The 1153433-nt window shown below is 43.1% G+C and overlaps 1 protein-coding gene and 1 long non-coding RNA gene across 2 annotated transcripts; both read left to right on the forward strand.

Annotated features, from left to right (window-relative positions):
* Positions 1-89663: 89663 nt before the first annotated feature.
* Positions 89664-577419, forward strand: LOC126474153 (uncharacterized). The gene is made up of 5 exons (XR_007586578.1): positions 89664-89744; positions 246486-246560; positions 404885-404953; positions 536725-536844; positions 577328-577419. It is a non-coding gene; the product is annotated as an uncharacterized LOC126474153 (long non-coding RNA).
* Positions 577420-577610: 191 nt separating this feature from the next.
* Positions 577611-901938, forward strand: LOC126473799 (adenylate cyclase type 2). The gene is made up of 19 exons (XM_050101077.1): positions 577611-577666; positions 613148-613342; positions 657209-657312; positions 695804-695915; positions 717027-717154; positions 751784-751942; positions 774490-774622; positions 778350-778595; positions 784234-784292; positions 788858-789028; positions 800054-800309; positions 816765-816902; positions 844796-844959; positions 848954-849098; positions 852908-853150; positions 866615-866719; positions 885378-885495; positions 891531-891655; positions 897581-901938. The coding sequence occupies exons 2-19, from the start codon at positions 613208-613210 to the stop codon at positions 897707-897709; spliced, it is 2670 nt and encodes an 889-aa protein (XP_049957034.1). The 5' UTR covers positions 577611-577666; positions 613148-613207; the 3' UTR covers positions 897710-901938.
* The last annotated feature ends 251495 nt before the right edge of the window (positions 901939-1153433 follow it).

Consider the following 1153433-nt stretch of genomic DNA (forward strand, 5'->3'; position numbering starts at 1 on the left):
ATTGTTGTTTTCGGCAGTGAATGTAGATTTCCCCATCTCATTTCCGCTGTGTTTCCCAACCGATTGTTCTTTTTTTGCGCAATGTTGGTCTTGTGATTTAACTGGATGTCGGAGTGTTACATGGAGATATGGTCAGACGCATTTTCGTAATTCAGAGATACCTGCAAATGATTAGCGCCTGCTGATATGTTTTACAGATGACTTACAACATAAATACACTTAACGTATCGCATATAGCGACAAAAAGTCCCTTTATCATTTGTCTACACGATCGGCGATCGGCAATCGGATATAGACTTCGAGAATCAACGAATAATTTCAGGTGAAACCATCAGCTAAATCTACATTTGCGATGAAACATGTAACACCTTCTTTCGACCTATTTTATATCTGTATCGATATTTCTATGTCAATTTGTTGTATCTATCACAGAAATTCTTTGACTACGTCTACATATTTCAGTTATGTGAACTTTTGAACGACGTTGCTTAAATTATGCTTGTGGATTTAAATAACTACTGGAATTATCGTTATATGGTGTTCTGTAAATAAGTGGTCCATCCTTAGGGAACGTAGGGTTGAATGTAAAAGATCTGTGGAAGCCCCGCAGCTACGGAAGTAGTCTGGCGGAGTGGAAAAGATGTGGTCGGCGCGCAAGTGGCAACTCGTCCTTTGTGACGGGTATGGAGTCTGGGCTGAGCAGTGCTGTGGTTAACATCCAGCTAGCAATAGCGGATCACTGTGGCTCATATTCTTGGAGTTTTGAGGCCAGAAGAGCTGAAGAGCAGTATTTATGGGCCTAGGATGCTGTATTTGTTGATACTATCATCATGGCATTGTTTTCTGGCCCTACAAAAATTTAATTCTAACGCCAAGAAGATCTGTAACAGGGCGAGGTCAACAGTACTGCCATGACTGCATCGCGGTCAGGTTAACAGCGACTGCAAATTACGCCACCAGTACCATCAGCCTTCCACTAAATTGTTTATATTTGACACTATGTAAATGGACAACGTGTTTGTGAAATTTGTTTGATTTTAATAATAATCGTGGTGTTGCTAAAAGCGCGGTCTTACACCCGTGATTATCCCAAATCACAAACCTGGACAGGAATCGTATCCTAGTGAATTTAATTGCGAGTGTCCTAGTTTAATATGGAAGGACTTCTTTGGCAGCTGTAAAAATAGTGATGTTGCTTTCTAATGCGTGGAGCTATAGTATTTAAAGTTCAGTTTTATAGTTTGAGAAATAGTCCACTTCCAGTGCATTTTTAGACCAATCTGCTGTTATTTCCTTAAATAACTTGCCTTACTTGAAAAGCCTGTCTGAAAATACTAAAATTAATCCGAAGTTTTCTCAGTGTTCATTTCATGAGAAAGTGTTTGAACTTGAATTTAATGTTGTTTTGGCCTTTCGCACAGTCAACTATATTATGAGTAGGTTATAAGACCGCTTGTCAAACCACATTTGTTATTTAAAGAGTCGTGGTTTGTTGTGCTTTGCATAAGTAATAATGAAGCAAAGCAAAGGCTCCTTCAGATCCAATGTAGTTAGATTTTCATTCTGTTTAATTACTTCAAACCGAGTTTAAGAAAGAAATATTTACTGTGTTAGCTATTCTAATGCAAGTTGGTTAATGCTCAGGCATAGAGACCTGTACTAAGGAAGGAAGTTATAGAGTATGATCATTAACAGACCCCCTGATTGAAATCAGAATCATTTCACGCTCTTTCCTGTTTAATATTGCTACTAGTTTCATGTGTGTTGATGATTGGTTCTGTAAACTGCTGCATCTACTTCATTTAAGGTACGTGTTTTTAAGAGGCATATGTTACTGTTAGATATCTCATTGGCTATTTGTTTGTCTGACTTCCAGTACATTTATCTCCAAGGTTAGAGTACTGTGTTGTAGTATGAACAAGTATAAAGGAAGAGTTTAGTGTGTGTGTGTCAAGGAAGGTTAGGTTAGCCTTAGCACTGTCTTCTGCTTTATTAGGCTGGCGATTGATATTAATTTGTAACGTTAAAACTTGCTTTCCTGCTGGGGGGGGGGGGGGGGGGGGGCTGTTCCTGGCACACCTGTTTACTGTTAGTTACACTCTGCTGGAGTGTTTCAAAAATGATCCCAGATTGATTGGTCTGTTTCCATTAGGTTATCTCGCAGTCACTACTTCTCAAAAATTCCTCGCAGAGGTATAACGTTATTAGCGATTACCGTTTAAGGTGGCCGGTGTTACCTTTAGAAACACCCAGATGAACTAAACTGGGAAATTCAGATGCCATACAGATTTATTGTAAATATCTTAAGGAAGTGTAATTTACAGACGAAAGCGGATGCGTACAAGATTCTCCTTCAACCACTCATCGACGTCTGTTGGGAACTGTTAAAAAGTTGGATAATCCGAGGAGACAGAAAAGATTCAAAGAAGAATAGCAGTGGTAGTCATGAGTTAGTTTACTCAAAGTGAGAATGTCGCAAAAATGATTTTGTTCATAGCTGTCATTTTTCCAGCAATAAAATCAGTCATCAACTGCACACTTGAAATATTTTATTGCACTCAACCGGTTTCAACAGCTTAACCTGTTAGCTTTGGAAGTTCAGTACTTGGTTATAACATGCTTACCCACGTTTTAGGATAGTACTGATCAGCCGAAGATGACAGATATGTCTGACAAAACTGGTCAAACGGAATAAAACTTTGAAATTGTGCAGCTGATTTTATTTTGAAAAAATGTAACAGAAATTATTGATTATGCTATTTTAATTATTTTAAGGTAGCTTCAATTTGGATAAGTCGTAACATAGTAGATGTACTGGAAATAGTATCTAGGAAGACACTGCAAAAACTGCAGTGTGCATCGTGGATTATCTTACTTACAAAAATTCTAAGATCCCGCATTCAAAGAAATTCTCAAGAAACGTGTTATTTGAAACTTCCTGAGAGATTCAAACTGTCTGCCAGACTGGAGCCTGAACCAGGAACCAAAGCCGTCTGTGAGCAATGCATTTACCGATTGTGCTATCACAGCTATACTTGCACCAGTGTCTCTCTCTGACTCTCTCTTAGGTAAAGGTTTAGGGTCCCGGTCTCCATAAACATATAATCTTCCAGGAGGTTTCAAATTAACGCATATTCACGTCTGGAGTGAAAATCGTACAGAAAAATATTATTGCTTCCAACACGCGAGTCAAACTCATACAGGCGGGACTGACAGCTTGTCTTCCAGCGTACCATCTCCAAATTGAATAGGAAAAGGCTGGGGAGGGATTAACACGAGCGAAACATCGTTCAGTGGCTTGTGAAGTACACATGATTCGAAACTTTGAGTGTGAATTCTTATGAGCACATCGGAACATAATTGGCTGCCTCCGCGCATTACTTTCCTATAGCACCTGTCTCCATTCTTCCTCGATTTATATTGCGTGAACAAATCGCGCTGTTGCGAGTTTGCTATTGTCAACGGAGACAATCGGACTCACCGAATTCAAACACTCGAGACAGGCATGCAGATCCACCCAAGTCGAAAGCAAAAAGTCCGTTGGGACGCATCTAAATTAGAACCACAATATAGTTGCAAAACACAGCGAGGAAAAACTTCAGAACTTGCCAGAACAGTAATTGGGAATTTAATACTGTCACCAACCGAAGCAGGCAATATGTTGATGCTAGTAGAGTGACAACACAATGGTGCTATTGTAGCATACGATAAATTCCCTCCAAACTGAACAGATGCCTTTACCCTATGTGGTAACAGAAATTCGGACAGATGACTCTTAGCGAGACGGACAGAATACTTACTGCTTCAGTTGTCGGCAATCGCTCACAAACACGACAGTGCACTTGTAGACACTACAGGTCTTACAAGTACAATAATTTGCAATTTTGCTCTTTTAACAATGTATGGCTCTATCTGACCACGAAACTAGTACCTTTTCTCAGTTGCGGATAAGACTTTAGGCATTTAACACGAAGATAATGTTGAGTATTGTAGAATAATAATGTAGATTCTTTTTACAACTTCGTAGGCGAGGCACAAAGCAGATGATAACACAACGAAATAACGGCTACAGCAGTAAATGCACATTACATGTTATAAATAATAATCAAAGATAATTCCATTAATGAATAACACAAGTAATTTTTCTGTGCCATTTGAACACTAATAAGTCATTTCAATTAGTTGTTACAATTTTTGTGTTAGGTGAAACGGTTCAAATGGCTCGGAGCACTGTGGGACTTAACATCTGAGGTCATCAGTCCCCTAGAACTTAGAACTACTTAAACCTAACTAACCTAAGGACATCACACGCATCCATGGACGAGGCAGGATTCGAAGCGGCTCCAGACTGAAGCGCCTAGAACCTCTCGGCCACAACGGCCGGCACGTGAAACCAAAGTTAAGAAGATACACATCGGAATCTTATTCGTATTAACGAAAACTATAACTTCCGTTTGTGTAATTTTGAATGGTATCACTTTCATGTAGCAATGTTTATCTTTGTTTTGTGAAGAATTTCATTAAAACTTAATTTGAACATCTCCAAGGATTTTATTCACAAGTTACCTGAAAGTTCCGTCTTCAAACTGCGGGTCCATTCAAAACGAATGACCTGATTTCAAACTTCGATTTTTATTGACTAAAATATACTACAAAAATGGGATGGATTGCAAAATTCTCAAACAATTTTAAAGTTTTAGCTATGCTTTTACAAATGTCCTATTTGTCCACAAGCAACAGCACGAAGAACATTTAGACGATATTGAAATTCGTCATAAACTTTAGATAATGTATCTGCTGTTACAGAATTTATGGCGGCTGTTATTCTGTTTTTCACTTCTTCTATGACATGAGCTAAAGGGGAGATGAGCACACTTTTTTTTCACATATCCCCACAAGAAAAAATCGAAGGGGATCATATCTGTTGCCCTTGGAGGCCAAGAATGCAGTGCAATGCTTGGGGGTCTCGTGCGCCTCTACGTTCAGGCAGAGTATCATTGAGAAACTGGTTTACTTTGTCCTCCATCCCAGTTGGAAAACTAAGTCATCGGAGACCTCATGGAGTTGTGGAAAAAGCCAGTTCTGCACCTTTTCAAGATTCAGTTACCTTGTTTCCCTCAAAAATGATGGAATCGTACGAGTTTTAACGAGAAATGGCACAAACACGTTCAATTTAGGTGAGTTTCTTTCGTGCTCAACAGTGTCATGAGAGTTCTGGATTTCCTTTATGCGCATGTTTTGTTGGTTTACTTTACCGCTAACTTGAAATGTTGCCTCATCACTGAAGAATAGCCGTGGTAAAATCACCAAGAGCCTGTACCAATTATGGTCCATATGGTTTACAGACGAAACGACACCTTAACACTCGCGAGACAGTCATATGAGGCACTGCTCGCGCGGCGAGTAGACATTCGGGAACTCCACTCAAATGTTTGACGAATTCTTTCCACCTTGTCATCAAGTCTGCGAGATCGACCTGGACTCTTACCTTTACACAAGCATCCAGTCTCTTCAAATTGACGAATGTTTTTGAATGCATGTGGATCAATGTCAAAACGCCGACGAAAAGCACTGTGAATCGAAGTCGCTGATTCACTCTTTGCAAACTGCAGCTCACAAAAGGTCTTCTGTTGAACGAACACCATCTTCAAATGGCTCTGAGCACTAACTTCTGAGGTCATCAGTCGCCTAGAACTTAGAACTAATTGTACCTAACTAACCTAAGGACATCACACACATCCATGGCCGAGGCAGGATTCGATCCTGTGACCGTAGCGGTCACTCGGCTCCAGACTGCAGCGCACGGCCACTCCGGCCGGCGAACATCATCCTACTTCTGACCGACTGCAAACTCAGAAGACGCAATGACTGACGTCTAACAGTGATTTTCTGAAACTCTAGGCCGCGCCCACTCAAACAACATTCATTTCCCTGCTTCACGTCACATGTTTCGTAATTATTACCCTCTAAAATCAGTTAATTCTTTTTTAAACACTCTGTATGTTAATAACAGCCAACTTGCAAGTGAAACGCTCGATAGGAGATAACATCTTCAAACTTACTTTAAGCGTTGTACAACTTTTATGGTAACACCACTTCATTAAAAAAATACTCATTCCTTTTCCGTACTAATCTACTGCTGGTGGCAGCATACGAAATTTGCGCGAGATATGGCAACAGCTGTCGATGGTACCCAGACCTGGTAGAGACTGTTCAAACACATCCCACAGGCGTGTGAGACTTCTCCTCGAAAGCCTCCGAGTGCAGATTAAGTGCCGGTACCGTGATGGAATAGGCTCATGAGAGCCGTCTCAGCCCTCGCTTAATGGGTCCACACCGCTCTACACCGGAGAAACCTGCGGCCGTTTACTCCATTTACTCCCACTGCCAGGTCCCAACTGTCTTTACGAAGCGGCGCAACGTTGCTATTTCTGCATCACCCATACCCATCACAAACATGAAACTGTCGTGTGGATCTAATATTTTCAAACTTGTAAACTACAACAAGATACAAAATAGTATGGAAACTGAAAATGGTCATCATACACCGTGGGGAGTGACAGCGTCAATGGAAAGAGGGAAAAAAGCGCTAATACGAGGGTTGTTCGGAAAGTAAGGAACGATCGGTCGCGAAATGGAAACCATAGTGAAAATCAAAACTGTTTTCATCGCACATTTAGCTGCACCTTCAGGTACTTCTCTACATAGTCGCCCTTCCGACTTAGACATTTTTTGGGGCGTTTAACCAAATTTCCAACACCATCGTCATAGAGGGCAGCCGCCTGTGCTTTCCGATAATTCTCTACGCTGGTCTATAGCGCGTAGCCTGAGGCCAAGTGTTGTCTGCGTATACAGCGTTTCATGTGAACAGAAGTGATAATCAGGACGAGCCAATTAGGGCTGTGTTGTGGGTGATCGAACACATTCCACCGAAAAGGCCGCAAGAGCGTCTTCACTGCCACTGCAGAGTGCGGCTGAGATTTTCCATGAAGAAGGAAACGCGTGGCAGTTGTGTTAGGTGGGCTGCATTCATTAAGGCGAAGCCTCTAAGCGGGCCTTCCTACTTGGCGGGAGATATTGTTGTTCACGGAACTTTTACTCGCTCACAGTGCGCTCACAATTGAAAACAGCGTCTTGATACGATCGTCGGGCATACTAGAGACACTGCCCAAAACGTCTGTGAAAAGCCTCGTCGGATTTTCACAGTGGTTTCCATTTCGCGACCGATAGTTCCTCACTTTCCGAATAAACCTCGTAAATATAGCACTTATTCACCGTAGGATGAATATGTTGTTGTATAAAATGTTCCTTTTTTATTTTTCACTCTGATCACATTCCTGTTACTTATAATATTTGATACTATTGTCAGAAACCATCGAAGTAATTTGAAATTTTCCGGAGCATAAAACGCATCTTTGTTTATGTGCGTTCTTGCGCGTTACGTCGGCCAAGAAGACGAAATAATATATCTTTTTTTTTCAGTGAATTAATGTGACTCAAACACGATCCTTTACGAGCAATGTGCAATAAAGAAAGGCCGTTGGTTTATTTTTATTTGTTAGCCACTTAAAATGAAATATCATCTGCATACTGTTAAACTGTGAAACTGCATTTCTTGGGTAGTACTTTGCATCCTGAGCGGTGCTTAGTAGACAGTGGAGACAAATCTCATTACTAAAGAAACAGCCTTTAAAAAATACTATCTATAATGTTTCCTTAATTTTCCACAATTCAACTAATTTTATTTTATTAAAAAAATGGTTCAAATGGCTCTGAGCACTATGGGACTTAACTTCTGAGGTCATCAGTCCCGTAGAACTTAGAAGTGCTTAAACCTAACTAACCTAAGGACATCACACACATCCATGCCCAAGGCAGGATTCGAACCTGCGACCGTACCGGAAGCGCGGTTCCAGAATGTAGCGCCTAGAACCGCTCGGCCACCCCGGAATGCTAATTGTAGCAACACATCTGTATTTTCATTATTACGTATTTATATTTGTATTTAGATTTCCTTAGTCACATATTTCATTTTTTCCCAATAGGAAACGAATCTTAGTATCAACACTATTTCTACGAATTATATTTGTCAACAACCTAAAATAAACTCTTTCAGTTATATTTTTTTTATATCTTGATAACAGAGCAGTACTTCAGTTATGCCCATGCTGGCCCACCTAGTTACCTCCAAAACGCCAGAGTGCAGTTCTGTTGCAATCTACTTACGAGCTGTAACTTGTAGATAGCGCCCATCACCTGGTATTGTTGACCACGTGCGACCACTACATGGCGGATCTTCATTGTTTTATGTCTCACGATAGAGGCTGAATGAGCAAATGACGTCGCTGAGGTGTATGTCTATGAGGGTAATTGCCTATGCTGATAATTCTTCTTGAAAAAAGGTGCTAATCAATAGATGGTCAATGAAATGATGCTTCGAAGTATTTTAACATGAACAGTGTACGCAAGTCGTCTTATGTCATTCACGATTGGAGGCACAGCAAAAAATTATTATGAAAGAGGTTTACAATAAATTACACTATGCGATCAAAAGTTTCCTGACACCTGGCTGAAAATGACTTAGAAGTCCGTGGCGCCCTCCACCTTTAATGCTGGAATGCAATAAGGTGTCGGCCCACCCTTAGCCATGACGACAACTTTCACTCTCGCAGGCATACGTTCAGTCAGGTGCTGGAAGGTTTCTTCGGGAATGGCAGCCTATCCTTCACGGAGTGCTGCACTGAGGAGAGGTATCGATGTCGGTCGTTGAGGCCTGGCACGAAGTCGGCATTCCAAAAGATTCCAAAGGTGTTCTATAGGATTCAGATCAGGACCCTGTGCAGACTAGTCCATTACAGGGATGTTATTGTCGTGTAACAACTCCGCCATAGGCCGTGCATTATGAAAAGGTGCTTGATCGTGTTGGAAGATGCAGTCGCCATCCCTGAATTGCTCTTGAACAGTGGGAGCAAGAAGCTGCTTAAAACATCAATGTAGGCCTGTGCTGTGAGAGTGCCATGCAAAACAACAAGGGGTGCAAGACCCCTCCATGAAAAACAGGACCACACCGTAACACCAACGCCTCCGAATTTTACTCTTGGCACTACACACGCTGACAGATGACGTTCACCGGGCATTCACCATACCCACACCCTGCCATCGGATCGCCACATTGTGTATCGTGATTCGTCACTTACACAACGTTTTCCACTGTTCAATCGTTCAATGTTTACCCTCCATACACCACGCGAGGCGCCGTTTGGCATTTACCGGCGTGATGTGTGGCTGATAAGCAGCCGCTCGACCATGAAAGCCCAGTTTTCTTGTCTCCCAGCTAACTGCCATAGTGCTTGCAGTGGATCTTGACGCAGATTGGTATTCCTGATTCCTGTCTGATGGTCTGGATAAATATCTGCCTATCACAGGTTACGACCATCTTCAACTGTCCGCAGTCTCTGTCAGTCAACAGACGAGGGCGGCCTGTACGCTTTTGTGCTGTGCGTGTCCCATCACTATCACATCGGAGACAGTGGACCTAGGGCTGTTTAGGAGTGTGGAAATCTAGCGTACAGACGTATGACACAAGTGACACCCAGTCACCAGACCACGTTCGAAGTCCGTTAGATCTGCGGAGCGCCCCATTCTGCTCTCTCACGATGTCTAATGACTACTGAGTTCGCTGATATGGAGTAGCTGGCAGTAGGTGGAAGCACAATGTATCTAATACGAAAAATGTATGTTTCTAGGGGTTTCCGGATACTTTTGATCATACACTCCTGGAAATGGAAAAAAGAACACATTGAAACCGGTGTGTCAGGCCCACCATACTTGCTCCGGACACTGCGAGAGGGCTGTACAAGCAATGATCACACGCACGGCACAGCGGACACACCAGGAACCGCGGTGTTGGCCGTCGAATGGCGCTAGCTGCGCAGCATTTGTGCACCGCCGCCGTCAGTGTCAGCCAGTTTGCCGTGGCATATGGAGCTCCATCGCAGTTTTTAACACTGGTAGCATGCCCCGACAGCGTGGACGTGAACCGTATGTGCAGTTGACGGACTTTGAGCGAGGGCGTATAGTGGGCATGCAGGAGGCCGGGTGGACGTACCGCCGAATTGCTCAACACGTGGGGCGTGAGGTCTCCACAGTACATCGATGTTGTCGCCAGTAGTCGGCGGAAGGTGCACGTGCCCGTCGACCTGGGACCGGACCGCAGCGACGCACGGATGCACGCCAAGACCGTAGGATCCTACGCAGTGCCGTAGGGGACCGCACCGCCACTTCCCAGCAAATTAGGGACACTGTTGCTCCTGGGGTATCGGCGAGGACCATTCGCAACCGTCTCCATGAAGCTGGGCTACGGTCCCGCACACCGTTAGGCCGTCTTCCGCTCACGCCCCAACATCGTGCAGCCCGCCTCCAGTGGTGTCGCGACAGGCGTGAATGGAGGGACGAATGGAGACGTGTCGTCTTCAGCGATGAGAGTCGCTTCTGCCTTGGTGCCAATGATGGTCGTATGCGTGTTTGGCGCCGTGCAGGTGAGCGCCACAATCAGGACTGCATACGACCGAGGCACATAGGGCCAACACCCGGCATCATGGTGTGGGGAGCGATCTCCTACACTGGCCGTACGCCACTGGTGATCGTCGAGGGGACACTGAATAGTGCACGGTACATCCAAACCGTCATCGAACCCATCGTTCTACCATTCCTAGACCGGCAAGGGAACTTGCTGTTCCAACAGGACAATGCACGTCCGCATGTATCCCGTGCCACCCAACGCGCTCTAGAAGGTGTAAGTCAACTACCCTGGCCAGCAAGATCTCCGGATCTGTCCCCCATTGAGCATGTTTGGGACTGGATGAAGCGTCGTCTCACGCGGTCTGGACGTCCAGCACGAACGCTGGTCCAACTGAGGCGCCAGGTGGAAATGGCATGGCAAGCCGTTCCACAGGACTACATCCAGCATCTCTACGATCGTCTCCATGGGAGAATAGCAGCCTGCATTGCTGCGAAAGGTGGATATACACTGTACTAGTGCCGACATTGTGCATGCTCTGTTGCCTGTGTCTATGTGCCTGTGGTTCTGTCGGTGTGATCATGTGATGTATCTGACCCCAGGAATGTGTCAATATAGTTTCCCCTTCCTGGGACAATGAATTCACGGTGTTATTATTTCAATTTCCAGGAGTGTATCATGTATGTAATGCATGAGGGTCGTGAAAAAATCATTTTGAGCAATTTAGATACGAGTGATACATGGCTGCAGTATGGTGTATCGGTTCTACTTCAGATTTTGTGGTTGGCTGTCAGGAACTTTTCGCTTGATGCAATGGTTAAAGCCCACGGAGGTGACGATCATTGGACAGTGATATGCACATATATAGATGACGGTAGTCTCTCCTTCCCACAGTGTAGAAGTACAGGGCAATGTCGGAACTGCCATTTCTACTCAGATAATTCACGTGGAAAGGTTTCCGACATGACGCCCGACGGGAACTAACAGATTTTGGGCGCGGAATGATAGTTGCAGCTACACGCATGGGATTTCATTTTGGAAATCGTTAGGAAATTCAATATTTCGAGATCCACAGTGTCGAGATTGTGACGAGAATACCCAATTTCAGGCATTACCTCCCACTACGGATAACGCAGTGGCCGACGCCAGGGGCGTTTGCGTGGCGCTGCCAGTGCTAACATACGAAGAACAATGCGTGAAAGAGCAGCAGAAATCAATGTGGGACTTACGACGAACGTAACCGTTAGGAAAGTGCGGCGAAATCTGGCGTTAACAGGTTATAGCAGCAGTCGACCGACGGGAGTGCCTCTGGTAATAGCACGCAGCGCCTCTCCTCGGCTCTGGATCATATCGATTGGACCACAGACGACTGGAAAACCGTGGTCTGATCAGATGAGTACCGATTTCAGTCTGTCAGACATGACGATAGGATTCAAGTGTGGCGCAAACCTCACGAAACCATCGACCTAAGTTTTCAACAGGGGACTGCACAAGCTGGTGGTGGCTTCATAATGCTGTGGGATGTGTTTTTGCATGGGATGGACTAGGTGCCTTGATCCAACTGAACCAATTATTAAATAGAAATGGTTATTTTCAGCTGCTCTCAGATCTTGCACTTCATGTTCCCGAACAACGATGTCATATCACCATGTCGCAATTGTTCGAGACTGGTTTGACGAAGATTCTGGAAGATTCGAACGAATGATGTGGCCACCCAGACAGCCCAACGTGAATCCCAGACAACATTTATGGAAAATAATCGAGAGGTCAGTTCCTGAACAACATCCTGTACCGGTAATACTTTCGAAATTATGGACAGCCATCTAGGCAACATGGCTCAGTATTTCTGCAGAGGATTTCCAACGTCTTCTTGAGTCCATGCCACGTCGAGCTGCTGGATTCCGCCGGGCAAAAGGTCGTCCTACACAATATTAGAAAGTATGCCACGACTTTTTTCACTTCATTGTATACCGTGTGTGCTAAAATGGCGCTGTCCAAACCTGGTGTCGAGAGAACTTTGGTGCACCACGGGCCATGGATCATAGAGGTGAACGACGGCTGAGAAGTTGTGTATGGAACAATAGACGTGCTGCTATTGAGCAACTTACTGCCCAGATGAACCAAGGAGGTGACAGCAGTGTCTCCTCACCGACCATTCAGCGAACGTTCCTGGGTGTGGGCCTCCGCAGCAGGTGCCTTTTTCGTGGACCCATGCCGATTGCTTTTCATCGGCAACGAAGGCTGGAATTTTTACGTCAGTACCGCAAATGGACGTGCATTGCGTGGAGACAGTTGGCTTTTCCAGATGAATCCTGTTTTGTGATCCATCGGACATACGACGACGGACGTGTACGACGTAAAACGTTTGAAAGCAAACATCTTCAAACAGTTATTGGAAGAGTCGAGGTCGGAGCAGGTACCGTTATGGTCTGGGAAATATTTTCGTGGCATTCCCTGGGTGATCTTGTCATTCTAGAAGGCACAAGGGGCAAACACAACTACGTATCTATGCTTTGGGACCATGTTTGTCCCTCCTTGCAGCTTGTTTTTCCTAGGCACGATGGCATCTACCAGCGGGAAAAATGGAACGTGCCACACAGTTCAAAATGGTTCAAATGGCTCTGAGCACTATAGGACTTAACACCTGAGGTCACCAGTCCCCTAGTACTTAGAACTACTTAAACCTAACTAACCTAAGGACATCACACACATCCATGCCCGAGGCAGGTTTCCAACCTGTTACCGTAGCGGTCTCGCGGTTCCAGACTGACGCGCCTAGAACCGCTCGGCCACATCGGCCGACTGCCACACAGTTCATGATGTACATGCGTAGTTCGAAGAGCACCAAGATGAAGTGTTCGTACTCACTGGATTTAAACCCATTCGAGAATCGCTCGCAGATCCACATCCCTCTAGATATCTTCCAGAAAATCAGTGGATCTCTTCTTGTACGTCTCGCAGGGGTATGCGCTGCAAAATGTGGCTATTCAGGCTTTTGACAGGTCATCACATTAATGTTACTGAACAGCGTATAAGTACTCCAGAGATCCACGGAAAATTATGAATTAAGCAAATTATGCTGGTTTTCAGTAACACCAGTGCTTATAACTATGTCACATTTCCTTCCAGAACCAGGGCTGTTGTCGAATGATGGCAACAAAACGGATATGGATATTATCGGTTAACTTTGTTCAGACATATTTTTCGAACAGACTGCCTGACAAGAGAAGTGAAGCATCCAAAAGAGGAGGAGGAAACGAATTGGAACTTCACGGTTTGAGAGGGCATGTGATGTTTCTTCAGTGATAACAGACTCGAGTCACACTTATGAAGACCTCGGCATGCACTTATCAATATGACGTTCCAATACCTCTCGTCTGGTTGCATGCACTAAATGTTAACCTGTTGGTTTCTCTCCTGAGGCAAGGTGGCCAACAACTGGTCCTTGATATCCTCGACACTGGCTCTGGGGCGAAGTTCACATCTGAGTTTGCCTCAGATATCGTGACGAAGATTTTTTGCCCTCTGTAATATCGATTCGAGTGGTATCTTTCCATTCATTGACTAAGGTCTAATCTTGATGTAATATACAGAATGAGGAAAAATTGTATTTTGAAATTAAAAAACAATGGTTCAAATGGCTCTGATCACTAAGGGTTTTAACATTTGAGGTCATCAGTCCCCTAGAACTTAGAACTACTTAAATCTGACTAACATAAGGACATCAAACACATCCATGCCCGAGGTAGGATTTGAACCTGCGACCGTAGCGGTCGCGCGGGTCCAGACTCAAACGTCTAGAACCGCTCGGCCACACCGGCCTGGCACGAAATTTTAACCTTGGATAGCTAATGCCAGTATGAACCTTAATTACTAACGTTGTGTAGGTCGGGAACGCACCATTGTTAAACTGCGGAAACTTGGCGCCACGCATTCTGATTGGCCGTGGGATTGTCCTGTAGCTGTTCGTCGGTTGACGGGCAACGCTATGGTTGTCAGTTCACACATACAAACGTCCCTGCTGCAATGTGATACGCACATGTGTCGAATAGGTCTTGCTGTTTGTCTCCACCTCACATCAGAGGCATTTACACGTAAGCTTCGCTACGGCGCCTAAATACGTCACCTGCGATTTAGTCATACCGTAAGCATGGCGGCACGGTAATCGTTTGAAGAACAATGAGATATAGTTTTTGTTTATGGACTAGCCGACGGTAATTCGCATGAAGCTCGACGGTTGTATGAGGAACAGTACCCAGCATGACGTCACCCACACCCGCAAACGTTTACAGCAATTCACCGGCAACTTGGCAAAACAGGATCGTTAGCTGGATATCATACTGATGCCGGAAAACCTCGGATACGACGGGATTTCTGCATTTGGAGAGACTGTTCTCGAGTGCTTCGAGGCAGCACCTACCACAAGTACTCGAGCGGTTGGACGCGACATGGGGGTCATTCATCGGATAGTCCAAGAGGTTTTGTGGGATGACGGCTAGCGTCACTTTAGTTTCCACCCTGTACAAGACCTAAATCCTGTTGCCGACTACGAACACAGGTTAGGGTTTTGCCGGTACTTTCTGCAACGAGTTGTGCGAGATCCCGACTTCTCCGCCGTTGTGTTGTTTACCGACAAGTGACCTTTCCATTGGGATGGCCTTTACAACATTCGAAACGCTCTGAGCCTTAGCGCCATTGAGTTAGCAGACTGCTCTACCTGGGGCCACTGGTTCGGGTGTAGTATCGACTCTCCCTCTTGCGGCTCCATTGCCAATATATATGAGGAAGAGTTTCTATCTTTGAGTTGTGTCCTTAGAAGGAGGCACGAAGTTTGGGGATTGGTGGTAGCGTCGCGACAAGAGGTGGTCACGAGGTCCGAGCGGCAGAAACCTCGAGCTGCACAAGGAGGGCCTGGTAGAACGAAGATACCGGAGTACTTCACCGGGGTCAGCGTCGACTACAAGCAACAGGCCGACATCCCGTCTGCTGGTTGGCAACCCTGGTGTAAGACGACCGCTCGTGGCCTGGCTGCCCTCTTCTACCTGGCTGTCATCGGCACCACTCAGTAACCGCTGCGACGCACCGTGGATCCATGGAACTGCCTGCTGATAAAGGGGAGTAACGTTCTGTAATCTTAGTGGTGATTTGTTTCATTGTCTACCTGACCTTCTTATTATTTTCTGGTTAGTACCCGACCCTCAGAGTTTTACTCGGTCGGCGCTTTGGTCGTAAATATACACTCCTGGAAATTGAAATAAGAACACCGTGAATTCATTGTCCCAGGAAGGAGAAACGTTATTGGCACATTCCTGGGGTCAGATACATCACATGATTACACTGACAGAACCACAGGCACGTAGACACAGGCAACAGAGCATGCACAATGTCGGCACTAGTACAGTGTATATCCACCTTTCGCAGCAATGCAGGCTGCTATTCTCCCATGGAGACGATCGTAGAGATGCTGGATGTAGTCCTGTGGAACGGCTTGCCATGCCATTTCCACCTGGCGCCTCAGTTGGACCAGCGTTCGTGCTGGACGTGCAGACCGCGTGAGACGCCGCTTCATCCAGTCCCAAACATGCTCAATGGGGGACAGATCCGGAGATCTTGCTGGCCAGGGTAGTTGACTTACACCTTCTAGAGCACGTTGGGTGGCACGGGATACATGCGGACGTGCATTGTCCTGTTGGAACAGCAAGTTCCCTTGCCGGTCTAGGAATGGTCGAACGATGGGTTCGATGACGGTTTGGATGTACCGTGCACTATTCAGCGTCCCCTCGACGATCACCAGTGGTGTACGGCCTGTGTAGGAGATCGCTTCCCACACCATGATGCCGGGTGTTGGCCCTGTGTGCCTCGGTCGTATGCAGTCCTGATTGTGGCGCTCACCTGCACGGCGCCAAACACGCATACGACCATCATTGGCACCAAGGCAGAAGCGACTCTCATCGCTGAAGACGACACGTCTCCATTCGTCCCTCCATTCACGCCTGTCGCGACACCACTGGAGGCGAGCTGCACGATGTTGGGGCGTGAGCGGAAGACGGCCTAACGGTGTGCGGGACCGTAGCCCAGCTTCATGGAGACGGTTGCGAATGGTCCTCGCCGATACCCCAGGAGCAACAGTGTCCCTAATTTGCTGGGAAGTGGCGGTGCGGTCCCCTACGGCACTGCGTAGGATCCTACGGTCTTGGCGTGCATCCGTGCGTCGCTGCGGTCCGGTCCCAGGTCGACGGGCACGTGCACCTTCCGCCGACCACTGGCGACAACATCGATGTACTGTGGAGACCTCACGCCCCACGTGTTGAGCAATTCGGCGGTACGTCCACCCGGCCTCCCGCATGCCCACTATACGCCCTCGCTCAAAGTCCGTCAACTGCACATACGGTTCACGTCCACGCTGTCGCGGCATGCTACCAGTGTTAAAGACTGCGATGGAGCTCCGTATGCCACGGCAAACTGGCTGACACTGACGGCGGCGGCGCACAAATGCTGCGTAGCTAGCGCCATTCGACGGCCAACACCGCGATTCCTGGTGTGTCCGCTGTGCCGTGCGTGTGATCATTGCTTGTACAGCCCTCTCGCAGTGTCCGGAGCAAGTATGGTGGGCCTGACACACCGGTGTCAATGTGTTCTTTTTTCCATTTCCAGGAGTGTAGTCAGTTGTATTGTACTGAGACACTAAAGTGCACGTCATTTACGACGGCGGCCGAGTTTAGGTTCGTTCTGCGCATCTGACGTCACAAAACACTGTCGACCAAAGAACAGAGAACGACGTTGCCAGAACTCGACTGCAGTGCAGAGTACGGACGAGTGTCTTCAGTTTTAGAAACGTTCAGTCATAAATAAAGTAATTGAACAGATCAATGCCTTGATAGCAGACTTTCTATAAAAGAAAGTATGGAAAAAGCATTCTTTATACCAACTGTTTCATATTCAATTAATTAATTAAATCAAACAAGCAATATGCCTGCTAATTCAGGCGATACCAAGGAAATTCATTCTAGTTAACCGCTTTTTCGCAATAAAGAACAGCGGTCATTGTTTATTTCCTACTATTGTACTTCGATGAAACGTGAGTAATTCATAGTCATACCAACAGTGTTTGTCGTTATTTTGCTTGCTTCTTTAAAGTACTTCAGGAAAACTCGTGAACGACGAGCTGCCTTAGCGTAACGATTAAGGTGTTTGGCTGCTAAGCAAAAGATTCCGAGTCCAAATTTTGTTCGGTGCTTAATACTTTATTTATTTAAAAACCAGATCGAAGTGTCTTACTTCATGACTTTTATTCGTTTGACTGTAACTTTTTGAAATTTCTAGTGGCAACTAAAATCGATCATACGGAATGTATACACTGTGGACTTTTACCTCTGAAAACTCTTCAAAATTTCGTGCAATGGTTTACTACATTTAATGCTGCACAATAACTGCGTTCAGCATCGAAACAAAATTAAGTCATTTATGGAGGGAAGGTATCAGCCAAGAAGATGTGTAAAAATCAAATTTTTGGGCCAAAAATTTTTTGTGAAATCGAATGATAAGTGTGTCAAAGCAGTCGGAACACCATGTGTCTGCACAGGCGAGCAGTGCAGTGATGACAAAATCGCGCACAGCGCGGAATGCGGGGAGCACGTCTCTGTAGCAGCGAAAGGGTTAATGCGGCCGTGGTGGCTTCACTTCATAAACTGCGCGCTGCAGCCTAAACGTTAAGTTTGCGATCTATACTATACTATGGCGCTGCTTCTCTTGGCGCGTGTAACTGGCAACGCAGCAATCTGCCACGTCTGGGCGGGCATGCGCGAACCGCCAAGATAAAAGAATTGAACTATAGTTGTCGTTTGAAAATTTGTCCCGCTATTACATTGCCTTTCTTTTCTGGTTTGTACCCGTTCTAATTAATCAGCTCTTGGTCGTTAATACAGCCAGATCAAATGTACTACGGCACAGGTTACCGTTAAACAAAAGAGGGACGTTGTGGTAGGATTTAGCTAATAACCGGTTAAGTTCTTTGATTGTAATTGCGTTTCTCAGTCATTAGCTATATTCTGAACAACCTGTTGTACTAAGCTGCTCGTTTGCTCAGTCGCCTCTTTGGTCGTAAGTATAGGCATTAGTATTGTACTAAGACACTAGATGTCGTTTGAAAGACCGGGTCATTATTGGTGTATTTTAGCTGGATCTAGTGGATCCGCCGAGTGAGTTCTCTAGTAATGTGTCCACAAGTAATGTTTTAAGATGTTCCTTCAGTGCGGTCTGAATAACTGGCAATCAGTCTAACTTTGAAAATATTAACAGCCAACTGTCACCAGTGTTTTAGCCAAAATAAAATTGCCAAAAGGGCAACTTTGAACTACTGGCCCTCTCGACCAGAACCTTGAAAAGCAGCTCTGGTGGGACTATTTAAATGATTGAGAATCGAGTCTCGCTCAATGTGCGTCAGGTTGTAATGAAATCTTTAATAATTTTCCGTATGCGGAAAATAGGTGATAGAGCAACTTGTCCTCTCAACCTCCCGTTAAGTAGTCATTCTTCCCGCGTTCCCTCCTTGTACGGCCCGAACCCAAATATAGAGTGTAACAGGAAGTACTCTCTGCCTTGCAACTCAGTGCGTATGGATATAGACATAGATTTTAATGTCCGGGGGTCACCGATGACCATGTCTTAAGGAATGTAAAATGAAATTTCTGTTTTAGCATTGTCACAACTATTGTCTTTTTTGTGTAGTATTCATTCGGTTCTTATAGATGTATCACTGAATATTCATTAGTAAATATCATCAAGGCGCTACAATCTGGAACAGCGCTCCTGCAGCGGTCGCAGGCTCGAATCCTGCCTCGGGCATGGATGTGTGTGATGTCCTTAGGTTAGTTAGGTTTACGTAGTCTTAAGTCTAGGGGGCTGATGACCTCAGATGTTAAGTCCCATATTGCTCAGAGCCATTTGAACCACTCACCTCCTAAGGCATGCCAGCACATTTTTCATCTCGTGTCTGAAACCATCGATGCGAAATTCAAACATTTGGTCGACAGGTCGAGGAGAATCGGAAGTCTGGGTGTTCCCAGATCTCTCTTCTTTAGACTGCTTATGTGTTGAGTGTTGTTTACAAGACCTCTATGCAGCCGTAACAATACTGGTTCTGTTTACTCGAGGTTCGGGTATCGCAGAAATGTTCGTTATTGTGGTCTTTAAGGTTTGGACCTGCAGACGTGTCCTGTCTTCAAAGAAAATTGTCATCGAATCCGGTGAGGTGTCTTTTTTTCGTCCTGTTTTCATCCATTTTACGCAATTTCTTCGTATTCTATTATTTAGATCAAAAATTTCCAGTTCCTTCTTTACTTCTTTTCAAATAATGTGTATATAGTCTCCAATATTTGTATTCAAACTGATTCATATAATAATTTTTTGAATGACTATAATTTCCGGCACTGACTGTCCTAACTTGGATCAGAATATTTTTTATTTTATCTTTTTTACTACTGTATACTTTTTGGCTGTCTGAAATACGTACCATGTGCTAGAACAGTCAAGAAGCTACATAGAGTCTTTCCAAAAGTCTGGGAAACAGAAACTATACCACAATATTCGAATACAGCATTATTTTATCGAACCCACAAAAAAAGAGATAAAACTGACACCAAAACAATACAGGAATTTCCCTCCTTCCAGTGACTTATTAAATTATTTCAAAGGCATTGCAAAACAGGCTGGAAAGCCAACTGAATCAGCATGTACGAGGGTTTATAAGAGGACAATCCTAAGTGGAACAATTTTTAAACCTTAACTTTACAATCAAGTATAGAAGAATGAGCCAAAAGCATTTGTATGACATTTGCAGACTTAAAAAAAGCAGTAGATTCGACTGACAGGAGAACATAATTCAACACCTTAAAAGTATTTTGAGCTGAAAACAAATTAGTGGGATGCATAGAAGATATACTAAAAGATACAAAATCCAAAATTAAATTTTTAAGTCGAACCTCCAGATCTTTTTAGATCAAAACTGGGGTAACACAAAGAGATAGTTTGTTCCCACTGCTGTTCGACTGTGTACTAGAAAAGGGAGTCAGGGAATGGAGGAAAAGAACACAATCACAATTGCAAGAAGAGGGAATAATATAAGTTTTGTGATTAGTCTTTGGTTTTCCACGTAATCTTACCATCGTAGCTAAATCTATAGAAGATGCTACACTGCAGATAAATCTCCTACAAGAAACAGTTTCAAAGGCAGGCATAGATACATCTTTTTGAAAGAGAAGAGTATGTGACACATGGGAAGGAGGCACCAAAATAAATGGAAGATCTTTATGGAAGAATAAAAAAGATTACAAAATTTAAATACCTAGATGGAATAATACAACAAAATGCTTTGGACAAAGAATCTAACTTAGCAAGGACAAGGAAAATGAGGTGACCCTTCAAGGGTCAGTTTTACATTTGTGCCGATAGATTTCTTGTTATACAAGCTTTTTCTCAAAGACTTGTATAACAAGAAATCTATTTCCATACATCGAAAAATCCGGCACTACGATATTTTCATTGAAGCAGGACGCGTTTGTGCCTCAGAATACCTTTACGCTTCAGAATGCTTTTCGTTAAATACTGCTAAACAGTTAGGTGAAACAGAGAAGAAGGAAAGAAAAATAATCAGTCATAGGATCAAAGCGTGAGAGAGGAAAACGGAAATTAAGAAGTTATAAAGAAGTTTATGAAAAAAACAGACCAATATTAAATACAATGAGGAAGAGAAGATTTGTATTTTATGGACACCTAAAAAGACCCGGTTGAAAGAGGATAACAAAAACAATTTTTCACTTTTTTGACAGAAACTGAAAACGTTAGTGATGTATACCAAAGAAGTTAAAGCAGACCAGAGATAAATGGAAATAACGCAGGATGAAATAGGAGAATGTGAAAAGTTCAGAGAAAAGGAAAAAGATTTCTAGGTCTTTCTGGGGAACGCAAAGAAAAAGCCAGGCGCAATATGTGGACAGGAGAAAGAAAAGAAAACCATAAGGAATGATTGACAAACTACTGGAAAGAAAGGATAAAAGAAAGTTATTTGCTGTGGTCATTAGAAGGTAAAACCGACAAAAAAGCAGAAAAACGTTATTTGTGGTGATACCCGATGTTCTCACTTAAGGTCCTGTTGATTGTACCTCACATTTTTTGGAAATTGCCTCTCTCGCAGTAAGACGTGTTGTACGCCACCCAAGTGACGCTGTGTACTTGTGTAATTTTATCTTTTACACTGAATGGTCAGATGTCACTGGAAGGCACTGTGGCAGGTATCGGTCGTCGATTGCTGAAGTTTCTGCCATGCGTTTGTAACCGTGCAGTCCTGGAAGAGATGGATTCCTTACGCCCCACATTCAGTTAGAGGGCAATGTGACGCAGTAGACCGTCGACCCCCCATTTAGCTCTGCAGTGTTGACATTATGTCAGTTTGTCAAACACTAGTCGTTCGGTGCAGTGACGTACGCCTGTGGAAATATTGAGGACCCGCCCCAGACATTGTTGACCACATAAACCCTGAGTCCTTCGATATGCAATGACACATGCGTCGTGCACCGATTGTTCTCCCAAACTGAAATTCGGCTAATCATGACGTGGTGCCTTTTAATGTAATATATTGACTGTGTACAACTAGTGTTAAATACTAAGCGATAGTGTTATGAATCAGAGACAATTTTAAAAGGGGATATCTTTGTCTATCGGCTGCTAATCAACTTGGTAGCCAAGCAATGGAGATAGCATTTTTCTTCAGTGTATTAATCAAGAACTAGAAAACAATTCGGTGCTCACCACAGGATAATAGGTGAGGCTCGAACTTAACAACTTTCTTATCAAGTTATTTCTAATCTTACAGAGCAATTACAGAACTTCTACTAGGACATGGTGTGAAGTGTTTAATTTTTCATGGTCAAAAGATGAAGTAAGTCTAAGGCGGCGGAACAGTTGCGACAAAATATTGACGAGGTGGTTACTAAAAAGGAGGTTGTTGATCCACGTTACTTTCAAGTACTCAAACAACACTTAAAACTGTATTTCAGACGGTATTCCAAGCTAATAAATCTGCACTCCGAACCGAATTTCAAACTAATGAAGCTGCACTTCAAATTGCTCTTCAAACCGGATTTCAAGCGGAATTAGAGGCAAATCAGACAGCAATGCGGACCGAAATTGCTGCAGCAGAGGCTGCGTTGTAAAAATGAATGCTTGAGTTACAAACAGCACTGAAGAATGACAGTCAGCAGATTTCCTATTCACAGTATAGTTTACGAAACCCATTCTGTCAGTTCCCTGACGAGGATAAACATGTACCAGAGGCATTTGACGATTTACAAAGTCAGTGTAGCTACGTGCAGCAAGGCCAAGGTGTCGTAACTAGTACTGTTGCCTAGCTGTCATAAATGGTAGAAGCTATCTCACATGGCCAGGATGATATTATTTAGACACACATTGCACGGCAGGTGTAACAGTTGACTGTAGAGTTCCAGCAGTAGTTAGAAGATAAACAGACGTAACTGTTCACTACTGCCAAACAAAAGGTTCAGTTAGCAGTAGACGATATCATTTAAGACAAAGTAGTTGGCAACAGAGGAACTTTAAGTGATTTGCAAGAAGTATGTGCTCACCTAGGCGAAGATTTTTCGCACTGGTCTGCTGCTATCTGACACACACGTCACGGAGGTCTACTAGGAAATGAGGAATCTCCTTTGCACTATTGAAGTTAACCATTCGGTCGTTAGTGAAAACGACTGAATGCCAAATTGAACCTGCACATATCCAGCACAACATTTTTACAAGGTGTGGATGCACGGCCAACAGTGTCACCACCGCCACCAGTGTCTCCATCAATACCACATCCTATGTGCGATTATGCATTACGTACGAAGGAGAAACTGATAAAGAACAATTGCCACCATTCAACCCTGAAAAAAATGGTGCACCCAATCGTATTCATTCATTCTTTTAAAGGGACTTTACCGAGGATTTGGACGTAGAATCAAAAGATAATATATGTTATTGGTCATGTAACAGGTGACGGAGCCCTGTGGACAGTATATGCTGCAGAATCTTGTGAAACATTTGCTCAATTCAAGAACACACTCGTTGCGAAGTACTGGTCTGCTGCAGTACACGTGAGACACCGAAAGCATGTGTACAGCTCTAAATTGTACAGTCCACGTTTAGGTACCACCTGAAAGTACTTTGATGGGTACCATAACAAACCCAAGTACCTGTCACACCGATCTCTGCAAAAGACCTTGTAGGATCACTAAACATAAAGCTGCCATATGAAATCCAGCAAAAAATACTGACATTAATTTTGAAGCATTTTTGTGTGTAATAGATGCTGTCGACATGCTAACGAAGGATGCCAAAACCAGGGGTATCAATGTCAATGGATACAATGATCATAACACGCAAAATTATACTAATCATGACACTTATGTTAATCAATAAGGAGATTCTAATGGTAACAACGTGAGTGGACAAAGAATGGCAACAGGAGTAACAATGGGAAGTAATACCGAAACAAAGACATGACATATGTTACAGTCCTCAGCAATGGTGCGATTGAATGCACTTGCAAAACCCAGGACCCCCTCATTGGCAGAAAAATCAAAACCAGCCGAATGCTAACGAAGCGATTGGAGAAGCCACTGTCCAGTTACTACTGATGTAACTAATGAACATTCTACACCAGTGAACTGAGGACCATTAAACCAGACACCACCAACTTTAGCCCTGGAAGGCTGGTCCTCAGGAGAAAATGTCGCTGTGACAGTGAAATGAAAATTATCTGTTACAATGATGGAGCTGGCATTGGGATGAATTCTTGCCAAATGACCAATCATGTAACTTCCAACAGAGAAAAATACCACAAGCAGCTATCAATGCCAACATTGAATGGTTCAGTGTTTTAGCGATTCTCGACACAGCTATCTCCATAGTTTTTTTCAACAGACATCAGGAATGAGCAAAATTGATAATCTTTACTGTGGGGCACTGAAGGATACTAGGTGTTGTTAGGGGACACCCTCGTTGCGTTAAACTACAAATAAGATTTAAAATTGACCTCAGCAATGGAGCAGTTGAATGCACTTGCCTAGTGCTACTTAATCTTGTTGTAGGCTTGATTACAGCACATGATTTTTATGTCCAGTAACCTCATGTTAACGAAAACTGGAGCTCCCATAATATTTAACTTAATTCAGACAAGTTACATGGATGCTACTGTCAAGGAATCATGATTAAAATTATGACATGACACAGGTAGAAGAAGGTACTATCCACCTGCTAACGTTTCTACTTTGGGTCTATTTCAGCAGATTGAGCAAGAAACAGCTAAATCCAATACCCTATAACCACAACAGTGTAAGAAATTACAGCAATTACTACTGGATTATGCTACTATATTTGATGAGAAGCCGGGTATAGTAAAATGATACCTTTGCCACCTTAATGTAACACTGAACAAAACTTACTGACACAGGTACTTCACCATCCCCTGGGCAATAACGTCTGTCATGACCATGAAATCAAGCATAAGCTTAGCTGCAGCATTATATTATCATCACATAGTCAATATTCCAGTCCATTACATGTGGTACCTAAATTGGATGGAAGTGTCCGATTAGTTCTCGATGCCAGGGGTGTAAATAAAATCATCCTCCCTGTGAGGACATAACATCCTAACACTGAAGAGGTTGTTCAGATATTTCCTGGAGTGAAAATTTTGACTACTATACATTTGAGGCCACCTTTTGGCAAATAACTTTAGATCTGGAATGAAGAAAGTGAACTGCATTTATCTACTCAGGACCTGTTACTGTTTCACTGTTTTACTGCTTGTGCTTAATATTAGCTCAGAGTCTTTATTTTGGCACTAGATCCTGCCTTGGGCCTGACTTACATGATGTAGTAATGCCACTTATGTGATACATCAGTTTCAACCCGAACTTGGAAGCAACACATAGATACTTTGCAGTATGCGCTAAGAAAATTCCGGCACTTACTGCCAAATTAAACAAGTCTAACATTGATCTCGCAGAAATTAAGTTTCTGGATCATATAATTTCTTCTTCTGCCATTTTACCTGCTAAAAAGGTTAGTGCCATAAAGGACACTCCACCATCTCGCAACAGAGCTTAGTTAAAAGTATTTTTGGAATTAGCTTTATTTCACCATTGTTTTGTCCCCAATCAAGCCTTGAACTCGAGTCATTGTTGCGTTTGTTGGAGAACATGTCATGTCATGTCATGGTAATGGACTCATGACTGTCAGTTGCCATTTGACAAAATTAGAACCACCTTAGTGAATGTACCAATATTACACCAGCCAGATATGGCATTAGATTTTGAAGAAATAAAAGATGCATCATCATGCAGATAAATATCATGCTTATTCCAAGTTCATGTAGTTAATGGATCACCTAGATTTGGGCCATAGCCTTTGCTAGCTGGACTCTTACGACCTGTAAACGAGCATGTACTACTACAGAACTAGAAGCACTGTCAGTTTAGTGGTCAGTTCGTAAGTTTCATTATTATATCACTGGGACGTACACAAAAGTAGATTGTGATCACCAAGCAATGAAGTTTTTAGAATGAAATTTTCACTCAGCAGCGGAGTGTGCGCTGATATGAAACTTCCTTGCAGATTAAAACTGTGGGTCAGACCGAGATTCGACCGGGACCTTTGACTTTCACAGACAATTGCTCTACCATCTTTTTTTTATCAGAATGACTTGGTACTATCATGACACTTCAGTAGACCATAGTAAAATCATCATGTAATATAAGCTGCAAATGGGAGAAAAAATTAATTATGACAACAGAATAATACATAAAAGGAGAAAGAAAAAAAGAATCGAGAATGTAGCCGACAAACCACCACCAAGCTAACATGATATGTATCAACAAATAATTTTATGATTTTTAGTAATTTTTAATTTTTTTATTATTTTGTGTTTTTTATATATTTCTATAGTTTGTAATAGACTCTAAAAGTAGAAGGAAAATCGAAACTAGATTACACTCGAAATAGCAAACTAAGAAAAATCCCAATTTGACTGTGAGGATTGTATATGCTCATGTGTATCTATACTTCACGTATGTAAGGCAGTGATCATGTACTGCATGAAGTTCACTCGCCTTCTACAACATAAAGAACGAAGTGTCCCAGCAACCACATAACGGTATGGGTTTTCGACCGTGGAAAGAAAGAAGAATCTGGGCGCAATATGATGTCCTTAGTGTATGCAGTCTCAGAAGAATGAGTAAGGAAGGCCAATTCTGTCCTGATCCAAGACCAATGTGGCGTATGACTTCTACAAGTAAGGTGATGTCGTATCGTATCTGGAGATGTACAACGACTACTTAAATCCGTGTCACTAAGCTCAGTACAGAAATGTCGCTCGTTCGTTGGAATAAAGTTATTTACTGCCTTACACCACGAGGACGCTACGCGCATCGGCAAAATCGGAAGTGTGATATTGAACCAAACTGTTGTCCAGGCTGTTTGTGGCGATTCTCTTTCAACGAGGTTCGGGCAAGGGACTGCTTCCCAACGAGTCTTTAGAACTTTCATGGTGCGGACACGTCTCCATAAGATGTCAGTCGCTAAGTAGCTCACCTCAAGAGAGAAGTCACTAATGTATTTCAACTTATAATTTATGCGACCAACATCAGTAGGGGGTTCAAGACTAGCAAGACGGACACAGAGAAATAAATGAGACGTGCATGTGTGAGTTTCTTGGGTCATCGTCAAAACAGTACGACGCACATATACACTCCTGGAAATGGAAAAAAGAACACATTGACACCGGTGTGTCAGACCCACCATACTTGCTCCGGCCACTGCGAGAGGGCTGTACAAGCAATGATCACACGCACGGCACAGCGGACACACCAGGAACCGCGGTGTTGGCTGTCGAATGGCGCTAGCTGCGCAGCATTTGTGCACCGCCGCCGTCAGTGTCAGCCAGTTTGCCGTGGCATACGGAGCTCCATCGCAGTCTTTAACACTGGTAGCATGCCGCGACAGCGTGGACGTGAACCGTATGTGCAGTTGACGGACTTTGAGCGAGGGCGTATAGTGGGCATGCGGGAGGCCAGGTGGACGTACCGCCGAATTGCTCAACACGTAGGGCGTGAGGTCTCCACAGTACATCGATGTTGTCGCCAGTGGTCGGCGGAAGGTGCACGTGCCCGTCGACCTGGGACCGGACCGCAGTGACGCACGGATGCACGCCAAGACCGTAGGATCCTACGCAGTGCCGTAGGGGACCGCACCGCCACTTCCCAGCAAATTAGGGACACTGTTGCTCCTGGGGTATCGGCGAGGACCATTCGCAACCGTCTCCATGAAGCTGGGCTACGGTCCCGCACACCGTTAGGCCGTCTTCCGCTCACGCCCCAACATCGTGCAGCCCGCCTCCAGTGGTGTCGCGACAGGCGTGAATGGAGGGACGAATGGAGACGTGTCGTCTTCAGCGATGAGAGTCGCTTCTGCCTTGGTGCCAATGATGATCGTATGCGTGTTTGGCGCCGTGCAGGTGAGCGCCACAATCAGGACTGCATACGACCGAGGCACACAGGGCCAACACCCGGCATCATGGTGTGGGGAGCGATCTCCTACACTGGCCGTACACCACTGGTGATCGTCGAGGGGACACTGAATAGTGCACGGTACATCCAAACCGTCATCGAACCCATCGTTCTACCATTCCTAGACCGGCAAGGGAACTTGCTGTTCCAACAGGACAATGCACGTCCGCATGTATCCCGTGCCACCCAACGTGCTCTAGGTGTAAGTCAACTACCCTGGCCAGCAAGATCTCCGGATCTGTCCCCCATTGAGCATGTTTGGGACTGGATGAAGCGTCGTCTCACGCGGTCTGCACGTCCAGCACGAACGCTGGTCCAACTGAGGCGCCAGGTGGAAATGGCATGGCAAGCCGTTCCACAGGACTACATCCAGCATCTCTACGATCGTCTCCATGGGAGAATAGCAACCTGCATTGCTGCGAAAGGTGGATATACACTGTACTAGTGCCGACATTGTTCATGCTCTGTTGCCTGTGTCTATGTGCCTGTGGTTCTGTCAGTGTGATCATGTGATGTATCTGACCCCAGGAATGTGTCAATAAAGATTCCCCTTCCTGGGACAATGAATTCACGGTGTTCTTATTTCAATTTCCAGGACTGTATAATGAACACACTTGCAGGCAATTATATTCAGAACATTGGGAAATCGTGCATATTATTGTCTGACAATGCTATCAACAACACGCCACACAGATGTAGAAGATATTTACAGGGCCAAAAGATCAGACAAATCTTAATTTCAAAGTTACGTCCCCAGAGTAACACAATTAAATGGTTATAACGTGAGGTAAATAGGTATGCACATACTACCATAGACAATACTATGGGTGGAAATATTTGCAACCATTTGAGGGAATATATAGCAGCTGATGTGTAGGTACATGGTGAAAGACCCCCCCCCCCCCCCCCGGATATGGTAAAGTTAAATTTTTCTAAAACTGCAACAGCGGTATCGATGTAATCAAATACCGACTATAAGCGCTGGCAAAGACTTCAATTATGAATACGCACTAGCACGCAGACAAATGACCACAAAACATCATTCACTTTTTTGTGCATGATTTTGTTTCACTCTCTCGTATGTAGACGTTCTGTTACGCTATATTGCTCGGAGTATGACGGGCTACGAGTCTTTTGTATCATATGTGTTTCTGAATAAGAGGAGACTTAATAACAGTATTAAGTATTTATATTAAAATGAAATAGGACCAAGTTAAGAAGAATGTCTTCATATTTCATATCATCTTGAGAGGCACTGGAAAAGAAGTTCACTGTCAGATTTTCGTAAAATTAACAGAAGAAGAAGCTTTCAGAAAACGATAAATATGATTAAGGTATATATAGTGATGGACACAGAAAAAGAAACGACGCAAGGTAAAGTAAATGAACAATAACACAAATTCGTTCACGCAGAGCATTTCATAATATGCTATTATCCTAATATTCTCTTTTAATTGCAAGCGAAAAGACAATTAACAATCAATTTCTTTCATTCTTTCCTTTAATTATTTTTAATTTTATAATACGCTGAATCATTCGCCGACTAAAGCCACACTATCTGAACTGCTGTTGTTTAAGAAAGAAAACAATGAACCGGTGAACTGCTTCCCTGTTGTTGTTGTTGTTGTGGTCTTCAGTCCTGAGACTGGTTTGATGCAGCTCTCCATGCTACTCTATCCTGTCCTAACACTGAAGAGGTTGTTCAGATATTTCCTGGAGTGAAAATTTTGACTACTATACATTTGAGGCCACCTTTTGGCAAATAACTTTAGATCTGGAATGAAGAAAGTGAACTGCATTTATCTACTCAGGACCTGTTACTGTTTCACTGTTTTACTGCTTGTGCTTAATATTAGCTCAGAGTCTTTATTTTGGCACTAGATCCTGCCTTGGGCCTGACTTACATGATGTAGTAATGCCACTTATGTGATACATCAGTTTCAACCCGAACTTGGAAGCAACACATAGATACTTTGCAGTATGCGCTAAGAAAATTCCGGCACTTACTGCCAAATTAAACAAGTCTAACATTGATCTCGCAGAAATTAAGTTTCTGGATCATATAATTTCTTCTTCTGCCATTTTACCTGCTAAAAAGGTTAGTGCCATAAAGGACACTCCACCATCTCGCAACAGAGCTTAGTTAAAAGTATTTTTGGAATTAGCTTTATTTCACCATTGTTTTGTCCCCAATCAAGCCTTGAACTCGAGTCATTGTTGCGTTTGTTGGAGAACATGTCATGTCATGTCATGGTAATGGACTCATGACTGTCAGTTGCCATTTGACAAAATTAGAACCACCTTAGTGAATGCACCAATATTACACCAGCCAGATATGGCATTAGATTTTGAAGAAATAAAAGATGCATCATCATGCAGATAAATATCATGCTTATTCCAAGTTCATGTAGTTAATGGATCACCTAGATTTGGGCCATAGCCTTTGCTAGCTGGACTCTTACGACCTGTAAACGAGCATGTACTACTACAGAACTAGAAGCACTGTCAGTTTAGTGGTCAGTTCGTAAGTTTCATTATTATATCACTGGGACGTACACAAAAGTAGATTGTGATCACCAAGCAATGAAGTTTTTAGAATGAAATTTTCACTCAGCAGCGGAGTGTGCGCTGATATGAAACTTCCTTGCAGATTAAAACTGTGGGTCAGACCGAGATTCGACCGGGACCTTTGACTTTCACAGACAATTGCTCTACCATCTTTTTTTTATCAGAATGACTTGGTACTATCATGACACTTCAGTAGACCATAGTAAAATCATCATGTAATATAAGCTGCAAATGGGAGAAAAAATTAATTATGACAACAGAATAATACATAAAAGGAGAAAGAAAAAAAGAATCGAGAATGTAGCCGACAAACCACCACCAAGCTAACATGATATGTATCAACAAATAATTTTATGATTTTTAGTAATTTTTAATTTTTTTATTATTTTGTGTTTTTTATATATTTCTGTAGTTTGTAATAGACTCTAAAAGTAGAAGGAAAATCGAAACTAGATTACACTCGAAATAGCAAACTAAGAAAAATCCCAATTTGACTGTGAGGATTGTATATGCTCATGTGTATCTATACTTCACGTATGTAAGGCAGTGATCATGTACTGCATGAAGTTCACTCGCCTTCTACAACATAAAGAACGAAGTGTCCCAGCAACCACATAACGGTATGGGTTTTCGACCGTGGAAAGAAAGAAGAATCTGGGCGCAATATGATGTCCTTAGTGTATGCAGTCTCAGAAGAATGAGTAAGGAAGGCCAATTCTGTCCTGATCCAAGACCAATGTGGCGTATGACTTCTACAAGTAAGGTGATGTCGTATCGTATCTGGAGATGTACAACGACTACTTAAATCCGTGTCACTAAGCTCAGTACAGAAATGTCGCTCGTTCGTTGGAATAAAGTTATTTACTGCCTTACACCACGAGGACGCTACGCGCATCGGCAAAATCGGAAGTGTGATATTGAACCAAACTGTTGTCCAGGCTGTTTGTGGCGATTCTCTTTCAACGAGGTTCGGGCAAGGGACTGCTTCCCAACGAGTCTTTAGAACTTTCATGGTGCGGACACGTCTCCATAAGATGTCAGTCGCTAAGTAGCTCACCTCAAGAGAGAAGTCACTAATGTATTTCAACTTATAATTTATGCGACCAACATCAGTAGGGGGTTCAAGACTAGCAAGACGGACACAGAGAAATAAATGAGACGTGCATGTGTGAGTTTCTTGGGTCATCGTCAAAACAGTACGACGCACATATACACTCCTGGAAATGGAAAAAAGAACACATTGACACCGGTGTGTCAGACCCACCATACTTGCTCCGGCCACTGCGAGAGGGCTGTACAAGCAATGATCACACGCACGGCACAGCGGACACACCAGGAACCGCGGTGTTGGCTGTCGAATGGCGCTAGCTGCGCAGCATTTGTGCACCGCCGCCGTCAGTGTCAGCCAGTTTGCCGTGGCATACGGAGCTCCATCGCAGTCTTTAACACTGGTAGCATGCCGCGACAGCGTGGACGTGAACCGTATGTGCAGTTGACGGACTTTGAGCGAGGGCGTATAGTGGGCATGCGGGAGGCCAGGTGGACGTACCGCCGAATTGCTCAACACGTAGGGCGTGAGGTCTCCACAGTACATCGATGTTGTCGCCAGTGGTCGGCGGAAGGTGCACGTGCCCGTCGACCTGGGACCGGACCGCAGTGACGCACGGATGCACGCCAAGACCGTAGGATCCTACGCAGTGCCGTAGGGGACCGCACCGCCACTTCCCAGCAAATTAGGGACACTGTTGCTCCTGGGGTATCGGCGAGGACCATTCGCAACCGTCTCCATGAAGCTGGGCTACGGTCCCGCACACCGTTAGGCCGTCTTCCGCTCACGCCCCAACATCGTGCAGCCCGCCTCCAGTGGTGTCGCGACAGGCGTGAATGGAGGGACGAATGGAGACGTGTCGTCTTCAGCGATGAGAGTCGCTTCTGCCTTGGTGCCAATGATGATCGTATGCGTGTTTGGCGCCGTGCAGGTGAGCGCCACAATCAGGACTGCATACGACCGAGGCACACAGGGCCAACACCCGGCATCATGGTGTGGGGAGCGATCTCCTACACTGGCCGTACACCACTGGTGATCGTCGAGGGGACACTGAATAGTGCACGGTACATCCAAACCGTCATCGAACCCATCGTTCTACCATTCCTAGACCGGCAAGGGAACTTGCTGTTCCAACAGGACAATGCACGTCCGCATGTATCCCGTGCCACCCAACGTGCTCTAGGTGTAAGTCAACTACCCTGGCCAGCAAGATCTCCGGATCTGTCCCCCATTGAGCATGTTTGGGACTGGATGAAGCGTCGTCTCACGCGGTCTGCACGTCCAGCACGAACGCTGGTCCAACTGAGGCGCCAGGTGGAAATGGCATGGCAAGCCGTTCCACAGGACTACATCCAGCATCTCTACGATCGTCTCCATGGGAGAATAGCAACCTGCATTGCTGCGAAAGGTGGATATACACTGTACTAGTGCCGACATTGTTCATGCTCTGTTGCCTGTGTCTATGTGCCTGTGGTTCTGTCAGTGTGATCATGTGATGTATCTGACCCCAGGAATGTGTCAATAAAGATTCCCCTTCCTGGGACAATGAATTCACGGTGTTCTTATTTCAATTTCCAGGACTGTATAATGAACACACTTGCAGGCAATTATATTCAGAACATTGGGAAATCGTGCATATTATTGTCTGACAATGCTATCAACAACACGCCACACAGATGTAGAAGATATTTACAGGGCCAAAAGATCAGACAAATCTTAATTTCAAAGTTACGTCCCCAGAGTAACACAATTAAATGGTTATAACGTGAGGTAAATAGGTATGCACATACTACCATAGACAATACTATGGGTGGAAATATTTGCAACCATTTGAGGGAATATATAGCAGCTGATGTGTAGGTACATGGTGAAAGACCCCCCCCCCCCCCCCCGGATATGGTAAAGTTAAATTTTTCTAAAACTGCAACAGCGGTATCGATGTAATCAAATACCGACTATAAGCGCTGGCAAAGACTTCAATTATGAATACGCACTAGCACGCAGACAAATGACCACAAAACATCATTCACTTTTTTGTGCATGATTTTGTTTCACTCTCTCGTATGTAGACGTTCTGTTACGCTATATTGCTCGGAGTATGACGGGCTACGAGTCTTTTGTATCATATGTGTTTCTGAATAAGAGGAGACTTAATAACAGTATTAAGTATTTATATTAAAATGAAATAGGACCAAGTTAAGAAGAATGTCTTCATATTTCATATCATCTTGAGAGGCACTGGAAAAGAAGTTCACTGTCAGATTTTCGTAAAATTAACAGAAGAAGAAGCTTTCAGAAAACGATAAATATGATTAAGGTATATATAGTGATGGACACAGAAAAAGAAACGACGCAAGGTAAAGTAAATGAACAATAACACAAATTCGTTCACGCAGAGCATTTCATAATATGCTATTATCCTAATATTCTCTTTTAATTGCAAGCGAAAAGACAATTAACAATCAATTTCTTTCATTCTTTCCTTTAATTATTTTTAATTTTATAATACGCTGAATCATTCGCCGACTAAAGCCACACTATCTGAACTGCTGTTGTTTAAGAAAGAAAACAATGAACCGGTGAACTGCTTCCCTGTTGTTGTTGTTGTTGTGGTCTTCAGTCCTGAGACTGGTTTGATGCAGCTCTCCATGCTACTCTATCCTGTGCAAGCTTCTTCATCTCCCAGTACCTACTGCAACCTACATCCTTCTGAATCTGCTTAGTGTATTCATCTCTTGGTCTCCCTCTAAGATTTTTACCCTCCACGCTGCCCTCCAATGCTAAATTGGTGATCCCTTGATGCCTCAAAACATGTCCTACCAACCGGTCCCTTCTTCTAGTCAAGTTGTGCCTCAAACTTCTCTTCTCCCCAATCCTATTCAATACCTCCTCATTAGTTATGTGATCTACCCACCTTATCTTCAGCATTCTTCTGTAGCACCACATTTCGAAAGCTTCTATTCTCTTCTTGTCTAAGCTATTTATTGTCCACGTTTCACTTCCATACATGGCTACACTCCATACAAATACTTTGAGAAACGACTTCCTGACACTTAAATCTATACTCGATGTTAACAAATTTCTCTTCTTCAGAAACGATTTCCTTGCCATTGCCAGTCTGCATTTTATATCCTCTCTACTTCGACCATCATCAGTTATTTTACTCCCTAAATAGCAAAACTGCTTCCCTAGGACACCAATTAAAGAAGTGTCTAGGGAGGCAAAGATTCTACAAGCTTCACTAACGATAACTGCTAAAGCTCAACAGAGAGATAAGTACTTTGATCAACAATTAAAAGGTCGCAGAAATACACTGTGGGCACAAGAGTGTTACTGAAATGTCACTCGAAGTCATCACTACACAAAAGGAAGAATAAAAAATAGCATCTTTTATACTCAGGCTTATATGAAATTGTTGGAGTCCCTAATCCTGGAGAGTAAGTGTTATGTTATCCTACTAGTCACAAAGTGAGAGGAATACCTCCGTACCAAAATATGAAGTGATATTATTCATGAGATGATATCTTGAATGAGAAATATTTTTTTGTTAGAAATAAATTATAGCAATAAGTTTTGTAAATGTGTCAACTTTCGTTTCTTTTCTTTCTGTGTCTGTCAAAGTTAACACACAGAGATATATCATTAGGTCGCATGTTACATTGCCACAGAACATTATGTTATTATATGTAGTATGTATATAGAATTTATGCGCATCTAGCAGTGCTACAGAGATTTCATTTCATTTTATTTTCTACGTAATTGTAAATCAATAGCATTAAGGTTTACCTGTCACTGAAGATTGTAAATAACGTGTTCCTACATAACTTACACATGTCAAACGGACTTCTTATAAGATAACAACGTATATCAGTTCTTCCTTTTCCTTCCATGTCTATCTATGATTAATGGACAGTTATAACATGGTGAGGTGCCAGTCCTTTTTTCTTGGGCTATTTGTCGCCTTTTGTTTTCTTTTTCGTTACTAGAGAATCTATTCCCATATGAACAGTTGGTAGACTTAGACATGGGAGTGTCAATACAAAATTGCAGCCGCACATCATGCAAGTACCTATTGTAATTTAGCATAGTGTAGTCTACTTGTGTAAGAAAAAAAGACATGCATGAACAGATAAAAAATGTGGGACCAGCTGTTTTCTAAAGTCATTCAGATACCGTGTTTTCACCGAAAAGTTCTGTCTTGTAATTTTGCATGCAATAATGTTCATTTAGGTGACTAGTACGACTCCAGTTTTAAGGTGATGTAATGTGATTTATCATGAACATTAAATCACTGTAATTTGTTGTGGTAAAATAATTTCACACGATCTACACAGTGCTGTGGTGTAGTTCTAGAACATTACATTTTTACAGCTGGGGTACTCAAATTTTTGGACATTAACTGAAACTGAAGCATTCTTTACATTAGTATTCTTAAAAAAAAAAGTCCTGTCTGAGGTTTTCGCATGTCTATACACCCAAAAGTCAATGTGTTGACTTCTCTGACAACCATTCGGTATATGGAAATCAAAGCTAAATCCGAATCTCTAAGAACCTCAGGCTCGTTGAGTGAGAATGGAATATGTATAGAACTAATCCATCTCTTACAGAAGCAGTTCAAACAAATTTCATTTTCTTGATACTGCATTAGAATAGTTCCATGTCCTACAGCTGAGCTGTCTGGACGACGAAAGATTCCAGAGGTTTCTGTACCACTCAGAAGGAATGTTGCTCTGTACATCCATCGCCATTCCTGAGTACTTCCTTGTCTGGCACACATTTCAAACGTCAAGCTTACCAGGTTCACCACTACCATTCTCCTTTACGTCGACAGAAGACTGACGACATCCTTATATACGACAGAAATGAACTTCATAAAACGAAATACGGTGAAAAAATCATTTTTGTATGCGTCGATGCTTTACAAAGTACTTTACTGTCAACTACGGTTTCACAACATATGCACTCATCACATCTGAAATTTCTATCTAAGAAATTCAACAACAAGAAAACCATTTAAAATTTTATCAATTTTATGGTGACAATGGTGATCAGTTCAGTTGAAAAGCACGGAAAATCTACAGTTTCGTGTTGATGTTTTCTGTGCTTAACTAACTATATAATCAACAATACATTTTAACACACTCCCGCACACAACCCAATTCTTATTGTTGAAGGCCTTGATGCGATTTTACCTGGTTTTCACGTTCATCCATGCTCAAATGGGGCAAGTTTAATCCTTGGCAGTCTCTTCCAGATTTGAGAATCGTTACCAAAAGCAGTTAGCTGTATACTATACATCCAATACCTACATGATTACACTCTCAACAGATGTTGGCTAGTGCACATGATGCTTAATAAGACATACGCAAATGATACTTGATACTACAAATCAATGTAATATACACGATTGCAGAAGTGTATTACATGATATTATTGTGAGCGATCAGAGAGGCAGGGGTAAAATACAGGGAGCGAAAGGCTATTTACAATTTGTACAGAAACCAGATGGCAGTTATAAGAGTGGTGGGGCATGAAAGGGAAGCAGCGGTTGGGAAGGGAGTGAGACAGGGTTGTAGCCTGTCCGCGATGTTATTCAATCTGTATATTGAGCAAGCAGTAAAGGAAACAAAAGAAAAATTCGGAGTAGGTATTAAAGTCCATGGAGAAGAAATAAAAATGTTGAGGTTCGCCTATGACATTGTAATTCTGTCAGAGACGGCAAAGGGGTTGGAAGAGCAGTTGAACGGAATGGATAGTGTCTTGAAAGGAGGATATAAGATGAACATCAACAAAATCAAAACGGGGATAATGGAATGTAGTCGAATTAAGTCGGGTGATGCTGAGGGTATTAGATTAGGAAATGAGACACTTAAAGTAGTAAAGGAATTTTGCTATTTGGGGAGCAAAATAACTGATGATGGTCGAAGTAGAGAGGATATAAAATGTACACTGGCAATGGCGACGAAAGCGTTTCTGAAGCAGAGAAATTTGTTAACATCGAGTATAGATTTAACTGTCAGGAAGTCGTTTCTGAAAGTATTTGTATGGAGTGTAGCGATGTATGGAAGTGAAACATGGACGATAAATAGTTTAGACAAGAAGAGAATAGAAGCTTTCGAAATGTGGTGCTACAGAAGAATGCTGAAGATAAGGTGGGTAGATCACGTAACTAATGAGGAGGTATTGAATAGAATTGAGGAGAAGAGGAGTTTGTGGCACAACTTGACAAGAAGAAGGAACCGGTTGGTAGGACATGTTCTGAGGCATCAAGGGATCACCAATTTAGTACTGGAGGGCAGCGTGGAGGGTAAAAATCGTAGAGGGAGACCAAGAGATGAATACACCAAGCAGATTCAGAAGGATGTAGGTTGCAGTAGGTACTGGGAGATGAAGAAGCTTGTACAGGATAGAGTAGCATGGAGAGCTGCATCAAACCAGACTCAGGACTGAAGACAACACAGGACACACACAGAGACGATAAAAGTTAAAACTATGGAAATTCATTAGCATTAAGAAAGTGATCTGAATGTAAACAGAACTTGAAATAAAATGTGACATTCCTGTTAACAACTAATACGTGAGCTCAGTATTGTTTGAGGCAGAAGTTCAGTATCAATTTATACCTCATTATGCTGTACTCCTGCGGAGGACTATGCAATGGAGCATACACGGAGGTGACAAAAGTCACGGGACAGTGATATCCACATATGCAGTTGGCGGTAGTATCGCGTACACAAGATACGAAAAGGTAGTGGAGTGGCGGAGTTGTTGTTTGTACTCAGGTGATTCACGTGAAAAGGTTTTCGACGTGATTATGGCCGTACTACGGGAATTAACAGACGTTGACGGTGGAATGGTAGTTGGAGCTAGACGTACGGGATATCCCATTTCGGAAGTCGTTAGGGATTTCAATATTCCGAGATCCATAGCGCCAAGAGTGTCCGAGAATACCAAATTTCAGGCATGGACAACACAGTGGCCAACTACCTTCAATTAACAACTGAGAGCAACACCGCTTGCGTAGAGTTGTCAGTGATAGCAGGCAAACACCACTGCGTGAAATAACTGCAGAAATTAATGCAGGACGTGCGTCGAAAGTATCCGTTAGTACAGTATGGCGAAATCTGGTGTTAATGGGCTACGGCAAGAGATGACTGACGCGAGTGCCTTTGCTAACAGCACGATATCACCTGCAGCTCCTTTCCTAGGCTCCTGACCACATCGGTTGGACCCTAGGTGACTGGAAAACTGTTGTCTCGTCAGATCAGTCCCGATTTCATTGGTAAGGCCCGATGGTAGGGTCCGAGTATGGTGCAGACCCCACGACGCCATGTACACAGGTTGTCAACAATGCACTGTCCAAGCTGGTGGTGGCCCCACAATGGTGCAGACTGTGTTTATATGGAACGGCCAAAGTTCTCTGATCTAAGTGAGCCGATCTTTGAGAAGATATGGCTATGTTCGGCTACGTGGAGACCATTTGCAGCAATTCATGTAGCTCATGGAAACGAATATTTCCAGAGACATCTCAACTGTAGCTAAAAGGATAATCTGAATCAGTATGAAACTAAGCAATTCGTACATCATAAATATATCATGGAGTTGCTTGGTGTAAACGAAGCAAGGTAGTCCCTAATTTGACGCAAGGTTTTAGTCATGAACCATGTGGAAGAGGGTCGTAACTCTTGAAATGTCACACTCCCTCCGGGCGTGGCCTGGCAGCGCTACTTGGAGAAGGCAGTGGGGTGTCTGTCACATACTTGTCCTTGTATTGTCCGGTAAGTCTATCTGAGTCTTTGGTGACTATGGCGCCACAGAGTTGTTCACATCAGGGAAAGGAGGTATTAACACTGTACACTCCAGCTGTATTACAAACGGGGTGCTGTCACACACTACACATTTACACAACAATGCCCTTTATAGCACAACAAGTAAACGATGACCGACACTGTTGAAGTTAAAATCTTCTTGTTTGTTAGGCCGTATAATTTGCGTTTCAAATTACTTCTTACACCGTCGACGTTTCGACTCCTCGCTGTAATGTTCTTCAGGATCTTCTAGTGTCCCCACTTGGTTGAGCGCTTAGCGAACTGAGTCTTCGGCAAACCGGCAACTCTAGACGATCCTGAAGAAGATCCTACCAGAGGGGTCGAATCATCAGTTGTATAAGAAGAAACTGAAAAGTAATATGACGTGGTCTGTAACAATCTACAAGATTTTGCCTACAATGTCAACAGCTACGAAAACTTGCAGACGTCAGTACCGACACCTTTGTTTCACAATATTCCTTCCATATTATTACTCTGATAAGTTCGACATTATCACGATCGTTTCGAAATGTAAATCCACATTTTGCCTGAAAAGTTTGATTCCTCACTTTCTCATAAAAATCTTATATAGTTTGTCTTTTTTCAAAGCATGCCGTCTCGTCTGTTGCTCGTATAACGAAATCCCGTCGACCAGGGTCGGCCACTGCGTGTGAAACTTTGCGCTGGCAGATGTGCGAGCTATGTGAGAGTCAAGGCTCGGCCTATGTCGGGTTTGCTCGGTCCTTCCCGCAAGAACCAAGTATAGCACAACATTTCAATTATTATTATTGCGGTGTGGCATTTTTCTGTGAGCACGACTGTCTTCAGTTCTGTAGAATCGTGGCGTCAGGGCTGTTTACCATTCGCTATATGTTCATGGTATGAAGGATGTTCATAGGTCCAGTGGAATTTTGCACAAAAGATATAATTTAGTAATCTGTCGTCACAAGCCTGTAAACATGAGTGGGAATGACGCTATATGTGTATACGGTGTACATAAAGTCCGGGAACACTTTCAATTATTTATTACACAAGAACTAAACATTTGTACAGATGTCATACATATTGCATTTTGAAGACAAACTTTGAAAGTTTTTTTTTTTTCCAACATTCGATATGCGAGCCGTGAGTGACCCGGCAGACGTCAATCGGTAATAGAATTCTTGCCATACCCGTCCTGGCATGGCATTGTCAACTGTGGCAGTCGCTCCCCGTATTCTCTCCCGGAGCTCTGCTACATCACGTGGTAGAGGCGGTACATACACCAGATCTTTGTGTGTCCCCACAGAAAAAAGTCACACGGAGTGAGACCTGGTGATTGGGGAGGCCATTTTATGAAACAGATCGCTCCGCACCTGAATTCGCCATGTTTGCGACTAGCGCTTACTATCGGAAAATTACCAAACTACGCTGTTGCGGTATACCTGAAAAAAAAAAAAAACTTCCAGGGTTTCTCTTCAAAATGAGATACGTATCATATCTGTACATGTTTGTTCCCAGACTTTATGTACACCCTGTGTATATAATTCTCATCGCTATATATATATATATATATATATATATATATATATATATATATATATATATATATATACAGGGTTATTACAAATGATTGAAGCGATTTCACAGCTCTACAATAACTTTATTATTTGAGATATTTTCACAATGCTTTGCACACACATACAAAAACTCAAAAAGATTTTTTAGGCATTCACAAATGTTCGATATGTGCCCCTTTAGTGATTCGGCAGACATCAAGCCGATAATCAAGTTCCTCCCACACTTGGCGCAGCAAGTCCCCATCAATGAGTTTGAAAGCATCGTTGATGCGAGCTCGCAGTTCTGGCACGTTTCTTGGTAGAGGAGGTTTAAACACTGAATCTTTCACATAACCCCACTGAAAGAAATTGCATGGGGTTAAGTCGGGAGTGCGTGGAGGCCATGACATGAATTGCTGATCATGATCTCCACCACGACCGATCCATCGGTTTTCCAATCTCCTGTTTAAGAAATGCCGAACATCATGATGGAAGTTCGGTGGAGCACCATCCTGTTGAAAGATGAAGTCGGCGCTATCGGTCTCCAGTTGTGGCATGAGCCAATTTTCCAACATGTCCAAATACACGTGTCCTGTAACGTTTTTTTCGCAGAAGAAAAAGGGGCCGTAAACTTTAAACCGTGGGATTGCACAAAACACGTTAACTTTTGGTGAATTGCGAATTTGCTGCACGAATGCGTGAGGATTCTCTACCGCCCAGATTCGCGCGTTGTGTCTGTTCACTTCACCATTAAGAAAAAATGTTGCTTAATCACTGAAAACAAGTTTTGCACTGAACGCATCCTCTTCCATGAGCTGTTGCAACCGCGCCGAAAATTCAAAGCGTTTGACTTTGTCATCGTGTGTCAGGGCTTGTAGCAATTGTAAAGGGCAAGGCTTCTGCTTTAGCCTTTTCCGTAAGAGTTTCCAAACGGTCGGCTGTGGTACGTTTAGCTCTCTGCTTGCTTTATTCGTCGACTTCCGCGGGCTACGCGTGAAACTTGCCCGCACGCGTTCAACCGTTTCTTCGCTCACTGCAGGCCGACCCGTTGATTTCCCCTTACAGAGGCATCCAGAAGCTTTAAACTGCGCATATCATCGCCGAATGGAGTTAACAGTTGGTGGATCTTTGTTGAAATTCGTTCTGAAGTATCGTTGCACTGTTATGACTGACTGATGTGAGTGCATTTCAAGCACGACATACGCTTTCTCGGCTCCTGTCGCCATTTTGTCTCACTGCGCTCTCGAGCGCTCTGGCGGCAGAAACCTGAAGTGCGGCTTCAGCCGAACAAAACTTTATGAGTTTTTCTACGTATCTGTAGTGTGTCGTGACCATATGTCAATGAATGGAGCTACAGTGAATTTATGAAATCGCTTCAATCATTTGTAATAGCCCTATATATATATATATATATATATATATATATATATATATATATATATATATAATGCAGTCACCTAAGCAACAGGTACTGTACATACGCAATGAAACATTACAATAGCAAGCAGAGAGAATTTAACGATTTAGTTGACTATGAAAGATTAAGAAATTAGAACGATCGAGTGACGGGATTCATTGTTCTTAGACCACTTGTGGTGAATCTGTAGGCGTACACCGCGTGAAAGTCGATGGTATGAATAGCAAAATTTCTGAAGTCACACACATTATTTCACCGTCACTTGCAACAGTTTTCCGTGGAACTTAACGAAAGGCGTGGAGACATTCTATATTACTGCAATGTAGATTCGTTACGTCAAGGGGCATACCTGGAGCGGCCTTTCGGTTTAAAACACGCTGTTGTTGAACTTATGAAGGAAAGTAAGAACATCCAGAAAGGATTGTAGACTTCACATTGTAAGTATACTTGCTACACGCTGCCCTCAGTAAGACATAGGAAAGTGAGAAACACTTTCTTTGGATGTCATGGTTATGCATTTAGAAAGGATATCATGTTGTAGAAGAGACACATTATGACAAATAGTCCAGCTCACTGAGCTCACTGGCGTTAAAGAACACGTGAAGTTTGAGGAATTCATTCTTTTCATGAAAGAATTACTAGAATAGTTTCCTAAACGTTTTGAGGACACTGCCAATCTTGCATCTATATTTGTTATGTTTTCGAGATGATTTGCCATTGTAGTTGAGAGCGCCACTGCATATGTGCAAGTGTAACCGATTGATGTGCGATGTAATTCCCATTTTAAAGACAGATCCTCTTACATTAAAACGGTCCAGGATATCTACATTGTTTTCCTCAAGTGGAGTTCCCAAGTCTTCATAACGAGGTTGCGGAAGTGCCACAATATTTCGATCAACTTGTGTGAAAGACTCTTTCTTGAGTATGAAACAAGTCACAATTAAGTGGCAACCTGAGTGCGAAAATCTGAGAAATTGCCTGTCCATATGCCGACTGCTTGCACTAGATACAAGTTATATTGTCTTCAGTACACCAAAAATAGTTAAATGATAATGCAAAATTGTTTTTTTTGTGATCTATGTTGTTCAGAAACTTGAAATACGAAACCAACTCGTAAGCAGTGTGACTGTACTGCTGTTTAAGCATGCAGTGTTAGAAGTTTCCTCGCCGGTCACGCTCAGTGTGGTGTGGTGGTGGGGGAAGTGCGCATCCAGACTGAGGGCTATGGCACTTGGGCCAAGCAACTACTCTCAACCAAAATTCTTGACCGCTCCTGCCATTGACAGAACAATTTTTCCCTGTCTTCCTAGCTTTGAAGCCCAGGTCTGTTCATCAAAGACCATGAAGTTACAGCAAACTTCCTGTTTCCTTGCATTATTCAAAATATAGCAAGAAACTGCGGTCCAGTAAATGAGCTACTTAATGTGTGCGCTTTGCTGCTCCTTCTTTGAAGTAGAAACTTGAATCAGACTCCGCTCAGCATCGTATCCTTGTTGCCATAATCGCACACCTCCGACTTACGGAACTTTACAGTTTACTAACACGTTCCGTCACTTTTAGGGTACCATGCCTCCATCTGTAGAAACGGAGCTCTTGTAGGATCGCTTTGTTGCCCATCTGCCTGTCTCGTTGTCCGACTGTTAAGAACCCTGTTTCTCAGGAACGGGCAGACGTATGAATTTATGTCACATACTAAGGCCTATAGTGCTCTGCCTGTGTAAAACTTCCAAACTTCTAAGTCAAAGCATTCAAAAGATACTGTCATTTATGTCGCATATTTTGATAACCGAAAACTCATTCATTAAAGCCTATAGGGTGCCCCCGTTGGCTTAGAATCATGAAATCTTGCAAGAAACAAGGTTTCAAAGTACAAGTAAAGTAAAAAATCCTAAAGTTGATACCTTACATCACACGAAAATTTTTTTCATCCATTTGTCTGTCTATTCGTCTGTTAAGACCCTCTTTCTCTGGAGTGGTTTGGTGATTGTAGTTCAAATTTGTGTCACATACTAAGGTCTATACTCCCTTGGCGGTGTAAAAATTGTATGTTTCTAAGACAGTGCAATCAAAAGATATGTACATTTACGTCACATATTTTGACTCTCAAAAACTCACTCATAAAAACCTGTAGGATGCTTCCTGTTGACCTAGAATCATGAAATTCGGCAAGAAGCAAGGTTTCACAGTACTAGTAAATTACAAAAAAATGTGTAAATTGTGATTATGTCACAAAAAATGTCTTTTTCAGTTTGAACATGTATTGCATTCATAATCCGTCAAAGGCATAAGAGACGAACATTACTGCATGCAAACATAAAATACGAGTTGTCATCATGTTTTAGTAAGGGAATAATTTTCTTCAATATATACATACGATTTCCCTAGCCCCTTCACCCCAGCGTCTAGCTACACTTAGGCCACAATAAAATGTTCCTGTAACACCTCCATCTGATGATGAGCTTGCACTGGTTTGAAAACTAGGTAGTAGTTCAGTACATCGTATCTAAATTTCTGAGTTAGTCTGAAAAACTACTACAGAGGTTTCGATCGGTCTTGGAATTGCCGGGACCAATATCTTGTCACTATCTATATCAGTATCGATAACAGCCAAAATCATTGTCATTATCCATTTCCAGGGTCAGGGAAATATATACAGGATGACAATTATTGAACTATATGAAATAAAGTCGTCATTACTTCTGAACAGTTGGCGTTAGGGCGTTAAAACTGCAAGTTGGTCGCGGGGCATGATGCTAATTAGTATGCGCTGTATGGTTTGGTTTAGCGACGAAAGCCATTTCCATTTGGATGGGTTCGTAAATAAGTAAAATTGGCGCATTTGGGGGACTGAGAATTCGCATTTCTCTTCACCCTCAACAAGTGACTGTGTACAATGTCCAGTCACGGAATAGTCGGTGCGATATTCCTTGATGGCACGGTGACTACTGAATGGTACGTGATGGTTTTGGAAGATGATTCCATCCTCAGTATCCAAAGTGACCCTGATTTCGACAAATGTGGTTCATGCAAGACGGATCTCGACCTCGCCGAAGCAGGAGAGTTATGTTCTGGAGGAACACTGGCCTGGGCCTCGATTGGCCGCCATATTCTTCGGATCTGAACACATGCGACTTCTTTTTGTGGGGCTATATTAAAGACAGGTTCTACAGCAATAACCCCAATACTACTGCTGACCTGAAAAACGCTATTCAGGAGGTCACCGACAGCATCGATTTTCCGACACTTCAGCGGGTCACGCAGAATTTCGCTACTCGCCTGTGCCACATAGTCGCTAATGATGGCAGGCAAATCGAACGTCTCATAACCTAAATCCGAATATCTGGAGTGATATTTTCATGTTGTGTACGCCGTGGTTTTTAACTAATTTACTTTTTCTTTTCATACAGTTCAATAACTGTCACCCTGTTTATATGTAATTAAGTTTGTATAGAACCCACAGTGCACGAGTCCTACCCTCAGTTGGCCAATTTTTTTTCCAGTCAGCAGTGTTGCCTCCTTTTTTTCTCACCGTCACGGTTGCCCGTGGATGCATATTCAACTACCAGTTTCCGTTCTTGTACTGCGGCATAACAACATGTACAACTTTGGACTGCAATCTGGCTAACCCTTGTTAGTGGCCAAATTATTTCGCACTGGAACTCAGTCTACGGTTCGCGTTTTCGACTGATATGTATAAGAAGTTCTCAAATAAAAGCGAGACAGTAAGACAAAGTAAGTAAATTTTTTACTGTTTCCGAAGTAACCGGCACGATTTAATTATCATTTCATTCTAGAGAAGCTGCACGGTCAGCAATGGTATCTGTCCTTTCGGGAACAGATACTAACTTCATATATAGTTAAAATATGGCTACCCGGCCATTGACCTTCTTGTGCGAACGCACAGACTATGCCCCAACTCGTACGGGACTTGGTATATTAATCTGCCACGAGTAATGAGTGTGATGGGCAAACATCTATTAGCCGCAGTACGAATGTAGTGGTGTGGACATGTTGGGAATGTGCGTCTCACGGGGAGAGTGCAGGTGATAAGAACCTGCAGGCGCACTATCCTTTCTGCCCTCGGTGTCTCAAATGGATAGAGCGTCTGCCATGTAGGCAGAAGATCCCGGGTTCGAGTCCCGATCGGAGCACACGTTTTCAACATGTTCCCAATGATGTATATCAACGCCTGTTTGCAGCTAGGATGTCGATTTAATTATCATTTCATTCTAGAGAAGCTGCGTGGTCATCAATGGTATCTGTTCTTTCGGGAACAAATAGTACCTTCACATAGAGCAATTGACATAGTGCTCGTCATATCTACGACTTATTGCAATGAAGTAGATAACAAGCGTCATTATTATTGTGATAAAAAGTTAAGTCTACTTTATTTTCCTCTTAGATTGTAAATTTACTATGTAAAAGATCATTTTCTAAGACTCCTCTACCAACTCGACACATTTATAACTGGAAATGTGCAGTGTCTTGTACAAAAGGTGTCACGTACAGTTCTGAGCTGTGGATAACTGGTCACATTGGTTCTGTTGCTTGATCCTCTTGGTCAGATTTCGAAAGACTTATTCTCTGGTCATACGATAGAGATGTAGCTATACACGTTGACATTTTTATTCCCTGTATGTGAGCACTGATACACAACATACACCATTGCCCCAGGTCCAACGGAATGTAATAAATGTCAGGTATTTGCTAAATAATGCGAAAAGGGCAACAAGTGTAGAGGGAGTACCTTTCTTAATATTTTTGTAACGATCTGTTGCATGTGTACTGCAAAAAAGTCAAGACCGCATCATAGCATCACGTTTGGATGGGATGTAGTACTGAGAAGACTAATGTACATCCAACAGCAAAAAAAGATGGGCCACTGTCGACAAAAAGGCAGAACAATCGGCATAAAACCCGGGCCAGGTATGACGTCATATAGGGGAAGTGGATCGTTTATTCAGGAAGAGTGAAATATCAGACACACACTTAGTGTTTCTTTTATTTACTTGCTTGTATGTATGTATGTATTTATGTACTGAACTGGCGACCCAGAAATGACGGAGAAGCTTCGTCCCCGCAGTAGCCCTCAGTGGTTCAGAACCCCACAACAGGCTACAGCAGTCCACCCACCCCACCGCCGCCCCACACCGAACACAGGGTTACTGTGCGGTTCGGCCCCCAGTGGACCGCCTCCCCCTCTCCTCCCGGGAACGTCTCATTCCAGACGAGTGTAACCCCAATATTTGAGTGGTAGAGTAATTATGGTGTACGCGTACGTGGAGACAGTGTTTGCGCAGCAATCGCCGACATAGTGTAGCTGAGGCGGAATAAGGGGAGATGGAAAACCGCCTTAAAAAACGTCCACAGCCTGGCTGGTACACTGCATCTCGACGTTAATCCGCCGGGAGGATTCGTGCTGGGGACCGGCACGCCTTTCCGCTCTCGAAGCAGTGCGTTAGACCGCATAGTTTGCCGGGCGGGCTTTTATTTACTTACTTAGTTTTATTGCTCATATTCGTCTTTTTAAACTTGAAATGATAAGTTCACTCGTTTTACAATGAAGATAAAAATCACAAAATCACCTCCGACGAGCATATGGAGTCAAATGTCCAAGTAGACTGCTGTGACGGCCGTCTCTCGTGCGGCATTGGTTACATGAATACTGTGGTAATCTGGAGGTGTAGAGATCAAAGCTTTCAATTTTTCTATTGTTTGTACAGATCTGCTACAATGGAAAATACTGCTAAATTTCGGATAATGTTTACCTAAATTATGAACTCGAGTATGAGACTGACGAAATAGCTGGCCTTACTGCGTATCGACTTCGCTTTAATTCAGTCTTCTAGTAGCTAAAGTAGTGAATGATATGATGCTTTACGTCGGAGAAAATATCCATACACAAAAGCAATTTTTGGAAAGCTATTGTCAAAAGATAGGCCGAACATGAAATTGTTTCTAGTTCAGTGTAAGAAATGTTACAAATTCGCAAAGATACACCTAATAGTTATTTCTACCAAATGTTTAGAAGCATCAATTACATTTTCCCAGTAAATTAAGGACATAATACTTTGACCAAAAAAGAACGAATATTAAGGAGATTACGAGTACTTGTACGCCTATAAACAGCCGTAAAAGTTCTCATGTAGGAACAGTTTTATCAAATTAGTAACATAATATTACTGGATCACCTACTTGTCAAGAAATGTTTACTGTAACATACGAAGTTGTTAATGACTTCTATAAATAAATTATGCTCACAATTCGATACTTCACAGTGGAGCTTCAACTGAGATGTTCTTGTGCTGAGTGACGAGGTAAGAGCAGTTAATGAGCTTCGGTTTGGTATAGTTGGTTAAACATAAACCAAATACCACGGTAAAAGAATGAAAACGATAAAAATCGTGATTTTCTGTATCTTTTCTGTATCTTCCTGTCGCAGGTCTAGTGAATCACACACACCAGGCACTAACATATAGGGTGAATCACGAGGACACGTACATGCTTTGAGAGGTGATAGCATTAGTGATTCTGAACAAAAGACGTAAGGACATATGTCCTGTTCGCAACAGTTTTCAAAGCAATTAATGGAAGCACTATGGAACAGGACAGATGCAGATGTTAGTAAATAAAACATGATGATCTAATGTTTTCTTTGTGTACAATTCCACACAAACATCATTCAAAGAGTGCACCGTCAACTGCAATGCATTTTCCAGATGTTGCAGACAGCTCTTGTGTTGCTTAGCTGAGCTCATTCGTACCGTCCTTCACTTGAACACACCAATGTAAAATGTGAGTGCAAGTAGAGTGCGAATTGAAACAGTCAGCAAAGACAACACCACGTAGCCAAATATAACTTTTGTTGTACACGCATGTGAGTGGTGGTGAGAAAGGACATGCGACTGATGCCCGTGATTTTCAAACAGCTGTAAGTCATTTGTAGTTACGAAATGGGTATATGTCCGTTTTTGTTCAGAATGACCATTACTATTACCCGTCACAGCATGTAACGTCCCTCCTGACTCACCCTGTTTACCTACAGACTTCGTCGGTCACATGCACCGAATTCTTATTTCGCTTTCTTAGTATCCAGTGCAATATCGACTCTGTGCAACGCATTTCCACAAAACCTCCTATGGCAAGAAGTCTGCAGTATCCTTATAGGATCTGTAATATTATTCAGTTTTTCGTCATATGCTGTTGATATCTTACAAAAATGGTTCAAATGGCTCTGAGCACTATGGGACTCAACATCTGAGGTCATCAATCCCCTAGAACTTAGAACTACTTAAACCTAACTAACCTAAGGACATCACACACATCCATGCCCGAAGCAGGATTCGAACCTGCGACCGTAGCAGTCGCGCGGTTCCGGACTGAAGCGCCTAGAACCTCTCGGCCACCACGACCGGCGATGACTTACACATGAATTCTGCGACACTGTATATCGAGTGGATGCTCTATGAGTATTTACCAATAAATTGGTCACAGACTAACAGCCAATGAAAGATAAAACGGGAAGGAGAAAACTAGGAAGAAGATGATGATGAAATCAGCAGTCATCGATGTGATAGACCATCATGGCAACAACAGCGCGGGATACGGAGCTGTGGAAAAAGTTGGGAGAGGCATTTGGACATTGGCGGGACACTAATTGCTAGTAATAGACATAATAAATAAACATAGACAAAAAACGAACCTGCCACTCGTTGTCGTTACTCTTCTAGTGGCTAAAAGTCGAACCCTTTACCTCCGTCTACCTGTATTGCGTTTGTGGTGCTCATTGTGAATGGATTACTCTTAACTGAGGTGTTGTCAAAAGTGTTTATGACTTATGTCAGACGTCGCATGTTGATCAGATACATACTGATGTCTCTTGTCATGCTGATGATGTAGGAGTTTAAAGTAGTTTTCTTCGAGCACGCGGCCTTTCTTCCAATGCGAAACTAGCTGCAGCCTGCGATGCCACTATCCGAATGTACTGTAATATTTTTAAACCATGCGGCGTCGGACGTCTGGAAAGCGCCTATCGCATGTAATAAGCTTGAATAGCTTTGCTATGTAGTTCAGACTACTACACGGAATTACTGAATAAATATTGGCGATGGCGTACAAGAAATCGAATGTTAAATGAATTCTGATTTTCATTAACAAGAATAACCTCTTTGAAGTGACTGAACAGAATGCACTAACTTGTGTACGTTGGCCGGCCGGTGTGGCCGAGCGGTTCTAGGCGCTACAGTCTGGAACCGCGTGACCGCTACGGTCGCAGGTTCGAATCCTGCCTGGGGCATGGATGTGTGTGACGTCATTAGGTTAGTTAGGTTTAAGTAGTTCTAAGTTCTAGGGAACTGATAACCTCAGCAGTTTAGTCCCATAGTGCTCAGAGCCATTTTTTTTGGTGTACGTTAATCACGCCTAGCAGGCGAACAACATTTACGTAACACAATATACACTCACATATGATAAACACTTGAACTTGCTGTAAGATTGATCTACACCGACAGTCAGTAATGATTTTAATGTTACTGGATTTGCATTGTACTGAAGGTACAACGAGTACTGTGGTGGCAATAAATTCTTTAATTGAATAATCAATGAACACTATAGAACTGATGGTTACTAGAGATGTTAAAAACATTACTTTAGAATCATTTTGTTCTAACGAAACTGAATGAGTTTTTGCGTTGATAATGTACTGAAAAGCCACCACATCGAGATGAACTGTAATTAATGTGGCACAGTAGCTGGCGTCTTCTGTCAGTTGTATAATCCGGCGTTTGTTGGAAATTTTCGGCGTTAACTCCGATTATATCCTCTTGTTGCATTAATACGCCGATACTCACGTAATATAGCCTTTTTCTGGTATTGCTGCACACACACACAGTGATGGGTTTGGGATAATAATGAACTATTTTCTGTAAATAATTGATGACGCTCGTGGAATGCACTTTGAATCACAAACTTGTTATTTCACTCAGACATTACACTGTAGAGAACTTGATAAATACATAAACTGGTTCGCTACGGATAAATGTACTTGTTATGGCGGCGGTATAAAATGCACTGTTCATAAAAACACTGTCGTACGATAACTACTAGTTCGTTGCTTGTGCTGGCGTGAGCTCATCAATGGATCTCATATGGTAGTAAGATTACATTGCAACATTAGCTGCAGACACTGGTCACTTGATACCTTGCTGCTGGTCGCTGCAGTCCGTCGCAAATTACGCAGACTTCCACAAGGCGTGCCCTGTGCTTTTTGAGCGGGAACAGCAACTATATCGCTCACAAGCCGTCTCCTTCCAAATGTTGCATCCTGCAAGCCTTATTGTCCATTTGACTTGCTGACACACCATAAATGCAGTTCGTGTTTGTTGTAAGTTCACTTTTAACTGTCTTTAAGCAACGTTACCGTACCGTACTAAAACCGTCACTTTCGCGCCGCGTAATCTCTGTTCTGCATTTGAACAGTTCCAGAATACATGTCTCTCTACTGCCGAATTCACGCGCCAACCTGCATTGTCCGCGTTCTCGGGGATCGGGGATTTCCCTCCCATTTAAACATTAATTTACACTATGCCAAGTTCTCTATTTACAAATGGACATATATATATATATATATATATATATATATATATATATATATATACCATAACATTACCATATTCAATTACAGTCATTTTATATATATATATATATATATATGTCCATTTGTAAATAGAGAACTTGGCATAGTGTAAATTAATGTTTAAACGGGAGGGAAATCCCCGAGAACGCGGACAATGCAGGTTGGCGCGTGAATTCGGCAGTAGAGAGAGATGTGTATATATATATATATATATATATATATATATATATATAACTAATATTGAATTAATATTTTTACTATACGTAATAATATTATCCTAGTTTAATGGTTCTTTATTTCGTCGTCCTAGTGCAGCACTATTCAGATACTGTCTTACTCGTAGCGCTATTTCATTTGATTGCCGCCAGGCGGAAGCACCTGTGCTTTTGTTTGTGCAACTATCCAACAGATGGCATGAGCGTTGACTTATTCAACTGCTGCGCCTTGGCTATGCTTCGTTGTGGCATTACAAGCCGCACAGCAATCAGCAAAGGACTGCAGCATGCAGAAAGTGACTTGCCATCCACGTGTGTCACATACCTGGCGTATTTATGAGTTTTTACGTGTCCTGCATACATATGTCAGCGTTTAAGATGCAGCAACATTTATTGTCAATGGTTAAATAAGTTTACCTCGAGAATGAATATGGGAATAGAAGTTACTTGTGTATTGGGAACCATGAATTAACTAACAAGCTGTGCGATGGTTGGAACATCAGAGTGCCAAGGATGTATTCCTGAGTTCTCGACCCAATAATTACATGGTCTTCAGGATAAACTAACAACAGTCTGACATTCGTTATACACCTGATGTAGATATTTCCAGTGCATGTGTTTCTTTTTCCTTCTGTTTACATATTTGACGTTGGACACATGTGTGTTACAATGTTTTATATTATCGAAACTGGCATTCGGCAGTTAGGCCAAACGACCGTTCACTGTGTTTTATCATCGTCGTCGTACTCATTAAGTACGCAAAAGGAGCCGGCCGGAGTGGCTGAGCGGTTCTACGCGCTACAGTCTGGAACCGCGCGACTGCTACGGTCGCAGGTTCGAATCCTGCCACGGGATGTGTGTCATGTTCTTAGGTTAGTTAGGTTTAAGAAGTTCTAAGTTCTAGCGGACTGATGACCTCAGAAGTTAAGTCCCATAGTGCTCAGAACCATTTGAACACAATAGGACAATACAAACAATATCCGGAAATCACCGTGCCTTCGAATACATTCGAACCAGCGATCTCCGTCATATCGTCTTGGTTTCATCTGCAAAAGGAGGTCAAACAAACAGTCTTTTCTCTTTATTTAGACGTACATCTTAAGGAAACTTGCCTCAGACACATGCCTGCGATAGCTACCAGCACTTAGCAACTTCACAGAAAAGCTATCCATTATTTGTCAAAAATGCAAGCGAGTGTCTTAAGAACTAATACACAAATATTTATTCAGGGATACACATAGGCACACATGGACGAGCACACTCTCAAGACAAAAGTGTCAAGTTCACGAGCGGGATTCGAATACCTCATTTCCGAAAAAGCGTCTTAGTGTCTTGGCCCACTCGGCGTCCACAGGCCAGAGCCACGTTGGCTTAAGAGCAGACGTCAAGCAACAAGAATTTATGAGTAGTTCTTCCTCAGAATAACTACCGCTCCTTTTGATGGAAATGTGTTTAGTTCCTCACCAGGCACCTGTATGAGAACTGCAAGCAACAATTACATCGCGAGCAGTCAATTGTAACTGCTCACTGAGAGTATTCAGTTCGATACACAGTAGTCGCTCTGATTGAAAAAGGCAGTTTCTCAGCTAGATAAGCTGGCAGGAGGTATGGAGGGCCACCTACTACTGCAGAGAGGTGTTGGAGGAATTATGTTGAAGGAGGCACTACCAACAGAGTTCCTGCGTCAGGCAGGAAGCGACTGAGAACGACACACAACTTGTGCTTAAGAGCAGGCAGTTTCCTTTCCTAAACGCGAAGCAGTTGCAGTGGGGGATCAATTTACTTGGCTACCGTGGCACAGTGCGCCAAAGGCTGAGGGAAATTGGACTCTACTCGGAGAGATCCGCCGTAAAAAAGGAACTCAGAAAATTGTAAGAAAATGAAACGCCTAAAGCCGTTTTTATGACCTTGTTTATTGTGTAGCTACGAGTTTCGGCGCTTCAGTGCGCCATCTTCAGGCCTCGGTTGATGATGAAGGGATTGTCAGAATCCATATACAAGGTGGTCCATTGATCGTAACCGGTTCAAATATCTCACGAAATAAACGTCAAACGAAAAAACTACAAAGAACAAAACTTGACTCGCTTGTAGGGAGAAACCAGATGGCGCTACGGTTGGCCCGCTAGATGGTGCTGCCATAGGTCAAAAGGATATCAATTGCGTTTTTTAAAAATAGGAACCCCCATTTTTATTACATATTCGTGTAGTACGTAAAGAAACATGAATGTTTTAGTTGGCCCACTTTTTTCGCTTTGTGATAGATGGCGCTGTAATAGACGCAAACAAATGGCTCACAATTTTAGACCAACAGTTGGTAACAGGTAGGTTTTTTAAATGAAAATACAGAACGTAGGTACGTCTGAACATTTTATTTCGGTTGTTCCGATGTGATACATGTACCTTTGTGAACTTATCATTTCTGAGAACGCATGCTGTTACAGCGTGATTACCTGTAAATACCACATTAATGCAATAAATGCTCAAAATGATGTCCGTCAACCTCAAAGCATTTGGGAATACGTGTAACGACATTCCTCTCAACAGCGAGTAGTTCGCCTTCCGTAATGTTCGCACATGTATTGACAACGCGCTGACGCATGTTGTCAGGCGTTATCGGTGGATCACGATAGCAAATATTCTTCAAGTTTCCCCACAGAAAGAAATCCGGGGACGTCAGATCCGGTGAACGTGGTATGGTGCTTCGACGACCAATCCACCTGTCACGAAATATGCTATTCAATACCGCTTCAACAGCACGCGATCTATGTGCCGGACATCCATCATGTTGGAAGTACATCGCCATTCTGTCATGCAGTGAAACATCTTGTAGTAACATCGGTAGAACATTACGTAGGAAATCAGCATACATTGAACCATTTAGATTGCCATCGATAAAATGGGGGTCAATTATCCTTCCTCCCATAATGCCGCACCGTACATTAACCCGGCCAAGGGCGCTGATGTTCCACTTGTCGCAGTCATCGTGGATTTTCCGTTGCCCAATAGTGCATATTATGCCGGTTTACGTTACCGCTGTTGGTGAATGACGCTTCGTCGCTAAATAGAACCCGTGCAAAAAATCTGTCATCGTCCCGTAATTTCTCTTGTGCCCAGTGGCAGAACTGTATACGACGTTCAAAGTCGTCGCCACGCAATTCCTGGTGCATAGAAATATGGTACGAGTGCAAACGATGTTGATGTAGCATTCTCAACACCGACGTTTTTGAGATTCCCGATTCTCGCGCAATTTGTCTGCTACTGATATGCGGATTAGCCGCGACAGCGGCTAAAACATCTACTTGGGCATCATCATTTGTTGCAGGTCGTGGTTGACGTTTCACATGTGGCTGAACACTTCCTATTTCCTTAAATAACGTAACTATCCGGCGAACGGTCCGGACACTTGGATGATGTCGTCCAGGATACCGAGCAGCATACACAGCACACGCCCGTTGGGCATTTTGATTACAATAGCCATACATAAACACGATATCGACCTTTTCCGCAATTGGTAAACGGTCCATTTTAACACAGGTAATGTATAATGAAGCAAATATCGTCCGCACTGGCGGAATGTTACGTGATACCACGTACTTATACGTTTGTGACTATTACAGCGCCATCTATCACAAAGCGAAAAAAGTGGTCCAACTAAAACATTCATATTTCTTTTCATATTACACGAATATGTAATAAAAAATGGGGGTTCCTATTTTAAAAAACGCAGTTGATATTCGTTTGACCTATGGCAGCGCCATCTAGCGGACAACCATAGCGCCATCTGGTTTCCCACTTCAAGCTAGACGAGTTTGTGCTTTGTAGTTTTTTCGTTTGATGCTTATATCGTGAGATATGTGATCCGGTCACTATCAATGGACCACCCTGTATACACTGCAGCAATTGCCTACATAAATGGTTTATGCGGAATATCTGTAACTGTGATGTTCCTTTGAGCGTCAACTATGGCCTGAAGATGGCTCACCGAAGCATCAAAACATAGCTACGTGATAAATAAGACCACGAGGATGGCTATAGGTGTTTCATTTTCTTACAATAGTGGACGGCTGTGGTCCCAAAGACCTCCAATCAAATGGATGGACAAACAAAATCGGAGGAAAATGTTTTACATCATTTCGCGATCGTGGAGCACCATTTGAAAGCAGTAGTGGGGGAACGTAATTTTCACTGGCGACAAGGTGTTTTCTACGAGCAACGACAGTCCAAGAGAGATTTAAAGGCCGTGACAGATGAGACCGTGAAGAATATGTAGCGACTACAAGGAGAAGTGGATGACTGTCGCTTTTCTACTGGAGTTGGATTTCTGCGAGAGAAGCATTGGTACTTTGTAGAAATGAGGGAACTCTTGATAGCAGGCAGTGCACCCATACAGTGAATAATGTGATGCTTACTTCAATGCGAATACTATACACCGAAAGAAACCATCTGGGGTGGTCGGCCAACTGGTGTCAGTCGTATTATCTGATGCCACTTCGGCGACTTGCGTGCCGATGGTGAGGACAACACACACACACACACACGCACGCAGACACATCTCCACACACACATACATACATACAATCACTAGTGAAGAAAATCGTCGACGCGGCCAAGAATCGAACCTGGGGATCCGTGATCGTTAGCAATCCTAACCACTAGACGACGCGCTGTTGAACACAGTGCAGGAAAATTCACTTTACGTGAAGATCGTTCTCCAGTGCGTCAGTCCGTATTTGTTCAACAGCAGCTGTCAAATATGGCCATCAATGAGAGGATTGGCCGATACAGGTTGCCGATATGAATCCAATGGAGACTACATTGAGGCGACAAAAGTCATGGAACACCGATATAGCGTACACGAGGTATAAAAGGTCAGTACATTGGTGGAGCTGTCATTTGTTCTCAGTGACTCATGTGAAAAGGTGTCGGACGTGATTATAGCTGCACGACGAGTGCTAACAGACTTTGAAGGTAGAATGGAATTTGAGCTAGATGCATGGGACATTTTGTTGGGTAATTGTTAGGTACTTCAGCACTGCGAGATCCACAGTGTCAACCACTGAAATCGCAGTGGCCAATGGCCTTCACTTAACGACTGATAGTAGTGTTGACGGCGTAGAATTGTTAGTGCTAACAGACAAGCAACACGTGTGAAATAACGCCAAAAATCAATGTTGGCAGTACGACGAACGTATCCGTTAGGATAGTGCTGCGAAATTTGGCGTTAATGAGCTATGGCAGCAGACAATCGACGCAAGTGCCTTTGCTAACAGCACATCGCCTGCAGTGCATCTCCTGGGCTCCATATCGGATGGATCCCAGACGACTGGAAAACTGTGGCCTGGTTAGATAAGTTACGATTTCAGATGGTAAGAGCTGATGGTAGGGCTGGAGTGTGGCGCAGTACCTATGCAGCCATGGACACAAGCTGTCAATTAATTTTTAAAGTGATAAAAGTGTTTCAAAAACAGGAATGTACAAAATTAATTGTATGTTCTTTTTTGGTGTGGTACGAGCAGGAAACAGGTGGGCAAAGTTTGTGCACAAGTTACAAATGGTCGTTGAGAATTGGGAAAGCAGGGAAACCCTTTGCTGCTGCGAATCTCATCAAGGATTGCCTGGTAGACTCGCCGGCTTGTATTTGTCCACCAGAGTTCATCAAAAAATTGGAAAAATAGCTCTTTCGCCTCATACTGTTGCTCACAGAGTCGAAGACATGGTTTCAGATGTGGAATTAATGGAGAGAGCGGCAAACTTCGTTTCACTTTCTCTCGCTCTTGACGAGTCAGCGGACGCTGCGGACATATCACAGTTCGTTATATTCATTCGAGGTGTCGACGACGATCTGCGTGTCACCGAAGAATTTCTCGATCGTATACCATTAAAAGACACAACGACGGGTTGGATATTTTTCCAGCCGTAGAAAACGTGTTAGAGTCAATGGGTTTAAAATGGGAACGCCTGATCAGTGTATCAAGGGATGCAGCCCCTGCGCTACGAGGGATACGCACTGGACTTCTGAGTTACGTGAGGTCAAAAATGGCTGAAGTTGCCTGTTCGTTATTCGCGACAGTCCATTGTCTGATACACCAGAAGGCACTTTGTGCGAAGATTGTCAACACAAAAAATGTCATCGACATAGTTCTTCGAACGGTTAATTATCATCACCCGCATGGACTCACACGTCGCCAATTTAAAGAATTTCTGGCTGATATCGAAGCGGAATACCCGGACATCCCCTACCACGCCGAAGTAAGATGGCTGAGCAGAGGAAAGGTGCTTCATCGGTTGTTGTCCTCGAGGTGCGAAATAAATACCTTTTTGGAAATGAAAGGACTTCCAGAAGAATTACTTTGTGATCCTAAGTGGGTGGCGAATCTGGCTTTTTTGAATGACCTTACTGGTCATTTAAATACTTCGAACATTTCAGTTCAACGCGAAAATCACTATGTCGATGATTTAGTGCAGACGATTCAAGCACTTATAAAAAATCTTATTTTGTGGGAAAAACAATTGCGCGAGAAGAATTGTGGACACTTTCCTGCACTAGACAGCGTTAAAGAAGATGTGGGTTTTTCAGATTATGTTGCAGTCATTTGCGAATTACAAGAACGGTTTGAAAAGAAATTTTTGGAGATAAGTGAGCTTCAATCGGCCTTAGATATATTTGTTTGCCCGTTTTCCCGTCGGGCAGAGGACGTCCACAAGTGCTTCAACTAGAGCCGATTGACCTGCAGTGCGATATCCGCCTGGAGGACCGCTTTCTCATGTGTAAAACTTTGGATGACTTTTACAGCTGTCTTCCACGAGAGAAATTTCCCCTTTTGCACAAGCACGCGGGTTTGGTTCCACGTATACCTGCGAGCGCTTTTTCTCTCTTTTAAAGCTTGCTAAAACTAAGAACAGTTCTTTAGTTGGCGATAAAAATTTGACTAATTCTTTGAGGTTATCAGTCTCAGGGAATATTGTACCAAACATTGACAAAACCGTTTCCGCGAAAAACAAAAAAGTGTAAAACGTTAATTGTCTTCTTTAGTAATGTTGACTGTAAGAATTAAAGAGCTTTATAACCTTAATTCTAAGTTTTTTAATAAGTTTTCACAATTGGTCGTTTAAAATTATTACGTACAAAACAGAAAACTAAGGATCCGATTTCAAAACTCTGAAAAGGGATGCAAAGAGATGTAGCCAGAAGCATAACAACAAATATTTACTTGTAACTGCTAACAGTAAGAATGTGACTCTATATCCCTTACATAAAGTTATTTCTAAAATAGAATATTTATGACTCTTGTTCATTTAAGAAACTGATATATTTTTCAGAAGACGCCTATTGTTCATATGCGAGTGTGCATGTGCAAGACTAATAGAATGAACCTGTGGGTCAGAAAAGAACTAAGATGTTCTTCGATTCTTGTTTTGGATATTGTTGTGTAAAGCTTTGCCTAGTAATTCTGCCACACGAACACTAGTTGTTACCTAAACTGTGGTGTCACCGCCAGACACCACACTTGCTAGGTGGTAGCTTTAAATCGGCAGCGGTCCATTAGTACATGTCGGACACGCGTGTCGCCACTGTGTGATCGCAGACCGAGCGCCACCACAAGGCAGGTCTCGAGATACGGGATAGCACTCGCCCCAGTTGTACGGACGACGTAGCTAGCGACTACACGGACGAAGCATTGCTCATTTGCCGAGCAGATAGTTAGAATAGCCTTCAGCTAAGTCAATGGCTAAGACCCAGCAAGGCGCCATTAGTAACATTGCATGTATCTAAAGAGTCTCACTTGTATCGCCACAATCTCCAGATGTACCAAAAGGATGGATTAAAGTTAAGTATTCCAGAAGCTACGTACTTTTCTTTATAGCATTCATTACGTATCCTGTTTCAGACCTCCCGCCATCCGGCTTTAGCTTAGCGTGTGCCTTTCGGCTTCCTCTCATTGTGTCTAGGCTGTCTTGTCTAGACACAACACAAACGGTAAAGGGTTTGGTTGTTTTACCGCTCATCGGCCTCTCTTACAGAGGTGAGGTTCCTCTGTTATTTTGTTTGCGTTGGATCTGACCGCGGGACAGTCCACCGCGGAGCAGTGGTGTGCAGTCTCACTCGCTCCGTAGCTGTCTCTCTTGCTCATATGCCGACACTAGCGACACAGGGTCGCGGACGGGGCGCTGAACTACACTGCCTGGCGCCCGCGGGGCGCAATTATTGGATGAGCCTGACCTACTGCGACCTACATCCTTCTGAATCTGCTCAGTGTATTCATCTCTTGGTCTCCCTCTACGATTTTTACCCTCCACGCTGCCCGCCAGTATTAAATTGCTGATGCCTTGATGCCTCAGACCATATCCTACCAACCGATCCCTTCTTCTAGTCAAGTTGTGCACAAACTCCTCCACAACTCTATTCAATACTTCCTCGTTAGTTATCTGATCTACCCATCTAATCTTCATCATTCTTCTGTAGCACCACATTTCAAAAGCTTCTATTCTCTTCTTGTCCAAACTATTTATCGTCCATGTTTCACTTCCATACATGGCTACACTCCATACAAACACTTTCAGAAACGACTTCCTGACACTTAAATCTATACTCGATGTTAACAAATTTCTCTTCTTCAGAAACGCTTTCCTTGTCATTGCCAGTCTACATTTTATATCCTCTCTACTTCGACCATCATCAGTTATTTTGCTCCCCCAATAGCAAAACTCCTTTACTACTTTAAGTGCCTCATTTCCTAATCTAATTCCCTCAGCATCACCCGACTTAATTCAACTACATTATCCTCGTTTTGCTTTTGTTGATGTTCATCTTATATCTTCCTTTCAAGACACTGTCCATTCCGTTCAACTGCTCTTCCAAGTCCTATGCTATCTCTGACAGAATTACAGTGTCATCGGCAAACCTCAAAATTTTTATTTCTTCTCCGTGGATTTTAATACCTACTCCAAATTTTTCTTTTGTTTCCTTTACTGCTTGCTCAATATACAGATTGAATAACATCGGGGAGAGGCTACAACCCTGTCTCACTCCCTTCCCAACCACTGCTTCCCTTTCGTGAACTATAAATAGAAAATGATAATCGATAAATAAACCAATAGTAACCGGAATACCAACGTGCTAAACAAAAACGCTACGAACTATAGCACCAACCTAATAGTATCTACGCTCCAGCCCCTGACCCTACTTACAGAAATGATAGCAAATGTCATTGGTTAATACTGTTCATATTTCGGCCCTGGGTAAACTCGGCAGTGCATCTTTGAGACGCGAGCTACATTCCGTACTTTCAAGCACGCTCGTGGTAACCATTGGTTGTGCAAACGTTTTATTTCTGTAGCTAGTAAAATTGGGGACATCGCATAATATGTTTGGCAACTCTGTGATCATCAAGTTACTTCCTGGAATTGGAAAAAATTGTCCTCCTAAATTCAATTGATATTTTCTTATCAGCTGCATTAAATATTCTGAGTGATTTACATATAAGGTGTGATATCGGGTTTTGTAGATCCATGGTGCTGAGTCCTCGGTCGTATGCAGTCCTGATTGTGGCGCTCACCTGCACGGCGCCAAACACGCATACGACCATCATTGGCACCAAGGCAGAAGCGACTCTCATCGCTGAAGACGACACGTCTCCATTCGTCCCTCCATTCACGCCTGTCGCGACACCACTGAAGGCGGGCTGCACGATGTTGGGGCGTGAGCGGAAGACGGCCTAACGGTGTGCGGGACCGTAGCCCAGCTTCATGGAGACGGTTGCGAATGGTCCTCGCCGATACCCCAGGAGCAACAGTGTCCCTAATTTGCTGGGAAGTGGCGGTGTGGTCCCCTACGGCACTGCGTAGGATCCTATGGTCTTGGCGTGCATCCGTGCGTCGCTGCGGTCCGGTCCCAGGTCGACGAGCACGTGCACCTTCCGCCGACCACTGGCGACAACATCGATGTACTGTGGAGACCTCACGCCCCACGTGTTGAGCAATTCGGCGGTACGTCGACCCGGCCTCCCGCATGCCCACTATACGCCCTCGCTCAAAGTCCGTCAACTGCACATACGGTTCACGTCCACGCTGTCGCGGCATGCTACCAGTGTTAAAGACTGCGATGGAGCTCCGTATGCCACGGCAAACTGGCTGACACTGACGGCGGCGGTGCACAAATGCTGCGCAGCTAGCGCCATTCGACGGCCAACACCGCGGTTCCTGGTGTGTCCGCTGTGCCGTGCGTGTGATCATTGCTTGTACAGCCCTCTCGCAGTGTCCGGAGCAAGTATGGTGGGTCTGACACACCGGTGTCAATGTGTTCTTTTTTCCATTTCCAGGAGTGTAGGTGATATTAAATATTTGGGCACCAAAGGTAGTTCGTTGCATCTGTTAGTTTTTCTACGTTCATTTGTCCCTAAATGACGAAAGAATCGCTAATGCGCTCCGTAGACGGTTTCTTCCTTTCGTAGCTCGTGGTCCTGGTGATATCAACGCTGTGCCAGAGCGATAAGGTATGCAAACTCACTACACGAGGCAATTATGCCATCACTACAAAAATTTTTAGTAGACCCGAATCAGCTCTCAACACTTGAGTACTACCGAAACACAACCGCAAGTAAAAAAAAAAAAAAGTCGCACACCATTTTAGAGGTTTCCAGTTCACTCAATTAACTCAAGATGTATTGTTGCAACAGTGCATATGGAGTAATGTAATTATTACATCTACAGACCAATAGCACAAGCGATTCAGATGTGCCAGGTATCGACCCATACTGAAACATACATATTAGTGCGCGGTGTAGCCTCCAAAGGCAAAGTCAGCACTGACTCTGGAAGCCAGCCGATCGTGCGGATGACGTATACTGTTATGCCACACCTACTCAACCTGTTCACGTAGTTCTGAAAGAGTTGCTGGTTGACGAGACGCACGAGTCACTTATCATCCCATCATATCCCACGACCATCTCTTGCGTGCAGGCAGAATCTGGTATTCATTGCTGAAGACCACGGAGCGCCATTCCACCTTCCATGTGATATTCTGGTGACACCATAGAATCGTGCACATCGATGCTGTGGCGTGACTGGTAGATAGTGCTGTGTCCGCACCCGGTAACTGAGTGGTCGGCGCGACAGAATGTCAATCCTAAGGGCCCGGGTTAGATTGCCGGCTGGGTCGGAGATTTCCTCCGCTCAGGGACTGGGTGTTGTGTTGTCCTAATCATCATCAGTTCGTACCCCATCGACACGCAAATCGCCGAAGCGGCGAAAGCCTTGCACCTGGCGACCGGTCTACCCGACGGGAGGCCCTAACACTTGTGTGGCAGTTCTGTGAAAGGACCATACCGCCACTCGAAGGGCCACAATTTGACCCCTTTCAACAAACTCACTCAGCTGGCTATAGGTAGAACGAGTACGGTCCCGTGGCATGGTTGCTTCACACGTCTGCATCCCACTGAGCCTTCTGGCTGTGAGCATCCCCTATGAAAGGGTACATCTACATCTACATCTACATTTATACTCCGCAAGCCACCCGACGGTGTGTGGCGGAGGGCACTTTACGTGCCACTGTCCCTTTCCTGTTCCAGTCGCGTATGGTTCGCGGGAAGAACGACTGTCTGAAAGCCTCCGTGCGCGCTCTAATCTCTCTAATTTTACATTCGTGATCTCCTCGGGAGGTATAAGTAGGGGGAAGCAATATATTCGATACCTCATCCGGAAACACACCCTCTCGAAACCTGGCGAGCAAGCTACACCGCGATGCAGAGCGCCTCTCTTGCAGAGTCTGCCACTTGAGTTTATTAAACATCTCCGTAACACTATCACGGTTACCAAATAACCCTGTGACGAAACGCGCCGCTCTTCTTTGGATCTTCTCTATCTCCTCCGTCAGACCGGTCTGGTACGGATCCCACACTGATGAGCAATACTCAAGTATAGGTCGAACGAGTGTTTTGTAAGCCACCTCCTTTGTTGATGGACTACATTTTCTAAGCACTCTCCCAATGAATCTCAACCTGGTACCCGCCTTACCAACAATTAGTTTTATATGATCATTCCACTTCAAATCGTTCCGTACGCATACTCCCAGATATTTTACAGAAGTAACTGCTACCAGTGTTTGTTCCGCTATCGTATAATCATACAATAAAGGATCCTTCTTTCCATGTATTCGCAATACATTACATTTGTCTATGTTAGGGGTCAGTTGCCACTCCCTGCACCAAGTGCCTATCCGCTGCAGATCTTCCTGCATTTCGCTACAATTTTCTAATGCTGCAACTTCTCTGAATACTACAGCATCATCTGCGAAAAGCCGCATGGAACTTCCGACACTATCTACTAGGTCATTTATATATATTGTGAAAAGCAATGGTCCCATAACACTCCCCTGTGGCACGCCAGAGGCTACTTTAACGTCTGTAGACGTCTCTCCATTGATAACAACATGCTGTGTTCTGTTTGCTAAAAACTCTTCAATCCAGCCACACAGCTGGTCTGATATTCCGTAGGCTCTTACTTTGTTTATCAGGCGACAGTGCGGAACTGTATCGAACGCCTTCCGGAAGTCAAGAAAAATAGCATCTACCTGGGAGCCTGTATCTAATATTTTCTGGGTCTCATGAACAAATAAAGCGAGTTGGGTCTCACACGATCGCTGTTTCCGGAATCCATGTTGATTCCTACATAGTAGATTCTGGGTTTCCAAAAACGACATGATACTCGAGCAAAAAACAATTCTACAACAGATCGACGTCAGAGATATAGGTCTATAGTTTTGCGCATCTGCTCGACGACCCTTCTTGAAGATTGGGACTATCTGTGCTCTTTTCCAATCATTTGGAACCCTCCGTTCCTCTAGAGACTTGCGGTACACGGCTGTTAGAAGGGGGGCGCTCTGGTAGCTATGCTAATTTGTGTATGTGGACGACGTTGAAACTACACCGAAGCGCCAAAGATACTAGTATAGGCATGCGTATTCAAATACAGATATGTAAACAGGATTAATACGGTGCTTGCGGTGGCAACGACTATATGAAACAACAAGTGTCTGGTGCAGTTGTTAGATAGGTTACTGCTGCTACAACGGCATGTTATCTAGATTTAAGTGAGTTTTAACGTGATGTTACAGACGGCACACGGACAATGGGACACAGCATCTCCTAGGCAGCGATGAAATGGGCATTTTCCCGTTCGATCAATTCACGATTGTACCGTGAATATCAGGAATCCGGTAAAACATTAAATCTCCGTCATCGCTGCTACCGAAAAAAGATCCTGCAAGAACGGGACCAGCGACGGCTGAAGAGAATCGTTCAACGTGACGGAAGTGCAACCCTTCCGCAAATTCGTGCAGATTTCAGTGCTAGGCCATCAACAAGTGTCAGCGCGCGAACTATTCAACGAAAGCCGGCTGTGGTGGCCGAGTGGTTCTAGGCGCCACAGTCTGGAACCGAGGGACCGCTGCAGTCGCAGGTTCGAATCCTGCCTCGGGCATGGATGTGTGTGTTGTCCTTAGGTTAGTTACGTTTAAGTAGTTCTACGTTCTAGGGGACTGATGACCTCAGAAGTTAAGTCCCATAGTGCTCAGAACCATTTGAACCATTTTATTCAACGAAACATCATCGATATGGGCTTTCGGAGCCGAAGGACCACTCGTGTACCCTTGATGACTGCACGACACAAAGATTTACGCTTCTCCTGGGCCCGTCAACACCCACATTGGACTAATATGACTGAAAACATTTTGCCTGGTCGAACGAGTCTCATTTCAAATCCTATCGAGCGGATGGATGTGTACAAGTATGGAGACAACCTCATGAATCCATGGACCCTCCATGTCTACAGGGGACTGTCCAAGCTGGTGGAGGCTCTGTAATGGTGCGGGGCGTGTGCATTTTGAGTGATATGGGACCCCTGATACATCTGGAAACGGTACCTACAGGTGACACCTATGTAAGCATCCTGTCAGGTCGTCTGCATCCATTCATGACCATTGTGCATTCCCACGGACTTGGGCAATTACAGCACGAAATGCGACATCCCACACGTCCAGAATTCCTACAGAGTGACTCCAGGAACACTCTTCTGATTTTAAAAACTTCCGCTGGCCGTCAAACTCTCCAGGCATGAACATTATTGAGCATATCTGGAATGACTTGCAACTTGCTGTTCAGAAGAGATCTCCACCCTTTCGTACTCTTATGGATTTATGGACAGCCCAGCAGGATTAATGGTGTCAGTTCCCTCCAGCACTACTTCAGACATCAGTCGGATCCATGCTACGTCGTGTTGCGGCACTTCTGCGTGCTGGCGGGGGCCCTACACGATATTAGGCAGGTGTACCAGTTTCTTTGGTTCTTCGTGTACTATCAGTACATCTACTGTCCCCCAACTGACATTTACCGTCATCGGGTCAAAACCGACGTCGTTTTTCCACGTGCACAACTTTTTTCCGGCAGTGTAGTTTAGACAAGGGCCAGCAGCCTCGCCTTGGCCCGCGAGAAGAGGATAAAAACAGTACCACACATGTACTACTGTCAGCTCTGTAGTAACCTCATTCGTTACGTTAAGTTCCAAATTACTGCAACTGAACCCGAAACATACATCGCTACCAGTCTCTGCTTGACTGACTCCGCTTAATTCCCAGCCAGAACACAGCCATGTCATCAAAGTAAAACTATCAATACCATTTTCAACGCAAGAAATATAAGCACATCTGAACTCACGGAACCTTCAACTATTTGAAGAAAAATATTTGAATTTTAGTAAAGCCTGAGGGCTATTTCGCTACTGTCACACTCGATTTCGTAATTTGGCTAAAAATTGTCCTAAATTTTGCTGCCTTTCTCATCCTAGTGAATTACAAACAATAAAAAACCAGATATCTGTCTCTTTGAACTCTGCGCGTTCATATTCCCAATGCACTCTTTTTACCAATACACGCTTCAGAGCAGTCTCCTCGATCACTTGAATCCATATGCTCGTCGAAGGTAATTTCATTCTAAAATGTGGGGAGTTACCATTTCAACTTGGAACATATCAATATGAGCGATGTTACACACAAACACACACATAAAAAAAATGGGCTCTAAGCACTATGGGACTTAACTTCTGAGGTCGTCAGTCATCTAGAACTTAAAACTACTTAAACCTAACAAACCCAAGGACATCACACACATCCATGCCCGAGGCATGATTCGAACCTGTGACCGTAGCGGTCGCGCGGTACCAGACTGTAGCGCCTAGAACCGCACGGCCACTCCGGTCGGCCACATACAAAACAGTCTTGTTGGTACAGCTGATCTTTCTTTCTTAGTTAAGCCTAAACAGTAGACAGTGATCCTGTACAATCGCGTTATTAAAACATTTTTAGCCTCTGTGCCTCATACTCGTTGGCATTTGGAATCCATATGCTGTTGCTGTGATTCTAACATTCAGTGAGGTCCATAATCTGTGTCAGAAAGTAAGCAGTCCTTAGAAGACGGGTCATAGGTGAATACACAGTGAAAGTCGGATTTCCTCTATCAATGACCCACTTCCTCCATCTGACGTCACGCACTAGGCCAGTTTTTATGCTGCTGTTGCCAAATCGTCCAGTTTTCTACCGTTTTGTCTACAGTGAACCAATTTTTATGGTGTTGAAACTGTATGCGGTGCAGGTGCGTAACAGACACCACGGAATAAGAGCCATTACGTACTCCAAAAGCTGATGCTTTTTTTAAGTTTTTAAATTACGATTTAAATGAAAATAGTGTAGGCCTAAGCGTTTTAGACTGGCGCATTGGGAATTTTCGATGTGTTTGGGTTACTGGAGTAATCCTAGAGATTAAAAAATATTAGTTCTGTGCAGCGCATTGCGTGTAATACGAGTACAACTGAGATATATGTTCGATCCATAGTTCGCAATACAAGAGGAACTGACGTGAAGGTGTACACGATTTATTTCAAAATAATTTTGCTCATCTTCCAGTTGTTAAATCGTATGCTGAGCTACAAACATTAATTAGGTGGATTAAAGTTTTCTGTTCGATTGGATTAAAAAAGGTGCGCAGTGGCTAACGTCATTACTGCAGTCAGATTGAGAATCTATTGCCCCATTAGGATTTCATGCTTGTAAAAGTAAATTTCCGAGGGGTTTCTTAATTAGACCCCTAAATACGGCGGTTCACCCTAGCCAAATTAAAAGAAAAAAATACTTTTTTGGGGAACCTTAGTGTGCGGAATTGGAAGCAATCCAATAACGTTTACGTAAAATCCTCCTCCCATTAAGAAACGGAACAGCCACAGTGCCAAGAGTCTAATGAGCGAGATTGTAGTAGACGCTGATATAGAGTTGACTGCCGTGAAAGTCTGTCAAGTTGAACATCACAATTAAATGAACGGTTATGTATATTAATAGAAAGCACTGTATGGGATTTTAATGTCGATGCCATATAAAAGCTGAGGGTTGCTCAGAGAGTGGTGAAGAGATGTATGACGGGAACTGGTAGCAGAGAGACGAAAACAAAGAAACGGTTCACGTGATAGACAGTCTGATTTCATGGCGTTTCTTTTCAAGTTAGAGAGAGTTCTAGAGTCACTTTACAGAAAGTATAGAAGATTTTGTTGTATGTGGTGACTTTAATATTAATTTTAGAAATGATTGGGCAAGGAAACGGTTGTTGGAAAACCTGCTAAATTCGTATCGTGTAATGCTGACTGTATTCTTTCCAAACCTTAGTGCCCGGGGCTGGAAGCAATCAAATAACGTTTACGTAAAACTTCCTCCCATTAAGAAACGGAACAGTGGGACGTTAATATAACTATACAAGTAGACTACATTTTTGTTCATTCTTCGTTACTGGAGGGTCATTTTGTTAGTAAATAGGTAAATGTCCTTACGGACTACTATGCACAAGTTCTAGCACAGGAAGGAATTTGTGCACGCACATTTGTTAAATACAATAATTACAGTCTATTTAGAAACGTTAATCCGGGGGAAGGAGAGACTTTTTCAACCTCATTGAACTACAAGAGTGGCAGAAAGTTTACAGTGCAAATAACATAGGCGATAAAATATAATGCTTTTCTCCACACGTTCCTCACACTTTTTGAAAGCTGCTTTCCATTAGAACGTTTGAAAAATTGTGCTGGCACGAATAGGTAACCTGGGTGGCTTACTAATAATAAGAATATCACCTGAACAGAGGAAGAATTATATCAAAACGTTAGGGATAGTAACAATGGAGCTGCAGTAGTGCATTACAGACAAAAAGATGTTTAAAATATTAGGAAGGCAAAAAGCATGTGGCAATCAATAAAATTAGAGCCACATGGTCAGCTTGAAGAATGTCTTACCAGCATCACAAGGTCGAGGATATAAAGTCAATATGTAGAAAAGTTGTTACAGATAGGTCAGATATATAGGGTGTTTGGAAATTTGCACTATAAACTACTAGGACTTGTAGAGGGGAGTGAGTACACAATATTTCGAATAGGAACTCATGTTCGGAATCGCACCGTTTCCTTTCTACAATCGTTTCAGTTCAGATGTTTCACTCATCCACTTCCGCTTGAGGAATTGAATTACGCTTGATGCAGTACTGTTATTAGGTAACAGATCGAAAGAAAACTTAATGAAACATCCATTTACCACTATAGCACATTTATTTGTTCTAACACTTAAACATTACTTGTTTACATTATTCCAAACTAAAAAAAAAACCAATATACTGTACATACAGAACAGTGCTAATACACTACAACATTGGCTCGATGTGGCCACCACCAGTGTCGTTACAGACGCAGTACACGTCGCCCCGTCTACCCTGATGCATACCAGAACAAGCAACTCCGAGATTTTGCTCTTCCCCTTAGCAGACGTGGACGCGTTACACATCTGAACTGAAGCCGTTGTAGAACAGAAACAGTAAGTTTCCGAATAAGGGTTGACATTCGAAATATTCTGTACTCACTCTTTTCTACAAGTCGTAGAAGATTGTAACAGGAATTTCCGAGCACCCTCAATGTACAGTATCTAACAATGTTGTTGTTGTTTCGGTCTTCAGTCCTGAGACTGGCTTGATGCAGCTCTCCACGCTACTCTATCCTGTTCAAGCTTCATCATCCCCCAGTACCTACTGCAGCTTACATCCTTCTGAATCTGCTTAGTGTACTCATCTCTTGGTCTCCCTCTACGATTTTTACGCTCCACGCTGCCGTCCAGTACTAAATTGGTGATCCCTTGATACCTCAGAACGTGTCCTACCAACCGATCACTTCTTCTAGTCAACTTGTGCCACAAACTCCTCTTCTCCCCAATTCTATTCAATACCTCCTCATTAGTTATGTGATCTACCCATCTAATCTTCAGCATTCTTCTGTAGCACCACATTTCGAAAGCTTCCATTCTCTTCTTGTCTAAACTACACTCCTGGAAATTGAAATAAGAACACCGTGAATTCATTGTCCCAGGAAGGGGAAACTTTATTGACACATTCCTGGGGTCAGATACATCACATGATCACACTGACAGAACCACAGGCACATAGACACAGGCAACAGAGCATGCACAATGTCGGCACTAGTACAGTGTATATCCACCTTTCGCAGCAATGCAGGCTGCTATTCTCCCATGGAGACGATCGTAGAGATGCTGGATGTAGTCCTGTGGAACGGCTTGCCATGCCGTTTCCACCTGGCGCCTCAGTTGGACCAGCGTTCGTGCTGGACGTGCAGACCGCGTGAGACGACGCTTCATCCAGTCCCAAACATGCCAAATGGGGGACAGATCCGGAGATCTTGCTGGCCAGGGTAGTTGACTTACACCTTCTAGAGAAAGTTGGGTGGCACGGGATACATGCGGACGTGCATTGTCCTGTTGGAACAGCAAGTTCCCTTGCCGGTCTAGGAATGGTAGAACGATGGGTTCGATGACGGTTTGGATGTACCGTGCACTATTCAGTGTCCCCTCGACGATCACCAGTGGTGTACGGCCAGTGTAGGAGATCGCTCCCCACACCATGATGCCGGGTGTTGGCCCTGTGTGCCTCGGTCGTATGCAGTCCTGATTGTGGCGCTCACCTGCACGGCGCCAAACACACATACGACCATCATTGGCACCAAGGCAGAAGCGAATCTCATCGCTGAAGACGACACGTCTCCATTCGTCCCTCCATTCACGCCTGTCGCGACACCACTGGAGGCGGGCTGCACGATGTTGGGGCGTGAGCGGAAGACGGCCTAACGGTGTGCGGGACCGTAGCCCAGCTTCATGGAGACGGTTGCGAATGGTCCTCGCCGATACCCCAGGAGCAACAGTGTCCCTAATTTGCTGGGAAGTGGCGGTGCGGTCCCCTACGGCACTGCGTAGGATCCTACGGTCTTGGCGTGCATCCGTGCGTCGCTGCGGTCCGGTCCCAGGTCGACGGGCACGTGCACCTTCCGCCGACCACTGGCGACAACATCGATGTACTGTGGAGACCTCACGCCCCACGTGTTGAGCAATTCGGCGGTACGTCCACCCGGCCTCCCGCATGCCCACTATACGCCCTCGCTCAAAGTCCGTCAACTGCACATACGGTTCACGTCCACGCTGTCGCGGCATGCTACCAGTGATAAAGACTGCGATGGAGCTCCGTATGCCACGGCAAACTGGCTGACACAGACGGCGGCGGTGCACAAATGCTGCGCAGCTAGCGCCATTCGACGGCCAACACCGCGGTTCCTGGTGTGTCCGCTGTGCCGTGCGTGTGATCATTGCTTGTACAGCCCTCTCGCAGTGTCCAGAGCAAGTATGGTGGGTCTGACACACCGGTGTCAATGTGTTCTTTTTTCCATTTCCAGCAGTGTATTTATCATCCATGATTCACTTCCATACATAGCTACACTCCATACAAATACTTTCAGAAAAGACTTCCTAACACTTAAATCCATACTCGATGTTAATAAATCTCTCTTCTTCAGAAACGCTTTCCTTGCCATTGCCAGTCTACATTTTATATCCTCTCTACTTTGACCATCATCAGTTATTTTGCTCCCCAAATAGCAAAACTCCTTTACTTCTTTAAGTGTCTCATTTCCTAGTCTAATTCCCTCAGCATCACTCGACTTAACTCGACTACATTCCATTATCCTTGTTTTGCTTTTGTTTATGTTCATCTTATACCCTCCTCTCAAGACACTGTCCATTCCGTTCAATTGCTCTTCCAAGTCCTTTGCTGTTTCTGACAGAATTACAACGTCATCGGCAAACCTCAAAGTTTTTATTTCTTCTCCATGGATTTTAATACCCACTCCGAAATTTTCTTTTGTTACCTTTACTGCTTGCTCAATATACAGATTGGATAGCATCGGGGAGAGGCTTCAACCCTGTCTCACTCCCTTCCCAACCACTGCTTCCCTTTCATGTACCTCGACTCCTATAACTGCCATCTGGTTTCTGTACAAATTGTAAATAGCCTTTCGCTCCCTGTATTTTACCCCTGCCACCTTCAGATTTTGAAAGAGAGTATTCCAGTCAACATTGTCAAAAGCTTTCTCTAAGTCTACAAATGCTAGCAACGTAGGTTTGCCTTTCCTTAATCTTTCTTCGAAGATGAGTCGTAGGGTCAGTATTGCCTCACGTGTTCCAACATTTCTACGGAATCCAAACTGATCTTCCCCGAGGTCGGCTTCTACCAGTTTTTCCATTCGTCTGTAAAGAATTCGCGTCAGTATTTTGCAGCTGTGACTTATTAAACTGATAGTTTGGTAATTTTCACATCTGTCAACACCTGCTTTCTTTGGGATTGGAATTATTGTATTCTTCTTGAAGTCTGAGGGAATTTCACCTGTCTCATACATCTTGCTCACCAGATGGTAGAGTTTTGTTAGGACTGGCTCTCCCACGGCTGTCAGCAGTTCTAATGGAATGTCGTCTACTCCCGGGCCCTTGTTTCGACTTAGATCTTTCAGTGCTCTGTCAAATTCTTCACGCAGTATCATGTCTCCCATTTCATCTTCATCTACATCCTCTTCCATTTCCATGATATTGTCCTCAAGAGCATCGCCCCTGTATAGACCCTCTATACAGGGTGTTACAAAAAGGTACGGCCAAACTTTCAGGAAACATTCCTCACACACAAATAAAGAAAAGATGTTATGTGGACATGTGTCCGGAAACGCTTAATTTCCATGTTAGAGCTCATTTTAGTTTAGTCAGTATGTACTGTACGTCCTCGATTCATCGCCATGATTTCATACGGGATACTCTACCTGTGCTGCTAGAACATGTGCCTTTACAACTACGACACAACATGTGGTTCATGCACGATGCAGCTCCTGCATATTTCAGTCGAAGTGTTCGTACGCTTCTCAACAAGAGATTCGGTGACCGACGGATTGGTAGAGGCGGACCAATTCCATGGCCTCCACGGTCTCCTGACCTCAACCCTCTTGACTTTCATTTATGGGGGCATTTGAAAGCTCTTGTCTACACAATCCCGGTACCAAATGTAGAAACTCTTCGTGCTCGTATTGTGGACGGCTGTGATACAATACGCCATTCTCCAGGCCTGCATCGGCGCAACAGGGATTCCATGCGACGGAGGGTGAATGCACATATCCTAACGGAGGACATTTTGAACATTTCCTGTAACAAAGTGTTTGAAGTCACGCTGGTACGTTTTGTTGCTGTGTGTTTCCACTCCACGATTAATATGATTTGAAGAGAAGTAATAAATTGAGCTCTAACATGGAAAGTAAGCGTTTCCGGACACATGTCCACATAACATATTTTCTTCCTTTGTGTGTGAGGAATGTTTCCTGAAAGTTTGGCCGTACCTTTTTGTAACACCCTGTATACTCCTTCCAGCTTTCTGCTTTCCCTTCTTTGCTTAGAACTGGGTTTCCATCTGAGCTCTTGATATTCATGCAAGTGGTTCTCTTTTCTCCAAAGGTCTCTTTAATTTTCCTGTAGGCAGTATCTATCTTACCCCTCGTGAGATAAGCCTCTACATCCTTACATTTGTCCTCTAGCCATACCTGCTTAGCCATTTTGCACTTCCTGTCGATCTCATTTTTGAGACGTTTGTATTCCTTTTTGCCTGCTTCACTTACTGCATTTTTGTATTTTCTCCTTTCATCAATTAAATTCAGTATCTCTTCTGTTACCCAAGGAATTCTACTAGCCCTCGTCCTTTTACCTACTTGATCCTCTGCTGCCTTCACTATTTAATTCCATTCATCTAACAATAACTTTCTGAATATAGCAGTTGAATTAAATAAAAATGATTAGTTACTACAGGGAATCATAGAACTTTCTTAGAATATGGCTTTCCAAAACTTCCATTTGATATACAACTACGTGATGTTGGCTAGGGGGAGATTACGGCAATACTGAAACCGGTGAAGACAGGAATCTCATTGATTTGATGGGGTATCTATCACGATATTAAGTCACTGTGTTGCATACGTTAGCCCAATACAGCAACATTTGTAACTTTTCGTTTAGGAACAGTCAGTTTCCTAAACGATTAAAGTACTCAACAGTGAAGCTGCTTCATGAAAAAGGAGAAACTACAGCACCCGTATTAAAGGAGAAAGGGATGATGTAAACAATTTTAGATCAATTTCTATGACATCGGAGCTTGCAAAGATTATTGAAAAGACTGTTTAGATAAGGCTAACTGATTGTTTCAGTTTACATAATTTGCTGTGAAACGTACAGTATGGTTTCAGAGGAGACTTAACAACTAAAAATGCTATATTATCTTTTCTCAGAGAGATACTGGACGGATTAAACAAAAAGTTAAGACCATCAAGCATCTTCTTTGATTGAACTAAGGCGTTTGTTTGGGTGTATGATAAAATATTACTGCAGAAGTTAGACCATAATGGGATGTGAGGAGTAGCTCACAATTGATCCCTCTCTTACTTTAAGAACAGACAGAAAAAGGTCATTCTCCACAGTATGTATATAAAATCTTCTAATGACAGCTGATTCTAAACTATTTGTTTTATGATGACGCTAACTTGGTAGAGAGATAGTGAAAGACGCTGAGTGGAACACAGGAGTTTTATCAAATACTGCAGTTCAGTACATAACGTCATGGCTGTAGAAAATAAATCGATGCTCAAAAACAATAAGACTCAGTTTTTATGGGTTCCAAGAAGCAGTTCAATGAAAACTCACTTTTTGACTACAAAGAATGGGCACATGATTAGGGAATAGGATAATTCAAATTTCTAGGTGTTCAAAGAGATAATAAACTGTCGTGTAAAGCGAATGTTCAGAATCTTGTTCAAAAACTGAATGGGGCTGTGTTTACTATAATAACTGTATATGCAGTAGGTGAGGGTCCAGCACGAAAATTACTTATCCTTGCTTATTTTCATTCCCTTATGACGAACGATATTATATTCTGGGGTAACTGTTCCCATTTACGAAGCGCATTTTTGATTAGAAACAAGCAGTTCGATCAATATGTGGTGTAAGTTCACGAACCTCTTGTCGACCGTCGGGTGTGTTTTGCCTTTAGTGTAAGTTAGTCTAAGTTAGATTAAATCGTTTGTAAGCTTATGGACCGATGACCTTAGCAGTTTGGTGTTTGGTCCCGCAAGACCTTACCACAAATTTCCAAATCGGTAGCACAAGCATTTCGGAAACTGCACGACTTGTCGGTTGTTCGAGGAGTGTTGTGGTGAGTGTCTTCAACACGTAGCGAAAACAAGGTAAAAACACGTCCAGATGTCGTGGGGCTGGGCGTCCACCCTTCATTACAGATGTAGGACTTTGTGGGCTGGGTAGACTGGTAAAACAGGACAGGCGGCGAACTGTGGTGAAGAAACATCAGACGTTAATGTTAGGTAGAGTACAAAAGTCTCTGAACACGCAGTGCACCGAACACTCCTAACGATGGGCCTCCGCAGCCAACGACCCATGTATGTGCCAATGTTAACACTACGACTACGACTGAAATGGGCACATGAATATCGGCACTGGATGCTGGAGCAGTGGCAGAGCGCTGCACGGTATGATGATTCACGGTATCCTCTTCATTGTAGCGATTGGAGGGCTCGAATCCGTCATCTTCCAGGGGAACAGCTTCTTAACGCTTGTACTGAGGGACAGAGACAGGCTGGCGAGGGCTCCATTATGTTTTGGAGGACATTCACATGGACATCTGTGGGTCCATTGGAGCCCGTCTAAGGCACCATGAAGGCCAAGGATTATCGTACACTGGTTGCAGACCTCGTGCACCTCTTCGTGACGATCACGCTCCCCGACAGCAGTGGCATTTTTGAACAAGATAATGCGCCATGTCACAAGGCAAGGAGTGCAATGGAGTGGTTCGAGGAACACAGTGGCGAGTTTCAATAGATGTGCTTCCATCCCTCCCCCCCTCCCCCCCCCTGCAACTCGCCATCGCCACATCTGAACCCTATCGAACACGCCTGCCCTATCGAACACGCCTGGTGTGTGATCGAACGTGGCGTCACAGCTCATCTCCCCCCTCCCCAGAATTTACGGGAATCAGGTAACTTGTGTGTGCAGACGAGGTGCCAACGCCCTCCAGCGACCTACAAGGGCCTCATTTCTTCCGTGCCACGACGCATCACCACTGTCACCTGTAGCCAAAGTTGGAAAGTTGGACATACCGCCTATTAGGTAGGTTCTAGCTGATCAGTGTATGTGAGTGAAACCTGGTGGTAGTCAAGGGAAGGAAGAATTCAGCTACGATTGTGCACAGTGCCGTAATCAGTTACTACTGGTTGCCTTTGACAATTACACACAATTTAATTTAAACTAGTAATTCCAGACTCAACAATAAATAAAACAAAACACGTTATTAATGAAGGAATAGACAACAGCGTAAGTAATAGAGTTTTCAGTGAGTTGCAATTTAGCAAATCACCATTAAATTCAAATTCCACAGTTAATGTTTTAAAGCAAGCCACTGTGATCTGGGCAGAAGGCCTTAAACGCCAGGAACGGCAATAATATAAAAGTATTTGAAACCTGCTGTAAAACAGCAAACACAATAGCAAAATTTAATTAAAAAAACAACCAACTGATCCAGACGGTGCTCCAGGAATCGACCTCTGAGATGGTCCGGCAACAAACACTTAAGCGAGCGATGAGATAGGCAGCCAAGAGTTGCATTCACTTCACAAGATGGTAACTCAGACTAGTGGCAGTCTAACGAATGACTAATGATAATCTTGCTGAAGCTACCTGACGTCCAATAAACCAAATGCAACGATGGAACAATACGCCAAAGCCGGAACCGGCGGTAAGCACTACGTCCACAGAATACTGTGTTTAGAGCGCCCAGAACGAGAAAGGAACCACTACCACCAGAGTAGAAGAATCACCAACCGGCCTACAATCAAGAAAGCTGTCAAAACTGCACGCCTTACCGGACAGCATTGGCAAGGCGAGGAAACGTTTACTGCCATTACATACACTAACCCCCTGGGCAGGTAACTGGGGCGTTAGCGGCCACCAACCAAGAAAAACTACCGCTGGTTGAACTTAACAAACTGCAACAAGTTGAACGCAGTAAATAGTAATAAGAAGTCGAGGAAAGCTAATCAGATCCGCCTACCCCAAGCACTTCACTCGCTGCTCTTCGCCCCAGCGAAACTACGAGCAGCAACACACGAACCCAAGTCACAAACCAGAATCGCGAGGTATCACAATGGTGGAGGTTTCTCTACTTGGATCGAAATGCACTCATCTTAAAGCTTGCTGGATCCGGTTTACGACGAGGTCGTGCACCCTCGTGACCACAGCCCTTCCATCCGTCAGCCCATTCGTGCCGGAAGCGGTCCCGACGTGTTCTGGAACTGCGCGGACCTGGCTCCTCCTGAGTCCCCAACCGAACTGGCCCCCTCACACGACCCGGAAAAACAACGACGTCGCCCAAAAGATAGGGCAACAGTTACTACATATCGATAACCGCCGCTGCTGCCACTAGCGGCCAGGCAACGCTTGCGAAACGGAGTGGCGCCAGTCAACACGAAAAGACAAACAACCGCAACCATGTCGACCAAACGATATCGTCTGGCCTCCAACAAGGGGGAGAAATCTACAAACAGCACCAACGCGAGCCGCAGCACGGCTCAGTGAGGATTAACTGTTAACGTCTGTGCCGGCCGGTGTGGCCGAGGGGTTCTAGGCGCTTCAGTCTGGAACCGCGCGACCTCTACGGCCGCAGGTTCGAATCCTGCCACGGGAATGGATGTGTGTGATGTCCTTAGGTTAGTTAGGTTTAAGTAGTTCTAAGTTCTAGGGGACTGATGACCTCAGATGTTAAGTCCCATAGTGCTCAGAGCCGTTTGAACTATTGTTTGTTAACGTCTGTAGGCGGATGCTAGGCTTAATTTCCTGCCAGACTTCTGGCTGCTCGTGTTTCTCTTACAATGATGAGGAATGACACAGTAACTTAATAAAGTAAGAAAAATTCAGCCGTTTATCCTTGCCGTCTCTATTAACTTCGATGTCGAAGTTCAAAAGTATAGCTTTAGGGAGTCTATTCAAAAATGCTCATTTTTCATTTAATATTTTGTTTTATGATTTAAATTTAGAAGTAAATGACATTACAGTCAAATAATACATCTATCAGAACATAAATGTTTCAATGTATCTGTATGTATATTCGCTATACGAGTAAGAGAACCTGCTTTTGGATATCGAAATAAAAAAATCAAATGTCTTGTGTTTTATTTTCGTGCGTAAAGTCACTGATAAAACACTTAAATTAATATATGCACCGTGTCGAGGCAAACTCCATAAAGACAGTGATTAAAACTGAGTGAACTGTGTGCTCTGCTCTTTGCCTAGATGAACTGAGAGAGGTTAGCCATATACTCGAACAATGAACACAAATCGGTAGTTCACTTGTGAAACAATGTGTATGGACCATAGCAGGCTTAAATACACTCCTGGAAATGGAAAAAAGAACACATTGACACCGGTGTGTCAGACCCACCATACTTGCTCCGGACACTGCGAGAGGGCTGTACAAGCAATGATCACACGCACGGCTCAGCGGACACACCAGGAACCGCGGTGTTGGCCGTCGAATGGCGCTAGCTGCGCAGCATTTGGGCACCGCCGCCGTCTGTGTCAGCCAGTTTGCCGTGGCATACGGAGCTACATCGCAGTCTTTAACACTGGTAGCATGCCGCGACAGCGTGGACGTGAACCGTATGTGCAGTTGACGGACTTTGAGCGAGGGCGAATAGTGGGCATGGGGGAGGCCGGGTGGACGTACCGCCGAATTGCTCAACACGTGGGGCGTGAGGTCTCCACACTACATCGATGTTGCCGCCAGTGGTCGGCGGAAGGTGCACGTGCCCGTCGACCTGGGACCGGACCGCAGCGACGCACGGATGCACGCCAAGACCGTAGGATCCTACGCAGTGCCGTAGGGGACCGCACCGCCACTTCCCAGCAAATTAGGGACACTGTTGCTCCTGGGGTATCGGCGAGGACCATTCGCAACCGTGTCCATGAAGCTGGGCTACGGTCCCGCACACCGTTAGGCCGTCTTCCGCTCACGCCCCAACATCGTGCAGCTCGCCTCCAGTGGTGTCGCGACAGGCGTGAATGGAGGGACGAATGGAGACGTGTCGTCTTCAGCGATGAGAGTCGCTTCTGCCTTGGTGCCAATGATGGTCGTATGCGTGTTTGGCGCCGTGCAGGTGAGCGCCACAATCAGGACTGCATACGACCGAGGCACACAGGGCCAACACCCGGCATCATGGTGTGGGGAGCGATCTCCTACACTGGCCGTACACCACTGGTGATCGTCGAGGGGACACTGAATAGTGCACGGTACATCCAAACCGTCATCGAACCCATCGTTCTACCATTCCTAGACCGGCAAGGGAACTTGCTGTTCCAACAGGACAATGCACGTCCGCATGTATCCCGTGCCACCCAACGTGCTCTAGAAGGTGTAAGTCAACTACCCTGGCCAGCAAGATCTCCGGATCTGTCCCCCATTGAGCATGTTTGGGACTGGATGAAGCGTCGTCTCACGCGGTCTGCGCGTCCAGCACGAACGCTGGTCCAACTGAGGCGCCAGGTGGAAATGGCATGGCAAGCCGTTCCACAGGACTACATGCAGCATCTCTACGATCGTCTCCATGGGAGAATAGCAGCCTGCATTGCTGCGAAAGGTGGATATACACTGTACTAGTGCCGACATTGTGCATGCTCTGTTGCCTGTGTCTATGTGCCTGTGGTTCTGTCAGTGTGATCATGTGATGTATCTGACCCCAGGAATGTGTCAATAAAGTTTCCCCTTCCTGGGACAATGAATTCACGGTGTTCTTATTTCAATTTCCAGGAGTGTATTTCGACGTGCCAGCATGTGGATAAGCCTTGAACTGTGTTGTATCATTTCGCAGGTGTCATGGAGTAGGATACTATAAGGAGTAGGGATGGGCAAGAATTCTGCGCACTTGCAGTGCCCCCTCTGGCGTTCTAAGTTCTGTCGCCTAGCTACATACTTCCTCTACTAACAGGCCATGCTGTTTGAGTGGGAAGATGGGGTAACTGCGAACGTGGTGCATTTAGATGGCAATGCAATCATACAAGAAACACTGACCGTCTTGCATGCGGCTTGGTTTCATATTTCATAACAACGTAGACAGCAAACAACAAAATTTGAGTATTATTTAGTTATTTTTGGCTCACTGACGACATGATGAATTTTATATCTAGTAAAAACTGCCGGGAACGGAGAGACATAGGCAGTTCGCAGATTTTTTGACACTAAGTTTGCAACGTAATCGCGAGTCAGTTAGTTTCGCAATTGAAAAAAGTCTTTTATACACACACATTGATCGAAACATTGTATCACGTTTGCAGCCTCATTGTGTATAAGTGGAAATTCTCCATGTAAAAAAAAAAAAAAAAAAAAAAAAAAATTAGAATTCCTGAACTGTTTTATAGTAAAAAAATTGTCTTTTAAACGGGAATTACAGTGCCGACTGATCGGTTTCATCTCCCCATGTACAGGAGAAGTTTCAGCTGAAATGGCACGCAGCCTCGTAAACGCCTCGAATATATATTTGTATGACTAGCAGTAACCACAAAACGTTTTTAAAATATTCCCGTAGTCCCGTCAACGCCAGTATAAATTCTTCGAAATTCACGTTTATTTAATTCAGTGACCTTAGGGAAATGACATCTTTTATCCCAAAGTTTCCTCTTCCATAGTGCGATTTTCTTTTAAAACGCATTCCAACGAATTCAGAAGTAAATCGTTCCTCACCTTGTGCCGTCTTACTGTGGGCAGAGTTGCGGTCACGTCCACTTAAACGGAGAGCCATACATTGATTCCGGATGTTCTAATTTTCGTTTCTGCTTTCTTTTTTCCTTCAGAAACTCAGCTACAGCGAAATCGTTCCCAGACATGCCAGTTGACTTTAGAAACGTTCTTTGCAGCAATATATATCGTCTCCATACGCTTTGTTCAGTTCCATCATAAAATTTAGCAACTGACAATCTAATAATGTGTGCGAGTTCAGAAAAATTTACTATTCGCACAACTGGTTTCATCACGCGCTCCATGCCTACTAATTTTGTACACAGCGCTTCTTGACGCACACAACAATGAATCTCTTACAAATCGTAGTAACTTTTTTGCTCTTTCATCAACAGTTAAATCTTTAAATACTTCTCCATGGTGTTGTCATTCCATAGCAAATTTTCGGTACCCATCGATTATGCGACTGCATAATACATACACTACTGGCCATTAAATTGCTACACCACGAAGATGACGTGCTGCAGACGCGATATTTAACCAACAGGAAGAAGATGCTGTGATATGCAGAGTATTAGTTTTTCAGAGCATTCGCACAAGGTTGGTGCCGGTGGCGACACCTACAACGTGCTGGCATGAGGAAAGTTTCCAACCGATTTCTCATACACAAACAGCAGTTCACCGGTGTTGCCTGGTGAAACGTTGTTGTGATGCCCCGTGTAAGGAGGAGGAATGCGTACCATCACGTTTCCGACTTTGATACAGGTCGGTGATGGTATTGGGTGCCACTGGTTACATGTCTCGGTCACCTCTTGTTTAGATTGACGGCACTTTGAACAGTGGACGTTACATTTCAGATGTTTTAGTATCCGTGGCTCTACCCTTCATTCGATTCCTGCGAAACCCTACATTTCAGCAGAATAATGCACGATTGCATGTTGAAGGTCCTGTACGGGCCTTTCTGGATACAGAAAATGTTCGACTGCTGCCCTGGCCACCACATTCTCCAGACCTCTCACCAATTGAAAACGTCTGGTCAATGGTGGCCGAGCAACTGGCTCGTCGCAATACGCCAGTCACTACTCTTGATGAACTGTGGTATCGTGTTGAAGCTCCATGGGCAGCTGTACCTGTATACATCATCCAAGCTCTGTTTGACTCAATGCTCAGGCGTATCAAGGCCGTTATTACGGCCAAAGGTGGTTGTTCTGGGTACTGATTTCTCAGGATCTATGCACCCAAATTGCGTGAAAATGTAATCACATGTCAGTTCTAGTATAATATATTTGTCCAAAGAATACCCGTTTATCATCTGCATTTCTTCTTGGTGTAGCAAATTTAATGGCCAGTAGTGTATTAAGAGTTCTCATCCTTTTCTTTTGTGAGTCCCATTCATGAAGGTAGGGACGATAAATCGTTAGACGGTTTCTTTTTGTGCAAACGACCACTGGGCCTATGAACTTCCTTTATACCAAGAATAGGTAGCGAAAGATAAAGAGCGCTGACACCGCGATTCTGCGGATATGAAGAAACATACGGCGCCAAATGCCGGAAGAAACAGTGTCGCATCGCAGTGCTCAAAGGATGTTGCACTGAACCGAGTAGTTCCGAGAAGGACCAACCACAGCCGAGACGAGCTGAGACAGGCCGGGCCTCGGACTGCACACGTGCAGCACATAGTGTCACGCGTGAAGTTTCGCACGCAGTGCCGCATGTTTCGGACTGTGCGCGCTCTGAACTTCATTCCTACGACGTGAGGCTCACGATAACAGCTGCGACAGTACTGGAGCTCTGCAACGGGTCTTATTTTCAAGACCGAATCGCCAAATACCATCAAAGTGCGCCATCGACGCTATACCTTCTCGGAATCCGGCAAACGAAATGAAGCGCAGCCAGGGAAAACGTTTTCGAAAAAGACTGCTGAATAATGCAGGCTCTCAGTTTCAAAAGTAAAGCGGTCCCTGTTTAGCTATTAAAAATGTTGTAACACTAGTGCAATTTCCATTTGTCAATCTGCAATGGCGTTCCCACCGCAGAAGACTCACAAGTAAACGTAGTATTTGCCCCAGAACCCTACCTACAATTTATCGACTGTTTGTAAAATACTACTCACACATACTACCGTTCTATCAGTGCATTTACCGCGTTTTACATATTCTAATTTGTCAAGTGGAAAATTAATACGTTTCTGAAGTGAACCGATCTGCAAACTGCCCTTAATAAGCGTGCACGGGAACCTATCGTAATTCGACAATCTCCCGACTGACCGAGAATCCAGCTCACGCTGTGTTAGGTACTCACAGGTAAGCTGCATGCGGCTGGGACTGATTTGTATACAGTGTTGCTAGAATTCCGTGGACTGGGGACGTCAGTGTATTTCAAGTAAATGAATCATGGATGCGTCCAACGATACTGGTACTACACTGAAGAGCCAAAGTACTGCTACATCTGCCTAATATAGTGTAGGGCCCCCACGAGCACGTAGAAATGCCGCAGTACAACGTGGCATGGACTCGACTAATGTCTCAAGCAGTGCTGGAGGCAACCAACACCATGAATCGTGCAGGGCTGACCATAAATTCGTAATAGTTCGAGGGGGTGAAGATCTCTTCTGAACAGCACGTTGCAAGGTATCCCAGATATGCTCAATAATGTTCATGTGTGGGGAGTTTGGTGGCTAGCGGAAGTCTTTAAACTCTGAAGAGTGTTCCTGGAGCCACTCAGTAGGAATTCTGGATGTGTGGGGTGTTGCATTGTCCTGCTGGACTTGTTCGTCGCAATGCACAGCGGATATGAATGGATGCAGATGAACAGACAGGATGCTTACGTATGTGTCGCATGAAAGAGTCGTATCTAGACGTATCAGGGGTCCCTTATCACTCCAACTGCACACGCTCCACACCACTACAGAGCCTCCACCAGCTTCAACAGTCTCCTGCTGACATGCAGGGTCCATGGTTGTCTCCATACCTGTACGCGTCCATCCGCTCGCTACAACTTGAAACGAGACTCGTCCGACCAGGCAACATGTTTCCAATATAAACAGGCGAATGTCGGTGTTGGGCCTAGGCGAGGTGCAAAGCTGTGTGTCTTGCAGTCATCAAGGGTACACGAGTGGGCCTTCTGCTCCGAAGGTCAATATCGATGATGTTTCGTTGAATGGTTCGCACTCTGACACTTGTTGATGCACCAGCATGTGAAACCTGCAGGAATTTGCGGAAGAGTTCCACTTCCGCCACGTTGAACTATTCTCTCCAGTCGCCGTCGGTCCCGTTCTTGCAGGATCTTTTTCCGGCCGCAGCGATGTCGGAAATTTGATGTTTTACCGGAGTCCTGAGATTCACAGTACACTCGTAAAATGGTCGTACGGGAAAATCCTCATTTCATCGCTACCTAGTAGATGCTGTGTCCCATCGCTCGTGCGTAGACTGTAACACCACTTCAAACTCACTTAAACCTTGATAACCTGCCATTGTAGAAGGAAGAACCGGTCTAACAACTGCAGCAGACACATGTTGTCTTATATTGGCTTCGCCGACGGCAGTGCTGTCTGCTGCCTGTTTACGTATCTCTGTATTTGATTACGCATGCCTATACCAATTTCTTTGGCGTTTCAGTGTATATACTTGTGAGTACTGTACTCAATGTCATTATAAAACATTAAAGTAACTAAATTGTCAACGTCTCAAGCGACTTGCTGCAGTCCTCGTCGTTGCAGCCTAATATCCTAAATTATTTTATTCGCAATGGCACTGGCCACGAAAGACGACGAACTTGTATCAGAGAATGACATTTATGTAGTTCTCTTGGTCCTCCTTTGTACAGGGCATGTTTGAGGAAAGATACAAGGTGAGTTTACGAATACACCTTTGTTGCTTTGGAGTTGCATAGTAAATGTCATTTCATTCCTTTGGCTCAGAGTCCCGCGCATGGAATTAATCACTGTTAACTAACACAGTATTTGTAAGGTATTCGCAAATTCAGAATACGATTGTGTAGCGGCTACACGATTTACTAGTAACATAAAAAGATTTGAGGCGGAACGGGACGCGAACCCAGATTCGCCGTTTTACGTGAACAGTCTCCTTAACCGCCTCGCGCTCCAAGTACGCATTCAGGACCGACCCAGACTTCCATATACCCAAATGTCTACATCCTATAGGGCCGGCATACAAACTGTACGATTCCCGTAGAGGGAGAAACATTGTTTTGCTCTTCATATTACCATTCTTTGGCAAGAAGCAATGTTCCTTAGAACATGCATGCATGCCTAACGGAACAGACACTGCTCCCGATTGAAAGCCGTGTTAAATTATGAAATGAATTCTTAAATTGGAAATATGATCGTAGAACAAAGTGGCAATTATATCAAAACGTTAGGAACAGTCAAAATCTAAATGCAGCAGCCCATTACAAACAGTATTGTAAGGTGCTTAAAAATGTTATTACGAAGGCAAAAAGTATGGTAAGTCTCAGGATAAAATTAAAACCATATGGTCAGTCGTAAAGGAAGTTGCTGGTCTGCAGACACAGGTCGAGGATATAGAATCAGTGCGTAGTGGGAATGTCCGTGTTACTGATAAGTTGCACATATGTACAGTAGTTAATAATCACTTTCTGAATATAGCAGGTGAACTAAATACAAACCTAGTCCCAACAGGGAATCATATAGCGCTCTTAGAAAAAAGTGTTCCGAGACTGTTACCTGAAATGCTCCTCCATGATACTGACAAGAGGGAGATTGAGTTAATAATTAAATAACTAAAGACCAAGAACTCTCATGGATATGACGGGGTATCTAGCAGAATACTGAAGTATTGTTCTATGTATGTTAGCCCAGTTCTCAGCCATATCTGTAACTTTTCCTTTAGGAGTGGTCGGTTTCCTCACCGATTAAAGTACTCGGTAGTGAAGCCACTTTATAAAAAGGGAGACATTGATAATGTTGACAATTTTAGACCTATTTCTATGCCATCGGTGTTTGCTAAAGTTATCGAGAAGGTTGTATATACAAGGTTACTGGAGCATTTAAATTCACATAATTTGCTGTCAAATGTTCAGTTTGGTTTTAGAAATGGTTTAACAACTGAAAATGCTATATTCTCTTTTCTCTGTGAGGTTTTGGACGGATTAAATAAAAGGTTGCGAACTCTAGGTGTTTTCTTTGATTTAACGAAGGCTTTTGACTGTGTTGACCACAAAATATTACTGCAGAAGTTGGACCGTTATGGAGTAAGGGGAGTAGCTTACAATTGGTTCGCCTCTTACTTTAAGAACAGAAAGCAGAGGGTAATTCTCCGCAATATGGAGAGTGGTAGTGATGTTCAGTCCCAATGGGGCACTGTTAAGGGGGGCGTTCCCCAAGGGTCGGTGCTGGTGCCACTGCTGTTTCTTATTTATATAAATGATATGCCTTCTAGTATTACAGGTGATTCAAAAATATTTCTGTTTGCTGATGACACCAGCTTGATAGTGAAGGATCTTGTGTGTAATATTGAAACAGTAACAAATAATGTAGTTCATGAAATAAGTTTGTGGCTTGTGGAAAATAATTTGATGCTAAATCACGGTAAGACTCAGTTTTTGCAGTTTATAACTCACAATTCAACAAGAACCGATATTTTGATCAGACAGAATAGGCATATTATAAGCGAGACGGAACAGTTCAAGTTCCTAGGCGTTCGGATAGATAGTAAGCTGTTGTGGAAAGCCCATGTCCAGGATATTGTTCAGAAGCTAAATGCTGCTTTATTTACCATTAGAACAGTATCTGAAATAAGTGACACTTCAACACGAAAAGTAGTCTACTTCGCATATTTTCATACGCTTATGTCGTATGGTATTATTTTTTGGGGTAATTCTTCTGATTCAAAAAGGGTATTTTTGGCTCAATAACGGGCTCTTCGAGCTATATGTGGTGTAAGTTCCAGAACCTCTTGTCGACCCCTATTCAAAAATCTGGGAATTCTGACATTGCCCTCACAGTATATATTTTCTTTAATGTCGTTTGTTGTTAGCAATATTAGCCTATTCCCAAGAGTTAGCAGCTTTCACTCAGTTAATACTAGGCAGAAATCAAATCTGCATGTAGAATGCACTTCCTTGACTCTTGTGCAGAAAGGAGTGCAGTATTCTGCTGCATCCATTTTCAATAAGCTACCACAAGAAGTCAAAAATCTTAGCAGTAGCCCAAACTCTTTTAAGTCTAAACTGAAGAGTTTCCTCATGGCTCACTCCTTCTATTTTGTCGAGGAGCTCCTGGAAGAGCTAAAAAATTAAGCAAATTCCAGTGTTACATTGTTGATTTTCTTCATTTAAACTTACGACTTGTCACCTGAATATGTTTTTTTATATTTCATTTTATCTGTTTCTAATATCGTGTTATAATTTCATGTATTGACTCGTTCCATGGCCATGGAGACTTCTCCTTAATTTGGTCCCACGGAACAATAAATAAATAAATAAATAAAACAACGGCTCTACGATTTACTGTTAACATGAAAATTGTGCCTGAATGGGATTCGAAACCGGATTTCCCGCTTCCGTCACCCGATCACGCCTCCAGGACTGCCCCTAACATCTATGATCTAGTGCCTACATCCCATAGTGCTCGAATACAGATCGTATGACTCACGCACAAGGAGAGACATTGTTTGCCTCGTCAGATTGTATTGCTTTGCTACGAAATACCGTAGGGCAGTGTCTGTATTCTACTGAGTCTCTATAGCTCCTGCGGACATTGAATCAAACTGTACACAGAATGTAAAATACACTCGCTGCCATACTGTAACAAACTTAAGTTCATCAATGTAAGAAAACGAGATTACGCCACCACTTTATTAAAGTTAGGTCGACCATCCAACTGTGGTATAGACGGAACGTCAATCTGCGAGTTTTCTTTCCTTCACCCTCTCCTAACCTATGGAGAATCAAGATGTTGGATTAGGAACGTTTTTAGCCGTCGATACGAACGAGATGGTAGCTTAAGGGGGGTAGGACGTCAAACGGGCCGACTTGGAGCAGGAGAGGCATCACAGGACATTTTAATTTCCACTGTCTATACTTTTACAAATAAATTCATAATACTTTGTCAGCATGACCAGGAAGGAATAAGAATTCACACTCATAGCAGTGAAAGCTCGAAAACATAACGAAATGATTTTTATTATATGTGAAATTTGATAATTCTTTTCACTTACTAATGTCAGTATTTGTTGCTATAGGTACACTTTTCTTCATAAGTAAGAGAGATTCTTCGATGAATTTTGCACAGTATATAAACCATACTTAAAGGTGTATGAAACTCTAGAATTTTACAAATCTATAAAAATTGTGGTAAAAATTCAGATAATTAACTACTAAATTTGTGTGTTTCTAAACATGAAGTTTAAAATACAACAGCTCGTTCGTTTTTTCATAAATTAAATAAATTCTAGAGTTTCATACACCTTTAAGTATGGTATGTATGCTTTGCAAAATTCATCGAAGAATCTCTCTAACTTATGAAGGAAAGTGTACCTATAGCAACAAATGCAGCCATTAGTAAGTGAGAAAAATGATTAAATTTCGCACGTAAAAAATTTATTTTGTTATGTTTTCGAACTTCCACTGTAACGAGTGTGAATTCTGAATCCTTTCTGGTGATGCTGACAAAAGTTTTATGAACTTATCTGTAAAAGTATAGACACTGGAAATTAAAATGTCGTGTGATGCCTCTCCTGCTCCAAGTCGACCAGTTTCACGTCCTACCCCCCTTAAACGGGGACACGTTGAAAAAGCGCGAAGCATTCTTTTACAAGGCGGCTAATGCTCCGCTGTGAGAATCACAAAGACGTTTTCGCTAGCGCGCGTGAATGAGGACTTATGGACTGCAGACAATAACGCCTGTCGTGTTTCACGCGCAGAAATTTCGTGCGCGATTACCCCATTCAGTAGCCATCAGCGCGCAGCGCACCGCGCCGTCTGCAGCCCTCGGATGACACACGGAGAGGGCGCCGAGCGCTGATTGTTGCGTAGCCGCGCTCGGCCACTCACTGCGCAGGCCTCCGCTAGGAGCGCTGCTGCGCCGCCCGAGGACGAGACGCGGCAGTTGCAAGCTACGCTTCGCCGCGTGCAGTCACCGGTAGCGGTCTATCCTGTCGGACGCTGGCCCAGGTACGTACGCGTGCGAGAGCGTTGCGTGTTTCCAAATAGCATAATGTGAAATAAGCGACAGATTCTTTGTAATGTATTTCTTTATGACAGATTAAAATTCTTTAATTTTGGACGTAATCAAATGAAAATAGTGTTGTTTAAAAATATCTCAAAACAGTCCAGCTAGAGATTTATTGTATTTAGTGGCCTTTTTCGGTTACACAATCATCTTTAGACAGACTTATATCAACAATGACAAGGAAACATTAAGCCGCGAGAAACGATCTTTCTCACATATTTTTTTCCTATATTTGAGGCCCTGTGGGCTAACCCTCGGCCTATAACATGTGCTAGTAATTAAGATAGTTAATTGTTGGCGCGAGAGAATATGTTACTTAGGGAACTTGTGCGATACTTCGCGTGCGGCAGTCGTATTTTCAAAAATATCCGTCTGTATAAGCCTATGTTGCCTTTGAAACTGAAAAGAAGGTATAGATTTGATGTGTTTTTATAGGTACTTGAAAAAATGTAGCGAGTGGTTGTTTTTGGTCATTTAATAAATTCGTAAATTTAAATTTCACTAATTTGGAAACTCTTATTGCATGATATTTAATGAAAATAACTTACGAAATACAGCAAACTGCCGATTCTCCGAGGCAACGCAGACCTGAGAGTGCAGTGGCAACCTAAAGACATGGATAGTCCAAAATACACGTTTTCCCCCAAAACTTATATTTACCGTATTTAAATCACATGCTACATGTCACACCTGAAAGTTCGCTGCATTATTTACGCGTTACTCACCGGGAATTGTGAATTAATATACAAAATTATGCTTATAACACACTTCGTTTGCTTTCAGTTCACTTTCGGGAGATAGTGGTCCAGGTATTTTTATTTTTTCCTAACGGCAACTCTCATTACCGGAGAGTGAAAAGATCGGTGGTCAGACAGATTTTGCCCATTGTACTCTAATAATAGATCAACATTTTTCAGTGCGTCCTTGTACGTGATAAGTGTTTTCTCGATTATCTCGTCTCTACCGAGAAAAGTTTCTGCACTATTACAGGCCAATCCGCGTCTGTTAGGCGCTCGAATCCCGGTTAACACGCATTGGCATTTAATAACTTGAGGATGCTTTTTCGTATACTCTTCACAACTAGAAATTTGTATTCTAAACGAAAATATTGCTTTTGGTTATAACACCACACTTCTGTCTTGCCGCGCGGGATTAGCCGAGCGGTGTAAGGCGCTGCAGTCTTGGACTATGCGGTTGGTCCCGGCGGAGGTTCGAGTCTTCCCTCTGGCATGGGTGTGTTTGTTTGTCCTTAGGATAATTTAGGTTAAGTAGTGTGTAAGCTTACGGACTGATGACCTGAGCAGTCAAGTCCCATATTATTTCACACACATTTGAATATTTTCTGTCTTCCGGTTTTTTTTATATATATATTTTTTTTTCAGTAGCGCCGAACTAAACACAGTTAATCAGAAGCATGCAGTACTACTTGCAATTAGTTAACATAAGTAATAAACATGTATCACGAAACCCTATTAACTTTATTTATGATGGTATACAGTGAGTTGTTATAGTTCTTTTAGTTAAGTGTTGAAGGTAAGTTACTTTTTTTCCCCGTCTGTTTCTCGTTACATCAGAATGCGTAATCTAGAAGCGCGTTTCATAACAGACACTCATTTTACTTCCTCGAAGGATATATGAGAAGGCCTCTTTGTTTATTTTTTATAAAACTAATACTGTATCAGCAGCGTAAGTTGGCAATATTACAGTCTGGATTATTGAAACGTAAACAACAACGCAACGTACATGAGAAGAGGAATATAACAGACAACTGAATTGTGTTCCGTTGCGAAGTCGTAAAGAGCAGTGACTGTGATATCAGTGCCAAAGGCGGCAGAAATTCATAACTTTGACTACTGGTTTTAAACTGAATATAAGCGGAAAACAACTGGGGAAAATCGCAGTAGGTTAAGGAACCTTACTTCAGTAGTATAATAAGCAATTCGTTTTATACTTTAAGGCTTATTTTTAAGCTACTGTTGATCATTGTAGCTGCTAAAACGAGAAGCGTAAAAGGGGGAATAGGGATATCGGTTACTGCAAAGGCAGATGTAAATTAATAATGCCCTCAAATAAAGATTTTATATAAAAAAGTGGAGAACGAACAGCTGTTCAAAGTTAGTTAATAATTAGTGTAATTTACATTTAACTTTTAGTTTTCATCGAACAGCTGGGACTTCTGTTTTTGTTGCAAGACACCAAGATATGGTTTTCAACAATTATTAGACGTAGTAAAAAGTTAGGAATGCCAGGGTCGATTTTACCTGGACACGTATTGCTTCTGTGACTTCCTGAGGTACAGTACTGTGGCCCAACAGTTGGATGTCAGTATGCGAATCTGATTCCCTAAAGAGACTGGCAACGAGCCAATATAAATTATACCTGCCCTTTATAATCACGCATCGGTAATTTTCCACAATTTGTTCAACTTATGGTATGTAGTTTTAGCATAACGCAGTCAAAAGTGGTATTTTAGCAATTCTGCTAACAGTGCGACTACTTTTACACCGCCTTCCTTAACAGAGAGTGACTGAGTAGTCAATTCTCAGGGTGTCGCTATTCTTTCGTAGATGTTGACTTTGATATACCGAAACATTAAATATGCGATTGTTTAATTAAACTCGCTGCTCCTGGCACAGTGTTGGTGCACAGGGAAAATCCTTGGCATCTGGTTCAAAATGGCTCTGAGCACTATGCGACTTAACTTCTGAGGTCATCAGTCGCTTATAACTTAGAACTAATTAAACCTAACTAACCTAAGGACATCACACACGTCCATGCCCATGGCAGGATTCGAAACTGCGACCGAAGCGGTCGCTCGGCTCCAGATTGTAGCGCCTAGAACCGCACGGCCACTCCGGCCGGCTCTTGGCATCCGACACTAGAGTTGTATGAACATCTCCATAGCCCTCTAGCGCTTACTAAACAAATCAAGGACTCAATAGGCCGCTCTTCTTCGTATCTTCTGTATCTCCTTTTTTATGTTACATGATAAGGGCCCAATCTAACGAAAAATATTCAATAATCGCCCGAACAAGTGCTTTATAACCTCCTTTCGTATATATGCTCTGTGAATGAAACTCAGCGTAGCATTCCCTCTGACTTAATGTATGCTTCTATTCCACTTTAGATCACTCCTGACGACTACTCTGCTACACAGGCTGTTTAAAACAAGTGTCACATATTCCTTGAGGAGGTGATTTTGGCCAAAACGTTAAGTTCCTGTAATAGTATGTCCACAAACGAATACCTGTTGAGATTTCGGCGAAGCTGTTCTCTCATTCACATCTTATGCTGAACTAGACATCATAAGCAGTGTTGCCTGTGCTTACCACTTATCTTGACACATCCTTCAGCCATTCTTCGCAGCGAATCACGCTGTCTTTCGAAAATACCTGGTTCAGAAAATGGTTCAAATGGCTCTGAGCACAATGGGACTTAACTTCTGAGGTCATCAGTCCCCTAGAACTTAGAACTACTTAAACCTAATTAACCTAAGGACATCACAAAATCCATGCCCGAGGCAGAATTCGAAGGTGCGACCGTAGCGGTCGCGCGGTTCCAGACGGTAGCGTCTAGAACCGCTCGGCTACTCCGGCCGGCCATACCTGGTTCCATTCGGATTGCATCACATGCGTTGGATCACACCATCCTGTAACGTATGCCGCTGTCGATGGGCTGGGCACATACTGAAGCCTTTTAAATGTGCCCATAGCAGTAACTCCATCAGAATCTGGTCCGGTGAACTGGGAGGGCACGCCTCCGGACGTCCTCGACCAATCTACCGATCACAAAACGTTGCAGTGAAGTACTGTTGCACGATTGGTAGAAAATGGTGTGGCGCCCCGCCGTCCATAAATCACAGTCTCTCTGCAAATGTAACATTGTCCAGTGCTGCTGGTAGATTATCGTGCATAAATCAATGATACACAGCACCCGTTAATCTGCTTGGTAAACTGGATCCACCTATGAGTGTCAGAAACAATTCCTGCCCAATCATTGATACTGAAACGATCTTGATGATTCACCTCCATGATTGCTCGAGGATTTGGATCTGCTCACACGTGCATATTCTGTCAATTTACTATGCCATTTCTTGCGACGGCCCACACCTCTCAATACTACGCATTATCGTCACGAGCAAAACTGTCCATATCTCAACAGATATTGTTTCCGTAGACGTAATTACAGGATTTTTTGCTTTTAGTTCTGACGCAACTACCTCCCGTACGAATATGCAGCACTTTATTTAAGCAACCTATACTTACGGTTATTAGTCACCACTAATTTATCGCCAATAGTGTAACATCTTCAGTCATTTTATTTTTTCTTCGTTTGAAGAAACTGTCGACTGTTGAACAAATGAGGGAGCCAGTAAATATCTCATAAGCCCGCCCGGTTGGCTGTGCGGTCTTAATGCACGGCTTTCCGGGCGGGAAGGAGCGCCTGGTCCCCGGCACGAATCCGCCCGGCGGATTTGTGTCGAGGTCCGGTGAACTGGCCAGTTTGTGGATGGTTTTTAGGCGGTTTTCCATCTGCCTCAACGAATGCGGGCTGGTTCCCCTTATTCCACCTCAGTTACACTATGTCGGCGAGTGCTGCACAAACAAGTTCTCCACGATCGCGTACACCACCATTACTCTACCACGCAAACATAGGGGTTACACTCGTCTGGTGTGAGACGTTCCCTCGTGGGGCCACCGGGAGCCGAACCGCACAATAACCCTGGGTTCGGTGTGGGGCGGCGGCGGGGGTGAAGTGGACTGCGGTAGTCGTCGTGGGGTTGTGGACCACTGTGGCTGCGGCGGGAACGGAGCCTCTCCGTCGTTTCTAGGTCCCCGGTTAACATACAATACAATACAAATATCTCATAATACGACTCGAATCTTTCCCATGGTCTTAAAAGTTTTGAACTTACAGTGGCCACTTCTGTAGAAAGTTTCACTGCAGACATAGAGATTATTCGTTTCTGTTTTTTCATTATGTAGTTACTTTTAAATTTAGTCGTTCCATTTTAAAACTAGTTTTTGCACTATTTCAGCGAACGAAATGTTCCAGAGCAATAGTCATCCAGAAAGAGACATTCATCCATTCCTGCGTAATCATCCTTTGCTAGATAAAGGCCTGTACTACACATATCCATGCATAACGGACTTCCGATATACGCATCCCTATTGCTTCTCCATGTTCTCCAATTTCGTGTACCCACCTTTCCATCAGATCGCCATCTCTTGTTATTCTTGGAAAATAGTAAAGAAATTCCTCAATCCATCCAACATTCATTGACTTGGCTATATGTCCGCCGAACTCTTTTTAATTTTCGGTACGATCTTAATTCTAGGTTTAGCGAGCGCAGTTATTTGCTTGCAGGGGAACTGCGGTCGTTAGAAATCAAAACTGTAGAGCTGCCACAAGTCGCACATAATTTTTTCTTTATTTTACATGTCTCACTCGACGTTCGCGAACTTCTTTAGAAATTACCTGGCCGAGGGCCATTCGTTACATACATACACAGCCTGATATTTGTGACGAGTGGCCCTCGGCACGTAATTTCTGAATTTGCTCGCGATGGTCGAGCGAAACATGTAAAATAAAGAAAAAGTTACACGTAGTTATATGTGATTATACATATCTACATATATATTCCGCTAGCCACCAAGCGGTGTGTGGCGGAGGGCACAATTCGCGCCAAAGTCAGATTTCCCCTGTCTGTTCCACTCGCGGATCGCACGAGGTAAAAACGACTGTCTGAACGCCTCAGTACGAGCTCTAATTTCCCTTATCTTTGAATGATGATCATTGCGCGATTTGAAAGTTGGTGGTAATAATACATGTTCTACATCCTCGGCTAATACCGGATTTCGGAATTTAGTGAGCAGCCCCTTCCGTTTAGCGGGTCGTCTATCTGCAAGTGTATCCCACTTCAAACTTTCTATGAGATTTGTAACGCTTTCGCGATGGCTAAATATACCAGTCACGAATCTTGCCGGTCTTCTTTGGTGGACCTTTTCAATCTCTTGAATCAGACACAACTGGTAAGGGACCCATACAGATGAACAATACTCTAAAACTGGATGAACTAACGTATTGTAAGCAATTTCCTTTGTTGAAGGACTGCATCGCTTCAGGATTCTACCAATAAGCCGCAATCTAGAGTTCGCCTTTTCTTTTACTTGTGTAATCTGATCATTCCATTTGAGATCATTTCGAATAGTCACACCCAGATAGTTGATGGATGTTACCGCTTCCAAAGACTGGGCATTTGTTTTGTACTCGTACAATAATGGGGATTTTCGCCTTTCTGTACGCACTAGGTTACACTTACTGATATTGAGAGATAACTGCCAGTCATTACACGATGCATTTATTTTCTTCAAATCCTCATTGATTTGTTCACAATTTTCGTGTGATACTACTTTCCTGTAGACTACAGCATCATCGGCAAACAGTCTAATGCCGCTGTCAATACCATCAACCAGAATGTTTATGTAATCGTAAAAAGCAGCGTACCTATTACGCTGCCCTGGAGCATTCAGGGCTATCCGTTTGTTTTCTTCTCTCTCCCAGAAATTCCCAGAGTATCTGGCCATTGGTTGCCGTGTACCCTCACTTGTCAATGGGACTCGCGTAGAAGTTTCCTGTCTTACTGCATTATCAAAAACTGCCAATACAAGCTGATTTTAAACTTGTATCTTGCGAAACACGGGAAGCTCAGTTCTGAAAAATATAAATTTAGCAATGTCTTCCTACATTATGTTCAGCTGTCGTAAATGCAAGAACTCTTCAGGTCCTTCTCTGGTTTCATTGTTAATTTGTTCTATTATTTTCGGAACACTGATTTGTATACTACTTTAGTGCTGATGCAACAATCTGCAAGCTCACTTTCAAACTGTGTTCAGTACTCTATGCGATCAAAAGTATCCCGACACCCAACAATGTGAGGAGCGTCCACCATTCACCTCTGTGACGACATTAACTCTTCTGGGGACACTTTAAATGAGGTGTCTCAAAGTGTGTGAGGAATGGCAGCCCCTTCCTTAACAGCCAAAACCAGAGACAGTAGTGGTGTCGGACGCCGGGCTCTGGTGCAAGTCGACGTTCCAACTAATCCCACAGTTGTTCCACTGGGTTCAGGTTCATATCAGGAATGTTACTGTCCACGAAAGATTGCTTCACAAATACTGTACTGTGACACGGTGCATTGTCGTGCTGATACATTAAATCTCTTCCTCTGCTGCAAGCAGCACACACTGCTCTAAAATGTGTTCTTATCCTTCTGAATTTAGGGTTATTTTAAGCGCTGTAGGGCGTACACACCCTATCCACGAAAATAACCCCATACTGTAACACCAACTCCTCCCCATTTGATTGTTGGCTATACACTTGATGAGAGGTAATGTTCTGCATGCATTCCGCAAACACAGACCCTTACATTGCTACAGGTATAGCGTGGTTCATCATTTGGTATCCCACCTCGAAGGCGGCCCGTGATTCTGCTCCTGTAAGCCGGCCGAAGTGGCCGTGCGGTTAAAGGCGCTGCAGTCTGGAACCGCAAGCCCGCTACGGTCGCAGGTTCGAATCCTGCCTCGGGCATGGATGTTTGTGATGTCCTTAGGTTAGTTAGGTTTAACTAGTTCTACGTTCTAGGGGACTAATGACCTCAGCAGTTGAGTCCCACAGTGCTCAGAGCCATTTGAACCATTTTTTTGCTCCTGTAAACTGAAGGGTAGACCGAATATAGGAAGTGAGTAGGAGCAGGAAAAGGTGAAATGCTTCGGTACTGGGTATAGGTTATTGCTCTTTTACTGGTTTATGAACATAGATGGTTCAAATGGCTCTGAGCACTATGGGACTCAACTGCTGTGGTTATCAGTCCCTTAGAACTTAGAACTACTTAAACCTAACTAACCTAAGGACATCACACACATCCATGCCCGAGGCAGGATTCGAACCTGCCACCGTAGCAGTCGCACGTATGAACATAGACAACTGATAATATTACTTAACTTTGCGTATAGATGAGCACGTAGGTGCGAAGCCGTTCATGTATCAAAGCTAACAGCTACTAGAAATTACGAAGGCAAATCGGTAGTGGCTCGCCCACTATGAAATAGAAACAATGTTGCTTGGTCGTCTACTCGGAATCAAAATGGGCTGAATCCGGAGCGGCGCTCGTAGAGCTGCACAGCTCCGGCTAGAGGGCGCTGTTGTCGGTGTCTGTGTCGTAGTGCCAACCTAAGAACTTGTACCTACGCCGTGGCATCGTAGCTATCGATACCACACATCACAACAAACCACTGGTTTCCAGTCATCCGCTGTACAGTGGCGATGGTCTGTAACCACCTCGAGCATCGTTCAGCGCTGACTCCAGAAATGTGTGGCCTTTGACGAGTTACTCGACCATTGTGCCCCATTGTTTTTAACTACCCACGCATGGTCATGATGCTAGATGGACTGCTGTTAGCATTTTGGAGCTCACGAATGAGTCCTTCAGCTCATCTAATGCTATTGTTTACAACTACCACCCGCAAAGCTCGATGTACCCTGTACGTCAGTACCAGAGGTGTGTCAGGTCTTCCTTTAGCTATAGGTATTGATTCACTTTTCCACCTCACAGTCACATAAGTAACAGTCAGGGTTGCCATAATCCAAGGACGAAAATCAAGGACAAAATTCGGTGATTATAAAGATGCGATTCAAACACGGACCGATATGTTGTGCAAGTGTCCATTGGTTTGCATTTCAGTTGAATCTTCATCATTACTTTACAGTGGTAATTATGAAGCTGTGGTTGAAACCTGGAATCACACAATGTTCTTTCACCTTTCTGCACGTCAGCCAAATCTTCGTAATTACCATAATTCAAAGAGTAGTTCTGTCAGCAAAGAAGTTGTAAGTAACAAGGAAAATTAATCCAAGCATTAATGGTGTCTATTAAGGAGTGGTCAATGATGAAGAAAATTAATTGCAATTGACATTAAATAACTTTTCAGTTAAAGCACTGAACTCAAATCATTAACATGTACACAGTCATGTTGCTACAGTTCATATAAATCTTTCACTTTATGCTTTAAACTTCTCACATTTCTCTGAGCCCTGGACAGAAGAAAGAAACTCGCTCCGATTCTGAATCAGTCTATGAAAATATGTGCAGTTTATGTTTCTCATGTTATATTGGATTTGGAGCATTGCATTGACTGATGCGTTTTTACCCTGTTTCTTTCTTCTGTCCACTGTGCATTCACAAGGGAAAACACTCTCTCTACATTGGCATTATGCCCTGGAGTGGAGACATAGTGCTGCACAACAGCAAGCAGTTCTGAATACTGCTCTTTAGAAACACAATCCTCAAAAAATTTAACTCATTTTTTATGAGGCATCATCTCCAAATTCTGGTTATCTTCCTGTGTAAGAAAACATTTCAGTTTCAGTTATCATAAAGATTCTGAAGTGACACGGAATATCAGCACAGGTTTCAACGGCTATCGTTAAGTCTGCAGAAGTTATGAAACACTTGATCGGTGGCCAATGGCAAAACTTGCGTAAAAATTTTTTTTTACTTACTAGCCACTTTTTTCGCGGACATTTTCCTCTTCGTCCAGGACAGCCGTCTTCGAGCATAAAAACCGGACTGTCAGCGAAATCCGCGACGTATGGTAACACAACTAACAATCGATTCGGGCAGCTTTAGACGGGCTGGCCGGCCAGAGTGGCCGAGCGATTCTAGGCGCTACAGTCTGGAACCGAGCGACCTCTACGGTCACAGGTTCGAATCCTGCCTCGGGCATGGATGTGTGTGATGTCCTTAGGTTAGTTAGGTTTAAGTACTTCTAAGTTCTAGGGGACTGATGACCTCAGAAGTTAAGTCCCATAGTGCTCAGAGCCATTTGAACCATTTAGACGGGCTGAAATGTCCCTGGCTGAACTCTTGCTCAGGTGACATCCAATGACTAGTCCACGTTCGAAGTCAGTGAGCTCTCGTGATCGACGTATTGTAGTATTACTGCTTGCCAGCCGGAGTGGCTGAGCGGTTCTAGGCGCTTCAGTCTGGAGCCGCGCGACCGCTACGTTCGCAGGTTCGAGTCCTGCCTCGGGCATGGGTGTGTGTGATGTCCTTAGGTTAGTAAGGTTTAAGTAGTTCTAAGTTCTAGGGGACTGATGACCACAGATGTTAAGTCCCATAGTGCTCAGAGCCATTTTTAGTTAGGTTTAAGTAGTTCTAAGTTCTAGGAGACTGATGACCTCAGATGTTAAGTCCCATAGTGCTCAGAGCCATTTGAACCATTTGTTACTGCTTCTGTACTGACAGCAAATATTCCCTGCCTCTTTTTGTACCAGCGGGTCCCCTTCTCATCATATGTGGGGGTCGATTCCGCATTACACAAGGGTTTCCGGATACTTTGATCAGATAATTTGTTCCTATTCGTTACTGAAGTTCGTCTGCAGAAGAGGCAAACACTATAACGCCATCAGCAGAGCAAAGGTGGTGGAAGTACGAACAAGAGCAAAATACTCCTCAGCTTTTCAAGTTTTCAGCTCTTTCAAATTCAGTTCTTTGCCGTTAATAAGATTAGTTACGGTGATACAGAATCTTCATACTTGACTTCTCTTTCTGTTGTGGATTTCTAATTATCCTGATGAACTCGAGAGGAAGCTGTTGCATTGTCGAGTGTATTCTCCATTGTGCTGAATCAAAGAATCATTTCTAGAGGACTATCGTCACCGATTTTATTGCAATAGAGTCATAAACTTTCTCGTCTGTATATTGCAGACGTGAACGTTTGGGGAAGACAACAGAAATAACTCGCGTCGAAAACTGACAGCTCTGATAGTCACACCAACATTTGTTCACCCTTTCTCCTCTAAAGAAAATATGCGTCTGTGTTTAACTTCTTTCTCGAGAAAGTCCAGATTATTTTGTTGGCAGTAATCTCTGCTGCGACCTTGGCCGCGCTTCCCGGTTAACTCTGTCTCCGGACTGAATCCATTATACAGCAGCGGCTCGCGTAGCGCCCGCATATCGCGTTCTCTCTCGTGTAAACAACACGGCGCTCTCTATTCACTTGTATTTCGGGGCGCGCAAAGAGCCCTCGAGATACATTTCCAGTAGTCCCTTCGGCTGCGGAGTTCAGTTTACCATTATCGAGCGTTTTTTCAGTGACGTCGGTTAGCGCTTTCGTGCCATAAGTAACCTTCAAGAATTTAGTTACACATTATCGTAGCAGGTCAAGTAACTGTTATTGGACGCAGCACTACGCTTCATATTACGCAGATATATGACACTATTTTACCACATACTCACCAAATCCCTGTACACAACGGTCGGAAGGTTCTAGAAATACTTCAGTACTCTGGCGGTAGAAATTCGCTCCTTCGTCACGAAGCACTTTGGCAACCGCTGTGTAACCTCATCGTCCGAAGATCTCTCTCTCTCTCTCTCTCTCTCTCTCTCTCTCTCTCTCTCTTTCCCTCTTTCCCCTCTCCCCTCGCTACCCCTTTCCCCAGATGTTCTTTCATATATGATGTACGAGGCTAACAAGAGGAGGCCACAACGTTTGGAACGCGGATTTACTGCAAACTTCGTACACTCGTAGCACCCCAAGAGGACAACAAAATGTGTGAGCAGTAGCGCATACTTCTCAAGCGTTATTGAGAAAATCGCAACATAGTTTCGGTCGTCGAATATATATAAATTTGACCACTTTAAGCAAGAAGCGGCTATAGCCGACTGGCGCCGGCACGGTAGCGCAGGGTGTTCGGTCAGAGCGGTAGCTACCCTTTATAATAAAAAAACTGAGCGAACGACCATCGACCGAACTGACCGGGTGTCATCGAACGTCCGCCCTGAACAAATTCAGCCAACTATATAGAACAAAATGTTTTTTGTTTAAAAAAAAAAAGTCTTTGGCGTTCAAGCCGCTGGATCGCTGGATCGAGTTCCGTTCGTCAGTTTTTTTTTTTATTTTCAACACAATCATTTTCTTTATTATTTATATTGCAAATGATTTTTTTTTTTGGTCATCAGTCTACTGACTGGTTTGATGCGGCCCGCCACGAATTCCTTTCCTGTGCTAACCTCTTCATCTCAGAGTAGCACTTGCAACCTACGTCCTCAATTATTTGCTTGACGTATTCCAATCTTTGTCTTCCTCTACAGTTTTTGCCCTCTACAGCTCCCTATAGTACCATGGAAGTCATTCCCTCATGTCTTAGCAGATGTCCTATCATCCTGTCCCTTCTCCTTATCAGTGTTTTCCACATATTCCTTTCCTCTCCGATTCTGCGTAGAACCTCCTCATTCCTTACCTTATCAGTCCACCTAATTTTCAACATTCGTCTATAGCACCACATCTCAAATGCTTCGATTCTCTTCTGTTCCGGCTTTCCCACAGTCAATGTTTCACTACCATACAATGCTGTACTCCAGACGTACATTCACAGAAATTTCTTCCTCAAATTAAGGCCTGTATTTGATATTAATAGACTTCTCGTGGCCATAAATGACTTTTTTGCCATAGCGAGTCTGCTTTTGATGTCCTCCTTGCTCCGTCCGTCATTGGTTATTTTACTGCCTAGGTAGCAGAGTTCCTTAACTTCATTGACTTCGTGACCATCAATGCTGATGTTGAGTTTCTCGCTGTTCTCATTTCTACTACTTCTCATTACCTTCGTCTTTCTCCGATTTACTCTCAAACCATACTGTGTACTCATTCGACTGTTGATTCCGTTCAGCAGATCATTTAATTCTTCTTCACTTTCACTCAGGATAGCAATGTCATCAGCGAATCGTATCATTGATATCCTTTCACCTTGTATTTTAATTCCACTCCTGAACCTTTCTTTTATTTCCATCATTGCTTCCTCGATGTACAGATTGAAGAGTAGTGGCGAAAGGCTGCAGCCTTGTCTTACACCCTTCTTAATACGAGCACTTCGTTCTTGATCGTCCAGTCTTATTATTCCCTCTTGGTTGCTGTCCATATTGTATATGGCCCGTCTCTCCCTATAGCTTACCCCTACTTTTTTCAGAATCTCGAACAGCTTGCACCATTTTATATTGTCGAACGCTTTTTCCAGGTCGACAAATCCTACGAAAGTGTCTTGATTTTTCTTTAGCCTTGCTTCCATTATTAGCTGTAACGTCAGAATTGCCTCTCTCGTCCCTTTACTTTTCCTAAAGCCAAACTGATCGTCACCTAGCGCATTCTCAATTTTCTTTTCCATTCTTCTGTATATTATTCTTGTAATCAACTTCGATGCATGAGCTGTTAAGCTGATTGTGGGATAATTCTCGCACTTGTCACCTCTTGCCGTCTTCGGAATTGTGTGGATGATATAATGGGGAAAATACGTGTAATCGGATGAACTTTTATTAAATTTACAATGTTATTTGGCAGTGTACTAATTTTTACTATCACAAATAATGTAATATTCATAACTATCGACTAGTAAACGACCAAACGCATAAAGTGATACTGAAAATACTCGATCCAGCGATCCAGCGATCCAGCGGATTGAACGCCAACCACTTTTTTTTAAAATAAAATAAAAAAATTTGTTCTGTATTGTTCAGGGCGGACGTACGATGACACCCGTTCAGTTCGTTCCATGATCGTTCGCTCAGTTTTTTTATTATAACGGGGAGCTAACGCTCTGACCGAAGACGCTGAGCTACCGTGCCGGCGCCATTCGGTTGCAGCCGCTTCATGGTTAAAATGGCCACGCACATATATATATATTTAACGACCGAAATTATCTTGCGATTTTCTCAGTAACGCTTGAGAAGTACGCGCTACTGCTTACACATTTTGTTGTCCTCATGGGATACTACGAGTGTAGGAAGTTTACAGTGAATCCGCGTTCCAAACGTCGTGGCCTCCCCTTGTAAGTCAGTTATTATCCAGAACTTAGTTATATTTTTGTCTCAATTATTATCCAGAAATTAGTTATATTTTTGTTTATTTCGGTAGTTTTACGTCGATGGCCCATGCTTTGTTTATTTGTTGTTATATCTTTGCAATTTTCAAGCTGCTAGGTTAGTTTCGTTATCGCTGCCGTGCTGTTAATCGTGGCTGTTCCGCTGTCTATTTGCACCAAAGAAGAGCAACGTTCAGTGACCCGTTTTTTTTTTTTTTTTTTTTTTTTTTTGTGGTCGGAAGACTATCAGGGGCCGAAATTCATCTAAGACTTTCGGTACAGGGCGGGAACAGTGTTTTGCCACAACGGAGTGTCTACGAATGGATTGAAAAAATTGCGAAATGGTCGCACAGGTGTTACGCACGATGAAGGAGCCGGACGACAGTTTACTGCTACAATTGAAGAAACCATTGAGCGTTCACGTAAAATTAGACAGACGATTAACTATTGACGAAGTGGCTAATCGTCTGCAAATTATTCATGGTTCTACCTACGAAATCATCCACAACAGACTTTGGTTTCTTAAAGTTTGTGCAAGATGGGTCCCAAAACGATTCACATAGTTGCATAGACCTAAAGAAACGCGCTTGGACGTCTGCAAAAAACATTTGCGTCGCTATAGTAGCGAAGGGGACAACTTCTTAGATGGGGTCATTACTGGTGACGAAACATGGATCCATCTTTACGAACCAGAGAGTAAACGGCAGAATATGGAATGGAAACATCCAAATTCGCCGTGCAAGAAAAAATTCAAGACCCAACCGTCCGCAGGAAAACTGATGCTTACAGAGTTTTGGGACGCACAAGGTCCAGTACGGGAACATTATGGGGAAAGGGGCACAACAATAAAAGAATGTACGTCACAGCGAGATGCTTACTGCCAGGCTAAAGCCTGCAATTCGAAGCAAACACCGAGGATTTCTGTCAAAAGGAGTTGTGTTGTTGCACGACAATGCCCGTCCGCATACTGCTGTCCACACTGGTGAAACGCTCTAGAAACTCAAATTTGAAGTACTGGATTATCCATATAGTTCCGATCTTGCGTCTTCTATCACTTGTTTGGTCCACTCAAACAGGCATTAAGCGGCCGTCGATTTGCCTCGGACGAAGCAGTGAAAGAAGCGGTGTATTCCTGGCTCGCAGCTCAACTGAGAATCTTCTTTTATGAGGGCATCAGGTAGCTTGCACAACGATGGACCAAGTGCATTGAAACGCAAGGAGACTATGTCAAAAAATGATGTTCTTGTAAGTTTAATATTTGATTACAATAAAATTTTATAACTACTTTGCGGATAATAATACTCGTAGAATTACCCTCGTATATCTACACGATTACTTAGGGTTCATGGAACCACCTTCAAGCTATTTCTCTACTATTTCACTCTCGAACAGCACGAGGGGGAAAACGAATGCTTAAATCTTTCCGTGCGAGCTCTGATTTCTCTTATTTTATTATGACGATCATCCCTCCATATATAGATGGGCGCCAAAAAAAAAGTATTTTCACATTCTGAGGAGAAAGTTGGTGATTGCTATTTTACGAGAACATCCTGCTGCAATTGGAAACACCATTGTTTCGATGATTGCGACCTCAGTTTTCTTATCATATCCGCGGCACTCTCTCCTCCATTCCGCGATAATACAAAAACGAGCTGCCATTCCTTGAACTTTTTCGGTGTCCTCCGTCAGTCCCCCTCTGATGTGGATCCAACACCGCACAGCAATACTCCAGAAGAGGGTGGACAAGCGCAGTGTAAGAAGTCGCGATAGCACACCTATTGCATTTTCTAAGTGTTCTGCCTAAAAATTTGGTTTGCTTTGCCCACAACATTATCTATCTGATCGTTCCAGTTTAAGTTATTAATAATTGTAATCCCTAAGTATTAACAAGGGCAGGCCACGATGTTGTGATCACAGATTTATTTCAAACTTTGTACACCTTTAGTAGGCCACTGAAACTACGTGATGTGCAATTAGTAAGGTGCACTACTCTCGCAATTCCGAGAAAATCGCAAGAGATGTTTTACGCGTCTGTTATGAGTCTTATGTATCTGTGCGTAGGTGCCCGACGTTAGAGTTCAAGGTCAAGTGATTAGCGTTCGAGCTTCCTAAGACGAAAGTGTATGAGGTGACGGTTCGACTCCCGCTCATACTTGATTATTAATCTTTTTTCTCATCGCTGGTTATTGTTATTTAATTTATATGACATTTGAGAGGTAATATAATGAAAAAAAAACGACGTGTATTTGCCTGAAGTATTTGCATGGGAGTTTCAATTTATTTTTTCCACGTCTGTATGACAGAAACCATCCTGCAAAGTGTTATGTTGAGAGCTCGTGGGATGAGTAATTGTACATTACACTTGTGGTCTGACAAATTGTCGCTTGCATCAAGATTTATCGAGGCTTGACTTGGGCTTTCCAAACCTGTTCCTCGTCCTTGAAAATTTAACTACAAATAGTAAATAGTAAAATATCATAAGAAATTCACTACAACTTTATGAAAATGCACGTGTTTTTTTTTTTTCATTGTATCAGCTCTCAAACGTCATATAAATTAAATAATGTGACCAGTGGCGAAAACTTTTAGGTTGAAACAATGACTATCTACAGGATTCGAACCGACTGCTCGTCCACTACCCTCTTGCTACACCCGAATGCTAACCACATGAGCACAATGACTTCATGATGCCGGCACCTTCGCATAGACACATCAGTTACATTACAGACGCGTAAAACTTCTCTTGCGGTTTTCTCGGAATTGGCAGAGTAGTGCGGCTCAGTAGTCGCACATTATGTGGATTCAATGGCGTACTAAAGGTGTACAAAGTTTGAAATAAATCCGTGATCCCAACGCCATGGCCTCCCCTAGTGAGTTGAATTTAAATCATTTAAATTTGTGTGATTTATCGTGTAATCGAAATTTAGCGGATTCCATTCAGTACTCATATGGATGACTTCATATTTTCATTATTTTGAGTCAGTTGCCACTTTTTTCACAGTACAGGTATCTTGTCTAAATCGTTATGCAATTTCCTTTGATCACCTGAAGACTTCATAAGATAGTAAACGACAGCATCATCCGCAAACAATCGAAAAGGGTTGCTTAGGTTGTCACCTGAATCATTTATGTTTAGGAACAGCAGTGGGCCTTCCTTGGGGAACGCCCGATATTATTTCTGTTCTCGATGACTTTGTCTCAGTTACTGCAAACTGTAACCTTCCTGACAGAAAATGAGGAATCTAGTCACACAGCCGGCACGGTACTCCACAGGCAGTTTAATTAGAAGTCGGTGTGAGAAGCAGTGTCAAAAGCCTTCTAGAAACCTAAAAATATGGAATCAATTTGACATCCCCCGTCGATGCCGAAAAGATGGAAATCGCAGGGTGCAAGATCTGAACCTTACGGCGGATACTTGCAAACCTCCCATCTGAAACATTGGGCGCGCCTTGTGGCATGTTGCTTTGTCGTGGAGGAGAACAACGGCCTTATTTCATTTTTCCACGCCTCCTATTTATGGCATTGCGCAGTGGTGTCCTTGTTGCACTGTACGAATCGGCGTTAATGGTAGTGCCCTTTGCCGTAAACTCCTTGTACACAACTCCTTCACAGCCGAAGAAAGTTGTGTCCATGACCTTCCCTGCTCATGGGGCCACTTTGCATTTGTTCCGCGGAGGTGGGGAGATGTGTCCCTATTCCACAGACGCTCTTGTTGCAGATGTGAAATCATGGATCCGTGTCTCATCGTCAGTAATCTTGTCGGCTAAGGAAATCATTGCCTTCCACGGAAGGAAGTCCAGAGACGCCATAAGCCTTGCGCATTTGTGTGCTGTAGGCAGTGATCGCGGACCATAGTACCAGGAGAGCTTCCGAAACGGCAGGCGATCGCGATGTAGTGAGCACTGCCTATTGTTATACGTTTCTGCTGAGAAATGTTCTACATAATCACTCAGTGATTACCGCGAATCAGTTTCTCGATTGCCTAGACTTTGGCCGATGTCGATGGTCTTCCTTCCCGATCAGCATCACACCTGTCGAAGTGACCATGATACAATTGTTTGTATCGTTTTTCTCTACAGGTGGACGCAGTATTGCATTTGATCCACATAAGGGCAGAATTTCACGGCAAATCTGTTTTGAATTTAGATCTTTTCCGCACAAGAATCGTACTATCATGCGTGCTTCAATTGCTGCACTATTTTTTTTCCCACACTGGAATTAACCCGGTATCCGTAACTCTGCAGAGCTCTCTGCAGGAAACCCGCAACATTAATTCCTTTTCTTCTGACAATGCGCCATTCATGTTGCACAGTGGTCTTAGCTTGCAACGACACGTATAGCTTACTTTCTGAAGTCCCTGCGGATTTAGATCTCTAATATCGGAGAGTTGTTTTATATGTAATCTTCACCTCTCATCATCCGTGCTAGGAAAGCGTGCGAGACAGTCAGCAAGTTGTTGGATGATCTTCTACATCTACAGCTACAGCATGGTGCATGGCGGAGGGCACTTTGTACCACTATTATTCGTTTCTTTTCCTGTCTCACTCGCAATTGGAGCGAAGAAAAAGCGACTGCCTATATGCCTCCGTGTGAGCCTTAATTTCTCTTATCTTCGAGGACCTTATACGAAATGTACGTCGGCGGCAGTAGAATTATTGTACAGTCAGTCTCAAGTGCCTGTTCTCCAAATTTTATCTGTAACATCTCACAAAAGTAAGGTCGTCTTCCCTCCATTTATTTCGACTTGACTTCAGGAAGCATCTCCGTAATATTTGAGTGCTGATCGAACCTACTGGTAAAAAATCTAGTAGCCCGCCTGTGAATTGCTCCGATGTATTCCTTTAATCCTATCCTGTGTGGGTCCCAAACACTCGAGTAGTACTCAAGAATAGGTCGCACTAGTGCTCTGTTCACTGTCTTCTTTATAGATCAGCTACACTTTCGTAAAATTCTCCCGCTAATCCGAAGCCAACCATTCGCGTACCCTGCTACCGTCCTTACGCTCTCGCACCATTTCAAATCGCTTTGCAGCGTTGCGCGTAGATATCTAATATACGTGACTGTGTCAAGTAGCAATCTACTAACGCTACGTGTATATTCGAACGTAACAGGTTTGTTTTACTTCTCAGCTGCATTAACTTATATTTTTCCACATTAGGAACAAGCTACCGTTCGTCACACCATCTGCAAATTCCATAAAAATTAGCCGCACGGGATTAGCCGAGTGGTCTGGGCGCTGCAGTCATGGACCGTGCGGCTGGCCCCGGCGGAGGTTCGAGTCCTCCCTTGGGCATCGGTGTGTGTGTCTTTGTCCTTAGGATAATTTAGGTTAGGTAGTGTGTAAGCTTAGGAACTTAGCAGTTAAGTCCCATAAGATTTCACACACATTTGAACACACATAAAAATTATGTTATATCCTTCCACAGTCATTTAATGACGACACCTTCCCGACACCACAGCGACATCAGCAAACAGTCACAAATTAGTGCTTAATCTGCACGCCAGATGTTTTACGTACAGGGTGGCAATTATTGAACTATATGAAAAAAACGTAAATTATTTAGAAACTGCGGCGTGCACACACTTTACTCAACATGTAAACGTCACTACAGACATTCGGATCTAGGTTATGACATGTACGATATGCCTTCCATCATTGGCGATGATGTGGCGCAGACGAATAGAGAAATTCTGCATGACCCGCTGAAGTGTCGGAACATCGATGCTGTCGATGAACTCCTGAATGGATGTTTTCGGCTCAGCGATGGTTTTGGGGTTATTGCTGTACAACTTGTCTTTAATATAGTCCCACAAAAAGGAGTCACATGTGTTCAGATCAGGAGAATATGGCGTCCAATCGATGCCTGTGCCAGTGGCCTCTGCGGTCCCCAAAGTGCTTCTCCAGGACATCATACTCCCCCTTCGATGGGGTCGATCTCCGTCTTGTATGAACCACATCTTGTCGAAATCAGGGTCACTTTGGATAATAGGGATGAAATCATATTCCAAAACCTTCACCTACCGTTCGGTAGTCACTACGCCACCAAGCAATTTCGCACCGATTATCCCGTGACTCAACATTGCACACCACACATTCACCCGTTGAGGGTGAAGAGACTTCTCGATCGCGAAATGCCAATTCTCAGTCCACCAAATGCGCCAATTTGGCTTATTGAGGAACCCATCCCAATGGAGGTGGTCGCTAAGCCAAACCATACTAATTCCCATCATGCCCCGCGGCCAACCGTGTGGTTTGAACGTCCTAACGCAAACCGTTGAGAAGGAATGGCGATTTTATTTCTTATAGTTGGGTGGGTTACGGGAAAATTCAATGCATTTGCAGAGGATACCACATTACAACAGTCCTAGAGTGTTGTTCCAGTGCTTGGGGACATCGAGTAGGCACGAAAACTGACATGGAACGAATTCAGACACGCACGGGTAGCAACGTAACAGATCCGGACAACCCAACGAAAGCGTAACAGAAATGCTCGGCGAACTTGGATGAGAATCTCTGAAAGAATGGTGAAGCTGTTCTCGCAGATCCCTGTTATGTAAATTTAGACTCCTTGTATTCGAGGAAACTGTGCGACAGTTTCGCTGCCACTACCATATACAGGGTGTTCAGCGAAGCTGTCCTTGATTTTAGCATTAAATACACCGAAGACTAAGATCGATAACCAGTGCAACAAATGGTACGTTTATTGTGAAAACTGTAAGAATTTTATACAAAAATTGTACAGAACTTTCCAAATAGTTCGCCGGTCGAAGTGGCCGTGCGGTTAAAGGCGCTGCAGTCTGGAACCGCAAGACCGCTACGGTCGCAGGTTCGAATCCTGCCTCGGCATTGGTGGTTTGTGATGTCCTTAGGTTAGTTAGGTTTAACTAGTTCTAAGTTCTAGGGGACTAATGACCTCAGCAGTTGAGTCCCATAGTGCTCAGAGCCATTTGAACCATTTTTTTTCCAAATAGTTCGAAGAGCTGCTAACAAATGGAGCTGTAATTGCAGCCGTCCGGAGTGGCCGAGCGGTTCTAGGCGCTTCAGTCTGGAAACGCGCGTCCGCTACGGTCGCAGGTTCGAATCCTGCCTCGGGCATGGATGTGTGTGATGTCATTAGGTTATTGATTGGCGGCTCCATGGAGTGTCCTGTGCACCACGACCAGATAATGAGAATACTTGGAAGGAGAGACAGCATTGGTCGTATTTTTTTGTTTTATTAACCGCAAAATCGATTTTCGGTCACTTAGTGACCATCTTCAGTGCTAGAAGTTAAAAGTTTTTTCACATTACGATCAGAGAGTGTAAAACAGAAAATCACAACTACATCTGCATATGAACATAACAGTTGGTAGGAACATACCTGTAATATATAATTGAAATTGGTAGGCACTGGTGTCAACCAGCTTACAGCGATCACATAAACTGAGGCCGCTGTTTGCATGCACTTGTTCAGCAGACCTCGGTGTGACAGGGCTTGGCACGCCCTCTGTGTGACATGTGTCACGTGAAGACTTAATATTACTGGTTTTGCGAGATATTAACACTAAATAACTCTTGTGCATTTGTGAATCATGAAGTAATTCAAATTTAAAATGTACGTAAAACACATAGCAGACGAAGGGGGAAGGAAATATCTAAAATACATTGGCGTATTGTTTTTAAAAAACAAACTTATAAAACATAAAACAGATCGATGATAAGTTGTCAGAGTGCAGGACAGGTAAAAGAGCAAAAGACAATGAAAAAGAATAATATATGAATAACATGAAATGAGGTATAACACAGGTTTTTAAAAAACATAATACCCACCATCTGGCGTGGGAAGTTAGAAGTACAACGCTCGTGATTTACGTAAAATGTTACGTTAAGACTAAGGAGTCAAATATATAAAAATAGTAATGGTACGAAACTGCCATTACTTAATAATTAAATTGCCGTGAAACACAATGTTCATTACAAAAAAGTTTGTAGGTGTGGACAAACAATTTTGTTATCATATTTAACCGACATGCTGATGTACGTCTCGTTTGTCCCTTTGGACAAGCTAGCAGTGTTATAACAGTCGTTACAGGCTTCCGCATAAGCACTGGGTCAGAACCCATACATACATGACATCAAATATACACGGTTGCTTACTGTAAAACATAGCCCCATCATTTGGCGTGGGAAGTTAGAAGTATATCGTTCTAGATTTACGTAAATATTACGTTAAAACTGAGAAGTCAAATATATTATTACTATGCCCCTTCGTCTGCTATGTGTTTTACGTACATTTTAAATTTGAATTACTTCATGATTCACAAATGCACAAGAGTTATTTAGTGTTAATACCTCGCAAAACCAGTAATATTAAGTCTTCACATGACACATGTCACATAGAGGGCATGCCAAGCCCTGTCACACCGAGGTCTGCTGAACAAGTGCATGTAAACAGCGGCCTCAGTTTATGTGATCGCTGTGAGCTTGTTGACACCAGTGCCTACCAACTTCAATTATATATTACAGGTATGTTCCTACCAACTGTTATGTTCATATGCAGATGTAGTTGTGATTTTCTGTTTTATACTCTCTGATCGTAATGTGAAAAAATTTTTAACTTCTAGCACTGAAGATGGTCACTAAGTGACCGAAAATCGATTTTGCGGTTAATAAAACAAAAAAATACGACCAATGCTGTCTCTCCTTCCAAGTATAGTCATTAGGTTACTTAGGTTTAAGTAGTTCTAAGTTCCAGGGGACTGATGACCTCAGATGTTAAGTCCCATAGTGCTCAGAGCCATTTGAACCATTTTGTAATCGCAATACTTGCTGTCTATAAATACTGCGCCATAGCCCAGGGCGACCAGCTCCACCAGTGAAACGTGAAAGGAAGTTGGTGTACCGATGGAAGAGAGTGAAATCATTTATTCCATTGAACATTGTGTTTTTCTGGTAGTGGAACACCACAGGTTACAGCACAGTCCTATGGTGACAATGCGCAGTTTTCAAACGTGATTTATAGTTCTAAAGGGGCCCAATGCAAAAACTATCCATAAGCTCTTCTCCACATTCCAATGGATACGCAAGGTGGCTGAAGATCTAGCGAGGAATGTTGACCGCAACCAGCTGTAGTTGCTCCTGAAAATGTTGCCACGGTTTCTGGAACTACTGAGCATAGGCCAAGGAAATTCATCCGAAGACTTGGACCAGAGACTGGTTTGAAGCGTTCCAGCACGCAGAAAATACTTAGACAGGGCCTACACGTGTTCCCATTGAAATTCCAAAGCCACCAGGCCATACCAGTACGAGACGTGCGACAAATGGCTGACTTTGCCAACCAGACTTTTGCAACGACTGATAATGAAGGCTCTGATGTTGGCTGCATCTGGTTCACAATTGAATGACACTTCCACCTGAAAGCAGTCGTGAATAAACAAAACTGGCGATTTTGGACTTTCGGAAATCCTTATTTATGTGAAGCGAAACATATGTATTCTTCCAAAGTTACTGTTTGGTCTACGGTATGCAGCGGAGGCATTGTGGGCCCTTTTTTCATGCGAAAAACTGCCACTAATGAACATTACGTTGCTATTTTGGACAATTTGTTGCCACACGCTAGCGTTGGAGGTTCGACCAGGCACCGAGTGGTTCATGCAAGATGGGGCAAGACCACAGCGCACCGAACAGGTGGTTCGCTTTCTTGGTGAATACTTCGGGAATAGTCAATGCGTTCCATTATTCAAATTTTCTGGCGCAGAGATGAATTGGTCTCCATATTCGCTCCATCTGTATCAGTGTGACTACTTTTTGTGGGGCACATTGAATGACGCTGTCTATTGGAACCAACCCATCACGGTGGACGAGCTTCAATCGACGATCTGTGTGGCGTGTGAATCCAGTTCCATTGAGACATTACAGTATGTGATGCCAAATTTCACTGTTCGTTTCTGGCACAACTGTGAGTAGTGGGAATTTTGAAAAAAACTGAGATATGATTGGAAATACTGCTTGCAGGGGCGAGTTCAGTTACGCACGAGCTCCACAGCGTACAGCGCCATCTGTTTCCTGCTTTTCGAACTATGTCAAAAGTTCTGCATAGCTTCGGTATAAAATTCGTACAGCTTTCACAATAATCATACATTTTATCGCACTTGTCTATCGATCTTAGGTTTCCAGCTGGACACTCTCTAATTCGTGTAAGTGTCATTAGACTAGAGTGCATGTATGGACACAGAAATTTTCCTTCACTGAATAAGATAATGAAATAAGAGAGAAAATCATGATAACGAGACCAAGAAACCCCCCCCCCCCCCCACAACGGACTGTAGCGGGCGTTCGGCGTACACACCGAGGTGACAAAAGTCATGGGATATCTCATAATAGCCGGCCAGTGTGGCCGAGCGGTTCTAGGCGCTTCAGTCTGGAACCGCGCGACCGCTACGGTCGCAGGTTCGAATACTGCCTCGAGTATGGATGTGTGTGATGTCCTTAGGTTAGTTAGGTTTAAGTAGTTCTAAGTTCTAGGGGACTGATGACCTCAGATGTTAAGTCCCATAGTGCTCAGAGCCATTTGAATTTTTATCTCCTAATATCGCTACGTTCGCTCGGCGGAATTCAGCAACTCGACATAGCGTGAATTCGAAAAACCATTGGAATTCTTCTGCAGAAATGTTGAGCTATACTGCGTCTACATCCGTCCATAATTCCGATAATATTTCATTTGCTGGTTGTCCCTCACGAACTGACCTCTTGATTATCTCCCATAAATGTTCACTGGGATTCATGTCGGGCAATCCGGGTGGCCAAATCATTCGTTCGAATTGTCCAGAATGTTCCTCAAACCAGTCGCAAACAATTGTGGCCCGGTGACTTGGTGCGTTATCATCCATGAAAATCTCATCGTTGTTTGGGAATATAAAGTCTATGAATGGCTGCAGACGGTCTCCAAGTAACCGAACGTAGCCACTGGCAGTGAATGATTGGTTCATTTGGACTATAGGACTCAGTCTAGTCTATGTAAACCCAATCAACACCATTATCGAGCCACCATCAGCTTGCACAGTGCCTTGTTGACAACTTGGGCCCGTGGCTTCGTGGGATCTGCGTCACTTTCAAACCCTACCATCAGCTCTTGCCAACTGAAATCGGGTGTGATCTGATCAGGAAATGGAGGAGGATGTAGATAAAGACGAAATGGGAGATAAGATACTGCGTGAAGAGTTTGACCTGAGTCGAAACAAGGCCCCGGGAGTAGACAACATTCCATTAGAACTACTGATGGCCTCGGGAGAGCCAGTCATGACAAAACTCTACCATCTGGTGAGCACGATGTATGAGACAGGCGAAATACCTTCAGACTTCAAGAAGAATATAATAATTCCAATCCCAAAGAAAGCAAGTGTTGACAGATGTGAAAATTACCGAACTATCAGTTTAATAAGTCACAGCTGCAAAATACTAACGCGAATTCTTTACAGACGAATGGAAAAACTGGTAGAAGCCAACCTCGGGGAAGATCAATTTGGATTCCGTAGAAATATTGGAACACGTGAGGCAATACTGACCTTACGACTTATCTTAGAAGAAAGATTAAGAAAAGGCAAACCTACGTTTCTAGCATTTGTAGACTTAGAGAAAGCTTTTGACAATGTTAACTGGAATACTCTCTTTCAAATTCTGAAGGTGGCAGGGGTAAAATACAGGGAGCGAAAGGTTATTTACAATTTGTACAGAAACCAGATGGCAGTTATAAGAGTCGAGGGGTATGAAAGGGAAGCAGTGGTTCGGAAAGGAGTGAGACAGGGTTGTAGCCTTTCCCCGATGTTATTCAATCTGTACATTGAGCAATCAGTAAATGAAACAAAAGAAAAATTCGGAGTAGGTATTAAAACTCATGGAGAAGAAGTAAAAACTTTGAGGTTCGCCGATGACATTGTAATTCTGTCAGAGACAGCAAAGGACTTGGAAGAGCAGTTGAACGGAATGGACAGTGTCTTGAAAGGAGGATATAAGATGAACATCAACAAAAGCAAAACGAGGATAATGGATTGTAGTCGAATTAAGTCGGATGATGCTGAGGGAATTAGATTAGGAAATGAGACACTTAAAGTAGTAAAGGAGTTTTGCTATTTGGGGAGCAAAGTAACCGATGATGGTCGAAGTAGAGAGGATATAAAATGTAGACTGGCAATGGCAAGGAAAGTGTTTCTCAAGAAGAGAAACTTGTTAACATCGAGTATAGATTTAAGTGTCAAGAAGTCGTTTCTGAAAGTATTTGTATGGAGTGTAGCCATCTATGGAAGTGAAACATGGACGATAACTAGTTTGGACAAGAAGAGAATAGAAGCTTTCGAAATGTGGTGCTACAGAAGAATGCTGAAGATAAGGTGGGTAGATCACGTAACTAATGAGGAGGTATTGAGTAGGATTGGGGAGAAGAGGAGTTTGTGGCACAACTTGACTAGAGGCAGGGATCGGTTGGTAGGACATGTTTTGAGGCATCGAGGGATCACAAATTTAGCATTGGAGGGCACCGTGGATGGTAAAAATCGTAGAGGGAGACCAAGAGATCAATACACTAAGCAGATTCAGACGGATGTAGGTTGCAGTAGGTACTGGGAGAGGAAGAACCTTGCACCGGATAGAGTAGCATGGAGAGCTGCATCAAACCAATCTCAGGACTGAAGACCACAGCAACAACAACAACTGATCAGGCCACGGTTTTCCATACGTCTAGGCTCCAACAGAAGTGACCACGAGCCCAGGAGAGACTCTGCAGGCGATGTCGAACTGTTAGCAGGGGCACTCGAGTCGGTCGTCTGCTAGCGTAGCCACTACCGCCAAATTTCACCGCACTGTCCTAACGGACACGTTCGTCATACGCCCCACATTCATTTCTACAGTTATTCCACGGTATGTTGCTTGTCCGTTAGCACTGACAACCGTACGCAATCGTCGCTGCTCTCGGTCGTTAAGTGAATGCCGTCAGCCACTGCGTTGTCCAAAGGTGAGAGGTGATGCCTGAAATTTGGTATTCTCGGCACACTCTTGAAACTGTGGCTCTCGGAATGTTGAATTCCTTATCAGTTTCCGAAATGGGATGTCCCATGTTCCCATGCGTCTAACAATTCCGCGTTCAGAGTCTGTTACTTCCCGTCATGCGGCCATAATCACCTCGGACACCTTTTCACATGAATCTCCTGAGCACTAATGACAGCTCCATCAATGCACTGACCTTTTATACTTTGTGTACTTGATACTGCTGTCACCTGTATATGTGCATACCGCTAGCCCATGATTTATGAGCTCTGTGTATACAGGTTGAGTTTCTCGTATTATGGAATATCGTCTCAGTTATGTGACTGGATTTGTGATTTCCTGTCAGAGAGGTCACAAATCGTACTAATTAATGGAAAGTCATCGAGTAAAACAGAAGTGATTTCTGGCGTTCCCCAAGGTAGTGTTATAGGCCCTTTGCTGTTCCTTATCTATATAAAAGATTTGGGAGACAACCTCAGCAGCCGTCTTGGGTTGTTTGCAGATGACGCTGTCGTTTATCGACTAATAAAGTCATCAGAAGATCAAAACAAACTCAAAAACGATTTAGAAAAAATATGTGAATGGTACGAAAAGTGGCAGTTGACCCTAAACAACGAAAAGTGTGAGGTCATCGACATCAGTGCTAACAGGAACTCGTTAAACTTCGGTTACACGATGAATCAGTCTAATCTAAAACCCGTAAATTCATCCAAATACCTAGGAATTACAACTACGAACAACTTAAATTGGAAGGAACACATAGAAAATGTTGTGGGGAAGGGTAACCAAAGACTGCGTTTTATTGGCAGGACACTTAGAAAATGTAACAGACCTACTAAGGAGACTGCCTACACTACGCTTGTCCGTCCTCTCTTAGAATACTGCTGTGCTGTGTGGGATCCTTACCAGGTAGGACTGACGGAGTACATCGAAAAAGTTCAAAGAATGGCAGTACGTTTTGTATTATCACGAAATATGGGAGAGAGTGTCACAGAAATGATACAGAATTTGGGCTGGAAATCATTAAAAGAAAGGTGTTTTTCGTTGCGACGGAATCTTCTCACGAAATTCCAATCACCAACTTTCTCCTCCGAATGCGAAAATATTTTGTTGACACCGACCTACATAGGGAGGAACGATCACCACGATAAAATAAGGGAAATCAGAGCTCGTACGGAAAGATGTAGGTGTTCATTCTTTCCGCGCGCTATACGAGATTGGAATAATAGAGAATTGTGAAGGTGGTTCGATGAACCCTTTGCCAGGCACTTAAATGTGATTTTCGAAGTATCCATGTAGATGTAGGCGCTGATGTGAAGGGGTGCACAATATGGCGAATCCTTAGCGGCCGTTCGAATCTTAACGTGAAGTAATCCTGTTCTCACGTTCCCATGCAGTCCAACTTCGGTCTATTGTCACATCCGAAAGCTCCACATACCTGGATATTGCAAGATTCGACCAGTCGTCCTAATGGAATGCCGCATCGTTTCCTCTTTATAAAACCGTCAGGAGGCGATAAAGTTGTCCCATAAGAGTACAAGGCTTTCCATGTCTTTGGCAGTGATCACTCTACAGATGATGTAATTCACCCCCCTTATGTACCCAACCAGGTCTGGTAACAACTCTTAACGAAAACAACACTAATGCACTCTGGCTGCAATTCTACGTGCCACAGAAAATTGCATCTCTAGTCATTTGTACTGCCACCAATGGGGTGTACGTGTGCTAACAGTTAGTTACATTAACATCCGTCCATGTCTTCTTCGTACTTTTTTATCAGACAGTGAATCTTTGGAATCCCAGTCCACAAAATATTCCCAGATGTGCTTGGCGAGTGTCCAGTTTTCAATGTGTGCCGTGATGTTTGTCTAAGTGCCGAAGTGAAGCTCCAAAGGTCTTCTTCACCGTTGAAAAATAAAGATTCCGTTGATAAACGCATCTTCTACTTCCGTCAAGGGTTTGTTAATGTAAAAAAAGTCAAGTTCGACTGTGCTTTCTGAATGCACGTTGAACTTTTTGAAACTCCCTGTATAAACCACTTCAAAGGTCGGAGGTAGGCAAGGGCACACCACCACAAAGAAGAAAATGGCTAGTAAAGGTATCTGATGTTCAAAGCAATCTTCAGAATGGGGACAGAGTTAGTTCAATTAGGACTCTTTATACACAGCTTTGGTATTACTTGTACACTATCGGCATCAGTGCATTGAAATGGGCCGTTTATGAAAAAAGAGGCAGCGATTTTAAATATTTCCGTTTCCAAACAATTCTTCCCTCCGATGTGTAGGACAAACAGATGACACCTATTCTAAAACGATTAGTAACGAACTAGTAATGGAACAGATAATGCTGCCGTTGCTATTATGCACGAGAAAAGCTGGAGCTTTTAACGCTGTTTCCTTTCATAATCGACAGGAAACAGTATCCCGGGAAATATTCCTGGCAAAATTGTATACAGAATTTTATGAAAAGAAATAACAAGTTTTCAAACTTTTTTTTAAAAACCAATCCGAGTTTAAAAAGTTGGCACGCAAAATGGCACTACATCAGTTTGAATACAATGCATCACGCGAACATTATGCGAAAGAAATTAGATCAAACAAATAACTGCAAAGATTTACTCACTAATTAGTTACTAATTATAACAAGAAATTATGTATATAGGGTAGACCATTTTAGTCCATAATGGGGAATAAATCGGAATAGAGGTGAGATTCAGCAAAACGTTTCAGACGAAGTTGTATGTGGCAAAGAGGCTCACGCTTTGCTACTAATGGCCGTGACTTTGAACCTGACTTCCAAGGTGATTTGGGGGTTAAAGTGATTTTTGAAATGGGAACCCTAATATGTAATTCAAGATTTGAAAAGAGCGGCAAATTTTACGTATAATATGATACATTACTCAAAGTAATGGCAACGTTCAACCTAGTACGGATTAACTTGGAATAGAGGAGGGATACAGCAAAATACAATGTTAGATGCAGATTGGAAGGGGCATAAGGCGTCACATATCATTACCAGTAACTATGATTTTAAAGGTAATTGTCGAACGTCATTCGAAGATTGAGTTTTGCTTCATGGCAACCACTATTCGTGACGCCGGATTTGGAAAGAGAAAACAGAGTTTGGAACTTTAGATTTTAATTAACTTGTTTATTGGCAAAAATAAATACGTCAGGGCGTATAAATGTTACTGTGGCATTTGGAAGACAGAAAAAACATAAATAAAACGTAAATCATTGATTTACAAGTCGTTGAGTGAGTCCCCATGTCTCTCATTCCTCGGAGTGCCTTTTGTAATTTGTATCTAACATTGTATTTTGCTTTATCCTTCGTCTATCCTAAGTTAATCCCTACTAGACCTAAAAATATATTTGCTTATTTCACCTTCTTTGAGCTAGCCAAGACTGTGAATAATGTATCATCTTCTACGTGAAGTTTGCTGCTGCTTTCAAATCTTGAATTACATATTAGGGTTCCCATTTAAAAAATCATTTTCACCTCCAAATTATCTGGGAAATCACGTTTAAGGTCTTGGCCAGATAAACGTTTTGCTACATCTTATACCCTTTCAGAGTTATTCCCGTTATGGTTAAAATGGTCCGCCATGTATATGATAAGATACAGTCAGCTTAGAGCTATTTTTCGGGCGTCCTCAGTAATACGTCGGGCCCTGGTAAGACATGGTCTCTTCCTATACTGGTGGCTACAGAGTTAATGACGCCAACAATTCGGTCGTGTGTTGTTAGCTTTTACTCAGCGAATTCCACTTTTGCTTCCTGCTGCTATCCCCCACTACTCCGACGCTCAGAACTCTAATGGAACCAGATCAGATAACCATGGCAGTCACTGACCGTGGCTGCTGCGAACGATCAATCATCTAGATATGGTCCGTTTAGCTGATGTGTAAGCGCGGCTGGGAGAGCGCTGAGCTGACCCACACAGCTCCGTGCCGCATCCAGATGACGCCATATATAAATAATGAAAAACACTGGAAAATTATTTCATACATAGTGTGAAGCACTGAGCTTCGAACTCAGACTTGGGTTTTCTACGCTCCAGTGTCAGTAAATGGCGATGCAACTTAATTTCGTGGAGTCGAAAAATCTCAGGACAACATTTGAATGTTCGCCTGAGGCGGTATACGAGTAAGTCTGCATGCAGTAGTGACAAAATTCAACAAACTGCGAGGTAGAATGCTACGTCAACCGCTCTTTCCAATTACTCCTTCTCAATGTCAGCAACGTATGGCCAATAATGTCTTATACGATTTATCGTGCTGTGCTATAAAACGAATTTTTTACTTTAAATTTCCATCGGTGGGTGGTACAAATCAGGGCTCGGGTGTGCCATGTAATATATCTGCGGGGGAATGACAAGATTTCGTTGAATGCATAATTTTTGTAATTTTGTGAACAGTGACTCCACGAGAAAGGACCCAACAGTTTTCGGGATATGCATAGCTCATATGACCCTCTGCATCCGAGGGTACAGAGAGGTTCTCAGAAAAAGTTCTGGAATGAAACGGCCAAACCAGCTCTGGTGGACTACAATTGGGACATTTTCCGGAAAAAGTGATCATAGGTGTACGTGCCCTTTTTTGAAAATTATTTAAAAGTAATCAGCTTGTTATGTAGAATATTCCACCAGGTTTTGTTTCATTATTGTTATCAGAGGAGTGTTTTCTTGATGCATGTGTACGCAGGAAGAAGATGAAGAACCGGTTTCGGTTTATAAAACAGATCTGAAAATGGTCATTGCAACCGAAACCTGTAGTCTGAGGACCTATACTATTTGTCGTTATAGACGTGAAAAAAGAATTCATGCTTTTATTATGAATAATATTATTGTTATGTTTTAATCTGTTCTCAGAGTTAAAATACGATTAGACGAAAGAAGTGTTTCTTCATTATAACTAACTGACATTCATTTTTGGCAAAAGGGCCAAAAAATGTTTATCATAAATTTTATTTTTCACTTTAGAAACATAAGTTAAAATATCTAGTACTAGGAAAGCGTTACTTAATAGTAGCATATATTCTATTAAAATATACTTGTTTGTTAGTATCGGTTTGTTATTTTATTACATTGACGGAAAAAATCGCAACAACAAAAAATAATTAAGGTAGACTAATGACATTTAGAAAACACATTGCTCTAGGTAAGATATTAAAGAGATTAACATTGCAAGATCACAGGTTAATGTAAGCGCGAGATGAGCTACAGCGACTTCGAAATGCTGGTGCATTAATAACCATCGTTGGCCGAGCGGTTCTAGGCGCTACATTCTAGGCGCTACAGTCTGGAACCGCGCGACCGCTACGGTCGCAGGTTCGAATCCTGCCTCGAGCATGGATGTGTTAGGTTAGTTAGGCTTAAGTAGTTCTAAGTTCTAGGGGACTGATGACCTCAAACGTTAAGTCCCATAGTGCTCAGAGCCATTTGAACCAACCAATAACCGGCGTAACCGCCAGAATGTTGAATGCAAGCATGCAAAAGTGGACGCATGTGTTGTACAGGTGCCAATGTCAGTTTGTGAGCTGGATTTCCACACCTGTTGCGCTTGCTGGGCCAATCCAGGGACAGTCAATGCTGTTTGCGGATTACGCTGGAGCTGTCCGATAATGTCGCACGTCTGCTTGATTGGACACAGATCTGGTGATTGAGCAGGTCAAGGCAACATGTCGACACTCCGTAAAGCTTGTTGGGTTACAACAGCGATATGTGGACCAGCGTTATCCTGTTGGAAAACATGGGATACTGTTCATGAATGGTAGCACAACAGGTCGAATCACCAGACCGACATACAAATTTGCCGTCAGGGTGCGTGGGTTAACTAAGAGAGTGCTCCTGCGGTCATACGGAATCGCACTCCAGACCATAACTCCACGTGTAGGTCCGGCGTGTCTATGACCCAGACAGGTTGGTTACGTGCCCTCAACTTGCATCCTTCCATTCAGCACACGGCCTTCACTGGCACCGAGGCAGAACCAACTTTGATCAGGAAACACAACAGACCGCTGCCCTGCTCTCCAATGAGCTCTCGCTTGACACTACTGAAGTCGCAAATGGCGATAGTTAGGGGTCGGTGGAATGCGCGCTACAGGGCCTCTAGCTCGGAGGTGTCCTTGAAGCAACCGAGCTGTAATAGTTCGTTGTGTCACTGCGGTGCCAACTGCTACTCAAAGCGCTGCTGCAACTGACGTATGATGCGCCAGAGCACGTCGAACACGTGGTCTTCCCTCTCGGCAGTGCCACGTGGCCGTCAGAAGACCGATCTTCTTGCGACTGTACATTCTCGTGACTACCTCTGCTATCAGTCATCTACAGTGGATACGTTCCTGCCAAGTCCTTCTGCAGTATTCCAGGAGGAGCATCCAGCTTCTCGTAGCCCTTTTACTCGTCCTCGTTCAAACTCAGTGAGGGGACTATAACGGCGTCTTTGTCGCCTTAAAGGCATTCTTGAGCAACATCATGTCACCACATCCTATCTGAAAGGTAACTAACGCTCAAGAACGTAACAGCGTGTGTTTAAAGCAAACCTGGTGTGAGTCCTCATATTGGAGATACGGACACCACTGTCATGCGACTGGGACGAAATGTGAATAAACATCATCTTTCAGATGTAAAAACACGTCAACCAACTTTATTTTGGATCGAACAACTCCTTAACACCGGTTCCCGTTAGATCACCGAAATTAAGCGCTGTCGGGCGTGGCCGGCACTTGGATGGATGACCATCCGGGCGGTCATGCCCTGTTGCCATTTTTCGGGGTCCACTCAGCTTAGTGACGCCAACTGAGGGGCTACTCGACCGAATAGTAGCGGCTCCGTTCACAGAAAACCATCATAACAATCGGAAGTGTGGTGTACTGACCACACACCCCTCCTATCCGCATCCTCATCTGAGGATGACGCGGCATTCGGATGGTGCCGATGGCTCACTTGTGGCCTGAAGACGGAGTGCACAACTACTTACTGGTTTCAATAGTTTTCTCCGTCTGAGTGTATTGAAAGTAAGCATTTAAACTGCCCTATATGAAATGAAGATCTTGTCATATGACCCTATTTTCCCGAAAATGCCGCAATTACAATGCTTTTGTGTAAAAGTAAGAAAGAAGATAGATCAGAGAAACATTTGACGCGCTTTTGAATGCTCCTCGAAATCACGTAGGCCTACAGCAAATGAGGTGACTATTGAGAATTTAAAGTTAAATGTTTAACTTAGAATTTTAGGTAGCACCAGAGGATATTTGTTAAAAACTGGATGACGTTTAGACAAATCATTTCACAAAACATTTGACCTTTCTGTTTCAAAAAATTCATTGACAGCGAAATATTACACCAAAGTAACTTCTACGCAAAATGGCTAGGCTTTGAGAAGATGAACTGTTTGACACTTCATATACTCAGCTAGCAGCAGCTGTTCTTGAAATATTTCAGTTTATCTTCAACTTACTAGTTAAGTTTTTTGAATTACCCTGATTACATTCAAGCAATTAAATCTTTGTAATCTCTCAGGATTTTTCGTCGTGATTAATGTTGTGCTTCCCGGTGTTTTGCACAGGTGTAGATTTTATTTCATGCATATTATTTCGACGTACGACCCAACGGCCCTCTTCAGGTGCTGCGAGTTTTGCTGTTAATGTTTACTCGCTGCCTAGGCTTCAACCAGACTCTGAACTGTTGCTACTCTCACGCTGATATTTGTAGCTGAGTTCGATGCAAGACACTCCCTACGCCTTTTGATGCTCTTTTTATTTTTCAGAGCTCGCGCTGATATTCCATGAAATGAAAATTCTCTCAGCGTTTCCCTGTTCTGTTGGATGTACTGGGTAGACTGTTATAGAGTGAGTACCGCAACTCAGGTGTTACATAAGCTGAAACACCTGTCGCTGTTTATCAGATATTCTGTCTTATTTATTTCGATAAATTCCTTAAGTATGCAGTCTCAGAAACTTGTCTCGCCGTATTTTATTTCCTCATTATATTCGAAGCAGTGCTCGGTGACAGCTGACTTGGTTGGTTGTTTTAATTGCGTGCGTGTCTGGTGTTCCTTGCATCCCCTCTCGAGTGCTCCCATAGTCCGGCTCCCTTAAGAAACACCACATTCGAAGATGCGATACACAGCCGGCTTTGGGAGACCTAGATCGTCTTTAACATTAGAAATACTATCTTCTCTCTTCCTTGAAGAGAGCGAAATACATTGGATGCTATGTTTCCGTAGAAGTGTACGAGTATTTCCGGATATTGTACCAGCAGAAGGGAGATATGTGATTTTTCTCTTCTCTAGCTGGATCTGACCCTCTTTCTCAGAGGTTCTTGACTCTGATTACATCGTTCGGTCAGTTTGATTGACCTGTGTATCCATTCGTTTGTAATACTATTCGTAGGTGTTGTAATTCCTCGACGAGTCTATCCTTGTCTGGAAGTGTTCGAGCTCTGTGCACCAGCATCGTGCACCAAAGAGGAAACTTCTGGGACAGAATAATTAAAGAGCATATAGAAATAAAAAAGTCAGAAACTTAATTCATTGAATAACGTCTGGGGTCCGCTACTCAGTTTATTAAAATCCCGCCGGGTATCATATCCACTAGAGCTGGATTTCAGGTTGGATCCCCCATGTTCGTTCGATGCTGGGGTGCTATTCCAGAACATGGAGAACATCGGCAGTTCTGTTCGCGTGTGAGGGGGAATTTACAGTAGACTGCGGTGACAGTGAGAATTAGGATCTAGGAGGGATGGGTGTCAGGGTTGGCAGCGCAGTTGTGCCAAGAAGGTTTAGGGCTAAATCATCTGCCTAGTAAGCAGGAGACTTGGGTTCGATTCCCGGCATTGGTACAAATTTTCACTTTCCGCTCCAATCTATTTGCACAAAATATGTGAACCAATTCTCTGAGCTAAACTTTCCACGGAGCCAGACAATCTAGACTACTATTTGTGCATCGAACTCTGACACAAGATGCCAAAAGTAGATACGATATTTCTGTGCCTATGTTGTTTAGAACAACGATGCATTGTTCCTTCTGCAATATCGTATTTATTCGCAGTAAAAGGCAGCGACTTTCATTTAAAATCTCCTCCCCTGTAAGGGAATTCCATAATGTGTGTACAAGTACAATCCGTTAGGCAGGAATGACGACATATAGGTGCTTGGACTGGCCGTGAGTTTACACGGATAGCCAAAGTGGTTAAGGTGATCGCTCGCGTAAAGCGGGAAAACCGGTTTCGTGTCCCGGTCCGGAACAAATTTTCATTTTCGTCCGAATAAATTTCATGTATGTCGAAAATCGCTGTACCCGTTTTGTGAATGGCTGCGAAATCTTACGCATTAAGCCAGGGATGCATCGGCGCATCTGGGATTCAGAAAGTCAAGTCGAGGCATGCACTGTATCATCTAACAATCAACATTGGTGTTAATCTCCCTTTACTGTAGGAAGTGACGTAATCTGTGGTAATATATAGAAAAGTCTCGTGAAGTCTCCATGACCTGATTCGTCCGACTGAATAAAGATAATTCCTCACGGTGACGACAGAGGGAGTCGTCGAAAGCTTGAGTTTACATACAGTACCAATGTGATCCAGCAAGGTACCCACGAAACATTTATTCGGGTAAGAACGTTACTCGCAGATATCAAGGCTTCGAGTTAACGAAAAAGAAAGATTGGAGTTAATTAACATCTAAAGATCATTGTTCTGCAGACCACTGTGAAGTACGGGACAGACGGTAATTCGCGTTGTACCGCATATTAAATCTCTTGCTGTTCCATTCGCGTATGAAGCCAGGGATGAATGACTAGTGAAATGCCTCTACGTATATTGTAGGTATCTGTCCGCAGCTCGTGGCCGTGCGGTAGCGTTCTCGCTTCCCACGCCCGGGTTCGATTCCCGGCGGGGTCAGGGATTTTCTCTGCCTCGTGATGACTGGGTGTTGTGTGCTGTCCTTAGGTTAGTTAGGTTTAAGTAGTTCTAAGTTCTAGGGGACTGATGACCATAGATGTTAAGTCCCATAGTGCTCAGAGCCATTTGAACCATTTTTTTGTAGTTATCTTAGTCTTGTCTTCACACTCCCTTCTAAAACGATACGTGAGTAGCTGTAGTACATTCCTGTATTCGTTTATTAATACTGTTTGTGGATGCTACGTAAGTAAGCTTTAGTGGGAAAGAATTCGTCTGTTTCAGGTGTGCCAATTCAGGTTTCTCAGCATTTCAGGTACGCTCTTTTGTGAGTCAAATTATCCTGTGACCATTCGTGCTGTCCTCTTCAGTACACCATCAATGCCCCCTTGAGCACTGTTTCACATAGAGCTCACAACATGATCAATATTCTTGTGTGGGTCGCACGAGAATTTTGACCGTTTGCTACCAATGCATAACTCGGGTCATTCCACTATGGTAATATCCGTGAGTTGACTAATTCCTCTTGTTACTGGTTAATATTGTAGTCATTGGATACCACTTTTTGCATTTCGTGTAATCAAAAATTTTACATGAGTTGCCAAAATTTGCACCAAACCGGCGGCAAAGTCGTTATAAGCGTCACAGAAGTTCAGACAACACAAGGAAGTAGAAGAAAATCGGATCTGACTGTTTCGGAAGAAATATTCCAGCATTCGCCTTAAAAGAAGTATTCGCGAAGCAGAACAGTTGCCTGCAGTACCGGCTGACGTCACATCGTTCTGTTTCTACAGCAGCTGCGAAAGCTGGGGCTCTCATAATGTGGTCCAGAACCTACTGGTCGGACTCGGAGTGTATTGTGATTCGTCGTAAAAGTAACATTTGTAGCAATATTAAACTGCAAATTATGGAAATTATGTGAGAATGACAGCAGAAAAAACGAGGTTGTATGTATATTTCCTTTCTTTGCGTTACAGCTCTTAGCCATGTTTTCGCAATATCCTTTCTTTCAGGAGTGCTAGTTCTGCAAGGTCCGCATGAGAGCTTCTGTAAAGTGTGGAAGGTAGGAGACGAGATACTGGCGGAAGTAAAGCTGTGAGGACGGGGCGTGAGTCGTGCTTGGGTAGCTCAGTTGGTAGAGCACTTGCCCGCGAAAGGTAAGGTTCCCGAGTTCGAGTCTCGGTCCGGCACACAGTTTTAATCTGCCAGGAAGTTTCATAAGATGGATTGGTTAACTAAGGAGGCCTATGTCTCTCGTCCTTATATGGATATTGCGATTTCACGAAAATGTTACGAAAACTAGTCGATTTTATTTTATCGTATGGCTAGAGCCCCCCGAAGGACAGGTCGTTCGCCGGGGGCCGGTCTTTCAATGTGACGCCACTTCGGCGACCTGCAGTCGATGAGGATGATAGGATGATGATGAGGACAGCACAACACCCAGTCTCTGGGCAGAGAAAATTCCCCGACCAAGTCGGGAATCGAACCCGGGCCCAGAGGACTGACAATCACGTCACGTTGAGCATTCAGCTACCAGGGGTGGACAACTAGTCGATGAGGAATGGACATTGGAATGAAATCATTTGTATGCCATAAAGCGCAGTACTACTCTTCGATACAGCCCTTAATTAGAAATTCTTCCTGGTTCCGAAAGTTTCAGCTGACTACGAAATCTATAACTATATGGGTAGGAAGGCGTGCTGTTAGGTTATGTCAGTAGCAGACCCGTAAACTTATCGAACCCGAGGAGCGAAGAATTAAAAACGATATCAGCAGTATATTGCAGTTACTAACGCGCATATTAAACGTGCCATGTTCGTTTAACAAGCTCGACCACTGCGTGCTTATTAAAACCGTCTGTTTCCGGACATGTTTTATCCAGCGACAAATCTGTGAAAACACGTGTGGCAAGTTACATCACAGTAGTGCAGCTGCTGGAATGTTCAGCATAACCGGTATTTCACGTCAGAAATGACTCCTCAGACAGCGAGACTACTTGCCAGACAAAACGGAAAATAGTTTCCTGTTTACCCACGCGCGATTCTTTCCTGGAAATGTACTGCATGCATAAAAGTGACCTATTTCTTCGTCTCTTCTATATCGAGCGTACGCTTGAATTGTCTGCTTTGTGGAGAGAGGCACCGTGTGTTAAGTGCATGTACACTATTAACTTGAAGAATAAATACATTTGAACCATGTAAAGAACAAGCTAGTTTTGGAATTGAATATACATAAATTATTCACTTGCAACTCGCCCACAAAATTATGGAACAGTGCAGTGTGTATGAATAACCTCTTTCTCTGGCAGATTAAGCAAAGCTCCACGTTCTGGCCCAAACTGTCCAGTTGGGACCGACCGACCGCCATGTCATCCTTTGCCAAATGGCTTCATTCATTGAGTATGGAGGGGCACGGTGTCAGCACACGACTCTCTCGGTCGTTGCCGGCTTTCTTGGCTTTGGAGCTGCTCCTTCTCAATCAAGTAACACCTCAGCTGGAATCACGAAGCTGAGTGCCCTCCGTTCCAATCCTCCCACCAAGAAAAAATCCCAATATCCTCAAGAATCAGTTTCAAAAAATATCTGTACAACAAGATGGTGAGAAACATGTCATTGCTCTACATCTACGTCATACTCCGCCAGCCATCGAATGATGTGTGGCGGAGGGTACCATTTGTACCACTAAATGAGCCCTCAAAACTCAGCTTCACTCGCGAAGAGCGCGTGTGATGAATAATTGTCGGCAATCCTCTATTTTGGCTCTAATTTCTCGAATATTCTCCTCAAGGTCATTAAGCGATGCGTATCTGAGGCGAAGTAACATGTTGTCCCGGACAGTTCTGTCTCGAAATTTCAATAGCATGTCTCTCCGCGATGTACATCAAATGGTTCAAATGGCTCTGAGCACTATGGGACTTGACATCTATGGGCATCAGTTCCCTAGAACTTAGAACTACTTAAACCTAACTGACCTAAGGACATCACACAACACCCAGTCATCACGAGGCAGAGAAAATCCCTGACCCCCTCCCCCGGGAATCGAACCCGGGAACCCGGGCGATGTACATCGCCCCCCTCGTAACGTCTGTCAGTGGAGTTTATTGGGCATCTCCTTAACGCTTTCGCGCCGGCTAAACGATCCCGAGAAGAAACGCGCCGCTCTTCGTTGGATCTTCTCTCTCTCTCTCTCTCTCTCTCTCTCTCTCTCCTACCAGGTATGGAACCCGGCTAGATGAACAACACTCAAGAATCGGTCGAACAAGCGTCTTATAAGCCACTTGTTTTGTGGAAGATTCTTCCTAAGACCCTGAGTCTGGCCTCTGTTATTCCGACTATTTGTTTCATGTGGATATTCCACTTAAGGGTGCTCTGGATAGTTGCTCCTAGATATTTTACAGTAGATATTGTTACTGATATAACCTACGTTACTATACTGACCAATATAGTTGTAAGTGCTTCGGATTCCATTGGAATTCATCTGGACAGTGGGAAATTCAAAATTGAAGGTGGAGTGAGACCAGCACACCTTGCTTTATTCAGAACTCCTAAAATTTATTGCATCTCTTCACTGGAAGAAGGGATAAACACAAATCTAATACATCAGTACCACTTTCATTTAGCTGACGACACTATATTCTTTATCTCTAGTACAGATGATCTTCAACAAGAAATGAAACAATTTATTATTTTGAAACAAGGACTGTATATCAACTATAATATTGCAGCCAACTAACAGTAATGAAAACTGTGTAATTCAAAGAACAGTTGATAGGTTTCGTTTATTTCGGGTAGCTGTAGGCGACGACACTGTTGTCTGTGCAATCTCAAAATTTAATAGGGATTTCAAAACGGAGCTTCCGATAAGCCTAAACATTTAGAATGAATGAGTATTACCGGTTTTGTCCTGTATCAATAAGACAGGAACTATTAATGCGAAAACCGTACAGAAACTAAAGGTTGCTGAGAGTAGTAACGTTATTTTCCAGTTTTTTTATTTACAAACACAAATATAAAATGCGATAGTTTCGTTCTGTCTTAGGGCTACGACAAAAGGTATAAACAGTGACAATAGAAGATTGAGAGAGGTGTAAGTAGAATGATTTTATAACTCTTCACAAAGAAAAGAAAGGTTTAATGTCTGTTTTGTCTCATCTGATCATTTCGTTGCATGTCGCTTAGTTTAAACGTCAGTTACATGTAATGTTTTCTTAAATGAATAATAGTGCATTTCAAGGTTAGCTGTGTCTCAAAACTTACTCAAAATTATCTTTCATAAAAATTAATTCGAGAAATAATCAGGTAATGTTTAATTTGGCCACCTTTAAAACGGAATCTATTCGTTTTGTGCGATAATTTTGAGTTGCATTTGGCTCCAGTTTATTTACTGCAATTTTTAAAACTGAACATATGGAATTGAGAGACATTACATTGAATGAGATTTTCTTATAAAGGGTACTGTTTCGTAATTACGTGGTCGCGTAGTTATTAAAAAGATCTATTCTATAAAGATAATGGGCCTAGCTGATATTATTCAGTTCCATAAAAGCAGAATGAAAACCCCATTGATATTTGAAACATTTCATTTAAAGGATGAATATGCACTACAGTCGTTGCACTTAGACTTGTAGTGAAAGCAAAGATTAAATATTTTGTAAACTATGTAAACTACGTATTATGCAAATGTAAAATCTTTTGTACACTGTGTATCACAAAAAAATTCTTATATTTTAGGACACAGATGTAAAACTTTCAGGAAGTAATGCTACCATCTAGTGATGGTACAATGAAATCATTTCAAGAAAACTTGTGCTTGGTTGCAGTACTTCCTACAGTATAATTTACAGTGTAAGATTAATTTCCATGCATTCCTTTTCTCGCCGATTCAGCAGAGAACCATATTTGGCATCTCACCAGCTTACTTGGTTTTCAATGTCTCAAACGCTTCGCCTCTTTTCTCTTTCGCTTTTCCCACAATCCATGTTTTACTTTCATACAACGCTGTGATCCAAACGTAAATTCTGAGAAATGACTTCATCAAATTAAAAACTGTTACTAGTAGACCTATTTTGGCCAGGAATTCTGTCTTTACCTCTGCTAGGTTGCATTTTTCACGTTTCCTCCTTCGTCTATCATGTGCTGTTTTGCTACCAAGATAGCAGAATTCTTTCACTTTTTCTACTTCGTGGCCCACAATTTTCATGTTACATTCCCCACTAAACTCATTTCTGCTACCCCTTTATTACTTTCATCTTTTCGGTTTACTCTCAGTTCAGTACGTCCTGTAATTCTTCCTTGCTTGCACTGGGGATACCAACGCAACGGCGAATTTCATCATTGACATTGTGTCACCCGTAATCTTAAGTCAAAAAAATGGTTCAAATGGCTCTGAGCACTATGGGACTCAACTGCTGAGGTCATTAGTCCCCTAGAACTTAGAACTAGTTAAACCTAACTAACCTAAGGACATCACAAACATCCATGCCCGAGGCAGGATTCGAACCTGCGGCCGTAGCGGTCTCGCGGTTCCAGACTGCAGCGCCTTTAACCGCACGGCCACTTCGGCCGGCAATCTTAAGTCCACTTAATATACCTTTTATATCCGTCATCGCTTCTTCGATGCACGGACTGAACAGTGTGGCAAAAGACTACACCCGTGACACGATTTTAGTCCGAGCTTAGTCCGAGCACTTTCCATTCTTGTTGTTCTTATTGGTTCTTATACATGTTGTATATTACTCGTCTTTCCCTAGAGTTCGCATCTATTTTTCTCGGATTTTTCGAACACGTAGCAACGTTTCACATAGTAGAACGCTTTTTGGGTCGAAAAATCCTAAAAAAGTGCGTTGATTTATTTTAAGTCTTGCTCCCATTATGTAACAGACGACGTGACACGTCTGATGGCAGTATTGCTGATGCGAAATTGCAGCAGCCGTGAGGTATTATTTTCGAATAAGCGTTATCAGTGTGATGGTACAACGCCTGAGATGAACTTGGCTATCAGGTAGTATAGAGTTTTTCGTTGACAGTATTACAGTTAAGGCATGTTCTTTTGTATGCACAATCGTAGTCTGTTTTGTGAACACTCGTGAATGCTTGGGAACCACGTGGTAATAAATCAGGATCCAATTCGTGTATGTTCAGAAGATCATTGTCTGGAAATTTATCTATCTTCTGGAGTGTTCATTGAATGAGTTGCCTAGTCTCTTAGTATAATGTTTTCTGCGTGAAAGCCTAGGTTCTCCAATGAAGGACTGTGTGTGTACGGTACGAAGGACACCAATAAAATCACTCGCAGCAAATCAATGTGGTATTCAAAAATATTCAAATGTGTGTGAATTTCTAAGGGATCAAACTGCTGAGGTCATCAGTCCCTAGACTTACACACTACTTAAAATAACCTATGCTAAGAACAAGCACACCCACGCCCGAGGGAAGATACGAACCTCCGGAGGGAGGGGCCGCGCAGTCAGTGAGATGGCGCCTCAAACCACTCGGCCACTCCGCGCGGTAGTGTGATATTCAATGAATATTTTGTGTTTATGCCAATTTAGTAATGTTACTCATGAACATTATGTTGAGGACTTCACACGCTGTTATTAGCACCGTCCATACTGTAACGGAATACAAGTTTCACCTGTTGGCTGAGTATTAGAATATATATCTACATTGAGAAAGGCACCTTAGGGAGTGAGACGTATGGTTTCTGTGTTTCCTGTTCCATTCGCGAATGGTATATAAACTCTACTGTTAGTGCTTGGTATTTGTAAATTGTGACTAGTTCCTGCCAGTCTCTTATAAAGTTTATGTACGAACAATGCATTTAATTTGCTTGTGTTGAATAACAACTGTCAATCGTTGCACCTAGAGTCGATCCCTGCATGCCTACGTACTGTGCCTACAAACAGTCCATGGAACCTCCGGTGTTTTCAAATGGTTCAAATGGCTCTGAGCACTATGGGACTTAACATCTATGGTCATCAGTCCCCTAGAACTTAGAACTACTTAAACGTAACTAACCTAAGGACATCACACAACACCCCGTCATCACGAAGCAGAGAAAATCCCTGACCCCGCCGGGAATCAAACCCGGGAACTCGGGCGCGGGAAGCGAGAACGCTACCGCACGACCACGAGCTGCGGACCCGGTGTTTTCCTCACACGTCATTTACATACATCGTTAACAGCAGCGGTCCAGTAACACTCACCTGGGAAACACCCGAAACTACTTTCCCATGTGACGAAATCTCTCTCTTACGAAAGACGCTGTGCGTGTATCGCTTGGGAAGCCCTCAGTCATAAAAGTTGTCCGGCGTTGCGTAAGCCCGTATTCAGTTGGCTAGGTCACAGTGCGGAGAGATTAAACGGAGCCGCGAATGGCTCTAACACTTCTCCGCATGTTTTAAATTTCTTTTGTCCTGTTTTGCCTTCTGGTGTCGGCCCCTTTTACCAGTGTTAAGCCAAGGAACTCATATTCGGAAGAAATTGTGTTCATTTCCCCGCCTGGCCCTCTCGGTATAGCTTTTCCTCTCGCATAGCACTGTACAGGGTGGCAGCCAGTCGAGGAATATTTTAAGGAATTTGTTCAAAAAAACTTATTTCAAAGGCTGAGACTTCTGTATTAAAATTCTTTTCTGCTTCTATTGCTGAATGAAATGGAAAGTTGAAGCTTCTACGTTATTGAATTCTGAAACAGCTGAGTAAAACTTAACGTACTGAGCCTACTTTCTCTTTACTTATTCTTATAACACTGACCCACAATATTCTCGGGCAACGCAATCTGACTGCTCGAAAAAATTACAATCTGACTTCAAATAATCAATTCAAAAGAATGGCCCTGACTAAAAAAAAATCTTAACAATAACCTATACCTTTCATTAAGCAGTTACCTCACAAAAATCTTCATTACACGAACTACTGCAATACAGCGAGCGCCAATACTGCCAGCTAAATAAAATATTCTACTAAAGCCACTAACTACTAATAGGCATGTGGTTAACAAAGGAAAGATTTTGTTGCAAAACAAATAATGTATTTTTTACCTTAATAATGTGACATCCAGTTTAAACAAGAATGTAAATCGTCTTTGAAATCTAGTACAAAGGTATATAATCTTAAATAATATTCATTCTCCAAGTTGAATATGTACAGATCGTTAGCCTGCGCCAACACTTCAGACCTCTACCCTCCCTCAATGCTAACTTCTCACATCTAACATCCATCACTGCTGGCTGTTCTCCTCCAACTGCCCAACAGTACTTCCATCACTGCTGGCGACTAACTCCCCACTGCCCAACACTACTGGCGATTAACTGTCTGTACTCTGGAGTCCAACCAACAAATCTGAAACATCATTACCAAATGCTGTTTCGCAATCAGCGATTGATATGTTCATGGCTTCTTATGGCGACTAACTTCCAACAACGGTCCAACCATCCACAGAGTCTCTTACAAAGAAGGCGCTGTCAGAGATCGAATGCAAAGGGCTACACAGTGCTGCCAACACAGAAGCAGCCCACTTACAAAGCCCAGTCAGATCTTTACAAGTTTTCTCCCAGAGCAACTTCTGCTGTGCCTACGTGACACAAGTTGCCTGTCTTTCAGAACCGAGACGGTTCTGTCCTGTTAAAACTGCTGACAAGAGACGCCTTGAGAGCTACGCTGAAATTGCTAGTGAATTCACGCCGTCGGTTTTAGGCGGTAGCGTGCGTGGGATACAGGTCACGTGTGAGGACGCTGGAGCTTTCCGCAGTGCAGAACATAGTTGCCTCTCTCTCTTGTGATGCAGACCTCGAGCAGAACAGACTTCTTGGGAGGCAGAGCCTTCCGCTGTGTGTTTCAAGACCGGCCATCGACGTAAGTTAACATGAACCGCCTCTCCACCCGTTGCCCACTTATTTAGTTGTTCGACCTCCTACACTGGCCTAAACATGGTAACTTCCGACCCTAGGCGAACCCCCGTACACTGAAATATATTCTCTTTATTTTACCTAATTTCTTGTTCTATCATTTAACGGCAGCCCTGGATGCCCACTCACAAGTGCTGACCGTCGTCGCAAGCAGAATCCAGTAACCTTCTTCCCCCATCCCTGCCCATGTACATCACAAATGGTGGTCTCCAATTTTAGCGTCCTCATTTGGTAGGCATTTCAAGAGGAATAGAATTTTATTCATTTAGTGAGTCGTAGTAAAGTAATCGGGTTAGAGTTTCAGCCTTTCAACGTAAGACCTCGTTACCTAATCTAGTAATCACACTTTTGGTAAGAAAGCTTTACACCATCAAATGGTTCAAACGGCTCTGAGCACTATGGGACTTAACATCTGAGGTCATCAGTCCCCTAGAACTTAGAACCACTTAAACCTAACTAACCTAAGGACATCAAACACATCCATGCCCGAGGCAGGATTCGAACCTGCGACCGCAGCAGCAGCGCTGTTCCGGACTGAAGTGCCTAGAACCGCTCGGCCACATGGACTGGCTTTACACCATCCCCCTGACTTTCATAGTTTCTGTGTTTTTTTTTCTCTTTTTTTCGATATTCCCATTCTTTATATTATTTTGACCACAGAAAATGGCTTCTTACATCCAGCTGTGTAGTGGAGGTAAGATTAATCCCACACCTCATTGCAGCTAAATACCATGTGTTGTGTCTGCTATTGTGAAGGGTACAGTCCATATTGTGTTCACTATTCAGTCTGCCAACGTGCCTCGATGTGTGATTTCCAGCTTAAGGTACCTTGACACTGAAAACAAACAAACAAAAAGACGTAACTGTAGTAAGTTTCTCAAACTGGCAACTGACGTTGTAATGCTATTGTAAATACAATACTGCCATTAATCAGTATATTTTAAAATTTTTTGTTCCATAATAATTTTGAAAAATTAAGCAAATGTTATAACGAGAGTAAGCATTTTTGAAGTGTAGTTTATCTGTTTAAAATAACCTCTTTGACATAGGTGGAATAAATGTATTCAAACATATTTTGTAAATAATTATGTAATATTTCAAGTACAACTGTAACTAATTATGCCAATTTTGTATGTATATGCTGTCATGCAGTTGTAGATGGTTCATACTTAGGGTTTTTGTAAGCAGAAGCGTAAATTGAAAAGGTGTAGGGATCATAGGTAGAACGGAACTCCGTTCTGTGGTGGAATGGAAAAGGTAATGGGGTGCGCGAGTGAGATTTGGCGCGCAAGTGGCTCACACAGTCGGTAGCTGCCCTGCAAGAGGTGAACACGCATTACGTTGGTCAGGCACTAGAGGCCCCGAATTTACCTGCAAGACTAGGTTTTGGCCTTGGACGTGTTCTACATGATTGGCGCAGTACGGCTCAGAAATTTGCAATTTTATCGTCGCCACCAAGAGGAAGACACAGCTTGTACATCAAGTGTGCGCAATGTTGCTACGCAGCACCGCCTCACGCCACCTTCGACATCAGTGGCAGGCAAAGTACTTTATTTAGAAGTGTATCACAGTGTGACCCATCCATCATCAATCAGTGGAATATAAGTGTTAAATGTACCTTTGTGTTTAACCGTAATTTTCCTATTTCATTTACCTCAGTAGGAGCCTTACCTAAACGAATTTATTCCGAGTATCCTGATGTTTGTTGAAGCTTGAATAATAGTAAATTACTGGCAATAGTATTGTTTTGGTAGTAAATTCTGAAAATCATTATTAAATACTAAATTTTGCACGTATCAGTTTAAGGGCCACCGCTTTGCGTGACCATGAGGAAAAGTTTTCACTAGAATTTCTGAAAGTAAAGTAACATAATTGTTTAACTGCAACAATCTTAACAGTAATTGTTCGTGTTGCTTCTCCATGTCAAAGAAAGTCAGACAAATATTGGTGTTAGTAAAACATTAACAAATAACAGTCCAAAACAAATGACATTTAGCCGTGTTAAATAATAGTTTTGGTCATATGAATGATAGCTATAAGTTTAATACTTTTTGTATCCTTGTTGGAACATATGTGTGTCTTCTTTAAATAATTACTGAAGCATAGTGATAAATTCCATAAGTAACAGAAAGTGGAATTAATAGTACTTACTGCCAAGTGACTGTAGCAAATGGAAATTAAGTGGTTGTGTTTGAATTACATAGTAAGTGAAAGAAGTTATTTATTCAGCGTCGAAAACTTACTTCATCTTTTTGTGTGGACACTGTGCCTGATTTGGGCTGGCGGCCGTTTTATTAAGCGAAACAGTTTATTGTTATAACAGGCTTTGTCTGAATAAAGGTTTCCAAAAGTAATTACTCTCACTGCTTTTCCCACAAACTGTATGATTCGGAGAAAAATAGTTCGATACTTTACCATTAGTTTAAACACGGTTAAAATCTCTCTCCGAGAGTCGATGGTTTGGAGTGTTAGTGCTGCGTAATTTTGTTGTGGTGTTCCTGCCGCTACTTACTACACAGTTCTGACATTTCAAATCACGGATCTTCCGTCTTTACAGTGGTAGAACTTAAACGTTCTGGTGCCGTATTGACTACAACGCGAAAGTAACGTTGCAACGTGAATTCGCCAAACTTCCACCTATTGCAAAATGTTGACAACAGTTTCAAATACTTGTAAATATACACATTCGCAGTATTCTTTTTTTTTTCAGAAATGAAAATGGATTCTAGTTGTGAAGATGCATTACCACATTCTACTATAATTCTTGGTATAATTATTTGTCACGAAAATCAACTCAAGAAAGACACATGTGGTACAGAAAGTTTTTGTTACAAACAGAAATCCACGGAACTTATAATCTTGTATTGGAGCTCTATACGGGAGACGGGAAAGAAGAACTATGGCAGTATGACACGTGGCAATTCGACGAACTCTTGAGGCAAGGGATACCACATATTCCACGGAAAGTCACAAATTTGGGAGATTCAGTACCATCAGCAGAACACCTTCTTATAACCCTTCGATTTTTGGCAACAGGTGACAGTTAAAACGTTTAATGTCCTCTCAGTGAATATCACTGACCTAGATTAGTGAAACCATGTCTGGAGTGTGCTAGGCTGCCGTAAATGTACTCAAGGATTTTGTAAAAGTACGTACTATTATTTTACTTTCTACACATGCACTTATCGGCACATGCCACATATTCAGTTCCTTCCCTTTATCCTATTATCTGAAGGCAAGGAACTGAAAGTTAAAGTCTCTGAACAGTAACGTAATTTGAAGAGAAATGCTACTACTATACTCAGTTCATACCATCATATCAGAAAATGCTGCAAAGTAATGCCTCCGCATTTTTATGTGACAACTGTTGAAGCTTTTTACATAAAACAGATTTTATTAACATTCTTCATCTCAAGTTTTCATATCCACATATTTATTTCTCAACTTAGTCCGCTGGCGAGGAACACATTTCTCCCAAAGACAGAACAGTTTGTTGATACCGTCACTACAGAATGCTGAATTTTGTTGACGGAGCTATAACCTCACCTCTGCTTGCACCCTTTCATCACTATCAAACTGAGGTCCTCGAAGGTGTTCTTTAAGTTTTGGAAACACCTGGAAATCAGATGAGGCCAAGCAGGGTGTGTGTGAGGGATGATCGATGACAGTGACTCCAAGGCGTGGAGAGCTTGCAGATGTCGTAGGGCTCGTGTGTGGTCTCACATTGTCATGCTGAAGGAGAAGGTGCTCCATGTGTGGACGAACTTACAGGATTCGTGCTTTCAGTTTTCAGAGGGTCTTGCAGTCCACCTACATACACTACTGGCCATTAAAATTGCTACACTACGAAGATCACGTGCTACAGACGCGAAATTTAACCGACAGGAAGAAGATGCTGTGATATGCAAATGATTAGCTCTTCGGAGCAGTCACACAGGGTTGGTGCCGATGGCGACACCTACAACGTGCTGGCATGAGGAAAGTTTCCAACCGATTTCTCATACACAAACAGCAGTTGACCGGCGTTGCCTGGTGAAACGTTGTTGTGATGCCTCGTGCAAGGAGGAGAAATACGTACCATCACGTTTCCGACTTTGATTTAGGTCGGATTGTAGCCTATCGCGATTGCGGTTTATCGTATCGCGACATTGTTGCTCGCGTTGGTCGAGATCGAATGACTGTTAGCAGAATATGAAATCAATGGGTTCAGGAGGGTAATACGGAACGCCGTGCTGGATCGCAGCGGCCTCGTATCACTAGCAGTCGAGATGACAGGCATCTTATCAGCATGGCTGTGACGTATCGTGCAGCCACGTCTCGATCCCTGAGTCAACGATGGGGACGTTTGCAAGACAACAACCGTCTGCACGAACAGTTCGACGACGTTTTCAGCAGCATGGACTATCAGCTCGGAGACCATGGCTGCGGTTACCCTTGACGATGGATCACAGACAGGAGCGCCTGCGATGGTGTACTCAACGATGAACCTGGGTGCGCGAATGGCAAAACGTCATTTTTTCTGATTAATCCAGGTTCTGTTTACAGCATCATGATGGTCGCATCCGTATTTGGCGAGATCGCGGTGAACGCACATTGGAAGCGTGTATTCCTCATCGCCACACTGGCGTATCACCCGGCGTGATGGTATGGGGTGCCATTGGTTACACATCTCGGTCACCTCTTGTTCGCACTGACGGCACTTTGAACAGTGGACGCTACATTTCAGATGTGTTACGACTTGTGGCTCTACCCTTCATTCGATCCCTACGAAACCCTACATTTCAGCAGGATAATGCACGACCGCATGTTGGAAGTCCTGTACGGGCCTTTCTAGATACAGAAAATGTTCGACTGCTGCCCTGGCCAGCACATTCTCCAGATCTCTCACCAATTGAAAACGTCTGGTCAATGGTGGCCGAGCAACTGGCTCGTCGCAATACGCCAGTCACTACTCTTGATGAACTGTGCTATCGTGTTGAAGCTGCATGGGCAGCTGTAGCTGTACACGCCATCCAATCTCTGTTTGACTCAATGCCCAGGCGTATCAAGGCCGTTATTACGGCCAGAGGTGGTTGTTCAGGGTACTGATTTCTCAGGATCTATGCACCCAAATTGCGTGAAAATGTAATCACGTGTAAGTTCTAGTATAATGTATTTGCCCAATGAATACCCGTTTACCATCTGCATTTCTTCTTGGTGAAGCAATTTTAATGGCCAGTATTGTAGTTACGTTACACACCACAATTCAGAGCTTTCTAGCGGCAGAGGGCTGCAATGTACTTCAGCGATATAGGAAAATCAACTTAGTAATGCTCATGACATGAAACACCACAACCGGTCTTGAGAAGAAAACAAAAAATTCGGAGGCACTGCTTCTCAGCACGCCCTCGTACATTCATAGTCAGGACGGTGCTCATAACCACGCCGTTGACAAGCCTAAAACCGTTAGCATTATCATCATTGGCGGTCAGCTACGTAACAATATCACTATTTACGAATCATATTTTACATTAGAGACTTATCTGTTAATATTTACTGAAATGTCACGATTATTGCAGATGGTGTAGTAACACTATATGATCAACAGTATCCGGACTCCCCCAAGAATGAGATGCATGGTGCTGCCACATACTGTCAGGTATTCCGTATCAGCGACCTCAGTAGTCATTAGACACAGTGAGAGAGCGGAAGGGGGCGCTCCGCGAAACTTCGAACACGGTCAGGTGATTCGGTGTCACTTGTGTCGTATGTCCGTACGCGAGATTTCCACACTCCTAAACATCCCTACGTCCGCTGTTTCCGATGTGATAGTGAAGTGGAAACGTGAAGGGACACGCACAGCACAAAAGCGTACAGGCAGGCCTCGTCTGTTGACTGACGGAGACCGCCGACAGTTGAAGAGGGCCGTAATGTGTAACAGGCAGACATCTATCCAGACCATCTCACAGGAATTTCAAACTGCATCAGAATCCACTGCAGGTACTATGACAGTTAGGCGGGAGGTGAGAAAACTTGTATTTCATGGTCGAGCGGCTGCTCACAAACCACACATCACGCCGGTGAATGCCAAACGACGCCTCACTTGGTGTAAGGAGCGTAAACATTCGACAATTGAATCGTGGAAAAAGGTTGTGTGGAGTGACGAATCACGGTACAGAATGAAGCGATCCGATTGCGGGGTGTGGGTATGGCGAATGCCCACTGAACGTCATCTGCCAGCGTGTGTAGTGCCAACAGTAAAATTCGGAGGCGGTGGTGTTATGGTGTGGTCGTGTTTTTCGTGGAGGGGGCTTGCAACCCTTACTGTTTTGCGTGGCGCTGTCACAGCACAGGCCTACACTGATTTTTTAAGCACCTTCTTGCTTCCCACTGTTGAAAAGCCATTCGGGGATGGCGATTGCATTTTTCAACACGATCGACCACCTGTTCATAAAGCACTACTTGTGGCGGAGTGATTACACGACAATAGCATCCCTGTAATGGGCTAGCCTGCACAGAGTCCTGACCTGAATCCTATACAACACCTCTGAGATGTTTTGGAACGCCGGATTCGTGCCAAGCGTCAGCGACTGACGTCGTTACCTCTCCTCAGTGCAGCACTCCATGTAGAATGGGCTGTCATTCTCCAAGAAACTTCCCAGCACCTGATTGAACGTACGCTTGCGAGAGTGAAAGCTGTCATCAAGGCTAAGGGTGGGCCAACAATATTGATTTCCAGCATTATCGATGGAGGGCACCACGAACTTGTAAGTAATTTTCAGCCAGGTGTCCGGATACTTTTGATCACATATTGTATCTAAGAGGAAATCCTATCTGGTAAATTTATAAGGGGCACTCAAATGAAAATGAGTTGGAAAAAAAACTAAGTACACTGCTTACTATTTCTAATGCAGTTATCATAACTGTTAATACATTTAGCCTACTGTGAGACAAGATGGTGAATACTTTCATGGAAAAATGTTTACAATTGGCTGCGGAACCATGACTGTACCCAAGTGTGCACCTATTAGTCCGACACAGATCAGCGACCACCAATGTCTTTCTTCAGGGCACCAAAAGTATGGGAATCGCATAAGGAGAGATCGGGACTGTGTACAATGTAGCGGACTTGCACACGTGTTGTCAAGGTTGCTTCGACTACGCTGCAGAAGTTTCGCTAGGAAGCCCTTATACATCCTTTATACAGTCCCGAACTCACGCCATGCTATTTCCATATTTATGGTACCTGGAGAAAGACAATCGTGGCCGCCGATTTGCTTCGTACGAAGAGATGCGCGCCTGGATACGATCATTAACGCCGTGGGCAACCGCAAACATTTTTTCAAGAAGGCGTTGGTCGTCTTGCTTCACTGTGGAATAAATGTATTAACTATTATGGCGATTTCTTTTGAAATAGCAAAAAGTATACTTATATTTTTACATCTTAATTTCATTCGACTGCTCCTTTTAGACAGGCTTCGACATAAATGAAACAAATGTCTCGCTACGATTCTTTGTTGAGATGTTGAGACACTGCGGCTTGTCTACAACAGGGATTGAGTACAAAACATTAAAACATTCGTAGAACCACATATGCATACTGCTGAAGTGTATGGAAGCCTTATGAGGTCAGGGTAACAGAGTAATGCCAGTGTTTAGGTACGCAGAAGAGCGGCAAGAATGGTCACAGGCTTGTCTGACAGAAGAAAGTCGGAAGATGCTCAAAGACAGGAGCCGTACTTCTCTCACGGTATGTTAAAAATATTTCAAGAATCGTAATCCTGGACAGAAACCACCAATATTCTTCTGCACTTTACATACTTAGTTAAAATGAGGAACATAGCAGCCCCCTTTTCTTTAACTAAGGTGCAAAGGGTCATGACTTGAAGTGGGCCGTTTTCCAGGGAAAGCAGTCCGTGTTTCTTGAAGTTTATCGACACACAGGAGACTAAAGGGTGTCAGTAGGTGAGTAAAACTACGATAAATGATAAAATAAACCTGGAACGCTTGTTAAGAGGCAACAAGAAATCTGAAAGATAAGCGACCCTTAATTTTAAGAGGGCATTCGAAAGAGTTTCTAGGACAAACGGTGTATACGGTCAAAATTTATTTACAGCAGACATGGTACACAAAGTGAGTCCATGTTCCAATACAGCTCAAGAAAATGGTACCCAAAACAGGTCGTAGGAACAGGGGCGTTGGTGCATACGAGAAAAAGGTCGGTGTGAATGGTTAAAGGCTTCACATTAATTTAAGAAGGCAGTGATGTTTCGATGTTTTTGAAAAATAGTGATTTGGCACACTAGCTGCATGTCACTTTCATAAAACTATTTATCAGGGCATCTTGAGGCATAATGAAAGGATGTCCTGTAGTTAAGACCATATTTTTGCCTGAGAATGGTTTGCTGTTTGATAGTAACAAAATTTAGGTTTATGAAAGTGTTTATATGTAGCCACTGGAGCCGAATCATTATTTTCCTAACATGATGGGTTTGTTTGACTAGCGAGAGATTGTAGCCGAAACAATGAAACTATTAATCTGACAGGCACGTATCTATCCCGTAGAGACAGTGCAAAAATAAATAAATAAATGTTTCCATGCTTGTTCCGTGAACGAAACGGGAAGAAACAGCAAATTTACGCTGAAATCGAAAAGTGCTCTCTGCCTCGCACATCACAGTGATTCACAAACTAGACATGTAGATGTGGAGGGTGAAAGTCAGTGCTTGCACTTGGCCTACTTGTCTAATGTAGTTTCTTACTTTTAAATAAAATAACTTGTTGGACAGACAGCGGAGTAACTCTATTGTACATTCCCGCACGAAAAATACGTGGAATTCTACATCTACATGATTATTGCTGACTAGGAGAATGGAACGGTTGGTAGGACATGATCTGTGGCATCAAGGGCTCACTAATTTGGTACTGATTGGAAGCGAGGGGGGAAAATGGTAGAGGCAGACCGAGAGTTGAATGCACTAAGCAGATTCAGAAGGATATAGGTTACAGTAGTTATTCGGAGATGAAGAGGCTTGTACCGGGGTAGAGTAGCATGGAGAGCTACATCAAACCAATCTCTGGGCCGAAGACCACAACACCTACTATAAAATTCAATCGTCAGTTGCAGATCTATTTTTATTTAGCTTTACCTGTTTCGACAAATTAATTTCTGATCTTCAGAAGCCTACAGATTTAGTGATATTTTAAATCTTTAGACCTTGGCTATACATTTATGTAATGTCTAAGAGGTATGTTACTGAAACTTACTTAGTATTGATTTAACAGTGTCAATATCTTCTTGCTTTTTGATGCAGCGGATATGACATACAATACATTCGTTTTTCGACTTATCGTGGGTTTTGCTTCTATGTAGAAGATAATGACTAGTTCTAGGTCGATACTAAGTTACTTTACATAAATGTGTAGCCACAGTCTAATGATTTACAATAAACTTAATTCTGTAGGATTCTTAAGATGACAAATTAATCCGTTGAAGCCGGTAAAGCGAAATAAAAGTATATTTGCAACTGCCGACTGAAGTTTATTCTGAAATATATACGAGGTGCATTCAAGTTCTAAGGCCTCCGATTTTTTTTCTAATTAACTACTCACCCGAAATCGATGAAACTGGCGTTACTTCTCGACGTAATCGCCCTGCAGACGTACACATTTTTCACAACGCTGACGCCACGATTCCATGGCAGCGGCGAAGGCTTCTTTACGAGTCTGTTTTGACCACTGGGAAATCGCTGAGGCAATAACAGCACGGCCGGTGAACCGGTGAATGTGCGGCCACGGAGAGTGTCTTTCATTGTTGGAAAAAGCCAAAAGTCACTAGGAGCCAGGTCAGGTGAGTAGGGAGCATGAGGAATCACTTCATAGATGTTATCACGAAGAAACTGTTGAGTAACGTTAGCTCAATGCGCAGGTGCGTTGTCATGGTGAAACAGCACACGCACAGCCCTTCCCGGACGTTTTTGTTGCAGTGCAGGAAGGAATTTGTTCTTTAAAACATTTTTGTAGGATGCACCTGTTACCGTAGTGCCCTTTCGAACGCAATGGGTAAGGATTACGCCCTCGCTGTCCCAGAACATGGACACCATCATTTTTTCAGCATTGGCGGTTACCTTAAATTTTTTGGTGGCGGTGAATCTGTGTGCTTCCATTGAGCTGACTGGCGCTTTGTTTCTGGATTGAAAAATGGCATCCACGTCTCATCCATTGTCACAACCGACGAAAAGAAAGTCCCTTTCGTGCTGTCGTTGCGCGTCAACATTGCTCGGCAACATGCCACACGGGAAGCCATGTGGTCGCCCATCAGCATTCGTGGCACCCACCTGGATGACACGTTTCGGATTTTCAGGTCGTCATGCAGGATTGTGTGCACAGAACTCACAGAAATGCCAACTCTGGAGGCGATCTGTTCAACGGTCATTCGGCGATCCCCCAAAACAATTCTCTCCACTTTCTCGATGATGTCGTCAGACCGGCTTGTGCAAACCCGAGCTTGTTTCGGTTTGTTGTCACACGACGTTCTGCCTTCATTAAACTGTCGCACCCACGAACGCACTTTCGACACATCCATAACTCCATCACCACATGTCTCCTTCAATTGTCGATGAATTCCGATTGGTTTCACACCACGCAAATTCAGAAAACGAATGATTGCACGCTGTTCAAGTAAGGAAAACGTCGCCATTTTAAGTATTTAAAACAGTTCTCATTCTCGCTGCTGGCGGTAAAATTCCATCTGCTGTACGGTGCTGCCATCTCTGGGACGTATTGACAATGAACGCGACCTCATTTTAAAACAAAAAAAAATCGGAGGCCTTAGAACTTGAATGCACCTCATACTACAGTAGCTTAAAATGACATCCATAAATAAAACATTATTTCATAAAGTTTAGTTCCAATGTCGTACTGTAAATCGATGTCAAGCATTTGGATTTATTACTCAGGGGAGTACTCCTACTTCCTTTCTTGCGTGCTGGTATTACAAGAGCTGTGTCGGCTACAGCCGGAGTTATTGAGTACCTGGCAGTAGTGGCTCTATACACAAGTGTAGCAAAAAGAAATGTTGGCTTGCGGCTGACTGAACGCACAGGAAAGAGCAGCCCAGGTCAGATCAGCAGCGAGCCGTGGCGGAATGTCGCCGCCCCACACTGCGCCACGTGGCTTGCTGACCTGTAACCGGCCCAAAGGACAGACACTGCCTTTGGCGGCGCGGCAGCCCTTTGCCGTTCGACAGTCGCCGGCGGCGAACACACAGCACAACCTGTTGCTAGGCAACGCCACAAGTGACTTATCTCCCTGCAGTCGATCGTTTCGACCTCATTTCGTGACACCTACCGTGTTCTGGCGGTTATCTCCTTAGAATACTGACGCGAAGTTCCCAGGATCGAGTCGCTGTGACCACCTCACATTTTTCTGATTCGTAACCGAGGGAAGTTGTGGATGGCAGTATTCATGAAAGAGGAAGGTAACGTTGTCACTACCCCAGGGAAGTATAATGACAATCGCTCCTGTTCTCCATGTGTCTTATTTAAATTATACAAGTGGTGGACAAAAATTAGGAAATACCGAACTGAAGCTCGACTCATCACTGAAGACAATTCTACTCCAGTCAATGAGATTCCAGGCCGAAGACGTATCTGGCGGTGGTATACCAATCTCAGTGTCACCTTCCATACTTCCCGACAACCATGAGTCATGGTCTGGGTTGCCATTTCTTTTCGTAGCAAGACTCCTTTTGTTATCATCCGCTGCACCGTCACTGCACAGTGGTCCGTCGACGTTATTCTATACCCGTTTTGTTGCCCTCCATAGCAAGCCATCCTGGGCTTACGTTTCAGCAAGATAATACCCGCCCGCACACGATGAGAGTTTCTGCTACTTGTCTTCATGCTTGCCAAGTCCACCCCTGGTAGCTGAGTGGTGCCGGCACGGTAACTCAGATTGTTTGGTCAGAGGGCTAGCTGCCCTCTGTAATAAAAAAACTGAGTTAATGGATCAACAACGAACTGAAATGGGTGTCTTTCGAGGTCCGCCCCGAGCAGATACAACGAACAAAAACGAACAAAATGAGATTAAAAAAAAAAAAAAGTGGCTAGCATGACAGAACGTCAATCCTAAGGGCCCGGGTTCGATTCCCGGCTGGGTCGGAGATTTTCTCCGCTCATGGAATGGGTGTTGTGTGGTCCTAATCATCATCATTTCATCCCCGTCGACGCGCAAGTCGACGAAGTGGCTACAGATCGAAAGACTTGCACCCGGAGAACGGTCTGCCCGACGGGAGACCCTAGTCACACGAAATTTACATTTGTGCCTGCCAAACCGTACCTCGGTCAGGAGGCCGTCGGATTTTTCCCCAGTTGAGATCGATTGGAGCATTATGAGCAGGACCCTCCAGGAAGCTCGGGATTTTGACTGTCTAACGTGACAATTTGACACAATTTGGCACGATATCCCTCAGGATATAAGAGTCGAGGGACATGAAAGGGAATCAGTGGTTGGGAAGGGAGTGAGACTGGGTTGTAGCCTCTCCCCGATGTTATTCAAAATGACTCTGAGCACTATGAGACTTAACATCTGTGTTCATCAGTCCCCTAGAACTTAGAACTACTTAAACCTAACTAACCCAAGGACATCACACACATCCATGCCCGAGGCAGGATTCGAACCTGCGACCGTAGCGGTCTCGCGGTTCCAGACTGCAGCGCCTAGAACCGCACGTCCACACCGGCCGGCCGATGTTATTCAATCTGTATATTGAGCAAGCAGTAAAGGAAACAAAAGAAAAATTTGGAGTAGGAATTAAAATCCACGGAGAAGAAATAAAAACTTTGAGGTTCGCCGATGACATTGTAATTCTGTCAGAGACAGCAAGGGACCTGGAAGAGCAGCTGAACGGAATGGACATGATCTTGAAAGGAGGAAGTAAGACGAACATCAACAACAGCAAAACGAGAATAATGGAATGTAGACGAATTAAATCGGATGATGCTGCGGGAATTAAATTAGGAAATGAGACACTTAAAGTAGTAAATGAGTATTGCTATTTGGGGAGCAAAATAACTGATGATGGTCGAAGTAGAGAGAATATAAAATTTATTCTGGCAATGGGAAGGAAAGCATTTCTGAAGAAGAGAAATTTGTTAACATCGAGTATAGATCTAAGTGTCAGGAAGCCGTTTCTGAACGTACTTGTATGGAGTGTAACCATGTATGGAAGTGAAACATGGACGATATATAGTTTGGACAAGAAGAGAATAGAAGCTTTCGAAATGTGGTGCTACAGAAATATGCTGGAGATTAGATGGGTAGATCACATAACTAATGAGGACGTATTGAATAGAATTGGAGAGAAGAAGAGTTTGTGGCACAACTTGACCAGAAGAAGGGATCGGTTGGTAGGACACGTTCTGAGGCATCAAGGGATCACCAATTTAGTACTGGAGGGCAGCGTGCAGGGTAAAAATCGCAGAGGGAGACCAAGAGATGAATACGCTAATCAGATTCAGTAGGATGTAGGCTGCAGCAGGTACTGGGAGATGAAGAGGCTTGCACAGGGTAGAGTAGCATGGAGAGCTGCATCAGACCAGTCTCAGGACTGAAGATTACAACAACAACAACAGCAACATCCCACAGGCGGGTATTGAAGAGCCGTATCAATTAATACCAAGCCGAATGACGTCTTGCATAAGGATCAGAGGTGGACCAAAGCGACATTCACTTGCTGAACTTGTGAATCTCTTCCTCTTGAATACTTCATTCAGTTTTTCTGAAATTGTAATCGGTACGTCACATCTACCGATTTCCGTTCCATTTGAATAATTCCTTCATGGTGCACCGCTTCTTTTTCCGTGCGTCTTAGAATGTACTATTCCCATACTGCAACATCAGTTTTATTTATCTTCTCCATAATAGCTGCAATTCTCTCACTTCTGTTGTTTTTCCAGTTTGGGAGCCGCCAATCATGTTCTCGAGGACTGCACGGGGTTGTGCTCGCGTCCCAGCGACTTGAGTAACGTTTCCGTTTCGATACTTTACTTGCCGTGTCCCCTGAGATCTAGCAGGTATCTGGTGATATGAGTAAAGCCATCAGGAACTCGGAGACTGTCACAACGGCCAAAGTTTGACCAATACATGTTTATAACAGATTTTGGAAATTTAATAATGAAATTCTGTGAAAGCGTGCCATACGTAAGATGCGTGCAGCCGTTTACAAGGAAATTGCGTGTCTGTTCGGCAGCGTGTTTCCATGAAAAACTGAAATGTTGACAGCGCGTTTTTTTAATCTCCTGATTCAGATTGAATTTCAGGCCCTCCGTCCGCTGCGTTGCGGCAGATTTCATTTCCCGGTAATCACATTGACCACGGTTGGTTTGATATGACACTGCAGTAACGGGAAATCAAGTCACGATTCTCTTTATCTAATACAAAATTATATTATATAATGTTCTCGTGTGGTTTTGCGAACAGAACCTCCTTACCGTCTAGCAAATGTAACTTCTTTATGTGCTACTGCGTAGTTGATAAAGTATGAAGTGATTAAGATGGCTCTGAAATAAAGAGAGAGAGAGAGAGAGAGAGAGAGAGAGAGAGTCAGAGAGAGAGAGGAGGTGGAGGAGAATGAACTGAGAAAGCCTGAGGAATACGTACCGCCACTGGAGGAAGCGTTCTTCCACTGTATTTCATCACAGATATTCTTAACGTGGATTCTGACACACTTTTAACGTCATCGGAAACCACACCATCAGGTTTTTCCCTTGGTCCGTCCCATAACGAACTTCGCTCTTGTCACTACTTCACATTAACGTGGTCAGTCTGAACATACATGAGACCACAAATATGGTGGTTCAAAATGGTTCAAATGGCTCTGAGCACTATGAGACTCAACATCTGAGGTCATCAGTCCCCTAGAACGTAGAACTACTTAAATCTAACTAACCTAAGGACATCACACACAACCACGCCCGAGGCAGGATTCGAACTTGCGACCGTAGCGGTTGCGCGGTTCCAGACTGAAGCGCCTAGAACCGCTCGGCCACACAGGCCGGCCAAATATTGTGAATTTGGCACATAATGCACAAGATAGTGGAAACTATAGTGCAGGCAATTTAGAAAAAGAAGTTTTCAGCAAGTCTTACGAATTATAATTATCTTTGAATAGTAAGTTCTGTGTCCGAAACTAAATGAATTGCTATTTGTATGGCTGGTACCGCAATTGCACGGTTTTTCGTATTTCAATAGAAATTCTTCCAATCCATGCTTTTAGGTTATCCAAGTCTACACAACGCGATCGCGATCCTTAAATAGATGTATTTGTTCTCTGTTTCCTATGTAGATAACCTGAAGATGCCTAAATAAGGCGAAACGCGTCGTTGAAAAATAAAAAACTAAAATTCAACCAAGACTGTTTTTAACCAATACTATTTAGTATATCTATACAGTTCAAGAAGTCCTGCTCTTGATGTCTGCGTGCTCATCTCACTACATCCACTTTGCCTGTACACAAGTGTTTGTTCTTTCTTTTTTTTTGAACTGTAAGCTCACCTGACAAAAAAGTAGTCATCCCTGGAGAAATCATCACAAGCATTATTTAACACCGTGTAGTTAAGTCCATGGGTTTGATAAACGCCATGATCCGGTTAGGAAGTGAGTCCAAAAGGATGTGTAGGTTCCTCATGAGGTTAAGACACTCACTGAGGATTTGACAGAGCAGTAAAACCAAATTACGGGTACTCTGGTATTGCTGATTTACTCGCTGTTCAAACATGTTCCACAGATATTCTTTGGCATTCAAGTCAGGTGATTTTGCAATCTAGTCGAGATGTAATGGGGTGGGGGAGTGTTCAGAAAACCAGTCACGTATCTTTCCAGCCCTTTGCTGTTGTCGTCTTGAAAAATAAGGTTATCATTAACATACTTATCATGCAGTTGTTGGCTGAAAGTCAACACGTAATTATTCAGAATGTTTAAATAAATATGCTGGTACATGTTAGTGATTACCTTAGTGAGCGGGACCAGTTTACGATGAGAAGAATACCACCAAAACATCACAGGCTCGCATGAAAGCTTAATTTGGCCTTTGGTACACTCGACGACGTGCGTCATTTGAATGTAGGCAAAAAAGCGACTCGTCAGACTATACTATATTCCGCCAATCAGCTACTGTTCACGTTCGATGATTTCTTGCCCATTGATGTTGAGCAGCTATATGCGCCTGTGTGAGCAATGGCCTCTTGCAAAGTGACCCACTCCAAACGTTCATTTCAGCAATTACCGTCGTAATCATCGCTACATAGCATCTTGGCATGGATCTACAGCGGTTCCTGTCGGGTTTGAAAACGATTTTGATTCAGAAGCCTAGAAACGTGTCCCCGTTCCCTCCGTCACATTGTTTTTCCGACCACAGTTCTGACGTTGTGATTCGTGGTCACATATGTTAGACCACTGCCTGTAGATTCATCGAAAGTCCGCCGCGAAACACTAACAAATACAGCAACCTCACATGCCGTTTGACTATGGGCACGGTGATATATGATTGCTCCTTCTAGCCACTCTGTCCCATCCTTGAGTTTGCCCATGCTTACGTACAATGTCCGCTTGAAACACAATGTCTCACTGATGGCTGCTTCCTCATGCTCACGTAGAGGCGCAACTCGTGCGGTCGAACACGTGACTAGATCTCTGCATCACATGCAAAGGTTGGACGATTCACCTTGCCGTGTCCGCTGGGCTCACTAAAGTTTTGTCAGGTGAGCTGACTCTGTGTGTTTGCTGTCCTGTTGCTGTCTGTGTTGCCAACTTCCGAGGTCCTTTGTCCTCTGCAGCGTTGCCAACTTATTGCTTTGGTGTGTGCGTTGAGTGCGCGTGCGTCATTTATGGCAGAGGCTGGAAGTGAGTGGGCGGAAATCGCTAGTTTAGGTCCGTATCGTGATGTGTTTTATTTTTATAATGGGACTGGTTCTGATAGTGGGAAGACACTATACGTGCAAACCAAGTCGACACTCGGCACGGAGGCTGATGCGAGCGACTGTAAATGGGAAATGCCATTACGGTTGCTCCCACCAGCCAATGCGCTGAATATCAACTTAGTCTGCGTATGTAGTGTCTGTTGTAGATTCGGATGGCTTTGTTAGACATATAACAGTTAAACACAAATTAAGATAATATTAGCAATTTCTGACACACTCATTCCCGTCTTGTCCCAATGGTAGTAAACAAATTTAATACACAAACATATTCAGTACTGTACTAACACGTGTCTCTTATACAGGCTGTATCAGGAGGCATAGTAAATATTTCAGGAGGTGGTGGTTTGGGCTAGTCAGAGTAAAACTTTACATAAAACATGCGGCCAATTTTATTTGATTACATAGTCACCAGACTGTAGAATGTAATCCAAATCGGAGTCTTGGTGGCCAAGGAACATCACTCCCGATTCATCTTTCAGTGAATTTTATGCTTCGGTGACGTGTCACCTGGTGATTAGAATATGCAAATGCTCCTTCTCGCTGGAGATCACAACCATCCTCATTACCACATGAACGTCTACGTCATACTCCGCAAGCCACCAAACGGTGTGTGGCAGAGGGTACTTTCGGTACTACTATCTGGTCCCGCCAGCCCTGTTCCACTCGCTAATAGTGCGTGTGAAGAATGATAGTCGGTAAGCCTCTAATTTCTCGAATTTTCTCCTCGTGTTCAATACGCGAGGTGTACGTGGGGGAAAGTTTTCCGACTCCTCCAGAAAAGTGCTGTCCCGAAATTTCAATAGTAAATCTCCCCGTGATGCGCAACACCTCCCTTGTAACGTCTGCCAGTGGAGTTTGTTTAGCATCTCTGTGACGATCTCTCATCAGCTAAACGGTCCCGTGATGAAACGCGCCGCTCTTCTTTGGATCTTCTCTATCTCCTCTATCAGTCCTACCTGACAGGGATCCCAGACAGATGAACAATACTCGCCTTATAAGCCACTTTTTTCGTGGATGAGTTACATTTCCTTAAGATTCTTCCGATGAATCTGAGTCTGGCGTCTGCTTTTCCCACTATCCGTTTTATATGATCATCCCACCTACGGTCGCTCTGGATAGTTACTCCTAGCCGGCCACTGTGGCCGAGCGGTTCTAGGCGCTACAGTCTGGAACTGCGCGGCCGCTACGGTCGCAGGTTCGAATCCTGCCTAGGGCATGGATGTGTGTGATGTCCTTAGGTTAGTTAGGTTTAAGTAGTTCTAAGTTCTAGGGGACTAATGACCTCAGAGGTTAAGTCCCATAGTGCTCAGAGCCATTTGAACCATTTGAAGTTACTCCTAGATAATTCGCGGCAGACGCTGTCTCTAGTTGTTTGTCATCAATAGTGTAGCTGTACAGTAGTGGATTTCTTTTTCTATGTATGCGCAATATGCTACATTTATTTACGTTCAGGGTCAACTGCCAGAGTCTGCACCATTCATCAATTCTCTGCAGGTCGTTCTGCAAATTCTTACTATCTTCTGGCGTTGCTATTTGGTGTAGACAACTGCATCATCTACAAATAGCCTTAAAACGCAACCAATGCTTTCTACTAGATAATTTACACATATTGTAATCAGAAATGGTCCTATCGCACTTCCCTGTGCTACTCCGGATATTACCGTTATATCTATCGATTTATTTCTGTTAAGAGGGACGTGTTGAGTTCTGTCTGCAAGAAAATCTTGAATTCAATCACAGGTCTGCTCCGCTATTCCGTAAGTTCGTATTTTGTTCATTAAACGGCAGTGCGGAACGGTGTCAAATGCCTTACTGAAATCAAGGAACACGGCACCAACCTCACCGTTGTAGTCCACTGCCCTGTGGATCTCGTGGAGGAGCAGAAAGAGCTGAGTTTCGCAGGATCTCTTTTTGCGGAATCTATGTTGATTTTTATACAGGAGATGTTCATAATCCTTGAGCATAAAACATGGTCCATATTCAACGACATAGGTCTATAATTGTGTGGGTCTGTCTTATGGCCTTTCTTAAAAAAGGGAATGACCTGCGCTTTTTTCCATTTGTTAGGTACCTTTCCTTGCTCTACGATAAATTTCTGCTAGAAGGGGAGCAAGTTCTTTCCGATATTCTTTATAGAATCTGACAGGTATCTCATCTGGTCCTGAAGCGGTTCCACTACTAAGCGACGATAGCTGCTTTCCAATTCCGCGAGCGGTTATCTCAATATCTGCCATTTCGATGTTCGTACGACGATTGAAAGGAGGGACGGTGTTATGATCTTCCGCTGTGAAACAACTTCGGTAGACCGGATCCAGTATTTCGGCCTTCTCTCTGCTGTCTCCCGTTTCGGTGCCAGTGTGGTCGCTGAGAGATTGAATAGATGATTTTGACGTACTTACTGATTTTACATACGACCAAAATCTCTTAGGGTTTATACTCAGGTCGATTGACAACGTCTTACTTTCAGAATTATCGAACGCTTCTCTCATTGCTCTCCTTGCGCTCATTTTCGCTTCTTTCAGCTTTTGTTTGTCAGCTAGGTTTTTATTTCTCTTGAATCTGAGATGAAGTGCTCTTTGTTTACGTATCGCTTTTCTAACACGGCTATTAAACCATGGTGGATTTTTCCCATCCCTTAAAACCTTACCCACAAGGTAACCTCCCCATGGCACCCCCCTCAGATTTAGTTATAAGTTGGCAAAGTGGATAGGCCTTGAAAAACTGAACATAGATCAATCGAGAAAACAGGAAGAAGTTGTGTGGAACTATGAAAAAATAAGCAAAAATATACAAACTGAGTAGTCCATGCACAAGAGGCCACATCAAGGACAATGTGTGCGCAGGAGCGCCGTGGTCCCGTGGTTAGCGTGAGCGGTTTCGGAACAAGAGGTCCTTGATTCAAGTCTTCCCTCGAGTGAAAAGTTTACTTCCTTTATTTTTGCAAAATTATGATCTGTCCGTTCGTTCATTGACGTCTCTGTTCATTGTAGTGAGTTTAGTGTCTGTGTTTTGCGACCGCACCGCAAAACCGTGCGATTAGTAGACGAAAGGATGTGCTCCACCAATGGCAACCAAAAACATTTGATCGCAAGGTAATAGGTCAACCGATTCCTCCATAGGGAAACACGTCTAATAGATTCTATACGACACTGGTGACGGCATGTGCGTTGCATGACAGGAATATGTTGTCGACCCACCTAATTTGTACACTTGGCGAATGGGTAAAAAGATTCTTCTACCTTTCCCGATTTACGTTTTCTTGTGGATGTGACAATCACTCCCAAAAAAGTGATGAAAAATAAGAGTTTGTCACATAAACTGAAAATAAAAAATTAAACTTTTCGCTTGAGGGAAGATTTGAATCAAGGACCTCCGGTCCGCAGCTGCTCACGCTAACCACGGGACCACGGCGCTCCTTAGCACATATTGTCCTTGATGTCGCCTATCTTGCACATGAACTACTCAGTTTGTATATTTTTGCTTATTTTTTCATAGTTCCACACAACTTCTTCCTGTTTTCTCGATTGATCTGTGTTCAGTTTTTCAAGGCCTATCGACTCTACCAACTTATAACTAAATCTGAGGGGGGTGCGATGGGGAGGTTCCCTTGTCAGAACATGCTTGTCTAGGACATATAGAACGATGCCTTTGAATTTTTTCCATTTGTTCTACACATCTTCGTCCTCATCGCCGAATATTTGATGCTGACTGCTGAGATATTCTGAAATTTGTATCCTGTCACCCTTGCTGAGCAAATACATGTTTCTACCTCTCTTAACATTCCTTGTAGGATCCGTCGAAGTACGGGTTCAGTGAGAGATGCACCGAGAAGTGGTCGTCCTACCGTTTTGTCAGGGGGTAAACTACTCGATATTTCCGATAAAATGTCCATGAGTCCGAAAAAGTCCCAGGAAATCGATGTTAGTGTCGGAACGGCCCACACAGCTATAAGGAAAAAATTAGAATTTTTCCCATACAAAGTGACAGTCGTGCAAAAACTGAAAAATACCGATCATGGCAAGAGACTTCAATATTGTCAGTGGTTCAAAAATTTCGTTCAATAAACTGGGAGGGATATTCTTAATGAAACGTTTTTTCATTAATGAGGCGTGGTCTCATCCGGGCACATGAACTCGCAAAATTCTCGTAAGTGAAGTACTCCAAATCCATTGTGAATTCATGAGAAACCAGTTCATTCTATGAAAATAGGAGTTTGGATTTCAATTTCTAGACGTCGGATTGTGAGTCCCATATTTTTCAACGAAACAATAAACCCACAACGATACTGCAATGATATTCTGTACCCAGTCATAGCAGAACTTGTGTTAAGTGAAATGCTGAGCGGTTATTTTCAACAAGATGGTGCAACCGCGCATACAGCCAGCGTTTCATTGTCACTGCTTGCTGATGTTTTTGGTGATCGCATAATTTCACAGGGACTTTGCCCTCCACGATTGCCTGGCCTAATGCCACCTGACTTTTCTGGGGTGCAGCGGAAGCCACTGCCTATAAAATACCGTCCAAAATCCATCGATGAACTGAAAAGTGCAATATCCACTTTCACTGCTTCTGTTACAGAAGAAATATTACAGCTTTTGTTTGGAAACATGATTAGACGAATTGAATTGTGTATTCAACAAAAGTGTATTTCACTGAGTTTCATTTCGGTATATTCACTGCGGCATGCGGCACAATCATACGGCACCGCGGAAAGACTTTTGAACACCCCGTATATAAGAACAAGAGCATGCTATGCTTTCCGTCTGCTCCCCTAAGAAGCGTGCGGCATTGCTGGGTTTCTGCCGAATATTGTTTCATTCTGTTTAAAAATTAAATGACATTCGAAGCTGTATTGTTTGTCTGCTCGCGTGTTTTAACGTCCCAACTGCAACTGCCCACATCACTACAGGTTAGTTGGACCAGGCGGCTGGCCAGTGAAGTACAAGTTAAAAGCGCCGATACTCATTAATAAATTGTTGGCATAGGATGTCGTGAAGCGCGCAGCTATACATTTATGGATATTTAAAGTAAGTTGCGAATCTTTGCAATACTTGGAGATCTCATTATGTAATTTAATGCATTTATCAAAAATGAAATAAAATAAAATAAAAATAAAGGCAGTCAACGCAAACAATTACCTCAGTGTAAACTTTGTACGGACGTGGGATGGAACGATCACATAGGCTCAATCGCAGATAAAGCGGGTGCAGATTACGGTTTATTGGTAGAATACTAGGGGAATGACATCCGTCTACAAAGGAGATTGGTTACAAATCACCGCTGGGACCAATCCTAGAATATTGCTCAAGTGTTTGAGTCCCGTACAAAATAGGGCTAAGAGGGGGTTATTGAACGTTTAGAGAGAAGGCTAGCACAGATTTGTTTGACCTATAGGAGAGTGTCACAGAGATGCTGAAGGAATTTATGTGCCAGACAGTAGAAAAAAGACTCAAACTACCCCGAGAAAATCTAATTTCAAAATTCCAAGAACGAACTTTAAATAAATCTAGGAGCATACAACTCCCTACGTATCGCTTCCGTAGAGATCTTAAGGACAAGATTAACTTAATTAATACCACACACAAAGCCATTTAAACAGACATTCTTGCTGCTCTCCGTATGTGAATGGAATGGCAAGAAGTGCAAACAACTGGTACGCAGCCTCTTAAAGGTAGCAGGCAGCAGCGTTTGTTGAGACCGACACTTCTCTACCCCTGGAAGCACGGAATCCACATCTACATACATACTCCGCGAGCCACCGTACGGTGCGTGGCGGAGTGTGATTAATTAACTTAATGTACACCATCTTTTATTGCAGATAAATGCTTTTCAGAGCTATTTATTGGTTTTTTACGACAATTACAGGCACGTCGTGAACGGTAGGCACGCAGTTTCACCCTTTTCCGAGTACGATCTGTTTGTAAGGAGTCCCCTTTCTGAAGATGCGATTGCTTCAAATTAAATGAACTATAGTGGTCCGAAAATGGGAAGCGAACTTACACTTCCGCAAGTAGATCCTTCCTTCGTTTAGTATTAGTATCATTAACAGGCCTATTTTGAGTCTTTTAAAGGAAATTCTTTTGAACACTGTGGGTCTGGGACACCTTTCACTGCGGCCTATATTGACAAATTAGCGCGATAGGTAAAGCGTAACCACAATAATTAATTAAGTACAAAATATGCTGGTGTGTAAAAAGATCAAATATCGGCAGTATTGGCTGGTCGTGTTTCTCATTAAAGCATTATTAATGCCAGACACATCGATATACCGAAGATCTCTTATTACAGAAACTGCTGTATCACCGTAATGAGTTTCTGCTCCCTCCAGTGCAGTATAGCCACTCATGCCGAATACAAGCAGGTAAATACAGCTGCAGTGCGATATATCTGCCGCTCCTGTGATTAATTAAGTTATGGGTTTAGAGTATCTTTTGAACGAAACCATAGACGATTATATTTCATAACATAACTGTGACCATTACTCCTACTGCTAAAAAAATCTCCTGTAAAGATATGAGCAGAATTAGGACACGGACAGCCTGTTCAGATCATTTCCCTGTAATTAATGGCCTCTGTCAAACGGGTTAGACTCTCATCAACAGCAGTCCAAAGATCTATACCGAGCGAAGTGGCGCAGTGGTTAGCACACTGGACTCGCATTCGGGAGAACGACGGTTCAAATCCGCTTCCGCCCATCCAGACTTAGGTTTTCCGTGATTTTTCGTAAACCACTTCAGGCGAATGTCGGGATAGTTCCTTTGAAAGGGTATGGCCTATTTTCTTGCTCAACCTTGACACAATCCGAGCTTGTGCTCCGTCTCTAATGACCTCGGTGTCGACGGGACGTTAAAACCAATCTTCCTTCCTTTCAAAGATCCATAATGGTGTTATCAGACTTATGCGTGAAAAGTTGTAACACCATTCTAGAATAGCGTAGCCAAATAGCTGGCTAATTCGTTCGGTTTTTCACTGTCGACTACCGCTTTAGGATAATTTTTAGCTTGCATATGAATCCTATGGTATAACGTGTTCAGGTAACATCATGAACCCACACTGCCATCATTCAGCAATTGATATCACGGTGATGTAAGAATTATAGTGAAATGTTTCCAAACCAGCCTTCTGTTTATAACTGAGGGAAGCACACGAACCTCGAATTTTCTTCAAACAAAACTTTGAAACTTAAGTACAATGTAAAGCACGTATCTGGAATAAGATATTCACCATCGGAAGAAACTACTAACGAATGATGTATTTCTATACATGTTCCTTTTTTAAATTTGGCATTGGGTATTTTCCACACAGTACAGCCATCATTGCTACACAGCACGTCATTAAACAAAAGGAATGTACACTGACAGAAAATGTTATACCATTAACACTGTGATCGAATTCTGCTAAACTGATACTCTAGTATTTCCATGTGCTCATAGAAATTTCATCCTTACATCAACGTATATTCAGTACTGAAAACAGTCATTCCTACACGCGAGGAATGGTAGCAGTACGCGATGGCTTTGGTATGTCTAACGTTTCTGGAACTTTTCAGGTGGAAATCACAAAAGAGCATGCTCAAAGGACGCGCACTTACTGTTTGTCACCATCTTTCGTACTCTGAGAAAGGTCGGATGATTCGCAGGAGGGTGACGGGGACTTCATACCAACAGCTCGCAAAGACAATTGGCTGTTATTGAACAACTGTGAAACGAATGGTGTCGAGATGGACTGAGTACCAGAGCGTAACACGAAGGGTAGGTACGGGCCTTCCAGAACGAGTACACTACGATAACATCGTAGGACCGGTCGAGCGGCTCTGACGAGCAGGCGGATGACACCAACTGAAATCTGGACAGAGGTTACAGACTGTCTCTCTCCACGAACCATCGGAACCAGATTGCTAGAAACTGGTACAGTTCGAGGTACTTCCGTCATTTACCACTGACGCCATACCACAGAGAATTGCGTGGTCTAGAGCCAGAGTGACTTGGGGCACTGAGAGGTATTCTGTGATTTTCGGCTGTGTATCTAACTTCTGTTTGCGGGCGTCAGAGCGACCCTAACGTGGATAACCCCTTAAAGGTAGCAGACAGCAGCGTTATTTGACAACCATACATCTCTACCCCTTGGAAGCATGAAATCGACATCTACATACATACTCCGCGAGTCACCGTGCGGTGCGCGTTGGAGTGTATCCTGTACCACTAGTAGTCGCTCCCTTTCCTGTTCCACTCGCAGATATAGGAAGGGAAAAACGGCTATCTATATGTCTCCGTATGAGTACGAATTTCTCGAATCTTCGTGCAACTTATGCAAAATATATGTTGCCTACAGTAGAATTCTTCTGCGGTCAGCTTCAAATTCCGGTTCTCTAAAATTTCTCGATCGTGTTCTTCGAAAAGAATGTCGCCTTCACTCCAGGGATTCCCCATTTGAGATCCCGAAGCATCTCCGTAATATTTGCTTATTGCTCGAACCTGCTGGCAACAAATCTAGGAGATTGCCTCTGAATTGCTTCGACGTCTACCTTCAATCCGACCTGGTACGGATGCGAAACACTCGAGCAGTACTCAAGAATATGTCGCACTGGCTTCCCATATGCGGTCTCCTTTACAAATGAACCACACGTTCCTAAAATCCTCCCACAAAACCGAAGTCGACCATTCGCCCTCTCTATCATGACCCTCACATACACGTTCCATTTCATGTCGCTTTGCAACGTTACACCCAGGTATTTCAAGGACGAGACTGTGTCAAGCAGGACACTGCTATTGCTGTATCCGAAAATAAGGGTTTGTTTTTCCTACTCATCCGTATGAACTTACATTTTTCTGCATTTATAGCCAGCTTCCACTTATCACAACAAGTAGAAAGTTTGTCAACTTGTATCATCCTGCAGTCTCTCATCTTCGACACCATCCCTTACACCGTATATCATCAGCGAATAATCACAGATTACTGCCCGCCCTGTTCGTCAGACCTTTTATGTATATAGAAAATAATAATGGTCCTATCACATTTCCCTGGGGCGCCCCTGACGATACACGCTTATCACCGCGCGGGATTAGCCGAGCGGTCTCGGGCACTGCAGTCTTGGACTGTGCGGCTGGTCCCGGCGGAGGTTCGAGTCCTCCCTCGGGCATGGGTGTGCATGTTTGTCCTTAGGATAATTTAGGTTAAGTAGTGTGTAAGCTTAGGGACTGATGACCTTAGCAGTTAAGTCCCATACGATTTCACACACATTTGATTTTTTTGAACACGCTTATCTGATGAACACTCCCCATCGAGTGGGTTCTATTACCTAAGATGGCTTCGAGCTACTCACATATCTGGTAACTTGTTCCATATGCTTGTACCTTCGTTAAGTCTATAGTGTGGTATCGTATAAAATACTTTCCGGAAATCTAGAAATATCGAGTCTCCTGGTTGCCCTTCATCCATAGTTCGCAGTATATCGTGCGAGAAGGGCCAGCTGAGTTACACACGAGTGATGCTTTCTAAAACCGTGCTGATTCGTGGACATATGCTTTTCTGTGTCTAGCAAATTTTTTATATTCGAACTCGCAATATGTTCTAGAATTCTGCAGTACATCGACGTTACGGATATTGACCTGTAATTCTGCGAGGCCGTTCTCCTACCCTTCTTATGTTCAGGAGTCATGTACTCGTTTTTCCAGTCGTTTGCGACTTTGTATTGGACGAGAGGTCCGTGATAAATGTAAGCTAAATAAGGGGCCAGGATCGTAGAGTATTCTCCGTAAAGCAGAATTGGGTTTCTATCGGTACTTGGCGATTGAGTTGTTTTCAGCTATTTTAGTTGTTTCTCTAAGCCAGGGATGCTTGTTGGTGCGTCGTGCATAAGGGACCCTGTGCGATGGAGAGTTATTCGATATGACAACAGGACTGATTTGGTATTTGTTGAAAGGAAGCTGAATGTTTGCCAGCTTGTGCGAAACAAATAGCATATTCCAACCTGATAAGTCCATGCTGCAGTTCACACCACAAACGCGTTTGGAAATTTATGAATCCTAGACTTTCGTCGCCGGTGTCCTGATTTGCCACCAACGGAGCATGTCTGGGAAAACTTATACTTTCACATCAGCCTCAACCCAGCAATTTTTATGAACTCACGAAGCACGCGTTTGATGCATGCTAAGAAACTCGACTTTTGCTGGCTGTTTGCTTCATTGTCACAACGAATTCAAGAGCGTTTCCGGCCTCTGGGGGATCATACTTCATAGTAATGTTGGACTTCATTCCGAACAGAAGTAAAAGTTAATCATTTAACGGCCGCTCTATGACAAACATCTCCACAAAGTTTGATAAATATCGAACTGGCCGTCCATGGTGTAACACTTTCTACTTCCGTCAGTATATAGTGCAGTATAGAAAGTTGTATGTGGATTGTGTACAACCTACATAAATATGTGACAACTCCCTACATCTCGCATTTGAACTTGATTTTTTAAGTTACTAAGCAGCACACTCTGGGGTACAAATACAGTTACAATCTAAGTAAAAACGCAGTAAAAAAAATTGTATAGTGTTTTTCGCATTTACTGTTTTGCATGTGTGTACAAAGTTTCAAAATAATAAGCTGGGTGTGTTACAAGGAAAGTGAACTTCTGATATTCTCAGTTAATGAATCACTTCTTTCCTAGGCTTTTCAATTCAACATCGACTCTCAGATGATGAGCTAGGAACGTTTCACGATCGCATTTGGCTACAAGACACCTTATAATTTTTCTGTCGGTAAACCAAAATTTTAGAGATTTTCTCAAGTGAATAATAAAATACTTCCAGTTATTTTTCCAACGTTCGTTAGTTTTATTTTCTTGAACCATGTTACAATATCGGACTTCGGAATGGTTATGTTTAGAGCATGCCAATACCTGGAGCGTCATGAAAGTCGAGGTCATTCCTTTCAATTTCCACTTTCGTATGCACGATGTCTATTTAAAACAGTCATTTTTAGTGTTCCACTTAGTATTTTCTATTGACTGTAATACGATCTTAAAAGTAATTGCGATTAACTGTTGGAGATGTTCTCTATGTGTCCAGAAGGTAATGTGTGTTTTGTAGCCATGGCGCCTACTGTACATGTGAATATTTTATTGGTCATTTCATTTCAAGAAATATGATAGTAGTATTCGTGAGGTAAAAAGAAGCCTCATTTTCTGAATCAGTATATCCGTGATCTGTCACACTTTCTTTCGCAAGATTGTATACGTCGATGACTTCTTTCTAATGGCTCACCGGAAGAGCCTCTCAGGGGCAAATAAGAAGTGCCAGAGAATCTGCATGTGTTGCATGGTGTTTAGGGAATGTGAGCAACACATTCACAAACCACTCTCAGCAGGTAATATTCGAGTAGTGTATTAAAGTGCAGTTGTAATACAAAGTATCGAGTCCTTATTTTCGATACATGACCTACGACGTGTGCCATGGTCGCAAAACAGCTGCGAAGGATGCAGTGCAACTGTATTTCTGCTTGTACTCTGACTGAAATGTAGCCATGACATTTACAACATGTGATGTAAACGTAAACGTTTGTACAAATGATTGTTTAGTATTTATCGTGCACAGTAAGAACTAACAAGCTTCTTTGGAGTGATATGTGTATTAACATGTACATCTGCGCAAGGTGCTTTTTATCTGTTCCACCAGAAAGCTTTTGACAATGTTGACTGGGAATACTCTCTTTCAAATTCTGAAGGTGGCAGGGGTAAAATATACGGAGGAAAGGCTACTTATAATTTGTGCACAAACCAGATGTCAGTTATGAGTCGAGGGGCACGAAGGGGAAGCAGTGGTTGAGAAGGGAGTGAGACAAGATTTTAGCCTATCCACGATGTTATTCAATCTGTATACTGAGCAAGCAGTAGAGGAAACAAAAGAAAAATTTGGAATAGGAATTAAAGTCCAGGGAGAAGAAATAAAAACTTTGAGGTTTGCCGATGATATTGTAATACAGTCAGAGAAAGAGCAGTTGAAAGAAATGGATAGCGTCTTCAAAGGAGGATATAAGATGAGCATCACAAAAGCAAAACGAGGATAATGGAATTTAGTCGAATTAAATCAGGTGTTGTTGAGGGAATTAGATTAGGAAATGAGACACTTAAAGTAGTAAATGAGTTTTGCTATTTGGGAAGCAAAATAACTGATGGCCGAAGTAGGGAAGATATAAAATGTAGACTAGCAATGACAAGAAAAAGCATTTCTGAAGAAGAGAAATTTGTTAACATCGAGTATAGATATGTCAGGAAGCCCTTTCTGAAACTATTTGTGTGGAGTGTAGCCATGTATGAAAGTAAAATATCGACAATAAACAGTTTAGAAGCTTTTAAAATGTGGTTCTACAGAAGATCACGCAACTAATAAGGAGGTAGGCCTACTGCGTAGAATTGGGGAAACGAGAACTTTGTGGTACAACCTGACTAAAAGAAGGGATCGGTAGGCAGAACACTTTCTGAGGCATCAAGGGATCACCAGTTTTTTACTGTAGGGAAGTGTGTGGGGTAAAAGTCGTAGAGGCAGAGCAAGAGGTGATTACAGTAAGCAGGTTCAGAGGATGTAGGTTGCAGTAGTTTCTCAGACATGAGACTTGCACAGGATAGAGTAGCATGGAGAGCTGCATCAAGCCACTCTTTGGAGTGAAGACCACAACAACAACAATTCTCCACCATAATGACAACATGGCATGAGTGATAAACTCATAATGGAACACGATTTATAACCAAAAATTTTGTCACGGTCAGAAGTAACAGTTTCAGTAATCGGAACCGGTCGTCAATAACAGTCATAAATGAATACGATCTTGAGGGTAAAAAGGTTTGTTACAAAGTGGTCTCTCCATGGCAGAAATGTGTTCGTCGTTAGGGTGGCTAGTTGAGAAATAAAAATGTAGGCAATAAGAATATAGATGCAGAACGTTAATAACATTTGCTTTATATAAAAGGCTTTAACAGTTTTCGCATATAACATTCGGAGGCATTACTTTTCAGCTAGCCTTCGTTTATTCATTTCACAACTGTAGGACGCAGTAGACAGTGTCAGAATTTGCACTTCCGTATTGTTGACTGTCTCGTGAGAATATGGGTATGTAACTTACGGTCCGGCCGCTGTCACAGTGCGGTTCTAGGCGCTTCAGTCCGGAACCGCACTGCTGCTACGGTCGCAGGTTCGAATCCTGCCTCAGCCATGGATGTGTGTGATGTCCTTAGGTTAGTTAGGTTTAAGCCATTTGAACCATGTGTAACTTACGCAAGGTATGTAGAGTATGGGAAAATTGCATGCAAGGTGACATTTTAGTACACCGAGCGTATCACAGCGTGAGCTAATTTAACTCCGGCACCCTACAAAGAGGCGTGCTGAGGAGAAGTAACACGGACTACTTAGACGCCTTAAGCGGCCGTGGTTTTTGTTAGGAGCGGACTTCTCGACAATTAAGGAAGGCAGCCAGCGTGCGGGACGCGTTGCGGCGTGCGTGGCTGCAAAGTGTTTAACGCCCCGCTAGTGACGTCAGCACAAGCGCCTTCCCCGCTCGCGTTAAGGGCATGGGCGCTACCGAATCGCTCCACTGTCAGTTGACCATCGCATTTAGCTCCTGTCACATCCGGCCTAGTGCTTTAAGATTTTAATACTAGTGACCAGTTATCTACAAAGTGAGGAAAAATTGGCCCACTCGGAGTACACTGCGCGATTCCTTCCATGGTAGCAGTACAGAGAAGCATTAAGAGTACTTTCGTCCTGTACATATTGTCAGTACAAAATACACGTCCAACCATGAAAATTGAGCAAGATTGTGAGCACTGAATGACACTGGCCCTTCATAGTCAATGCAGTGAGAATTACTGGTAGATTTGGTGTTGTTGAAATACTGACTCGTGTTCTTATTTCTATCCCATCACAGGTGATTTTTGCTACCTTTACTCTTCAACAATATTTCTAGCAACCTGATCAGTGTTACTGTCATGATTCCATTAAGAATACTGTACTGTGTAGTTGTAGGATACATACGGCGTAAGAACCACAGTATGCTAAATTATTTTTTGCAAGGCTAAATTCTAAAATAAAGATAAATACATGTACACGCGGAATGTAACAGAATTCAACCCGAAATTTCACAGCCGTCCGTAGTGGCCGAGCGGTTCTAGGCGCTTCAGTCTGGAACCGCGCGACCGCTATGGTCGCAGTTTCGAATCCTGCTTCGGGCATGGATGTGTGTGGTGTCCTTAGGTTAGTTAGGTTTAAGTAGTTCTAAGTTCTAGGGGAGTGATGACCACAGCTGTTAAGTCCCATAGTGCTCAGAGCCATTTGAACCCAAATTTCACAAACTGCGCAATTTTGTTATACCTTTTTAACTGGTAATGTATGTGCTGCATGTAATTACATTATTACGTCAATGGCACCATCTGACATCCACTTTTTAGCAAAAATGTTGCTGCAGATAATTTTGCATTGTCAGTGTGCGAAGAATCGCGCTACGAAGTCAGAGTGCGTTATTTTTCTTTCTCTATTCTCATCGTAAATAACTTTCCTCTAAAGCAATAAAAATCAGAGTACGTTCGCTTACAGGCGAGTTTATATAGCTATGCCACCCGCGTAACACATTCTCTTCTTCAAGTATGTTCGACTGTATTCCACTTCTGTTATCTCTCCCGTCAATTTACACAGCCTAGTCACTTGCGGGAGCACGGTCGTGTAACGTAATATACAGCCGCCGATATTATTTTTACAGGTTAATATTTGAAAATGAGGTACTTGTCGAAATATCGGCGGTTGTCGCGGAAGTTACGCGGCTTCATTCCAGTAAGTTGCCTGTGCATTCGTTATGCCAAGAAAGGCTTAAGTTTCGTAGTCACTGGCTTCCCTTATTCTTTCTCAGACCCTTCGACCTCTTCCATGCATCGCTTGAGTCCCCTTAGCCTGTCGACTGCTTTCAGAAGCATTCATTTTAATGTACCTCTTCATTTCAGTCCGGAGCTTTGTCGAATCATCTGTAGTTGCAACTCCCGTGTACTGTGATTAATCTAAACGATGAGTGGGCATCGTAGAATACATATTTGACCATATTTTCAAGAACGTGCCAGTTATAACGATAAAAATCCTATTTCCTTGCTGCCGTAGTCTCTTTTACAACTAATTCCTCTTACTTATTTCTGTGAGTTGCAAAGTGGAATTATTTGATGATGTTCAACATGGTAGGCAGTAGTCCTAGTTTGACTGATCATTGTATTATTGTGCAGCGCAGGTGGTCAGCAGGGTGAAGATTCACTCAACACGGGAATTGCGTACAAGAAGTTATAAGGAAAGTTAAAATATGGCGTGCTTCACAACCTCATAAAAATAAAATCTAACGCAATGACATGTTAGGATTTCAAGTAATAGGTCGATTAAGTAGGTACACCAAAAACGCGACAGTTAACCCATATCAATTATCACACAATAGAAGCGAAATTCCCAAGTTTGCCGAAGACCAATCGGTAGCTCGTGGTCTAGTTGATGCCTATAGATCATGCGGTCTGGCGTTCGATTCTCGGCCGGATCGTATTTCATCAGCACGGGAACTGAATGTTGTGCTGTCTACATTATCATTTCCTCACCATCGACGCGCAGGTCGCCGAATTGGACTCAAATAAAAGGAGTTTTACTAAGCGGCCGAACGACCCCATACGGAGCCTGCGCTACTTGCAATTGGATTAACGTCAAGCGCGGAAGATGGATGTTTTTATCCAGAAAACGAAGCAAGCCGGTATCGCTGACCACAACCGGGCCAAAATCAACCCACACAAGGAACAGTGCATTTTCGCGGTTGTCAGCAGAGACATCAGGCATGTTAGATTTAGCAAAGACCGTCGGAAGATATTTTGAAATAGGGATTCTGAGGAAACTTGTTATCTTCATTCAAAATTGTTCTGGTTCTTTTCTTTTGACACTAGATATTTCAAAATGCCCCTGCAAATTTAGATAAAAGCCCACTGTTGGCTTTGTGCAGAATCTCTATACCAGCGACCATATCAGAGATTTCATAGTTGCGTCTTGACACAGGTGAACCCAGTACAGTTTTATTTTGCTTATAAGAGTCCTCGTTAAAACGAGTTTTGGCTAAATGGTTCAAATGGCTCTGAGCACTATGGGACTCAACTGCTGAAGTCATTAGTCCCCTAGAACTTAGAACTAGTTAAACCTAACTAACCTAAGGACATCACAAACATCCATGCCCGAGGCAGGATTCGAACCTGCGACCGCAGCGGTCTTGCGGTTCCAGACTGCAGCGCCTTTAACCGCACGGCCACTTCGGCCGGCAAAACGAGTTTTAAATGTTCTGTCCAATGAATTGTTTTCTTACTGTCGTCACACATGATCCTTTAGATACCCGAATGTAGGTATTTATTTTTCTATGTGAAGTATTGTGTTGAACTCTCGCTTTGTTTAAAGCACCTTTTAATTTTGTTTTAGCGTACGACTTTTCAGTTTTATCACACATTACGCCACTATATGGTACGGAATTACGTTTCTTATTTAATTTAGGTTCTTGCTCCATACTATAGACTCTCTGCCTTGCTACAGAACCGCACTGCTGCTACGGTCGCAGGTTCGAATCCTGCCTCGGGCATGGATGTGTGTGTTGTCCTCAGGTTAGTTAGGTGTAAGTAGTTCTAAGTCTAGGGGACTGATGGCCTCATATGTTAAGTCCCATAGTGGCTAAAGCCATTTGAACCATTTGAACCTTGCTACAGAACTGTCGTACCCTTTTATTCTAACAATGAGCTTCAGTATGTTCTTTTCTAACCTTCTCTTGTGATAATGACGGGTGTAACAGTGGCGCAGCATTGAATGACGAACGCATCCGTTTGTCTTATGACGATACACTATTTCGCATAGATTTTAGTGTCTACGCATGTAGATTTCCTAAGAAATTTGGAATGGTTAAATAAAGGTAGCTGAAGACGGCGTTTTGCCGTTACTAAAGTGAATTCTACATTGACGCTCCTGGTATATATTTCCAAAGTAACTTTCCCGATTCACATTAAATAAAACGATCGCGTCAGGGAGTCTTTTATAATGCATCACACAGATTTTTTTGTTTTGAAAATTTTTCTTTACAAATCGTTCAGGAAAGCTTCTGTAATGGCATCAGCTAAACTGTCGCCCAGTCACACCCTCAAGCTCTTTAAATGTGACAGAACTCACATGAAAGTATCAAATTCAGCAATACCGTAATCTCACTTTCACCGGCTCTTGCACATTTTAGTACACTTTGTTGAATAATAGCAATAGTTTCCTGGATGTGCTTAAGAGTATTCAACGTGGTCGTCTGTTCTTGATACAAAACGTTTCTGACATTGTGTATAGGGCTATCAATTTTTTTCTTTGTTGGAGAGGTAACGGATAGTTAATGTTATAGAAAATGGGACGCATTTTCTTTTTCTCTATGTGTGACTGAATTGTGTTGGTAATTTCGAAAGTGTCCGTGACTTTTAAATATTTCCTTTCTGTATCTGGACACATTGACATATTGTTACGTGGCTGACAACGTACAATTTTAGTAGTTCCTGTGAACCCTCGCCCTGCTGAAGAGCTGCTCTGCGCAGTGACAGTTACGAATTACTTCATGGGGTTTGATTTTTATACTGCCGTTGTTTATCTTTTTATTGTGAAATTATACTATCAACTTTGTACCCTCGTACATATTTTTCTTCTTTTGTCACTTACTTGGACGTGAAGATAACCAGAACTGCGGCTCGAAGTCGATTATCCGAATAAAGCAGAACAAGTGACCCAGACCGAGTCTTTTCTCACTAACAGCTGAATAGTAATATCGTTCCCTTTATCTTCGGCTGATTGCTTCGCACCTCGGCTGTGTGAGACGCAGAGTGGCGGTCCCTGGATCACAGACGTGGCGTACAGTTCTGCAAGGTGTCGGCCAGAGCGCCTGCCATCTTCAGCCGCCTTACACAACCGACTTGCCTGTTACGGTGTCACCAGAATACCGCACGGGAGCTCCTAGTGACGCAACTCTGACCACAGGCTGCCTCCGCTAATTGTAAACTGGGCTGCGCCGAGCTGTGTCACGTAATGTCTCGGCTTTTCTTCCTTGTTTCTCGGTCAACTGCAGCCGTCCCAGCCTGGCCGAAATGCAATTGTGAATTCTGCTGACAATAAACTGTGCCATGACCCTGCCTGGTATGAGCGCTTTGTATCTACTGGAGAGTTAAATTAACGATGAATCGAAAATAATCAGTTTGCCGAAATATATGTCTCGGGAATAACTGGCTTCGTATTTTCGCGGCCGTGAAAGTCTGAAACATTTAAAGTGCGATAATTTAATTTGCACTAGACAATCGGGCTTTTTAATTAAATAAAGGTCAGGTTATAAACAATAACTACGTATTACAAGAGCAACTAGTCGAGTAAAAGTGGCTGACAAAGGATTTATTTAAAAAATGAGATGTTCGTTTGTACCAATCTCATTCCTCAACCCGTTCGGCGTTTTATTATTATTATTTTTGCCCATAGTGTTCGAGGAATTGTATGCAGGCATAGAGTCGAGCGATGTGCCACCATTAGCGAAACGTTAGGTCAGTTTGACCCCAACCCAATCTGGTCTATAATCCGACGCTTACTTACTGTGAAAAGAAGGAGAACGTCTCACCGCTTTCGAGAGGGAGCACGTACACTACTGGCCATTAAAATTGCTACACCAAAAAGAAATGCAGATGATAAACGAGTATTCATTGGACAAATATATTATACTAGAACTGATATGTGATTACGTTTTCACGCAATTTGGGTGCAGACATACTCAGAAATCAGTACCCAGAACAACCACCTCTGGCCGTAATAACGGCCTTGATATGCCTGGGCATTGAGTGAAACAGAGCTTGGATGGCGTTTATAGGTACAGCTGCCCATGCAGCTTCAACACGATACCACAGTCCATCAAGAGTAGTGACTGGCGTATTGTGACGAGCCAGTTGCTCGGCCACCATTGACCAGACGGTTTCAGTTGGTGAGAGATCTGGAGAATGTGCTGCCCAGGGCAGCAATCGAACATTTTCTGTATCCAGAAAGGCCCGTAAGGGACCTGCAACATGCGGTCGTGCATTATCCTGCTGAAATGTAGGGTTTCGCAGGGATCGAATGAAGGGTAGACCCACGGGTCATAACACATCTGAAATGTAACGTCCACTGTTCAGAGTGCCGTCAATGCGAACAAGAGGTGACTGAGACGTGTAACCAATGGCACCCCATACCATCACGTCGGGTGATACGCCAGTATGGCGATGAGGAATACACGCTTCCGTAGTGCGTTCACCGCGATGTCGCCAAACACGGTTGCGACCATCATGATGCTGTAAACAGAACCTGTATTCATCCGAAAAAAATGACGTTTTGCCATTCGTGCACCAAGGTTCGTCGTTGAGTGCACCATCGCAGGCACTCCTGTCTGTGATGCAGCGTCAAGGGTAACCGCAGCCACAGTCTCCAAGCTGATAGACCATGCTGCTGCAAACGTCGTCGAACTGTTCGTGCAGATGGTTGTTGTCTGTTGACTCAGGGATCGAGACGGGTCTTCACGATCCGTTATAGCCATGCGAATAAGATGCCTGTCATCTCGACTGCTAGTGATACGGGGCCGTTGAGATCCAGCATGGCGTTGCGTATTACCCTCCCGAACCCACCGATTCCATATTCTGCTAACAGTCATTGGATCTCAACTGACGCGAGCAGCAATGTCGCGATACGATGAACCGCAATCGCGATAGGCTACAATCCGACCTTTATAAAAGTCGGAAACGTGATGGTACGTATTTCTCCTCCTTACACGAGGCATCGCAACAACGTTTCACCAGGCAACGCCGGTCAACTGCTGTTTGTGTATGAGAAATCGGTTGGAAACTTTCCTCATGCCAGCACGTTGTAGGTGTCGCCGCCTGGCCAACCTTGTGTGAATGCTCTGAAAAGCTAATCATCTGCATATCACAGCATCTTCTTGCTGTCGGTTAAATTTCGCGTCTGTAGCACGTCATCTTCGTAGTGTAGCAATTTTAATGGCCAGTAGTGTACTACACTTGGAGAAGGAGACCAGTCGTGCCGGTTACAAGGAACTGTCCCGGCATTTGTCTTTTAAAACGTACGGAAACCTCGGAAAGATACACTGAAGCGCCGAACAATATGGTGTAGGCATGCGTATTCAAATACTGACATATGTAAACAGGCAAAATACGGCATTGCGGTCGGCAACGCCTGTGTAAGACAACAAGTATGCAGCGCAGACGTTAGATCGATTAGTCTACTACAATGGCAGGTTATTAAGATTTAAGTGAGTTTGAACCCGGTGTTACAGTCGGTGCACGAGAGATGGGACACAGCTTCTCCGAAGTAGCGATGAAGTGGAGATTTTCCCGTACGACCATTTCACGAGTGTATCGTGAATATCAGGAATGCGGTAAAACATCAAATCTCCACCATCGCTGCGGCTGGGAAAAGATCCTGCAAGAACGTGGCCAACGACGACTGAAGTGACGTGACTGAAGTACAACCCTTCCGAAAATTGCTGAAGATTACGGTGCTGGGTCATCAACAAGTATCAGCATGCGAACCATTCAATTAAACTGTTATGTATGAGGCGGAACTATGGGCCTCATGGAAAAAGGGTGACGCGGCTGAGTAAGGCAATGACTCTTATTCTGATCACGAGGTGTGGTCATTAATTGCACGCGTTGATCAAGTAGGCTGACGTGAGGATCAATGAACTATACTTGACAGGATGTATCTGGAATTATCGTAGGTGATTAGAAAGTAGTAGCCAGGAATACAATTAAATACACTCCGTCTTCAGGCTACAAGTGTCCCATCGGGACCATCCGACCGCCGTGTCATCCTCAATTGAGGATGCGGATATGAGTGGCGTGAGGTCAGCACATCGCTCTCGCCGGCCGGTGTGGCCGTGCGGTTAAAGGCGCTTCAGTCTGGTACCTCGTGATCGCTACGCTTGCAGGTTCGAATCCTGCCTCGGGTGTGGATGTGTGTGATGTCCTTAGGTTAGTTAGGTTTAAGTAGTTCTAAGTTCTAGGGGACTAATGACCACAGAAGTTAAGTCCCATAGTGCTCAGAGCCATTTGAACCATTTTTTGAAGATCGCTCTCCCGGTCGTTATGATGATTTTCTGTGACTGGAGCCGCTACTATTGGGTCGAGTAGCTCCTCAATTGGCCTCACGAGACTGATTGCACCACGAAAAATGGCAACAGCGCATGGCGGCCTGGATGGTCACCCATCCAAGTGCCGGCCTCGCCCGACAGCGCTTAAAACACAGTTAAATACCTAGCTTTAATTCAGCATCAGCGGTGAACGTCAATCTTGACTTTGTACAATAATATTTACAAGTACAGTTATAGACTGAACTGCGTATACTCCTTTACAATTCTGATTGCTTCGCACATATAGATCAATTGTCAATGCGTAGACTGTATGTGGCGCCTGGCTAGGTCGTAGCTGCTGTCTTAGCTGAAGGCTATGCTAACTAGCGTCTCTGCAAATGAGATCTCTGAAGCTATGACGAGTGAACCATTTTTATTCAAGTCGGCTGTAGAACTGGCCAGTGTGCTAGATTGCTTCGTCAGCCCAGCCGAGTGGCGCCGCTCTGTCTGCTAGAGTCGACAGTGGCGACTCACGGGTCCGATGTGTACTGACAGACCTAGCAAGTGTGGTGCCTTGCGGTGACACCACAGAAACATCACCGATATGGGCTTTCGGAGCCGAAGACCCACTCGTGTACCCATGATGACTGGCACAACACAAAGCTTTACGCCTCGCTTGGGCCACTGACATTGGACTGCTGATGACTGCAATCATATTGCCTGGACGGACGAGTCTCGTCGAGTGGATGGATGTGCAAGGATATGGAGACAACCTCTTGAATCCATGGACCCTGCATATCAGCAGGGGACTGTTCGAGGTGGTGGAGGCTCTGTAATGGTGTGGGGCGTGTGCAGTTGGGGTGATATGGGACCCCTGATACGTCTAGATACAACTCCGACAGGTTACACGTACGTAAGCATCCTGTCTGATCTCCTGCATCCATTCACGTCCCTTGTGGACCCGAAAGATTTGGTTAATTCCAGCAGGACAGTGCGACACCCCGCACCTCCAGAATTGCTGCAGGTTGGCTCCATGAACACTCTTTTGAGTTTTGACACTTCCGCTGCCCACCAAACTCCCCAGACTTGAACATTATTGAGCAAATCTGGGATGTCTTGCAAGATGCTGTTCAGAAGATATCTCCAGCACCTCGTACTCTTTCGGATTTATGGACAGCCCTGCAGGATTCATTGTGTCAGTTCCCTCCGTCACTATATCAGATATTCGTCGAGTCCATACCACGTCGTGTTGCGACACCTTTGCGGGGGCCCTACACGATATTAGACAGGTGTACCTGTTTCTTTGGCCCATCAGTGTAAATCTGGATGAATGGACGGTGGGAAATTGAGCAACCGTTCTCCCAGTGTCTTAGCACTACTCCTTTTAGTGTGATATTTTCTGTAAAACGCGGGTATTTTATTGTGTACGACTTCGTGCAAGGCAGTAAGGAGAGGTGGTCTACATTGTGGTGTAGCAATTGTCGTAGTAGGAAAGCTGGACACGAGCAGAAACGATCATCGAGCAAGTTAGCAACACAAACAGAAGATTTACTTTGTATGTATTTGTTCATGTGTCTGAAGACGCCTTACAAATGATGTGACAAGAAATAGAGTCCAGCTCTCAATGTCAGGGGGGAAGACTCTCTCTGTACTGAAGCACGAACGATGATGGCGGTGCTGTGACTAGCCGCTTTCTGCATGGCCTCCCTTAGCGAAGTGACTCCGTAGACCTATAGGATGAGTGGCTGCTGCCGGCCGTCGTATATTGCGACGGCAGAGGGTGTTCGTAGCGCAGAGCTCCTGCAAGCGTGGCTCAGCGGCTGACTGGGTCCGCCAGGTCCCGCGCGACTGCTTGCGGCGGCGCAGAGCTTTGATAAGATGCACTCACCTGGTGGTGAATTTCTTTTGACACAGTCGCCTCCTTGAAGTTGTTGACATACAGTTCACAGCCAGAAAAAGCTATAGAAAAAACAGCTGTACACATCATAATCGCAAGTACCTCTAAAATTGTTTTGTTGTTGGAAGGAATAGTTAAATGAAAGTATTTATATCCGTAATACTTCACTCTGTTATGACAGGCTTGCATACACCAGTTACTACCAAGCCCCACTCTCAGCTGTACAAAGTCTGAAAAGTTCACACGAGCACCTCATTCATAACCATAGCCAGTTTATGGTATAATTCTTCACCGAAGCCGGCCGTGGTGGCCGAGCGGTTGTAGGCGCTAGAGTGTGGAACCACGCGACCGCTACGGTCGCAGGTTCGAATCCTGCCTCGAGCATGATGTCCTTAGCTAGGTTTCAGTAGTTCTAAGTTCTAGTGGACTGATGGCCTCAGAAGTTAAGTCCCATAGTGCTCAGAGCCATTTGAGCCATTTTGAGTCTTCACCGAAAGTTTACAAACGGATTGTTTCTTTCAAAATTGCTCGCTCATATGCTGCTATTATCAGCCTCATAGAACAAATTGGTCAAATTTGCGAGTAAGCAACACGCCACGCAGTGGTTAGTTGTTTAAATGTCTCGTAACGTTCTGAATTTCACCCTGTACATTAAGTCGGATTCCCTTCCACACGTCACGGCGCTTTTCAAACGTTTTGATACCGAAATATCACAATGTTAATAATTTACAAGGAAGCTCATGTCAATAGATCTGATCACTATACGTTGGAAGCCCCGACTTTTCAGAGAAATATCACAGCCAGTCAGAAAGGAGCATCCAACCCGCTCAATTTCGCCCATATGTCCAGAACCAATCAAAATTGGTCACTGAACCAGAAAAAAATTAACATGACTAAATTTTGAAAACCCACAAATATTAAATTAATCCCCTTTTAACAAAACTGTTGTTCCGAAATCATCATCTCATTTCCACAGTACCATAAACTAACGAAATAGTTTATAATAAATTCTCCACTATGAATTACTAACACACACGTCATTCTCAAACGTTACTGATGAGAGAATAATATAAAACTTTACATAAAGCACTATTTCACATTTACATTTTCTTTCGGCCTCATAAGCAAACGCAATAACAGTAGTTATTAAGGAACAATAAAAAAATTAAAAAAACGAAACCAAAAATAAAATTAACAGTATTTTGACTGCAGCTCCAACATTGTCCTCAGTTAGTAACGTCTACCATATCGCAAAGAAACTACGTACTCGAGCCGTATGACGCCGCCTTTCTTGCTCGTGACTCATACTACACGTCTGGTCACTCTGTAACGTCTCATCTGAACAGGCATGAGGCCACGCGCCACGCTTCACGCTATCAGCGTGGAACGGAAACATAACAACCCATTACCAACGTAATGGCTGTGAGGTGGTATCAATGGGTGGTATCACCCGTTTTGTAGCCATTAAATTGTGTAAAATGAAAATAATGGTCCATCATTGTGTGTACCATCTCTCCGTGACGCTGTTTGCCACACACACTCCGCACCTCACTACGCATCACTATTAGAAAACATCAATGGCTGTGTCGAGGTGGATACATCGGTTCCCGTCAGAAACCAAAGTTTATTACCATCGGGGGTGCTCACTACTTGGATGGGTGACCGTCGTGGCCAGTACTTTGATGGGTGACTGTCCGGGTACGTCGCGTTTTCTAGACAATTATCCGTCTGCCTTTATATTAGGGGGAACAGGGGGGTGGTGGCATAAGATTCATGATCACTAGTCTTTTCGCTAATGTCCTGGATTCATATCCAAACTACTCCACAATTTCTCATGAAGTAAGAGCGTGCGACATGGATGATTAAGATCCGTCCGTCGAAGGGAGACATGAAGCTCGACGGTCCTCGTGGTGTTCTTCGATAGTAGTCTGCGTGCTGCAACCGGGTTCAGCCGCTCCCTTCTCTATAATCTCCAAAACGTCACTACACTAAACATACACCACTACAATCATCTACACCTAACGGGTACATTTACACACTCACGCAGCTCTCACAGTGGACAAAGGTAAGGATCTTGGGGGACGGAGAATTGGAAAAAGCTTTCCACCTAGATGGCGGAACCTTGACTTCTGGGTCTCCCTGCTTGTCATGCCATACGATCTTACTGTACCGTTAGTAGAAAAAGTAGAAAAGGCCCAAGGAACAGTGTCACGTTTCGTCACCGATTCGTTCGGTAATCGATGCAGCACCATGCAAACGCTCATCCAGTTGCACTGGCGGGAGGTGCAAAAGAGGTGGTGTTCCTTACAGGCAGGTTTGCTATTAAAATTCCGAGAGCGTACCTTCCGTTACGTGACAGACAGCTACTTTCTCAGAGATACACGTTGCGAAATGATCATACAACAGTTTCACATAATTCACAGATAATTCTCAGGCTTATCAGCAATCGTTGTTCTACATCTACATCTACATGGAAACTCTGCAAATCGCATTTAAGTGCCAGGCAGAGGGTTCATCAAACCACCTTCACAATTCTCCATTATTCCAATCTTGTATAGCGCGGAAAGAATGAACACCTATATCTTTCTGTACGAGCTCTTATCTCCCTTGATTTATCTTGGCCATCGTTCCTCCCTATGTAGGTCGGTGTCAATTTTCGCATTAGGAGGAGATTGGTATTTCGTGAGAAGATTCCGTCGCTACGAAAAACGCCTTTCTTGTAATGATGTCCAGCCCAAATCCTGTGTCATTTCTGTGACGCTCTCTCCCATATTTCGCGATAATACAAAACGTGCTGCCTTTCTTTGAACTTTTTCGATGTACTCAGTCAGTCCTATTTGGTAAGGATCCCACACCGCGCATCAGTATTCTAAAAGAGGACGGACAAGCGTAGTGTAGGCAGTCTCCTTAGTAGATCTGTTACATTTTCTAAGTATCCTGCCAATAATATCCTGCCAATAGAACGTAGTCTTTGGTTAGCCTTCCCAACAACATTTTCTATGTGTTCCTTCCAATTGAAGTTGTTCGTAATTGTAATACCTAGGTATTTAGTTGAGTTTACTGCTTTTAGATTAGACCGATTTATCGTGTAAGAGAAGTTTAACGAGTTCCTTTTACCACTCATGTGGATGACCTCACACTTTTCGTTATTGAGGGTCAACTGCCACTTTTCGCACCACTTAGATATTTTTTCTAAATCGTTTTGCAGTTTGTTTTGGTCTTATGATGACCTTATTAGTCGATAGACGACAGCGTCATCTGCAAACAACCGAAGACGGCCGCTCAGAATGTCTCCCAGATCTTTTATATAGGTATGGAACAGCAAAGGCCTGTAACACTACGTATGGGAAACGCCAGAAATTACTTCTGTTTTACTCGATGACTATCCGTGACTTACTACGAACTGTGACCTATCTGACAGGAAATCACAAATACAGTCACATAACTGAGACGATATTCCATAAGCACGAAATTTCACTAGGGGCCGCGTGTGTGGTACAGTGTCAAAAGCCTTTCGGAAAAGCAGGAACACGTAATTGATCTGAAATCCCTTGTCAATAGCACTCAACACTTTATGTGAATAAAGAGCTAGTTGCGTTTCACAGGAATGATGTTTCCTAAACCCATGTTGACTCGAATTATTCATGAATAAAGCTGGAGAGAGGTTACCCGAAACGCACGCCCTTTACCAGGCATCATCACTAGTGCAGTAAAAATAACGGTTACAATATGTAGCGCATATATTCGGTAATGTCGAGAAACTTCACCGTTGCAAAATATTTGTTACCTTGTTGCGTATGAATATTGCTTTTAAGTTTGTTGTGGAACCTTGTGTGACCATTATTGCCGACATAAAACACACTTCGCTTTATTTTCTGACTCTTCTCTTCAAAAAATCACGTCGTTTGCTTCTTTTCCGATGAATATTTACTGCACTACGCAGTGAGAAAAGGCGCTAAATTACCGTGAACGTGACTCATGTTAGCAGCAAGCACAACGGGACGCTGCAAAAATAAAACTCTACCCTCCATTTTGGCTCAGAACGTAATTTAATTTTGGAGTCCAATAGAATACTTTATATGAAATGTAAATGGGTCAAATTAGATGATGATGGAGACCTACAGTTGCCGCACTGGTGAATCACGTCATCAACGTTTCGCGCACGTCGTTTGTATCTACAGGACTACCGAGATGCATCTGGGAGAAATGTTCTGGCTGCTCACGAATACTACTGACTCAGCCCGATTCTGACTCATCTGCATACGGAAACACCGAATCCATTAGATAAATCTTCCTCCCGTTACATAAACCGTAAAGCGACTTGTGCGCTCTACGTGTTGACGTATGGAGATATAAATCAGAGAAAAAGGGAAGTGGACGTCAAAGAAAGGCTGTATAAGTCGGTACTTCTAGGAAGCTGTGAGGCAGACGCGCAGGATGCATTGCGTAATCTTTCCGCACGCGAATGGCTGACCGCAGCCGAACTTCCGCCATGCTGAGAGGTCTTCCCTTTAGGTCGAGAGAGGTCTTCAGCTGCAACGTTGGCTGCACTGATAGCGGAGTGAAAGACGGCCTGGAGCTGTTTCCTTGGCGCGGCCCACTCTTGCCTCATTTCCTCCAGATGGCTGCTCTTATATTTGGAACGGTTTACTCAGGTCCCACATTACTGTCACCGTAATTTGCCTCCTTATTATAAATATAGAACTCTTTTCTCTCGAAATAATAAGCTATGAGGCACAGCCATTACAGTTATTTCTAGTTCGCAGGACTCAGCTCTCGCGAATCTGAAACAGGCTCGTTATGCGAAGTATCCAGTGACGTCATGGTAACTGTAGTCATGATGAGGAGTCCTTAACAATATGTACCTCTCTCTCTCTCTCTCTCTCTCTCTCTCTCTCCCTCTCTCTCTCTCTCTCTCTTTCAGGAAACAGCAACAAGTAGCGTTTTATTTTCGTGAAATATTCAGTTGTCATAAGCTAATTTTCCTGTCTCAGGACCATCATAGTAAGACGGTGAGTGCTCCATTATATTGCAGCGTTACTGAAAACAGGAAACTTTTGACACAATCTGCTACTACAATAAATACTACAAGTTTTTGCTACAGCTTGCGTGTTACAGAAACAAAAATTGGATACTAATTTTACGAGCGTAAACGTATTGCTTCGTTTAAGTAGAGTGAAAAATCGCTACGAAAACTATAATTTGTAACACCTTCTTTTCCCCATACGAAGAACACATTCAGAAGGTGCCCCAGCGAAATGATTTCCTGTATCTGTCACTTGAATTCTGGGGACTTGCCGGTTGATTAACCACAGAAGCACTGCAATACAGCTAGGCTTGCTATTTTTTTTTAAATACTTTTTTCTCACACAGTTCCATATCACGTGCTATTAAACAACTGCTTGAAAGCAAGGCAGCTTCCCTGATAACGTTCATAACGAACTCGCCACACAAAGTGATTAAATCAAGAGCGTGACAGGCCAAGACAAAAGTTGGCGCAAGTTCACGGTGGCACACAGAACTAGTTGCCACTTGTAAACTGCATTGTTGTCACAGCAAAAGCTACTTCCTACAATGTTGAAACGAATCAATATGCTCTCCTGTGCTATAACACAATTAGAGAGACCTACATTCCTCACTGCCGGACCTGAGCTTTTCAAACCGCAATGTTCTATGTACAATAGTGTCAACTGTTTCGACGGTGGATTTTGGAAGAGTTTTATGGCTGTCATGTCGATTCCTCCTCATAACTATCTCCCTAACATCATACTGTATTGGCCAGCCGGTGTGGCCGAGCGGTTCTAGGCGCTTCAGTCTGGAACCGCGCTACCGCTACGGTACCAGGTTCGAATCCTGCCTCGGGCCTGGAAGTGTGTGATGTCCTTAGGTTAGTTAGGTTTAAGTAGTTCTAAGTTCTAGGGGACTGATGACCTCAGATGTTAGGTCCCATAGTGGTCAGAGCCACACTGTATTCTTGTGATTCAAGCCCCACGAACATGAATCTACGTTGTTCATATCCTCTTAAAATCAACCTCTTATTTTAGACGTTTCGAAGTTGTATGTTTGTCGCACGATCTACTGCACTAGACGTTCGTGTCAGTCAAACCTAGCTAGAACAACAGTTTAAAAAATCAAAGTGAACTCAGATCAGTATTTGTATGGATACGTTTGACTTGAAAGTTATGAGTCTCATTTTGTTTTTCAGTTACAGAAACTGTTCATTACACCTGTGATTTTCAGTTTTGCAAGAGTAATACACATCGTCTTACTTGGGATCGTGAATAGGGCTGCCAACTATCTGAATAATTGCTTCAGATCCAGCGATGCACTGTCTTCTGAATACTATCGAATACACGCGGAATAGCGTGAAGAGAGTGGTCTACAGTGGAAATGTAGATGCCAGGCTGAGAATCTAAGAAAATGTAAGTCATCCACGAAAGTAGTGACGCACAAATTTTTGTATCCCACCTGGATAGGCGGCGCGTGGATCTGATCCTGTGAATGCTTCTGCAAAATAGGCCGAGAGTGAAGGACGCGAGTAGGAGTTGGAAAAGGAGAAGTACTTCGGTACTGTCTGTAGATTTTACAAGTTACTATTTTTTTTTCTATATTGAGTTTCGATTCCACCCAAAGGGGGCGGGCTGCAGCAGCTAAGTACGCCGCTCTTTAGCCAACAGAATTTGTTTTAAAAAAATGAAGATAGTAAATAATAAAAGCAGACGATAAAATCAGAGTTAAATGGTAAAAAGGCGGAAATCGGTGCAATTTAAAACATAGAACAAAGGGTTGATGATGCTAATAAAATAAATGTGAAGCAGACAGGTAAAAAAATAGACAGACAATTAAAACAACAGGGAGACATTCTGGTTCTGTTCGCAAGAGATTTAAAATTTACACCCAGTGACAGCATGGCTGTTTGCAACACTTTGGAAAGACGAACAACACTGAACACTCGAACACTAAAGAAAAAAACAAAAATTGGCACAAATATGATATACCACAGCCAAGAGCAGATGGGGGGAAACTGGACAGATGATGGGAAAGGGGGGAAGGAGAGGGAAAAAACGAAATGGGGGGGGGGGGGGGCGGGGCGGGGCGGGAAGGAGCCAATGGACGACGAGGACCCATAAGAGGAGGGCTGTGTCGACAGGGAGTAGGGAAAGGCAGAGGAGTGGTATACAAAAGGACTCGGGGAGGGGGGGGAGGCAGGGGGGGAGGGGAGACAGAGAGAGGTTAGGTGGGGAGAAAACAGAATGGAAGGGGGGATGAGGGAGCCTGGAGAAAGGACAGAGGAAAGGAGGGATAAATGGAGGGATAGAGGGCATTATTCGGGAGGGGGAGTTGACGGAAGCCACCTCGGAAAGGGAGATGAAGGGTGTAGAGATGGACGTTAGGGGGGGGACACAACAGTATAGATGCGGTGGGGATTGGAGAGGAGAGGAGCAATCAGGGGGTGAGGGGGATCGAGGCGACGGGAGGTGTAGAGAATGCGGATATGTTCGAGGAATAGGAGCAGATGGGGGAAAGGAATCAGGTCATAGAGGATCCGCGTGGGGGACCAGAGGTATATATGGAAGGCGAGGCGGAGTGCATGGTGCTCGAGGATCTGGAGGGACATAGAATTTGGGGGGGGGGCTACAAGTTACCAAAAAAAATATGAGTAGATAAATGGTTACTTAACTTTGGCTGAGATGAGCACGTAGATGCAGAGTCGTAAGGCTATCAAAGCTAACAGCTACTAGAAGCTACAAAGGCAAAAAAACTGTAGTGGCTCGCCCGCTATGAAATAGAAACAATGTTGCTTGGTCGTCTACTCGTGATCAAATGGTCTGAATCTGGAGCGGTGCTCGTCGATCTCCACAGCGTCGGCTAGAGGGCGCTGTGGTCGGCGTTGTTCGTCCGTTCTCGTAGTCCCAACCTACGAGACCGCACTTACGTTGTGGCATCATAGCTATCAAATGTGTATGAAATCTTATGGGACTTAACTGCTAAGGTCATCAGTCCCTAAGCTTACACACTACTTTATTCTAAGGACAAACACTCGCACCCATGCCCGAGGGAGGCCTCGAACCTCCGCTGGGACTAGCCGCATAGTCGTAGCTTTCGATACCACACAAATCACTCCTTCGACCGATTTTTTTAGTATTTCTTACCATTCTGGGTCGTTTTCTTCAGCTTAGATTAGTAGAAGGCATAGAGAATCCTATAAAAAATTGGGGCGTTTTACAATAGGATCGTAAAGTAAGCACGAGAGCAACAGAGTTGCTCGACAAATTCCAGAGGCAGACGTTACGAGGGAGATTTTGTCAGTTTCGGAGAGCCTTACGACTGAAATTCCCTGAGCATACGTTTGAAGAGGAGGCAAGTAATACTTAATTTTCTCCCACAAATTTCTCGCGAAATACACACACAACGAAACAGACGGAAGCTCTCCCCACAGTAACGGTGGCGAAAACGTTGATGGTGACGACGTGGATGATAATTTTTCTCACTGACTAGAATGAACACTTCCCCCCATGAACCATGGACCTTGCTGTTGGTGGGGAGGCTTGCGTGCCTCAGCGATATGGATGGCCATACCGTAGGTGCAGCCACAACGGAGGGGTATCTGTTGAGAGGCCAGACAACCGTGTGGTTCCTGAAGAGGGGCAGAGCCTTTTCAGTAGTTACAGGGGCAACATTCTGGATGATTGACTGATCCAGCCTTGTAACACTAACCAAAACGGCCTTGCTGTGCTGGTACTGCGAACGGCTGAAAGAAAGGGGAAACTACGGCCGTAACTTTTCCCGACGGCATGCAGCTTTACTGTATGGTAAAATGATGATGGCGTCCTCTTGGGTAAAATATTCCGGACATAAAACAGTCCCACATTCGGATCTCCGGGCGGGGACTACTCAAGAGGACGTCGTTATCTACAATTAAACAATAACTGATGATGGTAGAAGTAGAGAGGATATAGAATGGAGACTGGCAATGGCAAGGAAATCGTTTCTGAAGAAGAGAAATTTGTTAACATCGAGGTTAGATTTAAGTGTCAGGAAGTCGTTTCTGAAAGTATTTGTATGGAGTGTAGCCATGTATGGAAGTGAAACATGGACGATAAATAGTTTGGAAAAGAAGAGAATAGAAGCATTCGAAATGTGGTGCTACAGAAGAATGCTGAAGATTAGGTGGGTAGATCACATAACTAATGAGGAGGTATTGAATAGAATTGGGGAGAAGAGGAGTTTATGGCACAACTTGACAAGAAGAAGAAACCGGTTGGTAGGACATGTTCTGAGGCATCAGGGGATCACAAATTTAGCACTGGAGGGCACCGTGGAGGGTAAAAATCGTAGAGGGAGACCGAGAGATGAATGCACTAAGCAGATTCAGAAGGATGTAGGCTGCAGTAGGTACTGGGAGATGAAGCAGCTTGCACTGGATAGAGTAGCGTGGAGAGCTGCACCAAACCAGTCTCAGGACTGAAGACCACAACAACGACAACAGTATGAACAAGTAAAACACGGTGCCTAACGTGATTTATGCAAACGAAAGACAGCCCCACGGCATGTAAAGTGACAGTCACTGCGCATACGAGAGAATGCCAGTAGCTCCGCGGGGAACGCCAGAACCACGTGAGAAGTGGGCGCACGACGACAGGCAGACGCGGCCGCTGACGTGCGGCGAGAGCTCTTGAGGCCTCGCGAGTAATCCAGCCCGGAGCAGAGGCAGCGGCACGTCGCTCTGCACGTCGCACCTACTCCGCCGAGAATAATATTTTGGAGCTCACGTCGCACACAGGGTCGCCGAGGACAACTCACATGAGTGGAAAATGGCTCTCCCTCGCACACCAACTTACGTTCCTCTTCAGCTTTGAAATTTGTGTTGGTGGAGACACCCGTCATTCCCTTGCCTTCTTTAAAAGAAGACAAGCTCCTTATCCGGCGTTGCTCGTTTACATATATATCCCAGTCTTACATTGGGTAACATAAAAGGAATGAAACATGAGAACGGTGCTCAAACAGTAGAGAAAATACAGAGGGCGTCAAAAAAATGTATACACACTTTGAAGCGTCGTAGAAAATTTATTTCCCGTTCTACAATGTTAAATTTTTGGAAATGGAAAGCTTAAAGTCCAATTGGAAAAATAAATTTACTCTGCAAATGTGATTAATGTTCAAACTGGTGGCCTTCAGCATCAATACATTTCTGAGTACGAGTCACCACTGATTCCGTACATCGTACCAAAGTGTCCAATGAGATTTCTGCGCACACCGCCTGAATCTCATTCCGAAGTGTGTCCAGGTTACGTGGTTTACGTTTGTACACCTTGTAGTGACCTATTTCTGACAATCGATCCCTACAAGTGTACAGTGCTTCATAAATATTCCGTGAAGTGTTAATTTACGTGCAGTGATATAGTTATTCTTTGACTTAGCTTTAGTTAGTTATTCCGTGCTGTTCATGTCCACACAATTCATTCATGTGTGTAGTGTTAAGTTATTGCTAAATATATGTGGGAATAAAGGAATTGTTTTCTCCAACACCCACAACCTCGTCTTTTACTGCGCCCCATAAGAAGAAATCCAGCGGCTTGAGGTCTGGAGAGCGTGCAGGAAACTCGTTTGGTCCCCTGCGTCTTATACACTAGCCTGGCACATTGTGATCCAGGTATGCTCGTACGTCCCTATGATAGTGCGGCGGGGCGCCATCTTGTTGGAAATAACACTCGTCATTACCGCATAATGCACGAATGGCAGGGAATATGGAGTCAGCAAGCACTGTTAGGTACGTTTCTCCAGTAACAGTACCTTCAAAGCTGAAAGGTCCAATGAATCCCCTTGCAGACAAACCACACCACACATTTACACCAGGCTAATTCACAGCCTTTTCAACTGTAATGCGAGGATTATCTTCAGCCCAGTACACACAATTGTGCTTATTGACAGTTCCATTGAGTTTGAATTGGGCTTCATCCGAGCAAATTATGCAACCCATAAATCCCGGTTCACGTCTCACATCTCCTGAACCCATTCACAAAAAACTAACCTCCGATCTGGATCGTCGTCACTTAGCTGTTGCACCAGCCTTGGAATGTACACACGAAACTTCCGTTTCTTCAGAATGCGTGGCACACTACTAGCACTTACGTTACTCTCACGTGCCGCTTGCCTTGAAGATTTTTGAGGCGAACGCTGAAACAGTTCCAAGACCGCAGTTGTGGAATCATCACTTGTAGCTGTACGAGGTCGCCCTGATCGACCTTTATGCACTCACACACCGTTCCATGAATTTCGAATTTGTCTCGTAGACGTGTAATTGTTAACCTTGAAGGTAGTTCTGTACCATACTCACTTCTCCACTCTCTTCGAACCGCAGCTACATTCTCACTCTTCCAGTACCACTTAATTATCTGCTTCCGCGATTCAAAGCTCAAACGCATGTCCGCCATGTTGCAGTTACTTCCTTGCCACTGCTCCCACCTGTTGAAGAAACATAACAATACTTTCTCACAGATATTTAACCTTGTAGAACGGGAAATAAATTGTCTATGACAGTTCAAAGTGTGTATACATTTTTTTGACGCACCCTGTATAATTTTTTTTTACAAATACACTGAGAAAAAAAGAGACGACGCACTATCTATGTACCTATCTATCTATCTATATCCGGATCCCACTCCAGATACTGCCAGGTCTGGGTGCTGACGAGTTGTCTCCATTTGGCTCGGTCCTCCCATCACTTTACTTCCTCCACTTGCAGCCAGGTCACACCTCTCCTTTCCACAGATATTCTCACTCCCGTTTTCCACCGTGTTCTTGGACGCCCTCTAGGTCTTTTTCCATCTATCTTTAGTTCTTCCATAATTTTGGGTAGTCTCTGCCCACACATCCTCTTAACATGCCCATACCATCTCAATCCCTTTTTTTTCAATTTCTTCTGTCATACTTTTTTGATTAAGGTCCTTTCTGAATCTATTTTCCGTACTCTGTCCATTCTTGTTTTTCCCTTAACTGCTCCGAGAAATTTCATTCCCCCTGCTTGCAGTCTGCTCCAGTCCCTTTCTGTCATTGTCCATGTTTCTCCTCCATAGGTGACAATAGGGAAGTAATAACTCTTATACATAAGGAGAAGCTTCCTTATTCCAAATCAGGTGTTTTATTGTTTGGTAGAAATTGCCTCCCTTCTGTAACCTCCTATTAATTTCGTTAGTTATTCTTCCATCACTAGATACACTCCTGGAAATGGAAAAAAGAACACATTGACACCGGTGTGTCAGACCCACCATACTTGCTCCGGACACTGCGAGAGGGCTGTACAAGCAATGATCACACGCACGGCACAGCAGACACACCAGGAACCGCGGTGTTGGCCGTCGAATGGCGCTAGCTGCGCAGCATTTGTGCACCGCCGCCGTCAGTGTCAGCCAGTTTGCCGTGGCATACGGAGCTCCATCGCAGTCTTTAACACTGGTAGCATGCCGCGACAGCGTGGACGTGAGCCGTACGTGCAGTTGACGGACTTTGAGCGAGGGCGTATAGTGGGCATGCGGGAGGCCGGGTGGACGTACCGCCGAATTGCTCAACACGTGGGGCGTGAGGTCTCCACAGTACATCGATGTTGTCGCCAGTGGTCGGCGGAAGGTGCACGTGCCCGTCGACCTGGGACCGGACCGCAGGGACGCACGGATGCACGCCAAGACCGTAGGATCCTACGCAGTGCCGTAGGGGACCGCACCGCCACTTCCCAGCAAATTAGGGACACTGTTGCTCCTGGGGTATCGGCGAGGACCATTCGCAACCGTCTCCATGAAGCTGGGCTACGGTCCCGCACACCGTCAGGCCGTCTTCCGGTCACGCCCCAACATCGTGCAGCCTGCCTCCAGTGGTGTCGCGACAGGCGTGAATGGAGGGACGAATGGAGACGTGTCGTCTTCAGCGATGAAAGTCGCTTCTGCCTTGGTGCCAATGATGGCCGTATGCGTGTTTGGCGCCGTGCAGGTGAGCGCCATAATCAGGACTGCATACGACCGAGGCACACAGGGCCAACACCCGGCATCATGGTGTGGGGAGCGATCTCCTACACTGGCCGTACAGCACTGGTGATCGTCGAGGGGACACTGAATAGTGCACGGTACATCCAAACCGTCATCGAACCCATCGTTCTACCATTCCTAGACCAGCAAGGGAACTTGCTGTTCCAACAGGACAATGCATGTCCGCATGTATCCCGTGCCACCCAACGTGCTCTAGAAGGTGTAAGTCAACTACCCTGGCCAGCAAGATCTCCGGATCTGTCCCCCATTGAGCATGTTTGGGACTGGATGAAGCGTCGTCTCACGCGGTCTGCACGTCCAGCACGAACGCTGGTCCAACTGAGGCGCCAGGTGGAAATGGCATGGCAAGCCGTTCCACAGGACTACATCCAGCATCTCTACGATCGTCTCCATGGGAGAATAGCAGCCTGCATTGCTGCGAAAGGTGGATATACACTGTACTAGTGCCGACATTGTGCATGCTCTGTTGCCTGTGTCTATGTGCCTGTGGTTCTGTCAGTGTGATCATGTGATGTATCTGACCCCAGGAATGTGTCAATAAAGTTTCCCCTTCCTGGGACAATGAATTCACGGTGTTCTTATTTCAATTTCCAGGAGTGTATTTCACTCCCTAAATAAGTGAAACTGGTCTACCACGGTGAGGGGTTCTCCATTCAAACTAATATTTCCGTTGATCCCTTTGTCTCTTCCAAATACCATTACTTCACTCTTATCTTTATTTATTTTTAATCCAGCTCTTTTCATTATTTCCTTCCACGCGTCAAGTTGTAGCCATACATCTACCTCTCTATCGCCCATATTACCATATCATCAGCAAAAATCATCTTTTTGTCATTTTCTTTCACTATACCTTTAACTGCCCTATTCATTCCCTCCATCACAACATTAAAAAGTGCAGGAGATAGAATACTTCCTTGTGTAAGTCCTTGTCTTATTTCGAGGTGTTCGGAGTTCCCCAATGATGTTCTAATTCTACAATTGTGTCTTTTGTACATTGTCTTTATTACATTAGTGTATCCAGCTTCTACATCAATTTTCTTCATTTCTTCCCAGAGTCTTTCCCTGTTAACTGAGTCATATGCTTTTTGTATATCTATGAAAACCATTATCACCCTTTTGTTATACTCCCAACTTTTTTCCATCATTTGACGGATAGAAAGTGTCAGGTCGATTGTGCTTCTTCCTTTCCTAAGCCCATGCTGTTCTTCACTCAGCTCCTTTTCTATCTTTTCACTTATTCGATTTAGTAAAATTCTTTCAAAAATCTTGGCTGTATGACTCATAAGTTTATTCCTCTGTAGTTTTTACGAAGTCTTTTATTGCCTTTTTTGAAGATGGCAAAAATGTCTCCTCTTCTCCAGACGTCAGATATTGTACTATTTCTCCACACACTTGATAGTACTCTATACAGCCACTGAATTCCTACTGGACCTGCTGCCCTTATCATGCCCACTGATACTTCATCAGGTAATGGAGCTTTCCCCCCATTCATCTTCTTCACAGCTATGGAAACGACGCACTACGAAGGAAGTATCCGAATGGGGCTGAAATCAGTACATGTCGTGTACATGTACGGGCAAACAAGAGATTACAGTTCCTGCAAAATTGGACAATTTATTCATGAGGAAGACCCTTACACACTGAGCGAGTAAATAATGCCTTGATCCACCTCTGGCCCTTATGCAAGAAATTATTCTGCTTGGCATTAGTTGAAAGATTGTTGGATATCCTCCTGAAGAATATCGTGCCAAATCGTGTCCAATTGTGAGATACTCAAAATCCCGAGTTGGTTGGAGGATCCTATCCATAACGCTCTTTACTGGGGAAGGATCCGGCGACCTTGCTCGCCAAGGTAGGGTTTGTCGAGCACAAACTAGCAGCAGAAACTTCTGCCGTCTGCGGGTGGACTTTACTTTGCTGAATTGTAAGGCTAGGATGGCTTGCCATGAAGAGCAATAAAACGAGGCGTAGAATATCGTCGACGTACCGCTGTGAGGTTAGGGTATCGCGGATGACAACCAAATGGGTCCCGCTTTGAAATGAAAAGGGAGCCTAGACCATCACCCCTGGTTCCAGGGCCATATAGCGGTCGCCTCTTCGTCATCGTGGCTCAGTTCAAGGCGGGACTTGTCACTGAATACAGTTTACTCCAATCAATGACATTCGACGGCGAAGAGATTGAAGTGATTGAGGTACCACTTCATTTCAAAGCAGGACCCCGGTTGTTATCGCCGGCCGGGGTGGTCGAGCGGTCCTGGGAGCTACAGCCTGGAACCGCGCGACCGCTACGGTCCCAGGTTTCAATCCTGCCTCGGGCATGGATGTGTGTGACGTCCTTAGGTTAGTTAGGTTCAAGTAGTTCTAAGTTCTAGGGGACTGATGACCTCAGAAGTTAAGTCCCATAGTGCTCAGAGCCATTTGAACTGGTTGTTATCCGCAACACACTTACGTCGAAAATATTCTACACACCGTTGTGTTACCCTTAACATAAGCCATCCTGGGGTTATATTTCAGCAAGATAACGCCCGCCCGCGTGCGGGGAGAGATTTTACCACTTGTCCTCGTGCTTGTAAAGTCCTAGCTTGGCCACCAGTGTAGCTGGACCTCTCCCAAATTGAGACCGTTTGGAGCATTATGGTACCATAACCACTTACCTTCTTTTGTCTGAGTAAACGATGATCGTATAAAATCCTTATTGCGATATCAGGATCCTGCCGTATCGAGTATCTACCGTTAAAACATGACATTATTTCCCGCTGCTGTGTCATTAGATACAAACTGGATAATTTAGTCTCTTGTGAGTAACGACATACAAGTTACTAATAAAAGAGGACGGTTACCAGTTTTGTGCACGGTGTAAGCGACGTTGTCAGGACATATGAAATTCGTAATGTAGTAGAAGCGAGTAGCGCGCTTATATTCTGTGGCACACTTACGGAAAAACCCGTGCATTATTTGTTTTTTAATAACGCACAGTTGCAAATTAAAAACGCGGTACAGAATGCAATATATCCCCACGTGTTGAACGTCTCTCCGAAATTTGTTTTTGCTCTGTTCCAGTTTTGTATTCATTTATTTCTAATTGTTGGCTACACAAGGAACCGATGTACATATTCGTAGAACTTGCCCGCAAATAACAGTGAATTTATGTAGGTAAAAAATAAACCTCGTCTGGGAAAAAGCTTCTCCGGTTTTCCAGCTGCAGACGTGGTCTTGTTTATTAGGTTAACACAGGATTTAACACGAACTCCACTATCCTCCAACGCAGATTTAACTTGGAAAAGGCCAGGAGATACGGGAAGATTTCAATTAGATTACATCATGGTCAGACAGAGATTCCGAAATCAGATACTGGATTGTAAGGTGTACCCAGAAGCAGATATAGACTCAGAGCTCAATATAGCAGTGATGAAGAGTAGGCTGAAGTTCAAGACATTAGTGAGGAAGAATCAATACGCAAAGAAGTGGGATACGGAAGTACTAAGGAATGACGAGATACGTTTGAAGTTCTCTAACGCTATACATACAGCAATAAGGAATAGCGCAGTAGGTAGTACAGTTGAAGAGGAATGGACATCTCTAAAAAGGGCCATCACAGAAGTTGGGAAGGAAAACAGAGGTACAAAGAAGGTAGCTGCGAAGAAACCATGGGTAACAGAAGAAATACTTCAGTTGATTGATGAAAGGAGGAAGCACAAACATGTTCCGGGAAAATCAGGAATACAGAAATACAAGTCGCTGAGGAATGAAATAAATAGGAAGTGCAGGGAAGCTAAGACGAAATGGCTGCAGGAAAAATGTGAAGACATCGAAAAAGATATTATTGTCGGAAGGACAGCCTCAGCATACAGAAAAGTGAAAACAACCTTTGGTGACATTAAAAGCAACGGTGGTAACATTAAGAGTGCAACGGGAATTCAACTGTTAAATGCAGAGGAGAGAGTAGATAGGTGCAAAAAATACGTTGAAAGCCTCTATGAGGGTGAAGATTTGTCTGATGTGATAGAAGAAGAAACAGAAGTCGATTTAGAAGAGATAGGGGATCCAGTATTAGAATCGGAATTTAAAAGAGCTTTGGAGGACTTACGGTCAACTAAGGCAGAAGGGATAGATAACATTCCATCAGAATTTCTAAAATCATTGGGGGAAGTGGCAAAAAAACGACTATTCACGTTGGTGTGTAGAATATATGAGTCTGTGAGTCTGACGATATACCATCTGACTTTCGGAAAAGCATCATCCACACAATTCCGAAGACGGCAAGAGCTGACAAGTCCGAGAATTATCGAACAATCAGCTTAACAGCTCATGAATCGAAGCTGCTCCCAAGAATAATATACAGAAGAATGGAAAAGAAAATTGAGAACGCGCTAGGTGACGATCAGTTTGGCTTTAGGAAAAGTAAAGGGACGAGAGAGGCAATTCTGACGTTACGGCTAATAATGGAAGCAAGGCTAGAGAAAAATCAAGACACTTTCATAGGATTTCTCGACCTGGAAAAACCGTTCGACAATATAAAATGGTGCAAGCTGTTCGAGATTCTGAAAAAAGTAGGGGTAAGCTATAGGGAGAGACGGGTCATATACAATATGTACAACAACCAAGAGGGAATAATAAGAGTGGACGATCAAGAACGAAGTGCTCGTATTAAGAAGGGTGTAAGACAAGGCTGTAGCCTTTCGCCCCTACTCTTCAATCTGTACATCGAGGAAGCAATGATGGAAATAAAAGAAAGGCTCAGGAGTGGAATTAAAATACAAGGTGAAAGGATATCAATGATACGATTCGCTGATGACATTGCTATCCTGAGTGAAAGTGAAGAAGAATTAAATGATCTGCTGAACGGAATGAACAGTCTAATGAGTACTCAGTATTGTTTGAGAGTAAATCGGAGAATGACGAAGGTAATGAGAAGTAGTAGAAATGAGAACAGCGAGAAACTTAACATCAGGATTGATGGTCACGAAGTCAATTAAGTTAAGGAATTCTGCTACCTAGGCAGTAAAATAACCAATGACGGACGGAGCAAGGAGGACGTCAAAAGCAGACTCGCTATGGCAAAAAAGGCATTTCTGGCCAAGAGAAGTCTACTAATATCAAATACCGGCCTTAATTTGAGGAAGAAATTTCTGAGGATGTACGTCTGGAGTACAGCATTGTATGGTAGTGAACCGTGGACTGTGGAAAAACCGTAACAGAAGAGAATCGAAGCATTTGAGATGTGGTGCTATAGACGAATGTTGAAAATTAGGTGGACTTATAAGGTAAGCAATGAGGAGGTTCTACGCAGAATCGGAGAGGAAAGGAATATGTGGAAAACACTGATAAGGAGAAGGTGATAGGACATCTGCTAAGACATGAGGGAATGACTTCCATGGTACTAGAGGGAGCTGTAGAGGGCAAAAACTGTAGAGGAAAACAGAGATTGGAATACGTCAAGCAAATAATTGAGGACGTAGGTTGCAAGTGCTACTCTGAGATGAAGAGGCTAGCACAGGAAAGGAATTCGTGGCGGGCCGCATCAAACCAGTCAGTAGACTGATGAAAAAAAAAAAAATAAAAATAAAAAAACACGAGAAATCGATTATCAGTACACGTTATAATGGTGGGTCCTGCACTTACTGAAGTAAACGTAACTCTGCCGTGACGTAACAGTTCTTGTTTTCCATACACACACACACACACACACAAGCGCGCGCACGCGTGCATCAGAATATTACTAGGCTGTAGGGAACGGGAAACAATGATGTATGAGATGGTTTCCTGTGGAAGCATAAACAGTGTCATTTGTCTGCAAGTGTTACGTGAACCTCGTGAAGAATATTATTAGTTCAAAGGAAGGTCAGTGCTTAACATTCCGTTGACGACGAGGCCATTAGAGACACAACAAGAGAACTGGAAGGAATTCGGCTGCGCCTGCCATGTGGCCGAGCGGTTCTAGGCGCTTTAGTCCGGAACCGCGTTGCTGCTACAGCCGCAAGTTCGAATCCTGCCTCGGGCATGGACGTATGTGATGTCCTTAGATTAGTTTGGTTTAAGTGGTTCTAAGTCTAGGCGACTAATGACCTCAGGTGTTAAGTCCCATACTGCATAGGGCTATTTGAACCGTTTGAATTCGGCTACGCCCACACATTCGTCTTAAGCGATTTAGGGAAATGACGGTAAACCTAAATGTGCACGACAGGAGTGGGACCGGAACCATCGTCCTCTCGAATACGAGTCCAGCGTGTTGCCACTGTGTCATAGCACGACTTCACTCGGTGTTTCATCATCACACTTCGAAAACAGACTCAGCACAGCGCAGATAGCACTAATGACTGAAATTTTTATATTTTAAAATCAAATCTTACCTCAAACTCCAGATGCAAAGCATTACTTTAAAATTATGTTCCATATAAAAGTATGCCTTTTGTAGCAGAAATCTTCGCGCAAGCCCTAATCATATGCATTTACTTTCCGGTACTTCATCTAAAATACTTTTTGAAGCTTAAATCTCCAGATCTAGAGACGAACTGGAATACTTCATGTAACCTTGCTCTTTTGCCACGATCTGACGCTCTGTCTTTAGAGTTCCTGAGACTTCCTACACAACACTCACAGCTCCATGTCAATGGATTCCATCGTCACTTTTGGCAGAAAAGTTTCATATCTAGCCCCGAAAAACAAATTTTGCTTTCTTCCACTACGTTATTACCAACAGTTTTTCGTCGTATTAGGTTACATGTTATTCTTAATAACACCTGCTTAGTATCCATAAAGATACTGTAGAGTGTAACTTTCCTTAATAAAACGTATAACTTTACGATTACCTTGAATGAAGTGTGATGTATGGAATGAACACTGAACTCGATTTGTCGTGTTGCGTGTTGTAAGCGTAAGTGTTGTGCTTACTCTATGTTATTGTTAGGAAAAGTTTACGCGAACTGATTGGACAATGCAGCTCCCAGTACCAATAAAGGAATACAGTCACTGCAAAATACATTCAGCACCTTAGGGACTGAATCATCTCGCCCTGTTCAAAACTGATAACTTTGGTCCCTGTGCACATAACAAATAAAATTAACTGTCTTACCTCTAAAGCAGCAACGGAGTAACCCGATATATTCTGGTCTCACAAAAACATGAATGCTAGCTTCAGGCTGAGCAGTGAGCAAATGTTGGCCATAATACTTGAAATGCACATGAAATTCATTTGGCTGATAAACGAGATCATTTAAGAAAATTCAACTTCTTAAAAATTATATATGATTTGGACTGGGAGGCGGTACTGATTATGGTGAATTACTAACACTGAGTTTTCTTAGCAAATTTATATGGCAAGTTAATTTTGTCTTTTCCAAAACATCTGCCAATTGGAGCTACATTACTCACAATTGATTCACAAACAATGAGATTTAAACAGCAAGTATTATATAACTTCATTAATCCAAGATAAATGTAAATCATCAGATCTGTTAACAAATCTTAAAGCATTACAAAATGAAATATCTAACTAGCCTTTTTATCAAGACAGTTCACATACATCCTGGGGTTACTCAACAATTTAAAATTATCAGCCAACTCATCTATACTAACACGCTGGCAAAAACAAAAATCATAATTATTTAAATATTTACCTTATTTGCCTGAAGACGTCTGCTTCCATGTTCAACAATACTGACATACCAACATTAATCTATCTCTTGGTGGCTTCATACAGCACGCCACAGAACCTGCCGACTCCATCGTCTTTCCCTCACAGACAACTGAGCGACCAGCACTCTTACTCCAACAAAGCAGTACGGTATCTTTGGCTCTGCGGTCGCCCTCAGTCAGCGATCACATTTTCGAGCCTATCAGAGACATTCATTGTTTATAGTATACGGTACTAGTTTCATTTTAATTTATTAATATTCTTATTTTATTCTTGTGCCGCTTACAAGTGTGCCCCAGTGTACTCCTTTCAACAGAAATGCTATAATTTTACGCCAACCACTAACGCCTAGGCGCTACTGAAAAAAGTTATGCTATCCTACGCATAAACAGGCTTTCATACAGTCTTGAAAAAATTTCGCAACTACATACCTACCTTTTCCAACAACAGTAACATAACAAAGACACAATATAACCTGTGGCACAAATTAGGGTGTGTTAGATAACCAGTAATCGAATGAGAGGATCTGCTGAGTAGGAAACACAGATCTGATTGTTTTTAACAGTAAACTGTCCGTACGATATCCGCTGTAAAGTTGTACATGCTTACAAGAAAAGCGGGAAAATGACGATACGGCTGTATTAGAAATGAATAAGTGTGACACGGACTGTTCGCTGAGTTTTAAATGACCAACCCCTACTTCGTTTTGCACCCTCAGTTAAAATAAGTTTCGGTTCTGCATATGTAAGAGGACCGGATAACAGTGGTAAAATAAACATTCGTATTTAAGATATAACTAATTTCTTTGTAATTCTCTTATGACTGTACTGCTTTCCAACGTAAGAACTTTGTATCTGTATCACTAATAGACCGCAACACGAGGAAAAATAGCAAGTAACGAAACTGTAGTAATTATGCGTGTACAGTACAGCAGGGAGAATGTTGCAGTTGTTATCATCATGGTTTGATGCAGCTCCCCAGGCTACTCTAGCCTGTGCGAGTCTTCTCATCCCCTAATAACTACTGCTACCTACATCCTTCTGAAACTGGTTGCTGTATTCATCTCTTGGTCTCCATCTTCGATTTTTATCTCTCACACTTCCCTTTGGTGACCTCTTGATGTCTTAGAATGTGTCGCATCAACCGATTCCTTCTTTCGTCAAGTGGTACCTCAAATTTCTTGTCTCCTCAATTATATTCAGTACTTCCCCATTAGTTACGTGATCGACCCACCTAATCTTCAGCATTCTTCTGTAGCACCACATGTCGAAAACTTATATTCTCTCTGTATCTAAACTGTTTATCGTCCACGTTTCACTTCCATACACGGCTACGTTACAGACAAATAGCTTCAGAAAAGACTTCCTAACAGTTAAATTCATATTCCATGTTAACAAATTTCTCTTCTTCAGAAATGCTTTTCTTGCCATTGCCCCCCAAATAACAAAATTCATCTACTACTATAAGTTTCTCATTTCCTAATCTAATTCCCTTAGCATCACCTGATTTAATTCGACAACATTCTGTTATCCTTGATTTGCTTTTGTTGCTCTTCATGTTATATCCTCCTTTCAAGTGCTCTTCCAAATCCTTTGCTGTCATCGGCAAACCTCAAAGCTTTTATTTCTTCTCTCTGAACGCTAATTCCTACTTCAAATTATTGGTTCAAATGGCTCTGAGCAGTATGGGACTTAACATCTGTGGTCATCAGTCCCCTAGAACTTAGAACTACTTAAACCTAACTAACCTAAGGACATCACAAACATCCATGCCCGAGGCAGGATTCGAACCTGCGACCGTAGCGGTCACGCGGTTCCAGACAGAAGCACCTAGAACCGCACGGTCACACCGGCCGGCTTCAAATTATTCTTTGGTTTCCTTTACTTCTTGTTCAGTGCACAGGTCGAATAACATCGGGGATAGACTACAACCCTGCCTCACCCCCTTCCCACCCACTGCTTCCCTTTCATGCCTCTCGACAACCTTACTACGTTCAGGACTTCAAAAGAGTATTCCAGTCAATATTGTCAGAAGCTTGCTCTAAGTCTCTCTGCTATAAACGTAAGAGTACCTCTTCATAACATATCTTCTAAAAGAGGCCCCAGGGTCCGTATTGCCTTGTGTGTTCCTGCATTTCTTCAGAATCCAAACTGATCTACCCTGAGTTTGGTTTCTACGAGATTTTTCACTTCTGTAAAGAATTTGTGTTAATATTTTGCAACCATGACTTATTCAACTGATGGTTCGGTCATTTTCACACCTGTCAGCAACCGCTTTCTTTGGGATTGGATTTATTACATTTTTCTTGAAGTCTGAGGATATTTCGCCTGTCTCAAACATCTGGCACACAATACGGAAGAGTTTTGTCATGACTGGATCTCCCAAGGCTATCAGTAATTCTGACGGAATATCGTTTACTCCCGAGGACTTGTTTCGACTTAGATCTTTCAGTGGTCTATCAAATTCTTCTCGTAGTATCACGTCTCCCATCTCATCTTCATCTACGTCCACTTCCCTTTGGGTAATATTGTTTTCAAGTTCATCTCTCTTGTAAAGGGCTTCTATATACTCCATTCATCTTTCAGCTCTCTTTTTCTTTGCTTAGGACTGATTTTCCTTCTGAGACTATGTATTCACACAGCTGCTTCTCTTTTCGCCAAGAGCCTCTCTAACTTTCCTGTAGGCGGTATCTATCTTCCCTCTGGTGAAATATGCTTCTAATACTCTACATTTGTACTCCAGTCATTTTTGCTTAGCCATTTTGCACTTACTGTCAATCTTTTAATTTAGACGTTTGTATTACCTTTCGCCTCCTTCATTTACTCCATTTTTAAATTTTCTCCTTTCATAATTTAAATTCAATATCTTCTGTGCTCTCCAAGAGTCCTTGTCTTTTTACCTATTTCACCGTCTGTTGCCTTCCCTATTTCACCACTTAAAGCTACCCAATCATTTTCTACTGTATTCCTTTTTTCTGTTCTAATCAACCGTTGCCTGACGCTCCCTCTGAAACTGTAACAACCCTTGGTTCTTTCAACTTATCCAAGTCCCATCTCCTAAATTTCCTACCTTTTCCAATTTCTTTAGTTTTAATCTACAGTAAATGGTTATCAGAGTCAACATCTGCCCTTGTAAATGTCCTGCAGTTATAAATCTAGTTCCCAAATCTTTTTCTTACCATTATATAATCAACCTGAAGTCTTTCAGTGTCTCCAGGCCTCTTCCACGTATACAACCTTTTTTTATGATTCTTAAACCAAGTGTTTTCGACGATTAAATCCTGCTCTGTGCAAAATTTCTACTAGGCGGCTTCCTCTTTCATTTCTTACCGCCACACCATATTAATCTACTATTTTTCCTTCTCTTCCATTTCCTACTATAGAATTCCAGCCACCCATCACAGCTAAATTTTCGTCTCCTTCAACTGTCTAAATAATTTTTAATTTCTTTATCTCATCATGCACGTATTCAATTTCTTCAGCATCTGTGGAATCTGTGGAGCTAGTTGACAATAAATTGTACTGCTGTGGTAGGCGTGGGCTTCGAGTCTGTCTTGGCTACGATAATTCGCTCGTTCTGGCGTTCATGGTAGCTTATCCGCATTCCTGTTTTCTTATTCATTATTAAACCCACTGCCGCGTTCCCTCTATTTGATTTTGTATTTATAGCCCTGTACTCACCTGACCAGAAGACCTGTTCCTCCACCGAACTTCAGTAATTGCCACTGCATCTGACTTCAACGTATCCAATTCCTTTTTTATATTTTATGATCCACCTGCCCGATTAGGAGATCTAACATTCCACGCTTCGATCCACAGAATGCCAGTTTTGTGCATCCTGATGACATCCTCTATTAGTTCTCGCCCGGAGATTAGAATGGACGACTGTTTTACACCCTGAATGTTTTTCCCAAAATAACGCCAACATTACTAAGCTATACATCAGAACCGCATACACTCGGGAAAAATTACGGCTATAGTTTCCCCTTGCTTCCAAACGTTCGCAGTACCAGCACAGCAAGGTCGTTTTGGTTGATGTTACAGGGCCAGATCAGTCAGTCATCCAGACTGTTGCCCCTGCAACTACTGAAAAGGCTGCTGCCCCTCTTCAGGAACCACGCGTTTGTCTGGCCTCTCAACAGATACCCCTCCGTTGTGGTTGCACCTACGGTACGGCTATCAGTATCGCTGAGGCACGCAAGCCTCCCCACCAACGGCAAGGTCCATGGTTCATGGCCGGCGTAGGAAGAATAGATGATCAAATTTGTAGGTAAATCGGGTGTACAGGTTGCTCGGCTGGGCATCGAGACGAACTGAATCTGGGTGTCAGGTATGGGAACATCATGCCATGCTGCAACAACAGTATGACGGAGTTCATCATAGTGGCGACGTCCTAATTTTTTGGCAATCTGCGATCACATGTTTTCAATGAGAGAGAGAGATGTGGAGAATGTGCTGTCCAGGTCTACAGTCTAGATCTCGCCAATCGAGACATATCAGGATAGCATCGATAACATGCGGTTTTACGTTATCTTGTTGAAAGATAAACGCCACAGAAACCTCGTTGGTAGGGCACAGCCACCGGCAGCGACATGTCAGAAATGCAACGCTTGCTGCCCAAATTATTGGCTATGCGGACAAGAGCTGATGGTGTATTATACAATATGGCACAGAATAGCCTAACGGTACTTCGTCTGTATGACGATAACGAATGCATTCTGGCAACATTGGTTCTCCTCGGGCTCTCCTTACATGGATTCTTCCATCGTGATGGCATACACAGAACCATATCGTCTGGAAGGAAGACGTTGTGTCACATGCATGACCAGTCTTGTCGATAGGCGCACAACATTTGCGCACTTCTCTCTATTGCCGAGACAAGCGGTGTGGATAACGTTCTTGCTACCACCAATCCCACTTCCTGACTCAAAGTGCTCCATGTGGATGGACGATTCTGCACCGCTTCTCAAATTCCGTCCCATATGGCCTAAGAGAGCGTGCATGGCTTTGAGTATGGCTATCGTGAACCCATTGCTTCCACATTCTCATGACGGGTGCTGGATCCCGACCGACACAAGCAGCAATATCGCAGAGAGATCGATTACAGTCTCGGCCGTATTATCCGAATGGGATGGAAATCGGTGCGTGTGATACAGACGTACAGGCAAACAAATGATTGCAATTTCAGAAAAATTGGATAATTTTTTCACGTGAAAGAACTTTACGAACCGATCAATTCACTAACGCGTTGGATCATCACTGACCCTCCTGCAAGCTGTTATTCGGCTTGGTATTGTTTTATAGAGTTGCTGGATGTCTTCCAGAGAAACCTCGTGCCGAGTTACGTCCAACTGGCGCCTCAGGTCGTCAAAATCCCGAGCTGGTTGGAGGGCCCTGCCCTTAATCTTCCAAATGTTCTGCCGAACTTTCTCAGCAAGATACGGTTTGGCAAACATGAAGATAAGCAGCAGAAACTCTCTCTGTGTGCGGGCGGACATGTTGTTGTTGTTGTTGTTGTTGTCTTCAGTCCTGAGACTGGTTTGATGCAGCTCTCCATGCTACTCTATCCTGTGCAAGCTACTTCATCTCCCAGTACGTACTGCAGCCTACATCCTTCTGAATCTGCTTAGTGTATTCATCTCTTGGTCCCCCTCTACGATTTTTACCCTCCACGCTGCCCTCCAATAGCAAATTGGTGATCCCTTGATGCCTCAGAACATGTCCTACCAATCGATTCCTTCTTCTAGTCAAATTGTGCCACAAACTCCTCTTCTCCCCAGTTCTATTCAGTATGTCCTCATTAGTTATGTGATCTACCCATCTAATCTTCAGCATTCACTGTACATTACCTTGATGAAATATAAGCCTAGGGCGGCTTGCAATGAAGGGCAACAAAAAGGGCGTAAAATTTTGTCGACGTACCGCAGTTCTTTAGGGGAGCTGCGGATGACAACGAAAGGGGTTCTACTATGAAAAGAAACAGCACTCCAGACCATCACCCATGGCTGTCGGGCCCTATGGCGGGCGACACTTTCACGTTTGTCTCCCACCGCTGTCCGTGTCGTTTCCAGACACGTCTTCGGCATGGAATCCCATTGAATGTAGTGGAATTGCTTTCAGTTATGAGTCCCGCTTCGAGCTGAGCCCCGATGACCAGCAAACACGTTTCTGGAGATGTCCCGGACAACAATGCTGCCGCGTGGAGTGGCCGCGCGGTTAGATGCGCCATGTCACGGATTGCGCGGCCCCTCCCGCCGGAGGTTCGAGTTCTCCTTCGGGCATGGGTGTGCGTGTTGTTCTTAGCATAAATTAGTTTAAGTAATGTGTAAGTCTAGGGACCGATGGCCTCAGCGGCTTGGTCCCTTAGGAATTCACACACATTTGAACATTTGAACAACAATGGGACACCAACCTAAATGTTGCCCGTCATACGGCCCAACAGCCGGGAGACACCCTTACATTATAGCGGTACGTTGATTATATTCTACACCATCCTGGGCTTACACTCCAGCAAGATATTGCCCTCCCACACATGGTGAGGGTTTCTACTGTTTGTATTCGTGTTCGCCAAACCCTGTCTTGGCCAGAAAGTTCGCCAGATGTCTCACCAATTGAGAACATTTGGGGAATTATGGGCAGGAGCCTCCAACCAGTTCGGGATTTTGACGATCTAACGCGCCAGTTGGACATAATTTGGCACGATATCCCTCAGGAGGACATTTAAAAAAACTATCAACCAATGCCAAGCCGAATAACTGCTTGCATAGGGCCTAGAGGTGGACCAACTCGTTATTGACTTGTTCAGTTCATGAAGTTCTTTCTCTTGAATAAGTCATCCAATTTTTTTGAAATTTTGATCATTTGTTTGTTTGTACATGTACATCACATCTACCGATTTCTGTCCCATTCGGATAATTCCGTCGTGGTGCCTCATTTTTCTCTCTAAGAATTTGTATAGAATGGAGATGGCGTAACTTCTACCTACTTTGTACGGTAGTGCTGAAGTGCTAATCACTTACATCTCTAAGCCTTTAGTAAACATCACGCCAATTTTTTGCTGTTGCTCGCCATTTTCCTGGTGTTGCAGTTTTAATCCCCAACCGTATACGTAGATAAGGCGCATGTAATTTCATCTGTATCTCACACACTAAGTTGTCTCCTGATAAGAAGCCGAAAACCGGTTTTTGAGTAAATAACAGTTGCAGAAAATGAGAAAAAGTTATATATATTTTTTCTTGTTATTGTCATGTTCTGCCAAATGTAGATAGAAAATTCAATTAATATTAAAATGCAGTTTCATTGTAAGTGGTGAAACGATTTCGAAAACCAACGTAGGCTGTCAATTTCATTATGCCAAGAGCTTTTCTTGCACCACACATACACGTACCAGAATGAGAAATGCTCCTATCGTAGCGCAAAGAAGGTGAATATATCCTTATCAGTGTTAGTGGTTAAAAGTTGATAGCTAGCTTTTCGACTTATCTGTCATCTTCGAAGACATTTAAATCAAAACATCTTGAGGTATTCGTGCTTTTTTACTTGTTAGTATTAGTACACGTGTCATAAATATGATGCAGCATGTCAAGGAATGTAACATGATACAGGATGTCTTGTCATATAAGGTGACGCATGCCATCATGCCGTCCAGCATCGCATTTATCATGTCTTGTAATATTTCCAACGTTCCATTAAAGTTTGGGATGCATACTATTATAGATGCACGCCCAATCTCTGATACTTCCTATTGTTGTTGCATCCAGGTCTCCAGAAGTGTATAAATTTTTCTCTCTTTATTCTTACACCCCTCACCGTACATGTAACAGAGGGTAGGTCTAAGAGAGCTCACTGCGCTGAGGAAGTAGGGCTAACTGGTGAAAAACCGCCAATATGTCAAGATATTTTGATATAAATGTGGTTGAAGCAGCCTGATAAGTCGAAAAGCTATTTCCTTTCTTTTGCATCTCTAACTCTGCGCAGGACACATTCCAATTTTTTTGTGCTACGAGAGGAGCATTTTTCATTCTGGTTCCCAACTTTTACACTACCGAAATTTTAACATTGACCGCCATTGTTTGGCATCCGATGTACATTTTTTTTTTTTTTTTTTTTTTTTTTTTTTTTTTTTTTTTTTTTTACTCGCGCGACGACTGATTCTGTTTAAGTTTCTTTATTGTCTTTCGAACCATGATGCTTGTATGTGGCAACGGATAGAGCTTTCACAAAACAACAGAACGACCATTAACTACAAAATTTGAAGCGATTCGCATAAGTTTGAAATACAGAAGCGCCGCGCTTAAGAAAACGTACAGTAAACGTGATTTTTGCACGTAACATCCGAATGAAGCTAGATTTTTGACAACGAGTTTTCAATTTTTTCGTAAGAATGCACTATTTATTTGTCTGATTCACTTTAAACTGTTTTCGCGCATTGATTTCACGTGAGAACGAATTCCATGTGCTGCAATTTGCTCGACTTTAACCCATCGTATCTCGATAATGAATAAAGATTACTGGATTTAAAAAAAAAACCTCTGTTCTGTCTTCATCCATTTATCTACTTAGCACAAAGTTTGAACCAAGCCGTACAAATGTAAAGTTCAGAAGTGGCGCACTTCAAAATCCTCACAGAAATTTTTTTTTGGACTAGAATCCAGGCGAAAAAAGATTTTTTCAACAGATTAAGACCAAGCTGCGATACATCAGTATTCAGATTTGAATCATCAGTCTCGCTTCAGTCCGGAGTTGTTTAAGGATGACTGTTCTTGCACGTAAAATCCGAATGAGGGCGAATGTTTTTGCGTTTAAAATGGCTCTGAGCACTATGGGACTCAACTGCTGAGGTCATTAGTCCCCTAGAACTTAGAACTAGTTAAACCTAACTAACCTAAGGACATCACAAACATCCATGCCCGAGGCAGGATTCGAACCTGTGACCGTAGCGGTCTTGCGGTTCCAGACTGCAGCGCCTTTAACCGCACGGCCACTTCGGCCGGCTTGCGTTTAAAATGTGAACGGTGCACATACTAATGCTATCATTATCTGAGCATTAATTTCAGCCTAATTCAAATCTTTTGAAAAAGGAATTAACAGACTCGCGCAATTTTCCTGGTCGCCAGCTCCGATTCATCGTTAAAACCTTGCTTAATATACTGTAACATAGCTAGAGTGAGACACATGTTGGAACCGTTACACAAATGGCTGCTGTTCCGGCCTTTGACCGTTTTCAGATTTCAACATTGGTGATATATGTGTCAAATTTAAATCCTGTTTAGTGCCCCGTGGGGACTGGCACTTGCTCACACACACACACACACACACACACACACACACACACACACACACAGATGCACGCACGTCGTACATATTTGTTTCCAAGCATGCACTACAGAAAACGTCTTGCATGTAAAAACACTACTAACAGCTGCCTTCCTGGTCTTTGCAAGTTCCATTGAATGTATCTGCAAGGACCGGGATTAATTGTGTTTTTACTTGCATGATGTGTTGTATAATGTGTTCTTGGCAGCAGGTTGTGATGTGCAGGACCATATAAACGTTCGATGTACGTGTGTGAACAAGAGTCAGTCCCCAACCTAGCACATAACAGGTTTTAAATATGGCACACATACTACTAGCTCTATACATATGAAAATGGCCAAAGTTGTAAACTGGGCAGTAATGCGAAGTATGTACTTGGTGCAATAAAAGTACTTTGCATTATAAAAAACGGACAGCCTACGGTGGTTTCGAAAACTATTTCATCATTTAGAATTACTCTGAGGCTGTGGACCGACACTTGAAGAAACTAATGCAGTTCGTTTATTTTTCCTCCCTTTACCTCCTCCTCACGACTCCCCTTAGGCTAGGCGCAAATTGAGACGCGCATAGCGCGTGTGGCGCGACGCAGTGCAGCGCGCGTTTTTGTAACATCACAGGTTCAAATGGGACCGCGCAAATTGCGACGCGACGCGACTGGGACGCGACACGCGCCTGCGCCAGGTCGCGCGGCGTTGTGGTTGAGGCACAGTTTCTCGCGCCGCGTGTCGCGCTTGCCTCGCTAGCACCGCGGGAAATTTGAGGCGGGGAGCGGAAAAGTAGCCCGGCCACATCCTCACATCGGAACGGCGCATATCAGCAGTGGTAGTATTGCCAATACGAAAAATTTTGCCTTACTGTGTACTGAATTTTATTGCCTTTGTTTAATGTTTCGTTTTTCGCCATTTAAACGCTCCAGCTTTCTTCGTTAGCACGTTATACTTTTCTGTTACTTATATGTGCATAGTTTTGTTTTGTTTTTCTTCTGTCAAGAAAAATGTATACTTCAGTAACTGATGAGTCATTGGCCACTGGAATTGCACCATATGCCTCCGCGGTGTTTTCAGATCGCAAGAAGGGACAGAGGGTAGTGAATAAGGAAGCAAGGAATATTATAAAGTCATGTGATTAAGAATCAAGGCAGGAAAGTAAAGCAAGGTTATCTTCTCGCTGCCTAGTAAGCTAGCGTATCTGTACGATCTGTTACAAAAATTTAGAAAGGGATAATCTCCACAGGTGTGATCCCTTTGTGCATCTGGTAAAAAGCGTCCAAGATCTGAAGTATAGAAGTTTCACTGTGATTACTCTGATATAGATGTAATAATGTAATACGACACACTGTACTACATGCATGTCAACATCATATTTCCACTGCTAGCTAGAAACAGTCGAAAAGCAGTCACAAATAACAATGTTTTAATTGGTTCGCTGTGATGAGAAAAAGCATTTCAATTGTTGCGTGGACATTATCAGCATTAATAAACTAATTATACAACAACAGGCTACACAAATGAAGAAAATGGTCGGTATTATTACGAAAGTAGGAATATCCTAAAAGAGTGTTATGATTAGATATATTTAATTTGTTGAAATGTGCTGCTGACAAAGGCAGATCTACTTTCATGACAATGTTTTTCGAACTCCATCTCACAAGGCACACATGGCTAGCTTGTGCATTCCTGTCGCGCGCATTATCCTTCGCTGCTGACAATACACTCACCATTGTGTTGTGCGACAGATCAATTGTTAATTTTTCTCAATAACAACTATTTTATTCGCGATCACGCATTGTCAGTTTGGCAAGCCCTAGGTGAGTAAACAGTATCTGGCATGTGCCTATCATTCCGCCGGAAGGAACGCTCGTCATTATTTTAATACTGCTCAGATCAAGAGAAGGAATAAAATCCTTTGGTAAGTTTCCACTCCAGTCGCTCAGTGTTAAAAATACGATGGGTTACGGGGATTCCACCAAAATTCCAACAGAATTGCCAATCTGTTTTTGTGTGAGTTGTTAACCTTTTCTCATTCGAAGAAGCATCACCATTTATGAGTAAAGGCCACATTTCTCTTGGTGACTGGTTTAATTGTACTTCCTTTGTCACAACGTAATTTGCCAAACTCATCTCACATCAGCTATTCGGACAGAATTCCGAAACGGAGGGCCTCATTAAACAAGTAATTGGCAGTCACAGAGCTCAATACCTTACGAAAAACATCGTAGTATCGGTTTGCAGTAACATAATAGAAGAAATTTCATGTTTGTTTTCATACTAATAAGCTCTTGTTTCGCTAGCTGTCGATAACTCTTAAAAAATTACAGTCACTGGAGTGAAATAAATAAAAAAGAAGTATAAGTAGTGATATATCGCCATAGATAAGAAAGTTCCGTGTGTTTAATAATTGGCAAAACACTCTCCTCCTTGTGTGCTGTCATTCGCCATACTTCTGTTTCGATGTCTCGAGCGGTTTAGGAGATACGAGAGATGTTGCGAGTATTTCATTCTCGCGGGCGTGAGATCGGAAGTGAGCGCGCTACATGGGATCCATTTTCTCGAGATCGGAGGCAGATAGAGACCTAAACAAGTCTAAACAAAAATTCAGCATGTTAGCTGAATTTCATACGCATGGTGTAATACGCCCCAAACGCAAAATCATAGCGACCCCTAATTTTCGTTGCAAACGTTTTCAGTTTTGCGTAGTGTCTCACTAAAATGTGTACATCACAATCAGAATGGTCATTAGCGAGGTGATGGGCACTTCGTCACGAAGCTGACATATAAACGCTACAAGTAAGGCAAAAATTATATATTTTCAGAGAATAGTTTCTGTAAAATCGTTTGAGAAAGATCAGAGATTGCGCGCGCTTCGGTTCAGTCAGCGCAGAGCGTCGCCAGTCGGCGCGTGCGAAATATGGTGTACGCGTCGCAATATGCGCTGCACCCGCGCGACCCGTGCGGCGCGTGCGTGTCGCGCTGTAGTCTAGTGTCACGTCACACGTGCTATACGCTTCTCAATTTGCGCCTAGCCTAACGTGTACCATTCCCTCCCCATCCCTTCCTCTTCCCCTCTTCCTGCTTTTCTCTCTCCCATTTTTGTCTCCACTTCCCATCCTCTCCTCATCCGTCTCTCATCCTTCTCCATACCACCTCTCCCTGTCTTCCTCCCTGCACCCCCTCTCTCTATCTATCTATCTCTCCCCCCCCTCTCTCTCTCCCTCTCCCTCCCTGTCTCCCTCTCCCTCTCCTCCCTCCCTCCCTCTCTCTCTCTCTCTTTCTCTCTCTCTCTCTCTCTTCATTCCTTCCTCCTCTTCCTTCATACCTCCCAACTTCGCTCCCTCCATCATCTGTTCCCTGTCCCTCTTTCTCTTCCCTCCGTCTTCTGTCTGTCTGTCTCTCTCCCCCACTCCACCACACCCCAGCCGCCTCTCTCTCTCTGACGGCAGTGAGTGTGTTGCTCTAAACGGTGGCAAGTCTGCGGCTCTACGCATTAGGAGAAAACATAAACACCTACCCAGAAGATTGTTTTCCTACAGTTGGCAGCCGGCACAGCTAGGCAGAATAGTGAGTGCAGCGTCTAAAATTAGCCCGCAGTGCCGGCAGCTGGCGCGTGTCGCCAGCAGAGGCCAGACGTGCGCTGCGCTCGGAGTACTGGCCTGCCTGCGCTATGAACGGACCCGCTGTCGGCGCGGCGTCGCTGCGCCGGTCCGCTAATTGGGACGCCGCTGGCCCGTAGCGCCGGCGCCCGTGCCGCCGCGGGCGCAGCCGTCGCGACGCAACGCGCCGCGCCCGGCCGGCCGTTCTAAATATTTGCTGGCACTCGGCGCGGCGCCGTCCGTGTATTTATACCGCGTCCGCCGCCACCGCAGGCCAATAACATTTGTCGCCAGTGACATAGTGCTGGAGGGGCGAGAGGGGGACATCGATTTGTTTGGGGGAGGGGGGGAGAGGGGTACTTCTGGCACGCAGGTGGCAGCTGTGCTCCGCCTGACGGCTGACTGCCGCCTAAAAATAAAAATACGGCCGCTGTGTTTTATGGACCGCGGCCGGCGGTAGAGCGGAAGGGCGCGCGTCGTGTCCACCTCTCGCTGGATCTCCTCTGACAGTCCGCTCCCAGGTGCTGTTCTGAACATACCTTACCCCCTAAAGTTCACTCCCCTTCGCTACCCGTCTCATCCTACCCCTCTCTCTGCCCGTGTTCTCTTCCTTCTCTGTCCATCTCATGCACCCTTCCCCTTCCGCCTCTCTCTGCCCATCTCTCCTCCGTATCAGTCCATATCCTCCATCCCCCTTTCTCCGTCCATTCTCTTTATCTATCTCTCTGTCCATCTCGTCTTGCCTCCTCTATCCATCCTCCTCCCCTCTCTGACCATCTCCTTCACGCCTTTCTCTCTCTCTCTCTCTCTATCTATCTGCTCCTCTTTCCTCTCTGTCCATTCCTCCTCCCTCCTCTTTCTGTTCACCTCGTCCTCATTCCTCTCTCTGTCCCTCTGCTCCTCCTCCTCTGCCCATCTCAGTCTCACTTCTCTCTCTGTCCATCTCCTCTTCCTCCTTCTTCTCTCTGTCCATCTCCTACCAACTCTGTCCAACACCTGCACCCCCCTCTCCCTGTCTGTCCATTCTTCCCTCATTCTCTGTTTGCCCATCCGCTCCTCCTCTCTTTCTCTAACCATCACCATGGTATCACCAACGTCCTCTCCCCAATGTTGGGTTTATGGTTTTTATATCTACAGCGTTTCTTTCCAGATAATAAGTAATAAGTGCATGACATTTGGTTGAAAGTGCTCCAGAATTTTTTTTCCGAATCCATTGCCTTCTGACTAGTTTGTTGCAGCGCACTACGAATTGCTCTCCTGTGCTAACCTTTTAATTTCAGATTATCACTTGAACTTACGTCCTCAGTTATTTGCTGGATGTATCCCAATTTTATGTTTTCCTCTACAGTTTTTACCTTCTACAGCTCCCTCTAGCTCCTTCAACGAATGGATTGAACAGTGTCAGCCGGAGTGGCCGAGCGGTTCTAGGCGCTTCAGTCTGGAACCGCGCGACCGTTACGGTCGCAGGTTCGAATCCTGACTCGGGCATGGTTGTGTGTCATGTCCTTAGGTTAGTTAGGTTTAAGTAGGTCTAAGTTCTATGGGACTGATGACCTCCGATGTTAAGTCCCATAGTGCTCAGAGCCATTTGATTGAACAGTAGGGTAGAAATACATCATCTCTATCTTACACCATTTTTAATCCGTGTACTTCATTCTTGGGCCGGGCGGAATGACCGCGCGGGTAGAGGCGCTTTGTCACGGATTGCGCGGCTCCTCCCGCCGGAGGTTCGAGTCCTTCCTTGGACATGGGTGTGTGTGTTGTTCTTAGCATAAGTTAGCTTAAGTTAGTTTAAGTAGTGTGTAAGTCTAGGGACCGATGACCTCAGCAGTATGGTCCCTTAAGAATTCACACACATTTGAACATTTTTAATTCTTGGTCTTCCACTTTCTCTGTCCCCCCCCCCCCCTCCCCCTTGTAAATATTGTACATTACCCGCCTTTCCCTATAGCTTACTCCATTTTTATAAGAATTTCGAACGACTTGCACCAATTTACATTTTTCCACGGCAATAAGCCCTATGAATGTGTCTTGCTCCCATTTTCACCCACAACGTCAGAGCTGCCTCTCTGAAGCCTTTACCTTTCCTAAAACGACATTGATGGTCACCTAACATATCCTCAGTTTTCTTTTCCATTCTACTGTGCATTGTTCTTGTCAGCAACTTGGACACATGAACTGCTAAGCTGATTCTGCGATAATTTTCGCACTTGTCCTGTGTGGGTGATGTTTCTCCGGAAGTCTGATGGTATACCGCTAGTCTCGTACATTCTACATGCCAACGTGAATAATGGTTTTGTTGATACTTCCCCGAACGGTTTTAGAAATTCTGATGGAATGTTATCTGTGACTTATTCTACTTAAAGTCTTCCAAAGCTGTTTTAAATTCTGATTCTTATACTGGATCCCCTATCTCTACCATATCGATTCCTGTTTCTTCTTCTGTCACATCAAACAAATCTTCACCCTCATAGAGGCCTTCAGTGTACGCTTTCCATCTACCTGCTCTCTCCTTGGCATCTAACAGTGGAATTCCCATGGCACTGTTGATGTTACCGCTCTTTCTTTTAATTTCACCAAAGATTGGTTTGACTTTTCTGTATGCTGAGTCAGTCCTTCCAACAATCGTTTCATTTTCGATTACCTGATATGCTTCATGCAGCGACAACGGCTTAGCTTGCCTGCACTTCTTATTTATTTCCTTCCTAAATGACGTATATTTCTGTTTTCCTGAATTTCCCAAAACTTTTTTGTACTTCTTTCTTTCGTCGATTAACTGAAGAATTTCTTCGCAACTATCTTCCTTGTACCTATGGTTTCCTTTCCAGTTTTGTGACTTCCCTTCTTAGAGATATTATTTCTTCCTCAAGTGAACTGCTAACTGAGTTACTCTTTATCGCAGTATCTGGAGAACGTCTAGCGTTTCTCTTCATTCCTTAATGCTTCCGTATCCCACTTCCTTGCGCATTGATTCTCCCTGACTAGTCTTTAAAACTTCATCACATTCTCCAGTAACCCTTTCGTCTACCCTTCCCCTACAGCGCATTCCAATCCTCACTGCTATTGCATTTTCATCTTCCTTTTGCGTACTTTCTCTCTCTCTGTCTCTCTCTCTCTCTAACTTCAAACTTTTTATTACTGAGCAAATGAGTGAATATGTTACAAATTTTACAGTAAGCATGCAAGCGAGTAAAAATTTAGAAAAGGTTTGAAATCAAGTGTGAAGTTTGTTGGAAGTCGTTAAGTTTTCTCATTCTCAAATACTGGATGAATATAATCTAGCAATTTGCACGCAGTGTGTAATGATTATTTTTTACACCCACCCACATCCTTTTGAGAGACGGACTTCTTTCCGGATGGTAAGCGATGTTTGTACCAAGTTTGATTGAAATCGATTCAATAATTTAGGAGGATATGTTAAAGGAACAAGCGTACGTACAATACAGAGGTACGTTTTTCTAATATATATAGAGACATAGACTATACAGCCATTCAGAATCAGGATCGAAATATAGGCATTGGCATGGGCCATTTCTTGCTCCTACATATGCGTGCTTCCTGGCAGGACTCCCAGGACTCTGCGGCGTTAGAAAATACCGGCCGTCATGGAGAAACCCCTGGACCTGGAGTCGGCATCGTATGATCCGACCAGTACCCATTTAGGGGGATTAGGGCAAGACCAGCCCATTATGTCCAGGCTGGAGGAAAACACTTTCCCTGGCGCACACAATAATCACCGAGACGAACAAGCAGATGTGGCCCAGAAATGATATGATACAACACGTTCACTGTTTCGACAGAAACTACTGATCATTTTCTTGAAATGCTTCATGAGTAACCCACTCACTTTATCTTCGTTACTCTTGGAGCACCCTATAAGTTAATAGCTACTCAGTTCCATGATCGTACTAATTCATGAGTAACCCAATTTATTTTTGTTACTCTTAGAACACCCCATAAATTGATAGCTGCTCAGTTCCCTGATCGTACTAATAAAATCGAGATTCGTCTCCTGTTACAGTGCTGAATTTCCGTGTTCGAATTCCATGAGCATTTACTTAAACCGATTAATATGAGACAATTTTTGAGCTTCGGCTGTATAATGCGGAATCCATCGGAAACAGGATCTTTCCACAAATAAATATTGATACAAATGCCGAAGTACTGTGTGGGCAGATATGCTCAGGAAGCTGGTATCTCACTCTAAGTTACACTCTATTCCTCGCCAGTCACGTTGTGCTACAGCGTCGATGTTGTTTGGAATAATAAGCGATGCTCGTCGACCTTCATAAAATTCATCGCTGACCGAAGAACGACCACGACAAAATTCTGCAAAACATCTGTAAATTGCATTAGGTTACCTACCATTTAGAAGGCTGTTACACTTAGCGACTGTTTAACTTGTAAATAATAGATTTCAGCTATCAGTCGTCCTTTTTAAATTTTATTGGCAGATCTAGATTTCAGATAGAAACTAGCTATTGTCAGTGCACTATCATTTTTGACCAATGCATGTAATGCCTGTTGGTCGGGTTTCATCCACAGTTCATTGAATACCAGTGGATGAAGCCCGACCAATAGGCCTTACATGCACTGATAAAAAATGATAGTGCATTGAGAATGTTTAGTTTCTAGCTGAAATCTAGATCAGCCAATAAAATTTAAAAAGGACGACTGATAGTTGAAATCTATTATTTACAATTGTAAACTGTATTTTATGAAGGTAGAAAGTAAAGTAGTATGGCGTCACTGGCTGGGAGACCCCGAGGGCGAGGTTCATCGTTGAACTGGGAAGGTCCTTCGCTCTCACTCGCAGCTTTACTTCGTGAAATGTGAGACTTATGTGTTAAGTGTAATTGATATGTGTAGATGACTTTCTTGGCTGCGAGTGTAGTGTGGAGTCATTTTTATGTAGTATGATGGTCAGAGAGCGGAGAGGGTGAAACCCGGCCCGGCACGTAGCCCATTCCTCACGAACTGCGCCAAGGGGTCCTCACAGTTTAAGGTCCCCAGGCGATGGAGTCAGTGACCAGAGGTATGGAGTTCAATCCAGGACACTGGCGCGAAGCCAATAGTGCCTGACGCGCCCCTTCGGTTACCCATCCGATTACCGGGCACGCTCGGCGTTGCGTAACTTCGGTGATCTGACGGATCCTGGCGTATTCAACGAGGCAAGGATATTGACATCTATGCAGGCGATTTACTGTCGAAAGTTGAGCGAACCATTTCGAAGCGTCATAACCTACATGTGAAATTTCCATTATTTCCCAACACTTTCTTTAAACGCCCTCTGTAAACAAACCACTTCGTCATCAGATCTGCCATTGTTTTAACTGCGTTTATCGTGAATATCTCGCCCGGCACAACGACCCAAGTGACTGGAAAAAAGCGCAGGTGACTACAGTATACAAGAAGCGTAAAAGACCAGACCCGTAGAATTATAGACAGATATCTCTAAACTCAGTTTGCTGCGTAATCGTTGAACATATTCTCAGTTCGAGTATATTAAACTTTCTTGAGACTGAGAAGCTTACGTTCACGAATCAGGATGGTTCTAGAAAACATCGCTCTTGCAAAATTCAGCTTGCTCTTTTCTCACGTAATATACTGCGAACTATGCATGAAGGGCAAAAGGCAGGTCCCATATGTGTAGATTTCCGGAATGCATTTGATACGGTGCCCTACTGCAGGCTGTTAACGAAAGTACGAGCATATGGAATATTTCCAAATGTATGTCAGTGGCTTGAAGACCTGTTAAGTAATAGAAGCCAGTATGTTGTCCTCGGCGGCGAGTTTTAGAGAGAGAAGGGTATCGTCAGGAGAGCCGCAGGGAAGTATGATAGGACCGCCGTTGTTCTCTGTACACATAAATGATTTGGCGGACAGGGTGGGCAGCAATCTGCGGGTGTTTGATGATAATGCTGTGACGTACGGTAACGTGTCGAAGCTGAGTGGCTACGGGAAGCTACAAGACAACATAGACACAAACTTATAGTTGGTGTGGTGAATGGCAGCTAGCTCGAAATGTTGCAAAAATGTAAGTTAATACGGTTGAGCAGGAAGGAGAAATCTGTAATGTTCCGATACAGTATTGCTAGTGGCCTGCTTGACACAGTCAACTATTTTAAATAACAGGGCGTAACGTTACAAAGCGATATGAAAAGGAACAAGCACGCGCGGACTATGCTAGAGAAGGCGAATAGCCGCTTTCGGTTTGTTGGGAGAATTTTAGGAAAGAGTGGTTCACCTGTAAAGGAGACCACATATAGAACATAAGTGCGACCTATTATTGAGAACTACTTGAATGTTTGGGATCGGTACCAGGTCGGATTGTAGAAAGACTTCGAAGCAATTCAAAGGCGGGCTGCTAGATTTGTTACCGGTAAGTTTGAACAAGACGTAAGTGTTACGGTGAAGCTTCGCGAACTCAAACTGAATCCCTGGAGGGAAGACAACGTTCTTTTCGAGAAGTACTATTGAGAAAATTTAGAGAATTGGCATTTGAAGCTGACTGCCAAATGATTCTACTGCTGTCAAGATATGAGGTTCATTCAAATGAAACCTGGTCAGTGCTTCTACCTCTTCCTTACAGGTAAGGTGGCACCACGTAACTGCGGGTATGGTGGCGCCATCTATTGGTAGAGAGACTGAAGCGTGTGCACCGTTTGATGTTGCATAGCGCCAGTGTGGTTTCACTCTGACGAGAAGGTGGTTCAAATGGCTCTGAGCACTATGGGACTTAACATCTGAGGTCATCAGTCCCCTAGACTTAGAACTACTTAAACCTAACTAACCTAAGGACATCACACACATCCCTGCCCGAGGCAGGATTCGAACCTGCGACCGTAGCAGTCGCGCGGTTCCGGACTGAAGAGCGTAGAACCGCTAGACCACAGTGGCCGGCGAGAAGGTGGTCACACAAGTTATAGTCGAATACCGAACATGCAGGCGAGTAAGAAGGAACAACGAGGAGGGATTCGATTTCATGACCAGCGTTATCGTCCGCAGCTCGTGGTCGTGCGGTAGCGTTCTCGCTTCCCGCGCCCGGGTTCCCGGGTTCGATTCCCGGCGGGGTCAGGGATTTTCTCTGCCTCGTGATGACTGGGTGTTGTGTGATGTCCTTAGGTTAGTTAGGTTTAAGTAGTTCTAAGTTCTAGGGGACTGATGACCATAGCTGTTAAGTCAAATGGTTCAAATGGCTCCGAGCACTATGGGACTTAACATCTATGGTCATCAGTCCCCTAGAACTTAGAACTACTTAAACCTAACTAACCTAAGGACAGCACACACATCCATGCCCGAGGCAGGATTCGAACCTGCGACCGTAGCAGTCGCGCGGCTCCGGACTGAGCGCCTAGAACCGCTAGACCACCGCGGCCGGCAGCTGTTAAGTCCCATAGTGCTCAGAGCCATTTGAACCATTTGAACCCAGCGTTATCAAGCCACTTTACAGAACCTTAGGCGAACCATCAAGTCGAGAAGCTGAGGCACGTTGTCCAATGGCGTTATCCTCCTACATGGCAATGCCCGCTCACACACGGCCAATGCGGTGAAGACGACATTGCAGCAGTTTCGGTGGGAAACGCTGGAACATCCACCGTACAGTGCCGACCTTTCACCGTGTGACTTTCATGTGTTTGTAGTTCTAAAACAAGCTATTCACGGACATTGATTTGCAACGGGCCACGAAGTGTGTTGCTGGGTCCAGACCTGGATCCGACATCAGCCTACTAGCTTCTTCAAGGATGGAGTCGATCGGCCAGTGTCGCAACGGGATAAATGTGCCAACAGTTTGGTGTCTATTGTTGAGTGTGTGTACTGTGTGTAACTACATTTTTGAGTTAATAAAATCGTTGCTGTTACTTTACGCTAGTGACCGGGTTTCCTTTGAATGCCCCTTATACATTGCGCGTAAGAATCGCGAAGATATCCGAGAAATTAGGGCTCGTACTGAGGTATACCGAAAGTCGTTTTTCCCTCGCTCTATTTGCGAGTGGAGCAGGAAGGGAAACGACTAGCAGTCGTACAGGGTATCCTACGCCATGCATCGTACAGTGGCTTGCGGAGTATCTATGTGGATTTAGATGTAGACGAGAAATGACAAATTTTAAACAATAGGTACATCACATGTCAGTTGCACCATCTAGTGATCTTGTGTAAAAGCTTAAAAAGACGGCTCTCGTATAACTGACTTCCATGCCTATTTTCGAACCTGTTCTATTAAGTTCCTCCAATTTGCAGTTAAATGCTGGACAAAATCTGTAGAAACAACTCACTGTAATACAAGGCGTTGATTCAGGCTACCTTTGTGTTCTAAATATCATCCACGTCAGTGCTATAGATAGAGTTTATGAGGGTAAGCACGACGGAAAGGAGATTCCAGTTCATCAGAATTATTCTCGGCAGCCCATGTGGAAGTTTGCAGACCCTTAAACTTGGAACGAATTGAGATTAGTGTTTAACATTCAGTCGGATCATACATTCGGATTGTTGAAGAATTCCGAAGGAATGTTCAAATGTTCAAATGTGTGTTTATTCTTATGGGAGTTAACTGCTAAGGTCATCAGCTTCTAAGCTTACACACTACTTAACCTAAATTATCCTAAAGACAAACACACACACCCATGCCCGAGGGAGGACTCGAACCTCCACCGAAGGAACGTTCTCGACATTTGCCTTAATGTCACATTTGCCTTGTATTGTATTGTATGTTAACCGGGGGCCTAGAAACGACGGAGAGGCTCCGTCCCTGCCACAGCCGCAGTGCTCCACAACCCCACGACGACTACCGCAGTCCACTTCACCCCTCCGCCGCCCCACTCCAAACCACTCTTTCAGGGTTATTGTGGCGGTTCGGCCCCTGGTGGAACAACTCCCTCCCCTCCCCCCCCCCCCCCCCCCCCCCCAGGGAACGTCTCACATCAGACGAGTATAACCCCTATGTTTGCATGGGAGAGCAATGATGGTGTACGCGTACGTGGAGAACTTGTTTGCGCAGCAATCGCCGACATAGTGTAGCTGAGGCGAAATAAGGGGAACCAGAACCAGCCCGCATTCGCCGAGGCAGATGGAAAACCACCTGAAAACCATCCACAGACTGGCCGGCTCACCAGACCTCGACACAAGTCCGCCGGGTGGATTCGTGACGGGGACCAGGCGTTCCTTCCCACTCCGGAAAGCCATACGTTTTACCGCACGGCTAACCGGACGGGCCCACATTTGCCTTAGTGTCCAACTGGATAGGTGGACAAAGATTTGATCATGCCGTCGTTCCGGGTGCAAGGAGAAAGTTTTAACAATTGCTCCACCTCGCCCGCTTTTAGGTATGGAACCCGAAGAAAGAGTAGAAGAGTAGATAAAAGGAAGTAACGTGTGTGGCCTAATCGTAGTCCGGCGAGCTGCAAGCAACAGCACTAGTACTTTATTTGTATACAAGGTTCAGCTTAGTCCTTTACTTAGCTACTTCCATGTATTAATGAACTGTAATTGTTTAGTGCTCAGTTCTCTATATAGGTTTATTCCAATTCTCTGCATATTTTTCGAGCTCTAATGTCTCTTGATCGTGTTAGCTAGCCAGCTTTGAGGATGGTTACAGGCTATCAGAGCAGGTAGAAAGGCCCCACCACGAGCAGTATTGATAAAAAATGTGTTGGCTGACCTTGCCGAAATGTGGAGATGCGAAAACAGAGGAAAAAAAATCAAAGAACGAGATGTCTGGAGACATATTTTTTTTCAGGACGCTAGAACGTATCAAGGGTTTCAGTAGCAAATAATGCGCGTAAATAAACGAATGATCTACCTTCGTAGCTAAGGTCGATAATGTACGCCTGTGAGTGGCACTCGACTTGGAGGTAAACTGATAAGAATCTCGGTGGTGAATATTTTCATTGCCAGTGGCTGGCCGGAAAGGCGAGCAGAGATTCTGCGTGAGATTCCTGATCACCACCCTTTGCGTTAATGTCCTGCGTTAAGCTCTCCACAACGTCTCATGAAGTCAGAGCATGCGACATTGTTAACAGTGATCCGTCTGTCCGTTGCGGACATTACACACAGCGGACCCTCGGTGCCATTCGAGGGTAGTAAGCCATGTGCCGGCACCGGGTTTCATCCTCACTTTTCCTGTCACTCATAACTACACAAACCCAACACTACACTTACAAGTACTCGCCACAACCACCCACACGAAACAGATACACTCTTGACACTTTATTAGCAGGTCGGAGAAAGGCAACAGGAGATCACCTCCACTAGGATCTTGCCTGGAACGGCGATGCGGTATTGCTATGTGAGCTCCTCTACAATCATTTCCTGCGTATAGGTCTTAAAATGGTTTAAATGGCTCTGAGCACTATAGGACTTAACATCTGTGGTCATCAGTCCTCTAGAACTTAGAACTACTTAAACCGAACTAACCTAAGGACGTCACACACATCCATGCCCGAGGCAGGATTCGAACCTGCGACCGAAGCAGTCGCGCGGTTCCGGACTGAGCGCCTTAACCGCGAGACCACCGCGGCCGGCGTATAGGTCTGCTTTTGGGTAAAGGAACTGATATGACACTGATTACGCAACGGCAATCACTGGAATCAGTCACAACTGTCACATCTGCGAGTTTCCGTACGGAAGAAGAGGTAGATGGCAGGTTCAGGTATATTAGACGACTCCTAAGAACGTATAAATGTATCACCAACTCATCAGTATTGTTCTTCGGTCTGGGACCCCTACCGACGTGGATTAACGGAAGACGTAGAAAAGATACAAAGCAGAGATGTACTATTTGGCACAGATTTTCTTCGCAAGTTCAAGAGAGTGCCAGAAATGTTCAGAGAATTGCAGTGAGATATGTTAGAAGGAAGACTTTGTCTATCAGCCTTGCTCAGAAAATTCCACGATAAACCGGGTGGCTATAATTAAACTTTCCCTGTTTAACACGTTATAACACGGAAAATAATTACCGTACGAGGACCAGGCTTGGCAGCATTAATGTCAAGGACATAGGGAAGAGAAATAATGCAGAATCAATGCAGTTCGAACACTTTTAATTTGCTGCTACGGTACATCATACCATTACATACCGGTACCATTATTGTTACAAAAGGGGCTCAATATGGCGCTCATCAGTGTCCAGAAGTGTCTGAAAGCTCAGGACTGCATTCTGCATAGCAGAACGAAGCATGTCCGTAGGTATGCTGGCTACCTCTCTTGATATGTTGCGCTTCAGATTAGCATCTACATGAATGTTCCCCTGGTAATCCCTATCCTACAGGTAGCCCCAAAACCATAAATCACAGGGAGGGAGATCATGTGATCCTGCTGGCCAAGCATTTGGAAACGATCGTCTGATAATTTAATTGATTCCAAATGTGTGTCGGAGAAGGAGGTGAACTTCACTAGCGATGTTCGGTCGGGCCCCATTTTGCATGAAAACTGTTGAGTTCAATGCGTCTCTCTCCTGTTAGGCGAGTATGACGTGCTGGCGAAGCAAATCGCGGGAACGCTGGCGAGGTACACTATACTTCTGAGCGCCAACCTGTTCAAAAAACGATTGGTCCAATGGTGAACGTGGGCGTGGAGGCACACCATACGGTCACGCGTTCACCATACAGAGGAACGTCATGCACAGTGACTGGAGGTGAAGATGCCCACACTCGGCAATTCTGTGTTCACCTCGCCCGTCAGAGAAAAATGAGCTTCGTCTGTCTATAGGGTGGTCCAGTTCCAGACCTCGTAAACTTCAATCGTTGCGAGAAAGTGGAGAGCGAAGTGAACACATCGTTGCGCGTCCTGTGGCGCAAGCTGCTGTACGATATGGATCTTGTACGGATACCATATGAGAATGGTTCAAAGCACCTTCCGTACCCGGATATTCCACTGTCGTGACACAGCACGCGCACTGCCTGATGATCGGGAATTTCGCGCAGCTTTATCTGCCTTAGCAACAGCGATTTCATCATGGGGTGCAAATCTTCCCGGAGCGACGCCCAGTTCGCCAGTTGATTCGAACTTCTCCATCATGCTCCGCACAGCAGATGGAGAAAGGGGATCCTTGCGTAATCCTTTCAGCCAACGGTATTCTCGAAGTGTAACTGCAGCATTACTGTTGTTTTGATAATAGACATGGTTCAAATGGCTCTGAGCACTATGGGACTTAACAACTGAGGTCATCAGTCCCCTAGACTTAAAAATACCTAAACCTAACTAACCTAATAACATCACACATTTCCATGCCCGAGGCAGGATTCGAACCTGCGACCGTAGCAGCAGCGCAGTTCCGGACTGAAGCGCCTACAACCGCTCGGTCACAGCGGCCGGCTTTGATAATAGAGCTTCACCAGTAATGCCCTGCTCCTTTTGCGCAAGCTCATGTTGACACATCAACAAGTACACTGCGACTAGTCAGGTGTCTGGGACTATGAATCACGGTGATGATCACGGCACCTGTTGTCCACAGGTGGAACTGGACGATGGCGCTGTGACGCGTGGAAATCATAAACCTCATACTGTGGACATTAATGCTACCAGATGTCCGTGTTTTAACGTGCTAAATAGGAGAAGTTCAATTGCAACCACCCGGTATTAAGTGTGCAACTTTGCTGCCACAGTTTTGTGATAAATGACCATTGCACCAAGTTGTGGTGAGGGTGATGGGTCGTAGGTGTCATACAGTAAGCTTAGGCATGTTGTTGTTGTTGTGGTCTTCAGTCCTGAGACTGGTTTTATGCAGCTCTCCATGCTACTCTATCCTGTGCAAGCTTCTTCATCTCCCAGTACCTACTGCAACCTACATCCTTCTGAATCTGCTTAGCGTATTCATCTCTTGGTCTCCCTCTACGATTTTTACCCTCCACGCTGCCCTACAATACTAAATTGGTGATCCCTTGATGCCTCAGAACATGTCCTACCAACCGATCCCTTCTTCTGGTCAAGTTGTGCCACAAACTTCTCTTCTCCCCAATCCTATTCAATACTTCCTCATTAGTTATGTGATCTACCCACCTAATCTTCAGCATTCTTCTGTAGCACCACATTTCGAAAGCTTCTATTCTCTTCTTGTCCAAACTATTTATCGTCCATGTTTCACTTCCATACATGGCTACACTCCATACAAATACTTTCAGAAATGACTTCCTAACACTTAAATCTATACTCGATGTTAATAAATTTCTCTTCTTTAGAAACGCTTTCCTTGCCATTGCCAGTCTCCATTTTATATCCTCTCTACTTCGACCATCATCAGTTTTTTTGCTCCCCAAATAGCAAAACTCCTTTACTACTTTAAGTGTCTCATTTCCTAATCTAATTCCCTCAGCATCACCCGACTTAATTCGACTACATTCCATTATCCTCGTTTTGCTTTTGTTGATGTTCATCTTATATCCTCCTTTCAAGACGCTATCCATTCCATTCAACTGCTCTTCCAAGTCCTTTGCTGTCTCTGACAGAATTACAATGTCATCGGCGAACCTCAAAGTTTTTACTCCTTCTCCATGGATTTTAATACCTACTCCGAATTTTTCTTTTGTTTCCTTTACTGCTTGCTCAATATACAGATTGAATAACATCGGGGAGAGGCTACAACCCTGTCTTACTCCCTTCCCAACGACTGCTTCCCTTTCGTGTCCCTCGACTCTTATAACTGCCATCTGGTTTCTGTACAAATTGTAAATAGCGTTTCGCTCCCTGTATTTTACCCCTGCCACCTTTAGAATTTGAAAGAGAGTATTCCAGTCAACATTGTCAAAAGCTTTCTCTAAGTCTACAAATGCTAGAAACGTAGGTTTGCCTTTCCTTAATCTTTCTTGTAAGATAAGTCGTAAGGTCAATATTGCCTCACGTGTTCCAGTATTTTTACGGAATCCAAACTGATCTTCCCCGAGATCGGCTTCTACTAGTTTTTCCATTCGTCTGTAAAGAATTCATGTTAGTATTTTGCAGCTGTGGCTTATTAAACTGATTGTTCGGTAATTTTCACATCTGTCAACACCTGCTTTCTTTGGGATTGGAATTATTATATTGATCTTGAAGTATTGAAGCTTAGGCATATGTAACCATAAAGCCATAAAAATATCAACAGATTTGTAATTGCATCAAAAGTTCTTCCCGAGTATGTGAACTTAGGAGCCCAGTTCTCGTCATCTGCGGAAAGTTTTAATTTTCTGCTTTAATACGAAGAAATCTGTGGCTGACACTAATAAATGCTGGGTAAGGCCTACGTGAGGCACCCGTTGGTGAAATAACATGCAGAGAATGGTTTCAACGCTTCAAGAACGGTGATTTTGACGTAGAAGACCGGCATGGTGGTGGAAAGACAGAGAGTTTTGGAAGCTACTGAAACCGACGGAGATCGTTATTGAAAGCAATTGATTCGTTTGAGGTGGGCACTGAAAGACAATCGGCCACAATACAGTCATACATATGAAAAAGCTATTTTGCAGCATAACAGTGCTGGGTCCCATGTCGCAAAACATACTGCGCAACGTTGAAATGGGATTCCTACCCCAGCCACAGTTTTCTCCCGACTTTGTTCCCTTCGACGACCAACTTCTTCGATTGGATCGATTCATGGATTCCCTCAAAAGTCGCTCAGTCCTTCCGCCACGGGATTATTATGCTGTCCGAAAGATTGAAGAAAGTAGTGGTCACCGATGGCCACTACTTTGAATCGCAAATTTCTTTTGTAAGCTTTGCGCATTGAAAGCAGGGGAGCAAAGTTGTAAACCTAATGAGCCAAGATGCATATTGTATCCTATAATATATATTTCGTAATACAAAACTAAAATTAAAGAATTTGGGGAAGGTACGGTGAGTTACAGGCAGGTTTTCCTTCCACTTGTCATACATGATCGTGATAGGGTTGAAAGTTGATGCTGTAAAACTGTGGGTATGTGTGTGTGTGTGTCTAAATTCGAAATGCAGTGAGTCTGAACGTAAATTTTATTCATGAGCTAGCCGGGTATATGGCAGTAGTAACGCTGAAGCCGTCGGCGCAGGCTGTTCCTTGTAAGGCAACTTTGCAGCAAAGAGCAGCCCCCGTTGCGATGCCTCTGGGTTCTGGCGAGGCGCGCCAAGACTGCTTTCTCAGGGTTATAAAAACCACCCGTAAAGGCAGGTCGGCGTCTGTGGTCATCCCGAAGCCGTGTCGTAAAACGTCCTGATGATGACACGCCGCAAACGCCTCGAAACGCAGGGCGCGCGACACATGCAAAGGCCTGGGGAAAGTAAGAATTCTGTGGCGCTGTCAGCCTACATCTACATCTACATCTGCGTCTGTATTTAGGGAGACATCGTGCAGCGTGTGGCAGAGGGCGCATATCGTGCCAGTCTCTTTCCTCCCTCCAAATCCATTCGTGGGTGATAAGGGAGAAGGAAGGCAGTACCCCTCCGTATAGGCCAAATCTAGTTTCAGCGATATGGTCACTAAGCGCGGTTTGTTCGAGCAAGTGCTATGATTCTTAATTCGCTTTAAAATGATGACAAAGGCCTTACTACATGGAGATAGGATCTGCGCTTTGGAGTGTAGTATTTTTCCTAACGTCTCCCATCGCTTCTTATTGGGAATTTGCGTGACACTGTGGTGCACATAAAATAGAATTTTACAACTCTAATTTCTATCTTTTCCATCCATTCCGCTAATTTAAGTCAGTAAGGAGCTCAGAGTTGAAAGCCTCCTCACTACTGCCCACATTTTTAATTTCCTGAAACGTTATCCTCTTATGTAAAATGTGAGCCATATGTGAGGAAGGCAACAAAACTAACTTCGTTTCTGAGTTTTGGTTGTGACAACAGTTTTCTGACAGCACTACGGAATAATTAAAAAGAGGTCTAACAAGGATTAAAACTAAACAAAACTGAAACCTAATGTATAAAAGTAAAAATTTCAATAGCCAAGATCGCTAATTATAATTTTATTTTTATGACCAGTTGCGGCAAACCTAAGTTGTCATCATCGGATCTTATGCAAATACTTCTCAGTAAAACTCCATCGTGTGTACAATATATTGTGTCAACGCCTGTCATTTCAGGAACATACAGAAAGTGGTACATCGGCAAGGTTTTATTACTGACATGCCGATGGACCATTTTCTGCGTTCTCCTGGAATGACGTGTCACGAGTTGACGTGGTGTATTGTACATATGATGGAGATGTATTGAGAGGTATTTGGAGGTATTTGGATAAGATTCGATGATGACAACTTAGATTTACCGAAACTGGTCATCTAAAAAAAAATTATTATTAGCGATCTTGGTTTGTTGAAGGTTTTGCTTCTATATTTGATATTACGCTACATTGACCCCATACTTGAATGTCAAGCATATACAAAACTAAAACCATAATTCTTACAACAGACCGCTGATAGCTAATCACTATCCATGTGTCTGAATTACACTGTATACAGATAGTTCGTGCAATGCAATTGGTTTTGCACCCTGTATCCTTGCACAGCTAATAAATTGAGAAAATCCGAGCTAATGTTACGGAATTTTATCTCAAAGAATCCGTCTCCGCAAGCGCGCATCTTGAATTTCAACAGCAACACAAACTTACCTGAGCCGCTGAAAATTTCATTTAAAATAGAAAAAAATCATCACTGCTCCTTATTCCCTGTCGACATTAAATGCCGTTAAAGCGAGTACAGTACACTCGAGAATGTGATTAAGTGAATACATAAGGAGATATGGGAGACGTGAAAGATTAAATTCAACAAAATGACATTAAAATCGTGGGAGTCCCAAATTATACTCATTCTCACTATAGTTTTCAGTAATTGCAAACAAAATCTCTCGTTTTATATAAAAATTCCATTTACATGACCATCTAAACACAATAGAAAAACTAAAATCACCACGTATTAACATTAACCTCCGAAGTATTATTTGAACGATCGAAGAACAATGAGATAAGCAATTTGCAAGCTTGGATGACTAAATAAAAGATGTTCTAAGGAAGCTGTGAATTCGAACAAAGTCATAACGTTTTCCACATTACATACAACTGAAAAGTATATCGCTCAAAGGAATTAATGTTCCCTAATTTGAAGACTACGTAATCCTCAATTACATAAATGCGGTGCAAGCATGAGAGCCAGTACTCATCTGTCTACATGGAATGTGTGGTTTCAAATGACGTCACCTATCAGTACAGAAATGCATCATGCGCAAACAGCCCCATGGAGATACAGGCTTTATTCGTTAACGGTAGCGTGCTTTCAACAGCCGGACGCTACCTTTGCTTCTGACGATACTTCCTGGTTAAGAATGACGAATGGGCTCTCTCTTCTACCCAGTCTTTGAATACTCCACGTACGCATCTTTTGTTAACTATTTACGCTATCTACTGCCTTCTGGAGCGTATGCACGAACACAACAATATGGGTTTCACGGCGGAAGTCATGTTGTAGCCCCCAAAAGCTTTTGTTCGAGCGCCAGAAGAGTCATCATACGTGAGCACACTACACACTTATTGGCAATAACACAAGGACCAAACGCTTAATAACGTGTTGATCAACCACTGAAACGAAATACAGTAGTAATCTGCATGGAATTGATTCAAGAATCATGCAAAGCGTTCTTTCTTGTTCCTTTTGGGACTGATCTGTATCGTGAGATTCGAGCTGCTTTTGAATTTTCCGATCATTTATTTCTGTACATATTTTCCGAACCAAGTGGTGATGGAAGATACTAGGAATTGCGCTGTAATCTTCTTTCATGGATGAGTTTCGAAAGTCAAACTTTGGGTGTACAAGGACTTGGTTTCCCATGTATGGTTGTAGACTAATGTGCGATAGACTGGAAGTTTTAAATGACTGGTCGGTCATTATTAATTAAAATGGGCTTCTACTTTACATTTGTGTTTATCTGTATCATTCTGGTCATTGTTCATTAAAATGGGGTTCTACTTTACATTTGTGTTTGCATATTAAAATACGTCACTTTTCTAGGCTGCACTACAACCGTGCATTTACTGTTCTTCAAATAATACATAATTCGTTAGTTTTTTCAGCTTCCTAGTTTTTTCACCTGTTCTGTGTGACATAGGTTAACGTTGCCTCCACCTACGTACTTGCTTACCTTATTCTTCGACTTGTAACCACGACGGTTGCTACACTACATCGGTTGGCATCCTGGTGCTAGTGTTGTGTGTGAGTTCTCTCTTTACATTGTTTTCACGCTACATGACGAGTATTAGTTTTCAAACGATTACTAATTTCATTAGTTGACATGGGGTTTATTCATATTGTTCAACTAAACCTCTATTGCCTTGATAATACCCGATGCAGTGTTCCGGTATGTTCCTTGATACCCACGTTCTCAGTTGACACGCTAATCTTAAGGGTACTAACTGACATATTGCACTTTGTATGGTATACCCCGACACATGTGTTCTGGTAATTTTTCTGTCGTAGGTCATACTATAATTTCTCTTCCCTTGATTAAGAGCTACATGTCATATAGAGGTAAGCACCTTTGGTTGTTCTGATTGTAATGAGTGCGTTTCTAATATACTGCGTATCCATCGCAGTACCTTTATTTTAGGCTTATTCCATAGCTTATGGTTTAGTGTACCATCTATCCACACGCCTGCTTACTGGCAGACCTATCACTTTCGAGATAACGTTGGTTTTGTCTTTTCCATATATCAATACTTACTGCTTAGTGCGAATTCGTTATGGCATATTCCTTTAGATTCGTAATTTGATTCACTAGAAATGCTTTATTAAATAAGATGTTTCTTATGAGTTTGTGATCAATAAATTTCACTGACGTATTTTTATATTCTCCTTCTATCAGTTATTAGTACTATATGGAACTTGACTATACAGGTAGTTATGAGGTTGATCTCCAGTAAGTGGTGTAAGTTTTACTACTATACGACAGCATGTAATCAAATGTTTTATGCTCAGTCTGTACTCGTCAGTATATGATTAGATTATTTTACTCCAGTTGTTTCACGGGCATTATACCGTGATTATCCACGCATTACACGAAATATTAACTTCCTTTTAGTAAGTTCCTTTGTTGCGATTATACGACGTACATACTTAGCTCACTAGTTTACGTTAACATGGTGTACACTGTTTCTTATTTTATTCCTTAATTTATCTGTGACTATATGTAACTTGGTGCAATCATTGGTATTGTTATGTTATTACATATTATCACAATAATGCCAAGACGTGCACCGCGCCCCTTTTCTGGTTATCTTTTTCATACTGGTACCACTGTTGTCTTTACACAGGGCCTGAAGATGACATAGTAAAACTCTGAAACAGATAGCCAAATAAAATGAGTTTGGAAAAAACTGGACGACTGAAAGATATTTAATTTGACATTATTTATTGGTGTGGGAATAATAGTAACATGTAAGCGTAACACTAGAAGCCATGGAGCAATTTAAAGCAGTGTTAGAAGATGTATAACCAACCGCACACATCAAAAAAAGTTTTGCATCACCTGGGTTCTGAGAGTTCCAGAACCAGTACAGAAAATTGGAATAGAGATCAACATAAATATCGTTTGCGCCCTTTTTATTGCTCATGAATACCACACACTGCATGTTGTACCACCATACAGCGAGACCTTCAGAGGTGGTGGTTCAGACTGCTGTACATACCGGTACCTCTAATACCCAGTAGCACGTCCTCTTGCATTGATGCATGGCTGTATTCTTCGTGGCATACTATCGACAAGTTCATCAAGGAACTATTGGTCCAGCACTCCACAACGGCGATTCGGTGTACATCCCTCAGAATGGTTGATGGGTCACGTCTTCCGTAAACAGCCCTTTTCAATTTATCCCAGGGCTCATGTCTGGAGAACATGCTGGCCACTCTAGTCGAACGATGTCGTTATTTTCAAGGAAGTCATTCACAAGATGTGCACGATGGGGGCGTGAATTGTCGTCCATGAAGACGAATGCCTCGCCAATATGCTGCCGATATGGTTGCACTATCGGTCGGAGGATGGCATTCACGTATCCTATAGCCGTTACGGCACCTTCCATGACCACTAGCAGCGTTCGTCGGCCCCACATAATGCCACCCCAAGAGAACAGGGAACCTCCACCTTGCTCCACTCGCTATAGTAACTCGCCTGACCGGGTTGCCTGCAAACACGTCTCCGACGATAGTCTGGTTGAAGGCATATGCGACACTCATCGGTGAAGAGAACGTGATGTCAATCCTGAGCGGTCCATTAAGCATGTTGTTGGGCCCATCTGTACCGCGATGCATGGTCTCATGGTTGCAAAGATGGACGTCACCATGGACGTCGGGAGTGAAGTTGGCCATCATGCAGCGTGTTGCACACAGTTTGAGCCGTAACACGACGTCCTGTGGCTGCATGAAAAGCAATATTCAACATGGTGGCGTAGCTGTCAGGGTTTCTCCGAGCCATAATCTGTAGGGAGCGGTCATCCACTGCAGTAGTACCCCTTGGTTGGCCTGAGCGAGGCTTATCATCGACAGTTCCTGTCTCTCTGTATGTCTTCCATGCCCGAAAAACATCGCTTTGGTTCACTCCAAGGCGCCTGAATATTTTCCTTGTTCAGAACCCTTCCTGGAACAAAGTAACAATGCGGATGCGACCGAAGGGCGGTGTTGACCGTCTAGGCATGGCTTAACTACAGACAAGACAATCCGTGTTCCTCCTTCCTGGTGTAATGACTGGAACTGATCGCTGTCGGATCCCTTCCGTCTAATAGGCGCTGCTCAAACATGGTTGTTTACGTCTTTGGGCAGGTTTAGTGACATCTCTGAACAGTGAAAAGGACTGTGTCTGTGACACAATATCCACAGTCAACGTCTACCTTCAGGAGTTCTGGGAACCGGTGTGATGCTAATTTGTTTTTGATGTGTGTATTTCTCTCTCTCTCTCTCTCTCTCTGTGTGTGTGTGTGTGTGTGTGTGTGTTTGTGTGTGTGTCGTGAATAAAGGGGTGAACAGCATGTCGCTCTATAAGTGTTCGAAACACACAGAAAAAGGCAGCCCATGTCGGAGATTTTGGTAGCTTCGTGTAGAATCTGCACCTACCGTCAATGGTGCTAAAATCTATTAATTTCAATTTGTTAGGGTCGCTTTGATCAATGTGAATTTGTGACACACCACATTAAGAGGTTAACTACAGCCTCACAGAAAACCACATACCTACTCCTCATAGATATTTTTCATTACGAAGAAAGCCTACGGAATTAGAAAACTTCTTCATCACTACACAGGCACACGATACGTCGTGACTAACTGGACGCAAAGCGTAACTTCGCACAACATATTTAGACAGCCACACACAAAGCATGAACTATTATCCGCAGAACCGCCCGCGCTTCTAGTGCTAGCTGAAAGTTAATTACCGCCACATGCCATTTTCACGTGCACCATAGGCTTCGCAGCGAGTGCTCGGAACAGGCAGATCCTGCAACGTGCACAGACGGATGTGCTTCTAGACTCACAGTGGATGCTTTACTAGTGATTTATGGAAGCTACCTGGTAGACATGTTGAGCAGCCTCCTACTGGTTACATGAAGGTGATCTGCCAGAGATACAGCAAATAGTTGACTAAAGGGTAACAAGTAAGTCCCAACTCCTGAAATGGAAAGTGGATACATGGTGAAACAACTGGAAGGAGAGTGAAATGGGCCGAAGAGTCGGTCAGCGTTTTCCGTACATTCGAGAACGCTTCGCCCTCGGCCATGAAATTTCAGTCCGGGCATTTCGCATTACCTAACGGGACACCGTCCGTATCCAGTTTATCAGTACAGGTGCAACTGGAAAGCCAATGGTATCTACTGTAGTCGGCATCCAGAACACCCGATGTCATCCCATTATTTTGAAGCTTATAATGAAACTATGGAACTTATAGTTACTGACCAACCATAATATGAACATTTTACAAATTACCAATTGTATACAATAACAGAGTAACATCATTTCAAGGCGTGAAAAAGAGAAGGTCGGTGTATGGCAACTACAAGATACCTCGCACACAGCACAGCATCACCACAGAAGTCTGAATGATGAAACAGATGCCTGCGAGTGCATCTAGTTTCGTGGAAGATGTGAATGCGTTATATATATATATTACTTAATCACTATTATTATTATTCTTTCTTTCTTTCTTCCTTTTCTCAGACGTTATGTCTGGTCAAAAATGGAAAGTGACGCGGACCTTGATCAAGCGTGACTTCCTTTTAACTGCACGGTATATGTTATATTGCATTTAGGAACTTTCGGGTGATTGAACATGTATCAATAATTACGGATTTCTGTAGTTGTATATATAAGTTTGGATATGGCTGTATTGTATTGATGTACTGGTGGATATTGTGTGGTATGACTCTTGTAGTTGATAGTATAATTGGTATAATGTCAACTTTGTCCTGATGCCACATGTCCTTGACTTCCTCAGCCAATTGGATGTATTTTTCAATTTTTTCTCCTGTTTTCGTTTGTATATTTGTTGTATTGGGTATGGATATTTCGATTAGTTGTGTTAATTTCTTCTTTTTATTGGTGAGTATGATGTCAGGTTTGTTATGTGGTGTTGTTTTATCTGTTATAATGGTTCTGTTCCAGTATAATTTGTATTCATCATTCTCCAGTATATTTTGTGGTGCATACTTGTATGTGGGAACGTGTTGTTTTATAAGTTTATGTTGTAAGGCAAGCTGTCTTCTGGGGTATTCTGTATTTGCTAGTATTGTACATCCGCTTGTGATGTGATCTACTGTTTCTATTTGTTGTTTGCAAAGTCTGTATTTATCTGTTGTGGTATTGGGATCTTTAATAATATGCTTGCTGTAATATCTGGTGTTTATTGTTTGATCCTGTATTGCAATCATGAATCCTTCCGTCTCACTGTATATATTGCCTTTTCTTAGCCATGTGTAGGATGCGTCTTGATTATTATTATTAGCATTAGTATTATCACTATACTAAGAGTGTATTTTGTTTTCAATCAAACACGAAATTTTGGAAACACGACCTACTACTCAGGGTGGATCACCTGATACGATCACCCTACTTTTAGTTTATTAATGTCAAGGGGCATTATTCCACTCAAAAAGTGTACGTTTGCACAAATAAATACACTTTCCAAGTGTTATTACAATCTGTTGATTGGCTAACAATATGAGCCCCTGACTACCAATCCATTCTGTGAAACCCGCACAGCAATAGCACTTTCCATATCCGTAATATTTGCGCTGCAAGTCTTAGGCGATTCGTCCTATATAAATTATAAGTCTAAAGGAAGCAATAAAATAAATAAATGTGTCATCTGGACCACGTGCTCCTGTGTTCACACTGTAGTGAACTGGCACAGCTGTGTTGGTGAAAGCCTTCAGCTAGACCAGATGCAGGTCAGGAGTCATGTGATGTTTTCTCTATCACGCGGGTGTGGAACTTCTCTGTGTAAAGGGAAAGAGGGGAGGGGGGGGGGGGGGGATGGCGGCGGCAACGTACGCACTACTCTTAACTTATTGCTATGGAGGTAATGTGTAACTAAAGGAGACATTTGTGCCGCTCATTGAATATCAATGACATCTCAATGGAGAAAATTTAACAAATACTGTGATGAACAGAAATTATCAACACTTGGGATATTTAAGGTTATATTGAGTTACATTGCAGCTTACTTTCATGAATGTTTCTTCATAAGCAGTGTGTAACCAAAATTATTGGGGTTCTGGGTTCAGGGGCCAATGCATGGTTAAATCCAAAGCTTCGACAAGGGACTCGGAAGTAAAATAATAGAGAGCAAATCTGTAAGAAAGTCATAGACGTTAAGACTGCAAAAGGCACACAGATTTTAATATGCAAAAATGTAGATGCTGACCCAGAAAAATATTCATGAAAAACTGTTTCAAGTGTTTGTGCGAAACGTGAACGCAGGGGAAGAGAAAAATGAAATGATAGAATTTTTGGGTATGATGTTACAGGAGACTGTTTAAAATGTGGTACATTCATCGAGTAAAGAATGAACACGTACGTCCTGTAACGAATCACTGAGAAAACATGTTTACTGTAGTAGACCTACATAATGAAATTATGTGGCAGAATAGTTGGGCAGATATTACGACATGAATCGTTGCTGAAAATAGTACCTGAAGGGACGATGGCAGACAAAACTCTCAAGGACACGACCAGATATGAGTTATTATGGCATATAGTCGATATATAGAATGTAATAGTTGTATTGAATAAAGAGGATTGCTCTGAAGCGGCATGAATGGGAAACTGTATCATATTGTAGGACTGTTGATCGAAACTTCAAAAAGAATCTACGAGAAAATAAACTTCATTTTTGCAACTGCAATAGGTGAAACTTTTTCTTCTTTCTTTTCTTTTACTCTGGACATACATCTTTGATGGTGCCGAATATTTTTTGTTTTGTTCTACGGTGTTAAATATGACTAATTTTTGCCTTATTAACATTTATACATGAATTTCTTGTTAATTGAGTACGCAAAACTTCAACATATGCTTTATCTGGTTTTGTAAAATGCACAGAATAAAACTAATTGTAGTACGTAATGTATATGAACTGTGATGCGAGAGCGTTATTGATAGTGACAGTCGAACAATGACAGTCAGCGTGGTGGCGCGTATATGCTCTTATGCTTCATAATTATGCTAGACAGAAACATATTAAGATTTATTGTCGCATAAATATTTTTCGGACACGGTTAAAACTAAATTTCTACGTGAACGTTATGACAGAAAAAGTTAGACTTTTAAGCTTTGTGGAGTATTATAAAGAGTTCAGATAACCTATATACGAATGGACTTTGATTGTCGTTATTGGAACTAAATTTTTTGCGTATTACTGAATTGTATAGACTAATGAATTTTAAATTTCTTGTCATATTTGCTAGTCAATGAACTGCCGACGCATTGAAACATTGACCGCCGCTATGAAAATATTTAAACTGTTTATTACGTGTGGTACTGTTTTCGCCGGAACGGTGAATTCGCGATTGTGGTACAAACGCTAAAAGCGATGGACTGTAATTTCATGAATGGCAAGTTAAACTGAATTTTATACTGTTTTGAAACTGTGTGCGGCACGTTGATATCGGAATCGCGTGTGACTGCACACGTGCGAAGTTGGATCTTCACAACTACTATGCTCGACCAGCCTGTGATAAAAGGAATGTCACGGATTATAATACTATCGCCAGGAGAATCATATAATAAGCAACCTCATGTATCCACAGTAATTTCACGATTGATGGAGCTAAAATAATTACGTCGACAGAACCAAAGAGCAGCTATCGACGTAACAACACCCCGACTACGAACAGATAAGCTGCAACGAGAAACGCTCTCTCTCTCTATCACTCATAAACACTAAAAGGAGAGAAACTGTTCTTAATGCCTGCTTTCCTTAAAATGAAGATTCTTTCTATGTTGACATTATTGGACAACTGTTAATAGTAGTCATTATTATTACCATCTCTGTCTCAATCTTTCATTCTGTTGTAATTTTTGTTGCATGTGTTAACGTATGTTTTGGCGGGACATTTTTGTGTGTGTGTGTGGGGGGGGGGGGGGGGGGTGATATCGCCGTGTTTTGTCTTGATCCGTGGTAAGTCTCGTGAGCTGTGGCATACATTAGATTGCGATCACCGACCAATCGTGATGGGCCGTTCTTTTCCGGAACCTCCTAAATGGGTTATACCCGGAGCCGACATGGGTGTCTTAACTTCCCCGTGACGGTCGATGTATCCAACATCAGTTTAAGAAATTATTCTGAAAGACCTGCCAAAAGACGGCATGTTACGGAAGCGCCGTAAGAAGCAGCGAGGACGTGATCAGGATGCCTACAGTCTGATCCTTATTCTGACTGGCCGCAATACCTAAGGGTTAAATAATTTTGCGAAGCAATTTGGAGGCTCGTGAAATTGGGGACTCGGCTCATCGAGTTGAGGTTGCATGTCGTGGACCCCCTGCGGCGCAGTTTTTGTTTTTAAACTGGTGTCACTTCTAATTTGTAGCATTAGTGACCCCTCGTGATCAATGAAATAAATGAAATTACTTTGCGGGGAACGCAAAGCCTACAAGTCATTCGAAAGTGCACTGCTGCTCGCTGATGTCACATTCCTCTTCAGTATTCTCCTTTTTTTTTTTTTTTTTTTTTTTTTTTTTTTTGCGAATTCATGAGAATGGACTGCGGCTTCAGCGACGCTACGGACGCTGCGAGGCATTGATGAAAGGAATGTTACACCATCTTCACTCAATACGTCTTCCTTATTTTTTCTTATGTATAATTCTAGTCAGCAGACCGTAAACAGACATTTTCAGGCTAAACGTCCGACAGTTTTCCTATATATCTGCATGTGACCCCCCCCCCCCCCCTTGGTGATGGTTTCATAATGCTTTCCTGACTTCGGAGATATTAGGTTGAATACCTGGTGGTAGAATAAATCAATATTTTTTGGTATGGGGAGAAGAGAAAATTTTTTAGTGTTGTGTGTTAAAACTCAATTACTTCCGCGGAGTGAAATCATATGGAACAGTTGATGCTGGTCTTCCCGCCGGATGATCCAGTCAACCTTAGCGGCCTCTTTTGAGATACTCGAGAGCAGTTGGCGGTGTGCCGGTAGCGGGTTCCAATGTTTGCCTTCGTCTTCATTCCACGCTCATGTATAACAACACAAACGTGGTAGCGCCGTACTCTACAAACAGGTGTCAAAGTCTGCCGCGGCAGAGAGACAGCTTGACTACCTTAGCACTGGTCAAAGGAAAGCAACGGGGAAGCATAGTGAGTCGTATTTCGTCCACGACAGCCCTGCGTAACGCCTCGAGGGACGGTGGGAGGCGGGGAGAGAGAGAGAGAGAGAGAGAGAGAGAGAGAGAGAGAGAGAGAGACCTGCAGAGTATGGTGCAAGGAGTCGCAACTGACCCTCGTCATGAACAAATGAACGTATAGCGCGTATATAAATAGAAAAGCTGTGTGTGATTCCACGATTGCAGAACAATTGCTGGAAGAAGTGGCTTCCATAAAATATCTAGGAGTATGCGTACGGAGCCATTTCCAGTGGAAAGACCACGTAAAATTAATGGCGGCTAAGGCAGGTGCCAGACTGAAATACGTTGGCAGAATCCTCAGGAAATATAGTCCATCAACAAAGGATGTAGCTAACAAAACACACGTTCGACCAATACTAAAATACTGCTCGTCAGTCTGGGAGGGACACCAGATGGCATTGATAGGTTGTGGCAGTGGTGTTGGTGGTGTGGTACGTATAGGGCGCTCAACGGCGGGATCATCAGCACCCATACTACACTAAGGCATTGATAGAGGAAGTACAGAAGCACAGCACATTTCGTTACAGGTGCATTTAGTAAGCGCGATAGCGTCACGGGGATGATGAGACAGCTCCAGTGCCAGAAGGTACAAAAGAGGTGCTCTGCATTATGATATGAGCAACGGTTGAAATTCCGAGACTGCACGTTCCTAGAAGAGTCAACTAACACGTTGCTGCCTCCTAAATACCAGGTGTTTATAATGAAAGTGCACCTACTCACAGAGATCCGTTGTGGGCTGTAATTATTGTATGGCAGCGGAACTTGGTAGATACATTATTACGGTAATGCAGACCGATACACGCTGGAAAAATATAGTTCCAATTTTGGCCACCAAGTGCAAATATGGTGCTGTATAGTATTCCGTAGAGTCTCCGGTGGTCATACTGAATAAATTGTGTAGGCGGCGGTTAATAGTAAAAACATTATACCTTTCCCACTTGTTTGACCGATTTTGCCCACATTCCGCTACTAAACTGTTACATATGGCAACCTTTTTCCAGCGTAAATCGGTTCCGCCTTAATTCATTAGAATATCTACCGAGTTTCGCTGCCATACATTAATTCCAGCCCACACTGGACCTTTGTGAGTAGCTGCACTGTAATTGTAATCACAAGGATATCTCGTGGAAAGACCATGAAGATAAAAGAGAGATTCGAGCCCCCGCAGAGGCTTACCAGAAATAGTTGTCCCTGCGAACAATACGTGGCTGGAATAGGAAAAGTCGGATGTGACAGTGGAACACGATGCTCCCTCCTTAAAGTGGCTTGCGGAGTAGAGACGCAGAAGTAGATGGAGAGCGCTGTATTCTACTGTTATCAGTGAAACTCAGGGGGACAGCTGACCAATAGGAAAGCGCTCTCTTGTTCGTCGCACATTGGCATGATTCCAATCCGACGTTTCAAGAGGAAAAATAGCGTAGGTCACAGAAAGTCAGCTTTTTCCCGACGTATTGTATTGTACTGTATTGTATTGTATCTTAACCGGGGACCTAGAAACGACGGAGAGGCTCCGTCCCCGCCGCAGCCGCAGTGGTCCACAACCCACGACGATTACCGCAGTCCACTTCACCCCTCAGCCAACCCCACACCGAACCCAGGGTTATTGTGCGGTTCGGCTCCCGGTGGACCCCTCAGGGAACGTCTGGCACCAGACGAATGTAACCCCTATGTTTGCGTGGTAATGGTGGAGTACGCGTACGTGGAGAACTTGTTTGCGCAGCAATCGCCGACATAGTGTAACTGAGGCGGAATAAGGGGAACCAGCCCGCATTCGCTGAGGCAGATGGAACCGCCTAAAAACCATCCACAGACTGGCCTGTTCACCGGACCTCGACACAAATCCGCCGGTCGGATTCTTGCCGGGGACCAGGCGCTCCTTCCCTCCCAGCCAACAGGGCGGGCTTCCCGACCTATAATCTACTCTTTTTTTTCTTTCTTTTGAAAATATGCGTCAGTCTGTATCTACCCCAGAGGTATAGCAGGTGGTTCAAGTCCTGACCGTTTGTAGAGTAACGACATTTTCAACCAAACATGAGGCGATGCTGTACTGGAGCAGAGGGAATCCCATTTGTGAATATTTGGGAAGGGACTTCTGGTTTAAGCAAGGAAACCTCCGGAAAACCTGGATCCGAGCCTGGGAATATGACCTACTTTTAATGTAAGTCTACGGCAATAGCTGACAGGCAAAACATCGAAAACCAAGCGTTTGTGTGAGTGTATTTTTTTTCTTTTTTGTATATGTACAGAGTAAAGTCGATGATTTCTTCGCCACGTGCAGTGCTCCTACTGAATGTCGCTGCGATGCAGTCCTGGAATGTCGTGAGAACATTTTCGATATCACTGGAAACATCTATTAAAAACGTATATTTTACCGACAAAAATTAAGTCCTAGGTTAAGGTACTGAATTCGTTGTTGCCAGAATCGGGGTTGCATCTCCAGTCAAGCATTCAGATTTAGGTTCCCTGTATTCTCACAAAATCTCTTTGGACAAATTCTGTGATGGTTTCTTTGTAAAGCACAAAGCCAGTTGTGCAACGCTGGGGAAGAGTTTAGGATAACGTTGACTATACTAGTCTCACAATAGAAGGCGCCTCTTGGCCTAAATGTAGGACATAAGCGATTTGCATCCCGTATTCGTATACACTGTTATACACGTTCTCAGTGTTTCTTTCACATCATTCTTCGTTAATGTTGCTATTTTCACCAACGTTATCATACTTAATTTAACGGGTAAACTACTTACGAAATACTGCGCCTTGTAGAACGAGGAAAAGAAGTAGGATTAAATTAAATAGCTCCATACAGACGTCTGGGAGCTTAAATATATCAAAGAAACGGGGTGGTTGAACCTGAAAATAGTTTAATCATCTAACCGGAAAGGTTCTTCTTCACCGTCGCACAACGTCCCCTTTCCTCATTGTGAAGGCGGTTGTCTTAAGTGTGTCTGTTCAGTGTGAGTGACTGTAATGGTTGCATGTGTGTGCCTAGTGTGGAATCCTGTTTATGTTGTATGATGATGACCGGAAGAAGAGGATGGATCCCGATGCTAGCAAATAACGTGCTTCTCACAGATAGCCACAAGGGGTCTGCAGAGTTTAACATGCATTGTCACACGTCCTCACTCGCATGACCCTGCGGGAGGTTTGGAATTTGATCTAGGATGATGGCGCAACGTCTAATGATCAGGAACTTTTCACCGCCACCTCTCTTCCCCTCGATGGCCAAATACAGCCTGTAAAAATTTCTTCCACAAGCAGGATTCGAACCGGCTACCTGGCAGCCGAGTGCTACGGAACAGACTTGCTTTTTTTCTTTTCCTTTTTAAGGAAGGACAGCATGGAAGGGAGAGCGGAGAGGGCACAACGGGCCGGCTAAGGTGCCCACTGAGTCTTCCAAACACTAAACTAAACGTTCCCCTAAACCTACACAGGAAAGTCGCAATATTGAATGGAATGTAACGCGAGTCTTCCCTAGCAGTTCGTTAACGTAACTGCTTTCTGCGCGATTCTAGAATTAATTGGGAAGAAACTTAATCACGGCGGAAACCGAGCGAGGTGGCGCAGTGGTTAGCACACTGGACTCGCATTCGGGAGGACGACGGTTCAATCCCGTCTCCAGCCATCCTGATTTAGGTTTTCCGTGATTTTCCTAAATCGCTTCAGGCAAATGCCGGGATGGTTCCTTTGAAAGGGCACGGCCGATTTCCTTCCCCATTCTTCCCTCACCCGAGCTTGCGCTCCGTCTCTAATGACCTCGTTGTCGACGGGACGTTAAAGACTTATCTCCTCCTCCTCACGGCGGAACTTGGAACATCGAAATCGATACTTCATATCAATAACTACCGGCAGATGACGAAAACAAAACAATAGAACTAAGTAACAGAATTCTTGTCAAGTATCCCAGCTTTTTGTCTGCAGTTGCGAGCAAAAAGGTTTTCACGTCGAACTCAACTTTTGTACCTATCTCTCCTTCGAGGCAACTCTGTCCACGAACTACTTGTACAGCTACTTTTGGCGGTACAAGTCTGTCTAAAACGTATTCCTTGAATACTGAAATCTAAGTAAAAAATGTTTTATGAGATGTATTTTGTATCCTTATTCACGCGGCAGCATATCAGACTGCTGCGTGGATGGCCTGGTTCTGTCTTTCTTTCGTGCGATATCCGGAATGTGGTCCGCATGGCCTCTTGAAGAAAGCTGAGGCCGCTCTTGAAAGAGACCTTTCAGCGCTGTGTCGCTTTTAAGACCAACTCATACTACGTCACGGAATAGAACGTAGAACGTTGTACTCGCTTTTCTGGAGGAACGTTCAATAGATATGAAAGATTTTTATTCGTGCAACGCTGTTATGGCCGCTAGACAAAAATTTAGTCACTTGGTTTTCAGCAACTCAACTTTATTTACGCGTTTCGAGTAAACTCAGTTTCAGAATGTCAAAGGGAGTAGGGGGCTTTATACACACGGTATGGCGTTGTACAGGTAACCAATTTCACCCGTATTTCCTTCGATTTTATTATGTTTACTCGCTTCAATAAAGTTGAGTTGCTGAACCTCAAGTGACCACATTTTTCTCCAGCCACATAACGACAGCGTACAAAAAAGTTATAAAGTGATCACGTGCCTCTTACGTGACTTTGTCATATACTACATTCACGTAGACCTTCCACGGAAAGCAACGTCACTGTCAAGGATTCTAGAGAATATAACTTCGGCAGTGGCGCCGTCTGTTCATATCGGAACCCAACATAGACTGAGGTGACAAAACTAATGGGGTACCTCCCAATATTGTGTCAGACCACCTTTTTCCTGACGTAGTGCAGTGCTGGACGTGGCATGGACTCAAGAAGTTGTTGGAAGAAATATTGAGCCATGTTGTTGTTGTCGTTGTTGTTGTTGTGGTCTTCAGTCCTGAGACCGGTTTGATGCAGTTCTCCATGCTACCCTATCCTATGCAATGTTCTTCATCTCCCAGTACTTACTGCAACCTACATCCTTCTGTATCTGTTTAGTGTATTCATCTCTTGGTCTCCCTCTAAGATTTTTACCCTCCACGCTGCCCTCCAATGCTAAATTTGTGATCCCTTGATGCCTCAGAACATGTCCTACCAACCGATCCCTTCTTCTTGTCAAGTTGTGCCACAAACACCTCTTCTCCCCAATTCCATTCAATACCTCATCATTAGTTACGTGATCTACCCATCTAATCTTCAGCATTCTTCTGTAGCACCACATTTAGAAAGCTTCTATTCTCTTCTTGTCCAAACTATTCACCGTCTGCCTCTATATCCGACCATAACTGGGAAACTGTTGCCGCTGCAGGATATTGTACACTAACCGACCTCTCGATTATGTGCCGTGTATGTTCGATAGGATTCGTGTCGGGCGATCTGGGTGGCCAAACCATTCGCTCGAATTCTCCATAATGTTCTTCAAACCAATCGCGAACAATTGTGACAAGATATTTTTTTTTTTTAAGGATGAAGTCCACGAGTGGCTGAAAATGTAGCCGAAAGTGACTATTTCCCGTCAATTATCGGTTCAGTTGGACCAGAAAACTCATTTCATTCCATATGGAGCTACCACCAGTTTGCACAGTGTCTTGTTGACAGCTTGCATCCATGGCTTCGGGAGGTCTGCGCCACACACGAGTTCTAGCATCAACTCTTACCAGTTGAAATCGGAACTTGCCGGACCAGGCAAGACGTCTAGGGTCCAGCCGATGTGGTCACGAGCCCAGGAGAGCCGCTGCAGGCCATGTCGTGCTCTCGCGTCAGTCGTCTGCTTTCATATCCAATTAACGCTAAATTTCACCGCATTGTCCTAAAGGATACGTTCGTTGTACGGCCAACATTGATTTCTACGTTTATTTCGTGCAAAAGCCACTGCTCTCGGTGAAGGTCGTCGGCCACTTTGGTGTCGTGGTGAGAGATAATGCCTGAAATTTGGTATTCTGGCGTATTCTTGACACGTCGAACTCAGAATATTGAATTCCCTAACGATTTCCTAAATGGAATATCCCATGAGTCAAGCTTCAACTACCCTTCTGCATTAATTACCGTCGTGCGCCCATAATCACATTGCAAATCTTTCAACGTGAATGACCGAGATGACCAAGTAGAAATGACAGCTCTCCCAATGAACTGCCCTTTTATAGCTTGTGTATGCGGTACTACCAGCATCTGTATGGTATATGTACGTATCGTTGTCACAATCTTCTGTCACCTCATTGTAATCTCACTAAGCTCATTCGCGTCTGAATAATGGATTACTTACGGTTATGTCTTCTCAATCTTTAATTCTTACTTTGTTTTCAAGACACAATGCATAGATTTCACTAGGACTCGATACTTTTTTCGAGTGAACTCCTCCAAAAGATACTCAGCAACTTTCTTTCACTGGTGCCTTATCCCATGGTTGCGCAGGGTCGGCATTGTGAGGAACGGATTTGGCAAGGTTAATGGTTAAGGGGTGGCCGGATGCCCTTCGTGCCGCCACCCCATACAGCCCCCCCCCCCCCCCCCCCCCCCGCCCCGGGACGAAATTACTGTTACTGGATCCCAGCTAGTGTAATCCGTGGAATAGTGCGAACGTATTCAGATGTCTGCGACAAGTGTAACTGAGGCTGAACGTGGGGACCAGCCCAGTATTCACCTAGCGGGATGTGGAAAACCGCCTAAAAGTCACATCCAGGCTGGCCGGCACACCGGCCCTCGTCGTTAATCCGCCGGGCGGATTCGATCCGGGGCTGGTGCGCCTACTCAAGTCCAAGAAGCAGCGCGTTAGCGCTCTCGGCTAACCTGGAGGGTCAAAAGATACTCAGCATCTCTAAGTAAAATTTTAGTTAGGCTGTACAAAGCTTACACAACGACTGTAAATAAATAACAAAATAACAATATAATAAAAGTAAAACAGTTTTTGGTCAGAGAAAAGACCCCAGTGACACTGATTTTGTGCTTGTCAGTTAAAAAAGCGAAAAGATACGTAAACGTGAGATGTACTGCCTGATAAAATTTTGACGGTAGGAAATGTTTGCACGTTGCTTTCCCCACGCTTTCCGCTCTGAGCAGTGAGTAGAATTTACCGTTCTCCTTTCGCCAGTAACAAATAGCGAGGTGAAGCAGTTGTTGGCACTCAGGACCTGTATACGAAAGGACGGCGCTTCAAATCCTCATCTGGCCATTGTGCTTCAGGTTTTTCGTGGTTCCCCTAAATCATTTAAGGTTACCTCCTGCATGATTCTTTTCAATGGGTTATGGCAGAGTTCTTTCTTCAAATGGACTCTAAAAGCATTATGTTATAATATAATTAATTTTAGTTCTTTTATTCTGAAATATTTCTTAACGTTAATTAATTTCATATTATTGTACTTCGATTGAAATACATGCCGTATTATCGCATCTTACAGACTTCAGCGCTCGCGATCGATAAAATGTAACTCATTTAATATAACAGAATGAAAGTTGACAGATGTCTATGTAACCAGCGTTGGTGCTTTCAGAGTTTTAAAGGACAGCCCCATTTATAAAGGAACGAACAGTGCTCATCTGTATGGACGATACAATCACGTTATTATATTATGTGCACAAAGAAATAAAAGAAAACAGAGTTACATTATAGCGGAAGAAAATGAACTTGGTATTCAGTGGGATTTGGAATCGACGCGGTGGTTTCTTATTTAACTTTCCCAACTCAACGGTTCCGTAACAAAGGTAAAGTGGATTGTGGCGCATGTAGTCCATCAACAAAGGAGGTGGCTTACAAAACACTCGTTCGACCTATACTTGAGTATTGCTCATCAGTGTGGGATCCGTACCAGGTCGGGTTGACGGAGGAGATAGAGAAGATCCAAAGAAGAGCGGCGCGTTTCGTCACTGGGTTATTTGGTAACCGTGATAGCGTTACGGAGATGTTTAATAAACTCAAGTGGCAGACTCTGCAAGAGAGGCGCTCTGCATCGCGGTGTAGCTTGCTCGCCAGGTTTCGAGAGGGTGCGTTTCTGGATGAGGTATCGAATATATTGCTTCCCCCTACTTATACTTCCCGAGGAGATCACGAATGTAAAATTAGAGAGATTAGAGCGCGCACGGAGGCTTTCAGACAGTCGTTCTTCCCGCGAACCATACGCGACTGGAACAGGAAAGGGAGGTAATGACAGTGGCACGTAAAGTGCCCTCCGCCACACACCGTTGGGTGGCTTGCGGAGTATCAATGTAGATGTAGATGTAGATGCAGACAAAGCATAAAACAACAGTTCTAACACCACGAGATAAAGAAACGTATCTTCTATGCTAAGTTTTACTGCTTGCATCCTAGGTAGACTTCGTACGTCGTTAATAAGGAATATTCTGACAGCACGGACGTCATGTGCGACTGTAACTAATAGTTAGGGCAACAGAGATGGGCTCGTATTTATCGTATAATTTGCAGACCCCCATAATGGGTAAGCGACTACTACGTGAAAGATGCTTCATTGGCTCCTAGTACTAATCAAGAACGTTGTAAATATTGGCGCAACTCCCTGGCAGGAGTAACATTACAATGCTGAATCACTAGGCAGAGCAAGTACAAAGTTCGCATCACTGAAATCGTATGGTGATGCTAAAGATTTCGTATAAATGTAGGTTTCTATTTAAACTTGAACTAATTTCGCCACAGTAGCATGCGAGTTCGAGTTCTGAATTTGTTGATCCAGACTGTCATCGGAAAGAATGTGTGTGTTAGTTTATACTCGCAGGACATCGTGTCTGTTGGCAAGTGTTTGCATCTGTGATGTTTTGCTCTGGTTGCAAAGCAGCATCACGTAGCGTCCACTAAGTGTCTGTGCATGCGATGCTTTCTTTTTTCCTTTTTCTCAAGCCATTTTTGCGTAAGCTCAGCCGATTACCACTTCACGGCTCGAACCATTTGTCGATGGCCGACTGCCAGCAGAGAAACTAGCGCACTGTTTGTTTGACGCCGACCAGAGGAAATCACTGCTCTTCGGTGCTGTGAAGTATTTGCTTTTATTTTCTTTACAAAGACGCACGGGCTGTATAGGACTTTTATGTGAGGCAGAAATATTTCGAATATTTCTGACTGAACAACAAAACTGCAAAAACGCGACGCTTCTATGGCACAATAGCGGAAATTTCTGTTGTACGGCGGGCTGCCGCAGCCTCTTCTATTAGTAGAATCAAATTTTCCACTTTTGAATGAGTGACAGGAATTTGCGAACACAAGTACTTTTCCTCCCAATATCAGCTCGCTTGATATAACGGGTCCCATCATATCATGGAGTTACTAGCTTTCACAAAAAAACAACATTCACTGATTTCCAGTTGATACTTCATTATGCAACTTGATAAGAACACTTGTCTATGGAAGAGATTAAAAAAATGGTTCAAATGGCTCTGAGCGCTATTGGACTTAACATCTGTAGTCATTAGTCTCCTAGAACTTAGAACTACTTAAACCTAGCTAACCTAAGAACATCACACACATCCATGCCCGAGGCTGGATTCGAACCTGCGACCGTAGCGGTCACACGGTTCCAGACTGAAGCGCCTAGAACCGCACAGCCACACCAGCCGGCTATAAAAGAGACTAATAGCTCTTCCTGTAAATTAAACTGTTTTAATTAACTAAGAGAAAGAACAGGAATTGGTCTTTTATTGGACACTTCAGAATGCCAGTTTGTAATTTCTCCCTTTTCAGATGGTCATCCCTTCATGACTTACGTGAACAATCTAGTGCATCTTTCTGTAAATTGTTGATCAAAATTTAAATCAAACCAGGAATGCTCTCAACTATGAACTACGTGGAAATGATTTAAAAGGTATACGAAGTGCTCGGGGCATGTATAAACTGCTGTCATTAAGAACTCCTTTCGCAAATCTAGTATCTAGTTACTGCACAAGTGGATAGCAACGATTAGTTTATTGCTTTCTCAAACATTTTAGAAAAATTACCTAAGCTGGGGCTAGTCGCTATTTACCGATATTTATGTTAACAGTCTGTAACATATGCAAATAATAACAATACACAGTGAAGTACTGAAACTTTTTACTCCCTTGTATGAAAGCATACAAAATTTTGTATATCAGAGTCATGATAACTTTGCTTATTTCTCGTGGATGTGTGAAACGTATTTTAATTTTGTTACATATCTTAGGTTTGGTAGCTCTACTTTTCTTACTAGCAACATCCAACAACTTTTTCAACTACCTTCCTGCTGCAGCTGGTCATTCCCCCTGCCAGTCATCTTCTATCTTTCCTTACTCGACACGCTCATCGTTCTATGATCTTTTACAGTATTACTGACAAGTGTGCGAACTATGCCCTTTTGAAGTAAGTACTGTTCTCCCTGATAACTATCACTTATCTCGTTTCCTATACTCGGGGACTGGGTGTTGTGTTGTAGCTACTTTCGAAACGCCGTAGCTGAGAAGACAACCATCTCCATCACACCGTCGTATCGTCTGCCCATTACTCAGATGGCTGGATGGGCACGAACCGAAAGCCACTAAACTGAAATAAAAAGAAAAAAATGTTTCCTTTACGTTACGTAACGACTACTTCTTGTTTATTTTTCAGGACAAACGCTCTGCTGGTGGCAACTGGTGACTTAGGCCTTCAGCAACGTTCAGTGCTGGAGTCTGCACATCTGCGGTAAGTACAGCCTTTCTTCCTAACTTTCAAATTACTGAGGGCACAGAAGAGTTGCTCAGGATGTCCTAGACCGCTGAAACTAGTTGGTGTTATGTCAAAATGTAACGTTCTTCACTTCATAGAAATTAAAAATGTAGTCGCCTTAAATTACGTGGTTAACGAATCATTTATGTCAGAAACATCTTCGAGTATGAAAGCGTGGAGAGGTGAAATGGAACTGTTGTATACTCGTGCGATGTTGGTACAAGCAAATGGCAGGATTACAGTCATTGGTCGTGTACCGGAAAACTACGGTTTGCTTGCAAAAGTGATTGCTTATAAATCCTTTACACGATCTGTACCGGTATAATTTCAGATCTGTCTCAGTCGCATCAGGGTGGGCTATCAGGGTGCATGTAGAACATTAGTGGTTATTACATACACGTTTCGTTCGCTCTGATGTGTTAGACAAATTCTGAAAAAAGATAAGTAATCTCAATTGACAAGACACCTGAAGAAACACGTGTAAAATGTTATGAATACTTACGGCCAGGTTCTCATTCTAATGAGCAAAAAACAGGCAAATTTGGAATTTTTTTGAGATAATGAAAAGACATACAATGGATGTGTCTGGGGAGTATGACAGATCAGACTTAGTGTTAACAGGTTGCACCATTTTTATTTTACGCTGCACACAGTTTTGAGAAATCGTTTCTCGAGAGAAACCTGATTAAAGTATAGGGAAAAGTTTTATGTGCGTTATTAGTTCAATTTTCTTGAAAACTAAATCTCATTATATAGTTTTGATGTCGCTTAATTCAAATCTGAAGTTAGATTTTCAGAATTCGTAATGGTTAATCCAATATGGCGTACCGAAAATTATGTTTTGACAAATTTTGACCAACGTTTGAGAAAAAAAGGAAGATTTTCGTTACTTACATTTAGTCTGCTATTCCATGTCTGTATATCAACTCTTCCTCTAACTCGAGCTATTCCTGGAGAGCAATTTCCTCGCTCTTCTTGGCGAGAAGAGCCGATCTGGCTGAGCTGGGTATGTTGCGTTCGGCAGCCTAACACAGTGTTCGTCAGCTTTTTCGGCAAATGTGTTTGCATGCATACTGAAATATAAATCACTGTATGAACGTGACTCACTGCACGCCAAACTTTCTCTCTGAGTCTGCCGTCTCTGGCTTCGAACTTTTGTAACGCACGGATTAAATACCCTTTTAGTCTCAACATTCTAGACAAATATACCTTTCAAAAAATGCAATGAAAATCGAATTTTCGACCATTTCGAATGTGAAGCTGGCCTTAACCTTGAATACGAGGGCTGTCCAGAAAGTGAGTTCCGATCGGTCGCGATATGGAAACCACTGCGAAAACTAGAAACGTTTTATTTGCAACAGTTAGGTACACCTTCCACCTACTTCTCTACATAGTCGCTGCTCCAACTTCGAGTTTTTTCGTAGTGTTGTATCAACCTTCCAATATTTCGGTCATAGAAAGCAGCCGCCTGTGCCTTCGGCCAGTTATCTTCACTGGTCTGCAGCTCGTTGTCTGTGGAAAAACTTTTGTCTTCAAAGCCAGCGATTCCTGTGAGCAGAGATGAGACTCAGGGGAAGCCAGTTAGGGACTGTATTGTGGGTGATCAAACACTTCTCATCGGAAACACTGCAGAAGCGTCTTCATTGGCCCTACAGTAGGCGGCCGAGAAATGGCATAAAGAAGGAACTGCTCGACAGTTGTGTTATGTGGGCTGCATGACACAGGAGAAATCTCTAACCAAGCCCTCATACTTGTCGGGAGACGCCATTCCCTACGCATCTTTACGTGCTCACTGTTCAATCAAAACTGAAATGAGCGACGCGACACGATCGACGGGCGTACTAGAGACACTGCCCAACACATCTGTGTAATGCTTTATCGGATTTTCACAGTGGTTTCCATTTCGCGACCTATCGGAATTTACTTTCTCGACAACCCTCGTGTTAGATGACCTGTATACAAATGTTCATAAACATAATGGTTACAAAGTGTACATTTTTTAGTCGTGGCTATCCATTTCTTTAATCTTTTCACCTTTTCATAACTCTAACACCCATCACCCCTAATGATCTATTTTCAGTCTCCGTCTTACCCCTACATTTTCCTCTCTGCTGCTCCTTTCAGCGCCAAGTTAACTTTTTCGGCACGCCACAGCAGATGGCCCATTAGCCTCTCTCACTTGTAGCAAGGGTTCTCTACAGCCGTCTTTCCTCAACTACCTTTATAGTACCATTTCAGTTCGTATCTGATTTATCCATTGGATTTTAGACATTTTCGCAACGCAGGTCAGATTCATCCGCATTCTTTAGCTGATGGTTTCTCATCATCAACGTTTCACTTATACACATCGCGGTGCTCCGGACGCCCAGTTGTACTCGCAGTTGTCGAGATGGTGGTTCTTATCCCCTTCCGACCATAAGAAATATTGTGATTTTGTTTGTCTTCCCAGCAGAATAAGCCATGACACTGTTTCCGGTTTGCAACCCGATCTTCGGGTCAAATTAACACAGTATTTCGACGATCCATCTGGCCCTCATCTTCAGATGAGACGCTGCTGTTGCTAAGTCTCACATTACTGATGATACGCTGGAGCCGGCGCCGCTGTGTGGCCCAGCAGAGTGTACTCAACTCATGCACCTAGCATCGTCAGTGCCGTCGCACTGCAAAAGATACTAGGTGTGCAGCAAATGCGAGGTATCGCTGTCTTTACTAATCGTTGAATTTACTTTTATTTATTAACTCATCCTTAGACATCCTTCTTTTGGTTACTTAATGCCGTATTTATGTTCCCGCGAAATATTTAATTATTGCCTTGGTTGAACTTTGTTTACGGAAACGGGTGGCGATCGAGAACGTCGTTTTTTAATACAGGTCAGCCAGGGTTCCACGACATGCTCGGAGGACATCCCGTGTCCCTGTTTAACAAATTACCTGCCAGCTTAATTTTAGTTGATTTCTTCAGAACACAGTACCAGTAACGAGAAGCGGCATCAGCGACCTGTCATTCACGATACTGTATTTCATTGCGTATGACCGCAGATTTTCCGGGTTGTTGTAACTTTGTTTGCAAGTGATGTGCAACATCTGTCGTCAACAGTACGAGTAATTTTAATGAGAATTTATGCCTTACAACAGTGACATGTAATCTTATAAACACCGGGCTTCCGTAGCCCCAACTCTTCTTTGACAGAATCCAAAAGGGCACCCGGCTGGAGTTGCCGAGCGGTTCTAGGCGCTACAGTCTGGAACCGCGCGACCGCTACGGTCGCAGGTTCGAATCCTGCCTCGGGAATGGATGTGTGTGGTGTCCTTAGGTTAGTTAGGTTTAAGTAGTTCTAAGTTCTAGGGGACTGATGACCTTAGAAGTTAAGTCCCATTGTGCTCAGAGCCATTTGAACCATTTGAACCTAAACTATTTATCGTCCACGTTTCACTTCCATACATGGCTACACTCCATACAAATACTTTCAGAAACGACTTCCTGACACTTAAATCTATACTCGAAGTTAACAAATTTTTCTTCTTCAGAAACGCTTTCCTTGCCATTGGCAGTCTACATTTTATATCCTCTCTACTTCGACCATCATCAGTTATTTTGCTCCTTAAATAGCAAAACTCCTTTAGTACTTTAAGTGTCTCATTTCCTAATCCCCTCAGCATCACCCGATTTAATTCGACTGCATTCCATTATCCTCGTTTTGCTTTGATTGATTTTCATCTTATATCCTCCTTTCGAGACCCTGTCCATTATGTTCAACTGCTCTTCCAGGTGCTTTGCTGTCTCTGATAGAATTACAATGTCTTCGGCGAACCTCAAAGTTTTTATTTCTTCCCCATTCCTACTCCGAATTTTTCTTTTGTTTCCTTTATTGCTTGCTCAATATACAGATTGAATAACATCGGGGGTAGACTACAACCCTGTCTCACTCCCTTCCCAACCACTGCTTCCCTTTCATCTCGCTCGACTCTTAGAGCTGCCATCTGGTTTCTGTACAAATTGTAAATAGCCTTTCGCTCCCTGTATTTTACCCCTGCCACCTACAGAATTTGAAAGAGAGTATTACAGTCAACATTGTTAAAAGCTTTCTCTAAGCCTAGAAATGACAGAAACGTAGGTATACCTTTCCTTAATCTATCTTCTAAGATCAGTCATAGGGTCAGTATTGCCTGACATGTTCCAACATTTCTACGGAATTCAAAACTGGATAGAAAGATTTTATTCCTGCTCCTATCTTATACCAGATCAGGGCACATTAGTAACTGATCAACGCCAGACAATAAGCTACTGCCTAATAAGAAAGCGTCTAAATAGCTACAGCTTTGAATCAGTAAATGTGGGCTGTATTTCCGAGGTAAAGCCCAACAGCGAGTAGTCCTTAGATGACAGCGGAACGTTAATCTCAGTCGTGTGCGCGTGTGAAATGCGAGGGCAGAAGAGACTCGCTAAGAAGAGAATCTCTGTCGGAGATCAGAGACTTGTCTTTCCCGCCGCGGGCCGAGTGACACTTTGAATGGGCGGCCCGTCGGCTGCCAGGGTGACAGATTGTCACCGCTGAGACCGCCTGCTCCAGGACTCGGCGGTTCAGTCCCGCCAGCACGTGCCGTCCGCTCTTTTTCTCCTACGTGACGTTTCGCCACTGTGCCTGGCTGACATTTTCACGAGATTTGTGGTGCCTGTTATTCTGCTGCGCTGTACTTCAGTTTCAACATCTACATGCAAACATATTACGCAAGCCAACTTGCGATGCATGGCTGAGGATACCTTGGGTGGTTTGGTAAGTCTGGTAAATCTCCGGGAAAGAAGGGAACATTTTTGTTATACCTTCCTGGTTGGTACTCTTGATTACTCCAAAGATCGTATGTATAAAGAATTTCAACAATGTACAGCTTACAGTTTGTTGTAGACCACCGTCTGAATTGCTTATTGTGTCGACTGCGAATGAAAACGGAGAAAACCGAGTTTCGTACTGTTATTAAACATTTTCATTTGAAGTGTCACACTGCAGCATAAATTAAAACAAAAGTGGATGAAGTCCACGCTGCCTCTACACTATCACTGAAGACCAGTTACTTATGGATTAACAAATTTACACGTTGTCGGGCCAAAGGCGAAGCACGGTTCGGCCTTCCAATTGAGGTCATCATAAAGGAAATCATTGACAAAGTCCATGACATGGTAAACGCCGAAGAATAAAAATTCATTTGATTTCTGAAACTGTAGGCATCTGAACTGCGTGAGTGCATAATATCTTGTACGGAAAATTTTCTCTGAGGAAACTGTGCGAGGTGGGTGCCGACACAAAGCGCATCGGGCACAGCATTTCAACACAGTTCCCGGCGATATTGATAGCAATCTGTAAGACTTTTGCACCGATTTGGGACTATTGATGAAGCCTGGATCCATCATTACACACCAGAGTCAAAACGGCAGTCAAACCAATGGACAATGGCTGGTGAAAGTCAACCGAACTAGGCGAATACTGTTCTGTCAGCTTCTAAGGTGAAGACCACTTTTTTTTTGTTGAGTGATTCCCAAGGAATAATCTCTATAGATTACTTGGAAAACGACAGAACCCTAACTGGATCCTAATGTGCTTCATTGTTGGATCGTTTCAAGCTTGGTGGCTTAAAAAAGACGGTTGGCACGCAAAAAAGTGGTCTTTCACTAGGATTATGCACCATTCCCACATTGCCGGCCGGAGTGGCCGAGCGGTTGTAGGTGCTACAGTCTGGAACTGCGCGACCGCTACGGTCGCAGGTTCGAATCCTGCCTCGGGCATGGATGTGTGTGATGTCCTTAGGTTAGTTAGGTTTAAGTAGTTCTAAGTTCTAGGGGACTGATGACCTAAGAAGTTAAGTCCCATAGTGCTCAGAGCCATTTGAACCATTTGAACCATTCCCACATCAGCGATAGCAATGCCAAAAGCGCGTGAATTGGGCTTTGAATTGATTCCTCATGAACCATTTTCACCAGACGTAGCCCCAAGTGACTTCTTTCTGTTTCCTGGCTTGAAACCTTCTCTTCCTGGGAAGAAATTTTCATCATATGAAAAACTGACAATTGTAGTCAACGAGTACTTTGCAATGACAGAACCTAGTTTGCCCATGAGATGAAAAACCTAGTGGACCGTTGGACCAAGCGTATATCCCTTAAAAGGGACAACGTCGAGAACTGAGTTGTTTAGGAAACAAACGGTTTCTCTTGCCTTTTTACCAGAGTTATCGAACCACCCTCACACTGCTGATAGGTACTCCATTTTTTATTCCACTTGAAAATGGGGCGAGGGAAAATCGAGCCCTGATTACTCTTGTCTACGAGATCCATACGCAAGACGCACGTTCGTGACATTAGAAGCCCCCTACAGTCTGTCGGAGATCCAGGTTCTCTAAACGTTCTCAGTTGTGTAGCTGTGAGGATGCTGTTGCCTATCATACATACTTCGCAGGATATCGTGCAAGAAAATGGCAACCTAAGTTTCGCAGGAGCCGATCCTTTCTAAATTCGATTTGATTTGTGGATGTAGGTTTTTTTTCCTCGCAAGATAAATTATTACATTCGAACTTAGAGTATGCTCAAGAACTCTGGAGCACACCGACTTAAGTCCGGGTCTGTTCTTTTACGCTTCCTACGTACGGAGCTCACCTGTGCTTTCCTCCACTCGCTTCGGAAATTGCGCTGCGCTATAATTGCAAGGTAAGTAAGCGGCCAACGCCGAAGAGTACTGTCTGTAAAATCGAACTGCGATTCTGTCCGGACCTGTCGACTTATTTGTTCGCAACTCTTTCAGTTGCTTTTCAACGGCAGGAGTGCCTATTTCAATCATTCAATGTGTGGGTTTCTGCAGCACTCAAACGATAGTAGAGGGTATATCTGTACCACCTCCATGCTCGAACGATTTTTTAAAAATACAATTTAAAACTAGCTTCGTGTTTGCTCTCTTCTATTGCCGCATCAGTCTGAGCTAAGAGTGACTGAACAGAAGTCTTAGCGATTTTACGTCCAACCAGATTTTCTAGGAGCCTTGGGGAGATGAGCAGAGGTCTTGCAGTCAATACATCGCAGTAGATATACCGGTAATATTTGAATGCCCTCTGACGTATTGGAAGCAACAGTATGTTTTTCTGTTGTTCGTGCTATTATTTCAGAGTTGCAACTCTAAGGAGCATTGCTGTAGCGAAAAGAAACCAGACGGATGGCGTAATGAGTATCGTGCCTGCACGTGCATCAATACTAGTAGTAGTAGTTTTATTTGTGTTTAGATATCTTTTACAAGGACACTGGACAAGTTTTGGTATTACAGTTAAAAAACAACAAAAATGAAGTAGTTCTCAAGACACACAGACATTTACAGATTTACAGGTCTAGAATGACAAGAATGGGGCAGGTCATCGGTTATAGTAGGAAAAATTGCCGCATTTGCCCGAAATAATCTAGGGAAGCCATGGAAAACCTAAATCAGCATGGCTGGATGAAGACTGGAGCCTCCATCCTCCGGAATACAAGGCCAATCCGTTTAAAGTCGTGCTACTCATTCGGTTCTTCCTTAGTGTACAATACTGCTTTACAGACAAGTTATTTAATAATGGTGGAAAGACAGTGCTAAATTGTTCATTCTTTCCTCACAGCCGGCCGGTGTGGCCGTGCGGTTAAAGGCGCTTCAGTCTGGAACCGCGTGACCGCTACGGTCGCAGGTTCGAATCCTGCCTCGGGCATGGATGTGTGTGATGTCCTTAGATTAGTTAGGTTTAATTAGTTCTAAGTTCTAGGCGACTGATGACCTCAGAAATTAAGTCGCATAGTGCTCAGAGCCATTTGAACCATTTTTTTTCTCACACCCAGTCACTGTACACACTTCACACGCTATACACAAATTGTTTCATAACATTACACACACTATCAGCTGCTGTCAGGACCATTTTGTGCACCGCAGCTTCCCATTTGCTAGCCTGAAAAACTGAGTCGACATCCCTTTGTGACGAATGAAATGTTGAGTGAATACAGCATTTCCCAGAGCGATACTGAATACTTCAACTACCACAGCATATGACAGGTTTTATTTTGCTGGAAAATGTGTGTGAATCTGCGGACATCTTATAAATGTGCTATAGCTGAGATTTCTATCCATTTTTTCTGCCCGGAGATACGAACTTAAGGAAATATTATACGTGAAATCCGTTGAAAATTGACATTTTCTGTTTTCTACTCCACAATGCACTTTGGACTTTCCTGCACATTTGGGTACATAATACATTAAAATCAGACACTTGTGATACCTCCAAATAATATTTTGAATGTTTACATGTGTCTGTCAAATTTCGCGGCTACACTTCTACTGCCACAGTTGAGCAGTCGTATCTTGGAAACTACACAGTCTAAAAGGCTGTGAATTGCTTTGTTTTGTGCCTACTGCTACGTCTCATAAGTTGGCATTACGAATAAACAAATCAGTGCTTTGTTTCTGATACTAGAGTGATTATTTGCTATTTTTTAGTAAGCTTCTATTGCTTCTTATATGTAAATAAAATGACTAAGCGTAGGCCATTAAAGATAACTGTGACAATTTAGAGAAGATGAAAAGAGCTGTGTGAAGCACTTTCATTCATCAAATATCAGCCCATGAAAAGCCATGTCATGCTTTGTGTCCACCTCTACCAAACAAGCTGAATTTTCTGGCAGCCTGCATGAATTTGCACATAAACATTCTCTTCCTTTGGCAGTAATGGAGGCAATGAAACCTATTTACAGAGATTTGACAAATCCTGAGCTACTAAAGAAGTGTTTACATGGGAAGACCGAGAAAGTGAATGAGTCCTTCAGTAGTGTTGTGTGGTACTGTGCGCCTACAAATGTATTTTTTGGCCTTATAGCTCTAAAGTTAGCAGTGTCTGATGCTGTAGTAACTTTTAATGGCGGGGACTATGAAAGACTTAAGGTTCTGGAGAAGTTAGGGGTAAGATTTGGACAGAACACAACTAAAGGACTGCGGGAACTGGATGAGCTTCGTGTACGTGAAGCAGAGTTAGCTGCTCAGCAAATGACAAAAAAAGCAGGAAAGAAAAGGAGGAGGCAAGCACTGGGCTGTTGTGACACTGAAATAGACAGAGACTATGGACCAGGGAAATTCTAGTGCATAAAAGACGCATAAATCTAAGTCCGTATAAGAATGTGTAATAAAAACCTCGATATGTCTGAACTACATTTTTTGCAATAAATGAGCCTTTCTGTAAAAAGTACTGATGGTAGAGACATGAAATTTTCCCAGCATGCCAAATGTGAGATTCATCACATGTGGAACTAGAATAATTAAATTATTTTAAGTTGTTTTGTTTTTAAGTTCATTTGCTTAAAAACTCTATCAAAAAATTGAGTGTTTGGAAAAAAAAAAGATAATATGCCCCACAATACAGTTTTAATAATAAGTCCAGTTCAGTGTATCTAGAAAGGTGCATTCAATAGTTATGGAAAATTGTAAGTTGGTGTCTTAAAAAGTTTCAAATATAAAATTCGATAATTTGTCATTGGCGGTATAGAACATACAATGTACCCGAAATTAATGACCCCAGCATCGTTGCTTTATCGCACCACAACATGTTTGCCAGGTTTCTTTTTTTTTTCACCGTTATTTCCATCAGAGCTGCGTTCCCTATATAATCAATTGGTAGTATTTCCTCCTCCTCGGTAAGATAAGGTTTATGCATCTAAATGGCTAACTGAATTTAATGTACATAGGTTTCCTTTGTATTCAAAAGGACTTTAGTCTCATTGAACTTCAATGTATGTTGAATATTACTGAAAATGTATTTCCCCACATTTTATTCTTTTAATTTGTCTTTGTAGACCAGTCATATTGCGTTGAAGTCCCGTGTTAACCGATCTTTTAGTGAAGGCAATACGGGCTTTTCCATAGGAAAATGGAAAAAGATAAACTCCTGATGTTCAAGTGCATCACATTTAAGTTTTAGCGACCTGTAGAATTCGCCAATCCTTTCAGCGGGTTTGAACATGGTTGAATCTACTGAGTCTATCGATGACTTTTTAGAGCAAGGACAGTTAACTGTGAGTGTGCCTTTATTTTGTTTTTGTTGTTATTCTTGTAGTCTTGAGTTCTCCTGAACTTCAGATTTGAAAGACAAAGGGAACGTGACATCCACGAGTTCAGAACGTGCCCTTAAATATGTATGATAGTCGATTTTGGCTAGGATGGTGATAGGACTCTCGCTGCAAGTACTTCCCTGTTTGTATTGGCGTTCTGTAGAGAGTGTAGCCCAAATGCCGGTCGATTCGCATGAGTAATATGTAGAGAAATGCAAGTGGGGCATCCTCATCCTTTTCCTTTTCCACTGTGAGTGGTTTGTCGGCATGGATATCATTAATGTGATTGAACGAAAGGCAACACTCATATAAGCTGTGTTCTCCTTGTTTGAGGCGATGAACGTGTCATCTGCGTATCTGTAACACACTATAGGTCTATACCACTGGCGGACAACCTGGTGCCTACCGCCCACCAATGGGCGTTCCAGGTTCCACTGTGGGCGGCAGGCGGTGAGGATTTGAAAAACATTTTCAATAGGGTTACATAAAATCTTGACACAGTGTTTCGTAAGTAATTATTATCTTATGGCTAAATTTGCTGTAACTCTGCTTCACAAATTTAATAAAGTTAATTGCTTACTTCATGAATGAACATTACTGTGGAACAGGTGGGCGTTTAGAAAATTTTGCTACTAACAGGGATACAAAAGTGGGCGGTAGGTAAGAAAGGTTGACTACCCTTGATCTATACTGGGCTCGTGGCAGTCTGTTCAAAATATGAATATAATTTGAGGATTAGACCAGAAGAGCATTCTCCGCTATGTAACCATTAAAAATAACAAACATACTCTTTGGTAAAATACTGAGAACAAGGAATGCTAGTTGACGTCACCCAGCATCCCCGAGAAACAACTTCCAGATCAATTGGTCAAACGACGAACAGCTTGCCTGAGAATAAGCCACCATGTGAATTCTACCACCGACGGCCTGAAAGCTTGCATGAAAGTGTCGTTAACGCAGAATTATACTGCTGTTTCAATGACCAAACTGTCGTTCACCGGACACACGCATTGTCATGCAGAGTGCCGAGATCGCTGCATGCCGAAACAACCTCTCGCAGTTTAAGCTCGGCGCTAGCCACCGGCAAGTCACGTCACTGCACTGTAACAAGCCATTCGTTTTGATGGGTTTATTGACTTTGCAATTATAGCTGGATTTCTTTTTTCTTCGTTGTTTTATCACTGTCCTTGTCAGTTTACGAGGCCGGTTCAAAACTGGTTCAAATGGCTCTGAGCACTATGGGACTTAACTGCTGTGGTCATCAGTCCCCTAGAACTTAGAACTACTTAAACCTAACTAACCTAAGGACATCACACACATCCATGCCCGAGGCAGGAATCGAACCTGCGACCGTAGCGGTCGCGCGGTTCCAGACTGTAGCGCCTAGAGCCGCTCGGCCACTCCGGCTGGCCTTACGAGGCCGGTTCTCACATTTTTCTGAAGTACGAGAGCCGGACATCGGCTCACTCAACCGTTCTGCGAAAGTAAAAGATGATGCAGTGGCAGCTTCGTTGCAATTCAGTGCGTCATACGACGGTTCAGTGTTTGTGCGTATCTGAAGAGATACGAAAGAGACATTCTCGGGCACCAAGGAATAATCGGTTTGGTAATACAGGGAAACGTGAAGAGAAAAAAATTGTAGAATGCGATCAAAGCTTGACCACGGCAGATACGTTCAAATGAATGTAGGTTGAAATAGTTACGTAAAGATCTGGAAGTTTGCACTTAAAAGACTAACGTGGAAATTTGCATCGGATAAGTTTACGCACTAAAGACCAGAACAACATTTTGCGTGGACATGGACTGAAGGAGTTTCTATAGGGGCGCAGAAAATAGCCTCTGGGTGTACGAAACCTCTGAGGAAGAGTTCTTAGCATTGTGAGATTTTGATCCTTAGTTTATAAGCATAGAATGTGTGTAGGAAATGGTTAACACCTCTTTAAAGTCAGTACCGCCATTAGACTGTTGTTTATTTACAGTGTTACATTTACACTTACACAATCATGATTTCGGCTCGTATTTTAATATGACAGTATGCCATCTTAGGAAATTTATAACACTTAAAACACTTTATAAGGGCACTTTGAAGCCGAAATCATGAATGTGTAAGTGTAAATGTAACGCTTTAAATAAACAACAGTCTAATGGCGGTACTAACTTTAATGCAATATATTATGACTGTGGCCCCGCATTATGAAAAATCTATTAAATAGTTAACGGTTGCTGTTAGCAATTTGTTCACCATACCTCAGACGCAGTAACGGTACTTGAACACTATGGTGCAATCAGGTCGGACGTTGCAGGTAGTCTGTTGGTCATGATTGGCAGCGACCCAGAGATTTGATTCTGACGCCACAGCCTACGTGTAACATGATCACGACTACAGGCTTGCCTTTGAAGTTAGAAGAGGAACTAAAGTGAGTGTTTCCCCATGCTGAAACAATTCGGAAGGTCTTCTCTAGTTAGTCTCTTAAAATGAAGTAGGCCTAACAGGTTTATTTGGAAAGTATGTTCCTTTCTCGTATCTTTTTAACTGCTTGCTTTGATTTACAAATTGAAAAGAAAATCCGCAAAACACAACCAATTCAGTGTGATAGGTATTTAATGTTACGCGTGGTTTGGGAAGTATTTAGCGCTGAAAACAGAAATGAACAAGAAAGTTAGAGGTAAAAGTGAGCAACGAAATGCCCAGGCAGACATTGAGACATGAGCGGAAACAAAAGACGAATGGACACCACTGATGATGTTATAGCTAAATAAAGGGAACCGCCAATGGGGACGAAAACCTGCATCTGTATGTGCAAATGGAAAGTGCCATTGAAGTTATAAAACACATCGGAATATAACACTATGAACACTTACGGGCTTACGGGCAACCAGTAGCCATGCTACGTAATATTCTGTGTGCCTGCACTGCTCTATTCCATTGTCAAAAACCACAGAGAAAACATTATCCAGATCTTTGCCAAGAGCTGTTTTCCGCTTTAATCTCTCTAGATTTGCACTTCGATGACGAGTAACTCAACACAACTACTTCGGTTTTGTAAATGTGGTTCTAAACTTACTGCATGTGTTAATGCATAACGTTTCAAGCATTCTTTCCTTTTTTGCTAAGAATATCTCATTTATGACTCTCGTGTAGCTGCTGACCTCTGTTGCCTGTTACTCAGTAATGGTTCATCATTAACGTGTGCTTCTTCTATCTTTATATTTGTAAACCTTCAAACATCGATTGTACAAAAACGTAGCGATTTTTTATTGGTTTTTAGCCTTTTCAACCGTTTCACTTAGTAGCAGAGAATCCGACATTAGGGTAAGCGAATGACACATCAAGATTCTTACTTCGCTTTAAAATGACTTTTTACATTAATCTATTTTGAAAGTAATATTGCAGACAGTTATTTCGAAACAATTACGTACACCATAAAATAATTATACATATAAGTGCGTAGCAAGGGGCGTTTACCACAGAGCGAAAGCCGAGAAGCTGTCCGCTAACATGCTTTCCTTTAATCTACTCTGACATAGCTAGTTCAGCGTGTGTTGGTCAAGACACAATGGATATTGTGCTAATGCATGTCCCAGATGTAAACATAGAAGCATTGTCCTGCTACATGTTTGCAAACGAGGTATCTGGGGACACCCGTCTCGTCTGTTTCTCCATAAACAGGTAGAACAGGCTTCTGTCAACAACATGGAAGCTCCTGAATGAATAGAATCAATACCGTGTCGATCCATATTCATCTTGCCATACAGTAACGTTAAGCTGCAGGCTGTGTTCACGTAAATGTTGGTTGGTCTCCATGGGTATTTTGTAAGTTTTGTCAAATGGTGAAGAGAATATGAACGATCTATGCATTTCAATAATTTGCATTATTTTCGTGTTTAAATACCAATTTCTTACATTTGAATGAAATAGGACTGTTGTACCTTTAACGAACCACAATTTAAATTTCTCAGTTTCTATTTTCAGACACGAAATCACGCAGAAACACGATTTTCCATTTTGCGAAAAAGTAAGTCCATGATTAAAAATTTCTGGGTCATGGTGGACAAATTTCACATATCTTGCTGGAACATCCACGCAGCCAGAGGTACGTGTATTTATTTTGTCCCACTTGGATGGGGCAACTAAAGACCCCGTGACAATTTCAATTCCTTATATTTGGTTCTCTTCTATTTTTTCCAATACTCTTTCATCTGCTCACTACATTCTTTACTCCTGTCTGCTGACCACTTTAGGACCTTTTTTCACTCTTACACCTAGGGATTTTTCCATACCCAATACTTTTCTCTAAACACTTCTATAAGTTCTTTCTTCAGCTTCTGTATTATTCTTTTCTACATCCGTTTTCAATTCATGGATCCATCTTATCGTTGACTTCTTGTCCCACAAGTAGCTGAAGATCTTTTTGGTTAATGTGTTGTGTTGCATTAGATATAAATATAAAAAAATAACATTCTTCTTATTCCCATTACTTCTGTTATGTTTTCTATGTTTCGATAAATTTCACATTACTATGTGAGCCTAATAGTTTCCTAATGATTAGCTTTTCTTGTATTTGTAATTAATCCAAATTGTAGTTTAGGGCAAGAAATTCGCTTTCATATAAACAGTCTTGTTTCACTGCAGTATTGTAATGCCGTATTGTAATGCTTTATTTTTGCATTTTTAGACCAGCGTTTTTTGTTGTGAAAGTCTTTAGTTTACCACATGGCCTTTCCATTTTATGTGCCAATTTTCTTGGATTATATTCTAAAAATATTTAAATTTTTTAACGACCCATTATTGTTTTCAGAAATTTCGGTGCATTTTTCATGTTTGTAGAAAAAATTGTTTTCTTTTTCCTGCAAAAATTCTTCAGCCGGTCCTACTGGCTATTTTTTCTGATATACACTCCTGGAAATGGAAAAAAGAACACATTGACACCGGTTTGTCAGACCCACCATACTTGCTCCGGACACTGCGAGAGGGCTGTACAAGCAATGATCACACGCACGGCACAGCGGACACACCAGGAACCGCGGTGTTGGCCGTCGAATGGCGCTAGCTGCGCAGCATTTGTGCACCGCCGCCGTCAGTGTCAGCCAGTTTGCCGTGGCATACGGAGCTCCATCGCAGTCTTTAACACTGGTAGCATGCCGCGACAGCGTGGACGTGAACCGTATGTGCAGTTGACGGACTTTGAGCGAGGGCGTATAGTGGGCATGCGGGAGGCCGGGTGGACGTACCGCCGAATTGCTCAACACGTGGGGCGTGAGGTCTCCACAGTACATCGATGTTGTCGCCAGTGGTCGGCGGAAGGTGCACGTGCCCGTCGACCTGGGACCGGACCGCAGCGACGCACGGATGCACGCCAAGACCGTAGGATCCTACGCAGTGCCGTAGGGGACCGCACTGCCACTTCCCAGCAAATTAGGGACACTGTTGCTCCTGGGGTATCGGCGAGGACCATTCGCAACTGTCTCCATGAAGCTGGGCTACGGTCCCGCACACCGTTAGGCCGTCTTCCGCTCACGCCCCAACATCGTGCAGCCCGCCTCCAGTGGTGTCGCGACAGGCGTGAATGGAGGGACGAATGGAGACGTGTCGTCTTCAGCGATAAGAGTCGCTTCTGCCTTGGTGCCAATGATGGTCGTATGCGTGTTTGGCGCCGTGCAGGTGAGCGCCACAATCAGGACTTCATACGACCGAGGCACACAGGGCCAACACCCGGCATCATGGTGTGGGGAGCGATCTCCTACACTGGCCGTACACCACTGGTGATCGTCGAGGGGACACTGAATAGTGCACGGTACATCCAAACCGTCATCGAACCCATCGTTCTACCATTCCTAGACCGGCAAGGGAACTTGCTGTTCCAACAGGACAATGCACGTCCGCATGTATCCCGTGCCACCCAACGTGCTCTAGAAGGTGTAAGTCAACTACCCTGGCCAGCAAGATCTCCGGATCTGTCCCCCATTGAGCATGTTTGGGACTGGATGAAGCGTCGTCTCACGCGGTCTGCACGTCCAGCACGAACGCTGGTCCAACTGAGGCGCCAGGTGGAAATGGCATGGCAAGCCGTTCCACAGGACTACATCCAGCATCTCTACGATCGTCTCCATGGGAGAATAGCAGCCTGCATTGCTGCGAGAGGTGGATATACACTGTACTAGTGCCGACATTGTGCATGCTCTGTTGCCTGTGTCTATGTGCCTGTGGTTCTGTCAGTGTGATCATGTGATGTATCTGACCCCAGGAATGTGCCAATAAAGTTTTCCCTTCCTGGGACAATGAATTCACGGTGTTCTTATTTCAATTTCCAGGAGTGTAGTTACAGCTGGTGTCACACTTTCAGGAAGTGTAGCAAGCTGTCTGCAAAGGAGGGACAGTTTATTCCTGTATACACTGACGGAAAAAGAATCACAACACCAAAGAAGGAGCTGTTGGTAGGCATTGTAGCGTTGCTCTTGGCGGGGGGGGGGGGGGGGGGGGGGGGTGAAAAGGGAAAGAATTGTATTTTACATTTTTTGAAAAATGTCGAAAAAGTGAATATTTTGGTGGGCCATTTGGCAACAGAATCAGGGATTGATTACACTATTATAATAACATACGTTGAGCATTACATACGTGGTTGGATTATTTTGAACAAGAGTAGCAGATTGATTTATTTGAGATCGTTCGGAAGAAACATTATCATTTCTGTGCATTTTTATAGTCGCGATGTAGTCATACCGGGAGCAACACTAAGGCACCAGAAGATTTATAAACTTTAAAAGAAATGCAACACTACACAATTAAAAAAAGAGCTGATTCAGAAATAATAAGAAAAACGACAATGTTCCTTCTGCCTCATGCTGCGTTCGGCCCATCAGCGTGATCGTAATTACTGGTGATGAACTAACAGAAAATAATTAACATTCAAGTAAATGAGGAGATGGAAATCATCAAGGTTAATTTACTAAAATAAGCACACTTATATTTAACACACGTTTTTTAAGGCTACGTACTTTTGCATATTAAATTACAATATATGACCATTGTGGTTAAATACTTTATACATAACAGTCAAAATGTCCTCTTTATGCTGTCTGTTCGTAATCAGTTACAAGAAACTAAATGTTTTCTGATTGGAATAATAACAATTAGCATATTTACTGAATATTTTCACATAAAATATAAAATACCGATGCGGAACGCAGCAAGTCCGCGTCCGCCTTTCATGGAATACAAACAGTAAAAGGTGAGGCGCCCGATGCCTCATTTGTCTTGAAACAACAGAATTATTTTTTATATCATTAATCGATACATGTACATAGAGATTTACAGGCACCGCGCAAGAGCGGCAAAGATAAAGAAAAATGAATTCTGTCGCTGCTATACAATGGTTCATTTCTTTTACTTTACAATTGTTCGATAACTTTAGGCCATCAGGCGTTTACTATTGAGCGTATATTGATGTTTGTGAGACGAAAATTACTAATATTGCAGCATGTTTCTACATCTGAAAGATGTTATCTATTCAGATTCTGCGCCAGTCGCATAAGAGTAACGCTAGAAGCGCCACTGTAAGGATGCAAGTCAGGTTTGCTTTAAATACACGTTGTAGCGGTCGTGAGCGTTAGTTACGTATGAGACAGGAATGATAGGTTGATGTTAGTCAAGAATTCCTTTAAAGCGACAAAGAGGCCCTTGCATCCGGCGTGCAGCTCTGGCGCATAGTGCTCCACCTGCAGCAGCAGTTTGAGCAGCAGGTGGCACCACAGAGACACAAGGGACTTTTACAAATCGGTTACCTCAAGTACAGTTCCGAGCCAGACTCTCTGTAGTGTGCGCATTCCACTGACCCCAAACCACTGCCATTTCTGACTTCAGTGGCGTCAAACGAGAGCTAATTGAAAGGCAGGGTGGAGGTTCGTGTTTTCCGATGAAAGGTGGTATTGCCTCGTTGCGAGTGATGGTCGTGTGTTGGTTAGTAGTAGTCCAGTTGAGGGCCTACAACCAACCTGTCTGCTTGGTACACCTGGATCAATGGTCTGGGTTGCGAATCGTATAATTCGTATAACTCGTGGTTATCCTTCGCACCCTAACTGCAAATACGTACAACAGTCTGGTGAATCGACCTGTTGTGCTACCATTCATGAGCAGCATTCCAGGGGGTGATTTCCAGCAGGATAACGCTGGCCTACGTACCGCTGTTGTAACACGACATGCACCATAGAGTGTTGTCATGTTTGCTTCATCTGCTCGATCACAAGATATGTCTCCAAACGAGCACATGTGAGACATCATCAGGCGAAAGTCCAGCGTCATCCGAAACTAGCATTAACAGTCCCTGTACGGACCGATCAAGTGCAACAGGCATGTAACTCGATCCCACAAACTGACATTCGGCATTTGTATAACACGATGCATTCTGTCGATTACACTGGTTATTAATGTACCAGCATTTCACATTTGCAATCTCTTATGTGGCGCTTATATTAACCTGCGATCTTACAATGTAAATCAGTTAAATAAGTTACCTAGACAAATATATTCCCGAAATATCCTTACTCTACGTTAATTATTTTTTGGGGTTGAGATTTTTTTTCTGCCTGTGTATTTGTTTCCTCTTCCCAGCCTTATCGGTAAAATCTCAAATTCATTTAGTTTTCATTCCAAATTTCAATTTTTTTTATACAACACAATTATAAAGAATTGGGTATAGTCCGTCACCTTGCCGCACATCTGAGTGTGTATGGATTGTCTGATGTATTTCTCCCTTAAGTTTCACTTTATCTTCTGTGTCCGTAACTGTTCCACGAATTAGATCTGCTAATTTAAAAAAATGGTTCAAATGGCTCTAAGCACTATGGGACTTAACATATGAGGTCAACAGTCCCCTAGTCTTAGAACTGCTTAAACGTAACTAACCTAAGGACATTACACACAGCCATGCCCGAGGAAGGATTCGAACCTGCGACCGCAGCGGTCGCGCGGTTCCAGACTGAAGCGCCTAGAACCGCTCCGTCACAGCGGCCGGCTGCTAATTTAAACTTTACAGAAAATACAGAGTTATTCTACAAACTGCATACAGTAACAAAAAGACAAGTATCTCGTAGAATGTTTATTAACAATAAACTGTCACTGTAGTACATACACTATTTGTAGTTACGCCAGCTACATGTCTCCCTACTTTGAAACAGCTGCGCCTCCCTTAGTTACATTATCTTTCATTCCTAGCTCAATATTTACTTTACTATATTGGTGCTATTCAGAGAAAATACATACGTCTGTAACAACAGAGCACTGTTTACAGTACACTTGCTACTAGTTATGCATCTGGTCGAGCGGTTCTAGGCGCTTCAGTCCGGAACCACGCGGCTGCTACGGTTGCAGGTTCGAATCCTGTCTCGGGCATGGATGTGTGTGATGCCCTTAGGTTAGTTAGGTTTACTTAGTTCTAAGTCTAGGGGACTGATGACCTCAGATGTTAACTCTCATAGTGCCTAGAGCCATTTGAACCATTTAGTTATGCAGCTGTACGCTGCTACTCTTCATTAAGCAAACTGGTTACTTGCAGAGAGTGGCTGAGAGGTATGTTTTTCGTTCCCCTTTGAAATGATAGCGAAGAAAAATTGTTGATTTATGATTAATGGGAGCTCGTTGAATGCTTATGCACAAGTTCAAGTAACTTTATTCTGTACCCAAGACAAATTTGAAACCGCACATGAATAACATTTTTTGCGTCTTTTATTGTGATAACGTGTTGCTTACTCGAATGTGTGTTCACCCGATATTTTTTTTTTCTTGGTCTTGTAGAACAAACTAAAGGGTGTGCTGACTTCAGCTTGTCACTGAAGGTAAAATCCTATACGTGTTTAGGCTGCACTACATTGCACTTCAACTTTGAAAGTTACCTACATGTTGCTGTTACACTGTTATTATTTTACGAGACTTCCTCGCAGGAAACGTCAAAGGAGATTGGTCAAAGCGCGTAGTAGAAAATACTAGCATTTTCATTTAACTAATTTGTTTCATTCTCTAGGCATAATAAAAGTTACAGAGAGTTGAATTCTCTGATCTTTTGGGATACCACTACCACGTGAGCTGAAGGGTTCAACAATACTACCTGAATATAAATAAATAGCTCTGCTACGCCAGGGGAAAGTTCCTGCGTCACTTAACTGAATAAACAAAGATTATGATCGCTCTTCTTGGCAGGCGGGCGAGCGGTCTAAGGCGCTGCAGTCATGGACTGTACGGCTGGTCCCGGCGGAGGTTCGAGTCCTCCCTCGGGCATGGGTGTGTGTGTTTGTCTTTTGGATAATTTAGGTTAAGTAGTGTGTAAGCTTAGGGACTAATGACCTTAGCAGTTAAGTCCCATAACATTTCACACACATTTGAACATTTTGGCAGGCGTGAATGAGCGTTATTCAAAGAACGCAAAAGGAACCACATGCCATAAAGTTGGGTGATTTTGAAAATAAAGCTAAACCATTTCACTTTCTAATGAGCTCATTGTGGCTTGACAATAAATGCAATGAAACCAGTAGCATCCTGACGATGAACCCAGAAAAGGGATCGGAATTTCGAGCACTGTAAGAACTTGAAGAGGAATATGAGGTGGACTGACAACTAAGAAGATTTTACGAACGTTTTATTCGATTCGGCGACATTCTGTCTCTGCAGGCATAGGGATGACAAAGATGTTTTTATATGCCTGGACTGGATCTGTGGTTTGCAGTCAGGGAGGTCACAGTTCGTTGTAATTGACGGAAAGTCATCGAGTAAAACAGAAGTGATTTCTGGCGTTCCCCAAGGTAGTGTTATAGGCCCTTTGCTGTTACTTATCTATATAAACGATTTGGGAGACAATCTGAGCAGTCGTCTTCGGTTGTTTGCAGATGACGCTGTCGTTAATCGACTAATAAAGTAATCATAATATCAAAACAAACTGCAAAACGATTAGGAAGAAATATCGGAATGGTGCGAAAAGTGGCAGTTGACCATAAATAACGAAAAGTGTGAGGTCATCCACACGTTAAACTTCGGTTACACGATAAATCAGACTATTCTAAAAGCCGTAAATTCAACTAAGTGCCTAGGTATTACAATTACGAACAACTTAAATTGGAAAGAACACATAGAAAATGTTGTGGGGAAGGCTAACCAAAGACTGCGTTTTATTGGCAGGACAGTTAAAAAACGTAACAGATCTACTAAGAAGACTGCCTACACTTCGCTTGTCCGTCCACTTTTAGAATACTGTTGCGCGGTGTGGGATCCTTACCAGATAGGACTGACTGAGTACATCGAAAAAGTTCAAAGAAAGGCAGGACGTTTTGTATTATCGCGGAGCATGGTAGAGAGTGCACAGAAATGATACAGAATTTGGGATGGACATCATTAAAAGAAAGGCGTTTTTCGTTTCGACGAAATCTTCTCACGAAATTCCAATCACCAACTTTGTCCTCCGAATGCGAAAATATTTTATTGACACCGATTTACATAGGGAGGAACGATCAGCAAGATAAAATAAGGGAAATCAGAGCTCGTACGGAAAGATATAGGTGTTCATTCTTCCCGCGCGCTATACGAGATTGGAATAATAGAGAATTGTGAAGTTGGTTCGATGAACCGTCTGCCAGGCACTTAAATGTGCTTTGCGGAGTATCCATGTAGATGTAGATGTAGATATGCGCAGTATACTGGCAAACAATCGTCTACTGCATGACAAACCAGATGACTGAAAGATTGTGCAGTATTCAGCCACTTTTCAACCCAGATTCCGCCATACGGGGCTATCACAAAAGTCTCGAGGAAGATCATAACAGAGCAATCGAATCCTTTTATTTGGAGAAGAAGTTGACACGAATGTGACACAGCCAAATAATCCAGAATGTGACACCTTCAAGCTAAAAAGTATTCCTTATAGTTAAATGGTTCAAATGGCTCTGAGCACTATGGGACTCAACTGCTGGGGTCATAAGTCCCCTAGAACTTAGAACTACTTAAACCTAACTAACCTAAGGACATCACACACATCCATGCCCGAGGCAGGATTCGAACCTGCGACCGTAGCGGTCGTGCGGTTCCAGACTGGAGCGCCTTTAACCGCTCGGCCACTCCGGCCGGCTATAGTTAAATGTTATGTGACGTGTGTATATTAGCACTTTTGGAGGTAAAGGTAAGTAAAGTTCCACTTTTGGGCGCTACGTGGGCCTACAGGAGCCGACCAACCGCCGTGTCATCCTCTGCCGTTGGCATTACCGGATACGGTACGGAGAGACATGTGCTCATCACTCCACTCTCCCGGTCGTTGTTGCGTTTGTTGACCTTGAATACGCTACTCCTCGGTCGGGTAACTCCTCAGTTATTCTCACGAGGCTGAGTGCATCCCACACCTATCCAAGGAAACATTCCTGCCAATACTGCCAATCGAACCCGGGTCCTCCGCGTACAGTGAGCTGTGCTGACTACTCAGCTGCAGAGGCAGACGACAGCTTTAGAGACATGTAAATAGAATTAAATTATAGTTAGATTTCATTACCTCATTTCCATAAGAGTAGAATGGGATTTGCATGCAATGAAGCAACACTGTATAATCAGTTTGCTGAAGTAAAAATAATGTTTCTGCGTGAAACACTGGCCTATACTGCCTGTACTAAATTTGGAACTGTATATAAAATCAGTCGGTTTCTGAGTATTTTATTCCAAACTGATTATACCACAACCAGCTGACAACCCCGCCATTTCATTTCCCGGGTATTCATTTTACCTATTTTTTTTTTTAGGAAGAAAACCAAAAATGAACTGTGTTTGTAGTATAATATCGTAAAAATTTCATGCACATTTGTTCGCGAAAAACGCCTTTGTCGTTATGAAACAGTCACAAAAAGAAATTTCCATAATACAGGGTGATTCAAAAAGAATACCACAACTTTAGGAATTTAAAACTCTGCAACGACAAAGGGCAGAGCTAAGCACTATCTGTCGGCGAATTAAGGGAGCTATAAAGTTTCATTTAGTTGTACATTTGTTCGCTTGAGGCGCTGTTGACTAGGCGTCAGCGTCAGTTGATGCTAAGATGGCGACCGCTCAACTGAAAGCTTTTTGTGTTATTGAGTACGGCAAAAGTGAATCGACGACAGTTGTTCAGCGTGTTTATACCAACGTTTAATACACCACCTATCAGGAAGTTTAACACCATACTTCGTTCGAAATGCACGCATCCAGCAAGCATTTGTTCGCAGCCCGTGACAGAGCACTTCATCACTGGCCTCCAAGAAGCCCTGATCTTACACCCTGCGATTTTTTCTTATGGGGGTATGTTAAGGACATGGTGTTTCGGCCACCTCTCCCAGCCACCGTTGATGATTTGAAACGAGAAATAACAGCAGCTATCCAAACTGTTACGCCTGATATGCTACAGAGAGTGTGGAACGAGTTGGAGTATCAGGTTGATATTGTTCGTGTGTCTGGAGGGGGCCATATTGAACATCTCTGAACTTGTTTTTGAGTGAAAAAAAACCTTTTTAAATACTCTTTGTAATGATGTATAACAGAAGGTTATATTATGTTTCTTTCATTAAATACACATTTTTAAAGTTGTGGTATTCTGTTTGAATCACCCTGTATACAAATATAAAAGTAATTCAAATGGTTCAAATGGCTCTGAGCACTATGGGACTTGACATCTGAGGTCATCAGTCCCCTAGACTTAGAACTACTTTAACTAACGTAAGGATATCACACACATCCATGCCCGAGGCAGGATTCGAACCTGCGACCGTAACAGCAGCGCGGTTCCGGTGTGAAGTGCCTAGAACCACTCGGCCACAGCGGCCGGCGTAAAAGTAATTACCCAAATTAAGAAACATAGTTCCTGTACGCTTGGTACAGCTGCCACGCGTGTCTACAACGCGATTTTGTGAACGTCTCTACACCAAGGTGACAAAAACTGTGGGATAGCGATATGCAGTTAAACAAGTGACGGTAGCATCGCGTACACAAGTTATAACAGTGCAGTGCATCGGCGGAGCCGTCATTTGCACTCAGGTGATTCGTGTGGAAAGGTTTCCGACGTGATTGTGGCCTCACGATGGGAATTAACAGTCTTTGAACGCGGTGTGGTAGTTGTAGCTACAGGCATGGAACATTCCATTTCGGAAATTGTTAGCGAATTCAATATTCCTAGATCCGCAGTTTCAGAGTGGGCCGAGAAAACCAGATTTCAGACATTACCTCTCACCACAGACAACACAGTGGGCAAGACCTTCATATAACGACCGAGAGCAACGGCGTCTGTTTGGAGTTATCAACTCTAACAGTCAAGCAACACTTCGTGAAATAGCCGAAGAAACCGGTGTGGGGGCGCTGGTGGCCGAGCGGTTCTAGGCGCTTCAGTTTGGAACCGCGCGACCGCTACTGTCGCAGGTTCGAATCCTGCCTCGGGCATGGATGTGTGTGATGTCCGTAGGTTAGTTAGGTTTAAGTAGTTCTAAGTTCTAGGGGACTGATGACCTGTGATGTTAAGTCCCATAGTGCTCAGAGCCAGCCAAACCGGTGTGGAACTTACGACGAACTTATCCGTTAGTACAGTACGGCAAAACTTGGCGTAAATGGGCTATGGCAGCAGACGACCGACGTAAGTGCCTTCGCTCAGATGAGTCCAGATTTCAGTTGGTAAGAGCTGATTGTAGGGTTCGGGTGTGACGCAGACCCCACGAAACTGTGTTGTCAACTAGGCACTGTACAAGATGATAGAAGCTTTATAATGACGTGGAGTTTGTTTACATGGAATGGACTAGGTCCTCCGGTTCAACTAAACCAATAATTGATTGGAAATGGCTATGTTCGGCTACTTGGAGGCCATTTGCAGCCATTCGTGTACTTCATGTTTCCAGACAACGATGTCATGTCACTGAGACACAATTGGTCACAATTTCAAGAACATTCTGGACAACGCCTGTTCATTGCTCTGTAGAGGGCTAATGTTTCCGAACACAGCCGTTTCTTCTTCGCATTTGAAAGCAGTCAATAGCGCTGCCGGGTATCGGCTACTTCATTAAGTTGACTCGACTGTAGGTAAAGAACGATGCGGCACTATTTCACGCATGTGAGTGTTTATGACGTGTAACACACCTATTACAGAGCCCATAATGATCACCCTTTTGTTGCAAAAAGAAGTAGAAAAATCAATTATCCTGACAGTGATGACAGCTACTGAAAATATACAGTCTTGGCAGTTTGATTAAGAAGAATGTTATGTAAATACATCTACATCTACATCTACATTGATACTCCGCAAGCCACCCAACGGTGTGTGGCGGAGGGCACTTTACGTGCCACTGTCATTACCTACCTTTCCTGTTCCAGTCGCGTATGGTTCGCCGGAAGAACGACTGTCTGAAAGCCTCCGTGCGTGCTCTAATCTCTCTAATTTTACATTCGTGATCTCCTCGGGAAGTATAAGTAGGAGGAAGCAATATATTCGATACCTCATCCACAAACGCACCCTCTCGAAACCTGGCGAGCAAGCTACACCGCGATGCAGAGCGCCTCTCTTGCAGAGTCTGCCACTTGAGTTTATTAAACATCTCCGTAACGCTATCACGGTTACCAAATAACCCAGTGACGAAACGCGCCGCTCTTCTTTGGATCTTCTCTATCTCCTCCGTCAACCCGACCTGGTACGGATCCCACACTGATGAGCAATACTCAAGTATAGGTCGAACGAGTGTTTTGTAAGCCACCTCCTTTGTTGATGGACTACATTTTCTAAGCACTCTCCCAATGAATCTCAACCTGGTACCCGCCTTACCAACAATTAATTTTATATGATCTTTCCACTTCAAATCGTTCCGTACGCATACTCCCAGATATTTTACAGAAGTAACTGCTACCAGTGTTTGTTCCGCTATCATATAATCATACAATAAAGGATCCTTCTTTCTATGTATTCGCAATACATTACATTTGTCTATGTTAAGGGTCAGTTGCCACTCCCTGCACCAAGTGCCTATCCGCTGCAGATCTTCCTGTATTTCGCTACAATTTTCTAATGCAGCAACTTCTCTGTATACTACAGCATCATCCGCGAAAAGCCGCATGGAACTTCCGACACTATCTACTAAGTCATTTATATATATTGTGAAAAGCAATGGTCCCATAACACTCCCCTGTGGCACGCCAGAGGTTACTTTAATGTCTGTAGACGTCTCTCCATTGATAACAACATGCTGTGTTCTGTTTGCTAAAAACTCTTCAATCCAGCCACACAGCTGGTCTGATATTCCGTAGGCTCTTACTTTGTTTATCAGGCGACAGTGCGGAACTGTATCGAACGCCTTCCGGAAGTCAAGAGAAATAGCATCTACCTGGGAGCCTGTATCTAATATTTTCTGGGTCTCATGAACAAATAAGGCGAGTTGGGTCTCACACGATCGCTGTTTCCGGAATCCCTGTTGATTCCTACATAGTAGATTCTGGGTTTCCAGAAATGACATGATACGCGAGCAAAAAACATGTTCTAAAATTCTACAAGAGATCGACGTAAGAGATATAGGTCTATAGTTTTGCGCATCTTCTCGACGACCCTTCTTGAAGACTGGGACTATCTGTGCTCTTTTCCAATCATTTGGAACCCTCCGTTCCTCTAGAGACTTGCGGTACACGGCTGTTAGAAGGGGGGCAAGTTCTTTCGCGTACTCTGTGTAGAATCGAATTGGTATCCCGTCAGGTCCAGTGGACTTTCCTCTATTGAGTGATTCCAGTTGCTTTTCTATTTCTTGGACACTTATTTCGATGTCAGCCATTTTTTCGTTTGTGCGAGGATTTAGAGAAGGAACTGCAGTGCGGTCTTCCTCTGTGAAACAGCTTTGGAAAAAGGTGTTTAGTATTTCAGCTTTACGCGTGTTATCCTCTGTTTCAATGCCATCATCATCCCGTAGTGTCTGGATATGCTGTTTCGAGCCACTTACTGATTTAACGTAAGACCAGAACTTCCTAGGATTTTCTGTCAAGTCGGTACATAGAATTTTACTTTCGAATTCAATGAACGCTTCACGCATAGCCCTCCTTACGCTAACTTTGACATCGTTTAGCTTCTGTTTGTCTGAGAGGTTTTGGCTGCGTTTAAACTTGGAGTGGAGCTCTCTTTGCTTTCGCAGTAGTTTCCTAACTTTGTTGTTGTACCACGGTGGGTTTTTCCCGTCCCTCACAGTTTTACTCGGCACGTACCTGTCTAAAACGCATTTTACGATTGCCTTGAACTTTTTCCATAAACACTCAACATTGTCAGTGTCGGAACAGAAATTTTCGTTTTGATCTGTTAGGTAGTCTGAAATCTGCCTTCTATTACTCTTGCTAAACAGATAAACCTTCCTCCCTTTTTTTATATTCCTATTAACTTCCATATTCAGGGATGCTGCAACGGCCTTATGATCACTGATTCCCTGTTCTGTACATACAGATTCGAAAAGTTCGGGTCCGTTTGTTATCAATAGGTCCAATATGTTATCTCCACGAGTCGGTTCTCTGTTTAATTGCTCGAGGTAATTTTCGGATAGTGCACTCAGTATAATGTCACTCGATGCTCTGTCCCTACCACCCGTCCTAAACATCTGAGTGTCCCAGTCTATATCTGGTAAATTGAAATCTCCACCTAAGACTATAACATGCTGAGAAAATTTATGTGAAATGTATTCCAAATTTTCTCTCAGTTGTTCTGCCACTAATGCTGCTGAGTCGGGAGATCGGTAAAAGGAGCCAATTATTAACCTAGTTCGGTTGTTTAGTGTAACCTCCACCCATAATAATTCACAGGAACTATCCACTTCTACTTCACTACAGGATAAACTACTACTAACAGCGATGAACACTCCACCACCGGTTGCATGCAATCTATCCTTTCTAAACACCGTCTGTACCTTTGTAAAAATTTCGGCAGAATTTATCTCTGGCTTAAGCCAGCTTTCTGTACCTATAACGATTTCAGCTTCGGTGCTTTCTATCAGCGCTTGAAGTTCCGGTACTTTACCAACGCAGCTTCGACAGTTGACAATTACAATACCGATTGCTGCTTGGTCCCCGCATGTCCTGACTTTGCCCCGCACCCGTTGAGGCTGTTGCCCTTTCTGTACTTGCCCAAGGCCATCTAACCTAAAAAACCGCCCAGCCCACGCCACACAGCCCCTGCTACCCGTGTAGCCGCTTGTTGCGTGTAGTGGACTCCTGACCTATCCAGCGGAACCCGAAACCCCACCACCCTATGGCGCAAGTCGAGGAATCTGCAGCCCACACGGTCGCAGAACCGTCTCAGCCTCTGATTCAGACCCTCCACTCGACTCTGTACCAAAGGTCCGCAGTCAGTCCTGTCGACGATGCTGCAGATGGTGAGCTCTGCTTTCATCCCGCTAGCGAGACTGGCAGTCTTCACCAAATCAGATAGCCGCCGGAAACCAGAGAGGATTTCCTCCGATCCATAGCGACACACATCATTGGTGCCGACATGAGCGACCACCTGCAGATGGGTGCACCCTGTACCCTTCATGGCATCCGGAAGGACCCTTTCCACATCTGGAATGACTCCCCCCGGTATGCACACGGAGTGCACATTGGTTTTCTTCCCCTCTCTTGCTGCCATTTCCCTAAGGGGCCCCATTACGCGCCTGACGTTGGAGCTCCCAACTACCAGTAAGCCCACCCTCTGCGACTGCCCAGACCTTGTAGACTGAGGGGCAACCTCTGGAACGCTTATCGTAAAGAAAGGACTGAATGATAGAATACCATATGATATGAAACTGAAACTTTTAAGAAAGAATTCAAAAAAATTATTATTTAGGAGGGTTAAAGCCCAGACCATAATTTGACCAAAGACAACATTTATCCTAGAAGAGAATTGTAGCCGCATCGAGCTGTAAGTTCGCTGTGACTACAATGTAACTCGGCAATGGAGATGTCCACTTCTCTCTTGTACTATTGCAGTACTAGTACCCATGTTAAGCGCTACTGGATTGTTTTAAAAAAGATCTGAAGTTCAAAAGTTTTACGGTCGGAAGTATTAGTCAGAAATCGGACTGAAGTAAAATCATCTTCACCGTTTAGACAGATAACGGGATAGTTGATATATGTGACAGAAAAATAACTCGTGTGATTGCTGATATGTGATGGGACTTAGCCTTCGTGATACTTAATAGTCACGAATATCAAAGGACACAGAAAGAGACTGATTGCCGACATAAACTCAATTATAAGACTTGAGTAGGCAACAGATAAACGCAATCACAAAGAACTTACAATTGCGCCGTGTTGTCAGAAGCTATCGTCGAAGTCAAAATTGCTGGTGCTAACAGACACAATTCTCCGAATGAAAAATCGGTGTGTGTGCTCAGTGCAAGGACAAATAATTACAAAGAACAATAAACTTTAATTCATCTTTTAATTCTTCGTGTCTCGCATACATCATTTAATGGACATTTAAAGTGTATTTGTGCCGGCCGCGGTGGTCTCGCGGTTCTAGGCGCGCAGTCCGGAACCGCGCGACTGCTACGGTCGCAGGTTCGAATCCTGCCTCGGGCATGGATGTGTGTGATGTCCTTAGGTTAGTTAGGTTTAAGTAGTTCTAAGTTCTAGGGGACTGATGACCACAGCTGTTAAGTCCCATAGTGCTCAGAGCCATTTGAACCAAAGTGTATTTGTGAATTAACTGATTCTTCGGCTAACATAAAAATGAAAAGTAATTTAGTGACAATTTAACTGTAAACAACAGTAAGTTTACACCGAAATACAACGCAATCTGAACATTGCTCAAGGGTATGTTATCTCTGGAATTGTGTAGTTGTTGAATACGCGACGTAGTGACGCCTTGACGACGGAATAATTATTACCAACTCAGTATCCTCGCAAAAATCATGATGTGACAGCGGCTTGGGTGATGGATTGATGATTCAAGACATTATATTTTCAACGTTTGAATACCCATTCTCAAACCGGGCATAAGAACTACACCCAGCAAGTTCGCGTGAACTGAAAAGTCTGTCGCGAACACCCAAAGGACTTTTGGTTATTATTTTAGATGAAGGGAGTCATCGCGTTATCGAGTGGTACAGTAGCTATATTTATAAGAGGAGTAGATCGATAGACATCGAACACCTTTGCTTTAATTATAAGCAAGTGCGGCGCACACACTCCGGCGTGCTGCTCCATCGAGATGTTGATATCGGTTTTGAGACACAGTACCTGAAAAATAACCAAACCGCGCGAGGAGTTTGTTTTTATGATAGTTACAGATTGGCGTTGTCGTGATCGACGGACGCCGTTCCACGTCATCTCGACTGGGACAACAATCACCATCGAGCCGAGACAAAACGAGACGTCACAGACGCCATATCGTCTGAACTATGTGTGATATCGGATGTAATTCTGAAGGTGCACTTAGCGCCGTTGGTGGATACTGTCTGCGAAATTTAGTTAGCACGAAATTAGTAAATTTAAACGTCATACACGATGCGACAGTTTTTCATTCGTATCATAGTCCATGACGTCATAGCTCCTGAACTGTGATAGGTGGGTTGTTCTTACCCCTACAACGATTGTTGTTTGACAGTAAGGGATATATGTACAAAGTTTGGTTGAAATCGGTCCAGTGGTTTAGATGTAGAACATACATACACATAAACATACATAGCACAATTTTTATAGCATGTATGTATGGGTTCCTAGTGAGTCGCCATCCCTTTAGCGTTTGTACTAGGCTAAAATATCACTCAGTACCGTGCAGTAAGAGAACCAGAGACAGCGCTTGCCGTAGCCCTAGATTCACGATCTTACGTAGACCACCACTTTAAATCCGTGAGTTCGATCTGGCCCCGGAGGCGTTGCGTGCAGCATGATAAACGACGCCAGCCATGCGTCACGGCGCTACCTGGAAGCTGAATTAGTGACGGGCTCGGCTTATTGTTCCGGCAGCAGCGCGGACCGAGTTGATCACAGGACACCGAGCTGCGCCGCATGTCGTAGAGCCATAAACTCCACGGCGGGCAACGCCCAGCAATCGTTAGGAAGAGCACAGTGAAGTCGAGTTAGGCTCTCGTGTTCGCCACACAAAGCAACTTATAATTACGGCCTTTAGACAAGTTCCTTGCCCGAGTAGTCAACGGATGACGCATGTCATCCCCACTGGAGAAACGCAAGTCAGCCATTATACCGGGTGCCCCAGAGAGACGTAATCAACCTAACGTTTCACTGTCACGAACTCGTTGAAAGTTGTGGAACATTCTTTGTGGTGTCACCGCCGGACACCACACTTGCTAGGTGGTAGCCTTTAAATCGACCGCGGTCCGTTAGTATATGTCGGACCTGCGTGTCGCCACTATCAGTGATTTCAGACCGAGCGCCGCCACACGGCAGGTCTAGAGAGACTTCCTAGCACTCGCCCCAGTTGTACAGCCGACTTTGCTAGCGATGGTTCACTGACAAATTACGCTCTCATTTGCCGAGACGATAGTTAGCATAGCCTTCAGCTACGTCATTTGCTACGACCTAGCAAGGCGCCATTACCAGTTACTATTGATGCTGTAAAACATGTACCGTCAAGAGCGATGTTCACCAATTATGGATTAAAGTTAAGTATTCCAGTAGCTACGTACGTTTTTTGTTAGTCTCATTTCCTTGACCTGTTCCAGACCTCACGCCAGCTTGCGTGAGCTAAAACGCGTGCCTTTCGGCTTCCTCTCATGGTGGGTTGGCTGTCTTGCCAATCCACAACATTCTTCTGTTTGCATAGATGTGTAATGTGTCCCAAACATTTAGGATAAAAGTTAGAGAACTTTGATATCAGGAATTAGTTTTTACTAAAATTATAAATTTACACATTGCAGTCAAAACCTAAATCTATAGCCACTGCTCGAAGTGGCGACCGCCAGTCTGACTGCGATTGCAGATGAGCTGTCAAAGTTTGGTGAATTCTAGAAAAATAAAAATAAAGTAAACGATAGCTGGAGTATCCCACTATAGAGTCGTTAGGAAGCATAATTTTATTTGCGAAGCACAATTATGCATGTGACATCCTTGAAATATTTTACGGTTGTTTGCTGGTCTTCGGTAAATATGAAGACTCTATCCCTGTAATACGTCTCTGACCAATTTCTTGTCAATATGTATCCCTAGACCTTTCCCTAGGAGTTTAGTGGAACAGCTCCCAAACAATGTGCCACAGTGCCCTAGGCATCGGGTGCTCGCGGCACCATGACATCTATTCGTCGTGCAGGTTGCAGCCAGCTCAGTCCCTACTTAGCAGCTGACATGGAACTTCGCAACCCCGGAACTCCACAGCCAGAACAGCTAAAGGCCAGGTCACCGGGCGTTGTACACTGTGACCGTAGAGATCGCTGGGAAACCGCACCTCCTCATGCCTCCGCCATGTTATGTGCCAAAAGCAGGGGCCTACAGATCTAGCCGTGAGGCAGCTATCTGGGGTAGCACATGAGCTCTAGAGAGCTGTCCCGTCTCAGCCAGAAACCTGAAGATCTCCATTACACTGCGCCAAGGACTGGGGTCTCGACTTCTGGACGGCACACCGCCGCCTCAGCTGGGACTCTAAGTGATCAGCAGCGTGCTAGTTTGGACTTGGTAGAATTGTAATGCTGTTGTTCTAGCCAACAAGACAGTGTCAGACTGGAAGATTCTATCCTTGTCGGATTTGGATATTTCATTGCTGTTGGATCTCAACATTTCTTCAGCAAAGTACACCACAGGAATTGTTAAGTGTTTATTCTACTTTCCTGAAGCTTGGGTTCGGACTTGAAACTTACTTTTCCATTTTAACCTAAAGTTATTAAGACTTCAGTACTCTGCACATTAGTGTGTGACTACAGAAACGCAATTCACTGTTTTTAATGTAAATCTTTTAAGACTTTGTGTTCACTGAAGCATGTGTAACTTTTTCAAGTATCACTGAACTTATTTATTTACTTTCTGATTCTGCAAGTGTAAGGAACTCCGTTACTTATGAACCTTCATTTGTTTTGTTTACTTACTGAAAGACTAGCATCTATTTTCTTTCACTTATTGAAGAGCCATCCTTCCTTTGTTTCATAATGGAGATTATTTTTGTATAAATTGTGTTCTATAAACTTTTGTTTGTTCCCTGTACCTGGGCTCTTCACTTCTGCTCGCCAGTGGCGGACACATCACAATATATAAAAGAACCACACTTCATTCTGAAGTTTCTATTGAAATATACGCAACGAAAGAGTGACTGTGTTAAAATAGGGCCAACTGGCCTCAAGGAATTAAGTATCGTGAGCTACTGCCACTACTTGTGCGTTGAAAATTCCAGTTACTGCAGTGCAGCGATACACGTCTGATTCAATTTCTCACCAAAAAGTTAAATGCGGAATGCAAACAAGCTAATATCTGGACTGATGGAGGCCCTGACTTTTCACCATTATGTAATCACACAAGACGGCTCAAAAATTGTGTAAACGTTTCTCCTCCAAAATAATGTACACAGATATGTAGTGTAAATGGGGGTAAAGTCCCGCATCTGCTAAAGACCCACAACGCGTTTTTTAATTAACCGCCATCGATTCAGAAGCTGACCATCAGGTAGCAGGTTTGTCTCATTGTAACTCATTGTTCCTTAAAATTATCTCCAGACAGGTCGCTCCAGAGGTGAGAAAATGACGTAAATGTTTTATGTAACTTTCCTGGCGTTTTACTTGAATGTTGAAAACGTGGAGTTTAAAAAGAGGTACGAGGAATTACTCGTTGAGACTACTGCTTTTAAACCTCACTTTCCCGTGAAAATAATTTTTCCTTTTAGTTCCCAAAATTTTTAGGTTAATCCCCGCAGATCCAAAAATGTGGCGACAACCCCTCAATGATAATGCACGCAAAAGATGATACTGAATACACAGTGCATGAGATTATCCCACCTGAAAATATAATTCCGCTAAGATGAAGCTTTAAGGGAAACTTTGTAGCAGAGCAATAGAATCTGTACTTTTAAGTTTGACACTCAATTAAGAAGGAATGGAAGAAGAGTGAACAGGAAAAGAAAAGCTTTCTACTGACAAGGAAACACGTGCCAAAGAAAGAAAAGTGCGTGCTATGGAAACAAGAAGACGTAATTTAGATTTCATTACGTCGATGCCAAAAAAAATCAAGAAAACAGCCACTTGTATTTTGTTCTTCAGGGTCAGATTGTCTTCTAACATCATGACCGTAGCTCAGATATAGATGTAGACATACTGTTTGGCATAGAAGCTTTCTAAGAGGAAGAAGAAGTAGATGAAGAAGAACCTGGGACTTCCGAGAAAGAATCAGAGGACCCGACACAGTACACTACTTACTAGATACATAGACAGCTTAGCCTCAGTAATAGAACTCTTTGAGGCTACCCGACAAATCCTCCTTTCTTGAAGAAGAAAGTATTAGTTTTGTACAAGTATTTTAAGAATTATGTTCAAATTTACGAAATATTTCAGTTAAATATTCAGTTGGGTAACTTGGATACAATACAACAATTTCAGGAACAATTATATCAAATGCTTTTCTATTGGAGATACCAATTTTTATCCATGTTTATTTATTAATAATAAAACCGAGCTGGAATTTGGATAAGCTGTGGGCAGCGACCCAACCATGACTTCAGTTTGAAATCGCCGTAAAATCGAACGCTCATTGATCCTAATATCAGAAAACTCTAACACTGCGAGACTTTACCCCCACCTACTCTAACAATTAAGCAAAAAAACTTCTAAAACACTTTTTAAAAAAATGTAATTCAAATGGGACAAGTTTCTTGGAACGGCCGCGCGTTCTAGGGCGCTATGTCGCAGATTGCGCGGCTCCTCCCGCCGGAGGTTCGAGTCCTCCCTCGGGCATGGGTGTGGGTGTTGTCCTTGGCGTAAGTTAGCTTAGGTTAGTTTAAGAAAAGTAGTGTGTAAGTCTAGGGACCAATAACCTGAGCAGTTTGGACCCTTGGGAGTTCACACACATTTGAACTTTCTTTTTTTTGATGGGGGGAGGGGTGGAGGGGGGGGGGGGGGGGGGGAACGCCGACTTACAGTGCAGCAATATCACATCAAATGAAATGTTCCATTAAGACCAAAAGAACAGAAACACATTTAACTTTACATTCGCTTAGTACAATCATACTGTTTTCATACACTCGCAGTGTTACTACAATGATGATGATTAACAGGAACAATGCAACGCAGTGGCAAAAATACAGGATGATTCAAAATTCCTATCATGGGCTTCTATGGGTTGTAGAGGGGAATTAGTCGATGAATTTTTTATAAGGGACCCACGTCCGAAAATGTACCGCTTGGATGTAAAATCGGTTTGAGGATCGGATCGCTTTAAAATCTCCCTCTCCACGGTTCGCACACAGCGAAGACAATAAGCTCTGCCGTGCGTGCTCTAGGAGACCTCGTGTTCTCCTCTATGTGGCGAGGGACGGTGCCTGCGAAATCGAGAGTGCAGCGCAACTGTGGAGCACCACACCCGAGGCTCATAATTTCGAAAGTGTCAGTTTCTCGCAGCCGTTGTTTCAGTCAGACGAAAGTGTCATATGATGTTATAATTACAACAAGGACTGAAGACGGCGCCCTCTTCTCAGCTTATGTGCGTACCGTCAAGTGAGTCATTTGAAAGTGATCCGATCTTCAAACTCATTTTATATCCAAATGGTAAATTTAATGACATGGGTTTCCTATCAAAAGGTCACCTACCAAGTTCCCTCTACAACCCCTACAGGCCTGTAATAGGAATTTTTAATCACCCCGTATATCTCTTCCAGACCCAAGGATGCATTCATTATATGCGTAATTTTTTAAAGCGGGAAATTTTGGGATGTAAAAACAAGCCAGCAATTCATTACAAAAATGAAAATAAATTTATTTTCAGAAATTTCTATAAATTTGGCAACCACACAGTTGTGCGGGTTGGGCCTTTACCACAACTTTTTTATAATATTGAAATTTCTAGGAATTCGGCACAGTTGTGCAGGTTGGGCCTTACCACAATTGCTTTAGGATATACACACTTTGAATACGTGAAGTTTTCACTCTCATTTGTGTATGTGACACAAGCGCATACAGTTGGCATCCTCTGATAAACGCAGGTACACACCACAACTATTACATTTTGTTCTTGCACGCTTTTTCAACGGATTTTGTGCCAAAGTGTTCAATATTTTAAATCAACACCAACAGGCCATTGATAACATTTGTCCAACCTCTATCTGTGTGTGGTGAACACGATGGTTTCTATCGTTTTGTTTCAACTATAGCTAAATGTTGTTCTTCTTCTGCTTCACACTAACGCCAATCCCTGTAAGTCTTCAACCTCATGCTGTGACAAGGTATTCCCTCTTGGCCATGCGCGATGCAAGTGCGTCGTGTATATCTCTTGTTACAACTCTATTTCCTTTTACTGTAATTCCTATGCTAAATTCACACCTTCTACATTCATCAAATGTTAAATTATCCTCTTAGTTTTTATGTATACGATACGCATCCAGCTGCTGATCACAGACATCTGTTCCTTCCATTGTTCGGTTGCGCTTCATGCAGTTGATGTGTACACTGAAAATTTCTTGATACCCAGTGAACGTGTTGCAAATTGTAGTCCTGTTTTAGTCATGTAGCGAATGTCTGTACAGGCTGGAGCTTCTTGGAACAATTATTTATTGAAATAATTTAGAGGAAATAAGAAGCTGGGTTTGTAACCTCAGCAACATCATGAAACAAATCGAATGAAACTGTTCTTGAACAATATTCTAGACACACAAAATCTCTGCTGTAATATAGGTAAATTGTAAGGTGTACTGTTCTATTTGATCCTCAGGAAGTAATGCCACCTGAAGAAAGTGTCGACTAGATTTTTCAGCATTTTCTGGTGCAGCTGTAGCCAGACTGTGTATGGTTTGTTTCTTTTGCTGTTGATTATGTTGTTGTTGATTTATGTTTTCCAGGTTTTCGTTTTAGTGTTGTTACGTGTCATCTTCATTGTATTGCAAAGTGGAGGCTTCTTCAAAATCTTCACCTTTGGAGGACGTCCCGGAGGAACTTTTGTATGAGTTTCCGGCATTTCTCTTTGCAGTTACGAGCCACGTGGAATCAAGTGTATCATCATCAATGCTTACATCATCTACTGTGCATATGGCAGGTCTAGCAAAGCATGAATCACAGAATCACTCACAGGTGCTGAAATAGCGCCAACAATTTAATTTTCTTGTTTGATCAATAATAACTATTAGACAGAGTGATAGTATCAAACTAATGAGAAAAAAGAAACGACACAGAATCATATAAAATCAACTGGCTGTCAGACATGATAGATCAGACATTGAAAGTAACGTAGATATCAACACTTTGTCAACACGCTACTGTCTTAAAAATATGAGATTAGGCCCAATACACTCAACTGTGCTTGTCCTAATGTTTCAGTTTATACCTCTGTTAATTTTCAAACGAACTAATAATTTATGAGATATTTACATAAAACGAACTATTGAAAGTAGATTTAACCTACGAAAACGATCTAAAACGAACTTATATTATGACAATAAGGACAAACGGTTGAATTTGCGCTTCCTGGCCACCATCACAACTCTAACTATTCATTTGCTGACTGCTGGTGCCATCCAGTGCTGGTTATGGAACAAAAAGGGGCCCCACACGTCAAAACCCTCCAACCACAATTGTGCATTTCTGACCTGAAATTACAAGGGTAAGTCACAAGGAAATGAAGGCTGGAGGACCAAAAACACACAACTGTGCAGGAAGATAAATTCCAGGACGATTCCCTCGAAATGGGACGGCCTAATTTTCTTCCCATCCTTAACGAATACGACTTGTGATCCTCCTCTATTGACCTTGTTGTTAAACTCTAATCTTCCGTCCCTTTCTTTCTTGACCTATGCTTGTAATTCAGGTCAGAGGAACAGATTTAACAGATAAAGTATTTCAGATGGACGAAAACACAGGTAAAACTCGTTTGAAACGCTATATTCTAAGAACATGATAAATTCCTGGAGACGCCTTGATTGCAGACAAATTTATTTGTTATGGCGCATTTCGATACATCATCTCCAGAATACTGCGGCAATAAAAGACAGTAAAAGAGCAATAATAGAAAATGCTAGAATATGTGACAAAGAAAACTTAAGTATCAGGAAGAACGAAACTTATGCTGGAAAGTAATGTTACGTCCCACCAGACACTAAAACCTCGTCCAAGTTCTACCTTGGCAGCTCCGGAAAGCCGAATCGCTTGTGTCGGTGACCAATAGATTGCAGCTAAGAAGACTTGCTGAGCGAGTTGCAGAAAACACGGAAACTATCGCAGCACGGGGGAACGGTCGAGTGCCCAAGTCTACAAGTGAAGCATAATGACATCACGGAAGCCGAGAGAGACCATCATTCGTAAGAAAGACGAGGTACAACGTGACAATAGGTATTCAGGTGTCGAACCAGCAGAAAAGAGCCTCTGAAAAGTGAAGTTGCGGAACTCTGAAGTCACAAGGAGAACTGATAGCGAGGGAAAAGCAGGGCACATGATTTCATAGCCACCCCCACCGCCGCAAAGCGCGCAGGAAGCCCCACACAGATATCCCACCCTTCTTAACAAATGTTACTGATTGCCGGCTGCCCAGTGTGTATTCTCTGCCCTTGTGTGAGTTGCAGCTGCCAGCAGAGAGAGGAGACTTTGGAGGTCCACCCTCACCTCACTGTTTTCGATCATGAATGGAACTAACAGTTCTGTTGGAAGGACGCAGCTACCACCAGCTGCACTGCCAACTTCTGAGGCAACACTAATGGGATGCGCAGGTCGCCATTATTCTGCAGGTCTGCTGGATGGTCGACCTGTTTGACCTGGTGAAAGGGTCCTGTAGCCACCTTTCATTAGTCCGGTAGCCCATTTTCATTATCATTGCTCTTTCTTTTCCTCGTTTCTCTATTCTCTTTACTCTCATAGTATTGTGATTGAATGAATGTGGTTGTGTGTCACGTTGCTAGACGGTGGCGTAGTCTGCTGCAGAAAGTCTGCGATAGTCGTACAGATTCAGCAGCAGTTGTACAGAATAGCCAACTCTCGTAGTGGTCAAGTAGGCAAAGAGGTTTTCGCTACTTGTGAGAAATCCACCTGCGTTAGGTTGGTGGCGGAAATGGCATCTTTGGGTTTTCCGGGCCATGCGGAGCATGGAAGAGGCTGGAGGAGCGGAAGGCAGTCTGCCGCCGGTACGGGAAGCGTCCACAGCTGTGCTCCAGTCGAAGAAGGGTGAGTTAGACTGACCGCGTGGCGCGTTGTTACTTGGCGAGGGGAGAGCTGTTAGCCTTTGGTCTCGCTTTGCAGATCTGGAAGATTGCTTTTCCTTGTCGCAGCGAGGAATGCAAAACTTTGGCAGATTTTTCTTTTAGCAAATTTCTGTAGCAGACTTGGATCCGCCGGAAGAATGCCACACAAAGGTGTCGATAAGAAGTGAGCACTCGCTTCTGTATGAATGTCTGTTTGCCATCATCTGTGCCTGCATAAGCTTTCACCTTTCTGAATATTTAGAGCCTTGCCTTATCGTAAATTTTCCTTGCTTTATGTGTCTTTCGTCCGTGCGGAGCCAACCACGTGGTAGAACATTATAGTTGTTGGGCTACCGGTATCACTAACTGTCCGATCGCATGTTTGTTTTAGATAATGTTAACATGATTGTGTGATGTGATATTGTCGGAATTTGGCACTATACCTAGAAATTGTCTCCACAAACCACGTGTTATCAGGAATCGTGTACATGCCTCATATCCTTATCTTAGGAATAAATGATTTTATCTACAAATTTCTCTTGTGTTCCGAGATTACGTTTTTGCGCCTAAGCCACTCACCTCGTAGCTTTCCCGTTAGCACATCCAATGCGTTTCCTTGTGCACAGGTCCAGTGATTAGTCTCCCCTTGTATTTTATAACAAATGCTGTAGATTAAGTCTTATTTTCAGGTGTGTTGCTGGGAGCTGATCTTCCGCACAGTGTTCTTGCATGTGCTATTTTATTTTAAATGTTTGATTGTCGTGAACAGTGCACGGGGAACACTATTAATTACATCGTATCCCATATGAGCGACATAACAACGTATGCATGTTCGTGAGTTTTTGGTCTGTGATCAAATTAATTTATTTTCCGACTCGACCAAATATTTGATTAGTTGTATGGTTGGTTAGTCGGTGGCGACCCTATTCTTCTCACGTTGACTTCATAAGCAATAAGTATTTCCATTCCCAATAATAAGGAATAACCAGTGGTAACAGGTTAGTTACACTGGATACAGTCCATCATTCACCTTCGAGAGGGTGGGCCACTGCTGCTGCTCATTCCACTCCGACGGCGCACATCATTGCTGGCAGCTCCTCTCTCCTAAAAGGGAGTTGAGAGCCAGCCCCTGCGAGTCAGCGTGTACTTCAGGTGGACATGGAGCCGTGACTTATGAGTGCAAACATTCGAGGTCATCTAGAGCACTTTGTAAATTGGTACATAAATCTCGAGGCCACAGCCGTCAACGAGTCTATGGCTGCCCCGGAATCTAACAGCAGTGTTGGAAAAAGTGTTCCCGAGGCCCTGCTCTGTCGGCCGGGTGTGACGATTCGCTTTGGAAGAGAACACGTGTTACTGCCTAATAACTGTCTTATTATCAATGATGTTTTCTTGGGGCTCTCGAGCGTAACTAGGTCTTCACCACTGCATCCAACACGGCTCTCACCACCGAGCGAGGTGGCGCAGTGGTTAGCACACTGGACTCGCATTCGGGAGAACGACGATTCAATCCCGCGTCCGTCCATCCTGATTTAGGTTTTCCGTGATTGCTCTAAATCGCTTCAGGCGATTGCTCTAAATCGCTTCTTTGACAGAGCACGGCCGACTTCCTTCCTCATCCTTTCCTAATCCGATGAGACCGACGACCTCGCTGTTTGGTCTCCTTCCCCCAAATCAACCCTCAACCCAACCCTGCGCTCACACGACGACTGTAGAAGTCTGAGACCGTACTCCTACAGGAAGTATTTACAGATTTGTCGAAAACGCTCATACTAGCAAGCAGATCAAGTAAAATATAGACTCCTATGTGAGATACACATGTTAAGTGCTGTTTCAGTCCGCCTCCGTAGCGTAGCGGTAGCGTTACTAACTACCACGCAGGGGGCTCGGGTTCGATTCCGGCAGGGGACTGGGTGTTGTGTGTCCATCATCACTTTCATCGTCATTGACTCGCAAGTCGCCGAAGTGGCGTCAACTAAAAAGGACTTGTAATACGGCGGCCGAACTTCCCCCGAATGGGGGCCTCCCGGTCAACAATGCCATACGATCATTTCATTTCATTTCAGTGCTGTTTCAAAAGCTGTTAACCGTGTGACGTCACATATTGCCATTGGCAGCAACCTCTTGAATGTGGTCAGCTAAAGAAGGTACCAGATGGCGTTGATATCAGAGACCGAAAACATAACTTACTGACCTAATAAAGTTTACAGTTGATATTGGCCATTTATGAATGATCAGGCCTCTTTTTACATTCCCAATTCCATTCACCGCTATCGACATTCCTATGCAGCATGTTCGTCGCACAACAAACAGTTATTTCCAACAAGTCGTATTGACCACTCGCAAAATAAGTGTTTTTTAAAAATTCATTCTAATATAACAGTTTTCAAGAATAAGATAACAAATGATTCCATTACTATGCCGATTAAACAAAATATGAATACAACAAATTATAAAAGCTTAAACTTACCTGTTACATAAACATATTTAACAACTCACAATAGATGGCAAGGCAGGCTTGTCAAGTAGCATCTGTGCATATTAGATAGAGCAAACATAGCTCGGAAAGGCAAAAATAATACCTATTTGTATAGTCTTAATATTACTTGAGCTGAGGGTCGATAACTTCAGCGAGCTGTTTCAGACTACCTTTCAGGCCAATCAGTTACATCTGCATATGCACAGGTACGCTTTCAGCAGAAATGGCAAACGGTCTCGAAAAACTCTGGAAAACATCTGTAAGACTCACAGTGTCCTCAAAATCTTCATAATTGTATCGTTGTAATTCTTGCAAGGCCGCAATGAATTCTTCAAACCTCGAGCTTTCTTTAACGCCAGTGAGCGTACTGTCGTAATGTCGTAATGTGCCCTTGTACATCGTGATTTTCTTTTTAAATGCATCCCCATCAAATCACAAAGAAGTTACCGTGCAATGTCTTATTGTGAGGAGAGTGCACATAAGTCCACTTAAAGTGCGAAGTGTGCAATCCATTCCAAATGTTCTAATTTTCGTTCCTGCACTCCTTTTTCCTTCATAAATTCAGCAATAGCAATATACCAATCAAAAAATCGTTCCGGGCATGCCCTTGACTTAACCAGCGTACTTTTCAGAAATTTATGAAGTCTTCATACTCTTCCTTCATTTCCAATGAAAACTGTTGCGACTGAAAATTAAATAATGGTTGCGACTTCAGAAATTTTACTATTCGTACCACCAATTTCTGCAACTGCTCCATGCCAGCAGATTTAGCACGAAGTGTTTCTTGATGTACAGAACAATGAATCCCGTCTGTCGCCCGTCGTGATTTTTTGCACTTTAATTGTCATTTAAAGGTTTAAATTCTTTCTGCATGGTACTATAAAATGGTTTCGTAGCAAACAAGCGGTACCCGTCACTTATGCGAATTGAGAGTTTCATCCCTCTATTCTTTCATTTCCATTCATTGTAAAGGTTTGCGACGATAGATCGCTAGACTGCCTCTTTTTGTGCAAACAACCACTGGTCAACGTCCTTCATACCACGAACACATAGCGTGCTGACAGCACGATTCTGCCGAATTCTGAGAGTTGTGCAGACCGCAAAATGCCGGACCGCAATGCTAAATGAAACCTCGCTCTACTCCGGGTACTTCCCAGAAGGGCGGAGCAAAGCCGCGTGACAGGCCGTGCGTTGCCCCGGCGGCCGCCCGCGCACGCTACACGCGTGAAGTTCGGCACGCCGTGACCGGCCCTGGCTGATAGGTCAGGCGTCCACTACTCGCAGGAGGCGGACGCACGGGTAGCGGGAGCTGCGTGCGAGGACTGGGCTTCTTTTAACCTCGGCGAGTCCCGGAAAAATGCAGGAAGGGCCTCAGTTTCAAAGGGTGCAGGACGAACACATGAAGAAGGTAGCCATAGCAACAATTAACATTGTAGTTGCAAACTGTCGTAGATGTGGTGGGAAAAATCCAGAGCTCCAACTGCTAACAGAAAGCCCTGAAAGTCAAATCCTTAAGAGTACCGAAAGCTGCCTAAATCCGGAGATAACTTAAGCCGACATTTTTATGAAGGGCCTAAAAGTGTTTGATGAAGTTGGATTAAATATAGTTAGTGGCAGCTTTGTTGCTGTTAGAAATAGTTTACGTTGTAGAGAAATTGAAGTAAGTTCCTGTGACTTAGTGTTGGTGGAGGTTATACTTGACAAACCGAACAAAGTATCGATTGGTTCCTTTTGCCTACCCCCCCCCCCCCCCCCCCCCGCCTCAGATGATACTGTTGCCGGACAGTTCAAAGAAAACTTGAGTGTCATCACAAATACACTCCTGGAAATTGAAATAAGAACACCGTGAATTCATTGTCCCAGGAAGGGGAAACTTTATTGACACATTCCTGGGGTCAGATACATCACATGATCACACTGACAGACCCACAGGCACATAGACACAGGCAACAGAGCATGCACAATGTCGGCACTAGTACAGTGCATATCCACCTTTCGCAGCAATGCAGGCTGCTATTCTCCCATGAAGACGATCGTAGAGATGCTGGATGTAGTCCTGTGGAACGGCTTGCCATGCCATTTCCACCTGGCGCCTCAGTTGGACCAGCGTTCGTGCTGGACGTGCAGACCGCGTGAGACGACGCTTCATCCAGTCCCAAACATGCTCAATGGGGGACAGATCCGGAGATCTTGCTGGCCAGGGTAGTTGACTTACACCTTCTAGAGCACGTTGGGTGGCACGGGATACATGCGGACGTGCATTGTCCTGTTGGAACAGCAAATTCCCTTGCCGGTCTAGGAATGGTAGAACGATGGGTTCGATGACGGTTTGGATGTACCGTGCACTATTCAGTGTCCCCTCGACGATCACCAGTGGTGTACGGCCAGTGTAGGAGATCGCTCCCCACACCATGATGCCGGGTGTTGGCCCTGTGTGCCTCGGTCGCATGCAGTCCTGATTGTGGCGCTCACCTGCACGGCGCCAAGCACGCATACGACCATCATTGGCACCAAGGCAGAAGCGACTCTCATCGCTGAGGACGACACGTCTCCATTCGTCCCTCCATTCACGCCTGTCGCGACACCACTGGAGGCGGGCTGCACGATGTTGGGGCGTGAGCGGAAGACGGCCTAACGGTGTGCGGGACCGTAGCCCAGCTTCATGGAGACGGTTGCGAATGGTCCTCGCCGATACCCCAGGAGCAACAGTGTCTCTAATTTGCTGGGAAGTGGCGGTGCGGTCCCCTACGGCACTGCGTAGGATCCTACGGTCTTGGCGTGCATCCGTGCGTCGCTGCAGTCCGGTCCCCGGTCGACGGGCACGTGCACCTTCCGCCGACCACTGGCGACAACATCGATGTACTGTGGAGACCTCACTCCCCACGTGTTGAGCAATTCGGCGGTACGTCCACCCGGCCTCCCGCATGCCCACTATACGCCCTCGCTCAAAGTCCGTCAACTGCACATACGGTTCACGTCCACGCTGTCGCGGCATGCTACCAGTGTTAAAGACTGCGATGGAGCTCCGTATGCCACGGCAAACTGGCTGACACTGACGGCGGCGGTGCACAAATGCTGCGCAGCTAGCGCCATTCGACGGCCAACACCGCGGTTCCTGGTGTGTCCGCTGTGCCGTGCGTGTGATCATTGCTTGTACAGCCCTCTCGCAGTGTCCGGAGCAAGTATGGTGGGTCTGACACACCGGTGTCAATGTGTTCTTTTTTCCATTTCCAGGAGTGTAGCTACCCCACTCACACAATTATAGCTAGTGGTAACATGAATGTGTTGGTGAAAATACGTATTTTAAGCCAGTGGTAGGTATAAAACATGGTCAGAAATTGTACTAAACCCATTCTCCGAAAATTATTTTGAGTAGTTGTTTCAGGAGCCTAAACTAATATGAGGGGTCCACGACGTTGGGATTACAGATTTATTTCAAACTTTGTACGCCTTTAGTACGTGATTAAAACAACGTAATGTGCACGTAGTAAGGTGCACTACTCCAGAAATTCCGAGAAAATCGCAGGAGAAGTTTTTCGCGTTTATTATGTAACTGATGTATCTGTGGGTAGGCACCGGAAGTTAAGAGTTCATGGTCGTCAAATGGAGCGGGCACGGTAGCTCAGAGTGTTCGGTCAGAGTGTTAGGTGCCCTCTGTAATTAAAAAAATTGAGTGAGCGGATCAACGATAAACCTGAACGGGTGTCATGGGACGTCCGCTCTGAACAAATGGAATGATCATATAAAGTTGATCGTCGGTAAAGCAGATGCTAGACTGAGATTCATTGAAAGAATCCTAAGGAAATGCAATCCGAAAACAAAGGAAGTAGGCTACAGTACGCTTGTTCGCCCGCTGCTTGAATACTGCTCAGCAGTGTGGGATCCGTACCAGATAGGGTTGATAGAAGAGATAGAGGAGATCCAACGGAGAGCAGCGCGCTTCGTTACAGAATCGTATAGTAATCGGGAAAGCGTTACGGAGATGATAGATAAACTCCAGTGGAAGACTCTGCGGGAGAGACGCTCAGTAGCTCGGTACGGGCTTTTGTTGAAGTTTCGAGAACGTACCTTCACTGAGGAGTCAAGCAGTATATTGCTCCCTCCTACGTATATCTCGCGAAGAGACCATGAGGATAAAATCAGAGAAATTAGAACCCACACAGGCATACCGACAATCCTTTTTTGACGAACAATACGAGACTGGAATAGAAGGGAGAACCGATAGAGGTACCAAGGTAACCTCCGCCACACACCGTCGGGTGGCTTGCGGAGTATGTATGCAGATGTAGATGTAGATGTCACGAACAAAATGAGGTCAACCAAAAAAAGTGGTTATCGTTCGAGCAAGTAAGACGAACGTGTAAGGGCGACGGTTCGACCTCCGATCAGACTTAATTTTTAATCTATATTTTTTTTCATCAGCAGCTATATTATCTAATTTATATAATATTTGAAGGAAATATAATTTAAAAAAAAAACACCTGTATTTGCATGAAGTTTTAGTGAATTTCATGTTGTTTGACTACTTACAAGTCTTAGTTAAATTCCATTATTAGAACAAACAGATTTATAACTGTTGACAAGTAAATGAAGTAACACTTGGAGTTTTCCCGAAAATTTATGCCTGCCGTGATTTGCTAAAGCCCTCATACAAGCAATCCGGTAAGGTAAACGAAACTACTTTGCACCTCGACGCTTCGAGCTGCAGACATAGACGCAAGCCCCATTTGGCAGTTAACAGTTAACCTGCGTAGCGGTGAGACGAATAGTGTAGGCACAAATTTTTTGAATATCTCAGAATTTACACTTGTACTACAAAAATGAAGGTTTGAGCAGGAGTCGCACCGTCGCCTCAGTTACGTTCGTCTTACGAAGCTCAAACTCTAACCACTTTTTTTTAGCATTTTGTTCGTTTTTGTTCCTTGTGTTTGGTTGTAGCGGACATCACATGACATCCGTTGAAGTTAGTTGTTGATCCCTTCACTCAGTTGTTTGTTAAAGAAGGTAGCTAATCCTCTGACCGAACACACAGCTATTCTGCCGTCTCAATTTGACCACCATGAACTCTTAACATCAGGCCCCTACGCACAGATACATCAGTTACATAATAGACGCGCAAAACTTCTCTTGCTATTTTCTCTGAACTGCAAGAGTAGTACACTTTACTAATTGCACATTATTTTGTCTTAATGGCCCACTAATTTTCAAGTAAATCTGTAGTCCCAACGCTGTGGCCTCCCTTTGTAAGTGTAAATGGCTGCGAAAACATGCTTGACCTCTTAACAACAAATCATCCTCAACAAACAGGTAGCATCATGGCGGGTACAGGGATTAGTGTAGCGAGTGACACTGCCGCCAACATCCAAATCCAGCAAACACAAACACAAAATATATCTATTTAAAAAACCAGATAAACATTCGCTTGACGCCTTCCAAAGAGACAGCCTCCACTCCTCTCGAACTATTAAGTGTGTACGAGGTGTGGTTTAAATTCAGACAAATAGTATGTGAAGCATTTGACAGATTTATAAGAAATAAATTAACAGACGATGGTGCCGATCCCCCGTGATACACAAAACAGGCCAGAACACTGTTGCGCCGGCCGCGGTGGTCTCGTGGTTCTAGGCGCGCAGTCCGGAACCGTGCGACTGCTACGGTCGCAGGTTCGAATCCTGTCTCGGGCATGGATGTGTGTGATGTCCTTAGGTTAGTTAGGTTTAAGTAGTTCTAAGTTCTAGGGGACTGATGACCACAGCAGTTGAGTCCCATAGTGCTCAGAGCCATTTTTTTTAACACTGTTGCACAGGCAACGGGAAAAGCATGCCAAATTTAAAAGCACACAAAATCTCCAAAACTGACTTAGCGCGAACTTTAGTGTAAGTCGCTTAAAATGAAACTCTGTCTCATAATGTGAAAGAAATTTCAAAGAGATTCTCGTCGTATGTAAAGTACACAAGCGGCAAGAGGCAATCGATAACTTGACTGCGAGATACCAATTGTAATATTACCGATGACAGCGCAGCTAAAACGGAGTTATTAAATCACGGTTTCCCGAAATGCCTTCACCAAAAAAAGGGTAGCAAATATTCAAGAATTAGAATCGAGAACAACTGCCAACATGAGTAACTTAGAAGTATGTATCATCGGTGCAGCGTAACAGTTTAGTTTGCTTAATAATGACGAAACCTCAAGTCTAGACTGTATCCCAGTTCGGTTCCTTCCAGAGTATCCCGATACAGTTACTCTGTACTTAGCAACCGTACACAACTACTTGCACATCGAAGGAGCCGTACCTACAGATTGGAAACTTGCACAAGGAAATAGAAGTTGTTGTTGTTCTAGTCTTCTGTCCAGAGACAGGTTTGACGCAGGTCTCCATGCTACTCTATCCTGTGCAAGCCTCTTCATCTCCGAATAACTACTGCAACCTACATCCTTCTGAATCTGCTTAGCGTATTCATCTATTGGTCTCCCTCGACACTTCACTCCAGTACTAAATAAATGATCTCTTGATGCCCCAGAACATGTCCCACCCAACCGCTCCCAACCGACCCCTTCTTCTAGACAAGCTGTGCCACATATTCCTCTTCTCCCCTATTCTATTCAGTACTTCCTCATTAGTTACATGATCTACCCACCTAATCTTCAACATTCTTCTGTGGCACCACATTTCGAAAGCTTCGATTCTCTTCTCGTCTAAACTATTTATCGTCCATGTTTCACTTACATACATTCCTACACTCCATACAAATACTTTCAGGAAAGACATCCTGACACTTTAATCTATACTCGATGTTAACAGATTTTTCTTCTTCAATAACGAATTCCTTGCCATAGCCAGTCTAGATTTTGTATCCTCTCTACTTCGACCATCATCAGTTATTTTGCTCCCCAAATAGCAAAACTCATTTACCACTTTAAGTGTCTCATTTCCTAATGTGACATCCTCAACATCACCTGCTTTAATTCGACTATATTCCTTATTCTCGTTTTGGTTTTGTTGATGTTCATCTTATATCCTCCTTTTAACACATTGTCAATTCCATTCAGCTGCTCTTCCAGGTCCTTTGCTGTCCCTGACAGAATTACAATGTCGTTGGCAAACCTCAAAGTTTTTATTTCTTCTCCGTGGATTTTAATTCCTACTTCAAATTTTTCTTTTGTTGCCTTTACTGCTTGCCCACTATACTGACTGAATAACATCAGGGATAGGCTAAAAATCTGTCTCACTCTCTTCTCAACCACTGCTTCCCTTTCTTGACCTTCGATTCTTATAGCTGCCATCTGGTTTCTGTACAAAATATAAATAGCCTTTCGCTCCCTGTATTTTATCCCTGCCGCCTTAAGATTTTGAACGAGATTAGTCCAGCCAACACTGTCAAAAGCTTTCTCTGAATCTACAAATGCGAGAAATGTAGGTTTGCCTTTCCTTAACCTATCTTCTAAGATACGTCGTAGGGTCAGTATTGCCTCGAATGTTCCAGCATTTCTACGGAATCCAAATTGGTCTTCCCCGATTTCGGCTTCTACAAGTTTTTCCATTCGTCTGTAAATAATTCTTGTTGGTATTTTGCAACAGTGACTTAATTAACTGATAGTTCGGTAATTGTCACACCTGTCAACACCTGCTTTCTTTGGAATTGGAATTATTATTTTCTTCTTGAAGTCTGAGGGTATTTCGCCTGACTCATACATCTTGTTCATCAAATAGAAGAGTTTTGTCATGGTTGGGTCACCCAAGGCTGTCATTAATTGTCATGGGATGTTTTCTACTCCCGGTGCCTTGTTTTGACTTAAGTCATTCAGTGCTTTGTCAAATTCTTCACGCAGTATGATATCTCCCATTTCATCTTCATCAACTTCGTCTTTCATTTCCACAAAATTGCTCTCAAGCACATCGTCCTTGCATAAACATTCTATGTACTCCTTTGCCGCGCATGGTAGCCTAGTGGTCTTGGGTGTCTTCTCACTTTCCGCGCGGCTGCCCCCTTCGGAGGGTCGAGTCCTCCCTCGGGCATGGGTGTGTGTGTCCTCCTTAGCATAAGTTAGTTTAAGTTAGATTAAGTAGTGTGGAAGCTTAGGGACTGATGACCTCAGCAATTTGGTCCCTTAACACCTTACCACTAATTTCCAAATTTCCTATGTACTACTTCCGCCTTTCTGCTTTCCCTTCATTGCTTAGGACTGGTTTTCCATCTAAGCTCTTGATAATCATACAGGTCGTTTTCTTTTTCTACAGGAATATTCTGCTGAATTACAGGCCCATATCATTAACGTCGATTTGCAGTAGGATTTTGGGACATATACTGTGTTAAAGGACTATGAATTACCTCTAAGGTAACGGTTATTGACACACAATCACCAATGATTCAGAGAATATTTTTTCTTGTGAAACACAACTAGCTCTTTATCCGCATGAAGTAATGTGTGGTATCCCGAGGGGATGTCAAACTCATTCCGTATCACTAAATTTGCAAAAAGTTTTGGCACTGTTCCTCAGAAGCGTCTTCTAACCAAATTGTATGCGAGTGGAATATCGTCTCAGCTGCGCGGCTGGATTCGTGATTTTGTGTCATAAAAGTCTCGTACGTAGTAATCGACGAAAATCGTAGAGTAAAACACAAGTGATATCTGGCATTCCCCACGGAAGTGTTACAGGCCCTTTGCTGTTCCTAATCAACATTGAGCAGCAGTCCTCTTGGATTGTTTGCAGATGGTGCTGTCATTTACTATCTACTAAAGTTTTCAGAAGATCAAAACCAAATTCAAAATTACTTAAACGCGATATCTGAATGGTGCGAAAATTGGTGCGATAAGTGGCGTATGTTCTCAATAGGAAATGGTGAGAGCTCATTCACTTGAGTACATAAAAGAAATCTGTTAAATTCCATTTACACGATGAATCACACAAATTTTAATACTAAATATTTAGGATTTACAATTAAGAACAACTTAGTTCGAACAATAACATAGCTAACGTTGTGGGGAGGTAATCCGAGTACTGTGCTTTATTGGCAGAACGCTTGGATGACGCAACAAGTGTACTAAATAGACTGCCTACACAACTCTTGTTCGTTCTCTGTTAGGGTAATGCTGCACTGTATCGATCCTTAACAGAAAGGATTGACGGAGGACATCGAAAGAGTTCAAAGAAGGTCAGCTCATTTTGTGTTTTCGCGTAGTAGGTTACAGAGTGCCACGTATGTGATACGTAAGTTGGAATGGCAATAATTAAAACAAAGGCTTTTTCGTTGCTGCGATATCTTTTCACAAAATTTCAGTCACGGACATTCTCCTGTGAATGTTTTATTATCACCATTGTTCACAGGGAAAAATGATGTCTTAGTAAAGTAATTAACAACAGAGCTAGTACAGAAAGATTTAAGTGTTCATTTTTCCCACTTGGCTGTTAGAGATTGCGAAGGTGCAAATAGAGAACATCCAAAACCTACAACTTGCATTCCATATTGTGAGGTAACGCACGAATTGTGGCGTGCCGCAAGGGCCGCTCGTCCAGCCGGGGCCCGGCAAACACGTGGTTTCGAACATTAGCCGGACGAGAGGGGTAGCCCTAGAGCATGGTCCAGCCGCGTGGCTGGGAATTCCACCGTGACACTGTGTTGCTGAGCGAGACACGCCGGGAGTGCCAAAGATGGCGGACTTTGTGGAACGTTAATGGCAGACATTTCACAGTTCGTATAGAAATTAATAGTAGCCACATGAATCATGATACCTCAAAAAGAAACTTGTACATTACCATTATTTGCACGACGATTCTGATGGTGTAATCAGATTTTCAATATATTTGTTAGTTTAAAGTTTAGTATCTGACTGTAAATTAGACAAGTAACATCCAGCAAACGAATTCCAAAATGTAGACGCTTCATCCGATTTCGTCGATCGACGTGTCTTTAGAAAGCTATTAGTGTAAACCTAAATTGGTATGAATTACAGACATGTTACTTCAAGGTTACATGAGTTATTGGAAGTTAAAGTGGCCAGCTACTATCTATCGCGTCAGGCCATAAGTATTCCACAGTTACACGAGAAAAATGGTAGCAGCATACTTATAAATATATTTATTCATCTATGATTTTGTTTATATCCGATATATACTATTCATGAAGAAACTGGTTAAATATTTACTGTGTTTTAGAAAGCACAGAGACATTAGGCTAGTGGCCTACCTTTTGTTCTACTCCTTTGATATATGTTTATTTAATTTGTTTGTGTATCTAATAATGTGTGTTAGAGCGTGTTTATGGTCCAGTCGTAGGAGTAATTATTTAATTTCAAGTCATTTAAATGTAAATACAGTATTTAGAATGCGTTTCATGATGTTTGTGGGGCTGCGTTAGCTTGAAGACATGAGCGCTCTAGCCAATCACAGAGCTCGTGAATGGGGAGACTGGAAGGAAGCGGGAGAAGAGCATTGTTTCGAGAGAGGAGAGGGAGTTCGGGAGGGGGCTGTACGAGAGAGTACGGAACACGACGCGGGAAGTGCTGGACGCGACGGCGCGACGGGCGCGGAGTCGGCGGAGAGACTTGGAGAGTGTTTAGCGGTTTGCGCGTGGTCGAGACAGATAGAAATACTTCGGAGTGCCGACTTGTGCACTTGTGCGATTTCCTTGGCTTCTACAGTGAAGACGTAGTGTGCGTTTAGAAGTGAATATCTCGCTAGCTATGTTGTCGTTCGCCGGCCGGTGTGGCCGAGCGGTTCTGGGCGCTTCAGTCTGGAACCGTGCCACCGCTACGGGCATGGATGTGTGTGGTGTTCTTAGGTTAGTTAGGTATAAGTAGTTCTAAGTTCTAGGGGACTGATGACCTCAGATGTTGAGTCCCATAGTGCCCAGAGCCATTTGAACCATTATGTTGTCGTTCATAACTAATTATGTGCAGTAGGAATCTATTGTTTCCTTGTTATTCAACTTATATTTTATTTAATTGCTGGATCATCGACACCAATAACTGTTTGCAGAAATATACCGCATTCTCAAAAGTACTTTTACTATCGTACTCATCATTTGAAGTCGTTAAGATAGTACCTGCAGATTTTATTTAATTGCGATCTTTCATTTATAAATTTATATGTCACTTTCACAATTCGCAATTGTCGAGTGATAGAAACCTTCACCATTCGATTCATGTGTGTATTCCTACCGTATACTGTAGACTCAGCAGTATTTGGCCTGTAATGCGGCAACTACGTATCCCAGCCCCTAGACAACGAAACCAGCCAAAACGTTTAATGTTTCAACTCTGAGTCGGAGGGTGCGTAGTGTTTGAAAGCCCGCAATATGTAGTTGAGTGGAGTGGATCTACCCACAGCTTATACCTTCCTGGAAATTCGATGTCTCTCAAAAAGCAGCATGGTTTTTGCTGAGAAACTTGGTTTCGTACATCTACAACACACCACGCTAGGTCGAATTCCAGGGAAGATGAAAAAAAAATAACTAAAAAAAGAATAAAACGGCGTGCTGTAGCTACCGTCGCAATCAGTATTACCACTACGCCGTTCCTCGTCCCGTATAGTATAACTACATTTGTAGCTCTCATTCACTAACCACTTGCAGCAGCCTTCCGCTTGACTACCTTCCCGTTCGGAGACTCACATCAGACTCTTCTGCTGGCAGCTCGGTCTTGTGCCTCGTCTTCGCCACGCAGCAGGCGCCACGGCTCAGAGCCAAGGATCACAAACGGCTCGCGAGAGTGAAAATGTATCATTAAGCGCCATGCGCCTGTTGCGAAATTTTTCGCCATACATTCGTTCGGTTTATACTGCTGTGATGTGCTTGTCCTTAAATTTCTGTAATGAATGATGTTCCATCATCGGCAACTACTTGATATCTACCTGTACTTCATTTTAGGTGAAAATTCAACCCTCCACCTCTGGGGCACCTGGCGCCACCCTCCCCCTCCACCCAGTTCCATAATTCTTGCTCAGGCAAGCAGGGGTCTGCCTGGGTCATTGGTTGTTTCCCTAGCGTTTCATGGGACCCCTATGGAACGGTCTTATAAAACTACTACCCCTGATGGGGCGGGTGTACCGCCAGGTAGTACCTACGGCTACCCATCAAAAAGAGTTCGGTTGGTCAGTCCTCCCGAATAGAAGTCTCAGCATCATAATAACCGGGCATTAGTGTGCCATAACACTTTCATTGTAACCAAGCGAACGGGGGTAATCTTTGAGGTCTTCCCTTTCTATATTCACAAGGCACTGAAAGGTATTGCTGGGTCTCTAAAAAGTGATGAACGGCTTCATAATGGAACTCTTTTAGTTGAAACTGCTAATTCAAACCAAATATCTAAGCTTCTGGGATGTAAGGTCTTAGGTGACTACCCAGTCGAGGATGAGATTAATAACAAACTTTAGCAAGAGTGTAGTTACCTGCTCCGATATGATGGAGGTGGACCCCGCAGAGTTAGGTGACTAATGGAAAAATATGGTCGTCACGGAAGTGCAGAACTATATGAGGAGAATCAATGGCAAATTGGAAAAATCGGTAACGTTTATTCTAACGTTTAGTACTCCGGAATTACCTGAACATATACTCTGAGGTTTATCCGTCTTAAGGTTTGCTCGTTTGTTCCCAGCGCAATGTGATGCTTCAAATGTCATGGGAAGGCTACGTGTGGCAATTGTGGACGCTGAGCTCACGAATCAGGGAATGCCTGTACACTTCCTCTGGAATGCGTAAATTGCTCTGGGGATCACCCATTGTGGAGCAGAAAGTGTGCGGTGACAACGAGGAAAGAAAATTCAGGAGTTGAAAGTCAAGAGGTGAATACCCTAAGGTTAAGCTAAAAAAGATTTCAAAGCTAAGCAACCTCCGGTTTTTGCTACTTCTTTTCCATCAGCCTTTGAGACGCCTAGTGTGCTGCCTCCACACACACTCAGACCATAGATTCGAGCACGAGCACATGCACTTGTCGGTGCACCTGTGGGGGAAACGTTCCACCTTAGACAGAAGTCATTCGGAAGCAGTCGGCAATGGGCTTTCCACCTAAGCCACATACCAGAGCCCACCATCAGAAGCTAACTAAACCGTCCCCGCAACCCATGCCACCATTTCCTCCCGTAAGTAAAGAGAAACGTCCTATGAAAAGTAGTTGAAAGTCCAAGAAAGTGGTAGGTAAACCTTCGACTCGGCGAGCTCTCTCCCTCTCTAATGCCGACTATGCTCTTGAGAATATGGACTTCCAATCGGAGGAACTGGTGAGCCGGTAACTGGCTAACATTCCCCCTGACCTCCCTCGTAAATTACCACCTCCAAGGGAGAAAGACAGTAACAACCTTCGCCAAGCAACGGCTTCCACAGGGACTTCTGTGTTGCAGTGGAATTTAAATGGATGTCGCTCACATTTGGAAGAATTACAGCTCCTGGTCCAGGTAGAAACCGTTTTTCATCTGCTTACAAGAAACGAATCTTAAAGTCACTGGCACACCTGCATTACAGGAAGGACGATATTACTGGAGACAATGCTAAAGGTGAAGTGACAAATTCCTTTCCTCTCCTGTCCCTCCTTACCACGACCATGCAAGCAACTGCTGTGAAAGTTCTACCACCTTTTAACGTCACACTGTATCTTCCACCTAATGATGCTCTGGATGCAGACGCACTAACAGAACTCTTCCATACATTCCCACGCCTATTCCTCCTTGTGGGAGACTTCAGTGTACACAGTGTGCTGTGGGTCTCGGCTACCACTTGCTCCAGGGGTCAGATGATTGGGACAATCGTCCATTCTGAGAATATCTACCTTCTGAACGCAGGTCACATGACACACTTTTCCACAGCTGTAGTGTTTTTTCTGCCATTGACCTTTGTTTTTGTTCCCTAGCTATTGCAGACTCAGTCCAGTGGGAAGTGGCTACAGATTTACATTCTAGAGACCACTTCCCAGCGTGGATCTGAATACTGACTAGGATGGTGGCTGATAGGACACCATGCAGATGGGTGATAAAAGGGCAAATTGGTTAGAGTACGGTCGACAGGCTACTTTTGAACAAAATGACTGTGCACAGAAGATGGTGGCCCATATCACTTGTGAGATCCAACAGGCTGCCACAGAGTCCATCCTATAGCCCAGCAACCACCTTACATGATGGCTTGCACCTATGTGGAATGAAGACTGTCTATTGGCAATCAGGGCCAGACAAACAGCTCTGCAGAGCTTCAAACACTGTCCAACTACAGAAAATCTTCATGCTTTCAGATCTGTGAGAACATATGTGAGGCAAGTGATAAAAGAATGGAAAAGGGCTTCCAGGAAGGAATTCAAGACTTACATTAATCGGTTCACTTCCACTACACAAGTTTGGGACTCAATAAGATGGATTTCAGGAAAGGCTAGTACACGACCCCTTACAGCCTTGTCAAGTAATGGGGTCTTGGTGGACACGCCAGAAGACTTGGCTCAGGTTTTAGCTGAACACTTCTTTACTGTCTCTATCTCATCCAGACAAGCTCCTGCTTTTCAGATATTCTGTAGGACTGCAGAGATGAGGAAGCTCAAGTCCTTCTCACATAATGAGGAAGTCTACAACCTTCCATTCTCTATGTGGTTACTGGAATCAGCTTTATCTGCAGCCAGAAACACTGCTTCAGGACATAATTAAGTCCATTATGCCATGCTTCGTCATCTGTACCCTGAAGCAAAAGGACTGCTCCTCTGTTCTTTCAATCAGGTCTGGTTTGATTAACAGTACCCAAAGCCTTGGAAGGAGTCAATATTAATTCCATACTGGGAACCACGCAGGACCGTAGTAGCCGTAACAGTTACATGAGTGCAGTCCTTCCCATTTTTATGGGTAAGACACTTGAACCCATGGTCAAACCCGCTTCGTCTGGCTGCTCGAATCGCGAGGTCCCTTGAGCCGTTCCCAGTGCGGTTTCACGCGCTACTGTTCCACCCTTGACAACTTAATTCTACTGGGGAAGGCGATGAAGGACTCCTTCTTACTCTGAAGCCACTACTTGGAGGTACAACATTCTTCGCCAACTTCATGAATGGGAACTATGTGGACGCCTGCGACTTGTTATCCAATCCTTTCTCGAGGATTGTCGTTTTCGATATCATGTTGGTGACGCCTTGTCTGACTGCTATGTTCAATAGAATGGGCTCCTCCAAGGCAATGTTCTCAGTGTCACATTGGTTGCCATCGCTATCAATCGCATTTCCTCTGCTGTCAGGACCCCTGTCAAATGCTCTTTGTTTGTGGATGAGTTTGCAATCTTCTACTCTTCCTCTGATCTTACAACGACGACGAGGCAGCTACAGCTGACCATTAGGAGGTTGGAAACCTGGGCCAGGACAACTGGTTTTCGGTCATCCCCAGAGAAGACTACATGTGTCAATTTTAACCGTGCTCGTCGAAGTTTTAACCAACCAATGCTCACAAAAGGCGACAATATTTTATGTTCTCAAGAAACTGACGCTTTTTGGGTTTATTATTTGACTCGAAATTGACTTGGCTCCCACACCTGAAAGACCTACGGACGACAAAGGGCTTCCAGTCATTGAACATTTTGAAATGCCTTAGCGGAAAAACATGAAGAGCTGAGAGGTCCCGTCTCCTGCAGTTTTATAGGGCATTTGTTCGATCACGTTTAGATTATGGCAGCGTGGTCTAAAGATCAGTCCATATTTCCTACCTGAAGATGTTAGACGCTGTCCACCATGAGGGCATTTGGATACCAACTGGCGGCTTTTGGACCATCCCAGTTCCAAGTCTGTGTACAGAGGCTGGTGACCCACAACTCTAAATTCGACGACGTATCCTTTTGGCTCGACAGGCACTGAAAGTCTCATCGTTATTTCAGTCATTTGCATTTAGTGTAGTGGTCCAACCCAATTGTGAACAGCTGTTCAGGAATCGGCCTCATACGACCAAACCGTTTGGGATACGTGCTGCAGACTGTATCAAGGATCTGAATCTATCACGTATCAAAATACACAACCAGGGATGGAACGTATTGTCGCCCTGGTGTCTTCAGAGGCCCAAAGTGATTTTAAGCTTGCCACAGTACGAGAAAACTTGTACTTCAGACTACATTTTTAAGACTTTGTTTTAGTCCTTTTCAAGAACGTACCAAAGTTTTGTCGTTGTTTATGCAGATGGATCCCAAAAAGAGAATGTCTTCGGTTGTCCTGCTGTTTTCCCTCACAGGGTTTTTAAAGTGCGTCTGGAACAATTTACGGATTACGACGCGTAATTATATGGTATTCTGGTGGCACTGGAGAGTATTCGGAGACATCATCAAAAAAGGTTTCTTGTCTGTTCCGACTAGCTTAGTGCACTTCAGGCACTTCACCAAATGTATCCAGTAGACCAGCTGATTCAGCTCGTCCATGGCTCCTTACAGCGGCTCCAACACCATGGGAAGCAGGTGATCTTTTGCAGGGTATCTTGCCACATTGGGATATAGGAAAGCGACATAGCCGACAAAGTCGCCAAGGAAGCATGTCAGGAAGGTGTTGCCCATCAGTATCCCGTCCCGTTGCATGCCGTCGTCTCATTTTCTGACAGACGCATCATGCGCCATTGGGAGACTGAATGGTTGCACGTGACAGAAAACACTAATGTTTGTTTGTTGTTGTTTAGTGCAAAGACATTAACATGAGCAAAGTGCTTAGAAATGTCTCGCTGCCTCAGCGTTGCCAACTTCACCCTTGGCAAACACCGTACAACGCCATCTTGAAAACATGCGCTCATCTGTAGATGTCAAAGCGTCTCCTCCTACACTCGCCGATATTGTGCAAAGACTCTCACCACTACTGCATAGGTGTCATGTGCTCCACTGTTGCTTTTATTCAAGGGGTTAATGACGTCATAAAAGCGCTACGTCAGAATTGCTTGTCTTAACACTCAAGTTTCTTGTAAATTAAAGTTATGTTGTTTGCTAATTATGCAGGTAAGTCATTGCATCAAAAAATTCTGAGAATCCCTCACAAATTGTCAGATCTTATTACATGCAAATCTTGCTACGATAATTTTATTCACTGAACGAGATTGAAGGGTTGTGGAAAGGTGGAAAACATACAAAAACAAAAATCTCTAGAACATTACCAAAAAAATTCAGTAAATACTATCGTGTTTGATCGGAGGATTACAAAACTGAAAGTAGATTTTGTCTGAACTACGAGGGCTATTTTTCTTTCAACCTCCGATCGGTCGCGAAATTAAAACCACAGTGTAAACCCGATGGAGCTTTGAGCATATGTGTTTCTAAGTATCTCTAGTACTCCCATCTATCTCGTCACGTAGCAGCTTTCAGTTCTGAACACACAGTAAGCACGTAAAGATACCTATAGCAAGCAGTAGAGTTTCCCTCCAAGTGTGAAGTGCCTCTTGAAGGGCTTCGCCTGATTTCATGCAGCCCAAGTAATTTATCTGGCATGCGTTTGCTTCTTCATAACAATAATTCTCGACCGCACTCATGCAGCATTTTGAATGGGAAGTGTTGACCACTACCATACTGCCCAGGCCTCGCTCTCTCTCTCTGTTTTCATCTCTTCGTTCGCATGAACGCTGGCCGTGAGGACAGCATGTTGGCACAGACAGCGAGCTGCAGGCCAGCGCAAGGGAATTGGCGGAATGCTCAGGTGGCTGCCGTCTATGTGGAGGGTATTGGAAAGTTGGTGCCACAGTAACGCAAATGTCCAAGTTGGAGCGGCGACTATTACAGAAGTAGCTGGAAAGTGTAGTTAAATATTGCGAAATAAACATTTTTTTATTTTCCCTGTAGTTCAATTTCGCGACCCATCAGAGACTAGAAAAATATAGCTCTCGTATATACACTACTGGCCATTAAAATTTCTACACCAAGAAGAAATTCAGATGATAAAAGATAATTCATTGGACAAATATATTATATTAGAACTGACATGTGATTACATTTTCACGCAGTTTGGGTGCATAGATCCTGAGAAATCAGTACCCAGAACAACCACCTCTGGCCGTAATAACGGCCTTGATACGCCTGAGCTTTGAGTGAAACAGCGGTTGGATGGCGTGAACAGGTACAGCTGCCCATGCAACTTCAACACGATACCACAGTTCGTCAAGAGTAGTGACTGGCGTATTGTGACGAGCCAGTTGCGCGGCCACCATTGACCAGACGTTTTCAACTGGCGAGAGATCTGGAGAATGTGCTGGCCAGGGCAGCAGTCGAACATTTTCTGTATCCGGAAAGCCCCGTACACGACCTGCAACATTCGGTCGTGCATTATCCTGCTGAAATATAGGGTTTTGCAGGGATCGAATCAAGGGTAGAGACACGGGTCGTAACACATCTGAAATAAAACGTCCACTGTTCATAGCCCCCCCATAAACCGTGGACCTTGACATTGGTGGGGAAGCTTGCGTGCCTCAGCGATACAGATGGCCGTACCGTAGGTGCAACCACAACGGAGGGGTATCTGTTGAGAAGCCAGACAAACGTGTGGTTCCTGAAGAGGGCCAGCAGCCTTTTCAGTAGTTGCAGGGGCAACAGTCTGGATGATTGACTGATCTGGCCTTGTAACACTAACCAAAACGGCCTTGCTGTGCTGGTACTGCGAACGGCTGAAAGCAAGGGGAAACTACAGCCGTAATTATTCCCGAGGGCATGCAGCTTTACTGTATGATTAAATGTCTTGGGTAAAATATTATGGAGGTAAAATAGTCCCCCATTTGGATCTCCGGGCAGGAGAAAGAAAACTGGCGTTCTGCGGATCGGAGCGTGGAATGTCAGATCCCTTAATCGGGCAGGTAGGTTAGAAAACTTAAAAAGGGAAATGGATAGGTTAAAGTTAGATATAGTAGGAATTAGTGAAGTTCGGTGGCAGGAGGAACAAGACTTTTGGCCAGGTGAATACAGGGTTATAAATACAAAATCAAATAGGGGTAATGCAGGAGTAAGTTTAATAATGAATAAAAAAAATAGGAGTGCGGGTAAGCTACTACAAACAGTATAGTGAACGCATTATTGTGGCCAAGATAGACACGAAGCCCACACCTACTACAATAGTACAAGTTTATATGCCAACTAGCTCTGCAGATGATGAAGAAATTGAAGAAATGCATGATGAGATAAAAGAAATTATTCAGGTAGTGAAGGGAGACGAAAATTTAATAGTCATGGGTGACTGTAATTCGAGAGTAGGAAAAGGGAGAGAAGGAAACAAAGTAGGTGAATATGGATTGGGGGAAAGAAATGAAAGAGGAAGCCGTCTGGTAGAATTTTGCACAGAGCATAACTTAATCATAGCTAAAACTTGGTTCAAGAATCACAAAAGAAGGTTGTACACATGGAAGAATCCTGGAAATACTAGAAGGTATCAGATAGATTATATAATGGTAAGACAGAGATTTAGGAACCAGGTATTAAATTGTAAGACATTTCCAGGGGCAGATCTGGACTCTGACCACAATTTATTGGTTATGAGCTGTAGATTAAAACTAAAGAAACTGCAAAAAGGTGAGAATTTAAGGAGATGAGACCTGGATAAACTGACTAACCCAGAGGTTATACAGATTTTCAGGGAGAGCATAACGGTACAATTGACAGGAATGGGGGAAAGAAATACAGTAGAAGAAGAATGGGTAGCTTTGAGGGATGAAGTAGTGAAGGCAGCAGAGGATCAAGTAGGTAAAAAGACGAGGGCTAGTAAATATCCTTGGGTAACAGAAGAAATACTGAATTTAATTGATCAAAGGAGAAAATATAAAAATGCAGTAAATGAAGTAGGCAAAAAGGAATGCAAACGTCTCAAATATGAAATCGACAGGAAGTGCAAAATGGGTAAGCAGGGATGGCTAGAGGACAAATGTAAGGATGTAGAGGCTTATCTCACTAGGGGTAAGATAGATACTGCCTACAGGAAAATTAAAGAGACCTTTGGAGAAAAGAGAACCACTTGTATGAATATCAAGAGCTCAAATGGAAACCCAGTTCTAAGCAAAGAAGGGAAAGCAGAAAGGTGGAAGGAGTATATAGAGGGTCTATACAAGGGCGACGTACTTGAGGACAATATTCTGGAAATGGAGGAGGATGTAGATGAAGACGAAATGGGAGATATGATACTGCGTGAAGAGTTTGACAGAGCACTGAAAGACCTGAGTCGAAACAAGGCCCCAGCAGTAGACAACATTCCATTAGAACTACTGACGGCCATGGGAGAGCCAGTCCTGACAAAACTCTACCATCTGGTGAGCAAGATGTATGAGACAGGCGAAATACCCTCAGACTTCAAGAAGAATATAATAATTCCAATCCCATAAAAAGCAGGTGCAGACAGATGTGAAAATTACCGAACTATCAGTTTAATAAGTCACAGCTGCAAAATAGTAACGCGAATTCTTTATAGACGAATGGAAAAACTGGTAGAAGCGGACCTCGGGGAAGATCAGTTTGGATTCCGTAGAAATGTTGGAACACGTGAGGCAATACTAACCTTACGACTTATCTTAGAAGAAAGATTAAGAAAAGGCAAACCTACGTTTCTAGCATTTGTAGACTTAGAGAAAGCTTTTGACAACGTTAACTGGAATACTCTCTTTCAAATTCTGAAGGTGGCAGGGGTTAAATACAGGAAGTGAAAGGCTATTTACAATTTGTACAGAAACCAGATGGCAGTTATAAGAGTCGAGGGACATGAAAGGGAAGCAGTGGTTGGGAAGGTAGTAAGACAGGGTTGTAGCCTCTCCCCGATGTTATTCAATCTGTATATTGAGCAAGCAGTAAAGGAAACAAAATAAAAATTCGGAGTAGGTATTAAAATCCATGGAGAAGAAATAAAAACTTTGAGGTACACCGATGACATTGTGATTCTGTCAGAGACAGCAAAGGACTTGGAAGAGCAGTTGAATGGAATGTACAGTGTCTTGAAAGGAGGATATAAGATGAACATCAACAAAAGCAGAACGAGGATAATGGAATGTAGTCGAATTAAGTCGGGTGATGCTGAGGGAATTAGATTAGGAAATGAGACACTTAAAGTAGTAAAGGAGTTTTGCTATTTGGGGAGCAAAATATCTGATGATGGTCGAAGTAGAGAGGATATAAAGTGTAGACTGGCAATGGCAAGAAAAGCGTTTCTGAAGAAGAGAAATTTGTTAACATCGAATGTAGATTTAAGTGTCAGGAAGTCGTTTCTGAAAGTATTTCTATGTAGTGTAGCAATGTGTGGAAGTGAAACATGGACGATAAATAGTTTGAACAAGAAGGGAATAGAAGCTTTCGAAATGTGGTGCTACAGAAGAATGCTGAAGATTAGATGGGTAGATCACGTAACTAATGAGGAGGTATTGAATAGAATTGGGGAGAAGAGGAGTTTGTGGCACAACTTGACAAGAAGAAGGGACCGGTTGGTAGGACATGTTCTGAGGCATCAAGGGATCACAAATTTAGCATTGGAATTCAGTGTGGAGGGTAAAAATCATAGAGGGAGACCAAGAGATGAATACACTAAACAGATTTAGAAGGACGTAGGTTGCTGTAAGTACTGGGAGATGAAGAAGCTTGCACAGGATAGAGTAGCATGGAGAGCTGCATCAAACCAATCTCAGGACTGAAGACCACAACAACAATAACAGCTGTTCAAAGTGCCGTCGACGCTAACGAGAGGTGACCAAGACGTGTAACCAATGGCACCCCATACCATCACGCCGGGTGATACGCCAGTATAGTGATGACGATTACACGCTTCCAATGTGCGTTCACCGCGATACGACCATCACGATGCTGTAATCCGAACCTGGATTCATCCGAAAAAATGACGTTTTGCCATTCGTGTACCCAGGTTCGTCGTTGAGTATCGCAGGCGCTCCTGTCTGTGATGCAGCGTCAAGGCTAACCGCAGCCGTGGTCTCCGAGTTGATAGGGCACGCTACTGCAAACGTCGTCGAACTGTTAGTGCAGATCGTTGTTATCTTGCAAACGTCCCCATCTGTTGACTCAGGAATAGAGACGTGGCTGCACGATCCGTTACAGCCATGCGGATAAGATGCCTGTCATCTCGACTGCTAGTGATACGAGGCCGTTGGGATCCAACACCGCGTTCCATATTACTCTCCTGAACCCACCGATTCCACATTCTGCTCACAGTCATTGGATTCGACCAACGCGAGCAGCAATGTCGCGATACGACAAACCGCAGTCGCGATAGGCTACAATCCGACCTTTATCAAAGTCTGAAACGTGATGGTACGCATTTCTCCTCCTTACACGAGGCATCACAACAACGTTTCACCAGGCAACGACGGTCAGCTGCTGTTTGTGTATGAGAAATCGGTTGGAAACTTTCCTCATTCAGCACGTTGTAGGTGTCGTCTCCGGCGCCAACCTCGCGTGAATGCTCTGAAAAGCTGATCATTTGCTTATCACAGCACCTTCTTCCTGTAGGTTAAATTTCGCGTCTGTAGCACGTCATCTTCGTGGTGTAGCAATTTTAATGGCTAGTGGTGTACAAGAGTTAACGACATATCTCTGTCGATGTAGTGATTAATTCCTGGTTATCACACCATCATCTTTAAAGTAAATCTAATTATCAAAGTCAAAGTATTTTCACAATGTTCTTCGATTGAAATTTGTCAGATACTTCAAAAAACTTTATTAGAAAAATGTCAAAATTAATATCACTATGATTAGTTGACCGAAGCTATTCACGATTTTTTGACTTCCAGTACATGTTTGTAAGGTAGGCAGTAATTTCTAAAAGAAATATCAAATACGAAAAATTGAACCACACAAACAAAGCTGATAAGACATATACGGGGAGAAGACCGATGTGGAGAGGGACGGAAAATTCAAGCAATTTCTTGTAGTGGCCGAAAGTATCTACTGAGCTACATCAGAACTAAATTTTATTACGTAGATTTATGTCATGCCGAGCAAAGTAGTGTTTTCATCTGAAGCAATCTAAATGGAATATGTCGAGTGGTTGCTGCAGATCTCGGATTTATAAAAAGAGCGGCCAGTTGAATATAAACATCACACAGTCACCAACAGTAAACGTTAACGAAGTCCACAACGGACACAACACAATCAGTTGTATATTTTACGTTCAAGATCTTCATTTCAGTCATTGGTCATGAAATCGCTTTGCTCATAAAAAGGCCTCTTACTTCCATAAATATTCATTTCCGGCCATGAGTTCCTCATCTCAAAAGACTCTGTTTGAAATCCTCTATCATGTTACCAATTTTATCTGAAAACTTTGGAACTTCCTGTGTATCTAGCTCATATATTTTTAGGTTTTAATGGATTTAACAGATTCGTGACATTTGTCATCGAGTTCATTATTAACTGAAATCTCTTAGTAAGGACCCACAATGACACCTGCAAGGACGCAGTTAATTTTCGAGACAGTGACCTTTACGGAACACATATTTTCATTTTTAAACGCGTAGATGACTTGAAACAAGTATGGAAGTACGGCTAAAACTTCAGACAAGAAGAATTGCCGGAACGTGTTAGTCGAATACGAGAACAAAACTGATGAGAAATATAGCTTACAAGGTGACTATACCAATCCCCCCCCCCCCTCACCCCCCCCCCCCCCCCCAGCATAGTGCACCACGTCTCAGAGGTAAGTATTGAAGGTGGTGCTAGAGAAAGTTTATTGTTCTGTTGGACACTTTTTTTCCACTCTCGGGAAACATTTATAAAGCCGTTGCCTTGTCAGAGTTAACTTAGACATCCAACGGATTTTGAAGGAACTGCATTGGACATGGTGGACAAAGTACTGCACATTCTAACTCAAGACAGTAAATTATAGTAATGTGAAAGACAACGAAATACAGTACCTTAAAATATTAATTAAAAAACTGTGACATTAATGCTTTAATAGTGAAAGCAGACAAAGGTAGCTCTGTTGTTGCAATTTATAATAGTGAATATATCAGTAAAACAATTGATTTCTTCAGCAACGACAACGTAATAGAAGTTCAGTCACATCCTACTTCCAAATTACTGAATAAACTTAAAAATGTGATGAAGAAAAATGACTTCCTATTAACTACAAAAGATGTACGTGACCACTGTTGCGAGTCCTTCTGTACCACATCTACGAGCATAACCTAACATTCACAGTCTTGCCCTATATGCCCGATTGGCAGTTCTCAAAGCAATTCAACTTACAATATCAGTAATGAATTGAATGAAATCCTCAGCCTCACATTAAAATGTGAAGAGACATAGTACAGTATAGTTATGAACTAATTAATTAAATAAAGGATATTCAGGTTCTTGAGAGTGCTACGTTTGCAACATTTGAGATCACGAACTTCTGCACAAACATATCTGTCGGTGAAACAGTAGGAATAATTAAAAATAACTGGCTTAAGCACAAAGACTTTTCTTTACCAGAAATGAGAGTTCATTGCTTTCTTATTATTAGTACTGCTACATAAGTACTTCTCTTTTAACAAGAAAATGAACCGGCAGAAAAGCAGGAACACAGCCTAGCCTTGTCAGTTTACTTGCTGTGATTTTCAACAACTTAGAATGTAAAATCTTTAAAAATAAACTACCAGCTAGTTAACAAAATAGTATATCGTGAAAGATATGTTGATGATATACTGATCTAATCAAATGGTACAACAGAGGAAACTTAGGACCCTGTAAAAGGAAGGAATAAAATGTATCACAATATATTCTTCACTTTTGAACAACTGACAGTCAGGTTTATATTTCCTGGATCTCTCCTTAAGTAACTCCAACAACAATTATCAATTGCAAATATACAGGAAAATAATATACACAGATGCCACAATCAATAAAACCTCATGCCACCCAGATAAGCGGAAAATGGTTTCATACACTGCAATGCTCAACAGAAAGCACAAAATCCCATTATATTCAGATGTCCAGAGTGATGAACTAAACACCATTAAAGCAATTGCTTACAATAATGACAATAGTCCAAAACTAGTAGATAAGCTAAATAATAAAATGAATTCCCGCATAACCAGCCGCAAAGACAAACCTACCCTAAATAACACCACACCACAGCTAACAGAAAAATATGTGAGCATGCCATTTTTAGCAAAACTATCATATAAAGTAGCAAACTTTTTCGAAAGACCAAATTTCAGAATGACTTTTTACGCAATTAATGAAATCAAGCCCAAAGCCTTCAATAATATTAAAAATATCAGTAAGCCATACAAACGTTCAGAAATATACAAATTTAGCTGCAGTTCGTCTTCAAAGATACACGTTAACCAAACTGGAGGGCATGTCGACATATGATCCCAGGAACATATGGATGACCTTCATTTACAAAACTTAAGCAAACCCACGTTGGCCCTATACGTAGCTTACGATGAACATCAAACGACAGACATAGCCTCAGAATTTACAGTGTATAATATTGTTCTACATTATGTGAATCAGTCGTTCTACCTTTCTTGTCTATAAATGTCATACCACCAGTGAGAGAAAAAGTGATATTAATTCTTGTATTTAAAATTTAGTACACTATTTTTTTCGCTAATGCACTTTTTAATAATCGTATACTCAGCACATTTATGCTGAACAATGTCAGTTCTTTTTAGTCATTCAGAATCTGCAAGCAAAATATAACTTTGACCATAGCTTAACCTGCAAGCAAAATATTATCTCTGACTATACGTATTTTGCGGATGTAAACAGAAATGTCACGCAGCAACACGGCGGATACTGGCTTGTTTTTGTGCAAAACAGAAGTAAAGAAGTTTTTGTACCACACCCATAAACGCAAAAATCGGAGAAACAACAAGCAGAGTAGAAATTATGTACACCTAAACAGCAGTATATCGTAAATATAAACCTCGCAAAGGGTAGAAGCTAAACGCAGTTGCCATTTTCCACAGGGCAACTGCAGTATCCAGTCCGCTTTCGTGCGCTTTCGATGTTGTAGCTATATACTGACTGAAGACTCAAATATGTATTCCGCTAATTGAAGATTGGTGAAAGCCCGGAACGCATATTAGCTTAAATAAAAATAAATAACAAAGTACTGGCTACTGTATTTATTAAAATAATATATCTATCTGTTCGTTTTATTTCAGTGAATCTAATTAACTGTTAAGTATACAGTGGTTGTGTGTACATATAAAATTGTGAAATCGAGCAGTTATTGCCTTTTAGTGTGTTTGGTTCCATTTTTCTGCCCCAGCTCGCATCTGTTTAATAGTTCCTTGACTAAGCGTTTGTTTCATATTTGTTGTTTTACGAGCAGCTGCCACTTGCACAACAAACACGTCTGTAGGTTGGCGGCATTTACTCGCAATTCGCTTCTAGTGTTCGTCTCGATTACCTGTATCAGTAGCGAAGTAATTTATTACTAGTTTTCTCGCCGGCCGAAGTGGCCGTGCGGTTCTAGGCGCTGCAGCCTGGAACCGCGTGACGGCTACGGTCGCAGGTTCGAATCCTGCCTCAGGCATGGATGTGTGTGATGTCTTTAGGTTAGTTACGTTTAACTAGTTCTAAGTTCTAGGGGACTAATGACCTCAGAAGTTGAGTCCCACAGTGCTCAGAGCCATTTGAACTAGTTTCTCTCTGAGAAGGGTGTAGCTCACATACAGGAGAATTGAAACCAGGTAGAAGCTGACCTCGAGGAAGATGAGTTTGGTTCCTGGAGAAAAATGTAAGAAGCGCTAAACCATTCTGACCCTACGACGTATTGCAGAAGCTTTCTGAGAATTCTGACTGGAATACAGTCTTCGAAATTCTGAATGGATTTTTATTTAAAAACTGTAGCCAGTAAGAAGGAAAAAAATCCAAGTAGGACCCGCGTTCTGAGGGCTCCGCTCAAACTTAACTGAGTATACAGACAGTTCATTCACCTCGGGAGTCGAGAATATCGATAATTTTTGCCTGTTATTCGCATTGATTCGGGCAGTATATCTGTCCCGGGAATTCCAAGACTTTCGAGCATGATTCAATTTCAAGTCTGAAGTCAGATAACAAATGACAAAAGAAATATTTTTGTGTGATATAATTAGAAATTAACAGATTTCTGATTTTTTCCCTTTACTTGTACTGTGAAACCTTGCTTCCTGCCAAATTTGATGATTAGAGGTAAGGGGGAAGTACCGTGTGGACTTTTATATGTGAGTTAACGAGTATGAAACTATGTGGTACAAATGGTCGTATCTTTTGATTGCATTGACTGGAGGATTCAATTTTTTACGCTAGTTACGAACCGTAGACGTTCGTATGTGGCATGTGTTTCAAATCTATAGGTGTACCCATTCTGAGAAAAAGTGTTTTTAACAGTCGGGCAGATAGACAGACAACGAAGTGGTCCTGTAAGGATTCCGTTTTTACCGACTGAGGGACGGAACTCTTTACAAAAAAGTAGTACCAGTGTGTAGTTGTATGAGTACGTGAGTAGGACATAAGAATATGTTCAGTATGGTAACCCCCCCCCCCCCCCCGCCCCCCGTGAACCATGGACCTTGCCGTTGGTGGGGAGGATTGCGTGCCTCAGCGATACAGATAGCCGTACCCTAGGTGCAACCACAACGGAGGGGTATCTGTTGAGAGGCCAGACAAACGCGTGGTTCCTGAAGAGGGGCAGCAGCCTTTTCAGTAGTTGCAGGGGCAACAGTCTGGATGATTGACTGATCTGGCCTTCTAACACCAACCAAAACGGCCTTGCTGTGCTGGTACTGCGAACGGCTGAAAGCAAGGGGAAACTACAGCCGTAATTTTTCCCGAGGGCATGCAGCTTTACTGTATGGTTAAATGATGATGGCTCCTCTTGGGTAAAATATTCCGGAGGTAAAATAGTCCCCCATTCGGATCTCCGGGTGGGGACTGCTCAAGAGGACGTCGTTATAAGGGGAAAGAAAAATGGCGTTCTACGTATCGGAGCGTGGAATGTCGGATCCCTTAATCGGGCAGGTAGGTTAGAAAATTTAAAAAGGGAAAGGGATAGGTTAAAGTTAGATATAGTGGGAATTAGTGAAGTTCGGTGGCAGGAGGAACAAGACTTTTGGTCAGGCGAATACAGGATCATAAATACAAAATCAAATAGGGGTAATACAGGAGTAGCTTTAATAATGAATAGGAAAATAGGAGTGCAGGTAAGCTACTACAAACAGCATAGTGAACGCATTATTGTGGCCAAGATAGACACGAAGCCCACGCCTACTACAGTAGTACAAGTTTATATGCCAACTAGCTCTGCAGATGACGAAGAAATTGAAGAAATGAATGATGAAGTCAAAGAAATTATTCAGATAGTGAAGGGAGACGAAAATATAATAGTGATGGGTGACTGGAATTCGGTAGTAGGAAAACGGAGAGAAGGAAACGCAGTAGGTGAATATGCATTGGGGATAAGAAATGAAAGAGGAAGTCGCTTGGTAGAATTTTGCACAGAGGACAACTTAATCATAGCTAACACTTGGTTCAAGAATCATGAAAGAAGGTTGTATACAAGGAAGAACCCTGGAGATACTGACAGGTTTCAGATACATTGTATAATGGTAAGACAGAGATTTAGGAACCAGGTTTTAATTTGTAAGACAATTCCAGGGGCAGATGTGGACTCTAACCACAATCTATTGGTTATGAACTGTAGATTAAAACTAAAGAAACTGCAAAAAGGTGAGAATTTAAGGAGATGAGACCTGGATAAACTGACTAACCCAGAGGTTATACAGATTTTCAGGGAGAGCATAACGGTACAATTGACAGGAATGGGGGAAAGAAATACAGTAGAAGAAGAATGGGTAGCTTTGAGGGATGAAGTAGTGAAGGCAGCAGAGGATCAAGTAGGTAAAACGACAAGGGCTAGTAGAACTCCTTGGGTAACAGAAGAAATATTGAATTTAATTGATGAAAGGAGAAAATATAAAAATTCAGTAAATGAAGCAGGCAAAAAGGAATTCAAACGTCTCAAAAATGAGATTGACACGAAGTGCAAAATGGCTAAGCAGGGATGGCTGGAGGACAAATGTAAGGTTGTAGAGGCTTATCTCACTAGCGGTAAGATAGATACTGCCTACAGGAAAATTAAACAGACCTTTGGAGAAAAGAGAACCACTTGTATGAATATCAAGAGCTCAGATGGAAACCCAGTTCTAAGCAAAGATGGGAAAGCAAAAGATGTAAGGAGTATATAGAGGGTCTATACAAAGGCGATGAACTTGAGGACAATATTATGGAAATGGAAGAGGATGTCGATGAAGATGAAATGGGAGATACGATACTGCGTGACGAGTTTGACAGAGCACTGGAAGACCTGAGTCGAACCAAGGCCCCGGGAGTAGACAACATTCCATTAGAACTACTGACGGCCTTGGGAGAGCCAGTCCTGACGAAACTCTACCATCTGGTGAGCAAGATGTATGAGACAGGCGAAATACCCTCAGACTTCAAGAAGAATATAATAATTCCAATCCCAAAGAAAGCAAGTGTTGACAGATGTCAAAATCATCGAACAATCAGTTTAACTACCGAAGAATCAGTTTAATAAGCCACAGCTGTAAAATACTAACGCGATTTCTTTACAGACGAATGGAAAAACTATTAGAAGCCGACCTCGGGGAAGATCAGTTTGGATTCCGTAGAAATATTGGAACACGTGAGGCAATACTAACCCTACGAGTTATCTTAGAAGCTAGATTAAGAAAAGGCAAACCTAGGTTTCTAGCATTTGTAGACTTAGAGAAAGCGTTTGACAATGTTGACTGGATTACGCTCTTTCAAATTCTGAAGGTGGTAGGGGTAAAATACAGGGAGCGAAAGGCTATTTACAATTTGTACGGAAACCAGATGGCAGTTATAAGAGACGAGGGACATGAAAGGGAAGCAGTGTTTGGGAAGGGAGTGAGACAGGGTTGTTGCCTGTCCCCGATGTTATTCAATCTGTATATTGAGCAAGTAGTGAAGGAAACAAAAAAAAAATTCGGTGTAGGTATTAAAGTCCATGGAGAAGAAATAAAAACTTTGAGGTTCGCCGATGACATTGTTGTTCTGTCAGAGACAGCAAAGGACTTGGAAGAGCAGTTGAACGGAATGGACAGTGTCATGAAAGGAGGATATAAGATGAACATCAACAAAAGCAAAACGAGGATAATGGAATGTAGTCGAATGAAGTCGGGTGATGCTGAGGAAATGAGACACTTAAAGTAGTAAAGGAGTTTTGCTATTTGGGGAGCAAAATAACTGATGGTGGTCGAAGTAGAGAGGATATAAAATGTAGACTGGCAATGGAAAGGAAAGCGTTTCTGAAGAAGAGAAATTTGTTAACATCGAATATAGATTTAAGTGTCAGGAAGTCATTTCTGAAAGTATTTGTATGGAGTTTGGCCATGTATGGAAGTGAAACATGGACGATAAATAGTTTGGACAAGAAGAGAATAGAAGGTTTCGAAATGTGGTGCTACAGAAGAATGCTGAAGATTAGATGGGTAGATCACATAACTAATGAGGAGGTATTGAATAGGAATGGGGAGAAGAGTAGTTAGTGGTTCAGCTTGACTACAAGAAGGAATCGGTTGGTAGGACATGTTCTGAGGCATCAAGGGGTCACCAATTTAGTATTGGAGGGCAGCGTGGAAGGTAAAAATCGTAGAGGGAGACCAAGAGATGAATACACTAAGCAGATTCAAAAGGATGTAGGTAGCGGTAGGTACTGGGAGATGAAGAAGCTTGCACGGGATAGAGTAGCACGGAGAGCTGCATCAAACCAGTCTCAGGACTGAAGACCACAACAACAACATGCGAACACTAATTATGTATACTGTACTGTAAACTGTTTTTGTTCCACATCACTCCAAGAAAAGAAGCGTTCAAATGATCTGTGGAACGTGTAGCTAACTAACACGAATAAAATACAGGGAGAGAAAAGTTAACTACAACTTGTACAGAAACCAGACTGAAGTTATAAGACCTGAAGTGCCCCTAAGGGAAACAGTGGTTGAAGGAGTGAGACAAGCTTGCAGCTTCCCTCCAGTGTTTTTCAGTCTGCACATTGACCAAGCTGTAATGGAATCAGAGGAGAAATTTGAGGAGGGAATTAACCTTTTCACTACCAGCTTTTTAGAGCAAAAAATATTAACATATGGTTGTCTTAACAAATGCCGTAATCAGAAATAAACGGGGGTGAGACAAATGAAAACCTTAAACTTTTTTTTAAATATAGTTTATTGTGCAGAAGTAGTACAAAGCTGTATCACTTTTCAACGTAAACTCGCCCACGCTCAATGCAAGTCCTCCAGCGCTTACAAAGAGCATATATTCCTTAGGAAAAGAAATTCTTTTGGTAGTCCGCGCATCCACTCATGCACCGCGTGGCGTACCTCTTCATCAGAACGGAACTACTTTCCTCCCATTGCGTCTTTGAGTGGTCCGAACATACGGAAATCACTTGAGGCAAGGTCTGGTGAGTATGGTGGATGAGGAAGACACTCAAAATGCAGGTGTGTGATTGTTGCAACTGTTGTACGGGCAGTGTGGGGCCTTGCATTGTCATGTTGCAAAAGGACACCTGCTGACAGCAATCCACGTCGCTTTGACTTGATTGTAGGCCGCAGGTGATTTTTTTTTTTTGGAGGCCTGAGTATGATGCACTGGTGACAGTGGTCCCTCTAGGCATGTAATGCTCCAAAATGACGCCTTTTTCGTCCCAAAAGAGAGTCAGCACAACCTTCGCTGCTGATGGTTCTTTTCGAAACTTCTTTGGTTTTGTTGATGAGGACTGGCGCCATTCCTTGCTTTCTCTCTACGTTTCCGGTTGGTGGAAGTGAACCCAGGTTTCGTCCCCAGTAACGATTCTTGCAAGGAAGCCATCACCTTCTCGTTCAAAGCGCCGAATAAGTTCTTCACAAGCATCAACACGTCGTTCTCTCATTTCAGGAATCAGCTGCCGCGGCACGCATCTTGCAGACACTTTGTGAAACTGGAGCACATCATGCACAATGTGGTGTGCTGACCCATGACTAATCTGTAAACATGCTGCAATGTCATTCAGCGGCACTCGGAGGTTTTCCTTCACTATGGCTTCAACTGTTGCAATGTTCTGTGGAGTCACAACTCGTTGTGCCTGACCTGGACGAGGAGCATCTTCCACTGAAGTCACACCATTTGCGAACTTTCTACCCCATTCGTAGACTTGCTGCTGTGACAAACATGCATCACCGTACTGAACCTTCATTTGTCGATGAATTTCAATAGGTTTCACACCCTCACTAAGCAAAAACCGAATAACAGAACGATGTTCTTCCCTGGTGCAAGTCGCAAGTGAGGCGGCCACCTTTATACTGATACTGCGACGGTATGTGTGCATCTGCACTATGCTGCCACCTACACGCCATTCCGCACGCTGTTGGTAGCACGCTTATCAACTTACAGGATAACGGCGCGAAATTTCGATTTGTTGTTACAAATTTAAGCTTTTCATTTGACTCACCCTCGTATTTTCGAAGGAGGGGTGGGGGGAACGGGCATGGGGACATAGGATTCTTCATAGATACCTATGGAGTTTCAGAAGATGACAGAGCAAAAACTACGAGACGTACAGAAAACAAACACACATCAGCGGTTAAAGCGTCTCTCCAAGTTCTTAACTAGCGTTACAGGTGCTCAGTATGAATACCTCTTGCGACGCAGCAGACGTGAGTTGTTCGACAGTAATTGTTCAGACAGGCGCGACGGCAGCCTGCTTAGCATATCTGTTCATTGGGTTGCCTATCTGCTGGCACGAACTAATCCGATGCGTCAATATGGAGCGGTGCGGAGTGGAGGGTTAACATTGAAACTTGAAGACATCAGAACCTACAGGTGCAAAATGTAATTATAAATATTCCACAAACATTTTGCAAGCTTCCGTCGACCAGTGGGACACTGATACGTAGCGATAATATGCAGGAAATTCCCACTGAGTCTCTGCTAACCTCTCGTGGGATACATATGTCCCAATGGTAGTGAAAGGATTAACGTTCGGGGAGAAGAAATAAAAGCTTTACGGTTTGCCGGTGACACTGTAATTTTGTCAGTGACGGCAAATGACTTGTAAGAGCAGTTGAATGAAATGGACAGTGATACTTTAGAATGATACACGAGAAGACTATGAACGAAAGTAAAACAGCAGTACTGGAATGTAGTTCAATTAAATAAGACAATGGTCATAGAGTTATATCAGAAAATGTCACCCTAAAAGTAGTCAATGCATTCTGCTGTTTGGGCCGAAGTGTAGAGGATATAAAATGTAGACTTCAAATAGCCGAGAAAAGCTTTTCTGAAAAAGAGAAATTTTTGATATTAGATATAAATGTGTTAGGAAATATTTTGTTAGACTATTTCTGTGGAGTGTAACCTTGTATGAAGTGAAGCGCAAAGAATAAGTAGTTCGAACAAGAAGAGGAGCTTTTGAAGCGTTGTGATACAGAATAGTGTTGAAAATTGGATGTGTAGATCGTCTAAATAATGAGGAGTTATTGAATCGAATTGAAGAAAAAGAAATCTGTGGCGCAACTTGACAAATGAAGGGATCAGTTTATATGACACGTCCCGATGAGTCCTGGTGAGTGTTCATCGGAAGTGAGGGTATCATCTGGTGTGCCCAGGAAAGTGTGGTAGGTCCGCTGTTGTTTTCTATCTACATAAATGATCTTTTGGATAGGGTGGATAGCAATGTGCGGCTGTTTGCTGATGACGCTGTGGTGTACGGGAAGGTGTCGTTGTTGAGTGACTGTAGGAGCATACAACATGACTTGGACATGATTTGTGATTGGTGTAGAGAATGGCAGCTACCTCTAAATATAGATAAATGTAAATTAATGCAGATGAATAGGAAAAAGAATCCTTTAATGTTTGAATACTCCATTAGTAGTGTAGCGCTTGGCAGTCACATCGATTAAATATTTGGGCGTAACATTGCAGAGCGATATAAAATGGGACAAGCATGTAATGGCAGCTGTGGGGAAGACGGATAGTCGTCTTCGGTTCATTGGTAGAATTTTGGGAAGATGTGGTTCATCTGTAAAGGAGACCGCTTATAAAACACTAATACGACCTATTCTTGAGTACTGCTCCAGTGTTTGGGATCCCTATCAGGTCGGATTGAGGGAGGACATAGAAGCAATTCAGAGGCGCGCTGCTAGATTTGTTACTGGTAGGTTTGATCATCACGCGAGTGTTACAGTAATGCTTCAGGAACTCGGGTGGGAGTCTCTAGAGGAAAGGAGGCGTTCTTTTCGTGAATCGCTACTGAGGAAATTTAGAGAGCCAGCATTTGAAGCTGACTGCAGTACAATTTTACTGCCGCCAATTTACATTTCGCGGAAAGACCACAAAGATAAGAGAGATTAGGGCTCGTACAGAGGCATATAGGCAGTCACTTTTCCCTCGTTCTGTTTGGGAGTGGAACAGGGAGAGAAGATGGTAGTTGTGGTAGGAGATACCCTCCACCACCCACCGTATGGTGGATTGCGGAGTACGTATGTAGATATCTCAAGAAATATTAAATCTTCTAATGAATGCAAGAATGGGGTGTAAAGAATGTTAAGGGAGTCCAAGCAACGAATACTGTAAGAAGGTTCATATGGATGAGAAGTGCATATATGTTTGCACTGTGAGATCCTCTCCTTGCGTCTTACTATGAGGGGTGTTCAGTAAGTATTGCATTTTTTTATCGGCTAATTACTATTGTTCTCGGACATCATCGAATATTCCTGCTTCAACCCCTACAGCTTCATGAAGTTCCGATAGGCGCCGGCGCCGTACGTAGCCTTGAAAATGGCTTCTGTAACGGAAGTACATTCCAAGCAGAGAGCTGTCACTGATTTTCTTTTGGCGGAGAAACCAAAGCATCACAGATATTCGTAGGCGCTTTCAGAATGTCTACCGAGACCTGGCAGTGAACAAAACCACAGTGAGTTGCCGGGCGAGACGTCTGTCATCACGACGACAATGTCGCCCAGACCTGTCCCGTCTCCCACGAGACGGACGGCCGTACACTACTGTGACTCCTGCAACATTGGAACGTGCGGACACACTCATTCGAGGTGATCGACAGATCACAATCGAACGCCTCATTGTACATAGGGACGTCTCTGCTTGTAGTGATGACACACTCGTCCATCAGTTGCGGTGCAAAGACGTGTACCCACTGGGTTCCTCGCCTTCTAACAGGAGACCGTATAACAGGAGACACTGAGGACACTTAGGGAATGTAACAGAGCTACTAACAAGGGAAGCTCCCCATCGCACCCCCCTCAGATTTAGTTATAAGTTCGCAAGGTTGATAGGCCTTGAAAAGCTGAACACAGATCAGTCGAGAAAACAGGAAGAAGTTGTGTGGAACTATGAAAAACATAAGCAAAATATACAAACTGAGTAGTCCATGCGGAAGATATGTCACATCAAGGAGAGTGTGAGCTCAGGAGCGCCGTGGTCCCGTGGTTAGCGTGAGCAGCTGCGGAACGAGAGGTCTTTGGTTCAAGTCTTCCCTCGAGCGAAAAGTTTACTTTCTTTATTTTCGCAAAGTTGTGATCTGTCCGTTCGTTCATTGACGTCTCTGTTCACTGTAATAAGTTTAGTGTCTGTGTTTTGCGACCGCACCACAAAACGGTGCGATTAGTAGACGAAAGGACGTGCCTCCCCAATGGGAACCGAAAACATTTGATCGCAAGGTCATAGGTCAACCGATTCCTCCACAGGAAAACACGTCTGTTATATTCTATACGACACTGGTGACGGCATGTGCGTCACATTTCAGGAATATGTTGTCGACCCACCTAACTTGTACACTTGGCGAATGGGTAAAAAGATTCTTCTACCTTGCCTGACTTAGGTTTTCTTGTGGATGTGATAATCACTCACAAGAAAGTGATGAAAACATAAGAGTTTGTCACATAAACTACAACAAATGAATTCAAGTTTCACAGTAGCATAGTTTTCCCTGTGCTCTGTCAAAACATATGTTTTTAACGTTTTCAAATTTTCCGTGTGTAGACCGTCAAATCCTGCATGTGTCCAAGCAAATCTGAACATGTGCTGAAAATAAAAAATTAAATTCTTCACTCGAGGGCAGACTTGAACCATGGACCTCTTGTTCAGCATCTGCTCACGCTAACCACGGGACCACGGCGCTCCTGAGTTTTTACTCTCATTGATGTTGCCTATCTTCAACATGGACTACTCAGTTTGTATATTTTGCTTATTTTTTCATAGTTCCACACAACTTCTTGCCGTTTTCTTGATTGATCTGTGGTCAGTTTTTCAAGGCCTATCCACTGTGCCAACTTATAACTAAATCTGAGAGGGCTGCGATGGGCAGGTTCCCTTGTAAGGAGACTGCCTACACTATGCTTGTCCGTCCTCTTTTAGAATACTGCTGCGCAGTGTGAGATCCTTACCAGATGGGACTGACGGAGTACATCGAAAAAGGTCAAAGAAAGGCTGCACGTTTTGTATTATTTCGAAGTATGGGGGAGAGCACCACGATAAAATAAGGGAAATCAGAGCTCTTACGGAAAAATATAAATGTTCATTCTTTCCGCGCGCTGTACAAGATTGGAATAATAGAGAATTGTGAAGGTGGTTCGATGAACCCTCTGCCAGGCACTTAAATGTGATTTGCAGAGTATCCATGTAGATGTAGATGAGACGGTAAAGAACAGCGAGGAACCATCTGCGCGGAATTGCTTGCATGTAATGGGGCTGATCGTGAAACATGGTTGCATCACTTCGAACTAGAAACAAAGGATCAATCCATGGAGGGGCGTCACACCACCTGTTCTCCGCAGAAAAAATAGCGCCCTCAGTCGGGAAAGTTATGGCGACAGTCCTCTGGAATCTGAAGAGGTTATTCTGTTTGATGTTCTCCCTCAAGGTGCTACGATAAACTCTGACTTGTATTCTGCTACCATCAGGAGAACTGAACAAACGGTTTCAGAGTGTTCGTCACGAAATTCTCCTTCTCCATGACAATGCAAGTTCTCGCAGAAGTCTGTGCACCCGAGAGGAGCTCATGAAACTTCATTGGATTGTTCGTCCTCATCCACCGTGCATCATGGATCGCGCACCTCCCACCTATATGACCCAATGAAGGATTCGCTCCAAGGAAAGCGGTACGTTGAATATAGGGAGGTTATTGATGCAGAGCCGGCCGGAGTGGCCGAGCGGTTCTAGGCGCTACAGTCTGGAAATGCGCGACCGCTACGTTCGCAGGTACGAATCCTGCCCCGGGCATGGATGTTTGTGATGTCCTTAGGTTAGTTAGATTGAAGTAGTTCTAAGTTCTAGGGGACTGATTACCTCACCAGTTAAGTCCCACAGTGCTCAGAGCCATTTTTTTATTGATGCAGAATGACCTAGGTTCAAATGGCTCTAAGCACTATGGGACTTAACATCTGAGGTCATCAGTCCCCTAGACTTAGAACTACTTAAACCAAACCAACCTAAGGACATCACACACATCCATGCCCGTGGCAGGATTCGAACCTGCGACCGTAGCAGCAGCGTGGTTCCGGACAGAAGCACCTAGAACCGCTCGGTCACAGCGGCCGGCAGAATGACATTGGCTCCGACGTCGACCAGTAGAGTAGTACCATGAGGACAAGCAGGCCCTCCAAGTCAGCTGACATAAGATCGTCGTATTGATCAGTAATTACGTTGAAAATAGGGTTTTGTTGCCAGGAGTGTGAGTAATAATGTGGTGTACTGGAATCCTGAACAGAACTAACCTGCTTTCAGAGAAAAATTGTTGCATTACTTATCGAACACCCCTCGCATGTAACCTGTTCAACTGCGTGTTGTTGTGTGTAGTTGGCGAAAAACCAGATCGTGGCAGATATTCATAGGCGTTTGCAGACTGTCTACGGAGATCTGGCAGTGTGGTTTAGTTTCCCAGTATTTAGCTACTCCCGTGCCCCCTTTTTTAAAAATAGAGTACCTGGTGATAACTCGCTGAGAAGTCGAATCTGTTTGTGATACCGTTTGTGCGATCTAAAGCAGAAGAGCACAATAAAAGATTTTTGCCAGTATTATTGCCTTCTGCCTCATAGAGTGTCTGTTAATGTAGCATATCTTAATAAACAATTGAGTACATCTACATGTACATGGATACTCTGCGAATCACATTTAAGTGCCTGGCAGAGGGTTCATCGACCACCTTCAGAATTCTCTATTATTCCAATTTCGAATAGCGCGCGGAAAGAATGAACACCTATATCTTTCCGTACGAGCTCTGATTTACCTTATTTTATCTTTGTGATCATTCCTCTCTATGTAAGTCGGTGTCAACAAAATATTTTCGCATTCGGAGGAGAAAGTTGGTGATTGGAATTTCGTGAGAAGATTCCGTCGCAACGAGAAGCGCCTTTCTTTTAATGATGTTCATCCCAAATCCTGTATCATTTCTGTCACACTCTCTCCCATATTTCGCGATAATACAAAACGTGCTGCCTTTCTTTGAACTTTTTCTATGTACTCCGTCAGCCCTATCTAGTAAGGATCCCACACCACGCAGCAGTATTCTAAAAGAAGACGGACAAGCGTCGTGTAGGCAGTATCCTTAGTAGGTCTGTTACATTTTCTAAGTGTCCTGCCAATAAAACGCAGTTTTTAGTTAGCCTTCCCCACAACATTTTCTATGTGTTCCTTCCTATTTAAGTTGTTCGTAGTTGCAATACCTAGGTATTTAGATGACTTTATGGCTTTTAGATTAGACAGATTTATTGTGTAATGGAAGTTTAACGAGTTCCTTTTAGTACTCATGTGGATGACCTCACACTTTTAGTTATTTAGGGTCAGTTGCCACTTTTCGCACCATTCAGATATTTATTCTAAACCGTTTTTCAGTTTGTTTTGAACTTCTGATGACTTCATTAGTCGATAAACGACAGCGTCATCTGCAAACTACCTAAGACGTCTGCTCAGGTTGTCTCCCAAATCGTTTATGTAGATAAGGAACAGCAATGGGCGTAATTGTACCACTGGAAAGCCTTCAAAGAAAATGTTTTGATTGGATACGAAATATTTTATTCCGTTGAAGTGAGGACTTTTATCAACAAAAACTGTGCAGTCTATGGGGCAAGTTGTACTGTACCTGGCGGTAAGGATACGCGCGGGCTGTGCGCTGCACGGATATTGTATGGCGCGGCGAGATCAGAGGCGGGTTGCTGGCATTGTTCGCGTGTCCCCAGTCTGTGCGTGCGCGGCTGGAGGGCTGTCGGCCGTGCCGAGTACCTGCCGCCGAGCCGCAGAAAAGTCTGCTGACGCAGAAGCTCGCTACCACCTCAGCCACGGAGCGACTGTAATTACAAAGGCTAACACATCCTGTGACACATACAGTCCAATGGTGTAGTCCGTGGAACACGGTGATATTGTGAGGCATTCGTACCGAGATTCTGTACGCGTACTCCGTCGTCGTGTTACAGGCAGGCGTTATGAAAAGCCCTGTACAGCCTTCTCAGAGCATATGTCGATCCTTTCCTTCGTCGACCTATATCTCTCCTTTGAACCTGATTGTACTTAACAGATATATAGCGTACTCTTTTGTTTTTCATTCTGTTCACTCGTTGTTTCTGCCTATTTCTTCATTAGTAGCATCTACATTCAGTTCAGTAGGTTTTCTATTCTGATCTGATCTCTAATTATGCAGCCTTTCACTCTACTCAACACTCTCATCCTGTTGCTGCTATGTTACTGTCATCGTTTCCACCTCTTGATGGTGTCTCCATACTTTAATAAAATCTGTTTTTTCTTCTCTTTTTTGGTTTTGTACTTCAATCTTCTGTTTATTCCTCCATAAATTGCTTGAAATTTGTGCAGATTTTCGTATATACCATAATTCGAGAGGCATCCCAGACAATCTTCTTTCTCGTTTCCTGGCATTTAATGGCATGGGTTCACTTAAAGGTGTAGACATATATGTATTTACTGACAGCGTGATTAATTTAAAACGAACTAAATGTTCAGAATGTCTGTTTTAATCATTTTCCTGATAAACAATGAGTATAAAAGAAAACCATTCTGTTGAAACGCCGTCTGCCAGTGTAAAGCTTGATTCTAACGGCACTCAGCGCAAGTTAATTCTAATATAGGCATCAAGTGAGCGGGGATACCACGATTGACCAACAAAAGTGTGCTGCGGAGAACACCAAATCGCGAGCAAGTCTGCTCATGAACAGCAGACACTCTTCTCGTGTTCTCACTGTTTGTACCAGTGACGAACTTTAACTTACTTTGTCAATGCGCAGTTCTTGAGCAACTCACAAACCTGCGAGGTACCGACAGGCTGCGCACACAAGAAGTAACAGCAAGGGGTAACTACATACAGCAAAATAACAAAAAATAATATTTATTATTATTATTGCTGTTTTATGCACTAAAGCCAACCGACAAGCATAATATGCTGACAAACTGTTCAGCTGTTATCTTCGACCGTACTAGGTATTTACCTTGAAAAGCAGTAACTTTCACGGCAAGTAACGAAACTTTCCGAGCGGTTCTAGGGGCTTCAGTCCCACTGCTGTGGTAACAAGTTCGAATCCTGCCTCGGGAATGGATGTGTGTGATGTCCTTAGTTTGGTTAGGTTTAAGTAGTTCTAAGTTCTAGGGGACTGATGACCTCCGATGTTAAGTCCCATAGTGCTCAGAGCCATTTGAACCATTTTGAACGAAACTTTAAAACTGTTCTGTGCCTGTGCTTACACTAGAGAGCCACAGATTACACGGTTTAGTCACATAAATGTGAGCACCGCCTATGTTTGACGTCAAAATGCAATGACCGCTCACATACGGTTGTAGTCCTACCAGTGGAGGGTATATATGAGGGTTGGAACTTAAGTGGTGCGAACTATTTATTTACAACCGATGCAAAAGAGTTGTACCTGTTACTGTCGTTCAAAGTAGTCACCAGCGTCGTGTTGAACCCGTTGCCAGCTATGTGGAATGCGTAGTATACCGTTAGCAGAGCCTGTTCTGTTGATGGTGCGAATGGAGCGGTCTGCTGCCTGTCGAATCTCTGGAACAGTTCTGAAGCGAATGCCACGAAGTTCGTCATTATGGGTCGCCGCGAAAGTCGAAAGTGCGTCAGAGCCCCAGTATGGGTGATTCTCGTGTACGACTGTGATGGTGTTACCCTAACGCTTTACGTTCCTCCACGGCAGACCGTCAATGCACAGTGTTACTGTTCGTTTTTGGAGCATCAACTACGACCAGCTTCGCGAAAGAAGCGGCGACACTTTCTGCACAACCCACCCATCATTTTGTACGACAATGCGCGGGCGCATACAGCGCAAGCTGTGGCTGCTCCGTTTGGGGACTGGGAAGTACTGTACCGTCCACCACACTCCCCGGACTGAAGTCTTTGTGACTTTGATTTGATTCCGAAGATGAAGGAACCACTTCGTGGCATTCACTTCAGAACTGTTCCAGAGTTTCGACAGGTAGTAGACCGCTCCATTCGCACCATCAACAGAACAGGCTCTGCTAACGGTATACTACGCCTTCCACATCGCTAGCAACGGGTTCTACATAACACTGGTGGCTGCTTCGAAGGACAAGAACAGGTGCAAACATGTAACTCTTTTGTATCGGTTGTGAATAAATAGTTGCCACTATTTAAGTTCCAACCCTCGTGAAGCTTTCGGAGAGGACGCAGACAACAGTGGAGTCGTAACGCGGAAAGGGAGGTATTTATCTGACATCCAAGAGGCGATGATCATTGACTTTCGGGACAAGGGTGGAAGCATTTCCGAAACGGCTAATTTTATAAACTGTTCGCGTGCCACCGCGGTTAAAGTATACCGTGCATGGCAGAGTGGCACTATCCCGCTATCCAATGACTGCGTCGAGGTAAATGTGGCGCACCTCGGATCATAGATGACAAGGGCGAGCGACGGTTGCGGAAATGTGTCCGGGCGAATAGACGTGCAGCTGCTGAACAACTAACCATCCAGATGAACCAAGGGTCTAGCAACAGAGTCTCCTCAACGACTGTTCAGCTAACATTGACGCGTGCGATTCTTCGTAGCAGGTGCCTGGTTCAGGAACACACGCTGACTGCTGGCTGGAGTTGTCACGCCGATACCGCAGCGGAGCGGTCCGCTGAAGGATGACAATTGACCTTAGCAGATGAATGACGTTTTACCTTCCATCGGACAGAAGGCCGCTGGCACGTACAGCCTTAAATGTCTGAAAACGAACATTCTGCTCGCATTATGGTGTCGGGAGTGTTTTCGTGGCATTCGCTGCGTCATCTCGTCATTGTGGAAGGCACAGTTCATCAACACAAGTATGCACCTATGCTTGGGAGCCATCTCCACGCCTAGATTCAGTTTGTTTTTTCTCGGTACGATGGCATCTACCAGTAGGACATGCAACGTCGCACACAGCTCGCATTGTTCAAGCGTGGTTCGAAGAGCACCAGTATGACTTTACCGTACTCCTCTGGCCATTATACTCCCTGGATTTACACCCAGTCGGGGATCTGTGGCACGTCCCCTATCGGGCTGCTCGCGTCATGGATCCTCATTCGAGAAATCTAGCGAAGTCGGCCTCGGCGCTGGAGTTGGCATGGCTTCATACATGCTCCAGCACCTTCCAGAACCTCACTGACACTCTTCCTACACGTATCGCCGAGGGAAAGGTGGTTATTCAGTCTTTTGACCGGTAACCATATTAATGTGACTGGACAGTGCAGAAGAACGTGCTGCAGCATGTTTCTACTAACAAATAACAAACGGAAAAACCAAATTATGTTCTAATACACTCCTGGCCATTAAAAGCGCAATACTGTGAAGAGAGCACAACAAAAGTCAAATTGGAATTAATTCTACTGCTTGCTTCGATATGAAAATGATTACCAATTCAGCGGAACAGCTCAATGTTGCCTACATTCTGTGCATAAGAGGAGATTACGCAGCGGGTGAACTTCGAGTCAGAAAACGGGCTTGTTCGTACCACGGACAGTGCAATGACGTCTGGAGCACCACAATCGACACTAATGAGGCTCGATTCAGCGTTACAGCATCACGATAGATGCGTCCTTGTCTGGAGACTGCCGGGCGGAGTGACCGAGCGGTTCTAGGCGCTACAGTCTGGAACCGCGCAACCGCTACGGTCGCAGGTTCGACTCTTGCCTCGGGCATGGATGTGTGTGATGTCCTTAGACTAGTTAGGTTTAAGTAGTTCTAAGTTCTAGGGGACTGATAACCTCAGAAGTTAAGTCCCATAGCGCTCAGAGCCATTTGAACCATTTGAATTTTTGTCTGGAGACTCGGTGGAGAGCAAACGTCGCTAGGTGACATTCGCCATTGTCATACAAGTCGAGCACCTGGCGTGGTGATGTGGTGCCAATCGATACTCAACACCATCACCACTGGTTGGCGTAGTCGGTAACTTGACCAGCAGACGTTACATTTCCGACGTGATAAGGCCAGAGGCTATGATCTACGATAGGCGTTCAGTAAGTTGCTTCTATTCAGGAGTCCAGTACACTGTCTATTCCCCTATTTTTCAATATAATCTCCTTGTACCATGGTGGCCTTACGCCACCTTACTGGGAGGGCCTGTATGCCCACATGGTGCCACTCGACTGGTCAACGTTGGAGTCAGTGCCGTGGTGTATCAGTAACCTCCCCACCATCCACGTACTGCTTCCCTGGGGAGTACATCCTTCATTGGTCCAAACAAATGGAATTCGGAAGTTCCGAGATCCCGACTGTAGGGTGGATGAGGAAGAACAGTCCAATGAAGTTTTGTGAGGCATTATCGGATGAGCAGATCTGTGTGGCGCCACTACACGGATTGCTGTTTTGTTTCCGCTTCGAAATACTGAATCTATGTTTCATTGCCTGTGACCATGTTCGACAGAAGAATCTCACGCAAGCAGTTCCAGATGACCCTTCGTGGTTCTTCGTTCCTCTTTATGTTTTTCCGTTAGTTGGCGAGAAACCATGTTATTCTTCACTCTTTTGTCTACAGCAATCGATTTTACAACATAATCTCAGTTCAGTGCGACAGCATGACGCCACCTTAATGGAAAGGTCTGCGCGCCCGATAGGTACCAATCTACTGGTCCAAAAAAAAAAAAAAAAAAAAAATGGTTCTAATGGCTCTGAGCACTATGGGACTTAACTTCTGAGGTCATCAGTCCCCTAGAGCTTAAAACTACTTAAACCTAACTAACCTAAGGACATCACACACATCCATGCCCGAGGCAGGATTCGAACCTGCGACAGTAGCGGTCGCGCGGTTCCGGACTGTAGTGCCTAGAACGGCTCGGCCACTCCGGCTGGCTTACAGGTCGATCTCGGAGCCAACTGATGGACAAGTGTGTCGGCAGTACCAACAGAGACGTCCATGTGAGCAGTGAGATGTTTCATTGTGATCTGTCGATCATCTCGAATGAGAGTGTCCGCACTTTCCAACACTGCAGGAGAGTCGGAGATGTCTGCACCAGGGCAGTACGTGGGCGGATTTGCACGACCTGGTTGCGATGATGACAGACGCCTCACACAACGACTCACCGTGCTTTTGTTCACAGCCAGGTCTCCGCAATCTGCAAACGCCTATGAATGTCTGCGAAGCTCTGGTCTTCCACCAAAAGAAACTCAATGACAGCTCTTTGCTTGGAACGTATCTCATTAGAGACGCCGTTTTGACGACAAAGTATTGCGCCGCCACTAATCGGAATTTCATGAAACCAAAGAAGCCCAGCTTCTGCATTTTTTTTTTCAACTGAAAGTGCCCGATAAAAAAATGCGTTATATTACTCATTGAATGCCCTTCGTATATTCCAGACCTCCATGACGTTACCATTTAACAAGATAGCATAAGACCGTATGCATTCTTCTGACATACCTGGATATAGATGGCCTTTGTCCATGTCCTTGTCCAGGACGTTCACCAGATGTCTCCCCCACTGAAAACATCGGGTCTTGGTTACCGAGTGAATAACAAGCTACCACTTGATAGCCACCGTGATTGATGAACTCCGACATAGACCAGAAACAGTATGAGATGACATACTTATATCTTGATGAAAAATCATTTTTATTTGTTCCTGTATAGGCAGTATTTATTTATTATTTTTTGGAACATTGTTCTAGGAAAACAGCGGACCCACCAGGTTAGCCGAGAGCGCTAATGCGCTGCTTCCTGGACTCGGGTGGACGCGCCAGCCCCAGACCGAATCCGCCCGGCGGATTACCGATGGCGGCCGGTGTGTCGGCCAGCCTGAATGTGGTTTTTAGGCGGTTTTCCACATCCTGCTAAGTGAATATGGGGCTGGTCCGCATGTTCCGCGCCGGCCTCGGTGGCCGTGCGGTTCTAGGCGCTTCAGTCCGGAACCGCGGGACTGCTACGGTCGCGGGTTCGAATGCTGCCTCGGGCATGGATGTGTGTGATGTCCTTAGGTTAGTTAGATTTAAGTAGTTCTAAGTTCTAGGGGACTGATAACCTAAGATGTTAAGTCCCATAGTGCTCAGAGCCATTTTTTGAACCCATGTTCCGCCTCAGTTACTCGCCTCGCAGACATCTGAACACATTCGCACTATTCCATGGATTACACTAGACACAGACAGCTGGGGTACACTCATTCCGTCCGGGGGGGTACGGGGTGGCGGCAGGATGGGCATCCAGCCACCCCTTAGAAACTAACCTTGCCAAATCCGTTCCTAACCGTGCCGACCCTGCGAAACCGCGGGACAAGGCACCAGCAAAAGAAAGAAAGAAAGTTCTAGGAAAACAGCGACCTCAAGCGTCAATAAGATCTGCTGAAAACAGTCTTGACCGCATAAATATTTTATTTAAAATGGTGCCCGGTTTAGTTCTGTTGTACTAGAATCATCTTCAGACCTTTAGCTTCATGATGATGAGAAGCGCTGGGTTGGTTGAGCAAGCTGCTCTAGAGAGAGTCGATTACACATTTCTAGAGCACTCAGGCAGCCAAGCTTCTTTCAACATCATGAAGTTCAAGGTTTGGAGATGGTCTGACTACAATAGATCGAAACAGGCCACCAGTTTGAATAAAATATTTATGTGACAAAGAATGTTTTTAGCTAATTTTATGCATTTATTGGCTGGCTAATTTTGGGTTTTGCCCATTTTCATAAGCCACCTTTTACAGAGATCAAAATTTTATGAGTGGATACGTCGAATGCGGATTATAAAAATATCAATAATAATATGCTTTAGACGATAACTACTTATGTATTTTCTGTTTGGGATATACTTGGTGCATGTCATCATACTTTAGATGTAGCTCAGATCTGCGTCAGAACACGTCACAATTGTAGTTACACCTTAGAGTAGTATGTCAGTGTATCATCGAGATACATATTTGTTTTACCTGTGGCAGCCATCCCCCCCCCCCCTCTTCTCCCCTCCCCCGCCATCTTCATTATTCAGAATGATCTGATCCTTGTGACAACGATATATTCTGCGTATATTAAAGGAAATATTCTGACTCTCACATCATCTCCCAGCTCCAAAACTTGAAATTTGGTGAGAATGTTGGTATTATGTTGTAGACATCGTCTGAGAAGGGATTTTTCGGAACTTCAAAAGCTGGTATTTGGTTTGTCGGCCTGACATCAGGAAACACACATTTAAGCATTTTAGGAAAATCAACCCTTAAGGAGGTGAAAAGTTTCTTGAAAATATACGTGTTTCAGTGTTTCTTAGAATTTAAACCCCTAGGGGGTGAAATCGGCGATGAAAGTTTTTATGAAACTATTTCATAAACTATTAGTGACATCAAAATGTTTTTAAAGTTCAATCCGTGAAAATTGGTATTTGATTCTAAAGAAATAGATTTGACAACATCTACTACTATTTCGCCATTAGAAGGCACCCTTATCTACCGTCTGACCGTGAATTAACTGTTGTGAAAAGAAAATTACGAAGGACGAATGCCCGCATCTCGTGGTCGTGCGGTAGCGTTCTCGCTTCCCACGCCCGGGTTCGATTCCCGGCGGGGTCAGGTATTTTCTCTGCCTCGTGATGGCTGGGTGTTGTGTGATGTCCTTAGGTTAGTTAGGTTTAAGTAGTTTTAAGTTCTAGGGGACTGATGACCATAGATGTTAAGTCCCATAGTGCTCAGAGCCATTTGAACCATTTGAATGACGAGTGTACTATCGAGCGCTTACTCTAGACATGTCACATATCACCGAATGTAGCTGCCTTGGCCTTTTTAAAGTTTATACAGCAAAAACAAGCGACGCAGTGGATATTAAAACATAGTGGTTCCTTTTATATAAAAAGGTCTTCATCTCGGCTGAAGCAATGAGAACAGACACTAGAAAAAAGGACAGAGTATCTTTTGCTCCCCAACAGTTTAAGTACGATGAGTACAGCTGAGAAGTGAAAGGGCAAGTTTTTAATAAGCCGTATGTTGGAAGACTCTAAGTCCATACCTTTACATTAGTGAAAAACGGGACATATTTTCCCAACAAGAAGATCAGGCTTGCTCGAACGGAAGCGTATCATTGGAATGTTCTCATAAAGAAGAAGATAGCAGTGACAGTGAGAAATCACTGAAGTATATTACAGATCCGCAGCCTCAAGCCTTTTATATTCAGCTGAAGTCGTGGTCTAGCAAAGAAGTGGATGAAGGTGACTGATAAGTGACTAGAACCAATCATCTCTTATAACACATTTCATTTTCGTATAAACATAAGACGGTTTTGTGAACAACTGGCTAGTCTTTTTTTGCAACATGTTTTGTATTTATGTATGTACCTAAGACATTTTTTGAATACTTAGAGTTACAAAGTTAACGTTAAAAATATTCAGTGGTTTAAGTTCAAAAGCATTTAAAAGAACTTCAAACACGATTATGTATGACGATAATAAATTTTTCCTTTTAATAGTAAGCTCAAGATAGACATAATTACTTTTTATTACAGTTCTTGCAGTCAAAACACTGTCATTAATTATTTATAAGTTCTTACTTTCATGTTATTTAAATAAGTGCCTTAAAATATATTTTCTTCCTCATTTATTGCGATAAGGGAATAAAATATTACCACGGCAGCCACAAATACTTTTCAAACTAGGTAATATTTGCCTTAAAATATATTTTCTTCTTCATTTATTGCGATAAGGGAATAAAAAAATTACCGAGGCACCCACAAATATTTTTCAAACTAGATAATATTAGCCTTACACATTTCAGAAAAGGAATTATTGTTTCAAACAGTAGAAAAAAATTGGTCTTCAAATTTTCAAACAAGATCGTGGAGTATTATTTCCTCCTCCTAAATAATTTATCGATGGCAAGTTGTCCCCTCTGAAAAATAAGTGATTCAGTTTTCCGCTAGGATAAACTAACCAAAGGCGAAAGAGAGAGAATTTTAGCTAGGCGAAGAACGAATTTCTGTTTATCCAAATCGAGGAGAACGCACTACTGCTTCAACTTCTTTTCTTCAGTGTTCACCTCGTCTAATACGCGCTCCGCTATACTCGAGTTTTAGCAAATTAATTTTTGTTGTCTTTGCAGCGAGATGCCCTCCATGTTGTCACAGGGATGCCCTGTTACCTGAGGTAGGCAATTTATGTGCGCCACCTGCCTGTGGATCGTGTAAACTTCGTTCTGTGTGCGATTGCACAACTGTGTGTGAACCGCATTTCCTGAGGCAGGAAGTGGTGATCAGCTCAGCATAACCAGCATGCTGTGGCGTGTGGTCTGGCATCTTCATGCTGAAGGACAGGGTGCTCCATGTGTGCGAACTCCTCGAATTCGAAACACTATTACAGCACACTCTTTCTCACACACGACATAGCCAGATTACGCCCACCGTGTCACACGCTACCCTTCGGAGACTTCAGCGGCAGAGGCTGCAGATATGTAGCCGTGAAGAGTAAAGATACAGAACGTTAGTTTGCTTGATTTATTTGAAAACCTTTCAGAGTTTCAACTTAAAAATTTGAAGGCATTTCTTTACAGCACGCCGTCGTATATTGCGCGACTTGTTAATATGAGGTATGCTTTTAACATGGCGACTCTAAATTCATTTTCATAAGTCCATCGACTACGCAGGCATAAAAACACTGTCCTCCAACGAATCACCTTCAGTACTTGGCCATACCCATCAATTTCCGGTTACACGGAACGTATACTGCTTTCCCTGTCTTCTAAAAATGCTTTCAGTGAGGAAATACAAGGTTGCTCCCTGTCTCAATATGTGCCCTGCTGTACACCACCTCACGAGCTGTATTGCTTCAACTAATAATAGACTTGGGAAATGGTCGCTGTACAAGAATATATATGACGCTTAAGAACTGACGGAAGCCGCCTAATGTTTCTATACCGACGTGAAAAAAGTCGTGAGATAGCTATGTGCACTAATACAGATGGCGGTAGTATCGCGTACACAAGCTATAAAACGGCAGTGCATTGGCGAAGCTTTCATTTATGCTCAAGTGTTCGTTGTGAATAGGTTTCCGACGCGATTATGGCCGCACTGGAGAATTAACAGACTTTGAAGGCAGAATGGTAGTTGGAGATAAACGCATGGGACATTCCACTTCGGAAATCGTTAGGGAATTCAATATTCTGATACCACCAGTGCGAAGAGCGTGCAGAAAATACCAAATTTCAGGCATACCTTTCACCAATGACAACACAGTGGCCGAATGCCTTCACGTAACGACCAAGAGCATCTATGTTTATGCACAATTGTTAGTGCTGACAGACAAGCAACACTGCATGAAATAACCGGTGAAATCAAAGTGGGTTATACAACCAACGTATCCATTAGGAGAGTGCGGCGAAATATTCTAGTAGTAGTGGTGGTAGTACTAGTAGTAGCTGTTGTTGTTGTTTCTGTTGTGCTGTCATCCTGTGACCCAGTATTACACAAGATGGCTATAACTAGTCAGAAGCTGACTGACTGAGATTGTAAGAAGTTTTTGTCCACTGTAAAATTTTGCCGATATAAATTACTTTCATTCACCTTAAAAAAAAATTGTCTGAAACCACTCCTAAGGAGCGTGGTTTTGTATGAAATTGAGGTACGGCCTGAGCTACTCCAGTATTTTGAAAGGACAGTACAAAACCGCCAGTTTTGCAGTACCTGTATCCGTTTTAGCATTGAATTTCATGTCTCAGTGATGAGAAGATTCGGCAAGAACGACAAAGGGTTTAGATTACATGTTGCTAAACTGTACGTCCCGGTTCTGCAGTAGGATTATTGGTGTAGGGTAGGAACACGCAAGTCATCAAAACGGCGTTCAGTCCAAAGATTTACACCAAGCCTTTGTGCTACAAGAAATTATTGTTATTTTGTACGGAAAGCAATAGCTTAGTCCAGGAAGTTTCATACGATGCTCGTATCTTTCAATTATGAATTATTGTTTGGTTCATTATATATGTTTGTATTTCACAAGGTTCCAAGAACAGAAGTGGCAGCACATGTTACGTCATTTTAATTTCCCTGCGTAACACTCTCGACAGGCCGAGACCTGCAAACGAGTTTTCTTCTGTCAGATCTTATCGTAGTGGTAGGCATTGTAATTTCCGATTTCAGTAAGTAATAATAGCCTTCCGATCACTGTCAGCGCTTGCTAGTGAAAGAGATGATAATGATACATTCAGCTGCCACTGCGACTGAAGTAACCTGAACATACAGTAACGTGGTATTCTAGTAAAGGTCACTGACTGGAAAATGGTACTTAACTTGTCCGGCATCAAGGTAGGTGAGGTAGTGGTTAGTATTGCTAGTTTCGTAATTGGGAGGACGGTGGTTCAAATTCCCGTCCAATCATCCACATTTGGGTTTTCCGTGCCTTCTCTACATCACTTGAAACAAACTCCTAGATAGTTGTCTCGAAAAGGACACTGTCGACTTTCTTCCACATGCATCACCTCCATCCATGTTTGTGCCTCGTCTCTAACGACCACGTCGTCGATGAGACGTTAAATCCTAGTATTCCTTCCTCCATTTCTTCTTCCTTTCCCACCTTACGTGATCAGGACTGACAAAAGTTTTATTTTTGCTAATTGATAAGAATCAATTTCCTAGATGACTGTATTATGTTATGTTAACCGGGGAGCTAGAAACGACAGAGAGGCTCCGTCCCCGCCGCAGCCGCAATGGTCCACAACACCACGACGACTACCGCAGTCCACTTCACCCCTCCGCCGCGCCGGCCGGAGTGGCCGAGCGGTTCTAGGCGCTTCAGTCTGGAACCGCGCGACCGCTACGGTCGCAGGTTCGAATCCTGCCTCGGGCATGGATGTGTGTGATGTCCTTAGGTTAGTTAGGTTTAAGTAGTTCTAAGTTCTAGGGGACTGATGACCTCAGAAATTAAGTCCCATAGTGCTCAGAGCCATTTGAACCATTTGAACCCCTCCGCCGCCCCACACCGAACCCAGGGTTATTGTGCAGTTCGGCCCCCGGTGGACCCCCCAGGGAACGTCTCACACCAGACGAGTGTAACCCCTATGTTTGCTTGGTAGAGTAATGGTGGTGTACGCTTACGTGGAGAACTTGTTTGCGCAGCAATCGCCGACATAGTGTAGCTGAGGCGGAATAAGGGGAACCAGCCCGCATTTGCCGAGGCAGATGGAAAACCGCCTAAAAACAATCCACAGACTGGCCGGCTCACCGGACCTCGACACAAATCCGCCGGACGGGTTCGTGCCGGGGACCAGGCGCTCCTTCTCGCACGGAAAGCCGTTTGTTAAACCGCACGGCCAACCGGGCTGGCAGATGACTGTGTAGTTGTATGTTGGATTTACACGGTGGAAATGTAACCAATACATTAAAAAATTAAATGTCGTATGGCATATTTGGGTGGGATATGCCACGAGTTGGGTTCTGCGTCCCACACCTCGTACGGCTAGAGGAGAGCTCTTAACAGTTGAAGTGGCCTTGGCGTAAGTGCTTCGCGCGTCCATGACAGTCAGCCAGACCATGGGATTTTGTTTGCGTTGCCGTGGCGACGGCCCAGTGTTGCCGTAGTGCTAGGCGACCCCGGCTTTCATTAAGTTGGGTCGAGTGCTTAGTTCAGGTTTGTGTGCGTACGTGCATTCCTCTAATTCTGTGAGTTTCTTGCCGTGTATGCGGAAAATGGCTACCTGCAGTAGAGAGAAGACGAATTTTGGAAAAAGAGCTACGCTGACATCTCAGGCATGCTAATTTATATAGAGATTGCGTTTTCACTTTGAAATTGAGGAGGACAATGGTAGCCCTTCGATAGCGGATAAAGTGATTCACAGGATGGCAGAAGCGGAAAGGGTGTTCTTCTTCCGCGCGCATTGGCACCTTACCTTGCCGAAATGTGAGTGCTGTGTCACGTACACTGATCAGCAAGAATATTACGACTACCTGTTTGAAGAACCACCTTAGGTGCGGGTAATGGTGGCGACGGGTCGTGCCATGGAAGCAGTGAGGCCTTGGTAGGCCGCTGGAGGGAGTTCGCACCACATCTGCACGCACGAGTCACCTAATTCCTGTAAATACCGGGGAGGGGTCCATGAGTTCTGACGCCACGTTCAATCAAATCTCAGATGTGTTCGATCTGGTTCAGATGTGGCGAGCAGAGGGCGGGGGGAGGAGAGGACACTACATCAACTGGAACTCGCCACTGTGTTCCTCGAGCGACTCCATCACACTGCTGGCCTCTTGCAGTGGCGCATTATCTTGTTGAAAAATGCCACTACTGTAATGAAACATGATCATCATGAAGGGGTGCGCGTGGTCTGCAACCAGTGTACGATACTCCTTGGTCGTAATGGCGCCTTGCACAAACTCCACTGGACCCTTGGATACCCACGTGAATGTTCCCCAGAGCATAATGGAACCGCCGCCAGCTTGTCTCCCTCTCGCAATACAGGTGTCAGGGAGCTGGAAGACGACAGATCCGCTCCCTCCCATCAGTATAATGAAGGAGGTGTCGGGATTCATCAGACCATGCAACTGCCACTGCGCCAACGTCCAATGCCGATGGTCACCTGTTCAGTTCCGTCGTAACTGCAGATGTCGTGCTGTTAACATAGTCACATGCAAGGGTCGTCGGCTGCGGAGGCCCATCGTTTGGAGTGTTGGATGCATTGTGTGGTCAGACACACTAGTACTTTCTCCAGGATTAAAGTCTGACGTTAGTTCCGCCACAGTTCGCCACCTGACCTGTTTTACCAGTATGCCCAGTCTACGACGTGCGACATATGTAATGAGGTGTGACCACCCAAACCTGCGACGTCTGGACGTGGTTTCTCCTTGGGTTCGCCACGTGTTGAAGACACTCACCTCAGCACTCCTCGAACACCCGGCAATTCGTGCTGTTTCTGAAGCGCTCGTGCCGAGCCTTCAGGGCTGTCACAATCTGTCCTCGGTCAAACTAAGATAGATCGCGCTCCTTCCCCATTATACACATGGACAGCACGCACGCTGATACTGAATACACTATACGTATGTCTCATTAGCGGGCATTCCCCGCCAGGTGACGCTGCTATCACTCGGACGGGCTCATATCGGCAGTAGATCGGTGGTCATAATGTTCTGGATGGTCGGTCAGTGTATATTTTTGGATTATACGTAATTGTAGTGGATGTGTATACGGTGCGACGTCACATTTGTGTTTTATGATCATCAGAAAATGGCTGTGGTCAACCTCAAGTGCTGGCGTCCTGCCTGCTTGTCTCAAGTAGGATCAAGGGGCAACCGAGATTAACGTCCTCATCCGACCAGCACTTCATGAGACACTGCGGAGGGACTCTGGTGCAGAGACTGGTGATCAGGAAGTGTAAGCCACCACCTCTCCTCGCCCTAGCGGCCAAATACTGGCATCGGAAATTTCACCATGATTCAAACCGGTTTACCTCGGATTCGAGTGCCATCGCACATGCGTTCATTCGTGACCTCGGCTATAGGCAACCAAGACACTGGTTATCGTACTGTTGAACTTACACTGTCAAAAAGTAATGATAGTTAGCTTCGAAGAAATAATATGTGTCACTGACAGTTTTTCATGACCTGGTAAACGACTAGATCATTGTTCAGCACCAGTATATCTGGGTATTACCCTTGACCGAACTCTGTCCTTCAAGAAACATTTCCATAACACAAGGCTGAAAGTTAATTCACGGAATAACATCTTGAGGAAGCTCACATCCACCGCCTGTGGAGCAAATCCTCCCGTCCTGAGAATTTTGGCTCTTGCTTTGTGTGTGTCCGCTGCAGAGTATGCTTCACCTGTGTGGAGTGCATCCACACACACCAAACAGGTTGAGACCGTCCGAATTTTGTCGGGATGTATGAAGCAAACTCCAGTCGATAAAATCTACCCGATTGTTGGAATAGCTCCCCCCACTATTAGAAAGGCTGTTGCTGCTGATGTAGAGAGGGTTAAGCAAACTTACGATCACCGACATCCACTACATGATCAACAAGCTATAGTTCGTCGAATGAAGTCGAGAAAGAGCTTCATCGCCAGGACTGAGCCACTAGAGGGAACAGCGGAGTCTAACCGCATCACTAGGTGGAAGAGCAATCTACCACCTGATATCCCTGTAAAGGAAGAGCTAGATCCAGTAAATGACTTGCCCTACCCTATTTGGAGATAGCTCAGTCGCTTAGGATTGGCGTTCCTCTTTCCAAGACCAACATGCGAAAACAGGGCATACTTCCAGCTGTAGGAGATACATCCTGCGAGTGCAGAACAGCAGAAGATCCGGCCCACCTGCTAATGTGTCCTCAACCTGAACAACCCTGCACGACACAGGACCTGATAGAGGAAAAAAAACAAGGCCATCGGGGTTGCTACCTTGTGGAAATGCTTACCGGACACGGAAATGAATGAATGAGCTGGTTCTGAAAGGTTACTGACACATTAAAGAGAGTTTTGTTCCCTGGTGTACACAAACTGCTACGTGTTCTGTGATGTGACAAGACTCGCAGCCTGCGCCGAGATCGCCTAACAAAGCGTTCCGCGCAGCCCAAGTGACTCGTGGCGTTAATTCTTATCTGGGGAAGTTCCCACCCACAGGTTCATAAGCGCATTACCGTTAAGCTCTTCACCTCTGCAGCAGGGAGGGCATCAGAGAGAGCGATATTATCGCGCAGAGAGGGAAAGTGGAGGCAGTGGCAAACTTCGGGGCGGGGTGCTAGGTACTCGGATGCAAGTCCTTTCACGGCGATAATCTGGAGAAATCCTCTTTGGGACTCCATTCGCCAGAAGACCGTGAAGCGAATAGAGGAAATGCGAGGTAAACGTTCAGGTTCTGCTGCTCTACACAGCCAGACGCCTTCTGTGCAGTTCTTCCCCCGTTGCTTCAGAAAGATAGCTGTATTTCACTGACAGATGTTACACGCGGAAGAGTGTTCGAAACACTCCGCCCAACACTCCAATAACAGTGAAAGCAAAATATTATATACGAGTATACAATGTGTTTCGACTATATGGGGCCGGCCGGAGTGGCCGTGTGGTTCTAGGCGCTACAGTCTGGAACCGCGCGACCGCTACGGTCGCAGGTTCGAATCCTGCCTCGGGCATAGATGTGTGTGATGTCCTTAAGTTAGTTAGGTTTAAGTATTTCTAAGTTTTAGGGGACTGATGACCTCAGAAGTTAAGTCCCATAGTGCTCAGAACCATTTGGACCGTTTTTGACTATATGGAATGCAACCGACCACTTAAAAACACCGAGATGCGAACATGTAATTACTATTCGACCATGAAGCAATTCGTCGACTTACTCTGATCCGATATATATATATATATATATATATATATATATATATATATATATATATATATATATATATATATATCCCTACACTTGTAAAACTGTTTTAATTGGTTCAACAACATCATATTTACCTATCAAAAACAATTACTCCTATCTCACACACCACAGGTCTGCTTGTTGTTACCAGCATTGATCATAAAAAAACCTCTTGATCCAGGAAACCGGAGTTGAGCTACAGAGCAATATCAGTTTCAGCTCCAATGATGTATCTTGCATTGTGTTCAGATTCTGGAAGAAGTAGTCTCGAGACTAAAGTACTTGACTGAAACTGTTTCACAATAGCTAACATTTTAATATTCTAGGAAATTGCAGTTCTTTTTCCCAATAATTGCTACAATTTAATTTAGTGCGGGAATGTAATGCGAGCCTAGGGTTAAATCAGCGTTTGTCATTTTCACTCTGTAGCAACTAAGAAGCTAACCTGCCTCCTTCAATCTAAAATTCCAGTCTCTACTCCTCCATTTCCGAATTGGAGAGCAGTTTGCGCAAATTTTTTAACACTCGGCTTACCGCGGATCAACGCTGCAGATCACATTGGAAATTGGAAATGAGCGTTTGGTACCATTGGCCGAGAGGCTCCTTACGGGGCAGGTCCGGCCGCCTTGGTGCAGGTCTTATTACATTCGACGCCACATTGGGCGACCTGTGCACCGGATGGGGATGAAATGATGATGAAGACAACACAACACCCAGTCCCTTAGCAGAGAAAATCCCCAACCCAGCCGGTAATCGAACCCGGGACTCTTAGGACGACAGTCCTACACTCTGACCATTCAGCTATCGGGGCGGACCTTCCCTGGGAGCAAGTTCCGATCGGCTTAGGGAAACTTGCGCCTCACTAGTGATACGGCATGTAGGTAATGATCTGTTGCTTCCATCAAATGGGACACGGCCTCCTTCCAGATGAACATTCAGTTCCTTATCACAGCACCACTTCACGCAGCAGCAGCAGGGGCAAAAGAACTTAGCCCGCACATGTATTTATATTTAGTGAACGTGCGTCGTCTCGGGACAAATCTAACACCAGCTCGAAGTCTATTCACTGCATTCCAATTTGCCACCAACTCTCTTTCGTATCTTGCTTTTGATAATGGGATCCAATTAATGCCCCTACGTCATACTTTAAACCTTTTTCTTAACAAAGTGGCACAATGATCAACTACTACACTCAGGATGCTTTCAAATGTTAATTTCGCACCCACAAACCATTCACACCTCATTGTAGAGTCTAAACTTGCGCATGAAAAATAGTACACACTTTCTGCTGATAACCACCACGTATGAGCTTTTGGGTTGCTAGGCTACTTCGATTAACAGGATTTATATTGGATTTTGTAATTAATCTTTCTATCCAAACTTACGTCCTCCGCAATGGCCCATCAACAGTGGGATAACCATCAAATGTTCTACCCTTTCGCGATAATTAAGAATTCGCGTAAATTGTATTTTCGCGAGTTTAAAGTAAACCGTCGGCGGCGCGAAAGCAGTCTTGATAGCGCGACACACTCGCGACGCTCACTAGCTTGTCACGAAACTGACCTGCATACATCTACAATCAATTCCAAGGTCATAATTCGCCCCACGCGATTGTGTGCAAGTGAAACCAATTATTTCTCGAATCGTAATCACCGATCCCGACACTGACCGTTCATAAACGTACAATTAACACTCTCTTTCTAAGAGTAAAAGAATGACGTCACGTCATCTACGTAGTTATTAAATTATTATTACAAATGACTCAAACATTTATCGTCATTATATTTTAATTGTAATCAGAAAAATATGGTTTATTATCGGAAAATAAAACATAACAGATCGCAAAGCGCAGGTAACTAAATAACAGCTTTGCATAGCGTCGGGACTTAATCACACGCAAAACTATGTAAAGAAATCCTCCAAATCTAAATTTCTCCATACCAGCTGACAGGCCGGCCAGAGTGGCCGAGCGGTTCTAGGCGCTACAGTCTGAAACAGCGCGACCGCTACGGTCGCAGTTTCGAATCCTGCCTCGGGCATGGATGTATGTGATGTCCTTACGTTAGTTAGGTTTAAGTAGTTCTAAGTTCTAGGGGACTGATGACCTCAAATGTTAAGTCCCATAGTGCTCAGAGCCATTTGAACCATTTGAACCAGCTGACAGATACAAATAAGATATTCAAGGCTTCATAGATTAATCCCGACCTGTAATGTTATAATGTCTGTCGAAACCCTCCGCTGTCGGGTGGTGGAACAAGAGGCACTGCTTCTTCGCGGTAACGCTCGCCCTCTCAAGGCAGATGTAATGCGGAAGATACGCCAACTCAAGTGGGAGGAACAGTCCACCTCGGTAGGTGCGCGGTCAGCGCGGCCGATTGCCAAGTGAAGGGGCTCGGGTTCGATTCCTGGTCGGATCGGAGATTATCTCCGCACGGGGACTGGGTGTTGCGTTGTCCTTACGTTCATATCGTCGTAATTCGACTATTGAGATGGTTGAATGGGCACGTCCCTAAAGCCAATAAATTGGACAAAAAAGTGAGAGACAATCGAACACCCGCCGTATAATCCTGACGTCTCGCCATGCGATTATCACGCCTTCGGTCCCCTAGAAAAGGCCTTGAAGGTCGACGATTCCTGTCAGACGAGGGTGTGCAGCGGGCAATTACGGACTTCGTCACCCAGGACACCGTGGTGTTTTACGTAACGGATATCTTCAGCCTGGTGCGTCCTTGGGTTGATTGTCTCGAAGTCCACAGGTGATTTTCTCTGATTGGGTTACCGATTCTGTCCTGTACGGCCTTCGAACGGAAATTTTCTGATTGTTCCTCAAAAGTTCATGGGGACACAATGCGCAGAAAATCCGGAGACTATTTCCACTGAATGCGTTATTACTACACGGAACGCAGAAGTGAGTAACTAAAAACGCACAGAAACAGTTTATTCGTAAATCACAGGGGGCAGCACTACACAACTACATTGGAAACTATCTCTTCTGCGCACTGTATGGTAGTTGTAGCTTTCTTCTATGAGAGCCCACTTTCTACACGCCACCACAAGCGCTGCCCAGCTAGACCAAAGCCTTCTAGATACAAGGCCTACGCACAGCGGCCATATTGGCACGTGACGTCACAAACTGTTGGCCATCTTATCTTTAGTCGGCAGTCCTGTTGACATGTATGTTGTGTTGAAAGTGTGTGCCACGTGAAACTGATATAGATTTCATACAGTATTCGCCTACGGTTCTTCGAAATATGGGATACAAGTGTTGCGTTCCCTTTTGCCAGGAAAATTATAAATCCCAAAAAGGCATGAAAGTGCACATGCTTCGATTTCACAAATGTGTGAAGTTGAGAAATCGCTAGATTGCAGTCATTCCCAGACAGGAATTTGTGTCTACGCATCATTCAAAGGTAAGTAAATGACAAAAAATTTATAGCGTGTTATTTGTTTCCATTGCACCACATTTGCCAATTGTTTTTAAAAGCAGTTACGTATCATGTACCAGTATCATTTGTTTCTTAATTCTGGACCATTGCTGCGAGGTTAATACGAAGCTGGCTGTGAAATGTCTCTCATATTTGCAACTATTGTCACAGAGAGTAGTAATATTAATTAGTGTGGCTCGAAAATGTTTAGTATTCCTTATCATTCCTACCAGATTATTGAGTTTCCAGTACTTTTATTTGGAAGAGCTACAGAATGATTTTGTTCAGTTTTAGATATACAGCTATTTGGAAATAATTTTAATTTGAGTATACCAACTTAGAAGGTTGTTTTAATGGATTCATTGTTAGACAGATTAAGCAGTATATAACGCAGAATTTCGAGGTAAGGGCATTGTGATTAAATTAACAGCACTCTGTGACACGAATTTCAGTCAAGGATATAGGAGAAACAATCTTTTCACGTTTAAGGTTCTAAAGTTCTGGAGAAACAGGGAAATAAAATATTTTTTCGGGTTTTATGATTTATTGAACATTATGTCAGGAGGTGCTTCATTTCGTCGAATGATCTGAGTTTCGTGTGAGGTCAGCAAATTTTGAAGTGGCGAGGAAAATTTACGAAAGCAAACGGGGAAAGAAATTCTTAAATTCTGTAGGAGCTCCAGTTGCTTTATTTAAAACCGAAAACGGCTGCTTGTTGTTGCATATTGCCGATTTTTTACTGCAGGAAAACGTAGATCCTGAGGTAAAAGACAGAATTTAGAATTACAGTTTGTATTCAAGCCTAGAAACGCGTATTTAAGGCAAATCGTCAAATTAATTTTACATCTTGAAATAACATAGGGCAGTTTTGTTCATTACTTTACGCAATGATATACACTTCCATACTTTCATTACAAGGCCATGTAGAAGGGGGAAGCAGGAGAAATCCCTATTCGGTCTCAGTTCTAAAACTTGTAAAGTTCGTATAGCTGCAGAGCGCTTAACAGGAGCGTTCCGATGCAGACCTGTCCATCAGTATGTGACGTCACAAGTATGCGCGCAGGCCTGTAGTCTAGGTGGTGTTGGCTAGACGCGGCTGCGCTGCGCTGTGTCACAGGCCGCCCACCAGCTCCCCAGCTCCGGCAGCCTTGTGGGCGCCAGCAGGCAGCGGCGACCGCAGGCAGGCAGATGGCCGTGTTTATGGGGCGCCGCCGGTGACGTCACGCGCAGCAGGCGGCAGTGTGCGGTCGCGCGGCCCCGGTCTCGGCGTGTCTGGCGGGTTTACGCGGCCCGCTGCATTGCGCCGCGTGCTAACCGGCCGATGCGGCCAGCCGTCCAGAAATGTCGTTAGTAGACCCGAGCACAGGCCTTGGTTACTTTGCAGGTAGTTTTTAAAAGTAACCACGTTCGCGTTCCATAGGCCATAGTACGAATGGTAAACATACAGCATTCATCATCACTTCGAAAAAACTTCGGCACTTGCTTTTGATGGTGTCCTTAAATTCGACACATTTTTCGTAATGATGGATGACGAGACGGAGTCTATGGTTGTATAAGTCTGAGTTTTAGCTGTGAAGGAAACGTTCCACTATGAAATTCAGCTCTTTCTAATGTGTAAAAATCTCCAAAGCAACGACCGATCGAGGTGGCGCAGTGGTTAGCACATTGGACTCGCATTCGGAAGGACGACGGTTCAATCCCGTCTCCAGCCATCCTGATTTAGGTTTTCCGTGATTTCCCTAAATCGTCTCAGGCAAATGCCGGGATGGTTCCTTTGAAAGGACACGGCCGATTTCCTTCCCCATCCTTCCCTAACCCGAGCTTGCGCTCCGTCTCTAATGACCTCGTTGTCGACGGGACGTTAAACACTGACCTCCTTTCTTCCCTCCAAAGCAACGGTTCCTTCATCTGAGGAGGGAGGAAAAGCTGAGTAGGTACCATGTCAGCAGAACACGAGTGCTGAAGCAAAATTTGAAACCCCAACGATGTAGCATGTGCGACGATGTCTTGTAAACGCATTCGGGAGGACGATGGTTTGGGTCCGTGTCCGTTCATCTAGATTTAGGTTTCCCTGGGTTCCCTAAATCATTTAAGGCGGTAGTCGTCTACGAAATCACGAAAAATACGCGATTTTTTTCAAGTACACTGAAACGTTAAATTTGACGATATACAGGGCGATCAAAAAGTCAGTATAAATTTGAAAACTGAATAAATCACGGAATAATGTAGATAGAGAGGTACAAATTGACACACATGCTTGGAATGACGTGCGGTATTATTAGAACCAAAAAAATACAAAAGTTCAAAAACTGTCCGACAGATGGCGCTTCATCTGATCAGAATAGCAATAATGAGCGTAACAAAGTACGACAAAGCAAAGATGATGTTCTTTACAGGAAATGCTCAATATGTCCACCATCATTCCCCAACAATAGCTGTAGTCGAGGAATAATGTTGTGAACAGCACTGTAAAGCATGTCCGGAGTTATGGTGACGCATTGGCGTCGGATGTTGTCTTTCAGCATCCCTAGGGATGTCGGCCGATCACGATACACTTGCGACTTCAGGTAACCCCAAAGCCAATAATCGCACGGACTGAGGTCTGGGGACCTGGGAGGCCAAGCATGACGAAAATGGCGGCTCAGCACACGATCATCACCAAACGACGCGCGCAAGAGATCTTTCACGCAGCTAGCAATTAGGGGTTGTTCTAATAAAACCCCATGTCATTCCAAGCATGTGTGTCAATTTTTACCTCTCTATCTACATTATTCCGTGGTTTATTAAGCTTTCAAATTTATACTGACTTTTTGATCACCAGGTACTTTAATTCCGTACCCTTTAATGGATGGTATGTATTGCTCAACAGAAATTAGGAAAAGAATTGTAATGGCAAAAGAAGGATTCAAGAGAAAACAGAAGTTACTTTGTGGACCACTAAACAAAGATCTGAGGAAAAGACTTGCGAAATGTTACATCTGGAGCGTTGCACTATATGGTGCGGAGACCTGGACATTGAGGAAGGAAGATGAACGAAAATTGGGGGCACTAGACATGTGGATATGGAGAAGAATGGGAAAAGTGAAATGAGGAAGACTGAGTAAGGAATGAAGAAGTATTAAGGAGAGTTGGAGGTGAAAGAAACATGCTGAAAGTCATCATAAAGAGAAAACGGAAATGGATTGGGCATTGTTTTAGGAGGGACTGTTTATTGAAGGAAGGAATAGAAGGAATGGTGGAGGGAAAAAGGGGAACAGGAAAAAGAAGATATCAAATGCTGGACAATATCAAAGGAGACAAATATTCAGAATGAAAAGACTGGCTATGGATAGACAAAAATGGAAGAGGCTGCTGTAAGGCAGAATACCATACTACTACTGCTTAGTCTTTAAGAAATCATTTTGGTGCCCACATGGGACGCTCTCTGTAACCGCTGCACTAGGTGGAAGGAGTCCTTGCAGCCGAAGCACTGGTCATCAGCGGGCATTCCGAACGAGTCCTGTTGCACCTGTAATAAAATAATTTTATGTTAAGTCATTTTAAGTATATTTTATATCAGCGTTCATATAACTGATTCGCCTCGATGGGTAATGAATCCACTCCTTTATTTCGGGTGTACTAATACGTTCGACCTTCTGCAATAATCTGAAAACAGCGAGCATGAAGGACATGGACGGTGACTGTAGGTAGGCGGCGCTAGGTGAGGATGTGGGTTGGCCGATAGACATGCCAAGATAGTATGAACAATTTCGATAAACACTGTGTCTAGAGGGCGCAGCGGTTAACCCAGCTGCCTTGCAAGCAGGAGATCTGGGATTCGAGTCCCGGTCCCACAGACATTTTCATTCGTCGCCGCTGATTCCGCATAAAGTACCGATGCACCTGACATCAATAGTTCCTCCCCTATCGGTTCCTTTCCACCCCCTCCACCTTCAATATACATAATAAAGATGATATTTGAAAAATATTAACTTTTAACGAAATGGTGACGTTTTGAAACGAATGTAATTCATTCGCACAAAACACCGATACAAAACCGTGCACCAAAAACAGATTTTCGAAGCTACTGCTAAACGGCTACGTACGCTGACAGAAAATTCAACTTAGGATGGCGGCATCAAATTCCGATCAAAGTCGTGTGTGCCGTTCTCGAGTTATGTTTGTCGCCAAATTGAAAACAAAAGTAATTCGAGAAAATGCGTTTAATGGTACATTTTTTGTAGTTAAACATACGTCCAGTGAGCGATCCGTGGACCAAAAAGGAATCCTCCCAGATTCAAAAGGAGGTCATCCACCGTCTTCTTCGTGGTCATGGTGGTTATGGGGTTCTAATTGGTACCTTCTGTCGTCCGCTGCCCTATTGCCTCGGTACGCTTTTCGTTCGCTTTTCTGCAGAAGTTGTAACAGTCTAGACCGATCCATAATATAAATACCTGACATTGTCGGCTGAAGAGCGATCAATTAATTCGATGTAAAGAAAGCTTCTGATACGAAGTTTTTTAATGCCTTGACCGCGTATATGTACACTGGCTTACCAGTTCCGATACGAATAATCTGTCATGCTCAGATCCGCAGAGTACAGGTTATGAAATCATGCTGTGCGGTAAACCGCACGTTTGTATTCATAACATCGTAACGGACTAATAATATAAAAGCGAGTAGGACATTAAAAATATAGCTGTGTCCTCATGGCAAGACAGAGTCATACAAGCGTGCCACATGAAGGTTTGCCAGTGGTCTACGCAGACACAGGCAGCAACTACGAAGACGAAGAGGAAGACTTTTTCGACATCTGTCCTCACTCTAAACAGAAGCCTATTAGTAACTCATCTGTGAAAAGTAAAGCCGGTAGTCTAGTTAAAATGTGGCTGCACATGAAATCGAAAGGCTCATTCAATGATGCGGCAATTCCTGGGGAACAGGCTTTAGTAAATTCGTCTACATACTCTCAAATGCTGCAGTCAACGACTTTTTTCTGCGGGCAAAGATTTTTGTCTCCTATACGAGCTCGTTCTCGGATGAAAATGTTAACGTGTTCATGTTCATGAAGGGAAATATGCACCTTATGTATCACACTATCTGGTTCCCCTGTGTTTTGATTCTCTAGTGATTTAACATTGATAACTAGATGATAATAAAATTAAATGATTAAACTGTTTTTGTCTTTCATTCCTACCTAAGCTTCCCCATCCAAAAAAATTTTTTAAGCAACGATAATACGTTTGATTTTATCACTAACAGTTAACGATTAACTTCCGATAAATCGTCTGTAAAGTAACGCTTTAACGTTTAACGAAGTTAACACTTTTAATAACGGTTTAAAACTAGCGTAGTTAACATTTTGTTTAGCGGTTGCCAGGTATGGCTACAGCACGTGATGCGTAGTTTAAGATATGCGCTGTAGTTGCTCTTTTCTTAACATTTTAGTTTTAGTCATCAGCCCTCTGGCATATCACAGGAAGAAATACTTTCTTTACTTTGTTTTTCTCGATGGGTGCAGTTACGTCAGCCTCATTTATCGTTAATACAGGTGAAATAATTAGCAGTGTTATCTTAATGTGGATAATGACCTGGTAAGTGTACTGATACTGAGCATGTAGAATCACCAAGTACATAAACAGAGGTTAGAAATAAGCCCAATTTCTATCTGTTGTTATAATTTCTGTGTCCCTTACCCAAGATGAAAATTATGTTTTGATTATTTTGGCCTCAAAAACATTTCCACAGCTAAAGATGGACTGTATACAGAAATAGAATAGTATTTTTCATTGTGATTTCTTTATTATTACTGCTTATCGAGGTTTCTGGTCCTGCACTGACTTCATGCTGGAAATGCGTAGAACAGTATATAATTAGAGGACACTGCAACTTACATGTTGTGCAAACTGTCTCATGCTTTAATCATAAATATATGTCTGAGCAAAGCCAAATGTTATCTTCACATAAAGAAAAGTATTATCTTGTCAATAACAATTGTGTTGTGCTCACATGAGTATTCTGTATAAATTCCTGAATTTACTCATAGCGCTTTTGTTGCCCTATGCGTGTAATCACTTTCAGAAGTCAAATTAATAATCAAAATAATTAATTTAATAATATGAAACAAATTGCTGGTGTACCCACGTACCACTACAATAAATAAAAATAGTGAATAGTACAGTGAATATGAATGAGAACAGGTATTTAAGTTTACAAAATAATGGCAAGTTTTATTCAATCTTTAGTAACTACAACCTTCTCGAGAACCATCTGATAAATCTTACATGGAAATGACAAACACAAACCAGTTAACGAATGGTGTCTGATAGGCAAAGCACAGATCGGGGTAGAAGCTACACAAATTCTCCCCTGAATGTATCCGTTTTACAACGCAATATGACTTTGCTTGCATAAGTCTACTGCGACGCCCAACTCTATTCAAATGGAATAGACTACGATCAGACATACCACAAACGATGGTTCATCTGAGAACAGGCAACTGTGAATGTAATTTAACAACCCTACTCCAGCGCAGCAGCACTTTGCCTTCTCACTTAGATTCAGGCGGTAGCAGAAAACGGTGCGCTGTAGGGTAGGAGGAGTGTGCTGTAGCGGCTGTAATCTTCTGACGCATCCACAAAAATATGCAAACCTTGCGGTCTGGCGTTCTGATTATCAGAACGTGAGAAACGTCCCTCTCAGAGCCCTAAAATCTCGGCAGAATTCAGTGTGAAGTGCACCTGTTTGCTGGCCTGGCCAAACCAATCTGCCTCACAGGCATGACTGTGCATGCTTGAATTGTCAAACATCAAACGGCCGACTCAGGAAAAATAAGTTCACTTTCAAAACATACGATACACTATGTGATCAAATCTATCCGGACACCTGGCCGAAAATGACTCACAAGTTCGTGGCGTCCGCCATCGGTAATGCTGGAATTCAATATGGTGTTGGCCCACCCTTAGCCTTGATGACAGCTTCCACTTTCGCAACTGCTACGGTCGCAGGTTCGAATCCTGCCTCGGGCATGGGTGTATGTGATGTCCTTAGGTTAGTTAGGTTTAAGTAGTTCTAAGTTCTAGGGGACTTATGACGTAAGATGTTGAGTCCCATAGTGCTCAGAGCCATTTGCACCATTTTGAACCACTTTCGCAGGTATACCTTCCTGCTGGTTAGGTTTCTTGGGGAATGGCAACCTATTCTTCATAGAATGCAGCACTGAGGAGAGTTATCGATGTTGGTCAATGGGGCCTGGCACGAAGTCGGCGTTCCAAAACATCCCAAAGGGGTCTGTGGGATTCAGGTCAGGAATCTGTGCAGGCGACTCTTATTACAGGGATGTTATTGTCGTGTAACCACTCCGCCAAAGCCCCTCCTTTATGAACAGGTGCTCGATCGTGTTGAAAGATGCAATCACCATCCCTGAATTGCTCTTCAACTGCGGGAAGCAAGAAGTGCTTAAAACATCAGTGTGGGCCTGTGCTGTGATAGTGCCACGCAAAACAACAAGGGGTGCAAGCCCTCTCCATGAAAAACGCGACCACACCGTAACACCACCGCCTCCGAATTTTACTCTTGGCACTACACACGCTGGTAGATGTCGTTCACCGGGCATTCGCCATACCCACACCCTGCCATCGGATCGCCACATTGTGTACCGTGATTCATCACTCCACACAACGTTTTTCCACTGTTCAATCGTCCAATGTTTACACTCGTTACACCAAGAGAGGCGTTGTTTTGGTATTTACCGGCGTGATGTGTGGCTTATGAGCATCCACTCGACCATGAAATCCAAGTTTTCCACCTACCGCCCAATCATCATAGTACTTCCAGTGGATTATGATGCAGTTTGGAATTCCTGTGTGATGGTCTGAATAGTTGTCTGCCTTTCAACTGTCGGCGGTCTCTGACAGTCAACAGAATAGGTCGACCTGTACGCTTTTGAGCTGTACGTGTGCCTTCACGTTTCCACTCGACCTTCACATCGGAAACAGAGAACCCAGGGATGTTTACGAGTGTGGAAATCTCACGTACAGACGTATGACACAAGTGACACCCAGTCACCTGACCACGTTCGAAGCCCGTTAGTTCTGCGGAGCGCCCCATTCTGCTCTCTCTCAGTGTCTAATAACTACTGGGGTCGCTGATATGGAGTACCTGGAAGTCGGTGGCAGCACAATGCATCTAATATGAAAAACGTATATTTTTGAGGGGTGTGGTTCAAATGGCTCTGAGCACTATGGGACTTAACATCTTAGGTCATCAGTCCCCTAGAACTTAGAACTACTTAAACCTAACTAACCTAAGGACATCACACACATCCATGCCAGAGACAGGATTCGAACCTGCGACCGTAGCAGTCCCGCGGTTCCGGACTGCAGCGCCTAGAACCGCAAGACCACCGCGGCCGGCTTTGAGGGGTGTCCGGATACTTTTGATCACATAGTGTATGTCAGAGATGATAAGCAGTTCCACTGTCGATACTCCTGGAAATGACCACAGGCTCTCAGTCCGCCACAAGATACAGATCCAAAGTAAGACGAAATTCCCTGAAGAATCATCACTACATTCCGCCAAGCTTCAGGACGGGTGCAGAATTAGCAAAACGAAACCACTTGCACAAAGCAATCTGTTTCCGTTTATCCAATCTCCCCTCTTGACTGTTCTGTTGGCCTAGTAGCCAACAGAGTCATAGCACCATCGTTTCCACACAGGGGAACAAGCCTTTCCTTTGTGTATGCTGAGAGTAACCAACGAACGCCTCCAAATCTCTCGTGTATGAAAAATAGAAGACTTTAGACAAGTGAAGCGCCGTTCTCACGGTAAGCATGGGCATATTTTGGCAACAAATATCTACCTAGACTGGACCACAGTCCCTCATTTACAGATTGAGCTAATCTTTCTGGGCTCACCATTTCCAGTTTCTGAAAGAAGGCTGTTAAGCTTCTCATACAGTTGTGGCTGTGAAATATATGTTTTTACGTGCACGGAGTTTTATGACCTTCTCACCATTTGCACAAAAGCACAATTTACGGCAGTCTCTCTTAAATGACTGTCAGAAGTTTTGCATTTTGTTTTGAGACTGAAAATTTGTTGGCATCAATGGCGATAATTTTTGCAGACGTATGATGTTGTGCTGTGGGGAACGACATTGTAGAATTATAACAAAGGAAATTCACACTGGGTGTTAACGCCATTATAAAAAAGAGGAAGAAGAAGAATATTGCGTGAAAAGTGATTGATGCGAGTTGAGACATCATCGGCCGTAAGACACTATCCAGAACTCCTTATGTTTTACGATGTGTGATAAATATTTTTAAAACTATATTTGTGGCCTGTTCTGCCTCTGTTCTATGTACTCTGTTTTCGACATACAATATTAATCCGACATTGGTTACTCACATTCCATATGATTCTATTCTTGTTTGTTGAACATGCAGAATCAACAATGTGTCGGTTGAATAAATCTAAAATGGTCGTTTGTCTGGTGCGTCAAGTACAACTTTTTCAGTTTTACTGTGGCTAATATTGTACTTCTACTGTTTGAGAAGTCGAACAGTGCTTCATTCAAGACAGATTTGTTATAGGAATTAATTCTTCTGTCCATGATAATTAGTCTAATAATCTGAGAATGATTGGAGAAGAGTCAGTGCAGTAATTTTCTTCACTTTTTTGCTCTACGGCAAGCTTGGATGCTGTTCACTCATTGTTTCAGTAAACGGACTGGTTCTCCTTCAGATTTTAAATTTTTGCTCTAGTTTCCAGACCTCTTAACTCTGTGTTGGATCACACAATCACCCTATTATTCACAATTACTATAAAACTGGAAATACCCTCATTTAAAAAATGAATTCCCCTGGATAGTTGACGTCTACCAACAGCGAACAGTTTACGGACTAAGTTTTCTTTTATTTGCCTACTTAATTTAATATTTTGATTCTATGTATCTTTAAACTGAGAGAGGCAATTTTTTTTAAAATTTTTGCTTAGTTTCTACATTTAAGACAGGAAAGAACAGGAATAGAAAAACCGAAAATCGGTTATTTCAGAAACCGGTTGTTTTGAGCGGTTCTAGCAGTCAGGTTAAACTGACGTGGGATAGACATAGCCGAAAACCAGTTGTTTCAGCGATAAGCGCCATCCCTAGTTGCGAGTTAACGACTCTGTTCATAGCGGTCTTCAGGGTCGTGCACCTCTATCTGATTCTCCCGTATGTTGCCCCCACTGAAGTGCTCAATCAGTATTTAACCTGTATAATCTGCGTAAACAAACATTAGCACAAACCATTTCAGATGAGAATAACTCCAGGTTGTACCGAGACGTCCGTATCTGAAATAGTAGAAATAGGCCAACTTGGTACTTAGACTACATTACACATCCAAATACAGCATATCACTTCCCTCTACATAGTGCAAATTATTTTCACCACACTCACTGATTACATCATCTGTTTTTTTTATTTTTCTTTGACATTTGCATTATATAAATTATATTCTCATCAACTAGGTAGTGAGCCATGCTGGCCTCAGCTTATGCGTTGGTTTAAACCTTGACTGTTAGTCTGGGTTTGGTTTCCCGCGGTTAGTGCGGTTATGCCGTGGTTCTTCCTCTTTCTACGTGTGGCAGCAGCGGTGTGTATCGATATTCGCACCTTGTACTATCTTGGGTCTGATGCTGATAGTTTCCGGCTAGCTGATGTGCGGCAGTCGGTCGGTTGGTGTGGATCAGCCAGGAAATCTCCAAGTGGCGCAGTGGACCGGGTCCGCTGGCGGTCTCTACGCAATGTCGGAGTGTGTGGCAGCTGTGCCGATTGCTACGGGGTTCGTGGCTCACCGACCCAGGACATCAAAGTTGAGTGGTGATTTAATTACCGAAGCCAGTCTGTTCACATTGTGCCGCTGGTTTTCATGGTTCGCTGTTTGGGGTATTCCCGTGAGCAACAGCGAGTGTTCGAGTTGGCGAAAGTGTGGCCACCATCTGGTGGAGTTTAATTGTATTTTGGTTATTTGAAGTCCAAGTGCACCAGCCGAATTTTCTGCCTTGTGGCCGTTAGCGTTCCGGTTACCTGCCTGGTAGCTGACATAAAATTCAGGCAGTGTCCTTTCCTCACCGTGTTGTCGCTGTCAAGTTGTGTAGTTTTGACAGCTTATGCATATTTGGTTGTGGGCGGCTATGCCATTTACGTTCTGGCATTGGAGTTCCTTGTGTACTGGTCGGGTGAAAAACAAGTCGTCTTGTCGGTGGGTCCGTTGACCGTCTCTTGGTTTGGTTGTCGGCACATCGACTACCTGTCTCCCCTAAGCGAACGTTAATATTTCAAGTGCATACCGACCCCGGAACTTTCTGAGCGCCGCTGGCTGTACTGTCTTTTCTTATTGGTTTGAATTTGTATGCTTTTAGTTGGGTTTTAAATAATGGGCCTTCCGCCGTTTTAAAATGGAAAGTTCTTTACTTGTCAAGTCTTGCACTGTTTGGGCCTTCAGCCTCATTTTAATATTTTGTTTTTTATAAAGCTTTGGGCCTTCTTCCTTTTGAAAATTTATTGTAGTTGTGTTTTCCAATCATGGGCCTTCAGCCGTCTTAAAATTTAAATCCCTTACTTGTTAAATCTTAGATTGTTTGGGCCTTCATCCTCATTTAAAAACATATTTACGGATAAAGCCTTGGGCTTTTGGCCTTGTAAAAATGTATTGTAGTTGTGTTTTGAATCATGGGCCTTAAGCCGTTTCAAAAGGTAAAATTCCTTATTTTAACTCTTAAATTGTTTGGGCCTTCAGCCTCCTTTTTTAAATTATTTAAGGGTAAAGCTTTGGGCCTTTTGCCTTTGAAAACTTGTTGTAGCTGTGTTTTTAAATCATGGGCCTTCAGCCGTTTTAAAAATTAAAGAGGTTGTGCCCTTAAGCCATACGATTGTGTGACATATTCAGTCGATACTTAAGTTCGGAAATGTAATGTTATAATAAAGTTAAATGTGTTCGAGTGTAACTGACAGCCGCTCATTTTTGGCCACTTTCCACAATTCCAACTACCTGTTCTGTCCTGCGGATTTAACCAGGCGTTTCAGGTAGCAACAAATTGTATGGAATCATTTTAACAATTGTTAAGCATTCAATTCCCTGTAACCTCAGAGAAATATTTATATATTATGTTCTTTACATTATTTAAAAAAAATCATTAAAAGCTGTATACCAATAAGACTGTAACAATGAGAATTCTTTTCTGTTAGATTCAGAAGCTTCAGACCCACCTTACATTTCAAGGAGGAGGGTTACTCTGAACTGTTAATGAAAATAAATAAATAAACAAATCTACTGTCTGTGATTCGATGCTTAAGACGACGTAGCGCCCGTTGCATTCGTCTTGTACGCTGTCTGGTTGCTGTGAGTCAGCGAGCACAGCTTATAGTGTTGTATATGTGACGGTTTCCGTAAGATGGACTACGCATGTGCGGCTGCGCTCGTTCGAGTATAGAGCTCAGCGCGGGAGTAGGAGTCGCGTAGTGCATGCCCAGCCGAACCAGCAGTGTGAGTACATCTGGTCCTAGGCCTTAGTTAGACTTGTAGCATACGTGAGAGCCGGGGTGGCCGAGCGGTTCTAGGCGCTACAGTCTGGAACCGCACGACCATTACGGTCGCAGATTCTAATCCTGCCTCGGGCATGGATGTGTGTGATGCCTTAGGTTAGTTAGGTTTAAGCAGTTCTAAGTTCTAGGGGACTCATGACCTCAGCAGTTAAGTAATAGAACCCAGTACGTTGTCCTCGATGGTGAGTGTTCATCGGAGGTGGGGTATCACCTGGAGTGCCTCAGGGAAGTGTGGTAGGTCCGTTGTTGTTTTCTATCTACGTAAATTATCTTTTGGACAGGGTGGATAGCATTGTGCGGCTGTTTGCTGATGATGCTGTGGTGTACGGGAAGGTGTCGTCGTTGAGTGACTGTAGGAGGATAGAATATGACTTGGACAGGATTTGTGATTGATGTAAAGAATGGCAGCTAACTCTATATAAAGATTAAGGTAAATTAATGCAGATGAACAGGAAAAAAAATCCTGTAATGTTTGAATACTCCATTAGTAGTGTAGCGCTTGGCACAGTCACGTCGATTAAATATTTGGGCGTAACACTGCAGAGCGATATGAAGTGGTACGAGCATGTAATGGCAGTTGTGGGGAAGGCGGGTAGTGGTCTTCGGTTCATTGGTAGAATTTTGGGAAGATGTGGTTTATCTGTAAAGGAGACCGCCTGTAAAACACTAATACGACCTATTCTTGAGTATTGCTCGAGCGTTTGGGATCCCTACCAGGTCGGATTGAGTGAGGACGTAGAAGCAATTCAGAGGTGGGCTGCTAGATTTGTTACTGGTAGGTTTGATCATCACGCGAGTGTTACGGAAATGCTTCAGGAACTCGGGTGGAAGTCTCTGGAGGAAAGGAGGCTTTCTTTTCGTGAATCGCTACTGAGGAAATTTAGAGAGCTGAGGCTGACTGCAGTACAGTTTTACTGCCGCCAACTTACATTTCGCGGAAAGATCGCAAAGAGAAGATAAAAGAGATTAGGGCTCGTACAGAGGCATATAGGGAGTCTTTTTCCCTCGTTCTGTTTGGGAGTGGAACAGGGGGAGAAAATGGAAGTTGTGGTAGGAGGTACCCTCCACCACGCACCGTATGGTGGATTGCGGAGTATGTATGTAGATGTAGACGTAGATGTAGATGTAGAAGTCCCATAGTGCTCAGAGGCATTTGAACCATTTGATATGTGGGATACGTGACACTCTTGTACAAAGTAAGCTTGTAATTAGCCTGACTATGTTTATATTCAGAAATGCTAGCGTCTTCAAACAAGTCCGTTCTACACGCCATTCGCTTTGCGGAAAAAGATAGACCCTTCCCACGAGCCGTACGGAGCTCTGAGCACGCATGGGCGTGGCTGGGGCGGGCACGTTTGAGCCACTCGCCATCTGGCAGCGGGACGGACCGGCCGGAAGCTACAGCCACGGCCAGAGGCTGAGCAGCTGGGCAGCTGGCTCCTCCCACGCCCCGTTCTATCCTCGGCCAGCTTTCCTTCAGCTGAGCCGGCGCGGACGACATTCGGAATGGCGACAACGAATCGGAGCGAAGCGCGTGCACGCGCGCCGGATTCGTCAAGCAGGGCCTCAACTCCAGGATGTGCCGCAAGGGTCCAAGAATACACGTCCGCCTTTTCTGCCAACCCCAACACCATCATCCCACTGTGCTGCGGGATGTGTAGACATAAAACTGCCAGGCGCTCCGTAGGTCTACTTGCTCGCTTTTATTATAGTCTCTGAACTCGGCACCCAAAAAAGAACTGACTCTCGAGAGTCGTCAGTGTACTGGAGCATATAGGGTTAAGACAAACTCGGTCAGTTTATCGGAACAGAACTTAGTGAAAGTATATCTTGCGGTTTCGCTACAAGGACAACGGTTAATGCTTAAACGCCAAGAGGAGTGACTAGTAATGGGGAATCATAAACAGCAATCAACAGTCAGCGAAATCTGTGAGCTAATCGAGATTCACATCCTTGTTAGAAGACGACTTCCGCAGCTGATGTAAGTTTTCGTGAATAAAGTAATCTACCAGAATACAGCTACTGGTATGAAAATGGGGTGAAAGCTCCTCAGGTACAGAGCATTGTACGGAAGTCAAGATTAGATTAGATTAGTTTTTCGTTCCACAGATCCGTGCTGAGGAGATCCTCGTGAATGTGGAACATGTCAATTTTTTTTTAAAGCTGAAATAACAATACTAATAGTGTGAATATATACAATACATCATTTGTTTCTATTAAAAAATTCGTCAATGGAGTAGAAGGAGTTGGCCACTAGTAAGTCTTTCAGGCTCCTTTTAAACTGATCTTTATTTGCAACTAAATTTTTTATGTTTGCTGGCAAATTATTGAAGATGAGTGTTCCTGAGTAGTGGACCCCTTTTTGAACAAAAGTAAGTGCTTTTAAGTCCTTGTGCAGATCATTTTTGTTCCTGGTATTGTATGTATGAACTGAGCTGTTTGTTGGAAAAAGAGATATATTATTTAGAACAAATTTCATAAAGGAGTAAATATACTGAGAGGCAGTAGTTAGTATACCCAGTTCTTTGAAGAGGTTTCTACATGACGTCCGTGAATTTACTACACAAATAATACGTATTACACAATTTTGGACTCTGAAAACTTTTGTTTGACTTGAAGAGTTACCCCAAAATATTATACCATATGACATTATGGAATGAAAGTAGGCCCTTACAAACAAGGACCACTGGAAGTCTAGAGAGAAAGAAACTGGAAGTAGGTGATATATGACGCATCCAAAAATGTTAAAAATTAAGTCGACAGATGAAGTTTGAAAGGAAGAAGTACTAAAGAGAGTACCACCACATTAGTGGAACATCTGCAAATAGCATTCATGAGTTGTTAATTTGGAGCTGTAAGGAGCAGTTGAGGGGAAATATAGGGACCGGCTAAAAAACCTCCCTTGTTTCAAAAAGAAGTTACACAAAAACAAAGAAATATACAGAGAAAGTACTTTTATTTATGAGCAACAAATAGTATGCGATACTACATGAGGTGGTTTTTAAAAATTACGTCCGGTAAATGGTGTCCTCCGTTGCTGACACACTGGCGAAGCCTTTCCTGGGAGTTGTGCATAGGTCTTCGTACCACTTCCGGTGGAACGGCAGCCACTTCCTGGCTGATTGCGTCCATAAGTCCTCGAAGGTTTGGGGCCACTATACAGGGTGCGTCACCTAACATTACCGCTGGATATATTTCGTAAACCACATCAAATACTGACCAACCGATTCAACAGACCGAACGTGAGGAGAGGGGCTAGTGTAATTGGTTAATACAAACCATAAAAAAATGCACGGAAGTATGTTTTTTAACACAAACCTACTTTTTTTGTAAATGGAACCCCGTTAGTTTTGTTAGCACATCTGAAAATATAAACAAATACGTAATCAGTGTCGTTTGTTGCATTGTAAAATGTTAATTACATCCGGAGATATTGTAACCTAAAGTTGACGCTTGAGTACCACTCCTCCGCTGTTCGATCGTGTGTATCGGAGAGCACCGAATTACGTAGGGATCCAAAGGGAACGGTGATGGACCTTAGGTACAGAAGAGACTGGAACAGCACATTACGTCCACATGCTAACACCTTTTTATTGGTCTTTTTCACTGACGCACATGTACGTTACCATGAGGGGTGAAGTACACGTACACACGTGGTTTCCGTATTCAATTACGGAGTGGAATAGAGTGTGTCCCCACATGTCAGGCCAATAGATGTTCAATGTGGTGGCCATCATTTGCTGCACACAATTGCAATCTCTGGCGTAATGAATGTCGTACACGTCGCAGTACATCTGGTGTAATGTCGCCGCAGGCTGCCACAATAGGTTGTTTCATATCCTCTGGGGTTGTAGGCATTTCACGGTACACATTCTCCTTTAACGTGCCCCACAGAAAGAAGTCCAGAGGTGTAAGATCAGGAGAACGGGCTGGCCAATTTATGCGTCCTCCACGTCCTATGAAACGCCCGTCGAACATCCTGTCAAGGGTCAGCCTAGTGTTAATTGCGGAATGTGCAGGTGCACCATCATGCTGATACCACATACGTCGACACGTTTCCAGTGGGACATTTTCGAGCAACGTTGGCAGATCATTGTGTAGAAACGCGATGTATGTTGCAGCTGTTTGGGCCCCTGCAATGAAGTGAGGACCAATGAGGAGGTCGCCAATGATTCCGCACCATACATTTACAGTCCACGGTCGCTGTCCCTCTACCTGTCTGAGCCAGCGAGGATTGTCCGCGGACCAGTAATGCATGTACCGTAGATTCACTGCCCCGTGGTTTGTGAAACCCGCATCATCGGTAAATAGGTAGAACTGCAACGCATTCTCTGTTAATGCCGATTGACAGATTTTACCTCGATGATTAAAGTCATCACCATGTAATTGCTGATGTAGCGACACATGAAACGAGTGAAAGCGGTGACGATGCAGTATGCGCATGACACTACTTTGACTCAGTCCACCGGCTCTCGCAATGTCCCGTGTACTCATGTGTGGGTTCATGGCAACAGCAGCTAACACATCAACTGCAATCGCTTCTCCTGTGACGGGCCTGTTACGGACCCATTTGCGTGCTACGACCATACCTGTTGCATACAGTTGGCGGTAGATGTTTTGCAATGTACGGCACGTTGGATGCTCTCTGTCTGGGTACCATTCTGCATACACCCTGCAGGCTTCAGCTGCATTTCGTCGACACTCGCCATAGATGAGTATCATTTCCGCCTTTTCAGAGTTCGAATACACCATGGTCACAGTTCCTACAACGCTACACTATCACAGACGTCTGGTAACACGATATACTACAGTTAGTCTGCGTGCGGAGACGAATGCAGAATAACAATAGCAGCAAGCGCTACATGCGGACACTGCGACAGCTCGACCAAACCACAACAGTGCACTACAGCCACTCTCGTAAACACGGTCGTCATCGTAAACATGTCCCTGCAGATGCTGCTCGCCGACCGTGGTCCGTGTTTGTTACAACACGCAACTGAACGTCGGAGGTTTCAAGCGTCAACTTTAGGTTACAATATCTCCGGATGTAATTAACATTTTACAATGCAACAGACGCCACTGATTACGTATTTGTTTATATGTTCAGATGTGCTAACAAAACTGACGTGGTTCCATTTAAAAAAACGTAGGTTTGTGTTAAAAAACATACTTCCGTGCATTTTTGTATGGTTTGTATTGAACAATTATACTAGCCCCTCTCCTCACGTTCGGTCTATGTAATCGATTCGTCAGTATTTGATGTGGTTTACGAAATATATCCAGCGGTAACGTTAGGTGACTCACCCTGTATATGCACCTGAGCCTTTAAATGTCCCCAAAGAAAACAACTACATGGTGATAAATTGGGTGACTTTGGGGGCCATGCTATCTTTTCTCGTGAAGAAAGAAGAAGCCTAGGAAACAATTTTCTCAAAATTTCTTGGGAATGCCGAGAACTGTGAGCTGTGGCTCCGTCTTGTTAGAACCAGACTTTCCCTCTTCATGGTCCACAACAAACTCGTTTAATTATGGTCGAAGAAAGGCCCCTCGACTATGACAGCAGCGATCTGAATTACCCATTACCGTTTCGCCGTCTTCTTCGTAAACATGGGGACCCCAACGCCAAATTCAAAAGCGGCGTATCAAACTGTCGCATGATGGCTGTGAAGTGGTCATTGGTGAAGTTCCTGAGGGTTTCCTGCTGCTCAGTAGCGAAAATTTTATTTATTTACAGTACGTGACATGTAAGTCTCATCATGCGAAATAAAAACTGCGCCCGGGGGAATATTCTGAAGAATTTCCACAATAACTTTTCTGAGAGTTTCAAAATTACTCTCGCTTAATTCCTGGGTAACCGTCATTTGGTATGGGTGCATGCAAAAATCTGCGTTCAATATTCTTCCTACACTATCAAGACAATCGCAGGGCAGCTTCCCGTTTAACTGCTGATCGCTTCGGAGATTGATGGACGGACGCTGTCACATGCGTCACGTCTTCCGGCTATGTTGCAGTTCGAGATCGGCCAGTGGATTTTCTTTTCAGTACAGAATCCGTTTTCATAAAGTTTGTTATCCAACCTCGAATAGTATCTGTATCAGAAACAAAATCATGTCTGCCACGCTCGAACCGAATGCGAAATGCTCTCTGAGTATTACTCACAGGAACTCCACTACGAATACACTCCTTCGCAAGAAATACACGATGCTCATTAATACCAGATAGAAGAAGGTAGAGGACAACATTAGAACAATTACAAGACTGATAACCTAACAACAGTCTTTCATCCACCCATGAGAAATTAGCACTCCTTACTGCCCTTTCAAGAATGCTATCCACCAGCACGACTTAAAGTTTGGTCGCTCTGCCCTTGGGGTATTGAGTGGCAAATCTTACATAGAATTTTTGTTGACCCAACCTTAATTAGACAGCTTAGGTGTTACGAATGAAAAGTAGTTAATTGCAGATATTGCACAATATTATTCTAATTACGTAACCGACTTACGGCTTCAGAGACCACTATCGTTACAGTCATCAAAGATGATATAATAGTGATGCCCATCTTTGAAAAAGATATTACACTTGGAGGGTCAAATGTAAACACAGTGTGACGATCTGTGGTTCAGACAGTGTAAGTGTGAAAGGAAGTGTTTATAATGCCCGTGCTCAGTGAGAAATGAATACTGTTTCATGCTTCAAAGAAAATCAGAAGCATCCGTAGAACTAACGATCTTAAAGTTACTAAGCAAAAAATATTCATCAAACTTAGGGGAAATGAATACTAATTCCGCCTCCATTTTTTAAGTCAAAATGGAAGGACCTTTCTCAAAGAATGGACTTTTAATACCGGCTAAACGTGATTTTACATGCTGTCGATTGCGTAGGTCGCTTACTTGGTATCGGGGGAAAATCTAATCACACACAACAGCTCAGTTCGTCCTGTTGGCTTTGCGATGCACCACTGGCGATCTCCCAAGTTTATACTGGGGCTGGCTACCAGGCACTTGCGGAAGAATGCAGCCACAACCGCGACACGGAGTAACGAGCTGACGACAAGTTCTATAATGGGACAGGCAGCCTCACACAGCCCGTAAACATTCTCTCTCTCTCTTTCTCTCTCTCTCTCTCTCTCCCTCTCTCTGCCGGCCGCGGTGGCCGTGCGGTTCTAGGCGCTACAGTCCGGAACCGCGGGACTGCTACGGTCGCAGGTTCGAATCCTGCCTGGGGCAAGGATGTGTGTGCTGTCCTTAGGTTAGTTAGGTTTAGGTAGTTCCAAGTTCTAGGGGACTAATGACCTAAGATGTTAAGTCGCATAGTGCTCAGAGCCATTTGAACCAACCATCTCTCTCTCTCTCTCTCTCTCTCTCTCTCTCTCACACACACACACGCACACACACACACACACACACACACACACACACGTGTGCCTCACGTGACGGAACGGAAGTAATTTCTGAAAAACGAAGTTCAGTTGTGCATATTTTGTGCGAAGTCTCTTGTTGCTTTCGTTTTTCTTTTTTTTTTTTCGATTGCCAAAGTGCTGTCGAAGATACTCCTCGACACTTGCTGTCTATGGATTTTGTAGATCAAAGAGACTGAGGGACAGCATAAAACTGCACGGCAATTTGATTTCGATCAAGTAACAAAGAAGACTTAGTAACTTCCTTCTTGTCCACAACATACAAAAACGGATAAAAAGAGGAACATAGTAACTGGGCAGCAGTTAGAATTATAAACAGTCTTCTGAAGATTCCAGAGCTAACGCGATTACAGTGATATGAGGATGCCATGACAACTAATCCATAAGAAGACGCTTAAATATACGCTGATATGGTGAACATAATGTTCCCAGGAGGAGACTGCAGGAAACAACTCGTAAAAGGTTGGAGAAGAGCGGTATGAAAGGCGTTGCAAAAGTACAGATGCCAACTGATGCCAACTGGCGTCAAAATAAACACAAAATCTGTGGAAGGAGAATAACTGAGAGAGGATAGTAAAGAGCAACTGGTTCCCTATAGCAGAGAAATGATGATGCAGGTAATGTCTATTCCGTGGACGAGGTACCGAGAGTCGAGACCAAAACAGGCGCGGGTACGACTTTTGGTTCTGGGAGATCGTCGCAGTTTGTTAGTTTATCCTCATACCTTGAAATGTAATTTTCTGTCACTCCATCTTTCAGTGTACCACAGGTTCTTAGTATTTTAATAAAAATAACATTAAATGTATAAAATGTTTTAATACAATAATTTGTTTACATTAGAGCTCAGTACATCGTTTAGTATAACATGCAAGAAATTGCAATTCTCTAAAATGCATTCGTGTCACACAGTTGATTTGAGAACTACCTGACGTAACAATAATAAACTCACATATCTGACAATGTCATAATTTACTCAGTATAAAATGAAAGCAGACTCACTGTTACAGTAGTCCACATAGCACTACAGCTAAGAACACAGGTCTGGGCACCACACCTACAAAAAAATGGTTCAAATGGGTCTGAGCACTATGCGACTTAACTGCTGAGGTCATCAGTCCCCTAGAACTTAGAACTACTTAAACCTAACTAACCTAAGGACAGCACACACATCAATGCCCGAGGCAGGATTCGAACCTGCGACCGTAGCGGTCACGCGGTCCACAGCTACAGGAGCATCAAATTGGGGGTGATGTCGTCTCTCTCGGTCTTCTACACTTCCGTTCTGGAGCGTTATTATTTATGTTATTTTTTGCTTTAGTGGAGGGCCTTGCTCTTTCTCTCTTGCTTTACTCTGCTTCCTTTGGGCTACCACCTGTACCTGTGCGCTCACCGATCGTGTCGGATTAGTTGTTAGTAGAAAGTATGCTCGGCATGTCAACGGGGGCCTTTAACTGAGAAAAATATTTTTTGCACCCTCGTATATGGTACGGCACAGTAAAAATCAGGCAACATCCAATATGAACAACAACTAAGAAGGATTAACAAGGGTGCAAAGCTGAGGAACTGTGCCGGTGAAAAAGGATGAAGGGCAGTGTTCCGCCTTTATTGTCCAACTTGTTCATTGAAGAAGCAATGTCAAAATAAAATAACGATTAAGGATTGGGATTAAAATTCAGAGTGAAAGGATGTATTTGGTAAGATTCACTAATGACATTCCCATTCTCAGTAAATATGAGCAGAAATGGAGGACGTTTTGAACTGAATTAGTCGTCGAATAAACACAGAATAAGAAATGAGAGTGTAAGTAGGCTGTTTAGGTTTTTTTTATTGGTAACGCCACGTAGCGCTCTGTATGAAAATCACTGGCTGTGCTGTGTGCAGTCTGTGACTGGTTAGCATTGTTGTAATATTGTAGTGTTGGGCAGTTGGATGTGAACAGCGCGTAGCGTTGCGCAGTTGGAGGTGAGTCGCCAGCAGTGGAGGATGTGGGGAGAGAGATGGCGGAGTTCTGAGAGCGGATGATCTGGACGTGTGTCCATCAGGGACAGTAAATTTGTAAGACTGTGGATGTCACGAACTGATATATATATATATATATATATATATATATATATATATATATATATATATATAATGACTTTTGAACACTATTAAGGTAAATACATTGTTTGTTCTTTGTCAAAATCTTTCATTTGCTAACCATGCCTATCAGTAGTTAGTGACTTCAGTAGTTAGAAACTTTTATTTAGCTGGCAGTATTGGCGCTCCCTGTATTGCAGTAGTTAGAGTGACGAAGATTTTTGTGAGGTAAGTGATTCATGAAAGGTATAGGTTATTGTTAGTCAGGGCCATTCTTTTGTAGCGATTATTAAAAGTCAGATTCCGTTGCGCTAAAAATATTGTGTGTCAGTTTAGTGTTGATCAGAATAAGTAAAGAGAGTAATGTCTGACTACGTTTGGTTTTGCTCTGCTGCTTGAAAAGGAAATAATGTAAGAGGTTTATCAGCACAGTCATTCATAAATTTTTCTAAGGGGACGTTTCAAGAGAAATAAAATGAAAAACGAAAGTAATGAGGAGTAACAGAAGTTAGATTAACGATAGAATGAATATCAGAATTGGAAACCACGAAGTAGGCGGAGTGATGTAATTCTGCTGCCTTGGAAGGAATACGTGACGTATGAAGCAAGTTCGAAATGAGAAGCAATGAAGCAAAGGCAAATAGGGCGTTTCTGGTTAAGAGATGTCTCCTGGTATTAGCCATAGATCTTAATGAATGCCTTTACAGAAAGTAAGGAGAAGCGATATAGTCGACAGAGAGTAAAGTCTTGTGTAGGACCACTGTTTCTGGACGCGAGTATGACGTCAGATCTGAGCAAATAGAAGACTTACTTGGTTGTCTCACTTAAGAGTGAACACAAGCAAGTGTCGTGCGCTGTCGGGCCTAACTGTTACGAGCCGGGCACCAAGAGCATGCCGAGCGTGGGCGGATATAAGGCTCCAGTAACATAAATTGTCAGTGTCCCATAAATGGTCACTGCGAATCTAGGTGTAGCCGCAATATTACATACAGCAATAAGGGCACTGCTGACGACAATGAAGACAGTGCTTATCATCTGCAGCGAGCTTAAGGGTTGTTTTATTTTTGTTCACTTTGGAAACTTTGTGAGGCATTACCCAGTGATATTCTCAGTAAATTTTATCAATAACAAGTGTTGCACCTAGAAACTGGGTACTTAATCTTGCCATTATCCTCACTCATTGTCACCTACTTATAATCTCATTCTTTTCCAGTTAGTGAATAACCAAGTGTCATTGTTTAAATAGCTAAAAGAAAAGTAACAAAAGATTTCGATTGCCAGTTTTGTTCAATTATTGAAAAGATAACTGAAAGAAATTGATAATGAAGCCTCAAAAACTGAACAGTGTGACTCAATAATTTAAAGAGGCAATGTCATCCACGCTAACTGAGTGAAGGCAAAGTAACTTAAAATTAAAGTAATTTTTACAATTTCAACCCAAAGAACAGAATAAATTAAGTTAACGTATTTCATATTTGAGCCTATCGCAATAACGCTATCCATTCTCTGAAAATTATTTCAAGTATTTAGTTCATCAGTCCACTCGAATAGTAAACGGTTGCGGAAACACTCTTGACCTCTTAGCAACAAATAATCCTGAACTAATAACAAGCATCAAAACGGATACAGAGATCAGTAAACACAGGGTTGTCACAGCGATATCGAGTACTGTGACCCGCAAATCCTCCAAAAATAAAAGAAAACTATACCTATTCAAAAAAGCAAATAAGTATTCACTTGACACCTTCCTGGGAGACAATCTCCATTCTTTCCAAATTAACAATGTAAGTGTAGGCCAGATGTGGCTCCAAATCAAAGAAATAGTATCGGCAGCAATTGAGAGACGTATCCCAAATAAATCAACAAACGACGCAGCTGATCCTCCTTGGTACAAAAAACAGGTCAGAACACTGTTGCGGAAACAAAGAAAAAAAAACATGCCAAATCCAAACGGACGCAAAATCTCCAAGATTGGCGATCCTTTACATAGGCCCGAAATTTAGCGTGGACATCAATGCGAGATGCTCATAACAGTTTCCACAACGAAACTTTCTCTCGAAACCTGGTATAAAACCCAAAGACATTCTGGTCGTATGCGAAGTACGCTAGCAGCAAGACACGATCAATGCATTCTCTGCGCGGTAGCAACGGAAATACTATAGATGACAGTGCTGTCGAAGCAGAGTTACTAAACACAGCCTTCCGAAATTCCTTCACCAAAGAAGGTGAAGTAAATATTCCGGAATTCGAATAAAGAACAGCTGCCAACATGAGTAACGTAGAAGTAGATATCCTAGGAGTAGCGAAGGAACTTAAATCACTTAACTAAACCAAGTCTTCCGGTCCAGACCGTACACCAGTTACGTTACATCCAGAGTATGTTGGTACAATAGCTCCATACTTAACAATCGCATACAGCCGTTCGCTCGACGAAAGATCCGTACCCAAATACTGGGAAGCTGCACAGGTCACACCAATATTCAAGAAAGGTAGTAGGAGTAATCCACTAAATTACAGGGCCATATCATTAACGTCGATATGCAAGCAGGATTTTGGAACATATATTGTTTTCGAACGTTATGAATTACCTCGAAGACAACGATCTATTGACACACATTCAACACGGATTTAGAAAACATCGCTCTAGTGAAACACAACTAGCCCTTTATTCACATGAAGTGTTGAGTGCTACTGACAAGGGATTTCAAATTGATTCCGTATTTCGAGGTTTCCAGAGGGTTTTTGACATTGCACCACACAAGCTGCTTGTAGTTAAATTGTGTGTTTATGGAATATCGTCTTAATTATATGACTGGATTCGTGATTTCCTGTCAAGAAGGTCACAGTTCGTAGTAATAGACGGAAAGTCATCGAGTAAAACAGGAGTAATGCCCAGCGTTCTCCGAGGAAGTGTTACAGGCCCTCTGTTGTTCCTGGTCTATATTAACGATGTAGGAGACAATCTGAGTAGCCGTCTTAGGTTGTTTGCAGATGATGCTGTCATTTGCTGTTTTGTAAAGTCATCAGATTACCAAAACGAATTGCAGAATGATTTAGATAAGATATCTCTATGGTGCGAAAAGTGGCAATTGACTCTGAATAAAGAAAAGCGTGAAGTTATTCACATGAGTACTGAAAGAAATCCGCTAAATTACGATTATGCGATACGTCACACAAATCTGAAGACTGTAAATTCAGCTAAATACTTTGGGATTACAACTACAAAATGCCTAAATTCAAACGATCACATAGATAATGTTGTGGGTGGACTAAATCAAAGACTGCGATTCATTGGCAGAACACTTAGGAGGTGCAACAGGTCTACTAAAGAAACTGCTTACACCACGCTTGCCCGTCCTGTTTTGGAGTATTGCTGTGCGGTGTGGGATCCGCATCATGTGGGACTGACGGATGATATAAAAAAAGAACAAAGAAGGGCGGCTCGTTGTGTACTATCGCGAAGTAGGGCAGGTAGTGCCACAGACATGATAACGTGGAGTGGCAATCAATGAAACAAAGGCGTTTTTAGTTAGACGGGATCTTTTCATGAAATTTCAATCTCCAGTTTTCTCCTCCTATTGCGAAAACCTTCTGTTGGCACCCACCAACATAGGGAGAAGATATCAGGCTAGCACAGAAAAACTTAAGTGCTCGTTTTTCCCGCGCGCTTTCGACAATGGACCGGTAGAGAGACAGCTTGAAGGTGGTTCATTGTCGGCCCTTTGCTGTTTCTTATGTATATAAGCAATTTAGGAGACAATCTGAGCGAAGACGTTTTTCGTTGCGGCGGAATCTTCTCACGAAATTTCAATCACCAGTTTTCTCCTCCGAATGCGAAAATATTGTGTTGACGCCGAGCTACATAGGGAGAAACGATCGTCTTAAAAAGTAACGGAAATCAGAGCTTTCACGGCAAGATATAGACGTCCGTTTTTTCCGCGCGCTGTATGAGATTGGAATAATAGAGAATTATTGTGAAGGTGGTTCGTTGAACTTTATGCCAGGCACTTAAATGTGATTTGCAGAATATCCATGAAAATGTAGATGTAGGTGTGTACTGGCTAGGTTCATATTTTGGCGTTATCAATCGATTGAAAGCCAACATTTGCGTGTTTGATCCAGTAACTTATCAGAGTAATTGCAATCCATTCAAAGTACATAGTTTCCAATATCGAACAATCTAGCGCACGTAAGTAAATGCTACACTCAGGTTCCTTAAATTAATGTCGTAGCATAAGAGCTGTCTCCACTCAGTCATTTACTTTTCAATGAGTTTAAATACCCTTTTCGAAATTAACACACCTGAGTGTTAACGATATAAGACAATTTCTTTCTTTATTCATTATTATTTCGTAACGTGTCGTGTCGTCGTAAACCTGTGTCAGCCTTCTGTTGCCACACGTACTGCCAAACGATTACACACAGGCAGTGTCCAGTTGGGTTGGCGACCTTATTGATTAATTTCTGTATTATTCCAATTAGATTTGTTGTGGTCTCTCTGCGTCATGTGGTACCCTTTCTCGTTTCATATTTTATGTGAGTGATGACACTGTTTTCCTTACTAAGCAAAATCCATATAAGTAGGAAGTACCGGAGTAGAATAGGTTGTTCATTAGAATAATTTCTTGTGCACTTCTCTCCACTAACTGGTCAAAAAATTTCTAAGGTGACGATCACCTTCTCCAAAATCAAATAAATTGGAGATACGTATATAAATGTCATATTATGGCTTTAACCGACTAGTAATGTGGAGGTTACAAGGAGTTGTGAACACGACTCAAACGTTCCATACCTTTATTACTTTTTGTTTTCAGTTTTTAACAAATGTGGTTTCTGAAATCTATCAGACACTGAAGAATTTGCTCCAGAGGCGCTCCAGACAATGATTTAAAGAACCATTTTCTTTTAAATGATACTTTAACACCAGTAACATTTAAGAACACAGATATCCAAACGGCAATCGACTGAAAATGCGACAGAAGTCATGCAGGAGACCTGCGACTATGAAGTAAACTTGAGGAGACTTACTCCACTAGAATAACTAGCCACTTGCTGTTCAAAAATCCTTACTTATGACGCGTTTAGGCCACAGCCCATTGTCAGAAAATCAAAATGAAAATTCTTCATGGAAAGCAAGTGGCCAGTTATTGTAGCGACCTATTCAACACTGGTATAAATCTCAAAAGACAATCCGCCAAAGCGCCAAAACCAGTGGCATACGCTTATTGTGAAGTCGTCAGTCATACGACCACACCGCTGCCTGAGAGATCGGTCCGCCGAATGCGATTCTCTCGATAAACGGAATAGAAGAACGGCTGTGTTAGGCAAAGAGTACACAGCCAGTCGCAGTACTTCTGCTCGTTGCGAGGCGCCGCTGGGCCACTTCATGTGTAGCAGGCGTGTGGTACAGTTGTGGCAGTCTACAGTTCGTAGCCGCGCCCAGTGGTCAGCCAGCACCGATGTTAGCCATCGTCTGCCTCTCAGCCGTTGCTGCCATCAAGTCTTTGTAGCCTAGTTGTAAAGTACCGTGAGTGTACTACAATAAAGTCAACAGTACTAAGTGAGTAGTTGTAAACAATTTTACGTTCTGTCATGTCGACAGCCAAGTTAGTCTTCATATTCACCGGATTCGACATTTAAGATTACGAGAGATTAATTCGTCACTGCAAGATTTGTGACTTGTAAATTATGCCATTCTACAGACGCTTAGTCCAGTCGCGTCTTCTGTAATTGTCAACTAACAGATCATGGACTACAACGAAGTTAAGTAATAAATACTTTCTTATTTTGTACTCCTGCTAATTAACTGTGTTTTCCTGTTGTAGCTACCAAGCAGCCTTAGCATAGTAGAACCCACGTTTCCACCTCATTGGCTATCTCATATTTGCTACCTCATGTTGATGGACTCGGTTATGGTGGAACATCGATAGTTTCGAAGGACAATTACAAGCAGCTTTTAATACAGGTGTCAGAGTAACCACCGTTAAAATTTGAAAAAAAATCGTTTAGATTCCAAACTCTTTTGAATCCACTAAGAGAACAAAAATTATTAAAGTACGAAATATGTTAAAGTGTTTAAATCGTGAAAAAAGCAAAACACAAACGCTTTGACAAACAGATTCACAGAATATCTGAAAGGGAGCTGAAATTTAATGCACTAACTTGAGCTCAGACCACACATCAAAGTGTTGCTTGGTTCTGCTCAGACTGTAAAACATACACAGGGTACACATTATAACTGTGTAACAGATACAAATTACAGACGGCATGCGGGTGCTTCCCTTCAGAACAAGAATAACTGTCCCCATTTAGCCCACGGAAGCAAATATTCAATTGTACGTACAAATATTTTTGTTTTAAAAATTGAACACCTGATCATTCAGAATGAAACACAGATATAATTTTAAGAAGATTAAAGAACGAGTGCTTTAATCGTAAAATATAATACATTATTTGAGCCCTTGAGAGTTCAAAATAAGACAAACGAACAGATTTTAAAGAAACGATCTCTATGCTTTTTCCAATAATAATGGAACTGGGACTAGAGAAAATGTGACCCCGTTTACAACTGTCTTAAAAATTACTCGGAGATTACAACGGATGATGAGCCGCTTTTAACACCCAGGCCAAATAACGGCCATTAGCGAGAGCTACACACACTATGGGCGTCAACCCAAGTCTCACTTACAAAGAACAAGAACTTCCGAAAATTGCATCCATCACTTAATCACACGCAGACGACGTGCTCGTCATTTATTTCTACGCCGAATGCCTGAGGCCCAAGAAATACTGGTGGGACCACATCGATCAACCAAAGCACCAGAAATGGGAACTAGTCGACTCAGAAGACACAATTCGCGTTCGCGAAGGCAGAGTCAAGCAATGATGCACCAAACGGTGTCGGCGCCGTAGTGTAGATCGTCCTACAATTACAGTTCGTCGCGCACGTCTGAGTGGTTGTAATTCACAGAACGCTAATCGCTCCGCTTTGTACAGGGTGTTTCAAAAATGACCGGTATATTTGAAACGGCAATAAAAACTAAACGAGCAGCGATAGAAATACACCGTTTGTTGCAATATGCTTGGGACAACAGTACATTTTCAGGCGGACAAACTTTCGAAATTACAGTAGTTACAATTTTCAACAACAGATGGCGCTGCAAGTGATGTGAAAGATATAGAAGACAACGCAGTCTGTGGGTGCGCCATTCTGTACTTCGTCTTTCTGCTGTAAGCGTGTGCTGTTCACAATGTGCAAGTGTGCTGTAGACAACATGGTTTATTCCTTAGAACAGAGGATTTTTCTGGTGTTGGAATTCCACCGCCTAGAACACAGTGTTGTTGCAACACGACGAAGTTTTCAACGGAGGTTTAATGTAACCAAAGGACCGAAAAGCGATACAATAAAGGATCTGTTTGAAAAATTTCAACGGACTGGGAACGTGACGGATGAACGTGCTGGAAAGGTAGGGCGACTGCGTACGGCAACCACAGAGGGCAACGCGCAGCTAGTGCAGCAGGTGATCCAACAGTGGTCTCGGGTTTCCGTTCGCCGTGTTGCAGCTGCGGTCCAAATGACGCCAACGTCCACGTATCGTCTCATGCGCCAGAGTTTACACCTCTATCCATACAAAATTCAAACGCGGCAACCCCTCAGCGCCACTACCATTGCTGCACGAGAGACATTCGCTAACGATATAGTGCACAGGATTGATGACGGCGATATGCATGTGGGCAGCATTTGGTTTACTGACGAAGCTTATTTTTACCTGGACGGCTTCGTCAATAAACAGAACTAGCGCATATGGGGAACCGAAAAGCCCCATGTTGCAGTCCCATCGTCCCTGCATCCTCAAAAAGTACTGGTCTGGGCCGCCATATCTTCCAAAGGAATCATTGGCCCATTGTTCAGATCCGAAACGATTACTGCATCACGCTATCTGGACATTCTTCGTGAATTTGTGGCGGTACAAACTGCCTTAGACGACACTGCGAACACCTCGTGGTTTATGCAAGATGGTGCCCGGCCACATCGCACGGCCGACGTCTTTAATTTCCTGAATGAATATTTCGATGATCGTGTGATTGCTGTGGGCTATCCGAAACATACAGGAGGCGGCGTGGATTGGCCTACCTATTCGCCAGACATGAACCCCTGTGACTTCTTTCTGTGGGGGCACTTGAAAGACCAGGTGTACCGCCAGAATCCAGAAACAATTGAACAGCTGAAGCAGTACATCTCATCTGCATGTGAAGCCATTCCGCCAGACACGTTGTCAAAGGTTACGGGTAATTTCATTCAGAGACTACGCCATATTATTGCTACGCATGGTGGATATGTGGAAAATATCGTACTACAGAGTTTTCCAGACCGCAGCGCCATCTGTTGTTGAAAATTGTAACTACTGTAATTTCGAAAGTTTGTCTGCCTGAAAATGTACTGTTGTCCCAAGCATATTGCAACGAACGGTGTATTTCTATCGCTGCTTGTTTAGTTTTTATTGCCGTTTCAAATATACCGGTCATTTTTGAAACACCCTGTACCAGTCATGGCAGCGCAACGATCTGCTACATCATCTGCTGGTACAACAGACCGTTGAAGACCAGCAGATCAGTTCCTGCATTTTATTTAAAGATGAGGCATGTTTTACAAAAGCTGGCGCATTGATTTACAATAATGCGCACATGTGAGCAGGTGCAAATCGTCGAGCAGTAATGAGAGTGAGGCATGAGGGTGGCTTCATTATCAGTGATTGGGCAGGAATTGTCGGTGATAGACACATGGGGCCACATACTTTACGAAACAGTTTAACAAGTGCTATCATTGATTTCTGCACAATGAACTACCACTGCTATCGGGGAACTTTAGCCTGCACACAGCCAATGGTAGTTTATGCACGAGGAGTCACCACCTCATCTTCTGCAGATCGTGCGATATAACATCGCAACGTTTCATGGACGGTGGGTTGATAGTAGAGGTCCGATACATTGGTTTCCCTGTTCACCGGAACTGAATCCATTGGATTCCTGTCTATGGTGACATTTAAAGAAACTGGTGTATGGTCAACGCGTCGGCAATGTGCAGACGTTACAGAAGCGTGGGTCCCACGTGTGTGTGCTAATTAAAAGAGATGAATCTGAAAGAGTGCTTGATCCATTCCGAAGAACGGCTGAAGGAAATGTCAGGATACACGGTAACCTCTTGGAGGACTGTTTCAACCGAACAGACAGATGGGAATGAGAGCAAAGAATGGCCCATAATCTCGAAAGACGCATAATTATAAGATCTTTTCTTCTAATTTTGAGCGATACTATCTGCTGTAGGAATACGTGGTACTGTTTTTTAGCACCCTGCATACAACAAACAGTTGAGGACGTTTAGAACGGAGAACTGCTCTGAGGTGAAGTTTGTGGCAAAGGACGAAGGTCGTGGCGGACCGCATAAGACAAGTCACAAGCCTGAAGACGAAAGAAAGATGATACACGTATCTACATTTACTCTTCTTTCGACAAATTTTACACTGAATTCCATTTCACAACTCTGCTGTAGAGGTCGAAAATCGAGTAAACAAGTTGGGGACAAAAGAAATGGTGTGTGTGATGTGATAGCGACGACTTACTTATGTGTGTGTGTGTGTGTGTGTGTGTGTGTGTGTGTCTGTGTGCGAAAGTTTTTACTTTTCAATTTTTGATTTAAGCGTCTTCTCGATGTTCTCCAATGGGTTGCACAAGCTTGTGACCACTTGTGGTGACCTTCTTTGTAAACGGTCGATATACCCTGTTAGGGCTGTCTGAAATCAGTCGCACACGGAACGTGCTCGCTAACGTGTTTTTGGTAATTTTATATCAGTAAGAATATTTTTGTTATTGATTATTGACCATTTTTAGGTTCGTTGATGATTTTTGTTTCGTACTTCAATCGGTAAAAACAGAACCCTCATAGGATCAATTTGTCCTCCGTCTCTTTCTCTGCCTGGCTCTTAAGAACCCTTTTTCTACATGATAAGGTCTGCAGTCGCTTTGCAGTGTAAAACACTGAAGCTTAGAAGTCAATGCAGTCAAAAGATACGGCCATTTACGTCACACATTTTAACAGTCGCAAATTCCCTTATCAAAACTTATAGTGTGTCTTGTTGATCTAGGATCAAAAAAATGGTTCAAATGGCTCTGAGCACTATGGGACTTAACGTCTGACTTCATCAGTCCCCTAGTCCCCCAGTCCTCCGACCGTAGCAGCAGCGTGGTTCAGGACTGAAGCGCCTAGAACCGCACGGTCAAAGCGGCCTGCTGACCTAGGATCATGAGATTTGGTAATAAGCAAGGTTTCACCGTACAAATAAGGGGAAAAATGGAAAAATCGATAATTTGTAAATACATCATACAGTCTGTCTGTCCGTCTGTTACGAACGCTGTTTGTCAGGAACAAGTAGACGTAACAATCTGAAATTTATGTCACATACTAAGGCTTATGATTCTTTGGAGATGTAAGAACTTTAAGCATTCCACGTTAATGGGATGGGTCGATGCGGGAATCTACGTGACATTTTTTGGTTTTAACTAATAATTTTGTGAAGTTTTGCTGGTATTGATATCGGCTGTGTTGTAGTAGTATTAATACAAGTAGCTGCTTTCTTAGTAGGCAGAGAATTTCGAGATCATTATTGTCAGTTCTTAAATGGTGTAACTGAACTTTGGTAACGTAGACGTATAGTTTTTTTTCAGTAACTGTAAAATTTTATCATGAGTGAAAAGTGTGGGCTCTGTCGTAGGTTTGTGAGTAGAGGATTACGGTGTGGGATTTGTTCAAAGTATTTTCGTTGGGGGAATGCAGTGGGGAAGCCAGTGGTCATTTTAGGGAGATCCTCTCCTTGGAATGTAGAATCTGTAGTAGAAACAAGTTAATAGAGGAGCAGGAGCGTAAGATTTGTGCCCTTCAGGTGCAGTTACAATGCGCAAAGGAGGAACTAGATAGGTTGAGGAGGGTGAAGGGTGGTGGGGAGTGGGAACTGGCAGTTGGCAAGAAGGTAGCTAGGAAGAGGAGGTATTCAGATAGTTTTACTTTGCATACATGCAATAGATACGACCAACTGTCAGAGTTGAGTGGAAAGGAGCCTCGTGTACCCGTAGATGTAGGTAACTTGCAGCAGTCCTCAGCAATTAGGAGGCCTAGGTTAGTTGCAAAGTCTAGCAGAATGAAGGTTCTGCTGCTAGGTAGTTCCCACGGTAGAGGTGTGGGCCAACAGTTGCAGGAAGTGCTTGGGAGTGAGTACCAGGTCACCAGCATTGTGAAGCCTAGTGCAGGGTTGGCTCAGGTGACTGAAAGCATAGGGGAGTTATGTAAGAATTTTACGAAAGAGGATCAGGTAGTGATAGTGGGTGGAGCAGGGAACAGTCTCAATAGGGACGGGGAATATGATGTCAGTGGTGACTTGGTTAAGATAGCTACTCAAACTGGTGGCACTAATGTGCATTTCGTGCAACTGTTTCAGCGCCATGATCGGCCTCACCTTAGTGCCGCTGTTAGGCGCGTTGATGTGGGGCTGGGGAGGGCACTGATGGCGGAGGGCAGGGATCACATCTCAGTGGTGCCAGTTGGGTCTATCAGTAGATGGGGTTTCACTAGGTATGGCCTGCACCTCAATAGGTATGGGAAGGGGAGGCTGGCTAAGCTTATAGGTGACAGTGTAGTGGGTGGTGCTGGTGGTAGTGGTATTGTAGGGAAGCAGCCTACTCACGCCGTATAAAATTCACATCAGTCTTTCCATTGTGTGCCAGCCAGTCCGCTGTAACTAGCTCTGACGTCATAAATGTTGCGCAATACTTTATAAATCAACTAAATAACCTGAAATGTTTCTAGCATGTCAGGAGTAATACTAAATCAATATGTGTTGAATATCAGTTCAATAACTTTAACCATTATCGAAATTTGGATGTTTCTCTGAAAAAGTCATTGGCGCAACAGAAAAGAGCTGGAAACTTAAAAATTTATATTTAGATTCCTTTTTCGTAATAATTTAGTAGAAACAGTATTCTGGATCTCACAAATTAAAATTTTAGTTGAAATTCATGATTTTCTGGTTTTTGTCTTAAAAATTAAGGAAGCAAGATAGATTAAGTTGACGAATAAATAAGGCTAGGATGTTTAAATTTAAGTAGAAGGGAGATCCGCTATAATCATAAAGATGTGAGAAGTTTCAACTGAATAACTATAAAACTATAGTGTTAGCGTATTTCCAAAGGGCAAGTTCAGAGCTCGTCTACTGCGTGTAGTGTAACTAAATTAATTCTCTCGCCTAAAATATTTGACTTAGCCACGTCAGACTTTTATTATGATTAATTACCTGTGTGCTATTTGCACATTTAAATTGAGAGCTTCATTGGCCATCAGCAAAGGAAGCAATGATTTATTCGATAACTTAAAGTGGTGCATTACTAGCCCAGCGGCTAGTCGGGAGAGCCGATTTGATCAGGCGTTCCCCTAGCCGTCCGCACCGCGGCTGTATATATAAGAATGCTGCGTGAGGAACAAAGGCCCCAGTCTCCAGACACTGATTAGCGCACCATCAGTGCCAGGAGTCACGTCGCATCGGTATCATTGCTATAAACAGCCTCGGATGCCGTAATAAGTTACTCAGGATACGCGTAACCATGAAATCGTTTTCGAGTGAAGTGTTCATTCTGGGGGACTTTAATGATCTATCTTCAGTTTGCGTATGTCGTATTTTCACGTGCCGCTGTGGGACAGACATTCTACCATAATTTAGCGTGGCGTTTGATGAACATTATCATCAAATTATGGCGAGCATTCACTTAAACCTTTAATTTGAACAGTTATAGTTGCATCAGCGCATTAGACTGTGAACTGCTCTGGTAGTTGGATTGTGTGGATTCTTTTTTTGGTCTGTGACTTTCAGAATATAGTGAACATTTTAGACAGAATCGTTTTTGATTATGAATCCCAGACAATCTCCTAATTCCTCAGAGCTATAAGCTGTAGCTATAAGTGTATTTCTCAGATGAAGTTGGCACTAGGAATTCTAATTACAGGCTTCACATTTTGCTAATCACTTTCTGGTTGCCAATATTGTAGTTAGAGAGCCAGTGTTGAGAACGGCAAACAACAGCATTAAATAAATAATAGGAACATTTATAATAACAATTATTCCACCCACTGCCCCACATATGTTGCTAATCGGCTGGGAAATGCATCTTTTCTACATTACATTCCACATTTATGAAACAATTAATTCCACCCGACACCCCACAGTATCACTCATGGAAAAATTCCTGTAGTAGTTGGTATTAGAGCTGCACCTTATTTAGACTGAAGTCAGCTGATAGGTATACCTGCTTAAAGGAAGTGCCTCTAACTAAGGGCTCACCTCCAGAGGATGTAATGCTTCCAAGTAGAGAAGGAATTAGCATATTTCATCAAAATATAAGAGGTATTAGAGATAAAGTTAGTGAACTGCTAATAGATGTTAACTCTGAAATTATTGGAATATCAGAGCACCACTAAAATAATTTGATAATTCAGAGGCTTCCTTTACCAGGCTACAAATTAGCTGGCTCTTTCTCAAGGAGTTCCCTAACTCCGACTTTAGAGCAATTTTACTTATGCTAGAGAGGGTTCTTGATTCACTTTGTAGGAAGTACCAGAAAGTAGTTATATGTGGTGACTTCAATATTAATTTTGTACATGATTGTGTAAGAAAAAGGATGTTGGTAGATCTCCTAAATTCATATGATCTGATGCAAACTATGTTTTTTCCAACTAGGGTGCAGGGGAACAGTAGCACAGTCACAGACAATATTTTTATTCATTCTTCATTACTAGAATGGCCTTTCAGACCATGATGCACAAATTTTAACACTAAAAGGTTTTTGTACTCAAACCAATGTTGTATTTAATTACAAACTACTTATGAAAGTTAATCCAACAGCAATAGAGAGTTTTTCAAAACTTGTCAAGGAACAAGAGTGGCAAGATGTTTATAGTGCCGATAATATAGATGATAAATACAATGCTTTCCATAACACATTTCTCATGCTCCTTGAGAGTTGCTTTCCATTAGAACATTGTAAATGGGGTACTTGCAGTAATGGACAGCCCGGTTGGCTGACTAGTGGGATAAGGATATCATGTAGAACAAAGCGCGAATTATATCAAAATGTTAGAAGTAGTCACAATCAAGCTACAGTATCCCATTACAAACAGTATTGTAAGGTGCTTAAAAATGTTATTAGCAAGGCAAAAAGTGTGTGGTATGCAAATAGAATAGCTAATTCACAGGATAAAATTAAAGCCATATGGTCAGTTGTGAAGGAAGTGTCTGGTCAGCAGCACAAGGCTGACGATATAAAGTCAGTTTGCAGTAATAATATTTCTGTTACTGATAAATCAGATATATGTACAGTATTTAACAACCATTTTCTGAGCATTGCTGGTAAATTAAATAAAAATTTAGTTTCTACAGGAAGTCATATAAATTTCTTAGCAAATGCCTTTCCGAGATTGACGTCTGAAATACTACTCTGTGATACAGACAAGAGGGAGATTGAGTCAATAATTAAACCACTGAAGACTAAGGACTCTCATGGTTATGATGGAGTGTCTAGTAGAACATTGAAGTACTGTGCTGCACATGTTTGCCCTGTATTTAGCCATATTTGTAATTTTTCCTTTAGGAATGATCAGTTTCCTGAGCAATTAAAGTACTCAGTAGTAAAGCCGCTTTATAAAAAGAGAGAAAGGGATAATGCAGATAATTTTAGACCTATTTCTATGCCATCAGTGTTTGCAAAAGTTATCGAAAAGGCTGTGTATGTAAGTTTAATTGATCATTTTATACCACACGATTTGCTATCAAATGTACAGTTCGGCTTTAGAAGTCGTTTGACAACTGAAAATGCTATATTCTCTTTTCTCTGTGAGGTACTGGATGGGCTAAACAAGACGTTTCAAACGCTTGGCGTATTTTTTGATTTAACAAAGGCATTTGACTGTGTTGATCTCACAGTATTGCTCCAGAAGTTGGACCATTACGGAATAAAGGGAGTAACTCACAATTGCTTCACCTCTTACTTTAGCAACAGGCAGCAACAGGTCATTATTCACAATGTAGATAATGGCTGTGATGTGGGATCTGAGTGGAGTACTGTCAAGTGGGGGGTGCCCCAGGGATCAGTGTTGGGGCCACTCCTGTTCCTTATTTATATAAATGATATGCCCTCTAGTATTATGGGCAACTCTAAAATATTTCTGTTTGCTGATGACACTAGCTTGGTAGTAAAGGATGTTGTGTGTAACATTGACTCGGTTTCAAGTAGTGCAGTACATGACCTCAGTTCATGGCTTGTAGAAAATAAACTAACGTTAAATCACAGACTCAGTTTTTACAGTTTCTAACATACAATTCAACAAAACCTGACGTTTTAATCTCACAGAACAGGCATATGATTAGTGAAACTGAACAGTTCAAATTCCTAGGTGTTCAGATAGATAGTAAGCTGTCATGGAAAGCCCACGTTCAGGATCTTGTTCAAAGACTTAATACTGCCATTTTCGCTATTCGAACGGTATCGAAAGTTAGTGATACTTCGACACGTAAATTAGTCTACTTTGCTTATTTTCATTCACTTATGTCGTATGGTATTATGTTTTGGGGTAACTCTTCCCATTCTAGAAGGATATTTTTGGCTCAGAAACGGGCGGTTCGGGCAATAAGTGGTGTGTGTTCACGAACCTCTTGTCGACCTCTGTTCACGAGTCTGGGTATTTTGACATTGGCCTCTCAATATGTATATTCCTTATTGTCGTTTCTTGTTACCAATATTAGTTTATTTCCAACAACAAGCAGCTTGCACTCGGTTAATACTCGGCAGAAATCAAACCTCCATTTGGATCGGACTTCCTTAACTCTTTTGCAAAAAGGTGTGCAGTATACTGCTGCATCCATTTTCAATAAGCTGCCACTCGAATTCAAAAATCTTAGCAGTAATCCACGCGCCTTCAAATTGAAACTGAAGAGTTTCCTCATGGGTCACTCCTATTCTGTCGAGGAGTTCCTTGATAAATTAAGCTGATTCTCATTGTATAACAGATAGCGTTTGCTTAAACTTATGGACTGATTTTTTTGCAGGTTCATGAACATTTATCTTTATCTGTTATTACTTTTATGTTGTAAGTTCATGTACTGACACGTTCCATGACCTTGGAGATTTGCTCCTCAATTTGGTCCTACGGAACTTGACGTGTAAATAAAAATAAAAATAAAATAAATATTTTGATATCTTGCTAATATCGATAACAGCAAAACTCATCGAAATTTTCGATTCCCTGGATGGATGACCTATCTACGTAAGTTTCTACGGAACTCTCAGTGCGCCTGTCGTACTCGTATTTATCCGCAGTTCTTAAATTTGCCAGCCGTTGTGGTCGAGTGGTTCTAGGCGCCTCAGTCCAGAACCGCGCTGCTGCTACAGTCGCAGGTTCGAATCCTGCCTCGGGCATGGATGTGTGTGCTGTCCTTAGATTAGTTAAGTTTAAGTAGTTCCAAGTCTAGGGGACTGATGATCTCAGATGTTAAGTCCCATAGTACTCAGCCATTTGAGCCATTTTTTAAAAATTGCTTGTGTGTCATCATCATCATCATCATCATCATCATTTAAGACTGATTATGCCTTTCAGCGTTCAGTCTGGAGCATAGCCCCCTTATAAAATTCCTCCACGATCCCCTGTGTGTCATTCATAAATATGATATGTGTTGCAATTTAACACAATGGAATGGTCCATTAAAGTCACTTGCCGTGTTGTGGGAGGAGGGACCGCCCGGTTATTTGGCCCAGGTAGCAGCAGTAACCTGCTGGCCCCTGGCACTGGTCACGCATTCTGCTGGAGGCCCCACAAAGAACAGCTGCGGACCATTCGTCTCCCCAGTATAATTAGCACACAAGCACACACACACAGACCAAATATACTGCGGGCTCCGGTCACCAGCAGCCCATTTGCTCCTCAGTGTTTACTGAGGAAGCGATACCCAACAGTCTCCACACACATACATCTATCTACCTCTTTCTTCCTCACCAATCTCCTCGAATGCAATAGTAATGCCATTCCCACTGAGACGTGAACGCGGCCGCGCTCTCCAGCGAGGTTAGTTATCGCTCAGAAACCATCACACGGGACGTGCTCGCTAACGTGTTCTGTGGCCGCTGCGTTTACCAATATTAGTTGGCGGTTACATCTCACGTGGAGCGCAAAACCCACGAAATTTGCTTCAGAAAATGAATATTCGTGAGTGAGCTGCGTCAGCTTCTAATGGGATTCTCTAAGATCCGTGGAGAAAATACCGAAGAACGTTGTGGAAACGTCAGTGCGTCCCAAGACGTTTAACACTAAAAGAGACGTTTAATTTGCAACACATTTAAGCAAGTAGGCATAGTTGCGATGGATTAACGTTTCATGTATGATTAAGGAATGAGTGTAAAGCAGATGGTGCACTTAGGTTCATTGGCAGGACATTTCGAAACTCTTATTCAGTTTACAAACGGTCTCCTAAACTGACTTACGGCCGGGAGGGCGGTGTGCTGACCACATGCCCCTCCATATACGCATCCATCACGCCTGTGGGCTGAAGGTGACACGGCTGCTGGTCGGTACCGTTGGGCCTTCAAGGCGGAGTTCAGTGTTATTCAGCTTACAAAGGAGGTTGCTCAGATGAAACTCTTGGCTCCCATTGCAGAATATTGCTCATATGTGTGCGACCAATATCAAAGAGGACTGACGGGGGATATTGTAGGTACACAAAGAAGAACACCACTAGTGGCCAGTGATTTGTGCGACGACGAGAGAGCATCAGGTAGAAGCCGAAAAACCTAAATTGGCAGAAGCTTGAAGACAGATAACAATAATCCAGCGAAACCCTACGCATAAAGATTGAAAAACCAGAATCAAGTGAAGACTCCTTTAGTGAGTTCCAGGTGACGGTTAAGACAAGACTGGGCTGATTACATCGCTCACAGGAGCATTTAAGCATCTTTTTCCCCGCTCCACACGTTGGCGGAACAGTAAGAAAACGCAAACGTCGTCCAATAGGGCTTTCCCTCTGCTGTGTACTTCGTGTGGTGTGCGTACTGTAAGACCTTCGGTACACACACCATCAGATTATTCGACTTGTCACTTTAACGAAGTAGGCGAGTGTCAGCAATATGTCTCGTGGTCTTATCGTGGCGTGTTTATCTCCTGCCGTTACGTCAGACGATAGAAATGCCACTTGCACGCTTAGAGTAGCAGATTGACGGTGACCAACTTTAGACAGAACTTGATTAATTTTCACACACATTTATTAAAATAGTAACAAGCATAAACCTTACGTAACTTGATTCTGGATGCTATTTACAATTGACAATCTGAAGATCCTTTGGTCTTGGTACGTTAATATTATTCTCACATATCTCTAATACTTGACGAAGTGTCTATTCATTTATCTTCATGGCTATGTACAGGAATATGGTAATCTTCTTAGGTGCAGACTGAAACTTGACTATAGACTGGTACAGACTAATGCAGACTGGTACAGACTGGTGCAGACAAATGCAGACTGACTAATCGGAGGTTTGTACATTCGTTATAATACCTCGCGCGTTCAGGTATCACTGAGCGAGTGTGATCCGCGAGGAGAAAAGGTTCTACGTTAGCAGCAATCTCATTGGCTGCGTTACATATTAATATGCGGATCGGTGGAAGCTGAATTTGGTTCGTCTCTATGGCAGCGCCATCTCGTAGTGCGGAGATGGACGAGCACTGCGCCTGCGCTGTTGTACTTAGCGGGGCGCGCTGTAGTGGGAAAGTTGTGTACGCGCCGACTACGCGGAACTATGTACACAACACTTCGCAATAGTTTGTGTACTACGGTTGCCTGATTGGAATCATCCACAAACTGGAAAGCAGTGCTGCAGCAGATATACTTCGTGGCGTTTCATCAAATTGTTGTATTTCTAAATTGTTTGACGCCAAATCTTCTACGTTAAACTCAGACGATGCTTTCATTTCTAAATGATCATTCGGGATACACGCGACGTTGCATAAGCAAAAATCTGGAGGTATCTTTCGAGTTCCTACCCTCATACCATTTCCCGAAATTTTATCACAAATAGTAACAAAAGCGACGTGTTGTTTTTATGCAATGTGATTCAGCTGTCCCTAGCGATGTCGTTTTATGCAACACCTAAGGTTACATCTGGCATTCAAAAACCGGGTGCGAGGTTTTCGTATTCTCTCGCTCGCTGAACGCCAACTATTAATTCCACAGGAAAAATGAACAGATCTTCTTTTGTAGGAAATATGACGTCGTTAAATTTTCTATTGGGATACGTTTTCGATAGAAGCAGTAGTCTGCAAGTTATTCAAGAAAACCGTACAAAAGTGAGCTTGAAACACATCTTCACCCTCACAATCATCCCTCACCAGTTAGGATTTCTAGTATATTGTTCGTGAGACTCCCTCTTGCCTCTGTAAAAAACATTCCGACTACAGGAACTGTTTCCTATGTTCGCCATTTTTTTCATCTCTGTTGACTGGGCTTTTACGCCACCAGCATAGTCGACTAATTCGTTAACATTAATTAAAACGTGCCCATAAGAATAATGAAAGAAACACGACTTTCGTAAACGTTACGCTAAAACTAATTACGTTGAATATTATATCCAAACTTAACCCTTACAAGCATACTAGTTTCATAGTCAGAAGGCGTGACGAAAACGACATCATTTTTCACTTTACTCCTTAAGACTGCTCGCAGATGATACTGTTTTCTATAAGAAAGTACCAACGCCAGAAGAAAGTATTGATTTGCAGGAAAGCATGCAGAAAATTGATTAAATGTGCAAGCTGTGGCAGTTGACCCTGAACGTAGATAAATGTAACACATTGCAGATACACAGGAAAAGCAGTCCAGTTCTGCAGAACTACACTACTGATGACAAATTTCTGGAAACAGAATCTGTGGTAAAATATCTGCGAGTATCTAATCAAAGCAACCTGTAGTGGAACGATTCAAATGTTCAAATGTGTGTGAAATCTTATGGGGCTTAACTGTTAAGATCATCAGTCCCTAAGTTTACACACTACGTAACCTAAATTATCCTCAGGACAAACACACACACCCATGCCCGAGGGAGGACTCGAACCTCCGCCAGGATCAGCTGCACAGTCCATGACTGCAGCGCCTTAGACCGCTCGACTAATCCCGCGCGGCTCTAGTGGAACGGCCACATAAAATAAATAGTAGGAAAAGCTGTTGTCGGACTGAAATTCTTAGAAAAAATCTGAAGGAAAGGTGTGGTGTCACCGCCAGACACCACACTTGCTAGGTGGTAGCCTTTAAATCGGCCGCGGTCCTTTAGTATACGTCGGACCCGCGTGTCGCCACTATCAGTGATTGCAGACCGAGCGCCGCCATACGGCAGGTCTAGAGAGACTTCCTAGCACTCGCCCCAGTTGTACAACCGACTTTGCTAGCGATGGTTCACTCACAAACTACGCTCTCATTTGCCGAGACGATAGTTAGCATAGCCTTCAGATACGTCATTTGCTACGACCTAGCAAGGCGCCAGTACCAGTTACTATTGATACTGTAATCATACCTCACGCCAGCCTGCGTGAGCTAAAACGCGTGCCTTTCGGCTTCCTCTAGTACCCGGTGTTGGCTCTCCTGCCAACCTACAACAAAATGTACGTCATTCACGAAGAAAGAGGCTTACAAGGCACTTGTTCGACCGATTCTTGAATATTATTCATCAATCTTGGATCGTTATGGGTAGTACTGACAGGAGAGATAGAGAAGATCAACGAAGAGCGGCGTGTTTCGTCACGGGATGCTTTAGTCTTGAGACAGCATTATAGGGATGTTTGCCGGCCGGAGTGGCCGAGCGGTTCTAGGCGCTACAGTCTGGAACCGCGAGACCGCTACGGTCGCAGGTTGGAATCCTGCCTCGGGCATGGATATGTGTGATGTCCTTAGGTTAGTTATGTTTAAGTATCTCTAAGTTCTAGGGGACTGATGACCTCAGAAGTTAAGTTCCATAGTGCTCAGAGCCACTTGTAACATGCTCCTACGTTCAGCAGGGGCATACAGGACAGCACCTGGAGGGGCGCTTCTTGTGGTAATGGGGATCTGTCCACTGGACATTAAAATCCGTGAGCAGGCCGCCTGGTATTGGGCGAAGAAGGAGAAAAGGGATAAGGTAAGAGAGATACTGGGGGTTTAGGCTGGGGATAAAAATGCAATTAAAAAGAGAGCGATCGGACTATGGCAGGAACAGAGGAATAATGAAGATACGGGGCGCAGAACCTATGAGCTGTTACCGGACATAGAGGAACGAGTGAAGCGTACGTACTTCATGCCTGCGAGAGGAATGCTGCACTTTCTTACTGGACATGGACCCTACCCGACATATCTATGTTGGTTTGGGAAGCAGGCTACACCCGCGTACGACTGTGGTGCTGTGCAAGGCACCTCAGAAGATGTGGTGTACGAGTGCCACCTCTTCGATGACGTAGCCAACGACCTACGACGACAACTTCCGAATAACGACACGTACCATCTGCTAAGGCATGACAACACCTTCAATCTCTTGAACAAACTGACAGACGAAATTTCGAAAAAAAAGTTCTTAAGAACTTTCTAAGGGAGAACCATTAATCAGTAAAAATTACACCAACTCAGATTCTGTGCACCTTTCCTGTTCCGCCGGGCCGGGACGTGGCCAGCCGCTTCACGGCTGGAATCCGCCTTGCTCTGGACTAGGGGGGGAGGGTGTACAATAACCGGATAGGACTACGCACCAATTATGACACTATGTAAAATTAGGTTAGATGTAGAAGACAGGATAAGGCTTTTAAGCATAGACTGCAGCGATACAAAGTTACTGGCCAGCCCAGTGCCAGGGGCATGCCCACTGGGATTAGCTCAGTGGGCCAGGCCAACATCCATCAGGTTTGTAGAGCACTGGCACACCTGTAACGCTGCAGGTAGCATAAGTTTTCTCGTAGATTAAGTAGATTAGGAACCACATAGCGGTAAGATCATAACTAAGATTTACCTGTAGTGTAGAACAGAGAGCTGCATATTTGTGTATGAAAATTGTGGTGTCACCGCCAGACACCACACTTGCTATGTGGTAGCCTTTAAATCGGCCGCGGTCCGTTGGTATACGTCGGACCCGCGTGTCGCCACTGTCAGTGATTGCAGACCGAGCGCCGCCACACGGCAAGTCTAGAGAGGCTTCCTAGCACTCGCCCCAGTTGTACAGCCGGCTTTGCTAGCGATGGTTCACTGAAAAATTACGCTCTCATTTGCCGAGACGATAGTTAGCATAGCCTTCACCTACGTCATTTGCTACGACCTAGCAAGGCGCCATTATCAATTGCTATTTATCTTGTGATGCATGTACCGTCAGACCGATGCTCACCAATTATGGATTAAAGTTAAGTATTCCAGAAGCTACGTACTATTTTTGCTACTATAACGACCTTGTCCTGTTCCAGACCTCACGCCATCCTGCGTGAGCTTAAACGCGTGCCTTTCGGCTTCCTCTCATAGTGGCTTGGCTGTCTTGCCAAGTCACAACAAAAATAGGGCCCACTAATGTAATCAGGTAGTGGGTTAATATGTATAATGTAATGAGTTGAATAAAGAATTTAAAAAAAAAAAAGTTCTCGGGGACTGATGACGTCAGAAATTAAGTCCCATAGTGCTCAGATCCACTTGAACCATTTTTTATAGGGATGTTTAACAAACTCCATTGGCAGACGCTGTGCATCACAGAGGGGTTAGCTATCGAATTTTGTGGGAAGCACTTTCCGGGAAGAGTCGGACAACGTATTACTTCATCCCACATCATCTCACGCGCCATTTGTGAGTTGAACAGAGTGTCGGGGAGGGGCGGGGGGAGGGGGGAGGGGGGACAGTTAGTGTTACCAGAAGTACCCACCGCCACACACCGTTAGATAGCTTGCAGAGTTTGCTGAAGACTTAGGTGTAGATGTGTCGATGTCGCTGGATAGAGAGTTACAAATTAACAGAATCTTCCGTCGGTTCTTGGTAGAACAACATTATAATAAATGAAAAGCGCCAGTTTGCTTTTGTTCTACAATATTACTTTTATTGCTAACCGGTTTTCGGCTTACAAGGCCATCTTCAGACATTTACTGAGTATTATCACCAAACAAGTTAAATGTTAGCAGACAACATTGGAAGAGAAGTAACACATCTAGACTCAAGTAGAAACATACAGTAAGTAACATCTTTGCAATGAAATAGTAAAAACTGAACAGTACATAAATAACAATGGAGCTAACAGGAAAACGTTTGGAACAAAATAGGAATAGCATGCGTACATAACAGCTTCTATTAATAAACAAAACTAATGAAATAGGATAAAATTAGTACTAGACAAGGCTGCATCAAGAGGTATGAAACATGGAGAGTGATACACAACCAATTAAAAAAAAAAGACAGTTGTCAATGTAAATACAGAATACATAAGGAACTTAAGCAATATCAATAAGATAAACAGAAATTAATAAATGCAGGAAAAAGGAGGTGTTTGAGGGAACCTACAGTTTGAGAGTGAGGTGGTACTGCATTTTAACATTAACATTATAATCAAAGCAGTGGCTGTGTAACAGTTTTCATTAAATAAATGAGAAAAGTAAAATATGAACAGTATTTGATGAGACAACCACAAGGGGAGTTAAACATGGACAGTAATACAAGTTAAAAGGAAACCCTTAACTATTGAAACTACAGCCTATGTGGAATACAAAGACAACTGCAACAAATAAAACAACTTAATGAATACAGGAAAATGGGAATATTTAGAAAGAGAGAGTGTGGGAAATAATGAACAAAAAAGATGATTCTATGAAGTTTAGGAGAGGGGAAGTGTTGAGTTGTGTCTGCCTTGTAAGCCGAAAACCGGTTAGCAATAAAAGTAATATTGTAGAACAAAAGCAAACTGGTGCTTTTCATTTATTATAGAGTTACAAATTGTTGATGTCCACTTTTTAGAACTGCGCAATTCCTCAGCCTTTCACACTGGTTCTCGCAGGTTACCGCGCTCGCCCGCTCCCTCCTCTGAAACTGTTGCTGTTGACGCGCTGTGCGCTCGCGAGTCGTGCTCCCAGGTCCCACGGCGCCTGATAGCCACCTCGCGTGAGGCAAGGCCGGCGAAAAGGCCAGCCGGCGCTGCCGCCACGCCTGCACCAACTAATTTCGCCGCTGCTAATTGAGCAGAGACCCTGCGCTTTGCGTTGGCGTGTCCTGGCACTACTTATCACTAGCCTGTGGGCTGGTACGATACTATCGCCAGAGCGCTAAACTGGCTGCCCGTCTGCGTCACACTACGGCTTCGTTAGTGTGCGAATGAAGCGCCGACACCTGTTTTAGTTTACTCCGCTCGGACCACCATGTAATTGGCGAAACTGGTAGTTTATTCAAAAGGTTGCGCGTCCCTTTGCACAGGCGAGAGTATACGTAGCTTAATCTCGGCAGCTGCTCCTTTTACTAGCTAGTCAAATGGTAACTCACTATTGCACTCTGTCAGTGCAGATGAAATAGGTTACCTTTGCTGATATCAGCTCATGCGATGTGCTTGTTCCACGTTGCTTGCCAGTTATGATGTGACCCTTCTGTTGCTTGTTTTAATGATTGATGAGCGTGAGTCTGGTGGTAATAGACCAACTACTTTCAAATTTCGGAAGTTACAAGGCAGATTACACGGATGAAGAGTCTGACACAGAAGTGAATACAATGAAGCAAACAAAAAATGGTTCAAATGGCTCTGAGCACTATGGGACGTAACTTCTGAGGCCATCAGTCCCCTAGAACTTAGAACTACTTAAACCTAACTAACCTAAGGACATCACACACATCCATGCCCGAGGCAAGATTCGAACCTGCGACCGTAGCGGTCGCGCGGTTCCAGACTGTAGCGCCTAGAACCGCTGGGCCACCACGGCCGGCTGAAGCAAACAAATCCATTGTTAAGTTCATATTCTCAGTTAAAATAGGGGAATTAAATGATTTTTCGGTATATTACACTGTCATTTGGCCTGTATAAAAGATAAATTGTATAAAATCAACAGTATGGGAATTGTGAGTAGGCCTTGATGCGAAGCACTTTTATGTTATTTGTTTATTCCCCAAACTAGTTTCAGTGACAAATATAACCATCATCAGTGGGTTCTTTAAATCTAAACCCGCAGAAAATAGCATAGTTATGAAACACAGTAATACATTATTATATTTGTACTGTTTGTTTTTTAAATATTGTTTTCTCTTAATACTTTCATACTATCATATTTATTATACGTTACAGTATGGTTTTAAGATTGTTGTCGCTGTTTGCGGCTATTTTCTGTGGTTTTCTGTTGCCGTTTTTCTCTGCAGATGACCACCCTTCGCCAAGCGATCAAATCCAAACGATCAGAGAATCTCACCCATGGGGTCATTCTGCTCCACGACAATGCAAAGCCTTATACGGCCAACACAGTTGCGGCATTCCTGCAGAAATTCAAATGGGAGGTTCCCGGCCGCCCTTCATACAGTCCAGACCTCTCTCCCTGTGATTAGGCTATTTTTGGTTCCCCCAAAAAGGCTCTGAGGGGCAAACGATTTACCTCGCACGATGACGTTCAGCTGTACGTGCGGAACTGGTTAACAACGAAGTCCCGGGAATTTCATGAGACACCCATTCACCGCCTTGTGTCACAGTGGGGCAAGTGTCTCAACAGCCAGGGTCAATACTTCTAACGTACAGGTATTGGTTTCTGTAATTATGCCTCCAGCTCGTTTCTTTTTGAACGCCCCTTACACACACATCAAAAAAGAGTTTTGCATCACCTCGGTTCCGGGAATTCCGGAACCTCTACAAAAAATTGGGAAAGAGAGCAACAACAAACATCATTTGCGCCCTTTTTATTGCTCATGAAAACCACACATGGCATGTTGTACCGCCATACAGCGAAACCTTCAGAGGTGGTGGTCCAGATTGCAATACACACCGGTACCTCTAATACCCAGCAGCACGCCCTCTTGCAATGATGCATATCTGTATTCGCCATGGTATACTATCCACAAGTTCATCAAGGCACTGTTGGTCCAGATTGTCCCACTCCTCAACGGCGATTCGGCGCAGATCCCTCAGAGTGGATGTTGGGTCGCGTCGTCCATTAACAGCCCTTTTCAATCTGTCCCACAGTTAATGTCTGGATAACATGCTGGCCATTCTATTCGAGCGATTTTGTTATCCTGAATGTAGTCATTCACAAGATGTGCACGATGGGGGCGCGACTTGTCGTCCACGAAGACGAATGCCTCGCCAATATGCTGCCCATGTGGTTCCACTATCGGTCGGAGGATGGCATTCATGTATCGTACAGCCGTTACAGCGCCTTCCATGACCACCAGCGGCGTACGCCGGTCCCACATAATGCTACCCCAAAACAGCAGGGAACCTCCACCTTACTGTACTCGCTGGACAGTGTGTCCAAGGCGTTCAGCCTGACTGGGTTGCCTCCAAACACGTGTCCGGCGATTGTCTGGTTGAAGGCATATGCGACACTCATCGGTGAAGATCACGTAACGCCAATTCTGAGCGTCGGCCGTTGTGGCCGAGCGGTTCTAGGCGCTTCAGTTCGGATCAGCAAAGCTACTACGGTCGCAGGTTCGAATCCTGCCTCGGGCATGGATGTGTGTCATGTCCTTAGGTTAGTTAGGTTTAAGTAGTTCTAAGTCTAGGGGACTGATGACCTCAGATAGGCTCAGAGCCATTTGAACCTATCCTGATCAGTCCATTCGGCATTTCTTGCGGCCATGTGTACCGCGCTGCAAGCAAAGATGGATCTCGCCACGGATGTCGGGCGGGAAGTTGCGCATCATTCAGCCTATTGCGCACAGTTTGAGTCGTAAAAGGACTTCCTATGGCTGCACGAAAAGCATTAACCAACATGGTGACGTTGCTGTCAGGGTTCCTCCGAGCCATAATCCGTAGGTAGCGGTCATCCACTGCAGTAGTAGCCCTTGGGCGGCCTGAGCGAGGCATGTCATCGACAGCTCGTGTCTCTCTGTATCTCCTTCATGTTCGAACAACGTCGCTTTGGTTCACTCCGAGACGTCTGGACACTTCCCTTGTTGAGAGCCCTTCCTGGCACAACGTAACAACACGGTATTGTCCGTCTAGGCATGGTTGAACTAAGACAACACGAGTCGTGTACCTCCTTCCTGGTGGAAAGACTGTAACCGATCGGCTGTCGGACCCTCTCCGTCTCATAGGCGTTTCTCATGCATGGTTGTTTACATCTTTGGACGGGTTTAGTGACATCTCTGAACAATCAAAGGGACTGTGTCTGTGAAACAGTCAACTTCTATCTTCATGAGTTCTGGGAACCGGGGTGATGCAAAACTTTTTTTAATGTGTGTATACCCCACGAAGCCTAGTCAAATTATTTAATCTTCGTAAGTAGTAAGAGAATAAATGCTACTCAATTTAGATAGACTAGTAAATTTACGGACAGTCATCTTAGTATATCATTTGAAGAGGAACGCATTTTGGTGGCTATCTATTTAATTTAGTCTTCAAAATGTATTAATTTGCCCTGTTTGCCTCTCTACAGCTTTAAAAGTAAATTAGTGGTGTTATGACTCCCTTGAACCCCATCCCCTACCTTCCATAACTGTCACTGTCTACCAGTCAGTTATTCCTACTCTCCGCAAGCCATTTTCCTGCGCGTGGAGGAGGCTTTCTGGAACCATTTTCATTATTCCCCTCCCTCTCTACTTCCCTATCCCATTCCCAAATGGTTCGTGGGAATAACAGACTGGCGGAAAACCTCAATATGAGCTCTAATTTCCGTGCTTTTAGTGTCATATTTTGCGAGACGTGTGTTGGAGGAAATAATATGCTGCCCTACTTCACTTGGTACGCTACTCTGAATTTTAACGTTAAACCTTTTTTTATGCAAGTACATAGCATGTCTTACAGCGGGTGGCACAGGTGAATCTCCTTATTTGTCTAGTGCTTACTGAGCAATCTTGCAACGAAACCCCCGCTCTTCGTTTTAGGTTCCCCATCTCACCCATTAATCCATTTTGGTAAATTGCTTGAACAACGAGCAGCATTCAAGAATAACTGATCGAACGAGTGTTTTGTTAGCTAATTCTTTCATTTCCTTAGGATTCTACCTGTGGATCACAGCCTGGCATCTCCTTTTCGGGTCATAATTCCACTTTAGGTCAATCTTGCGGCTAACGCTTTTGTTTGTCGCGGTTTATCGCAAGTGGCGTAATCTACGTTCAGAATCTATAGGCAGTCCTTGCTCCAAGAACCGATCCTCTGCATATCTTCCTGCCTTTCGCTACGGTCTTCTGGTGTTGCGAGCTTCCTATAGGCAACAGGGTCGTTTGTGAGCAGCATAACGTATCTTCCGACAGTATCCATTAAATCATCGTTTGTAACGGTGCTGTAAGCCTCCGTTGCGGCTACACCGTAATGGTTCATCGTGTTAATGACATGTTACGTTCAGTCTCCAAGGAAGTCCTGGAGCCATCTCTGACGATGTGTCCCATGTTCGTTTCGTAACATCGCATTCTCTTTCCGCATAGTAACATGTTCAACGCTTCTTCAAATTTTCTAACAAAGACATGGCAACGTTTGTCTCTGAGTAAATTCCCGATTTTTATCAAAGATGATAAAACACGCAAATATTATATATCTTATGCAGTACCAATATTTTTAATCGTGCCTCTTAAGATGTCTTGACGCAAATATTAGCTCGACAATACTTCGTAAGTATTCATATGACACAGCTTCAGTGGAAGTATTAAATAAAAAGTGACATCTGTCCAATGCAAAAGTGAAGGAAAACACATTTAGGTAATTAACTCGAAGTATCTTTGTTTTGCATAAACAGGATAAACCTCTTCCTGCAGTAAAACTGGGAACGTGCATAATGTACCTACTATTGAACATCTAAAACTATTCAAAAAGCGCGCATGTATGGCTGTTGTAAAGATACACGTATTACCATCTCCACAAAATTCTAATAAACCAAATTTCATTTGTTTGCGTAGGCTATATATGTAAGTAACGAGAGCATTAATCTTAATGTAGAAACCTGGGGGCTATTAGCTGTTTGCGCACTTACATTACCCAGCAGCAGTAATAAGAGTTAACAGGAAATTACACGCTGAAATACGTGGTTTTGTACTGTGCTAACACTTTTTAGTCATCAGTCTTCTGGCTGGTTTGATTCGGCCAGCCATGAGTTTCTCAACTGTGCCAACCTCATAATCTTAGAGCAGCACTTATAACCTACGTCCTCAATTATCTGCTGGGTGTATTCCAAGCTCTTGTCTTCCTCTATAGTTTTTACCCTCTACAGTAGCCTCTAGTATCATGGAAGTTATACCCCGATGTCGTCACAGATGTCTCCCTTCATCTTTTCAGAGTTTCCCGTATATTCCTTTCCTTACTAAGATTGCGCTGAGCCTTGCCAGCCACGTGGAGTGGCCGTGCGGTTTGAGGCGCCACGTCACGGATTGCGCGGCCCCTCCCGCCGGAGGTGCGAGTCCTCCCTCGGGCATGGGTGTGTGTATCATTCTTAGAATAAGTTAGTTTAAGTAGTGTGTAAGTCTAGGAACCGATGACTTTGGCAGTTTGGTCTCTCAGGAACTCACACACATTTGAACATTTTGAACCTTCTCAATCTTTATCTTGTCATTCCACCTTATTTTCATCATTCTCCTGTAGCATCACATGTCAGATGCTTCGATTCTATTCTGTTCCGGTTTTCCTAAAGTGCATGTTTCACTACCATACAGTGCTATTCTCTGTGGTATCGGTAGCTACAATGCCACAACGTAGGTGCGCTCTGCTAGTTTGGCACTACGACACCGACACCGATGACAGCGCCCTCTAACCGACGCTGAGCAGCTCTACGAGCACCGCTCCGGATTCAGCCCATCTGATGCCGAGCAGACGACCAAGCAACATTGTTTCTATTTCATAGTGGGCTAGCCACTACAGACTTGGTCTGTGTGACTTCTGTGAGCTTGAGACACCCGGCTTCGCACCTACGTGCTCCTCAGTCCTAAGTTATGTATTCATCTTCTTGCTAAAGTAAAGGTGATTTAAATTCACACTGCAGTACCGAGAGTTCTACCACACCTGCTCCTCCTAGCTTCTTACATTCGGCCTACCCTTCAGTTTACAGGAGCAGACACACGCGCCGCCTTCCAGGCGGGATACAAATTTCTCCAAACGTAATTTCTCAGGAATTTCTTCCTCAAATTAAAGGCTATGTTTGATATTAATAGACTCTTTTGGCCAGGAATGCCCGTTTTTCCAGTGATAGTCTACTTTTCCGTCCATCAGGGGTTATTTTGCTGCCTAGGCAGTGAATTTCTTAATTTTGTCTAACTTGTGATCCCCAATTCTAATGTTAAATTCTCGCTGTTTTCATTTCTACTGCTTCTCATTACTTTCATCCTTCTTCGATTTACTTTCAATTCACATTCTGTACTCATAGGCTGTTCATTCCATTCAGCATATCCTGTAGTTCTTCCTCACTTTCACTCATGACAGCAATGTCATCAGTGAATCTTATCGATAAATCCCTTCATCTTGAATTTTAATCCCACTTTTGAACCTGTCTTTTATTTCCGTCATTGCTTCTTCGACGCATAAACTGAACACCTGGAGCGAAAGACTACATCCCTGTCTTCTGGCACTTAGATCTTGGCCTTCCAGTCCCATTCCTCCCATTGGGTCTTGTACCTTTTTTGTTTTACCCGTCTTGCTCTACTGCTTACCCCTATTTTTCTCGGACTTTCGAATATCTTGAACCATTTCACATTGTCGAACGCTCTTTCTGGGTCTACAATTCCTATGAATGGTTCTTGTCTCCACTATCAACCGAAATTTCAGAACGTCCTCTCTTGTACCTTTACCCTCATAAGGCCAAACTCTTCGTTACCTAACAGATCCTCAATTTTCTTTTCCTCTATATATTATTCTTATCAATAAATTGGATGCATGAACTCTTAAGCTGATTGTGCGACAAACTTGTCAGTTCCTGCAATCTTTGGAATTGTGTGGATGATGTTTTCGAGAAAGTATGATGATTTATCGCCAATCTAAACTCCAACAAGAATAGTAGTTTTGTTGCCACTCCCCCCCACCCCAATAGAGGCCTTCAGTAAAATCTTTCCACCTATCCGCTCTCTCCACTGCATTTAGCACTGGAATTCCCATTGCGTACATTACGTAATCGCCCTTACTTCTTTTAATTTCACCAAAGATTGTCTTGATTTCTCTATCTGCTGCGTCGGTCCTTCCGAGAATGATTACTTTTTTTGATTTCTTTACGTTTTTCATGCTGCCACTTCGCTTTAGCTTCCCTGCACTTCTTATTTACACTACTGGCCATTAAAGTTGCTACACCAAGAAGAAAATCAGATGATAAACGGGTATTCATTGGCCAAATATGCTATACTAGAACTGACGTGTGATTACATTTTCACGCAATTTGGGTGCGTAGATCCTGAGAAATCAGTACCCAGAACAACCACCTCTGGCCGTAATAACGGCCTTCATACGCCTGGGCATTGAGTCAAACAGAGCTTGGATGGCGTGTACAGGTACAGCTGCCCATGCAGCTTCAACACGATACTACAGTTCATCAAGAGTAGTGACTGGCGTATTGTGACGAGCCAGTTGCTCGGCCACCATTGACCAGACGTTTTCAATTGGTGAGAGATCTGGAGAATGTGCTGGCCAGGACAGCAGTCGAACATTTTCTGTATCCAGAAAGGCCCGTACAGGACCTGCAACATGCGGTCGTGCATTACTCTGCTGAAAAGAAGGGTTTCGCAGGGATCGAATGAAGGGTAGAGCCACGGGTCTTAAACATCTGAAATGTAACGTCCACTGTTCAAAGTGCCGTCAATGCGAACAAGAGGTGACCGAGACGTGTTACCAATGGCACCCCATACCATCACGCCGGGTGATACGCCGGTGTGGCGATGACGAATACACGCTTCTAATGTGCGTTCACCGCTATGTCGCCAAACACAGATACGACCATCACGATGCTGTAAACAGAACCTAGATTCATCCCAAAAAATGACGTTTTGCTATTCGTGCACCCAGGTTCGTCATTGAGTACACCATCGGAGGCGCTCCTGTCTATGATGCAGCGTCAAGGGTAACCGCAGCCTTGGTCTCCGAGCTGATAGTCCATGCTGCTGCAAACGTCGTCGAACTGGTGGTGCAAATGGTTGTTGTCTTGCAAATGCCCCATCTGTTGACTCAGGGATCGAGACGAGGCTGCACGATCCGTTACAGCCGTGCGGATAAGATGCCTGTCATCTCCACTGCCAATGATACGGGGCCGTTGGGATCCAGCACGGCGTTCCGTATTACCCTCCTGAATCCACCGATTCCATATTCTTCTAACAGTCATTGGATCTCGACCAACGCGAGCAGCAATGTCGCGATACGATAAACCGCAATCGCGATAGGCCACAATCCGACCTTTATCAAAGTCGGAAACGTGATGTTACGCATTTCTCCTCCTTACACGGGGCATCACAGCAACGTTTCACCAGGCAACGCCGGTCAACTGCTGTTTGTGTATGAGAAATCGGGTGGAAACTCTCCTCATGTCAGCACGCTGTATGTGTCGCCACCGGCTCCAACCTTGTGTGAATGCTCTGAAGAGCTAATCATTTGCATATCACAGCATCTTCTTGCTGTCGGTGAACTTTCGTGTAGCACGTCATCTTCGTGGTGTAGCAATTTTAATGGCCAGTAGTGTATTTCATGCCTAAGTGACCTGTATTTCTGCACTCTTGTATTTCCCTGCAAATTTTTCTATGATTGCTCTTTTTAGAGATGTTCATTTCTCTTCTACTGACCTGCCTACTGAGATACTCATTATAGCAGTAGCTACAGCCTTAGAGAACTTCAAGCGTGTACCTCCATTCCTTAGTATTTCCGTATCCCACTCCCTTACGCATTGATTCTCCCTGACTAGTCCCTTAAACGTCAGCCTGCTTTTCATCATTACTAAATTGTGATCTAAGTCCATTCTGCTCCTGGGTACGCCTTACAATCCAATATCTGATTTCGAAATGTTTGCCTGATCAATATGTGATGTTATTAGAATTTCCCCGTGTCTCCCGGCGCTTTCCAAGTGTACCTCCTCCTCCTCCTCCTTGGAATTTTCGAACACAGTGTTCGCTATTAATAGCTGAATTTTTTAACAGGATGGCAATGTACGTCAGTTAGGGGAAGTGCCGATGGACAAAGAACGGGCTACTGACTCACCATTTCTCGAGTCATCTTTGTGGAGTCGTGAAGACTACTTGTCGCTGAGCAGACACGCATTCAGCCTCTAATTTACTGTAAACAGTGTAATGAGGAATTGCCAGTATTCAGGGGCCTGACAGGAACGAGCATTCGCAGTGAAAAGAAAAATCTAGGAACATTGGCTCTACAATGCATCCATTAAGAGCCATGAGCACTTCTTCATCTTCGATCGTGTGTGACACATCTCTTTTACTGAACAGGTGTTCGTAGCTCTTATAGTATGCATTTTAGGGACCTTGTTTATGAGACGATATTTTTCTTGTTTTGGTCCATACTACCTCCTCGAAAAATATGCAAAACGAAGACCTTTCAGTAGAAGAGATTTATTTCACAATATGGAAAATGAAGAAGTGCTCATAACTCTTAAGATACGCATTTCAGAGCACATGTTTACTGGACATGTTTTTCTTCGAAAAATCGTTCTTTTCATACCCCTCAATACTGACTATCCCTCCAGGAACACTCTGCATAGAGTGCAATTGCTGAGTCGCCGATGATATCACAGCAGTACACCGTCATCATGGAGTGTCTTAGCTAAATTTCTACAGGTATTTCCTCGCCAGCCAATGGTATGATGAAATGGACATCGCAACTTGGCTTGGGTCGTTGGTTAGCTAGCGAGAATAAGGAAGCAGCTAATTAATTGCAATACGAGCTGTTGGATAGTAACTTAATACAGCAGTTAACATTAAATGGCATCTACAGGAGAGGCACAAAACTGCTCACTGATGTTACTACTAATCTTAAATGTTTTTGTCATCGGTGCTGGGCATACAGTGAATACGTTCGCAGGACGCTAGCATGCGAAGTCAAGTTTAGTTTTGTAAAGCCAAGCTCTCTCGACTGTGCTGTTTTATTTGAGTAATTATTGGATTAGCTAATGCACTTGGTTTTACGTGTTTCCTTCAGTAAGTACTGAGTGTATACCGACTGCGCGTTCCATGTATCAAAGTCTGTTCATATTTCACTATCATGAAAGTAGAAGCTGGTACCAGATAAATTAACATATTCAGTATTCGACAAATGCAGTTTATATCAATAATAAGCAGTTTTATGTGCTGAAGTGCTATGAGCTGTGAAAGAGACAACAAAACTGACTCCGAAAGGCAATAAGCTGAATTCATCGTTATGCAGTAGACGCACTGTGGTGATGTAATTCCAGTGAAAACAGTTTCTTCCGATACATGCGACGATGTTAAAATGTTAACTACGCAAAGTTTACATTTCAGTGACACATGAACTCTTGTTTCTCGCGTTAATTGATGTAAAGTGAACTGGTTGAAACCGCCATTTGTAAAGTGAAGTGTTGCCCACACAAATACTCAAATGACCAGCCACCGCACTGCACGCTGCATCCTTTGTGCAGTGCAGTTCAGCCATATATATTTACTTACTGCGTATTTTTTGTCTAATCGTTCTATATTATTGTGTGTGCTACGTGTTAAAATCATTTGTTAATGTTTATGCCGATTGTCGGAATTGCTTTATTAATTTGTCCCATTTGTAGGTTTATTCTCAGTCCTCACCATCTTGCAGTTAGAATGAAACTGTGATTACAGCTAGCTACCTACACACTCATCAGAACGTAATGACAACGTATTATTTTAAGTCCAGCAGCTCATATAATATTATCGTTAGGTATATAGCGCAAAACATTATCGAGCAGCTACTACAGGTTATCGTTACTGTTTCAATACGATGAGTCACGCTTGAATGAATGTCATTCCTAACAAGGAAAGGACAAGTTAACTGAAACGAAGTGGTAGCATCACAGTGTGTGTGTGTGTGTGTGTGTGTGTGTGTGTGTGTGTGTGTATGTGTGATACAGTGAAATAACAGTACGTATCGTTACTGTTACAGACTGGAGCACTCGCCAATGCAGACGAACTAAGCAGTCAGCTTTGCCTGTGATACAGCCAGAACAACACGGTAAGCTTCCAATGTAAGCTTTTTCTTCACATTCGGCTATCTGAAGGTCCACAGGTGACACTTCTGATTACAATTAACTCCTGTAGTTTAGTAGCGAGTGCTTGAGTTAGGCTGTAACACATCATATTTCCGTAGCCAGTTTTGCGACTGAAGTCACAAAAATATCATAATATGAAACTAGTTAAATGTATGTGAGTATTTCAAGACATATATCCTCGGTTGTCTTACTGAGATGGCCCTGAAGGGGATATGCATCACTACGAAAGAGATATTATTTGTAAACCTTAAGGTGCATTTTAATTGCTATTTCTTTACCGCCAGGAAATATTCACCTCGTTAGTTGGTGTAACACTATGCAGTACGCTTTTACTTTCCATTATTTCGATTTCAACAGAGTCTCCAGCTACTCCAAATTGCCTGAATGTTACCATTATATCACGATGGATGCCATTGGATGAATGCACAGAAATAGAAACAAAACAAATTGAAGTTTCCTTCAACCAACGGCAGTCAGTGTTGCAAACTATCTAATACTTCTATTATGCAGATCCCACCTGAATAACGTGGAAGTGATCCTATGTATTTGCTGAAATCGGTTGTTTCAATAAAATTTCCAGCGTAGCTGCGTAATGAAATATTTAGAAATTCCTGAAGTTCGTTGCTGTTAGTTCACGATTCGACGTGAGAAAGAAAGGTACAGTGTCTGGTTAACTTTTCGCCAGAAGCAGTGTCATGGTGACACATACGCTGGATAAGAAATGGCTGGCCCCGGTATGGGGTGGTGAATGCTATTGAACGGTCTCAGAGTACACACATGCCTGATAAATTGACGGTGAGAGAGAGAGAGAGAGAGAGAGAGAGAGAGAGAGAGAGAGAGAGAAAGCTCTGGTAATGTGGTATTAGTCATCGTGGTGACACTAGACCACAGGATGAGCATGTCACTTCATCTGATCGCTGTCAGATCGTAGATACCTGAATCACGAGACATTCCGTATCCGACATCCTGTGAACACTCGGTTTCATATGCTCCACTGTGCTTCGTACTCACTCCGACTGAGAAAAAACTGCCACCGCCAAAATTAGCAGGCAAGGACGGTTGATGATAGGGGTCCTGTATGTCGTATGAATGTTAAAGTAACAACAAATTTAGGCTTACGATAAGGTTGCATTACGTCTCTGATATTTTTTAATATTTGTGTTCATTCTATGTTGAGACAACTGCTAAAGAAACTAGAGTCTTAGGCCCATGACTTAACCAACGAAGTTATCTGATGACAACAATCTTTGTTGATGATCATCTTGCAACCGACAGCAAGGACACTGTTCCATCCTTTCAAAGCACAGGACCCAGACCCACGCAAAACTGTAACAAACGACCAGAAAACAGAGAAAGTGACTGAGTTCACCTGCTTTGTAAATAGCACCTCCTTCACAAACGAAAAAGCCGGCCGGAGTAGCCGAGCGATTCTAGGCGCTACAGTCTGGAACCGCACGACAGCTACGGTCGCAGGTTCGAATCCTGTCTCGGGCATGGATGTGTGTGATATCCTTAGGTTTAAGTAGTTCTAAGTTCTAGGGGACTGATGACCTCAGAAGTTAAGTCCCATAGTGCTCAGAGCCATTTGAACCATTCTGAACAAACGAAAAAGATACAGAAAAAGTTTCAATTATTCAATTATATTAATGGGACCGTATATAGGATCCTGAATGAAAAGGCGAGGAAAGAGTTCTTCAAAACAATGGCAATACTATCGATATGTATTTCTGCAGGCTTTCGTGGCCGTTGTCACTGAAGTTGAAATCTTCTGGGTTATAAAGCCGCGTCATATTTCCTCTAACATGATCGACGTTTCGACCCCCCTGCTGGGATCTTCCTCATGATCTTCCGGTGTCCACTGCTGCTAGAACACCGTCAGAGACGAGTGTCGCGTCCTCTTACAAAGGGGAGTTTTCCCGCGTTCGTGCTGGAGAAGTCGTAGCATTGGTTAAAATTCTTATGGCTACCGTTGCTGGGCCATAGTCATAGGCTAATATTCCCGTACTGATGCAGAAGAATGGGCGTTGTTGGCTAAACCCATGTGGATACTATTGGTGGCCCGTTGCCACTGGATAGAAAGGCACTATTTCACAATTACTCTGGAGAAGGGTTATTGGTTGAAATTCCTCCTACTGCTATTGGTTGGCCGTCATCATTGGCTAGATTCGAAACGGACAGAGCAAGAGTGGAGGAATGTTTACCCAAAATATTATTGTCCGCCGAGGTGACTAGCAGCAGGTTGTTTATGTCACTCGCACACCGCGGCCGCATGTTCGCTTCCTTGATGGCGGGAAGCCACAATGCCGGAAGCCTATAGCCGTCCTCTCTACTGAAATTACATGCATTCTAGGAAGTTTCAACCGCTTCTCTGATCTTTCTGCCATAAATGTTTGTTTTCTTAGCCAGCACACTACGTTATTAAAATCGAAGGCAGAGCCACATTTCTCATGATGCTCCGCTATTGCCGATTTTGCACTCTGTTTTAGCTGCATGTGTCGTTTGTGTTCCTTAATGCGTTCTGTAACACTTCTTCCCGTTTCGCATAAATACACTTTGCCGCAGCCACATGTCACTTGATAGGCGCCTGCATTGTGGAGGCAATTGTGTGGCATCTACTTTCCGTCGAAAGAAATCTTTTATTTTGTTTTGACCAAAGAAAGACGTCTGAATATCATTTTTCTTTAGAAGTTTGCTTATGCGGTCTGTGGCCCCAGAAACGAAGGGTAACCTAACGGAGTGAGAAGGCGGTTCCTCGTCATTCTTACTAGCGCTATTAATATTCCGCCAAAAAGCCCTGTCGATTGAATAACTATCATCGCCATTTGCCTTCAATGTCCTCTTTAAAAAATTCAACTCCGATTCCAAGTTGTCGTCATGGCTGATACGGAAGGCACTTGAAGAAAGAGTGTTTCTTGCTTCTGGGCTGAGTGGTGGTGCGAAGTGCCATCTAAATACCTGTTAGTGTTAGTCGGCTTTCTGTACACTCTGTCACCTATTGTGTTATCAGGTCATCTGTATACAAATAGTATCCACAGGAGTTTAGCCAACAACTCCCCTTCTTCTGCATCAGTGCGGGAATATTAGCCTATGACTATGACCGACCAATGGTAGCCATAAGAATTTTAACTAATACTACCACTTCTCCAGCACGACTGCTGGAAAACTCCCATTTATAAGAGGACGCGACACTCGTCTCTGACATTGTTCCAGCAGCAGTGGACACCAGTAGATCCTGAGGAAGATTTTAGCACAGGGGTGGAAACGTCGATCATTTTAGAGGAAATACGACTCGGCCTAATAACCCAGAAGATTTTAACTTCAATACTATCGATAGTTTATGAGAGCCGGCCTGTGTGACCGTGCGGTTCTAGGCGCTTCAGTCTGGAACCGTGTGACCGCTACGGTCGCAGGTTCGAATCCTGCCTCGGGCATGGATGTGTGTGACGTCCTTAGGTTAGTTAGGTTTACGTAGTTCTAAATTCTAGGGGACTGATGACCACAGATGCTAAGTCCCATAGTGCTCAGAGCCATTTGAACCAGTTTATGAGAGTGAGGTTTGGACGATAATATCTGAAAATAAACGAGGAGTACTAGCTGTGAAAATGAGTTCTTTAAAAACAGATGACTATAGACTACCGGGCATGATAAGGAGTACAACAGTCAGGCAAGAACTAAGGCTTAAAAACGTAAATGAACATACCAAGGCGTACAGAAATAAACTGAGAGATCACGTCACAAGAACGATTGAAAATGGAATACCCAAATGCGTATCACCTGAGAAGAGGAAGAAGAAGAAGAAGAAGAAGAAGGGGAGGAAGGAAAAGAAGACAGTATGAGGCGGGATCGTCAATTATCGCGAGTTATAACAGCGGATAGGCTAGCTACAGTGCAGCAAACCGCTAGACAAACCAGTTCAGGACAAGGACAGTTGGTGAGTAATCACACCGTTACTTTCCAGAACTGCCCCACGCTATGTTGTTACAGAAGTAACCAAGTCAAGGGACTGCTCTGTTCTGTACGGTGGGGTATCCAGTTTTCTGTACGGTGAACACACTTGGCAAGCCAATAAACAGTGCGTGGCGGAGACTACTTCGAAGGAATGTTAGCTGCTTTTTTACTACTTCATCCACATATTGAGGGACTTACGCCTTTATGTGCGCCCTAATCTCATATTATTCTCATGACCCCTGCGCGACATATGCAATGGTGGCAGCAGAACTGTCGCAGTCTTACTGATATACCGGTTCTCTAACTTCGCCCAAGAAGATGTCCATCTAAGTTCTCCGACTTCTCTGACTTCTCTATGGGCTGTTCCCAACAGTTTCAACACGACAAATCTGTGTGTTCCCTGCCCTCTCTATATTACGGATTTTGCTTGTTCATTTTTGGCTTTAGATTAAGGTCTACATATAATTAAACGATACGAGATTGTTCGCATATTCTCCACTAGTCATGTAATCGAATACTGTTTGCTTGTTATGAACATTATCTCTCTCTCTCTCTCTCTCTCTCTCTCTCTCTCTCTCTCTCTGACACACACACACACACACACACACACACACACACACATGTAGGGTGGTCCATTGACAGTAACCGGGCCAAATATCTCACGAAATAAGCCTCAAACGAAAAAACTACAAAGAACGAAACTCGTCTAGCTTGAAGAGGGAAACCAGATGGCGCTATGGTTGGCCCGCTAGATGGCGCTGCCACAGGTCAAACGGTTATCAACTGCATTTTTTAAAATAGGAACCCCCATTTTTGATTACATATTCGTGTAGTACGTAAAGAAATATGAATGTTTTAGTTGGACCACGTTTTTCGCTTTGTGATAGATGGCGCTGTAATAGACACAAACGTATAAGTACGTGGTATCACGTAACATTCTGCCAGTGCGGACGGTATTTACTTCGTGATACATTACCCGTGTTAAAATGAACCGTTTACCAATTTCGGAAAAGGTCGATATCGTGTTGATGTATGGCTATTGTGATCAAAGTGCCCAACAGGTGTGTGCTATGTGTGCTGCTCGGTATTTAATAAATTAAAGAAAATATTGCTATTGGCTGATTACATCACGTATCCTACGGTAGAAGATCCGCTGTCATCGGCTGGCGAGATCACGTGACGAGCTATTACTGGCTACAAAAGCGCACTGCAATCTTGATTTCCATGTTTCGGTAAGTAACATGCGGTGTTTGGTGGAATTTAAATTTACACTTTCGTAATACGAAAATACGCAGCGTACATGTTGCTGCACACCAAAGACCTTTCCACTTTTTTTTTTTTTTTTTTTTTTTTTTACTGAGTTTGGTTTTCTAAAGGTCCGAGAAGTTCTACGCCCATGTATAAAACCATAACCATTCAAAGGATTGGTAAGTTTTACAGTTCTGACGAAAATTATACGGTCACATAACACGGAAAAAGTCTATTTTCACCCGGCAGAAAGTGTAATTTTAACTGGGAAATCCCGGAATTTTTTTCTTGTCCGCGTATACACCCTGTAGAATATTGCTCAAGTGTGTGGGACCCGTACCAGATAGGACCAACAGGGAATATTGACTGTATACATAGAAGGGCAGCACGAATGGTTCCACGCTTGTCTAATCCGTGGAAGAGTGTCACAGAGATACTGAAGGAACTGAACAGGAAGTTTCTTGAAGATGACGTAAACTTTCCCGAGAACGTCTGTTTACAAAGTTTCAAGAACTGTCTTTAAATGATTATGCTATGGATATACTACAGCCCCTTACGTATCGCTCGTACAGGGATCGTGAGGATAAGATTAGAATAATTACTTCAAGCACAAAAGCATTCAGACAATCATTCTTCTCGCGCTCCATACGTGAAGGGAACAGGAAAAACCCTAACAAGCGATATAAGGGAATTTACCCTCTGCCATGCACCTCACGGTGATTTGCAGAGTATAGACGTGGATGTAGATATGTCGATGATTAACGGGAGATCTCATTCATTAAAAATGTTAATTTTGGCCGCGTCTACATACATTTCCTTAACACTGTTCAACGACGACACTTTGCTACAGACAATATCATCGTCAGGAGCCACTCTAATGATGCTGGTTATCCTACGTCAGAAATCGTTAGGTATATTAGTGGTCCAACCACGAATACATATGGCAAACACGATACTCTCGTGGGGTTCCATCACCGAGATGGAGTCGGCGACATTGCTGTATAGGTGTCGCTAATCAATTTGCACGATTACAGACATACTTCCAATCAAGAGTCAAAAATGGTTCAAATGGCTCTGAGCACTATGGGACTGAACATCTGAGGTGATCGGCCCCCTAGAACTTAGAACTACACTCCTGGAAATTGAAATAAGAACACCGTGAATTCATTGTCCCAGGAAGGGGAAACTTTATTGACACATTCCTGGGGTCAGATACATCACATGATCACACTGACAGAACCACAGGCACATAGACACAGGCAACAGAGCATGCACAGTGTCGGCACTAGTACAGTGTATATCCACCTTTCGCAGCAATGCAGGCTGCTATTCTCCCATGGAGACGATCGTAGAGATGCTGGATGTAGTCCTGTGGAACGGCTTGCCATGCCATTTCCACCTGGCGCCTCAGTTGGACCAGCGTTCGTGCTGGACGTGCAGACCGCGTGAGACGACGCTTCATCCAGTCCCAAACATGCTCAATGGGAGACAGATCCGGAGATCTTGCTGGCCAGGGTAGTTGACTTACACCTTCTAGAGCACGTTGGGTGGCACGGGATACATGCGGACGTGCATTGTCCTGTTGGAACAGCAAGTTCCCTTGCCGGTCTAGGAATGGTAGAACGATGGGTTCGATGACGGTTTGGATGTACCGTGCACTATTCAGTGTCCCCTCGACGATCACCAGTGGTGTACGGCCAGTGTAGGAGATCGCTCCCCACACCATGATGCCGGGTGTTGGCCCTGTATGCCTCGGTCGTATGCAGTTCTGATTGTGGCGCTTACCTGCACGGCGCCAAACACGCATACGACCATCATTGGCACCAAGGCAGAAGCGACTCTCTTCGCTGAAGACGACACGTCTCCATTCGTCCCTCCATTCACGCCTGTCGCGACACCACTGGAGGCGGGCTCCACGATGTTGGGGCGTGAGCGGAAGACGGCCTAACGGTGTGCGGGACCGTAGCCCAGCTTCATGGAGACGGTTGCGAATGGTCCTCGCCGATACCCCAGGAGCAACAGTGTCCCTAATTTGCTGGGAAGTGGCGGTGCGGTCCCCTACGGCACTGCGTAGGATCCTACGGTCTTGGCGTGCATCCGTGCGTCGCTGCGGTCCGGTCCCAGGTCGACGGGCACGTGCACCTTCCGCCGACCACTGGCGACAACATCGATGTACTGTGGAGACCTCACGCCCCACGTGTTGAGCAATTCGGCGGTACGTCCACCCGGCCTCCCGCATGCCCACTATACGCCCTCGCTCAAAGTCCGTCAACTGCACATACGGTTCACGTCCACGCTGTCGCGGCATGCTACCAGTGTTAAAGACTGCGATGGAGCTCCGTATGCCACGGCAAACTGGCTGACACTGACAGCGGCGGTGCACAAATGCTGCGCAGCTAGCGCCATTCGACGGCCAACACCGCGGTTCCTGGTGTGTCCGCTGTGCCGTGCGTGTGATCATTGCTTGTACAGCCCACTCACAGTGTCCGGAGCAAGTATGGTGGGTCTGACACACCGGTGTCAATGTGTTCTTTTTTCCATTTCCAGGAGTGTACTTAAACCTAACTAACCTAAGAACACCACACACATCCATACCCGAGGCAGGATTCGAACCTGCTACCGTACCGTTGTACTCACCAACCACAGACAGTTATCAAATTATGAGAAGTTAAATTGAAAGGACTGGTACAAGTGAGACAGTAGCCTCAACACCGTAACGCTGGTCTTTGCTACGGAGTGCTCAGCCGGGATACGTAATAGCCTGATTACGTGGTGCCGTTACCGCAGCTGCGTGTTCCACTAATTGACACTACGTAACACCAGGCACTTGTCAGTCCGCTGCAGTAACTTCTGCGGTCCGTGGTCGTGAACGGAAGTGGAAATCTTAACTCAGATGCTATCCAGTGTACGCAGATACATACATCAGTTGAACAATCGCAAAACCAGGACTCGTCGGACAACAAGCCTCCATTTAGCTACTGTCGAGTTGCTATGTTATTTGACACATTGTAGACGTGCCTTTTTTAACAGACACACTGGGCAGCAGAGTATCAGACTCACGGTCTCCACATTAATGCAGTTTTCCTCGCAATGTTCGATTGGGAACTGGTTGAGATGGATATGCCTTTACTGGCTGCACAGGTTCCTGTCGGATTTGAAATCGGTTGTCAGCGATAAGGGGTGATACTGAAATCCGGTAACAATCGGTTAAAAATTGTTTGCACCCGCTGTTCTTACACTTAGGCTAGGTCATTGCTATAACTACCGTTAGTGGTGCAATGTGGCGTGAACATCTAGCAGTAATTATACACCGTGTACAGCGCTCCGAAGCAACCAGTGTGCTCTTTTCAGGAGGCGACTATTTTATCAATGAACTGGTGGTCACTTCGAGAACTACATAAAAATGCTTGTGAACGATGCTGTAATACACCATAAGACACCAGAAAACGACGTACTACGAAGAAGTTATACGAATGGGACGAAAATCGGAATCTATGATGTACATGTACGGACAAACAAATGATTAAAATTTCAGAAAAATTGGAAGATTTACAAAGATAAAGAGCATCACAAATTGAACAAGTCAGTACTGTGCTGGTCAACCTCTGGTATTGTGTCCGCCAGTTCGTCTAATATAGGGTGCCTAGGAAGCTGTGAGACGCCCTACTAAACCCGCAAGACAGGACAGGTAGTTTAAGTTGTGGAAAGGGCACGAAATATGTGATTGTCAGTTACACTCGAACATACAACCTTTTATTTGATGAAACATTACAAGGACCAAGAAAAATGAAAACAAAACACAGCTTTGGTTTTGGAACTTAATTAGCGGTTGAATGTACCGTACAATCTAATGCCCTAAGGGAAAGACCACTTTAATTTAAAAAAAGGCTGAAGGCCAATAACTGAAGGCTCAACCAAAATCAGAAATTTAAAAGGCAAAGCCTTATCTTAAAAGAGTTCTTAATTAGGCTGAAGGCCCAAAGAATCTGGCACTTTAAGAGCAAACAACTTAAATTCAAAATCGGCTGGAGGCCCAAACCATCTGACGCCTTAAGGGCAAAACAACCCAACGACCAAGCAACGGTCGTCCCGCTCCAATCTCCCTCCGTCGCACAGTTCATGTGTGTCGCCAGTGATCGGCGAGCACTGGCTGTCGGCGCCTCACCGGCGCTCCGTCCTCGACTTCACTGCTGCTGCGTCACGACTGCACTGCTGGCCCGTCGCCAACTGACTACCAGACGCACGACGACCCGGAAGTACTATCTGTCGCTCCAGAGATGGTACGACAGTGCACTTATCGATACGCGCTGCTGCTGCCGCTCACGGAGAAGTAAAACAGGAAATTAGTGACGCTAGCAAATGGAATAAGAAAACGAGGCAGCAGCACCGTAATAGAAGATGACAAACAATAAATGGGATAAACGCAAGCCGTGCACGGCTCAAGCTGTTTTCTCGGATCGCTAGGCAACAATTCAAGCAAAACGTATTAATGGAGTATATTACAGTAAGTTAAATTAACAATACTTAATTTTGCGTATTCAACCGCGGGAGTGCTACGGTCGCAGGTTCGAATCCTGCCTCGGGCATGGATGTGTGTGATGTCCTTAGGTTAGTTAGGTTTAAGTAGGTCTAAGTTCTAGGGGACTGATGACCACAGATGTTCAGTCCCATAGTGCTCAGAGCCATTTGAACCATTTTTTTTTTTTTTTTTTTTTTTTGCGTATTCACAAAAGCGTGTCGCAAGCAAATGGCGACATGCAAATAATCATTGTCATTTGTTATATATAATTTGAATGCAAGCAAAATAATACAGTTCACAAGTCACTGCTGTAGCGTTTTTATGACGGGTCGTCTTTCACTCCGGTCGCGGCTAGGCGGAGCGGCACTTGTATTCTCTTCGCCTAGATGCCGCTCCTGTCTCGGTGTCGTCCTAGAGAGGGGTTCGTCAGCGTACTATTGGCTGACGTCCTCTCGCAGTCCTCTCTGCTCTTCTGCTCTTGATCGTCGTGCCGGCGCTTGCCACTACGCCGGAACATTTGGCCTTATGTAAGCAGTAATAAGGCTGGGCATTGATTGATATAGTTGTTGTATGTCCTCCTGAGAGATATCGTACCAAATTGTGCCCAACTGGCGCGACAGATCGTCAAAATCCCGAGTTGATTTGAGGCCCTGCCCGTGATGCTCCAAAGCTTCTAAACTGGGGAGACATCCAGCGAGCTTACTGGCGAAGGTAGGTTTTGGCAGGCACTAAGATAAACGGTAGAAACGCTCGCCGTGTGCGAGCGGGCATTATCTTGCTGAAATATAAGTCGAGGATGGCTTACCATGAAGAGCAACAAAATGGGGCGTAGACTATCATCGACGCACCGCTCTGGTATAAGGTGCCGCGAATGACAACCAGAGTACGCTGCAGCGTCACACGTTCATCCACCGACCACCAAAGTTTACAGTTTTGCATTCTACTTCGATACGTCTTTTAATACCAATTTGTGACCAATTTGAATAACTCCTTCGTGGATCCTCGTTTTTCTTTTTCTTTTTTTTTCGCAATGAGTATCTTCCGAGATCATGACGCCAAAAATGATATCGAAATCCAAGGAGACCCCCAGGATGATCGATGGGTCACGCCGTGACAGTTGACCCACAGCACAAACAAAGGTAACGCATTGCTTCTAAGTCATCGGAAAAACCCATTACTGTATTTTTTTATGCTTTCGTGGCTACATTCAAAATTTACCAGTTCAAACACAATTATGCATCACCTGTGTATACCACGTATTTCTCTTCCACCTACACTGAAGTGATTCAAAGTCGCTGGTCCTTCGAACAGTCTAAAAATATACGAGGACCTTCCGTAAGTAATGTAATACATTTATTTCTGAAAGCTAGTCGGTTTTATTCAGGATGCTAATACACCATACTATTCCCCATTCTTTTGGCTATAAACCATGTTTTTCAACAACTCCGTCCAATGGAACGCCAATTTACTGGGAGGGCCTTCATTCCCGCATTGTCATATTCTACTGGTCGACGTCGGAATCAATCAGTAACCTCCCGAGATTCCATCTACTGCTACCCGCGCAGTGAATCCTTCATTGGGTCTAACGGATGGAAGTCGGAAGGAGTGATGTCTGCGCTGTAAGGTGAATGACGAAGAACACTCTAGTGAAGTTTTGTGAGGTGCTCTTGGGTGCGCAGACTTGTGTGAGGCCTTGCGTTGTCATAAAGAGGAAATTCGTCTGTATTTTCGTGGGGTCGCACACGCTGAGTGAGAATGTCCGTACGTTAGTGCAGTGCGTGATTCACAGGTCTGTGCGGCCAGCCGGCAAGCGGAAGAACGGACAGGTTTGCGCGACCTTATTGCGAAGGTGACAGGCTCCTCGCCCAACGATTCACCACGCTTTTGTTCACTGCCAGGTCGCCATAGACATTCTGCAAGCGCCTATGAATATCTGCGATGTTCTGGTTTTTCGCCAAAAGACACTCAGTAACAGCTCTCTGCTTGTAACACACCTCCGTTACAGATGCCATTTGGAAGGCTACATATAGCCCCGCTACCTATTGGAACTTCATGAAAGTGTATGAGATTAAGCGGGCATATTCCACCATGTCCCACAACAAATTCCGTTTGTTTCCAACCGAAAGTGGCCGAGAGAAAAATGTTGTGTGCTACTAAAAGAACGCAAAATCCCCAAGATTGGCAAAGTTTTACAGAAGTTCGAAATATGGCGCGTACTTCAAAGCGAGATGCTTTTAATAATTTCCACAACGAAATTCTGTCTCGGAATCTGGCAGAAAACCCAAAGAGATTCTGGTCATACAAAAAGCACACCAGTGGCAAGACGCAATCAATACCTCCACTGCGCGATAACAACGGTGAAGTCACTGATGACAGTGCGATTAAAGCAGAGTTATTAAACACGGTTTTCCGAAACTCCTTCACCAAAGAAGACTAAGTAAATATTCCTGAATTCCAATCAAGAACTGCCAATATGAGAAACATAGAAGTAGATATCCTCGGTGTAACAAAGCAGCTTAAATCACGTAATAAAGACAAGGCCTCCGGTCCAGATTGTATACCAGTCAGGTTCCTCTGAGTATGCTGATAAAATAGCGCCATATTTAGCAATTATATACAACCACTCGCTCACAGAAAGATACGTACCTAAAGACTGGAAAATTGCTCAAGTCACACCAACACCCAAAAAGGGAAGTAGGAGTCATCCGCTGAATTACAGGCCCATAGCACTAACGTCGATTTGCAGTAGGGTTTTAGAACATATACTGTATTCGAGCATTATGAAGTAAGTACCTCGAAGAAAGCCAATTATTGACATATAGTCGCACGGATTCAGAAAATGTCGTTCTTGTGAAACGAAACTAGCTCTTTATACTCATGAAGTAATAAGGGCTATCGACAGGGGATGTCAAATTGATTCCGTATTTTTAGATTTCCAGAAGGCTTCCGACACCGTTCCTCACAAGCGTCTTCTAACCAAACTGCGTGTCTACGGTGTATCGGCTCAGTTGTGCGACTGGATTCGTAATTTCCTGTCAAAAAGGTCACAGTTCGTATTAATAGGCGGAAAGTCATCGAGTAAAACAGAAGTAATATCCGGCGTTGCCCAAGGAAGTTTTATAGGCCCTCTATTGTTCCTGACCTATATTAACGACATAGGAGACAATCTGAGAAGCTGTCTTAGATTGTTTGCAGATGATACTATCATTTACCGTCTTGTAAGGTCATCAGATGATCAAAACGACTTGCAAAATGATTTAGATAAGAAATCTGAATGGTGCAAAAAGTGGCAATTGACCCTGAATAAAGAAAAGTGCGAAGTTATTTACATGAGTACTAAAAGAAATCAGCTAAATTTCAATTACGCGGTAAGTCACACAAATCTGAGGGCTGTAAATTCAACTAAATACTTAGCGATTACAATTACAAATAACCCAAATTGGAACGATCACATAGATAATATTGTGGGTAGAGCAAACCAAAGACTGCGATTCATAGGCAGAACACTTAGAAGGTGCAACAGGGCTACTAGAGAGACTGCTTACACCACGCTTGTCCGCCCTATTGTGGAGTATTGCTGTGCGGTGTGGGATCCGCATAAGGTGGGACTGACGGATGACATCGAAAAAGCACAAAGGGCAGCTCGTTTTGTATTATCGCGAAATAGGGGAGATAGTGTCACAGACATGATACGTGGATTGGAGTGGCAATTATTAAAACAAAGGCGTTTTTCGTTGCGACGGGACCTTCTGATGAAATTTCAATCACCAGTTTTCTCCTCCGATTGCGAAAACATTCTGTTGGCACCCACCTACAAAGGGAGAAATGATCATCACGATAAAATAAGAGAAATCAGGGCTCGCACGGAAAAATTTAAGTGCTCGTTTTTCCCGCGTGCCGTTCGAGAGTGGAACGGTAGACAGACAGCATGAAGGTGGTTCATTGAACCCTCTGCCAGGCACTTTATTGTGAATAGCGGAGTAATCACGTAGGTGTAGATGTAATTAAACGACCCTCATAAGCAGCCTTGCATATAGCTGTTTATATCGCAGGCATACTCAATTTGTTGAATGTCGGTAACCTAGTTACATGTACACCTAGATTTTATACTCTGCGAACCACCGACGAGGGCATGGCAAAGGAAGCGCATGGCAAAGATTATATGTGTACCTCCGTTCAGAAAGCAGTGCAGCGCTTTTGTATAAGGTGCAGTTTATGAATGACAGTTTCCTAGTCCATCGCGAAGGTATCGTCATTGACTTCATCAATCATATCAGCATCGCTCGACTGTATCGGCCTGCATTTTCCCCTCGATACTAATCTCACTGAAAAAGGTTGGGACTGATCAAAAAAAGGTATTGCTAGCACGTTCTGACTCGCCATAGAAGTTAAGACGGGTGTACCTCGATAAAAGTTACTTACGTTTCCGTTAGATAATAGTAGATGTTATTTGCTCCGTTTTTGTGATCAATGAACTGGAAGAGACATTACTTGCCAACTAACATTTCAGTGCTGCGTAGAATGCGTTCGAACTTTTATTTGGCGGTTGTGTAAAGCTTGTCTTGTATACCGGTTTACGATGAAGACACGTGTGAGAGCTGAGGACATCCCAAGATATGTAGGCGTGGAGCTGTGGTGAGCTAAGCCGCCTGACAGCTCCCGTCACCTCTTACTGGCTTGTGTAAACACTCTGACGTCCGCCGCTGATTGACGCGTAACCGAAGTGCGCCCATGCGAGCCTCTTTGTGGTTTGGTCCGTTCAGCCGCATTAATCACCCGGCACAGAGCTACCGCATCTGGTAGAGGGTAAGCCGCCTCTCTAAACACAGACCCGTTAATCATCCCGACACGAGCGAATCACTTGCCAGGCGCGACAGCGGCCGCGTGCAAATTTCTGAGACTCAAGACGCAGAGCGGAAGCGAAGCGGGCAGCCCTGGTGATGGATGGGGCTCGGACATATATCTGCCGCTCTCTAACTTTCACAACAGCTGTGGCAGGAGAATTACCTAACGCAAAGCGGACCGGCCGTAGTTACGACGGAAGAAATTGTACGCCAAGTGGTGGGCAATTCTCCCTCGTTCTGTCGATTAAGACCATCTAGAGGGAATTTCAAACGATAAGATGCAGTTGTGAGTGACAATTAACGCTTAACGCTATTGGTCTTGCCACCTGAGTAATGTTCCTGTACAATGAAAATTCCTCCAGGAAGGGGCACATGCGCTGCCGACAATTAGTGACGAGAGCTGGACAAAATTATACAGGATTTTTCAAGAGTAACACAACCTTATCGGAAAATCACGAGATTACGAAAGTTGTTGAAAGTGGTCTCTATTCTTCATTCACAAAACAGGGCAGTCATGTATATGACTCTCCCAAACATCTCCTTTTTCCGTGCAGGAGGTACTCGTGCATCTGATCAGAATTTGCCGTACGCCAAGTAAAGTGATATGTGCTCCATCTCTCCTCATCCCAAAATCGTTTTTTTCTAACTAGCATTTGCAAAAAAATGGTTCTAATGGCTCTGAGCGCTATGGGACTTAAATTCTGAGGTCATCAGTCCCCTAGAACTTAGAACTACTTAAACCTAACTAACCTAAGGACATCACACAAATCCATGCCCGAGGCAGGATTCCAACCTGCGACCGTAGCGGTCGCGCGGTTCCAGACTGTAGCGCCTAGAACCGCTCGGCCACCATGGCCGGCTAGCATTACACTGACAGAAGGCTGTACATTTCCCATAGTCTTACGGTAACTGCTAATGAACAGCAAGTATTATATACGGGTGTATTTTATAAACAAATTCGTAATGTCATGTGAGCACTACCAACAGATGTACCGTACTGGCTCGACCTGAATCACGCAGGCTTCGTGTGACTCAAAGAAAATGAGCCTCGCTCTTCCAACTTCTGCATTGTTAGCACTTCCAACCGATCACTTTTGGACGCAAATGTCACAATTTCGGTCTTAAGGAACTTGTCGTACAGCTCTAAGATGGTGCACGTGGTCGTTGCACTTCACCATACTTTTCTGTGAAGGCATTCTGAGCCTCACCATACTGACTGTACGCGGTGGAAATGTAATATGTACAGTAATTCTTCCCCAAACTGAACAATGATCATACCCGCAACAAAAAGCAAACATTCTTCCGTAAGGTTGCGTCACGTTTTAAAGACCATATTGAGAGGCACCCACATGCCTTGCTCATACTGTGGCATCAAGCAGTCAGGCCTGCAAGATGAGTGGTCTGCCAAGCGAGTGGACTCATTCTTATTTATCAAGTAACATGAACTCTAGTACTCACAATTAAGTTACAAGTTATTCTCCTGTTTGAATATTACGCAACGGAAACGGAAACGCACTCTGACTATTAGTAATTTACACAACTCTGACTGTTCACTACGCACTGGCAATACCACATTTTCTTTCTTATTTAACGGTTTTGATCAACACGTGGCCATCGCACTGAATATGAATGGCGCACACATTATAAATTCTGGATATCATGACAACATACAATACGAAGGAAAAGGTCACCAATCTTTTTCTTTTCACTATCTTTTTTATTCCGGTAAATTCTATAACCTAAAAACACCATTACATTTTCTACAACAATTGCACATGAGAAACTCCGCCCAGTGGGCATGGCCTTACATTGGTGATTCTCTATCTTATGGTCTCGTAATTATCTAACACTACAGTGCACTTTCTGGATAGGATGGTGAATCTTTTGCTATATCTCACACTTCGACTCTCAGACCCATCATCACGAAAATTTCCTCCAGACCGAGCGGTACAAAAGGAACATGCATAACCCACTGCCTCTGAACCTATCTTGATACACTCCCATGCAAACCACACATACTTATATTACATGAAATACATCACACTGGCAACATACAATACAACACCAAGAATAGTCACAACGTTATAATCACATGACTTCCAGCTTTCCCACTTCAATTAGTATTTATCCCAGTTTCACACGACGCTGCCCACTTCGTAATTTTTCTTTCCTACTATGAACTCTGGAGGATATATGCACGTCTTCCTGTGCAATGCAAGCCAAGTGGCGTTGCTGGATAGACGGCTGACTCACCTTGCTTCTCTCTCAGAGTATTATAGTTTGAATCAAGCGTCACACGGAAACATAACACGCAAAGTAATATTAAGAACACATTCATCACACACGCGAGTTCTCTACTGATACCATGGACGAGTACTTCTCTTTATCCTTTTTCTCATACACAGATTGAGACTCACACAGTACTCACCACGCGGAAGTACTCGTCTTTAATTTCAAGTCCTGCACACGCCATTTCTTAAATATTTCCAACTTATAGTACACACGCTAGTAATTCAGCTTAACTTAAGCACTCGGAAGTATTTCAACTTATTGTTACACGTGGTTTCATTGTGACCGTTGGTCACTTCCGAAGATTACTACGATCCCCTTAATATTACCTGCCTGACATTTAATTCTCCCCACAAAAGTTCCTGAAATAGAGAAATTATTATTCCAAACTACTCTTAAGTATTTCGCATGCATACCATGTCTCCAATCTTTTGTCTTTACAAAGCACACCTAAGACAGGTCTTACCAACACAAGATCCAGCGACAGAGCGCCGAAAAACATGGCCGTTCTTCAGGTCAGCTCGCACCTCTGTCGAGGTGGGGGAGCACATTGCTACCGCATTGGTCAGCCACATTTCAGGCGCTCAAAGCTCCGGTAAATCTCATCTCTTTGGTTCCACCAAAGGTGACGAAAGGACCGTCTCAAAGATGATCGTGTATTCACATTCACTATCTGCGGTTAGCAGACGACCATACATTCATTCATTTCGCAGATCTCACCAAATTGGATGTAGGGATTTATTTTGTGGGAGTGCACATGTGATCAATTAAATAAATAAATTGTCATTCTTTCCTACACTGGTATCCGGCTTCGGTGTATTAAGTGAAATTGAGTTATTATTGTAAAAAAATGCTGTTCTGACACGAATAACAAAGAATGTTGTACCTATTTTCAATGTCGGGTGGTACTGTACCCTTTCAATATATAAACAACCAATTAAAATCTATTGCATTCACTACAGCCTGAATCCGTGTGGGACTGTTGTATGTAAGTCCTGTGTCACTGGAAATGGGGACTTGTGCCTTTATTTACGAAGACATTTTTTAAAATGGCTAGCAACATATAAGCATCGTTGAACCGACTTTTCCAAAGCCGTCAGTTGACCTATTAAGCCCTCATGTTCAAAGTAACAATTGTGAAGAGACGATCATGGTCATCTACTACAGATCGTAGCAGTTTTATTTTCTCACAGTATGATTTATAGCCGAATACATGTCTTCTTATAGTCTTGCACATACTTAAGATTTTAATAGCTGTATTTTCTTTCAGTGTGTCTGTATAATTCTCTGAAACCGAAGATATGGTTGCAGAAACCATTGCAGGATCTCCTCTGCGCCCCCTCCCTCCCCAGTTGAAAGAATACAGACTGGACTGTACACTTCCTCTAATGTTATATTTACGTTCAAAAGACCTGCGTTGGGAAACTGTGTAAACATTCGAGGGAAATTCACAAAATATCAATTACATTTCAAAAATAAATAAATTAATAAATAAAAATAAATAAAAGTAAAAGAAAAGAAGTCGAGCTTGGTCTTGAAACCTGGCGGCGGTATTAGTTTTTCCGCACATATTCACATTTTTTCTCAACGATACATGACTTGATCGAGATCTTCGTAGTAGGAGTCTACATTTTGGCTGTTCAAGAAACATTCTGTCTCAATAAAGACTCCATAGTCATTCTGTTAGTGCTTGCCACAAAGTGGTTTTTTCACCCGAGGAAAAAGGAAGTCACTCGGTACACATCTCAAGAGAATATGGGTGGTGAGGCAAAATTTGGCAGCCCAAGGAAGCAGAGTGTGTGACTGTGTTGTGTGCGATCTGGAGCGTTTTCGTAGAGCAAAAATACAGACATCGACAGCTTTCAGCGACGTTTAGTCTAATCAGCCTCCCGTAATCTCGACAGGACATTCTGGAAAACGGTAGTATGACGGTTTGCCCCTCAAGAGCATTATTTGTTAGCACCACAACATGGCACAGTCCCAAAAACAAAACCACTCGGTGGCACATTACCTAATGGTGTTTGGGTCTTGGCCTTTTTGGGCGATGTTGAATCCACATATTTCCACTGCTTGATCTGCTGCTTTGTGTCGGGGCTGTAATTGCGCACCCAGCACTCTTGCATGACGATTAGGCGGCTAACGAAGTCATCTTGTTTGGTCTGACACAGCCGAAGCATTTCCGCTGCTGCCTCAGTTTTGTGGGATTTTTCAGTGGGAGCAGTCGCAGAAACCACCAAGTGGCGACCTTTGTCATCTTCTAAATACCGTGCAAGACGTTTAAAACTGATCCGCGACTTATCGTCACTTTTCCTATCATCACCTCGATTGTGCTATGCCAGCTTTTGGGCACCAGGCACCCACTTCTCTTGTGATTCCCATTTCTTCACAAAGCAATCTACACTATGCGATCAAATGTATCCGGACACCTGGCTGAAAAAGACTTTCAAGTTCGTGGCGCCCTCAATCGGTAATGCTGGAATTCAACATGGTGTTGGCCCACCCTTAGCCTTGATGACAGCTTCCACTCTTGCAGACATACGTTCAATCAGGTGCTGGAAGATTTCTTGTGGAATGGCAGCCCATTGTTCACTGAGTGCTGCAGTGAGGAAGGGTATCGATGTCGGTCGGTGGGGCCTCACAAGAAGTCGGCGTTCCAAAACATCCCAAAGTTGTTCTATAGCATTCGGGTCAGGACTCTGTGCAGGCTAGTCAATTACAGGGGTGTTATTGTCGTGTAACCACTACGCCACAAATGGTTCAAATGGTTCTGAGCACTATGGGACTCAACTTCTGAGGTCATTAGTCCCCTAGAACTTAGAACTACTTAAACCTAACTAACCTAAGGACATCACACACATCCATGCCCGAGGCAGGATTCGAACCTGCCACCGTAGCGGCCTCGCGGTTCCAGACTGCAGTGCCTAGAACCGCACGGCCACACTACGCCACAGACCGTGTATTATGGACAGGTGCTAGATCGTGTTGAAAGATGTAACCACCATCCCCGAATTGCTCTTAGACAGTGGGATGCAAGAAGATGCTTAAAACATCAGTGTAGGCCTGTGCTATTATAGTGCCACGCAAAACAATAAGAGGTGCAAGCCCCTCCATGAAAAACACGACCACACCATAACACCACCGCCTCCGAATTTTGCTCCTGGCACAACACACACTGGCAGATGACGTTCACCGGCATTCGCCATAGCCACAGCCTGCCATCGGATCGCCACTGTGTGTACCGTGATATGTCACTCCACAGAACGTTTTTCCACCGCTCAAGCGTCCAATGTTTACGCTCCTTACACCAAGCGACGAGTCGTTTGGCATTTACCGACGTGATGTGTGGCTTTTGAGCAGCGATCGACCATGAAATACATGTTTTCTCACCTCCCGCCTAACTGTCATAGTATTTGCAGAGGATCCTGATGAAGTGTGGAATTCCTGTGCGATGGACTGAATAGATGTCTGCCTATTACACATTGGACCTTCTTCAACTGTCGACAGTCTCTGTTAGTCAACAGACGAGGTCGGCCTGTACGCTTTTGTGCTGAATGTGTCCCTTCATGTTTCTACGACAGTATTACATCGGAAACAGTGGACCTAGGGATTTTTAAGACTGTGGGAATGACACAAGTGACACCCAATCACCTGACCACGTTCGAAGTCCCTGAGTTCCATGGAGCGCCCCATTCTGCTCTCTCACGTTATGTAATGGCTACTGAGGTCGCTGATATGGAGTACCTGGCAGTGGGTGACAACACAATGCACCTAATATGAAAAACGTATGTTCTTGGGGGTGTCCGGATACTTTGATCACATTGCCGTACTGCAAGCGACTGTATCACCATTGTTGCCGTACCCTCCACCAAGTTAGCATGGATTGTTGCACCGTTGTTCCCCTTCAAAAGCAGCAAACTAACTGCTGCGTGGAACTCTACTGCATCGGTAGTTTGCACCATTTTGACTCCTGTAACAACTTAGTACAGTAATGTGACACTGCCTTTTCAAAGTGTACCAGGACTGCAGGCATGAAAACAAGCAAAAAATTAGTTTCAACTGGAATATCACCCCAGACTCAAACAACTGGACCATATCCTTCCTCGAGGCTTTGGTTACCTGTCATCATGACCTGAATGAGCGACATACTACCCAAGATCCTTCCCACCACACCTCTAGCTGTGTTCCGTCACCCACCCAAACTCCACAACATCCTAGTTCATCTCATCTCTATGCCACTTTCAATCCGAATCCCTTGTCAAAGTGATTGTATCCCTGTGGAAGAACGAGGTGCTAGATCTCCCAAATCCACTCACCAAAACTTCCTATTTCCGTCCTGTCACAGGCTTATCCTACCCCATCAGTGGCTGGACCACCTGTGAAGCAGCCATCTCATGTACTAGCTTTGATGCAATAATTGCACAGTCTTTTATATTGGTATGACTACCAACCAGGTATCAAACAGGGTCAATGCCCACTGCCAAACTGTGGCCAAGATCAAAGTAGACCACCCTAGGGTAAAACACGCAGCTGAACGTAACACACTTGATTTCAACGGTTGCTTCACAACCTGGGTCATCTCGATCATTCCCTCCATCGTCATCTTTTCTGAACTTCACAGATGGGAGTTACCTTTACAACTTATTCGCCACTCCTAAAATTATACCGGCCTCAACCTGTAACCTACAGTCCCAACACTCTCCAACCAACAGTTTCCGCACACTCTGTCCTATCACCTCATACCTGTTAACGTCCCCTCACCCTCGTTCTGTGCCGCCTTCTGCCAATGCATCCGCCCATCACTCCCCATTTTGCTCCTCTCCTTTCCCGGTCCTCCCCCACCGCCACGCCACCGCACCACGCTACCTCGCATCCTTCAGACACTGCAGCTAGCAGGTTCGTCATGCCTCCATGTAGTACCTGCACGCTTCACCAGACAGCACTCTTCTCCCCACCCATCCGTACCTAGTTAACCCACCTCTTTCCCCGCCGCACTCCAGACTGTTACCTTCGTTCAATAAGGCTGCTGCATTCCAGTTTGAGCTGCGAGAGAGGGCGGTCATCTGTGCGTGACATCTGCTTTCTTGTACGAATGTGTATGTTTCCTTTCTGGAGAACGGTTTGGCCGAACGCTAGATGTTTAGCAGTCTTTTCGTTGTGCCTGTCGCCAACTCAAGGTGTCATTTTTACAGTGAGAAGCAATCTATCCTTTTCCTTATATTGTTAGAAAGTTAACTGTAGTTTTTCGATGTGATAATTACTACTTTATGACCATTCCTAGTAGATTTTGCGCTGTCTGTACATGTTCCCATTTCGCTTTGGATATAGTTCAGTACTTGTTGAGTCAATGAAGAATCTTGTCTCTGTTCATTTGCTTCACATAGTTTTTGCTTTAGCAGTACTATCAGATATGCTGTAGTCCTGTGGAATGTCTTGACACTCCGAATGTTTCTTTCTTCCAAATGCGGAGTAGTTCATAGTTCTCGAATTTTGAAGGGATTACAGTGCACTGACGCCACTGAAGACGAAGCCATTACCGCGGAGCGTCAGCCCGTGCGCAGGTGAGTAGGCGTGCACTTTGCCTCGTGCTGCCACTCTGCCGCCCACTCAGGGTGTCGCACCCCCAAACAAGGGCGGCGCGCCGAGCCGTGCCGTATCTCGGCTTCTCCAGTAATTGGCGCCCACTGGAGGAGTATCCGGGGCGGCCACCCCCACCCTACAGCTAATTAACAGAACGGCCTGGCTTGGCCTAGGCCATCCCGGTCTGCCTCCGACGCTTCCAGAATTACTCCCCGACTGCTCTGGGCGACCTGCCAGCTGCCCTCGCCACGTGAGAGTCAGACACCCGATATTGTTTGGAGTGGCCCCAGGCTACGACAGAAATGGACCGTCAGTCAGGATCACTCCCATCCAACCGACCTGCAGTGTTCTTCCATTCTTATCCATTTTTTTTTTAATCTCCAGTTTCTTCTTTCTACACTTAGCAAACATATACAGGGTGGTCCATTGATAGTGACAGGGTCAAATATCTCACGAAATAAGCATCAAACGAAAAAACTACAAACAACGAAACTCGTCTAGCTTGAAGGGGGAATCCAGATGGTCCTATGGTTGGCCCGCTAGATGGCGCTTCCATAGGTCAAACGGATATCGACTGCATTTTTTAAAACAGGAACCCCCATTTTTTATTACATATTCGTGTAGTACGTAGAGAAATATGAATGTTTTAGTTGGACCACTTTTTTCGCTTTGTGATAGATGGCGCTGTAATAGTCAAAAACGTATAAGTACGTGCTATCACGTGACATTCCACCAGTGCGGACGGTATTTGCTTCGTGATACATTACCCGTGTTAAAACGGACCGTTTACCAATTGCGGAAAAGGTCGATATCGTGTTGATGTATGGCTATTGTGATCAAAGTGCTATGTATGCTGCTCGGTATCCTGGACGACATCATCCAAGTGTCCGGACCGTTCGCCGTATAGTTACCTTCTTTATGGAAACAGGAAGTGTTCAGCCACATGTGAAAAGTCAACCACGACCTACAACAAATGATGATGATGCCCAGGTAGGTGTTTTAGATGCTGTAGTGGCTAATCCGCAAATCAGTAGCAGACAAATTGTGCGAGAATCGGGAGTCTCAAAAACATCGGTGTTGAGAATGCTCCATCAACATCGATTGCATCCGTACCATACTTCTATGCACCAGGAATTGCATGGCGACGACTTTGAACGTCGTATACAGTTCTGCCACTGGGCACAAGAGATATTACGGGACGATGGCAGATTTTTTGCACGAGTTCTATTTAGCGACAAAGCGTCATACACCAACAGCGATAACGTAAACCGGCATTATATGCACTATTGGGCAACGAAAAATCCACAATGGCTGCGACAAGTGGAACATCAGCGACCTTGGCGGTTTAATTTATGGTGCGGCTTTATGGGAGGAAGGATAATTGGCCCCCATTTTATCGATGGCAATCTAAATGCTGCAATGTATGCCGATATCCTACGCAGTGTTTTATCGATGCTACTACAAGATATTTCACTGTATGACAGAATGGCGATGTACTTCCAACATGATGGATGTCTGGCACATAGCTCGCGTGCGGTTGAAGCGTTATTGACTAGCATATTTCATGACAGGTGGATTGGTCGTCGAAGCACCATACCATGGCCCGCACGTTCACCGGATCTGACGTCTCCGGATTTCTTTCTGTGGGGAAAGTTGGAGGATATTTGCTATCGTGATCCACCGACAACGCCTGACAACATGCGTCAGCGTATTGTCAATGCATGTGCGAACATTACGGAAGGCGAACTACTCGCTGTTGAGAGTAATGTCGTTACACGTATTGCCAAATGCATTGAGGTTGACGGACATCATTTTGAGCATTTATTGCTTTAATGTGGTATTTAGAGGAAATCACGCTGTAACAGAATGCGTTCTCAGAAATGTTCACAAAGGTACATGTATCACATTGGAACAACCGAAATAAAATGTTCAAACGTACCTATGTTCTGTATTTTAATTTTAAAAAAAAAAACTACCTCTTACCAACTGTTCGTCTAAAATTGTGAGCCATATGTTCGTGACTATTGCAGAACCATCTATCACAAAGCGAAAAAAGTAGTCCACCTAAAACATTCATATTTATTTACGTACTGCACGAATATGTAATAAAAAATCGCAGTTGATATCCATTTGACCTATGGCGGGGCCATCTAGCGGGTCAACCATAGCGCCATCTGGTTTCCCTCTTCAAGCTAGACAAGTTTCGTTCTTTGTAGTTTTTTCGCTTGGTGCTTATTTCGTGAGACATTTGCCCTGGCCACGATCAATGGACCACCCTGTATAGGCGACATACGAGGGGCGCTCAATAAGTAACGCCACACATTTTTTCTTGAAAGCAGGCTCGTTTTATTCACGATTCCAGTACACCATACTATTCCCCCTTTTTTTGGCTACAAAACCCTACTTTTCAACCTAATCCCGCTCGGTGCAGGTGTCACCCTTACTGGGTGAGTCTGTACGCCCCCATGGTACGACTCTAGTGTTCTATGTCGGAGCCAACGTTATACTGCGTCAATAACCTCCCCATCGTCCACGTGCTGATTCCCGCAGGTAGCAAACTTGATTGGGCGAAACAGGTGCAAGAGGGAAGGTGTGACTTCCGGGCTGTAGGGTGAAAGAAGAAGAACACTCCAATGAAGGTTAGGTGAGCTACTCTCGGATGTACAGACGTGTGTGAGGCATTACTTTGTCACGGAGAAGGAGAACGTCTTTTGCATTTTTGTGGTTTCCTCTGTTTCGAAGACTACAGTGGCCACAGCTGTGTGCGGCCGTCCGGCACGGGGAGATCAGACATGTCTGCGCAACCCTGTTGCGATGACGGCAGACAAGTTTCCCAACAACTCACCGTGCTTTTGTTCGCTGCTAGGTCTCCGTATACATTCTGCAAGTACCTATGAATATCTACGATGCTCTAATTTACCCACAAAAGAAACTCAATGACAGCTCCTTGCTTGTAACACACCTCCTTTACGGACGCCATTTCGAAGGCTACGTATGGCGCCATCACCAGTCGGAACTTCATGAAACTATTGGAGCTGAAGTAGAAATATTCCACGAGAGCCCACAATAAATTCCGGATTTTTACAGCCGAAATTGTCCGATAAAAAATGTGTTGCAATGCACATTGAACATCCCTCGTACAAGTAGCAGTGAACCCTTGTAAGACGTCATGGTCTCCTGACCTCCATTGCTTACATATTCCGCCATCACAATCATATTACGCACATGAAGACGCTTCAATCAAACCCAAACTCGATAAGACAAAGTCAATGTTGTACGAATTCATGTAAACAATATGCAAATAGCTAGTAAATCGCAAGTGCGCACAGTGGTTGAAATACTCGAGGCTGGCGTACACACACACATTCAAGACACAACGGTCACAAAAGCTTTTATTTTGGGAGAAGCAAACCACTCACCAGGAGGCCGGTCCCTTCAGAGGACGAGACAACCTATCTACGTCGGCCAGCGACCGCCTGTAGAGCAGACAGCGTTTGCCTGAGTGAAAGGCAGAACGACCCTGTGTTCAGCTTAAAAGCAAATTCCGCTACATTGTGTGGGAGCGCCCAGCCTACGCATTCTTTACAAACATAGCACGCAGTTTCAGAGGTTTTCACAGGGAGGCAGCAAACGCCAAACGCCGATGGTACAGATTTCTGGACCTGTCGACTTAAACGAAACGTTATTCTCCCGTTTTTGAAGAGCAATGCTGATTGGCAGACGATATTCCTGATGCCTTGAGCTGAAGAAGTAATGGAAGAGACCGAAAGATATACCCCTTCACGTCTGGCGTTGAGAGGGGCCGTTCCGCTGTCGTTCTTGGAGCGAGAACACGTAACGAGAGCGTGTGCGCTCGTACGTGTACTCAAAGAGCGAGGAACAAGTCTCTCCTCAGCACTTCACTGGGAAAGCACCTCTGTTGAGAGCGAATCGGAGTGCGACTCTATATTGAGTCCTTTCGATTAAGTGTTGTTCACTGTGTTGGCCACCACACTTATTGTGCGGTGTGAACGGACAGAGTTATAGTTAAACGCCTGCGAGCGAATGTTTGAGTGGCATCGCGGTGGACTGGTTACCTGACTGGTGTACCATGACAATAGTTGGAATAGTGGTGAAGAGGAGTAGTTGACTTCATCAAGGCGTGGGGAGAGTTTGATTGGCGAAGGTCAATCCAGATAGAACGAGAGATAATGGGCGGGGGCACTTCGAATGTAGTGCGGGACAATACGTTGAGAATGTGGGTTTTGCGGGAGGCGTGCCAGAGATAAATCCATGCAGTCGCGCTATCCTCTCTGTCCTCAGTGGCTCAGATTGATAGAGCTTCAGTCATGTCAGCAGGAGATCCTGGGTTCGAGTCCCAGTCGGGGCACACATTTTCATCTGTCCCCATTGACGTATGTCAACGCCTGTAAGCAGCTAAGGGTGTTCATTTCATTGTAAGAACGAGAGTTATCTTACTTGTCAGCAGCGAGCGGCGCAGCCAGCAGTCATCACAGCTTACGGTATTGTGCGCTACAGCTATTTCAAGCCCCATATTTCCTCCACAACACTACTTCACTGTATTTCAAACGCAACAGTCTCGACCGTACCTAGCAACATTCTAACGGATAATTATTCAAGCTGAGTAGGTGCGGCTCTCAGCCATTGTACCAAGTCAATAACAATCTTAAACTTTGTATAGAAATTTCATTAGCGAATCATATCCTTAAGAGGTAACTTCACATTCCGAAAAGAACCTGAAAATAACTTGTTCAGTTCATAACTAAAAGTGCCATTGTGATTTCTCAGAATTTTTGCAAAATAAATAATAATTTTCGTTGGTTTCATGTTTTACTTACACTAACTAGCACTACTTCAGTACCCAAGTATCCCACTAGTTACGTAAGAAATTTTGTGAATTTTTGTGTCATTTCCTCACAGCGGACGACTCCAGAAGATATTTATTGCTAAACGTTTGTCAGGCATTTCTTTTTGGAACGTTAGGAGCGTCTGTCTGACTTCTGTAGTAGTGTGGGGGTGGAAACTGCATCTTGCAGGAGCCACACGGTAAAGAGTACATCTGAGATTAATCCATTGCGCAGAATGACAGAGTAGCACACACACGCTCACACCTTCCACATTCATAATCTGAGTGTAAAGGCGGAAGGTTCTGTTACTGTTCAAAAAAGGTGTCGAACAGGCGCACACAACCATAGAGCAACAACGCTTATTTCAGTTGTATAATTGTAGTAAACGTTTACGCAGGCCTATTCTGCGGAGGCCTGAAATGTACTCTGCAGGGAACAACGTGGATTCCGCTTTCTTCTACAGAATGAAATCCCGCTCGCCTGTTCGTCCGCGAGACCCAGAAGTCGGCAGATACCGGCGCCCAGGTTGATCCCTTGTTCCTGGACTTCCGGAATGGGCACGATACAGTTTCGCAAAATCGCCAATAGGACAAAATGTGATCATATCGTATTAATCGGTATTGGTATTTAAAGATATCGGAAATGAAACTCATAAACAAAATCTATGAAACTGGAGAATGGCCTGAAGAATTTTTGGACGTCACAATGGTTACCCTTGAGAAGAAAAAGCAGGCCAAGAAGTGTAGTGATTATAGAACAATTAGTCTGATATCGCATGTGGCAAAGATCATAGCAAGAATACCTAATAGACGGTTAGAAAACAAAATTGAAGAACTGATGGGAGAAGATCATTTTGGCTTCAGGAAAGGAAAAGGGACCGGGGACGCCATTGGCATGATGAGGATATTGTCAGAGACAGTTTTGGCCGCTTACGAAGAAGTTTGCACTTGTGTTATAGACTGGCAGAAGGCCTTCGACAGAGCCTATTGGAATATGTTGAGAACATCCTTAAGGAAATAGGAATCAACTGGAGAGATCGGAGACTTATAAGGAACTTGTACCTGGGACAAAGGGTAAAGGTACGACTGAAATATGGAGAAACGAGACAGTGAGGAAATAGGAAGGGGAGTGAGACAAGGATGTTGTCTGTCGCCAAGTCTCTTCAACCTGTATGGAGAAATGCTGGCGAGAGAAGCGCTGAAAGGATGCAAAAACTTCAAGGTATGCAGACGACCTGGTAGTGCTCGCCAAAAATCAGAGACAGCTGCAACACATGATGAACAATATGGTGGAAACGGGAAGAAAATACGGCATGGAAATCAACATCGAAAAATCAAAAGTGATGCGCATGTCAAAACGTGAGAAACACTTGAAGATAACTGTTGACATTCGGGAACTGGAAAATGTGAATCAGTTCAAGTACGAGAGAAGTTTTATCACAAAGAATGCCCACTGCAGCAACGAAATCCGAGCAAGAATCGCCATGGCCAAAGCTGCTTTCAACAAGAAGAATACTCTGCTGACCAGCAAGTTAAGTTTGGCATTGAGGAAAAAACTGATAAAGTGCTAAATTTGGAGTATTGCACTGTATGGAGCAGAGACATGGACCATGAGAAAGAAGGAGTAAAAATACTTAGAGAGCTTTGAAATGTGGTGCTGGAGGAAAGTGGAAAAGATCAAGTGGACAGATCGCATAAAAAATGACGATGTACTGCGAAGAGTAGGAGAGAAGAGAAGTATTCTGCGTACAATTCTTCAGAGAAAGGTCAATTGGATTGGACATGTACTTAGACACGAGAGACTCATACATGATGTCATCGAAGGGAAACTCAGAGGAAACGCAGGACGAGGAAGAAGAAGAATTCAACATCTGGACGACATGAAAGATGGAAGGAGATACAACAGACTGAAGGAAGAAGCTGAAGACACGGAACAGTGGAATCAGAAATTCTCCGTACGAAGACATGGACCTGCCAATAGGCAAAATACTACATAATAATAATAATAATAATAATAATAGTAGTATACCAGACCAGCTTTGTGATTGAATGTAGCTGGTTCAAATGGCTCTGAGCACTATGGGACTTAACATCTGAGGTCATCAGTCCCCTAGAACTTAGAACTACTTAAAGCTAACTAACCTAAGGACATCACACACATCCATGCCCGAGGCAGGATTCGAACCTGCGACGTAGCGGTCGCGCGGTTCCAGACTGAAGCGCCTAGAACCACTCGGCCACACCGGCCGGCTGAATTTAGCGTAACAAATAATTTACTGTAAAAAATTGGCAGAAAATCTTATAATTGTACGACTTCCCATTTGCCAAAGTCACTGAAAGTTGTCATATCCATTAAAATCTTGCTATATCCATTAAAATCTTGCTATTTGCATGAATTTGGAAGAACACATCAAGCTAACCGCAGGTTAGGCAGATTACAGATTATTACATGTACCCTCAGGAAGTTTCTTCCGCTTGTGAAGGAGGTAACACACAAAACACTCGTTTAACGTTGCTTGAGTATCGCTCCTCAACCTGGGACCGTTAAGAGAATTAATAAAAAAAATCGGGAAGATTGAAAGACGAACCCCGTCTGTTACTACAAATCTCAGGTCGTAACAGTCCTCTTATTGAACCATAACACAAAAACCTATTGTACCTTGCGAAACTTTTAACACCGAACCGTTACAAAATTTTCATCATTGATGAAAAATATTGAGATTCCAAGGATTTGAAACAATGCTTTCGCCCATAGCTAAAAACAGAGTCCCATTATTAGTTATGAATACCCATTTAACAATACCGACAATATTTACAAATATTATTCGTGAAAAATAGCCGTACCGAACGCTATTTTATTGGTTTATAGACTTCAGAAAGAGCGTGACAGTGCTGTGTGTATGTTTAATCGGATAATTGAAAATATTTCGCTCTCTGTCTACGCAGCTAAAGGCTACGAGAAATGGCAGATGACAGCAAATAATGATAAGCTTTATAATTTCTCGTGCAATTTGCTGGCTGTTGCCAAATAACGAACGATTTCAAACGAGTTGAAGTTAGGTAATTTTTAAAAAATGCCAACAAAGCTATAATAGCTGGTAACTGAAATGAGCGTGAACAGCGCAAATTACCAATTTCCATCGCACAATACGGTCAGAGGCAGTTAATTATCACAAAGGAATTCACTTGCCCTATTGTTATTTATGCTTTAATGAAAACCAAGTGTTTAAGCTGTCTTTTGTTTCGGCAGCCTATTCACGTAAATATAACGACTCATATAAATCACGAGTATTCACTTTTACCCTAATATTTACTTTCTGCATTTATATTGAGAGCCGTCATCAACTCGAAAGTTGTGACAAATGACTCACATTTTGGAGAACGATTTTCAAATCCCCGTTTGGCCATCCAGGTACAGATTTTCCATGGCGTCGTTACATTACGTAAGGCGACTGCCGAAATGGCTCCTTTGAAAAGAACGCAACACATTCCCTCCCACATCCTTTCATAGCCCGAGCTTGTACTCCGGCTGTAACAACGTTCTTGCAATAGGATATTTACCTCTCATCCTTCCTTTTACTGAAAGGTTCGGCTGAACGTCACAGAATCTTACTAGGCTTGTTCCCTTTTGAGTTGGGAATCCCTAGCTTTCCTAGGACGAACTTGTGAATTTCGTATTTTCGCGATTGACCTTTATGTAAATAATCTATATTGTAAATACTTCATGTGGTATGAATAAAAGTTTCTATGACTTATAGATCTGCAAGCTGTTAGGGTACTGCAGGCGTACAGGAAATCTGAAAACTTCGAGGTCAAGTTACAATACCTGGCACGCATTCGGTGACGCTGATTGTTGTGATGCAGTCATTGGTACTCATTCTCTCTTTCGCGTCCGCCCCCGGTAGCCGAGCGGTCAGCGTGACAGACTGTCAATCCAAAGGACCCGGGTTCGATTTCCGGCTGGGTCGGAGATTTTTCTCCGCTCAGGGACTGGGTGTTGTGTTGTCCTAATCATCATCATTTCATCCCCATCGACGCGCAAGTCGCCGAAGTGGCGTGAAATCGAAAGACTTGCACCAGGCGAACGGTCTACCCGACGGGAGGCCCTCGTCACACGACATTTCATTTCATTTCTCTCCTTCGCTTTAGGCGAGAACAGACTTTAAGATTATTCAGAGGTATTATGTGTAAATTTAGCTCTAGCGCAGTGAATAACGGGTAATGGTCAGAGGAAATACTGCGCTAGCAGCCGATAATCAAAATTTTTTACTGATAGTGATACTTAGAGATTGATTTTGAGCAGGATAAACTTGGGGTGAAAACCAACTGAAAAAAAGACGTGAAGCACAAAGGAGTGGAGGGTGAAACGAGATGCTACTTCGCAAGTTGAGATGGTGCGTGATGTTGTTTCACTGATTACTAAACTGATTCAAATTTAGGATGATTTTGGCAGTTAGAGCCTACTTATCACTGCGACATTGTACCCCATCTGAACTTTGGACGCATGCACTGATTCGATTAGGAAGGGACGCATAAGACCGTTCATCCTCTCCCGAGTCAAGCTGACAGACAAGTGTTGTAATTCTCTGTCGGTCCATTATAGCCAGGAGACATCATCAGGAACGTACTTCTAAAGTTGATTGCGTTGAGAAGTGTTGTAGTTGGTCCCTGAGTCTGACAGAAGGACGAATCTGACGTCCGAGCTGGTCCCACACATCTTCTGTCAGAGACATATCTGGCAAGGGAACCTCCCCATCGCACCCCCCTCAGATTTAGTTATAAGTTGGCACAGTGGATAGGCCTTGAAAAACTGAGCAGAGATCAATCAAGAAAACAGGAAGAAGTTGTGTGAATGAAAAAAATAAGCCAAATATACAAACTGAGTAGTCTATGTGCAACATATGCAACATCAAGGACAATGTGAGATCAGGAGCGCCGTGGTCCCGTGGTTAGCGTGAGCAGCAGTGGAACGAGTGAAAAATTTAATTTCTTTATTTTCGCAGTTATGATCTGTCCGTTCGTTCATTGACGTCTTTGTTCACTGTAATAAGTTTAGTGTCTGTGTATTGCAACCGCACCGCAAAACCGTGCGATTAGTAGCCGAAAGGACCTGCCTCTCCAATGGGAACCGAAAACATTTGATCGCAAGGTCATAAGTCAACCGATTCCTCCACAGGAAAACACGTCTCGTATATTCTGTACGACACTGGTGACGGCATGTGCGTCACATGACGGGAATATATTGTCGACCCACCTAACTTGTACACTTGGCGAATAGCTAAAAAGATTCTTCTACCTTGCCCGATTTAGGTTTTCTTGTGAATATGATAATCACTCCCAAAAAAGTGATGAAAACGTAAGAGTTTGTCACATAAACTGCAACAAATGACTGCAACAGTCGCACAGTTTTCCCTGTGCTCCGCCAAAACATATGTTTTTAACGTTTTCAAATTTTTCAGTGTGTAGACCGTCAAATCCTGCATATGTCCAAGCAAATCTGAACATGTCCTGGAATTCTGGAGAACGAAGTTGATTGTGTGTGTGTGTGTGTGCCTGAACTTTGATAATTGTCTGAAAATAAAAAATTAAAATTTTCACTCGGGGGTAGATTCGAACCAAGGATCTCTGATTCCACAGCTGCTCACGCTAACCACAAGACCTCGGCGCTAGTACTGTAGTGCTATCCTTAATGTTATATATCTTAAGCATGGACTACTCAGTTTGTATATTTTGCTTATTTTTTTCATAGTTCCACACAACTTCTTCCTGTTTCTCGATTGATCTGTGTTCAGTTTTTCAAGGCCTATCCACTGTACCAGTTTATAACTAAATCTGAGGGGGGTGCGATGGGGAGGTTCCCTTAAGAGGATAGTGATAGTCACAGCGTACCTGAGCATCAAATAGGTTGTTCATAGGAACGCGTACCATGTCTGCACGAGCTCATTTTTGAAAAGGGCGCCATGATAACGTCGCATGAGACGTAACAGAATGACCGTGACGTGACGTGCCGTCAGAGTGCCATCGCCGGCCGTAGTGGCCGTGCGGTTCTAGACGCTACAGTCTGGAACCGAGCGACCGCTACGGTCGCAGGTTCGAATCCTGCCTCGGGCATGGATGTGTGTGATGTCCTTAGGTTAGTTACGTTTAGTTAGTTCTAAGTTCTAGGCGACTGATGACCTCAGAAGTTAAGTCCCATAGTGTTCAGAGCCATTTGAACAATTTGAAGAGTACCATCAGTCAGTGCCAGCGGCCGATGGCTCCGCATACCATAGCGCCAGGAATAATACTTTTGTAAGTAGCCTGTTTATATTTTTGTATGTTGGCAGCGCTATAGACTGCATTAATATCACTGACAGCGATCCGCGCCCTCGCGAAGAGACTCTGTGGTTGGACGGAATCGCAGTTGGCTGTTAATGCTTAGCAGTGTTGGAGGTTAGCAGTGAGCGAGCGGCCGGTCTGGACGAGGGTCCGTCATGGAGATCTAGTGTTGATTGGAGATAGATTGTAAAATGATGATTGAGGTATCTGCTAATGTTTGGATACAGAAATTATTCACGATTATATAATTTTCGAACTGTACGTCACATGATTAATGTAAAATCCGCTAAATACATTGTTTGCCCTGTAACAAAATCTTTCCTTTTCTAACTACATGCCTATTAGTAGTTAGGGCCTACAGTAGTTAGAATCTTTTATTTAGCTGGCTGTAGTTACTGCTTGCTGTTATTGCCGTTGGATCGTGTAACGAAGATTTTCTGTGAGGTAAGTGACTTATGAAAAGGTGTAGGTTATTATTAGGATTTCTTCCAATCCACTGCCATTCTGTTGTGTTAATTATTTGCAGTCAGAATGGGTTGCGTTTGTGTGTTGTGGGACACAAATAGGGAAATTCTGCAGGTCAGTGCTGAAATTATAAAAACAAGTAAAGAGACTGTAAGTCCAGTTGCATTCAGCAGTTTCAGACTTAAACAAAGAAGTTTCACCTGTCGACCCTTAGCCGAGGATACCTCACTGGAATCTTCTGATTTCCTTGTACTTTCAATAATTAGTGCATGATTAGAAATTAGTTATTGTCTACTGGTAGCGCCTTACTGTATATAGAGAATTTCCTTTGTAGTTGTAGTCTCTTATTGTTGTACTGTATTGTAATGAGCAAAGAAGTTGTGGCATGCACATGGATTTGCGCTAAGTATTTCCCAGTCTCGCTTGCAACTAATTTACATATTGAGTATTTGCAGTGCTATTCTAGTGTTTCTTTTTATTTTTGCTTTTCGAATTGTGTTTCTTCTGTGTTATCGTGTGAAATACCGTGATAATCATGGCGTGTGAAAAGCGGAACACTAGGCTGCAAAGTAAATTGAGCAGTGACACAGTGACGACGAGCATAGCTTGTTAACGCCACCTAGTAATGAACTGACATATGTTCAAGACAATAATTTGGTAATTGTGCATAGGGAGATGGATCAGGTAGTAAATAGCGGTGTAGAAAGTGAAACAATCAGTGAACAGGGAACTATTGTCGATTGCTCGGTCGGTAACAGTTCGCCTCAGGAATGCGAAATAACAGAACCAAATCTTGCAAATACCGTAGATTCAGGTTTTGCGTCATTACACTTTTCTCAATTAAGTCAGGACACACTCTCTGTTTTCAAAATACGAATATCGCCGGTGCAAACGCACTGACGAAAAGCACAGAGGAACATGTTTCGGTCACTAATGTATTGTTATTGCAATTAATACAAAATCAGAAACACACAGCAACAAATGGAACGAACACAGCAACAGCTTCAAAAGTTAGACACAGCACTTGAACAAACACGTCAAGATTTAACTGAAGAGCTACTTAAAACTGAATCGAAATATCCAAAGGTTTTTGAAGATGTAAAAACACAAATTTGTGAGCATTTTCAGCCTATTTTTTCGCGACATGAAAACACATTACAGAATCATGAAGCAGCCATAAAAGAATTGCAGATAGTTGTTCACGAAAATCACTACACCTTGCAGGCTAAAACTGACTCAGTTGCATCTACCGATAGGGTCGTGCAACTTGTAGATCAGGAAAACTTAAAGGACACAGTAAATACGATTACGACATAATTGGACACTCTAAGACTTGGTTCAGAAAAACACACAGAGGAAATCAGCACATTATCGGTAAAAGTAGCCCAACTTTCGGCTCAGTTAACAAATTTATCTACGAAGGTAGATGATGATCTTCATTATACGAAATACGGCAATAACAGCAAGCAGCAACTGCAACCAGCTAAATAAAAAATTCTAACTGCTGTAGGCTCTAACTACTAATAGGCATGTAGTTAGCAAAGGAAAGATTTTGTTGCAGAGCAAACAATGTATTTAGCTGATTTTACCTTAATCATGTGACATACAGATCCAAAATTATATAATCATCAATAATTTCACTATCCAAACATCAGCAGATACATTAATCGTCATTTTAAATCCATCTCCAATCAACACTAAATCCCATGACGGACCGTCGTCCAGACTGCCCGCTCGCTCACTGCTAACCTCCAACACTTCCAAGTATTAACAGCCAACTGCGAGTCCGTCCAATCAAAGAGTCTATTAGTGATGGCGCAGAGCGCTGTCAGTGATATTAATGCAGTCTATAGCGCTGCCAACATACAAATATATAAACAGACTGCTTACATTTTGTGCCTCTTCAGAACATTCGACGAATGGGACTTCTCCCCAGATTATCCTGGGTAGTGCAGAACCGCAGTTCATCGCTGAATACAGTGCGGTGCCGTTCACCTGCAGTCGATGCTTCCCTGCCACAGTAGTGCTCGGCCATTTGTGTTGTGGTGATGAGGTCAGCCTATGCAAGAGACGGTAATTCCCTACTGTGGGTGCTGCCACTCTCCGACCAGTGGTGCTGGATAACACAGTTTCAGCACGTTTTGTAAGATACAGTACAAATGGTACGTTCATGGAATGGTTCATTACGCATTCTCAGATGGCTGGCGCAAATGTAATGAGGTTACGATGTGTTTAGTTCACAGTGCGTTAAACCTCCTTTGTGTTGGCCACACATGGTCGGCCGGAACCTTGAGGACGAGTAAGCCTTCTCTAACGTTCTCAAGCAGTCCAACATAGGGCCACTGTTACATCTCAATGCCCCAAATTTTTACACGATTCGACTAGCCGGCCAAATGGAGACCCACAGTCGGACCCCCATCGCTCAGTTCTACACGGGGTAAGATCTTACACTGTTAACGCGCGCTTAAAAAGGGTGATCTGTAAGAGCGTGCCAAAATTTAACGTGACATAGAGGATGTTCCATTGACAATTTGAGGTAGGGAACCTAGGGTCGGAGAAGCAAGCTTAAGGAGATAATAGGAATAATATCACATTAATATGTACTTTTTTATTTACATTAGTTACAGTTAACTGCAAATACCATCATTCACACACTGAACGTACCATTTGTACTGTATCTTACAAAACGTGCTGAAACTGATGGCCATCAATCTCAATGCAGGCATGACATCGGCGAACAAGATTGTGACGCACGCAGGCAAATATCCCTAGTGTGTTTCGAATCACATCACAGGTAGGTACAGTTCTGGCAACTAATGCCATCTCCGTCTCCTCTGGGATCTCATACGTAAGTGACATTAGATATCCTCATAGGAAATACGCAAAGGGATTCAGGTAGGTGACCACGCAGGCAATGGAATATGATCTCCCATTCCAATCCAGCGACCAGAAAACACAGCATTGAGATGGTTGCGAATATCCATACTGAAGTGAGGCGTCGCACCGCCGTATTGTACCCACATCCTACACGAACAACGATGGGTACTTTCTCCAACCACTCAGGCAGAACTCTTTAAACAGCCCTTAAGTGTAGGTGGCGATTCAGATGGCCACGTAGAAGACATGGCCTAATGAGATATTCACATCAAAATGTACTTGATGGTATGACTTTACTAAAGCGTGAGGGTTTTCCTCATCCCACACAGTGCTGTTCCTGCTGTTCGAAATACCATCACGATCAGATGAGGACAGATTCAAAATGGTTCAAATGGCTCTGAGCACTATGGGACTTAACTGCTGAGGTCATCAGTCCCGTAGAACTTAGAACTACTTAAACCTAACTAACCTAAGAACATCACACACATCCATGCCCGAGGCAGGATTGGAACCTGCGACCGTAGCGGTCGCGCAGTTCCAGACTGTAGCGCCCAGAACCGCTCGGCCACTCCGGCCGGCTGATGAGGACTCATCAGAAAACAGCACGATCTGGAGGCAATCTGATCGATCAATCCATTGCTGGAGTAACCACTGATACAATGCAACCCTTGGTGCAAAGTCAGTCACAAGCATTACACGGACTCGTTGAGGGTGATACGGGTATAATTGTTGTTCGTGGAATACTCGCCACACGCCAGTATGAGCAGCGCCAATTTCACGCGCAACACGAGTACGTGTAGCGGGGTCCGCTGCAACACGTCCCGGCACCTCCTCTTCAAAATCGAGTGTGCGAGTGGTTCTCATGTTGCCAAGTCCCTCGTTTCTTCCTTCCAATGAACCAGTTGTGGGGCGGCGGGAGGAATTATTTTGTTTTATAAATGATGTAGAATTGTAATGTAGCCGGCCGTGGTGGCCGTGCGGTTCTAAGCGCTGCAGTCCGGAACCGCGGCACTGCTACGGTCGCAGGTTCGAATCCTGCTTCGGGCATGGATGTGTGTGATGTCCTTAGGTTAGTTAGGTTTAAGTAGTTCTAAGTTCTAGGGGACTGATGACCTAAGATGTTAAGTCCCATAGTGCTCAGAGCCATTTGAACCATTTTTGAATTGTAATGTAGAAAGAATGCATTTCCCTGCCGTTTAACCATATATAAGACAACAAGGGTCTCTCGCAGTTGTTAGAGCGGTTCCTGCTGCTGCAGTGCCAGGTTATCAATGCATGAGTTTGAATGGGTGTTATAGTCGGCCCACGAGCGATGGACCACAGTATCTCTGAGGTAGCAATGAAATGGGGATTTTCCCTTACGACCATTACACAAGTGTATCATGAATATCAGCCATACGACATCGCTTCGACCGCAAAAGGTCCTGCAAGAACGGGGCCACCGACGACAGAATCGCAAATCTTCCCCAAATTGCTACAGATTGCCGGACAATCAGCAAGTGTCACTGTTCGAACCATTCAACGAAATGTCATCGATATAGGCTTTCGGAGCCGAAGGCCCACTCGTGTACCCTTGATGACTGCACGAAATAATGCTCTACGCCTCGCCTGGGCCCGTCCACGTCTACAATCGGCTCTTGATGACTGGAAACATGTTGCCTGGTCGGACGAGTCTCGTTTCAAAATCTATCGATCGGATGGACGTGTATGGGTATGCAGACAGCCACATTAATCCATGGACCGTGCATGTCAGCAGGGGACTGTTTAAGCTGGCAGAGGCTCTGTAATGGTGGCAGTTGGAGTGATATGAGACCCCTGATACGTCAAGATACGACTCTGACAGGTGAAACGTACATAGGCATCCCGTCTGATTAGCTGCATCCATTCATGTCTATTGTGCATTCCCAACACGTCCAGAATGTTACAGCGTGGCTACAGAAACACTCTTCTGAGTTTAAACACTTCCGATGGCTACCAAAATCTACAGACATGAACGTTATTGAGCCTATCTGGGGTGCCTTGCAACGTGCTGTTCAGAAGAGATCTGTACCCCACTGTACTCTTAGAGATTTATAGACAGGCCTGCAGGATTCTTGGTGTCAGTTCCCTCCAGCACTACTTCAGACGTTAGTCTTATCCATGCCAAGTCGCGTTGCCGCACTTCTGCTTGCTAGCGGGGCCGTATACGATATTCGGCAGGTGTACCAGTTTCTTTGCCTCTTCAGTATTATACAGGGTGATTCAAAAAGAATACCACAACTTTAGGAATTTAAAACTCTGCAACGACAAAAGGCAGAGCTAAGCACTATCTGTCGGCGAATTAAGGGAGCTATAAAGTTTCATTTAGTTGTACATTTGTTCGCTTGAGGCGCTGTTGACTAGGCGTCAGCGTCAGTTGATGCTAAGATGGCGACCGCTCAACAGAAAGCTTTTTGTGTTATTGAGTACGGCAGAAGTGAATCGACGACAGTTGTTCAGCCTGCATTTCGAACGAAGTATGGTGTTAAACCTCCTGATAGGTGGTGTATTAAACGTTGGTATAAACAGTTTACAGAGAATGGGTGTTTGTGCAAAGGGAAAAGTTCTGGACTTCATCACTGGCCTCCAAGAAGCCCTGATCTTACCCCCTGCGATTTTTTCTTATGGGGGTATGTTAAGGATATGGTGTTTCGGCCACCTCTCCCAGCCACCATTCATGATTTGAAACGAGAAATAACAGCAGCTATCCAAACTGTTACGCCTGATATGCTACAGAGAGTGTGGAACGAGTTGGAGTATCGGGTTGATATTGCTCGTGTGTCTGGAGGGGGCCATATTGAACATCTCTGAACTTGTTTTTGAGTGAAAAAAAACTTTTTAAATACTCTTTGTAATGATGTATAACAGAAGGTTATATTATGTTTCTTTCATTAAATACACATTTTTAAAGTTGTGGTATTCTTTTTGAACCACCCTGTATAATGAAGCTATTCATTGACTCCCACCGTCAAAGTATGCACATGCCGAAAGGAAGTAACTGGGAAGATGTCGCCAAAGACTGGATGAGTTGAGAACGGAATGATAAAAGATTTCCTCCATCTGAGAAAGAACTTACCTTTCAGCGACGGGAAGGAGGAAATAAGAGCCACGCTCACTGACCTGCGACGAGGAGCAGAGTAGGATCACAACTGACTAGCTGTACTCTGTGGGCTGTAAATTTGCGCTGAAACTCGACCTTCACCGTAGATAAATTATTCCTCATCTTTCACATACTTACTTGGGAAAAACTTTCTATTTACTTCCGTGTTTGCACGAACAATAAACAAATTGTGAGCAACCCACCTTCAGCAGAACACTATTTTTTTGTTTTTCACTATTTACGCATACATAACTTGGTGATGTTACACTATAGTCAGGGAGTACAAAAACGTGCAGCTTGGAGAGACGGTCATCACATCCCTAAAGCCGTTTCTACAGAAACATATACTTTAATAAACCATTTGGTTATTCATGTTGCTTTCAATCTGTGCAGTATTGCTTGAATTTTCATGCAGATTGTCACTGTAACTATTTTACACTGTTATACATTCCACAAAACGTAAAACCATAAAATAGAACTACTGTGTTGGAGTTTTTTCTCATATTGTTATTGTTATATAACTCATTACTAACATTTTTTTTTTTGCTACTGATTTTCTGAAACTGTTATATTATGCCAACTTCTGTCAAACCTATTACGGGTTACTTAAGTTGAAATTATATCTTACAACCACAGAGTTGCAAGTTATTGCATGGCTTTTGCTTCATGCATCTTCCACCCCCCCCCCCCTCCCCTCTTTCGCCCTCTCCTCGTCTGCACCACCCTGTTAAACCCAATTTATCCCTCAGTACGGCTCTATTCCGCTTAGATGCCATACACAAATTTAATTTTTTGCTCTTAACCCTCTCCAATTTTATGCCATTAAAACACCGTTTTTAATAAACTGCGATTTTTCCATCCCCCACAACACGGAAACTTTTTAGTAGGAAATTTAAGGTAGTTTAATTCTGTATCGAAAAATATTTTCGCTTGAAGCCTCTGTTTTCGAGTTATTCAAGGAGAACATAAAAATGACTTTCAAAAGCCCAGCCGCCTACACTCTTACTCGACTCGTCAAGATTTTTAGCATGTTCCTCATGGTAGTCCTACCACTATACAACAGTCTGCGACTACACCAATTATTTCTCCTAGTGTTCCGTCGTTGACTTGTCTATTAACTGTGGTTGTTCCTTCGCGTTTTCACTTTACAGTCACATCACTAAGAGTCAACATTGGCAGCTTTAGAAGGACTGAAATGTACCTGATGTATTTGTTACTGAAGTGACAATAAAAAACTAGTCCTAGTTTGAAGTCACCGTTCAGCTGTTGCTGCTTCTGCACTGAGAACACAACACTCCCCGTCTCCTTTCATGCTGCCTCGTCGACCTTCCGTGACATTTAGTGGTCAATTCCGGGTTACATAGTGGTGTCTAGTTACCTTTGATCATGTAGTACAGTCTTGTGGAAGATGTAACACTCTGTGTTTTCTTCAGTACACTAACGTAGGTTTCTCTAGGGCTGTTAATACAGATTTCACTGAAACTGAAATCTAACTTATATTCTGTGACTATCAGACGAAGTCATAGTAAGTATCATACTTCCATTCCGTCGTTTCATTTTTGGCTTGTGAATTTTCCTTTTCGCTGTATTCATTTCTAAGACCAGCTTCTTCATTTGCCTGCTTAAAATATAACATCGTTTTTCCCAGTGGTTGGTGTAAATTTACGGAGATATTTCGCACATTACGTGGACTGGACTTAGAGGTAGGCAATCTGTTATACCCTGTCTGTCACTTTTTTTGTAAACTAGAACAACTACACACTGTTCAAATACGGAGCAATTGGCTTTTCTCAAAAACATCCTGTAAATAATTTTGCAACTTCGTTGTACACTGAAGAGACAAAGAAACAGGTACACCGGCCTAGTACCGTGTAAGGCCACCGCGAGTACGAAGAAGTGCCGTAACAAGACGTGGCATGGACTCGACTGATGTCTGAAGTAGTGTTGGAGGTAATTAACAGCATGAATCCTGCAGGTCCGTCCATAAATCCGTAAGGGTAACAGGAGGTGGAGATCTCTTCTGAACAGCACGTTGCAAGCCATCCCATATATAGTCGATGATGTTCGTGTCTGGGGAGTTTGGCAGCCAGCGGAAGTGTTTAAATTTAGAAGGGTGTTCCTGCAGTCGCTCTGTAGCAATTCTGGAAGTGTGGGGCGTCGCATTTTCGTGCTGGAATTGCCCAAGTCCTTCAGAGTGCACAATGGGCATGAATGGATGCATGTGATCAGACAGGATGCTTATGTGCGTGTCACCTGTCAGAGTCGTATCTAGACGTATCAGGGGTCTCGCATCACTCCAACTGCACACGCCCACCGCCAGCTTGAACAGTCCCCTACTGACATCCAGGACCCATGGATTCGTGAGGTTGTCTCCATACCTGTACACGCCCATCGGCTCGATACAGTTTGAAACGACACTCGTTCGACCAGGCAACATGTTTCCAGTCATCAACAGTCCAGTGTTGGTGTTGACGGGCTCAGGCGAGGAGTAAAGCTTTGTGTCGTGCAGTCATCATGGGTACACAAGTGGGCATTCGGCTCAAAAAGCGCATATCGATGATGGTTCGTTCAATAGTTACCACACTGACACTTGTTGATGGCCCAGCATTCAAATCTGCTGCAATTTGCGGAACGGTTGCACTTCTGTCACGTTGAACGATTCTCTTCAGCCGTCGTTGGTCCCATTATTGCAGAATCTTTTTCCGGCGCAGCGATGTCGGAGATTTGATGGTTTACCGGATTCTTCATATTCACGGTACACTAGTGAAATGGTCGTATGTAAAAATCCCCACTTCATTGCTACCTTGGAGCTGCTGTGTCCCATCGCACGTGCGCCGACTATAATAACACGCTCAAGCTCACTTAAATCTTGATAACCTGCCATTGCAGCAGCAGTAACCAATATAACAACCGCTCCATACTCCAGTTGTCTTGTATAGGCTTTGCCGACCGCAGCGCCGTATTCGGCCTGTTTACATATCTGCGTACTTGAATAGGCATGCCCATACCAGTTTCATTGGCGCTTCAGTGTATATAACTTTTCCTCCGCTGTAAACGATTCATTTTGCATGCCGTCCCCAGAAGCCTCTTCTTTCCTCATATTCCGGAAATTTAGTACCACAATGGTAGATTACTTACGTAGTACTGCTGTCGGTTTTGTGCAAAAATAGTGGAGTTAACGGCAGGAGGAGGAAGAAAGTATGCGATAGAGCTTTACCATGGGTCGTAATCAGGGTAATGAGATAGAGAACACAAGGTCGGAACGGAACAGGATGGAGGAAGACACTTGGCCGTTCCTTGTTTAAAAAATCGTCTTACCATTCACTTGACGCTACTTTTTTTTATCATGATTCTGCTAGTGTTTGTTGAACATACTGTCAACAGTTTGGTACAAATATAAAAACATGCATGCAGAGAAATCGCAATATAAGTTGTTTCAACAAAACAATTAAAATAATCTTACTGTTCATATAGGCCCTATAAACAGCTAAAAAGAAGCATGACATGATACCAGCTGTAGACAAAATTATAAAAATTTAACTCAATAGAAATTGGCGCAAGTCCACGTGGGTATTAGAGTGTTAATGCATCCACTCATAGGACACTAGATCAATAAAAAACCATTATTATGTTATGTAGATTTAAAAAAGATCTTTTTATAATTAATGTCTTTACGACACAGTAGCTTGGAAGGGGCGCCTTCGTTTATACAAGATTTTGCGGCAAGCGATGTTGGTGTGCTTCGAAGGAACTATCGGAAAACAGGAAGTGTTTTACACATCTTTGTTCATTTCTCTGACAGTGGCACAAATAGTTTTCCTTGATACCCATCCAGTGTAAGTGAGATGGAAACTGCTGGTGCGCAGTCGTTCGCCGTAGTTATGAGCTTCCTGCTGGTTTGGAATTTTTCAAAACTAGGGAGAGCTTCTAATTATTGGATGGATCGCAGCGTCCTATGGTCTACGTAGCAAACTAAACGGCGCGAATCTTTCGACCATTCTTCAACGGTCAGTTTCTATGTTTTGAGATCGGAGGACGGTAGACCGATATTCATTGCAGGGCCAGAAACACTGGCCTCCTTCGCGAACGACTCGACTTTGTTATTCCAAAACACTCCTACATGATTACTGGCTCATAGAAATATTATCACGCTTCTTGTTTTGCAATGATTCTTGTATAAGAAATAAAATGCGAATAGAGACTGCGATTCTGCACACGGTGGGGACCTGAAAACTTTTCTTCGAGTGCCGTAAACGAGACGAAAGGAGCTCATGGACCTAAATCTGATGCCGACTTGTTGCTTCTTTGAGGCAACAGCTTTACCGCCCCACTCATCTTATAAAACGCTGTTAGCCCTATAATTGACGACTAGTATGTCCACTCTCGCCTGGTATCAATAGCTGGCCGTTCCTCAGTGCGTGGCACGTTATGCTCTGGGCGAGTGAAACGAGACTGCGGCACTTTGATCCGTTTACATTTCAAACGCCGTTTACGCACCACTTAGACACTGTTTGGGATATTGCGGAACTGTGTATCACTCGTTCCCAGGCCGCAGTGCATACTGTTTACTTCTAGCAAGGATCTGAGGAAACTGGGGGTGGAAAGAAACAAAACAAGCCGACCCGCGTGCCTGACCCGTGACGTCACTGCCGTCGTGCGGCGACGGCCGGTTGCCACGGATACGGCGCGGTCTGCCTCGGGACACGGGTTCCAGTAGCGATTCTGGAACTCCGCTGCGCTTTCTCTGATTTGCGAAGTAGGTCACGCACTCCACGAGGCTCTCAGCATTTCAAGGTGAAGGTGTGTGAAGTAAAAGCTGTTTGCACAGTTGTCGGAACACACACGAATATTGTTCCAGCGTTATCAAGCAGGCATGACAGCAGACATGAAATGAGTTCAGAGCCGTGCTGCTACAATCGTACCAGCTCGGAGAGGCTCACATGAAAGCTTAATAAAAATGTTCGAGGAACTTAAAAGGAAATTCCTGCAAAGGAGAGGTGGAGTTCTTGCGATACCTCATGTGTAAATTTATGTAACTTGTTTTCAAAGATTACTGCTGTCTCTGTTAAATATTAAGAACCAACCGAAATGGGGAAAGACTCGTAGACTTTTTTAAAGAATTTAACCTAAAACTAATGTCGACATTTTTCAGGAAACTTGAAAGAAAGAAAAAAATGTGGGTATCACCTAATCCAAATCAAGGTGAATATCAACTAGACCATGTGACAATAATGACTCGTAACTACAAGGAAATCTTGGATGTCCGAGTGAGGAAGGGCCTGAACATAAACCCAGACCATTATATGACTGAAATAAAGACCATGTTCCAACCAGACAAACCTAAACCAAAACCAAAAATATTTCCAAGAGTAAACACTAAATTTCCCACGCATAACCAGGACAAATTCTATGATATATTAAACACAAGAAAAATGGATGATTTGGAAGAAATTAAAGAAAGAATGCTAGAGTCAGTTAAGGAAATGGTACAACCACGAAGAATACCAAGACAGATGGTGGAACGAGCTGTGTGACGAAGCAACTGACAATCGACTAAAGGCATGGAAAAAATGGAACAGTAATAAGAAACGTGAATACTGGGAAGAGTTTCAAGAAGAAAGGAAAAAGACAGAAAAAAATCATCAGATCAATGAAAAGAAAATTTGACAAAGACAGATTAGAAGAAATGGATTCACACTAGAGACTTCTATAAGACTTTCAAAGAAATTTTAGCAGTATTCCAGTCACCAAGTTTACATTTTAAAGATAAAAACGAAAAAATGGTTTTAAGCAATAAAGGGAACAGCCAAATTTTAGCTGAATATTTTGAAAATCTATCAAATTGTGAAGAGCCTAATGACAGATTACAATTTCAAAAACCACAACATGAAGATCGACCATCGGAAGCACCTACAGTAGAAGAGAGAGAAAAGACTATCAAAGCATTGAAGAATAACAAAGCACCAGGAGAGGATGGGATCGAAGCAGAAATGTGACAACTAGGGGGCTAATCCGCATGGCAGGAAATTCACAAAGTAATTAAAGACATTTGGAGAAAAGGAATCCTATCCAGTGACTGGAAACGAGCATTGATCCATCTTCTGTATAATTAAGGAGATAAAACAGACACCAGCAACTGCAGGGGTATACTTTGTTACCAATAAGATACAAATAATGTTAAAGAGCTTTTAAAAGAGAATAGAGGAACAAGCAGGACCTAATGTAGGACATTATCAAGCAGGACTGAGAAAAGGTAGATCATGTGCAGAACAGATTCTTAATTTAAAAACAATTTTGAGAGTGAGAGCTACACTTTCATAGACTTGAAGAAGGCCTACGACTCAGTTGACAGACAAACACTTTTCCAGATGCGTTATGAATCAGGGGTAGACGAAAACACCAGAATACTTGTTGAACAAACGCTCGCAGATACTACGTCAAGGGTTAAGTTTCAAGGCGAAATTTCTGAACCATTCAAAATCAAGAAAGACGTTCGACAAGGCGATGGACTTTTCCCAATTCTCTTTAACCTGGTTTTTATAAAATAGTGAAAACATGGAAAAGCACATTAAAAAACACTGGCACAAGGGGTATAAGCATCGGCCAAGGAAAGAACAAATTTGAAGTGAAATGTTTTGCCTTTGTGGCTGATATGGCACTGATAACTGAAAACCGAACAGACGCAACAGTTATGCTTGATCTGTTACACGAGATTGCTGAAAAGACTGGGCTATGGATATCCTTCGAAAAAACCTAGTATATAGAACACAAACATAATACAGAAAAGTTTATGAAAACCAAGTATGGAAAAATTAAAAGAGTTGATGGATTCAAATACCTTGGGGAGTGGATCCAAGCCAATGGACTGGATAGCACGACAAATAAAGAAAGAATAAGAAAGTTAGAGTTTGCATATAAATTAACATAAAACTACTGCAGTAAGAAATCAATACCCATACAAACGAGGATTAGACATTATAATTCAGTTTTTAGGACACAAGCAACATATGGATCAGAGTGCCTACCATTGAATAAGAAAGGCGAATTAAGAGAATTAGAAAAAAGAGAGGAGAAAATACTAAGAAAAATTTAGGTCCTGAGAAAAACAATGAAAATAGGTGGATTAAAAGGAGAAATGAAGATTTATACAAAAATACAGAAAAGATCACAAATGCAATGAGGAAGAGACGGCTAAAATGTTATGGACATTCAAAGAGAATGAAAGAAACGCGGATTACAAAGAAAAATTTTAATTACGTTAGTAAGCTGAAAAAAATTGTAGGATGGATAGAAGCAGTAAAGAAAGATGCCAACAAATTAGGTGTTACAGAAGAAATAATACGTGACAGGAATCACTTGAGGCTAGTTACAGAAAACGAAAACTATGAAGAAGATGAGGCAAAACCTCGACGAAAGACAGTGGACAGATGAGCAGAGACGTGCAGTTGGAGAGAAAATTAAGAAGTACTGGGAATAAAGAGAAATACTATAAGTCTTAAGTTGTATGCGGTCCACAGCTGGCCAAATTCATAAATAAAAAAAATCTCGCATATAGATAATGACAGAAAGGGGAGATACATTACGGCACGTACAGAGACATATAGATCGTAATATTTCCCTCACCCAGTACACGAATAAGACGGAAACTGAGTAATGTTTCGGTTATACAGGATGTCTCCCCTATGTGTCGTAAGGTGCATTTTCTTTGGTGTTTCGTCAGGCATCTGCAGTGTCATTTTTACATTGTGTAGCGCAGACAAACGGTGCTCATGCGACGCCCAGTGCCGACAGAAGCTGTCGATTTGTTTCCAGTTACGAGCAAAATTATTTTTGGAGCGGAACTTTACATGCCATTTCGATTGAACGGTCCCAAATTAGACTAGCCCGATCATTGTTTTATCGGTCGGTAGTAACAGACACAGTGAAACAGGAAGAATAACCAGTACTCTAGCATCGACAGTACAGCCTTGGCCAGGGCTCACTTTCGCTGCCACGCAGCAGTGCTGCTCAGTTAGGGCTGCTGCTGCAGTACTGGTTATTCTTCCTATTTCACTGTGTCTGTTAGTACCGACCGATAAAACAAAGATCTCGCTAGTCTAATTTGGGACCGTTCAATCGAAGTGGCATGTAAAGTTCCGCTCTAAAAATCAGTTTTCTCGTAACTGGAAACAAACCGGCACTTTCTGTCGGCACTGTATGTCGCATGAAAGACTTGACGAGTATACTTGTTTGGGGTGAGTGCAGCAACACAACGTAAAAAGTATATTCCTGGTATCTGCCCTATGTATGAGGCTTTGTAGATGTTATGTCTAATAGCGGCCATTTCAAGACTGTGACTGGCGAATCTTTTTTTTATAAAAAAAGTATAATCATATTCCATGGATAGTATAGAGAGAAGCGTCTCTGGAATGTTCAGATATTTTAGCACGTTGCAATAAAATTACTCACCTTTATGAAAGATTTTAGTTACACACTGATAACATTAATTATATTATAACACATCACATCAGTGTCAGAATTTTTCTGAAAACGCACTTGGAAGGAGCACTGTTTTTTGAGAAAAGAAAAATTTCGCTAATTACAAAGAATGTTAATGATTCTACACATTGGGAAACCGCTGTGAAAATACTAAGTAATTATTTGAAGAGGTTTCTGGAGGATGTCTCAAAGCCAGTACGAAGCACAATTCTTACGACACATTTCTCTATTCTGAAAATGTTTCCCTTTTAGTTCAGCTTCGGCAAAAATGTATAACTCATTATTCATAGTAATTAGGATGAATAATGCAATACCTTTATTTTATTTCGCCAACAGCTGTAGTAGCCCACACAGCTAATGTAACTGAACTAAGACATTTCATTCATTTGTCTCCTCCTTTTACTTCATTCTTTCAATAAACTTTTTTATAGCTTGTAGAGTTATGTGAGTAGCACTACATTGTATGCACCGAGCCTTGCGAAAATTTAATAAGTATCCACTTGTAACAATTTCAGAAGAGAAACAGTAATAGTTTGTACAGCTTCAACATGACTTTCTACAAATAACCCGTTCGCATTCAATCGTCTGTTGACGTTCCCAGTAACATGATGATGCTAATTTCATCCCTGTACTTGTTTGATTTAGAAAATAAAAGCGACGTTTTGATCTTCTGACAACGCAGATGGGAAATCATTCTAAATTTAACAGGTTGAATGAGGGACCCAAAAGAGAATATGGGGATGGGTACGGAGGGCGGCGAAGGGTCTACTGTACCCGGTTTCTTCATGTTTAGAGTGTCTATTCCTATCAGGCCGACATAGAACTGAGTCTCACTGCTTGCTGCCATTCAGATAAAATAAAAGCCATGTCTACCGTTTCACAGTATTTAAACCTTTGCATGAAGATATCGCGCTCCAAGCAATCAAAAGCCTTAGTTAACTAAGTCAAAAGTCATTAACATGAAAACTGTACAGCCGCTTTCAGGCACGAAGCGGTGAACCGCTGTTACTTTTTAATTTAAGCTAGCAAGTAATAACAGGAAATGCTTCTACTCATCGAGGTGATAACTTGACGTTAATTAATTTCACTTGTTGAAGAGAAAAGATAATGTGTAAGAACAGAGAATCTGAATGTGCTTAAGATATGTTGATTATTTGTGCTGTACAGTGAGTGGTGGAACTGGGCTTAGCTGTGAGTTGTCGATACTCTTAAAAATTTTCATTTAGTAAAGTATCGAAAACAATATTCCAATGAATTTACATATTTTTTTAAAAAAATACACTGATTTTAAAATTGACACATTCAGTAGTATTAAAAGACTGATAGTCTCTGAATTCCGAAGTCATTACAATAAACAATAAATTCAAAAAGAGCCAGGCCCAAGGATAGCGAGATAATGTTAAAATCAATGGAATAATAAAATTACAGAGAATTGCCCAACAAAAACAGTTCAATTAGCCAAAATCTTTTCAAATGCATAACAGACACAAAATAAACTATTGTACCTGGGACAGAGCACCATATATAAGCTTGCTACAACTGTGAGAACTGTTACATGAAACCTTGCCCTAAATAATGGTACACACAGTTCGACCAATAACACAATTGTAATTTACTGACAATGTTACCAGATACAAGCTACATCGAAGCAATATGAAAATACTACAGAATGACCAAACGTTTTCACAAGTTTTCAAATTAATTTAGATCCTATACTCTGAACGGATTTATAACAACAACATTAATCAGGAAAAGCAATGCTTCAAACATCATAATTGTTGAGTGGGAACCAGATCGGAATGTATGTACTCTAGCAGAAAATATACCAAGGCTTATATATATCTTCAAGTGAGGTGGCAACGGATGCAGTAACATACGCGGTTCACGGAGTGCTCTGGCGCAAATATACTGAATAAAAGAAATACTGTACTCAGAAATTCTATAACAGTAATTCTATAACAAGACTCAGGATGCACGCAGTTATCAGTAGTCACCCAAGCACTGATTTGAAACACTTAGACTCAGAAGTAGCGCCGCTCTTTCCTGTGAGTACACTACCAACTGCGTCGGAGACACAGCTGACAACCTGTCAGGTAAAAATTTAGGAAAGCGCAACACACTCAGACAGCCCACTATGGCACCCCAAATCGCGCCTTCCAGGAACATGCAGGTCAGAAAGCTCTACAGTAAACAGCACAGGGCGTGCAGTTCGCCCGGCACTCTCTTCTTACAAGGGAATCTACCCGTCGCATCCCCCTCAGATTTAGTGGTAAGATGGCCGAGTGAATAGCCCGCCAAAAACTGAACACAGATCAAGCATTTAAACAGGAAGATGGTGCGCTGAACTGGGGAAAAAGAAGTAAAATAGGAACAGGGAACGGTTCAACCTCAGATACGCAACATCGAGCGATGGTCAGTAACAGCGGCGTCGTGGGTGCGTGGTTCTGGTGTTGGATTCGTAAATCAGTGTTCAAAGTTCCCGCTCTAGTATGATAAAAGAAAAAAAATTAAATTAAATGTATTTCAGTTTTTTCACTTTTAATCTGGTAATTATATATGTATTGTGTTTCATACTAGAATGTCGTGTTCCCGATTTGGCACAGCTTTGCTACAGGAAACACGGAAGAGGCCGAAGACGTCAGTCTTCTGGTCGGCTCCTGATCGTTGTCAGAAGCAGGCTAGTTTTTCATTACTCAAAGGCTTCTATTATTTGGAAAAGATTAATCAGTATGAATTTTATAATTACCTAAGGGACGTTTAACAATGAACAATAAAAAATTGCTCTTGCTAATGAAATCATTAATAATTGGGGCGGCTATGAGTTGCATAGAAAACAAGGAGCGGCCTTCTGTCTACGACCAGGATGCCGCAGTATTCTCTGCTGTAGTAAAGGCTGTTTGACATTTATAAAAATAATATGACATGGAGGTAAAAAAAGGAAAACAATAGAATAAGAAATCGGGTAAACACTATATATATTCAGATAATTCTCACAAGCAATTAGGGCTTATTTATAAACACTATAACTTAAATAAGTAATTTTCTGACTGTTGTTGCCATCAGATTTCAGCCTGTCCTGTGATCGCTTCTCGATTCACGTCTTTATCACACATTACACTCATTACGTTTCTCATTCCTTCGAGATAATACCATACAGTATGGAACATAAATTACTTGAATTTTATTAATTAATAACTGTTGACTGCACGCTGGCAAGACCTCTCACTTTTATCGCTTAAAAGTGACCTTCTTTTCGCTTTCGCATTACAAGAAGCACGATAAAATCTGAAAATCTACAAAGGTTTTTACCGTCATATTGATTGGAGCGGAACGCTCAGTTCAGCTTCTGATGAAATGTTTCTTTGACTGCGCAATCGATGTATTAGCGTTCGTGCTAGATGCGCATCTTTACAGCTACGTAAATTATATAAAACAAATGTCTTTCAAAGAATAGGTCTCATCTCATAATTTGATCATTTAATACACAGCTAGGTGAATGCCTTTGCGATGATACTCACAGCTTTCGTACGACGGAAAGCACCAATAATATTACACCACTTGCTCAATTTTTTTTTCACAAAATTATGAACAGTCCGTGTTATCATTGACGTGCCTGTTCACTGTATTCAGATTTGTGTCTGTACTGTAGTGTAACGTCCGTTTGCAACAACAAGGTGTGAGGAAGGGACCTACAGACGTACATACCTCCTATTAGTTCTATACAACCTGCTATTTACTCTACACAAGTACCAGATGTTACGACTCTTACGTTCCGTTTTGGAAGTTTTGACTCTAGAATTCCTTTGCTGTAATATACTTCAGTTTATTGTCGTTTTCTTTTCTGTGCGCGGTCTATACAGCATCTCGCTTGATCTCACTATTCATCACATTTACTTGCGACAGTAATGTACGAGGGTTGCAACTTAAATAGTAGCAACTATTTATTCACAACCGATACAAAAGAGTTACAGGTTTGCACCTGCTACTGTCCTTGAACGTAGTCACCATCGTTGTATAGAACCCGCCGCCAACGATGTGGAAGGTGTAGTATATGGTTAGCAGAGCCTGTTCTGTTGATGGTGCGAATCGAGCGGTCTAAAGTGATGGTGATTCTCGTGTACGGCTGTGATGGTGTTATCCTAAGGCATTACGTTCCTCCACGGCAGACCATTAATGCACAGTATTACTGTTCGTTTTTGGAGCGTCACCTGCGACCAGCTTTGCGAATGAAGCGGCGACACTTTCTGCGCAACCCACCCATCATTTTGCACGACAATGAGCGCTCGCATACAGCGCAAGCTGTGGCTGCTCTGTTCGGTCGATGGGACTGGGAAGTACTGTACCATCCACCATACTCCCAGGACTTAAGTCCTTGTGACTCTGATTTGATTCCGAAGATAAAGGAACCACTTCGTGTCATTCGCTTCAGATCTGTTCTAGAGAGTCGACAGGCAGTAGACTGCTCCATTCGGACCATCAACAGAACAGGCTCTGCTAACGGTATACTACACCTTCCACATTGCTGGCAACGGGTTCTAAACAACGATGCCGATTACTTTAAAGGACAGTGACAGAGGCAAACATGTAACTCTTTTGTATCGGTTGTGAATAAATTAATGCCACTATTTAAGTTCCAGTCCTCGTATTCTTAAAACATGACTCAAAGTCTAGAACCAATGTATAGTTTCACAACTACCACGACTACCAAAGGAGAACAGATACGTCAATGACCGGGTGGAGAGTCAACAATTTTGTGAAAATAATGGGGCACGTAGGAGATATGAACATGGATCTCCCGCGTTGCAGTCCAGCACTGTGACCATACAACCACGACGCTGTGGTTCTTACAGTTCGCTCTATGTCGCACATCTTGAGCTTGGACCTTCACTGTTTCTGGTTTGCTTCTTTTTTCACATTTCAGTTTAGCTTCTTCCTGTTTTCATGCCTGATCTGTGATCATTTTCTGACGGGCTATCCACTGGGCAATTTTACCATTAAATCTGAGGCGGGTGCGACGGGTAGTTTCCCTCGATAGCGGCTCCCGACTCAGCCACGGCTGCCCAGGTATGCGGTCGAATCCGTTCATCCGACTCGTTCGGCGGTGTCTCCAGCTTCCTTGCGATGTTGGTCCTTCGGCCCCCTTCGGTGCTCTGCCCGATTCCCTCTTCTCCTGCTGGAGTCTGGCCGGCGCTGATATGGCAGTGAGCTCGCATACAGCGCCTCCGGGAAGTCTTGCTGACACGGTCGCAGTGGGGCTGGCGAGGTTTCCCAAGTTGCTATGGCTGAGTGACTTCTTGTCACGGCGCATTACTAGAGAACAGTTTGTAAAATATGGAACAACGGACATCATACGCTTCCTCTCTAAAGAGGAAATAGAAAACGAAAAAGAAAGCTGTTAAGAAGGCGACCAAATCCTTTGTGTTCTTAAGTGTATTTCTTTAAGGAATTCCGTAATATTTACCAATTCTGAGACAGCATTACAGCAGGTTCTTGTTATAATGCCAAATTCTGATACTGAACAAATCGGAATGTAGCGCATAGTAGACAATGATCGACTGACCGTGACGATAGATCTCTCGCTCCCAGTACAGCAGCTGACCCTAATTCAGTTGCTCTTGAATAAATTTTCCTAAATTATGTTTGAGAAGTTTCTAATCGTTCGAGCTATGCTGATTAACTTCCTTATTTACCCCAACAACACACATGAAGGCGCTGTTGTATACAGCTATCCACATTGATGACTGAGCCATAGCTTCTTAGTAACGGAAAGGAATAGCGCTGCACTCAGTGGAAGCGGTGATCTTAACGGGATGTGGCGGGCGATAAGCGACGAGCGCGGTACAGTTTCTGCCAGTGTCTCCAGATACGTCGTTGGCCACGGGATAGTGAGTATGTCGGCTTCATCAGACAGTACACGTCGTACGTACTCCTAATCGTACACTGTTGCAAATATTGCAAGCTAAATACCATGAAGGTGAAGATGACTGTGCGATTGTAGGTGAGCAGTTTGAACTGTATAGGGTTCCAAGCTTCCTTCCTTCAGATAAATTTCCGTCTTAGATGACTCCTTTTTTCTGTTTTTAGGAACGCATGCGCGTAATCGGATATGTAGTAATATTAGTGACAGCAACAGAACATAATTACGTATTTCGCATCAGTGAATCGTGAGCTTTTCTGTCATTTCCATTCGACGGGTTGATAGCAAACATAGTTTCCGCTAGAGTGGAAGTTTTAATTGCATGTACAACATTTCGACATCTGCGGGCAACAGAGTTGTAATACTAAGGATGCTACGTGCATCCTAAAACTCTATGTACACCGCAATCCTTTTATGCGACATGTCGTCTGTAAGTAGGAATATTACAACTTCAATCAGGGCCAATAATAACTCCCGCCCCCCTCCTCTTCCTAGCCGTTGCCACTGACAGTTTCTTAATATAAACACAAGACTAAAATAAAAATGGCTCTGAGCACTATGGGACTCAACTGCTGAGGTCATTAGTCCCCTAGAACTTAGAACTAGTTAAACCTAACTAACCTAAGGACATCACAAACATCCATGCCCGAGGCAGGATTCGAACCTGCGACCGTAGCGGTCTTGCGGTTCCAGACTGCAGCGCCTTTAACCGCACGGCCACTTCGGCCGGCACACACAAGACTAAAATAAACCTACTCCACGTATAGGCCTATATTGGTACCACTGTACTGTACTGTACTGTACTGTACTCAGTTCCACCGAAGGCCTATTCACAACTGTTGAAACAGCTATCTTGAGTTTTATCACTGAGAGAAGCATAACCTTACAGGTAGTGCGCCATCCAACCCACCGCAAGAACAATAGAAGATCTTAATTTTAAACACATTTCCGGAAATTGGCATCCAAGTGTCCACAACTTCTGGTAGACAAACTCACCTTTTGAACACTACGTAGTAGCACCTTTTATTCTATACACAGAGACTCTGATTATGTCAGTTGAAAAAAGCTTTTACAGAAAACAATGATACGCCTTTAAAACGAGTTTCCATTCATCCCGATTCTATTAGATTTGTAAATAAAACCTTTCGTCGCCAACTTTATGTAGGAACTGTATTTATTTACAGAGCTGAATACTGAAACAGAATTTAGAAGTTGGTGAACATTAAGGAGAGACAGGATTGTGACGTAATCGTTAAATCATGTCTTTTTGGGAAACTACATGTTTGCTTTCGGTTAAGAGGGCTCTGCTGAATTACGTTAAAATTGTACCAAGAACGTAGAAAGTGTTTATATACACGTAATCCTTCACTCGATTGCCGCAGCCTAAAGAAAGCATATATAATTTTTTAACCTGTCGGTTTTACGTAACAGCTCTATCTTGTGATATTTTGGCACTGAAACCATTTCTGACTTCAGTGTTTTTTTCTTTCACGCACAGTTTTGTCATAATGTGCGTTCGTTACAAACTGGAAAATTAGCAGCACATGAGTGATTAGAATGAACAGTAATTTTATTTATTTTTATGAAAATAGATTTTTATTGAAGTATAAACATTAAAATAATTCTTTATTGCATCGTAATTATGTACTCTTTGGCTGAGGCATATACTTCCTTTCCGTTTTCTCCTTAAAACATCTAATACAGCCTGAACTGCGACGAACTGTCTGTTGTACGTCTCAGCGAGAAAATCAGCAATGGCCTTGCATCATATGGGTATTCCAGCGGCACTAGTACCGTCTTTTTAATACGTTGATGTATTTATGAAAACGCTCACGCAAATATTCAGAGAAAACTCAAGGTGTCTCTCCAAAAAGTGAATATTGAGGTTCATCAAACAGCCTAACTTCAACTTTTTCAACAAGTTGGCTACAACAGGAGCATATAATGTGAGTACCTGTTGTTGCCTAAGAATTTAGAATTATGTGTTAATACTTTTCAGCTGCTAACGGGCGTTGATATATATCAACGGGGACAAGTGAAAAAGTGTGCCCCAACCGGGACTCGAACCCGGGATCTCCTGTTTACATGGCAGACGCTCTATCCATATTTTTTTAATTTTTTTTTTATTTTTATCATTCGACCTTTGCCTTTCGCGGGCAAGTGCTGTACCAACTTTTTATTTTTTTTTTTACAATAGGGAAAGATCAAAATGTGTGCTGGACCAGTATCCGAAACCTGGACCTCCCGTTTACTAGCCAGATACACTGACCACTCTTTCCTTTTTTTGTTTTTTTGTTTTTTCTTTTTTTAAGTTTTTTGTTGTAATTGTAAATTTTTCTCTACCAACTTTTTTTTATATGGAAAAAGGTGTCGTTCAGTTACGACAAACAAAAGCAGAATGTACATCCGTAGCAACAACAGAAGAAGAGTTCCTTCTAAACTATGAAATAGAATTCGAAACTAATAGTATGATGATAGATAATAAGGAAAGAAAAATGTAACCAAATCCCGCACGCCATTCCATATGCGTGGCTCATCTGCGTACAGATTCCATGTTCCAAATTGATAAAACATTTCGCAGCGTGTGGAGCTCCATGACGGCGGTCATCCTCTGCCCGGCACTCCCCAACTGTGAGGGGGGTTATCGAAGACACTGCGCAAATAGTTCGCAAATAATTGTCGGTATGGGGGTGTACACTCAAGTGTGCTATGACTGTCCTGGAGAAATTGCCAGTAAGCAAGTACCATCTTCTCATCATCTCGAAAGAGGTAGCATATGGACATGCCTTTAAACCATGTGAGAGCGTGAGTCTTCGCAGGTGGGAATAAGTATCCTCCGGACAAAGGAGGAGCCGTGGCTCAATTGTGGGAGGCGCGATGCGGAGGTAGCAGGCGAGGATCTTCTGCACTAGCAGCCATACCTTTAACGCCGATCCACATGTTAAACGGTGTTCGTCAGTATCCAGGAGGTGGCAACGTGGGCAGAGGGGGGAATTCGTCATCCCAATAGCGTGCAGCCTTTGTCGTGTTACAACCTTCCCGTTCACCACCTGGTACCACGCGGCTCGTACCCGCGTGGAGAGGAACGTCTTCTGGATCGCTCTCCACACTGCAGGCCATAGGGTAATCGGGCTTTCCTCTCAATCACATTGCGAGGGATGGACCTTAGCAGCAGCCTGTAAACGTCTCTCGCCTTGGGAGTGCGAGTGTTGGGGAGGTCTGGGTGCACGTAACTATACTCAAGAATAAATGCCGAGAGGTGCGTGAGTGAGGGTGTAATGTGCGCAATCGTGACAGGTGGCAGAAGAGACGCCGGCAGCAATTCTTCTAACAGACGTCCCGTAAGGGAAGCATCTTTGTGGGTCCACAATTTCATCATTGTGCACAAGTATAACGCTGTAGCTCTCGCTCGTACATTTATAAGTCCCAGTCCGCCATCACGCGGGGGGAGGGTGAGTGTTTCGTAGCGGACTTTGAATAGGTGTCCGGCGGTAAGGTAATATCCAAACGCTGCTTGCAGTCTGTGTGTCATCACTGTCGATATCGGTAGGACCTGAGCCATGTGGATCATCTTAGTCGCCATGTGAAGGTTGAGGTGTTCCACACGCTGTAGGAGGTCCATCTGTCGAAGTAGGTTCCGGCGAACTTCTGTGCGTATTGCCTGTAGTAATCGTGCATAGTTCATGGCAGCCGTGCGGCGGACATCCTGTGTAAATGTTATGCCCAAGAACCGGATCTTGTTAACGGAGTGGGGATAAAGCGTCCTCCTGTAGACCTCTCCCAATGGGCATCGCTAGCGACTTGGCCACATTCTGAGGCAGGCCGCTGCCAATCCATAGCGATTGATCCATTGTATCACCGAGCGTACCTCGTCACCAGATCGGACAGATAACAGAAGGTCATCAGCATATATCCTGCAGTGAAAGGTGTGATCCCTCAATGACATGCCCGAGAGCCTGTTTTTCAACGCTGCGACAAGTGGTTCGAGTGCGATCGCGTAAAGGATCATGGAGAGCGGGCATCCTTGGCGAACTGACCGTCGGATCGGAAAGGGACCCGCAATCCGTCCATTCACCAGTACACGGGATGCAGCTCCACGGAAAAGGCGCTGAAAGATGTCGAGAAAGTCAGGCGGGAAGCCCATGCGGGCCATAACGGACAGAAGGAACTTGTGGTGAGCTCTGTCGAAGGCATGGTCGAAATCAATGGAGATCAGAGCAGCTCGAAGGCGACAGGATGTGGCGATAGCTATTAAATCCCTGCATTCGCTGGTTGCCGTTTGCATGTTGGTCACTCCGCCCTGTGTCGTTTCTCTATGGAGAGGAGTAGGGGCAGAAACTTCTTTACGCGGCTGGCGAGTAGTCGGGCGAAGATTTTATTGTCCGCGTTGAGCATTGTAATTGGCCTGTAGTCCTCGACCGTCCGACCTGTGGAAGGCTTGTGTATCGGTATGAGGAGACCTTCCACGAATCCAGGTGGCACGTGGGAACCGGGGGTCATCAGTTCTTGGTACATGGTGATCCATCGGGGCATCATTAGATCGCGGAAAGTCCGATAAAACTCGAGCGGCAGTCCGTCTGGCCCGGGGGATTTGTTGAGTGCTCCCTTGTTAAGTGCGTCCTCGATGTCGTCCCGTGTAAGTCCAGCTAACAGCGTCGCCGCTGCTGCATTGTCGAGGGTGTGCGACACGCGCTGCAGTATGTCGTGCCCATCCGCTTCCTCTGTATTCACCTCGTCGTAAAACCGGCGATAGTGATCTGCAAAGGCTTCTGTAACCGCCGCCTGAGTCATTACGACCCTACCACCTGGCAATATGAGGTCCGTGATCAGCTGCTGTCGGCGTCGGCGGCTGTTGAGCACGATGTGATGCATAGACGGGTTTTCTCCTTCCTCTCGGTCTTGACGTCGCGATCGCACGACGACCCCCTCTAAACGTTTCCTCGTAAGCGACAATATTTTACCTTTAATTCGGCGGCTTTCCATTTGTCGGTTTGGAGATGGTGGTTGGCTGGCGAGTTCGCGGAGCATCGTGTAATAAAAGTCCAATGTGTGACGATGCCACACTGCTATATCTTTTCCGAATTGTGTTAGCACACGCCGAAACGCTGGTTAGCACATCCCACCCACCATGCAAGAGTCGAAGGGTATCGGGGAAGACGACGTTCGCAATCCATCCATGTGTTGGCGATAATCTGACGGCATTCCGGGTCTTGAAGATGTGCCACATTCAGCTTCCAGCGTCCTCGGCTGCGCCATATCCGCTGCTGCTGTAGACTGAGTCTGCATATCAAAGCGCTATGATCGGAGAAGGCAAGCGGCCAACGTTCGGCGTCCAATACTCCCGGCGGTAGAGCTCGTGAGACATAAATGCGGTCTAGTCGACTGGCTGAGTGACTAGTAAGGTATGTCGGCCCGGGACGGTCACCGTGCACTGTCTCCCACGTGTCGGTGAGAAGCATATCACGAACCAGGAGCCGAAGTTCTTGACAAGTCGAGAAATGAGGGACTTGGTCTTTGGGGTGGAGCACACAGTTAAAGTCGCCGCCGAAGATATATTGATCGACGCGATACCCTCCGAGTAGAACAGCGATCGTTCGCGGCGTTGGTCAGTTCCTGATGGAGCGTAAATTTTAATGATGCGCGTGCCCAGTGCTGTGATCGCCAGCCCCCTTGCTGACGGAAGGTAAGTCACTTCTTCGATGGCAATTCCGTCGCGCACTAGTATTGCCGTACCGCTGCCATTCCGGTCCGCCGGTGACAGATATGTCACATTAACCGTAGAAAACGGGGAGGGACGCTATATACACTTCTTGCAACAGGGCAATGTCAACATCCGAAGAACGAAGCATCTCACGCAGCAACTGGATCTTCACTGCCGTTCGTATCGTGTTGAGGTTAAGCGTGGCGATACGATAAGCTTGTTGCCGAACCGCAGGTGCTAAGTGATCCATTAAGACTGGAATTACCTATGACGTTTCTGACTGTATTGAAACCTCCGCATCCCCCCAAACCTCACCTGCTGTCCTGTCTAGAGAGCCGGCGCCAATGGCGTGGGCCCTGTTGGCGTAACTTGCATGGTGCCGTCGTCGTCGTGGTCATCCGTCCACGTCGGGGAACTCAAAGCCAGTTCGGTTTCCCTAGCTTCCTCAGGACTCGGCATGGGTGCTTGCACTCCAGAAGGTGGTGGGCAGCATCTGTCCTGCATCTCGGCATCCGATTTTGCCACTGTAAATATGTGTGGTTTGTCCTAAGTTCCGTTCGGTGGTGCCACACTGCAGCAAATGGCTGCTGCCTCTGTGGTAGCGTCGTCATTGAAGGTGGAGTCGTCGTCCTCTGGAGGCTGCGTCGCATCCCGTTCGGAAGTTGCTCTACGCCTCCGCTTCTGTCGCTTCGGAGAGCGTTGCTTCCTGGTGTGTCCTTCTGTGTCAGACGATGGCAAAGATTCACGACGTTCCGGCACAAAGGCAGCCGTAGGCATAATAAGCGAGTCTACGGCCATGCTATCGTCATGTATGTTGTTATCCGTCGACGGGGGCGGCTGCATCGGAGTTGAATCCGTATCTTGTGGAACGGGTGTGTCGTCATCGCCCTGTATTGGAGGATGGAGCCGCGACCCAACAGTGGATGTCGGCTGTCGTGGTGAAGTGGTAGCTGCCGTGAGGGCTGCTGCATAAGTCACGGGAAGCAGCGTCGGCTGCGACGGCGGGTCCGCGTCAGCCGGCGGCAGTTGAGTGATTCGACGTTGGATACATTCGGATCTGAGGTGTCCCTCCTTCCCACAACCAGAGCAGGTCTTCGGTTGCCCATCGTAGATGACGATGGCACGGCAGCCACTGATATTCAGATATGAAGGTACGTGTCTTTTAAGTTCTATTCGGACCTGGCGGACTCCGTTCAGCACAGGATATGTCTGGAATTGCGTCCATTTTTCCGCAATATGATTATGCACCGGGCCGTAGGGGCGCAGCGCTGTCACGACGTCCTCCGCCGGTAGTTCGAAAGGAAGTTCGAAAAGTCTGATCGTGCGTAGTCCCATGCGAGAATAATCGACGTGCACAGTCCCCACATCGCCATCAGCATGGCAGAAACGGAGGCCCTGTTTCGTTTCCCGAAGGATCCGTTCACATGTTGCGTCGTTGATGATCTTGACATATACGATACTACTCACAATGGACAAGTGAATGCCGAGAATGTCGCTCGCTGGGATTTTAACTTCTTGTCGTAGAAATCGTTCGACTTCGAGTGCTTTGGGCCGTGCAAATTCGTTGCGGAACGTAAATTTGAGCGTCGATTTTCTGTATTGATGCGCCATAGTGATCTATAAGCTGAGTACGGCACGCGCGAAACGGCCGAGTACGATGTAAACAACACGAGCACTCGCTCCGCGGCAGGAACACAAACAGCGCGTCCTCACCGCAGCACAGCCAAAGGCCAACTACGTGCGACTGCAGGGACTATCTCGCGCACGCCTCCCGCGAGACCCACAATCTCACCTTATATGTCCACACACTACATTCGTTGTGTCCCTACCCATCGCACTCATTACACGTGGAAGACACTCTTACGAAGTCCCGTAAGAGTTCGGGTAATACGTGTGCATCCGTACAGAAGAGGAAGGTCATGGCCGGTATTGCCAGAACTATATACTTACATGGATATGGTTTCTGTTCTTTCGGACATGCTGCAATCAAATGTTCAAATGTGTGTGAAATCTTATCGGACTTAACTGATAAGGTCATCAGTCCCTACGCTTACACGCTATTTAACCTAAATTATCCTAAGGACAAACACACACACCCATGGCCGAGGGAGGACTCGGACCTCCGCCGGGACCAGCCGCACAGTCCAGGACTGCAGCACGTTAGACCGCTCGGCTAATCCCGCGCGGCATGCTGCAATCGAACATCAATGTCAAGTTCAATAAACGCACTTGAAACCTTATCAAGCTTTGGGGTGACGCTTTTACAGACTGATTTATTAGGACCAATTTAATGAACATAAGTGGTGATGGTATTTCTCTAGGATGAGCAACATTTTTTATTAATAAAAAGATGGAGCAAATACAGTGTCGTGACAGGACATACAGCGTATGGACAAATTAGGGAAATGCGTGCTTGAACATAGATGCCGACGCTATCCAAGCCTGCCGGTAGCGTTGTTATATTTGACCACAAACGATGCCTACGCAGTGTGCTTAGTATGCTGTAAGTGTCAGTCGCGGTCAGAGCAGTGCTCTGTGTAGTTGTGACTGCTTTATGTCGGAGTCATGTAAATTAGAACGAGGGCGAACTGTTGGTATGCATGGTAGGTATTCCTACAACCAGAGCTCCGAAGTGTTTGATGTTTCAAGAGGTACCGTATCGAAGATTTATACCGCATACAAGAAAAGCTGAAAAACATCATCTGCTACGTCACAAAGCGGGAAGAAAACGTGTGTTGAGTGATGTGATAGATGGTCATTCAAGCGTATTGTGACGAAATATAAGACGACCATAGCTGCAAGAGTCATTGAAGAACTGATTGTCGCACTCACGAACCGTGTCAGCACCAAATCAACATGAATGGAGCAATAGATCTGGACTGTGGAGCAATGAAAGAAACTTATTTTTTGAGAAGTTCGAAATTTGGCTGAAAGGTGACTTCAACCTCCTGCGACGTCAGCCACGAGCTCGAAGTAGCAAGGTGTCGATTCATGCAGAACAAAGGCCCCAGCTCGGAAGTTCATGTGAGCTGTAAGGTGGGTTAATAATGTCACACTGGAACCAAATGTCGTCACAATTCTGCCCAACGCCACCGTGGAAACGTCACACTATGGGAATGTCGGCACACACTCTTTTGCTCACATCTCAACCCTTCTTTTGACGCCTCTGGAACGGAGGTCAGAACCACGACACCCAGCCCTGCAATCACGTGATTTTCTTATGGGTGGGCGAAGATTTCAGACACGCCGCCGTTCAGGATCTACACGAAAAGGCTTCAGAGGTTAGTATAAAGAGCATCAATGAGACCAGCCCTTTCCTTGGAGCGTTGATTGTGCACCTGTTACGGTCGAGAACGACATTCCCCTGTGTGACGATCAACAGGATGATGTTGCTGACAACATTTGGCGCTGGCATCGGAGGAATGACAAGTACTTCAAATGGTTCAAATGGCTCTGAGCACTATGGGACTTAACATCTGCGGTCATCAGTCCCCTAGAGCTACTTAAACCTAACTAACCTAAGGACATCACACACATCCATGCCTGAGGCAGGATTCGAACCTGCGACCGCAGCGGTCGCGTAGTTCCAGACTGAAGCGCCTAGAACCGCTCGGTCACACCGGCCGGCGACAAATGCTTCCCTGCCTGTGAACATCTAGGTTTATTCCGCAGTTTTTCTCTGTAAAGGCACATTTTTAAAATTCTCATTAAATGTAGGCGGCTGCTACCGAAGGTATTGCCGAACTGGATGCCTAAGAGGGAGCCTTTGCCGTTTTATTAACGCATGTTTCAGTGTTGCACAACTGCATGGTCACGCCACAGGAAGGCGAGAAACTGAAGTGCTGAAATGCATAAGCACTTTTTGCTGTTCCCAGTCACGTTTAAAGTTGGTCGAATGATCTCGAACGGTCCTTGGTGGTTCCAACCTGTTCACGAGAGCAAAAATTGCGGTTGTGCTGCACTCTAGAGGGGTGCGACCACGTTCCCCAGCGCCAGCTGTTGTCAATGACGTCGTCCAGTTTCTCATCGCACTGAGAACTCTCGCTTTCGACCGCGGAATGTGTGGGAATCAAGCCTTAAGGAGAGAGGTGGTTTCATTGACGACCTTTATACCACCCCCTCAGCCCCTTTCGTGTCAGCTCTGTGAGCCATTCTGTCTGAAGTGTTTTGCTCGGCCACCCATAATAAATTGCGTGATTTCAGCGCTGGGTATCGCTGTTACGACTTCCATCGCAAAGGCATCAAAAGAAGTGATGGAATGTGGATAAGAGGGTATTTGGCTACCTTCCCATCGTTTGACACTTTCGCGGTGGCGTTAGGCAGAATTGTGGCGAAATTTGGTGCCAATGTGACGGCATTAACTCGCCTTACACGTCACATGAACTTCTGAGCTCTGACTTTTTCTTCGCTTGTGTCGACACTTTACTATTTGAAGCGTCTTCGAAGCAGAGGGTGACGTTGCAGGGCGCCCTTTTGTACCATTACAGAAGAAGGTTGCAGGCATCTTTGAGCCAAACTGCAATCTTCAGCGTCACGGCAGAAGTCAATTACGGGTTTCGAAAAAGTGATCCTTTAATTGTGTTGCGATTTGTACCTGAATCGTTTAAATATCTGCCTTGAACTTTTTTTCTTACCCTTGTTGACTTAAGAGTTTTAATAATCAAAGTGCCCAACTTAATCAGCAATCTCTTTTCCCCTAATAGCTCCTCCTGACTAGCCCCCGCTCAAGATACGAAGGAGACACTGTTTATCTTCGGTATACTTGCACAAGGAAAACAATTACTACATGTTTAACGAAGAACTTCGTATAACACGGAAAGTAATAAAAATATGTTTGTTGTTTTTGTAATTGACTATACACTGTCCCGTTTTTGTGCCTGTCGTTTAATCTGAACGTATTGCTGTCTTGATGTCCCCGTTTGTACTGCGTATACTGTATACATTTAAATTAAGCAGATTCTTTTGTGATATTCTTTACTGTGGTGTTTCAATATATTACACTTGCATGACTTCTCATTAGTAGTGACTTAAGGTAACGATACGTCGCTATAGTTTTTTCGTAGTGGTCATATTCCTGCTGTGTGAACTCTCATGCGACAGTATCGAGATGCCATTTTTCAGCGGGACAATGCTCGTCCACAAATAGTACGTATGTGTATGGATTGTATGCGTGATGTTGAGATGCTCCCGTGGCCAACAAGATCCCCAATCTGTCGTAATAGAACATGTGTCAGACCAGCTCGAACATCAATTCCGTTTGAGTGCAACTATCCAGGAAATCAAAAACATTGTGAATAACAACAACACTCAATAACCATTCAAATTATCATAAAAATTGTGACGATTAAAAAGTGAACAACCATGAGATGTTTCCAACAGCCTCGTAACTGTGTGAAGGTGCTTTGTTCGTAGCTACTGGTTTTTCGCGTCAGTGTAGACGCATCGTCAGGTTTATAACGGTTATCTTTCCATAGCGTAGATGGAAATATATACTCTTGACTTTTTTATCGCTATAATTTTTATGAAAAAACAAGAATGGACAGAGTAAGGAGCGTAGATATCAGAAAGGACATTAAACAAGAAAGTATGAGTGAAGAAATTGAAAAAAATGAGACTTAGATGGTACGGGCATGTTAAGAGGATGTGTGGGCAGAGACTCCCCAAAATTATGGAAGAACTAAAGCTGGATGGAAAAAGACCTAGAGGGCGCCCAAGAACACGGAGGAAAACGGCAGTGAGAATATCTGTGGAAAGGAGAGGTGTGACCTGGCAGCAAGTGGAGGAAGAAAAGTGGTGGGAGGACCGCGCCAAGTGGAGAGGACTCGTCAGCACCCAGACCCCACAGTAGCTGGAGCGGGATCCGGATATAGACAGACAATTGTTATGATAATTTGAATGGTTTTTGAGTGTTATTCTGAATGTCTCTGAGCTGGGGTTGCCCTCTCCTGAAAGTGGTTTGTGTCGAGGAATAGTTACGGCTCTTGTGGGCCTACTTGTCTCAGGAGGGGATACAATGGATTCCCAACCGAATCAGTATATGCTCTAGGCCAGAGGGGTGCAACATCATAATGATAAGTGGGCTTATAGTGCCAAGTTTTTGTAATCTCTGAAATAACATCACACACCCTCAGCCTGTGACGTTTCAATTCGGTTCCTCCTCACCTTTTATTGGCTTCATTTTTTTGTCAAGCACTGGTCTTATATTCGAAAGGTTACGGTCAAATCCCTGCCTGTTGTAGCACTGATATATTGTGCTACCTAGCCACAAAGCATGTGGAAGCACGCCAGCAGCTGGTCTAGCACTGTGACAAAGGAAGAGCGTCCAAATGAAATTTAATCAGTAGGTACTTTTGAGTACAGATTCAGCTTTGTCTTGATTTAAAGCGTGGACGAATCGGCCAAATGGGTTAAAAGTCAATTTGATTAAACGCTGATTAAATAAGTCATATCAAATGAATTTTCCGCGGTAGACAGCGACCTCCGTTGGCTTGCCTAACCTGAGAACTTCCAGCCCGTGAAGAGGTTATAATTCCAACCCGGTGGCCGCAGGCACTACTTTCACGGGCAGGAAGAAATTAGAATGAGACGTGCCTGTTTGGTTGGTCGTGGGGTTCCTCTTCTTCCCGGTGAAGGCATGCGGTGTCGTTGGATGTTTGTACAAAAAAATGAAGAGAGACGGCACCGACGGCCCAGTTGATCTAAGATCTCAGTTGGAGCAGGTTCGTGACCATCGCCAGCTAGTGAGTTGCCGCCATTATGCACGGGTGTGTATGCTTCTTGCGTCGGTAGCGGCCATTGATCACGCGATTCGCTACAGCACGGTCAGTAATCAGTTTCCGCGTGCTAATCTGTAATAATTCCGATGCGAAGCAACAGCGCGTGTGCCAAAGCGCAGGCGCACGGACGCGTCGTGTTTCCGGACAGCAATCTGAACGGCCTCCAGCTGGACCGGTCCCGTCAGTTCTCATGAGTATCAATATTTCAAGTACTCTCGCCACACTCGCTCTTAATTCACCGGTTAGACCATTCATCAGAATGTCTGTAATTTGTTCCTGTTTAATCGTTCTTCTGTCCTGTTCTGGAGTAAGACTAGTTCTCGCAAGTTTCTTAGATTGATTCAAGCGCAATAGCCGTTGCTCACTTACAAAAGACTGTCTCTCATTTGATGTGTTCTTATAGGACAATAATGCAACATTTTCCATAATATGGGAAGCTGAAGAAGTGAATTAAGATTTGTGCTGCGGCCGGGACTCAAACCCTGCTCTTCTTCATTATTAGGCAGATATGCTGACTATTACACTACCACAGGATTACCGTCTACACACATGCACGATCTACGCAAATCCAATACCCTCCCCAACACAAATTCCAATTCACATCTAGTAAGCAAGAAAACCCGGGTTCGAGTCCCGGCAGCAGCACAAATTTTAATTCACTTCTTCAGCTTCCAGCGTTATCGTAAACAAATTAGAGACTTCAATGTCTCATGGTAAATTTAGTTTAAGATCTATACGATCACATTAAGTCAAATGCTTGGGTACTATTCCAATATCGGAGAGCCCTGATAATAGTGACAATATAAGGGGAGATGTGAATTGGAGTTGGTGTTGGGGAGGGTATTTGACTTGGATAGTTTGTGCAGCGATCTTGACTATATTACTTGGTGCTGTAATGGTCAGCGTATCTGCCTACTAAGCGAAAAGACCCAGGTTCGAGTCCTAGCCGCAATACAAATTTTAATTCACTTCTTCAGCTTCCAACATTATCGTAGATAAATTAGAGACTTAAATGTCTCAGCGAAAATTTAATTTGAGATTTTCCATAATATCTATTGTTTTCTTCGGTCTTTGGCTACCTTGTGCTGTCTCTTTTTATCATCAATTTAGAAACTGAAACCCCATGTAGACGTGATGGAGCCAGATACCGGACGCTATTGGACCAACAGCGGAATCGCAGGTGAGATTTAACATCGCCAGCTCATTTAGGGAGTAAGGCAAACTGACACCCACTTCATCTGATGCCATCTCAAGAAGCACCAGCCACACGGTCATCCAGATTTTACTTTTCCACAATTTCTGCACTTCATTTGGGGTGAATGAAGTGATGATACCTTTGGAAAGGCAGTACCGAATTCCTCCCCCTTACCTTTCCCAATCCGATCTTCCGCTGTGTCTGGAGTGACCCCGCGATCATCAGGACGTTAAAACCTTACCTCCTTTCCTTGGTATATACGGGGTGAAACGGCTAACAGTGCAGATATTTCTATTGGTGACTGAGGACGGCGTACGGAACAACAGGAAGACAGTATTTACGTCATTTGCAGATTAATAATCGTAGGTATTACAAGACGTATGTTTTTAACTTGAGTACCACATCGACGTATGGTGTCACAAGCAAGTCAGTAATGAACGAGGGCTGTTCGGAAAGTAAGGTCCGATCGGCCGCGAAATGGAAAGCGCAGTGAAAATCCAATTAAATTTACATACAAGTGTTGAGAAGTGTCTCTGTTATATCCTTCGATCGCGTCACATCGCTCTTTTCAGTTATGTGCGTACAGTGACTACCTAAAGATGCCTAGAAAATAGTGTCTCCCACCAAGTATGAGGGCCAACAACATGCATAACATTCTCGTCCGCTCTTTGCAGGGGGAGAAAAGACGCTCATACCGTTGTCGATGGGAAGTGTTTGATCACACACAATAGAGCTCGTAATCGGCTCCCCTAGAGTTACATCTCTGCTCACATGAACCGCTGGCCACGAAGGCAATATTTTGGCACGCAAAACGAGCTGTAGACTTGCGTACAGAATAGGAGGAAAGCACAGGCGACTACTTTTATGACGAGGGTATTGGAAAGTTGGTACAACGCTACGGCAAGTGTCTAAGTCGGAGCGGCGACTACATCGAGAAATAGTTGGAAGGTGTAGCTAAATGCTCCAAATAAAACGTTTTTTTTAATTCAACGGGGGTTCAATTTCGCGACCCTTCGGACTTTACCTTCCGAATGGTTCAAATGGCTCTGAGCACTATGGGACTTAACACCTCAGGTCATCAGTCCCCTAGAACTTAGAACTACTTAAACCTAACTAACCTAAGGACATCACACACATCCATGCCCGAGGCAGGATTCGAACCTGCGACCGTAGCAGTCCCACGGTTCCGGACTGCAGCGCCTAGAACCGCACGGCCACCGCGGCCGGCTACCTTCCGAATAGCCCTCATATATGTTCCCTAGGGCAGTAGGTCAGGTATTGAAGTGTTGATGCAAAAACGATAGTCTTTCTTGACAGGCGTACTTCGTGCAAAAAACAACAGATCGTAAAGTTTGGGACATGTTTATGGGAAGACTTCGACACAGAGAAAAAACAACAAACACAGTCATATGTGTATATACGAGGGTCGCAACTTTAATAGTGGCAACTTTTCATTTACCGCTCGTACAAAACAGATTCGTGTTTCAAAGTAGTCACGAGCATTGCGTATAGCCCGTTGCCAGCGATGTGGAAATCGTAAGATACTCTTAGCAGTGCCAGTTGTGTTGACAGTTCGAGTGGCGCGGTCTATTGCCCGACGAATTTGTATCAGTTCTGAAGCGAATGCCATGAAGTGTTTCCTTCAGTTTAGAAATCGAGTTGAACTTACGAGGGCTTAAGTCACGGGAGTGCAGTAGGCGGTATAGCACTTAGCAGCCCCATGAGTCAAACAAATCAGTAACAAAATGCACTGTACGTGCTTGAGCATTGTCCGGCAAGATGATGGTCAGGTCCTGCAGAAAGTGTCATCAATTCTAAGCTTGTCGAAGGTTGTGTTAAAAAAATGAACAGCCTAGAGACAGAAGTGATGACACTTTCTGCAGGACCTGACCATCATCTTGCCGGACAATGCTCAAGCACGTACAGTGCAAACTCTTACTGATTTGTTTGACTGATGGGACTACTAAGTGCTATACCAGCTACTGCAACTACTCTAACTTAAGCCCTCGTAATTCAACTCGAATTCTAAAATGAAGGAAACACTTCACGGCATCTGCTTCAGAACTGCTACGAAGTCGTCGGATGGTAGACCCTGCCGCTCAAACTGTCAACACAACTGGCACTGCTAAGAGTATCCTACGACTTCGACATCGCTGGCAACGGGCCATACACAGAGCTGGTGACTACTTTGAAGGTCAGTAAAACTTTGAAACACGTATGTGTTTTCTACCAGCTGTAAATACACTACTGGCCATAAAAATTTCTACACCACGGAGATGACGTCCTACAGACGCGAAATTTAACGGACAGGAAGAAGATGCTGTGATAAGCAACTGATTAGCTTTTCAGAGCATTCACACAATGTTGACTCCGGTGGCGACATCTACAACGTGCTGACATGAGGAAAGTTCCCAACCGATTTCTCACACACAAGCAGCAGCTGACCGGCGTTACCTGGTGAAGCGTTGTTGTGATGCCTCGTGTAAGGAGGAGAAATGCGTACCATCACGTTTCCGACATTGATAAAGCTCGGATTGTAGCCTATCGCGATTGCAGTTTATCGTATCGCGACATTGCTGCTCGCGTTGGTCGAGATCCAATGACTGTGAGCAGAATGTGGAATCGGTGAATTCAGGAGGGTAATATGGAACGCCGTGCTGGATCCCAACGGCCTCGTATCACTAGCAGTCGAGATGACAGGCATCTTATCTGCACGGCTGTAACGGATCTTGCAGCCACGTCTCGATCCCTCAGTCAACAGAAGGGGATGTTTGAGAGACAACAACCATCTGCACGAACAGTTCGACGACGTTTGCAGCAGCATGGACTATCAGCTCGGAGACCATGGCTGTGGTTTCCCTTGACGCTGCATCACAGACAGGAGCGCCTGTGATGGTGTACTCATCGACGAACCTGAGTGCACGAATGGCAAAACGTCATTTTTTCGGATGAATCCAGGTTCTGTTTACAGCATCATGACGGTCGCATCCGTGTTTGTCGACATCGCGGTGAACGCACATTGGAAGCGTGTATTCCTCATCGCCATACTAGCCTATCACCCGGCGCGATGGTATGGGGTGCCATTGGTTACACGTCTCGGTCACCTCTTGTTCGCACTGATGGCACTTTGAACAGTGGACGTTACATTTCAGATGTGTTACGACCCGTGGTTCCACCCTTCATTCGATCCCTGCGAAACTCTACATTTCAGCAGGATAATGCACGACCGCATGTTGCAGGTCCTGTACGGGCCTTTCTGGTTACAGAAAGTGTCCGACTCCTGCCCTGGCCAGTAGATTCTCCAGATGTCTCACCAACTGAAAACGTCTGGTCAATGGTGGCCGAGCAACTGGCTCGTCGCAATACGCCAGTCACTACCCTTGATGAACTGTGGTATCGTGTTGAAGCTGCATAGGCAGCTGTACTTGTACACGCCATCGAAGCTCTGTTTGACTCAATGCCCAGGCGTATCAAGGCCGTTAATACGGCCAGAGGTGGTTGTTCTGTGTACTGAGGTCTCAGGATCTATGCACCCAAATAACGTGAAAATGTAATCACATGTCAGTTCCAGTGTAATCTATTTGTCCAATGAATACCCGTTTATCATCTGCCTTTCTTCTTGGTGTAGCAATTTTAATGGCCCGTAGTGTAAATAGCAGCCACTTTTAAAGTTCCAACCCTCGTAGTAAGATACCACATACTAAAATATTTGCACCTATACCCGCCTCGCACCCGGTGTGACGCCTGGCTGAAAGCCTGCCTCGCTGGAGGCGGCGATCAGCAGCGGCGCCGACAGACTAATTGCTTTTGGAAGGCACCTGCCCTGGCTGGCGGCCCAGGCTGCTGGCAGATTACGCGTCTTAGCGGAAATAGCGGGCGAGGCGAGGTGAGGCGCGCCACACCTGTGCCGGCAGCAGACTCGGCGCTCGCGGCCCTCAGGCCAGTCTCCGGCACTCAGAACCACCCGGAGATCCGGCAAATTAGCGGAGTGGCATCACCAGCACCAGCTGCACCGGTAAACTGGTTAGCCGCCTCTGCGGCGCCACACCCGCGTTCTTGGCGTCCAACGCTGCCCCGTAAACCAGCTAACGAGGCCTCACTTGCTGGTAATAACATAACACACTTACGGGGGACGTTGCCGAAATTGACCAAAAATACTGATTTTCGATTTATTTTTTATTTGTTAGTACAACTCATGCAGATAGGTGGAAAGAATACATTGAAAGCCTCTATGAGGGTGAAGATTTGTCTGATGTGATAGAAGAAGAAACAGGAGTCGATTTAGAAGAGATAGGGGATCCAGTATTAGAATCGGAATTTAAAAGAGCTTTGGAGGACTTACGGTCAAATAAGGCAGAAGGGATAGATAACATTCCATCAGAATTTCTAAAATCATTGGGGGAAGTGGCAACAAAGCGACTATTCACGTTGGTGTGTAGAATATATGGGTCTGGCGATATACCATCTGACTTTCGGAAAAGCATCATCCACACAATTCCGAAGACGGCAAGAGCTGACAAGTGCGAGAATTATCGCACAATCAGCTTAACAGCTCATGCATCGAAGCTGCTTACAAGAATAATATACAGAAGAATGGAAAAGAAAATTGAGAATGCGCTAGGTGACGATCAGTTTGGCTTTAGGAAAAGTAAAGGGACGAGAGAGGCAATTCTGACGTTACGGCTAATAATGGAAGCAAGGCTAAAGAAAAATCAAGACACTTTCATAAAATTTGTCGACCTGGAAAAAGCGTTCGACAATATAAAATGGCGCAAGCTGTTCGAGATTCTGAAAAAAGTAGGGGTAAGCTATAGGGAGAGACGGGTCATATACAATATGTACAACAGCCAATAGGGATTAATAAGAGTGGACGATCAAGAACGAAGTGCTCGTATTAAGAAGGGTGTAAGACAAGGCTGTAGCCATCCGCCCGTACTCTTCAATCTGTACATCGAGGAAGCAATGATGGAAATAAAAGAAAGGTTCAGGAGTGGAATTAAAATACAAGATGAAAGGATATCAATGATACGATTCGCTGATGACATTGCTATCCTGCGTGAAAGTGAAGAAGAATTAAATGATCTGCTGAACAGAATGAACAGACTAATGAGTACACAGTATGGTTTGAGAGTAAATCGGAGAAAGACGAAGGTAATGAGAAGTAGCAGAAATGAGAACAGCGAGAAACTTAACATCAGAATTGATGGTCACGAAGTCAATGAAGTTAAGGAATTCTGCTACCTAGGCAGTAAAATAACCAATGACGGACGGAGCAAGGAGGACATCAAAAGCAAACTCGCTAGGGCAAAAAAGGCATTTCTGGCCAAGAGAAGTCTACTAATATCAAATACCGGCCTTAATTTGAGGAAGAAATTTCTGAGGATATATGTCTGGAGTACAGCGTTGTATGGTAGTGAAACATGGACTGTGGGAAAACCGGAACAGAAGAGAATCGAAGCATTTGAGATGTGGTGCTATAGACGAATGTTGAAAATTAAGTGGACTGATAAGGTAAGGAATGAGGAGGTTCTACGCAGAATCGGAGAGGAAAGGAATATGTGGAAAACACTGGTAAGGAGAAGGGACAGAATGATAGGACATCTGCTAAGACATGAGGGAATGACTTCCATGGTACTAGAGGGAGCTGTAGAGGGCAAAAACTGTAGAGGAAGACAGAGATTGGAATACGTCAACTAAATAATTGAGGACGTAGGTTGCAAGTGCTACTCTGAGATGAAGAGGTTAGCACAGGAAAGGAATTCGTGGCGGGCCGCATCAAACCAGTCAGTAGACTGATGAAAAAAAAAATTATAGATCAACTTTGGCCGATCCTGCACTTCTCAAAAAGTGAGTTCACGGCAAAACCCAAAATCCAAATGAGTTTCTACGTTCATTCATATGGAAACGATGCCCTAAAAACACATTTGCATTTTCTACAGTTGTCAGAATTGCAACTTATGATGCAGTTATTGTATTTAATGATGGGAACGTCGAGAGGATGAAGGTATTACAAAGAATAGGCTCCAAGATAGAAAATTTTACTCAAGACATCCTAAGAAAAATAGATTTACAGCGCGTGTCCGCAGCTTAAAAGTAAGTTGAAGACGTGGTATAGGAAAGAAGACATACAACAAGAAACCAGGAGAGAAGCCTTGAAGTGAAAGACGACCCAGATAACAAATGTGGTGCCTTCTGAAAATGTGTCATAGGGAAAAATAGTTTGGCTGAGCTTTAAATTACGTTTCCTGAAAAGTTTGTTTGTTAAAGTTTATGTACCTTTTCCTCAGATTCTATGAATGCTAGAATTATGAAATTTTGTACACATATTTCTGTAAAGCTAACAAACGTTGTCTCAAGAGCAAGTTTCGAAATTCTGACTGCAGGCTGAGATATTGGGCAAAGTGCTTGGAATTTTGCATGAATTGAAAATTGTACTTGTGAAATTATAATTAAAAACTTATGAAAATTCTCCTATTTGACCTATTTCAAAAACCTCATGAGAGAAGCTTACAACATATAAAGAGCCGAAACTGCGAAATTTTTGTAGAAATCTCTTGAATACTTTCTGAGAAAAAGGCACATACATTATTATTTGAAAATAAAACTTAAAATTTAATTTTAAAAAGTTGAATATATATAATCAAAGGATTTTATATGTTAATGTGTTACTTTTATTTAAAGCGTGGTACAAACTTTCTTTGCCATATATCCAAAACTGTTGATTTGGTGTATTTTTGAAACAGTGTGTGTTTTTCATCAACGTCCCCCGTAACGAGCTATATCATCTATAATACGACAATTACCAGATGTATGAATTTAAACATCAACCGGTCACAAGTACAGGTTAAGAAATTTGTTTAAAACATACCATTACAAGATTCGGATTTACTACAAATTCATCTTCAGATGCCTCTTACAGATTTTCTTGCTTACGCACTGAGACCTCGTTTTGTAACCGTTATTGGTTTTGTGCGTCAAGGTAAGGAGTTTTTCGTTCAAAATTCGGTAAAATTACGTTAGTTTTAGTTTACCTTCACGAAACGTACATGAAATGATTAAAAAGTTACTAAAAATGAAATGTGACGAACACTTACGTGGCGTCTATTTCTCTTCATCGAATTGTCGTACATCTTTGTTGTTGTTGTTAAAAAAAATGGTTCAAATGGCTCCAAGCACTATGGGACTTAACATCTGAGGTCATCAGTCCCCTAGAATAACCTACGGACAAAATGGCTCTGAGCACTAAGGGACTCAACAGCTGTGGTCATCAGTCCCCTAGAACTTAGAACTAATTAAACCTAACTAACCTAAGGACATCACACACATCCATGCCCGAGGCAGGATTCGAACCTGCGTCCGTAGCAGCAGCGCGATTCCGATCTGAAGCACCTAGAACCGCTCGCCCAAATGGCCGGCGTATGTTGTTGTCTTCGATCTGAGGACTCGTTTTATGCAAGGTCTCCATCGAACTCCATGTTCTGCATCCTATTCCATCCCGCGCAAGGCTCTTTACCTCCGAATAACTACTGCTACTTACATCCACTTCAACCTGCTTCCTCAACTCATCTCTTCGTCTTCATTTATAATTTGTACCCCCCACACTTCCCTCCAGTAATAAATTGGTGATCCCTTGACGCCTCAGAAAGTGTGCTATCAACCGATCCCTTGTTTTACTTCTGTGTCATAAATTGTTTTCTTCCCAATTCTGTTCAGCACCTCCTCGTCGGTTACATGGTCTAACCAATCTTCAGCATTCTTCCGTAGCATCATATTTAAAAGCTTCTATTCTCTTCTTGTCTAAATTGGTTATTTGCTTGTGCAAATTGCAGTTTTAATTTGTAAACTTTATAGTTATCCTACAACGACGGTTGTCGTAACGTCTTTTTAAGACAAGATACCGTATTATAGGACTGTGAACACTCACGTGAGGCTTTTTGAGCTAAATATTCTCAGAAAATTAAAAAAAAAAGTATATTTGACGTGTGTGCCTGACCGTCGAATTAATTGCTGTTGTTTATAGTTTAATTCAGACAGTAGTGTTGTGCTACACTAGATCCGCTCGGTTCCCTTCCATGAACAGTCTTATCTCTCTCTCTCTCTCTCTCTCTCTCTCTCTCTGTCTCTGACACACACACATACACACACACACACACACACACACACACACACACACACACATCCAAAAACATTCAAGACTAAGCATTGCATGAAACGGTAATTGTAAAATGTCAAGAAACAATTGTTCCATCTGCGTATCTGCGAATGGGTGAGGAAAAGGACAAGAAAATAATTAGCCTCACGAAACAAAAATAACTTTACTAGTAAATAAAAGTAAAACAATAACCATAATAAACATTTTTTTAAATTTATTAGTGGGTCTCTGACATCAGCCATACAGCTAGTCTCAGAATAATTTTTTTTTAACTTTTAGCGGTTAAAAACAATTATCTTCTACCTTAAATTAGTACGAAACTCCGTTAATGATCCAACAAAATTTAAAACTACATTAGTTAATTTGAAAGGAGGCCTGATATCATAAATCATCCTTATTCATTTACTATATTCAAACGCAAAACTATAAGTCGCTTTATCTACATTCTTATTTGTTCTTCAGCCGTACACTGAGATGACGAAAATCATGGGATATCTCCTAATATCGCGTCAGGCCTCCTTTCTCCCAGTGCAGTGCAGCTACTCGACGTGCACGGACTCAACAAGTCGTTAGAAGTCCCCTGCAGAAATAATGAGCCATGTGGCCTATATAGCAGTCGTTAACTGCGAAAGTGTTGCTGGTGCTGGATTTTATGCACGAACTGGTCTCTCAATTATGTCCCATAAATGTTCGATGCAATTCATGTCAGGAAATCTGGTTGTCCAGATCATTCGCTCGAGTCGTCCAGAATGTTCTTCAAACCAACCGTGAACAATTGTGGGCCGGTGACATAACATCGCTGTTTTAGAAAGTGAAGTCCATGAATGACTGCCGAACATATCCATTTTCAGTCAATGATTGGTGGACCAGAGGACCCAGGCCATTCCACGCAAACACAGCCCACACCATTACGGAACCAAACTACACTCCTGGAAATGGAAAAAAGAACACATTGACACCGGTGTGTCAGGCCCACCATACTTGCTCCGGACACTGCGAGAGGGCTGTACAAGCAATGATCACACGCACGGCACAGCGGACACACCAGGAACCGCGGTGTTGGCCGTCGAATGGCGCTAGCTGCGCAGCATTTGTGCACCGCCGCCGTCAGTGTCAGCCAGTTTGCCGTGGCATACGGAGCTCCATCGCAGTCTTTAACACTGGTAGCATGCCGCGACAGCGTGGACGTGAACCGTATGTGCAGTTGACGGACTTTGAGCGAGGGCGTATAGTGGGCATGCGGGAGGCCGGGTGGACGTACCGCCGAATTGCTCAACACGTGGGGCGTGAGGTCTCCACAGTACATCGATGTTGTCGCCAGTGGTCGGCGGAAGGTGCACGTGCCCGTCGACCTGGGACCGGACCGCAGCGACGCACGGATGCACGCCAAGACCGTAGGATCCTACGCAGTGCCGTAGGGGACCGCACCGCCACTTCCCAGCAAATTAGGGACACTGTTGCTCCTGGGGTATCGGCGAGGACCATTCGCAACCGTCTCCATGAAGCTGGGCTACGGTCCCGCACACCGTTAGGCCGTCTTCCGCTCACGCCCCAACATCGTGCAGCCCGCCTCCAGTGGTGTCGCGACAGGCGTGAATGGAGGGACGAATGGAGACGTGTCGTCTTCAGCGATGAGAGTCGCTTCTGCCTTGGTGCCAATGGTGGTCGTATGCGTGTTTGGCGCCGTGCAGGTGAGCGCCACAATCAGGACTGCATACGACCGAGGCACACAGTGCCAACACCCGGCATCATGGTGTGGGGAGCGATCTCCTACACTGGCCGTACACCACTGGTGATCGTCGAGGGGACACTGAATAGTGCACGGTACATCCAAACCGTCATCGAACCCATCGTTCTACCATTCCTAGACCGGCAAGGGAACTTGCTGTTCCAACAGGACAATGCACGTCCGCATGTATCCCGTGCCACCCAACGTGCTCTAGAAGGTGTAAGTCAACTACCCTGGCCAGCAAGATCTCCGGATCTGTCCCCCATTGAGCATGTTTGGGACTGGATGAAGCGTCGTCTCACGCGGTCTGCACGTCCAGCACGAACGCTGGTCCAACTGAGGCGCCAGGTGGAAATGGCATGGCAAGCCGTTCCACAGGACTACATCCAGCATCTCTACGATCGTCTCCATGGGAGAATAGCAGCCTGCATTGCTGCGAAAGGTGGATATACACTGTACTAGTGCCGACATTGTGCATGCTCTGTTGCCTGTGTCTATGTGCCTGTGGTTCTGTCAGTGTGATCATGTGATGTATCGGACCCCAGGAATGTGTCAATAAAGTTTCCCCTTCCCGGGACAATGAATTCACGATGTTCTTATTTCAATTTCCAGGAGTGTAGTTTGCACAGTGCCTTGTCGGAAAATTGGGAATTCGTGGTAAGTTCCTATGGGACCAAACTGCTGAGGTCATCGGTCCCTAGGCTTACGCACTACTTAGTCTAACTTAAATTAACTTACGCTAAGGACAACACGCACACACCCATGCCCGAGGGAGGACTCGGACCTCCGACGAGGTTAGCCGCGCGAACCGAGGCAAGGCGCCCTAGACCGCTCGACTACCCCGCGCGGCAGTGCCTTGTTGACAACATGCGTCCATCACCTCCTGGGGTCTGCGCCACATTCGAACCCTGCCATCGACTCTTACCGTTTTAAATCGAAATTTTTATGGCGCGTAATATGTTATAGAACCCAGTCGGATATTGTGCGGTCCTCAAACCACCCTCAATGGCATTAAGAGGCGTGTGACATCGGTGTATGGACCCAAAACATGACTGACTCAGCTCTTTACTGAACAGCTAGGACTTCATGCTTGAGACGTCAGTTGGTACGTGTCCACAACCACAATCCTCTACGGCAATCATCAGACGTCAATATATCCTGCACACCATTGGTGGAGGGAACGCAAAGGAATTCCACTTCACGTGTTTCCATGCCGATCATCTTCACGAATCATGGTGCTGACGATGGGACGTTTCTTGTCTGAAGGAACAGGAACTGTAACGACTACAATGGTTGTGAAACATATGAAATGTATTCCCAGTGCCGAAGATAGACAACCATCAATTACGCGATGGAATGACGACAACGAAAATTTGTTCCGTTCTGGGACCTGAACGCAGATTTCCCGCATATCGCGAGCTGTTGCTTTATCACTAGGCTACCCGAGCACGCCTCACGGTCAGACCCAAACTTCCATATGTCGCCCATCATGTGTCAATAGGCTGTACTGATACAGCTATTATGTATATTCCCATACAGCGAACACATTTTAGTTGAATGTTACCTGCCCGGTGTCGACAGATAAATACAATATAACAGTTCCTGTGTTGTTCTCCTGCACTGCGTAGTCGTTATGAAATACATGGTGATCACAAAGTCTTTTACTGATTATAACAATTTATCACAGAATAACCGTTTGACATAATAATTTACCTTTGATACGGTTACATAGGTTAGTGTTACTAGTTTTTTTTTAAGACCACTTACGTTAAGTAAACCTCAACGTGTGCTCCCTTGGTAGCTCGGAGAATGTCGCGGAGGTATTCCAGTTCCCGCCAGGTGTTTCGTAACATGTGTTTTGTCACAGTACCCACAGCATCTTGTATTCTAGCCATCAGTTCGTCGACGTCAGCAACTGGTGTGACGAAGACTCTGCCCTTGATATAGCCCCAGAAAAAAAAAGTCAAGGGGCGTAATGTCTGGAGAACGGGGGATGGCCAGGGTGTTGGACCGTTCCTTGCAAACCACCGATCCGGAAATGTTTAATCCAGAAAATAACGCACTATCAAAGCCCAGTGGTGGGGGGGTGGGAGGGGGTGCCCCATCTTGCTGGAAAATTATCCATAGTTGATATTCTTCTAACTTTGGGGCTTTGGTAGTGCGTTATTTTCTGGATGAAACATTTCCGGATCGGTGGTTTGCAAGGAACGGTCCAACACCCTGGCCATCCCCCGTTCTCCAGACATTACGCCCCTTGACTTTTTTTTTCTGGGGCTATATCAACGACAGAGTCTTCGTCACACCAGTTGCTGACGTCGACGAACTGAAGGCTAGGATACAAGATGCTGTGGGTACTGTGACAGAACACATGTTACGAAACGCCTGGCGGGATCTGAAATACCGCCTCGACGTTCTTCGAGCTACCAAGAGAGCACACGTTGAGGTTTACTAACGTAAGTTGTCTTAAAAAACTAGTAACACTAACCTTTGTAACCGCATCAAATGTAAATTACCATGTCAAACGGTTATTCTGTAATAAATTGTTATAATCGGGGCAAGACTTTGTGTTCACCCTGTAGATTCACAGCCTCCAGAATGGCAACGTGCAGTTCTGTTGCATTCTTCTCTGGGTACCCAACACCATAATTTGCAGCAACTCTCATCAGCTAATGTTGTTGGCTGCTGGCGTCCACTAAAAAGCCGATCTTTAATGGTTTGTCCCATACGATAATAGTTTTTTGTTCATTGGTTGGGAGACTTCCTGTGCTGACAAAGCTTACTGCCATACAGTGACAATGCACGCGCATTTCAACTTGAAATGACCTTTTAGAGGCGTGTTGACAGAATCAACAGTGCAGGTACACAAGACGCAGAGTCCCATTCCCCGCATTACTGAGTGTGCTCTACTGAACTGCAATGAGAATATTTATTTCTACCTTCAAAGCACATTGGGACTTCCTACGGTAGGAAGAATGTGGAGAAAGGGGTTTCCCATGAAAATACACCAACTATTGCATAAACCCATGTGTGTTTGAATGGGTGTCCTGACCCAGAAAATTAAGTTAGAGCTGGACACCCATTAAGCCCCAAGCTCTAATTATTGAGTGGAACGCAATGACTAACACGAAGAATTTATGGCGCTTGCTGTGAACTCTAAAGTGAAGAATTGCGTAATATTAAAAATGACGTTAAGTGAAGGTGTTAACAGAAATGTACACTTTATTTTATTCTATTAACACACAAACATAAAACGCATCTGAATATCAAGCTTCAACCGATATTACAAATCTGCACAGCATGAATCAAAACCAAGTGGACCTGTTGGTTTTCGTAGTTACCTGAAGGTGAAGAAAACGTGCCCTTTAGATGCAACTGAAACTGAAAAAAAAAAGACTCGCGAGCTTCTAATTAAACGAATTCAGTGACTTTTGGCCTGACAGAGTGACAAACACATGCTTTTACGGAATCAGTGCTGGACTGTTGACAGATAACTGCAATGATCTGACCACATATCGACCAAGTGATGTCCTACAATGTTAGTACTGCTAATAAAATGGCTATAAGCACTGTGGGACTTACATTTGAGTCGTCAGTCGCCTAGAACTTAGAACTACGTAAACCTAACTAACCTAAGGACATCACACACATCCATGCCCGAGGCAGGATTCGAAGCTGCGACCGTAGCAGCCACGTGGTTCCGGACTGAAGGGCCTAGAACCGCTCGGCCACAGTGGCCGGCTGCTGCTAATAATGCTCGTTCTGTATAATCAGCACGACACATGCAGAAAGCTGCTGATATGCCTGTGTGTCTGAAGCACAGGGTGAGGGTTCTGCTTCTGCCGATACGAATTTTGGAACCCATTCGGCTGCTAATATGCACACCAGATGCGCCCTCGCCTCCGTCTCGAAACGAACTTCGCGATCTGATCTCATCTCCGTCCCTGGACGAACTTCTGAATCCACGCTAGATTCCGTATGTGGACGTATTCCTCGATCCACTCGCGTCTCCGTCTCCAGACGAATTCTAAATTTTTCTTTTAACTGAATTGTACCTGGCATCAGAAGCACTTTACCGGTAGTGCGTTTTTTCAACCAGGAACTAGTCTCGCATCAGAGGTGCTCGGAAATTAAAAAAGGGAGCATCTGAGGCTAACGACTTATATTTCGGCATTCCGTGTTTCTTTAGGAAAGCGTAAGATTGTTATCGGCTGAGGGCACACTTCAGAACTCAAGGCGAGAGCCAGCCACCTATTGGTAAAGTTCCTTCACTCGCCACTGCTCAGCCGCTAGGCTGGAGGTGAGTCGTAAGAGCACAGTGGCACCGGTCACCCGGAGCTCTCCCTGCGAAGCTGCTTTCATGAAGACAACACCTGTCACCAACTGCCTCTGCGAATGCCAGATGCCATAGGCCACACTGGCTGCTCATCCTCGCTTCTTTTCGTTATTTTGGACACTCCCTTGCCTGTCTCAGATCCAGCACGTGTCCTGTTCGCACACACTCTCAGAAAGCAAAAAGAAAAAGACCTACCCCATGTTCCAAGTACCGGGTGGCTATAATCAAACTTTCCCTGTTTAACACGTTATAATACGAAAACCAACTACCTTACGAGGAGCAAGCTTGGTAGCATTAACTTCAACAACATGGGAAAGACAAATAATGCAGACTCAGTTCAACTGAAACACTTTTAATGTGCTGCTACGGTATATAATACCATTACATACCGGTACCATTTCTGCGACAAAAGGGGCTCAATAGGGCGCCCATCAGTGTCCAGAAGAGTCTGAAAGCGCAGGATTGCATTCTGCACAGGAGAACGAAGCATGTCCGTGGGTATGCTGGCTACCTCTCTTAATATCCTGCGCTTTATCAGCACATGTGTGAATGTTCCCTTGGTAAACCCTGTCCTTCAGAAAGTCCCACAACCAGAAATCACAGGGAGAGACCAGGTGAAGGTGCTAGCCAAGAATTTGGAAACGATCGGCTACTAATTCGATCGTTTCCAAATGTGTTTCGGAGAAGCAGGTGAACATCACGAGCGATGTGCGGTGGGGCTCCATCTTGCATGAAAACTGTTGAGTTCAGTGCGTCTCTCTCCTGTGGGGCGTGTGTGACATGCTGGCAAAACATATCACAGTGCCGCTGGCCAGTAACACTGCACGTCTATGGTCCTTGAGCGCCAAACTGTTCAAAAAAGAATGGCCAATGATGAACATAGCGTGAAGCCACACCATAAGGTGACACGTTCACCATACACAGGAACTTCATGCACAGTGACTGGAGGTGAATTTCGCCACACTTGGCAACTCTGTGTGTTTACATCACCCGTCAGAGAAAATTGAGTTTTCTCTGACCATAGGGTGGTCCAGGACCAGCCCTCGTCAACTTCAATCCTTGCGGGAAAGTGGAGAGCGAAATCAACGTGTCGTTGTGTGATCTGTGGTGCAAGCTGCTGTATGATATGGATCTTGTACGGATACCAACTGAGAATGGTTCGAAGCACCTTCCGTACAGTGGACCACGGGATCTTCAACTATCGTGACACAGCACTCGCACTGCCTGACGATCGGGAATTACGCGCGACGTTGTCTGCCACAGCAACAGCGATTTCATCCCGAAGCGACGCCCAGTCCTCTAGTTGATTCGAACTGCTACATCATGCTCCGCACAGCATGTGGAGAAAGCCGGTGATATTCTCGAAGTGCAGCTGCAGCATTACTGTTGTTTTGATAATGCAAAAATGGTTCAAATGGCTCTGAGCACTATGGGACTTAACATCTGAGGTCATCAGTCCCCTAGAACGTAGAACTACTTAAACCTAACTAACCTAAGGGCATCACACACATCCATGCCCGAGGCAGGATTCGAACCTGCGACCGTAGCAGTCTTGCGGTTCCGGACTGAAGCGCCTAGAACCGCACGGCCACCGCGGCCGGCTTGATAATACAGTTTCACCAATAATGCCCTGCTTCTTTTGTCCAAGCTCATGTTCAAACGTCAACAAGTGCACTACGACTGGTTAGGTGCGTGAGACTATGAATCACAATGACTGATCAGGGCTCCAGGTGGCCATAGTTGGAACTGGATGGCGGCGCTGTGACGCATGGAAATCATGCACTCTGGACATTAATGCTACTAACTTTGCTACTCGTACAGTAATTAGTATCCGTTTTATAACTTGTTAAATAGGGAAACTTTAATTATAACCACCCGGTTGTTACGTTATGAAGTTAGTGGAAGTCAGTGATAACAGACACTGCAGTTCAGTTGGCTTTCATGAATCATTATCATCATATTCCGCTCCCTCATAATGCTCTAATTAGTGTGTGGTTCTCATAGTAAATGAAAAGGGATATGGAAAATGGCTTGCCGCTTTGCACAGTGAAAAAACATAGGCGTTGTACCATTTTTTGATTGCTTTACTAAATAGCTGTAGTTAGACCTACACATTCGGTTACGTGACATTCGCTAAATTAACTGGCAATGTATATACTATGTAAACACTCATAACGATCCGTCCTCATCAAACGCCGACGTTCTGATTATACAGTTCTAGCAAACACTGTGATTCCATTGGAGCTTATTACATTTACATCCAGGTAATGTGTGAAACAACTATAATTCCATTAATGCAATAACTTATGTGTCCATATCTTGATGACATACCACTTGGAGGTGTCTGTTTTGGATTCATGGGGCGACGGATGATTGATAACCTGACTTTTCGCTGACATTTTCAAAACAATCATCCACTGTCGCCAGTGGCGGAATGAAGCCGAGCTCGTGGGGACTTTGGCCGAGTGCCTTTTCGTGGTCTTTATCGCTAGCTACGTACCTGTGTTGTTCGTTCTCTGTAAGACAGCAGTCAAACATCCGCTTACTCCCAGGCTTTTCTCCTCCTCGTTGACGTTCTCTTCATGCATATAGACATCCCTGATCTCTAGGAACAGACGGGCGTAGTAACTAATTTGCTCACGCAGAAGTCGAGTTTTGGCGAATCATGTACATTGTTCCACGTCATTTGATGCACGCTCAAGGACAACCGATTTTCCACCTCTCCCACCCTACTGTTTCGTGCATGTTCCGTCATCTTGGCGTCAGTGGATTGTCCCGTCATTCCGGTTTACAGGATGTAAATTTTAAGTTGACCAACCAAAACAACTCCAAAAAGAAGCATCACAAGAAAAAATGTGTATAATCCGGTGCTAAAATTAGCCCGCCACCCCGATCCCCTGGGGGTGGGTCAGGAGGCAGCTTTAAAATTTCAAATGGGAACCACCATTTTTTTATTGCAGAATCAGATTCTACATAAAAAACTACGTACATTTTGTCTTAAGCATTTGCTTTGATTCTTGGTAGTTGGTGCTCTAATTCAAGAAAATCCATGTTCTCATTTTTGCGTGGAAAATGGTTACGGATAAATAAAAAATACTTATTTACTTGGTAAATTTTGATTCGATAAAACTAAAACTGTCCCTCAATCCTCATAGAGTGGGGTTTGAGAGGGAGGAAGTAGAGTTTTACAAATGTTCACCCATACATTAATTTTTTCCGCAGATTCGGATAAGTTTTGTTTGTTTCGTGATAATGAGGCTACACAACTTTTAATTATCAAACAGACCATTTGACTAGCTAACTAACTAACCAAACATCCTACTTACTAACGAGTGAACTCATTAACTAAAAAACTGACTCGCGAACCGAGTGAGAACATGGATTTTATTGAATTACAGCGCCAACTACCAAGAATCAAAAGAAATGTTTAAGACAAAATATACATAGTTCTTTATGTAGAATCTGATTCTGCAATAAGAAATGGGGGTTCCCATTTGAAATTTTAAAGTTGTCGGGGTCTGGGGTAGCGGATTAATTTTAGCACCAACCGATGTCCCCCTCGAAAATAATCAACTTTGGATTCTACACATTTTTTCGTGTGAAGCTTATTTTTCGAGTTATTCTGCATTGTCAACTTAAAATTCACACCCTGTATAATTTGCCGGAAGTGTGCAGAGTTTGGTTAACCATTGATGCTGTGAGCGGGTCTTCGTTGTCGCTGAGCGACCTGAAGTACTCACTGGTTTCCTCGGTCGATCTGCGTACTGTCTGTATTTTCCGATATTCATCCGCTTCTAGTTCCTACCCTGGGGAGGTACGGGAGAAAGGCCGTGCCCGGCATTTGTTCTTTAAAGGTGTCATTTCGCCTGCTACTGGGGTTTGTCACGCTGCCGATGTCGTTCGTGGAACATATATGTTGTTGTTGTGGTCTTCAGTCCTGAGACTGGTTTGAAGCAGCTCTCCATGCTAATCTGTCCTGTGCAAGCTCCTTCATCTCCCAGTACCTACTGCAACCTACATCCTTCTGAATCTGCTTAGTGTTTACCCTCCACGCTGCCCTCCAATGCTAAATTTGTGATTCCTTGATGCCTCAAAACATGTCCTACCAACCGATTCCTTCTTCTGGTCGAGTTGTGCCACAAACTTCTCTTCTCCCCAATCCTATTCAATACCTCCTCATTAGTTATGTAATCTACCCATCTAATCTTCAGCATTCTTCTGTAGCACCACATTTCGAAAGCTTCTATTCTCTTCTTGTCCAAACTATTTATTGTCCATGTGTCACTTCCATACATGGCTACACTCCATACAAACACTTTCAGAAACGACTTCCTGACACTTAAATCTGTACCAGATGTTAACAAATTTCTCTTCTTCAGAAACGCTTTCCTTGCCATTGCCAGTCTACATTTTATATTCTCTCTACTTCGACCATCATCAGTTATTTTTCTCCCCAAATAGCAAAACTCCTTTACTACTTTAAGTGCCTCATTTCCTAATCTAATTCCCTCAGCATCACCCGATTTAATTCGACTACAGTCCATTATCCTCGATTTGCTTTTGTTGATGGTCATCTTATATCCTCCTTTCAAGACACTGTCCATTCCGTTCAACTGCTCTTCCAAGTCCTTTGCTGTCTCTGACAGAATTACAATGTCATCGGCGAACCTCAAAGTTTTTATTTCTTCTCCCTGGATTTTAAAACCTACTCCGAATTTTTCTTTTGTTTCCTTTACTGCTTGCTCAATATACAGATTGAATAACATTGGGGAGAGGCTACAACCCTGTCTCACTCCCTTCCCAACCACTGCTTCCCTTTCATGTCCCTCGACTCTTATAACTGCCATCTGGTTTCTGTACAAATTGTAAATAGCCTTTCGCCCCCTGTATTTTACCCCTGCCACCTTTAGAATTTGAAAGAGAGTATTCCAGTCAACATTGTCAAAAGCTTTCTCTAAGTCTACAAATGCTAGGAATGTAGGTTTGCCTTTCCTTAATCTTTCTTCTAAGATAAGTCGTAGGGTCAGCATTGCCTCACGTGTTCCAATATTTCTACGGAATCCAAACTGATCTTCCCCGAGGTCGGCTTCTACAAGTTTTTCCATTCGTCTGTAAATAATTCGCTTGAGTATTTTGCAGCTGTGACTTATTAAACTGACGGTTCGGTAAATTTCACATCTGTCAACACCTGCTTTCTTTGGGATTGGAATTATTATATTCTTCTTGAAGTCTGAGGGTATTTCGCCTGTCTCATACATCTTGCTCACCAGATGGTAGAGTTTTGTCAGGACTGGCTCTCCCAAGGCCGTCAGTAGTTCTAAAGGAATGTTGTCTACTCCCGGGGCCTTGTTTCGACTCAGGTCTTTCAGTGCTCTGTCAAATTCTTCACGCAGTATCGTATCTCCCATTTCTTTTTATCCACATTCTCTTCCATATATAGTTTCTCAGAACTTACACGAAGTATTGTATCACGTGTGCAAGCAGCGAAGGATAGTTCATCGAGGATATCAGCTTGCCGTACTAGCGAAATGTCAGATTATTTTTGAACCAAACAACCATAGGCCGAACGATATGAAACAGATGCCTGCGGGCAGCAAGTGTAGTTCTGTTAAATAAACAATTCAGAGTTGATTAGTGAATTCTGTTTTACACGCAGATTAACAAAATGAGTTACCAAATTAATTAACAGTTTCATTTTACTTTTAAACAGTATTGTCCTTGTCCAAGACGTCTCATATTTTCTTATGTAAAAGCAATAATCGTGAGAAACTCTCGTATGAGCTGGCGTCACATTGAAGATAGATGTTGCTTTGCGTATTTGCCTATGGCATTCCCTCTTCGTTCGTTTGCATTTTACGCCATGTTAAGCTAGAATGTTGATTTCTGCAATTTGATTTTTTATATTTTATTTTAAATAAAATATGAGCCATAGACTCACTTTCATCTCTAATAAAACTCTTGCCATCACGTAATAATTGACAGTCAATAATAGTAAAACTATTTTTAATACAGAGGGAAAGTAAAAATCAATCAACATAAGGGATAACTGTTCACTTACAAAATACGTCACTGTTGGTTAAGATAGATATCAATAGTATCGAGCCCCACTGAGCGCAATATGGTAGTGGTTATCACACTGGAATAGCATGCGGGTGGACGGTGGTTCAAACTCGCGTCCTGCCATCCTGATCTAAGTTTCCCGTCATTTCCCTTAATCGCTTGATGTGATTGCCGGGATGGTTCCTTAGGCTGCTTTCCTTCTCCATCCTTTCGTAATCATAGCTTGTGCTCCGTCTCTAGTGACCCCGTTATCGATGGGACATTAAATACTAATTTCATCCTCTTTCTGTACCGAGTCCAACTCTTACCAGGCTTTGTACTGCACTCTTACTTCCGGATTCCACAGTGGAATCTGTCCCGCCTGTTCAAACAGGAAAGTGTCCGAATTCCTCTTCTGCAAATCATAAGTGCCATGTTGTACTTCTTTTCCTACTTTCTTATGCTCATTTCGACTTTTGTACTTCTCCTCAAATCAGACTGGATTTTGATGTGGCGTTGGAGTCCTTGAGAGTCAAACCATGTACAATGTTCTTGCTCTCATCTGATTGACGGTATGAAGTCTTTTTAATGGTTGTGTCAAAACTAGCCTCGACATATTTATGTTGCACTCAGATGCTAAGAAACGGACATCCTCGACTGTATAAAATAACCAAACGTTTTCCTTTGTGGCATATATGGAAAAATGGCTACCTGAAACAGTATGTTGAAAGAAAATTTTATGAAGAAATGTAGTTGTTTTAATCATCAAGAGACTGAAAAAACCAGCCAAACAGCTGCACATAAAGGTTTAAAGAAACTCTTGACCTAAGTTTCGACACTTTTAAAATTGTCTTCTTCAGAAGGTGTAATGGTCATTCTTACATCACATGCTGATGAAGTACATTGAATAATCAAAACTGCAATATCATATGACTTTTGCTATTTGTCAAATATTTACTGCTGTACTCCAGATGCCATCATTGCATTTTATTGTTTACAAGTCAACTTTAACGTTGACAAGAGCCTCATGTTAATGGACCCCTAAAATGGTATTTTGTCTGCACACCTTTAATACCATACAGTGTGTTTCATAGTTAATGGCCTAAACGCATGTAGATGACAGTACACGATACTATAAGCAAAAAAGGTCTCAGCATACATAGCGTCGAAAATGCATACCTTAAGAGCTACGAGCAATTTTTCATCTTCGATACTGTGAAACAAATCTCTTCTACTGCAAGTTCCTTGCTTTACGTATTTTGGGAACTGGTAGTATGGACCAAAACAAGAAAAAAAGTCAGTAAACATGTGCTCTAAAATGCATTCCTTAACAGCTATGTGTACTTGTTCATCTTTGCTACTTTGAAACACAACTCTTCTAATGTTCAAATGTTCGTATTTTTAAGGTATGCGTTTTAGAGCACTTGTTTGCTGGACATTTTTGTCTTATTTTGGTCCATACTACCACTTTCCAAAATATGGAAAGCAGAGAACTTCCAGTAGAAGAGATTTGTTTCACAGTATCGAAAATGAAAAGTAGCTCGTAGCTCTTAAGGTATGCATTTTCGACTCTGTGTTCACTGAGACTTTTTTGCTTCTAGTATCGTGTATTTTCAACTGTATGCGTTTACGCCATTAATTATGATACACTCTATAGTACTGCAATCTTAAGTCATGGTTCGTGATTTTTCGTGTTCTTAAGATGGATTCTCAGATGGCAAGCACTGTTTGGCTTTGTGGCGCAGTGGTTAGCACACTGCACTCGCATTTCGGAAGGACGAAGGTGCAAACCGGCGTCCGACCATACTGATTTATGTTTTCCGTGATTTCCCTAAATCGCTTCAAGGAAATGCCGGGATAGTTCCTTTGAAAGGGCACCACCGACTTCCTTCCCCTTCTTTCCCTAACTTAATGGGACCGATGATATCGTTGTTTGGTCCCCTCCCCCCAAATCAACCAAACAAATTAATTAACATTGGATGTAAGAAGATCCTTTCAGAAGCAAAGAACTTTAAAATTGTCGAAACCTAGGTCAGGGGGTTCGAATTGACCTTTTATTTGCAACTAACTGGCTGATTTTTTGTGACCTCATTAAGTTTACTGTTATACAGTTGCTGAAATTAGTCACGTTTAAGATTTTAGTTGTTTTAACCTGAAAATAACAAGAAAATTTAAAGTAGATACAATTTAGAATTGTAAAAAAATGGTACAAATGGCTCTGAGCACTATGAGAGGTCATCAGTTCCCTAGAACTTAGAACTACTTAAACCTAACTAACCTAAGGACAACTCACACATCCATGCCCAAGGCAGGATTCGAACCTGCGACCGTAGTGGTCGCGCGGTTCCAGACTGAAGCGCCTAGAACCGCTCGGCCACACCGGCAGACTTAGAATTGTAAAACTTGAGCTTCTTCCGGCGCGTTGAAGTTCACATTCATAACCGTAGTACAGCCAGCTAACGTGTTCGACAGTCTCCGATGTTTCGACATGTGAAAACCCCGTCATTTTCAGTGTGTAAGGGAAACACAGCATTCACTGACTTTTGGGTTTCTTGCCGTAGTCGCGTCCACGATGGTTTTAATTTTCATGCACAGAAATTTTTTGTTTCATTTGTCCATTGAGAATGACGGACTACTGTCGAAGACGTTACGCGGCTGCATACCTAAAGTTGTGTGAAATTCGTAGTTATTTCTTATTTTAGTTGTACTTTCGCAATCATTGCTGCTTTAACCCCGTTTTCGGTGTTTCCAGCATCACTGTCTTCGGTTACTTGACGGAACAGTATTGGTCTGTAACGGGCTTGCGCAGATTACTGAAACAACGAAGCTCTAGAGAAAAAAATAATTAATACAAACAGACAACAAGCCACTTCCCTCAAAAACTGAAATGAGTGTAGCCTTTTTTTAAAATTTTGCTTTGAAGACGATTTTCCTTTGTCTTCCTAGCTATTCATACAATTCCAAACGTGTCACCACTGTAACTCTAAAACTTTAATTTATGTACCGGCTTGTTGTAAATCTTAGCGGTTACCTCGGTGGCGCTTCTTACGACCTTGCGGCGTAATGTGTTTGCTGCCCTTCGGAGCTGCTCTGTGCCGTTGTTAATGGCCCATTCGCTGTGCCGCTACCGCAACGACCAACCTGAGCGTCTTTATTAACGGCACCTAGTAGAGAGCAGCCGAGAAGGGGCAAAGACAGTTAGCAAACAGGCTGTTGCAACTGTCAACACGTGGTCCGCGTCACACAAGATGGATGGCAGCAGGCGCGACGGTTAAGTGAAAGTCGCTGGGAGATTCGGTGACTCACTGTCTCTCACCGCGCGCCATTGTCAACTTCTGTTCGTTTGTCGCTTGGCGAGTTAAGGGGATCCGGAACGCCCCTTACTTGCAATGTTAAAATAACGCTTATAAATTACATCTTTAATCACAAAGTATTTGAGGTAGGAAGTTGAACTTTTTACAGATTATTTATTGGAATATGGGCTACAACTTAACACAGGGATTTTACAAAATTTTAGTTCAGTTATTAAAGATGATTTTTTTCAATTGTAATGAAAATTCACAACATTTTTTTGCAATTTTTTATTTATATATTCAAAAATATACAGTTTTTTGGAAAAAGGCTGTGTTAAATTATGCAGAAGGTACTGTGTAACATTTACTGAAAGTTTGAAGCAAATATGTTTGGAAGATCCTTAGAAAACATGTAATTAGTATGAGAAAATAAAAGTTTTGGGAATCGAGCGACAAAGATTGGATTAACTTTTTAGTGCATTCCAGGTCCATAGGATGGATTATCTTCATCCTCTGCAAACTCCTCCTCCAGCTTCCTCTTGTTCCTCCTCCTGTTTACTCTTGCTTGTATTTCTAGACTCTTTACAGCCCTGTCTGCAGCCCGAAGGCGTTCCTTGTCTAAAGCAAGCATCGCTCGTTGTTGTTTTCGTAGATTTTGCTACCATTTTCTTCAGTTGCAGTTACTGCAACACTGTTCCAAAAGGTGGTCATGTATGAACACTTATCACATTTCAGTTGTATTTCACTAGCAAGTCCTACGTGCTTTATTATGGAGAGTTCCAGACCAACTTCACTACAATGAATACATCTTACACAGTTTGAAAAAATTCCTTTAAGAACCGACATATCAAATATTTCATTCACATCCGATTCGCCCATAAAACATTCATAGTTTTCACTCATTGAACCAAGCTTCTTCTGTGAAGTATTTTCTTTCCCACTTTGACTGCTATGGGCAGGTGTACTTGAGAGGTTAGGTTCACTCACTTGGTTATCGTCTTTATTGTTTACAGTAATAACACATACCTTTGGCTTTCCAACATTTCTCCTTTTCTTAAAAGCCTTCAGAGGATTTCTAATAACTTTACTTGTACTCATTATTATACTTCAACATAACAGAGACTCAAGAAACAGAATTAATTACGAATATTTTCGAGATAACGACATGAAACAATCGACAATCACACCAGCGATATATATTGAACCATCACAGGTTAGCCACAACACATACTTTATCTCACATCACTAAAATGTACCTGATGAACACGGACGTTAATAATAACACCATTTGACAGCAGTTTAACAGCGCCACAGTGGGTCACGCCCATGTAGAACACATTTCAAAAAAAATTTAAAAATAGTTGTAGTCTTCGGAATTGAATAAATTATATATCTATTAAAAGGTAATAGTCTGCAGATTCAGAAAACGCAAAAAAGTAAAAATTGAACTTTTCATGATTTTGAGCCTTTCCGGAGCCCCTTAAGGTTGCTATCATCAATCAACCATTTTTACTACATTTTTTCTACACACAGGAATTCGTGCCGCACATTGAAATCGTTTCGCTACCTCACAATTTTCTGTCTTTCAGTATTGCTCCATGTACGAGAGTGTGCTGAAAAGTAAAACCCCCGAATTTATTTCTGAAAACTCTTAAAGCTTTTTAAAGAAAACAAATTTTATTAACAGTTCACATCTTTATTCTTCGTGCCTACACATTTAATTCTCAACGTAGTAACTCTGGCGACGGACACGTTTCTCCCAACGAGGGAAAAGTTTGTTGATACTGTCACTGTGGAATGTTTGACTTTGTTGACGGAGCCGCAACCTCACCATTGCATGCACCGCTTCATCACCATCAAGCCCTCCAAGGCATTCTTTGAGTTCTGGAAATGGATGAAAATCGGATGGGGCCAAGTCGGGATTATATGGACGATTATCAGTGACAGTGAACCCAAGGCTTCGGATTGATGCACGTGTCGTAGCGCTCGTGTGTGGTCGGACATTATCATGCTGAAGTACAGGGTGCTCCATATGTGGACGGACTCTTCAAATTCGAAACTCGATCATGGCACGCTGTTTCTCAAGCACTGACATACTTACGTTACACACCGCCACGTTGAATTTTATAATTCGGAGCCTTCTAGTCCCAGAGGGCTGTAAATACGTAGGTGTGAAGAATAACGGGACAGTGCTCCGTGTGTTCAGTGATCAGTCGGTCAAAGTACCTCGATGGGTCGTTTCATGCTTCGACGTTGAGTGTAGTGTCACTTTCCGGCAAATGCGGTTGTTGGCACGGGAAGGTGCTACCTAATTCGGCGTACACGGCATTGTCTTCAATCGAATATTATCCAATATCGCGAGATGCGAAGCACTGAAGTTATGCCGGGCAATAATCACCTGCTGTCAAAACGTCCAGCTGATGGCGGAAGCCTACAAATTATGGCTTGTCAGTACACAGAGGAGAACCCAATACATCTGAGGTTGGTATTTTCTGGAAATAGCTTGGAAGACTTTGTCCAGACAGTACTCAAACGGTGAAGTTTGATCTCTAGGCGTCCTTTACTAAGCACTCGGCAGTGTAATGCTCGGTAGGAGTGGGTAAGGGAAGAGGCTGGTCTAAACCTGATGGGATCAGTGACATCAGGTTCTTTTCACCGAATAGAGTAGCATTTGTGTGATGTCTGATTACCGTCATGGAAGAGTTTGGAAGTTGACAGGTGCGGCAGAGATCATCTCTAGCATACAATCCCCCGGGTTCAGCAGGAAGGTAGGTAGGTAATGTTTTGGACTGATATCCTACACTTATTTCGTATACACATTTCATCGCTATGGAGAGTAATTTGAAGGCTGTGTGTTACCAGAAATGAATCCTCCAACCTACTGACCAGCTCTACAATAAAAATTTGGCGACGGGTTATTCTTTCGTGACCGCCGTGTATGGTCTCAGGAAAGTCGCTGTCGATGAGTGGGGAAAGTCTGAGCAGACCTCCGTGACAGCATTGTGGACAGCGTGCCAGAGAGGAAACAATGCATGCTCCAAATTTACTGAGTATAGCAACACCGAACAGCAGTTATTCCAGCGTCGAGGGTCGGCGCAGCTTGCTCCACGGAGTCCACCCACTGTTCTGGAGTCTAAAGATGGTTCTGAAATAGAATCGAAACCGGTCACTCCAATAAAAATAAAAGTTACGATCAAGACAGTTTTTAATTTTCAAATCTAACTAAGTGCTACAGACCAGCAGATATTGATTTCACGGATGTGCAGAGATGTGCACTTCTTAACAGACTGTCTTTATTTTACTCAGTTTTTGTTGTTATCTCACAATAGTTAATTTTCAGTTTCATTCCATCTCGAATCCAAGATCGTCATTAGTTCGACGACATGCAGGTTGTGTAAGACTATTCTTAAACATTTTCCGTTAAGAAGAAATTATTACCAGTATTAAACCTCGTCAAACCGTTAATTATGGGAATCTCATCTCTCTCTCTCTCTCTCTCTCTCTCTCTCTCTCTTTCTAATCATTTAGCCGATTTCGACTCTTCGTCACCCCATGAACTGAAACACTCCAGTTTCCTCTATCCTACACTTTACCCCACAGACTCCCGGGGTTAAAATCCATTACTTCTACGACGTCATCGATCCATCTCTTCCTTTGCTGGCCTCTCCAAACTACTGCATAAGTATTTGTCGTTTGATGATATTAGGCTATTTGCATTATTCAGCTGTGTTGCAGAATTTTGGTGTTGTACTGTATTTCACTTCTTTTATTGACAAGGATTTTGTTTTGCCTTTTCAAGGAAAGTTTTTCTACAATGCTACTTTTTACAAGCCTACGTCACCGAATGTTTCGTTTTGTTGTAATACCTAGAATGTGGATTCCCTTCTCGCGGTGTCTGTTCTATTTGTCTTTTACTATTCAATGGATTGTGATGCTTCGAATTTTCATCAAAATTTTGGAACTAATGTTCCACTGCTTTGCAGATGAGCTAAGTCTATTGTCGGTTTAGAAGCGTTTATTTCCCTGTTTTCTTTCAAGTTGTCACAATTAAAAACGATTTCGCGATTTTAACTCTCATGTTCGCCGAGTTGACTGTTTCCCTTCAGTCTCTCTTTACAGAATTTTCCTGACCTGTGTCCGGTGAAATTACAATTTACTTTTTTCTTACCTACGTGTTTTACACGGTACGTTAAGTTCTGCAGTACTCTGTCATACGCTGTGACCATTAAATATCGGAATTATCGTCGTCTTGAGGCAACTCTGTTGTAGTTTTTATGCAGACAACAACTTCCTAAAATGGATGGCCAGCGTCTTCTGAATTTTGTGTTTGCTGTAAATCGCCACAGGGATGCACTCTGTCGTCCAATATCTGTTTAAAAGTTAATGCATGGATTGTACTAACGATCTGAACTGAGCCTTCTTAAACGTTGTTTACTGTGCTTCCATGCATTTGGTTTTGTCCTATAATAGTTGGGATCTCTTCGTGTACAAATTTGGTTTCGTTTACGTGCGGATTATTACCGGTGTTTGACCGTCTGTTAGCCAGCACTGTCTGTCTCTGTTTTTACGCGTACTTTTCCTTATACCGCCAGTACACGCCGCCAGTTGTGCTTCATAAAATGTTTGCTTCAAGATCGCCTTAGCAAGCACACGTGTGCTGCGCCGAGTGCTGGAAGTGGCACCTCCCCCTCCCACCGCTCCCCTCACCCATCCTGACCCCTTGCAATTACCTCTCCGCTCTTTCCCCTCCCGCAAGACGTGCGTTGCGCCTCAGATAATACCCCCTCCATTAACCTGCTAGAGAGAAGCGCCATTTAAGTTCGTCGACGTCACACACGTATATCTCTCCTTCCCCGCCGGGCAAGCCACGTGCTCTTCTCCCGTCAGTCTTTGTTTACAAACAATGCGTGCGCTTCTGTCGCACAGAACCACATTCTAGCTGTTAATCTTTTCGTATTTTATGAACGGATTAAAAAATCACTGCATTCTTTCCCTTCCTCTACGCAAAGTTTTATGAATAGGACGAGAATATTGTTAGCTGTTTTGTCATTATGGACACACATTTTTAATTGTCTTTTGTGGAGTTTTGCCTTTGTGTTTCTCCATGCCTCTAACTTTGTTTTACAAGCTTATTTTATGCCGTATGACAGTCCCCTGATAATTTGAAAACAGTAAACTCTAAGATCGGTAGAGAAGACACATAGTTTTTCTAGAACTTTGTCATTTTAAAGAAAAAAAAATGGTTGTAACCGATTCTCATATTCAAAAAAATGGCTCTGAGCACTATGGGACTTAACTTCTAAGGTCATCAGTCCCCTAGAACTTACAACTACTTAAACCTAACTAACCTAAGGACATCACACACATCCATGCCCGAGGCAGGATTCGAACCTGCGACCGTAGCGGTCCTGCGGTTCCAGACTGCAGCGCCTAGAACCGCACGGCCAACACATTCTCATATTCAGTTGACAGTCAAACAAGTACTGTTCTGGTGTAGTCCTTCAGTTTTTCTAGTTGTAATTTTAGTTACAGAGAACAATATGTTAATAATTACTGTCACAGGTTTGTAAAACATTGTGGTGTAGAGATACTACTGGAAAAAATATTAAGTCTGTGTGATGACTGGGAAGCTCTTAACCGTTCTGACCACAACTTTGTCACATTTCAACCTTATTAATTTCCATTTCCCTTACTTTTAACTAATTAATTTACACGGAAAATTAAGTGATTTCCATAAGTACTACTACCCCTTGATTTTCTGAGATTTGCACTATTATTTGGCTGTATTAGCCTTTCCAGTGATGTACCCAAGTTGAGGCTGTGAAAGCTCATCAGATGCACTGGCTACTTTGCAGTACAATTTTTCCACTTGAAAGTACTGCGTAATTTTGACCTAGGTGTAATATTTCACCGTCTTCCTCTCTTACTGTGTGTTTGTAAGTATTCCCGTATGCCATTTTTTGAAGAACTATTGCTCTATGAAACAATTTAAGATATTTTGAAGTGAGAAGGTAGCATTTTGGCATTAGAAATTCATGGGTTTTGATGTGTAGCCTTTGCTGTTCCCAGATTTCATCCATATTTTAAGTATTTTATCGGTATAAGAGAACTTATACTTAGTATTTGAGTATGGGTTAATGTGGCCAAAGGTTTTCATGTGATTTATGGTACATCATCTCTTCAACTTGCTGACGGCATTCTACATTTTACTGAAATGTGTTAATATTTTGTAGCCTGAGCAACTTTATGCAACTTCTACCCGCAAAAATAGTCGTATATCGTAGCAAGATTTTACTTAGATTATTACTCTTTTTCAAACGTACTTAATCCAGTTCTAACCCACACCAGGCGTTAACACACCAGGCGTTAATGTTCTGCAGTAGGACGATTTATCATGATTTTTACTCAATTACTTTGATTATCATACAATTAAGTATTTTGTGATAATTGTGGATTTTCCGTTGTTTTTTGTTGTACTAATGATTTCAGTTATTACAAAAGATATTATATTTCTGCAGAAAATTTGAACAGTTAATATTTTACGATCTTCTTAGCTCGTGAAATATGATAAACTTGGCTATAAGTAAGTCCCCTCCCACGTACATACACTAAATGCATTATTGTAACACCGAGCGGGGTGGCGCAGTGGTTAGACACTGGACTCGCATTCGAGAGGACGACGGTTCAATCCCGCGTCCGGCCATCCTGATTTAGGTTTTCCGTGATTTCCCTATATCGCTCCAGGCAAATACCGGGATGGGTCCTTTGAAAGGGCACGGCCGACTTCCTTCCCCGTCCTTCCCTCATCCGATGAGACCGATGACCACGCTGTCTGGTCTCCTTCCCCAAACCAACCAACCATTATTGTAACAGATCCTTCCCGTAGTATTGAGGCCCCTACTAGGGCAAACCGTCCTTCTGGGGAGTGACTGACATCCTTTTGTAAACAATGTGAGTCACCTCTCCACTGGAAGGGGGAAGGAATGTACAGTATGGCAGCCAGTCAAGAAATATTTTAGGGAATTAGTTTAAAACATTTGTTTCAAAGGCCCAGTCAAATCTTTTCAAGTTTTCTCCCAGAGCAACTTCGGCTGTGCCTAAGTGACACAAGTTGCCTATCTTCAGAACAGAGGTAATTCTGTCCAATTAGAGTTGCTGTCAAGAGACGCCTTGAGCTCTACGCTGAAATTCCGGCCCCGAGTGTGAAGGCTGGAGGCTTCTGCAGAGCAGAACACAGTAACCTCACTCTCTTGTGATGCAGACCTCGAGCCTCTGGCTCTGCGTTCCATGACCGACCACCAACGTAAATCAACATGAACCGCCTCCACATCCGTCGCCCACTTCAGTTACTTGTTCAACCTCTTAGACTGGCCTAAAGCTGGTAACTTCCGACCCTAGGCGCGTCCCTTGTATACCGTAATTTGAAATATATTCTCTTCATTTTACCTAATTTCCAGTTCTACCATTTAACGGCAACTCTGAATGTCCACTCAAAAGTCTGACTACTCGACCTCCTGTACGGTGTCGTCGCAAGCAGAACCCAACAAACAACCTTCTTTCCCATTCCCTGCCTATGTACAATACAAAAATAAAATGAAATAAACTCTCACTCAATTGCTAGTAACATCAGATGTCCACATTGGGAACTTGAACATATGTAACGTAACAATGATTAGAAAAATGCATCACCGGTACTCTGGCAACAACACAAACATCAGTGTATCCTCATTACAAGGTAAACTCTGACCTGCTTTTACGTCTTGGTTTACGCACATTTTACAGGACTATTTGTAAAATGAAAATGAATAGTATATGCGATTTCAGTCTTTCTCGGCGTATTCTACTGAGGGATTCTTCTCGGGTTATCAGCCGAGTGGTGGCGTCGTCTTGTCGCAACGTTTCAATAATTAAAGGCGACGTTAATTTTATATATAATTGTGACAGAAATAATTTTTGGCTTATAATAACAATTTGGTTTTCTTGTCAGTAGTAATATTGATGGTGGTTCGTTGATTACTGGTGAGCCAAAGGTAGTAAGCCAATACTGATGTATCTTTGGTATGTAGTCGTAATACGTCGATCTTCAGAACTTTACAGTGATGATTGGTGACGTCCCTGCTAAACATCTTTGCCCCATGGTTTTACACACTGAAGCCTACACATGGCAGCATGCGTATTCTTATATGCTAATAGTTTACTTTCTTTATTTTTACTCAGTTTTAAGTTTTATATTATGGTTTGATAAAGCTTATTGGTATTTTCGATACACCTATGTTCAGGACATAAATATTATACACAAATAATTGTATTTAGACTTGATGTAACGTGTCTGACGGCCATTAGCTGTCAATGAAGTGATGCTGAGGATGGCGGGTGGATGTTCCGCTATTTAAACGATGTAAATTGCATCTCATACAGCAGTGGTTATTTGCCTCCTAGAGTGGCGCCTGCTCCTCGCCAGCTTGAACAGACTCCCTCGCCAATAGCTGTCTTTCTTTTACGCATTTTTGATGTGCTACGTTTATTTTCGTGCTTGTACTTTACATTCCTCTATGACCATCGATATTACTCTTTTCAGACAGTAAGCGGTCCGATAATGACTAGAACAGTGCTCAAAACCGGTCGTCAGTAAATAAATGAACATCTTTATGCGATTGGCACTCTTTTATTATGAAAAAAAATGAATTGTGTGTGATCTTGAGGGTTCTGGAACAGACGCGTCGTAATCATGCTACCATATTTGCCACCTGCACCGACTAGGGGTTGTCCATCACATGTACCCAGCACACACCTTGCCACACCCTTTTCCACTTACAGATGTAGGGCAAGGCGGTGTCAGTCCCTTGGGTACAAGGACACTTAGAAACTAAGTGTAATGAACCAGCAACTGAGACTGCCTGCTGCAGAAATATAATGTGTTTCTCCGTACATCAAGTTAGTCCGATGTTGAGGCACAGAATCATTCGTCTATGAGAGAATGATCTTTTATGGTTGAGGATTAACAAGTAGTGTTCGCTAAAACAAACGACACGGCCGAATCGTTTCTCCTTCCGGCCCCTGTGGTGGGAGGAACTACTGTTAACGCACCTGCAGATAGGGCAATGTGGTTTACAGATATCTGTACTCCATATTTTAACAGAATATTTTAGCAAAACTTATCACAACGAAGTTACAGAAACAACGAAGAAAACATGCCAAATTTAAACGGACGCAAAATCTGCAAGATTTACGATCTTTTACAGAAGCTCGAAACTTAGCGCGGACCTCAATGCGAGATGCTTCTAATAGTGTCCACAACGAAACTTTGTCTCGAAACGTGATAGAAAATCCAAAGAGATTCTGATCGTATGTCAAGTATGCTAGCGGCAAGACACAATCAATGCTTTCTCTGCACGGTGTTGTTGCTGTGGTCTTCAGTCCAGAGACTGGTTTGATGCAGCTCTCCATGCTACTCTATCCTGTGCAACCTTCTTCATCTCCCAGTTCCTACTGCAACCTACATCCTTCTGAATCTGCTTAGCGTATTCATCTCCTGGTCTCCCTCTACGATTTTTACCCTCCACGCTGCCCTCCAGTACTATCCCTTCATGCCTCAGAACGTATCTTTCCATCCCTTCTTCCAGTCAAGCTGTGCCACAAATTCCTCTTCTGCCCAATTCTATTTAGCATCTGCTACAGGAAAAAAGAGAACCACTTGTACGAATATCAAGAGCTCAGATGGACAACAGTTCCAAGCAAAGAAGAGAAAGCAGGAAGGTGGAAGAAGTATATAGTCCATACAAGGGCGATGTACTTGAAGACAATGTTATGGAAATGGAAGAGGACGTAGATAAAGATGAAATGGGAGATATGATACTGCGTGAAGAGTTTGGCAGGGCAGTGAAAGACCTAAGTCGAATAAGCCCCAGGGAGTAGACAACATTCCATTAGAACTACTGACAACCTTGGGAAAGCCAGTCCTTACAAAACTCTGCCATCTGGTGAGCAAAATGCATGAGACAGGCGAAATATCCTCAAACTTCAAGAAGAATATAATAATTCCAATCTCAAAGAAAGCAGGTGTTAATAGCTGTGAAATTTACCGAACTATCAGTTTAATAAGTCAAGGCTGCAAAACCTAACACGAATTCTTTGTAGACGGATGGAAAAACTGGTAGAAGCCGACCTCGGGGAAGATCAGTTTGGATTCCGTTGAAATGTTGGAACACGTGAGGCAATACTGACCCTACGACTTATCTTAGAAGTATATTAATGAAAGGCAAAACAACGTTTCTAGCATTTGTAGGCTTAGAGAAAGCTTTTGACAATGTTGACTGGAATACTCTCCTTCAAATTCTGAAGATGGCAGGGGTCAAATACAGGGAGCGAAAGGCTATTTACAATTTTTACAGAAACCAGATAGCAGTTATAAGAGTCAAAAAATGGTTCAAATGGCTCTAAGCACTATGGGACTTAACATATCCGGTCATTAGTCCCCTAGACTTAGAACTGCTTAAACCTAACTAACCTCAGGACTACACACACATATCCATGCCCGAGGCAGTATTCGAACCTGCGACGGTAGCAGCAGCGGCTATAAGAGTCGGCTATAAGAGTCGAGGGGCATGAAAGAGAAGCAGAGGTTGGGAAGGGAGTGAGACAGGGTTGTAGCCTATCCTCGATGTTATTCTATCTAAATACTGAGCATGCAGTAAAGGGGCATGAAAGAGAAGCAGAGATTGGGAAGGGAGTGAGACAGGGTTGTAGCCTATCCTCGATGTTATTCTATCTAAATACTGAGCAAGCAGTAAAGGAAACAAAAGAAAAAATTGGAGTAGGAATTAAAATCCATGGTAAAGAAATAAAAACTTTGAGGTTTGTCGATGACATTGTAATTCAGTCAGAAACAGCATACGACATGGAAGAGCAGTTGAACGGAATGGACTGTGTCTTGAAAGGAGGATATAAGATGAACATGAACAAAAGCAAAACGAGGATAATGGAATGTAGTCGAATTAAATCGGTTGATGCTGAGGGAATTAGATTACAAAATAAGACACTTAAAGTAGTAGATGAATTTTGCTATTTGGGTAGCAAAATAACTGAAGTAGAGAGGATATACAATGTAGACTGGTTATAGCAAGGAAAGAGTTTCTGAAGAAGAGAAATTTGGTAACATCGAGTATAGATTTAAGTGTCAGGAAACCGTTTCTGAAAGTATTTGTGTGGAGTGTAGCCGTCTATGGAAGTGAAACATGGACAATAAATAGTTTAGACATGAAGAGAATACAATCTATCGAAATGTGGTGCTACTGAAGAATTCTGAAAATTGGATAGATAGATCACGTAACTAATGAGGATGTACTGAACAGGATTGGGAAGAAGAGGAATTTGTGGCACAACTTGACTAAAAGAAGGGATCGGTTAGTAGGACATGTTCTGAGGCATCAAAGGATCTCCAATTTAGTACTGGTGGGGAGCGCGGACGGTAAAAATCGTAGAGGGAGACCAAGAGATGAATACGCTAAGCAGATTCAGAAGGAAGGAAGTTGCTGTAACTACTTGGAGATGAAGAATCTTGCACGGGATCGAGTAATATGGAGAGCTACATCAAACCAGTCTCTGGACTGAAGACCACAGCAACAACAACCCTGTATTCACCTGACCAAAAGTCTTGTTCCTCCTGCCACCGAACTTCACTAATTTCCACTATATCTAACTTTAACCTATACATTTCCCTTTCTAAATTTTTTAGCCTACCTGCCTGATTAAGGGATCTGACATTCCAAGCTCCGATCCGCAGAACGCCAGTTTTGTTTCACCTGATAACGACGTCCTCCTGAGTAGTCAGATTGGGTTACCATTTCACCTCCGAAATATTTTACCCAAAAGGACGCCAGCATCATTTAACCATACGGTAAAGCTGCATTCCCTCGGAAAAAAATACGGCTGTAGTTTCTCCTCGCTTTCAGCAGTTCGCAGTACCTGCAGAGCAAGGGCGTTTTGGTTAATGTTACAAGGCCACATCAGTCAATCATCCAGACTGTTGCCCCTGCAACTACTGAAAAGCCTGCTGCCCCTCTTAATGATCCACACGTTTGTCTGGCCTCTCAACAGATATGCCTCCCTTGTGATTGCACTTACGGTATAGCTATCTGTATCACTGAGGCACCAAGCCTCCCCACCAACGGCAAGGTCCATGGTTCGTGAGTGGCTCCGATAAGAACGAAAATACTATAGACGACAGTGCTGCCAAAACTGAGCTACTAAACACAGCCTTCTGGAAGACACAGCCAACCAAGGAAGACAAAGAAAATATTCCTGAATTCAAATCAAGAACAGCTGCAAACATGAAATAGATATCATCGGGGCTGTGAAGTAACTTAAATCACTTAAATCATGCCTTCCGGTCCAGACCGTTCACCAGTTAGGTTCCTTTCAGAGTACGCTGATACAATAGCTCCATACTAAACAATCATATACAACCGTTCGCTCGACGGAAGATCCCTACCCCAAGACTGGAATGCTGCACAGGTCACACCAGTACTCAAGGAAGATGGTGGGATTAATCCATTAAGTTACAGGTCCAAATCATTAACTTCGATATGCAGCAGAATTCTGGAAGGTGTATGTGAACATTATGAACTACCTCGTCAACACAGATGTAGAAAACATCGTTCTTGTGGAACACAACTAGTTCTTTACTCGCAAGAGTGTTATTGATAAGGGATTTCAAATTGATTCCGTATTTCTAGATTTCCAGACGGCTTTAGACACTGCACCACGCAAGCAGCTTGTAACAATATTGAGTGCTTAGAGAATTTGTGACTGGATTCGCGATTTTCTGTCAGGGAGGTCACAGCTCTTAGTAGCTTACCGAAAGTCATCGAGTAAAAGAGAAGCGATTTCTGGCGTCTCCCAAGGTAGTGTTATAGGCCCTCTGCTGTTCCTTATCTGTATAAACGATTTAAGTGACAACTTGAGCAGCGTCTTAGGTTGTTTGCAAATGATGCTGTCGTTTATCGACTAGTAAATTCATCAGAAAATCAAAACAAATTGCAAAACGATTTAGAAAAGATATCTTTGGGGTGAAAAAATTGGCAATTGACACTAAATAACAAAAAATGTGATGTCATCGTCATGAGTGCTAAAAGGAATCCGTTCAGTCAAATGTAAAATCCGTACATTCAACTAAATACCTAGGAATTACAATGAGAAACAGCTTGAATTGGAAAGAACAGAAAGAAAATACTGTCGGAAACGCTTACCAAAGACAGCGTTTTATTGGCAGGACACTTAGAAAATGTAACAGATCAGATGTAACGGTTGTCCGTCCTCTTTTAGAATACTGCTGCGCTGTGTGGGATCCTTACCAGACAGGACTGACGGAGTACGTCGAGAAAGTTCAAAGAAGGGGAGCACGTTTTGTATTACCGCGAAATAGGGGAGAGCGAGTCACTGAAATAATACAGCATTTGGGGTGGACACCATTGAAACAGAGGTGTTTTTCGTTTCGTCGGAATCTTCTTGCGAAATTTAAAAGACCAGATTTCTCCTCCGAATGCGAAAATATTTTGTTGACGCTGATCTTTCATCATAATAAAATAAAGGAAATCAGAGCTCGCACGGAAAGATACAGGTGTTCGTTTTTTCTGCGCGTTGTGCGAGATTGGTATAACAGAGCATTATTGTGAAGGTGGTTCGATGAATCCTCTGCCAGGCACTTAAATGTGACTTACAGAGTATCCATGTAGATGTAGATGAACCCGTTTTATATCAAAATATTAGGGCTGCAACCGGCTTATCTGCTGACCTGCCTTCTGCTTTAGGAAGCAATAAATCGAACGTGGATCACGTTTTAAGATTCTGTGTGATGTTCGACCTTCTACATGGTTTCTTTAGTAGTACAGTTCAATGTATTTCCAGGGTGTCCCCTTCATCTTTTATTTCCCAGTTGATCAACTACTCACGATTCCCTGTTACATTTTTTTAGCTGTTGTGTGGTTATAGTCTCTGTATTTTAACCACAAAATGAACTGAGGCATACGTCTTTTAGTTTTTTGTGTGAATGTGTGAGTGTTAGTCGGTAAGAGAGGGTGTAGCAGGGTGGTTTAGTATTAAATTTTATATTTTAGTTTTCGTGTATAATGTTCAAGTAATTATTATTATTTATTTTATGGCCTTCATTGGACCACTGTAGTCAAAAATACAAAGTTCTAAACAAGTTGTAACACATGGATACAATTTGGTTCGACAATAACTTAATATATTTAGGTAATATAATTATTAGAGGCTATTCTTATATGAAAGGTGTTTTGCTCTTCTGTCTGCCCAATATTTCTTCATTCTTTCAGATATTTTCTTTCTTTCTTCATCTGAGACAACTCTTCCTGCACTCCTTTTATTGATTTTCATTTGTAGTCTGGTTTGCGGGTCTTGCAGTATTCGTCTCCAGTTCCTTTAATAAGGGAGCAGATGGCCTCACTATTGTGCGTACTCTACACAAAAGAATAGTGAAACCTTTCTCAACACAAGCTTAGCTGAGCTGGCACTCTGCTTAAGTTGATCTCTGCGATACAGAGCTTCAAGACTGTCTCCTTAACCATCTGACCTTTGAATTTGTCGAGAACTGTCTACAAATATTCTTTATTTTTGCCTTAACAGTTTCAGATAAAAACAGTATATGTCAGTTGTATAATTCATCTTTGATATTAGGCAAATAAGTGCGGAAAATACTGCGGCATGTCTTATAAGGCAGATACCGAATATCTTTTAAAATGCTACTATTTTTTTCACGTTATATTTTAGCATATGACAGCTCTCTTCTCACTCTTCTTGTGACAAAACTTGTCCGGATACATGCTCGCAGATTTGATGAACGTGGCTACAGGTTTGTCAGGCGTCGCTCGAAACACTGTCGAGAGGCAGATGGAGAACAAAGCACGCGGCCCACTCTCATTGTATCGACGTGGTAGGAGGAGATTATTGTACTGTGACCAGATGTTTTGTTCAAATTTAAAATACAGCACAAACAACAGTGACGCTGTTTTGAAAGGCTGTCGGGAGCAGGCGTCGTATTTTGAAAAGCCGACGATATTTCGACTGGACGTCTGCCCATTATTCCCAAGTGGCATCGAACGCGCGTTGACTGTGTTCGCCGGTTGACAGCTGTTTACTCTGCGCGGCCACTGGGGGAACTTCCCTCGCGCTTTCACAGAAGAGATACGAAGTGGTACGACCACAAAAGCTCAGTCGTAGGCAAAGCAAACGTCAAACTACGGTTCATTGGCCGGACACAGGGAAACTGAAGTCTACAAAGGAGATTTATTGCAATACACTCGTACTGCCCGAATTTGAATACGGCCCATGAGTCTGAGACACAAATCAGGCACCCTATATATTAATACCGTATCATGTCAGCGATAATGGAATTGTATCGTGCTACACATTCCGAGTTTTTTGATAACAGTATATCACTGCTTCTCATGTGAAGAACTGACGTAGCCTAACCGACATAAACGGATATGTTGGTCTATGACTGTGAAGAATATCTCAACAGGGCGTGTCTAACCACGACTTATCCTTAAATAGACCATGAAAATACTTTATTATAGGCCTACGATGAAAATAGCCTCTGCCACGCACTTCACAATTATTTATGTGTAGTAGCACTTCCTCAGCTCATTCTCAGTAGACTTCTGGGCCAATGATGCAAATCAATCACGGAATGCGTTCTGAGACTTTTGATTGGTGATAATTAGTAACCACGTCATAACTGTATGATTGACCAGGCCTTGAATTCAGATGCTGACGTTGCGAGGCAGCGATATCTCGACGAAGACGCCGGAGAACGTCTTACGAACTTACTCGAGCCTCCAGTTCTTCACTTGAGAAGCAGTGTTATGCTGTTATTGTTCCACCTATATTAACTGAAAATTACTAAGGAGGTGTTACGGCTAATCGCCTACGACATACCTGGGCTCTCCAGCAGTTGTCTACTCATCTGACGACGGCCGATCTTCTCTGGGCCGAAGTATCGCGGCAGGATGTCGACGGGATTCGGCGGCACACCCGAAAACTATTAGAAGAAGAAAAACGCAGAGAAAATTTCAGAAGTTACATCTACGAAAACAATAATGATTGTTTCTGAAGTCAATTTTCTTTTAGGTCTTCAAAGTTCTGTTCTTAGTTAAAGCTTGTAACACTTACATCGATTAGGAGTAGGTTTAATTTAAGTAACTGTGTATCTGCAATTTATGAAATGTGAATTCTGTGTTGTTTGAACTCCTTGATGTATAGCAAGAAAACTACAGTTTTGTAATGTATATATGAAAAAAGCAATGGAGTATGTTGAAAATTTAAATAATTATGATACGAATATGTTTATGAAAGAAGTACGTTTGTTAAAAGGTGGTTCATTTTTAGGGCACTTGTATTTGTAACATGTAAACGCTGTAGGGAAGTCCCTCCGCAACGGAAGTGGCATGGCGCGATGTAAAAGGTGGGTTTGGCGGTCGAACTGAGCGGCACCGTTGTGTGAATGACACGGAGTGTGTGGCTAGCCTTAGCACGGTACACTTCGATGGTGCTAAGAGAGGCAATTGGAAGCTGCATTAGAAGGGATTTGCCTCGGATGTGAATCTGGCTATTATTTGGTATTCACGGAATAATAGAATGGCTCTAATATTTTGAGAATCCGACGTCACGAAGAGATTTTATAGAGCATCCGCACATGAAGGGCCGCGAGTACAGTTAGCCGCCATTTCGCCTGCCACTAATCTTCGCCACTGCTTCACAGACCCAATACATTCACTTATGTAATGTATATTTGCATGGACCAGTTAATTTGTGTGTCGTTTCAATAATAATCACATAAAACGTCAATTGGTGTTCGAAACCATAAATTCAATCCTGATCACGAACCTACGCAGGGTCCTCACCTATGTGCTACTAAAGCCGAGTATCCTGATTTAAATAAACACTTCTGGTATTCATGTGGTCGAAAGTGATTTTTTGTCTAAAGTAAAAGGAGTAGCAAAAGTTAAAGGAAGAGTAAAATTTGGATGTTTTGTATATGGACTACTCCGATTGAAATTGTTAAGGTAGGAAGTTCACGTACAAAAATTTAAAGCTCAATCAATAGGAAAGTGAAAAATTTAATTATTTAAAGTCTAAAACCAAAGTGTAGTTGGATAAGCTTTTGCTAAAGTATCCTTAGTTTATTGTAACATTTAGTTTTGTAGGATTAAAGTGCAAGATTGTGTAAATATTATTGCCAAGAATACCTGCTTCACAGGTGATTAAAGTACAAGTACATATAAATCTTTAATGAACCAATTTGAGGTAGTACTGTTAGAAGTTATGCACATTTTCAAAGATAGTATAGTTTTGGTACCCGTCATCAATGGTTCCTTTTGAAGTTAATTAAGCCCATTTTGCTTTTTATTGCCTTGCAAAGTAATTTAAGTGGATGATTAGCTTTTAGAGATAGTTTTTACTTTTGCAATAATCAAAGAACCTTGGCTAGTGAAACTATACCAGTTTATGGGTCCAGATCATATTGTCCTCCTATTAAGAAAAGAAATGATCTATTACTGTTACTAACGAAAACCGTTATATGCATTGGAGCGTCAACAGTGTACACTCCTGGAAATGGAAAAAAGAACACATTGACACCGGTGTGTCAGACCCACCATACTTGCTCCGGACACTGCGAGAGGGCTGTACAAGCAATGATCACACGCACGGCACAGCGGACACACCAGGAACCGCGGTGTTGGCCGTCGAATGGCGCTAGCTGCGCAGCATTTGTGCACCGCCGCCGTCAGTGTCAGCCAGTTTGCCGTGGCATACGGAGCTCCATCGCAGTCTTTAACACTGGTAGCATGCCGCGACAGCGTGGACGTGAACCGTATGTGCAGTTGACGGACTTTGAGCGAGGGCGTATAGTGGGCATGCGGGAGGCCGGGTGGACGTACCGCCGAATTGCTCAACACGTGGGGCGTGAGGTCTCCACAGTACATCGATGTTGTCGCCAGTGGTCGGCGGAAGGTGCACGTGCCCGTCGACCTGGGACCGGACCGCAGCGATGCACGGATGCACGCCAAGACCGTAGGATCCTATGCAGTGCCGTAGGGGACCGCACCGCCACTTCCCAGCAAATTAGGGACACTTTGCTCCTGGGGTATCGGCGAGGACCATTCGCAACCGTCTCCATGAAGTTGGGCTACGGTCCCGCACACCGTTAGGCCGTCTTCCGCTCACGCCCCAACATCGTGCAGCCCGCCTCCAGTGGTGTCGCGACAGGCGTGAATGGAGGGACGAATGGAGACGTGTCGTCTTCAGCGACGAGAGTCGCTTCTGCCTTGGTGCCAATGATGGTCGTATGCGTGTTTGGCGCCGTGCAGGTGAGCGCCACAATCAGGACTGCATACGACCGAGGCACACAGGGCCAACACCCGGCATCATGGTGTGGGGAGCGATCTCCTACACTGGCCGTACACCACTGGTGATGGTCGAGGGGACACTGAATAGTGCACGGTACATCCAAACCGTCATCGAACCCATCGTTCTACCATTCCTAGACCGGCAAGGGAACTTGCTGTTCCAACAGGACAATGCACGTCCGCATGTATCCCGTGCCACCCAACGTGCTCTAGAAGGTGTAAGCCAACTACCCTGGCCAGCAAGATCTCCGGATCTGTCCCCCATTGAGCATGTTTGGGACTGGATGAAACATCGTCTCACGCGGTCTGCACGTCCAGCACAAACGCTGGTCCAACTGAGGCGCCAGGTGGAAATGGCATGGCAAGCCGTTCCACAGGACTACATCCAGCATCTTTACGATCGTCTCCATGGGAGAATAGCAGCCTGCATTGCTGCGAAAGGTGGATATACACTGTACTAGTGCCGACATTGTGCATGCTCTGTTGCCTGTGTCTATGTGCCTGTGGTTCTGTCAGTGTGATTATGTGATGTATCTGACCCCAGGAATGTGTCAATAAAGTTTCCCCTTCCTGGGACAATGAATTCACGGTGTTCTTATTTCAATTTCCAGGAGTGTATTTAAGATGTTATCTTTATTTGTGTTATTCATGTCAGACAAGATAGATGTCCCTCAAGTCCAAAATTAGTGAGCACTATGGGAACTACTTAAACCTAACTAACCTATGAATATCACAGACATCCATGCCCGAGGCAGGATTCGAACCTGCGACCGTAGCAGCAGCGCGGTTCCGTACTGAAGCGCTTAGAATCGCTCGGCCACAGCGACCGGCCCATCCAATTTTCTCAAATTTATAGATCCAAATTAATTTGCCTAATTCGGCTGGCGACCGTTCATTTTTTTCATTCACTTATAATTTTACCACTTCTGTTAACTCCTAAGGTTAAGGCCCGTTTGGTTTGACTGATAACTTCCCATTAGACACACGCACAGTCGAACTTTGAAATCCTCTCAGAGGGTAACATTAGTGTGTTTCACGGCATGTTAGTGTTATACGTGACATTTCCCTTGACAGAACTAATGGTTCAGTTATTAGAGAATAGTGTTATAATCTTGGCCATAGGTTAATTTTTTACTGGTCGACCCAGACATAGACGAATGTGTTCTTCTATGACCGTGAAGAAGACCTCAACAGTGCATGTCTTAATGCAACTCTTCCTGGAAGGCAACAGATAGAACCACCGTTTATTACATTCAGTTTACCCTTATTATCGCATATGCACTCCAGAAACTGCTCTACACGGGACGCTTGAGGATGCTTCTTAGCAGTATTAGCACATCATTATCTGTTCTATGTCTATATGTAACGTGTAGCTCCCTGATCTCTCTTCCATTATTCTCATGGTTCCTGCACGAAATACACGAAGAATGCAATAGAAAAATGTCTTAGCTTTCATCAGGTAGCGGTTTCGTAAATGTAACAAAGTGTTTGTGCAGCTTTTCATAACACATGCATTGCACTTAAAAAGAATATTCTCAACAGATCTGAGTATTTCATTGTCTTTCCCAACTAACATTTGCTATGGTATTGTGGATATGTAAATGGTGCGACAGATTCCTGAAACAGTTTTTGAAGCATTGTTCATGAAAATGACAGCAGTCGTAAAGTACTAGTTGAAATTTTAGTTATATTCTAAAAGGTGACCGGTTTCGATCTGTGTGGGATCATTTTCAGGCCACTTATTTCGTGATGACCGTTGGTGACGGCCCACGGTATGTCTCTCGTCACTTTCCATGTGCTCCAACATCGGGTCGCTGTCACATCACAATCCCCACTTATCTGAATGTTGCGCAACTCGATGTGCTGGCCAAATGGAGACGCACAGTGAAGCGCCTTTCAAACTATGACAGGTGCTGATAGCGCTACCTCATACGAGTACGCGTCATGTCTGTGTGCTCCTCAGTGATCACTCAACATCTGACGATGTTTACGCCTCTTATGAAACCTACCGGGCCTGGTTACAGCGCTAAAGACGAGCAATACTAATGCACTCTAGTGGCCGTTCTGCCTGTCACGGACAATGACAACTCTATAACATTTACGCGGATGGTATTTACGTGTACAACCAAAGCTACACTGGCGTCCGACCATGTCTTCTGGGTGCTTCACTTTTTTGCTGGGCTATATGTATAAATTCGGGCGCTCGGAATTAGCAGTGCGATTCCTCGCATACAAGCAATACAAAAACGTCTCTCACAAAATTTCGTCCTGCGCATAATTCGGGCAGTAAATGGCCGTTAAAGATTGGCAGTATGGCAACGCTGTAATCACAAGTACGCTAAAAAGCGCCGTCAGCACGTAGTATTAGGGGTGTGCAGCTGATGCAGTGGACAGAGTTTTCGGCTTAGCATGCAGCAGTTCGAGGGTTCGATTCTGGGTCGAGGCTTAGCTGTTTCTGTTAGGTAAATGTAGTCTGCGTGGTACGGTATCTGGGGTCTTAATAGTGATACAGTGATTACAGTGGGTCTTCCACAAAACATTTGCTGTTACGTACTACGAACACAGAAATGGAAGTATAATCGTTTTCATTGCTCAGCTTTTAGGGAAGCCTTTTGCACATCGTGGACTCGAATTGTTTCGCACCACTGCATCTACTAGATTCCGAACTTGTTTTGTGTGTTCCGTCCCCTAATGGTCCCATCGGTTAATACCAACTATTATTCTTGCCACGTTCACGTCCATTACACGTCACCTGTAGGGCTAGCAACGTGCATAGAAAATAATTGGGATGGGATCATTGGAAGAATGTACACAAAAACTGATATGGAATCTAGTAGATGGAAATGAGCGTTCGGCGTCATTGGCCAGGAGGCCCCTTGCGGGGCAGGTCCGGCCGCCTTGGTGCAGGTTCGACGCCACACTGGGCGACCTGCGCGCGGGATGGGGATGGAATTACGAGTATAATGAAGACAACACAACAGCCAGTCCCTGAGCGGAGGAAATCTCCGACCCAGCCGGGAATCGAACTTCCTTTTTTTTTTTTTTTTGAACAAACTAACAGTACATATATATACACTATGCAAGAGGTCTTCAAGGTACCATTTAAAACATATACAAATGACTGTTAGTTAAACAAAAAATATTACAAAAACATTAAATACAATAAAATATAACATATTCTGTCTTCTTCCTTTTTTTATGCATGAGAACTTGGATAAGGGTGTTGCATCAGGTGACAGGTAGGCATGGCACACCCCAACTTTGAGGGGGGTCATGGAAGACGCTGCGGAGATAACCGGCAAAAGTTTGTCGGTAAGATGGTTGTCGTGTGAGGGTGCTTTGCGCGGTCACAACTTTGTACCAGAAGTCAAGGACTGTATGCGGACGACTCTGAAAGAGGTATTCTAAAGCTTGTCCTCGAAACCAGATTAGGGTATGGTGCTTAGCAAGAGGGTAGTGAAATGTCTGGGGCAACAACAAGAAATCCGGGGTTACCGTCGTTGGCGGGGCACGGAGGTAACAGCCCACGATTCGTTGGATGAGGAGCCATACGTTTCGTTTCAGGGGGCACGTAAGACGGTGCTCGTCGGTGTCTTCGAGCTGACAGTCAGAGCAGAGTGGGGAGGTGGCCAGTCCTATGCGATAAAGTCGGCTATTAGTCGGGAATTTCCCATAGTCTAAAACATACCAAAGTGCAGACACACACGACGGTAAAAAGAGTGCATGCACCCCCCCCCCCCCCAAACCGTTCGCCAGTTAATGTCAGGGTGCTGCAGCACCATGGGGTCGCAAGGGTTGGACAGCATAAACAAACGATAGTAATCTTTTGTTCGGGGAGTCATCTATCGTCGTGGACATCTAGCAGCTGCAGTGGCGCCGGACAATTCACGTCGACGACTTACATAAGTTTTCTTTAAAAGCTGACCAGTGAAAACGATTGTACTTCCACTTCTGTGTTCATAGTAGGTAACTGCAAATGTTTTGTAGAAGACCCAATGTAATTGCTGTATGACGATTAAGGCGCCAGGTACCGTACCACGCACACCACACAGTTAGCTAATAAAAACAAATACGTCTCTACCCACAATCGAACCCTCGACCTCCTGCATGCTATCCCTGAACGCTATACACCGCAGCAACTGCACAGCACTGCTCTATATGCTAACGGAGGTAGTTATGTGATTACAGTGTTGCCAGACTGCCAGTCTTTAACATCCATATACTGCCCAAAATATCGGCAGGACTAAATTTTGTGAGAGACATTTTTGTGTTGCTAGTATGTTTATCGCGTTGCGAAGTCCTGAGTGCGCGAGTTTTTCTTCACCTGCGGCCCGGACGAGTGGATACCATTGGATATGACTGCATGCGTATAACCACACCCCGTGACTCGCACGTCACGTGTACGCCCGACGAGCGAACCACACCGGTTCAAAGCTTAGGGCGGGCTGTGTCGCTGTGAGTGGAGCAGGGCAGAGGATACGCTGGCACTCACAGTGCAGCAGCGGGTGTTCGCTGTGGAAAGATAAGTGACTACAGAGTCGTGACAACGGTGTGGTCAGTTGTTTGCTGAGGCGTTTATTGGTGTCAGAGAGCCAGCAAAGAGTTCCATGCAAAGCTTAGTCCGAAAACGACGTCAGACAGGATCTGATTTGAACAAGTGAAAACACATTCCGTAACGTGCCTGCACACCAGAAAACGTGGCCGCAGTTCACCAAAAAACGCTTCAGATTCCTACTAAATCAACCCGACGCCTGTCGCAAGAAACCGGGATATCACGTCGACGAATACTCCACCAGGACATACGTCCCTACCGAGTGTCTGTTCACTCATTAAAACCAGCAGCGCCTCCAGTATTGCGAGTCGGTGTTCACTAACAATGAAAGTTTCGACATGGACCCTTTCTTTACGTTTGATGAAGCCCGTTACCACCTGAGGGGCTATGTCAACACACAGGATCACAGGTTCTGGGCAGCGAAGAAACCGCGCAACATCTACGAAACACCGTTGCATGGCCAGAAGGTTAGAGTTTGGTGTGCTGTACCTAGACGCCGCATTTTTTGTCCCATCTTCTTTCATCAGACATTCACATTTTGAAACCATTTATAGTGGGATTAACGGCAGAGGAGTAGACCTACAGTTCCTTCCAATAGGATGGAACAACTCCCCATCCAGCCGGCCGAAACGTGGGCCACATTGAGACGATCTTCAAGCTTGACAGATTTGTTACCACATGTTAGTGTGGTCGCGACCCTTGCCGGTCACCCAGGTCACCTGATCTGCCAGTGTGCGATTACTTTGTGTGGTGCGCCCTCAAGTCAAGGTGTATCGCAAACAACCGTCATAGTCTTCAAACCGACAACAGAAAATTTCGGATCAGGCTGCAGCAATTTCAGGAGTCCAGCTCCGATCCGCCTTCAGCAACTTGCCAAGAGATGAATGGTGGTAACTTTCAGCATCTGCTGTAGTCAGGTTACTACTGCGTATTTATTTTCTCGGGCCACTTTTATTTGCCCCACTATATATCAGTCTTCTGACTGGTTTGATGCGACCCGCCACAAATTCCTCTCCTGAGCCAACCTCTTCATCTCAGAGCAGCACTTGCCTACGTCCTCAGTTATTTGCTGAATGTATTCCAATCTCTGTCTTCCTCTACAGTATTTACCATCTACAGCTCCATCTAGTACCATGTAAGTTACTCCCTGATGCCTTAACAGATGTCCCACCATCCTGTCCCTTTTTCCTGTCACTATTTTCCATATATTCCTTTCCTTGCTGACTGTGTGGAGAAACTCCTCATTCCTTACCAATTTACGTAGTGTGTATATTGTACACACCTTCAAATTTAGACGAATCATAAGCCCGTGTTTTAATAGTAGGTTTGTTTATTTTTGCGTATTTATGTTTAAGGCGTCACTGCTTTAGAAAACAAAGATGAAGTAGTTAACAAAGTTCCTGATTGAGGATGGCACTAACTGACTTCGGGATATTTAAGCAAATAGTCGAAGTGAAGAATTAATGAGCTGTAAAGTAAAACTGTAAGGTTTTATTGTCTCAGTCCACGTTCTATAACATCACAAAAGATATTGATTCCTTAACGTCTCTGCTCTGTGATAGACATGTCAGTATTAAGAGATGCAAATCCGTTGTGTTTCTTCACGTTGGCAACTCTCGAAAAAACGATTTCCTTGTACATGCTCCACTGGGAAGAAACTGTTAGGAGGTGTTAGAAAACAGCCTGACGTGGTCTTCAAGAAAGCGGCCGGGGAGAGAAAATATGACCTTCGAGATGCGTTTAATCAGTGAAACAGCTATGCTGCAGTTCTTTCAGAAGGATGTAATATCTACGAGGCGCCTTGAAAACAAATCAATCTTATTTCTTTTGTAAATTTAATTTAGAATGTAGCACAGCTTTACTTTAATCTACATGATATTTACAATGGTAATGAGGCCTTTTTTCTTGCGATTATTATGTGGATAAAACACACGGAAGACTGTACTGTTGCAGTATTGTGGTAGTATATCCAAGGACAAAAATGGTAGTGACAATGATATCGATCAGAGCTAACGATTTTTTTCATCACGAAAAAACAGCCTTCCCCAAGCAGTAAACAGATGTAAATGAATGTGAAGTCCGTCCACTGATTTTTTTGAATTTTCAACAACTAATTTTCATTCTGTTTTCGACAGGATATACCATTGCGGATAACAAATTCAAAATACGAATACGCAAAAACAGAGATATTTGGGTCAAATGGCTCTGAGCACTATGGGACTTAACATCCGAGGTCATCAGTCCCCTAGACTTAGAACTACTTAAACCTAACTAACCTAAGGACATCACATACATCCATGCCCAAGGCAGGATTCGAACCTGCGACCGTAGCGGTCGCGCTGTTCCAGACTGACAAGCCTGGAACCGCTCGGCCATCCCGGCCGGCGAGATATTTCACAGACTTCTTAAAATCTGTGTGGTATGTTTACAAATAATTTTGGTAATTACTTTATAAGTTATTACTGACTTTTGTAATTCTGCACACATGTTTTGTTCCGTTTACCCTGTTAGATCTGTATTAAAGGTAATCTATATAAGGTATGGAAGACTGCTCTGCAACTATATAGGTGAGAAACAACAGTATGGTAGGGAATATAGGATGCTGCTCACAATTGTAGTGTAACTCATTTTTGAACGATTTTTTTCGCCCTGGAAGTATTTCCTTGCATTGTGAAAATCTATCAAGTCAGTTCCTATGGAAGAGCACTTGGTTACAGATGTGCTCCTTCTCGCAACCGCAAGGCTATTTTTTCTTCTGTTGTTGTAACTATAATTTACAAATTGTGATGTGCGGTCACAACGCTAAACTCCGTGCAGGACGGCTGTAGGTGTGCGGCACAGATAATTCTCGCAACGCGCTTCTGTGCAAACAGCACTTCCTATGTGATGAGTTACGGTGCCATAAGACATTAATGAGTAAAAATATCCTAAATATACTAAGATATTAATTTGTTTGTTTCGAAATTAGCTATTATCAGACACGTTGCTAAATTTTGCTGTGTAAGTAGCTCTTTAACTTGTTTCTTGCAAATCAAAATTTCATATATGTGATGGTCCAAAAATTTAGAACATTATGCTGCACTCAAGTGACACTCTTATTCACGATCATGCTGGTATTACGTTTCTTTTTTCTTTCTTTTTTTAAATATAGCTACACAACAGCAACGGTTTTACGTAATAAAACTATAAACAGCCGACCAGTTGCAATGGATAAAGATATTTTTTATCTAGGTTTCGACAAATATAAATTTGTCTTCTTCAGAAGGTAACGATTTCACATTAGTAAGGACTAATGTACCATCGCCGTTTTTACAATTGTCGGCAAAGATCCATGTGTCAAAATAAAATATAGCCCTATAATTAGGGTTTGTCACGTTAATATAAAATGGCTCATGGATCTTGCAAAGCTCACAACCGACTCATGTCAGCACTGCAAGGTCCATGAGCCATTTTATATTAACGTGACAAACCCTAATTATAGAGCTATATTTTATTTTGACACCTGGATCTATGCCGACAATTGCAAAAACGGCGATGGTACATTAGTCCTTACTAATGTGAAATCGTTACCTTCTAAGAAGACAAATTTATATTTGTCGAAACCTAGATAAAAAATATCTTTATCCATTGCAACTGGTCGGCTGTTTATAATTTTATTACGTTTCTGTTATCAAACTTGTCAGCCGGCCGTTGTGGCCGACTGGTTCTAGGCGCTTCAGTCCGGAACCGCGCTGCTGCTACGGTCGCAAGTTCGAACCCTGCCTCGGGCATGGATGTGTGTGCTGTCCTTAAGATTAGTTAGGTTTACGTAGTTCTAATTCTACGGGACGATGACCTCAGATGTTAAGTCCCATACTGCTTAGAGCCATTTGAACCATTTGAATCAAATTTGTCACCAACGAATTAGTTCTCAGACATGTTAGATGGGCCCCGGCATTCCGAAAACATTTTCTTCGTAATAAGTGTTCCCCAGTCAGGAAAGTTTTTCCTGAGGTAATTGAACAAGTGAAGTAGTTCACATTTCTGTGGCATTCACGACTGATGAAAACACCGCGAAGTGTCGAGGTATTCATGCCAGTAGCAAGCCGCGGCGTGAAAAGGCGCCAGCCAGCAGTAGGCGGTTCCCTCAGTGGAGCTCGTTTACTGCCGACTCTGCACTTAGGAGCATAGCGAATCTCCCACCTCCCAGCGCAGTCGCATTTCTGTTTTCCATTGAATTTAGACGGGAACCGCCACTTCGATGAAAGGATCCCAATTTACAGGGAACCTGTCACTCCCTTCACCGGCGTCAAATGAAGGAAACGGGGTTAGAGGGAACGAATATGGCGAATAAGAAAATGAAGAGGCACGAAAGATAAATTGAGACACGCCGAACTCTCGGGTGCCGTCGTTATCGGCAAACTGGGAAAGGCGGCTGCCGCGCGTGAAAGGACGCAGCCAAACGCGCAGCGCGACGCGAGGGCGTTACTGGCTGCGTGTGTATAGAACCGGGATGCGGTTTATGTGTAGTTCCAGGCACACAACACCTGCTACCAGTACCAGTCACTAAGGTCCCATTCACTAGAGCGTCATCAGCCTCGCTGGTTTAACGTTGCTCATGCCTTAGTAGAACTCTAGTGACCGTATTGTTGATTTCTGACTCCATTTTATCACCACAAAGCTCCTAAACAAAACGGCATGCTCGACCCTTGAGTGCTTCAGTACATGTCTGCTAGCAAGCAGCCACGTGGTGTATGACGGTAGCTACATACACGTACTAGTCCCCCCCTCTTTCCTCCCCCCCCCCCCCCCTTCCAGGTTCTCCTTCTTAGCTCCCATTTCACACACGAATGCAGAAGCAATGGAAAAAGCATGCAAAATATAAAAGAACGCAAAATGTGAAAAACTGGCTATGTTTGGAAGAAGCTCGAAATTCATTGCGAGATGCTTTTATTAGTCACATGAAATGTATTCGCAGACACTGAAATATCGCTTATAGTAGATTTCACGATGAAACACTGTCTCTAAATCTAGCAGAAAATCCAAAGATATTTTGATCTTTTGGCCCCCTATGATTGGTGGTGGCGGCTCCTCGGTTTTCTCGTGATACTACAGTGTACCAGTCGTGGTATCAGGAGAAAACCGAGGAGCCGCCACCACCAATCATAGGGTGCCAAAAATTCTGCGGATGGCCTTAACATCAGCCCAAACCGGTAAATAAACAAATATTATTGCCGTCTCTACTGTTGATTTTAACCTAAATATAGCTCCAGATCGCTGCACTGCATAGACAATTTTGTTTAAATTTATTTCCATGAATTTATGATACCTAAATCAAATTATAGTCCTAGATAACGAGCCAAAACTGGCCTAAAATTTAGTTAATCTGTCAAAAGTACGTACTGCCAAAGTGGTTTCATTTCATAACCACTCGTAAAAGCACTAGTACGAACTCAAATTTACCTTATAGGAACTGTAGATATACTTACCTTTATTGTCCACGATCTCCTCAGTACGATAACTATAAAAAAAAACTATGTCGCAATCTCTTATAATCACTTAGCACTATCGCCCCGCCTACTGTTCCTTTGAATGTTGTAAGTGACAGCTACAATGCGCTACATTCGCAAGAATACCTCAGTGCATCACTAGATGTCTTTGTCTTACAATAGCATCGCCGGTTTCATGCGAAGGGTACAGGTACTTCAAAAAATAATTACAATGGGATTTCACGCAGAAAGAACTGGCATTCGAAGGGCGGAGGATGGCGCAGCGGTCCGGTTGTGCTCAGAGCGGCGGAGTTTAGCGAGAGCTGATTGACCCAATCAGTTCCGCAAGATGGAAGATAATCCTGCCACATCGGTAGGATCATTTCGAGAGCATTTTTCCACATATGCAACATATCACTTGTATCCGCCTCCCCCCGCTTCCCTCCCCTTTTTTCTCTCGTACACTTGTACATTTTCACCCGTGTCAGATCTCGCTACTGGTTGCGGTTAGCGCTATGTACGAGGTGCATTCAAGTTCTAAGGCCTCCGATTTTTTTCTCCGGACTGGAAAGAGATTGAAACATGCGCATTGTTTTAAAATGAGGCCGCGTTCATTGTCATTACGTCCCAGAGATGGCAGCACCGTACGGCAGATGGAATTTTACCGCCAGCGGCGAGAATGAGAACTGTTTTAAATACTTAAAATGGCGACGTTTTCCTTACTTGAAAAGCGCGCAATCATTCGTTTTCTGAATTTGCGTGGTGTGAAACCAATTGAAATTCATCGACAGTTGAAGGAGACATGTGATGATGGAGTTATAGATGTGTCGAAAGTGCGTTCGTGGGTGCAACAGTTTAATGAAGGTAGAACATCGTGTGACAACAAACCAAAACAACCTCGGGCTCGCACAAGCCGGCCTGACGACATGATCGAGAAAGTGGAGAGAATTGTTTTGGGGGATCGCCGAATGACTGTTGAACAGATCGCTTCCAGATTTGGCATTTCTGTGGGTTCTGTGCACACAATCCTGCATGACGACCTGAAAATGCGAAAAGTGTCATCCAGGTGGGTGCCACAAATGCTGACGGACGACCACATGGCTGCCCATGTGGCATGTTGCCAAGCAATGTTGACGCGCAACGACAGTATCAATGGGACTTTCTTTTCGTAGGTTGTGACAATGGATGAGACGTGGATGCCATTTTTCAATCCAGAAACATAGCGCCAGTCAGCTCAATGGAAGCACACAGATTCACTGCCACCAAAAAAATTTCGGGTAACCGCCAGTGCTGCAAAAATGATGGTGCCCATGTTCTGGGACAGCGAGGGCGTAATCCTTACCCATTGCGTTCCAAAGGGCACTACGGTAACAGGTGCACCCTACGAAAATGTTTTGAAGAACAAATTCCTTCCTGCACTGCAACAAAAACGTCTGGGAAGGGCTGCGCGTGTGCTGTTTCACCAAGACAACGCACCCGCACATCGAGCTAACGTTACGCAACAGTTTCTTCGTGATAACAACTTTGAAGTGATTCCTCAAACTCCCTACTCACCTGACCTGGCTCCAAGTGACTTTTGGCTTTGTCCAACAATGAAAGACACTCTCCGTGGCCGCACACTCACCAGCCGTGCTGCTATTGCCTCAGCGATTTTCCAGTGGTCAAAAGACTCCTAAAGAAGCCTTCGCCGCTGCCATGGAATCATGGCGTCAGCGTTGTGAAAAATGTGTACGTCTGAAGGGCGATTACGTCGAGAAGTAACGCCAGTTTCATCGATTTCGGGTGAGTGGTTAATTAGAAAAAAAATCGGAGGCCTTAGAACTTGAATGCACCTCGTACAAATTTTGCACTTGAGTGGCCCACTTAGCTTGGCGCCCCAAGCGGTGCCTTGTGTCACTTGGGTCTTAAACCGGCTCTGCGTATCCGATAGGTGTGGTCTGTATTGATGTGACGGTATCAAGCGTTTCATTGATTCTTAGGTGGCCTATTAGAACCCTTGTTTTGCATTTATTCGAACGTTTAAATAATACAAAGTTATTAGTCGGTATTGCCGGCCGTTGTGGCCGTGCGGTTCTAGGCGCTTCAGTCTGGAACCGCGTGACCGCTACGGTCGCAGGTTCGAATCCTGCCTCGGGCATGGATGTGTCTGATGTCCTTAGGTTAGTTAGGTTTAAGTAGTTCTAAGTTCTAGGGGACTGATGCCACAGATGTTAAGTCCCTTAGTGCTCAGAGCCATTTGAGCCATATTAGTCGGTATTACTTCACGGACGACCCGTACACGACACGTTCAACTAATGATTACTTCAATAAAAATTATCGTCAAACTGCTTAAGTTGTTTCTCCCATGAACTTCTTTGCAGAATTGGGTGTCCACGTTCTCAGATGAAACTAAGACATTCGGGACAGCAGTGTGGTGTTCTTACCCTGCCGGTAAGTCACATTTTTCACGTTAATCGTACTTTGCGGAATAATATTTATTGCACAATGACACGCTGGTAAGAAGAAAATCCAATCAGGAAGAGGACGAGGGCTTCGCCACGCATTAAGGTTATTGGAGCTTCGATTCGACATTATTCCCAATGACAGTAGTACGTGAGAGACTAGTTAAATATAATGGATGACAAATAACTCCCTACTGAAAATTTTAACTTTGTTGTATCCTCATTCCACACTATGTTCCGTGATTTACTCCTTAATTTAACACCTATACTGAGAAAATCGTATTGGTCCTCATGAGTCCCGAGCAAGGACTCCTAACCGCAGTTACTTTACACAACGGGAACGACGAAAAGCGCGGACGCTCTGGAAGAAAAATTTCCTCGAAGCCTTTATAAATAAAACTGATTTTTTGGTGAGTTTTTTTTAACCTTAGAGTGCAAAGCAAAATGAAAGAAAGGACACAAGATGAAGGATAATTGTTCGTTAACAAGAAGGTCATCAGAGACTGAGCGCAAGCTAGGATTTCGTAAGGGGTGTGAATAAACCCATCTTGTGCTTCTTAAAGAAATCATCCCGGAATTTTGCTTAAGAAGTTTCGGAAAGCCTAGGACAGCCATCTTTCCGAATGTGAGCCCATCGTGTAATCGCTGCGCTTAATCGCTCTGCCTTGCAAATTGATTAGGATTTAAAAGTTGCATGTAGTTTCCTATGGCGATTTTCTATCATCCACGCTGTTAAGCAGGTTTTACAGTCTTGCTGCCAAAACGTGGTAAGAAACAGCACTAGAGGGGGAGAGAGAGAAGGAAAAAGAGAGAAATTGAAATGTCGAACTATTTTTATAGTTTTTGTTAACAGGCTTTTAAGGTATTCATCCAGCTTCTCAGTAAGCAAGGTCTCTTGATGAGCACCTATATTATTCCACCGAAGACATCATCTCCGTTCATCCGTCGAATGACTCGATAACGGCTTCCGAAATCTCTTCTAGAGAAGGACATCGACGTACGATCTTTAAACTTTTGTATTAAGTCTCAATCTGAAACATGCATTTTCAGACTATAGTAAGATTGGAGTAATATTGTCAAATGTATTCGTGAATCCTTTCGGCTAAGAGATTTCATATATTTACTGTATTAATAAATCTAGTTTAAAATCATGCGGATATTTTCATGCCAGAGAATTTTAAAATCCAAAAGTTTTCCATTAAAATACGGACACGCGCATAAAGAAGATACAGTTGGACGTCACACTTTCCTCATGACCAAAGGGCCAACAGTTCCTTTGGTAGAATATTCCGATGGAGTGCGAATATCTACAAAATAACGTATTCAAACACAAAAAGATAATTATGTAAACTCGAAGCTGTAAATATGAACCAAATTAATCTATCCATTAACAATGCGAACTGTATGGAAGACGAATGATAGTCTTTCAGTACGCTGAAGAGAGGAAGCAGTTGTCGTTTGCTCACACCATCTAGAGAGAGAATAGGACGTGTGAAACTACGAGAAAGTACCTCCGTCCACATACATAGGGTAGCTCCCGTAGTCAGTCTACGTTACACTCTATATTATTTTAGAAAATTTCTCGCCGGAGTTGATGTCTAGATGATATTCTTTGTGACTGTCTCAGTTTGCAGTCTTTCGCTCTTAAGAAATCAGTTGCAAGGCTACTCCGTAACCCAGCACAACGGCGATTGGGCTAATCCATAGAAAGACAAGTACAACTGAAATGCAGCTGTTCTGAAGTTTTCTTTATAAATTTTTATTTAATAGGAACTTTAAATTTATCAGTACAGCTAACATTTCAGTTGTTGATATTGTCTTTAAGATGGCAGAACACACCACAACCATCCACCCACCCACCCACCTCCACACTCACACACACACACACACACACACACACACACACACATACTATGCAATCATTTTTGAGAATTTTCTGGAACAGTTATGAACTATTTCTGGTAAGATGTATCTGCATGAATAGATTTGCAGCGATATGCTTTACGTATGATTGAATTTTTCTAGTCGAGAAATAATTTGTTGAACTTCACGTACGTTTGAGTGATTATTACAGAGGGAACGCTTAAGATTGTTCTTTTAATGCTCGTAAAACGACTAGTATTTAGACAGGTTGATAGGAAATCAACCTATCAACATTCTGATGGCAGAGTGTTGTGATAAATCCCTTAGCGCCAAGTGGAAACTGTAAGAATCAGTGATTGTGAGGATTAAATTAGGTATGAATCTTCCTCGCTCTTTTCTATATAAACTCATTACGAATGGAACAAAAAAATACTGAAACATGTTAAAGTTTCCGCCGTATTTGATTGGAGTTTGCACAAATTTCTTTCTGATGTCTGTATCTATAAGTTTGTTGACAACACTTTTACTCCATCATTTCATCGTAAGTGTTCAAGCTAATGTATGTAAGTCTTGATCTTAATCATTCGGAATTTTTGCTATGTGAACGTTTTTTTTTCTAGAAGTATGGAGTCGTTTTATTACCTGCTATGTTCATCTTGTTGCCCATGCACCACTGCTCCCATTTCGTCAAACAGATATCAGTTTCTCATAACAATCTTTGCGATACGGTCTTCAATCACCACCACTATACCGCTATATCAGCGCATAACTGTTGGCTAAAGGCTAAATATACACTTCCGTGACGTAAGCTGTGGTCTCGTGGTCTCGCTGCAGAACAGATATGAGTCTGAGCGACGCACACGTCAGCGGCCGCGTTGACGTTGGCGAAATATGACTGGCTTCATAAGCGGCGACGCCGGCGGGAGAAACAGAAGAGAACGGAGAAGGGAGTTCAAAGGGCCGGAAGGGCGCTTCCCTGTCACAGCCGACGCTGTAACTGCGTCACTTCTCGCAGGCGCCGCGTCAAAGGGCTGGGGCTGTATTCGGCGTCGGCCTGCGTGAATAGGCCAGCGAAACTGTCATCTGCCTCCAGACACTTGTTATCTGTGGGGCACCGGAAGCCGAACTTCCGTACAGCAGCGTTTCCTTATGAATCGAATAATGGCTGATATTAACTGAACCATGTTTGCCCCAATGTATACTGTAGCTAGTACTGTATTTACGAGGATATTTAATATGTCTTTATCCTCTCTTTTGAAACACTTCGTATGAAAACTTAGAGGTGGCAACTCATCAGGAACGTTGCGATTTCATCGGGATACAAGTCGGCAATACAATAGGTTCAAAAAAAATTATTTCTTTTAATCGGTAATGGTTTATTGAAAATTAACTTCTTTCGAGAATAGGATGCTTGTCTCAAGTCTATAGTTGACTTGAGGACTGGTCTTGGCATCTACAGGCGGTGTATAACAATTAGTAGCGAAAACTGACAGAGATGAAATTATACAGTAATGGAAGCAAACTCGTTTCAGTGAACATAGGTTAGTAAAGGAATCACTTGCGAGATAACTGTGAACTTATCATTACGAGCTGCTACGGATAGCCGACCCGAGTGGCCCAGCGGTTCAAGGCGCTACAGTCTGGAGCCCCGCGATCGCTACGGTCGCAGGTTCGAATCCTGCCTCGGGCATGGATGTGTGTGATGATTTCCTTAGGTTAGTTAGGCTTAAGTAGTTCTAAGTTTAGGGGACTGATGGCCTCAGAAGTTAAGTCCCATAGTGCTCAGAGCCATTTGAACCATTTTTTGCTACGGATACCTCTATGACATATTGTCCTAGTTAGTGCAAATTTATTTGAAAAGTGAACTTTACGAGAAGGTGGCATGTCGTTGCCTTCCATCCCACTTTTGATTTCATTTACGCAGTCATTCACAGGGACTAACGGTTTAACGTCAGGTCCGAACCACGGTGAAACTTGGCATTTTCCACACTGAAAAATCATTCTAAGAAACGAATTCGTTGTCTGACGTCTACTTAGCCATTGCGTTACACCCGCCGTTTCCTACATCTCAAAAAGTAACTTGATTATCTACTTCTAGGTCATAGGGAGCTATAGAAAACTTCAAATTCTACATCAGCTGAAACCCAAGGTTTCGGAACCAAATGGTTCAAATGGCTCTGAGCACTATGCGACTCAACTGCTGAGGTCATCAGTCGCCTAGAACTTAGAACTAATTAAACCTAACTAACCTAAGGACATCACACACATCCATGCCCGAGGCAGGATTCGAACATGCGACCGTGGCGGTCGCTCGGCTCCAGACTGTAGCGCCCAGAACCGCACGGCCACTCCGGCCGGCCGAACCAAATGAAATCGGCCGCAGAAAGCTCGTACGCTGTGACAAAAGTGCTTTGCTGTTAGTGGTAGTAGCCAGGGATAAAAAAGTAAAAGTGACTACGCGTGCACGTCATGGCATTTTAGCGTCTTCTTTGATCTTTTACAGCCATACGATCCTCTCAATACAAATACATTGCCTTGAGCATTGAGCAGAACCGAGATCCGAATCCAGATCTTTGCCTGAATTCAAGAAAGATTCACAGAGGTTGGAACCATAGCTGAAGGTTCCTGTAAGCTTAAAAATTTGCGTCGGTGCATGAAATTTGTTCCAGAGTTATTTTTGATTTGCTGAGGAACAGGAGTGACAGTACACCAATATGGTTTTAAGTACACTACTGGCCGTTAAAATTGCTACACCACGAAGATGACGTGCAACAGACGCGAAATTTAACCGACAGGAAGAAGATGCTGTGATATGCAAATGATTAGCTTTTCAGAACATTCACACAAGGTTGGCGCCGGTAGCGACACCTACAACGTGCTGACATGAGGAACGTTTCCAACCGATTTCTCATACACAAACAACAGTTGACCGGCGTTGCCTGGTGAAACGTTGTTGTGATGCCTTCTGTAAGGAGGAGAAATGCGTACCATCACTTTTCCGGCTTTGATAAAGGTCGGAATGTAGCCTACCGCGATTGCGGTTTATCGCATCGCGACATTGCTGCTCGCGTTGGTCGAGATCCAATGACTGTGAGCAGAATATGGAACCGGTGAGTTCTGGAGGGTAATACGGAACGCCGTGCTGGATCCCAACGGCCTCGTATCACTAGCAGTCGAGATGACAGGCACCTTATCCGCGTGGCTGTAATGGATCGTGCAGCCACGTCTCGATCCCTGAGCCAACAGATGGAGACGTTTGCAAGACAGCAACCATCTGCACGAACACTTCGACGACGTTTTCAGCAGCATGGACTATCAGCTCGGAGACCGTGGCTGCGGTTACCCTTGACGCTGCATCACAGACAGGAGCGCCTGCGATGGTGTACTCAACGACGAACCTGGGTGCACGAATGGCAGAACTTCATTTTTTCGGATGAATCCAGGTTCTGTTTACAGCATCATGATGGTCGCATCCATGTTTGGCAACATCGTCCGCAGCTTGTGGTCGTGCGGTAGCGTTCTCGGTTCCCACGCCCGGGTTCCCGGGTTCGATTCCCGGCGGGGTCAGGGATTTTCTCTGCCTCGTGATGACTGGGTGTTGTGTGATGTCCTTAGGTTAGTTAGGTTTAAGTAGTTCTAAGTTCTAGGGGACTGATGACCATAGACGTTAAGTCCCATAGTGCTCAGAGCCATTTGGCAACATCGCGGTGAACGCACATTGGAAGCCTGTATTCGTCATCGCCACAGTGGCGTATCACCCAGCGTGATGGTATGGGGTGCCACTGGTTACACGTCTCGGCCACCTCTTGTTCGCATTGACAGCACTTTGAACAGTTGACGTTACATTTCAGATGTGTTACAACCCGTGGCTCTACCCTTCATTCGATCCCTGCGAAACCCTACATTTCAGCAGGATAATGCACGACCGCATGTTGCAGGTCCTGTACGGGCCTTTCTGGATATAGAAAATGTTCGAATGCTGCCCTGGCCAGCACATTCTCCAGATCTCTCACCAATTGAAAACGTTTGGTCGATGATGGCCGAACAACTGGCTCGTCACAATACACCAGTCACTACTCTTGATGAACTATGGTATCGTGTTGAAGCTACATGGACAGCTGTACCTGTACACGCCATCCAAGCTCTGTTAGACTCAATGCCCAGGCGTATCGAGGCCGTTATTACGGCCAGAGGTGGTTGTTCTGGGTACTGATTTCTCAGGATCTATGCACCCAAATTGCGTGAAAATGTTATCACATGTGAGTTCTAGTATAATATATTTGTCCAATCAATACCCGTTAATCATCTGAATTTCATCTTGGTGTAGCGATTTTAATGGCCAGTAGTGTAAATAATTTACAGCAAGATGATTACCATAATTACATGAGAACATTCGCAGGCAAGGAAACTGTCTTAATAGGTCAGTACTGTTATATTTTAATTTTGTTTTATGGGTGTGCCCTTACGATTCGTTTGCTAAAAGAATTCATTGAATCTCACGCGAAGTTAAATGCAGTCATTAGAGCATGGAGTAAGTTGGATGAGCGGTTCTAAGCGCTCAGTCCGGAACCGCGAGACTGCTAGGGTCGCAGGTTCGAATCCTGCCTCGGGCATGGATGTGTGTGATGTCCTTAGGTTAGTTAGGTTTAAGCAGTTGTAAGTTCTAGGGGACTGATGACCACAGACGTTAAGTCCCATAGTGCTCAGAGCCATTTGAACCATTTTAAGTTGGATGCATTCGTGTTGAAAAATTCATCTGCTCCGACTCCCCGAATGGCTTCATATCAGTAAAACGAATATAACCCAGCAGAGAAACAGACTTAGAGCATCCATAAGCACTAGCGTCTTCCGTTGGATGCATTATTGAGTCGGAAACGTTGGGCTTATTGATTTCAGTTCGACTCGATTAGTTCTTTTACACACCCTCCGAGTAAATCAGTTGCTATAGAGATATCCTAAATGTCATTCGCATCAATGCTTTCTGCTCATCTGATGACCTACTACATCGTTAACAGAAAATTATTTGCCCTTGTTCTGCCTTAAACACAATATACAACATTCATGCCGGCCGGTGTGGCCGTGCGGTTAAAGGCGCTTCAGTCTGGAACCGCGTGACCGCTACGGTCGCAGGTTCGAATCCTGCCTCGGGCATGGATGTGTGTGATGTCCTTAGGTTAGTTAGGTTTAATTAGTTATAAGTTCTAGGCGACTGATGACCTCAGAAGTTAAGTCGCATAGTGCTCAGAGCCATTTGAACAACATTCATGGCTGTCTTTTCCATCTACAGAAGTTCGGAAATAAGGAGTCATTCTAGTGGGTACCAGATCACATTGGTATTCAGAGAAATGAATTAACGGCTGTGAGAGCCAAGATGGAATGTACTCAAAAAAAGACTTGGGATCAATGTGATGTATTCCGGCCGGCCGCTGTGGACGTGCGTGCGGTCTATGCGGATGCGTGAACTATGGCGACGTAATTATCAAAAGCGTAGGAACAGGGCCAACGTACTGTTATTCTTTCCTTGGTTCCCGAAGGACAGACACCGCTAGACATTCATCTGTGAATGTATAATTTGTATGGGGCAGCAGGTCTGTCGGTAACCACCGTTGTGGGATACTGCGCCAAGTTCCCAAGCAGTGCCGCTACTTCATGATTACGCAAATCCCGTGTCCAAAATGTCTTAACGCAGGGTTTACGCCAACTCAAGAGGGAGACACACTAACACCCGCCCTCTATTCCTGATCTCTCCCCAACCGATTATCGTGAACTCGGTCCCTTGAAAAAGGCCCTGAAGGATCAACCATTCCCGTACGTTGGGGATGTGCAGCAGGCAATTGGGACTTCCCCACGCTGCATAACACGGTGTTTTACCAAATGGATATCGTTAACCTGGTTCGTCGGTGGGATGACAGCTTCGTTTCAATACTTAGGGCAATTTTGCCTTATTTGCATACCGATTCCGAACTGTACAGCCTTCTAATGGAATCTTTTGCCACCCCTTATATGATCCATATTGAAATCTAGACAGCACAATGGAGGGTCCGCTAGCCGGCCGCATCCGTGGCCAGGAGGAGGTGCACCACAGCCTACTACCCGATTTTATCAACAACAGCTCATTTCCCATCACTTCCAACCACTCCTCTGCGCACCAGCATATGATGCCCTTGCCTCTCAACGCTAATGGTATACCATGAAATACGACAAAATTCAGATGGCTCCAGGCACTATGGGACTTAAAATCTGAGATCATCAGTCCCCTAGAACTTAGAACTACTTAAACCTAACTAACCTAAGGACATCACACACATCCGTGCCCGAGGCAGGCTTAGAACCTCCGACCGTAGCAGGAGCGCGGTTCCGGATTGTAGCGCCTAGAACCACTCGGCCACAGCGGCCGGCTATGTGTTTCTATTTTAACGACAGTCACGGCTCTATGCTCAGATCTGCCAAATGGAAAACATGGTGTTGGTTTACTGGAAACAGTTATTCTAGCCAAATAATGAGGTATATGGAAACTGGTTATGATGTGAAAAATAGGATAAGCTGAACGGTGCGGTATGTTTACAGTCCTTACCCGCGCTGGGTGCGTGGTCACTCATTTGAAAGTAATGATATACATCTCCTCGTTTCCCATTGCCTGTCCAGAGCAAGCCCTCATAAGAAAGAGGTGTCTGTTCCGGCCTCTGATTGGCTACTTTTTGAGAATAGAGTCTGCAGAACGACCTCACAACAAGGTATGGCGTTACTCTCAGGGTGAACGTGCATCGAGAAAGATGTAGGTGTGTTTTATTCTGCTCCGACTATGTGTCATTATATTTAAAAGCGCTTGAGACTGAGGGTGTACACATTCCATCACGATTGTTTTTGTGGGAAATTAAACATATCGTGCCATCCCTACAAAAATATCTATCGCTAGTAGCCAAGCGATGTAGGAAATTCGTAGCGATCCTCGTTACAGTCAAGGGAAGCGATAACAGCAGATCTGCGACAGTGCGGTAGCTTCTTCCCAGGAGACAGGACTATAGAAGGCGCAAGGTGGGTGCACAGACGCTTCATCCCATATGCCTGGAGTGCGTAAGTCCAGCTGTAGCATCTGGAAGCAATGTTTGTTAGAATTAGCTCCCATCATTATGTTTTCAGAGGTAATGACGGCTGGAGTTGTTGCACCGTCCATAAAAAGCAAAATCCATTTTGAAGTGCCACTGTGGCTTACGATTTTGAATTGATTTCGTAATCACAGAGTGAAAGATTGACTGGCACTATTTTAGAGAAGACTGTGTTTCCAGAACGTGTGCAAATGTTAGGAATGCCCTCGTGTTCCAGATGGAGCTGGAGGACCTGTACCGGCGCTACTGCTCGCGGCTGAAGCAGTCGCTCTTCCTGTCCGGACTCGGTGTTTCCACGGCCAGCTGCGCGTGCGCACTCACCGCTCTGCTCATACAGGTAAGCACCATCAGAAAATGGCTCTAGGCACTATGGGACTTAACATCGGAGGTCATCAGTCCCCTAGACTTAGAACTACTTAAACCTAAGGACATCACATATATCCAGGCCCGAGGCAGGATTCGAACCTGCGACCGTAGCATCCGCATGGTTCCGGAGTTAAGCACCATCCTTGGGATACTCTTCGTGTAGGGCGATTCTTACGATCGCTTAAAAACCTCCGAAGCGATGCAGATGACGCTGAGACGAGTAATTTAATATAAGACACCTGGGGACCACAAATGTAGGGAAATGCCCGAAAACTGTATGGAAAATGGACATGTGACGTCAGCAGATGACGTACGTTGCCGCAACTGATCATCCCAACCCAAGTCAAGTTCAGGGTGTTTATAAATGCGTATCGGGGTTTTAACGCTTTATAATATTTATTATATTAAACTTACAGTATATAAATGATATGTAAAGTGAAAGAGCAGCTCAAACAGTTGTGTTTGGCACCAGTGCGCATGCGTAGCGCGCAATGTTTCCGCCGAAATCCGCTAGATTGGTTGAACTTCACTGTACCCATGCACTGGATAGGCCGCAAGGGGTCCAATGTCGAGGCTTGCTTTGCATGGCCTCCATGTTCACCCGACCTAACGCTATGGAATTTTTTTGTTTGGGGCTTCATCAAGGGTCGTGTGTACGTGCCACCGCTACCAGCAGACCTCCCTGAATTAAGAAACCGGATTGAAGCAGCAGACTTGATGTTTACCGTGTGACAAATGGTGCTCACATTGAACATTTATAAGGTTCTTGGTAAAACTGTTTGAGTTCCTCTTTCATTTCCCATATCATTTATAACTGTAAGTTTAACATAATAAATATTATAAAGCCTTAAAACTCCGATATTCATTTATAAACAACCTGTGTTCTTGTCAGTGTGGCTCCTGGCCTACGTGCACGTCTCTCGATCGGCTCAGGGTTCCAATCTTCTGTGTGGCAGGAAGTATTTTTTTTCATTGGGTTAGACGATTATGTGTTTATATTGAAAATATATTTGTAATTTCATTTACCGGTCTCGCGGTACCCGCTGGTTTATTGCAAAGTACAGTGCAGTTCAACAAAAAACTAACGTATTGCGTTATAAGCTTACGAATCGCTTTGCTACCAGTAAATCCCGTACGTTTTCTTTACTCAATAAAAGCTCTAAACAAAATAATAAAGGGACGAAAGGGAAGAGGCACAAAATAAGTACAGCTTTTGTTTGGTTACAGCAAGGACAATAATGTGACTTCTACGTTTACAACAGATAACATTTCGAAAAGTGTTCGATAAAAGAGTAGCCTAGCGGAGCGACGTGTAACACTGCCCCTGCCAGCGATGGTAGGATCGACAAACTCAACCGCTGCGCGTACGGCGTGATACGTCACCTGGTGACGTCACATTTCAACGTTTGTCATCCACTTCAGGGTATTCCCGACATTTTCGGCCGCCTGTGTCTTATATTAAAATAATTGTCTCAGTGTCATCTACGTCGCTTCGGGGTTCCTTAGACGTTAGCAAGAATCACTCTATATAGCAAGCCGACCTACTCGGTATAAATATTTACAAGTAGATATAGCAGCCTTCAGAATATCTTGGGAGTTCTAACAGCTCTGAAGCACAGGGCCTACATATTCCTAACAAAGTGATTTTATGAAACAAACCGACTTACTTTCGTCAAAATTATTTTATGAAACAAGCAATGTACAGTGCAAATACAGGGAACTCATAATGCATTGTATACTACCCTTACAATTCACCAATGAAGTTAATTGTAACGTTAAAAAATGAACATATTTATATAATATATACGACCGTCAGTTGTAGTGTTACAAGGGCACTAATTCAATGTTCGGCGAAGTAACTATTCCTAACGTTTAGCCGGCCGCGGTGGCCAAGCGGTTCTAGGCGCTTCAGTCCGGAACCGCGCGACTGCTACGTTCGCAAGTTCGAATCCTGCCTCGGGCATGGGTGTGTGTGATGTCCTTAGGTTAGTTAGCTTTAAGTAGTTCTAAGTTCTAGGGGACTGATGACCTCAGATGTTAAGTCCCATAGTGCTCAGAGCCATTTGAACCATTTGAACCTAGCGTTTAGTTTACGTACATTTCAGTTATCCTGACACTTTCCTCCCTCGTTAAAATTTCCTTTTGTGTGTATGTGTGTGTGTGTGTGTGTGTGAGAGAGAGAGAGAGAGAGAGAGAGAGAGAGAGAGAGTAGTAGTAGTAGTAGTAGTAGTAGTGGCTGTCCTCCATCTTTAACAATAAGTTTAAATTGGGATCCGTTGCGTGGATGAACATTACGAAGTTTTAGAATTACTTGTGATTTCAAATTTTAATTTCTTTTCGTCGGGAAAAAGTTTATCTGCTCCGGAAAAACATGTACTGACTTGTAAATTGGTGCAGTAAAAAAAGAAGAGTTTTAGCACTATGGGACGTTGCTGCGTTCAAACACGTTTTTCACAGTAAATTATTGAGGCCTGAAGTCATTTCCTGGTTAAGTTATCCTGAGATTGTGATGATGGAGGAAGCGGCTTTTTTTCTTGTTACGATCAACAATATTTTGCACAAAGTTTCCACAACACTGTACATATCTGTGGTTGCATCGTCACATAAGAATAACTTTTTCTACGTGGGTTTTATGACAACATAAAAAGAATTGCTTTTAACATGCGTTTGGAGATAAAGCATTTTTCGCCTTATTTTGTATTACTGACACACTTGCAGGCTTTCAAACCAAAATCTAATATGATGGATAAAATTAATTTGTTACTTTCGATGTCGTTTACATGGGGGTTCAGAGTTAGTTTTCATGTCAGTTATTCGACTCTTTTGAAGTAATGAAAGCATGTCACTCTGCCAGAAACCTCGTTTATTCCTCGGCAACACACGCTGCTTGGCGAGCAGAATGTCAGGCGGCTGTTGATACTCGTGGTCCCAAACACCGCACCAACCGCTCGATACGCCTGTTACACCCCTCCACACGCACCACCTCGTATTCATCGCTCTGCGGTAACTTGTTGCTTTTTCCAGTTACCTGCACAATTCTGCCCATGCTACCCACTCGTCGCAGTGTCGTGAAGAGCTCTGTAATTATTAGCTTTTCAAATTTCGAATAATTTCGTGTCACTTCTCGCTCATCAGCACACGCCATCCACCTAACACCATGTGACGTAGCTCTAAGCCAAATAAATAGACACACTGAGAAACGATAGTGTTATTAGATCCCAACTACACTTATGCTCATAAATTAAGGATAATTGCAGAGTATGGTGCCACACAACGTGACACTACACGAAACTGGCGCTAAATAGCATAGGCAAATGGGGAACACACACACGACACAGATCTGTAAGTCCACGGTATTGGTATAAGTTGAGAAAACTGTCCCGAAACGCCACTGTTACCTGCGCATGTACTCCAACTTCAATACGGGATGTGATCACCATGCAAACGTACACAGGCCGCACAACAGGTTGGCATACTCTGGATAAAGTGGTCGAGCAGCTGCTGGGGTATAGCCTCCCATTCTTGCATCAGTGCCTGACGGAGCTCCTGAAGTGTCCTAGTGGTTTGAAGACGTGTAGCGATACGTCGAACAAGAGCACCCCAGACGTGCTCGATGGGGCTTAGGTTTGGAGAACAGGCAGGCCACTCCATTCGCCTGATATCTTCTGTTTCAATGTACTCCTCGACGATGGCAGTTGGCTGAGCCCGTGCGTTATCATCCATCAGGAGGAAGGTGAGACCCAATACACCCCTGAAAAGGCGGACGTACTGGTGCAAAATAACGTCCCGATACATCTGACCTGTTTCAGTTCCTCTGTCAAACACATTCAGGAGTGTACGTGCACCAATCATAATCCCATCCCATACCATCTAACCACGACCTCCATACATGTCCCTCTCGAGGACATTAAGGGGTTGGTATCTGGTTCCTGGGTTACGCCAGATGAGACCCCGGCGAGAATCACTGTTCAGACTATACCTGGACTCGTCCGTGAACATAACCTGGGACCACTGTTCCAATGACCATGTACTGTGTTCTTGACATCAGGCTTTACGGGCTCTCCTGTGAACAGGGGTCAGTGGAATGTACCTTGTAGGTCTCCGGGCGAATAAACCATGTCTGTTCAGTCATCTGTAGACTGTGTGTCTGGAGACAACTGTGCCACTGGCTGAGGTAAGGTCCAGAGCAAGGCTACCTGCAGTACTGCGTGGCCTTCCGCAGGCACTCATGGTGAGATATAGGTCTTCTTGTGGTGTTGTTCACTGTGGACATCCCGTACTGTAGCGCCTGGACACGTTTCCTGTCTGCTGGAATCGTTGCCATAATCTTGAGATCACACTTTGTGGCACACGGAGGGCCCGTGCTACGGCCTGCTGTGTTTGACCAGCCTCCAGTCGCCCTAGTATTCTACCCCTCATAACGTCATCAATATGTGCTCTTTGAGCCATTTTCAACACACAGTCACCATTAGCACGTCTGAAAACGTCTGCACACTTACTCGCTGCACCGTACTCTGACATGCACCAACACAGCTCTGCGTATTTTGGCTACTGCCAGCGCCACCGTGCGACGATCGCAGATCAAATGCACTGCATGGTCATACCCGAGGTGATTTAACCCGCAAACTGCCACCAGAAAGTTGTTTCACCATGTAGCAGCATTATCGTTAATTTATGAGCATGGGTGTTAAAGAAAGAGAGGAATCTGGAGAGAGATGATCCTTCCTTGACTTCGAGAAAGGCTTCCATACGGTTTTAATATTTTTTTGTGGTATTCAAAAAATTTAAAAACCTTTCTCACACCGGCCTGATTTAGCTTCACTGATCAGGATAGTAAAAAACATGCGTATATTACGGGAATTTTTATTCACAAAGCAGGCTTATCACATTCACACAGTTCAATACTGTTCTATCCTGATTAAACTGAGCTTAAATTCCTTAGGGCAGTGAAGCAGTTTCGAAGCCTGAGTGCGACGAAAATTGTCAGTCGGTCTCCTGAAAACATTTGTAATAATTATTAATTTTCGGTGATCACATGGGGAAGACCGGAGATCTGCTGGTAAGACCGTGTTAGCGTATTTATTTGAAGTAACTGGATATCTTGAGCATACAAAACGGCAGGTTCGTCCAGTGTAAATCAGACGTTCCCCACTGATCGTGTGCAACACAGCGTAGTAAGCAGACACTGTCAATAATAATCAGTTAAATAATACGCGAACACACTTAGTTTAGTTCATGTATTAAATTCCTTCTCATACAGAATCTGATCAAGATGGCGACTAGCTCAACAATACATACATACACATCCTCGTTCTTTCACGGCTAATCGGCAAGATCTCCCTCATTCTTTTCATAAGAGAAAACATAGATAGTAGAGAAGCTATTCCATGGAGTAAATGGACGCTCCAAGGAATAATAGGGCTTGAAACTACTTTGCATTGATAATAATCGTATATTAAAGTTTAGGAATCGGTAAGATAAGAAGAGATATTTCGAGATATGTACTGAGTTATATAATTTATAAAATTTCTGAAAATATCGCGGAGAGACCGCCGCAAGAGACATTACACGGTCCTGTTAAAATAAATACTTGCTTACCGAATAACTGAACTGGTGTTCCAGTAAGATGAAAACTTCCTAGCAGTCAAATCGTTTATAATTGAGAGGCGTCAAGATAATGAAAGGCTGGTAGCGTTGGTATATCTGGATGTGATAAGGCTGGTAATATTCTATGGATATAAATTGTGGCGCAAATAGAAGTGGCCAGGACGAGTGGATACCATTTGTGACAACATTAACGGAGGAGGAAGAGACCTGTAGTTACTTATATCAGTATGGAGCAACTGACCAAACCGCCGGCCGAATCTTGGAGCACATTTACACAAGCTTCACACCTGACGATGTTGTTAGCAGAAGGGGCCTAGCTGGACATCCAGGTCAACGGATTTGTCTATGTACAATTACTTTGTGTTGGGAGCCCTCAAGTATAAGGTGTGTCGCAACAACCCGCATGGTCTTCAAGAATTGTAACAGAACATTTCGGATGAGATGGCAGAAATTCCAGCAGTCCAGCTTCGATCTGCCTTCAGCAGTTTGGTGACGAGGCAATAAAGTACCAAGAGATAAATGATGCTCACGTTCAACATCTGCTAGAGTCAGGTTAGTACAGTATTTCATTTCATCTGCTATGTTTCTCTGTACCCTGGAGCTCGCTTCTCCGGGCCACTTTTCTTTGCCCCATCCTTTATATCGCTTCCCAGATAAATCTGTAGACTTGTGAGAGTCATAAAGAAGACGCAGTTACGTACAGAGAGATGCCGTCATTAGGAACTTGTTACGGTATGCAGAAGGACTTGAGCATGGTCGCAGCTCGATGCAAAGACTAGCAGCTTCCTCTAAACATAAATAAATTTAATGCCCAACGTAGACGAAAAGATTAATTAAGCGATCGTCCATCATTCAACGGAGCGGCGCGCATGTCACATACCCAGAAATTTTTGTCCAGAACGATTTAAGGGGCTCCGGAAAGGCTCAAAATCATGAAAAGTTCAATTTTTACTTTTTTGCGTTTTCTGAATCTGCAGACTATTACCTTTTAATAGATATATAATTTATTCAATTCCGAAGACTACAACTAATTTTAATTTTTTTTTGAAATGTGTTCTACATGGGCGTGACCCACTGTGGCGCTGTTAAACTGCTGCCAAATGGTGTTATTATTAACGTCCGTGTTCATCAGGTACATTTCAGTGATGTGAGATAAAGTATGCGTTGTGGCTAACCTGTGATGGTTCAATATATATCGCTGGTGTGATTGTCGATTGTTTCATGTTTATTTACTCTGTCGTTATCTCGAAAATATTCGTAATTAATTCTGTTTCTTGAGTCTCTGTTTTGTTGAAGTATAATAATGACTAAAAGTAAAGTTATTAGAAATCCTCTGAAGGCTTTTAAGAAAAGGAGAAATGTTGGAAAGCCAAAGGTATGTGTTATTACTGTAAACAATAAAGACGATAACCAAGTGAGTGAACCTAACCTCTCAAGTACACCTGCCCATAGCAGTCAAAGTGGGAAAGAAAATACTTCACAGAAGAAGCTTGGTTCAATGAGTGAAAACTATTAATGTTTTATGGGCGAATCGGATGTGAATGAAATATTTGATATGTCGGTTCTCAAAGGAATTTTTTCAAACTGTGTATGATGTATTCATTGTAGTGAAGTTGGTCTGGAACTCTCCATAATAAAGCACGTAGGACTTGCTAGTGAAATACAACTGAAATGTGATAAGTGTTCATACATGACCACCTTTTGGAACAGTGTTGCAGTAACTGCAACTGAAGAAAATGGTAGCAAAATCTACGAACACAACAACGAGCGATGCTTGCTTTAGACAAGGAACGCCTTCGGGCTGCAGACAGGGCTGTAAAGAGTCTAGAAATACAAGCAAGAGTAAACAGGAGGAGGAACAAGAGGAAGCTGGAGGAGGTGTTTGCAGAGGATGAAGATAATCCATCCTATGGACCTGGAATGCACTAAAAAGTTAATCCAATCTTTGTCACTCGATTCCCAAAACTTTTATTTTCTCATACTAATTACATGTTTTCTAAGGATCTTCCAGACATATTTGTTTCAAACTTTCAGTAAATGTTACACAGTACCTTCTGCATAATTTAACACAGCCTTTTTCCAAAAAACTGTATATTTTTGAATATATAAATAAAAAATTGCAAAAAAATGTTGTGAATTTTCATTACAATTGAAAAAAAATCATCTTTAATAACTGAACTAAAATTTTGTAAAATCCCTGTGTTAAGTTGTAGCCCATATTCCAATAAATAATCTGTAAAAAGTTCAACTTCCTACCTCAAATACTTTGTGAGGAAAGATGTAATTTACAAGCGTTATTTTAACATTGCAAGTATAGGGCGTTCCGGAGCCCCTTAAGAGGACACGGCGGTATCAATTCAACCGTATGAAAGGGAAAGCCCAATCTCAGATTTAATCATGGTCACTTGGTGGTTATAATCCATTAGTGAGTTTACATTCTGTGTGTACTGCACAAATGTCGCATTACTTCAACCAAAGGGCGTTTAAGGTGCAATCTTTCTTCCTTTTTTCTTCGCGGGTACAAAATACATCTCGGGGAGGGAGTGGAGAAATTCACTGATATGTCATAGCGTACTGTACTTCACGTTTAACACAAGTAGCAAACCTGCCAGTCCACCAAGAGATCACGTCGTGATTGCAGAAGGTCAGTCGTGATCAGGGCCTGCAGAGCGTAACAAGCAACAAGGCCACGAGGTGAGGGGCTGGAGTTGCTTTAAGACCCCCAATGAATGCTCGGAATGGACTTCTGTCGTACCGATACCCGGTGGAGACCCTTCCTTCTTCCTCTCCAAGAACACTGAAACTCACGAATAGTCGTCTTAAGAAGGCGTAAAATCTGTCGTCTGGTAATAGCATTCACAGTTCTGAATGTGAATGATACGTTTCATCTGTCCCTCGATGAAATCAGGGGTTCTTTCGGGACAACTTACAAAGGTTGCAGCAAGCTGTCATGATATTTTGGACTGCCTTAATCGCAAGTAACTGGGTCTTTTCGTGAGGTGACGGTGTTGACTCATTTCCGACATATTGTTAATACTATTGAAATTCTCAACCAACGTAAATTTTCATCTAATGATTCATTACAAGTAGGAATTGTTCTTTGCATGTCAGTCACTTAATACGAATTTTGGAATCTTGCAGTCACTATTATTGAGTACTGCGTGCGGACAAGTTTGTTTTAGAGCTGTGTGAATCTGTGGAGTCAGTACTTCATTTTGTACTACAGGTCAAGTGACTTTCGTACGTAGATGTATCGCAAAAGGAACTCATGCCACCCCCTGGAATTTAGAGTGGCGTAAAAAAACCGTGAAACAGATAGGCCATGTGGTTTACTTACGGGATAACGTAATGGTCAGTTGTTGCGCAAAGAACATTCATAACTATTTCCTCCATGGTAAACTGTATTTAACGACTCCTAATCTGATTTAAAAAATTTGGCGTTAATCTATTGCAATAACGATGTCGCAACAGTCGAAAGCTGCAGAGAATGCCTACCACTCGAAAACTAATGACGATCGTTGTAACACTGAAGTTGATCACAGTGATGATAGTAATGATGAACGCATTTCTGATAATCATGGTTAAGCTCATAATTACAATGATTATTATGTTCCTTACGATCCTGATCGCAACTAAGATGATGCTCATGACGATGATTATAATGAAGATTATGATGGTTTTGATGAAGATGTAGCCGGCCCGAGTGGCCGAGCGGTTCTAGGCGCTACAATCTGGAACCACGCGACCGCTACGGTAGCAGGTTCGAATCCTGCCTCAGGCAGTTCTAGGGGACTGATGACCTCAGAAGTTAAGTCCCATAGTGCTCAGAGCCATTTGAACCATCTGATGAAGATGTAAACACCATACCGTAAAAAAATTTCGTGTCGTACTCAGAAGTCTTGCCATTTTCGTATATTTAACACTATTTCTAAACGGTTTTGTTCCCATACTGTACGTTTCACTCTTCGCCTGTATAATAAGTAAAGAGATACATTCTGACTGAAATTCATATATTTACCACAGAAAATCTAATGAAAGCACTTACGCAGGATGAATCCGAACTCTATTAACAAAATTTCAGATTTTCTGAATAATATTTTCTGTGTTTCCAGATATAAGGGAACTTCACATCTCAGTATTTAGAAAATATCCTTGAAAAATTTCCAAAATTTATCGATGAAGCCCGTTTGCCTTTGTACAAAAATATATTTTATCTAAGCTTTGAAGCACAACTTAAAGAACATTGATTACTTCTTTGAGTTTGCATACGGCTCAGAACTGGATCTGTGCTCTACATGAGCTATAATTTTCCAGCAGAAGAATTCGAGAAATTCCCTCCTGAGTGTATGTACATCGATGGCCGCTAAGGGAAAAAATACGGACACGACTCCATGCGTGGCACAAAGTTATAATCCGCCAGGAGACTTCAGTGAAAACAAACAAAATAGGACGCCTTCATTCTTAGTTTTAATTGTAGTCTCCATCGTCTCATGGACTTTAGTAACCATCGATGTGAACACGATACATTCTGCGAACGACTTTTGCTATTCTCAACAGAAATTCCATTCTTACTGCCGTAAAACACGGCAGATACGAGACTATGAAATTGTCTGAAAGTCTACAGAGATTTGTCCTTGCTGGACCGTGGGAACCTCATACTAGCAGTATAGAGACATACTTCAAAAATATCCTGAGTTAGTACGTACAGTGCCTTACAGTTTTAACTACGAGGGTCAGTCAAAAAGTAATGCCTCCTATTTTTTTTTCTACGTTTAATTGTCATGAAATTTAAATGCAATTACATAGGTTGAAAACCACAACATTGAGGATCATTTTGTCATTTTTCAATGTAATCTCCGCCCATCTCTACAGTTTTGGTCCATCTTTGAACAAGGGCATGTATCCCAGCACGGTAAAAATCACAGCTCTGCTTCCTAAGCCATTGACGCACGGATGTTTTGACGGCCTCCTCATCTTCAAAATGAATCCCACGATGAGCTTCTTTTAGTGGCCCGAACAGATGGAAGTCTGATGGTGCCAGGTCAGGGCTGTATGGGGGATGAGGCAAAACTTCCCATCCAATTTTGACAATCTCGTCAGAGGTGTGACGACTGGTGTGTGGTCTTGCATTGTCATGCAAAAGAAGAACATCTGCCATTGATTTTGTTGGGCGAACTCGCTGAAGACGTGCTTTAAGTTTGTTGAGGGTTGTGACGTATTGAACAGAATTTATTGTGCATCCCTGCTCCAAAAAATCAACCAGAATCACACCCTCTGTATCCCAGAAAACTGTTGCCATAACTTTCCCTGCCGATCGCACAGTTTTGAATTTTTTCTTCCTCGGCGAGCTTGTGTGACGCCACTCCATTGACTGCCTCTTTGATTCGGGTTCAAAAAAATGCACCCATGTTTCGTCCCCGGTCACAATTTTTTTCAGAAACTCATCTCCCTCCAAACGGAAGCGCTGCAAGTGTTGGGAGGCTATTGTTTTCCTTGCCTCTTTATTCTGATCGGTTAACATTCTTGGAACCCACCGTGCACAAACTTTTGAGTACCCCAATTGTTTAATAATCGTGATCACACTGCCTTTACTAAGAGAAATAATGCGACACACTTCATCTGCAGTCACCCGACGGTCACCACGAATGATGTCATCAACTTGCTGAATGTTGTGTGGAGTCACTGCACTCACCGGCCTGCCGCTCCGCTTTTCGTCAGTCAACGGTGTTTGCCCTTCAGCTTCCTTACAACGACGAACCCATCGTCTAACAGTGCTGACATCCACTGTCACAACACCATACACCTTCCTCAGTCTTTCATGAATGCGTATGGGCGTTTCACCTTCTGCATTCAAGAATTCAGTCACACAACGCTGTCTCAAACGAACATCGATGTCGGCCATCTTACAAACTTCTGCTGTGCTGCCACCTGTTGACACAGAAAGTTACTACTGCAGTGGATTGCAGAAGAAGGTTTGAGGAATGGCGCCAAATTCAAATTTTTCACGTAACTTAATTTCTTTAAGTAGAAAAAAAATGGGAGGCATTACTTTTTGACCGACCCTCGTAGATACACAGCGAACGTTGAAGTATGTGCGTTGTTAGGGTGTTAAATTATTAAATTTATCAGTAATATATCTACCAAATAAAAGATTCACATCCGCTATGGAGGAATAATTCCGGATAAAAGTTTAAATTACCTAAATCAGAGAGAAAACATGTAACGGCGGACTTATTAGTTTAATATAGTTGTTTCCACAGAACAATTCGTAATATTCACCCCAGAATGTATAATATACAGCAGTATACAAAATGTTAGTGATGATACCGTACTAAAATCGGTAAAATATGGTACGTTTCGATGAACCAATTCGCTCAAAATCTCGCCCCCTGTTTCTATTCCTCCCAGCAAAGAATTAATGGGTTCAAATACACGTGGTATTTACCATAGAGTTAAATGATGTTAGTGCTGCAGCATGCTGTAAATATTTGCGAAGCGGCAGTCGGTACGATAATTTGATGGACTTTAACAACCAGTTACGAATAAATTATCAAAATTCAAGCCGAATAATTCCAAATAAATTCTCAAGTTCTCAGCAGCTATTTCCACCGTAGTCTTAAGTAGTAAAACGATTGACTGTAATTATTTTATCTTCTGAAGAAGCTAGCAGAGATATTATTCAGGAATTTTATTCGAAATAACTCTGCTTGAAAACTGAGAAGATTTCATTTAGGTATTCCACCATTATGGACTTGATGGAAACAGTCATGTATTTACCTTTTAGGAGATGATGTCAAAGCATTTTTTCACCAGACGTCATCGAAGTATTTTATAATTTTATATTTGTACTACTTTCTGATGCTCTATATTTTTTTCTCCCAATGCGAAAAAAAACATCAGTGCTCTAGCGCTGAGCAACAACTACTACCACGCGAAGAGCACAAGAACAATTGTCAGCTATTTCTATTTAACACGATGTTGTTGTTGTTGTTTTCGGTCCGAAGACTGATTGGATTCAGCTGTCCATGTTAGGCTGTCCTGTGTCTCTTTACCTCTAGACATCCTACAACCGTTTGGACCTCCTTCATTTAATCAAGCCTTCGTCTCCCTCTACATATTTTTACCATTATGCTTACCCTTACTACCAAACTGACTGTTTCTTGGTGCGCCATGATGTATCATATCAGCAGATCCACTCTTTAAGTCATGGTGTGCTACAAATTTATTTTCTCCCCAAGGATATTCAGTAAGTTCTCCTGTGTTATTCTCCTGTACCACCATATGTCTACAATACACTTCCGCACAAGGCTATACTTCAGAAAAATATCGTCAGTAGAACCTTACATTAAAATTTACATTCTGTATTAAGAAATTCCTGTTTTTCTAAATGCTTTTCGTTCCTAGTCTACATTTTATATCCTCTCTACTTCGGTCATCATTAGTTATTTTGCTGCCCAAATAGCAAAACTACTATTAGTGTTTCATATCCTAATCTATCAGCATCAACTGATTTAATTCGACTACCTACCATTATCATCATCTTACTTTTATTTATATTCTTCTTATAATCTCTTTCCAAGACACTATCCATTCCTTTAAAGTACTCTTCCAAATCCTGTGCCTTCTGTGACAAAATTAAAATGAATGTCATGTGCAAACCTTGAAGTTTTGCTTTCTTCCATCTTAACTTTAATTCCTATTTCCATTTTTTTTTTAACGGATTAACGAAAATGTGGGGAAGGGTAAAACCCTGTCTCACTACTTCTCAACAACTACTTCACGTTCAAATACTGCACCAACAGCCGTTATTTAGATATTGTTTCATTAGGCAAGCAGTTTCGACGCTCCAATCACGTCATCTTCAGATCTGTTGCGTGAATGACACCAACTACCACTCGTGCATGTCTAAGACAAGGCACCAATATTTGCATCTGGTTCCATAGACATCCGAACATCATGAGCATATTTATATTTATGAAATTGGTACTTGGTGTCGCTCATGCGACAGGCCTGAAGATGACATGATTGGAGCGTCGAAATTGGATGCCTAATAAAACAATATCAAAAAACTGCTGTTGGTAAAGTATTATTACATTTCGTCGACCAGCAACTGTCTCACGCTCCTGAGCCCAAAATGGGGTTACATTTGCTTCACTTGCAAGTCCTTCGACTCTTACAGCTGCAGGTTTATTTCTCTACAAGTTGCAGATGACCTTTACGTCAACTTGTTATTCCCCTATAAAGTCCTCAGTGACGTGAGAAGAAGAACCCAAATTTATTCAGCATTTCTATATTTTCGAAAGCACCTTCATTCAGTATCACATCAACGCTCCTAAAGAAAATACATTCATATCGGATATCTAACTGGATTTGTGAATAGTTCGAAGTATATTGACAGGCAGGGCACAGTACGGTATCCCGAATAGAGAGTCATCTACAGACACTGAAGCGATACGCGGTGTGCTCCAGGGAAGTGTTTGTTGTTGTTGTGGTCTTCAGTCCTGAGACTGGTTTGATGCAGCTCTCCATGCTACTCTATCCTGTGCAAGCTTTTTCATCTCCCAGTACCTACTGCAACCTACATCCTTCTGAATCTGCTTAGTGTATTCATCTCTTGGTCTCCCTCTACGATTTTTACCCTCCACGCTGCCCTCCAATACTAAATTGGTGATCCCTTGATGCCTCAGAACATGTCCTACCAACCGATCCCTTCTTCTGGTCAAGTTGTGCCACAAACTTCTCTTCTCCCCAATCCTATTCAATACTTCCTCATTAGTTATGTGATCTACCCATCTAATCTTCAGCATTCTTCTGTAGCACCACATTTCGAAAGCTTCTATTCTCTTCTTGTCCAAACTATTTATCGTCCATGTTTCACTTCCATACATGGCTACACTCCATACGAATACTTTCAGAAATGACTTCCTGACACTTAAATCAATACTGGATGTTAACAAATTTCTCTTCTTCAGAAACGCTTTCCTTGCCATTGCCAGCCTACATTTTATGTCCTCTCTACTTCGACCATCATCAGTTATTTTGCTCCCCAAATAGCAAAACTCCTTTACTACTTTAAGTGCCTCATTTCCTAATCTAATTCCCTCAGCATCACCCGACTTAATTAGACTACATTCCATTATCCTTGTTTTGCTTTTGTTGATGTTCATCTTATATCCTCCTTTCAAGACACTGTCCATTCCATTCAACTGCTCTTCCAAGTCCTTTGCTGTCTCTGACAGAATTACAATGTCATCGGCGAACCTCAAAGTTTTTATTTCTTCTCCATGAATTTTAATACCTAATCCGAATTTTTCTTTTGTTTCCTTTACTGCTTGCTCAATATACAGATTGAACAACATCGGGGAGAGGCTACAACCCTGTCTTACTCCCTTCCCAACCACTGCTTCCCTTTCATGTCCCTCGACTCTTATAACTGCCATCTGCTTTCTGTACAAATTGTAAATAGCCTTTCGCTCCCTGTATTTTACCCCTGCCACCTTTAGAATTTGAAAGAGAGTATTCCAGTCAACGTTGTCAAAAGCTTTCTCTAAGTCTACAAATGCTAGAAACGTAGGTTTGCCTTTCCTTAATCTTTCTTCTAAGATAAGTCGTAAGGTCAGTATTGCCTCACGTGTTCCAGTGTTTCTACGGAATCCAAACTGATCTTCCCCGAGGTTGGCTTCTACTAGTTTTTCCATTCGTCTGTAAAGAATTCGTGTTAGTATTTTGCAGCTGTGACTTATTAAGCTGATAGTGTATTAGGACTAAAAATGGTTCAAATGGCTCTGAGCACTATAGGACTTAACATCTGAGGTCATCAGTCCCCTAGAACTTAGAACTACTTAAACCTAACTAAGCTAAGGACATCGCACACGTCCATGCCCGAGGCTGGATTCGAACTTGCGACCGTAGCGGTCGCGCGGTTCCAGGCTGAAGCGCCTAGAACCGCTCGGCCACACCGGCCGGCCCTGTATTAGGACTATTGCTGTTCATGATATACAGTAATGACTTAACGAATAGTATTAGTTGTAATTTCAGGGCTTACGAAAACGAAGCACTTACCGATAAGGGAATTACATCCGATAAAAACCTGCAATAATATCCGGCGAGGCCTCTTGAAAATATCACCCTCGTGTTAATATTAATTAGCTCTTAACGTAGAGAAATGCAAAATTTTTCATTCACGAAACATCATTCCCTTGACTACAGGATTAATCAATCACAGTCTGTTATATCATGAGAATAGTTGCGGGTAACAGGGTATGGAAATTTGAAGTGGAACGATCCCACAGTCTCAGTTGTACGTAAAGCAAATGGCAAGCAATGACTCGTTGGTGGGATACTGGGTAACTGTAGTTTTTCCACAAAAGAAATTGCGTACGAAACACTTGTATGGCCGACACTCGAATATCCCTCAAGCATGGAATCCGTATGAGGTCGGACCAATAGAATGCATGTGTTACTTATGAAGTAGCGTGGTATGAATGGTCACAGGCTTGTTTAGCTCGCGAGACAAGAAATCATAAATGTAGACAAATTCTCTCTCGCAGTTATTCGGAGAAATACGCAGAACTGAAAACCGACTCCACCTTGTTGAGAAAATAATTACGACAATTTGCGTCTGTATTCTCAAAGTAGTACTAATTCTGTTGACGTCCTGGCCAGTCGGTTTGTTGCAGGATTTTCGAATATATTCTCAGTTCGAATATAATGAATTTCCTTGAGACAGAGAAGTTGCTGTCCATGCATCAGCACGGCTTTAGGAGGCATCGCTCCTGCGAAACGCAACTCGCCCTTTTTTCACATGATAACTTGCGAACCATGGATGAAGGGTATCAGACAGGTGCCATATTCCTTGACATCCGGAAAGCGTTTGACTCGGTGCCCCACTAACTAAGATACGAGCATATAGGATTGGTTCCCAAATATGTGAGTGGCTCGAAGACTTCATAAGTAATAGAATCCAGTACGTTGTCCTCGATGGTGAGTGTTCATCGGAGATGAGGGTACCATCTGGGGTGCCCCAGGGAAGTGTGGTAGGTCCGCTTTTGTATCTATCTACATAAATGATCTTTTGGATAGGGTGGATTGCAATGTGCTGCTGTTTGCTGATGAAGCTGTGGTACACGGGAAGGTGTCGTCGTTGAGTGACTGTAGGAGGATACAAGATGACTTGAACAGGATTTGTGACTGGTGTAAGGAATGGCAGCTAACTCTAAATATAGATAAATGTAAATTAATGCAGATGAATAGGAAAAAGAAACCCGTAATGTTTGAATACTCCATTAGTAGTGTAGCGCTTGACACAGTCACGTCGATTAAATATTTGGGCGTAACATTGCAGAGCGATATGAAGTGGGACAAGCATGTAATGGCAATTGTGGGGAAGGCGGATAGTCGTCTTCAGTTCATTGGTATAATTTTGGGAAGATGTTCGTCTGAAAAGGACACCGCTTATAAAACACTAATACGACATATTCTTGAGTATTGCTCGATCGTTTGGGGTCCCTATCAGGTCAGATTGAGAGACGACATAGAACAATTCAGACGCGGGCTGCTAGATTTGTTACTGGTAGGTTTGATCATCACGCGAGTGTTACTGAAATGCTTCAGGAACTAGGGTGGGAGTCTCTGGAAGAAAGGAAACGTTCTTTTCGTGAATCGCTACTGAGGAAATTTAGGGAACCAGCATTTGAGGCTGACTGCAGTACAGTTTTACTGCCGCCAACTTATATTTCGCGGAAAGACCACAAAGATAAGAGAGATTAGGGCAAGTACATAGGCATATAGACAGTCATTTCTCCCTCGTTCTGTTTGTGAGTGGAACAGGGAGAGAAGATGCTAGTTGTGGTACGAGGTACCCTCCGCCACGCATCGTGTGGTGGATTGCGGAGTATATATGTAGATGTAGATGTAGTGTACGATCGTGACTACAAAGTTTGGCTCTGCTGTCCTAATAACAGCCCCATCCATCTAAGTTTTGGCCGGGCAAACACTGATTAAACTTACGATATTCAGTATACATTTCTGTAATAATAAACAGTAAACAAGTTATATAAACTGAAAAAGTAAGTGGAATCAAAATACTACTGTAATCAAAACACCAGACGAAGTTAAAAACTTAATATTATATTTTCAATAAAAATACAAAGAAAAACGATGACGTTCCATAAAATTATTCAATGCTTGTCGGTTTCCACCTTAAATAAATAAAACAGTAGCGAAGTGCATTTAACACTGAGTGAATACCGAATTACACTGAGGTAAAAAAAAGCCATGGGACAGCGATATGTGCGATAGTACCGCACACACAAGGCATAAAAGGGCAGTGAATTGGCGGAGCTGTCATTCGCAATCATGTGATTCATGTGGAAAGGGTTCCGACGTGTTTATGGCCACGCGAAGGGAATTAACAGACTTTGAATGCGGAATGGTAGCTGGAGCTAGACGCATGGGACATTCCATTACGGCAATCGTCTGGGAATTCAATATTCAGAGATCCACAGCGTGAAGAGTGTACCAAAAAATACCAAATTTCAGGCGTTACGTTTCACCACGGACAACGGAGCGGCCAACGGCCTTCATTTGACGACCGGGAACGATTGCTCTCGCGTACAGTTGTCAGTGATAACAGATAAGCAGCAACTTTGTGAAGTAATCACAGAAATCAATCTGGAACTTACGACGTCCACTACGACGTCCTTTAGGACAGTGCAGAAAAATCTAGCGTTATCGGGCTTTGGCAGTAGACGAGGGTAACGAGTGCCTTTGCTAACAGCACGACAACGCCCGAAGCACCTCTCCTGGGCTCGTGACCATATCTGTTGGGCCCTAGGCGACTGGAAAATCTTGACCCGGTCAGATGAGAAGAAGAAAGAGTCAGATTATTTGTGAAGTGTGCTAAAGTCCGACGGTAAAGTAGACTCGATTATAATGACGATAAACATGAGTAGAACATGGTGCTTACCATTGTAGTGAACATTCAGGTGCTAATAGAAAAATGTCAAATCAGAGAGTAATTATTTCTCTTACTCCCTTGAAAAGTAGTCAGCTCTTTATGAAATTCTTCAGAACCTACATATCTACAATAGGAACTGTTTTGCAACGTGTAGGAAGCTGGCGCTGTACTTTTATTCAAGGATGCCGTTTAGTTTTGGGGTAGTGCTCATTTACTTACTTATCTTATAAAGCTGTCACTTTAAGGAGTATTAGATTCCCTCTACGAAAAAAAGTAAATGTGTTTGAAAGGCTCATTAGTGACCTACGGTGGCCACTGTCTGGGATCATAGCTTACATAGACAATTGCCGCGCATTGCAAAATGGTTCAATGGGCTCTGAGCTCTGTGGGACTTGACATCTGAGATCGTCAGTCCTCTAGACTTAGAACTACTTAAACCTAACTAACTTAAGGACATCACACACATCCATGCCCGAGGCAGGATTAGAACCTGCGACCGTAGCGCTCGCGCTGTTCCAGACTGAAGCGCCTAGAACTGCTCGGCCACTCCCGGCGGCCCTTGCATTCCAGACAGCTAGCAATGCTTCAACTATAGAATTCAACTTGCAATGAAAACGCGTAGTCTCATGTCTGAGTATAAGAACAAGTTTATGGTTGTACAGGGTACACACAGAACTTTTCAAAACATTCTACAAAAACCAACCCTCCTTCCGCTTCTTCTATGACGTAGTAATGCAACAGGACTCAAATTCAGCTCCTAAACCCCACAGTATAAAAGCTCATTCACAATTTGAAGTACACTCTAAGATAAATAATAGACGTAGCGCAGAGGGGTTATGAAACCTAGTCACAAATTGATATTCATATAGGTATCCACAGCAAACGTAAAACTGTAAATTTTGGCTACCGATGGATGAGCGTTTGACGCTGCAGCACAATTTTTCACCACATAGCTAGCAAGGACGGTAAACATGGTACATGTCGATGCAAAGGCAAAGTGTTTGTGAATTATATTCCGTGTCCTCAATCTGACAGTAACTATGCCTCACAGACAGGCGCGTGAAAAGTATACGCAGATGTCATCATTTGAGAGAAGCCGACTGGAGAATCGGCAGATCGCTCGACATTTGAAGAGGAGCGATGCCACTATTTTATGTTGTTGTCATGTATGAGTGAACAATGGCAGAACACGGCGTCAAAAAGGAAGCGGTCGTCCTAGAGAGACGACGCAACGAGAGGACAGAGAAATCGTCAGAGACGCACTCGGTGCCCTGTATTCATAATTATAATCGATCCGATGTTCAACTGGTGCTTCAGGGACCACAAGGACCATTAATAGGTGGCTCACAGTTAGTGATGGGGAGCTCGTGAATGAGTCGTTCAAATGAACGCTTCACTCCAGTGAAGTGTGAACTAACCGCTCAATTTCAATGAACTGGCACTTCAAACTCTTCACAGATAGCACACTCCACACTTTTGTCTAGCTCACTCACTCTCTTCCACTCTCCCTTTTCCACTACATCGGCGCTACGTCACTCATTCTCCCTTCACTTCAGTCCTCCCTCTGCTGCCCGTCGACGAATCGCGCGGTGAAATACACTTAGAGCAACAGTTGCACTTTGCTTTCCCATCACCTAAACCGGCGAAGAAACCCCAAATTTCACTAATTTTAGGCGATCGTGAGTTGCTAGCAATTGTATAAGCGTGAACAGAAACAAAAACTGCTTTCCGAATGAAATAATGAGGGATTTTACCTGAAGTCGTACCAATGACTACAGGTGACAGTTTACGTTTTGAATTTAGAGGGTTATTATTCTCAAAAAAAAAAAATATATACAGGAAAACTTCTGAATAATTACGTAAGGTAGGTATATAGACTTTGTGACAGTGGTAAACATACTCATTCCATTTTGGATTAAATTTTAAAAGGAACATAAAATTGGACGGCATTTCGTTGGTAGCCCTAGTTTTCAGTCCATGAATAAAACAAATAAGGTTTCACTTGGCAGATGAAGACTTATTTTGGCGCTTCATGAGAAAATGTCGAGCACGATTAAACGTAATACCTTCTTTATATGTGACATGCTTCTCTGTTTATCTTTCCTTTGTCCCCTTCGACCATGCTCTATTTAAGTTAACTCACGTCAGACGCAAAACGTTGCGTGCACGTTACTGCATAGTTCGGCCATCTGTTGGTAAAATTATGAAGTATTGCGAAGCTTTCTTGTACGGGCGAGGCGAAGCGAGCGTAGCCGCGGCCGAGCGGCGAACTGGGCAACTTCGCCAGGCTTCCGTACTTCATGAATGAACTACTTCATTTGAATGCTTCACGGCAAAGAGTGAAATGAATGAAGTAGTTCACGGGAATGAACGAGTTCGACCCATCTCTACTCACAGTAGGGCAGCTAAGACGCCCCTTGTGCCGAGTATCATTGACCTCTTGTTGTGTACATAGTTCCGCGTAGTCAGCGCGTACACAACTTTCCCACCAGAGCGCACCCCGCTAAGCACAACAGCGCAGGTGCAGTGCTCTTCCGTCTCCGCACTACGAGACGGCGCTGCCATCGAGACGGACCAAACTCTGCTTCCGCCGATCCTTGTATTAATATGTAACGCAGCCAATGAGATTGCTGCTAACATAGAACCTTTTCTCCTCGTGGATCACATTTGCGTAGTGATACATGAACGTGCGAGGTATTATAACGAGTGTACAGACCTCCGATTAGTCAGTCTGCATTTGTCTGCACCAGTCTGTACCAGTCTGCATTAGTGTACTAGTTTATAGTCAAGTTTCAGTCTGCGACTAATAAGATTACCATATTCCTGTACATAGCCACGAAGATAAATGTATAGACACTTTTGTCAAGTATCACAGATATGTGAGAATAAGATTAATGTACCAATACCAAAGGAACTTCAGATTGTCAATTGTACACTCCTGGAAATGGAAAAGAGAACACATTGACACCGGTGTGTCAGACCCACCATACTTGCTGCGGACACTGCGAGAGGGCTGTACAAGCAATGATCACACGCACGGCACAGCGGACACACCAGGAACCGCGGTGTTGGCCGTCGAATGGCGCTAGCTGCGCAGCATTTGTGCACCGCCGCCGTCAGTGTCAGCCAGTTTGCCGTGGCATACGGAGCTCCATCGCAGTCTTTAACACTGGTAGCATGCCGCGACAGCGTGGACGTGAACCGTATGTGCAGTTGACGGACTTTGAGCGAGGGCGTATAGTGGGCATGCGGGAGGCCGCGTGGACGTACCGCCGAATTGCTCAACACGTGGGGCGTGAGGTCTCCACAGTACATCGATGTTGTCGCCAGTGGTCGGCGGAAGGTGCACGTGCCCGTCGACCTGGGACCGGACCGCAGCGACGCACGGATGCACGCCAAGACCGTAGGATCCTACGCAGTGCCGTAGGGGACCGCACCGCCACTTCCCAGCAAATTAGGGACACTGTTGCTCCTGGGGTATCGGCGAGGACCATTCGCAACCGTCTCCATGAAGCTGGGCTACGGTCCCGCACACCGTTAGGCCGTCTTCCGCTCACGCCCCAACATCGTGCAGCCCGCCTCCAGTGGTGTCGCGACAGGCGTGAATGGAGGGACGAATGGAGACGTGTCGTCTTCAGCGATGAGAGTCGCTTCTGCCTTGGTGCCAATGATGGTCGTATGCGTGTTTGGCGCCGTGCAGGTGAGCGCCACAATCAGGACTGCATACGACCGAGGCACACAGGGCCAACACCCTGCATCATGGTGTGGGGAGCGATCTCCTACACTAGCCGTACACCACTGGTGATCGTCGAGGGGACACTGAATAGTGCACGGTACATCCAAACCGTCATCGAACCCATCGTTCTACCATTCCTAGACCGGCAAGGGAACTTGCTGTTCCAACAGGACAATGCACGTCCGCATGTATCCCGTGCCACCCAACGTGCTCTAGAAGGTGTAAGTCAACTACCCTGGCCAGCAAGATCTCCGGATCTGTCCCCCATTGAGCATGTTTGGGACTGGATGAAGCGTCGTCTCACGCGGTCTGCACGTCCAGCACGAACGCTGGTCCAACTGAGGCGCCAGGTGGAAATGGCATGGCAAGCCGTTCCACAGGACTACATCCAGCATCTCTACGATCGTCTCCATGGGAGAATAGCAGCCTGCATTGCTGCGAAAGGTGGATATACACTGTACTAGTGCCGACATTGTGCATGCTCTGTTGCCTGTGTCTATGTGCCTGTGGTTCTGTCAGTGTGATCATGTGATGTATTTGACCCCAGGAATGTGTCAATAAAGTTTCCCCTTCCTGGGACAATGAATTCACGGTGTTCTTATTTCAATTTCCAGGAGTGTAAATAGCATCCAGAACCAAGTTAAGTAATTTTTATGCTAGTTATTATTTTAATAAATGTGTGTGAGAATTAATCAGGTTCTGTTTAAAGTTGGTCACCGTCAATCTGCTACTCTAAGCGTGCAAGTGGCATTTCTATCGTCTGACCTAACGGCAGAAGATAAACGCGCCACGATAAGACCACGAGTCAAATAATCTGATGGTGTGTGTACTGAAGGTCTTACAGTACGCACACCACAGATCTGTTCACCAACAAGCAGGTTTGCAGGGGCGTCGGGCACATTTGGCCTGGAATCTCACTGAATGCACCAGAATTGTCTTCCAGTGATTAGTCCCGCTTCAAACTGAGCCCCGATGACCAGCAAAGACATGACTGGAGATCCCCAGACAGCAGTGGGATACCAGCCTGAAAGTCGATGTATGCGGTGACATTTCATTTCATAATCTGACCCGTTTGGTTGACATCCGCAGCACCCTTACATCGTACCTGTACGTCGACGATATTCTCCAACCTGTTTTGTTTCCCTTCATGACAAGCAATCCTGGGCTTAAATTTCAAGAAGATAATTGCCGCCCCCAAACGGCGAGAGTTTCTACTGCTTGTCTTCGTGCTTGCCCCTGTACCTTGATCAGGAAGGTCGACGGATTTCTCCGCAATTGAGAATGTTTGGAGAGTTATGGACAGAGCCTTACAAGCAGCTCCGAATTTTGACGATCTAGCACGCCAATTGGACAGATCTTTGCCTGGTATCCCTCAGGAGAGCATTCATCCACCCTATCAATCTGTGCCAAGCTGAATAATTGCTGAATTTGTGAAACTCTTCGTCTTAAATAAATCATCCAAATTTTCTGAAATTGTATACATTTGTATATCTGTACATGTACATAACATCTACCGATTTCCGTCCCATACAGATAATTCTTCGTGATGAGTTTTTCTTGTGTGTACGTAGCGACAGCAAGGATTCAACGATCGAAAAACAAGCACTCAAGAAATAAGACAAACATATCTTCGCATTTTTCTCTTCAGTCCTCGGCTTCGTCTTCCATCGTTAACTGTCGGAACAGTAGACCTGTTGCAGTTTCTTCCGCTCTCCAGTCTGTGCTACTCTGTTGCAACCAAGCAGTACGGTAATGAATTATTAGGCATTGTTATACGCTATGATTAATTTGTTTTGTGCTCTAACATGCGGTAAAGCAGTTCCTGGTCGATCCGAGCGTCATACACGACTACTTCCCGATAATATAGCTCTTATTTTACAGAGATGGCAATTGTTTATTGATTCCACGCAGTTACAGTTTTACTGTCGCCTTGGAGAGCATATTTAGCACGTAGTAATAAGATTTAATTCGTGAGCTTGATGTCTCGGTGCTAATGTTCCTATTTTCACATACCGTGAAAGTAAGCAGGGCCAATCTGCGGTCTAAAATTACGCAGCACTTATTTACAGCCAGTGAGTTGTGAAGTTAGTTAACGGAAGTACGTCTGGATCTGGGTATCTAGTGAACACAACAATCTGGCAGACGACCACGTTGGCATCGCAAGATGCGCATGTAACCTGAGTTACGATGGGCTCCCAGGGGTGGTTAAGTTCATACTTCTCCCATTTCCACAGCTGCTCTACATCTATATCCACATTTTGAAAACCATTGCATTGTGTGGGGCAGAGGGTATTCCCCGTTTCAGCATGTACGAGGGTTAGAACTTTAATAGTGGCAACTCTTTATTTATAGCTCGTACAAAATAGATACGTGTTTCAAAGCTTTACTTACCTTCAAAGTAGTCACCAGCATTGTGTATAACCCGTTGCCAGCAATGTGGAAGTCGTAGGATACTCTTAGCAGTGTCAGTTGTGTTGACAGTTCGAACGGCGCGGTCAATTGCCCAAGAAATTTGTAGTAGCTCTGAAGCGAATGCCGTGAAGTGTTTCCTCCAGTTTAGAAATCGAGTTGAACGTACGAGGGCTTAAGGCAGGGAAGTGCAGTAGGTGGTATAGCACTTAGTAGCCCCATCAGTCAAATAAATCCGTGTCAGCTTGCTCTGTACGTGCTTGAGCATTGTACTGCAAAATGATGGTCAAGTCGTGCTGGAAGTGTCATCACTTTCGTCTCTATGCTGTTCATTTTTGGAACACAGCCTACGACCAGCTTAGAGGCAGTCTCTCAGTAACTCAAATCTCAGTCGCTTCTTCAATAACACCTTCCCAATAACGCCAGGTCTACGGCAGACGTCTTGTTCTGTAGTAATGCATTACGTGCGGTTCTAAAGCTGTATCACAGAAAATTAGCTTTTCTACAGTCTCTTGGTCATGCCTCTGAGCATATGTTCCACTGTAGATCAAGTTATCGGTATACTACTTTCTTTTTGACGAATGGTTTGTGTGGCTTAGTGAAATAGCAAACCGCATGTTATCATAACCATATTACCCACCGGTAGGCACGAATGAAATTATTTTTTAATGATATTATGTGATCGAAAGTATCCGGACATACCTATGTAATGTGGAATCGACCACTAGGTGGACCCTCCCTTACAAAAGGAGGCGGGCGTTTTGTATTGCCTGTAGAAAAGCGCTAACAACAGACTGGATCAGTGAGGAGAGCTCAGTGATGAATTAGTCATTCGATGTCTCTTGAGTAACAAACCCATCAGAGTCATTTCAGCCCTTCCAAAGCTGCCCAAGTCGATTGCTAATGACGTGACTGTGAAATGGAAACGCGAAGAAACGACCACAGGTAAACCAAGACCAGTCAGACCTGATGTACTCACTGTCAAGGATCGTCAAGTATTGAGGAGTGTGGTTGTAAAGTCACAGCAGGTGGCGTCGCTGGTGGATTACCAAAGTGCTTCCAGCAGTCCAGCTAGCACAATGACTGTCTAAGAGTTAAAAGGGTCGAGCAACTCGTCATAAGCCACATATTTTTGTAGTAAGTGCTATACCCTGTCGCAGTCCGATAGGACAGTTTGGGTTTGACGAATGTCTGCAGAGTGTTACCTGCCTTGTGGAGGTCCGACAATGAAATACGGAGGAGATTTTGGTGTTAAGGGTGTAGTTTTCTTATTTCCCTTATGAAAACACTGGGTGTGAAAGGAAATTGACATATTTCACAGCATTGTGTATCTCGTACAGTAGAGGAACACTTGGGAGACGATGATTACACCAAACACCATCTGTGGGACAGTGGTTTGTGGACAATATGATATCTGAAATCGACTGGCCTGCCTAGAGTTCCCACCACAACCCAAAGAAACAACTCTGGAATGAGGTGGAACGTCGGCCGCTCCATACCCCGGCGTTCAACATCACTAGCTTCTCTATTTTTGACTCCTTAGGATGAATGGGCTCCCATTCCTCAACATACAGTCAGATACCTCACTGGAAGTGTCTCCAGTAGAGTCCAAGCCATCATAAAGACGAAAGGTGGACACAGCCGATATCAGTGTCCACTAATAGGTGTCCAGATACTTTTGGTTGGATCAGTATTTAGCGATAACACTAAGAAGCGATATAAGGCGGGACGATCACACAAAATCGGCATTAGCGAGGACTTTAAGTTTGTTGCGAGGGCTGTGGGATAATGCAATGTACATGTAAATGAAGGGACAGGTAAGACGCTAGTGCGATAACTTCTAGAATATTGTTCCATTGTTTTGAATCCTTATAAAGCAGATATGAGAGCAGACTTCTAACGAAATAACAGACGTGCTGCTAAGATTGTAACAGACCGGTGTAGGCGAAAGTGTAACAGAAATGCCCGGAGATCATAACTGTGAATAGTTCTCGCAAAACGCTATTGGGTAAATTTACAAAATCCGTGCTGGAAGAAGAGATGTGATTATTATGGTTCAGCCATCGTACACCTCGTGTAGGGATCATGAAAATAGGATAGATTAGAGGGCATGCATATGCACGTAAACAGTCATTTTTCTTCTCGCCCAGTACATTAATGGAATAGGAAAGAAAGTCGATAATATTGCTACAGGACGACTATGACCAAGAAAGACGTTCCTCAAACCGTGGTGACACAGATCTGGAGCGATGAGGTAACTCTTGGGGGTACAGAACGATGGAGGTTGTCAAGATGAACGAACGGATGCACGTGGTAGCACAACAGGTTTCTGCATCTTTAGCCTGTGAGGTTTAAGTGGTTCTTAGTTCTAGGGGACTGATGACCTCAGATATTGAGTCCCATAGTGCTCAGAGCCATTTGAACCATCAACGCCATGTTGACATTCTGCGTATGGTGAGGGCTCTGCCACCTACCTGGTGGCATGGAGATGCACCGCCACATGTCTCTTTCGAAGTATTCGTACTCTGTCATCGCAGCTGGTAACGTTTCTCTAAGCTTCGAGTCTCCAGTGAGTTGTTTCCGTGCCCATTCTCCTCCCCGTGTCTTGTGATGGCTGTGTTTGGAGGCAAATATCTGGAACGGTGATTCTGTACTCTACAGTGAATACGTGGTTCTGGATGGTATGGTGACTCAACGGACGCTGTCGGCTGTCGTCTGTCGTCCAGCACCGAGTTGCACTGTGAACCGTCTATCCGCTGCTGTAAAAAAAAAAAAAGCTCTGAGCACTATGGGACTTAACATCTGAGGTCATCAGTCCCCTAGAACTAAGAACTACTTAAACCTAACTGACCTAAGAACATCACACACACCATGCCCGAGGCAGGATTCGACCCTGCGACCGTAGATATGGCGCGGTTCCAGACTGAAGCGCCTAGAACCGCCTGGCCCCACCGGCCGGCTCCGCTGCTGTAATTAGTGATCCTGTAGCCGCTGTTCGATTTCTTGTTCCCTACATTAGTTCACTCTGGCCGTGATATTTTCCGCGAATCGAGGAACCCTGTAAGTAGGCTGTTTAGATTTTTATGTTGGTAACGCCACGTAGCGCTCTGTATGAAAACCACTGACTGTGCTGTGCGCAGTCTGTGGCTGGTTGGCATTGTTGAAAAATTCTCTATTGTAGTGTTGGGCAGTTGGGTGTGAACAGCGCGTAGCGTAGCGCAGTTGGAGGTGAGCCGCCAGCAGTGGTGGATGTGGGGAGAGAGATGGCAGAGTTTTAAGAGCGGACGATCTGGACGTGTGTCCGCCAGAAAGAGTAAATTTGTAATACTGGATATCATGAACTGACTTTTGAACACTATTAAGGTAAATACATTGTTTGTTCTCTATAAAAATCTTTCATTTTCTTAGTATGCCTATCAGTTGTTAGTGCCTTCAGTAGTTAGAATCTTTTATTTAGCTGGCAGTATTGGCGCTTGCTGTTTTGCAGTAGTTCGAATAACGAAGATTTTTGTGAGGTAAGTGATTCATGAAAGGTATAGGTTATTGTTAGTCAGGCCCATTCTTTTGTACGGATTTTTTAAAGTCAGATTGCGTTGCGCTAAAAATATTGTGTGTCAGTTTAGTGTTGATCAGTATAGGTAAAGAGTGAAATGTCTGAGTACCATCAGTTTTGCTCAGCTGTTTCAAAATCAAATAACGTAAGGGGTTTATCAGCACAGTAATTCATAAATTTTCTAAGGGGACGTTTCAACCCGTACGATCTTAGTAATTTTGTGTCCCATACGTCGTACACATCGTATGGCTGTCGCCAAATGCTTTTATAGCGCGCCTGTTGTTGATGCTACAGTGCCGGCTGGTAAAAGGTTTGAAAGCAGCCCACCAGCCACGAGCCACGACGGGCTTTTCTACTCGTCGTGGCAACAAGAGGCTCTCCCTGTCGAACACAGCACATATCTCCAGTTCAGTTACTGATGATTGTAATCTATAAATCTTCAGCTTTTAATCACGCTATAAATATGAATCCAATTCCTCTGCTTCAATCGAATTTATTTACTGCGATAGAGCTATTTTGGGTATAATTGCCATTTTCAAGCTATCTGCGAATATTACATAGAATTTTATCATTACTTACTCAAATTATTTTTGTTTACTTGTTATGACTATATGGCTCGTGTGTACATTAATACATACATTTACTTATTCTTGACTTTCATTTCAAACGTATGAGTGCCGTAGCTTATTAAACTGCTGTCTATTATTTTACGATCTATGTTTGTATTTTAACGAATTTGTGACAGCTTGTTGGTCATTTTTGACATCACTGGATGCTGACCAACGCGTTTTGTTTACGTTTATATGGTAACGAATTTCTGACAGCCCATTTGACAGTTGAACCAACGATGATATATCGTTGCAAAGTTGTTTTTTTATAGAATTTGCCTGTTGGCTTTTGCCTCGGGTTCTTCGGGCGACGTTTGTTTGATGATTTTTCTGACGTTTCACCAGCACTAGTGGCTGACATTGTCAAAGCTTCACCCTCCGTTGCTGATGGTGGACTGGAGTCGAGCTCAAAGAACAGTCCGAGACAGAAACCAGTAGCCAATTTTCCAACAAGTGCCCACGAAATCTTCAACGATTTTGCTTCATATTGTCTATGAAGTTAGTTAATTGACCCTTTCATCTTTACTGCTAAAATTATAACGTCGTTACAAGACTAGTACCACGCATCGAGCCTAGAAGAATGGAAAGTAAATTTTCAGCTGTAATTACATATCTGTACAAGAAATCTTCAGCATTCTTCTGTAGCACCACATTTCAAAAGCTTCTATTCTCTTCTTGTCCAAACTATTTACCGTCCATGTTTCACTTCCATACATGGCTACACTCCATACAAATACTTTCAGAAATAACTTCCTGACACTTAAATCTATACTCGATGTTAACAAATTTCTTTTCTTCAGAAACGCTTTCCTTGCCATTGCCAGTCTACATTTTATATCGTCTCTACTTCGTCCATCATCAGTTATTTTGCTCCCCAAATAGCAAAACTCCTTTACTACTTTAAGTGTCTCATTTCCTAATCTAATACCCTCAGCATCACCCGACGTAACTCGACTACATTCCATTATCCTCGTTTTGCTTTTGTTGATGTTCATCTTATATCCTCCCTTCAAGACACCATCCATTCCGTTCAACTGCTCTTCCAAGTCCTTTGCTGTCTCTGACAGAATTACAATGTCATCGGCGAACCTCAAAGTTTTTATTTCTTCTCCATGGATTTTAATACCTACTCCGAATTTTTCTTTTGTTTCCTTTACTGCTTGCTCAATATAGAGATTGAATAACATCGGGGAGAGGCTACAACCCTGTCTTACTCCCTTCCCAACCACTGCTTCCCTTTCATGTCCCTCAACTCTTATAACTGCCATCTGGTTTCTGTACAAGTTGTAAATAGTCTTTCGCTCCCTGTATTTTACCCCTGCCACCTTTAGAATTTGAAAGAGAGTATTCCAGTCAACATTGTCAAAAGCTTTCTCTAAGTCTACAAATGCTAGAAACGTAGGTTTGCCTTTCCTTAATCTTTCTTCTAAGATAAGTCGTAAGGTCAGTATTGCCTCACGTGTTCCAGTATTTCTACGGAATCCAAACTGATCTTCCCCGAGGTCAGCTTCTACTAGTTTTTCCATTCGTTTGTAAAGAATTCGTGTTAGTATTTTGCAGCTGTGACTTATTAAACTGATTGTTCGGTAATTTTCACATCTGTCAACACCTGCTTTCTTTGGTATTGGAAATATTATATTCTTCTTGAAATCTGAGGGTATTTCGCCTGTTTCATACATCTTGCTCACCAGATCTTAGAGTTTTGTCAGGACTGGCTCTCCCAAGGCCGTCAGTAGTTGTAATGGAATGTTGTCTACTCCCGGGGCCTTGTTTCGACTCAGGTCCTTCAGTGCTCTGTCAAACTCTTCACGCAGTATCGTATCTCCCATTTCATCTTCATCTACATCCTCTTCCATTTCCATAATATTGTCCTCAAGTTCATCGCCCTTGTATAGGGCCTCTATATACTCCTTCCACCTTTCTGCTTTCCCTTCTTTGCTTAGAACTGGGTTTCCATCTGAGCTCTTGATGTTCATACATGTGGTTCTCTTATCTCCAAAGGTCTCTTTAATTTTCCTGTAGGCAGTATCTATCTTACCCCTAGTGAGATAAGCCTCTACATCCTTACATTTGTCCTCTAGCCATCCCTGATCACATAACTAATGAGGAAGAATTGAATAGGATTGGGGAGAAGAGAAGTTTGTGGCACAACTTGACCAGAAGAAGGGATCGGTTGGTAGGACATGTTCTGAGGCATCAAGGGATCACCAATTTAGTATTGGAGGGCAGCGTGGAGGGTAAAAATCATAGGGGGAGACCAAGAGATGAATACACTAAGCAGATTCAGAAGGATGTAGGTTGCAGTAGGTACTGGGAGATGAAGAAGCTTGCACAGGATAGAGTAGCATGGAGAGCTGCATCAAACCAGTCTCAGGACTGAAGACCACAACAACAACAACAAGAAATCTCATCGAAATCGGATCACTACAGTAAAAAGCTGCGTCATGAAGAAGTATGTTTTTGAATTGGTTTTTAAGAATAGTCGCAGCACGCCACGTCGATTCGCCGTTCCTGCAGAAATTAACGCATACAAAGGACTATTCTCCAGATAAGCGCAGCTGTGTGCAGTGTCGGAGATGGTGACGTACTGTGAGCAAGTTTGCGAAACTGGCGGCGGCAGGGCTTATAAAGCGGCGTTATTAGCCGACGGCGATGTCCTGCGCGGCGACTTCAAAGACCTGGCAGACAAGCGTCTCCCGCCAGCCCTTAATGAGCCTGGGCCACCCAGCAAGGGACCTCTCACCTGCCGCTGTCAAGGGTCACACACGGCAGGAGCGAGTCTGCAATAATGCGAGGGACAGCGCTGGAAGATGATACTGAGGAAAGTATTATTAGTAATTCAAATGAAGAAGGTTAAGCGAAGACGGAACGGGAGGCCAGTGAAGAATAAAATGCCTGCACTACCGAGAGATACGTAGGGAGGTCGGCAGAATCAGAACTGACCTGGGAATACTCGAGTCTTTTTAACACGCTGTCAGTGATCTTAATGCAATAAGCAGAATTTTGTTCATCATGACTGTGAATTTGGAAGTAGGTTATGCGGCCGATTGAATTTGTAAACATATACTGAAGATCCAAAGAAACTGGTACACCTGCCCAATATTGTGTGGGTCAGCATGCGGACGCATAGTCATGGATAATGTCTATAGTAGCACTGGAGGGAAATTACACCATGAATCCTGCAGGGCTGTCCATAAACCCGTAAGAGTACGAGGGGGTGGAGATCTCTTCTTAACAGCACTTTGCAAGGCATCCCAGATACACCCCTGGAAATGGAAAAAAGAACACATTGACACCGGTGTGTCAGACCCACCATACTTGCTCCGGACACTGCGAGAGGGCTGTACAAGCAATGATCACACGCACGGCACAGCGGACACACCAGGAACCACGGTGTTGGCCGTCGAATGGCGCTAGCTGCGCAGCATTTGTGCACCGCCGCCGTCAGTGTCAGCGAGTTTGCCGTGGCATACGGAGCTCCATCTCAGTCTTTAACACTGGTAGCATGCCGCGACAGCGTGGACGTGAACCGTATGTGCAGTTGACGGACTTTGAGCGAGGGCGTATAGTGGGCATGCGGGAGGCCGGGTGGACGTACCGCCGAATTGCTCAACACGTGGGGCGTGAGGTCTCCACAGTACATCGATGTTGTCGCCAGTGGTCGGCGGAAGGTGCACGTGCCCGTCGACCTGGGACCGGACCGCAGCGACGCACGGATGCACGCCAAGACCGTAGGATCCTACGCAGTGCCGTAGGGGACCGCACCGCCACTTCCCAGCAAATTAGGGACACTGTTGCTCCTGGGGTATCGGCGAGGACCATTCGCAACCGTCTCCATGAAGCTGGGCTATGGTCCCGCACACCGTTAGGCCGTCTTCCGCTCACGCCCCAACATCGTGCAGCCCGCCTCCAGTGGTGTCGCGACAGGCGTGAACGGAGGGACGAATGGAGACGTGTCGTCTTCAGCGATGAGAGTCGCTTCTGCCTTGGTGCCAATGATGGTCGTATGCGTGTTTGGCGCCGTGCAGGTGAGCGCCACAATCAGGACTGCATACGACCCAGGCACACAGGGCCAACACCCGGCATCATGGTGTGGGGAGCGATCTCCTACACTGGCCGTACACCACTGGTGATCGTCGAGGGGACACTGAATAGTGCACGGTACATCCAAACCGTCATCGAACCCATCGTTCTACCATTCCTAGACCGGCAAGGGAACTTGCTGTTCTAACAGGACAATGCACGTCCGCATGTATCCCGTGCCACCCAACGTGCTCTAGAAGGTGTAAGTCAACTACCCTGGCCAGCAAGATCTCCGGATCTGTCCCCCATTGAGCATGTTTGGGACTGGATGAAGCGTCGTCTCACGCGGTCTGCACGTCCAGCACGAACGCTGGTCCAACTGAGGCGCCAGGTGGAAATGGCATGGCAAGCCGTTCCACAGGACTACATCCAGCATCTCTACGATCGTCTCCATGGGAGAATGGCAGCCTGCATTGCTGCGAAAGGTGGATATACACTGTACTAGTGCCGACATTGTGCATGCTCTGTTGCCTGTGTCTATGTGCCTGTGGTTCTGTCAGTGTGATCATGTGATGTATCTGACCCCAGGAATGTGACAATAAATTTTCCCCTTCCTAGGACAATGAATTCACGGTGTTCTTATTTCAATTTCCAGGAGTGTATCTTCAATAATGTTCATGTCTGGGGAGTTTTGTGGCCAGCGGAAGCATATAAACTCAGAAGAGTGTTCCTGGAGCCACTGTGTAGCTATTCTTGGCGTGTGGGGTATCGCATTGTGATACTGGGATTACCCAAGTCCGTCGGAATGCACGGTAGACATGAATGGGTCGCGCAGTCTCGGGCATCTTGCCACGGTTCACGCGGCTCCCCTCGTCGGAGGTTCGAGTCTTCCCTCGGGCATGGCTGTGTGTGTTGTCGTTAGCGCAAGTTAGTTTAAGTTACATTATGTAGTGTGTAAGCGGATGACCTCAGCCGTTTGGTCCCATAGGAACTTACCACCAACACGAATGGATGCAGGTGATCAGACAGGATGCTTACATAAGTGTCACGTGTCTGAGTCGTATCTAGACATATCACGTGTCCCATATAGCTCCAACTGCACACGCCTCACACGACTACATAGCCTCCACCAGCTTAAACAGCCCGCTGCTGACAAGCATGGTCCATGGATTAATGAGATTGTCTCCATACCCGTACATGTCCATCCGCTCGATAAAATTTGAAATGAGACACGTCTGAGAAGGCAACATGTTTACAGTGAAACTTACTGGCGGATTAAAACTGTGTGCTGGATCGAGACTCGAACTCGCTTCCCACCCACGGGTTCCCGGGTTCGATTCCCGGTAGTGTCAGGGACTTTCTCTGCCTCGTGATGACTGGGTGTTGTGTGATGTCCTTAGTTTAGTTAGGTTTAAGTAGTTCTAAGTTATAGGGGACTGATGACCATAGATGTTAAGTCCCATAGTGCTCAGAGCCATTTGAACCGGGATCTTTGCCTTTCGCGGGCAAGTGCTCTACCATCTGAGCTACCCAAGCACGACTCACGCTCCGTCCTCACAGCCTTACTTCTGCCAGTATCTCGTCTCCTACCTTCCAAACTTTACAGAAGCTCTCCTGCGAACTTTGCAGAACTAACACTCCTGAAAGAAAGGATACTGCAGAGACATGGCTTAGCCACAGTCATCAATAGTCCAATGCCGGTGTTGATGGACCCAGGTGAGGCGTAAAACCTTGTGTCTTGCAGTCATCAAGCGTACACAAGTGGTCCTTCGGCTCCGAAAGCCCATATCGATGTCGTTTCGTTGAATGGTTCGGACGATGACACTTGTTGATGGCTCGGCATTCAAATCTGCAACAGTTTTGGGAAGGGGTGCACTTCTGTCACGTTGAACGATTCTCTTCAGTCGTCGTTGGTCCCGTTCTTGCAGGATCTATTTCCGGCCGCAGCGACGTCGGAGATTTGATGTTTCACCGGATTTCTCATATTCACAGTACACTCGTGAAATAGTTGTACGGGAAAATTCCCACTCCATTGCTACCTCGAAGGTTCTGTGTCCCATCGCACGTGCGCCGACTATAATGGCACTTAAAGTTCACTTAAATCTTGATAATCTATCATTGTAGCAGCAGCAACCGATCTGTCAACTGCGCCAGACTCTTGTTGTCTTATATAGGCGCTGCCGACCGCAGCGCGACATTCTGCCTGTTTACGTATCTCTGTATATGAATACGCATGCCAATACCAGTTTCTTTGGAGCTTCAGTGTAACATAAATACACTCCTGGAAATTGAAATAAGAACACCGTGAATTCATTGTCCCAGGAAGGGGAAACTTTATTGACACATTCCTGGGGTTAGATACATCACATGATCACACTGACAGAACCACAGGCACATAGACACAGGCAACAGAGCATGCACAATGTCGGCACTGGTACAGTGTATATCCACCTTTCGCAGCAATGCAGGCTGCTATTCTCCCATGGAGACGATCGTAGAGATGCTGGATGTAGTCCTGTGGAACGGCTTTCCATGCCATTTCCACCTGGCGCCTCAGTTGGACCAGCGTTCGTGCTGGACGTGCAGACCGCGTGAGACGACGCTTCATCCAGTCCCAAACATGCTCAATGGGGGACAGATCCGGAGATCTTGTGGCCAGGGTAGTTGACTTACACCTTCTAGAGCACGTTGGGTGGCACGGGATACATGCGGACGTGCATTGTCCTGTTGGAACAGCAAGTTCCCTTGCCGGTCTAGGAATGGTAGAACGATGGGTTCGATGACGGTTTGGATGTACCGTGCACTATTCAGTGTCCCCTCGACGATCACCAGTGGTGTACGGCCAGTGTAGGAGATCGCTCCCCACACCATGATGCCGGGTGTTGGCCCTGTGTGCCTCGGTCGTATGCAGTCCTGATTGTGGCGCTCACCTGCACGGCGCCAAACACGCATACGACCATCATTGGCACCAAGGCAGAAGCGACTCTCATCGCTGAAGACGACACGTCTCCATTCGTCCCTCCATTCACGCCTGTCGCGACACCACTGGAGGCGGGCTGCACGATGTTGGGGCGTGAGCGGAAGACGGCCTAACGGTGTGCGGGGCCGTAGCCCAGCTTCATGGAGACGGTTGCGAATGGTCCTCGCCGATACCCCAGGAGCAACAGTGTCCCTAATTTGCTGGGAAGTGGCGGTGCGGTCCCTTACGGCACTGCGTAGGATCCTACGGTCTTGGCGTGCATCCGTGCGTCGCTGCGGTCCGGTCCCAGGTCGACGGGCACGTGCACCTTCCGCCGACCACTGGCGACAACATCGATGTACTGTGGAGACCTCACGCCCCACGTGTTGAGCAATTCGGCGGTACGTCCACCCGGCCTCCCGCATGCCCACTATACGCCCTCGCTCAAAGTCCGTCAACTGCACGTCCACGCTGTCGCGGCATGCTACCAGTGTTAAAGACAGCGATGGAGCTCCGTATGCCACGGCAAACTGGCTGACACTGACGGTGGCGGTGCACAAATGCTGCGCAGCTAGCGCCATTCGACGGCCAACACCGCGGTTCCTGGTGTGTCCGCTGTGCCGTGCGTGTGATCATTGCTTGTACAGCCCTCTCGCAGTGTCCGGAGCAAGTATGGTGGGTCTGACACACCGGTGTCAATGTGTTCTTTTTTCCATTTCCAGGAGTGTATTTCACAAAAACCGCATTATATCGTTTTATTTAGAAACAGCTACTTTCGAGAGATCACCCATCTTTCTCGTAAACAGTTGCATTTGAGAGTGAAATTTGAAATCGGGATGTACAAGTACTCTCGGAATATTATACCGTAGTACAGTCTTATTTGGGCAACTGAATACAGTGTAACGGTAACACCTTCAGTCCAGATCGCTATTTAGGTGCAGACGGGAATTCTCCTTACAGGCAGTCTGCCTCAGTACCTGGCTGATCCCCGCTCTGATATTGACGGTTCTCCAGTGCTGAAATGTGGGACGCTGAGACCGACACAAACTCCACAAGCTGAGCGCTGGTACGGGCACAAGTGTTCCATAGAACGCCGTTGTCGAATATGGAGCTCCGCATCAGAGGACCTCACGTGATCCTCTTCTGGGCCAAAGACATCGTCAATAACGTTTGCAGTAGGCACACGGACACAGACTGAACGTGTCACTCTGTCAGATGAGTCGCGTTTCTTGTTACATCAGGTCGATGGTCGTGTTCCGAAATGCCGTCATGAATGCGAACGGATATTTGAAACACGCCACGTACGCAGAACCATGGGCGTATTATTACATTATGGAGGACAATTACCTGCACTTCCATGGGACGTGCGGTATTAATCGGAGGCACTACGTCAGCTGTGAACTGCGTGAATATTCTTGCGGGCTATCGGCATGCGACAGTTCACACAGTGTTGATAAAATTGTAATTGTCATCAAGCTAGTCAAGTCGTCTTAAGTTGTTGTTTTAGCAACCACATTAGTCCTAAGAGATAAGTTGGAGAACGGAAACGTATCTCAGTATAACTTTTCTTTTTAATTTCTGTTTGTTTCCAAAAATGTAGTGTCGGTTCTATGACATTATCCGCCAATTTTAGCAGAGTGAGCGGTCAAAAATGGTACGGGTTGCGCTCATCGCCGGCAGCAGTAGTCCGGGGCAAAGACGACATCAACGGGAGCTGGCCACAGAAGCAATAGCCGACAGCTGTGGAATGCAATGAACTAATTGTTAAAAGTAACGGTAGCGTTGTACGTTTATTTCAGTTGAATACCAGATCCTGTACAGTGCAGTGGCAGCGAAGGCTAACTGGCGAGCTGACATACCCGTGGCCACAGCGTAGCTACTCGATTGCGTCTCTTCCGAGGAATAGTTTCTGAATAGGTTTAAGGAGGTGTTTTGAGGATATTTCTACGTCGAAAATTAATACTGACTAGTGGTTGTTCTACGGTTTACTGAATTCTGATCGTTGTTATTGAGTCGCAATCAACGAAAAAGTTCTTTAGGCACTTGTAGGTTTCACGTACTTTAAGAATTGATCGATAGTTTACTGTGATGCGCAGTAAGTGCTGCACCTAGACCGGACATTGGTAATTGTCACTTAGGTTGCTCTTCAATCGAACGTCCGTCCGTGAATATTAACTAGTGATTCTTTTCGTGCACTCCAAGGAATCTGGGTGTTCGGGATGTATGTATGCGAGTATATGTGTAATTCGGTCGTCCGCACAACTTATTTCTACATGAACCTGAACCAAACTGGTGAGTATAGAATCATCAGAGATGGAAGAGCCACCCTACTGTACACTTGAGGTAAGGAAGACAGCGTTTGGCTGCGCCCACGAGAGTTTAACTTGCCTGACAGAGGAAAAGAATGACCACCGAAAGAATCCAGTATAGTCTCCAGGCCGAGTCCTGCACCTTCTGCCCACCTCATACACACCCCATATATAAACTGAACCCCAGAGGCCTCACCGTGGTTAAAACAGAATATCTGCAATGTCTTTTTAAATTCGCCAAAAGGTAAGTATGATGATGATTGAAACGCCATACATTACTAATACGTGCCCAGAAAAGCAATAGGTTATCTATCACCAACAACGTACGTCAGTATACCCAATATTCACAATATATTTCTTTCCTTTGCAAGATGCCGGAACACACGACGGGCAACCGATGTGGGTATCATCTGTAATGTACGCTTCTGGTGAAGTCACATGTCGTTGAATCCTTAGGAAATACCTGTGACATGGAGCTTTAACATATCTGCAGAATCACGCAGCAGATAAAGTAGTCCAGAATCTCCAGGTCGTGATTCTGCGGCTACGAAAGGTCGTGGGGGTAGCCGTCCTTCTGCTGGATACCTGTCTGCATGGAAATTTATGGAAACGAATTATCAGATGAAGGAGCCAAGGGGGCATGTATCGATAATGACGTGCTTCAGTGTGCCGTCTCCCTATATGATATCAGTTAACTGTTGTGGTAGAGGGTCATCCGTAGATTGAAACAAGAGTGGTTGCAAGTGACAGAGAACACCTATGACTAGTAAAATCAACAACGTTATTATGACGTACTTCCTTCCAGCCACACAGGCGGGATCAGGTCCTCCTCCCTTGTCTCAGCATGGAACACAGTCCAATGATGCAAGACTATCCCCCAACGAGAGGACTCTCCAATGAGGAGTGCTTGTCGCTTAAAGGTCACAGAGTGCCATTTTTTAATTGATGCCCCACTTTTTAACTGACTGTGTTTTATACTCAGAAAAGAGAAAGGCGATTAATTTACCATCAGATTTGCCCTGTATTTTAACTGAATGTGAGACGAAAGTGGTACCACTTCCGACTCTGTGAAATGTCCTACCAGCTCTGCAAAATGTTGGGGAAGAGTTTTTAAAGTCTTATCGGGGCTGGCTCCTCTTCGCTTTTTTAGCTGATCTGTCAGTCACACATCACTGTGTCGCCATTTTATCGTCCTCGTATTATCCATGCTTTAATAGAATATATTGTGTCTCACTATTTAGAGGCACAAAATGCGTGGGTGTTTTCAGCTCGTTACTAAATGCAAATAAGTTGATAGGAGCTGAAGGAGTCCAGGTTGCAATAATATGCGGTACGGCACACTGTTAGAGAGAGGGATTATTATAGTACCATGAAATTACTTATGTTCAGTAGTTTGTAAGACAGCAGCTGCGTCTATGAACTGACAATCTCGTAACATGGAATACCATGGACTAATACAACATATTCTCAGGGAGTAAACCTGATAGGCCCTCCTCAGAGAATTAACAAACATTACAGAACTGGCTGAGGGCCGATTATGAAAGTGCGTCTGCCTAGGTTGAAATCTAGCTAAGAAGTGAACGAGGCATTCTGCAGTTCCGTCGAGCTGCACAGCCCGCTTGAGTGCGCTGTGCTCGGCAGACGACGGGCTGCCTACCTTGTGTTGGCGCGGCGTTGTAGCAGTATCTGTGGCAATGATACTACAGAATATTTTAGAACCTTTAACTAAATTGGCAGCATCTGCAGGTTTGCATGTTAAAGTGATAAAATGGGCGAACATGAGATTGTCCTTTACTTGTTTTTAATATTTTATACGTGGCATCTTTTTAATATTTTAGACGTTATAATCAAATTTTTTCTGGTTATTTTAGTAAGGTTGCTGGTAACCTCGTCGCTGAGCATAAATAAAACACACTTACACGAGCTAAATTGACCGTAGTGTTGGAATAGCCACAGTCTTTATAATCACGTTTCGGCCTGTAGTGATCTCATCTTCAGGAGCGAAACGTTTGTGTGGCGCAGGGCGGCGCTGAGCATAAATAAAACACACATACACAGGCTAAACTCACCATAGTGTTGACATAGCCACAGTCTTTATAATGACGTTTCGGCCTGTAGTGATCTCATCTTCAGGAGCGAAACGTTTGTGTGGCGCAGGGCGGCGCTGAGCATAAATAAAACACACATGCACAGGCTAAATTCACCATAGTGTTGACATAGCCACAGTCTTTATAATGACGTTTCGGCCTTTAGTGATCTCATCTTCAGGAGCGAAACGTTCGTGTGGCGCAGGGCGGCGCAGGCGAGTCGCCGGTGCCGGTGTGGGTGCTGTCGGCGATGTGCGCGGGCAGCGCCGCGCTGCTGGTGGCGGCGCAGGTGCCGGCGGTGCGCGGCCCGCGGCGGCTGCTGGCGGCGTCGACGGCCGCGCTGTGCGGGCTGGGCGGCGGCGCGCTGGCGCTGGGCGGCGGGGCGGCGCCGCTGCCGCTGTTCGCGCTGCTGCTGGCCGCCCACACCATGCTGCCCGCGCCGCGCGCGCTCGCCGCCGCCCTCTCGGCGCTGCTTGCCGCCGGCCACCTCGCGCTCGCCGCCGTCCTGCGGCCCTGGCCCTCCACGCAGGCCACAGTCTGCCAGGTGAGCCGCTGCCTTACTCAGTACACTGCTGGTTAAACTGTGACACCGTGAAGGCTACGTGCAACAAACGTCGTACTGATACGAAGATATCCAAACGATCAGCATTTAATTGCAAGTGCACAAACTAGAGTGATACCGTCTACATTTTGTTTGTAAGGAACGATTACGAAGGCGGTCTCCCATTCAGAGTCTGAATGCTGATTTGTTTCTCAGAATATCGTTTTTGCTCTGAGCAAGGAGAAGAAACGTTTACCAACACATCTCCAAATTCAACAGTGGCAAAACTGTTACCTATTGAGACTGTAATTGATATTGCAGCTCACATTGGTAGCGATTTCCGACTGTTGTGCATATACCGAATCGATGGGCTTACGGTGGATCTCAGCTTTCCTCCACGTGACTAGCGCGCGATAGGCCAAACATACATGCACTACTGGCCATTAAAATTGCTACACCAAGAAGAAATGCAGATGATAAACGGGTATTCATTGGACAAATATATTATACTAGAACTCACATGTGATTACATTTCACTCAATTTGGTACATAGATCTTGAGAAATCAGTACTCTGAACAACAACCTCTGGCTGTAATAACGGCCTTGATACGCATGGTCATTGAGTCTAACAGAGCTTGGATGGCGTATACAGGTACAGCTGTCCATGCAGCTTCAACACGATACCACAGTTCATCAAGAGTAGTGACTGGCGTATTGCGACGAGCCAGTTGCTCGGCCATCATTGACCAGGCGTTTTCAATTGGTGACAGACCTTGAGAATGTGCTGGCCAGGGCAGCAGTCGAACATTTTTTGTATCCAGAAAGGACCGTAGAGGACCTGCAACATGCGGTCGCGCATTATCCTGCTGAAATGTGGGGTTTTGCAGGGATCGAATGAAGGTTAGAGCCACGGGTCGTAATACATCTGAAATGTAACGTCCACTGTTCAAAGTGCCGTCAGTGCGAACAAGAGGTGACCGAGAAGTGTTACCAATGGCACCCCATACCATCACGCCGGGTGATACGCCAGTATGGCGATGACGAATACACGCTTCCAATGTGCGTTCACCGCGATGTCGCCAAACACGGATGCGACCATCATGATACTGTAAACAGAACCTGGATTCATCCGAAAAAATGACGTTTTGCCATTCGTGCACCCTGGTTCGTCGTTGAGTACAGCATCGCAGACGCTCCTGTCTGTGATGCAGCGTCAAGGGTAACCGCAGCCATGGTCTCCAAGCTGATAGTCCATTTCGCCGCAAACGCCGTCGAACTGTTCGTGCAGATGGTTGTTGTCTTGCAAACGTCCCCATCTGTTGACACAGGAATCGAGACGTGGCTGCAAAATTCGTTACAGCCGTGCGGATAAGATGCCTGTCATCTAGACTGCTAGTGATACGAGGCCGTTGGGATCCAGCACGGCGTTCCGTATTACCCTCCTGAACCCACCGATTCCATATTCTGCTAACAGTCATTGGATCTCGACCAACGCGAGCAGCATTGTCGCGATACGATAAACCGCAATCGCGATAGGCTACAATCCTACCTTTATCAAAGTCGGAAACGTGATAGTACGCATTTCTCCTCCTTACATGAGGCATCACAATAACGTTTCACCAGGCAATGCCGGTCAACTGCTGTTTGTGTTTGAGAAATCGGTTGGAAACTTTCCTCATGTCAGCACGTTGTAGGTGTCGCCACCGGTGCCAACCTTGTATGAATGCTCTGAAAAGCTAATCATTTGCATATCTCAGCATCTTCTTCCTGTCGGTTAAATTTCGCGTCTGTAGCACGTCATCTTAGTGGTGTAGTAATTTTAATGGCCAGTGGTGTATTTTTTTAAGTTACCTATGCAGGGTTCTCCTTTTACGACACATGCTGTCAGTAAGCAAAAAGGACTCTTTGTCATGACAAATATCCTCGCTGCGATCGATATTGACTGTCAGCAAGGTGCCCATTGCAGATTCTGTTGATGCGATAGCAGAGAGAGGCACTCTGAAAAAGGTGCGTTCTATGACCTTATTGGGGGCAGACGAATTCTAGTTCTGTGCACTCTATCACGATGGATGTATCCGTGTATGAAGGCTCCAAGCATAATGGACGTTGCCACTTTGTATTCCTCAACATCATAAGCCATAATGGTTATTGGTACCACTCCACATATAGCACAATTACCTCTCGTTCGTACAGCCTATAATTTGGACAGCAGCCATAATATTTCTGACGTATTAAGCCCTATGGGTGTGCACTACCGTCGAGGTTTTTGTAACATCTTTCAGCAAGGTAGCGCAACACCGCATATTCTCCGTACTTTCCTGACCAGTCACGATACAGCGTGTCTTCGACTGGTGCCTTGGTCAAAAATGGCTCTGAGCACTATGGGACTCAACTGCTGAGGTCGTTAGTCCCCTAGAACTTAGAACTAGTTAAACCTAACTAACCTAAGGACATCACAAACATCCATGCCCGAGGCAGGATTCGAACCTGCGACCGTAGCGGTCTCGCGGTTCCAGACTGCAGCGCCAGAACCGCGCGGCCACTTCGGCCTGCTCAGCAGCTTCTTTAGATACCGAACCCACTGGAGGTATCTAATGATGCTGTGCCGCCACCACTCGCCAGCCACTATCATTGATGAAGTATATGCCAGAGTCGAAGCAGCATATAATGAGGACCGGCCGAGGTGGCCGAGCGGTTCTAGGCGCTACAGTCTGGAACCGCGAGACAGCAACGGTCGCAGGTTCGAATCGTGCCTCGGGCATGTATGAGTGTGATGTCCTTAGGTTAGTTAGGTTTAAGTAATTCTAAGTTCTAGGGAACTGATGACCTCAGAAGTTAAGTCCCATAGCGCTCAGAATATAATGAAGTAGTCGTGACTGGTTTCCGAGCTTAGTTTAACTCGATGCCAGCATGGTCGTAGCCACTGTTGATGTTCTCGATAGTAAATTTTGCAACCTGCATGCCTTCGAATCACCTACAAATTTAATGTATTCTTACACGCAATAAGTGAACTTTCATTACTTGCTACTATTCCTGATGCTGCAAGCAAACTTAGACTTCCTCGGTTACAGAGTGACGTGAAAAACTGACTACGGCAAAACAGACCTATGTCACCGTTTCGCTTACAATATCTCTCTATCTATATCCGTATTCCGTACGCCGCTTTACGGTGAGTGTCGGAGGTACTTATGCTATCACAAGCTTAACTCCCCCCCCCCCCCCCCCCCTCGTTTAATTCGCAAATAGCGCATGGGAACCACGATTGTCGGTAAACATCCGTATCAGCTGTAATTTCTCTGAATTTCTCGTTGTGATCATTTCTCGAGACATTGGGAGCGGAGGAAGTAACATGTTGTCACGCTCTTGGCAATTCGAAGTAAACCTCTCCGTGATGCAGAATGCCCGTTTGGTAGCGTCCGACGCCACAGTTTGTTCAGCGTCTCCTTAACGCTCATGTGTCAATTAAACGATCATGTGACGAAAAGCGTCATTATTCGATGGATCTTCTTCACATCTTCTGTTAATGAACCTGGTATGGATCCCAGACTGATGAGCAGTTCTAAAGTATCGGTCTAAGCCATTTCCTTCGTTGATGAATTACATTTCCTTAAGATTCTTCTAATGAATTTCAGCCTAGCACCTGCTTATCGTGGAATTTGTTTTATCTGATCGTTTGACATAAGACCACTCCATAGGGCTACTCCTGTGTATTTTACTGCACTATAGTGTCCAGTAACTTATCGCAAATAGCGCAATCTAACAGCAGCGGATATTTTGACTACTTATGAACAGTACGACACATTTATTTATTTCATTGTCAATTGCCAGCCCCTGCATCAATTGTCGATCTGCTACAGGTCTTCCTGCATTTCGCTAAAGTCTTCCGGCTTTGCTATCTACCCACAGACAACTGCATCGTCTGCGTGGTCCCGAGTTATTTATCCACTAGATTAGTCACATATGTTGTGAAAGAGAACGGCCTTATCACACTGCTTTGAGGATCTTCAGAAACCACTTTTACATACGACGATTTTCATCCGCTAAGAACAATTTGTTGAGTTTTATCTCCAAAGAATTCCTCATCCAATCACAAATCTGGTCCGATTCTCGGCAGCTCGTATTTTGCTTACTAAACGAAAATGTGGTAATGTGTCGAATGCCTTTCTGTAGTCAAGTATCACAGCACCGACATGGATACCTTTACCTACCACGCTCTGAATCTCACGGACGAACAGCGTGAGCTGAGGTTCGCAAGAACTCTGTCCGACAGCTGCCTTTCCTCGTTGACCATTTCTCCCTAGCACACGTCTGACGACTCACCCTGCGTGAATCCCACCCGTACATGAGTCCAAGGAAATGGTAGACCTCTTCGTTTGTCACCATTTGTTCCTTTCAGTCCTTGGCGGATTTCGCAGTTCTGAAACAGTTTATACCGATGATTTGAGGAATGAAGATCGGACCAGCTAACTCACCCTGCGTGAATCCCACCCGTACATGAGTCCAAGGAAATGGTAGACCTCATCGCTTGTCACCATTTGTTCCTTTCAGTCCTTGGCGGATTTCGCAGTTCTGAAACAGTTTATACCGATGATTTGAGGAATGAAGATCGGACCAGCTAACTCACCCTGCGTGAATCCCACCCGTACATGAGTCCAAGGAAATGGTAGACCTCTTCGTTTGTCACCATTTGTTCCTTTCAGTCCTTGGCGGATTTCGCAGTTCTGAAACAGTTTATACCGATGATTTGAGGAATGAAGATCGGACCAGCTAACTCACCCTGCGTGAATCCCACCCGTACATGAGTCCAAGGAAATGGTAGACCTCATCGCTTGTCACCATTTGTTCCTTTCAGTCCTTGGCGGATTTCGCAGTTCTGAAACAGTTTATACCGATGATTTGAGGAATGAAGATCGGACCAGCTAACTCACCCTGCGTGAATCCCACCCGTACATGAGTCCAAGGAAATGGTAGACCTCTTCGTTTGTCACCATTTGTTCCTTTCAGTCCTTGGCGGATTTCGCAGTTCTGAAACAGTTTATACCGATGATTTGAGGAATGAAGATCGGACCAGCTAACTCACCCTGCGTGAATCCCACCCGTACACGAGTCCAAGGAAATGGTAGACCTCTTCGTTTGTCACCATTTGTTCCTTTCAGTCCTTGGCGGATTTCGCAGTTCTGAAACAGTTTATACCGATGATTTGAGGAATGAAGATCGGACCAGCTAACTCACCCTGCGTGATTCCCACCCGTACATGAGTCCAAGGAAATGGTAGACCTCTTCGTTTGCCACCATTTGTTCCTTTCAGTCCTCGGCGGATTTCGCAGTTCTGAAACAGTTTATACCGATGATTTGAGGAATGAAGATCGGACCAGCTAACTCACCCTGCGTGAATCCCACCCGTACATGAGTCCAAGGAAATGGTAGACCTCTTCGTTTGTCTCCATTTGTTCCTTTCAGTCCTTGGCGGATTTCGCAGTTCTGAAACAGTTTATACCGATGATTTGAGGAATGAAGATCGGACCAGCTAACTCACCCTGCGTGAATCCCACCCGTACATGAGTCCAAGGAAATGGTAGACCTCTTCGTTTGTCTCCATTTGTTCCTTTCAGTCCTTGGCGGATTTCGCAGTTCTGAAACAGTTTATACCGATGATTTGAGGAATGAAGATCGGACCAGCTAACTCACCCTGCGTGAATCCCACCCGTACATGAGTCCAAGGAAATGGTAGACCTCTTCGTTTGTCACCATTTGTTCCTTTCAGTCCTTGGCGGATTTCGCAGTTCTGAAACAGTTTATACCGATGATTTGAGGAATGAAGATCGGACCAGCTAACTCACCCTGCGTGAATCCCACCCGTACATGAGTCCAAGGAAATGGTAGACCTCTTCGTTTGTCTCCATTTGTTCCTTTCAGTCCTTGGCGGATTTCGCAGTTCTGAAACAGTTTATACCGATGATTTGAGGAATGAAGATCGGACCAGCTAACTCACCCTGCGTGAATCCCACCCGTACATGAGTCCAAGGAAATGGTAGACCTCTTCGTTTGTCTCCATTTGTTCCTTTCAGTCCTTGGCGGATTTCGCAGTTCTGAAACAGTTTATACCGATGATTTGAGGAATGAAGATCGGACCAGCTAACTCACCCTGCGTGAATCCCACCCGTACATGAGTCCAAGGAAATGGTAGACCTCTTCGTTTGTCACCATTTGTTCCTTTCAGTCCTTGGCGGATTTCGCAGTTCTGAAACAGTTTATACCGATGATTTGAGGAATGAAGATCGGACCAGCTACGTGTACCCGCACGCCGGGAGGTGTACAGTACACTGCCTACCGAATGGGTGTGGTGCTCTTGAAGCACAATTAATGGCCAGTAAGCGAACACTATGTTATATTAGTTTTCATACGCAAGATATTTTCTTAATTTGTTGTGTGTAAACTTCGACCTCTGTTCCGTACAATATAATTTACATATTAGTGGCCGCAAATTTTGCTAGGGACAATCAGTATTTATTTAGTTGGACGTGCACCGAGCGGTGAGGGGGGGGGGGGGGGATGGAGCCCACATACGGGGTGTTCAAAAAGTCTCTCAGAAGTGCCGTATGGTTGTTAGTTCCGCGTGCCCTATGCCGCAGTGGATATACCGAAATGAAACTCAGTGAAATACAAGTTACTAATTTATTGAATATTCATTTTTACTTACAAATTTTCACGTTAAATGTAGAAAGTGTCCCCCCTGTTGTTGAATAAACAGTTCAATTTGTCTAGTCATGTTTCCAAACACAAGCTGTAAATTTCTTCTGTAACAGAAGCAGTGAAAGTGGATATTGCAGTTTTCAATTCATCGATGGATTTTGGACGGTTTTTATGGACAGTTGCTTTCGCTGCACTCCAGAAGAAAAAGTCTGGCGGTGTTAGGTCAGGCGATCGTGGAGGCCAAAGTCCCTGCGAAATTATGCGATTATCAAAGACATCAGCAAGCAGTGACATCGAAACGCGAGCTGTATGCGCGATTGTACCATCTTACTGAAAATAACCGTTCAGTATTTCACTTAACACAAGTTCTCCTATAAATGGGTACAGAATATCACTGCAGTATCGTTGTGCGTTTATTGTTTCGTTGAAAAGTATGGGACTCACAAACTGACGTCTAGAAACTGCAATTAAAACTGTTTTCACAGAATGAAGTGGTTCCTCATGTCTACACAATGGATTTGCAGTACTCCACATACGAGAATTCTGCGAGTTCATGTACCCGGATAAATGAAACCACGTCTGATCAGTGAAAAACGTTTCATTAAAAATATCCCTTCCATTTCGTTGAACGAAATTTTTGAACCATTGACAATAATGCAGTCTCTTGCCATGACCACTATTTTTCAGTTCTTGCACGACTGTCACTTTGTGTAGAAAAAGTTCTAATTTTTTCCTTACAGCTGTGTTGGCTGTTCCGACACTAACATCGATATCCTAGGCGAGTTTTCATATTGACTTGTTCGGACTCTTGGATATTTTATCGGAAATATCGAATAGTTTATCCTCAGAAAAAACACTAGGACGACCACTTCTCGGTGCATCTGTCACTGAACCCGTACTTCGAAATTTGTGAATCAAATCTGGCACAGTATCGAGATGTGGGAATGTTGTCTCCGGGAAAACTGAATTAAATGTTTGACGAGCTGAAACTGTGTATTTACCGCCAGCTTTGAACACTTGTTCGACTAAAAACGCACGTTCTTCAATGGTTAGCATTTTAAGTAACCCAGGAAGGCGAACAATCATGCGGCACTCGCGGCCAACAATCATACGGCACTGCGGAGAGACTTTTTGAACACCCCGAATAAGAAAACACAGAAAGATTAAGAGCTGTAACTACGTTTCTACACCCATCCGATGCCCCTGTTTCGATTTTAATACAGCTTTCTTATTATTAATTTCAAATGTGGTGTACATTCAATAACTTAGAATAGAAAATTTACGTGAATATCGTAACCGTTACTTCGACAAGCATTTCACTCCTAACAGTTTCAATTCTTATTCCTAATCCTTATAATTGTTAAAATGTCGTTTTCTCTATGTTCATCGGCAGTCAGGATTGGTCACAATGCAAACCAATAAAATGTAGATGACACAATATACGTGAAAATTATCGTTGCTTGTTATTCATGTGCAACTGCTTTCTTTACGCACTTGTACCACTCTCAGTCAGAATCCTCTTTCCTTAACAACTCCTTATCGCCATCTTTTCATCCATATTATTAATTAACAATCTTTCTCTCATCAAGTTTTCAATAATTTCCCTGTCTACATTTACAGTATTTCATTCTTCATTTTAATTTTTCAAACAAAACTGTGAAACTGTGCGCGCACACACACACACACACACACACACACACACACACAGGCTCAAATCAAAAACTGTCGATTGCCAATACTATAAGACCTAAAGGTTGTCTATTCTGGTTACTAAACAAGTTGGTCTCAGTACAAATAGTATGCCTAGATGTGACCCCTGCGTAGTCTACAGGTCATAACTCAATTTTATCACAGAATCCCAGTGGTTCCGACAAACCACGGTCATTCTCCAGGCCTCCACAACTACTGAAGCACTTATCGTGCTTCTCGCGGTACAACGTGACTGAATGAAGTAGTATTTCATTTGTCAATGAAAGGTTGGAAGTATTAGTTTTGCTATTTGAGTAGCAATATAAAAAAAAGAAGAAGAAGCTTTTCAGAAAAGGTGAATATCTTCACATTGAATATAAGAGGATGCTCTAGGAAGTCTCTTTCAAAATTATTTATCTGGAATGTAACTTTATATGGAAGTGAAAGATAGGCAATAAACAGAATAGATAAGAATATAAGTTTTTGAAACGTGTTACTACAGACCAGTGCTTAAGACTAGGCGGACGAAGATATACTGAATCGAATCTGGGATGAAACAGATGTATGGCGCAACTCGATTGAAAGAATAGTCTTACTCTGAGGCATCAAGGAATATTTTCTTTGTCAGAGGAGAGTAGTGTACGGAGTAAAGCTGATAGGGGAGACTAAGCCATGAAATCAGTTAATAGGGCCAAATTTATGTAGGTTGCAGGAGTTATGCGTAGACTGTCTTGGAAAGCTACATGAACCCAGTTATCTGATTATTAATACAACAAGAGCGATAACTATAGTCAAGAAAGATGGATTAATCGCCATATAGCAGAGGTATGGTGTGGTAAGTGTATAATTATGAATAGGTAAGTGTAAAATTCGGAAGAGACACACTAAAGCAAACGATTCAAAAGGCTATGAATAGTGATCAGTTTGGAGACAGCTTAAGGAATATTGTAATCGTATTGAGTCTCCTTTGCTGAGGGCTGGTTGACTAAGGCAGAGCTGGCTGAAGGGTGAGGTCGCGGGGTTATTTCCAGGTCGGTGAACGGGGCGATCAAAGTAATGAGATTCAGTCCCGGAAGACGCATTCTCTTTGAGCACAAGGAGAGGCAGGAGCCCTCTGAAGCCTGCCGGCACGAAAGGCGGACCAGCACTGAACAACCGCGGAGTCAAATCAGCTGGAAGGGCGTGGGATTAGTCCGTCGGTTCTGCTCCGCAACCTGGAGGTGGCTTTTACAAAGTGCTTATGTCGTCCAATGCACTTGCTAGATGACGGTACAGTTGAAAAGAGCGTAAACGTTTAATGTGAAGAATCAAGTAGTAATAATTTCCATCTCTGAATTCTGGAACACTTGCAAATTTAACGAGCAGTCAGTGTTTAAGCGGGGTGCACTCAGCCCTTGTGAGGCAAACTGAGCAGCAGCTTGACTGAGAAGTAGCGGCTCGTGTCTCAGAAACTGACATACGGCCGGGAGAGCGGTGTGCTGACCACATGCCCCTCCATATCCGGATCCAGTGACGCCTGTGGGTGAGGATGACACGGCGGCCGGTCGGTACCTTTGGACCTTCATGGCCTGTTCGGGAGGAGTTTGAGTTTAATAAAAAGTAGCACGCAGTAGACGTAAGTCATTTAATTTAGTTCGGTTACTGCACACAATGAGCGGCAAGACTTTACATTTACAAACCAATTCATGACCAACCAACCAGTCAATAAATTCACAATCTTGAACATGGTTGTTAGCAGCAGCTGTAAGTTTACAGTTGATTTTACAGTCAATAACTTGCTCATTTGCTACTAAAGCCATTGTCTGTAACTGGTTTCCAGTCCATAATTAAAAATGTTATTTTGCTAATTTATTATTAATTTTTCGTTGTAGACACTTGATCCATTAACATTCCACATAACATAAAAACGGATACTAAAGCCTAGCTGTGGCCGAGCGGTTCTAGGGGTTTCAGTCCGGAACCGCGCTGCTGCTACGGTCGCAGGTTCGAATCCTGCCTCGGGCATGGATATGTGTGATGTCCTTAGGTTAGTTAGGCTTAAGTAGTTCTAAATCTAGGGGACTGATGACCTCAGATCTTAAGTCCCATAGTGCTTAGAGCCATTTGAACCATTTTGAAAGTCTAGCCAAAGTTGCTAATAAATGCTTAGAGTAAAACAAAGTAAAAAAGGGAAAAGAGAGAAATAGGAAATCAAATAACTATTTCATCGATCCAGTACCTTACTGTAGGTGTTCGAATATACCGCAGTTTTGTTCTCGACTCCGTTTTAGTCTAGGTCGGATAGTAGCTGTATTCTGCAGTACCTCATATGACACATCAACTGCGGATGCAATTTTTCATCTCGTCACGGTTTTCGCATCGTCCTGCGTACATCATATCCATTACTGTTGCCCAGAAATAGAAGTCGAGGACCGACAGATCGGGCGAGCTACCTGACCATTCAGCGTCCATATGTCTGTCTGTTGTTTTCATGCGGAAAAGGTCCCGTGCAGCTTGGCACACAGATGCAGTGCAGTGTCTAGGTACAGGTACACCATACTGTTGTTGCATCCACATCAATTGCTTCGTTCTTAAATCGTCGAGCAGAGCAGGCAGTTCATTCCAATGGAAATTCGTGTACTTTCTCCTGTTCAACCTGTCTTAAATAAGTGAGACCAACAACACGGTTACCGATCTACATCTACATCTACATTTATACTCCGCAAGCCACCCAACGGTGTGTGGCGGGGGGCACTTTACGTGCCACTGTCATTACCTCCCTTTCCTGTTCCAGTCGCGTATGGTTCGCGGGAAGAACGACTGTCTGAAAGCCTCCGTGCGCGCTCTAATCTCTCCAATTTCACATTCGTGACCTCCTCGGGAGGTATAAGCAGGGGGAAGCAATATATTCGATACCTCATCCAGAAACGCACCCTCTCGAAACCTGGCGAACAAGCTACACCGCGATACAGAGCGCCTCTCTTGCAGAGTCTGCCACTTGAGTTCGTTAAACATCTCCGTAACGCTATCACGGTTACCAAATAACCCTGTGACGAAACGCGCCGCTCTTCTTTGGATCTTCTCTATCTCCTCCGTCAACCCGATCTGGTACGGATCCCACACTGATGAGCAATACTCAAGTATATGTCGAACGAGTGTTTTGTAAGCCACCTCCTTTGTTGATGGACTACATTTTCTAAGGACTCTCCCAATGAATCTCAACCTGGTACCCGCCTTACCAACAATTAATTTTATATGATCATTCCACTTCAAATCGTTCCGCACGCATACTCCCAGATATTTTACAGAAGTAACTGCTACCAATGTTTGTTCCGCTATCATATAATCATACAATAAAGGATCCTTCTTTCTATGTATTCACAATACATTACATTTGTCTATGTTAAGGGTCAGTTGCCACTCCCTGCACCAAGTGCCTATCCGCTGCAGATCTTCCTGCATTTCGCTACAATTTTCTAATGCTGCAACTTCTCTGTACACTACAGCATCATCCGCGAAAAGCCGCATGGCACTTCCGACACTATCTACTAGGTCATTTATATATATTGTGAAAAGCAATGGTCCCATAACACTCCCCTGTGGCACGCCAGAGGTTACTTTAACGTCTGTAGACGTCTCTCCATTGATAACAACATGCTGTGTTCTGTTTGCTAAAAACTCTTCAATCCAGCCACACAGCTGGTCTGATATTCCGTAGACTCTTACTTCGTTCATCAGGCGACAGTGCGGAACTGTATCGAACGCCTTCCGGAAGTCAAGAAAAATAGCATCTACCTGGGAGCCTGTATCTAATATTTTCTGGGTCTCAAGAACAAATAAAGTGAGTTGGATCTCACACGATCGCTGTTTCCGGAATCTATGTTCATTCCTATATAGTAGATTCTGGGTTTCCAAAAACGACATGATACTCGAGCAAAAATCATGTTCTAAAATTCTACAACAGATCGACGTCAGAGATAATATAATACAACCCAAGCATTTGACGGCCCGTCGGTGTTGATAATCTGCCTCAAGCATAGGGTTTCGCAGAGGTCCAGTAGTGTTTGGCAAAGGGATCTGGCATTCCTGTGCTGCAAAGCTTTTACTCGTTATAACACTATTACTGGCGTTCAGGTGCGTGTGCAACACTGTTTCCAAATAACGAAACTTACGAACTTGTCACAAGGAAGCCAAGTATAACACTACCGCTGCAATTTGCCTAAATATGACTTAACACACAGTATGTGTTACCCTCTGGGAGGATTTTTAAAAGTTTGACCGTCTGTTACATAGCAGACAGAGGGAACCTAACATGCTCGTAATAGTAGCAGTTGGTAGACAACAGAAAGACTAAAACTTTGTAAGAAATTACAGTAACGGAGTTCCAGTAAATGAAATACAAAACGGTCGCCAGCCTAATTAGATATAATAATGTGGAAACATTATTTTTAACTAATCTATTTTTATTCTTGCAAAAGTAACTTTCATAAATCCTTTCCTAATCAAGTGCAATGAACACCTACAATAATAAGAAAAACTACGCAGTGGGTAGCAGTAGTTATCAACAACATAGTTCAGCAATCACAGAAAAGGGGAAAGAGACTATCCCCGTTAACCACAATATTCACTTCTACCTTTCACTAATTTGGCACATGAACTGTTCCCTGTAGCATACACAAGACTAAGTGGCATCTGGTAACAATTAAAGTTTGACTAAGTCTTACACACACATCAGAAATGCAATAAGATAACACTGTACACATACCTTTTCTATATAGTCTTTTAAATGATCACTTCTAGTTTATTTAGCTAGAAAACAACTATTCGGCCTGTTTTCTTCCTGATATAAAAGAATTAAATGGGGTCCCACAAACCATACCTTCTTTATATAAGCAAACTATACACACATTTCAGAAATATTTCGCATTATGAAAAAAGCTGAATTACTGCCCCACTTAAGATCATTGATCTTGCAAAGGTTTAACATTATTTGCACTGACAATACTCTTTACAACTTCAGCAGAGACTTCAATTAGAAGTTAACTTCAAACAGCATCAAAACCAAATGCTTCATAACACTACTTGTGAAGCAAGTGACTTTCACTGACAACTTTTATACTGCTGAAAACACTGATATTTGTAAAATAGAAGCAAACCAAAACACATTGGAGATTTTTATAAATTCCTCAGTAAGTGTCTCCCATGATTTCAATGAAATCATTAATCTGATTATCCACGTTTATAAAATTTTGCATTCAGAAACTAGGCACACTCTGATAACACAAATTATTATCAGTTTTCACACACAGAATACTCGGTCTTTGGTAATTTTGAGGAGAGGACCATGTTAGGTACCATGGGAGTGGTAAATAAATTGTGGTGGCCAGCACGTGGCGACTATCTGGTCTCCCCTTTGGCAGTAATATGCTCTATTTCGTTCTTCTTGGCGACGTGAATATCATTTTTAGAGCCATTTCCAAGGCGAGAGCACCATTTTACAACCACAATTACACCCGAGGCCATTCCATCTGAAATTAGATACTGGATGCCTCGCTCGGCACCTGTGCTGTTGACTGGTCGGCTGCTGGCTACTGACTCCTTACTGTGCTCTCTCGCTTGCCGCCCAGATTCAGCGCCAATACCTCCTTTTAGCTCGCGCCACACCACTTGTGCATCGGACGGGAATCACTATGTCTTTTATGTTATACAATACAAAATCCCTATGTATGAACCTGTTTTTACATTGCAGTTTTTCATATATAAACAAACATATTTAATAAAATTCAGCTATTTAAGCACACAGTTATAATTCTACAAAACATATTTCGCTAAACTCCACTCTCTCACAGTAATGCAAAGACATTAGGCAGTAAAGAGTAAACACTTTATACTTCACATAATAAATTACACTTTATAAACTACTGACTCTCGATTGTGGTGTTACATCGTCTGTGAACAGTCTCTTTAAATTATAGGTTGCTTCAATTTCCCTCTTACAAAATATCAGCCAATTAGCTTCGTCCAGCACTGAAAACTTCTGATGCACGTGCTGGTGGTATGAGTGCATGTTTAAAGGAGGGAAGGAAGATTAGGTTTAAATGTGCCATCGACAACGAGGTCGTTAGAAAGTGGATGTTTGAGTCTTTCAACACTGCGATGCGCCGTGCTGCGTGATATTTGTAACACGCTGCGGGCGTACTTGTACTACTGTGTGTATCATATCCAACGCAGTGGCATTGGCTCGATTTCGCACAAGATTGCTTCGCTGACGCTTTCTGGGTGCAAATCCCCTGTGTGTAGCGCTCGTTGTAATACAGCCTGAAAAGGATCTGCGCAAGGCGGCTTCCACCTCGATCCGAATAACTCTCGGCGTACATTCGAGCTGTCACCCTGGCAGCCTTTTTGCACATCTAAGTAAATAAAATTAGTAGCAAGGAATCGCGTAGGTAATATCCACTAAAGTAACAACAACGAAACAGGATGCTGGCACAGGAATACTTTAGAAGCATTTTCTCATTATCAGATTTCTGCACGTTATTTCTGAAGGAAATTTTTTTCTGCTGTGTGCCGTGGCAGGAAGGAGACTGACAAGGAGATGTCCCCAAGGGTGGGGTCGACTTTTTAAATTATCTCTATGGTGATGTAAGTTAAAAGCCCAGATGTCACACCCTGCAGCCATTCATCCCGGTGGTCCCTCGTTTGCCAATAACTGTCGAAAAAAATTTCGGAATTTTGTGTGATGCTCAATTGCATTAAAATAGAAATATCATGTTAACTGGTTGCGTGCTGTGACAGGGTAAAGCCTTCACGTTCACAAGGTCGTGGGACTGAATCTGCTCATATAATTTTCTTTTAATTTTTATCAGAATCATTGATCATTATTTTCATTCAGTTAATTGGTTTAAATGTAATTTTTATTTCTGTTCTTTTGTCACATTTTAATTATTACATGAAATTCTTCATTCGCTCTCATTTCTGTCATACTTTTTCCGCTTGAAATCTTTATTCTTCTGATTTTAATTAATTTTACACACGGTATTAATTTCAGTTTAATTTCTTTCGTTTTATCATCCTATTTTTTTCGTCCAGTTATTACGTTCATTATTTCTTTTCCTCATTTTGCTTGATTTCGTTTTGTTTATAATTTCTTCTTTAATTTAAATCTCAGTCTGCTTTATTTTATCCATGGTGCAGTAGAAATTGAGGCTATGTTTTAAATGTTTATACGACTATTTCCGACCAAAAAATGTACATCTCGTAACGAAAAGCATATTTTTGGCACAACTGCACAGTCAGTATAAATAGATAATTTCTTACTTTCCAACCTATATATCAGCATTTTCAGTTATTCAAATATTATGGTAGATAATTATAAATTTAGATTCACGTTTATAGAAATTCCGAATGGAAAAAGAATGATATAAATAAAAAATGAGAATGAATGAAAAAATTCATACATTGATTAAAGTGAAGTGACGAAGGAATAGAACTAAAAAATACGTTTCAACCAATTAACTGAATAAAAATACTGATCAAAGTCATTTCGATAAAGATTTAAAAAACAATGTAAGGCACCTTACAACATTTGAACCCACAACATTCCACACCTGAAGGCCTTGCTTGTGCCATTCATTTCACCACGCAACTAGTTTTGCAAAACAGAATTTACTTAATGCTGTTACGCGTCGCGTATTTGTTTTTTCATCGATTATTCGCAAACGAGGCAAACCAGGTCGTATGACTGCGGGGAGCTATTCCTGGGCTCTTCCCTTACATCGCCACTCCTGGAAATTGAAATAAGAACACCGTGAATTCATTTTCCCAGGAAGGGGAAACTTTATTGACACATTCCTGGGGTCAGATACATCACATGATCACACTGACAGAACCACAGGCACATAGACACAGGCAACAGAGCATGCACAATGTCGGCACTAGTACAGTGTATATCCACCTTTCGCAGCAATTCAGGCTGCTATTCTCCCATGGAGACGATCGTAGAGATGCTGGATGTAGTCCTGTGGAACGGCTTGCCATGCCATTTCCACCTGGCGCCTCAGTTGGACCAGCGTTCGTGCTGGACGTGCAGACCGCGTGAGACGACGCTTCATCCAGTCCCAAACATGCTCAACGGGGGACAGATCAGGAGACCTTGCTGGCCAGGGTAGTTGACTTACACCTTCTAGAGCACGTTGGGTGGCACGGGATACATGCGGACGTGCATTGTCCTGTTGGAACAGCAAGTTCCCTTGCCGGTCTAGGAATGGTAGAACGATGGGTTCGATGACGGTTTGGATGTACCGTGCACTATTCAGTGTCCCCTCGACGACCACCAGTGGTGTACGGCCAGTGTAGTAGATGGCTCCCCACACCATGATGCCGGGTGTTGGCCCTGTGTGCCTCGGTCGTATGCAGTCCTGATTGTGGCGCTCACCTGCACGGCGCCAAACACGCATACGACCACCATTGGCACCAAGGGAGAAGCGACTCTCATCGCTGAAGACGACACGTCTCCATTCGTCCCTCCATTCACGCCTGTCGCGACACCACTGGAGGCGGGCTGCACGATGTTGGGGCGTGAGCGGAAGACGGCCTAACGGTGTGCGGGACCGTAGCCCAGCTTCATGGAGACGGTTGCGAATGGTCCTCGCCGATACCCCAGGAGCAACAGTGTCCCTAATTTGCTGGGAAGTGGCGGTGCGGTCCCCTACGGCACTGCGTAGGATCCTACGGTCTTGGCGTGCATCCGTGCGTCGCTGCGGTCCGGTCCCAGGTCGACGGGCACGTGCACCTTCCGCCGACCACTGGCGACAACATCGATGTACTGTGGAGACCTCACGCCCCACGTGTTGAGCAATTCGGCGGTACGTCCACCCGGCCTCCCGCATGCCCACTATACGCCCTCGCTCAAAGTCCGTCAACTGCACATACGGTTCACGTCCACGCTGTCGCGGCATGCTACCAGTGTTAAAGACTGCGATGGAGCTCCGTATGCCACGGCTAACCGGCTGACACTGACGGCGGCGGTGCACAAATGCTGCGCAGCTAGCGCCATTCGACGGCCAACACCGCGGTTCCTGGTGTGTCCGCTGTGCCGTGCGTGTGATCATTGCTTGTACAGCCCTCTCGCAGTGTCCGGAGCAAGTATGGTGGGTCTGACACACCGGTGTCAATGTGTTCTTTTTTCCATTTCCAGGAGTGTATGTTCACCACGTCTTCCTTGCCCGACTTGCCTGTCTTCGGTGCCGCCACGCCACGCGTTGTCTGCATGCAGCAGCGCTACTCACAAGGGAAACTCCCCCCCCCCCCTCAGATTTAGTGGTAAAATTGTGCATGGCCTTCCATATTTGACGCGAAGTATAGCCATTCTCTTTAAAAACCTTCTCGAGATGCAGGAAGGACATGCAAAATTATAATAACAAGTAGCAACGCTCTGAGGAGACTGATGTCGATTATAAATCAACTGCGTTCCTTCCATATGCCGGAAACGTGTCTTCTAAAGTAGACAGATTGCTTAGGAATAATAATATTGATGTCGTCTTCCGTCCACCAGCAAAGAGCAAGGCCATAGTCGGATCCGTTAAAGACGATTTACAATTGAGGAAGGCGCGTGTTTATAAAATTCCCTGTGAGTGTTGCTCTGCATATATAGGTCAGACGACATGAACGGTCTAGGAACCCGTATGCGGCAACCTTTAAAATCAGCAGTAGCAGAACATTGCGTTTCCATGGGACATTCAATGGAGTACAATAATGCCAAAATTTTAGCACCGGTTGCCAGCTTCTGGGACTCTGTATTAAAGAATCTGTGCTAATATGTCTTGCTGATAATTTAATGGCCGGCCGGTGAGGCCGAGCGGTTCTAGGCGCTTCAGTCTGGAACCGCGCGACCGCTACGGTCGCAGGTTCGAATCCTGCCTCGGGTATGAATGTGTGTGATGTCCTTAGGTTAGTTAGATTTAAGTAGTTTTAAGTTCTAGGGGACTGATGACATCAGATGTTAAGTCCCATAGTGCTCAGAGCCATTTGAACCATATGATAATTTAATGAATCGTGATAACGGCTTTCAGCTGGATAGAAATTGGAGTCCAGTTATTAAAATTATACGGTCACAACGGAATCGACATGCTCAGTAGATACTCAGTGATAAGATTATTCTTACTTCATCACTGAGGGCAGCACACACAACTTGGCTGCCTCGCATATGTCACCTCCTGACGCATACGTCGTAAATCGCCAGAACGATTCGCATGCGCGGAATTCACCATAAATACCGTGACTGCATCAGGTCTCTTTAGTACTTCGTCTGCTCACGTGAGGATAACCGGACGTCTCTGGGTCGAAATATCGTGGCAGAATGTTGACTGGATCCGGATGCAAACCCGAAAATTCCTGGAAGAAAGAAGAAATATGCCGGGAAATTTTCAGAAGTCACAGACTGTGAAATGTTTCCTGTTTTGACGTCAGTATGCTATTTGTCGTTTGATTTATTTTGTACAGTGACTGTTGGTTTAAATTGTTAATGTTCTTTTGTGCACGAAACGCGATGGCTTTTAAAAAGGAAGACCTTGAACTACTAGTAAAGTTGTTTTATCAGAACGGCAACAATAGCAGCAGTGCATTCCGGGAATATTGCAGACAGAAAAAGCTGCGAAGAGGCCCCATGTCAATAAATGGACTAAAGAATATGATCAAGAAATTTCAATAAACAAATGAATTAGGTGGTGCAGCGGGAAAGGCGGGCAATTCCTGTGGCAGTAGTTGTTGAGGATGGTGTCCTGTAGCAGATCGTGCAGCACATGCGTCAAATTCTGCAGCCCTTAGCTGAGTGTCAGTTCGTCTGACTGATATGCAGCGAAACCGGGTTCGATTCCTGGGCGGGTCAAACATTTTCTCTACTCTGGGGCTGGGTGTCGTCTTATCCTCATCTTCATTTCATTATCATCTACACGCGAGTCGCCCAGTTTGGCGTCAACTGAAAAGACCTTCAGTTCGGCGGCCGAACTACCTTAGGTGGGGACTCACGACTGTCAACGCCGCACGTTCATTTCATTTCATCTCACAGGAATTGTCTCCCTCATGATTAACAGTTCAAAAGATTTTGCGGCCCATTTTACACTAGTATCGCTAATTCAGAATACGCACCTCATGAAGTCCGAAGATAGGACACTAAGCCATGACTTCGTCCTTCTTTTTTTGGCAACCATAGTAATGGATGACACGTGGGCAAGGAATATTCGTTAGATGGATGTGAATGCTCAGAACTGTCGCATATGGCGTTCTACTCCGCCACATGTTGTGCAGGAACAACACTGCGCTGAGCTTATGCAATTGTGTGGTGTGGTTTGACAAGCTAATTGATTCTCGTTTCGTTTTTCATCGGGGAATGACAGCTCTCGGGACTGTTAGGCGTATAGTGACGACTGCTTGTTATAAGGACCTCCTTGTGCAACACATGATACCTGCTTTGCAAGAATGCATGATAGGACGATGCCTCATGTCGCTTGCCAGGTGAAAAATTTGATAACGACCGCATCATCTTTAGGTAGTTTCACGATGTATGGCCTTGCCGATCCCCCGACCTAAATCCACGTGACTTATAATTGTGGAGATATCTGGAAGATCGAGTCTATCAGGAAAGTATCTGGACTGTTCCTGATCTGAAGGATAGCATGAGACGACATATCGCTCTGATTGCGCCGGATACGCCGCGAGCAGCTGTCGATCACGAAGTGTTACGGCTGCAGGACGCAGCTGAGTCGGGAGATCAAATTGAACACACGTTGTAGCTTGTGACTATATCCTAATAAACGTGCGTTTGATCATACCTCTCCTTTCCATGCACACCAACTATTATTTTTTCGGTATACTCCACGTGCGCACCGATTAGTGACCAGGCCTACTGTATTTCAGCTTCCTGCAATGTAAATGTCCCGCGGTGTAAACTTTGGACAGTGTCAGTTTAATTATAACCACCCAGTATTACTCACCATATAGGAAGATACTGAGTTACAGATACGCACAACAAAAAGAGTCTGACAAAGCTTTTGGCCAAACAGGCCTTGATCAGAATAGGAGGCCTGTTTGGCCGAAAGCTTGGTTTGGCAGTTTTTTCATTGTGCCTACCTGCCACTCATCATTTCCGCTATGTCGTGAACAGCAACTATACTTTTCATCATATTGTCATTATTCCATCCCGTATTTTCCATTGGTTGACGAAAAACAAATCAAAACACCAAGAATTAGTTGTGCGACATAAACGAAAGTTGATACATGTGTTTCTACTTCTGAAAGATGATTATTCAAACTCCGCGCCAGTCGCATTAGGATGACACTAGTAGCGTCACTATGAGGAAGCAAATTAGATTTGCTTTAAATACACGCTGCAGCAGTCTTGAGAGATAGTTACTTTTTAGATTGGAGGCGAGAAAGACGCTATTACCAGTACGTCACTGAGTTTGTACGAGGTTGTGTAACAGAGGTATGAAAAGATGGATGTTCTTTCTGCGATACTGCAGGAAGACTTGGCAGGAACGTAGCCCTTGTACATAATTGCTGGCAGCGGTAGTCGCAATAATGCACAGTCGCAAGAAGCCACGTGGCACTACCAAGAAACACGAACATCGTGTTGCGCGTGGGACTCTGGCGGAACGTAATCTATCTACAGTAGCAATCTGAGCGGCAGTTGGCACCACGGGATACAGCGAATTGTTACAGATCGGTTTGTTCAAGGGTAGCTCCGTACCAGACACCCTGTAGCGTGGATTCCACTGAACCCAAACCACCGCCATTGGTGTCATCACCGGTGTCATGCAGAAGCTCATTGGAGCGCAGCGTGGAAGTCTGTTGTGCTTCCTGGTTCTAGATTTGTGCCAGTGATGCCATGTGTTGGTTAGGAGAAGACAGCTGAGGGCCTGTTAGCTGCACTGGACCCACACCCGGAGTAATGGCCTGACGTGCAGGAAATCGCTTGTGGTTATCCCAAGCACACTGATTGCAAAGTTGAACGTCAGTCTGATGATTCGAGCTTTTGTGCTGCCATTCGTGAACAGCGTTCCAGGGAAGAGGGGGAGGGGGGAGGGGACGGGTGTTTCCCAACTCCATAATGCTCGCCTACATACAGCTGCTGTAGTTCAACATTCTCTACAGAGTGTCGACATGTTGCCTTGGCCTACTTGACCGTCAGATCTGTCTCCAATCCAGCAAAGATGGGACATCATTGGACGACAACTCCAGCGCCATTCACAAACAGCGTTAACCGTCCCTATGTTGGCCGACCATGTGGGGTTGGGGTTGGGTTGTTTGGGGAAGGAGACCAGACAGCGAGGTCATCGGTCTCATCGGATTAGGGAAGGATGGGGAAGGAAGTCGGCCGTGCCCTTTCAAAGGAACCATCCCGGCATTTGCCTGGAGCGATTTAGGAAAATCACGGAAAACCTAAATCAGGATGGTCGGACGCGGGATTGAACCGTCGTCCTCCCGAATGCGAGTCCAGTGACTAACCGACCGACCATGTGCAACAGGCATGTAACTCCATCCGGCACCAGTACAACACAATGTATGCACGCATGCTTGTATCCAAAATTCTGGTGTCTACACAGATTGTTAATGTACTACCATGTCACATTTACCATGGCTGATCTCGCGTTTACTGACTCCGTGAGTGAACGGTATCCTCCAGGTAAGTGATAAGAGAGTTGTGTAGAACGAATGACAAAAATTTTGGAGGTTATGGAATCAATTAAATATACAGGGATAGTAGAAAAAACTGGAACCACCGCGTAAAAAATGTTAGAGAGAGGGCGTTTTGTTGGCAAGACACATAGATGATACAAAAATCAACCAAATGAACTGCTTACAATACGTTGGTCAGTCCTGTTCAAAAGTAATGCTTCCTTCACTTCGTGACATCACGAAACAGGAAATAGAGCGTTAGGTATCTGATAAGCGGGTTGCTCATGCGCAAAGACCAAAAGTGTAGTGGCAACATTACTCGTTAAGCCCGAATTACAGGCCTATATCACTAACGTCGATTTGCATTAGGGTTTTGGAACATATACTGAATTCGAACATTATGAAGTACCTCGAGGAAAACGATTTACTGACACGTAGTCAGCACGGCTTCAGAAAATATCGTTCTTGTGAAACGCAACGAGCTCTTTATAGCCGCGCGAGATTGGGCGAGCGGTCTAGGCGCTTCAGTCATGGACTGTGCGGCTGGTCCCGGCAGAGGTACGAGTTCTCCCTCGAGCATGGGTGTGTGTGTTTGTCCTTAGGATAATTTAGGTTAAGTAGTGTGTAGGCTTAGGGACTGATGACCTTAGCAGCTAAGTCCCGTAAGATTTCACACACATTTGAACATTTGAGCTCTTTATACTCATGAAGTAATAAGTGCTATCGACAGGGGATATCAAATTGATTCCATATTTTTAGATTTCCAGAAGGCTTTCGACACCGTTCCTCACAAGCGTCTTCTAACAAAACTGCGCGCCTACGGAGAATCGCCTCAGTTGTGCGATTGGATTCGTGATTTTCTGTCAGAAAGGTCATTGTTCGTAGTAATAGACGGAAAGTCATCGAGTAAAACAGAAGTAATATCCGGGTTTCCCCGAGAAAGTGTTATAGGCCCTCTATTGCTCCTGATCTATATTAACGACATAGGGGACAATCTGCGTAGCCGTCTTAGATTGTTTGCAGATGATACTGCCATTTACCGTCTTGTTAAGTCATCAGATGATCAAAACGAATTGCAAAATGATTTAGATAAGACATCTGTCTGGTGCGAAAAGTGGCAATTGACCCTGAATAAGAAAAAGTGTGAAGTTATTTACACGAGTACTAAAAGAAATCTGCTAGATTTCGATTACGTGATAATTCACACAAATATGAAGGCTGTAAATTCAACTAAATACTTAGGGATTACAATTACAAATAACTTAAATTGGAACGATCACATAGATAATATTGTGGGTAGAGCAAACCAAAGACTGCGATTCATTGGCAGAACACTTAGAAGGTGCAACAGGTCTACTAAAGAGACTGCTTACACCACGCTTGTCCGCCCTATCCTGGAGTATTGTTGTTGCGGTGTGGGATCCGCATCAGGTGGAACTGACGGATGACATCGAAAAAGTACAAAGAAGGGCAGCTCGTTTTGTATTATCGTGAAATAGGGGACATAGTGTCACAGACATGATACGTGAATGGGAGTGGCAATCATTAAGACAATGGCGTTTTTCGTTGCGACGGGATCTTCTCATGAAATTTCAGTCACCAGTTTTCTCCTCCGATTGCGAAAACATTCTGTTGGCACCCACCTACATAGGGAGAAATGATCATCACGATAAAATAAGAGAAATCAGGGCTCGCACAGGAAAATTGAAGTGCTCGTTTTTCCCGCGTGCCGTTATTGAGTGGAACGGTATAGAGACAGTTTGAAGGTGGTTCATTGAACCCTCTGCCAGGCGCTTTATTGTGAATAGCAGCGTAATCGTAGATGTAGATAAGCAGAAATTATTAGACGACATATACTACATTACACTGTCAGTATTAAAATGAATTACACAACTGAGGCTGACCGAGGTGGAGCCTTCTTGCAGTTGCTGTATCGGACATCTCCCATTGTTATCTTCCCGTAATCAGTAGGATAAACCGCTAGAACACACAGTCATTATGCATCTTCACTCATGAAGTGGAGTTTTCTGCAGCAAGACAAATGCCCACGACGACTTTAGCACTACGTACGGTCACGCCCACCATTTAGCGTCTTCCATCGACGAAAGCGGCAGCAGAAGGAGGGGCTCTGACAGATGCGTGAGAATCTATTTCTAGGTTTCCAGGACGTTATCTTTCAACAGGGTATGTCAAGACTGCATATTTCCCGTGATGCGCTGACCTAGTATGGTATAGAGAATGTGCGACTCTCTTTCTGGCCAACACATTCTCTTGATACTGAAAACACGTGGCTATGAACTGCTGAGAGACTGGCACACAACTACTCGCCAACCACAAGGCTGATGATGAACTGTGGGGCAGAGTTGAAACTGCGAGGAATTACTTAACGACATCTCCCATACACGCCCATTTGTGCTCTATAACCAGCTCACACAGAGCCATTATAGCTACCAGGGGTGAAAGCTCTGGGTACTGAATTTCACATCTTGTATTGTCACCAATCATTTACGGATTTACACTTTTTTTTTTTTGTTCCTACCGTACAGTATATGCACAGTAACTGTCAGTGCGTCTCCTCCTTCCTGGTGTTGAAATTTTTAACGCTGGCAGTGTAGTAGACCGGCTGCCGAACGCGTATCTCGTAACTGTACAAACTTCTCAACTGGTCCAGCAGCTGCGAGTTAATTGGCGTTGATGGAGGAGGAGCGAAATACTACGAAAATGTTGGAATCTTCCCTAATTGGAGGCCAAGGAGACTGCAGCTGGCTGTCGTGTAGATGAACGTTTTACTCCTGATGGAGGAACAGCGAGCTGATGCAGTGCTGAATTCGGGAACATTGTTGTTTATATACTGGAGGGATTTCTGTGGTGTATCCTTACTATGCTAACAGACGCCAAAATGGTTCACACAGAAACATTGTCACATTAACCAAAGGCATTGTTATTTTAATTTAACTTTATGGAGAAGTTCAAATGGTTCAAATGGCTCTGAGGACTATGGGACTTAACAACCGAGGTCATCAGTCCCCTGGAACTTAGAACTACTTAAACCTAACTAACCTAAGGACATCACACACATCCATGCCCGAGGAAGGACTCGAATCTGGGACCGTAGCGCTCGCGTGTTTCCCGACTGAAGCGCCTAGAACCACTCAGCCACACCAGCCGGCATTATGGAGAAGTATCAACGACACTTTATTAAAGTGAAGCATGGCATTTTATTTAGAAAATAATACCCGCTACAATTTGCTCGGAACTAATGTTACTGGTTTGTCGCGGCCGCATAATAGCGGCCTAACATTATAACTACCTCGTAAATGCCCTTTTTCGGGAAACAGCAGCTCCACATCTACACTTTATTCTTTCTAGTTTATTTATACATTTTTCTCTACTACTAGGTTTGGATCAGGAGCCAACATCGTTTTTAAGGACGTCTACTTACGGTGACTGTAAAACATAGTGCTAACCACGACAGTATGCTTTCTGTTTTGCGGGATAGAGTCCTTGAATGCGACCCAACAATTTCACTCCTTCACTCCACTCTCCAACAGCTCCCTGCCTCCCCTCCTCCGTCTAGTCTAGTCTACTTCAGCCCACCACTCCCCGTTTCCCCGCAACCCCCCCCCCCCCCAATCACTGTACAGCTCTCTTCTTTCTCTCTCTCTCTCTCTCTCTCTCTCTCTCTGTCTCTCTCTATTTTTTTTCTCTCTCTCTCTCTCTCTCTCTCTTTCTCTCTCTATGGAGTACTGTGAAACGAGGTTTTCAAGTCTGTAGCACGGGTGAAAATGTCATGGATGCCTGCACGACGAATTCTTCTGGAGTTAAATACGAAACGAATTGCAAATAGTAATCGGAAGCTCTTAGTAGTGAGTAATAACGCCGATGTGAGACGATGAGGAAGAGGAACCGTGAGAATAGATGTTAAGGTCATTACTGTAAATGAAATGTTTAACAAGAATCCAAAAAATTCACCCGATCAACGGTGTCGGAGAACTGTTCTAATAGTTTGAAAGGTAGCCTGCGTCATTTTATAAATAAAAAACGGGAATAAATCATGGCAGTCATAGATCATACACAGACTACTTAATAATTCAGTTAAACAAAAACTCGACAAAGGGAAGGTTAAAGCAATGATATAGGGAGCTAAGAGCCCATGTATACATTTCAGCAATTTGAGTCTTTCTGGTTCATATAAAGCACAGATCAACTATGTTAGTGAGGCGCTTTTTAACTCGAGTCTACAAGTAACGGTGGTCAGCATTATTTTCAGGAACGGAGGATAGGAACTAGTTACGAGCAACCAGCTGGAATTTGTCGTGGCATTTATTGAACATGTGTCTAACAGCCTGCATCTCTTCTATGGTACAAGTAAACAGAAATATAAATTCAGATAATCACAGCTTACAATACCTAATCAACAGGGGGATTTGGCAAGGACAAACAACCCCCCAGAAGCGCAAGGAAATGTTAGGATACAGGAGTCTACTGAGGTTCTCAATTACGTGACGCTTATCGGAAAAATTACTTGTTGCAATAATGCAGATGTAGGAAAATGTGAGCCGGCCGAAGTGGCCGTCCGGTTAAAGGCGCTGCAGTCTGGAACCGCAAGACCGCTACGGTCGCAAGTTCGAATCCTACCTCGGGCTTGGATGTGTGTGATGTCCTTAGGTTAGTTAGGTTTAAGTAGTTCTAAGTTCTAGGGGACTAATGACCTCAGCAGTTGAGTCCCATAGTGCTCAGAGCCATTTGAACCATTTTTTTAGGAAAATGTGCAAAAAGGATACCGTACACACAATAGCTGCGGTGATTCAGCGTGGGCTAGATAGTCCATCGTCGAGTTAGAATTTAAAGTTGTTTCAGACCATGACATCATGGCTCCCAGGTAGTAGACTCCACGTAGGCTTTCAGACAAAGTAAGCACCACGACATAACCCAATAATTTGCATTAGAATAGTAGGCGAAATCTCTTCTGTCGCATTCACCAACGAAAAAGATAGACTACGGATATATTTGTTCAATCTGAGTGGCTTCTAAATGGATCCACTCTCGTGGCACATCACACAAAAAAATACCCCGAAATCGAGCAGTTACTTTAGAAACCTATATCAAAATGACAAGCAAACTCTTCCGGCAGCATTTCAGAAGGACAAGGAACTACTCTTAAGGCACCCATGGTGTATCACATAAAGAAGATAACATGAAATTGGACAATTAGATCAGCAGTCTATATCATAATAGCAGACAAAACACTTCTGTAGTGTTTTAAAGAGAACAGGATACACAATGAAAGCAACTATTCCGTTTTTAGCCCATCTAACTGGCCTCCGACTAATGTCGTAAAGCGTGCAACGAAAGGTGTCACAATGCTGAAAAATTTAATCCGCTCTTTCTTTTGGAATAGCAAGAAAAACGCTTTCTGCTTCGTATTAGAGAAAATAATATCCCATTACGCATTTAGACTATATCCTGAGAAGCCCAGAGACGCTTATAACGTGTCCTCCGCCGATGTGTAGCCTACCTAAACCCTGCAGTGCGGCCATCCTCTGGCAGCCAGTAAAGGAATAACCTTGACTTGACAACTCGGAGTCGCTCACTTTATCTGTGTCATTGTAGACTGAATGATACCTCGCAGATTCTCTGCCTAGCAACTGTGTAAGCAAAATAGTTCCGAAGCCGCGCTCCTCAGTTGCTTTGAAATGAGCCGTACGACTGTTAAAGGTACCCCAGAAAGGATCCGAAACTTCTTCTTCTCAGCGATCACAGGTCCTGTAGGCCACGTGCTGCATCCAACGACCTGCTTCCACTCTAAATCCATTATTCGAGGCATGTCGTTGATGTGCGCCAATATGCATAAAATGTTCTGGCCGCGTTACGAGCGCTGCGCAGGTTAAGCTTCGTATTGGGGCTGCCATCTCATAGCTTCCAAGCTTGCTCAGTAATATTTTGGATTACCATTTCCTAGGCAGAATGCCTTTCCCAGGCTCCGAGCTACGATTACTATATACAAAAAAGAAACAAAGAAAAAACAGCCATTCTGATCCACAGAATGCTAATTATTTCCCCGGTATCGTAGTTCACTTGCAGTGATATTACAAAACCGCAAGCTGTTCAGAAGTTTGTTTTTATTTGAATGGCGACCAGTTTCGGACTTCTGTCCATTATCAAGCTAGTCTGTCATAAAACCAGAGCGTAGAAAGACTTACATGGATGTCTTGATAATGGGCAAAACTCATGAACTGGTCGCCATTTAAATAACAACAAACTCTGTGCAAATTTGAGGGTTTTGTAATTTCATTGAATCATAGTAAGTTGCTGCCTACTGTCAACCAGGATTCTGGAAGTGAGTAAATCTCTTTCGTCTTTACATCGCGAAGTCTGTAGGCATCTTAAAAGTCGACGCGTTTCATATTTGTTCTAAAAATTATATGTCTCCTTTAAGAAGTAAAGCCCAAGTGTATGCGAGAACTGTTCCTTGAAAACTGAGATCACAAAATGGAGATGACTGAAATCATTTTGAGGAGCCACGATGAAATGTATTGCTGGGTTTGTGTTGTAGCGTATTGTGCGGTGATGTGGCTGTGATGCACCATGGTGAGGTGAGATTCTGCCACACGTTGGCAGTTTTATAAACAGACCAATCGGTCATTACTGGGCAAATGAATATTTCTCATATTTCCGTTGAAAAGGAGAAATTACATCCGAAGATGGTGCAGAATTTTTGCGTCTTGAATTGTTGGTCTGTAGCGTTTCCATAAAACAATAAACTGAAAAAAGTATCTGGGGACGTTGTGAGACTGTGTGTGGCCAGAAGTTCCTAAGTGGGATCTGAAGCATAACAAGTTTATAAATAGGAATCACACTCTACGATGTATAATAATAGCACAAAGAATACTTTCGAATTATAATATCTAATGGCTATGTAAGATATCATTTCCGATTCCCGATTTAAAAGAAAGTTAATCAAGCATTATCAGTTGAAATGGCAGGGTCCAAAGCTATTGTTACTCTATTGTATTCCGTTGCTCGTGCGTGTAGTTTAATCGTTATGTATTTTAAATGAAGTCATTTAGTTCTTTATCAGTTTTCCGGACCTAGCGGCTAAATAAATGATTACAGATCGTCATGTATTCTAGCTAATTATTTACCATATTTATTCCACTTTATCTTGTCTTAATTTCTTAAGTATCTAGTATCCTAAGGAGACCTTATCGCCAGTAATCCCAGCATAAAAGTTCTTATAGTGTGGTGTATCTGGGTATTGTCAATCTCTGTGAATTCTGCGTTGAACCTGTATTAGCGCTTACCTACAGGGTATCTACAGGGTGTTACAAAAAGGTACGGCCAAACTTTCAGGAAACATTCCTCACACACAAAGAAAGAAAATATGTTATGTGGACATGTGTCCGGAAACGCTTACTTTCCATGTTAGACCTCATTTTATTAATTCTCTTCAAATCACATTAATCATGGCATGGAAACACACAGCAACAGAACGTACCAGCGTGACTTCAAACACTTTGTTACAGGAAATGTTCAAAATGCCCTCCGTTAGCGAGGATACATGCATCCACCCTCCGTCGCATGGAATCCCTGATGCGCTGATGCAGCCCTGGAGAATGGCGTATTGTATCACAGCCGTCCACAATACGAGCACGAAGAGTCTCTACATTTGGTACCCGGGTTGCGTAGACAAGAGCTTTCAAATGCCCCCACAAATGAAAGTGAAGAGGGTTGAGGTCAGGAGAGCGTGGAGGCCGTAGAATTGGTCCGCCTCTACCAATCCATCGTTCACCGAATCTGTTGTTGAGAAGCGTACGAACACTTCGACTAAAATGTGCAGGAGCTCCATCGCACATGAACCACATGTTTTGTCGTACTTGTAAAGGCACATGTTCTAGCAGCACAGGTAGAGTATCTCGTATGAAATCATGATAACGTGTTCCATTGAGCGTAGGTGGAAGAACGAAACTAAAATGAGCTCTAACATGGAAATTAAGCGTTTCCGGACACATGTCCACATAACATCTTTTCTTTATTTGTGTGTGAGGACTGTTTCGGCCGTACCTTTTTGTAACACCCTGTATATGGACAGTTCCAGTGGTCGCCTCACTCGCAGCTCTGTCGCTGGAAACCTGAGGAGTTTCGTCCCCAGAAGCGACCACTTGTAGCGCCTGCTTTACGTTTGACACAGCACGTCTTCTTTTTGAATATTATCGTGGGAATATCTCCGACACTGCGGTTAACAACACGTGCGGAGTACCTATGTGTTCCGTCTAGACAAATAACACCTCCCACAGATTGTCTCTGTTTGCAAGAGACTGTTTCCTGTGTGTGAACGGCTTCGAGTCCCCTCAGAGACAGACATCATTGTATTAGGGATATATTCCTCACCAGTGCAAAACTGGAGACTTTACAAAGGGTCATCCTCGCACTGCGCTTGTTTGTTTTATAGGAAGAAACGAAGATTAGGGTTTAACGTCCCGTCGACAGCGAGGTCATTATAGACGGAGTACAAGCTCGAATTACGAAAATATGCCCTTCCAAAAGAACCATTGTATGTTGTATGTTAACCAGGGACCTAGAAACGACGGAGAGGCTCCGTCCCCGCCGCAGCCGCAGTGGTCCGCAACCCCACGACGACTACCGCAGTCCACTTCACCCCTCCGCCGCCCCACACCAATCCCAGGGTTATTGTGCGGTTCGGCCCCCGGTGGACCCCCCCAGGGAACGTCTCACGCCAAACGAGTGTAACCCCTACGTTTGCGTGGTAGAGTAATGGTGGTGTGCGCGTACGTGGAAAACTTGTTTGCGCAGCAATCGCCGACATAGTGTAACTGAGGCGGAATAAAGGGAACCAGCTCGCATTCGCCGAGGCAGATGGAAAACCTCCTAAAAACCATCCACAGACTGGCCGGTTCACCGGACCTCGACACCAAGTCCATCGGTCGGATTCGTGCAGGCGCTCCTTCCCGCCCGGAAAGCCGTACGTCAGACCGCACGGCCAACCGAGCAGGAAAAAGAACCATTCGAGCATTTGCCTGGAGGGATTTAGGGATCTCAGGCAAACCCTAATTTAAGTTGGTGAGGAACGGATTTGTATCGTCGTTCTCTCGAATGGAAGTCCAGCGTGCTAACCACTGCGCCCCCTCGCTCGGCCGCTGTGTAGGGCAGGTATTGGCCATGTGCCTTCGTGCCAAGTGGGGGCCAACGAATGTGAGGATGCCGTTTGGCAGCCAATGAGCAGCTGTTAAACTGATACGTCTTTGCGCCCCTGATATACGAATTACTTGCGTATTGTGGACGGCCCAATTCTGCTTTTGCCTCATTTAGGCGTTCCTGTTAACAAAATGTTTCGCAGTGTAACGCTGTTTACATCGAAATACATAATAATGAATTCGTCTAAAACACCGGTTCGGTGACGGATTGATATGACTGGCCGGCCGGAGTGGCCGAGCGATTCTAGGCGCTTCACTCTGGAACCGCGCGACCGCTACGGTCGTAGGTTCGAATCCTGCCTCGGGCATGGATGTGTGTGATGTCTTTAGGTTAGTTAGGTTTAAGTAGTTCTAAGTTCTAGGGCACTGAAGACCTCAGATGTTAAGTCCCATAGTGCTCAAAGCCATTTGAACCATTTGATTTCTTATCAGATACGGAATTTGGATAATCCTGGCAGATACAAAAGAACTATTGTCATGCAGCGGACATCTCGACCTTTATTTTCTACTTTTTCTGCATACGAGAGTTTTTTTTTCCTGGATATATACAGCTCTGTTGCTTGGTATGTTGAAATGCCATTAATAATTTCCTCTTAAAAGCAGCATTTAAGCCGGCCGGAGTGGCCGAGCGGATCTAGGCGCTACAGTCTGGAACCGCGAGACCGCCACGGTCGCAGGTTCGAATCCTGCCTCGCGCGCGGGTGTGTCTGATGTTCTTAGGTTAGTCAGGTTTAAGTAGTTCTAAGTTCTAGGGGACTGATGACCTCCGAAGTTAAGTCCCATAGTGTTCAGAGCCATTTCAACCATTTGAGCAGCATTTAAGTTGTGGCTGTAGTCAGATTTGTAGCATAGCCTGAAGTCTAGGTTAGTTTGGAAGATTAAAGTTTGGTTGTGGTAGCGTAAATTCACTGTGTATCAATAAGACAAACGTATGTGCACGGGAATATCAGACAGAACAGAATGCCAATAACTGTTATAAGTCTCTGTTTTATGTTTTGTACGAATTAATTCGTATCAGTAAGTCACTGCAATGAAGATTCCGTATTTTTATTCAAAAGAACAACGACATTGAAGTTAACCGGTGGGGAAAGTCGAAAATTTGTGCCCGGATTTTTCCGTTTCTTGCGAACTGTCGTCTTGACGGCCTCGGATAACCGTTCACTGTCCCTGACCGATCCAAAATCCCAACTTGACCACATGTTACTGACTTAGTGTCCCTGCGCATTATCGTCACTACTCGCAGTGATTGTTGATTCTCGTAGAATTCGGGACTGGTTGCGCATCTTCACGGAAAGGGTCAACGGCCGTCTCACCCTATATATATATATATATATATATATATATATATATATATATATATATATATATATATATATATATATAGAGAGAGAGAGAGAGAGAGAGAGAGAGAGAGAGAGAGAGAGTCTCTAATAGCCTTCAATATAAAAAGCACAAAATGCTACATATATCAGTAAGCAAAAGCAGAAAGTAGAATTCAGTGTTCAGCAATGGATTACGTGTTTATATGTATTTACAACTGCTAACGAACTGGTTTTTCTCCGAAAATTCAATTTGATCGCCCTCTAACACCTAGAATATTAACATGGCTGCTTTGTGAATTATTTGTCCTGTGATCGAGTCGAAAACATAACGTTTTCGTTTATGAAATGTTCTCGGATTATCGACTCAGTCGTGGCGTCGCGTTGGCGCACTGTTTTGACGACTGTCTCACTATTCATCTTCAGGCAGACTGTCGGGTCCATATCCAGTTCTTTCATTTATAGCCGTTTAACCGCAGATTCCTACGCCAAGAGTCCAATGACGGGCAAGGAGCTATTCGAAACGTTTCAACAAAACGAGACAACGACACGACTGTATATCCAGAAAGATTTCATCAATGAAATTCGCCGAGGAAGCCTGCAGTCCCAAAGAGTGTTTCATGGTTGGCTATGCACTCAGCTGTTCCGAGAAGATAACGTCCCACAACCCGCTTGCGATGGGCGTTGCAAACATACACTCGAAGCTTACACTGCGGACGCCCCGTCGTAAAGTCTTGCAGCTGACGCACACTTTTGTGCGTTGACGTGTGACTGGAATGAGGGCACGGCGTGTGGTGTGTTTGAAACATCCCCTTAGCAAAATTTATGAATGATTGTGCTGGTAAACCCTTTACGTTATTTGATTTTCAAACAGCTGAGCAAAACCGAACGTACTCAGACATTTCTCCCTTTACTTATTCTGATCATCACTAAACTGACACACAATATTTTTAGCGCAACGCAATCTGACTTTTAATAATCCCTACAAAATAATGGCCCTGACTAACAATAACCTTCATTACTCGAACTATTGCAATACAGCGAGCGCCAATGCCGCCAGCTAAATAAAAGATTCTAACTACTGAAGGCACTAACTACTGATAGGCATAATTAGCAAATGAGAGAATTTGATAGAGAACAAACAATGTATTTACCTTAATAGTGTTCAAAAGTCATATATATATACACTCCTGGAAATGGAAAAAAGAACACATTGACACCGGTGTGTCAGACCCACCATACTTGCTCCGGACACTGCGAGAGGGCTGTACAAGCAATGATCACACGCACGGCACAGCGGACACACCAGGAACCGCGGTGTTGGCCGTCGAATGGCGCTAGCTGCGCAGCATTTGTGCACCGCCGCCGTCAGTGTCAGCCAGTTTGCCGTGGCATACGGAGCTCCATCGCAGTCTTTAACACTGGTAGCATGCCGCGACAGCGTGGACGTGAACCGAATGTGCAGTTGACGGACTTTGAGCGAGGGCGTATAGTGGGCATGCGGGAGGCCGGGTGGACGTACAGCCGAATTGCTCAACACGTGGGGCGTGAGGTCTCCACAGTACATCGATGTTGTCGCCAGTGGTCGGCGGAAGGTGTACGTGCCCGTCGACCTGGGACCGGACCGCAGCGACGCACGGATGCACGCCAAGACCGTAGGATCCTACGCAGTGCCGTAGGGGACCGCACCGCCACTTCCCAGCAAATTAGGGACACTGTTGCTCCTGGGGTATCGGCGAGGACCATTGGCAACCGTCTCCATGAAGCTGGGCTACGGTCCCGCACACCGTTAGGCCGTCTTCCGCTCACGCCCCAACATCGTGCAGCCCGCCTCCAGTGGTGTCGCGACAGGCGTGAATGGAGGGACGAATGGAGACGTGTCGTCTTCAGCGATGAGAGTCGCTTCTGCCTTGATGCCAATGATGGTCGTATGCGTGTTTGGCGCCGTACAGGTGAGCGCCACAATCAGGACTGCATACGACCGAGGCACACAGGGCCAACACCCGGCATCATGGTGTGGGGAGCGATCTCCTACACTGGCCGTACACCACTGGTGATCGTCGAGGGGAGACTGAATAGTGCACGGTACATCCAAACCGTCATCGAACCCATCGTTCTACCATTCCTAGACCGGCAAGGGAACTTGCTGTTCCAACAGGACAATGCACGTCCGCATGTATCCCGTGCCACCCAACGTGCTCTAGAAGGTGTAAGTCAACTACCCTGGCCAGCAAGATCTCCGGATCTGTCCCCCATTGAGCATGTTTGGGACTGGATGAAGCGTCGTCTCACGCGGTCTGCACGTCCAGCACGAACGCTGGTCCACCTGAGGCGCCAGGTGGAAATGGCATGGCAAGCCGTTCCACAGGACTACATCCAGGATCTCTACGATCGTCTCCATGGGAGAATAGCAGCCTGCATTGCTGTGAAAGGTGGATATACACTGTACTAGTGCCGACATTGTGCATGCTCTGTTGCCTGTGTCTATGTGCCTGTGGTTCTGTCAGTGTGATCATGTGATGTATCTGACCCCAGGAATGTGTCAATAAAGTTTCCCCTTCCTGGGACAATGAATTCACGGTGTTCTTATTTCAATTTCCAGGAGTGTATATATATATCAGTTCATGACATCCAGTCTTACAAAATTACTCTCTCTGATGGACACACGTCCAGATCATCCGCTCTCAAAACTCCGACATATCTCACCCCACATCCACCACTGCTGGCGGTTCACCTCCAACTGCGCAACGCTACGCGCTGTTAACAGCCAACTGCCCATCACTACAATAGCCAACAACAATGCAAACCAGCCACAGACTGCACACAGCACAGCCAGCGATTTTCATACAGAGCGCTACGTGGCGTTACCAACACAAAGACCTAAACAGCGTACTTACATGTTGTGGTGTTGCAGCTGTTGGCGGAGGCGCTGCTGCTGGCGTGCGCGGGCGGCACCGGCCTCTACTACCGACACATGACGGAGGCGGCGCACCAGCACACGTTCGAGGGCACGCGCACCTGCATCGAGTCCCGCATCAAGCTGGAGTGCGAGAAGGAGCAGCAGGAGCAGCTGCTGCTCAGCGTCATCCCCGCCTACATCGCCGCAGAGGTCGGTGCACTGCTGCGCTCGCCACACTCCACTTACAGCTGAAGGCCGGGTGTAATGTGGTCCAAGTGCAGATGTCGGAGGACGGTGTACTGAACGGCATTTCATCAGTATTTACGTCTTTTGCAGATGAATAATAATGATAGCGATTAGGTTGGTTAGTACCTGCAAGCACATGTAGCAAATGCAAGCCATTGCTGTATTTGCCCCTCGGCAGTGTGTCAGGTGTTGAAACGTGGATGTCTGGACACAGAAAGCTTAGTCAAAATTGATAGGGGTGGTCCACTTAATGGTGCAGTTACGACCGTGCTCAGAACATCAAGTAGTAAGTTACGTGACGTGTTTGCAAGAAGACTGTTAGACGCAGAGAAATGCAACCAACGCAATAATGTATGTACATATTAAGGTACCTCATACGAAAGTATCTACACTTGCACTCATGCTCATAAATTAAGTATAATGCTCATATGCGGTGAACAACGCACTAGTGGGCGGTTTGCGGGTTTAAATCACCTCGGGGTATGACCATGCGGTGCATTTGACCTGCGGCCGTCGCACGGTGGCGCTGGAAGTAGGCCTCGTACGCAGAGGTGTGTTGGTGCATGTCAGGGTACGGTGCAGCGAGTAAGTGTGCAGACGTTTTCAGACGTGGCTGAAAGAACACATATTGATGACGTTATGAGGGGTAGAATACTATCGCGACTGGAGGCTGGTCAAACAGCAGGTCGTAGCACGGGCCCTCCGTGTGCCACTAAGTGTGATCTCACGATTATGGCAACGATTATAGCAGATAGGAAACGTGACCAGGCGCTACAGTACGGGACGTCCACAGTGTACAACACCACAAGACGACCAATATTTCACCATCACCTGCAGTCGGCCAAGGAGTGCTGCAGGTTGCTTGGCTCTGGATCTTACCGCAGTCACTCGAACAGTTGTCTCCAGACACACAGTCTACAGACGACTGAACAGACACGGTTTATTCGCCTGGAGACCTGCAAGCCGCATTCCACAGACCTCTGGTCACAGGAGAACCTGTAAAGTCTGGTGTCAAGAACACAGTACATGGTAATTGGAACAGTGGTCCCAGGTTATGTTCATGGACGAGTCCAGGTACAGTCTGAACCGTGATTCTCGCCGGGTTTTCATCTGGCGTGAACCAGGAACCAGAAACCAACTCCTTAACGTCCCTGAAAAGGACCTGTGTGGAGGTCGTGGTTTGATGGTGTGGGGTTGTATTATGATTGATGTACGTACACCCCTGCATGTCTTTGACAGAGGAACTGTAACAGGTCAGGTTAATCGCGACGTCGTTTTGCACCAGTATGTCCGCCTTTTTAGGGTTGCAATGGGTCCGACTTTCCTCCTGATGGATGATAACGCACGGCCCCACCGAGCTGGCATCGTGGAGCAGTACCTCGAAACAGGAGATATCAGCCGAATGGAGTGGCCTGCCTGTTCTCCAGACCTAAACCCCATGGAGCACGTCTGGGATGCTCTCGGTCGACGTATCGCTGCACATCTTCAAACCCCTATGACACTTCAGGAGCTCCGACAGGCACTGGTGTAAGAATGGAAGGCTATACTCTAGCAGCTGCTCGACCACCTGATCCAGAGTATGCTAACCCGTTGTGCGGCCTGTGTACGTGTGCATGGTGATCATATCCCATACTGATGTCGTGGTACATGCGCAGGAAACAGTGGCGTTTTGTAGCACATGTGGTTCGATACGTTTTTCTCAACTTATCACCAATACCATGGACTACCAGATCTGTTTTGTGTGTGTTCCCTGTGAGCCTATGCTATTAGCGCTAGTTTTCTGTAGTGCCACGCTGTGTGGCACCACATTCTGCAATTATCCTTAATTTAGGAGCATGAGTGTATATCCATTACACCCTTTGTATACGCCCATATCAATAGTATTATTGGCTTTGCGGATAAGGGCTTTCTCAAAGTGGATGTCTGTGAGTGTATGTGCGAAACTCGGCAGTAATATACTGCCTGATACAAAAAGTGAAGCATCCATAAGATATGGTCGGATATCAATGTAACTTCATAGATGCATACACCATTGACAAGTTGGCATGTGTGTGAATGACAAGAAATGTAAATTCTCTGTGTCCATTAGACCAGCCACCAGAATGCATTAGCGCTGTCCGTCTGTAGTGTTGTTAACACTTTGCCGTCCGCACGCCTCGTACAAATTTATTTGCTCGGCGCCGGCAGCGCTAATTCGGATTACTTGGCTTGTCGCCGGCCGTTCTTGAGATTATCGGAAATTGTTACGTTTTACTAATCTCATCGTTAGGTCTCATAAGTTATCAACCCCGTTCCCCTACTTTTATGAAATCTCGAAGATATATATACGTATATAAATACAAAATTTGTTTGTTTCACATATCTGTTTATTTGCATTGTCTCTGGGGCTTATAATTTCTCTTTCGTATGATATTCAGCAAAATAGTCTCCAAGATGTAACGCAACTCCATAAGACTTGCACATTAAGTTTGTTGTTCTTTTTCTTTGTTTTTAGAACATACATGGCAGTTTCTTAGTTTTCGTTTATTCGTTTCGGAAAGACGTAGGCCTGTTAGTTGGTGTTACTTTATGTGACCGGAAAGTCTGTCAACCGAATAATGATGAGACGTACGTGATGTAGTGGCAACCTCCAAGTTTTGCTCCGCGCATTCATCGTAAACAATCTTATCGGCTCTTTCGTCTACCATGATGAAAGGGCACAGGTACTTATAAAAACAAAGAACTTGTGGATGTGTGTAACTTACTGTCACCTAAACAAAACACCAACAGAATGTAAAAGATACTAAAGTGCTGTAGCCGGCCACTGAGCGACACTATGCACACGACACCACTGGACTCAAGATGGCCGCCGAGTAAGTGACGCCAGAAACCATTTCCAGAAAATTAAGTGATTTAGACAGGAATATAATTTAGTTTAACGCTGACAACAAATTAAATACGTGCATTAGTGTATCGTTTAGTCTTGCCGTTAAAGGTTTGACTTTTCTTTGCGTATTTTTTCAGAAAACACGAAAAGATCGTAACTTCGCGAAGTCGCGCTTAGGCTTAAATTTTGTAAACGTGTTTGTTTCTTGTTTCAAGGTAATTTAACTAGTTTCTCGGTAACAGATAAGTAAACTACCGTAAATAGCGTATAACTTCATTGTTTTAATACAGATTTCAGAAAAACAGCGTAACTTTATATCAGAAACTTGCCTATATATATTTGTTTATAGGCCTAATTCTCGTAACGTTTTTGGAGAATCAAAGTTAAAGTATCTCGTTTAATTGTCCTTTTTTCATTCCATCGAGTGAAATATATAATAAACAGCGTATACCTTCGTTGTTTTAATACAGATCTCAGAAAAACAGCGGAATTTTAAATCAGAAACTTGCTTATATACATTTGTGAATAGGCTTAATTCTTGTAACGTCTTTTTTGATTTTCGGTAATTTAATTGATTTATTCTAGCTAAAGTATTATTTTTGCCATGAGTGAGAAGTGCCTGACTTGCCGTAGAATTGTTAGTTCCGGGGTTTGGTGTGATGGATGCAGTAGTTTTTTTCACTGGGGGGACTGCAGTGGCGTGGGTGTCGGGAAAGTGGATCAGGCTCATCAGTGGTTATGTAGGATTTGCAGCAGAGATAGGAAGATAGTGGAACAGGAGGGGAAAATTGCTGCCCTTCAGGCTGAGCTAGATCAGGCTAGGGAAGATTTGGACAGGTTAAGGAGGGAGAAGGGCAAAGAGAGGTGGGAAGTGGCAACAGGTAGCAGAAGGAACAGGCCTAGAACTAAGTCTGACAGTTTTGTGGTGAATGTCAAAAATAAGTTTGACCTGTTGCTTCAGTTAGAAACTGATGAGCCTCAAGCAGAGGTAGGTGTAGACAGGACACAACAAACTTTCAATAGGAAATTGAAAAAGAATGTAGGAAAGTCATCGAAAAGGAAGAAAGTTTTGTTGTTAGGCAGTTCTCATGCCATAGGTGTAGGCCAACTTCTGCAGGAGGAATTAGGACCAGAATACCAGGTCACAAATTTTTTCAAACCAAGTGCTAGTCTGGATCAGGTGACAGAGGATTTAGGTTCACTCTGTAAAGGATTTACCAGGGAAGACACCGTGGTTATTATGGGAGGGCCAGGGAACAGCATCGACAGAGATCCTGGGTACAGTATAGAGTGTGACCTGGTAAAGATTGCATCGGCATCGAGACACACCAATGTTGAATTTGTATCTGTCCTGAGACGCCATGACCGGCCTCATTTGAACTCTTCTGTTGGGAGAGTTAATTTGGAGTTGGAACGGCTACTTGGGTCGGGTGCGGGGGCTCGTATTGGTGTGGTTCCTGTTGATTGTCTCAGTAGGTGAGACTATACCAGGCACGGCCTACATCTCATCAGGAAAGGGAAGGGGGAACTGGCTGGGGTAATAGCAGGAAATTTAAGGGGGGGAGGCACTGCCATGAATGGTAAAATACCAGTGGTTACAGGTGTTGGAGCAGCATCTTTTTTAGGATAGGTAAGACAGAAAGATGTCAAGTTCTACGAGAGGTCAGGATCGAAACAAATCTTCAGTTTAGGAAAGAAATTAAACAGCACAATTCTAGCACATTGGATCACCAATCACAGCTATCAATTATAAATTTTCACCAATCACCAGAAATTTTATCTCCACCAAGTTGTATCTCAGTCCTAGGTAATTGCATTGATGAATTAAAGTCACCCAACCCAATTGACATAATCTGCCTCTCTGAACACCATGTGACCACTGGTATAGGAACTAGGCCTAAGCACAATGAGAAACTCAGACAGGAGAGTACTGCAAATGTTAGAATAAGGAAAGGTTCTCATAAAAGTATAATTAAAAATAATGTAAGTATATTTCATCAAAATATTGGGAGTTTAAAGAATAAAGTAGATGAGCTTCTGGTTTGTTTAGAAGATTTAGAAGCTGAGAATGAAATAGATATACTATGCCTGTCTGAGCATCACATTGTTACTGATATGGACAAGGTAAATGTAAGTGGTTATAAGCTCTCTGCACATGTAATGAGAGAAAATATGGAGAAAGGAGGAGTTGCCATATATGTCAAAAGTTATCATTGTGCAAAAAGTATAGAAACAAAAAAGTTTTGTGTAGAGAAACATATAGAAGCATGTGCCTGTGAGCTTAAATAAAATAAAGGCACATTTATAATTGTAACTGTATATAGGTCCCCATCAGGAAATTTTCATCTATTTCTGAAAAATTTGGACTCCTTGTTGTGCTATCTGTCAGACAGGGGGAAGCAAATTATTATTTGTGGGGACTTCAATGTAGATTCTCTGAAAGAGGGTAATAGGAAAAATGACCTTGAAGTATTACTCGGTTCTTTCAATTTGACACCCGTTATTGATTTTCCTACTCGGGTGGTAAAGGATAGCAGCTCACTGATAGATAACTTCTTTATAGACCAAGATAAGTTTAACCAGATAAATGCTCAGCCTGTTGAGAATGGTCTTTCTGATCATGGTGCACAGCTAGTTACAATATATGACATAGCTCCATTCAGCAATACTAAACAGTCCTCCAAAGTAGTACGTTCAGTCAACAATTTAACAATTGCAAATTTCAGGGAAAGCCTACAGCAGTTAGACTGGGATGAGGTGTACCGTGAACCTGATGCCAATTTAAAATATAATTTATTTCATGACATATTTGTAAATGCATTTGAAAACTGCTTCCCCAAGAAAATAGTTAAATATACTCGTAAGAAACCTTGTAACAAACCATGGCTTACTAAGGGTATAAAAATATCTTGTAACCGGAAAAGGGAAATGTATCTGACAGCAAGAAAGAGTAGTGACCCAGAAACTATCAAAAATTATAAAAACTACTGTGTTATATTAAGAAAAGTTATTAAAAAATCCAGGAGTATGTGTATCATGTCTGAAATCAGCAACTCTGATAATAAAATTAAAACAATTTGGAATATTATTAAAAGAGAAACAGGTCAACCAAGAGCAGAGGAAGACAGTATTACCATCAAATTGAATGAAAACTTTACGAACAAAAAGTCAGAAGTTGAAAATATTTTTAACAATCATTTTCTAAATGTTGTGGATATAGTAGGATGCAGATGTTCGTTAGAAGATGATAGGCTGTTAATGGAAGAGGCCATAGCTATGCAATTTGATACAATTGAAATCTCACCCACTTCTCCCTCTGAAATTAGGAAAATAATAAACTTGCTTAAAAGCAAAAACTCACATGGAATTGATGGCATTTCCAGCAAAATACTAAAAGCTAGTTCTCAACAGATAAGTAAGATTCTCAGCCACCTGTGTAATAGCTCTCTGGAACAGGGCATTTTCCCTGATAGACTGAAATATGCTATTGTTATACCTTTGCATAAAAAGGGGGATAGATCTGATGTCAACAATTACCGTCCAATCTCCCTTCTAACAGCTTTATCCAAAATTTTTGAGAAAGTAATGTATTCAAGAGTAGCTTCACATATCTGTAGAAATGAAGTACTAACAAAATGTCAGTTTGGTTTCCAGAAAGGTTTTTCAACAGAAAATGCCATATATGCTTTCACCAGTCAAATTTTGAATGATCTGAATAACCGAACACCACCCATTGGGATTTTTTGTGATCTCTCAAAGGCTTTTGATTGTGTAAATCATGAAATTCTGCTAGACAAGCTCAAGTATTGTGGCGTGAGTGGGACAGTGCACAAATGGTTTAATTCGTACCTAACTGGAAGAGTGCAGAAAGTTGAAATAAGTAGTTCTCGTAACATGCAAAGATCAGCACATTCCTCAAACTGGGGAACTATCAAGAATGGGGTTCCACAAGGGTCAGTCTTGGGGCCTTTGTTGTTCTTATTATATATTAATGACTTGCCATTCTATATTCATGAAGAGGCAAAGTTAGTTCTCTTCGCTGATGATACAAGTATAGTAATCACACCTGAGAAACAAGAATTAACTGATGAAATTGTCAATACTGTCTTTCAGAAAATTACTAAGTGGTTCCTTGTAAACGGACTCTCACTGAATTTTGATAAGACACAGTACATACAGTTCCGTACAGTGAATGGTATGACGCCATTAATAAATATAGACCTTAATCAGAAGCATATAGCTAAGGTAGAATATTCCAAATTTTTAGGTCTGTCCATTGATGAGAGATTAAATTGGAAGAAACACATTGATGATCTGCTGAAACGTTTGAGTTCAGCTACTTATGTAATAAGGGTCATTGCAAATTTTGGTGATAAACATCTTAGTAAATTAGCTTACTACGCCTATTTTCACTCATTGCTTGCATATGGCATCATATTTTGGGGTAATTCATCACTGAGGAATAAAGTATTTATTGCACAAAAGCGTGTAATCAGAATAATAGCTGGAGTCCACCCAAGATCTTCCTGCAGACATTTATTTAAGGATCTAGGGATATTCACAGTAGCTTCTCAGTATATATACTCTCTTATGAAATTTGTTATTAACAACCAAACCCAATTCAAAAGTAATAGCAGTGTGCATAACTACAATACTAGGAGAAAGGACGATCTTCACTATTCAAGATTAAATCTAACTTTGGCACAGAAAGGGGTGAATTATACTGGCACTAAAGTCTTTGGTCACTTACCAAATAGTATCAAAAGTCTGACAGATAACCAACAAGTATTTAAGAAGAAATTAAAAGAATTTCTGAATGACAACTCCTTCTACTCCATAGAGGAATTTTTAGATATAAATTAAGAAAAAAAAGAAAAAAAAGAAAAAAAATAAATAAAATAAAAAATAAAGAAAAACAAAAAAACACAAAAAAATAAAGTTTTTATATTAACTTAAGTATGTTGTTAAATTATCCTAATTATGTCATGTATTGGAAAATTCGACTCGTTCCACATCATTACGAAATATCGTATTCATGATCCATGGAACTAGTATTAATCTAATCTAATCTAATCTGTGGTGTCGCCGGTCGTTGACCGCTATTTCACGCACAACACCAATGTGGTGTCACCGGACGGCAGAGTGTTAACAGGCCTGTTAGGGTATATTAGGGGCGTGAACATTGTCATACGCTGAGTGGTCACTACGAAGGACTCGGAGGTACCGCATACTGCAGTTATCAGCACGTGACAGAGCTTGGTGGGGGCCTAATTGTGGACCTCCGTTTGGCCAGCTGGTCGGATCGTGGAGTATCCAGATTTATGAGGTATTCAGATGTGACAGTGGCCCAGTGTTTGAATGCATGGGAACGTGAGGGCAGGCATAAAGTCTTCCGGTTTTCCACCGACCACGTCTGACAACCAAGAGCGAGGATCGCCGTATTCTGCACCCAGAAAATTGTAACGACTTTACGCCTGCTCCTGGAATCTGAGAATAAGTTATTGACTCCTTACAACATTCTTTGCCATCCTGCCCCAATGGTCAGAGATTAGCAGCAGCCAGACAAGGGAATATTGTTCCGTGCATAGGCTGTCAGTAACGCCACAGCACAAACGGCTGTGTTAGGGTGTGCGGTGACTGGGAACCCTGGACTGCCGATGAATAGCGTCGCATTACGGTTAGCGATGATCGCGGTTCTTCACTTCTCCATATGACAATGGCTGTTGCTTGTAGATAGGTGCCATTCATCCGATGTGTTGAAGAGTACGACACTGTTGACCTTGAAGTCGCCGGCCGAAGTGGCCGTGCGGTTAAAGGCTCTGCAGTCTGGCACCGCAAGACCGCTACGGTCGCAGGTTCGAATCCTGCATCGGGCATGGATGTTTGTGATGTCCTTAGGTTAGTTAGGTTTAACTAGTTCTAAGTTCTAGGGGACTAATGACCTCAGCAGTTGAGTCCCATAGTGCTAAGAGCCATTTGAACCATTTGAACCTTGAAGTCGTGGGGGTTCGATTCCCAGTCACTCCTTGTACCGATTGAAGGAACTCGGATGGCAGACAGACGTCCTGCGCACTCATGTGTTACCTCTCGTGCTAAAGTACCGTGGCATCATTTTTGACCAGCACGGTCCTCGTTCACACATGGCATGGCTCTCTATGAACTGTCTGTGTGACGTTGAGGTACTGCCAAGGCCAGCAAGGTTCCTATCTCTGTCCCCGATATAGCATCCCCGATATAGCACGTGGGGGTTCAGCTCGTACATCATCTCCATCGCAGCGCTACTATCCACTATATGACGGACCAGTTACAACATTTATGGCCAGCTTGCCTCACGAGATGACACAATGGCTTTGTGACACCTTCCAAACCGAATCAGTGCATACACCCAGGCCTGTCTGGAGCAACGACATGCTGATAAGTGGGCTCATACTTCTAAGTCCGCTGTAAATATGACTCGATTTCGTAATCACTGAAATAACGTCGTGTAGCGTCTCAAGTGTGAAGTTTCATTTCGTTTCCTCTTCCCCTTCTGCGTGCTTCAATTTCTTTTTGAGGCAGTGTAATTATTTTGTGGTAAACAGTCACAGAATAGTGTCAAAATTAGAATTTTATTTTCAATTTTTGTATTGACATTATTATCAGCTCGGCATTGAATGGCACTATACAGGGTGATTCAAAAAGAATACCATAACTTTAAAAATGTGTATTTAATGAAAGAAACATAACATAACCTTCTGTTATACATCATTACAAAGAGTATTTAAAAAGGTTTTTTTTCACACAAAAACAAGTTCAGAGATGTTCAATATGGCCCCCTCCAGACACTCGAGCAATATCAACCCGATACTCCAACTCGTTCCACACTCTCTGTAGCATATCAGGCGTAACAGTTTGGATAGCTGCTGTTATTTCTCGTTTCAAATCAATATGGTGGCTGGGAGAGGTGGTGGAAACACCATATCCTTAACATACCCCCATAAGAAAAAATAGCAGGGGTAAGATCAGGGCTTCTTGGAGGCCAGTGATTAAGTGCTCTGTCACGGGCTGCCTGGCGGCCGATCCATCGCCTCGGGTAGTTGACGTTCAGGTAGTTACGGACAGATAAGTGCCAGTGTGGTGGCGCTCCATCCTGCTGAAATATGAATTGTTGTGCTTCTTGGTCGAGCTGAGGGAATAGCCAATTCTCTAACATCTCCAGATACTGTAGTCCAGTTACAGTAGCACCTTCGAAGAAAAAGGGACCAAGAACTTTATTGGCTGAAATGGCACAGAAAACGTTCACCTTAGGCGAGTCACGTTCATACTGAGTTGTTTCCCGCGGATTCTCAGTGCCCCATACACAGACATTGTGACGGTTGACTTTCCCGTTAGTGTGGAAAGTTGCTTCATCACTAAACACAATCTTTGAAACGAAAGATTCATCTGTTTCCATTTGAGCAAGGATAAAATCACAGAAATCGATTCTTTTAATCTTATCAGCTGCAGACAGTGCTTGAACCAATTTCAGACGATAAGGTTTCATAACTAACCTTTTTCGTAGGACTCTCCATACAGTTGATTGTGGAATTTGCAGCTCTCTGCTAGCTCTGCGAGTCGATTTTCCTGGGCTGCGAACAAATGCTTGCTGGATGCGTGCTACATTTTCATCACTCGTTCTCGGCCGTCCAGAACTTTTCCTTTTGCACAAACACCCATCCTCTGTAAACTGTTTATACCAACGTTTAATACACCTATCGAAATGCACGCTGAACAACTGTCGTCGATTCACTTCTGCCGTACTCAATAACACAAAAAGCTTTCTGTTGAGCGGTCGCCATCTTAGCATCAACTGACGCTGACGCCTAGTCAACAGCGCCTCAAGCGAACAAATGTACTACTAAATGAAACTTTATAGCTCCCTTAATTCGCCGACAGATAGTGCTTAGCTCTGCCTTTTGTCGTTGCAGAGTTTTAAATTCCTAAAGTTCTGGTATTCTATTTGAATCACCCTGTGTTATGTAGAGTGCGTAGTATCCTGGAGGCAGTAGATCTCTGAAAAGATGGCGATTTTAGACGTACAACCTGCTCCTGTTCTACCAGCTGCCACAAAGCAAATTGAACGCTATTCTAGTACACTCCAGTCACTGTAATATTCGGTTCACGGTGTGCTACGAAATCAGTGACATGCATCACTAATTACGTTAAGGAGTGTAGCACGTTATCGTGATTTAACGTTATAGTGAATTAACGTGCATTTCATAAACTATGTGGCTAACATTTAGCTGTGTGAAAGACGTGACGATAGCTTGTGACACAACTTCTCAATGTTGAACTAATATTCTGAAGAAAATTTCACAAAATCTGTTTCAACATCTACGAAAGAAAGCTGTAATTTACGAAATTTACCGTTTAAATAACACACAGCGTTGTATTAAATTGTGCTCATGATCGACATCTAAATCCTTCGTCTACAGAATGTGTTCAGCAGACGATGATTCAGATAAGCTGCAAACTTACAATTAGAAATGCAGTATACCGACCGATTTAAACTGGTTTGTAATAATTAAATATCGTCGGTTGCACGTAAGATTCAGGTGAAATACAGATAGACAACAAGAACAATGAAATAATTCCAATGACAAACAAAGCAGGTGCTGGCAGCTATGAATATTACAGAACCACCAGGTTATGAAGTCAGCGTTGCGTAATACAGACACAAATTATTTACAGAAGAAGCGAACGATTAGTGGCAGCCGTCCGTGAGGAAGATTAGTTTGGATTTCTCAGTAATGAACAAACACGCGAAACATTACTGACTCTGCTACTTACCTTACATTATAGACTGACGAAAGGCAAACCTACGTTTATAGCATTTGCACAGTTACAGAAAGCTTTCGAAATTATTGAATGGATACGTTCTTCGAAATTATGAACGGCGGAGGGGTAAAGAACAGAGAGCGAAAGGCTCGTTCAACATGTACAGAAACACACTGCACTTGTAAAAGTCGAAGGACTTGAAATGGAAGTAGAAGTTGAGAAGCGAGTGAGAGAGGGTTGTAGCCTGTCGCCGATGCTATTATTCTATACATTTAGCAAGTAGTAAAGGAAACCAAAGACAAATTTGGAAAGGAAATTAAAGGTCAGACAGAAGAAATAAAAATTCAAGATTTGCCGATGACATAGCACTTCTGTCAGAGACGGCGAAGAACTTCGAAGAGCAGTTGAAAAGAAATATAGTTTCTCTAAAAGAGATTGTATGAGAACATCAACAAAAATAAAACTAGAGCAATGGAATGTAGTAGAAAGTGATCAGGTGATGCTGAGGGAATTAGTTTGAGATAAAATATTTCGGCAGGAAAATGACGACGGCCGAAGTAGAGGAGATGTAAAATGAAGACTGGTAACAATAAGGAAAGCGTCTTACGAAAAATTTAACATGGAATATAAATGTAAGTGTTACTAACTCTTCTCTGATGTTATTTTTCTATAATGTTGTGACATGGGGTCCATCATGAGGAATCAAGAAGGGAAGTTGGGGGAGAGGGAAAGGACGAAAGCTGTAGAGTGACGCCAAGGCCATTCTGAAACTGATTTTACTCCTGGCATATAAGCGGTGGCCGTCCATTAGCTACGGCGGCAGCTTGAAGTAACAACTGTAAACAACAGATGCGCCAGTCAGCTGTGAGCAGGCCGTGTTCAGTAGCGGAAGTGCTGCCGTTGGTGTGCCAACGTTGTAGTGTCACAACTCGCAGTGGAGCAACAACTCCGAATCAAGCGTTCAAGATATTCTCCATAATGTTTTGAAGATGAGATAAGTGTGTGCCAAGTTTTCGTCGCACGCTTTGAAACGTCCCCTTTGAACAATTATACATGACTGTGCTTAACCTGACACACAATATTTTTTAGCGCAACGCAATCTAACTTTCAAAATTCCCTACAAAAGAATGGCCCTGACTAACATTGAACTATACCTTTCACAAATCACTTACCTCACAAAAATCTTCGCTGCTCAAGCTACTGCAATACAGCGAGCGCCACTACTGCCAGCTAAATAAAAGATTCAAACTATGGAAGGCACTAACTACTGATAGGGATAGTTAGCAAATGAAAGATATTAATAGAGAACAAACAATGTATTTACCTTGATATCATCATATATAAATATAGCAGTTTATGACAAATTTCAAAACTCCGCCATCTCTCTCCCCACATCCACCACTGCTGGCGGCTCACCTCCAACTGCGCAACGCTACGCGCTGTTCACATCCAGCTGCCGCTGCCCAACACTACAATGGCAGACAACAATGCAAAGCAGCCACAGACTGCACACAGCACAGCCAGTGATTTTCATACAGCGCTACGTAACGTTGCCAATAAGAAAACATAAACAGCCTACTTACATAGAGAAAACATAAACAGCCTACTTACATAGCCCCCATGCTCCCCACAAAAAATTTTACAAATTTTTTTTTTTGGGCGGTGGCCAATAATGATTTGATAAAATGTTTCATAATTACAATAACAAAGAAATCAAATGCACACACTTATTGATACAATGTTGGTCAAAAGCTAAAATATTCTCACAGTCCATAAAGATAGTCCTGATCATTCATCATAATAGTAATTACAGGTTTTTTTTCACAAAGTCTCATTAGTAAAAGAAATTGCACACAGAAGTAGTGGATTTCCATGCAGTCTTGAAGAAGTAGTGTTGTCCTTCCAACGGAAAGACAGTGCTGACTCTTGACATGCTGACAGGTAATGGGCCACAACAGAGCAAACCCACAGCAGAGTCATTCGAAGTTTTCAAGAATATTGGTAGGCAGGTCATCACAGAGTAGACCCACTGTAGTCCTGGTAGAGATTACGGTATTGGTGGGCCACCAGAGGTGCAGACCCACTGCAGTCCTTGTAGAAATAATGGTATTGATGGATCATCAAAGATGTAGACCCACTGTAGTCCTTGTAGAGATAGCCAGCAGCCATGTGTTGTGACTGTGCAGGTGCACAATCACCATTGAAGAGTCTTGCGGATAATATAGCAAGTCCATAAACCACCACTTCTGCACTCACAAAGTTTTTGGAACTGTCCTTAGAACCAGCAATGCTGTTATCCAGTCCCTTGCTGAATTATTAACACACGTGCAAACACCAACAGTCCCAACTTCTCACATATTGTCCATATACTATGACCAACAGAAACGTGTGCAGTGAAATGTAACTAACAAGTTAATAATATCATGAACTGGTGACAATTACAATTTTATAACATAAGAATACAATAAAGGTACAAAATACATCATTAAAAACATAATAATACAGATAACATTTGTAGTTAATAGGGGCTTTACAAAAGAATAGAAATAAACATATACATCAATGTTACCGGAATTATGACATGAGTACATACATAAAAGATCGGAATAACTTTCGAAACATCAACTTCACACATGAGCATTAACACAAAACAGAATAAATAATGTCTAACATCTTTACAAAGTAAATAGCATATTATTAATGCCAATTATATTCGAGGATAACAGTATTCCTCATCATAGTGAATGTAGCTTAGTATTAGAAAAATTCTACAATATAAGTCTTATCAGATAAACATATAAATACTGGAAAAACATAAATACCCAAGGGTACACAAACATATAGCGGAATAATACAAGGAAAGGACAGGGTTTGTTTTACTGCAGTATTTTGCAAACAAAACTTTCTTTACTTCTCGGAGATCTCCCTTCGTTCTTCATTATTTCCAGAAGTCCTATCTATACCTGCTTTCTGTACTTTTCTCGTATAGCCTCTCAGTGCATTTCTTCAAATTCATCGCAACTCATTTTCTTATAGGCTACCCCCTCTTAAGCTAACTCAAATCTACTGAGCTCAGATGCTAAACTGAGGGACGAGGCAATGCAGCATCACATAAAACAATTAATATAAACAGCAATGAAAAAAAAAATGGAAAATCGCAAAGCAAGCTACACTAAATCTAAATTACCAAGCAATTCAACATTACAACTAATATGAGGCAATGCGCAGCAAACAAAAAAATAAATCTGGCTTAGCAGAGTAACACAAATTAAAGTTCAGTAGCACTATGCCTGGCAAACAGCAGCTTATATCTAAACATGACATAGCTCATGCAGAAAAAATAGTACACTAAAGATAACAATGCAGATAAGGGAAATGTATAATCACATCTTAATGTCTAATTAATTAAAGTGGTGCACCACAAATTATTCTACAAAAGAAATTACCAAGTACTTGAAAAGAAAATTATAGATGCAGTTACTGTTATTAGTCCCTTCTTATTGTTCTCTCCATTCCAAGAGCTCCTTTTTTAAAGAATGTGGATCATAAAATAATTATTTAATAGATCTGTTGACAGAAAGTGTTCACATTAGCAAATGCATTTCATTTTATAAAAGCAATGCTGCAACACAGCTGGAAACCAGATATCAAATGAAATAAGCAACTATGTAAAGCAAAGCATAAAAATATCATTCAGTAGTCATGTGACATTTCATAAGTTAGTAGAAATTCTCTCAACTCTCATAGAAAGACGCTTGTCATAATCAGGTGTGCAGATGTAAAAATATTTCTTGTCATTTTATTAGGCATTTCAGTAAATATCATAAATTACGAGCTCCACAGTACGCTTTCAACAAGGAAATGTCAGTAGCACGGACAATGGCCTCCCCTTTTTTTTTCTACCTGTGCCCCTGAAAGGCTAATGGCCTTTTTTTTTTTTTTTTTTCGGGCGGCTGTCGCCCAGGTGGGTGCCCGCGATGCATTACGTGCAGGTGGTCACTTAACTTTCTTACGGAAATATTTACGACAGCAGTTTCCGCTACAGTGACAGTCTCACATAAAAATATTTCACAGGTCAAGAATTAGCGTTGCAAATCTGTAGAAACAAAATCCTATAAATATAAGTGTCCAAAAAAATTTTCGCCGGCATTGTGATACATTCACGCATTTACACACATTTCATAACTCTTAAAGTACGATTCTTGGTTTCCAACATCCTGTTTCACAAGTCAAGAGTCCCTACCCACCATTCATTACTCCTTACCTTATTACACATATACGTATCCATCGACACTCGTCAATATTTCGTCATTATAAATATGAAGCATAATCAAATAACTCATATAGCCTCAGCCTATTAATCATAAACATACCTCAGCAGCATAATACACATCGTCGTCGTAAAAATAACATCATAACACCTCAGTCAAATCTCAAAATCGTCGTAGCTTCCTCCAATAATTAAAAAAATTCTCTGCTCATGTCAAAAGTGTCATCTGCCTCAAACGTACTTTAAAAATCATGAATCCATACCAAATACATCATTCAAAGCTCTCATAGTATCACAATGGTTCCGAAAAAATATGAAGAGTTCACACAGTACAGACAAAATACAATTTCGTAAGTGTGAAGTTATCCAACGGTGTAATTACGTAAACATGTGTCACTGACATAGTAAAAAACATGCTTATCTCTCAGTTAAATGATCAGATCGCTGTGTAATTTATGTTTTAGAGAAATATGGTACCGATGTGTAAAGTTGTATAAGCAAATACCATATTAGCTAGGGTTCCTTGTGCTTGCCAAACACATGGTACACAAAGTAGGCGTGTGCCCCCCTGAGGATTAATGTAATTATACCCTCAGGTGTTACAGATTACAGCAATGGAATGAAATGTATCACGGAAAACTTTCTTTGTAATTCAAAAAATCTTTAAAAATAAATGTTATAAGTACAAAATTAATCACTCAAATACGTGTACTGTAGCGCTAAATGTGCGTCTTGTTGCAACATAATCTGTGTGGAAGTGTTGTAGTTATCATCCTCCGAAAGCTAAGTTCTGCAGAAGTCAATGTACTTACCTCATAATACACAAAAGTGAAATGCTTTGCGTATAAATGTCTTAGTTATTACGCTTATTGCCATGATGAAGAAAGTACTGTACCATAACATATTGTTGTGCTACGGAAAAGGCAGTCTCATTGTAGCTATACCACAAAAATTACTATTAAAACATGTTTTACTTTCCAGAATAATACAGAAAAACTGTGCAGATATAAAACAGATACTCCGTAAGAGCAACAATGTAAATTGTCACACATTAGTTACGTCGTGATATAGTCGTGTAGCTGTCAAATAAACTAACCACTGTGTTACCTGGTATCTCACAGAAAGTACTTAAAATCCAGAATATATTTTCAAGGAAACCAAAATGTTGCATTAAAATCTCATTAGCAGTACAGGTAAATGTTCTAAGTATGTGAGCCTTATAGTCGTTACGTAATCGTGCAACTAACAAGCAAGAATGTACACACACAATAACACTGTGACGTCTATTCACTATAACAACGCATTCGTAATTTCTGTTTAAATAAGTTCTCTTGGTTCTTGACTGGATATTTAACTTCAAACATTGTTGCATGTTAACAGTTTCTTAAGTCTGACAAAGTATACCAGAAATGTGAAGTGAAAAGTTTTATGGCAAAGACGAAGTTAAAAAGCAGATTATCTCTCAATAAATGGTTTTACATGTGAAATGTGGTGTAAACCTTTACTCTTCCTAGTACTCAGAGTTTGAACTTGAATGCAATTGTCATTTGGTATACGTCGGTAAAGAATACTGAAATTTTTTTCTCAAGGTTAGCGTCTATGTTATTTTTCCCTGAGCCAGCCGGCGCAGGTGGCTGCCTGCGGTGCGAGTCATTGTCTGTTTCTTTGTTGGAGCGCGCCGTTATTAGGATTTGGAGACCTAACTTCTACAAATTCACCTTGCCCAGAGGGCCCAGCCCTGTTTAAATCCCGCCAGTTCTGATGCAATTCAGGTCTGTCGTTACGAATATATCGTCTGTCGTCATGTCGGTTGTTCCTGTAGTTTCTTTCTTGTCGGTTAAGTGGTGGAGAATTTCTCCCTGAATCGTAACTGCGCGCTGGACCGTTGCATCTGAAGTTATTCTGTCTCCCTTGATAATAATTATTTTGGTTCCCATATTGCCTGTTTCTCTGATAGTCTCCGTGATAGTCATTACCGCGGAGAGGTGATCTTTCCCTGTAATTATTACTGCTCTGCCAACGGTAGTCATACGGGTGGTGTCTGTTTTGGTCACGATTTACGTTGTAAGAATAGGCTTGTCGGGTCCAGTTATTATTTCTGTCGTCACGGAATTGTGACGGATGTGACCTGTAGTGATTGTTTTCCTGTTTTCGCATCCCGCGACTGTCTGTGTCAATTTCTAATTCTTGTAACAGTCCCTGAAAAGCTTCAATGTCGTCCTTGCAACGTCCTGCTAAAATAATATGTCGTAAATGTTCAGGCAGTTTGATTAAGCAAATGCGGATGAGTTCTGAGGGGCTGTATGGGTTTGAAAGATATTGATTCTTGTGCAACATGTCTTCAAAATATTTCACAAGACTGGAAAACAGATTGTTCGAAACGTTTCATCATTATGATGCTATGTTTTACTCGGTCTTGTGTGGCTTGAGACCAATATGCTGAGAGGAAGGCATGGTAAAACTCTCCTTCACTGTGGCAATCGTGAATTACCGATCGCATTCTTACAGCTGGTTCATTCTCCAAGTAGCCACACATAAATTCTAATCTGTGTTCTAACGACCAGTTGGGAGGAAAACAATGCGAGAATTGATGGAGCCATGCTTGTGGATGAATGTCGTCGCCAGAATTCTTAAATGTTTTGAATTTACGTGTAGTAATGAACAGCTTATAGTCAAAATCGTCATGTCGGCGAGTCGCATGTCGGTCATTGTTACTTCGTTTCGGCGGTTCCATCTCAAAATCCAATGCGCCTTGCCAATTTCTTTCATAATTTCCGAAGTGTCCTGTGTTATTATTTTGTGGTTGTTCCGTATTTCTGTGTCCCCCTTCACGTATTGGAGCGCGAGTGTACTCTGAAATACGTAATTCTTGTATTACCTGCGTCAACTGATCTTGTACTTCCCGGATTTCTCTTTTGTACTGTGTATTGATTTGATTTTGATTTTGTTTGAATTTTCTTATTTGTTCATACTCTTCTGTGTCAGTGAAGGCTACGGGTCTTGTGTCATTCAGATCATCATCTACCTTTGTAGATAAGTTAGTGACCTGATCCGAAAGTTCGGCTACTTTCTCCGATAGTGTACTTATTTCCTCCATGTGTCTTTCTGAACCAATTTTCAGGGTATCTACTGTGTCCTTTAAGTTTTCCTGAGTTCTTGCAAGTTGCGTAACCGAATCGGTAGATGCAACTGAGTCAATTTTAGCTTGCAAGGTCTCATGATTTTCATGAACAATAGTTTGCAGTTCTTTTATGGCTGCTTCGTGATTCTGTAATACATTTTCATGACGCGAAAAAATAGGTTGGAAATGCTCACAAATTTGTGTTTTTACGTCATTACAGACCTTTTGACATTTCGATTCGATGTTATGTAACTCAGTGGTTAAATCTTCACATGTTTGTTCAAGTGTAGTGTCTAACTTTTGAAGATTTTGTTCCATTGTGTCTAACCTTTTGAGATTTTGTTCCACTGTGTCTAACTTTTTGAGATTTTGTTCCACTGTGTCTAACTTTTTAAGATTTTGTCCCATTTGTCTCTGATTTTGTTCCATTTGTTGCATTAATTGCAATAATAATGTATTAGTGTCTGGAATCTGTTTCTCTACGCTTTTCGGCAGTGCATTTGCACCGGCAACATTCACATTTTGACAAGCAGAAAATGCGTCTTGACTTATTTGAGAAAACGGTGATAACCCAAAACCTGAATCTACAGTATTTGCGAAATTGTGTCCTGTCATTTCGGATTCCTGAGGCGAGCTGTTGCCGACCGATCGATCGATAATGCTTCCCTGTTCACTACCTGTTTCACTGTCTACACCATTGTTTGCAGCCCGCTCCATTTCCCTATGCACAATTACCAAATTACTACATTGAACATCAGTTAATTCATTACTCGGTGGCGCTAACACACTGCTTTCATTTTCACTGTCATTTCTCAGTTTACTTTGGAGCCTAGTATTACGTTTTTCACACGCCATTATTGTCACAATATTTCACACGACAACACAGAAAAGCACAATTTGAAGAGCAAAAATAAGAGAACACATTAACATAACACTGAAAATAATATCTAGTTAATTGCAGCTGCGAAATACTTGGTGCAAATCTACATGCATGCCACAACTGTTTTACTGTACAACAATGAAAGACTGCAACTACAAAGGAGATTTTCTCTACAATTACGCGCTAGCAATAAACAAAAGCTACAATAATTACACAAACTACAAGAAAAAAAAATCAGAAGATTCCAGTGAGGTGTCCTCGGCTAAGGGTCGACATATGAAACGTCCCCTTTGAACAATTATACATGACTGTGCTTAACCTGACACACAATATTTTTTAGCGCAACGCAATCTGACTTTCAAAATTCCCTGCAAAAGAATGGCCCTGACTAACATTAAACTATACCTTTCACAAATCACTTACCTCACAAAAATCTTCGCTGCTCAAGCTACTGCAATACAGCGAGTGCCACTACTGCCAGCTAAATAAAAGATTCAAACTACGGAAGGCACTAACTACTGATAGGGATAGTTAGCAAATGAAAGATATTAATAGACAACAAACAATGTATTTACCTTGATATCATCATATATAAATATAGCAGTTCTGGACAAATTTCAAAACTCCGCCATCTCTCTCCCCACATCCACCACTGCTGGCGGCTCACCTCCAACTGCGTAACGCTACGCGCTGTTAACATCCAGCTGCCGCTGCCCAACACTACAATGGCAGACAACAATGCAAACTACCCACAGACTGCACACAGCACAGCCAGCGATTTTTCATACAGAGGTGGCGTTACCAATAAAAGAAAACCTAAACAGCCTACTTACAGCTTAGACTCCAGAACAAAAACGGTGATGCGCCTACTCCTGCATCGGCTGAAATTGAAAACGTGGACTTTTCTTTTCATGAAAAAGTTATCAAAGGTAAAGAGGCTTGGTGCTTTCTGTAATAACCTACCACAAGACGACAAGGTGTAGAACTTCACATGAAGGGTCGACACTTTGACGACATACCGAAATTCAAATCAGTGTGACGCGCGAGTTGAATAAGATCCCAAAGAAAGACTTTTCTGGCAGTTTCACATGAGTTGTATGAACTTTCTGTACGTTGTACTCAAGTGAGTGGGGAAATATGTAGAAAACCTGAAGCATCAAACCCTCTATCTTAGGGTACCTATGACAGTGCAACTGTGTGGAAACATTCGAAAGGACATGCGGAAGAGAAATTACGAATAAACCATTGAAAGAAACTCATTTTCATTTCCACATGAGCGGATAACATTTGTTGATTGCGTACCATGTTTATGTTTCAGGTTACAAACGTTGTTCAATGTAGCGACAATCTACATCCACGTCACCCCGGAACCACATTAGACATTCCCTTTTTCTACTGTCTGCAACATTTTTCGAACGGTAGGCCATGGAATGTTCAGCTGCCGTGACACAGCTCGTGCACTGCTTGAAGATCACACACTGCGTGCAACATTCTCAGCCATAGGAACAGTATTTTCTTTAACAATTTCTGGCGCTATTGGTCGTTGAACTCTCCCAGGAGAAATTCCCACCTTGCCAGTTAATTCGAGCTTCCGCATCATGTTCTTTAACTTCGGTGCGGAAAGAGGACCTTTCTGTATTTCTTTAATGTCTCAGTACTCGCGAAGAGCAATATCACAATTGGTGTTCTCTTGACTAAATAGCTGTACGAGTAAAGCCCTGCTCACCTTATACAAATCCATGTCGACTGTGCGCAACTGTAATGTACACTGATGCATGTGTTTCAACCCTACGGCGCCTAACGGCAAGTCATGACACCAACACCACTAACAACGTAAATCCTGTTACGCACAGTGCGAACGTCATTGCTATAAAGCTGGGCGGCCGGTAAACATTGGCTCAAGTAGTGAAAGTGTAATCACAACCAACCTGTATATTGCAGTAGCTGTGAAGGGATGGAGAGACTTTCACAAAAATGACTAACGAGGAAAGTTGCATCAGACGAGTCTTGTGTTACTAAACAACAACAACAACAACAACAACAACTAAGACTAAGACTACGAGGATGTAAACTGTAACAGTCGTGAGCATTAGTTAGCTCTGAGACTGGACGCGGTGAGTCGATGCTAGTGAAGAATGCTTTTAAGGCGATATAGAAGCCATTATCAACACCTTACTGAGTTTGAACGATGTCTTGTAATACAGTACTTTAGGAGAAATTTTTGCACCTTACACAAAGAGACACCTAAATGGAAATAGGTATTTCTGGTAGAATGATATGTGCTCTGTTGACTGGTGTTAGTGCATGTAATGTGGTAGGTGTCCATTTTGAGAGACATGACTTCCAACATGGCTATAACTTGGTACATTCAGATTTTTTAGCAAATTTAGAGGACTGTAGCACCGTTATTAAACACGCAAACTAGGCCCTAATTTATGAAATATCTAACGGCCAGACAGACATTAGTGATCTCTCCTCACTACTTTTGCCTTGTTAAACCAGGGGACAAATTTGTCACAACATGATCTGTTACCCATTTTGAACTGAGATTATCCCACAAGCATTGCTTTCTGAACTTTTCTTGCGTCATTTACGTGTTGAGCACAAAAATTTGTACCACTATGTCCAGAAACAAGCGGAACAAGCGGCTAGCTCTTTTAGATTAGGAACAGTGGCCAGCCCAGCTTGAAGATTAGTTCGTGACTTTTCGGCCTCTTCACAAGAATGACTCCAGTACCAGATAACTGGAAAATTGTGGCAAGTTCCTATGGGACCAAACTGCTGAGGTCATCGGTAACGGTAAATCAGACACACTACTTAATCTAACTTAAATTAACTTACGGTAAGGAGAACACAAACACACACCCATGCCCGAGGGAGGACTCGAACCTCCGACGGACAGAGTCGTGCGAACCTTGGCAAGGCGCCCAGGACCGCTCGTCAACCAGGCACGGCGGTACCAGCTGAACCTGAAACTGTACAGAATGTCATGGACGTCCGTCAAGTTCAGTCTGCATAAATTTCATCGAAATTAAAGTTGCTCGAGCTGGGAGCATGTTCTAAACTAGTACACTTGACATGTTGTTGTTGTTGTTGTGGTCTTCAGTCCTGAGACTGGTTTGATGCAGCTCTCCGTGCTACTCTATCCTGTGCAAGCTTCTTCATCTCCCAGTACCTACTGCTACCTACATCCTTCTGAATCTGCTTGGTGTATTCATCTCTTGGTCTCCCTCTACGATTTTTACCCCCCACGCTGCCCTCCTATACTAAATTGGTGATCCCTCGATGCCTCAATACATGTCATACCAACCGATCCCTTCTTCTAGTCAAGTTGTGCCACAAACTTCTCTTCTCCCCAATCCTATTCAACACCTCCTCATTAGTTATGTGATCTACCCATCTAATCTTCAGCATTCTTCTGTAGCACCACATTTCGAAAGCTTCTATTCTCTTCTTGTCTAAACTATTTATCGTCCATGTTTCACTTCCATACATGGCTACACTCCATACAAATACTATCAGAAACGACTTCCTAACACTTAAATCAATACTCGATGTTAACAAATCTCTCTTCTTCAGAAACGCTTTCCTTCCCATTGCCAGACTACATTTTATATCCTCTCTACTTCGACCATCATCAGTTATTTTGCTCCCCAAATAGCAACTCTCATTTACTACTTTAAGCGTCTCATTTCCTAATCTAATACCCTCAACATCACCCAACTTAATTCGACTACATTCCATTATCCTCGTTTTGCTTTTGTTGATGTTCATCTTATATCCCCCCTTCAAGACACCATCCATTCCGTTCAACTGCTCTACCAAGTCCTTTGTTGTCTCTGACAGAATTACAATGTCATCCGCAAACCTAAAAGTTTTTATTTCTTCTCCATGGATTTTAATACCTACTCCAAATTTTTCTTTTGTTTCCTTCACTGCTTGCTCAATATACAGATTGAATAACATCGGGGAGAGGCTACAACCCTCTCTCACTCCCTTCCCAACCACTGCTTCCATTTCATGTCCCTCAACTCTTATAACTGCCATTTGGTTTCTATACAAATTGTAAATAGCCTTTCGCTCCCTATATTTTGCCCCTGCCACCTTCAGTATTTGAAACAGAGTATTACAGTTAACATTGTCAAAAGCTTTCTCTAAGTCTACAAATGCTAGAAACGTAGGTTTGCCTTTCATTAATCTAGCTTCTATGATAAGCCGTAGGGTCAGTATTGCCTTGCATGTTCCCATATTTATACGGAATCCAAACTGATCTTCCCCGAGGTCGGCTTCTACTAGTTTTTCCATTCGTCTGTAAACAATTCGCGTTAGTATTTTGCAGCCATGACTTATTAAACTGATAGTTCGGTAATTTTCGCATCTGCCAACACCTGCTTTCTTTGGGATTGGGGTTATTATATTCTTCTTGAAGTCTGAGGGTATTTCGCCTGTCTCATACATCTTGCTCACCAGATGGTAGAGTTTTGTCAGGACTGGCTCTCCCAAGGCCGTCAGTAGTTGTAATGGAATGTTGTCTACTCCCGGGGCCTTGTTTCGACTCAGGTCTTTCAGTGCTCTGTCGAACTCTTCACGCAGTATCATATCTCCCATTTCATCGTCATCTACATCCTCTTCCATTTCCATAATATTGTCCTCAAGTACTTCGCCCTTGTATAGACCCTCTATATACTCCTTCCACCTTTCTGCTTTCCCTTCTCTGCTTAGAACTGGGTTTCCATCTGAGCTCTTGATATTCATACAAGTTGTTCTCTTTTCTCCAAAGGTCTCTTTAATTTTCCTGTAGGCAGTATCTATCTTACCCCTAGTGAGACAAGCCCCTACATCCTTACATTTGTCCTCTAGCCACCCCTGCTTAGCCATTTTGCACTTCCTGTCGATCTCATTTTTGAGACGTTTGTATTCCTTTTTGCCTGCTTCATTTACTGCATTTTTATATTTTCTCCTTTCATCAATTAAATTCAATATTTCTTCTGTTACCCAAGGATTTCTACTAGCCCTCGTCTTTTTACCTACTTCATCCTCTGCTGCCTTCACTATTTCATCCCTCAAAGCTACCCATTCTTCTTCTACTGTATTTCTTTCCCCCATTCCTGCCATTTGTTCTCTTACGCTCTCCCCGAAACTCTGTACAACCTCTGGTTTAGTCAGTTTATCCAAGTCCCATCTCCTTAAATTCCCACCTTTTTGCAATTTCTTCAGTTTTAATTTACAGTTCATAACCAATAGATTGTGGTCAGAGTCCACATCTGCACCTGGAAATGTCTTACAATTTAAAACCTGGTTCCTAAATCTCTGTCTTACCATTATATAATCTATCTGATACCTTTTAGTATCTCCAGGGTTCTTCCATGTATACAACCATCTTTCATGATTCTTTAACCAAGTGTTAGCTATGATTAAGTTACACTCTGCACAAAATTCTACCAGGCGGCTTCCTCTTTCTTTTCTTACCCCCAATCCATATTCACCTACTATGTTTCCTTCTCTCCCTTTTCCTACTACCGAATTCCAGTCACCCATGACTATTAAATTTTCGTATACCTTCACTATCTGAATATTTTCTTTTATTTCACCATACATTTCTGCAATTTGTTGGTCATCTGCAGAGCTAGTTGGCATATAAACTTGTACTACTGTAGTAGGCGTGGGCTTCGTGTCTATCTTGGCCACAATAATGCGTTCACTATGCTGTTTGTAGTAGCTTACCCGCATTCCTATTTTTTTATTCATTATTAATCTTACTCCTGCATTACCCCTATTTGGCTTTGTATTTACAACCCTGTATTCGCCTGACCAAAAGTCTTGTTCCTTCTGCCACCGAACTTCACTAATTCCCACTATATCTAACTTTAACCTATCCATTTCCCTTTTTAAATTTTCTAACCTACCTGCCCGATTAAGGGATCTGACATTCCACGTTCCGATCCGTAGAACGCCAGTTTTCTTTCTCCTGATAACGACGTCCCCTTGAGTAGTCCCCGCCCGGAGATCCGAATAGGGGACTATTTTACCTCCGGAATATTTTACCCAAGAGGACGCCATCATCATTAACCATACAGTAAAGTTGCATGCCCTCGGGAAAAATTACGGCTGCAGTTTCCCCTTGCTTTCAACTGTACGCAGTACCAGCACAGCAAGGCCGTTTTGGTTATTGTTATAAGGCCTGATCAGTCAATCATCCAGACTGTTGCCCTTGCAACTACTTAAAAGGCTGCTGCCCCTCTTCAGGAACCATGCGTTTGTCTGGCCTCTCAACAGATACCCCTCCGTTGTGGTTGCACCTACGTACGGCTATCTGTATCGCTGAGGCACGCAAGCCTCCTCACCAACGGCAAGGTCTGTGGTTCATGGAAATGGATGACCCAAATGTTAGTATTTGCGAGGGGTTGTGTAGTCTGGCTCATCTAACCTGTGTGGAGTAATCGGCGACTCGTTCGAGATTTGAATAGGAGCAATACCACTAGTCGACGATGTTGGCAGGAATGGATTCGATTTGTGGATCTCTTTCTCTTGAATAAGTCATCCAATTTTTCCGTAATTGTAGTCGTTTGATTTGTTTGTCTGTACACGAACATCACATCTACGGATTTCCATCGCACTCGGATAATTCCGCCCCGGTCTCTCGTCCCTTAACCGTCTACTCGCAAATTACCGATTCCCGTAAGGTTTCGGACGATATTTGTATATCCGCATTGCAAGAAGGATCAAGGACCCGTCACGCTGTTACAGGAATTAATGTGCATAAGCGGTGCTTGTTCTGCCGGGCATGTCCGACAGATCAGACAAAAGAGCGCAACGGCTCCGTGGAATTTGTTTCAGAGCTGATCGACTAATATTATCCAAACTCCTACAGGAATCAATAATTCGCGAATAGGGGGTTAATCAACGAGAGCCGCTGCACTGCAGCACGCGGTAAGTTGGAAATTGGAGTTGGTCAGGGACCGTGTCGTAATGGCCGAAGCGGTTAAGCCAACCGATGATGTGAAACGGTAAATCCTTGTTCGAGTCCGCGACCGGCACAAATTTTCATCTTTCGCCGTTGCATTACCACAGTGTCCTGTGCGGTTGTAAGTCACGCATTCCCATCCATTTCCTCCCTTCCTTTCCCGCATCCTCTGTTTCTTATAAAAAAAGTGTGCGTTGTAATATGGGACGCTCGCGAGTTCTATAAACTGCCTCCTTTGCAGAGTGACGCTATATCCTTCTTGCTGAGACGATATCGACACGAGACACTGCCACGGCACTGTGCAGCTGAAGCATACACTCTGAAATAACTCTGCACTGTGCGACAGGGATTGGGCGCGGCCCTCTGGGACGCTGAATCAACTTGTTAACGCGGCGGCAGCCCGTGCAACCCCCGCCGTGCCGACGCTGCCGGCGCGGATCCCCCGGCGGGCTGCCTGCGGTCGTTGCGTAATGAAGCGCCGCCGCGCCGGCCGGTATTCCGGCCTCCGGCTCGCTGCCGCCTCCACCTCCACCCCCACACCCGCCCCCAGCGCTGAGTGGGGCGCCGCCCCCGCCACAGACACCCTCCAATTACCACACGCCGCCTCTCTGAACGCCAGCAGTCGCGTCCGTCTGCTGTTTAGCGCAGTTGCGCGACGCACCTAGCACAGCACCAAACATCCAAGTGCACGTATGCCGTGGGGGGCCTTTCAAAACATTTACTCTATCATCAGCGAACTCTAATTTTGTTGCTTTTTTAATTACACTGTTGGTCATTATACTCGTAATTGCAACAGCATCGATGGGGTATACAGCGAACTTCAAATTGGCGTGAAGTGTTCTACATGCATGTCATTACTAGTTGTCTACATAGCCACGAGTAACGCCATCTACTTCGTGTACACGAGGAAAGATTATGCAGCGGGTTGTTTAATCACAAATCATATTTGAATGTTGATCGTTTCTGAGAAGATTGGATTCTGCCTTGTGTAAGAAGGAGATAGGCCTACCAAGACGTGTCTAAATTCAACACAGGCATTATCGTCGTGTATCACGACTACGATTCAGCGTTCCACAATTTACATCTACATCAATACTCCTCAAACCACCTGGTGGTGTGTGGCGTGTCGGAGCGTACGTCTATTACCATTAAACGATCCCTCTTCCCTTTTCACTCGCGAATGGCGCCTGGGAAGACGTTTGTCGGCATCTTTTTCTTTTTTTTTTTCATTTTTTTGTATGATGTTTGAGATATGTTAACGTCAGCTGATGAACAGAAGTGACGAATGCACGTCACAGGAATATATTGGGTGTTAAATACCCTATACTGCAACTTCCTGGCAGATTAAAACTGTTTGCCGGACCGAGACTCGAACTCGGAAGGGTCTGAGCACTATGGGACTTAACTTCTGAGGTCATCAGTCCCCTAGAACTTAGAACTACTTAAACCTAACTAACCTAAGGACATCACACACATCCATGCCCGAGGCAGGATTCGAACCTGCGACCGCAGCGGTCGCACAGTTCCGGACTGTAGCACCTAGAACCGCTCGGCCACTTCGGCCGGCTCGAACTCGGAACCTTTGCCTTTCGCGGGCAAGTGCTCTACCAACTGAGCTACCCAAGCACGACTCGCGACCCGTCCTCACAGCTTCAGTTCCGCCAGTACCTCGTCTCCTACTTTTCAAACTTCACAGAAGCTCTTCTGCGAACTTGCCCGTGAAAGGCAAAGGTCCCGAGTTCGAGTCTCTGTCCGGTATACAGTTTTAATCTGCCAGGAAGTTTCATGTCAGCGCACACTCCGCTGCAGAGTGAAAACCTCAATCTGGACGCTATACTGGGTTTTAATCGTATTTCACTGTGCACAATGCAGCCTTATTAATGTATCTTCGATATGTATTCATATAATACGACAACTGGTCTATAAGACCAGAAATACGTTCTTTCGACGATGACATGTTACAGACAATCAGACGTACTTTAACATTTCAACATGTACTATATGCTATAAAAGCGAAATTACTATTGAGTAAAATAAAAGAAAAATTAACAGCCAAATGGCGGAAATATCTTTGAAAAAATTCCACATTATTTCGTCCTCTGTATTAGCTCTAATTTCTCGAACTTTTTATCACGGTCATTTAGCGAGATGTATGTAGGAGGCAGCAGTATGCTGTCCGACTCTTATCGGAAAGTGCTCTCTCGAAATTTCAGTAGAAAACCTCTCCGTGGTGCATAACGCCTGTCTTGTAGTGTCTGCCACTGGAGTTTGTTGAATATCTCTGTAATGTTCTTGCTCCGACTAAACGATCCCGTGAAGAAAGCGCCGCTGTTCGTTGCATCTTCTCCACCTCTTCTATCACTCCTGACTGGTAAGGCGCCCAGACGGACGAACAATACTCGAGAATCGGTCGAACAAGCAGCTTGTAAGCCACTCCTTCTGTGGGTGAGTATGGATCTCAGTCTGGAGTCTATGAATATCAGTCTGGAGTCTATGAATATCAGTCTGGAGTCTATGAATATCAGTCTGGAGTCTGCTTTCTCTACTATTTGTCTTATTGGTCGCTCCACTTAAGATACCTCTGAGCAATTACTCCTAGATGTTTTACGATACAGCAATTTGTCAACAACAGAGTAGTTGTACAGTGGTGGATTTCTTTTCCTATGTTTGCCCAATATGCTACATTTATTTACGTTCAGGGTCAAATCCCAGAGACTACGCCATTATTCAGTCTTCTGTAGGTCATTTTGCACTGTCTTCTAGCGTTGCTTCTTTCTTACAGACAGCCCCATCTTCTTCAAACAGTCTTAAAAAGCTTCTCACGATGTTGCTGTTAGCATTGGTAAGGATACCCATGGCTGTCATGCGGATAAGTAAACGACAGGTTTAGATGGGCCAAACTCAGTGCGTTATTTCCTTAACACGGTTGCATATTTTGAATTACTGATGTTCCTTTATTCATTCTGTTAGTGTATCCAAATAACATCAACACTCGTTTTTTCATTACCTCCGTTATTCTCTGCACATTTTTATAAATTTACATGTTTCTTTTCATTTTCAATTTATCTTTTGTGTGTTTCACACCTCACAATTATTCTTCCAATAATTTTTTCTTACCTGTAGCCTGCTCTGTCCACAGTTCATTTTTAAACTATTACATTACCTGCATTTTGTAGTTCTAGAGAAGTTTATGATGTTAAAGATTTTCTTAGTTAAATCACACGCTTCTTTCCTTCTGCTGAATATTTGTACCATTTCTTCCGTTCAGAACCTTTTTATTAATTTTCTTCTATGATTTTTTGTAAATATTGAGGTTGTTTTTTAACTTAACTACTTCCAAATATTGCATTTTGGGCTGTATAAGATCCCGTTATTTTTGTTATTATTTCTACCGAAAATGTCGGGCAAGATATGTTTGCTATTCTAAACGATTGGTGTGTGTGTATATGTGTCTGCGTGTGTGTAACTGGTTTTTTTAGAAGGCTTATCTCACTGAATGCTTATTTTCTTTCTAGAACGTTTGTTTTTTTCACGTTTCGATTACTCATGTTCGAAATATCTCCTCATGTTGATGGTGATTTCCATCTGCGCATCAAAATAGACATGATTAGCAGCAGCCCTATATACCTTGGAGAGTATACGCAGACAGAGGCACCAAACATTGCCAGGAAAAATATGCACCAGACTGAAAAGAGGGGCAAAACATTTTTTTAATCAACCCTCAACCCCAAGGTGTGTTTGAACACTGCAGTTCTTTTCTAATCGTTCGAAGCTGCGTTCCCTTGTTTTTCCCTGTCGTTCGAAATACCTCACACAGCGAAAAATATGACGCGGACTCCGAAATAAGGTGCAACTTCGTGTTTTAGCTTATACAAAACCATTTTCCGTGGTGAAAGAAACGTTAAGTGACAGGAATCTCCGGCTAAGTACAAAACCTCGAAATTTGCTGTGAGGAGTACTCATTGAGCATTACCTGGAAAAAATAAAGTTACGTATTTGATTTTTGTTTTCATACGGCTACCGCATGGTAACAATTAAAGTGCAGCTACTTACGGATGTCCAGTATGGGCTATAATTACCGTGTGACAGTGAAAGATGGTAGACATGACAATGCTTCAATGTGGAACGATTTAAACTGCAAAAGAAATTAGTTCCAATTTTGGCCACCTGGTGCATATATGGAGCTGTTCACTATTTGAATGATGGTATGAAGAAAGGTTCAGAAGTGGAATTAAAATTCAAAGTGAAAGGATATCAATGAGACGATTCAGTGATGACATTGCTATCCTGAGTGAAAGTGAAGAAGAATTTCATAATCTGATGAATGGAATGAACAGTTTAATGAGTACAAAGTATGGATTGAGAGTAAATCGAAGAAAGACGAAGGTAATGAAAAGTAGTAGAAATGAGAACAGCGAGAAACTTAATATCAGGATCGATAGTCGCGAAGTAGATGAAGTTAAGGAATTCTGCTACCTAGGTAGCAAAATAACGAGTGACGGGCGAAGCAAGGAGGACATGAAAAGCAGACTAGCACTGGCAAAAAGGGTATTCCTGGCCAAGACAAGTCTACTAATATCAAATATCGGCCTTAATTTGGGGAAGAAATTTCTGAGAATGTACGTCTGGAGAACACCATTGTATGGTAGTGAAACCTGGACTGTAGGAGCAGAGAACCGAAGCATCTGAGATGCTGTGCTACAGACGAATGTTGAAAATTAGGTGGACTGATAAGGTAAGGAAATGAGGAGGTTCTACGCAGGATCGGAGAGGAAAGGAATATGTGGAAAACACTGATAAGGAGAAGGGACAGGATGATAGGACATCTATTAAGACGTCAGGGAATGACTTCCATGGTACTAGAGGGAGCTGTAGAGGGCAAAAACGGTAGAGGAAGACAGAAATTGGAATACATCCAGCAAATAATTGAGGACTAGGTTGCAAATCCTACTCTGAGATGAAGAGGTTAGCACAGGAGAGAAATTCGTGGCAGGCCGCATCAAATCAGTGAGAAGACTAATGACCTTCCCCCCCCCCCCCCCCAAAAAAAGAAAGACATCCACGCTGCCATTTGGCATGCCATAACGATCAATAATGAAATCAACATTATGTTTTCCCCACTTTTTGACGTTTTTTACCCACGTTCCGTTGCTGTCCTATTACGTACGGAAACATTTCTATACCTCTTTCTTGCAGTCACAGCGCCAGATTTGCACCTGCTGGACAAAACTGGAAGTTTTTTTCAGCGTCAGTCGATCTCACATTAAAGTATTAGCGTATCTACCGACTCTCGGAGCCATATGATAATTACAGCCCACAAAAAATGGTTCAAATGGCTCTGAGCACTATGGGACTCAACTGCTGAGGTCATCAGTCCCCTAGAACTTAGAACTACTTAAACCTAACTAACCTAAGGACATCACACACATCCATGCCCGAGGCAGGATTCGAACCTGCGACCGTAGCGGTCTCGCGGTTCCAGACTGCAGCGCCAGAACCGCGCGGCCACTTCGGCCGGCTTACAGCCCACACTGGACCAGATTTGCAAGTGGTGACAAAAATTGGAACTAATTTTTTTCTAGCGTAAATCGATTCCACATTAACACATTAGCATATCTAACAAGTTTCGCTGTCATACGATAATTCCAGCCCACACCTAACCACCGTGAGTTGAAGCACTTTAATTATAGCCACCTCGTATATGTTTGCACTCCTGGTCTACATTGATCAAGGGAAGAGTGTTTGAACAAGGCAAGCTAAGTTTGTGGAAGTGTCCCTTTGCATTGTCATATGACACGGTAGTTGAGTAGCACAGACGCTTCTAGTGTGGTCAAAGAGCGAAGTGCCAGACCATGTATGTGATGGTCTGATGGAGATCGCCAGAAAGGCGGAGGCCGTGGGTTTCACAATCCAGGTGGTTGTGGAAAAGGTGAACAATCCGTCATGGATCAGATTTCAACATGTAGCACGACACTTTGAACGTGTCAAAAGTCGTTGCGCGCAGGTTCCTCAACTGCTCATATCCATTCAAAAAGCACGTCCAAACGAGGTAGCAGTGAAAATGTTACAGCTGTTTCAGGGCGAACCAGATGGCAAGATTAGGGTCATCAGACCCTCTCTTACACCTAAATAGGCGTTCTACGTATGTTACAGCAAGCATATAATACTAAATTCCGAAACATAAAAATTACAGTGGTACAGACAAGAAAAACATACGCGTAGTTTATATTCGAATGGTAACTACAAGAATAATTAGAGGTTGCAATTACGGCCGGTGTGGCCGACCGGTTCTAGGCGCTTCAGTCTGGAACCGCGCGACTGCTACGGTCGCAGGTTCGAATCCTGCCTCGGGCATGGGTGTGTGTGATGTCTTTAGGTTAGTTAGGTTTAAGTAGTTCTAAGTTCTAGAGGAATGGTGACCTCAGATGTGAAGTCCCATAGTGCTCAGAGCCATTTGAACCATCTGAAGAGGTTGCAATAAGGCAGATTTTTAATTATGACTGGTAGCAGGAATGGGCATGGAGAAAGGGGTGGACGAGGAATGGAACGATGAATGTGATAACACAAAGTTAAAGGATATAAGGGAGGAGAGGACGACTTGACCTACAGGGAAAGGGAAATATAAAGAAGCGTATGTGAGAGAAGACACGAACATGGCCTTCGCTTTTTGACAGAGGGGAAGTTGGCTGTATATGTTCCTTAATTTTAGGGAAGCGCTATCAGTATTATAGGAGGAATTTCTTCAACCTATTTTTAAAGTTAGTAGGACTTCGCATAGCGCAAACAGTGCATATTTCTCCAGAGCCGAGCAGCAGCGACATCGAAGGAGTTTGCCAATGTTTCTGTTTCATGAATCAGCACAGTTAGGATACTAGATAGCTGAGACCTTGTGTTCACACTACGATTGCACTAAAGATGCTTAACCTCTGAGGCGAGGTACTCAAGTGCATGCGCTCTGAGAAGCTTATGAAGTAAACACAACGTATGGTGGTCCCGTAACTTGTCTGGCAGAAATCACCTTAACTGGGTGTCTGAAGCGCTGACATGGCCATAAAGGCGAATGTTGCAGATGTAAAGCACACAACCATTCATGATTAGCTCTAACTGTCTTATGTTTTCACTAATTGTACCACGTTGAATAACACCACAATAGTGGAGGTTCGGTAGAACGAGTGACTGCCGAGCTTGCGTTTCACATCCTCCGGAAATATGTTATGAAACCAATAGGTTCCGAAACTTTTTGGGGGCATAGATGCAGCCGGAAACCTTATATTATATGGCGACAGTATTCTCTGTCCAATTTAAATGCTGATCCAAAATTGTATGGAAGTTCTTCACTGCTTTCTGAAATGCTATTGGGATGCCGTCCAATTAAATCGGAGGCAGCTGTCGCTGAATTCTGAATTCATTCATTTGTGATGGGATACAAAGATTACTTGCGACTCTTGTATTTAGATTAAGCCCAAAGTTTTTCACATTTGTTATCACTGAGGACATCATCATTCGTTTGGGCAGTCGCAGTATTTATATTTTCAGGTCTGGCACTTACGTAGAGCCGGCGATCGTTGGCATACAAATGATGTTTACAGGAAAACAGAATCGATGAAACATCACTGACATACAAGGAAAACAAAAGTGGGTCCTAGATTGATGCTTGTGGAAATCCTGAAAGAACATGTTTTCAGGAAGATTTTTCATTCTCACTCACAGCACTTTGCTCTCCGTTTTTCAAGTGGCTTTCAAACCACTTCAGGGCACTTTTGTTTTTGAATCGCCACGGACGAGTACTAGCTGTATCACTATGGCCACGGCAAAAAGCACCAGAGCAATCAGAGGAAAACTGTGGATTCACTACCGCCGAAAAAACCGCGAAGGAAGGAATAGAAACAAGTGGATTCACCAGAGCCGAAAAAGCCAAATATCCAACCATCATCGGGCAAAGTGACTGTGTGTGTTTCTTGGACTGACACCGGTTGATGCTTACAGACCGTACTCGTAAGGGCCAAACTGTCACAGGCGCATGCTAAGGAAATCTGACGAGGTTTCGGCAGCTTATAAAGGCGAATCGTCACGGGAAGCCGTCCAAGGCGGTTTTTGGGCTACTTCCAAAAATGGTTCAAATGGCTCTGAGCACTATGGGACTTAACATCTTAGGTCATCAGTCCCCTAGAACTTAGAACTACTTAAACCTAACTAACCTAAGGACATCACAAACATCCATGCCCGAGGCAGGATTCGAACCTGCGACCGTAGCAGTCCCGCGGTTACGGACTGCAGCGCCTAGAACCGCACGGCCACCGCGGCCGGCTGTTGGACTACGTGAAAATTCAACAACGTATTTTGTACAGTCACTGATGTTCTTCTTTGGCCTATCAAATTGAGACCCAACCCTCTCCCCCCACCTAGCCCTTGCATTCTCTGACATGATCCCCAGTGACTCTTTCCTCGGATGAATAAACCATTGTCCAGAAAGCACTTCCATGATGAACTGGATTGTAAAACCAAGGTCTCCGACAAGTAATCCATCATTGCGGTTAATCAGTCGCATTCAAAGGTGAATGCCGTCGTTGGGGATAGTCACCGATTTAATGACTGAATATGCAGGGAAGGACTCACAGCATATCTAATGGTTGCTGCTTGCATTTTTCGAGGTGATAATTCGTGCAACGGTACTCTAGTGCTGTCGGCACGGTAGCTCAGCGTGTTTAGTCACAGGGGTGCCTGCCCTCTGCAGTAAAACAAAAGAAAAGTTGACTAAGTATTCAACTATGAACTTGAAGAGGTGTCATTGACTTCCGCCCGGATCAAGTCCGAGAATAATGACGGAAAATACGATAATGAAGGTTCGCGCCTCATAAATAGTTGAATTTGGAACGAAGATAATTAGCAATGGCGGTCGAAGGCTTTCAGCATATAGAAGCCACACTTGTTCTGCCAACGCCGTTGTCAAAGAGGGCGGGAGGTCGGACAGATGTTCAGGGCACTGTCTTGCCCTTCGGAAAGGAATCTGCCTTTAAAAGGCGGAAGAACCACTAATGATCAACGACATGACGACGCAGACGGTGAAGGAAACCACCACATTAAAGACATACAATTTATATCCACAGGACATGTGGCTTGTAATTGGAAAAATGTCTTAATTATATCCCCAATGGCAAAAGATTCTGTATTAGTCCCTCATTCATATCTTTGTGAGGGAACTGACAAGAAGGAGGTGACAATGAGAAAAAGATTGAATAACCAACGGAAGGGTAAGTTTCTACGACTCGGGACGTGGAATGTCAGAAGTTTCAACGTGGTAGGGAAGCTAGACAATATGAAAACGGATATTCAAGATTCAGTCTACATATAGTGAAATGAAAATGAAAGAAGGCAACGATTTCTGCTCACACAAGTAAACAGTAATATCAATGCCAACAGAAATTGGTGTAACGGAAGTAGGATTCGTTATGAATAAGAAGGTAAGACAGATCAAGTATTAGAATCAGTATTTAAAAGAGTTTTGGACAACTAAAAATCGTATAAGGCGAAAGGGATACATAACAATACATCAGTATTTCAAAAATCGTTGGGGCAAGCGGCAGCAAACCGACTATTCACGTTGGTGTGCAGAATCAATGAGACTGGCGATATACCATCAGAATTTTGGAAAACATCATCCACACAATTCCGAAGGAAGCAAGAGGCGACAGGTGCGAGAATTATCGCGCAATCATCCTAACAGCTCTGGCATCTAAGTAGCTGATAAGGATAATATACAGAAGAACAGAAATGAAAATTGAGGATCTGTTAGACCGCGATCAGTTTGGCTTTACGAAAGGTAAGGGCACCAGAGAATTAGTTCTAACTTTGCGCTTAATGATGGAATAAAGACTGAAGAAAAAGAAAGATACGCTGACAGGATTTGTCGATCTAGAAGAAGGTGAAATAGTGCAAGATGTTGGAAATTCTGAGAAAAATATGGATGGGCTACATGAAAATATGTCAAGTACCAAGAGGGGACAACACGACCGGAAGAGCAAGAACGATGTGCTTGAACTAAAAAGGGGGTAAAGCAGGGCTGTAGTCTTACAGACGTAGTGTTCAATCTATACGTCTAAGAAGCAATGGCCGAGCGGAGTGGTCGCGCGGTTTGAGGCGTCATGTCCCGGACTGCGCGGCCCCTCCCGCCGGAGGTTCGAGTCCTCCCTCGGGCGTGGGTGTGTGTCTTGTTCTTAGCATAGGTTAGTTTGCATTAGTTTAAGTAGAGTGTAAGTCTAGTGACAGATGTCCTAAGCAGTTTGGCCTCTTAGTAATTCACACACATTTGAAGACCAATGACGGAAATAAAGCAAGGTTCAAGAGTACAATTAAACTTCAAGGTTGGTGGATATCAATGATAAGATTCGCTGATGAAATTGCTGTCCTCACTGAAATCGAAGAAGAATTACGGGATGTGTTAAACGGATTAAACAGTGTACAAATTACGGATTACAAGTAAATCGAAGAAAAAGGAAAGTCATGAGAAGTAGCAGAAATGAGAACAGCGCGAAAGTTAACACAAGAACTGGGGATCACGAAGTAGACGAAGTTAAGGAATTCTTCTACCTAAGCAGCAGAATAACGCATAATGAGCGGAGAAAGGAGGACACAAAAAGCAGAATAGCACTGGCAGATAGGAAATTCCTGCCCAAGAGAAGTCTACTAGTATCAAATATAGATCTTAGTTTGTGGAAGAAATTTCTGAGAATGTACGTCCGGAGTGAAACATGGTAGTGAAACATGGGCCGTGGAGAAACCGGAAAAGAAGATCGGACCGTTTGATAAGTGGTTGTACAGAAGAATGTTGAAAATTAGGTGGACGGATAAGGCGAGGAATGAGGAGGTTCTCTGAAGAATCGACGTGAAAAGGCATAAATGGAAAACACTGACAAGAAGGGACAGTACTAGGGGGAGCGGTAGAGGGCAGAAACTGTAGAGGAAAACAGAGGCTGGAATACATCTAGCAATTAATTGAGGACATACTGCAAGTGCTACTCTCGGATGAAAAGGTTGGCACAGGAGAGGAATTCGTGCAGGGCAGAATGACAGAAAAAAAAGAGCTGTTTTTGACTACGACCCGTATTTGTAGCGACACACTCACCTGCTTAGCCGCGGAGCCAACCTGAGCAAGCCTGTAAACCAGCACCTCAGTAATGTCAGTCACTATTTCAGCAGATTGTACTTCGCTGTGCGGTGGGCTTTAAAGCCATAACAAATTACACACTGCTATTATCTCCAGAGTGCGTATATAAATCCGACTTTCTGTAGGCTTTTCCCCCAAAGAATATTTGTCTTTCTTTCCTTAACGAATTTAAAGATTCATCCGATTATCCATGTAAGTCATCTACTCGCATAATGACTGTGTGTATTTCTCTTGCGTGAATTTATATCGGCCGTTACTTTAATATCGGTCATTATCTTATCAGCTCTACAAAAATGGAGGAATTGTCGTATTTCTCAAGTATGACACAAAGCTGAGTTTTTTTCCCTCCAGTTTCGGATCTCATTGTCTGAAAATGTTTTCATCTTAAATAGTACACTTAGTTATAATCGTTTAGAATATCAAGACAAACGTGCAGACATTGCTCCATGGGTTGTGACAATATCTTTGGCCGCAGCTTTACAATTTATCGCACTTATTGTTCTTCGAACGGGCGGGCAGAGCTATAAAGTGGCTTGGTGGTCTTGTAGCCTGAGAGCTTGAACTAGCTCCAAGTGAGGAACTAAATGTTCACACCTCACTGACCAGCACGAAGTGCGGTAGCAGCCTAGACTTGACTGGGGACCAACGTCTACTAACCGCAACACTATTTTTCCATGTCATGCGAGCGTCTACTGTGAATCCTTCTTGTGAAGCTTCCCGTGTCAGCAAGTCGTTGGAAAAACCTCCACAAATATAAAGAGGGTGTATCATAACACTACGAAACAAAGTAATTTTTTTTCCCTGTAGCTGGGTTGAAAATACTTTCCTTAGAGTAATTCATATGCGCTGAATACATAACTACAGTCATATTTCCTCTGACAAGTCGGGAAAAAAGTTATGTATGTGTAAATGTTATGGATATTACCTGCGCTGAATTGCGAATGTGAGAAATTTTAGGAAATTAATGTACGTACTTTGGAATGAAAGCACTAAATACTATAAAGAAGAAGTGTATTATAAATGTTTACATTGCTCTGAAATTCGTCACCGACCTTTAATTACACTAAGATTGGCACTGACTTGGTTTAAAAGTGTGTAGAGAAAATGGTTCAAATGGCTCTCAGCACTATGGGACTTAACATCTGAGGTCATCAGTCCCCTAGAACTTAGAACTACTTAAACCTAACTAACCTAAGGACATCACACACATCCATGCCCGAGGCAGGATTCGAACCTGCGACCGTAGCAGCAGCGCGGTTCCAGACTGAAGTGCCTAGAACCGCTCGGCCACTGCGGCCGGAGTGTGTAGAGAGTCTTGTTTTCCGCCTGTGAACATATTCTGTTGCTCTCTGCAAAAACCAACAGTAATCCCCCATTATGTTCGGATTGAAGCGGCCGTAGTATCTTGCTTCCACGGTGGACGTCTCGTGGTGGAATCTTTCACCGTGCTCGTCGCTCCAGGCTCCCATATTTGACGGAAAGAATGTGAGATGCAAATGCAGGACATTCATCTTTAGTGACATTTGGCAACCGAGGTGGTGGAACCCTGTTAGCAAGTTGTCCACAATTTCTGCATAGTTGTCTGCTCTGTGATTCCCACGAAAGTTGTGCACGACAAGCACAAATGAGTCCCAAGTTTCTAGTTCTCGTTTCGTGAGCTCCAATCTGAACTGCGGATCTCGAACAAACTTTCGTGTTTCTGGCCCGACGAAGACTCCTGCCTTCAATTTTTCGTCAGTTTTCATCTTTCCAAACTTGCCTTTTAGGTACTGCAAACCACGATTTGTTTTATCTTTCGCTGCAACAAACTATTTCATAAGACCCAGCTTGATATGGATTGGAGTTAGGTAAATCTTATTACTATCCACAATAGGTACATGTTCAACATTGTGCTATTCGACTACAGGTAAATTTCTTGGTGGCCAATTTTCCGCTATGCGGTGATACTTTTCATCGCGACTAGTCCATAGGCAAACAAAGCACGTGTGCTTTGATTACCCAGTACGCAATCCTAACAATGGGGCTACAACCCTCAAATCACCGCATATATTCCAGTTATGCTCAGCGTACTTAATCAGCATCAAGAGAGTGTTCATTGTTTCGTAGGTTTCCTTCACTTGCAGTCGGAATAGATAGTTTCTGGTTATCATTGTGTAGTAGCGCAGGTTTGAAACTGCTTGATTTAGAGTCAATAAAAAGTCTCCACTCTTCTGATACGTATTTATTGCGTAGTTCCTTTATGAGTCCTGTCACGTCCTGACAGAAGCAAACATCGCCTCCAACAGCATAGTACGCTGCGATTTCATGCGCCGATCAGGACAATGGGTAACTGTGACACCTCTCTAGAGTAAGTTTCACACCTTCAGTCAGGAACCCAACAGTTCAGATTTATCTTTCAACAGGGACTAATCGTGAACCAGGTGGTCCAGTTAGGCTTGGCTTATCAAATGTGCCTTTTTTATGTCATTGTCGGGATCATTCTTATACTCCATAGTTCCAGCGTCACTGTCATTACCTTCAGTATCATTGCATCGGATGAAGGATAAATTGGTACTGGGTAATCTGTACCATGCGCCACAGGCTTTAGAGCAGACTGAAAATCGGGATTGACGATTTTTGACTTGTTCTTCTCGCTGTACCTGGATGTGTTGCTCAAGCAGAAACCGCAGTTCGAGTGGTGATCTGTTTGCTCCCGCCAAATCAAGGTAAGAGCAAAAGGCATTCGATTTCGCTTACCGTTTAACCATTCGTTTCACATTCGAAGTAATGTTTGTAAGCTATATACGTATAGCTTACAAACATTCTGGTCATGTTCTGGCGTCGGTCGGACGTCGTATACTTGCCCCAAATGTAGCAAAAGTAGTCTGGACGATTCACACAACTGCTCCTATTCATGTTTCGTTTACTAAATTACCATACAGCGGATTACCGGATCGTCTTATATGAAATCACTTAAATGAATGTTACCGCGACTGTTGATTAATAGAACACAGAACCACACTGGCATGAACTGTTCTCTAGTCACCTCCGAATCAGACTGATTGATGAGCAGGAGAACTTGCACGGGAACTAATTTTATAAAACGTGTTGAAACCTGCCTGTGCGCTGTGTGTTGTCGCAGACTAGTTAGAACTTGTCCAAGTCTGCCTGATTGTTTTCAGTACTGCATACTTATCCATCCACAAACGCATAAAGTAGAGAAACCATGAGAATACACACACGTACATACACACTGACACAATCGTTCGTCAAACACGGCTCGTTGATGCAGCTACATATTAACCCATGTACAGGCTTTAAATATCGTATGAATTTCAGCCATAAGTTTAAAGCCAGGCGTTCTACAACATTTCCGATAGCAAAATCGGAATCAGCGCACATTGTCACACAACACTCGCGCTATTTTCACCCATTAGCAAATTCATTGTTGCGTAGTGTATTTAAAGGCCTAAAAGCAAACAGTTGAAAGTACAAGACACTAGAACCAAATTAATCCCATTAACGCATGAGACATTGTCAGCTGGAAAACGCTCATGAGTGCAGCGCACGAGGTGCATTCAAGTTCTAAGGCCTCCGATTTTTTTTCTAATTAACTACTCGCCCGAAATCGGTGAAACTGGCGTTACTTCTCGATGTAATCGCCCTGCAGAGGTACACATTTTTCACAACGCTGACGCCATGATTCCATGGCAGCGGCGAAGGCTTCTTTACGAGTCTGTTTTGACCACTGGAAAATCGCTGAGGCAATACCAGCACGGCTGGTGAATGTGCGGCCACGGAGAGTGTCTTTCATTGTTGGAAAAAGCCAAAAGTCACTAGGAGCCAGGTCAGGTGAGTAGGGAGCATGAGGAATCACTTCAAAGTTGTTATCACGAAGGAACTGTTGCGTAACGTTAGCTCGATGTGCGGGTGCGTTGTCTTGGTGAAACAGCACACGCGCAGCCCTTCCCGGACGTTTTTGTTGCAGTGCAGGAAGGAATTTGTTCTTCAAAACATTTTCGTAGGATGCACCTGTTACCGTAGTGTCCTTTGGAACGCAGTGAGTAAGGATTACGCCCTCGCTGTCCCAGAACATGGACACCATCATTTTTTCAGCACTGGCGGTTACCCGAAATTTTTTTGGTGGCGGTGAATCTGTGTGCTTCCATTGAGCTGACTGGCGATGTGTTTCTGGATTGAAAAATGGCATCCACGTCTCATCCATTGTCACAACCGACGAAAAGAAAGTCCCATTCGTGCTGTCATTGTGCGTCAACATTGCTTGGCAACATGCCACACGGGCAGCCATCTGGTCGTCCGTCAGCATTCGTGGCACCCACCTGGATGACACTTTTCGCATTTTCAGGTCGTCATGCAGGATTGTGTACACAGAACCCACAGAAATTCCAACTCTGGAGGCGATCTGTTCAACAGTCATTCGGCGATCCCCCAAAACAATTCTCTCCACTTTCTCGATCATGTCGTCAGGCCGGCTTGTGCGAGCCTGAGGTTGTTTCGGTTTGTTGTCACACGATGTTTTGCCTTCATTAAACTGTCGCACCCACGAACGCACTTTCGACACATCCATAACTCCATCACCACATGTCTCCTTCAACTGTCGATGAATTTCAATTAGTTTCACACCACGCAAATTCAGAAAACGAATGATTGCACGCTGTTCAAGTAAGGAAAATGTCGCCATTTTAAGTATTTAAAACAGTTCTCATTCTCGCCGCTGGCGGTAAAATTCCATCTGCCGTACCGTGCTGCCATCTCTGGGACGTATTGACAATGAACGTGGCCTCATTTTAAAACAATGCGCATGTTTCCATCACTTTCCAGTCCGGAGAAAAAAAATCGGAGGCCTTAGAACTTGAATGTACCTCGTAAAGAAAGCTTCAGACATGAAGTTGTTATTACATTGATCGTATGTAGGTACACTGGACTACTAGTTTCGCCAAGGCTAAATACCATCTTCAGATGTGAAAGGTTACAAAAATTGCAAGAATATTACATATTTGTAACTGCAATCCTAAATTAATGATTTTCCGTTATTTCTTTTTCACATACCCTCAGTGTATTGGTTATGAAGTCGTGGTGTGCAATCAACTGCACCTTAGTTTGTGTACCATCGTAACAGACTGTGAATTTCAAATAAAAAATGAAATTTCCTTTACTTGAGCTATTACAGTAAATATATAAATTCCAATGTACGCCTAAGATAACATTGTCTCGCAATGAAAAGAGAGTAAACATTAAAAAGTGTAACTGTGTCCTCCTGGCAACACAGAGTCAGACAGGCGTGGCACATCAAGAAGTGCCGCCGGTGTCCGAGTTGACTGCCGGCTGCATACTGCCGTACACCAGTTGCGCAAGTAAAGTAGTGAGAGGAGTGCCACCAGATGGCAGCAATTTCACGAGCGAAAACAAAGATTTTCTAGGACTGTGTATTGTGGTACTTTTGTGTCCTCTGCTAATTATATATTAAGTTTTATAACGTTTGCAGCTATTTTAATAAGTTCATTCCAGAATATTACCTGACAAACCGTTAACGCTGTTCTCAAGATGGTTGAACGAGAGGAAGTTATACCCACACACACATACTTTAATATCCTATAACAACTTATAAGTGTTCGTTCTAAGCAACACAGCCGATTTATAAGACCTAACATATAAATGAAAGGTTCTTTTTTTGTGACCTCGCAAGTAACAAGAAATAGATTTTACTTATCACAATTTTTTCCCTTCAAGTGCTTCCTAAAGGCTTTACTTGGCCAATGTCTGTTGCAGGTGAAGAGGAGCATAATGCTGAAGATGGCGGACGCTTGCCAGGACATGGCCAACAAGCAGACACGCTTCCACGAGATGTATGTCCAGCGGCACAACAACGTCAGGTAAGGCCTCATCCTTCAAGTATTCTCGCGAAATGAAGCAGTTGTGTCGTGGCAGCAATCAGAGTCATAGGCTCCTGGGACAACATACCTTTTCCCCTCTTTGAAAGAGATGACTGATTGTAATCTACATCTGCATTTATACTCCGCAAGCCGCCCAACGGTGTGTGACGGAGGGCACTTTACGTGTCACTGTCATTACCCCCCTTTCCTGTTCCAGTCGCGTATGGTTCGCGGGAGGAACGACTGCCGGAAAGCCTCCGTGCGCGCTCGAATCTAATTTTACATTCGTGATCTCCTCGGGAGATATACGTAGGGGGAAGCAATATATTCGACACCTCATCCAGAAACGCACCCTCTCGAAACCTGGACAGCAAGCTACACCGCGATGCAAAGAGCCTCTCTTGCAGAGTCTGCCACTTGAGTTTGTTAAACATCTCCGTAACGCTATCACGCTTACCAAATAACCCTGTGTCGAAACGCTCTTCTTTGGATCTTCTCTATCTCCTCTGTCAACCCGACCTGGTACGGATCCCACACTGATGAGCAATACTCAAGTACAGGTCGAACGAATGTTTTGTAAGTCACCTCCTTTGTTGATGGACTACGTTTTCTAAGGACTCTCCCAATGAATCTCAACCTGGCACCCGCCTTACCAACAATTAATTTTATATGATCATTCCACTTCAAATCATTCCGCACGCATACTCGCAGATATTTTACGGAAGTAACTCCTGGCAGTGTTTGTTCCGCTATCATATAATCATACAATAAAGGATCCTTCTTTGTATGTATTCGCAGTACATTACATTTGTCTATGTTAAGGGTCAGTTGCCACTCCCTGCACCAAGTGCCTATCCGCTGCAAATCTTCCTGCATTTCGCTGCAATTTTCTAATGCTGCAGCTTCTCTGTATACCACAGCATCATCCGCGAAAAGCCACATGGAACTTCCGACAGTATCTACTTGGTTATTTATATATACTGTGAAAAGCAATGGTCCTATAACACTCCCCTGTGGCACGCCAGAGGTTACTTTAACGTCTGTGGACGTCTCTCCATTGAGAACAACATGCTGTGTTGTGTTCGCTAAAAACTCTTCAATCCAGCCACACAGCTGATCTGACATTCCGTAGGCTCTTACTTTGATTATCAGGCGACAGTGCGGAACTGTATCGAACTCCTTCCGGAAGTCAAGGAAAATGGCATCTACCTGGGAGCCTGTATCAATATTTTCTGGGTCTCATGAACAAATGCTGCGAGTTGGGTCTCACACGATCGCTGTTTCCTGAATCAAAATCGTTCAAATGGCTCTGAGCGCTATGGGACTTAACAGGTATGGTCATCAGTCCCCTAGAACTTAGGACTACTTAAACCTAACTAACCTAAGGACATCACACAACACCCAGTCATCACGAGGCAGAGAAAATCCCTGACCCCGGCGGAAATCGAACCCGGGAACTCGTTTTCCTGAATCCATGTTGATTCCTACGGAGTAGATTCTGGGTTTCCAGAAATGACATGATACGCGAGCAAAAAACATGTTCTAAAATTCTACAACAGATCGATGTCAGAGATACAGGCCTATAGTTTTGCGCATCTGCTCGACGACCCTTCTTGAAAATTGGAACTACTGATTGCTTTGGAGCGCCATAAATATTGTAGAACAGGTAAATCATGGCTATGAAGTGATGTATATTTGCCAGCAAGCAATCATCGCAGTAAGATAGAAGAGAGAGAAGTGACAGAGCGATAGATAAGAGTTATCTTGTTTAGAGCTAGCTGGAAGGAAGCTGCGCAATTTGTTGGATTACCTACGTGCATTGTTCAATGTACACTAATCAGCCAGAACACTGACGGCCTACGTAATAACCGGTAAGTCCATCTTAGGCACGGATAACAGCAGGAACGCGTCGTGGCATGGAAGCAGTGAGGCCTTGGTAGGTCGCTGGAGGGAGCTGACGCCACATCTGCACACACAAGTCAGATCATTCCCGTAAATTGCGGGGGCGATGAGATCTGACGCCACGTCACATCGCAGATGTATTCCGTAGGGTTCAGATCTGGCGAGTTGGGGGGGGGGGGAGGGGGCAGCACATCATTTGGAACTCGCCACTGTGTTCCTCGAACCACTGCATCACACTCCTGCCTTTGTGACATGGCGCGTTACCTTGTTGGAAAATGCCACTGCCATCGGGAAACATGAACGTCATTAAGGGCTGCACGTAGTCTGCAACCAGCGTACGATATCCTTGCCCGCCATGGTGCCTTGCACGACCTCCACTGGACCTGTGGATGCGCACGTGAATGCCAGCTTGTCTCCGTCCCGTAGTAAAGGTGTCAAGAAGATGTTCCACTGAAAGACGACGGATTCGTGCCCTCCCATTGGCATGATGAAGCAGTATCAGGATTCATCCGACCACGCAACGCTCTATCACTGGGCCAACGTTCGGTGCCGAGGGTCATGTGCCCTTTTCAGTCGTATTTCCCGGTGTCGTGGTGTTAACGTAGGCACGTGCATGGGTCGTCGACTGCGGAGGCCCATCGTTAGGAGTGTTAGCTGCACTCTGACTCAGGTCAGACCCACTGAAATCACGAACACCTGTGTTTCATCATATAAGAGGAAAAGAAGCTTAACCTTCTCCTGGGAACGTAAAACGCTGGAACACTGTGAAACTCCAAAATGACTAGGGGTATAGCTGCAGCGCACAATATCCTTTAAGCAGCATTGTCTGAACAGCAAGCACAAAGTGGCCACCAGAAATAATGTTAAATCACTTATCTTGCTCGAAAATAATTTTATCTATCATTTCAAGACCAGTTTCGGGAGAAATCCATCATCAGATCTCTTGAATGAAACATAACATATAAGACAAATATTAAAAGGAATACCTTGCAACAACACTGAAGATGACAAACGTACCTACTACAATCAGCACAAACTATTTCGTCCCTCTCTAATCCAATTCGTAACATCATCAGTGCCCAAGCTGACGAAGGTTACAAGAGAAGCAATTTTATCAGTAGGTGCCATTAATGACACTAATGCCTATGGCACTAAGCATAACAGTTACATGACAACGCCTATTAAAAAAGGAAAATATACTGTTTAACTTAAACACTGGAAACTCTATGGAGGAATATCAAAAATGCAGGAAAAGATAGTGTGTTATCTTTACGGGAAGCAACCCAATTTGTAGACAGGCACAATTAAAAGACACTCACACATAAGCTTTCAGCTTCAGCCTTCGCCGGAAGAAGACAAACACACACCATTCATTCACACAGGCAGGCACAATTCACGCACACGTAACGATCAAGTTGGAAATGGGGTTAACACTCATGTGTGGGCGAAGTGTGCTTGCCTTTGTGAATGAATGATTTGTGTTTCTCTTTGACGAAGTCCGAGACCGTAAGCTTACGTGTAAGGGACTTTTAATTATGCCTGTCTGCAACTTAGCGTGTTATCCTTACAGTAAGTAGCAACTAACTTTTCCCACACTGCTGACATTATTTAACTTACGTCTGTACAGAAATGGTTAATAAAGGAATCACGCTGTACTATCGAAGCCATATCTTCAGATTCCAATTTTTCAGTTTCTAGGTACGGATCTTTCTGTGAACGAGTGGTTGTATATAATTGCTACGTATGGAGCTATTTTATCAGCATCCTCTGAGAGGAACCTGACTGGTATACAATCTGGACCGGAGGCCTTGCCTTTATTAAGTGATTTGAACATAGAAAGTGACAGAAATCGAAGAAAATCAGTACATACATTTCAAACAAAAAGTTAAAAGCAATATTACAACGCAAAATCAAAATTACAAGTAGCTCAAAAAAGATAAATTTAAAAAATAAGGAATGAAGCAGGGACACGATTACAAGGAACCACGGCCATTTATGGGCTACTAGTAGCTAATGCTTGTAACATCATCATCTGTCATCAAAATTACATCACAAAAAATTGTCAGTAATTGCAGTTACAAATTTTTGCCAAAAAGGCCCTAGCTGAAGCTGCTGGAATCTAACATAAGAATTCACTGCATAGGAGAATCTTAAACATAATAATTTCATCAAATCTCTTTAAAAATATTACGTGAAGTAAAATTTTTTTAATAACAGTCGTATGTGGCAGTCGAAATTTTAACGCGCGTTTTGAAAAGCTATAGTACATGTCAGTCAAAGTAATATGTCAAAAACAAAAATAAAACTTTAAAAATATGTGGAAAGGAACAGAGCAGGGGCATTTATAATAATGTGCGCAAATTGACGGAAGTAACTTGGAGAGCACGACCTGAAGATATGATCACTAGCTCTGTGCTATTCTACAGAAAAGAACGCATGCCTTGTATGGCCTACATCACACCACATCAAATCAGTGGATGTCGGCATCAAAAGACGCGTCGAATCATTACAGGCTCTCTACGTCCCCTCTTCTGTAGGAGCTATACTGTCACTGTAGAATTGCACCTCTTGACGTTTGGCGGGAACTAGCAGCCAGATAAGAGAAGACCAAAGCAACGAAATCAGAATCTTAACCACTGTTTAGCCACCGGCATTCAATTACATGAACTGATGTCGATAACGAGTCTTCTCAAGACAACTGAGGAATTCGTAGCTTCACCATGGCAAACGATATTAAGAAATTAGCTCGCTAGAACCCAGCATCTGGTTAGATAGATGAAATATGAGGAGGACTTCCCCTCCGCCCCGCAGAAAAATGACTTATAAGTCACTCAACTGACTCCATTCCTGTTCACGAGGAAGAAATGAATATGGGTGGCGTCTCAGTGTGGAGCCTGCGTTCTGTGATTGTGGGGATGAGCAGAACTCAATTCACTTGATGCAATGGAGTATATGGCTATTCTCGTCCATAGCAGCGAAGTTACCCAAGTCTGCGCTCATTGCACTTGATGATGCCAAGTTCTGGTCTGCAAATGTCTAGTATTTATAGTTATATTTTGTTCTCAGTTAGGTTGTGTATCCAAGTGTTGTATATGGGTACTGGCACGACGTATAAACAATTCTACTCCATTGTGTTTAACCTTACGTCCTACGTGCCGCCCCATGTGCAGGGAAAAACCGAATGGAGTCTTACTGTCGTATTTTTTCGCATATCGGCTTCATATCACTGGTTTACGACTAATAAAACTGAAGTTCGTTCCTTGCGGTGCCGCGCAGACGCCGTGAAAGACTTCAGTAAAACTCCTCTTGCAGCTGCACTGTCGCCACACCAGAGGCGAACTTCCTGCCGACCAAAGTTTCTTAACTGGCGATTTATTGGACCACTTGGCCTTTTACACAGAAGTGCTGCAGCTGCGATAGCGTCTGTTAGACGTCCTATTCCCAGAGCTGTCTGTGTTTTTACTGCCCCATGAACATTAAGCGTATGAAGCGTTAAGGAACTGCCCATTTCTTTTCATGCTATCAGTAAACTATACGAACACTAAAATAATGCCTCTTGAATTATTGGCACCATTAGTAGAATGTAATATACAATATATTATAACATTACCGCCCTTGTATGATGTTCTGCCGAACTTCATTTCTGCATCTGGTAATAGTCTAGCTTAAAGTTACGTAAGCGAACCATCGAAAATTCTGTCTTTGGCTGCAATGTTACAAGAGAAACTGGGACCAGAAGAAAATGATAATATCTTCTTCCTTAACTTTTGTACATGATTGCATGAAAAAGTCAAGAATAATTAATGATGGTATGGTATGATACGGTTTTCTTTTATTGCACTTATTAAAGTATTTACGGTCACAGTTAGCTTGGAAGACGACTCGTTTGGTAATTCTTAATCGACAGCGGAAAGAAATAACGTTTTCCCTTCGGAAAGCATTAGTTAGGAATAATATTGGATGTCACAAAATTAAAATGATTGCAGGTTCCAGCATGATGATTGAATTACAGTTGCTCACAAAATGCCCCTTATAAAGATCGCAAACCAAGCGAAAAGCCACAGTAAGGTAGTTTTAGAAACGATTGGTATTGTCGTGGGAAATTGTCGTAGCTGTGTCGGCAAAGAACCAGAGCTCCAAGACCTAAGAGAAATCATAGAAGTTCAAATAGTTGTAGGTTCGGAGAGTTGGCTAAGGCTGGAAATAAGTTCAGCCGAAATTTTTTCAAACGCTCTAACAGTGATCCGAAAGGATAGATTAAATACGGTTGGTGGTGGAGTATTTATTGCTGTCAGAGGTAGTTTGCCTTGTAGCGAAATTGAAGTAGATAGTTCATGTGAAATTGTATGGGTAGAGGTTATATCTGACAATCGTTTAAAGCCGGCGACAGGCATAAAACGTCATCCGAAATTGTACTGAATTCATTCTCAGCAAATTATTTTGAACAATTAGTTCATAAGCCCACTCGAAGCGTAAATGGTTGCGAAGGCATACTTGACCTTTTAGCAACAAATAATCCTGGACAAATAGTGCGTATTGTGACGAATACAGGGATTAGCGACCACAAAGCAGTTGCTGCTAGGCTGAATACCGTAACGCCTACAGCCATCAAAAAGAAACGCAAAGTATATCTGTTTAAAAAAAAGATGATAAAAATGCTTTTAACGCTTTTTAAGAGACAGTCTTCCTCCTTCCGATCTGATCATGTAAGTATAGAAAAGATGTGGAATGTTTTCAAAGAGATAATATCGAGAGCAATTGAGAAACATATACCACATAAATTAATGGTGGTACTGATCCCCCATGGTACACAAAACGGATCAGATTGTTGCTGCAGAAGCAACGAGAAAAGCATGCCAAATTTAAAAGAAAGCAAAATCCCCAAGATTAGCGAAGTTTTACAGAAGTCCGAAATATAGCGCGAACCTCAATGAGAGATGCTTTTAATAATTTCCACAACGAAATTCTGTCTCGAAATCTGGCAGAAAACCCAAAGAGACTCTGGTCATACATGAAGCACACCAGCGGCAAGAAGCAATCAATACCTTCACTGCGCGATAACAACGGTGAAGTCACTGATGACAGTGCCACTAAAGCAGAGTTATTAAACACGGTTTTCCGAAACCCCTTCGCCAAAGAAGACGAAGTAAATATTCCTGAATTCCAATCAAGAACAACTGCCAAGATGAGAAACATAGAAGTAGATATCCTCGGTGTAACAAAGCAGCTTAAATCACTTAATAAAGGCAAGGCCTCCGGTCCAGATAGCTCCATATTTAGCAATTATATACAACCACTCGCTCACAGAAAGATCCGTACAACTGGAAAATTGCTCAAGTCACACCAATACCCAAAAAGAGAAGTAGGAGTAATCCGCTGAATTACAGGCCTATATCACTAACGTCGATTTGCAGCAGGGTTTTGGAACATATACCGCACTCGAACATTATGCAGTACCTCGAAGAAAACAATTCATTGACACATAGTCAGCACGGATTCAGAAAATGTCGTTCTTGTGAAACACAATTAGCTCTTTATACTCATGAAGTAATAAGTGCTATCGACAAGGGATGTCAAATTGATTCCATATGTTTAGATTTCCAGAAGGCTTTCGACACCGTTCCTCACAAGCGTCTTCTAACCAAGCTGCGTGCCTATGGAGTATCGCCTCAGTTGTGCGACTGGATTCGTGATTTCCTGTCAGCAAGGTCATAGTTCGTAGTAATAGACGGAAAGTCATCGAGTAGAACAGGAGTAATATCCGGGTTTCCCCAAGGAAGTGTTATAGGCCCTATATTGTTCCTGATCTATATTAACGACATAGGAGACAATCTGAGTAGTCGTCTTAGATTGCTTGCAGATGATGCTGTCATTTACCGTCTTGTAAAGTCATCAGATGATCAAAACTACTTGGAAAATGATTTAGATAAGATATCTATGTGGTGCGAAAAGTGGCAATTGACCCTGAATAAAGAAAAGTCTGAAGTTATTCACATGAGTACTAACATAAATCAGCTAAATTTATATTACGCGGTAAGTCATACAAATCTGATGGCTGTAAATTCAGCTAAATACTTAGAGATTACAATTACAAATAACTAAATTCAAACGATCACATAGATAATATTGTGGGTAGAGCAAACCAAAGACTGCGATTCATTGGCGGAACACTTAGAAGGTGCAGCATGTCTACTAAAGAGACTGCTTACACCATGCTTGTCCGCCCTACTCTGGAGTATTGCTGTACGGTGTGGGATCCCCATCAGGTGGGACTGACGGATGACATCGAAAAAGTACAAAGAAGGGCAGCTCGTTTTGTATTATCGCGAAATAGGGGAAATAGTCTCACAGACATTAAAACAAAGACGTTTTTCGTTGCGACGGGATCTTCTCATGAAATTTGCATCACCAGCTATTTTCTCCGATTGCGAAAACATTCCGTTGGCGCCCACGCACATAGGGAGAAATTACCATCAGGATGAAATAAGAGAAATCAGGGCTCGCACAGAAACATTTAAGTACCTGTTTTTCCCGCGTGCCGTTCGAGAGTGGTCAGCTTGACGGTGGTTCATTGAACCCTCTGCTAAGCACTTTATTGTGAATAGCAGAGTAATCACGTAGATGTAGATGTAGATGTATTTCAGTAATTCACTTTGGCCAGAAAATAAACAATTTTACTATGTCTTTCAATGAAGAGGGTTATAAAAGGATGTACTCTATACCCAAGAAAATATTTTTGAAAGTTTGTAATGAAAAATGGTAACACATGAGCGCACATTCCAATAGATAACTGCAAGACAAATTAGCAGACCAGACAATGTCGCAACGGTCAGCAACAGTAACAGAAATAGCAGTTTTTTCCCTATCGATGCAAGTATACGTGAGTATATAATCTACTCACAACGGGATCTTTGTACAGAGTTTTCATCTTGTTATTCTTTATAGATTACGTACATTGCACCATTTCACAGATACTGACATAAAATAAAATTAAATATTATTTATGTCTATTATACGCGATCATGCAACATGTACTGTTCATGAGACGAAGCGAAAATTTTCTTTGGCTGTAACGTCTCACTATCCAAGAAAAGATGCAGCAGAGAGCGTGAGGCTGCTGTTCGACGTATATATCAAAGAAACGGTGCGATAAAAATTCATGGCAAAGCATATCAATGATAAAGGTTCTGTGATGATATTGCTGTCTTCAGTAAAAGTGACGAAAAGCTGTTGGCCTTGTTTGTCTTGTAGATTGCATATAATGCCAATGTTACATTTGCGATAAGATTGTAATACTACTTTTTTATAATTTTTGACCTATTTTTCGAGTTATTAGCCCACTGTCTGTTCTTATTGGTATGTAACACTAGACAATGGGCTAATCACCCAAAACATAGGTCAAAAAAATAAGGAGGAATCAGTAAAACGGTGACTGAAAGTATTTCTTTTTTCCGTGAAATGAAAATAAATTAACTGCGCTATTAGTACAATAGCAGATATCAGCACAGCTTCTTTGGAGATTTTTCGCATACTGGTGCATATTACAAATGCGACAGAAAATTTTTACGAATAGTCTTAGCGAGTGTAGTATCTGGCACATGACCATTTGGTTACATAAACAAGACGCGCCGTACATCACAAACTTTGAAAAACGATAAAGCATAACGACGAATCTTACCCCTTCAACTCTCCATCACTTGCTATTCTACGTCATTTTCTGAAGCGTTAGAGCCGCGTGTAAAGCACGTTTAGGGGAAAATAATCATAACTTGAATGTATTAACAGAAAAAAATGTATATTTCTGTTAATATATATATATATATATATATATATATATATATATATATATATATATATATATATATTTCTGTTAATATATTCAAGTTATTATATATATATAAACCACGAAATTATTCATAGCTGAAATGTTTTCAGAACCTGTTCTATTTTTTCAGAATAAAGTTCAGTCGTCAGCTGAACAATTGGAATTTTTTATAGTACTTAACCACTTTCAACACATTAACCTGTCATCTTCGGAAGCCTACAAAATAAATGATTATAACATGCATCTACTTCCATGTGTAGTAAGAGAAGCGTATAATATAAAAATTTAGGCTGTTTTGCGTTATTACATGGATAAGCAGACATGAATGTCTTATTTTATGGAGCGCAATGCCAAGACGTGAGAAAGTGCTTTTACGGTATATGATAATTTTATTTGTGGATAGATCACTTAGAGTGGATTAATAACACAGACAAAGAGAGTTAAGTTGTCATAGAAAAAAGTATTCATACACCGTTGTTGTTGTTGTGGTCTTCAGTCCTTGATGCACCTCTCCATGCGGCCCTATCCTGCGCAAGTTTCTTCATCTCTCAGTACCTACTGCAACCTACATCCTTCTGAATCTGCTTAGTGTATTCATTTCTTGGTCTCCCTGTATGATTTTTACCCTCCACACTGCCCTCCAATGCTAAATTTGTGATCCCTTGATGCCTCAGAACATGTCCTACCAACCGGTCCCTTCTTCTGGTCAAGTTGTGCCACAAACTCCTCTTCTCCCCAATTCTGTTCAATACCTCCTCATTAGTTATGTGATCTACCCATCAAATCTTCAGCATTCTTCTGTAGCATCACATTTCGAAAGCTTCTATTCTCTTCCTGTCCAAACTATTTATCGTCCATGTTTTACTTCCATACATGGCTACACTCCATACAAATACTTTCAGAAACGACTTCCTGACACTTAAATCTGTACTCGATGTTACCAAATTTCTCTTCTTCAGAAACTCTTTCCTTGCTATAACCAGTCTACATTGTATATCCTCTCTACTTCAGTTATTTTGCTACCCAAATAGCAAAATTCATCTACTACTTTAAGTGTCTTATTTTGTAATCTAATTCCCTCAGCATCAACCGATTTAATTCGACTACATTCCATTATCCTCGTTTTGCTTTTGTTGATGTTCATCTTATATCCTCCTTTCAAGACACTGTCCATTCCGTTCAACTGCTCTTTCAAGTCCTTTGCTGTCTCTCACAGACATACACCGTTGTCCATGTAGAATTACTTTATTAAATGCCTCCCTGTCTGTTCTACATAAAAATTCCGACGTATTTCGTTGATTTGTATACATCCCAAACCTGATAAATTAGTGAGTTGTAGGCTTCCCGTTATGTATAGAGAGCTGCTTTGTGACATTATTGGTGGTAAAGGATTCATTGATGCCACATTTTGTAAACAAAGTAGGAATACGGTACGAAATGTCACTTAGGAATCGACTGTAATGTATTTCTTAATAGTAAGGTCATTTGTATTGAGTGTAGAGGAATTGGTGTTCATACAGGTAGCAGAGGCTGTGGCGTGGCGTGGACTGGGGGGTTTTCTAGGTGAGAGGGTATCGGGAAAACACAAGAAGGGCTTCAGTCACAAAGGGTGCAGGCTGAACACAGGAATAACGTAGATACAGGAACCATTGGTATAATAGTTGTAAATTGTCGTAGCTATGTTGGGAAAGTACCAGAGCTCCAAGTTCTAATAGAAAGCACTGATGCTCAGTTCGTTCATAGGCACTGAAAGCCAGAAATAAACTCAGCTGAAATTTTTGCGAAGAACCTAACGGTTTTGCGAAAGTATAGGCTAAATACGGTTGGCGGTGGCGTGTTTGTTGCTGTTAAAAGTAGTTTAACTTGTCGCGAAACTGAAGTAGATACTTCCTGTGAGTTAGTACGGGCAGAGGTCATTGTTGGCAACCAGGATAAAATAATAATTGGATCCTTTCAGCGACCTCCATATTCCGATGATACAGTTGATGAAAGGTTCAGAGAAACTTTGAGTTCGATTTCAAACACGTACCTTACTCATACGATAATAGTCGGTGGTGACTTTAATTTACCCTCGATATGTTGGCGAAATTACATGTTTAATTCCGGAACTACACATAAAATATCATCCGAAATTGTGCCAAACGCACTCTCTGAAAATTATTTCAAGCAGTTAGTTTATGAGCCCACGCGAGTAGTAACCGATTGTGAAAACACACTTAGCATAAAATAATCCTGAGGTAGTAACGAGCATCAAAACCGGTTTAGGGATTACTGAGCACAAGGTTGTCATAGCGAGATTGAATATTGTAATCCCCAAACCCTCGAAAAATAAGCGAAAAGTATACCTACTCAAAAAAGCAGATAAAAATTCACTTGACACCTTCCTGAGAGCCAATCTCCACTCATTACAAATTAATAATATAAGTGTAGACCAGATGTGGCTTAAATTCAAAGAAATAGTATCGGCAGCAACTGAGAGATTTATGCCAAATAAATTTTAAGACGGAGCTGATCCTCCTTGGTACACAAAATGAGTTACAACACTGTTGCAGAAACAACGAACCAAACATGCCAAATTTAAACAGACGCTAAATTCTCAAGATTGGCAATCTTTCACAGAAGCTCGAAATTTTGCGCGGACTTCAATGCGAGATGTTTTAACAGTTTCCACAACGAAACTTTGTCTCGAAACCTGGCAGAAAATCCAAAGAGATTCTGGCCGTATGTAGATTATGTTAGCAGCAAGAAACAATCAATGCCTTCTCTGCGCGACAGCAATGGAAATACTATCGAAGACAGTGCTGCCAAAGAAGAGTTACTAAACACAGCCTTCCGAAATGCCTTCACAAACGAATACGAAGTAAATATCCCAGAATTCGAATCGAGAACAGCTGCTAACATGAGTAACTCATAAGTAAGTGTCCTCGGAGTAGAGAAGCAACTTAAATCACTTAATAAAAGCAAGACTGTACACCAATTAGATTCCTTTCGGAATATGCTGGTGCATTAGTTCCATACTTAACAATCATATACAACCGTTCGCTCGACGGAAGATCCGTACCCAAAGACTGGAAAGTTACACAGGCCACACCAATATACAAGAAAGATAGTAGGAGTAATCCAATAAATTACAGGCCCATATCGTTAATGTCGATATGCAGCAGGATTCTTGAACGTATATTGTGCTCGAACGTTATGAATTACGTCGAAGGAGTCGGTCTATTGACACACAGTCAACATGGGTTTAGACAACATCGTTCCTGTGAAACACAACTAGCTTTTTATTCACTTGAAATGTCGAGTGCTATTAACAAGGGATTTCAGATCGATTCCGTATTTCTGGATTTCCGAAAAGCTTTTGGTACTGTGCTACACAAGCGCCTTGTAGTGAAACTGCGTGCTTATGGTTTATCGTCTGTGTTATGTGACTGGATTTGTGATTTCCTGTCAGAGAGGGCACAGTACGTAGTAATTGACGAAAAGCCATGGAGTAAAACAGAAGTGAATTCTGGCGTTCCCCAAGGTAGTGTTATAGGCCCTTTGCTGTTCCTTATCTATATAAACTATTTGGGAGACAATCTGAGCAGCCGTTTTCGGTTGTTTGCGGATGACGCTGTCGTTTATCGACTAATAAAGTCATCTGAAGATCAAAACAAACTGCAAAACGATTTAGAAAAGATATCTGAATGGTGCGAAAAGTGGCAGTTGACCCTAAATAACGCAAAGTGTGAGGTCATCCACATGAGTGCTCAAAGGAATTCGTTAAATTTCGCTTACACGATGGATTAGTCTAATCTAAAAGCAGTAAATTTAATTAAATACCTAGGTATTACAATTACGAACAACTTAAATTGGAAGGAACACACAGAAAATGTTGTGGGGAAGGCTAACCAAAGACTGCGTTCTATTGGCAGGACACTTAGAAAATGTAACAGACTTACTAAGGGGACTGCCTACACTATGCTTGTCCGTCCTCTTTTAGAATACTGCTGCGCGATGTGGGATCGTTACCCGATATGACTGACGGAGTACATCGAAAAAGTTCAAAGAAACGCAGCACATTTTGTATTATCGTGAAATATGGGAGAGTGTGTCACAGAAATAATACAGGATTTGCGCTGGACATCATTAAAAGAAAGCGTTTTTCGTTGCGACGGAATCTTGTCACGAAATTCCAATCACCATCACCAACTTTCTCCTCCGAATGCGAAAATATTTTGTTGACATCAACCTACGTAGTGACGAACGATCACCACGATAAAATAAGGGAAATCAGAGCTCGTGCGGAAAGATATAAGTGTTTACTCTTTCCGCGTGCTATACGAGATTGGAATAATAGAGAATTGTGAAGGTGGTTCGATGAATCCTCTGCCAGGCACTTTAATGTGAATTGCAGGGAAACCATGTATATGTAGGTGTAGATGTAGAAGTTTTTGTTCAAGACTTGTTTGATAGCTGCCTTTGACACCTCTACAGGGTGGTCCATTGATAGTGACCGGTCCAAATATCTCACGAAATAAGCATCATACGAAGAAACTACAAAGAATGGAACTCGTCTAGCTTGAAGAAGGAAACCCGATGGCGCTATGGTCGGCCCGCTACATGGCGCTGCCATAGATCAAACGGATATCAACTGCGTTTTTCTAAATAGGAACCCCCATTTATTATTACATATTCGTGTAGTACGTAAAGAAATATGAATGTTTTAGTTGAACCACTTTTGTCGCTTTATGATAGATGGCGCTGTAATAGTCACAAACCTATAAGCACGTGGTATCACGTAACATTCCGCCAGTGCGGACGGTATTTGCTTCGTGATACATTACCCGAGTTAAAATGGACCGTTTACCAATTGCGGAAAAGGTCGATATCGTGTTGATGTATGGCTATTGTGATCAAAATGCCCAACGGGCGTGTGCTATGTATGCTGCTCGTTATCCTGGACGACATCATCCAAGTGCCCGAACCGTTGGCCGGATGGTTACGTTATTTAAGGTAACAGGAAGTGTTCAGCCACATGTGAAACGTCAACCACGACCTGCAACAAATGATGATGCCCAAGTAGGTGTCTTAGCTGCTGTCGTGGCTAATCCGCACGTCAGTAGCAGACAAGCTGCGCGAGAATCGGGAATCTCAAAAACGTCGGTGTTGAGAATGCTACATGAACATCGATTGCACCCGTACCATATTTTTATGCGCCAGGAATTGCATGGCGACGACTTTGAACGTCGTGTACAGTACTGCCATTGGGCACAAGAGAAATTACGGGACGATGACAGATTTTTTGCACGCGTTCTATTTAGCGACGAAGCGTCATTCACCAATAGCGGTAACGTAAACCGGCATAATATGCACTAATGGGCAACGGAAAATCCACGATGGCTGCGACAAGTGGAACATCAGCGACCTTGGCGGGTTAATGTATGCTGCGGCATTATGAGAGGAAGGATTATTGGCCCCCATTTTATCGATGGCAATCTAAATGGTGCAATGTATACTGATTTCCTACGTAATGTTCTACCGATGTTACTACAAGATGTTTCACTACATGACAGAATGGCGATGTACTTCCAACCTGATGCATGTCCGGAACATAGCTCGCTTGCGGTTGAAGCGGTATTGAATAGCATATTTCATGACAGGTGGATTGACCGTCGAAGCACGTTCACCGGATCTGACGTCCTCGGATTTCTTGCTGTGGGGAAAGTTGAAGGATATTTGCTATCGTGATCCACCGACAGTGCCTGACAGATGCATCAGCGCATTGTCAATGCATGTGCGAGCATTACGGAAGGCGAACTACTAGCTGATGAGAGGAATGTCGTTACACGTAGTGCCAAATGCATTGAGGTTAACGGACATCGTTTTGAGCATTTTTGCTTTAATGTGAGATTTACAGGTAATCACGCTGTAACAGCATGCGTTCTCGGAATTGAGAAGTTCACGAAGGTACATGTATCACACTGGAACAACCGAAATAATATATTCAAACGTACCTACGTTCTGTATTTTAATTTAAAAAACCTACCTGTTACCAACTGTTCGTCTAAAATTGTGAGCCAAATGTTTGTGACTATTACAGCGTCATCTATCAAAAAGCGAAAAAAGTGGTCCAACTAAAACATTCATATTTCTTTACGTACTACACTAACATGTAATAAAAAATTGGGGTTCCTTTTTTAAAAAACGCAGTTGTTATTCGTTTGACCTATGGTAGCGCCATCTAGCGGGCCAACCATAGCGCCATCTGGTTGCCCCCTTCAAGCTAGACAAGTTTCGTTTTTTGTAGTTTTTTCGTTTGACGCTTATTTCGTGAGATATTTGGCCTAGTCACGATCAATGGACTACCCTGCAAAACTTTAAATATAAGTATATAGCTTCGTGTTAAAGGGGTGACAAATATGGATAATAGTATCTGTTATGACGGGTTTCCTTTTAGGCGTCGAAGTTAATTTTACCGTCTAGTTAAGGCAGTTTTATGTCAAGGAATCTAAGTCCCTTGCGCTGATATTCTGTTTCATATCTAAATTTAATTTTAGATTGGAAACGATTCAAGGAGTTACTAACTGACAAGATGTCATTCACATCTCATTTTAATACGTTGCTAATATTGTCCACATACTGTCTCTGTTAAGAAATGCTACTAGCCAGAGCTGGGAAAGACTTAAAAAAATTAATCTCAACATGTTTAAGGAAGATGTCAGGTAGATATCTAAGTTGGCAGGTCCTCACGGGAGGGCTTCATCTTGTTGATACAGTAGACCTTTGACGCTGACGTAATTGTAGTTTGGAATGATTCTCAAAAAGTGTTATAATTGCTTTAATTTCATCTGAATCCACTTTCTGTGCTTTGTGAAATTGTCATCAATGATGTGGATCGTTTCTTGTATTGGAATGTAGGCGTAAAGATCTGTAATATCCAGTGAGCGAGCAAAATTCAAGTATATGGGCAGCAGAAAAGAAGATATTTTTTGGAGTCAAATATCTCTTTCCTATTTTTCACAGGGAAAGACGTTTGATATTAATAGTAGCTTTTTGCGAATACAGAGTAACTTCTGCTAAAAGAAACAGCAAGTTCATACAAATTCCATTAATGACTGTCAAGTTAGTGTCCTGTGATTCATGCTTAACACCCTGGTACGGTCTTTGGCAGAGAAGGAAGAATTACAGGAGAAAAATCCTCTTTAAGCTCGTTAGTAGATTTAGTTGCGGGATTGTTGCTGATGGTATCTATGTTATCAAAAATTCTAACGTTTTGCTACTATACAGGTCTTTGTTCAAGATGACCGAATAATTGCTCTTATCTTATTAATGATGAGAGCATTTTCTTCTTTGAGCTTCTTATTAATGTGCTTCACGGTGGAAAGTCATTTTTTTATATGGCTAGCAATTATTTTTTCCTTTCGTGACAAGCTCATTAACTTTACAACCAATCTTAGTTCTGGCTGATAGCATTTGTTTCTGTGGATGGCACATTGACAATACCAGCATTGTATTAAAAGGATGTGAATGACATCATGTCACTTAGTTACTCCCTGAATTGCTTTCACACTAAAATTAAATTTGCATATGATTTTACGGTATAGTTAACTTTGACAATTACAAGAAACAAACCGCAACAGATAATGTGTTTCATACTCCTTCTTGTCACTCCTTCAAGGAAAAATTGCCGTTCTTTCCGGCTGTGATCGACTGCGTGCTTGAGCTACACCTACCCCTACTGCTGCTGTTACTGAACTTAGTAACTAAAAGTATGTAGAGGTCCAACACAGCTATCAAGCAAGTCTTGTACAAATACGTCATGAAACTAAAACCAATAAGATCGCCAATTCTTTTACACTTAATAAAAATGAGCTTAGTGTTAACAAATAATTACAATTCCATTCATAAGTGAGTTTCATATCGTATTGCTAATCTGTTTAAAAAATATGACATCACTGTGTCCTTTATGACAAGTAATGCTACCAAGCAGCTATCTACACATTATGAGAAGTCTTCAACTGATAACTTTACCAACTCCGGTGAGTATACAATTCAATGAAATATATGTCCGAGATTTTATATAGGCCACACAGAGGACGCATTAAAGACCCACCTTCGCCAGCACTTGCTCAGAAAAGATGGTAAAAATTCATGTATGTCAAATTGCACAGAATACCTTGAAGTCAAGACACGCACACTTCCTTTATCATCTGTACTGAAACGAAAATTTTGTATGCAGCTGACAAATGCGACAAAATGAGCCGCTTGGAAAAGCTCGAAATGTGTATCATCCCTACCTAAATTCTACAGACTTGCTGAATGATCAGCTCACATTGAAAATCACACTATTTTTATTGTTTAACATTTCCCTTAACATGATGAAAATTAAACAATTTCATGCAGATTCTAATGTTTGCAATACTTTACGCAGGACTATGTGGCACGTTTTCCATATTACGTAGAAAATGGCCAGTCAGATTTTAGCTAACTTGCGTATGAGCCATAGGCACGCTTTCCACATACGATATCAACTCCTGCACACACGCTAGGGCGCCTCCCACGCTCTCTAGTCGCTGACACCGAAGCCCGCATGCAGCCTACTTACCTGTCGTTTCTCTCTTCCAGCTGCCAGCCTCGTCTCCAGAATACTGAAATGTGCAGCGAACTGCCAATACATCACCAGCCCATAGCGCCACCATCAACTACTAATAAATAAAATTCTATACCAGCTTTTTGTAAGACCTTGTAACCTGAAATCTACGTTTATAATTGATTAGCGGTTGAGCAATTTTATGTAATATATAACCTCCATTTTTATTGCTTAGTTATGATGTTTAAATACTTCTATAAACGTTCCTTGCTGCTAGCGCACCAACTTGACTCTGTATACAAGTATGATTAATCAACTCAAAGTTATCTGTATGTGATTATTCGAGTAATTATCGCATACACTACGTAAATTCTGCGATGTGTCATCGCATTATGCTTCGTTGACGAAGCCATTGCTCTATCTTTCTGAAGATGATAGATTAATCCGTCGATACTCGTCAAATGAAATAAAATATTCCCATTGAGCAGTTGACGAGTAAATACTATTTTGAGAAAGTATACTCGCGTATTGCACACCCGTTCCACGGAAATATCACCAATGATGGATGAAACGCGAAATTAATCAAATAAGTTATTTCCTGTACGGATGCTAAATGACGTAAACACAAGGCCTTGATTATAGCTGCTCCGTTCACAGTTGCATTTAGAAATAAAGAATAACAATCAAACTACATCGATTTGTGGCTGTAGAAGCCAGTTCCCAACTAAAAATATACAATTTATTTGGAACTGCAGGACCATGGCCGTCTTAAGGATTAGTGTAGCTGGAGGTGATATAGAATTTATTTACTGAGCTTTTCCTAAATTTTCTTGAAACACTTGGAAATTAAGCGTTGGTATTGCAACTTTGTACGGTAATGATGTCGTAGCTATTAGCGACTCAGTCTGAATAACGGCTACATTAAAAGCCGGAACTCTCCACGCCCTTCGCTAAGAATTACCTACGTTTTTACATCGAGTCTGCGTTCATTTAAAAAAAAAAAGGCTCCACCAGAATAGATCTCAAAAGCTTTTTCAGTGGCTGTTCTGAATGTTGATCTTCACCACGCTGGCAAGGGTTGTAATAATTTTGGTATTATCACTAGTTGCGTTGTCATGATTGCCGTAGGTTGCACCTACAACGTGCTGACATGAGTAAAGTTTCCAACCGATTTCTCATACACAAACAGCAGTTGACCGGCGTTGCCTGTTGAAACGTTGTTGTGATGCCTCGTGTAAGGAGGAGAAATGCGTAACATCACGTTTCCGACTTTGATAAAGGTCGGATTGTAGCCTATTGCGATTGAAGTTTATCGTTTCGCGGAATTGCTGCTCGCGTTGGTCGAAATCCAATGACTGTTAGCAGAATATGGAATCGGTGGGTTCAGGAGGGTAATACGGAGCGCCGTGCTGGATCCCAACGGCCTCGTATCACTAGCAGTCGAGATGACAGGCATCTTATCCGCATGGCTGTAACGGTTCGTGCAGCCACGTCTCGATCCCTGAGTCAACAGATGGGGACGTTTGCAAGACAACAACCATCTGCACGAACAGTTCGACGACATTTGCAGCAGCATGGGCTATCATATCGGAGACCATGGCTGCGGTTACCCTTGACGCTGCAACACAGACAGGAGCGCCTGCGATGGTGTACTCAATGACGAACCTGGGTGCAAGATTGGCACAACGTCATTTTTTCGGATGAATCCAGGTCCTGTTTACAGCATCATGATGGTCGCATCCGTGTTTGGCAGCGTCGCGGTGAACGCACATTGGAAGCGCGTATTCGTTATCGCCATAATGGCGTATCACCCGGCGTTATGGTATGGGATGCCATTGGTTACACGTCTCGGTCTCCTCTTGTTCGCATTGACGGCACTTTGAACAGTGGACGTTACATTTGAGATGTGTTACGACCCGTGTCCCTACCCTTCATTCGATCCCTGTGAAACCCTAAATTTCAGCAGGTCCTGTACGGGCCTTACGTTCGACTGCTGCCCTGGCCAGCGCATTCTCCAGATCTCTCACCAATTGAAAACGTCTGGTCAATGGTGGACGAGCAACTGGCTCGTCACAATACGCCAGTCACTACTCTTGATGCACTGTGGTATCGTGTTGAAGCTGCATGGGCAGCTGTACCTGTACACGCCATCCAAGCTCTGTTTGACTCAATGCCCAGGCGTAACAAGGCCGTTATTACGGCAAGATGCGGCTGTTCTGGGTACTGATTTCTCAGGATCTATGCACTCAAATTGCGTGGAAATGTTATCACATGTAACCACATGTCAGTTCTAGTATAATATATTTGTCCATAGTATACCCATTTATCATCTGCATTTCTTCTTGGTGTACCAATTTTAATGGCCAGTAGTGTATTTGGAACAAACGTCAATTTCTGGCATTGCTGAGAGCGTATTATTGTTACTTTATTTTAAAGTGTGCTGATGTAAGAAATTATTGTTTTTATGTACGGTTAAGCGTTTCGATGTATTATACAACTTTTCCTAAAGTCCTCTCTAAAAAATAGATTCACTCGTTTAATTAAAACGAGAACATATTTTTACAGTAAAACTCACATATTTTAAATCATTCAATACATTGTCATTTTCGTATCTATTTTGTTTACCACTAATAATTAAAATCTTAATAGAAATGCCTGAAATATTGGTTTCACTGGTTATCGGTGTCATAAAACAAATGTAGTCAAACCAGTTAAAAGAAGAAACGAAACTATAAGGCAAGAATCGAAAAAAAAAATTGTAATTTTATTTTGAACAGATATCAGCTCTTATGACTAATTTCTCATAAACTTGCGATCTAGCTCTGTAAACTCTCCGTATTTCGATATTGAGTAAACTCGTATGGAACATAGTGGAGCCCGTCCACAATTTCGCTGTCGTCTTTATGTCGTACGGAGGCATAATAAGGCACTTTCATTAACTGGTAATATTAATAAAAAGTCTGAGTTCAGGGGATAACAAGAAGTGAAACAAATTTTCATTAAAATATCAAACCGCAAAGTTTACTCTGCATTTTACCAACAGGGAGTTAGTGAAATGTTATTAAAGAAAGGAGACGTCAGCACTGACTATAAATCATTTCAAGAGCCAGAGCAAGACCTGAAAGTTTGGGCTTGTATATTATGTCTTTAGGATTGTCTTGACGCCGACAAGGGCTCTGACTTAAAATTAATCTGCAGACTTTTAAAAGTCAATCAGCATTAGCTGTTCGTGCCTGAGGATGATCCCTTACAGTAATAATAATAATAATAATAACGAAATAAAAACGAAATCTTAAGACAGCCATCGGAACAAGCACAAATAGAACACGAAGTGACACACATGTTAGATATAGAAGAAAAATTTCAGCTGACATATATAGAATACAAAGACACAACTACAGACATTAGACCATTCTTGTGCTCTGTAATACAATTATTAAATTTTAATAGATTTCAGCGGTGTTGCGTGCCGTTTGTGGCGAAATAACGACTTAATAAACTTTGGTAATTGTTCCTTCGCTGTGTTTTATAGAGTTTTCAGTGTGTTGAAGTCGTTAGTAATTTTCGTGCTTTAGTTTTCAACTGACGTTTATTATTCTTTCTAGCGAAATATTTCAGTAAAATTTTCATATAGTGTTTTAACTTCGCTTAGTGTTACAGTGGTAGTTTTAATTTATTGGTTGTAGCTAATAATTTTGTGAAGTTTTGCTGGTATTGGTATCGGCTGTGTTGTAGTAGTATTAATACAAGTAGCTGCTTTCTTAGTAGGCAGAGAATTTCGAGACCATTATTGTTAGTTCTTAAATAGTTCTACTGCTGTAACTGAACTTTGGTAACGTAGACGTATAGTTTTTTTTTCAGTAACTGTAAAATTTACCATGAGTGAAAAGTGTGGGCTCTGTCGTAGGTTTGTGAGTAGTGGATTACGGTGTGGGATTTGTTCAAAGTATTTTCATTGGGGGGAATGCAGTAGGGAAGCCAGTGGTCATTTTAGGGAGATCCTCTCCTGGGAATGTAGAATCAGTAGTAGAAACAAGTTAATAGAGGAGCAGGAGCGTAAGATCTGTGCCCTTCAGGTGCAGTTACAAAGCGCAAAGGAGGAACTAGATAGGTTGAGGAGGGTGAAGGGTGATGGGGAATGGGAACTGGCAGTTGGCAAGAAGGTAGCTAGGAAGAGGAGGTATTCAGACAGTTTTCCTTTGCATACATGCAATAGATATGGCCAACTGTCAGAGTGGAGAGGAGCCTCGTGTAGATGTAGGTAAATTGCAGCAGTCCTCAGCAATTAGGAGGCCTAGGTTAGTTGCAAAGTCTAGCAGAATGAAGGTTCTGCTGCTAGGTAGTTCCCACGGTAGAGGTGTGGGCCAGCAGTTGCAGAAAGTGTTGGGGAGTGAGTACCAGGTCACCAGCATTGTGAAGCCTAGTGCAGGGTTGGCTCAGGTGACTGAAAGCATAGGGGAGTTATGTAATAATTTTACGAAAGAGGATCAGGTAGTGATAGTGGGTGGAGCAGGGAACAGTCTCGATAGGGACGGGGAATATGATGTCAGTGGTGACTTGGTTAAGATAGCTACTCAAACTGGTGGTACTAATGTGCATTTCGTGCAACTGTTTCAGCGTCATGATCGGCCTCACCTTAATGCGGCTGTTAGGCGCGTTAATGTGGGGCTGGGGAGGGCACTGATGGCGGAGGGCGTGCATCACATCTCAGTGGTGCCAGTTGGGTCTATCAGTATATGGTGTTTCACTAGGCATGGTCTGCACCTCAATAGGTATGGGAAAGGGAGGCTGGCTAAGCTTATAGGTGACAGTGTAGTGGGTGGTGGTGGTGGTAGTGGTATCACTCATGGAAAAATTCCTGTAGTATTAGAGCTGCACCTTTTTTAGACTGAAGTCAGCTGACAGGTATACCTGCTTAAAGGAAGTGCCTCTAACTAAGGGCTCACCTCCAGGGGATGTAATGTTTCCAAGTAGAGAAGGAATTAGCATATTTCATCAAAATATAAGAGGTATTAGAGATAAAGTTAGTGAACTGCTAATAGATGTTAACTCTGAAATTATTGGTATATCAGAGCACCACTTAAATAATTTGATAATTCAGAGGCTTCCTTTACCAGGCTACAGATTAGCTGGCTGTTTCTCAAGGAGTTCCTTGCGGGGTGGGGGAGTGGCTCTGTACGTAAAAAACAGTATTTCATTTGAGACCATAGACGTATCACGACACTGCACTGAACAGATATTTGAAAGTTGTGCAGCATTAGTTGAATTTAGTGAAACTAAACTTCTAATTGCTGTTGTGTATAGGTCCCCTAACTCCGACTTCAGAGCATGTTTGCTTAAGCTAGAGAGGGTTCCTGATTCACTTTGTAGGAAGTACCAGAAAGTAGTTCTATGTGGTGACTTCAATATTAATTTTGTACATGATTGTGCAAGAAAAAGGATGTTGGTAGATCTCCTAAATTCATATGATCTGATGCAAACTGTGTTTTTTCCAACTAGGGTGCAGGGGAACAGTAGCACAGTCATAGACAATATTTTTGTTCATTCTTCATTACTAGATGGGCATTCTGTTAGTAAAAGGGTGAATGGCCTTTCAGACCATGATGCACAAATTTTAACACTAAAAGGTTTTTGTACTCTAACCAATGTCGTATTTAATTACAAACTACGTAAGAAAGTTAATCCAACAGCAATAGAGAGTTTTTCAAAACTTGTCAAGGAACAAGAGTGGCAAGATGTTTATAGTGCTGATAATATAGATAATAAGTACAATGCTTTCCATAACACATTTCTCATGCTCTTTGAGATTTGCTTTCCCTTAGAACATTCTAAACGGGGTACTAGCAGTAATGGACAGCCTGGTTGGCTGACTAGTGGGATAAGGATATCATGTAGAACAAAGCGGGAATTATATCAAAATGTTTGACGTAGTCACAATCAAGCTACAGTATCCCATTACAAACAGTATTGTAAGGTTCTTAAAAATGTTATTAGCAAGGCAAAAAGTATGTGGTATGCAAATAGAATAGCTAATTCACAGGGTAAATTTAAAGCCATATGGTCAGTTGTGAAGGAAGTGTCTGGTCAGCAGCACAAGGTTGACGATATAAAGTCAGTTTGCAGTAACAATATTTCTGTTACTGATAAATCAGATACATGTACAGTATTTAACAACCATTTTCTGAGCATTGCTGGTGAATTAAATAAAAATTTAGTATCTACAGGAAATCATACAAATTTCTTAGCAAATGCCTTTCCGAGATTGACGTCTGAAATACTCCTCTGTGATACAGACAAGAGGGAGATTGAGACAATAATCAAATCACTGAAGACTAAGGACTCTCATGGTTATGGTGGAGTGTCTAGTAGAATATTAAAGTACTGTGCTGCACATGTTAGCCCTGTATTTAGCCATATTTGTAATTTTTCCTTTAGAAATGGTCAGTTTCCTGAGCGATTTAAGTACTCAGTAGTAAAGCCACTTTATAAAAAGGGAGAAAGGGATAACGCAGATAATTTTAGACCTATTTCTATGCCATCAGTGTTTGCAAAAGTTATCGAAAAGGCTGTGTATGTAAGGTTAATTGATCATTTTATATCTCACGATTTGCTATCAAATGTACAGTTCGGCTTTAGAAGTCGTTTGATAACTGAAAATGCTATATTCTCTTTTCTCTGTGAGGTACTGGATGGGCTAAACAAAAAGTTTCTAACGCTTGGCGTATTTTTTGATTTAACAAAGGCACTTGACTGTGTTGATCACACAATATTGCTCCAGAAGTTGGACCATTACGGAATAAGGGGAGTAGCTCACAATTGGTTCACCTCTTACTTTAGCAACAGGCAGCAAAAGGTCATTATTCACAATGTTGATAACGGCTGTGATGTGGGATCTGAGTGGGGTACTGTCAAGTGGGGCGTGCCCCAGGGATGAGTGTTGGGGCCGCTCCTGTTCCTTATTTATATAAATGATATGCCCTCTAGTATTATGGGCAACTCTAAAATATTTCTGTTTGCTGATGACACTAGCTTGGTAGTAAAGGATGTTGTGTGTAACATTGACTCGGTTTCAAGTAGAGCAGTACATGACCTCAGTTCATGGCTTGTAGAAAATAAACTAACGTTAAATCACAGTAAGACTCAGTTTTTACAGTTCCTAACACACAATTCAACCTGACGTTTTAATCTCACAGAACGGGCATATGATTAGTGAAAGTGAACAGTTCAAATTCCTAGGTGTTCAGATAGATAGTAAGCTGTCGTGGAAAGCCCACATTCAGGATCCTGTTCAAAGACTTAATACTGCCATTCTGACTATTCGAACGGTATCGAAAGTGAGTGATATTTCGACACGTAAGTTAGTCTACTTTGCTTATTTTCATTCACTTATGTCGTATGGTATTATGTTTTGGGGTAACTCTTCCCATTCTAGAAGGATATTTTTGGCTCAGAAACGGGCGGTTAGGGCAATAAGTGGTGTGAGTTCACGAACCTCTTGTCGACCTCTTTTCACAAGTCTGGGTATTTTGACATTGGCGTCTCAATATGTATATTCCTTATTGTCGTTTCTTGTTACCAATATTAGTTTATTTCCAAGAATAAGCAGCTTTCACTCGGTTAATACTCGGCAGAAATCAAGCCTCCATTTGGATCGGACTTCCTAACTCTTGTGCAAAAAGGTGTGCAGTATACTGCTGCATCCATTTTCAATAAGCTATCACTCGAATTCAAAAATGTTAGCAGTAATCCACGCACTTTCAAATAGAAACTGAAGAGTTTCCTCATGGGTCACTCCTTCTATTCTGTCGAGGAGTTCCTTGAAAAATTAAGATGATTCTCATTGTATTGCTGATAGCGTTTGCTTAAACTTATGGACTGATTTTCTTCAGGTTCATGAACATTTATTTTATCTGTTATTACTTTTTTATGTTGTAAGTTCATGTACTGACACGTTCCATGACCTTGGAGATTTGCTCCTCAATTTGGTCCTACGGAACTTGACATTTAAATAAATAAAAAATAAATAAATAAAGAGACCACCAAATAACCCACAAGTCAAAACAACAATAACAACTATCAACACTATCATACGCAACAAAATAAATGAAAATACAACTATTGAAGAGTTACAACTAGAGTTACAACTACTAGTTTATATAGGAGCACTCACTACACTAAATATACACACTAGGCAGAGATCAGAACCAACCAACACACAGAAGAAACCCACAAAACTAGCATGGCAACACAGGCTACAGATCAGAATAGAAAAAGTGAGAAAATACATCGGACAGCTAACACAATTTATAAGAAATGAAATATCAGACAAAAAACGAAAAACGTTAGGTAATATCTCACAACAAGAAGCGATAGAGCAATTAGATAAAAAGAAGCACAAATTACAAGCATTGGTCAAACGACTTAGAAGATACAAAAAAAGTGAAAATAGAAGGAAACAAAAGCAAACATTCAACGCAAACCAAAAGAAATTTTACCAGACAATAGATAACACACACATTAAAATAGACAATCCACCAAACATAACAGACATGGAACACTTCTGGAGCAACATGTGGTCAAAACCGGGACAACGTAACAGACATGCACGGTGGATACAAGCAGAAACAGACACATATAAGATGATACCACAAATGCCTGAAGTGAAAATTTTGCAACATGAAGTCACCCGAGCAATTAATTCTACGCACAATTGGAAAGCCCCTGGAAAAGATGAAATAGCAAATTTCTGGCTAAAGAAGTACACCTCAACATATTCACATCTAACTAAATTATTTAACAGTTACATTGCAGACCCATACACAGTCCCTGATACACGTACAGAAGGAATAACTTATCTGAAACCTAAATATCAAGGAGACACAGCAAACCCAGCTACATATCGCCCCATAACATGCCTACCAACAATATACAAAATATCAACTTCAGTCATTACACAGAAATTAATGACACATACAACACAGAACAAAACTATTAATGAAGAACAAAAAGTCTGCTGCAAAGGCACATGAGGATGTAATAGATGCAGAGGTGACATATCAAGCTAAAACTAAACATAGGTCGCTACACTACGCATACATTGATTACTAAAAGGCTTTTGATAGTGTACCCCACTCATGGTTACTACAAATATTGGAAATATACAAAGTAGATCCTAAATTGATACAGTTCCTAAACATAGTAATGAAAAATTGGAAAACCACACTTAATATCCAAACAAATTCAAATAATATCACATCACAGCCAATACAGATTAAGCGTGTAATATACTAAGGAGACTCATTAAGTCCTTTCTGGTTCTGCCTTGCTCTGAACCCACTATCCAACATGCTAAACAATACAAATTATGGATACAATATTACTGGAACATACCCACATAAAATAACACATTTGCTATACATGGATGATCTAAAACTACTGGCAGCAACAAATCAACAACTCAACCAATTACTAAAGATAACAGAAGTATTCAGCAATGATATAAATATGGCTTTTGGAACATACAAATATAAGAAAAATAGCATAGTCAAGGGAAAACGTAAGAAAAATAGCATAGTCAAGGGAAAACACACTAAACAAGAAGATTACATATTGGATAACCACAGCGACTGCATAGAAGCGATGGAAAAAACAGATGCCTATAAATACGTAGGATAGAGACAAAAAATACGAATAAATAATACAAATATTAAAGAAGAACTAAAAGAAAAATATAGACAAAGACTAACAAAAATACTGAAAACAGAATTGACAGTAAGAAACAAGACAAAAGCTATAAATACTTATGCTATACCAATACTGACCTACTCATTCGGAGTAGTGAAATGGAGTAACACAGACCTAGAAGCACTCAATACACTTACACGATCACAATGCCACAAATATAGAATACATCACATATATTCAGCAACAGAAAGATTCACATTAAGCAGAAAGGAAGGAGGAAGGGGATTTATCGACATAAAAAACCTACATTATGGACAGGTAGACAATTTAAGAAAATTCTTTATAGAATGAGCAGAAACTAGCAAAATACACAAAGCAATCACTCATATAAATACATCGGCTACACCACTGCAATTTCATAACCACTTCTACAACCCTTTAGATCACATAACATCAACAGATACAAAGAAAGTAAATTGTATAAAGAAAACACTACATGGCAAGCACCCATATCATCTAACACAGCCACACATCGATCAAGATGCATCCAACACATGGCTAAGAAAAGGCAATATATATAGTGAGACGGAAGGATTCATGATTGCAATACAGGATCAAACAATAAACATCAGATATTACATCAAGCATATTATTAAAGATCCCAATACCACAACAGATAAATGCAGACTTTGCAAACAACAAATAGAGACAGTAGATCACATCACAAGCGGATGTACAATACTAGCAAATACAGAATACACCAGAAGACATGACAATGTAGCAAATATAATACATCAACAACTTGCCATACAACATAAACTAATAAAACAACACGTTCCCACATACAAGTATGCACCACAAAATGTACTGGAGAATGATAAATACAAATTATACTGGAACAGAACCATTATAACAGATAAAGCAACACCACATAACAAACCTGACATCATACTCACCAATAAGAAGAAGAAATTAACACAACTAATCGAAATATCTATACCCAATACAACAAATATACAGAAGAAAACAGGAGAAAAAATTGAAAAATACATCCAACTGCCTGAGGAAGTCAAGGACATGTGGTATCAGGATAACGTTGACATTATACCAATTATATTATCAACTACATGAGTCATACCACACAATATCCACCAGTACATCAACGCAATACAGCTACATCCAAACGTATATATACAACTACAGAAATCTGTAATTATTGATACATGTTCAATTACCCAAAAGTTCCTAAATGCAATGTAACATATACCGTACAGTTAAAAGGAAAAAGGAAGTCACGCTTGATCAAGGTCCGCGTCACTTTCCATTTTTAACCAGACATAACGTCTGAGAAAGGAATGAAGATAATAATAATAAATGAGTGTGATAGTTCGTGTGAAAGTGGCATGAGTACGTCTGAAAAATGAATAGCTTTCACATCACAGCAGATGATGTCACTGCACCGGTCGACAACCAGTGAAGTCTCACCAAGTGGTTGAAATATTGCGTAGTTTGTCACGGCATTGCTGCACATCGCCTTCTTCGTCACTCTCGAATCCAAGCGTGAAGAATAATGTGCTGGAAACAATGTGAGCCCTACCACGTGTGTGCCCTGAGCATCGACCAGCCGAGGTGACTATGTTACTTGCTCCCCATCTTCCATATTTCCTACCAGCAACACATCATGCGGTGAGGTTCGGCTTTTGCTCGAGCAGCTACAATTCCTACTCAGGTACCTCGCTAAAGCCCGTTAGCTGCCGTTCCACGGGCTTTGCGCGGAATCTCGATTTCAGAGTTCCCGCAAATGAAGATATAGGCCTATGTACTTACACAAACAAAACCAGTAGGCATGTTCTAGTGAACAGCACCAGGTATTAACTAATGCTCACGGTTTTTCATTTCTAATCTTGCCGACACATACGTACACAGAAAATAAATGAAGTATACGATGGGTGACAATTAATATTTCTACTTGTCAAAACGCATATGCCAACATTTCTGGTCAAGAACTTACTCTTGCTTGTAACTAGTACTATCGACAAGGAGAGGACACCAAGAGTGTTACTGACTTTTTGAAATCAACCATGTGGAGTTACAGGTTATGGTCCAAGGAATCACATGCAGAAGCCATTCGTCCTGGTTGATCCTCGATTGTGTGTAATCCACAAAAAGTATTTCAGAATCTCCTATGATTCACAACAGCCTTAAAAGTAGCATTATAAAACGGTGCCATAGTCTAGTTGATAGATTAATTGGCTTGTATACTGAAAGTTGTGGAATCAAATCCGGCCTGGAATAATCCCATTTTGGTACATCCTTATCGAAATATATACTGGTTTAAATACATTTTTTTTCCATTTCTAATCTTTGCCGCAATGTTTTAATCATATTTTTAGATCTTTTGTTTGCTCTCTTTTCTTCCTCTCATTCTTGTTTATCATTTGAAATGTTTGCTCGTGTGATTATTTATTATTTTCGAGAACTGACTTCGGTTTAATTTCTTCCTTTTCAGCATGTTATACGTGCGTCCATATTACTGCAATAATTATTTTGCTTTGAATTTAGTTTTATTTGTGAAATTTTCTTTTGTTTGAATCTTCATCTGCCGTTTTTGTCCGTGGTGCGGGAATCTGTGTTTTTAATGTTTATAAGACGATTACCATGCAAAAAAGTGTACATCTTGTGACGAAAAATACACTTTTGACGCCATTGCACAGCCAGTATAAATAGATTATGTTGTCTTTTGGTTTTTAACCGACGGTAGGTATTTTGAAATGTTTAAATATTGCGATACGTAACTATATATAACTCAGAACACATGGACAAATATTTAAAGAAAGAATAAATGGTAATAAAAATTGAAGCAAATAAATAGTTGATAGGACAATTAAAATGAGACGGCAAAGGAATAGAACGAAAAATTATGTCAATTAATTGAACACAAATAATGATCAAATTCATTTCGACAAAGATATAAAAAGTTGATTGTAAGCGATGGAAATGGAGCCCACAACCGTCAGCATAAAAGTCAACAGTTCCATAAAATTTCGGGGGTGCAGCCGCATAAATTTCACTACATCATCTGATATTGCGGCTGTATACCGTCCAGCCATCTCCAGAGTGAGCCGGGTGACTGACGCTCCAGCAATTGCTCCGTCGTTCCAAACCCGCAGGCCGCGTCACTGTATCTGTGGCCACACGTGCAGTGGAGCGGTCCGCGGGTTTAGAACGACGGAGCAACTGCTGGAACGTCAGTCACCCGGCTCACTCTGGAGATGGCTGGACGTGAAACTGATCCTGCAGGACGCCAGAAATTTTATGGAAGAATGATTGTGCCGCGAAAATATGAATACGCACTAAAAACAAATAGTTTACCTGCTAGACTATGGCACCGTTTAAATTCCTATTCGTTAGACTCTTGTGGAACATAAGAAATTCTGAAATTTTTTTTTGTTGATACTTGCAAAGCCCACCAGGGTGTGTGGCTGCAGGACTGTAAATAATTTGGTGCACATGAACATCTTTCAGTTCACTACGTGAAAACATTACTCTGTGATACGCATCTTAGATTATAAAGAAAGTAGGAGAGTATGAAATGGAAAGAATGAAAGACAACTTTCGATATACGTAGGCACTAAATCAATCACAAGAAATCGCGGATTGGAAAAGGTAGGGTTATTCCCGGTTTCAAGGACGGGAAAAACAAGTACTGCAATCTTCCTGTGCGAGCTTTGATTTCTCTTATATTGCCATGATAATCATTCCTCGCTAAGTAGGTGGGAGCCAACAGAATATTTTCGCATTCGGAGGAGAAAGTTGGTGATTGAAATTTCACGAGAAGATTCTGCAACGAAAAACGCCTTTGTTTTAATGACTGTCAACCGAGCTCATGCATCATGACCGTTGCACTTCCTCTTTAATCGATCTGTTGCATTTTCTAAATGTTCTACCAGTAAATCGTAGTCTTTGGTTTGCTTTACCCACCACATTATCTATGTGACCGTACCAACTGAAGTCATTCATAATTGCAATCCTAAGTATTTAGCAGAATTTTGCAGCCTTTATATTTGTATGATTTATCGTGTAATCGAAATTTAGCGGATTTCTTTTAGTACTCATGTGGATAACTTCACACTTTTCATTATTTAGAGTCAATTGCCCCTTTGTGCCCTATATAGCTACCTTGTCTAAATCATTTTGCACTTGGTTTTCATCATCTGATGACTTTACAGGACGCCAAATGACAGCGTCATCTTAAGCAATCTGCTCAGATTGTCTCCTAAAACGTTTATATATATCAGAAACAGCAGAGGGCCTATACCGCTTCATTGGGTGCATAGGCACACGCAATTTGATTAGAAGACGCTTGTGAGTAACGCTGTAGAAAGCCTTTTGGAAACCTAAAAATACGGAATCCATTTGACAACTCCTGTCGACAGCGCTCATTACTTCATGAGTATAGAGATCTAGTTGCATTCACAAGAACGATTTTTCCTGAATCCCTTCTGATTATTAGTCAATAAATCGGTTTCTTCGACATAATTATCATCGAACCCAGAATATGTTCCAAAACCCTACTGGAAATCGACGTTAGTGACACGGGTCTGTAACTTGGCGGATTACTTTTCTTTCCTTTCTTGGGTATTGGTGTAACTTGTGCAACTTTCTAGTCTTTAGGTGCAGGTCTTTGGATGAGCGAGCGGTTGTATATAATTGCTAGATACGGAGCTACTGTATCAGCATACTGTGAGAGGAACCTGACTGGTATGGAATCTGGACCGGAAACCTTGCCTTTATTAAGTGGTTTAAGCTGCTTCACTACGCCGAAAATACCTACTTCTACTACTACGACTGCACAGAATTAGTTGCTGGAAAAGCAGATACCATGCTGAAATTCTTTGAAAAAGTCTGAAGGAAATGTAATTCACACACAGAAAAAAATAAAAATTAATTTATAAAATTAAGACTAGAAGAGAAGCTTTGTGCGTTACAGAGTGGTTTTCTGTTGAACTTGAGAGAGCGTACGTTCCAGTAAGTGTTAGGCTATATATAAATTCCTCCCACACACACTTCTTTAAATGACAGTGATGGGAAAATCAAGGGAATTACAGCTTACATAGGTCTACAGTTATTCTGACTACACATCTAACGTGAATGGAAGAGGAAAGAGACTGGTACAGGTGTTTCTAAAGTTTAGTTGGTATATTCTTCGATAGAAGTATTATGTTTTTGCATTTAAGGTGATGAGTGGATGGTCATTGCATTTTTACTTAGATTAGTCCTAGCTTTAATAAATAATTCAACTTCGCATAAAATATTTTTCTTTGTCCTTATTCGTTTTCAGAGAGTCAATCACACGGGCACTTGAAGAGAAGTATTGTTTTGCGTTTTAATTGTGGTAATGGAACGAAATTATTTCACATTCTGAATATGTTAGCGATAAGTAGATGTCTATCACTTGTCGAGTTTTCCGATGCAATAACAATTTGTCCATTTTATTTTCCGATACATATTAACCGATCTGTTATAACGTCAATGGAACAAGGAGCAAATGACGACATTAGACGAAACAGTTCTTGGACGAAGCGATTCAGCGGCAATTTTCTCATAATTCCTGTTCAGTTGCAAAATGCTTCACGATTCATAATATGACTGTTAGCGAATTGCTCTTAATTGTACCGTTGCGTAAATAATTGCACTATTATCGAACAAAAAAGCCTGAATTTTGAGAAATGGTATTAGCGTCTGTAATTTTCGCTGTTGCGTGTGTAATAAGTATTGAATTCCGTTGTAGCATTTATGATTAGCTCTGGAAATTAACTCTGTTGTCCTTTACGTCATTGGCCTCGTGTACTGCAGGTTATTCTTGAACGCAGGTCAGTCAATAGTGGGCAGCATTTAGCCGAGTACTTGTTCATTGAGTACAGAGCTAGTGCAGGTTAATCACTATGTATTTTCATTTTTTTTAGTTGTAAAGCGTTCTATATGCCTTAGACTGTGTACTGGATAGCTTTCCATATATTGGTATAATACGAGGGTTGTCCAGAAAGTAAGTTCCGATAGGTCGCTAAATGGAAACCACAGTGAAAATCAGAAACATTTTATTTAAAGGAGTTATCTACACTTTCCAGATACATCTCTACATAGTCGCCGCTCCGACTTAGGTATTTATAGGAGCGTTATACCATATTTCCAACACCATCGTCATAGAAGGCTCTCCGATAATTACCAACGGTGGTCTGTATCGCGTAGCCTCTGCCCAAATGTTGTCTTATTATCCAGCATTTCATGTGAACAGAGATGATACTCAGAACGAGCCAATTAGGACTGTGTTGTTGGTGATCGAACACTTCCCATGGAAGCGTCTTCACTGCCCCTGCAGAGTGCTGCTGATAATTGCCATGAAGAAGGAAACGCGTGGCACTTGTGTTAGGTGGGCTGCATTCATTAAGGCGAAGCCTCTCAGCGGGCCTTCCTACTTGGCGGGAGACATCGTTGTTGCAGGCACCTTTACTCCCTCACAGTGCGCTCGCAGCTGAAAAGAGCGTCTTGATGCGATCGACGGGTATACTGCCCAAAACGTCTCTGAAAAGCCTCGTCCGGTTTTCACTGTGGTGTCCATTTCGCGACCGATCGGAATTTACTTTCTGGACAACCCTCGTATTTACACTACTGGCCATTAAAATTGCTACACCACGAAAATGACGTGCTACAGACGCGAAATTTAACCGACAGGAAGAAAATGCTGTGATATGCAAATGATTAGCTTTTCAGAGCATTCACACAAGGTTGGCGCCGGTGGCGCCACCTACAACGTGCTGACATGAGGAAAGTTTCCAACCGATTTCTCATACACAAGCAGCAGTTGACCGGCGTTACCTTGTGAAACGTTGTTGTGATGCCTCGTGTAAGGAGGAGAAATGCGTAACAACACGTTTCCGACTTCGGTAAAGTTCGGATTGTAGGTTTATCGTATCGGGACATTGCTGCTCGCGTTGGTCGAGATCCAATGACTGTTAGCAGAATATGGAATCGGTGGGTTCAGGAGGGTAATACGGAACGCCGTGCTGGATCCCAACGGCCTCGTATCCCTAGCAGTCGAGATGACAGGCATCTTATCCGCTGTACCTGTACACGCCATCCAAGCTCTGTTTGACTCAATGACCAGGCGTATCAAGATGGTTATGACGGCCAGAGGTGGATGTTTTGGGTACTGATTTCTCAGGATCTATGCAGCCAAATTGCGTGAAACTGTAATCACATGTCAGTTCTAGTATAATATATTTGTCCTATGAATACACGTTTATCATCTTCATTTCTTCTTGGTGTAGCAATTTTAATGGCTAGTAGTGTACAAGTGGTGGAAACTCTTACGTTAGCAAATGTGATGCGCGTGTGAGTCATAAACTTGTATATGGTGGAGTCTGATGAATTAGGTGGTCGCAATATGATGGGCAAATACACCGACGGAAATAAAATCGCAGCAGCAAGAACGAGTCGTGCGACATAGACGAAAAGTGGGTGGTGTGTTTCTACAACTGAAAGCTGATGTCCATTCAAAAGTCCCGCCAGTTACATACGAGTGGTACTAGTAGCTCCACCATGAGGATGCAAATCATCTTATCTGTAACCACACGCTGTAACGGTTGTAAGCGTCAGTTACCTTTGAGACTGGACGTGGTGGGTTGATGTTAGTCAAGAAGGCCTTTAAGACGACAGGGACGCTATTATCAAAGCCTCACTGACTGAGTAAGAGATTGTGTAGTAGAGATATGAGAAGGTGGATGTTCCTTCTGCGATCTTGCAGGAAGACATGGCCGGAATGTAATCACTGTACATGACTGCTGGCAGCGGTGGTCGGGGGAATGTAGGGTTGCAAGAAGACTAGGCTCCGGACGGCCACGTGGCACTACCGGAAGGGAAGACCACCGTGTTCGGCGTATGGCTCTCGCGCATCGTACTGCATCTGCAGCAGCAATTTGAGCAGATGTTAGCACCACAGTGACACAACGAACTGTTACAAAGCGGTTACCTCAAGGACAGCTCCGAGCCAGATGGCCTGTAGCGTGCTTTCCAGTTAACATAGACCACCGCCATCTGCAACATCTGTGGCATCAAGTGAGAGATCATTGGAGGGCAAGGTGCAGGTCTGTTGTGTTTTATGATGAAAGCTGGTTCTGCCTCGGAGCCAGTGTAATCGCGTACTGGTTAAAAGAAGGTTAGTTTAGGACCTGCAACCAGTCTATCTGCGTGCCAGACATTTCTTATGACAGCAGGGACACTCGTGGTTATCCCGCGCACCCTGACTTCATATTTGTATGTCAGACTCGTGATTCGACCTGTTGTGCTGCCATTCATAAACAGCATTCCAAGGGATGTTCTTCAACAGGATAACATTCGTCCACACATCGTTGTTGCAACTCAGCACGATGTACAGAGTGCCGATATGTTACCTTGGTCTGCTCGATCAAGATCTGTCTCCAGTCGAGCACATACGAGATACCATTTGACGTCAGTCCCAGCGACACTCACAAACAGCGTTAACCGTCCCTGTATTGACCAACCAAGTGCAACAGGCATGGGACTCATCCCACAAACTAACATCCGGCGCCTGTACAACACAATGCATGCTCGTTTGCATGCTTGCATTCAACATTGTGGTGGTTGCACCAGTTATTAATATACCAGCATTTCATGTTTGCAAGTGCTTATCTCGCGCTTACATTATCTTGTGATCTAGCAGTGTTAATCACTTAAATATGTTAGATAGACAAATGTATTCCGCAAAGTTCATTACTCTACAATAATTATTTTTTGGTGTAGCTTTCCTTCGTTAATTTACAAAGGGGAGCAGCGTGAATTACCATACGCTTGATCATACAATGTAGGCGGCAGTGCGCCGCTTTACCTTGTGGGATGCCTCCTGCAGTCGGAAAGTTTTATACACCCATGCTCATAAATTAAGGATAATTGCAGAATGTAGTGCCACGCAACGTGCCACTACCCAAAACCGTCGCCAATAGCATAGGCACATAGGGAACACACACGACACAGATCTGTAAGGCCACGGTATTGGTGATGAGTTGTGAAAACCGTCCCGAAACACATCTGCTACAAAACGCCACTGTTTCTTGCGCATGTACCCCGACATCAATATGGGATATGATCACCATGCACACGTACACAGGCCGCACAACGGTTTGACATACTCTGGATCAGGTGATCGAGCAGCTGCTGCGGTATAGCCTCCAATTCTTGCACCAGTGCCTGTCTAAGATCCTGAAGTGTTGTAGAGGTTTGAAGACGTGCAGCGATACGTCGACCAAGAGCATCCTAGACGTGCTCCATGGGGTTTAGGTCTGGGGAACAGGCAGGCTACTCCATTCGGCTGATATCTTCTGTTCCAAGATACTCTTCCACGATGGAGGCTCGACGGGGCCGTGCGTTATCATCAATCAGGAGGAAGGTGGGACCCACTGCACCCCTGAAAAGTCAGACATACTGGTGCAAAACGACGTCCCGATACACGTGACCTGTTACAGTTCCTCTATCAAAGACATGCAGGGGTGTACGTGTACAAATCATAATCCCACCCCACTCCATCAAACCACGACCTCCATATAGGTCCCTTTCAAGAACATTAAGGGATTGGTACCTGGTTCCTGGTTCACAGCAGATGAAATCCCGGCGAGAATCACTGTTCAGACTATAGTTGGACTCGTTTGTGAACATAACCTGGCACCACTGTTCCAATGACCATATACTGTGTTCTTGACACCAGGCTTTACGGGCTCTCCTGTGACCAGGGATCAGTGGAATGCACCTTGCAGGTCTCCGGACGTATAAACCACGTCTGTTCAGTCGTCTGTAGACTGTGTGTCTGGAGACAACTGTTGCAGTGGCTGCGGTAAGGTCCCGAGCAAGGCTACCTTTAGTACTCCGTGGCCGTCTGCGGGCACTGATGGTGAGATATCGGTCTTCTTGTGGTGTTGTTCACTGTGGACGTCCCGTACTGTAGCGCCTGGACACGTTTCCTGTCTGCTGGAATCGTTGCCATAATCTTGAGATCACACTTTGTGGCACACGGAGGGCCCGTGCTGCGACCTGCTGTGTTTGACCAGCCTCCAGTCGCCCTAGTATTCTACCCCTCATAACGTCATCAATACGTGTTCTTTGAGCCATTTTAAACACACAGTCACCATTAGCACGTCTGAAAACGTCTGCACACTTACACGCTGCACTGTACTCTGACATGCATCAACACACCTCTGCCTATGTGGACTGCTGCCAGCGCCACCGTGCGACGACCGCAGGTCAAATGCACCGCATGGTCATACCCCGAGGCGATTTAAACCTGCAGACCGCTCACCGGAGCGTTGTTCCACCATGTATCAGCATTATCCTTGATTTATGAGCATTAGTGTACATCGATCACGTACCATACGCTTGTTTGATTCAATGTATCCTCTCACAAAATTTATTGCAATAATGTGCCCTTACTGTTGTTTCAGCATCCTGTACGCAGACATCGTCAACTTCACTCCGCTGTCCGAACAGCTGAGCGCTTCGGACCTGGTCAAGACTCTCAACGAGCTGTTCGGGCGGTTCGATCAAATAGCGCAGGTGAGTGGCCACTCAAAGCATGTCTCCAACAAGACGCAGTGAAGAACAATAAGAGTTCACAATACGATGGTTCTTAGTTCCGTGCGATGTCGGAGAATAGGAAAACGTGGAAAAACTTTGGAATAACTTTAATTTTTTGTTACCCGTGGAGAACTAATTAGACGGTTTGAAATTTCACCAGTGTTTCAGTTTGTATAGATAAACTTGAATCGCCCAGTAAGTACTTCCGATAGAAGGAGCAAGCGCAGGCGACGTGTTTATCAAAAATTTGTACGCCACTGAGGACGATAACGGGTGCAGATTCGCGGTTGTGGCGGCGATGTCAAATAAAATCAAAAAATGGCTCTGAGCACTATGGGACTTAACATCTGTGGTCATCAGTCCCCTAGAACTTAGAACTACTTAAACCTAACTAACCTAAGGACATCACACACATCCATGCCCGAGGCAGGATTCGAACCTGCGACCGTAGCGGTCACGCGGTTCCAGACTGAAGCGCCTATAACCGCACGGCCACACCGGCCGGCTCAAATAAAATCATCACCAACGTTACACTTAGTGCGTTTGATTTGTTTCGGGATGTGGATCCAGCTGTTCCTTTCCAATTACCGAAATAAATGCTATCGCAAGTTATTCAATTTTATGCCGTATAGTTCAATTTTTTTTTCACTCGCACGGTAGGTGATCAGTATGATCTGGGAGCTTGCGTCCGGAGCGACGCCAAATGGAACAATGAAATAAAGCTTTGAGGGAAGTCAGCGGTCAGACTAACATTCATTGAGAGAATCTGAAGGAAGTACAGCCTACACCATGAAAGTGATAGCTTTCGAAACCAGTTCTTGAGTAGTGGTTGTCAGTCTCTGACCTTTACTAAGTAGTGTTTACAGATGAGATAGAGAAGATCAATCTTAGAAGAGCACGTTTTCGTGAAGGGTTCGCGCCGTCAGTGTTAGAGCGTCACGCAGATGCTTTTTAAACTGCAGTAATAGACGCTCCGAAGTGTGGCTGCTATCGTGGTGGGATTTCTTGTTTAAACTGCGAGAAACACATCCGAGAAGAGTCCAGAAAGGTATTACACGTACTTCCCTCCATATACACTACGCGGATTAACAACAACGATAAAATCATAGAAATTCGAGCTTAATACTGAGTCCTTTTCGCACAGTGCAGATGCACTCTTCCTACGACGCCGTGCGGGAGTCAGTTGAGGCTGCGACCAATGAGATTATCGGACAGGTTTCGCTATGTATGTAATGTGCGGCGTATGAGAATCTGGGTTAGAATGGAAGTTAAGGCGTAGCGCCGTATAACGATCCTGCCTTGGAGGCGGTTAAGTGGGAGATGTGTCTCAGAGCTGGATAGCGACAGATGGTGACGCGAGACTGGACGCGCACGTAGTTTATGTATCAGCCGATAGAGGACAATATTTGATATGGGGACTGCGATTTTAGTTTCGATTGTGCCCACTAGAGTGTACTAAAGAAATAGAACATTTTTCATAAACCGTTCTAGTATCTTCATAAAGAGTTATTCTGTCTTTTTGTGTATGTAAAATGTTAGAAATGTGTTTTAGCAATATGAATGATGGGTGAGTGTGGTTTAAGGTTAATATGAAGAGTTATGTAGTAGCATTTAGTGTGGGAACATTTCGAAGAGGTATGGATATGGACAAATGGGATTTTTGTAGAACAGATTTGTAAAGTAAGTTTATGGTAAAGAGAAAGTTAATACAGGTATAAATAATTATAGTAAATAACTTTATGCATAAGCAAAACTTCAGCATATTAGATAATTACGTCGGTAAAAAGTGTAGTCGTTAGGTTTACTATTTTGCGATTGGTTATTGATGAAAAGCGCGGACTGACGCGGGAGAATGTTGTTTTGCTATTGGCTGTTGAGTAAACTGACCAATGGTGAGACAATATTCTTCGCGCGCCTTTCTCTGCTGGTAGAAAAGACTGAGAGTATTCTAGAGAAGAGTCGAAGCCTAGCCATGAAACAGTTCGGACGTGTGTAGTAGTAGTTCCGATGGAAATGATAAGTTGCCGGATCTAGCAGTGTTACATACATCAAAAGTGTGGTAAAGTGACGGCATAATTATTCCGATGTGTGTGACGAGAAAAGACATATGTTCCGCGTCGCGTATTGAGCAGGTCGGTGGCTAAAAACTGTGACTGCATTAGGTACCGACATACTTAATATTTGGCGAGCATTCTCAATCAAAAACAATCAGTGTTTTTGTAGCTATTACGTTTTCGGGAAATGCAACACCATAAACTTGCTAACGTGAGTGAAAGGGATTGTGAGTGACTGTGTTAAGACTAGCACGGGATTGGCAGTGATACTTGTTCACGTAAGTTTCAGAATACATTAATTGAGGACAAAATTTCCAACCTTTCATTTGTGTGAAAATTTTCTCCCGAAACGTAGATTAGTGACTTAAATTGCAGCCTGCTTCACGTCGAAGTACAGTAGGTTTCACTCGGCTTTCCTACTGATGATCTTCAAAAATGGTTCAAATGGCTCTGAGCACTATAGGACTCAACTGCTGAGGTCATTAGTCCCCTAGAACTTAGAACTAGTTAAACCTAACTAACCTAAGGACATCACAAACATCCATGCCCGAGGCAGGATTCGAACCTGCGACCGTAGCGGTCTTGCGGTTCCAGACTGCAGTGCCTTTAACCGCACGACCACTTCGGCCGGCTACTGATGATCTGCTGAGACAATGTTCACAGGTAGGAGCAGGTTCGTCGTAAAAGGACGGAAAGAACCGCACCGCCGCAAAGTGTGCTCGGTTATCCGAAGAGGTTAAGGCGACCATTCGCGAAAATTGAGAAGTCCTGGTTCGGTATAAATTTTCATTTGTCGCCATTGGATTTATTTCAGTGCTTGATTGCAGTTGATGTCGGAATTTCTCTTTCGTTATCAATGTTTTAATGTTTAATTCTTGATGCAGATAAAGTTTTAGATTTATCATGGAGACTGTAGTGAGAAGAACGCACTTGAAGGAACTAATGTGTTTCATTATCTTCTCAGCAGTGTCTGTTGACCTTTCCATGGGTCTAGTGGAATGAGTAACTCGCCAATCAGTAGAAGCATGGCCAGTAGACGAAAGAGATTTCTTGATTGTCAACATATTCAGGTTTGCTATACCATGCACACTCATAAAAGGGCTCAGTAACAAACTGAAATTTCAATAACTTTTCCGTCCCTCTGGACACTCAACTTGCAGGAGTAAGACTGGTACCTGACAAGGGAACCTCCCCATCGCACCCCCGTCAGGGAAGACTTGAACCAAGGACCTCTCGTTCCGCAGCTGCTCACGCTAAGCACGGGACCACGGCGCTCCTGAGCTCACACTATCTTGTGCCTATCTTGCGCATGGACTACTCAGTTTGTATATTTTGCTTATTTTTTTCATAGTTCCACATAACTTCTTCCTGTTTTATCGATTGATCTGTGTTCAGTTTTTCAAGGCCTATCCACTGTGCCAACTAATAACTAAATCTGAGGTGGGTGCGATGGGGAGGTTCCCTTGTGAGGTTCCCATCTCCTGCTTTCCATGTTCTTCATTTCACTGGCAAAACTGAAATTAGTGAACACAACTGAACACTCGGTACATTCTTATTTTTAAGTAAATTGAACTCTTGGGTTAATACATCACATACATGTTTTGAAATTTTCGGAAAACGCTGTTTTCTACATTTTCAGTCTTCACCAAGAATTTGACGCATTGCTTTTATGCGTTTACTCGCATCATGAAGTGTAGCATGTTTAGGTGTTTTGTTTTCTCTAGTCTGATAAATAGCTGTAACATTTTCATAACTTTCTCGGTGAATGTCGATGATGAAGTCTTCTCGGGTTATGAGCCGAATCAAGGCGCCTTCTGCGGTAACGTTTCAACACGTTTCCTACTTATCATCTTCAGGCGGAGTGTCAGGTTCGTGTCCTGTCCGGTTCCTTATAGCCGATGGACCGCAGGTTCCTCTGCCTCGTTTGCGTCGGTAGCGCCAATCGCACACCTCCGGAGGGGGTGTCACTGCTTCCTGTGGGGGGGGGGGGGGGGGGGAGGGGGAGGCAGAGTCGCGGCCGGTGGTCGTGGGGGCTCCCTGCGTGCTGGAGGGTGCGGGCGTCGCCTCCAGGTGACGCCTGTCCATTCCGTCTGCTGCCTTCGCTGGTTTCGCATTGGAGCGTTCTTGTAGTATTTTTGCAATCGCTGCATCCCCTGCGCTGCTAAGTTGGTAACCGCTATCTCGGTTGACAACGTTATCATGGTCTTTTATCTCCACAGCCTCTTTAAAGATCGAATCCCAGAACCCTTTCGCCGTGCACAGCAGCTTCGTTTGTTCGAAACCAAACATATGGTTTTCCTTGAGACTGTGTTCCGCCACTGCAGATTTGTCCGTTTGGTACGAGGTGAACGCTCCTTACGTGTTCTGAGCAGCGCTGGGATATAGGTCGCTGCGTCTGGCCGATGTACTGTTTGCCACACTGGCATCTGATGCTGTAGACTCCAGGTGTCTGTATTTTCATCTACATCTACATCTACATCTACATGGTTACTCTACAATTCACACGCAAGTGCCTGACAGAGGGTTCATCGAACCATTTTCATACTACTTCTGTACCATTCAGTTCTCGAATGGCGCGTGGGAAAAACTACTACTACTCCTCCCGAACTGGCCATGAAGGCCCAACGTAACCGACCGTCCGCCGTGTCATCCTCAGCCCACAGGCGTCACTGGATGCGGGTATGGAGGGGGATGTGGTCAGCACACCGCTCTCCCGGCTGTATGTCAGTTTCCGAGACCGGAGCCGCTACTTCTCAAGCAAGTAGCTCCTCTGCCTCACAAGGGCTGAGTGCACCCCGCTTGCCAACAGTGCTCGGCAAACCGGATGGTCACCCATCCAAGTGCTAGTCCAGCCCGACAGCGTTTACCTTTGGTGATCTGACGGGAACCGATGTTACCACTGCGGAAAGGCCGTTGGCGCGTGGGAAAAAGGAACACCTAAATCTTTCCGTTCGAACTCTGATTTCTCTTATTTTATTATGATATTCATTTCTCCCTTCGTAGGTGGATGCCAACAAAATATTTTCGCATTCGGAAGAGAAAGTTGGTGATTGAAATTTCGTAAATAGATCTCGCTGCAAAGAAGACAGCCTCTGTTTCAGTGACTGCCACACCACCTCGCGTGTCATATCAGTGACACTCTCACCCCTATTGCGCGATAACACGAAACGAGCTGCCCTTCTTTGCACTTTTTCGATGCCCTCTGTCAATCCTACCTGGTAAGGACCCCACACTGCGCAGCAATATTCCAGCAGAGGACGGTCAAGTGTAATGTAGGCTGTCTCTTTAGAGGGTTTGTCGCACCTTGTAAGTGTTCTGCCAACAAAGTGCAGTTTTTTTTTCGCCTTCCCCAGAATATTATCTATTTGCTCTTTCCTATTTAACTTGCTCGTAATTGTAATTCCTAGGTATTTAGTCGAATTGAGAGCCCTTAGATTAGTGCGATTTATCGTATACCTAAAATTTATCGGATTTCTTTTAGTACCCATGTGGATGACCTCCCACTTTTCTTTGTTTAGTGTCAATTGCTGCCTCTCGCACCCTGCAGAAGTTCTCTCTAGATCATTTTGTAGTTGAAATTGATCGACTGACGATTTTGCTAGACGGTAATTTACAGCGTCATCTGCAAACAATCTAAGGGGGCTGAACAGATTGTCACCTAGATCATTTATGTAAATCAGTAACAGCAGAGGGCCTTCTTGCTCGGTTGGAAAGCGCGTCTTATCTTCGTCTCAGAAAAGCCGTTCTGGCGAAAGGTTTAAGTGCAGCAGTTTGGCGGTTTATACTTCACTGAGCCCAGCATATTACTGATTTTGGCCGATGAGCGGCAGATGGTTTTAATGTTGCTCTTCTTTAACATCCTGATGATCTTTGCCAAGGGCAGCCAGCATACGGAAAGAACTTCAAGCGCTTTGTGTCCTTTTCATGTACGTCTTCACTCCTCTTCTTGCTCGGTTGGAAACCGCGTCTTATCTTCGTCTCAGAAAAGCTGTTCTAGCGAAAGGTTTTCTCAAGTGCTGCAGTTCGGCAGGTAGACTCTCCTTGTCGCATGTCTCGTGCTCTGCGCACCAAGGTGGTGGACACGGATTTGCGCTGTGCTACATGGTGGCAACTACTAGCGTTGAGGTACAGGTCGGTTAGTGTCTTCTTCTTATAAACAGAATAACCTAACGTGCTGTCAGTCTTCTTCTTTATCATGATGTCGAGAAAAGGCAGGCATCCGTTTTCTTCCACCTTCATGGTGAATTTTAAACTGTTTGGAGATGGTTAAGGAATTCTTGTAGATTTTCTTAGCCATGTGGCCAAATCACGAACATGTCGTCCACGTAGTGGTAAAATACCTTCGGTTTCAGGCGCACCGTTTCGAGAGCCATTTTTTCGAAGTGTTCCATGTATATGTTTGCGATACATGGCACCAAGGGGAACCGATAGACACCCACCCCGTCTATCGGTTAATTCCATCTCGAAATGTAAACTGCCTGTCTGCATTCCAGTGCAATAGAGTTCATTGAACAACAATGAAGTTTCCTATCAGTAAAAATATAAGCCGCAGCTAAGCATAGGTGTGTAACCAATTTTGAAAACCCAAGATGACCAACATTTAAAACAATAAACTCTCTTAAGGTTGAAAAATTACTCTAATTTAAAATGCACTGCATAAAGGCTATGATGTTTTCACCATTCCCCTGTACCCTTCAATTGCTCGTGCAACTACTGTATTCGCAATGTGTACGACAGTAGAAAAAGCTGTTGTGTGTTCATTTACGGTGAATGTTGCCAAACTGTTAGAGCAGTAGTGCAGTTGTACACCGAAAGCTATCGTGAAAGTGCTAACTTTCGCTTTCTTTTGCAAACATTATATAAAAATGCAAGAAACTGGAAGTGTGAAGAATAAAAAAACCCAAGCAAAAGCAGCAGCTGATGCGAGAAATATAGCAAATGTTTTAACAACAGTAACACAAGATTAACATGTCAGTTAGAGGCAGGCTGCGGGTGTTCCGCGAATACCGCATATCCAACGCATTTCATCTTTTCCACCCGGGTTCCCGGGTTCGATTCCCGGCGGGGTCAGGGATTTTCTCTGCCTCGTGATGACTGGGTGTTGTGTGATGTCCTTAGGTTATTTAGGTTTAAGTAGTTCTAGGTTCTAGGGGACTGATGACCATAGATGTTAAGTCCCGTAGTGCTCAGAGCCATTTGAACCATCTTTTCCACAACTCGCTCCTACAACACTTTCATGGAAATAGCTTTCAAAACCGGTTGCAGTTCTGTGAATGATGTCAACGAAAACTCAAAAGTAATGCGACCCTCCTATGCAAGGTTTTGCTAACAGATGAAGCATCGTTTACAAACCATGAGCAAAACAGTTTCCGCAGTATGCACTACCTGTCCGTGAAAACCCACTGTTGTTGATAGAAGTGGGTAACAAACGGTCTATCAATGTGTGGTGTGCGCGTTTCAAGAATCACATCATTGGTCCCTCAATATCGAAAACTATCTTCCTAACCGATCTGCTGTAGCATTTTTTTGGGAGAGATCGCCCTGGTCATAAGACAGTTAATGTGATGTGGACATGACGTATGTCTCACCCCTTCTGCACAAAAAATTACAGATCATCGTTGCAGAACATGTGGGAATCGTTGAACTGGTCGTTCAGTATTCAAAATAACCTGCCTGCCCGCCAAACGTACAGGTCTTTGAGCGCTCTATTTAAAACGTGAGGGCTAAAAGCAAACACCGACGAATCCGGAGGTAATGAAATGGCTTATATGCCGTGTCTGTACTGCGATAAGTCCGGGGAATTTCAACAAGTTCTGTTCTTTATTCAACATCGTTATGTAGCGAGTGTCTTGAGTGATTTAAGGCTCTGTTATCTTGCTATTATTTGATCAAGGACCGCACATATTACGTTGTTAAAGTGCGCTTCTAAGGGGCCTTCCAATGCCACAGAAAAGAAACCAAAATCTGTATCACAAATCCCCATCTGCTGTTGTTGTGGTCCTCAGTCCAGAGACTGGTTTGATGCAGCTCTCCATGCTACTCTATCCTGTGAAAGCCTCTTCATCTCAGAGTAACTGCTGCAACCTACATCCTACTGTATTTGCTTAATGTTGTCTTGTGACAGCCAGAGCGAGAGCACCAGCAGCAGCGAGTACTGTTTGTATAAAGCGTTTATTTTGCATTTTGTTTACGACCTTCCACTAAGGAAGGGATTCTATTTGTGTATATCTGCTCTGCATAGTAACTAACAGTTCTTGATAAAACTTTACGTAGTTTTCGTGTTAGATTTCTTAGTGTTTTCTTGATCGTTTAGAACAGAAAGCGCCCTAAAACCGTCTTTTGTTTGTTTCGCGGCCGTTAGCCACTAGTCACTTGAATCAGCAGTTGTCTTGTGACAGCCAGAGCGAGAGCACCAGCAGCAGCGAGTACTGTTTGTATAAAGCGTTTATTTTGCATTTTGTTTACGACCTTCCACTAAGGAAGGGATTCTATTTGTGTTTATCTGCTCTGCATAGTAACTAACAGTTCTTGATAAAACTTTACGTAGTTTTCGTGTTAGATTTCTTAGTGTTTTCTTGATCGTTTAGAACAGAAAGCGCCCTAAAACCGTCTTTTGTTTGTTTCGCGGCCGTTAGCCACTAGTCACTTGAATCAGCAGTTGTCTTGTGACAGCCAGAGCGAGAGCACCAGCAGCAGCGAGTACTGTTTGTATAAAGCGTTTTTGTACTTATTTGCTGCGCTTAGCTTTTAAATAGTTTTTCTGGGAAAACCTAGCGTAGTTTTCGCGTCTCGTATTTCAGTGAGTGTTTCTTGATTATCAGAGTAGCTCATCAGAAGATTATCTTGGGAATTTGTCACCGTATAGAGTAGGGTAAACATCGTCATGTGTAGGGACTGTGGTTGTTGTGAGCGGACGCAAGGAGAATTGGCCACTCTTCGGGGGCAGGTGGAGGCTTTGTCTGTTAGGCACATCGTGCTCGAGGCGCAGGCGTCGGCTCGTAGTGGCGTTGGGGCAACTGTGGTGAGACCTATGCCTACTTCGGTGGCCTTGGAATCACATGGAACCCCTGATGTCGCTGCGTCTTCCGGCAGTGAGCATCTTACCGGTCAGCCATCACTCCAGGGTGAATGGCGGACAGTGGTGGGCTCGCGCGTGCCTGGCCGAAAGGCGAAGGTGGGATCTGGCTGCGTGGCAGCTGCCTTACCCCTTTCCAACAGGTACGGGGTGCTTCCTAGTGGTGATGACATCGTTTCCGAGCCACCACAGGATGCCTCGCCTGTTGGGCCAGTGGCCGATTCTCCGGCAAGGTCCCGACAGTCACAGAGGGCGGGCCTATTAGTTATAGGGAGCTCCAACGTTAGGCGGGTTATGGAGCCCCTTAGGAAAATAGCGGGTAGGTCGGGGAAGAATGCCAGTGTGCACTCGGTGTGCTTGCCGGGGGGTCTCGTCCGTAATGTGGAGGAGGCCCTTCCGGCAGCTATTGAACGCACTGGGTGTGACCGGCTGCAGATAGTAGCACATGTCGGAACGAATGACGCCTGCCGCTTGGGTTCTGAGGCCATCCTTGGTTCCTTCCGGCGGCTGGCTGATTTGGTGAAGACAACCAGCATCGCACGCGGAGTGCAAGCTGAGCTTAATATCTGCAGCATAGTGCCCAGAGTCGATCGCGGTCCTCTGGTTTGGAGCCGTGTGGAGGGTCTAAACCAGAGGCTCAGACGACTCTGCGACTATAATGGTTGCAAATTCATCGACCTCCGTTATTGGGTGGAGAACTGTAGGGCCCCCCTAGACAGGTCAGGCGTGCACTACACACCGGAAGCAGCTACTAGGGTAGCAGAGTACGTGTGGCGTGCACACGGGGGTTTTTTAGGTTAGAGGGACCCCCCCCCTTGGGCGAAACGATAAAATACCTGACGGCTTACCAGAGAGGACATTATCATCGTTGATAAAGAACGTCCGTCCTCAGAGACCAAAAACAGGAAAAGTTAACGTAATATTGGTAAACTGCAGGAGTATCCAGGGCAAGGTTCCTGAATTAGTATCTCTTATTGAAGGAAATAGTGCGCATATAGTATTAGGAACGGAAAGTTGGTTAAAACCGGAAGTGAACAGTAACGAAATCCTAGACACAGAATGGAATATATACCGCAAGGATAGGATAAACGCCAATGATGGAGGAGTATTTATAGCAATAAAGAATTCAATAATATCCAGTGAAGTTATTAGCGAATGCGAATGTGAAATAATCTGGGTTAAGTTAAGTATCAAAGGTGGGTCAGATATGATAGTCGGATGCTTCTATAGACCACCTGCATCAGCAACCGTAGTAGTTGAGCGCCTCAGAGAGAACCTGCAGAACGTCGTGAAGAAGTTTCGTGATCATACTATTGTAATAGGGGGAGACTTCAATCTACCAGGTATAGAATGGGATAGTCACACAATCAGAACTGGAGCCAGGGACAGAGACTCTTGTGACATTATCCTGACTGCCTTGTCCGAGAATTACTTCGAGCAGATAGTTAGAGAACCAACTCGTGAAGCTAACGTTTTAGACCTCATAGCAACAAATAGACCGGAACTTTTCGACTCCGTGAATGTAGAAGAGGGTATCAGTGAACATAAGTCAGTGGTTGCATCAATGACTACAAGTGTAATAAGAAATGCCAAGAAAGGAAGGAAAATATATTTGCTTAACAAGAGTGATAGGGCACAAATCGCAGAATATCTGAGTGACCACCATCAAACGTTCATTTCTGAGGAAGAGGATGTGGAACAAAAATGGAAAAAATTCAGAAACATCGTCCAGTACGCCTTAGATAAGTTCGTACCGACTAAGGTCCAAAGCGAGGGGAAAGATCCACCGTGGTATAACAATCATGTACGAAAGGTACTACGGAAACAAAGAAAGCTTCATCATAGGTTTAAGAGTAGTCGAATCATAGCTGATAAGGAAAAGCTGAACGAAGCGAAAAAGAGTGTAAAGAGAGCAATGAGAGAAGCATTCAACGAATTCGAACATAAAACATTGGCAAACAATCTAAACAAGAACCCTAAAAAGTTTTGGTCATATGTAAAATCGGTAAGCGGATCTAAATCCCCTATTCAGTCACTCGTTGACCACGATGGCACCGAAACAGAGGACGACCGAAGAAAGGCAGAAATACTGAATTCAGTGTTCCGAAACTGTTTCACTGCGGAAAATCGTAACACGGTCCCTGACTTCAGCCGTCGCACGGACGCCAAAATGGAAAATATTGAAATAAACGATATCGGAATTGAAAAACAACTGCTATCACTTAGTAGCGGAAAAGCATCCGGACCAGACGAGATACCCTTAAGATTCTACAGTGATTATGCTAAAGAACTTGCCCCCTTTCTATCAGCAATTTATCGTAGATCGCTGGAAGAACGTAAAGTACCTAGCGACTGGAAGAAAGCGCAGGTCGTTCCCATTTTCAAGAAGGGTCATAAATCAGATGCGAATAATTATAGGCCTATTTCGCTTACGTCAGTCTGTTGTAGAACAATGGAACATGTTTTGTGTTCTCGTATTATGACGTTCTTAGATAATACAAATCTCCTTCATCATAACCAACATGGATTCTGCAAACAGAGATCATGTGAAACTCAGCACGCCCTATTTGCCCAAGAAATTCACAGTGCCGTAGACACTGGCGAGCAGATTTATGCCGTATTCCTGGACTTCAGGAAGGCATTTGATACGGTTCCGCACTTACGTTTAGTGAAAAAAATACGAGCTTACGGAATATCGGACCAGGTTTGTGATTGGATTCAGGATTTCCTAGAAGAAAGAACACAACATGTCATTCTTAACGGCTCAAAATCTGCAGATGTAGAGGTAATTTCGGGAGTACCGCAGGGAAGCGTGGTAGGACCTTTATTGTTTACAATATACATAAATGACTTAGTTGACAACATCGGTAGCTCCGTGAGGCTATTTGCAGATGACACGGTTGTCTACAAGAAAGTAGCAACATCAGAAGACTCGTACGTACTCCAGGAGGACCTGCAGAGGATTAATGCATGGTGCGACAGCTGGCAGCTTTCCCTAAACGTAGATAAATGTAATATAATGCGCATACATAGGGGCAGAAATCCATTCCAGTACGATTATGCCATAGGTGGTAAATCATTGGAAGCGGTAACGACCGTAAAATACTTAGGAGTTACTATCCGGAGCGATCTGAAGTGGAATGATCACATAAAACAAATAGTGGGAAAAGCAGGCGCCAGGTTGAGATTCATAGGAAGAATTCTAAGAAAATGTGACTCATCGACGAAAGAAGTAGCTTACAAAACGCTTGTTCGTCCGATTCTTGAGTATTGCTCATCAGTATGGGACCCTTACCAGGTTGGATTAATAGAAGAGATAGACATGATCCAGCGAAAAGCAGCGCGATTCGTCATGGGGACATTTAGTCAGCGCGAGAGCGTTACGGAGATGCTGAACAAGCTCCAGTGGCGGACACTTCAAGAAAGGCGTTACGCAATACGGAGAGGTTTATTATCGAAATTACGAGAGAGCACATTCCGGGAAGAGATGGGCAACATATTACTACCGCCCACATATATCTCGCGTAATGATCACAACGAAAAGATCCGAGAAATTAGAGCAAATACGGAGACTTACAAGCAGTCGTTCTTCCCACGCACAATTCGTGAATGGAACAGGGAAGGGGGGATCAGATAGTGGTACAATAAGTACCCTCCGCCACACACCGTAAGGTGGCTCGCGGAGTATAGATGTAGATGTAGATGTATTCATCTCTTGGTCTCCCTTTGCCATTTTTACCTCCCAGACTTCTCTTCAGTACAAAATTGGTGATCCCTTGATGTCTCAGAATGTGACCTACCAACCGATCCCTTCTTCTAGTCAAGTTATACCACAAATTTCTCTCCTCCCCTAATTATGTTCAGTACCACCTCATGAGTTGCGTAATCTATCTATCCCATCTTCAGCATTCTCCTGTAGCACCACATTTCAAAAGCTTCTATTCTCTGCTTGTCTAAAGTCTTTATAGTCCATGTTTCACTTCCATACATGGCTACAGTCCACACAAATGGTTTCAGAAAACACTTCTATACTTTTAAATCTATACGTGGTGTTAACAAATTTCTCTTCTTCAGGAACGCTTTCCTTGCCATTGCCACTCTACATTTATATCGTCCCTACTTCGACCTTCATCAGTTATTTTGCTTCCCAAAAAGCAAAACCCATCTACTACTGTAAGTGTCTCATTTCGGCAGCACCTCATTTAATTCGACTACATTCCATTATCCTTGTTTTGATTTTGTTGATGTTCACATTATATCCTCTTTTCAAGATACTGTCCATTCCGTTCTACTGCTCTTACAAGTCCTTTGCTGTCTCTGACAGAATTACAATGTCATCGGCAAATCTCAAAGTTTCAGTTTCGTCTGCCTGGCCTTTAATTACTACTCCAAATGTTTCTTTTGTTTCCTTGACTGCTTGCTCAAAATACAGGTTGAATAACATCGGGGATAGACTATAAGCCTGTCTCACTACCTTCTCAACCTCTGTTCCCCTTTCGTGCTCTTCGACTCTTATAACTGCCATCTGGTTTCTCTACAAATTTGAAATAGCCTTTCCCTAATTGTATTTTACCCCTACCTTTAGAATTTGAAAGAGAGTATTCCAGTCAGCATTGTCAAAAGCTTTCCCTAAGTCTACAAAGGGTATAAAAGTAGGTTTGCCTTTCCTTCTCCTATCTCCCATGAGAAATCGCAGGGCCACTATTGCTTCGTGTGTTCCTACATTTCTCCGGAATCCAAACTGATCTTCCCCGAGGCGGCTCCTACCAGTTTTTTTCATTCTTCTGTAAAGTATTCTTTGTTAGTATTTTGCAACCATGACTTATTAGACTGGTAGTTCGGTAATTTTCACACCTGTAAGCACCTGCTTTCTTTGGAACTGGAATTACTACATTCTTCTTGAAGTTAGAGACTATATCGCGTGTCTCATACATCTTGCTCACCAGATTGATGAGTTTTGTCATGGCTGGTTCTCCCAAGGCTATCAGTAGTTCCAACGGAATATTGTCTACTCCCCGAGCCTTGTTATGACTTAAGTCTTTCATTTTTTTGTCAAATTCTTCACGTTGTATCATATCTCATATTTATCTACGTCCTCTTTTGTTTCCTTAATATTGCCCTGAGATACATCTCTCTTGTATAGACCCTGTGTGTATTCCTTCAACCTTTCTGATTTTCCTTCTTTGCTTAGTACTTGTTTTTTTTTATCTGAGCTCTTGATATTCATACAGGTAGTTCTCTTTTCTCCAAAGGTCTCTGTAACTTTCCTGTAGGCAGCATCAATCTTACCCCCATTGATATGTGCCCCTACATCCTTACATTTCTCCTCTAGCCATTCCTGCTAAGACATTTTTCACTGTCTGTGGATCTCATTTTTTAGACGTCTGTATTGTCTTTCACCTGCTTCATTTACTTCATTTTTTATATGTACGCCCTTCATCGGTTAAATTTAATATCTCTTGTGTTACCGAAAGATTTCTACTAGTCCTCGTCTTTTTACCTACTTGATCCTCTCCTGCCTTCACTATTTCATGTTTCAAAGCTACCCATTCTTCTTCTGTTGTAGTCCTTTCCCCAGTTCTTGTCAATCGTCGCCGGGTTCTTCAGTTTTAATCTGCAGTTCTGAACCAATAAACTGCGGTCAGAGTCCACATCTACCTCTGGATGTATCTTACAATTTAAAACCCGGTTCCGAAATCTTTCTCTCACCATTACATATTCAATCTTCTGGTGTCTCCGAGTCTCTTCCACATATACAACCTTCCTTCATGATTCTTAAGCGATATGTTATTTATGATTAAATAATATGTTCAAAAATGTTCAAATGTGTGTGAAATCTTATGGGACTTAACTGCTAAGGTCATCAGTCCCTAAGCTTACACACTACTTAACCTAAATTATACCAAGGACAAACACACACACCCATGCCCGAGGGAGGACTCGAACCTCCGCCGGGACCAACCGCACAAGATTAAATTATACCCTGTGCAAAATTCTACCAGGCGGTTTCCTCTTTCATTCCTTCCCCCCGGTCCATATTCACCTACTTTTCCTAATACCGAATTCCAGTCCCCCATGACTATAAAATTTTCGTCTCCCTTAACTATTTGAATAATTTCTCTGGTCTCATCATACACTTCCTCAGTCTCTTCTACATGTGCGGAGCTAGTTGGCATATAAACTTGTACTACGGCGGTAGGTGTGGGTATCGTGTCTATCTTGGCTGCAATAATGCGTTCACTATGCTGTTCATAATAGCTTACCCGCGTTCCTGCTTACTTACCTGTTATTAAACCTACCTCTGCATTACCCCTATTTAATTTTGTATTTATACCGCTGTATTCACCAGACCTGAAGTCCTGTTTGTCCTGCCATATAACGTGAGTAACTGCCATTATATCTATCTTTAACCTATCCATTTCCCTTCTTAAATTTTCTAACCTACCTGCCCGATTAAGGATCTGATATTCCACACTGCGATCCGTAGAACGCCAGTTTTGTTTCTCCCGATAACGACGCCCTCATGAGTATCCTCACCTGGAGATCTGAATGGAGGACTGTTTTACCTCCGGGATATTTTACGCAAGAGGACGCCATCATCATTTAACCATACAGTAGATTTCCGTGCCCTCGGGAAAAATTACGGCTATAATTTCTCCTTGTTTTCAACCGTTCACAGTACCAGCACAGCAAGGCCGTTTTGGTTAGTGTTACAAGGCCAGGTCAATCAACCATCCAGACTGTTACCCGTGCAACTACAAAAAGGTGCTGCCCTCTTCCGGAACCACACCCTTGTTTGACCTCTCAACATATACTACTCGGTTGTGGTTGCACTTACAGTCGGCTATCTACGCGGATTGCGCAGAAAGTAATTCACCGCAATTTTTTTTACTCACCCGAAAACAGTGATACGAGTGCGAAAAGTTACGTGTGTATTATATGAAGTCTCCTGAGTGAGCGCGCCAAGTTTCCTTCACTTCCGACAGGTAGCGTAGTTGCAGGACAGTTTCAAAAATGCGTCTACAGGTTATGTACGTTACAAGAAACGTGCCTTCATTGAATTTCTCACCGCAGAGAAAGAAACTTCTGGGAATATTCACAAACGCTGTGCAAAGTCTATGGAGCATCTGCTGTCGACAGAAGTACAGTTAGTCGCTGGACGCGTAGGGTACGATCATCAGAAGGAGGTTCGGCAGAGCTTCACGATTTGCAGCGGTCGCGGGAGCCATCCACGGCTGTCACACCTGACGTGCTGCAGCCAGCTGACGTCATTCGCGAAGACGTACGCATTACGACTCGGTGGTTGGCGCTGCATCTGTCAGTCAGCAAAGGAAGTGTGGATGCAATTAACCGCACTCTTGCATATTCAAGGATTGACACCGACAGGGCATGCACGTCCTTGCTTCGCGCTGGAGGAAGGCCATAGAATGTGATGGAGACTACGTGGAAAAATAGGATGTGTAGATAAAACACCATTCTTTCGTGTGTGAGTTCTCATTATATTCAATAAAGAATTGTTGAGGAAAAAATGCGGTGGATTACTTACTGGGCAACCCTGGTATATCGCTGAGGCACGTAAGCCTCCCTGCCAACGGCAAGGTCCACGGCTCATGGGCCGGCCCGTGTGGCCGAGCGGTTCTAGGCGCTTCGGTCTGGAACCACGCGACCACTACGGTCGCAGGTTCGAATCCTGCCTCGGGCATGGATGTGTGTGATGTCCTTAGGTTAGTTAGGTTTAAGTAGTTCTAAGTTCTAGGGGACTGATAACCTCCGATGTTAAGTCCCATAGTGCTCAGAGCCATTTGAACCATCCACGGCTCATGGGGGGAGTCCCCATCTGTACAAGTTGAAAATTACTTGCGTACGTCAGAAAATTCGCCAGGTTGTCCACTAAAAAATTAGCGAAGAACCACACCTCGGTTTATTTACTCATTCTGGTTACATTGCGGCTCGCTGTTTTTGCAGCCTCGCCCTGCATTCGGGCTGAGCAGGACCAGCTACCCTGTATAGCACCGACTTTCTCGTGGACGTGCGACGGTGTCTAACGGTTACTGCTAGTGTAGCTACTCTTCCAAACAGCATCCTATACAAGCAACCAGTTGCGTCTTTACCTGTGGTTTCCCATATTTTAGGTACTTGGGCTCACGTCTGCTTTCACGTCCCGCAACTGTTTCGCTGGAAATAATAACCTGTAGATGAGATCCTGCGGTCAAATAGTCTGTGCATTGGCTAGAATTTCGAGTTATACAGAAACACAAAGTAAAAGTTAAATGAATAATTTAATAACGAAAGGTCTATTCTGACTCCTGTAATTGATATAAAAGACAGAGAATTATGTTGAATAATGTTTATTCATGAAATGACATCTCAAACGGGAAATTGTACTACATATTCATGTAAAATACAGACAGGTAATACCCTTATCAAACGCAATAAATTTACGTTAAGAGCGTTTCGAGAATGATACCAAAATTCCCAAACTAAATAGTCATCAAAGACATGCGAAAACTAAATCCATTTCGTAATCACAGTACACAAAATATTCAGCAGCTCTTGCGAGGTGGCGGGGCTAGCAGTGTATTTAACACTAAATTCTTCTAGAATCTTCATATATAAATGATGCTCTAAGCCCCCCGCCCCTATTCTAACTCCGACTTTTGCTGTTGCACATGGATTAAAAAGAAACGCGAACTGACTGTAATGGACCCTGCAAGTGGAGTAGAAAAGAGTTTGGCACCTGCAGTAATTTAATTTGATAAATAAGTTAAATAAAGGAAAATTTCATTAACGTAGTGAGAAATGAAAGGGTTGCTCTACCGATTAACAGAATGACAGTTCTGTCCAAAATAACAATATGATTTATTATGACTAAACTCAAAATAATAAACAAAACACATGAAACATTTACAATACATCAAATTGGCTGAAATTGGATACTCAAATAAATGCTGTGAAGGTGAAGTTGTCCCTAAACTAGATTGTGACATTTGTGACGAAGTGGTATCTGGAGCCAATTCCTTGCAACTCAAATCGTAAGAGAAACACACAGCCAACCCAACAATAATTGCTGCTACAGTAGTGAGAACTCAGACAATGAACACCCAAGACTGAACAAAGAAAAAGACGAACAGGCCCGCTCTGTTAAGCTCTGATTATCACCTAGCAAAATCACTAATCTACCAGTGCTGCAGACATACATTACCAATCTGTCTTCTTAACTGCAAGAACACGATCTGGCGTACCGGAGGCGATGGCAGGTTGCTTCGACGTCCCATCGTGGTGATGATAATGTCGCGAGAATAGCCCGAAACAAATTATCCTGGTCTGTTTGTTCCAGACTAAAGGCTTCCTAGCAATACAAATGCACCTCTGACGGAGACGAAGAAGGCGCGCTACACAATCACTGACGCTACCAGCGAGGCGTGGGAAAGACTTGTGTTCCCAGGCAGTCTTGGCGGGCTAATTCCCGCGTTTTCTGCAAAATCGTAACTGTGATTGGCTTGCTCAGGGCATAGCTCCGTGACGCAGCAAAATCGGAGCAGAAATTGACGCCTAGAATCTCCATTGGTGGAAAGGTAATGCATCGGCAATAGGGTGGAATTTTCCGCCGGTTTTCGAGTTGCTGATTGGAACGTTTAACCACGGCCACTGTCGTGGGGGCGGAAACGTTATGTGTTCGGTTTGTACGGGTGCTCTCGTGAGAGTCGGCTCTCGCCTTTCGGTTGGAGTAGGTTACAAGACTGAGCTCTCGCTGCTCTGGACAGCCTGCCTCCCGTTGGCTGTCTAATATACTTTTGTTCAATTGTAACTGACGAAGTTGCTGAAGTTCCGACTTCAGCGTAACTTTCCGTGTACAATTGGCAATTGACCGTTCTGCGTACAAGCGGCCTATGTTGTCTGTCTTGAGCAGTTTTGGCTAAAGTTGACTGTATCGGAGTTACTGTGTGACTTCGCTTGGCTGGGAGCACAAGTCTTTCCCACGCCTCGCTGGTAGCCCGCCAGAAACGGTTTTCACTAAGTTTCTGCGAAGTAACGGAATCTCTAGCCCAGCTGCTCCGTCAGGCCCCTGTGGGCGTGTCGCCGCCGCTCTTATGACAATGTCGGTGTCTGGAAAGCATTCACTTGACTCCCTCACACCTGTCGGCTTAACCCTTTCAAGATACGCAGAGCCCGCCTGTCACCGGACCACCCGGGTGACGAGAGACTCTGCGTGGGAAGTCCGCGTGTGAAGGAATAGCGACTTTTCACCACATGCAATTAGAGAGGAAGATCGAATTACTCAGAAAAATATGAGAGGGGGCTCATGCCACCTCTCACTCTAAACAGTTCACAATTCAACATGATGTGTTGCAGATTAATACATGCGATACAAAGAAAACTGTCTGAAACTGTGTCTATCCTTAGTGCTGCAATAGAAATGGAAAAAAAAAGAGTCCTATACTGCAGTACATTTAGACATCTCGAAATATGAAGTCCATTCAGAAAATAAAATTTGGTGGCGCTCGTCCACCGCGCAGAATCTGTCACCAACTCCACCAAAAACCACACATAGCAGAGGTAGGTCTGCCTTCTTCCAGAACGCACATCCAAGTAGTGTCCAGAATAGCTCCCTTCAGTTCTTCACCCGACACCACTTGACTCCAGTATTGTTCCGCTAAGGTCTGCTTTTCCAGTGTCTGAAGTCCGTCCCCACCAAAAATTCATAGTTCTTAAGCTTACAGACATGATTTGACTCTACCTGACCACTTCCCGGACTAAACTACAACAATATCAGTACATCTACTATCCCCCAGGTGGCATATGCCGTCATCGGATCAAAATCTGCGTCGTCTTTCCAGGCGTAGTAATTTTTTCCCGGCAGTGTATACTGAAGAAACTGAAAATTTTTGTAGATGGAGCAATGTTTTTAGTAAATAAGAAGAGTCCTGCAAATTTTTCAAACGATGTTCAGTCCTTATGCTTAGACTGTTTTGTGCAAAGATCTAAATTCTCGTAGCGTAATGCTATGTTAATGACGGAACTGGTCATGAAAACACCGCTTGGAGGTGTTTACAACGCGTTAGCGAATTCTAGTCGATTTGTCTCTCATTGTAGCACTTCTCTCAAATGTAATTGCGAAAGGTTTCAATGCCCGTGTTAAGAAGTGCTATGTCACTGTTCTCGTCTATTCAGGAGCGTTGGAGTAGCGTTAGAGTATGTTGTGACTGACAATTCGCAATTTTTCACAAACACAACTTTCGTTTACAAGGTTGGTGACTGAACAACAGAAGAAAGGTAACAATAACGACGCCAGGAAAAGTCTCCTAACTGAGGCAAACAACAGTTCACTACTAATTTTCCACAAAGGTTCGTGGTAACACACACACACACTAGTAAAAGTCCAATTTAGAGACGAAGACGTAATCTTCAGCGGTCGAAGTCCACGAGGTCGGCATCTGGAGTGAACTGAACTTCGGGGCTGGTTCTAGCCCCTAAATAGCTGTCTCCAGCCAATCAGGTTTTGGCGTAGTGATACTTCCTGCAGGCCATAGCTCGAGCTCCCCCTGCAGGAAATAGTGCTCGGAATATCTGTTTCCATTATCTTGTATGTAAATAGCCGGTGTTTACCATGGTGCTTTTGGTACGCCTTGGACATATCCAAGCGTGTCCTCTGTAGTGTAATATGAGTTGCCGGCCCTCAGGGGCTACCTTGGCTCCGGCATAACACAGTACCCTTAAGATCATTTACTATTTCATTAAAAAAAAATACTTGCTTCCGTATCCCAACAGGTACTGGAAATAAATAGTTGACAAAATCACCTGCTCCTGCTTTACTACCGTTTGTTTTCTATATCTTGAAACTTTTACGAAATAACAAGGTGTTCCTTTTTACGCAGCAATTCCTGTGTTTATCAAGTATCGTGAACAATAATGGTACTTGACTGATCGGTACTTGGTGTGCCAATTCGTTGCTTGTTGCAGGACAACCAGTGCATGCGCATCAAGATCCTGGGCGACTGCTACTACTGCGTATCCGGGCTGCCCGTGTCGCGGCCCAACCACGCCTGCAACTGCGTCAACATGGGCCTCCAGATGATTGACGCCATCAGGTGAGTGCAAAAATCTTTAACTTGATAACAGTAACAGTATTCTGACTGATGTGTTTGTGATCAAATCTACAGGGCTATTACAAATGATTGAAGCGATTTCATAAATTCACTGTAGCTCCATTCATTGACATATGGTCACGACACACAACAGATACGTAGAAAAACTCATAAAGTTTTGTTCTGCTGAAGCCGCACTTCAGGTTTCTGCCGCCAGTGCGCTCGAGAGCGCAGTGAGACAAAATGGCGACAGGAGCCGAGAAAGCGTATGTCGTGCTTGAAATGCACTCACATCAGTCAGTCATAACAGTGCAACGACACTTCAGGACGAAGTTCAACAAAGATTCACCAACTGCTAACTCCATTCGGCGCAGTTTAAAGCTTCTGGATACCTCTGTAAGGGGAAATCAATGGGTCGGCCTGCAGTGAGCGAAGAAACGGTTGAACGCGTGCGGGCAAGTTTCACGCGTAGCCTGCGGAAGTCGACGAATAAAGCAAGCAGGGAGCTAAACGTACCACAGCCGACAGTTTGGAAAATCTTACGGAAAAGGCTAAAGCAGAAGCCTTACCGTTTACAATTGCTACAAGCCCTGACACCCTATGACAAAGTCAAACGCTTTCAATTTTCGGCGCGGTTGCAACAGCTCATGGAAGAGGATGCGTTCAGTGCGAAACTTGTTTTCAGTGATGAAGCAACATTTTTTCTTAATGGTGAAGTGAACAGACACAATGCGCGAATCTGGGTGGTAGAGAATCCTCACGCATTCGTGCAGCAAATTCGCAATTCACCAAAAGTTAACGTGTTTTGTGCAATCTCACGGTTTAAAGTTTACGGCCCCTTTTTCTTCAGCGAAAAAAACGTTACAGGACACGTGTACCTGGACATGCTGGAGAATTGGCTCATGCCACAACTGGAGACCGACAGCGCCGACTTCATCTTTCAACAGGATGGTGCTCCACCGCACGTCCATCACGATGTTCGGCATTTCTTAAACAGGAGATTGGAAAACCGATGGATCGGTCGTGGTGGAGATCATGATCAGCAATTCATTCATGGCCTCCACGCTCTCCCGACTTAACCCCATGCGATTTCTTTCTGTGGGGTTATGTGAAAGATTCAGTGTTTAAACCTCCTCTACCAAGAAACGTGCCAGAACTGCGAGCTCGCATCGACGACGCTTTCGAACTCATTGACGGGGACATGCTGCGCCGAGTGTGTAATGAACTTGATTATCGGCTTGATGTCTGCCGAATCACTAAAGGGGCACATATAGAACATTTGCGAATGCTTAAAAATCATTTTGAGTTTTTGTATGTGTGTGAAAAGCATTGTAAAAATATCTCAAATAATAAAGTTATTGTAGAGCTGTGAAATCGCTTCAATCATTTGTAATAACCCTGTATATAATTTGACCATCTTTGCTTCATTAAATGTTATACGTAGTAGCTCGTCATAACCGTCACCTCTATGGCTTAGGCCTGTTGGTCTGTTACCGTTTCAAGCGGAACTGTCATCTATCTGGTGTCAGGTTTTCCTACGTTCCGCAGTCCTGCTGAGGAAGAGTTTATGGAGACCAAACAGCTAAGGTCATCTCCCAGGACAGGAGCAGTGTACCCAGTCGGACTGTATAAAGAGTAAATTCTGTGTGCAAGTGTGAGAAAGTGTTCTAAATATATGCGTAGCGTGTATGTGAAGCGATACGTGAGAACCAGCCTAGTATTCGCGTAATGGACTGTGGGAAACAGCCTAAAAATCACATACAGGCCGACCGGCACACTGACCCCTTGTCGTTGATCCGGCAGATGGGTTCGATCCCGAGGCGGCATACATCCCCGTCCCAGAAGTGGGCGTGTTAAAGTGCGCAGCAACTTGCAGTCCTAGCAAGACCTATGCAGTTCTGTTATTGTCCAATCGTTCGACTGTCCATTTTAGTTTGTCGTTGTATATTCTACCATCTGCAATTTAAATTTGTTGTGCCCTCATCGTTGAAAGTATAACCTGCCACAGACGTTCAAAATATCATTTGACCTTCAAAATATCATTTCGACATCTTTTAACTGCCTCTTCTCTGTTCTGGGTAATTTCCTAATCTCACCACCGTGTGTTAACTTGCGGACCGCTATCACCTTAAAAATCTTGAAATGTGCCTGTTTCTGGGGTATTCCTCTTAATTTCTTATTTATACACAGCACTTTAAAGTTCTACACTTTACATCGAGATAATGTCACTGTATACACCGGCTTAATTAGCGAGCTTCGAGGAAGATACGTAATTAATGTTGTGCAGACTTCGAGCAGCTAGACCTGGCTCCCAGCTAATAACACTCCTGTTGATTAGGAACCGCTGTTACAACGATCAGATAATGCAGCAGTACACATTTCCTCGCAACTGATGGCTCGCACGGGAATTTCACATTCGCTCGTGCGCCGTGCAGTGCGTTGTAACACGTTATTTTCTGGATGAGAACAATCGGTAAATCTATCCACATGCGATATAACGTGCTACAAAGACACGATGGTGCCCAGTATACAGCAACTTCCATGAAGCTGTGTTTTTTTTCTGGTGGGCACGATGCCGTAATACATTGTTTGTTATGCTTTGTGAACGTAGTCACCAGCTCGTGGTCTTGTACTTAGCATTGCCGACTCTCTATCATGAGGCTCCGGATTCGATTCCAAGCCAAGTCACCGAAGTGGCGTCAAAAAGAATTGCAGCAGGCGGTCTAATTATCCATAAGGGGACTCCCCGCCAAAAGAGCCATACACTCTACAACGGGATTTTCGTCGTACAAAAATTAAAAAAATAAGAGGTGCGTTTGATATTAGAACACTTCCGAACTACCAACCCATGACACACTGAAACTGCATAATATTTCCCAAGATAATGTGCGCTTATAGAGGATTTTGTCCACAAGTACATCTATGCTCTGCGAATCACTATGTAGTGTGTACCAGAGTGTACTTTTTATTGTGCCACACATAAATGTTTCTTCCCGATCGACCAATATATGGATTGTGGGAAGAATGACTGCTTGTGCGCCCCTGTGTGAGGATTTGCCTGATATTATCTGCAGGATAGACACGTTGTATTCCTAGTTTCTTGCATGAATGTCGGTTCTTCCTTCTTTCTAAGAAGGTTCTCGCATTGTGTACGACATCGTGAATCTAGTGAAGATATGTTAACATTTCTGTGGCGCACTCTCACGAAATAGCCTGTGACCATTCGTACCGCCATTCTTCGTACACTTTCGATGTCCGCGTTTAGTCCGACCTAGTAGGATGGGCCCATACGCTTCAGTAGTACTAAAATAAGGGCAGTACAAGTGTTTTGTATGTAACTTGTCCTATGGTAAATAAACAAACAACGTCTGCATTGCAGCTTTTATTGGAATTGGATAACTTCCTAATCTCCTTGTCTCCCATCTCTCTGTCTATCTCGTCCCCCCCCCCCCCCTCTGTCCATCTTCTACTCTCCCGCCTCTATCTATCTCCTCCCCCTCCCCCCACCATCACCGGCCAATCACCTTCTCACCCTCTCTCTGTCACTTTCCTCTTCCCCCTCTTTCTCTCCATCTCCTCCGCCCCCTCCGTCCGTCTCCTTTTCCCCTTTTTTGTCCATCCGCACCCCCCCCCCCCCCCCCCGCTCTCTCTGTTTATTACCTTTCCCTCCCTCTGTCTGACCTCACCTCGAGCCTTGTTTAAGGTTGTTGCACACAAAACCTTGAGTGGGACGTAAGTCGCTTAAAATGAGAGGGAAAATCGGTTGGTGTCATTCGTATACGACAGAAGCTTCTCCAGCTGCTGGATGTGTGAGCATATGAGATTCAGTGACTGTACTTATAGCTTTAATTAACAAATGGTTTTAATTAATAAATGGCACCAAGTTTCGAACGATTCGCCATCCGTAGCAATATTATAGTCATAAGGCAGTAAACTATAAATATGGTTATCGTGTTTTCTCTTAAAGTCGAGTGCGAGGATGAGAACAAAACATTACATTGTTGTGTCTACAATTTTTGTTCAAAATCATATAAAAGGAGAAAGAATAAATGCGGGGGAAATAATTTGAGTAATGGTTTAATTAAATGCCCTGCTGTGGTAGTTAAAACTGTGTGCGAGAAAGAAAACTAAACCATACATTGTTACAGCACAGGGCAACACTTTTTTTCGCACATGGTTTAACAGAAAACTGTATATTGTTGCTTAAAAATATTTAGCCTATGTCCGTCTGAATGTTTATTAGGGTGTTGTGAAAATTTATTAGAGTCTCGTGTAAAAATTAGAAGGAAATCGGTAAAGAACCATTCCAGATATTCACCGACTTGCTTCTAATATACATACAGTATATTTGCTTCTAATATACAGGGTGTTACAAAAAGTTACGGCCAAACTTTCAGGAAACATTCCTCACACACAAATAAAGAAAAAATGTTATGTGGACATGTGTCCGGAAACGCTTACTTTCCATGTTAGAGCTCATTTTATTACTTCTCTTCAAATCACATTAATCATGGAATGGAAAAACACAGCAACAGAACGTACCAGCGTGACTTCAAACACTTTGTTACAGGAAATGTTCAAAATGTCCTCCGTTAGCGAGGATACATGCATCCACCCTCCGTCGCATGGAATCCCTGATGCGCTGATGCAGCCCTGGAGAATGGCGTATTGTATCACAGCCGTCCACAGTACGAGCACGAAGAGTCTCTACATTTGGTACCGGGGTTGCGTAGACAAGAGCTTTCAAATGCCCCCATAAATGAAAGTCAAGAGGGTTGAGGTCAGGAAAGCGTGGAGGCCATGGAATTGGTCCGCCTCTACCAATCCATCGGTCACCGAATCCGTTGTTGAGAAGCGGACGAACACTTCGACTGAAATATGCAGGAACTCCATCGTGCCTGAACCGCATGTTGTGTCGTACTTGTAAAGGCACATGTTCTAGCAGCACAGGTAGAATATCCCGTATGAAATCATGATAACGTGCTCCATTGAGCGTAGGTGGAAGAACGAAACTAAAATGAGCTCTAACATGGAAATTAAGCGTTTCCGGACACATGTCCACATAACATCTTTTCTTTATTTGTGTGTGAGGAGTGTTTCCTGAAAGTTTGGCGGTACCTTTTTGTAACACCCTGTATATCTTTACCAGTTTGCTTCTAATATACAAATATCTTCAGATCTGGAGGTGCTAAATTCAGTTTTTCAAAAGCGGTACACAGCGTTTCACACCACTGCTGACAATCTGCGCTTTGCAGCGCAGACCTGAGGATGATATGCAGCGGCAATTGAAACCAGTAGTCGTTAATAGAAGAAGTTGTGATCCAGACAGTGTTTTTTTACTAAAACAAAAGAGGTCACGGTTCCCAACACATTGCGTCAATTATGCCATTTCTTTTGTTGTTAAACTGCTGTTTCCTGGTGTCCTGCGAATAAACGGTAACTAGATTTTGCTTCAGCCACTACCAACTTGGTTGTTACATTCCATCTATTTACGCAGTGTTACTCCAAAGTATTTGTGTGAGATGACTAACTTTAGTTGTGAACCATTAACGTGGCAGTCAATGGACACCACGCTTCTACTTTTTGTTTGAATTTCTGTGCACTGAAACTATTATTTTGCATCAGGGTGATAATATTTCAACTCAATCTGTATAGCACTGCAATTTTTACCATGTAGAATTTCTTCGCGGATAACTGCATCATCGGCTGAAAGCCTGAGATTTCAGCTAATACCATCTGCTAACACCAAAATATACAGTTGAGCAGTAAAAGTTCTAACACAGTACTTTGGGGCACACTAGAAACTACTTAAGGGTCTGCAGATGACACTCTGTCCAGTACGACGTACTGCGTCTTGCCTGCCGCGTTATTTTCGATCTACTCGTAAACCTGCTTAGACATCCAACAGAATGTATTCTCCTAAGTAGACATGTGGTAGTAAATAAACAGCGTGTCGAATATCTAGAAATACCAGACAAAGTTTAACAATCTTCCTGCTTAGATGATTAATGATAAAGGATCCGGGGTGAATCCAGTTTGGATTGTATATGAATTTACTGATGAAGAAGTCTTCCGTCTGTATTTACCGCTACACAGTCCTTCAGCTGCGACGTTCTCTATGAGAGGCGAGCTCGCATTGTAGCAGCTGGCAGGTCGGTGTCACCAGCCAGGGTAGCATCAAGCGGCTGTTTGGGAAGCCGTTTCCACCTCCTCTAACCACTTCAGCTGCAGGGCGCGCGCCCACGCTTACTCAGCTGCCTGACAGCGACAGTTGCCTCCCTAGAACTCAGTAATTTCGTTACTAGAGTGCCCACCCAAGTTGGGACCTCTTCTTCAACTCCGGTCGCACTGAGAGGAGAAGCACGTAGCTATCCGAAACAGCTCCAGGCGACCACCAGCCACGACAATTGTACTCAATTTCGAACTAAGTGAACTGACATTTTTTGTAACTCGCATTACAATGCTATCACCACAAAGCATTTTCCCTGACACAACACTCTCTGTGTCGTCGTCGTCGTCTCTCGTTACTGACCAGTCACACATATCCATGTTTCTTTCTTCTTAGTACTGCATGACGTCGTCACAGCAGAAGGTAAAATAGTTCCAATTCCCTGACGCGATCAAGGTTTCCCTTGGTTATCAGGGAAATTCTGAAACTTACGATCCCCTCCAACATTTCGGAAATGGGACTCCATTTTCCGGTTTGTGGAGAAAGCTACAACGGTCCACTCTGTCCATCGACAATGAAGCTGTTCATATAGTATTAGGAACGGAAAGTTGGTTAAAACCGGAAGTGAACAGTAACGAAATCCTAGACACAGAATGGAATATATACCGCAAGGATAGGATAAACGCCAATGGTGGAGGAGTATTTATAGCAGTAAAGAATTCAATAATATCCAGTGAAGTTATTAGCGAATGCGAATGTGAAATAATCAGGGTTAAGTTAAGTATCAAAGGTGGGTCAGATATGATAGTCGGATGCTTCTATAGACCACCTGCATCAGCAACCGTAGTAGTTGAGCGCCTCAGAGAGAACCTGCAGAACGTCGTGAAGAAGTTTCGTGATCATACTATTGTAATAGAGGGAGACTTCAATCTACCAGGTATAGAATGGGATAGTCACACAATCAGAACTGGAGCCAGGGACAGAGACTCTTGTGACATTATCCTGACTGCCTTGTCCGAGAATTACTTCGAGCAGATAGTTAGAGAACCAACTCGTGAATCTAACGTTTTAGACCTCATAGCAACAAATAGACCGGAACTTTTCGACTCCGTGAATGTAGAAGAGGGTATCAGTGATCATAAGTCAGTGGTTGCATCAATGACTACAAGTGTAATAAGAAATGCCAAGAAAGGAAGGAAAATATATTTGCTTAACAAGAGTGATAGGGCACAAATCGCAGAATATCTGAGTGACCACCATCAAACGTTCATTTCTGAGGAAGAGGATGTGGAACAAAAATGGAAAAAATTCAGAAACATCGTCCAGTACGCCTTAGATAAGTTCGTACCGACTAAGGTCCAAAGCGAGGGGAAAGATCCACCGTGGTATAACAATCATGTACGAAAGGTACTACGGAAACAAAGAAAGCTTCATCATAGGTTTAAGAGTAGTCGAATCATAGCTGTAAAGGAAAAGCTGAACGAAGCGAAAAAGAGCGTAAAGAGAGCAATGAGAGAAGCATTCAACGAATTCGAACATAAAACATTGGCAAACAATCTAAACAAGAACCCAAAAAAGTTTTGGTCATATGTAAAATCGGTAAGCGGTTCTAAATCCCCTATTCAGTCACTCGTTGACCACGATGGCACCGAAACAGAGGACGACCGAAGAAAGGCAGAAATACTGAATTCAGTGTTCCGAAACTGTTTCACTGCGGAAAATCGTAACACGGTCCCTGACTTCAGCCGTCGCACGGACGCCAAAATGGAAAATATTGAAATAAACGATATCGGAATTGAAAAACAACTGCTATCACTTAGTAGCGGAAAAGCATCCGGACCAGACGAGATACCCTTAAGATTCTACAGTGATTATGCTAAAGAACTTGCCCCCTTTCTATCAGCAATTTATCGTAGATCGCTGGAAGAACGTAAAGTACCTAGCGACTGGAAGAAAGCGCAGGTCGTTCCCATTTTCAAGAAGGGTCATAAATCAGATGCGAATAATTATAGGCCTATTTCGCTTACGTCAATCTGTTGTAGAATAATGGAACATGTTTTGTGTTCTCGTATTATGACGTTCTTAGATAATACAAATCTCCTTCATCATAACCAACATGGATTCCGCAAACAGAGATCATGTGAAACTCAGCTCGCCCTATTTGCCCAAGAAATTCACAGTGCCGTAGACACTGGCGAGCAGATTGATGCCGTATTCCTGGACTTCAGGAAGGCATCTGATACGGTTCCGCACTTACGTTTAGTGAAAAAAATACGAGCTTACGGAATATCGGACCAGGTTTGTGATTGGATTCAGGATTTCCTAGAAGAAAGAACACAACATGTCATTCTTAACGGTTCAAAATCTGCAGATGTAGAGGTAATTTCGGGAGTACCGCAGGGAAGCGTGATAGGACCTTTATTGTTTACAATATACATAAATGACTTAGTTGACAACATCGGTAGCTCCGTGAGGCTATTTGCAGATGACACGGTTGTCTACAAGAAAGTAGCAACATCAGAAGACTCGTACGTACTCCAGGAGGACCTGCAGAGGATTAATGCATGGTGCGACAGCTGGCAGCTTTCCCTAAACGTAGATAAATGTAATATAATGCGCATACATAGGGGCAGAAATCCATTCCAGTACGATTATGCCATAGGTGGTAAATCATTGGAAGCGGTAACGACCGTAAAATACTTAGGAGTTACTATCCGGAGCGATCTGAAGTGGAATGATCACATAAAACAAATAGTGGGAAAAGCAGGCGCCAGGTTGAGATTCATAGGAAGAATTCTAAGAAAATGTGACTCATCGACGAAAGAAGTAGCTTACAAAACGCTTGTTCGTCCGATTCTTGAGTATTGCTCATCAGTATGGGACCCTTACCAGGTTGGATTAATAGAAGAGATAGACATGATCCAGCGAAAAGCAGCGCGATTCGTCATGGGGACATTTAGTCAGCGCGAGAGCGTTACGGAGATGCTGAACAAGCTCCAGTGGCGGACACTTCAAGAAAGGCGTTACGCAATACGGAGAGGTTTATTATCGAAATTACGAGAGAGCACATTCCGGGAAGAGATGGGCAACATATTACTGCCGCCCACATATATCTCGCGTAATGATCACAACGAAAAGATCCGAGAAATTAGAGCAAATACGGAGACTTACAAGCAGTCGTTCTTCCCACGCACAATTCGTGAATGGAACAGGGAAGGGGGGATCAGATAGTGGTACAATAAGTACCCTCCGCCACACACCGTAAGGTGGCTCGCGGAGTATAGATGTAGATATTTCGGGATTGCAGCCGGTCGTCGTAAACTTCATTCCCCGATATTTCAGCTGGACAGCTGCCAGCCATCTTCAGGTGGCAGTTGTCCAGCTGAAATAGCGTGGAACGAAGTTTACGACGACCGACTGCAATCCCGAAATCTCTTTGAACTGTTGATTCACCGGGAAAATTTTAAATTTTACGACAATGAAGCTATTCGAAGTGGAGTAAAAGATCGGATTGGGGAAGGACGATAAGGAAAACCGATCGCGTTGTTAGAAAATGAAGATCTCCGCAGGTGCTTTAATCGATTTTGTGAAAAACGGAAAACATAAATCTGCTTCGTCGAACTGCAATTAGGATCTCCGTCCTCTCGAAAGAAAGAAGACGGGTTTTACATCGGAGGGGACAGATTCTTCATAAAATCTTAAATCCTTAGTGGATAAAGAAGACCCATAATAATACGTCTTTGCATCACATTTGAGCTGCCCACGCATTTTGGCTTCGCAACAAAATTTTCCTTGAGACAGTCACTTGTAAACAATTAAACTCTGTCACCTATGGCACCATCTGTGGAAATTTGAAGATGAACTGCAGCTTAAATTGCTGAAACTTAATGAAGTCACTCGATAATGCGGAATATAGTTCCATACAAATGTTGCTAGTGAACTATCTCTTCGCCATAATTAGTTGGACAGAAAAATGTTCCCAATGATTGGAATTGAAAATGGATTGTAATATTCTGTTGTGTTCTGCATTGTCGATTCTTGTATGTTAAATTTCCCTACGGTGTGACTCATGTTTCTGTTTATACTGTTATTGAAAAAAAGGCAGAAACTGATTGTATTGCAAAATTTTTTGAGTGTACATTTTGCTTCTAAGAGATTTAAAGAAGAAGTTAAAATCTATTGGTTTGTTAGGCCGCGTCATATTTCTTCTAAAAAATCGACGTTTCGACCCCTCTACTGGGATCTTCTACAGGACCTTGTGGTGTCCACTGTTGATTGATGAGTGTTCACCCAACAGTAAACACCATAAGATCCTGAAAAGATTCCAGTAGAGGGGTCGGAACGTTGGTCGTTTAGAACAAATATGACGTGGCCAAACAATCCAGAAGATTTTAACTTCACTGTCAATGGCCAAAAAAGTCTGCAGACTTACATTCAAAGATGTTTGAGACCGTGAACGTGGTGCCACGGCTTTCGGACAGAAATATCGGATTTTTGTTATATTGATGAAGCAAACATATAGCAATACGATTCCCATTCGTAGTCTTCAAATGTTAACTCCAAAGGTTAAACATCAGAAAGCTGGATAGTTTCCATCTGTTCTTTTACAGAAATAAATTCAGTGGTTTACTTTAACAATAGGAGATCCTCTTAAATCTCTTATTTACGTAACTGAAATGTGACATTTATTCTATAGAGGAACCAATTTAGCAACACTGTGAGGCAAATGCGAAAGTTGATCCCGTCATATTAAATAGTGCTCTATGGTTTCCCGTTGTTTCATTGTAACACATTTCCGTTTCACACAAGACAATAATCAGAAATGTAACACAGTAATTCTGGGAACAACGCTGTTAGCAAAGCCGTTTATTTCACACCGTACAGTATTACTATGAAAGGCACATAACACACAAAACGCTTTAAGATAGCGTACAATTTTTTAATGTCATTTCCAGCCACTTTTTCTAGGATTTATAAACTAATTAATTGTTTTCGAAGTATAAGAAAAAGCAGGTGTCTTCGTTTAATACTGCTAAAATGCCCGTATCAGTTTCTTTATTGTACTGTTCTTTGAAAAGTAAATATTTTTAAATTACTTGTAGCTTAGGGTGGTTTTATCTGTGTTATTAATGGTTCTGAACATTGGGGTTCATTATACCCAAAATCGGTTATCTGTGAGCGACTTATATCGAACGAGTTGCACCCAAGACTAACAACCAGTTCAGGTAATTGATTTAGATACGTACTTTCAGCTTTCGGGTAGTATGCAATTCTGTTTTCTGTACTTAAATAAACATTGGTCGTTATTTAGTGTATTTCCATTGAACATTTTCATGAATGACACGATGTTTCCTTAAAAAACAGCCACTCGCCATGATGCCAACTATTTGTGGTAGGCTATCAACTTGTCGGAAGTTTCACCTTGCTTGCCAAACACAATGAGGCCACCCAATGTACGGATCGTAGTCTGTCTGGAGACGCCAACGATTCAGAAAAAGCGTCGTGCAAAGAACACTGGTCCTCGTGTGTGCCCATTAGAAGCACCGTGTGTAACTGGAAAACCCGGGCGTTCACCAAGAGAGGAACCTTCCTGTGGCGGAGAACTACCTGCCCAGTGTGGCGAACTCTAAACGACATGAGGGTTCAAGCGCAGCGTTGCAAGACCAACATCTCGCAGATGATGCAGGTGCTCTTTGCAAGGTGTACAGTGGTGTACAAGGTCAGGGCTACCTGTTTCTGTATTGTCTGGCGGATGTACCTTCCACATTATTTTTAGATACCGAAAAAAAAGTCTAGGTTTGACAAGAAAGGTTTATTTAATCTTCACTTGCGACGCGCTTCGCCTGTTCTAGGCATCATTAGATAATAGGATAAAAACTCGTGCTAATCGTGATCGAGGCGTCGAACGTAATTAAAAGTCTCATAGAAACGGGAGGTGACAGCCAGGCAGTTACAGTCGATGCTTCATTACATCACCGATAAAATGCTCACTACTGATATCCGAGGGGTCAAATGTGATTAAAAGTCTCAAAGAACTGGGAGGCCAGATAGCCACTGTCAATGTGTCTTTATGTCACCCATGGAGAAACCGCCCCATTAACACAAATATGGTCTGCTAAAAGTGCTGTGCACAGACTGCAGACTGGCTTTCTGGCCGTCACCTCCCGATTCTGTGGGACTTTTAATTACGTTCGCTGCTTCGGTCACGATTAACAAGAGTTTCTACTCGATTGTCTGATGATGGCTAGAACACGTGTGAAGATGAAATAAACCTACCTTGTGCCACCAAAACTGTTTTTTCTGTGTCTTAAGATCTATTACGGTTGGTGTACCAGTGCCACAGTGGTAGTTATGGAGTGGAGTGATTTTAGTTCCACGTTATATCTTTTTAAAGATAATAAGAAGGCCATTTCAACCGCTTTTTTACAAAAAATAACTCGTTTAAGTGGGCACAGAAATGAATAAATGAAATGAGACAATGAATTCGTCAACTCGTTATTACTCTTCTTCTCCCAGTATAACAAAGCTTCTGCTTGTGTCTGCATTCAGATTTAGCTGGTACCCCCAATGTCCTCGCGAATTCCGCTGACAGTGACCGCCTCGTAGCACGCCAGTACTCTGCCTCTATGGAATGGCGAGGGCCGCCCTGCCTTGTGTGCCTGCGCATGACTATTGTGGCACGACCCAAGAATGTGCGTCTTAATCTTTAAAAATATCGGTAGAGTATGATGGATCCCAGAAACTCTCTGTTTCGTAATTTTTCATGCGCTAATTGGAAAGTGGCATTGAAACATTGTACTCCTAGTTTACATCACTTGTACGCTGGACGAAACATTGTGCATTACTGCAGTTCCACAGTGTAAATCCCGAGCACGAAAATGCATACCGAGTATTCCCTGACGCGTTTCTGGTGTAGTTCCGTTCGGTTAGCAAAATATATCTTTTAACAGTTGGCACTGCTTTTTAATCTTACTTTGTAACCTAACAGAAAGAAACAATGTTTTAGAGCGACATGACATAGCGAAAACGATCTGACAGGCCCTTATAGACATAGAGATTATTTCTGAATGATTTACACTTCTGCTATACAGAAAATGAAACTGATGGTAAGTCACATCATTTCATCTCAGTCATATAATTTCATCTCAAATGATCTCAAATCTGAGTCTGATGCGACCTTAGCTAGGTCCCGAAGAGAATGAAAGGAGAATCGGAGATTCAAACCAAATTTTTCTCTGATGATATCCTAAAATATGTAACTGGCTTACCCGAAAATATCGTTGTTCATTTTGCATTTTGCATATCTGATCTCACGGTGGGTATTTTACCTTCGTACACAAATGACAAAGAAGAGCAAGCAGAGAAAGGTTCAAGTCCTTACTCCTATCCTACATATACGAATTTAGCATTGTTGAACTGAAAGCTTTTATTTGAGTATTTCATTCATCAGGATGAATAAAGCCAGCTAATGAAGCTGACATCACATTGTTTGCCTCGCACAGTACTGATGGGAACATCTCTGGTAAGATCACGAGCATGTCAGTGGTTTTGTTCATTCTGTATTCTCTGAGATTAGTAATATGCACTCTTCTCAAACGTCCCTAAATCGAATGGAGCAATTGTATCGTTACATACCATTAAGAAATGACTCCAGAAAATGGGAATCCAGACATTACAAACGGTTAGAAGAATCCAAATTGTGTATTTGACTCTCTGAATTAACCTCGCACCAATTATTCATTATCCAAACAAACCAGAACAGGATCAATGGTTCCAGAATGAGATTTTCTTTCTGCAGCGGAGTGTGCGCTGATATGAATCTTCCTGGCAGATTAAAACTGTGTGCCCGACCGAGACTCGAACTCTGGACCTTTGCCTTTCGCGGGCAAATGCTCTACCAACTGAGCTACCGAAGCACGACTCACGCCAAGTTCTCACAGCTTTACTTCTGCCACTATCTCGTCTCCTACCTTCCAAACTTTACAGAACCTCTCCTGCGAACCTTGCAGAACTAGCACTCCTGAAAGAAAGGATACTGCGGACACATGGCCTGGGGGATGTTTCCAGAATGAGAGCATAGTGAAATCTCATTCTGGAAACATCCCCCAGGATGTGGCTAAGCCATGTCTCTGCAGTATCCTTTCTTTCAGGAGTGCTAGTTCTGCAAGGTTCGCAGGAGAGCTTTTGTAAAGTTTGGAAGGTAGGAGGCGAGATACTGGCTGAAGTAAGGCTGTGAGGACCGGGCGTGAGTCGTGCTTCGGTACCTCAGTTGGTAGAGCACTTGCCCGCGAAAGGCAAAGGTCCAGAGTTCGAGTCTCGGTCGAGCACACAGTTTTAATCTGCCAGGAAGTTTCAGGATCAATGGTAATATATAGTTTCACATTTAACTGCTGGAGTAGCTAGTTGCAATATATAAACCTCATAAGAGCTACTGCTGGTTAGAAAAGATCTAGTACACCAATATATGGAATACAGAGAACTGGAGAATGTTTCTCTAGACTGGGAGTGGGTCATACGCTTGTTTTTTAGGGTAAGTAAGCCTCGACATACAGCTGCGCGACAGAAACAGTACTTCGCAGTCTGATTGGAGTCCTCGCAGTGAACATGCTTAACAACGTATCTTGCAGCACCTGAAGAAGACGAATGGATCCATCGTCGAAATACTGTGCATTGACATGGAACCAAAAACTTGGCTGCACAACTGAGAGCCACTTATGTATCCAGTGTAGAATGTCCCCACACATGACAGTACAGGAGAGATGCCGTTTTGGATTGCGCCATTCTTGACAGCAGCAAGTATTCACAGTCAAATCCATGACTTTGCCGAGACTAGGGACGTTCCGTGGATCCCGTGCGCTGTTTCTCGCTACTCTGCCCCTGCCAGGCAGTCAACAGGCGGCTCACGCGAGGAGAGGTGAGGGTAGAGGGACAGCGCCGCTGAAGAATGGCTCCAAGCACGCACGCCTGCCACCGCAACCCGCTGCGCCAACTTGTGTGGCGGGCGGCGTAAACGGAAGACGTATCCTGCACCACTTGAATTACTTATTTCTCTATTTCGTGACAGTTTTTCTTTCCGTGACCAACCAACTATTTATATCCTCTTTAATTCAGCCGTCATGAGGTTTTTTGCTGTGATGAGCACGGTACCGTTTAATTTGTTCCATGACGGTCACCGCACTGTTCAAACTGGAATTTCCCGGCGGCGCTGCGCAGCAAGACAACTTGTAACGTTAGTCCTCCATGTCTGTCAACAATTAGTGCAACGATATAGAACGGACAGGAGAAAGATGGCAGAAAGAGTCCTGCAGGGTCTATGAGAATGAAGTGTCTGCAGCAGTAAGCGGCGGAATAACAGCCGTACGTGATCTATTGATACCTCTCTGCTGGTTCCGTTCAGTTGATGTCGATTCGCATTGCTTTCACCCGCTCAGACCTACCTGCCATTACATAGGCTCCAACCGTTCAGAAGGTGCACTCGAAGTGGGGTAGCTTTGTAATACAAAAAAAAAAAAAAAAAAAAAAAAAAAAAGCATGGAGAGGTTTGTACATTTGTACACCATCAAATAAGTGACACACGAATCTGATTAAAAACACACTATATTGTCGAGGCCCTGAGTCCTCCTGTTAGCTAGATGTACATTAGCATCAACACAAACATAAAGACAAAATCCCCACGCATCAGAATTCACCTAACCTGTACTGCAGTTTCTAATTTAGAGTAACACCATTCTCCCGTAAATTTGACTATCTAGCAACTCCAGTCCGAGTTCACGCAACACAATAATACTTCTGCCACTCGGGACTTTATACATGAATCAACAGGATAGTTCTGAATCTACTTCGCACCAAAACAGTCAGTGTTTCCAAGACGATTAAGACTGACACCCACAAACGCCACCAGAAGGTACGTGCACTTATTTAACCCAACACTGAGAAACTACGGAGGAACATAAGAAGCTTTGTCCTCTTACTAGCCTCAATGTTATTGATGACACAATAGTGTGATACAATCTCTATTCATCTGAGCTTTCCATGTCTCAATCTGTTACTAATGTCACAGTCAAAACTGTAACTTTAAAACACCAATTAAAGTCATTTCCTGTACGACTGTTCGTATTCAGAAATTGCAAACTGCAGATGAAACCTCAAAACAATTATTGCTACACTGACGTGGAACGGACGTCAAATCTGTCCTCATTCAACGCCTGTTGCGTTTTGCCTCGAACATCGGATTCCGACTCCTATCTACACCCAGAACACCTTGAACAACTAGAGATGGAACGTTAATATTCATGACTTGTACATTGGCATGTTCTGCAGAAATGATTAGCATTTGAACCATGTCGGCCGCGAGCTCAGGGTCAACATCGACATCGCGGTACACCACCACCTACCGGTAAAAGGTGCCTGCAGCTATAAACCGTAATGGATGAATGTGATTTGAGCAGATGTGCAGCACGCCTCGCAGACCTATGCATGAACCGTACCGTCAGATCAGTGAGTGTGAAAGGAGCCCATTATTGGCTTGAGAGAGTGTGAGTGTCCATCGTGGAAACTGCTCCTTTTGTGGGCCGAAGTGTTTGGGCAGTGCAACGGGCGTGCGCAGAATGGTTCACGGAAGGCCATAGAACACGACGAGATGAGTCAGGTCGCACCAACGAGATATCACGGTATAAGTGTATATTTTTATTTTTATAATTATATATTTTATGATTTTGGTTGGGGTGGCTTTAAATATTGTGGGCTAGCATGAGACTTTTAATTAACTTATACCGTGATAACACTCGTACGGACATCGGCTGCCGCGAAGTACGTACGATATAATATTTTTTAAACACAGCGCGCGACTCACCGCCTCCTAATAAATAGTTTGCGTGAGCGCTGCTATTTAGAAAAGAAAATATGCGTATTCTTCCGCAGACTGTAATTATTAATATGGGTCTCAGGGGCTACTGGTTTTTTATGTACCAAAGTACACAAAGATTAACTGAGATATTGCGGAATGTAATGCTTTTCCATATTTCTTGTTCACTATTTGCAAGGCAAAACTGGAGAGAATCTCGTCTGCCGTTAGGCGGCCAAAATGAAACATACTGAACTCATTCAGTGCTGTGAATTTTGGTAACTGAAATTAATTTGAACTTCGTAATTAATGAAAAATCAAAATTGAGAAGTCTCTCGCATTTACATATTTACATTTAATATTATGACTTGAAATTTTAATTAAATAATACAATCAGCGTAATGTCCGACTAAATCCTGCTAGGGGAGGTGAACTCCCTGCACTACGAAGTTCTGTAAAATTTTTGTTAATTATAATTAATGGTTTCAATCACAAGAGGTGACAACTAAGTCAATAATATCCACTTTCTAATAACAATTTCTATTATATTTTTCAAAAATACGGATAAAACTTGCGTGAATTATCAGACAGCACTAAAATGGCGGCCTACCGATAGACGAAACAAAAACAGGAAAGCTAGTTCAATCAAAGCATTGTCTGTGATCTTCATGGCCTATGTTACACAGAGATTATACCAAAAAAACTGTGTTTTGTTAAATACATCGATACATGTGTTTTAATAATAATAACTTACGTTTTTTCCTATTTTTTATACATCGCGCACACGTACACAGTCTTGAATAATTTATAATTCACACGTCTCATAACAAAAACTTCCTTTCTCTTTCTCCAAATGTCCATTTATGTGACGTAGCGTCACAGAGACCACACCCGCAAATGATCGACACCTTATCTAAACAACGTTGCAGGACAGACCTGCGTCCTCCTCAACACCAGCGCAACGTAAGAATAGTGTAAAACATCGTACACCATCAGGGGTGACAGTCCGTCGCGGTTTATTACGGTAGGAGTTTAGCGCGCGTCGTCCAGTTTTTCGCCTACCTTTGACGAATGTACAGAAACATTCTAGACGGCAATGGTGTAGGAAATGAGATCAGTGGGAAGAGGAATGGCATCAGACAGTGTTTTAGAACGAATCCAAGTTCTGTTTGTTAAAAAAGTGATGGCTGCATTTTGGTTCGTCACAGACAGGGGGAGCGGCATCACAATGACTGCCTCCGCTTGAGTTCTTAAGGTGTGGGGTGCTATTGGGTGCAACCAAAACTCACAGCTGGAGCGTGTCCAGGCCGCTTGACCAGTGTGACCTGCATGAATGACATCCAGAGACCCGTGACTATACTCTTTCTGCACAACACCCCAGACGCCGTTTTTCACCAAGACAATGCACGACCACATGTTGCTGCACGAACACGAGCCTTCTTGGTGTCACAGGAATTCAACCCTTTACCGTGGCCCCCCAGAGCACCAGACTTGTCGCCAATAGAAAATACGTGGGGTATGGTGAAACGACGGGTTAAGCGCTGCGACCCAACGCGAGCCACCACAGAGGATCTTTGGCACGAGGTGAATGCAGCATGGATGGCTGTAGCACAGGACGCAATTCGCGCCTTATACGCGTCGATGCCATCAAACGTGGAACAACGAATCAGGGCTCATGGCTGACACTGTGCCTACTAGGCAACATCACACATGGAAAATTTGGAAATCTCACTCAGCGTTCTCCACAGTCTCTGTACACTGTACACTGCTCATCCCTTAGTGCAGCTGGTCCAGGAAAACGGTCATTTTCTGACTCTTGGTGGAGCCAATGTCATGTTTCTGTGGGTCCCTGGTCATGTCGGTCTGCCAGGCAACGAGGTTGCTGACGCTGCTGCCAGGGCTGCAGTCCTCGTACCTCGGCCCGCGAGTACCTCTATTGGGACTGACGTATAGTCGTATAACTCGTCTCTATGCTCGTGTTCTGTAGTTTTCACTTGGGCGCGTATGACCCCAGTTGTTTTTGCGCCCTAAAGCAAAACAAAACAAAAACACTCATACCCGAGGGAGGACTCGAACCTCTGACGAGGGCCGGGGGGGGGGGGGGGGGGGGGGAGGGGGGGGTGGCAGCGCGAACCGTGCAAGACGTCCCGCGCTACCCCGTGCGGCCAGGACACATCCTTAACCGAGGTGACTCAAATGCTAATCATTTCTGCATAACATACTATTGTACATTTCCTGTGAATATGAAGGTCCTATCTCTACCCGTTCAAGGTGATCTGTTTTTTTTTTCTGAACATGAGTGCATTACTTTCCAGTCAGCTGTTATGTCAAACAAGCCATATTTCCGATATTACAAAATTTTGTTATTATATACTCCCTACCTGATTCTCCCGCATAAATTCACTCCGGAACCCCTTTAAAATAATTTTTCATCCGCTCTTTCTGCTGCACTACGTATTCTTGTGGACTGACTACTGTTGCTTCTCCCACCCTTCAGGGCCAGGGACGAGACCAACCACTGTGGCTAAGTGGTGTCTCCCCACAAAAACTGCATTTTACTTTTAGTTTTGCACTCAAATAAACCAGTGCCGAGCCCCGAGACTATTGGTGACGCCGTGACGTTCGCCTCACGTGTAGGCCTTGGATCTTCAGCGCTGTGTCTCCTCAACCTGGCTGCAGCAGACCTCCACGAATCCTGATCGGCAGCTCAATTAAAAGTCTTACCATCCAGCAGGTGTTTATCAGCCAGCCTAGGGATGGTATGACTGACTCCCCCTCTAACTACAACTATACTACTCTCGCGCAGCGACAGTGACATGTTGCTGACCAGCACCATCTCTTCGCCGGTATTTGCACTTGTTTTTGATTTCAATAAAACCTCATGTCATGTCGGGCATGTGTGTCTAGTTTTACCTCTATGCCTACAGTATTCCGTGAATCAGAGCATTTTCAAATGTTATCGGGCTTTATGGTCACCCTGTACTGGTTCTTTCTGAATTGAGTGTTGTCAGTGAAGTAACATAGCATGCTAACGTCGTGGTGGTGGTGGTGGTTAGTGTTTAACGTCCCGTCGACAACGAAGTCATTAGAGACGGAGCGCAAGCTCGGGTTAGGGAAGGATTGGGAAGGAAATCGGCCGTGCCCTTTCAAAGGAACCATCCCGGCATTTGCCTGAAACGATTTAGGGAAATCACGGAAAACCTAAATCAGGATGGCCGGAGACGGGATTGAACCGTCGTCCTCCCGAATGCGAGTCCAGTGTGCTAACCACTGCGCCACCTCGCTCGGTGTAACGTCGTAAACTGGACGAAGTAGAGGTGGACGGATGCGCACCAGCTAGTAGAGTGTTTATCTCCGGGAGTTCAACCGGACGGCAGCCAGCAGCTCGGCATACCACAGCAGGCAAAATCACTCTTGGTTTGTTGCTGCCGACTTCCACGTTGTCCGTGATGGGGCCAGTGGCCATCATGGTATGTTGTCGATTTCTCCCTACGACAGTTGCAGGTTTTTGGGGTCGGTTGCTGTTCGAATTGATCCTATTGATTAAGTCATTTCTGTTGTGTCATCACGTTCACCAGTTACCGTGGCTCTACCCTTCATTCGATCCCTGCGAAACCCTACGTTTCAGCAGGATAATGCACGACCGCATGTTGCAGGTCCTGTACGGGCCTTTCTGGATACAGAAAATGTTCGACTGCTGTCCTGGCCAGCACATTCTCCAGATCTCTCACCAACTGAAAGCGTCTGGTCAATGGTGGGCGAGCAACTGGCTCGTCACAATACGCCAGGCACTACTCTTGATGAACTGTGGTGTTGTGCTTAAGCTACATGAGCAGCAGTACCTGTATACGCCATCCAAGCTCTGTTTGACTCAATGCCCAAGCGTATCAAGGCCGTTATTACGGGCAGAGGTAGCTGTTCTGGGTACTGATTTCTCAGGATCTATGCACCCAAATTTCGTGATAATGTAATCACATGTCAGTTCTAGTATAATATAGTTGTCCAACGAATAACCATTTTTCATCTGCATTTCTTCTTGGTGTAGCAATTGTAGTGGTCAGCTGTGTAATAAATCTGAGTAACAGACAATTTTACGTGTAGACTGCATTACTTAAGGTAATCCATGTCTGAACCTCGTTCCAGGTCCGTTGTTTAGCCAGCGATGGGTAGCCTTGCTCACAACAATCCGACAGTCCATGTTCCAAAACGAGCCGAGGATCATTTTACTTCTTTCAATACATATCGCTCGTAACGGCAAGACAGCAAGATCACAGAAATTTTAGTATTTAGAGAAGGGTGACAGAGTCTTTAATCCCACTTGCCATCTGCTAATGGAATATGATGATGAAAACTGGACTGGGGTGGGACGGCCTTGTATCTTTTGATGCCTGTATCCCGCGTTCGTCCAGCGTTAATGTGTTCGACGTCGAACTTCGTTGTTCCTTAACCGCCGATGGCGTGAGAGTCTTCCTGATTCTGAGGAATGGAGAGCTAGAGAGTTTTATATATATACACTGAAGAGCCAAAGAAACTTGTACACCTGTCAAATGTCAAGTAGGGCCCCGCGAGGACGCAGTAGTGCCGCTACATGACGTGTCATGGACTCGACTAATGTCTGAAGTATTGCTTGGAGCGAACTGACACCATGAGTCTTGCAGGGCTGTCCATAAATCCGTGGGACTACGAGGGGCTGGACATCTCTTCTGAACAGCGCGTTGCAAGGCGTCGCAGATATGCTCAATAATGTTGATGTCTGGGCAGTTTGGTCGCCGGTGGAACAGCAGGGTCCATGGATTCTCGATTTTGTCTCCATACCCGCAAACATCCAACGCTCGACACAAGTTGAAACGAGACTCGTCAGACCAAGCAACATTTTTCAAGTCATCAACAATGCAGTGTCGGTGTTGACGGGCCCCGACAAGGCGTAAAGGTTTGTGTCGTGCAGTCATCAAGGGCACACGAGTGGGCCTTCGGCTCCGAAAGCCCATGTAGTTGGTGTTTCGTTGAATGGTTCACACGCTGATACTTGTTAAGGGGGATAGGACGTCAAGCGGGCCGACTTGGAGCAGGAGAGGCACCACAGGACATTTGAAATTCCACGGTCTATACTTTTACAAATGAATTCATAAAACTTTGTCAGCATGACCAGGAAGGATTCAGAATTTACACTCATAGCAGTGGAAATTCTAAAACATAACGAGGTAATTTTTTGTACGTGTGAAATTTCATCATTTTTTCACTGACTAATGGCAGCATTTGTTGCTATAGGTACACATTTCTTCATAAGTAAGAGAGATTCTTCGATGAATTTTGCACAGCATACAAACCATACTTAAAGGTGTATGAAACTCTAGAATTTTCCAAATCTATTAAAAACTGTGGTAAAAATTGAGGTAATTAACTATAAAATTTGTGTTTTTTCTAAACACAAAGTTTAAAATATAACAGTTAATTCGTTTTTTCATAAATTAAATAAATTCTAGAGTTTCATACACCTGTGAGTATGGTATGTATGCTGTGCAAAATTCATGGAAGAATCTCTCTAACTTATGAAGAAATGTGTACCTATAGCAACAAATGCTGCCATTAGTAAGTGAAAAAAATGATGAAATTTCACATGTAAAACAAATTATTTCTTTATGTTTTAGGACTTCCACTGCTATGAGTGTAAATTCTGAATCCTTCCTGGTCATGCTGACAGAGTTTTATGAATTTATTTGTAAAAGTATAGACTCTGGAATTTAAAATGTCCTGAGATGCCTCTCCTGCTCCAAGTCGGCCCGTTTGACGTCCTACCCCCCCTTAGTGGCTTAGGATTGAAATCTGCAGCAATCTGCGGAAGGGCTGCACTTCTATCGCGTTGAACAATTCTCTTCAGTCGTTGTTCGTCCCTTTCTTGCAGGATCTTTTTCCGGCCGCAGGGATGTTGGAAATTTGATGTTTTATGTGATGCCTGGCATTAATGGTACACTCGTGAAATGGTCCTACGGGAAAATCCTCACTTCATCGTTACCTCGGAGATGCTGTGTTCCATCGCTCGTGCGCAGACTATAACGCCAAGTTAAAACTCACTTAAATCTTGATAACCTGCCATTGTAGCAGCATTAACCGATCGAAAATTGCGCCAGGCGCTTGTTGTCTTATACAGGAGTTGCAGATCGCAGCGCCGAATTCTGTCTGTTTACACATCTCTGTATTTGAATACGCTTGCCTATACCAGTTTGTTTGGCACTTCAGTGTAATTCAAAAGTACAGATCTTTTTTACACATCCGTGTAGCCTATTTTAAAGAATACTATAATATTCCGAACAGAGCTCTAGGGAACAGGAGCGAGTTGTTAAATTACGTAAATATCCATCGCATGACATCGTTTCGACTGGTAACTTATCTCTATGCTACGATACCTGGAGATCCTTTGTTTTACCATGTATGTAATGTCTCGCGCACTAAATCAGCCCAGAACTGAATTTCCTAACACGTCGGGGTGTAAACAGCAACTTGAGCAATAAACATGCCGTCCCTACGCGCTGTTGGGGCTCGCGGCTTCCGCAACTCGGCCCATACGTCATCGTCTGAAAGGCGGGAGTTTGCGCGGCCACCAAGGGGCACAATGAGCGACCGCCGGGATGGCGCGCGTCGCTCGCATTTTCCGCTGGAATAACTCGAATACCGGCCACTGCCCGCTGCAGGCTCGGCGCGGAAAATTGCTTTGTCTCGCAGGAAGTAAAGTGACAACACAGCAGAGGTCTCCGGCATAGGGAAACAAATACGGGCGTTAGTTTTTTACTTCCCCCTTCTCTCCATCGCAAGTAATTTTAAATGCCTTGTTGCCTAATTCTAAAACTGAATTATCAATGCACCCAGAATGGCGCGCAGTTTATACATACCACAATTTTCATATATTTTTTAGAAATCACTGCACAAGAGTGTGAATTCAAGTCATAAAACGTAATTTTTTGGCAGACGCGGAGTTTGGATTAAGGAGGTGCACAAGATCTGCAAATTATTCGTTTGTGAGTGATGCACTTGCGGGGCTAAACGACCACATAAGGACAAAAGGTATCTTTTTTGATATAAGAAAGGCGTTTTTTATTTTATACTTTTACGTAGAATGGACCATTATAGAGTTATGGGCGAAATTCACAAGTTGGTTAATTTAAACCTAGGAAATTTGTCCTTCAAAATGAACAAACAAGGAACGGAATTGAATCTAACGGGACTACTGTAAGATGGAGGATAACACAATATTCAGTTCTGGTTTAAACAACTATGCCTGACACGTGATTACTTTTTCTATTTATAAATGGCTCAAGTGCTTTTGCGAAAGGCGTAGAAAGTAAATTTTTAATAACTGGGGTAGTGAGTAACAATAGCTGATGGCATAAACAGAAGCCGGCCGCGCTGGTCTAGCGGTTCTGCTCAGATTACTGCTGCAGACGCAGTACGATGCGACAGAGCCACACGCCGGACACAACGGTCTTTACTCTCGGTGGTGCCAGTTACCGTCTGGAGTCCAGTCTTCTTTAGATCGTACATTCTCGTGACCATTGCTGCCAGCAATCATGTACATTGACTATATTCCTGTCAAGTCTTCCTGCAATATTGCAGAAGCACCAGCCAATTCTCGTAGTCCTATTACACGACCTCGTTCAAACTCAGCGAGATTCTGGCTCAAATGGCTCTGAGCACTATGGGACTCAACTGCTAAGGTCATTAGTCCCCTAGAACTTAGAACTAGTTAAACCTAACTAACCTAAGGACATCACAAACATCCATGCCCGAGGCAGGATTCGAACCTGCGACCGTAGCGGTCTTGCGGTTCCAGACTGCAGCGCCTTTAACCGCACGGCCACTTCGGCCGGCAGCGAGATTCTGCTGATGGAGTCTTTGGCGCCTTAAACGCATTGTAGCCTAACATCAACTCACCACGTCCAATCTAAAAGGTAACTAACGCTCACGACAGAACGTGTATTTAAAGCAAACCTGATCATTATCCTCATAGTGGCGCTACTAGCGCCATTATTATGTGACTGGCGCGAAATTTGAATAGATATAATTTTTCATATTTAGAAAGATGCCTGCCAACTTTCGTTTATGTAGAGCAGCTCCTTCTTGGAGCTGCGGGTTTCTTCTGTCACTACATGTTAATCATCTTAACCAACCGCTAAAAAATCCTTGTCACTCTGTCAGTAGCGTTTCAAATCTAATTTTCTCTGTTTACAGTTTTCTGTGTGGACCGTTTTACTTGACATGCCTTTCGCAAAGGATGTTAATTTATTTACTATTTATTTATATTTCTCAGATTCCTTTGAGTCACAGCTGTTCAACTCTATAACGTGACACTGTATAATTAATATAGTACTGGCAAAAACTGTGGAGCTAAAAGAAAAAGAATAAAGTGCGCACAAATGATTTTCGACAGTACATTGGTATGAATGAAATATAGCATCGAAGGACTCTGAACTACTAGGAGGAATTCCGTACAGAATAAAAGAAAGCTTTTCACCTAATTTCACTGCTATGAGTTTAAAACGTTCGACTTCACTGGATATTTAATCATCATCAAATAAAAAAAAGTTTTTCTTGTGCGGAACATTCATCTCCGTCGACACTGTGTTTTCTTATTGCTAAGTGAAAACTGTTCTGTTTATGGTTCAAATGGTTCAAATGGCTCTGAGCACTATGGGACTTAACATCTGTGGTCATCAGTCCCTAGAACTTAGAACTACTTAAACCTAACTAACCTAAGGACATCACACACATCCATGCCCGAGGCAGGATTTGAACCTGCGTCCGTAGCAGTCGCGCGGCTCCGGACTGAAGCGCTAGAACCGCTCGGTCACAAAGGCCGGCCGCGATTTTTTCCCTCAGCTCATATATGATGACTGGAAACAGTCTTAAAAGCTTGTAAAGGTGTTACAGCTTAAGTTATCCTGAGATAAAATTGTTAAAAAAATTGATACGGTGCGCTGTTTAGGAATTAATTAGTGCTGAAGTTAGCCAGTCAGGCCTTAGCACGTGCAAATTCAAGCGGCCTGCCAGTGCCGCCAAACGTGTTCTTCGTTTGGTTTCGTAAAATCGAACAAGAGACGGTCACAAAAATTGTACATGGGACGGTAGTAAGGATGGAACCCGAGCCAAAGGCTGAGCAGTCTCGTGCGATATCTTCTACGGTATTTCATTAACTGACACAAATTGTATCTCGCGGGCCGCTTTAATTTCGGCGCGCAAAGGCCTGATTGCCTAACTTCAGTCCTAATTAATTCTGAAACGGCGCAACGTATAGAATTTTTTTTATTAGCAATTATTTCTCTACATAATCTATAATGCTGGTATGTAATGTAATCCATGTTCTTAAGGAGTTACCTTTTAAAAATTGGTTCTAAGACAAATTAAGAGATATTTGCTACAGCTTTTTAAATATCCTTAGTGCCCCTTGGAGAGAGGGATTTATTTGTCTTATCACCCTAATTCGCGTAAATATATCTGGCTGTTAAGCTGCCATATTCTTTGGCGACTGTAAACCAGCTCTTGTAGCTGAGTGTTCTTGTTAATAATTCTTTTACTTCGTAGTACGTTCATGTTAAAAACCAGTACCTTCCACCATCATGTACCCATGATCCCCTCCGCCTCATACCTTACTGCAGATTCTGTGATGCAGTTAACTGTCTCGGTTTGGGGATACGGTAGTCCTACCAAAGTTGATACAATAGTCAAGCGTTTCCCAGTAAACACGACAGAAAAATCGAATGCCTAGGATAAGATATTAAAGTTTGCCTTATTTGCAGTCCAGCTTTAACAGTTGTATTAAGCTAATTTAACCAGTTTCTGTACTGCTTTGAAAAACTTGTATGTGGCAGGGGTAAATGAGCCATTCGTCGCCAGCTGATTGCATTTTTTTTTTATTTCGCCTTCGATACACGACGGTGCAATTACACTTTTTTCTATACGCTACACTATACATGCTGCCAGTAGTTCCTTTTTTTTATCTTCTGCATTATCCATCTGGCAGAACCACAGATAAAATATACTGCAAAATGTTAAGTCTTGGTTTTTGAGCGACAACAGTAAGTTACGCTAGTTGCCATAACTTGGATTAAGACATCCTTCTATTCTCGAACCGCAACTACAGCGATTTCCGTCTGTACAGCAACATTCAGTTGTCTTACATTCGTACTACGTGTAATATATTTGAAATATAGAATAAACCATTGGTTTTATAGTGGAAAGAATAAAAATTGAATGGGAAAATATCTTCTGCGCATTAAAACTCGTCAAACGGTCATATTCGAGTTACAGTAAAAGCATTCGTCAACTCATACATTGTTGAAATGCCTTGGATTGCCTCCGTATGCGGTGAAATTACACATGACCGTCCGTCTCTTTCTGTCTTAACCAAAGTCTTTTTTCTGATACACTTCTATTATTTTAAAATGCACACTTATTTCGTTATTCAGGAATGACGTAATTCCACTTCATTGAGAACTATCATAATAAAAATTGTTGTATTTACAGCATATTGTACCTCACACTTCACTACAAGTACACTTCCTAAATTAATTCCATTACGAAAATTACAGCTGCTGCTGCTCCATACGTGAGAAAGACTTCTGAATCCATGAGATCTCAGGCTTTCCGGGCGAATGTGCTGTATCCAAGGTTCTCGGGTGTCCAGCCGGATCCGTTCGTCGAAGTTCCACGATATTTCGGCGGATAACCGTTCCGCCATCATCAGGTGGTGCTGAGCCTGAGAACCTTGTATACACTTCTGAATCTTTCTCCTTCCTGTCATTCATTCATCAAAAAATGGTTCGAATGGCTCTGAGCACTATGCGACTTAACTTCTGAGGTCATCAGTCGCCTAGAACTTAGAACTAATTCAACCTAACTAACCTAAGGACACCACACACATCCATGCCCGAGGCAGGATTCGAACCTGCGACCGTAGTGGTTGCTCGGCTCCAGACTGTGGCGCCTAGAACCGCACGGCCACTCCAGCCGGCATTCATACATCCATCATATCACTTTCGTAGGGGTGGGAAATTGCCCCTAAAGGCGGAAGAATCAGCAATGATCAACGACATGAGGATGCAGAAGGCAATGGAAACCACTGCATTAAAGTCACGTAACGTCTATCCACAGGACATGTGTCCTGTAATTGAAGAAGTGTCATGATGATCTCTCCATTGGCAAAAGATTCCGGAATAGTCCCCCATTCGGATCTCCGGGAGGGGACTGCCAAGGGGCAGGTTACCATGAGAAAAAGATTGAATAATCAACGAAAGGATAACGTTCTACGAGTCGGGGCGTGGAATGTCAGAAGCTTGAACGTGGTAGGGAAACTAGAAAATCTGAAAAGGGAAATGCAAAGGCTCAATCTACATATAGTAGCGGCCAGTGAAGTGGAGTGGAAGGAAGACAGGGAATTTTGGTCAGATGAGTATCGGGTAATATCAACAGCAGCAGAAAATGGTATAACAGGTGTAGGATTCGTTATGAATAGGAAGGTAGGGCAGAGGGTGTGTTACTGTGAACAGTTCAGTGACCGGGTTGTTCTAATCAGAATCGACAGCAGACCAACACCGACAACGATAGTTCAGGTATACATGCCGACGTCGCAAGCTGAAGATGAACAGATAGAGAAAATGTATGAGGATATTGAAAGGGTAATGCAGTATGTAAAGGGGGACGAAAATCTAATAGTCATGGGCGACTGGAATGCAGTTGTAGGGGAAGGAGTAGAAGAAAAGGTTACAGGAGAATATGGGCTTGGGAGAAGGAATGAAAGAGGAGAAAGACTAATTGAGTTCTGTAACAAGTTTCAGCCAGTAATAGCGAATACCCTATTCGAGAATCACAAGAGGAGGAGGTATACTTGGAAAAGGCCGGGAGATACGGGAAGATTTCAATTAGATTACATCATGGTCAGACTGAGATTCCGAAATCAGGTACTGGATTGTAAGGCGTACCCAGGAGCAGATATAGACTCAGATCACAATATAGTAGTGATGAAGAGTAGGCAGAAGTTCAAGACATTAGTGAGGAAGAATCAATACGCAAAGAAGTGGGATACGGAAGTACTAAGGAATGACGAGATACGTTTGAAGTTCTCTAACGCTATAGATACAGCAATAAGGAATAGCGCAGTAGGCAGTACAGTTGAAGAGGAATGGACATCTCTAAAAAGGGCCATCACAGAAGTTGGGAAGGAAAACATAGGTACAAAGAAGGTAGCTGCGAAGAAACCATGGGTAACAGATGAAATACTTCAGTTGATTGATGAAAGGAGGAAGTACAAACATGTTCCGGGAAAATCAGGAATACAGAAATACAAGTCGCTGAGGAATGAAATAAATAGGAAGTGCAGGGAAGCTAAGACGAAATGGCTCCAGGAAATATGTGAAGACACCGAAAAAGATATGATTGTCGGAAGGACAGACTCAGCATACAGGAAAGTGAAAACAACCTTTGGTGACATTAAAAGCAACGGTGGTAACATTAAGAGTGCAACGGGAATTCCACTGTTAAATGCAGAGGAGAGAGCACATAGGTGGAAAGAATACATTGAAAGCCTCTATGAGGGTGAAGAATTGTCTGATGTGATAGAAGAAGAAACAGGAGTCGATTTAGAAGAGATAGGGGATCCAGTATTAGAATCGGAATTTAAAAGAGCTTTGGAGGACTTACGGTCAAATAAGGCAGAAGGGATAGATAACATCCCATCAGAATTTCTAAAATCATTGGGGTAAGTGGCAACAAAACGACTATTCACGTTGGTGTGTAGAATATATGAATCTGGCGATATACCATCTGACTTTCGGAAAAGCATCATCCACACAATTCCGAAGACGGCAAGAGCTGACAAGTGCGAGAATTATCGCACAATCAGCTTAACAGCTCATGTATCGAAGCTGCTTACAAGAATAATATACAGAAGAATGGAAAAGAAAATTGAGAATGCGCTAGGTGACGATCAGTTTGGCTTTAGGAAAAGTAAAGGCACGAGAGAGGCAATTCTGACGTTACGGCTAATAATGGAAGCAAGGCTAAAGAAAAATCAAGACACTTTCGTAGGATTTGTCGACCTGGAAAAAGCGTTCGACAATATAAAATGGTGCAAGCTGTTCGAGATTCTGAAAAAAGTAGGGGTAAGCTATAGGGAGAGACGAGTCATATACAATATGTACAACAACCAAGAGGGAATAATAAGAGTGGACGATCAAGAACGAAGTGCTCGTATTAAGAAGGGTGTAAGACAAGGCTGTAGTCTTTCGCCCCTACTCCTCAATCTGTACATCGAGGAAGCAATGATGGAAATAAAAGAAAGGTTCAGGAGTGGAATTAAAATACGAGGTGAAAGGATATCAATGATACGATTCGCTGATGACATTGCTATCCTGAGTGAAAGTGAAGAAGAATTAGATGAACGGAATGAACAGTCTAATGAGTACACAGTATGGTTTGAGAGTAAATCGGAGAAAGACGAAGGTAATGAGAAGTAGTAGAAATGAGAACAGCGAGAAACTTAACATCAGGATTGATGGTCACGAAGTCAATGAAGTTAAGGAATTCTGCTACCTAGGCAGTAAAATAACCAATGACGGACGGAGCAAGGAGGACATCAAAAGCAGACTCGCTATGGCAAAAAAGGCATTCCTGGCCAAGAGAAGTCTACTAATATCAAATACCGGCCTTAATTTGAGGAAGAAATTTCTGAGGATGTACGTCTGTATGGTAGCGAAACATGGACTGTGGGAAAACCGCAACAGAAGAGAATCGAAGCATTTGAGATGTGGTGCTACAGACGAATGTTGAAAATTAGGTGGACTGATAAGGTAAGGAATGAGGAGGTTCTACGCAGAATCGGAAAGGAATATGTGGAAAACACTGATAAGGAGAAGGGACAGGATGATGGGACATCTGCTAAGACATGAGGGAATGACTTCCATGGTACTAGAGGGAGTTGTAAAGGGCAAAAACTGTAGAGGAAGACAGAGATTGGAATACGTCAATGAAAAAATTGAGGACGTAGGTTGCACGTGCTACTCTGAAATGAAGAGGTTAGCACAGGAAAAAAAAAATAGTGAACAAAGATTCCTTAAATGTTGTCTTTCCTACTCTTAGAGCCTATCTTGCTACTCAAGTTTATCTGTGATCAGCTGGCTGTTCAGAGTCGCTCAGAGGTGGAGTCCCATGCATTACACGTGCAACTGATGTGTTACATCACTACTAAGAAAACCCTTGGTGCCATATAATTAACTTTAAAGTCAGGTATTACGGTAAAATGTTTCATTGTGTGATGCTGTCTCTTATTGTCTGATTACGACATTATAATTTTCCTCGTGCTTAATTCTGCTACATAATGGGCCAATCAGCTACATTTTAACAAAGCATGGTTAGATGAAAGTTTAGACTGTAAACCAGATATTCCTGTTTGATGGGTAGTCCTACATAGCTCCTCTTTTAATTTTATATTTTTTCCACTAAACAAAGTTAGACTGTAGTTTTATCCAAGCTGGGTCTTCTTTAGCGTTGTGGATTATTCAGTTAACGATTGTTGATGAGAAGGCAATCATCCACGAATACTTTTAAAATGTAACGTGCCTGGCTGCTTTCTTGACCAACAATCAAAAAATGGTTCAAGTGGCTCTGAGCACTATGGGACTTATCATCTGTGGTCATCAGTCCCCTAGAACTTAGAACTACTTAAACCTAAGTAACCTAAGGACATCACACACATCCATACCCGAGGCAGGATTCGAACTTGCGACCGAAGCAGTCGCGCGGTTGCGGACTGAGCGCCTAGAACCTCATGGCCAACACGGCCGGCGACCAACAACCCTTAACAAAGAACTGTGTTAGAACTGACACATTTTCCGATGAACTGTTGCTATTTAATGTTCTTACTCACAATCGAGATTTCGGCCCTTTACGTCATTTTCGACTGATAGCTTACTGTGAAGTGTTCAGTGCATAATCATTAGTGTTACATATGGATTATGCGTGACACAAGGATATCGTTCTCTTCAAACGGGACACTTGTGGTAGTGTAAAGAGCGACGTTTAAGGTGGTGTAAAGCTCGACGACACTGGACAATGCATGACTAAACTCGAGTGATTTGGGCTGATGAATGACGCTGTGCCCTGTAGCAATCCAATGATCTGTGGCGCCAGCGGTGAACCACGGTGGACGTGCTGTTACAGGTACACGGTCTGAAAATGCTATATTCTGAAGGAATGAACATATTTCACAGCTGAAATGGACTGGCCTGCCCAGAATCCCAACCCGAATCCAATGGAACACCTTTGGGATGAGTTAGGACGTCGACTTTGCCCCAAACCCCAATGCCCAACATCACTACTTTCTGTGGTTTCGGCTACTGAGGGAGAATGGGCTGCCATATCTCTCAGACATTCAGGCAACCTACTGGAAGTGTCTACAGTTGGGGTAAAGCCGTCATTAGGCGAAGGTTGGACACACCACATATTAATGTCCACTAATAGGTTTCCGGATACTTTGGATCAGATAGTGTACATTTAACAGCGGTTCAGGAAGAAAACGTGTTCTTTTTAGGGTTCCAGACCTCGGTAGGTAAAAACGGAACCGTCATGGGATTACTTTTTTGTCCGTCCGTCTGTCTGTCTGTTTGTGTCTGTTTGTCCGATTGTCAAAAACCCTTTTTCTCAAGAATGGATGGACGTATCACGTTGAAATTTATGCCACATACTGAGTTCTACATTCCTTTGGTCGTGTAGAACCTGAAAGCTTCTAAGTCAATGCAGTCAAAAGACGCGAGCATTTAAGTCACATATTTTGAGACTTAAAAAACTAACTCATCAAAACCTCTAGGGTATTTCCTAACGACGTAGAAGCATAAAATATGGCAAAAAGAAGCAATGCCTCACAGCACGATCAAAGAAAAATTGTTAATTTGTGAAGTTATCATATGAAAATATAATCTTTTTGTCTTTGGTAATCAGACAATCTGTCTGATTCGTCACTAAAGACCTCTTTTTCTCAGAAACTGGTAGAAATTTCAAGTTGAAATTTATGTCACGTACTAAGGTCTAAACTCCCTTGGCGGTATAATAAACGTCACTTGCTGAGTCAATGCAGTGAAAAGATATGGCCATTTATGTCACATATTTTTATACTCAGGGTACTTTCCACTGACGTAGGATCATAAAATTTGGCAAGAAGCAAGGTCTCGCAGTACAACCGAAGGAAAAATCTGAAAATTGTTAATTTGTAATTATATTAGGCGAAAATAAAATATTTTTGTTATTTGATATCAGACCATCTTTCTGTCTGTCAATCCATCTGTTAAGACCACTTTTTCTCAGGAACGGGTACGCGTATCATGTTTAAATTTGTGTTACATATTAAGGTCTACAGTCCCTTGCCGGTGTTGATAAATGTACGTTTCAAAGCCATTTCAGCCGAGCGATACATCCATTTATGTCACACATTTTGATGCTCGAAAATTCACTTATCAGAAGCAGTAGGGTGTGTGTTGTGTATTGAACAGGGGCCCTAGAAACGACGGAGAGGCTTCGTCCCGCCGTAGCCCTCAGTGGTTCACAACCGCACAACAGGCCACAGAAGTCCACCCACCCCACCGCCGCCCCACACTGAACCCAGGGTTATTGTGCGGTTCGGCCGCTAGTGGACCCCCCACCCAGGAACGTCTCATAGCAGACGAGTGTAACCCCAAATGTTTGCCTGGTAGAGTAATTATGGTGTACGCTTACGTGGAGTCAGTGTTTGCGCAGCAATCGTCGATATAGTGTAACTGAGGCGGAATAAGGGGAATCAGCCCGCATTCGCCGAGGCAGATGGAAAAATTCCTTAAAAACCACCCACAGGCTAGCCGGCACACCGGACCTCGACACTAATCCGCCGGGCGGATTCGTGCCGGGGACCGGCACGCCTTCCCGCTCGGGAAGCAGGGTACTTCATCTTTGTTCTAGAATAATGGAATTTGGCAAGAAGTAAGGTTTTTCACTGTACAATTAAAGGAAAAATCATAAAATTACTAATTCGAAATTATACTACAGCAAAAAATTTTTCTTTTGTTATTTGTTATCCGCGTCAAACTTTAAATTAAAACATTCTCGAAAATCTTAGAATCGCTGGCACTGATATCTTGCCAGTTTCATTGTCGGTAACAAGCAAAAATCGTCGAAATTCCCAATTCCTGTAATGGATGGACTGTCTATATACTTAATTATATTTGTACAGAATTCTCAGTGTGCAAATCCTACTCCCAGATGGCCAATTTTGTATAAATGTCACAGGACTGCGAAGGCTGGTAAACAGAAAATAACGATCGTTTTATACTTTTATTTTAACTGTGTTTAAGCTAGTATGTGTTTCAGACGCACTGGAAAATTGCTACTCAGCCGAAATTGTGCAGTTTTTTAGGATTTTGTGTTAAAGGGAGTTTAAATCCAACCAACAACGGCCAGTAAGACCGATTGTTGTCATTCAGGAGACTTTGCTTCGTGTGGGGGCCACACTACAGTTAAATTATTGGCAGGTGTTGAGTGTTTTATTGTTCGTGCTGTGGCAGAAGTCTCACCTGGAACGTGTGGTACACAAGTCTGTGTGTGCTGGCAGGTTCGTCCGCGAGGCGACCGGCTTCAACGTGGACATGCGCATCGGCATCCACACGGGCAACGTGCTGTGCGGCGTGCTGGGGCTGCGCAAGTGGCAGTTCGACGTCTGGAGCGATGACGTCACGCTGGCCAACCACATGGAGTCCGGCGGGCGCCCCGGGTGAGCACCGCCACGCTTACACATCTCAGCGGTTTCATTCACTGCTGCTAGTGGTTGAACGCAGTGGATGCTGTCTTGGAAACAGCTTGTAAGATAAACGTCGACAAGGGCTCATGGCCGAATGTACCTTGTCCCACTTCTATTCAAAAATGTTCAAATGTGTGTGAAATCTTATGGAATTTAACTGTTAAGGTCATCAGTCCCTGAGCTTACACACTACTTAATCTAAATCACACACCCATGCCCGATGGAGGACTCCGCTGGGACCAGCGCCTTAGACCGCAGCGCCTGAGACCGCTCGGCTAATCTCGCGCGCCGGCCGGGGTGGCCGAGCGGATCTAGGCGCTACAGTTTGGAACCGCGCGACCGCTACGGTCGCAGGTTCGAATCCTGTCTCGGGCATGGATGTGTGTGACTTCCTTAGGTTAGTTAGGTTTAAGTAGTTCAAATGGTTCTGAGCACTATGGGACTTATCATCTGAGGTCATCAGTCCCCTAGAACTTACAACTACTTAAACCTAACTAACCTAAGGACATCACACACATCCATGCTCGAGGCAGGATTTGAACCTGCGACAGTAGCGGTCGCGCTGTTCCAGACTGTAGCGCCTAGAACCGCATGGCCACTCCGGCCGGCGTTTAAGTAGTTCTAAGTTCTAGGGGATGATGACCTCAGCAGTTAAGTCCCATAGTGCTCAGAGCCATTTAATCCCGCACGGCTCCACTTCTATTCGTTTTCCTCCTTCTCGTGAATGAAGCGAGGGAGAAATGACTTTATGTGTGCTTCTGTACATACTACGGCAAGAAAGGAAGAATAAATTCACTGTTGGTGTTAATAACGATCACCCTCCTTTACCTCCTCTGGATTACTGCAGACGACGCGTCACTGAGCACATTTGTTCTGTGCATGCAGTACACGTGAGGCGCTTAGTTGTTTCCACTGCACTGTGTGGAATACGAAGGTTCTGTTATAGTTCACTAACCTGCTGTCTTCAAGTTCATGTCCCCAGCGCAGAAAACAGCATGCAGGTCGTAGGTTCTGTATCTTGAGGCTGAAACTGGTTTTTAGCGAGCTTCTGTTCTGAAATAATGTATCACTTTTGGGATGCCACTCGCGTATTTTAATATAGCCACACGAGAAGACTACATGGTCTTAACACAACACATTCTGATACAGCAAAGTACATGATCAAACACAATGTTTACTAAAATGTATCTTTATACTATTTGTGGCACGTGTCTGTGCCTCATGACTACCGGAGTGAATCTTTTAATACTGAATACTGGCAAACACATCCTGCCACTGACAACATGACTGTGCATCTCGACTGCCTAATCCAGAGTGACGATCAGGAACTTAATTAAAAATTGGAAAGACATCCTAAGTTAGACAACATGTCTGTTCTTCTCGACTGCCTAATCCAGAGTGACCAACAGGAACTTAAATAGCCGGCCGGAGTGGCTGAACGGTTCTAGGTGCTACAGTCTGGAACCGCGCGACCGCTACGGCCGCAGGTTCGAAACCTGCCTCGGGCATGGATGTGTGTGATGTCCTTAGGTTAGTTACGTTTAAGTAGTTCTAAGTTCTAGGGGACTGATGACCTCAGAAGTTAAGTCCCATAGTGCTCAGAGCCATTTGAACCAAGGAACTGCAATAAAAATTGAAAACACATCCTACGACAGACAACATGTTTGTTCTTCTCGACTGCCTAATCCAAAGTGACCAACAGCCCGAAACATTTCGCGCGCCATACCAGAAAAGGCGTGACCCGAACGCTCCCGAAGTGCTTCGTCTGCAAATTCGTCAGTCTTTTGTTTTTTATTTAAATTGTTTTCAATAATTCTAAAATGACTGATTGATAGTCAGCTGTTGAGAGATATTTATATTAAAAAGTGAAGACATTCCAGTGAGTAGTTTAACTAATAATAATAACTATACTTTAACGTTTTGGCGCCCTCGCTCCGAACACAGCATCCAATCATAGAGCAGTAGCATTATGCAGGCGGTCTTTCTCACGGGAATGGTACCGAATCTAACATCTGTCACAGGTACCTCACACCACATTTCGTCATCTATATACTTCTTGCATCTCCACTGCTTTGGGTACAGCTTCTTGGAGCCTAATATGATGGCCAACTAAGCCAGAAGTATTACAATACTGCATCTATTCAGGATATTTAAACAATATCTACTTACTTTAATGCAAGCTGACAAGTTAAAAAAATAATTGAATGTCTATAAAGGTTACTGGTCGAGTTGGCATTCATATTTATAGTCTATCAGACGCGAAGCACTTCAAATTGAATTAATAACGTTCGTTAACTGTGACTAGATTTCTCTTTTTGCAGAAAGGAATTCAGTATTTTCATCGTCCACCTGGAGTTGAATCTGTGTCTTCAAGGTCAACAAATGTGAATGTCGTTAGCTCTTGTAGCCGGCCGAAGTGGCCGTGCGGTTAAAGGCGCTGCAGTCTGGAACCGCAAGACCGCTACGGTCGCAGGTTCGAATCCTGCCTCGGGCATGGATGTTTGTGATGTCCTTAGGTTAGTTAGGTTTAACTAGTTCTAAGTTCTAGGGGACTAATGACCTCAGCAGTTGAGTCCCATAGTGCTCAGAGCCATTTGAACCATTAGCTCTTGTAATCCAGCAAAGATTGCGTAACATATCTGCCAAAGAAACTTGAAAAACTTTGCTGACATCATTTATCGTCGAATGACTGTCTCTGCCGTGAAATGCTGGGTCTGATTTAAGAATCAGAGTATTCGTCAACTTGCTATAACGAAGCTCAGAGTGTAGGATGACCGGGTACTCTGACTATGTTGTACATTAACATGCAATTCTTTTTTTAAAAAAAAAGTTTACCCGAATCGTAAGAACCGCGTTGCAGGAGTCTATCCGTCAGCCTTTAGGCATCCCTGTATCTGACGCCAACAAAGTTCCTGGTCCAGGAAAAAATAAAGAGGAAATTAGTGAACGTATCGTGATCAATGTAGATAGTTATATATTTTCAGAATTTCTACAATTCACAATTTTAGTATCCTTTAACACAATCAGTAGAGTCTCCGCCCACATGGGACGTAATGTGATAAACTGTACCATTTTCTTTCATTATAAGTAATCGGAAGAAGATTTCTTAAGTTCATCATGTCGTCCTTTGCAGTAAGCATTGTTCCGAAGAGTACGTAGTCGTTTTTGTGTCATCGCTGTGCGCGCTCGGCCGCGCAGCACAACTTCACATAATGTACACTTCACACATACACTGAGGAGTTCGTAAAAGTATGGGGACAGCACGAGCCCTAATATCTCGTATCTTGTGCATGTGGTCCTTACGCAAAATGGGGGTTGGCGGCACTACAATCGTAACAATCTGCAACAAATTGCGGTTTTATGAAGACGATCAAAAGTGTTTAGTGAAATGAACGTCTCCTCTCCTCCAGGGGTTCCCATTTGAGTTCATTGAAATTTTCGGTAACAGTCGCGCGCTCATCGAACCTACCGGTAACAAACAAAGCATATGCCTCTGAACCGCTTCGATTGCTCCCGGTAATCCGACATGCTGTGAATCCAACACGAGCAGTAATCAAGAATGGATCGCATTAGTGTTCTGTACGCGATTTCCTTTATAGATGAGCTAAGTTTTCCTAGAATTCTTCCAAAAACAGACGTCGATAATTTTCCTATTCTGCAATGTACCTAACGTTCTCGCCCCAGTTCACGTCTTTTGCAACGTTACGCCTGGGCATTTAATCGACTTCTCTGCCTCGTGATGACTGGGTGTTGTGTGATGTCCTTAGGTTAGTTAGGTTTAAGTAGTTCTAAGTTCTAGGGGACTGATGACTATAGATGTTAAGTCCCATAGTGCTCAGAGCCATTTAAACCATTTAATCGACGTGCCTGTATCAAGCAGCCCTCCACTAACACTTTATTCCAACAGTACAGAATTTTTCTACTCGTCTGCATTAATTTACACTTTCCGTGTTTAAAACAAACTGCCATTCATGCCGATTGAATTAAGAGGATAAACCAAAAAGAATCTCATCAACATTCTGCTGATTTACTTAAGCGGCACCAAATTTGCAAATGGATCATTTACGAGCAGTTACCCTCCTTATCAATCCACTTAGTCCATCAATGAAACAGCTTTCTACTGCCCTCAGATAAATACCCTTTATGTTGAGCAGCAAGCCGCATATGCATCGTTTCCTTCACCTCTCCAACGGAGGAGTAACGGCGGCCTCTTAATCAACTGTTAAGTGGAGCAAACAACTGGAAATCCAACGGTGATTGCATGCAGGATGCCCCAACACCTCGAAATGCATGTTCTGAAGAGTTTGAATGGTGTGAGGAGCGAAATGTGAACGAGCATTGTCATGTAAAGAAAGTAACCTCTATGAAAACAGTACTCGGTGTTTGTCACAATTTTGCGGACTTGAACACTGTGCAAAGCGCATCACTGTGGCGTTGGCTATTTACTGTTGACCCCTTTTCCAGATAATGATGCAGAATTGGCCTTTGTCTGTCTCAGAAACCTGTTAGCATAGAGGGTTGGTTCTTGACTTTCTTTTTGGTAAGAAGTCCGGCATGTTTCCATTCCACGCTCTGGCGTTTCTTATCTAGTTCCCTACATATTGACAGTTTTCAGGTTAGGTCCGTATATGTGCAACTGTATAAAACCAATTTTATCATTCGATAGACGTTCCGCCTTTGGTTTTTGAAAGACGTCATCAGTAGTAAGGTTGCTGCTCAACATGTGTTGTTGCTTTGCTGGTTTTAAAGCTGTTTACCTTCATCTGGTCTTTAGAATTTTCAGTATCACAACAATGTATTTATGAACACATGTTTTTTTTCTGTGTCGTTTAATCTGAACATCAGCAACGTAACCTCACTCACGACTGGTGACGACAGAACAACAAAATCTAATGATGAACCATTGTTTCCAGTGATGATTCAGTAAAAAAAAATCGGAAACCGGAAGACGTGATCTAAATGTACATACAAACAAATGATTACAGTTCCAGAAAAATTAGATGATTCCATCAAGAAAAAGATCTCCACAAATAGAGCAAGTCAGTAACGTGTTGGTCCACCTCTGGCCCTTAAGGCAGAAGTTATTCGGCCTGACATTGAGTGATGAACTTTTTGGATGTCCTCCTGAGGAGTATCGTTATCGTCGACGTACAGCTGCTCTGGAGAGATGTAGCGAATGAGAACCAAAAGCGTCCTGCTATCCAAAGAAACAGTACCCGAGACCACCACTCCTGCTTGTCGGGACAGTCAGGTTGGTACCCCACTATCGTCCGGAGAGTCTGTAGACACGACTTTCGCCCCATCGGGTCTCAGTTCGAAGCGGGACTCATCACTGAAGACAATTCTACTCCATTAAATGAGATTCCAGGCCAACGACTTATTGAGAACATCTGGAGTGTTTTGGACAGGGACGTCGAACCAGCTCAGGATTCTGACGATCTAACCCGCCACGTGGGGCGAAATAGGTACACTGTACCTCAGGAGGGCATCTAATAACTCTATCAATGAATGTCAGCCCCAATAACTGTTTGCATACGGGGCAGATGTGGACCAAAGCATCAATTTGTGAAGCTCTTTATCTTGAATAAACTATCCAATTTTTCGAAAATTGTAAACATTTGTTTGCCTGTACTTCTAAATCACATCTCCTGATCTGCGTTCTATTCGTGGTGTATCTCACCTTCATAAGGATGACGGTTCAAAATCTGTCGACAGTTTCTCAAACAATTACGCTTGTGCTTTTCTTTGAGTTGTTTTGGGATGAACCTGATGGAGACTGTGGGAAAATTGATCTTGTTATGTTTACTACCATAAGTCATGTTCATTTGTGAAACTTTGGTTTCTTCTGCGGTATTGAATGTTCATGCAATTTGTAGGAATCCAGCCAGGCGACTTCATCGCTAGCCAACGATATCTCGACAGGTGACTACCTCGACATTTTCAAAGCACAAATGGGACGATAGAGCGCTGTGCAAGGCAATTTCAACGCTTGGTAAGGGGGGGGGGGGGGGGGGAGGGGGGGGGGGCGGCTACGCCTGTCAAGAACCGTAATACGGCATACGCAAAAATACTTCGTTAACAACCAGCGTCACCACACAATTAAAAACGACCAACGTCAGAAGTTTTCGATAGTTGCTATTAATTACCGGTGGATGAGCAAGTAGCACTAACATTTCACTATGTTCTTTGATCAGGGACGGAGCAGAATTCCAAGCAGAACTTAAGCAATAATCTCTAGCTAATTAATTTAATCTAATCTTCCTTAATAAAACCACCCCAATAGCAACCACCCCAATATCTGGAACAGCACGCCAGAACATCTGAGCATGACTGGTGCCAAGGCAATGTTCTCAGGTTTTGTAGGCGTGTGTGACGCTTATACTCAGTACCCCGCTGATTCACTGTTCTGGTGATGTGACTAATGTAGAACATGTCAAAACTGCAAGAAATGTGGTAGGCACAAGCCTACGTAAATCAAGGTCATCCTTTACAGAGAGTTTAAAGGCCCTAAAATTAGATGTTGATCGAAAACACACTTCGCACCGTGATTTTGCAGAATACGACAAATCTTGCGCGGAATGCTACCTGCGTTAAGCAAAAAGGATCGTAGTCTTTGGTGCAACTTTGTTATTTCCATCACCCCCTCCCCTTACTCATCATTCGTCGATAGCACAGCCTATTATCTCGTATCTTCCAGTATATCCATTATAGCTATAGGTGGCTTCGGGGTGGGCTAACTCAACTGACAAAGTTTCAGGTTCTGAGATGACGTGGGTCCTATGAACCAAGGTACATAGTGCCACTTCACACTGAATCGAATAGTGACATTTATCAGCCTTAAGATGCAAATCAGTGTGTTGTTGTTTGTTGTTGTGGTCTTCAGTCCTGAGACTGGTTTGATGCAGCTCTCCATGCTACTCTATCCTGTGCAAGCTTTTTCATCTCCCAGTGTGAGTAACCTATAAATGGCAAATCCAACATATCGTCAACTTTCCTCCTGACCAGCAGACTAATGAAGGAAATGATGCAATTATTTTCCACCTTGATAGTGAAGCGAATGTTAGGGTGGATTAAATTCAGATGTTCCAATAAGCGTTCAAATTCTCACAGCCAAAAGGCCAATCTTAAAGCTTTCGTCTGCATATCCGCTCGTAAAGAAGGGTGCAGGTTTCGATGTCGCTAATTACACAGCTCATTCCTCGAAACCTCCGTAAGCATGTTAGCAACAATAAGTGACAGAGTGCTTCCTATCTCAGCTCCATGTCTCTTCATAGAACTTGGTCATTAAATAAAAAGTAATTGGAAGTCAATACATGGCGAAATAGGTTAGCTAATTAAACACCAAATCTAATCTCAATTAACTTTACGAATCAGACAAAGGAACGGGAGTGAACAGAGATACCACATCAAAGGTTACTATAATATCAGAGTAATTAAGCTCTCCGAGTTCTTGATTTAATTTACACACTGATCTACTAGTGGACTCAAAGATTAACAAAGTGTTGAAAATTAGAGATCGTTCACCTACAGAAATCTCAGCGGTTGTCGAAGGTGTCACTTGACTGAATGCTTTCCCGTAAGTCGTTTGAACAATGTGCGTTTAGTTTGCCACTTCATTAACGGTTACTCACCGGCTATTCACAATCAGGCCAAGAACTATCTTAATCTGATCATGAATACTCTAAGTGGCTAGAGAGCTTGTTCTTTCCTTGTCCTTCATATTTTTCGGCAGCAGACTGGCAAAAGCAAGAAAATAGTTTGATAAAACGGAAATATTTTGAGGCTAATATTAATTTAAAAGATAGAAAGGACATTCTAAAAGTATTTGGATTATAGCCACGTACGAAAGAGTAACTAGGCGATAAATATAGCCTCCATGTCATGAAGCGTCGCCACTGTTATCCAGGCCAAACGTGGACATACCGACTATTAGGTAGGTGGTCACACTGGTCTGGCTGATCATTGTGGATGTACATGTGGAGAATGGAGTCTTGACCGCTCTGTACAGCAAGATAGGAGGCTATCTGTGGCAGATAAGATGACAGAGTACAGCGCTGGTAAAGGCTCAAGTGTTTCGGACCATACGGTTCAGCGTACATTGTTGAACATCATGCTCTGGAGCAGACGCCGCCTACATGTTCCGGTGTTGACCCGACGTCATCGTCAATTGCAACTGCAGTGGACACTTGATTGCCGAGATTAGACAGCGTGTCAATGAAACCTGATGCCTGGGTGGATGAATCGCGTTTCTTGTTAAACTAGGTCGATGTTAGTACATGCTACCGTTCAGACGAACAGGAGCTCGAAACATACAGTGTAGCATGACTACTGTGGATTGGGTGCACATTATTGCGGACCACCTACATCCCTTTATGTTTGATATCTTCTCCAACGGCGACAAGATGACATAATACTCATACAACAACATTATTTCTATTAAATAAAATAAACGTACTATAATATAATGAATTATCAAGACATCCTGAATTCCACAGAAAACTTTTCAGTGTAAATGAAATACTTTACTAATACACTACTGACCATTAAAGTTGCTACACCAAGAACAAATTCGGATGATAAACGGGTATTCATTGGACAAATATATTATACTAGAACTGGCATGTGATTACATTTTCACGCAATTTGGGTGCATAGATCCTGAGAAATCAGTACCGAGAACAACCATCTCTGGCCGTAATAACGGCTTTGATACACCTCGGCATTGACTCAAACAGAGCTTGGATGGCGTGTACAGGTACAGTTGCCCATGCAGCTTCAACACGATACCACAGTTCATCAAGAGTGGTGACTGGCGTATTGTGACGAGCCAGTTGCTCGGCCACCATTGACCAGATGTTTTCAATTGGCGAGAGATCTGGAGAATGTGCTGGCCATGGCAGCACTCGAACATTTTCTGTATCCAGAAAGGTCCGTACAGGACCTGCAACATGCGATCGTGCATTATCCTGCTGACAAAATGGGTTTCGCAGGGAACGAATGAAGGGTAGAGCCACGGGTCGTAAAACACCTGAAATGTAACGTCCACTGTTCAAAGTGCCGTCAATGTGAACAAGAGGTGACCAAGACGTGTCCACCCCATACCATAACGCCCGGTGATACGCCAGTATGGCGATGACGAATACACGCTTCCAATGTGCGTTTACCGCGATGTCGCCAAACACGGATGCGACCATCATGATGCTGTAAACAGATCCTGGATTCATCCGAAAAAATGACGTTTTGCCATTCGTGCACCCATGTTCGTCGTTGAGTACAGCATCGCAGGCACTCCTGTCTGTGATGCAGCATCAAGGGTAACCGCAGCCATGGTCTCCGAGCTGATAGTCCATGCTGCTGCAAACGTCGTCGAACTGTTCTGTTGACTCAGGGATCGAGATGTGGCTGCACGATCCTTTACAGCCATGCGGATAAGATGCCTGTCATCTCGACTGTTAGCCGTTGGGATTCAGCACGGCGTTCCATATTACCCTCCTGAACCCACCGATTCCATATTCTGCTAACAGTCTTTGGATCGCGACCAACGCGAGCAGCAATGTCGCGATACGATAAACCGCAATCGCGATAGGCTCCAATCCGACCCTTATCACTGTCGGAAACGTGATGGTACGCTCTAAATGTAGTCATACATGATTTTTAGCGTGCAACTTCCGTGTGTTCTAAGCTCCAGCTCTCTAAATACAATGCTCTAAATGTAGTATGCTGTGTGACATGGTAACTGTGAATGAAAACATAGTAACTGTAACTTGTTGAGCCCATTCTTTTCACATAACCTGTTTCTTTAACAATATATAAATTGTGTTTTCCAGATAATTGAAGAATTTAACCACAAAATTTTCTTTAATAAAGTGAAAACAATTGCAAAATTACTTTGACCTTAAACCTTAGGTTGAATAAGCTTTTAATCCTTGCAAAAGAAATCTGAAGTGCTGTACTGCAAATCAGCAAACAATGTGACAATAATTACAAGACGGCCGGACCTGCAGCCCGTCCGTTATCGGGTAAAACAGCGGTGTTTACTAACTCGCTGGACACAGTCTGTCTTATTAAATGCCTTTCTGCAACAAAGTGGTTCAAATGGCTCTGAGCACTATGGTACTTAACTTCTGAGGTCATCAGTCCCCTAGAACTTAAAAGTACTTAAACGTAACTAACCTAAGGACATCACACACATCCATGCCCGAGCCAGGATTCGAACCTGCGACCGTAGCGGTTGCGCGTTTCCAGACTGTAGCGCCTAGAACCGCTCGTCCACTCAGGCCGGCCCTTCTGCAACACATGAGAACTACGAGGGCTATCCACAAAGTACATTACGTTTGGAATTAAAAATAAATAAAGCATTGGAAATTTTTTATTGTATACAGATGAAAGCCGCACTTAAATACTACTTTTCTACATAGTTGCCATTTAAATTAAGGCACTTATCGTAGCGATGGACGAGCTTGGAAATTCCTCCGTCGTAAAATTCGGCCGCCTGCGCCTTCAACCACATGGTTACCTCTTCTTTTGGGATAGAAAAGGTGTGATTTTTGTGGATTTCCTGGAAAGAGGCACTACAATAAACTCTCAAAGGTATTGCCAAACTCTGCACAACCTCAGAAGAGCAATACAAAACAAGCGCAGTGGAAAGTTGGACTCAAAGATCTTGCTGATTCACGACAACGCCCGGGCCCACACGGCAAATGCCACTCGTGAAGTACTCGAATCTTTTAAGTGGGAGTTGTTTTCGGATTTCCTGGAAAGAGGCACTACAATAAACTCTCAAAGGTATTGCCAAACTCTGCACAACCTCAGAAGAGCAATACAAAACAAGCGCAGTGGAAAGTTGGACTCAAAGATCTTGCTGATTCACGACAACGCCCGGGCCCACACGGCAAATGCCACTCGTGAAGTACTCGAATCTTTTAAGTGGGAGTTGTTTTCTCATCCGCCGTACAGTCTCGACCTGGCATCGAGGGACTTCCACTTATTCCCTGCAATGAAGAAGTGGTTGGCTATGCAGCGTTTTGATGACGACGCTTGAATGTTGATAATTGGTGGTTTTTGGGTAGGTACCTTGCATTACTCTGCGGTGAACAATATGCTTTCATAAATAGCTGTCGACTTCTGTATTTGAATCTGGCGAACTGGGGCTACCAGGTCGTACGTAAACAGTTTATCGAAACGACTCCCTGCGGTAAACAGTATAGTTTTCATAAACAACTCCCGACGTCTAATTTCATGACTTTCCTTGCCTCAGTTGCAGACAGTCATGGGACAGCAATAACTCCACACTCTTTCTGTCTGCCTCTCTGTCTGCCCTTTTCTCACTCTCTCTGTCTCTCTCTCTATCTCTCTCTCTCTCTCTCTCTCTCTCTCTCTCTCTCTTTCTCTCCACTTTGTTTGGTTACAGGTTCTGTTGTGTAACGTGTCTAAAGCAAAAGCCTCATAATGGAATGATTGAATCACCTCGTCATTGAACCTGGTGGTCTAGTGATGAAGTAGGAGTTCGGAAACCTGAAGATCGCGGCATCGAATGTCTCCCGGAGCACAAAATTTATGGTGTGCCTTTAACGTAGTCTTCAACTCTCAATGTCATGAAGATTTGCCAGGAGCGACACGTGATTCAAATTCCAAGTTAAACTGTAGGTCCTTTTCCGGCGGTAGGATTACTCGCGAAGTTTAGAAACATCAGGGCCGGTTCGGGAGCATCGTTTGGAGCCTCCCGCCACTCCCCTTCCTCCATTTCCCACCATATTGTTTAACCCGTGTCAGTTTTCGCTACTAATTGTGATCGGCGCTGCATATAGCGGCTTCTGTCGCTTCAGCCTTAAACCGGCCGTGAGGGATTTGCAAGTCCACGTAGTGACGTCCACTTAAAAGACAGGCACCAGGCCGTTAAGCCACACGAAAATATTATTATAGTTATTATTAATATTGTTATTAGCGAATTCTCCCAATAAATGGAAGACGTTAAGCAAATAACTTAACTCAGTTAACTTTTCTTTAGGTTCTTCTTGATGTTCCATTAGCCTTTCATTCTTTCCGAGAAGGTTTGTTTTCGTTCTTGCGACCGCATTGATCTATACTGTTTTTGTTTTGGTTGCTCTGCTGTAACTTCCCATTTGTCTGTTTGGTGTCTGAAGGTGTCTTTTTCTAAAACGTCGGTTGGTCTTAAGTTTGTATTGTTGAGGTCCTTTCGAATTACGTTCAACCAGCGTGTTGATGTCTTCAGTGACGTTACGTAGTGTATTATCCTTTTTGTCGGTCGCTTTTCTGGTTGTTTTTGAGGTGGCCAAAAAATTAAATTCGCCTTGCCTTGATGTCAGTTTCGATGTTCGAAAACTTCTCTGTTGTTTTGATCGATTGTAGGCTATAACCTTCTTGGGCATGTCTTGTTCCTAAAATTTTCCTAACGATCTCTCTCTCCTCTTATTTTGGTTTCTTCAAGCTCGTGTTTTCTGTTAAGCGTCACTGATTCGCTTAGTAGAACACAGTTGGTTTTATGACTGTGTTGTAGTGCTGAATTTTTGTCTTTTTTTGTTGTTGTAGAGGTTTTGGACTAATCTTAACTCTGTTTTGACTCTTTAGAGGCGATTTTTCTGCGAGATTTTTTCAACGCCTGTCGATTCGATGAAATCTTCGAGGTATTTAAAGTATGAGACCCTGTTTATTTTACCGTGTTTTGTTTTCAGGCTTGTTCAAATGGTTCAAATGGCTCTGAGCAGTATGGGACTGAACTTCTGAGGCCATCAGTCCCCTTGAACTTAGAACTACTTAAACCTAACTAACCTAAGGACGTCACATACATCAATGCCCAAGGCAGGATTCGAACCTGCGACCGTAGCGGTCGCGTTGTTCCAGACTGTAGCGCCTAGAACCACTCGGCCACACCGGCCTGCTTTCAGGCTTGTGATTTCGTTCTTCGAACATAAGAATTCAGTTTCCTCAAGTGAGATTTGTAACCCTGCTTTTTCTCCACGTTCTGTAAGTGTCTCGAGCTGTTTGACAGCACACTCTTCGTCCTCTGCAAGTATCACCAGATGCTCCACAAGTGCGATGTGTGGCATATAGAGGCTGTTTTTGGGGAGGCCCAGTAGGATTAGCTTCCTGAACCAACTTTTCTTGAGTTCTTTCTCCCATTGTTCCATAACCTTGTCTAGGACTACGTTGAAACAGAGCAGGAGAGAAACCATCTCTTTGTCTCACATCTGCTTGAATGTCAAAGGGTTCACAGATTTGCCCCAGAAAGTTTACTTCAGATTTCGTTGTTAGCTAGTGTTTGTTCTATGAGTTCTCGTATTTGGGATCTAGTCCCTTCTCTTGTACAATTTGTAATAGTGAGGGTCTGTCTACCGAGTCGTACGCCTTTTTGAAATCTAAAAATGTGCGTGCTAGAGGCCTTTATGTGAGCTTCGCATTTTAAGTATGGTTTTGAGATTAAAAAACTGGTCTGAATCATGCTTGATATTCTTCTAATTTGAGTTATAATTACTTTTGCACTCAGTTGAGACAAACTGATCTGATTTTATAGGTGGCCGTTAAGGGGGAGATCCCTCTGTAGTAGTTTACATCTGATTTGTTGCCTTTTTTAAGTAATGGACGGATTAGAGCAATCTTCCAGTCATCCGGTTTTTTCAGGTTGCGAAATGTTTCGGACTAGTTGTGTAATTTCTCTGAGTGAGTTTGGACCTAAATTTTTCAAGTATTCAGCTGCAGATCCGTCCTCTGCCCATGCTTTGTTGTTTGAAGTTTCTTAATATGTAAATAAATTTCTTCTTGTGTTGGTGGTGACGAACTTTCTATTGTGGTTTCGGGATCTCTCTGTGGTTTCCAGGCAATTTAAAAGCTGTGGAAAGTATGTCGCCAGTTCTTAGCAAGATTTTTTATTTATCAAGGCTTATTTACCATTTTCTTTTCAAAAGCACAGCTTCTGTGGTGAGTAAAATTATATTTTAATTTTTGAAATTGTCTACAAATGACTCCAGTTGGTCATTGACATTTTCGTTCATTTTGTTTTAAAATCTTGGATGTTTGTTGCGAAGTTTGAGGAAATTCCTCTGTGTTTTTTTTCTGAATTGTTGCAACTGTAATTTTGAAATGCCTTTATTTTCTATTGCGTTTTGACATCCTTGTTTTTTGTGAACAGGTTTCACGTCTTTCGCTGTTTTGATGATCTTGGTTTGAAATTTCAACCAGTTTTCTACAGGTTGTTTTTCCTATTTTTCTTTTATTTTAGAGTCTTTGATTTGGGGATCACCGGTGTTTTCTGTCGAATTCTTTTTTGGGTGGGGATTTAATTCTGATTCAGTTTAAATAACGATCCTAATCGAAGTTTGCACTTCTACATACTTGCACGTCATGAATTTCTTTTTGGGAGTCGTGTGTTTAACCACATTATCAGTCTGAATTTTTTCTAAATAATGGATGGGTGATCGCCATGTTTTTGTTTTTTGAGCTTTTACCGAAGTGAGGTTGACATAATTTTTAGACTGTTTAGTTGGCATGACTCGATTAGTGTTTCATTCCTGTTGGTGAACCTGTGAGCAGGATAGTCTCCCACTGTCGTCTTGTATTTGCATTTCCTGCCAATTTGGACATTAAAATCAGCGAGTGGACTTTTCGCATCATATTTTGGAATTTAGGTAATCTCTGTTTCAAATTATTCCCAGAATTTTTCTGTTTTTTTGAAATCTTTTTTATTCTTGCCATTTGTTGGTGCATGTACATTAACGAAGGTGCAGTTTTTGTATGGTAATTTGACTCTTAAGGTCATAAATCGGTTGTAGATGGGTTTCACATCTTTTACTGAATCCAAAACTTTTTGTCTACGATGAAGACCTGCTCGTTTGCTAATTATCCTGTTTGATCTGCATTTGAAGATTCTGCAGTTATAGTAGTATGTCTTTTCTGAATCTGTGAAACGTATTTCTTGCAGAGTGAGATTTCGTATTTTCTGCTTCGTGAGTTCTGTTATGAGAGTGTGTAGTTTACGATGGTACTGGGCACTGCACATTGAAGTTTGAATAGTTCGACTCGAGCCCCCACAAGCTATGACACGAAAATATCAGTATTTGTTACACTCAGCTTAATTTATCGGCCCAGAGAGGTGGCTGGTGTCAGTGTTTGGCTACGGTTTTCGTCATAGGGTGCCAGCTCACACCTGTCGTAAACTCAATTTTTAAGCTGAAATAAATAATAACAAAACAATACAGGCAAGTATTGCGGTGAAATTTAAAATATTGAGCAAGTAGTTTATTTTTCTTCATTACATTCACTAAACACTTAAATATAGTCTGAGGGGCTCTTACGTTATGGTGGGCGTTAATAATTGAGGCTACAACTCGTCACTATAAAATTTATATGTCGCGATCACGGCACTCAACAGTCTATTCACAATTCACAAAATACACTCGTGTCTGCTGTCCTAAACCACAAACTTATTGAGCTCTACTGGATCGCTTTCGAAAGTCGCTACATACATATATACTTGTCCCCGAACATGACTACCAACCCATTACTACCCCAAGATGCGCGGTACGTTCGGCTCTTAGTTTCGCTCAAAACAAACTCCCCAAAGATGAAACATGGCCGCCCTATCCACTCTCGTAACGACTGCCTAACTCAGAACAATGTTTAACAAAAATTACGAATATTCTAAAACTAAACACACAAACATACATGTTATTTAGAAAAATATGGAAATTTTCTAGGCAATAACAATTTAAAGTCGAATTTTCTGTATCTGCCACCGTTTTTTCACAATAATGTTCTTGTGGCGTGATTTTGCTTTACCCAGATTTGTGATACTCAACATAAATAAACAAATAAAAATACGGACTTAATTACTCATTACTACTTTAAACTTTAGATGCTACCGCTAGTTCCGTGTCTTTAAATTTATTTATTACCAAATAGCTCTGAGCACTATGGGACTTAACATCTGAGGTCATCAGTCCCCTAGAACTTAAAATTACGTAAACGTAACGAACCTAAGGACATCACACACATCCATGCCTGAGGCAGGTTTCAAACCTGCGACCGTAGCGGTCGCGCGGTTCCAGACTGAAGCGCCTATAACCGCTCGGCCACACCGGCCGGCATTTATTACCAAAAAACACAGTTTCTTTCAGTAGAATCCCATATTCCGACTTCTCGTCAAAACTGGTACAAACTATGCTAAATCGGCTGTGATTGCTGGATGCAGCTCTATTAGCTGCACCGGTAAACACTTTGTTCATATTAGTTGGCCAAAGCATTGCCGAGATATTAGCTTTTGTACTTTCATAAATTTAAAATTTCTAAGACAACAATAACTTTTAAACAATCACATATTTTTGTGGCTCGTCTAGATAATTTAGCTTTACCTATTTTTCTGTACATGAGTACCAACTCGCACCTCCGTGTCACTGTTAGTTTTGTTTTTATCAATTTTTCTCTGGCATATAAATTTATCCAAGCGCCAAACACAGCCATACGCGCCCCTGCCGAACATCCGCTCGGGTTTATCCAAGGCCGCGTAGGGGCTAGCCTCTAGCCACGGCCCCGTAGCAACCGCCAGCCACGTGCTCTGCAGCGGGAAACTGCCGCTCTAAACTACCGCCACAGCTTCTGTACGCTCATAAGTTTTCCTGCTCGAATGAGTGTCTGAATGTTGAAAGTGCCAATGTAGGTGTGTGCTTTTCTTGGAAGTTTACCAGAGCACTCAGACTTCCTCTCTCTTATGAGTCCAACCTCCCCATAATCCGAATGCTTGGTTGCCAATTTGGAGTAGATGGATCGTCCGCGTTGGGTAATTACGTCTTTACTTGTATGTGTCGTATTTCCTTGTCATAAATTTTCTAGCTTTTGGTAGTGGTGTAGAATCAGGGATTGTCGGTCCCTGGAGCATGTTTACAGCCGTACCTCCTCGTGGACAGACGCCGTCCATACTACCGCTTGCTCCAAGTCAGACGCAGCATGGATTTTGGTTGTCATTTTGCTCCGCGAGTGGTATTTTATTTCCCACCTACCCTGCATATCTGCTGGGAATTCCCCTATTTATTATTATTATTATTATTATTATTATTTTCGATTATTCACATTTAAAGAGAGCGTTTGAACTTGAATTGCTTTATGATGATTGTTTATGTTTTTTCCGAGCCCAAATTTGCTTCATGTGTTCACTGTGTTGTTACTTTCGCTCTACTGTCCATTTGCATCCTGGTCTCTTCTGTGTTGTGGTGTCAAATTTATGTTTTTTTGATGATGTTCCTGAATTCAGTTATATTTTCTGCATCGTTTACTGTTATGTGTGCTTGTCTGAGGTCCTCTTCAACTTCTTTTATCCATTTTGTTTTTCCCCTGCCTGAGTTGAAGACTTTAAGAATTCGCTTTGAAATTCTGTTTTCATTATTATTATTATTTATGATCTCGTCACATTGCAGCTGGTCTGCAACGCTGTGGCATGAACAAGTGGGTAAGAGTTGGCTTCTTGTAAGTTGTGGGAATGTGATCTAGCTACTGGCTAACCAAAAAGAAGTACTGAATAATAAAATTCCTTTAAGGCATCTTTCAGCGTCAGACCACACAACTGTCGACGTCTTAGCATGTCTTCGTCAGACGACACTAGAAGCAGGTATAATGACGCTTGACTGAGGACGTCACACGCGAGAAGTAAACTACTTGTCATCGGTCGCAAGTGAAAAACTGCAAAACTTGCGGCTGTCGGCGAGCAGTTTGCTACTCGTAGACCACACCCGCAAGCGAGCGTCAGTATACCGGCTTCTAGTGTCGTCTGGCGATGTGGACAACACAAGACGCTCCCTGTGTCACCATAAGGCAGCATGCTTAACCTATTTGAGCAATATTGAATACTCTTTATTTATTATCAGCTTCGTCAATCAATTAACGAAAAACAGTAAAATGTGACCGATGTGCCTTTCAGTCCATCAATAACCTCAGTTCCCAGATTTAATAATTAACTTCCTTGCACCGTTAACTATCGATAACTTTCACAAAACTGACCGGAGCGGACTACTGAATCTCAACGTGAAATTGGCCCTACTGAAACAAAGTGAACAGTCTTCGCCGGCCACTGTGGCCGAGTGGTTCCAGGCGCTTCAGTCTGGAACCGCACGACCGTTACGGTCGCAGGTTCGAATCCTGCCTCGGGCATGGATGTGTGTGAAGTCCTTAGGTTAGTTAGGTTTAAGTAAAGTTCTAGGGGACTGATGACCTCAGATGTTAAGTACCATAGTGCTCAGAGCCATTTGAACCATTTGAACAGTCTTCGACAAAACTGCTAGAGAGATGTAGAAGTTGCTACCTCATCATAATATAACACTGTATTATTAACGAGAATATTCGTTTACAATGTGAGGTACTACTTCACAACCTGGACACAGACATCATCATGTGATTACACATCCCTTTACAACAATTAAGGATTTTTATGTTATGCAAGAAACCCTCTGCGTACATCAAGAAAGATTATCTGTATGTGATCAAGAATATATAAGCCTTTGTAGAAAAATGTGGAAAAATGAAAGATAGTGATGAGATTCCATCATTTTTGCTGATATAAATTTATGATGAATTACATACATTTTTTAATTAATAAATCAGTTGCATGAACAATGTGGTTGACTATCCTATTCACTATATGCTTGAAGCAACTTAAAATAACGCTAAAATTTAGATTGACGTGAGTGGATAAACTATACTTCCGTTTTTCTGATTTAGTGTATAGGAGCACAGAGTTTTTGGAGATCCTTTGGATTTGCGGTTTCAGCACATCTTTTCCTATACATTTGCCGTTAATTATTGTTGCTGCCATCATTTTCGGCATGAGTATTTCACTGGATGCGTGGTTGCGCTGCACGACCTTGGCGCGTTGAGGTTCCGAAGGAGCAGTGTTGGTGAACCAACTTTCAGAGTTAGTATTTCTGTTGCATTCCTGCAGGCTCCACTGAACTGAAAAATTCTGCCGAATAATGAAAAGCTCGCTAGTCTTCTGTAACTGTGTCAGTGGTTTTGTATTTCGTAACCACAACAGACAATTTCAGTTGATTCGACTGACGTCGTCAGCTAAGACGGCTCGCTCTCATGGCCAATTGTGATTTTTGAAGCTGATATGCTGCAGCGCCATCTAGTGACGAGTTACAGCAAAGTGAATAGCATAAAAATTCTCTTATGAAAAACTATGTTGATATGTCAACTTTCATGGGGATCACTCCGACGTTGTCTAACAAGGGGAGGCCGCCAATTGTGAAATTCAGATTCGATTCATACTGCGCGTAATAAAAGCTCATGGCCAGAGGTGTAATGTGGCAAAGCACCAAGATGCACTTCTCAGCCGTTGTCGAGAAAATCGACAGTTAAAATAAACCGTTGCGGTGAAATGCCCTCTACGATTAATAGTTTTCCGCAGCGTCGTGGCGCAGCGGTAAGCGCTCGGGTTTGTAATCCGAAGGTCGGCGGATCGAATCTCGCACCATGCAACTTTTTTTTTTTTTTAGTATTTGTTTTTTGTAATTCAAATATATATACACACACACACACACACACACACACACACACACACACACACACACACACACATATATATATATATATATATATATATATATATATATATAATTCCCGGCAATCAGTTGCAACAATTATGCATATAATAAGTTGTTGAAAGTCGTTTGTCGTGGAAACACTGGCGACTTCGAACATCATATTATGTTTTCCGCAAACAAAGTTGTATTTCACAAACGTTATTAATTGTCTTCATAATGTTAACAACGTGTAGTCAACGGAAGACGTAGAAACGATATTCCGAAACGAATACGTATAGCCTAAGTCAAACGTTCGAATTAGAATAGAGACCCCACGAGCACAAATTCGCTGCGGCATGTACGAAATATAAACTCCGTTACTCGCTCGTCACACTTGAAGGACAGATGTTGAATGGGCCGAAACGAGCCGCCGCATAACAGCGTAGTTGCCTGCTAGCTTCGAAAGAAGGTAGATGCGGTCCCTAGCGCAACTGTTAAAAAAACGGAAAAATTGAGGCGGTACAATTGGAGAGCGATCCGCCTTCACCAACATGCATAAGCAATTCATTAATAGTGTATATATATATATATATATATATATATATATATATATATATATATATATATATATATACACTGTATTTCACCGCAACGGTTTCTTTTAACTGTCGATTTTCTCGACAACGGCTGAGAAGTGCATCTTGGTGCTTTGCGACATTACACTTCTGGCCATGAGCTTTTATTATGCGCAGTATGAATCGAATCTGAATTTCACAATTGGCGGCCTCCCCTTGTAAGTCAATTAATCTCAAACAGATATTCAAACATCCATTTTTGTATATAAGGATTATTAGCAGAATGTCGCCAGAATGTTTTAAACATCTGATCTGAACTGATGTATGACCCACATATATCAGTTAGTGCGTCACTGTTCTGTTAAGTCAGACAGTGGTTTGACGACGTTCTCCACGCCAGTCGATCCTATGCAAGTCTTTTCATCGCTTCTCCCTCATTCCCCTCCTTCCTCTTTCGTTTTCTATAGAATTGAAGCACTGTATAGGTCGAATCAAAGCATATACAACCCTGCGTGAGTTATTTCTCAAATACTGCCTCCCTTTAACATCGTTACATTCTTATACCTGCAGTCTCGTTCCTGTACAATTTCATCTCATAAATTAATTGTACACTGATGATTACTTAAACACATTGAAAAGTCTGGGTAAATCTTGTAACCTTCCACCTCCACTACTCCCATATTCCGACAGACATTACCGGTCGCAAATTTATTTAAAGTCAAGTTCCGAGCTGGAGAGCATGCGCTGATTGAAAGCTGCTTCCCCTGTACTGGTTGCCACATGGCCCAGCACACAGAGCCTCCATCGCATACGAAGCTCCCAGTATTGAATTCTGTTCATTCAGATAATCACACGGCGCTAAGGGATGATAGATTTCTTATTCCTATAACGCTAGTGAACATACGCTGCCACTTCCATATACACTCTAAGACAAAGAAAAAAACGGCGCACCACGAAAGAATTATCCGTATGGGACGAAAATCGGTGAGCGAGGTGGCGCAGTGGTTAGACACTGGACTCGCATTCTGGAGGATGACGGTTCAATCCCGCGTCCGGCCATCCTGATTTAGGTTTTCCGTGATTTCCCTAAATCATTCCAGGCAAATGCCGGGATGGTTCCTCTGAAAGGGCACGGCCGACTTCCTTCCCTAATCCGATGAGACCGATGACCACGCTGTCTGGTCTCCTTCCCCAAACAACCAACCAACCAACCAACGAAAATCGGTAGGTATGATATACATGTACTGAGAAACAAATAACTACAGTATCAGAAAAAGTAAATGGTTTATTCAAGAGCAAGAGCTTCATAAATTGAGCAAGTCAATAACGCGTTGATCCACCTCTGGCCGTTACGCAAGCATTTATCCGGTTTCACATAAATTGATAGTGTTGTTCCATGTCCAATTCAAAATCTCGAGATGGTTGGAGGGCTCTGCCCATGATGTTCCAAACTTTCTCAGTTGGGGAGAGATAACGGCGAACTTGCTGGCCAAGGTAGTGTTTGGAGAGGACGGGGACAAGCAGTAGGAACGTCATGCGTGGGCGGGCATTATCTTGCTGAAATGTAAGCCCAGGATGGCTTCCAACGAGGGGGAACATAATGGGGCATAGATTATCGTCGATGTACCGCTGTGCTGTAAAGATGCCGTGGATGACATCCAAGGGTGCCCTGCTATGAAAAGAAATGGCAGCCCAGCTCACCACTCCTGGTTGTCAGGCCAATGGCGACCGACAGTCAGTTTGGTACCCCACTGCTCTCTGCACCGTATCCATACATGTCTTCGTTGATCATGGTGGCTCAGTTCGAAGCGCGACTCATCACTGAAGACAATTTTCTACTCTAGTCAATGAAATTCTGAGCCGAAAAAGTGTCTGGGGGCTACCCGGACAGCAGTGGAATACCAACCTGACTGTCGCGCGCCATAAGGCCCCACAGACAGGAGTGGTGGTGGTCTGGGGTGCCAGTTCATTTCGTAGCAGGACCCATTTGGTTGTCATCTACGGCACCTTTACGGCACAGCGGTACGTTCTCGGTATTCTACAAGCCGTTTTGTTACCCTTCATGGCAATCCATCAACTAGATAATGCCTCCACATGGCGACAGTTTCTGATGATGAGGATGTTTGGTTTGCGAGGCGCTCAACTGCGAAGTTATCAGCGCCCATACAAATTCCCAATCTTTGCTCAGTTCAAACTCGCCACTTTCATGAATGAAAGACAGTTTCTATTGCTTGTCTTCATGCTCCTTGACCAGCATGGTCACCGGAAGTGTCCCCAGCTGTGAACATTTGGAGGGGCTGACGATCTGCATCGAGCTACAAGCCAATAGATGGGGCTCTATACATTTCGTCAGCTAGGGACTACGCATCTTCTGACATTAACGTAGTGTGACTCTTACGTGTTCACTTCCTTGATCCGACAGACGCGTCCACATCACGAGGGCGACGCTGCTGCAGCTGAACGACCAGTTCCAAGTGGAGCCTGGCGACGGGGCGTCCAGGGAGGCATACCTGGCCGACCACAAGGTCGAGACTTTCCTCATCGTGCCGCCCAAGGTAAGCGCTCCATACTGAGGTTACTGGTTTAACTCTATTCACACAGGTTATCAGTTTATGAAGTCCGCGACCATAATGAACATTACTAGTCATACAAGACATAGCAATCAGAATGACTCATAACATTCCTAAACCTATAGATCAAGGCAACCATGTGGATCCAGTATATATTTACTTCCCAAAAAGCGTCTGAGGAACTCAGACACCAACGCTTATTAATAAAGTATTATAATAATGGGGTACGAATCGAAATTTGAGACTGGACTGATAATTTAGTGGCACAGAGGATGTAGCATGTTATCTTAAATGAAAAATCATCGAAAGATCTAGAAGTAACTGCAGGCGTAACCCAAGGTGGATGGTGTTAAACAGGATAAAATTTGGATGTCAGTGCTGCACCGGAAGCGTGACGATCGATTACTTTCAATCGAGAATGTTGGCATTGCCAGAGACAGTCTCATAGCCGACGCCACGTGATGGACAGTGGAGCCCTCTGTACTGCCTATATAATCAGCGCTTACTCGAGTTTTCTTTGCAGTTCGCCTCTTTACCTCGGAGGATGTCGCCCGCAGTCAGAGACTAAATGTCAGGGGAAACATCGACCACGTCCTATCAGCCCGGAAGTTTTAAGTGAAGACAATACCGGCCGTTAAAGCCTACATTTTATGATCAAAGAACTGTGTTGGCACTTCTGTTGTTATGCGGTATACTAATAACATGGCAGAAAATTTAGTAGTCACCTCGGTCTTTTTGCAGATAATGCATTTAACTATCTGTACTATCAGAAAAAAATTAAAAATATCCAGTCAGATCTAGAATAGAAGATTTGCATGTTCGCCATCAGCTGTACAGATTTGTTATTTATTTTTTACCGATTTCGGTAGTCGTTATGTTATTACCTTAATGACCGTTCTCTTTAATCACAGTGAAGTCAGTTTTGCGCTAGTATCAAATCGTGGCCTGTTTGTCAAACGTAGTCCTGTAAAGATGAATTGCATATCTCTCTAATATAAGGCGTTTCCTTTCTTCATCTGAAGGTAGTCGATACAATCGAAATTGGAGGAAAATAAATAATAAATTTCTGCAGCATACGGCAAACATGAAATGCGTCAAATTGCTGACAGGCGTATCGAGCCATCTCATTAAACTGTTAGATAGTGATAAGATTTCAGATTGGTGCAAAGATTTTCAAATCTTTTAAATATTTAAATGTTCATAAATATAAAATTGTGTGATACACAGAAACTCAGAAACGTACTCTAGTATAACAACATCAGTGAGTTACAAATGGAACAAAACAACTCATACAAATCTTCCATTATAAAAATTGTTGGGATATAGAATGGAATGATCACATAAACTGGGTCGTGCGTAAAACAGGTGGCAGACTTTAGTTCATGGGACAATGTAATCAGTTTGCGAAGGACGCTGCTTGTAAAACATGCATGCTGGACATTCGACAATAAAGAATGTGATTACCAAGAAAGGAATGGTCACATGATTATTTGAGCTGCGGGAGAGTGTCACGGAACAGGTGAAAAACTTGAACTGGAAGACACCTGAAGATAGATGCGAGCTATCCAACGAAAGCATGCTTGCAGTGTTTCAGGAGCCAGAACTTAGCGAGGAATCTAGGAGTATAATATAGTCCTCTAAGCATCACTTCCGCACAGACCGAGAGGAAGACACTATATGAATTAAAGTTCACACAGAGACGTTTAGATAATCATTCTTCCAGCACTTCATACGGAATGATAAGGAAGAAACCCTAATACGTTTTACGGAACAGATATACTCTTTCATGCACTTCACAGTGGTTTGCCGAATTCGGTGTACTTCTATGTATAATAATAGCGTCCAGATTCTTTAATGATTTTTTGGTACTATTTCATATAACACATTTAGCCCCCAAGAACGCAACAGACAGCCGAAGTGTGGGTGCTACCATTTCGCACCGCTAACTGCGGAAAGAGTAGACGAACACATGATACCTGAAGCGAGCACCAGCCTTCTCAGTAGGTGCACGAGTAAAAGTGTCGATGATACACTGGTCCGGTTTTATGACCTTGCCGTGCTAATATGCGACACGGATTGGGGCAAGGGAAAAATGTCGTCGTATTCCAAAAGCACATTCAATTCTGTTGTACGATTTAATGGCGACTGAATCCTCGCACAAAAAAATTTTCGGAGGAAAAATTGCGGCGAGGGCTACTCAGAAGGAAATAGTCATCAGAAAAATAAACAAATCCGACGGTCTAAGGCTAAATATTGTTGGCGGGTTAGAGAAGTTGAAGACAGAAGTTGACAAGATGAAGTCAGATTTAGTGGGAATTAGTTAAGTGCAAGTGTCCGATACCGGTGACGCCAAGACAAAATCAAATAGTGGTGTATAGGCGTAGGTCAATAATACTCAGTAAAACAGGGATGCGTATCAACAACAACGAACAGCATAGTAAACGGGTAACATAGGCACGCAGTCACGCCCGACTAAGGTAGTGTAAGTAACCTACATACGCCCACTAGCTCCGCAGATAATGAAAAAAGTATTCTGTGTGTTATGAGAGACGAATTTTAATTGTGACAGCGGTTGTACTTCATTATTTGGAAAGAATCAGAAGAAAATTATTGGAACGGCACTGACCGGGGCAAAGGAGGATTCAACCATCGCAAATAGAGATTTATGAAACATGAAAGAAGGTTGTATATATGGAAGAGTTTCTAATAGATCATATGCTACTAAGACCGAGATCAAGAAACCGCATTTTACACTGAAAAGTATTTCCAGTAGCAGATGGCAATTCTGACGGTAATAATGAGATTCAGACGAAAACTTCAGAAACTGCAAAGAGGTAGGATATTGTGAATACTGGACAGCAATAATTTGAAACAATCAGAGGTAATCGAGAATTAAAAAGAGAGTATTAAACAATAGCAAACTGAAACAGCGGAATAGAATAGAATTTAAGGTGCATGACTCGCAGTGAGAGATGCGAAGGAAGCAGAGGAAGAACTAGGGAAACAGACAAGGCGTAGCATAAATACATAGGCAACGTGACAGTAGAAGGAAACATAAAAATGCAGAAAACGAAACAGGCGAAAATTAACGTAGATCGGAAGTGGAAGGAGGCCAAGCAGGAATGGATAGAGGATAAATACTACGCTTTTGAAACCTGCATGACTGCAAGGAAGGTAGATGCTGCTTGTAGCAAAAATAAAGAAAATAATGGAAAGAAAACACGAGAGCAGATGGATAACCAGTATGGAGCAAAGAAGAGAACGCTGACTAGGTAGAGAGAACATATGTTAGAGCCGTTTTTGATGGAAAGAAATTTGATAAAAATATTATAGAAAGAGATGATGATGTCAGTGAGAAGCGTAATGCGATATCATGAAAATCATTTGAAATACCTAAGTCAAAACGAGGAACCTCGACATGCTTTCAGAATTAAGAAGTGATACTTTACTGTACCCGCTTGCCCCCCGCCCCCACCTGTTACAGTCGTCCATATGAAACGCTAATGCACAGTCCTGACTCGTTCCTTCCAATATGACTAACCTACGGGAACTTCTACCTGGCGCTGTTTTTAAACTGAATAACATTAATACACACTAAAACTGCAGTAAGGTAGGAACTAGTAAATACTCATCGTCCTATGAGTTGCGCAGAGCAACGCGTCGAGATCCCTGCTTGGAGAAAAGTGTCAGCTGAAGGCGCTTGCTGTTGCAGAAAAACGACGGCGGCGGCGGACAGGATGGCTCGGCAGGTGGCGGGGGTGTCGCCCAGGAGGGCAGCGGTGGCGGCGGGGGCGGAGGCGGCGGGGGCAGCAACTGCCTGCGCGCCGCCAGCACGGCCTCCGACCTGTCGCGCAACCGCTCGCCGAGCAAGATGACCAAGTACGTGGAGTGCTGGGGCGCCGACAAGCCGTTCGCCAACATCGCCGAGAGCACGCTCGCCAAGAACATCGGCCTCACGGTCAGCTCACGCTCTTTTCTCTTATATTTTTTTTTCTACTTTCTCTCTCGTAGTTTATTTTCCTTGACATGTCAGATGGGGCTAATGCTCACCTCGGGAGACTTTCTACAAACGTGACTTGATTTTGACGTCAGCCGCAATATCGACAATCGAAGTGGCAGGCGCCGTCTTCATTTTGGTATATTTAGAGGTTTCGTATTACAACTTGCAATATTCCGTTTCAAGGCAACGGCGCACTGGAAATTTATGACAAACACATCACCATCACAATGAAATGTAAGTTAATAAAGCGGCAGTGCTATAAGCCTTCAAGAGATACTATAATAACCAATACAGGAGACTAAAATCACATGACCAGACGCTAGAGTAATGCATAATCTTGCGGCCTACTGGGGCGAAGGATGAAGGTTTGAATCCTACTGCCTGTTAATTTTTTTCCATCTGAATACTGTTAACACATTCTGCGACTTCCTTATGAATTAACTACAAATACGTTATGTAATATTCAATGTTATATACATTTATGACTGACTGGAGAACAGACTGTTCAAAGCGGAGATCCGTTGTTGTGCGAACTAATTAGACAAGACCGAAGTGGTGGCGGTGGCTTCTATAGGCATAAAAATTTGCAATAGGGCATAGTGTCTGTAGGTCGCAATTTGCTTGACGTAAGTCATATTTAGGCACAGCCTCTATTCGTCTGTTCCGCAACTACTTGGAGGAATACAATTATTGCACAAGATATAAGCTGCCGACGCCACACCATGATGAAAAACACACAGCGGCTATTTTCTACTCTACATCAGTCATCTGACAGGGACACGCTCATCCCACAAGTCTTTCTGCGAAAGTGACGTCATTTTAAATGTGTTAGACGATTTCCAAGTGGTATCGTTAGGCAGGAACCTAAGAGGACAATTTTAATTGCTGCGGCTGAAAGTAGCAGCAGCAAAATTCATATTCTTCCTTTTACAAGTATTTGACTCATTATTTCCGAATATATGACGTTTCCCAGAGTGTGGTTAGGCAGGAACCGAAGACGACAGCTTTAAGTGCTGCGATTGAAACGAGGAGTGATAACATTCATACCTCGTCACGAGTTCGGTAGCAACTCCTGCGAGTGTCGATATTGCATGTGACGTTAAAACGACGTCACTTTTGCAGAAAGACTTGTGAGATGAGCGTGTCGCTGTCAGATGACTGATGTAGAGTAGAAAATCAGTTGTAAAATTAGAGCTAATTTCTGATACGACTGTTGTGTGATTGCATTCTCTTTCCTGTTGTAAGCATTGTCAAAGAGTGTCCCTCTTCTTTCCGATGCACGATGTTGCTGAAGCTGTCGTGGTCGGCTGCGGATCCACTCGACGAATCGCGATGGAATACGCCTCGGTAAACTTTCAGCTCCTAAACTCCAGAACTGTACTCGAGGAATGCGTTTCAGAATTGTCTGACAGATAAGTCACAGGGCGTGACTCACCCAATAGCACAGCGTGATTTTTTTTTTAAATCTTATGGGACGTAACTGCTAAGGTCATCAGTCCCTAAGCTTACACACTACTTAAGCTAAATTATCCTATGGACAAACACACACATCCATGCCCGAGGAAGGACTCGAACCGCCGCCGGGACGAGCCGCACAGTCTATGACTGTAGCGCCCAAGACCGCTCGGCTAAACCCGCGCGGCACAGTGTGATATTATGGCTCCCTGTTATTGGCTGACGGCGCTGAGTGACACCGCATTTCCGCACTATTGGCTGCTATTGCGGTTGATGCCACATCTTCACACAATTGACTGAACGTGACAAATGACGTGCACTGTAGTCCCTTGCCATCGGCGACCTCTGTGGTAGGCCGCTGCAACACTGTCGTCCTAGGTTCCCCTGGTGCATATGCAGTCGTGGCTACTAGCCGTGGCTGACTGGTAGCCTATGCAGTAGGCGTTGCGACGTGTCTTCCTCTACTCCTGCCTTTCCGGTCGTATAATATTTCCTATGTCCTCCAATCAACAATCTGCGGTGGGTGACACCATAATGCCAGTCTTGGTTACAGGGTGCTAACCTTTGCGATGACACTTCGAAACATCCCTGGTAGGTTCAGTGACGAGTATATGAAGATTGTTGATGTGGTGTCATGTATAGTACGTTGAATTTCGTATGAGAGGACACGGATGAGGCATTGAAATTAATATGCGCACCACATCAGTGTGAATTGCTGGAAGGATGTAATTACTATTGAGTAAATTTTGCTTTCATTTCTGGACAAACTAAGACAGTTTTTGCGTGTGTATGGAACGCATATTGGTGAGTTGTGTTGAGATAACGTGTCTGCATGATATCCGGTTTGAACATTACGAGAACTGTGAAATGGTGTCAATAAGCTTTCAACTCTGTCTTGTGACTCAGTGACCCAAAATATTTCGCGATTAGGACGTCGTAAACTTTAGTGCCACATGTTTCAGCTTGTGCACATGCTGGAACTGCAATCGCATGACATCGAGCTCCCGACGACATCTGCGACAGTACAGGAGTTGCTTCGTTACCTACAACAAGTGTATAACGGACCTTCGAGACAATCTTTTAAAAAAGAATCGTCGAATACCAGCATCGCGTGACATAATCGCCACACCTAGCTTCGATTCCTGCAACGAAATTAGGTTCAGCAAAAGCGGACAATTTTGAAGCGGGCTGCAATATAGGATCCCACTAACAATTGAAAAGTAGTGTGTTCGTGTGTTCTCTCCTCTTTACAATGAAATGTTGTCTTAAATCGACGGTATTGTCGCAGATTGGCGCAGTAGCACTGACGTATAAACGCGTTTCCTCCGCAGCTCTCCCTATAATTTTTCTGTTAATATGTGAAACAGTAGCCACTTATGCTCCTTTTCATTCAGTACATTTGCCACGTTCCGCTGAGACTGATGTCTCACGTGATATATGATTTAAACAGTGAAGTGGACAAATTTGCAACTAACCATTGTATGGCATGCACGCGACCATAAAAATAATGTACTTTGTCCCGACTGGTCGAGAACCGCAACAGATGCTACATTTAAATCTGACAGCTAGTGTACATCCTGCTATTTTTATGCTTGAGTAAAAGCATAGTGAGAGAATATGAGTACAGCTTTACTGATTTTGAGTTGGACAGTGAGATAATTCGGCTTAGCGTAACGAGATTTGGTCACCACTTGATTACACATGGTCATTTAGACTATTTAATTATAGGTCGACTATTATGTTGCATCACAGAGGCGTAAATGGAAGCCTTTTTTCCAGAGCGCCGGGTTGCAAAATATTACATATTACAGCGGCCGTTATGTTATCCGTGTTTTTCTAAATACGTGGCAGAGGGAAGTTGGTTATTCATCCCTCCCAGATAATCAGTTGGGATAAGTTTGTTAGCAGTACGAATTTTATTGAATATTCATCATCGTTGATAACTTCAGTCTTAGTTTAATGTTAACTTCGCAACAATGAAAGGGAACACAGTGAAAACAATAAGACAGGCAATATGAGGGTGGGCGTGTGTTGAGATCATTGAACCCGGCTCTAAGGGTCGGCCTTGCTGCTGTCCGACAGTTGAATAAAGAGTTCACCAGGGAATTTGAAAATTACTGCAACTGGTCATACATCACATGTATTAAGCGTTGCCATCAGCTACGTGTTAAATACAGGACAATGTCCTATGGTCGTGTGGAATGGGAATGATTATCTGTGAAATCAAGATAATGATGGAACATTTTGAATTATTGTGTTAATAAAAACCTATCCGTTAGTTATTACGGAATTTTGTTATTTTGTATGCGTCTTCCTATCATGTTTCCTATTTTTGTAAACCATCATTTCGAAGATGACTAATTCTATCACAGATCAATTATTTGTGAAACATAAATAATTTCAACATAACAAAAGCTAAGAAAGTGGATTTTTTTATGACTAGGAAAACTTCGATGTCGGCAGTACCGCTGTTTTCATTGAGATAATTAGAACGACATAAATTTATTCCACGTTTTGTCACAGCCTAGAACGTTTCTTCATCGTAACCATCTGAACATTTGGGTAACACAGAACATATTTCTTAGCAAAAGTAGATAGTTTTTGTTTCCAGTGAGCTTAATCCTAATATGATAACAAGAAAGACGTTTTATCCACCATCTTTTACAGGTAACACCCAAAATTAAAAAAAAAAAAGGTTTTACAGAAGTTTTAATCATATGAACTTCACACTATATTTCAGTTAATAATAATATAAAGTGGAAATTTCATTTTTAGTTGTTGTACTGCTTAGTATATATCGCAACTACGATGACAAGCTGCTTGACTCTCTTTTTTTTTTTTGCGCTAGAATCTTGTGGCAAAAAAAGATACAGCAAAAAAAATTTTTTTCACATCTATGCGTTAGTGAAACAGTTTGCGAAAGCCTAATCCAAAGATGCAGAATGTCTCAAGGTTGCATGCGTGATGGTTCTTTATCAGAAGCGAAAGTGAATGATTGATTGCATCAATAAAGGAAGAAAAAAGAGATTTCACGTGCTATTGACAGAAAGGCTATTAGAGACGTAGCACAAACTCGGATTGGGGAAGGCCGTACGGAAACTGATCTTGCCCTTTCGGAGGAACGATCCCGTAATTTGCATTAGTGATAAAGGTAAAGCACGGAAGACCCAAATATAAATGGATTGGCGGCGATTCGAACCGCCGTCTTATCGAATACGAGTCCACTGTCTGACCATCTGCCTCATCACTCGGTGCGAAAATGAGGGAGTGTTTGTTGGACCTCACATGCGACCAATGATGACTGATTCCAACTTGGAACCATAAGTGAGTACAAGTGAGGCTTGGATTTCATTCAAGAAGGGTTTCAGAAAGTCCTTAGGTAACAAAAAAGATTTACGTTATGTTTCTGTTGCAACCAACATACTGTAAATGTTCAAGAAACTGGGGTATTTAATGAACCTCAAAACGACTTTTTGAAGTCACCTTGATATTTCCTTGAATATTTGGATAATTTATTTGTTCAACAAGGTGAGCGCTTCCGTCAAGGTATCAGAGTGATACGAAGATGTTATCAGGACTGCTGGACTACCATTATCATGAGAGATTCTGTAGACCACTTCACCAAGAAGTACAGCAAAGAACTCAATGGAGAAAAGTCTATAATAGATGCTTCATGGAGAAGAGAGAAAAGAAATATACAGAAAAATATGTATAATAATTACGAAATAGAGTGTTGATTTCTTATTTATTTCAATAAAATATTCGTTCGCATTGAAAAGTTAAATTACTTTTAATCCTTATTAGTTGTATTTTGCTGATTCATAAACAAGGTCACATTGTGACTAAAGCTTACGTGATATCAAAGCTGTCACCAGATGCGAGACTAAACTATTACCTAAGAAAAGTAATCAATATACATTTTCTGTTGGCTTGTGCAATAAACTTTCGGGTTCTGAATGCTCAGTATTATAAAATTATGATATCATTTTTTTACCCCAACTTAACTTTCCTGTCTTCACAGTTTGGTTTTTTTCTTTCATGTATCTGTCTAATTCACCGATTACAAAGCATTTGGTTCATATTTTGTAGGAAGCTCATCACAACGTATATTTAATGAGCACTGTCCATTTTCTGTTTACAGAGCATCTCCATGATTGAGTCAAACTTGCTGCCCAGCGAGAGCTCCTGTTTCGACTGCAAGTAAGTATACGTTCAAAGTGTCTACACTTACGCATACTATTGTGTGGTTAGTCGTTCTGCTGAAAGCGGGGCGACAGTTTTCAATACACACCTGCTTCAGTTCTGTTCTACTTTGATGATTAGGTAGTAGTTTTGAATAAACAGAAGAATCTAAAAGGGAAGTATATTACGTCGACTTAAAAGGACAAGACAGTTCGGCCTACTAAGGAACTGATCGTCTTGGTGTGCTAATGAGTGATTCTTCATCGACCTTCAACTGCCTCCATACTCCGAAACAAGTTTCCGTTAATTGATCGATTTAGTCACTGTACAGTTTACCGAAAAAATAGATAAATATTGCGCCAGTCACTATTTGTAAAGTTGTGGTTGCTTAATGGTGCCTTCCACCCCACCCTTTTTTCTTCTGTTACATGTCTGGAAATGCTCTTACACATCGAAACATTGAAATACCTGCAACACAGCACTCTACTACAACATTTAAAACAAAATGGCGCAGCCTATTATTAGGTGGTGTATCGTATGGTAATTCGTTTTCTGCATTTGAAGAGGAAAAACAGGGCAACCATCCCTGACGAATTCGTGTACGTGTACGGAAACAATTCACAGTAATATGACGCAGTGGCTAGGTGGCGCAGACTTTTCCATTGTAGTCAAACAAATCAGAATTGTAAAGGAGAAAGTGGAAGAACGGGTATTACAATCGAGGAGACAGTGAAAATGTGAAAACCGGTCAAGGATCAGTTTTCAATATTTTGCAAGTCATTCTGAACATTAGTAAGTTTCCTGCCTCCTGGAACACATTCAAAAAACCTGCTGGTCGGCAGTAACAACTAAATGGTAGCAGATATGTCAGACCAACCAAGATAATTTCTTTACCGCCTAATAACCCAAATGCAAACAAGGTCCCTGGAGTAGACGACATCTTCTTAGAATTACTGATATCCTTGAGGGAGCCAGCCATGAGAAAATTGTTGCACCTAGTGAGCAAGATACATCAGACAGACGAAATATCGTCAGACGTCAGGAAGAATTTAATAACCACAATTCCAAAGAAGGCATCCGATAACAGGTGTTAATGGTACCGAACAATCTGTTCAGTAAGCGATGGTTGTAAATTACGACACGAATTATTTACAAAATAAGAGAAGAACTGGTAGAAGGAGACTTCGGTGAGGATGTTTCGGTTTCGGAGAAAAGCAGTAACACGCAAATCAATATTGATCCTACGACTTATCCTAGAAGACAGCTTAAAGAAAGACAAACCTTTTAATATTTTCAACATTTTGCGGCCCTGTCAGCAACTGTATAAATATTAATTTTAAATTAACAACAGCCTCAGTTGCAATGTTTACCTAGATTTACCTACGTTTCAGTGTGGGTAACCCAACCTTCTTCAGAATAAAAGGAACTACGATTTGTCCATAATGTACAACGTCAAAAACTAAAAACTATGATACAGTAATACATCGCAATATTGCAATAACTTATCTGGGAAGCAGCCTCGGCCCCACTTCGCGACCGCAGTACGGCAGCCGTAGAAGGTTGGGTTATCCCAAAGGAAACCTAGGTAAATCTAGGTAAATATTGCAACTGAGGCTGTTGTTAATATAAAATTAAAGACAAACCTACTTTTATAGCATTTGTAGATTTAGATAAAGTGTTGATGCTGTTGACTAGACTATACAGTTTGATATTTTGAGCGTAGCAGAGATAAAATACAAGAAGACAAAGAAAGCGAAAGATTTATAGTTCAGATGGTTCAAATGACTCTGAGCACTATGGGACTTAACTTTTAAGTTCATCAGCCCCCTAGAACTTAGAACTACTTAAATCTAACTAACCTAAGGACATCACACACATCCATGCCCGAGGCAAGTTTGAAACTGCGACCGTAGCGGTCGCGCGGTTCCAGACTGTAGCGCCTAGAACCGCTCGGCCACCTCGGCCGGACAAAGATTTATAGTACTTATACAGAAAACATACTGCAGTTGTAAGAGTCGAGGGATATGAAAGGGAAGCCTTAATTGAGAAGGGGGTGAAACAAGATTATAGCCTATCCCCAGCGTTATTCAATCTGTACATTCAACGAGCTATGAAGAAAACGACGGAGGTATTCGTAAAGGGAATTAAATTCATGAAGAAAAAATGATAACTTTGAGAGTTATAGATGACATGTTTATTCTGACGGAGACGGTTGAGGACTCGGAACAGCAGCTGAAAGAAATGGATATGTCTTGAAAAGATATTATAAATGAACAGCAACAAAACTGAAGGAAGGATGACGGAATGTACTCGAATTAAATGAAGCAGTGTTGATAGAAATAAATTAGAAAATAAAAGAAGTAGATGAGTTTTGTTATTTGGGCATCAAAATAACTGATGGTGGCCGCAGTAAAAAGGATAAAGACTGTAGATGGGCTGTAGCACGCAAAGTGTTTCTGAAGAAGGGAAATTTGTTAACATCTAATATAGAATTAAATGTTGGGAATTCATTTCTGCAGTGTAGCGTTGTACGGCAGTGAAACGTGGACGATAGGCAGTTCAGACGAGAATTGAATGTTTTGAAATGTGATACTGCAGAAGAATAATGACTATTAGACGGGTAGATCGAATAACAAATGAGGGGTTGCTGAATCGAACTGAGGAAAAAGAATTTCATGGCGCAATTTGACTCAAACAGGGATCGTTTTGTGGTATACGTTCTGAGACACCAAGGGATAGTCAGTCTGGTAATACAGGCAAGTGTGAGTGTTAAAAATTGTAGAGGGAGACGAAGGCCAGAATACGGTTAGTGGGTTCAAATGCCTGTTGGTTACGTTAGTTGTGCAGAGATGGAGAGGCTTGCACAGGACAGGGCAGCATCGAGATCTACAGCAAAACAGCCTTCGGAATGAACAACCGAAGATGAATTCTGGGTATATCACTATGACCTCGAGGCAAAGGAGCAAAACAAGCAGTGGAAACAAGCGGATTCACAACTGACGAAAACGGCGAAGTAGACAGAACCAGCATCGGGCAAAGTGATGCTCAGCGCCTTTCTGACTACCTCGATTTGATGTTAACAGATTATCCTCGTAAAGGCAAACCATCACAGGAGGAACCACCGAAACGTCCTAACGAGGCTGTCAAGACGAAGCATTGTTATAAGCTGACAAAGGGTTTGTTTTTGCTCCACGATAACGGCTCAGCTCATTCTAAGGCAGAAAGAGTGACACATGCTGCCTCTTTGGGCTACAAAAATTTTGTCTTACCTTCCGTAGCATCCTGACTTAGCGCACCGTGAGTTCTTCCTCTTTATTCAGAGACGAAACCACGGTACTGCATGCATTACCAGGATAACGACGAGGTGGTTGGGTTGGAACTGTACCTGAACAGAAGAATTGCAGACTGATTTCTACAACAAACGTAATTTCATTCTAACTTGGCACATATCTGGACACCTCTCGCACCCTTAGGGGTGGGACGAAGCTTGAATTGTATGATACGTAAAAGTAATCGCAATCGCTTTTCTTATCGTCGAATGCATAATTTTTGGGATTGCTAGGTTTGAATGGAGATAGTCTGACAACTCTGAAGCCGTGGCGTTTGCGGTAGAAAGGGGTGACATGTACAGCTTATCTCTGGAACGCTTGCAGCAATTTCAACTTCATGAGGTGCGCATTTAATTTAAAGTCAGGGAAAATTAGTGGGGAGCTGGGGGAGTAGGACACGCTTAGCATTTCTATGTAGGGTATAGGTCTATTGGAGAGATGGGGTGAAATGTAAGCACAGCTCTGAAGGAATAAGGATAAGTATGTAGGCAGGCTCCGTCAGCCAGTCAGCTGGTGTATTATATAGCATACTAACTGTTCCCAGACACGCGTTGCTATGGCTCAATCAACTTAAACTTAAAAAAAGAAAGTCTGAGAGCATAATTTTCTAACATGTGTGTGAATTGGATACACATCCTAATCTTTTTCTCCCCCATTCCAAACCCCGTCTCTGTCCATATCTTCTTCACCCTCTCTCATTGTGCATTACCCCCTCCTTCCCCCTCTTTCTGTGCATCACCTCCTCCTCCTTTTCTTTGTCCATCTTCTCCACCTCCCTCTCTCCCTCCCTCCCTCCCTCTCTCTCTCCCTCCCTCTCTCTCTCTCTCTCTCTCTCTCTCTCTCTCTCTCTCTCCATCTCTGTATCTCCTCCGCCCCCGCTCTGTCCCCCTCTCCTGTCCATCACCTTCTCACCCCTTTCTATGTCCATCGTCTCCTCCCCCTTTCTATGTCCATCTTCTCCTTCTCTTCCACCTATCTCTCCATCTCCTCCTGCCCCTTTCTCCCTTCATCTCGTCCTTTTCACTTTCTGTGTCTACTTTCTCCCACCCCTCTGTCCATCTCCTACTCCCCCTCTCTTTGACACTGTATACGTATGATAAAAAGTGGGCGTATAAAAACACGTGCGTATTCGCATGCAACGTTGTGTCAAATACGACGAAGAACTTAAGAAGATTTAAGATTTTAAAGAAACGAACATTTATATTTTTTATTTGCGTAGATAACAGCAGCCAGATGTTGCCTGTTTCCCCACAGGCAGTGCATGTCTCAGTCAGAGGAGATGAACCCGGCACTCCTGTGGTTCAAAGACAGCGGCCACGAGACCGACTACCGCAGTGAGCCGGACCTGCAGTTCCGCTACTACGTGCTCGCCGCGCTCGTCCTCTTCCTCTGCATGGCCACCGTGCAGCTGCTCATTCTCAAGGGGTAAGCGCCGCGTTCTTACTACATCACATCTACACACTCCTACGTACCGCTCCACAGTGCTGTGTCCCATTCCCTTAACAAGCGATGGACAAAATATTCTTTACATGCCTCTATGTGTGATCTAACGTGTCTCACCTTATTCTCACGATTCCTACGTGACATATATGATAGTGGCAACTGGATTATCGAACAGCTTTTTTCTAATATCGGTTGTCTTAAAATTTCGGGACAGAGTGATTCACATACTGTCTCGAAGGCACTTGGCTAACGACACATCCAAACTCATTACTTCAGTGTGCCACACGACTGCAGTAACAATTTCCCCCCCCCCCCCCCCCCCCCCAAGGAGGCTCAAAAGTCTTTGGTGATTACGTGCTTGACTTTCACGGGGCCCCAGCCTTTGCAGCTCTACTTCCTCTTTCTCTTCCTGTGCTGCTAACCCACACTTCGACTATCTCTTTGAATTTCCCGCTCACGGGGCCCTCAGCTCTTTTGTGTGTACATGTGTGGTACACACGAGCCCCTGAGCTATTGCAGCCTTTCTTCATTTCTGCGCTGCTTTACCTTCCCCTTCCGTCTCCCTACCTGTCATTATTCCTTTCCCTTTGCCCCTTCCTTTCCCTCTCTTGGTGTTCTTATCTATGTCGGCCCAGCTATGCTCCTGACTTCGTTTCGTCTTGCGGTTTTCGGTTGTTTGCTTTTACCCCTTCTGTTGGACTTCACGGTTTTGGCCTCCATTTCTAAATTTGGAATCTGAGCAGGTGGGGAAGAACTCCCTCCCTAGCGCCTTTGGTGTGGGTTCCCCTCGACCTCTTCCTCTTCCTCCTCCTCCTCCTCCTCCTCTTCCTCTTCCTCCTCCTCTCCTTCTCCCTTTTCCTTCCTCCCTTCCTTCTAGCCGTAGTCCTTTCGCCTCCTTGCTAGGTTACCAGTTCGATAGCCCCATCTGGCTGAGACCGCTGACACAACAGGGATCACACTGCTCGTACCTGCTCTCTGAACACCTCGCGATAGCCTAGGGGCGATTGTCTATCATTTTAGGGCATCGGAACTCCCGGCAACGACCGTCATGCCAGGCGGCCGTTGCTGTGGGTGGATGACGCCCACCAGGCGAGCCCCTGATCGTAGTGGATGGACATTTGGCACATAAAAGATGTTGAACTCTCTGGCCGTCTTACGTGGCCGCTTTTCTTCCTAGCAATAGTTCTCTCTCAGTTCCTGTTTCTGCCTCCCCAGACTTTCCCCCCTTTGGTTCCCCTTGGTAGAAAGGCTAGGCCCGCTGGCTTGGGGCAAAACCCTTTCTGCGGTTCTTGGTCTGTACCAGGATTGATAGGAAGACTTTTGCCTCCACCAAACCCCTTATTGTGGAAAGTATTGAGGACAAGTCCTTAAGCAAGTTGAGATTTGGCTTCCTCCTTACAGAGGCAACTCCTGCCAGTCAGTCAGCCTGCCTCTGTGGCTGCGACCGCTTAGGAGACATACCGTTGAATATCACCCCTCACAAGTGTCATTATGACATAGGTATAATTTTTCATGAGGATCTTCTCCTCCAGTCCAACGATGAGCTCAGGGCTAATCTGGATTATGTGGCTTTCATTTCGTCCAGCGCGTACCTAACGACATCGTTTAGACATTGGCGCTTTCATCCTGGCCCTTGCAAAAGATACCCTGTCCGAGAAGGTAAAGGTAATGGTATACAGATGCAACGCAAACTGTACATTCCACCTCCCACGTGTTGCTTCCGTTGCCTCAAGTTCAGCCACATGTTCTCGTGACGCTATGCCACTCCTATGGGTGGTGACGGTGGTCGCCCTCTTCATGTGGGGTGCCCTTGCACCCTACTGCCTAACTATGTAGACATTCTCTCTGCTCACCAGTATGTCCAGTGTATACAAAGGAAAAAAGAATACAGAAATAAAGATCGTTGACAGTCTTAGCTACTTTCAGGTCTGATGGTGAAGTCTGATAGACTTCACCCCGTGAATCTCTCACCTACTTTGCTTCAGTTATGTCTTCCCCTCGTCTCCCCTCCTCCTTACCCCCCCCTTCCCTTTCCTCCACTCCAGTGGCTCCCATCCATTCCCATCAAGGAACCCCTCCTCCTCCTCACCTAGAGAACAAATCCACTTCTCTGGCTCCTACTAGGGGCGGGGCTCCGTCTCGGAACACCACTCCCCAACATTCTCAAGACAGAAAGCCTACAACCTACAGTCAGATGAGGGGCCCACGCTCTGAGGCCCCAAAGCCACTTGCTTTCTGTCCAATGCAGACATCGCAGTCACCTATTCCCTTACTGATAACACTTTCTCCCTCCCTCCAAGGGAGAAGGAGCAACACACGGACGAGGTTTCCCCAACATCCCAGGGGCTTTCGCCCCCCTCCCTCTCACTCTGAATCAGACCCTGTTTTTATGGATGTCACACCATTCACGTCAGTGACGACCACTGACACAGTGACATGATCTCCCCTCAGCTTCTATTTGTCTAGCCTGAATTCTCAACACACTATAATCCACTGGAATTGCGACGGATACTACAGTCACCTACCGGAAATGTAACAACTTGTTCTGCATTCTGTCTTGCTCTTCAAGACTTCCATGGTAACCATTCTCCAACGTTTCGTGGTTATCGGGCGTCCTGTCAGATTGGTGTGGGCCCCAAGATAGCATCTGGAGGAGTCTGCACTTTCCTTCACACTGATGCTATTAGTGACTGGGTCCCCCTTCATACCAACCTGGAAGCAGTAGCGGAACGAGTGCGACCGACCCTAGGAATCACCATTTGCGATGTATACCTCCCCCAGATAGGTCAATTCGTCAAGTTGAATTGCCTGCCTTAAACAGCAACTCCTGCCCCCGTAGCACCTCCTCAGTGACTTCAGTGCACACAAGCCCCTGTGGGAGTGGGCCACTTCAAAGGGTAGCGGTTTTTTAAATGACCAACTTATTGCAGACTTTCATGGATCTCCTGAATGCTTTAGTGCTGCTCTTGGTACCTTTTCTGCCATTTATCTCACGACCTCCTCAGCTACTCTCGTGACTTCACAACACTAGTCACCCTATGATGATCTTTGTGATAGTGAACACTCACTGGTGATTCTTTCGTTCCCCTGCCGCCTCCAGCCAGACATGCCTCAAAGATGGGCATTATGCAGAACCAACCGGGCTTTATATATGTTTGCTGTCCACGTCAACACCTCTCTCTAAAAAAATGGTTCAAATGGCTCTGAGCACTATGGGACTCAACTGCTGAGGTCATTAGTCCCCTAGAACTTAGAACTAGTTAAACCGAACTAACCTAAGGACATCACAAACATCCATGCCCGAGGCAGGATTCGAACCTGCGACCATAGCGGTCTTGCGGTTCCAGACTGCAGTGCCTTCAACCGCACGGCCACTTCGGCCAGCAACGCCTCTCTCTCTGATTGGATTGATGTGATCGTACAACACGTCTCTGTCACTATTCTTCACGTCGCTGGCACTCCTGTCCCTATATCCCCAGGTCCTCCATGTCGTCAACCAATCCCTTGGTGGACCAACGACGTAGCATTCGCTATCCAGGACCACTAATGGTCGGTGCAACGATTTAAATGATACCCTTCACAGACTAGCCTTATCGCTTTAAAGAATCTCTGTGCTAGGGCTCGCTATCTTATTAAGCACAGTAGAAAGAAACGCTGGAATCACTGTGTTTCCTCCCTGGGAATGTATGCCTCTTCATCCCAGGTTTGGTCCAAGCTCCGTAGCCTTCTGGGCCGCCAGCGACAATCAGTTGTCCAGGGTATCATCCTAAAGCGAGCTCTGTGTACTGATCCATCAGTCCTTGCAGAACACCTCGAAACGCAGTTCTTGACAGCATCGGCATCCTCCACCTATCCTGCTGTCTTTCTCCACCAGAGACGATGAGTTGAAGAAACCCCCCTCTGTTTCAATCCCCGCCAAGCTGAAGCCTATAATGATCCTTTCACTAAATGGGGATTCTTGCAGGTTCTTACATCTGCGCGTGACACAGCCCCAGGCCCAGATTCCATCCACAACCAGATGATCCAACACCAAGTTACCCAGAGGCAACAATACTCAGTGTCTTCAGATGCATTTGGCTCATGGTTATCTTCCCCTCACAACGGCGAGACAGTATACTTATTCATGTACTTAAGCCCATGAAGAACGGAATGTCTCCCGACAACTACCAAACGATTAGCCTGACCAACTTCCTTCGTAAACTGCTCGAGTGGATGGTTAGCTTCCGATTATGCTGGGTACTCGAATCTCAGGGTCTTTTTTCTCATATCAGTGTGGCTTCCAGGACGAACGATCTACAACTGATCAATTACTCAGAATGGAAACAGAAACCCGATAGGCTTTTGCTAAACGCCGACACCTTGTGCAGTCTTCTTTGACCTACATAACGCATTCGACACAGCTTAGCACCGAAATATTGTCGTTACCCTCCATGACTGGGGCTTTCCACCCCTTTTCGATTTGTAGGTGCGAGTTTTTATGCCTCCGGCTATCCTGGGTAGATTTGGCACTTCATTCAGCATCCTTCGGATCCAGGAGAATGTATCCCACAGGATTCTGTGATAAGAGCCACACTCTTCCTCGTTGCCATTAATGGGCTTGTAACTTCTGTTAAGCCTCTGGTTACACTGGCATTATATGTCGACGAGTTTTGCATCTGCTGCAGCTCCCATTCGGTAGAATCAGCTGAACGCCAGCTCCAAGGTGCCATCCAATGGGCCTCTACAGGGGCCCTTTCCCATGGCTTCCAGTTTTCTCCCTCGAAAACACGGGTTATGCATTCTTGCCGTTGAGCCACAGTACACCCCGATCCAGCACTTTTTTAGGCAACCAGCGCCTCGATGTAGCACAGCACCGGTTCTCGGACTTCCTTTCTCATAAAAAGCTGTCGTGGCTGCCATATATACGCCACCTGTAGACTACCTGCATTCGGAACCTTAAAGGTCTCTGGTCCTGGCTCGCACATCTTGAGGTACAGACTGTGCTACTCTTCTCCACCTTTACTGCAGTATGGTTTTTTCCAGACTAGATTATGGTTGTGTGATTTATGGCTTAGCAGTTCCTTCCACTCTGAAACGATTTGACCCTTTTAATCATTATGGGATGTATCTGGATATCAGTGCCTTTTGCACTAGTCTTGTCTACAGTTTCCTTGCAGAAGCGGGTATTTCCCCATTACAAATACGATGGAGTCAACTCGTGGTTTCTTGCGCAATCGGCATTCGACCATTCGGCAATTCCTTTATCATCCCGTGTATCCTGCCCTCTTTGCAAACTTGGAATATCTTCCTCCTGATACCTGCCCTCAGGTGGGATTGCCAGTTGGAATGCATCCTCACTTCTCTTTTTCAGGATCTCCATCATCTCCCCATCTCCACTCACTGGAATGAGCCCTGCGTCTTTCCTCCCCCCCCCCCCCCCCCCTCTGAATTGTAGTTATACCACAGATTAGGATCGACATATTCCAAGATCGTAAGATCTCTGTCACCTGTATGTTGTTCCAGCATCTTGTACATGCCATCCTTGAAGAGTTACAGAATTCTGTCATCTTCTACACTGATGGTTCTAAAATGATACAAAAGATTGGATACACTTTTACGTCTCTTGCTGGCGTGGAACACCATTTACTGCCGAGATCTCGTAGTCTGTTCAGAGCAGAGCTCCTAGCCTTAACAGTGTCCTCCATTTTATTACTCAGGCCTCCCTCCACAGAGTTTTAATATGTACTGACTCAATGAGCAGTCAGCAGGCTATAGACCGACGCCACTCATGTCACCCTTTGGTCTCTGCTATCCATGACCTCCTCCATGCCCTTGGCTGTGAAGCCTGCGAAGTTGCCTTTCTCTGGGTCCCAAGGCTTGTGGGCATCCCAAGGAATGAATAGGCTGACCATTTGACTAGAGAGGCAGATACTTGACCCTCACTGCCTTCGGTGATTCCAATGCAGATATGCATCTTCGCTCTTCCTTCTGCTCCTCTAGGGAGTCCACTGTGTCAGGCCATCTAGGTATCTGTCATACTAGGCTCGCCCGTTGTTTTCTCTTGCCTAACGTGGCTGTGGAGCCAGCCTGACGGTATTTCATATATTGGTGGAAGGTCCCCTCTCTTGGCTCTTCGTACTAAGTAGAACCTTCCAGATTCCTTGTCTTTAATATTAGCTGACAATTGACGGGAGGCTGAACTGGTCCTCAGGTTCCTATATGAAAGTGGTTTTTATTTTCGGTTATAAGGTTTTGCTTTACTCCTGGAGTAGGGGCAGGGTGGTTGTGGTTGGGGCCTGTCTTCGTGTTTTCTGAGTCTCGGACCCATGACCACTCCCCTTGCAAAGACCGCTCTTTTATCCCTCTGTTTTTCCAGTTTTAAGATTTGGCCTACCCTTTTATGCCTTCTACTGTGTAGATTTTTAGCTTTCTTGTTTTGTAGTTTCACCCTTCTGACTGGATGCGCCCACTTTTAACGGACACCTCCATCTTACGCAAGTAAGTTCTGAACTGCGGAACTGATGACCTCACGGTTTAGTCCCATAACCCCGTTCAGTCAGTCTAGTCCAGTCCTGTAACGACGTGTCGACACAACAATTGAGTCAAATAGCTGCGCATGCCGCCAGAGCCAGTCAGCAAAACATCTCTCTGCGAGTGTGCTACAAATACACTGGTATGTAAAACTTAAAAGAAAGTAACATTCGCATTATATGTCACTACCATGTAAGATAGCTCGATGAAACTTGAAGTTCATCTTTTCATGATGTAAATACCGATTTTGTTAGTTACCATGTAACAGCATAACGACTTTGTTTTATGACCATCGTTAAATTACACTGGTCACGAACGTTGAAAAAGTATTTTTAATTATGTCATGTGTGGATGTTGTCATTTTAAGAAAGATTTTAACAGTGTGTGAAGCCATGATGGCACCAACACTAATCAAGTACGTTTTATGACCTGAAGATGGCTAGATTGTTAGCTAGCAATCGATCCAAATAAGCCGCGCGGAATTAGCCGAACGGTCTGTACCACTGCAGTCATGGACTGTGCGGCTGATCCAGGCGGAGGTTCGAGTCCTCGCTCAGGCATGGGTGTGTGTGTTTGTCCTTAGGATAATTTAGGTTAAGTAGTGTGTAAGCTGAGGGACTGATGACCTTAGTAGTTAAGTCCCATAAGATTTCACACACATTTCTTTTTATCCAAATAAAGGGAATTTCATGTGCGATCTTGACTTCATGAGTCTTCAGTCCCTAACATTAATAAAAATTTACAGTAGATAGCGTATTTCCTGGTCATCATCATCATCATCAGTGTTCTGCCAAAAGGCAGGTTTCCACATGGTAGTTGTCTTCTGCCATCCTCTTCAGGTCCGCATAATTTCCTCTTCCCTTTACGTCGTCTATCATCTTGTATCTCCTTCTTCCTCTCAGTCTTCCCCCACAAACCAATCCTTCCAAAGCATCTGCTAGCAAGCACTCCCTTCTCAATGAATGTCCCAACCAGTTCTTTTTCCTTTCTCTTACAACCTTCAGCAGACATATTCTCTCACCAAGCCTTTCGTTACTCGCTCTTTCCATCGAGCTTATTCTCTCCATTCTCCTCCACATCCACATCTCAAATGCTTCTAACCTTTTTTCATCCTCTCGTCTTAGCGTCCATGTTTCTGCCTCACTCCAGGCAAAACATTTGTCAAGCCTTTTCCTTAGTCCTTTATCTAATTTGCCACGTAAGAGTCTCCTCTTTCTGTTGAATGCCTCCTTCGCTATGGCAATTCGAGTTTTCACCTCCTGGTGACATCTCAAGTCTTCAGTTATTGTGCTTCCAAGATATTTAAATTCACTTAGTTGGCTAATGGTAGATTGTCCTATTTTAATATTGGACAGTCTGCGTCTTGTACTGATAACCATACTCCTTGTTTTTGCTGTGTTTATTTGCATCCCATATTCCACACAAGCTTCATTCAGATCTTTGAGCATGTTATTCACTGTCCACTCACGTTCGGCCATTAATACCATGTCATCAGCAAATCTTATACATTCTATTCTCTTTCCACCAATACATATTACTCTTTTCCCATCTAAGCTTTTCGCAATAATCTCTTCAAGGTATACGTTAAACAACAGGCAACAACCTTGTCTAACACCTCGTCCAATGCTGCTTCCTTCTGACATTTCATTTCCAGTCCTTATCCTTACTTTCTGGTGTAAATATACAAGGTCCGGCAGAAAAACCTCCCCTTTAAGGAAAGCTAATAAAAACAAAACCAAATAAGGTAGAACAATTTTATTTATACTAAATAAAAGTACATATTATGCCATTTTAGAAAATACTCTTATGGTCTTACTTTTTAAATAAAACATCCCTTAAATGGCTTCCTGCACTGTCGACACACTGTTTGAGTCTTTCCCTGAAGTTATTCATTACTCTTTGAGTCATTTCAGGTGGAATAGCTTCAACCTCTTGTGTAATTGCTTCTTTCAGGGCTCGTAAAGATTGTGGACGTTGTTCATAAACTTTTGCTTTTAAATAGCCCCAAAGAAAGAAATCACAGGGCGTTAAGTCCGGCGATCGTGGGGGCCAGCCAATGTCTCCACGCAACGAGATCACATGTCCAGGAAACATTTCCTTCACCAATGCCAGTGACTGCCGCGCTGTGTGGGCTGTAGCACCATCTTGCTGGAACCACACGTTCTCTATTTCACCAAAAAGCTCCCTTAGTTGCGGTTGGAGAAAGTCGCGGAGCATGGCACAATAGCGTTCACGGTTAAATTCCTGTTGACGGTTAAATTCCTGTCATTTTCTTCGAAAAAGTAAGGACCGATCACTCCGGAATTGTAAACAGCACACCATACTTTTACTTTAGGGCTATGAAGTGGTCGTTGATGAAGTTCTTGGGGATTGTGTTCACACCAGTACCTGCAATTTTGGCTGTTCACTGTTCCGGCAAGGTGAAAGTGTGCTTCATCAGAAAAAATCACAATATCGTTGGCACGAATGTTCCGAAGAAGGTCTTGGCACAAACTTACACGGACACCACAGTCTCGTTCACTCAGTTCCTGCGTAGTTACAATTTTGTAAGGATGCATTTTAAGATCTCGATGCAAGATTCTTCTCACACTTCGATCAGATATCCGTAATGCTGCCGCATGCTTTTTAGCGGATCGTCGAGGAGATTGTTGAACTGAAGCTCTAACTGCATCAACATTTCCGGGGCCTGTTGCAGTCCGTGGTCGTCCAGGTGGTTTCCTTTTTAATGCGGAACCTGTCTCACGAAAGTTAGCAACCCAAGAATAAATTGTTTTCTTATCGGGAACAGGGTCCCGTCGTCCGAGCGCAAAGCGAACGCGAAAAGCACGTTGAGTATTAATAGGCGATTCGCCATTTTGAATAAAATCTTCCACTACGAAGGCACGATGTTCACCAGACCACGCCATGGCGTACACTGAAAACGGCACGTAGGCAGCTACTTAACGACGCGCCCCCCACCACTCTGCTCCTTCTACTGTCCGCTGCACGTTACTTTGTAATCGGGGAGTTTTTTATGCCGGACCCTGTAGATTCTGTATCACTCGTCCCTCTTTCCAATCTACTCCTTTCCTCTTCAAAATATCCGTCAGCTTGTTCCACTGAACTCTGTCAAAAGCCTTTTCTAAATCTATAAATACAGCAAATATTTCTCTACCCTTTTCCATATATCTTTCTGCTATAGTTCTTAACAGGCCAATAGCATCTCTTGTTCCTTTTTCTCTTCTAAATCCGAACTGCTCCTCTGCAATCCCTCTATCCAGCTTGCCATATAACCTTCTATTCAACACTCTCAGCAAGACTTTAGCTGCATGAGAAATTAGACTGATGGTTCGGTGCTCTTCACATTTTTTAGTGTTTCTCTTTTTCTCTGTTGGTATCATAACTGTAGGAGTCCTGGTCGACTGTATCAAAAAACTAATTCTCTTCCCTGTGTGTGTCCTGTTCCAGATTTTCAGCCTTTGCCTATCGAAGCAGTCCATTACTTCCTTTTCACTGTAGCTCTTGTGCCTAGTATCTTCTTTGCCTTTTCACGTTCGCTCTCTCTAAACGAATACTGTGCGCCTCTCTCTCGTACTGATAGCTCTAGTGTTCGTACGCCAAGTTTCACCAGTAGAGCCACGCTGAGTGTAGCTTTGTAAGCCCCGGTGAGGGATGTTTCTTTGTGGTCGCCGAACGGTATATGTCTGTGTAACCAAGGGCACCGACGAAATGCTGCTGTTTAGCGTGTCAGAGACAGAGCAACACTGAGCGAGGTTGGTCCGTTGCCAGGGGCAGGTACTGAGGGAGATGGTGGTCTTTATTTAATAAAATTGCAGCCAAATAGCCATATACAGTTACTTTGCTTAACATTTTACATTTACATTTTACATTTTTGCATATTCGTTTATCGATTTCACTCTTTTACTGCACAGTTCCATGTGATATCGTTCACAGGCTTCGTTACACAGTTCACATACACATGTTGTGGTTGGGTCATGATAAGTTTTGTTTTTGCAGATTAGATGATGAAAGCCGTGAATAGAAAGTCTAGTTACGACATGTCGCTGTTCGAAGTTTGGTGCTGTCCATGAGCTGCTTCGGTGCCATAGAACTCGGGCCATATTTTTTCTCGTTTGTCCTCCATGATATTCAGTTGCTTTCTGGAAGCCCTGGTGTGTGGCATCATATATCGAAGTCTGATGTCTTCAATTAGGAATGTCTCTCTCCCTAGCAGGTACACTAGTCTAGATCTTGTTGTCTTTGAGAGACCTAGTGCTCTTTTTAGGTAGGTCGATTTTACCTTTTCTAGTGTTTCTAGATTTTTTTCTGTCAGGTGGTCCCATATAACCTCCATGCCATTGGCCAGGACTGGAAAGATTTTTGTGTTGAATAATTTCATGGCTGTTTCAAGGCGGATGTTTTTGATGTCCTGTATTGCTGTTATTGCTTGGGCTGCACGTTCTGTTGTATGTTTTGTGAAGCTTTTGGCTGTTGGTTGCAATGCTGGTCTTTTCGCAGGGGCGTGGTGCTGTGGGGGTCCCTGGGGGCGACGCTATGCGCGTTGTTAGTGTTCGCCTACCTGTGCTGGCTGGAGGGTCGGTGCCCCGGGGGCGGCTCGTCACCCACCCCTGCCGTGGGCGGCGGCTGCCCGGGGGCGGCGGGGGCGGCGGCCGGTGACGAGGGGCGGCACACGGTGAGCGCCCACCGCTGGCTGCGCCTCGCCGTCTTCTCCATCACCGCCGCACTCTTCGCCGCCTGCGCCGTCATCACACTGGTGAGTACACACTGCTAGCCCGCCTACGTCTGTGAGTGGCTGTGTATGTTGCGGAATAGCTGTGAATCGTCTGGAGTAGTTACGGCGAAATTTTATAACGTGTGACCCACTTTCCCTGAAGGAGTACTGTGAGTAGGGGGTTGATGCAGCTCTATTACATATAGCAAAATATCGGAATATAGCGGAAAATCAGACCAGCTGTGTGGCTGGACTGAAGAGTTTTAAGCAAACAGAACACAGCATGTTGTTCTGAATGGAGAGACGTCTACAGACGTTTAAGTAACCTCTGGCGTGCCACAGGGGAATGTTATGGGACCATTGCTTTTCACAATATATATAAATGACCTAGTAGATAGTGTCGGAAGTTCCATGCGGCTTTTCGCAGATAATGCTGTAGTATACACAGAAGTTGCAGCATTAGAAAATTGTAGCAAAATGCAGGAAGGTCTGCAGTGGATAGGCACTTGGTGCAGGGAGTGGCAACTGACCCTTAACATAGACAAATGTAATGTATTGCGAATACATAGAAAGAATGATCCTTTATTCTATGATTGTATGATAGCGGAACAAACACTGGTAACAGTTACTTCTGTAAAATATGTGGGAGTATGCGTGCGGAACCATTTGAAGTGGAATGATCATATAAAATTAATTGTTGGTAAGGCGGGTGCCAGGTTGAGATTCATTGGGAGAGTCCTTAGAAACTGTAATTCATCAACAAAGGAGGTGGCTTACAAAACACTCGTTCGACCTATACTTGAGTATTGCTCATCAGTGTGGGATCCGTACCAGATCGGGTTGACGGAGGAGATAGAGAAGATCCAAAGAAGAGCGGCGCGTTTGTCACAGGGTTATTTGGTAACCGTGATAGGGTTACGGAGATGTTTAGCAAACTCAAATGGCAGACTCTGCAAGAGAGGCGCTCTGCATCGCGGTGTAACTTGCAGTTCAGGTTTCGAGAGGGTGCATTTCTGGATGAGGTATCGAATATATTGCTTCCCTCTACTTATACCTCCCGAGGAGATCGCGAATGTAAAATTAGAGAGATTCGAGCGCGCACGGAGGCTTTCCGGCAGTCGTTCTTCCCGCGAACCATACGCGACTGGAACGGAAATGGGAGGTAATGACAATGTCACGTAAAGTGCCCTTCGCCACACACCGTTGGGTGGCTTGCGGAGTATAAATGTAGTTGTAGATGTAGATTGTAGCGGATGGAAGGAAGAACGTTCAAAAGTAAGCATTGCTCAGAATCACCTTGAATCATTCAAACAAAATCACGTACACGCATGAGTTACGTTCGACGAGCCACAGATGTTGCTGTGGGGAGATGCCCAGCATTGCTCAACGTTATCTACAGATAGACATACCGTAGGTGCAACCGTGTCAGAGTGATATGAGATAGTCAGAGTGCTCTGTGATATTGGTAGTTTATTTTGGGGTAGCATTGGAGTGTTAAGAAGGCGGTGTGCAAAAATAATCTCTGACGACGTACAGTATACGATACGTACGAGGGGGAGTTGGAGAATAAGTTTCCGCTGTCGACTGTGGGCAGAGTTGTGTGATGTGGGCGAATGACGGCACGGCAGGTGAACGCGCACGTGCAAGACACCGATACATCATCGGGTAGAGATCGACCGCGATCAAGCAGATGGCGCTGTCGCAGTGCCTGCGCAAAGCAGAGGCCAACCGCTCAGTCTTTTCCCGGAGCTATGGAGAGAAGGTGCGTTTTGTTGTCGTGGTCACAGGCGGAAGTAAGAGTATCAGGCACAGAAATTCATAACCACCTTGTTGAGGTGTATGGGTCAGGTGTGATGTCGAGGCAGATGGTGCGGAGATGGTGCCAGCATTCAGTTATGGACGTCAGCAAGTGTAGGACACACCGAGACCTGGACAGACGCTACAGATGCAGATGTCAGGAAGGTGCATGACATGATTAAAGCGGTTGAACTTGGGATCAAACATGAGCGAGCTCACAAAGGTCATCCACGACAATCTTTGATATAGGAAGGTGTCAGCACGATGGGTGCCCCGCCAACTGACCCCGACACACATGGAAGTTCGCATGGCGTTCAGCATGGAACAGCTCGTGCGTTACCATGAATCTGGCAATGACCTTCTGTTTCGGATTGTGACGGCGTATGAAACGTGGCCCGAATCGAAGGCCACACCCGTGGAGTGGAAACATCCGTCATAACCTGTCCCAAAGAAGTTCAAAAGCACTCCGTCTGCAGGTAAAGTGTTACTCACCGTTTTCTGGGACGCCAAAGGAGTTTAGCTGCTGGAATTCCTGAAGGATTCAACCATCAATGCTGCGCGGTTCTGTGGCACTCTGTCGAAATTGAAAGAGATGATTTGGAAAAAGCGGCCTGGCCTTCTGAGATCAGGCGTTCTGCTGTTGGATGACAATGCGAGACCACACACGGCGATGGCAACACAAAACCATATTGCAACTCTTGGCTGGGAGCGCCTACACCATCCCCCTTACAGTCCGGATCTCGCACCAAGTGACTTCCATCTGTTTCCTGCTTTGAAGAAGACTCTCGGCGGAAGGCGCTTTGGTAGCAATGCTGAAGTCAAACAAGCCGTTCAACGCTTCTTCCGTGTGTAAAGCGGTATGATAAATTTCTCAATGTACTTCGAAATTATGTAGAAAAATAAAGATATGACTTATCTTTAATGTCTCACTCTCTTTTTTTTTCTTTCACACACAACTCTGACCACAGTCGACAGGGGAAACTTATTTTCCAACTCCCCTTCGTATTTCACTAGGTGAGAAGCATGATTGGCGACAGTTCAGATGACGTGAAATCGGTCCTACGTTAAGAGGTGAGGCTGAATATGAGAGACGTGTGACAGAGCTGATTACAGTTCAGTTCAAGATTAGTCGTACAAAACGCTGTTCGATCTTCCAGAAAATCTAAGTAATATTTTCTCATTTTCATTTACCCACGCACCTGATGCAGAACAGTATTTTGCAAGTACCATCTCAAGTGGTATCACATCTGCGTGGTCCCTGATGATTTACGCCTACATCGTCCGCGTAGGCACCTACCACGGTGTTTGTCCCTGGAACGGTAATGTCTGTTAATCTGTGCTGTAGCTGCATCAGGATAGGTTCCAGCGATATAATGAACAGAAGCCAGGATAAGGGGCTGTCTCGGATAACGCCCCTTTTTTATTTTAATGCAGATGTTTCGTCAGTTGACAGTTAACGGAGATTTGTGCAGTAACACCCATTGCCATGTTCTTGATGATGTCGATGGTTTTTGGCAGGAAGTCCGTTCAGCGCATTGCCTTTATCGGGTACTTGTGATTAATTTGATCAAATGCCTTATGGAAGTCTATGAAAAGCAGTCAACATTTTATGATACTTGTCTATGTTAGCGCAATTTGTAAAATCGTCCTTCTAAAAGCGCGGGAATGCTGTTGGCCTATGATGTCAGCGGTGCTTATTAATTACTCGAGCTATAGTTTATATTTCGAATTTAAAAGCGAAATCGGCCGTAGGTTGTTTATTTTTTGCAGCCTCTGTTCTTCGGGATCAACTCAATTTTCCATTGTTTGAACTTTGCAGGCACTGGCTTTCCCCGTAAGACTTCGGCGAACTTCTCTACTATTAGGGTCCAAAATTGTTTATAGAATTCAGTGGGCAGTCCGTCAGATCCTGGAGATTTCCTAGCGGGAGAGCTGCGCACGATTTCCAATACATCTTCCTTGGTGACGTCCGAAGAAATGTTCACATCGTCATCTCATGACATTCGTGGATGATACGTACCAATGAGCTCATCATATTCTTCATTTGTTTCCCCTGATGCTTGCATGCGTTCATAGTACGCTGAGATTTCTTCTGTGTGGAGATTATGGTTCCATCATCGATTTGGAGTTCATCCGTGAAAATTCTTCTTCTATTCTTGGAGTTTCTGACAAGATGGTACAAAGCATCAGTCTCATCTTGAGTGACTGACTTTGCTTTGGATTTTATCTGGAGTCCCTTCAGTTCCTTACGTTTCAAACTTCTTAACTTTGCTTTTGTTTGCTTGATGTCTTTTAATCCTGTAGGAACTGCATCTGTCTGATTGTAGGAGTCCCTTAGCACGCTATGGTAGAATTCTACAGTCATGTTCCTTTCTCTGGCCTTATATATACTAAAATATATTAAAACTTTCCTTAGATTCGGTTTCACCCGTCGGGTCCACCATTCTAGCACACTTTGAAAGTTGTGCAAAGAACGGAAACACATTTATCAAGCTCTGGTTATGGCTTCTTCTAAGTCTTCTTCTGGTAATATCGATATGTTTAGATTCCACTGGCTTATTACTCTTCGGGTAGTTTATGGTGTTAAATGTACGCAGGTTAACAACGCATTGTGGTCGGAAAAACTAACGGGAAAGGTTTCTGTTTGCAACTCTCTCTCTGCTAAATTTTAAGATACGTAAATTCTGACAATTCTACTAGAGGAATTCGCAACAATATGAGCGAAGTTCACCATTGTTGGATACTTTATTTCTCACGCTTCTTTTAAGTTTAAATGAACAACAAGGCCTCTCAAGTCAGTTGAGTAATTGAAGTTGGGAATTTGATCCTTACGACTCTATACACAATAGAAATCTCCCCCAATTATAAGTTGCAGGGTTTTTTTACTGGGTAAATAAATTACGCTTTCCTTAAAGAATGTGGCTCTTGCAGTTCTATTAGTGCTGCCCGAAGGAGCATATAAATTTACAATATTAACTACTGCTACATTTATTCCAATACTTCGTTCCGAGTCTGATCTATCAACGTTATGTACGGAAATGCCTCTTCCAACTAAAATGGCCGTGCCAACTCTCGTTTCAGTGGATGTATTGTGAAAACCAACACAACTGGAAAAATTTTGTTGTTGGGATATCACTTCCTGCAGGACAGCAATGTCCATCGCTGACTCATGTACCTGTAGAAACTGTTTCAGAGCTGCTATTTTTACATCCCACCCTATCCTGTTGATGTTTAACGTGGGAATCGTATATGACCGTAGCGCTGGAGTCTGGCCTTTTCTTATTTTCATTTTTTCTAGTCCATCATTTCATGCCATTCCATGTGGGATCCTTCCTGAGAATCTGACGGCAGACTACCGTCCCGGTTTTCATTTGAACCTTTCTTTTTACTTTTCTTACGGTTTGCATCGACACTGTCCTTCACCGAATTACTCCGCCCACTCCCTGAGTAGCTTTCCATCGAGGGCAGCCTCGGTGAATCTGTGGGTCACCCGTGTGCTACCATCTCATCTGCCGAGAGCGGCGCATACGCATTTTGCAAACATTTTTCCTACGCCCGGTCACTTCTGCGAATCACTTTCGCTTGCTGTTTGTTTGTTATTGTTCTAACACTCCTCTTGTTCTTTGTGGGATATGGACGGCGACGTCGTCTGTTGTTGACAGTTTTTCGCTACCTCGTCATGTTTGCTTTCAGTTGCATACCCGGGTGAGTCTGTTCACACTGATTTTGACATACCGGTACTGCAGTGCAGGGTTGTGGCATTAACTGGGCCCGAGTATTGTCAGCTAACGGCGCGTCCTGGTCTGCAGAATGGAGCTGTGACGTCACCTCTAAATATTTGGTTAATGGTGGTGTACTCGGTTTGTCTACCTGTATACTTGTCTCTGAGTTTCAATCTATGCTAACAATATTGACTGAAATTGTAGTTTCCAATATTGTTTACTGAATGGCACCTAGAGCATCTAACGACAGATTGATTCCCTCTTCATCTGTTCTACAACTGTCAAAAGTTCGACGTCTCTTGTTAGTGACTACACTACTTTTCGCAATGGGTTCTCTTCAGCGTCTTTCCTAAATAAAGGTGGAAATGCTTCAAGATTTTGTGGCCTGTCCTTCATATTTCCCGTAATGCTGGAACCTTCACCTCTCGTCATCTGATTTTCGTTCACAAGATCAGCCAGTGTTAACCTATTACGCTGTTGTAAATTGTTCTGCGACACAAACACCTTGTTTGGACAGTTTTGCTGGAGATGCCCACTTTCTTTACATATGTGACAAGTCAAAGTCTGTCCATTGTAAATAACGTGGGCCTTGTAACCATAAACCAAAATATGAGAAGGGATATTTTGTTTGACATGCATCTCGACAGAACAAACACCACTATAGCATTGCAATCTGTGTTGCTTTACCATCGTTCGTTACGAATTTGCTTGATGTCTCCATATGATAAAACGTCTTTTAAGTAGCACTTTTCTACCACAGGAGGCAAATTAAATACTCTGATGTGTTTATAACCAAAACAATAATTTGGAATGAAAACTGTACTCACCGAATTGTCGCGATGGCGGAATTCAGCTTTTCCTTCAAATTTCTGTAAAATCACTAATGGGATAAGCAGCTCCACAAAAAAGCAATATTGCTCCAAATCGTAATAAGCAGTGTGCGTCTGATCCGAAGTAATACTAATGACATCAACGACCCAGCCATGAATTTCTAGTAAACTTGACTGGACATTACGGCTTGTTTTGTCAAATCCATATCTTAAACTTCCTGGGAAACATGGTAACCATTCCAATAGTTAACAGGTCCCAAAAAGAAGGAAACTAAACGCTTTATTCACACAATCACAATTTTACACAACACTGTAACGCACAGAAAGAACAGAAATTAGCGACATCCAAACAGAGCAGCACCGCGTCTGAAGCGACACAGCGCGTCTGTTCAGGACGGCCGTAAGAACCGCTATTCTGGTCCCAGACAAACGAAACTTTTGTGTCAATTGCTTGTAAAAAGGCTATAACGACACTGGACACCGCTTAAAGTTGAACTGTGTAACAATTATATTTTTAGATTATTTCTGAGAGTACACTATTCTACGATCTCTATTTACGTTGCTAAGCAGAGATACTATTACAATCGCAGACTGCATCGCCGATGTGCGGATATCAACGGAATACAGTCTGCCCCCGGTAGTTGAGTGGTCAGCGCTACAGAATGTCAATCCTAAGGGTCCGGGTTCGATTCCCGGCTGGGTCGGAGATTTTCTCCGCTCAGGGATTGGATGGTTTGCTGTCCAAATCATCATCATTTCATCCCCATCGACGCGCAAGCCGCCGAAGTGACGTCAAATCGAAAGACTTGCACCCGACGAACCGTCTACCCCACGGGAGGCCCTAGTCACACGACATTTACATTTTTAACGGAACACAGCGTACTGGTTGCGACCAAAGCGACCATCCCCACGCATTCGCAGCGTCACAGTCCAGCGTGAGGTTGAGTACCTTACAGTCCTGTTAAGTGGGATTGAAATTTCATCTGCTGTTTGCCGCGGGTCCCTTCATGTCGCTTGCACAAAGTAGCGGCCATCCGCTGCTGTGGTGGACCATGACTGACAACCGTCTCTCCTTCGGGCAGCATTATCTGTGGCTTGTAACGCTTCCCAAAATCTTGAAACAATGCTGTGAGCAATACCAATCCTAAGGCTACACTCGTCACACTTCGTCCTTCTTCCAGTTTCCCGAAGATGCTCCCCTGTGTAAAGTCAATCATATATTGTCTGTGGGCCACGCTGTAATGAATGAAACCACCACAGTGAACCGCGAATGCTCTCTGATTGGCACACATTTTCTTTTCCAGTACCTCCAACTGCCTCGTGTTGCGGTGCCTGCCCCTTTTGGCACTTTAGTGACGATGACCTCTCGCTTTGTGTAGTCCAACTTCCTGTGCACAGCCAGGAAACATTTAGCAACATGCCCCAGCACTTCCTTTCGTTTTCACTGCGTAGTTAATGTGTTGAGTTACTTTATCTAGTGCGTCCTTAAGCTTTCCAGAGCGGTTATTAGGTTCCTTCAGAGATAAACGATCCGAATGCTGCAAAACTAAAACTGCTGAAGGAATCGTAATTCCTTTGCCTACGGAAGAGGGGGTTTACCCTACAAGATCGACAAGGTGACAAACTTGCCGCTACAAGAACATGAGGACACACCAACATGACGACGGAGCAAGGACGTGCACACCTTGGCCGTTCGCTTCACTCAGTAGTACTGAAAATAAAGAAATAGAGACTTCAAAGAAAGAGCAGAGGGGTGTAGTGCCATCGAAGAATGGCACAAGTGTACAGAGAACAGTGCGCTTTCGTTGTCATTCCGACGCTCAATCCGAGTTCTGGGGCAATTGCTGCCATCGTAACTCGCGGTTCTTCAATAAGGGCGTATACGAGTATGTACTGGACAAGGGTATCGGTAATGCGGTGTGACGTTCCAGATAGTGGTTCGAAAAATGCTCAAATGTGCGTGAAATCTTATGGGACTTAACTGCTAAGGTCATCAGTCCCTAAGCTTACACACTGCTTCACCTGAACTACCCTAGGGACAAACACACACACCCATGTCCGAGGGAGGACTCGAACCTCCGCCGGGACCAGCCGCACAGTCCATGACTGCAGCGCCTGAGACCGCTCGGCTAATCCCGCGCGGCAGATAGTGGTTCGTCCTTCAATCGCTTGTGCCACACCTTGACCTTGTAAGGGGCGTCCTTTGTTTTTTGTACGGCCTCTTCTGTTACAGCTCAGAATAGTAACGGATAGAAATAAAAAATTTATTAACTCATGTCCATTGCAACAGGCAAACTGACGCCAGAGACAGATGTGCTTCGTGTCGTCGACACATTACGACACCGTCTGTCGAGTGAGGATACGCCTTCAACAGCGAGTAGGCTGTAGCAGAAAACCAATGGAAGCGAGAGAAGCACATTCGTTAACTCGTAAGGCATACGACGGACGTTTGATAAGTCCGTGCAAAGTCCGAGGGACGGCACAACCGGCTCGTATCGAGGTCATCTTTAGTTAGTAGCATCTTTGGAAAGAATGCACACCAAGTTTCAGACATACTGGTCTATTTCTTTGTGTTTGGCATTCGTGTCAATCAAGGAAGTCGAGCGATTGTCAAAAAATGGACGAAAAAGAATTTCGTGTGTGATTACACATTACTTTATGAAAGGCAAAACGCCTCTGGAGACTAAAGAGAAGCTTGATAAACGCTACGGTGACTCCGCACCTTCGATTAGAACAGTTTACAAGGGGCTTCAAAATTTTCAGAGTGGCCATATGGGCACAACTGATGCTGAACGTTCTGGACGCCCTGCGGAGGTTAGACTCCAGAAATCATTGATAAAATCCTTGATGTGGTGGTGGGTGACACAAGAGTTAAGGTGCGTGAAATTGCTAGTGCTGTGGGCATCTCAAATGAACGGGTACATAATATTTTGCATAAACATTTGAACATGAGGAAGTTAACCGCACGATGGGTTCCGCGATTTCTCACGCTTGACCAAAAACGGAATCGTGTGAAGTGTTGCAAGGATGGTTTTCGGCTGTTCAGGAAGAATCTGCAGGACTTTAAGCGTCGTTTCGTCACTCTGTATAAAACATGGATACATTACTATACTCCTGAGACCAAACAACAATCTAAACAGTGGGTTACCAAGGGAGAACCTTCACCAAAAAAGCGAAGGACATTCCTCATCGACTATCTGGAAAAGGGTAAAACTATTACAGGTGCGTATTATTCATCGTTATTGGACCGTTTGAAAACCGAGCTGCAGGAAAAACGCCGGTGATTGGACCGCAAAAAGTCCTTTTCCATCGCGACAATGCACCAGCGCACACCTCAGCAGTGGTGGTCGCAAAATTAATGGAAATAGGATTCCAACTCATTTCACATCCCCCCTGTTCTCCAGACTTGGTTCCCTCGGACTACTGTTTGTTCACGAATCTGAAGAAACGGCTGGCGGGACAAAGAATTTAACCAAACGAGGAAGTGATTGCAGCAACTAATAGCTATTTTGCAGACTTGGACAATTCCCATTATTCGGAAGGGATCAACAAATTAGAGCAGCGTTGGACGAAGTGTATAAGTCTAAAAGAAGACTATCTCGAAAAATAAGAAAGGTTTACCCCCAACAGGTAAGTAGTTTTTATTTTTGCACGGACTTTTCAAACATCTCTCGAATTATAACGAGTTCTATCTCTTCCACTGACATGGTCTTCTGGACATTCAACGCTGAGCTGACTCAACCAGCGTCAGCCAGAATCCAACACGAAGCTGAATGAGCAACAGCTGAAAAAAGGCGACTTGTAAACATTGAGAATAAAATATTGAACTCTTATAATGTTTTACTAGCGTAGTCGACGCTTCACAGGTTCCTAACAGCTATCCTCATTCCACGCAGAAATGTTTCCTTTCGGCCCTCTCTAGTACACTCGTGCTATTGAAACTTCCTGGGAGATTAAAACTGTGTGCCGGACCGAGACTCGAACTCGGGACCTTCGCCTTTCTCGGGCATGTGCTCTACCTATTGAGCTACACAAGTACGACTCACGCCCCGTCCTCACAGCTTTACTTCTGCCAGTACCTCGTCTCCTACCTTCCAAACTTAACAGAAGCTCTCCTGCGACCATTCAGAACTAGCACTCCTGAAAGAAAGGATATTGCGGAGACATGGCTTAGCCACAGCCTTTGGGATGTTTGCAGAATGAGATTTTCACTCTGCAGCGGAGTGTGCGCTGATATGAAACTTCCTGGCAGATTAAAACCGTGTGCCGGACCGAGACTCGAATTCGGGACCTTTGCCTTTGGCGGGCAAGTGCTCCACCAACTGAGCTACCCAAGCACGACTCACGCCCCGTCCTCATTTCAATTCGATGAATTTCCTTTCCCCGTTCTTCTTCCGCTGTCAGGAAGCACAGTGCATCTCGTTGCTATTCTTTTGAAGTCTCCATTCCTGCGTTATGAGCACGACTCTGTGCAGTGGACGGTTGACCAGTACACGTGCTCACTTTGTTGACACGTGGGTGTGTGCCTGTGTCGCTCTAGCGGTGAGTTTGAAGTCTCAACGCTCTTATAGCGACCACACAATGGCGTTACGATCACATCCCCTCTGGCTCGTTCTATTTGAAGGAACCTAATGGCACATGAACAACTAGAATCCTAACACATTTCCCTAGTGCACGCCTGAAGGAAGTTAAAGAACTGTCGATGGTTCTCCATCCAAGACAACGTCCAGCGTACTCCATATCAACAAAGTTTTAATAGAGTTAAAAATTTTACTTGGTACCTGATACGATGTCACTTTATTTAATAAGGGTTTGTGTGGTATAATGTAAAATATTTTTCTGAAGCCAAGACATTCTGCATCTATGTGACTGCGTTGATCCATGGGTAAAGCACGAGCTGATTTTCGCATGACCGATGTTTCAAGCTCCATGCTGATGACAAGTAGTATACTGAAATGGACGGCTGAAGTGCGGTGAGTGAGACGGCGGGGGGAGGGGGGGCAGCACAGAGGAGAAAAACATTTAAGTAGCTGAATAGAAACTGCTGTGAGTTGAAAGGTCATTACTTACAATATATCCACTTATACTCAAATGAGGCCAATACATGTCAGTTATTCGTGACATTTGTGGAATTTTAATTCACTCCCATCTATACTGCAAATAGTAGTTCGTCTTACTATTCACAACATTATATTAAAGGTGGCCCAACAAACGAAAACTTAACTTCTTACTCGATGTTTATATAATTTCTTTCAAGTTATTGTCTCACTGACAGAGCTCCTTTAGAAACTCAGTTTTGAGGACGATGCGGGAGGAAGGTGCTGCACTTTTCTTACAGAGTACAAGCCTGAAATGAACCTCTAATGGAACAAGAAAACAGAATAAAACTGTTCAATCCTTATACCTAATTATATCTTCAGAAAAAAATGGTACATAAACCATAACCGTTAGGTCCACAAACTTTATGTGTGAACTGCGTAAAGTGCTGACATTGAAAGTGCCCTTAATAGCACAAATATAATTTTAATTTGAAGTGTTACTGAAGCAGAACTGGGTAATTTGGAACAATCGTTGGGATTCGATGTTAGGGCCTCACTACGAGCGAAATTTATCAAATGTGCGATTCTGTTGTTGATAAACATTGATCCATCTACTTTCTCCCAGAATTTAATTAAAAATCATTGATTCACTGAGTAAGTGGATCTATGTTTTTTTAATTAAAACATGGAAGAATGTCGCACGACAGTTATATAGACCGTCTCATTTTGGTTTCTATGCGGTTTTTGGCCTCACAAAAACTAAAAAAAGATGTCATTTTGCTTTTCATGCGGTATTTGACCCCAGACCAATTAAAAAACCGTGTTTTCCCACCCTATGTGATAAGATTTTGTGACGAATGGGTTTGCGTAATTAACAGTGCCACCAATGTTGACTGCCGAAGTTGTGCAGTCACGCACATTGAACAGTAGGATGGGGGAATGGTTTCTCTCTTGCTTTTTTTTTTTTTTTCGTCTATAGCTCTCGTTGTGACTGGCGCAAAACATGTTTAATAATATACTGTCCACCGTTTCCCTTTCCTGTCTCAAGTTAAAATCGAGAAACAGCAAGTTCCGTAACGTATCCGAGTGTCCCCGGGTCATGTTCAGAATGTGTTGCGCAATTCGTGCCTTCAATTCAGCTACGTTCGTAACTGAAGCACTGAACACAATCGTGTAACCACACAGCCACTAGTCACACGGTCTAGGATCAGGTGACCTGGTCAACTAGGCTGTAGGAAAAGGCCGCTGATGATACCAGCATTTCCGAAGATCCTCTGCAAAAGCCGCTTTACTGGCTATGCAAGGTGCGGAGGAGCGCCATCTTGCATTACAATGATCCTTCCCACACATCCACGCTGTTGAAGTGTTGGAACGATGTTGGTGCCCAAAAGACCCTCATAATATTTACCAGTGACGGTGCAGGTAACAGCATTCAAAAAAATACTGTCCTACGATAAACGATGACGTCGATCCGTACTACACAGTCACCTATGCAGAATCAAGGGTTACCAGTTAATGTGCATGCGGATTTTCCGTTGCCCATGTTCTGCAAGTCTGAGTGTTGACATGTCCTTGTCGATGGAAATAGGCTTCATCTCTCAACAAAGTGTTCCATGTCCATTCAGTGCCCATGCGAGCAAGAAATTCCAGGACGAAAGTTTGACTTGCTGGCAAGTCAGCGGGAGGCACTTCCGAATAAGGGCGATTATGTGTAGATAGCAGTACAGGATGTGTCGTAAGATTTTCTGCATCGTGCTCGCAGGCATGTACAGTTCCCCGTGCACTGCATGTTTGCACACTACCACTCGATTCCTCCTGCACTACTGTGGGACGTCTTCGACAGACGTCCGATCAACTGCATTCCTTCCTCTGCCACATTGTACTTCAAAAGAAACTGTCTTTTCGAATTTTGTAATCATTCGAATCATGTGGAGTGACGTAGTCAAACGTATTCGATTTGAAGTTACAGTGTGACAAGGACTTACGTCAGAAATTGGGGACTTGGTCAAAAAATGTTCTGGCCTTTGTTTCTTTGTATAATTCATGGTCACCTATGTACTAACATTTGTTTATTTCTAATGCTGCAATTTTTAGAAGCATTAATATACTGAAAAACTACAACCAAGCACTAATGATTAATACATAGACATCACGCCATTGTGACTGCAGAATGAAACCTCAAACCATAATGTTGTAAAGTTTAACCACAGACAGCACAACTTCCTAAATTAATATCTCTCACGCATCTACAGCACCAGCCAAAGCAATATTTCTTTTCATCGTTTGACGTTGTGTAATCTAATATGTGAAGTTTTCGACAAATTCCAGTTGATCAGTCCAAGCTACATATTCTTTCTTTGGTTGGAGCCTCCAGGCGAATGACCTGGGTGACTTATTCAGCATTTCCCCGTGTGTGAGAGATACTTGTTTTTAACAAAAAGCAAATTTGTATTGCGGTCGGACGAGTGTCCACCTTCAACTGAGACAAAGGGAAAAGACTTTTACGTCGCCTCACTGGATACGTCTGTTTTCAGATTTATACAATCGTCTGGAAACACTTTATTTCCCGTATATCAAATTGTATCAAGCCTTTATTTTGCGGCTCTTCTTGCAACTATGTCCAAATATTTCTTACAGAGTTATGAGCATTTTCGGCTTCCAAACGGATTTCTGTTATCTATCAAACGATTGTTTATTCACAGATTTCGAGGAAACATTTTCCTTCGACCATGATGCAAGGGGTAGCGTTCGTGCGGGAGAATAGGACTTCTTTTAGTGGTTTGCTAAGCCGTACGTTTCTTTAACCTCCAACGCTACGCTCCAGATATATACGTTCACAAAAGGCTTCCTGACAGTTAAATTTATTTTCAACGCCCGCAAATTTCTCTTTTTCAGAAATCCTTTTCTTGGTATAGGCAATGCGCATTACATATTCTTCTTACTTCGACCATCGTCAGTAACTTTCTTTGCCAAATACAAAACTCAACTACTACTTTTAGCATCTCATTTCTTAATTGGAGCCGCCCGATGTGGCCGAACGGTTCTAGGCGCTTCAGTCTGGAACCGCGCGACCGCTACGGTCGCTGGTTCGAATCCTACCTCGGGCATGGATGTGTGTGATGTCCTTAGGTTAGTTAGGTTTAAGTAGATCTAAGTGCTACGGGACTGATGACCTCAGATGTTAAGTCCCATAGTGCTCAGAGCCATTTCTTAATCGGATTCCGTCAGCACCGTCTGATTTCATTCGCCTACCCGTGTTTTAGTTTCGTTGATGCTCATCTTGTAATATTTTTTCTAGGCAGTTTCCATTCAGTTGGTCTCCCAAATCTTTTACCATCTCTAACAAATTATGAATGTCCATGACCTTCAATTATCTTTCGAGTTTTCATTTTGATTTCATTTACTGCTTGCCCAATATACTGATCGAATCACATCGAGGACAGGCTACAGCCCGGTCTCATTTCTTTCTCAACCATCGCTTCCTTTTCATGTTCTTCGGTTGTTATAACTGCAGTTTGATTTTTGCGCGAGTTGTAGATATCCTTTCGCTCTTTATATTTTATTCCTGGTATTTTCAGAATTTCAGAGCGAATATTCCCGTGAACACTGGCAAAATCTTTCTCCATGTCAAGAAATTCTATAAACGTAGTTTTGCCTTTCTTTCGGTTCTGTTGTAGATTTATTCGTATTGTCGCTATTGCCTCGAGTGTTTCAACATTTCTTCGGTAACCAAACTTATCCGTCCCGAGGTCGGTATGTAACACTCTTTCCACTTTACTGTAAATAATCCGTGTTATTATTTTGTACCCATGAATTATATCGTGTTGGTGCATTAGTTCTCAGGGTTTTCCTATAAGTTTACTGACCACAACCGATAAACGGGGTAGAGACTTTAGCCACCAATAATATACTCTCCTTGGTTATTTATAACATTCGGCCAACGTTGGTGTAACTTTCCGATTCCAAGACTATAGAAATCACGTGGTTTTGAGACGAAGTAGTCGTCGAGCCATGTTCGGAGCGCATTTTCATCCTGACAGGAAACTCCTTGAAGCTTGTTCAACAGAGAGCGGTAAAGATGAATATCTGAGTGTGCAAGATCAGGTGAATGAGGTGGTTCTGAATCATTTCCCAACACAAACGTCGCAACTGTTGACAGTAAATGTCATCACAGGTGATTACACCGCGGGGGAGCAATTCGTAATACACGATAGCCTCACTGTTACACGAGATGCATAACATTAACTTTTGTGGATGGGCAGCTGCTGGTTTGTTTGGGTTCAACCAGTCCTTTCTTTTCCTTAAGTTAGCATAAAGACACAATTTCTCGTCACCATTAACGATACAGGATAGGAATGATGAGTGTTGTTCATGAGCCAATTGATGACGAGGAAGCAGAGGTGCAAATATGACCATCAGGTGGTTTCTGTGATTTTGGCTTAGAGCATACGGTACCCATACACCTAATTTACGAACATTCCTCGTTACATGTAAATATTGCACGACTGTGGAATGATTACAGTTCAACACATTTGCCGGTTCTCGAGCACACGATTTGGATCATTGTGGATTAATGCGTTTAAAAGATCATCAAACCCAAAAGGTCTTCCTGAATGTGACGGGTCACTAATGTCAAAACGATCCTGCTTAAAACGTGGAAGCCATTCTCTTGTTGTGCTCTGTTCAGTGGTGTTATGCCCATGCAAGATGCAAATGTTTCTGGCTCCCTCCGCTGCTGTCACCCCTCTATTGAACGTAAACAGAAGAAAATGCCGGAAAAGTTACGATTTCTCAATTTGGCACTCCTTTTTGTAGCGTCCAAACTCCACCCACTACCTCCAAATGACAATATTACAATATATAAACTTCAATAGTAACAGTGAACTACAAATAAAAAATGACAATAAATAAATAAACCTGTAGCAGCCGGAATACCAGCATGCAAAATAAAACCGTTACGAACGCATGAACACATCTAACAAAAACTGATGATTTGGTATTATTCATACCTGTTAGCCGTAATACAATGAATCCACAGTTATCAAGTGTTACCCTATAACAACAGCATACCAGAGAGAGAGAGAGTTTTCCCTGCACTTGGTGTTGCAGGTGGAGGTGGGCCCAGACGGAGAGGCGCCGGCGCTGCAACTACTGGAAGCTATGAACAGCAGCGCCAACTGGACGGACGTGGCCGCCGGGGACTCGTGGCCCGTCCTGGGAGCCGCTCTCACGCCGGACGCCGTACCGGTAGGTGCCCACCCGTCACGCCATGTGCTCTCTGTCTGTACCGACCCCGCTACCAAAACGGGGCTACTGTGTGAAAATGCAGGCGTTTTCGACGAATTTCATCGATGAACTGTTCTTGGCTTATCAGTCGAGTGGCAGAGTCATCTTGCAGCAAAGTTTCAACGTATTCCGTACTCGTCATCTTCAGGAGACAGGCGCCATATGAAGATGACGAGCAGGAAACCTCGTTGGAGCAAGGCTGCAGAACAGCCCTGTCTCCAGCTGACAACTCGAGGTTTCATCAAAGAGTTTTATGTTTTTATGCCTCCTGTTTGATAGTGACCTTACTGCCAAATATTGAAAAAACGAGTTTTTCAATTTGTAGGACTAAAAATGAATATGAAATTGTTAAAGTTGTCGAATTTTTTATAGAGCACTCTTGCAGATAATATGTGAGGTGTCACTACATAGGTGCTGGCGTTCCTTCTAGCTATTACACGATAGATGTACACATTCCAGTCACATTAAACTGACCAGCTGGCAAAAGCCTGAATGATCACTGAGGTTCTGGTAGGTAGCGATAGGTATGTGGAACCATGCCGACTCTAGAGCCGTGCCAAAAACGGTTGAAATGGCTCTGACCACTGTGAGACTTAATATCTGAGGTCATCAATCCCCCTAGACTTAAAACTACTTAAACCTAACTAACATAAAGACATCACACACATCCATGCTCGAGGCAGGATTCGAACCTGAGGCCGTAAGAGTCTTACCAAGTGGCGCTAGGTTTCGCGATTGAGGATCCATGACGGAAACAGCCCGATCGAGATGGTTCCATAGATTATCGATTGCGCTGAAATCCAGCGTGTTTTGATGGCCAGGGGAGCACAGTAAACTCATTCCGGTGCCCTTCAAACTACGTTGCATTGTCATGCTGGTAGATGCCATCGTGCCGAGTAAAATACATTCTGCAAGTGGGGGCGAACGTGGTTCCCAAGGATAGATGTATTCTTGTGTTGATCTACTGTGCCTTCCAGAATGTCGACATCACTCAGGGAATCTCAAAGAAACAGTCCCGAGACTATAACTCGCCCTCCTCCGGCCTGAACCCTTCCAACGATTGTTGCATCCAACAGCCATCTGTCGGAAGAAGTATATAACGTGATTCACCTCAGTCGACGCCCAGTCGTGGTACTGCCGCGCAAATTCGACCGTTTGTAATATAGTAAGCAGATTATGAAGGATGTAGGTTGCAATAAGTACACTGAGATGAAGAGGCTTGCACAGAGTAGGGTAGCATGGACACCTGCATCAAAACAGTCTTTGGACTGAAGACCACAGAAACAACAACAACAACAACAAGAGCGACATTTTGATTTCTCTCTACAATAAAACCCTGAATCTAGTTACAAATCTGGTCCGGTACTCGGTAAGCTCGTATTTTGTTCACTAGACGATACTGCGGAACTGTATTAAAATGCCTACCCAAAGGAACACGGCATCAGCCTGCGTGCGAATTGAATAATCATTACATTATTACTCTGCATCGAGCTACTTGTGACCACGGATCCCATATTCCGAACGACTCAGAAATTACCCTTCATTAACTTCCGCCGTCTGTGTACTTTGTCTTGTGTGTTTATTTTTCGCAACCTACGACACCAAAACTTCGTGGTCTCCTGAGTCTTTTAGAGGGCGGTAAGCGGGACACCAGGAAAAATACGTCTTTGGTCCCTCCATGACTTCGTATTCCAAGGCTATTTAACAAGCGGCATACTTCCAAGTATTTAACAACGCTCTCATCTCACCCAGAAGCTAACATTCTTCTTACTCCCCATCATATTCGCACTCAGTCTTACTGGGATATCAGTACTGTGCACAAATTCACGGCCCAGTCAAAGCTCGGGGACTCTTACCGTCTAAAAGATGCATGAATGATTTAGTGACTAACGTCTGAAGCTCCATGGGACTGTTGACAGATGACGCGCTTGTTTCCTAAAAAAAAAAGGACGCGTCAGATGACTGGCGAACTGCAGGAAGGTCTGCAGAGCACTGATGACTGCTGTAGGGACAGGCAGTTGACCCTGAGCGTAAATATATGTAATTGCTTAATAGAAGAAACCCACCACTGTACAACTACGCTGTTGATGGCAAATTGATGGAAATTGTATCAAGCGTAAAATATCCCGCAGTAATCTTAAGTGGAATGACCACATAAGACAAATAGCGGGGACAGCAGATGCCAGATTGAGATTCATTGGAGAATCTTAAGGAAATGTAATTCATCCACATAAGAAGTGGTTTCCAAAAACACTTGTTTGACCGATTCTTGAGTGTTGCTCATCAGTCAAGGATCTTTACCAGTTTGGATTAAGAGAAGAGATAGACAAGATCTAACAAACGGCGGAGTTCGTTTAATCAGTGTGAGAGCATTACGGATACGCTCAGCTCCAGTTGCAGACGCTGCTAGAGAGACATCGTGCTTGATGAAGAGGTTTACTACTGGAATTAGTAGAGGGTAAGTTCCGAGAAGAGGTGGACAACTTACTGCTTCCTCCCACATATGTCTCTCGCAATCAACACGACGAGAAAATCCGAGAAATTAGAACTGATACGCAGTTTTGCGTCAGCCATTCTTCCCACACACCATTCGTGAACGAACCAGGGAATGGGGAAGAAGTGAAAAAAACCTGTAAAATGTGATCTCGAAACCGAACAACATAAAACACGGAGTAATACAAAACAATGTAACACACATGTTCCATGTAAAAGACCTGTCCGCTTACACTTGTTGTTCAAAATAGCCCATTCAACTAAGACCAAGAAGTGTCGGTTGAGGGGGAAAAAATTCTTGTAGTTGCAGATTTTTGTACAGGGGCAGAGGGCAGTGTCATGAACAACATACGAAAAATCCTGACCAGTGGGTGGGATTGGGGCGCTTAAAGGCAACTTCTTACGTTTTTCCTGAATATCTCGAAAACTCTGGCTTGTAGGGAAAATGTTGTCCTGTAAAAACAAAACTGCATTTAATTTCCAACAAGAAAGCTAGTATTCATTTGTCACTAGGTCTAATATTTTCCAAGTTACAGTGCTAGAAAAGTCGCAGATTATTAAAAATATTGTTATAGTGGTATAAATTGACGTACATTGTTAAATTAAGTGGGCTAAGAACAATTACTAAATGTGTGTACCACGCGAAACTACAGTAGAACCGTATTAAGGCATTAACTGTGTTCTGGGGGTGTAATAGGGTGGAAAGGCGGGGCTGGAGATTAGAAGCGTGAGGGAAGGCAGGTCTTCGGATTGTGGTCATGCGTTTTCCTCCTTCGTAGGTCTGCGAACTCAAGAGCCAGAAGGCAATACCCCATTCTCTCTATCGCAATGCGTCACAAAAATCAAATACAGTATATTTTAAAAAGCTGTACCGACTCTTCCGCAGCTTGTCTTATGTATCGCTGGCTATGCAGATACGGGCATCACGGGAGGTGTTCATTTTCTACAGTGACTTAATACTACACGGAATACAGGCATGAATGATTAATAACACAAACGCAAGAACAGCATATAGACTGATTCTTCGTAAATCTTTGCGCACTATTCTATACTGCTGCTGGGGAAAATCGATTCCTAGTTACACTGTACGCCAGTTTCAGCATTCTTCCAAGAAACTCAACTTCCCCCCACCACGGGTAGTGCTCGCTTTTCGATTTACCGGCCGACTACACCTCCCCAGCATTTTCTGTCGCCGGACGATGTGGCCGAGCGGTTCTAGGCGCTACAGTCTGGAACCACGCGACCACTACGGTCGCAGGTTCGAATCCTGCCTCGGGCATGGATGTTTGTGATGTCCTTAGGTTAGTTAGGTTTAAGTAGTTCTAAGTTCTAGGGGACTGATGACCTCATAAGTTAAGTCCCATAGTGCTCAGAGCCATTTGAACCATTTTCTGTCCTGAAGTAGTGTGATTGGTTGTCACTTAGCATAGCGTCGTCGTAGCGTTCTCCCACTGCATTCAATAAATCCATACACTAGGTGCGCACTGACCAACTCTTCCTCACTAACACTGTCCGTACTGATTTTTGTCACTTTACAAGACGTACCGTGAGTTAATGGAGCAAGTTCATTTCCAAACAAGACATACAGCGCATATCCTTATAATTGCAGTGTTGTGCAGGTATGTTCAGTGCATTACAAATGTAGAGGTAAATGAGATATGAAATCAAACTAATTGAAATTAGTCTCTAAAAAACGTCTGTGGACCACGGGTGCATTACATCAAAATACTCAGTAAATATCGATGAGCAACATCTGAAACTTTATAGAGTTCGGGTCTACCCTGTATAATTTTTGGACGTAATCCGCAGATTGTAATCAGATCCAAGAGACTTCAGGTACAAGAGGGAAATATGACAGTGAAAGTCGAGAGGGGATGAGGGGATGGAAGTATAAATGATGAAGATGTAGAGTTTATGGGCAGCGGAGGTCTATGATATACAGGGTGGTCCATTGATCGTGACCGGGCCAAATATCTCACGAAATAAGCGTCAAACGAAAAAATTACAAAGAACAAAACTTGTCTAGCTTGAAGAGGGAAACCAGATGGCGCTATGCTTGGCCCGCTGGATAGCGCTGCCATAGGTCAAACGGATATCAACTGCGTTTTTTAAAAATAGGAATCCCCATTCTTATTACATATTCGTGTAGTACGTAAAGAAATATGAATGTTTTAGTTGGACCACTTTTTTAGTTTTGTGATAGATGGCGCTGTTATAGTCACAAACATATGGGTCACAATTTTAGACGAACACTTGGTAACAGGTAGGTAGAATGTAGGTACGTTTGAACATTTTATTTCGGTTTTTCCAATGTGATACAGGTACCTTTGTGAACTTATCATTTCTGAGAACGCATGCTGTTATAGCGTGATTACCTGTAAATACCACATTAAAGCAATAAATGCTGAAAATGATGTCCGTCAATCTCAACGCATTTGGCAATACGTGTAATGACATTCCTCTCAACAGCGAGTAGTTCCGTAATGATCGCACTTGCATTGACAATGCGCTGGCGCATGTTGTCAGGCATTGTCGGTGGATATCCTTCAACTTTCGCGACAGAAAGAAATCAGGGGACGTCAGATCCGGTGAACGTGCTTCGACGACCGATCCACCTCACATGAAATATGCTATTCAATTCCGCTTCAACCGCACGCGAGCTATGTGCCGGACATCCATCATGTTGGAAGTACATCGTCATTCTGTCATGCAGTGAAACATCTTGTAGTAACATCGGTAGAACATTGGGTAGGAAATCAGCATACATTGCACCATTTAGACTGCCATCGATAAAATGAGGACCCGTTATCCTTCCTCCCATAATGCCTCACCATACATTAACCCGCTAAAGTCGCTGATGTTCCACTTGTCGCAGCCATCGTGGATTTTCCGTTGCCCAATGTGCATATTATGTCGGTTTACGTTACCGCTCTTGGTGAATTACGCTTCGTCGCTAAATAGAAAGCGTGCAAAAAATCTGTCATCGTCCCGTAATTTCTCTTGTGCCCAGTGGCAGAACTGTACACGACGTTCAAAGTCGTCGCCATGCAATTCCTGGTGCATAGAAATATGGTACGGGTGCAATCGATGTTGATGTAGCATTCTCAACACCTACGTTTTTGAGATTCCAGATTCTCGCGCAGTTTGTCTGCTACTGATGTGCGGATTAGCCGTGACAGCAGCTAAAACACCTACTTGGGCATCATCATTTGTTGCAGGTGGTGGTTGACGTTTCACATGTGGCTGAACACTTCTTATTTCCTTAAATAACGTGACTATCCGGCGATCGGTCCGGATGCTTGGATGAAGTCGTCCAGGATACCGAGCAGCATACATAGCACACGCCCGTTGGGCATTTTGATCACAATAGCCATACATCAACACGATATCGGCCTTATCCGCAATTGGTAAATTGTCCATTTAAGACGGGTAATGTATCACGAAGCAAATACCGTCCGCACTGGCGGAATGTTACGTGATACTACGTACTTATACGTTTGTGACTATTACAGCGCCATCTATCACAAAGCGAAAAAAGTGGTCCAACTAAAACATTCATATTTCTTTAAGTACTACACGAATATGTAACAAAAAATTTGGGTTTCTATTTAAAAAACGCAGATGATATCCGTTTGACCTATGGCAGCGCCATCTAGCGGGCCAACCATAGCGCTATCTGGTTTCCCCCTTCCAGCTAGACGAGTTTCGTTCTTTGCAGTTTTTTCGTTTGATGCTTAATTCGTGAGATATTTGGCCCGGTCACTATCAATGGACCACCGTGTATATGGGTACAGGATGGGGTGTGTCACATATGGATTTTGGTATTGCCAAGAGTTGGAGAAGGGTGTGCTGTAGTGTTTGCTAAAACGTTATTTGTCACGGAAATGCGATATGTGAGACCGGAAGGCCAGCAGTTGTTTTGGAACTAATTTTTTGTAAATTTGTGGTAAGGTTCTATGGGACCAAACTGCCGAGGTCATCGGCCTCTAGGCTTACTCACTAATTAAACAAACTTAGGCTAAGGACAACACACACACCCATGCCCGTGGGAGGACTCGAAGCTCCGGCGGGGGGAGCCGCGCGAACCGTAACGAGGCCCTCCCAGACCGCACGGCTACCCCGCGCGGCTTTGGAACTAAATGGCGAGTAACAATGTCCCATACGCCCTCCCTGATGCTCTTCTTCATCCACCCTCTATAAAGTAGTAGCTATTTCCTGAGTAAACGAGTAGTTCTTAACGTTTTGCGCGTAACGATGCTCATTCCTCATGTCTACGCACAACCTTGGCTTGATGTAGCTGGTCGTCCTGTTGCTTGGAGTATCTGCTAGCACGTGGGAGGAACTGTTGTTTTATAAAAAGTCTGAATCAGGGTGGAAAAATGTGAAGATTTTATTAGGTGTTTTACTCTTAAGGAGCTGATTGCCTTCGGTTAGAGCGAGATTCGATGTTACAAATGGCACTTTCACGGCTGTCGTATCCAGTTCTATTGAATTTGATGTCGGGTTGTCCTTTCTGGTGTAAACAAGGAAAATATTTCTTAAATGGTTCAACGTACCAAAAAGACAATATTGGTAAATGACGGTACAGTACTGGACGAATATGGTTAACAACAGTACGTTCTTTATTCCCAGAGATGCTGTAGCAATTATAGTCGTCTACAAATTGTTTGAGGATTTTTTTACAACAGTATTCGATAACATCGAAAATGACAGATACAGTGTAAGAGCCCATTCGGGGTTGGAGCATGAAAAGAACGTCTTTGTACGAGTAGTTGCTTACTTAATTATAGGTCTGTGCTATTCATGAAGTTTTCTAAGTAGGTAATTGTGAGAGGTACGGTGTCTGTCAGTTAAGATATTTCAACATTTCTGTTGCGCATCGTCTCCAGCGATACGAGCCAATGACCACGGCTTCGTACTTTGTTTACGGTTGAAATGCCCTGCGAGTCCGACATGATAGGCTCGCATTACAGTTGGGCAGTACAGTGGGGAGATACAGTTATTTCATAAACAATATTTCCTGTAGAAAAACTTCAGTTTTTTTGTAACCTTTCATCTGATTTACCTACAACTGAGCGGATGTGGCCATTTCAATTCATATCTGCAGAGATCGGTATTCAAATATTTGTCTAAAATGAGTCTACTTGGCGGCCGGTGTGACCGAGCGGTTCTAGGCGCTTCAATCTGGAACCGCACGAACGCTACGGTCTCAGGTGCGAATCCTGCCTAGGGGCATGGATGTGTGTGATGTCCTTAGATTAGTTAGGTTTAAGTAGTTTTAAGTTCTAGGGGACTGATGACCTCAGATGTTGAGTCCCATAGTGCTCAGAGCCAGTTGAACCATTTTGACTCTAGTTATGACTCATGAAAGTTGCAGTCAAAGGATTTCGCGCTTCACGTTTCGTCTAGTGCGTAACTTCGCACGTCTCTACATTACGAGCTAGTTGCCAGTATTCTAAGATTTTGTCGAGATATAACTGGAAATTTCTGCGGCTTTTAGTGAACACACCTTGTGGACAACTCAGTCATTGCAAATAATACTATTTGGGAAGTGAGCAAAGTGTAACATGACCAAAAACGGTCCTATTACTCTTCCACGGGGGCCACCAAATCTTACTTCAGCATAGCATGCTACATTCTGCCTTTCAGAAAACACGCGATGCAGTCGTAAATCAGCTTATACAAGAGTTGTCCAGAAAGTAAGTTCCGATCGGTCGCTAAATGGAAACCATAGTGAAAATCAGAAACATTTTATTTGCAAGAATTAGCTATACTTTCTACATACGGTCCTACATAATCGCCGCTCCGACTGAGACATTTGTCGGAGCGTTATACCAAATTTCCAACACCATCGTCATACAAGGCAGCCGCCTGTGCTTTCCGATAATTGTCTACGCTGGTCTGTAGCGCGCAGCCTGCGCCCAAGTATTGCCTTCATATCCAGCGTTTCATGTGAACAGAGATGATACTCAGGACGAGCCAATTAGGGCTGTGTTGTGGGTGATCGAAGACTTTCCATCGAAAAGGCTGCAGGAGCGTCTTCACTGCCCCTGCAGAGTGCGGCTGAGAATTTCCATGAAAAAGGAAGTGCGTGGCAGTTGTGTTAGGTGGGCTGCATTCATTAGGACGAAGCCTCTCAGACGGCCCTCCTACTTGGCTGACAGTGCACTCACAACTGAAAAGAGCGTTTTGATGCGATCGACGCTCATACTAGAGACACTGCCCAACACATCTGTGCAAAGCTTCATCGGGTTTTCACCGTGGTGTCCATTTCGCGACCGATCGGAACTTACTTTCTGGACAACCCTCGTATATCCCACAAAACTCATTTTCCTTCAGGGACGTAGATGTGCTACTGAATCAACAGCCCTTCGAAATATTAGGTACACCAAATCAATATGGCTTCCGCCATACTTGATGACATCACATATGAAGAATTTGAGTTGATTTTCGTAACATCAATGTTTCCAGAACCAGTGTTGATTTTCACGGAGTAGTTTACTTTGTCCCAAGTAGTACACCTCGCCTGAACCTATCATATGTTCTCCCATTCTGATTCAGCTGCTTGTGGGTGATATAGGACGATAATTTTGTGGATCAGTTTCTGGAGATGGATGCGGCCTGTGCTCTTTCCCAGTCATTTACGAGGGGGATGCTGAAAAGTAATGCCTCTATATTTTTTATGTGAAAAATCTTGAAGATTTTTAAATACAAAAATGTTATGCACATTCTACGCCTTCATTGTTTATGTCTACAAATCTGCGGTCCTGTAGCGCTATAGGGCTCCGAACTGTATCATGTAACATGGCGGTGTGCAAAATAACTATATCGGTGCGTGAGAAACAGCGTGCTGTACTTGAGTTTCGAATTTCAAAAGTTCGTCCACGCATGGAGGAACCTTCCCTTCAGCACGGCAGTGGAAGATCACACATTAGCTCACCGACTGGGTCTTTGTCATCGATCATCCTCCATATAGCCCCGAGGTAGCCGCACCCGACTTTTATCTGTTTCCAAATCTTAAGGAGAATCTTCGAGGACTTCGCTTTGACAGTGATGAAGCAATGCGAACAGTGGTGATGGTGCAGCTGAGTCAACGAAGTCAACAAACTGGTCTCTCATTAGGAGAAATATGTTAAGTAATAAAAATGTAAATTTGAAGAATAAAGCTGTAGAATGTTAATAACAAGTGTTTTATTTAAAATGCTGTAAGAGTTTCCACATAAAAAATTTAGAAGCATTATTTTTCAGAACGCCCTTGTAGAACATCACCCTACTCAACAGATTTACTTTGCATTATAGTCACCCTGTAAATCTGTAGAGGACATGAATGCATTCCATTTGTCATGGGAATCTTGTACGTTTTAGCGAGTTAAGTTGCTTTTAATTACTACCAGGAATGATAATTATGTCACTCGCCTTAACAGTGATGCAGCTAACGAATGCATCGTCCACTGATTTTCCACTTCTAAATGAATGTTTAACGTAGAATTCAACGTATCGGCTTTCGTTTAGCTTTTTTCTGTATCGCTTCCTGTCTACTCTACAAATCCCTTGGCACTGAAAAAAATGGTTCGAATGGCTCTGAGCACTATGGGACTTAACATCTATGCTCATCAGTCCCCTAGAACTTAGAACTACTTAAACCTAACTAACCTAAGGACATCACACACATCCATGCCCGAGGCAGGATTCGAACCTGCGACCATAGCAGTCGCGCGGTTCCGGACTGAGCGCCTAGAACCGCTAGACCACCGCGGCCGGTCTTGGCACTGATTTTGGTGTCAATGATAGTGTTAACATTTTGCCATCGTAAGGTCAGATAGCGATTCAGTGAACGTATATTAACTAACGTAAGTCTGTCTGAGGATATATTTTTGTTTTGTGTTTATTTTGAAACAGCCATTGTTTCATAAAAAAGCTCTGTTACTGGTTGCACCCCAAGGGGAAATCATTATCATCTTCAAGTGTTCTAACAGATACAATTTTTCTAGAGCAAGTTCGACTATTTCTTTGAATTTGAGTCATGGTTCCTACAACAGATGACCACTTAAATCAAATGATTACACCTCCTCTCTGAGATAGTCTCATCCAAATCTATTTTGTTGAACACGTAGAACTTTTTGATAACCTGTCTACCATTTGCACAATGGTACCGATTATTGTTAAAATTCCACTGTGTTCAGTGACTACCATGTGAGCAAAGAGATGGCGTCTGTTTGTTACAAGTAAATCTAGTATACCTCCATCATGTGGAAGGTACGTCTGGGAAATAGAGGTAAACGTGTCACACGGTACTGCGTGCTGCCGGCAGCCATAGGACAAGTACGACTTATAGCCATACACAAAATGCTCCCCTCATCGCAGAGTTACCATTTTCGTCAATATTCGTTATGACGTCTTGAACCGTCGTTGATCACAAAGTAAATGCACCACGTCCATACTATATTACGTTTAACGTTGCGATAAATTCTTGGTTAAATATTGTGTATTATTGTTAACATTTGCAGCCATTCTTCCTCATTTGTTGCCTTCAGTGTTTATCTTGTAGACAAATGTATTTACTGTCCATCTTTTGGAACTAAATTTTATTTTTCTTGCAAAGCATGTTTCCCCTAATGCTTTTAGGAAATTCCGGTGGCTAACTGACATTGTTTGCGTTTCTTTTTAGATTTCTAAATGTTTATGACCCTGTGGAGCTGGCTTATTAGAACTTCTGCTTGTCAGTCACTTCCATTACGGACCTACTACACGTGCAAGAACACACTCACCCAAATCTTACTGTCAAAAAGTTATTTAAAACTCAACACAATGTACAAACAGTGTCAGCTACCCACTGAATTTTCATAAAACATCAGCTGTTAAAAACAAAAAAGGTGTATAATTTTTTATCTTGTCTACAGACTAAACAGAATTAAGTATTATGTTTTCGTCACAAATATACCTCTTAAAATTGTTTGGTTAATGACAGAAAACTGGAACTTTCTGAGGACATATGCATGTGAACTATATGTTGATTTGAATATAAACTTCCTTATTAAAACAATAGATGGAATTGAGCTATAAGTGCTTCAAACTAGTAAAATATAAAAATTAGGAAGCATAATGTATTACAGTTTCCGATAACTTTCATTTGATGTACTTTTTTGTGTTACATGCTGTATTATAAATACATCCCTGCATGAAATCCTGTTGATAAATGTGTAGTTCTTTGCTGAACAAATCACTCAAACTTTTTCAGTGTTTTCAGTATTTTATGTATTTTATGTATTTTAGATGAACTTCACTTTGTGTACCCATCCTTTTTTGGATTGTACCTATTGCATACTTGTCTGTCTCTTGTAAATCAGTTGAGTATCTGTGTTTTGCTATCTCTCTATCACTTTTCAGGACTAAAAGTTGCGTGTTACTCGATGCTCTGCTGTTTTCAACTTTCCTTCTTCTCTTCCGTGAGTGCCCTTCTAGCATGTGTAGTGAAAACCTTATCTGTTGATTTCTTCTTTCCTTTGTAAATAAATTGTGTGGCTTTATTTCTTGCTCTTTCTCTCTTGTAGCATTTCACAGCTATATCGCTAAGCCTACATAAGCATGAGGCGTTCCCTACACGATTCTTGTACTGCACACTTTTGTAGTTGCTTATATGTTGCGTACTTTGCTGTCAAACAAATTCCAGAAAATATCTAATTACAGTTGGCGAGTTTATATATCGGGACTCGTATTAAGCCATTTAAGACTGAGAAAACTGTGAATGCAAAGAGCATGTAAGTCAAAAAGCTAAACTTGGATTGGGATGCCCTACACGTCTGGGTAAAACGCATTGCAGGAGGACAGGATGTTGATAGGACTAATCAAGTGACCTGCTTTTCTATCTTGCCGTACTCAATGAAGCTCCCTACACAAAAAAATGAGAAGCGTACAAATATTACAACTTTGCAGGAAACATAACATGATTATAGCTTTAAAAATGGCAGCTCGACATGAAGTGGAGCCCTTAGTGGCCTGCCTCTATGTGTTCTATTCTAATATTTTGTGACTAAAGCGTTATCGCTTCATAGTTATTTTATGCATGACATGCCAGTTTTAAATGAATGAGATTTTCACTCTGCAGCGGAGTGTGCGCTGATGTGAAACTTCCTGGCAGATTAAAACTGTGTGCCCGACCGAGACTCTAACTCGGGACCTTTGCCTTTCGCGGGCAAGTGCTCTACCATCTGAGCTACCGAAGCACGACTCACGCCCGGTACTCACAGCTTTACTTCTGCCAGTACCTTGTCTCCTACCTTCCAAACTTTACAGAAGCTCTCCTGCGAACCTAGCAGAACTAGCACTCCTGAAAGAAAGGATATTGCGGAGACATGTCTTAGCCACAGCCTGGGGGATGTTCGCAGGAGAGCTTCTGTAAAGTTTGGAAGGTAGGAGACGAGGTACTGGCAGAAGTAAAGCTGTGAGTACCGGGCGTGAGTCGCGCTTCGGTAGCTCAGATGGTAGATTACTTGCCCGCGAAAGGCAAAGGTCCCGAGTTCGAGTCTCGGTCGGGCGCACAGTTTTAATCTGCCAGGAAGTTTCAGTTATAAATGTTTTATTTCTGATGAAGGCACTCTTAGAAGTGGCTGAAACCTAAGTCAAAAAGACTTCATTTTTGCGGGCGAGGGCTGCAATTGTTTTAATTTTAGAACATGGTTACTTAAAGAAGATAATGATATCCAGTGGATTTAGAATAAGAGTATGACTCGATGGCTCAGTCATTAAGTGCCTGTGTACTGACCCGAAGGTATATGTTTCGAGCTATGGTCAGTACTAAGACTTTATCTGTCACTTATCGCCTCTTTTACCTCTGACAGTGTTTGTTAATGTGAAAAACGCCCATTTGCACGGTTCTCAACCAGCTATCAGTTTTCACTGGCACTGAGGACTGATGGAGCTGACTGCAACTTCAAATATGCCCAGTAGGACTGAGGTCACGTTCTCTGGAAATCGCTATAACGTACTCGTGTCTGTGGAGCGTTACCGAAACTGTTCTGTCTCACTTCTAGGTGGACAGAGTGCTAAAACGCCAGCATGAATGGCGTCCCGCCTGATAGGAGCATGCACCTGCCCTTACGGGTCTCCACATCGGCGTATACATTCCTGTTCGCGATGGTCGAGATCCAATGACTGTTAGCAGAATATGGAATCGGTGGGTTCAGGAGGGTAATACGGAACGCCGTGCTGGATCCCAACGGCCTCGTATCACTAGCAGTCGAGATGACAGGCATCTTATCCGCAAGGTTGTAACGGATCGTGCAGCTACGTCTCGATCCCTGAGTCAAACCTTGGGGACTTTTGCAAGACAACAACCATCTGCACGAACAGTTCGACGACGTTTGCAGCAGCATGGACTATCAGCTCGGAGATCATGGCTGTGGTTACCCTTGACGCTGTATCACAAACAGGAGCGCCTGTGATGGTCTACTCAACGACGAACCTGGGTGGACGAATGGCAAAACGTCAATTTTTCGGATGAATCCAGGTTCTGTTTACAGCATCATTTTGGTGTCATCCGTGTTTGGCGACATCGCGGTGAACACGCATTGGAAGCGTGTATTCGTCATCGCCATACTGGCGTATCACCCGGCATGATGGTATGGGGTGCCATTGGTTTCACGTCTCGGTTACCTATTGTTCGCATTGACGGCACTTTGAACAGTGGACGTTACGTTTCAGCAGGGTAATGCACGACCGCATGTTGCAGGTCCTGTACGAGCCTTTCTGGATACGGAAAATGTTCGACTGCTGCCCCAGCCAGCACAATCTCCAGATCTCTCAGCTATTGAAAACGTCTGGTCAATGGTGGCCGAGCAACTGGCTCGTCACAATACGCCAGTCACTACTCTTGATGAACTGTGGTATCGTGTTAAAGCCGCATGGGCGGCTGTACCTGTACACGCCATCCAAGCTCCGTTTGACTCAATGCCCAGGCGTATCAAGGCCGTTATTAGGGCAGAGGTAGTTGTTCTGGGTACTGATTTCTCAGGATCTATGCACCCAAATTGCCGGAAAATGTAATCACATGTCAGTTCTAGTATAAAATATTTGTCCAATGAATACCCGTTTATAATCTGCATTTCTTCTTGGTGTAGCAATTTTAATTGCTAGTAGTGTATTTTGAGTTCGATAACGATAGTTTGCACTGCAAAGTGCAACAGGACGATATTCTTGACAGTATTTGACACTGCTGACGCCCCACGGACGATTCGATCCTTCTCTAGGGACGTTGAGGGCTAGCAATCACACGGAATGAAATCGAACCCCTTTAGAGGGTAGTGCGACTGCAATTCTTGCTCTGGTGTTCAGTGTGGAACCACAAGGGAAAAACCATTCAATGAAATTCGAACACGATCCTAAGCGTCATCCCGTTACGTGATGCTGGAGAGGTGCGACGTTGACGCATGCGTGAATATAACGGCAAAAGGTCCGTCTGAGACCACCTCCCGGGTTCGGCAGTATTGTCAGCGCCACCAGCCCGCGTTTTTCAAGCACTTTAAAAAATGCACCTGCAGAGAGAAAACTCGTGAGAGTCCTGGGCATCGGCTAGCAGGCATGCCTGAATAAAGATGTGTCAAGTGGTTGCCTACCTCCAATCACGTCCAATTGGGTTACTGGCACACTCTGTCTTTAGAGGAGGGTTGAAACTTCTGTGGGCTGTCAGGAGGTTCAAAGATCGTCCAGAACGTCGTCCTGTTGCCAAACGCACTGCGAACTGTCGTTTTCGAGCCCAAAATGTGGGAATCAACGCCTGAGGCATTTTCGTGTCGACTCTAAGCGACAGTGTGTCTGAAACGTTTTCCTCAGCCACACGTAAGAAAAAAGCGTGATTTCAATGCTAGCCGTCGTGTTCTAATCTCCTTTGCGGAGGCGTCAAAAGAAGGGACAAAATACGGGTGAGAAGAGATGTGACGACCTTTCCATAGTGTAACACGTCCACGGTGGCGATGGCTAGAATTTTGGTGCTATTTAGTGCCAATGTGGCATTATTAACTCACCTTACACCTCACATGAGATCTGGCTTCTTTTTCGCATATGTCGACACCCAGATGCTTCAAGTATCGCCGAACCAGAGGGCGATGTCACAGGGCCGTGTGCTTCTGCGTCATTACAGAGAAAGGTTGTACGCAGCTTGGAGCCAGTTTTCAAACTTATGCGTTGCAGTGGGGAAGAACTGCGGAGTTTCGAAAAAATGATCAGTGAATTCTCTCATGACGCTGCCGAAAAGTGAGAGATATGGGAAGATTATATTGAGATGATAGACCATACAGAGATTTCTAACAACTAAACTAACAGAACCACCAATAATGAAAGAAGAAATCGATAAAAGCATACTAAACTCAAAAACGAACATGGCAATAGGACCAGATGAAATTCCTGTCGATCTCACTAAGAGTCTTGATAAAGTAGGTATCAGAGTCTTAACAAACTTTTAACAGAATTTACGGTATAGGTCACTTACTCTGCCCAATGGCTATTACTAACATTCTTTCCTATACCATGAGAGAAAAATGTGAGTAAATGTGAAGCTCATAGAGTCACTGCTCTTATGAACCATTCCTTGAAAATACTTCTGAAGGTCACCCAGAAAAGGATATATGAAAACGTGAGAAATTTATTGGTCAGGCAGTGTCTGAGTTTAAGGATGGTTTATGCATAAGAGGAGCAAGCGTTTCACTACAAGGTCTCAAGGAAAACTGCTACGATCAAGATAAAAACATAGGCCTTCGTTTTACTGACTACTGAAAAGCCTTAGATAGAGTACAACATAATAAGGTTATGGAAATTCTCAAAATAATGCATCTCGATCAGAAAGACGTCCGCTGTATAGAGAATTTATACTGGAAACAGGCAGCACAGATTAAGCTTGATAATGGGATCACGGATTTGATTAATATCTGTAGTGGAGTCCGACAAGCATGAATTCTGTCACCCTTGTAATTCAGTTTGTACTCAGAGAGTATTTTTCGGGAATCACTTGGTAATTATTGAAAGTATCACAACATATGGTGCAAAGTTGTGGGAACTAACTCAGAGGCAGTAGATCGCTTGCTGGCTCTCGAGATGGATTTCTGGAGACGCAGCTGTGAATACTCCAGGCTTAATCATATTAGAAATGATAGAATCAAAGAGGTTATGAGTGTCGACAGCACAATCCTAGACTACACAGAAAGGAAGCGCCTACTCTGGTATGGTCACTTACAGCATATGCCAGACACAAGATAGCCGAAACGTGTATGGCAATGGACTCCACATCAAAGAAGAAAGCGCGGTAGACCTGCGAGATGCTGGAAAGACGACGTCAGCAAAGCAATGGCGGCAAGAGATCTTAATGAAGGAGACTGGAATGACCGTGAACGATGGAGACTGGTGGCGCCAGCCGTAGAAACCTCGCTCACACACACACACTTGGTGATATAACACACAAAAAGGCATAAAGGGCAACGGAGTCTTCAACAGCAATATTAGCTGTGCTGATAGTACAGTATTGATTGCTGATAATTTAGACGATTTTTTAACAAATCGTCAATACAGTAGGAATTTACAGAAGTAATCTAGGTCTAAACATTAAAATAGAAAAGACGAATTCTATGATTGTCAAACGGTAGCCCGACTCCTTTACAAATTAAAATCTACCATTCTTTGCCCCCTTAGTACAAAGAGTAAATAAGTTTAAGTACCTTCGAACGGCACTCTGTGAAGATTCGAGTACAACATAAAGAACGCCCGTATCACTTTCATTAAATTTAAGAAAATTCTTACAAGTGCAGACCTAGACCTAAACCTTAGAGTTCGATTTGTAAGACGCTACATCTGCTCTATAGTTCTATGCGGTTCTAGAAGACTGACACTAAATATGGCAACAGCAAGGAAGTAGAGGACTTTGAAATTTGGATGTTTTCCAGAATGCAGAAAATGCCCTGGACGGTCAGGACTTTGAAATTTGGATATTCTCCAGAATGCATAAAATGCCCTGGACAGTCAGGACTTTGAAATTTGGATATTCTCCAAAATGCGTAAAATGCCCTGGACAGTCAGAATGAGTAATATCGACGTATTGTGACGAATACACAAACAGTGAGAAACGTTAATGTTTAAAAGGAGAAAAACTGAATACTTAGAATACATGCAAGCTGTAACGGATATAGGTACAGGTAGTTTTATGTTTGCTATCTTAATATGTGCACACGTCTGCTTGTTGGCTGTTTTTCTCTGTGTCGAACAGTCTTCCCACAAGCAGTCATTAATTTTACGACCTGATGTCTTCTGCATGGTCATAAATACACTGCTAAGTGGACCGTGGCTGTCAGTATAGATTAACTGTTCTGCATCCACGCGTCCACACTTCAGCACCTGACACGCTGCCCTGGGGGAAATAAGAGTTAGTGGCTTGCTCTAATTACATGTCCGTCGAGATACTAACCTCCCTAATAACAAACGACTCATAATACCCATAATACTGGCCATTAAAATTGCTACACCAAGAAGAAATGCAGATGATAAACAGGTATTCATTGGACAAATATATTATACTAGAACTGACATGTGATTACATTTTCACCCAATTTGGGTGCATAGATCCTGAGAAATCAGTATCCAGAACAACCACCTCTGACCGTAATAACGACCTTGATACGGTTGACCACTAAGTCGAACAGAGCTTGGATGGTGTTTACAGGTACAGCTGCCTATGCAGATTCAACTCGATACCACAGTTCATCAAGAGTAGTGACTGGCGTATTGTGACGAACCAGTTGTTCGGCCACCATTGACCAGACGTTTTCAGTTGGTGAGAGATCTGGAGAATGTGCTGGCCAGGGCAGCAGTCAAACATTTTCTGTATCCAGAAAGGCCCGTACAGGACCTGCAACATGCGGTCGTGCATTATCCTGCTGAAATGTAGGGTTTCGCAGGGATCGAATGAAGGGTAGAGCCACGAGTCGTAACACATCTGAAATGTAACGTCCACTGTGCAAAGTGCCGTCAATGTGAACAAGAGGTGACCGAGACGTGTAACCAATGGCACCACATACCATCACGCCGGCTGATACGCCAGTATGGCAATGACGAATACACGCTTCCATTGTGCGTTCACCGCGATGTCTCCAAACACGGATGAGACCATCATGATGCTGTAAACAGAACCTGGATTCATCCGAAAAAATGACATTTTGCCATTCGTGCACCCAGGTTCGTCGTTGAGTACACCATCGCAGGCGCTCCTGTCTCTGATGCAGCGTCAAGGGTAACCACAGCCATGGTCTCCGCGCTGCTGCAAACGTCGTCGAACTGTTCGTGCAGATGGTTGTTGTCTTACAAACATTCTTATCTGTTGACTCAGGGATCGAGGCGTGGCTGCACGATCCGTTACAGCCGTGCGGATTAGATGCCTGTCATCTCGACTGCTAGTGATACGAGGGCGTTGGGATCCAGCACGGCGTTCCGTATTACCCTCCTGAACCCACAGATTCCGTATTCTGCTAACAGTCATTGGATCTCGACCAACGCGAGCATCAACGTCGCGATACGATAAACCGCAATCGCGATAGGCTCCACCCGACCTTGACCTAAGTCGGAAACGTGATAGTACGTATTTCTCCTCCTTACACGAGCCATCACAACAACCTTTCACTAGGCAACGCCGGTCAGCTGCTGTTTGTGTATGAGAAATCAGTTGGAAACTTTCCTGGGGGGTGGGGAGGGGGGGGGGGGCGGGGGAAGAGGAAGTAGTAGGTGTCGCCACTGGCGCCAACCTTGTGTGAATGGTCTGAAAAGCTAATCACTTGCATGCCACAGCATCTTCTCCCTGTCGGTTAAATTTCGCGTCTGTAGCAGGTCATCTTCGTGGTGCAACAATTTTAATGGCCAGTAGTGTATATCCGTTACGCCCTGTACTACGGAGTACCAAATACATTCTTCTACAATTTATAATAGAAGATTGAGAGGAAAAGAGGAAAAGGATGAATAAGTATATGTTGGTTAGGTAATGTAAAGTACGGAACAGGATTATCGAGTGCAGATCAACCATTACGTAATGTGGTTCATAGAAAGAAATGCATCATGTGGTCGCCAACATCAGTTAATGAATAAACTGAAGAAGGAAGTCCACAGGTGTCAATCCAACTATTGCTAACACGTGTCCAATGGAAGACAAGATGGATTTCGTCTATACACTAACACTGTCGCCGCCAACTTGCGTCAATAGTATAGTGCAAGTTTCGAGCAGCCGTTCGCATGGATGTCAACGTATCAGAAATGGTACGATCGATCTGGTGTAACAAGAAGCATGATTCATTCAGTAAGGTGACGAGTTTCCGTGGATCCATGGTCTAATTTCGAGGACCCTTCAATCTTAATTGCCATTGTCGTTGACTCTACTTGGTAACATGAAGTGGCCGTCTCTTGCCGGGCTCCATGTTCAACGATGTGTTCCGAAAAGCGTTTGGCTGCACGAACATTCTATTCTGTCGGCCGCTATGCCACAGAACTTCATCTGTTTTGCTTTGCACAGCAGGCAAGTTTCTCATGCCGACTGAGATCAGCCGTGGGTGTTACATAGGTGTAGGCTTCAAGGATCTTGTCGCTTACCATCCATTAACCATTATCCGTAGAGATTCGCGACGGCAGCACGCTGAAAGTTATCTGTTAAATTAATTTTAGTGAAAGTAAATCTGCAATATTGATTGTGGCCGCCTCAGGTTCCCCTGTTCCTCATTCTCGTCTTTGTTATTATCGTCGGGCAATAAGGTGCTCATGAGGAGTTCGGCAGATTCTCCACAGTCACTGGTGTGGCTGCCATCTATCAGGGCTGACGGCACCGTCGATGTCCGAAATTTCGACGCTGCAGTCTTATAGTGCATGCCGCAGGGGCCACCCGCCAGACTGTCGCGAACGAATCTCTGCCAACTCTCATCCTTACCGTGTTCAACTTCTGCTTAAGCAGCGGCTTTGGCCGCCCGTACCGCACAAGTGTGGCCTCACGCATGTGATCGCCAAGACTACGCTGGTGATGCCGTCTGCAATCGCATCGGAGTCGCTTTAGCTTGGGAGTCCATGGCGCCTTAGGCGTGTTTCCTGAATGGATGCGCGGGGCTGCGGCCCTAATATTGATTGTGATTTTGATGTTAAACTGTCAGAAGCTAAACTTTGCACTTCCTATTCCGAATGGTGCGCATACCAAACTTTATAGCTGATGGCCTATGAAATGCTTACTGTTGATGACAAAATTCAAATGCGAGAATGCGTAGAGAAATCTAACTGCAAGAATTCTATGAAAATCATGTCCTGTCTTAAAATTACTGCTATGACCAAATCTGACTATGACCTTTGATGAAAAACTGATTACTTTGAAACTAAAGACTGCCCATGTGAAATTTAATTAAAGAAAGAATCTGTTTTCTACGCTATTTGTCCCACCTGAGTCGCACTGGATAATGGCGTGCAAATTGCTCACGTAGCTACAGCGCGATAACAGAGGTGCAAAATTTAATTACTAAGATACGAAAAGGTACAGTGCGCTCTCTAAAAGCGTTACTGTCATTCTTGGTTCATAATTTTTGATAATGGTTTTAAAGAAATTGAAAAATAATTGACTCATGGGATGTGGACAATGACATTGGGTTAAATGAACTCAATAGCAATCTCATATCGCTTGATTTAATAACATTTAATGAAACTTGAATAATAGTTAAGCATTCTCTGACATCACGAACTATAACACAAAAATTAAACTTCACATTTATAATTTTTCCTTAAACAAAATTTCAAAATCTAATTCTTAAATCCATTTCCCTCACAGTGATCGATAATTTCTAACAAAGAAATGAAAAGCAAAAAGATTTCTGATCTGGATCTCTGACGAACCAAGAATGCTGCATTATCAAACTGCTGCTGCAAATGAAACGAAACTTAATCATTACCTGAAATCCATTTTTCACAAAGGGTATTTGTGTACTGTGTATAGAACAGGGGACTAAAAACGACTGAGAGGCTTCGTCCCCTCGTAGCCCTCAGCGGTACACAACCCCAAAACAGGGCACAGCAGTCCACCCACCCTACCGCCACCCCACACTGAACCCAGGATTATTGTGCGGTTCGGCCCCCAGTGGATCCCCTCTCCACCCCGCCCCGCCCCGTTCCCCGGGAACGTCCCATACCAGATGAGTGTACCCCAAATGTTTGCGTGGTAGAGTAGTTGTGATGTACGCGTACGTGGAAACAATGTTTGCGCAGCAATCGCCGACATAGTGTAACTGAGGCAGAATAAAGGGAACCATCTCGCATTCGCCGAGGCAGATGGAAAACCACCTAAAAGCCATCCTCAGGCTGGCCGGCACACCGGACCTCGACACTAATCCGTCGGGAGGATTCTTGCTGGGGACCGGCACGCTTTCCCGTTCGGGTTAGCAGCGCGTTAGACCACACGGCTAGCACGGCGGGCTCACAAAGGGTATAATCGTACCAATGTAGAAATCAATTCTTTTCTTTCTACAACAAATCTTCCATTAATCCACAATATGATTGCAGACCGCGGTGGCCGAGCGGTTCTAGGCGCTTCAGTCCGGAACCACGCGGCTGCTACGGCTACAGGTTCGAATCCTGCCTCTGGCATGGATGTGTGTGATGTCCTTAGGTTAGTTAGGTTTAAGTAGTTCTAAGTCTAGGGGACTGCTGACCAGAGATGTTAAGTCCCATAGTGCTTACAGCCATTTCAACCATAATATGATTCCAAAAAATCTCGATTGTTCGCTGCTTGCTGCTACTAAACCAAACTCTACTGTTCACATCTAGCACCAAAGGTCTTTGTCCTCTTCTCTCCTCTCCTCGCAATCAACAGGTAAAACTGCCGTGCATCTTCGCAGAGGAATGACACCTTCAATTCGTCTCTGAGGAGCGCAGTTCCTTTGCCGAGGCTGCGCGCGCATGTCTATACAATTCAGGCCTTACAAGCGAGATTCCCGATATCCAAAACAAGAAAAATTCCTACGAAAATTTACACACACACACTTGTCAACGCGATCAGCTAACCAGCTTCCCCTTTTCCGAGATGCTCATTCACAGTCGCCGGACCACAGCAATCTGCTGTTGGTCAAAGTTGTCCATTTCAGTGAATTTTTCCCATTTCAGGCCCCTATCGCCACTATAATGATTTCCCATTCTCCGTTCGTCTCTGTTCCGCTTATATGATGTACTTTCCACGTGCCACGACGCCAGCAGGTGATGCTCACTCTCGCAACGGACAGTGCTCGTAATGTTTTTTCTCATCGTTGTATACACTGTCACTTGCATATTTCCACCCCCCCCCCCCCTCGCACTCCTTCCTAAGTTTCAATTAACATTAGCAGTCGCAAGTTTAATTATGGAAGTCGGAATCTATGTAATTGGCCTGGGAAAGTGGTAGAACTCAGATACAAGTGACAGGTGAACACGAGAAGGTTAGGATCTGTAAAAGCATAGTGCTCCCATCCCATATTCCTATTACATTGAGATATAGTTTGGTTATTATTCACTTCAGTATCTGTTGATAACGATATGGGCATGGCCTGTACGATTGCTCACTAATTCAAAACGATAAAACGCCTAAATGTAGTCACTGTTCATTCGACAAACACAACACTAACCGTACCAATTCGCACTGTTATTTTACACTATTGTTACAATGCCTATTTCAGTACGCTGAGCGTCATTCTGGATTTTTCACCATGATGGAACTGTCGATGGAACATGGTATACTGTAACTACAGTATATGAAAATTACGGTCCATTTGATCCACTTTAAAGCAGAATACCGCTTCTTTAATGACTACTTTTTACAATCTTTTTATCGGTATTAGTAGTCGATATACTTCCTCCTACCCCGTTTCCCTCGCTTCACTTATCGTCTACCAAAAGTTCGTGATTTTGTAATCATTAATATTCTATGTAACTCTGCTCGCACGTGCACTCGAATCACTATCCTTGTACTGTCGATCCTGGAATGTCAAACGAAGCCCGTCTGGCTGACAAAAAAGTTAGCCCCTATACACTTCGTGGTGAAGCGTACGTCGTACCAATACTATCGATTTCTTCCCCATACCTTCGTGGAATTAGCCATGAAAAAATTACTGTCTATGTGTCTCTGTACGCGTCCTCATCGTTCTAATCTTGTTCTCATCATCCTTATGTGGTCTACAAAATGGTCACAATATTATTCGATTAGAGTTTCTTCGCATTTACCCAAAAGGGTTTCGCGAGAACTTCGTCGCCTTTCTTCCAAAGATTCCCATTTAAGTTCCGTGACCTCCCAGGTTTTTTTCTTGCCTAGGGCAGTACTATAGCGATGGGTGGACAGTTTCTCTATCGCACAATGAGGATTTGCTTCAAGGTGGAATGACAGCTTTAATCCGCCACATTCAGTGACAACAGCTTTCCGCAACACGTTGATGCCAACGACATTTGTGTCTTGGGAATCGAGGTTCTCCTTGACAGTGTAGCACGTGGAAATCCTTTTGCGTGCATGACTCCGCTGATAAAGTGGCTACGCGTTGTGCATGCAGGTCCGACTGCGATCAGATTCGCTGACACCGCTCGCCTCGCCTCTCCAATGCTATTCTCGACTGTGGCGTCGACAGACCTTCCTGTCACGTAATACTCATGTGGAGATCTATTCTGTTCTCTGTGGGTATCTGGCTGAGATTCAGTTGGTTAAATGAGTATTATGGTTTCACAAACCGGACTGTTAGCATACAAAGAATTCTAAGTAATATCGCACTGTCTCGTTAGCCATGTATCAGGTTAGTCCCTACACGTTATTTAAGACACGCTATACTGATAACGTAACGTACTGTCTTTTCAAAATGCAGATGTTCCTCAACAATATCTAAGACTATCAGATTTCCTTAAAAACCACGAAAAATAACTTGGTAAAGTACAAAGAAAAATATAAAGAATAACTTGAATGTACGCCAGTAACTCATCTGAACAGTACTGTCCAATTATACACCAAACAAATTTGCTGTACATCTATAGACAAATAGAATAGAAAAGACCATCAAATTGCAATACGAGTGAAAAGTCATAAGCGCGCATGTGTATCTGAATGTGTTAAGAGATAGTTTTTTGTATTCTCCCAAATAAATAGCGACACAGTTTTCCATTATAAATGTTGGTCTGTAAAATGCAGTGTCATTTGTTTTGTACTTTCTCATGAAGACACAGTGAAGTAAAATGACTGAACAGGACTTAATCATTACAGAGCTTATCACTCACCGTGCACCGTAGTCCGCCCCGGTAGCTGAGTGGTCAGCGTGACAGACTGTCAATCCTAAGGGCCCGGGTTCGATTCCCGGCTGGGTCGGAAATTTTCTCCGCTCAGGGACTGGGTGTTGTGTTGTCCTAATCATCATCATTTCATCCCCATCGACGCGCAGGTCGCCGAAGTGGCGTCAAATCGAAAGACCTGCACCAGGCGAACGGTCTACCCGACGGGAGGCCCTAGCCACACGACATTTCCATTTATACCGTGCACCGTACACTTTATAACTTTAATACTGTGGTATATTAGCAAATCACGTCGGTTCCTGGTAATCAGATGCAAATTTTTTATCTATCTGATATTATGAACTGTCTCACAGAATGATCCTCATTTTACCCACAGCAGGCGAGTGAAGGAGATCAATAATCATTATGCTTCGTTTATGCTTTAGAATCTGGAATGCCTTTTATATGTTACGATATTACAAACTGAAAACATGCCGTTGGTTACCCTGATTACTGCAATATTTAGAAGCACCCAACTCATTTGTATGTTTTTTTTTATTTATGTCTTTACTGTGAATATATATAATACTAATATTTAAGATAAAAGAGTCTTTCTATATCCATAGTAATATGTATATTCCCTTAAAAGGACATGTGTACAAATAATGTAATAAAAATCTTTTATTTCGTATTCAATTTTTATTTCTTGTTGCCGGGGTCTTGCTTTTAACTTATTACTACAACCGTTCTTGATTTAGTATGTGTGGATATTTCCTCTGTGGTAGTGTCTGCGATGCTCTTACTGTAGTAGCTGGTTTTGGTTTTGTACGAGGGGACTTAGAAAAGTAAGTTATACATTATCGTGGCAGACCAAATAACTTGTATTGAACGCTGCACTGCAGTTCAGAGTGACACAGAAACGTGACACTATTTTTCAGCATAGTCAGCAGTCTCTATAAAGAACGGCCGGAACGTTCTACCAATCGTTCAGTTCCTTGGTGATAGAAATCCACTCCTTGGCCACATAGCCACACGAGAACAGCTGTGCAAACGTCTTTGTAAAATCTCTTTTCCTACAGTGTTCTTTCAGCTTGCCGATTGCCTGGACATTGTCGTCCGTGGTCGATGTCGATGGCTTTCTTTCTCGTCGGCGCGGTTTGCTCAAACTGTTGGCATCTTATCCCCACTCTGGCTGGGTGCAACACTGCAATTAATGCATGCAGTGCCAGAATTTCGCGACGAATTTGTGTGTAATTTAGACTTTTTACACACAAATATTGTACTGTTCGAGGTACTTCAACTTTGGAGTGCTTTTGCTGTTGCTACGTCATTTCGCTCTCAAACTGTGATGCACCTGTTAACCGTACCACAGCAATACTGCATATGCAGGAAACCCAGAACATGTAATCTCTTCTGCCAAGGCACCACTGTTGTTGGTCAATTGTCTTAGCGTAGGACGACATGTATAACTTACTTTCTTAAGTCCCTACATATTTGTGATCTGTTCTGTTGTATCATGTGTGTTTCTGCATTTTGCGGTCGTATTTTGGGTTGTTGCGTGTGTGTGTGTGTGTGTGTGTGTGTGTGTGTGTGTGTGTGTGTTTTTGTCTGTGTGTCTATGTCTGTGCGTGTGTGTGTGTGTGTGTGTGTGTGTGTGTGTGTGAATTGTTACATACACTACTAGAAAAAAAGTTGTCACTTTTGCGGAGCCCTGTAATTGTCTTCATTTGCGAAGCATAAGTATGAAATTTGGTTCAAAGGTGCCTACAACCCTCCTCTATAAAGCTGTAAAAGCGTGGCGGCCTGCGACGTCACCTTCTGACTCACCGACACTTCGAACAGCAAGGTGTCGACACTTTCGAAAGAAAAGGCCACAGCTCAGAAGTTCATATGAGGTGTAAGGTGGGTTAATGATGTCACAATGGCATCAAGTTCCACCACAATTGTGCCCAACACCGTCGTGGACGTTCGCACTATTGGAAGTTCGTCATCCTCTTACGCACATTTCAACCCTTCTTCTGACGCTTCTGCTATGTAGGTCAGAACCACGACATCCAGCGCAGAAATCACACAATTTTTCCTTATGGGCGGAAGTGGAAAACATTTGAGGTACACCACCACTCAAAATCGACATGGAAAGCCCTTATGAGATGACATAAAGGGCGTCAGTGAAACCAGCCCTATGCTTGGGACGTAGATTCTTATATATTTCGAGGTCGGAAACGACAGTTCGCAGTGCGATGAGCAACAGTACGACACTCTTGACAACGTTAGACACTGTTGACACCCTCTGAGTCATTCATCTAGGGTCATCGTGGGGCTGCAGTCCCATTGAATGTGACATGGCGTGTTTGGTGTGTAGTGCGACTGCAACTTTTTGCTCTGGTATGCCTGATGGAATCACTAAACACCACTGAAAAGCACTTTACCAAATCTGAACGTGATCCAAAGCAGCAAAGGATGTTTAAGCTTCTTTAAACATATTCTTTGGTGACTTGCTGTAGCGTGATCATGCAGTGATGCCAAATTCCCATGTGCACGAATAAAGCGGCAAAGGATCCCTCTAAGAACCCCCAGTTCGGCAACACCCTCGGTGCCACCCACACACCTTCCTTGAGAACATTAAACATGCACCTGTCAGAGACCTGGGCACCTGTTCAGCTGAGTGCTGTCTTGCGTCTGCTCTAGCGCCTGAGAGCAGGCAACCCTTTCGACTCCTCTGACGTAGGGTTACCTGCCCTCAGGCGCTACAGCAGCTACAAGACACCACTCAGTGAACGAGTGTCTAGGTCTCCGACAGCTACGTCTTTAATGTGCTCAAGAAAGGTGTATGGGTGGCAGTGAGGGTGTTGCCGAACTGGGGGTCCTTAGAGGGATCCTTTGCCGATGTCTTCATTGACATGGCAATTTGGCACCCCCCTGTTTCGAGTGTTCGGATGTCGAGTGTTGAGAGTGTCGAGCGCATGTTGGTGCAACTGAACAGTTTCGAGTCGTGATGGTATGACTGTGTTGCAGTATTCCTGCTGTGGTGTGGTAGTGTTGTTGCTTTTGTGTCTTGTGTCTGTTCGCTGCCAGAGGAGCCGCGCGTGACGTGACTGCAGTCTTACCTGTACAGCTCTGCGCTGTCGCTGTGTGCCGTGTCGGTGTTCCTGCGCGCCGGCTTCCTGCTCAAACTGCTCTTCATGGTCGCCACCGCCGCCGCACACCTCGCTCTCTACTCCTCCATAGACGCCTTCCACCTCTACTTCCGCAGCACGCGCGACGGGTGAGTCAGTCGACGCTCTCCTACTACTGCCACCACTACTACTACTGCTGCTAATACTAGCTAGAGTATTTACACACTACCATCCTAGCATATATTAAAGTAAATAAATTCGTAATTTTACGAAATAAGGAAATCAAACAGTTTTCCAGTGTAGCTCAGACCATATGTCTTGGTTGGGACATAGATCGTACGTTAACAACTCCACGTGGTTCTCTTAATGCTGTTGTGCAAATGTTATCTAGCAACTAACTGTATATCAGTAGAAATGAAATGAAATGAAATGTCGTGTGACGAGGGCCTCCCGTCCGGTAGACCGTTCGCCTGGTGCAAGTCTTTTGATCTGACGCCACTTCGGCAACTTGCGCGTCGATGGGGATGAAACGATATGATTAGGACAACACAACACGCAGTCCCTGAGCGGAGAAAATCTCCGACGCAGCCGGGAATCGAACCCGATCCCTTTGGATTGACAGTCTGTCGCGCTGACCACTCAGCTACCGGGGCGCGGACTATATCAGTAGAACGGAATGGGAACCATCTTAAATACAGTTTATAAGATGAAAATCACTTGCTCTTAAGATACCTGCTCAAACGATGGGCCTTGGCAAGGTGTGGTGGCTTCCGTACCTCAGTGATGCAGAGAGCTCTAATGTACCAGGTTTGGAACTTAAATAGTGGCAACTATTTATTCACAACCGACACAAAAGAGTTACACGTTTGCACCTGTTAGTGTCATTCAAAGTAGTCACCAGCGTTGTGTAGAAACCGTTGCCAGTGATGTGGAAGGCGTAGTATACCGTTAGCAGAGCCTGTTGAGTTGACGGTGCGAATGGAGCTGTCTACTGCCTGTCGAATCTCTGGAACAGTTCTGAAACGAATGTCACGAACTTGTGCCTTCATTTTCAGAATCAAATCAAAGTCACAAAGACTTAAGTCCGGGGAGTATGGTGGATGGTACAGTACTTCCCAGTCCCATCGACCGAACAGAGCAGCCACAGCTTGCGCTGTATGCACCCGCCCATTGTCGTGCAAAATGATGGGTGGGTTGCGCAGAAAGTGTCGCCGCTTCTTTCACAAAGATGGTCGCAGATGATGCTCCTAAAACGAACACTAATACTGTGCATTGACGCTTTCCCGTGGAGGAACGTAATGCTTTAGGATAACACCATCACAATCGTACACGAGAATCACCATAACTTTCACCATACTGGGGCTCTGACGCACTTTCGACTTTCGCGACTACCCATAATGACACCATTCGTTTGATTGATGTTTCAGTTTAGGCTTCGTGGCATTCGCTTCAGAACTGTTCCAGAGATTCGACAGGAAGTAGACCGCTCCATTCGCACCATCAACTGAACAGGCTCTGGTGAAGGTATACTACGCCTTCCGCATCGCTGGCAACGGGTTCTACAAAACGCTGATGACTACTTTGAAGGACAGTAACAGGTGCAAACATGTAACTCTTTTGTATCGGTTGTGAATAGATAGTTGCCACTACTTGAGTTCCAACCCTCGTATATGCAACGAAATTTGAAGGGTATTTGTGAAAGAGCCAGACTAACATATGGTTCCTGAAGAGGGACAGCAGCTTCACCAATAGTTGCAGGGGCAACACTCGAGACATTTGACTGATCTAGTTTTGTTGCATAAGCCAACGTGGACTTGCTGTGCTGTGACTGCAAACCATAGAAATGAAGAGAGGAGATGTACATCACTAATGCACAATTTAATGGAAACATCCTCTTGTGTAAAATGTTGGAGGGTGTTGACATCAGAAAGAAAAATTCTGTAGTCTAGGTGTCAGGACATGAAATTTCCATTGCTTAATGGGGTCGGTAGATATGAGAACTTCAAAACAGAAGTAGCGAGGTTGGAAGTAGATATAGTGAAAAATAATGAAGTGTGATGGCAGGAAGAGCAGGAATTCTGATCAGATGTGTACAGGATTCTCAAACAAAATCAATTAAAGGCAGTGCAGCAGGAGGACTAACAATCAAAAACAATATAAAAGTATGAGTGAACTGATATGAACAGTACAGTGGTTCCGCAAATGATAAAGAGGTTGAAAGAATGTGTGATCACGTAAAACAGACTAGTCAGTATGTTAAAGGGGATGAAAATTGACTGTGAATGAGGACCGGAATTCGATAGCAGGGAAAAGGAAGAAACGAAGGAAGGGTACGACGACATAGAATGAGGGACAGGAATGAAGGGGCAGCCGGCTGCTAGAATTTTAGTAAGAGCTTTATTTGATCAGCACAGAAACTTTAAGTTTCCTGAAACAAGGTTGTAAAAATAGAGGAGACTGGAGACCACACATGTTTTTGGCTAGACTACATAATGACAAGAAGCAGATTTTGAACCAAAATTTTAAGCTGCAAAAAAATTTCCAGGGGCGTCTGGGGTCTTATACCACAAATTATTGATTATGAATTACAGATTAAATACGAAGAAATTGCAGAAATGTAAGAAATTAATCGAATGTAATCTGAATAAATTGAAAGAACCAGAGGTGTTTGACGGTCTCGGAGCGAGTACAATGTAACTATGACGGAAACAGGCAAATGGAACGCAACTGAAGACAAACGCATAGCTTTGAGAGATGGTATAGTGGTGTCACCAGGGGAACGATTAGGCGAAGAGACAAACCCACTAGAAATCTTTGGATAATACTCATTATATCGGATTTAATTTATGAATAGAGTAAATATAAAAACACAGCACGTGAAGTAGTCAAAGAGGAATAGAGCATCCAAAAATGAGTCTGGCAGAAGGTGGAAAATAGAAAACCGGGAATGATTAGAGGAAAAATACAAACCTGTAGATAAACTTACGACACTGAGAAGTACAGATACCACACATAGGAAAATTAAAGAACGCTTCTCGAAAAAGCGTAGCAGCTGTGTGAATATCAAGAGCTCGGATGGCAGTCCGGTACTAAACAAAGAAGCTAAGGCTGAGAAGTGGAAGGAACGTACAGAAATGGATATACAGGAAAGAAACTTGAAAGAACTACTGGGGTCCCATTTATCTCGAACACCCTAAATATCTTTCATCCAGCAGGAAATAAAAAAAATATATATACGAAGCAAATGATGACTAGCTAGTAGGAAGGCCATGAACCAGCGTGGTTCCCTTTCTCGTACCTTAGTTCGTTACGAAACTGTGAGGAGCAGTACGTCATTTTTAATATCATCCTACATTGTTATTCGAAAATCCACTTCTTCTCTTCAAGACTTGTTCAAGAACATATCGCAGTTTACCATTCACGTAAACATGACGTTACTGAAAACGTAAGACAAAACTGACTCTAACGCCTGCATACTAGCACACACTGGGTAACTGCTCCACTTTCTAGAACTGACAGTAAGCAAATGGAAAAACCAGGATAAAGCACACCTATCACCCAGTCAATAGCCTTCAAGTGAAGGTTACTGTGGAAACAGTGTGCCCCAACGAAGAGCAAGTGGAGATGCTACTCGTCTGAGGAGAATATAAGTTAGGAAAACAGTAACAGAAAATAATGCTTTTTATTTACAACATTGGTACAATCACAGTAGCCAATCTGATCTCAAATAACACTGTAGTCACTGAAAAGGCTATCATCTCCACATCCAATGGAAGACCACCAACAGTGTACGTAGGCTCACTTCATAGATTTATGGGAGTGTACAGGATTTAATACAGAACGCTGGCGCACTGTCTGGTGACCAGGAAACGTGCACTACAGTTTCTGCATCATATGCTGACCAAACGATGAAAATTCCTTCTATTGCCAAGATGGGGACCGGCCGTGTCCGTACCACGTGCAACTGTGTGTTGTGTGTAGATAGAGGAGTTGTGTGTAGATTAGAACAGATATCCTCCGACGTGCTGCAGGATCGTGATGGACAGCATACAATGATAAACTAAAAAGGCTCGGTTGTTTCTTGATTGCTGAACAACCGATGGTGGCGTACCTCAGGAAGGCGTTCTGGTGGCGTGTCCTCAGGATGGAGCTGGTGCCCGCGCCGTTCCGCATGGCGCTGCTGCTGCTGGTGGTGGTGGGTCTGCTGCACGTGCTCGACCGCCAGCTGGAGTTCACGGCGCGCACGGACTTCCTCTGCAAGGCCAAGCTGCGCGTCGAGCAGGATGAGGTGCGTACTCTCTCTTCCAAGCGCCTTAACAGCCCAACCTCAGGCGACTGGCCGGGTAGTGAAAAAATGGCAGGAACTTCGCTCCTCCTTCCTTCCTTCCATCCTTCCTTACATTCACAAGAAAATTAGATTATCGAGGCAATGGAAAAATCAACAATTTGACGGAGCTAGATGCAATTCGTAGATGCTCTTAATCTCTTCAGTCCAATCTACAGAAGCTTTCTGGTGACGGACACTGCATGTTCAGAACATATGTCGGAGGTCAGAATGAGATTTTCACTCTGCAGCGGAGTGTGCGCTGATATGAAACTTCCTGGCAGATTAAAACTGTGTGCCCGACCGAGACTCTAACTCGGGACCTTTGCCTTCGCGGGCAAGTGCTCAACCATCTGAGCTACCGAAGCACGACTCACGCCCGGTCCTCACAGCGTTACTTCTGCCAGGCAAAGGTCCCGAGTTCGAGTCTCGGTCGGGCACACAGTTTTAATCTGCCAGGAAGTTTCATATGTCGGAGGTCATCATCATCATCATCTTCCGGGATAACAGGCTGTGGTCGATGTGTAAATATTTCTCGTAACGTTTCATCTCTAACTGTGGGAGACGTCTCCAGATGTAAAGCGGTGAACTGCCACCAGATCTCGAGGAATCGTCGAAAGTATAGTGAGTATAGAGGGCACCACAGGCCATCACATGACGTCGGTTGGTAGGGTTGTTTGTGGGAAGAAACCAGACTGCGAGGTCATCGGTCTCATTGGATTAGGGAAGGACCGGGAAGGAATACGGCCGTGCCCTTTCAAAGGAACCATCCCGGCTTTTGCCTAGAGCGATTTAGGGAAATCACGGAAAACCTAAATCTGGATGGCCGGACGCGGGATTGAACCGTCGTCCTCCCATGACGTCGGCCACGATAGCATCTCCAGCAGTGGCAACATTCCCGATTGAAAGTAATCGATCGTCATTCTTGCAGTGTAATGTTGACATCCATATATTATCTAATTCAACACCTTCCTCTATCCTGTTAAAATTATTGCATTGTTTGTAAATCTCAATAGCCTCTCTATACATGAGTGCAAGATAATGCAATGTTTTCGATATGACGCTGATCTCCCTAATTTGATTTCGTGATCACCGTCTTGGTAAACACGTTCCGGTACGGCCGAACGTCCCAGGAGGTAATTCAGCTTGTGTTCAGCCAGGCGGGTATTAACATTTCTTTTCGTAGTACCAGTTTGAAGAAGTCCACAACTACAATGAATACTATGTACACCCGGCGTAGCCAAAGGATTTCGTATATCTTTCATCGATCCTAGAGATCCTTTTGTCTTCATGGTGGGTCTGAATGCAGTTTCCACATCACACTTGCTCAATATTTTCCCAATGCGATCTGCCCCCATGGGCGGCCGTTGTTCCTCATTGATCCTGAGTCCTGTTAGAATAATCATTCCTCTTCAGTGCCGAACGTAGATGTTCAATGTCATCTTTTAGATAAGCCGGTTCACAAATTTTGTATATCCTGTCTACCAAGGTTCTAATCACAACTCTTTTCTGGCTGGGGTGGTGGTTAGAATTTTTATGGAGCTAACAGTGAGTACGCGTGGCTTTACCAGAGATAATCTGGTAGCCGACGTCATATGATGGATTGTGGTGCTTTCTACAATGCGCGTATATTCGGTGCACCCTCGAGCTCTGACTGGAGTTCGCCCCTTTACCTCTGAAGATATCTCCCACAACCATAGATGAAACGTTAGGAGAAAGTTTTATGCATCAATCACGGGCTGTTAGCCCGGAAGTTTTAAGCTAAATCAGTACAGGCCGTGAAACCTTACATAGTATGATCAGCTTCCTTGTCCACCTAACTTCCACTTGCCTGGTTGCATCTTCTCCTGACCTATACTTCAGTCTCAGTACGGTCGCACTCAAGTCTTCGTCTTCAGTGTTACTCCTTGATTCCGATCTTTGTCTTTCTTTCACTCCACCTAGTATTCCCAACATCGTCATAGCCCACATCCGAATCGTGTTCACATTAAGACTCGAAGTCCCACAGCCTTAAATCAAAATAAGTAATAACACATTGACATTAAATCGTTAGTGTTGAATCTACATAAATATATCTATTGCGCAAAAACCGTTTAGCTTTGTTCGCATAATCCTCAACGAGAAGTTGAACAAGATTCAATAGAAATAACTGCATAGTTTCTTGGAGTCAATATAAAAAAATCTTAGCACCAGCACTTCAAGAAGCTTAAGATAATACTAATTTCATCTCTGTGTTGCGTAAGACACCGTTACTTGCTTTCTCAAACACGTGCGACCTATTTAATTCGAAACTGCATTCCCTAAAATTAAATTTTTACCGTTTTCCATTTGCCAACTTGCATTCTTATTTCAATATTGCACGATTTTTCATTGTTATGTTAGTCATTTTGTATTTACGTCTCTAACTGTGTTTACCAAGAGTCATTAGATTTCACGCACGCGCAATGTTATAAATGTCTGATAGTTCCCTCAGTTTTTAGACGTGCTCGGTACCATCACTGTAGCTACACTAACCGCCGTCCAGACAGGCAACACGTCTAAGGACTAGATTGCGTCACGTGACATAGATGTCATTCACCGAAATAGTATGCAGAATGCAAAATCGGCAACTGGGTGGATACTAGAAAACCTTTTCCCACGCATAAAGCGTCCTCATCATCGTTTTCATCTTCATGATCATCAACAACACCATGTGCACTATCATCTCATTTCTTCTTCCTCACCTTCTGTTGGTCCTCCTCCAAATGGCCTCTGAGCTGATGCGCCATTTAAAACTTTGGTTTTGTGTCTACTATCTGGGTATTAACTGAACATCGGAAATGCGATGGTGAGTCAATAAATAAGTCGCAAACGACATATCGGCGCATATCGTTTTCGATTTCGCGACCATACGTATCTACAAGTTGGCAGAGCATGTTGTGTGGAAAATAGACTACACACAATATTTCGCGGCAAACACTTGAATCCGCAGTCACACAAAGATCTCAGGTATAATGTAAGTGTGCACCCGACTGGCACAGCGTAATTCTTGTGAGACAAGGGACTGACTGCAGAGGATGTTTTTAGTGAAATTCGTGTCGTATTTGGTTACAATCGTATTTCATGGAAAGTTGTATTAAATTGCGTGCAGGAACTCAACAAAGGACAAGTTTTCATTGTCTAAATCATTGCAAGAAGAAATTAAAAATATGGAGCGTCCTGGTCGCCCTGGTTATCCAGTGATGCCACCTTATTTCCCCATCAAGGGGTATTTCGCTACCCGCACGACACATCTGTGTTTTTGGTTGCAGCAACTTTAAGAAATAAATTGTTTATGGCGCAAGAAGTCATTCGTGGGTTCCGAATGGTATCAAAAGAAGTCCATGCTGCAGACTTTCAAGGCCTTGTCGGGCGATAAGTATTTAAATATGGGTGGGGAGACTTTTGAAAGGTAAAGTAAATCGCTGGCAGGAACATGTGGCAATGATCTCTACCTCTGTTTGCAACTTGTTTATTGACTCACCCTCCCAACAAAGTTTTTATCCATATCTTACAATTTTCCCATCGAAGTAAAGTAAAACCGTTTAGAGGATTTACAATTAGCAGTAACAGCTCAGGTTACCCATAAGAGTATCTGTGCACTCGTATGCACATCAAGCCATGGGTGAATGTGTGAGGACGATGGTACTGATGGAGAAGATGTATGACATATACTAAATCCACTGCCGCACGTGTACTTCTTCGACACACCGACGTCTGCTGCTGAGCGTGGCGTGTTGTGGCGGTGCCGGCAGGTGGAGACGATGCGCGGCATCAACAAGATCCTGCTGGAGAACATCCTGCCGGCGCACGTGGCCGACCACTTCCTGGCGGGCGCGGCGCGCCACTCGGACCTCTACCACGAGCGCTACTCCTGCATCGCCGTCATGTTCGCCTCCATCCCCAACTACAAGGAGTTCTACGACGAGAACGACGTCAACAAGCAGGGGCTCGAGTGCCTTCGGCTGCTCAACGAGATCATCTGCGACTTTGATAAGGTAGTTCATGAACCGTGGATTTAACATTTCAAAATCTTTCTTAAAGAATTTACTTTATTTACTAGCGATTCATCAAGAACATTAACACATTTAATCACACTATGCGAGCGTGGACGTAGTTGCCAGGGAGTAACTGATGAAAATGAAATTACTTTTAACAAATGGGAATTTTATTCCTAAAAGCTTTTCAAAAACAGATTTAAAATTATAAGCAAAAAAGCACCCTCGAAATATCAAGTTACAATTTTATTTAGAGGCAGAAAGAACGATATTGACAGTATGAGCCTTCGGGCTGAGAACCTTGCCGCTCCCTTTCAACACGGCCGTAGTCACGACCGCTCACAACAACCTCTGAAATACTACACTGGTGCAAATCTGCAACACACCAGATTATTTTAAACTAAAAATTTTAACAACTCACACAAACACATTAACTATGCACCCCGTAAGAGGGATGGAAATGGTACAAACACTCACACTAAGAGATTATTTGTCACCGAAAGTGCAATTTCTTTTTAAAAGGACTCTTACAGTGGAAGGGTGGCAACTTTATAAAAATGACAAATAAAACCCATGAAATTCAGACTTACATAAAATGTACAACATGCTCTACATTACACATATACCGCCTCGCAAGATGATAGGCAAGATAAAAACATATTTCAGGAATTCGGCCTTTACACCTTATTTCCATAAATTCGTTAACACCGAATCAGACAAACATGACAAAGGCAGCTATTAACGTACGGCAGACCGACAGACAGACAGACACTATCTGCCTAGCAAATGCGGACGCGAGACAAACGAGCAAGCTGGGAACGAGGGACTGACCAAGAAAACAAGTAGAATTTAACAAGTAACTGAAACAACGTATCACGCATCACTTAATTTCTAATAACAGCGATTTCTGGCGAAGACTTGGCGCAGCACCCCCAAAACGCTCTCCCGAACCGTCCGCTGCCAGCCGCTTCAACGGACGCAGGAAGGCGCGCCGATCTCCCGTCTCACGCCGTCGCAGCTAGCCCCGGCCAGACCGACGTCGTGGGTTGACTCCTGTTGCTCTCGTGTCGGCCGCGAAGCCACTACCCCTCGCTATACGGTGCGGCCACTGGACTCACGTGGCGACCTCACATGCGCCGACACTCCAGGCGGACGAGTCATCTTGTGTCCCACTGCGCGACCGACCAACCTATCAATCCAACCGCCAATGCCCATTCCCTGAGGGAAGTCTAGCAGACTGGCGGCCTAACACATATTAGCACTCCGGACGACAGACAGACACTAACCGCCTCACCAATGCGGACGAGAGACAGACACAGACTAACTTGGCTGACCAACTGACCAGACTCGCCCAGACTGACAGACTGACCGACTGCCAAGCTCATAGCGCCCCTTAAATGCACGTGAACAGGCAACTTTTCCCCTTTCCCACCGGAGAGAGACACCAAAGCTCCGATTGCCACAGCGGCGCCACCGCCAGAAACGGAGGTCGACTGCTTTACACTACGCGCAGAGGCACGCTCTTCAAAACAGCAATTGTTACCACGGCTCAGTTTCCTTCCTATCAAAAGTTCAGAGGCGTAGCAAAGTACTTCTGCTTAGCAGGAGACAGGAACGAGCTGCACACTTCCGAGTGATTAATATCAAATAATCAGTTCTGAGGATGAAGATGTCGAGCAAAAATGGATGACAATAAAAGCGTTTTACTATACACCAGTGACCAGTATGTGGCGAACAAGGTTGAGGCCTTACAAAAACCCGCCGTAGTTAACTAGCCGTGTCAGAAAATTACTGCTAAAGCAAAGTAATCTTCATAATAAAGTTAAGCAAAGTCAGTCTTTGACTGCCAAAGACGAGCTGAAAGGAAGCAAATTCAGCGTAAGGAGAGCACTGCAAGAAGCTTTTAATGAATTCTAAAATAAAATTTTCTTACTGATCTTACTGCAAATCCAAGAACTTTTTCCTCCTCAGTCTGCTGCCTGATTTGATGCAGCCATCTACGAATTCCTCTCCTATGCCAACCTTTCCATATCAGAGTAGCACCTGCAACCTATGTCGTCAATTTTGTGCCTGATGTATCCCAGTCTCTGTTTGCCTGTACGGTTTTTATCAACAGCTCATCTAGTACCAGGGACATTTTGTCTTAACACATCTCCTACCATCCTGTTCCTCCTCCTTGTCAGTTTTTTCCACATATTTCTTTCCTCGCCGATTCTGCGGTGAACCTCCTCACTCCTTAACTTATCAGTCCACATAGCTTTCAACATTCTTCTGTAGCTCCATATCTTCGATTCTCTTCTGTTTCGGTTTTCCCATAGTCCGTGTTTCATTACTATACAATACAATGCTCCAAAGGCACATTCTCAGAAATGTCTTCCTCGAATTAAGAAGGCCTATGTTCCAACTAGTAGATTTCTCTTGGCCGGAATTGGCCTGGTTGCCTTGCTTGTCTACTTTTCATGTTCTCCCTGCTCCGTCCGCCATGGGTTATTTGTTGCCTAGGTAGCTTGTTCTTCACTCTCACAGAGGATAGCAATGTCGTCAGTGGATCCTATCAGTGATATCCTTCCACCTTAATTTTAATTTCACTCTTGAAGCTTTCTTCTATTTCCGTTATTGCTTCTTTGAGTGAACAACAGCGGTGAAAAATTACATCCCTGTCTTACGCCTTTTTTAATCCGAGAACTTCCTTCTTGGTCTTCCAGTCTTATTGTTCCCTCTTGGTTCTTGTATGTACTGTATATCACCCGTCTTTTCCTATAAATTACCACTACCTTTCTCAGAATTTCGAACAGTTTGCACCATTTCCCGTTGTCTTGATTTTTCTTCAGTCATGCTACAGTTATCACACGCAACGTCAGAAAGCGTCTCTGAGGGAATTACCTTTCCCAAAGCCAAACTGATCATCAAACTAAAACATCCGCAATTTTCTTTTTCATGCTTCTGTATATTATTCTTGTCAGCAACTTGGATTCATGAGGTGTTAAGCTGACTGTGTGATAATTATAGCACTTGTCGGATCTTGCATTCTCCGGAATTGTGTGGACAATGTTTTCCCGAAAGTCTCATGGTATATCGCCAGTCTGACACATTTTAAACACCAAAGTCAGTAATCATTTTGTTGCCATTTCCCCCAGTGATTTTAGAAATTCCGCTGGAAGCATGTTTCCAGTCACTCTGTAACAATATTGACACTAAAACGGGCAGCTGATGGAGAGAAGGCTGAAACGATGCATTCGGCTTTCTGATATTATTTCACCGCAGAAGATAGTAAGACGGTAGCTCATCTCAATCATCATACGAGCGCCTAAATCGGAAATATTGAGAATTTGAACGTGGGATAGAAAATTAACTAAATCCCCTCTATAGAGAGAACGCATGTCGACTAGAGAGCTGTGAGATTCTACTGAGATTATGTGGAAGAACTTTCTACCATTTTAGCAGAAGTTTATCGTAGAGCAATGAAGGGTTCAGGTGCACATAATTATAGCCTTATATCGCTGAAGTCAGTCTGTTATAGAATTATACAATATGTTCTATGTTCGATGTTTTAGAGAACGAATATGGATTCCGTAATCAGGGGTCTTGCGAAACACAGGTCGCTCTGCTCGTCCTTGAAATAAAGAGTATGTCATTCAACGGCATCCACTTAGATACCGTGTTGCAAGACATCCGGGTGGTGTTTGAAACAGTTCTTCACTGTCGTTTAGTGAAGAAAATCGAGTTTACCGAGTATCGACCTCTATATGTGTCTGTATTCAGGTCTCACTAACAGGCAGAACTTTCTTATATATGCTTCTATATATATTGTACTTAATGTGGATAAAGGCAAGCTAATGCCTGCACATAGGAAAATAATAAGAAATAATTAGATTATAAGATTAGATGCACGCAACGTTTAAATAATTGGAAATAATGTTAAGAGCCGTTAATGAAATGGGGCGAACAAGTAAAATGTATACAGGAATAAACGAATAAACGAATGCTTGAATGTGGGGTAAGGGCTGGTATCTGTGAAAGAGCGTTCCATGTGCAAAGATAGACTCTAGCGGGACCAATACTCCAACGTTTGAAGTCCTTATGCTCGGGCAACGTCAGTAATACTATTTGGAAGAAAGAAGACATTTCCGCTAAACCCTGTTGGGTAAATCTGAACAATCGGTATTCGAAGAATACTGATAGATCTTTGTCCTGCTACCACTATACATCTCAAGTAGAGATCGTGAGAATAGCGTTTGAGTAATGAAGAAATTTGTCTGGAATATATGAACATAAGATGGTGTATCATTCTCATTAATGTTAATTTAGTAGTTTATTCGCTTTTAGATAATGAATATTACGTAACAAAAATATAGTCATTTTTCCGTCGCCCCTGATGAATGTTGTTACAAGTACCTTCTGCCAAGCGCTGTGCCGTGTCGTGTAGTGTATGCGGTATACGGGAAAGTATACATGATGAATCAGAACTCCACCGACATAATTGTGGAGGGACCCAAGGTCTCCGGCAGCTCGTTACAGAGTTTTGACATTTCGTTTGGTTTCTTTCCCCAGCTACTTTTGTATCTGTATTGCAACTGAAAATAGCGCGAACAATGCAAATGTCGAAGATACTACTAAACCACGATATTACTGCAGTTGTCCGTTATCGGAAACACGCGGTAGCGTACAGTAAACAAGTACACTGGTGACCAAGGAAAACACATACCAGTGTCAATGCTTTCAGGTCAGTTGTGAATATACTGTCAACCTCGATTAAGCGGTGACTCGCGGTAAGCCGACCGAAGCACCCTCACACGCAGGTGCGTTTGCGTGTGTCTTTTGTTTTGAAACAAACTTGTTCCGAAGAGTGAAACCATGTGCTGTTGTCAACACTAATGTCAACTTTATCTTCTCTCTGAAGTTTTCAATCAGCACTGTTCGGTTCTGGCACGGGTTTGTTTTCCCTGCAGTGTTAATTGTACGTTAACAGTAATACACAGCAGTGCTGATAGGTTTACTGACGAAGAGTTGGTCGATACGCTCCTCGTCTGTTGTGTCCATGAATACGATGGGAGAGCGGCGCGACGACCTTTTGCTGGCCTGTTCCCCGCAGCACTATTGCATCTCAACGTAGGTGTTTTGTGTTGTACGTTTTACTGATTGTATACCGCAAATTTTTCTAACTGTCCACAGAAACAAAGGTAATTGGGGTAACAAACCATAATTATATTATTGCGGTGTCACAAGCCATCGGAGACTATGATCCCTCATACCAAAAAAATCAGAAAACAACGATGACCAATATCTGAAATTTTGTCGGTGAAGTTCTGGTTCATCCTGTACGTGCGTGCGCACCGACAGCCGGCAGCTACCATATCCTTTTAGTCTTGCTTAGGCGTCCCTCCCGTCTTTTCCACCACTGGATCTCACTCTAGAATTTCCTTCTGATCCTTTATTGATAAATGCCTAGACTGTTTGCCTTACTGGATGCATATGGGATGTCCGTAATATTGTAGCAATATTTTACACTGATCTACATGCATATGTAAATCCGCTATTGAAAAACAATCATTGACATTATAAATGATCACAGAATGAACAAAATTACAACAATAAATTGCGCAGAACAATCTGAAACGCCCTCATTACAGTACAGATGTGTCCATTTGCATGGAATGACTCAAATAGTGTGTCACTCCACGTTTTCGCACTGTAATGCACAGTGACAGATCTCATATGACGGCAGCACTTGAGTAATTTAGCAATTTGTCGGAAATGTATGAACATAAAATGACGTATCATTCTAACTAATGTTAATTTAGTAGTTTATTTGCTGATACTACTATGTCAAGTAGTAATCTTTTTCAGTTTTACACACCAATATCCATGTATGCAACATATATCGTGCATGAATACCATTAGTCACGTAGACAATGATGGAACAATATTTCCACAGCTGTTTCTCTTTGCCCTTGCTTTGCTTTAATAATGTCATATGTCAACGTCATATTTACTATATTTATTTTTGTTTGTAGACTATATCTTTCACCTTACCAAATGTATTAGGAAGCTCAAATTAATCTTATTCCTTGCAGCTAAACTCATTTTTTAATGAGCAATTAATAAAGATAACGTGCTGTTTCCAACAAACATTGTTTCTACTCGTGCAATGAAGATACTATTTTTTTTCTTTATTGTTATTTCACTCCCCAAAATGGGGTGGGCTGGCAGCGGCAGAAAATGCCGCCCTTCAGCCAAGAGAGTTACAGAAAAAAAACATAGTCAGATGAGAAAAGAACACATAACATAGAGTGACATAAAGTGATGAATGAACGAGAACAAAAATGGTAGATTTAAAAACAACATAGACGAGAGCCACTCACACATGCGGAGAATGAACACTCTTGAGTCGACACGAAAACAAAACAAAAACAAAAAACCACAGTGTGAACACAAATGAATAATCCTAATGACACTGTTGGTGCTGGTGAAACGTAGTGCTGCACACGGCACTGAAGAAACGCTAACACCACAACGAAAACATTAAAAATCACTACACCTAGGGGGTGGGGTAGTGGGAGGTGAAAAGTAGAAAGAAGGTGTTTGGCAGGGAAAAGGGAGGAAGAAGGGAAGGGGGAGAGGAAGGGAGAGAGGGAGCCCTGTGGAGGGGGAGGGGGGGAAGATGGATGGATTAGATATAGTAGGAGGGGTAGATGGAAGGCACAAGGACATCATCCGTGAGGGGGAGTTGGCGGAAGCCACCTTGGGCGAGGGTATGGAGAGTGTGGAGATGGAGACCAGGCAGGACACTGTGGTACCGATGCGGCAGCGGGGTGGGAGAGGATTGGGAAAACTAAAGGATGGGGGGGATCCAGTTTGCTGGAGATGTATAAAATTCGTATTCGTTCAAGGATCAGGAGGTGATTGGGGAAGGGAATCAGATCACAAAGGATCTGCGTGGGGAACGGGAGACAGATGCGATAAGCGAAGCGGAGTGTATGGTGCTCAAGGACTTGGAGGGATTTTTAGTAGGTGGGGGGGGGGCAGAGATCCAAGCGGGGTGGGCATAACGTAGGATGGGGCAGATGAGGGACTTATGAAGATATTAAAATATACAATGTATATTTTGTTTATATACCATGTAGTAACTTGGGTTAATGAAATTTGGTGTACTGTGGATGATTACATAAGCATCTTAATCCCCAGGTGTACGCTCCTCAATCTCTTTTGAGTTCTTTTATATATATATGAGTTCTTTTATATATATGATCACTGACAAAACTGCAGTGATGGATTCATGGCTGGAAATGGAGGAAGAAAGGTCCTATGAACGTGTCTGGAAATGTATCGTTGCCACGGTAGATGGCGTTGACGAATGAATGTTCCTCAGACCATGTGCCGTGCATTTCTTGTGTGTTGCAGGCTGTGAGAGTGTTGAAGTATACTGTAAGTGGTAGAATGGTCCGGCATCCATGTCGGAAACAAGCCGAGGTGATGTATGTGTACAGCCAAGCAGATGTAAACGGTCGAGAGGCAGCACAGCTATACCATACCGAGTACCCTCACAGACACCAACCACATCACACAACATTTCAAACCTTGTCCGGGCGTTTGTGAGAACATGGGTCCTTTCAGATAGGGAAGCAGTGGGCTGTGCGCACACCCCATGTTGAGGACCGTTGAGACGAACCCTGGTACAAGATCCATGCAAGGGCCCGCCAACATAGTGTGATTGCATGACGTATGCATTGCCTCCTGGGGGGGGGGGGGGAAACTTCAAACATATGTTGTGAAGTGGATACAATGTCCTGTACTTTCTTCCGGGACGATTTGTCGTCGTTACTAGCACACCGTCCATTTCCGGAAACGTGTTTGTAGGACCTATATCGCTCGATCTTTAGTCACGAATCTGTCCCTCCAGTTTGTCAGTTTTATTTATATTCACCCTGCATCTTTTGTTTTGTCTACAAATGGTATCACGTCAATATACCGTATACTAATACTAGTGTTTTGCCTGTGAGGATACTGAGAAATGACCCTAAATCATTATTCAACGTACGATTTGTACTGTGATCTTTCTGTTAGAAGTTTTCGTATTTGTACCAAGCACCTGGCAGTAGGGCTCAATAAGCAGGAAAAAAGAGGAATATGTAGGCAGCGGAGTGTCACTGACGCAATACATTCGGTTTTGAGTGGAACTGTCCTCAGATATAATTTGCTATTGAGAAGTAAGTAAATTACGAACACCATCTTCGTCAAGGTTTAAGCTAAATTAAAAATGTACCAAGAAAATATTTACGTCTAATAAAAGTGTTGGGAGCAAGTTATCAATTTTGGAGTGGGCTTCATCATTTATTATACCGTTCCATTTAAATCCTTTCATAGTTACGGAAGTTAAAGAGATGAAATGAATGTGAACTGAAAGTAACGGACTAATTCACGGCGCTTCAGTGAAGAAGTTGATTTGTTTTTGAATGGCTGAGAGCGTAGAAATTTTAGAGCTTTTGAAAAAGTTCGAAAGAAGCATGATACCGGAAATATTGTCAGTAATGCCACGACATTGAATGACGCCAGTAATGTTAAATCATCGAAAACAGTCTATTTTTAAAAGGAAAAATACTGATAAACCGTTTGTTAACAGTCGACATACTTCTCTAAGTTATTTACGGTGAGTGCCGGTCACGTCAAATTGTGTTTGCAAGAGAGCTGCTTCGAGGAACTCATTTTTTGAAAGAGAGGTCTGAATCAGACCGTACACAGCGCTAGCCCTCGCTTTTCATTTACTTGTAGAGGTAAGCCCATCTCTACTTGCATTTTTTTATTTTGTTAACGGGGCTACATTACTTGTAAATGGATCGATCGAAGTTTCTGTCTTGAACAGACAGTGATAAATCTTGTTGAAAGATTGTCGTGAGTCACTTCTGAAAAGTTCAGTCAGTACAGACTGTCTGTAGATCATCACAAACGATAACATTTCTACTTTAGTTTGCGAACAGTCACAAACAGTAACATTTGTGCTGTTGTTTGTATCATCACTAACGGTAGCACATCTATTATACAAGGCTCGTCCAGAAAGCAAGTTCCGATCAGTAGCGAAATGGAAACTATATCGAAAATCAGAAATCTTTTATTTGCGACAGTTGGCTCCACCTTCCAGCTACTTCTCTACATAGACGCCACTCCAGCTAGGACGTCTGTCGCACCGTTGTGCTAACTTTCCAATATACTCGTCATAGAAGGCAGCCGCCTATGCTTGCCGCCAATTCTCTATGCTCATCTATAGCTCGTTGTCTGTGCGAAAATGTTGTCTTCATAGCCAGTAGTTAATGTGAGCAGAGATGAAACACAGACGGAGCCAATGACGGGCTGTAGTGTGGGTGATCAAACACTTCCCATCGAAAACGCTGCAGGAGCACTTTCATTGGCCCTGCAGATTGCGACCGAGACTTGTCACGCAGTAGGAACTGTATGACAGTTCTGTAATGTGGGCTGCATAACATCGACGAAATCTCTCACCAGGACATCATACTTGTGGGGAGACACTATTTTCTACGCATCTTTATGTGCTCACCATGCGCTGAGAACTGAAAATAGCGAAGTGATGCAACCGACAGGGGTACTAGAGACACTGTCGAACACATATGTGCAAAGATTTATTAGATTTTCACAGTGGTTTCCATTTCTTGACCGATCGGAACTTATTTTCCGAATATCCCTCGTAGTCTGTAAATCATGCTGATCGATACCATTTCTGCTACGCTTCGCGACCGCCACAATCGACAGCATTGCTACAGCAGTTTCTAAACCGTCACGAACCATAGCATTTCGACTACATACTAAGTGAATTTTCACTCTGCAGCGGAGTGTGTGCCCATCTGAAACTTCTTGGCGGATTAAAACTGTCTACCTGGACCAGGAGTGGAATCTGGAACCCCTGCCTATCACGGGGAAATACTGTACCAACTGAGTATCCAAGCAAAACCCAACCTCGCAGTTTCATTTTTGCCAGTACCTCATCTCCTACCTTCCTAACTTCACAGTAGTTCTCCTACATATCTTGTGGGCGAGGACTCCTGGTAGAAAGGTTACTGCGGACGAGTGACATAAACACAGCCAGGTGGCTTATTTCCAGAATGAATTTTCACTCTTACGAGAAATTCTGTGAAGTTTATAGGATATGAGATATTTGATAGAAGTAAAACTAAGAAGGCTGGTCGTGATAAATAACTCAGTCAGTAGAGCACTTGCCCGCAAAAAGCAAAAGTTCCAGGTCTGAGCCCCGTTCCTTCACACAGTTTTAAACTACTAGTGAGCTTCAACTCTACTATAGTTTGTAAACCATAACGAACGGTAGCATAAATTTTAAGCCATTTCGAAAACGGCTATGTAAGGCGAAACTATCTGTGTTACTGAAATGAACTCTTGATAAATGCTGTACGACTTACCACGAAGGAATTACCCGAATTTGGCTGAACTTGCTATCTGTGATGCACATATACAGAGAAATGAATGACTACAATTTCAGAAAAATTAGACAATTTATTTAAGAGAAAAAACTTTACAAACTGGGCAAGTCAATAACGTATACTAATATGGATATGGTGTCTGTTCTTTGGGACATGTCTGAAGGAACAGACACCATACCCAAATAAGTATATAGTTCTGGCAATACCGGCCATGACCTTGTTCTGTGCGTGTGCACACATATTACCCGAACTCTTACGGGACTTTGTAAGAATGTCTTCCACGAGTAATGAGAGTGTTGGGTAGGGACACTACGAATGTAGTGTGTGGACATATAAGGTGAGAATGTGGGTCTCGCGGGAGGCGTGCGCGCGGTAGTCCCTGCAGTCGCGCTATCCTCTGTGCCCTCGGAGGATCAGATGAATAGAGAGTCTGCCATGTAAGCAGGAGATCCCGGATTCGAGTCCCGGTAGGGGCACACATTTTCACCCGTCCCCGTTGATATATATCAACGCCCCTCAGCAGCTAAAGGTATTAATATGTAACGTGTTGGGCGACCTCTGGCCATTATGAAAGCAGTTATTCGGCTTGCCATTGATTGACAGCGTAGTTGAAGGTCCTCCTGGGGGATATCGTGCCAAATTCAGTCCAAATGGCACCTTAGATGGTCAAAATCCCGAACTCGGTTTCGAAGTCCTGTCCATAATGCTGCAAACGTTCTCAGTTGCGGAGACATCCGACGACCTCGCTAGCAAAGGTAAGGTTTGGCAAGTAGGAGAAGAAACAGTAGAAACTCTCGCTGTCGGCGGTAGGTCATTATCTTGCTGAAATGTAAGTCAGAGGATGGTTTGCCACAGAGGGCAACAGAACGGGGAGTATAATATCGTCGTACAAGTCTTCGCTGGTCTGTGGAGTTCAGTTCGAAGCGAGACTCATCACTGAAGACAATTCTACTCCAGTAAATGAGATTGAAGGCCGTAGTCTCGTCTGGAGACGTCCTGAACAGCGATGAGCTACCAGCCTGACTGTCTTTCGCCATACGGCCCGAGAACCAGGGGTGCCATTTCATTTCATTGCACGACCCCATTGGTTGTCATTCGGGGCACCCTTACAGCGGAGCGGTATTCTGCTCCCGGTTTCGTTGTCCTTCATGGCAGGCCATTCTGGGATTACATTTCAGCAAGATATTGCCCGACCGTACACGGCGAGACTTTCTACTGCTGAGCTCCGTGCTTGCCGAACCCTGCTTTAGTCAGCAAGGTCGCCGGATCTTTCCGCAATTGAGGACGTTTGCAGCATTACGGGCAGAGCCCTCCAATCAGCTCGGGAGTCTGGCGATCTAATGCGCCACCTTGACAGAATTTGGCACGCTGACCCGCAAGAGGACGTGGAGCAAATCTATCAATGAACTCCAAGCACAATAACGCTTGCATAAGGGCCAGAGGTGGGTCAACACGTTATTGACTTGTTGGATTTATGCCCTTCCTCTTTAACAAATCATCCATATTTTCTTCAATTGTAGTCGCCATCCGTGGTGGCCGAGAGGTTCTAGGCACTTCAGTCCGGAACCGCGTGACTGCTACCGTCGCAGGTTCGAATCCTCCCTCGGGCTTGGGTGTGTGTGATGTCCTTAGGTTACACAAGCTGCGACATCGTCGCGAAAAAACAGTGACCCGTACATGCAATAAGTTTCCTTTAATTTTCGTCTATGGTCACAAACTTCTTGTTGACATATTACCGGTTCCGGTCTTTAATGACCATCATCAGATCTGTTTCATAAAAACAAAGTCCTAATGTACTGCAGCCATAGTGGCATCGTCAAATGTTAAATGCTGTGCTGATTCCGCATTTAACATTTGACGATGCCACTATGGTTGCAGTACATTAGGGCTTTGTTTTTGTGAAACAGATCTGATGATGGTCATTAAAGACCGGAACCGGTAATGTGTCAACAAGAAGTTTGTGACCATAGACGTAAATGAAAGGAAACTTAAGTCCTTAGGTTAGTTAGGTTTAAGTTGTTCTAAGTTCTAGGGTACTGATGACCTCAGATGTTAAGTCTGTAACACCTCCGTTTTTATCCTGACCTGATCTGATCGAATAGCAGCCCAATATTTATTATTAACATGGCCGTGAACCCAATGGGGCTGGTAATCGGAATTGACTGCTACGGAAGTTGTTACTTTCCAGTTCGTCGTGTTCAATACTACAATACTGAATGTATGGTAATAAGGAACCCCAATACAGTTTTACTAATTACGAACTTATATTGGCCGCAAAACACAAGGAGGAGACAGCCACTGCCTTCGTCATACATATCTAATTACGGCTAATCTCAGCACAGGCTTTCTTCATTTGCCATTATCGTCACACGCTAATCCATCACTGCATCCAACACTGCAATCCAAGGTTAGGCCGGCGCGGTAGACGCGAAACTAAATATCGGAACTAGTAACGTCACTGATCACTTTTATAAAGATACTTCATCACTTTCGCGGTATTTATTTATTATTTATGGGTCTAACCACGGCGATGGTGACACCCTTCTCGGTTAAAAACCCTGTATTCCAATAATGGCCTCCACACTCACACCATTCCCGCCAACCACTATGGCGCATCTCGACACTCGCTCTCGCAGCACGTCACAATCGATTGTTCGCCCTATCGACCTGTGCCGAGTGCAAAGTTATAGTAAGGGGCTACGGACCCCTTACAAGTCCCATAGTGCTCAGAGCTATTTGAACCATTTCTACAATTGTAGTCATTTGTTTGTCTGTACGTCTACATCACATCTACCGATTTCCGTCCCATTCGGATAATTCCTTAGTGGTGCGTATTTGTTTAGTGTATTATTGCCTGAGTAGAACAATTGTACTCTTTATTCGATAGTTCTCTTCACGCAACGGCAGCTTTCCTTTATTTAGTCGTTACGGAAAAAAATGTAATCCGTTGAGTCTAGCCGAGTTTTGGACTCGCCACTGAGGAAGGCTTTGTGTGACCTGTGGCTCGTCTGTTCCACAGCTGCTGCTGAAGCCAAAGTTCAGCTGCATCGAGAAAATCAAGACTATCGGCAGCACTTACATGCTGGCTTCGGGGCTGCGGCCTGGCAAGGAGGACGGCGGAGGGGTAAGTGCAGAGCCGCGTCGCGCCCCGCATCGCTGCTCTCATCCGAGCGCCAACCGGTCCGCTCCACCCTCCACTCCTATCCTGGCAGTGGCTGCATTCCGCCTGTCCCTGCTGTCACCACTTTCCTCCTCTTCAGGTTTCCTATCTCCACATAGACCATCCCAAGCTTCCTACAATGACGAAAGGGAAGAAAAAGAAAAAGAAATGTCAATTCTTAGTTTTATCTGTTTGCAGCCAAATTAGTCTCACTCCTTCTCGGCCCTGTAGCCAAGGCCGCTAAAGCATCCAGTTACTCTACTGGCCATTGAAATTGCTACACCACGAAGGTGACGTGCTACAGACGCGAAATTTAACCGACAGGAAGAAGATGCTGTGATATGCAAATGATTAGCTTTTCAGAGCATTACACAAGGTTGGCACGGGTGGCGACACCTACAACGTGCTGACACGAGGAAAGTTTCCAACCGATTTCTCATACACAGACAGCAGTTGACCGGCGTTGCCTGGTGAAACGCTGTTATGATGCCTCGTATAAGGAGGAGAAATGCGTACCATCACGATTCCGACTTGGTAAAGGTCGGATTGCGGTTTTTCGTATGGCGACATTGCTGCTCGCGCTGGTTGAGATCCAATGACTGTTAGCAGAATATGGAATCGGTGGGTTCAGTAGGGTAATACGGAACGCCGTGCTGGATCCCAAAGGCCTCGTATCACTAGCAGTCGAGATGACAGGCATCTTATCCGCATGGCTGTAACGGATCGTGCAGCCACGTCTCGATCCCTGAGTCCATAGGTGGGGACGTTTGCAAGACAACAACCATCTGCACGAACAGTTCGACGACGTTTGCAGCACCATGGACTATCAGCTCTGAGACCGTGCCTGCGGTTACCCTTGACGCTGCATCAGAGACAGGAGCGCCTGCGATGGTGTACTCAACGACGAACATGGGTGCACGAATGGCAAAACGTAATTTTTTCGGGTGAATGCAGGTTCTGTTTACAGCATCATGATGATCGCATCCGTGTTTGGCGACATCGCGGTGAACGCACATTGGAAGCGTGTATTCGTCATCGCCATACTGGTGTATCACCCGTCGTGATGGTGGGGGGTGCCAATGGTTTCGCGTCTCGGTCACCTCTTGTTCGCATTGACGGCACTTTGAACAGTGGACGTCACTTTCCAGATATGTTACGACCCGTGGCTCTACCCTTCATTTGATCCCTGCGAAACCCTACATTTCAGCAGGATAATGCACGACCGCATATTACAGGTCCTGTACGGGCCTTTCTGAATACAGAAAATGTTCGACTGCTGCCCTAGCCAGCGCATTCTCCAGATCTCTCACCGATTGAAAACGTCTGGTCCATGGTGGCCGAGCAACTGGCTCGTCACAATACGCCAGGCACTACTCTTGATGAACTTTGGTATCGTGTTGCAGCTGTATGGGCAGCTGTACCTGTACACGCCATCCGAGCTCTGTTTGACTCAATGCCAAGGCGTATCAAGGCCGTTATTATGGCCTAGGTACTTATTTGTCACGATCTATGCACCCAAATTGCGTGAAAATGTAATAACATGTCAGTTCTAGTATAATATATTTGTCCCATGAATATCCGTTTATCATCTGCATTTCTTCTCGGTGTAGCAATTCTAATGGCCAGTAGTGTAGTATACAGTTGGTGGAAGAAGTGTTCACCAACAGTATTCGGCTGGCAGTGGTAGATGTAGTGGCGTAAATTTCTTGATCACCAGACTTGGCACCAATGTCCTGGTTTAAATTTTCAATCTCTCCGCAGTGTCTCGTGAACTGAGAGCATACAAGACTGATGATAGTGATAGTTCCATCGGGTGGGGACGTTTATGTCTGTCGCCCCCTTCGCGGTGTTCTTGATGAGGAAGATTTGCGCCACCGTCTCCCTCCTCTCGTTATCACATAATATAAACATGACACGACACTGTTAAAAGATCACTTACGGTCATCCGGACACATCAGATAGACACAAGACACAGCGCAATGGAAGGAGCCATTGTCCGCAGAGAAAGAAAACATTTACGATTAGGTGAGAATAATTCCACACGAAACTTGCTTTTTACTGTCACTAAAACTGTGGACACTGACTGGCTTGTCCACACACAGCTCTCCCAAATTTCCTGGACTGAGGAAAAAGTGAAAAATTAGTGTGTTTACCGGAAACACACTTAAAATAATAAAGTGGTTGGACAATTCCAAAACAACAATGTTAGAAAACATACCGACGGGTGCTAAGGGACTCTCTTTGCGCTACAAGTTTGACTTTACAAGATCATATGACAGCAGAGCTTCAAAAAATGTTCAAATGTGTGTGAAATCTTATGGGACTTAACTGCTAAGGTCATCAGTCCCTAAGCTTACACACTACTTAACCTACATTATCCTAAGGACAAACATACATACCCATGCCCGAGGGAGGACTCGAACCTCCGCCGGGACTAGCGGCACAGTCCATGACTGCAGCGCCTTAGACCGCTCGGCTAATACCCCGTGTAGCAGAGCTTCACCTTAGCGTATCTGTGTAAGTATGTCCATAATGATTTCCATAGTAACAGCGTCATAAATCTGCGTACTGGTTGTCTCCAGCACACTGGACTCGCATTCGGGACGACGACGGTTCAATCCCGTCTCCGGCCACCCTGATTTAGGTTTTCCGTGATTTCCCTAAATCGCTTCAGGCAAATGCCGGGATGGTTCCTTTGAAAGGGCACGGCCGATTTCCTTCCCCATCCTTCCCTCACCCGAGCTTGCGCTCCGTCTCTAATGACCTCGTTGTCGACGGGACGTTAAACACTAATCTCCTCCTCCTGGTTGTCTCCTCTTGCTGGAAAGCAGTATTGTAAGCCTGCATAGAATATATGGTGCTGTATAACTCGATTGTAAACAAAGAAAGTAATTCGTCTTTAAATCGGTAATCGGGTACTTAAAATACAAGCGAAAAGAAGCACGCACGCACTAATTAAACATTATGAATACAATAAAAATGAAAAAATAATGGTGAGTCCTAGTGAGGAGACTCAAGGCAAACAACCAGTGAAGAATGGAAGCAAAGTCTAACGAGACGAGAATATGACATGACTTGAGCACAAAGATTTGGATTCCTAATTTTCAAAAACGAGTGAATGACTTTTTTCATATTTTCACGGCGCAAAGATTGTTTCATAAAATTTCAGATGTGCAGCCATATAAATTAGACTTCTTCTAATATTTCGGCTGTATACCGTCCAGCCATCCTCAGAGTGAGCCGAGTTGACTGACGCCCCAGCACTTGCTCCGTCCTTTTAAACCCGCGGACCGCACCAATGAGCATGCGGCCACAGATACACAAGGCGCCAGAGACGCTGATCGGCGTCAAAGAGGTTTGACATATGCATGGAATTAGATCTATGGCTGCCTGTCGACATCACCGTGTGGATCGACCGCGCAGCTATAAATCTAACTGCGTACTGAAACAATTATAGCCTAAATTTTCGCGGAGGTCGATTGGTGGGTCTGATATCTCGCAAGTACGCTTTTTTCTTAGTAAAATATGAGGTCAAGTTGGTAATGTTTAGTTATCAGTCATTTGGCACGCGTGAGAGATATATTACGAATTAATTATCCCTCGTGGTACCCTGAATGCAGTTGTGAGACACTTTACAAACAATCAGTGAGCGGCTGAGTGAAAGGTCACCACTGGTGAAGAACGACAGCTCCTGCACTGTGATGTTGGTAGATACCGTCATTGTTCGCCACCTCGCCAGAGTCGGCTAGGTTATTGGTAGGCTGTTAGGCAGTGGACCACCTGGCGCTCCGTGCCTGTGAAAGTCCACAGAGCATGGCGGCCAGTCAACCAGCGAATGTCAATCAGTGGGTGATGGATGAATGCAGCAGACGAGCGACGTAAGACTGATGATAACATTCGGAGGTTGTGTGTGCAGTCCCGATTAAACGTTTGGTCCCTCCTCTTATGCATCCTCTTTTACACGAGTTTCTTCCATAGCTGGTCATAAATAAAGTTAATCTGTCTATGATATAAGAAGTGACTATCGTACAAACATTTGACTTTTGATTCCGTTTAAATCTAATGCGTCAAGGAGACCGAAATAACTTCAACATTGAATGTCCTTGTAGAAAATCACTTATCATTTGGCATATAACATTTGTGTAATACATGTGCAGATAGTGACACCACGATTCAATAGTTCAAGGTCACAACTTTTACTATTTGGAAACTAAAACAAACAATAAAACCGAGCATTACATGCTCTCTTTGTATAAATGAGGCACGTAGTATCAAAATCAGCCAAGTCATTGAAGGCATGTTTTACAATATGGACAAAAAACCTCTAGTCACAAAAACAAGGATGGCAACAAACGTTATTCTTTCATGAAACTTCTTGGCAGATTAAAACTGTGTGCCAGACCGAGACTCGAACTCGCGACCATTCTTTCATAGTTACATCCTTAATGGTTTAATATTTAAGTTCTGTTTTATGCGAAATCTGATTCATAGTGAACTCTGTCTTTAGTTAATTTCAGTTTTGACTTGGTCATATTTGTTGCAATTTTATTTAATTTTATTCTGGTTTTATAAAACTGTGTCTCTGTATTAAGTTCCAAAAAAATCTTTTAAATAAAGCAATTACAAGAAAACAAAAAACATTGCAATTGCTTTTCTTTATATCTAAAAAAATGCATTTTATCGTAAATACGGCAATGGCATATCAAGGAGGACATTCGAAAACTGAGTACCTTACAAAATAGGGTTTCTCTCCCTAAAAGCTTGTAGTTCGCTCATATCTTGAACACAACAAAAAGAAAATGATTTGCAAATAATAAGATATGTTATTAGAATCAGTCCACATAAACTGAGTAATATTGTTGTTTTAAGTCTGCACTTTTGCTCTCACTTGCGTTAGAATATCAGAAATTTCACGTGAAACACAGACGCAATGTACACTTAACAATACACGATAATGACAAAAGAACGCCGTCAGTACGGAAATTCGTGAAAAAGTTTGATGTTGTCAATATAGAAATGAAATATCAGAACTTCAAAGAATATATAACATAAGGAATTATTATGCCTACAGATATGATCACATTGTTGCGTAATCTAACAACACAAGATTCGGTCCTAAATAAAAATGCTGTGGTATGAAGACTGTTGCTCGTTGCTTGACAGCACTTTATAAATTCAATGCCTGTAACACCTGGCCACACAACCTAGAATACAGTGCTGTCTTACACGAAGAAATGTTCGATTTTGAAGCACATTCGTGTTTCATCTGATAGTGATATATTTATAATTTAAAATTTATAACATGAGCTCATTTTCGAAAATTTCATGACTTGGCAGGTTTAGATACTAGACACCTAATTTTTACTAAGATACGGATGATGGCTGTACGCATTGCTAGAGATGGCCCTTCAAAATGTTTTTTGTCACCACATTATCCATGGTTGAATACCCTCAGGTTCACTTTTTGTGGAGTTACTCGGTTATTGGACATTACGCCAGAATTTAAAGAAACAGTCCATTCTGTACACGGCTTTTTGAAGCTGTTCTATTTGAAGCCAGCACTGTCTGTTTAATCAATATTGTGCCTAAAGTCATTTTGACCAGTACTTTCTTTGGCAGAAGAAAAGGTTCAAGCATAAATTAATATTTTACATCCTTAATTGGTGTCCTTCGCAAAATTATTATTATTATTTTTTTTTTGGAAGTGGCTATTTACAATTGTTTGATTGAATAGGATTGTCAAGAATAAGACAATAAGGATGAATTTAAAAGTAAGAGCAACTTACTTTTCGTAAAAAATATAAAATTGTAAAAACAACTTGCTAATCCATGTCATCCGTACCTATTGTGCATATTGATGATTTTAATTTAGCGCCTGATCTAAATACATCCCAGTTTGCAGTAGCTGGATACTTCTCAACATTCTACATACAGTTCATTCATTAAACATGAAACACAATAATTCAAATTAGATCATAGTTGCAGAGGGGAGTAAATTCTAGCTTACTGAGTTATATGTTGCAAGATTTCTTCAAAGTAGTTAGTCTTCTAACTAGATGGTTTACATCTTCGAGGAAATTTTGTCCGTACAGACAGAGTCTGCTGCTGATGTCGACCACTTCTTCAGTGCGCGTGTGTGTGCAGCACGAGGGTAATCCAGGAAGTAAAGGTCTATAAGGCGTTCCTGCTGCGCAGACTCGTATCAGGCTTCTACCCAAGTCGTGCGTTTCCTAGACCTCTTGTCTCGGTTTTGTGTGAGTGCCAGTGGAAACAAGTCGCTGTTATGCACTCTGTGATAGTTTACAATGAACTGTCTGATGAGAAAGTCAGCCGACCGTAAGGTCATAGCTGTTTTTCGTCTTTTGAATGGTCTCACTCTGCGAAAATGGTTCAAATGGCCCTAAGCACTGTGAGACTTAACATGTGAAGTCATCAGTCTCCTATACTTAGAACTACTTAAACCTAACTAACATAACGACATCACACACATCCACGCCCGAGGCAGGATTAGAATCTGCGACAGTAGCAGCAGCGACCTTCCGGACTGGAGCGTCTAGAACCGCTCGGCCACAGCTACCGCCTCTGCGAAAATCTGCCACCAGCTAAACGAAGAGTATCGTTATATGATAGTGAAGAGATGTGAAATGTTCACCAATGGACGGACAGACATGCGTAACGAAACTCGATCCAAACATCTGTCACATACCACGGATGATTTGAAAAACTCCAAGTATTTCTCCTTATTTGCTCGACAAAACTTTCTGCGAACATCTTGACTATAGCGAAATTCGTACACAATATGTTTCCCGACGACGAAACGGCTCTGACTAAACGGGAAACACATTACTGGCCATTAAAATTGCTAAACCACGAAGATGACGTGCTACAGACGCGAAATTTCATCGTCAGGAAGAAGATGCTGTGATATGCAAATGATTAGCTTTTCAGAGCATTCACACAAGGTTGGCGCCGGTGGTGACAGCTACAACGTGCTGACGTGAGGAAAGCTTCCAACCGATTTCTCATATACAAACAGCAATTGACCGGCGTTGCCTGGTGAAACGTTTTTCTGATGCCTCGTGTAAGGAGGAGAAAGGCGTACCATCACGTTTCCAACATTGATAAAGGTCGTATTGTAGCCTCTAGCGAATGCGGTTTATCGTATCGCGACATTGATGCTCGCGTAGGTCGAGATCCAATGACTGTTAGCAGAATATGGAATCGGTGAGTTCAGGAGGGTAATACGGAACGCCGTGCTGGGTCCAAACGGCCTCGTATCACTAGCAGTCGAGATGACAGGCATCTTATCCGCATGCGCATGGCTGTAACGGATCGTGCAGCCACGTCTCGACACCTGAGTCAACAGATGGGAACGTTTGCAAGACAGCAATAATCTACACGAACAGCTCGACGACATTTGCAGCAGCATGGACTATCAGTGGGAGACCATGGCTGCGGTTACCCTTGACGCTGCATCACAGACAGGGGCGCCTGCGATGGTGTACTCAACGACGAACCTGGGTGCACGAATGGCAAAACGTCATTTTTAGGATGAGTCCAGGTTCTGTTTACAGCATCATGATGGTCGCATCCGTGTTTGGCGACATCGCGGTGAACGCACATTGGAAGCGTGTATTCGTCATCGCCATACTGGCGTATCACCCGGCGTGATGTTATGGGGTGCCATTGGTTACACGTCTCGGTCACCTCTTGTTCGCATTGACGGCATTTTGAACAGTGGGCGTTACATTTCACGTGTCTTACGACCCGTGGCTCTACCCTTTACTCGATACCTGCGAAACCCTACATTTCAGCAGGATATGGCACGACCGCATGTTGCAGGTCCTGTACGGGCCTTTCTGGATATAGGGAATGTTCGACTGCTGCCCTGGCCAGCGCATTCTCCAGATCTCTCACCAACTGAAGACGTCTGGTCAGTGGTGGCCGAGCAACTGGCTCGTCACAATACGCCAGTCACTACTCTTGATGAACTGTAGTATCGTGTTGAAGGTGCATGGGCAGCTGTAACTGTATATGCCATCCAAGCTCTGTTTGACTCAATGCCCAGGCGTATCAAGGCCGTAATTACGGCCAGAGGTGGTTGTTCTGGGTACTGATTTCTCAGGATCTATCCACCCAAATTGCGTGTAAATGTAATCACATGTGTGTTCTAGTATAATATATTTGTCCAATGAATACCCGTTTACCATCTTCACGTCTTCTTGGTATAGCAATTTTAATGGTCAGTAGTGTAGCTGCAACACTTACATTTTCGAAAGAGTATCACGGAAATGGAAATGTTTTACTTGATCAGATTTTTACTGGTGGTGAGGAGTGTGTGACTCACTTCATCGTACTAAAGTGGAATCATCCGATTATCATCGAAAAACCAGTAAAAATGCGAAAAATTTCAAAATAACTCGTGTTCTTTCTGTCTCTCTCACTATATATATCCATCTATCTATCTGTCTCTATTCTGAGTGTTTTTTCCTAGCGGATTTCATATGAAAAGATATTACGATCGTTATTGTGGCACACCAAGAGAATCACGGCGAAGATTCCAAAATCATAGTCGCGAAATTCTTTCTATCGGTATTTTGCATTCTCACGAAAATTCCCGCCCTGACATTACTGCTGCAACCGGAGGGCTCGCTGCTAATTTCGATGGGGAAGTTTTGAACCTGCTCTTTCCAGTTTGCAAGATGCTTCTAAAGATTTTCGTTTTCTCACGAAGGTAAGTGAGATGCGGGGGTAGAAAATGGTTATGAAGTGATGCCGAGGTGGAGAATGCTCTGAAAAAACTTGAGGGACTGGCAGGAGTCGCCTACACCATGTTACCTCTAAAGCTCTTGGAGAGATAAGAGATACGCTCAAACAGAAGGAATCCTTCTACAGAGAAGTTAAATGAGTTTGTTTCGTATGTGAAGTGTTTTCGCTGTAAAAATAGGGTCTTGAATTTATTGAAGCTAAAGGATCTTTAGTTGCTGGATCACCCACGTGCTTGTGTGTGTATGTCTGTGTGTGTGTGTGTGTGTGTGTGTGTGTGTGTCATCGACACTAACGCTAATGAGATTCTGTGTTCCGGCGCTGCGCCTTCGCCCCGCCGCGCCCACATTGCAGGACGAAGCCAAAGTAAGTGTGGAGGCACGCCAGTTGTCGTGCCCGTAGTCGCAGCTGTTTCTGCGTGTGTGCTGCCGCCTCCTCTCACCAGCGCCTTAATCACAGCTCGCGCCGCAGGCCGGGTGCCCGCTTCGCTTCGCGCAACGCTTTGCCGCTTTCGTCGTCGCAGCCGCCGACGCCGCCGCCGCCGCTGCCGCTGCTGCCGCTGCTGCCGCTGCTGCTACTGCTACTGCTGCCCTGTGACGTCACCGCTGAGCCGGAAATTAAACCGGCGAAACTCAAAGCGAGAGCCCGCACTGCGTGCCAATAATCCCAGCCGCGGAATCTGAGCGCCTCACTTTACATCTGCGTTCGACCGAAAAATGCCTCGCAGCGAAACTCGCGTTAGGCGGCCGTTCTTGTTCGCTTACTGGGCGCAACGGAACGCGAACTTTTGAAAAATCGGAATTAATTACCCATCGTTCAGTTCAGTGTTGCGGAAATCGAGGCGTGTTATCAGACCCAAGGGAAAACCATTAGTCGGGACGGTATTTCCCGATGAATTCGAATCGTCCGCTTGTCAAAGCCGCGCGAGATTCTTGTAATTCTACTGCAGGCCACAGCGCTAGTTCATCTCTCTATTGCAAAAAGAAGAGCCCCTTCTTAAGGGGGGTAGGACGTCAAACGGGCCGACTTGGAGCAGGAGAGGCACCACAGGACATTTTATTTTCTACTGTCTATACTTTTACAAATAAATTCATAAAACTTTGTCAGCATGACCAGGAAGGATTCAGGATTCACACTCATAGCAGTGGAAATGCAAAAACATAACAAAATACATTTTTTTAGAATTGAAATTTCATCATTTTTTTCACTTACTGTTGGCTGCATTTGTTGCTATAGGTACATTTTTCTTCACAAGTAAGACAAATTCTTTGCACAGCATACAAACCATACTCACAGGTGTATGAAACTCTAGAATTTTCCAAATCTATTAAAAAAATTAAAGAGACCTTTGGAGAGAAGAGAACCACTTGTATGAATATCAAGAGTTCAGATGGCAACCCAGTTCTAAGCAAAGAAGGGAAGGCAGAAAGGTGGAAGGAGTATATAGAGGGTTTATACAAGGGTGATGTACTTGAAGACAATATTATGGAAATGGAAGAGGATGTAGATGAAGATGAAATGGGAGATAAGATACTGGGTGAAGAGTTTGACAGAGCACTGAAAGACCTGAGTCGAAACAAGGCCCCGGGAGTAGACAACATTCCATTAGACCTACTGATGGCCTTGGGAGAGCCAGTCATGACAAAACTCTACCATCTGGTGAGCAAGATGTATGAGACAGGCGAAATACCCACAGACTTCAAGAAGAATATAATAATTCCAATCCCAAAGAAAGCAGGTGTTGACAGATGTGAAAATTACCGAACTATCAGTTTAATAAGTCACAGCTGCAAAATACTAACGCGAATTCTTTTCAGACGAATGGAAAAACTGGTAGAAGCGGACCTCGGGGAAGATCAGTTTGGATTCTGTAGAAATGTTGGAACACGTGAGGCAATACTAACCTTACGACTGATCTTAGAAGAAAGATTAAGAAAAGGCAAACCTACGTTTCTAGCATTTGTAGACTTAGAGAAAGCTTTTGACAACGTTAACTGGAATATTCTCTTTCAAATTCTGAAGTTGACAGGGGTAAAATACAGGGAGCGAAAGGCTATTTACAATTTGTACAGAAAGCAGATGGCAGTTATAAGAGTCGAGGGGCATGAAAGGGAAGCATTGGTTGGGAAGGGAGTGAGACAGGGTTGTAGCTTATCCCCAATGTTATTCAATCTTTATATTGAGTAAGCAGTGAAGGAAAAAAAGAAACATTCGGACTAGGTATTAAAATCCACGGAGAAGTAATAAAAACTTTGAGGTTTGCCGATGACATTGTAATTCTGTTAGAGAGAGCAATGGACTTGGAAGAGCTGTTGAATGGAATGGACAGTGTCTTGAAAGGAGGATATAAGATGAACATCAATAAAAGCAAAACGAGGATAATGGAATGTAGTCAAATTAAATCGGGTGATGCTGAGGGGATTAGATTAGGAAATGAGACACTTAAAGTAGTAAAGGAGTTTTGCTATTTAGGGAGTAAAATAACTGATGATGGTCGAAGTAGAGAGGATATAAAATGTAGACTGGCAATGGCAAGGAAATCATTTCCGAAGAAGAGAAATTTGTTAACATCGAGTATAGATTTAAGTGTCAGGAAGGCGTTTCTGAAAGTATTTGTATGGAGTACAGCCATGTATGGAAGTGAAACATGGACGATAACCAGTTTGGACAAGAAGAGAATAGAAGCTTTCGAAATGTGATGCTACAGAAGAATGCTGAAGATAAGGTGGGTAGATCACGTAACTAATGAGGAGGTACTGAATAGGATTGGGGAGAAGAGAAGTTTGTGGCACAACTTGACTAGAAGAAGGGATCGGTTGGTAGGACATGTTTTGAGGCATCAAGGGATCACAAATTTAGCGTTGGAGGGCAGCGTGAAGGGTAAAAATCGTAGAGGGAGACCAAGAGATGAATACACTAAGCAGATTCAGAAGGATGTAGGTTGCAGTAGGTACTGGGAGATGAAGAAGCTTGCACAGGATAGAGTAGCATGGAGAGCTGCATCAAACCAGTCTCAGGACTGAAGACCACAACAACAACAACATTAAGAACTGTGGTAAAAATTGAGATAATTAACTAAAAAATTTGATTTTTTTCTAAACATAAAGTTTAAAACGTAACAGCTCATTCATTTTTTCATAAATTAAATAGATTCTAGAGTTCCAGACACCTGTAAGTATGGTTTGTATGCTGTACAAAATTCATCGAACAGCCTCTCTTACTTATGAAGAAAAGTGTACCTATAGTAACAAATGCAGTCAATAGTATGTGAAAAAGTGAAACTTCACATGTAAAAAAATTAGTTTTGTTACGTTTTTGAACTTCCACTGCTACTTGTGTGAATCTTGAATCCTTCCTGGTCATGCTGACAAAGTTTCATGAATTTGCTTGTAAAAGTATAGACAGTGGAAATTAAAATGTCCTCTGGTGCCTCTCCTGCTCCAAGTCGGCCCGTTTGACGTCCTACCCCCCTTAAAGGTGTCTGGATAGATACGGAGTTTCAGATGATGTCTCTGGATTTATGTAGAGGTTTTATATGCTCCATTCGCTTAAATTTTTATGCGTGAGGGACGGAAGTTGGCAGCCAATAGCTATTCGATCACGTATAAGACTGCAGTCAAAAAACGATGGTAATAAAGGAGGAGAGGAGATGTCCAATCATGCAAGATGTGCCACACAAGCGTACGTCGGAAATGCAAATGTTTTGAACAGTCGTCGGTGGTTCTACCCTGCATACCAGACCAAACATTGCGGTTGCACTATACTCCAAAAGGGTCAGATCAAGTTCAGCGGAGTTTAGGCCTCACGATGTCCTCAGACTAGATTTGAAACGTACAGTGAGCATTGTCGAATTGGTCAAGAACGCACTGCAAACTGTCTTTGTCGATGGCGTATTGTGTGGGAATCAACGCTGCAAGGAGAGTCGTTGTTCCATTGACGCCATTTGTACCACCCTCTGAGGTCCTTTCCAGTTGATTCTGAGCGGCGGTCTGTCTAAGATGCCACCCTTAAGAAAATTGCGTGATTTCAACGTTGAGCGTCGCATTCCTAACCTCCATCGCCGAGGCGGCAAAAGAAGAGGCGAAGTGTGGGTAAGGGAGGGAGGGACGAGCCTGTCGTTGTGTGTCACGTCCACGGTAGCGTTGGGCAGTATTACGCAAATTTGGTGCCAGTGTGACGTCATTAACCCGCCTTACACATCACATGAACCTGTGAGCTGTGGTCTTTATTTCGCACTTGTCGACAAGCTGTTTCAAGCGTCTCTCAGGCCAAGCGTGACGTCGGAGGGAGCCACGCTTTCTGGCTATTACAGAGGATGGTTGTAGCCACTTCTGAGCCAAGTTTCAAACTTGTGTACCGCAATGGGAGACAGTTACGAAGTTTTAAAAAGTGATCATTTGTTTTTTGCGCACTGTAGATGAATCACATCAAAACAATAAAATATCCTGGCTTCTTCAAAACGAGGACTGCAGTTTTCCAGTGGAAGGGCATAATGTAGCAGGGTTCAATGCCACCTTTCTCCATCAGTAACCTTACGATAGCTTCATCTCAGTAAACATGGCTGACATTTGGCGCCGAAAAATTTCCTGCGGAAAGGCAGTTCATTTCCCGCAAAGCGATTCAATGAGGGATGCCAAAAAACACAACCATGAAAAATCGACTTAAAGTGATTTAAGGTGAAAGAACCACCTACATTTACTTGTGTAGTAACATCTCCATTATGTTGATTTGTTGTAAGAGTGTTACGGACGTTTAATTCATCAACGTTGTCGTTCGTGTACAAAACTCTCCTCCACCAAATCTTTGAGTACTCTCCGTCCCGACACAATTTCTGAGTTGAAGTAACGCATGCTATTGAGACGGCTCTGAGAAGATTCGTATATGAAATAATCTCAAAACTCTTCCCGTGCTAAAACATCTTAAAACTGGAGCTTCAGTCGATAACCCCCAAACTTAAGCAGGAACAACTGGCTATTGTAATTATTGCTGTGTCTGCGTCTTAACCGGCTCTGTATTGATAGACGTTCGTTATCCTGATGTCAAACTGCCGGATACGGTTTTCTACAAGTGCAACTGGGCGTCACTAGAAACGCACACATCGGCACAGTCTCTGGCACTGCACTGGACGTATCAGAGAAATACGATTTCAAACGGAGGCTTACAGACAGTCATCTTTCCAGCGCACCGATCGTACGTGGAACAGCGTGGTTGATCTCCTATTAGAAGAGTCCTCCACCTCATACAGAAGACCACTTGCGTAGTATAGATGTTGATGTAAAGCACGGTATTTTGAGTAACTGAACATAAACGCCAGTTAAACTGTATTTCTTTCGTAATACTTAAATGCTACATTAGGCAGTCGCAAGACCATTTCAATCGCTAATAAATCGCATGGTCCAATGTATCTTCATTCTCGTCGTATACCGAATCCACCGTCTTGTAGACTGTGACCTGTTCATATTTATTTCTTATATTGTATTTGAAAAATATAATTCGTAGTATTTAACTGTCTCGTTCCGTATTACTATAGAAATAACAGTTGTAGTCTGGAGGAAATGCTAAGTGCAAGAGTTTGGAAACTACGGTACCTTTGCACTGATTTCTAACCACAAAAATTTGCTGCGTAATCGACAAAAGTCCCCACTGATTTCTGCAGATCAGCCTTTCTGTAAATTTCCCCCATTTTTGATAATATTAATAGTACAATATATTATATTATCAAATAACCTATGAGTGAAAATATGATGTAGAGTAAGAATTCCACTTTATGAGAAAACCCACTACTCTTAACATTTAAATACAACTAAAACTTGCTGTTTATTTAACAACACACATGTGGATTAGTTAATGGAGCCACCGAGTTCTCTGATAAGGAATTACGTTTTCCCAGAAGGGTCTAAATGTATACACATTCTAGCATTAACAGAGTGCCATGCAGTGTCCATCAGCGTCACCGCCAATTTTCGTATACTAACAGAAAAGCATATTTTCCTCTTTTTACTTTGTTTGCCAACTTCTCACAACGCGAAATAGGAATTACGTAAATTAGCAACTTTTGGGCCAGTCACAATTCACCAAGTAAATGTTCAGTTGTTGTATAGTTACGCAATGGGCTACGTTACCATTTACATCGCAACTTTCCACAGCATCTCAAATCATCTGTCGTTCATTTTAACACTTTCTGAAGTTTTAGCGTAGATTTTGTGTGCTTTTAAGCTCGAGCACCAATACCTATTGTCATTTAATTTCATTCGCAGCGTTAAATTCGTCAGATAACTGGTAATGTAGTAAATATTAATTCTGCAGTACCATCCGTAGTTCTGCAAACACATACGCTCTGTCCGGAAACACAAAGATCCCGCTTTCAGGCGGCGGTAAAATCATTTATTGATGGGTTGCATTGCTGAAAGCATAGTTCTATGAAATTCTCCCAATAATTTGTAGCTACCATATAGATCTTAACAGTCAAATAGATTTAAGAGCAGCGCATGCTAGAGAGCACAACCAATATTATGTGTCGTTTATGAAAAAACCTTAGGCGCACGTTGTTTACAAGAAAGCAAAAACGTTTCTGACAGACAAGCAGATACGATTTCAGAGGTTTTCCCTAGTACATATTTTCGAGACAGGTTGGTGATGATATTTTCTGGACGGTATTTCGACGTTTGACCTAGTCTGGGTGTAGTCCAGCACTTTACCTCCAGGGATTACAATCAGATCCAAATTAAACAGAAACGATAGTGTAGAAAGTCCTGCAGGACAGGCGAACCAAACAGAATACTTAGGACGTGAGATAGAGTCACCCAAGAAACAACTTACACAAAGTTCTTACGTCTTCTTCTACAGCATTTCTATGGAATATAGGCTCCTTGTAAGATAGAATTGACAGAAAACGTTGTGAAAGTTAGAAGAAGAGCGTGTTCGTTTTGTGGTATAGCTAAAGGTGGGAGAGCATTTCATGGATGTGATAAGCAAATTATGACTTAAACCACTGAAAGAAGTAAGTGTTCCACTGCGGCGAAATCTTTTCTCGAAATTTCAATGAACGATCTCCTCCAACTACGAAATCATTTTGTTGCCCCACCCGTCCCAGCTACACAGTGAAGAATGACTCTCGCTATAAAATTAGAGAATTTAGAGTTCGCACGGACATATTTAGGTTTTCATTCTTCCCCACGAGATATTCTAGGGTTCAATGACAGAGATACGATATGAAAATGGGCATTGCACCAACCGTCAAGCGCTTAAGTTCGTGTTGGGGAATAATCATGTAGATGTAGAAGCTGTTAATTACTATATCACTCTTCCAGATATTGTGCAGAATCATCGGCCTTCTGAGTGAATATTAGTTGCGCAAAACAGACCGAAAGCAAGAGGTTAATATGGCAACATTCCATATGTACGTAGCCTGTTGACTGCTCCAGCTTACTGCTTCTGCTCACTTCTTTTTGTTGCTTCATTTTCATTATTTCGCAGCTTCCTTCTCGTTAAATTGCAGTTTATTTTCCGTTTTAAAGTGTAGCTGTATTATTTGCTGGTGTAGATGTACTGCGTTGTTTCTTATTTCTGTTACACTCAACTGGCATGATAGTGTCTAATGTAGAAGTACATTATTTGAATAATACAGTTTTCTTTTCACTACAATATCTTTTGTGGTCTGGAAGTCGAAAGCTGATTTACAGATTTTTTTTTTCCTACTGCATGCTTGATTAAATTTTCTGCATTTTAGTGTCTAATATATTTTTCCTTTGGAGTGTTACTGTTTTATTTTAGCTCTCATTTATTTGTAACTCAACTTGTAATTGATTTATCTTTTCTAACTTTCGTGTAGTATTGAAATGATCTTTCTTTTCAATACTTACTATTCTTTAAAGATGAAGAAGTGGTAGTCCTCTTCCGTCGTATAGAGAAGTGCGCGTATAATCTCAGGAGATATGTAAGTCCTTATATCACAAATATCGTAACTCAGCGGCAGTTCATTTCAATCTACGTAAATGGAGTACAGCATTGCGAGAAATAAAAAACCGCACGACTGTCAGTAATGACATTTCCCATGATATCATTCAGATAGGCTGCAATAACAGCGCTGTCTGGAGGATAATAATATAAATTTCAAGAACATTCAAATAAAGTGAGAACCTTTTTCTTCCCGGAACTGTGGCGAACTGGCTTCGAACCGCATCGATCGCTCATACGTGGACGCGAATCCACCACTTCTGCTTTAACTGGAGGGACACATTCGAATAAAGTCAATCCTTAAAATGCTCGTTATTGTTATTTTCATGAATTCTTAAACAGCATCGTGAAGTAGCTAAGATTTTTGCGTAATGTATCAATGTCTTCACTCGTGTCCCGTTGAAGATGCCTTAGGTGGAGAGGTGGCGAAACGACTCGAAATGGACTTTTTGGCGACTTCCGTTTTATATTTTCGTAATCTCGGTAAAAGTGTGGTGATGTTCATCTTACCATATCGAGGCATAGCCAAAGACAACGTATCCCAATTATTATTACTTCCACTATGTAAATGATGGTCTTTGACATAACGACGCTTGATAATCAATTCAGTTCTCCGTCATTCTGTGTTTAATTACGCTGCTACGCAAAACTTAGGGACGAAAGTAGCTTTCGCATGATGTGTCACTGCTATGTATAATGGACAGTCAAATGTAAGCGAGAGAGACGAAAAAAGTAAGAAAACTGTCAGTTATTTCAAAAGCAGTCGCCATAACTGTTAATACATCTATTCCAGTGTGGGCCTTCATGGAAAAATATTTGCAGTTCCCTGAGGAACCCTGATTACCCCCAGACGTGCACCTCTACCTCCGAAACAAATCGACAGCCACGAATTTCTTCAGGGCTCCAAAAATATGCAAATCACATGTGGAAGGATCGGGACCGTATGGAGAATGTATAAGGACTTCCAGTGAAACTTCTGCAGCCTAGTGGAAACGTGGAAACATGAGGGTACTCCAGAATCACTACTCAAACCGAATCTTCTTTCAAAAGAGCACGCTGCTCCTCGTTGGACCAGTCTCTTTGCTCTTGGCACCATCCCTAACGATGACGCCAATGTGTGGTTGTCAACGGAACACAATGTACTGGTCTTCAGGCAAAGACACCACCCCCATGCAGTCGCCGAGCCACTGTGGAGCATGAGACGGCGTATCTTGCAGTCCCCTTAAATGTTGGTACAATTGCACCCGCTGTTTGACGTGTGTTCCTTCTTGTATTTTGCACAGTGAATCGGTCATCTGTTGCTGTAGTAGACCGTGGTCACCCACCTCCTCTCCTTCTGGCAGCAGTGACTGTGGTCTGGAACGCTAGCCATGCACGTCAAACAGTGCTGTGAGTAATACCAAAGTCCTTGGCCATACTCGTCCCAGCTGGTCCTTCTTTCGGTTGTGGAGTCGTCCAGGTGTTGTCACGCGGCAATGTTGTAATTAAGAACTGACTGACACACTCTGTCTTTTCCAGTTCCTTCAATTGACTCTTGTTACCGAGGCAGCCCCATTTAACACGATAATCAAGCTGGCCTCACGCCATCTGTCTTCCAGCCAGGGAGACCTCTGGCAACATTCACCAGCGCTTACACACGTTTCCACCAATAAGTTGACATATTACGTTGCTTGATCTACCTTGTCATCAAGTTTTGGAGAACAGTGTAGTTTTCATAATTGTTATTAGTCTCGCGATTTCAATCTTTGAACTAAATAAGCTGACATTTCATCAGACAATGTGGTCCTCATTCAGAGGAGTGCAGTAGGAATCACGTGGTCCAGGTATGAGCCAATCGACGGGCTCAGGCAGTGTGCTAAACAGAGCGCCATCGAGGCACCGACCCACGCATCTGTTGCAGGACGCTTGCCGCCAGCAGGAGCACAATGTGGTCATCCTGGTTGAGTTTGCCGTACAGCTGATGACCATTCTCGACCAGATCAACAGGGAGTCCTTCCAGAGGTTCAAGCTCAGAATAGGTAAGTCGCCACATCTCCCTAGTCTTACATTCTTTTTCCCCATCAGGCTTCATATTCAAAATACAAAGGGCGTTCAGTAATTAATGCGACACTTTTTTTCTCGCGGCCAGTTTGATTTGAAAAAATGCGGAATTTGTTGTGGGACATTGTGGAATATTCTCGGTTCAGACATTATAGTTTCATGACGTTCCGATAGGTGGTAACGCTATACCTAGCCTTCAAAATGGGTCTGTAATAGAGGTGCATTCAAAGCAGAGAGCTGTCATTCACTTCTTTTGGTGGAAGCCGAGAGAATCGCAGATATCTGTAGGAATGTCTATGGAAACCTGACAGTGAACAAAAGCATGGTGAGTCGTTGGGCGAGGCGTCTGTCAAGATACCCCGCGTGCCGACCGGCGGCACACAGCTGTGACTCCTGCCACGCTGGAGCGTGCGGACACACTCATTCAGGGTGTAGGACGGATCACAGTCAAATACTCGTTCAAAACTGGACGTCTCTGTTAGAAGTGTTGACACATTCATCCACCAGCTGGGGTACTCAAAGGTGCGTGCCCGCTGAGCTCCCGCTTCTTCCGATTTCCATCTATTTGGCCCAGTGAAGCATGCCCTCCCCGTGGGAAGCAATATGTGGATGATGGGAGGTTACTGATGCAGCAAGAAGAACGGTACTGTGCGGGCATACAGCTTCCCCATCCCCCCCCCCCCCCCCCCCCCCCCGCCATCCACTCCGAGTAACCAAGTAAGGTGGCGTGACGCCGTCGCATTGACCGGAGATTTTGTTAAAAAATAAGGTTTCGTAGCCCAAAAGAGTGAGAATAGTATGGTGTATAGGCATACTGAAAAAAAGTGTTGCATTACTTATTGGAAGCCCGTCGTAGTGTTAGCGAAAGACGCTGTTGCCTACACCAGACCATAGTTAAGTAGCAGAGGACTGGCGATTGGTGCAGCCGCTTTCAGTTGACCCAGAACCTAATTAAATGTCACAAACTGTCTATTAATACGAGGACAACGCCATTAATGTCTGATTAGGCTGTTGGAGATAAATCACTATGAACAGCAACAACCGCAAAATATCTTGTATTAATCGTGTGGATTGACCTAAAGTGGAAACCTTGTAAGGAGCATGCAGTGTCCAGGACGTCGTTTTATTCCGAGGTAACTCTAGCTGTTAACCTAACCTTTGCTGAAAAATGATCTTTCACCGAAACCAGTCACTTACTAAAATATGTTCTCAACAGCACCTTACAGTGTTACGTTATTCGGTTCCTAAAACTGCTAGTTAAGGATTTATACTTTCTCCGACATCATTAGTTGTCGAACTTCCTGGCAGATCAAAACTGTGTGCCGGACCGCGACTGGAACTCCAGACCTTTGCATTTCGCGGGCAAGTGCTCTACCAACTGAGCTACCCAAGCACGACTCACGCCCCGTCCTCACAGCTTTACTTCTGCCAGTATCTCGTCTCCTACCTTCCAAACTTTACAGAAGCTCTTCTGCGAACCTTGCAGAACTAGAACTCCTGTAAGAAAGGATATTGCGGAGACATGGCTTAGCCACAGCCTGGGGGATGTTTCCAGAATGAGATTTTCACTTTGCAACGGAGTGTGCGCTGATATGAAACTTCCTGGCAGATCAAAACTGTGTGCCGGACAGAGACTCGCACACTCCGCTGCAGAGTGAAAATCTCATTCTGGAAACACACCCCAGGCTGTGGCTAGGCCATGTCTCCGCAATATCCTTTCTTTCAGGAGTGCTAGTTCTGCAAAGTTCGCAGGAGAGCTTCTGTAAAGTTTGGAAGTTGGGAGACGAGGTACTGGCAGAAGTAAAGCTGTAAGGACGGGGCGTGAGTCGTGTTAGGGTAGCTGAGTTGGTAGAGCACTTGCCCGCGAAAGGCAAAGGTCCGGAGTTCGAGTCGCGGTCCGGCACACACTTTGGATCTGCCAGGAAGTTTCATATCAGTGCACACTCCGCTGCAGAGTGAAAATCTCATTCTGGGATCATTAGCTGTCCATTATACACTCATGCTCATAAATTAAGGATAATTCTGATACGTGGTGAAACAACGCTCTGGTGGGCGGTTTGTGGGTTTAAATCACCTCGGGTGCATTTGACCTGCGGTCGTCGCACGGTGCCTCAGGCAGCAGTCCACATACACAGAGGTGTGTTCAAATGGCTCTGAGTACTATGGGACTTAACAGCTGAGGTCATCAGTCTCCTTGAACTTAGAACTACTTAAATCTAACTAACCTAAGGACATGACACACATCCATGCCCGAGGCAGGATTCGAAACTGCACAGAGGTGTGTTAATGCATGTCAGAGTACGGTGCAGCGAGTAAGTGTGCAGACGTTTCCAGACGTGCTAATGGTGACTGTGTTGAAATGGCTCAAAGAACACATATTGCTGACGTTATGAGGGGTAAAATACTGGGACGACTGGAGGCTGGTCAAACAAAACAGGTCGTAGCACGGGCCCTCCGTGTGACACAAAGTGTGATCTCAAGATTATGGCAACGATTCAAGCAGACAGGTAACGTGTCCAGGAGCTACAGTACGGGACGTCCACAGTGTACAACACCGCAAGAAGACCGATATCCCACCATCAGAGCCCGCAGACGGCCACGGAGCACTGCAGGTAGCCTTGCTCGGGACCGTACCGCAGCCACTGTAACTGTTATCTCCAGACACACAGTCTAAAGACGGCTGAACACACTTGGTTTATTCGCCCCGAGACCTGCTAGGTGCATTCCACTGACCCCTGGTCACAAGAGAACCCGTAAAGCCTGGTGTTAAGAACACAGTACATGGTCATTGGAACAGTGGTGCCAGGTTATGTTCACAAACGAGTCCAACTATAGTCTGAACAGTGATTCTCGCCGGGTATTCATCTGGCGTGAACCAGGAACCAGATACGAACTCCTTAATGTCCTTGAAAGGGACCTGTGTGGAGGTCGTGGTTTGATGGTGTGGGGTGCACGTACACCCCTACGTGTCTTTGACAGAGGAACTGCAACAGGTCAGGTGTATCGGGACGTCATTTTGCAGAAGTATGCCCGCCTTTTGACGGGTGCAGTGAATCCCACCTTCCTCCTGATGGATGATAACGCACGGCCCCACCGAGCTGGCATCGTGGAGTAATACCTTGAAACAGCAGATATCAGGCCCGCCTGTTCTCCAGACCTAAACCCCATCGAGCACGTCTGGGATGCTCTCGATCGACGTATCGCTGCACGTCTTCAAACCCCTACGACACTTCAGGAGCTCCGACAGGCGCTGCTGCAAGAACGGGAGGCTATACCCCAGCAGCTGCTCGACCACGTGATCCAGAGTATGCCAACTCGTTGTGCGGCCTGTGTACGTGTGCATGGTGATCATATCCCATATTGATGTCGGGGTACATGCGCAGGAAACAGTGGCGTTTTTATCTCCAATACCGTGGACTTACAGATCTGTGTCGTGTGTGTTCCCTATATGCCTATGCTATTGGCGCCAGTTTTGTGTAGTGCCACGTTGTGTGGCGCCACATTCTGCAATTATCCTTAATTTATGGTGGTGGTGGTGGTTGTTTGGATGTTTAAGGGGGACTAAACAGCGAAGGTCATCAGGCCCCCTTAATTTATGAGCATGAGTGTAGTAGCGAAGTAATTTCATTGCCCGATTATCTCATGCAGTTCTGTAGTAGATAATTTCTTCAACATGTATGTAACGCTCGAGTAATAATACGGAAAGCAGATTTTATGAACCCTAAGTTTGAGATTTCAGTTATGACTTTTTGTCGAATTTTCTGCTGTTCACGTTCAGACCGTTCAGACCCGGAGGTTTGTTTGAACAGCGCAGTGACACTGGGGTTGTAGGAGGTGGTATGTCCTTGCCTACTTTTACATTAGAAATGACTTACTAGCAAATTACTGGTGGGGCTTACTGTTTGATGTAGTCGTCAACCACGGCGCGTCTTGGCATTTTTCACGTTAACAAATCTGTGCCACAGGTGACTTCTGGACTTTTAGCGTGGTACTCGTGCACTCAGCCACCGAGACACACGCACACAGTTATGTATAACGATAATATTACTAGTGTAAGTAAGTCGTACAGGGTCCAGGCACATTAATGTGACCCCCGCGTGCCTCGACGTCAACGTGCAGTAACCACTCACTGACGGCAAGTGGCAGCACTAGCAGTGGAGGGTATATATAAAGCCTATCGGGAGGACGCGGACAAAAAAATGGGTCAGATGGCTCTAAGCACTATGGGACTTAACATCTGAGGTCATCAGCCCCCTAAACTACTTAATCCTATGGACATCACACACATCCAAGCCCGAGGCATGATTCGCACCTGCGACCTAGCAGCAGCGCGATGCCGGACCGAAGCGCACAGAACCTCTCGATCACAGCGGCTGGCGACGCGGATAACAGTGCAGTTGATCGATTTATCTGACGTCCAAAAGGGCACAATCATTGGCTTTCGAGCCAAGGATTGGTTCATTTCTCAAACGGCTAAGTCTGTAAACTGTTGGCCGTTCGCGTGGTTAAAGTAGACTGTGCGTGGCAAAATGGCGCTATCAAAACTGGCGCCAAGGTAACTATGGTGCAGCAGGGGCCATAGGTGACAGGAGCGAACACGGATGCGGAGATTTGTACGGGCGAATAGATGAGCAACTGTTGAGTAACTGACTGCCCAGATGAACCAAGAGGCTACTGACAGTGTCTCCTCGACAACTTACTGCAGCTCGTGGTCTAGTGGCTAGCGCTACTGCCTCTGGATCACGGGGTCCCAGGTTAAGTTCCCGGCCTGGTTGGAGATTTTCTCTGCCCCAGGAATGGGTGTTTGTGTTGTCCTTATTATTTCATCATCATCATCATTCGTGACAATGGCTAAATCGGACTGTGTAAAAAATGGGGCTTTGTACAGGCGCTGATGACCGCGCAGTTGAGCGTTCCACAAGCCAAACGTCATCATCATCCTCGGCAACCATTCACCGAACGTTACTGTGTGTGAACCTCACTGTATATGAGCCTCTGCAGAAGGGGCCTGGATCCTGGACCCATGTTGACTGCTGCTCATCGGCGGCCAGTGCTGGAATTTGCACGCCAGCGCTGCAACTGTCGTCCACTGAGAGGCGACAGGTGGCCTTTTCCAGATGACCGTGTCCACCACTACGTAAAACTGATTTTCCCTCAGCACCATCTCATGTACAAGGAGGACAATGGTATGTGTTGCACGGCTCCCTGTGCACGTTTGTAGTTCAAAGAGCATCAGGATGAGTTTACCATAGTTGACCATCAAACCCCTCGGATTTGAACCCAGTCGAGAATCCGTTGGACCACCTCGATCGGGCTGTTCGTGTCATGGATCCTCAACCGTGAAACCTAGCGGGGCTGGCCACGGCACTGCAGTCAACTTGTCTCCACCTCCCTGTCGGTACGTTCCTGAACCTCAAAAATGGTTCAAATGGCTCTGAGCACTATGGGACTTAACATCTCAGGTTATCAGGCCCCTAGAACTTAGAACTACTTAAACCTAACCAACCTAAGGACATCACACACATCCAAGCCCGAGGCAGGATTCGAACCTGCGACCGAAGTAGTCGCGGTTTGAACCTCGCTGAGACTCTTCCAGCATGTCCGCGCTGCAATAGGTGGTTATCCAGGCTTTTGACGGGTGGTCGCATTGGTGTTGCTCTTTCATTAAATGATAGTGGTATCATCTAATACGGGAGGACGACGGTTCAATCCCGCGTCCGGCCATCCTGATTTAGGTTTTCCGTGATTTCCCTAAATCGCTCCAGGCAAATGCCGGGATGGTTCCTTTCAAAGGGCACGGCCTTCCCTAATCCGATGAGACCGATGACCTCGCTGTCTGGTCTCCTTCCCCAAAAACAACCAACCAACCAACCAACCATCATCTAATGAAGCAGCAACAAGCGTCATACTGATGTCGCACAGTAATCCTTTCCCTAGCATTACTATAAAAACAGATTGTGTTGTCTGAGACGAGCAGAGCTCAGCGGTTTACGTGTGTTGTGGTGTGCCGCAGGTCTGAACCATGGACCAGTGATCGCAGGCGTGGTGGGCGCTCAGAAGCCGCAGTACGACATCTGGGGCAACACCGTCAACGTCGCCTCCCGCATGGACAGCTGCGGCATCATGGGCCGCATACAGGCAAGTAGCGCAACCGTCGGAGGGCTGCACAGTGCCAGCTCAAGCTGTGATGTCTCAAACAGAATTAACTCATCCATGGCAACCGATACGACAGTCAGGTAGGCGCAGTATTTCTTGACTTCGGAAAAATATTTTATTGGGTACGACGCCAAAACTTTTTAACGGAAGAACGATCGTTTAAGGTGTGAAAAAAAGGGGGATTGGACTAGGGTTTACTGGTAGGGAAGTAGCAACATGTTACCTTTGATACAATATAATCGACAGACTTAGAAATAACTTCAGGTCTGCATTAGTGAAGTTTGATCTTTGCTGTATGTTTTGTATATTATTGACATGGTATAAATATTAATAGGAATCTGAGACATTTCGCAATTTAGGCAGTTATTGCTACTGAAGTACAATAAAAGAAGGTTGCACAGATATTCAGCCAAATATTGATAAGATTTCAGATTTGCACGAAGACTGGCTCTGCGCTTAGCAAACCACGGAAAAGAGCATCCAGTGATTACAACATCAATAACTCACAATTGGAATTAGTCAGCTCATGTAAACACATGGATGTAACAATTTGTAGGGATGTGCAAGGGAATTTTCACGTGTGCTCAGTCGTAGGTAAAACAGGTGGCAGACCTTGGTTGGTTGTAAAATGCAGCCGCACAGAGACGAGATTCCTTACAGACCAGGGTGCCAATGTGATTTACCCGGATCAATACCCAACAATAATTTCTTGACTATGGGACTGACTTCACTTAGTGAGAATATTGTGGTTCACACAATCGTCTTAACAATTAACAATAATTTTTCATTTATTTATTCTCCTATATCAGAGTAAACTAATGTACTGTTTAATTTAGATCTATGTTAAGTAATCTGAAGTACCAGGTGTTTCAAAAAGAATCTTTCGATTTCACAAGATTCCATCTTGTAAATGAATGAAGATGGAAGCTTGGGGAGTATTTTAACCTACGCACAGAAGAACAAAGTGTTCATTTACATTCCGATCTTACAAGAATATATCTCTTACGTGTTTGCACATACAACCTTGTTGTACATGTATATATGCATACATACTCCGCAAACCACCGTACGGTGCGTGGCAAAGATTACCTGTACCACTACTAGTCACTTCCTTTCCTGTTCCGCTCGCAAATAGACCGAGGGAAGAACAACTGTTTCTCAGCCCTAATTTCTCGAACCTTATCTTCGTGGTCCTTACGCGCAGTGTATATTGCTGGCAGTAGAATCGTTTCCGAGAGCTTCAGATGCCTTTTCTCTAAATTTTCTCAATGGTGTTCCTCGAAAATAACGTCGCCTTCTCTCCAGGGATTCCCATTTAAGTTCCCGAAGCATTTCGGTAGCATTTACGTATTGTTCGAACCTATCGGTAACAAATGTAGCAGCCCTCCTCTGACATGCTTCGATATGTTCCTTCAATCCGAGCTGATACGGATCTCAAACACTCGAGCAGTATTTAAGAATACGTCGCACCAGCGCCGTATATGTGCTCTCCTTTACAGGTGAACCACTCCTTCCTAAAATTCCCAATACACCAAATTCGATCATTCGCCTTCCCTACCGCAGCTCTCACATGCTCATTTCATTTCATATCACTTTGCAACGTGACGCCGAGATATAGAAACTACTGCTATAACCGAAAATTACAGGTTTGTTTTTTCTATTCATCCGCATTAACTTACATTCTTTCACATTTAGAGCTAACCGTCATTCGCCACATCAACTAGAAACTTTGTCCTCTTGTATCACCGAGCGAGGTGGCGCAGTGGTTAGAACACTGGACTCGCATTCGGGAGGACGACGGTTCAATCCCGTCTCCGGCCATCCTGATTTAGGTTTTCAGGCAAATGCCGGGATGGTTCCTTTGAAAGGGCACGGCCGATTTCCTTCCCCATCCTTCCCTCACCCGAGCTTGCGCTCCGTCTCTAATGACCTCATTGTCGACGGGACGTTAAACACTAATCTCCTCCTCCCCCTCTTGTATCTTCCTACAGACACTCAACATCTACATCTTACCATACACCACAGAATTATCAGCAAACAACCGCAGATTACCGCCCCCCACCCTCCCTGGCCACCAAATCATTTATTTATACGGAGAACAACAGCGGTCCTATCACACTTCCCTGGGACGCTCCTGACGATACCCCTGTCTGTAATGAACATTCGTCGTCGAGGACAACATAATGGGCTCTATTACTTAAGAGGTCTTCGAGGCAGTCACATACCTGTGAACTTATTCCATAGGCTCGTATCTTCATTAACAGCCTGCACTGTGGCACCGTGTCAAATACACTACTGGCCATTAAAATTCCTACACCACGAAGATGACGCGCTACAGACGCGAAATTTAACCGACACGAAGGAAATGCTGTGATATGCAAATGATTAGCTTTTCATAGCGTTTCGATCCCTGCGAAATCATATATTTCAACAGGATAATACACGACCACATGTTGCAGGTCCTGAAGGAGCCTTTCTGGATACAGAAAATATTCGACTGCTGCCCTGGCCAGCACATTCTCCAGATCTCTCACCAATTGAAAACGTCTGGTCAATGTTGGCCGAGCAACTGGCTCGTCACAATAAGCCAGTCACTACTCTTGATGAACTGTAGTATCGTGTTGAAGGTGCATGGGCAGCTGTAACTGTATACGCCATCCAAGCTCTGTTTGACTCAATGCCCAGGCCTATCAAGGCCGTTATTACGGCCAGAGGTGGTTGTTCTGGGTACTGATTTCTCAGGATCTATGCACCCAAATTGCGTGAAAATGTAATCACATGTCAGTTCTAGTATAATATATTTGTCCAACGAATACCCGTTTATCATCTGCATTTCTTCTTGGTGTAGCAATTTTAATGGCCAGTAGTGTAATACAGAAGGTAGAGAACACCATAAAGAAATATAATCAGTTATGGTACATATGGACTCTGACGTCAGTTTCTGATGCCTGGAACGATTTACACAGAAGGTAGTCTAGCACACTAATCACAGCAGTGCCATTCACAGGAACTGCTCGAATGCGCGGCCATTCGCCTGCGTCACGCTGCGTATCGTCGGACCACTGATGGTCGTGCCCATTCGAAGACTCCTGGCATGTCCGCAATGATACCACGACGACGGCAATTCCGTTTCCACAACGGTTTCATACACCATCTGCCCACAAAGGCAGAAATCCAGACACGTGTAGTCAAATGACCTGGGTGGCTAAGCCATAGGGCCGCCCCGGCCGATCCATTGATTCCCGAAAGTGGATCTCAGGTGATTCCTCCCAGCAGTGCTGAAGTAGGGTGGCACCCCATTGTGCTGGGAGTACATCCATTGTCTGACATTCATAGGTACATCCTCCAGCAGCCTGGCAAGGCAGCCGGCCGCGGTGGTCTAGCGGTTCTAGGCGCTCAGTCCGGAACCGCGCGACTGCTACGGTCGCAGGTTCGAATCCTGCCTCGGGCATGGATGTGTGTGATGTCCTTAGGTTAGTTAGGTTTAAGTAGTTCTAAGTTCTAGCGGACTAATGACCACAGATGTTAAGTCCCATAGTGCTCAGAGCCATTTGAACCATTTATGGCAAGGCATATTCCACGAAGCTGCAATATCTCCTTCCGTTGAGGCAGAATGGAAGAAAGTATGGTCGATTCAACTTATCACCAAGAACACTACCGAAAACACCGAATCGCTATTGATGAGCACGAGGTGGTCGAGTATCTAGCGGATTCACATGTGCCCAAACATGCGAAGTGTGGTTATTAGAATGTCAGTACACATTCCCATTCAGCGACACCGTCACAACAACATACGCCAAAAAAATTAAAAATAGGTTCCCTAACATCACAAGCTGACTTCAAAGACCATATGTTCCTTCACAAAATATATTTGTTTTGGTGTTGTTTATCTCCTGTATTAATTTGGACGAACAGTTTCGGAACACCCTATATATGAAATAGGGCGAATCATTTTAGTTGGCCGCTGTGGCCGAGCGGTTCTAGGCGCTTCAGTCCGGAACCGCGCTGCTGCTACGTTCGCAAGTTCGAATCCTGCCTCGGGCATGGATGCGTGTGATATCCGTAGGTCAGTTAGGTTTAAGTAGTTCTAAGTCTAGGGGACTGATGACCTCAGGTGTTAAATCCCATATTGTTTAGAGCCATTTGAACCATTTAAATCGTTCACACTGTGTGAGGGCAGTCATAAAGTAGTAATTAACACCTCGAAAAAATTATGTTACCTAACTACTATTTTGTGTATTTGCACGTACATGTATGCAGTCGTGGACCACATGCAAATCTTCGTACCACAGTACCGAAGCACGCCACTACAGGAACTAAAACGAAGTAGCTCAGCACATTTCTATACTGCTAGCCAACCAAAATGCTATTCGAAGAAGGGTTGGAGAAGCACATCCAGGTTGGTTTTGGAGATAGCACGTTGTGCAAAGACACATGATTGAAAATACATCCCATGTGAAGTGGGGAAGATGATGAAATCAATATTGTTGCCAAAATTGCTGCCTATAACCAATGCTACACGCCTCGGCATTGAACCAAAGAGGCTGTGGATGTTGCTGGGGGGTGTAGCAGTCCATGCTGCTTCCACATACTGTCACAGTTGATGTGGTGTAGCAGCAGGTGGTGTATCGTGGGCCAATCATCTACCAGACATTTTCGATAGGCGAGAGATGGGAGAATGGGGAGGCCAAGACAGAAATGCAATCCGATTGGCGACCAAAAAGTCCTGAACATACCATTCACGTGTGGCCATACATTACATTTTAGCAATGTGGCCGTCGGCAAGCTCCGCATGTGTGGGAGGACAACGGGTTCCAACACTTCAGAGATGTAGCTCTGGCTGATTTGCGTACTGGCAATGCGTTGCTAGGGGTATGAGGAAGGGGTGGGGTGCAGAAGTGGAATACCAGCGCAACATATAATACGGGTGCAAAACCAGTATGGTGGTGCATAAGGTAACAGTTCAACAGTGTTTCACGACGGTGTGTCCAGACTCTAATACGACCATCGTGGTGGCCCAGGCAGAATCGAGATTCGTAGGTAAAAACAGCGTCGTTCCATTGGCTGTTCATGACGTTCATTGCACCATCCCCGGTGCAAACACCTGTAGCGTTGACTCAGTGGTAAACGCAGCAATGAACGTCTCGCGGACAGTTCTCTGTGCTTCAAATGACGTCTTAACGGTAGGCACGGAGACTTCTTGCTGTGCAACAGACCGAATTTGTTGTGTTACGGTTCGCGATGTGGCAGAGCGATCCATCACTGCCACGCACACAATATGCCTATCACGCCTAGTTGGGCAACGAGGTGGGTTTAATCGGTCCCATCGGTCTGTCGTTCCCTCCCGCATTCGGTGATTACAGTTGCTTCGTTCCGTCCGACACGATCACCGGTTTCTACTGAAGCTGCTTACGCAAAACAAAGGGCAGTTCCAATACGGCCATGCGGCCGTCCGTTCCCCCTTTATACATCGCTTGTAAGTGGCGTTACCGGCGCCTGTTATGTGCGCCTGTGCTAAAATGCTAATCGTGTGCGTCCCTCATCGCCGCAAACACATACTGCAAACTTCACCTGATCTGGATGCTTCCTTCAGGGGGTTTCATTTTTGGATAACCTGCACTGTACTTTATCTATGGGCTGCGCCGTTCCGTTGGCTCTTCTAGCGGTGTGCTGTGGTACAGTGGCGAAGGGACTTCTATATTTACCTAAAGTACAAACTGCAGACATGTACCCGCAAATGAATAAATAAAATAATTTTCGGGTGATAATTACAAGTTTACGACTGCCGTTTCTACTTGTGCGGGGAGACAGTCTGACTTGCTTGAAAGGTTCTTGCTCAGTATGTATGTTGCAGGAGTGTCCCTGCATTGCACTGTGTGTAATGAGGCTGTCCTGTGGTGTCCTCAGGTGACGGAGGATACGGCCAAGATCCTGATGGCCGCCGGATACGACTGCGAGTGTCGTGGGCCGACTTTCGTCAAGGGAAAGGGCACGCTCACCACCTACTTCGTCAGGACGCCCTTCGACGAGAAGTAGACCCCGCCGACTGCCTGCGATTCGCCTGCACCGACCATGTTGGACGCTTATCTCCGGAAACAGTCGATCGTGTTGTCGTCATAAGAACCAGGGAACGCTGGGACATGCTCGCTGCTAAAGAATCAAGATGTTGGCGACACACCCAATTTTTCCGTCAAAATGTACAAACCTCTTTACGTATGAAACATTACATGCCGACAAGAATAATTTCATCTTGAGAGCGTTTATCATCTTATACATGTTAGTACTACAGTTGTTATGTATCATATTGAACTTGTAATTTGAGAACTGAAGATAGCACTAAATTAGTGACAAGGTTTAGCACAGCATGTTGGATTGTTTCACGATCTTAGCGGTGATAAACGAAATGGCTGGTTTTTACTACCCAGATCTTATGAGACTTTTGCTTCTGATGCGACATATCGTCAGGTTGTGAAATAAGCTCTACTGGAATTCTCAGTTCAGTTCTCATTTCCTACTGGTATTCAAAAGTCCTTGAACCTAACTTATATTTGTACTTGTTGTGGCATTAAGAGAAGGTAAATGCTCAGAGTGGTACTGCATTGCTGCTGGTATGTAAAACATTTTGACTACTTCACTAATTTAAATGTGAAACAATTTGACCGATATTCTTCAGAGCTCAGGACTGATTTTATTACAAAATTGAAATTCAGTAGTAAGAGAAATTGTTTGCTATGTGCCCTGTGGGTAGTCTAGTTCTCATTCCCTCTGATATTAGAAGGTGCTTGTTCAGTTTTTCTGCTATGCACTGCAATCTTTCACGAAGGGATATTATTATCATAAAATTTCTTTTATTGTTACTTTAATCTTTAGGAGTGACATGTTGTGAACGATTTGCCCTGGAAACTGGAACCTGAATTGGTCATAAAACGTAGGTATATTTCACTAGTCGATCGAAGATCACTGGAAAATGTTTGATGACACTATGATTAGTATCACCAACTTAACAGACTCTAGGGAATACAACTGTTAGGAGAAGCTTTTTCATCAGTTCAAGAGAAATACAGTTCTTGGTGAGCACCTTACCAGACACTACAGAACTGTTTTTATTTCCATTAGTTCCATTAGCCATTCATGGTGTGAAGGAACGTAAAATTAGAAGTTCTTTTATTTTATGTGTCAGCATTGTTCTATTTATTCATTACAAGCAACTAGAACACTGTTTGAGCATGAGGAAGACACACAATATAATGATAAGTTCAAAGTTTATTTATCTGAGTTGCATGAAATTGCTTTCTTGCAGTCACTCAGCATATTTATTGCCTTTGTGGAACAGACATATTCCAATCGTTTGTACTCCACAGTAATCGAAGAAGACGTAGGAGCAGTAATTCTCATACTCTCAATGCTGTTCTGAGGACTAATATAACCTCTTCCTGTAATGTGACTATCCAGTTCAAAGACTGTTGTCTGTTTGTAAATTGACTGTCACTATTGATAAGAAACATGCTCTAGCAACACTTGTCTCAAAGTTTATTCTTGCTTTAATTGCAAACAAGTTTCCATTGTTTTCTAATTTTAGCACATGTGTGCAGAATGTTATGTAGATTTATATACACCGCAATGTAACCAGTTTGAAATTAGATGTCCCTCTGAATGAGAAACTCGTCTTCTCATGGGAATCATTCTTGCAAAGCAAATCAGAAAATTTATTTGTACACAGATTTTTACCTATTTACTATTGTTCCAGTGATGATGACATTGTTTCCTTTGCATCCATGCTTCTACAAGCACCTTCAATACCCTTTAGACAATGACGACCGGTCATGACATACTATAGATATCCACTTCATGTATAGCTCACCCAAAGAGAAATTCAGTATTGGAGTAGAGACGTGTAATCACTCTCTTTGCCCCTCTGTAAAATTTGTTCATTCTTTCTTTTTAAATGATGATGTTTCTTTTTTGGTAAAATGCGTACAGTGATGTGGATACTATGAATTAGTACCAAAAGCCAAAGGTAACACAAGAAATATAAATTGCGCCGGGAAACACATTTAAGAATGGAAACACGTCAATACAGTTCATTTGAAACAGTTCAAATGGAAATCTGTGCTACTCTAAGACGGGTCATAAAGAAACAGTTGTATTTCAATAACCGTTCCACACTATGACGATAGATAATGATAAACTGGCTCACCACTGGAGAGGAAAATTTACGTTTCAGAATTTCATCCACCATAGTAATTACCAAGTGACAGGTATAGTCATTTCTGAATATGAACAAATGACCAGTACATAAGAGTATTCTAGAAACGTTCACATGATCACATAACTTAGTTTTCTTCTTAGACACCTATCTCTAGGCTCTCAAAACGTTTTCTGTCGTATGCCTTTTCCTTGATATGGTTGGAAGTTTCATTAATTTGCAACGTCATACAGCACTCCAAGCCTTCTTCTTGCCCTTGCTCTCTTTCCTCCAATTGTTTATTCTTCATTGCAGGCAGTTTCATCACAGTATGTCTTCTAACAGCGATGTTTTCCTTATTCTTATCACCTCCATTAAATTTTCCCCCTTTCTTCATATTTCTTCATTTCTCATTATGTCCTTCCATTTCATTATAAGCATTTTTTCTCCACAACCTCATCTGACTTATGTGTCCAAAGAATCAATTAGGTGAAACGGAGATGCAGATGTTTATAAATGCTTATTCTTTTCTAAATGTTGTCATGTTTCTAGATTGATGGTTTTATATATGAAATACACCAATGATCAAACATCACTCCACTCACCTTCGCTCCATTGATTATGTTAGTCTATCAAGTGGCTCCCAGGACACAACGTTAATTGGTAACTTTAATTGTACTGAAGTTCACATATCTTATCCTATCGCAGCAGCTTTCAAATGCTGCATCCTGTTGCCTGCCTTACAGAGAGAGAGGTGCCTCTGGCTGGAGTCGCTCGTGAACTACTTTGCCCTGCCCTTGCTGCCATCTGCCTACAAGTTCTCAGACAAATAACTACTTTCTGCAAATTATTATCAAATAAAAAACCTTACAATTTGGCTCCATAACCAGTCAACCAATACCATTCGCAAAATGAACAACTGTGTTACAAAAAACGTCTGTACGTCTCACACTTGATTAATAGATGGGGCCAGAGTACTTTCTGTTATTGACACATCATTGCTTCCTTGTCTAAACCAGGAAATCTTCTTTTTGTATGTCACTGAGAAACATGATAGATGCATTATGAGTTCTTGATTGGTTCCAAGGTTACCTACTGCAGGATTGCACAGAGTGTAGGTTACTGTGTTTATGTGCAATAAAACTTTACTGTACTATGATTCAACTAATAGCATATTGACTGTGGGCGTTTTCTTAGGTGCTTTGCTTGGGCACCCTTCTGAATTTCAAATTTTAGTGAAGAGGAGAATTCCTATTTTTGCAGGTATACAGGGAAACACATTGTCAAAAATAAACTTAACTATTTGACAGCAAGCAGTCATTTTTTCCTGTTTGGTTGTTAACTGCCTTGAAATTTGATATCAGTTTATAGTTATACAGTCGCAGTCACAATGTCAGTAAGATCTAGCTTCTAGATAATGTTACCAAAAGTACGTACATTTCCTAAGAACAGCCTTAATCTTGCCTAGTATGACTGACTTCAGGAAACAACACTGATACAATTCTTGAAATATATGAAACAATATGAACATTGTTAAAGTACACATAGGTGTGTTTTAGCTGCATTCACATTTGTGTTATTTAGTTTGCCAGGCAGTAGTGTGTGAACATAGAAAATATTACTGTTGTGGAAGTGTTGTAGATAGATTTACAGAATCATCAGTTTGTGAGAAGAAGACAATATCTTATGAAGCCTTTACAGGCTTCGGTCAAATTGCTGAATTACTTGATGTGTCTACTTCAGATTCCCTTTTGCGCATAGTGCATTTCCTGTAGTGCTATAGTGATCACCCTCCATGCCAGGTGAGATACCCTGCTATGCGAAGCAGCAGCGTAGAGAAGTTGAATAGTAGGCACTATGACGTGCATTACTTGTTGGTGTGTTTTAGGCTTTGGTTTGCACTAACTAAAATAGTATCTGTGAAGTAGGTAGAATTTGAGAAGTACGAGCTAGGATGTTAACATTCAATACATTCCGAGATTCAGGTTACAACTAGAAATGGCATGTAACCAGTGCAACAAATCAGATTATTTATGTATATAAATGTAAATGTGCATTTAATAAAAGTATGTTATTTATATTTCTCCGCCCTGTTCCTTTTCATTAATGTCCCTGGATAAAATTCTTCCACAGGAACTAATGAAAAATATACTGAGAAGACAAAACTAATGGGACAGCGCAATTCACGTACGCTGCAGTGAAAAAAGTCGTGGAGTCGTGCAATACCTTCTACTGTCGTGTCGGACCTCCTTTTTGTCCGGCGTAGAGCAGCATCTCAACGTGGCCTGGACTCATTAAGTCGCTGGAGAACCCCTGCAGAAATAATGAACCGTGCTGCCGCTGTAGCCGTCCATAAATGCAGAAGCCTTGTCATTGCAGAATTTTGTACACGAACTGACCTGTCGACTATGTCCCATGGGATTCATCGCGGTCGATCTGGGTTGCCAGATCTTTCCCTCGAATTATCCAGAATGTTCTTCAAACCATTCGCGAACAATTGGGCCTGGTGATGTAATATTTGTATTTGGAAACATGGAGTCCATGAATGGCTGCAAATGGGCTCCAAGTACCCTAACATAACCATTTCCTGTCAATGATCAGTTCAGTTGGACTAGAGGACCCAGTCCACTCCATATAAATGCAGCCCACACCATTACGGAGCCATCACCAGCTTCCACAGTGCCTATATGACAACTTGCGTCCATAGTTTTGTAGGGTCTGTGTCACACTCGAACTCTACCATCAGCTCTTACCAATTGAAATCGGGAAACATCTGATCAGGCCATGGATTTCCAGTCGTCTAGAGTCCAACCGATATGGTCACGAGCGCTGGAGAGGCGGTGCAGGCGATGTCCTGCTGTTAGCAAAGGCGTTCGTATCTGTCATTTGCTGCTATAGCCCATCAACGTCAAATTTCGCCGCACTGCCCTGACCCATAAACGTTCGCCGTACGCCCCACATTGATTTCTATGGCTGTTTCTCGCAGTGTTGCTTATCTGCTAGCACTGTCATTGGAGAGAGGCAACGCCTGTAATTTGGTATCCTGTAACCTCCCCCTCACTTATCGACCTTAATGATCGGAGCAACTGCGTCTCCTACACTTTTCTCGATTCTGCTAATTTCGGAATAAAAACGAGTATTTATGCTCGCAATTTCCGCCTGAACGCCTATCATTTCCTGTTTAAGATTACCGATTTCGCTATTAATCACAACAATATCATCTTTGATTTTATCAACTTTTGTGTTAACAACTCCAACATTGTTGTTAACAACATTAATAGCTTTGTTGTGACTGTCTAGCTTTCGTTCAATTTTTTCAGACTGAGCTTCTTGCTTGGCCGATTGACTCTTGATTTCGTTAATCAAAACATTCAATAAATCAGTTAAATTCCCGGAAACTACCGGTTTTACTTCCGTAGCGGCTTCCTCTTTAATTGTCCCCCCGTATTCGTCATCAAGGGATTCGCATTTGGTTTTCACTTCCGACTCCGAAACATTTTCTAAAGTTTGGAATTCCATTTCTGCTCTTTGTTGCGTTTCGGCGGTCGCGTCTTTCATGCTAGCCGCCTGTCACTGAACAATGTGTACCGCGGTGCGCGTTCCCCACTGCTCGACCGATTGTTCCTTATCCAAGCCTACCAAATTTTGGTAATTGTTGCCTTCACTCATTTTAATAATTTTCAATATAAATGCCAAATCTCAAATCTAATTAGGATTCCTCACACTAATATTCTCGCTGACGTATCGACCATTTCGTAACCAGTACTTTGTTACGAGATTTGTACAATGCAAAATTCGTGTCCAGAACAACCTCAAATTTGAAGATTGTCCTGTCACCAGGTCGCCACGTGTAACCTCCCCCTCACTTATCGACCTTAATGACAGTGAAAAATGAAACCGCGTGTACCTAATGGGAATTTTGGAAAAGCAATCGTCACCGAAGTTAACCTGTCGGTAAAGAGGGAGGAAAGGGTTACATCTAAATGAAAGGAAAAATGCAAGTGAAACTGGTGGAAATTAATTTTGAAATAGGGATAAAGTTAATAAAGGAAGTAAATGTGCTGCCGTTACGTTAACAATCAACTAGCGGTAATTAGATATTTGAGATTTGGGGGAAATTACGGTCGCCAGTCCTATGGACAATTACTATAATAACTGAAAAAGAAAGGTTATTACACATATAATTAGCACTAGAAGCGTGGCAACTGAAGGTTGACACGTGTAGTGTGAAAACTGGTAAGTTTGTCAGAAGTAATAAATTTCGCTACACTTAATTTAGCAAAAGAATTAATGAAACCGGAAAATCGAAAGTTAATTTAGTGACTGAAGTTAATAGTGAGCTTTCTTTCTGAAGCACATCGAAATACAGTTAGTCTTGGACTAACTCAACAATCATTTCTAAAGCTACTTGAATCTATGCAATTTAGAAAGAAGAGATTTAACTTTGAACTTGAATTAAACGATTCTGAACAATTAACAATAGTAAAATTTAGTACGTACCAAGATGAGCTGCAGTCACAGGTAAGCTAAAATACGGTAACAAAACTCGCACTCTTAATTTGTGCTTGTGTAATCTAACTATTGTAGCCAGCTGTGAATACTTAAATTGAACTTTGAAATTAAAGCAGTGAAATGGAATTATGCTGGCGTTTGAATTTCAACGACACTCGGGTTCATTTCGGAAAAGGAAGGGACCCTGCTTGGCAATGCAATTGGGACAATGAGCAACAAAGGTTCATGCTAAGTTGCTGTAATTTTGCAAGGCAAATGGAACAATTTGAAAAGCTGAGGTCTGCCATACAGTTCTGAAACTTTACGTGCTTTTAGTCTTCCTTGTTGGTTGATTGAAGGTTTGAAGCCGTCGATCGAGGAGGTGGCGACAGTCACTCATTGTCGGCCGTCGCTGTTGCAGAAGCTGGATGTTGGCGCGCCTTCTTCTCGACACGGTCACCAGGCGAAACGGGCTCTTGATGTGCGCCAGCTAATGCTTCCCGTCCGCGACACCATGTCAGAAACTATCATCGCGAGTCGAGCGCAGTTACATGCTGCCAAACCCCGAAAGCGCGGCAACTCGCGGGAGCGTCACACAACACACCTGCTCCACTCGCTACTCCAGCCAGACTCTCACAGCTCTGCCCGCGCTCCACGCGGCAGAGTTAACACTACCAAAGATCCTACACACTTTGAGTCTTCACACGACCTATCGATGTAATCGTTCGATAGCAGTTTTCCCTAGGCAAGACCCAGCGTAAAAATACAAATAATATTTACGAAACAAACCAATTATACATCGACATAAATGCATAAATATATATATATATATATATATATATATATATATATATATATATATATATATATATATATATATATATACAAATAGTAAAACAATTACAATATGTAAAGACACAGAAATGTCATATACTCAGGTGACAAAAATAAGGAAAACAAATTATAGTACAATAGATGGAAATAGGAGGATATGCATTTCCGGCGTTACAATCCTTAGACACTGTGGATCTCGGAAAATTAAGTTCCCTAAAGATTTCCGAGATGGAATGTCCCATGGGTCAAGCTCCACCTACCAATCTATTAATTCCCGTCGTACGACCTTAATCATGTTGGGACCATTTTGAAATCACCTGAGTACAAATGGCAGCTGCGCCAATGCATTGTCCCTTTATACCCTATGTACGTGATACTGCCGCCATTTTTAAACATGTATATCACTATCCCATGACTTCTGTATAACACAATTTTATCGACTGCTAAGCTAAATAATAAGGTAAAGAGACTATATTTCGTCTTCGTAGGAAGTATATTAAATACAAACAATTTTTGTAGAGTTAAAAGTTGGTAAAAACTGGTTTAAGCGAATGGCCTACATGTGTAACATCGATACGTGATTCCATTGAATAAATATTTCTAAACCATAAAGAAAAAAAGAAACTAGATATTGGAATATTGCTATGGATTCAGTCAGATCGTCCACGGTAGCAGAAGTGTTATTCCCTTTTGTGGTTCTATAAAGGATGGCGATATGTGTGCTAGTAAAATCTACTTTCTTGACAGCAAAACTAGAATACTCATTTTTTACGTTATTTTAATTAATTAATTTATTTATTTCAGAAATTGTGCTTACGAAAATTCTCTGCTTCTTATTTATTTTTGGTGATTTTTAGTGGTTTTATTTAGGTTTTAGCTTCAGTCTCTCAAAAGCTAAAGAATATAAGTCTTTGGTTTTAAATACCACAGGAGAGCTAGATATGTGTCCCGCAGCGCCGATGTCCCTGATACTCCTCCTCGAAACTGCTCCACCTGAAATCACTAAAATGTTTATTTCGCTACGAAGATCATTCGGCACAACTAGGTGCTATGTTGTGTGATGCGTATGGACTAATGTGTCTAACATTTTTTATCAACGAAAAGTTTATTGCTTCTGAGATATTCTCTCGAATAATATCGACCGTGAAAAGATGCAGGCTCGCACTATCCGTTCGATATACGTCATGTGATATCTGAAGAATGTTTGACAAATCTTTTATAAATTGATAAATACACACCTTGAATGCGTATTATTTATTGAATTTGCTTATTGTGCCATCGACTAACTAAACATTCACAATGGAGCTTCATAGCGTCGCACAACAATAGCAAAATCTCTCCAAAGTAAAACACATCCGATCTCTGTAATCGCTTCACACTGAGTCCCCAAATATACATCTTTGGTTACTTATTCCAGAGAGATGCGTCCGTATCACGGAACGTCCAATTCTTGCAGGCAGTTTATACTACTCTCGGCATTAATAATTCGCCGCACCTGAGTCAAATTGTGCACCAATTACGATCCAGAAGAATTTGCAGTGTTGTCATATTAGCCATTTTAATGTCTGGTTAGAAACCACGTTTAACGTGATCCAAGAATAACGACGTGGTTTTCATAGTTTTCCGCTCCCATCAGGATGCTTGGTACTGGCGAGCCGCCTTGCCTCTCACCATTCGGATGCTTGACTTCGATGAGTCTCCTTACCTCTTACCATAATTTTGATTCACAATAAATGCTGACACTAAAGTCTTTCCATTTCGATAATTTTATAACTGTGTTCGTGGTACGCACGTACACAATTTAAAAGCAGTGTGAATTACAATTATTTTAAGAACCAAGGGGGCTCACCGAAATCAGTGGTGCGAGACAGAGGGTCTCACCGATATCAAACATCCCGATGGGAATAGAAAACTATTACATCCACGTCGTTGTTCCTGGGTTTTGATGAACGTATTTTCTAACCAGACGTTGGAACAGCTAACCATACTGCGCTGTACAATCAAATTTGCACCGCTAAAGTAAATTTCTAACATAAATATGAACCGTTAAAACATAAACATTTACATTTACATCGTAAGCAAAATGTAGAATCAAATGCGTGGGCGCTTAATTGCAAAGACACTTGATATTTGTCGATTATAGCACCATCGACCACGAACGAGAAACAACCTACTTATTTTTTGATGTAGAATCCGAAAATGGAATAAAACTGGAGGGTTTCCCAGTGTCGAAATGATTACTTAAAGATATCCACAGGGCTCTATCTCTGGACCCATCTTCTGGGATATTACAATTGAACTGCTCTTGAATTTAATCCAGGGATCGTTATGCTGACGACCTGTTAGTTGTGATATCAGCCAACGCAAGAGAAATGCTGGAAAACAAAGCCAGTGGTATGCTACATACAATATGGCAATAGTTCAACCAAAACAAATTAGCCATAGCAGCACAAACAACTTACATAATCCTTAATGACACCCAGCAATTAAAAGAAACAACATAAACATAAAACGCGAAGTAGCAGCTAGATATCTTGGGGTACACACTGACGAACGACATAGCTTCAACGAACTCATACGACTAATCACAACAAAGTCGAAAGAATTCTTCACAAACTAGCGACATTAAATTCGACACGATACATACTATCATTCACACAATAAGAATGTATTACTGCGCACTTTTCGAGCTGCAGCTAGTACATCGGCACGCAGACTCGCTCTTGTCATGAACAGGACCACTGTTAAGCGGGGACAGAGGAATGCGCTACTTGGACTATCTGAGGGTTCGACACCACTTCAGTCGATTCACTGTATGTGGTGCTCGGAGTATACCTGATAACCATCAGTTATCGGGCTATAACACACTGGCTAAAGAGCTGAGAAGGTGTTGCAGAGCACTGGGCGCCACATAGAATATAGGCGACAACTGAAAAATTGGGGGGTGGACTCTTGGCAAAACGTGTGGGACGAGAGCAATCGGGGCCGTCGAGTCTATTCGCTTTTTCCCAGTACCAAGGAGGGGTTTCCAGCCGAGGCATGGTTCGTTGTCTGAGTGGACATGGTCCTTATCCCACCCACTTGCATCGCAGTCGTTGCACATGCGGGGAAATTGGTTCCCCTGAACACTCTATTTTGAAATGCATTAGATACGCCTACTTATGCAATAACATAGAAAACATAACGGGAACAACACTATACGATGCACTGAGGAACCCAGATACACAGTTGAAAGCAATCGCCAACAACATCTCAAAAGCGGAACATGACATATACAAAAAGACTTATCAATGTAGAAGGTGCAAAGACGAAGACACGCCGACATAGATAGATCCAGCATCTCCAGGACTGATGTTCACACGTGTGACAGTGACAACACTGACGTAACATACACACACAAAATATACATAACTTAAAAGACGTGAAACATGCACAACTATTCCTGCGAATATTAATCAAATACTGTAGTTTATACCTTATTACGAATGAATCTAATGAAAAGCAGGAGTAATTAGAATTGTTCATGGATTGTTAAGTAGTTGCATAAATGAACATATCATTTTAAATGTAATAATATGAATGTAATACAAATTTTATATACAGTAAGCAAGCAAAGACAAACGTTGTAAATACACAACAGAAACAGATCACGTATATTACACAACTATACAAAATTAATTGGTCCACTAATTAAAAAATTCTAGTTTTATTCTACAGAAATGTTTTTACAAGATTAATAATATATTAGTGGTGGTTTGTTATTTGTCCTACAGCTATTTAGGAACAGTATATACATTAATTAAGTTGCATTGAGGCAGGATATTGTTCCAAGGCCATGCAAAATTTGTTTACTGATTATTCTAGTAGTAGTAGTGGTTATGTAACCTCACACAGCACTCACACAGCACTCTAACAAACAATACCGCGTAGATTAGACCTGCATGGACTGAACAAATCGAGTTTTCCTGAAGAGGGATGTCCATGTGGATAATTACTGAAATGGGTAGCACCACATGTGGACCTGGACTTGAAGTTCAGAACCAAGTTCCCTTCCTCAGGTGGTGTTGGTGAAGGTATATCTATATCTACTCTTTCCTGTCTTTTTTAATTTTCTTTTTAAATATCATTATAAATTTATAATTTCCTGCTTTCAAATCACTGTATTTTTCTTTAAAAAATAAGTGTAATTGCTGGAAATAAATAAAAGATAACACCAAAGTGCAGACAAAAGAACTTGACACAGCGCCACCTCCACGTGGTTTTGCATGGACAACAGTGTCCGTAACTGCGTAGCACAATTTTGTTGGGCGGTGTTGGCCAGGGTACTGGCTAAGAGGTCTGTGTGGAACTCTATGGTCGAGATAAAGTAATAAGATTGCAGGCACTAGTAGTCATAATACAGCTTAAAAAAAATATTTCTGGTTTCCCAATTGAAAATACAAAGTTGACGCCGCCCATGGAGGCAGGGTGGTAAGGAGATGGTAAGTTGTAGGACAGAGAGGTGTTCCCTTTACTAATATCAACTTTCCACCTATACGTCGTTTTAGAGATACTTAGTTGTCTCAAAACAACACTACGTACAGAACATGACGCACTTCAGCACCTGAATCGTCCTCACCGGTGGACACCACAAGAACTTGAATTTCATACTTAGAATCGTTTGAACTTTAGTCACATATCTTTGTTTCGGAGAGGTATTGGAATCACAAAGTATGTTTAACAACAGTCAATGAAAATCCATACAATTAGAAAAATACACCAATAATTGAATGACAGGAAACTAAAAGTCTTAAAGCTAAAAAGACTTGCAGAAGAAGTAGTTATAAAAGCGTAGCAAATCACTAAAAATACAAAAAGCGGCAATCGTATTAGAAATGAGTTATAAACCAAGCCAAACTAAACCAAAATCACTCAACAGTAGCCATTAAATATTTCGACGAACTTGGCCACTGAAAAATTGGTTAAAGAGCGAATTAAACGCATGTTTTGTGGCTAAGTCAAAATATAAGTTACAAGCAGGTATAGTGCAGCACAGTACTCTACAGTTAAAAGGCAACAGAACATGGCAAATCCAAAATTATTCTTAGCAACTGCACCAACAGTTTATCAGAGTGAGGTAAGTGGTAGCAGTGAGTACTGAATTAACGGCTAGTGGTCACGTAAGAAAACTTTACAATTTGCGAAGATGCCTTCGGATTTCCCCTAAAATTCGGCGGAAAAACCAGAAATCCATTAGTAACTATATAACAGGCTCTTGTGGCTCAGTGGCCAAGCAAAAAAAAAAAAACAAAAAAAATCACTAGTCCTGACTTATGCTAAAGAACTCCTTTAGGCGGTTTTTCTTAGATTTACAGAAAGGTTGAAGGACACCTTTCAAAACAAACGACGTACAAATTGAGTAATTGAAAAATTCTTAGTACGTAGAGTAGACGAGGCCAGCGGGCAAAATAAACAAGTGACAAATGATAAGCAGACAGAAAGCTAGTTAAAAAAACCGCTAGTGGGAAGCAATCTGGATTTAATATACCCAGCCGCCCAGCTGATTATCAAAATAGGTCTCTTTTGACAGACACGTTACAAAGTCTGTGTGGTGACTCTACTGTGGGACCCTGATCATAAAGGATTAAGCACACATAGAGGCCCGCAGCTCGTGGTCGTGCGGTAGCGTTCTCGCTTCCCACGCCCGGGTTCCCGGGTTCGATTCCCGGCGGGGTCAGGGATTTTCTCTGCCTCGTGATGGCTGGGTGTTGTGTGATGTCCTTAGGTTAGTTAGGTTTAAGTAGTTCTAAGCTCTAGGGGACTGATGACCATAGATGTTAAGTCCCATAGTGCTCAGAGCCACACATAGAGACAGAATTAACTACTATTCAGTTGCAAATCCAGCAGATAAAACAAGTTTAACAAGTACTGGAAGTACTAACAAAATAAACTGAATAAAACGCAAGACACTAGATAATATGTGAAGCAAGCAAACTGCAGGTAATCTAAACAGCAGTTACCTTAAGAAGTTTTGCCGACGTGTGACAAAAGAACAGGGTAGACAAACTAAAAAAAGACAGAAAGCGCATTTATGCAAATCGCAAGAGAGTCACGCTGCTCATAAGGGAAACCCCCCACCGCATCCCCCTCAGATTTAGGGGTAAGATGGCTCATCGGATAGCCTGTCAAAAATTTAACCCGAATCAAGAACAAAATCAGAAAAAACATGTACTCAACAGTGAAAAAGGAAGCAAAATAGAAAAAGTGGACGACTCAATCTCAAGATGTGTTACATCTATCATATTTGCATGGCAATGTCGTCGTGTTTACGTGGTCACGGTGTTGGACTGAGAAGGTGGCGATCCATGTTTAAATCTCGCTCGCGCCCTACATACATTTTTTTTACAAAATTATGGTATCTCCGTCCGGTCATTGACGTGTCTCTTCCGTCTGCAACAGCGAAATGTAACGAAAGGACCTCCAGACGTACGTTCCTCCTATTTATTCCACACAAGTACCGCACTTTATGACACTTCCGTTCCGTTTTGGAAGTTTTGACTCTTGAATTCCTTTGTTGTAACATATTTTACACTCTTTTATTTGTTGTTTTTCATTCCTGTGTGAGGTCTATGCAGTGTCTCGTCTGCTCTCACATTTACTTGCGACGCAAATACATTCTTACCTCTTGACTAATATTCTATAACCAATATACAGTACGACAATTTAAAAAACTGCAGAAGGAGAAAATAGACGTCAATGTCCGGATGCATAGTTCATAATTTCATGGAAAGAAATGGGACACGAGGGAGGTTTGAACACAGACCAACAATGTCACCACAAAACGACGACGCTGTGCTGCTCGCGATTTGCTCGATATTGCGCATCTTCAGCTTGGATCGTTCACTGTTCCGATTATCCTTCTATTTTCACAGTTCTGTAAATTTTCGTCCTGTTTTCATGCTTGATCTGTGTTCAGTTTCGATGGGCTATCCACTGGACCGTTTTACCACTAAATTTGACGTGGATGTGATTGCGAGTTTCCTTTGTCAATAATGTGGCGAACGGATAACAAGTTTTTAACTTAATGCACATTAAGTGTGAAAACACCAAAGAACACCTTTATCTCTCAATACACGACCGGACTAGTGACACATATACGAGGTGTGATTGGAAAGTTTTAAGAATGGATCCGCTACTGCTTACTGGTTTGGCCGGCAGGTACACGGGGGGTGGAGACTGAGTCATTACCTTGTCCCTGAACGCCCTCTGACAGGAAACTGCGTTGCCTTTATTCTGTTCGTTGTGGCAGCTGGTTGAGTGTAGGTCTGTTTGGGCTTGTTGCCGGATTCTGCCTGCGTGAAAACGGACGTAGAAACAAAGCAACGAATTTGTGTGAAATTTTGTTTTAAAACCGGGAAATCAGCTTCTGAGACTTACGAATTATTACAAACAGCTTTTGGAGATAATTGTATGAGCCAGCCAAATGTTTTTGTCTGATTCAACGGATTAAAAAAAGGCCGTGAATCATATGAAGGAGAACTACGGTCCGGCGGTCCTTCCAACTCGAAAACGAATGAAAATGTTGTGAAAGTTCGCGACTCGTGCGCTCTGATCGTTGACTTACAACTAGGGAGATGGCTGATGAACTTAATTTAAGTTTCTAAGCAGTTCAGTCAAATTTAACTGACGATCTGAACATGCGTCGAGTGTCCGCAAAATTCATTCCAAAAGTGTTGTCAAGTGACCAGAGACAATACCGATTTGAAATGTGCCAATAAATGATTAATCGCACTAAAAATGACCCAGATTTGTTAAATAGGGTAATTACAGGTTACGAATCGTGGATATATGGATATGATCCTGAAACCAAAATGCAGTCTTCGCAGTGGAAGACTCCAGGTTCACAAGGACCGAAGAAAGCACGGTGAAGTCGGTCGAAGGTGAAGACAATATTGGTGATTTTTTTTTTCGATTCTACCGGTATTTTGCATCATAAATTAACCCTGGAGGACAGACAATTACCCAGGAATACTACAAAAGTGTCCTGAGCGTTTGTGCGAGAAGGTGCTGAAGAAAATGCCTGCATTGTGGATCATCGTGCCTTCTCCATCGTTGATTTTTGACAAAATTCAAAATTCCTGTGCTTCCGTATTCCCCTGATTTGTACTGTGCGGACTTCTACCTGTTTCCTAAAGTGAAATTTTCACTGAAAGGGAAGCGATTGGACTCAATTGAAGACATCCAGGCAAATATGGACGGCGTCCTTAACACACTTCAGGAAAAAAATTTCAGGAATGTTTCCCTAAGTGGGAACAACGTTGGAATCGGTGTGTTCAGTCAGAAGGGGACTATTTTGAAGGAGGTACATCACAGCAGCATGTACATACCAACATTGTACAATTACAAGCCTATTCTTAAAACTTTCTAGTCACACCTCGTATAAAGTAGGTGCGGAGGGAACCAGGATACCCCATCACGGCACAAAATTGAATGCCTGTTACTAAAAGATCTCATCACACTCCACGATATAGGCAGGCAACAGCTCCGCAAGCAGGCTCTCCTCCGCCGACGACCAGGAAGCTCACAGTCAAGTTCCTAACAGGCGTGGGGCACCGGTAACATCCCGCAGGCGAGGCAGTCGCTTTCCAGCAACGTGCCACTGGTGCTGAGCACTCAGACGTCCTGAAAAACTCGTTGCAGCTGTGTCAGAAAATCTTTTTTTTTTAATTTATTTTATGTATTTATTTGTTACTTGCTTTGGGAGTCATCAGTTTTCTGTTTAGATGCATCCTCCCCTGAATTCCCTCTTGTTCCACCCTCTTTCACCCTACGTTCTGTCTAACACCGCATCCCAAACGTCTCAAATCGGTTCTTTTCCATCCATAATAAGACTCTCTTTTTAAAACCGAAAATTAGACGTAGCGATATTTTACTTCGGTAGGACTTCAGTATAGATATCACCCGGATGATTTGTCAATAAACTGATGTATTGTTATTCAAGAAAATTTTGGCATTGAGTATACCCCAATAAGTGTTACTCTTCATGATATAGACTGAAATGATCGCAGACAAACCACAAAGCCTTCTTCAACCAGCAGGAATCGCTGTCTATTAAGTCTCATATTTGCTTAGTTAGGTCACCATTTTCCATACCTTCATCTGGCTTGCACATTATTACTGTATATCGAAATCGAAGCAAGAGGAAGTAATGAAGTGATTCAATAACGAATCTTAATCGCTTACCCTAGAATAGAATTGCACGCGTGGTCGGTTCACATAAAATGGTTATGGAAGGTTTTTTTTCTGAGGAGGTTTAAACCAATAGTCTCTGTTGTCAACTGTCTAAGGGCCAGGAAATTAATGAACGTGCAGCTATCCAGAAAGGAGAACAGTATGTTCTAGAACAGTAGACAATGGGGGAACCTGGAAGGCAGCAAATATCATGTGTCTCGACCTCACTGTGCTACGATAAGGACAAAGCGATAGTATCACACTAGTTTGGAAGCAAATGACCTAACGCAAAGAGAAGTGCAAGAAAATATGTAACAAAATGTGCAACTGGATTGGAGGATACCCAGGCTCGCCCATCTGGTGAATTTTGCTCAAAAATTTAAGACGAACTCTTAGAGGAGAAGAACACAAAATTTTATGAGTTGACGTACATCAGAGTTCCCATTGCTTAGATGATCAATGGCAAGTAATAGCTTCTTCGCGTTGTGGGTGGTAGGTATAATCTTAAACGACCTACTATCTGAGTTTGGACTTGCATTTGGAATGAAGATAGTTCTAACCCGCGTCCGGCCATTCTGGATTTAGGTTTTCCGTGATTTTCCTAAACCGCTTAAGGCCAAATCATGGGATGGTTCCTTTGGAAGGGCACGGCCGATTTCCTTCTAATCCGAGCTTGTGCTCCGTCTCTAATGACCTCGTTGTCGACGAGACATTAAACACTAATCTCCACGTCCTAGTATGTGAGTTGACTTTTCTGTTGTTGTATGTGGAAAATTGGAAGTTGCAAGTATCATATCCAGCGGAGCAGCCGTATCAAGCATCCATACTTCGCATCTGGTTCACGGGCATCATGGAGTTGTAAGACTGCCAGCAGTTAGTTACCGACACCCTGCATCAGAAGAGGGCACACCGATACATCTCCCATAGGCTGACGACACGAGTCGGCCACAATAAAGAGACGTAACTTGTCTGTCCTTTATCCTCTCGCCTGTGTGTTACTGCAGCTACACAACGTAAGATGAGACACAGGTCCAATCACTTAATTGCACAAACAGCCACGTTAATTGACACTGTGGCCAACCGACTGTGAGGTATGCTGTGGCCGCCAACTTCATACATTGTAGCGCCTGCTGTATCGGCATCCCACTTCACGTCCAACTAACAAGGGATGCATGCATCACAGGGTGTATACGAGGTGCCACAATAAAGTAATGAGACTGATGTGAAAAAAATGTTGCTTACCGTTTTAGTCAGGTTTAGTGTTGTCTCCTTCAAAGTAGTTCTCTTCTAATTGCACACACTTTTTTCCAGCGCTTCTGCCATTGATGGTAACATTTCTGTAACTCATGTTCTATAAAATCCTCCAGGACCCCTGTCACAGCTTTTGGGGATCTTGTGTTGTTTGAAAATGGTGTCCATTGACCACTGTTTTGGAAATAAAAAAAAGTCACACGGAACGATATCTGGTGAATAAGGTGGCTGTGGTAGTACTGAAATTTGTTTTGAGGTTAAAAATTGCTGTACTGGCAGAGCAGTATGGGATGCCGCATTATCGTGATGCAGAATCCAATTATCAGCAATGTTGGCACGGACACATTGGTAGTAATATTGGTTAACTGTTTGTTCAGGAGGATGCCACTCTTTATGAACAATTCCCTTGGAATCAAAGAAGCACACAAGCATGCATTTCACATTTGACTTTGACATGCGAGCTTTTTTTGGTTTGGGTGAACCCTTTGAGCACTATTGCGAACTGTGGCGTTTTGTCTCTGGATCATACTGAAAAAACCAACTTTCAACACCAGTGATAACACGGCTCAACAATTCTGGATTGATTTCTGTTTGCTCTAACAGATCGGCTGCCACAATTTTCCGTGTTTCTCGCTATTGTGTTGTGAGATTTTTGGGGACCATTTTTGCACAAATCTCTCTCATACCAAGATCTTCAGTTATTATTAGACGAACCTTTTCTCGATTTATGTTTAGTTCTTCTGCAATCATTTTCAGGGATAATCTTCGATCAGATTGTACGTGTTCATGCACCCTGGCCAAGTTGACATCCGTCCGTGAGGATGATGGTCGTCCACTGCGGTCTTCATCTTTAATATCCGTTCTGCCTTCACTAAACGCTTTATGCCAACGAAAAACTTGAGATCTTGACATAACTTCCTGAAGCTTACCGTAAGCTGTCGTTGCGTTTTCACCCAATTTAATGCATAAAGAAATGACATACCATTGCTCAATATTATGCGGTTCCATTTCCGTGACGAGAGACATAAACACGTGTTAGCTTATTACAGCCCAACTCACGACTGAGCAGTTGCATCGATGTGCCACTTGGACTAGACGCAGCTTATAGACCAAGGTCAAAGATATCGTGCCTCCGCAAGCCTACAGGGTTGCCACATCTTGCAAAGAAAATTAGTCTCATTACTTTATTGTCATACCTCGTATTCACCAGGAAACGTATGTCGTCTGTGTTGTCAACATCAATATTTACCAACGGCCACAACTCAACACAACACCAAGTCTCCACCAAAGACCGCCAGGGACCACTACCCGTTCACGGAGCCTGCAGAACAGCTTCAGCAGAGGTCGCAGCTAGCCCAGAAACTACTTTGATACGCGAGGCACGTGCCCGCAAATAGTTCCGGCAAACGCGCTTTATAGGACGGCGCACTGCCGGCAAAGGGCAGTTCGATGCACCGCTTGGAAGTATACAGAGCTGCTATCCCGGCAGCCACGGTGAGACGTCTCTTCTAGCTGGCTGATCTCTTGCAGAGGAGCTTGGTATTGTCGACAAACATCTTGAAATTGTAGAATTGTTTTATTGTGATCTCTCCCTTTGGAGAGTCGGGTCTTTTCTATTCTTATTTGTTATTTTATATTTTTGAAGATCCGGAGTTGGGATCGATTCTGTTGTTCTTTTGGAGAGTGTATTATTGTTTCGTTTTGGTGAGTCCAATAAATTGTTTTCGGACTTGTGTCTTCTGCCTTTCTATTCTGCTAGCGCAGATACTTCAAGGTAAGTCTGGCATAAAGATTTTTTTCCTGTATATTCTACGTAGCGTTTGATTGTGATCATGCAATGAAATTGGGAATTCATTTGTTATTTGGTCTGAGATTGCATCAAAGTACTGTACATACCAAATTAATGTAGGAAGTTTTCAGTTCAACATGGGGTTGCACGAGAAACTAAGTCTAAATATTATCAGGCCAATCATATCTTCTTTTATTACATTCAAGTACAATGAACATAATGTCTTCACTGATTTACGAAACAAATCATGTGATGCATATGTTGATAGTCTTGGAAGCTCCTTGTGACTTTCTTAGGTTGGTGATGGTTTGTGTAGGACTGTCTTTTAAGTGAGGAAGTTGTTGAGAAATGGAGGACGTCCTAAGATTCGACAGTTGGTAAAGAGACAGGCATTTAACCGTCAACGTAAACAAATGAAATGTGTTGTGCATATATAGACGAAAGAACTCAATATCTTATACTGGAAATTTATTCGCAGTTGCGAATATGGACAGCTACCAGCTGTAAATGACGACATTGAAAATTAGTGCCGAAGGGGAACTCGGACTCGGATTTAGCACTTAACGCGAGTGCTCGCCTCACTATTTGCCTGTTCGAGATCAACTCACGGGCAGACCCAAACTTCTATATGTTGTCAACCACGTGTCTACAACCTGTGCTCGTACGTCCAGTATATATATTGCTGTACACGGGAGATATTTTACTTGAAAGACGCTTGCCTGGTATCGGCGGATACATACGAGACTGCAGTTCTTATGTTATTCGGAATTACGCGCTGCAGTGTTCCTTCGTCAAGCATGTATGTCCGAACGAAGAAGCACTGCGGCGACTACAGCCGTTATGAAGTGCAATAAACGCATTTGCAGTTGCGAATATGGACAACTATCAGCGTGTAAGTATTATTTGTTTACACGATTAGCGATCAATTATCTACTGCAAATAGTGACAACTGTTAAAATCTTCGATGTAAGGTAGTTTGCAGAATCTGATTCTTGAATATAGGTCAGCGATACGAGATCCTTACTTGGTAGCATTAATACAGGAATTCCAAAGAGGAGCAACACGTTTGGTCACGGGTTCATTTAGCCCGTGTGAGAGCGTCATGGCGGAGAAGGCAGAAACGGGGTAAAGAGGATGGTTTTGGAGAAATAGGCCAAGTATCTGACAGTCCAAATTTTTTTTGTTTGAAATGTCACTGACAGAGAAAATACATATCAGAACATTATCCTTTTGGTGCATAACCGCAGAAACGTGCAATTTTCATATCGTAATCTGGATCTCACTGGCAATGCTCAATTCCCATTACGAAGTTACGTAGTGACGTCGGTAGATTAAAAGAGGTAATGGCAGTGAAACACATTGTTACTGAGTGCTTTCTTTAGTCTGAGATTGATTGGTGTAAACCGCATCGTAAAACGACCTTTGGATTAGGAAACATTTAAATTGTAATTGAGCGCTAACATCAGAATTTACTGGAGCGTGCGACGGCCGAGTACTACCATGGTAGCGCGGTGGATCGCTGAGTGCCAGATAAAATTGTAGTCACCCCTAGAGGAGCCTGAGTCGATAGTCGGAAGGGTTCTCGAATTTTGCACGAAGATACGAAGAGAACGACCTAAAGTTAAGACAGTTTTGGGAGAGACATACATCCGTCAGCGACAAGATACTAGAATCGGCTCCAACCCTGAAGCCACGGAGAAGAGAAAGTAACCCATTTAGAAATATGCGTTTTTAAGCAGTTAATGCGATTATAAAATTATTTCAAGCAGTGTTACGAAATAGTTGGCACTGGAGGAACCAGTGCAGCACACAATAATTTCGAAGATGTAAATATTAGAAAAAGATATGATTCTCACAGCGCACTCAGATAAACAGGGGTAGTAGACCATTCAGGTAGAACAAGTCATGTGTGGGTGATGCAAGATCTGCAGGTCATGGCAGTTCCACCTATGTGGCGCAGTAAACTTCGTAGCTGTTCACTTTATGGTGACAAAGTCGGAATCTGAACAGTCGTGTTGGGAGTGATTTTACTTGGTGGTGTAAGGTTATAATTTTGATTGTGACAGTATCTATAGACTTGGATGTTCCTTGCAAAAATTAACAAAGTTTATGTTACGTCGTTATGTTATCTCTCACCTTCCTGACAAGTAAGTCTGACGGTACTTGTTTTCTGCTTGTGGACTTTCTCAGTCTTGTTTTAAATCATCGCGACTGTGTGGGGCAGTAATTTTCTCGTCTCGGAGAATATAACGCATCTTGTGCTAAGTAGGTTCAGATTATCCTGGAGTTTCGGTTTCCAAGTCCTGCGCGGCAGCAGGAGTAGTATTATTGCATCTTACATGGGAGTCGCTAGTGAGTTACATTTAGAACGTTTCTGGTAAATCAGAATTAGTGCCTATCGTAGAGGCTCCATGAATTCTGGATGTATTCCAACCTAGCGGTAGGATGATTCAGATAGCTCTGAGCACTATGGGACTTAACTTCTGAGGTCATCAGTCCCCTAGAAGTTAGAACTACTTAAACCTAACCAACCTAAGGACATCACACACATCCATGCCCGAGGCAGGATTCGAACCTGCGACCGTAGCGGTCGCGTAGTTCCAGACTGTAGCGCCTAGAACCGCTCGGCCACTGCGGCCGGCTAACGGTAGGACATAGGGCGTCAACAATATAGTGTGTTCATGGTGTACGAACCTCATCCTGAGTTGTATTAAGTTAGTACCGCTACGCCACGAATAAATACAGGAGTGGGTTTGAGAACTTCTTGTAAATTTCACGCAGCTATGGCTGTAAGGCAGTAGTTAAGAGACCGATTGGCACATCGGGTGGCAGGCACAGGCGATGTTGATATTTTGCAAAGGGTTCTGCGAGGCAGGTTTATGACACCGCCCTCAGGCTAGAAGGTACGGCCCGGCGGGCACTGTGTACAGGCTCTAAGGCGTTGTGAAGAAGCCATACGTTGCAGTTACAACAGCGCCTCGTGATCTGTGTGTCGGGGCCGAAGTGGGCTGAGGAAAGCTGACGTTGTAATTATCAAAGAGCATTCCACTTGTCCCCTCCAGAGGAACTCCATCGGAGGTGTGGGAAAAGACGTATAAATAAAAAAATGGTTTAAATGGCTCTGAGCACTATGGGACTTAACATCTGTGGTCATCAGTCCCATAGAACTTAGAACTACTTAAACCGAACCAACCTAAGGACATCACACACATGTCCGAGGCAGGACTCGAACCTGCGACCGCAGCGGCCACGCGGTTCCAGACTGAAGCGCCGAGAACCGCACGGCCACTTCGGCCGGCACCTCAGAAGCTCAACGCAGGCAATCGTGTCGCCTTTCTGTCTGCGTCTAGATACGGAAAGAATGACGATTGTTTAAGTTTCAGGCCGACCACGACGACCTTTTAGGATAGATATCGACTGCCCACGGGCCCGCTGAAGCTACCTCCAACCTCCGCCGCACGGACTCGTCATTGCTGTGGCGGGGCACGTCGCACCGTGGAGGTACAACAGCGCGAGGAGTTAGAGGGCTGCTAGTCTCCGCTCTCTGGGGGGCATCGTCCGGCGAACTGCAAGCTGCCGTCGGCAGGGGTGGAGCCGGGCCTCGAACTCGCGGCCTCCCGGGTGCAGAGCTGTCTGCAGGCACTACGCGAGCTGCCCCTGGCGGACGGCCGAAGCTGCTGAGGCTCACTTCAACGACAGCAGTCGGCTGCTTCCCTTCGGCGCCCTACGTGGGATCTACGAGCGCCGCTTGGGGGAGCAGTCAGGCGTGTTCCGGGCCACTGACACAGTTAACGCACGCGGATGCATCTAGCTGTGGCGCGAGTAACATCGCTACGAGCCCGCCCTGTTAGCCGTGCGGTACCCGGCACGAATCCGCCCGGCGGGTTAGTGTCGAGGTCCGGTGTGCCGGCCAGTCTGTGGATGGTTTTTAAGGCGGTTTTCCATCTGCCTCGGCGAATGCGGGCTGGTTCCCCTTGTAATGGTTCTTTATTTACGTGACCATTACGGCACGCCAACCCCAGTTCTCGATACCAGTAATATCGAACTACTTTTCTGAGAAGTAATAGACATATTTTTGTGACAATATTCACATTTGGTTTTATTAATGTATAGGTACTCCAATGTATCGTTATATTACAGTGATATGGTTCTTGTGTGTATTTATTTCTGTGAGACTGTCATAATCTTTGACTTACTTGTAAACGTTTTGGCGCGAATGCGCACAGAGCAGTCTTTGTTTCACTTTGCAGAAGTTAAGTTGTTATTTCGCTTGTAAAAGAACAGCGAAGTCTTGTGTTTGCTTAAAGTGGAAATTAAATATAAGAAGATTGATACAAAACTGTTTTCTTGAGGATGTGACAATTAAGAAGAAGTATATGTGAATTTACAAGAAGTTCAATAAAAATGTGGATCGTGAACACCAAATCTAAAATTATTTCTATCATACCATTGTTCTAATCTGGGATTGTTTGATCATTAAGAATTTCCTGAAAAACGCATTTGTTAGGTCTTCAAATATTGCTAAAATACAGATCTGGACCTTCTAGCAGTCAAAGTGGAATCACCCTAGAATCAACAAGATGAGCCATAACAACTTCGACGAAATCTACATGGGAATCCGTTCAAGAAAAGTGCCAAAATTAATGACTTTTTTACAGTGACTTCATTATTTCCATTCTGACGATACCATACACAGTCAATAACTTTGTTGCTGCCCGATAAAGCGAACATATGCTGCGTGAGCAACATTTTTAATCTGATTTCCAACCTACTTTGCAAGTGGTGGTATTGTTAGACCCTTCTTCCGCCTCATTACACTATGTCGGCGATTGCAGCGCAAACACGGTCTCCGGGGTACGCGTACACCAGAATTACTCTACCACGCAAACATTTGGGGTTACACTCGTCTGGTGTGGTGAGACGTTCCCCGTGGAGGGGGGGGGGGGGGGGGGGGAGGGGGGGTTCCACTGGGCCGAACCGCACAATAAACCTGGGTTCGGTGTGAGGCGGCTGTGGGGTGAGTGGACTGCTGCAGCCTGTTGTGGGGTTGTGAACCACTGACGGCTACGGCGGGGACGAAGCCTTTCTGTCGTTTCTACGGCCGCAAGGGTGGGCAACGGGGCGCCGACGCTGCAGATTCCGGCATTCGCTCGCATTGATGCGGCACCGTGACCGAGGTCGGCTGTGTGCCTTCGATGTAACAAAGTAAATGACACACTTGTCTGTGTTTTTCTGCACGCTTCGGCGTGAGTCATCCGTGTCTCCCAAAACTTACATCCCGGTCATTCTGACGTCTTACGACCCCTCAGCTCGAGGGGTTGTAACAGTGCAAAGATTAACTTTCACATGAGAGGCTAAGTTTTTATAAACTTAGCGAATGACCACATTTTCCGTGAGTACGTCACAAACGAATCAAAATCACAGAAAATACACGTATGTGATATAAGTATATGTAACATTTTGTAAAACACATAGTTTAAATTTTTTTGTATTTACGAAAAAGTTTTATTTTTTAATCATTTACGCCACAGTGCAAAGTTTGCATTGCATAGTACAAGTTCATTACAGGTTCTTTCAAAACTGTTCAGCCTGGATAAAATCCAACTCTAAAATAATGTAACTCAGTATCAGATCTAATTTTACGTAGAAATACCCTCAGTTCGTACAAATAACGGTGCTGCTTTCATTTTTCAATTTTTGTAGGACCGAAACAATATGTAAAACCAAAAATGTCGCATTAAGAAGAAAAACAACGTTAAATTACATTGAAGCGCCCAAGAAATTTGTATAGTCATGCGTATTCAAATACAGAGGTATGTAAACAGGCAGAATACGGCGCTACGGTCGGCAACGCCTATATAAGGCAACAAGTGTTTGTCGCGGTTTTGCTGCTACAACGGCACGTTACCAAGAATTAAGTGAGTTTGAACATGGTGTTACAGTCGGCGCACGAGCGACGGGACACAGCATCTCCGCGGTAGCGATGAAGTGGGGATTTTCCCGTATGACCATTTCACAAGTGTACCATGAATATCAGGAATTAGGGCCGGCCGCGGTGGCCAAGCGGTTCTAGGTGCTTCAGTCCGCAACCGCGCGACTGCTACGGTCGCAGTTTCGAATCCTACGTCGCGCGCAGATGTCTGTGTTGTCCTTAGGTTAGTTAGATTTAAGTATTTCTAAGTCCTCGGGCACTGATGGCCTCCGATGTTAAGTCTCATAGTGCTCAGAGCCATTTGAACCAGGAATCTCTGCCAACAGAAAAAGGTCCTGCAAGAACGGGACCAACGACAACTGAAGAGAACCGTTCTACGTGACAGAAGTTGTAACCCCCCTCACTTATCGACCTTAATGACAGTGAAAAATTAAAACGCGTGCACCTAATGGAAATCTCCGTGAAGACCGATGGCGGATTCAGCTCTGAATCAAATACATTCTTCCATTTATCCGTGGAATAGACCCGAAACTGCTGCGACCGCAACATGTAGCACACATTCTGCACCACCGTAAGCGAAACACTAAGTGCTGGATTGAAGCCACACCTCAGACTGATGGCATTACCGATAATCTGTAGGTACCGAGGCGGCGCCAAGCTGTGCAGACTCTAGCCTCGGGAAAAGATTTTGTGTGTGCAAATAAGACTAGATCTAATGAAAGCTGTACTTTTAAGAAAAGCGCATTACAGCCTACTACGGACGATGTTTAGGCTTATCAAACATTTCGAGGCTGTGGCTCCCTACAAATACAAAAATGTAGATTTGGCGTTGTAGTGACCGTATTTAGTGTCCGTAAAATGTCACCGCAGCCGTATGACATTTGGCGATAAACCTCACTATGTTTCACCTGACTAAATGCGTATATGAGTTATGCATCACAACGCTAGATCTAAATATATTGGGCGCCTTCCGTAATGCTGAAAGAGAGGCTACAGAGTTTGTTGTAAATTTCCTCAGGCAGTGGCGTAAACTTACTAATGGTGAGACCATAGAATATCCAGATAACAGTGCAAACATCCCTACAATCAATTTATTTTTACTCCATAATTTCTTGTTACATCTACAAAGGACCTATTTCACTGAATTTATCTCATCAGGATATGTTATTCTGAGGACAAAAATAGCATAATCCAGTTTTAAAAATCTGTGTCTAACTTATTAATGAAACTGAGAGAAGGCATGGTCTCTGTTCGCTGTTTGTCCAGGTGAAAATAGACGGCGATTGGCTTTAAAAGATAAAACGTATTTTGAGGTGAGATAATTAGGCACCTCACACCATGTATCGTAAACAGTAACGACACTATCACACACTGTAGGGGCGCTGCTAAAATTACATTTTACGTCTGTCGACTTCGTTCTGCTGAGACGACGTGTTGAGTTTTGTCTACAAAGAAGTTCTGAAGCCAGTCGCAATCTGGTGGGATACTCGGTAAACTCGTATTTTCTTCTCTAAAGGGGAGAGTGGGACGGTATGGAATATTTTCTTAAAGTCAATGAACGTGGAAACAGCCCGGACACTTTATCTGCGGCGTCCTGTATCTCATGGAAGAATCGAGCTAGCTGAGTTTCGGAAGAAATCTGTTTGCGGAATCTAGTTCGATTATTATACGGTATCCTCTCTCCGTTAAAGATATAATGCATGAACAAAACGAGTTTCAGAATGCAAGAACATACTGACGTCAGCGAAATCAGCGAATAATTATGTTCATCTGTACCACTAGGAGAACACGGGAATGGTCATCGCTTATATCCAGTCGCTATACACCTTCCGTTAATTAAGTGACCCACAATAAAACACTTCTACGAGGGGAGCTAATCCATTCTCTTAATTTCTGTAGTTTGTCACTGGTATCACGTCCGTTCCAGATGCCTTTCCATTATGAAGCAGCTTTACGATCAGGGGAAGACTGAATTCAGTATGTCGGTCTTCTCTCCCCCTCTCTTTCTCTTTTCCCTCTTCCCCCCCCCCCCCCCCTCTCTGTCACTCTCTCTCTTTCTCTTTCTCTCTCTCTCTCTCTCTCTCAGATCTTCCGTACCAATACGGTCACTGAAATACTGAATATATGGTTCAGATCCGTTTACTCACGTGACATATGTAAATATGCTTACCTCTCCGTTTTGTATGCTTTTTTTGTGGTGCTGAGGCAAACATGTGGCTACACATAGTCACATATGAGGAGACCTGTGTACGTATTTTTCAATGTGTGTGTGTGCGTGTGTGTGTGTGTGTGTGTGTGTGTGTGTGTGTATGTATGTAAGAGAGGGGTGGCGGGGAGTCGGGGACGCAACTGGTAACTCTCTTTACACAACGATCAATATTAACATAAAACATAGAAGAAGCACATTTTTAGGCAGACAGTTTGGTCACACTGCCTTTCAAATTTAATGTAGAGAGTTAAATAGAAAGCACGTCGAGTGAAAAACTCTTACCAGGCAACAATGACTGTTCATAACAAAAAGGAGACTGAATATCTGCAAGTTCTTCACTTTCATATCGTAGACATGGCAGGTAGAAGTAGTTATTTCCACTCAGTTCATATCTCACGGTAAAATGACATCATTTGTCTCGGTGCGACTCAATTTGAGACCAGTCTTTCAACCCCTTCCGGCGCTGGTTAAGAACAGGGAGATTTATGAAGACATTTTTTATCTTTGTCACTCTGGAGTGTGGCGTAGAGACAGATGGAGAGGGCGAGGGTGCGAGAGAGAGAGGGGAGGGGTTGTCAGAGAGAGAGAGGGGCAGGGGGAGGGAGAGAGAGAGAGAAGCAGAGAAATAGAATGAGAACGAGAGAGAAGGGAGTATGGAGAAAGTAAGATGGCTTTTTAACAGATACAGATGATAGAAACTTTATGGTCTTCCTTAGAAACAGTGGAGAGGATCCAGTTGTTGCAATTTAAGATTTTCAAGCATAAACGAAATAGCTTGCACTATTTCATACTCTAACCTTTTGGTTCACAAGAGACAACGGCTCCGACTTTTTATGTCTTGAAACGGTACCCATTACAGAGAATCTAACCCGCATGTGAATAAATGCAATGTGGCTAACTTTGTTTTCACAATTCGTAATAGCAAGAACTTTCTCGTAGCGCAAAGGAATAAGTGAAAGGGAGGGGCGGGGGGGAAGGTTTTAACAGGAGTTATAGCTGGATAAAACTGAAACAGAATCCTTACAACAAATATCATGTAGCTATACACAGTATATATGTATGAATTACACTTAATAAATGTAATTCCGTGCCATGCAAATGTGATTTGCGCTTAGTGTTCTATGCATCGCTGAAAATTCCATTTAAAATAAAAATACCACCACAGCTGAAGCCACTCTACTTCCTTTCGGCTTTAAATGTAGTTAAAGCGAACGTAGTACCTTCGAGAACATAATTTCCTGAAAGGTTAACTTGAATAAAGATGATGGAAGTGAATTATGAGTTACTAAGAATTCCAAAATGTTTGTACACTTAACACATTGTTCAGGTATTGAATAAAAACTCTCATCTTTCACATACAAATCGAAAACAATAGACCATGAATACTTACATGATAATAGCCAAGAAAATCATCATATGTAACGAAATGGCCCGAATTATTATTTTATGACTAGAGAAGCAATGAGAAAAACAAGCTGAAACTTCTTATCACTGTGTAATAATAGGCTACCTGTTCCCACGTCCTCTAAAAAAGGTTGTGAGCTATGACAAGGACGTACTGTTTCCCAAGTTAAACGTGACTGCAACGTAAATAATTTTCCACAATCTAAAATGAAACGTAGCGTACACTCACGTAAAAGTAGAGCAAGCAAGCAGCCAGGAAGCATCTCACCGTGATCTAGAACTAAGTCGTTACAATGTGGCCATTTCATTATCATACGACAATCAAATTTCCAACTCCTTCGTAATCCACAGATATTTCTTGAAAACAGTCCAATCAGAGAGCTTCAAAGCATATTGCGTTAAACACATTTAGATCTTCAACAATAGCTAACGTATTTTACTGTACAATCGTATATTTCGATTCCTCCATAAGCCAACACCGACCTGGAAATACACCCATCAGAGAGCTTCCTAGCATAATGCTGGGTGGGGAACGACATTCTCATGCAGTGATAATGATGAATGCGAAATTGTACACAATGTAAGTTGAAACACGTATTGTTGTTGTTGTTGTTGTGGTCTTCAGTCCTGAGACTGGTTTGATGCAGCTCTCCATGCTACTCTATCCTGTGCAATCTTCATCTCCCAGTATTATAGTTATAAAATACAAGAAAACCATCAAGATATATAGTTCATAACATATCATTGAAGCATTCCGTTATATTTTTCATGATAATGTGTTACAATCACATTTTCATAATATATCTGTAACTGGTGCGTTCATTGTGATAATACATCTTGTAAAATGTAAATCACAGTTATATTTTTATGATACGTGGAAAATCGGAGTGTTATGTTCTCAGGGCATGGCATCAAATCATTCTGATGATGGCAACTGCATATTGTCTTACACTATGCACAGTCCAACATTCAGTTACATGCAACTCACATGTATCCTGATAAGACACACATTCAATGGCCGACTATCGTTTAGATAACACACATTTGCACCTCCTGACACCTCCACACACAACAAATAAAAACGAGGCATTCATGTAACGGATTTGTAGTATTGGCCATAACGCTGTTCCCGTATGTTCAAAAACAGATTTTTTTTATTTTATGTTATTTTATTTATTAACAGTACAGAATGACTCACCACCTTACAAACTATACTGGGTCGTTTGTTACTACGAACTAGATAGTTTTCAGAATTTTTGTTCTTTTTTGTTTGTAGTATAACTAAACTGTCGGTTAAAAAAGAAAAACAAAAGAGTACAATTTGGGAAAGGATATAAAAAACAAATGTAACTATATTCTTAAGCCGAAAATAATACACGAAAGGGAAGATTTATATGGCAAAAGAAGTTCCTTTACCTAGCTGTTTCAAGTGGGAGGGCTTCGGTAAACACTTCGAGCCTGTCTCACTCAGTTAGCATATTCTACTCTACTATAGCTACTACTATATGTATGTATGTTGTGATTGAGCCTTCGCGCCATATTTTACTTCTCTGGCGCCACTGGCTCGAGTTTGCTATCGATTTACTATTTGTCGAAGTTCGCCTGGGAGGAAGCCCTGGGGGCAACTTTGTGTCCGTCCGGTCGTTGGTTAGCGAAACCGCAATTCATCGGGATGTATGGACTGCCGCTTCACGTTACTTACAGTCTGGTACGTTATCGCAGTATTTGGGATTGGGAGTTTTGTTAAATTCTATATATGCAGTGATTAAGCAAAAAAATAAATACTGAATACTGCAATATTATTTACTATGTTAAATATTGCGGGCTAGCATTAGACTCTGAAATAAACCAGTACCACGATAACACACGTACGGACATCAGCTATTCCGAAGTACGCAAGAAATAATATTTTATACACAGCGCGCGACTCACCGCCTTCTAAAAGATAGTTCGCGTCAGCGCTGCTATTATGGGGAGAAAATATGCGTGATTTTACGCAAACTGTAATAATTAATTTGGTTCTCGGGGGGCTACTGGTCATTCATGTACCAACTTTCACAAAGAAAGGGAGATATTTTTATGCTTGTTAAACAGAATGTTTTTCTGTATTTACTATTCCTTATCTGCAAGGCAAAAACTGAGGAGAATGTTATATGCCGTTAAGCGGCCAATCTTAAACATACTGAAAGCATTCGGTACGAAAACATTAATAAATAGAATCTGTCTTTACTTTAGCAGCTTTGAAATTATTAAACGATCAAAATAGAGAAGTCTCCCGCATTTACATTTAATATTACGGACTGAATTTCCAACTAAAAAATATCGTCAGCGTAATGGCCGACCAAATGTTGCTAGGGAAAGAGAGCTCCCGGCAACACGAAGTTCTGAAGTAGAGTTATTAATTACAATTACTGGTGGCTGTTATGGTAGGTGCTCACTACTTCAATAACCAACACTTTCTAATAACAATTGGACATATATTCTGATAACTTACAGACAGACTTCCATTAAATATCAGACTGTGATACAATGGCGGCCTTCCGCTAGACGAAACAAGCTAGGAAAAACAAGTCTAACCCAAAAAAATTATCTCTGTTCTTCTTCATCTACAATACACAGATACTATTAACAAAAGGCTATTTGTTAAACGCATCGCTGTTTGCGAGCTTTACAGATAATAAACTGCACTTTTTAATATCTGATATTCATCGTGCACTTTAATTTATGGTTCACACGTCACTGTTTTTAACACACAAATAAAAACCTTTTAATTTTTCTCGAAATGTCAATTTATATGATGTTCAGTCACATCGTCTTCTTCACCCTGGACCGGTCTGCGGGATACACCACCCGGCTCTTTGTTTAAAAATTACCATTTAAGACACCTCGTGCATCCATGCAGTGCCGACACCTTACACAAGACGACTATTAAGTGTGGCTTCGCTTGACCACAGTAGTCTGAAAAGAGTAACCTTGTAGTCATATTTCTCCAAACTGTGGCCTTAAGATTTAAATTGCAAATTTCACCTGAACTTTTTCTCAGCTGACCCTTTTATTATTATTATTATTATTATTATTATTATTATTATTACCATGCTATATTTCCTTTAAAATGTGGCCTTATGATTTAAGTTGCAGTATTTACTTCATTGATTTTAAGTTAAATATTAATTTATCAATAAATTGTTATTTGCATGAAATAATAACCAGTCGATTTTTGGGCCCGATCTTTCCTGTTTTCCTTAACTCATGATTGTCCGGTTCAGTGATATTAACTCTGTGGGATTTGTGTATGAGGTACGACAGTATTATTTATTTATATTTCGTCCTCCACTTAACGGCGCCGTAAGTGGTAGAGGAGCCACTTGAGGTGACATGGAGCCTCGTCTCCCCGAAGTGCGCTTCTTATCTGCATTGTACGCTTGCTTGTGTATTTACGTCTTATTATACTGCATATTTAGGTTTATGCACAATTTTGTAAGGCTCACATATTTTACAATTTGCATCTTATACATTTCACGGATTACACAATTACATGTTTGAAAATCGTGATCCAAAAAACTAAATTGTTACTTATTTTACTTTTACAAAAAGGAAAAAATTCGTTGTATTATAACTATTACTAACTTATTTCTAAATTCCATATATATGTATTATTTGTAGTATTGTTGAGTCGTATATGTATTTGTTGATATTGGAGTGTTCATGTCATCAGTTGTGTCCACATGTTCATGTGTTTCCACATCAGTGTTTGAATCTCGGTTATCCCAGGCATCATGTTAAGGTGTAGGGGGTGTTTCAGGTCGAATATAGTCGTTTCTGCTTCTAGGTCTTGTGTAGCGCACTTGAAATTTCATCAGTGATGCGGTTAAGCATGCTCCACTTATCTGGACCTCTTAAAGCTTGTCCTGTGTCTTCAGTCTCAGACGTCAGCCTTACGTGTGTGAGTGTGCTACATTTTAGTGCTATGTGTTCAGGGGAGCCATGTTGCCCACATGCACTCATATCACTTTGGCTAAGGCCGAAGTGATGCAGGTGTGTAGGGTAAGGCCCATGGTACGCCAGGAAATGTACCATACCGTGTGCAAACGTGTCTGAGCCTCAACCATTCCCAGACGTTCGCGAAGAAGGAGAAAACCCAGTAGCCTTTGTCAGATGTTTCCCATTCCCTTTGACGCTTTTCAGACATACCAAAGGATTAATTGACGTTTTTTCGTAATATGCTCCCCTGTGCACCTTATCCAGTCTTCCGTTTCCCAGTGGCCTTTGTCAGATGTTTCCCATTCTCTTTGACGCGTTTCAGACATACCAAAGGTTTAATTGACTTTTTTTCGTAACATGCTCCCCTGTGCACCTTATCCAGTCTTCCGTTTCCAGCCAGTATGCTGCTGCTCCGTGTCTAATGGTTATGTCAATAGGGTATGTTGCAAGCACAAAACAAAGGGCTTCCACGGAAGCGATGTCAAATGCCACTGGCATTGAATAACATGTTACATGTTACCAAGTTTCAAAGCACACTGTTCAATGTGCAAAGTCTCATGCAGTAATTCCACCTTTTGTAATTGACAATTGTATATTGTTTGTCTTTCCTTCAACTCATTTCCTACTTTGCAGCTGAGAATTTCACTTCATTTATAAAATTCAAAAAATGGTTGCCACTTCCTAAAGTTTCTTTTCACTAGGTAGTATTTAGTTACCATGCGAATTATTGCTCATTGCTTTCGGTGCTAACAAGAAATGTGATCCCTTTACCAGTTTATTTGGGGTATTCTTGTGAACTTATTCGACATCTGCTGATGAATCATTTGAGGCTTTCTTCCACTCATTAACATCAAATTGATTTTTTCTCTCCGTGCCTGTATATTTCGATGGTGAAACGTATTTCATCTTTTCTCAATGACGTTCCAAAACTTTTACATATTGCAAGCTTAATGGTACTGGTATTCTAGCAGCCTCAGTTGGAATGTACTAATCTTTAGGAGAGATAGTCTTGCTTATAAACGTTGGTAGCCTTGAGAATTTTAGCGTATGAAGATGGTATCTGTTCTTTTGGACATGTCCGAAAGAACAAATTGGTGATCTTGCAGCGTATGAAGATGGTATCTGTCCTTTGGGACATGTCCGAAAGAACAAATCGGTGATCTTGCAGCTCTCGAAGAATGTAATTACGATGAACTCCAGACCTTTAGCTGCTTATAGGCGTTGATGAAATCAGCAGGGACAGTTGAAAATGTTTGCTCCGACCGCGACTCGAACCAGGGATCTCCTGCTTACATGGCAGACGCTCTATCCGTCTGCGCCACCAAAGACGCAGAGGATAGTGCAACTGCAGGGACTTTTCTCTGGCCCGCTCCCCGAGAGACCCACATTTCCAACTTACACCAATGGTATCTGTTCTTTCGGCCATGTCCAAAGGAACAGATACCAGCTTCATATAGATAAGGCTTAACAGCCAATGATCTTCTTCAGTGCGGATGCACTCAAATTGCCCGAACTCTTACGGGAATCGATATATAGACTGCCGCGAGTAATGAGTATGGTGGGCAGGGGAACTACAAATTTAATGTGTCGACAGAAAGTTGGAAAATGTGCGTCTCACGGGGAGCGTGCCACAGATAAGATCCTGCAATCGCACTATCCTTTGTGTCCTCTGTGACTCAGACGGATAGAGCGTCTGCAATATAAGCAGGAGGTCCTGGGTTCGAGTCCCGGGCGGGGCACGCATTTTCAACTGTCCCCGTTGATATTTATCAACGCTGTAAGCAGCTAAGGGTCTGGATTTTATTACAGTTTCAATTTTAACATAGTTTTAAAGACCTAGTGCTGTGTCACTCTTTTTATTGGGTTTAATATTAAACAATACGTTGTACAATTCTCTTGTTCTTAGATTTCTTGCATTGTGGGTTATTAAGTCACTTTCATCAACATCTACTGCTGAATCACAAATCATTCATACTCTTGTTACTAAACGATCTCTGTAGCGGTTGAGAAACTGGATTAAATGCTTTTACCAGCAAAGACCAGCTTCAACCCCCTTTTCTTTTGCTACATCAGCTGCTTCCTGTGGGTATAACAACGAAAAGTATGTGCTAAACACATACTGGTTGATCTTGCAGGGGTCTCGAAGAGTTGCTCCTACAATACTCTAGTTGGCTTTATTTCCTACTAGCAAACGCGGCAATGCTTCACATTTTCTGAATGTGTATGGGAACTGCACAAACGTCCAGAAACGCTGCCCTGCCGCTCTCTCCGACAGTCTCCTTCCGCCCTCTTTCTTTGTCCACCATCCTACTCCCCCCCCCCCCCCCACCCCTCTCTCTGTGCATCACCTCCTCCCTCTGTCTCTGTCCATTCCCTCTTCCGCCCTGTCTATATCCGTTTCCTCCCCCTCCCCACTTTATTTTCTCTTACCCCTTTCTCTGGCTTTGAGCCAGTGTTATTGCAAACGAAACCTTGACTGGAAATTGAAGTCGCTTAAAATGAACGGCTAAATCGGTTGGGATCATTGGTGCACGCGGTGTGAGAGGGAGCGAGACCTCACCAGCTGCTGGATACCGGCCTCACTGGCAGTATTTCCCGTAATTTCAATATGTGAATCGGTAAAACTGCACGTTTCGGACGATTCATATTCCGTAGCAGTAGTCTAATCATAAGCTGATAAGCCACAAATACTTCCGCGTCCCAAAATCAGCGGCAAGGAAGAAAAGAAAAGACCGGGTTGTTCTACATACAATTTTTGTTTGAAATTATTTATAAAAAGAAATAATATATGTGACAGAAGCAATTTATCAAATAGGTTACATGCCCTGCTATCGTAGTTGAAGCTGAGTGTGAAAGAAAACGAAGACGCACATTTTCACAGCACAGTACAGCATTTTCTTTTTCACAGTCGGTTTTAACAGAAAACCGGTACAGTGCCGTTAAAACAAATATAGAGTCTATATCTGTGAGAATGTTCATTAGAGTATCGTGTAAAAATTTAAAGTAGACTGGTCAAGAAAATTTTGAGATTTTTGGTAGCGTCGTATCCTCTCTATATATTACATATATATTTGTATATTATATACATTAAAACGTATAGCCTATGTCTGTCCAAATGTTCACTACAGTAGTATGTAAAAATTTGAATAAGTCGGTCAAGAAACTTTCGAGATCTTTGGTAACAAACACCTGTAAGAATGTTCATTAGAGTATCGTGTAAAAATTCAAAGCAAATCAGTTAAAACGTATAGCCTATGTCTGTCCAAATGTTCACTACAGTAGTATGTAAAAATTTGAATAAGTCGGTCAAGAAACCTTCGAGATCTTTGGTAACAAACATCTGTAAGAATGTTCATTAGAGTATCGTGTAAAAATTCAAAGCAAATCAGTCAAGCGCTTTTTGAGATTTTTGGTAACAACCTTTCGTCTCGTTATATTAAATACTTATTTGTATATTATATACATTAAAATGTATCCTGTATCTGTCCAAATATTCCTTATAATATTGCGTAAAAATTCGACGTTAGTCGGTTAAAACTTTTCGAGATTTTTGATAACCATTTTCCACTTTGTATGCTACATGTATATTTACACAATGTGTGCAGTATATACATGAAGGGCGTATTTCAATAGTGGTACAAGTCCATTTTTGTTCATTTAGAGATACAGAGTCCTAAAGTTAAATGAACGCTGAAAAATCTGCAGTTGAGATACCAGAAATATTGAAGCATCTGGCTTCTTGCTAGAGATGAACCTTTATTTCTGTTTGTTTGGGTCATTAATTTCGGAAGCATTATAGGCAGAAAAGTGGAGGTAATGGACTTGTATCACTATTGAAATAAGCCCTTCATATATATATATATATATATATATATATATATATATATCCGACTCTCAGTAGAGTATCGTGTTAAAATCTGAAGTAAACTGTCATGTGCTTTCGATGGTTTTGGTACCAGTCTTTCTTCTTTCTGTATTAAATAAATAATTATATATCATATACATTAAAATGTATAGCCTGTATCTATCCGAATGTTCACTAGAGTACCTTGTATAAATATGAAGAAAATCGATCAACTCCTTTTCGAGATTTTTAGTAACAACCTTCGTCTTTGTATACACGTAATCTACGTCCATTGTGATGTTCATCAGGGTAACATGTAAAAATCTCAAGTAAATCGGTTAGTACTTTTAGAGATTTTCAGCAACAAGGAGTTGTTGTTATAAGGTAGTATAGATTTTAGCGTTTTGCGAGTAAAAAGATTTGCATAGCTATATCAATAACCAATTCTTGTTTCGCTATGTCTGGAAATATTTCTGAACAATACCTGAATGAGGTCGTTTACATACTATATACCGCCGTTCAGCGCTATTCTAAGTGAAATATGCTGAATTCTGAAGATAGTTTTGTCTGTGATGTGAATGTGGGAGGGACAACATATGTTATTCCATTGCAAATAATGTTCAAAGAACTTTGGGTACGAAAATACAGCTTGACACCTCACACTTTTAGAAATTTTTTTCGGTAATAATTTACTTCATCAACCAACTATTGTAGACGTCATTAAGTTCAGAATAATATATATTTACATTACACTGTTGCAAACACTGAGTGTGTATCAAGCATGCGACAAATTCTGATGGTTGCATAACAAGTGCCTAAATTTATTGCCTGAGATATTTTCATTAAAACTTAGGTGTTAATGTTCTAACCAGTATTTTATTTTGGCGCAGCATGATGCACTGAGCACAGTTTATTAATAACAAGAGATACCTCTTAATATCATATAATGCGTACATTATTGCGTACATTATTTGCAAATATTCGCATCACTGTTCAGTGTTCCGTCGCGAAGTCCACCAATCATTAGCAAACGTCTCGTCATCGCCTCCTTCAGTGAGATCAATTGCTGTTAAAGAAAAGAAAAATCGTGAAGTAATGCGTTCTACAACACGATCTTAGTTCGAATGCTAAAAACAGAAGCTGAGCTCTTAAACTTCAGTAGACAAGTTGTGCTAACAGTCGACACTCGACTCGCTGGTTGCTTGTGGTGATGTTGTATCGTTATCCTCACCAACTTTAGCGAAATCTACTACTCTAGAAGAAAAGAACAACATCATGAAATGGTGTATTTGGACACACGATCTGAATTCGAATGCCGACGACAACAAATTCTTAAATTTTATTGGGAAAGAGGACTTATACAGTCTACACTCGTGAGTTCGTTTTCTCGTTCTTGCTCAGTCTGCAGGAACTTTAGCCCTTCACAGCAGAAGATAGACTGACAAAAGGAAATACAGCAAATGTAGACTTATATGCTGCTACTTTCACAGCTTGCCCCCACCCACCCACAACAAAGAGTTCACCTTGCCAAAACAAAGTGCACATGTGTACAGACAAGAGGATAATACTTGATGACGAAGTCATTTAAAAAGCTGTCACGTGTATGTGTAAACCTACCCTGAACTGCTTAGTTTCCTTAGAAATTCTGTTCTGGAGTACCTCATGGAATTTAATCAAAAGAAATATTCTGAGATGTGTGACTCGAAACATGATGTATGGAAGCCTGCGAGGCATGAAACATAAGAGTTTCGTGAAACATTTTAAGTGTTTGCGACATTAAGCTGAATAGGTGAAATATGACATACTGAGAGATTGCTTGAACTATTCCTTGAGTGCACATACACTGATGAGCCAAAACATTACGACCACTGCCCAGCCTGAATGCCTCCTGGTGGCGTTGCGGGCACGTGAACGCTGTAAGGAAAGAATGCAAGCGCAAAAGGAAAGAATAGGCAGTCATTATGGCGAAGAGACGGGACGCAAATACGAAAATCCACAGATATAAGCGGTTCTGACAAAGGGCACATTGTTATGGAGCTGCGGCTGGAAACGAGAATCTCTGAAACGGTGAAGCTGGTCGCTTGTTTGGCGTACTACTGTCGTGAGCACTTATGGGAAGTGTTTGAAGGCTGGTGGAATAATGCGTAAGCTGTACTGGATGTCAACGTCTAATCGCAAAACATTGGGGTCTGAGTATCCCCCACTGTGTAAAACACGGTAGGCAGCGATGTGTAGCAAACATGAAGACAGTGTACGAGGTGCATTCAAGCTCTAAGGCCTCCGATTTTTTTTCTAATTAACTACTCACCCGAAATCGATGAAACTGGCGTTACTTCTCGACGTAATCGCCCTGCAGACGTACACATTTTTCACAACGCTGACGCCATGATTCCAGGGCAGCGACGAAGGCTTCTTTAGGAGTCTGTTTTGACCACTGGAAAATCGCTGAGGCAATAGCAGCATGGCTGGTGAATGTGCGGCCACAGAGAGTGTGTTTCATTGTTGGAAAAAGCCAAAAGTCACTAGGAGCCAGGTCAGGTGAGTAGGGAGCATGAGGAATCACTTCAAAGTTGTTATCACGAAGAAACTATTGCGTAACGTTAGCTCGATGTGCGGGTGCGTTGTCTTGGTGAAACAGCACACGCGCAGCCCTTTCCGGACGTTTTTGTTGCAGTGCAGGAAGGAATTTGTTCTTCAAAACATTTTCGTAGGATGCACGTGTTACCATAGTGCCCTTTGAAACGCAATGGGTAAGGATTACGCCCTCGCTGTCCCAGAACATGGACACCATCATTTTTTCAGCACTGGCGGTTATTCGAAATTTTTTTGGTGGCGGTGAATCTGTGTGCTTCCATTGAGCTGAATGGCGCTTTGTTTCTGGATTGAAAAATGGCATCCACGTCTCATCCATTGTCACAACCGACGAAAAGAAAGTCCCATTCATGCTGTCGTTGCGTGTCAACATTGCTTGGCAACATGCCACATGGGCAGCCATGTCGTCGTCTGTCAGCATTCGTGGCACCCACCTGGATAACACTTTTCGCATTTTCAGGTCGTCATGCAGGATTGTGTGCACAGAACCCACAGAAATGCCAACTCTGGGGGCGATCTGTTCCACAGTCATTCGGCGATCCCCCAAAACAATTCTCTCCACTTTCTCGATCATGTCGTCAGACTGGCTTGTGCGAGCCCGAGGTTGTTTCGGTTTGTTGTCACACGATGTTCTGCCTTCATTAAACTGTCGCACCCACGAATGCACTTTCGACACATCCATAACTCCATCACCACATGTCTCCTTCAACTGTCGATGAATTTCAATTGGTTTCACACCATGCAAATTCAGAAAACGAATGATTGCACGCTGTTCAAGTAAGGAAAACGTCGCCTTTTTAAGTATTTAAAACAGTTCTCATTCTCGCCACTGGCGGTAAAATTCCATCTGCTGTACGGTGCTGCCATCTCTGGGACGTATTGACAATGAACGCGGCCTCATTTTAAAACAATGCGCATGTTTCTATCTCTTTCCAGTCCGGAGAAAAAAAATCGGAGGCCTTCGAACTTGAATGCACCTCGTACAATGCTGGTGCAGGCCCAAGGGTTTCAGAGCACACTGATCAAAGACCACTGTTGAACACGGAGCTCCAAATTACACGACCCCTCCGTGTTCCTGTGTTGACCCAGTGACATCGTCAGTTAAGATTGCAGTGGATACAGCGTCACTGATTTTGCAACGTAGATCAATAGAAACGCGCCACCAGCCGAATGACTCGCATTTCTTGCTACACCAGATCGATGGTTGTGTCCTGACACGCCTTCATCCATGCCAATATTTTTATTTTGTATTATACTTTTTTCACAATTTTTGGTAAATATTTGAAGTTGTTCTTTTGAAGTTGTAGTGAAACATACTTTCCTACTTTAAGAGTTTTCATCAAGTCCAATCTTTCATTTTAGGCTGTGTGAAGCAAGTAATGTGACACAAGACAAGATGTCCGATTGCACTGGTGGGTGGCAGTGTGAATGGAATAACAAGATTTCCGATGTGAAAAAACAGTATACCAGTTGCGTTAAAAATCAATTTTTAACTCACTAATGTGCTTTTTCTTCACATCGGCATTCTTCAAAAACATTTGCTGAAAATTGTGGGATGTAAGGTCCGCCAGTTATGCAAAATACCGTTTTTTCCAAGTTCCCACACATGTTTCAGTACCTCTGTGCCATCATCAGTGTATTTCTGTTTTATTTTATCTCTAATGTGAACATTTTTACTAAATGATTAAAAAATTACGGGAATATTTAGTTCAAACAGTGATTCGTGGGTTTTCAGGACCACTTGTGTATTATTTATTACAAGTAGCTTGTCATCTTCAACCAAACGATGTTGATGAGAAGTTTTATTGAGGGTTAACGCATAATTTTATGTTATAAACGTAATTTAGTTTCTCGCGATATTTCACGGCTATATTAGTTTTACTTACGGTTTGGGGGGGCAAGCAATTTTTTCTTAGCATTCTGATGAGGTGTTGTGAAGAACACGTAAATATAACACATATTTTAATTGCGTTTGTTGTGTGTTCCAGCCCAGTCAGCGTTCGTTTGTTCACCAGTGAGTTTGGCGACAAATTTTAATTTTGCTTTTTATCTTTGCGTTCGTGTGTGTGTGTGTGTGTTCTGTACGCTTCTTAGCTGTTTGTGAGGCCTTTTACGTGGTCTTCCTTTAGTGTGTAAAATGGTGTGTCTTTATGGAGTGTAGTGTATCTATTTATCGTGTGTGTGTGTGTGTGTGTGTGTGTGTGTGTGTTGGGGGGGGGGGGGTAGACTTTCTAGCTGTTTGTGTTGTCTTTTTTGTAAAGTAGCTTTAATTTGTTAAATGCTGTGCCCTTGCAGAGTGTAGTGTATTCATTTGTGACCTGTTTCCCTTCTACTATTGCCTTCTGATGTGGAAGTTTTCCTCAATGGTGAGTTTGCTGTAATTGGTGTGGGTGGGTTTTAGTATTTTTAAGTCTGTTTCTATCGTACTTGGGTGGTGATTGTGGCGTATTAGGTAGTGAGCAAATGCTATATGAGCTGTTGCTTTTTAAAGCTCTGAGATGTTCTGAATATTTGGTTTTGAAGTTTCTGCATATCTGTCCTATGTATACTGACTGGCAAGCGTTGCATGTGAGTTTATATATTCCTGATCTGTTAAATTTATCCGTGGGTGTTTCTTGTGTTCTGATCTTTTTCTGTGTTGTATACTTTGTCCTGTATACTATTTGGAGTCGCTGTTTCTGTAACATGTGGCCTAATTCATTTTGTCTGTATGTTGTTGCTCTGTTGTGTCTTGCGTGTGCTCATTGTTTGTGTTTTGTGTTGTTCTGTGTTGCCTGTGGACTTGTGTGTGTGGCATGTTTGTTTCTGTACTGTTTACGTATTTTTCATTTAATTTGTCTACAATAAGAGTATCATAACCACTTTCTATTGCTATTTGTTTCATTGTGTTTAGTTCTTATGTATAGTTCTGTTTGCTCATGGGTGTTCTGTTTAATCTATGGAGCGGGAATCTGAAGTTTGCTTGCTCATGTGTCAGTGGGTGGTTCGATAGGCTGTGAATTGTGGTGCTTGTGGTTGTCTGTTTCCTGAGTATTGTGAAGTCGTGTGTGTTGTCTGCTTTATGTATGGTGAGATCTAGAAAATGTAGTGTGGTTTTTGTTTATGTTCTAATGTCAAGTTAATTTTTGGGTGTAGATTTTAAATTTCATTGTATAACTGTTCTATGTGAGTGTGTGGTTCATCAATCAGGCATAGTATGTCATCGACATAATGGTAACGGTACATAACTTTGTAGTTTTTCGGTTTTATTATATGTCTGAAGATCATGTTCTCCAGATTGTTCATAAATATGTTAGCTATGAGGCCACTAATTGGTGATCCCATTGGCAGTTCTTCATGTTGAGAATAAAATTCTTTGTTGAACACAAAATAATTTTGGGGTGTTATGGTCTTGAGTGTGGTTTCATTTCATTAATGTTTCTCTGCTATGTTTCCTTGTCGTTTTAACTTTTGTATGATGATGTTGATTGTTTCATTTATTGGAATACAAGTGTACATTGATGTGACATTAATAGTATGAGAATTGCTGTGTCTGGTATGCCTATGTTCTTGATTCTATCGATTAATTCCGTTGCGTTTTCGAGCTTCCTGTTGTTATCAAAAGACTACAATTTTTTTAGTAGCGTGTGTGTGTGTGTGTGTGTGTGTGTGTGTGTGTGTGTGTGTGTGTGTGTGTGTGTGCTGGGACAGGTGGTAGGCTGGAGCATTTCGGAAGTTGGTGATGGCTCTTAATGGGATATTACCCTTGTGAACCTTTGGTAGGGAATTAGGGTGAGTGCTTTTGAATTTTTCTGTGTCATACTTTTTATCTGAACCTTTTGAGAATGTATTTTTGATGTTTTTTTAGTGTCTGTTGAATGTTTTTCTGGTACCTTGCTGTTGGGTCACTGGTCAGTTTTGTGATGCTGTTATCTTTGAGAAAATCTAGTGTGTTTCTATGTATTTTTTCATCCATAGTTTCAGTAATATTCCCTTTGTCTGCTCTTGTTACTATGACACTGTTCTGTTTCAATTTTTGTTTTTGCTTGTTGGCTATGATTTTATCTGATGTTCTATTTTTAGAAATAATGGTTGATTAGTGTGCTCTGACTATCTGTGTTATTTCTGCAGCTGCTAATTCTCTTGTGAAGTTTGCATTAAAATTTGGTGGGCTCAGTCTTTCTTGTTCCTTTATAATGTTTTCAGATTCTGTTACGATGTTTTTATTGTTTTGTGTTAATGTTATGTTTTGGTCTTTTTTCTAGTAGGCTCTTTTCTTATTTGGTAAGATTTATGTCAGTTAGGTTAATGATTCTGTCGTGGAAATTATATTGCTGGTTGTGATTGTTTGCTGTGGGTGTATTTGTGCTGTTAACAAAACAGAAAACTCAACAGAATAATTAATTTCTTTATTATACTCTCCTTGTGGTCAGTGTGATGCACTCCACTTCCAAAAATTAGCCTTCGTAAGAATTAAGTACAAGCATTTCATTTCAACCATTTTTTTTAATGGGATGCATATCATTTTGTAGCAAAAAGCTGTTCTTAAAACCGTATTTGTCCGTACAGAAATAGCACAAAAAGTCAATTGAAGTTTCACAAATCCGCATAACCTTAAAGCATAGTTGCAATATCCCACTCGTCCGTGGAGTTGTTGGCAATGCCGCAGTAGTCCATTCGCGGACTACAGAGGAATCTGCACCTGTACCTACGAGTGGGATATTGCAACTATGCTTTAAGGTTATGCGGATTTGTGAAACTTCAATTGACTTTGTGTGCTATTTCTGAACGGACAAATATGGTTTTAAGAACAGCTTTTTGCTACAAAATGTTATGCATCCCATTAAAAAAAATGGTTGAAATGAAATGCTTGTACTTGATTCTTACGAAGGCTAATTTTTGGAAGTGGAGTGCATCACACTGTACCTAGTTTTTATAAGGCGTATGGTTTACTCCATTTCTTACGTCCTTCTGCGAAGACGTGGACAGTAATTATTTATCTGTGTTGGGCAGTGTTTATTAGTTAGTATTTGGGTACTTTGCAAGCGTTAAAGTTATACCAACTGACTTTTGATGTACAGCTCCAGTCTAGTACTTGAAGTCAGCAGCAGCTAGCATTAGTACTTAATTTGTACAGAGTGTTATAATGTAGTCATTTTATTACTTACCCATACTTGGGAGAGATAATTAGCTGCTTATTTATTGCCTATGTCGAGTACTGTTTTCCATTTCTCTAATTGTCTCCGTATTTTGGCAGTATAATGTGACAACATAGTGTAATTTTACACTAACAAAGCACCAGTGAAAATAATCATAGAGCTCCGGTCATCGAAGACATCGTGATATCCAAAATCAGTGCAGGAGCAGTACTAGATTATACCTAGCGACTTTTTGGGATAGTGTTGCATACTTAGACGCAGGTAAAGTAGGATAGAGACTGTTCCTATTGTGTATGGATACACGGAGTGATTGGCCAGTGACTGGAAATTGCTGGCAGTTGCGCTGGTCACGGTTGACAGGCATGAGACTGATGGCCTGGCATTCGGTAGTGTTGGCACACATCCGGCATCATTACGACATCATTACGACAAAGGCGTTTTTAGTTGCAACTGAATCTTATCACACAATGTCAATCGCCAATTTATCTTCTCCGAATGCGATAATATTTTGTTCGGGCAGACTTACATAGCGACAAACGATCATCATAATAAAATAAGGGAATTCAGAGCTCACACGGGAAGATTGGTTTATTCAGCACACAAGATTGGAGTAACAGACAGTTATTGTGAAGGTGGTTCGATGAACCCTCTGCCACGCACTTAAATGTGATTTGTAGATTATCCATGAAGATATAGATGTAGATGGACATAGCCAACATATTTTTTTAATAAATACGTTATAAAAATAAGTATGTGCCATATAAATCGGAAATTTTGTTAGGAAATATATCGAAAGTTCTTGACCAATTTACTATAAATTTTTACGGTGATAAAAATTTGGAACCACTTGGGCTATATTTCACCATAAAGAAGGCTACAGATGAATGATAAAAGTTTATTTATGTGAATGTGGTGCCTTCTTTTGCAAGGACAGATTAACGACATTAACGGTAGGTTCGATACCGAAGTAATGAAGATTCAAGGCACTGTAGAACCTCTGGTTGCAACAGAAGTTTATGAAAAGGTTTTCGGCCTCAAAACGGAATTAGTAAACAAATGTAAAACGGAAATTCCTCAGATGAGACGAACGGTGAATGATTCCCAAAAGGAACTGAGTAAACAAGTGGCAACATGCGAAAAGAAGTGTGAATAGGACACTTCCCAAATTCAAGGAAAAGTGAACGACCTTGAACGGAAAATAAGAGAAAAACCGAATTATATCACTGACAGAATAATGTGTAGCAAATTGCTAGAAGGCGAAGAACGATTTGATGCATCAAAAGGCATAATGGATGGCACCTGTTAGATTTTTTGAAAAACTGTGAAAGGAATTTTCTTGAGCACATAACGGACCAGGAAAAGATCGATGTGGTTACTAGCACATTAGTTGCTGATGCTAAAAGATGGGCCTAAATTTGGATATAGAAAAAATATCATTTGACGGATTTAAACAGAAATTTGTAGAGGAATACTGGTCAGAGCAAAAACAGGACTGCCTATGGTGGGAATTTATCGTGACCAGGTTATATGACAACAAAGGCAGGAACTCAATGAAAGAGTTTTGCAAAATGTGGTATCAGAAACTGACACACTTAAGAAACAGACGCACAGAGTCTGAAATAGTGTGGGAACTATGGAAAAAGCTCCCAGAGCATTCAAAACGTTATATGGGAAGTAATCACAAAAGCTTCTTGTCATTTTTGGAAAGAGTAGAAGACAAGGACCACTGGAAAGGGAGCCGTGATTTTCATCAAAATAGCACGCCAGTGGAGGCTGTGGCTCCAGGCACCGGGTTCTGGTGCGGCGGCGTGTTGCTGGTCTGATGGCAGTGGACTGCCTCAGGGCGCCGTATAGCGGGTGTCGACCTTCCACTGACGCTGGCTGTGTCGAGCCACGGAGCTGCTATCGTGCCCAGCAAGGTCCAGCGCGGTGTGAGGGCTGTGGCTGCAAGCCGAGGCCCACGAAAAAGACAGGACGCAGCAGGTATGTCATTGCACATGACACTGCAGCGTCAGCCGCTGTCTCCGATGGGGAGCTAGTTACTATCTGAGACGGTTTAATAATTACTAACTGCGCATTTATATGCACATAAGTTCTCGACAGCAAATGAAAACAGACCTATAGCATGTACCTTTCCAATTAAATATTGATTTCCCGTGGACACTGTACGGAACCGAGCGTTCGCAAAGTGTGACAGACTACTAGTGTGATGTCACAAGCTCGTTGTAGGGCCAATGTATCTCGTTGGCCCCACTGCGAACACTTCTATGTTCTGCCCCGTAGCCCAACTCCGCGGCAGCAGCTGTGAGGTGTGTGGCCAGGGGGCCTATTGTGTATCTTCCTGCCATTGTGCCGATCGTTTCGGTACTCAATTGCACCGAACGGTCTAGAACTCAAATTAGAGTCCCTGCAGTATACATTATGTATTTCGGTAGCGATACCGTTCGGGTCTAGAGAACCGAAACGCAGTTGTCGGTTCATGTCGCGAAAGCAAATCAAAAGCAAGCGGCCTCAGATCTGCGCATGCGCAGTGCAGCACACACAGCGCCATGAACACAATGCGGCTAGCAGACGACACAGGCGCGCTATTCGTCCAAGTACCGAAAACTGCGTTTGCGTTGCCATTCCATCATTCCTTCATCGCCCTTGCCTCCTCGTTAACAGTATCAGGTGCAGTATATCCATTTCCATGATTCTCAGCTGAAATGCATAAAAATTTTTACGGTTCCTCTGACCACATGTTTCCGTGCAAGCATAATAACGAATGCGTATTTGACTGTATTCTGTAGATAGTCATAAATGCAGCATTATGTCATCTTATTCTGATTCACACTGACATCATGTTTTAGATTTTACGTTTCGGAAAATTAGTTATGAATAGTGTATAGTACCACATTGTACTAATACATCTATAAAAACACCCGAAAAATTGATTCTGAGAGTTTCAAAGAATAAGAAGATAAACAGAATGTGATTATAACTCGATCCTAGAGATCAAAATGATTAAGTAGCCCACTTCCCTATATAATACGTCAACGATTTGGGTCTTAAAAACAAAATTTAAAAAAAAAACGCTATTTGGAGACCTCCTGTTTATAACATGCATCTCATGAATGAAAATCTTTCGTATATGGTGCTACAGTCTAAAAATATTACCGCAGAGATCTTTCATCTCTATCTACTGTGGTTGAGGATTCGATCGCAGATAAATACTTGTGACAAGCAAGATCATGAAGATGACTGCTGCTAGTTACATTCCCAGTAATTTAAGTTGTGTTCTTAGATTCCTGTCTAACAGCATTCCCGGAAATCGCTACATATTCGGAAAAAATCATGAATTATTTCTGACTAGAAAAAATTAAAGGTCATTGTCGGTTGCTTCTCTCACAGCAATTTCATCTCGAACAATTTCATATTTCCTATTTTAAACACACAGAAATCACGAAATCATTACTGAGGAAGTGAGCTCTTACATGTAAGTAATAACGAATATTGCAGAAAAATCTTAACTTACACGAACAACAATGTCTTAGAACGTGTTGCATATATGAAATGGAAAAAAAATTTTGTTGCTTCCACCTATGTGCGAACCCTTGCCCTTTCATATCGCATTCGCGCGCGCTAACCACCTGGCCACGCAAACAGACACATAGAGCGCAATCCTTGTGTTATTGTATAGAGGAACGTAGGCTGACTTTGTTGCCAAACGGTGCTGAGTAGGTCATAAATGCGTGATAGTTTGGAAGGTTTCCAATATCAGGCTTCACGTAATTGCTTCCCATTGTTACTTGAAAGTTGTAAACACTTTCGATACTTAATAACTTACCTATTTGTTTGAAAAAGTAGACAAAGGCACTAACAACGTCAGTTCACACTCATGTAATACACGTAAGCAGAGCCGATATCTTGATATTTAATGATATTTAAACTCTTATTTGCATCAAAATAAGACGTATTTTGAGAGAATATTGACTGAAAATTTTTATTTTTTTATCTATTTTTTTATGTAATCATTCACAGTAACAACCTAACCTAACCATATTTCTAACAAAGGAAGATAGTCTATTATGAACTCACTTTCCAACCGGATGCGTCCTCTGGTGATCCTTTTGTAACACAATCACTAAATCCAAAGCTAAAACCTCTAAATATGTTTAAAATAACAAATAATAGGAGTACATAAACCATTGCTCACCGATCGACGGGGCCAGACAGATATCCAAAACCTCTCGGTACAATTGTCGTAAAATGGGTGGGAGGATCATTCGGTAACAAGTCTCAGAAGCTTACTGAATAGGATATTTCGATAAAGAACCAAAAATGACGTCACTACCGAGGCTAACCTACTATACCGATCGGTAGAACGATACAGAATAGGACCCCAGGCCGGGCTCTGGGGCTGGAGGCTCGGTCACGGTGACCACGGTGGCGGTGGCGCCAGGTGGCACAGGTGGTCCATCGCTCGATCGCCCAGCTGCATCCGGCAATGACGTACTGGCCTGCGGTCGTTAAGTATGCTTCTCCTCCACAGATGTCTGCTGTTTTCCTCTGGCTAGTAAGTCGATGGAAAGCTCCAGCGCAGGCCGATTGACCCGGCTGATGTAATCGGAGCTCAGTTACTACACCCCAGGCTGTCATTTCGATGTGGAGCTCGCCGTCGATCGTCACATAAATTTTCTGTCGTCCTCATCTCGCCATTCTGTTATCTGACACAGCTGGCCAGTGGTACATTTACATGCTCTCGCTCTCCTGAGCTATTAACAGAAGTCACAGCACTTCTTCAAATATTTTTAATACTTTTAACCAATTTAATGATTTTTCCTTCTCCAAATGCTCCTTTGGAAATCTAGAAATATGGAATCTACCTGTTTCCCTTAATTTATGCTTCGCAACATATGATGTGAGAATAGAGCGAGCTGAGTTTCACACGAACGGTGCTATCAGAAACTGTGCTGATTCATGGACATAAGCTTTTCGGTCCTAGGATGTATTATATTTAAACTCAGAAAATGTCTGCAGTGAACTTCTGTTTAAGTATATTGGCCTGTAATTTTGTGCGTCCGCTCTTTTACCCTCCTTATAAATAGAGAAGTCACATGTACATTTTTCCAGTCACTTGGGACAGTGCCATACTCATTGCAATACTGAACTGGTTTATTTGTGTTCAGCTATTTCAGTTTTTTAACTATGCCAGGGATGTTTACTTACACTTTCAGCATTGTTACCTTCTTACAGACAATCGTATCAACTGCATAAAGCCTTACGGAGGTTCTACCATCACATTGTGTTGATCTCTATCTGTAAGAGTCCTGAATCTAGTGAAATCTGGTAAGCTTGTATTTTTTCACTAAACGGCAATGCAGGACGATGTCAAAAACATTCCTCAAGTCAATGAACATGACATCAACCTGAGTGCAGATGCCTACAGTGTTGTGGATCTCCTGGTAGAACAGTGCGGGCTGTTTCGCAAGAATTCATGGTGATTCTTACAGAAGAGATTTTCGTTCTCCAAAAACCTCATAATACATGTTCCTTATACGTACAATAGATTGAAATCAGCGATGTAGAGCAGTAATTGAGCGCGTATGTCCAGCGACTATTGTTGAAAATGGAAGTGACCTCCGCTGTTAGGTACCCTTTATTGTTCCAGCAACCTACGATAAATTTCTCCTAGGAAGGTAGCAAGTTCTTTCGCATGATCTCTGTAGACAGTTAGAAGTGTTCATCTCATCCAGAAGACTTTCCATTACTAAGCGATGTAGTCACTCTTCTGTTCCGCGATCACTTATCTCAGTACGTGCCATTTTGGCATTTATAAAGTCTTATTAAGTAATTTCAAAATATCTATTCTGACTACTTCAATTGTTCATGAGCCCGTATTTCCTGAAATATTTCTTTATTCTCCTCAACTACGTTATCTATCCATCACATAGTAGTTTCCTATCATCATTTATACTTGCATTACATATATTAAGTTCATCAACAGTAGTACATATACTAATAACCTCATCATTCATTACCTCTCTATCACTATGATTGTCTTCACTCTGATCATGGAACTATTATTATCCTCTGATTCTTCACTATAATTCTCATTGCCAATATTACACTCAGTATTGTCCTCTACATTCAGACTCCATCTTTCCTCTATTTCTCCTGCCTATTGTTTTACTTCTTCTCCCTTCTCCATTTTATATTCAATTACATTTGCTCCTTAATTGCATAGTGCACCCACCCATTGTTCATATTCTTCTGTTTCTACATTATCAGTATCATCACTGGTTTCTATAGCCACATCTCCTACTAATTCTCCAGTGCCACTGTCCACTATTTGCCTTATGTATTAACAAGCATCACCTACTGCCTCAATGGAAACACTGTGATCTTTCGTAATAAGCTTTCTTTAGCTTCATATTCCTCTGCAGGCAAAATATCATATATGTCTACCTAACATGTTTTTCTCAGTTTATTATATCTCTGAATACCATTTCCTCTAATCATCTCAGGTAAACCCTGCACCCAGTTTAATCTAAAAGTTCCACTCTTTCATTCTGTAGTAGTTCATGTCCTTATCACATCAAGCATAGAATAGATTATTTATTTCTTTAAAACCACAATGTATTTTTGTCTTATTAATCTATCATCATAATATCTATTTACATTGCACACTCTCTTATTTTAGTGATTTTGGTGTTGTGGTGGTTGTTCTTTGGGCCTATCCTCTCTATCCGCTCCAGTTCAGCCCTTCACTGTTGTGCCTTTTGTTTCCTTCATTATCATCTGCTTATATGTCCTAGTATTGTATCCGTGTCTATTTCAATGACCACTTCCACCTCTCCTACCTCTGTCTGTTCTTACTGTTCTTACAGCATATTCCCTATTGTCATTTCCGTAAATATTGTTATGGTAATTATTATTATTAGACCTCTTTTGATTTCTGTGAGATCTGCTCTCATTAGATCTGTTCCACACATCAATTTCATCTACTCTCCTTAAAAATATGGCTCAGTCACAGTACTCTAGACTGACATAACTCTGTACACTCAAAGGTAACTTCATATGAAAAACATGCAATAAATGCTCCTCAGTTATCAATTCCTTTACATGTTCTACTTCCTACATAAGCCTTTGCAGTATTTTCTCATACTTTTACTTCCCTGGCGACTGTATGGCAGGCATCTAAAAATTCCTGGTAGATTTAACTCTGTTTACTACATGACCATAATTCTTCTACAAATTTGTTCAGAAAACCATCTTAAGTCTGACATTCTTCTGTGGCTTTGACTGTCTAGTTAGTTTCATCACCACTGAGTCTGTTTTTAGTGATTATAATCTTCTGTCTTTCCAGTAATTCTTTAGGTATCAGCTTCCTATATGAATTTATGGTGACACAGGATGTATCTTACCTTTCGGGTCAAATTTTTCTATTTCTATCCCCAATTGGTTAAGGCATGCCCCTCCAGATGTAATTGGGATACTAACACATTTCTAGTTTCCAACACTTTAACCTTTTCCAGTGGCGTTTTACTTTTGTTGTCTACCTCATTTAGTTTTTAATTTACTGCCTCTCCAAATCCCTTAATCCTATCACTTGTGTGTAATTGTACTTCATGGACAGTAGTTTCTATATTAGCTATACGTTCCTCACAGTTATCTACTCTTTCAGTCACAACCTTCACCTGCTCTGTTACTTCATCCTTTAATTTTTGGTCTACAAACAATTCTACTATCTTCCTGTAGATCCTCTGTTGATTATTTATACATTAAACCTATCTTTTCGTAAAGCTGCCCACACAAAAATGTGACTCGTTCTGTTAGTGTTTGGATTGCTCCATTGTTTTTGGTGTCAAACGCCTGTATTGGTTGATTTGTGTTGTAAAGGACTGTTTCATTTGACTTTGTTGTGTTCTCATTGTATTCACAGCCTGATTTAATGATTGTAATTTTGACACTGTTTATTGTCCAAAGCTTCTACTGAATGCCTAACTGACTTAGAGTCTGCATAGTTTGACCAAACTGTGTATATATTTGGTCTGATATTGACTGCAACATATCAATTATTTATTGTATTTTATTTATTTATTTATTTAACCTGATCAGATTAGGGCCATCAGGCCCTCTCTTACATTGGACCAGTGTTCCACACACGCAGCATTTCACACATCAGAGTTACATCATGACAATAGCTTAAATAAGAAAATTAGATTACTCTAGTGACAATATGAATAAAGAGTAATGACTAAGACCTAATAAAGTAAATGCTGGCAGTATTTTTACAACAGGTGCTACACATACAAATTATGATAAAAGCATTAATAATAACTGTAAAAAAAAGAAACTCAAATAATAATGATAAACATGAGAAAAATTGGCAATATTACAATAGTAACGAAGATTTGTGCAGATGTACATTGATATCTTGGTGTGTAAAGTAGATGTTTACTAGTATAGCGAGTTTTGGGGAAGGGAGATTTAAGGAGGGGGAAGGAGGGAAGTAATGAGGTGAAGTGCATTCATGTAAAGAGGAAGGCATTACTGTTGCTTAAGTAGATACGTCATTAACTGTTTCTTGAAGCTGGACATGTTTTTAAGTTCTCTAACATAACGAGGGAGGTTATTCCAGAGTCGGGTTCCCAAAATTACATTGCCATTGTTAAACAAATTCTTACCTGCACCCATATTTACCATTTCTTCCTCTGTTGGATACTTAACCACTCCTTCCACGTCTCTTTGACCGAAATGTACTATTTACTGCCTTTCATTCACATGTGGATACTTAAATGATTCCTCTGAACATCCCTGGTCAACGTCAATCAGCTTTTGTTTCACTGTCACCCATTCTATGCCCTCTGTACTTATTGGAGTATCTGTAACAATGTTAAGGTCTGCATTCTTGCCAACTGCATCCATATTGTCTACGTCAGCCAATACTATTTGCTCTTCTCCTCGTGGCTGTTTTTCAGCCATTTTGAAAAGTTTTCTAATATTAATTAACCAAAATAAGCAATTAATTTTTGTGATATTTTTTAAACGTCGCCACACTCAGTTTAACGTGGGGAAAGCTCCTATTAATTATTTTCACCTATAATCTCTTTTTACTTCAGTAAATGGTCCCTAATTCCATCTGCAAAAATTACGCAATTTTTGCAAGACTCACACGTTCACTGAACGCGACCTTTCTGCAAGAAAGCCCTGTCACCAGGAAGCCACTTGCGATGACCCACCCAGATTTATCCTAATATGAATGCGTATTCGCCTATAATTGACCGTGACGGCGATCGGACTCGAAAATGTTTGTGGGCGGACACTCGCGTGTAGTGAGTAATTTGCATTCCGTTTACTGATATCTCTCTAGGATGGAGAGCTTGTATTTTACCACAGAAATAGAATTTTATCTAAGGAAACCGACAAACTAACGTTATTTAAAATCACTGAAGAGGAGAACACGAATACCAACAGGCACCACTTTGAGATGACGATATTACACTGCAAATAGTCCGCCTACTTAGCTGGGTGGTAACATGCTTGCCTCCAGTGCAGCAGGCCTAGGTTCGATTCCCGGAAGGGTTGGAGATTTTCTCTGCTCGTGGACTGGGTGTTGTGTTGTCCTCATCATCATTTCATCCTCATCACCGGCGCGCAAGTCGCCCAATGTGGTGTCGACTGAAGTAAGACTTGCACTTGGCGGCCGAACTTCCCCGACTGCGGCCTCCTGGCCAACGATGCCATACGCTCATTTCCATTTTACACTGCAAATGATCAACTTGGGCACCATATATATACTGAGTTAATTAGAGGGAAAATTATTACTTTCATCTGCACAAAACACCTCTGTAGTTAACCCGATACACTTATAAACAAACGTACTGTGAAATAATCAGTGCACATAACCTGCTAAGTAATGAAGATGCTTGGTTAGTGTGCTGGTGCTTTTATTAGTTGTGTAATTAGTAATCATTACTTTCTTATTACGTTACAATATCTAATCATTCTGTATGGAAATATACTTCGTATTATTAGTAAAATATTACACTTTATGTCGAAACAAGCCTACTATGATGTGATTACACTTTCATTAAACAAAGAAACATTTCATCCTGCACTTTAACAAACTGGAAGTTACTTTCTTCACACGCACACAAATTTATGAAGCCATGTAGACTGAAATGTCACCGCAGTAATTTTCTGTTGGGGGTAAGCAAAATTACACAGTACCTTCTGGTGTCTACTTCTGCAACACTGCTTCCAATCTGTAGTAACCTTTATAACAACATAACTTGTAAAATTCTTTGCTAACACTAAGATGTTTTACTCAGTGATGCCAGTAATATAAATTTAAATGTGTTATGTTTATCATCTGCTCACAAATCTTTACATAGAGATGAGGTCACGACCTTTACATTACACTGAAATGTACCAATAAAAAATATTCTTTAGTCTTTTCACAGGCGGTGAACACGGTTTGTACCCTCTTACGAGAGTTGCTACAGTACGATGAATTTGCAGCTTTTAATTGTGGCTTGAATGTCGCAGTACTTTCAATTGTCATACTTTGCCAGCACAACATATCTTGCTGCAAGGTAATGCATTCCGCAAGCCAGCGTACCACAACTTCAAACTAGGCCACAAAAATATATAGCCACCTCTTGTTTCTTGGATACAAACTGCATAAAACACTGCAGAATTAATAGGAGCTACCCTATCTCGTCCAGCCGAGGCTTATATAACAACTACGTTCGATTTTGTCCACCACAACGTAATATAAGTGTTCGCCATTTCACGCGTAACACGAAACTGTCTTCCACTTCTACTTAGAGAGCGTTCTAGCCAGTAAAATGACGATAACTCTGCAGCACAAAACCCTTCCAAGTGAAAGTCCCTACTGTTTACATCTTAAAACTAAAGTCATGACAGTGCACATGTGTATTTAAGTAGGTCCATGAGAATCAAAATGACGAAAGCAGTTTTAAAAAATAGTTACAAGAATACACAAGTCATTATTTAAAGAGTTAAGTTCATAAAGCATATACCTACGATTTATGATTTTTCCATTATCTGTCTGGCAGCAACACCATACAGTGTTAGGTGAGCGCATTTTATCACCGTCATCGCTAGATAGCGGAAGCGTACCGTGATTGCTCTAGCACCTCACAGCCTTCTGTACATTGTTATCCATCTATGCATGGCTAATACTCGATATAACAAGTTATGAACAAAAAAAATTAAGTTATTGAAATGAAACACTTTATACAAAAGGGTAATGGTACTTGTATCGTTACAATTACTGCTAAATCAAGGTGGGCTTTTTGGGCTCTGTTGTTGCGTTACTTGCGAAGTATGTATCACGAGTGTAATTTAGAAGAAACACTGAGACTATGCAGGCTACTCAAAGCTGCAGTACTAAAACACTAACTAGAAAGAACAAACATAAGAAAACAACAAGTGCCTGCTGTTTTATCTTGTTAATATCTCTTAACAAAACCTTTTTACTGAATCAACGTTACAGTTTCACAGTACAAACGCACCACCCACAGGCGCAACAAATCTTCATAGCAATCTAGGCACTGTGCACCAAGTAGAGCCAGTAACATTTATTAATTCGATCGGTTTTCCATTTCCCTTACATCTCAGTCCTCTTCCGTCTCTTAGCTTAGGTGATTTCTCTGTCCTTCAGTTTTAATGCCAGTCTACAATTAGTATTTGCTTGAAATGCCTTCGTTCGACAGATTTCTATCTTCTAAATATTTTTAAGGTTCATTTGTGCATTTATCCGTTTTTATACTACTGCTGCATGTAACAATTTTTTTAACCTGTGCATCTACAGTCGGGCGTCCCCTGGGCAACGGTAATGCCGCCAGATCCTTCCACACACTGAGCTAAGTCCAAAACGACATGTATTCACAATCTAAAATGAAGAAAAGGCCCTTTTCTGAGCCATGTTTGACAGTCATATCTCTCAACATTGAGGGCATATCAACTGAAAATGAAGAACTTATATCCAACACATGCAAACTTCATCCTGTGCCACCAGGAGACACATAGAAGGCCATCACAACGCCGTTCAAATATTTATGGGATGACCTTGGTGAAGGAGGGCCTTCACAACCAATATGGAAGTGCTCTATTTATTCGGCCTGGAATCAAAGTATCCAACATACAAGCTAGCACCGTTATCAGCACGGAAAACATTTCTGTTACTATCGGAAGCATTACGGTGTCATCAATATAGAAACCACCAGGGGAAAGGTTTACTTTCAGCCAACATGTCTATCACCCACAGCTAATAATGGGAGACTTTATCTGTCACAGTAAAGTTTGGGGCTATCAAGACACAAATGAGGACGGAGAATTACTGAAAAGCTGGGCAGAAGAACACGAGCTGAATCTCATCCATGGTCAGAAACAGCCTACGTCATTCAAAAGTGCAAGATGGGAGAGAGGATATAACCCAGACGTCATATTTGTTTCCAAAACCTTGTCTGGTTCATGCAAAAAATTCGTTCTCAATCCTATCCGAAAGACCCAACACAGACCAATCTTGGTAAAGTTTAGACCAATAATAGTGCCACGTTTTAACTTCAAAAGGGCTAACTGGAAAAGTTTGCGGACGCCTTAGGTATGGAAATCATATATTTACCATCAAACACTGAAAACGATGGAAAGTTCGTCCAAGCTGTTAAAAGATCAGTAAGACTCAGCATACTCAGAGGCTGTAGGACATTCTACATTCCTGGAGATTCCAACTACATGAAACAAATATATAACGAATACCTGGAGCAGTACAGCCAAGATCCTTTCAGTGAAGAAACTATAAAACTTGGGGATCAGCTGATTAAAACTACACTCCTGGAAATTGAAATAAGAACATCGTGAATTCATTGTCCCAGGAAGGGGAAACTTTATTGACACATTCCTGGGGTCAGATACATCACATGATCACACTGACAGAACCACAGGCACATAGACACAGGCAACAGAGCATGCACAATGTCGGCACTAGTACAGTGTATATCCACCTTTTGCAGCAATGCAGGCTGCTATTCTCCCATGGAGACGATCGTAGAGATGCTGGATGTAGTCCTGTGGAACGGCTTGCCATGCAATTTCCACCTGGCGCCTCAGTTGGACCAGCATTCGTGCTGGACGTGCAGACCGCGTGAGACGACGCTTCATCCAGTCCCAAACATGCTCAATGGGGGACAGATCCGGAGATCTTGCTGGCCAGGGTAGTTGACTTACACCTTCTAGAGCACGTTGGGTGGCACGGGATACATGCGGACGTGCATTGTCCTGTTGGAACAGCAAGTTCCCTTGCCGGTCTAGGAATGGTAGAACGATGGGTTCGATGACGGTTTGGATGTACCGTGCACTATTCAGTGTCCCCTCGACGATCACCAATGGTGTACGGCCAGTGTAGGAGATCGCTCCCCACACCATGATGCCGGGTGTTGGCCCTGTGTGCCTCGGTCGTATGCAGTCCTGATTGTGGCGCTCACCTGCACGGCGCCAAACACGCATACGACCATCATTGGCACCAAGGCAGAAGCGACTCTCATCGCTGAAGACGACACGTCTCCATTCGTCCCTCCATTCACGCCTGTCGCGACACCACTGGAGGCGGGCTGCACGATGTTGGGGCGTGAGCGGAAGACGGCCTAACGGTGTGCGGGACCGTAGCCCAGCTTCATGGAGACGGTTGCGAATGGTCCTCACCGATACCCCAGGAGCAACAGTGTCCCTAATTTGCTGGGAAGTGGCGTTGCGGTCCCCTACGGCACTGCGTAGGATCCTACGGTCTTGGCGTGCATCCGTGCGTCGCTGCGGTCCGGTCCCAGGTCGACGGGCACGTGCACCTTCCGCCGACCACTGGCGACAACATCGATGTACTGTGGAGACCTCACGCCCCACGTGTTGAGCAATTCGGCGGTACGTCCACCCGGCCTCCTGCATGCCCACTATACGCCCTCGCTCAAAGTCCGTCAACTGCACATACGGTTCACGTCCACGCTGTCGCGGCATGCTACCAGTGTTAAAGACTGTGATGGAGCTCCGTATGTCACGGCAAAGTGGCTGACACTGACGGCGGGGGTGCACAAATGCTGCGCAGCTAGCGCCATTCGACGGCCAACACCGCGGTTCCTGGTGTGTCCGCTGTGCCGTGCGTGTGATCATTGCTTGTACAGCCCTCTCGCAGTGTCCGGAGCAAGTATGGTGGGTCTGACACACCGGTGTCAATGTGTTCTTTTTTCCATTTCCAGGAGTGTATAAGCAAAGACCGACAAGAGTCCTGGAAACATACGTTGGAGAGTCTTGACATGAAGCATAGTAACAGAAGAGCTTGGAACCTCATAAAACCATTGTCTAGCGACCCGGCAGCCCCAAGGATCAGGTATCCGTGACAGCTAATCAAATCGCACATCAGCTCCTTTTGAATGGTAAACCAACCAGGAACAACAAGACTGCCACCTCATAAAAGAGGCTACAAGTGACTGAAACACCATCTGAGCCATATTTCACTGCTATCAGTTCCTTGAAACCCAGGAAGGCCGCGGGTCCCGATGACGTCATTAATGAATTTATACAGAACATGGGGCCCTTAGCTATGGAATGGCCCTTACAACTCTACAATTTCTGCTGGTTTAACAAGACGGCACCTAAGCCATGGTTGAAAGCCAAGGTAGTAGATGTCCTAAAGCCGGGTAAATCAAGAGATGATGCCAAGAACTATCTTCAGATATCGCTGCTGTGTTGCCCTTTCAAGCTATATGAACGTCTTATCTTGAATAAAATAGCACCACAACTAGAAAGGCAAATCATTCCACAACAAGCATGATTCAGACCCGATAAGCTTTGCACTGACCAGGTCCTATGCCCAACACAATACATAGAGGACAGTTTTGAGGAGGAAGAAAAAAACTGGTGTTATGTTTGTCGACTTATCAGCAGTATAAACCACAAAATCCTTCTGGGAAAAGTTTTGAACATGATGGGAAACCCCCATATTACTGAAGTTGTGATATCACTTATCTCCAACAGAAGGTACTATTTGGAATTTCAAGAGCAAAGAAGTCGCTGGAGGAACCAGAAGAATGGGCTCCCACTAGGTAGTGTTTTGTTCCCTCTACATTCCAATCTGTATACAAATAACCAACCAGTTGGACCAACGACAAGATGTTTTATCTATGCTCATGATACAGCCATTGCCTGCCAGTCCAGATCAATCAAACAGATTGAGAGAAACTTAAATGATGCCTTAGAAGTACTAACTGAATATTACAATGAGAACCAGCTTCAACCGAATCCAGCAAAGACGCAGACTTGTTAATTTCATCTGAACAATAAGGAACCAAACAGGGAATTACAATTGGAATGGAACTAAGTTAAACACTGCCCATACCCAGTTTATCTTGAAGTCACGTTATATCAAACATTGTCTTACAAGAAACATGTACAAAAACCTAGAGCCAAAGTCAAAACACGGAACGGTATAATCCGCAAACTTACCAACTCACACTAGGGAGCAAATTATGAAATTCTACGTGCATCATCCCTGGCTTTGTGCTTTGCTCCAGCTGAAAGTGTATGCCCCGTATGGAGAAGATCGACACATGTCCAGAAGCTATATCAGCACTGAATGACTACAGGATGCCTGAAGCATACAAACGGTGATCTCCTTCATATGTATTCTGGAATAGTCCCCCACGCTCCCCCCTCCCCCCTCCCCCCTCCCCCCCTCCCCCAGATCAGACGACAAACGTTGGCGATGGCCAAACGAGGCAAGCAGAGCGAAGATAGAAGTCATCCCGAGTACGCATATCAGCCAGCGGTGGCAAGACTTAAATCTAGGAAAGATTTCATAAAAGTTGAACGTCCACTAAACAAAAGTCAGTATACAACCAGAGAATCAATGTAGAAACAAAGGTTGGATAAAGGCAGCCTGAAAGTTGGAACATTAACGGAAAACTTCCTGCTGAATCACAATTGGAATGGAGAGTCTGGAAGAGCCTAAATAGATAATGGGAAGATCAAAGGATAATCTGTTGAAGTGGGGATACGCCGAAGAAGAGTCCTGCTAATGTGGAGGAAAACAAACGATGACACACCTGTTGGCCTGCCCATCCTTGCTGGCCCCATACACTGTAGCTGGCCAACGACGTTGCAGTGAAGAGTGCCGAACACTGGAGAGAGATATGAGCCTTGCTATAGACAATAATAACGACTTACGATATGTGAAGATCATGAATGCATATATAAACGTATAACTATTACTTAGTTGTATTTGTAACCTAGTACGTATGGCTTATTAATTAATTATAGATGTAGCTCAGACAAGATTAAATAAATAAACCTGTTTCCTACCATTCTTCTCATATGTCCAAAAAATATAGCACGTCTCTTCTGGAGTTGCGCCTGAGAGTTTTAGTATAGTTCTACAGCGTCATTGTTGCTTTTAAGTATATAACTGTCATTTCCATTTTTTTCTGACCAAGGTTTTCCTTACGTCTTTTCCCCCTATGCAAAATTTCTGTTTTGTAGAACTAGGAGACATTTTAGTTGCTGTACCCCAATTTAAGATTAAATTCCTTATCTATCAGTTGTAACAAGTACTGGTGATGTTAACACGCAAAGAAATCTCTAAGTTGCAAATAGCACGATGGAGCAATAAACTTTCCCGATTCTTGGCAAGTACAGACTACACATTTTGGAAATTTGTGATGAGGTCTTATGGGACCAAATTGCTGAAGTCATAGGTCCCTAAGTTTACACACTAATTAATCGAACTTAAACTAACTTACGCTAGGGACATCACATACACCCATGCCCGAAGGAGGACTCGAACCTCCAACAGGGGGAGCCGCGCGAACCGTGACAAGACGCCCTAGACAGCTCGGCTACCTCGCGCGGCGACTACTCATTAAACTGAGGTTCAGTGCAGTTTGGCCGCTCTCAGTTCTATACACGAACATTTGAGCTCCCAGATTCCGCAAACAGTTCGTATTCAAACTTGTGTTCCATGTGTGAAGAGGCATTTCCTCTCTGGAACTGTTCACACAAAATCTACGGCAAACAACGGTACATAGTCAAATACGCACGCCAGTTGTTGATTAAGTTGAAAGTTCCGCTGCAGTGTAACTGTGTTAGCATTGCGAAACGCCGCTCCGGCGAACAGTTAACAAGCTTGAAATGCTCGCAAGTGGATTTCACGTGTTTATTCCAGCACACGTACATTTACAACTGTAATACAACGTGTAAAGGCAACAGCCTATATGAGGACTATTTTACTGCTGAATATTAGCCCTCGTAAAATTTACGATTGCAGTTGGTTAAAAAAAAATTCGCAAATCATTGGAGATCTAATAATTGTAATTAACTACTGCATAACCGACCAATTATGTATTCCTTTGAATAAAATTTATAGTAATAATATTTATGACGAGTTAGTAATAATGTAACATTCATTACTCCTCTTCCTCCCCGCCTCCCCCCTCCCCCCCGTCCCCCACCCCACCACCTTTAGTGTTCTAGAGTTAATGGCAGGTAACCAGACTTACATGAAGCTGTGCAGAAAACAACAAACTGGATAACTGGAGTCGTTATTACCTCAGTGTAGTTAGTTTGTCAAACTTTGCGCGATCGGTGAGAAATATAAGATTTATCTTCAGCTGTGCTACATATGAAACATGTCAATTATTCTGTTATTTCATAATTCGTTTGTACTGCCTTCTTTTTCATTATATTATCCTTGTTAGAATTACTCATATCACTTGTATTATCAGTTTCGTGGTAAAAATAAGCTTTATTATAGAACAGATTGAAAATTCAGCCAACTAGTTGTAAATAAACGTTTATTATCCCTTGACCATGGTTTAGATATTTGTAAAAATATCTTCTTCAGAACTATTGGCCTAAAAAATTTATACACCAGCTACAAAATATTTTCTTTTACAAACACAATAAAAAATTAATAGAAAATATGTGTGAAGGAAACGTGCTCACTTACTACATCACATGATGCAATAGGCGTCATAAAATAAAATATTTGCGTGAGTTACATGTACCTTATCTCAGAGACTAAGGCCAACTGCTACAGGTATACAGACTCAGGAGACCAGTAAAAATTGGTTTACAGAGGGCACTAAGTAGTGGTCGCATGAGTCTGTGTATTTGTAGCAGTTGGCCTTGGTCTCTGACATAAGGTCCATGTAACTTACGCAAATATTTTGTCTTGTGACGCCTGTTGCATCATGTGATGTAATAAGAGAGTACGTTTACTCCACAAATATTTTCTGGTAATGTTTTATTGTGTTTGTAAAAAAATTATTTTGTAACTCGTGTAAACATTTTTAGGACCAATACTTTTGAAGAACATTTTTTACAAATACCGAAACTATGGTCAAGGGATAATAAACCCTTATTTGCAACTGGCTGGCTGATTTTTCAATCTATTTTCAATTACACAGTTTCTGTTTCGCAGCCATGTTTAACATTTTGAAATACGTGCATGCCCAGGTATCGAATGCTGTTACCAAGTATATGGGCATTAATTTTAAAATTTTAAAAACAAGTATGGGCTTTGATTTTAAAAGCAATGTAAAAAGTTGAACCTGATGCCACACTATGTGAAAGCTTTCATTAATGTTAAGCATGCGAGAAAACGCCTACAATAAAGAAGAAATCAGTCCAACAAGTTTTAGCTGACAGAATAGTACAGCTGAATAAAAAGAAAGATAGGTTGAATACAGAAGCTTACGAGTTATATCGTGTTTCAAATTGATATTATCTGGAACGGTATCAACAATTGGTTCTATAACCGTAAATGTGAAATTGAAATTAGACACGAAAAGAAACTGTCAAAATTTAAGAGTAGAACACCGATAAATTAACATAAACTTACAATAAATAATAGAACACAACATCAGTTTTTTGAAAGAGTATTAAATAAAACTCATTAGAAAAAGGCTTAAAATACAACGTAGCCCCTAAGCTTAGGGACTCTACTGTAATAGATGACTTTGTGGTAGGCCTTAAAATTAGTCTATACAGTGCTAAAGTAGATAAGGCCCAACAGATTAGGATAGCTCATGAATGTAACAACATGATAGAAAAAAAATGGCAGCTATGAGTAGCGTTTTCACTGAAGAAAGGAAAGTGATTAGTAACATTAATCGTAAATTGAAAAATAATGAGGCTTTAATAACCAAACCCGATAAACGCAGTACACGGCCTACAAAAATGAGTATGTGGACAAAACATTACAAGTTTTTGAGGAAAATGGCATCACCGAAATTAGCACAGATCCCACAGTTAACCTGCAAAAATAAATTCGGAATTGCTTAAAAAATACTGAAAACTTGTTCGGAAAATTTCAGAAGAATGCTTAGTGAACGCGAATCCAGAGCCTTCCGTTTTAAGAAGCCAGTTCAAGCTTCGCAAGAACCAGCATCAGATCCGCCCAATCGTAAATAGCATAGGGAGCGTCCACCACAAGTTAGCTGGAAATTTACAAAGAAAACAAGGAATTTTTAACTTTTGACAGCAATTTTTCCATTAAAAATAGGCAAGATCAGATTAGTACAATAAAAGTGCTCAAATGCGTTCCTAATACGAGGTTGTTATCCTTTGATATTAGAAACCTGTACACCAACGTCCCGATTGACGTAGCACTTGTTCAAAAGAACTTATCACTGCATAGAAAGTTAACTAAGAGGTAAATTACAGAACTGATGAGTTGGCTAAAGGTAGTGCTCAGAAACAATTATTTTGCTTTTAATGGTAAATAGTATGTTCAGTGCTTTGGCCTTACGATGGGTAGCCCCTAACTGACATTTTCATCAACTCCCTTGAAGATGACATTTCCAAAACCAAGTCAGAATTAGTGAGTAAAATACAGTTTTATGCGCGGTATGTAGTCGACCAAATTTTGCATTTGATGGAACTGACCAAGAATTAGATTTGTTATTTAAATCTTCAACGGCTTCCACGAGAAAATGAAATTCACAAAACAAATTGAAAATGAGATCGGTGACCTATATTTCTTTGATCTGAAATTACGCATACAGAATAGCAGTGTCACTTTCGATATTCATTGTAAGACAACGTACTCCGATAACATTATTCCATCCGGTTCTTCCCATCCTCAGGCTCATAAAGTTGCATTTCTCCGTTCAGCAATAAAACTTGCTTAAATAACACCACTTTCCCCATACGAATTTTAGAATGAAATTAATTTGATTAAGACTGTTTCTAGCAGTAATAAACACGACGTAGTCGGCTAAATAGTTAGCAACAGAATGGCAAATAAAAGGTTTTCAACACTAGGTGACAAACTGAAGAGTAATGAAAAGAGAAATGGCAAATTTATTTCGATACCATTTCTAGGTAATGTGTCCTACAGGATTAGTCGTCTTTTGACTAGAAAATGTGGTTGTAAAGTTACAAGTACTTTCTCTGTGAACAACAGTCTGAAGAAAAATTTGATACATATATTAAAAACGGAACAACATCCTTTCACTAATTCAGGCATCTATATAGTCGTCTGTAAACATTTCCCTAGCTACTATATAGGGCAGACGAGTAGAACTATTAAAGCCACATATGAGCAGCACCAGTTACGTAAGAGAGGGGGAAATGTGCATAATAATTGCTGAACACTTATTTCAGACCATTCTCCAATGGAATTAGAAGAAACAGCAGTTGGCCGGCGTTGCCTGGTGAAACGTTGTTGTGATGCCTCGTGTAAGGAGGAGAAAAGCGTACCATCACGTTTCCGACTTTGATCAAGGTCAGATTGTAGCCTATCGCGATTGCGGTTTATCGTATCGCGACATTGCTGCTCGCGTTGGTCGAGATGCAATAACTGTTAGCACAATATGGAATCGGTGGGTTCAGGAGGGTAATACGGAACGCCGTGCTGGATCCCAACGGCCTCGTATCACTAGCAGTCGAGATGACAGACATCTTATCCGCATGGCTGTAACGGATCGTGCAGCCACGTCTCCATCCCTGAGTCAACAGATGAGGACGTTTGCAAGGCATCATCCATCTGCACGAACAGTTCGACGACGTTTGCAGCAACATGGACTATCCGCTCGGAGACCATGGCTGCGGTTACCCTTGACGCTGCATCACAGACAGGAGCGCCTGCGATGGTGAACTCAACGACGAACCTGGGTGCACGAATGGCAAAATGTCATTTTTTCGGATGAATCCAGGTTCTGTTTACAGCATCATGATGGTCGCATCCGTGTTTGGCAACATCGCGGTGAACGCACATTGGAAGCGCGTACTCGTCATCGCCATACTGGCGTATCACCTGGCGTGATAGTGCGGGGTGCCATTGTTTACACGTCTCGGTCACCTCATGTTCGCATTGACGGCACTTTGAACAGTGGACGTTACATTTGAGATGTGTTACGACCCGTGGCTCTACCCTTCATTCGATCCCTGCGAAACCCTACATTTCAGCAGGATAATGCACGACCGCATGCTGCAGGTCCTGTATGTGCCTTTCTGGATACAGAAAATGTTCGACTGCTGCCCTGGCCAGCACATTCTCCAAATCTGTTACCAATTGAAAATGTCTTGTCAATGGTGGCCGAGCAACTGGCTCGTCACAATACGCCAGTCACTACTCGTGATGAACTATGGTATCGTGTTGAAGCTGCATGGGCAGCTGTACCTGTACACGCCATCCGAGCTCTGTTTGGCTCAATGCCCAGGCGTATCAAGGCCGTTATTACGGCCAGAGGTGTTTGTTCCGGGTACTGATTTCTCAGGATCTATACACCGAAATTGCGTGATAATGTAATCACATGTCAGTTCTACTATAATATATTTGTCCAATGAATACCCATTTATCATCTGCGTTTCTTCTTGGTGTAGCAGTGTTAATGGCCAGTAGTGTATTTCATTATTTCTGTAATAATTTAATTTCTGCGTAAATTAAAACTATTATCGGAGAACTACATTCATACCCAACGACAATTATAATCTTTTTTGTTATCTGTGATAACTGTGATTCAGTTGTTCTTCCTGTGCTAACCAATGAACAGCTCGGACGTGAGTCGTGTGAGGTCTGTAAAGAGAAAACCTGTAACTGTATTGTTAATTATTATTTGAGAATTAGAGTCGGTATTGTCTAGACGTGGATTCGTATTTATTTCAATTGTAATCCATTCTAATTAATGTTTTTAAGTGTTAATTTTCAGCTCCGGAATTAGGAGCGCAGCCATTAGCGCTAGTAAGGTACAGCGGAGTTTACTAGTAGTAGGTATAAAAAATATGAAACATTTTACAATGAGAATAATTTTGAATGCTAAAGAATAGAGAACAAAAGGCTTAAAGCCTTTTGCCTGAATATATTAATTTGATATAAAAGGAATCAAGAATAACAATGGACAAATTGACTATCGTCTGTCTGCCGCCATCTTAGCAAAAATATCTCCGCTGCAGTTTTGAATCGAGAATTTTAACAAACATAAATGTTGTTAGATATAAATTAATGGAAATAAATGTGCACCGGTGGTCCCGAATCTATTTTAAAAGACAGAATTCAAGTCAGATTGAATCCTTAAAAACAGTGCTCACAGCACGTTACGGAATATCAATTCCTTATTAGCTGATGTATGAAGCCTAATTATTTCGGATGACTTTCATGAAATATTTTAATAGGAGACATACGTCAGTGTTGTGCGCGGGTAGTATTTTGCTAGAGAAAAGTGCTTCCATCTTAAGTAACAGTTGCGTAAAATCTGATAAATGATATGCAATTTAGTCCCACTCACACGACTTGACAGACAACATTTCTACACAACGTCAAGCGGAGATTTCTTCAGAAGAGTGACAAATATTAGCCGGGATAAACATTTCTGAGATCAAACAAATTGTTACGCTGACAGTAGGTAACTGGTTTTATATATTATTTTGATCTACCTGAAATATGATTTATAAGTAATTAAAGTCACGAAATACTATAAACCGGTTCTGCCACAAGCTCTCACGAGTGCAGCGAGACACCGTGCGCCACGGAAAACGTAACAAGGGATATTGTGCGTATATAAAGAAGGGCAGTAGCAGTGGTTACGGGGAAATCACGATAAAACCATAGACGTTAGAAGATGCACGTCAACTATCCTGTTAACAAAGTTTCAAGATACAGACTTGAGTTAGTAATCGAGGAATATACCACTGTCGCCATTCTCTAGCTCTCGTAGAGACTGAAAAAGACAGAATTAGACTAATTACCGCATTAAAAATATCATTCTTCACGTGATCAATACGCTAATGTGCCAGGAAGGAAGGAACCGTAATTCTACATTCTGCCATTCACTGCACAGAGTTTTGCAGAGTATGGAAACAGATAGGCAGATAAGCTGCGTCAGTCTGTCGAAACAACTGTCAATTGTTAGGAATGCGGTGACGATGAATATTTTTTCTGTGTGACAACATGCTTCCGCTCAACTCACGGGGAAACTCCTACAATACTTCTGGGGAGAACTTTTTGCGTATCTGTCGTTCAGTCCACACCTTCCGCCAACATTTGCCTGTTTCCAAAGTTGGTACCGTGTGAGGGGAAGTTATATTGAAAAATTCATACCTGCCTTCCGAAGTTAGAGAATTCGTGAGAGAAAAGTCTTCTTGCATACAGTGATAAAGTTCGCCAGTCGGTGTAAAGTGTCTAGGCGACAAGATCAAACAGTTCTTCAACGGTGGGATAAAAAAGCTTGCTACATAGGCTCACAAGACTACGGAGATTTGTGGCAAATATACTAGCTTAAGTTCTGTACCAAAAGTGAAATGTATTTCTCCATCTACATATATACTTCACAAGTCACTGTAGAGTACATAACTGAGAGTACTTCGTATCAACATCAGTAATTTCCTGCCCTACTACCTTCGCATATCTGCGTGAGAGAAAAATACCTATACGCCTTTGCACGCACCCTAATCTCATCTTACTCTCATATTCTCGTGGCCCCCCCACGATATATACAAGATGACTATTATTGCACTATATGAAATAAAATCGTCAAAACTTCTGAATAGTTTCCGTTAGGATGTTCAAACCGCACGATTGGCCACGGGGCATAATTGGAATTAGTACGCGCTGTATGGTTTGCATGAGTTCGTCAGTAAGAAAAACTAGAGCATTCGGGGGACTCAGCATCCGCAATTCGCGATCGAGAAGTCTCTTCACCCTCAAAGGGTGATGTCTGGTGTACAATGTACTGTCACGGAATAATCGGTTAGATATTCCTTGATTGCACCGTGACTACCGAACTGTACTAAAAGTTTTAGAAGATGACTTCATCCCCATTATCCATAGTGACCCCTATTTCGACAAGATGTGGTTCATGCAAGACGGAGCACGAGAGTGTCCTGGAGGAGCACTCTGGAACCGCTCTGGGGTACCCAGAGGCCACTGGCATGGGCCTCGAATGGCCGTCATATTCTCCAGACCTGAGCGCATGCGACTCCTTTCTGTGGGGCTGTATTAAAAACAAGGAGTACAGCAATAACACCAAAACCATTACTGAGCTGAAAACTGCCATTCAGGTGGTCATCGACAGCATCGATATTCCGACACTTCAATGGGTCACGCAGAATTTCGCTGTTCGTCTGCGTCACATCATCACTATAAATGGCAGGCATATCGAACATGTCATAACCTAAATCCGAATATCTCTCGGGACGTTTACGTGTTGAATAAAGTGTGCGCACATCGTAGTTTGTACCAATGTTTTTTTTTTGTTGTTTTTGTTGTTGTTTTTTCCACCCTGTACTATGGTGGCAACAGAATATCTCACAGAGTGTCTCAGTTACCCCGTCTAAATTCTTGCAACAAGGTTTCCCGAAAATTACGACGGTCCTAGAACACTTGTGTTAAACTTGCGTATGTGCTACACCATCCTACTGCAGTCCCAGAAGCGCGTCTGTGAATTCGTTCAGTGTCTGTTGTTGTGCCTACTTCATGAAGTCCACTACCGCTGGAACGACACTTGCCAGGGAGAAGCCGTGGTCTATTGTGCCGGCACGATAGCTCAGCACGTTCATTCAGGCGAGTGGCTATCCCCTGTAATTCGCATAGAAATCCACAACATATACAAGGAAGAAAAAGGTAGCGTCTTTCACCAGTAATAAAAAAAACGGACTGGTTTCAGAGTTCCACACCAACAGCTCCTTAAGTTATGAATAAAAATCATCACCAATGGTGGCCGAAGACTTCTTGTGTAAGGAATCGCAAACATTGTCAGCTGCCTTGCAAAAGAGGACGGAGGAAGGAACAGAGATTCGGGACAACCTGTTGCCCCTAAAAAGGCGGAAGAATCGCCAATGATCAACGGCATCAGGAAGCAGAAAGCAATGGAAATCACTACATTTGCAACAACAGGACATGTCGTTCGTTAAGTTCGTTAACGAAAACGTGTCTTGAATATCTCTCCATTGGCAAAAGATCCCGGCTTGTTCCTTTTATGGGCTCTTTTTACACCTTATTTTGACTGCTCATTTTACAGTCGAATGCCCTGGACATTGCGCTGTTCATGTTATTGCAAATTTTGTATCTATTTTCTGGCTATTACACATAAAATTTTATGTGCTTGTTTTCTCAACTTCTCAGCAGGAATGATGTAAATGCTCAATGTACTATGTTGTTGTTGCGGTCATCAGTCCAGAGATTGGTTTGATGCAGCTCTCCATGCTACTCTATCCTGTGCAAGCTTCTTCATCTCCCAGTACCTACTGCAACCTACATCCTTCTGAATCTGTTTCGTGTATTCATCTCTTGGCCTCCCTCTACCATATTTACCCTCCACGCTGCCCTCCAATACTACATTGGTGACCCCTTGATGCCTCAGAATATGTCCTACCAACCGATCCCTTCTTCTAGTCAACTTGTGCCACAAATTTCTCTTCTCCCCAATTCTGTTCAATACCTCCTCATTAGTTATGTGGTCTACCCATCTAATCTTTAGCATTCTTCTGCAGCACCACATTTCGAAAGCTTCTATTCTCTTCTTGTCTAAACTATTTATCGTCCACGTTTCACTTCCGTACATGGTTACACACCATACAAATACTTTCAGAAACGACTTCCTGATACTTAAATCTATACTCGATGTTAACATATTTCTCTTCTTCAGAAACGCTTTCCTTGCCATTGCCAGTCTACATTTTATATCCTCTCTACTTCGACCATCGTGAGTTATTTTGCTACCCAAATAGCAAAACTCATTTACTACTTTAAGCGTCTCATTTCCTAATCTAATACCCGCAGCATCACCCGATTTAATTCGACTACATTCCATTATTTTCGTTTTGCTTTTGTTGATGTTCTTCTTATATCCTCGTTTCAAGACACTGTCCATTCCAGGTCCTTTGGTGTCTCTGAAAGAATTACTATGTCATCGGCGAACATCAAAGTTTTTATTTCTTCTCCATGGATTTTAATTTCTACTCTGAATTTTTCTTTTGTTTTCTTTACTACTTGCTCAATATACGGATTGAATAACATCGGGGATAGGCTACAACCCTGTCTCACTCTCTTCCCGACCACTACTTTCCTTTCATGCCCCTCGACTCTTATAACTGCAATCCGGTTTCTGTACAATTTGTAAATAGCCTTTCGCTCCCAATATTTTACCCCTGCCACAATCAGAATTTGAAAGCGAGTATTCCAGTCAACATTGTCAAAAGCTTTCTCTGAGTCTACAAATGCTAGAAACGTAGGTTTTCCTTTCCTTAATCTATTCTCTAAGATAAGTCGTAGGGTCAGTATTGCCTCATGTGTTCCAATGTACCATAATAAAATAAAATCCGGCTTCGTCCCGGTTCGGATCTCCGGGACGAGACTGCCATGACGGAGGTAACCACGAGAAAAAGACTCAATAATCAACGAAAGGGAAACATTCTACAAAGCGAAGAGTGGAAAGTCAGTAGCTTGAACGCGGTAGGGAAGTTATAAAATCTGAAATAGTCGGAGTCACTGAAGTGAAATCGAAAGAAGATAGTGATGTGTGGTCGAACGAGTATATGGTAGTGTCAGCAGTAGAAGAAAATGGTATAACACGAACAGGATTCGTTGTGAATAGGAAGGTAGGGTGGAGAGTGAGTTGTTCTGAACAGTTCAGTGACAATACTGTTCTCTTTAGTATCGCCAGGAATCCAGTGTTACTAATAATAATTCAGATATGTATTCCGACGTCACAGCCAGTAAATAAACAGATAGCGAAAGTGTGTAGGACATTCAAGGCTAGTATAGTATGTAAAGGGACATGAAAAGCTAGTAATATTGACAGATGGAGCACTGTGGTAGGGATTATAGGAAATAGAATACAGGAAAAGAGTTACGGGAGGATATGGATTCAGAAATAAGGATGAGAGAGTAGAGTGACAAACTATTTTATGCAACAAATTTGAACTAACAGTGTCAAATACACTACTCAGAAATCGCAAGATAATGTTTACTTGAAAAAAACCCAGAGACTCATGTATATCATTGTCAGACAGAAAGATAGATTGTAAGGCGTACTCAGGAGTATATATAGTCTCAAGTGATAGTGTATTAATGATTAAGAGGTTCTGCCGAAAGAATGAATGTAGAAAGAAGTGGGATACTGAAGTACTGAGGAACGGTGAGATGCTTTTGAAATTCTTTAAGGCTGTAGACACACTCAAGAGCCAAATGGTACACCTGCCTAATATCACGTAGGAACCCCGCGAGCACACAGAAGAGCCGCAACACCGAAGTCTGAAGTAGTGCTGGAGCGAATTGACACCATGAATCCTGCAGGGCTGCCATAAATCCGTAAGAGTACGAGAGGGTGGAGATCTCTTCTGAACAGCACGTTGTAAGGCATCATAGATATTCTCAGTAATGTCCATGTCTCGGGAGTTTGGGGGCCAGCGGAAGTGTTTAAACTCAGAATAGTGTTACTGGAATCAGCATTACTCCATGGTTTCGTGAGGCTGTCTCCACACCCGTACACGCTCATCCGTTCGATACAATTTGAAACGAAACTCGTCTGAGCAGGCAACATGTTTCCAGTCATCAACAGTTCCATGTCGATCTTGACGGGGTGTAAAGCTTTGTGTCGTGCAGTTATCGAGGGTACATGAGTGAACCTTCGGCTCCGAAAGCCCATACCGCTGATGTTTCGTTGAATGGTTCGCACGCTGACACTTGTTGATGGCCTAGCACTGAAATCTGCAGCAGTTTTCGGAAGGGTAGTATTTCTGTCACGAAGTACAACAACTTAAATTGAAAGAAACACATAGAAAATGTGGGGAAGGCTAACCAAGGACTGCGTTTTATTGTCAGGACACTTAGACAATGTAACAGATCTACAAAGGAGTCTGGCTGCACTACGCTTGTCTGTCCTCTCTTAGAATGCTGCTGCGCGGTTTGGGATCCTTACCAGATAGGACTGACAGAGTACATCGAAAAAGTTCAAAGAAAGGCAGCACGTTTTGTATTATCACGAAATATGAGAGAGAGTGTCACTGAAATGATACAGGATTTGGGCTGGACATCATTAAAAGAAAGGCGTTTTGTGTTGCGAAATTCCAATCACCAACTTTCGCCTCCGAATGGGAAAATATATTGTTGCCACCGACCTACATAGGGAGAAACAATCACCAAGATAAAATAAGGGATATCAGAGCTCGTGCGGAAAGATATAGATACTCGTTCTGTCCGCGCGCTGTACGAGACTGGAATAATAGAGAATTGTGAAGGTGGTTCGATGAACCCTCTGCCAAGCACTTGAATGTGATTTGCAGAGTATCTATGTAGATGTAGATGTAGATGTTGAACGATTCTCTTCAGTCGTCGCTGGTCCCGCTCTTGCTGCATCTTTTTCCGGCCGCAGCGATGTCGAAGATTTGATGTTTTACCGGATTCCTAATATTCACTGTACGCTAGTGAAAAAGTCGTACGGGAAAATCCCCACTTCATCGGAGATGCTGTGTCCCATCGCTCGTACGCCGACTATAACACCACGTTCAAACTGCTTTTAACTCTTGACAACCTGCCATTGTAGCAGCAGTAACCGGTCTAACAACTGCGCGAGACACTTGTCTTATATAGGCTTCACCGAGGGCAGCGCCGTATTCTGCCTCTTTACATATGTCTGTGTTTGAATACGCAAGCCTATACCAGTTTCGTTGGCACTTCAGTGTATTACAATAATGAATACCATAGAAATTTCGGTTAGAAAGTACTAGGTATCTGCAAAAAGGGCATTGGCAGGAGTTGAAGAGGCAGAAATACGAACAAGGAATGTAAAACTGGAACACCTTGGGCAGCAGAAGAAATAATTCAACTGATCGGTGGAATAAGAAAATACAGAAACATTCCGGAAACGTCAGGAATAGGGCAACATAACCAACAAAGGAATGAAATAAACAGGAATTACAGGGACGGCAAAGCCAGCGGCTGCTGGAAAAATGCGAAAAGATCGAAAAGCAAATGATCATCGGAAGAACTGATTCAGCGTACCGAAAACTTAAAAGAGACTTCAGCGGATTTAAGAGAAAGGGCATCAACATTAAGAGTGTAGTATGAGGTCTCATGACGTGAAAGAAGAAGAAATGAGAGACGATGTGGAACTCATAAGGGCTCCTGCACCAAAATCAGAATTTAAATGAGCTTTAAAAAATGTGTGATCAAATAAAGCAGAATGCAGAGATAACATCTGTTCGAGGGTTCTAAAATCGGTGGTAGAGAATGGCGACCACATGTTTTCACCATGTTATGTAGAATCTATAATCTGAAAAGACATCAGATTTTCAGAAAACTATCGTCCACACAATTTCGAAGATAGTAGATAAATGCAATATAGCGGTCTGATGCTCCAGCATCACTGGGAAACTGGCCCAGAACCGAATCAAGGTTGCAGCCGCAGTCTGCTCGCCGGACGAACCAACGCGCTTTAGCAGAAGCCACGTGCTTCCGCGTCGGCCGTTTTCCGGGTGCAAACGTCCATCATCCTCCGCTTCAGAAGTTCCCGGGTGACACAGACACAAAGTTCTTCCGCAGACTCAGTGCTGGCCACAGCATTTAAACCCCAGGATACAGCCCGTCTTCGTCAGAACAGCCGGGCTCTGCTACACTGAAGTGACAAAAGTCATGGGACACCTCCTAAGATCATGTCCTTTTTCCCGGCGTAGTGCAGCAGCTCGACTTGGAATGGACTCAACAATTCGTTGGAAGTCCCCTGCAGTAATACTGAGCTATGTTCCCTCTATCGCCGTACATAATTGCAAAAGTGTTGCTGAGTCGTGGTAAAATTTGCTGTTTCGAAGAGCGCGTCACAGCGCGTAGTGTGAAGCAGTCGCCCTCCGTTTCTGGCGGTGGCGCCGCTGTGGCAGTCGCAGCTTTGGTGTCTCCCTCTGGTGGAAAAGGAGAAAGGTTGCCTGTTTACGTGCATTTAAGGGGCGCTATAAGTGCTTGACCAGAAGAAGGGATCGGTTGGTAGGACATGGTCTGAGGCATCAAGGGATCACCAATTTGGTATTGGAGGGCAGCGTGGACGGTAAAAATCGTAGAGGGAGACCAAGAGATGAATACACTAAGCAGATTCAGAAGGATGTAGGTTGCAGTAGGTACTGGGAGATGAAGAAGCTTGCACAGGATAGAGTAGCATGGAGGGCTGCATCAAAACAGTCTCGGGACTGAAGACCACAACAACAACAATAAGCTCGCCAGTGGGGTTGGTGAGTCGGAGTCAGGCTGGGTCAGCCTCACGTCACCAGTTGCTGGTCTGTCTCTGGTTCGCGTTTGTGCGGCAGTTAGTGTCTGTACGTAGTCGGAGTGCTAGTATGTGTGTCGTTTGGATCAAACTTTAAAGCCAGAAAATGAGAGTCTTGCCACATCGCCAGTAACAGAACCCAGTTAGTGGTCGCCCGGTCTGGGCTGAGTTCCGGCATCTGAGTCTGCGCGTTAGGCCGCCAGTCTGCTCGAGTTGCTCGGCCAACGGTCATTGGCGGTTGGATCGATCGGTTGGTCGGTCGCGCACTGAGACACAAGATGACTTGTCTGCCTTGAGCGTCGGCGCATGTGAGGTCCCCACTTGAGTCCAGTGGGCGCGCCGTGTAGAGAGACGTAGTGGCTTCGCGGTCGACACGAGAGCAGCAGGAGTCAAACCACGACATCGAGCTGACCGGTGCGAGCTGCGAAGATGTGAGACGGGAGATCGGTGCGTCTTCCTGCGTCCGTTCAAGCGGCTGGCAGTGAACGGTTCGGGAGAGCGTTGGGGGTGCTACGCCAGGTCTTCGCCAGAAATCGCAGATTATTAGAAGTTAAGTGATTGGAGATATGTTGTTTCATTAACTTGTTAAATTCTACTTGTTTTCTTGGTGAGGTCACCAGCCGTTTTGTTTTGGGGTCATCCCACCATTCTTCTCCGTTTTCTCACTCGCGGGAAGGTGGTTATTTATGTATTGGGTGGTCCGTTTTTCACTTGTGGAGTAGGGGTGGGCTAGAGCAATCTGCGGTTCGGGTTGTTCAGTAATCCCCCTGTCAATCTGCCATACGTTAATAGCTGCCTCTGTCATGTTTGTCGGATTCGGTGTTAACGAATTTATTGCTCAAGGTGTAAAGGCCGAATTCCTGAAATATATTTTTATCTTGTCTATCATCTTGAGAGGCGGAAGATGTGTAATGTAGAGCATGTTTGTATATTTTATGTAAGACTGCATTTCATGGGTTTTTATTTAAATGGTCACTTTAGTATATAAAGTTGCCACCCTTCCACCGTAAGAGTTTTCTTTTAAAAAGAAGTAGCACTTTCGGTGGCAAGTAATTTTTTTTAATGTGAGTGTTTTGTACCATTTCCATCCCTCCTACGGGGTGCATAGTTTAGGTGTTTGTGTGAGTTGTTAAAATTTTTAGTTTAAAGTAATCTGGTGTGTTGCAGTTTTGCACCAGTGTAGTCTTTCAGATGTTGTTGTGAGCGGTCGTGACCACGGCCGTGTCAAAAGGGAGCGGCAAGCTTCTCAGTCCGAAAGCCCATACTGTTAAAAAAAAAAAAGAATTGTTATTTCTGCCTCTGAATACAACTCTAACTTGATATTTAAAGGGTGCTTTCTGATTATAATATTTAAATCTGTTTTTCTTTTTTTAATGAAAGGGTTTTTAGGAATAACATTTCCATTTATTGAAAGAAATTTGTTTTCATCAGTTACCCACTGGCAGCTACTTCCACGCTCACATAGTGTGATTAAATGTGTTAATGTTCTTGATGAATTGCTAGTAAATAAAGTAAATTGTTTAAGAAAAGATTTTGAAAGTAAATCCACGGTTCAGTTACCGTGCAGGATACTGTGCACGAACAATCCTCTCTATTATGTCTCATAGATGTCCGATGGGATTCATTTCGGGCGGCCTGGGTGGTCAAATCATTCGTCCAGAATGTTCTTCAAACCAGGTGCAAGCAGTTGTGGTCTGGCGACATGGCGTGTTGTCATCCATAAAGATGCCATCGTGCTTTGGGAAAGTAGACTAGTGTAAATAATGCAGCTTTACTGTACAGGGACAAACTTGAATGAGCGCATTGCACGAGTAGTGAATGGGTCTGTGTTTAGTTTTATCTGTGGTTCACTTGCTAGTTAATCAGTTGTACAGCGCTGGAGCATTCTTGTTTGAGGTATAGAAGCGAGCAGTTGAGTTTGTCAGAGAACGAGTCCTTAGATTTATAATCTGACAGAAACTATTTGAAATGATTTATTATGGAGATGAAAACTTGTTTATGAAGCTAGTTCATTGTTTGTATTAAAGAAGAAGAGTTTTGGAGGAATTTTTAAACATGACGCATGCATTCGGAAGAATAAGATGTTTGTTTGTCAGAATTATTAATTGAAGAAAATCTTTGTCCCTCAGATAACTAATAATATTTATGATTAGTCTTAATTTGATATCTTTGTTTTTATTATGTCACAAATTACTCAAATGGATGAGATGTCTGTAGGTTTTGTAATGAGAAAATTTTGCATCTGTTAGTTTTCTTTGTAGTACATTACTTTCGTGAATAACCAGAGTTTAATTTACAAGAACGATTTTCTTTAAAATAAAACACATCTTCATCACTGTTAGTAAAGTTCTGAATATTCCGTCGTGTGTGCCACACCTAGCGAGACTGTTTCTGAGAAGCAAAAAAATTGAGTAAATAATTTTTCTGCAGCTGCTGCATCTACTGATTTGTGTTTGCCCTCGAGATCGGCAGTACACCAGACACAAAACAGCATGCTGAGCAAGGGGAAACTCACTTTTGTTTCAGGGCAGATCTCAAAAAATGGTTCAAATGGCTTTGAGCACTATGGGACTTAACATCTTAGGTCATCAGTCCCCTAGAACTTAGAACTACTTAAACCTAACTAACCTAAGGACATCACACAACACCCAGCCATCACGAGGCAGAGAAAACCCCTGACCCCGCCGGGAATCGAACCCGGGAACCCGGGCGTGGGAAGCGAGAACGCTACCGCACGACCACGAGATGCGGGCGAACATTGCTCGTAATTTCATACATTTATATTTTTCTGAATAGATCATTAACTTATTTTTGTGGTTACTCAAAATCAAACATTGCAAACGCGTCACGCAATTTTCATTATGTACTTCGGTACTGAGGTTGTTATACAGTTTTCGTTGAGCACGGTATTAGTTTCTAGTGGCTGTTAATTAGATTTATTTCCATTATTTCATATTCTGCAGTTATTAAGTTTAAGTTTTGTTTCAAGGCACCGTTCACGTCGGCAACACAGGGCTACCAAAATGGCACTTAACATATGAGGTCATCAGTCCCCTAGAACTTAGAACTACTGAAACCTAACTAACCTAAGGACATCACACACATCGATGCCCGAGGCAGGATTCCAACCTGCGCCCGTAGCGGTTGCGCGACAGGGCCACCCAATAGTCAGTATAGCTCAGCAGTTGAACACGGTGTCTACCGTACGCGTTGCACGCGGAGAAAATGTTGGAAAACAGTATCTTTACAACTCACTCATACAGACATAGTTTTTTAAGGAAAGCTTACAAAACGAATGGTAACAACAGCGGTACGTACTGTAACAAGAAAGAGTCTGTAATATTGTACATATAAGTAATTCTTCCCATCAGATGTTTCGATAAACTTGTGTAATTGATGTTCTGATTTCAATTTTTTTTGTTTCATGCCATTGTGTTGAGAAAACTGTAAACAAGTTTCAGTATGAATATTAATGTTTATGTCAAATGTCAAGTAATATTGTAATAGAACCGAAATGTAACAAATGTTGAAACTGTTGCAAGATGTTTAAAATTGTAACTGTGCGTCTGGTCCATACGTAGGCAGTGTGTTAGGATATGTAGAATGCAAAACCTCGGGTGAATACCCGGTCTGTCAGGGAGCGGTAAAAGATGGATGGCAGGCGAGCGCGGGAAAATGCACGCTGGCACTGCATGGCACAACAGGCACATTAGTAGTTGGAGTTTGGCACTGGCTTGAGCAACACCTTCTGGAGCGAGAAGGCTCTCCTGGTAGACATAGCTTCACTGAGCCTCGGGTATGCCGTTCCAACGCCCACACAGCATGGTAAAATTACATAGCCACTAAATGGAAAAGTATTGCGACGCTAAGAAGAATAAAATTGCCGATACGTCAAGAACCTTAGCTGTGGCTGTATGTGTGCTCTGTGCCTCGCCATCTTGCCGCTCGCCAACCGCCGCATCGATACTAGCAGGTTGAAACTTTTAGTACTGTATTCGTATGAATCAGAGAGTGAACTGTGTTTGTTTGGTGCAATAATAACCTAAATTTTACCAGAACTTTTCCATCATTTAATTATCCTCACAACTAACCTAGACAGGGTCCTTTCCAAACGTTGTGCAATCCGAGTGTCCCAAAATAAAAATTAAAATATGTGTTAATAATAATTATTTGCAGAACTAGCTATATTAGAATGATGTTTAAAGAAATGTTTTGTTAATGAACCAGTAAATGAATAACGAAGGTCTAACGAAGTTAAAAGATAACTTTAGTATTGATATAGTAATGAAGTTTATTATTTCGAGACGGATTTAAAGGCATTTAAAAGAGCAGTAAATAAGATGAAAAGAGTAGTTACTTATATACTGGAAAACTTGAACGCATAATAAATTCAGTAATCATTTTTTTTAAAATACAGCGATCATAACAGTTTCGGGGTCCCCCCTCATTCATTTGAATTCTGGAGTGTCCTAAATTGGTTTGACCAGCAAAAGTTAGTCAATATAAAAGTCAAAATTTATCAGTGTTTTATCTTTATCAAAATTGACATTTTGTGTGTGGCACGAAAGTTCTTTTTCTGGGGTAACCTATGCCCGGTTTTAATCAGATTAATGGACAATATTAAGTTTTTTAGTATACGTTATAGTGTAGTGTTATGTATTCATGGTTTTCCATATCAGTACAGAACGTGAAACTATCAGTTCAATAGATTTTATGGTTGTAAAATTCTACTATATTATGCAGTGTTACAACTTGTTGTTTTGCATGAATATATACCAACTTGTACAGGGGAAGAAATTCAGTTAATGCCTAATTAGGCTGGCGACCGTATTATTATCAAATTGGTAACATCTTCTGGGTTGCTTTTGATCCATCCTGACGTGTAATTGCATTTCGAACTTGCTTGACGGATCGTTGTTATTACAGAGTGAATGTAAGTCTGATTTGCCACCGTTCAGGTACACGCGGTCGATATCTATACGAAAATCCTTTCACATAAGGTGAATCCCGCTCACTTAACATAGCACAGGCTTTAACGAGTGCTGAGTCACGGAGGTTACAGTACCAGCGGGAGCGACGGTCACGACATGTTCTGACGGCGACCGCGCGTCGCCAGAGAGTGAGGCGTTTGTGACGCGGGCCGACGGACACCGGACGCGGCGGATTTCATTTCGGCGGCAGATCACACCCCGGCCGATTTATCGCCGCGCCAGTCGGATGTTGGCGGGCAATAACGTTTGTCGTCCGTGAAATAGCTAGAGAAGAGGTCTGGGGTGGCGTGGCGGGGGGGGGGGGGGGTGGTGAGTGGGGGGGGGGGGGGGGAAGTGGCGGCCATCGACCGCGTGTCCGTCGGCAGGTGAGCTCTGAGCTCTGGGCGTCGCCTGCGGGAGCCCACTGGCCTAAAAATACCGACGGCCGGTGGCCAACGCCCCGGAGACAGCGGGGGGCACGTGGCCCGAGGTGGCAGCCTGCACCGGGGACCCGGCCGCGGCGGACATGGAAGGCCGTTGGTCCTTAGCGTTCCGTCACCAGAGGTGGGGAACAAGCTCGGAGGGGGCCAGGACGACGAAGAAAATCGCAAATTAACTATCCTAACTATTGGATTTCATTCTGACTTAGGGGAGGCTGGACCTAACTGGAACAGCTTTTAGTTTTTCCTTTTCCTATTTGCCCTGCAATAATCACTGCTTATAATACAAATGATGTTGATGCTGTTACTCTTTAGTTACTAAAGTGCGCGTCATTTACGACGGCGACCGAGTTCAGGTTCGTTCTGCGCATCTGACGTCACAAAACACAGTGAGCCAATTAACAGAGAACGACGTTGCAAGAGCTCGACTGCAGTGCAGAGCACGGACGAGTGTCTTCAGTTCTAGAAACGCTCAGTCATAAATAAAGTAATTGAACAAAAGCAATGTCTTGGTAGCAGACTTTCTATAAAAGAAAGTTTGGAAAAAGCATTCTTTACACCAATTGCTTCATATTCTATTAATTAATTAAACCAAACAAGCAATAAGCCTCCTAATTCAGGCGATAGCAAGGAAATTCATTCTGACTAACCGCTTTTTCGCAATAAAGAACAGCGGTAATTGTTTATTTCCTATTGTACTTCGACGAAACGTGAGTAATTCATAGTCATACCAACAGTGTTTGTCGTTATTTTGCGTGACCCTTTAAAATTCTCCAGGAAGTCTGTTGAGTGACGAGCTGCGTTAGCGTAACGGTTAAGGTGTTTGGTTGTTAAGCTAAAGATTCCGAGTTCAAACCTTGTTTGGTGCTTAATGTTTTCTTTATTTAAAAACCATATCGAAGTGTCGTACTTCATGAATTTTATTCGTTTGAATGTAATTTTTTGAAATTTCTAGTGGCAACTAAAATCGACCATACGGAAAGTATACGCTGTGACTCTTACCTCTGCAAACTCTTCAAAATCTCGTGCAATGGTTTACTACATTTAATGCTGCACAATAACTGCGATGAACATCGAAACAAAATTAAGTCATTTATGGGCGGCAGGTATGAGTCCAGAAGATGTGTAAAAATCAAATTTTTGCGCCAAATAGTTTTTGTGAAATTGAATGATCAGTGTGTCAAAGCAGTCGGAACACCATGTGTCTGCACAAGCGAGCAGTGCAGTGATGACAAAATCGCGCACAACGCCACTGCGGGGAGCACGTCTCTGTAACAGCGAAAGGGTTAATGCGGCCGTGGTGGCTTTACTTCATAAACTGCGCGCTCCCCCCTAAACGTAAGTTGGCGAACTATACTATACTATACTATACCACGGCGCTGCTTCTCTTGGCGCATACAACTGGCAACGAAGCAATCTCCCGCGTCTGGGCGGGCACGCGCGAGCCGCCAAGATAAAAGAATTGAACTATAATGTGTTGAAAACAGCACCTAAGATTGCGTGGTGAATTCGCAAAAACGTACATAATGCACTGAACCGCCAAAGAAACTGATATAGTCATGCGTTTTCAAATACAGAGGTATGTAACCGGCCGCGGTGGCCGAGCGGTTCTAGGCGCTTCAGTCTGGAACCGCGCGACCCCTACGGTCGCAGGTTCGAATCCTGCCTCGGGTATGGATGTTAGTGATGTCCTTAGGTTAGTTAGCTTTAAGTAGTTCTAAGTTCTAGGGGACTGATGACCTCAGATGTTAAGTCCCATAGTGCTCAGAGTCATTTGAAACATTAGAAAAGAGGTATGTAAACAGGTATAATACGGTGCTGCGATCGGCAACGTCTATATAAGTTAGTAGTGTAGCGCTTGACACAGTCACGTCGATTAAGTATTTGGGCGTAGCATTGCAGAGCGATATGAAGTGGGACAAGCATTAATGGCAGTTGTGGGGAAGGCGGATAGTCGTCTTCGGTTCATTGGTAGAATTTTGGGAAGATGTGGTTCATCTGTAAAGGAGACCGCTTATAAAACACTAATACGACCTATTCGTGAGTACTGCTCGAACATTTGGGATCCCTATGAGGTCGGATTGAGGGAGGACATAGAAGCAATTCAGAGGCGGGCTGCTAGATTTGTTACTGGTAGGTTTGATCATCACGCGACTGTTACGGAAATGCTTCAGGAACTCGGGGGGGGGGGGGGGGGGGGGAGTCCCTGGAGGAAAGGAGGCGTTCCTTTCGTGAATCGCTACTGAGGAAATTTAGAGAACCAGCATTTGAGGCTGACTGCAGTACAGTTTTACTGCCGCCAACTTATATTTCGCGGAAAGACCACAAAGATAAGATAAGAGAGATTAAGGCTCGTACAGAGGCATATAGGCAGTCATTTGGGAGTGGAACAGGGAGAGAAGATGCTAGTTGTGGTAAGAGGTATCCTCCGCCACGCACCGTATGGTGGGTTGCGGAGTATGTATGTAGATGTAGATGTTGACAAGTGTCTCGCGCAGTTGTTAGATCGGTTACTGCTAGCTACAATGACAGATTATCGTGGAGCGTCATTTGTTCTGTTTCAGACTGTATATCATGTAAAAATGTAACATGTGAGGCGTATTGTTTTTTCAGTATTGAAATATATATATAACGTGAAAATTAACTATTCGCACATTGGGAAATATTTTTTTGTACTCAGAAACGTTTTCTGCTATTTTGACGAGTAAACAGATGTATTTGTTGAACTCTAGCTATTTGTTTTCTTTCCTTCAACCCGGTCATGAATAATACACATAAAACTGTTTACAACGTACGGTTACATCTACCTTACACGTATCTTTTGGTATAAGAATTGATGCGTTTATACTTGAATTCTTTTACTACAGGCAGGCGCTTACAATCGCATAAAGCGCTCAATTCTATTACGATAGCCAGTCACGTGTGCATTGCACCAACCCCTTCAGCCAGAGCAGATGCTGCCAGGGGCGGCGGCCTGTCTTGTCTCACAGCATCCGCGGACGTGGCCCGCCGTTGCAGTGGGCACAGTGGTGGCCGAGAGGGCGGCGGTGTGTCCAGAGACCATACGAGGCCCTTCCCCCCCCCCCCGTGTGGGATCGCTTAACTTAGGACAAGTAGTATGAAAATCCACACTTAGAACGAACGACCTGAGTACTATAAACAGCCCTTCAGGTCTCTACAGGTCTGGGAGCTTCCTAGTTTCTCCTAGCTGCACTGGCATTCCAGGTCAGCCGTCTTGTATTCTATCCTTAGCACAAGTGACCTACTTCCACCAGCAGAACAATGTGCCATTTCGGATTTTTTAGTTTCCCGTCAATTTACTTTCCCTTCGGCAACAGTCCTACTTCCATAGTAACGTCATAGTAGTGGGGAGAAAACCCTGACTACTTTTTAATTTCCATCCATAGTTTGAATTTCCCGCCATTTATCAATAGGGCACGTATCCTTTGTCAGAGGGGTGGAGGAGGGAGGGGTAGGGAAACCCTACGACTCACCAATGGCGTTATCTATGACGCCATCGGTGAGCTATTTTGTGGCACATCACTCTCAGCCTACATGCTTGGATCCTTTAGAAATCATTCTGGAATCTGTAGGAGGTACAGAAACAAACCGAAGTCTCTCTGCACTTGGTATAGTGAGGAGTTCATTCAACATCGTCACTCATCACGGTTTTCAGATACAGCATTGGGATGCCATCAACGAGACTGTAACCTGGTCCTGTCAGTGGCCCCCCAACTACTGTGCAGTAGACCGTTCGATGTGTCTCACTGAAAAGATATTCGAATCATACTCGCCATGACAGAGATTCAAATCGCAGTCCAGCCATTCATATTCAGTTCTTTGGTACTTTTCTCAATTAGAGAAAAGGATACTGCGACCAATTGGTGTAAAGAGTGTGATATAGCTTGCGTATTTCTCCAACTGCTGTAAGCATTAAGTGCTAATATTACCACAATCAAAGATTCTGTTGTATCTTTCATTATAGTTTCAGTGTGATGAGAACTGACACAAGAGGAGGAACTGTACGTTTCCTGACTTGTAAGTATTTTCCTTCACACAAAGCTTTCGTTATTCTCTGAAGCTCTTTAATATGTTTCCCCGTTTTATACGGTTCCTAGGAGTAGAGGTGTTAATAACATTATTATATTCAAGATTGAACTGTTTTACAACAGTGTTGTGAAACAGCGGAACAGGTGTTTCGTCTAAAAAATCTAGGTGGGTGCTCTGGGATATTAGCTGAGCGACAACTTATCCCTTAATTGAATTTTACATACACGAGAGTCACTCAGTACATAATGCAACATTTTTTCTCGGCCTATTTCGGTAGAAAAAATGCGGAATTTTTTGTGGGATATCGAGGAATATTCCTGTTCTAGTTCCTATTGTTTCATGAAGTTTCGATACCTGGTGGCTCTGTACGTAGCGTTCAAAATAGCGTCAGGAACGGAGATGGGTTCCAGGAAGAGAGCTGTCATTGAGTTTCTTTTGACGGGAAGATATTCATAGACGCTTGCAGAATGTCTGCAGAGACCTGGCAGTGAATGAAAGCACGCTGAGGTTTGGGTGAGGCGTCTGTCGTCATCACAGAAAAGTCACGCAGACGAGTCCGATATCCGGCGTGGCGGCAGTCCGCACACATCTGTGACTCCTGCAGTCTTGGAACGTGTGGACACTCTCATTCGAGGTGATCGACGGGTTACAGTCAAACACCGCGCTGCACAACTGGACGTCTCCGTTGGTAGTGCTGACACACTCGTCCACCATTTGGAGTACTGAAAGGTATGGCCCACTGGGCTCCTTCCAGCCTAACAGAAGACCATGAGGAGCAACGAAGAACCACCTGGGCTGAACTGCTTGCGCTTTACGAGATTGATCGTGACAAAATTTTGTCGAACATCACCACAGGCCATGAAACATGGATTCATCACTTCGAACCGGAAACGAAAGGGCATCCATCCATATCATCAACATCAAAGCCGAACTGTCAGCCGATAAAGTCATGACAACGGTCTTCTGAGACTTTGAATGGGCTCTTTTGTTTGATGTCCTCCTTCATGGTGAAGCGATCAACTCTGTATCGTGCAACGCTCAGGAAACAAAAGAAACGACTTCAGCGTGTTCGTGGCCACAAAATGCAAACGAAATTTTTTTCTCCATGACAACGTAAGGCCTCGCATAAGTCTGCGCATCCAAGAGAGTCAAAAAATTTCGTTGAATTGTTCTTTCTCATCAACCCTATAGCCCGGATCTCGCACATTCCGTCTTCCATCTATTTGACCCAATGAAGGATGCACTCCGACGGAAGAAGTACATGGATGTGCTGAATCTTAGTTCAGTCTCGGCTCTCGACCATGTGCAGTCAATGAAGAGACGCATCTTCAGAATCTCTAGGGTGCTCACTTACATCAGCTCCAAATGATGATAATCTGAATGTAGCAGGTGAAATGATTCAGAGCAATATCACAGAAGTCCATAGAATTTAAGCTGTGAGGACGGATCGTGAGTCGCACGTGGGTGGCTAAGTCGGTAGAGCACTTGCCCGCGAAAGGCAAAGGTCCCGAGTCCGAGTCACTGTCCGGCACACAGTTTTAATCTGCCAGAAAGTTTCATATCAGCGCACACTCCGCTGCAGAGTGAAAATCTCATTCTGGAAACATCACATACATATCTTCGTGATGGTGGTGTATGTAGCACTGCATCACATCCTAGGAAGGCAATGGAAATCGATGTTGACAGATTGTCTCCAGTGTGGTGCAAGAAATGAAATTTTGAAGATGGCCTGACGTTCTCAGCACGGTGTGGTATAACTTCAAGAAAAATCTTAGAACTCAAAAGTAATAGTTCAGATGAGAGAGCGATCTACTTTCTTGGTGGATATAAAGCTGTAATTGATGACTTCTGGCTCTTTTTTATTTTTAGATTTCCTTATCTCAGCCGATCAAAACGGAACCCTTATATGATCACTTTGCTATCTATTTGTCTGTCCGAGTGTTAAAAACACTTTTTCTCAGGAACGGATAAACGAATCAAGTTGACATTTACGTTACATATTAAGATCTACTGGTCCTTGCCGATATAAAAAAATAAAGCTTCTCAGTTAATGCAATCAAAAGATACCACCAGTAATGTCACATATTTTGCTTTCCGCGAACTCATTTATCAAAACCTATAGCGTACTTCCCTAAAATCACAAAATTTGGCAAGAAGCAGGGTTTCACAATACGACCAAAGGAAAAAATCCTAAAACTGTTTAGTTTTTATTACATCACATGAAAAAAATTGTCGTTTGTTATCCGACTATCTGTCTCTTCGCATGTTAATACCCCGTTTTCTCATGAACGGGTAAACATATCAAGTTGAAATTTACGTCACACACACTATGGTATATGGTCCCTTTTTCGTACAGAACACTAAAGCTTCTAAGTCAGTGCAATCAAAAGACACGACAATATATGTCACAAATTTTGATACAAGAAAACTCACTGATCATAATCCGTAGGATACTGGACTTATGAAATTTAGGAAGCAGCAATATTTCACAGTAAAAGTAAAAGAAAAAAATCCGAAAGTTGTTAAATTGTCATTTACCACTCCAATTATTTTCCTGTCATTTGTCATCTTATTGTCTGTCCGTCTGTTAAGACTCCTTTTTCTCAGCATTGGATAGAAATATCGAGTTATAATTAATGTAACATACTAAGGTGTACGGTCTCTTGGCGTTGTAAAAGTCTTAAGCTGCTAAGTCAACACAATCAAAAGAAATGGAGGTTTATATTACATATTTGGTATTGGCAAACTCACTAATTAAAATACACAGAGTACTACCCGTTGATCCATAATCATGAAATTTGGCAGAAGGAAAAGTTTGACAATAAAAATAAAGAAAAAATCATAAAATTTTAGTTTGTAATTATATGACAAGAAAATAAAAATTTTAGCATTTATTGTCCCACTTGAAACTTAAAACATTCTTTATACTCTTGGAATTCCCAGGACTGGTATCTTGCCAGTATCAAGAACGATAACACGACGAATCGTAGAGACCCTCGAATCCCAGGATGGATGAACTACTAAGATACTTACCGAAAACTCCCAAGCGACCGAACATCGAGAATAATAAGGAAGACATCTGAACTTCTCAAGCGCTCTTCAGTGGGAGACAGTGTGGTCAAGAATCTTCTCCCATAGCCACCTAGACCCCTGCTGCTTATGCCTTAAACGAAGATCCACAAGCATGGGACGCCACTTCGCCTCACCGTATCGACCATCTATTCACTCTGACTTCAGAGCATTACTGCTCAAGCTAGAGAGGGTTCTTGGTTCACTTTGTAGGAAGTACTAAAAATCACTTATATGAGGTGACTTCAATATTAATTTGGTGTGTGACTGTGCAAGAAAAAGTATGTTGGAAGATCTCCTAAATTGAGGTGATCTGATGCAGACTGCTTTTTTTTTTTCGATCAGGGTGCAGGGAACAGCAGCACAACCATGGACAATATCTTTGTTCATTGTTCATTACTACATGGACTTTCTGTTAGTAAAAGGCAACATCGACTTTCAGACCATGATGCACAAATCTTAACAATAAAAGGTTTTTCTACTCAAACAAATGTTATATATAATTACAAACTATGTTGAAATGAAACCTCGTTAAGGAACGAGAATGGCGGGGTGTTTATGGTGCCAGTAACATAGATGACAAACGTAATGCTTTCCTTAACACATTTTTCATGCTCTTTGAAAGTTGTTTTCCATTATAGCGTTCTGAACAGGATACTAGTATTAAAAGGCAGCCTGGGTGGCTGACTAATGGCATAAGGATGTAATGTAGAGCAAAGTGGGATTTACAATGAAGAGCGAAAGAAACTGGTACACCTGCCTAATATCGCGTATGGCCCCCCGCGAGCACGCAAAAGTGCCGCATCACGACGTAGCATGGGCGAAACTAATGTCTCAAGTACTGCTGAAGGGAACTGACACCATGAATCCTACATGGCTGCCATAAATCTGTAAGAATACGAGGGAGTGGAGATCACTTCTGAACAGCACTTCCCAAGGGGTCCAAGATATGCTCAGTAATGTTCATGTCTGGGAAGTTTGGTGGCCAGCGGAAGTGTTTAAACTCAGAAGGGTGTTCTCGGAGCCACTCTGTAGCAATTCTGGACTGGTGGGGTATAGCATTGTCCTGCTGGAATAGTCCAATGGACATGAACAGATACAGGTGATCCAGGTGAACAGACACGATGCTTACGTATGTGTCACGTGCAAGAGTCGTATCTAGACGTATGAGGAGTGCCATAGCACTCCAACTGCACACGCCCCACACCATTACAGAGCCTCCACGAGCTTGAACAGTCCCCTACTGACAAGCAGGGTCCATGGATTCATAAAGGTATCTCCATACCTGTACACGTCCATTCGCTCGATACAATTTGAAACGAGACTCGTCCGACCAGGCAACATGTTTCTAGTCATCGATAGTTCCATGTTGGTGTTGATGGGCCCAGGCGAGGCGTAAAGCTTTAGGTCGTGCAGTCATCAAGGGTACACGAGTGAGCCTTCGGCTCCGAAAGCCCATATCGATGATGTTTCGTTGAATGGTGCACACACTGACACTTGTTGGTGGCCCAGCATCGAAATCTGCAGCAATATGCGGAAGGGTTGCACTTCTGTCAGTCGTCGTTGGTCCCGTTCTTGCAGGATCTTTTCCCGGCCTTGGCGATGTCGGAGATTTGATGTTTTACCGGATTCCTGATATTCACGGTAAACTCGTGAAATCGTCGCACGGGAAAATCTGCGCTTCATCGCTACCTCGGAAATGCTGTATCCCATCGCTCGTTCGCCTACTATAACACCATGTTGAAACTCACTTAAATCTTGATAACCTGCCACTGTAGCAGCAGTAAAAGATCTAATAACTCCGCCAGTCACTTGTTGTCTGCTATAGGCGTTGCCGACGGCAGCGCCGTATTGTGCTTGTTTACATATCTCTGTATTTGAATATTCATGCCCATACCAGTTTCTTTAGCGTTTCAGTGTATATATGTGCGTATATATAAAATCTATAAGAATCTCAATGTCTCATCAGATAACTACTCTTTCTCGACATAGTCTACAATAACCGTTATACCCTTGCGCCACAGATGTGGCAACTTCTGTGGGCCCGTCAACCACTTTGTTGGAGTCTGTCACACCCAACGCAAAACATGTGCTCGTAGTTCGCGGATGCCTGGGAAATGATGTCTGTGCAGAGGTTTCTTCATAACCCGCATGAGGCGGTAATCGGAAGGGACTAATTCAGGAGAATTAGTAGTTGTGACAATACCTGGAGCGCCATGTCAACAATGGCACCGTGGTTGTCGGACTGCATTGGTGATTGTCTTGTTGCAAGACCACTCCTTTCGCCCATTTTCATGGCCGTTTCTTTTGAATTGCAGGCACAACCTCCGAAGAGGTTCGCCGACAGTAGGGCAAGGAAGCAAATCCCCGCCTGACCATTCCGATTCAGGTTTTTCCTTGTTTCCCTAAATCACTTAAAGAAACGGGTATGTGTATCCTATAATAAGGATATGACTGATTTCATTTGCCATGCTTGTCATATTCTTGACTTCATTGTTGACAAGCAAAAACCTTAATCTTTGCTTTATTCTGTTACATGCTCTATTTGTTGTAATCATTGCCCTCATTTATGTAAGCAAACTCCTGCAATGTGTTGTTACGTGGGGAATGTTGCATGGATTTTCATAAAAGAATATAAATAACGATCCCTTGACAGCTGCAAGGTATGGCCTGTTAAGGTGGGTGATCTGCTGTGTCTGTGTTTTTACGCACCTACGTAGGAAATGTCTGTTACTTGCGGCGCAAATCTAAAATTCCCGCAGGGTGTGTTACAGTGGTGGGCCGACACAAAGGTCCTCTTGTGGCTTGCGGGGTTCGGGTGTCAAGGCGAGCACCGACACCGCCTAAGTGGTGGCTGCCATATCAGGTTCCCTCTGTCACAGGATTCCGCACTTAGGCGGTCAACATCCACGCACACAAACACTCCTCCGCCTGTTGGAATTGAAACACTACGCACTGTAGCACCCCAATTTGTTGTGATGGGCTTCTTCTGTAAACGAACCTGAAGAGCTACTTTATTTCAATTACATTTATTAATCGTAATTCCAGCTGAGGTGGACATTTGCAATCGTTATCAAATAAACTCATTAGATGGAGACCCTACAAGAATGTAGTTAAAGTGCTTTATAGTTGTTTTTGTGGCCGTGGCCGTGGCAGTGTTTTTGTGTTAGCAAAGAGCCAACACCGTGTTACGAGGGGACGCCGAAATGCACGCGTTTTAGCTCACGCAGGCTGGCGTGAGGACTGAAGAACTGTACTGACGTGAGGTCTGACAAAGAATGAGAATTCAGAAAGCGGACGTAATTAGTTTGATACTTAACTTTAATCCATTAATGATGAATATCGCTCTTGACGGTACATGACTCACAATATTATCTGTTCAGAATACATTCTTGAAGATAGTAATTATAGTAACTGAATATGGCGCCTTACTAGGTCGTAGCAAATGACGTAGCTGAAGGCTATGCTAAACTGTCGACTCTGCAAATGAGAGCGTATGTAGACAGTGAACCATCGCTAGGAAAGTCGGCTGTACAACTGGGGCGAGTGCTGGGGAGTCTCTAGACCTGCCGTCTGGCGGCGCTCGGTCTGCAATCACTGATAGTGGCGGCACGCGGATCCGACGTATACTAACGGACCGCGGCCGATTTAAAGGCTACCATTTAGCAAGTGTGGTGTCTGGCGGTGACACCACAAGTGTAGTGCAGCCATATTCAACCAGAAGTAAGCGTACCCTCAGGAGTACGCCATTACTTATTAGGGGGTACGTAAAATTTAAAAACGCATACAATCAGTACAACATGTTTCCTGAATGATCACAAATAACGAAAAATATCTCAACCAGAGATCTGTGAATTATCCATCTATCCAAGAATCAGGATTGCTTACTGTACCGGTCTACTAAGCAATGATGCATTATAGGCGTGCTCGCTAATAATTTGTATTGTTTGTTTCAAACGCAGACTACGTTAACAGTGTCGGCAAATGTATATTACCGACTGATTTATAATCTGTCAGTACTGTTGCTAATGTCAAGGTAAATTGCATCGTAATGAAAATGAACGAAATATAACCACTTTTAATGAAGTCATTCTTTACATAATATGTTTATAACACATTTATTTTGTACAATAGCTCATCGATTACTAATGTCTCACATTGTTTGTTTTATGTATGGTGTGTTATATAGGGCCTGAAGATGGCGTTGACGGAACGTCGAAACTAGTAGCCAAATAAATATGAAATCTTAAGTACAGCTGGAGGAGTTTCATTTTTAATAAAAAGGCTAAATGAATATTTTCATCCAAAATATTTTTTTTTTTCAGTTGATAGCATTTCCCAACTGACATCCAAAGTCATATTGCTAGTTTAGTTCACCACCAATAATTTTACCAATATAGTTAACTACTGAAACATGAACATTAATAGTAGCTTTTGAAATAAGTAATATACACTGTGGCTAAAATTATTTTTTTAGTTTCTACAAATCTCTGTTGGAAAATAAGTTAGCGCCACATTCTTATTAACGACATACATTGGTGTGCAAAACTTAAGGATGAAAGTCAACTTTCGCATGATGCGTTATTGCAAAATAACGTATCCTAATGAAACTTGGACCACACACAGAAAGAACAGCCACAGTGTGGTAGAGAACGTAATAGAAAGAAATACACAATGAGACCAACAGGAATGTTGCTGCTATTTAACAACAATAATTACCCTAAAATTTATGGTGGTAACCTAGACGGTACAAAAGGCGGGGCATGGTCCTTAATATTGTGCATCATCAACATGGACGTCGGCCCATGCTGTGCAGCGTGCTGCCCCGGTGGCCGGAAGGTTGGTAAGGAGGCCTCCAGGTAGGGATTTCCATTCCTCCCCCAACACCCTTGGAACTGACGGTTGGACGTTGGTGTACGTGCAAGTGCTGCAACAAGGCTCCCCGTACGTGCTCAGCGGTTTAAGTAGGGGGAACGCGCAGGCCGGACAATTCTCTGAAAATCCTGTCGTTCCAATATCCCCTCCACCTGCGTTGTCCGATACTGTCGCGCGCTGTCATCCATAAAAATTATGTCAGGGCCAGATGACCACTGAAAAGACACACATGGGGAAGGAGTAGTACAGCGTTACAATAGCGCTGACCGGTGAGTGTGCCGTGTTCGATGTTTTGTAGGTCAGCGCGCTTAAGAGACATTATGCTTCCCCACACAGTAACACCTGGACCACCAAAAGATCATATTAGACAATGTTTATGGTTGCATTGCGTGTTCCCGCCTCTCGTCCTATGGGGATACGTCCAGAATCACTATTCAGAACATAATTTTCTCTTTTTGGTACGTTTTGTGTCACCTGCCATCATAACTGATGAAATTTGGTGTCTTCTCAACATAAATGAGTGTTTCCTTTTCTTTATGGCTTTTTTCAGTCGTTTGTTTCACCAGTTTTTGTCATATTGTCTTTCGTCTCCTGTAAAACATTTACAGATAGTGCAAGTGAATATCGCTTTCTCTTTAAAAGATTTTACTTTCTTCGTATGTACGAAATATTTTGCTGTTTCTAGAAATGTAAGTAGGCTGTTAAGGTTTTTTTTATTGGTAACGCCACCTCTGTGTGAAAATCACTGGCTGTGCTGTGTGCAGTCTGTGTCTAGTTTGCATTGTTGTCTGCCATTGCAGTGTTGGGCAGCGGCAGCTGGATGTTAACAGCGCGTAGCGTTGCGCAGTTGGAGGTGAGACGCCAGCAGTGGTGGATGTGGGGAGAGAGATGGCGGAGTTTTGTAACTTGTCATGAACTGCTATATATATTATGACTTTTGATGATACTAAGGTAAATACATTGTTTGTTCTCTATCAATATCTTTCATTTGCTAACTATCCCTATCAGTAGTTAGTGCCTTCCGTAGTTTGAATCTTTTATTTATCTGGCAGTAGTGGTGCTCGCTGTATTGCAGTAGTTCGAATAACCAAGATTTTTGCGAGGCAAGTGATTTGTGAAACGTATAGGTTAATGTTAGTCAGGGCCATTCTTTTGCAGGGATTTTTGAAAGTCAGATTGCGTTGCGCTAAAAAATTGTATGTCAGGTTAAGCACAGTCCTGTACAATTTTTCAAAGGGGACGTTTCAGAAATATGTTTGCTACATAGCTGCACCATCATTTAATTCATTGCAGCACCTTATTCTTTAATGAAGTTTCATCGTATACATTTCAGACTTCCTGTCTGACTAATTTTTCGAGCAAATTATTGTTTTTACATGCGGTCTACAATCAATTGCCAATCTTAAGTGGTTTAGTACCCTACTATCTAGTTGTTGTTGTTGTGGTCTTCAGTCCTGAGACTGGTTTGATGCAGCTCTCCGTGCTACTCTATCCTGTGCAAGCTTCTTCATCTCCCAGTACCTACTGCAACCTACATCCTTCTGAATCTGCTTAGTGTATTCATCTCCTGGTCTCCCTCTACGATTTTTACGCTCCACGCTGCCCTCCAATGCTAAATTTGTGATCCCTTGATGCCTCAAAACATGTCCTACCAACCGATCCCTTCTTCTAGTCAAGTTGTGCCACAAACTTCTCTTCTCCCCAATCCTATTCAATACCTCCTCGTTAGTTACGTGATCTACCCACCTTATCTTCAGCATTCTTCTGTAGCACCACATTTCGAAAGCTTCTATTCTCTTCTTGTCCAAACTAGTTATCGTCCATGTTTCACTTCCATACATGGCTACACTCCATACAAATACTTTCAGAAACGACTTCCTGACACTTAAATCTATACTCGACGTTAACAAATTTCTCTTCTTCAGAAACGATTTCCTTGCCATTGCCAGTCTACATTTTATATCCTCTATACTTCGACCATCATCAGTTATTTTACTCCCTAAATAGCAAAACTCCTTTACTACTTTAAGTGTCTCATTTCCTAATCTAATTCCCTCAGCATCACCCGATTTAATTTGACTTCATTCCATTATCCTCGTTTTGCTTTTGTTGATGTTCATCTTATATCCTCCTTTCAAGACACTGTCCATTCCGTTCAACTGCTCTTCCAAGTCCTTTGCTGTCTCTGACAGAATTACAATGTCATCGGCAAACCTCAAAGTTTTTACTTCTTCTCCATGAATTTTAATACCTACTCCGAATTTTTCTTTTGTCTCCTTTACTGCTTGCTCAATATACAGATTGAATAACATCGGGGAGAGGCTACAACCCTGTCTCACTCCTTTCCCAACCACTGCTTCCCTTTCATGCCCTTCGACTCTTATAACTGCCATCTGGTTTCTGTACAAATTGTAAATAGCCTTTCGCTCCCTATATTTTACCCCTGCCACCTTCAGAATTTGAAAGAGAGTATTCCAGTTAACATTGTCAAAAGCTTTCTCTAAGTCTACAAATGCTAGAAACGTAGGTTTGCCTTTTCTTGATCTTTCTTCTAAGATAAGTCGTAAGGTTAGTGTTCCAACCTTTCTACGGAATCCAAACTGATCTTCCCCGAGGTCCGCTTCTACCAGTTTTTCCATTCGTCTGTAAAGAATTCGCGTTAGTATTTTGCAGCTGTGACTTATTAAACTGATAGTTCGGTAATTTTCACATCTGTCAACACCTGCTTTCTTTGGGATTGGAATTATTATATTCTTCTTGAAGTCTGAGGGTATTTCGCCTGTCTCATACATCTTGCTCACCAGATGGTAGAGTTTTGTCATGACTGGCTCTCCCAAGGCCATCAGTAGTTCTAATGGAATGTTGTCTACTCCGGGGGCCTTGTTTCGACTCAGGTCTTTCAGTGCTCTGTCAAACTCTTCACGCAGTATCTTATCTCCCATTTCGTCTTCATCTACATCCTCTTCCATTTCCATAATATTGTCCTCAAGCACATCGCCCTTGTATAAACCCTCTATATACTCCTTCCACCTTTCTGCCTTCCCTTCTTTGCTTAGAACTGGGTTGCCATCTGAGTTCTTGATATTCATACAAGTGGTTCTCTTCTCTCCAAAGGTCTCTTTAATTTTCCTGTAGGCAGTATCTATCTTCCCCCTAGTGAGACAGGCCTCTACATCCTTACATTTGTCCTCTAGCCACCCCTGCTTGGCCATTTTGCACTTCCTGTCGATCTCATTTTTGAGACGTTTGTATTCCTTTTTGCCTGCTTCATTTACTGCATTTTTATATTTTCTCCTTTTATCAATTAAATTCAATATTTCTTCTGTTACCGAAGGATTTCTATTAGCCCTCGTCTTTTTACCTACTTGATCGTCTGCTGCCTTCACTTCATCCCTCAGAGCTACCCATTCTTCTTCTACTGTATTTCTTTCGCCCATTCCTGTCAATTGTTCCCTTATGCTCTCCCTGAAACTCTCTACAACTTCTGGTTCTTTCAGTTTATCCAGGTCCCATCTCCTTAAATTCCCACCTTTTTGCAGTTTCTTCAGTTTCAATCTGCAGTTCATAACCAATAGATTGTGGTCAGAATCCACATCTGCCCCTGGAAATGTCATACAATTTAAAACCTGGTTCCTAAATCTTTGTCTTACCATTATATAATCTATCTGATACCTCTTAGTATCTCCAGGATTCTTCCAGGTATACAACCTTCTTTTATGATTCTTGAACCAAGTGTTAGCTATGATTGAGTCATGCTCTGCGCAAAATTCTGCAAGGCGGCTTCCTCTTTCATTTCTTCCCCCCAATCCATATTCACCTACCCCGTTTCCTTCTCTCCCTTTTCCTACTGACGAATTCCAGTCACCCATGACTATTAAATTTTCGTCTCCCTTCACTACCTGAATAATTTCTTTTATCGCGTCATACATTTCATCTATTTCTTCATCATCTGCAGAGCTAGTTGGCATATAAACTTGTACTACTGTAGTAGGCATGGGCTTTGTGTCTATCTTGGCCACAATAATGCGTTCACTATGCTGTTTGTAGTAGCTAACGCGCACTCCTATTTTCTTATTCATTATTAAACCTACTCCTGCATTACCCCTATTTGATTTTGTATTTATAACCCTGTAATCACCTGACCAAAAGTCTTGTTCCTCCTGCCACCGAACTTCACTAATTCCCACTATATCTAACTTTAACCTATCCATTTCCCTTTTTAAATTTTCTAATCTACCTGCCCGATTAAGGGATCTGACATTCCACGCTCCGATCCGTAGAACACCAGTTTTCTTTCTCCTGATAACGACATCCTCTTGAGTAGTCCCCGCCCGGAGATCCGAATGGGGGACTATTTTACCTCCGGAATATTTTACCCAAGAGGACGCCATTATCATTTAATCATACAGTAAAGATGCATTTCCTCGGGAAAAATTACGGCTGTAGTTTCCCCTTGCTTTCAGCCGTTCGCAGTACCAGCACAGCAAGCCGTTTTGGTTAATGTTACAAGGCCAGATCAGTCAATCATCCAGACTGTTGCCCCTGCAACTACTGAAAAGGCTACTGCCCCTCTTCAGGAACCACATGTTTGTCTGGCCTCTCAACAGATACCCCTCCGTTGTGGTTGCACCTACGGTACAGCCATCTGTATCGCTGAGGCACGCAAGCCTCCCCACCAACGGCAAGGTCCATGGTTCAAGGGGGGACTATCTAGTATAACATGATTATTATTTGTTAAAATGTGTTTAGCTTCATTTTTAGTTCCATTTTGTCTTTGTCACGTCCTTTTTCCATTTAATACAAAGCATTAATTTGAATTAGTATTGTTCTACAGTCCTGACCATGCATTAGGGATTACTGTATCCGGTTGGACTTCCATACCAATTGCACTTAACGACGGAGATGGGGTCGATGGGACATTGCCACCGTGCTACTGTGTTACGTAATTCCCCTAAGACGGGAGAGACACGCAGTCCGCTAGGAAGGCCCAGTCGATATTGTTTCTGGGTAGTCCGCCGGCAGGCGGTCTATACGACAGTCGAGGGCAATCGGAGAAATTCTTGTAGACTATATCAAGAGAGAGACACTGATAATTTTGTAGATGCACAGTGATTAGTTCCTCGACGATGTGGGACATCACAGGGAGACACATAATGCAATTACGTTTTATAATAAAGACGAGAAAATTTCAGTCTTTTGCAACTGAAATTTATTCTTGAGTACCAGACATGTTTCGCTTATTCATGTAAGGCACCTTCAGTAGTCTGTAATACGTATAAAACTATTTAAGCATACATATTTTCATGTGAGAGTTACAGTAACGTTTTGGTAGTTTATTTCGACCTAACTATTTCTGTTTATAGTTAAAGGTTTGTGTCTCTTAGTTATATTTTTGTGAAAAATAAATGTAATTAGAAAAATATATTTAAGTAAAAAACAGAAATATATAACTATAAATAGAAGTAGTTAAATCGAAAAAACGCCGAAGAATCGCTACAAATCTCACATCAAAATACGTGTAATTACATAATTTTATATATGTGTATTATTGACCACTGAAGGTCCTAACATGAGTGAGTGAATCATGTCTTGTACTCAAGTATAAGTTTCAACTGCAAAAGACGAAAATTTTCTTATCTTTATGATAAACCATAATCAGAGTTACTGGTAGTAAATGAGGGAAATGACTGCAAATATTAACAATATACGTAATATATATTTACAAAGTAACTCTAGTGTTAATGTTTACACCATGAATATTAGGTGGGATGGTGCTCAAGGATGGCAGCAAATTTCAGACTTTTATGCATTTTAGTGACGTATCAGATGTTGATGTTACCAAAAGAATATAATTGTATCTTCCAACCAAAAAACAATTCGAATGGATTTCTTCTGCGGATCTCTTTACTGAGTTCAGGTTATCTGTTGCAGCTAATAATAAGTACAACATTCGGTAGTGCTGAAAAGTTAATCAAAGAATATGAAGAAGTGGGAGTCCTCTTCAATTATACTTCATTACTAACTAAGCTTTTATTGTTGTCGGAAAGCTACAGCAAACGAATGCTTCTGAATAATGAACACCGACCTGGGCCAAAGCAAGTGTCTTAAATTGCATTTCAAAACTGTTCATATTTCTGAGATTGACTCTGTTAGCTCAGCTTACAGCTTCAATGGGAGATAAACAGACTGAAGCACATAGAACCGCTGCGGCCAGCCATACGTATTCAAATACAGATATATGTAAACAGGCAGAATACGGCGCTGCCGTCGGCAACGCCTCTATAAGACAACAAGTGTCTGGCGCAGCTGTCAGATCTGTTACTGCTGCAGCACTGTCAGGTTATCAAGATTTAAATGAGTTTGAACCTGGTGTTATAGCCGGCGCACAAGCAATGGGACACAGCGTCTTCTAGGTAGCGATGAAGTGTGGATTTTCCCGTACGGCCATTTCACGAGCGTACCGTGAATATCAGGAATACGGTAAAACATCAAATCTCCTACATCCCGGCGGCCGGAAAAAGGATCCTGCAAGAACGGGACCAACGACGACTGAAGAGAATCGTTCAACGTGACAGAAGTGCAGCCCTTCCTCAAATTGCTGCAGATTTCAATGCTGGGCCATCAACAAGTGTCAGCGTGCGAACCATTCAACGAAACACCTTGATATGACCTTTCGGATTCGGGGCCCAATCATCTAAACTTGATGACTGCACGATACAAAGCTTTACGCCTTGCCTGGGCCCGTCAACACCGATATTGGACTGTTGATGACTGGAAACATGTTTCCTGGTCGGACAAATCTCATTTCAAATGTGGACGTGTACGGGTATGAGGACAACCTGATGAATCGATGGACCCTGCATATCAGCAGGAACTATAAATGCTGGTGGAGGCTCTATAATAGTGTGGACCGTGAGCAGTTAGAGTGAAATGGGACCCCTTATAGTCTAGATACTGCTCTGATAGGTGGCATGTACGTAAGCCTCGTGTCCACTCAACTGCTTCTCTTCATGTCCATCGTGCATTCTGTCGGACTTGGGCAATTCCAGCAGGACAATTCGACATCCCACACGTCCAGAATTGCTACAGAGTGGCTCCAGGAACACTCTTGTGAGTTTAAACACTTCTGCTGGTCAGCAAACTCCCCAGGCACTAACAATATTGAGAATAAATGTGGGATCCTCGTAACGTGCTGTTGAGAAGAGATCCCCATCCCCTCATAGTCTTACAGATTTATGGACAGCCCTGCAGGATTCGTGGTGTCAGTTCCCTCCAGCACTGCTTCAGACATTAATCGAGTCCATACCACATCGTGTTGGGGCACATCTGCGAGCTCACGGGGGCTCTACACGGTATTAGGCAGGTGTATCAGTTTCTTTGACTCTTCAGTGCATTTACTATGAAATGTTTCATCATATGCTAAATACACTGAGAAGCGGTTGGTATTACATTCAGTTCTTCGATAAGACCTTCTTCAACTTACATTACAAATAATTAGCATTACACATGGAATTCGAAAACTAAGGTCGGCTTGATGATTTACCAAAAGGATGATACTGTATAACATTGCGGAATGAAAACAAACAAATCTTGCCAGTTTTGTATTTGTGCATCAGCTGTAACTGACTACATTCACTTTACAAACTATGAATTTTTAGGTGTTTCAGAACTTCTCATTCCAACGGAATTATCAATCACTTTTTAATCCCAAAATTAAATAGATTTAAGTACTTGGACAGAAACTGCGGCAGATTCTGAACTGCATATTTTTAGGTTTTTCGAAGCTTTATGCAACTAAATTGGCTAGACACAATTTATTAATTTCCATGAAAAAGAAAACAACTTCGTCTAAAATAACATTTGAACTGATGTTTATTTCAGTATCTGTACCATCTGCAAATCAAACTAACTTAGCATCTGGTAAGGTTTCTGGCCAAGCATCAGTGTACACAAAAACATTTAAGGGCCCTAAGGTGGCACAGATCAGTTGGAAATAAAAGATTACCAATGCAGAGAATCTGTTGAGAAAGAGGAAAGAGGAGATGATCCAAAATAGAGGGGAAGAGGAAATAAAGAAGAAATCCATGAAGGTATAAATATCACTATGGAATTTAATAGTTTAATCAGATCTGATTTGACATCAGGGGAAACTGAACAGGATTTGGTATGGGAAGAAAACAAAGGAGAAATGAGTAGGAAGAGGCTACCTATAATAATGATTAACATTTGTGGCATAAAGGAAAAGGAAAACTAGTAAATACACAGTCCTGATCACATAGTCATTTATTAAAAATATGACCGGTTTCGTTTCACTACTACTAGAGGCCGAAACAGGTCATATTTTTAATAAACCACTGTACAGTCAAGACTGTTTTTACTTAGCTGAAAGAATGCTTTAGATCCCAATAACGTTACCTAAAATTATAAAGAAAAGGTTTGGCTGGACACTGGGAGGTAATCTGCTTTGTCTGAAGTATTATGGGAACATCTAAAGAAAGATAACAAAATTGTAAATATACCTCTATCCAGAGGAGGGGTAGTCAGTGCAACAGGAAAATTTAGTAAAGCGGTAAAAAGGTAAGTTTACTTTATATCTGACATTGAAGGATATGAACTGAAATAAATTTTTTAAATCTAATTTTTGGGATGGATTTCGTAAATAATTGATTGTGCAAAGGAGTATAAGCAGATTTCAGTGAACAACTAATGGATGAAGATTCTCAGATCCGGATTGTAAAGATAACAATGATGACACTGGATATCTGTAGCGATATTTACCAGTCAGAAAATTATACCGATTGCAAAGACTGGAGTGTTGAAAAGGGACAGTTACTCAAAGAGAAAGCGGATTAAATTGAGAGTGTTAGTGAAAGTCAAAGGGCTGAGCTATAACATATCTTGGTTAACAACGATAAACTGATTTTTGGGAGAGTGAATAAGGCTGAATGAAAACTGAACATGAAACGACATGCTCAGTTTTTATAAGGCTTTACCCAATACCTTTGGTGAGAAAGAAAGACAGATGAGTTGGCTTTCATAGAAAAGTGGAGAATTATTGAAAGGATCAACAGTGAATACCTTAGTCTTTACTCGTTTTACTCTCAGTCGCTTTTCTTTGCTCAGGAGACCGTTCCTTCAACTGGCAATCTGACTGTTCCTCACTTTCATTGAGGATAGGAAATGCCATCACAGAATCTTGTATCCTTTCACCTTGAATTTTAATTCAGTTCCATAATCTCCCTTTTCTTTAGTTCAACGCTTCTTCGATATATCTGCATCTACATCATACTCCCCAAACCACCTAACGGTGTGTGGCGGAGGGCACTTTCAATACCACTGTCTGATCCCTCCAACCCTGTTCCACTCGCGAATAGTGCGTGGGAAGAATGATTGTCGGCAAGCCTCTGTATTGGCTCTAATTTCTCGAATTTTCTCCTCTTGGTTAACACGCAAGATGTATGTGGGGGGCAGTTATATGTTATCCGACTCTTCCCGAAAAGTGCTGTCCCGAAATTTCAATAGTACATCACTCTGTGACGCACAACGTCTCCCTTGTAATGTCTGCCAGTGGAGTTTGTTTAGCATCTCCGAAACGCTCTCTCGCCAGCTAAACGAAACGTGCCGCTCTTCGTTGGATCTTCTCTATCTCCTCTAGCAGTCCTACCTGATAGGAATCCCAGACAGATGAACAATACTCAAGAATCTGGCGAACAAGCGCCTTGTAAGCCACTTGTTTCGTGGATGAGTTACATATCCTTAAGATTCTTCCGATGAATCTGAGTGTGTTGTCTGCTTTTCACACTATCTGTTTTATATGGTCATTCCACTTAAGGCCGCTCTGGATAGTTAAGCCTAGATGTCTTACGGCAGACGCTGTCTCCAGCTGTTTGTCATCAATAGTGTAGCTGTACAGCAGTGGATTTCTTTTCCTATGTGTGCGCAATATGTTACATTTATTTACGTTCAGGGTCAACTGTCAGAGTCTACACCATTCATCAATTCTCTGCAAGTCGTTCTGCAAATTCTTACTATCTTCTGGCGTTGCTACTTTGGTATAAACTGCATCATCTGCGAATATCCTTAAAGAGCATCCGACGCTTTTTACTAGATCATTTATGTATACTGTAAACAGTAACGGTCCTATCACACTTCCATGTGGTACTCCGGATATTACCTTTACGTCTGTCGATTTAATTACGTTAAGAGCGACGTGTTGAGTTCTATCTGCACTAAAGTCTTGAATCCAATCGCAGGTCTGCTCCGATACTCCTCAAGCTCGTAGTTTTTTCATTAAACGGCAATGCGGGACGGTGTCAAATGTCTTACTAAATTCAAGGAACACGGCGTCAACCTGAGCGCCTTTGTCCACTGCGCTGTGGATCTCATGGAGAAACAGAGCGAGCTGAGTTTCGCAGGATCTTTGTTTGCGGAATCCACGTTGATTTTATAAAGGAGCTGTTCATTTTCCATAAACGTCATAATTCTTGAGCATAAAACATGTTCCAAAATTCTACAGCAGACTGACGTCAACGATAAAGGTCTATAATTGTGTGGAACTGTCTTACAGCCTTTCTTAAAAACGGGAATGACCTGCGTTTTTTTTTCAGTCGTTAGGTACCTTTCGTTGGTCAAGCGATCTACCATACGTTACTGTTAGAAAGGGACAAGTTCTTTCGCATAATGTTTATAGAAACGTATAGCTGTTTCATCTGGTCCTGAAGTCTTTCACCTGCTTTTCAATTCCGCGACCGGTTATCTCAATATCTGCCATTTCGACGTTCGCACGACAATTGAGGGAGGGACAGTGTTACGACCTTCAGCGATGAAACATCTTCGGAAGACCGAATTCAGTATTTCGGATTTCTCTCTGCTATCTTCTGGTTCGGTGCCGCTTTGGTCACTGAGAGAATGGATAGATGATTTTGACCCACTAACTGATTTTACATACGACCAAAATCTTTGAGGGTTTTTACTCAGGTCGGTTGACAACATCTTACTTTCTAAATCATTGAGCGCTTCTCTCATTGCTCTCCTTGCTCTCATTTTCGCTTCTTTCAGCTTTTGTTTGTCAGCTAGGTTTTTTCTCCTCTTGAATCGGAGATGAAGCGCTCTTTGTTTACGTAGCGCTTTTCTAACAAGGCTATTAAACCATGACGGATCCCTTAAAACCTTACTCGGAACATTCTTTTCCAGGGCATATTGAACGATGCCTTTGAAGTTTTCCCAATTGTTCTACACACCTTCGCCCTCTTCACCGAATATTTGATGCTGACAGCTGAGATATTCTGAAATTTGTATCTTGTCACCCTTGCTGAGCAAATATACCTTCCTACCTTTCTTAACATTCCTTGTAGGACCCGTTGCCATAGATGCTGTCACAGCCTTATGATCACTGATACCTTCCTCTACGTTAACTGATTCGATAAGTTCACGTCTGTTTGTTGCCAGGAAGTCTAAGACGTTACCCTCGCGACTTGGGTCTCTATTTGCTCAAGGTATTTTCTGGACAAGTCATAGAGAACAATGCCACACGATTCCCTGTCTCTGGTACCAGTTTTTGTGGCATAACACTCCCAATCTTTACCTAACAAGTTGGAGTCACCCCGTATTACAACGGCATCATCAGGAAAATTACTAATGATATTTTGTAAGCTCTGTCTGAAGCGCTCTACAGCTACAGCTGGTCTATAAAAGCATCCGATCACCATTTTTGATAGTTCTTTAATACTCAGTTTCACCCGGATTAATTTACATTCGGAATCCGTGATAACCTCGCTAGATTTTATCGAAATTTTTACTGCAATAAACACGCCGCCACCTTTGGCGACTAATCTATCCTTACAATAAACATTCCAGTCTGAACTTAGGGTTTCGTCGTCAATGACGTCTGGCATCAACCAGCTTTCTGTTCCCAATACTATCTGTTCATTATAACCTTCAATAAGCGATACTAATTCTGGGACTTTTCCTTGGATGCTGCTGCAGTTTACTAAAATCATATTAATCTTCCAGAATGAGATTTTCACTCTGCAGCGGAGTGTGCGCTGATATGAAACTTCCTGGCAGATTAAAACTGTGTGCCCGACCGAGACTCGAGCTCGGGACCTTTGCCTTTCGCGGGCAAGTGCTCTACCAACTGAGGTACCGAAGCACGACTCACGGCCGGTACTCACAGCTTTACTTCTGCCAGTACCTCGTCTCCTACCTTCCAAACGAGACGAGGCACTGGCAGAAGTAAAGCTGTGAGTACCGGCCGTGAGTCGTGCTTCGGTAGCTCAGTTGGTAGAGCACTTTCCCGCGAAAGGCAAAGGTCCCGAGTTCGAATATCGGTCGGGCACACAGTTTTAATCTGCCAGGAAGTTTCATATTAATCTTTTCTATCTCGGATCCGCGAGGACCAAGATTCTCTGAGCTCACTGCGGCTGATTTAACTGGTAAATCGTCTTTGATCCCAAGGGAGAGGTTCTCTGACCTGAAAAAAGCCCCATGTGCACGCCACACGTACTCCGCTACCCTAGTAGCCGCTTCCTGCATGTAGTGCACGCATGACCTATTAAGGGGAACCCTACGATTCTGCACCCGATAGCGGAGGTCGAGAAATTCGCATCCGATACCGTCGCGGAGCCTTCTGAGCATCTGGTTTAGACCTTCCACTCTGCTCCAAATCAGAGGACCGGGATCAACCCTGGGTACGATGCTACAAACAGACAGCTTAGCCGCCACCCCGCATTAGTTGCTGGTTGCCTGACAAATCAGCCAGCCGCCGAAAGGAGCCGAGGATGGCCTCAGAACCCAAGCGGCAGGCGTCATTCGTGCCGACATGTGTCACTATATGCAGCCGGTTGCACCCAGTGCGCTCGATAGCCACAGGTAGGGCCTCCTCTACATCGCAGATGAGACCTCCCGGCAAACATACCTAATCCAAATTCGAATTCTTTCTCCCCATGCCTGCTATCTCCCTGAGGTGCTCCATCACCCTCCTAACATTGGAACTCTCAATGACTAGCCTACCCATCCTCTGTACTTGTCCGGAATGGGCAGGAATATTGACCGCTGGCCCAACAGGAGAGGCATTCCATGCTGGCTCAGAGTTATCATCAACACTGGGAAGCACCTCGTACCTGTTGCTTATAGGGAGCCAGCCGCACGGCCTGCTCCCTCTTTCGCCTTCCGCCCAGCGACACGCGGACCCACCACGATCTGCCACCCACTCTGGAGTGAGGACGGACCGGTCAGATGTTGCGTATCGGAAGCCGCAGTGTATCCGGGCCACCATGGGATTCCAGTGACACCAAAGATGTCGCAGGTCTCGTCACTGGCGCCCCGACGTCACCGCATTAGCTAGAAGCTTGCCGACGGTAGCCAACGCAGCTTCCAGATGTTTACGGACAGCAGCCAACTCTCCTTGTGTCCGCTCACAACAAGCACAGTCCATAGCCATATCGTACTGTGTACAAAATAGTTATAAGGTCTCAAATGGCGCTACTGAGTTTGAAAATTCAGGGTGATTCAAAAAGAATACCACAACTTTAGGAATTTAAAACTCTGCAACGACAAAAGGCAGAGCTAAGCACTATCTGTCGGCGAATTAAGGGATCTATAAAGTTTCATTTAGTTGTACATTTGTTCGCTTGAGGCGCTGTTGACTAGGCGTCAGAGTCAGTTGATGCTAAGATGGCGACCGCTCAACAGAAAACTTTTTGTGTTATTGAGTACAGCAGAAGTGAGTCGACGACAGTTGTTCAGCGTGCATTTCGAACGAAGTATGGTGTTAAACCTCCTGATAGGTGGTGTATTAAACGTTGGTATAAACAGTTTACAGAGAATGGGTGTTTGTGCAAAGGGAAAAGTTCTGGACGGCCGAGAACGAGTGATGAAAATGTAGCACGCATCCAGCAAGCATTTGTTCGCAGCCCAGGAAAATCGACCCGCAGAGCTAGCAGAGAGCTGCAAATTCCACAGTCAACTGTATGGAGAGTCCTACGAAAAAGGTTAGTTATGAAACCTGAACGTCAACTACCCGAGGCGATGGATCGGCCGCCAGGCAGCCCGTGACAGAGCACTTCATCACTGGCCTCCAAGAAGCCCTGATCTTACCCCCTGCGATTTTTTCTTATGGGGGTATGTTAAGGATATGGTGTTTCGGCCACCTCTCCCAGCCACCATTGATGATTTGAAACGAGAAATAACAGCAGCTATCCAAACTGTTACGCCTGATATGCTACAGAGAGTGTGGATCGAGTTGGAGTATCGGGTTGATATTGCTCGAGTGTCTGGAGGGGGGATACACATTTTTAAAGTTGTGGTAATCTTTTTGAATCACCCTGTATACTAGAGGAGAACAAAGTAACACTGAAAGTTGGTGTGCAGATTTCTCATTGAACTCTAAGACCGTAAGCTATTAAACAGAAATAAATTTTTCAACACGGAAAATTTATGCAAGCAATACGCCCTACACAAGGATATTCTCAAGACTTACGAAAAAAACAAAAACTACGATTAATTTTCTAACCACTAGTCTACACAGTAAAATACACACGTACAGTTCACTTCTTTGCAGAAGAACGTGAACAAAAACCAAAAACTAAATTAATTTACAGTTTATCAAACAAGTGCTACTGCTGGACGATCTCAGCCTTTGTACGAAAGTACCCCTCACTTGTTGAGCCATAAAAATGTGGACTTTATTGCACCATCACTTGGCTGAGCCCGCCAAGAGGCGAGTTAATCTCCGAGAGTGGGTCGTTAACAGCTTCGTACGCCTTCTCCACACCCCCGACCGCCACACATCGTTCTCCGGGTTGCCTAGCGCTGCATTTCCGTTACGTCGGCGCCTTGTCGATAGCTCGTAAACCTCACGTAAAAAGGTCCTTGCTCATCGCAGCATGTCAAAAGATTATCAGTTCGCAGTTTTTTGTTGTGATACGCTCTTCTTGACAGAAATGTCTCCTAATTGATCTCAGAACGCTAAGTTTTTGCTCACGAGAAGTACTGAATCCATCTGCTGAACGCAATTACAACACCATTTCAACTCGCTTTGCATACCACATTGTTGGCATTTTTTATTGAGACATATTCTTCTGATTTTGTTATTTGTCTTACCAGAAGTATGAAGTGGATGCTCTACACTTTCCTCTGTCCCGTACTTCTTACGTAACATGGTAACTTCGCCAATCTTTAATTTCAGCATATATTTTTTGAGAAAGCAAGATCGCTTGATTTGAAGATCTTTATTCAATTTTGAGAACAAAGTGTAAATACATAAAAAAATTGAAAAAGTCGGCGACACATATATGTGAACAAACAAACAAAGTGTAATGCCAATCTGAAGATAACAGGACGATTCTGTAGAAACTAGTAATTGGATTAAAGGTCTTAAAATCAAGAGAACTTGACTTTCACAAAAAATATATACGTAAACAGAGATCGTCCCAACACCATATGCACGTTTTAATTGTAGCTACCAGTCTAAAACTCCTTTTTCCTCGTCGTCCTCTCCCTACAGAGTTTCGATGACTCTTCTTTGTTAACAACTTCGTCAGAATATAAGCTCCAGTCAACATGCAATATTTTCCTCATTTTTCGCCTCTAGTTTTCTTTGCTCTCCAACGCACCGAACTATCTATTTATTTTCCATTCTGTCAGAAAATTTTACTTGAAACAATTTTTCAAAGCGATTCAAGTATATTCTGTTTATTTTCGAGTATCCACGAGCCGTAGCTGTATGATACTACACTCAAGACATAGGACATGGCGATTATCTTTCTTAGTTCCAACAGAATGCATTTTGCTGTCAACAAATATTTCACCTCAGCAAAACATCTTCTTGGTATCAATATCTCACCTAAAACAATTTTGCTTCCATCGCATAGCTCAATTTTCTGTTGCTGAATTTATGAAGTATCATGAGCAATCTAATTCCAGGGTATTTCCTTCCGCTGATATTTTGACGGAATATTCATGTTGATTCTCAACACTTTGGTCTTTCCTTAAAATTATCTTCATTCCATTCTCTTTTCCCAGTTTTATGACTCTTGTTATCATAAATTGGAGTTCTTCCTCTGATTCTACGAACGCTACTTGATTAATTGTATATCTGAATGTCTTTATCCTTTATCTTCATACTATGCTTATTGCTTTTTTTCTATTTCCTTATCTTTTGGTCTCTAAGCAGAAATATTGAAAAGCGTTGGTGGGAATGAACACCCTCATGGACTACCCTTCTTATTTGTTTTCTCATGGCCAGTCCCCGCTACTAAATTCGGTTTTGTGTACCCCATATAGTTACTCTGCAAGTGCCCTTTTCCTCCAGTCTGTACAAAATCTTTCAAGCCTTCTGGTTTTGTGTACTCCATACAGTTACTTTGTAAGTGCACATTTTTTCTAATCTGTACAGATATCTTTCAAGCCTTTCATGGAGATACTCTAGTGAACTCTGTCAAACGCCGTTTTCTAGTCAACAAATATGTCCCTCTTCTATTATTCCTTGACCATCACCTGCGAATATCCAGTGACATATCGTATTTCCTTTTCTTTCTTGAATCTGATCTGATCCTTCCTTATTTTTCTTTCAGATCTTCCGAGTACAGCATTAAATTCCACTTACCTCGAAAAATAATATGTAGGATGGACTTCGTAGCGGAACCTGAACATATAGCATAAAATTCCCGCCAAATCAGTCGACCACCTCATCTCCATGATGTACTTCTTTGTTCTTGAATCTACTTTGTCTTACTGTGGTCTCTTTATGATCTCCCTGTTACTTTGGTAGCTAAATCTTCCCTTTCACCTGTAGTTGTTTCTTCTTAGCTTTTGGAACCCGTTAAAGGGACATTGTATGTCCTACGCCGCCAATGTTAAATTATCGAATTTTGTGACCCATTCTCTTGGAAACTTTTTAAGACACCAACTTACAATTTTCCTCAATTATTGAATCCACCTTTCTAGATAAACTGAACTAGAATGATTACTGAAATTGAATTGTGGGGCATGTTATCTTTTTTTTTTCAAACACTCAATTTTTTGACAGAATTTTGTAAATAAATGAACACAAATACAAAACAACTCAGGATATTTTGATTATTCTAGTTGTTGAATCTCACACTCGGCATGCTGTGAAAATTTCGTGTCTGTACCATCAGTACGTTTTTAGAAAATGGGTCATTTATTGCAAAAAATGTAGTTCAGAGATATGGAGGTTTAAAACTCTTTTATTACAAATTCTTATACAGACTTACATTTCTGCGCCTTTTATGCACTATAATTGCCCTGACTCATAGTCTGTGTCTTCTTCAGTGTCACAACAGTCCAGTGCTTGCCGCCTCCTTTTCTTTCTTGCTTCTTTTGTCATTTGCTGAGCAGCTAATTCTGCTTCACATACACGAAGCTCATCCAGTTCGCGCAGTCCTTTTGCTGTGTTCTGTCCAGATCTTACTCCTAACTTCTCCATACCTTAATTATGTCATAGTTCCCACCGTTATTACAGCATTAGACACTGCTAACGTTAGAGTCATAAGGCCAACAAACACATTTTTAGGCACATGCACCACACTTCGTTACTGAAGGACTCATTCACATTCTCGGTCTTCCCATGTTAACACCTTTTTAGTAGCTCAGAATTTGCCAAATCTCTGTAAAAAGGTTTAACTGTCTCCATTACTGCCAAGGGAAGAGAATGTTTACGTGTAATTTCATGCAGGGTGCCAGAAAATTCAGCTTGCCTATATTTACACCAAGTGTTTGGTGGAGATAGACACAAAGTATGACATGGCTTTTAATCCGTGTTTTCAAGTACTTCAGAAGAAAATGCAGGCCTCACAGATTTGCGTTTCTTGAAGTTACTTTTCCGCTTAGTCATTTTATTTACATATAAAAAGCAATAGAAGTTAGCTTACTTCAAAATAGCCGATAATCACACTACTTTCAACGAAAACTAGTATCAGAAACAAAGGACTAATTTCTTTATTCGCAATACCAATTTCTGCGACGTAGCAGTAGGCACAAAACAAAGCAAATCACAGCCTTCTAGACTGTGTAGTTCCCAAGATATGACTGCTCAGTTTTTGTGTAGTCGCGAAATTTGACAGTCACACGTCAACATTCAAAATATTATTTGAAGGTCTCACAATTGTCTGATTTTAATGTATTATATAACAAAATATTCAGGAAAGTCCAAAGTACATTATGGAGTAGTAAAAACAAAATGTCAAAGTTCAACGAATTTCACGTAGAACGTCCCCTTAATCCACATATCGTGTTACGAAAAGTATGTTACATTCTGTACTGTTCATTTCTAGCAGATCCAAAGGAAAGCGTTTCTGAAGAAGAGAAATTTGTTAACATCGAGGATAGATTTAAGTGTCAGGAATTCATTTCTGAAAGTATTTGTATGGAGTGTAGCCATGTATGGAAGTGAAACATGGACGATAAATAGTTTGGACAAGAAGAGAATAGAAGCTTTCGAAATGTGGTGCTACAGAAGAATGCTGAAGATTAGATGGGTAGATCACATAACTAATGAGGAAGTATTGAATAGGATTGGGGAGAAGAGAAGTTTGTGGCACAACTTGACCAGAAGAAGGGATCGGTTGGTAGGACATGTTCTGAGGCATCAAGGGATAACCAGTTTAGTATTGGGGGCGGCGTGGAGGGTAAAAATCGTAGAGGGAGACCAAGAGATGAATACAGTAAGCGGATTCAGAAGGATGTAGGTTGCAGTAGGTACTGGGAGATGAAGAAGCTTGCACAGGATAGAGTAACATGGAGAGCTGCATCAAACCAGTCTCAGGACTGAAGACCACAACAACAACAACCATCTTGGTGTTAGTAAACCATTTGTAATTACTGAGAACTGCTAGCTCAGTGTAGCATCGTTCCTTTCTGTATGAAGTACAAAAATGCTACTTCACTTTCTTGTAGTATTCAGTTTTCTATCATACACTGATGGAAAAAGTCGCAACACCAACAAATAATTAATGTAGAGTAATGAAACTTTTGGAATAAATTTGTATAAGCAACATATTCAGGTGATTAATATAGTAAGATCACAGTCTAATGTGGCAGCGAGATTAGCGATTACAAATGTGAAATACTCGTACGTTAATAACCGGTGTAACTGCAGAATGTTGAATACAAGCATGCAAACGTGGAATTGTTCTCCATAGGAGCCAGATGTCAATTTGTGGGATGGAGTTCCATGCCTGCTGCCTTGGTCAGACAATACAGGCACGGTTAATGATGTTTGTGGAGGACGTAGGAGTTGTCGTCCAGTGACGTCCCATGTGTGCTCGATTGGAGACGGGTTTGGTCATCGAGCAGGCCAAGGCAACATGTCGACAATCTGTTAAGCATGTTGAGTTACATCAGCGGTGTGTGGGCGAACGTTATCCTGTCGTAAAATGCCCCCTGGTATGATGTTCATGAATGGCAGTATAACAGGTCTTACCACTACGTGACGTACAAATCTGCAGTCAGAGTGAGAGCGGTAGCCACGAGAGCGCTCCTGGTCTCGTACGAAATCGCATTCCCAGACCATAACTCCAGCTGTAGGTAGAGTGTGCCTAACACGCAGACAGGTTGGCTGCAGGCCCTAAGCTGGCCTCCTATTAGTCAAAACACGGCCTCCGCTGGCACCGAGGAAGAACCAACTTTCATCAGAAATCACAACAGACCTCTACCGTGCCCTCCAATGAGCTAATGAGCTCTCGCTTGACATCACTGAGGCCACAAACGGCGGTGCTTTGGGGTCTCTGTAATGCACACTACAGGGCATCTGGCTCGGAGCTGTCTTTGAAGTAACTGATTTGTAACACTTCGTTGTGTCACTGTGGTGCTCAAATTGCTGCTACAGATGCAGTACGATGCGCGGGGGCCATACGCTGGACACTGTTGTCTTCCTTCTCGCTAGTGCCACGTGACCGTCTGGAGCCAGGTATTCTTGTGACTGAGGCGAAACAAGCTCTGAATCATTGTAAGAGGTACAGAGGCGAGCGAGTGTGCCGGGGCTTACCCCAGTTCACTACTACCAGCGCCGCGTGATCATAACGCGCCTGTACTTAACATACAATGCATTGAACCATAATCTAAGAGTGAAATTAACAATTAAAATAACTTTTAGAAAATTTCTCAGTGTATCCTTCAGTATATAATGTGAAGATTGTAAGGGCTCAGAATGATCAAATAAAACAGTCGGGGCCGCGCGGAGTGGCCGCGCGGTTCGAAGCGCCATGCCACGGACTGCGAAACCAGTCCTGCCGGAGGTTCGAGTCCTCCCTCGGGCATGGGTGTGGGTGTTGTTCTTAGCATAAGTTAGTGTAAATTAGTTTAAGTAGTGTGTAGGTGTAGCGACCGATGACCTCAGCAGTTTGGTCCCTTAGGAATTCACACACATTTGAACATTTGAATACGTCGGGCAAAACATACGATCTTATGCAAAAAATAAATGGAGCTGAATAATAAAACTAAGAAGCTAAAAACTGTTCAGAATATGCTAATGTGGATTACAATCAAATGTAACATGTCCCAACTAGATCAGATCAATATTTTGGTCCAAATTGGCGCCTCACGAAAAACTGAAGGGGCTAAATATTGAACTCAGAAAGACGAAAATTCTTATGTAACCTCAGTTACATATAAGAACATTAACTATGCGAGTTCAATAAGATACCTCTACTAGTTTTCTAGTTATTTACTAAAAAACAAAAAAATGGTTCAAATGGTTCTGAGCACTATGGGACTTAACTCCCCTAGAACTTCGAACTACTTAAACCGTAGGTTTACGGACATCACAAACATCCATACCCGAGGCAGGATTCGAACCTGCGACCGTAGCGGTCGTGCGGTTTCAGACTGAAGCGCCTAGAACCGCTCGGCCACTAGGGCCGACACTAAAAAACAAATTTGGAACAAAAATGTCTTTATTCATAATAGATTAAGTGTTCATTTGCATTTGTAATATAAACTTCTACTTACAGTACTCGTTTACATTAATGTAACAATATAGATTTACCAAGTTTCAAGACTCTTTTGTGAATAATAATAATAATAATTATAAGGAATCTTCCAGAGGCAATTCAGAGTTCATGTTCTACTGTCGCTTCTGGTCTAAAAGTCCTAGCCAGCATAGTTTACATGCTGTCGAGCTCAGACTTTATTAGTAACTAAAGCAAACTTAACTCTTTTTGTACAAAAATCAAGAAGATTGTAAATTGTTAAGTGGCAGAGATATTAATTAATATGCGTTCGAGAAAGGGGCCACTTAGATGCTGCTACCTGTGCCTAAAGCGGATGATAGCAGAAGCTCGGTTTGGCGGTCCGCTGCGCCCCTATACATATTCAACCATGGAGGCAGTTAGAAGAGAGACTTCGCACAGAGATATCAGTCTGTCCACGTCAGTCAAACGCCAGCGTACGCTGTGCCTCGGTTGACGTCAGAGTCGGGCGCCTACCAAAAGCGCTTTCGCTAAAAGTCGGAAGCGAACTCCCGAGGACTGTACCTGCACTGGATCGCTTAGATTTCACGGACGTAAGTCTCTGTGCCGCCCGTAATGTTGACAAAACCGCGTGGCAAGTGCCTAGATAATATTCCAGTTTTAAGGCGAGCAAATAACCTTGGCGATTAGAAGTTATTGCCGGCTGAAGTGGCCGTGCGGTTAAAGGCGCTGCAGTCTGGAACCACAAGACCGCTACGGTCGCAGGTTCGAATCCTGCCTCGGCCATGGATGTTTGTGATGTCCTTAGGTTAGTTAGGTTTAACTAGTTATAAGTTCTAGGGGACTAATGACCTCAGCAGTTGAGTCCCATAGTGCTCAAAGCCATTTGAACCATTTTTTTTTGAAGTTATTTATTATTAGATTTTGTGCTTTTGAAATTTTAAAGACTATATCCATCAGTTAGAATTCAAAACTTTTATTTATAGTCATAGTTCCTGATCCCATTGAGTAAATAGCAAGTAGGGACAATGTCCTTCAGTGAGTACAAAGAATAATGTGGACTTGCAGACTGGAAATTAAGGTCAATATGTCCTCTATCGCTTTCTGGCTGACAGAAAAATAGTTTTCAAGCTCTTGTAAATGCCGAAGGTAGGTGTAAAGCACGCACAGATAATTTAAATGTAGTTTTTCAAGCTTAAAAAAAGGTCCGACCGTTTCATTATTTACCCGTCGCCTTAGGCGAGTACACTTTCCCTTGACTATCGCTGCCGCCAATCAGGTACAGTGGCTGCCTTCCTGTCAAGCCTTTCCGCAATATTGCATGAGGAACGTCGAGTGTCTCGTAATTCTTCCGGCACAGTGGATGTCAGAGTCAGTGCAGCTCCATTGCTGCCCGCGAAGGGAACATCTCTTACTAATGAGGGAGCATCACTTCCTAATGTGGGCGTTTCAGCGTTGGTCGATACCTGGTACCTCAGAAACGGTTGCGCTATTGATCTGTAAACGTAACTATTTTTTGCTGGCAGTGTATATTAGTGCTGTGGAGCTGTTTCAAAAAAAAATTTTTTTTTTAACTTAGTAAAGCCAAGCACAATGCTCTTAACACCAGACGAAGAATTTGAAACTCATCAAACGTGCAGAAAGCATCAGCTTCTGACGTTTTTTTTTTTTTATGAAGATGACTCTTAACTTACATGTGAAGTCTCATGTGTTATCTACTGTTAAACAGAACGGATTTTATTATAACGTATTTTTATGTCGCCAAAAGCAAGTTATAGTGGTGGCCCGAATTTCTTCAACTATGTCAGAGCTGTGGAGCACGTTTTACAAAAAAAATTATCTTTGACTGTTATTTCGAACATGATGATTTAGTGGAGCAGATGCATAAACCGTTATTAAAACGCCCTCCGCGTGAGTAATGTGTGGAGTGCTTCGTTCTTTATCGATACTTTCCACCTTCAGCGAGTAGAGAGAAACATCTTTGGGTGTGCGATTGCTGTTGTAGACAACAGTGGATCATTGGAAAAAGGAGTAGAAGGTGGAATTGCGCATTCTCGTGTAAGATAATAAAGCAATGCGTATGGACTGTTTTCTTTTTCCATTTTGTGCAAAGTGCAACAAGACAGGGTAAGAAACAATGAGTCTACATCTCAAATCATCCTACAGTATTGATCATTTTCTTTTGTGTGTGTCCTATCCACTTACTTCGTATAACTGGTTACGTTAACAACCAAGATGAAAGACGACGGACACCAGAGAGCGATGTGCTACAAAACCTGGAGGCAAGTGTTTGCGCCCCGATTGGACTGGTTGTAAATGCATCAGGAGTCTTACCTGTAGGCTGTAAGGAATGGTGCAATGAATTTATATTGTAATCGTCATTAAAAAAAGCCGTCCAATCAACCCTTTTGCCACTTTCGACCGCTTACAAACGTAGAAGACCCCTCCGAACTGCACAGATTTTGCGAACATGTGATTGACAGGGAATATTGTATAGAGCGATGTAGCTAAGTGAACGCCTTCATGGCAGCAATGCGGGCCCACCTGCGATCCCCGCAAAAGACCAAGTTTCCCCGCTGTGACTGCGCGCCGCGGTGTTTCCTGCTAACTGTTGTCGCCGCACGGTGCCTTGGAAACGGTGGAGAGTGCGGGGTGAGGGGAGAGGTAGTCTGGAAAGTTATGTTGTGCGCTCCAAGTTACAGTTGGCTGTGAAGCCCTGGGGACCCACGCCAGGACAGCACAGACAGGAAAGGTAGAGGAGCGACCTGTGCAACTGTTTATGTGAGGGGTTACTCTGGACAAACACCACCGTAACTGGTGCTATATGCATTGGTGCGTGAGCAACTGTTGATTATATCAGAAACCGCCACAAATACTCGCTACAGAATCGCCAGCGGCTGCTCTGCTCTAAACAGGAGGTAGTTTCTTCCTCTTTTTCTGTTTCCTGGTGGTCATCCTCTAGTGACGCTCTGTTACCACCAACCCTCTACTACTCTCTGGAAACGGGGCAAGGTTAACACAACTCTCTCGTTAAGGTTCTCATATGAAAAGTCCAAATAATTTTTCATTTCCAAATAATAAAAAATCGGTTCAATTTATGTCTGCTCATATATATCCAGGTGCAGATCAGTGTGGGGAGAGGGAAAGAAGGAGGGATTTATCATGGCTGTCATGACCACTTCCAATGAACATTTTACGAAGAGTGTTTACACTTTCACAAATAGGAATTTTGGAATTTATCAGCTAACTTTCTGAGACTAAAGTAGTATGAAAACTAAGCGCCTATAAAATGTCAAGCAGTTCAAGAAAATTTCGGGCAACATTTAACACAAGATACTTTAGTGTTCATTGGCCAGATGGATGAACTTGCTGCCTGACCTATTAGAGTCCCACCGGGGATTCGAGTCCTCCCTCGGCCATGGGTGTGTGTGTTGTCTTTAGTGTAAGTTTAAGTAGTATGTAAGTCTAGGGACCGATGACGATGACCTCCGTGGTTTCGTCCCATAGGAATTCACACACATGTTTTGAACCTATTACAGAACCATTCCAGCCATTTAAATGTGTGATAATAAATCAGGTAGCCAACGAGAGAATATAAGACACAGAAAAACAAACACTAGTTTATTTTAGGTTATTAAAGTAATACAAGCCACTTTTCGTGCTATATAATGTACAAAATTGCTGAATGTTGTCCCCTTACTGCTACAGGTGTGAAGCGCAAAAACCCAATGGAGTCTACGTAATACAGTTCTTGTACAGTGGATACGACGTGCTCAAAAAATTGAGTGAAAATTATGTATTATTGTCTGATGTCACGTCCCTAGAGTAACGTAGTGTGTTAATTGCGATCTCACTCTGCACACGTGGAGGTTGTGATATAGTGTTACTTGACAGTGGGTGCCATGACTTAATCCTGGGTAATTTTTACATTAATGTTTCTCTGAGATATGCAGCTTGCTCAAAATTAATGACGATGTCTTCTACGGATGGATGAGTATTCACTGAGAAAAAAGTTCTTATACTGAGATATGACGATGGCTAACTACCTTGGCGGAAAATAATAATCAGTACAAATAATAAAGTGCTTTCTTTACCAACAAAGGACATTTTCTGAATCCAATCAATGTTAAGAAGCAAATCCATTGTGGGGAGAATGCGATTTATTTACAGTGGTCCGTCTTTGGGCTTGGAGGGGACTTACTGTTTAAACCACAAAAGTCAGTTCCTTATTCACACGCTAGTTTATAAAAATTGATAATCAATTGCGGATTTGCAGCTATCATTACATCTAAAAATAATTATACTAGTGACACGCAGGAATGCATTTAGTTCTACCACGCGTTGCTGCCGTAATTTTTGGATCTGATGATGGCTTCGAAGCCGAAACCTGTTAGCAAATATAATAAAGTATCATCTGACCAAGACATTGACTTTTATAATCTAGTTTCATACGAAGGTCATCACTCTCCACTGTAGACCCTTACGACCCAAATTCGAGGACATATTGTGTCGCTATCGGCAGGGACAGTCAGCCTCAGGGCATAATAAAATTCACATAGTGTCAGACAGGATGTAGACATTTTGTGAACGAAGCAATCTAGCTCACTTAATATACATTCCTTTATTTATAACGATGTTTCCGTTGCAATTACATTAGATCAAAAATTTTGAACTTGGCAGGAGCTCCTTTACATGTAAATTAATATTTTAAGCTAGCTAGATGGCTTTATTCATAAAAGTTATGAAACGTCCCCTTTGAACAATTATGCACGACTGTACTTAACCTGACACACAATATTTTGTTAGCGCAACGCAATCTGACTTTCAAAATTCCCTACAAAAGAATGGCCCTGACTAACATTAAACTATACCTTTCACAAATCACTTACCTCACAAAAATCTTCGCTGCTCAAGCTACTGCAATACAGCGAGCGCCACTACTGCCAGCTAAATAAAAGATTCAAACTATGGAAAGCACTAACTACTGATAGGGATAGTTAGCAAATGAAAGATATTAATAGAGAACAAACAATGTATTTACCTTGATATCATCATATATAAATATAGCAGTTCATGACAAATTACAAATCTCCGCCATCTCTCTCCCCACATCCACCACTGCTGGCGGCTCACCTCCAACTGCGCAATGCTACGCGCTGTTCACAGCCAGCTGCCTAACACTACAATGGCGAGTATTACAACAATGCAAAGCAGCCACAGACTGCACACAGCACAGCCAGTGATTTTCATACAGAGGTGGCGTTACCAATAAAAAAACCTAAACAGCCTACTTACATAGCCCCCATGCTCCCCACAAAAATTTTTACAAATTGGATTGGGCAGTGGCCAATACAGATTTGAAAAAAAAATTTCATAATTACAATAACAAAGAAATCAAATGCACACACTTATTGATACAATGTTGGTCAAAAAGCTAAAAATTTCTCACAGTCCATAAAGACAGTCCACATTGTTCATCACAGTAAAAATGATGAGTTTTTCTCAAAGTCTGAGCAGTAAAAGAAAATGCACATAGAAGTAGTGGATTTCCATGCAGTCTTGAAGAAGTAGTGTTGTCCTTCCAACGGAAAGACAGTGCTGACTCTTGACATGCAGACAGGTAATGGGCCACAACATAGCAAACCCACAGCAGAGTCATTCGACGTTTTGAAGAATATTGGTAGGTAGGTCATCACAGAACAGACCCACTGTAGTCCTGGTAGAGATTACGGTATTGGTGGGCCACCAGAGGTGCAGACCCACTGCAGGCCTTGTAGAAATAATGGTACTGGTGAGTCAGCAAAGGTGTAGACCCACTGTAGTCCTTGTAGAAATGGCCAGCAGCCATCTGTTGCGACTGTGCAGGTGCACAATCACCATCGAAGAGTCTTGCAGAGAATATAGCAAGTCCATAAACCACCACTTGTGCACTCACAAAGTGTTTGGAATTGTCCTTAGAACCAGCAATGCTGTTATCCAGTCCCTTGCTGAATTATTAACACACGTGCAAACACTAACAGTCCCTACTTCTTACATATTGTCCATATACTATGACCAACAGAAACGTGTGCAGTGAAATGGAACTAACAAGTTAATAATATCATGAACTGGTGACAATTACAATTTTATAACATAAGAATACAATAACAAAGGTACAAAATACATCATTAAAAACATAACAATACAGATAACATTTGTAGTACAGGCTTTACAAAAGAATCGAACTAACATATACATCAGTGGAATTATGACATGAGTACATACATAAAAGATCACAATAACTTTTGAAACATCACCTTCACATGTGAGCAACAAACCAGAATAAATAATGTCTAAGCATATTTACAAGGTAAATAACATATTATTAATGCAAATTATGTTTGAGGATAACAGTATTCCTCATCATAGTGAATGTAGCTTAATATTAAAAGAAAAAAAAATTCTATGAAACTACACAGAGACAGGAAGAAAACAAATACACAAGGGTACACAAACATATAGTGGGATAACACAAAAGGGAGGATAACACCAATAGGAAAGGACAGGGTTCGTTTTCAGTGTAACATTTGGTACTGCAGTCCAACCCAAAACTTCATATATCTTTCCTCTTATTTCATCCTTTGTTTCCACCAAAAAAATTCTATCTAAGCATGCTTTCTGTATTTATATGTTCACACATTTCTTACCTCAACATTTATTTCCAAGAAAATCCTACCTAAACCTGTTTTCTCAATGCATTTCTTCCAATTCATCGCAACTCATTCTCTTAGATGCTACCCCCTCTTAAGCTAACTTAAATTTACTGAGCTCAGATGCTAAACTAAGGGACGAGGCAATGCAGCAGCACAAAATAAGTAACACAAACAGCAATGACCAAAAAATTGGAAAATTGCAAAGCAAGCTACAGTAAATCTAAATTACCAAGCAATGCAACATTACAACTGATATGAGCCAATGTGCAGCAACAAAAAAATAAATCTGGCTTAGCAGAGTAACACAAATTAAAGTTCAGTAGCACTATGCCTGGCAAACAGCAGCTTATATCTAAACATGACATAGCTCAAGCAGAAAAAATAGTACACTAAAGATAACAATGCAGATAAGGGAAATATATAATCACATCTTAATGTCTAAGTAATTAAAGTGGTGCACCACAAGACGTTATTCTACCAAAAAGTTACCAATTACTTGAAAAGAAAATTATGAATGCAGTTCCTGTGAAGGTAAATGTCATTTTGTGCTCCCTCATTTTTTTAAAAAAATTATTATTTACTCGATCTGTAGACAGAAAATATTTATATTAGTACATCTATAAAATTTTATTTTAACCAATGCTGCAGTGCAGCTAGAAACTAGATATCAAATGAAATAAGCAACTATGTACAAAGCAAAGCATAAGAACATCGTTCAATAGTCATGTGGCATTTCATAAGTAGTAAAAAAATCTCTCATCTAGAAAGACAGTAGTCATAGTCAGGTGTGTAGACAAACTATTTCTTGTCATTTCATTAGGCATTTCAGTAAATATCAGAAAGTACGATATGTTTCCAAGTAATCAGCGTGTCGGATTTGCGATGCTTTCTCTAAAGGAATGACAATGGCCAGGATAATGGCCTCCCTTTTTTTTTCCTGTGCTCTGAAAGGCACGCGCTAATGGCTTTTTTTCCAGGCGTCTGACACAGCTGGGTGCCCACGACGCATTACGTGCAGGTGGTCACTTAATTTTCTTACGGAAATATTTACGACAACAGTTTCCGCTACAGTGGCAGTCTCATATAAAAATATTTCACAGGTCAAGAATTAGCGTTGCAAATCTGTAGAAAGAAAATCCTATAAATATAAGTGTCCAAATAAAATATTCGTCAGCATTGTGATACAGTCACGCATTTACGCACATTTCATAACTCTTAAAGTACGATTCTTGGTTTCCAACATACTTCTTATTCCTCATATACGGTAGCATCATCTTATTGATCATAAACATATCTCAACAGCATAGTACACATCGTCGTCGTAATAATAACATCATAACACCTCAGTCAAATCTCAAAAACGTCGTAGCTTTCTGCAATAATTTCAAAACCTAAAAAAAAATTCTCTGCTCATTTCAATAGTGTCATCTACCTCAAACGTACTTTAAAATCATGCTCCCTTACCAAATACATCATTCAAAGCTCTCATAGTATCACAATGGTTCCGAAAAAATATGAACAGTTTACAAAGTACAGACAAAATACAGTTTCATAAGTGTGAAGTTATCCAACTGTGTAATTGCGTAAACATGTGTCACTGATGTAGTAAAAAAATGTTTATCTCTCAGTTAAATGATCAGATAGCTGTGTAATTTGTGTGTTAGAGAAATATGGTACCGATGTGTAAAGTTGTATAAGCAAATACCATATTAGCTAGGGTTCCTTGTGGTTGCCACACACATGGTACACAAAGTAAGTGTGTAACCCCCCTGAGGATTAATGTAATTATACCCTCAGGTGTTACAGATTACAGCAATGGAATGAAATGTATCACGGAAAACTTTCTTTGTAATTCAAAAATCTTTAAAAATAAATGTTTTAAGTACAAAATTAATCACTCAAATACGTGTACTGTAGCGCTAAATGTGCGACTTGTTGCAACATAATCTGTGTGGAAGTGTAGTAGTTATCGTCCTCCGAAAGCTAAGTTCTGCAGAAGACAATGTACTTACCTCATGATAAACGAAAGTGAAATGCTTTGCGTATAGATATCTTAGTTATTACGCTTATTGTTGTGGTGAAGAACGTACTGTGCTGTAACGTATTGTTGTGCTACGGAAAACCCTGTCTCATTGTAGCTATACTACAAAAGTTACTACTAAAACATGTTTTACTTTCCAGAATAAAACAGAAAAACTGTGCAGATATAAAACAGAATCACCGCAAAAGCAACATTGTATATTGTCACTCATTAGTAGCGTCGTGATAAAATCGTGTAGCTGTCACATAAACTAACCACTGTGTCATCTGGTATCTCACAGAAAGTACTTTAAATCCAGAATATATTTTCAAGTAAACCAAAATGTTGCATTAAAATCTCATTAGCAGTACTGGTAAATGTTCTAAGTATGTAAGCCTTATAGTCGTTCCATAATCGTGCAACTAACAAGCAAGAATGTACACACACAATAACACTGTGACGTCTGTTCACTATAGCAATGCATTCGTCATTTCTGTTTAAGTAAGTTCTCTTGGTTCTTGATTGGATATTTAACTTCAAACATTGTTGTATGTTAACAGATTCTAAGTCTGACAATGCATATTAGAAATGTGAAGTGAAAAATTTTATGGCAAAGACTAAGTTAAAAAGCAGATTATCTTTCAATAAATGGTTTTACATGTGAAATGTGGTGTAAACCTTTACTCTTCCTAGTACGCAGAGTTTCAACTTCAACGCAATTATCATGTGGTATACGTCGGATTCTGTAAGGTCCATTGTAAACTAGAAAGAATTTGTGACTCAAGTGTTTCTTCTTACGTGACAATGAATGAGCTTTAATGAGAACTTTCTGACCAATACACAATTTCTTTGCATTTGCTTTACCGTGTAGTTTTCTCCTTTTGTCTGCTGCAGATTTTATATTTTTAAGAGCCAAATCAATTATGTCTTTGTGTCGAAGTTTACGTGTATTTGGGAAAGGTACAAGCTCTCTGATTCTGTTCGGTGGTTCTTCATTCTTTAGTACAAGAGTAGGTGGTAAAGCAGTGGAATCATGCACGGCGCCAAACACGCATACGACCATCATTGGCACCAAGGCAGAAGCGACTCTCATCGCTGAAGACGACACGTCTCCATTCGTCCCTCCATTCACGCCTGTCGCGACACCACTGGAGGCGGGCTGCACGATGTTGGGGCGTGAGCGGAAGACGGCCTAACGGTGTGCGGGACCGTAGCCCAGCTTCATGGAGACGGTTGCGAATGGTCCTCGCCGATACCCCAGGAGCAACAGTGTCCCTAATTTGCTGGGAAGTGGCGGTGCGGTCCCCTACGGCACTGCGTACGATCCTACGGTCTTGGCGTGCATCCGTGCGTCGCTGCGGTCCGGTCCCAGGTCGACGGGCACGTGCACCTTCCGCCGACCACTGGCGACAACATCGATGTACTGTGGAGACCTCACGCCCCACGTGTTGAGCAATTCGGCGGTACGTCCAACCGGCCTCCTGCATGCCCACTATATGCCCTCGCTCAAAGTCCGTCAACTGCACATACGGTTCACGTCCACGCTGTCGCGGCATGCTACCAGTGTTAAAGACTGCGATGGAGCTCCGTATGCCACGGCAAACTGGCTGACACTGACGGCGGCGGTGCACAAATGCTGCGCAGCTAGCGCCAGTCGACGGCCAACACCGCGGTTCCTGGTGTGTCCGCTGTGCCGTGCGTGTGATCATTGCTTGTACAGCCCTCTCGCAGTGTCCGGAGCAAGTATGGTGGGTCTGACACACCGGTGTCAATGTGTTCTTTTTTCCATTTCCAGGAGTGTAAGTGTAAATATCTGTCCCAATGCTGATGCTTTCTGTGACAATAATGTCTGCAAAGCTAATTGATTTCTTTCACAATCCGTTCAGACGGGTTACAATGTGGTGAGTACAATGAAATAAAAACAGGTTTGATTTTATGGTTGCGAAGCATGCGTGACCAAACAGCAGATCTGAATTGCGGTCCGTTATCTGAAATGACTTTGCTAACGTGTCCAACTTCACGTAAGAAATTTTTAACAAAGGCGTTGGATACAGATCGTCCAGTGGCTTTACGTAACGGAGTGAAAGAAACAAATTTTGAAGTAGGTTCAACAGAACGTACGAAAATCCATTGGATGTTCTGACAAGCGGTCCCAAGAGATCAACAGCAGCAAATTCTTTTAATTTAGAAGGAATAATAGGAAACAACGGAGCACGATGTGAGACAGTAGATGGTTTCGCCTTTTGACAAAGTTTACAAATAGACAAGACTCTTCGAATTCTTTTTTCCATATTGTTAAAATAACAAGTCGTTCGAAGAATATGATAACATTTTCGTGGACCAAAATGTGCGTAGCTGAAATGAATGTACCAAATGAGCTTATTAACAAACTCGTCAGGAATGCAAAGTACCCATAGCTTGTCATCAACAGTGCAGCGTTTGAACAGTATGTTGTTTCTAACCAGATAATAATGCCGAATCTGTGTGTGTGTCTTTTCATGCCATTTGCTCTTGATGTCTTTCCAAATCGGATCTTTATCTTGTTCATGAGCAATGTCCTTTAAAGATGTGGTGATGAAGTTTTCAAAGGCGACTTTCTGAATGTAAAGAATACTGAAATTTTTCTCGAGGTTGCCTTCTGTGGTACTTTTCTCAAGCCCAGCCGGTGCGCGTGACAGTGCGTCCGCAACAATGTTCTCCTTGCCGGGAATGTAGACTATTGTGAAGCGGAATTCTTGCAGAAACAATGCCCAACGTTTTAACCTGTCATGATTTAATTTTGAAGACATAAGAAATTGTAATGCACGATGATCACTGTATACTTTTACGTGCTTACCAAAGCTTCTAATTCAGTAACGGAATAATTTATTTCAGATTTTGTTAGCACTCGGCTAGCAAAAGCAATGGTTTTCTGAACAGCAATGTCATTTTCTATGGCTTCTTGAAATAAATGAGCACCAAGACCGACTTTAGAAGAATCTGTGCTAAGGCAGAAATCTTGTGACAGATCAGGATGAGCTAGTATTGGCGCGTGAAGTAACGCTTCTTTCAAAGAATTGAATTCCAACTGTGCTTGTTCGTCCCAGTTCCAAATAATATTTTTTCCAGTGAGAGAACAAAGTTTTGGTGTAACTAGAATTTGCATATTCAGAAAACGACGGCAAAATTTACGAGACCTAGAAAACTGCGGACTTGTCTTTTTGTGGATGGAACTGGAATGGCTCTGATTGCTTCTAACTTTTCAGGATCCGGCTGAATGCCTTCAGAAGAAATAATATGTCCCAAAAACTTCACCTTTGACCTACCGAATTCAGACTTTTCCAAGTTAACTGTAATTCCAGATTCTGCAAAAATACGTAACAAACTGTTGAGGATGCGATTATGTAGTTCCCATGAAGCTTCTGCTATTAGAATATCGTCCACATATAAGGTGATGTGACGTTTTAAGAACTCAGGTAATATGGAATTTAGCCCGCGAATGAATGCTGCTGAAGAAATGTTCAAACCAAAGGGAAGTTTCCGAAACTGATAACAAACGCCGAAACAAAGGAAAGCTGTGTATTTTCTACATTCTGGATGAAGTTCGATCTGATAAAAGCTGGATCTGAGATCAATGGAAGACAACACTTTTACACCATTAAAATTTTGAAGAAGTTCTTCCAACGTTTGCGGCCTGTCTGTTTCAGGAATAATGATCGTATTGATTTGTCTCGAATCTAAGACAAGCCTGATCGATCCATCTTTCTTCTCAACAACATGTAATGGATTGTTGTATGAGCTTACTGCAGGCTCAATAATGCCCTCATCAAGCATAGATTGTACTTCTGTTCTAACACGGTCCCTATAATGCGCCGGAATTACGTATGGTCTAACACAAAATTTAGTATGCTCACGAACACGAAATTGGTATTGAAATCCCTTGATTGTTCCTGTTTTGTGAGTAAAAACTGTGGAATGTGCCTGTAAAATCTCAAAAAGGTCCTGCCTATCAATGTCATTACAGTTCTCAATTGTTTGAATTTTATTTTGAATTAAATCATTAGTATCAAATATGTCGTCGATACCATCCCTGTCAGTACTTGCAGAGTGATTGTTAGTGTCAAGTTCCGTTGAAAATTCCGAACTGTTGTCTAACAGGAGGTAAAGCCGATTAATTTCCTCGTCATGGTTTGAGAGCCAATCTTCAAATTTCAAAGCTATTGACTTACCTTCTTTTTCTAAACTTATTTCAGCATCGTGAAAGCTTAAGATTGCTTTGTATTCATTCAAAAAGTCTACTCCCAGTATAATTTCCGTCGACAATAATGGAACAATAAGAAAGCTCATAGAGAAGCTGTGGCTTTGACAAAAGAATTCTAAGTTGGTTTGTTGGCGTACATCTACACTTTTTCCAAAGATTGCACCTTGTAATTTAATCTTACGTAACGGAAGTGTGGGACAATCGTTCGATTTGTTGCATTTGCTAAAGGCTGTTTCACTAATTACTGAAATGGGACTGCCAGAGTCAAGTACTGCCGTAAATTTTACATCATTTACTGTAATGTGAATCACAGGATATGCAATGTTGTTATGTTTTATGTCGTGTTCCTGGAGTAAGATGTCCCTAATGTCTTCCATTTTTACGTAATTACTAGCTACGGCAGCTGCGTCGTCAGTTTCATAAGTATGTTTTGTGGCTGCCAGCGGTGTGAGTCATTGCCTATTGTCTCTTTGTTGGCGCGCGTCGTTATTGGGGTTTGGAGACCTAACTTCTACAAATTCACCGTGACGAGAGGGCCCTGCTCTGTTTGAATCCCGCCAGTTCTGATGCAATTCAGGTCTGTCGTTACGATCACATCGTCTGTCGTCATGTCGGTAGTTCCTGTAGTTTCTTTCTTGTCGGTTAAGTGGTGGAGAATTTCTCCCTGAATCGTAACTGCGCGCTGGACCGTTGCGTCTCAAGTTATTCTGTCTCCCGTAATAATAATTGTTTTGGTTCCCATATTGTCTGTTTCTCTGATTGTCTCTGTGATAGTCATTACCGCGGAGAGGTGATCTTTCCCTGTAATTATTACTACTCTGCCAACGGTTGTCATACGGGTGGTGTCTGTTTTGGTCACGATTTGTGTTGTGAGAATAGCCTTGTCGCGTCCAGTTATTATCGAGGAGTTGTGACGGATGTGACCTGTAATTGTTGTGTTCCTGTTTCCGCATTCCGCGATTGTCAGTGTCAATTTCCAATTCTTGTAACAGTCCCTGAAAAGCTTCAATATCGTCCTTGCAACGTCCTGCCAAAATAATGTGTCGTAAATGTTCAGGCAATTTGATTAAGCAAATGCGGATAAGTTCTGAGGGGCTGTATGGGTTTGACAGGTACTGATTCTTGTGCAACATGTCTTCAAAATATTTCATAAGACTGGAAAATTCAGATTGTTCGAAACGTTTCATCATTATGATGCTTTGTTTTACTCGGTCTTGTGTGATGGCCTGAGACCAATATGCTGAGAGGAAGGCATGGTAAAATTCTCCTTCACTGTGGCAATCGTGAATGACCGACCGCATTCTTACAGCTGGTTCATTCTCTAAGTAGCCACACATAAATTCTAATCTGTGTTCTAACGACCAGTTGGGAGGAAAACAATTCGAGAATTGATGGAGCCATGCTTGTGGATGAATGTCGTTGCCAGAATTTTTAAATGTTTTGAATTTACGTGTAGTCATGAACAGCTTATAGTCAAAATCATCGTGTCGGCGAGTAGCATCTCGGTCATAGTTACGTCGTGTCGGCGGTTCCATTCCAAAATTCGGTGTACCTTGCCAATTTCTTTCATAATTGCCGAAATGCCCTGTGTTATTATTTTGTGGCTTTTGCGTATTTCTAAGTTCCTCTTCCCGCGTTGGAGCGCGAGTGTCTTCTGAAATACGTAATTCTTGTATTACCTGTGTCAGCTGATCTTGTACTTCCCGGATTTCTCTTTGGTGTTGCGTATCAATTTGATTCAGATTTTGTTTCAGTTTCCTAATTTGTTCGCTCTGTTCTGTGTCATTAAAGACTACCGGTTTTGCGTCATTCAGATTATCATCTACCTTCGTAGATAAATTATTTAGCTGATCCGAAAGTTCAACTACTTTCTCTGATAATGAACACATTTCCTCAGTGTGTTTTTCTGAACCAAGCTTCAGAGTGTCCATTTGTGTTGAAATCGAATCTACTGTGTCCTTTAAGTTTTCCTGAGTTTTTGCAAGTTGCGTAACCGAATCGGTAGATGCAACTGAGTCAATTTTAGCCCACAAGGTCTCATGATTTTCATGAACAATGGTTTGCAGTTCTTTTATGGCTGCTTCGTGATTCTGTAATGCATTTTCATGCCGCGACAAAATAGGTTGAAAATGCTCACAAATTTGTGTTTTTACGTCATTACACACTTTCTGACATTTCGATTCAATGTTATGTAACTCAGCAGTTAAATCCTCACGTGTTTGTTCGAGAGTTTGTTCCAATGAGTCTAACTTTTGAAGCTTTTGCTGTGTTTGTCTCTGATTTTGTTCCATTGTGTGTAACTGTTGCTGTGCTTGTTTCTGATTTTGTTCAAGCGTTGTGTCTAACTTTTGTAGCCTTTGTCCCATTTGTTGCATTAACTGTAATAACAATGCACTGGTGTCTGAAACATGTTCCTCAGTGCTTTTCGGCAGTGAATTTGCACCGGCAACATTCACATTTTGACAAGCGGAAAACGTGTCTTGACTCATTTGAGAAAACGGTGAGGACGCAAAACCTGAATCTACAGTGTTTGCAAAATTGTGTCCTATCATTTAGGATTCCTGAGGCGAGCTGTTGCCGACCGATCGATCGATAATGCTTCCCTGTTCACTACCTGTTTCACTGCCTACGCCATTGTTTGACGCCCGCTCCATTTCCCTATGCACAGTTACCAAATTACTACTTTGAATATTAGTTAATTCATTACATGGTGGGGCCAACACACTGCTTTCGTCTTCACTGTCATTTCTCAGTTTACTTTGGAGCCGAGTGTTACGTTTTTCACACGCCATTATTGTCACAATATTTCACACGATAACACAGAAAAGCACAATTTGAAGAGCAAAGATAGGGGAATACATTACATAGCACTGAAAATAATATCTAGTTAATTACCAGCGCAGCTGCGAAATACTTGGTGCAAATCTACATGCATGCCACAACTGTTTTACAGTACAACAATGAAAGACTGCAACTACAAAGGAGATTCTCTCTACAATTACGCGCTAGCAATAAACAAAAGCTACACTAAATACACAAACTACAAGAAAAAATCAGAAGATTCCAGTGAGGTATCCTAGGCTAAGGGTCGACATATGAAACGTCCCCTTTGAACAATTATGCATGACTGTACTTAACCTGACACACAATATTTTGTTAGCGCAACGCAATCTGACTTTCAAAATTCCCTACAAAAGAATGGCCCTGACTAACATTAAACTATACCTTTCGCAAATCACTTACCTCACAAAAATCTTCGCTGCTCAAGCTACTGCAATACAGCGAGCGCCACTACTGCCAGCTAAATAAAAGATTCAAACTATGGAAAGCACTAACTACTGATAGGGATAGTTAGCAAATGAAAGATATTAATAGAGAACAAACAATGTATTTACCTTGATATCATCATATATAAATATAGCAGTTCATGACAAATTACAAATCTCCGCCATCTCTCTCCCCACATCCACCACTGCTGGCGGCTCACCTCCAACTGCGCAACGCTACGCGCTGTTCACAGCCAGCTGCCTAACACTACAATGGCGAGTATTACAACAATGCAAAGCAGCCACAGACTGCACACAGCACAGCCAGTGATTTTCATACAGAGGTGGCGTTACCAATAAAAAAACCTAAACAGCCTACTTACAAAGTCCACAGTGGCTGCACACTCATTCAGAAAATTAATCTCCTTGATTAATACCAGGAAGTACAACTGTGTTGATGAAATCAGAAATTTTCATGAGAGTTATGGCTGGACCTAGACTGAGAGCAATGCGCATCTTTGCTGGACTCTGAAATTTTCGTGATAAATGGACATTATGTAGGCAACAGACTCTAAAGTGTGGTATTTTCATAATAATATGGCTTATGTGCTAGTGTGATATGCGATATTACTGTCACATATCTTAACATGATACTGTTTCATTTTTGCCAACATCTCGTGGTTGATTTGATTTAAACTGTGCTGGGTACATTTATTAGGATGAAAACTTTGTGTTTTTATCACTGTGGAGGTGTTCTGCTAGTGTGATATTTGGATCCTCTTTGTCAGCACTAAGCGGTCAGTGAGTCTCATTAGCAAAGGCGAAGGTCCCTCGGTGGCTGGGCGGTTTTCGCAAAAGTAAGGTTGTGGCCTGCTTCGTGCTTTTGTTGACAGAGCCGGCACCCCTCCTAGACCTGAGCAGAAGGCACCATGCCGCCACTACCAGCCCCAGAGAATAACTGAGTCTGGCATTCGCGCTCCCAGTTTGCTGTATCCAATCGAACTGATTTGCCTCACCTCCATGTTTTGCACGAAAAATGCGATCAGTCGATGGGATAGAGCTTCATTCCAGTACTAAGCTGTGTTTTTTACGCCAATCGTGTCAAGTTTCTACAGTGTCCGTACGAATTTTCATGAAATAAGCGACATTCACGTTGACAACAGCATTAAGTTATCCCCTCCATATAGGTTTTTTTTTCTTTTAAGTAGAGATTGTTGTACGGAGATATACGTTTCAGGTCACATGATCGCCACCCACCGTGAGGGTCCTCGTCTCTCAGCCTCCGTTTGTTGCTGATTTGGAAAATGTAAGTGTTGCAGTTGCGGTAGTGCAATCGACATTCTTGGCAGCGCATTACCTGCTTATCTTGGCATGCAACTTGTGTTCTTTAATTTTTGACATCTTATTGTATCGTTATCTTTGATTTTGCAAGCTGACCAGATGAGCACGTCTTGGTGTGCCTTCTCCATACTGCACACTTTCCACAGTGTTTCCATCGTTTTGTAATTTGACTAAGGTTTAGATAACTTCATTCTGTGTTAATTTTTATTGTGAGTTTTGTCAATCATTGGAGCAAATAAAAATCAGTTAATCTCCGTCTTGGCCTAGATTCCTAAATCGAACATCTCCTCCATGGTGCGTTCACCCACTAATAAGAAATACAACCTGTTGCACATCTAAGCTTCTCGTTCTCACTGTGACAGAGTTATCGTTCGGCAGAAAGACCAAACTCAACGATCAGTTATAATCAGAATTCAGAGAGAAGTACAAACATCGCATATGTTCGTTCTGTATGATCAACGATTTGTTTTATAACCATACTGCACTTACGCTCCTCGACTCTCATCCAGAAATGGAACTACAACTTCACTATCCGAACAGTGGTGTATGAGAACTTGTCCAATATGATATAGTAAGTTATGGTCCATGACTACTGCGTATCATAACGTTTATCCAGAGATATGAAACCTATGCTCAGCTGATGATCAGAACTTGATGTCATTCACTCCAACTAGTCGTCATAAACGAGTTGCAAACAAGTGTAATTTGTAAAACTTATTCAGCCAGTATAATCTGCAAGTATCCCACTAATTAATAAATAGCATTAGTTAGTCATGATATTAACGCTGTGCTGCCCACGGTTACAAGTTGTGGGCTATTATTTGTGGAAAAGACCCCATGAACGACTTGCACACTAAATGGATCTACTACTAAGAGCACGAGTAAATACTTAATGCTCTTAGATTCAGTTACTTATTTCAAGAGAGAGACTGGCATTTTTAGGTATGCAAACGAGAAACTTAAGTGCTTTTTTTATTTATTCATAAAGTTACGTGCTATGGTACATATGCAGGTCACTCCTCACTCACATAAAGTAATCATTGCACAAAATAATGTGGTTAGAATCATGTGTAGAATTTGTCTAATTGTAGGGTTCCATTTTATTTTATTTTGGTTCATTTTTCCTGTTATAATGGGCTTTCCTGCTGTTTTGCAGTGGACCACAAAGGAATGAGCGGCGGTTAGTGTTTAACGTCCCGTCGACAACGAGGTCATTAGAGACGGAGCGCAAGCTCGGGTTAGGGAAGGATTGGGAAGGAAATCGGCCGTGCCCTTTCAAAGGAACCATCCCGGCATTTGCCTGAAACGATTTAGGGAAATCACGGAAAACCTAAATCAGGATGGCCGGAGACGGGATTGAACCGTCGTCCTCCCGAATGCGAGTCCAGTGTGCTAACCACTGCGCCACCTCGCTCGGTACAAAGGAATGAGAAACACAGCTATAAAACTCTTTGACGATTTAAAAATAGAAATAATTCTTCTGACAGCCAGTATTAATGGTATAAAACGCATGTTAAAAGTGGTTTTCCTTGCCTACTTTATAGAGCAGTTCTTGAATAGAAACAGGCAGACAGCTAAAAGTGCTCCTTCTTCTTTCTTCTGGCATTTATCCCGTATCTTCACGAGGTCGGCATGTTAATTAGTGGATTTGGCGATGGCAGTGGCAAAGAGTGTCCGAATACCCTTTTGTTACCATCCCTTTGCCCAGGATCGGCGCTCCTCCCTGAATTCCGGAAGCGACGTGCCAACGCGGGCAGCTATACAAGAGGGTTTTTCAACTAAAAGTGCTAAATGGCCAATTTGTAGCTGCACAGATTTATTATACTATGATGATTACCGTACATTGGATATGTGGAACACCCATTTAGTTTCACGTTAGCATCTCTTTCCACACACAACTCACCTCATGCCACCTTCTGTGTTCTTAATTTTAAGATATTGTACCGTAGAATCATCAGAAGCCTTATTATTTGGTACGAACGTATCACAGAACTTTACTGTAGAGATTACTGTTGCACCTTGTAACACTTTTTCTAGCCAGCGCAGTGACAAAAGTAAAATACTTTTCTTAATGTTGACTGCATACCTATTTTATAATTTAGCGCTGTTAGTTCCTTATAAGCGAAGAATAAATTGCGTTTTGTATAAATGATCCTTTCCTCCTTTTTATAAATTGGTATGATTCTACATCTACATCTACATCTATACTCCGCGAGCCACCTTACGGTGTGTGGCGGAGGGTACTTATTGTACCACTATCTGATCCCCCCTTCCCTGTTCCATTCACGAATTGTGCGTGGGAAGAACGACTGCTTGTAAGTCTCCGTATTTGCTCTAATTTCTCGGATCTTTTCGTTGTGATCATTACGCGAGATATATGTGGGCGGTAGTAATATGTTGCCCATCTCTTCCCGGAATGTGCTCTCTCGTAATTTCGATAATAAACCTCTCCGTATTGCGTAACGCCTTTCTTGAAGTGTCCGCCACTGGAGCTTGTTCAGCATCTCCGTAACGCTCTCGCGCTGACTAAATGTCCCCATGACGAATCGCGCTGCTTTTCGCTGGATCATGTCTATCTCTTCTATTAATCCAACCTGGTAAGGGTCCCATACTGATGAGCAATACTCAAGAATCGGACGAACAAGCGTTTTGTAAGCTACTTCTTTCGTCGATGAGTCACATTTTCTTAGAATTCTTCCTATGAATCTCAACCTGGCGCCTGCTTTTCCCACTATTTGTTTTATGTGATCATTCCACTTCAGATCGCTCCGGACAGTAACTCCTAAGTATTTTACGGTCGTTACCGCTTCCAATGATTTACCACCTATGGCATAATCGTACTGGAATGGATTTCTGCCCCTATGTATGCGCATTATATTACATTTATCTACGTTTAGGGAAAGCTCCCAGCTGTCGCACCATGCATTAATCCTCTGCAGGTCCTCCTGGAGTACGTACGAGTCTTCTGATGTTGCTACTTTCTTGTAGACAACCGTGTCATCTGCAAATAGCCTCACGGAGCTACCGATGTTGTCAACTAAGTCATTTATGTATATTGTAAACAATAAAGGTCCTATCACGCTTCCCTGCGGTACTCCCGAAATTACCTCTACATCTGCAGATTTGAACCGTTAAGAATGACATGTTGTGTTCTTTCTTCTAGGAAATCCTGAATCCAATCACAAACCTGGTCCGATATTCCGTAAGCTCGTATTTTTTTCACTAAACGTAAGTGCGGAACCGTATCAAACGCCTTCCTGAAGTCCAGGAATACGGCATCAATCTGCTCGCCAGTGTCTACGGCACTGTGAATTTCTTGGGAAAATAGGGCGAGCTGAGTTTCACATGATCTCTGTTTGCGGAATCCATGTTGGTCATGATGAAGGAGATTTGTATTATCTAAGAACGTCATAATACGAGAACACAAAACATGTTCCATTATTCCACAACAGATTGACGTAAGCGAAATAGGCCTATAATTATTCGCATCTGATTTATGACCCTTCTTGAAAATGGGAACGACCTGCGCTTTCTTCCAGTCGCTAGGTACTTTACGTTCTTCCAGCGATCTACGATAAATTGCTGATAGAAAGGGGGCAAGTTCTTTAGCATAATCACTGTAGAATCTTAAGGGTATCTCGTCTGGTCCGGATGCTTTTCCGCTACTAAGTGATAGCAGTTGTTTTTCAATTCCGATATCGTTTATTTCAATATTTTCCATTTTGGCGTCCGTGCGACGGCTGAAGTCAGGGACCGTGTTACGATTTTCCGCAGTGAAACAGTTTCGGAACACTGAATTCAGTATTTCTGCCTTTCTTCGGTCGTCCTCTGCTTCGGTGCCATCGTGGTCAACGAGTGACTGAATAGGGGATTTAGATCCGCTTACCGATTTTACATATGACCAAAACTTTTTAGGGTTCTTGTTTAGATTGTTTGCCAATGTTTTATGTTCGAATTCGTTGAATGCTTCTCTCATTGCTCTCTTTACGCTCTTTTTCGCTTCGTTCAGCTTTTCCTTATCAGCTATGATTCGACTACTCTTAAACCTATGATGAAGCTTTCTTTGTTTCCGTAGTACCTTTCGTACATGATTGTTATACCACGGTGGATCTTTCCCCTCGCTTTGGACCTTAGTCGGTACGAACTTATCTAAGGCGTACTGGACGATGTTTCTGAATTTTTTCCATTTTTGTTCCACATCCTCTTCCTCAGAAATGAACGTTTGATGGTGGTCACTCAGATATTCTGCGATTTGTGTCCTATCACTCTTGTTAAGCAAATATATTTTCCTTCCTTTCTTGGCATTTCTTATTACACTTGTAGTCATTGATGCAACCACTGACTTATGATCACTGATACCCTCTTCTACATTCACGGAGTCGAAAAGTTCCGGTCTATTTGTTGCTATGAGGTCTAAAACGTTAGCTTCACGAGTTGGTTCTCTAACTATCTGCTCGAAGTAATTCTCGGACAAGGCAGTCAGGATAATGTCACAAGAGTCTCTGTCCCTGGCTCCAGTTCTGATTGTGTGACTATCCCATTCTATACCTGGTAGATTGAAGTCTCCCCCTATTACAATAGTATGATCACGAAACTTCTTCACGACGTTCTGCAGGTTCTCTCTGAGGCGCTCAACTACTACGGTTGCTGATGCAGGTGGGCTATAGAAGCATCCGACTATCATATCTGACCCACCTTTGATACTTAACTTAACCCAGATTATTTCACATTCGCATTCGCTAATAACTTCACTGGATATTATATTAACAGGTATTTGAATTTGTCTCGAAACTGACGGCACAAGAAGAGCACGTTGTACAGGTGTGACGCTACAAACCTAATATACCGAGCACTGACTTGGAAAAATCCAGCTAATATTTCAGCATAACCATTTCGGTCCTTAATGTTCAGTGATGTAATGAATGACTCATTTTCGTTTAGTTTGTTTCCTGTGCGTATATGTGATATAATTGTCTCGGAACACAAACTGTTATATGCAATTTTGTCATATGATGACATGATGGAGACCGTGGCTGTTGTTTTAAGACAAATGTTGATGGTGTTACGACAGCAACCAGCCACAAATTTACTTTCAGTTCCTTTATTCAAAGGGTACCGTTACCGGTTTCGAATCGTTGTGATTCATACTCGGACGGTTTACACGCTTTCTTTATGACATGTAGTGTGTTTTTTACAGATTAATTGTCCTAAAATATAAATAATACATAATTATAAACACGCCACACACAGATGGTAGCGTTACACATTTTCGTTGCATGTGACTTACGTGAAATGTCGGTTTGGTTTTCATAACATTCGTCCAACAGATGTAAATGCATCGCCACTGCATTCTTATTGTTGCACACGTTTCACGTAAGTCACATGCAACGAAAATCTGTAACGCAACCATCTGTGTGTGGCGTGTTTATAATTATGTATTATTTATATTTTAGGACAATTAATCTGTAAGAAACACACCACATGTCATAAAGAAAGTGTGTAAACCGCCTGAGGATCAATCAGAACGATTCGAAACCGATAACGGTACCATTTGAATAAAGGAACTGAAAGTAAATTTGCGGCTGGTTGCTGTCCTAACACCATCAACATTTGTCTTCGAACTGTTATATGTTGTATACGCTGCCTTTACCAAGAAAATTTTGATTTTGATGTGCTGGAATTGGTTTTCAACTACCCCATTTCTTACGTTCCAGTCTCCGTTACAGCAGTACAAACAGAGTACTATCGCTCGTCAAAGACGCTCACTTGACACTTTGTTACGGCTCAAATCTAGGCATTCCAGACTCTTGTAACAACCCACTACACAGAAACAGCGTTGAACTCCAATATTGTTCTCGGTATTTTGTAACTTTCCTATCTGCCTATGTGAACATTTGTAGTATTTTTGAATGGGATGATGCAGCTTTGCGATGACATTCAGAGACTTTCAAAACGATTTCTACACCGATTTAATGTCAATTGCATACTAAAAGAAGCAACGGACGTACAACAGAAAGGTGTGGTACCACCTCATTTTATAATAAGCCAATCAGATTCAAATGTGTTCTCCATCTGTTGACACTGAAGGACGACTTTATTTCCGGTTCCATTGTTTAGCTTTTCCTTGAGTTTCCCTCAGGTTCCAAACTATAACGCTGCGAAGACACAGTCCTCACAGTCAAATGAGTTTGTTGTAACAAGCAAAATACATTCTGTCGCCAACTTAACATTCAGCCATGAAAGAAATATACGTGCCTCTGATTTGGGGATATTATACCGGCCAGAAAGAGAGCCATTAATGCCAAAACAGCATCGTCCGCTATACACAAAGGTTATAAGCAGCTAGGAAGAGGCACATCAAAGGGGTCGCTTCCGGCGAGTGAGCTGTTTCCCGACAGCTTTTGAAGTTCTTTTGTGGGCCCTTCTGCCACGAATAGGGCTTTTTTTAAAGCCCTTAATGACATTTTGGAGGCGGCGCTCACAAAGCCCGCCCGGAAGCCTCCCGCAGAGATTGCATCACTCGTCAATACGGCGCTGGCCGAGCCGCCCCAAGCCGCGGGCTGCGCCGCTGGCCCGCCGGCCCGCCGTGCCCTCAGGGCAGCCCTGGAGGCAGCCGGCGTCACACCTCGTTTCACGGCGCCGTGGGCCGCACCTCAGCCCCCAGCCAGCCTCACACTGTGCCGCATCTTACCCGGAAACGCGAACACAAGAACTGATCGGGTTGGAAGTCTGTGGCTTTGGGATCACATCTGCACGTAAATTCCCACATAATGCCACATTACACTATGTGATCAAAAGTATCCGGACACCTGGTTGAAAAGGACTTAAAAGTTCGTAGCACCCTCCATCGGTAATACTGGAATTCAATATCGTGTTGGCCCACCCTTAGCCATGATAACAGCTTCCGCTCTCGCAGGCATAGGTTCAATCAGATGCTGGAAGGTTTCTCGGGGAATGGCAGCCCATTCTTCACGGAGTGCTGCACCGAGGAGAGGTATCGATGTCGGTCGGTGACGCCTGGCACGAAGTCGGCGTTCCAAACCATCCCAGAGGTGTTCTATAGGATTCATGTCAGGCTTCTGCTCAGGCCAGTCCATTACAGGGATATTATTGTCGTGTAACCGCTCCGCCACAGGCCATGCATTATGAGCAGGTGCTCGATCGTGTTGAAATATGCAGTTGCCATCCCCAAATTGCTCTACGACAGTGAGAAGCAAGAAGGTGCTTAAAACATCAATGTAGGCCTGTGCTGTGATAGTGCCACACAAAACAACAAGGGGTGCACGTCCCCTCCATGAAAAACACGACCACACCATAACACCGCCGCCTCCGAATTTTACTGTTGGCACTACACACTCTGGGAGATGACATTCACCAGGCATTTGCCAAACCCACACCCTGCCATCGGATCGCCACATTGTGTACCATCATTCGTTACTTCACACAACATTTTTCCACCGTTCAATCGTCCAATGTTTACGCTCTTTACACAAAGCGAGGCGTCGTTTGGCATTTACCGGCGTGATGTGTGGCTCATGAGTAGCCTCTCGGCCATGAAATCCAAGCTTTCTCACCTCCCACCTAACTGTCATAGTACTTTCAGTGGATCCTGATGCAGTTTGGAATTCCTGTGCGATTGTCTGGATAGATGTCTGCCTATTACACATTACGATCCTCTTCAACCTTCGGCAGTCTCTGCCAGTCAACAGACGCGGTCGGCCTGTATGCTTTTGTGCTCTACGTGTCCCTTCACGATTGCACTTCTCTATCACATGGGAAACATTGGACTTATGGATGTTTAGGAGTGTGTAAATCTCGCGTACAGACGAATGGCACGTGACACCCAATCACCTGACCACGTTCGAAGTCCATGAGTTCCGCGGAGCGCACCATTCTGCTCTCACACGATGTCGAATGGCTATTGTGGTCACCGGTGTGGAGAACCTGGCAGTAGGTGGCAGCACAATGTACCTAATATGAAAAACGTATGTTTTTGGGGGTGTCTGGATACTTTTGATCACATAGTGTATACTGGTGTACAACACAATTCTTATGAAATGGTTTTAATACCTGAGCACTTTGTGATTCGCAACTGAAAGGTATTTTACACTATTACACAGTTAAAAGTCACATACTGCGTAACTTCACATTTCGAACTTCCGATGAAAAGTGCTAGGAACTCGTCCGATTTCACCGGAACCAGTTTACTATGGGATTGTGTGGTGAGGCAGCTGCGTTACATGGTAAGTACTTTGGAATTGTGTACACTGTGAGGTTATGTGGATTTCCTGGGTGCATGTGAGGTATTTTCCACCCCAATGTTAACTCCTTTGTTACCTTAGCATCTCTATATCACTTTCATGTTATAAAAATCACCTACACGTTAATTTTTAACTGTGTCCTGTTACAAGGCAACTGGTAAATCTAGAACACGATAAAAATTAATTAATTACATGAAAGCAGTGACTCAACTTTCCCAATCACATATTATCAACTAGCGAAACTTGCAACTTATGAGGCCACTTTGATATGCACGGACACAGTAAACATTCATCGATATTTAATTTAAATGAATGTATTACCATTAAATCATATAAACTCTTAGCATTAACACAACAGATAAATACACAAATAGCAGACTATCTTCACAGCTAATACTAGAGTGAGATCCAAGTGTTTTTAACCTATTTATTACTTTAGTTCGTAAATTACTATTCTTTATTTCGCGCCGTAGTCTTTTCCCACAGTCTCTATCTTCATTCAAAATCTTCCTCCTCTCGAGGAAATTAAGTGTGGGGTCAGGGACGTAGAGTGGTACCAAACCCGCAAGGCTTCTTTACATTGAAAAAATAATTTAAAAAAGCCAACGATGACTCATCTGTTGTAAGTGTTCTCCAGTGGGTGCCGCTTTCTTCGAGTGGAAAGAAGCTTAACCCCCCCTCTCACCCCCTCACCCGCCCCACCCCTCTCCCCTAGCGCCGATGGTAGGTACCAGGCACCTCTGTCTGTTCAAAGAAGAAACTAACATGACAGTTTTCTCGCAAACTGCTGCCATCGTTAACTTGCAACAAATATCTGCTGTTTTATATGCAATAGATTTTAGCAAGTGTAGCATTCAAAAATAATGTTAGTTTATATAACGACTTGAGATTCATTTTATACTTCACTACTGAGAATGACCCGGAAAACACGTTTTCAGAAACATGCAAACTTCTGGCAATTTTTTGCACAATATGTTTTATTATGGCTTAGTGCAAGAGGTGTTTCGATACTGTTAAGTGGATAATTATATTTTTTTAATTGTCCAATGCTTTCTTTGTAAAAGGAAAGTGATAGAATAGTAATAAATTTCATCGAAAAGTTATTTGATTTATTTACTACAAAGAAAGATATAAAAATGTTTCATGCAAGAATTGCCCAAATGATTGTTAATTTATCATGTATGCCCGATGCTAATTCTATTGTACTAACATATCGCTTGTTTTAGTCAAGCCGTACTACAAATTTATGTTCTCCCTGATTTGATACAATGTCTTCACACAGTGAACAAAAGCACGGTGAATCGTTGGACAAGGCGTGCGTCACCGTCGCAACAACGTCATGAAACCTGTCCCATCTTCCGCGTGCCCGCCGGATGTACACGGCTGACTTCTGCAATGTTACAGCGTGCGCACATCCTCATTCGAGGTGATGGGCGGATCACAGTCGAACATCTCGCTGCTGAACTGACGTCACAGTTGGTAGTGTTGAACACTCATTCAACAGGTGTGTACCCGCTGGGTTTCAAGCAGCCTAACGGAAGACCATAAAGAGCAACTAAGGACCATCTGTGCGTAATTACTTGCGCATTACGAGGCTAATCGTGACAATTTTTTGTCAGACATCGTCACAGATGATGAATCATGGATTCAAAGCCGCACCTCCAGTCATGACGAGGATCTTATGGGACTGTGAACGGGTTATTCTGTTTGATGTCCTCACTCATGATGCAACAATCAACTCTGAAATGTATTGTGCTACACTCAGGAAATAGAAGAAACAACTTCAGCGTGTTCGTTACCACAAAAATGCAAACGAACTTCTCGTTCTCCATGACAACGCAAGGCCTCACATAAATCTGCGCACCCGAGAGGTGCTCACAAAACTACATTGGACGGTTCTTCCTTATCCACCCTATAGCCAGGATCTCGATTTCCATCCGTTTGGCCCAATGAACGATGCACTCCACGGGAAGCAGTACGTGGATGATGTAGAAGTTGTTGATGCAGAAAGACGTTGGCTCCTACGTCCACCAGTAGAGAGGTACAAGCAGTCATGCAGGCCTTTATAGTAAGGTGGCGTAAGGCCGTCGAATTGAACGTAGATTGGGTTGAAAAATAGGGCTTTGTAGCCGGAAGAGTGGGAAATAACATGGTGTATTGGAATCCTAAATAAAACAAACCTGATTTCAGAAAAAAAACTGTGTCGCGTTACTTACTGAACGCCCATCCCATGTCGTACAATAATACTGGTGCGCCGTATGCAGTCATTTGCCGAATGTAAATATGAAGCTACAAGCAAGATAATGACAGTAATAGTCGGTAATTTGTTGGCCTAGTCACTCAGGTGTCATCAAAACGTAAAGCTGCCCAGATACGGACATTTTGCCTGTGACTGAGCCGCTTCGGCACACAGCTCTACCGTCGCCGCTTCGCATGCGAGGTGGAAACACGGGTCTCGTTCCATCGCTGAACTGCCCCCACCTGTTACCATGTTCGGTAATTACATTATGTAAACACTGTTAGCAGTTAACTAGTTACCGCTTCCACAGCAAGCTTTCGTGCCATAGATCTACCCATTGCGCAAAGTGGAATATTATCAGTTGCGCTGCTTCAGTTACTGTGAACTCGGTGCAAAAACCATTCAGCGATGGATGGGTGAATGACTGGCTAGCTATACTATTTTAGTTTAGTTCTGGACAAACAAAACTGGGCTCCCAATTTCACAGGGTATAATACGCTATATGGAAGGGACAATATTAACATTTAGCCATTAATCACCGAATTCGACAAAATCTCCGAAATAAACAGTCGTGCATCTAGGATAAATTATTGATCCGGTGGAACTAAATCGGGTAGCCAACAATGGAAAAAATACAAAATTAAAAAGAGCACACAAACACACTGGGTACAGATAGAATTAAAAAATCTGTATCACAAAGTGGAATATTATTTTATAACACACTTATTACAGAAAAACACATTAGAACTATGACAATTGGTGGGAGATTGCAAATAAAATTCATTGAGAAACGCGAAATAAACATTCTCAGAAAACTGAGTCTGTGGAATTTGGATGAAACTGATACTACAAGAGTTCCATCAGGTCTCACGCATAACCACAAAAGCATAAGGACATGGCAGTTGCAGTTAAGCGGTCTCCAATATAGAATGGAAAACAGCAGGCTCACAAAGACTGTGCTAAGCTTAGCCTCATCGATGAAAAATCACAACAACTGGATAACGTAAGTCAATGAAGATATGAAAGAAATTGGTGTTTGTGAAGGAATCATTCAAGATAGAATGAAATTTAGGCCTGTTATTCACAAACATAAATTTGCTGAGAAGCCTACCAGATAAAATTAGGGATGGACAGAAAACGTAAAAAGAAACACAGGTAACGAAGGAAGAGACAACGATTCAAAAGTAAGGAGACAGAGTGTTACACAAATTAGAACACGCTCCTTTGTTCAGCACAAAAAATAACAAACAGTTTTGATGTTTTCTTACCCTTCTTCTTCTTCTTTCCTCGTTTAAGGGAAGGCGATTTAACAATCAATATTATGTCGTATAAGAAGCGAAGCATTTGCTCATTTTCGTAAAGACATCCCACCAGTTATGATCACCGAACTACGAAACAGTCGAGCACTGGACAGGGAGTGAGGTAACTCATGTAAGCTTGCACCATTCTTTCTTACATCACTCTGACTCTCCCCACTTATTAACGAAAGAGGCGTACAACGAAATGGAACATCAGCGGAAAACATCGCAGCAGCAGTAGGGGTTTACGTACCCTTCAGTCCAGCGCATGATACGAACAAAGCCTTGGTACAACCGGGCGAGTCTTCCGAAGACAAATGTGCCATTAATCGCCGAAATAACGCTGGATCACACGAGTTACGCTGTGTACATCTGTAGAATCGGAGTGACAGACCCTCCCGCGTGCAGAGAGCATCCATACGATGACGAAGATCTGAATCACGTTGTATTAGGTTGCACTGTATTTGCTCTGAATCTGTCTGTGGGGTCACCTAGGAAAAGATTACACTGCCAAAGCCTCATGAGTCGGAACAAAATCGAAATTACCTATGTCTTAGCATTGACATTAAATCTCTGACACATCAAATATGGCTCCCCACGACGCGGAACATTTGCTGGAAATTATTGCGACAAGTTTAGATGTCAAAGTACCATTTCCATAAGCTATTAAAAGTAGAGAAAACGCACATTGTGCTTCGATAGCCTGACAGGTACTCCATCCTTTCCGTAGGGTGTTCGGGATTAAGTGTTTCTCAGAAGCAGCGCGCCATTTCACCCGAGATCATTAATTAGATCTTACCCTAATTTCACTTCGTTCTATACGACCTGAGTGCTGTAAAATTGCAAACTGAATAATATAGTCGAACATCGAAGTTACTGGGTGACAGTTATTCAACTACACTCATGCTCATAAATTAAGGATAATGCTGATACATGGTGAAACAATGATCTGGTGGGCGGTTTGCGGGTTTAAATCACCTCGGGGTATGACCATGCGGTGCATCTCACCTGCGGTCGACGCACGGTGGCGCTGGCAGGAGTCCACATACGCAGAGGTGTGTTGGTGCATGTCAGAGTACGGTGCAGCGAGTAAGTGTGCAGACGTTTTCAGACGTGCTAATGGTGACTGTGTGTTGAAAATGGCTCAAAGAACACATATTGATGACGTTATGAGGGGTAGAATACTATGGCGACTGGAGGCTGGTCAAACAGCAGGTCGTAGCACGGGCCCTCCGTGTGCCACAAAGTGTGATCTCACGACTATGGCAACGATTATAGCAGATAGGAAACGTGTCCAGGCGCTACAGTACGGGACGTCCACAGTATTCAACACCACAAGAAGACCGATATCTCACCATCAGTGGCCGCAGACGGCCGCGGAGTACTGCATGTAGCCTTGCTCGGGACCTTACCGCAGCCACTGGAATAGTTGTCTCCAGACACACAGTCTACAGGCGACTGAACAAACATGGTTTATTCGTCAGGAGACCTGCAAGGTGCATTCCACAAACCACTGGTCACAGGAGAGCCCGTAAAGCCTGGTGTCAAGAACACAATACACGGTCATTGGAACAGTGGTCCCAGGTTATGTTCACGGACGAGTCCGGGTATAGTCTGAACAGTGATTCTCGCCGGGTTTTCATCTGGCGTGAACCAGGAACCAGATACCAACCCCTTAATGTCCTTGAAAGGGACCTGTATGGAGGACGTGGTTTGATGGTGTGGGATGGGATTATGATTGGTGCATGTATACCCCTGCATGTCTTTGACACAGGAACTGTAACAGGTCAGGTGCAGTGTGTCCCACCTTCCTCTGGATGGATGATAACTCACGGCCCCACCGAGCTGCCATCGTGGAGAAGTACCTTGAAGCAGAAGATATCAGGTGAATGGAGTAGCCTGCCTGTTCTCCAGATATAAACCCCATCGAGCACGTCTGGCATACCCTCGGTCGACGTATCGCTGCACGTCTTCAAACCCCTACGACACTTCAGGAGCTCCGACAGGCACCGGTGCAAGAATGGGAGGCTATACCCCAGCAGCTGCTCGACCTCCTGATCCAGAGTATGCCAACCCGTTGTGCGGCCTGTGTACGTGTGCATGGTGATCATATCCCATATTGATGTCGGGGTACATGCGCAGGAAACAGTGGCGTTTTGTAGCACGTATGTTTCGGGACGATTTTCTCAACTTATCACCAACACCGTGGACTTACAGATCTGTGTCGTGTGTGTTCCCTATGTACCTATGCTATTAGCGCCAGTTTTGTGTAGTGCCACATTGTGTGGCACCACATTCTGCAATTATCCTTAATTTATGAGCATGAGTGTATATAAAATAAAATGATCATAACTGTTTGCGTTATGACGTTCAAACTGCGTGGTTGGTCTCAGCGTAGTATGCTCAAGCGCAATGGTTTATCGACGAAGACTACTTTCATTTGGATGGGTTCAACAATTAGCATAACTGGCGCATTTGAGGGACTGAGATTCCACATTTCGCGATCTATAAGTTTCTTCACCCTCAACGGGTAACTGTGTGGTGTGCAATGTCCAGGAGCGAAATAATCTGTGCGATATTCCTTGATGGCATGATGACTACCGAACGGTAAGTGAAGGTTTTGGATGATTATTTCATCTCCATTATCCAAAGTGACCCCAATTTCGACAAGATGAGGTTCAGGCAAGACGAAGCTCGACCCCGTCGTAGCGGGAGAGTGTTTGACGCTCTAGAGGAGCACTCTGGGGCCCGCAATCTGGCTCTAATGTACCCAGAGGCCACTGGCATGGGCCTCGATTGGCCGCCACATTCTCGATCTGAACACATGCGACTCCTTTTTGTGAGACTACACTAAAGACAAGGTGTGCAGCAATAACCCTAAAACCATTGCTGAGCTGAAAACAGCCATTCAGGAAGTCATCGAAAGCATCGATGCTCCGACACTTCAGCGGATCATGCAGAATTTCACTATTCGTCTGCGCTACATCATCGCAAATAATGGCAATCGTAGCGAACAGGTTATAACATAAATCCGAATATCTGTAGCGACGTTTACGTGTTGAATAAAGTGTGTGCATGCCGTAGTTTGTAACTAACTTACGCTCTTTTATATAGTTCAGTAATTATCACCATGTATTATTTCGTTTATTTCTTAATGAATTGATTTCATATGGCAAGATTACAGCGTTAAGACACTCACATCTTGAGACATAACGATCGTTTTTTATCTAGGCAATACAGAATAATAATATTAATAATAATAATAATAATAATAATAACAGATACCCCTCGAATAGGTGTTAAAGCGCTGCTACGGGATAATGAGGTGAGCTGGCCACGAATCGAATCCGCCCAACTGACTGACGACAAGTGTCGGTGTCCTGGCCAGCATGGATGTGATTTTTACGTGTTTACGTACATCCTTCTAGGTAAATACCGGGCTGGTACCCCAAGTTTGAAAAAAATCACATTTATCTCCACCTGCTGTACAGTTTTATTATATATCTTTTTCGATACAAGCTGCCATTTTAACAGGAGATACTGCAAGGTACAAAACACGATGACACAAGTGTGTGATTTCCTACAATGTAACGTCATGAAAGCTGCGCAAAACTTTTTGAAGCGTCAGACACGTACATAACATAAATCCGTTTATCAACAATACAACTCCGCCAAATACTGCAACTCAAGTACAACATGGGATGAATTACTGCAACAGTTGTTTCACTGAATGTCCATTGTAGTAGATTTACACAATCGAAGTGTGATATTATGTATACATTTGATCTTAATATTAACCACCACAAACTCATTCAGGGTATGCTCTACACAATAAGACACTACTTCATCGATATATAATATGCAGGTCATAATATAGTCCAAAGATAAATTTACAATATTAAAAGATGAAAATAGTACACGTCCATCAAAGAACATCAGGTTACAGTTTTGTGTTGCCGCTGTATGTATTGCGTTGTTTCTTTGATCACAGCTGAAGTGGATTAATATTCAAGTTAAGATGGCGTCTATTAGTAGTGGTGACAAGGCCACATTACCCAAAAACTTACGCCACATTGGCTTACAAAACTAAATAAGCACTCAACATGGATATTTTTCACTCCCAGACTGAAGGTTTATACGATAATGAAATCCTCCATATGTATTGTGTATTTGCTGTTTTACACAGCATTGTGCAAAAGTTGTGATCGTAACAAGTTTCATGTATAAAAGCAGTGAAAGTATTAGCAAGTACTGTATTCATAAAATTTATGTACGCCATTCATAACAGCCTTTGAAGTACATCAAAAATTAGTTCACTTCAGACTTTGCCTTCAAACATTTATCCTCTTCCCCACCGCCCTGCTTCTACCTCATCGTTATCGCTTTGGGACTTGATAATTTGAGAAGTTATTTACCAAGAACTTCCCAGTAACCTAACCCTCCAACAACCCATAAGACTATTACTAATTCAGATTTATTTCACAACAACAAATACAAAAACTAAGTGAGGGACAGTCAAGTGTGCCCTATTTTGATGGTGTACTCTGAGATTATCAGTCTAACCTAATGCACAGAACTCTCGAATTATTTGTTAATCTAGGAAGAGAAACATTTACTTTCAAGTGTACATAATGTTTGTCATGGCAAACTGTAAGGTGTGGGATGTCAGATTATCTGCACACTTAGCATCTAGGTATGTATTCCAATATGAGTTATGTACATTGCTGCCTAAGAAGAATTTCACTGCATTAAAACCACGTTGTTAACTTCAAAAACTGACATACAAGAAAACAATGTAAACTTTTACATAACTGTACAATTTTCAGTCGTAAATAACATACTCTATTTTTGATTCTCTCGTTAATTTTCCCAAATACCAGTGTTTATAGCAAATTACTGTTAAGATTTTAATTAAAATTGCACAGATTAATCCCTGTGAATGCACATTAAAGAAGTTGCATGCAACAGTAAACTTGATCATTCAAAAGGTTTTTACTTAGCTTTTAAGTTATTCATATTGTCCATACATTACTTGCACCAGGCTCCCAAACCTACTCCTTAGATAATCTGTCATCCTCTTACATGGTGGGCCTTTGTTTCATAAAGACCGTTAATCTAACTGAGTGCCAGGCAGTTTTAATGCAATACTAATGTTGTGATTAGTCTAAACTGACACAGTCATCCCAATTATTTTTCTAACTAAAGAAAAGATACATTTGTTTCAAGTATATGTAGTGTTCTCCCTAATAGATTATTTTGGTACACATTCCCTGCACACTATGGATCTAGGTTAAAATACGTTATGTATTGCAATACTGTAAAAGCTGAATTCCATTACATTACTAACAATTTCGTTAACTTTACATAGCAACATGCAAGAAATCAAAGTAATCTTCTACATAAACACTATAATTGCCCATCCTAGATAATGCATAGTCTTTCAATTCTCTTATTAGTTTTCAAGAATGCTAATATTGTACAGGTAAATACAATAAATTTTTTAAATCTGAAAATGCCCACATTAATATCAGTAATTACTCAATAAAAGAAATAAATTGAAACTCTGAATGGATACATATATATTACCTTCACCTTAATGACATAATTTTCACAAAAGTCAATTCCTAAGATGTATACAGACATAGCACAGTATCATTCAGTATGTTTATAAATTATCCCTCTTACTACAATTCAGTCTTATGAAGGTAAGTTCTAGGGAGGGCCCACATATAGGCAAACATTCTTTACATTACAGAAAAATTAGTTTAACCAATGCCATGGTCACATTAAATTGCAAGATATGTACAAAGTTCTCAAGAAAATGTTTATTTTTTCAATCTTCCTGCTCGTCCAAGATGTCTTTTGGCTGTAATCTTACGTGACAAAATATTTCTATTTCTTCAAATACGTCCATGCAATTTCTTTTATTAACTTTACGCAGTAATCTTAAATTGCTATTTGGTTGACCTATAGTGTGCTTGTGTGTACTCAAGTGAATTGTTAGAGGAGTTACTGGACTGTTGCTTGTGTTTGTGGAACCTTGTTGTTAATTAGCCACCAGTTGGACCTATGTACAATTTTTCACATTGGGCACAATCAGTTCTCTACATCCCATTCATTCAATTAATGGTTTTCTACCTGACATGATCGTTAATAAACTATTAACATTGTTTTCAGTCTGAAATACAACATAAGCACTATTTCCTCTAAAGATATTTTATCTGAAATGTTCCCATCATATGGAAAGACTATTTATCCGTCGTTCTTCTTGGCCTTAATTTTTGGAAGTGTAGTTTCAACATTATTTTTGGCTTGTATCAACCTAAACTTTTTCTTGACTCATTTGTCTGCTAAAGTGAGGCCATAACCTCTCTCTGTAGCTACATATTTCAAGGTGTCTAGCTCTGCATGTAACTGTTCATCTGACGCCAGTATTACTGATACTCTGTTAACCATTGAAGAAAGTATACAAGGTTGTATTGAACTGTTACGAATAATTATGTCTGTGGTGGTTGGTTACCTGAAATTGTTAAAGGCATGCTTGTTGTCAACAATAGACACTGTCAGATCGAAAATAAATTTTACCGTCCTTATCTGTTCCATTTCTAAATTACTATTAAAAAGTGTAAGCAAATATCATATGTCATCATCACCAAAAACAATTATGTCATCTACCCATCTTTTGTAGTATATTATTTTTAACAATGTCTGATTTACACCTCATTATCATAACTTCAACATAATCCATGAAAATATTTGCCAGGATTGCTACGAGACAGAAGCTGGTCAACCCATCCAGTTGTCTGTAGAAACGCATATTGGATTGAAAACAGTTTTGTCATTGAATCATATGAAATTCATCAACTAGCTCCATAACCATAGGTATTGTCAAACTATTATGAACAGTTAAATTTCATCTAACAAGCTCTCCAGACTCAGTTAGTGGTAAATTAGTGTAAAGGTTTTTTTTTTTTACATTAGTTGAAAGAAGCCTAGCTCTATTAGGGACAATGAAGTTTTTTTACACTGTTGATGAACTCATTTCCGTTTTTTTGGCATGTAATAATTATGAGAAACATTCATTTCTCTAATAACTGAATCGTTTTTAGCTAAGTAGGATTGTTTATTTATTTCGCAGCTGGAGTAATTGCAATGTGTCTTTTATCAATCTTAGGTTTGGTCCACAGTTTTGGACATACCAGGTTCATTACTACAAGCCATTTTTTCTCCCAGTCATTGAATAGGAAAGAACACTTCCTCACATAAGCATGTGTTCTTGCTTGATATGTAGGTGTGGTATCCTTATCACCAATAATAATGTTATTTTCATTAAAGAAAGTGAGCACTTTTGCTGTAATTTTCTAAATACATGACCACAGACGAACTACCTTTATATGCTTTCAATAGTAAACTAACATTACCTTTTAACTTCTTCATGATTGCTTTCATTTGCCTTTTGTCATGTCCTACCAGTGCCTCACATGTTGTTTGAAGAATATCATGTCGTTCTTGACTAATGATCTTTTCAATCTTGTTCATTAGGAAATTCTTATAGGCTACAGAGCCACTTACTTGATTAATGGCAACATTTGTGTGAGGGATGAGCCTCTTAAAACTTCTATAATCTAATTTATTTAGGAGATTAAATTTCGAGTCTTTCTCAAGGAAACAAATTTCATTTGTAGAAAAAACAACGTTTTTCAGATTCACTACTCTGTTTTAAAATTAAAGATAATTGGGAGTCTGTTCAAAACTAGCAGATTTTCCTTGCTTATAACTGATCTACTAACGTTTAGTCTGTGTCTCTCAGTAACTACAAGTTTTCCTTGATACAAAAAATGACCAACAGAATCAATTAAATTGTTCACTGTTCGATAGACAACTAATTCCATAATTTATAAGTGAATTAAGTAATTTTGTCTAACGCAGCCAAAATCCAATGATTAATGTGGTTCTTTTAGGTAAAAATTTTAACCGTAATTGGTTATGAAGCGTAACTGTTAGTTTCGTTTCTTTAAAGCCTGTGAGGCTATTTGCATTTGAAATTAATTATACTGTGTGGAAATAATTTCGTATTGACAGAATGTGTAGCTTGATCTAAGGAACTTCACACTTCAGGGCCACGAGAATGTGGAAAGCAAGGTGCATTGTTTTGTGTCATTGGTCACACTTTCTTTTTTCTTTTTGTACTTCCTAACAAGTGAAAGTATGAGTGACGGTGTGTTTAAGCTAGTAGCAGAAAGGCTAGCCAAAGATACCGTGAGGATGGTAGTTTGGAAATACGAAACTGTACGGAGGACTGGGTAAAGAAACTGGCAGACGTTAAGGATAGTAGAATCAAAACTTAGAGAGGGCGACAGGTAGCTCAGCCAATAGCAGGAGTCTTGTTTTAGTTTGAAATGCAGAGAACATTGAATGTGGTGCACCCCATTTTCGGCAGTGTGTTCCAGACTTGCTGAGAAGGAAGATGTCGCCATGCTCGAGGCCACGATGGCAAGAAAAGTGTCCGGTAAATGAGCCACAGATTCGTTAATCTTTCGAGAAATGTATGCTTTATAGCCAGTGTCGATGGTCGATGGGAAAACGAGTGACAATATGATTATTTTGACAATTTTTGGGCTAATTAACTGGTAGCAATATAGGGACTTGGGTTCATGAGATGGAGTATTAGCCATGATCTTGGTACTCAGGTAAGTAAATAGTTAAAAACTACAGGTCTTTCAATGCGTAGCACTATTGAAATGGTGTGATTTCGTGTGTGGATTGTAATGGTTTAAGGATAATTTTATATACCTTTCTTTGTATCATAGCAGGAAGTGCAATTGACAAGAAAAAGGACGAAGGTCTTAGGCCATGAAAATTCTCAAATTTCTTTCACTGTTCCGCTTTAGAAAGGTTTTACATGTTTGTGAAAATGAAGCAGAAAATTTGAAATTTTTTGGAAAATTTCTTTGTGTTGGGTACTGGTGTAGCGGTTTGTGCTATGTGGTGACAGTGAATAGTACATACGGGCATTAGGTACAAAATAGTTGAGTAGGTATCAGAAGTAACTGTGAATTCAAGCTCAACCTAATGTGGGATAATTTTCAGTATTTTGTGTCGTTTCCTTTGTACTTAACTTATGGAATGCACTTCGTGCCAAATCAGTTAGTGGTTCTGAGATGGCTCACTTCTTCCTTTGTTGTTTAACGGCAGTTACAGCCCAGTGAGTGTATTTAAATAATTTTATAATGCCTTTCTTCCGTGATTTCTTTGTGAAGAGTGGCGGTCCACGTGGCCCCCTCACACGTGTGAGCTTGTATTATGAGAGCTCTGCGCAAAGATTTTGGTTATGAGAACATAACAGAGAAAATAAATCGTTGATTGCGCAATAGCAGACGTGTGTAAAATTTGTACGTAGGTTTTGAGTATTTGTGTTACTCTGTTCTAAGAAGAGTGATGGACAATAGACGCTTGTAATGTTTCCAATAGTTTCAGTTATTCAAAATAACAATATTGCTTGTAGAATGTAAGAACAATTTTCAATCCACGGTAATTTATCGTTCATGGTGGCGTTCCCGAGAGCGATCATATAACCAATCAGATGCAATTCACTGCTATTATATGTGAAACTTGTTACAACCATGAATTTCACAAATGCTGTGTAATGTACTAAACACATAATATGTATTGGGTATTTTATTATTGTAAACTCCTCCATTTTGGGAGTGAAAAATATCCATGTCGAGGGCTTATTAGTTCTGTAAACAAATGTGGTGTACATTTTTGGGAAATGTGGGCCTGTCACCACGGCTAATAGACGCCATCTTAACTTGAATGTTAATTCACTTCATCTGGAGAAGAAACAATACCTTAGCTACACCGGCAACACTTAACTACAGCCAGATGTCCTTCAATGCGCATGTAATACCTTCTTCATTTACTGTTGTAATTGCATCTATGGACTGTATTATGACCTGTGTATTATATACTGACGAAATGGTGTCTTCATGCATAGACTTGCACTGACTGAGCTTATGGCGGTTATTTGATGTTAAGATCACATGCATACATGCTACCAAACTTTGATCGTGTAAATATACTACACTGGAAATTCAATGAAATAATTATTTTGATGATTCATCACAGATTATAATCGTGTTGCCGCATTTGGCAGAGATATATTCTTGACTAGCTGATGTGCATCAACCGATGCTTCAATAATTTTTGCACCTACTTTTATGTCGTATTTAGTAGGAAGTCACATACTTGTGTTATCCTGTTTCGTATCTCGCAGTGTCCCCTGTGAATGTGTTAGCCAGTACCGAAACCGGCAGATAATAAAATTGTACAGCTGTTGGCACAAAAGGTGATTTTTTTTTTCAAATATTTATCAGCTGCCGATAACCACTTGACGAAACTAAGTCGCTCCTTAGTTACTCATTTCGCAAACATTTAGTAAAACTATCGCTCACTTTCCCATGAATAGCGCAGACATACACATTCCGTCCTGAGGATTAACTGAAGGGTATCTGGCCATCCCTTAAACTAAGCATGCCTCAGCCGTTACCAACCATGCCGACTCTGCCGCAGTGCTGGACAAAGACACAAGAGAAATAATAATAATATATACAACGGTCATTATGATATGGATAGTAAATTTTTAGGAACTAATTACATATTTCTCATTACACTGGAGACATTACGATGGAATGCTGAACTAGAACGGTCGACAACATGAAGACATCGGTTTTGACGATAATTTCTCTTCGTCTTCACAGGAAATTTAAAAAGGAAAACCGCAACTCGTTGGACCAGACCAGCCTCCTCGATGTAGCTACTGCCCTGTTTCGATGTTGTCTGACGCAGCTCTGCGTGTATGTGCTATTGTGAACAATGATCTTTTGTGAGGTGCACTACGGCAAACATCCATTCACTGACAACAGCAATTCCTGTCGGGCTTGCAACCTATTGTCATCAACAAGAAGTGACACTTGTCTACGATCCCTATGGGCTAAGATATTTTTGCGATCATTGTTCTTAAGCCGTGTCACATGGATATAGGTGATGTACCATTTCTTATAGACAAGTTTGACAGTCAGCGTTGCTTCATTAAAAACTCGAGCAACCTCCTTCACCCTGTCGTCATAGGCACGTCCAAACACATATTTCTGCCATTGTGTCACATCTCGATGAAGGCACATCTAACTGCGCTGATCCCATACACCCAACTGACACACACACACACACACACACGTACACCACTTCAGTCAGTGGTAGAGTGTCACGTGACTGTCCAGTGTCAGTTCCAACCTATCTACACCTCTCCAAATTGACCTGTGTTCTCCATTATGGGAATGAGCAGTGTTTTGTTCAGTGAACTTACAGACAAACGGGTAAATGCATAGTGAGCCAGCATCAGCCCGCTACCGGCCCGACAAGTGAGTAATTTAATGTATGTATCTGGCAGGAGCGCGGCATACTCAAAATCTCGTGCGGAGCAGTAACTCGCCAGTCAGAAAACGTGTCCGTAAAATGAATCCTTAAAGCAACATACCAATAAAGAACACAGTAAACATCACGCTACTTATTACCAATATACAAAATAATAAAAACAGGTGCTACACAAGAAAATTGTCTTGCTATATAAGATAATGAAATGTGTAAATGTCGATCAATTAACATAAGAAAGGCAGCTCCCCCTCAGGACGGGTATTTAATTTGAAATGTATAATACGTCACAGAGTGCATAGCTATAACTTTTTTGGACATTATCTCTTGATGAGAATTTGCCGTTAAAAGTAAAATGGCAAATCAAATCCGTGAAACACAATAACAGTCTTATAAGTAGAGTTCATGAACGAAGTTTCTAAGCTGTTTAAAATAAAGGCAGGTGTAAGATAAAATGATGGTTTATCACCAGTTCTCTTCAGTTGTGTATTAGAAAAGAATTAAGATATTGCAATTAAATATTAAAAGAGTGTCAAGTACCACCATCAAAACTCGTAAGAAAGAAACAATGTGTGGAGTTTGCAGACAGTTTTGATGCAATCTATGAAAATTTTCCAGCTACAGAAATACAGTTCAATCTGATCGAACAGAAAGTTCTAAGAATTTCTCCAGAGAAAATCAGATTTATCACTACAAAAACTGGAGGTCTAATAAGAGGCAAAGAAGCCTGTAATTAAGAAACATATTAAAATATAGAAAAAAACAGAAACAGCAACATTTTTACAGATACATTGATCAAATAGAAAAGCTAAAAACGTTTTGATTTCGAGGAGGCATGAGTCATGGAAGCAAGTTAGAAAAAAACATAAAGGAAAGGATAGACAAAATGTAAAGGGCATTTGGAATTATAAAAAAATTTACGTTAATAAGTGAATATTAAGAAATACATAATTAATGGTTTAAGAATGATCGCGGAAACAGGATGCCTCTAGGCAAGAGAATCCAAACATTTAATTATGAATTAGACCAACGAGAAACAAATGGCTCTGAGCACTATGCGACTTAACTTCTGAGGTCATCAGTAGCCTAGAACTTAGAACTAATTAAACCTACTAACCTAAGGACATCATACACATCCATGGCCGAGGCAGGATTCGAACCTGCGAGCGTAGCGGTCGCTCGGCTCCAGACTGTAGCGCCAAGAAAGGCACGGCCACTCCGGCCGGCCCCAACGAGAAACATTAGGGAAATGAATCACGATGAAAATTTTAGGTCTAATCAGAGGCAAAGAAGCCTGGCAATTAATAATCAATCAAGGAACATACTGCAATATAGGAAAAACAATAACAGCAATGAAAATAAGAATTTTTGGACATTTATACGGGATGAGTGACAATAGGCTCATAAAGCATATCTTCATGTAAAACTGGTAAGAGAAGTTAATAAGGAGTTGGATCCGAATTGTTAAAAAAGATTCAGAAAATGCGCAACAAAAGCAGAAGAAGAAGCAGAAAGAGAGATTTACAGGAGAAAAATGTTGTATTTGTAAGGATTCCAAGCAAAGAGCAAAAACAGGACAGGTGTGAGGTGGTCTGATGACAGCTAAAGGAGACATACTGAAATAATGAAAGTGGAGAAAAAAAGCAAAAAGAATTTAAATCTTCATGTGGTCCTTAGTTGGCCAAAATTGAAGGAAATAAAAAACTACTGTCTCAGTTACCCGTTTTTATCTATAATCATTACAGAATCTACAACTAATAACTATCTGTCATGTTGCGACACATCTGTGTTACCAAAGACTAGCAATGTCAGAGGATTACAACAGTCCTGGCACCAAATGCTAACGAGATCTCTTTTAGAAGTGGAAGCAGCCTTTAGCAATCGCTTCCGATCTCGCTGCAGACATCAGTACTTCAATAGCTTTTCATGTAATCTCTGACCAAATTACAACCTGCCTGGTCTAAAATCTTAAGCAATTTCCATCTTAATTCTTCCTGTAACCTCGATTCATTTTTCCTCAGATCTTAAGGTGAAAAATTTATGGAACAGCAGAATCACAGACTTGCTAATACCGGCCTTCTTTTGTGAATAAAAAACTAGATTGATTTTTGTGTAGCACTAAATAATTTATTAGCTGGGTTTGGTCATCCGCAAACAGCTATCTATAGCGATTTATATTGCGATCAAGACTATTATCATTTGCAGTACAATATACGTTTGCTGAAATTATAGACTCATTGCAGTTGCAGAAACCATCTCATTAAAAATTTAACACTTATAATTTTTTCTCCGAAGCTAACTTCGGAGCTTGAGAAAAGCCCAGCTGTCACTAGAACATATCCTCAGGTCTTTTAACAGTCTGTTCTAAAGATGAGACGCTGCTAGAGAAATGGAAGATCTGAATTATATGAAGAGACGTTTTCATACTTCGCAACTTTTTCTGTGTGCCTGTCACACAAGTCTAGCGCAGGAGAACTAATTGAAATGAATGTGGTGTAAAATTATTTTGCTGTCACCAGCGCCCATTGCGCAGATGTAAAACACGCACAGCAGTTCTTTTGAGTACAATTCTGGTTCTCGCGCTGTAATCCCTCTTTAAGTTGTCTGCTAATTCAAAAGGCGACCGTACACGGTGACGGTAAATGCTACAAGGCCCCACACTCGCTATATCAAAGGGGAGTGTAACGCCGTCATTACATTTAACCAAGTAATATATTCAGTCTTGACACTTCGGAAACAGGGACTCTAAGGAAAAAGCTCCTCTGAATAAATTGGCACTGCTTAATGACTGAGCGGAACAGTGGCATTTAGTTTTAACTACACAACGTACTTGCATGGAAGTAAGCTTCATTTTACCTGTACCGTCAGATCAGACACGGGTGCTAGAAGGGGCGGACGGGAGAGGCCTTCCGTGACCAACCCCCTTAAATGCAGCAAACTATTTGAGAATAAAGTGTAATATTCTCATATATTTTCTACTACTATAAACAATTCACCTTTACTGTACTGGAACAAGGTGAACGAGCGCACTGCATGAGTAGCGAATCAGATTCTTGACTTTGTGTTTAGTTTTATCTGTGGTTGACTTCAGTTGTTGAGTACTGGGGCACTTTTATTTGAGGCGTTTTAGCGAGCAGTTGAGTTTTTCAGAGAATGAGATCTGTTATTTGTGAATCCGGGAGAACTATCTGGAATACTATATTATTCAGCTGAAAACACATTAATAATTCTTTCTGATTCTATATACTGATGGAGAAGATCTTGGAGGAATTTTAGAGCTAATAAGGCATATGTAAGAACGAAATGTTTGTTTGTGAGAACTCTTAATTGAAAGAAATCATTCTCTATTAGATAACTAATAACATCCACGTTTAGATATAATTTGATCTCTTTGTTTTCATTATGTCACAAATAACACAAGTGGTTGATATGTTTGTAATGAGAGAGTTTCTTCTTATGTTGCGCAATCTTTTTGTCAATAATCAAAGTTTGATTTTTCAAGAATGATTTTCTTCGAAAGTAAAACGCACCTCCGTGATCGATAGTAAAGTTTAGATTATTTCGTCCTGTGTGCATTGCATCTTACGCCACACGAAGTCAGAGATTGTTTCTGACAACCAAGAAGAAATTAGTAGTGAGTAGTTTATTTTCCTTTAGTTGCTGCATATTCTGACTTGTATTTTCTTTCGAGGACGTCAGTACTCCAGACACAAAAACAGCATGCTGAGTAAGAGGTGAGTCAGTCTTATTTAAGGGCAGACCTCACCTTACATTCCTGAAAACGTTATGTAGTTGGGATAGTCAGGTGTCGTGCTAGCAAGTAGATTAATTTTCCGTGAACGGTGGTGGTATTTTCACACAGTTATTTTCTTCGTAGTAAAGTAGTAATTTATTTTTGTACATACTTCAAGTCGAACACTGTACTTTATGTTACACAACGTTCATCATTTACATCGGTACTGAGTTTTAGATATATAAGGCAAGTTTTTATTGAGCATACAATTCATTTCTGTTGGCATTTAATTAGATCCATTTTCTTTATGTCAAATTTTTCATTTCATGAAGTTCAAAGTTTTATTTCACGACACGGTTCACATGCGCCACACAGGGTCACCCAATCGTCTATTTTGCTCAGCAGCTGAATACAATACCTAAAGTACACATTACATGAGAAGAAAGTTTTTGAAATTATTATATTCTGTTTTCTCACACAGAGACAATTTTTTATAAATAGCTTACAGAAGGAATACGAAAAAGGTATCGAAAATTGCAAGAAATGCTGTAAATTATGAGCTATATTTCACACAGTATACTTTTCAGCTACTTGTGGAAGAATGTGTTGACGTGAGTGAGCTTATGATGTGACTGTTTAACATTCCAACCAGTCTTACCGTCCCTTTCGTCTACAACAAATGCTGCATTGTTCATAAGTCCACATGTAGAACCGGCAAATCACAAAAGGCCGAAAGGGAGAGAATCTCCACTAAGACAAAGAGAGAATGGTAAGACTGACTTCGTGAATGTAGGTGTATGTGACTCGAAACAATAAGATTCCTTTCATTTACGCACTCTTATTAGCCCAGTCTTGAAACATGTCTGTATAGACCTAGAGCTAACTGAAATGATGGAAATGGTGATTGCTGCACACTTCGATTATATTATATAAATTATGGAGTTGTCAAAATTATGAGGATTTGTTACAGCCATAGTTCTTAAATTAATTACATGACACTTGGAAACGTGTTCTTCTCATTTATGTACTAATACGTGTCCAGTACAAGGCTCCTATAACTATATTTTCAATTTCAAATCGCTGTAGAAAGAGACGCTGCTCAGAATGACGTCACTATTCAACAGCATATTACTAACGCAGGAGGAAATATCATGGAACAAAAAAAAAAATGTAACGCAAATGTCCCCAATAAATGGCGCTGTAAGCGTCCTAACGTGAATGGAGTCGGCTACAAATGACAGCTGAATCGCATTACGACGGATATGGTTTGAGTTGTACATCAGTACTGTTTAATGAGCATCCATAATGTTTAATGTGCGTCAGTCAACAGCTATGGCACAGTTAGGTAAGCCCGTCTACCACGGCAAGGTCGTACCATCTGATGGGAAAAATCGGTTTTTAAGTGTCCTGACTCCAAAAACCGCATAAAAAGCAAAACATCATTGGTTTCTAATAGTCGTGAGATTAGCGCAGGGCATATTCCAATATGCTGCCCACCGTTTTCAGCCAAAAGCTTAAATCGAGAAACGGTGTGTTCCACAACAAATCGGAGTGTCTCGTGGTCACGTTCAGAATTAATTGCTCAATGTGTGCCTCTGATTCAGCTACGGTCGTAATTGGAGCATTGAATACATCTTTCATGTAACCCCACAGCCAGAAGTCGCGCGGATTAAGATCAGAACGATCTGGACGGCCAGGCAGTAGGGAAGTGACGGCTGATAATTCTAGCATTTCCGAAATTCCTCTGCAGCAGCCGCTTCACTGGCTGTGCACTATGTAGAGGAGGGACATATCGCATAAAAATGATTCTACCTACACATCGACACTGTTAAAGGCTTAAAAATGATCGCACCTACACATCTACGCTGTTAAAGGATTGGAGTAACGTTCTTGCACAAAAGATTCTAATAACATTTACCAGCGACGGAATAGGTAATGGGATCCGCAGGACGCATCTGCTGGAAAACATACCGCCCTACGACAAATGATGCCGCCAACCCGCACCACACCCTCACCTTTGCAGAATGATGTGATATCGGTTGACATAGCAAAAGCACTCCGTCTTCAGGCCACAAGTAGCCCATCGGGACTATCCGACCGCCGTGTTATCCTCAATGAGGATGCGGGTAGGAGAGGCGTGTGGTCAGCACACTGCTCTCCCGGTCGTTGTGATGGTTTTCTGTGCCCCCACTGTTCGGTCGAGTAACTCCTCAATTGGCGTCACGAGACTGAGTGCAGCCCGAAAAATGGCAACAGCACATGGCAGCCCGGATGTTCACCCATCCAAGTGCCGGCCACGCCCGACAGCGCTTAACTTCGGTGATGTGACGGGAACCAGAGTTTCCACTGCGGCAAGGCCGTTGGACATCGGTTGAGGTGCTTGCTGATTTTCCATTACCCATACTCTGCAGTTCTGCGTGCTAACATGCACTTGAAAATGGAAATGGGCTTCGTCTGTGCACAGAATGTTTCATGGCCATTCACTGTCCACTTTCACGCGAGCAAGAAATTCCGGAGCGAGCGTTTGTCTTTTTGTCAGGTCACACTGGTCATGGGTAATTCTGTATGGATAGGTATGCAGGACGTTTCGTACGATTTTGTGCACCGTGCTCGCAGGCATGTTGAACGTTTGGACAGTTCGTCTTGCAGTACACGTTTGTACACCATTGCTCGACCCCTCCTGCCGTGCTGTGGCCACATCTTCGACAGGTGTCGGATCAACTGCTTTCCTCCTTCTGCCACACTGCACTTCAAAAGAACCTGTCTTTTCGAATTTTGTAACAATTTTCTCCAGACTCTTAGCAGGTATTGAGTCAATGCCTTTTTCATTCCCTTGAGCGTCCGAAACTGTCTGCAGGCTACTGGCGCACAGCCAGCATTTTTGTAAAAGAGCTTTAGCAGCAGTGCGGGATCCACCACGGGGACAGTCATGTCAGGCGTCTCGAACGCAGGCTGAGGAACAGCTGCGTGCCGCGCATCTTTTGGTGTGCATATTAGAACGCTTACAGCGCAATCTGTTGGTCAGTTCTTCGTTATTTTCCTTTTTTGTGTTCCATGACGTTTCTCTCGGCGTCAATAATAAGCTGTTCAAATTTGACATCGTTCTGAGCAGCGATTCTCTTTCTACAGCGACTTGAAACTGGAACTTTAATTACGGACATGCTGCACCATATTTGTTTGAACTGATATTTCTTGGATGCTATGCTAAGTCAATGTACTAAGCACTGATGTAAACAAATTGTTATTATAGTGATGAAACATTTTAGGCATTTTACTGTTGTGGCCATGATGGACTACCGGGTAGAACGTTACTCTCCGGACCTGCTCCGTCCCAGTTTGAATACACGGTAGGGGAGGAGATTTCTCCTCGTTGCTGTCCTTCCGCACTGTCCCATAGCCTGCGCCACATGCTTTGCCTTATTTTTCTGTTGTTATTAGTTTTAAAAATTGTAGGCATTTATGGTACGTCAAAAGTGATGGTGGCCGCATTTAATGTCTGAGGAGGAAGGACGTGGATTGGGAGAAACACAAGACAGCAACCCCTCCCCACTCCCGAGCCAACTCCCGGATCCTCGCCTGCACTTGACTGACAGCTGATGTATTTGGAAGTTTCTTGGTTAATCAGTCCGTTCATCGCGGTAGACGTTTGACAGATTTAAAAACTAAACGCCTAGACAGAAGCATTTGAGGTCTACTTCTGTATCTGTAAACGTGTGACCTGAAAATGGCATTTAAAACCGTGACTGAACAGCAGTTATGCATCTAAAGTTTAATTTTATGGAGTGTAGTGGAGTATAGTTCTGAAGCGCTATCATTTTCCGCTTCCTGTTCCTCTCGCGAATGATGCATTTGAAGGGCAAGGGGCACAACAACTTTTGATAAGCCTCCATCTGAGATCGAATTTATCTGGTTTTCCCGTTATGGTTATTTTACGAGATCCTGTACAGGTCTACATGTGAGAAATCATTTGCTGCCACTTATCCGAAACTACGCTCTCAGACTTTTAACTGCCTCCCCGTGATGAAAATCTCTTCTCTAGAAAAGTCTACCACTGGAGTTTGATGAGCTTTCCAGTAACGTCCTCGCGGTTATTGCACGAATCTGTGACGAAACGACCTGTTCTTCTTAGGATCTTCTCAGTCTTCTCTGTCATATGTTGAAGAAGCATTAGGGACCTCGAACTGAAAAGAATGGTGACTTTTACCTGCCAGCTACTCAACTTCTCACTGATAACGTCAGACACTGAAAACACAGCACGAATAAAGACAGACTGTCAGAGGAGCATTTAAAGTCCGCACCACGTCGGATAGTAGTACATGGTTGGAAACAGATAATTTCCAGTTTCTACAAGAAACTACAGGTTTAACAGTACGGTACGGCATGTACCCGAAACATAAATACTAGCAACAAAGTTATAACAGAAACTTACGTACATGTTTCTGGAAGCCGAGTGTCAGGACGTCACGTACTTTTCGCTTTGACGCGCCGTCGAACTGAATAGAAGTAGAAACGTCGTTTTTTTTTTTTGTACAATCGATAGAGCCGCCTGATCACCATAAAAACGATGTTGGTGGGATACCGACACACATCAGTAACAGTAAGGAAGACAGGTCTTTTTCATCATCGGAAACAAATAACGCCCAAAGCCATAGGTGACAATGAACAGGGCGTCACACGCCGCTCTCATCTGCTGACGTACACTGATTAGCGGTACAGCCTTTGTGTCGCCGCATTGAAATCCCGGGTTTATTCTGTGCCAAACGCAAACACTGAATGAAACAAAATATGCTCAGTTACGTCCTGTGTGTTTACGTGATTGATACGCCACAACACATTTACTGCTTGAGTAGCTGCAGCTCGAAAACCACGATACATTATTTGGAGATAAAAAAACTCCAGGGTATGTGATTTTTGTGCTCATACTGTGCATCAAAATGCACTGCTGGAAAATTAAAATTCTCGTCTGTAGAGCTGAGATGCAGATTCGTCATATATATTCCTGGGACTCTGGTAGAGGACAATAATTCGTGGCCCAGGTTTGTGGACGTAATAGGAAAAACGAACTGAGCGTGTGAATTCTAAATCCATATAAATTGTACTTGACTCATAGAAACACGGGTCATTTTAAACTTCCAACTGGTTTTACGAACTTTGTAGACGAGCACAGTTCAATACTGATAAGGTAGCTTACGGCAGACGGAGGTTATAACAGAGATATAAGAAAATGGATAGCAAAATCAAAGGAAGCCTTCAGGAAAATACTAGAATTACTAGCAAGAGCAATGGGAATATAATCAAAAGAACACATTTTAAAATTTCTTTATCTGTATTGAAATTACATGCGACTCATAACTTGGTCAATATGTCGGAAATATGAGAAATATTCTGAAAGCTATGAAACCCGGTTATGGAGAAGAATAGAGAAACTTATTTGGATAGAGTAAGGAACGACAAAGTAGTATTGCGTTAAAGAGTGAGGGAAACAAGAACTCTCCAAAAGTATATCACAAATAAATAATAAGCAGAAGTGAACAGAAAGATTTGGCACGCTGATATATGTTGAGAAAGAAACAGTATAATACAGTATACTGTAGTACAGTGTTATTATTTCTCAAAAGTGTTTTTTTCGGTACACCACGTCTCCCGTACTACTTAAAATTAATGACTGAGACGTCGTTTTCAATATTTCTTTCGGAACTAAAGACGAACAATACACAAATAGTTTAAAGTTTTTATCTTCGTTAAAAAACTTGTTCTGAAAATATTTTTATAACCAATGTAGAAGGTGTGCCATCTATTGCCAATCTGTTTAATTAAGATGCACGACAGCTCTTGCAGTTGTGTGGATTCTTTTCGCAAGCGTTGTCTGTCACACAGTTTCGGTCACCTGTGTCGTTGCAAAGAATTTAGAAGGCGATACCTGTTGACTAGCTAATTTTTCTATTATGCACAACAGCAGTTGGAGCTGTTGACTTTCTTTAAGCAAGCGCTGTGAACCGCGCGAATAAACTGAATTACGGTTTACTTTTATGACTTTTATATAACTTTTTTATTGAACTTTTAATTCTTCATTACTTTACAGCGTTTGCAACGTTACATTATACATCTGTTAATTTCAATAACGTTAATCTGCTTCACCACCAAAGGTAAAAGAAACACATTCTGCCAACAATATCTATTTCTTCTTAATTTTTGTTAAATAATGAATAATTATAAAAAACAAAAACTATCAAATGTCTGCTAATTTGTTTCTTCTGTATTTCATGTTTTCACGATGCTACAGGGCACAACATGGAGGTTTTATTCAGTGTCACAGAAATCAACGAACAAAATGTTTTGCAATTCTATTAACAGCTATTCCATGTCCAAAAAATGATGACTGTACAACAGTCAAACAATATGGCATTTCCAGTTTGTTACCTGCAGAGATAAATGTTTATTTCAGTCCAGTTTCTATTCAACTGGAAGAAACAACAAGGTTCAACTATAACCTGCAGAATTGGTTCAAAAATGGTTCAAATGGCTCTGAGCACTATGGGACTTAACATCTATGGTCATCAGTCCCCTAGAACTCAGAACTACTTAAACCTAACTAACCTAAGGACAGCACACAACACCCAGTCATTACGAGGCAGAGAAAATCCCTGACCCCGCCGGGAATCGAACCCGGGAACTCGGGCGTGGGAAGCGAGAACGCTACCGCACGACCACGAGCTGCGGACCTGCAGAATTCTTGAACTCTTTAGAGCCTTCCAGTTTGCTAACTCATCAATTGCTTTAAAAATGCTGTTATTATGTTAGACATCTTAACACTAATAAGGATTTAATTAATGGTGCAAAAACATTAGCAACTCATTGAGATGAGTACATCACTACTGCTAAATTAATTGACTTCCATAAAATTGTACTAATATCTCGCATTAATCTCGCATCTTTTGATCCAACCACGTATTTCCAAATGATAATGAAACAATTCTCAAAAGAAGTAGCCTTCGCTATGATCATTAATAAAGAATAAGGTAAAGTTTCAAAGGACAGGTTTGTATTTACCATTAATGTTTTTTCACATGGACTGCTATATGTGGCTTTTACACGAGTTTACACATTCAATGATATTTATGTTTACGGTAAAGACATATACAGCCAAAAAATAAATGATGATCACATTATAACTGCTAATATCGTATCCAAATAACTTTTGTAGAATAAAGTAGGATGAAAAAATAAAATTAATCTGAAAAGACATTATTTGCTTCATATATGTTTTACAATTAACCATTTTGTATATAACGATATCGATTTTTACAGTGAGACTAATATTTGTCACTACTATTCAAACGACTATTCCTTTTATTGATAAATACTTGCATTTACTTTTTTCTTCATTACTATATTACATATCGGTAAATAATCAGGACAGAGTGCAAATTATTCGCGAAAGTCAGCTAGTAGTAATTTATTTGTCCAGCGATAGTTTTAGTGCAATGTAGATTTTGGCGTCAAATATAAGGATAAAGCTAGGTAATGTTTACAGCTGTATAAACACACAGAGATTCTTTTAAGGACGATCGCACTGGTAGTCTGCCGTGCCTTTGTATAAGAAATCATCCTCGAAATTATCTGAATTGATTTAGAAAAATCACAGAAAATCTATATCAGGATCTTGAATGATAACACTGCCCAACGATGGAAAAACTTTTTTGCTGAAAATACATTACTCTTATGTTTTTAGGGTGGAAAATCTAAATATGATACATAAAAAACTGTATCATCTACCATTTCTTCACATTTTACAGTCAAATTTATTAAATTAAACGATTTCTTAAAGAATTTAACAGTTTTTATATAGTTAAAATAATTTAAAAAGGAGGTGTAATGAATGTAGATGACGTTGGTAACATGGCTGAGAAACATTTGCTGGAAAAAAAGGTCTATTCTATTTTTGTGTTATCAGATGGTGGTTTGTTTACTGTCAACCTAACCTCACTTTCCCATTTCCTGTACATGTGCGCAGTACAATGTCTAATCGTGGTTGTAAAAACTCTGCTGACAGTTTTTGTTGTATTTGTGGTGAATTTACGATTAAAAAACACCAAAGAAACATTACAGACTATTTAAACTTGATGATCAAGATAAATCTACGGCGCCGCATAATGTAGAAAAAAGCCTTTAGATTTGCTGTTCCTATGGTATGTAGGGAGCCAAGAAATCATTCCAATGATTGCTACTTTTGCAGTGTTGATATTACTGGCCATAATTCTAAAACCAAGCAGGTAATAAGCTACCTTAACCTCCGATCCGCCATCTGGCCAGTAGGACATGGTGTAGATTTGCCAGTTCCTGAACCACCAGATGATTTAAATTCTATTCCAACAGAAGTATTTTCTGACGTACAACGTGATTTAGATGAACCAGATGATGATGAATTCCACTGTAATACAGAAATTCTAGAGCCCAAATTGTTTACTCAGACCGAGCTTAACGATTTGATTAGGGATCTGGGCTTAACGAAAGAAAAAGCTGAACTGCTTGGCTTTACATTAAAAGAAAAGAACTTATTGGCAGTTTGAACCAGCATATACATATATAGAAAGAGAGAGCAGCAATTTTCCAAGTTTTTTCAACAAGAAGGTGATTTAGTGTACTGCTCAGACATTCCTGGTCTGATGAATGAGTTTGATACTGAATACAGAAAGGCAGACTGGAAGCTATTTATTGATTCATCCAAAACTAGTTTAAAGGCTGTTTTACTACACAATGGTAACCTGTATGCATCTATACCTGTTGGACATTCTGTGCATATGAAAGAAAGCTATGAAAACCTAGAAACAGTGCTAAATAAAATAGGCTATTCTGATCATGGTTGGATGATATATGGCGGTCTAAAAGGAACATGCACGCTCCTTGGTCAGCAAGGTGGCTTTACCAAGTTTCCATGTTTCTTATGTGAATGGGACAGTAGAGCTAGGGATCAACACTGGTGCAGAAAGAACTGGCCTGTGAGGGAGTCTTTAAAACCTGGTGAGAAGAATATTCTACGCAAAAACCTTGTAGATCCAAAAAACATACTCCTACCACCTTTACATATAAAGCTAAGTCTAATGAAACAGTTTGTAATGGCTTTACCTAACGATGGACCATGTTTTAATTATCTCTGCCAAAAGTTTCCACACCTTTCATAAGCTAAACTAAAAGAAGTCGTCTTTGTCGGACCTGACATTAGAAAATTGGTGTTTGATGTTAACTCGGAATCCGCAATGACGTCAAATGAAAAATAAGCATAGGTATCATTCAAGCAAGTCCTTACAAAGTTCTTAGGACATGGAAAAGACCTAAAACATGTTTCTATTATAGCTACAATGTTAAAGAAGTTTAAGACTTAAGGTTGTTTAATGAGCCTGTAAGTTAACTTTTTTAACAGTCACCTCGATTACTTCCCGGAAAATATGGGAGATGTTAGTGAGGAGCAAGGATAGCGTTTTCACCAGGACATTAAAGCGATGGAGAAACGCTACCAAGGCCGCTGGAACACCAGCGTGATGGGGGACTACTGTTGGTCACTTCACCAAGAAGTTCAGCAAGTGACTCATCGCAGAAAAAGCTACACAAGAAGCTTCAAAGAAAAATGGAAAGTAAATACAGACCAATTGCAGCTGACAAGTAAAATCTCTATTAACACATATCATTGTTTTAAGTAGCTTACTGTAAATAGAAACCATGCTTATGTTGTAACAAAGCGTTTCATTAATTTCCCCATTTACTGTATAACATAGGATCTTTATACTATACAATAAAAAGCATATTGCTCGAAAACTGTGGGTGATACACAAAAACTAAGGCTAGATTTGGAGTCAGCTTATAAAGATCAGCTATCAAAGTAATAAAAGTTTTTCAAAAAAATGATTTCGTTGGCCTGTGTAATCGCTTAGTTCCTATTATACATAATTAAAAAGACTGGTTTAGTAACCTAGAACCACGTGATAAGGATAGATACGGTGAGTCATGAAGAAACATGTCATTAAATAAATAGTTCACCATACCTAACCTTATGATATAGCTTCAAGGTTACGAAAACAGTCGTTAAATAAATTATTCACAAGACCAACGAACAAGGTTTGCAGAAGAGCTTCTGTGAAGTTTGGAAGGTAGGAGACGAGGTACTGGCAGAATTGAAGCTGTGAAGACGGGTCTTGACTCATGCTTGGGTTGCTCAGTTGGTAGAGCACTTGCCGGCGAAAGGCAAAGGTCCCGAGTGCGAGTCTCGGTCTGGCACACAGTTTTAATCTGCCACGAAATTTCAAGACCATTCTGTCAAGCCTTTGTTACATCTCCCTATTAATCTCTCTGCCTCCCTAAAAATTTGCGTCAGAATCCCGCCAAAATGAGTGAGATGTTGAACTCTACGTTCTGTAAGTAATTCTGTATTTTTCAACAATTAAAAACAAGCTTTTGACTGCCTTTCTGAATGGAAGTATTTTACTTATCTGTTTCATCTCATTGGAAAATCCATCATATAATTTTAATTCTTTTTTTTATTTTTTGTTTATTTGTTGTTGTTAAATGAAGGTCCAAACTTGTTCCTTTGACATGATCGTCTACATTACTTTTACTGACATACTTATTAATGGTGTAACCTCCCCACAAAAATATAATAAATAATAGGAGTATGATTCTAATTTAGTGTAACCTCCCCACAAAATAGAATAAATAATATGAGTATGATTCTAATTTAGTGTAACCTCAAAACAAAATTCTTTCACAGTGTAACCTCCCCACAAAATTCATTTACATTGAATCTACCCACAAAATTCTTTCTGATTTAATCTAAGCTCAAAATTCATTCACATTTAGCGTAACCTCACAACAGAAAAATTCCTAAACCTCTCAACAGTAAAAATTATAATTATGTCGTTAACATTCAGTATAACATCCCAATAAAAAAATAAATTCAGTAACCTGGTAATAAAACAATGTAACTAACCTCTCAATTAAATTGTCGCTCATTTATGACTTTTCAATAATTCACTGTGAATTGAACCTGGTAAATTTTGGACGACAGCAGTGCTGCGTCATGGCCCTGAAAGATCATTCTGAATAAAAAAAAAAAGGAAAAATTCTTACCTCAATGAAGTCGCCGGATATATCTGCTCTTAGAATAAATTTTTCCGGCACAGCTCTGTGCAATGCTGGCCGCCCTATACGTCATTTATGAAAGGAAGCAACTGATTTTTCTATTGCAATAATCGGGATGATCATGGATGGGAGAAATTAGTAAATTCTTTAAATTGAAATGAATGGTTGTTAAAAGTTACTTTTTATGAGGAAGATTATTATTACGAGAGTTTTAAAACATTTACATGCGACTTGAGATAACATTAATACATATGCGCGAGGCTGCTTTTTACCTTATACAATGATGCTCAGGCTCCGGCATCGCTGCACCGCGACCGGGGACAGCCAACACGATACACCATACCAGATCAGAGCAGACTCCAGACTAGCATCAACTTACTGCTACAGCTACACATTTCCTACTGCAGTCAACACTGCTCTCTGGTCAGAGACCTTGCATATCGCAGGCAGCGCGTGAGCAATACATCGAAATTACATCTGCTCGCGGACCTCTTACAATGGTTTTCCAGATGTGCACAACATATTGGTAAATGAACTCGTCCGACACAGTAAGGATATCCATTTTAATAGTTATTTACAACGAGCTGGATTACCACTTTCAGCTATTATATTTATAACCCTATGACGTAGCTTGAAAACAGTGTTCATGTTTTGTGCACTTAATCCTCAGAAAAAATCCTGTATTTAAAAGTTAGATATGCCTAGGAATATTATGTCGCCACAAGGCACTGGCTGTTGCACACTGATCATGGTACCCTAAGAACTAAACATGCTGATGGCATTCTTTTTGCCAGAAGGTTAGTGTGTTCATTACAAGTCAGTCGACTGCCATATTCACCTCCAGTGTTTCCTATGTAGTTTGTAGATTTAACATTCATTTTTAATGTGACGGATTTGTTTTACCTCTTTAAGCTGAAAATGCTCTTTGTCTTATTTTTTAGTATTGTTAATTCTTTATTTAACGCCCAAGGTACCGGGAACTAATGGGAAAGGCAAGTAATAGGACTGCCGTCTGCTGAAACTGGCCAATGACTGATCTGTAGACATGACGATGATAAAGAGAGGCCTGCCTCTGATAACTATACAACTCAGTGGCAACAAGAAATAATCACTAATCGAAAGGAGATGGACGGAGAGATAGGAGATGCGCAGAAATGGTATAAGGTTAAGTTATACTACTTGAGCAGCAAAGAAAATCGACCAAATTAGGAGGCAAACGCAAGCTCTAAGGATTTTCATTGTATAAGCAACTCTGATGCACTCCATTGGTTCCCAAGACTCTCTCCTGCACCTTCCACCGAATGTCACTACTTAAGGAGGATAATTCGTCACGATAACGCACGTTTTGAGAGTACGATATCTGAGAAATAAATAATGAACATCATAGTTCCGCCGAAGCGTTTTTTATTGGAACAAAATGTTTTACCCTTCATTATTGGCCAATTTCGACCACACGATCACCATCAAATGTCCGGCACATCTGGCTAAACCCTCGACAGAGACGATATCAGTGAGCCCTTTAAAAGAGCACGCTGGCCGCTTTGGAGAATGGTGTAGAGGTAGTACCAGGTAGCCATATGGCCCTCCACCATCGTCATAAGTTGTGGCAGACTGTCGATTGTATAGAATCAGCGCAGTAAGGTAGTTCAACATGGAGGTGTGACAGAAAGAATTGTTCCAATGTGTTTGGACGTACACATGACCACACCATGGAAGAGTTCTGCTGAACTGTTAGACAATTAACGCAGATTGTGCAATGTGTCTACAACAAATGGTGGACCACTCACATCCTTGTGACACAGCATGACGACAATGGTCGTAAAAACACCCCAACTGTCAGGGACCGGAGACGAGTGTCACCTTTTATCTTTAGCAGTTGGTTCCAAACCCGACATCAAGTGCAGCTGTCAGTGTACGTAGGTCCGTTTCAACCAGTCTCCGAGAAAATGGCTTGGACATTTGGAGTCGGGAATCTAGCAAAAGACTATTCCTCTCAGTGGCACATAAAGCTTCACATTTTCCATTGGCCAAAGAACGTAAAGACCATAGAAACAGGGCTGTACCTGACTGGTTATATCTACTGTTATCCGACACGTCGCTCAGTGAGGAGCTTAACACATAATGAGGAGTTAAATCCACAGCGTGTGCTTCCAGTTCATGCTGAAAGTGGTTCTGTGAAGTTTTGGTCGTCTTTTCATACTGTGACTTGAACGCATTCGTTGAGACAACGGCGAACATAAATCGTGATATTTATTTCAACATTCTCTGTAAAACTTTTCCCTTTCTGCAACATATGGTGAGTTCAGTTCATCTTCCAAGATGACAACACTCTTTGTAAGGTTCTCGTATGTTTTCTGCTATTGTAGATATTTACCTTTACTGTAAAGGAACAGAAAAGAATGAGCACACTGCATGAGTAGTAAATGAGATCGTTGACTCTGTGTTCAGTTTTATCTGTGGTTGACTGGCTTGTCAGGCAGTTGTGTAGCGCTGGGCCATTGTTATTTCAGGCGTGGTAACGAATAGTGGAGTTTCTCAGGGAATGAGATCTTTTACTTGTGAATCTGGAAGAAAGTGTCTGGAATACTTTATTATGGAGATGAAAACTCATTTATAATACTTTCTCTTTCTTTATACTGATGGAGAAGATTTTGGAGGAATTTTAAAGGTAACGAAGGCACGCGCAAGAATAAATTTTTCTTTGTCAGAACTATTAACTGAAGGAAATCTTTGTCCATTAGATAACTAATAACATTCAGGTTTAGTGTTAATTTGAACTCTTTGTTCATTATGTGACAAATAACACAAATGGTTAATATGTTTGGAATTTTTGTAATGATATAATTTCGTAGATGTTAGAGTCTTTTTATGTCGCGCAACCTTTTTGTCAATAACCAGAGTTTGCTTTCTCATGAAAGATTTTCTTTGAAGTAAAACCAACCTCCATGATCCATGGTAAAGTTATGAATATTTTGTCGTGTGTGCATTGCATCTTATGCCACACGAAGTCACAGTTTGTTTCTGACAACCAAAAAGAAAGAAATTAGTAGTGAGTAGTTCATTGTCCTTAAGCTGCTGCACCCGTTGATTTAAATTTGCTTTCGAGAACGTCAGTACTTCAGACAGAAAAACAGCATACTGAGCAATAGGCAGGTCACTTTTATTTCAGGGCAGATCTCACCTTGCATCCTAGAAAACATTGTCAGGTGTCGCACTAACAAGTAGATTAATTTTCAATAAACAGTGTCTTCCGACTAAAGCGGTAATTTATTTGTGTGGATACTGCAAGTCAAACATTGCACTTCACATCACACAACGTTCATCATATGCTTCGGTATTGAGTTTTAGATATGTAAGGTAGTTTTTATTGAGCCCACAATTAGTTTTTGGCATTTAATTAGATTCGTTTTCTTTATTTCAAATTGTGCATTTAATGAAGTTTAAAGTTTTATGTAAGGACATGGTTCACACGCTCAACACAGGGCCAGCCAACACTGACTTTTGATTGGCATTTGAATAAGATACCTAAAGTACATGTTACATAAAGAGAAACCTTTTTCAAATCAATATTTTCAGTTTCCTCACAAACAAACAATTTTTTATAGAAAGATTAGACCTTGGTCATAGGGTTGCACACTACGCTCTTGGTTTGACACGCACTCAGGCAACCTACTGAAAGATAGAATCTGGGACTAACTGGAGCAGCAGGTGAAACATAACAGACAATACCCCTGCAATCTGTTTTCTCTACGGGATATATTTATCAATGAGCGGCTTCTGCTGCGTTTGGAGAAACTTGTGGACTCTCATCCCCTCCAAACTGATGCTGTTCTCAAGACTACTGGGGATGTTACGCGGTATTATCATCGTAATTGACAATGGTAACTAAAATTTTGCTCGGTACGCTAATTTGCTGTAACCAGTATGCAGCGTGAACTGATTGTAAAGTCTCGTATTTTAAGCTGAGATGCAGTAGAAGTTGCCTGTCGTGTTCTAGATACACCAGCATTGACCACTTTCATTTTCTCAACAGTCACATATCACTCACTGGACACATGGAAATCCACCGTTCGCCGCGTTAGTCTACTTGGCGGGAACAATCGCCGAAGGTCGCGGTAGCAGCCCGCCAGCCCGCGGCGAGGTGTGGGCCTGAATATTAATTCTTTCAGGTTCCGCGCCATTCTCTGCTCTGAATGGGCTTCTGAATTACTCCCCTCGACAAAGCGCGACGCCAGCGACGCCTTTTCTTCTGGCGGTGCAAGAACAATGCGGGAGCCGACGCTGGCGGACGGATCACGCCGCGACGGCGGGGCTGGCTGCTCTGCTGCGCTTTCCTAGAACAGTGCTCTGCTCTAGGTTCCACACAGAGGACAGAGCAGCGTGGCGAGGGAAGCTAACTCAGGCAATAGACGTTTTTCGTGTTATTGGGTCCGTGGAGCAGAGAGGAAACTGCCTTTTCTAATTCTGCCTGCTTTTCTGAATGGGACTGGCTCTTAGCAATGCAGCCATAAGATCCACACCCCAAATCGTCCCACAAGGGAGCTATAGTATCATTGTGTACCAATATTTATTATTCTTTACTGTGGAAAATCTTGCTGCCTCATATTGGTTCAAGAAGAGTGATCTGGACAGATCCAGGAGGCAAAACGACTAGGACTCGTCTGATAAGAGTGTATGAGATCGTCCCAAACATACGGCAATGGTTAAAGATACATCATGCCTGACCCATTCGAGGCATGGTTTATCTGTTGACTGGACACAGCCCTTATCCACAGCTCGTATCTGGAATCCAACGCTGACTGGGAGGAGTACAAGACTGTAGAGCGAAGAGGGGGGGGGGGGCGGTTCCCCACCCAGAACGCATTGTATTCCAGGTCCAATATACTGAAATGCCTGGGATAGCAGGGCAGAGCGGATTAGGTTCTGGAAAGGGGCCAAAATAAGTTGCTGTGAGTTGTACTCAACATACAAACTTTATTTATCAACACACAATATTACAACAAGGATGCAAAACACTCAAAACTTTAATCGACCTCCTTTGATTAGATCGGCTGAAGGCCACACTCGAAACCCAAGACGCAAGGCCTAACCAAAAAATTTAAATACAAGGTTCTTCTGAAGATTTCACCCAAAAATATTTTCTAAATCCTCAATCCAAACAAACTGAAGACCTTAGGGATTTAATTTTAATGGAACTTGGCTGGAGGCCGCATATTAAGCAATAAGAAGAGTTTCAATCAAAAGTCAGAAGGCCTTATATTAAAATATTTCAAGCAAAATTCGGCTGAACGCCCCATACAAAAGCATAACAATCTTATGCCTTAAGGGCAAGACAAGGACACTAATTTAAGAGATATTAATACTCAGCAGAGGGCCGCACATCGGCATATAATTTAACGGCTTAAGCCCTAGAAAGAAGATCTCCAATTTTAAAAGGCAGAAGGCTGTATCTTAAAACAATTCAAATAAAATTCGGCTGAAGGCCTCATATAAAAGAATAACAATCTCATGCCTTAAGGGCAAGACATGAACATTAATTTAAGAGATATTAATACTCGCCTGAAGGCCACACATCAACCAAATAACTGAAACCCAGACAGGGAAATTACTGTGTATCACACAAGGAACGGCGCTCAGAAGTTTCCAAGGGTCGGCCTGGGGTTCTAACTCTAATGCCTGTTAAGGTGAGACAGGCAGCCTCTCCAACGACTTCTTAATCTGAAGGCAACCCAACCGACAGACAGCCGACCGACCAATCAACAAAATCAGTTCCACTCCACGCAACCAGTAAAACGACCACAAGATTTCAAAACAACGACACACAGAATATTGGCGCCCACAACGACCAACAACACCTCAGCTCTCGAACTACACGCCGCGCTGGACAGCATCAACACGACGAGGAAAATACACTGACGAAAATTACGTCAACAACCAGGGCAGGTAACCGGAACGTCAAAGGCTACAGGGCAGAAGATACCGCTGGTCAACTTCAGTAACAGGGAATAAATTAAGTTAAATTCCACAGGAAGACGGAAGGAATCTTAGCCGACTTGAATACACACACGTTGTTGCTCGCGGTAATGTCCCAAAAGCGACAACCAGGATCAAACAAAGAAATATAAGCAGTCGAGGCTCGATAGTAGGTTAAGTGAGTACTCAACTTTCATGTCCAAGATCGGTGGGGCGGCGAACTTCGTAGCACTCGCAAACAGCACCTCACACTCCAACCGCGCGTGCACATCGCTAGCGGCCCTGGCCAGAATCCGCGCGGCGGGGACTTCATCGCTGCTCCACGCCAACCGACGGACTCCCATGCCCGGAAACGATGAAAGGACCAAATATACATCGGCCGATGGGATGACCAACCGAACGACCAACCAACGGTCGTCCCGCTCCAATTCCCCCCCCGCCCCCCCCCCCCCCCCCCCGCCCCCCGTCGGACAGTTCATGTGTATCGCCAGCAGCCGGCGAGCACTGGCTGTCGGCGCCTCACCGGCGCTCCGTCCCAGACTTCACTGCTACTGTGTCCCGACTGCACTGCTGGTCCGTCTCCAACTGACTGCCAGACACGCTTTGACCTGGAAATACTATCGGTGGCCCCAGAGATAGTACGACAGTGCACTTATCGATACGCGCTGCTGCTGCCGCTCACGGGCAAGTAAGGTAGGAAGTTACTGACGCCAGTAAATTGAATATGAAAACAGGGCGGCAGTACCGTAATGTTGTTGTTGTGGTCCTCAGTCCTGAGACTGGTTTGATGCAGCTCTCCATGCTACTCTATCCTGTGCAAGCTTCTTCATCTCCGAGTACCTACTGCAACCTACATCCTTCTGAATCTGCTTAGTGTATTCATGTCTTGGTCTCCCTCTACGATTTTTACCCTCCAAGCTGCCCTCCAATGCTAAATTTGTGATCCCTTGATGCCTCAGAACATGCCCTACCAACCGGTCCCTTCTTCTTGTCAGGTTGTGCCACAAACTCCTCTTCTTCCCTATCTTATTCAATACCTCCTCATTAGTTGCGTGATCTACCCATCTAATCTTCAGCATTCTTCTGTAGCACCACATTTCGAAAGCTTCTATTCTCTTCTTGTCCAAACTATTTATCGTCCATGTTTCACTTCCATACATGGTTACACTCCATACAAATACTTTCAGAAACGACTTTCTGACATTTAAATCTATACTCGATGTTAACAAATTCCTCTTCTTCAGAAACGCTTTCCTTGCCATTGCCAGTCTACATTTTATATCTTCTCTGCTTCGACCATCATCAGTTATTTTTCTCCCCAAATAGCAAAACTCCTTTAAAGTTGCATGCCCTCGGGAAAAATTACGGCTGTAGTTTCCCCTTGAATTCAGCCGTTCGCAGTACCACAACCGTTTTGGTTAGTGTTACAAGGCCAGTTCAGTCAATCATCCAGACTGTTGTCCCTGAAACTACTGAAAAGGCTGCTGCCCCTCTTCAGGAACCACACTTTTGTCTGGCCTCTCAACAGATACCCCTCCGTTGTGGTTGCACCTACGGTACGGCCATCTGTATCGCTGAGGCACGCAAGCCTCCCCACCAACGGCAAGGTCCCATGGTTCATGGGTGGTGGGGGGGGGGGGGGGAGACGACAAACAATAAGTGGCATGAACGCGAGCCATGCACGGCTCAATACAACCTGCATAGACGAGATATTATTAAAGTAAAGTAATTAAAAGTATTTTTGAATACCCAGAGTTGAAGGAGATTGAGCAGAGCATGTCAGATGCCATTATTTTCCTTTCAGTTGCACAAGGTGATTGTAATTAAACTTTCAATTCTTGATCCTGTGCAGCCGGAAAACTACTTACCGTTTGGGTACCCAAATCATGCTCAGACTGTCCGCTGCAGGAATTCCGTTGTTAGTAATGTTGGTGTCATGTTTAGCTGCCAGGAGCTGGTACTACTACGGCAACGTAGTGTTGAAACAAAAGCATCAGTGTGCATCACAGCTGCAGGCAGTCAACATGCGTCTGGACAAGATGTTGTTGTTGTTGTTGTGGTCTTCAGTCCCGAGACTGGTTTGATGCAGCTCTCCATGCTACTCTATCCTGTGCAAGCTTCTTCATCTCACAGTACTTACTGCAACCTACATCCTTCTGAATCTGATTAGTGTATTGATCTCTTGGTCTCCCTCTACGATTTTTACCCTCCACGCTGCCCTCCAATGCTAAATTTGTGATCCCTTGATGCCTCAAAACATGTCCCACCAACCGATCCCTTCTTCTAGTCAAGTTGTGCCACAAACTTCTCTTCTCCCCAATCCTATTCAATACCTCCTCATTAGTTATGTGATCTACCCACCTTATCTTCAGCATTCTTCTGTAGCACCACATTTCGAAAGCTTCTATTCTCTTCTTGTCCAAACTGGTTATCATCCATGTTTCACTTCCATACATGGCTACACTCCATACAAATACTTTCAGAAACGACTTCCTGACACTTAAATCTATACTCGATGTTAACAAATTTCTCTTCTTCAGAAACGATTTCCTTGCCATTGCCAGTCTACATTTTATATCCTCTCTACTTCGACCATCATCAGTTATTTTACTCCCTAAATAGCAAAACTCCTTTACTACTTTAAGTGTCTCATTTCCTAATCTAATCCCCTCAGCATCACCCGATTTAATTTGACTACATTCCATTATCCTCGTTTTGCTTTTGTTGATGTTCATCTTATATCCTCCTTTCAAGACACTGTCCATTCCGTTCAACTGCTCTTCCACGTCCTTTGCTGTCTCTGACAGAATTACAATGTCATCGGCAAACCTCAAAGTTTTTACTTCTTCTCCATGAATTTTAATACCTACTCCGAATTTTTCTTTTGTTTCCTTTACTGCTTGCTCAATAAACAGATTGAATAACATCGGGGAGAGGCTACAACCCTGTCTCACTCCTTTCCCAACCACTGCTTCCCTTTCATGCACCTCGACTCTTATAACTGCCATCTGGTTTCTGTACAAATTGTAAATAGCCTTTCGCTCCCTGTATTTTACCCCTGCCACCTTCAGAATTTGAAAGAGAGTATTCCAGTTAACGTTGTGAAAAGCTTTCTCTAAGTCTACAAATGCTAGAAACGTAGGTTTGCCTTTTCTTAATCATTCTTCTAAGATAAGTCGTAAGGTTAGTATTGCCTCACGTGTTCCAACATTTCTACGGAATCCAAACTGATCCTCCCCGAGGTCCGCTTCTACCAGTTTTTCCATTCATCTGTAAAGAATTCGCGTTAGTATTTTGCAGCTGTGACTTATTAAACTGATAGTTCTGTAATTTTCACATCTGCCAACACCTGCTTTCTTTGGGTTTGGAATTATTATATTCTTCTTGAAGTCTGTGGGTATTTCGCCTGTCTCATACATCTTGCTCACCAGATGGTAGAGTTTTGTCATGACTGGCTCTCCCAAGGCCATCAGTAGTTCTAATGGAATGTTGTCTACTCCCGGGGCCTTGTTTCGACTCAGGTCTTTCAGTGCTCTGTCAAATTCTTCACGCAGTATCTTATCTCCCATTTCATCTTCATCTACATCCTCTTCCATTTCCATAATACTGTCCTCAAGTACATCGCCCTTGTATAAACCCTCTATATACTCCTTCCACCTTTCTGCCTTCCTTTCTTTGCTTAGAACTGGGTTGCCATCTGAGCTCTTGATATTCATACAAGTGGTTCTCTTCTCTCCAAAGGCCTCTTTAATTTTCCTGTAGGCAGTATCTATCTCACCCCTAGTGAAACAAGCCTCTACATCCTTACATTTGTACTCTAGCCATACCTGCTTAGCCATTTTGCACTTCCTGTCAATCTCATTTTTGAGACGTTTGTATTCCTTTTTGCCTGCTTCATTTACTGCATTTTTATATTTTCTCCTTTCATCAATTAAATTCAATATTTCTTCTGTTACCCAAGGATTTCTATTAGCCCTCGTCTTTTTACCTACTTGACCCTCTGCTGCCTTCACTACTTCATCCCTCAGAGGTACCCATTCTTCTTCTACTGTATTTCTTTCCCCCATTCCTGTCAATTGTTCCCTTATGCTCTCCCTGAAACTCTCTACAACCTCTGGTTTTTTCAGTTTATCCAAGTCCCATCTCCTTAAATTCCCGCCTTTTTGCAGTTTCTTCAGTTTCAATCTGCAGTTCATAACCAATAGATTGTGGTCAGAATCCACATCTGCCCCTGGAAATGTCTTACAATTTAAAACCTGGTTCCTAAATCTCTGTCTTACCATTATGTAATCTATCTGATACCTTTTAGTATCTCCAGGATTCTTCCAGGTATACAACCTTCTTTCATGATTCTTGAACCAAGTGTTAGCTATGATTAAGTTATGCTCTGTGCAAAATTCTACAAGGAGGCTTCCTCTTTCATTTCTTCCCCCCAATCCATATTCACCTACTATGTTTCCTTCTCTCCCTTTTCCTACTGACGAATTCCAGTCACCCATGACTATTAAATTTTCGTCTCCCTTCACTACCTGAATAATTCCTTTTATCTCATCATACATTTCATCTATTTCTTCATCATCTGCAGAGCTAGTTGGCATATAAACTTGTACTACTGTAGTAGGCATGGGCTTTGTGTCTATCTTGGCCACAATAATGCGTTCACTATGCTGTTTGTAGTAGCTAACCCGCACTCCTATTTTTTTATTCATTATTAAACCTACTCCGGCATTACCCTTATTTGATTTTGTATTTATAACCCTGTAATCACCTGACCAAAAGTCTTGTTCCTCCTGCCACCGAACTTCACTAATTCTCACTATATCTAACTTTAACCTATCCATTTCCCTTTTTAAATTTTCTAACCTACCTACCCGATTAAGGGATCTGACATTCCACGCTCCGATCCGTAGAATGCCAGTTTTCTTTCTCCTGATAACGACGTCCTCTTGAGTAGTCCCCGCCTGGAGATCAGAATGGGGGACTATTTTACCTCCGGAATATTTTACCCAAGAGGGTGCCATCATCATTTAATCATACAGTAAAGCTGCATGCCCTCGGGAAAAATTACGGCTGTAGTTTCCCCTTGCTTTCAGCCGTTCGCAGTACCAGCACAGCAAGGCCGTTTTGGTTAATGTTACAAGGCCAGATCAGTCAATCATCCATACTGTTGCCCCTGCAACTACTGAAAAGGCTGCTGCCCCTCTTCAGGAACCACATGTTTGTCTGGCCTCTCAACAGATATCCCTCCGTTGTGGTTGCACCTACGGTACGGCCATCTGTATCGCTGAGGCACGCAAGCCTCCCCACCAACGGCAAGGTCCATGGTTCATGAGATGAGTAGGGCTTTAATCGTTAGGCTGTTTGATCGGAACGACAGCAATAGTGTTGGTGCTCTTTGCGAGTATCGACACATTTAACAAATACGGGAAGCTCTTCTTTCACTAATGGGGTTAGAGGAAAAACATTCGGAAGGTCGAATTAACTGGCGATTTGTAAATTGCTACTGTTAGAGGTTGACGACCGATTGTGCTGCAAATTATTGAAAAAGTTATTAATGCCATGGATGAAAATGCTGGACGCAATATGAAATATTCAAGCAACCCACGAGCTCTGATAAGCAGCTGATCATTCCGCGGCCCACCGTTCGAAAACTGCTGCGAACGATTGAGGAACGACATGCGTACACACTTCACATTACTCATCACGTTTTGACACGTGATGCAGACGTTCGAATTGACTTTGCTCTTACGTTACTTGCATGGGTTGAAGTTGATGGCATATGGCCTTGGAACCTGACTAGGGCAGTGAACGTTCATAGTTGTCCCATTTGGGGATCGCCACTAACAAGGGACGTTCATGAAGTTCACTTGCACAATGAACTCATCAGTGTGTGATATGGCTACACGGCAGAGATCATGCTTGGTGCTTTTTCCTTTGAGCAGCTCAGATCCCATGGACCAAGAACATTGCTTTGGCATCACGATGGAGCTCCGTCTCACACTGGTCGTGAGCCCACTTTGTTTCTCGGTAACACACTTGAAGAAAACCGAATCATTGGCCGATCGTGCCAATCCGCTTGGCCAACAACATCACTAGATTTGAGCCCGTGTGATATCTGGCTGTGGAGCTACCTGAAGGACAGTGTTTATTAGCGGCACATCAACACGCGTTAATGGTTGAAGACGAGCATAGCAAGCGAGGTGGTCAACATCCCACCCGTGATGTTTCGGGCAGCAGTAGAGCAATCTTTAGTGCAGTTGCAGTCTATCTTGGATGTTGATGACCGTCATACTGAGCAACGTTTGTTTCGTGGAATGTAAACATGACTAATTATGTGTCTGTATGTGCCGGCCGCGGTGGTCTCGCGGTTCTAGGCGCGCAGTCCGGAACCGTGCGACTGCTACGGTCGCAGATTCGAATCCTGCCTCGGGCATGGATGTGTGTGATGTCTTTAGGTTAGTCAGGTTTAAGTAGTTCTAAGTTCTAGGGGACTAATGACAACAGCAGTTGAGTCCCATAGTGCTCAGAGCCATTTGAGCCATTTGTCTGTATGTTGGCAGCGTGATAGACTGCATTAATAACTCTGACAGAGCTGTGCGCACTGTGTAAGAGACTCTGTGGCTGGTCGCACTAGCAGGTGGAGGTTATCAGTCAGCAGTGGTGGCCGTTGGAGGTGAACAGCCAGCGGTGATGGAAGTTGGGACTAAGTAGTCAGCAGTGATGGAGGTTAGCGGTTCATAATTAGCAGAGTTAGAGGTTTGCATTACTAACGCGAGCGGACGATCTGGACGTGTCCGACTTGGAGATTGAGTATTATTCATGATTATATAATTTTTGGAACTGGATGTCACGGACGATTATATATTTTTTGAACTGGATGTCACATTATTAAGGTAAAAATACATTGTTTGCTTTGCAACAAAATCTTTCCTTTGCTAACCATATTCCTATTAGTAGTTAGACCCTACAGTAGTAGAATCTTTTATTTAGTTGGCTGTATTGGGGCTTGCTGTATTGCAGTAGTGCCGGTAATGAAGATTTTTGTGAGGTAAGTGACTTATGTAATGTATAGATTATTGTCAGGATTTCTTCTTATTCAGGGCCATTCTTCTGAGTTAATTTGAAAGCAGTCAGATCGCGTTACGGTTGAATATTGTGGGTAATTAATGTATAGGAAAAGTTTGAGTTCTGTTAGTCAGGGCAAATTCAGTAGGTCAGTGTTGAAATGATAAAGACAAGCAAAGAGACACTTGCATTCAATCTCAGTTACTGCAATTTAAGTAAAAAGAAATACTTTTTATTTAAATAAAGAAGTTTCACATGGTACGCAACTACCAAATGTTACTCCCTCACGTGGCAATTAAAATGTGTTCCTTTCAGTGGTTTATTTGTTATTTCTCTTGCACATGTCCTTACACATGTCTCTACAAATTGTCATTGACCTAAAATCACTCGTTTTTCATGAGGGCTCTCTTAAGTAGCGGAAGTTCAATTATAGCCATCTGTTACAATGGATACTTCTATAGTAGCCAGGCTTAGAGCTCATATTGCAAAATGTGTAAGTATCACTGAATGTGAAAGTCTGAGTGATGCGAGTGACGAAGGAATAAGTAAGGTACTACGTACAGCAGACTGAATGCATCCGAGAAGAACGTCACCTTCGCCTGCATCATCCTTTCGTTGTCACCATCTCCCAGCAACACATAACGTTCTAACAGTCACAGGGAGTGTAGCGGATGCCATCTGAAGCCCTGTCCGGTACACATTTTCACTTGTCGCTGCCGATTCCGCGTAATGTCCTAATGCAAAGCCGACAGCAGCGATCCCTCGCCTTCCCTTTCTTTCTTCCCCTCTCCGCCTTCAATTTGTAAAAAAGTTTATCTTAATGTTGGTATGTTATTAAGTCGTAGCATTTCTCTTAGTACAGCAGTACTCTTAACATGTTGTAGGGGTTCCGTTTATTTAGAAGATCTATAAAACTTACAGACAATGTTGTTTAGAAGCACGGAGTGCCTCAAAAGCATTCGAGAATACCACCAAATTTCTGAGGTGTACTGGTGATAGTAGACGTAGCAGTACCAGCTATTACTACCAGACATCTTCTTGCATGTGAGCAGACCTAAAAATCTTTACAAAGCACTCACACAATCAATGGGCTTGTGGCTGGAAAATCAGAGGTCTTTATTTAGTACCAATCTGGATTATTTGTTTTTGTGTTCTAATTTTGTGTTATTATTCCTCAATACAAGCAACGGCCTTGCCGCAGTGGATACGCAGGTTCCTGTGAGATTACGGAAGTTAAGCGCTGTCGGGCGTGGTCGGCACTTGGATGGGTGACCGTCCAGGCCGCCATGCGCTGTTGCCATTTTTCGGGGTGCACTCAGCCTCGTGATGCTACTCGACCGAATAGTAGCGGCTTCGGTCAACAATACCATCATAACGATCGGGAGAGCGGTGTGCTGACCCCACGCCCCTCCTATCCGCATCCTCCTGTGAGGATGACACGGCGGTCGGATGGTCCCGGTAGGCCACTCGTGGCCTGAAGACGGAGTCCTTTTTTTCTTTTTTATTCCTCAGTACAGCAAGGTTTTCTTCCTTAAATACTTTAAAAGTAAACTGCTTGTAAAGTGAAGTAATTTTTTCAAAGATACTCTGTGAATTGCAACACGTTCGGGTAACAAGACAACACGTTTAATAAATACAGCAAAAAAAGTGTTCCGTGCCTGCCACGATGTTTTTGGCAACAACAAGCGCTGTCGTAAGACACTCTAATATTCGAAGGCTTTTTAAGTAATAGAAAGCAGCTGTTCATCAGTTGACAAGGTAAACCAGGGAAGTGTGACAGGACCGCTTTTATCCTCTATATACGTAAATGACCTGACGGCAGGCTGATCCGCGATTTACGGCTGTTTGCTGATGACATTGTTGTCTATGGGAAGATGTCGTTGAGTGACTGCAGAAATATACGCGATGACTTACAATGAGAAAAAATTTCTACTTGGTGTGATAAATGGCAGTTTGATCTGAATTTAGAAAAATATAACTTAATGCGAATGAGTAGGAACAACCGTTCTGTAACGTTTGCATACAGCATCAGCTGGGTGCACCTTGACAGAGTAACTTCGATTAAATATCTAGGAATAGCGTTACAAAGCGATATGAAATGGAATCAGCACGTCAATTTGTTAGTAGGGAAGGCGAATACTCGTAAATCTCTTACTGGGAGAATTTTGGGAGAAGTGTAGCTCACTCATAAAGGAGACGGCGTGCAGAATGCTAGTGCGACCCTTTCTTGACTACTGCTCGATAGTTTGGGGTACCCACCAGATCGGATTAAAGGAAGACATCGAAGCAATTCAGAGGCGCGCTGCTACATTTGTTACCGGTAGATTCGATCAGCACGCAACTATTACGGACATGCTTCGTGACTCAAGTGGGAGGCAGTGGAGGAAATGCAACGCTCTTTCCACAAGGCACTACTGCCCACATTTAGCGAACCTCATTTAAGGCCGACTGGAGAACGATTCTACCGCTGCCAACGTACATTTCGCGTAATGTCCGGGACGGCCTTTAGACAGTCGTTTTCCCTTCGCTCTATTTGCGAGTGGAACAGGAGGCGCACTGACTAGTAGAGGTACAAGGCACCCTGCACCATGCACCGTACGTTGGTTTGCGGATTATGCATGTAGATATAGGTGTATATCCTCCTCCTTACAACTGCTTTTAGTGTGAGCAGATATCATGATTCTGAACGCTGTGCATTCAACTAAAGCTCAGCTCACTGTTTCATCAACATTTACTTCTACGTGATTACTCTGCAGTCAACAAATAAGTGCCTTACCTTGGATCCAAGTATGCAGTGTAGATTCCAGGTTTCATCAACAGTTCCAGTGGTTCGTCTTTTTGTTTGGTATTTACAAATATTCAATGGCAATGGCTGGTCGGATACGATCCCACGTAGATATGCAATAACATTTGCGTTATGCAAACTACCAAAACAATGCTTGCCTTTGCGCTATTATTGGATTTGTTATGAATATGAACTGCGAACGACAGATAATCTGGAACAGAAAGACATTTTAAATGCAATACTGTCCATGAGAGACAATGACCAATAATGAAACGTATTTTGCTTTAACATACGAAGTAGTTTTAAGATTATTGTACCTGTTTTAGATGTTGGTGCATATTTTTTGTGAAAACTTCATGGAGTGTCCCTGCACAGTGATATCTTGCGCACACGCACATACGAACTGTAAATAAAATGTGATCAACTAACACTCTAATGGCTACTTCCACACAGAAATACACGAGATTGCGCATGCGCCGCAGCCGCAATATCAACATTCATGCGTCTCATTCAGTAATTGTATACCAGGAATTGTATTTGAATATGTATGTAAATACTGAACTGAATGTGCTTTCTTTTGTGCCTCCTTTCGCCTCGGAATTCAGGGGGCAATTTAAAGGCACATACGCTGGATAGGCGTTGGTATATAGCAAAAACGTAGATATACATTGAAAATATAAATAAAGAATGACTTAAGATACTAATTAGTACAAGCTGTTGTATCGATTATAGCGTGAAACCGCTGAATCAGTAGAATAATTACGCAGTTCAGTTGTCTTGCCGAGAAGACGGGACCTCTTTTGTTCCTGTAGCAGTCCAGAGCGGACGCATATTTCCCATCGCTGCAGATAATTATTTGGCACATCGCTATTATACTATTTCATCGAGACGCAATCTCACTAAGCGTGCTCATAGTTACACACAGCAACAGAATTAATGTAAGTGTCTATGTAATTAATTTAGTATAATATTTTGTGAATACAGTGATATTATTTAACCTTGTGTTTCATTTATGTTGAAAGCTATTGTTCCAATTAAACAGCGTCTTGGCATGGCTAAAGGTTCCTTGTTACAAATCCTGTGAAAGGTCCAGCACGAGCAAAAACTTTGGAATTATTCAGTCTACGAAGTCCGATAAAGAAATATTTTCAGAAAAATCACTCACGGTCAAACTTACAATGAGCGGACCTTAAGCAAAAAGCCATTGTCAAACTCCTAAAGTTTGTATTAAACACAATTAGAAAATTTATACTCTGATCACAAACTATTATCATTATCTATTACTATTTCTCTGTTGTCTGATATACTGAAACCAGACCGGAAAAGCCGATAAATCAAAACCTTCATGCTATTCTTTTGCCGTTCCACTCTCGAATGGCGTGCGGGAAAAACGACCGCTTACAACTTTCTGTGTGCGCTCCGATTTCTCTTATTTTAAAATTTGGAAATTTGTGGTACGGTCTTATGGGACCAAACTGCGGAGGTCATCGGTCCCTAAGCTTACGCACTACTTAATCTAACTTAAACTAAATAACGCTAAGGGCAACACACACACACCCATGTCTGAGGAAGAACTCGAACCTCCGACGGCGGCAGCCGCGCGGGCCGTGGCAAGATGCCTTGGACCGCGCGACTATCCAGCGCGGCTTCTTATGTTAAATAATGATCATTTCTCCTTATGCAGGTTGGCGCCAACGGAATATTTTCACAATCGGAGAAGGATGTTGGTGATTGAAATATCACGAGAAATCCTGCCACAACAAAAAACGCATTTGTTTTAATGACTCCCACCACGATTCACGTATCAAGTCCGTAGCACTCTTTCCCCTATTTCGCAATAACACAAAACGAGATGACCTTCTTTGAACTTTTTTGGATGTCCTCCGTCTGTCCTATCCAATGCGGATCGCTCACCGCACAGCAATGCTCCAGAGGAGGGCGGACAAGGGTGGTGTAAGCAGCCTGTTGCACTTTCGAAGTGTTCTGTCAAATTATAGTCTTCGGTTTGCTTTCCCCACAACATTATCCACGTGATCGTTTTAATTTGAGTAATTCGTAACTGTAATCCCTAAGTACTTACATGAATTTACAGTCTTTGAATTTCTGTGATTTATCGTCTAACCGAAATTTAGTGGATTTCTTTTCATTATTTAGTATCAATAGCCACTTTTCGCACCATACATATATCTTGTCTAAATCTTCTGATGACTTTACAAGATGGTAAATGACAGCATCATCTGCAAACAATGTAAGAAAGCTGCTCAGATGGTCTCCTACGTCATTTACGTAAATCAAAAACAGCAGATGATGTGTTCAACTATACGAACTGTGACCTTCCTGACAGGCACTCAAGAATCCAGTCGAGGCGACACACATTAGTCAGGGAACTTGACTAGAAGTCGCTTGTGAGGAACAGTGCCAAAACGCACGTCTGCTATATAACCTAATCTCAGTAAGTTGTTTTGACACCTCACGCAACCCATGTTCGCTAATTAAGGACATATATAACACCTGGTAACAGGTGGAAACCATTTAGGGAGGTATATTTTTCTTTTAATGTCGAAGGTATATCTAACGAATATTGGGACAGAAGCGAATCATCGATAAACTGGAAGAAAGTAAGAAGTCCGACGGAACAGTAACAGCTTAGTGGTCACTGACCAGTCACACAAAATGGGAGTAAATCAGGAGTCCCGAAAGAGGAGATACCAAAAATTTAAAAAGGCTTCTCTGCTTGTTTGTCGGATATCTCTCAACGCTGAACTGTGGATTCTTCCGTTGCCTGAGATGCCAGCCACAACGGGCTCTTTATTCACACGAAGTAATATGTGCTATTGACACTGTAGATCAGTTTTATGCTGTATTTCTAGATTTCCAAATGGCTATTGATACCGTTCCTCCCAAGCGGCTTTTAATTAAATTGTGTATCGTGTCAGTTGTGCGATTGGATTCGTGATTTCCTCAGACATGTCAGAGCTCGTAGTAACTAACGGGAAGTCATCTACTGAGGCAGAAGAGGTGTCTGTGGTTCTCCGAGGAAGTGTTAAAGACACTGTGTTGTTCCTAATATACAGAATGATTCTTATTACAGTTAAAAAAAAAAAAAAGTAACCTAGGTGATGCAAGCCAAGTAATTTAATATAAGACACATGGGGTCGCAAATGTCGGGAAATAACCCAAAAATGGATGAGAAAGTAACATGTGACGTCTACAGAAGACGAACCTCGCCACACGTGCAACGGCTGGGTCTGGGCGTGAATGATGATTGATCGATGCACCCCTTTGCATTCGAGCAAACGGTGCTAATTTCGAACACTTTTGTAAATGTGATCTGTTGTAGAAGTTACAAAATAATTGTCCTCGCTGTAACAAAGTAAATCAGACATTATTTAGTGAAGAAAACGTAGGTCATTTACTGGTAACGACGGAATTCGGAAGAGTATACTCCTCCACGTGTGACGCAATATGACGTGTTTTGTCCATACAGTATTTTGTAATAAACTGGTGGAGACATTGAGACAGGTAAATAATAGAAAATAAATCTTACCTCACTTTAGACTAATCGTCTAAAGAATGGAAGAAAAAATACTGCCTACCAAACGCAAGACTTTAAACCGGAGTTCCACGTGCGTAAGTCGCGCACGTTGGCTTGGGGTGATCAGGTGCGACAGACCGATAGTCTCAACCGCTGCTCGTGAAGTGACGTGCTCAACATTAGTCATCCAATTTCGGAGTATTTCTTGACATTTGTAACCCCATGTGTCTTATATTAAATTACTTGTCTCAGCGTCGTCTACGTCACTTCGAAGTTTTTTAAAGGATAATATGAGTCACCCTGTATATAAACAAGATTAGGACACAATATGAGCAATCCTCATAGACAGTTCACAGATGATCCTGTCGTTTGTCATCTAGTAAAATCGTCAGAGGATCTAAACGTATCGCAAACTGATTTAGACAAAATATGTTCATTGTGTGAAAAGAACTGACATTAAACAACAGAAGATGTGGAGACCTTCACAAGAAAGCTAAAAAAAATTCGTTGAATCACACAAATTTAAAAATTATCCATTCGGTTAAATTCCTTAGCATTACTTTTACGAACTATTTATATTGGAACCATCACACAGAAAATGTTGCGGGGAAGGTCAGAGGAAGACTGTGTATTATTCGTAAAACCTTTACCACATGCAACAGATTTACTGCAGGGACTGCATACACAATGCTTGTCCGTCCTCTTCTGGAGTATTACTGCGCTAGTTTCCTAGCATTTCATTTACCTGCCATTTCTTTCTTTTTAAACAGGTCATCTGATGACGAATTGCTAATAGGACGAAACTTGGTAATAAGACTTATGTGACCAGCGAATAAAATACACAGTTTAATAAAAAAATAAGTTTGTCTTTCTCTTTTAAATACTCGTGACTATTGCCGACTGTGCCGACAAGTGTGGAAGTGGTGCAGGTGTGACGCGAATTGTGGAGCGTAGCGGAAAATGTGGCGCCGGCTGGCGTCCCCGGCCGCTAACGCGGTTTTGGAATCGCGCGGCGCAGCCGAGCTGCCGGCGGCTTAGCGCTCGGACGTGTGTGGCCACCTGCGGTGTCGATATCGCCCGCACCACCTGTGGCTTTCGTCCAGAGCTTTTCCAATTACCGGCTGAATATCGTCGTCCCTCCGCCAGCGTCCGTAATAAATCATTCATGGACTGCAGCAGCTGTGGTCAGCTCGCTCGGATGGAGGCCGGATACCCTCTGAGCCGACGACAAACCTACTGTCATAATCGTCGCATAGTACTGTTTCCACAGTAACACTTGCACTCTGTGGTACACTACGGCTGTTTTGAAATTCTAGAAGAAGTGTACCTAAGTTTTCCTTAATTGTACTTGAGTCGCTGTAGCACATCTTCGTGTACCTTATACAGGGTGTTTCAAAAATGACCGGTATATTTGAAACGGCAATAAAAACTAAACGAGCAGCGATAGAATTACACCGTTTGTTGTAATATGCTTGGGACAACAGTACATTTTCAGGCAGACAAACTTTCGAAATTACAGTAGTTACAATTTTCAACAACAGATGGCGCTGCGGTCTGGGAAACTCTATAGTACGATATTTTCCACATATCCACCATGCGTAGCAATAATATGGCGTAGTCTCTGAATGAAATTACCCGAAACCTTTGACAACGTGTCTGGCGGAATGGCTTCACATGCAGATGAGATGTACTGCTTCAGCTGTTCAATTGTTTCTGGATTCTGGCGGTACACCTGGTCTTTCAAGTGTCCCCACAGAAAGAAGTCACAGGGGTTCATGTCTGGCGAATAGGGAGGCCAATCCACGCCGCCTCCTGTATGTTTCGGATAGCCCAAAGCAATCACACGATCATCGAAATATTCATTCAGGAAATTAAAGACGTCGGCCGTGCGATGTGGCCGGGCACCATCTTGCATAAACCACAAGGTGTTCGCAGTGTCGTCTAAGGCAGTTTGTACCGCCACAAATTCACGAAGAATGTCCAGATAGCGTGATGCAGTAATCGTTTCGGATCTGAACAATGGGCCAATGATTCCATTGGAAGAAATGGCGGCCCAGACCAGTACTTTTTGAGGATGCAGGGACGATGGGACTGCAACATGGGGCTTTTCGGTTCCCCATATGCGCCAGTTCTGTTTATTGACGAAGCCGTCCAGGTAAAAATAAGCTTCGTCAGTAAACCAAATGCTGCCCACATGCATATCGCCGTCATCAATCCTGTGCACTATATCGTTAGCGAATGTCTCTCGTGCAGCAATGGTAGCGGCGCTGAGGGGTTGCCGCGTTTGAATTTTGTATGGATAGAGGTGTAAACTCTGGCGCATGAGACGATACGTGGACGTTGGCGTCATTTGGACCGCAGCTGCAACACGGCGAACGGAAACCCGAGGCCGCTGTTGGATCACCTGCTGCACTAGCTGCGCGTTGCCCTCTGTAGTTGCCGTACGCGGTCGCCCTACCTTTCCAGCACGTTCATCCGTCACGTTCCCAGTCCGTTGAAATTCAAACAGATCCTTTATTGTATCGCTTTTCGGTCCTTTGGTTACATTAAACCTCCGTTGAAAACTTCGTCTTGTTGAAACAACACTGTGTTCTAGGCGGTGGAATTCCAACACCAGAAAAATCCTCTGTTCTAAGGAATAAACCATGTTGTCTACAGCACACTTGCACATTGTGAACAGCACACGCTTACAGCAGAAAGACGACGTACAGAATGGCGCACCCACAGACTGCGTTGTCTTCTATATCTTTCACATCACTTGCAGCGCCATCTGTTGTTGAAAATTGTAACTACTGTAATTTCGAAAGTATGTCAGCCTGAAAATGTACTGTTGTCCCAAGCATATTGCAACAAACGGTGTATTTCTATCGCTGCTCGTTTAGTTTTTATTGCCGTTTCAAATATACCGGTCATTTTTGAAACACCCTGTAGTTACTTTCTGAGCCGCGCAGGATTAGCCGAGCGGTCTCGGACGCTGCAGTCATGGACTGTGCAGCTGGTCCCGGCGGATGTTCGAGTCCTCCCTCAGGCATGGGTGTGTGTGTTTGTCCTTAGGATAATTTAGGTTAAGTAGTGTGTAAGCTTAGGGACTGATGACCTTAGCAGTTAAGTCCCATAAAATTTCACACACATTTGAACATTTTTTAGTTACTTTCTGGTAATCATACTGGTAGACTTCACATTTCGTTTCGTATCAGCATACCCCTTAGAAATTTATTTATGTGAGTTTACTATACACAAGGTTAATCACCTAAAATTTGCACCGCTAATATCGCGGAAATTGGAAGTGCTATTGACGAGCGGTTTTCACGAATAGGTAGTCAGGGTTTCGTATTGTTACCCAATCAACAGACTGTAATAATACTTAAAAAGTGTACTTTTTTAGCAAACATACACTTTTTTAAGTGGCACAATGCGTGTGGCTATTAACAGACTTAAAGTAGCGTAAGTTAAAATGTCAGCGGTGTTCGTTGCATGATTCTAGTGCGAGTCGTTTACAAGACAAGTTCCCACACAGACTCTTCTACAGTACCTGTGCTAGCACACATTAAAGAACAACACAAGTGCATATGCTAGTTATGTGGATTCTGAACAGTAACGATACAGCTAACCACCATAGGGTGTGTTCAAAATGACCACTGGCAGCGGAAATACACGTCTCCAGTTGTAAGTAGGCTGTTTAGGTTTTTATGTTGGTACCGCCACGTAGTGCTCTGTATGAAAATCGCTGACTGCGCTGTGTGCAGTCTGTGACTGGTTGGACTCATTGTTGGAATATTCGCTTGTGTAGTGTTGAATAGTTGGTTGTGAACAGCCCGTAGCGTTGGGCAGTTGCATGTGAGCCGCCAGCAGTTGTGGATGTGGGGAGAGAGATGCCAGATGCCAGAGTTTTGAGAGCGGATGATCTGGACGTGCGTCAGTCAAAAAAAAAAAAAAAAAAGGAAATTTGTAAGACTGGATGTTATGAACTGATACATATATTATGCCTTTTGAACGCTATTAAGGTAAATGTAAATACATTGTTTGTTCTCTATCAAAATCGTTCATTTGCTAAGTATGCCTATCAGTAGTTAGTGCCTGCAGAAGTTAGAATCTTTTATTCAGCTGGCAGTATTGGTGCTCGCTGTATTGCAGTAGTTCGAGTAACGAAGATTTTTGTGAGGTAAGTGTTTTATGAAAGGTATAGGTTATTGTTAGTCAGGACCATTCTATTCTAGGGATTATTGAAAGACAGATTGCGTTGCGCTAAAATATTGTGTGTCAGTTTAGTGATGATCAGAATAAGTAAAGAGAAAACTGTCTAAGTACGTTGACTTCTGCTCAGCTGTTTGAAATCAAATAACGTAGAAGTTTACCAGCACTGTCATTCTTAATTTTTCAAGGGCGACGTTTCACAGTCTGGCATGGAACGACTGCTACACACTTGCAGGCTGCAGTAATACGTCACTGCATATCATCGGATGTAGCTGGTTCGTACTTGTACACATCCTCTTTCAGCTCTACCCACAGAAAACAGTCTACAGGCGCCAAATCCGGGGAACGGGCTGGTCGACGTACAGGTCCTCTACGTCCAAATCAACTATTTGGAAACATTTCGTAGGGACATGCTGTAGTACTTGGTGCTCTATGCGCTGTACAGCCGTCATGTTGGTACCACAGGTTCCTCCTAGTCTCGGAGGAACGTCTTCTACCATGCGTGGAAGATGGCCTGTTAGGAGGCTGGGTAATTGGTCGCGTTCAATATTCTGAGCTGCTTGTTCACTATCTCACATCACACGTTTACGCTCCATGGACGGTGACGTCCTCCCTCACGAATCCAACAGAGATTTTCAATATATCAATTGTGCATGTTTCGGCGGTTTACCTGACTATGATTGGTAAATGTCGCTTCATCATTAAACAAGACACATGATACATCTTGAGTATCCTGTCTAAATGCCCATGTACATGATCTCTTAATCGTTTCCATGTAGTTGCTGATGGAGAGGGATGTGGTAGGAATGGAACCCATGCCGATGGAGAATGCGTAGGACACTTGCCTGACTCATGCCATTCCCTCGTGCGATTGCGCGGGAGATAACGTGTGGATCAACTGCAACAGTGGCGAGAACATTAATTTCCGTCGTCACTTGTTTCCTTCTGTTACGTTCTCTAGGTGTTACTCTACCACTTTCACGTAACTGGTTGAAGTGGTTGAAAAAAAATTTCCGAGACGATTGATATCCATCGGGATATCTTGCCACATACAAGGTACAAGAACGAGCTGCATTCTTCCTGCGCTCTGCATACACCATGACCATTCGGCTTTTTCTGCACTGGTAAACACATCGTCCCCTCACGACCTCCTCCTTGAACTGTCAGACACTGACTATCAGGTGGCAAAGCACTCAGGGAACACACAAGCACACTGTAAGCAACATAATAACATCACACCAAGCAACTACGCTTGTTGAATGGCGTAAAAGGGTGTCGGTGTGGAAACGTATACAATATCTCGTAAACGAATCGCGCTAGAACCCTGCAACAAATACCACTGGGATTCTAATTTAGTCTACTTTTAGTCTGTTAATGTCATTAGGCATTGTTCCATTTAAAAAAATGTATGTTTGCACAAAGATTACACTTTCTAAGTATCATTACAATCTGTGTTATTGAATGACTACCAATCCATTCTCTGGAAACAGCAAATAATAGCACTTTCCACAATTTTCGGAACAAGTTTTAGATAATTCACCCTGTACAACATAAGACATTTTTTTCAGTCATATACAAAAATCTTAAGCTTTTAACCATAGGAAAGAAAAAGCTTGCTTCATAAAGGCGTATTTTACGTTAGATATGAGTTGAGTGCGGTTTGGGATGGGGGGCTCGGGGGGCGGGGGGGGGGGGGGAGGGGTTGTGCATGCGTAGGCTTATTTTAGCAAAAATAGTTATCAAAGACAACGATTTCTTTCACAAATAACAAGGACAGAAAATTAAGAACAGATACTTGAACTACTTTGCCCAGCTCTAGTTCTTGAATAACTGGTGATCACAATAATGTAAACGAATTAATATTTCTTTCCAGTGCAGTCGTAAAATAAATAAATATTAGATATTGTTCTAAGTGAAACCGAAAGGTAGCAGTAAGAAGAACAATTTATAAATCATAATACTCGGTTTGTTGATCCTCAAAATCATAATAAAACACAGAATCAGGACGACGTCTTATTCAGTACAAACTAATACAAAGAATAAGATCTATCTCCGATCCTCAGACTTTATAATAGCGAAACGATTCATATACAAATAACCTCGGCCAACCAGTCGCTCCACCAACTACTCGCTACTACTAGTACTACTGTCAAAGAACTACAATGTTACCTATCCTAAAGCACTCTCTCTCTCTCTCTCTCTCTCTCTCTCTCTCTCTCTCTATATATATATATATATATATATATATATATATATATATGGATGTGCTGAAAAGTAATGCCTTTTACATCGTTTGCAGATGAAGCTGTCATTTACCATCTCGTAAAGTCATCAGATGACCAAAACGAACTGCAAAAGGATTTAGATATCTGTATAGTGCGAAAACTTGCAATTCACCCTGAATAAAGAAAAGTGCGAAGTTATTCACATGAGTACCAAAAGAAATCCGCTAAAATTAGACTACGCGATAAGTCACGCAAATCTGAAGGCTGTAAATTCAACTAAACACTTAGGGATTACAAATACAAATAACCTAAATTGAAAGGATCACATAATGTTGTGGGTAGAGCAAATCAAAGACTGTGATTCACTGGCAGAACACTTAGAAGGTGCAAGAAGCCTACTGAAGAGACTGCTTACACCACGCTTGTCCGCCCTATCCTAGAGTATTGCTGCGCTTTGTGGAATCCGAATGGGGGGGGGGGGGGGGGGAAGGGGGGGGACTGACGGATGACATGGAAAAAGTTTAAAGAAGGGCAGCTCGTTTTGTATTACCGCGAAACAGGGGAGATAGTGCCACAGTCATGTTACGTGAATTGGTGTGCAATCTTTAAAACAAAGGCATTTCTCGTTACGTTGGGATCCTCTCATGAAATTTCAATCTACAGTTTTCTTCTTCGATTGGGAAAACATTCTATTGGCACCCACCTACATAGGGAGAAATGATCATCACGATAAAATAAGAGAAAAACAGGGATCGCCCAGAAAAATTTAAGTGCTCGTTTTTCCCGTGTGCCGTTCGAGAGTGGAACGGTAAAGAGACAGCTCGAAAGTGGTTCATTGAACCATCTGCCAGGCACTTAATTGTGAATAGCAGAGTAATCACTTCGATGAAGACGTGAAAACTTTTAAAGGCTTCTTAAATAAAACAGACGATAGTAACACTCTACATCTTTATACAACGTGTCTACATATCCATTTCTCAACGTAGTTACCCTGTCGATGAACACATTTATCCCAACAAGAAACTCTTTTGTTGATACCGTCACCACAGGGTGTTTGACTTTGTAGATGGAGCCACAACCTCACTTCAGCTTGCACCGGTTCAGCACTATCAAGCTGAAGTCCTCGAAGGTGTCCTTTAAATTCTGGAAACAGATGAAAATCGGATTGGGCGAAGTCGGGGCTGTATGGAGGATGATCGATGACAGTGAACGCAAGGGCCGGACAGATGAGGATGTCGTGGCGCTCACGTGTGTGTCCTGTAAATTCTGGAAACAAGTGAAAATCGGATGGTGCCAAGTCAGGGCTGTATGGAGGGTGATAGATGACAGTGACCCCAAGGGTCGGATTGATACAGATGTCGTGGTGCTCGCCTGTGATCTGGTATCGTTATGCTGCAGCAGAGGGTGTTCCGTGTGTGGATGAACTCATCGAATTCGAAACTCAATTACAGCACGCTGTCTCTACACACCGACATAGTTATCTTGTGCCCCACCATGTTTCACGTAAAATTAGGTACTCTAGTGGTACAGGGCTGCAAATTTGTAGATATGAAGAATGAAGATGCAGAACGTTAATAATGTTTGTTTTATTTACAAAGCCTTAAGAGTTTCCACACATGAAATTCTGAGGTATTACTTTCCAGCACGCACTCTTATACTCGTACACGGTGATTCTCCTAAGAATAGTCGAGTGCGTCTTCTCTGACGTTTTGGCAGATAACTGCAATTTACTTTTGCAGTATGTGTCGCCCAAACAAATAGTGCTCATCGCGTCTTTCATGCGACGCCCATTGTCGACGGAAAGCGTCGGTCAGGTTCCCATTACGAACTGAATAATAATTTTTAAAGGGGAATTTTATACGTCCATTCGATAGAGAGGCCCAAATTAGTCTAAGAATGATATTCATTTTTTCGATATGTATTAAAAGGGACAGTAACACACAAAGAATAACCAGTACCCCAGCAGCGACCGAGTAGCGCCTTGGCCCGCGCTGATTCCTACCGCCGTACAGCAGTGCTACTCAGTCGCTGCTGGCTATTCTTCGGGTTTTACTGACCACGCTAATGACCATCAATAGAACAAATATTGAAGCAGACTGATTTGGCTCTGTCGAATGAGCACGTATAATTCTGCTTTGAATTTTTTTCTTTTTTTTTCAAATGGGAAACACACTGACATTTGCCGTTGGCACTGGGCGTCGCGTTAAAGAAGTAATGTGCATTATTTGTTTGGACTGATCCCCGCTTAACGCTGCAAAAACGAAATTGCTAATGTCTGCTGAAACAGCAGATAAAATGCAGCTGACGACTTAACTTTCACATTATATGCTGCTGACAAGTAACATATTTTGATGAAACTTGGTCCATACATGTAAAGAACTGCTACAGTAGCGTACAGAAACACGTAGCAAGACGAATAGAAATGTCACTTGCATTCAAAGTCAATAAAAACACTGAAATCACCGCGATTTATAATGGTTCACTGGGCATTAAGGAAGGCGAAACGTGATTCTGAATGGGGTGTGTGAGCACCACAGACGGTAATGCAAGCTCTGCGACGTGTTCACATGCTTCCCTAATGCTTGATAAGGAATTCTTGCAGTAGGGTTTTCCATTCATCCACCAGCGCCGTTCACACCTGCTGGATGGTCGATGCTGCATGTGGACGTGCTGCAATACATCTGCTCAACGCATCCCACACATTCTTATTGGGATACAGAATGACAAATTAGACACCATTCAGCCGTCCAGTTTCCAAACTTATTTTACTTTGCTACCAGTTTCGGTGATTTACTACACCATCTTCAGGCCCCTGACCGACGTGTAGGAAGATTCCACCTCAGTTATGATAAAAACAGGGGCCAGCGATACTGGGATTGTAGAGTTCTGATTGCTAAAGCGATACCTTCAACCATCATCTGCCAGATAAATAAGTTTGGGAGTTTGACAGCTGAATGTTGCTTAATTTGACATCCTGTATCGAACAGCCGCGTCCCGCAACCATCAACGAAAAGCTGGACACACAGAGTATTGGGATTTAAGTCGAGGGATCCAACAGACCAGTCCATTCACCGAATATCCTCTCGTTCTATGAGTTTCTCCACCTGACATATTTGATTCGTTTGGGCATTTTCATCCTTAAAATTAAGTCAGGGCCAAATGCACCCTAAAAAGGGAAGGAGTACAGTGTCATAATAACATTGACCATCGAGCGTACTGTGTTCGAAGTGGTCAGTATACCCAAGTAACATTATTGTTGTGGTATCAGACGCCAAATGTGTCCTATTGAAACTCGGCGAGAACTTTCCAAATGATTTATTTGTTTCCACTAGCGTGCTCCGTTCACCTTGGTCCACGTCGCAGGGTCCCACAATGCTGAGGCCACCGCCCCAGTAACCCAGCGCAACACACTGCTGTGTGTCCCCCTTGTAGGACCACGTTGTCAGGGCTGGGCCGGCAGCCGGCTCGGCGGTCTTCTTCTCCGTTGACTCAGCGCTGCTCTGCTGGGGATTGTCGAGTGGCTCATTGCTTCCCTCCTTGCTGGCATAGCTGGAATCGCGGCGTCAAACAAGCGCCCATGATCCGGCGTCTGAATCTGTAGGCCTCGCCTCTGGAAGTCTCCGACATGTGTCGGGAGCCGAGACGACTGCCCGTAGTTGTGAGCCGAAGAGTGGCCCACCGTTGGCTGGCTGCGGACACCGCGTCGGCCTCAGAGGGTCGAACCAACGACCCGCCATCGACTGGGACGTTGTCGCCCCACCTGTTGCTGCTTGTAGCTTGGCGGTGTGACACGCCTCGCCGTCCAGGAGAGCTGCCACACTTGAATGAATCTCGTTATAAAACGGCACCTATTTATACTCGGCTGTGCGCCTCTGTTTTTTCAAGCGTGCTGCTTCGCGGCAAGTATACATAACACTTGGGTTGGCTAGTGGCCCTCTTCTGCCTGTGACTTGCGCCATGGAAACTTCTGTGTGTGCCCTCTCTGGCAGTTCTATGCCCCCGTGGCCTCTATTTGCATTCGCAACCGCTGATATGCGTAATTTACTGCAATCCGGCGAGCCCCTAGCTGTAACTCATGCTCCAAATATCGCACAAAACTAACTTTCCCTGTCCTAAACGCTGGTGCCGCTACATTATGGATACGAAAATGATCACGTTCGACAAGGTTCGTGGGTGCATTACGTGTTCTTACTTCTTTTCATGTGATGTTGTGTAAAACACTCAGGAACACTGTCAAACATGATCGTTTTACTGGTCCATGTGCATAGTTACTACTCCTACCACCATCTTTCATCAGAAACTTGGCAGGAACCCCTGAGTGCAAGGTCGTTGCTCTGTTTCTGATGAGAAACGAAATACAGGCTTACGGTTACTCCCACCAAACCCTGACGTCGCTCTACATGAAGTAAATGATCCAGGAGGACTGCCTATTATGCATGAGTAGTAATGCATGCCACCATACATATGGCACTTATTTAGCCTGAGATATGTAAATGAGGAAGCAACTAATTAATGCAGCTCTTGTCTCATTCACAGCCACTACACATGCAAGATTGACCACCTGCTAGCCTTTACAAACCTTATAAAGGCCCTAAAATTAAACTGCACAGCCATTAAACCCCAGTAACACAGCTCGACTGCGTGTTTGGCGAGCAGCACTTCAAGAGGCATTCATTATATATATATATATAATCTAATTAGGAATTTGCTTCAAATCTGTTGCTTTTGGGGGAACATTTAGGGGATTTTCAGATACATGGCTAGGGGAGCCATTTGAAAGGCTACTCTGATTAAGACTTTATTCCAGTGATTCATAGGATGCAACGTTAGACTAACAATAAAATCGAAATAGTCTGTCATTTGAAGAAGTCATACTTAAACGTAATCACTGAGAAACACCAGTGTAAATGATCTCAAAGGCAAAGTTGCGACTGTTGGGGATTCACACAGAAAGGGATAATAATGCTGTTTTAACATTAAAACTGACACACGCAACATAGTAACAGTATAAAATAAAACCTCTCCCACGACTGTTTAACTTCAGAGGAGCGCAAGCTCATGCTAAAAAGGGCCTTACATCAAAGTCTAATCTTACCTACCAAATTTTATAGTTTTAGCTTTAGTTATGTCATGTTCCGTAAATCATTTTCCCGATTATTTTATCGATATGATGTGGAACAAGTCAGATTACAAGATATATATACACATACGAATAGTGCTAATATTAAAATTGCTGAAATTTTTAATTCTACACATGCAACTACATTTAGAGGTACAATATTTTTTTTACCATTTCTGAAACAGAAATTCGTCCATGGAGTAGAAGGAGTTGTCCAAAGGAAATGATTCTAAGCTAGATTTAAAACGTGATCTGCTACCTGCCAGACACTTTATGTTGTTGGGCAAATGTTCAAAGATTTTTGTTGCTGAGTAATGTACTCCTTTTTGAGCAACTGACAGCTTCAATAACAACTCTGTAATTTCGCTGATAATGAAAAACGTTATACAAAAAAATGTGTGTGAAATCTTATGGTACTTAACTGCTAAGGTCATCAGTCCCTAAGCTTACATACTGCTTAACCTAAATGATCCTAAGGGCAAACACACACACCCATGCCCGAGGGAGGACTCGAACCTCCGCCAGGACCAGCCGCACAGTCCATGACTGCAGCGCCTCAGACCGCTAGGCTAATCCCGCGTGGCAAAACGTTATACAGATTAGGATTCACGCTGCTTAGAGTTATTTGTGCCCCTCATAAGCGGTCCCAACGCAGCGCCTTCACTTTGTGCACGCACGGCAGTCGAACCGCGAAAAATTCTCTATCATTAAAGGAAAAAAATTCAAATCGCGCGGTCTAAACACGTAATTCACTTTCGGATTATGAGACAGTCGCTGAAAGCTCTAACTCTCACTGAGCTGACGAAAACCTGCACGAGGTGCGATACTCGAATCACCTTATACCAAGCAACTAAGTAATACCAGTATCGCCACGCTGTCAAATTAAAGAGAACACAGCTTTTACATAAGCGCGGGAAGTACAGAAATGTCAGTGCTGATAACACTTGGTTCATGTTAGTATGAACAAAGGGAGAACTAGTAAAAGAGTAAACTGGTAGCCAAGATCGCAGGAATTGTTTTTATTCCATGATTACCGGTTTCGGCGAAACTAAAGCCGCCATCATCGGATCTGAGGACGTATACAGGTCCGATGATGGTGGGTTTAGTTTCGCCGAAACCGGTAATCATGGAATAAAAAGAATTCCTACGATCTTGGCTACCAGTTTATTGTTTTACAAGCATCTAGATCGCTCCCACATGAGCACAATGTGCTCCCTACAAAAGGAAGAATTCCAGAATTACTCGAAACACAAGTGTCTGCTCACAATAATACAAATATAATGTGCCAAAGAACATCCACGCTTACCACATCGGTGTCCCATCCAAGCCTGAACGTCTCCAAACGCTAGCTGTTGCCTGGCGACCCCTTTGTTTTAAGAGGTTGAGGGTGGATAACCAATGGTTCGGGGAGCCGGAAGAGCGTTAAATGCTCTCGTTCATCGAAAAGCAGCTTTATTGACCTCTCCAACAGGCCAGCCAACGGTGGTCTTTGTTATGGAAGTGGGACAGGATCTCATTGCCAGTATTCCAGGCCGAAACGAACAGGAATGCTTTCACTCGAAAATCAGCCTCACTGAACAGTTTAGCAAAATTTGCATTACACTATCAGGAAGCTCAGGAAAGACTCTACTTCAGTCATCAGTATATTTGTACTACGTACACGTAGATTATTCATTGAAAAGAAGTGGACGAGGAGAGCAAGCAGGTTATTACATAAAATAAATATTGTCACATCATGATTATTCTCATCCGAATGGGCTACAAATCACCGGAAAAAACTATCAGTGCAGCACATAAATGAGTTTACCATACAACACATGCAAGGAAAATGAAGGTGTGTTTAGATAGCCCTCTTTCACACCTCTTACGGTGTGAGGAGGCTGAATGTTGTGACCTCCAAAATTCTGAACACGGTACTCTTACCGTCAACGCTACTGTGATGCCGTAGGTCTTCCCATAGCGCGTCTTTTTAGGTGTGCATTCGGTTCTGACTTCATTTTTGTGGCTGACAATGCGCAACCGAATCGAACACGTCAGTTGGAGGATTTCTGGGAACGAGAGAATATTCGGCGAGTGGACTGACCTTCTCGTTTCCCTGGCTTAAATCCTATTAAGACCGTGTGGCGTGCGTTAGGAAGGTGTTTTGCAGAACGTCGCCAGGTAACAACTACCATCTAGCAGTTGCAATCGCTCTGGTGGAGGTATGGGACGTCCGACCTCAAGTACTCGTTACCAAACTCGGCGCCAGCATGGGAGTTCGTCGCAGAGCATACACTGCTGTCCACGGTGATCAAACCTTAATGAGTTTTGTCCCGCTTTTGCAATGTCCAGGGCACCATTATATATCGTGGGAACTTCAGTGAAATTATTGGTTTTGAAATAAACGTGTAATTTCTGTTCGTCTCACTGCGTATTTCGTTCATTTACCTTCTGTTCTATATTGCACCAGTTCTCTTTATGTGTGGTCCACATTTCGTTGAGCCATGTTACTTGGCAGTGACACATGCGCCAAAAATTACTTTCGTCTCTAAGTTTCGCACACCAGTGTATATAAAGGGTGCTTCACCTACAACTTACACCGCAAATATTGCGGAAATGGAAAGTGCTATTGATGTGCCGTTTTCACAGAATGGATTGTTAGTCAGGGGCTCGTATTGTTAGCCAATCAACACATTGTAATAATACTTAGAAAGTACAATTTTTGTGCAAACACATACTTTTTAAAACGAAACAATGCCTATTGACATTAATAGACTAAAAGTAGGGTAAATTAGAATGTCGGTGGTGTTTGTCACAGGATTCTGGGGTGACATCGTATTTTGAAAATTTCGCACAACTGTTTACACTAGTTATGTTGAGTCTGACCAGTAACGAGACTGTTGACCATGACAGGCTGTGATCGAAACGACCATCTGCAGCGGAAATATACGCTTCCAATCTGGTATGGAACGACTTCTGCACACTTGCTAGCATTTCAGCGGACATGCCCGAGCAGGCTGCAGTAATACATCACTGCATATCACAGGGTGTAGTTGCCATGTCCTTGTACACAGCGTATTTGAGCTTTCCCCACAGAAAAATGTCTTCAGGTGTCAAATCCGGGGAACGTGCCGACCGAGTTACAGGTCACCTTGTAACAACAACGACGACGCTGTACTATTGTACATTTAAGTAAACTTTTTTTCCATCTGATTTTTCGATAAACTAGTGTAATTGATGTTCTGATTTCATTTCTTTTTTGTTTCATGTCATTGTGTTAAGAAAACTGTAAACGCGTTTCAATGTGAATATTAATGTTTATGTCAAATGTCAAGCAATATTGTAATAGAATTGAAATGTAACAAATGTTGAGACTGTTGTAAGATGTTTAAAATTGTAATTGTGCGTCTGGTCCATACGTAGACAATGTGTTAGGATATGTAGAATGCAAAACCTCGGGTGAATACCCGGTCTGTAAGGGAGCGGTAAAAGGTGGATGGCAGGCGAGCGCGGGAAAATGCGCATGGCACTGTACGGCACAACGGGCTCAGCAGTAGTAGTTGGAGTTTGGCATTGGTCTGAGCAACACTTTCTGGAGCGAGGAGGCTCTCCTGGAAGACGTAGTTTCACTGAGCCTCGGGTATGCTGTTCCAACGCCCTCACAGCATGGCAAAAGTCCATAGGCACTAAATGGAAAAGTATTGCGGCGCTAAGAAGAATGAAAGTGCCGATACGTCAATAGCCATAGCTGTGGTTGTATGTGTGCTCTGTGCCTCGCCATCTCGCCGCCCGCCAACCGCCGCATCGATACAAGCAGGTTGAAACTTTTAGTACTGTATTCGTATGGACCATAGAGTGAACTGTTCAATAATAACCTAAATTTTACCAGAACTTTCCCCTCATTTAATTATCCTCACAACTAACCTAGACAGGGTCCTTTCCAAATGTTGTGCAATCCGAGTGTCCCGAAATGGAAAATTAAATTTTGTGTTAATAATAATTACTTCCAGACCTAGTTATGTTAGAATGGTGTTTAAAGAACTTTTTTGTTAATGAACCAGTAAATGAATAACGAAGGTCTAACGAAGTTGAAAGGTAACTTTAATATTGATATAGTAACGAAGTTTAATTATTTCGAGACAGATATAAAGGTATTTTAATGAGAAGTAAATAAGATAAAAAGAGTAGTAACTCATATATTGGAAATCTTGAACGCATGATAATTGCAGTAATAAATTTTTTTAATATAGTGATCATAACAGTTTCAGGGTCCCCCTCCCTTTTACTCATTTGAATTCTGAAGTGTTCCACATTGGTTTGACCAGCAAAAGTTTAAGTCAATATAAAAGTCAAAATTTATCAGTGTTTTATCTGTATCAAAACTGACATTTTGTGTGTGGCTCGAAAGTGCTATTTCTAGGGTAACCTATGCCCGATTTTAATCGGATCAATAGACAGTCCGAAGCTTTGTAGTATACATTATAGTGTAGTGTTGTGTATTCATGGTTTTTCCATATCAGTACAGAACGTGAAACTATCAGTTCAATAGATTTTCTGGTTCTAAAATTTTACTATATTATGCAGGGTTACTACGTGTTGTTTTGCATGAATATGCATCAACTTGTACAGAGAAGAAACTCAGTTAATGCCTAATTAGGCTGGCGACCGTATTAGTATCAAATTGGTAGCATCTTCAGTGTTGCTTTTGGTACATACTGACGTGTAATTGCATTTTGAACTTGCTTGACGGATCATTGTTATTACAGAGTGGGTGTAAGTCTGATTTGCCACCATTCAGGTACACGCGGTCGATATCTATATGAAAATCCTGTCTCGTAAGGTGAACCCCGCTCACTTACTATAGTACGGGCTTTAATGAGTATTGTGTGCCCCACGCGCACGTTACAACCTGCGTCCAATACAACGATTTCTAAACATTACGCAAAGACGTGCTGTAGTACCTAGTACAGTATGGCCTGGGCTGCCATCATGTTGGCATCACAGGTTCCACCTAGTCTGTAGAGGAACCTGTTGTAGCATCCGTGGAAGATGGCCTGTTAGGAGGCTGCGATACTTGTGCGCGTTCTGTGTTTCGTCTATGAAAAACGTGCCTATGAGCTGATGATCCGCTACCCCACACCACACGTTTACACTCCATGTAAACTGACGTTCCACCTGACGAAGACAATCGGTATTGTCAACAGACCAATAGTTCATGTTTCGATGGTTTACCTGGCCATGATTGGTAAGTGTGGCTTCATGACTAAACAAGACACATGATACATTGGAACTGATAGGCGCTTTCGATTGCAAAATGGTTTATTTATTTAATTTGTGACGCGTTTCACTCTCACAGCCCGAATTGTACCTAATTAAACTCAAATATGATGTATATGTGCAGATTGAAGCGACGATTAAGAATTTACACCAAGGCCAGGATTTCAGTGAAGATGGCACCTGTTCTTTCGGACATGTCCTTCTTCAGTGCGGATGCCCATGATTTGGCTGAACTCTTACGGGACTCGGTGGATTGTCTACCGCGAGTAATGGGTATAATGGCAGGAGCATTACGAATGTAGTGTGTGGACTATAAGTTGAGAATGTCGGTCTCACGGGGAGCGTGCCCGCGAAAAATCCTTGCAGTCGCACTATCCTCTGTGCCCTCGGTGGCGTCGGCCGGGGTGGCCGAGCGGTTCTAGCCACTACAGTCTGGAACAGCTCAACCGCTACGGTCGCAGGTTCGAATCCTGCCTCGGGTGTGGATGTGTGTGATGTCCTTAGGTTAGTTAGGTTTAAGTAGCTCTAAGTCCTAGGGGGCTGATGACCGTAGAAGTTAAGTGCCATAGTGCTCAGAGCCATTTTTCGAACCCTTGGTGACTCAGATGGATAGAACGTCTGCCATGTAAGCAGGAGATCCTGGGTTCGAGTCCCAGTCGGGGCACACATTTTCAACTGTCCCTGTTGATGTATATCAACGCCCATCAGCAGCTAATGGTATTGATTTCATTGTAACGTTCTACGAGTCGGGACGTTGACTGTCAGAAATTTGAACGTGTGAGGGAAACTAGAAAATCTGAAAAAGGAAATGCAAAGGCACAGTCTAGATATGGCGGAGTCAGTGGAGTGAAATGGAAAGAAGACAAGGATTTCTGGTCAGATAAGTATACGGTAATATAAACAGCAGCAGAAAATGGTATAACGAGACTAGGATTCGTTGTGGCAAGAAGATAGGTAACAGGGTGTATTACTGCGAACAGTTCAGTGATAGGGTTGTTCTCATCAGAATCGACAGTAAATTAACACTGACTACGGTAGTTCAGCCATGTATGCCGACGCTGCAAGCTGAGAACGAAGAGATAGAGAAGGAATTTGAGGATATTGAACATCTAATTCAGTGCATAAAGAGAGATGAAAATTTAAATGTCATGGAAGAGTAGAATGCGGTTGTAGAAGAAGGAATAGAAGAAAGAGTTACGGGAGAAATTGGGATTAGTGTTAGGAATGAGAGAGGAGAAAGGCTAATTGACTTCTGTAATAAATTTCAGTTAATAATAGCTAATACTGTGTTCAAGAATCACAGCAGGAAAAGGTATACTCGGAAAAGGTCGGCAGATATGGGAAGATTTCAGTTAGATTATAGCACGGTCAGGCAGAGATTCCGAAATCGTATACTCGACTGTAAGTTGTACACATGAGCCGATGTAGACTCAGATCGCAATTTAGTAGTAATGGAGACTAGGTTGAAGTTTAAGAGAATCAATAGGCAAAGAAACGGGATTCGGAAGCACTAAAGAATGAAGAGAAACACTTAAATTTCTCTGAGGGTACGGACATTTCTAAAAAGGGAAACCACAGAAGTTGGAAATAAAAACATCGGTATGAAGGAGGCAACTCCGACGAAACCGTGAATAACAGAAGTAATGCTACAGCTGATTGGTGAAAGAAGAAGGTACAAAAATGTTAAGAAAAATTCAGGAATACAGAAATATAAGTCGCTGGCCCGCCCGGCTAGTCGTGCGATCTAACGCACTGTTTCTGGGCGGGAAGGAGCGCCTGGTCCCCGGCACGAATCCGCTTGGCGGATTAGTGTCGAGGTCCGGTGTGCTGGCCAGTCTGTGGGTGGTTTTTATGCCGTTTTCCATCTGCCTCGGCGAATGCGGGCTGGTTCCCCTTATTTCGCCTCAGTTACACTGTGTTGGCGCTTGCTGCGCAAACACTTTCTCGTACGCGTACACCATAATTACTCTACCACGCAAACATAGGGGTTACACTCGTCTGGTGTGAGACGTTCTCGGGGGTGTCCACTGAGGGCCGAACCGCACAATAATCCTGGGTTCGGTGTGGGGCGGCTGCGGGCTGGGTGGACTGCTGTGGCCTGTTGTGGGGTTGTGAACCACTGAGGGCTACGGGGGGACGAAGCCTCTCCGTCGTTTCTAGGTCCCCATTTCCATACAATACAATACAATACATTAAGTCGCTGAGGAATGAAAGAAATAGGAAGTGCAGGCAAGCAAAGATGACATGGCTCCATGAGAAATGTGAAGATATCGAAACAGAAATGACTGTCGGACTGACTGACTAGCATATAGAAAAGTCGAAACAACCTTCGGCGAAATTAAAAGTGAGAGTGGTAACGTTAATAGTGCAATGGGAATTCCAATGTTAAATGCAGAGGAGAGGGCGGATAGAGGGAAAGAGTACATTGAAGGCATCTATGAGGGGGAGATTCCCTGATGCGATAGAAGCGATAGAAGAAGAAGCACGTGTAGGTATGGAAGTGATAGGGGATACAGTATTAGAAACAGAATTTAAATGAGTTTTGAAAGACTTAAGATCAAACAAGCCAGAATAGATAGAAACATTCCAGCAGAATTTCTAAAATCATTGGGAGTAGTGGCAACAAAACGACTATTGACGTTAGTGAATACAATGTATGAGTCTGGCGGCATACCATTTGACTTTCGGAAAAACGTCCTCCGCACAGTTCCGAAGACTACAAGAGCTCACAAGTGCAAGAATTTTCCCTCAATCAGCTTAACAGTTCAAGCATCCAAGTTGCTGACAAGAATAATATACAGAAGAATTGAAAAGATTGAGGATGTATTATATGACGACCAGTTTGGCTTTAGCAGTTGTAAAGACACCAGAGAGGCAGTTCTGACGTTGCTGCTGATAATGGAAAAAGACTGAAGACAAATCAAGATACGTTAATATTATTTGTCGACCTCAAAAAAGCGTTCGATAATTTAAAATGGTGCAAGATGTTCGAAATTCTGAGGAAAATAGGAGAATGCTATAAGAAGAGACGAGTAATATGCAATATGTAGTCTTTCGCACCTACTATTCAATTTATACACGGAAGAAATAACTAAGGAAATAAAAGAAAGGTTCAAGAGTGGAATTCAAACTGAAGGTGAAAGGATATCAATGATAAGATTCACTGATGATACTACTTTCGCCAGTGAAAGTGAAGAACAATTACAGGATCTGCTGAATGAAATGAACAGTCTAAAAGTACTGAATATGGACTAAGATAAAGTTGAAAAGAGATGAAAGTAATGAGAAGTAGCAGAAATAAGAACGGCGAAAAACTTAACATCGTAATTGGCGATCACGAAGTAATGAAGTTAAGGAGTTCTGCTGTGTAGGCAGAAAAATAACCAATGATGGACATAGCAAGGAGGACGTCGAAAGTAGACTAGCACTTTCGGAAAGGACATTCCTGGCCAATAAAAGTCTACTAGTATCAAATACAGGCCTGAATTTGAGGAAGAAATTTCTGAGAATGTACTTTAGCAGCGCAGTACGGTATGGTAGCGAAGCATGGACTGTGGGAAACTCGAACAGCAGAGAATCGAAGCATTTGAGATGTAGCGTTACAGAGGGGTGTTGAATATTAGGTGGGCTGATAAGGTACGAGGAGATTCTGCGTGGAATTGGAGTGGAAAGGAATATGTAGGAACACTCAATCAAGAAAAAGAGACATGATGATAGGACATCTGTTAAGACATCACGAATAATTTCCATGGTACTAGCGGGAGCTGAAGAGGATGAAAACTGCAGAGGAAGGTGGAAAATGGAATACATCCAGCAAATAATTGAGGACGTAGGTTGCAAGTGCTACACTGAGGATGAAAACCGTCACAAGCTAGACCAAAGTCAAACTACGTACAGAAGAAATATAGGTAATCACCGAAAGTAATGGCAATCCAGAACTGGAGATGTTCGCCTTAGTAAGCAAATAGGAAAAAGCGGGATGACTAATAACAGAAGACGTGGAACAGACACATGACAGTAGTAAGCAAACAGTAGCAGAAGCTAAAAATCGAAATACATAAAAAAATGCCAGAATCTGAATTGTATAACAGGAATGGCCAGCATAACAAATGAGAAGTTGTGAACCAGTCAAATTAAAAGGTAAAACGTTTAAATGAAGGTATCAGAGTACCTTCTAATTTTCCAGATGCAAAAAGAGATAAAATGATCCCTTTTTTCATTTTTATCCTCCTGCATATGTGAGATTTGGCACATAGAAAGTTTGACATTTCCATTCATCATTTTAGGAGGAGGATTTTCTGTTCTACAGAAACAAAATCAATTCATATATTTTTAATTTTAATTTTTTCGTCACAGAGGGTCGCAGCTACATGAGCCGACGTATTTTTTGTGTGACAGTTGAGTTGCTCCTTCAGCAGGAAGCAAACACTTTGATAGTGGCTCGTTAGTTGTTCCTGTATTCAGAGCGACGTTGGCAGCATCAGTGTTCACATATTTTTAATATCCATTCTGCTTGCTGATAATTTTTGTAGTGTATTCAAGTAGATTATTGGCAACATGCCCGAAGACCAATGCTTTTAACTTTGTAACATAGATTATTTTTAGAATTAATTTGGTTCCAAAGTTGCCTAGGGATGTATCTTATTAAATAAACTAATTTGCTACGAACAGTTGTTTCGACTGTATGGGCGGAAGGCAGTATAAAGGACACAGTTCGTAGAAAGGTTGTATGTTAATTAACTTGTAGGGCATTTGAAGGACAACTTGCTTGCCTTTGCCTGTCAGCTTTATCTCAACCACCACGATTGCAATTTTGTAGAATCTAATTCTCCCTCTCGTCTAGTAGGCGTGATAAAGAATCTGGGCTTCCATTACTGCTTTACGGGTCCTGGCATATACTGAATTTCGGAATCATCTTCTTGAAAGATTGTGAGTCATATTACGATTCATAATAAATGATACAGCTTTCTAGTCAGACCTTGCCCAAAAAAGGGGGTCCTGCCCACTCCTCGCTTATAGGGTGCCTAAAGGATGCCGCTTTCTCGGATAGCTACACTACAGTTCAAGCAAACCACATTAATAGATTTTATTACAATAAAGAAGATAGACAATACTTAACTTTGTATTACAAGAACGTGCTGCAAGTGATGCGCGACAGGCAAACAGTCAGTGTCTTTCTGTATACACTATGTCCGTACAAGCAATGGATACGGATCACTAATAACTGCTGTAGTAGTGCTCTCCTAGTGCCGGTGTAGTACTGTGCGGCAGATGCAGGCAGGAGCGGCGCTTATATTCTCTTCGGCTAGAGGGCGCTCCTGTCGTGGTGTGGTCCTTGTCAGCGGGCTATTGGCTGACATCGTCTCGCAGCCTTCTCTACTCTTGTGTTCTTCATCTTCGTGCCGGCGCTTGGCGATATGCCGGAACAGAAAATAAAACTGAAATCTCCCAAAGTCCCTGGTAGCTGCAAGAGCTTCCCGTTCGGCAACTCTCTCTAGCTAGTAGGTAGCGCTCAGTTCTCACATGCTATTGTGTGGTGTTCCGTCCATAGATTTACTTTATACGATTTTAAAGATGAGCATCAATTAAGAATTGGCTAACAGTGGTCCCCAATTTAAAAAATGGATATAAATCTGGATGGGGTAAGATCGGTGCTTCTGGCAGTAATTTCGTAAAACATCTACATTTTTCTCTGTTCCACATTCATACACATTCATACTGCGTCGTCCTTCAATAAATTACTGGCACTGGTGATAAGTGCAATGTTATATGATGAAGCGGTCACAGATGTCTTAAGCTACTCCCGCTTGTTGGCGTTCCCAAATTCTTCACTGCTTCTTTCTTCGCAGAACCTGGTTCAATACCCCTTACCAGGTTGCATGTTCGATAAATTGTGCTTGTTTGCGTGGAAACCTCGACTTATCAGAATTTACATGAACTTATTTCTGAACCGCTGTCAAAATATGATCTAAAATGGTGATATGTTCTTCCCAGCATATCACACTAATTCACACATCATCAATGGAAGGAATAGCATTTTGCAGTAATTTCTCCACCAATACACGGCCCTGCTCGCATACTGCTGAGGAAAAGTTTGATCCAGTCCGCATTCTGTTGATAACCTCATCATTGTAAAGAAACACAGCGTACTCTCTAGTCTAGGGAAGTAATTTTAAATGGTAGTAACTACTGATGAAGTCCAAATTCGTTAAATATTTGACAACTTCAATTTTTTTGCCGGACGCCTTCCATATTACCGGAACGATGCCTTTGCAACAGAATACTGTGGTTTTTGGTTCTTGCGTCAATCACGACTCGGACAGATCATCTTTCTCAGCCACAACATTCATCAGATTGAAATATTCACACTCAGAGCACTCAACGATTGCGTTCTTTGGCATGCGACGAATTACGGCACGAACAGCCTCCTCCTTAGTTGACGAAATAGGGACACTTTTACGTCTGAACCGCTCATGCTCTTTAAACGTCTGACAAAGCCCTTTATAAGTTCCGGGTTTTTGGAGAAAATTTCCGAATAACTTCTTAAGAATTCACCATATTCTTCCTCCTTTGTTTCTGGCATGTTTACCGAATATTTCATTTTCAAACGGATTGCATCAAGAGAGTTTTGAGTGAAATATTCCTTTCGGTACTTAATCCTGTCTTCGTCTAACTCTCTGGAGCCGCGATACCCTCTTACTGACGTCTTTAACATAGTCGAATTTGCGCTCTCAGAGTCCACATAACTGCCATCAACACATACTTTAAATAAATTTTCTTCATACATCTGCACAAGGATAAAATCAAGCTCGCACTTAATTTCTGTCAGCTAGCCCACTGACCGCGACTTCTCGTAGTGCGCCAGTTCCTTTCCATGATTTCAACCGCCCACTCAGTTGTTCGTTTGGTACTTTCATTTGCAGTGAGAAACAAAATGGAGGCGGGTGGCTTTTACGTGAGTGCACAACGCCCATCGACGTTCTCAGTTCACTCAGTCAGTCAGTAGAAATACGACTAGTAAGTAATTTACAGAATACGTATCTAGTTTGGAACATTGTAAATACAAACTGTTTGAATAGAGCTGTCAGGAAGAAGGGACAGGATGATAGGACATCTGTTAACACATCACGGAATAATGTCCATGGTACTAGAGGGAACTGCAGAGAGTAGAAACTGTAGAGTGACACAGAGATTGGAATACATCCATCAAATAATTCAGGGCGTAGGCTGCAAGTGCTACTGTGAGGGAAAAAAATGGTCACGCGCTACATCAAAGTCGCACTACGTAACGACCCTGTTGGCAAATCAACTTTAAAACCAATGTGGCGGACCACGTACTTTCATTTGTAGTGAGAAATAAAATGGAGGCAGGTGGCTTTTACGTGGGTGCACAACGCCCATCGATGGTCTCAGTTCAATCAGTCAGTAGAAACACGACTGGTAAGTAATTTATAGAATACATTTCTAGTTTGGAACACAATAAATGCAAACAGTTTGAATAAAACTGTGTACTAGTTAGGTATATTAAGCAACTACACTAACAAGCCTATAAATTGCCGCATCTTGAGTTTAAATTTAATTAACTTTCTTAATCCACGCAAAGCATAGAGTTCTTTATTCTGTGTGTGTTTCTTCATATTTAACTGCTCAATCTGCAGCTTTCTTTCTATTAAAAGGAAACGTGAACCAAATTCTGCGCATGTTGTCACTAAGTTACTGGCTAAAATCTGGATTTTTTAATGTTTTTTGTCAAATAATTGCCTCAGGATATTGCTGGATACTTTTAGAACACATATTGTCACATGAGGAACATTTTCTGAAAAGTTGCTTTACTTATCATTTTCAAAACATGGTAGTTCATTGTTAGTAATTAGATACACACATCTGTAGATCAGTTTCGCAACATCGGTCTTAGAACTCTCGCAACATATACTTTTTTTTCAATTTATGTTTACGATACATAGCAATTTTTGTTTTACAAAAATTTAAATAAAGTGGGCAGTAATGCAGTTTGAAGAATTTTGCACCGCAGGAAGTTGTGTTACATAATGTAAAAGGTCAGTAGCAAATTTCGCCTTTTTATCTGCAGTAGTTCGGCTGAAAATATTTGTTATACACTGAAAAATGAAAGTTGCAGTAAATGCAGAAAAAAATTTAGTTGAATTCATGCTAGAAATGAGTAGCTTATTGTTGGCCATAAACGTACATTTGGTCTTTTTGATATTCATGTAGCTCTTTTCTTCTAGTCTGATCCTTCCGACATGTCCTTTTGGCAACATCCTTCACTGACAATTCAGAACTAAAAATCATCAGCCTTTCTGAAGAGGTTTTCAGTAAATCAACCTCCATAAAATCCTAGTCTCATAAGGGTCCTGATTCTTCCGGTTTTACCGTCAAAGAACACCAGGCAAGCACGAGGAAATTCTGACAATACTAGATGAGCAGGTGTTGTCTTTGGGCGTCTCTCCTAAATCACGATATTAATGCTTTCGTTCGGATTTTGTGTTCCACCATGTGTGCATTTCTTTAATAAATCGTAATTAATCGCATCACATATGGGCTTACAGACTTGTATATTCTTTAGATGTCTTTTCTGACGACAAAAAAAAAAAAAATTTCACGAACAAGGGCAGAGTCGAATAGAAATGGAGGCATGGCACTGCCAATTGTTTGAAACAAGATGGCTTTTACATCATTTTTAGCACGCATTAAACTCTGAAAATTGGGGACAATACTTATAACATGCTACAGTACTATCCGGTGGCAAAAAAGATTTCGACATTTAAGTCCAATTTTACCATATCCTTCTTAAGTATTCTAGTAGATAATGTTATGAATCATAGACGTCAGGAAGACCAATGAGAAGTATAATTTTATTTTTTTGCAAAATATTGCAACCTTTGAAAATGTTCAGAATATTTTCACCATATAAACAAAGATGCTCGTAAGAAATTTCCTTGCTATTTTGCAAATCTGAATGATTTGCTGAAGGGTGTTGGTAATTTTTGTTACCAGCCTAAATTCGGACAGGGCGTTTGATGAACAGAACAGCATTGTTGAGCACTGTCGTCCAGTTGCACCAATTTTGTCCATAACACTTTGTAAGGAAATACTTCTCTAATGGTTGAAAATTAGTGTCCATTTTTAGGACCTTGCTCCACCAATTTTTTTATCTTACATTCTTGTGCCACCTATTTTTTAGACCACTTCTCCCTTGAGTTCTGATTTTCTGCACATTGGCTCTGTAGAAGTCCGGTCCCAGACTCCTATAGTAGACAGGAGAGAGCCGGGCGAGATGCGGTGGTGAGGACCTGGTTACGCTCAACGACACCAAGGAAACATCACTGAGACTAACATAGGGGCAATACAGATTGTCTTCCAAAGCGTGGCACCACAGATGCGCCAGCGGTGCAGCGGCTCGTCATCAGCACGAAGTTGTCGTGTACTCGACTCTCAGTACCGCTAGTGCAGTAATGCATCGAGTAGCGGCTGCTACGTCATGGGCCTCCAGCTCTATGTATCCATCATCAGAATGCACTGGTTGACGTCGAAGATTTGCCTCAAGTCCACCTGAAGTACTCACTGGCTTACAGGGGTCGGCTCTCAGCCTCCGTTTAGGGGACAGGAGCCGGCAGCACCGGTGCCTGCACATCAACAGGATGAGCAGCAAGAGTGCCTCCCTTCTGGAAGGCGGGTGATGGACAGCGTCCAGGTCACGCAGATTAAACCTCCAACAGGCTGCAGGGTGATGCGGCCTCTGCGCCCCATCAGTGGTACCTCGAAAGTTGGCACTGCAGCTGGCAGTAACAGCACCCTTCCAGCCGGGTTAGAGGTTTCGTAGAGAGCAAACACACCTAGGCGTGCCGAGGCTCGACCTCCATAGCCTCCACTCTCACTGGATAGCTGCAACCGACACAAGGGCTGTGACTACCTACTGATCAGTCTGCGACCGCACTCATCAATCACAATATCCGGACTCCTGGCTGAAAATGATTTACAAGTTCGTGGCGCCCTCCATCGGTAATACTGGTATTCAATATGGTGTTGGCCCACCATTAGCCTTGATGGCAGAATCCGCTCTAGCAGGCATACGTTCAGTCAGGTGCTGGAAGGTTTCGGGGGGAATGACAGCCCATTCTTCACGGAGAGCTGCACTGAAGAGAGGTATCGATGTCGGTCGCTGAGGCCTGGCACGAAGTCAGCGTTCCAAAACATCCCAAAGGTGTTTTATAGGATTCAGGTCAGGACTGTGTGCAGGCCAGTCCATTACGGGGATGTTATTGTCGTGCAACCACTCGGCCACAGGCCGTACATTAAGAGCAGGTGCTCGATCGTATTGAAAGATCGCCATCGCCGAATTGCTCTTCAACAGTGGGAAGCAATAAGGTGCTTAAAACATCGATGTATGTCTGTGCCGTGATAGTGCCACGCGAAACAAGGGGTGCAAGCCCCCTTGATGAAAAACACGACCACACCATAACGCCAGCGCCTCCGAATTTTACTGTTGGCACTACACAAGCTGGCAGATGAAGTTCACCGGGCATTCGCCATACCCACCACACCCTGCCATCGGATCGCCACGTTGTGTACTGTGATTTGTCACTCCACGCCACATGTTTCCACTGTTCAATCGTCCAATGTATACGCTCCTTACACCAAGCGAGGCGTCGTTTGGCATTTACCGGCGTGATGTTTGGCGTATAAACAGCCGCTCTACCATGAAATCCAAGTTTTCTCACCACCTGCCTAACTGTCGCAGTACTTGCAGTGGACGCTGATGCAGTTTGGAATATCTGTGTGATGGTCTGGGTAGATGTCTGCCTATTACACCTTACGACCCTCTTCAACTGTCGGCGGACTCTGTCAGTCAATAGACGAGGTCGGCCTGTACGCTTTTGTGCTGTACGTGTCCCTTCACGTTTCCACTTCACTACCACATCGGAAACAGTGGTCCTAGGGGTTTCAGAGCGTGGGAATCTCTCGTACAAACATATGACACAAGTGACACCCAGTCACCTGACCACGTGATAAGTCCGTGAGTTCCCCAGAGCGCCTCATTCTGCTCTCTCAGGATGTCTAAAGACTACTGAGGTCACTGATATGGAGTACTTGGCAGTAGGTGGCAGCACAATGTATCTAATATTAAAAACATATTTTTGGGGGGTGTCCGGATACTTTTGATCACATAGGGCATGTTGGCGCTTCCTGTGCGCTCTGCAGCAGTGGGGATGACTCTGACATCATGTGTTATCCCTCGCTGCCGTCTCTCCTAATGCCTTCAGACTTTCGCGACTTCACCTCTCAGAGGCTATTTTCTGTAAACTCGGTACCTGAATACTTACTGTAGCGTTGTACCTAACCTTCCTTATGAAATTCCGCTTTGTCACTAGAACGACGGTACCCCTCCGCTTCCACGATGTGATAACGCTTCACTTGGGCGCTCGGTTGTTGCCCGCGCTGCGACAGCTTCCGTATTCGCCGCAGCTCGCTCAGCATTCCCCTAGGTGGCAGTCTACTGATCACTGACAAGAAGTAAACCCCCTGACACAGGAGGTTTGCCTTCTTGGAGCTGCCATGGTAGAACATGGGCGAATTTTTAGTGTCAGCCGGGGATACTATTCTGAGGCGTAGCAACTCTGGCAGCACTAGAGCCTCTCTCTCTAGGGGTGGCGTAATGTAATAAATAATTTCCGGCATGTTCATTGAAGCATAGGAAACCTTTAAGGCGAAAATTAACATAGAAAATTGAATTTATTAATATGTGCTTAATTTTTATTATAAATACTATGGTTGATTTGGGAGGTACTGAATAGCTAGTTCGCGCGGTCTGAGGCACCATTTCACGGTCCGTGTCGCTTCCCCCGTCGGAGGTTCGAGTCCTCCCTCGGGCATGGGTGTGTGTGTGTGTGTGTGTTGTCCATAGAGTAAATTAGTTTAAGTTTGATTAAGTAGTGTATAAGCTTAGGGGCCGATGGCCTCAGCAGTTTGGTCCTATATGACCTTACCACAAATTTCAAATTTTCAAATAGCTAGTTGTGATACGTGCGTCTTCTTCTTCTTCTTCTTCTTCTTACTTGGCTTTCTTCCCCATTGTACAATGTGTCCATAATTACAGCTCCAGTGTCAAAACGCTATAGAGAGAGAACCACTGCTCAGAATGACGTCAAATTTGAAAAGCATATTATTGACGCAGGGGGGAATGTAATGAAACGAAAAAATCCCGAAAATTTGACCGATAGAGGGCGCTTTTAGCGTCAGAATAGGCAGACTAAGAGGCGCGCGGCACACGGCTGTTCCTCAGTTTGCGTCCGAGACGCCCAACAGGACTGTTTCCGTTCCGGAAAAGAATTTTCAGCAATCATATCCTTACAGCCCGGCCGTCGAGATCACGTGATCTTAATCCATCTCACTTCTGGCTGTCGGGTTATGTGAAAGGTTTGTGTTCGGTGCTTCAGTCGCGAATGTAGCTGAACTGAAGGCATACATTGTGCAACACATTCTGAACATGACCCCTTAGGCAATCCGGTCTGTTGCGGAACATGCTGTTTATTTCAATTTGTGGCAGAAAACGGTGGATAGGATACTGAAATTGTCTTCACGAGTCTCACAACTGTTAGAAACCGATGTATTTGGCTTTTTATGCGTTTTTGGCCCCAGTAGAAAAACCGATTACATTTTGCTTTTTATGCGGTCATTGGCCTCAGGACAATTAAAAACCGATTTTTCCCATCTGATGTGGTACGGCCTTGTGGTCGATAGCTTCACCTAACAGTGCCACAACTGTTGGCTGTTGAACTTGTGCAGCCACGCACATCGAATAGTACAGATGGTGTAATGTGCAACTCAGACCACAGCCGTCGTATTGCGATTCATCTATCATTTCCGTTAAGTCGCTAACAGCGCCATCTATTGGTAAAATTGTCTTCAAATCTTTTTTGTTCCATGACGTTTTCACCCGCGTCAATAGTATTCTCTTCAAATTTGACGTCATTCTGAGTAGTGGTTGTCTTTCTGTAGCGTTTTGAAACTAGAACTTTTAATTACGGACACGCTACACACTTACATCAGTACTCCGCAAGCTACGTAACTGTGTGTGGGGCAGGGTACCAGTCTCGAATGGTCCGTGGGAGGAACAACAGCCGGTAAGCATCTTCGCGGGCTCGACACTATGGGTTAGGCGCTGTTATATGGGTTTTGGTAATGTTAGTGGTATTCGGTGGCTAGTTGCCCTTTCTGATGCCACCACTCTTCCCAGGACGGGATCTGTGAGCCCAGTATGTCTGCCTCTAGAATAAATATGTTTCTCAAGTGTGAGAACATTTTCTAATGTTTGCGTAGCCTGTACCTGAGCCGGAACGTCGATATCAGCCCAGTATTCACCTAGCTGGTGATACGGCACTACTCAAGTCAGGATTTATCCTTAAGTAGATATGGGAGTGGGAGGGCTGGGCCAAGTTCCGGGGGATCGAGCAATGCAGGCTCCGACAGAGAGAGCGAGTGGCACGCCTCAGAACAGGCAACTCTCTAAACCCAAATACATCTACATCTACATCTACATTCATACTCCGCAAGCCACCCAACGGTGTGTGGCGGAGGGCACTTTACGTGCCACTGTCATTACCTCCCTTTTCTGTTCCAGTCGCGTATGGTTCGCGGGAAGAACGACTGTCGGAAAGCATCCGTGCGCGCTCGAATCTCTCTAATTTTACATTAGTGATCTCGGGAGGTATAAGTAGGGGGAAGCAATATATTCGATACCTCATCCAGAAACGCACCATCTCGAAACCTGGCGAGCAAGCTACACCGCGATGCAGAGCGCCTCTCTTGCAGAGTCAGCCACTTGAGTTTGCTAAACATCTCAGTAACGCTATCACGGTTACCAAATAACCCTGCGACGAAACGCGCCGCTCTTCTTTGGATCTTCTCTATCTCCTCCGTCAACCCGATCTGGTACGGATCCCACATTGATGAGCAATACTCAAGTATAGGTCGAACGAGTATTTTGTAAGCCACCTCCTTTGTTGATGGACATTTTCTAAGGACTCTCCCAATGAATCTCAACCTGGTACTCGCCTTACCAACAATTAATTTTATGTGATCATTCCACTTCAAATCGTTCCACACGCATACTCCCAGATATTTTACAGAAGTAACTGCTACCAATGTTTGTTCCGCTATCATATAATCATACAATAAAGGATCCTTCTTTCTATGTATTCGCAATACATTACATTTGTCTATATTAAGGGTCAGTTGTCACTCCCTGCACCAAGTGCCTATCCGCTGTAGATCTCCCTGCAATTTCTCTGTATAGTACAGCATCATCCGCGAAAAGCCGCATGGAACTTCCGACACTATCTACTAGGTCATTTATACATATTGTGAAAAGCAATGGTCCCATAACACTCCCCTGTGGCACGCCAGAGGTTACTTTAACGTCTGTAGACGTCTCTCCATTGATAACAACATGCTGTGTTCTGTTTGCTAAAAACTCTTCAATCCAGCCACACAGCTGGTCTGATATTCCGTAGGCTCTTACTTTGTTTATCAGGCGACAGTGCGGAACTGTATCGAACGCCTTCCGGAAGTCAAGAAAAATAGCATCTACCTGGGAGCCTGTATCTAATATTTTCTAGGTCTCATGAACAAATAAAACGAATTGGGTCACACAATATCGCTGTTTCCGGAATCCATGTTGATTCCTACAGAGTAGATTCTTGGTTTCCAGAAATGACAAGATACGCGAGCAAAAACATGTTCTAAAATTCTACAACAGATCGACGTCAGAGATATAAGTCTATAGTTTTGCGCATCTGCTCGACGGCCCTTCTTGAAGACTGGGACCATATGTGCTCTTTTCCAATCATTTGGAACCTTCCGTTCCTCTAGAGACTTGCGGTACACGGCTGTTAGAAGGGGGGCAAGTTCTTTCACGTACCCTGCGTAGAGTCGAATTGGTATTCCGTCAGGTCCAGTGGATTTTCCTCTGTTGAGTGATTCCAGTTGCTTTTCTATTCCTTGGACACTTATTTCGATGTCAGCCATTTTTTCGTTTGTGCGAGGATTTAGAGAAGGAACTGCAGTGCGGTCTTCCTCTGTGAAACAGCTTTGGAAAAAGGTGTTTAGTATTTCAGCTTTACGCGTGTCATCCTCTGTTTCAATGCCATCATCCCGGAGTGTCTGGATATGCTGTTTCGAGCCACTTACTGATTTAACGTAAGACCAGAACTTCCTAGGATTTTCTGTCAAGTCAGTACATAGAATTTTACTTTCGAATTCACTGAACGCTTCACATATAGCCCTCCCTACGCTAACTTTGACATCGTTTAGCTTCTGTTTGTCTGAGAGGTTTTGGCTGCGTTTAAACTTGGAGTGAAGCTCTCTTTGCTTTCGCAGTAGTTTCCTAACTTTGTTGTTGAACCACGGTGGGTTTTTCCCGTCCCTCACAGTTTTACTCGGCACGTACCTGTCTAAAACGCATTTTACGATTGCCTTGAACTTTTTCCATAAGCACTCAACATTGTCAGTGTCGGCACAGAAATTTTCGTTTTGATCTGTTAGGTAGTCTGAAATCTGCCTTTTTTTATATTCCTATTAACTTCCATATTCAGGGATGCTGCAACGGCCTTATGATCACTGATTCCCTGTTCTGCACTTACAGAGTCGAAAAGTTCGGGTCTGTTTGTTATCAGTAGGTCCAAGATGTTATCTCCACGAGTCGGTTCTCTGTTTAATTGCTCGAGGTAATTTTCGGATAGTGCTCTCAGTATAATGTCACTCGATGCTCTGCCCCTACCACCCGTCCTAAACATCTGAGTGTCCCAGTCTATATCTGGTAAATTGAAATCTCCACCTAAGACTATAACATGCTGAGAAAATTTATGTGAAATGTATTCCAAATTTTCTCTCAGTTGTTCTGCCACTAATGCTGCTGAGTCGGGAGGTCGGTAAAAGGAGCCAATTATTAACCTAGCTCGGTTGTTGAGTGTAACCTCTACCCATAATAATTCAAAGGAACTATCCACTTCTACTTGACTACCGGTTGCATGCAATCTATCCTTTCTAAACACCGTCTGTGCCTTTGTAAAAATTTCGGCAGAATTTATCTCTGGCTTCAGCCAGCTTTCTGTACCTATAACGATTTCAGCTTCGGTGCTTTCTATCAGCGCTTGAAGTTCCGGTACTTTACCAATGCAGCTTCGACAGTTTACAATTACAATACCGGTTGCTGCTTGGTCCCCGCATGTCCTGACTTTGCCCCGCACCCTTTGAGGCTGTTGCCATTTCTGTATTTGCCCGAGACCATCTAACCTAAAAAAACCGCCCAGTGCACGCCACACAACCCCTGCTACCCGTGTAGCCGCTTGCTGCGTGTAGTGGACTCCTGACCTATCCAGCGGAACCCGAAACCCCACCACCCTATGGCGCAAGTCGAGGAATCTGCAGCCCACATGGCCACAGAACCGTCTCAGCCTCTGATTCAGACCCTGCACTCGGCTCTGTACCAAAGGTCCGCAGTCAGTCCTGTCGACGATGCTGCAGATGCTGAGCTCTGCTTTCATCCCGCTAGCGAGTCTGGCAGTCTTCACCAAATCAGATAGCCGCCGGAAGCCAGAGAGGATTTCCTCGGATCCATAGCGACACACATCATTGGTGCCGACATGAGCGACCACCTGCACATGAGTGCACCCTGAACCCTTCATGGCATCCGGAAGGACCCTTTCCACATCTGGAATGACTCCCCCCGGTATGCACACGGAGTGCACATTGGTTTTCTTCCCCTCTCTTGCTGCCATATCCCTAAGGGGCCCCATTACGCTCCTGACGTTGGAGCTCCCAACTACCAGTAAGCCTACCCTCTGCGACCGCCCGGATCTTGCAGACTGAGGGGCAACCTCTGGAACAGGACAAGCAGCCATGTACGGCCGAAGATCAGTATCAGCCTGAGACAGAGCCTGAAACCGGTTCGTCAGACAAACTGGAGAGGCCTTCCATTCAGCCCTCCAGAATGTCTTTCGCACCCTGCCACACCTCGAGATGACCTCCCACTCTAGAATGGGTGAGGGGTCAGCCTCAATGTGGGCAGTATCCCGGGCAGCCACAGTCTTAGTCCGATCGGGAGATGCGTGGGACAAGCTGGCCGTCCCCGACAAACCCCCATCCGGACCCACACAGTGATGCCCATTGGCAACAGCCTCAAGCTGTGTGACCGAAGCCAACACTGCCTGAAGCTGGGAGCGAAGGGATGCCAACTCAGCCTGCATCCGAACACAGCAGTTGCAGTCCCTATCCATGCTAAAAACTGTTGTGCAAAGAACGTCTGAACTAATCTACAGAGAGCACAAACAATTAGACACAAAATTTAATGGTTATTAAAATACAAGATCGGGTAGTAAATGCAGTAATGCTGCTACTTGCGCACTGCTGACACGCTGCTCGGCGACGGAAGGAGACTTCGCGATTTTACACTATTCAGGTACAAACGCGATGCTACAACTCTCACATACTATAATCCGACCGAAATATATGAATTAAACAATGCAAGTACCAAAAACACTCAAAAAAATTAAGAATATGCGTCTAAGGTACAGGGTACAAGATCACGGTTGGGTGCGGAACATCGGAAACCAATGTCGGCCCTGCAGTGATCATAAATACCGACGTTTCTTGTCTTCCCAAACCTTAAGTGAACTTTTTTGGAGACTAGAAATCTACTCTATAGGAATCAGCATGGGTTTCGAAAAAGACGGTTGTGTGAAACCCAGCTCGCGCTATTCGTCCACGAGACTCAGAGGGCCATAGACACGGGTTCACAGGTAGATGCCGTGTTTCTTGACTTCCGCAAGGCGTTCAATACAGTTCCCCACAGTCGTTTAATGAACAACGTAAGAGCATATGGACTATCAGACCAATTGTGTGATTGGATTGAAGAGTTCCTAGATAACAGAACGCAGCATGTCATTCTCAATGGAGAGAAGTCTTCCGAAGTAAGAGTGATTTCAGGTGTGCCGCAGGGGAGTGTCATAGGACCGTTGCTATTCACAATATACATAAATTACCTTGTGGATGACATCGGAAGTTCACTGAGGCTTTTTGCAGATGATGCTGTGGTGTATCGAGAGGTTGTAACAATGGAAAATTGTACTGAAATGCAGGAGGATCTGCTGCGAATTGACGCATGGTGCAGGGAATGGCAATTGAGTCTCAATGTAGAGAAGTGTAATGTGCTGCGAATACATAGAAAGATAGATCCCTTATCATTTAGCTACAAAGTAGCAGATCAGCGACTGGAAGCAGTTAATTCCATAAATTATCTGGAAGTACGCATTAGGACTGATTTAAAATGGAATGATCATATAAAGTTGATCGTCGGTAAAGCAGATGCCAGACTGTGATTCATTGGAAGAATCCTAAGGAAATGCAATCCGAAAACAAAGGAAGTAGGTTACAGTACGCTTGTTCGCCCACTGCTTGAATACTGCTCAGCAGTGTGGGATCCGTACCAGATGGGGTTGATAGAAGAGATAGAGAAGAACCAACGGAGAGCAGCGCGCTTCGTTACAGGATCATTTAGCATTCGCGAAAGCGTTGCGGAGATTATAGATAAACTCCAGTGGAAGACTCTGCAGGAGAGACGCTCAGGAGCTCGGTACAGGCTTTTGTTGAAGTTTCGAGAACATACCTTCACCGAGGAGTCAAGCAGGATATTGCTCCCTCCTACATATATCTCGCGAAGAGACCATGAGGATAAAATCAGAGAGATTAGAGCCCACACAGAAGCATACCGACAATCCATCTTTCCACGAACAATACGAAACTGGAATAGAAGGGAGAACCGATAGAGGTACTCAGGGTACCCTCCGCCAAACACCGTCAGGTGGCTTGCGGAGTATGGATGTAGATGTAGAAGAATGTATATAAAAGGATATACCAAAATTATGGTCACTACGCAATGAAACCAACAACGGGGGCACAATTTTCAACAGGTTAATTCTCAGATCTGTTTCGACCAAATATTTAAACAGTACTTATGTACATAAACTAAAAAAATGTAATCAACCAAGCAACAAGCCCAGAGTACTACAGCTGATGGCCGTAAGCTACCAGGTAAACCCGCTGTAGGTAATGCCCAGAATTAGTTTATCTTTGATACATTAATACATATTTATATAATTTAACCGTATGGCTAGGGCCCCCGGTCGGGCAGACGTTCGCCGGGTGCCTGTCCTTCAATTTTACGCCACTTCGGCGACCTGCAGTCCATGAGGATGATAGAATGACGATGAGGACAACACAACACCCAGTCCCTGGGTGGAGAAACCACCCCGGCTCAGCCGGGAATCGAGCCCGGGCCCAGAGGACTGACAATCCATCACGCTGACCATTCGGCTACCGGGGGCCAACGTAACAGACTACAACAAGATAATCGTTGAAGCAACAGGTAGCAGGTGTTACTGACAGCAGTAATACTTAGTCGCCAGACCTGCTGCGACCCAGGATACACATACATAAAAGGGAGATTATATATATATATATATATATATATATTAAAAACTAAAACCATGTAATCGAGCAAGTTACAAGCACAGAGTACAACTGCTAGTGGCTGTAAAACATTTGGTAATAACAGTATTTTCAACTGTACGCTGATTGAACACTGAACGGCGCCCTGTCGAAAGATGGTAATCTTGCGAAGTTATTAATAATCACAGAGCAACGACGTATTTGGTTATAACAGTTATTTCAACTGTACATTAATTGAACACTCGATGTCGCTCTGCCGAAAGGCTCCTCTTGCTGCTTACCATTAAACAAATTGTCATTCAACGGTGCACGTAAACAACAACAGGAAAATTCGCCGAACACTACAAGAAAGCCACAACACGAATCCACAAGATGTGAACTTGACAATATACTATTTAACGTTGCAATATCCCATTTAACGGTGAACACACACACGCAACCACAGGCAGATTCAAACTGTCCAACGGTGAGCGTCGCTCTATCAGGAGGCAATCTCGCCTGTGCAACCTTGCGGGCAGCAAAATAAACAGCGAAACGCGGCCGTCCACGTGGGCCACCTGCCAACAACTGCCCATACGCTGCCAGTAAGTCCTCTCTCTCCGGAAGCTGCCAGCGATCGCACGCCAAGCACCCTGACCCCCTCTAGCGATGCGGCAGAGTGAGGAATTGTCTAAACACCACATCCAGGCTGGCTGGCTCACCAGACAGCGTGGTCAATCCGCGAGGGGGATTCGATCCGAGGCAGGGTCGCTTCCCCGAATCCCGGAAGCGACGCGTTTACGAGCTCGGATAGCCGGGCACGTCACGTCAAAGAAGATACTTTGGCATAGTGGGATTAATCCACAATTCTTGGGGATCATTACTCCATTTCATTAAGAAGTTAGTAATTTTTGACGAGATGATATTTTCTGTTAAAAGTAAGCCCTTGTGGGAACATGAACGGTGCGGACAAGGACACACCAGAGAGCCGGTTTTAGTCATAAGGAAAAGTCGGTGTGAGGCAGCCCAAATCCCCCCGGAGAGTGCGCTGTTTTCTTTGAGTGCCAAGTTGGCAGTCTTTCTCGTTTTGCTGCTTTGAACTTCTGGAGGCAAAGCGCGTCTTCCGCAGTTAATACAGTCAGTCTTCGCACAAAATGCGTCTACAGCTCTGGCGCCACGTTCCAGTACTTTACATGCGTGCCTATGTCCGCAGAAGTTTCGCGGAAGCTGCCATTCTTCACGAGCAAAACAGTGTGCAGTCTAGTTGCTCGCTAGTAGTCACAATTAGAGAAATCGCAGTTACAATGATAACTCGCAACTACGTTCGTATCCGGAGGGCAGACGCTTCTAAGCCCGCGCTATGCCAATTTTCGATGTTCTCCTACCAAATACCGTCACTAGACAGAATCTCGCCCCCACTCCCTCATTTCCAAGTTTAATTTCTTCGTTGATTTACTCTGGTGTGACAAAAGTCAAGGGACACCTCCAAACATCTTGTCGGGCTTCCTTTTTCCCGGTATAGTGCGGCATCTGGACGTGCCATAGACTCAACAAGTCGTTGGAAGTCACCTGGAGAAATACTGGGCCGCGCTGCCTCTATAGTCATCGATAACTGCGGAAGTGTTGCCGGTGCAGGATTTTGTACACAAACTGTAAGTAGGCTGTTTAGGTTTTTTTATTGGTAACGCCACCTCTGTATGAAAATCACTGGCTGTGCTGTGTGCAGTCTGTGTCTAGTTTGCATTGTTGTCTGCCATTGTAGTGTTGGGCAGCGGCAGCTGGATGTGAACAGCGCGTAGCGTTGCGCAGTTGGAGGTGAGCCGCCAGCAGTGGCGGATGTGGGGAAAGAGATGGCGGAGATTTGTAATTTGTCATGAATTGCTATATATATTATGACTATTGAGGTAAATACATTGGTTGTTCTCTATCAAAATCTTTCATTTGCTAACTATACCTATCAGTAGTTAGTGCCTTCAGTACTTTGAATCTTTTATTTAGCTGGCAGTAGTGGCGCTCGCTGTATTGCAGTAGCTTGAGTAGCGAAGATTTTTGTGAGGTAAGTGATTTGTGAAACTTATAAGTTAATGTTAGTCAGGGCCATTCTTTTGTAGGGATTTTTGAAAGTCAGATTGCGTTGCGCTAAAAAAATATTGTGTATCAGTTTAAGGACAGTCGTGTATAATTGTTCTAAGGGGACGTTTCAAAACTTATGTCCCATAAATGTTCGGTGAGACTGATGTCGGGCGATCTGGGTGGCCAGATCATTCTCTCGAATCTTGCAACAGTTGTGGCTCAGTCACATGCTGTATTATCGTCCATAAAAATTCCTTTGTTGTTGGGGAACATGAAGTCCACGAATGACTGTAGATGGTCTCCAAACAGCCGAACGTAACCATTTCCAGTCAATCCTCAGTGGTCTGTTGACAACATGCGTCCAACGATGCGTGGGATCTGCACCACAGTTGAACCAGCTCTTACCAGCTGAAGGCGCAACTCATCTGACCGGGACACGGTTTTCCTTTCGTCAAGGGTCCAGCTGATATGGTCACAAACCCAGGAGAGGCGCTGCAGGCGAGATCCTGTTGGCAAACGCACTCGCACCAGTTGTCTCCTGCCATAGCCCATTAACGCTGTCCTAACGGATACTGTCGTCGTACGTTCCACATTGGTTTTTGCGGTTGTTTCACACAGTGTTGCTTGTCTGTTAGTACTGATAACTCTACACAAACGCCGCTGCTCTCGGTCGTTAAGTGATGGCCGTCGGCCACTGCATTGTCCATGGTGAGAGGTAAAGCCCGAAATTCGGTACTCACGGCACATTCTTGACACTGTGTATCTCAGAATACTGTATACCGTAAATACTTCCGAAACGGAATGTGCTTTGCGTCTAGCTCCAACTACTAATCCGCATACAAAGTCACTTTCCATAGTGCGGCCATAATCACTTCGGAAACATTTTAACATGAATCACTTGAGTACGAATAACAGCTCTGCCAATGCACTGCCTTTTATACCTTTTGTACTACCGTCGCCTGTGTGTGTGAATATCGCTGTCCAACGAATTTCGCCACCACAGTGTATGTTCGATGTCTTCTCGTATGTGAGTTTTCCTTACTGCCCGAGAGCTGTCCTGCCGGTCCCCTAACCAACGTTTCTCTACATTAACAGCACTTTTTACACTGAAACTTCCTGGCAGATTAAAACTGCGTGCCCGACCGAGACTCGAACTCGGGGCCTTTGCCTTTCGCGGGCAAGTGCTCTACCGTCTGAGCTACCGAAGCACGACTCACGCCCGGTCTCACAGCTTTACTTCTGCCAGTATCTCGTCTCCTACCTTCCAAACTTTACAGAAGCTCTCCTGCGAACCTTGCAGAACTAGCACTCCTGAAAGAAAGGATATTGCGGAGACATGGCTTAGCCACAGCCTGGTGGATGTTTCCAGAATGAGATTTTCACTCTGCACCGCAGTGTGCGCTGATATGAAACTTCCTGGCAGATTAAAACTGCGTGCCCGCCCCAGTTCGAGTCTCGGTCGGGCACGCAGTTTTAATCTGCCAGGAAGTTTCATATCAGCGCACACTGCGCTGCAGAGTGAAAAATCTCATTCTGGACTTTTTACACTGATTGCTGCACTTCCTAATTTATATAAATTAGTCGTCCTCCTTGTACATGTGTTCTTCTCCACTGAAACACCCCCCCCCCCCCCCCCACCGTTGAAATTCCTTTATTGGGTTTTGTGTGATTTACCGAAGGCGCCAAACAGTTAATTATTATGATTATATGACCGTGTGCTTAATGGCTGAAAGGCTATCGGTTTTTCTGCTGTGGTTTCCTGGGTATTTCAACCGAGCGCAGCTGTTCTGAGACGGAATAGTTAATGATTGAAAGTTTGTCTATTATTAAAGACCATAAAGGTTGCGATGTACAAACTGATATATACACTCCTGGAAATTGAAATAAGAACACCGTGAATTCATTGTCCCAGGAAGGGGAAACTTTATTGACACATTCCTGGGGTCAGATACATAACATGATCACACTGACAGAACCACAGGCACATAGACACAGGCAACAGAGCATGCACAATGTCGGCACTAGTACAGTGTATATCCACCTTTCGCAGCAATGCAGGCTGCTATTCTCCCATGGAGACGATCGTAGAGATGCTGGATGTAGTCCTGTGGAACGGCTTGCCATGCCATTTCCACCTGGCGCCTCAGTTGGACCAGCGTTCGTGCTGGACGTGCAGACCGCGTGAGACGACGCTTCATCCAGTCCCAAACATGCTCAATGGGGGACAGATCCGGAGATCTTGCTGGCCAGGGTAGTTGACTTACACCTTCTAGAGCACGTTGGGTGGCACGGGATACATGCGGACGTGCATTGTCCTGTTGGAACAGCAAGTTCCCTTGCCGGTCTAGGAATGGTAGAACGATGGGTTCGATGACGGTTTGGATGTACCGTGCACTATTCAGTGTCCCCTCGACGATCACCAGTGGTGTACGGCCAGTGTAGGAGATCGCTCCCCACACCATGATGCCGGGTGTTGGCCCTGTGTGCCTCGGTCGTATGCAGTCCTGATTGTGGCGCTCACCTGCACGGCGCCAAACACGCATACGACCATCATTGGCACCAAGGCAGAAGCGACTCTCATCGCTGAAGACGACACGTCTCCATTCGTCCCTCCATTCACGCCTGTCGCGACACCACTGGAGGCGGGCTGCACGATGTTGGGGCGTGAGCGGAAGACGGCCTAACGGTGTGCGGGACCGTAGCCCAGCTTCATGGAGACGGTTGCGAATGGTCCTCGCCGATACCCCAGGAGCAACAGTGTCCCTAATTTGCTGGGAAGTGGCGGTGCGGTCCCCTACGGCACTGCGTAGGATCCTACGATCTTGGCGTGCATCCGTGCGTCGCTGCGGTCCGGTCCCAGGTCGACGGGCACGTGCACCTTCCGCCGACCACTGGCGACAACATCGATTTACTGTGGAGACCTCACGGCCCACGTGTTGAGCAATTCGGCGGTACGTCCACCCGGCCTCCCGCATGCCCACTATACGCCCTCGCTCAAAGTCCGTCAACTGCACATACGGTTCACGTCCACGCTGTCGCGGCATGCTACCAGTGTTAAAGACTGCGATGGAGCTCCGTATGTCACGGCAAACTGGCTAACACTGACGGCGGCGGTGCACAAATGCTGCGCAGCTAGCGCCATTCGACGGCCAACACCGCGGTTCCTGGTGTGTCCGCTGTGCCGTGCGTGTGATCATTGCTTGTACAGCCCTCTCGCAGTGTCCGGAGCAAGTATGGTGGATCTGACACACCGGTGTCAATGTGTTCTTTTTTCCATTTCCCGGAGTGTATTTTCTACTAACACACAAATTCTGAGGCAGTTGCTACCTCCGCCTTACACGTCTAATTACGGTTAGATCTTTAATTAGTTGCTGATTTTCGGTACTTCGTCACACGCAATGATGATGGTTAACATTCACAACAATCCTCACTGCAATCCATGGTTGTTGCTGGCCGACGCGGTTGACGTGAAACACATAATTCGGCACTTGTCACTTTTGGTTTCGTATCACTCGCGAATCAGTATCGATGAGGGTCAACCCCACGACCACCAGGTGGACGTGCTCATTTGTCATACTCCGGTGAATTTACCGTTTACTACTCACTCGACCACCACTCTTGCCCGTCTCTCCAGTACCACTTCTCCCTCGACACTCGTCTCCCTGCCTCCTGCAGCGCTCGACAAACGACTCCTGTCTGCTATCGACCTGGGCGTCGGATACTAGCACCTATGTTCGTGGGATCACCGATCCCTTACACCACGGATCAATAAGTCTGAGGCTGAAGTAGACTCTCATTTAATAGATTTGCGCTGTCCCACCCTTTCCTTAATTTTATTACTGCTTGGCCCAAATAAGTGATCAAGTATGAGACCAAGGCATACTAAGACTCCACCAGGAGAAGAATCTGACACTTTAGGCAAAGCTAAGGACACCGAGCTACGATGGTGGGTTGCTCGTTTCAAGTCATACTTGAGGATGCGTGACACTTTTCCACAACGACACAACAAAAAATACTTATTTCCTAATTCTCTTTCCATGTGATCACATACGAGAATGAATCTTCAGTAAGTAGTAGCTTTTAAACTCTTTCTTTTCACATTATGGTATAAATCGTACCAATGGCGAAGAGAACACGAATTTTGCAACGTGGCTGTCTACTCCTAAGATGTAGTAACTCATACTGCTACGTATTGTCAAATGTTCCTGATGTAGTTGGAAATGACACCATTTGTGGTTTCCCTTGTGAAATGGACGAGACTGTTTTAGCTTGAGATTGTTCAGAGCCGCGTAGGGCTTTGTCATCAACTTCATCCAGCAACGCTTCAGTACTGCGGTTTCTCCCATAAGAACAAATACTTCATCGATCTGAAGACAATTAACAATAAAGAATATAAACTTATCTATTTTATGACGTTCCTATTAAAATACTAGACTTTAAATTCGAATACTTGGAAACACGAAACTAAATAAACTACTGAATGTTTATAGAATCATTCATACTTTGCAAGCAGTTCAACTGGATGTACTTTACCGTGATGTTACAAGTGGACGACAGTAATAGCACCGACAGAAGACTGGCTGCAGCTCATACGTAACTGTATCTGGCTCATGGTTGTCAGTATACTAATGTAGCTGCTATATCCATTCGGCCAAATCAATCACAACCATGGAACGCTGACAATCACTGAGCGTAGCCCCGTGCATCTGGGACCATACCTTGTCCGCTAGGTGTGACTACTAGCAACCGATCCCTACAACTTTGGCGCATATCACTCATTCGCCGCGCCTTTTGTCTTCTCCTAACCAAAGTACGTCCCCCAATTAATATTCTTTGAACCTCGTATGAGTTATTGAGTTATTCATATTCACATTACATAATTGTTTTATACAATACCTGAACAAAAAGCGATGAGCATACACTGTGTATATATTATGAAACAATATATCATGAAACAATAATTTTTTTAAAATCTGGTATATTGTCATTACATAAAACCGTAAATACAAATAAGAATTCAGGTTGTTAATTATAACAGAAATCCTCTCCACACAAAATAAAAAGAAAAAAATGGATACATCTTGGGTTTGTACATGTGCATGTGTTTGTGTATGTGTTGTCTTCTGTTGTGTGTATTACAAATCAAGTAACCACCTATCTATTCGAAAATCTGTTATCTGTTGTTTCTAACCCACTGTGACACACAGATTTTTGATTTTCATGCCGGCCGTTGTGGCCGTGCGGTTCTAGGCGATTCACTCTGGAACCGTGTGACCACTACGGTCGCAGGTTCGAATCCTGCCTCGGTCATGGATGTGTGTGATGTCCTTAGATTAGTTAGGTTTAAGTAGTTCTAAGTTCTAGGGGACTGATGACCACAGATGTTAAGTCCCACAGTGCTCAGTGCCATTTGAACCATTTTTTGATTTTCTTATGAGTACGATGTGTTACAAATCAAACAGCCATCTATCTACACTGACAGAAAAAAATCGCAACACCGTGAAGGAGTTGTGCGACACAAACGAAAGTTGGTAGGCTGCGTCTACATCTGAAAGATAGTGTCTATTCAAATTTCGCGGCAGTCGTATAATAGTGGAGCTTGTATCACCATTGTGACTGTGATGACGCAAATCAGTTTTGCTTTAAATACTGTAAAGGTCGTGAGCTTTAATCGCCTTACAGATTAGGCGGCATGAGTTGATGTTAGTTAAGACTGCCTTTAAGGCGACAAAGACGCCACTACGAACGCTTCACTGAGTTTGAACGAGGTGGTGTTACAGGGCTACGAGATGCTTACTGTTGCTTCCGTGATACTGCAGAAAGAATTTGGCAGGAATGTAGCCACTGTACATGACTGATAGCAACAACGGTCAGGAGCATGTACGGTTGCAAGATGATCGGATTCCGGACGGTCACGTGGCATTAGGGAGAAGAAAGGCCGTCGTGTTCGATGTATGGGTCTACCGCACCAGGAGCAATCTGAGCAGCTGTTGGCCCCACAGAAACACAACGAACTGTCACGAACCGGTTACTTCAAGGACAGCTCCGAGGCGGGCGCCCTGACCGTGCATTCCGCTGACTCCAAACCACCCCCGTTCGTGACTTCTGTGGTGTCAAGCGAGCGCCCACTGGAGGCCAGTGTGCAGACCTGTTGTATTTTCTGATGAAACCGTGTTCTGCTTCGGTGCCAATGATGGCCGTGTGTTGGTCAGAAGAAGGCCTGTTCAGGACCTTTATCCAACCTGTTTGTGCGCTTGATACACTGGACCTACACCTAGAGTTGTGGTCTAGGGTACGGTTTCCTATGACAGCAGCAGCACTGTTGGGGCTATCCCACGCACCCCGACTGCAAAACTATACGTCAATTTGGTGATTCGAACTGTTGCGCTGCCATTCATGAACAGCAATCCAGGGGGTGTTTTCGAACAGGATAACGCTCGGCCACATAGCCCTATTGTAGCCCATCATGCTCTGCAGAGAGTCGACATGTCGCCTTGGCCTTCTCGATCATCAGATCTGTCTCCAATGGAGCACATATTGGAAATCATCATCCACAAACAGCATTAACAGCGTCTGTATTGACCGACCGTGTGCAACAGGCATGGAACTCCACCCCACAAACTGACATACGGCACCTCTATGACACAGCGTATGCACATTTGCATGCTGGCATTCAACATTCTGATGATTACACGGGTTATTAATGTCCCAGCATTGCAAATTCAGTTAAAAAAGTTACCTACACAAATTTATTCCCGAAATCTCATTATTCTGCATCAATTATTTTTTGGTTTTACAATTTCTTTCCGTCAGTATATTAGCAAATCTGTTTCCTATTGGTCGTTAACCCACAGCAAAAGGCATGTTTTTTATTTTGTTGTTAGCATGTCTATATCCTATGTACTCTTTATCAAGTATTATTTAAGAGTTAGTGAGAGTACAGTTACGAACTTTGGTTAAAATAACTCATAAGTCGCGTGTTTATTCCGTTTGAGAACCTAAGATGCTATTCTTTTTTCCCAGTAGGAAAACTGTAACTTATGTAACAAACAGTAATATTATTACAACCTCGCGGGGCAATATCAGAGCCTTACAGAAGCCCCCATCTCTGGTGATCAAGAGAGGCGAGAGCCCTCTATTACAAACGCAAAGCTGAATTGCTACGGATGAGATATTCGCCATCCAGTTCGGTCTTCAGTAGTTTAATTTCCGGCTCTGGAGAGGCTTACACCCCGGGCAGGAGGGAACTGTCGCCAAAGAGCCGTGCCGGGCTTTCACGGGGCAGTAATGAAAATGCCACAGCCAGGCTAGGAGCACCGCGCCGTGTTAGCCAGGACCGCGGACAGTGCGAAAGGGCGTCTGCCGTCGCTCGGAATGCGACGCTTTGAGTGGGGAGGTGCAGCAGAAAATCCTGGAGGGGGGGGGGGGGGGGGCGCGACCTGGCACAGAACCTGGCCAGAGCCGACAACGCACCTTGCTGCGCCTCTGTTTCATGAAATGGAGTGGTGCTGATACGGTCTGACGCAATTCTCTAACTAGTCTGTCCTGTGCAAGTCTCGTGATCTCTGCATAGCTGCTGAATCTTACATCCACTAGTACTACTACAGAATCTTATGTTATTGTAAAGTAAGGTAACGACATGAATGGTTATCTGTGAGTGATGGCCGAAGTTCTATTCGAATATGTTCGTAACAACTGAAATACACAACTGTTTGTAAAAAGTGTAACACTCAGAAGTAAAGATCCGTACCCAAAGACTGGAAGGTTGCACAGTTCACACCAATAATCAAGAAAGGTAGTAGGAGTAATCCACTAAATTACAGGCCCATATCGTTAACGTCGATATGCAGCAGGATTTTAGAACATATATTGTGATCGAACATAATGAATTACCTCGAAGAAAACGGTCTATTGACACACAGTCAACATGAGTTTAGAAAACATCTTTCTTGTGAAACACAACTAGCCCTTTATTCACATGAAGTGCTGAGTGCTATTGACAAGGGATTTCAGATCGATTCCGTGTTTCTGGACTTCCGGAAGGCTTTTGATACTGTACCACACAAGCGGCTCGTAGTAAAATTGCGTGCTTATGGAATATCGTCTCAGTTATGCGTCTGGATCTGTGTTTTCCTATCAGAGAGGTCACAGTTCGTAATAATTGACGGAAAGTCATCGAGTACAACATAAGTGATTTCTGGCGTTCCGCAAGGTAGTGTTATAGGCCCTTTGCTGTTCCTTATCTATATAAACGATTTGGGCGACAATCTGAGCAGCCGTCTTCGGCTTTTTGCAACTGACGCTGTCGTTTATCGACTAGTAAAGTCATCAGAAGATCAAAACAAACTGCAAAACGATTTAGAAGAAATATCGGAATGGTGCGAAAAGTGGCAGTTGACCTTAAATAACGAAAAGTGTGAGGTCATCCACGTGAGTGCTAAAAGGAACTCGTTAAACTTCGGTTACATAATAAATCAGTGTAATGTAAAAGCCGTAAATTCAACTAAATACCTAGGTATTACAACTACGAACAACTTAAATTGGAAGGAACACATAGAAAATGTTGTGGAGAAGGCAAACCAAAGACTGCGTTTTATTGGCAGGACGCTTAGAAAATGTAACAGACCTACTAAGGAGACTGCCTACACTACGCTTTTAGAATACTGTTACGCGGTGTGGGATCCTTACCAGATAGGACTGACTGAGTACATCGAAAAAGTTCAAAGAAAGGCAGCACGTTTTGTATTATTGCGAAATATGGGTGAGAGTATCACAGAAATGATACAGGATTTGGGATGGACATCATTAGAAGAAAGGCGGTTTTCGTTGCGACGGAATCTTCTCACGAAATTCCAATCACCAACTTTCTCCTCCGAATGCGAAAACATTAGTGTTGATACCGACTTACAAAGGGAGGAACGATCACCAAGATAAAATAAGGGAAATCAGAGCTCGTACGGGAAGATACAGGTGTTCATTCTTTCCGCGCGCTAAACGAGAATGGAATAATAGAGAATTGTGAAGGTGGTTCGATGAACGCTCTGCCAGGCACTTAAATGTGATTTGCAGAGTATCCATGTAGATGTAGATGTAGATGTCTGGAAAACGCCACGATAAGGTGACGTGTACAACAACAGAACCAGAAAAAGCGATTTAAATGGCAGAGTGGTGACGTGCACATAGGCCCAACAGCAGCTTCGTTCGTGTGATGGAACAGATCAGTGTTAGGCAATGTCCAGTCCGTGGGGAGCCGTCATGTGAAGTATAAACGTGTAATGAAGTGCAACTATGCCTCGCTGACATCACAGGCTGGAGTATCGACATGTGAGCGCGTTCGAATGGGGAACAACGATTGGTAACCCAGAGGCGGGTCTGTCGTTCCACGACACTGAGGCTCGCACAAGGCACGCTGATTCAACTGTGAGGCGTATGTGGAACCAGTGAAGAGAGCCGTACACTGTGCCGTCGGTTACTGAACGATACGACGTGACCTAAGGGCGAGACGACTGTCACCTTGTCCGTAATGGACACAACGGCTTCGTCCACAGTTTTGGTGCGTCGTTGGAGCACTGCAACATGTGTGTACGTGTCTGCGTCGACGGTCTGACATCGTCTTCTCCAAGCTGGACTGGTGGCATGCATGCCATTGTGTAGGCTTCCATCGACCAGAACCCACAAACGCCACAGACTGCAGTTGGCACAAGAACGCGGGCACTGGCATGCTGAGTGGTGAAATGTATTGTTTTCGGACGACTCCTGCTTCAGCTTGTCCAACAACGATGGTCGCATATGTGTTCGCCGCCGCCATGGTGAAGGCTGTTGGGCAGACTGTATCGTTGAGCCTAACAGCAGATAAACTGTGTGATGGTGTGGGGCGTCATTGCTACGTTTTGAGAGCAATCTGAACAGCTAGTGCCACATGAGGGAGGTTCTAGAGTGCAAGGCATTGCTCCTCCTGTAGGCCATTCAACATGCCATATTTCAGCTGGACAGCATCCGGCCACATGCCACATGTGGAGAGGGTTGGACAAGCCTCCTTCCAAGAACGGCGTATACCACTGCTTCCATGCCCCCCCCTCCCCCTCCCCCGCTCATCTGACATTTTGTCCACCGAACGTGTCTGTGACATGGTCAGTCGACAACTACTTTTTTGTTCAGGACCTCCCTCAGCCACAGTTGATGCATTGTTGACTTCCCTACAAACGGCGTGTCAGAGTATTCTCCAAAAGCATATTTAGGCACTCTTTGATTCCATGCCACAATGTCTAGCGACTCACGTGGTGGCACTACCTCGTATTGGAGTCCCCCAGTCACATTCCATGTACAGGCCTGTAATGCTAATCATTTGTGTAGTACCATGTCCCTGAAATTTGTGTGATCAAGTCTCTCAGTCTAGGTGTTTTACTTTTTCCAAACACTAGTGTGCTGAAGTATGCTGTCGCCAGCTCACCAGTCGGCAAAGATGTAGCAAGAAGATCGATAGTAGGCACTGGATCAAGCGCGAGAGAGGCCAAAGACAGACTCACAAGCAACATGCCACCAACGCCCTCTCGACCATAAGTATGTAGGTCTCCGCCGCTGACCAGAGGACCTTAGTCTCTCAGTCACTAGCTCAGTCTCAGTAACTAGCGCAGTCCTCAGTCACTAGCGCAGTGACTGATGCACCAATCCGCACTCCAGTTTGGCATCTGTCGTTCATTGCATAGTGGGACTTGTACTTCACCAGCAGTGAGACTGTGGACCGTTACGCAGAGCTTGTACAACAACACATGGACTCTACTGAAGATAAGTACCTTTTTCTTTATGTAAATAAAGAACCGTGTTAATTCATGTGTGCAGTTGTGGCGTAAAAAGAATGTACCAGCCACCAAACAATATCCTCTCCCTTGCTTTCCGTAGTACTAGGCACAACAGTGACGACAAGGATTCAATAACTAGTGTGCTTCGATCCACAAACAAGTGAAGCTAAGCTCTGTGTTTTGGTCCAGATGGGTCGATTGGAAACGACCAACCTCTGTGTCACCCGCAACCAACGGTGTCACATGGATACGGTATGGATGGCCGTGGGGTCAGCAAACTGCTCTCCCGCCCATTGTCGACTTTCTTGATCTGGGAGCCGCTCTTTCTCAATCGAGAAGCTCCTCAATAGACACCCTGTTCCAGACCTGTCACAAGGAAAAACCACTTGCCGTACTGGGAATCGAACAGGGTTCCTCCACATAGCAGTCACACAGTCTGAGCATTGAGCAGTGGAGGCGGACACGATCCACGAGTCATATTTTATTTATTTTGGTTACTAATATAATACTTGAGTTTCTGTCAAGATTGCTGTTACTAATAATTGTTAATGAGTGGGAAAAGGAGAACTTCCACGATTTTACCTGATCGGATTGCGAAATGAATTATAAACATATTCAGGCTCCATACTCTACAAACTGGCACAACGAAAATTTGATGCGGTTATCTTTTAATCTCACGGTCCGTACGCGCAATAAACGACATAATCAGTAAAGTTAGTGCACAGTGTTCCCTGAATATTTAATCAGAATGATTTCGTAATAACGACATCACCATCGCTTTCACTAATTCCCATTTAACTCCACTGCTAACACTGTTACATTTTCCCATGAGATTTTAGATCTGTTGCTATACTACCAATGCGCGTCTGAATCCGATAGGAGACCTCTATCATGTACGCTTGATAAGAACTCATCACACTAGAACCATATCTTGGAATAGGTTGTCAATCTTCAGAAACTGAGTATAACTGAGTTGCCACGAATTTATTGTGCAATTGTGCCGCACAGTTTCTAACACTTGCAACATAGTAAGAAATTATGTTCTTTTGAGAACGAGGTACTTGTCAAGATAATATGAGAGATATCAGAAACAGAAATGTGTTATATTTATTTAATATCATTTGTGATTGGTGGCAGTACACTTCGCTGGATGTCACAAAATAATGAGTTGCGACTGCAGTCGAACGTAAAAGCTATACCGATTTTGCTCATAAAACTGAAAGATAATAGATTTTGCCTATTTTTGTGGAAAGAGTGTAATATTGCTACATTAATTTGCTATGCTGAAATCGGGTGCTAATAGTAGAATAAAAGCGGGTTAAAAGCTGTGAGCTGTCTGGGGAGAAGTTAACCGTGCATTACTGCGCAACTGTTTCACCAGGTAACTAGTCTAGGTTTACCACATTACCAATCACACTAACATTGATTATAATCTTTTACAGTCATACAACAACCGGTAATCTATCTATATATAAAAAAGGAGAATTTAAATAAAAAGAAAGAAATCAGTTTATATTTGGAAATTTATTTTAAGATTGTTCATTGAAATTTCAGCATATTATACGTGAGTTATAACTGAGCTGGTGCCTTGTTTAAGGATTGTAAAAATGTGAGATTTTAATCTTACGGAACACATCAAATATAGAGCCAAGATTGGGAGACTGCCTACAACACTGCATTCACAAAACAACACCCAAAGAAAGTTGAAACATAAGCAAGAGGAAATTAACCACAACCAACAGATTCAGTTTTCACCCAAAGAAATTACGTTCGTAACACAATCCTGTCCGTCATGTAATTACCACACACTGGTATACTAAATTCATATTAACTCTTTGTGAAATCTTCCCAAAAAGAATAGCTGAAGGCTACTTTGATGATTACACCACATGCTCCACGTGGTCAACTTGGTTTACAGAAAGCGTATAACTCCACAGTAATTTTGATAATTAAAATAAATTCGATCGAAAAGCAATTGACAAAAGAAAAACCTTGAACTGGTTACTAACGTCTTACTATTAACCTGATGGGTCAAACAGTTATATAAGCACGTGGTACTGGTCTCGCAAAGTACACTCCACGTGGGTTGAACATAAAGAAAAGCATAAAGAAAAGTTGCTATATTGTAAAATATTGTCAAGACGAGACGTTATAATCACACAAGCATTCACATTTAAGATTGATGAACTTAGTTAGAGTTACTGATCAACACGTGGTTCCACTTTACTCACAAAGTAATGACAAAGCAACTACCGCAAAATAATCTGAACTTCACACGAGAATTACACTCCGCTGCAATTTAAGATAGCATTAGATATTTTAGAGCTAAATCTGAAAGCAAGGTATTAAGTTTTCAGTTAGGCTGAACTTAAGAAATCCATTGTCCTACGGACTTAGCAGACACGCGCTTAGCCGGAGATCTTACCACTTCAGACGCTCGCCACGGTCCCACAGCAACTGCCTACTGCCGAGCGTGCTTCCTGAGGGTGGCTCACAAAGACAAACGGAAGGGGCCAGAGGTGCAGCTTCCTATACCAACATGACAACGGACGGACAGAACCATACTAAGGATAGAAACCTCTCTGCTTTAAGAAAGCGTAGCTACCTGTTCCGACGTTGGTCCTACTGTTCTCTAGCAGACAGGCTTGTCTGCTACCCTCAAGCATGCAACTACAAACACATTTGATCATTCATCCTCTAACACAGAAGGGAAGGGGGATGACAGTATCTTATCATATACAGTATATAACAGAAAGCGGATGTAGGTTCCGTATGAGACTGTGTGACATGAATTACATATAAACTGTGTTTTAAAGTGTAGTAGTGTGATAGATCGTTCTTGTTTACGTGTAAAAGTAACACGTTCCACTACTCAGTCTCCTCCCATATAGTCAGAAACGCCACAGTAAATTTAGAAGAGGAATTTAGTCCATAAATGACAACAGATTTAAGAAATCAAACATGAAAGGAATCCAACAGAGACCTTTCATAACCCCAACGCTCCGGGAAAAGACTGTGCAGGGAATTTTCTGGCCATGCTAGGACATTCCCAAGCAGGCTTCTCACACCCTACTTAAACCTAAAGTGTAAAGGAAAGGCAAAAGGTCACCAGCTACTTGCTAAAACACAATAATTTCAACAAATCTTTAAAATCTACTAATTTCAAACAAAAAAAAAACACAATCTGTGACACCTATTTAAAAGATAGTGTAGACCTAATTCGGTCAGCAAGTAAAAACAATGGTTCCTGTGTCATTAATATGAAAACAATTTCTGGTTGTTACCCTTATGGAGTTCACCAGTATTTGCTCATTGCAAGAGCCAACTGATCACAGGCAAATTTATGACTGTTTATTAACAAGCAAAATTTATGAAAATAGCAAAGGTGCCACAGCAATTAAAAAAAGAACATCAAATAACATCGGTATTATAAAGCAGAACATTACAATGCACAATCCGCAAAAGCAAAAAAAAATGATAAGAGAAAAAACATGTTTTACAAAGTGGTTATCGCAAAAAAATTCTATATCGTATAAAACTAATAATTTGTAGAATTAACATAACTATGTGGCATTAATTTAATCACTCTACTATATTTCAGTTAGTTAGCAAACATTGAGCACTGTGTCATTATACTGAAAATACAATTAATTATGTGATTGTTACCCTTAAGGGATTCCTCACTATAAATATGCCCCATGCAAAGGCTAATCGATCACAGTCCAATGAGAATGAATAGCAATCTGACTGATAAACGAAGCAATGCCACATGAATGAATTTACGAAACAAAATAACACAAATCTAATAAATCACACAAGAACAAACATTGATCAACAAAACAGTACAATAGTCAATATCTAATAAAAAACACCAATAAATAAAACACCTGCAAAATACAAGAGTCAAAGTCTAAAATAAACAATGAATAGAACACCTGCAAAATACGAGAGTCAAAGTCTAAAAAAAATTACTTAATAGAACACCTGCAAAATACGAGAGTCAAAGTCTAAAAAAAATTAATAAATAGAACACCTGCAAAATACAAGAGTCAGTCTAGTAAACACCAATAAATCGAATCCCTGCAAAACACACGAGTCAAAGTTTCTGTGACAGAAACACACGTATATGCATTGAACTAAGAACCGTATAATCACTGTTCACTGATACACTCACTAGTTCCACTGTTCCGAGGCACAATATAAGGGGAGGGGAAGGGGGTGCGTCGCCGCAGCTGTCAGTAGGGATTTTTTGTCCCTCTGTTGCGTGCAATCCCGCCGTCTCTGCCCTCTCATGAAGTTTCTCTTGGTGGTCTGTGTCACGTACATCTCGATTTGGTTCCATGTTTGTGTTGTCAAATTCGTGCGGTATCCTCGATTGACACGCCAGGTTGATATTCCTGGGCAAGGATGACACTTAATGGCTCTTCTTTTGTGCCACCCTTAGCGACCAGAGAACATCGAACCATGATTTACTGTCGCTTGACAGTGGGCATCCGTCAGGAGATGTTGATAGGCGTCGTTGAAGTCTGCCAGTTTCTCTGGACAGTATGTGTCAAAAGGCTCCACGCCCTTTGTGTTGTTACATTTTTGAGTTATCCTCAATTGACTCGCCGGTTTGATATTCCTGGGCAAGGATGACACTTAATGGCTCTTCTTTTGTGCCACCCTTAGCGACCAGAGAACATCGAACCATGATTTACTGTCGCTTGACAGTAGGCATCCGTCAGGAAATGTCGATAGGCGTCGTTGACGTCTGCAAGTTTCTCTGGACAGTGCCTGTCAAAAGGCTCCACGCCCCTTGTGTTGTTTCTCCGCGGCCGTCTCGTCACGGTCGCGTGCGTGTGGTGCGTTGCCAGCAGATGGATTTCCGCGCGGTGGACCGGTCGCCCATCTCAGGTCATCGCCTCGAGGAAGGGTCACCCGGGGCGGCCGCCCATTAGCTCCAGGTGCAAGGGAAAGTGTTTGCCGCGTACCTTCTTTTGTTGTCGGCCGCGCTCCCGAAGTAGCCTGGCTGACAGCGTGTCCTGCTGGGAAACCCGCCAGTTTCCAACTAGTCCGGCTGCTCCCGCTGTCTCTTAAGAGTTTTGCCGGTTCGCTTTCACGTTCTCAACTGCATTCACAGAAATTTTTCATCATCCTTATGTGATTACACAATGTCATACATAATACCACTTAGTATTGTCTTTCACAATTTTTAAGAACAAAGTGAGACTTAATATTTTTTATTTTTTATTTTTTTTATAAAAATAATTAGATGAATCGACAATATAAAATAAAATTTAAATGACTTGACAATGTAAAAAAATAAAAGTGAAATGACTTTACAATGTAAAAAAAATAAAAAATAAAATAAACTGACAATATAATATTTAAATCCACATCACTAATGTGGTTCACTTACGTTTTAATAAATCCAATGCTGCTTATTAATTCACTAAAATGAATAGGATTATGCCTTGTGCAAGTATAGGTCAGGACAGCATAGGGTTCACATGTTATTTACACACACATACATGCACACCTGTTGTCTATTCTACAAACTAACTACCCATAAACATGCATTACTCAATATTCTACTTCTATCCACTACTAGTTAAGCCAATAAGCTACTTCAATGCTATTTCAACACCGTGTATATACCACTACAACATTGTTCTAATTCGTCCTCTTCTTGACGCTCGCGGCATACGTCTTGTCACATGATAAATATGGAGAAACTTTCCTTAAACATACACAGTAAAAAGAACAATGGTTATTTACACACCAAAACATTTATACCAGTTCGCACACCTGAAAAGAGACTCGCAATTATACATTTATCATACTCATATATTCACACATAAAACAGTAAGAAAATTTCATCTAAAATTACGTTATCACAAGAATTAATCACACAGATGGCTCTGAGAAGGGTACAAATATTTTAATTATACAGGTTATACTACATTTTCTTACCCATTTCGTCCCTTCTTTAAGTTACCTTTCGCTTCCAAATCAGTTATTTCGCCTGTGGTGGTTATTCTGGACTCATTTCTCATGAATGGCAAAATTGTGGTCACCTCTATTCTGTAAAACAGTTTCATCTTAACATGTTGAACTCACAACGGACACAAAAGATCCGAATCCTCCTGCAGTTTAGATTACAAATGTTTTGCTTCATCCTTATTACCTTAAACCAAGCTTTCCTTCGTTCCCATAATCAAAATTATTTAATCATCCTCTACCTTCAAGAGGGAAATTTCCTCAGTACAAATCATATAGGCTGCAGTGCATCCCGCACCAGCGAAAACGGTAAGCTGTAATGCTCACAGCATCAGCAAAAATACAAAAACGTCGCTTTTCTAGGACAAGTATTAACGCAGAATAATTTTTTAGGCTCTGGCTCAACATCAGTGAAGACTACAAAAAGGATCCACATTTCCGTTTCATTCTCCATTTGCTGGAAAACTGCTCGTATTTGACTGCCACAATAATATTTCAGGGCGACGTAAATTACACAAACCACAATTCTTCTTTCACCTTGAAGGGAATCAATCTACTTACGAAATCCACAGACAGCACTTTCCGTACTCAGCTATAAAGAACAAAAAAGACATATATCATCAATATTAACATATCATCGCATATTGGGAAGCCAATGGTTAAACAATCGTATTATCGCGTCCTGTTTTCAAGATTCCAGATTTACTCATTCCTTTCTCAGAGTTCTCCTGTCTTAAAATATTCATACAGCACGCATACTATAGTAAGAGATCCTCATTTATACTGACAGATATAGAATAGTAATAGATAGATAGTAGCACTGAAAGCAGAAAATCGGAAACAAGGCTACTAACAGCTGGGGACCTGGGTTTGCCAGACCCATAATACCCACAGATCGGATATTCCCCTGAGTTTTGCATTAATTCAACACAGATCTTGCTTCCCTCAGGAGCGACTCTTTTCAATTTACACAAAAAAAAAACATAAACAGCATTTCACTCGTTCACAAAGAAACCTTTTATCTTCACGTTTGAATCAAACTAAATCCTAATTGCACAAGGAAAGAAAAAAAATTAAAACATCACTTCAATCAATCACATAGAAACATCTTTATCATTATTTTTACCAACATATTATTCAAAATGCATACGTCACAAATTTATACTAATCAATTCTTTCTCCTCACCGTCCTCTCTACTTCTCACTGTCCTTTCTACTCATTTGCCATTTCGCTCATTTGTTCTGATTGGGCGCCTTCTGCGCTGATCATTTGTCATTGCCGGTTTTGTTCATTTCCATTTGCTGGATTATGTCTAGGATTGGCCAGCCGAATTTCAACATCATGAGGTGCTCCTCCTACAGTCCTATTCCCACCGTATTCATCGTAGTATCGATTCTGGTTGCCGTACCTGTAGCGTTCACGATTCTGTCCACGTCCTCTATCATTTCCGTTGTTCCACCTGTGTTCGCGACTGTTACCCCAGTTTCTATACGGCCTGTCCCGATTATTGTTCCGTTCGCGTCGCGACGACCAGCCACGCCGTTGATTAGTACGACGGCCACGACTGCGATCGCGCTGCTGTGCCCCGTAATAACTTTGTGCCTGATTAGGCGGGCATTCTGCTGTATTGTATTCCAACTCTTGGAGAAGCATCTTAAACGTTTCCACGTCCTCTTTGCATCGTCCCACAAGAATGACGTGCCGCAAGTGCATCGGCAATTTGGTGATGCATATCCTAATTAATTCCGCAGGCCCGTATGGGTCGTATAAAAATTGATTTGCCTGCAGCATGTGGTCGAATAGGCGTGCAGGGCTGCCGAAACCAGACTGGTTCAAATTTGGCAGCATAATTATGCCATGTTTGACCCTGTCTTGTGCCGCTTCTGACCAATAGGCGGAGAGAAAGGCTTGTCGAAACTCCCGAGTGGAGTTGCAGTGACGCGCTGCCGACCTCATGCGAATCGCCGGTTCGCCTTCCAAATAGCCACACATATATTCTATCTTACGTGAACTTGCCCAGTCGGGAGGAAGACAGAACTCAAATTGCTCGAGCCATGCTCGTGGATGTATTCCTTTTTGCGAATTTCGGAATATCTCAAACTTTCTTACCGTAAGGAAATGTTTGAAATCAAATTCCCGCATTTCCTCCTGTCGAGGCCCTTGAATGTTTCTATTTTTCTCATGTCTGCCCCTCAAATTACATTCTTCCCTGTCGTCAAAATCTCCCTCGTGGCCGGAGTCCCTCTCTGCACTGTTCGTACGGCTATTTTTAGTGCTATTGGCGAGTTCGGAATCACACGCCATACGGTTTTCCAGATGCGCCACGCGTTCTTGTAATTCGCCTGTTACAGCCTTGTGTTGTCTGTGCACTTCGAACTGTCCCTTCTGAAATCTCAGAACCGAACGCACTTCTTCGGTCTCTGTGGCCGCTACCGGTGTAGTATTGTTCTCGCTTTCCGTCAGCTTGATCGTGCCTACAATGTCCGCTAATGCCGCAATCTTATCATCTACTTGTCTCTTGTCCTCCGCCCCAGTCTGCTTCAATTGTTCTATTTGCTGTTCCAACGCGTGGATCGCTAAACTGTTGTCCGCTATTGTGTTGCTAACGGACGTGGGACAATGCGTTTCCGCCTCTTGGACCCTCGAGAGTATCTGCTGGTGTTCCCTTTGGCATTCTTCTCTCAGCACTTGGAAATTCCTAAGTAGCTGTTCTTCGCTCTCTTTAAATTCGGCATCGCCACTCCGCTTACCCTGTTCTAACGCTTGCAGACGGTCATTGATTTGTTCAAATGTACGGCCTAATTCTTTCATAATATCACTTTTTATTTCACTTGCCAGATTGTTTATTCTTTGTGAGATATCATCGGACACTCTCTGCATCGACTTGTCGACTTTATTTGTCTGCTGGATTAGTTTTTCGTCTATTTGTTCGCCTAGCTCGCGGATATATTTTTCAGATTTCTGCGTCATTTGTTCGCCTAGCTCGCGGATCGATTTTTCGGATGATTCTTTTTGTTCTCGGAACGATTTTTCTGATTTCTGCGTCATTTGTTCGCCTAGCTCGCGGATCGATTTTTCGGATGATTCTTTATTTTGTTGCAATAAGGCTTTCATGAGTTCTGCCAAATCAATTTGGTTAGTAGGAGGCAAATTTATTTCTGGCTCTGCTGTGAGCCCGTTTGTCCTGTTTTGCATTTCTTCTGAAGTATTCCCCATTGCATTTTCGGAACCGCCCGACGCGTTAACATTCGAAATCAAATTATCCCCTTGGTCCATGTTACTTAAGTTGTCGGACCGCTTACTTTTAGTTTGGTTACGTGTCTGCATTAGTTCAATTTATACCCAGTACGCAACACACTAATCACAGTAAATGTATCCCCCAAAAATTTCGACAGTTACACGAAAGGTACCCAACCTAGTACTCACTTTTTCACACGCAAAACAAATTTTTATCTTTGATCGAAACAGTGGAATTTACAAGCGAGAAAAAAAAAATCCACACACACATATAAAACACACAAATATAGAAAACAAAACAACAAGACAAACAACACAACGCCGCTCAACAACGCAGTGAATCTTTAGAAAGTCTCGTCAGAAACAATGCAGAAGTTGTTTGAGCGCTGTAGGGAAAAAAAAATTAAGATTATACAACGCTTGCAATCTACCGTCTCAGAGATTCCAGAGTCTAGCGGAATCACAGAACAGGGTCGCCATGTGTAATATTGCTACATTAATTTGCTGTGCTGAAATTGGGTGCTAATAGTAGAATAAAAGCAGGTTAAAAGCTGTGAGCTGTCTGGGGAGAAGTTAACCGTGCATTACTGCGCAACTGTTTCACCAGGTAACTAGTCTAGGTTTACCACATTACCAATCACACTAACATTGATTATAATCTTTTACAGTCATACAACAACCGGTAATATATCTATATATAAAAAAGGAGAATTTAAACAAAAAGAAAGAAATCAGTTTATATTTGGAAATTTATTTTAAGATTGTTCATTGAAATTTCAGCATATTATACGTGAGTTATAACTGAGCTGGTGCCTTGTTTAAGGATTGTAAAAATGTGAGATTTTAATCTTACGGAACGCATCAAATATGGAGCCAAGATTGGGAGACTGCCTACAACACTGCATTCACAAAACAACACCCAAAGAACGTTGAAACATAAGCAAGAGGAAATTAACCACAACCAACAGATTCAGTTTTCACCCAAAGAAATTACGTTCGTAACACAATCCTGTCCGTCATGTAATTACCACACACTGGTATACTAAATTCATATTAACTCTTTGTGAAATCTTCCCAAAAAGAATAGCTGAAGGCTACTTTGATGATTACACCACATGCTCCACGTGGTCAACTTGGTTTACAGAAAGCGTATAACTCCACAGTAATTTTGATAATTAAAATAAATTCGATCGAAAAGCAATTGACAAAAGAAAAACCTTGAACTGGTTACTAACGTCTTACTATTAACCTGATGGGTCAAACAGTTATATAAGCACGTGGTACTGGTCTCGCAAAGTACACTCCACGTGGGTTGAACATAAAGAAAAGCATAAAGAAAAGTTGCTATATTGTAAAATATTGTCAAGACGAGACGTTATAATCACACAAGCATTCACATTTAAGATTGATGAACTTAGTTAGAGTTACTGATCAACACGTGGTTCCACTTTACTCACAAAGTAATGACAAAGCAACTACCGCAAAATAATCTGAACTTCACACGAGAATTACACTCCGCTGCAATTTAAGATAGCATTAGATATTTTAGAGCTAAATCTGAAAGCAAGGTATTAAGTTTTCAGTTAGGCTGAACTTAAGAAATCCATTGTCCTACGGACTTAGCAGACACGCGCTTAGCCGGAGATCTTACCACTTCAGACGCTCGCCACGGTCCCACAGCAACTGCCTACTGCCGAGCGTGCTTCCTGAGGGTGGCTCACAAAAACAAACGGAAGGGGCCAGAGGTGCAGCTTCCTATACCAACATGACAACAGACGGACAGAACCATACTAAGGATAGAAACCTCTCTGCTTTAAGAAAGCGTAGCTACCTGTTCCGACGTTGGTCCTACTGTTCTCTAGCAGACAGGCTTGTCTGCTACCCTCAAGCATGCAACTACAAACACATTTGATCATTCATCCTCTCACACAGAAGGGAAGGGGGATGACAGTATCTTATCATATACAGTATATAACAGAAAGCGGATGTAGGTTCCGTATGAGACTGTGTGACATGAATTACATATAAACTGTGTTTTAAAGTGTAGTAGTGTGATAGATCGTTCTTGTTTACGTGTAAAAGTAACACGTTCCACTACTCAGTCTCCTCCCAGATAGTCAGAAACGCCACAGTAAATTTAGAAGAGGAATTTAGTCCATAAATGACAACAGATTTAAGAAATCAAACATGAAAGGAATCCAACAGAGACCTTTCAAGAGGACATTTATTATCGTCGCGAACATTTTTTTTTCTTTTTTTAATAGTTGCTTTATTATAGGAGCGGCGTTGATGTTAAATGGTCCAGCGCAGAATGGCAGAAGGGGCTTTCTGTTTCACAAGCAGCCGACTTTTGAAATAGACATCTGGAGCGTTCTCCGGAAGGGCTGAGTTATGCTACTAAATTTCCCTTTTGTGTTGTCTAGGACTGTCGCCTTAAGGCGGTGGCCAGGTGGTGGAAAGCCGAGTGCTGACAGTGGCCTGCCCGTGCCGCGAGGTGGTGGGCGGAGCAGTTGGCTCTGTCAAGAAGCCTGTGTCACCCCTGTAGGTGGCTGGAGGGAGGGAGGAAGAGGGCCTCGGTTTTCGGCAGTTTGTCGATGCCTATCAAGGAGAATGCACCTTTAACTACCAACCCCTCTGCAGTCTTTTAGGACGAGGATTTCCTCCAGTACATGTGCTGCATTATGACCAATTCGTTACAAGTGCTGGCTTTTTCACGAGAATTTCGAATTAGAACTGTGAGGCATTTTTTCGCCCTCAGTTGTGGCAGCGTGTATTGCCTTCGATTACCTGGGCTGCAGGGTGGTTTTTGATGAGGCATCTGTGGCGAACTCTGACGTCAAACAGAGATAGATACTGTACGCTTACGGGTAATACACTTTTTAAACTCCTCTCTGTCCACACCAGCATCTCGTCAGTTGAACATATTTGCCGCCAAAAAGAATAAAGATAGTGCCTTATACCGTGCCTTTTTCCCGTCAGCTTGTAGGTGTAGGGTAAAGTGTGAGTGTCTCTGTGATTAGTTTCGAGTGCTATTGCGAATTTTCTTTCCCAGCAGGATAACACCATTTGTATCGTATTGTCAGTTTTTGCGTTGTATTGCTATTTTAAGCCATCCCTATGTAGCACTATGCGTATGGTTGTGTTATTAGGCTGGATCTTTGTGATGAATTACGTAATTAGGATCGATTTTTGCTTAATTTCCCAACAAAAATAAATTAAGTGTACTAATCTAACATTCCTCTTCCGCATCTGGACAGTTTCCATGTGTTAGCGGGTGCACTTGGGCTTTCCATCCAGTAGAATCAGGGTTCGAGCCCCAGAAAGGGCACAGCCATTTATAATTTCCTTTCAATTCCAAGTGCCTGTGGTGGTTTAATTGTCTTAGGGGGGGTACACTTGGGGTTTCTGCTTAGGAGGACCAAGGTTCGAGTCCTATGAAGGGTACTGTCAGTTTTAATTGTCCGTCAGTTTCCTGTGGGGGGGGGGGGGGGGGGGGGAAGGGTTAGGGAGTGACGTCAGCACAGCCCTAGGACAAAGAAATTCCGAACAAAATTCGAAATTCCCATCAATAAGGTGGGGTGGTAGGAGGGATGGGGAGGGGAGTGGGAGTAGGAGGGGTGGTGGGTCACATGTACTGGCTGAGAAAAACACGTGACATCATCCAGGGGTGGGGTCGGGGTGGACGTGCTTCTGGGTGGGCATGGTAGGGGCCAGAAGTGGACAGAGGTCGGGATGATTAATTGATCAAGGCTTCCGATCCATATTGTATACCAGTCACGTACCTTTCAGAGTATGCTGATACAATAGCTCCATACTTAACAATTATATATGAAACTTCTGTCTCGTCGAAAGATCCGCACCTAAAGACTGGAAAGTTGCAAAAGTTCCACTGTATTTTATGTCCGTTTTCTAGGCAATGCTCCGCTATGGCCGACTTGTCAAGCTCCCTTTGTTTTATATGGCGCTTGTGCTCGGTACAACGCTCCGCAACCGTGCGAATTGTTTGTCCGATATACATGCTGCCACATTCACAGGGTACACCATACACGTCAGACACTCGAAGAGCAATGTCGTCTTTAACAGGGCGCAACATATCTCGTATCTTGGGGGCGGGCTGGAACACTGATCTTAGCCCGTGTTTCTGCAGCGGACGTCCTAACTTGCTGCTAGTTGCTCCACATTATGGCAGGAATGCAGTCCGTTTGGCCTCTTCTACTGATTCACCAGGTGTCTTTCGTCGGCGGCGCTTGAAAGCGTTTGCGATGTGTCTTTTGCTGTATCCATTTCCCCCGAAAACATGTTTTAAGTTCTGCAATTCAGACTGTAGCTGGTCGTCGTCAGAGATAATCTTGACTCTATGAACCAACGTGTTCAGGACCGCTTTCTTGTGTACAGGGTGGTGGAAACTATTGGCGTTCAAATACCGATAAGTGTGTGTAGGTTTCTGGTACACTGAATGACCAAGCTGTTTGGCTGTTATCATTTACCTTGAATACTTCATCCATTACAGGACAAAACAAATGTACCAAAAAGTAAAGAAAGTAACACACAAATATAAGAAAAAAGAAACTTTTGCTAAAGAGAGAGGAATATCCTCATGAATGACATTGGAGTAGAACGGCGATAGCCAGAGGACTTCGCAGTCTCTGCCCTGTGTGGTACGTGGCACCGTAGACAGCAAGGTAGAGCCTCCCAATGAAGACGAAATACGACAAATAATCAAAAACTAAACAACAATACAGGTTTCTGCGAAGATAAAATTTCAGGAGAGCTAATAAAGAATGGAGTACCAGTCCTGGTTAAAATACACTCCTGGAAATGGAAAAAAGAACACATTGACACCGGTGTGTCAGACCCACCATACTTGCTCCTGACACTGCGAGAGGGCTGTACAAGCAATGATCACACGCACGGCACAGCAGACACACCAGGAACCGCGGTGTTGGCCGTCGAATGGCGCTAGCTGCGCAGCATTTGTGCACCGCCGCCGTCAGTGTCAGCCAGTTTGCCGTGGCATACGGAGCTCCATCGCAGTCTTTAACACTGGTAGCATGCCGCAACAGCGTGGACGTGAACCGCATGTGCAGTTGACGGACTTTGAGCGAGGGCGTATAGTGGGCATGCGGGAGGCCGGGTGGACGTACCGCCGAAGTGCTCAACACGTGGGGCGTGAGGTCTCCACAGTACATCGATGTTGTCGCCAGTGGTCGGCGGAAGGTGCACGTGCCCGTCGACCTGGGACCGGAGCGCAGCGACGCACGGATGCACGCCAAGACCGTAGCATCCTACGCAGTGCCGTAGGGGACCGCACCGCCACTTCCCAGCAAATTAGGGACACTGTTGCTCCTGGGGTATCGGCGAGGACCATTCGCAACCGTCTCCATGAAGCTGGGCTACGGTCCCGCACACCGTTAGGCCGTCTTCCGCTCACGCCCCAACATCGTGCAGCCCGCCTCCAGTGGTGTCGCGACAGGCGTGAATGGAGGGACGAATGGAGACGTGTCGTCTTCAGCGATGAGAGTCGCTTCTGCCTTGGTGCCAATGATGGTCGTATGCGTGTTTGGCGCCGTGCAGGTGAGCGCCACAATCAGGACTGCATACGACCGAGGCACACAGGGCCAACACCCGGCATCATGGTGTGGGGAGCGATCTCCTACACTGGCCGTACACCACTGGTGATCGTCGAGGGGACACTGAATAGTGCACGGTACATCCAAACCGCCATCGAACCCATCGTTCTACCATTCCTAGACCGGCAAGGGAACTTGCTGTTCCAACAGGACAATGCACGTCCGCATGTATCCCGTGCCACCCAACGTGCTCTAGAAGGTGTAAGTCAACTACCCTGGCCAGCAAGATCTCCGGATCTGTCCCCCATTGAGCATGTTTGGGACTGGATGAAGCGTCGTCTCACGCGGTTTGCACGTCCAGCACGAACGCTGGTCCAACTGAGGCGCCAGGTGGAAATGGAATGGCAAGCCGTTCCACAGGACTACATCCAGCATCTCTACGATCGTCTCCATGGGAGAATAGCAGCCTGCATTGCTGCGAAAGGTGGATATACACTGTACTAGTGCCGACATTGTGCATGCTCTGTTGCCTGTGTCTATGTGCCTGTGGTTCTGTCAGTGTGATCATGTGATGTATCTGACCCCAGGAATGTGTCAATAAAGTTTCCCCTTCCTGGGACAATGAATTCACGGTGTTCTTATTTCAATTTCCAGGAGTGTAATTACAAAATTTTCGAAGAATGTTTGGGAATATGAGAGACTGTATGACTACTGAAAAATGTCAGTAACCTGCCCTGCACAAAAGAAGAAGGACCAGTTGGTATGTGATAATTATAGAGGGATTGCACTGCATAATGTAAGCTACAAAAATGTACCACAGCGTCTTCTGAAGAAGGAATAAGAGGGAACTATTAGTGAGGTTTCAGAAGGGGCAGATCAACTACAGACCACATTTTTACGCTCAGACAGGTAGCCGAGAGAGTTCGGGGACATAACGTTGATATTCATATGGTTTTTGTAGATTTCAAAACGTTTTATGGAAGACTACATAGGGACACGGTCATTAGTGCCTTGAAAGAGTTTTAGTTTCCACAAAAGTTTTTAAATCTAGTACAGATGTGTTTAGAGGAAACCTAATGTAGAGCTTTCTGAAGGCAGACCTGATGCATTATCTTCAGTATTCTTTTAATTTTCGAAAAATTAAACATAACTGAAATAAAACTGGATAATATCCCAATAAATAGGTTTGTGTATGCGGACGATGTTCTTCTGATAAGTGGTGTGCAAGAGGACTTGCAGTTCATGATAAGTTCTTACAGAAATGTGCAAGGAAGGCAGGATTACGAATTAACGAGGAGAAAACTGTGTACATGGTCGTGAGCAAGGCCCCAATGATCAAACCCCACAGACAGTTGATGAATTTACTTTTAAAAGAGTAGACATATTTAAAGATTTGGAAATCATTTTTAGTAAACAGAAAAGAATTGAGATTAAGGCAAAGACCACAGCGGTAAATAGGTTATATTTTGACTTAAGGAACGTGCTGTGCAGTACAGCAGTTTCGAGAAGTCTTAAAATCACGCTGTACCAGAGTATAATTCTTCCGGTAGCTCTGTATGGCTCGGAAACATTTACATTAAGGAAAAAAGATAAACGAAAACTGCTAATCTTGTAGAGAAAGATATTAAGGAAACTATATGCCCCTAAGAGGTACACTATCACAGGAACGGAGGATATTAGAAAGCCAGGAACTACAGACCTATACTCGCAAACTGATATTGTCCGACGGATGAAGAAGAGGACGAGAAGAGTCGTGTTTCACGTCGTCGACAACGAGGTCATTAGAGAAAGGGGAGGGAGGAGAAATGAAGCAGCCGTGACCTTTCGAAGGAACCACCCAGGCATTTCCCTTAAGCTCTTTAGGGAAATCTTGAAAACCTGAACCAGTGCAGCCTCCCGAATGCCTGTCAAATGTGCTATCCACTGCGCTACGTCAATCGGTCCGAAAGGTGAAGAAAAGATGAGCGATGTGGACTGGACACCTAATTCGAGTGGAAGAGGAAACGCTACCACGATAGGCATTTTCAGGATCCGTGGAAGGCAAAGGGGCCGAGGAAGGCCACGAACAGGATGGAAGTATGGTATTAACACGTTTATGGCCGCGATGGGCGTGAGGAAAGCAAAATGGACTATGATAGCCAAGAACAGAAACGATTGGTCGAGGAATGTAGAGAACGCATATGGTCTCCCAGGTCAAAGTGACAATTAAGAAGAAGAGTCAAATTCTTCCAGGTTGCTTCCTCTATCATTCCTTTCCTCAATTCCATATTCTCCTACTACTTTTCCTTCTCTTCCTTTTCCTACCGTCGAATTCCACTTCCCCATCACAATTAAATGTCATTCTCCCTTAACTGTCTCAATAATTTATTTTCTCTCAGCATATAGTCTTTCAATCTCTTTGCCATCTGCGGAGATATGGTTCAAATGGCTCTGAGCACTATGGGACTCAACTGCTGAGGTCATTAGTCCCCTAGAACTTAGAACTAGTTAAACCTAACTAACCTAAGGACATCACAAACATCCATGCCCGAGGCAGGATTCGAACCTGCGACCGTAGCGGTCTTGCGGTTCCAGACTGCAGCGCCTTTAACCGCACGGTCTGCGGAGATAGTTGCCATGTAAAGTTGTACTTGTGTGTTGAAGTTGGCTTCCTGTCTTTCTTGAGAACGGTAAAGCGTTCACTATGCCATTCATAATAGCTCACCCGGACTCCTATTTTCTTATTCATTGTTAGACCTACTCCTACATTATTCCTGATTCATTTTTGTTTAGAATCCCTTACTCACCTGACCAGAAGCCCTCTTTATCCTACCACCGAACTGCATTAATTCCCACTATACTAACTTC

The sequence above is a fragment of the Schistocerca serialis genome, chromosome 4 (genome assembly GCF_023864345.2).
Source record: "Schistocerca serialis cubense isolate TAMUIC-IGC-003099 chromosome 4, iqSchSeri2.2, whole genome shotgun sequence".
Classification (NCBI taxonomy): domain Eukaryota; kingdom Metazoa; phylum Arthropoda; class Insecta; order Orthoptera; family Acrididae; genus Schistocerca; species Schistocerca serialis.

Bases quoted from the DNA above. Each gene is read 5' to 3' on its own strand.
- LOC126473799 (XM_050101077.1), top strand. From the start codon at position 613,208: ATGACGGAGGCGGCGCACCAGCACACGTTCGAGGGCACGCGCACCTGC. The intron at 774,623-778,349 runs GTAAGCGCTCCA...TTGCTGTTGCAG, and splicing joins TCCTCATCGTGCCGCCCAAG to AAAAACGACGGCGGCGGCGG. The intron at 789,029-800,053 runs GTAAGCGCCGCG...GTCTTTTCGCAG, and splicing joins CAGCTGCTCATTCTCAAGGG to GGGCGTGGTGCTGTGGGGGT.